Below are 1,153,433 nucleotides of genomic sequence, written 5' to 3' on the forward strand. Positions count from 1 at the left end.
ACTCCCTCCGAGTTGGAGACAGTGTCTATACAGGATAGTGCACCGAGGGAGGGTCCAGCCTCAGAAGCTCTGAGGGCGTCTCAGCAGGGGAAGTACCATATACGCCGGCATTGCCTCTCCCCCCCCCCCCGACCCCCGACGCAGGTAAATGGAGCAACGCCTCTGGAGAGGGCCTAAGGAGACGTCTAACCTAGGCTTACCTTCAGGAATCCTCTCATGGGCCCAAGTCGGGACTTGGCGGAAAAGTGCTCATCCACTTTGCTCACAGCCAAGCCCCACCGTCCATCCTGAGCCCTCCCTCCGACGCCCAAGCTGGCCCTCTGGCTGTGGGGCAGCCCTCGAAAAGCACGTCTGCCCCCGCTGGAGTCCTGCCAGAGACTGACTTCACCTGTTGCCCAAGCTCCTCCTTCCTAAGCCGTGGCTTCCTCCTGCTTCATGGTGGGCTTGCTGTTTGGCCACAAGGTGGCGGCCCTTCCCATGAAATCTTTCTGGAGCCGGGCCTGGGCGCCCCAGGCTGGTTTAGGGAAAATGTTGGGCAGCTCTGAGAGCCTGAGAAGTAAGAGAGCGCCAAGAGAGCCCTGGGCCCAGGCAGAGTCCTGGGCCCTGAAAAGAGGTCCCTGGAATTGGTTCCTGGAAGCAAGATTGCAAAGAATATTTGCCCTGACTCGAATAACAGCCAGACTGGATTCTGAGCCCAGCTCCATCATGTATTTCCTGGGTAGATGTCCATACTAACCTTCCCCTTCCTGAGCCCCCCTTTTCTTGTGTGTAATATAGGAGAAAAAAAAAAAAAACTTGCTTTATAGGATTGTTGGAAAAGACTAACAAAAATAACAAGTGCACAGTGCTTGCCAAGTGCCAAATTGGGATTGAAAGTTTTATTTTTTTACTCCGAATACTATAACTCAAAAATGATCCACTATTTTCCTCTAACAGCAGTTTTTTTTACCATTTAAATTCCAGCTGCTCCCCTTTCTAGCTAAGCCTGAGTTCTTTACCTAACCTCTGAAGCCTCAGTTTCCTCCCCTGTGAAATGCAGATGATGATCCCATCTCACAGGGTTGCTGTAACAAACACCCAGTCTAGGGCCTGGCAAACGGGGATGGCTATTAATCCACCACTAGCTATTATTATTCTCAGCCTGTGAGGATGGAAGGTGAGGCCCCTGTCCCGAGATTGGCTGCACACAGTCCCAGTCCTGGAGCTTGACCTGTCAAATAGCAAAGGTCTCCAGGACCCACTCCATCTGTCCCCCACATAAACTACGTAAAGCGATAGGCGTTTGCTCGCTAGCAGACCCTGGGGCAGGAGGAGAAGAAGCAGCAATGCCTGTACCCCACTGGCCATCCTGCCAGAGAATGAAATAGGAGGCTCCTGCTGGGGTCCCTCACCTGGGTCCTCAGTTATGAGGGTAATGGAGGTAGGACGTGACCACCTGGCACCTGGCCAGCTGCAGAGCCCTCCCCAGGGCTCCAGGGGCCCCCAGCCTGAGCAGGACAGACCGCGTCTCTCCTTACCTCACCCACCCACCTTAGTCCTCCATAGGGGCGGCTACTTTCACAAAGCATTCCCCTCCATCCTTTCCCCTTCCCGACTGCTCCTCTGTCCTTTCCAGTGGCTCTCCACCCTTGTCCCCTTCCCCCTCTAAACCCAGTGGCAGCAGCCGTGAAAGTTATCAAACCCTTTCACCCAAATTAATTGATTTTCTTTGAATTTTACACCCAATCAGTGAGACAGTCAGGAACAGATGAGAAACTGAGGCTTAGAGAGAGGAAGTGACCAGAGGAAGTCACACAACACAACAGACCCTTCCTAGTGGCTGGAAATTCCCCTCCTGTTCTCCGTCTCCTACCTCGTTATTTCCAACACCAGGCCCCTCCCTCGACAACCACTTATCTTAGTGTTATCTCAGCCGACACATGTGGATTTTATTCTAAGGCAGGAGTCATTGGCCAGAAAGATCCTGCCCCACTGGCTGTAAGTCAACCAGAGACACATCTATCATGTAGGTGACTGGAGGGGAGAGGAGATGAGAAGAGGGACACAGACTAGCTTTGCCCCCAGGCAGCATCACTGTATTAATCAGGATGCTTGTGATGGTAAGTGACAGAATCCGGACACAAAGCAAAAACTGGGAAGTCCAAAGGCATGACTGACTTCAGACATGGTTGGATCCAGGGGCTCAAAGGATGTCTTTGCTCCACCTCCAGCTCCTCTTCCCTTGGGAAGTGGCTTTATTCCCAGATAGGTTTTCTCTACATGTGGGAATGATGACTGCTAGCAGCCCTAAACGTACATCCTTGCAGCACCCATGGAAACAGCAGAGAGACCCTCCGTCTAACTCACAGAAGACCTTGAATTGGCCCAAATCCCATCAGAACTTGGGGGCCATACATTTTCAGCAACATGGATGCAGCTAGAGATTATTATACTAAGTGAAGTGAGTCAGAAAGAGAAAGACAAATACCATATGCTATCACTTATATGTGGAATCTAAAATATGACACAAATGAACCTATCTATGAAACAGAAACAGAATTACAGACATACAGAATAGACTGGTGGTTACCAAGGAGAAGGTGGGTGGGAGAGGGATAGACTGAGAGTTTGGGATTAGCAGATGCAAACTATTATATATAGGATGGATAAACAACAAGGTCCTACTGTATAGCACAGGGAACTATATTCAATATCCTGTGATAAACCATAATGAAAAGAATATGAAGAATGTACATATGTATAACTAACTTTGCTGTATAGCAGAAATTAACACAACATTGTAAATCAACTACACTTCAATTAAAAAAAAAAGAACTTGGGGGCCATAAAGAGAGGGAAACGGTGGTTCCCCCAGGAAAGATAACTGCCTAGACAAAAACATGTTAGCTACTGATATATCCACTGAAATCATGCGTCTGTCCATTCTGTCAACAAAGAGTGCCTACACATCTTAGGTGCTCGGTTGACTAAGCCAAGTGCTAGGGATACAAGGATGAGTAAACACAGCCATCCAGGAGCAGTCTGGTGGGGAATACCAACCAGCAAATCGACAATAGCAATGCAACACAGAAGTGCTGGGGAGAAAACCGTGCAAGGCATGATGGGAACACAGTGGGAGGAGCAGTTAATTCAGCTTTGATGGGGATTTAGAAGGAAGGACACAGACACGTGCACAAGTAGTGCCCTGGGAAGATCTAGATTGAACCTTAATAGCCAAAAAGACATCCAGCCCATCAAGTCTTCCCACCAAGGTTCTTCCCCTGCCCCACCCCCCAGCATGGGCCTTTCCCTTCCTCCAGGAAGGCAGGAAGCCTCTTCCCAACACCAGCCTGGAGAACTTGTCCCTGGGCAGAACTGAGGGGAGGGGGTGGCTGGGCATCCCCTGCTCCTTCACTCTGGGTCCTCACTCCCTCCACACATGGGGAGCAGAACCGCCCCTCAGTGTCAACCACGTTCTGTTGGCAGAGGTCATTCTGCCCATTGGACCAGCCTCTGCTCTACTGCAGGGGTTGTCCTTCTGGGCACCATGAACACGTGGGGTCAGGTGGCTCTGTCGTGGGCTGTGCTGTGCATGGTAGGATGTTTAGCGGCATCCCTGGCCTCTATGCACCAGAGCCCCCTGCCTGCATGTGACAACCCAAAATGTCTCCAGACATGGCCAACTGTCCTCTGGGGGGAAAAGCTGCCCTCAGTTGAGAACAGTTGCTCTAGTGCCTTCTCCCCCATCTCTCCTCCACCCCAGACTCCAGTCTTTGGAAGGGGGAAGCCTCCGTCCCCTGGTTAGGCAGCCTAGTTCCCCCTAAGGAGACATTTATCAGTACTCACCCATGTTCACCCAAGGGATGAAACCCCCTCTCCCGGCCAGGGGTTCCAGAACTAAAGACTGGGTCTCCGCCCTGAGTCTCCTTCCGGGCTCCACCACCCAGGAGATACTACTCAGTAGCCGAGTTCATGTGCCAGGTGTGGAGGAGAGAATTGATTGCTCCCCACACCCGTCCCAGGTCCTCCCTCTGCTCCCCCAGACCCCCCTGAGGAGCTGCCCCTGCTGGGGGGAGGGGCGAGGGGGAGAGGCAGCAGCCCTGAGCACTGCAGGTCTGTCTGAGCGAGGTGACCCAAAAGAGAAAGTGACAAGTGGAGAGGAGCCCGGGACCTCTCAAGGGCCTTCCTTCGGGACCTGGGCAGGATGCCAGGGCCCGAGATGACAGGGTAATGTTTGATTTCCTCCTTCCTACACTGTCCCGGTGCTGGAGGTCATGCAGCCCCCTTGAAAAGGAACTTTTTTTTTTTTAATAGATTTTATTTATTTATTTAGTTATGGCTGCGCTGGGTCTTCGTTGCTGCTTGCGGGCTTTCTCTAGTTGCGGCGAGCGGGGGCTACTCTATGTTGCGGTGCGCGGGCTTCTCACTGCGGTGTCTTTTCTCGTTGCAGAGCACAGGCTCTAGGCGCGCAGGCTTCAGTACTTGTGGCACGTAGGCTCAATAGTTGTGGCTCACGGGCTCTAGAACACAGGCTCAGTAGTTGTGGCGCACGGGCTTAGTTGCTCTGCGGCATGTGGGATCTTCCCAGACCAGGGATGGACCCCGTGTCCCCTGCATTGGCAGGCGGATTCTTAACCACTGCGCCACCAGGGAAGCCCAGAAAAGGAACATCTTGATAGTGACTGATGATGCCCAGTGTTCTCTGGGCAGGGCTGGGCATGCAGCCATGGCATCCATAGCATTTCTAGAGAGAATGTGAGTTGATGTCCATCCGCGCCCTACCTGTAAGGCTTCAAGGGCAGCTCGGAGGAGGGGAGTTCTCAGGAGCGCAAGTCTGTCAGGCTGTTTTCCTTCCTTTTTATTATTGTGGGAACCTCCGCTGATTGGATGTGTCTTGACTCTTGCAGCTCTGGGGGTGTGCCGGGCATCCTGATGCCAGTGACATTGGGGCGAGGAAAGAGAGGATGGGTCAGGGAAAGACATAACTTACTTAGTCCGCCCGGGCGGGTACCACAGACTGTGTTTCTGAGGAATGGGGTGTAAAACACAGGCTCTGCCCCAGGTGCTATGTCCTGCATGTGTGTGTATGTCGAATTGCAATGCACACTGTGTGTTTGCCCGTGTGCAGGGGAGCACATGGTGTATGCCCAGGTGAGTATTGGTTTGTACACTCAAGCATGATTCCCAGTGCAAGCTACATGGAAGAAGGACAAGTATGGCGGTGTTGGGTGTGTGCAAGACACACTGCAAGGGCATGGGAAGGACCACGCAGGTGCAGAGATGCTGGGCATGAATGAAGATATCACGGAGGCGCGTATGGAGGGGTGAGCTGCACTGGGCGGGGAATGCATGGGGTATGACTTGTGGAAATGTGAGAACAACGGAACATGCCGAGCAAGCCTGCGTGTCCAGGAGCAGCCGCATTGATACTGCAGCAAGCGCTGAGGTGAGGTGTTTGTATCCATCCGCACTACACGCTCACGCTTCTCCCTGTGCCGAGGGGAGGCGGGAAGTTCCCACAGAGTCACACGCAGCGCGGGATATATACTATGTATATACAAGTACAGTAGAAAGGTCACTTTATCCTTCTTCCTTTGACCTTGTAGGATGGGACATTTGACAGTCTCTATGCCCGAGAGGCTATACAGTGAAATGATTTTTAGCACAAACTCTGGAATCAGTGTGAGTTGGAACCCTGCTCTACCACATACTTGCTACAAGCCTTTGACACATCTTAAACCTCCCTAAGACCCAGCTTCCTCATATGTGAAATGGGGAAAAATAATGCTCCGTGCCTCCTGTGGAGGTCATGAGAATTCACTGAGGTCCAGGGGTAAAGCACTTACACAGAGATGGAACAGTCCTACATGCTGGCTCTTGTTAACCACAGGGTACGAACGCCAGCACTTAGCACCATCACAAAATGCCCAAGGGACAGAGAACCTGGGCCCTGCCAAAGGCTCTGCTATCGTACTGAGGGCAGAAGCATTGCCGTGGAGGCCCCTTGCCCCCTCACGGCAAGCCCACCCCTGCTGGAAGCCCCTGCGTTAACCTGCAGGAGACCTGGCAGAGGGGAAGAACTGACAACCAGCACATAAAGAAATGAGATTCCTCTTCCAAGGCACATCCTGTGGATGGGAAAGCATGAGGGAAACAGAATGGAGACCAAGTCGAAGCCATCGGACACTCCAAGCCGGCTCAGGCCCTCAGAACAGAGGGAAGCAGGATAGCCCTTCCCTACCAACTGCAGGCCTCAGCCCACGGCCTCAGGGCCTCAGCCCCTGGCCCCTCCCTGCTGCTACTGCACTCAGGGATGTACTAGATCCCGCTCCCAAGACGGATACATGTCCTTCCCAGCCCCGTGTTCAGTGACGTCACACTGGTAGTTTGACATGAGCCATAGAGGGGATGTCTACACCATGGACATTGACAAATTTCCATGAGACTGGGGTGGGATACAAAAAAGAATAAAGATGTCAAAGAGCCATTAAGAGGAGGAGAGAGAGGAGAAACCCAAGGGAGAAAAGCTTTCTCTGTTGACTTCAAAGATACGGGCACTTGGACACCCAAGGTCAAGAACTCAGGCCTGGCACCATTCTAAAATAAATAAACAATTAACTAATAATAATAACTGTGGTGGAAGCAGCAAGAGAACATATTCTGTGCTCTTCCAAATTTTCAGGGTGTGTTTAACCTGTTCACAATATCACAGTTTAGACCATGATGTGGACCACCCCCTGTAGCAAGTGCAGATCCCTGCCTTTAGCTCCCAGGCATTGGTTCTCCCTGTGCCTGGGAACGCTGCTCGTGGATGCTTCATAAAGCCCCCCTCTGAACGGAGCTGCCCAGGGCAAGGTCACACCGCCTACCCCCCGGGGGTGGTGGTGAGGTGGGAAGCCCACATCCAGGGACAGGTCCATAGAGGGCTACAAAGGTCTGGCTGCTCACCTGGGTAAACGACATCTCTGAAGAGTTGTCCCAGCTCCAGAGCTCCCAGGGGGATTGGCTGAGCCCATTGCTGCTACAGCATTGCAGCCCAAGCCCCCCCTCTGCCCAATCCTGCATCCCTCACTCCTTCCTGGGTGCTGTTCCTGACACACTAAGAAACAACCTGCACTCAAGTCTCCAGCCCAGAATCTTTTCCCCAGGGAACTCAACCTAAGACATCCCCTACCCATCTCCCTGTAAACAGACCACTGCCCAGGAGAACTACTGTCCAGTCCCATGTGGTTCTCTGCAGTGGGGGCATGTGCGTGGCTGTGGAAATGCCTGGGACCTGAAGAGCCAATGCAGGTGATTCCTCGGAAGAGGTGCCTCACCGTGTGTTTTGCTGGGGGATGGGGGAAGTAGGGGGAGAAGCATGATGGAGTGTGCATGTGTATGTTTGTGTGTGTATGTGTGTATGTTTGTGTGTGTGTGTGTATACATGTGTGAGCTGCTGTTTGTTTTCCAGGCTGGCATCCCTGTTGAAGGGCACGGCAAGGGGCGGGGAGACAAAAGAAAGCCACCTGCTTGTTGAGTTTAGCAGCACCCAGGACCTCTGCGGCAATAGCCACCTGGCCTGCTGACGACACAGAGACCTAAGCGTGCAGGAACACACGCCCTCTCTACATCCAGGCACAAAATGCACACTGCCCCAAACACACAGCCCACATTCCAGGTCCTGGCTCTTGGCTGGAGATGGGAAGAACTCAGCCCAGCTCACCTTTAGTGCAAGAGGTGAAGCTGAAGAATCAGGCTCTGGGATCAGCTCCTGGTCACAGGTAAATCCTAGCCTCTGGCACGTGTCACTCGCTTCCGCATAAGCCCATTCGTTCATTCCCCCAAAGACTCGCTGCACTTACTCTTTGCCGTCCTGCTGGCTCAGAAGCCCCCTACATCATGGGAGCCCCAGCTGACTCTTCTCAAGAGGTTGCTGCACTGATGGAGAGCTTCTCCAGCACCCGGACGAAGGGAGTTCCTGGCCTCCCTGCCGACGAGAGGGCTCTGTTGGACAAACTGCAGGCAGTGGACCTCGTCCATGCTGATGGTTCCAAGCAGAGGCAGAAGTTGCCCCCTGCCTTCCCCCATAATTCTGCTTCCCAATCCCGGCACTCGCTGGTAGCCCATGGGTGAACCTTGCCCCTATTGAGGGCCAACCACGTTACTTGTTAACTTGCTGATTGGAAATGAATTCCTCTTCAGCGGCGCTGGAGCTGAGCTAAGGGTGAACACCTGTGGAGGGGAGGGCTTCTGAGTCCTTGCGCCCTTACAGTAACAGTAATTAGATTAATCTAGAACTTTACCAAGCACTCAGACGCGAGATCTCAGGTGCTGGTAGAATCTTCTGTATTCCCAGGAGTGAGGGGTGGTTATGTTACACCAGCTACTCTGCAGCCTGGAATTTAATGTCAGGCAGGCCTGGGTCTGAATTCCCAGCGTTACTTACATTTTGAGGCTGGATGTGGGACGTGCCAACTCGAGGCCTGGTACAGGGTACATGCCCAATCCACAGCCACTATCGATACTATTATCACTGCGGTCCCCCAGAGAAGCCACTGTTTACGAGGTGAGCCCCCTTGGAGGCTGTGTGTAGGGCAAACCCATCCTGTGCCTGCTCTCATGCCATCCTCTGGTCCCTGGGTCCCATGTCAGAGGGCTGGCCAATCTCTGAAGGCCCGTCCCCACTGCCTTAAGAGCTGCCAGATGTGAGGGCTTCCCGGGCTGGACCTTATGTTTGATCACCAGGAAATGAAAACATACGATACCAGGAGACTGAGGCCAGGAAAGGCCCATGAATCCCTGTTAATTTCATGCAGGTACTAGTCTTCAGCCTCCCAGGCAGCTTCAGTTATTGAGTTGGGTCGGGGGTGGACATCAGAGGGGCTGCAGTCCACTGGCAGCCGAGCTCTTAAAGGGACATCCAGGGAGCTGTCCCGGAAGATGAGCCAAAGAGTGTCTCCATCCTTCTTCTTTTTTTTTTTTGGCGGTACTTGGGCCTCTCACTGCTGTGGTCTCTCCCGCTGCGGAGCACAGGCTCCGGACGCGGCGCAGACCCAGCAGCCATGGCTCACGGGCCCAGCCGCTCCGCGGCATGTGGGACCTTCCCTGACCGGGGCACGAACCCGTGTCCCCTGCATCGGCAGGCGAACTCTCAACCACTGCGCCACCAGGGAAGCCCCTCCATCCTTCTTAATCTGGATCAGCTCAGACATGGCGACCCATGGTCACACCCAAACCCAGATTTCTTTTCTCTTATTTGGAATATGGTGGGCAAATTTCTCCCCTACCTTAGCTTGGTTTCCTTTATAAAGACTTTTACAATAAAAATGTTAAGCTGTGTGACATCTATCTAGAGCCCAGGCCATTCGGCTCACTAGGGGAGAGATGGATGTTCGCTGGGCTTTTTAGTTATAAAGCCGCTCAAATCCTAATATCAGAAGTTCATAGAGAGGAATTTAACAGATCATCTAAAGCAGTTCAGTGCACATTGTTAGACAGCCTAGCAGTTGTCGCTGCTGCAGTTTAGCTAACATTTATCGAGGTGTATTCCACGCCATCTCATCTCAGAGATGAGAGTTGAATAAAACATAAAATACAGTTCCTTTTTTAAAAAAATTATTTACTGATTTTCAACAACATTGCCACATTTGCATTCTCTTCATCCCTCCCTCCCTCCCTCCCTCCCTCCAAAATGCTCAAATGGTTCCTGAACCATTTGAAGTAAGTTGTAGACATCGTGACACTTCACCCCTAAATGTTTCAGCTTCTATCTCCTGAGAACAAGGGTTATCCTCCTGCAATAACTACAATACCACCATCACTCCTGAGATAGTTAACACCAACATGATAATACTGTCTAAAATGCATTCCATATTCCCTTTTACCCCAGTGTCCCAGGAATGTTCTTTGTGGTTTGCTCTTTTTAAAGCAATCCAGGATATACTCATGGATCATGCACTGCATTTGGCTTCTTCCTAATGTTTTGATAGATGTAAAGAAAGAGATAGAGCTCTCAAAGACGTTTGAGAAAGAAACTTCAGATTCAAAATAAAAAGACAAATCCTTCCATAAGGACACTTGGATGCTGCATAATTCTCATTCCTCACCACAGATGGGCAAATTATTTCTTAGAGGGGCATATGGACTCCTAATTATTCCAACAGTTTAATGCCATCTGCTCCCTACGAGCAGGAAAAGTGGTTACAAGGTGGTGTCAGGGAATCTGAGGCCCCTGATCAGGGTTTAGCCCATGTTCTCTAATGCAAATCCAGGTCAATCTGGGCGGGGACTGTTCTGGGTACTGGAAACGTGGGAAAGATGAAAAACAACCCGGCGGCGCTCGGGACTTCCCCGGTGGTCCAGTGGTTAAGGTTCCGTGCTCCCAATGCAGGGGGCCCAGGTTCGATCCCTGGTCAGAGAACTAGATCCCGCATGCACAACTAAAGATCCTGTATGCTGCAACTAAGACCCAGCGCAGCCAAATAAATATGAAAAAACAAAAAAAATCCTGCTCTCACAGGGTTTATGGTCTAGTTGGGGAAGGGAAAAACAACAATGAGAGAGAGAGAAAGAGAGAGAAATAGGGAAATCAAATGATGAGGCTGGATTCCTAAAGGGTATAATAGATGGAAGGACATGTAACTCAACCTTGGACGGTGGAGAAGAGGTCCCATCTAAGCTACGAGCTGAAGAAGGAGTACTCGCCAGCTGAAGACAGAAGAGGGGTATCCTTAACAGGAGAAATAGGCTGTGTGAATGCCCAGAGGTGAGAAGAGGTGACCCAGGGCAAGTCACATACACAAGCTCAGTTGTGTGGTGTGAGGGGAGAAGGCAAGGAATTGAGGCTTTGGGGGTGGGGATGGGGGACACGAGGGCCCCCGTAAACTGGTCCTTACAATACATGGTAAGGTGCTGGACTTTATCCTAAGACCAGTGAAGCGATATTGAGGGCCGGAACACGCCCGGATGTCTTGGCCCACTAGAACGATGGGGCAAGGGGGCAGAGGAAACGCAGTTGGGAAGCTGATGAGGAAGCAGGTGAGGAGTGGCCGCAGCTAAGACAGTGGAAGTGGAGACGGAGAGAGGGGAACAGACAGATTTTGTATTTTTTCAAACTATTTTTTTTAAATGGAAGTATAGTTAATTTACAATGGTGTGCTAGTTTCAAGTGTACAGCAGAGTGATTCAGTTATACATACATATATTCTTTTTCAGATTCCTTTCCATTATAGGTTATTACAAAATATTGAATATAGTTCCCTGTGTATACAGTAGGTCCTTGTTGATTGTCTTTTTTTAATCCTTCTTGGTTGTCTTTTTTTTTTTAATTTTACTGGAGTATAGTTGATTTACAATATTGTGTTTGTTTCAGGTGTAAAGTGATACAGTCATACATATACATATATTCATTTTTGTAGATTCTTTTCCCGTATAGGTTATCACAGAGATTATCTATGTTATATATAGAAGTGTGTATATGTTAATCCCATACTCCTAATTTATCCCTCCCCCCCTCCTTTGGTAACCATAAGTTCATTTTCTATGTCTGTGAGTCTATTTCTGTTCTGTAAATAAGTTCATTTGTATAATTTTTTTAGATTCCACACATAAGTGATGTGACATTTGTCTTTCTCTGTCTGACTTACTTCACTAAATATGATAATCTCTATTACAGACGTAGAAAACAAATTTATGGTTACGAAGGAGTAAGGGGGGAATAAATTGGGAGTTTGGGATTGACATATGCACATTACTATATATAAAATAGATAACTAATAAGCACCTACTGTATATACAGCCTAGGGAACTCTATTCAATACCCTGTAATGGCCAATATGGGGAAAGAATCAAAAAAAGAGTGGATATATGTGTATGTATAACTGATTCACTTTGCTGTACACCTGAAACAAATACAACATTGTAAATTAACTATACTCCGATAAATTTTTTTAAAAAATATGATCATCTCTAGGTCCATCCATGTTGCTGTGAATAGCATTATTTCATTCTTTTTATGGCTAAGTAATAGTCCATTGTCTATATGTACCACGTCTTCTTTATCCATTCCTCTGTCAATGGACACTTAGGTTGTTTCCATGTCTTGGCTATTATAGATAGTGCTGCTATGAACATTGGGGTGCATGTATCTTTTCAAATTAGAGTTTTCTCCAGATATATGCCCAGGAGTAGGATTGTTGGAGCATATGGTAGTTCTATTTTTAGGTTTTTAAGGAATCTCCACACTGTTTTCCATAGTCGCTGCACCAATTTACATATCCACCAACAGTGTAGGAGGGTTCCCTTTTCTCTACACCTTCTCCAGCATTTATTATTTGTAGAGTTTTTAATGATGGCCCTTCTGACTGGTGTGAGGTGATAACGGACACATATTTTGGAGGTAGGATCCAAGGCTTTTGTAGTCAGAGTGTACACAGGGAGTAAAGAAAAGTGAGAATCTAGGATGAGACCCAAGTCTCTGTAATTAAAATATTTTAAAACAGGGATAGGCAAATTAAAACCTGAGGGCCAGTGGCCTGTTTTGGAAATAAAGTTTTATTGGCACACAGCCACACCATTTGTTAACAGATTGTCCAGGGCTGCTTTTAGCTACAACTGAGGAGGTGAGTCGTTTTGACAAAGACTGACCATATGGCCTGCAAAGCCAAAGTAATGAATGGCATGGTGATGAGTTCTCTGGGTTTTCTTTTTGCCTCACATATCCCAGACTGAGTGCTGGAGAAACCCACAAACGCCAATGGTCCCAACAAAAAGAAGTTCAACAAAAGCCTGCTCTCTCTAGCCAAGACCTAGCAAAGGGGTAGACTAGCAAATAAAACCTTTTAGACAATAACCACCCTGCTCTAGCTAAATACCGTGGAAAAAAAACTGTGACCACACTTTCACCTACACAGGCAAAGGCCAAGTAGGGACTCTAAACTTCCACCCTCAAGAGACTGTGATGAGGGACTTCCCTGGTGGTCCAGTGGTTAAGACTCCACGATTTCACTGCAGGGGGCACAGGGTCAATCCCTGGTTGGAGAACTAAGATCCTACATGCTGTGCGACGAGGCCAAAAAAAAAAAAAAAAAGAGGCTGTGATGAGGTGCCCCAACACTCCCCTGGGATGGTGTCAGAGAAGGCCAGTGAGCAGTGTGGACTGCTTCCCCCACCCCAACCAGGTGTCAACAAGGCCAAGTGGGTAATTGGACTTTCACCTCCACCTGGCAATAATGAGGTATGCCCCCTGCCCCATTCCCCTGCTGGAATGGTATCAGAGGTCCAGAGTTTCAGAACATATAAAAATGTCCTGGTTTCAGTCAAAAATCATTCGTCATACCAAGAACCAGGAAGATCTCAAACCGAGTGAAAAAAGATAGTCAATAGATGCCCTCCCAGCAACAAAAGAAGAGGTTTAGAATTATCTAACAAAGGTTTTAGAACAGCCATGATAAAAATGCTTCAATGAGCATTTATCAACACACTTGACAAAAATGGAGAAACAGAAAGCCTCAGCATGGAAACAGAAAATCTTAGCAAAGAAATCAATGACATAAAGGAGAACCAAATGGAAACATCTGAACTAAAAACAAAACATAACGACTGAAATGAAAACCTCAGTGGATGGGTTCAAGAGCAGAATGGAAGGGACAGAGGAAAGAACTGTGAGCTAGAAGATAGAACAATAGAAATGAGCTAATCTGAACAACACAGAGAACATAGACTGAAAAAATTTTAAAAATTAACAAGAGCCCCAGGGACCTGAAGGACTGTAACTAAAGATGAGAGTCCCAGGAGGAGAGGAGAAAGAGGGTAGACTGAAAAAGGACTCAGAAATAATGGCTGGAAACTTCCCAACTTTGACAGGAATCATCAGACAACAGATTTAAGAAGCTAAGTAAATGCCAAAGAAGATAAACCCCCTCAAATCCACATCGAGACACATAACACCTTCTGAAAACTAAAGATAGAGTAAGTAAAGTATCCAAACTTTACTAGGCTGTCTTGGACACTTAGAGGCTTCTGCAGCTGAGGAACAGGGGCTGGGGAGCAGGGACTCTGTTTAGCCCAGATCAGGATGTCAGTGACCGTGCAGGAAGCCACGTGATTGGGGTCAGAGAACCTTGCAAGATTTTAGGACACCACTGCTTAGCTTGGATCCCTCCATAAAAACAACCTCCTACAGTTTACAGTGGAATGGAAACAGGGTTCTTTGGATGTGTTGAACACACCAAATCTTTGGGTCCTTTCTACCTGCTGCTCCCTTAGCCTGGAATGCCCATTCTTGGCCTGTTTACATTGCTGGCTACTTCAGGTTTCTGCTTAAATGTCAGTTTCTCAGAAGGGTCTTCTCCTCTGGGCCAGTCCCCACCCTAAGATATTTTGTCACAGCATGCTGTTTTCTTCTTGTTATCCATCCCAACATGCAAATATTTATTTATTTGTTGACTTGTATATCTCCCCGACTAAACTGTCCTTGCCCTGAGACCAGAAACAACCCTGTGTCCTGAGGGCTTGACCCATTGTCTGGTACAGTTGACAGACAAGAGTATTGTTGAATAAATGAGTAAAGAGCTAAGGAGGCAAGGGACCACCTTTAAAAGAACCCCTGTGTTTCAGCGGCTGAGCTAGCACTTTACATACATCATCTCGTTTAGTTGTCACAAGTTGACAGTGAGGTGGGTATTGTCCTCTCATTTCACAGATGAGAAAACTGAGGCTCAAAAAGGCACTGTCTCATACCCAAAGTCACACAGCGACCATGATGGAGAGCCCAATTTCACACACGGATTTTTTTTTTCTGCCCGTGTATTTTCCACTACTCTACCCAGCCCCCATGTTAAGGCAAGTTATCTGGGTTTTAGCCCCAAACCCTACACCTTTCTTGATAGCATCTTATAAAACTCACTCAGTTTGCTCAACTAAAATTCTGACAATGAGGTATCAAACCGTGAGCAGAGGACAGGTAAAGAGCATTTCATTCCACCAGTCTCTAAGCAGTTGGGCTGGAGTTTAATTTAAGTGCCTGGGTACCATGGAGATGCAAGCTCTATAAGTACCCAAGAGAGGCTTCTTTCAGCCAGCCCACTGGTTACTGTGCTTCCACCCCCTCCCCTGCTTCCCACCAGGGCTCCTCTTCTGCGGTTGGGGTAGATGTGGAGGAAAGCAGTGCTTTGCAGGAACTCCCTCCCTCCGTTCACACCCTTTCTTTCTCCTCCACACCCGGACTCTCAAAACTGAGATTTCATCTTTACCTTCTCCTTCAGTGCATAATTCATTTCGTCGTTGGCGAAAGACACAACAGCTCCCAGCCCCCAGTACACAGAGGCCTCTTGGATGGGAGAGTGGAAACCTCTCCTGCCAGTCCCAGGGTAACCTCCTGTCCCGAAGAAATCCAGTTCAGTGAATGAATGGACCAGCAAGAAAAAGGCGGCATAGGGAGAAAAGTGCCCCTCCTTCCACAGAGACAGATCAGCCTGTTAAATCCCCTGCTATCTAAGCCCCAGGTGGGTCTTGTTGACAGCATTGGTGGAGGTTGAGAACCAGGTTGGCCTATCTTCAGCTTGGAATTCAGAACCCACACCTCAACTCTGCCCTTTCATTGTAAACTCAGCTATGGCCTCAGCATGCCCTCTCCCACCTGCAACCACTCCAACAGATATGCAATCTGACTGAAAGCAGGAGTTCAAGACTAGTAGTCTCTTGGCTGCTCCTCCACCCGCTTCCAACCAGACTGTTTATAACCTGAAGTTCCTTCTTCATTGGCATTCTAGATCCTACACTGCCATGAATTCAGGAGCAAAAAACCAGTTGGGAGGAGCTGTGTTGGACTCTTGGCTCTATTATTTACCATGTCACTATAGAAAAGTCACTGCGCCTCTTGAGTCTCAGTTTACACATCTGTAAAATGGGACTAATGAGAACCAGGGCAATGAGTCGTTATTCATAGAAACTCCATCGATTTGTAAAATGAGGTGACGGTGCTAGACTTATTTTGATGTATTTTCAAGCTCTGTATTAAACACTGAGGACCCAGAGATAAATAAGAAACCACCCCTTCTGTCTCAGCTCTCATATCACCAAGGTTTTCTGCACCCTAATTTTCCCTGGCTTAGGACATGGTTTCCCATCATTGAAAAAAAATAGTTCACGGGGCTTCCCTGGTGGCGCAGGGGTTAAGAATCCGTCTGCCAATGCAGGGGACACGGATTCGAGCCCTGATCCAGGAAGATCCCACATGCTACAGAGCAACTAAGCCCGTGCGCCACAGCTACTGAGCCCGCGTGCCACAACTACTGAAGCCCGTGTGCCTAGAGCCCGTGCTCCTCAACAATAGAAGGCACCGCAATGAGAAGCCCGCGCACTGCAAGGAAGAGTAGCCCCCCGCTCGTCGCAACTAGAGAAAGCCTGTGCGCAGCAACGAAGGCCCAACGCAGCCAAAATAAATAAATAAAATAAAATAAAATAAATAAATTTATTAAAAAAGAAAGAAAATAGTTCACGGGCCGAATTATGAACCACACATAATGCACAACTAAAGTAAGGGGATGTTATCGGCTCAGTCACATAAACGTAACTGTGCATCCTCCAGGATGCGTGGGAGGCAAAGCATGAGGTAGGGAGGAACAGCCATGGAGTCGGAAGAAAAATCTCCGCAGAGGTTTCCACAGCCTCCATTTCCTTGAAGAATGTCGATGCTAACAGGAAAGTACTGCTGGCATATCTGATTTTTTTTTTTTTTAAAAAAGCTAATTTCTCCTCCTCACCATCTTCATGAAATATGTTACCCTGCCTCTCTGATTCTCTGAGACACGTGTCTGTTCTCCTTTGCTGCCGCGGTGGGGGAAAGGATTTCAGTGGGTGTCTTTTACAAGACAAGACAACCTGTTTTCAGGTTCAGGTGGGCGACCCGGTTGTGAAAGCAAACGAAGAAAGCCTTGTCCTGTGGTCCCTTCTGCTCGGCCCCAACTCAGCTCCAGAGCAGCCAGAGGCAGCCCAGGAGGAAGGCCGGGAGGGGCTGGGCTTCTTGTCAGATTCCTGCAGTTCATTCACCTGTAGAATAATGTCCAGTTTGCCCTGTCACATGGCTGGGCCGGTTTTACCTTTAATCCCTTTCACGTTGGTCCTCAGCCTCAAGGAATGCCTAGGGATGATTCACCCGCCATCACATGGGGCAGGCAGTCATCTGTTTCATTACCTCACCCTGCTTGCAGCTTCTGGGAGATAACCCAGGATTCTTCTGCCACGGGGAGGTGGGGGGGTGGAGGTAAGGTGGACAGAGTAAGGCTTTAAGGAGTTGATTCCTGCTCTGGTCTCAATTTCCTGCTTCCCAGCCCAGGTCTAAAGATGTGCAGGAACAAGTCATGTGGAAATGCCAGGGCTAGGGCACCTGGGCTAAAAAGAAAGTTGGATTTGGTGGTCTAAAAGGGGTTTTCCCTTCACAACCAACATCAGCCGGTGGGAAGGCATGGTTGCAAAACAAGGCAAAAAAATGAAAGCAGCAATTACGAAGATTGTCACAAACAACCACACACAATTTTCAGGCGGGGAAAGGACATGGGCTTGTGTTTGGAACAGAAAATACTTCATCAGTTTCACAGGGGTGTACACGGTGCTCCAAACGTACCACAGGGAGGCCCCTGAGATGACAGCCTACTGTGGAGTGCCAAGCCCTCTACACTTCTCATCTGTAGCCCTTATGACAAGCCCTACACAGTCTATATTATTATGGTGACTTTCAGACCTAAGACTGGGACTTCAGTTAAGCAAGTAACTCAAGGTCACACAGCTAGAAAATAGGGAGGGTTTAAGACCCACACAGACTGGTTCCAGAGCTTTTGCTTCTCAGCCAAATAACTATGAAACAAGCATCAAAAGGGACAAGCATTCATGAGCATCCGTGATATTCCAGATCCAGACCATGGGTAGGTCCAGGAGTTGCAGAGTAACTAAAAAAAAAGAAAGAATAGGTTAATGGTGGAGAGCACGAGTACTGAAGTCAGTCCTAGGTTCACTTATTAGCTCTGTATCCCTGGTCAACAATATAGCATCTTGGAGCCTCAGTTTTCTCATCAGTGAAATGGGTATCATAAGTTGTATTCCTTATTCCAGAGTGGTGTTGTGACACTTACATGATACCTGCGTGTGAGGCACCTAGCACCATGTTGACTTTAATTTTGAGCTATTGCCCTCATCACTAATGCGAGAATTTTATACATAGTGAAGTTGAGGCCCAAGCAGAGGCAGTGCAGAGGGCTATGGGAATCTCCCCATAAAAGGAGTGGGAATTCCTACTTCTAGGTGTTGTGAGGCCAGTCTGAGGCCCACATTTCTGGACTTTTGTGCATGGCATCTATGGAATGAGGGAGGGAGGGTAAGGCCAAATACTGAGCCCGTGAGTCTGGCCTTAAGAAGTAACTGGCTTTGCAGAAGGCATTTGGAGGTGAGGAGCTGCCATGGTGGGGCTTCTCTAACAAAAGAAGATGAGACCACAAACATGGGATTCTCCCCTTTGCTCAGCACACCCTGGCCCATAAAACACAGAATGCTGGCTCCTCTGGGAGACTGTGGGGCTCAGACAAAAGGATACACCACACTGGGCTTCATTCCTCCAGTTCACCTCCCCGCTATATATCCAGGGCAAAAAACGGTTAAAGACACAGTCAGAAGACATAGACAGCCAGTTGATCCTTAACTTTAATTAAGTAATTACAAATTTTTAATTTCTCAAGCAATATTCATTTTTAAATTTTCTTCTCATTTTTTTCAACATGGAATTTTACTTTGCTTGCTTTCTTCTTTTTCGTAACCCCCTTCCCCCAAAGCTATAACATATCAAATAGTATCGCAGAGGAGAACGCAGGGGAAGCTGCCTGGGACAGGTTAAGTATTCAATTTAATGAACAACAACAATGTCATTACTATTACTTTTACAGAGTGCTTCCCTGACACCGCCTGGAAGTCCTCCGGGGTCGAGGGGGTGGGGTAGATTGATAGCACTCCTAATTTTACGGACCCGGGGAAAAGCCAGCTACATTTGCAAATACGAGGGGTGGGGGGATGGGTGAAACAACGTGGGGAGAAGAATAGAATAAGAGGGAGACAGATGGTGTGTGTGTTGGGGGAAGGGATCAGAGATCCTGGAAAACTTATGTTCCCCGATTTGCAAGAATGTTTCCATTTAACCACTTCTTGCCTGACTCCTGATTCTACATGAGAGAAGCGGGGAGTTGTAAGATTTGGTGCCACCTGTGCAAGAGCCTGGACCCTCGGAGTGGAGAGAGCCAGGAGCGTTGGGAAGCAGAGGGAGAGCGGGTCTTGCTCTAGCCTCCTGGGGCGCCAGTCTGGGTCAGGGACCCAGGTAAGAGGCGGGCTCCCATTCCTCCGGCAGGAGCAGCCGGCGGTTGGGACTGTCCCACGAGGGGGCGCGTCTCGGGCCCTAGGACCCGCCCTCGCTGCGCTGGGCGCGGGGAGGGGACGCGGGAACCCTGGCGCCCGGTGCTCCGCCTCCCGTTTCCGGGGCAGCGCGGTTACCTGCACCGCCCGAGCCGCACCTGGCGGAGGCAGAAGTCGCAAGCCGAGCGTTCGCTGAACGGCGGAGCTGAGAGGAGGGATAGCACCCGGCTGGGGGGAGGAAGAGGCGGCGGCGGGCGGCGGGCGGCGGCGTGGAGGCTGAAGGGCGCCGCGCGCCGCGAAGGAGGGCAGGCGGTAGCTGCGCTCGACTCGCTCTGCCACGCCGGCGGGGCGCGCACCCGGGCCCGCACCGCGCCGCTGCGGACGCACATGGCAGCGTGAGAGGGCCGGCGGCGGGAGGAGCGGGCGGTGCCGGGCCGGGGCCGCAGGGCCGCATGGACAGCGCCGCCACCCCGGCCGGCTCTCACTAGGGCCCCCAGTCCGCGGGCGCCACTCCCCAGATCATGGTGCCTCGGCGGCCGCCCGAGCCGAAAAGAGCCGGCCGGAGCCGTTGAGCCGGGGGCCCCCGCGGCGGCCGGGAGCTGCATGGGGGAGCGCGGGCCGCGCTCGGGAAGATGCCCCGGCCGGAGCTGCCCCTGCCGGACGGCTGGGAGGAGGCGCACGACTTCGACGGCAAGGTCTACTACATAGACCACACGAGCCGCACTACCAGCTGGATCGACCCGCGGGACAGGTAGGACCCCGAGAGGCCCCCTCCTGCCCCACGGGCCACCAGCCGGGATTGTGCAGGGGATGCCGAGGAGCTCGGCGAGCGTCTTCGGTTTCCCGCACCCCACACGCTCCACCTTCATCCCCTTCTGGACCGCCCGGGTGGGCTGCCGGGAGGAGGGGACGGCCAAGTGAGTTGGCCCAGGCTGCCGCCACCGCCTTCCTCTGAAGAGGACTCAGGCCCCAGGCGGCACCTGCCCGGAGTTTTGACCTTAAGCTCTAGCCCCGCCCCCCGCCCCCCGCTTCCCCTTAGTTGGGTCGGGCGGGGGCTGGGGGAGCAACCTAGCCGAGCGATGCTGGGGCTTCCCGGGAAGGCTTTCCCCAGCACGGGGTGGGGGAAGAGGGGGGGATGGGGAAGCATCTGGTTTGGAGCGGGTGGCAGGCACCCAGGACTCAGTGGGAGACCGCTGGAGGAAGGACACTGCGTGCGTGCAGGGGAACGCAGCCTGGAGTGTGGTTTTTGACAGGTGTCTCCGCGGCTCTGAGAGGAGCACGGGAGCAGTCTGGGGGCCTGGAGGCCGAGAGAGGGAAGGAAAGGAAGGAGCGGGGGAGGTCTGATCGGGGAGACCGGTTCTCCAGGAATCTCACGGCAACTTGGAAGCTGTTAGGATGTAGATGGAGGTGAGAGGCCTCCGCAAAGCCCTGCCCATCCCTCTTTCTCCTCCCTCCCTTTCTCTGGGGACCGCGGCTTCTCAGCCCTGCACCAGCGCGTCCTGACCTTGGTGGGCACCAGGCCGGCTGGAGCACCGGATTTGTTTTTGCTGAGGCAGGTGGAGTGTGTGGCTCTTAGCTTCCAGACTTTCTCCTGGTTTGGACCGCTTGGCATTTCTTTGCACACACGCACCCCCCTCCCCATGAATATCCTGTGGGGAGGGGAGGACAACCCTCTGGGACCGCAGTCACCTCTGTGGTCAAAGTGCCTCAGGAATGCGGAATTTTCACCTGGTCGCTGTGACCTTGGGTGTCAGGTGCCTGTAAAGCAATGGAGGTGAATTGTTTGGACCCTTCATCCTGTGGGGTTGGGATGGAGGTTCCAGAAGTCCAGGATGGGGTGTGTAGCGAGGTGAAGGTTGAGAAAAAGCAGAAAGAAAATGTGAGCTGAGATTCCTCGTGGTTTCTGTGAGCACTTTGGTTCATTCATTCAACATTTACTGGGTACCTCCTCTGCGTTCAGTACCACGCTGAATGTCTCATCAATTTAATCCGGAAGAGAAATTTTTAACGCTGGAGAGCGTCCCGTGGGCAAGCTGCTTTTACCTCTGAGCCTCAGTTTCCCTATTTGTCAGGCAAATGATTTGCTTGGAAGGGAAGGAGTAATAGTGGAACTCTTTTTTTAAAAAATTTATTTATTTTACTTTTGGCTGCGTTGGATATTTGTTGGCTGTGTGCGGGCTTTCTCTAGTTGGCGCGAGCGGGGGCTACCCTTCGTTGTGGTGCGCGGGCTTCTCATCGCAGTGGCTTCTCTTGTTGCGGAGCACGGGCTCTAGGCACGCGGGCTTCAGTAGTTGTGGTGCGTGGGCTCAGTACTTGTGGCTCGTGGGCTCTAGAGCGCAGGCTCAGTAGTTGTGGCGCACAGGCTTCGTTGCTCCGTGGCATGTAGGATCTTCTCCGACCACGGCTGGAACCCGTGTCCCCTGTATTGGTAGGCGGATTCTTAACCACTGCGCCACCAGAGAAGCCCAACAGTGGAACTCTTCAAAGTTGGAAGGGACATAGAAGATCAAGGCCCAACTCCCACTTTCAAACGTGAGACAAACTTTGAGGCCCGGAGGTGCGATTTGCTTGTATTTTGATCTTTCCACCCCTCTGCCTTATTTATGCCGAGTTCTTTACCGGCTCTGAAGTTCTAACCTCCACACTTGCGGTCCTACTCACTTTCCTTCCCCATGCCCCCCTCAGGGTCAGTTGCCTCAGGGACTCTGTTGCTGTGTTGGTGAACTGGACAGTCTCTTGTCCTCTCCTAATACAGGCACAAGTTCAAGTTTCTGTGTCCTCCCATATTTTAGGTCCCAGCAGCTGCTGAGTCCAGTGTGCTGTTAGCAGTTGAATGTCGAGGACACTGCTAACTCGGCCCAGGTCATGCATCTAGGAACTTCTCTGGGCTGCTGAGAGGATAACACAGCTGTAGAAAGCTTCTTAAACAACGGTCATTTTTTACCCTTGGAAGAGGGCAAGCAGTATAGCTTCTGTGGGATACTGACTTGACTAGAGCATAATTTCCCAAATTTTAGTATTATGTGGACCACGTTTTTTGCTATATCCACCTGTGTTATTGCTTACTTAATATTTGACTTTAAATCAACCCAATTTGAATTTTTTTTAGCCACTTTCATAAAGGGGAAACTAGTAATATCTATTGCCCCCAGTACTAGGGAACCTTTAAAAATACAGTGGGGGGGGGAACCACAGTGCCATTATATTTGAGTTCACTCCTGGGGCCTGTCCACGGCTCCAGCAACAGGGCTGTGTAGCCTGTGTTTTTAGGCAGATTGGCAGGCATTAAAAACACATTGGCACTTCCTGGAGCTGCTGACTCTCTCCGCCTTGCAGGCCACTGGTTTGAATGCTGCATCTTTGTATTGACATCTGCTGGTCATCCCACCTGCACCGGCCCGGGGTAGGGCCCCTGAGCTTGGGGCGCTGAGGGGTTCTGAGCTCACTGTTGTGGTGAGCCAACTTTGAAAGTTTGGGGAAAGAGCTGAGCAGAGGGTATCCACTTCTGACTCCCTGGAATTCCCTCCTGCACACCCCAGAAGGGAGTTTTGCCTTCTCGTCCTACCTGTGTGGCCTCAGACAAATCGCTTGACCTCTCTGAGGTGCAAGTGCTCCTTCGGTGAGAGAAGAAGGTTGATGAGATGTCTCTAAGCCCCCTGCCAGTTCTCAGATAGGATTTCGCTGATTCGGGCTTGATCTTGCCTTCTCCCTCCTGACTGCATGGCAGAATTGGGAGGGGGGACGGCAGGCAGGAGGGTGAGGGGACTGAGAGGAGAACATTTAACAAGGCTGAAAAGCGCCAGGCTTCTTTGGGGTGGTGAGGTTAGGGGAGAGAAATTCTGCCAAGGCAGTTACATCTCTGCAGCTGGTTAATGCTATGAAACAAAATATCACATAAAAAATTAAAAAAAAAGATTCTGCTCCTTGAGTGTGTGTGTATGTGTGCACGCGCGCCCATTTGTCTTGGTTTTTTTCCTTATCTGAATCAAGGAGATACACCTGTCCATTCCCCTGAATTTAAAAGAAGTAAGTCAAATGGTCCTGCAGTCAGAAAAGTGATTTCTTAGCCGCAGAGAACAGAATAGCGTTTCGGGTTACCAACCCTGAAGAATGTCCTGGCACGTTCCTCTCTCTGGGCCTGAGCTGTTTTGTGTGCTGTCCGGCTTGGAGGCTGCTGGGGGTAGGGAATCCAGTTTTCAGCTTCCCCTTTCACTGGGGGGTTGCCAGCTCTCTCCCCTTCTCACCCAGGGGAAGACAGGGAGGCCGAAATTCCTGAGGATGGTTGTCCCAACAACCGGAGAGGGGCCATTGGGCAGCTCGGGCCCTGCCTACTGGGCCAAAGGCTCCAACAGCACCACGGGCTCCTCCCGAGGCAAGGCTGGTCTGAGAAGGTGACAGGTCTGTGGGGAATCAGGTGCTGCATATCGGGCTGTGGAGCAGCGTGCCTTTAGCAGAGTAACCCTGGGTGCTTCTGGGAGCTTCCAGCAAAGAGCCAGCATTCCGGGTATATTTAACTTGGAGGTATGCAACAACAAACACACCGATTGTTCTCCGAGGAAGAATGGATTGTTGGAACTGGCCCTGCTGGGGAAGGTTCCTGAAGCCTAATTCCTGCTCATTGGGGGGTTTGTCTTCTGACCTTCTTCTAGGAACCACCTGGGAGCTCTGTGGGCACGGTTTCTGGGGCTGTGTGATCAGTGCTAGAGGCCCACGTGTCTGGGAGGCAATGTTGAGAGAACCCAGCAACTTCTCCCATGATTTGAGGAGGAATTTTTGCCAACGCTGTTATTTCAGGAGTGATTCATCGTGTAAGACGTTGGGTCTCCAGCAGGCAAAAGATCTTAATCTCCTTCTGGCTACAGACCCTTATAAGAATCTGACAAAGGTTAAGGATGTTTCCTGAAGACAAGCACGAACATGGCTGTTGGCACATAATTTCAGAGCGTTTGTAGACCCCGGGTTCATAACCCCTGCCAGAGATTAACTTAAAAACTGCTCGTCGCTACCTGGATGCCCTCCTGTTTAGCTAGGTAGGACATAATGATTGAGCATGTACTATATTCAAGTAGTCTGCTGGGAGCTTTCCACGGATAACTTCTTTGAATCCCCCTAACAACCCTGGGAATAGGTTATCTGCCTGAGAAACCCGAGCCTCAGGGGGGCTAAGTTTGGGGAAAGCCACTCAGCTTCTGAGGAGCTGAGATGGGAATGCCAGGCATGCCGACTCCAGAACCCAAATTTCTAACCACTCAGCTGCCTGGACTCCGTTGCTGAATTAGGACCTCTGCTCCACCGCCTAAGGAATTTGGCCTTGGGGAATGGAGCCAGCACAGGCATGATTTCAGTTACCTGCTGCCATTCTGGTGTCGCCAGGCCATGGCTATCCAGCGAGTGGTGTAGAAAATGGAAAGAGGTTGAGTCTTTGAATCCTGGCATCTTGGATTGGCTGGTTGCTGCCTGAGTGACCTTGGCAAGTTACATATTCTCTCTGAGCCTTGATTTTGTCTTCTCTAGGATGGGGTGATGCGCATAAACTGGGCCATTATGAGCATAAAATAAGTTCAATCACGTGGGGCAGCTAGCACAGAACCTAACATACAGGAGACACCTGGGAACGCCAAACCTTTTGGCTTTTACTAGGACGTACTTAGGAAATACTTAAGTCAAATGGAGACTGAGTCTCCATCCAGCTCTGTAGCAGTTTGCAGCTGGGATGGACCTTTCTGGTCATGTAATCCAGCCCTCTCATTTCACTGGTGAAACAGACTCAGAGACTGGTGACTTGCCCAAGGTCACACAGCAAATGTCAACCTTGAGTCTCTAGTAGAGGTCTCCTTTCTTCTTTCTTTTATGTAAACTTTTCCCTAAAAATCAGACCCAGTTTCTTCTCATCTGTGGTAATAATTTGAGAATATGTTATGCTTGTGGTTTATTCTTTGTAATCCTTTTTGACTACGCAGACCAGCAAGTTTCTTTCATAGCATTGCAATCATTTCTGACTCGTGTCGTAGGAATGTGTTATATGTCGACCAGTTAAAGTACCAGCAATTGCAAGTGCATTACTGTTTTTATAATCAATTTAAATAGATTTAAGGTTATTGTCGGACTAATGTCACTTTCCACCAATTTACATTCTGACAAGCTTTCTTAAGTGGGAATTATAACCAGCCTGCCAGGGAATTTACCCAAAGCCTCTATTCTGCATGCTTCTGCCTTTTTTTTTTTTTTTTTTTGCGGTACGCAGGCCTCTCACTGTTGTGGCCTCTCACGTTGCGGAGCACAGGCTCCGGACGTGCAGGCTCAGCGGCCATGGTTCATGGGCCCAGCCGCTCCGCGGCATGTGGGATCTCCCCGGACCGGGGCACGAACCCAACCCGTGTCCCCTGCATTGGCAGGCAGACTCTCAACCACTGCACCACCAGGGAAGCCCGGTGCTTCTGCTTTTAATGATCCACTAATACCTTTAGCTTGGGCCTTTACAATTATTAGAGGACTTTTCTTCTCCTTCCAAGGCTTGAATTTATGATCTACACATTTCTTGGGAGTCTGCAATGCACGGGAATATCTTACGTCATTCATTAAGAAAGAAATAAGGTTAAAAAGCACTAGTCTAGCTAACAGGAAGAAATAAGAGGCATTGGAACCCACAAATGAATAAAATAATAATAAATGCTAAGTCTCCTAATATGTATTCTGTGCTGCACACCAAGTGCTTTATATTATGATCTCATTTAATCCTCTTGCCAACCATATACGGTAAGTACTGTTATTTTCTCCATCCTCAGATAAGGAAACAGTGATTTAGAAAGGTTAAGAATTTATATTTGCTCAAGGTCGCCACCAGTAGGTGATGTACCCAGGATTGGGGCCCAGCTGGTTGAACTCCTGAATCCACACTCGAATTAGCTATTGCCATTTCAGGGCTCCAGATGCCCTGTTGACAAGCTGGGCTGGAAAGTTACCATTTACTCCTAAATTGAGGCGAGCCTGCTGTGGCTCTCCGGGAAAGATGTTTTGCCAAGGAGGCTTAATCAGAGAAGCCAATGAGATCCACATGGCAGCTTAGGGGACGATCGGGCACAAAGTCTACCTTCTGGGAGCAGCCAGCTAACCAGAGCTCTGGGAGGGAGGGAGGGAAGGAACAGAGAAGGAGGCAGAGAAACTCTGAAGGATGCGGTGTGCGGAGAGAGAGTTCAGAGTCGTTCCCGAGTCTCTCGGGTAAATGCTCCCAAAGGCCAGGGACTTAGTAGCCAAGGCAGCGCCTCCCTGTCACCACCCCTCCCGCTTTTGGCCTCGCCAAACTGACCTGATTCCCCACTCCCCTGGGATCCCTGGGAGCTGTGCAACACTGCCCTTTTGAAGAGAAGCGAATCAGGTTGCCTTGGTTACTGGGAAGGTTGGAACGCCCAGCTCAGGTGCACATAAGGAGAGACGAGGCTAGAATAAGTGGGAGTTGGCACGTGGCCGGCATGCTGCTGCAGAACTCTCTGGATGCAGGAAGCCTCAGTCGGGTTTTGGCTGCATTTGCAGGGGGTGCCAACTTCACTGCAGTCAGCTGTCTGTGCCGAGTGTCTCCAGCCACGTCTGCCTCCAGGCTATGGGGATCTGCCCCTGGCTCAGCGAGGGGCCCTGGATAAGAGAAACCCACTCCTCTTGGAGAAATGGCCTGGGTAGCATCTCCTAGTACTTCCACTTGGACAGGGCTGAGGGCTGGATCGGGGCTGAGTCTGGGTGAAAAATGCATGCCGTGCCTCTCCCAGCACGGAGGGGCCCGTGGGCCACACACCTTTAGGTGGAACAGGTAGAGGCTCTAGTTACTGCTACTGACAAGCTTCTCGGCTGCCCTGAATCCCTGTTTCAGAGTGAGATAAAGGAAGAGAACACTCAGAAACTGGATACAGTGGCGTTTTGTTATTTAACCTTCACCAGCGGGCCATTAAGCCTCCAGCTCCTGGGCAGACAAGCTCCTGCCAAAATAAAGGGGGGGCATTCACTGTTGTTGTGTGGGGGGAACGCAGAACATTCTGTAAAGATGCTAGACAGGGGAGAGGGAGTGGAGAAGAGAGAGCAGGGAGGAGGGAAGAAAAGGACAAGTGCAGTGGGTTACCTCCACCCCCATTGCCTCTTCAATGCTTCTACCCATGACATCTCACCATTGGAGAGAAATGGGATCTTTCAGTTTCAAATGTCTGCCAGAGAAAAAGGACCGAGGCTTAGGTTCTCGTTCAATGGTCGGCCAGAAAAAAAAAAAAAAAAATGAAGCCGCATCAAGATTAGGGACACCTTTGTTGGCTTTTTTCTTCCCCTGCTCCATTCATCAACTCTCTGGCAGCCAGGACACCAGGCCAACGGCAGCTGCTGACTTTCCCCAGCCGGCTGCCTGCTGTTGCCGGGCCTGGTTTGGTGGCAGCCAGACTGTCCCCACGCTGGCTTCCTCCCCGCCCAGTGGCGGTTACTTGTTTGATTTGTCTCTGGGATGCCCTTAGGATCCACTGACTGATACCTGACTTGGAAGGATGAAGTATCAAGATCCAGGCATCAGGTGTCTGCTAGGATGAGATGAGCCTGGGACAGCCTTCCAATCCTGCATCTGTCGTGGCTTTTCTTGGATAGTTAGGGCTCTCTGAGCATGGCGTTGTGTAGTCCAGGAATTTCTGAAGTTTTAAAAGTTTTTATGTTAAGTGAAAAAAAGCAAACCCAAAAACTGTTCCATGAAAAATATAAATACATGTGGACGAATTAAGGGGTTTTAAAAAATGTTTCACTTGAATGGAAGGGCTGTACATGAATCATTTTCTAAAACAAAACTGTGGCACATTATTAGTATATTCACAATATACAGAAAATTGCAGAGAAACGTCTGCTAAATGGAACACAGCATTTACAGACCTTGGAAAGATAAATGAAAAGGGCAAGGTAGGTATAAGAAAAGACAAAAGACACAAAGAAGTCTGGAATTTCATTATGAGTATTACTGCCATTATATATTACACACATAATCACGTTTTATCTTTCCTCTGAGTTTGGACCTATAAGAGCCATGAGAAAACAATGTTTGGAGAGAGGGAGAAAGCTTCAAATTTGCTTCTGACACAGTCATTAGGATTTTCAGTTAAATTTAGATGGACTGAATTATTTCATTTTTTTGTTCATTTACTGCCCAACCCTTCACACTTCCTAAATGTGTATTTATCCTAGTTTAAGAATCCGTTTCAAATAGTGCATCTAATCAATCCTAATCTTTCTGGTTCTACTCCTTAAAAACAGTAATCCCCTGACCCCAAAAATTTTAATAAAAAATGACCATGTGATCTCTCTTTTCCATTACATATAACACCTATCCTTTAGGTAAGATTGATGCCCAAAGCAGATGACCTAACACTCTGTTTTGAGGTCCAGCCCTTGGGTTTCTAAAACACCATTCGAAGGAGTTATCTGCAGTTTACATATGATTTCAATATCACAGCTAGAAATAGCAGCTCCAAAGCACATGTTCTACTGACTAATTTGGTGGGGCATAGTATGAATGACCTTTGGATACACCGAGGTGGTATCAGGATCATTCATTAATTTCAAAATGTATTTACTGAGGCCTTTTAAGCTCAAGGAGTTTACAGTCTGTCGAGGTGAAGAGACAGGTAAATACGCAATTATAACACAGTGTGATAGTGGTTATAATAGAGGCATGAACTTACTTAACCCGGAGAATTAGGGAAGGCTTCCTGGGAGAGGTGGCACTCAAGCCCAGTCTTTTTTTTTTTTTTTGATAAATTTATTTATTTATTTTTATTTGTTTATTTTTGGCTGCACTGGGTCTCCGTTGTTATGCACGGGCTTTCTCTAGTTGCGGCGAGCAGGGGCTACTCTTTGTTGCAGTGCACCGGCTTCTCACTGCGGTGTCTTTTCTTGTTGCAGAGCACGGGCTCTAGGCACGCGGGCTTCAGTAGTTGGGGCACGCGGGCTCAGTAGCTGTGGCTCACGGGCTCTAGAGCGCAGGCTCAGTAGTTGTGGCGCACGGACTTAGCTGCTCCGTGGCATGCAGGATCTTCCAGGACCAGGGCTTGAACCCGTGTCCCCTGCACTGGCAGGCAGATTCTTAACCACTGTGCCACCAGGGAAGCCCTCAAGCCCAGTCTTGAAGGGTAAGCAGGACGTAGCCAAATTAATGAATGTTCTGGGAAAGGAAGCATCAGGTGCAAAGGCAAGGTGGCATGAGAGTGCATGAACCCTTCGGGAAGCTGCAAGTTGATCATCTGACTAGCATAAAATGCTTGTCAGAATGGCAGAAGATGAGGCTTTGTCTTCTCCCTGCTCACCAATAACCCATACTTCTCTTGCTGAAGTCTGTGCCTTCAAAACATTGTAATAATATATTGTAATCTCTGTGAATCCAGATTGCAACCAATTGCAATCACTCGATTTGCAGGAAATGCACTCAGTTTCCACGTCACGTAGGTCATGATTTCCGCTGGTTGAGATGCAACGAGCAGGATGCCATGTGGATGGTAATGTCCCAGAGCTGCAACAAAGGCTCTGAACATATCCACATTTCTCTGTACCACGTCGAGGTAGGACTGAGAACTACCCAGAGAGTTGACTGTGAAGATCACCACCTTTACTGAAATTGCTAATGTGCAGGCAATTCCCAGTTCTCCACCGCCAACCGCGGTAGTTTTATTGACTGTTTTATTCTCATGATTTGCCCAGTTCTTTGAATTTATATCTGAGACACCTTCAGTGATTTTTGCAATATAGGCTAGCAAGTCTGCCTGCTGTGCCGCATCAGATGATGATAGAGAATACAGGGGAAGTTCTTCTTGAAACTTGGCAATCATTTCTTTAATTCATCCAAGAATGACAGATTTAGGCCTGATACATCACAGGAATAGTGCCAGTGAAATTCAGCAGGTTTTTCTGGGAACTATCTTTGAAAACATAGGTATCCATGGAATATCTGAAATGTGGGAAAAACATATTTACAGTCTTCAGTTCTTCCATAGTTAGATCCCTGAACTTGTACTTGCCAAGCAGTCGCCTCACACCCTCACTGTTGAGCTCCATCTCCAGCCAGGACCACGAGTCGGGTTCTAGTCCAGGAATTTCTTACACGTGCATTTGTATCGCTAACAGTGACAACCATAACTGGCCTCTGGTGATCACGATGCTAATAGTTATATTTAGTCATCTTTATCCAGTAGCTCGCGTGGGCCAAACACAGTTTGTTGCTCATGGTATTTTTGTGGCATTTTGCAGATGAGGAAACTGAGGTTAAGAACAGCCAAGTGACAAACTCAAGGTCATAGAGGTAGAAAGGGGCCGAGTTGGAATCTGAATCTAGGTCCGTCTGATTTCAAAGCCTTACTCTTTGCACCACTGCAGTCTTTTTCAGTAAATTTGGAGAGAGGAAGGGAAGAGGGGAAGGGATCAAAGGAAAAGGGACCTTTGTAACTACAGAGAAATAACACATCTATCAGCATATATACCTTGCTCACTGTGGAGGAAAATGTTTGTATGGTTCCAGCCGAACTTTGGTTTGACATACCACACTGTTCCCTGCAGTAGATAAGGCCTTCCTGACGATCTCCAGAGGACACCAAGTCCCGTCTCTGTCATTTACATATAGTAAGTCACCTTGAACAAGTCCCTTCTCTACTGTGTAAAACACAGGTAAGCGTAGGACCTTCCTACCCCAGAGGGTTGTGGGGAGATGGAAGGACCTCAGACATGGTGGGTCTTACCCAGTGCCTGGTACACATCAGGCTTTCAGATGGGAGCTGTGACTAGTTAGGCTAGTTTACCCTTCTTTGCCTTGGTAGAGAAACGAGAACCATTGTCCCTTCCTTGCCAACTCAAGTTTTTTCCTGCTGAAGCAGGGCTCACCTGAGCCGCCTTGACATCAGGGTTTGCAAACCACCTTGGGGCACTCATTGTGTAAATAAACCAATAAATTCTTTTCCCCCTAGTCTTATCAGAGGCAAGCCCTCGTTTGGAATTTCTGAAGTAAAGTGACTCTTGCCAGGGAGCTGGCACCAGGGCAGTGTGTGAAGCAGGGATAATGAGTTGCAGTGGTCATGGCTGAGTGAAAACGGCTGCTGTGGGAACTGGAGGTCTCTGGAATCCATTGGTGACTGCTCTGATACCCTGGCCCTTCACTCGTGCTTCCCTGTGCCCTGTTGGAGAGCTGTTTGAGAACCTGCTGATTTTAGCATGGAGGTGGTGCAGAAGGGCATTGGTGTTTATCGTGTCCCACCCAGCCAGGGGTTGGCCATTCATCCAGCAGGTATTTATTGAGTGCCTACTGGGCTTCAGGCTCCGTTGCCCAAACCAAGGATGAGAGCAAAGTCCCTGCTACAATGGGGTGTACCCTCGGGCCAGGGAGATGGGCAAACAGATAAATTACATTCTGACTGGGGGCTTGGTATTTGCTAGAATTCTTTGACCCATCTTAGGAAGCTGGAGGGATGGCCCTGTCTAGGACACCTGTTGGTAGTTGCTGTGTGAACTTGGGCTTTGGATCTGAGAGACCTTTGCGCCTTCCCTACGGTGTTACCCAGAGCCTGTTAGGATGAGCTGGGCACCGGGCTAAGTGCTGGGAATGCAAGGGTGACATAAGACAGTCTCCAACTCATATCATTTACTACAAATTAGTGAGAGACAGTCATCAAACTGTGCAAATAGAAATGCCAGGCTCTCTGAACCTTGGTTTATTTCCTCTCCTGTTTCATCTGGACTCAACTTAGAAATATTTATTGACTGCCTGTAAACGAATAGAGTGTCTGTAATATGCCCGACATTGTTCCAGCACTGGGGATTTGGCAGTGATTAAGCCGTCAAAAATCCTGTCCTCACGGAGCTTACATTCTAGAGCAGTGATTCTCAAGCTTGGGGAAGCATCAGAATCACCTGGAGGATTTGTTAAGCCGGGTCCCACTCCCTCACTCCCGCCCACACACCCAGTCTGTGTCAGTAGGGCTGCCGTGGGGCTTGGAAGTTGGTGTTTCCAGCGCATGACGCTGCTGCTTTGTGCCCTGTTGCTTTGCAGACCGCTAACAGTTGATTTATTGAATCCTCGCAATAACCTGGGAGATTTGGGGGTTAGGGTGGGGTAAGGGAGTCGGGGGGAGCCCTCTCATCGCTGTTTTACAGACAGGGAACTGAAGAAGGCAGGTGAGGCAACTTGGCCCTCCCTCTTATGCTAAGCAAGCTACAGGAAGTGACTTCAGAAGCAAGCACTGTTTAACTGCCTCGCCGTGATCGCTATGAGCAATTTTGTTCTAGTTCTTTTGCTGACCCAGAGCCTGACTGGTGGCAACATCCAGTCGGGTCTGCCCCCGCGTTGTAAAATAAAGGATGGGGAAGCAGGAGGTCTGAGCAGATCCCAGAAGCCAGAAGGAACTTCTCTTTACATTAGAATGTGTGGAGTTGTGTATCCATGGTCACTGAGAGGAACAGAGGGCACGGGTCTTCCCTGTTTCTCCCTGATGCTGAGCCAGGAGACCTGTGCCGAGTCCGCTCTTCAGAGGAAGGGGTGCTGGGATCCTTCACCCCTAACCCAGTCTTACTTCGAGTCTAGGAAGTGCAGATGAGGTGTGGCGAAGAGGCAAGGCTCTCCTCTCAGAATCCTCACAACAGCCCTCTAGGGAGGCCTTGTTCCCCTTGACCATGACTTGGATTGTACATCCTCAGCCTGGTCACTGGCTGGTTCTCTGACCTTGTTTAAGCTAGTTAAAGCCTTCTGAGCCTCAGTTTCTTCACTGGCAAAATGGGAGTAAATTAGAAGCTACCTTGTAAGCCACAATGAAATTCGAGGTCTGTCATTATATTTAAGTTCCACTGTCTGGACAGAGATTATGGCCTCCTTGATAGCTTCATCTATAGTTCTGTAGTTTCTGCTCAGTTCATATATTTTGAGCACCGGAATGTTTTTGGACATAAACCTCTTTCTTCTCATTTCTCTGGAAAAATGGATCATACTTAAGCAGATACACATCTTCCCAGACAACAAAGACCTTTGCTAGACGGGACTACTAAGCGGTATCTTAATAGCTCAAAAAATTTCAAACCAGCCTGAGTGGTTTATTTCCACTGCTGATATAAAACAAATATTTGCTGGCCGCAGGTGGAGGACCCTGGGTGTTTCTTCAACCTCCTGACTGGTCACCAGGCCTGAGTGGTTCTCAAAATGTGGTCCCAAACCAGGTCATCAGCTTCACCTGGGAAGTTGTTAGACCTGCAGACTCTCCTGTCCCACCTCAGACCTACTAATCAGACACTCTGGGGGGTGGAGCCTTGAGAGCTGTCTTTTAAGGAGCATCCCAGGTGACTCTGCTGCCCCCTCAAGTCTGGGAACTACTGGCCAAATGTTTGCAGCTAGAATGACGTGAGGTATTCTGTGAGTGGTCGCAGGCAAAAACTGGCCAGGTTTGAAGAGCCTTCCAAGCACAGGTCGATGCAGCCCGTTGAAATGGTCTTCACTGGCTTGAGAACATTTTATGATCAATCCCCAAACCCTTATTGTCCAAGCGGGACCTCTGCACTTCTTTCACCAGGCCTCACCATCACTTAACATCTTTGCATCAAGATTCAGCTCACAAATGAAGTATAAAAAGGCCTTCCCCTTCTCCCTCGCCTGGGCTCCATGACACCTTATGCTGTAGTAGGACAGCGTGACTACCCGCATCCTCTCCGTTCTTGTTAATAGGCAGCTCAGTGGCTGGCACACAGTAGGACTGCACCGAGCCAGGAGATGGCTGCTCCCCAGTTGGGAGTTTTGGATTCTGTTTGTGGCCCTTCCTCATAGCAGCAAGTCCCTTGGCCTTCCTGAGCCCTAGTCTTCATTGCTCTATGACGGGGGAATAATGACCCTTGGTCTCCTTTCCACAAGGGAGTATAGGAGTCTGTGTCTGGATCTCCGGGACAATAGGATCAGTCAGTGATTCTCAAGTTCAGTTGCACATCGGACTCAGCAGAGGGGGAGTGCTAAAAACACCTATGCCCGCCCCACTCCCAGAGAATCTGGTTTCATTGGTCTGGGGTATGACCTGGGCATGGGATTTCTAGAATCTCCCCAGTTGACTCTGGAATACAGCCACATTGGAGAACCACGAGTGTAGGTAAATACATCCCTTCCTCAAAATGCTTGGAGAGTTTGAATGAGATTATGCTAAAGTACCTTGTAAAGCGCTTTAAAATTTAAGAGTTCCACAGTTCCACATGGAAAACTGAAGATGATTCAGGAAGTATTAAAAAATAGCTATGGGGGCGGGAGAAGGAGATATTTCAGGGATGTCAGGCACCTTGCAGTTTGGTAATTTCCCCTCTTCTAGATCTGTCTTGCTATTTCTTTCCTGATGTGTTAAGTATCAAATTGATTTGGGCTCATCTTTGCCTTAATGTGAAAATCTTTTAACTCGCATTGCAGGAGTAAATGCCTTTAAATAAATTGGTCTAAGCTACTTTGGAGTTGTAGGCCTGGGGGGTGGGCAGCTGCTGCCTGTCCCCAGCAGATCTTGGTCTGGATTTCATGCACACGTCTGAGTCCTCGAGACTCCAAGGGAGTGGGGAATGCAGATGTTGTCACCATGTAGATCGTGGCCGGTGGATATGAACTCATCATAGCCAACACTTGCTGAGACTCTAGATAGTGCAAAGATCTGAGCCGAGTGCTTTGAGTGCATTTTCCAATTTAATTCTCCTAGCAACCGTGCGAGTTGAGAACCGTTACCATCTCCATTCTGCTGCTGGGGAAACTGAGGCTCAGGCAGTTGAGAACTTGCCAGTGATGGCACAGCTAATAAGTGGCAGAGCTGGGATGCCACTTTCTCTGCCGCCACAATGCACCCTGAAGGCCAGGCCAGGCTAGGCTGTCAAGAAGAGCAATACTGAATTTGTTCTGGTAATTCAGACCATAGCTCCTTTCACTACTGTGATTCCTTGAGTAGCAACTTCGCTCGGTTGCTCAGGGTCTGTCTGGATAGCTAGACCTTTCTGTTTGCTCTGCTCCTATTTTCGGAGATGTCCCTCTCTCAGCGAGCACAGTGAGTGAGCTCTTTTTCTGAGTACAGTCAGTTTTTCAGAATTCCTCCAAGGATCACTTTCCTAGACCACGTTCCCCTGTCCTGGTGGTGATGAGCATCTTTGTTTCACCCTCCTTATAGACTCTTGTGCTCAAGGTAGCCCCATCTCTTGTTACTTTGGCATGAAAGACTCAGCAGGAATCAAATTCCCTTCGGACGCTTTGGTGTCTGAATGGCATGTGGGCTTGGACGGCAGCATTCTTGCTTGCCCAGTAGCACATCCTTCAGGACGTTTGTTTGGGTTCACTAGAAGTCAATTGAGTCATCTCAGATCTGAAGTGGCTCTAGCCGTGCACAAATTACCTTCCACTTCTGTTGCGTGTTGGGTAGAATCGAAAACAAAGAATGCCATTACCTTTGTGTGTTTGGTTCCTGGTGGGAACTGTGCTAAGAAGAGGGTTCAGCAGTGACCAGAGACAGACATCATTCCTCATAGAGCTTACGGACACATAAGAACATGAACAAAAGACTTACGGATTAGGAAGATAAAGAGGATGCTGTATTAGAAAATAATAGGTCTTGTAAATGACACCAAAGATCCAGCTATGGAATTTAAAAGTTCTGTAGTCAGAAACACTGTTTGCTTTGACCTTTAAGTAGGATCCGTCTTCCGTCTATAGTGATCACTGCTCTACCTCTTCAACCAGGTTTTCTTAATTCAAGTCAGGAGATCCTGGCACTCACTGTAGTGGCAACAAGTGTATTTTCTTTTTTTTTCGCTTTTTTTTTTTTGAATGAAAGATTCTTTAACTTCTGTAGTGCTTCACAATTTTCAAAAGTTTCACACACGTGATTTCATACAATCTCATAATAACCCCCCCCTTTTTTTTATCCCCTACCCCTGTATTGTGCCTTTCCCCTTCCCTCTCCCCACTGGTAACCTGTAGTTTGTTCTCTATGTCTGTTGAGTCTGTTTCTTTCTGTTTTATTCCCTGGTTTGATGTATTTTTTTGATTCCACCTATAAGTGATATCATACAGCATTTGTCTTTCTCTGTCTGACATACTTCACTTAGCATAATGCCCTCCAAGTCCATCCATGTTGCTGCAAATGGCAAAATGTCATTCTTTTTTATGGCCAAGTAGTATTCCATTGTACATGTAGACCATATTTTCTTTATCCATTCCTCTGTTGATGGATACTTAGGTTGCCATACCTTGGCAATTGTAAATAGCGCTGCTATGAACACTGGGAAGCAGTGCTTTTTCTTTCTTTTTTTTAAAAAATAAATTTATTTATTTATTTTTGGCTGCATTGGGTCTTCGTTGCTGCGCACCCGGGCTTTCTCTAGTTGCGGCGAGCGGGGACTACTCTTCGTTGTGGTGCGCGGGCTTCGCATAGCGGTGGCTTCTCTTGTTGCAGAGCACAGGCTGTAGGCACGCAGGCTCAGTAGCTGTGGCGCACGAGCTTAGTTGCTCCGCAGCATGTGGGATCTTCCCGGACCAGGGCTCCAACCCGTGTTTCCTGCATTGGATTCTTAACCACTGTGCCAACAGGGAAGTCCCAGCAGTGTTTTTTTCTTAACTTTGGCCAAGGAGCTCTGTTCTTCCCCCAAGGCAGCATGATTGGTCAACCACATGCATCTGAATTTCCTAAGAGAGTTACGCAAATGCAGATTCCAAGGCCTGGCTCTGGTCAACATAATCAATTTCTGGATTATGTGAAACCCAGACTCCTTTGTAAAAAGAACCACTGAGTGATTTTGCTACCGTCCTAGGTTTGAGAAGTACTGATCAACGAATAGGCTTGTTTCCAAGTGCAAATCCTTCTAGAGACTCGACCAGGACTAGAATCCCTTCAGCCTCTTCCACAACCTGGCCTACTTATTTATTGGTCCTCACCTCAGAAACATCTCTTCCTTTCTTCAGGCATCCATGGGTTTCTAGAGTGTGCGCAGGTGCTCTCTCCCCAAGAGTAAGCCTTCAGTCCTACCCCATGCTCCTTTCTCTGAGGGACACAGAGGGGTTCCATACCCACCACCCCACCACCCCCATTCCCACCATACCCTCCATTCTCCTCCTCCCACCCCCATTCTCTGAGCAAAGTTCCAGGAGTGTCACCAGGAGACCTGTGGCGGCATCTTCCTTGACCTCCCTGTAGTGTCTAACCGTATTGCCAGCTCTCCTCCCTTCCTGGCAGTCATTCTTATCCAGGAGAGTAAGGCGTTGTGCAGTCTTCTCCCTAGTGGCGGCCTGTGTCACCAGGCCTTCGACCACCTGCTCTGCACTGAAACCTCAGGTGCTTATTTCCAGTTTCCGGCTGGACATCACTTCTCTGTCCAGGCGAGCACTGCAAACTACCACAAATCTAAAACTGAATCCAGTCCGGGTCTCAAACCAACATCTTTGCCCATCTGTGTACGTTGAAGCCCCGCCTCCCTCACTGGCCACGTTGGGTACCACTTGCTCCACGAGACCGTCCCTCATCTGTCATCTCCCGCGCCACTCTGGCTGGAGGGTATCTACTTTAAGCCAGGCCTGTTCTGGTCAAAAGCAACAGAGGCCCACGTGACATGGCTCTAGAAAAGAGAGGCTGCTGTGAAGTCAGAGATTTCACAGGAATCTAAGGATGGGCATAGCGGCCCCCACTACCGGGATGGCAGGAGCTGCAGCTGGAGGCCGTGAAGAACAGCGGTCTCCACGTACGTCCCTCTGTTCCCTCCTGTCGGCCCGCTCATGTCATGGTTTCTGCTACCTCTGAAACCTACAGACAGACTACAACAACTCTGAAATTTGTTCATACGTTCGTAAACCACGTCATGAATTAGTTCTGCCTTGAACTTGCTGTGTGACCCTGGGCAAGCTACTTAATCTCTGTGAGCCTCAGTTTCCTCACTCTATACAAATAAGACGAAGAAGAATAATAGCCAAGATTTTATTGGGTGCCAAGCCCTGCTCTAAGTGTTTTATATTAGCTCAATTAACTGTCACACTAACTTTCTGAGGGAGGTACTGTTACTATCCTCACTTATAGATGAGGAAGTGGAGGCACAGAGAGGCTAAGTAATTTGCCCAAGGTCACACAGCTAGAAAGTGGCAAAGCCAAGATTCAAACGCAGGCTCTCTGGCTCCAGAGCTCACGCTGTTACACCGCCATTCACTTTGAGGGGTTATTGTGAGAATTATAGCGTGGATTCTCTTATTTAGGACACATAGCCGAGAGCAATACTCAGAATAAGTACTTAAGAATGCTAACAGCCATGACATCATCACAGCATTAGTTTGCAGGTGACCCATATGACCTTCACAACCCCAGCCGACCTCATAACTCTTCGCCTCAGCAGCCACAGCTAACCCGGTGTCCCCGGTTCAAATTCTTGTGAGAGATGCTGATTTGGAAAGATGACAGAGCTGGCCTTGAACTGGATTCACCTGGTACAAGAAATCACAACAGGGCTCAGGGGTCATGTACCAACCACGGCAGCTCTCCTCTCGGGAGAGGCTGTGGGCAGCTGGCATCCCTAGGTCGTTCTTTCTCAGAACTTCCAGAGTCAACTGTTCTGAATGTCTGGCAGTTAGGGGACCTGGTGGTTACTCTCGCTGAGCACATGCTCGATTCTGAGCCCTGCTTTTGGCCTCATCCCCTGTGGCAAGCTCCCATTCATTTCCGTGACCCTGACTCTCACTGCTGGAAGTGGGGCCTATGGACCAGCACATCAGCATCGCCAGGGAACTTGTTAGAAATGCAGAATCTCAGGCTCCACCTCAGACCCACTGAGTCAGAAGTTGCATTTTAACAAGATCCCCAGTGGTCCTTGCAGGTTAATGTTTGAGTAGCCCTCGCCAGTCAACACTACTTATGTCTGCGTAGCACTGTTTTGTTTTTTTGTTCTGTAGCTGACTGTGCCTCTAACTAGCTCCGATATAGATACCAGATAATATCAGGAAGCAGTGGATTCTTACAACCAGGTATAAACACTGCCGAGTGGTAGGAGCTTCTCAGCCTGTTCCCACAGCCCCACGTGGAATAAGGGATTGAAGCCGGATCGGGGATGGGAGTGAGGGAGGGCTCAGTTGAAAGGGGGGGGGTCACACCTGCTGAGAAAAGACAGGGTCCTGAGCCTGCAGCATGCCCACCAGTGGGGTCAGATGCCAGAGGTCAGAGTGGAGGCAGGCTGTGTAGAAGTCCACCACGGTGGCAGGACGTGGTCTCCGGGGTGCACGGGGCAGTCAGAAGGTGGGAACCCTTGGTGGCAGGGGCAGTGTCTCTCAACTGCAACACAGAATGAGGAGGTGGCCCGCGGGCACCTGGCAGAGATCACAGAGGCAGAATTCCAGCCCTTAGAGAACAGTGGCAAGAGCAAGACAAGGAGGTCTGGGGTCCCCAGTAAGCTTCCCAGGCAGAGGCTTGAGCCAGCAAAATAATGGCAGGCTCCCTGGAACTAGCTTAGAACAGGGCAGAAGTACCGCCATGAGGGGGCTAGCAGAAACAGTGCCCATGGCCAAGGCTGGGACCGGCTGAGCCAGGACCCCCCTGCGCAACCCTGGACCCAGCCAGGGGCAGCCTGAGTGGGGCGGCACTGGGGCAGGAGAGGGCAGGCTCCTGGTGGGGGACCGGGGGCGGGAGGGGCAGGCAGCCAGCTGCAGGCCGGAGGGCAAGTCTGTATGAGGCCCTGTGGACCGCCTTGCCTTCCTGGCATGAGGGCGGTGGGGAGGTGTGGCTGGATGCCAGAGGGCTTTCCCATCACTGCTCCCTGGCCCCGGTTCACCGTAACCGCATAAGCGTGGACCTTGCCCGGACACATTCCCGAGATAACACCCACCGTCATCCCGGGAACAGGGTGACACCCGACTGTGTGAGCAAGGCTCCCGACACCCTCCCTGCGTTCATTTCCAGTTTGCTGGATGTTGTATGTGTGTCTATGTAAAATGACAGAAGAACGAGTCATTAGTGAGCCGTCCAAAGTCCCTTTGGGAACAGTCCAGGAAAATCAATATCCCATCAAAGCCACAAATGGCTTTTTTCTTTCCCCCACTCCTTCAAGGCAGGGTTTCTCAGAGTGTGATCGGCCAACCTCCCGCCTTACTCCCCCGTGGAGCTTGTAAAACACAGATTCCTGGGGCCCTACCTGAAAACGACTGAATCAGAATCTCAGCGGGGCTTCCCAGAATCTGCATTTTTAACCTGCCACCCAGCCGATGCTAATACCCCTTAATAAAACTGAAAAACCTCTCCTCCCCCTACCCACAAGGCACTTTCTTTCCTTTGCACAAACCGGATCCTTGCCCTGCCTGCTGGTGCTCCCTCCCTGTGCTGCTACACCCACTTAAAGGGCCACCTCTTCCCAGGAGCCTGCCTAGCTGTCTTCATCCCAGCTCAGGTAGGGGGCCCTCTGTGCACCCTTCTAACGGCTCTGCCACATCGTCATTTCTCTCTCCTGCCTGTGTTCTCCACTGAACAGTAACGCATCCTGCCGAGCCTCCCCAGGCCCAGCATAAAGTTTTGTGCCTAATTAGAACTAATAAATGAACATGAGCGAAGGCAGCTGAGAGGTAACGGTGAAGCCGCAGAGTAGAGGGTGAAAAGTAGATGCTTCCCGGTAGGAAGCCGCCACCTTCCAGTCCTTCTCTCGGTCATTCTGAACTCCTAGGTCAAGTTTTGGAGCCAGAGGGCAAGTATGGGACCCAAGGAGAGCCCAGGGCTCTGGCTGGCCTGGGGCGCACAGCCCACCTGTTTGGGGCTGAGGCGTCCCCAGTGGAAGCCTAGCTCTCTATCTACATTTTGGAAAAACTCCAGCAGAAAAAAAGGCTCAAGGATGGTTTGCCAGCCCCAAGCCTGACGCCAAACTCAGGGCCTCTAGAATGTTCAACACCCCCCTCCCCTTGTCAAGGCAGGAGGAGTCAAAGAATAGAGCTATCGGACCATGAAACTCCCAAGAGTCCTTTCCCCCAGCGTTTCTCAGAGACCGCTGCCACTGTTTTCTGTGTGAGGCTCCGAATTGCCATTTGCCAAACTGGTAAACGTTGACCCAGCAGAAATCAGGCAAAAATAGGAGAAGCCCCGGACAGGGCTGCCTTAATCGTGTTGGTGAAGGGAGAGCCAGGTGCCTGTGAGCTGAAGAATGCTGCCCATCACCTTGCTCTGAAAAACGAAACGTATTTCCTTAATCTTAACAGCTTGAGCACCCCGAAACCTGCTTTACCAGTCCAGGGTGCCTCCTCTGATCTTGCTTGCTTATCTGTGTATACGTGGGGTCGTGGGACAAGGTGACTTTGGGAAGACCTGGCCTGCTTGAGACTCTAGGGTCAGCCCAGACTGCTGTGACCACAGGGGACCTTAGCCCCGGAGACAGGCTGACCTCTTAACGCATGAAGTCAGAGTGAGGGCACCTGCTCTCAGTCCGAAGTAGGGTCGGAACCTTCCTGGGTTCTTGGAAGAGAAAGAGCATTGGCTGAATTATAGGTGGCAGGGCAGAGCAGCTGAGGGCTCCGTGCACAGTAGGCCCTCAGCAAATAAATGCTTCTCGCATTGAGCTGGTGAGAAGGGAGCAGCCAGTGTTAAATGTGGGATCTGTCAGAATCCTTCAGACATTTGCTGAAATTCCATGAGGGCGTCAGGGATTATAAGGTTTGAAGGTCATTACTGAGTTTCTTTCGTGATTTTTTTCATAAGGATGTCATTTCTGAATCCGCTCTCTTTCTCTTGCCATCTCCCCAAATTACCCTTCCTCCTTCCCTTCCAGGAGGAAGACAGTACGGTGTTATCATTTGGTCAAAATTTCACATTCAGAAAATGGTAACGTTCAAAAATCTTGTTCAGTGCTGCAGCACCTGCTCCCCCAAGCTGGAGGTTGTGACAGTTGTCACTTACTGAGGAATTTTACATGCATTTACCATTTCGCTTGTGCCTTTGAGAGGAGGCAGCTGAGGCCCAGAGAGGCTAGAGAATTTATCAAGGTCACACAGCAAGTTGGCGAGCGGCTTGGATTTTACTGTGGGCTCTGTGACTCCACGGCCCCGGGTGCTTGTCAGTCAGTGCCGCGTCGTTGTCTCCTAGAGGTCACTGGTGCTTGTTGATATAACATCGCTAACCATTTCTCCACCGCTTCTCAGAGCGTTTTGTCCACGTGTCCTGATTAGAGAATTAGTTAAGCTCTCGAGCTCTCCAGGGAGCCGTGGCTGGAATCCCGCCTCCTTCCTAGAGTCTGCAGGCAGCCAGATCCCACAGACCCTGCTCTGTCGGGCGGTGAGGACGAGAGATGTGGCCCCGTGGTTGGGGGGCCGGCAGGCAGGTTGTGATGACCCACGGGGCACGTGTTCCCTGTCAGTTCCCAGGCACTGAACCCAGGCACCCCCCCGCTCCCCGCCTGGGACCTCCTCTCCTGTTTCCCTCTTTGCCTCCTGCCCTCCTAGGCTCGACAGCTATTTGGAAAGGTGAGCACAGAGGCCTTTTCAGAAAGAGTCCTATTCTCCCGTCTTCCTGGTACCCTCGCTCACTGGAGAGAGAGAAGCAGGATTGTGTGGGGAGGGAGAGGCGAGTGTACGGGAACAGTTTAGATCTAATTGTTCATGATCCAGAATGTCCTCGTTTGCATTCAGGGATGCTGCCCGCCTTTGTGAGGGGCCACACCAAGTTGAATGATGTGTTATCAGTGCAATGCAATAGCCCGATGACGTCATGAAAATGCAGGCTTTGGGAGAACATGTTCACAGGCAAGAATGCAGCGATGAAAAGATGGAAGGGCCTGGTTACGCTGCATAATCCAGCTTTTACTGTATAACCCCTGGGCTTATTGGCCCCTTGTTCCTGTTCTCTTTGACAAAGAATGATTTTTTTCTTTTTAACTTTCTGATTAGCAATCAGTAGTTTAAGCCTGCTAATCACCTCTTTAGCTTGGCATGTGGACCAAGGAAAGGCCACAGCACTTAATGTGTTCTCTCAGATCCAGAAGTTCAGAAATGTAGTCAGCCCCAATTTTTTTTTTTTTTTTGCGGTACGCGGGCCTCTCACTGCTGTGGCCTCTCCCGTTGCGGAGCACAGGCTCCGGACGTGCAGGCTCAGCGGCCATGGCTCACGGGCCCAGCCGCTCCACGGCATGTGGGATCCTCCCGGACTGGGGCACGAACTCGTGTCCCCTGCATCGGCAGGCGGACCCTCAACCACTGCGCCACCAGGGAAGCCCTCATTTTAACCATTTTTAAGTGTACAGTTCAGAGGCATTAAGTACATTCCCATTGCTGTGCAGCCATCCCCACCATCCGTCTCCAGAACTCTTTTCATCTTGCAAAACGTAGACTCTATCCGGTTTAAACACTCACTGCCCATTTCCCCTCCCCCAGCTCCCGGCAACCACCACTCTACTTTCTTCCTGTACGAATTTCACTGTTCTAGGTACCTCACGTGAGTGGAGTCATACAGGATTTGTCCTTTTGTGACCGGCTTGTTTCACTCAGCATAATGTCCTCCAGGTCCATCTACTCTGCAGCATGTGTCAGGATTTCCTTCCTTTTTCAGGCTGAGTACTATTCTATTGTATGTTTACACCATGTTTTGTTTATCCATTCATTTATTCACGGACACACTTTCACCTTTTGGTTATCGTGAATAATGCCACTGTAAACATGGGTGTAAAACTATCTGTTCGTGCCCCTGCCTGTACATCCTTTGTGTACGCACCCAGAAGTGGAATTGCTGGATCATATGGTAGTTCTATTTTTAATTTTTTGAGGGACTGCTATGCCATTTTCCACAGTGGCTGCACCATTTGCCATTCCCACCAGCAGCACACAAGGGTTCCAGTGTCTCCGCACCTTCACCAACACACTTAGTATTGTCTGTTTTTGGTTTTTTTTCATAGTAGCCATCCTAATGGGTGTGACATAGTATCTCGTGGTTTTTTTATTTTCACTTCCCTGATGATTAGTGATGTTGAGCATCTACACAGATACTTTTAAAAAAACGAACTTCTCCTGTCATTTCGAAGCTAAAGGCAGTAAAATGTAAGGTTCAAGGTGCTGAATCTGAGAAGCCGTGCTGCCTGGGTTTAGTGCTGGCTCCACTCCTTGCTGACTGTAGCTGTGGGTCAGTTGCAAGATCTCTCTGTGCTTCGACTTCTCACCTGTAAAATGGGGTAATAGGTAAACTGCCTCATAGGGCTACTGGGAGGATTCAATGATCTAATCCAGATAAATCTCATGGAAAGTGTGAGACTTGTTATATGTGTTTGATGAGTGCTGGACTTCATTACTCTCAGAGTAGAATCTGCTGCCTTCCATCCTCCAGGGATGGTTTTCCTCTCTGCCTAGTCTTTTTCACGTGGGGTAACAGCCTGGGGAATTTGAGGTGAGATGGTGGCTTGAACCCAGTAGGTTTTCACACTCCCAGGTTGGGCACGTCAGGAGGAAAAAGAGCAGTGGCACAACTACTGAAGCTCGCGCGCCTAGAGCCCGTGCTCCGCAACAAGAGAAGCCACCACAATGAGAAGCCCGCGCACCGCAATGAAGAGTATCCCCCGCTCGCCGCAACTAGAGAAAACCCGCACGCAGCAATGAAGACCCAACACAGCCACAAATAAATAAATAAACAAATTTATTAAAAAAGAAAGAAAACATGAGCAGTGGCAGCCTCTGAAATCCATCCTGAAACTCGGCAGCATCTGGTTTCGAGAGTGAGTTTGTGTAGAGCTGGCAGCCAGGAAATGGGACTGGGAATCTATTGCAAAGGTAGTTTCTCTGGTTCCTTCAACCAATAACTATTAGAGCAAATAACCATCTGGATGAGAAATGGCTCCTAATGGCCTTGGAGTAAGGCAGTTAGCTAAGGGTTTGTGTTGCTGCATGTGTCACCATGGGACCCTGCATCCTGATGGCCTGGAGAACTGTCCTCAGGCCTATAACCTCTGCATCTCAGCATTTGGGCCTCCCTATTGTGCCCCATCTGTAGGTCATTAGCCTCCTGGGAGAGAGATTAGGGTTCCCCTGTCCCTAATTCCAGGGGAAATTCCAGGAGTGTCAAAAGGACCCTGGGTCCTTCCCAGTGCAAATTTCTGACTTGGTCACTCTGCCCAAGGGAAGGAGTCATGGGAAAGTTAATCCTCATCTCTGATCCTTCTCTAAAGCCTAACCCAGTTTCCTTAGCAAACATACTGAAGGAAGCGGTGGCGGGGCGGGGAAGGAGTCTTCCCCCTCACCTGCCTTTACCTGGTTAACTCCTTCTCAGGGCCCAGCTTTTTTTTTTTTTTTTTTTTTTTTTTTTTGCGGCACGCGGGCCTCTCACTGTTGTGGCCTCTCCCCGTTGCGGAGTACAGGCTCCGGACGCGCAGGCTCAGCGGCCATGGCTCACGGGCCCAGCCGCTCCGCGGCATGTGGGATCTTCCCGGACCGGGGCACGAACCCGTGTCCCCTGCATCGGCAGGCGGACTCTCAACCACTGCGCCACCAGGGAAGCCCCAAGGGCCCAGCTTTTAACATCAGTTCCTCAAGGGATCATCGCCCTGCTCCTGGAATGGGGCCAGGTGCAGTGTTTATATTCCCTCACAGAGCAATATTCTTTATCTTTAAATCAGTTGTTCAATGGTTATTAGTTAAGACCTCATGTTTTCTTCTGTTTAATGTCAGCCCAGGACTCTTCTAGACTAGCCATTCTCAAAGTGTGTTCCCTGGAGGCCCCTGAGATTCTCTCAGAAGGTCTGCAAGCTCAAACTTCATAATAATACTAAGAAATTATCTGCCTTTTTAACTTTCTACCTATCATGAGAGGACTGTGGAGTTTCCCAGAGGCTACGTGACATGCAGTTTTGCAACAGACTGATGCAAAAGCAGCTCTTAGGACTCAGCGGTCTTCTTTTAAGCCATTCATTAAAGAGATTTGCAAAAATGTAAAATACTGCCACTCTTCTCACTGATTTGTGGGGGAGGGCTTGGAAAATATAATTAATTATAAGGATGTGATTTATGTTAACATGTGATTGGTTTATTATTTTTATTTTCAAAGGAATTAATATTTTTAAATTTTCTGTTTTCATTTCTAATATGATAAATGTTGATCAACAAAACCCACATGTGGACTTTCCTGGTGGCACAGTGGTTAAGAATCCGCCTGCCAATGCAGGGGACACGGGTTCGATCCCTGGTCTGGGAAGATCCCACGTGCCGTGGAGCAACAAAGCCCGTAAGCCACAATTACTGAAGCATGCGCACTCTAGGGCCCACGTGCCACAACTAGAGAAAGCCCATGTGCATCAATGAAGACTCAGTGCCACCAAAAAAAAAAAAACAAAAACCACCCACATGAACAACAACTCTTGGGGTCCTCAGGTTTTAAGAGTGTGAAGGTGTCCCAAGACCAAAAATTTGAGTGAGGATTGCTGCCCTAAACAGGGATCAGGAACTTTTTTCTGTAAAGGACTAGTGGACCATACCCTCTCTGTCTTACCTATTTAACTCTATAGCATGAAAGCAGCCGTAGATAATATGTATACAAATAGGCATGGCTTTGTCCCAATGAAACAAGCAGTGAGAGAGTTCGGCCTGTGGACCATAATTTGCCATCTCCTGCTCGAGGTTCCAAGCTGTAAAATGCCAGGAACCCCCTCTAACCGATAAATTGCTTTATCCCCAACACCTAGCACAGGGCCTGCTACTTAGTAGATGCTCAGGAATTCTAACAGAAATAGTGTTTAGCGGCTGGTTGTCCAAGTCAAAAATAACAATGGCTTAACTTCAAGGTAAAACTTCTTTAGCACATTAAAAAAAAAAAAAAAATCAAGAGTCAGGCCAGTTAGGGCCAGGGTGATGGCTCAAGGGACCCAGGTTCCTTGTGCTTTTCTGGTCCACCATTCTTAGCATGTGACTTCCATCATTAAACTCACCTCATGGCTCAACCAACCTTAAAGAGCCTCGGGAGAATTAAGCTGATCTGCCAGTAATGAACTGCCCATCAGGACAAAACTTAACATTCTTTAAAGAAGGAACATAAAATCCAGATTCTTGACAGCTTAGTGTTCAGAGTATCTAGCATACGATAGAAAAGGTACTCGACTTAGGACGAAATACAGTAGGAGCAGACCCAAGGGTGGCAGAGATGTTGGAATTAGCAGAAAATGAACTAATGTTTATTATAGATATGTTTAAGGAGTTTTAAGGAAAAGAAATCAGTAGGGAAATGGAACCAAATAAAAATTCTAGATGAAAACTACAGTATCTGAAACGAAAACTTCCCTAGATGGATCTAACAGTAGTTCAGATGCTGCAGGAAGAAAGATCATTGAACGTGAAGTCAGAGCAGTAGAAACTATCCAGACTGAAGCACAGAAAGAAAAAAAAAAAGTTGGAAAAAAATGGTCAGAAGCTCAGTGATCTGTGGGATGTTGTTAATCAATGTAACAAATGTATATTTGGATTCCCAAAAGGAAAGGAGAGAGAGAGAGAATGAGAAAATATATTTGAAGAGGTAATAGCTGAAAAGTTCCAAAGTTGGTGAAAAATATTGACCCACAGATCCAAGAAGCTCAACAAACCCTAAGCACGATAATCATGTGGAAAATCACACGTAAGTACATCATAGTCACCTTGCTAAAAACCAAAGAGAAAGAGGAAAATCTTAAAATCTCCCAGAGGATAAAGACATGCTGCATGTAGAACAATAAGAACCATTGCTAACTTATCAGAAATGATGCAAGCCAAAAAATAATTGAATAATATCTCTAAGGTGCTGAAAGGCAGAAAAAACAGTCTGCAATTCTATATCAACAAAAGTATCCTTAAAAAAATGAGGGTAAAATCAAAAGCTTTATTTTCAGTTATAAAGGCCGGGAGAAATGCTCACCAGCAGACTTACACAATAAGAAATGTCAAAAGAAATTCTTTGGGGGGAAAGAAAATGCTATCAGATGGAAATGTGAATCTGCATGAGAAATTAAGAGCACCAGCAATATAAAAGACTTAAAATTTTTTTCTTAATTTCTTTAAAAGATAATTGACTGTTTAAAGCAAACATGATGATAGTGTTATTTTTATTGAAATTTTTTGAAAGGAGGAAAAGAGAATCAAGAAACAGATGAGACAAACAGAAAACAACTAGTAAATTAGTAGACTTCAATCTAGCTACATTAATAATTCATTAAAAGTAAACAGGCTAGGGCTTCCCTGGTGGCGCAGTGGTTGAGAGCCCGCCTGCCGATGCAGGGGACACGGGTTTGTGCCCCAGTCCGGGAGGATCCCACGTGCCACGGAGCGGCTAGGCCCGTGAGCCATGGCCGCTGAGCCTGCGCGTCCGGAGCCTGTGCTCCGCAATGGGAGAGAGGCCACAACAGTGAGAGGCCCGCGAACCGCAAAAAAAAAAAAAAAAAAAAAAACAGACTAAACACGCCAATTAAAAGGCAGATATTGTCAGGTTGGGGGGAAAAAACAAAACTCCAGTGTACAGGTTGCCTACGGTAGATTCACTTTGATGTAAATACACAGGTAGATTAAAGGTAAAAGGAGGGGACTCTTAAGTGTGTCGCCTGGGCCATCACCATGGTAAAGCTGAGCAAAGAGGCCAAGCGAAGGCTGCAGCAGCTTTTCAAGGGAGGCCAGTTTGCCATCGCTGGGGCTTTGTTCCTCTCGTGACTTACCTGGGATTGAAGAGGGTTGCAGATCCTGGAATGACTGAACCAACTGTTTTGAGCTTACTTTGGGGATAAAGGACTATTTGCTCATCTGGTTTTGGAAGCAGTCAATGCAGAGGAACAACATGGAAGGTGTGCACTCTGGCTGGGATAAGAGATGGGACATCGTTTAGATGTTCACCAGTTGGATGACACAGGCTCTTCTCAGATGTGTCTGTGGCAGAGTGGAACCTCTACTGACTTATTTACGGTAGACCGTACTAAAATAAATGTTTTTAACAATATTAAAAAAAAAAAGTCAAAGGATGGGAAAGGTATAGCATACAGATACTAATCAAAAGAAAACTGGAATGGCTGTAATGACCACACATAGAGTATACCAAAAACAGGAGAATTAGCAGATACAGAGAGTGTTTATAATAATTGGCCAATTCATCAAAAAACCCATAATAACCCTAAACGTGTACACACGTAATAGTTGACTTCAAAATACATGAATAAGTACGTGACTGGATCCACTCTTCGCAAGGGGAAGGGCTGATGGAGACATCTCCTCATTCCTGGCCCGTCTCCCCTGCGTCAGTGAGGAGGACGGCAGTAGGGGCAGAAGCAAGCTGACTCCGTAGCCTCGTTCTGTGTTCCGCATTTGTGTCCTTCCTGTGCCTCTGAGAAGGCAGGCCCTGGGCTCTCCCACAGGGGCCCTTGCAGAGAGTTCCCACAGGCTGCTTCACCTCCTCTTGCCCTAAAGGGTTTTCTGGAACCTGCCAACCTCATGTGGGATGCCAGCCAGGACTAGGGCCCGTGCACCTGAGGTTGGAGAGGACTGGGGTCCTAGAGTGATGGATGGGGTCAGGGTTGATCCTGGGGAACTCCAAGTGTCCCAGGACACAGGATAGGGTGGCAGCGTCTACTACCTTCAGGCTGGCTCCTGCCGTTCAGATACTGAAAGGGGCTGAGTCAGCCCCAGGTGGGGCAGGGGAAGGGGTTAGGGGAATTTTTAAGCAGTAATGAAATGTTGCCTGGAAGGGGAAAAGGAGGTGGTTTCCAGATAAGGGTGTGCCTGGATGACAAAGAATTGCATTATTTTCAGTCCCATTTGCTGACAGTCCAGCAATGATTTCTTTCCCCTTCCCTTCCCTTCCCTTCCCTTCCCTTCCCTTCCATCTCCTTTCCCTCTCCTTTCTTTTCCTTTCTTTCTCCCTTTCAAACTGTTAAAAAAATTGTGGCAAAATACACATAACATAAAATTTACAATCTTAAGCATTTTTCAGTGCACAGTTCAGTGGCATTAAATACCTTCACGTTGTCATGCAACCATCATCACCTTACCATCCATCTCCAGAATTCTCTCCATCTTGCAAAACTGACTCTACTCATTGAAGAACTAGCTCCTTATTCTAGCCCCTGGCAACCACCATTTGACTTTCTGTCTGTATGAATTTGACTACACTGTGTATTCCATGTAAGTGGAATCGTGGTATTTGTGTTTTGGAGACTGGCTGATTCACTCAGCATAATGTCCTCCAGGTCCATCCACGCTATAGCATGTGTCAGAATTTCCTTTTTTAAGGCTGAGTAATATTCCACTGTATGTACACACCACATGTTTCTTTTTTTTTGGTCTGTGTTCAGTCTTTGTTACTGCGCGTGGACTTTCTCTAGTTGCGGCAAGTGGGGGCTGCTCTACATTGCGGTGCGCGGGCTTCTCATTGTGGTGGCTTCTCTTGTTGCAGGGCACGGGCTGTAGGCACACGGGCTTCAGTAGTTGTGGCTCGTGGGCTCTAGAGCACAGGCTCAGTAGTTGTGGCGCACGGGCTTAGTTGCTCCGCGGCATGTACGTGGGATCTTCCCGGACCAGGGCTCGAACCCGTGTCCCCTGCATTGGCAGGCGGATTCTTAACCACTGTGCCACCAGGGAAGCCCACCACATGTTTCTTATCCATTCATCTGTTGATGGACGCTGGGGTTGCTTCCACCTTTTGGCTCTTGTGAATAATGCTGCTCTGACCACGAGCGGACAGCAGTGAATTTTTTGTTAGTTAATTTTGCTTTGTGTTAAGGTAATGAGGTAAAGGCAGGGATAGAAGTTAGTGGTTCAGGACACGGGCAGCCTTATTTCACACACGAGACCTAGAAAATAAGCACCTGGGAGAGTTTATCCCTGCGTATTTGATGGGACAGAGCTGTCGAAACCTTTCGGTAGTTGGGGGCTTTAAAGTCCATCCCATCCTCCGCCAGTCCTTTGCCCTTCGTGGCCCCTGTCGTCACAGTTAAGATGTCATTTCTTGCTTCGGCTATTGTAACAGGGTGGCCAGACTCCAAGATCATTTTCCAGCAACTCATGTTGCAACTACTTCTGGAATTTTCTTCCACAGGGCCTTCCAGAGCAAATTGCTCCCCTTCTCAGAAACTTCTCATGGTTCTCCAAGGCCCATAGAAAACCCCGAAACTTCTTAGCATGACTCAGGGCCCCACTGGCCTTCTAGGCCCCTTCCCTTTCCTTCCCTCCATTTCCCTCCTTTATTGATTGGCCCATTTGTTCACCCTGGGGCCTGCATTTTTGTATTTGTTTCTGACGTGCATGTCTGCTACTGACTCATTGAAATAGTGTGTTAAAGGGCCCAGCACATAAGAAGTGCTGTAATGTTTATGATGAAAAGACTTTTACCTGGGGTCTCATTAGCTCTTCAGTGATAACCTCGTGAGGTCAATCGTTTCATCCCCCGTTGACAAGCTGAGAAATTGAGCTTTAGAACTGCTGAGAAATGAGTTTGTAATTTTGGCCCTCGGATCAAATTCAGAACCAAGATTCAGAACCAGGCTGTTCCTCTGAACAAGACTGTGGCTTTATGAGATCCTGGAAAGCCGGAGGCAGCAAGAATAAATGCTCAGGGGCTCTGGATGTGCTCTCTCGCCAAGGAAAGATGAGGTTTTGTGGGGACTGAGTTTTTTGGGGTTTTTTTGGTTTTTTTGCCGTACGCGGGCCTCTCACTGTTGTGACCTCTCCCATTGCGGAGCACAGGCTCCAGACGCGCAGGCTCAGCGGCCATGGCTCACGGGCCCAGCCGCTCCGCTGCATGTGGGATCTTCCCGGACCGGGGCACGAACCCGTGTCCCCTGCATCGGCAGGCAGACTCTCAATCACTGCGCCACCAGGGAAGCCCTGTGGGGACTGAGTTTGACTGAAGAACCATGGAAGGCCAGTGCTTGTAGATGTCCACTTAGTGAAAGGCTGAGTGTAAAGTAGCAGAGTGGAGCATTGAGTTGGCTGCTTTTCCAACTCTAGAAGGGCACATAAAGGGAATATAAGCTCACGATGGAAGGAACACGCTTCTCCCTTTCTAGGGGACCCAGGAACGAGGAAAAAGCCCTACCAAAATCGGTTGCATTCATGCTGGTACAATTCTGAATGCTCAGCTGGATGGATGAGGAAGTTGGAGCAAATGGGTGGATGCAGACTCCTTCCTCCAATGTGCAGCTTGCTGAAGTGCTGCAGCCGAGGACAGAGGAGAAATCAGAAATGCCCATGGGGTGGCGAGGGACTTGCCCAAGGTCACCCAGCTGAAAAAAGCCGAGCTGGGCCTCCCACAATTTAAGAGTCCAGGTCCAGTGGTCCTGGCGTATCGTGCAGGCTGCTTTTAATACACGTCTTCCATTTGGAGCCCCGTAGCACAGTGCAAAGAGCCTGGGCTTTTGAGCATCATTTGCAGCCTTGGCCAGGTTGGCGGGCCTCAGCGCTTTCATCTCTCTGCAAGGCGTGGATAAGAACCCTTTCCTCACGGGGCAGTGTTGAGGACTAAGTAAGCAGTCAGGCAAAGCTGCCAGCGGGTGCCTAGGACAGAGTCGGGTTACTAATGCGGCTGTTTCCTGGTGAGTTCTTGCTTTATCAGCTCCTCCTTTGCTCGGCGGTGTGTACGACCATCGCCTGGGACTTGCCCCACGTGGTCAAGATTCTTGGTTGACGGCACCTTAGGTGCTCTCACCAAAGGAATAGGAGGTTCTGACTGAATACAAAGGTCAAACAAGTACAGCCTCCTTACTCTTCTTGTCAGAGCGTTTCCACTGGCCTACACCAGCAATCGTGGGGTAGGTAACGGGGAATTTCCTCACTTCCTTTTCCCCCAGAGTATCTGCGTGACCTCAGTTTCTGGTGACTCTGTTTGCCGTGGCGTTTGGTACTTATCCCACCTGCTCAGCCAGCATCCACCCTGGGCTGGCTGTGCCCTCAGCCCTCTCCCACCTCCAGTAAACTAGACGTGCCTCGCTGGGAACATCAGCTTTGCCTGGAGAGAGCAGGTGGACCTCAGGCTCTTTCCCGCCTGCGAAGTTGGCCTTGCCTTTTGGCTCCCCCTTTGTGGGGTGCCGTTTTCTTCCTTCCCCCTTGGCAATATCTCAGGAAGAAAGTTCTACCCTAGAGTTTCCAGGAAGCCACTTGATTGCATTACTGATTGATAACTCCATTTACCCTGGAGTGGACAGAGCCATAGTTCTGAGTTCTGCTTGGGACTTATCGTGTGCTGACGTCAAGGCCCAAGTGAAAAACTGAGAAGGCCTGGTTATGCCGAGTGCCTGTCGGACACCACCGGGGAGGCTTTGAGGTCTCTTATTTTATATGTTTCAAAAAAGGGCTCCTTCTTCTTTTGAGACAGAACTTCAAAGGAAGCATTCCAGGCCACACTTCCTTTTGGTAAATCTTAACCAGTGTAAATGTTTGCTTTTGTGTTGTAAATCTTAGGAGGTTGGGCTGGGGGGGAGGGGGAGGGGAGGGAGGGAGGAATTTCAGAAGCAGGTGTCCTGCCAGCAAAAGTTAAAACTTAATCTGCTGTTTGGGGTGTTTGGGGGAGACGGGTAGCTGGGAGGGGAGCATTTATAATTAACGAGCCACGCTAATGAACTGGAATTTGGAGACAGACCTTTTTTGCCAGGTTGTGCGAATTCCTGGACCTCGTGCCCGCGGCCCCCTGGAAAGAAAGGGAGTTTAGGAAAATTCTGACTTGCGGGCAGAAACCCCTGTTGGGGAAGTCAGTGAATGAACATGGGAGGAACAGGGCAAAACAGTAATTAAAAGGGTAGAAAGATAAAGGGGAAAGTGAAACGATACAAAGCAGTATTCATTAATAACTGTGGGTTTGTTTAAAATGTAAATTCTTCAAACAGTTATTAAAAGAAGCGTCCATTTCCCTGCTTCCCCGGCTGGGTCCCCCTCACCACACCCAGGGGCATAATGCACTGAATCGGAGGGTCTGGGGAATTGGCCTGGGACCCACACTCTCCAGGAAAAAGACTTCAATTTGCTGCTTAAGGTACACCCCCTCGGAAGAGACCCTTGAAAAACTGGGACATCGCATGGAGGGAGGCCACGTGTGCCTGGTGTAACTTGGGCAAAGGCGTTCACCTTCTCCTAGGCTCAGTTTTCCTGTCAGTGAAATGGAGAGCAGTCGGCACTTCCAGAACGGTGAGGATCTCTTGTGATTGTGGATGCTTGCCCCTGCATTCAGTAATCATTATCGTTAGCCCCACCCCTGCAGAGCCCCTGCTGCGTGTATGGAATGTTCTGGAGGGGGATGGCTTAGTGGGAGGGGATCCTGGGGGTAGTGAAGCTGAGACCTCCCTCCACCTCTACATGTACTCGCTCCCTGAGGCCCCTTTTGCCTTTCTCTTTCCTCTGTTCCTCTAGAAGGAGTTGGGGCTGGTAGTGGAGGGAAAGGGGGACAGAGCTCGGGGAGAAGGATGCAGTGAGGGTTTGGCCGGCAGCGGCTGGGTTTGGGGACCACAGCGCTCTGCAGTTCAGTAAGAGGGAGATGGAGAAAGGGTTGGGCCCTCGTCCCGTCCTCTGCCCTAAAGCTACTGACTCTTTTTACTATAAGAAGCAGCGGTTGCCTCTAGAATCCTGTACCTCCAATCCCCCCCCCCCGCCCCGCCTCCCCAGAGCCTCAAACTGACCTCAGGGCAGAACTGCCAAGAAGTGAGCTGGGTGACTCACAGCCATTCCCCAGTTTGGGGCCATCAGAACCCCCTACCCATACTGGCGGGTCATGCTTCAAACGGCAGCTCTGCCACTTCCTCACTTAGCCTTGAGTGTGAGAGCAACAAAACCGGGAAGCAGCCTAAACGTCTCACGCTGGGAGCTGCACACGTTAAGTTGGGGGGCATCCACACAAGGGAGTGCCATGCAAGTAACAGAATGAGGTAGAGCTACACGTGCGGATATGGAAAGAATTCCAAGAAGTGTGATTAAGCAGACAGCAAGATTCAGAATAGTATGTTTTGTGTTTATAAAATGGGTTTAAAAATACACATCCATACATGATAGAGGCTTATAGAGGGGCTCCAAAGCATCAGGTATTCCACAGAAACACTGGGCCCACAAAGGACAAAAATAGCTGCTGGTCCAGCATCACCCTTTGAGCCTCACGACTTTGGAACTACATTGTGTTTCTACAGCCTCGCCTTTCTCACTTCACTGAATTACCTGCCTGACTCATGTTGTGATTTGAACTTGCAACTCCCAGTCAACAGAGAGTGAGTGGAGGGAGACTGTGTATGCACCATAGTGTAATTTTTTTAATATAAATTTATTTATCTTACTTATTTGTTTTTGGCTGCATTAGGTCTTCGTTGCTGCGCGTGGGCTTTAGTTGCGGCGAGCAGGGGCTGCTCTTCCTTGCGGTGCGTGGGCTTCTCATTGCTGTGGCTTCTCTTGTTGCGGAGCACAGGCTCTAGGCGCGTGGGCTTCAGTAGTTGTGGCGCACGGGCTTCAGTAGTTGTGGTACGCGGGCTCAGTAGTTGTGGCACACGGGCTCTAGAGTGCAGGCTCAGTAGTTGTGGCGCACGGGCTTAGTTGCTCCGCGCACGTGGGATCTTCCTGGACCAGGGATCGAACCCATGTCCCCTGCATTGGCAGGTGGATTCTTAACCACTGCACCACCAGGGAAGTCCCACCGTAGTGTAATTCATCAGTTTTGTTTTGTTTTTTAATTTTATTTACTTTTGGCTCTGTTGGGTCTTCATTGCTGCACGTGAGCTTTCTCTAGTTGTGGTGAGCGCGGGCTACTGTTCGTTGCCGTGCGCAGGCTTCTCATTGCAGTGGCTTCTCTTGTTGTGGAGCATGGGCTCTAGGTTCACGGGCTTCAGTAGTTGTGGCACACGGACCCAGTAGTTGCGGTGCGCGGGCTCTAGGGCACGCAGGCTCAGTAGTTGTGGCTCGTGGGCTCTAGAGCACAGGCTCAGTAGTTGTGGCGCACGGGCTTAGTTGCTCCGCGGCATGTGGGATCTTCCCGGACCAGGGCTCGAACCCGTGTCGCCTGCATTGGCAGATGGATTCTTAACCACCGCACTACCAGGGAAGTCCCTCATCAGTTTTAAGATGGACTTTTTTTGTTTGCTTTACAAAAACAAAATGTTAACACCTTCAAACGTTAACCTGCTGACACCTTCATACTAGGGATAAGTCGCAGAAATGCCACTGGCATGGTAATTGCCGACACACGCACACACTCTGCTGCTTCTGCGAGTGTAGCTGGTACCATGGCTCCTCTGTGTTTCAGTCCCAAACAATTTAAGAACTACTGTGGACGGCGGACCTTTGTTCTTATCAAAAAACCCATCTTCGACATCTTCTGGTAAAATCAAGAAAGCATCAGAATCCAAACTCCAAGTGATTTTCAGCAGCTTGGAAGACAATCAGAGGCATTCTCAGAGGTCTCTTTCAAGAAACGCCACCCCAGCACTCCGTGGCACAAAGAATGGCACTGTGAGGAGCCCGCAGGTGCAGGTGACTCAGAGCTGAGGAGGGTGCATTCTTATCGATACCTGAGCTCATGTCGTTTGCTTCTGTTTTTCCTTTTTGCATATATGGAAAAGAGAGCCACGTAATTAAGTCCATATCTGAATAAGCCTAAATAAGCTTTTTCAATACATATAAATATTCTGAGATAAAGAAAGCGTGGGACATAGTTTATTGGCCGTGTTGTTCTTTCTCTGTTGTATATATAATAAAACTTCTGTAAGTGACGCTCGTTCTCTTAGGTTTGATGAAGTCTAGTGGATGTGTGTGTGTGCTGGGCACGTCACATGCTGGTATGTCCATGAAAATATTTCTGGAAGGACACACGGGAAATCTTTTTTTTTTTTAATTGAGGGTAATTGACATATAACATTATATTGGTTTTAGGTGTATAACATAGTGGTTCAGTATTTGTATGTATCGTGAAATGATCACCGCAATAAGTCTAGTTAACATCTGTCCCCATACGTAGTTACAAGTTGTTTTTTTTTTTTGCTTGTGATGAGGGCTTTTAAATTCTACTCTCACAAGCTACTATATATAAAATAGATAAAAACAAGAACTTACTGTATAGTACAGGGAACTGTATTTAGTGTCTTGTAATAACCTATAATGGAAAAGAATATGAAAAACTATGTATTTATATGTGTACAACTGAATCACTTGCTGTACACCAGCAGGTAACACATTGTAAATTGACTATACTTCAATACGAAAAACTAAGATCTGCTTTCTTAGCAACGGTTTTTTTTTTTAAATTAATTAATTTATTTTTGGCTGTGTTGGGTCTTCGTGGGCTTTCTCTAGTTGCAGCGAGCGGGCGCCACTCTTCATTGCGATACGCGGGCCTCTCACTGTTGCGGCCTCTCTTGTTGTGGAGCACAAGCTCCAGACGCGCAGGCTCAGTAGTTGTGGCTCACGGGCCCAGTTGCTCCGCGGCATGTGAGATCTTCCCAGACCAGGGCTCGAACCCGTGTCCCCTGCATTAGCTGGCAGATTCTCAACCACTGTGCCACCAGGGAAGCCCTGAGCAACTTTTAAATATGCAATATAGTATGGTTAACTGTAGTCACCATGCTGAACATTATACCCCTATGACTGCCTTATTTTATAACTGGAAGCTTGTACCTTTTGGCTCCCTTTACCCGATCCACCGACCCCCCGACCCCATCCCAGGCAGCTACCAATCTGTTCCTTTCTTTACATCTATAAGCTTTTTTTTTTTTTCCTTTGTAGATTTCACATATAACTGAGAAGGAAATCTTAACTTTCCTGTTATTTTAGGGGCTTGCATCCATGGGTGAAGAGGGGAAAGGTTCTTGTTGCCTGTATTTGCAGATAGTTTTTTTGTTCGTTTTGGGTTTTTTTTAAAATACTTTTCATTATATTTTCTCTGATTTTTTTTTTTTTTACTTTTGTTAAAAAAAAAATTATTGGCAGTACCTTTGGAGTCTCAAGCCACATCTCAGACCTCCTGACCTCCTAATCTCCGGGAGTGGGACCCCAGGGGCCAGGCAGCCAGGTTCGATTATCTATCTAGCCAGACTGAAAGCCAGCCAGCATCTCCGCATTTGTGAGACCAAGAATTCTCTGAGGCTCATCAGGGTTTCAAAGAAATTACTAACTAACTAACTAATTAACTGTCTTGTTGCCTTCCCCTCTTTTCTCTCCCCATTCCTTCCTCAGATGTTTTTTGAGCACCTCTCCTGTGTATATAGCATCAAACTTCTGCAGACCCTCCCCTCCCTTCTGGAGTTGTCGGGGGTGTCCATTTTGCACTAGAGGGACCTGAGAAATGTGTATGTCATTACAATCCTTGATCATCTCTTTAGAGCCTTTAAGTCTGAGAATGTGCCCTCAATGCTATGAACCCACCCCCCACCCCCCAGGGGAAAAGGCTTCTCCCTGGAGTGATCTTGATGCAAGGCCAGGTGTAGGTTTATCAGATTCCTAATGATGGGCAGCACCTCTGTGACCTTTGCAACCCAGAGAGGCTGCTCTGAGGTGATGTCAGTCTACAAAGGCCGAGCTCAGTGCTGGTGTGGCCGCCAGGGCTTTCCAGAAGGAGAGGGACATGTGGGAAGAGGACAGCTCCCCCCATCTCCCCATCAGCCCAGACCCATCATTTTGGGGACTTTGACATGGCTACTCAAGTTCCCTAACTGATATACCTGCTTTTTCTCTTCCCTTCTCACTCCACTCTTAAAGATCATCTGAATACAAGGTTCTTACAGAAATTCAATCTGATCATGCCATCCCTTGCGTTAAAAACACTTTGGGGCTTCCCTGGTGGCGCAGTGGTTGAGAGTCCACCTGCCGATGCAGGGGACGCAGGTTCGTGCCCCGGTCCGGGAGGATCCCACATGCCGCGGAGCGGCTGGGCCCGTGAGCCATGGCCGCTGAGCCTGCGCATCCGGAGCCTGTGCTCTGCAACGGGAGAGGCCACAACAGTGAGAGGCCCCTGTGCCTCAAAGGAGAAAAACAAAACAAAACAAAACACTTTGATGCTCTAACATGGCACATAGGACATAAGTCTGACCCTGACTTTGCCTGTCCTGCCCCATCCTGCCCCCGCCTCCTCCGTCCCCCACTGTACTCTGACCACAGGTCTGCAAAGGCCTGGCAACTCTGTGCATTACAGAGTCTTTGCAAACGCTAGTCCCTCTACCTGGAATCTTCTTCCCTCCTTGCTTCACCTTTTAACACCTACTTACCCTTCAGCCCTGTGCTTAATCATCACTTACTCGAGGGAGCCTCCTCTAACATTGCTGAGTAGTTCAGGCCCCCCACAGACAGTCTCATGCCACTGTGTGCAGCTGCTTCGTAGACCTGCTCACATTAGTTGTGTGACTCACTCTCTTCTCCACCTCAAGCTCCCCGAGAGCAGGGGCTCGGGCTGTTTTTCCATAAGACTCTATCCCCAGTGCCTGGCTCTGAACTTTTATGTTGGACAAATGAACGGCAGATCATCCTGCTAAGCAGTGATGCTTCTCCCAAGAGGCAGTGGAAGGCCCCGCCCCCAGCAGGATGTGACCAAGGAGGCTGATTGGTGGGATGGAACGCAACAGGTCCCTCTGGTATCCTGGATACCAGAGAGGGTGGGAATGTAAACTGGGCCCAGAGGCTGCATTCTTGAAATTTCACTTCAGCCCAGGACGAGTCTGCAGGGAAGTGAACCTGACCTTGAAGTTCTTGCCTTTATATTTTTCTCCCCGTCTCTCCTAAAAAAGCGAGATTAAAGGGGCAATCCCGCAACACATTCTTTCTGAGGGAGCTGCTAGGTAGGAGCTTCTGAGTCATGCTCCACTCATCACCCAGACCTGCTTCTCGCTGGTAAAGGTGCGCCTTCCAAGACTCCTTGGCGTCGCATGGCCTGGAGGAGGTGAGGTTGCAGGGGGCGTGCTCCCTGGGCACTCGCAGAACATCTCAGCAGTGGTTTCCCAAATGAGGTACCACAGAAGGTAAAAGGTGGGCTGACGATAATAGCAGGTGTTTACTGAGCATGTGTTATGGCCCCAGGAAATGTGCTAAGCACTTCGCTTGCTTTATATGATCTGGTCCTCCCAGCACACCTGTAAGTGAGGAATTACTATGCCAGTTAGACAGATGAGGAATGAGGACTCAAAGAATTGAAAGATCTGCCTATTATCCATCCATACAGCCGGGGGTGGAAGTGCCAGGATGTGAACACAGATCCATCTAGGAGCTCCCACACCTCTGTTCTAACCACGCTGCCCTCTACAACTTGCCCTGACTGCCAGCCCCTGACCACTTACAGTCTCCCTAGCACATCACATCTGTTCATTTAATTGTTTACAAATTGGACGAGGAAGATACGATTACTCTCATTTCTCCAATTACTAAACTGAGGCTTAGAGAACTTAATTAAGCGACAGAACCAGGATTCGAACACAGTTTTGTCCACCTGCAGAGTCCTTGATTTCCTCCCCACTAGGAGACCAGGGAAGTCTGTGTTGCTTATAGCGCATCGCTTTTCCTCTCTGGTCCTCGGTTTCCTCATCTATAAACCAAGGACACTGGACTCTTATCAGGGGTTTTCAAACGTGTTTTAGCCATGGAGCCATTTCTTCAAGTGGAATCTTGCATTGAACCCTGGTGCATACACCCCTACCTTTGCTGCCCCCTCCTGCTGTAGCCAGCCTGCCTGGATACGTGCATCCCTTATACCCCATATATTCTCAAACAGATCCCAGTTTGAGACCTCAGCAGTAGGCGACTTCCAAAGGCCTTTCCACTGGGGTCAGCCATCTCTGCTTCTGTAATTTGGGGTCCAGTAGAAGAGCCAGGGCACATTCTTATTCTTAAAAACAACACTTCGTGTTCTCCCACCCGCTCAGGACCCCAGTTCAAAAGGTGCTGAGCCTCTGCCCCAGAACACCCTTCCTGCGTGTTTAGACACTGACTCAGCCGTAGGGAATGAAGATGAAACTCATCGTTGTGATTGTGCAGTTAGTGTTCTGACTTGCTGGGAAATTCATATAGATTAGTAGTTATTGCAAGACAGCTGGAGGTAAACCAAGTGGGTTCAAATCCCTGCACCTTCACTTCACACCTTGAGCCTGGAGGGCAAGATACCAAATCGATCTGCGCTTTCGTTTCTCCTGTGCGTTGAGAAGGCGATGGTGCCCACCACAGGTCCTAGTATTAAACAACATGGTGTACGTGCTCAACAGATACTCGCCATTATTCATCATCATGTTTGACAGCACATGCTATTTCTCATGTACCATGACCACAGTTAGAAATTGTCACCCAGATAGGTAACCTTGAGTTATGCAGAGTTTGGGATGGCATCCTAAGAAAAAGGAGCATCACCCTACAGTCCCCTTATCAGCATCCCAACCACCTACACCAGTGGATGGTGGTGAAATCGTTGGGGTCCTGCAAAGCCCCAACCTTGTAACTTTCCTCTCCCCCTCCACTCTTACACGTGGTGGTGAACAGCCCTGCTGAGTATCCATACACCCCACTTTCAAACCATATGGCGCTTGAGATGAATTAGTTTTTCTTTACTTTTGAAAAAGCAAACATCTGTTGATGTTTCAGCAGATACATCAGTGGTTCGTAACTGGGGAACATTTTGACCACTCCTTTCCCACCCGCCCCAGGGCACGTTTGGCAACGTCTGGAGACTTTTTTGGTTGTCACAACTGGCAGGGTGCATCGATGGTTAGAAACCAGGGGTGCTGCTAAACATCCTACGATGCATAGCACAATTCTTCCCCTACAATGAAGAATTATCTGGCCCCAGATGTCAGCAACGGCTCATGGTGAAGGCCAAGGTCAAAAAACCGTGAAATCCATGTTAAGCACCTATGGTGCAGGTCTGGTCCTTGCTCACATGGATCTTGTAGTCTAGTGTGCATCATGGGGGGATTAGGGGGACAGAAATTAAATGACTAAACAAAGAAACAAACATATAATTGCCCATTGTCGTAAGTACCCTGAAGGAAATTAAATGGTGCCCTGGTGGAGAATAAACATCTCATTAAGATGGCTCAGTCAGATAAGACCTCTCTGGGAAGGGGACAGTTAAACTGGGATCTGGAAACCCAGGAAGCCAGCCATGCAGATAGAGGAGGAGCGATTCCTGGCGTGAGTCAGAATGTGCAGGATGGCTGGAGGAGGGGAGCCTTGAAAGAAGTGCTAGGAGCTAGAGGAGGTAGGGGGGCCAGACGTGAGGGGTCTTCAGGCCTGGGCAAGAGTATGACTTTTGTTCTAAACACAATGAAAAGCCACTGAAAAGCCTGTGACAGGGACGTGGCAGGATCTTGTTTAATTTTTTTTTTTTTTTTAAGATTTAAAAAGTATGAATTGGAAGGGATTTTTCCTGTATTAAAAATGTTGAGAGGTGCTAAGAAACCAGTCCTGGCCGTCGTAGGGACGAAGGGATCCAGGGAAGCCTTGACCCTCTGCAGGTGTGAGGACACTTGGAGTTACATGAACGAAGACACTTGGAGAGGGGAGAAGCAGAGCATGTCAGCTGGTCTCCTGGTTAAAACCAGATTCCCCCCAGAATAGAGGGTTGGGGCTGGGGTGGAGTGTCCTGGGACCTGGGGAGGGAGGGAGCTACCCCATAGCTAGCTGCCTAGGGGGAGAGGATGCAAACGAATAGGGGGGTGCTCTCATTTGATGCAAGGGAGAATGTTTGTTTTTGCCAAGTGGTTCCCACTTCAAATCCAGGGAACCCCAGGGTTTGGGGCACGTTGTTCTGTCTGTATGGGATGGTTCAGCACACGGGTTTTGCCTGCTTCTGCCACTTACCAGCCATGTCACCTTAGGCGAGTTACTTAATCTCTGTGAGCCTCAGTTTCCTCATCTGTAAAGTGGGTGAGTACTTCCCTCCGTGGGCTATGAGGCTGAAATAGTGTACTATTTGTGAAGTGCTCAGTGTGCAGTCAAAGTTCAATGAGTATTAGTTATTACGTAGTTAGTTTAGATAACACTTTCACAAATAATACATTTAATTTAGTCCTTATAACAGTACTATGAGATAGGTGCTATGATTTTTCAAGCAGCTTTATTGAGATGTAATCAAATGCCGTACAACCCACCTGTTTAAAATATGCAATGACACGACTTTTAGTGTATCCACAGAGTTTTGCCACCATCATCCCCACAGTCACTTTTAGAACATTTTTATCACCCCCAAAAGAAACCCAGCTCCCCTTAGCCATCACCCCCTCAATTTCTTCCCACCCTTATTCCCAGCCCTAGGAAGCCGCTAATTTACTTTCTGTCTCTATGGCTTTATCTGTTTTGGACATTTCATATAAATGGAACCATGTGTGGCTTTTTGTGTCTGGCTTCTTTCACTTAAAGTTTTCAAGGTTCATCCATGTTGTTAAGTACTATGTCAGCACTTAATTCCTTTTTATTGCCAAATAATATTCCACTGTATGGATTTACCACATTTTGTTTATCCATTCATCAGTTGATGGATAGTTGGCTTATTTCTACTTTTTAAAAAAAATATTTATTTATATTTTTATCTTTGGCTGTGTTGGGTCTTCGTTTCTGTGCGAGGGCTTTCTCCAGTTGCGGCAAGCGGGGCCACTCTTCATCGCGGTGCGCGGGCCTCTCACTGTCGCGGCCTCTCGTTGCAGAGCACAGGCTCCAGACGCGCAGGCTCAGTAGTTGTGGCTCACGGGCGCAGTTGCTCCGCGGCATGTGGGATCCTCCCAGACCAGTTCGACCATGGATCGAACCCATGTCCCCTGCATTGGCAGGCAGACTCTCAACCACTGCGCCACCAGGGAAGCCCCTACTTTTTGTCTATTATGAATAATGCTGCTATGAACATTCATTTACAAGCTTTTGCGTATATATAAGTTTAAATTTCTCTTGGGTACCTAGTAGGTACTACTCGTACCCTCATTTTATAAGTAAGGAAACTCAGGCATGGAAAGGTTAAGTTACTTGCCTAGGTCCCACAGCTAGTGTGTGACAGCGCTGTAATCAGACCTCAGGCAGTCTAGCCCCAGAGTCTGTGCTCTCTTGAGAGCTTCCTCCATAACTGCTATGATGGAAGGAGCCAGAGAGACCAGGCGAGAAAAGCAGACACATCCCTGCCCTTACGAAGCTCACCGGGAGACCACAGTGCAATCATCAAAGACGCACAAAACAACTAATGTAGCAGCTGTAACAGTAGAGAGTTACAGGTTCTGGTGGGTGGGCTGGCGGGCCCTGGGATGTGTCCTCATCAGGGGTGCCTGGGCTAAGAGCTGCAGGATGCAGAGGTGCTGACCAGGCAGAGATGGAGGGAAGGGAAGTGGCAGCCTTGCACGGGTGCGAGCCCTCCGGGGTAGGGCCAGTAGAGCACGCATCCTTCAGAGGCCCGGCATTTACTTAGCTTTTATTTAGCCCTCTTAGTCGGCACAGGGCTCCACGATGATGGATCCTAGGACAGTGCTGACAGAGAAATCCCTCCAGCTCAGTGCCAGGCGTGAACACATCCTGCTGTCGGCTATTACTGATGTCTCAGTCAGGGAGACCCAGATTTCAATCCCCACCTCTCATCTTAACCATCAAAGGCTGGGATGCTTCAGATCTAAACCTGGGGTGGTGGTTTTCATCTCCTTCCCTCCAGGTAGCTGACCTTTCAATGGCGGAGAAGATCCATTCCTCTTCAAAGGGGTGCAGGTGTCTTGTGCTGATGAAAACTGGGTTGGGGAAAAAGGAAGGTGTCATCATCAGATACACCCCTGCCAGGGGTCTGGCCAGCCAGCTCCTCCCCTGACCCCTTCTTAAGGGAGCCATGAAGAGGACCCGGTGACTCACCCCACAGGCAGCAGAAGAAAGCCCTTGTCATCTCTTGCTGGCAGCAACAGAGCCCACCCCTTTTTTCCAGGTGGGCGCGGAGTAGGTGTTCTTAGTTAACTATGACCACCTCATAGTTCACGGCCATGCTGCTCCCTGCTGGGGCCAGACACCAACCTGTGTAATGTCCCGTTATACGGGAAGCAGCTCCCTGTCCCCAGGGCCCTGGGTCCAAGTGCTTCATGAGACCGTGGAATGGCCCCCTCCACATGAGTCGCGGTGAGTGACTTTCAGACGTGGGGGAGATCAGACACAGCTCCAGTCCAGCTGGCCTGGTTTTCTTCTGAATTGTATGGAACAGAAGGAGGGAGAGGGAAAACGTGCAGATCGGGGTAATAGGTCTGGGGCTGATGGAGCTCACCTAGGACAGGGACTATGGAGGGAAGAGTTCCTAAGCAAGAATCAGGGCATCCGCAGCTAGGCAGGCGCTTGGCCAGGCGCTTGGCTGGGTCCGCGTCACAACGTTAGGTGCTGTGGGTGAGTCACAGAGGCAGGTGGCGCATCCCCTTGCTTCCCAGACACTTACAGGTCAGCCAGTGATGCATGTAGTGAAATGAGACTTGCGGTTCCACTGCTGCTGACAGGTTCAAGCAGAGGGAGATTCCCCGGGGACTTGGTGGAGGCACTGAAGCTTTTGTAGGTTTTAGAAAGGCCGAAACTGATGTGGTCGCCGGTGGCCCGAGGGGTCGTGGAAGGCTTTCAAAGGTCAAGGCACTGAGGCAGGAAGGGACACAGTGACTAGTTTCTGTTGCATGGAGAAGGGGACTCGTGGAAGGGGAGAGAACTCAAAGGGTAAATGGGGCTTCCCTGGTGGCGCAGTGGTTGAGAGTCTGCCTGCCAATGCAGGGGACACGGGTTCGAGCCCTGGTCTGGGAGGATCCCACATGCCGCGGAGCATCTGGGCCCGTGAGCCACAACTACTGAGCCTGCGCGTCTGGAGCCTGTGCTCCGCAACAAGAGAGGCCGCGATAGTGAGAGGCCCGCGCGCCGTGATAAAGAGTGGCCCCCGCTTGCCACAACTAGAGAAAGCCCTTGCACAGAAACGAAGACCCAACACAGCAAAAATAAATAAATTAATAAACTCCTACCCCCAACATCTTTTAAAAAAAAAAAAAAGGTAAATGAAGAAGAGCCTTGGAGACTCAGCTAAGGAAACCTGTAAGTGGTGGGAAGCCCTCGGAAATTCCTGAGCAGAGAACGAGAGGATGCAAACGTGGCCGAGAGCAGACTGTGTTGCATGTGGATTGAGGGCGCTATTGTGGAGCTCCTGAGCACTGTCATCCCCCAGGCAATGGAGCTTATTCACGGGCCCACTGCCAAGTACCTGTGTCAGGGCCCAGGCAGGGAGCAAAGGGAGTTTTCAATTCCATTGCTAAGTGATTCCTTCTGTTTACGCCCTCCAAGGAATGACCGCCTCCCGGAAGCTTGGCATTCTTGTCCTATAACCACTTCCCCAGCCCTAAGCTCCCCACCCTGCCCCAGGGCTCTACACGAACTTCCCACTGTACAGATGAGGCTTCCAGCCCATACTTGACCAACTTTAGTCCCCTCTTCTGTTTGGACAAACCCTTCATGGTATTGAAGGTATTGCTAGGGGACACAGAAGTACCTTCCTGATGGAGGGACCTAACATGTATTGAGTGCTATCATGTGCCCGGCACTTGACTCTGGGCATGACAGTCTCTGTTTTGAGTGTTTACTATGAAGCAGGCACTGTGCTAACTGTGTATCTCACATTATCTCACGTGCTTTTTACAACAGGTGTGAGTGTTGATCCCCATTTTATAGATGAGGAAAACTGAGCCTCAAAGGGGGAGGTAACTTGCCCAAGGTCACGGAGCCATGCTGCTTGTCGGCAGCAGCACACAGCTGGTTGCAAAGATGTGGGTCACCAGGTGTGTTTCCTCCTTGTCCTCAGAGGTTCAGACCTCAGAGGTCCTCCCAGCACCCCAGAAGGAGACTCAGTCTTCCACTGATGGCATTTCTTAATAATTCATGTGCTTCTCCCTTGGCTCAGTTAGGAATTCGAGAACACTGCTACCTCTGCCTGTAACGGACAAGAAGCTATCATGCAGCGGGTCGCAGCAGTGGTTTGCAAGACCCCTGCATCCTAAGCTTTTGAATTAAGAGTTCCTCTGGTACTTATTTTCCAGCTAGAACAGTCATGATAAAGCAGTGGAAGTGTATTCATTATCACTGGTCTGCTTGAAGACTTTGGGCTATTTATGTGAAAGGCAAGGAGATATGTCTCTGGGTGTTTTAAATCAGATAGTTTCTCAAAAGACTTCATTGGCCTGAAAAACTGTTCACTAGCCAGCAGAATTTTCATTTGTTCTTCTAAGCTTGAGAGAGGCAGGTATCCCATGGGAAAGAATAAGCGGTTTAAAGCTGGGTTCCAGTCCTAAAGCTGCCACCGGTGAGTTACGGGGCCTCTGGCATGTTCTTTAGATCGGAACCGCAGTTTCTCATCTGTAATATGGGGGTGTTACTTTTGCCTGGCAGAATTTTCCTGTCAGTCAAGGTGAGATCATAGAGGTGATCAGAGTTTCATAAACTACAAAGTGGATATATCATGTGTGGAGTAACAGTATACGGTTTCCTTCATTCCTGGAGTTCTTGAAGGCATCTGGTGAAACAGTAGACGGGAGAGTTCTTTGAAGAGTGAGCAGCTCTTGCATCTCTGAGGCAACGGCATTATCGCTCAGCCCTTCGCAATGGGTCTCCTCCAGCAGGAAGCAGGGAGGGCTTGACAGAAAGCGTCTCAGGGGTTCCTATTCCAAGGAGAGATTGCACGTAGAAGAGAAACTAATTAAAATGGAGATCAAATTTGTAGTAGATATTGGGGGAAAAAGATTTTATTTTGAGAAACAGAACAGAAAGTTTGGATGATAAGCAGACTTTATGTTGTGTTTAACAAAATTTAAGTTGTAGTTGCAGCTATGCCCCAATTCTCAGTACAAATAAAGCGTTGCTCTATTTTTTGTGTAATTATTTTAACACAATTCACATTAGCAATAGGGACCGCTTTCTCTTCTCACTTGACTTTCCCAGCAGATGCATAAGGAAGGTCATTTTTGCCAGGTATTGGAGAGAGCTTTGCCAGGTTCCCAAGGGCCTCATCTGATCCCTCTTGTCACTGAAGTTCTCCTGTTGTGAAGAACCTGTTGTCTCTTCTTCAGCCTGCTGGATCTTCTCCTCACTTGTTAGCCGGGGGACTCCACCACTCCTCGGGTGTGACTTGAGTAGTAATCTTCAGCATCCCTTTCACCGACTTCCTGAAATCCTGCATCGTTTAGAATATTAGTTATTTCCCCTTTAGATGACGTGTGTCGTACTTGCATCGCTTTGTCAACTGCGAAGACATCCAACCAACCCAGGTGGTTGTCGACTTGAAATGTTATGGGCTGGACCGGATGTTAAATGGAGAGCGGTATCTGAGTAGGCACTGATTTTATAAGTGCTCAGTTCATGGGTTAAATTTTCAGATCGTGATGACTCTTGCTTCCCAAAGTGGTCTTCTATGTACAGGGATCAAGGTAATAAATATCCAGTTACTGAGTTTCCCGTGATTAAGAGTGCAGGCTATAGAGTCAGAGCACTTGGGTTTTGTTTGTTTTTTGTGTTTTTTTTGGCCACACCACAAGGCATGTGGGATCTTAGTACCCCAACCAGGGATCGAACCCGTGTCCCCGGCAGTGGAAGCACAGAGTCTTAACCCCTGGACCGCCAGGGAAGTCCGCAGCACTTGGGTTTAAATCTCAGTACCTACTTGTACAATCTGTGTGACCCTTGACAAGATAATTAAATTATCAGAGTCTCAATTTTTCCTGCCTGTGTAAAAGGGACAGTGTTACAACCCCTAACTCATAGGGTTGTTAATGAAGATGAAATGAGATAGTTAAGGTAAAGAGCTTGGTTCATTTCCTGAAACTTACTGTAGGTGTTGTTATTATTACCAAATGTTGTTGTTCATGATTTTCACCAGAAGTTTTCCCTCATCTGTGGCCCAGATTTTCCGTGGAGCTGCAGTTCACAACATGAGTGACACTCTACATCCAGTCTAGGGTCTAGCATAAACAAGGCTTCAGCAGGAAGGAGAACCGCCTCAAGGTTGGGGACAGGAGGACTGCCAGCATTCGGGACTCTGTGTGGGGTGGGAGGCTCTACCCAACACCACCTTGGCAGGGAGAAATGACTGACCCGTCTCTTAATAGAACCTGATGGTCAAGGGAGGCACACACCTTCCAGAGTATTGGACCCGGATGCCACCGCCCCAGCTCTTCAGCTGCCTGGAGCTCGCTGCTCCCTGATATTAATCAGGTGCCTCGTGTCCTATGTAAGAAGCAGAGAGGAAAAGGGCACGGGAAAGGCAAGTTCTTGCAGACCGATACCAGCAGGGCTGGAGTTAGGCTAGGAATCTGTATTTCAGAGGTACAGAAACACTGTAAAGAGACAGCACACACCTTGCACGTAGTAGGCATGCCTGAAATCCTTGCTGAAAGAATAAATGCACGCAGAATACACTAGAGTTCCTCCTGTTTTCGTCAAAGGAATTCAGCTGAGCCATTGTTGAGAAACCTGTGTGACTAGTTAGAATTAGTTAAAAAGTAAAAGCTGGGGGACCTCCCAGGGCCTAAGTTTGCTGTGCTTTTTGAGTGATTGTTCCATAAATTGGCAGTGGTTTAGAAATGATTGCCAAGTGTGACGGTGGATGTGTGGGTCCCTGTAAAAGGATTTTCGTAAGAGCCATGTGGTTAAGTCAGGCACTGTGTCTCCCCCTGTCCCCAGATGCTTTCCCTCTGATGTGGGGACACTGGGCACACATTCTGAGGGTCTCTTGGGAATCTCAGGGTGGTTGAGGGGGGGCATATGGGAGGAGCTGTGCAGCGCAGGAACAGGCCTTGTTTTCCTGGTGTAGACTTCTGAATCTGTGACACTGGGCTCGTACTCAGGGTCCTCCTTCCATTCCTGATGGGGTCCTCAGAAATCACCCCCAGGCATTGGCAATAACCCCCAATCCACTGGACCAGCCTCCAAGCAACAAGGGTCCTCCCCAGGGGCCAAGGCCATGGTCTCCCCAGGTCAGGTAACAAGTTTGGAGCACTGGGGTGGGCACTGTTTCCTGGGACCTGGGATGTGGGCAATTCTTGATTTAGCAGGTTTGGGCCACACGCCCTCCAGGGCAGACCCCAGGGGAGAAGCAGTTCCACGGGGACTGCTTATTCAGCCCACCATGTTGGGGGTCCCTTCCCGGCTGCCCATTTGCCTCCCCCAGTGCCCATCCTTGCCTTGCCTGGAGACGGTGCTTGGAACTGGGGGCCCCAGGTCCCAGCAGCTGCTCCAGCGTCTCCTTACACCTTTTGTTGAGATGCTGCCGCTGAATAAAAGGTCCTGTGAAGTCCTTGCTCACTCTGTTGGGACCTGTCCGTGGGTCCCCTGCTAAAGTGGAACTAAAACCCCCTTTTAGCTGTTCTGTCAGCCTGTGGCCTGATCTGAACGTAGGCTTTATTTTCTCACGTACGCCCTCCACTCAAGCGTCAGGGCAAGGGAGCTGAAGGAAGGGCAGAGGAATCCACGTGGGGATCCATTTTATTTATTAGCCTGGGTGAAATCTAATGGCGATTTTTAAGTAAAGTTGCCAAAGTCAGTCCAAAAAAACCAAATCCCTATATATTCAGAGTCATCATACACGCCAGCATCATTCTGTGCACTGTCCACTGGGCATACTGCAGTGATGTGAACAGGCCTGGTGCCTGACCTTGGGAAGGTCACTGTCTCCAGGGGAAGATTGTAAGTCATTTGAAGCAAGGCTGGCATCTAACCTGGTCTGGAGGGTCAGAGGAGAGGTGTTCGGGCGATGGTGACTTAAGCATTCAACATACCTATCCTGAGAAAGAGCATTGAACACCTGATGTATCCAAGCACCGTGCAGACACATGGCAAGCCTGAGCTCCTTTACTGCCATGAGCTAGGTCTTCCTGTCAGCCACATTTGATGGGTGGGTGGTGCAGCAATGAAGTGACGTGTTCAGGGCACACAGCTGCCCAGTGGCAGGGCTGGTCCTGAGCAGAAGGGACGCGACAGCTCTTTCAGGGCAGGGGGTTGGGTGGGGGGAGGGTGCAGCTCAGGGAGACCGGAGCCGTCACCCTCACCCTCTCTCCTGTCTTCCTGCCAAGGAGAGGCACGTCCCCAGGATGTTTGCAGGCTTTATTCCGCCTGGGCACTTACCCAGGCTCCTTTAATCCACAGCCGGATGGGAAGAGCTGCTGGCATTGCTGGCGGAGGGAAGGGCCACACAGCTTTGTCCCTCTCCTGGAGCACACCTCTCAGCAAGTTCCTGGGTGGGGTGGGAGCTTGGCCGGGAGCACAGGCCTGCCTTTATCCCACCTCGACGTCGGATGGCCAGAGAAGAGCCTTGCTGACTTGCCAGCTGGAGGTGATGGCCATCACAAACAAGAGCTTCTCCAAGGAGGAAACGCAAAGGCTGCCTCTGGAGAGCTGGGGACGGGGAGGATGGAGGAGTAGTTGTCTGGTTAGGGTCCACTTGGGAAACACAAAGGAAGATAGAAACGATCCACCTGGGAAAGAACCTTACGAGGGCCCTTCCTGAAGGTGGCCTATAAGGGATTTGGTCAGGGTGGGGCTAGGGGTGACCAGACCCTAAACTACACTTTGGGTTCTTCGCTTAGGGACGTGGGAAGAAAAGAGTTTCTCTTCTGGTGGACAGGTCATTGAGTAGTCCGAAAATTCTAATAGCTAACGTGCCTCAACTGCTTTCCATATGCCAAACACAATGCCCAGTAGTGTACACACATTGTCCTTGGGGACTACTCTTATCCCTATTTTACAGAGAAGAAAACTGAGTCATGGCGAGGTTAATGGACATGCCCAAGGTTCTAGAACTGGTAAATGGAGGAGTGAGCTGTGTTCTCTTCCCAGTTCTACTATCGAGTGACCAAGGCCACGTCACTCTCACTCCCTCAGCCTCACTTTCCCCACCTCCACAGTGAGATGACTGGACATGATGATTTCTACAAGTCCGTTCGCTACCAGGGCCCCATAATTGTGTCACAGGGACCTGCAAGGTCATTCAGTCACAGAGGGGCAGGTCCTCTTGGGCACCTAGGTTTCTGACACCCCTGCGCAGTTCTCCCCATGCACACCTTTTTCTGAGCCAGCCTCCTGAAATCTTCTGTCTACCGCATCTCCTACCTTACAAACTTAGGGAGGCTTTTATTTTTGTTACGTTTTCTTTCATGTTAAATGTTTTCCAGCGTGAAGCTCAAGGACCCCTTTTATTCCCTGTGAAAGCTTTCTGCTTCCTGTCCCGCTCTGCGGGGCCTGGTCGTGGCCATTCAGCCTTGCCTTCGGCACAGCCCTGCAGGCAGGCGTTACCAGCCCTCTAAGAGTTACTGAGCGCCTGGCACAGGACTTGCCCAAGGTCACATAGTCCGTGAGTGGCTGCTACCTCCTGGTCTGCTGTTAGGCACGGGATAGGTGCTCAAGGAGTGCAGCTTTCTTTCACCTCGTTACACTGGCTCTTCCTTCCTTTGCTTTTGTTTGTGGACGGAAGTCAGAGCAGGGCTGGGAGCGGGGTTGACAACCTCTGACCCACTGGGCCAGGGTCTCCCAAACCCTCCTACTCTTGGAAGAGTTGGTCTGGACCAGCAGCTCCACCAGCCTCAAGTCAATGACCGAAAGCAGCCTCCTTAGTGCCTTTGTTTCCTCAAAGCAGTACTCAACATTTCACCAGCAGAAAGGGTGGTAATCCACGTGGGTCCTGTCTTCCAGGGCTCCCCCCCCAACATCAGCTCTCCACCTGTGCTGCTCGAAACACCTGCTTCACTGTCCATCTCCAAAAGGTCATTGCCCTCAGCCACATTGGGCATTAAATTCTATAGGGATAGACTGGGCACATACTGGGAAGATACAAGAGAAGTGACTGTCAGCTCCAGAGCTCTGATGATGGCCTCAGGACTTGGGTTCTCTCCATCTCCTGACTCCCCTTGCTGCCCTATCGAATTCATTCTCATTTTCCACATGAGTGGCTTCTAGGATTCAAGACAAGTGCAGAAAGGGGTCTCTTTCCTTCATGGATCAGACAGAAGTCCTGGGGTCGACTCTCACTGGTCCATACTGGGTCACTTGCCTGCCTCTGAACCAGAAGCAGGGTTCAGGGGTTTAGAATGGGGTTTGGTCAGGCCCACATCAAATGCCCATCTCTAGAGCTGGGCTGAATTCAACTTGCCACCAAAGCACACGGACTGAGAATCCTAGAGAGGTGATTTCCCCAGGAAATTTGCAATACGCTCACCACAAAGGGCAGAGATGGGTGCCTGGTGGCAAAACCCAAACAACTGTCCTCCGTACCGTCCCCTGCTGGTCCCCAGGGCCCAGTCCATGCGGGGGCTGCCCACGTGGGCCAGATGGGCACCCGAACAGAGGTTGAGAGCTCCTCCTCTGGACTGACTTTCCCACGTCTCCTTGGGTCCCTACTTTCCAGCAAATGCTCTATTCTCTCCACTCAAAGATGAAGGGTATCTGGCCAAGGGCAGGACAGGGGAGCAAGGGAGTGGAAGAGAGTCTGTCATTATCATGATCATTCACTCATCCATTCATTCATTCCTCTGCTCATTGGATTACTCAGCTATAGGCTCAACACATGTTTATTCATGTCTAACATTGCAGGCAACAGGTTAAATCAGAGTTTCTCAAACTTCAGTCATTGGTGTACCCTCTTCCCAATTTCCCACTTCCCAGTTTTTGGTAAGAGCCAATAGAATAGGTCTGAACCTGGAGTCTGATCTCTTTTTATTAAAAGGGGAGCTTGGGGCTTCCCTGGTGGCGCAGTGGTTAAGAGTCCGCCTGCCGTTGCAGGGGACCCAGGCTCGTGTCCCGGTCCGGGAGGATCCCACATGCCACGGAGCGGCTGGGCCCGTGAGCCATGGCCGCTGAGCCTGTGCGTCCAGAGCCTGTGCTCCGCAATGGGAGAGGCCACAGCAGTGAGAGGCCTGCGTACCGCAAAAAAAAAAAAAAAAAAGGGAGCTTGGCAGACGCTGGAGGTTGAAGACGCTGTATCACCAGCCTGCGACTCTGTTCTTGATCAACCCTGAAAAGCTGAAGGGGGATTGAAAAGGGAATCACTTTCTCACTGAAAGAGCCAACGCCTAGTCCTGCCTTGTATGTATGCCACATAACGCTGTCCTGTGTGCCACTGAAAAGCATCGTCTACACATGGGAAAAGTAAAACACTGGAGGGATTCAGAAAGGAATCCAGCGTAGACTTTGCCTTGAAGCAACTTCCACTCTAGTAGGAGAGAGAGCGGGACACAAATGATAGATAGAGGCAGGACATGACGGAAGGAGGAGTCCAGAGGAAGTGCTGTGGGAGATGAGAAGAGGGTGCTCCCCTAGGGGGGATTCTGACCTCCAGAGAAGGGGGTAGGGCATCTCAGGCAGAGGGGAGGTATGGGAAAGGCAGGGAGGCTGGGGGTTTGGAGAGCAGCACAGAGGCCCGCCCATGGGTATGCTGTTCCTGTGCTGAGTGCCACCTGCCCACTCAGGTGCCCTGTTTACACTCGGATCCTAATGGTGGTGTTTAGTCAACTCTCCACTCAGAGCTGAGAGTGGGATGTCTTATCCCCCACACGCTCTCCACCCGGGACACCCTGGTTTGCTCCATGTTCTCTAGCCAGTCATCCTGGAGGGGCCGCTGGTGTAGTCGAAGGAGCCCATGTGGATTCAGAGCCCAGAGCTGCTCCTTTCCAGCGGTGGCCTCCTGTCTCCTGGGTATTGGCGGTCATCCAAGTACCTTCCTCAGAGGGTAGGTGGGAGTGTAAAGTGAGACAAGGCACACAGAGCGCTGAGCACACAACCTGGCACAGGCAAGAGCTCAATAAACATTAACGGACACGGTTTGAAAAATATTATTCCGGACGCGCTTACCGTGTGTTTTACAACAGAGACACAGTGGGTCTCCCATCCCCATTGCTTCCCGACTCTGGGACCCTAAGAAAGTTAACGTCCCTGAGCCTCGGGCGCTGAAATAACATTTACGAAGAAAGACACAGTATACCCTTGGCAGGTGTTTCTTTCGCCTGGGCAGCTTCAGTTGGGCTTTGGGTTTATCTGGTAATTATTCAGGTATCATTCATTGAGCTCCAGCTTGGTTCCAGAGCCTCCCAGACTTTTTTTTTTTCTCCTTCTGATTGTCAAAATAACTCTGCAGGGTATTCTTATTTTTATTCCCTTATTTATTCATTGGCAGTTAAGAGCACAGGACCTGCTGGCCTGGGTTAAATTCCCAGCTCTGAGGCTTGGCTTTCCTGCTGTAGGGGCTTGGGCAACTGGCTCAACCTCTTCATGCCTCAGTTTCCATCTAAAATGCTACAAAATAGTATCTTGGGCTTCCCTGGTGGCGCAGTGGTTGAGAGTCCGCCTGCCGATGCAGGGGACACGGGTTTGTGCCCCAGTCTGGGAAGATCCCACGTGCCGCGGAGCGGCTGAGCCTGCGCGTCCGGAGCCTGTGCTCCGCAACAGGAGAGGCCACAACAGTGAGAGGCCCGCGTACAGCAAAAAAAAAAAAAAAAAATAGTATCTTCTCAGGGGATTGCTAGGAGAATTAAACTGAGTTCATACTTGTAACTCTTAGGTCAGTGCCTGCCAAATAGTAATGCTCTATATTGAGAGCTCTTGTTGTTATTAGTATTAATGAGATGAAGTTACTTACCAGGTGAGCAGTGCGTGAACCCAAACTTGAACCCAGACCTGTGTGCTCTAACAACCCATGTCCCTTCCACTCCACCAGCAGCCTCGCTCCCACATGGAAACCTTTCTGTGTATTTTGGGCCCTTCTAGGGTGCCCGGGACAGCCCCTCCCAGCTGCCTGTCATCCCTGGGGCACCCCAGGCTTACCTCTGCAGATCTGCTCACTTCCCTCTCCTGCCTTCCCTAAGAAGAGGCCACCACTGACCTTCCCCGCTCCTTCCCGGGCTTCCCTGGAGCAGCCCCAAGACCAGCCTGCCTCTTCCTTCCAGAATTTTCTTCCAGACCCTGAGGTAGCTCTTGCCCTTTGCACGAGAAGTTCTTAAGCAAAGAGACAAGATGCTGTTGATGTGCAAACATGCGACAGCCTTGTTCCTGGCATCGGCCTGCTCTGACCTTGCTGAGTCTTTCCGCCCCAAAGAATTAGGGTCGCTGTTCCTCCCCTATCTAAGCCCCCAGGGATCCCAGCCCCCTTGGCCTGGACTGTGGTCTTGAGGGCTGTTCTTCCTCAGCTGTATGCCATCACAGCCCCTCTCGAGACCTTCGTTTCCTCTGCTGCACACGCCTGGTTGTGGAGGTTGAAGGACATACCATGTTATTTACTTGTGCTGACTGCAGGCTACTTCCTGCTTCCTTTCGGGAGCCTCCTGGGAGCAGCCAGCCTGCAGGGCTCTCCTTTCTTTGAATCCTGTGGCCCGTTTCACGCAAGTTTCATTTTAAACAATGTCCTCATTGTTTTCATGCCTTCATATATGTTATCCTGCGTGAATGAATATGTTTGTGTGTTTATTTCCAGCTGGGTGTAAGCTCATGAAAGGTATTCAGTGCTGGGCGCCTAATAACTCTGTAAAAGATATTTGTTCATTAGCTTAGGCTCCTTCAAAAATTAATGTTTTTTCATCTTTTGTTTTTCAATATTGATGCCGTCGAGCAGACATAAACCAGGGTTCATTATTGAATCTTTTTGCACTGGTTTGCTTGTTCTCTAAGGAAAAGCAGCATTTCAACTATTTGGATAAATTTCTTTTTTTTTAATTGTTTTAAAATTCTGGGGTTTTTTTTTTCTTTTTTTTGTATTCTTTTTTTTGGATAAATTTCTGAAACGTATTTTAGCTTACTTTAAAAAAAATCATTCTTTCCTCCATCCTATGGGAGCCTGGGATGTGGCCAGCACAAGCTCTGTCCTAGGTGCAAAAACAACTTCTTATTCCTGAAGTTAACAGGACCCTTGGGTGTTCACTGTGGACCGAGTTCCAGGGTCTGGCTTCTGCCAGTCCACAGAGATACGTTTCTGGAGGCCCATGTCATCCCCTCCATCAGCGAGTTTCTTCTTCATGGACCTGTTCTGGCCCTATCAGTTCAAAGCCTTCCCAAGGAGGGTTCTCAGGGCCTGTTCTTTGGTAGTTTCCAGTTTGCTGTGGACCGTGTGGAGGGCATTGAGGTTCAAGCGTGAGCCTGTAACAGACCCTGGAATGCTTCGTGCCCCTGGAACTCTGTGGGAGTCTGGTGCTGGCTTTGTAAGTGTTAGGCTCAGGGACTGTGCCTCAGGAGGGAGGGAAAGGAAAACAAAGACAAAAAAAGAAACTCAAAAACCTTTCCCCAGGGACTTCCCTGGCTGTCCACTGGTTAGGATTTCGCCTTCCAGCGCTGGGGGTATGGTGAGGGTTCGATCCCTGGTCAGGGAGCTAAGATCCCATATGCCTAGTGGCCAAAAAAACCAAAAACACATAAAACAGAAGCAATATTGTAACAAATTCAATAAAGTCTTTGAAATGGTCCATATCAAAACAATCTTAAAAAAAAACAAAAACAAAAATTTCCCCTTGGAGAGGAAGGGATACTCACAAGTCCTCTGTTTCATTCATTCAGCAGAGAGTAGAGGCATCAGCTAAGGCTGTGGTCTGCCGTAGGGAGACAGTGGTGAGGTCGGCAGGCTGGCTCCGTTTGAGTGGGACCGACAGACAGACAGACAGACAACATGTCAACAAATACAGTGATAGAAAGTGATGGGAGGGCCCACTCAGGCAGGGCTGCCTGGGAAGGCCTCTTAGAGATGGCCTTGCGGCTGAGAGCTGACAGAAGGGATCAGCCATGCAAACTGTGGACAGACGTGTGGGTGGGGACAGGTAGCGGCATCCCGGGCAGAAGGCACTGTGTGAGCCAAGGTTGTGAGGTGGGCGTGAGGTTGTTGAGTTCTGAGAATTGAATAAGGCTGGAGAGGTAGGCAGGGGGCCGGGCCACAGCAAAAAGTTCGGATTTCCTCCTGGTTTGGGTGGCAAGGCTTTGAAGGGATTGAAGCAGGGGAGTGACAAGATTGGATTTATTTGGAGTTTTTTATGGGGTGGGGTGGGTGAGCAGGAAGGGAGAGGGTAGGAGACCCAAGAAAGCCAACAGCTGGAGGAGTGAGGAAAGGGGGCTGCAAAGTGGGGAGGGGGAGAGGCGGGGAGGGTGGCTGGGAGCCAGAGGAAAGAGAGAGAGAGAGCAAGATGGCAGTGGTTCCCTTGGGGACCCTGATGAGAGCAAATGGGAGAGAGCTGGGGGCTTTTGGAAATCTAGCTGGTGAAGGTCCAGGCCATGGACTGTGAAAGCGCGAGGCTCAAGGCTCAGTTTCCCCATCCACGTGGGACATGGGGAGCGAGCCAGAAGGGAAGGATCCTGGTTCGTCCACTGGCACTTGACCCAAATATGTTCCTTTTCCACCATGAAATCTGGCCACGTGATTTCTACTGATCAGACTTGTGAAGGAGCTAAAAAAGCGTATTTCTTGCAAGGCTTCACTCAGGAGAGGAAGTCGAGGGAAGCGAAGGAACCCACACTTCGTGAGCCCCGTTCCGTGCTGGGGGAGCCGGCTGCACGTGGCCCACAGAGGTGAAGAGTCTGGCGCGAGCTGTCACAGCTGGGGACCCAGGTCTCCGTGCTCCCCAAACCCTTGCCCGCTCCCCTGACCTGGTTAAGGCTCTGGGCCCCTCTGTGTTGGTGTCTGTGGAAAAGTAGCCGAAGTACATGAGTGCCAAGCCGGCTTCTAAGTCAGCTGGCTGGGAGTGTTCCCGGCCCAGCCCCTGCTCTGATCTGGGGAGAGCGTGTGGTGATGAAGCCAGCAGGGGCTCCCGAGTAACTGACGCCTATAGACAATCCACAAGGGTCGTGTCCACCGTCGGGTGTCGCCTCCTTCTCCCAGGACTTCTGAGCAGAGCTCTCCAAGGCCTGTGGAATGCATGTGCCAGGGAAAATTTTGCTTCCGCGTGATGATGATTTTACTAATGAAAGTGACACAGGAGTAGGAGACAGAGACCTCCCTTGGCTCCCCAGGGGGTAATCCATTCCCCGGGGAAGGAGAACTGGCCATTTCCACACTCTTCTCCAGTTACCAGCTGGGAATGACAGGGGAGAGCCATTGAGACAGTTCAGGAGGGGACCGAGCAGTGGGCCAGGGCTCCCGTGGCCCATGTCCAGTCCCGGCACAAACAGGGACCCGGGAGCCCTGTGGGTTTAGGAGAGTCTCTGAGTATTGCTTTGCTCATTTGTAAAATGGGGGATTCCCAAGATCTTGATTACTAGTCAAGATAATAACGATACCGCTGTTGTGATGGGTATTTGAGAATCAAATACGGTCAGGAATGCAAAGGCACTTTGAAGACCCGATCACAAATTTCTCTGTTGGGTCAAGCAAAACTTGGAACGTAGAGGACCTAGCTCTGAACCCTGCTGGGAATTCCCATGAACCATTTCTTTCTTCGTTTGCTCTTTCGTGAGTACATTTATTCATTCAATGAACATGCAGTCGGTGTCTGCTCATATAAGATGTTGAGGTTACAGCGATGAATAAGATGCTGCTCAAGTCCTTGTGAAACTCATGGAAGTGACAGACATATAAACAAATAAAAATACATATATTGTTTTTAAAAAAGGGAAGGAAGGGAGGAATGTTCTGGGCAGAAGGAACAGTGAAGGCAAAGGTAGGGGCATGGGAAATAGCCTGCAGTGTGCATTGGGTGATCTTGGTGTTGTGTCCTTACCAGGAACATCAGGAAGCTGCTGCCATTTTTCCTCAGCCAGAACATTCTCAGGGCAGAGAGACTGGGGTGAGAGTCGTTTTAACAGCTCCTGCTGCTGAGTATTCTAACCATGGTCTTATAACGGTGTGTGTTCTGATCTCTATCAACTTTCTATTTGACACACAAAATATTTCAAGCTGCCCCTTATTTTTTACCCTCCACTAGCACTCCTCCAGCAATACCTAATTTGGGGTGATTGTTAATCGTTTGGTTTTTTTCCTATGTTCTTCATACCCTGATGTCGGTACGGAGATTATCTAGAACAGTAAGTCCCTTACATGAGAACGACTTCCATTCCGAGAGCGTGTTCGTAAGTCCGGTTTATTGATTGATTGATTGATTGGCTGCGTTGGGTCTTTGTTGGCTGCGCGCGGGCTTTCTCTAGTTGCGGCGAGCGGGGGCTACTCTTCGTTGTGGTGCGCGGGCTTCTCATTGCGGTGGCTTCTCTTGTTGCGGAGCACGGGCTCTAGGTGCTCGGGCTCAGTAGTTCCGGCACGCAGGCTCTAGAGTGCAGGCTCAGTAGTTGTGGCGCGTGGGCTTAGTTGCTCTGCGGCATGTGGGATCTTCCCAGACCAGGGTTCGAACCTGTGTCCCCTGCATTGGCAGGAGGATTCTTAACCACTGCACCACCAGGGAAGCCCCTGTAAGTCCAGTTTGTTTGTAAGTCCAACAAAGTTAGGCTAGGTACCCAACTAACACAATCGGCTATATAATACTGTACTGTAATAGGTTTATAATACTTTTCACACAAATAATACATAAAAAACAAAAAAACACAAAAAAATTAAAGTTTTCATCTTACAGTACCTTGAAATGTACAGTCGTACAGTACAACAGCTGGCATGCCAGGGGCTGGCATCGAGTGAACAGGCAAGAAGAGTTACTGACTGGAGGAGGGAGAGGAGGTGGGAGATGGTAGAGCTGAAGGATCGTCCGCAACAGGAGACGGAGGGCAAGCTGCAATTTCACTCACGCCTGACGTGGATGGCACAGGTTCTGGGCTTGAAATAAAGATACTGTACCACTGTACTCTCTACAGTATTGTAAAGTACACAAAAGTACAACCACTCGTAGAGGATGCACGCACGTGACAACGTACGCCAGACAGGTGACCTAACACGTGATTGGACATGTGAACGCACATTTGCATCTTTGAAAGTTCACAACTTGAAGGTTCGTATGTAGGGCACTTACTGTAATGATTTTCACATCTCCTCAGGGCCTTTCACATCAATCTCTAGACAAACTCCCAAGCTTGTCTCTTCTGGGGTCTCAGACTTTAGGGAGGAGACCCAGGAGGGCTGCCTCTGTTCCTCTCCCGGCAGCTGGACCAGGGCCATGCTGGGGGTCTCATTGGCCTCCACACTGCTTCGTGGCCCCAATTCTATGCAGGAATCATGTAACTACTGTTTATGCTTGTTTTCTTTCAATATTTTAATGCTTTTCTAGACTCTGAATTTTTCTATAAGAGGAAAATGAGGATTCGTTTTCGAATGACTTTTTTATGAAGGGGGAGTAAGAGGTTCTGGATAGAAGGACTGAAAAATGTACTTGGTATTTTGAGGGGTTTTTGTCTTATTTCTGGTTATGAGAGCAGCAACAACGAACAAACAAACCTGAACCTCATCCCCAGCAGTGAAACAGCAAACACTGTCAACATTTTGGCATTTTTCCTTATGGTCATTTTCCCTTCTACTTGCAGGCAGGTAAGATTATGCTGCATGCACAGTTTTGTAACCTGCTTTTTAAATTTCTTTTCAATCCTGTAATATAAACCTTCTCCCTTCTGTCATTCAAAATGCTTCCTGAACATCCATTTCAAACCGTTGCATCAAGTGATTATAACCATAATTTACCAACTATTCATTCCCTACAGATACTGAGGCTGTACCCATTTTTTTCTTCCCATGGTAAATAATGTTGCCTTGAACATCTTTGTGTATAAATCTTCCCACCTGCGTAGGGTCAGAACAGCAGCAACTTGCGGATGCGTTTGTCTTCAAGGAAGTGGATTAAGTTCTTGAGGCCCCTTCTCTTATAGGAACCAGGTGCTTCTCTGACTGCTCCTGTCCTTTGTCAGCTGTGACTTCTGCTCCTGGGTTGGGCGCCGAGAGCGAACATCTCTTTCAATTTGTCTAAAACACACCTTCTTCTTCTCTTTATCTTCCCCAGCTCTCACAGCCTCACCCACAGCGTTCCTAATAAACATTCCTAATGTTCGTCCCTAATATTTGTAGCCAGAGCAAAAATAGCCCCCTAGTTTTCCCTTCTTACCAGACTTTATAGTTTAAAACCACAGGGGATGGTTTTCACTTCCACGGTATTTAAAAACGTACCTCTTCCGGCCTCCCAATTATGTAGATTCACCACCTCCGTTCACTTTCCAAGGAACAGTCAAGACCGGAATTCAGATCCTCAGTCTACCTCTTAATAGCCGAGCGACCTTGGTCAACTTAACATCTCTCTCTAAGGCTCCGTTTACTCTTGGGTACCATGGGATCGTAATGGGAACCACTTAACTGGATTGCTATGAGAATTTAATGACAGTTCACTTAAAGTGCTGTGTGTTAGTGTTATTCGCGGAAGGTTTTGACTCTGGGTCAAAACAGGAGCATGCACGTCACCTCCAAGATGCTAGATTTTCATGACAAAATGGTACCATGTAATGCCAGACCTGGAAGGATGGCGTTGAGATGGAGTCCATCCCCCTGGTTTCATTGATGGGGAAACAGGCCCACAGAGGGGAAGGGACTTGTCCAGGGTCACCTGGATGGGTATAAGATATGACATCACAATGCTGCTCCTATGATCAGGCAGCAGGAGGGGCTCATGGCTTCAGAGCACAGATAGAGCCCTTCCATCAAGCCCGGGGAGGGGGTGGGGGGGTGGCTCATCCTTTATGTCTAGGCCTTGGGTGGGCTCAGTGCGGGATTCAGCTAATTGTCCAGATCCCACCCATTGCCTGTTAAGCCCCCCAGATCAATCCCAGAGCAGCTAGGAAGCTTGTGGAGTATTACAAACACTATATATGTTCTCTCTTGCACTACACAGGTGATTTCCCGTGACCCACCCCCCATACCGTCCGCGCTTGTGTGACCACACACACCACACATACACACACACACACACCTCTTGGGCCCATTGGAAATTCATATATTCTCCCCTGGCACGGGAGCGGAAGGCGTCTGCCAACCTGCGGGTTTCTTTTCCGTGTGGCTCACCATCTGGAGTGGCCACCTGGCCTCCTTGTGGAGTGTGTGTGTGTGTGTTCGTGTGTTTGTGCACACTCGCTCAGGCACCCATGTCCCAGGGCCAGCGTATTGCCAGCGTATTGTGTCCCCTCTCTGTGCCTGAACGGCTGAATGAACAAGAGCAAGAGAACAGAGGCACAGAGGACAATGCCCAGAAGTCATGCTGGCAGCGTGAATGAATAATTCACATTGTATCTGCTGCTTTCCAGGGCTTCCCCAAATAGCTGTTTTAATTGCTTATTTGTTTCGCTGCTGACTTTAATTCAGCCGCCTTCAGCTCAGAACACTTTGGTGTTTAAGGTTGACTCGCAGGTAGGGCTTCCCTTTGGGGAACAACGGTCTGTTTTCTTCTTTAAAAAGAAATAATGGGAGGGAGAATAAACCCTTAAAGTTGTACTTTTCAGAGGTAAAAACCATTTTTCTTTTCACCTCCTGTGCAGAGCTCCTTTGTAATCAGTCACTGTAGGCCTCTGTGGTCTTGGAGAATAAAGAAATAGCGGTCACGTGGACAGGCAAGGCGAGCTTCTGGGCTAGATCAGTCGGCCCACCATGATGCAGTCGGCAAACACTTGGGCATCTACAGGTTTTGAGATTCTCAGACATGGCCAGGCCGTGCTGCCTTGTGCTTTCCTACACATGCCAGCCAGAGCACCTAGGAAAGGTTATTAGGAAGGCCCTACCTGCCTGGGCAGGCAGCCTGGGGGCTGCCCTGCCAATGTAGCCCGTAGAATAGTAGGGGGTCCAATGCCATGTCCCCCCGGAGCTCTGGCAGGATGCCTGTAGTGTGAAATGCGTGGCTCAGCTTTGAAAGGGCTTCTGCTGGTGGTCCTGGTGGAATGACCTGGAGAAGGGGGCTGGTTGGAAGCCAGGCATTTGGAGTCCCTTATATATAAATATAAGGGCAGCCAGAGGTAGCAGGGTGTAGAGTGTGGAGGGCCTGGGCCAATAGAAGCCGTGTGGGTTACAGCAGGAGGTGACGGGTGTGAATCTGAAGACACAAAGGGCACCCAGGACACCCTTGGTGGTTGCAGAGATGGGGCCAGTGGGCTTTGTGGTCTAGTCCCACACCTGCAGAACAGGGGCACCTGTAGAGCCAGTAGGCCAGGGTGCAATCAGTTACTCCCCCTCACCCCCCACCCCCCAGCTCTGCTTGGCCTTCTGTCTGCAAATGGATGCAGAGGGTAGAGGGCTGGTTTAATGCAGGAGGACAGAAAGTGATGCTCAGAGGATCTACTAAGTGCAGAGGAGCAGAGGGGTTGAGAACCTGCGTTCTCGAATGAGGTCCACGTGCTGCTGTGTGCTCACCGGCTGTGTAACCTCAGGCAAGACATTGTGTGGGACAGGAACTCAGCAAACACTAGGAAAGGGCTGATACAGCTGCTTGCAGGACTGTGCTCAGAGAGAGGCTGGGCGGCCATGACCAGGCCCTGAGAGTGGGATGGGAGGCAGAAAGCTTTGATAAAGAAGGAGAAGGAGAGGGATTTCTCGAACACAAGGTTCGATACCGCTTTTAAAGTTCCTGCAGTTATTAAATAGGGGATGTTATACACCAGTCGTCCTGAGTACGGTGCTGGGACCAGAAGCATTGGCGTCACCTGGGAGTTTGTGGGAAATGTCAATTCTCAGTGCAGCCCAGAATCAGAAACTCTGGGAGTGGGTCACAGCTCTCTGTGAGCTCACAAGCCCTCCAGGGGATTCTGATGCAGCTCAGGACTGAGGACCACTGCTGTATACAATAAGGGGAAGTCAGAAGGGGTGTTCAGAGAATGAGTGCGTATGGACCAGGGAGACTAGGGAGTGTTAGGAAACCTGAGTGCCAGGAGGATCCATTCCTCTGTGGCTGTGTGACCTTGGACAATTCCTTAGGACACAGTCTTAGAAACTCAGTACTGAAAGGTCCTTTAGCGATCACTGTGTCATCTTCTTATGGTGGGAACGGGGAAGCAGTGGTCCAGGGTGAGGAAGGGACTTGGCTATAGTTAGTGGCAGAGCTGAAAATTGAAGCCAGTTGGATTTGCCTCCCGACAAACTAAGTGTCCCAGGATGTATCAGCTGGCCTCTCCGTGTCTCAGTTTCCACATCCGTAAAATGGAACTAATAGTAGTACTTAGATTATTTTAAATAAGTTAATATCATATAGTATTGAATATGGGGTTTTCTTTTATTTTTTTCCTTACAACTGTATTGAGGAATTACTGAAGCACACTAACTTGTATGTATTTACGGAGTGCAATTTGATGAATTTTGACATACACATATGCATCTATGAACCTGTCTTCATAATCAATATAACAAACATTCCCATCACCCCCTAAACTTTCTTTGTGCCCTTTTATAATCCCCCTCTCCCTCTACTCATCCCCAGGCAACTACTCATCTGCTTTCTGTCCTTAAGGTTGGTTTGTATTTTCTAGAATTTTACATACATGGAATCGTACAGTACAGTCTCTTTCTTCCCTGGTTTCTTTTACCCCAGTATGCTTCTGAGATTCATCTGTATCATTGTGTGTGTTAATAGTTTGTTCCTTTTTATTACTGAGTAGTATTCCAGCGTGGATGTACATTTGTCTATCCATTCCCCTATCGTTGGACATTTGGATTGTTTCTAGCTTAAGGTTATTACAAATCAACATAGCATTAATTTTAAGAAGCACCATTATTTTATGTGCCACTAAGAAAAGTGCTACCAATTAAATTATGACCCAATGTTTTTAAATTAACTAGAATGTTTATTTCATACTCATCAAAATAAATCTTTCAAACTTAGGGGTTTTTTTTGTTACATACGTATCGCTTTTTTACATCCAAAAAAAAAAAGGAATACCTAAACAAAAATAAAGCTCCAGTGTTCCTAATACATCTTCTCATTCCGAATCCAATTCTTTGGAGTCAATGTTTAGCTCAGAATTACTGATGTCTGTGCTTTTAATATCGTCGTCCTCGGTTCCCTCCAGAGTGTTGGTGATGCAGCCTTGTTATAGGGCCCACAGAGAAGCTCAAAGGCCCTGGTGCTGGGCTCTGCAGCCAGCATGGCAATTATGCAGTGGTAGCCTCCCTTGCACTCCTGCTTTGGGAATGTTGCTAAACGTGTCTGTTCATTGCCTTCTCCACCCTTCCCCACAATCATTTGGTTCCTAGGGGTTAAAAGTGCTCCACTATTGTCTCTGAGATTTTATCCCAAGCCCATGACACCTTTGATGTCTGTGCACACACGGGCGGTGACAGCTCCATCAGGACCGCAGCCTGGCTGACAGTGTCGTAAGATGTCAGCAGTGCTAACACACATCCCAGTTTCGGAGATGCTAAAATGTATTTTTAAAATGTGCAGCTCAGAATCATTGAAACAGAGTCTATGTGTACTCTGTAAATACTCAGTGAAATTCAGCTTTTATTATTATTATTGCATTCCTGTGAAGCATCAGTTTCCTGTTGGTCCAATGAGGGTGGCTGTATCTGCCTCACAGAAATGTTGTGAAGGTAAAGGACATGATGTATTTCACATAGAGCATATGGTCCAGTGCCTAGTACTTAATTGACCTTCAGCAAAAGATGTATTGTTTCATTGCAGCCTCACGATGCCCTTGACTTTGGGGACCGGCAAGATAGAAGACTTGTGAATGCTGAAGCTGCAAAGGGGGCCTTAGAAATGTGACATCTCAGCTCCCTCATTTTACAGATGGGAAGCCCAGAGAGGGTGGGTGCCTTCCCCCAGGGCCTGGTTCATCTGGTGGCAACGTCAGGATTCAAACCCAGATCTCGTCACTCCCCTTCCAATGCTCTGCCTAGACTGTGTTGTCATGGAAGGAGCCACAGGTCAGGATCCCAGAGAAGCCTTCACGGCCAGTTCCATTTCCAGAAGGATCAGCTCCTCAGGCTGCGTGGCTGGGGTGAGGGTCAGAGCTCAAGGAACAGGAATGGCCAGATTCCAGGGAAGGGTGGCTTTGGCCTCTGTCCATCAAGCTGGAAGCTCCTGGACAGCCCAGCACCTGGGAGGACCCCTCGGAAACCCAGCTCTTGGGACTGGAAAGGAGCAAAGCTGGGGGTTGAGTGCCCTCAGGGTCATAAATACAAAAAGGAGGAGCTCTGCATGTCTGCCCAGCACCACATGCCAAGGGCTCTATTGAGCTGTTCCCATGTACTAATTTGTTCAATGCTACCAGAGCCCTGTGAGGCAGGTTTTCATGACTGCTTTATACCTATGGGGAAACTGAGGCTTAGAGCTGGGGAAGGGATGCCTAAGATTACACAGCTAAGAAAGATGGAACTGGGAGTCCCGTTTGGTTCTGTTGGCCCTTTCTATAGGGCACAGAACCTCCTTAGCCTAACTCCCAGTTCGGGAATGAGAATGGAGCTGGGTGAAGGGCAAACGTATACCCAGTGCTGTGTTCTGCTGTGGTACTGGGCTTTAAGAGAATTACCCTCCAACAAGGGAACAAGCAGAACAAAGGGCCCATCTCCCAACCTTGTGTGTCCATGAATGGGAACTTCATAGTTTCATACGGGTTCTGGCACAGTGATAACTCTCCTTCCAGTAGAACAGGGTTAGTTAGCCCAGAACAATACTATCAGTAACTGTTTCTTGAAGGCTGTTCACATGATTGCTGTATCTCAGATGGAGCTGAACTCAGCACCAGTCTGACTTGATCTCTTGGTGTCATGAGTGGGATGCAGGCCTGGGGTTGGTCCCCAGGTTTTAGTCTCAGCCTTGCCACTGGGTCCTTGGGTGGCTCTGGGCAAGTCTTTCTCTCTGTGCTTCAGTTTTCTCACCCATAAAACAAGGAGTTGATTAGTCAGATCCCAGATATCACACTCAGTTTTAACATTCCTTAATACCCCTGCATCAGGTGCCTCATCTGGACAGCAATGAAAATAATAATGAGTCGCTCACATTTATTGAGCACGCACTATATACCAAAGTGATATTTCATCCATTATCTCATCTAATCCTCAAAGAACACTGTAAGGTGGGTTTGAATGGTACTTACCTGAAAGCGTCGTTATGAGGTCCAAGTGAGTTAACATATGTAAAGTGCTTGGAACAGTTCCTGGCCCAGAATCCATGCTCAGTCAATGTATTATTATTCCTCCTGTTCTGCAAGTATGAAAACTGAGCCTAATAGAGTTTAAGTATCTTGCCCAAGGTCACAGAGCTAGAAACTGGCAGAGCCGAGATTTAAACTCAAGGAGTCTGGCTCCAAAGCCCTGTGCTCCTAATTTCTACTCCGTGCTGCCTCTTCATAGGACAAGATGCAGGAGAAAGATGTTAGAGAGCAGTGGGGACTATGTGCAGCTAGAGAGTGCCTGCCTTCAAAAGGCACACTAGCTCCGCTCTTAAAATACAGCACTGTAGTAGACAAACTTATCTATAAGCTGAATTTGGCCACCCCGTAGTCAGTTGGCCATGCCTAGGCTAATCCATGATCTGGTTCTCAGAATCTTCATCTTAAATCCCAGCAAGTGAGATGCAGAGAAATAGCAGAAACACCACTGTGTCAGTGAGCTGGAGGGCATCCAGGGATGAGTAGGCATAAAGACATGGGGATGGAGGCGAAGGAAGGGAACAGGCCCAAGGCTCAGGGGTGTGTGATCCCAAGAACTCAGTTCGGGGGGGGCAGAGTGAAGGCAAGATTTAGCAGGAGGAGGTTAGCCACTGGTTTGTGGAAGCCTGGGTTAAAGACTAGGAGGGGGTAGGGGGAACAGTCTGGAACTTTCCCTCTCCATAGGAGAATGCCAGGAATGAGAGGGAGTGACTAGGCCAAGAAAGCTTCTGGATAAACCAGTCCTACCAAAGTAGGGAAGCAAGGAAGTCTGGGGGTCGAGTAACCAGAATGTCTAGACAGGTGTTTTGAGAGGAGAGGGACGGAAGTGTGTGAGGGAAAGAAAACTTGGAAATTCCTGGTTGTAAATGCCTCCTTCAGAGAACAAATTTTGAGAGCCAAAGCCAATCCCGCTGTCACCTCTTAACTTTCTCTGGTTTAATTTCGCAAAAAAAACAGAGAGCTTAAGCAGTCCCAAGTCATCCAGGAAAGGAGGCGGTGGAATACGGCGCAAGGCGTATTGGCTATTAGCATGAACAAGTATTTTGCCTCATCATGGAAAGGGATATAAACCCTAACTGATAAGAACAGGTAATGTTGGTTGAGCCCTGTGTGCCGTGGGCTCGAGCATAGCTCATTTTAACAGGTAGTCACTCTGAGCATCCCCGCTTTACTGATGGAGAAGCAGGTTCAGGCAAGTTAGGGTTCACGCCCAAGTGGACAGAGTGAGTAAGTGATGGCGCCTGCATTGCAACCCCTCTAGAGCTTATGATTTTTCTTTTACCACCACTCGTATCTCTCGAGTTGAAAAATGGGGACAGTGATGATGATGATGATGATGATATGATAATAGCTAACATATCCGACCAGCTTAAGATGAGAGATGACACAATTCTCACGGTGCACAGAGCACAGAAGTCTCTCAGCTGTTAACAGCCCACATTTACTCAGGGCTTATTACATGGCAGGCCCTGCGCTAAGCACTTTACATGGATTATCTCATTTAATCCCTGCAACACCCTATGAGATTGGAATTTCTAAGTTTCACAGAGAAGGAAACTCCTAACAAGGTTAAGTAACACACCTGTGGTTGTAGACGAAGCAGAAAGTGGGTTTCAGCCCAGCATCAATTCCGCAGCCTTTGTGGGTAGCAACTACCCTGCCTCCCCATTAGCCGTGAAGCCCACCACCGTCTTCCCTGGATTACTTCCTTCTCCAGCCTCCCCGGCCTACACCCCGTCGTCTCAGTCTCTCCCTTCTCCCACCCCCTTGGTCTTTCACATCTGTACAGCTGACCTAGCATCTTATTAACTATCCCTGCATCCTCTCATTGCCTGGGGTTCACAGTCTAAGGTAGCAGAACCGCCATACATACTGTCACAGGGATGGGCCACTCCCTGCTGTCAGTGTAAGCCTCGTCTGCCTGGCCAGACCCTCTGCTCTCGAAGGCAGAAACAAGGCTTATTCAAGTGTCTTAGCCCTCGTCGTGTCTGGCGTGGGACCAGTCTGTTTACTGTCCATGCAGTAAATTCTTCCTTTTTTTTTAAAGCCTGATTGAGTTTATTTTTTAATTTTTATTTATAAATTTATTTATTTATTTTTGGCTGCGTTGGGTCTTCATTGCGGTGCGCGGGCTTCTCATTGTCGTGGCTTCTCTTGTTACACAGAGCACGGGCTCTAGGCGCGCGGGCTTCAGTAGTTGTGACGCACGGGCTTAGTTGCTCCGCGGCAAGTGGGATCTTCCCAGACCAGGGCTTGAACCCGTGTCCCCTGCATTGGCAGGCAGATTCTTAACCATCGCGCCACCAGGGAAGCCCACGCAATAAATTCTGTTGCTTGGAGGACTGATTGAAAGGAGGGAGAAAGGAGTTGAGGAGAGGGTGAGTCAGAGAGCCTCTCTGGGTCACCTTCTGCAGCTCGGCACTGGGGTGGCGCTCAAAGTCTTAACGGGGACCCCAGAGCCCCAAAAGCCCAGCCTCTGCCCACTCTACCTCCAGTCCATCACTCATAACGTGAAGATATGCGGCTTTCTTTTCTGTTCCTCACACCATCATCCCTACCCAAAGCCTTTGTACTGGCTGTTCCTGTTGCTTCCCACCATCTGGTCTCCCCTCCAAGATCACCTCCTCCGAGAAGCTTCCCTTGCTTCCCTTGACTGCCCTGCCTCACCCCACCCTTACACGTAATCCCACTACCCTGTTGTACTTTTCTGAATACCATGAGTCTCTGAAACGATCCTGTGGATTCATTTTCTGGTTGGGGTGTCTCCCTGACGGGAGCGTAGGGCAAGGTCCTGTCTGTCTCGTCCACTTTTGTAGCTGGATGTTTGCTCCGATTCAGCTGTGGTTCATGTGCTCAGCCGTCCTCACCAACTATGAGATGGTGATTTTTTTTTCATCCCCAGATTCGTTTAAGGAATGAATGAAGGTGTTTGCACCAGACCGAATTAAAGGGAGGAAGGAGAATTGCAAAGATGGCACTTTCTTCCGGCCACCCCAGCCTTGCAGGTGTGGGCTGCTTAGCGCTGGGGCTCTGCCGAGGTCCGGTGGCGGCGTGTCCTCAGGAGTTGTGTAATCCTGAGCTATGGGAACTATGCGTGTGAAACACCCCGGGGCTGGAAGAACCGGCCTGGCCATTGTGCCTGGGCTGGGAGGAGAGGTTCGGCTGAAAGTTTGGACAGTTCTTGGCATGCAGTCTGCAGGGCCCTTTAGAAAGCCATCCCGCCCAGTTGGCCCTCGGAGAGAGCACGGTCTGGGGGGGCCAGCATCCCGCTGGACGGCGATAAAGAGGTTACTGTGGGAAGCGTTCAGATTGCTCGGGAAGCACTAGGAACATGAAAGATATGTTATGCGTTCTTCAGTCCCAAGAGAATCACCACCCAGTGTTAGACTTGGCAAAAGGCTTTCTGCTCCTTCTCTGAGCTGCCTCCTTAGAAAAGACGCGCTGTCTGAATACTGAATGCCAGCCGTGGCGATGTGGAGCTGGAAAGAGGACGAGGGGCCTGCGTTCCTGGACAGGTGATCCCACAGAACCCTACCTGTCTCCAAGGCAACACATCCGGGCCCCCTTTTTTCCAAGAGAGCCTGTTGTGAAACATTCAGGAATGTTTGTGTTCCTTCAGAGATTTGTAATTAAGAAGAGGCAGAGCTAGTTCTCTTTTGGCGCTCTTCCCTCCTTCCCTCTCACCCCTCCGGCATTTGGGTCATTTGATTTCGCGATCTGGGTTTTCAGCAGCCCAGGACTTGGAGGCTGGAGGAAGGGACTGTACCGGGCTGGACTGGGGTGAATCGCTTCAACAGGGGCTGGGGGCTGGGAGTTGCAGGCAGGCCCCCAAGTCCTGGCCACATCTGAAAGCAGACATCTCTTCCCAGCTCACATTCTTGGCACTTGCCCAAGGGGAAGCACTGCAGGCCAGAGAAGCACCCACAGTTTCCCAGGGGAGACTGGTTTAAACGGACAGTTCCTCTCTCTGGGAAGAGGAGTGTGTGCACATGTATATATATGTGTGTGTGTGTGTGTTTAAATCCTTGTGCAGCTAAAAACGCTTCTCTTCATCCTTATTCTCTGAATGACACGTCTCTGCACACTGAATAATTCATCTCCCTCTTGGCATTTGTTCCAGAGAGAATCTCGCTGTCCAGATTTCTTGTAAGTTGCATAGTCTTCCAATAGAAGCTTTTCTCTTTCCCATGGAAGAGCTCTGGGAGTCTGGATATCAGCCCTCTGGGTTTTTTTTCCATGATCGCTTTGAAGGGAAGCCTGAATATCAAACCCAAAGCCTTCCTTTCTCCTCTTGCCCCCCTCTGTCTCACATTGGGTCCTCTGGATTCCCTCTTCTTTATCCCTGTGGGGCACGATGTCTGTGTTCACCGCAGGCAGGAATCAGCATCTCAGCCCCGGTAGGATATCCAATGTCGGGTACATTACTGATACTTGTATCTAACATTTACTTCAGGTCTGGCTTCTTGATGTCCAAGGCTGGAACAATCAGTGGAGTTGATGGTTTTCTGGAAAAGTGATGCATTTTGGGTGTTTTAGACCTGCCGCTCCTCCCTCAGGTCCCCATCCTCACACACAGAGCTCAGTGAATCCCTTGTCGTGGTAACTGTGAAACAGCTGTCTTTTCATGAAGCAGTCGTGCATTATCCCAGTGTATTGAGTAGCTTTGCACCAAGATATAGAAAGAATACTGAAGTTGCAAACAGGACGCAGCTTGGGTACCTTCTGCCTGCTTCAGATTTCCCCCCTGCCCAGCTTCATCATCTGTATCTTGGGCATAGCTTCCTTTGTGTTCCAGATTGTTCTGAGACTCCCTGGGTCTTGTCAGTTTTTATTAGCAAAGCTCAGGTTCTGTAGTCAGGCAATGGGGCTTCAGGTTATACCTCTGGTGTTTGCCAACTCTGTGGCGTTGGGTGTGTTTTCTCACTGGTAAAATAGAGGAAGAGTGCCTGTGGCCCAGAGAAGGAAGATGATATGTACGTAACGTGTTTTCTAGGCCTAGATTTAGCCATTATTAAATATTTTAATTCCAGCTGATATAGGAATATGACAGAGAAACTAGTTAAAAAAATGATTAGAAAGGAAAAAGTTAAATTATGTTAAAATCCCTATACCAAGATAGCATTTTAATGTATATCTTTCCAGTTCCTCTTCTATAAACATATACACATTTTAGGCAAAATGTCATATACTGTAACAGTATCCTGTAGCTTTTTTTTCTTAATAGATCTTTATTGGAGTATAATTGCTTCACAATACTGTGTTAGTTTCTGTTGCACAGCAAAGTGAATCAGCCATATGCATACACATGTCCCCATATCCCCTCCCTCTTGAGCCTCCCTCCCACCCTCCCTATCCCACCCCTCTAGGTGGTCACAGAGCACCAAGCTGATGTCCCTGTGCTATGCGGCTGATTCCCACCAGCTATCTATTTTACATTCGGTAGTGTATGTATGTCGATGCTACTCTCACTTAGCCCTGGCTTCGCCCTCCCACCCCATGTCCTCAAGTCCATTCTCTATGTCTACCTCTTTATTCTTGCCCTGCAACTAGGTTCATCAGTACCTTTTTTTTTTTTTTTTTTTTTTAGATTCCATATATATGCGTTAGCATATGGTATTTGTTTTTCTTTTTCTGACTTAACTTCACTCTGTATGACAGACTCTAGGTCCATCCACCTCACTACAAATAACTCAATTTCGTTTCTTTTTACAGCTGAGTGATATTCCATTGTATATATCTTGTTCAACAATGTTGCTTTTCCTCATAGTGTGTTAAGAGCATCCTTCCATGTTGGCAAAATATAGAACACGCCATTATCTTTTGTTCTGAGGTATTCATTATTGTATTCACCCATTCCACAAATATTTATTGAGCACCGATCATGGGGATTCTGTTGCTTAGATGCACCATTGATGAAATCATTTAATTCATCCCCAGGGAAGAATTTTGAAAGGTAATGATCCACACAGGGATTCAGGGAGCTGTGGAGAGGAGATGAATCTTTATCTTCTTGATTTTCTAGGTTGCAAAGTGTAACTAACAATATTCCCATCTCCCCAGCCAGGCTGGCAGGTGGGGCTTCTCAGGGCTGAGCCCAGGGAGAGGAATGAGTCAGAAACAAAGGTCTGACTGTGGTTGGCTCAGGCATTCCTGTTCCCTCCCAGATTTATCTGTCCTCAGTAATAGAGGCACTTGCCGTGGAGGAGTATGCCTCTGTATGGAGTTTTCCTTCAGAGGCATTTTCAAAGCTGCGTTAGATGAAATGATGTTGGATGAGATTTGGCCATTGGTCACTGGTCTTCATTTCTCCATAAGGAAGTGGGAACAAATCATTTACAGTAGTTTGAGGAAGAGGAGGAGGTACTGAGGGACATGGTCTTTTGTTTCTGAAGTCTGGGTGGGGCTTGGGGTGGAGTGGTGGAGTGGACTGAAGACAGCTTTGCAGAAACTTTATCCAGGTTGGCAAAGGTGCTCCTGAATGAAGTGCCTTCTGACCCGAGGAAACCGCCTGTGTCTTCCCCACCTCTTCCTTCTTTTACTCCAAGACGGTGGTGCCTTGTAATTTTGCGAGGGGCTCAGGAGATGCATTGAAGATGTCAACTTTCAAGAGAACCTTTCGGCTCACAGCAGGGGCTCTGAGGACAGAGTGCCTTGCTTGAAATCCCAGCTTTGTCATTGTTATGGACATCGAGAATGTTATTTAATCTTTCTTAGTCTCAGTTTCCCCTTCTGGGAAGCAGAGAAGAATGTTCTTTGAGCGTTCATTTGCACCAGCCTCTGCACTAAATGTTTTTACAAACATGACTTTATTTGACCTGACAACCTGGAGAGTTATTATTATTCCCACATTTCAGATAAAAGTACTGAGGCTCAGAGAGCGGCAGTAAGTTGCCATACTCGCACAGCTGGTAAGTGATGCTTATTGAATCCTTACTGGATAGGGCTTAGTCTGTTGCATATCATATACGCCTCTGCCCTCATCCTTTGTCTCCCACAATACAGCAGTAAATTACTGACCAACAGAAGCTTTGGGGCTATCCATTCCTTCAGTCAATAGATACTTTTCTTCGCCTACCAGACCCTGGATATATAGTGGTCCATGAACACACCAGGTCTATCCACCAGGGGCTCTTTCAGTGTTTCTTTTTCCCCCACATACTTTGCTTTAAGCTTGATTTGGAGTGGGTTTAAGAGGGAAGGGGATTGCACAAGATGGGAGAGTCATTTCGTATGGCTTGGAGGGAAGTTCTTGATCAGGAATCCTAGACCCCGTCTCACTCATCTTTCCTCCTGTCCCATTGTACGTCAGTTTGCCAATCTGTCTAAAGAGTGTTGAAGCAGAGCCTTCCGGGCTTCCAGAACTGGGAGGGGATTGGGAGCAGACAGGAGAGGGGGAGTATTAGAATATGTATTTTAGGCAGATACAGCTATGGGGAAAACCCAAAGGGGCCGTCTGGGGGCGCCGTTCAGGCGGACTTTTGTGTACCTAGATTCCCGGCTCCCTGCACGCTGGCTAAAGTGCTTGACCAAGGGTTTATGGTGTTTTCCAGCCTTGAAAAACCTGTGTGTGTTTAGCTGGGTAATTTGTCTGTCTGTCCATCTGACTTGGCCACCAAGACTGAGTGATTACTACCACCTCACTCCCCACAATATGGTGACTTAGAGGGTGGTTATCGCTAAAAGATCAGTTTGGCCTGGATTTTGCAGGGAAGGACAGCAGTGGGTACAGGCATTTGGGAATCGGCCCAGGAAGCAAAGAAATACGGCCAAACTCACAAGGAGGGAACATCTGCTATTCTAGATGCTGCAGTTAGCTAGCTTTCCAGAGGGGAAGTAGGTAGGACGGGCATGGGCTAGAGCTGGGGGGATGGCTGGGGCTGTGGTGGACAAGTGAACTGCAGGAGGAGCAGCCAGAGAGGGCTGGAGTTCGAGTCCGGAAGTAAGACTTGACCCTCGAGCCCTTTCCTGTGACCCCCCCCTCACTTAGAGGTGCAGGAACAGAGGCCCAGAGAAAGCAGGTGACTTGCTCAAATCACTGCCCAGTTTGTGGCAAAGTTGGGAGCCGAGCACATTCCCCGCCTCCCTCCCAGGTGCTCCCATCCCGCTGCTCCAGTTATGCGTTCATCTTCCCCGGGGACAGCAGAGCTGGTGTCACAGTGCAAAGCTTCTAGATCTGGTGGGCCAGCGCAGAGGAGCAGGGAGGTTGAGAGCACCTACGTGTTGCGGGGTCTTGGGGACCGTAGGCTGATGGAGTCTGTTTCTCCTCTCCCTTGCCAGGTACACCAAACCGCTCACCTTTGCTGACTGCATTAGTGATGAGTTGCCGCTGGGATGGGAAGAGGCGTACGACCCACAGGTTGGAGATTACTTCATAGACCACAACACCAGTAAGTTCCTGGCCGTCCTCCCTTCCCATCCCCTCTGCCCATCCCTCTGCCTCCTGCCCAGCCCCCCAAGTCTGGAAGAGCTACCAGCAGGGACTCATGAAGCCAGATTGTGTTTTGTTTCACGTAGAGTTAGACAGAGATGTCAATGTAGATATAGATAGATAATGTATGCTCATATATAAATAACAGTTCAGAAGGATTTTAAATAGAATCGAAAACTCCACCTCTCACAACCCATCTCCCCGCTTTTACAGAGGCAACCACTGCTATCAATTTCTCGTGTATCACTCCAGAAATTTCCCAGTCATGCGTGTTTATGTGTATATGTACATAGATTCTTTTTTTTTTAACATATATTGATTTCCACGCATACAGATTTTTTTCATATAAGGTAGATGTGTCCTTGCCATTGCCAGACCATTTTGGAGCAGTCACTGCCCCCAAAGCAGGTCCCCAGCAGCCAGCATGCACACATATGTGTCTGTCATGGAGTGGGCTGAGTGTATGTGCCTCTAGCCCATCACACCGTTCAGCCCACCCTCACATCGTATCTGTGCTCCAGGTATCCTGACCCAGAGTGAAGATTCTTAGTGTCTTTGTCTCTCTGACTATGATGGAGGCATAGGTTGATACGGGCAGAAGCATGTTGTCTGACAGGTGGAAGAACCCAGGTCGAGGTACCCCAGCTGGGGAGAGTTGATGTGTATTTGGGCCTCATCCGTCACGCACCTTCTCGGCCAAGACTATTCCTGTCCTCGGAAATTCGCTGCCCCATTTGTTCATGTGTACAGAGGAAAGAGGATGTCTCTGTCTCGCTCTCCACCTTCTGAACTGTGGGATTCCTTTTCGTCCTTTCAGGCAAGAGGAAAATGGGATGCAAGGGCATGTTTCTGAAGGTTGAGATTAGGGCACCAGATCCCAGTGGTCCCTGTTTCCTGAGCGTGTACTCTGCGCTGTGTGCTGGGAGAGGAACTGGAGAGACACCACTCATTCAAGCATCCCAGCTTCCCTGTGGCATTCTAGGGTGATTATCCCCACCTTATAAATGGGACTCAGAGGTAGAAATCGACTGCTCAACGCTCAGAGTCAAAACATGGCAGAGCTGGGATTTGAACTGGTGCTGGGAGTGGAGTCGGGCTTCTCCATCCACCTCCTCCTCTGGGTTTCAGTAGCACCTGGTCATACCTCTGCTGTGCCCCTCACGCTCTGTAGTATAACCATTCACCTACTGAGACTAGCTCTTCTAGAGCAGGACAGTGTCTAATTCATCTGTCTAGTCCCAGGCCTTTGCCTGGTAAGGCACTTAGTAGGTGTGCACTTGACCTTTGCTACATAGAAAAGGGCATACGTGCATGAACGCACGACCAAGTGGGTGAATGAGCAGACTGTTGTTGGCACCAAAGCATAGGAGAGTTTCTGAGAGACAGCTAATGGCATTAATTGCATTGTTGGTGGTAGCCGAGGTTTTTATTAGCATTCATGATTGCATACGGGATAATGAGAAGTAAATATGCCTAATTGAGTATGTATGGGGAATGAGGTTAATGCTTGGAGGGCTGCACGGTATGCTGGGTTAAACACTGATGTACAGGACCCCTAATCAGTCCTTTCCTGTTTGTAATTGCTGAGTGCATCCCCCTCATTAAAATCTGATGGTGGGAGTGAGATTTTCAGGTGCTTCTGGGAGTTGTTGGAGAGATAGAAGGACGGAGTATCACGCAGTGGCAGAGTTTATTCTGGAGGGGATGATGGCAGAAGTGGGGGTATGTGTTGGGAGGTGAGTAAATGAGAATCACAGTAGGAAGAATTCTCTCTGCTAGTTTTACCAGCTATCGAGCTACTGGTTTTCTTTTGGCTGGAAGGTGCTCTCATTGGACGGAGGGTACCACCTCCGCAGGCGGAGCCGGTGATACAGATGTGGTATGTGTGTGACCATCGAGGCCCAAACACTCAGAGCTGTGGGCTCAGACAAATCCTCTGTGTGTCCACTGACTGAAATTACTCTCTTAAGAGTTCTAGACACAATAGAATTGAGCAACCAATTAAATCCACCATCCAGCGTTCATTCATTCAGCAAATATTTATTGACCTCCTACAGTGTTCTAGGCACTGTTTTGGAAGCGTGGGGTACGTGAGAGTTCAAAATGGCAATGATCCTTATCCTTACAGAGCTTTCATCTTGGCAGGAGAAACAGAAAATAAACAGAATAAGTAAGCAGATTATGTAGTATATTAGACAATGATCAGTGTTACGGGAAAAGGGGAAGCAGAGCATGGGGCTGAGGTGTGCTGGGGTGCCTTTGTGGGTGGTGGGCAGGGACAGTGGTAAAGGTCTTCAGGAAGAAGACCTTGTCGAGAAAATGAGATTTGAGCTAAGACTTGAAGGAGGTGGGGAGAGCGTTTCAAGTAGAGAGAGCTGATCGAACAAAAACTCCACTGCGTGATCACATTTAGCTTGCTTGAGGGATGGCAAGGACGCAGGTGTGCATATAGCAGAATTTGTGAGGAAGCGGGGAGAAGGGTATCAGGCCAGCAGGGTGTGGGCAGTGGTCCACCTGAAGGGTTCAGGCTTTTATTCAACACGGTGGGAGCCATTGGAAAATTTTAAGCAAATGAGTGGCGTGACATGTTTTATGTCTTAGAAGGGTCACTCTGGCTGCTTTGCTGAGAATAGACCTTAGTGGAACAGGGGCAGAAGCAGGGAGACTTGTAAGAGATGATTGCAATAGTCCAGGTGACAAAGGACCGTGCCCCAGACCAAGGCCGTAGTGGTAGAGGTGGTGAAAAGTGGCCTGAAGCTGGAGGTATTTTCAAGATAGAGCCAACAAGCCTTCCTGATAGATTGCACATGGGGTGTGAAAGAACGGGATAAATGAGCCTCTCTGGGCCTGAGCAGCTGGCAGGATGGAGTTGCCATTTATTGGATGGAGAAAACTGCAGGAGGAGTGGGTTTAGGAAGGAGGACCAAGGGTTCATTGGGATGTGTCGCATCTTCCATACCTGTTATACACCTGAGAGAAGATGTTGCTGGTCAGTTTGATGTAGGAATATGGTGTTTGGAAAAGAGATCTGGGCTGAAGATGTGTATATGGGAGTTGTTGGCATATAGAGAGTATTAAAGACATGAAACTGGATGGGATCACCAAAGGAATAAGTCAAGACAGAGAGAAGACAATCAAAGAATGAGCCATGGGGTCCTCAGACAGGAGAAGGTACAGAGAAGAGGAAAACCAGTCATGATTCTGGGGAGTGATCGGAAAGGTGGGAAGGAAAGCGAGAGCGTCTTGGCAGCCATGTGAAGGAGGCATACCGAGGAGAGAGATGTCAACCCCGTCAAATGCTTCTGACAGATCAAGTACGAAGAGGACTGAGAATTGACCAATAGATTTAGCAAACCCCTGTGACGCTGGTGACCCTGACTTGGAGGGCAGCTTTGGACAAGGACTGGGGGCAAAAGCCTGACTAGAGTGAGTCTAAAAAACAACGGAGGGGAGGCATTGGAAACAGCAAGTATGGACAACTCTTTCCAAGATATAACCTTCTTTCATTATTTCATTTATCCGTATTCAGTTTTCCCACTGCTGTGTACATCCAGCATGATTAGATGGTTTTAATCAGTAATCAAGTTGTGTGTTCTGCTGTTTTCTCTTCATACTATGTCATGAATATTTGAGAGATGCTGCCTAGTCTTCATATTTGTCATTTTTAATGTATCAAATAGATGTATTGATACATTTTAACACATAATGAGTGTACCATAATACCCCCCTATTGCTGACCTTGTGGGTCCTTTCCATTTGTTTGTTATAAATAAATAACACTAGGGAAGAATCTTCATGCATATTGCTTTTTTCTTCTGTGATACTTTTCCTGGAGTTGTATTTCCAAACGTAGGATCGCTAAGTGAAAGATTATGAACACTTGTGAGACTTGTGGTACCTCTTCCTAGTTTGATAAGTATTTCTAAAAGATCGTATCCATCTGTATTGCCACAGCAATAAGGGTACTATTTTTCTCATACCTTCATCAGTCAGTATGGGGCTAGTTACTTTTCGATAAATTCATCACAGGTTTAAACTGTTACTTCGTTGTTTTTCGTTTGCATTCATTTCCATACTAACAAGGATGGACGTTCTCCAGATGTTCAGCTGTTTTTAAGACAATTGTCGTTCAAGCCGTTAGAGAATTCAATAGTGTTAGTCACGTGGGTGCGCGTGTGGTGCGCGTAGAAAGCAGGCGTGTGATGGGTAGAGGCGGTGGGGTGAGGGATGTGTGAAGTGCGGTGAACGTGTGAGCTGTATGGAGCGTGAGTGTGGAGTGTGTTTGTAGGTAGAGGTCTGGAGCCTGGGGGAGGCTGAAGAACTGGGTCTCAATGATGGCTGCGCCCAATCGGCTAAATGTTTACTGGAAGTAGCTGCATTTTGGGGAGAGGGGGCATGCGGGGGAAGGGGATAGAGGGATGATGTTGTATGTAGCTGAGTTCGTGACATGCTGAATGATTAAACTATGTCCATGTTTAGCTTTAATAAAAACAAGAACTCAAAAATAGTTGGCCAAGGACATCTCTGAGAACCTGCCCAGGTGTAAAGTTATCTATTCTGGTGAGGTGGACTTAAGGAAGTGGAGCGTCAGCAGAAGGGGCTGGGCTTGGGAGGACCCCTCAGAGTGTGACCAGTTCAGGATGAACAGCAGTTAGCACAGCTCGTTACAGCCACCTAGGGAGCTGTCCCCAAAGGACAGTCTTTTCAAGAGTTGTTAGTACAACTGGTATCCATGTGGAAAAAAATACATCTCCACTTCTACCCCCACCTCACACCATATATAAAAATAAATTCAGAACGGACCACAGACCTCAACATAAAAGCTAAGACTATGGGCTTCCCTGGTGGCATAGTGGTTGAGAGTCTGCCTGCTGATGCATGGGACACGGGTTCGTGCCCCGGTCCGGGAAGATCCCACATGCAGCAGAGCGGCTGGGCCCGTGAGCCATGGCCGCTGAGCCTGCATGTCCGGAGCCTGTGCTCCACAACGGGAGAGGCCACAACAGTGAGAGGCCCGCGTACCGCAAAAAAAAAAAAAAAAAAAAAAAAAGCTAAGACTAGAACACTTCGAGAAGGAGACTAAGGAGAAAATCTGCAAGATTTTAGGGTAGGCAAAGGTTTTTTGGACAAGGCACAGAAAGCACTAAGCATACAAGAAAAAAGTAATAATTGGGCTTCATTGAATTAAAACTTCTGCTCTTCAAAAGACCATTAAGAAACTGAAAAAGCAAGCTACATATAAGGAGAAAATATTTGCAATACATATATCTGACAGCAGATCCGTATCAAGAATATAAAAAGAACCCTTACACCTTAATAGTAAGAAGCCCAACAACGCAATGAAAAGTATGAGCAAAAGATTTAAATAGACACTTCACTAAAGAAGACATACAAGTGGCCAAGAAACACATAAAAATATGCTTTACATAATCAGTCATTAGGGAAATAGGAATTAAATCTACAATGAGGTACGACTATACACCCACTGTAATGACTAAAATGAAAAGGATTGACAGTACCAGTGGTTGGTGAGGAGGTGGAGGAACTGGAACTCTAATTCACTACTAGTGAGGATGTAAATCAGAACAACCATTTTGGAAAACAGTTTCTTAGTTTCTTATAAAATTCAACATATAATTAACATACAAGCCAACAGTTCCACCCCTAGATAGTTTTACCTAAGCAAAATGCAGACATTGCAAAGACTTGTGCATGCATGTTCATTACAGCCTTATTCATAATAATCTCCAACAGCAGCCCAAAAGTTTATCAAAAAGTGAATTATGCTGTATTCATGCAATAGACTGTTATTCCACAATAACAAAAAATGGACGACTGATACAACCTAAATGAGTCTCAAAAGCCTTATGCCAAGTGAAGGAGGTGAGATCCAAAGAGCACATACTGCTTGATTCCATTGTCATGAAGTTCTAAGACAGAACCGGAGGGAGGAAGTGGGTGGAAGTGACTGACACAGGACTGCAGGGTAAAGGAGCCATTTACACATTGATAACAAGTGGTAGTTTATGGTGTATGCGTTTGTCAAAACATATCCAAGTCTACACTTTAGATGATTGCGCTTCATTGTATTTAAATTACGCCTTAATAAAGGTGATTTAAACAGTGTATTGATGCCCACTTTAATACTGCAGACCAATTAAATGGAAATCTCTGGGGTAATTTCCAACATGCAACCAGGTTGAAACCAGTGTTCTGGTGTGGGGTTGTGGGTTGTGTTTGTCTGCCTGTGCATCCATCTATCCGTGTTGGTTTGTGCTACAGAAGAAAGCCTGGGTCACCAAAAATGGTAGCCAAGCCAGCCTTCAATTAAGCCTCTCACGTGCTTTTATACTCCAAGGAGCGCGGCCTCCAAAGGAGGACGCCACTCTCAGATTAAACCCAGAGCACCATGGGGAGGATCCATCCAGGGGTGCCCCAGGGCAGTTGTCAGGGACCCAGCATTTCACCTAGCCCTCTGGCAGGTGATTCTATCTGGAGCCCAGCATCGCACCTGCCAGCCTTGCCTGCCACCTTCAGTGGCTGCTCAGCCCACCCGTGTTGTCACCTCTTAGCAGGTGATATGTTGAAATTGTTTGGGGAGCTTTGCGGGTCACCATTGCCTCCTTCCCACCCCCAGAGATCCTGATTTAATTGGTCCAGGGGTGGGGTCTGAGCATCGGGATTTAAAAAATTTCCCCCAGTGATTCTACTATGCAAACAGGCGTTCTTGGACATGGGCTGCACGGCAGTTACCTGGCGAAGCTTAAAACTGCCAATGCCTGGGCCCTACTCTTGGAAACTCTGAGGTTAAGTGTTCTGGGGGCAGAATTCAGGCTTTTGTTTTTATTTTTGTGTTTTGAAGCTCCATAGCTTATTATAATATGCTGAGTGGACCCAGTGTACTGGATGAAGTACCAACCTTTTTTTTTTTTTTTTTTAAAGCAATTTTGCTGAGAGTCTGGGGGAAAAGGCAGTCTCATAAGGCTGTCTGTGAGGATAAAAATTGGTACAACCTTTGGGACGATAATTTGCTAGTGTCTGTTAAAATTTAAGATGTGTATACCCACTGACCCAGTAGTTCCTCTTTTAAGGAATTCCTCTTTTTACACTACAGAATTAATAATAGCACACGTTCATAGAAGTATGTTTTTAAGAATCCTCACTACAGCATTGGTTGTGGTAGCAAAAGAACTGAAAACAATCCGGATGTTTCCTGGTAGTGGTCTGGGAGACCACTCAAGCCCTATCATAAATAAATCTTAGCACCATACCATGGAGTACTATGCAACCATTTAAATGATTGAGGTAAGTAAAAAGTAAAAATGAATAAGTAAAAACAGTGGTACAAATGAAAAAAAAGGGTAAATTAAAAATTGAGGTAAATCTTTATGTACCTACAAGGGAAAATGAACACGATATATCATTTGGAGATGAAAGCAAATTGCAGACCAATATACATGACATGGGCCACTTTACATTAAAAATAAATGTGTGTGTGTAGCTATGTATGTATAAACAGGTTTGTATATAATCATAGGGCAATATCTGTTAGTGTGTGAGACTCCTAACGGCAGTTACCTCTAGGAGGTAGGATTGGAGAGATTTAAACTCTCATTGCTTACTTTACGAATTTGCAGTGGTGGAATTGTGAGATTTTTCTTTTTTTTGTATTTTTCAATATTTTTCCCCAAAATGTAAATTTTTAAACATATGACAAACTTTAAAAAACATCTTCACCCTGGCCATGTTTCTCTTCTTTTCTGTGGCCCGTGTCAGCCAGAAGTGCGGGACCCCTGAGGGGAACCCAGGAGTCCCTAACCCTGAGGGAAGCCACATCTGCTGATGGGAAATGGGACCCCACAGTCTTTCAGCCCAGCTTTGTAAATTCTCTCCTCCCGCTTTTTTTCTTCTCTTGCAAGTGTTCCTCCATCTTACTTGGTTGAAGAGTTGCAAAGCTTTCTTTGTGGGAAGCAATTTTTTGGCCCCTGCCGGCCATCTTCACACCTTGTTTTCTTTCCCAGAAAAAGGGAGGAGGAGAGCTTGAAGAATTGAATAGTTTTGGCTTTACTCTCACCATCATTTGTTTACTTTACCTGTGTGTAAGTACACTACAGCTTCCTGGGAAGCAGTGAGGCAGGGCCCATTATCCTCTTTTATAATTAGAAAAGTAGACTCAGAGAGGTCAAGCAGCCTGCCCATTGTAACACAGTGATTATTGGCAGGCATGAGAACGTGGCCCTGCTATCTCTTGGATTATTCTTCCCGTCTCTTCTTTCGTTCATTGGAAATACTCATTGGGGCCTATTCAGGAGGATTGAGAGCTAAAGGGACTGCAGAAGTAGGTACAAACTCAAAGCCCTCAGGAGCCACACACATGACATAAATGAATGAAGCAGATAAATTGTGGACCCACAGTGGCCAGATCTTCTGAATGATCAAGAAAAACCAGACATCGGGATTTTAATTTATAAATCTCCTTGTTTTTACATACCAGTAATCAGTTCAAAATTAATAAAGTTCTTTGGGCTAAGCAAAACCTATCTACAGGCTGGATTCACCATATGGCTGTGATTATACAATTTCCGGTGTGTTAGTTGCCCCTTACCCCACCCACCAACTGGGAAATGACTGAGGAGTTGACAGTCAACGGGCATTGATACTTGGACATGGTTTTGACCTCTTTGACATCTGCTCAGCCGCCAGCTACCCTTTTTAAAAAATTTTTTTGTCTTCTGACTTTTTCCCAAGTTATCACTATACATATTTATTGTACACATAATTTTAAAAAATACAAAAAGAATGAAGAAAAGGCATCCTACCATCAAGACATATCTGCTGTTGATAATTTGTTAAGTTTCCTCCTAATCTTTTTGAGAATGTATATATGTATTTTGATAAATACAAAATTATTTATGCAGTTTTGCACCCAGTACTTCTACTCACTTTTATATCATAAGCACCTTTCTGGTTTTTTAAAAATTTTTTTCGAAGACATTATTTTTAATGGCTGTTTTAGTGTATTATGTAAATATAGCATACTTATTTGAGCAGTTATTTCCTGTGTGACCTTGAGCAAGTCACTTAACCTCTTTATGTCTCAGTTTTCTCTTTTGTTTAATGGGGGTAATAAAAGAATCTTCCCTGTAGGGTTAATGTAAGGATTGGAGGAGTAAATAGATATAAAGTAATTAGAATAGTGCTTGGCATAGAGTAAACATTAAATAAGTGCTTGATGATTATTATGGTTTTGTACAAATGCATGTTTGCCTGAATTTATTGCTTTTTATAATAAATTACCACAGGAGAAATTATTGGACAAAGGGTATTAACGTTTTAAGGCTCTTGATTTTCATGGTCAGATAACCTTCTAGTAAGGCTGTTCTAATTTACATTTCCAACACAGTATTTCTTCATATCCTCTGAAATATCAGTTATTTTACTTTCCTTTACTCTTTGCCAAAACAAATGATCTTAAGCGTCTATAATGTTGTTGAGCCTCTCTGTCTAGATTAGAACTCATATCTGGCCCTTCCTCTGGCTGTTCCCAGACAGACTGACTTCAGGTTTGTAAACTGATCCTGGTTTGTGTGTGTGTGTGTTTGTTTGCTTAATCCAAAGGAAGAGTCTCTGTTGTTTAATAGGTAAGTTTAACCCATTCACATTTATTGTGATTTTCTACTTATTATGCTTTTTGTTTTCTGGTAGTAGATTCTACAGGCCACCAACTCAACAGACATTTGTGAGGTGCTAACCTAGGGTCTCTGGGGTCTGTTCTAGAAACCACTCAGATTGAGGATCCCCGGGTACAATGGCGGCGGGAGCAGGAGCACATGCTGAAGGATTACCTGGTGGTGGCCCAGGAGGCCCTGAGTGCACAAAAGGAGATCTACCAGGTGAAGCAGCAGCGCTTGGAGCTCGCGCAGCAGGAGTATCAACAGCTTCACGCCGTCTGGGAGCACAAGCTGGGCTCCCAGGTCAGCTGTGAGTACCTCCCCCGCCCCAGGACACCCACAAACACAACTACAGGGAAGAGGGAGTGGCCACACTGAGTCTTGCCTCTGTTGCCTCCCAGTGTTTCTCAGATCTACCTATTTTCGTTCATCTCCACTCCTTGTCCAAACCACCACCCTCTCTACTGTTTTCCGGCTCCTACTTGTGCTTTGCAGTGATTCATCTACCATTTTCATTCCATTTCCATTCATTCATTTGTCATCTCAAAATGCCAGACTTATTACCTGTCTTCTTATTGAAAGCCCTTTAGTGGCTGGGGGCAGTGGGGAGTTCTTGGTTAATGGATAGTTTCAGTTTGGGAAGATGAAAAAGTTCTGGAGATGGATGGTGGTGATGGCTGCACAACAGTACGAATGTCTTCAATGCCCCTGAGCTGTATATTTTAAAATGGTTAAAGTGGTAAGTTTTATGTTATGTGTATTTTGTCCCATTGCTCTTTCCATAACCCACACAGTCACACGTGATCAGGCCCCTGCTGGGCACTCCCACCTCATCGCAGGCTCTCATTCACTAGGCTCCAGATGCGCTGAGTACGTACATCATGCTCCCCTCGCCTGCCCCGCACCTTTCCACCTTGGGGCTTTGTAATTGCTGCTCCCCTGCCTAGGAAGCTTTTCTATTGGTCTCTTTGCACAGCTGGCTCCTTCTCACCCTTCCAGTCTCTTCCTTCAGGTCATGTCCTCTGAGAGTTTTGCTTCTGACATCCCCATCCACAGACTCCCTTCCCCAGCATTAGCCTCTGTAGTGGCTCTCTGTTTATTTTGTTCATAACACGTATCACAGTACATCTGCTTATACGCTGCTGTCGGTATTTCTGAGTGGAGGAGATTTCCTGTCTCCCTGGTTTCTGCAGGAGGAGAAGAGGCATGCCAGGGTCCCCAGTCCTCATTCCCAACATAGGGAGATGCCAGATCAGTAGCTTTCAAGGAGCCCGTTGACCTTTTCTGATGTGTTGAGGATTTTTTTTTTTGGTAATTTACCACTTTTTTTTTTTAACTTTTTAGAAATTTTAAATTTTTTTAATAATATTTATTTTCTCTTATTTTTTATTTTTTTGGCTGCGTCAGCACGTGGGATCTTTGTTGAGGCATGCGGAATCTTTCATTGTGGTGCACGGGCTTCTCTCTAGCAGTGGTGTGCGGGTTTTCTCTCTCTCGTTGTGACATGCAGGCTCCAGAACGCAAGGGCTCTGTAGTTTGTGGCACGCAGGCTCTCTAGTTGAGGCGTGTGAGCTCAGTAGTTGTGGTGCATGGGCTTAGTTGCCCTGCGGCATGTGGGATCTTTGTTCGCCAACCAGGGATTGAACCCACGTCCCCTGCATTGGAAGGCAGGTTCTTTACCACTGGACCACCAGGGAAGTCCCTACCACTGTTTTTTGGTTTTTGGTTTTTGGTTTTTTTTTTGCGGTACGCAGGCCTCTCACTGTTGTGGCTTCTCCCGTTGCGGAGCACAGGCTCCGGACGCGCAGGCTCTACGGCCATGGCTCACGGGCCCAGCCGCTCCACGGCATGTGAGATCTTCCCGGACCGGGGCACGAACCCACGTCTCCTGCATCGACAGGAGGACTCTCAACCACTGCACCACCAGGGAAGCCCCCTACCACTCTTTTTAATAACTAATACTTTCCTATGTTTAATGAGTGCTTACTACATGCTAGCCTGCAGTCTGAATATGTTATTTCAGTTAATTCTCATAACAGTTCTATGGGCAAGCACAGTTAATATCCTCCTGTAGCAGAAAAGGAATCTGCAGCCTAGAGAAGACCAATAACATGCCCAGGGTCTTACAGCTGGCAAGAGGTGATAAGTTGCAAACATATAAGTTCCGTCTGTCCCAACAACACCTGCATTGTGAGCCAAAGGGCCAGCATTAGGCCACAGTGTCAGGGTGTCCATGGCTTGGCTGGGTCCTTAAACACTACCCCTGTCTTTGAGAAGTTTGGTCTGGGAGGAGGACTGTGAGTGGTTTATTCACTGTCCCAGCCCCGCCCCGTTCCTTGGCAATTCAAGAAAAAAAAAACAATCTCAGATTATAGAAAAGAACTGGATTACACTCATTAGCTATTTCTAGGTCAAATAATGTCCTAGAGATCATCATGAGGGTTTTAGCACTTAATCTATCTTAGTCAGCTGGGGGCTGCCATAACAAAATACCACAGAGTGGGTGGCTTCAACACAGACATTTATTTTCCCACAGTTCTGGAGGCTGGAAGTCTGAGGTCAGGATGTCAGTATGGATGGGTTCTGGTGAGACCCCTCTTCCTGACTTCTCACTGTGTCTTCACGGGGCACAGAGAGAGAAAGAGAAACAGCAAGCTGCTGGTGTTTCTTCTTATCAGGTCACTAATCCCATCATGAGGGCCCCACCCTCATGACCTCATCTAACCCTAATTACCTCCCAAAGGCCCCTTCTCCAAATACCATCACATTAGGCATTAGGGCTTCAACATATGAATTTGGGTGGAACACAATTCAGTGTATAGCATTATTCTTACCAGAGCCCTGGAGGGAGGTATTAATATTGCTCGTGAAACTCAGGTTCAAAGAGGTAGAGGAGGGCTTCCCTGGTGGCGCAGTGGTTGAGAGTCCGCCTGCTGATGCAGGGGACACGGGTTCGTGCCCTGGTCCGGGAAGATCCCACATGCCGCGGAGCGGCTGGGCCCGTGAGCCATGGCCGCGGAGCCTGCGCGTCCGGAGCCTGTGCTCCGCAATGGGAGAGGCCACAACAGTGAGAGGCCCGCGTACCGCAAAAAAAAAAAAAAAAAAAAAAGAGGGGAAACTGTTCTAGACTTAAAAAAAAAAAAGCCTACGGCAGCATAAACCCAGTGAAGTGTTTGTACCTTGACTAGACCCTGGGTGGAGGGGAAAGCTGCCATAAAAGATATTCTCAGGCAATTGGAGAATTTTCTTAGTTATCATAATGATGTTGTAGCTATGTAGGAGAATGTTCTGTTATTTATTTATTTATTTAATTTATTTTCTGTATTTTTTTCTTGGCCACGTCAGGTCTTCATTGCGGTGCGTGGGCTTCTCTCTAGTTGTGGCACACAGGTTTTTTCTCTCTCTAGTTGTGGTGCGTGGGCTTCAGGGTGTGTGGGCTCTGGAGTTTGTGGCACGCAGGCTCTCTAGTTGAGGCCCGTGAGCTCAGTAGTTGTGGCATGCAGGCTTAGTTGCCCTGCGGCATGTGGGATCTTAGTTCCCTGACCAGGGATCAAACCCGCGTCCCCTGCATTGGAAGGCGGATCCTTTACCACTGGACCATCAGGGAAGTCCCGAGAGTGTCCTGTTTTTAAGACACATGTGTGGCATCATGTCTGCAGCTTAATTCCAAAAAAGTCCGGGGGGGGAAAAATGAAAAAATTATGGTGTCAGTCTTAAATGAGCAGATCGATGATACATTGTTGGTTTTGAATATGGGATAGGTTTTCGTCTTTTGCCACCATTTTCCAGTAATCATTCTTTGAGGGCTTGCTATGAACCAGGCATCCTACTGAGAGAAAGAACTGGAGTGGAGGGAGGGATAGACAGAACATATGTGGGGAAATGTTCAACGTTGGTGGATCTAGGTGAAGGATCCATCAGTATTCATTACATTATGCTTTCAAATTTCCTGTAGACAGAAAGTTTCCAAAGTATAAAGGTAAGGTGGGGAAGAAAGAGTCAAGTGACAGGAATGAAGCATTCCTAGTGCGGGCTATCCTGAGTGTTGTGGGATGTTTAACAGCATTCCTGGTCTCTCTACCCACTAGATGCCTGTAACATTCTCCACCCAGAGTTGTGATCACCAGAAACGTCTCCAGACACTGCCCTAGGGGGGCAAAATTGCCCCCGGCCGAAAACCACTGGTCTAGATAAACCACTTAGTGCAATTTCCTTAGAACATATTAATGGCTCAATAAATATTCTCTTGACAGGAAATACATTTTGAGAATGTCGACTCTGGAGCTGGACTGCTGGGGTTCAAATCCAGGATATGTAACTTCCTAGCTATCCGTGTAACTTTGCACAAGTGATGCAGCTTCTCTCTGCCTCAAATTCTTCATCTGTAAAATTGACATAATAATAGTATCACATTGAGGTGTTATGGGGCTTAATTTAGTTAAATACAAAGTATTTGGAATAGTAGTTGTCACATTCTTAAGCTCGCAATAAATAATAACAATATTTATTTGATATTATTAATTCATTGGCATTTGAAACGACAAAGATTTTTAACTGATCCCTGGAACCAGTAAGAATAAATACATGATTCGTGGTAGGAACTGATACAGTCCTATCATATGACTTCGGACGCTACTAAATGCTCCATCAGGTTCAAAAACACCATCATTTTGGTTTTTCTTTTTCTTTTTTTTTTTTTGGCCTCGCCACACGGCATGTGGGATCTTAGTTCCCCGACCAGGGATCGAACCTGTGCCTCCTACCTTGGAAGCTCGGGGTCTTAACCACTGGACCGCCAGGGAAGTCCCAAGACACCATCATTCTGAATGTTAAAGAAGGAGTCATCTCGGATCACTAGTCCTAAGACGCAAACCAGTGAGGGATGGCCCAGTCCAAGCATCCCAGTGAAATAGGCATGACCCAAGGCTCCTCATGACTCTCTTTGGATTTTATAAGCCAGGTTTGCCTTCCAAGTCAAGCTCTCCAGCATGTTGATAGACCGGTGAGGTAACATGCCTCCCTCTAACTCAGATGATCTGCTGGGGCTTGTGAGAGTTTTGCCACCTTGCCTTGGCTGCTGTAGGGCTGTGGCTGCAGGTGGGGCCCTGCCCTGGGGATGGAGGCTTTGTTGTCATCTCTGGCGCAATCTCTAGCTCCGTGGGGAAGGAGAAGAGAACTCACATTTAATGTACACCTATTAAATTTCTGGAGGGCAATATGCCGGCGCTCTACTTATGTTTAAAGTAACCTTGCTACACACACACACACACACACACACATGCACACACGCACACACAATCTTGCGAGGTATTGTTGTTCCCATTTTACGAATAAAACTGAGGCCCAGAGAGGGAAAGTATCTTCCCCAAGGTCACACTGGTAAAAAGTGGCAGGAATAGCTTTTATACCCAGGAGTATCTGACCTCAAAACCAGTTCTCTTCATTTAATCCAAGTCAGCCAGTCAAATTCTAAGGTTTGGGGGCTCTACTGGGGTCCCTCCATCCTCTGAAAGAAGAGAACTTGGGAGAGCTGGGTTCTTTGGGACCTCACCATGCTCCTTCCTCCTCCGGGCCTTGGTTTCCCATTTGAAAAATCAATCACTGGGAGCCTTGCAGCTAAAAATGCCAGTTGAACCACCTACGTGCTTTCACTCATTCCTGAAACTAAGAAAATATCAGATAAGAGATTTTTATGGCATACATGTACAAGGACAGGGAGACTTGGAGAGAAGAGAACAGCGGTAAAATATGGAGGCTGGAAAGCAGAAGGTCAGGTGGCAGCCTGTCTGATAGAGTGGAGAAAAGAGAAAATGGGCTGATAGTGAGGGAAAAAACAGGCCTCTAGTCTACCTGGAGCACGCGCAAAAGCCTCGGGAATTGGAGGGAGTGGCTGTCTCAGCGTGGAAGTGAAGTGAGGAGGGCCTGAAAGAAGATTGGAGGAGAGTTGTTCCTGAGACACAGACCACCAGATCTCCTTCCCAGATCAGTGCCACCAGGCCACTGCTCATCCCCAACGTGGGGAAAAATTGGAGGTTTCTTTTTTTGAGGTGCATCATACTGAAAACATGGTGATTAAGTGAACATGGACTTGAGGATTGAGACCCCAGCCCGCCTGTACCACTTGACTCCCAGAAGGGTGCCAGGCTATTACCCTGCGGGCTAGACAGTAGAAGAGTGTGGGGAATCGGAGTCTCTTCTCTTCAGAGAAAAGAGATGTGAAGAGAAAAGATGTAAAGACACTGACAGTGAGGATTCCTAGATGAAACAATCCAGCCAAATCACATCCCAAATAACCCACAGTCAATCATGTAACCCCTCATCAACAAGCTCCACTCCAGCCAGCTTTTTGGGCCCCCAGTCTTAAGGGTGAGCAGACAGCTGAGATTCCAGACATCCATGGAAAAGCCTCTAACATGAACAATAGAGCTTAAAACAAACACATGGTGATAGGGAGCCCTTGTAGGAAACAGGGAATATGCGTGGAGAAGAAAACATCGAGAGAAGCTACACAACCATGAAACTAAAACAGGATGCTACATTTTATTAAGAAAAAAAAAAAGGAGTCTTCAGAGAACACAGAAGAGCCTTAGGAAATTAAACTATGAGAGTAGAAATGAAAAATCCACAGGAAGCCTGGAAGGTAAAACAAAGTTTTCTAAAAAGCAGAACAAAAATAAAATGAGACGGAAAAAAAGACCATCAGGCCAAGAACTCTATCTGAGCAATAAAAGCTCCAGATAGAGCAGAAGAAACAGAGGGGAAGAAGCATCAGTGACATAATGCAGAAAAATTTCCCAGAACTGATAGAGGAGAGTTTTTAGATTGAAAGAGCTCAGTGAGCACCCAACACAATGGATAAAAGTTAACTCACACCAAAGACATATCATTGTGCAACTTCAAACACTGGGAACGATTCAAGATCCTAAAAGCTTTCAGAGAGGAAAACCAGGTCACACAAAAATGATCAGGACTCAGAATAGCTCCAGGCTTCTCAACAGTAACACTAGAAACCTAAAAGACAATGGAGCAACGCATTCACACTTTTAAGGAAATTCATTTCCGACCGAGAAGTCTATATCCAGCAAGGCTACCTTTAATCGAGGGCCGGCTAGAATAACGATCTTTTTAGACATGCAAGTTTTCCAAAAGTTTATTTCCTTCATGGGTCCTTTCTCAGGAAGCTCCTGGAAGTGATATTCTGCCAAAATGAGGGGGTAGTCACAGAGGGGGAAACATGGTATTTAAGGAGGAGGAGAGAAGGAGGCAAGGAGGGGGCGTCTCAGGATGCCAGCTGTGCAGAGAGAGTGCACCGGCACATGCCTTGCGAGACAGAGCCCAAGAGAGGAACTCTGTGAGGGGAGATTTAGATAACTGGCCAAGTGTGAAGTTGAATCGGTGTTAAATTTGTGGAAAGTAGGCACGCCTAAAAATGATCATTATTAACTCTAGGAAAAACAACCCAAAAACTGTGCTGGAAAGAAAAAGTAGGCAAAGTTGGCTATATGCCTCGGCCCTGAATAGTGTTTGCAGTGTAAAAGTAATGCAAACACTGAAGGTTGCTCTCGCCAGAGTTATCTGATGAGAAGCTGGGAGGGGTGTCCTGTGTGGGGTAGGGGCCGAGAAAGGGAGTGAAGCTAACACTCCATCCTCCAGAGAGAGAAGTGAATACATCATGCCTAAAACTGAAAAAAATCAAGAAACAGCAAAACATGCATATTAACAGACTCACACGGGTGGGCACCCAAGAAACTGGCTGAACCTGTTGAAACAGTTCCTTTTTCATGAGTGAGATAAGAGGATTGGGGAATGCTCTTTTTTTTATAGCAAATCTTGGGTGTATAAAATATATAGTATTTTATATATACTGTTAAACTGTTCATATATAACTTGAATAAAAACTAAAAATTAAACCTATAAAAAGGTGTCTCCTTGAAGGCACACCTGTTTGAATTTAAAATTATTTTGTTGTGGGTTAGTGAGGGGACATGGACACAGAAAGGAAGCTGATGACTTGTTTCTTGATTGGGGTGCTGGTCACTTGAGTGTGTTTCTTTTGTGAAAATTTATCAAGCTGCACACATGATTTGTGTACTTTTACATTCTCGCATGGATTTTTCACTTCAACAAAAAGTTTATTTAAAAAATAACAGGCCATGGGCCTCCCTGGTGGCGCAGTGGTTGAGAGTCCGCCTGCCAATGCAGGGGACGCGGGTTCGTGCCCCGGTCCGGGAAGATCCCACATGCCGCGGAGCGGCTGGGCCCGTGAGCCGTGGCCGCTGAGCCTGCGCGTGCGGAGCCTGTGCTCTGCAACAGGAGAGGCCACAACAGTGAGAGGCCCGCGTACCGCAAAAAAAATAAAATAACAGGCCACATCCCACTTCAGCAGCTTTGGGTATAAACAGTGCATTTCACAGTGATTCTCCAGAGGGTAATAATTCCAGCCCCTGGTGGCCCAGCTGGCAGAGTCTGTTCTTTTTGGGGTTCCCTTCCCTGGAAGGTTTCTAAATGTGCCCATGGAACACACTCACTTTCCACAATCAGCCCTGGCAGCGCTGATCCCCACGGCGACCCTCTCTTTCTTAGGGTCAGGACTTGCCATGCTTCACAGGCTCTCCCAGTCTGCTAACAACTCCCTTCAGCACTTCCCCCTAGTGTAGACCACCCATCCAGCAGCACCGATGAGCAGGGTGTTTAGCAGGACGGGGTGCTCACGGAACGGGCGCCCCCCATTTTAGCTGTATCGCCATCTTGTTTCCTCACTGATGACTCCTCTTGTCTTTTTACCATGTTTGCACTGCCAATAGGTGGGTAACGATTGTTAATTACCTTAAAATTTTTCCAAAAGTGCCTATCTGGGGAATTTGCTTAAGTCAGTGCCTCCAGCTGTGGATCCAGCTAGGTCCCTCCCCTGAGATCCCCAAGTCCAGCAAAGACCAGAGTGCAGAACATGAAAGCTTCAAACTGGAAACAGAACATGTGTCTGGAGTCCCTGTTCCACGCTCACGACGAGGTCTGCGAGGTCCTCCCTGTTCAGGTGTTCCGGCCACTCATCTCTTCTGGTAAAGCCTGGCTTCCATCCTCATCCTCATTCTCTTCATCACCACCATCATTGCAAACTCTGCAGAGACGTAATGCTACCCATGGTGCAGAATGACTTGTCAGTTACTCTGCAGGGCAGTTTTGTTTCCCAAACTTCCCAGTGTTCCATTTTAACTTTAACTTTCCTTATGCATAATCAAAAGGTCCACTCAGGTATTTTAACCAAATCCAAAGAGCAGAGCGGCGTCTCCTTCATGACTGTCCCTTCTACCTCCAGACACTGAAAATTGCTAGCAATCTCCAAATAAGCCTCTCTAGCCTCAGAAAAATTCAGGTCCCAGCAGGTGATGTTAAGTGGAAAGGGGAGGTGATGAAGTTGCTCAGACTATGGGATTAAGGACTTGGGAGAAACGCTTCTCTGGCCTGTCTCCCAAGAATGACTGTCCCTTTCCTGAACAGTGGGGCTGTGTTTACCTTAAAGACACAGTGACTCTTACATGGGGCCGATTTTCCTCTTCACATCAGCAGGTAGAAAGCTCAGAGCCAGGTCTGTGGCCGCGGGTCAGGAAGTGGGACCTCATGGTATGCAGTGAGCTCTAATCTCATGCCACTGGCTTCCTCACTTTCATTGTCCCTTGTCTCATTTTCCTTACCTTTTTTTTTTTTTTTTTTTTTGCGGTACGCGGGCCTCTCACTGCTGTGGCCTCTCCCGTTGTGGAGCACAGGCTCCGGACGCGCAGGCTCAGCGGCCATGGCTCACGGGCCCAGCCACTCCAGCGGCATGCGGGATCTTCCCGGACCGGGGCACGAACCCGTGTCCCCTGCATCGGCAGGTGGACTCTCAACCACTGCGCCACCAGGGAAGCCCTCATTTTCCTTACTTTAAATGGATCACTCCGTTGTGTCCATTTTTGTAAGCCTTAAAATCCTTTATCAAGACACAAAGAAATACTGCTTTTAAAACGCAGTAAGATTACAGCTAAAGGCATACCTCATTGACACTTCACAGATTGTGGTTTTTACAAACTGAAGGTTTGTGGCAACCTGGCGTTGTCAGATGATGGTTAGCATTCTTTAGCAATAAAGTATTTTTTAATTAAGATATGTACTTTTTTTAGGCATAATGCTATTGCACACTTAATAGACTGCAGTATAGTGTAAACATAGGTCTTTTAGGCACTGGAAAACAAAAAAATTCGTGTGACTCGCTTCATTGCACTAATCACTTTATTGCGATAATCGCTTTATTACGGTGGTCTGGAACCAAACCCATAGTATCTCTGAGGTATGACTGTACATGATTAAACTGTAGATAAACGTTGGATGGTAACTTGGAGAGAAGGTAATTGTATTAGGGTGATAGTGTTACAGGTAATTTATTTTCCTTTTCAAATGTACATTAATATTGTAGAATGCAATAAATATTTTTAGTAATTCCTTCTGATTAAAAATTGTATGTTTGTGTTAGAAAATGTAGCAAAGACAGAAAAATACAAAGACGAAAATGAATGTTATTCATCATTCAAATCTCTCTAGATAGCAGTATTATCTTTTTGCTATATTTCTCTCTGGTCTTTTTCCAGATGTGTGTGTGTGTGTGTGTTTGTGTGTGTGTGTGTGTGTGTGTGTGTGTGTGTGTGTATTTGTTAACTGTATATTTTACAAATTTAACTTATTCCTTCTTTGTGGTTTTTTGTAAATTATTGTTTTTATATAACAGTAAGTTTTGGACATTTCCCAAATATTCAGTATCCTTCAGCACCATCGTTTTAAATCACTTAAGTTGTATAGTCCCCGTTTTATATGTGTACCGTATTTATTTGACAAATTCCCCTTTGTTGGACATTCAGGTTGCTCACTAATCGTCATTCCTTTCTGGGTTTACCTAGATGGCCAAATAAGCCAACTTGACCAAAATGTGTTTCTTCTATAGAAGATTTTTTTTTCTTTTTCCTTGCAGTGGTCTCCGGTTCGTCATCCAGCTCTAAGTATGACCCTGAGATCCTGAAGGCTGAAATTGCCACAGCAAAATCCCGGGTAGGTCCTCTTTGCTTATACTGTTGATGGGGGTCACTGAGGCAGCCTTAGGCTACTAGCCCACCCACAAGAGCAGAGGAGATGCTTCAACCAGGCAGCGGCAGCCAATGCTGACTAACAAGATTCTAAATAATGACAATAGTAGCAGTAGTAGCCGTCGTTTCTGTAATAGTAATGGTGATAGCAGCCACCCTTTCTCAAGCACTCGCTCTATGCCAGGAGTAGCCCTAAATGCTTCACGAGTTCTACGTCATGCCCTTGAGACAGCCCCACGAAGTAGCCACTGTCAATATCTGCATTTTGAAGATGAGCCGACAGTGGCTTAGGGGGGGACTAAGTGACTTGCCCAAGGTCACAGGGACTCAAGGCTTACTTTGAAGTTTTTAGTGTAAGGAGCTATTTTGCTGGGACTTCCCTGGCAGCCCAGTGGTTACGACTTCGCCTTCTGATGCAGGTGGCCGGGGTTTGATCCCTAGGCGGGGAGCTAAGATCCCACGTGCCTAGCGGCTGAGAAACCGAAAACATAAAACAGAAGCAATAATGTAACACATTCAATGAAGACTTTAAAAAGGGTCCACATCAAAAAGATCTTAAAAAAAAAAAGATGCTGTCTTGCTAACCATTGCTTATTCTGCAGTACTGTATTTGATTACTTCCTGATTACCTTAGGGGGAGAGATATTTTTATTCCCCCTTGACTGATGTGGAAACGGAGGATCAGCCGTCAAATGACTTGCTCAAGGTGAAGTCAGTGTTGTGAACACTGGTTTAGTGCACCTTCACATAGGTCCTACAAATTCAGATGCCTGCAAGAACACATGAAAGGGGGGCGGGGGCTGGCAGTGAGGCAGTAGGGATTAGTGGGGACTGTGGAGCCTAGGGGGTGGGCCCTGTCTAAAGGGGTAGTGGAATTTCAGCCCTACGCTCTTATGGCCATGCTGGAATGTAGGCTCCACATTGGCAGATCTTCCAGTATTTTTAGAAAAGAACTGTATATCTAGGCCAAGTATATGAAACATCTCAATATTTAATCATTAGCAACTAATTTTTAAAAATTTAATAGCACCGCAAGCCAAACAAAGCAATCCTGCAGGCTGAAGCTGGCTCCCTGGCCGTGTCTTGCCTGTAAAGTTACCACGTTGCCTCTTACCTCCATGCACTAGCATATCCAGTGCCTGCTTTAAGTAATGCACGACCCAGGAAATTGCTGTTCTCCTCATCTGTCAGAATAGGAAGGGGAGGCTCACAGAGGTGAGGTGGCATGAAAGAGGTTAGCCAGCTCCTGTCCGCTTCCTGTTTCTCTGGCGCAAGGGCAGCTAGGAATGACCTGCAGGACAGCTGGACTGGGATGCCAACCGAATGCGCAGCTGCTGAGACCCAGGCGACATCAGTGAGGGGGGCCCGAGGGATGTTGACCTGATCATTATGCAGGGGCAGTGGGGGACTCTGGATTGATACCAACCTCTGACCCAGCCCCGTGTGTGGTCTTCTGCCATCCAGGTTAACAAGCTGAAGAGAGAGATGGCTCACCTCCAACAGGAGCTACAGTTCAAAGAGCGTGGCTTTCAGACACTGAAGAAGTAAGTCCACCCTGCAGTGTGGGGCATGGGGATTGCCCCCAAGCCGTGCTCCCCTCCTGTCCTCTCTGTCCCCTTCCCCTTCAGTCTCTCTCCATCCTCCTCGAAATGGGGCTCTTTAATCATTCGATTCCAGTTCTATTCCACTGGCATTTACTGTCACCCAACATTGAGGTTTGGAAAGAGAAAAGGGGAATCATTTCAGACCACCTGGTTCTCATCGTCCTCTGAATTCCCGAAGCCGTTAAAGTCTGTTCCATTCAGTTGAGTTTTGCCAGCCGGTCATAGAAACAAGCATCGTTGGGCATTTCTGTGCAGCAGTCTCATCCCCTCCAGTAGAGCCGGGAGAGTCTGATACGCACACAAACAAAACCGCCTCTTTCCATGGCCCCTAAAAGTGAGCAACGACTTCCGCTAGTGAGCTCCCCAGAAGGAACAAGGATCTCTTCCACAACAAACGAATTATGAGGAGAGTGGGCACCATGCCGTGCATGCTGTGCTTATGGGTGACTGCAGGGGTTTCCAGGACTTTGACCAAATGTAATTTTCACTTAGCTGACTTGCAGCCAAGCAAGACATAGCTCTGTTGTTTCCTTAGAGAAGATGTCTTCATTGTCACTCTCATGATCATACCAGCTAAGACTTGTTGAGCAGATACTCTGTGCCAGGGAGGACTTTCAGTGTTTCTGCACGGGTGACCTCATCACAACTCTGTAAGCAGTGCTCTTTTAGCTGAGCCCATTGTATAGATGGGCACATAGTCAGTGCCCCTAAGAGTTAGCTTATTGTCATTGTTAACCAGGGGGATCATCGAGACTTGTGCATTGAGTCATGTCCAGTACATCTGATGGGCTTACGGGATGGTCATTGCAGAGGTGCCTGGTAGCCCTCGTGGGAGCTCCAAGGAGTACAGCCAGTAGGTGTCTCTGTTCTAAGGGACGTGCACTTGGATTCCCAGAGAGGCCACCTCTGTGCAGACAGCAGCTTCTGTAGACACTTGCTGTTTCACTCTCCCTGACTGTACCTTTTTTTTTTTTTTTTTTTTTTTGCTGTACGCGGGCCTCTCACTGCTGTGGCCTCTCCCGTTGCGGAGCACAGGCTCCGGACGCGCGGGCTCAGCGGCCACGGCTCACGGGCCCAGCCGCTCCGCGGCACGTGGGATCCTCCCGGACCGGGGCACGAACCCGCGTCCCCTGCATCGGCAGGCGGACTCTCAACCACTGCGCCACCAGGGAAGCCCTGACTGTACCTTTACCTCATTCCCTGGACCTCAGTCCACTCTTCACCACTCTGTGGCCACAGCCCCGAGCCTTTGGGTGTCCGTCTCCAAGTCCAATTAATCGAGCAAACTGTGACCACCAGTCGAGGGGCCGGTTGGTTCTTATTCACATCTCCCCACTCCCCAGACCCCGCCCCACCCCCACCCCCCCGCCCATCCCAGAACACAGGGTAGAAGGAAGTATGGCTTTGGATTATAGATTGCGTAGAGTACCTTTTTGTGTTCTGTATTATGGCTTTGTGTTTATATAGATATATGTTATTTCGGTAGGTATATATACATATGCCAATCCCGTCTCTCAAACCAGGTCCTAGTCTCATTAGGACAAGGGGCCGTGCTTTACGCGTCTTCGTAATCACCAGTGGTGCCAAGGACAGTTGAGGGCAGTACTGCGACTTCAGAAAATTCCTTAGTGGAGCAGCTTCTGAGCACATAGTTTAAGGGCTACTCACTCTCAGCGCAGGTGCCCTTCCCTTTCCTCTCCCGCCTCCCCACTCCCCACTCTGGGATCCTCTGGAGCTTCGGGTTAAAACACTTCCCATTATCCTCCGAGCCACCACAAACCTGTTTTACCACTTTGTCACCCTGCAGCAGCATTGAAAATTCTTGTTGCTTGGTAAGCTGACGCTGAAACCCCGAAGACAAGCCTCCTTTCTTTCCCCTTCCCTCACCCGCCCGTTTGATATGGGGCCCAGATAAGACTGCATCGCGGCTCTGGCTACCCACGCTCCTGGCCGGAAGCCGGCCCCGTGTTCACTGTGGAAGAAGTGAAACTATTCTGCTTTAATGGGCACCTTGGCAGAGAGGGTTAGGGATGTTGCCGCAAGGGACAGATGGCCTAGGTTCAAATCTCAGTTCCCTGGGAACGTGGAAAAGTGGCTTAACCCCCTTGAGCTCCTGTTTCTTTATCTGAAAAATAAGTTATTGTAAACATTGAATTGGAAAATCCACATGGAGCGCGTGACTCTGCCTGGCACATAGGGAGAGCCCAGTGAGCGGAAGAGGGTGGTGACCTCTAGCTACTTGCCTGCCTGCGCTTGGGAAGGAACTCAGATGAACTCTGCGTCCTCCCTGGGCTCGAGGCCGCGCTGGGTATGTGCTTGTGTACCCGTCTCCTCGTCTCTACTCCCTTTAAGAGCAGTTTTTATTCTGCCTCACTGATGGGGCTGAAAATAGACCTGCGAGACCCCCTAGCTTGTGAGCGTCAGAGCTTGGTTTGGAACCCGGGACTCTTGGATTTTGAAGCTCGTGTGTTAATACCTCCCTTCCTGGTATCATCCCAGATAACCCCTTCCCCAGACCCAGAAAACATCAGGCCCCTTACCCTCTCGCTTGGGACCCTTTTTAGTGTCTAGTGGGGGATGACCCAGTCACTTCGTGGCCTCCTCTCTTTTCAGAACCTGGGGGAAGCTGAAACTCATCCCTTTGTTCACTTCCTGGTCAGCAAACCCAGTTTTAAAAAGCAAAAAGGTGGCTGAGGATTGAAGCATACCTCGTAGAGGAGCCTGAAAAGAAAAATCAGGCCCAAAGCTTGGGATTTGGCCCTGTCAGCTGCCCTGAGCCCTCATCAACAGGGAAGTCTAGGCCCACCAGCCCCGTGGGAGGAGGAGGGCAGGACAGCATCTTTCTGCATGTCCCCAGGGCCACCCTGCCCAGGTGAGGGTTGTCTGGACAAGTCCAAGAGGAGTCGGCCGCCGTCAGAGCCTTTGCCTTGCGTCTCTGTGGCTGCCCTGTGGCTGCCGGGTGTGTGACTCTCTCAAGTGCTGCGAGAAAGGACAGCTGTGTAATTTGGAAATCCTAAAACACACCCTCTCCTTCCCACCAACCACGCAACTTTTCTTTCCCTTAAAAAAAAAAAAAAAAAGATTCATTCACTGGGTGCATAATGGTAACCCTTTGTTCTCCTCCCCCGCTCCCCAGTCCTAAGAGTGTTCCTTCTCCCGGCTACTCTCTGGAGCCAGATTCCAGAGGCTGGGTTGCTAAGGCCGCCGGGAGCCATCAGGTAGAAGGCGCCTGAGGAGGCTGAGGCCCGGCAGACAGACCACGTCTGTCCCTTCCTGAGGATTCAAAGCCACCCTCCCCCCGCTGGCAGAGGACAGCCGGGCACAGAGCCTTCCCCAGAGCCCCCAGCCCTGTTCAAGCAAACCGCGTCTCCCCTGCACCCCTTTCCCATTTGGGGCAGGGCCACCTCCGGTCCCAGACACTCGGCTCTGCTGGGAAAAAGCTCCCTGTAGACTAATTTTTCAAACTAAATCTGAGACCAGTCTTAGCTGACCGGGCAGGCTTGCCCAGGCCCAAGTCCTCGAAAGGAACAGACAGGCTATTTTTAGTGGGAAGACATAACTGGGGCTTTGTCTTCCCCACACGGAGGAGGCTGAAATAACGGAAGGGGGAGGGCCGAGCTGAGACCGCATCTTCCCCCCACCCCCTACCAACCCACTCCCCTGCTCACAGGCCCCGACAATGAGGCCAGGATGGCAACCTGTGATTCCCCAGTCAGGTTATTTTTAGCCCAGGACACTTTGGCCTCTAGCAGGAAACCAGAAAGGAATGCCTACGAGTGGTTTCTCATCCTGAAATAATGGGTTTGTGGTGTTCCCGTAGCCTGTAAAACTTCCTTTTCTTCCCCGGGAACTGAAACCTCGGCCCTAGCCTTTGATGAAAGTGTGAAGCAGTTAAATTTTCTCTCTGCCCTTCAGAACCTTTTCCACAGCACAGCCCTCCTTCCCCAGAGGGCTGGGCTCCCCACCACCTCTGATTTGTCTGACCTTCAGAAAACGACATCGTTACCCTTCGCTTTTTTACTCCCATCGTCCCCCATCAGAACCAACCTGTGTGTAGGGCCTGGATCAGCTAGGAAGCTCCCAAGGATGGAAGTATTCTAACTCCTCACATCTGCCTGGTGCTCCCTAGTTCCCCACCTGATGTTCCATCCTTATCCCATTTGACATTTCCTCACAGCTCTGTGAACATGGGCCGGGCAAGATGACATTATCCAGGTTTTCTCAGAGGAGGAAACTGAGGCTCCATGTGCGTGAGGGCCATGCCCAAGGTCACACTACTAAGTGGTAGGGCTGGGAGTTCTGCATCCTTCTAACCTTTCCTTCCCTGTGGCCATTAACGAGAGGAGCAAAGTCATCCCTGTGGTTCTCACCAGGGATGACTTTGCTCCTCTCCCCCAAGAGACATGAGGTAAAGGATGGAGACATTTTTGGTTGTCACAACTCAAGGTCAGGATGCTGCTAGCATCTAGTGGGCAGACACCGGGGGTGCTACCAAACAGCCTACAATGTGCAGGACAGCCCGACAACAAAGAAGAGTCTAGCCCCAAGCATCCTGAGGTTGAGAGAGCCAGATTAAAGGACACGAAAAGATGTTCAACGTTGCAAATCATCGGGAAATGCAAATCAAAGACCACAATGAGCTATTACTTCACACCTGTCAGAATGGCTATCGTCAAAAAGAACACAAATAACAAATGTTGGTGAGGATGTGGAGAAAAGGGAACCCCTCCTACACTGTTGGTAGGAATGTAAATTGGTGCAGCCACTGTAGAAAACAGTATGGAGATTTCTCAGAAAACTAAAAACAGAACTACCATATGACTCAGCAATTCCACTCCTGGGTATATATCCAAAAAACACCAATTCAAAAAGATACATGTACCCCAACGTTCATAGCAGCATTACTTACAATTGTTGAGGTGTGGAAGCAACCTAAGTGTCTGTCAACAGATGAATGGATAAAGAACATGTGGTATATATACTGTATACAATGGAATACTACTCAGCCATGAAAAAGAATGGAATTTTGCCATTTGCAGCAACATGGATGGACTTGGACGGCATTATCCTAAGTGAAATAAGTCAGACAGAGAAAGACAAATACTGTATGATATCACTTACATGTGGAATCTAAAAAATACAACAAACTAGTGAATAAAACAAAAAGAAGCAGACTCACAGGTATAGAGAACAAACTAGTGGTTACCAGTGGGGAGAGGGGAGGGGGAAGGGGCAGTATAGAGGTAGGGAGATAAAAGGGTTATTATGGGATTATATGAAATCATGTGGGTGAAACTTTTGAAAATTGTCAGGTACTATAGAATTTAAAGAATCTTTCATTCAATAAATAAAGTAAAATAAAACAAAATAACATTAAGGGGGAAGAAAAGGACTGTTCCATGCCAGATACTAAAACTACACAAACATATTCAAGCCTGTCGGATCAAGTCTAGGACATTACCACATAAATTATTAATTATAGCACAACATACTGAGTGCAGTGTCACAGCTATGCACAACGTGTTATGAGAACACCTAGCCCAGCCTTGGAGGACTCAAGGATGTAATCAGGGAAGGTTTCCTGTAAGAGTTGACTTCAAGAATGGTGTTGCTTCTGCAGCCCCACACTATGGGACATTTGCAGTTTGACAGGGACCTTCTGTGCCTTATGCAATAGGCAGGACCTGGGGAAGAAGGGTATGCAGGGAAGAGAGGAGACTTCTTCCAGGACTGAAGCCCTATGGTCTATGCTTTTCTTCTGGGGAAACTCCATCCCTCGGCCTATCTCTCTCTGTCTGACCTTTCCTGTTGACTGTCTCCTAGAATCGATAAGAAAATGTCTGATGCTCAGGGCAGCTACAAACTGGACGAAGCGCAGGCTGTCCTGAGAGAAACAAAAGCCATCAAGAAGGCCATCACCTGTGGAGAAAAGGAAAAGCAAGATCTCATTAAGGTACGCGAGTTCCCAGTGATGTGGGCCCCATCCCAGTTTCTCCTGAGCACCTTCCTATGCCAGGACTCATGTGGGCTATTTCCACATGCTGCAAGATCTGTGAGTTCTCCTCACTAGTTCTCTTGGGCTTTTAGTCTCATTTTTATAGAGGAGGAAATGGAGGTTCAGAAGCATGAAGTGACTTGCCTAAGGTCACACAGCTAGTGTCAATGGCAGAGCTGGAACAGGAGCTCTCTGGTCTAGTCTAAAGGCCACCTCCTTGCCACTAGCTTTAGCCATCTGGCTTATTTTGCACAGAACCAAATGGAGGGAGGTGGTTTCAACATCACCTCGACATCAAAATGTAGCATCTTTATAAGCATTTCATTTCATGTTCCAACTCTGTGCTGGGAAGTGACAAAGGATGACAGATACGATTTAATATCTCTCAGGCAGTAGTGCCAAGCACTTTGCAAGCACTGTGCCTCACTTATCCCTGACATCAGTGCTAGGTTATCTCCATCATACAGCAAAAGACTGCACAGATCGGAGAGTAAGTGGTAGAGCCAAGATTCAAACCCATGGACAACTGACTCAGAAGCCCATTCTCTTAACCCCTGTACATCCCACCTACCCTCAAAGGAACTGCCTCCTTGACCTCTGAGATACTCTGTTTTCATTCCCATCGGCAGATGAGCAGTCAAGCTCAGAGACACTGTAAATGAGTTGGTGAAGGAAGCCTTGCACTCTGTGAGAAACAGAATAATTTCATAGCTCCTGCCCAGGACTGCAGCCCAGTGACAAGACATTAGCAGACAGTGAGGCATGTTCCGATCGTGTTTAGCAGTTCAGAGTACCAAGTCGGATAGACCAAAACCAAATCCTGGTTCTCTCAGTTGCCAGCTTCTCCCTGTAACAACTCCCTTGTGGATAAAGTGGGGGATAATCACAGGTTACTCCTCGCAGGACCGTGATTAGGATTAAATCAGATCATGGTAGAGCTGACAGTTGTTGAGTATTGACTGAACTAGTGCTTTACACTGGTCATCTCGTTTAATCAATATGATAGCCCTGTGAGATAGGACCTGTGATTATTCCCATTTTGCAGGAGAGGAAACTGAGGCACAGAGAGCTTCATCAACAAGCTCAGACCACACAGCTAGGAAGTAGCAGAGCAGGGGTTCCAGCTCAGTCCGTGTGTCTCCAGGGCCAGTGTCCACCCTGGGTGACCCCATGTAAAGGGCCTGGCCCAGTGCTTGGCACCTCCTCACTAGTAGCTCTTCACAGGCTACGTGGGATGTCTAGGGGGAGCATGGGTTCCTAGTAGATTCACAGAGAGTGACAGGCCCAGAGCTCCCTCCCAGAAGGGTGCGTCGCCAACCCTGCCCTCCGTTCCAGAGCCTCGCCATGCTGAAGGACGGCTTCCACACCGACAGAGGGTCTCACTCTGACCTGTGGTCCAGCAGCAGCTCTCTGGAGAGTTCAGGTTTCCCGCTGCCGAAACAGTACCTGGATGTGAGCTCCCAGACGGACATCTCAGGAAGTGTGAGTAGACAGCGTGTGCTGCTGCTGCGGGCCCCCAAGGGACAGAGTACCCTTCTTGTGACTCACCTGAGGAGCTGGCTGGTGAATGTCTATGGGCCTGGCTGCTAACTCAGCCTTCTGGAGCTCCGTTCTCTTGCAGACCTCCTGGCCCCCGGATGACATGAGATGATGATGTGGAGAAAAAGCCAGCACTGACTCCCTGGCCACGTGAATGCATCTCTAGATGCTGCACAGAAAGTATGTCTGAAGGACCAGGCGTCTTTCTCTGGTTTCCTTCGTGCTAATTTGCAGCGCCATTCTGTTGTTCTTTCACCAGCTGGGAAACAGGATATTTCCCTCCTGTTCATCCCAAAACAATGCATACAGCTTTCAGACAGCTGCTTGCCTCCCAGTTCAAAAGCTCAGCCCGGTCAGAGTAATGAATAGTGCAAGTGCTGTCCCAGGCGTCGCTCCTGAAACACTTAGAGCGGGACTGACCCACGGCAATCCATAACTTTGAAGAGCTTTTGTTTTCCTACAGCAGGTGACATTGAATGAACCAGCCTCCATGGCTAAATGCTATTCCGTCTGGTCTCTATAGTCGTGTTCCCACTTGTGAGGGGAAGCTGTGTTCACGTCTGATGGGGTGAGCCTTGTAGCTTCTTGCCACTCCCGACAGAGCGTGGCGTGGCAAACGGGGCCGCGCTCTCCTTCCCCACACCACCCGTGTGTCCAGCTACAAGCCACCCGTGGGCCGAAGTATTTGTGAAGGAACTGTGTGCCTTCTTCCAAGTTCTGGGACCTTCCTCTCACTCACTCAGTGTTGCACTCCTGACTGCAGGCTCCCTGAGTGTCTGGTGGGCCCCCTCCGCAGCACGCCCAGAACGGCTGTCTTGTGTATTTGCTGTCCGTGTTTCCTCCTGCCCAGCTGTCCGCCATGCTTCTGGTGCTTGAAGGGGTGCCAAGCCATTTGGGGCTGCAAGACGATATTCTGGGCCCTCGGCTTCTCTTCTAGAAGTGTTAAATGTCTGAGTTTGGGGCTCTTCCCATGCCTTAAGGAAAGAAAGTGTTTTTCCCCTAACTAGCTTCCCTGCAATTCACACAGCCAGCTCAGTAATTGGGGACTATTTTTAGCTACTTCCCACACAAGCTGTCAAGTCTCTCATGAGCTCCTGAAACCCAGCTCAGCACTGGCCACAATAGCCATATAATTCCCGACTCGTTCTTTCCTCCAGTTCGGCACCAGCAGCAACAATCAGTTGGCGGAGAAGGTGAGATTGCGCCTTCGATATGAAGAGGCTAAGAGAAGGTAACTAGAGGCTGGGGTCTGGGGGTAGGATGGCCCCAACAATGATAACTACCATTGTAGAGGGTCTGCTCTGTGCCTGCTTTTTACACATCTCATCATGTTTAATCCTCACAAAGATTGTGAAGGTATTATCATCTTCATACCTTAATCCTCTCTGAAACTCAGGAAATGACTCAACCGGGGACACTTAGCTAGATGAAGAATGGAACTATGCTTTGAACCATACTTTAAACCTCAAAGCCTCATAATCTTTCCACTTGCCCGCCTGAAACTCAACCTCTAAAATCAAGGTTTACCAACCATCGTACAAGTAGTTTGGTGTGAAGGAGCACAGCTGGGGTTTTAGCAACAGGTGAAAAAGACTACGGATACTACCCACTTCAGTGTCTCCTGCCCACCTGGGAACAAGCTGTGTTTTTAAACTGTGTAGACACCAGGGACTTCAGATGTTCTGTGGCTTCACAGAATCCTAAGCAGCTGGGTTCCACTGCCACAAATAAAATAGTAATCAAAGCTGACATTTTTAGAGCATCTGTAACGGTCCACGCAATGTGGACAGGAATCTGATAGAAACTATTCGATAGAAGATGCAAAAAAGGAAACTTTTTGGTTATTGAACTCCAAAGTGCTGCAGTAACCAGCTTCAGGCACAGCTGGATCCAGGGATTCAAATGATGTCACATAGACTCAAACACTCTCCTTTTCTTAGCGCTGCTTGCCTTTGTGTTGACAGACTTTCCTGTCAAAGCAGAAAGATGACCCCCAGCAGTTCTAGGCTTACATACTACCAGGTTAGAAACCCCAGAGGACCTGCCTTTCACAACTGTTTTAACAAACTTTGGGTTTGAAACTCACTGGATTTTCTGGGAGAACCAATCACTATTGCAGGGTGGGAGGAATAAGAATTCTGTGAAGGTCCAAGCATGGGTCACATGCACGACTCTGGGAAGGGGACTGAGGTCAGCTTTGTGGGAACCAAGTGACTTGAAAGTACGGGAGGACTGATTTCCCAAAGGAAATTTGGAATATTGTTAACAAAAGAAGGAGAAATTGGATACAGTTCAGGTGGGAAGAAACACATCCTGTGCACTATTTCAGCTCCCCCTAGAGGTCCAGCAAAACAGCACGATTTCTACGTTTGGACAACCACTTCTTGTCCCCTCTGAAGGCGACCACTCTGAACCCTGGATCTGTTCCAGTTTGCTGGAATGCCTATCTTAGATGATCTGTTATGGAGAAAGGAAAGGACTGAAATCTTCCCTTTGGGGTTGAGCCATTAAACTTCTCATCACAGAGCTTCCTGGCTCGTCCTTTATCCAGCTTTGTGCCTCCCCCTTCACCCAAAGGTAGTTGAGCACATGATTGACCGTGGGATTTTTGCAGAAACTAATGCCTGTGGCCGGAATACATCTCCGGTCAAAAATGTGTCAAGTGTAAAGAATAGAGCAGCCTGCTGAATGGGAAAGCAGAGGCTGCAGGTCTTGAAGCAGGGAGGGCAAGTGGCTATATAACGCAAGGTCTGATCATCGTATGCCAAGTTTTGTCACATGTGTGTTTCTTGGCAGAGAGTCTAGCACATTTCATCAGATTCTCCTAAGGATGTATGGCTAAAAGTTTAGGGATCACTGGCATAAGGAAAACGCCACCAGAAAGTACATCCAAGAAAGCATCAATTACCCCTTCAATGTCCCATGTGTAGTGGAGCCCCTGCCAGACCTGGCCATACCACTCTATCCTTGAAGCAGCTGGATGGATAACAGCAGCTACAGAGTTATCCCAAAGCCAGTTTTGATGGATTGCTGTATATGTGAATATGGAATTTAAATTAATTAACTCGGAGAATCCCTGCTGAGACACTTGGCTGGGGAATGAGCACATGTAGATGTGTTTCTCTGTATGGAATTTTCACTACACAGCATGGAGATCTTGTCCCGAACAGTGTTTTGAGTTTGGTCACATTGTTTGCAGATAAGATTGAACTGTGACGTCCCTGGTGGTGCAGTGGTTGGGAGTCCGCCTGCCAATGCAGGGGACGCGGGTTCGATCCCTGGTCCAGGAGGATCCCACATGCCACAGCACAGCTAAGCCCGTGCGTCACAATTACTGAGCCTGTGCTCTAGAGCCCGCGTGCCACAACTACTGAGCCCGCGTGCCTAGAGCCTGTGCTCCGCAACAAGAGAATCCACCGCAATGAGAAGCCTGCGCACCGCACCGAAGAGTAGCCCCCGCTGCCCGCAACTAGAGAGAGCCTGCGCACAGCAACAAAGACCCAACGCAGCAAATTATTTATTTATTTAATTTAAAAAAATATTTAACTGAGGGTCCAGTGGTCTGGGACCTCAGCAGATATTGACCACGTTTATGACCTGCAGTCTTAGGTGAGCCATATCCTCTCTGGCCATCTGTCCAACAGGGTTACCACCAGGTCCTATCCGCCCTTTAGGGATGGGGTGAGGCTAGGACAGTGATAGCTAAAAGCACTTTGCAAAGACTAAATCCTAAAGGATCACATGATTGCTTTTAAATATTTGAAGCAATACTCTTAGCAATACTGTGAATCTTAATTTGATTCAACAATAATCATACCTAATGTCTATGTAGCACTTGGCATTATATAAAGAGCTCTTAATGATATGTTTTCACTTGGTCCTCATAACCCACCTTGCAGGTACCATCATTATTCCCATCTTACAGATGAGGATACTGTGTCTCAAAGCAGTGAAGGGCTCCCAACTCCTTCCTGTAACACTTACTAAGGGCCTGCAGTGTACCAGGCACTGTGCTAGAAGCTTGTGTACCTAAATGATTCCTTAAGAAGGTCAGAGCCAAGACTCCAACCCAAAGCCTCTGACCTCAAATCCTCAACTGTTCGCAGGGTATTGCCGCCACTTTCTAGATTGAGAACACAAGGTCAGCAATGGCAGTATTTGCTGTGGTCGTAGTGGGCCCATGACTGCCACTGGTTCACACTTATGTGCCAGACGCACTGAACACATAAGTGCTCATTTTCACACCAATTCTGAAGGAGGAGTAACTGTTTTCTTATATACAAGGCTCAGGGAGTGTGCCCAACATTACACACCTAAGAAGCAGTGAAACCAGGGAATAGGCAAGTGGCAGCAGAAACATTCACTGTGTGTTTGTTTAGCATGAAATGTTGTGCTCGGACATTTTACGAATTATGTCATAAAACCATCAGTCGTTACCCTACAAGGCAGGAAGTTTTGTTATTCCCTTCAGAGAGACGAAGAGACTTGCCCAAGGTCACCTAGCTAGTGGTAGGAGGCTATTGCCTGGTGACGAATCCACCTCTACTTGATCAGGCTTCATGTCCCTGCGGGCAAGGACACTGCCTCTACCCTATCCCTGCAGAGCCTACTCACGGTTGGCACACGGTAGGCACCGCATACGTTTGTTAGATAAAAATCTGTTCCGTGAGACCACACACTGATTCAAAGGAAGTCAGTCACTGTCAAAGAGGATGCTCTGAGAACAGCATGGCCTCCTTGGACCATGTAACCTTGGAAACACAGTCTGTCACGCTGCTCCCGCATTGCCCTGGGCGCACCAGTCACGCTCACCCTCTTGGCCCGCAGGATCGCCAACCTGAAGATCCAGCTGGCCAAGCTCGACAGCGAGGCCTGGCCGGGAGTGCTCGACTCCGAGAGGGACCGGCTGATCCTCATCAACGAGAAGGAGGAGCTGCTGAAGGAGATGCGCTTCATCAGCCCCCGGAAGTGGACCCAGGGGGAGGTGGAGCAGCTGGAGATGGCCCGGAAGCGGCTGGAGAAGGACCTGCAGGCGGCCCGGGACACCCAGAGCAAGGCGCTGACCGAGAGGTGGGGCTGGGCTGGGGGCTGGGGGCCGGGGGGCCGGGGCCCTACCCTCGCTGCCGGTCCGTCCTCCGACCCCCAGCGGGGTGGGGAGAGGTGGCGGGGACAACCTGGGGTGTTTGGGCTCCAGCCCGAGGACACTCAGTTTAAAGATCTCACCGCTTTCCGAAGTAGCGAATCTGGGGAAGTGACTCAGCATCCAGCTACCCCAGAACTTTACACAGGGAATCGCATTACCAAAAAATCTGCTTACCTGCAGGTTTTCAAAAATTATCTCCTAAGATAAACTCTATGTAATTTAGAGCAGTCGTTCTGCAACTTTGTGACAGTGATTCACATTGTATTATTATCTCATAGACAACAGTTTCACAAAGCAGTGCATACTGTTTCTGTGTGTGACAGCCCTGTGATATTTTCTTTTATGTTGCATTTCTTTTCATGCTGGTCATGACCCACTAAATTGATTTCGCCACATGCTAACAAATTGCAATTTGCAGTTTGAAATACACTGGTTGAGATGGGGGTCGTGAACCGAGATGTTTATAGGAGTCAAGCAGGTCATATAAATGCCAGAGGCCCACCTGGCCGTGGGCCATGTGAGACTGGAAGGTACAGACCCCACTTGTCTAAAGCAGGCGCCGTCTGCAGCCAGTGGAGGTGCAGGCCCCAGGCTGCCAGAGGCCCCCATATTTCAAGAAAAGAGTTGTTTGGATTTTTTTTTTTTTAATATTGGCAACTAATCCAAAAATTTTTTTAAATACCATGAGGGCTAAATCAGCTTCATCTGTGGGGAAAGCCACTGGTTTCCATTCTCCGGTTGAAGCCTTATAACAGACTTTACTTCCTTCAGTGTCTCACCAGCCTCCACACCCACATTGCACAGAGCACAACTCCGTGTTCACAGTGGGTCCTACAATCCCCAGTTTCTCATTCATTCATTCAGTCAGTCAGTCCATCAGCCTGTTGTTTATTCATTCATTCGTGTAAGAAACGTCTTGTTGCACATATTTTGTGTGCAAGGCAATTTGGAGGATTCAGAAATGAACAAGTCACGATTCCTGCCCTGATACCCTTAAAATCTATGCAGTTATTTTCACTTGTTTTTTGGCAGCAGACTTTATTGAACAAGGCCCCTGCCCTTAAGGAGCTGGAGTTGAAGATGGTGATTTTCAAACTTTGTTGGGGGAGGGGGAGGTGGGGGAGAGGGATGAGCAAGGGAATTCCTCTTTCCAGTGAAATCAGAGGCAGAAGCCCAGTTTATAAAGCAGATAAACTTGTCTGGGCCCAGTGGCAGCAGGCCAGGCGTCCTAGGTGCCTGGCTGTGCTCCTTGCATCACCCCATCATGGGTCCTAAGATGCCTTCAGGGAGCCTCCCGAGTGCTAAGGAGCGCTGCTTGCAATCCCACCCTAGTAACCGAGTAAGCTCTGTTTGCACATGGTGGGGTGCCAGACGGGTCACGTGGACCAGCCTCTTACTGGCCTCTTGTAACCACATCACACAGTCCATTGAGTGGTCCATGGTGGGGAATCTCTCCCCACCAAGCCCCTTGTCAGAACTCCTACCAGGGATATGTCACTTTCCTCTCCTATATCTTCCCCTGGGAAGATAAGCACTGACCTCCCACCAGGCAGGTGGGAGAGGGAGGAGGAGAGGGCTTCAGTATTTGGTGCTTTGTAACCCTAGGAAGCACCTTCTAGAATTCTCTCTTAGTGCCAACACTTTGTCCTGCTTTCCCCAAGGCTGTCTGTGCACCTTGGGGACAAGGCCTGTGTCTAGACACCTTTGTGCCTTTCGTGTTAGTTGAATGCATAAATGGTTCGCCAGCCCGGGCAGACCCTTACAGGCCTCTGTATGCATCTCCTGATCTGTCTACCAGTCCTCTGGGCCCCTGACCCTACAGCCATCACTGGAAAGCCCTTAGCTTTTCATGATGCTCACAGCCGGCAGCTGAAGAGAACAGATCCCTGGCAACCTTACTCCTTGTTGGGTCAATAGAGAGACCCTTCCCACCACCTACCTTGTGCAAGTCATTGACCAATATGGACTTCAATGGCCTAATAGGAAAAAAAACCCCAAAAAACAGGATAATTACATTGAATACTTATATATTCTGAAGGCAGGTGGTTGGACCAGATTGTGAATTGAGGCTCTTCTCTGCTATCATAATTTTGGTTTCTCGAAACTAGGATTGGATATTCTCTTAGAGACCCCTATACTACATGCAAAATGTGCCATTAAGTACCAGTCTCTGTAAGCTATATCATCTCATTTAAACCTCCCAGCAACCCTGAGGTTAATCTCCATTTCATGGTTGTGGAAACTGAGGCTCACCCAACATCACCAAATGGCAGAGCTGGGATCACAGCCCAGGCTTGCTGGCTCTGGAGCTCATGCTTGCCTTAGTCTCCTGCCCACTTAGAAGGTCTTTTATTATTGCCTTCAGCCCCGTCTTTCAAAGGTCTGATTGCTCCCCTGGAACAGTGAGTTCGCACGGCCCGTCCAGGGAAGCCAGAACCTCCACGCCATGGCAGCTGCTGAGCAGGTGTCTCGAGGTCCCCGAGGGCAAGGTCCCCTGGGGGACATGCAGAGAGAAGCCGGGGGCACGTGGGCAGGAAGAGGCGAGAGCCTTGGGAAGGACAGGGACAGGGCTGACGGCTGTGAGCCTCCTGCACGAAAGAGAGGAGAGAGCCCACCCAGCCGTCTTCGTCCGTGTTCAGCTGTCTGCCTCTGGCCCCCTGTTTGTCTGGGTTCATCCCTCTGACTCTCTTGTTCTCTCTCTAGGTTTCTTTCTCTTTTTGCTTCTCGTGCTCCTCTCTCTCTTCTCTCGCTCTGTCTCTCAGCATGGGAGTATTAGACTCGTCACCTCACACAACAGCCTCTCTGTTCAAGGTGCCTTTGAGAAGGCCAGGAAGAGACACATCCAGGAAGAGCACACCACAGGGCCTACCAAACCCCAGTGTCGAATCAATCAGAAGCACAGACGTCCCCCCAGGACTCCCCGTCCTGCACGCTGCTTCCTCCTCCCTCCCCAGGGGCCCTCCCCAGCACTCCTGAGAGCTGCAGTGCCTGTTAGAGTGCGGACTCCCTGTCCCCAGCCCAGGGACCAATTCCTCAGGCCTGAGATGGAGCCCAGGCTCTTGCACTTTTAACCAGTGCCCCAGGCGCTGAGCCGCAGCTCGTGGGGGTTCCAGCCCCACCTCCTGGGTCCTCTGCCTGCTTCCGCGCTTGATGTGTTCTTGGCCTCCCGGCACGTGCCAGGCATCACATGCAAACACCGTATGGCCCGTGAAGCCCAATACCTGTAGGAGGCCGCCTTGGCGTCTGTGTGTGGCTGCTGGTAGCTACACCCCTGTGCTCGGGAGGTCAAGGCCATCTGGCTCCCGGTCCCCTCAGCCTCCTGTTGGGGCTCTACTGGGGACCCGCACGTACTGCCAGAGCACACCTCTGTGGTCTCCTCCCAGGGGAGAGGAAAACAAAGGTGGAAATGGTGGCCCAGGCTGCGCCTTGACCCCAGATCTCACACCCTTTCAAGGTCTTGCTCTCATGAAGGGTCAGATTCCATAGTCGTGTCCATTGCGCTGAAAACTGGGATTTTGTTCCATAGTCGTGTCCATTGCGCTGAAAACTGGGATTTTGTTCATTATGGGCTCCATCTGCCAGCCCCCCTAGTCCCGGGGAAGGACTCTGGAAAAACAGGGCTGGGGACAGAGCTGGCCAAGAAACATGCCGAGGCCGCGGCTCCCGTGGTCTTTTCTGAAATTTCACAAGGCCAGTTCCCCAGTGACTGGTCCTGCCCCTCCCTTATCACTTTGCAGTCGTGTCTCAAGCAAACTCTGGTCTTCACGGCAGGGCCTGTGTTGGAGGCCTTGGGCGTGTCAGTGGAGGGATGGCGTAGTTAGGTTTTCTCCATGGAAATGAACTCTTCCTCCCAGGCCCCAGGCTGGGTTGGCTGTGCTCTGGGAGCAATGAGTCAGTCATTCCTCCTGCAGCAGGATGGCATAAGGGGATAAGATGCCAACGGTGGGACGTATCTGTCCAGGGGAGATTTAACATCCAGGTCTCTCAGCAGAGCAAATGAGCTTTCCCTCCCATCAACTGGGGAAAAGTCTTCCATTCAGCAGTAACTTTCCAAGCACATCCATGTGGTGGGCGCCATGCTAGGGGCTGAGAGAGTGAGGCACAGTTCCTGCCTTACAGTCCCCAGCCAGTGCAGCAGCTCGGAAACCTTACTGTGCCTAAAAGTCACCTGGAATAGGGAATAAAGATGCAGATTCCAGGGAATTCCCTGGCGGTCTAGTGGTTAGGACTTGGCACTTTCACTGCCGGGGCCCGGGTTCAATCTCTGGTTGGAGAACTCAGATCCTGGAAGCTGCACTGCGTGGCCAAAAAAAAAGACGCAGATTCCGAGCCCTGCCCCTAGCCTTTCTGATTCAGTAGATCTAAGTAGAATTCAGGGATGTGCATTTAATAAGCACACCTCCCCTTCTGCGGGGGGAGCTCTGTGGGCCACGGACAGAGAGCCACTAATCTAGTGGATGCAGGAGAGCAGCCCAAGTCATGAGTGGGTGATGGAGCTCCTTCCCTGTCAGATCCAAGGAGCAGCACCCTCTCTGGAGCCCACCCAAGCTGCCCCCGTGGGGAATTTCAGGAGAAACTGGGGGCTGAGCAGAGCCTACATCCAGCCATCCCTTCTAAACTCAAGGGTTTTGCCTTCAGGAAGGGAGCTGCTGAATTGGGCTCTGGTGTGGGCATGCCTGGGTGCAGGCCGTAGCTCCCGGGTTCTGACTCTGTCACGCTCACCTGGATCCTCCCCAGGCTCTCTGGAACCGCTCTTTTCAGCTCCTTGGCTGACTATTGTCCATCCATTCAGCCTTGGGATGACAGACTCAGCGCTCAGTCCTGGACCCTCCTTTTTTTTCCTTCTATATTTTACCCTAAGATGGTGCATTCGTTTGTTAGGGCTGCCAAACCAAAGTTCCACAAACTGGATGACTTAAACAATGGTAATTTATTTCCTCACAGTCCTGGAAGCCACAAGTCCAAGGACAAGGTGTTGGCAGGGTTGTTTCTCCTGAGATCTCTCTCCTTGGTCTGTGGATGGCCATCTACACATGATCATCTACTGTGTCTTCACTTGGTCTTCTCTCTCTGCATGTCTGTACACAGCGTAGGGAGGGATGGTTGGGTGGATTCCTAATTCTGCCAGTAACTCTCTAGCTTTAAGTAAACTATTTAACTCTAAGAGCCTCAGTTTTCTCGTATATAAAGTGGTTAATGGTTAAAAAAAAAAATTCTTGGGCTTCCCTGGTGGCGCAGTGGTTGAGAGTCCGCCTGCCGATGCAGGGGACACGGGTTCGTGCCCCGGTCCGGGAAGGTCCCACATGCCACGGAGCGGCTGGGCCCGTGAGCCGTGGCCGCTGGGCCTGCACGTCCGGAGCCTGTGCTCTGCAATGAGAGAGGCCACGACAGTGAGAGGCCCGCGTACCGCAAAAAAAAAAAATTCTTACTATGCAGGGTTATTGTGCAAATGATTTAAGGCAATGTTATAAGTTTCCTAGTCAGCCCCTGGTATATAGCAGGTGATGCATATAGCAGTTACTATAGGATTATACGTAGAGGCCATACCTCTCCAAACATCATAATATAATGCCTCCAGGAAGTTCTTGTGTGTGCGTCTGTGGGTCTGTGCGTACATCTCCGTGAGCCCATGCCTGTGATTCCTCTTATGGGCAGATGGAGGCGGGTTCCCTCCGAGCTCCCCACTCATGCCTTCTCTCCCTTCAGGTTGAAGTTAAACAGTAAGAGGAACCAGCTGGTGAGAGAGCTTGAGGAAGCCACCCGGCAGGTAGCAGCTCTGCACTGCCAGCTGAAAAGGTGAGTAGTAGGCAGTGGGGTGAGCGCTCCCCTGGGCACAGCCATATGCAGGCGTCCCGAGGCAGCCCAGCCCAGCTTCTGCCCTTCACGTGTCCTCCATGGCCTGAGCGTGCCCGTTTAGAAGCAGAGCAGGCAGACGGATGATCTGGGGGACTCGTTCTGGGCCTGGTGTGGCTGGGGGCAGGGCCCTTCACCTCCCCAGACCACAGCCTCCTTGGTCCTCTGACAACACAACAGAAGGCCCCAGTTGGGTGCTAGTGTGTCTTGTTCACGTCTCTCCAGCCCACTTGCACAACACAGAGAGGGTAGGCCTCAGGCTGGGGCCTCGGTAGGCAACGTGGCTGGAATTTTATCACAACATTCTGTTCTCATCAAATATTTTTAACAGTTGACAATGCTTTTCAAATTACACTTAGGATATAACGTTTCCTTTTTCAGAAAACTATATTAACGTGTAAAAAGTGAGTTGAGTTAAAGGAAAATATTAAGCGGCATTATTGGGGGTTGCATTCAGATATGGAGAAATATGCAAATGGAATGCCGCTGGTGGAGGTTTGAGAAACAGAGATATTGAGGAGAAAGTGGACTTTTAAGGCAGCTGGCTTGGGTTCGAATCCCAGCTCTGCCAGCTCGTAATTCTGTGGCCTTCTCGGGATATCCTCTTTAGTGAAATGGGGATGCGTGGTCCACCCTGGAGACTGTCAAGAGGGTCTGATGAGATGTTGCATTCTCAGTGCACGTGGTGCTTTTCGGGGGAAGTTCGGGGCGGCCCACCCACTCTGTGTCCTCGCCTTCCCTCCCCTGCCCCAGCCTCTCTGGCAGCATGCAGAGCCTGTCCTCGGGCAGCAGCCCCGGATCCCTCACGTCCAGCCGGGGCTCCCTGGCCGCCTCTAGCCTGGACTCCTCCACCTCAGCCAGCTTCACCGACCTCTACTATGACCCCTTCGAACAGCTGGACTCGGAACTACAGAGCAAGGTGGAATTCCTGCTCCTGGAGGGGGCCACGGGCTTCCGGCCCTCGGGCTGCATCACCACCATCCACGAGGACGAGGTGGCCAAGACCCAGAAGGCAGAGGGGGGCGGCCGCCTGCAGGCCCTGCGCTCCTTGTCCGGCACTCCAAAGTCCATGAGCTCCCTGTCCCCCCGTTCCTCGCTCTCCTCCCCATCCCCGCCCTGCTCCCCTCTCATCGCTGACCCCCTCCTGGCTGGAGACGCCTTCCTGAGCAACCTGGAGTTTGAAGACCCCGAGCTGAGTGCCACTCTTTGCGAACTGAGCCTTGGCAACAGCACCCGGGAGAGGTACCGGCTGGAGGAACCTGGAACAGAGGGCAAGCCTCTGGGCCAAGGTACAGGGCACCACATCCGGAGGGCGGGAGCCTCCAGGAGGGAGGAGGGTGGGAATTGTGCTCGGGTCCGAGTTCCAGACCCCAGTGATAATTATGGGCAACGTGGTTTTGGGTTTTTTTAAATTAATTAATTTTATTTTTGGCTGCGTTGAGTCTACGTTGCTGCGCGCGGGCTTTCTCTAATTGCGGTGAGCGGGGGCTACTCTTTGTTGTGGTGCCCGGGCTTCTCATTGCAGTGGCTTCTCTTGTGGCGGAGCACGGGCTCTAGGTGTGTGGGCTTCAGTAGTTGTGGCTCGCGGGCTCTAGAGCGCAGGCCCAGTAGTTGTGGCACACGGGCTTAGTTGCTCCGCGGCATGTGGGATATTCCCCGACCAGGGCTCAAACCCGCGTCCACTGCATTGGCAGGCGGATTCTTAACCACTGCGCCACCAGGGAAGCCCCTATGGGCAACATTTACTGACTGCTTTCTATGTGCCAGATCTTTACATGGTATATTGATTGATTTATTCATTCAGTAGGTATTTATTATGTGTTTACTATGGTCTAGGTCTTGAGCGAAGGGTTTTCCATGGTGGGTTCATTCATGCAACAGATATTAAGTACCTCCTGAAACTAAATGCCAGGTCCTGTGCTAATGGGTGAACATGGATTCATTCATTCTTTCATTCAACTGATATGCCATGTGGGTTAGTCACAAGGATGCAGCGTGGAGGACAGACAAGGTCCTGGTTCCCGTGAAGCCTACATGCAAATGAAGGCACAGACAATAACTGTACAAGCAGACCAATAAAAGTGCTAGGAAGAAAATAAAACAGGGCAGGGCTTCCCTGGTGGCGCAGTGGTTGAGAGTCCGCCTGCCCATGCAGGGGATGCGGGTTCGTACCCCGGTCCAGGAAGATCCCACATGCCGCGGAGCGGCTGGGCCAGTGAGCCATGGCCGCTGAGCCTGCGCGTCCGGAGCCTGTGCTCCACAACGGGAGAGGCCACAACAGTGAGAGGCCCGCGTACCGCAAAAAAAATAAATAAATAAAACAGGGCATGTGATGGAGCCTTTCAGGTTGGGTGAGGGCTGCCAGTTCAGATTGGGTGGTGAAGGAAGGCGACACTTGAACGGAGCCTTGAGCAGTGAGAGGGAGCCAGCCTTGGGAGAAGCAAGAGCAAAGTCTCTGAGGCTGGAGCAAGGGGCTGCAAGAGGGGCCAGAGGGAGGAGATCACCAACAAGGCAGAGAATTGGGCAGAGTACGGGTTGTGTAAGGTAAGAAGTTTACGTTTTACCCTCATTGCAGCAAGGATCCGTGTGACTGTTTGAAGCCAGGGAATGATATGACTCCCATTCTGCACGGGGTCAGAAAAGAGCATTATGGTGTGGACTGAGATTCAGGTCGGAAGCTGATGATGACAGCTAAGATTTATTACAAGAAAAATCTTTATCTTTAGCAACAACCACATAATAAATTATAATAGTTAAAATTCATTGGGGTGCATTATGTGGTGAGCAATGTGCTTTATATGATGAAATAGGTTACTTCCATTATACCCATTTCACAGATGAGGAAACAGAGGTTCAGAGAGGTGCTTCCCCAGCAGGTGGGGAAGCAGGGATTGGAATCTGGGTGTTTCTGACCCCAGAGCCCAATCTCTTTATCATCGTGCTCCCCTTAGGACATGAGGCAGCTCTGTGTATTCATTCCTAAGACACTCCTGGTGCTTGCTGATGCCATCATGCCTATGGTATGAAGGTCAGGACTGAGCAGGGTGATTTATCAAGTTCAGGTGTGCAAGATAACAGGCACCATTAGGCATACTTACTCACATAGGCCTCACAACACCACTATGAGGTGGGGGCTGTTATTATCCTCCTCTTACAGACTGAAAGGAATGAGACTCAGCAAGGTTAAGTGACTTGTCCAAGGTCATTGTCACTGCTGTGAAGCGGTAGAGTCAGGACTGGCTCTAGGACCCCCTGCCCAGAACCCACAATGAGCCACGTGCCGGCTCTGTTGGCAAAGGGCTCCTGGTCCTGGCTCCCGTGAGGCCAGCTAGAAGCTCAACCCACTTCAGCCGTCAGCTCCAGGAATGGGTGGCAGGGCTGCCGCTGCACCCGGAGCTATCAGTTCCTTCGTGTGCAAGGGCCAGTGGGAGCAAGGGGGAAACGATGAGGTTTCCCAGTTAATTAAAGGCTCTGCTGGGTGCACGCCAGCCGCTTCCTTAGAAGAGGAGCTGAGAGATCCCTGGGGCTCCCTCACCGGGAAGGGAGTCTTGCTGAGTGCCCTCAAACAAAAATAAAAACAGGCTTCCTACTGCAGCCGGTGGCAAGCTTCAGAAAATTGTTCCCTGGAGAGGAGGGGTGTGCAGGTGGGACCCCTAACAAGGCTCAAGAAGCGTTCCCGGCGCTCCCTGTCTAAAGGCTGCGATAAGCTGGCTCGGGGATGCTGGGACCCCAACCGAGTGCAGGGAGCGACCCCCATCCCCCCGCCTCCCGCCACGACGGTGCAGCTTGGGAGCCAGAGCCCGCTCGCGTCTCAGGTCGGCGTTTCTTCATGCCACCTCCAGAAGCGTTCCCCGCTGCCAGATGATGCCGGGCTGAGCCCAGACACTAAGCAGGTTATGCGATTAGTGCCACTGTTCAGTCAGCAGACAAATTAATCTCCTTAAGTGGTTTAGTGGAGGGTGGAGAGGGGTGGGTCCGAAGGCAGGAGGTCTCCAGGGCTGCAGCAGCAGACGTGGGACACAGGCTGGGAAAGCCACGCCCACACGGCCCCTTGGCTTCTCCCAGGCTCACTGTCACCATCCCCATCCCCAGCCCCTTCTCCAGTCTGCCCACCCCCCGCCCATGTGCCTGGCACACAGGGAAGTGCTGGCCGTGAGGTTGAAGCCCCTGAATCTGTCCTTCCCCTGCTGCGCGGAGGTCAGGAGCTGTCCTATTCACCTTAGTAGCTCTGAACTTTGCAGTGGACCTGGCACACCGTCAGCGCCCATTACTTGGGGCAGGAAGGAATGTGCAGTGTGTGCTGAATGCTTGGGCCTGAGCCCCGGGTAGAGACTTCTGAGGGCCTCTGTCAAGGGCAGGGGAGATGGGCTGAGTTAGGAATGGAATGGGATAGGCGAGTAGGACAGCCAGTACTTACGTCCTTCCCTTCCTCCTCCTCTTGCCCCTCCCAAGGGGGTCCGGGGGCTGTTATTTTGCCCCAGGTGTGTAGGGATCGATCTAGAAGACATCGCTGTAGTGATGGGAGTGATAGTCGTAGTAGCTAAGGATGATGGTACTGACTTTTCTAGAGCACTTCCCCTGCACCAGTCTCTGTACTAAGGACTTCCCTTTATCATCACATCCAGTCTTCCCAACAGCCCTGCAAGGCAGGTATTATTATCCCCATTTTACAGATGAGGAATGCAGGGCTGAGAGGGAGTAAATCAGTGTCCCAGTGTCATGAAGCAGTGTGTGGCAGAACTGTGATTTGAACCCAGGTGTTCTGGCTCTAGAGTCTGAGACGTTAAACACAGAATCACATGCTACCCTTTCCTTCACCGCAAAAAAAGGCAGAACCTTGCTGTCAGGTTCAGAGGCGGCTGGATTTTGGCGGGACCATGTTAGGACAGTGAGGGGATCAAAAGATGTATTGTGACGACAGTATCCTGATGTCTAAACCCCGCCTTGCCATCCTTCCTTTTTTCCTCTCTTCTCCCAGCTGCGAATAAGGCTCAGGGGTGCGACCTGAAAGTGGCCTGTGTCTCAGCTGCGGTGTCGGATGAATCCGTGGCCGGGGACAGTGGTGTGTATGAGGCTTCCGTGCAGAGGTGGGTCCCTGAGTCTTGGGAACTCTGAGTATGCAAGGCCCGGGCCTCCTCAGGTGTGTGGGAGGGACCCCCCAGGAGGGTGGTGCTGGAGAAGCAGACTGCTTCTCCTCCCGGGGCTGGAGAGACTCCACATTTGGGAGACTGCTAGTTCCGCAATTGCCATTAAGGGTGTATGGCTAGAGGAGCAAGTATTAGAGAAAGCGCAGCTGCTGCTTCAAGAGAGGGATCCGGAGTAGTTGTGGGCAGGCAGGGTCCACAGGGAGGCTGAGCAGACCCAAACCTTCCTCCTTGAGGACCCAGCTTCTCCCTCCCAGAGAGAACCCTGTCTCTGGAAAATGACTTTGGCCCCTGGTCACTACAGGGAAGCCTGACTCTCTTTCTTTCCTGTGTTGCTTTCCAGACTGGGTGCCTCAGAAGCCGCTGCTTTTGACAGTGACGAGTCAGAAGTAGTGGGTGCAACCCGGGTTCAGATCGCCCTGAAGTAAGTGGCAGGGAGGGCGGGGCAGAGGGGCGTGGTCTGTGCGGGGTCTCCTCCTGGCCTGCAGCGTCTGCAGCATTTACCCTCACAGCTGCCCAGCGAGGCAGGCAGAACCAGCGGGACCTGCTGGCAGCTGTGGGCTCCTAACTAAAGGGGGTGGAGTGGGGGGGGTCTCTTTCCATGCCTCCCAGTTCCCCATTTCACAAAAGAGAGAAAACAAGGTTTGAAGACTTCGTAACTTGCCCGGATTCACTGAGCTGGCCGGTGGCAGAGCCAGGCAGGGACCGAGACCTCCTGCCTTTTGGTCTGTTTGGTCGTTGTTGCCACGGCTTTGGTCTTATCATCTCACCTGGACCGAAGTCAACCCCTGGGGGCTGCAGCCCAGATTTATTGTTTTCTCTTGATGCAGGTTGGCCCCAATATTTTTTAAACTAGGAATTAACTGCCGGTGTTTAAATGTCAGGACGTTTTCTACAACCTCTGGCTTCTCTTTAAAAATTCAGACCGACAGCTCTGGACCTGCATCCCTGCATGGCAGCAAACACTGGGCCTGTGCTTCCCAGCTCACCGCAGTCCCCAGAGCAGCCAGCAGCCGCGTCTGTGATTATTAAGGGAGAGAGAGAGAAATGCGTTGCTAACAGGTGCTCCGTATGCCCCCTTTTCATTTCAGGTACGATGAGAAGAATAAGCAGTTTGCAATATTAATCATCCAGCTGACCAACCTCTCTGCTCTGTCGCCGCAGCAAGACCGGAAAGTGTGAGTGTGTAGCTGACGGGCTGTATGTTATCCTCTCCCGCTCTGCGCCCATCCCAGGGGACGCTCTCCTGCTCTGTTCTGCTCCAACAACAGGCCCCGTAAACCTCTGTGGGTATTTAGTGCCCACGACTGTGATGCACAGTGTCAGTGCCATGAACGTGGATGCAGGCAGGGCAGCAAACACGCTCACTATAAAGAGGAGCGCCCCAGGCAGCTTCAGACCTTCCGCATACGCGTCCCGAGCCCCTACCAGGTGCCAGCACTAGGGAGGGGGTGGCGAGCAAACCTCCGCCCTTGTAAACTTGAAGCCTGATGAAGAGGCAAGTCACGGCCTCTTTCATCTGCTCTAAGCTCCAGTATTCCACGCAGAAAGAGCCGGGCCTGCCTTTCTGAAGAGCCGGCTCCCATCACTGTGCTTCCCTTGGCAGGTAGTGATGGGTGTTACCTTACAGTTGATGATACAGCAAAGACCTGCGCTGTCTGCCTCCCAGCTCGGTCCTGTGCAGACCGGGTTTATGATTCATTGAGCCCGTCTGCCTACATGTTCCTCCTTTGCTAGACCGTAGGCCTTGAGGGCAGCAGCAGGAGCTTATATTTCTGTGGCCTGCACCCAGCCAGCGTCTGGGGTGTGACACGTGGGAAGGAGGAAAGCGGGCCGGAAAACAGGCAAAACAGAAGGAAGACAAGATTGACTGGACGCTGGACTTGTGTGCAGTCTTCGCTGTTACAAACAGGGCCGGGATGAATAACCTTCTGTGTAACTCACTGGTACTTGTGCAGCAGTATCTGTGCCTAGAAGCCAGCTGTCTGGGTCAAAGGGTGAATGCATATGTACTTTTGTTAGGATTGTCACCTTCCCCGCCGCCCGAGTTGTGGCATTTTGCCCTCCTACCCGCGGTTGTATGAGTATTCCTCAGTGTTAACAAGCAGCCTCTCAGATCCTTCTGTTCACAACAGTTTGCACACCGTTGGCCTCAGGCTCCACAAGCTTTGAGGGTCTCATGATTGGGGGATTCAGTAGAAGGAAAAGCAGCACATTGTCCTTGGGGCCCCTATGCATCCCTCATGAATAACTGCATAACTACTGGAGAAATTACAAACTCTTGTCCGCTGTTGTTTCCATGGGGATTCGCAGCAGCCGTTTAGCCTAACACCTGAGCCCCAGACCCGGGCTGACCTGACCCAGGCTCTCCTGTGTTCTGTCCCTCTAGGAACATTCGCGTGGCTATCCTTCCCTGCTCCGAGAGTACCACCTGCCTGTTCCGGACCCGGCCTCTGGACGCCTCGGACACCCTGGTGTTCAACGAGGTGTTCTGGGTGTCCATGTCCTACCCAGCCCTTCACCAGAAGACCTTAAGAGTCGATGTCTGCGCCACCGACAGGAGCCATCTGGAGGCATGCCTGGTGAGGACTGTGTCTGTCTATCTGTGCAGCCTTCTGTCCTTCTGGGAATTGGTCCACCTTGCACTTCAGGAAGAAGGCTTGGAGAAGCACAGCTTGTGCTATCAACCCAGGCTTTCTTGGGTTGTAGGCAGGGGCTCTTCCACAGATGAACAGCGTTGTTCCCAGACTTATTGAGAGCAGGGGAGGGGGGAGCGGGGAGCTCCTTTTTCTGCCGTGGAATTGCAGCGCCACATCCCTTGTGCCTGAGGCTGTCACCAGCCTTCCCCACTGTGTGGCCTAAGACTCTTTAATTCTGTCTGTTTCCTTATCTGTAAAACCAGCTAACACTGGCTACCTCACAGGTGGTTCTCTGAGGGTTAAATGAAGCACTAAAGCAGTGCCTCTCGAACTTTCATGTGCACGCAGGTTACCTGCGGCTCTGGTTAAAATGCAGATTCTGATTCAGCAGGTCTGGGTGGGCAGGCAGCAAGATTCTGCATTTCTGTCAAGCTCCCCGGTGATGCCAGTACTGCTGGTCCCCGTAGCAAGGATGTAAAGCAAAGTGTCTGCACACGCTGGGTCTCACGGGAAATCGGTTCCCATCCCTTTCCTGCTTGGCTAGGGTTCATAACAGCGTCATTGCCGTTTATGTTGTTGTTACTGCTCACAGTGATGCAATTGCTTGTGTCAGCTGGATGCAATTTATATGCTGGGCTCTGAGCTAAGCTCCTTACGTGTATTATCTCTGTTGATCCTCACTACCGTCTTGTAAAATAGGTAACTGTTACACCAGTGAGGAAACCGAGGCACAAAGAATTTTCCCAAGGTCACACAGTCAGGAAGTGGCAGGAACAGAGTTAGAACCCAGGCAGGTCCACCCATGTCAGACCCTGGATGTTTTCTGTGTACCAGCACACCGCTCCCTGGAGCCCCCAGGTGGGATGGCGGCTGCAGGTTCTGGCAGGCAGGGTGGGTGCTGCTGAAGGATGGAGCGGAAAGCTCTTCCAGATCCAGGCTCCAGGGAGTTCCCTGGTGGCCAGTGGGTAGGATTCCGGGCTTTCACTGCGTGGCCTGGGTTCAGTCCCTGGTTGGGGAACTGAGAAAACCCACAAGCTGCACAGTGCAGCCAAAAAAAAAAAAAAGCGCATATCTATCTATCTATCTATCTATCTATATCTGTCTACCTAGATAGATAGATAGATAGATACAGACACACACACACATGTGTGTGTATATATAAAAGGATAGGGCTTCCCTGGTGGCACAGTGGTTGAGAGTCCGCCTGCCGATGCAGGGGACACGGGTTCGTGCCCCGGTCCGGGAAGATCCCACATGCCGCGGAGCGGCTGGGCCCGTGAGCCATGGCCGCTGAGCCTGCGCGTCCGGAGCCTGTGCTCCGCAACGGGAGAGGCCACAGCAGTGAGAGGCCCGCGTACCGCAAAAAAAGAAAAAGAAAAAAAAAAAAAGGATAGAATTTTTATTTATTTATTTATTTTATTTATTTATTTTTGGCTGAGTTGGGTCTTTGTTGCTGCACGCGGGCTTTCTCCAGTTGCAGTGAGCGGGGGCTACGCTTCATTGTGTTGCACGGGCTTCTCACTGCGGTGGCTTCTCTTTTTGCAGAGCACGGGCTCTGGGCGCGCAGGCTTCAGTAGCTGGGGCGCGCAGGCTCAGTAGTTGTGGCTCGCGGGCTCTAGAGCGCAGGCTCAGTAGTGGTGCTGCACGGGCTTAGTTGCTCCACAGCATGTGGGATCTTCCCGGACCAGGGCTCAAACCCATGCCCCCTGCACTGGCAGGCAGATTCTTAACTACTGTGCCACTAGGGAAGCCCCAAGGATAGAATTTTTAAAATAAAAATGAATAAACAATCCAGGCTCCTCCAGTGAAGCGTTTCCTTAGCCCCGAGCATTCCTAAATGAGAAGAGACTCAATCCTTTTTCTTCTCCTAATTGGATGCCTTTTATTCCTCCTTCCTAATTGACGTCTGGCCATTGCTGGTTGCCATGGCAGCAGCCAAAGCGCTCATCCCGCCGTGGCTTGTCTCCGTCCACGGCCAACGGGAAGCCTCTGTTCCCGTGTCCCGTGGGGACGTGAGTGTTAGGCTGTTGTGTATTGGTGGCTGGAGGAGGAAAGGAAGTGAGACAAGAGGAGGAAAGGCCATAGGCTCCCAAGGACAGTCTCCCCGCACCGCTGGGTTTGTGGAATCCCTGGTCTGTTTTGAGCCATTTAACCAGCCGGGCAAGGACAATAGTACCCATCCTGAGTAGTGTCTGCGTGTCTAGTACTGAGCTAAGAACTTTGTGTGCAGTATCTCATTTAATCCTCACGACAGCCCTGGGAAGCAATATTAGGATTATCTCCATCTGACAAATAAGGGATCAAGGCCCAGAAAGGCTAATTAACCGGCTCAGATCATCCAGCGAGTAGGCAGAGAAGTCTGGATTTGAACAAGGATTCCAGCATCTTGACGTGTCATCATCACACTATCCTACTGGATTATGGGTTTGGATGAATACTGCCTTCCCCAATATCGTGGGCAACAGTTCCACCAAACGCTTTAGGGTGGCATCGCAGGAGTCACAGGCTTTCCAGCCGGATCCTGGTTACTCAGGCCCTGACTGTGCACGTTCTGTAAAGGCAGCCCTCTGCCCAGGCCCCACTCATATCCCCTGTCTCATCACAACCGCCCCCTTGCCCCTTTCTCACTTTGCCATCCCCACTTGGCAAAAACCCAGCCCCATCAAAGTGAACCCTCCCCTCCTCTCCACCCGTGCAATTGGAGCAAAACGCACACACCACCGCCCTGCAGTGTCATTTTAAAATCGTGGTCGCGAACCTCCCGTGAGCCCTCTTGCTGCCCAGCGTTTATACTGTGTCTCCCTGGACCACTTACTGTCCTGCTTGTCTCAGTGACAAATTCTTATCCTCTCCTCTCTCCTTGCCCTTACTCTCCCTCCGCTGAGGCCCTCCCTTCACACCCAGTTCTGGAAGAGTAGAAGGAACCCCACAGCTGCCACGCCGCATCTACCTGTCCTCGTGGGCTCTGCTGTTCTTCCCGGAGCTAAGGATGCGCCCTCCCCACTCCCATCTAGGGCCATCCTCTCTCAAGGGCGTCACGCCAACCGTTACTCTTTTGCTCTCTCCTGTGTCCCCAGTTTTCCCTCCTCACTGGGTCTGGCCTGTGAGTATGCCAACATACTGTTATTTCTCCCCTGCTTTCAAAAAAATTTTTTTAACCCCATTTCTTCCTCCCGTTACGACATTATTTTTTTCCTTTGCTCTCTAGCAACGCGTGAAAGAGGTGTGTGTGTTCTCTCTGTATCTCAGTCCACGTGGGCTTTTGCCCTCATCGTTCCACCAGAAGTGTGCTCATCAGGGACCTCCTTGTGGCTAAATCCGGTGGCCGGCTCTCCATCCTTGTCCCTCTTGGCCTGCCTACAGCGTTTGGCACAATTGCTCACTCCATCTTCCTCAGCATCCTTTGCCCTGACTTGGCTTCCCAGACCGCTCGCTCTCCTGGCCTTCTTCCCCCATCACTGGCCTTCTCTGTCTGTCTCCTTTGCAGATTCTTACTCATTTCCCTGACCTCTCTCTGTTTGAAGGCCGCAGAGCTCAGGCCTTGCTCCTCTCCCCTTTTCTACTTGGCGTGCACTGCTTCAGTGATCTCGTCCTATCCCCTGGCTTCGAACACCATGCCATGTGATGGCGCCCTCCTGGGCCTTTCCACTCTTCTCGGCGTTGTATGTCCGCTGCCGGAATCCACATCTCCTCTTGCATGTCCAGTAGCCATCACCAGTGCTGTGTCCACAAGCACGCCCCTGATCTTTCCTCCCGTGTCTTCACTGTCTCAGCTGAAGGCAACCCCATTCTTCCACTGCCCAAGCCAGACATCAGGGTCATCCTGGACCCCATTCTTCCTCTCATACCCCACCTCCAATCCTTCAGGACCTCCTGGAAGGTCTGCCTTCAGGAGATCCCCAGATTCCAACCACTTCTCTCCGTGCTCCTGACCTACTACCACCTCTCGCCCAATGGTTGCAGAATCCCCCACTGGATCCCCCTGTTTCTATTCTTGCTGCCCTTCGTCTCCTTTCAACACGGTAGCCAGGGGCATCCTGTTAAATTGCAGATGACTGCATGCCACTCCTCTACTTGAAGCCTTAGGATGGTGTCTGTCTCCACCCAGAGTCAACACCTGGGCCTTTGCCTGGCCCCCCAGGCCCTCCAGGGTCTGCTCCTTGTCATCTCTTGGATTTTATCCCCAAGACTCTTCTTCCAGCCTCCTTTTACCCCTTGAATACACCCGCACGCCCCCTTCCCCAGCGCTTCGCACTGCTTTCCTCTAACCGGAATTCCCTTCTCCCGGGTATTGATGGGCAAATCTCACTCTCTCCCCTCATTCTGATCTTAACCCGAAGGTCACCTTCTATGTGACGACTTCCTTCCACCCTATTTAAAATCACATTGCCCCCTCCACTCTCTTACCCCCTCCTCTCCACTTTCCCTGTATTATTTTCTCTGCGGCACTTTACATCACCTCATATTCCTCTATATCGTAGGTATTAGGGTACATGTCATTTTCACATTTTATCACCTGTGAAATCAAGATGCAGTGTATACTAGATGGCAGGTCATAGTCTAATTGGCAACTGGTTTTCTCTCTTAGTGGTACATGAAATAATAATACACTTCATAATCGATGGCATCTTAGACTCTATGAGACACAATATAGAAGTTACTTATTGATTATCTGATTCCCCCAGACTGGAATAGAAGCTCATGAGGGCAGGGATTTTTCTCTGCCTTAAATCCTTCCATATCCACAACACCCAGAACAGTGCCTGGCACACAGAGGCTCCTTGGAAAATGGGTGTGTGTTGAATAAACGAATGAACAAATGCATAAATGCCATCAGAGTGCGTCCAGTTTACTGAGGTAGACCAGTCATGCCTATGAGCCGGCCTAAAATTGACTGTTATCTTGTTGGAATTAATGTAGCCTGGAGAACTCTCTACCTCACTACCTAGGGATCTTCCTTATTTTTTTGTACATAGCTGTGTAATATTCCACCCTGTAGATATACTACAGTTTATGCCTCCAGTCCCCTGTTTCTGGAGCTTTGAGTTGTTTTCCTTGACATCAGTCCTGGTCATGATGTCTTCTGACTCTGACACCAAAAGCAAAAATCAACAAGTGGAACTACCTCAAACAAAAGCTTCTGCACAGCAAAGGACATCATCAACAAAACGAAAAGGCAACCTACTGAATGGGAGAAAATATTTGCAAATCATGTATCTGATAAATATTTAAAGAACCCATACAACTCAATGAAAGAATAAGTTAGTGAACAAGTGAGTTATTGGAAAATGATCAGCACCTAGCCATTTCTTCCTCCCAGGAAGCTCCTGTCTCACCTGGAGTGGTGTTTTGCATACTGCCCCCAGAGTACCTTGTCACCCCCTGGTTGTGCTTTTTTTCCCATTCTCCACAGGGAGGCGCCCAGATCAGCCTGGCTGAGGTCTGCCGGTCCGGGGAGAGGTCGACTCGCTGGTACAACCTCCTGAGCTACAAATACTTGAAGAAACAGAGCAGGGAGCCCAAACCAGTGGGAGCCATGGCCCCCATGCCAGGACCTGAAAGCACGGTGAGCTGGGCCACAGCTTTGCACCCTTCTCCTGCACATGCGGCACCTGGCTGGATGGAAGGAAAAGCCTCTCCCTGAATTGGAGATGGCTGGACATCAGAGGTGGAGTAATTATTAGAAGAAACTGAGTCTCAGAGACATTAAATAATTTCCTCAAGTCACACAGGCTTCCTCACCATAGACATGCTTCATTCAGTATGAAGACTCTTCCTCTAGGAAGCCTTCCCTGAATACAGCCCCCAAGCTAGCTTTGCCACCATGCCTCTGTTCTCAAACATCCAGTACTTATCTCTCTCATAGTCCTTCCCAGATTGTTTTGTTATTGATGGTTTATGGGATGGTCTCCCTGACTACACCATGCTCTCCTTACAGCCGGAGACCTATAATTCCGTCTCATGCAAACACTAAACTTGGCTGTCTTCCAAACTGTCTGTACATGCAGAGGTTATTCTCCAGAGAACTGCCAGTTAGAAGAACTGAGGACTGTATTTCCAATTTGTGTGACTCTACAGCAAGACGCTTACCCACTCTGGTCTTCAGTTTTACCCTCCGTTCACTGGGAGGGTGACACACTCTGATTCCTGCCGGGTGGGGCTATGCCCATGGTGTACGGTTGGACCCATCAGCCTTTGTCTCTGCAGGATGCCGTGTCTGCTTTGCTGGAACAGACAGCCGTGGAGCTGGAGAAGAGGCAAGAGGGAAGGAGCAGCGCACAGACCCTGGAAGACAGCTGGTAAGTGAGGGTGTCCCTGGGAACTGACCTGGCTTGGACCTGGGCCCAAGGATGAGATCCCCAAATACCAGGGCAACCAACAGAAGTGTTCCTCTGTGGAAACGGAGAACCTCTCTCCCCGCGGGTTCTCTATAGGCAAAAAGGCAGTATATAGTCTGATACAGTAGTTCCCAAAATCCCTTCCCAGTTTGTCATTTTGTGTTCCAGGAATTACTCATGCTAGTTCACATCTAATATTAGAGTTTGTCTTGATGAACTTACATTTATTTTGGTTAAAAAAAAAATTCTTAGGAAGCTTTATATTACTAGAAGTGGAAATAAGTATAATTTGTCATAAATTGAAGATTCCTCAGTAAGGAATTGCAGTTGACTGCTAGAAACAGAGAGCAGAAATAATGGGCTTAAACAAGATAGAAGTTTACTTCTTTGTTACTTAAAAAGAAGACTGGGAAAAGGCATTCCAGGGTGCATCTGTCAGCCCCATGATGTTACTGGGAACCCAGGCTCTTTCTCTCATTCTGCTTTGCTGGCCTTATGTGTGACCTCCATCATCAAGGCTGCTAAGCACAGAATGGCTGCGGAGTCACCAGCCATCAGGCAGGCATCAGGAAAGAGGAAAGACAACAGAGTCTTCCTGCGTGCCTTGTAACCAAGGAGCATTCCTGAAAGTCCCACCCAGCAATTTCTACTTGCTTCTCATTGGCCAAGCTTAGCTTCTTGGCCTACCTAACTGCAAGGGAGACTGGGAAATGAGGTCTCTTAGTTGGCACAAAATTCAGGATTCTGTTACTAAGGAAGAAAGTAGGAACGGATATTGAGTAGGCCATGAGCCAAGTCTGCCTCAGAAGGTAACTGTGGAAGATTAAGCGTAATGAAAATACAACAAGAGTATTCAAGGCTAGCTGGGTATATTGCTTGCCAAGGTTCTAAGACTAAGGTCTCCTCTCCCGTTGTTAAAAAGGAAGGTCAGTCAGTGTTTCAGCAATGTAAAAGACATGCTACTGCCCAAGAGAGACTTTCTCCTTGATGTAAACAGGTCTGAAGGAGAAGTGAACAGGACACAGCTTTCTCACTGTGTGATCAGTGTTCTTTAGTCCCTTGTTTACGCACAGAAGGGTCTTATGACACACTTTAGGAAACAGTGATGTAGACTAGGGTTCAAATCCTAGCTTCATCATTTTTTGTGTAACCTTAGGCAAAGCATTGTTTTTGTTTGTTTGTTTGTTTGTTTGTTTTGTGGTACGAGGGCCTCTCACTGTTGTGGCCTCTCCCGTTGCGGAGCAACAGGCTCCGGACGCGCAGGCTCAGCGGCCATGGCTCACGGGCCTAGCCGCTCCGCGGTATGTGGTATCTTCCTGGACCAGGGCACGAACCCGTGTCCCCTGCATCGGCAGGCGGACTCTCAACCACTGCACCACCAGGGAAGCCCCGGCAAAGCGTTTTTAATCTTTGTATTGCAACATAATGTACATACAGAAAGGTTGACTTAAGTGTACAGCTCAGTGAATTTTCGGAAACAGAGCTACCCGTGAATCCAGTGCCCAAATCGAGAAGCAGAGCGTCACTGGCTCTCCGGAAGCCCACACGTGCTTAGTCCCTGCCCTCCCCCTCAAGAGCACCCACTCTTAGGCAAGCCGTTCTGACCTTGTCTGATCCTCAGCTGAAAAGTGGGGACATCACACCGACTGTGTGGGGTTATCAGAAGGGACTGAAGGAAAAGCCACTGATGAAGTGAAAGCGCAAAGCTCGTAGCAGACACGCAAGAAACAGCAGAGATTCTTAGCAGTAACTCGAGGAGCAGCACGGATAACTACCAGCTGGAAATGAGCACAGCCTAGGGACCTTGCCATCTGGAGGAAGTGTGTGTAGTTGTACTTCAGTGCATGTGCTCTGAATGCAGACAGATGTGAATTTGGAGTCTCACTCATCCAACTCCCTGTGGTAGATTCTAGGGCTGGGTGAGGCCTGAGCATCCGTAAGTTTAGAAACTTCCTGGGTAATTCTAAGGTGAAGCCTGGGCTGAGAACCAGGCTCTAACCCTGGTTTCCCTATCTGTGAAATATAGATTTAAGAAATAGCCACTACAGGGCTTCCCTGGTGGCGCAGTGGTTGAGAGTCCGCCTGCCGATGCAGGGGACACGGGTTCGTGCCCCGGCCTGGGAAGATCCCACATGCCGCGGAGCGGCTGGGCCCGTGAGCCATGGCCGCTGAGCCCGCGTGTCCGGAGCCTGTGCTCCGCAAGGGGAGAGGCCACAACAGTGAGAGGCCCGCGTACAGCAAAAAAAAAAAAAAAAAAGAAAAGAAAAGAAATAGCCACTACACATGGGGAATTTTGTAGCCTCAAAAAATTACGCATGCTGAGCACTTAACACAGATCCTTACTCACAGGAAGCACTCAGTGACTCTTCTGTTACAGCCCTAGATTATATGTTTGGTCTCACACGAAGTCTTTCCTTAGTATCTTTTACTCCAGGGGTGAGCAGGTGTTTTCTGGAAAGGGCCAGATAGAAAATGTCTGCTTCGTGGGCCATACGGACTCTGTTATATCCATTCAACCCTGCCGTCGTAGTGTGAAAGCAGCCATAGATGGTACCTACACCAGCCACCGTGATTCTGTCACTGAAGCTTCATTTGCAGACACTGAAATTTGAATTTCACATCATTTGCACACACCATGAAATTTCACTCTCTTTTCGGTTTTTTTTTTCAGCCATTTAAAAATATAAAAACCATTCACAGCTTGGACCTTGCACTGTCCGAAAACAGGCAGTGGGGGCTGGATTTGGCCCACAGGCTGGGCTTCTTTTCCTCCATGTGATAAAGAATAGGACGAGGTTCCTGAATTTTTGTACGTTCGTACGTTTTAGGATTCTCCCTAAATGGTCTCAGTTTCTCTCTTTCCTTCTTTGTCCCACTCCATCTGTGTCTCCCGCTTCCTTTCCTTTCCCGCCCCCCCCACCTCCTCCTCTCTCTCTCCTCTCTTCCCCCCACCCCACCCCTCGCTTTCTCTTTCTCCTGTCTTTTTCCCTCCCTCTTCCCTCTCTCTCCTTCTCTCTCACACACTGCAAAGGTCTGATGCCGGAAATAGGCCCAGGACCTGTCTTCCACAACCCTGGCACAAGATCAGTGGTTTCCGCCAAATTCCAAGCTTATGTTGAGACTTTTCACGCCATCGCCTAGCAACCACCTTCTGTTCTCTCTCCCTTTGTGGCCCCCTCTCTCCCCACCCCTTGCCATTCAAACTTCCCCGGACACTGACTTACAAAGAGGGCTGGGAATCCCAGAGCTGCTATACTGGGGTAAATCCATCTGCAGCCCCCTCCCCCCAGACTGGAGGCTTCTTTTGGTCCTGGAATGTTAACTAGCTCTGCTGTGCCGGCTCAGCTCTGGAGTGGAGGGCTCCAGAGACTGGCCCTCAGTTCTCATCTCCTCTCCTTCCCCCTCGGCACCCAAGGCCCAAAGGAGGGGTGCCGTTGTTACTCCCTCCTTTTATTTGTTTAGGTTTCTTTAGTGCATATGATCAGAAGACTCGATCTTTTTTTAAGATCCACAAGCAAAACAAAACTCTTAGAGGATTAGAAAATATAGAAGAATATAATCACAAACAATGCTAGAGTGAAAACCCTTGTATTTACCTCCTCGGGGACTCGTGTGTGTTTGTCTAGGACAGAGGTTGAGAAGTGGCCTAGCTGAGTCCCAGGGCATGTGTGTTTTATATTTCACCAGGCACTGCAGAATCATTCTCAAGTAAGATTGTCCTAGCAAATGCTCCACCAGCAGTGACTGAGAGTACCCCTAAAGCTACATCCTCTCTGATACAATATAATTGACGAGTATTTAATCAAGAATATGTACGTTCTGTTTTAGCAGATGCTGCTAAATTGACTTCAGAGTATAAATTGGCTGCTCTAATGAACACTCCCCACAGGGATATGCCTTTTTCCCAAACCCTCACTTCATATTATCAGATACATATTTTTTAAATTTTTATTGATTTTTGGCCACTTTTCCAAAGGGTGCAAAGATGTGACTAATTGTTTTTCTCTTTACAATTGAGGTTTTTTTTTTTTTCCCCTTCCTGGAAAATACTTAAATCAGCTTCTTAGTCACAAAGAAGAGACTTCCCTAGTGGTTGAGCGCTTCGTGGAACTGAACAAACTTGGATTGGAAACCTGGCTGCACCCCTGAGTGGCCTGTGACGCTGGACAAGGCCTACCCACTCTCTGATCCTCCGCTTTTGAATCTGTAAAACAGAGACAAGAGTGTCTTTCAGTGTGGTTGTGAGACCTCCGCGAAGCACCTGCAGTTCATTAAGCCCACAGTCAATGCTGGTTAATGATGTGGCATCTACGCAATCCCCACCAAGGTGCTCCCTGTGAGCACTCGTGTTTAATGGCTCTTTTATGAGTAGATCAAGGTGGCTGGGGGGGACTTCCCTGGTGGCGCAGTGGATGAGACTCCGCGCTCCCAATGCATGGGGCCCGGGTTCGATCCCTGTTCAGGGAACTAGATCCCACTCGCGTGCCACAACTAAGGAGCCCGCATGCTGCAACGAAGGACCCGGCGAGCCACAACTCAGGAGCCCTGGAGCCGCAGTTAAGGAGCCCACGTGCTGCAACAAAGGAGCCTTGAGCTGCAACTAAGGAGCCCACCTGCCACAACAGCTGGTGCAACCAAATTAAAAAAAAAAAAAAAGGCCAGTGGGGAGAAGCCCCTCCATAGCGATAGTCCCCATCTAAGTGCCAGGGAGGTTTTCATCGCAGGGCTGGGGATGGAGAGCCAAGATCTGTTCTCCCTGTTGGGAAAATCCTAAGGGAGATTTTATGTTTATCCACAGTCTCACTGAGCCAGCTAACTAGGTGTCAGATTCTCTGCTTTTGGCTGGAATTCCTCCAGCTCAGTATGGTAATACTGTCTCATGCTGATCAGAAGCCTGGCGGTTATGTATGTCTTTGCAAAGTAAAGATGGGAATGGAGATAAATTACTAATTAACAAATTCCGTCCATTTGTCACACCAACTCCTTCCAACCCTGGAGCCCAAGGAGAAAGGATAATTATGAAGAGTATCACCAGAAATAAAGTCTCTTCAGCAAATGGTACAGCCACCCCATTGGCTATCCATATAGAAAAAAATAAATTTTGAGTACCATGGACAAAAATTAATCTGCAATGGATCATAGAGCTAAACATAAAAGCTGAAACTATAAAACTTTTAAAAGAAACTACCAGAGAAACTCTTTGCAAAGATTTCTTAGGTACAGCATAAAAAGCACAGACCATTAAAGAGAAAAACTGATAACCTGGACTTTATCACAATCAAAGGCTTCTGTTCTTTGGAAGACACCATTTAGAAGAAGAAGAGGCAAGCCAGAGACTTGGAGAAAATATTTGCAAAGGATTCCTATCTAGAATATATAATGAACTCTTACAACTCTGTAATAAAAAGACAGCCCAATTTTTAAATGGGCTGAAAATTCTAACAGACACCTCGCAAAAGAAAATATGTATGGTCAATAAATGCAGGAAAATATTCTCAACAGGAAAGTGAAAAGTTAAACCAGAACGAGATAGGAGTACTCACTCAGTTGAATGACTAAATTTAAAGATTAATAATACCAAGTATAGGTGAGGAACCAGAATTCTCGTAATATTACTGTGGGAACATAAAATGATATAACCACATGGGAAAAACATTTAATCACTTATACTTACTGTCTGATCCAGCAATTCTACTCCTAGGTATATATATATATATCTGTAATAGTCTGAATTGTGTCTCCCCAAAATTCAGATATTCAAGCTCTGGCCCCAGTACCAGAGAACGACTGTTTTTGAGGACAGGGTCTTTAAAGAGCTGATTCAGTTAACACAAGGCTGTTAAAGTTAGGGTGGGCCCTAATCCACTGTGACTGTTCTTATAAGAAGAGGAAATTTGGACACACAGAGAGATACCAGGGACACACATACAGAAGGAAGACCACATGAGGACACAGCATGAAGGTGGCCATCTACAAGTCACAGAAGGAGCCCTCAGAGGAAACTAAACCTGCCCACACCATGATCTTGGACTTTAAGCCTCCAGAACTGTGGGAAATAAATTTCTGTTGTTAAAGCCACCCAGTCTGTGGTATTGTGTTATGGCAGCCCTAGCAAACTAATACAACGTCCAAGAGGAGTGAAATCCTATTTCTACACAGACTTGTAGGTGAATGTCTATAGAAGCTTTATTCATAATTTCTAAGCAATGGAAACAATCCAAATGTTTATCACCTGATGAACAAAGTATAGTCTATCCATCCAATGGAAGATTACTCAACAATAAGAAGGAGTGAACTACTGATACTGTGCACCAATATGGATGAATCTCAGAAACATGATGCTGAGAGAATGAAGCCAGAGACAAAAGAGCATATGCTGTCTGATTCCATTTCTACGAAACACAAGAAAAATCAGATTGAATCTTTAGTGACAGAAAGCTGATCAGAGGTGGGCTGGGGCTGGGGAGAGTTTAACTGGGAAAGGGTACAAGGGAACCTTTCAAGGTAATGGAACATTCTTTATCTTGAGTGTGGTAGTGGTTACACAGGGGAATACATTGGTCAAAACTCATCAAACTATACACGAAATGCATTTTGTTATATGTAAAATATACCTCACTAAAATTGATTTTTTTAAAAAGTGTCCTCAATCCTGAAAATGCTTGGAAGCCCTGCCCTGGATGCACTTAAATGGCAGGTGAACAGATGAAAGTGGGTGCTGTGGGTAACCAAAGTGCCTTGTCATCACAGGAGATGCGAGGAGGGGACCAGCGAGAACGAGGCAGCAGCTGAGGAGGAGGAAGAGGGGGAAGAGGAAGAGGATGTTTTCGCTGAGAAAGCCTCACACGATATGGTTGAGTGCCCAGCGCTAAAGGTAGGGAGGGCTGGGGACATGGGAAGGGCTGTCTTGGGGAAATAGCCCTCAGTCCTTGAACCTGGGCAATCAGAAGAGGCTCGGGGCTAAGTCTCATGCTCCAGCATCAGGGGACAGGCCTTCAGAGTGGGATGACCTGCAGAAGGTTGTGTAGGAGTGTCCCTGCCTGGAATTGGGGTCATTTCGGTGACAGTAAGCCAGGAGAGGTTGACTCATCCCCTCGTCTCTCCTGCCCTCTGCAGTTCCCAGTTTTCTGGGCAGACCTCAGTCTTTGCAGGCAGGTGGGTCTGGGTTCAAAGGCCAGCTCTGCTCCTTCCTAGCTGTGTAGCCTTAGGCAGATGACTTCATCCCTCTCCAGCCTTGGTTTTCTCATCTCTAAAATGGACACAGTAATACCAACCTGGCAGGTGGGTTCTAAGATTTTGAGTGAAAGGATTTCTCCATTTGGGTCTGCCCAAAGTGCAGTAGGAAAGAGGTTCTAGTCAAGTTGCCTTCGCCTCCTGCTTCCCTGCTGCACTAGGGTTACATGATATAACAGGCTTCACGCTCCAGAGAGATCTCCATGTTCTTTGACCTGCAGGACTCCTGGAAGTAGAGCGCCCCATTGTGTCTGAGCCGGGCACGTGGGGCTGGAGGGGCTGGAGGTTGTGCACTGCACAAAGGTGCCTGACCCCTGGGGGCGGTGTGCAGCGGGGGTGTGAGAGGAGAACTTGGGCCTGCCTTCTGACTGCCCCGCACCGAGGGGAAGTCTTTCCGTAGTTTCTCCAGCCAAAGGGGGTGCCTTTTCCAAAATCACATGAAGGCCCTGTTTTGGTGAATCAAGGCCCTTCATTTGGGTGTTTTTCTTTACCTCTGCTGGTAACTACTGTGAAAGGACAATAGAAAACCTGATCTCCTAGTTTAAATAACGAGATCTGCTAGTTGCCTCCATAACTCCATGAAAACATCTTCGGTTCTTGGCCAGGGCCGTGGAGGCCTTGGCTACGGCTTTGATAAAATACGGTTGGTCTTGAGGGTGTGAAGTCCGGGACTTCGGTGGGTGAGGTACCTCTACTGCTTACGTGAGCTTGTTAGGGGACTGAACATCTCCCACAGGTGTCAGGGAGGACTGGGGGCCAGTACTCGGGGCCATGGGCGCTGTCCTGGCTGGGCTGGGGCCGCGGAAGCCTCTGGCTGTGACTGAGGACCAGAGGCAAGGTGACAGAGGTGGGGAGCAGCTGCGGAGGGTGCCCGAGACTCTGCGGATACCGGTGGCCTCACAGTTGTGACCTCTCCCTCAGGTGGACAAAGAGACCAACACAGAGACCCCAGCCCCATCTCCCACGGTGGTGCGGCCCAAGGACCGCCGGGTGGGTGCGCCATCTCCAGGGCCATTTCTTCGAGGGAGCACCATCATCCGCTCCAAGACCTTCTCCCCGGGCCCCCAGAGCCAGTACGTGTGCCGGGTAAGCAACCATGTGGCACTCTCCTCCCCGAGAGCGCCTGCTTCTCTCCCAGTAGCCGAGAGCCCCGGTTCTCACACAGCTCTGGGTGCAAGTTCCCATCGCGCTCACCTTGCGTCCTCATCGGAGCCTGTTTCCTCATAATGTGAACAGACCGACCCTATGGGGTTGCTTTAAGGATTTGAATTAGCTAAAGCCTGGGAAAGCCTCCATCACCAATACAGGGCCAGTGGTTTTATAATTCCAGCCAACTCCCCCCCCCTCCTTGTTTACACCCTGCCCCGCCACACGCCTTGCTGAGATCAGACTGACCCTCACCATCCCTGATGGGCGGGCAGTTCCTCCCCTTCCAGGGCAATTGCAGCCTGCAGCCTGAGGTTACAAAATAGCAACAGGCCTGTTATTACTTAGTCATGCGTTTAGGGGTTTTTTTAATTGAACTTTTTGCTAACAATGAAAACTTAGGAAATTCCATTAAAAATTTTAAAAAATGAAGAGGTTTCGAATAAAATTCCAGTTTCTCTTGGAAAAAAAAGGGACTGTCTGGCCCCGTGGGCTACACATTCTGTCACAGACACAACTGGCTGGAGCTGAGCAGTGAGGGCCACTGCCCTTGGAGGGGTGGAGGGGCAGGACTTTCAAGTTCACTGTGGCCTCCACCTGGCCCTGTTTAACCTATTTCGCTTGCCCACCTGCTCTTTCAGGCCCCGCTGGATTTAGAAGCCGTGCAGTAGGCTTGGCCCCCTGATCCCTTTGCCTTGCTATCTAATTAGTCTACCCCGTCTGAGGGGTCATGCTGCTTGCTGGGGCTACAGAACCAAGACCCTGTTCCTGACGCCCAAATGACATATCGACATCCTTCCTTACCTCCTACCTTCCTTACCTCCTACCATGAAGAACCAACGAGCAATAACCAGAAGCATACACAGAACCTTCCTGCCCTAGTGTGCCAATAAGTTGTCACAGGAAAGGCCCATGGAACCTGCCCCACCTCGTCAACCTGCCACCCACCTGCCTATTGTTATTGGGGAGGGGGAGGGGATATGGGGGGTTCAATATCTGATATTCGGTATCCAAGGCCTCCAATAATAAGCTTGAGTAGGGAAGGTAATTTTTTCATAACATGACAACTTCACTAACTTACTGGCTACTTTTCAAATTAGTCCCCCCAAAACATTCCCTGTAATACCTCCCAGAAATAACGTAAACCTCTTCCATCTAGGTCAAGCGTGTAGCTAATATTTGAGCTTGTAAGCATCTGAAAAGACAATGTGAGCACCTGCAATTTAGCTGCATATCTTGCAAAAGGTACAGGGTTTCCTGCAGTCACTGAATGTGACTACTGTGGCCTCTCCCGTTGCGGAGCACAGGCTCCGGACGCGCAGGCTCAGCGGCCATGGCTCACGGGCCCAGCCGCTCCGCGGCATGTGGGATCTGCCCGGACTGGGGCACGAACCCATGTCCCCTGCATCGGCAGGCGGACTCTCAACCACTGTGCCACCAGGGAAGCCCTGAATGTGATTATAACTTGAGGGAATTCGTTAATCACAAGTGAAGAATCCTGCAATTAAGCCAGCACACAGCTGAAGAAGAGGAAAATCCAATCCATGTTTCAAATGTGCATAACTTGAAGGACTTAGAAAAGCCCTTAGGATAATGGATAATCTGTTTCTGGCAAAATTACTGACTTTATGAACGTGCAGTGGAAATCAAACACAAAGTGAAGAATGTCACTTGTTGGAAACATCACACCAAAAGAAATGAGTGTTTGATTCATCCTTTGTCATCAGGATTTAGAATGCAGTTGTAATTTTGTCAAATGGAAGATATGAAATGTAACTTCTGAAAAGTGTTTCTGTTTTCCAACTAAAAACTCAAACTTTTTTCCCCCAGTATTTACAATAAAACTCTGGTCTCCTGTGTAAATGGATTCGCCTTAGATGGCCTTTTTCAGGATTGGCATCCTTGAATAACAAAGAGCTCCGGTCCCATTTGTTATGCATCTTTAGCATGCCTAGCACTGTGCTGGGCCCTTCCCGTATTTTATTATCTGGACCAGTTTCCAACCCTGCAGGGCTGCAGATTAAAAAATTCCTAGTCTGCATGGATCACCTGCCACAGGCAGAAACAACCTTTCTGGGACTTCCCCAGCAGTCCAGTGGTTAAGACCCTGCCTTCCAATGCAGGAGGTGTGGGTTCAATCCCTGGTCAGGGAACTAAGATCCCACATGCCATGGGGTGTGGCCAAAAAAAGAAAAAAAAAGCAAAGAAAAGAAAGGGTCTTTCTTAGCAAAGCCGTATATTTTTCCTTCTTTGTTTTCTGACTACACTTGAGCCCAAGCTTATCGGTTTCTTGTAGATTCTTACTTAAGGCTACAAGAAGTAGCCAATGGTACAATATCCTGAATTTTTTCGCTATCATTTCCCTTAAAATTCTATAGGCGTGCAGTCTGTCTCTCGAGATACAACAGGTAACAAGTGTATCCCTCTGGTTTGCACCCACAGAATGAGCATTCTCAAATTCCCAACAGGGAATATTGGTGTCTGTCCTGTGCCCCATCCTACCTCCAGTACACAGCCAGCTCCCCGTCTTCCGGTCTGTGGTTTATAGCACCCAAGTCCTGTACTGGTCAAGGTTCTTAATAGCAAGCAATAGAAACAGACTGTGGGCAGTGGATGCGGGGAAGAAATGTTTGGAAAGGAAATTGAGTAGTTGACATATTCATCAGAAGGCTGTAGAACCAACCTCAGCAATCAGGCAGGAGCAAGGCGGGCCAGACCACAGCCAGAATCAGACCACAGCCAAAGACAGTCAAGGGAGGACACCCCAAGTGCTGCTGTGGAGCGTGGTCCCAACTGTCTGTGCCACTGCCTCTGGGGTTCAGCACTGATTCCTCCGCCAGACTCCTACCGCTGCAGGAGGCCAAGGAAGCTCCGGCCACTGCTGCTGCCACTCCTCCACCGCTAAGGGCTTCTCCCTGAGAAACCAAGAAACCCGGATGCTCATGGAGCAGAAGAGAATGGCCTGGTTAAATCCAAGAGGCACAGTGACAGAGAATTGGTCCAGCTAGCAAGACCAGAGCAGTTGCACTTAATTGTCAGAGTCTAGTCCCGTGCCTGCTTCTAGCTACAAGGGAGGCCATGAAAACAAGGCTCTGGTACTTTCTGCTTCATTCGTGAAAAGTGGGCTTCGTCTCCCACCAAGAGTCGTAAGAGGATGGTAATTAGATTAGCAGCCCCTCCCCCGCCCCCAAATCCCTGTTTTCCTGTGTCATCTAATGTCACAAACAGCCCTGCAAGGCATGTTGTATTAATCCCATTTCATATACGCAGAAAGTCAGGGCACTTCGTTCTGAATACAAGCAATCCCTTCTGGCCTGATGCCGCACGTCTCCACATCGAGTACCCTCTGCTGGGTGTCTCCCTTCTTTGGTCCTCAGCATGGCCTGGTGAGTTTCCTGGACTTGGGACCCCACTGGACTTTAAGTCCGTGAGGGGTAGAGATGGTATATTATACTCCCCACAGCTCTCCCCTACCCCTGTGTCTTAAACACCTACGTATTTATCAGCAGTGCTGGCATATGTGTTGGTCGGCTCACTTTGACCTGAAGGATACAGTCCTTCCAAAATTCTCATTTCCCTGTAGCTCCCTCTGACTGCCCGTTATTTCACCTCTCTGCTCCTCAATTTCCCTAGCCATCGGATGGAAAGAACAAAAAGGCAACGATATTCTCTACCATGTCTGAGATCAAACGCAGTACAGCATCTTTAAGAAAAAGTTAAATTCAAGGACTTAATGTAGCTTTCATCGCTTTTTTTTTTATAACATGGTCTTTAGCGCATAAACAACTACGACTCGGGATTTCCCTGGTGGCGCAGTGGATGAGACTCCGCACTCCCAATGCAGGGGACCTGGGTTCAATCCCTCATCGGGGAACTAGATTCCACACGCGTGCCGCAAGTGAGGAGCCTGCGTGCCGCCATGAAGGAGCTGGCGAGCCGCAACTAAGGAGCCCGCCTGCCGCAACTGGGGAGCCCACGTGCTGCAACTAAGGAACCTGCCTGCTGTGGCTAAGACCTGGTGCAACCAAATAAATAAATAAATATTTAAAAAAAACAACAACAAAAAATAAAACAGCTACAACTTAAGCATCAGTTGTCCTGACACATATTCTGGTTGGTATGACACATATTCTGTGAGTGTCACCTATGGATTGAAACAATGTAGGATAAATCCCCCTTCTGATATGATATCCAGCCCGTCTATTTGTATGAATCCACCCCAGTCAAGATGGTCCACCCCTCTGTCTGTATATTTGTTTCATCTCCGAGTCCTACATGCATCCTGGGGGCCGGAAGAGGACATGGCCTTGGAGTCAAACAGACGGGACCTTGAACGCTTGTTCGGATGCTTACCAGAACATTCCACTGAACATGAATGAAATGCTCACTGCATGACTTATAAAAGTGTGTTAATGTCTCCAGGCCTCCGTTCCCTCAGGATTGTTTGAAGATTAAATGAAACTGTCAGTAAAGCCCATGGCACATAGTAGGGGCTCCGTCCATGTGGCTGTTATGGTTACTGTTGCCTATTTCTCATTCTGGTTGAGCCTCTGCCTAGTGTAGTAGCTATTTCATCAACGTAGCAGGACTATTAATATCATTATCACTAATAATTATTAATAACCACAAAAATGCCGATGTGGACAGCTTCTCAGAAGAGACCTGCAGCAGTGAGCTGACAGCTGCCTGAATTAACGGACTGTAGCATCAGCCTGTGGCGATCCCAGTGACTTGAAAATACGACTCCGGAGAGAAGGCCCCCGCCTCACACATCCTGGGATGTGCTGCCATCCTCACCTCCCTCTCCGGTCCTCCCACTGGGGACACACACTGTCAGTGGAAAAGCATCTGCCTCGACCATAGCCCTGATCTCTGGCTATGGGTGAGGAACATTAGCCCTCTGGGGAGAGTCCATATCACTAAGTGACTGAAGGGTTCTGAGGAGGGGAGAGCTGTGTTCAGCACAGCCCTCACAGAGCGTGTCTGGCCCGTCTTCCCCGGGGATGTGGTCCCCGAGGCTTTGCCTGTGGGCTGCTTTTTTTATATGTATGTCAGTCTTGACAGGGGCTCCATTTCAGCCATGAAAGCGGCTCTCGGGGCAACAGGGAAGAGTTGATACAAATAGGCCTTAGCGTAGGAGGTCAAGTGGCCAGTAGATCCTGGAGTCACACTGTCGGGTGTCAACCCCGCCATGCTGCTGCTACCAGCTCTCCAACCTTGAGCAAATTCGGTAACCCCTCACCCTCCATCTCCTCCCCCATGGGTTGTTGGAAGGGTTACATGAGATATCGCATGGCTGACACGTAGGGGTGTGCATCACTGAGTACACACTCAGTGTGCTTTCCGCATGCACTTCGACCTTCATGAGCTTCCCACGCCTTTTCTCTGGCAGCTGAACCGAAGTGACAGTGACAGCTCCACCCTGTCCAAGAAGCCACCTTTCGTTCGAAATTCCCTGGAGCGGCGCAGCGTCAGGATGAAGCGGGTAAGATGATCACCTCGGATCTGTGTGTCCACCTGCTCCTCCCTCGTTTCCCCGAGCCATGTGTCCGGCACACACATCCCCTGACGTCTGACCGTTTCTCCTCAGCCACTGGTTGGAAGAAAGTCGCTCTCGCAAGCATGGGGATACTTGCAAATGGAAGCTGAGGAACTGTCAGGCCTGGGTAGGCACTGGGGAAAGTGCCAGAGGGTCACTGTAACATCGTTATTATGACCAATAGGGTTAGATCAGGAGTGTGCATACTGGGCTTTGTTTTCTTGGGGAGAAATCAGAGTCACTAAGAACTAATCAACCCAAGACATCACAGCCACCCATGGGAGCCTGCCTGAGGCAGGACTCTGTTCGGTGTGTGTCGTCTAGCTGACTGGGCAGTGGCAGGTCCTGACGGCCTCCCTGCTGGTGGAGAAGCCGGGCGCCCCGCCCCCCCCCGCCCCCCGTGGGCTTCTCTCAGTCCAGCTGGAAACGTGCAGGGAAGAGGCCACAAGCTGTGCCCGCAGAGCAATCTGGCCTTTCCTTAACGGAGACTTGGCTGAGGGGTCAGGATGGGGCCGTCTTAGACAGTGGCCCAACTCCCAACAGGGACTTTCACCAACCAGTCAGGGCTGCAGGAGGTGCAGTGTGGCTCTCCCCACTTTGACCTTTCAACGCAGGCTCGACAGCAGTTCTGGCGAGCTTGCAGAACTAGAAGAAACCCAGGAGCCAGAATGTCAGAAAGAGAAGCAGAGAGAGCAAAGCGAAAGAGAAAGTGCAGAGAAAGGAGAGCGTGCTGACAGCCCCACGCAGGGGTGGCTGCTCCGCATATCCTGTGGGCCTGCTGCTGACAGCCCCCCGCCCCCCCCCCCACCCCGCCCCAGGTCTCCAGAAAGAACTAGAGAGAGCAGGAGAAAGAAGGCAGTGCAGAAGAGGCGCACCCGGAAAAGAGAGAGTGCTGGCTGCCGGAGAACGTGGACAGGGCCTTAAGTGACAGGCGTGTCCCACCCCAGCCCCACCCCGTCTGCTGTGGCTGGCTGGTGCTGCAGTCCCTGGAACACCACGTCTCCTTGGGAGCTGGTTGATGATGCAGATTCTGAGGCCATACTCCCAGACTGTCTCATCCAGGCAGCTGGGGTGGGGCCCTGGAAACCGTATTTTAATAAGCTCCTCGGAGGATTCTGGAGCAGGTGTTCCGGGATCCACTCCAGGAGAAATGATGCTGCAGCTGCAGAAGCTCCCGCCTGCTCCCCCTGCAGTTACCTAATCCTAGGAGTGATAGCCCATCATATTCACAGGTCCCACCCACACTGAAGAGGAGGGGATTACACAGGGCTTGTATGTTAGGAGGGAGGAATCTTGGGAGCCATCTTAGAACTCCATCTCCCACAGTCATTTATTCTTTTTTAATGATTAGTGTTTTCTGATAGGAGGAGAGTTAATGATTATAGTTAATCAAGATCTTTTACATACAGATAGCTGAAGAACTCAACCCAAATATAGCTTGAAAGTGAAAAAGGGAATGTATTGGCTCATTTAATGGAAAACTCTAGGATGTTGGACTGACTTCAGGCACGGATTGATCCAGGAGCTGAGCCAATGTCATCAAGCTTCAGTCCCCCTCTCATGGCACTGCTCTCTCCAGATGGCTTAATTCTTAAACAGGGTTACCCCATATGCTGGTGAACACGACCATGATCGTTTCTAGTTTCTATCTTGCTGGCTCAGTGGCCTCTGTGTAAAGACATTGCCTTCTTTCCCAGTAGCTCAGCAAAAGTGCCAGAATTGAGTGGTACTGCCTGGGCTTGGATAACATGCTCACCCCTGAGGCAGTCACTGAGATTCTGATTGGCCAGGTTCAGGTCACGTTCCTATCCCCGAAGCACCCCCATGTGAAACAGATGGATTGACTACGGCAGATGTGGATCCCCAAGGGAAGACGAGGATGCTATTACTGTAAGACTAGAGACGTGGAAGCTGGACAGGCAGAAACAGTAGATGTCCATTACAGGACCACAAAGTCCATGCATGGGGAACAGACCTGCATCGAGGAAACGGCTTTAGAGCAGGAGAGGGACAAGAATCCAGTGAAGGAGGGGGTACCTGTTGAGGGCACTGTGAGTAGGGAAAGCAGCACCGTGTAGGGAGTGAGCGGGTAGGCTCTGGAGCCAGCTCCTGGGGTGGAATCTCGGCTTTACTGCTTATAATCTGCGTGATCTAACCTCTGGGAGCCTCCTCATCTGTGCAGATGGTAACGGTCAGGACCTCACAGGGTTGTGAAAATGAACTGAGGTAACAGAAGTAAAGTGCCTAGCACCGTGCCTGGGACATAAAAATGCTCAATATTACGAGCAGTAGACATGGAAAACATCAAGACGGACTCCAGGGCGAGGGCGAGCCCCATTTTTTAAGCCCGCAGGTGAACGAAGGAGGGAGGGTGTCTGAGGTTGGTCGTGTGGGCTCACTGGACCCGGCCCTGTAATAACGGCTCAAAAACCATCCCCACCCCCGTAGCCTTTGTCTGTCAAATCCCTGCGTGCCGAGCGCCTACCACGCACCTCGCTGGACCTCGAGTTGGACCTGCAGGCGACCAGGACCTGGCACAGCCAGCTGACTCAGGAGATCTCGGTGCTAAAGGAGCTCAAGGAGCAGCTGGAACAGGCCAAGAGCCACGGGGAGAAAGAGCTTCCACCGTGGTTGCGGGAGGACGAGCGCTTCCGCCTGCTGCTGAGGATGTTGGAGAAGCAGGTGAGTGGCGCTCCGCCCGTGCAGAGGGTGCGCTGCTGCAAGGGAGGCCGGCCGGACCTTCAAACGGGTCCTGCAGCCCTGTGGTGCACTTGGAGTGTTCCCAGGTCCCCTCATACCCATCAGCAAAGAGATCCAGGAATCCCTCTGCCCGGCAAGCGTTATTAGCTCCTTACCTGGCTGCCAGGTCCTTTTGCTGCATTCCCGTGTTTATGTGTGCAAGACCTTATTGTTTACACGTTCATTCCTCCAGGTGGTCCTTCATCAAACACGTTGGGTACCTAATCTACGCTGGGGCACACGCTTGAACAGAGTAAATACAGAACGCTGACCTGCCCCAGTGGCTGCCCATGCGGTCCCGCAGAGCGGGTGTTTCCAAATGGGAAAGGAGTGGCTCCTGGCAGGACTTTGTCCTGAGGGAGATGCCTGGGAATACAAGGCTGCTCGCGTCCCTGCCCTAGTGTAGTGCGTTTGAGGGATTTCAGCAGTTGCTCAAGGAAGAAGATATAACCACAGAATGGCCGGAGCACACAATGAGTTTAATTTGAGTGGTTGCTGCTTTCACAACTTTGCATCTGGGGGAAGTCCCTCGCTGCATGACAGTGCCCACCGCCCCCTCCAAAGTGGTTCTGGGACCACTACCTAGAGAGGAGGAGGGCAGGGGAAAGGGGGTTGGAAAGGGGGCCTAGGCATCTAGATGATGTCATTCAGAGCACCATGAGAGTCTCTGGGTTGGAGAACACCAAAGCAGCAGCAGTTTGGGATCTCTTATAGCCCTGGGGTTTATCTTACCTATGACTAGCAGATGTTGGGTACAGCTTTAGGGGGTATGCAAAACAGGCAGGTTCTAAACAGCTAAAAAATCTTATTTGAGCTTCATTTTAAACAGTTGGATGGGTAAAAATTTGACTTTGGCACCAGTGGGCTCTTGAGATCCCGGAACTATGGTGAAGAAATAAATACCACAGGACCAACACACAGAGGCCACCTTCGACTCAATTTCTATAATACCTGCCAGGATTGCGGTCCATGGCGGACATGATAGACTTTTGCTAGTTTTCTCTGTACACAGCCAAGCAGTGCAAGAGCACCGTACAGAGGGTGCCTGCCTGGATTGTTGGGAGGGCCATTAGCTAAAATTCCAGCTGTCAATGCAGGTGACGATAACTTAGAGCAGGAAGGTGGTACTGGGCTTCTTAGGTCTGGACTAATGTGGGAGCTTCAAATTGACTCTGGTAATTCAGAAGTTCCAGAAATGTTTATCTCTTTCTTATTTATTACTTATACCCTAATGTACTTATAATAGAGTTATAATAATAGCATTAAGAGAAAATAGAAAATTAGAGCAAGTTTTAAGGAAGAGAAGGCAATAAATATATCCCTAATCTAATGGTAGTTGTCTATTACATTTATCTTGGAGCTTCCTAGTAGCCAAGGCAAAAAGAGGTAAGAAAACAAGTGCATACCTTGCCGTACCTTAAGAAAGCACCAACTAAGAAAACCTGACCTTTTAAATAGGGAAAAAAAAAAAAAAGTACATCTGTGACTGTCTGATGATGAGCTTCTACTAAAAAACCATTTAAATGGTAGCTTCATTGACCAAAATTCTGGCTTTATGCAATGTTTTCAAGTATATGGAGCATAGATATTTTAGGGCTCTCTGGTTTGTTCTCAAACCAGAGGTTTGTATCAGGAGGGAAGAGTGTAACGTTCCTAAAGCCCTTTAGCACAACTGCATGACTTGGAATTGGGTTTCCACCGTTTCTCACTGGCTTGACGTTAAAGAAATTACTTCACATGCCTGAGCCTTAGTTTCCTCATCTGTAATACAGAGGTAATTAAAAAATTTACCTTCTTAGGTGGCCCTGAGAATTAGAGAGGCAGCACACATTTTACCTGGTAGCCCCTGTCTCCTTACTTCTGACAGGTCCCCACAGGTATTCAGTTCCTGGCCCCAAAAACCTGTCCTGTCTGACAGATGATGGGATCACTTCCCCTCATTGTTCGGGATAAAGAGGTTCCTATGGTGGAACAGGAAGCGTCAGGGTGCCTATTCTGTGACCCTCAAACCTTTTAACTGCAGCAGACTCCTTCTTTGTGCTAGAAAGTTCCCCGTGGCTGACCCATTTCTAGAGACCCTAAGGACTCTCTACTACCTCACTTTGCCCTCCAGATGGACCGAGCAGAGCACAAGGGCGAGCTTCAGACAGACAAGATGATGAAGTCGGCCGCCAAGGACGTGCACAGGCTTCGAGGCCAGAGCTGTAAGGAGCCCCCAGAAGTGCGGTCTTTCAGGTCAGCAAGTGGGCGCCCGGCCAGCCGGCTTTCCCTTTCCCACCCTGCCCGCCCAGCCTCGGTCTTTGCTCTGCCTCGCTGCTCCCCATCCCATGCTCCCTTCCATAGCGGAGCCCCAGCTCTCTCTGTAGCAGATGTTCACCCTCTGCCGAGCCGTCCCCGTCAGTCTGTGAGCCCTGCGGTGCTTTCCCTCAGCTGTCTTGCTCCGTCCCCACACAACTCGAGCTAATGTGTTAGATCCTCTTGTTTAATGAATGAGCCACCTGCTCCACCCTTTCCTCTTAGCGTTTCCATCCCCAGTAATTGCAGAGGATTGGCTGAATGATAAATAAGCCTGGGAGTGATGGATGCTTGCCAGGCCTCCCTAGCTATGCCTGCTGCCTGCCGGGATCCCAGGGAGATGCCTTCTTGCCGCCCTGGACCCAGGCGTGTCACGGGAGGACGCCACCCACCATTCGGCCTGGGCCTCCCATTCACAGAGGGCTTTGCATTTAGACTCGTGTTCTCCTCTCAGAAAAGATACTCATGTTTGTGTATGTGCTAAAACGCATTCCTTTGTGGAACATAAACGTGTAAAATATACTGTCATTTGTCTAACCGCATTTGGACATCCCTTAATTTCTAACCAATTGGAAATCTAAAACAAACCAACAGTGGAAGTGGCCCGAGGGCCCTTTTAGACTCTGGAGGCCTCTGATTGGAACTGAAGGTGGCTGGGCCTGCTAATGTCCCCTATAGCAGTGGTTCTCAATCAGGGATGATTTGGGCCCCTGGGGGACGTTTGGCAGTGTCTAGGGACTTTTTTTTTTTTTGGCTGTGTTGGGTCTTTGTTGCTGTGCGCGGGCTTTTCTCTAGTTGTGGCGAGCGGGGGCTGCTCTTGGTTGCGGTGTGTGGGCTTCTCATTGCGGTGGCTTCTCTTGGAGCACGGGCCCTAGAGCGTGCGGGCTTCAGTAGTTGTGGCATGTGAGCTCAGTAGTTGTGGCACACGGGCTTAGTTGCTCCGCGGCATGTGGGATCTTCCCGGACCAGGGATCGAACCCACGTCCCCTACATTGGCAGGCAGATTCTTAACCGCTGCGCCACCAGGGAAGTCCCTAGGGACATTTTTGATTGTCAGAACTGGAAGGAGGGGTGGGAGAGCTTGCAGCTGGCATCTAGTGGGTGGAGGCCACTTACATGCACAGGACAGCCTCACCACAAAAAAATTATCCTGCCCATTATACCTATAAAGTGAGGTTGAAAAACCCTGCTTTAAAGGGATGGCCTCTTTTACAGGGAGAAGATGGCATTTTTCACCCGGCCTCGGTTGAATATCCCGACCCTCTCTGCGGACGACGTCTAATCGCCAGAAAAGTATTTCCTTTGTTCCACTGACCAGGCTGTGAACCTAGACTGTGGCTAAATTTATTTATGTGGTGTTATATGAAGGTACTGAGTCACGAGTCCTCTAGCACTCTTGTCGGTTTGAAGACAAACAGATTTTTTTAGTTTGGGTTCTATTATTAAAAAAACAAAAACAAAAAAAACCACAAAAAAACCAGCATTACAATGACAAGATTGTATAGTTTGTATATTTAGGAATGTATTTTTGAGAAAGAAAATTTAAATGAACTAAAGCAGTATTAAGTTGCTGCTCTTCTTAAAATAAAATTGTTTAGTTTTTTTTTTTTTTGTACAGCTCTACCTTCTAGAGGTTTCATTGCAATAAGAAGTAATGTTTGGGGGACGGTAATCCTCAAAGGACACCCTGCAGATGTCACAGCACAGCTGACCTTTCCTACTTAACATATTTTGTACAATAGTAAAAAAAAAAAGTGCACGGGAACTGTTTGGGGGATTCTGAGGTGCACCCACGAATCTTCACGAGCTGTGATGTGTTTTTATGTGGCCGCCTGACGTGGAGCAGGCAGCGTGGGGCCGGCTGAGCTGCCCATCCTGTGCCAGTGACAGGCCTGCCCACGCTGGCCTCAGATGCCCAGTGAAGCCACTGAAACGAGTGAGGGAGGGCTGTGGAGAACTCCTTTCAGTTTTATCTCCATCAATAAAGTGGCCTTTCTGAACGAACGTCCTCGCTCTCTTTTTCTCCTCCACCCACTCACTTCATCTGTGTTTCCCTGATTTTGACTCTCTGCTTCCCAATCGTTCCCTCCCTACCCATCCCCAGCGCAGGGGATGATTTTTTTCTTTCCTCTGCTCATTTGCTCATTAAGTGAAAATCACTGCTCAGCTGGGGCTGTTGCAGACATCCGAAGTCAGCCGTTACCAAACAAGTAGCAGATTCTCTTCCTTCTTCCTTCCTCTGAAGTTAACCCGTGCAGTTGTCCTCCAAGTGTTGGGTTGGCCCAAAAGCTCGTTCGGGTTTCTCCGTAAGATGTTACAGAAAAACCTGAACGAACTTTTGGGCCAACCGTCTAGAATATGTTGCGCTGCCAGCCACGTCGGAATCACTTGGGGCAGCTTGTTAAAAATCCAGACTCCTGGATCCTTCCCCAGACCAGGATGGCTCAGAGACCAGCTTTTCTCCGCGGTTCCCACTGTAAGTCTTACGCATACTGCAGTTTGAGGGACCAGCTGGTTTCATATGAATGAAGACCAGGCAGAGGCAAAGTGGTATCACCCCACATCCTACCGGAGAGTCAGGCAGGGGACACTAATAGACATGACCCTCTCCAGGCCACTGGGGACCATTGGGGGAGGGGCAAGGAGGGAGTAGAGCCCCCTTCTAGGCTTCGGGGGCTTTCCCCCAACTCCTCACTACATTCCTTACATGGCTGTTCCTCGTGTATTATTCCTTACGTAGAAGGAACCTGGAGTGGTGTAGAAGCCACCGTTATTCCCCACGTGGCTTCCACGTCTTTGGACAGCCAGGCCTCCCTCTAACTATCCAGTCGAGTTCCTCACCAACCCGGGGCTTCACCTCTCTGAACACATGAGTGTCGGATGCGCTGTCTCACCTTCTGTGGAAATCCATCGCACGTGCTGAGGGCTGGCTTGGACGTTTCTTTAAATGAGTATCAACGTTGTCCCTGACTCAATTGTAATGGGTCCAAGAGCACAAGGGTTGCATCTTGTGCATGCCTGCACAGCTTAGAGCATTGAGACAGCTGCTGACCCTGCCCTTCAGTTCAGGGCTGTGGCCGCAGCAATGGGGCAGATGACCTATCCCACTGGCCACCGCGATTAGGCTAAGGCTAGGCCTGGGGCTCCCGCTGGGCCAATCAGAACTTTTCCCCTGCATTTTCCACCTGAAGGTTGGAGACTAGATTTTCTCTTCCCAAAGCTATCGTGACCGTGGTTTCAGCTTCTGGGACCCAACCCTAAGGAGAAGAGCAGATAAAAGAAGTGGAGAAAGAAGGTGTGTTTTGGGGTCTGAATCCACCAGGACCAGAGGTCAGCTGCATCCTCGCTCTATTCGTAGTCTGTTGGTGAACCAAGTGAAGAGAACTCAGTAAAAACTTGAAGGTCCTGCAATGGGACTTTTTTCGCTCAGTCACACCTTCATCCGTGTTCAGCTTTCCCGACAAGGGTCAGCCCCTCCCACCCCCAGAGCAGCAAGTGCTAAGAAGCAGAGCTCTAAATGCCCTCCTTGAGTGTGGGCAAGGCTGCAGCCGGAGAAGTGTGTCTCGGTGTTGCTTCAGCCGATGGAGCATTTGGGAGAAGAAGCAGGCCACCTCTGGGGAAGGCAGAAGGCCCTCTGTCAGCCGTGGCATTGAATTCTCTCTAAAAGCAGTTCACTGGCCAAACACCAATACATCCTGTTGCTTTTGCCTGGCAAGAAATCGAGGAATACATAAGGGATCTTCCATTTGTAATTGTGCTTTGTCTTCTCCAGAATCTTCAGGAAACAAAAGCTCAGACATGTGAGATGACTCGCTCAACATCACTCGGATAATAAATGGCCGGAGCTAGGATGCAGACCCTATCTTTGGACTTCAAATTTTCTATTGTCTTTCAGCTCCACTCTCTGTTTCCTGGGGTTACCACGTCACATGAGGTCCTACTCGAAGGGACTTGGCGCGTTTGGTTTTGAAGAATGAAGTCATGAAATCCTGTGGTTTCTCTGTATGGGGGTATGGAGAACGGAGGGGTGATTAGGAGACTGGTCGGGGAAAAGACACTCAGTAAACCTCAGTGGGTCTGACTGTCCTGTTCATAAAGCCGGTAGTTGGCCTTTTGACTATAAACATTTTGCAGTATGCACACTGGCAGCCTTTGTGCCTCCTGCCTCCCAAGAAAGCTAACCAGCAAGATCTGTCCAGTGAACTGTCCCTCTGCTGATCAGATTCCAGCCACGCTGACCTTTCTTCTCTCCATCCCCACCACAGGGCCTTTGCACCTCTGGTTCCTTCTGCCTGGTACACTCTTCCACTGTGTCTTCATCCCCCCACTATATGGCCCTCTCTTCATCCCTATTCAGATCTCAGTTCAATCCTCACCCCCTTGGAGAGCCTCTCCACCCTGACCCTGGGCCACCCCATCCACTTACCCTCCCACACGTCATTCTGTGACACAGTGACCTGCTTTGTTTGCTTCAGAGCACTGTTCCTCTCTGCAGTGATCTTGTTACATCCCCCCTGCCTGTCTCTTCCCTCTAGGACATAAGATCTTAAAAGCAGGGACCTTGCTTGCCTTGCTTTCTGTTGGATCTGATGCAGAGTGGGTCCTTAATAAATACCTGCGGAATGAATGAATGAGATGAAAAGTCTGCCCCAGAGCTGTGTTTAATCTCGTCTCCTTTGTCATTCCAAGGAAGTAAGGTAGGTTCTGGGTGGGACAGGAGTACTGAAGACTGCTATGGGGGGTGTCAGGATGCAGGTGTCTTTCCAATCAGGCTCAGCACACCCCTAAACACACCCACACGTCACCCTACAACATAAAGAAGCAGAAGTGATGGGGATTCCTACTGCACATGTGCATGCACACAGAGATATAAACACACACACAGTGTTTACGTCCTTTGGAGGAACAGTCAGAGTCCTCTCTTCTAGCAATTGGTTTTATTATTTTAATGGCTAATACTTACCTACTGCACAAAGTCCAAAGGGCACTCAAGAGCCATGGTAGCAAATCCTTCCACTACTATAGGCCTCGGCACTGTTCTGAAGCTTTACTTATTGTTAACTCATTTATCCTCACAACAGCCCTATGAGGTAGATAGTATCATGATCATTCCTATTTTACAGTTGAGGAAAGTGACCCAGGGAAGAGTGGGATTAAACCCAGAGTGTGCTCTTAAGACATCTCACTACAGTGACAAGTCTTCTTCACACTTTTGTCCCTACCAGCAGCTACTTCCCTTGCTAAAGACATCCTGTATTACCAGTTTCTCCCATGTCTTTCCAGAGATAGGCAATGCATAAACAATCTTATATGCGTATCCTTTTTTTTTTCCACCTGAAAGTGCATGCTAGACAGACTGTCCTGCACCTTCCCTTTTCTCAATAAGATATCTGTAAGCTATTTCATTCTTTTTTTTAACGACCGTGTAGTATTCCACTGCGTGGATATACCACAAATTAATGGAGGGACATTTGTATTGTTGCCAGTTTCTTGCTTTTACAGCGTCTAATTGCTGTCTTTTCCATCCATCCTTTCACATGTATATGAGAGTATCTGTAGGTAAATTACTGCCTGCCTTTTAAAAATGCATTTTCAAAGCTCCCCGTGAAGCTGTAAAAGTGCCTCTCAGTCATTTCTTCTCAGCATGTTTGCTGGCTTCTTTAAGTGGCGTGAAGACTCCGGGAGATATACATTACAGGCACTGAAAAGAATTAAGTTGTTAATGAAAGGTAAGGAAGTTGTTATATTCTAGTAGAAAGTATATTCTTGTTATATTCTCGATGCTCCTGGGAATAACTAAACATAGACGTTTGTCCTGCACCACTAATAAGGTTTCTCCCAGGGCATTTGGGACTGAGTACATTTATTTAGGAGAACATGGTAAGTCATATATTTACAACCAACCATAAATATACATGAAGCTAATCAGAAGTAACAAAATGACCTAAGCTTAATTTTATAGAAGTTTTTACCACTTGCATTTTCGTATTTGATATTTTGGTTTTGGATCTCTGATCATGAGGATATTGGACACACAGAGGCAGGCATCATGCATGTCTTGTGCACCATTTTGGCCCCAGGGCCAAAGCAGTCCCTGAGAGATAGCAGACCCTCAAACAATTGTTCAGTGAATGAATTAGTGTAAGACCAAAGTTCTGATTCCAGTCCTGCTAAGTAAAAACACAAACCCGGGTAATTTCCAGTGGTTTTCCTTTTTTGTTTGCGGGGGTTTTGGGCGGGGGGGGGGGGTTTCCAGTGGTTTTCCATCCTTTTGCCAGGCTGTCTTGATAACCAATGATTTCATGCAGTGTTTCCCAAAGTGAAGTGTAGGAGAAGATGCTAGAGGGTACCTAGGTGAACTTTGTGTAATTATAATCATATGTTTATTTTAACTTGGCCATTAAACCCATGAATTCACAGCTACTACTTCTTAGGGTGAGGATTAGCAAATACTTAAGTTAAAAAAGTGAATCAATTTAAAGAAAAAGATCGGGAATTCCCTGGCTGTCCAGTGGTTAGGACTCTGTGCTTTCACTGCCGAGGGCCCGGGTTCCATCCCTGGTTGGGGAACTAAGATCCTACAAGCCCCATGGGGTGGGGGGAAAAAAAATCACATAATCAACATAGTGGCACAAAGAAATGGCGAAAGTAGTGATGATAGAAGCACATTTAGAAATAATTGAGTTAATATATCTAGAATGGTTCTAGGTATCTGTAAGCTATTTCATTCTTTTTTTTTTCAGTTTTTTTTAAAACTTTATTTTGTGTTGGAGTATAGTTGATTAACAATGTTGTGATAGTTTCAGTTTACAGCAAAGTGATTCAATTATACATTTACATGTATCTATTCTTTTTCAAACTCTTTTCCCATTCAGGTTGTTACATAATAGTGCTACACAGTAGGTCCTTGTTGATTATCCATTTTAAATATAGCAGTGTGTACATGTCAATCACAAACTCCCTAACTATCCCTTCCCCTGACACGTCCCCCCTGGTAACCATAATTTCATTCTCTAAGTCTGTGAGTCTGTTTCTGTTTTGTAAATGAGTTCATTTGTATCATTTCTTTTAAAATTTATTTATTTATATATTTTTTTGGCTGTGTTGGGTCTTCGTTGCTGTGCGCGGGCTTTTCTCTAGTTGTGGCAAGCGGGGGCTACTCTTCGTTGCGGTGCGTGGGATTCTTACTGCGGTGGCTTCTCTTGCTGTGGAGCACGGGCTCTAGGCGCCCAGGCTTCAGCAGTTGTGGCACGTGGGCTCAGTAGTTGTGGCTCGTGTGCTCTAGAACGCAGGGTAAGTAGTTGTGGTGCACAGGCTTAGTTGCTCCGCAGCATGTGAGATCTTCCCAGGCCAGGGATGGAACCTGTGTTCCCTGCATTGACAGGCGGATTCTTAACCACTGCACCACCAGGGAAGTCCCATATCATTTCTTTTTAGATTCCACATATAAGTGATATCATACGATATTTCTCTTTCTCTGTCTGACTTACTTCACTCAGTATGACAATCTCTAGGTCCATCCATGTCGCTGTAAATGGCATTATTTCATTCTTTTTAATGGCTGAGTAATATTCCATTGTATATATATATGTACCACATCTTCTTTATCCATTCCTGTGTCAATGGACACTTAGGTTGCTTCCATGTATTGACTATTGTAAACAGTGCTGCAGTGAACATTGGGGTACATGTGTCCTTTTGAATTATGGTTTTCTCAGGGTATATGCCCAGTAGTGGGATTGCTGGGTCATATAGTAGTTCTATTTTTAGTTTTTAAAGGAACCTCCATACTGCTCTCCATAGTGGTATACCAATTTACATTACCACCAAAAGTGTGGGAGGGTACCCTTCTCTCCACAGCCTCACCAGCATTTATTGTTTTTGGATTTTTTTGGTGATAGCCCTTTTGATTAGTGTGAGGTGATATCTCATTGTAGTTTTGATTTGCGTTTCTCTAATAATTAGCAATGCTTAACATCTTTTCTTGTGCTTTTGGCCATTTGTATGTCTTCTTTAGAGAAATGTCTATTTAGGTCTTCTACCCATTTTTTCATTGGATTGTTTGTTTTCATGATATTAAGCCACATATGCTGTTTGTAAATTTTGGAGACTAATCCCTTGTCAGTCACATCATTTGCAAATATTTTCTCCCAGTCTGTGGGTTGTCTTTCATTTTGCTTATGGTTTCCTTTGTTGTGCAAAAGCTTTTGAGTTTAATTAGGTCCCATTTGTTTATTTTTGTTTTTATTTCCATTACTCTGGGAGATAGATTGAAAAAGATATTGCTGCAATATATGTCAGTATTTTGCCTATGTTTTCCTCTAAGAGTTTTACATTGTCCAGTCTCACATTTAGGTCTTTAATCCATTTTGAGCTTATTTTTGTGTATGGTGTTAAAGAATGTTCTAATTTCATTTTTTTACATGTAGCCGTCCAGTTTTCCCAGCACCATTTATTGAAGGGACTGTCTTTCCCTCATTTTATAGTCTTGCCTCCTTTGTTGTAGATTAATTTTTTTTAATTTCAATTTAATTTTATTTATTTTTATTTTTTGGCTGCATTGGGTCTTTGTAGCTGTGGGCAGGCTTTCTCTAGTTATGGCGAGCGGGGACCACTCTTCGTTGCAGTGCACAGGCTTCTCACTGCGGTGGCTTCTCTTTATTGTGGAGCACAGGCTTTAGTCACGCAGGCTTCAGTACTTGTGGCACTCGGGCTCCATAGCTGTGGCTTGCAGGCTCTAGAGCGCAGGCTCAGTAGTTGTGGCACACAGGCTTAGTTGCTCCGCAGCATGTGGGATCCTCCCGTACCAGGGCTCGAACCCATGTCCCCTGCATTGGCAGGCGGATTCTTAATGACTGTACCACCAGGGAAGTCCCTGTTGTAGATTAATTGACCATGGGTGCATGAGTTTATTTCTGGGCTTTCTATCCTGTTCCATTGATGTATATTTCTATTTTTGACCAGTACCATACTGTTCTGATGACTGTAGCTTTGTAGTATAGTCTAAAGTCAGGGAGCCTGATTCCTCCAGCTCTGTTTTTCTTTCTCAAGATTGCTTTGGCTCTTTGGGGTCTTTCATGTCTCCATACAAAGTCTAAGATTTTTTTGTTCCAGTTCTGTGAAAAATGCCATTGGTAATTTGATAGGGATTGCATTGAATCTGTAGATCGCCTTGGGTAGTATAGTCATTTTGACAATATTAATTCTTCTAATCCAAGAACATGGTATGTCTTTCCATCTGTTTCGTTGTCTTAGATTTCTTTCATCAGCATCTTATAGTTTTCAGAGTACAGGTCTTTTGTCTCCTTATGTAGGTTTATTCCTAGGTATTTTATTCTTTTGGATGCAGTGGTAAATGGGATTGTTTCTTGAATTTCTCTTTCTGATCTTTCATTGTTAGTGTATAGAAATGCAACAGATTTCTGTGTATTAATTTTGTAACCTGCAACTTTACCGAATTCATTGATGAGCTCTAGTAGTTTTCTGGTAGCATCTTTAGGATTTTCTATATATAGTATCATGTCATCTGCAAACAATGACAATTTAACTTCTTCTTTTCCATTTTGGGTTCCTTTTTTTTTTTTTTTTTTTTTTTGGCGATACATGGGCCTCTCACTGTTGTGGCCTCTCCCGTTGCAGAGCATAGGCTCTGGACACGCAGGCTCAGCAGCCATGGCTCACGGGCCTAGCCACTCCACAGCATGTGGGATCCTCCCGGACCGGGGCACGAACCCATGTCCCCTGCATCGGCACGCGGACTCTTAACCACTGTGCCACCAGGGAAGCCCTGGGTTCCTTTTATTTCTTTTTCTTCTCTGATTGCCATAGCTAGGACTTCCAAAACTATGTTGAATGAAAGTGGCAAGGGTGGACATCCTTGTCTTATTCCTGATCTTAGAGGAAATGCTTTCAGCTTTTCACCATTGAGTATGATGTTAGCTGTAGGTTTGTTGTATATGGCCTTTATTATGTTGAGGTATGTTCCCTCTATTCCCTCTTTCTGGAGAGTTTTTAACATAAATGGGTGCTGAATTTTGTCAAAGGCTTTTTCTGCATCTATTGAGATGATAATATGATTTTTAGTCTTCAATTTGTTGATGTGGTGTATCACACTGATTGATTTGCAGATATTGAAAAATCCTTGCATCCCTGGGATAAATCCCACTTGATCATGGTGTATGATCCTTTTAATGTATTGTTGGATTCAGATAGCTAGCATTTAGTTGAGGGTTTTTGCGTCTGTGTTCATCAGTGATATTGGCCTGTAATTTTCTTCTTTTGTGGTATCTTTGTCTGATTTTGGTATCAGAGAGATGGTGGCCTCACAGGATGAGTTTGGGAGCTCTCCTTCCTCTGCAATTTTTTGGAACAGTTTCAGAAGTATAGGTGTTAGCTCCTCTCTAAATGTTTGATAGAATTCGCCTGTGAAGCCATCTGGTTTTGGATTTCTGTTTGTTGGGAGTTTTTTAATCACAGTTTCAGTTTCAGTGCTTGTGATTGGTCTGTTCATGTTTTCTATTTCTTCCTGGTTCAGTCTTGGGAGATTGTACCTTTCTAAGAATTTGTCCGTTTCTTCCAAGTTGTCCATTTTACTGGCATACAGTCACTTGTAGTAGTGTCTTATGATCCTTTGTATTTCTGTGGTGTCAGTTGTAACCTTCTTTTTCATTTCTAATTTTATTGATTTGAGTGCTCTCCCTTTTTTTCTTGATGAGTCTGGCTAAAGGTTTATCAATTTCATTTGTCTTTGCAAAGAACCAGTTTTATTTTCATTGATCTTTGCTATCATTTTCTTAGTCTCTATTTCATTTATTTCTGCTCTGATCTTTATGATTTCTTTCCTTCTACTAACTTCAGGATATGTTTGTTCTTCTTTCTCTAGTTGCCTTAGGTGTAAGGTTAGGTTGTTTGAGATTTTTCGTATTTCCTGAGGTAAGCTTGTATTGCTATTAACTTCCCTCTTAGAACTGCTTTTGCTGCATCCCATAGGTTTTGGATCATTGTGCTTTCATTTTCATTTGTCCCTTGGTATTTTTTAATTTCCTCTTTGATTTCTTCAGTGATCCATTGGTTGTTTAGTAGCGTAGTGTTTAGTCTCCACGTGTTTGTGTTTTTTGCAGTTTTTTTCTTGTAGTTGATTTCTAATCTCATAGTGTTGTGGTTGGAAAAGACGCTTGATATGATTTCAGTTTTCTTAAATTTACCAAGGCTTGCTTTGTGGCCCAGCATGTGGTCAGTCCTGGAGAATATTCCATGCACACTTGAGAAGAATGTGTATTCTGCTGCTTTTGGATGGAATGCTTTATAAATATCAGTTAAGTCCATCTGGTCTAATATGTCATCTAAGACCTGTGTTTCCTTATTGATTTTCTCTCTGGATGATCCGTCCATTGATGAAAGTGGGGTGTTAAAGTCCCCCACTATTATTGTGTTACTGTCAATTTCTCCCTTTGTGGCTGTATTTGCCTTATATATTGAGATGCTCCTCTGTTGGGTAAATATATATTTGCAATTGTTATATCTTCTTCTTGGATTGATCCCTTGATCATTATGTAGTGTCCTTCTTTGTCTCTTATAACAGTCTTTATTTTAAAGTCTGTTTTGTCTGATATGAGTATTGCTACTCCAGCTTTCTTTTGATTTCCATTTGCATGGAATACCTTCTTCCATCCCCTGAATTTCAGTCTGTATGTGTCCCTAGATCCTAAGGGGGTCTCTTGTAGACAGCATATATATGGGTCTTGTTTTTGTATCCATTCAGCCAGTCTAGTCTTTTGGTTGGAGCATTTAATCCATTTACATTTAAGATAATTATTGATATGTATGTTCCTATTGCCATTTTCTTAATTGTTTTGGGTTGACTTTGTAAGTCTTTTTTCTTCCCTTCCTCTTTTGTTCTCTTCTTTTGTTTTTTGATCACTCTAGAATTGTGTTTGGGTTACTTTTTCTTTTTTGTTTGTGTATCTATTGTAGTTTTTGTGTTTGCTGTTCCCATGAGGTCTTGATATAGCAGACTATATATGTACCAGGTCATTTTAAGTTGCTGGTCTCTTTCCTGCCTAGAGGAGTTCCTTTAGCATTTGTTGCAAAGCTGGTCTGGTGGTGCAGAATTCTCTTAGCTTTTGCTTATCTGTAAAGCTTTTGATTTCTTCATCAAATCTGAATGAGAGCCTTGCTGGGTAGAGTATTCTTGGTTATGCTCTTCCCTTTCATCACTTTAAATGTATCATGCCACTCCCTTCTGGTCTGCAGAGTTTCTGCTGAGAAATCAGCTGATAACCTTATGGGAGTTCCCTTGTATGTTATTTGCCATTTTTCCCATGTTGCTTTTAATATTTTTTCTTTGTCTTTCATTTTTGTCAATTTGATTACTATGTGTCTCGGCATGTTCCTCCTTGGGTTTATCCTGCCTGGGACTCTCTACATTTCCTGTTCTTGGATGACTGTTTCCTTTCCCATGTTAGGGACCTTTTCAGCTTTTCTCTCTCTCTTCTCCTTTTGGGATCCCTATAATGTGAACGTTGGTGCATTTAATGCTGTCCCAGAGGTCTCTTAGACTGTCTTTGTTTCTTTTCATTCTTTTTTCTTTATTCTGTTCTACAGAAGTGATTTGCACCATTCCACCTTCTAGCTCACTTATCCATTCTTCTGCCTCATTTATTCTGATATTGATTCCTTCTAGTGCATTTTTCATTTCAGTTATTGTATTGTTCATCTCTGTTTATTTGTTCTTTAGTTCTTCTAGGTCTTGGTTAAACATTTTTTGCATCTTCTAGATCCTTGCCTCCATTCTTTTTCTGAGATCCTGGATCATCTTTACTATCATTATTCTGAATTCTTTTTCTGAAAGATTGCCTAGTTCCACTTCACTTAGTTGTTTTTCTGGGATTTTATCCTGTTCCTTCATCTGGAGGATGCAACATAATCCTCGACTCTTTCATTTCATCGAACTTGCTGTGATTGTGGTTTTCGGTCCGCAGGCTGTACGATTATAGTTCTTCTTGCTTCTGCTGTCTGCCCTCTAGTGGATGAGGCTATCTAAGAGACTTTGCAAGCTTCCTGATGGGAGGGATTGGTGGTGGGTAGAGTCTTTTCCCTCTGATGGCCAGGGCTGTGCTCAGTAAAACTTTAATCCACTTGTCTACTGATGGGTGGGGCTGTGTTCCCTCACTCTTGGTTGTTTGGTCTGAGGCAACCCAGCACTGGAGCCTAGAGGTTGTTTGGTGGGGCTAATAGCCTCTGGGAGGGCTCAGGCCAATAAGTACTTCCAAGAACTGCTGCCGCCGCCAGTGTCTTTGTCCCCACAGTGAGCCACAGCCACCCCCTGCCTCTGCAGGAGACCCTCCAATACTAGCAGGTATGCCTGGTCCAGCCTCTTATGGGGTCACTGCTTTTTTCCCCTGGGTCCTGGTGGACACAAGACTTTGTGTGTGCCCTCCAAGAGTGGAGTTTCTATTTCCCCAGGTCCTGTGGAATTCCTGCAATCAAATCCCACTGCTTTTCAAAGCCAGCTTCACTGAGGACTCCTCCTCCCATTGCCAGACCTCCAGGCTGGGAAGCCTGACATGGGGCTCAGAACTTTTTCTCCCGTGGGAGAGTTTCTGTGGTATAATTGTTTTCCAGTTTGTGGTTTGGCCACCCGGCGGGTATGGGATTTGATTTTATTGCAGTTGCACCCCTCCTACCGTCTTGTTGTGGCTTCTCCTTTGTCTTTGGATGTAGGGTATCTTTTTTGGTGGTTCCAGTGTTTTTCTGTCAATGGTTGTTCAGCAGTTAGTTGTGACCCCAGTGTTCTCGTAAGAAGGGCTGAGCACACGTCTTCCTACTGCACCATCTTGAGCTATTCTATTTCATTCTTTTTAATAACCATATAGATTCCACTAAATGAAGGTACCACGAATTAACTGATGGATATTTATGTTGTTGCCAATCTCTTGCATTTACAAACAGTAAAATGCCTTCATATAAAGACTAAGGCTGGTGTGACACTGGAACCAGGTGCTGGACAAGTGGGAATGATGAGGGCCAGGGACCCTAGGACCCTGGGTGGCCTCCCCACCATCTCTCTGACAGCAGGGAGGGGACAAGGAGAGGTTTTCAGCTTGGGGAGGACCCTTCTCCTGTTAGGTCAGGACTTTGTGTTGGTCCCATCCCCCTCTGCCCAGAAGTCACTCTGTGCTTGAGGCAGTTCTCATTGTGAGCAGGAGGATAAGAAAGGGGGCCTGGGCTTCCCTGGTGGCGCAGTGGTTGAGAGTCCGCCTGCCGATGCAGGGGACACGGGTTCGTGCCCCGGTCTGGGAGGATCCCACATGCCGCGGAGCGGCTGGGCCCGTGAGCCATGGCCGCTGAGCCTGCGCGTCCGGCACCTGTGCTCCGCAGTGGGAGAGGCCACAACAGTGAGAGGCCCGCGTACCGCAAAAAAAAAAGAAAGGGGGCCTGCCCTCACCTAGAGCCTCAGTATGGGAGCTTGGTGCGCAATTTTTTTCACTTTAGAATTTGTTTTCAGTTACTATGTAATTAATACACATGGTTAAAAAAAACGCCTCAAATGCTACAGAAAGACGTAAGATATAAAATAAGACACACCCCCATGCTCTGGAATCTACAGTTAATAATTGTTAATCTGGTGGTTTTCAGTTAAATAATTGACCTTTTTTCCTTGTTCATTGTCTGCAGGCAAGATCTGTCCCCTCCCTGCCATAAAGATGAGGAGATTGTGCCACATACTTTCCCTTTCTCCTCAGCAACACCTTCTAATTTTTGTTAGTTACATCATTATTTTTTATGTAGTTTGAAACAGTATCACATTTACATTCTCCTCTGTAATGATCATCAAGCTTCCTGTTATGAGTTGATTTGAAAAATTAAGAACTATTAACAGCATTTACAATACGATGGTTGAAGTAAACATTATTTCCTATGGAAACAAGAAGTATGTGTGGTCCTGGGTCATTAAACTTTTGTTACTGGAAGCAAAATTCAAAGATCCAGTCATCTTTTCCTTCCCCATAACCTTCTTCACTTCTTTCTGGCCAGACTTAGCTCATTATTTCTCATACCCTGTATCTTCATTTTTGGATTCCTAGTCCAAGAGCAAGTTCTGTCAGTTCTACCTCCAAAATACGTCATGAATCTGTCCATTTTTTTTTTCCTGTTACCACTTTGGTTCATTATCCCTCACCTGGACCACTTCCAAAGCCTCCCGTATTAGTTTGCTAGTGATGCCGTAACAATCTGCCAAACCGGGGCCGGGTTGTGGGTGAGGCTTAGCCAACAGAAATTTATTTTCTCAGAGTCCTGGAGGCTAGAAGTCTGAAATCAAAGTGTTGGCAGGCAAGGTTGGTTATTTCTGCAGCCTTTCACCTTGGTTTGTAGACGGCAGTTTTCTCACCATGTCTTCACATGGTCTTCCGTGTGTGTGTGTGTGTGTGTGTGTGTGTGTGTGTGTGTCCTATCTCTTAAGGACACCAAACATATTGGATTAGGCCTCACTCTCATGACATCATTTTAAATTAATTCCATCGTTAAAGACCCTACCTCCAAATACAGCCACATTCTGAGGTACTAGGGGTTAGAACTTTGACATACGAATTGAGGGAGAATACAGGTTGGCCCGTAACACCTTCCTTTTGAAAAACAAGAATTAGACTTCTCTGCTACGCCATCCAATGGTTTGTATTGTGCTTAGAATAAAATTAAACCCCCCTGCCTTCACTTACAAATTCTTATATGCTTTGCTTTTGCCAATCTTTCCATCTCAGCTCACACCCAATTCCCCTCCTTTCTGCTTTCAAGTAAACTTAGCTCCTGTCTCAGACCACTTGCATTTGCTATCCTCTCTGCCTAGAACCCTGTTGACTGAAGAAAAAAAAAAAGCACAACCTAAAACTAAAAGCTGAGAATTATGGGGTTTTTTGGCAGACAAAACTGAGGACTTTCAGAAGGAGAAGAACAAATTTTGTACATTAACGCATATATATGGAATCTAGAAAAATGGTACAGATTAACCAGTTTGCGAGGCAGAAATAGAGACACAGACGTAGAGAACAAACGTATGGACACCAAGGAGGGAAAGCAGAGAGGGGGCTGATGAATTGGGAGATTGGGATTGACATGTATACACTAATATGTATAAAATAGATAACTAATAAGAACCTGCTTATAAAAAAATTTTAAAAATTTTTTAAATGTTTTGCTAATTGTAGCTTATTTAAAGCCTCTAGTCCTATAATTCTTTGAATTATTTGAAACTGAAACAGGAGGAAAAAATTAAAAAGAAAAAAAACACAAAAAAACCCTGAGGACTTACACCTGGGATACAGCCTCTCAGTTAGCTCTGAGGGACTGCTCCCAAGAGGTAAGGGGGGAGCCAGGGTATATAGGAGTTTTTGTAACAAAGACCAGGTAGTCAGAACATCAAAAGATCACTGTTACAGAAAACTAGATATCTCAAGTTAATGAAGTTAGTACTTTTCTATATATGGGAAGATGCAAGAGTCTGGGCTCATTGAAATCATTCCTTTGATATGCACCTTAACAATCTAGGGCAAGTATCCTGCTTTTTTTCCATCCTGAATCCCCTCAGGGTGCACAGCTGGGGGTTGCTGCCGTGGCTTAGGGCTTGGCAGTGGGCAGCCCGTTTGTCTCCATCCTAAGTTCCCCTGGGGTTCACCGGCTGGGGGGCTGTAATGTGATGGCTTGATGGCTGCAACATCCTTTGTTTGCTGATACAGCAGGCAACATTTTTCACTCACAACCCTCCTATTCGTTACATTAAGAAACAGCTTTTTACCACTGTCCCGTAACAAACTGGGTGATATGCACCTCAGGGTGTAGGAAGACATTCTAAGGGGGCTTAGGGCCTGGATACAAGAGAAGAATCCATTTACAGATTGTGAATTTTTGTATACTGTTTCCTAAAATTTCTTTGCACCCAAATTCAGTTATCCAGTTCTCTTTTTATATCTCGCTTTCCACAGAGAAAGGCATAACACCCCTCCCACTGCCCTGGGTGTAAACTAACAGGAACTGAACAAGGCATACTTTGTCAGGGAGGAAAAGATTTTCCCCTACTCTCTAGGTTTTTCAGGCTGCCTGGTCTAAGAATTAAATTGACATGAGACAGGTTAGCATGAGAAATCACAGAAAATTTTAGTAGTATGTATACATGGGAAAAACTCAGGAGAAATGAGGAACTCCCAAAATGGCCCAAGCCACCACCTTAAATACCATCTTCATCTAAAGACAAAAGAGGGCATTGGGGGTAGTGGTTTGGGACTTCCAAGGGGAGGAAGGCAATACACTTAGAGATGGAAAAGCAAGTGTTGGGTAAATAAACGGAGATAAGAGTGGACTCTGATCTCTAGGCCCTGCCAAGTTTCCCCCAGTACACCTAGCCCACATTCTTTGCAGATATCGCTGGTGATGGCTCTATTCCAGGAACAGGCCCTTTATCTAAATTCTTTAGGTCACTAAGGGCGAGGTAAAAAGAAAGACTTCCTGAGTCTTCTGTTTCATAAAAATAATCAGCCTAAAATAATCCTCACACCAAAGAGACACATTTTGAGGTGGCAGATTTTGCTTCTCTGCAACTTCAAGAATTTCCCCTGAGGGTAACCCCTTTAGCACCAAGCAAAGGAAACTTACTAAAAAGATGACCCTTTTTCCTGCTTTGTTTCAAAGGCCCAAAGGTGGACATCTATCCATTGATTTGTCCATTCACCAACTCATCCTTCCCTCCATCCATCTTTCTCTCTTAGAGAAGTAAAAATGTGTCACAGGGACATATATTAACACTTGTGTTTGGCTTAAAAATAAAAGCAAACTTCAAAAATAAAAAAAATAGGTAAAAATGATATGAAGTATTTGACTTGACAAAGAGAACTGGCTTTGCCAATTAATCAATATGGTAAACATTTTCCATAAATTGGATGAGCTAAATTCGCCGCTTCATGGTTTTGATGAAAATACATTAACAGCACTTACAAAAGAAACAAGATGCCAGAAAATAGTTCATTACCACTATTTCAATTTGTTGCAAGAGCTTTCAGATGTCAACTTTAAAAAGCCTGTAGACTATAGTAAGAATTTTAAAAATTCATTCATGGGCCACAGAGCAAAAAAATTTAGAGACCACTGTTTGAAGCACTGGGGATCCAGGGAAGAGTGAACAAGACAGTTGACATCCCTGTCTTCTCAGAACTTACATCCCAGATTAGCTGTTTAAAATTTTAGTTCAAATGTTACCTGCTCAGAGAGACCTTCCCTGACCCAAGTGACTCTACCACATTACCTTCCTGGCAATTAAAACCCATTGAGGGGTTTCCTTGGTGGCGCAGTGGTTAAGAATCCACCTGCCAATGCAGAGGACACGGGTTCGAGCCCTGGGCTGGGAAGATCCCACATGCCCGGGGAGCAACATGCCTAGAGCCTGTGCTCCACAAGAGAAGCCAGGACAATGAGAAACCCGAGCACTGCAATGAAGACCCAACACAGCCAAAAATTCAAAAAAAAAAAAAAAAACCTCAAGATTGTTATTTACTTTCTTTTTTTTAAAAAAAAAATTATTTATTTATGGCTGAGTTGGGTCTTTGTTGCTGCACACAGGCTTTCTCTAGTTGCAGTGCGCAGGGGCCACTCTTCGTTGCAATGCCCAGGCTTCTCACTGCAGTGACTTCTCTTGTTGCAGAGCACAGGCTCTAGGTGCGCCGGCTCAGTAGTTGTGGCTCTTGGGCTCTAGAGTGCAGGCTCAGTAGTTGTGGCGTACGAGCTTAGTTGCTCCGTGGCATGTGGGATCTTCCCAGCCCAGGGCTCGAACCTGTGTCCCCTCCATTGGTAGGCGAATTCTTTTTTTTTTTTTTCTTTTTTTTGCGGTACACGGGCCTCTCACTGTTGTGGCCTCTCCCGTTGCGGAACACAGGCTCCAGACGTGCAGGCTCAGCGGCCATGGCTCACGGGCCAAGTCGCTCCACTGCATGTGGGATCTTCCCGGACCGGAGCACGAATCCGTGTCCCATGCATCGGCAGGCGGACTCTCAACCACTGCACCGCCAGGGAAGCCCGGTAGGCGGATTCTTAACTGTTATTTACTTTCTTGTCTGGTATATCTATTCCCTCTAAAATGTAACTTCCATGAAAGTGAGGACCTTGTCGGACTTGTTTCCAGCTGTGTTCCAGCGCCTGGCATAGTGCTGGCATATTAATGGACATAATAAATTCTGCTGAATAAATTAATGGATTTTGTTAGTTCTGTACCCATTTCACGGAGGGGTTAAATGAAGCCCTTGAGAGACAAAGGCTTTAGGTAAGTGCCTCTGTCCAAGTCAGTCGAGCACAGAGCAGCTCTGGTCCGATTCCCCTCAAATCCTTTGCCCTCGTCCCAACATCAGAATCTAAAGGCTGCAGCCCCCGCCCCCAATCCTGGCAGAAAATTCCCGCGGGTTCTCCCCGCAGCGTCTCCTGGATTTCACCAGGGGGCAGCAGAGGCGACACCCACGAGACGGCTGGGCGGGGCCGGGAAGGGCAGAGGGAGAGGGGTTCCGCTTCCGGCGGGGTTGCCGCTTCCGCTTCCGGCGGCTTGGTGGGTAAGCCGCTGACGAGAGGATGGACGGCTTGGTTGCTCATTGCTCCGCGCGGCTGCTGCAGCAGGTGGGGCCGAGTGGGTCCGGTGGGAAGGTTTGGAAGGGAGGCGCCGGGGCCCGGCTCCTGCCCGGGCAGCAATAAGGCGACGGCAGCGAGGTGGGGACCGGCCTGCGCTGCCTCGGAAGCTAATGCCCTCCCAGAAACGCTCTCCCAGAGGTGGGAGAGGAAGAACCCGTGGTTTCCAGGCCCGGGTGACGGTGACATTCAGCGAGGTGGAGGGTCCCCCTCTCTCTGACTTCCCCAAGGCAGCGTGTCCGGGGGGTGGGGTGCTGGAGCCTGGCGTGTTGAGTACAGCCTCGAGCAGCGCTCGTCTTTTCCCGAGCACGCGCGCGCTCTCGGTGGAAGCGCGGGACCAGGCAGAGGGGCCCTGGGTCCTGTTTGCAGCTCAGCCACCGTTCTCGCCGTGCTGCTGAGCAAGAGGAATCCTGAAAAGCCCGTGCAGTCGTTCATTATCAAGCAGGAGTTTGCTCTGTTGCCCTCAGTATTCGTGGGGGGAAGAACTGTCATACTTTGTCAAAAAGTGACAGTTCCCTTACCCTCTAGGCCCAGGTAGGGAGAAGTGGGAGGGGTGATGGGAATGTAGGTTACGCAGTGTCATCTCATCACGGGAACTGCTTTATGCTAAATCCCTCACAACAGTACAAGTTGGTCAGGTAGATTGGCACGTTCTTTACCGCTCTCCTCGCATGGTCTTTGTCCGTGTGGGGCTGTAAGTACCCTCTCGCTGGGTTGTGATAAGAATAATAGAGATAATTTCTGAAAGTGTTAGCTCAGTGCCTGGAACATAACGTATGCTCATTTATGGCAATGTTTTCGGCTGTAGTTATGTCCAGGTAGACAATCTGACAGTTAAAGTGAGGGCGTGTCTCCCTTAGTAATGCAGTTAGGTTGGAAGCTTGATTTTCTTTTGACTGGACATGTCTTTAGTTGGAGGAGAACATCTAGGCTAGGACCTACGACCCTGGAAACAAAGAGAGGAAAAAATGGGAAAATCTTTGTGTCTCAGAAAAGGCGGAAGGGGTGGCACTTGAGCCAAAAAAGAAACAAGCGATCTGAAGCTTATCCCCTTGCATGCTTAACACTCCTGTTTCTCCCCGCCAACACACGTGCTTCGTTTTTTCTTATCAAGGATAATATCCTAATGTCATCAAAAACCTCAAGGAAGAAAACTCACAGCTTATCCTAAGGAAACTCCTTCATTCCCATCACCTCTGCCACACCCAGGTGGAGAGGAGGGGAAAGGAGGAAGTAAGCCTGTGGTTCAATTTATCACGTCGTGGGAATCATCAGTTATGACGGACCGAACAAAGTGGCTTTTCTTTCCTAGGAGAAAGAGATTACGTTTCTGACTGCTGAAATTGATCGGTTGAAAAACTGCAGCTGTTCAGAAGCTTCTTCAAATTTGGAACAGTTGCGGGAAGAAAATTTAAAATTAAAGTATCGGCTGAATATCCTTCAAAAGGTGAGTACTCTAGGTTCTAGTTTCATTCTACAATTTAAATTATTGTGTCTTTTTTTAAAATCCTTGTTATCGAAGATTCTGAAAGCATGCCCTGAGGAATTTGGAAAAAGGAGTGAAGAAACCATGTCCTTTCTCCCTGCATGAGACAAGTTAGGACTCAGTTTTTGGTGCAGATAATGGAGCAATTGCTCTTGTCCTTCTAGGGCCCTTTGAAATGTTTCATCATACTAAGTGTTTGGCCAGCTTAATTTTACATAATTGCTTCTATCAAATGGAAATATTTTTAAATACACCCACAGCCCTTCTCTGCTTTAAGTTGGTTATTGTACAGTTTTACTTTCGTATTTTACAACGTCATATATATATATTTTTTTCCACTTAAAATTTCAGAACATTTTTTTCCAGGAAGCTTGTGTTGTACTGGTTATTTAATGACTTCATGATCTAACGGTGTTTATAAGTTTTGTCAACATAGTGAGCTTGCTTCAGTTGGGGTTTTAATTTCTTGGCCTGCCTTTCAGGTCTGCTGATGACACATCCTAGAGGATGACCTCACTCCCATAATTGTTCTCCTGTGTGTGTACTACTTTCAGCCAGGCTGCACTGGCATTATACCTTTTTTCCAAAGCTTACCCCATTTATTCATCTTAGACTCTGCCTGCCCCACTCCCGTGAAGTCTTTTTTATTACCTACTGTGATCTCTTCCGCTTAAAATAGCTTTGAGTCTTCTAAAATCACAAAATTCCTTTTCCATGGAATTGCCCCCAAAATATCTCACCTTTCTGATTACCTCATTCATTCTGCACTTACTTCTACTCATTTCCCTATTATATTTATTTCAATTCAGAGGTATTGTTAAATGCCTAATATGTGCTAGAGTCTAGGAGGGAAGAGATACAAAAGGAAGTACAATGTATTCTAATACACATTTTCATAATGGGAACTAGCTCTAATTGTAAATAGGAGAATTCCGTCAGTGTAATGTGGAAGGCATATTGGTTCTTTCGTAGATACTTTGCCCTACTGAGTAACAGCACTGAATACAAAGTACCCAACAGAGAACAGCAAGCCACAGAAGAATAAATAGTGCGGGATGCCCATTCTCCCTACCCTCTTCCTCTGGCTCACTTTGGCCACATGCTCTGAGTTAGAAACACGTGTTGGATGGTTGTCTCAGAGACATTTTTGCCCTTGTTTTCATTAACTCAACAGCCTCAACTCTTCCGTATACCCCCTCCTACTGAGCTGTCTTCCCCCCCGCCCAAGATTAAGTCTTATATTTACTGAGTACTTATTAGAATTATGGGTACGTTTTTCACCAGTGACAATGTTAAGATTGCTATGTGATGGTACTCTTATTACAAAATCAGAGATTTTGAGTAATCTGCTTCTGATGCTAATTTTCTCATAAGCTCTGTGGTTTTAGGAGGTTTTGTTGTGTTTTTTTTTGCATAATGTGAGGTGTTTCAGAATGCTTATAGTGAGTTATAGCAAAGGTGTTTGTACCGTATGTAATATTTCTTAACCTCATGGAACTTACCATTTTGGGGGAGAAAAGACTTGCACATACGAAACAGGTTGGGGAAAAGTATTTAATTATAGTCAAATACTTAATTGCATGGTGCAGAAATCAAGTACAATGGATTCATATACATGTGTTTACATATATACACACAAAAACATACACACATCCATACATATATACTGATATTCCCAGCCTTTAAAAATAGATTGAGATTTATCTACAATTGGTTTTGGGTCTTAGGATCATATCTAAAAACTTTAGTATTGTGTCGGCCAAAAAGTTTGTTCGGGTTTTTCCATTAAGATGTTAGAAACCCGAATGAACTTTTTAGCCAACCCAGTATTTGTTATTGGAAACCTTTAGATTGTGATAAGCATATCTTCCCCTTTTTTGAGTGTGGCATCACAGGGGAGTCAATTATTGACTAACTAAAATTTTAAATCAGTATTTTAGTGAGTTTAAAGAATATAATTTCTTCCATATGGTAGAGAGGGTGATGAGGAAGCATAGAACCTGAAATGCTCCATTCCAGCAGTACTGACCATGAATCCTGACTTTGCCACTTGCCTTTGTTATCTTTGGCCAGTTACTTAATCTCTAGCCCACAAGGAAATGATGATAGTAGTCACAAACCGAATTTTTGTTATGTAGATGAAGTAAAATAATGCACATAAATAAATAAAGCACTTGACTCAGTTCTTGAGACTCAAGTTACTCAGTAGTACTCAGTTCAGTACTACTCGAATAATAGTTTTCATTGTTGTTGTCATTCATATTGCACATCATTGGCATTTTGACTGATGTAAAGTTGTGATTACTTTGTAGCAGCATTTTCATTTGTATTCCATTATGAGCGTATGTGTTCAGTCACCAGTCATCTTGACCTGCTACATGGCAGGTACAATGCTAGGTGCCAGGGATAGAGCCATAAATAGGACACTTTCTTTGCAATCAGAAGTCTGGTGATACAGACAGATAATTTGGAGAAGGTATGAAAAGTGCAATAATAGAGGTAATTAATTAATTCTACACCATCTTATGTGAATATATTCCACTTCAGAGAAAGTGAGAAATAGGAGGTAGTAGTAGTCCAACATGGGAATAGCAGTAAGACAAAACAACCTGTTATTCTGATATATTAATATTACCCAGCAGTATTTTTTATCTGTTTCATTTCATGCCTTGAAGGGGTCAACATTTTAATGGAGAGAATATATTTTTTTATTTCTTTTGTTCATAGAGCTTTCAGTTCCAGCATTTGATAAGAAGTTATTTAGGATTTATTTTGTATTATTTTCTCTGTGCTTTAAGGAAGCTGAGAAAATCCAATCAGCCCCTTACTCTCTATTGCTAATTTCTGTTCTGATAAAATAACTGTAGAGGGCTTCCCTGGTGGCGCAGTGGTTGAGAGTCCACCTGCCGATGCAGGGGGCGCGGGTTCGTGCCCCGGTCCGGGAAGATCCCACGTGCCGCGTAGCGGCTGGGCCCGTGAGCCATGGCCGCTGAGCCTCCGCGTCCGGAGCCTGTGCTCCGCGACGGGAGAGGCCACAACAGTGAGAGGCCCGCGTACCGCAAAATAAATAAATAAATAAATAACTGTAGAAAGAAAGTACTCAGGACGTATTTACATGTATGTCTTAGATGCTATGGGATAGACTTGTCCTATTAATGTTTCTCAGCATATCCTAGGTATGAGAGCATTACTATATTACCTTTCAGTTCTTCTGAAGACATTTCAAGGTTTCGCAAAATATTTGGGAAAATTTTGTATGATAATTTAGAATTTATTGACATTTTCATTCTTTTCTTACAGAGTCTTCAAGCAGAAAGGAGCAAACCAACTAAAAATATGCTTAACATCAATAGTTGCCTACAAGAGGTCTTTGGTTGTGCCATTAAGGCTGCCTATCCAGATTTGGAAAATCCTCCACTGATAGTGACACCAAGTCAACAGCCCAAGTTTGGGGACTATCAGTGTAATAGTGCTATGGGTATCTCTCAGGTGATTATATTATTATAAAGCATTCTTGATGATTTGATTTTCTTAAGCATTATAATTATTACCATTTGCATAAATAATATCAAATTGTATCCTCAGTGAAAACATTTTCCATGGTTCTGGAAAATCTTGAAGAAAGGGAATATGTATGTTTTTAATTTTTAAAAACCACTAATTTGAATATTTAAATTATATATATATATTATATATATATATATATATATATTCTCAATGTTTAAGGGTAATAGTTGGTATTGTTTTGGCACTTCCCTCCTTTTGTGTCCAGGATGGCTTTGTGTTATTGTTGAGGGATTAAAAGTTAGCTGTCTAGAACCAGCATTCCCATCAAATATTTGGTGGAGATGTGTCTTTGAGGTGGGCTTGTGTATTTCATATTCAGGCAGAGGAGTTCCCTGTTTTTAAGAGCTGCATTGTCTAATGTGTTAGTAGTTTATTGCCCCTGGTTTGGGACTTTTTCTTTCTTTTCATTGCTGAATAGAAAGGCTTCATCTAAAGAGACCAGATTTTTTTCTAGATAATTTTTATGTGTCTACGCTGGGGTTAAGTTTATAAGGGTGCTGTTTATTACTCAACTCTGAATATTTGCAAATTAGGAATGTGAATATCCTGGAAACGGGCATTATAACTAAAGACTTTAGAAGTCTTCATTAAAAAGTTCTAGCTAGTTTTGGCAACTCATTTTCAAATGGAGGTCCTGTGGTTTTGGCACTTTTTTATTCCTTCTGGCACTTTGATGTCTGATGCTTTAATCAATCCCTTTACAAGGTTATTGGTCTCTGCTTTTCTGCCTTTTGATGGGTCTTATGTCAGATGCATCTGATGCTTTGTCAGTTGTGCATTTCCTACTACCTTGCTGAAACCTGTTGTGTAATGAATCATTTATGTTTTATAGATGCTCAAAACCAAGGAGCAGAAAGTTAATCCAAGGGAAATTGCTGGAAACATTATCAAACACCTCCCAGACAATGAATATATTGAAAAAGTTGAAATTGCTGGTCCTGGTATGTCATAATGTTATCTTTCTTAAGTAGTTGTATTGATTGCTGAGTCCTTTAGAAATAAGAAAACTTTTTTAGCCGTGCCACGCAGCTTGTAGGATTTTTACCAGTAGTTTCCCGACCGAGGGATTGAACCCGGGCCCACAGAATTGAAAGTGCGGAGTCTCAACCACTGGCCCACCAGGGAATTCCCAAGAAAACCATTTTAAATATAAACATAGGGTTATAACTTGTATACTGAACAAGATGATGAAAGCACCTTAGATTGAGAGTTAGGAAACTGTAGTTTTAAACTAGACTTAGCCACACTGGTCTTGGATGAGTTAACTTTTTCTCCCTCTGGCTTAGTTCTTCATCAGCAAAAAGGAGATAGACCATGGCAGGTATTCTGTACGAAAGAATCACCTCTTTTCTGTTAAGAGGTAAATAAATCATTTGCTGAGAGTGAAGGCGCCCTGAAGTAAGAAGCTTTCAGGAGAGTGGTGAAAGTTTGAAATAGATGCTGAAACAGGGAACTTACAGGAGTGCTCAAGCCAAGGCCCCAAGTGGTGTTGGAAGCCTGAAAAGTTTTGCCAGAACCAGACTAAGGCTCTGGAACCAGCATAAGTGAAATTGAGAAAGGCTTTGGGGGTGAGCAATCCTCAAGTTTGGAGGCTGTCTGATTTTTTTTCTCTTCTCTATTGTTCTTTAGGTTTTATTAATGTCCACTTAAGAAAGGGCTTTGTATCACAACAGTTGACCAACCTCTTGGTGAATGGTGTTAAACTACCTGCCATTGGAGAAAACAAAAAGGTATATGTACAATTTTTGATTGATATAATAATACATTAGAATTGTGTTAGTTATAACTAGGAATGGCTTTTACTTCTACTGAGATTTAATCATTAATATTTTGAGATTATGAACACAGCTGTGAAGTAACTTTTCCCCTGGGTCTTGATTGCTATGTGATTTTTCCTTTCATTCCATAAAGCATTTGAGGTAGCCAACCGATATTTATGAGTTATCTCTGAAATAGAGAATAGATTAGAGAATAGAATTTGTTTAAACAAATTTGATTATTTTTCAGTTAATAATGGACAGGTTTCATCAGAAAACCTAACACAATTGAATTACAATGCAAGCTACTGTTTAAGTCTTAAGTTTATTATTAAATGTTATTAATGAATGTGTTAGCAGAATAAAATGTTTATACCCCTTTAAAAATATCTTTATTATTTATCCTAGGTTGTAGTTGACTTTTCCTCTCCCAACATAGCTAAAGAGATGCATGTAGGCCATCTCAGGTCGACGATCATAGGAGAGAGCATGTGCCGCCTCTTTGAGTTTGCAGGATATAACGTGCTGCGGTATGTACTCTTGGCTTTCTTTGGAGATTTCTATAGACAAGGGAAAATGTCACTTGAGAAAGAATCTTTGACTAAATCAGTGATTCATCAGTGTGGTTCTGCTTCATAATCACCCATTAGGCTTTTAAATTATGTCCTTGGCCCCTCCTCTGGACTAACAGCTTTTAAGACTTGGGGTAGGGGGCGGAACCAAGGAAAAAGCTCCCCCATTTGTTCCACAAATATTTCTTGATTGCCTCGTGTATACTAGGGGTATATAGTCTAGTGGGAGAGGTAAGCAAGAAACAGATGGTGCTGGGCCTTGTAGGCCATGGTAGGAAATTGGGATTTTATTAAGTGCAGTGAGAAGTTATTGGAAAGTCTTAAGTTAGTAGGGCATGTAATCTAATTAGAGATTACTCTGGTTCCTGTGAAGAAGCTAGGCAACTAAGGGAGAACTATAGTAATGAATTAGAAGGCTGTTTTAATAATCCAGTTAAGAGATGATCTGGTGGTTTGAGATTAGATGAAAGCCGTGAGGAATGAGAAGTGGTTGGATTGACATATTTTGAAAAATTTTGTCCATTGACATTTGGGAACCACTAATTACACTAAGATAATTAGTTGAAAAGTTAAATTTTCATAAAATTGTGGTAATGACCAACATTGGCCCAGCTGCCATTGTCCCAGTTAACTACACAATAAACAGATCACAGTCCACTGATAGGAAATTCATTCAGCAAATCCTAGAGGCCTGCTGTTTGCAGCCTCCATTCCTGGGTATGTGATGCTAAACATAACAGACCTGGTCTTTGCCTCTCAGACCAGTTGAGGAAACACCTCCATAAAAATATATTACTAAATGTGATGTACTGGCACTTAATGTTAGTGGTTCCTAATGGAATATAATTCCTCTAATTTAACCATGTGTATCATTTTAAAGTGATTTTATGTTCTGTTTTTGGTATTAGATTAAACCATGTAGGAGATTGGGGAACCCAGTTTGGCATGCTCATTGCTCACCTGCAAGACAGATTTCCGGATTACCTAACAGTTTCACCTCCCATTGGGGATCTTCAGGCTTTTTATAAGGTTTGATTTCATTTATTGTTCTATTATTTGTGTGTTTATCATTTATCACAATTATTTGTTTTCCTTAGGGAGTTTAAAATGGTATTTGAAGCTACTATAACAGTTGCTAAACTCTGTTCCTTAACACATCATGCTTGCTTTTTTTATTGGTGTATGATAAAAATTTAATTCTACTACATTACCCATTCTTAAGTGAATTTAGGAGTTTGTTAGTCAAAATACATTTTAATATTTAAAAATTTCTGATGCTGTAGTTTTCATCTTCATTTTATATATTTTGAAAGCGTTGTTAAGTATATATAAAGTTTTTTAAAGACAATTTACCATAAACCATAATTTTAAATCAGTTAGTGTGACTCCTTTACTTATCCGTATACAAACATTCAAACATGTATTATATCATTTGTGGTTATAATATCATTTTTATATTCTGCCTGTTAAACATTTTATCAAACTCTTTCATGTTACTTTATAACAGCACATTATTTTGGATTTGTGGACCAAAGTTTATTTCACTCCCTATTGTTGGATTTTCTTCCCCCATTTGGGGGGAGCTCAAACTTCATACTGTAGGTCTTTTTCCTTTTTAAAATTGTTTCCTTATGATAGACAGTATCCCAAGAATAGGATTACTGCATTAAAAAGTAAACATTTGTGGGTCTTTTGGTTGGTTGTTATTGGGTTTTTTGAAGTTATTTTTGTATTTTGGTATGTATTTTCTAATGAAAAAATTGAAAATAAATTGTTTACTGGTGGGTGAAATAACTTACCGTCTCTTGGGATTCTGTGCACTGAATATAATGAGGCAAATCTATTAATGCAATAAAATTTTTTAATACATTGCTAAATTTTAAAACCAAGGTAAAAGAAAAGCCATATATTTCCAGGTTTTTTTAAACACATAGATCTGTAATTATAAAGAAATGTCTAGAATTTCCATCAAAATGTTATTGCTGGTGAGTTTGGGATGGGATTAACAATATATATATATATTTTTTTAGTAAGCATGTGTTGCTTTCAAAATAGATATAAAAACAATGAAAGCAATTTTATTTTTAATTACAAAAAAAATTGCTCATCCAGAATGGAAAATAGAGCCCAGAAAATTCCTCCTCATCTGTTAGCTATTCATTATTACTCTCCTGGAACATAGCATTGGTGTGAATTGGAAAAGTAGAGGTAGCACTGTGGTGAGAATTTTATATTTTATTTATTTATTTTGCGGTACGCAGGCCTCTCAGTGCTGTGGCCTCTCCCATTGCGGAGCACAGGCTCCGGACGCGCAGGCTCAGCAGCCATGGCTCACGGGCCCAGCCGCTCCGCGGCATGTGGGATCTTCCCGGACCAGGGCACGAACCCGTGTCCCCTGCATCGGCAGGCGGACTCTCAACCACTGCACCACCAGGGAAGCCCAAGAATTTTATATTTTTAAGAAAAATTATTTCAGAGGCAATAATAGGGTTTTATCGGCGCATTCATTTGTAACAATACTCTTTGTTGAGATAGAGCACTTGTTCTGGTGTTCTAAATTTTTACTTCCTCACTCTGGTCTATTTGTGGGGTTTGTCTAGGTCTTTTTGAGAAATGTACAAATTTTTTATCTAGAAATATGGGGGTCACTCTTTACAAACCTTACCTTTTTTTTTTTTTTTTTTAAACACAGGAATCCAAGAAGAGATTTGATACCGAGGAGGAATTTAAGAAGAGAGCATACCAGTGTGTTGTTTTGCTCCAGAGTAAAAATCCAGACATCATAAAAGCTTGGAAGCTTATCTGTGATGTCTCCCGCCAAGGTGAGTTTCTGGGCTTTGTTCATTCATCTAACAGATACTATTGCATACAGTTTCTTGAGTATTCAAAATTGACCTTGAATGACATGTTAAATTTTCAAGGACTAGCAAATTATTTTTCTTAAGTATTTCCTGAAGTTGAAACTGCAAAGAAAGTTTATAAAGACAGGCAGGTGCAAAATTTAACTTCCTCAGAAGTCAGGAAAAATTAGTTAGGAAAGAAAGTAGAAGAGAAAAAGATGCTATTCACAGTAGCATCCAAAGCTATAAAAATAGTTAGGAATAAGTCTATCCAAGAATGCGTAGGGCTAAAATGAAGGGAAATACACAAAAGGATGGAATAGAATGTTTGGACAGAGTGTCATGCAGAATCCCCTAGTTCTCCACATTCATTTGTGGTTTTAAGACAATTCTAACATAATCTGAAAGGTCACTTTGAGGAATAAATGAACAAGAATAGCCAGTAGATCTTTGGAAAAGGCTGAGGGCTGTTTTGCCACACTAGGCAGTAAAATGTGTTGTGCTACTGTAGGTTATCTTGTGTCACTAATGCGTGGCTAGAGAAACAGATAAATGATACAAATTAGAAAAAAACTATATAAGAAAATTCAGTAAACAGTTGAACTCCAAATAGGAAAGGCTTTTCTTTTTTTCTTCTCATTTACATTTTCTAAGAGTAAATTTTTTATTTTTTTTATTTTTTATTTATTTTTTTTTGCGTTACGTGGGCCTCTCACTGTTGTGGCCTCTCCCGTTGCGGAGCACAGGCTCCAGACGCACAGGCTCAGCAGCCATGGCTCACGGGCCCAGCTGCTCCGCGGCATGTGGGATCTTCCCGGACCGGGGCACGAACCCGTGTCCCCTGCATCGGCAGGCGGACTCTCAACCACTGCGCCACCAGGGAAGCCCCCTAAGAGTAAATTTTTTAAAAATTACAGTAGGTATTTGTTCCTTGCAGGAACAAAATAAATGTAGACAGGAAAAAAGGAAATACATTATCTGTATTCCTCCCCACTATTAATAATTTTGATATGTATCTTGCTATATTCTTTCCAAATTTTCAAAGTGGCAGTATGTATGTAATGCTCTGTTTCATACATTTTCATGTAATTAATTTCCTTCCAAATGCTTCAATTAAATAATTTCTTTTAAGGTAAGATGCATGTTTCCTATTTGTTTAAATTATACATTTTCTTTATTTGGTAACTTTTTCCCTAGAGTTTAATAAAATCTATGAGGCGTTGGACATCTCTTTAATAGAGAGGGGAGAATCCTTCTATCAAGATATGATGAATGATATTGTGAAGGAGTTTGAAGATAGAGGTGAGTTGTTTTTTTTTTTTTAACTTTATTATACAAATTTTCAAACATAGGCAAAAGCGGAGGGAATATTCTAGGAATCCCCAACTCCATGCACTTGTTACCCAACTTAATTATGAATGCAGGCCGATCTTACTATGTCAGTACCTTCCTATATACACTGCTTATATCATATAATTTCATGTATAACTGCTTTGGTTTGTCTCTGAAACAACAGGCCCTTCATCCCACCCCAAAACCACAATACCATTATTATTCCATGACAGTTAATAATTCCTTAATATTAAATAGTGAGTCAGGAGTTCAAATTTCCCAAGTTGATTCATAATCTTTTTTAATCATGAGTATTTTTTTTCAGTGTCTGCACATTTGTTTGCTATAAATTCTGTAGGTCATGGGTTTCTCTCCATTAGCCCCATCCTTTTTTCTCATTTATTTGAAGAAACTAGGCTGTTTGTCTTACAGAGATTCCCATATAATGTTATGTAACAATTCCTCTATCTGTATTTTCTAAAGAGGTTTGATTAAATTCTGGTTTGTGTTTTTATTTTCTTCCCTTTTTTGTTTTGTCTTGTTTAATTTGCAAGAATGCCAATTTTTGGTTGGCTCTCTTACTATGATGTTAAGATGAATTAGTGGGTTTAGGTGTTGTCAGCCTGATCTATCCTTTAATTTCCCCATTAGACTTTCCCCTAGAGGTTTTAGCAGCTGTTGATTGTCATGACTTTGTTCCATTATTTCATTAGAGATTGGAAAACGGTGGCATTCTGTCATTCCTTTGTTACCTGGAATTCTCATGTGCAGAACTTTGTCACATAATCATTTTGATTATCCTGAGGTACAATTCATAGAAGACAAACAGTATAAATTCTTGGTCCTTTATTTTTCTTTCTTTATCAATTTTCAGAATAATAAATTAATTTCTTAATATCTTCCAGATGTGACAACTGGATTGTTTTTAGCATTATTGTAAGGTTTAATATCTTTTATGTTTTTCGACCATTTGCCTTAGATCTGGATTCAACCAATCTGATATCTGCAAGGAAACTTGGTTCCTTGAATGACAAATGGTATTTGTTAGTCACGTTCTGGAGCCTAGGGACCATACTTTTAAGATAATGAATTTTTAAAAAATTTTTTAATTGAGATATAGTTGATTTACAATGTTGTGTTAATTTCTGCTGTACAGCAAAGTGATTCAGTTATATATATATGTGTGTGTGTGTGTGTGTATGTGTAAATACATATTTTTCGTATTCTTTTCCATTATGGTTTATCACAGGATGTTGACTATAGTTCCCTGTGCTGTGCAGTAGGACCTTGTTTACCCATTCTATATGTAATAGTTTGTATCTGCTAACCCCACACTCCCACTCCCTCCCTCCCCCCACCTTGGCAACCACAAGTCTGTTCTCTGTGAGTCTGTTTCTGTCCTGTAGATAGGTTCATTTGTGTCATATTTTAGATTCCACATATAAGTGATATCATATGGTATTTGTTTTTCTCTGTCTGACTTACTTCACTTAGTATGATAATCTCTAGGTCCATCCATGTTGCTGCAAATGGCATTATTTCATTCTTTCTTATGGGTGAGTAATATTCCATTGTGTATATGTACCACATCTTCTCCATCCGTTCATCTGTTGATGGACATTTAGGTTGTTTCCATGTCTTGGCTATTACAAATAGTGCTGCTGTGAAGATAGGGGTGCGTGCATCTTTTCGAATTATAGTTTTGTCCAAATATATGCCCAGGAGTGAGATTGCTGGATCATATGGCAACTCTAGTTTTAGGTTATTGGGGAACCTCCATACTGTTTTCCATAGTGGCTGCACCAATTTACATTCCCACCAGCAGTGTAAGAAGGTTCCCTTTTCTCTACCCTCTCTAGCATATTTTATTTGTACACTTACGATAATGAAATTTTAATAATGAGAAAAGCACAGAGAAGTTAGTAACTTCCCAGAGTTACATAGCTAATAAGTAATAAGTCTGAGATTCAAACCTGGGCAGTCTGGCTTCAGAGTTTTTTTGTTTTGTTTTGTTTTTTCCGGTATGTGGGCCTCTCACTGTTGTGGCCTCTCCCGTTGCGGAGCACAGGCTCCGGACGCACAGGCTCAGCGGCCATGGCTCACGGGCCCAGCTGCTCCGCGGCATGTGGGATCCTCCCAGACTGGGGCACGAACCCGTGTCCCCTGTATCGGCAGGCGGACTCTCAACCACTGCGCCACCAGGGAAGCCCCAGAGTTTGTTTTTAACCAGCATTTTATAGTGCCTTTACCTTACCAAGCATCAGTTTCCTAAAGTGTAAAAAAAAACAGTAATAACAATATTTACTGCAGAGAGTTATTGTGAAGGTTGAATTTAAGGCTTAATATAGTATTTAGCACATAGTAGCATGCACTCAAAGATTGCTGTTTTTACCGTCATGTACTCTCCTGTCCTTTCTTGCATCCAAGAATTTTGTCTTTTTCATTATGAGTGTATGAACATGATTTTATTTTTACTTTTCACTAACCATTCTAAATGCTAAATCCTGCCATGTTTGTTTCCTGAACTCTGTTGCAGTTTTAACTTTAAAACTGTAAATGAATGAATACATTTTAAGAGGTAACGATAAAAATTGCATCCTCCTCCCAAAGGAAGGCTATGACTCCAGCTTGAAAACAAAGCACAGATTTCCGTGTTCTGTGTCTGCTGAGCAGGTGGGCTCCAGTGGGATGCTCTATGAAGAGTTTGGGCTCCAGTGGGATGCTCTATGAAGAGTGTAGTGTTAGTCCAGAAAACTGCCAGGATATCTCACCTGTGCCCTGAACACACCCTGGGTGCCCAGACAACCTTGACAATAGCCATTTTCCAAGGCTCATACTAGGTCACATTGAGGGAAAAAATCCTGTGATTTTTTTTTTGAGCTCTCTAATAAATATCCTATAATGGCTAAGCATTTATAGTCCTTTAAGATTCTTTTAACATTATTAATAAAGTTTTTTTTTCTTCTAGGATTTGTGCAAGTGGATGATGGCAGAAAGATTGTGTTTGTTCCAGGATGTTCCATACCATTAACCATAGTAAAATCAGATGGAGGTTATACCTATGATACATCTGACCTGGCTGCTATTAAACAAAGACTGTTTGAGGAAAAAGCAGATATGATCATCTATGTGGTAGACAGTGGACAAGTAAGTGAGTTTGAAGATTTGTATATGTTTAGATTGTCCAGTTGGTGAGGCATTTGGCTCTATAAGACCCTATAAATTTCCCTACAAAAATTCAGAAAAGTAATATAATATAAGGAAAAGAACAGGGTTTGGATTTGGCCAAACTTGTACACTTCTCAGCTTTCCCGCTTGTCTCTGTAAACTGAAAGGGTGTTCCTTTTCTCATGTATAAGGAATAAAGAAGAGCTTTTACAACTTTACTTGCCTTACAAGATGTGTGAGTGATTTGAATTTTACAAATTTTTATTCCTAAGCAGAAGAGCTTTCAGTCATTTTTTTAATTAGAAAGTTTAGCAAGTAACTTTCTCTTTCTATTTCTTTGTAGTCTTTACACTTCCAGACAATATTTGGTGGTGCTCAAATGATTGGTTGGTATGACCCTGCAGTAACTCGAGTGTCTCATGCTGGATTTGGTGTGGTACTGGGGGAAGACAAGTAAGTCTGGAAAATCTGAAGGTGGAAATGACACACCTGACCCCCAGATTTCTTTGAAAGAGGCTATATTTCATTTGATACCATAGTCTACGTATGCTGTAGTTGTGTACGCAGCTGAGATGTTTTGTACCTATGTCTTATCACTGCTAGAGAATGTAACCTTTTAGGGAGAATTCAGAGAAATTTTTAACATCTTACATTTAATATTGTCTTAGGATCACTTAACTAATCACCATATCATTTTAGATTTGGTGACATGACCTAAATACTACCATCACGTAAAAGTGGGTGATGTTTCTAAAAACTGCATAAGCTAGCTCAAGATGCTTAACAAGCCAGTGGACAAAAGCCCTAATTAAGCATGTAAAAGGCAGGCTAGGGGTGTCAGGGTATTTATTTTAGATACAAGGTTATATGGAGACCAAATACCTTAGATCAGACATTTAATTGTAACATATGACTCTTCTGTATAGCTGCGCTTCTTTGTTAATTAGAAGACACTGGGTCCTTACCGTGAGCCATGGCCGCTCCGTGGCATGTGGGATCTTCCCGGACCGGGGCACGAACCCGCACCCCCTGCATCGGCAGGCGGACTCTGAACCACTGCGCCACGAGGGAAGCCCCTATTGGTTTTTTTGACTAACATTTAGATGATTATTCCTACAGTTAGGAGAAAATTAACACATTTACCTTTTATGTCTGATATTTATCACCAATATTTATATATTGGCATTTAATTTATCATGTAATGGCTAAGGAATTTTTTACTTCTTTTTTTGGTTGTTGTTTTATATTTCTGCATTCGGTATCATGTAATTATGGTGTCCTACACCATAAAAAAGAAAAATAATATCAGTGATAGTTAGCCAGTAGCAGCCTACCGTATTTTAAATAGTGACATTAAAATGCTCAGATTCTGCCATCTATTTTTTAGTGAATTTTTCTGTTTTAAGGCTTTTTACAATAAATAACTTATCATTTTATTTGATCATCTTCCTGTTTATTGAGCACCTCATTGGCTGGGTGCTCCACAGTGTGTACATGAAGATAACATAAAACATGGCCTCCTTCCTGAAGAAGAAGCCTGTCATCTAAAGCAGAGCAGTTTCCTGTGGAGCCTGTTAAAATATACATGCCAGGCCCTACCAGGAGAGTTACTGACTTATTAGGTCTACAGTGGGTATTAGGCATCTGTTTTTGAAAGCTCTTTTGGTAGTCAGGTATGCATCCCTCTTATTAGAACCACTGGTCAGAGGAGTAGACCAACGCAAAAAGCAAAAATTCAAGGCAGGCGCAGGTAGGGAATAATGGGAAAGACCAGTTATTGCAAAGTGGAGACATTAAGGAAGGCTTTTTTACATTTTGGCTAGGCTTTATGATGGATATCATTTCATCATACAGAAGGTCTGGAAGTTGTTGGAACACTCAAGGAGGGGAGGGGATGGTATAAGGAAAGCTATGGAAGTATTTAATGTATTTTTGGAATAATAAAGGAGTTTTAATTCTATAATGAAGGGCAAGATGATCCTTTTTAAGGCAGCTCTGAACATATAACTTTAACAGGAAGTATCACAATTACTTTGGCAGACTTTGTGTTAGATAGAAAAACATGCTTCCTTTGTACCATTATTGGGATTGAAGGATTTTTTTTAACTTAAAAAAAACAGGAAGAAAAAGACGGACATCATATACTTGGATGTCTTGCAAACTTCTTTTTAATAGGTAAAATCCAGTTTTCATGAAATACTTTTTTTTTTTTTTTTTTGCGGTACGCGGGCCTCTCACTGTTGTGGCCTCTCCCATTGCGGAGCACAGGCTCCAGACGCGCAGGCTCAGCGGCCATGGCTCACGGGCCCAGCCGCTCTGCGGTATGTGGGATCCTCCCGGACCGGGGCACGAACCCGTGTCCTCTGCATCGGCAGGCGGACTCTCAACCACTGCACCACCAGGGAAGCCCCTCATGAAATGCTTTTTAATAGTGCAGTTACTCAGGGCAGTGCTTATCAGTACTTTTGCCCCATCCACAGAGATTCTGATTTCAGTGAGTATGAATGGGGCCCTGGCATCCAGTTCTAAAGTTCTCAGGCTGATTCCGATATGCTTCTAGGGTTGGTTACCACTGGACAGGTGGAATTACTTTCAGAGAAATGCAAGTAAGATTCCAGTTAAGAATTTGCTTATTTCCCAAGCAGTTCTAGAAGCAAAAGTGTAGTTAATTAATAATTTTCTAAGAAGGTAAAACAACTGAGCCAAACTTTGTGTTCAGAAAAATGAACAAATTAACGGATGTCTTCTTTTTTTCCGTTTTAACGAATGTATTAAAGGTGAACATGTAGAGAATGCTATTAGGGGTCTAAAGCATAGAATGCTTGGAGTTGAGGGTTAATAGATGAAAGACACTTGACTGTATCTACTTTCTTTTGGCATCCTCCCTGGTTGTCAGCTGAATAAGGCAGTGTCAAACCTTAATTTTCAAAGATTTCTAAGTTGGAAGGTCTGCTTCAAAATCTGTTTAACTGGGACATTTAAATTTTATTAGGAAGAAGTTTAAAACACGATCAGGTGAAACGGTGCGCCTCATAGACCTTCTGGAAGAAGGACTAAAACGCTCCATGGACAAATTGAAGGAAAAAGAAAGAGACAAGGTAATCCAAAGACTTATTTGTGTATTGTGTAGCATGCATAGTGTTGTGGTTTTTTATTTTTGTCTTTATTGAGAGAACTGGGAAGGATTATAAGGAGTCAGTCCACTTTTGTCAGGCTTATAGTACTCAGATTTTATTGCACAGTTTGTTTCTTGAATTGTTGAGTATTTATTGTGAAAATACAGTTCTTGGCTATTACAAAAGGCCATGGCCTTTTTCGCCTTTGTTAATGTAGCATAGAATATCTGCTTCTTATTGGCAGTTCACCTGTCACTGCTTTGAACCAGTGATGGGAGAATATTGAAGATTGAGACGGTCTGAGTGAAGAGCCTACATTAGAGTGTACGTCTGCTGAGCTCCTTTGTCTGGGAACATTTGTAGAACGATCATAGCAGTAAACACCTACCACTCTCGGCCACTGACGAGCCATCAGAGTAGGAAACATGATGGGCTTTCATAGCACCCTTAGAAAGGACTGAGGTTGGATCTGTGTGGAATTTGGAGGAACTGCATCAAAATGGGAAAAAAGCATCAAAAAAAATTTAAGATGGGAATAACAGAGGTCAAGGATTGAGATTCAAAGAGTCTTAGGTCTTTTACTCTCCTGCAAGTCAAGTGGTATTTTGGAATGAACATAATTACTATAAACAGAAGAGTAAAATGACAGAAAGAGACACAGAATAGGAAGAAATGTAGACATCAAAGAGCCAAACAAAAAAAAGGTTCTTTGAGGACACACTGTCTTGTTTGGTTTGGGTAGATCACTGATAATCCAGAGAGCATGAAGGCAGGCTGTAAGGCTACATTCTTCCCATCTGTTGCCTTTCCACTGTTAGCAAAATGAAATGTAAAATACTTTTTTTCTCTATTTCCAGTAGGTGGTTGTCAGGTATACCCAGTTGGTATCTCCAGAATGGTTTTGCCTTTTAGTTCTGGCCTAGGCACAAGTGGCACAATCAGATGAAAAATGGAAAATTTAGTCACCTAATCAATTTGTTTAGTCTGCATGATAACAAAAACTGCTTTGACTCTTTTATTTATTTGGCCATTTCAGCTAGTATCTTTTGATTTGCATACAGTAAAATGTAAAGCTTGACGAATTTTTACACACACTTATGTATAGACATGATAACACCAACCAATCAACTTATATTTCCATCACCCCAGAAAGTTTCTTGTCACCATAGATCACTTTTGTTTGAGGACTTTAATGAAATCATAACGTGTGTTCTGTTTTCCAGGTGTATCAGTAGTTCATTTCTTTTTATTGCTAGATAATAGTATGTATGTATTTATGACTGCATTGGGTCTTCATTGCTGCTCTCGGGCTTTCTCTAGTTGTGGCGAGCGTGAGCTACTCTTTGTTGAGGTGTGCAGTGGCTTCTCTTGTTGTGGAGCATGGGCTCTAGGCGCACAGGCTTCAGTAGTTGTGGCACACGGGCTCAGTAGTTGTGGCTCACAGGCCCTAGAGCACAGGCTCAGTGGTTGTGGTGCACGAGTTTAGTTGCTCCGCGGCATGTGGGATCTTCCCAGACCAGGGCTTGAACCCGTGTCCCCTGCATTTGTGGGTGGATTCTTAACCACTGTGCCACCAGGGAAGTCCCTAGCTAATAGTATTATGTTTCTTCTGTTGATGGACATTAGGGTTGTTTCTGTTTGTTGACTATTACAAATAAATTAATTTCAGCATTGCTGTTCAAGCCACTCTATGGGTACATGCACTTTTTCTCTTGGATGTATATCTAGGAATGGCATTGATGGGTTGTAGGGTGGGCTTATGCTTAACTTTATTAAAAATTGTGCCAAGGACAGAGTTGTAACCATTGTACACTCTCACCACTAGTATGTGATTGTTCCAGTTGCCCCATATCTTCCACTATAACTTTTTGTGAGTCTTTTATTTTAGCTTTTCTGGTGAATGTGTATTAGCATCTCACTATGGTTAAAATTTGCATTTCTCTGATGAGTCATTTATGTTGACTGTTGCTTATTGGCCATCTGGGTGTCTTTTGTGAAGGGTCTGTTCAAGTCTTTTGTACAGTGTTTGTTTTAGACCATCTATTCATTTATATTTATCCACATATTTACCCTTTCCTGTGAACTTTATTCCTCCCTGCAGTTTTTTTTATTGCCTAGGTTTGGTTTGGAGAGGGAGTTAGGGAGTTTCCTTCTTTCCTTTGTACTTACCTTGCTTGGGAGTTGCTGAGCTTCCTGTGGGTTGGGTTCCTCATCAGTTTAGGAAAATTCTCAGCCATATTTCTTCAAATATTGCATCTTTGCCCCATTCTATTCTGGAATTCTAAGTACATATATTAGAACTTTTGACGGTCTCCCAAAGTGTCTTTCACTTTTTTTTTCACTTTTCTTCTCTCCGTGCTTTATTTTGAATATTTATCTACTTCAGATATTTTGCTGTTCTGTATTCCAAGTGTCTATTGAAATTTTGCTTTTCATACAGTTTTGTCTCATTATTTGAATACCTTAATCATAGTTTTCTTTTTAGCTTTTCATTTTGAAATTTTTCTTTTAGCTTTTCATTTTGAAATAATTTCAGACATAACAAAAATTGTAAAATAGTACAAAGAATTCCCATATTAGCTTCCCCAAACATTAACATCTTACAGCCGTAGTATGATTATCAAAATCAGGAAATTAACATTGCTGCAATACAATTCACTAATCTGCGGACCTTAGTCAAGTTTTGCCATTTGTCTTACAGACGTCCTTTTTCTAGTCCAAGATCACATGTTGCATTTAGTTTTCATGTCTCCTTATTCTTTTTTAATCTGGGCAGTTCCTTGCTCTTTCTTTGACTTTCATGATCTTGACACTTACGAAGGGTCAGGTTTTTTGTGGAATGTCCCTCAGCTGGATTTATCTGGTATTTCCTCATGATTAAATTCCAGTTATGCAGTCTTGGGAAGATAGGAGTTCTTCTCACTTTTTTATTTCAGGAGGCACATGATGTTGATATTTCTCATGATTGTTAATATTAATTTTGATCACTTTGTTAAGGTGATACTATCAGTTTCTCCACTGTAAAGTTACTATTTTTCTTCTTTGTAGCTAATAAGTATTCTTTAAACAATTCCAGACTTTAAAGTTGCTGTTGACTTGTTTTTGTTGTTTCTGTTGTCTTGTTTCTCCCTCCCCCTACCTCACCTCTTGGTTTTTAGTCATTTCATCTGACATTGTGGATGAAAAATTATAACGGTTCTAGATAATATCATTCATCCTAGTTAGGTTTTCTGGCCGACAGATAGCATGCCAGCTGGTTGTCTTAATGGTGTCCTTGTGTTGATGCTCTCTGGTGACTTCAAACGGTTGTTTCATATAACTTATTCAGCTTTTAAGTAGTTGATTTTGCTGGAAGGGTTAGTCTACTTCAAGCTACTGCATCATGTCCAGAACAGAAATCCTTACTTACTTACTTACTTGTGACCTAATAACGCTTCAGAATGTATGACCAAATTTAGCAAAACAATATTAGATCTCCAGTTCTTGACACCCTATTTTAATTCCAGTTAATTACCTGAACCTAATTTTTGTTTTTATTTTACTGTACTTGTTTCCTGTAAGCTACCTCAGAATCTTTGATGGAATGAAGCGGATATAAACTAATAATTGGTGCTTTCCGTTTCTCACTTACTGAGTAACGTATTCAAGCGGACACTTCATAATTTACAAATCAAGTTTCTCATGGAAACATTCTTCGTTATGCAGAGCTGATGAATTGTATTTTCATTGTTCTCTTCTTTGTAGATTGGTCCATGTTTTCCTACCTCAGTGTTGATATTTATTAAAGTTTACTGATTAAAAAGCACCATTAGATGCTCCTTACGCCCATCTTTTGTCTGTGAGACAGGATTATGAAGTATTTTTTTCTTTTTCCAAAAGGTCTTAACCACAGAGGAATTGAAGGCTGCTCAGACATCTGTTGCTTATGGCTGTATCAAATATGCTGATCTTTCCCATAACCGGTTGAATGACTATATCTTCTCCTTTGACAAAATGCTGGATGACAGAGGAAATACAGCGGCTTACTTGTTGTATGCCTTCACTAGAATCAGGTAATTGTGGGTACAACATTGTTTTATTTTGAATCAAATGATGATCATTTCTAGTTTATATCAGTCACTTCTTACTACATGTTTCAATGGAAAAGAATGTACTTAACAAAGGGGAATGATGGCTGTTACCTGATTTTTTCAGGTCAATTGCGCGTCTGGCCAGTATTGATGAAGAAATGCTCCAGAAAGCTGCTCGAGAGACCAAGATCATTTTGGACCATGAGAAGGAATGGAAACTAGGCCGGTGCATTTTGCGGTTCCCTGAGGTTCTGCAGAAGATTTTAGATGACTTATTTCTCCACACTCTCTGTGATTATATCTATGAGCTGGCAACTACTTTCACAGAATTCTATGATAGCTGCTATTGTGTGGAGAAAGATCGACAAACTGGTGAGTGGTTCATCCAATAGTCATTTTGGGGATTGGGCACCAACAAGGCATTTATTTGAGTTGGATGTAGGTGGTTTTCAATTTATTTTATTTATGGAAACCACCTCCCCCCCATTTTTCCCCCAGTTACACATTAATCCATATCATATACACAAGACAAAATTGAGCTAGCTCTAATAAAAGCATAAACGGAATTCTTCCCATTCCCAGACTGACTAGTTTCCCCACCCTCAGGCACATGGGATGGAACCATAAGACTCTAAAGAAAAACAATTAGAAGGCCACTAGGAATAGGATATTTCCAACAAAAGCAGTGTGACTGAGGGTCCCAGAATGAATCTTTGTGGTTCTTGATAACGAAAACTACCCTTGGGGGAAAAAAATGATACCTTTTGTAGGCTTTTTGCTCTACCCTGTTAAAGAGTTAATGAAGTAGACTGAATTAATGTGTTACATGGCAAGTAGGCATTTCTGAGAGTCATGCCTGAGAACTAAAACTTCATTAGGAAAAAAATCTCACCATTATGGTGTTAAAGTTTATAGTTAATTCAGACCATGAGGCCTAGGAAAGAACTCTAAAAAGAAAGATAAAATACAATCTAATCAATGCAGGCCTTGTATCTCTTTTATCATCAGTTGAAAACAGATTTCTTGAACAGAACACTTATATTTCTTAGATTGTTTCCCCTTATAGTTTAAGGTAAAGGTGATTCTAATTAAAGCCCCAAAACATCTATGGGTTGGGCTATTCACTTCTCAGTAAAATCCAGAAGTAACATAGATTCTTTAATAGTGATTTGTAAAAAGAAAATTTACTGTCTTTTTCTATGTTCTCAGGAGAAGTATTGAAGGTGAACATGTGGCGTATGCTGCTATGTGAAGCAGTGGCTGCTGTCATGGCCAAGGGGTTTGATATCCTGGGAATAAAGCCTGTCCAAAGAATGTAATCCTCCTTAGGTTTGAACACTGTGTGTTTTTACCAAAGTGGCCATTAGCATTGTTTGCTTTTTCACAATCATCAATCATGTGGATACAAAAACAAGTAAAAGAAATTTGTCAGCTATCTACAGAACATGTGGTTCTTTATCTCTCACAACTAGGCTTCTGAAAAGAAAAATACTTTCACTAATTTTAATTAAATAAGGAATCCCATTTATTGAGCCCTACTATAGTCCCCAAGAACACAACCTTCATTACCATTTATTCTGAAAAAACAAATGCTTAATAAACATGAATGGTATTGCACCATGCTGTTTCCAAGGGTCTCCAAGCTCAAAGGAGCCTTAGGTATGATCTTAATGAGTTATGACAATAACTACCATTTACGACTGGTATGCACAGAGCCCATGTCCACAGAATAAAGGATAAATTGAGAATAAATATCTAACTAAAGCGAATAGCAATGAGAAGACAAATTATTAAAAAGAAGCCAAGTAGAAGTTCTGGAGTTGAAAAGTATAACTGAAATGAAAGATTTGCTAGAGGGGCCCAACAGCAGATTTGAGCAGATAGATGAAAGAACTTAATAGATAGGCCAAATTGAAATTATACAGTCTGAGAAAGAATTATATTAATGCTTAGAATGAAATTTTTAAAAAATGAACAGAGCCTAAGAGATGACCTACAGGACACCATCAAAAGTACCAACATATGTATAATGGGAGTCCCAGATGAGAGGAGAGAAAGAAGCGTAAAATATTTGAAGAAATAATAGCTAAAAATTTCTCAGATTTGATGAAAAACGTTAATCTAAAAAAAAAAAAACAAAAAAACGTTAATCTACATATAGAAAGAAGCTTAATAAACTCCAAATGGGATAAACTCAGAGATCCTTTTTGAAATATGTAAACTGTTGAAAGACAGACAAATTGGAAATCTTGAAAGCAAGAGAGAAGCTACTCAAATCACATGCAAGGGATCCTCAATAGCAGCAGTCCCCAATTTCAGCAACAATTTTTCCACAGACGGGGGGTGGAGGGTAATGGTTCAGGCGGTAATGCAAGCGATGGGGAGCAATAGGTGAAGCTTTGCTCGCTTGCCAGCTGCTCACCTGCCGTGTGGCCCGGTTCCTAACGTTCAGTTATTTCGCCTTCATCAGTTGTCTTTGTCACCGAGAGAACCGCTAAGGAATGAAAGAGTTTAAACCCTTTACTTCGGACCACACTCAGCCTGTCTGCATCCCTCTGATTCAACCACCAAGGGAGGAGGGAGGCGTCCTGGGGCTGCTGCTCCCCACTGACACCCACCCTGTCTAGCATGCTTTTGGTCTCCAGGATTTTACCAGGTTTGTTCTTTTTAATTCTCAACATTTGGGGTAGAGGTGGACGGTATGAAGCCCCAATTTCCCATTGTGTTTGTAGACAGTTTCAACTGAAGCAATCAGAAACTAGGACTAAAACTTCCTATAAATGAGAAAATTCCCCCAAAGAAGCACTTTAAAGATACCTCTGAGAAAAGTTACGGAGCAGAAGTCAATGAGTAATATAAACACACACACACACAAACACACACTCAAATAAAAAGCAAAAGAAAATGCAATAATTAAGTGCCAGTCTTCTCCTTGGTCCACAGCCCAGGGGTTGGGGACACCTCTTAGTAGGATTGACAACTACGGAAAACATAGGAAGTGGGGGATGGAGCTATATAGGAACAAAGATTTTGTACACTGTTGATATGAAGTTGTTACAAACTAAAGTTGTCTAAACTAGGTTGTTACAAACTAAATTTAGATGTTACTTATTATCCCCAGGGCTATCACTAAGAAAATAACTTAAAAATATAAGGTAAAAGAAATTACAAGGGAAATGTTTAGAAATACCTATTCCTTTTTAAGTTGAATAATATCTATGGTATGTATATACCATATTTTCCTGGTCCGTTTGTCTGTTGATGGGCACTCGGGTTGCGTCCATGTTTTAGCTATTATGAATAATGCTGCTAATGATCATGAGTGTTCAAGTTTTCTTCAGGACCCTGCTTTCAGTTCTTTTGCGTATATGCTCAGGGGCAGAATAGCTGGATCAAATGGTAATTATTTTTAATTGTTCAAGGAACTGCCGCGTTTCCCACGGAAGCTGTACCATTTTACATTCCCAGCAGCAGTGCACAAGGGTTACAATTTCTCCATCCTCGTCAACACTCTTTTTGATAGTAGCCATCCTGTTGGGTGTGAGGTGGTGTCTCAGTTGTGCTTTGCATTTCCCTAATTAGTTAACATTTTGAAGGCAGAAGGAAGAAAATAATAAAAGACTAGAGTGGAGATGTATGAAATAGAGAATAGGAAAACAATGGAGAAAATCAAACCAAAATTTGGCTCTTTGAAAAGATCAATAAATTTGACAAACGAAACGTCTATAGCTAGACTGACGAGAGCTCAAATTACTAAAATCAGGAATGAAAGTGGGGATATTACTACTAACCTTACAGAATAAAATGTAAGAGACGACTATGTACAGTTGCATGCCAAAAAATTTAGACAACTTAGATGAAATTTTAAAAATTCTTAGAAACACACAAACTACCAAAGCTGATTGAAGAAGAAATAGAAAATCTGAATAGGCCTCAAACAAGTAAAGAGATTGAATCAGTTATACCAAAAAAATTCCAATAAGGAAAACTCCAGGACCAGATGGCTTCTCTGGTGAATTCTACCAAACCTTTAAAGGAGAATTAATATCAATTCTTCTCAAAGTCTCCCAAAAAAGAAAGGAATCACTGCCTAACTCATTCTGTGAGGCCATTATTACCCTGATACCAAAACCAAAGACATCACAAGAAAAGCATAGATCAACATTCCATATGTATATAGATGAAAACATCAAAAGTACTAGCAAATCAAATTTAACAATATTAAAACAATACATCATGAGCAAATGAGAGGCTCCAATCAAGATGGCGGAGCAGTAGGATGTGGAACTCCCCTCCTCCCAAAAATACATCTACAAATGGAACAATTCTTATAGAACACCTACTGAACACCAGCAGAAGTCCTAAAACACCTGAAAGGATGAGAAATATCTCCACATAACTGGGTAGGATGAAAGGGAGGAAAAAAAGGGACAGGACCTGCACCGCTGGGAGGGAGCTGAAGAAAGGAAAGATTCCCACACCCTGGGAAGCCCCTCACCTGCGGGGAGATCAGCTGGGACAGAAAAGGAGCTTCAGAGGCTCAGAGGAGGGCACGGCAACTGGTTTGTGGCAGGCAGAACAGAGAGACTACACAGACGGTCCGAGCCACCGCCCTGTACCCCCAGCCTAACGCACATCCGCTGGTACAGGTGGGGGCTGGGTGCTGAAACATGGGGTTTAGAGGACAAACCTGGGGAGAGGACTGGTGTTGGCTGCTCGGAGACAGACTGAAGGAGCTGGAGTGTGGTACGGCCACAACCAGGGCTAGAAGCCAGGCCCACCATAGAAACGAAGCACCGTTGTTAAGTGGTGCACGAACAGGGGAGGGGGTGCTGCCGTTACAGCCTCTTTCTCCATGTGCTAGCCCCTGCCCACGCAGGCTCCGGGAGAGCATGCCCCAGCCACCCCACCTCGGCCAGCTCCCACCTGGGCGGTCTTGCAGGCCCCAGATGCCACCTAGACAGGCTCCGAGGCCAAGCGCAGCCTCGGGAGCAGACACCAGCAGTTTGCCCACATTCAGAGGTAGGGCCAAAAGCACAGCTGAGCCCCAGGGGCCACACAACTTAGGAAGCAGGGCTGAAAATTCAGTGCCTGTGGGACATCCGAACAGACAGCGGGTGCTTCCACGGCTGGGACGGGTCTGGCCTTAATAGCTGAGGGCTTTGTGGGTGCATGCACGCAGGGACTGGGCCGTGCCAGGGTCTAAGCTACCTCTATAGCTCCCACAGCAGGCCCAGGTGTGGGACTTGTGCTGTCCTGGGACCTGACTTCAGTGGCTCTGTGCTGGTGTCCTTGAGACACCTGGGTGGATGGCCGGCATACCCATGGTTGAGGCAGGGCCAAGGGCAGTGCCAAACCAGTGTACTTTGTGATCCCGGACAATGGGTGAAAGGTGACACATCAGAGCACACTCACCAGTGAACAGCTCCAGCAGAGGAATACTCAGTGGCTCCCCTCCCAGTGGGAGTGCTCCAGTCCCACCTACCTCACACCACAGCTCAGTAATGCAGCTCAGAAACAGATCTGGGGACGTCTACTCCAACATCTAGGTAGCAGACCCTGCCCCTGACAGGGCAGTGACAAAGAGCAATGAGGAGGCCCCACTCAACATCCAGTGCAGGCTCTGGCCACCACACCACCAGTCACACCTTCTATCAAGGGGATAATGGCCAGCATACACTGAGGAAAGAGGTGGCAGCCATCCATACTAAAAACAGCCCCTGCGCCAAAAATGTTAAACCCACGTAGGCTACAAAGGGACGCTCCCACATTAGTATAGCCCTCCAGGACCACAGTAGATAACTGTTTTTCCTAAACTCAGAGCAAGAGAAATATAAGTAAAATGAAGAAGCAGAGGAACCATTGCCAATAAAAAGATCAAGAGAATTCCCCTGAAACAACAAACAATGAAACAGACCTCTTCAGTCTAATAGACAAAAAGGAGATAATGAAAATACTGAAGGAATTAAGAAAGGCTATTGGCAGAAATGCAGATTACTGTAAAAAGGACCTAGAAACTAGGAGGAACCAAGAAAAAATAGTTCATCATGAGCAAATGAGACTTACCCAGGAATGTAAGGATGGTTCAACATTTGAAAATAAATCCAAGTAATACATCATATTAATCAATTAATTAAATAGCAGCACTATTTACAAGAGTCAAGACATGGAAACAGCCTAAGTGTCCATCAACAGACGAATAGATAAAGAAGATATGGCAGATATATATACAATGCAGTATTACTCAGCCATAAAAAAAAGAGTGAAATAATGCCATTTGGAGCAACATGAATGGACCTAGAGATTATCATACTAAGTGAAGTAAGCCAGACAGAGACAGACAAATATCATATGATATTACTTATATGTGGAATCTAAAATAAGGATACAAATGAGCTTATTTACAAAACAGAAATAGACTCACAGGTACAGAAAACAAACTAATGGTTACCAAAGGGAAGGAGGGGGGAAGGATAACTTAGGAGTTTGGGATTAAAATATACCCACTACTATATATAAAATAGATAACCAACAAGAACCTACAGTATAGCACAGAGAACTCTACTCAATATCTTGTAACAATCTATAATGGAAGAGAGTGTAAAAAAAAGAATATATATATTTTTATACATGTATAACTGAATCACTTTACACCAGAAACTAACAATTGTAAATCAACTATATTTCAATAAATTTTTAAATCAAATTAAAAAATTTTATTTAATATGTATTGTTGATTGATTAACGTGAAAACGCACAGACGACAGCACTATAACTCATGCCTGAACAAAGCTTATGTAACACACTTATTTTCTTTCAAAGGCACATCATAGCCTTCTTGGACAATTTTAAACAGCAAGATCACCAACAAAAAGCACAAAAGTGTCACTAAATAGGCCACGAAAAGGACCATTTTTTTACAGTATGTGAACTGAAACAAGATGGCAGAACAGCACCTTGTCCAACCTAAGCTGGTAATGTGTTCATTGGGTGACTCAAATTTTTCACTGCTCTGTGCATAGCCATGAATGATTGCAAACACTCTACGAGTATCAATTTGGGGGTTACAAATAAATGTTAGCAAGCTGATAAACTCACAAATATGGAATCCATGAATAGGGAGAACAAACTGTTATCTTGCCGGTGACTTGATTTTCTCTCATCCTGTAATGTCTTTTTTTTTTTAGAGCTTTTATTTATTTATTTTTATAAATTTATTTATTTTATTTTATTTTTGGGTGTATTGGGTCTTCATTGCTGCACGGGCTTTCTGTAGCTGCGGCAAGCGGGGGCTATTCTTCATTGTGGTGTGCGGGCTTCTCATTGCGGTGGCTTCTCTTGTTGTGGAGCACGGGCTTCAGTAGTTGTGGCATGCAGGCTCAGTAGTTGTGACTCACGGGCTCTAGAGTGCAGGCTCAACAGTTGTGGCACATGGGCTTAATTTGTCCGCGGCATGTGGGATCTTCCCGGACCAGGGCTCGAACACATGTCCCGTGCGTTGGCAGGCGGATTCTCAACCACTGTGCCACCAGGGAAGCCTCTGTAATGTCTTTAAATACTGTATTATCTCCAATGAGCCCGTGCAGCCCTAAATTTCCCAAACACATACACTACTGTATTTTATTTATTTTATTTTTATTTATTTTTGTTTTTGTTTTTGGCTGCATTGGGTCTTTGTCACTGTGTGCGGGCTTTCTCTAGTTGCAGCGAGTGGGAACTACTCTTCGTTGTGTTGCGTGGGCTTCTCATTGTGGTGGCTTCTCTTTGTTGCGGAACATGGGCTCTAGGCACGCGGGCTTCAGTAGTTATGGCTCACGGGCTCTAGAGCACAGGCTCAGTAGTTGTGGTGCACGGGCTTAGTTGCTCCACGGCATGTGCTCCACGGCATGTGGGATCCCTTCCTGGACCAGGGATCGAACCCGTGTCCCCTGCAGTGGCAGGCAGATTCTTAACCATTGCACCACCAGGGAAGTTCCTACACGACTTTAAAAAAGGGAATTGGGGGGGTGGTGGTCCAGTGGCTGGGACTCGGCTTGAACAAAGATCCCACAAGCTGCACAGTGTGGCCAAAAATAAAAAAGGGGGTGGGGGAATGGAAATGCTGCTGGGTGACCAGCTCATAGTTTCTGCTCTGTGTGGCAATCATTCCTTTTATGTTGTTTAGTGTTAGTTTGCTACTGCTGTTATAACAAATTTCCACTAACTTGGTGGCTTGAAATAATAGAAATTTATTCTTTCACAATTCTGGAGGCCAGAAGTCCAAAATCAGTATCACTGGGACAAAATCAAGGTATTATTGCCTCTTCCAGCTTCCAATGGCTGACAACATTACTTGACTTGGCCACATCATTCCAATTTCTGCCCCTGTGATCACATCACTTTCTCTTCTGTGATATCCCCTTCTGCCTATAAAGTTACATATGATTGCCTTCAGGGTCCACCCAAATAATTCAGGATAATCTCCTCATATCAAGATCCTTAAGTGCATATGCAGAGACTCTTTTCCCATATAAGGTAACATTTACAGGTTTGAGGAATTAGGATCTGATATTTTTTAGGAACATTTTTCACCTACCACACCTAGTCTTGTCTGTCCATGTGCTTTGTGGGCAGCAAGCTCTTACTCAGAGTCCTGTGAGACTTCCGGGCTTGCACCTGAGGGTTCACAATCCAGCTGAGCCTGGGTAGAGTGACACACCTCTAAAGAGGCCAGAGAAGTTACCAGGAGCCAAGAAACTGGTCTGTTTCCAGCTCTGCTGTGTACCTTGGACAAAGGGCCCATGCTTACCAAGCCTTGGGTTCCTTATTTCTGAATGCTCTTCTACACCAGGACAGCTCAGAGCTGCTGCAGATGAACTTGCAAATTGTAGCCCCCTCCTTAGTGAAAGACAGTTTAAGGGAAGTGATTTTGCCTCATTTCTCTGCTTTGGCTGAGTCCACTCAAGCATAGCCAACCAACATCAACAGATCACCCACTCCCTACCAGGCTTCCTTCTAGGCCCAGGATAACACAGTACCTCAGACATCAAGGAGCCCCCAGCTAAAATGGGGGTAAAAGGGGGGCATGGCATGGGTAAAGGTACCAGGAAGCCCCAGGGTGAGAAGCCTCAATTATATCTCACAGTATTCAGGCTCACTCATTATAGGAATGTTTTTAAGAAACAGATTAGATATGAATAAAGTTAGTGAGTTGCGTTACTTTAAAAGGTCTCAGGGGGCTTCCCTGGTGGTGCAGTGGTTGAGAGTCCGCCTGCCGATGCAGGGGGCACGGGTTCGTGCCCCGGTCCGGGAGGATCCCACGTGCCGCGGAGCGGCTGGGCCCATGGGCCATGGCCGCTGGGCCTGCGCGTCCGGAGCCTGTGCTCCACAGCGGGAGGGGCCACAATAGTGAGAGGCCTGCATACCACACACAAAAAAATGTCTCAGGCTCTAATCATGAAGTCTAGGGTGCAGTTGAAGTACTCCCCAACCTACTTTTCTTCAGAATAGGTCAGAATAAGAAGAATTTTTCACTTTAGAAAGGAGCAGGACTTCCCTGGTGGCGCACTGGTTAAGACTCCACCTACCAATGCAGGGGACACAAGTTCGATCCCTGGTCCTGGAAGATCCCACATGCTACAGAGCAACTAAGCCCATGCACCACAACTACTGAGCCTGTGCTCTAGAGCCCGTGAGCCACAACTACTGAGCCTGCATGCCACAACTACTGAAGCCTATGTGCCTAGAGCCTGTGCTCTGCAACGAGAAGCCACTGCAATGAGAGCCTATGCATTGCAACAAAGAGTAGCCCCCACTCGCTGCAAATAAAGAAAGCCCACGCGCAGCAACGAAGACCCAACGCAGCTAAATAAATAAATAATAAAATAAAATAAAAACTATAAAAGAAAAAAAAAACTATAAAAGAAAGGAGCTAAGAGCCTCCAGTGTGGTGGTATGAAATGGGACAGATGCATCCACGGAAACTAGAGGCTTGAAGAGGGATATATGGGACAAATTTCATACAGCTAACCTAGTTGGGAGCCAAAGGTTACCATAGACAAACATTTTTATAATTATCAGAACATTTGAGTTGCTTCTAGTTTGTCAAGGGAGGGAGGTTTGGGGTATTAAAAAGGCCATCCAGCATTTCTCCCTGTATTCTGCAAGGGAAGGGGAAGGGCAGACCCCACCCCAGGGAATTCTTCACTGAACATAGAGGTTAGATGGGCAACAGGGACCTCAGTGGACTGAGAGGCTACCATGCTACAAGGAGTGTCAGGCCAAGTCTCTTGTGTTGGTGTCTGACTGAGACAGGAGTCCAGAAATTCTGTGTGAGTGCCCTTTGCCGACTGGGTACAGAGGGGCTTGTCCTAGACCACCCTCTAGGAGACCCTTGTTTGGTTAGGATTGCTACCCTTTGAAGGGAGGCACTGATCCACTGGTCCTTTCCTTCCCAACTGGCCCTTTCAACATTATTTCTACCTTTCCCAGTGAGCTCTAGCTGTAATTATGAAACTAACTTTAATAAATTTAGTCCTGTAATAGAAATAAATTGTGTTTGTCAAAACCCATAGAGGGTATAACACCAAGAGTGAGACCAGACAGAAACTATGGACTTTGGGTGATGATGACGTGTCAACGAAAGTTCATCATGGGAACAATGTAACACTGGTGTGGGACATCTATACTGGGGGAGCCTGTGGGTGGGGGGCTCAGGGTATATGGGAACTCTGTACTTCCTGCTCAAATTTGTTGTGAACCTAAAACTGCTCTAAAAAATAGTCTTTTTTTTTGAGGAACTGTATGAGGGCTCTTTGCTCACCTTGACCTCCTTGAATCCCTAGACCAGCATAATTGCCTTCGTTTGTTTTGAATAGAGTATTTGCCAAATATTAAGGGCAAACTCAGTAGAGAGTTGGAGTCAACCATTCAAGAAATTTCCAACTTTCGAGAGTGTCTTTTTTTTTTTCCCAAATAAATAGTTAGTTGGCTTTTAATTGGAAAAACAGAGGCTCAGTATTGCATCCTATTTGAACCCTATTTGGTGTTTCCTGACTAGGCCTCTCCCCTAGACAGTGTATCAGAGAAAAAAAATGGAACCTATTTTTCTGAAGCTGGAATGTAAATTAATTTTCTGTTATTATCCTCCTCACACTCCCTTCATTCCTATGGATATCCAAATGGTTTTAATCAAAATTAGATTCAGAGGCAATATTACAGTTATTCTTTTTAAAAATAATGTTTTTCCCCCTTGCCACAGAACTGACTTTATTTTTATTTATTTACTTATTTGGCCTCATGACATGGCTTGCAGGATCCTAGTTCTCTAACCAAGGACCGAACCTGTGCCTCCTGCAGTGAAAGCATAGAGTCTTAACCACTGGACTGCCAGGGAACTCCCACCACAGAACTAACTTCAGAAACTGAATTAAGAAGAAAAATAAAACAAAAGTTACAAGTAATCCAAATGCCCATTTATAAATACTGCAGTGTTTTGTTCCTTTTGTGTACAAACACACACATGTGTGTACATATATAATGGGAAAGGGTCATATTTTAACTAGATTTTTTTTCAGTTAATATGGACATTGGTCCATGGCTTTGCATATTCTTTCAAAACATCAGTTTTAGGACTCCCCTGGTGGCACAGTGGTTAAGACTCCGTGCTCCCAATTCAGGGGGCCTGGGTTCGATCCCTAGTCAGGGAACTAGATCCCACATGCATGCCGCAACTAAGAGTTCGCATGCCACAACTAAGGAGCCGGCGAGCCGCAACTAAGGAGCCCACGAGCTGTGACTAAGGAGCGCACCTGCTGCAACTAAGACCCATAGCAAACAAATAAATAGTAAAATAAATAAAATTTTAAAAAATAAAAGATAATTGGAGAATATTGGAAACAGTTAAAAAAAACATCAGGTTTAGTAGCAAATTATATTCCATTTTATGGATATACTACAATTTAAATCAATCTTGTATTGTTGAACACAGAGCTTATTTCTTAACTTATGCTTTTTCAGGCGATACTGCAGTGAAGACTCCTGGGTATAAATCTTGGCACAGATCCATGATCATTCTCCTTCTAGTAAACACCAAGAGGTGGAATTGTGGAGTCAGAAGGTACATGCCTGGTAAAGACTTCAGCACAATCAACAAATGGCTTGATAGGGAGGGAAGCACGTCACAGTCCCAGCAGCAATGCATGAAAACTCCATGTCCTAAATCCTCGTCAATATTGGAGATTGAGTTTGACAGGTTTGGCAACACTAGCTTAGTACTGAGAAAATTAATCAGCCTGAAATCACTGCACCCTAACTCTGTGTTAAAACACAGAGAAGTATATGTCCTGGTTCTGAAGGAATTCACAGAATATGGGCCAGGTTTTTCCTGGCTGAACCACTTACTTCCCTGCTGTTTGGCTCTGGAAGAGTTATTGACCCTCTTTGCCTTAACCTTGCCTGCCAGCCGTGAGGATGAGTATCTGGACTGAATTTATCATATTCTCATTTACATTTGTATTATAAGTAATATATAAATGAGAATATATATATGTTCTTATTTAGCCTCCCCAACTAGACACAAATATATATATATATATATATAAACTAATAACTATAATATATATACAGTTAATATATACAGGGTTCAAAAGCAGTTGTCACTGCCAGTGCTATTACTACTACTGATTATAATAATCATTGAGATGGCTCTGGGTAGACACTTAACAAATGTTAATTACCACTTACAAGCTGTTTAACTTGGCTTAGAAAAGTTACGCCCTCTCTCCAATCATTAGCTTCCCCATCTGTTCAACGGAACTAAAAATACCCATTTCCTAGGATTACTGTGAGGATTATAGGAAATGAAACCATCAGCTCAGTACCAGGAATACAGAAGGAAGTTTTCTTCCTTTAGGAATATTTTAGAAACCGACTTCAGAAAAATAATGCATAATGCCTGATAATAAACAACTCAGTTTCTTTTGTGAAGAACTCTAAGATCAGGGGCTGAATCAGCAAGAGCTGGTGAAACTACATCTTTACCCTTTATCCTCCTTTCTGGAAAAATTATTCTTTCCAAACATCAACTCTTTTGGCCTGATGTTCAGGTGCCTGTCACTGGGTTTGCCTGGCTGACGGCAAAAAATCATAGGAAGGCTGAGGTGCCAATCTAGGAGACCGAAATAAGAGTAGGGATTAGGTGGAGAAGAAGGAAATTCTTTCTCCCTATGTTCTTGCTTAGTTAATACCTAATGGCTTTTTAAGGGGTTGCAAGTATAGTTTAATAAAGATGTGCCAATATCTAGCAGCAAAGGCACTCTGCCAACATCATAAGCCCCTCTGCACCTGCTCTGGCATAATAACTTTGATAAGAACTACTCATTACTGAGCACCTACTGTAAGACTCTATAATCCTTCCAACAACCTGATTATTCCAATGAAGACATAGCTATTCAGAAGAGATAACAATTCAGAGCCAGGACTGGGACTCATGTCTGTTTGCCTTGAAGTACATGTTTTTCCTTGTGTACTTTCTCTCTCTTCCTCTAGTACTTTTCAGATTCCTGCCTTTTCCTTCTAGCCCACCCGGATTTCAGGCCAGCCTTTGTACCCATACCAGGTGCATCACCGATCCCCATGGCTTTAAGATCTCCTGTTCCCATGGCCCTGCACCTGGCGGACTGAGAGGGATGCCAGCTGCTCTTTCTTTGCAGGGCACAGAGCTCTGAGTAGCACACCAAGATGTGCAGGAACATGGAAGCTGAGAACCCTTACATATTTCTGAGTCTCTGAGTCATTGAAGAAAAAGAGGTACTTCAGTGAAGAGGGCTCAGCCTTACTAGGAAGTATAAAGGAAATATTAAAGGCACTGTGTTTTTAAATAGTATACTTAGCAAACTTGAATATTTTTGGCTAAAGCAATTTCATATTGTGACCAAGGGAACTGAGTGAGTTCAGTTAAGGTACTATGAAGAGACAGGAGCATTGCATACAGACCAATGTTTTAACAGTTAAGATTATTTTTTATCTTTGACCTAAAGGAGACAAGTATACTCAATAGGGAAAAGATAGTCTCTCAATAAACAGTGCTGGGAAAGCTGGATATTCACATGCAAAAGAATGAAATTGGACCCCTATCTTACGTGACTTACAAAAATTAACTCAAAGTGGATTAAAGACTTAAATGTAAGATCAGAAACCATAAAACTCCTAGAAGAAAACATAGGGGAAAATCTGCTTGACACTGGGCTTGGCAGTAATTATTTTTTTAGATGTGACACCAAAAGCACAAGCAACAAAAGTGAAAATAAACAAGTGAGACTATATCAAACTGAAAATTTTGTGTATAGTCAAGAAGCAATCAATGATATGAAAAGGCAACCTATGTAATGGCAGAAAATATTTGTAAACTACATATCTGATAGGGAGTTGATATCCAAAATATATAGGGAACTCATACAACTCAACAGCCAAAAAAAAAAAAAAAAATTCCCACCCAATAATCCAATTAAAAAATGGGCAGGAAAAAAACAAAAAAAGGGCAGGGACTTCCGTGGTGGTGCAGTGGTTAAGACTCTGCACTCCCAATGCAGGGGGCCTGGGTTCAATCCCTGGTCATGGAACTAGATCCCACATGCATGCTGCAACTAAGAGTTTGAATGCCACAACTAAGGAGCTCATGTGCCACAACCAAGGAGCCAGATAGCCACAACTAAGGAGCCTGGGAGCTGCAACTAAGGAGCATGCCTGCCACAACTAAGACCCAGTGCAACCAAATAAATAAATAAATTTTTTTTAAATGGGCAAAGGGTCGGAATAGATGAATAGACATTTTTCCAAAAGATATTCACATGGCCAACAGGTACCTGAAAAGGTGCACAGCATGACTAATCGTCAGGAAAATGCATTTCAAAACTAAAATGAGATATCACCTCACACTTGTTAGAATAGCTATTACCAGAAAAGACAAGAGCTAAGTGCTGGTGAATATGTGGAAAATAGGGGACTCTTGCTCACTGTTGATGGGAATGTAAATTGGTGAAGCCACTATGGAAAACAGTATGGCAATTCCTCAAAAAATTAAAAATAGAACAACTATATGATCCAACAGTTCTACTTTTGGATATATACCTGAAGAAAATGAAATCACTATCTTTGAAACTGAGCAGGACCCTACCGGGTCTTCCTGGGGAAAGACACCCAACCTGTGTCCTCCATCTCTTATTTTAAAAAAAACTTTAGCCTCCTAGGCCTTCCAAAGAGCAAATATAATCAGAAATACAGAAACAAAGGAAAGCAATCAAGCAAGACAAAATAATAATAGTTTAACCATAAAACAAAGTCAATGACCTTTAATTCCTCCTCAGAGGCTATAGATAATATCCTGATCCAAATCTTTGAGTTCTTTTTCAGATATTAAAACCCCCACAAGATGGAAGAAGTTGACTGCATGCTGACCACTAGCATGTAGCCCCCAGATGAGCTGGAGCGTGAAGATTGATAATGCTGACCTCTGTGACCTCATCTGGTTGCCTCACCACCCACCAATAAGAAAATTGTGTGTGAGCTGATCACATACTCCACAACACTTTCCCTCACTTTGTCTTTTAAAACCCTTCCCTAGGGACTTCCCTGGCAGTTCAGTGGTTAAGACTCCGTGCTTCCATTGCAGGGGGCACGAGTTTGATCCCTGGTCAGGGATCTAAGATCCCACATGCTGTGTGATACGGGAAAGAAAGGAAGAGAGAGAGAGAAAGAAAGAAAGGGAAAGAAAGAGAAAGGAAGAAAGGAAGGAAGGAAGAAAGAAAGAAAGAAAAAGCCATTTCCTAAAAGCCATCAGGGAGTTCAGGTTTTCCAAGCATTAGCTGCTTGTTCTCCTTGCTTGTTACCCTGCAATAAATGTTGTACTTTTCTTCACCAAAACCCCGTGTCAGTAGATTGGCTTTGCTGCAGGCAAATAGACCCAAGTTTGGTTTGGTAATGTCTTGAAGAGATATCTGCACATCCACATTCATTAGAGCATTATTTACATTAGCAAAGACATGGGAACTAAGTGTTCATCAATGGATGAATGGATAAAGAAGTTATACACACAAGTGCATGCGCACATGCATGCACACGCACACACACACACACACACACAGAATGGAGTATTATTCAGCCATTAAAAAGGAACTCCTGGGCTTCCCTGGTGGCACAGTGGTTGAGAGTCCACCTGCCGAGGCAGGGGACGCGGGTTTGTACCCTGGTCCAGGAAGATCCCACATGCCGTAGAGTGGCTGGGCCCATGAGCCATGGCCACTGAGCCTGCACGTCCGGAGCCTGTGCTCCACAATGGGAGAGGCCACAACAGTGAGAGGCCCGCGTACCGCAAAAAAAAAAAAAAAAAGGAACTCCTGGTTGCCATATGATCCAGCAATCCCACTCCTAGGCATCTATCTGGACAAAATTATAATTCGAAAAGATACATGTATCCCAATGTTCACTGGGACACTATTTACAATAACCAAGACATGGAAACAACCTAAATGTCCACCAGCAGATGAATGGATAAAGAAGATGTGGTACATATATACAATGGAATACTATTCAGCCATAAAGAAGAATGAAATACTGCCATTTACAGCAACATGGATGGACCCAGAGATTACCATACTAAGTGAAGGAAGTCAGAAAAAGGATGACAAATACCATATGATATCACTTATATGTGGAATCTAAAATATGACACAAATGAACCTAACTATGAAACAGAAACAGATTCACAGACATAGAGAACAAACTTGTGGTTGCCAAGGGGGAGCGGGGAGGGGAAAGAGAAGGATTGGGAGTTTGAGGTTAGCAGATGCAACTATTACATATAGAATGGATAAACAACAAGGTTCTACTATATAGCACAGGGAACTATATTCAATATCCTCTGATAAACCATAGTGGAAAAGAATATATATATGTGTATAACTGAATCACTTTGCTGTATAGCAGAAATTAACACAACATTGTGAATTAACTATACTTCAATAAAATAAATTTTAAAAAAGAGAGAGAGAGATGCCAGAGACGTTACTTTCTCTCCCTACCAGGTGAGGTCACAGTGAGAAGGTGGCCATGTACAAGCCAGAAAGGGACAGCTATCACCAGAAACCGACCATCGATCATGCTAGCATCCTGATCTTGAACTTCCGTCCTCCAGAACTGTAAGAAATAAATTTCTGTTTCTCTGGAAGATCCCTGCAGCCATCTAAGCTTTTTGAGGATTTACTAAGTGTCAGTCAGTAATTCTACAGGGTAAAATGGAGTGAGAGTCTGAGCCACCCCCGAGAAGAAGTACCACACCCAGTGAGGTAGTGGGCAAATGTCAATGGAATCCCAATTAAGGGACTTGAACTATTCTCCAAGGCCCAGATATTAGAAAAGGAGAGACAGTTCTCTTTTTTACTTAACGTGCCATATTAGACATGTGATTGAGAACGGATTATTACTCTGGGCTTTAGTCATGTGTTAGTAAAAAGGTATTCTATTTTGTCTTGAGGAATAAATTGAAATATATGCACACTGAACAGTAAATTTGATCTGTGATGTTTATGTAGGTATACTGATCCAGGTGTGCCAGACAGACATTATGCAGTAGATACCTGTGACAAAAACATTTACTGTTCACCGATGATCCCACCCACATTTCCCAGCTGCCTTTCAGTTAGACAGGGCATGTGACTAGTCCCGGCCAATGGGTTGTGAGTAGAAATGACTGTGTCAAACCCTAGGCCACAACAGAGAAAAAGGAAAGTGAGTTCTCCATGCCCTTTCTTCCCGCATGGCAACAATGGGAGCCCTCTTGTTTCTCATGTTACAGCCACAAGATGTTGGTGTGTGAGCCGTGCCGTGTCTATGTGGAGCGAACCTCCCACAGATCTTCAATGGACATTAAATGTAAGCAAGTGGGAAACGTAGTTGTATTAATCCATTGAGATTTGAGGGTTGTAATATGTTACTGCATCATAGCCCAGTCCATCTTGACCAAATACAACTGTGGCTGTCACTAGGGGTAGAGAGGCAAATCCCTGGAGTCACCTTTGGAAGTAGACCACGGCTTATAGAAAACAGGTTGGGGAAGCCTCTTCAGGAGTGAACATTTAAATGCTAATTAGACTGGGGATGAGGTTGCACAGCCTTCCAGCTGGTTTTACCTAAATCATGACTAGTCACTCCTTAGGCAATTTTCTGGAACGGTATATGAGAGTAACAGAGAAAAGTTTCATATATCTTGTGAAGTCTATGGGTAGGACTGATGTACTCCATGTCACTACTAAAGCCCAGTCACAGATATAATTATGAACATCATGGGAGGGCATACATTATGGAATAATAAGTCAATTGTAAGCAAAAGTTGAAGTGACCATAGTTGTTCTTATTGGCTGTCAGACAGAAGTGTCTGGATCACAATGCCAACTTATCCCTTTAAGAAACTTCTTGAGCAGATGAGACACACTGCTAAAGAATCTTTGAAAATGAGACAGATTTTAATGTTGTAAGTGACCCCAGATGAAAATTTGAGTGGCAGAGGTTTTTTTTGACACCTCAATCTCTTTATGATGCCAATATTTGGCATGAGTCCCTGCCTTGGTTGCATTCTGGGGTCATGCACAGGAGAGGGGGAACATGTTCCACTGGACTGAAAGTCTAGTTGGTGATGGGTGCTCCCAGGCTAGAGCATCCCAACAGAGAGCTGGTAGCAAATGGCTATGCAAGGTAGGAATCAAAGGCGGGAGACAGAAAAGGTCTCTGTGGGAGTCATCAAACGTCGTGCTGGGAAAGGTTGCCTCTGATCAGAAACAAGATGTGCAAACTTGGTTTGTACTGATTCCAAAGCTGTCAACAGCAATGAGGCTGTGGGAAAAAGCCTGAGAAAGCTGCCTTTGGCTTGCGGACCTGGACGGAGAGGGTTGTTGGAAGCCTTAGCAGATTATTGCAGAGGACATCAGTAATGTGAAGAAAGTGATGGGCCACTAGGGGCAGGGGTGGGAAGATATCTGGAGAAACTGTCACTGCTAGAGCGTGGTGGAGGCTGCTTCCAGCCCTGGTATGAAATCTAGTGCGTAGGGCGGGCCACCAAAACCTGGGGAAGTAGGCACCCCCCAGCAAGGTGGCACACTCCTACTGCTAGTTTACAGTGGTTACTCCTGCAGAACAATTCTAAATTCATGAAGGTATTGCTCATTATGTTTAGAATTTGTAATCACCAGCCATCCCTCCCAATGGATTCCATTTAATGGAATCACAGGGGAAGCCATGAATTGCTTGAGAGGATCAGTTCTGAAATGAGCAGCAAGTGCACTGGAAAGGCCACAGTTGTCCACTTAAAACAGAGGCTGTGAACAAGGGCCTCAGAGATACTGGTATCATGGTGAAGGAGAATTAACGACAACATAACAGAAAGTGATAAGAAAAAGGTCAAAATGTGTCAGTAGGTGTGCCCTCTAAGACTTATACGTAGAGTGGCAAACAGGATTATCTAAACTATTTAAGGTAAAGTCTGGCGGATCTCTTGCTGTTGGATTCTGATCTCCTTCAGTAGCCTGGTGGCATAGTGGAGAGGGTTCATTGTGGAGGATTGGGCTTTAGTAACCTGAATAAAATCAAAAAAGGAATAAGGTATTCAAATGTAACTTCAGACCTCCATGATACTGTGCACCAGAGGGAAAAATATTAATGCTTATTGATGAGAGTTTTGTACTGCGAAGTTAAATACAGTTAAATACTACCTGTAATACAGGTAGTATTAGTATATTTATAGTATGACTTTATTACCTGATGTAATAAGCCTTATGAGTCATGTACTTTTTCCAAGTTCTGTTTGCACAACAAAGTTCGGGCTGTATTTGAGATGTAGTGGCCAACTAAAGCAGGCACTATTGATGCCCTATCTAATATCCCCTAGACTCACCTCTGAGTTCACCTGCAGCTGTGGTAAAGAGCTTCCAGCGTGATTGCAGCTCCCCATTCCAAGTGCCTGCTTCTCTGCCTGAGAGCTGTCTGAAGCATCAGGGGAATTTGCTGAGCCACACACAGGAGCAACTCAAAGGATAAGACAGTTAATGTTCCAGAAACAGGGTTTCCCTGGTGGCGCAGTGGTTAAGAATCCACCTGCCAACGCAGGGGACACGGGTTCGATCCCTGGTCCAGGAAAAGGAACTAAGCCCATGAGCCACAACTGCTGAGCCCACGTGCCACGGCTACTGAAGCCCGCGCACCTAGAGGCCATGCTCTGCAACAAGAGAAGCCAACGCAGTGAGAAGCCCGTGCACTGCAACGAAGAGTAGCCTCCGCTCGCTGCAACTAGAGAAAGCTCACATGCAGCAACAAAGACCCAACACAGCCAAAAATAAATAAATAAACATTTGAAGAAAAAAAAAAGTTCCAGAAACAATTCCTGATGGTTGGGGAAGGGAGAATGCTGGATTACTGCTCCAGCCTCCCAGCCTGCAGTGGAACAATTCTGAGATGCCCTCTACACAGTTTCTCAGAGAGTAATCAGAACAATTAAGCCCTGGGACTTCCCTGGTGGCACAGTGGATAAGACTCCGTGCTCCCAGTGCAGGGGGCCCCAGGTTCGATCCCTGATCAGGGAACAAGATCCCACATGCATGCCGCAACTAAGAGTTTGCATGCCACAACTAAGGAGCCTGCACGCCACAACTAAGGAGCCCATGTGCCGCAACTAAGGAGCCCGCCTGCTGCAAGTAACACCCTGTGCAACCAAATAAATTATAAAAAGAACAATTGAGCCCTAATCATGCACTGTGCTAATCTGCTCATTAATGCACTGTTTCTTAGACTTTCTACCTCCCCTGTCTCATTTTCCCCACACCCACATGTGCTTCCTGGGATCACCTGGACCCAAGTCCCTGTATCAGGGTCTGTATTAGTCAGGTTTCTCCTGAGAAATAGAACCAGTAGGATAGATAGATCAATCTATTTCTCTATATCCATATGTATAACTCCACGTCTATAGCTATATACCTATATCTGCATCCACATCTATATCTATGTATCTATACACAAAGATTATAAGGAAATGGCTCACATGATTATGGAGGCTAGCAAGTCTAAAATCTGCAGAGCAAATGTTGCAGTTCAAGGACAAAAGCAGGCAGGCTGCTACAGACCCAGGAAGAGTCAATACGCCAGTGCAATGGCTGTCGGGCAGGAGAACTCTCTATTACTCAGGGGAAAGTCAACGTTTTGTTATATTCAGGACTTCAGCTGAATGGATGAGGCCCACCCACATTATAGAGGGCAATCTGCTTTACTCAGTCTACTAGCTTATATGTTAATTTTACCCCAAAATACCCTCACAAAATACTCAGGATAACATTTAACCAAATATCTGGGCATCCCGTGGTCCAGTCTAGTTGACACACAAAATTAACCATTACAGGGTCCGATTTGGGGGCAACCCAAACCAAGGCACCAAGCATAGCTCATCAATCTGGAGAAGCACCCCTTGTAACGAGAGTAGAAACCTCTAAGGAGAGCGTTTTATGTGGACCATACACCGCAGGAACCATACGCGCACTCTCTGACCCCTTGTCCACGTTCCAACACATAGGCTCTGGCACACATTAAGGAGGCATTTTGGCCAGAAGGGAAAACCAGACCTGGTGTTGCTGTCCATGAATTTGAGACAGAAAGACTCCTGGTCCAGGATGGAATGAAAGCTTTGCTGTGTGGACTCTGCCTGACATTTGCCCTAATATTCAGTTACATTTTGTCCCTCTCTGGACCAGGCACTTAGTCCCACTAATAGGGAGGTCCACCGATTGCTTACACCACCTACCTACACCATCTTGCGTTGCTCCTGGTTGAGCCCAAAGCAAGCGCCAGTAGCTTAACCAGCCCCCATTGGTGTTGCTGTCCGTGGTTCTGACAGAAGGAGCAAGCCTCTGCGTTGACACCTGTTTTGCTGTCCATGGTGCTACCTAATAATTTTTTTTAAATAAATTTATTTTATTTTATTTATTTATTTTTGTCTGCGTTGGGTCTTCATTGCTGTGCATGGGTTTTCTCTAGTTGCGGTGAGTGGGGGCTACTCTTCACTGTGGTGCGCCTGCTTCTCATTGCAGTGGCCTCTCTTGCTGCAGAGCATGGGCTCTAGGTGTGTGGGCTTCAGTAGTTGTGGCACCCAGGCTCAGTAGTTGTGGCTCACGGGCTCTACAGCGCAGGCTCAGTAGTTGTGGCGCACAGGCTTTGTTGTTTCATGGCAATGTGGGATCTTCCCAGACCAGGGCTCGAACCCATGTCCCCTGCAGTGACAGGTGGATTCTTAACCACTGCGTCACCAGGGAAGTCCAGTGATTCTTTTTTTATGCTCAGGAAGACGCTGCATATTGAAAGAGCAGGTTTTTGAAATGTAGACTAGAATTCAATGACAAACATGAGATTTTGGCTCTTGCTGATGTGTGTTATAGGATTTAGTGCTCTGGTGTATGTGTCCCCATTCAAACTGAAGATTCAATATTTTCTTGCTGCCCCATATTCCCAGAACAGGTTCTAGGATTTAGCACAGTTGATGGAAAAGAGCAGAGCTAAATAGAGAGCAACCAGGGCTGAAGGTTGCAGGCTATTAACCACATCAGGGGAATCACTATCCTTTGGAAACCCCTGGCTTGGAATTTTCCTCTTTTTGATTTCCTATGTCCAACCTCGCAGAAAGTCTTGTGGATTCTATCTTCTAAGTAGCTCTTAGATTAGGCTACTTCACCTCACCTCTGCCAACACTTCCGACAATGATGATCATCACCACTACTACCATCACTACCTTCATTCTTCTAATTACCATTATTTCTGGCTGGGATCATCCCTTTAGGATCAAAATTTCAAAGTGGAATAACTAAGTGGAAGTATAGGTACGTTGTTTAAGGGTTTGATAGAATATCTGTACCAAGGTGCATTTCCACCAACCTTGTAAAAGAGGGCCAGAGACACTTTCAGGTGGCAAAAGATCTATCAGCAATACATTTCAATTAAAGACTGACCAAAAGAAATACATTAAAAAACTAAACAGGGAGTTCCCTGGTGGTCTAGCGGTTAGAATTCGGCACTTTCACTGGCGTGACCTGGGTTCAATCCCTGGCGGGGAAACTGAGATCTTGCAAGCCAAAATTAATCAATCCATCAATCAATTAAGTAAGTAAAAAACATAAAGAAAAAAGCTAATGCTTAAAGAGCACTTAGCATGTACCATGGCTGGGCAAGTGTATGTGGTGCTTTAAAACAAACCTTTGTGGTATGTTCTGTTTTCAGATGGAATAATGAGACACAGGTAAAGAAACTTGTCCAAGTTCAGACAAGACCCTCGGAGAAGGTCAGGTAAGCTTTCTGAGACCACACAGCAAGCGAGTGGCGCAGCAAGTACTGAAAGCGATGTTTGTCTCTCCCTCTCCTGCCAAGAAGAACTGCCAGGGGTCCCTGAGAAAGCAGAACATGGGGAAGAGGGAAGGGAGAAGGCTGCGTCTGCGCGCCTGCTGGGAAGCGGGGGCTTCCGGAGCTGCAGGGTCGCTATAGCGGGTGTGATGCAATCACGCCCGTCGCTGCGTCAAAGGGCGGCTCCCGGGATGCGGGGACTGCAGTAGAGGTGGTCCCCACCGCCGCCCACCTCGCCTCTGCCGCCCACCGCGGCTAACCCGGCAGGCAACCGCTGCCGCTAACCTTCGTCCAGAGTCAGGACCACCGCCCCGGAGCCACCAGCGACACCGACAACATCTCTCAGCCACCGGCGACTCTGACAACCGCCCCCAGGTACCGGTGGTCCCTGACAACCACTCCGAACCACCGGTAACCCCTGACAACCGCCGCCAGCCCCCCCCCGCCCCCCCCTACCGGCGCCCGGGGCGCGCCATGAAGTCGGCGGTGAGCGCGCGCGGTGGGGTGTCTGGCGGCCGCGGAGGTGGCTGCTGGGGCGGGGGGCGAGGAGGCGGAGGAGGAGGCGGGGGCAAAGGAGGAGGCGGGGGCAAAGGACCGGGAGGCGATGGCGGCGGCCAGGGGGGCAAGGGCGGCTTCGGAGCGCGGACGCGCGGCTTCGGAGGCGGCAGGGGCAGGGGGCGCGGTGGTGGAGACGGCAGGGACCGCGGAGGCGGCGGGCAGCGGCGTGGCGTGGCCAAGAGCAAGAACCGCCGCAGGAAGGGCATCACCACGGTATCCGTGGAACCGCACCGGCACGAGGGGGTCTTTATCTACCGCGGGGCGGAGGACGCTCTGGTCACACTGAATATGGTGCCCGGCCAGTCAGTGTACGGCGAGCGGCGGGTCACGGTGACCGAGGGCGGCGTGAAACAGGAGTACCGCACGTGGAACCCCTTCCGCTCCAAGCTGGCCGCGGCCATACTGGGCGGGGTCGACCAGATTCACATCAAGCCCAAGTCCAAAGTGCTCTACCTGGGTGCCGCCTCGGGGACCACCGTCTCCCACGTCTCCGACATCATCGGTCCTGATGGCCTAGTCTACGCGGTCGAGTTCTCCCACCGCGCCGGCCGCGATCTGGTCAACGTGGCCAAGAAGAGAACCAACATCATCCCAGTCCTCGAAGACGCCCGGCACCCCCTCAAGTACCGCATGCTCATCGGGATGGTGGACGTGATCTTTGCCGACGTGGCCCAGCCAGACCAGTCCCGCATCGTGGCTCTGAATGCCCACACCTTCCTGCGCAACGGGGGCCACTTCCTCATTTCCATCAAGGCCAATTGCATCGACTCCACCGCCTCTGCTGAGGCGGTGTTTGCTTCTGAGGTGAGGAAGTTGCAGCAGGAGAATTTGAAGCCTCAAGAGCAGCTGACCCTGGAGCCCTATGAGAGGGACCACGCTGTGGTCGTCGGGGTCTATCGGCCCCTTCCCAAGAGCGCCAACAAGTAGCAACCCAGCTCGGGCTGTCCCTGAGATAATGCTTAAGACTGTGCTATGTTCAGTGTTACTCTATGTGTGTTTTCTTTGTGCACCGCTTTTCTATTAAATGGCATAAAGAAACAGTACCCAGGTGTATCAGTGAGGCCAGACCCAGTTATCCCCAAATCTCCAAATCCCCCAAACTCGAAAATAGCCAAGATAACAGGTGATAGGGGTCTATCAAGGATCAGCCTGGGGACTGTGCTTACTCCAATCACTCAGGGTCCTGACTCTTCAGGGCCCCTCTTCACTCGTCACAGGGGCAGGGGAAGAGAGCTGGGAAAATAATGAGCTTATAAAATCCCCTTTGGAACTGAGGGGACACTTCTTACACACTGACCATGTCATGTGACCAAGCCTGACTCCAGGGAGTAGCATTGGATATTGACGGACAGTAGTATAGTCTAACACACCCAATGTGTCTGACTCCAAGCCAGAGTCCTAACCATAATATATATTTAGTACTTTACTCTTCAAGGAAGCCCTTTTGCATTCCCTAGTATGTGTAATCAGCACACCAGCCCCAAGATGGCTTTGTTACCATTACCCTTTTACAGGGGAAGCCACAGAGCTTCTGAAGGTAAACTGGTTGCACAGCCAGTAGGGAGGTAGAACTTAACTGCCAGTCTTTGCGCCTCTAAATTCACTGCCATTTCCTGTACACTAATGGGATCTTACCTCTCCCTGACATGGCCCACGCTAAACAGACCACAAGTCCTAACACAAGGACACACACACAGAGCAGGGCCCTCTGGCTTCTCTGTGTCCTTTCTCTGCCTCCCTGTACCACCCTTTTCTTAGATTTCAAAATAACAAAACAAGGCAGGGAGGATGTGAGCCCACCTCAAAAAGTATTCCCAGGGCTTCCCTGGTGGCGCAGTGGTTGAGAGTCCGCCTGTCGATGCAGGGGACACGGGTTCATGCCCCGGTCCGGGAAGATCCCACATGCCGCGGAGCGGCTGGGCCCGTGAGCCATGGCCGCTGAGCCTGAGCGTCCAGAGCCTGTGCTCCGCAACGGGAGAGGAGGCAACAGTGAGAGGCCTGCGTACCGAAAAAAAAAAAAAAAAAGTATTCCCACCACAAGGCATAACACACCCAAAGTGGCATCACCAAGTGTCTCAGAAATAACCAGGAAAATGACTCCCAGAAAGTGTGTCTTTGAAGGGCATTTCCTGCAGGCCCTGAATCCCAGTCCATTCAATTCTGGCTCTCAAAAGCAGTCCAAAGGGAGCAGGAGAGAGAACAATCCCAGGAGGGCTGGCAATGTTCCAAAACCAAGACTCAAAAAGGCCTTTCATTTATTCATTCACTCATCCACTCAGGAAATCCCCATTGCCAATTGCCAACGTCATCGACATTGCATCCAGGAATGATTGCTCCCTAATCCGTCATTTGGAGAGTGGGTCTACCTTCCTGAAGATGTGCTTGGATAGAGGTTATGGTTAGTTTGTGTTTTCTGAGGGCATACTTCCTTCATACAGTAAGAAGATAAATCAGATTTCTAAAGGGCAGCCTCCCCTCCCCTTCCCACAATGCACACACAAAAGCTATTCCATACAATGCAGGGGGAGAACTACAGTTCAGATTTGCTGGCCAGACTGACTCAGGAAGAAGAGGGTGAATGGAGTAAATGTCTGCAAAATCCCGAACCAGGCATTTCCACAAACAAAGTGAGATCTTCATTAAAACCCTGCAAAGCGAGGATCATTATTCCTATATAACAGAGGAGGAAACTGCAGTTTGGAGAGATGACATGACTTGCTTAAGATCCCCCAGTAAGTCTCACAGCCAGAAACCAAACCCACAGGAGTCTGACTCCAAAATCTATGGCCTTTCCACTGAGATCTGTGCTGGCTCCCTTACTTTGAAAAGCCCTCTCTCCAGTCCTAGGCTAATTGATTCATTGCTGGGATGAAACCCTGAGGCTGGGAATGGACTCCTAGGAAACAGGATGATTCCTTCTGGAATCTTAAAGGGTCCAGTCCTTCCTCAGAGGCAGCTCAGTCTCAATAAGGAGCTCTTGGAGCCTCCTTACAAGGTGTCTGTCCCTCCAGATCTGGGACATGGCAGGGGAAACTTGGCCTCTTTCCTTGCTGTGAGCATTCCCACATACACACAGAGAAAATTTATAGTCCACGTTTGAAGCTGCTTGAAGTGGGAACGTCAATGGAGACATGGCATGAAAAAAACCTCCTGAAGAATGTCTCTGAGCTGCAGACGGGTTCCTGGGCCAATGGAACAACATGGTAAGTCCCAGGAGAAGCATAGGAATAAGGACTAAGGGAATATAGGAGGGAAGCTGAAACCTGGTTTTGGAGGATGGGGGCGGGGGAAGTATGGGACTGTAATTCCAGTGGGCAGTGAGGTTCAGGACATACGTAGCAGTGACACCGGGCACCTGACCTGCTTGGGTTCCCAGAGGCATCAAATTGGGGTCCCTAGGCATCTTAGACTGCGGCGGCTACCCTAACAAAATACCAGTCTGCATGCCTTAGGCAATAGACATTTACCTTCTCACAGTCCTGGAGCCTGGAAATCCAGGGTCAAGGTACCAGCAGGGCTGGTTTCTGGTGAAGCCTCTCTCCTTGGCTTGTCAATGGCTGCCTTCTCCCTGGGTCCACACATGGCCTTTTCTCTGCGTGCACAAGGAGAGAGAGACAGAGAGAGAGGGGAGGAGAGAGAGATGCTGGTCTCTTCCTCTTCTTAGAAGCACTCCAGCCCTCTCAAATTACAGCCCCACCCTTATGACCTCCCGGAACCTTAATTACCTCCTTAAAGGCCCTACCTCCAAATACAGTCATATTTGAGAGTTAGAGCTTCAACATTTTGATTTGGGGGAATACAATTCAGCCCAAAACACTAGGGCTGGATGGGAACTTTCAGCTAAAATGCCCATCTTGCTGGCTTTTGGAAAGTGACTGGGGAAAGCAACGTGCAACTGAAGTTCCTGCACAAAGCTCTGAGTGTTATCCCTTTCTCCCAACTTTCCTCTTATTGTCAGTGTAAAATACCCGAGAATTAACAGTTAACATAGAGGCCCTGGGTTGGAGCGGGTGGTGGGTGGGGTGAGGAGTGATGGGGAGGGAACTTATTTGAGCTTCTAAGAGGATTGGTTCAACCTGGGAATTGGTTCAGCTGGGTGGAATTTGCTGCTGAGTTTCAGAGAATCAGCAGCCTGACAAGAGCCACGGTTGAGCCCAGCCCAGCAGGTGCAGTGAGGCTGGAGGCTGATGCTCAAAGACAGGGTGAGATGGACCCTGACTCAAAGAGAGTCAGCAGGAACCAGTGGGAAGAACACACAGACCCCACCTACTGCCTACCCTCACCCTCACCGTGATGTCCCTCAGCCTCCTCCACCACGATGCCCCTTGGAATAAGGGGAGGAAGAACGGGGAGGGAAAAGAAAACAAAAGGGACTGTTTTAAACTGGAAGAAACCAACTTCTTTTCAACTGGCAGTTTCCCTCCCGGCTGCAGCCCTGCTACCAAGCAAGATGCTTTAACCACATCGGAGCCGCAGTGAGTATGTTTGGACTCTGCAACACTCGTATTTGTCAAGCACTTATGATGTCCCAGGCATAGAGATAAGCATGTATTTGATTGCAAAAAGTGTTGTTTTTAAATTAATAACGGGAACAAACATAGCAGAAGATACTGAAACGTAAATGTTCAGGTTAACATTTGCTGTAAAATGCACACCGGCGTCAGAGCTGCCGGAAATGTCTGTGTGGCCTGGAGCGAGAGCACACGTTAGACCCCTGGCCAGTGCCCTGCCCCTTTCTCTTCCCACCCCTGGTTCTGCCCCACCTCCTGAAGGGGCTCACACGCATGTCTGTAGACTCCCAGCCCTAAAATCCAAGATCCGACCCCCTGCTCTTCAAACAGCCTCCTTTAAGCCCCTTGGGACTGGAGTTGTAAACTGGGAGCGTGGTCCCTTCTTGGGAGGACTGGCCTGGGGAAGATTGATGGAAGCGGACTTGGGCTGTTCAGGCTGGGCGCCGGGTGCCCAGTGCAGGATCTAGAAGGTGGTGGCGTGGGCTCGTGGGGGCACGGCCCTCGGCCCGTGTGGACTCCTTGCCCCATGGGGCAAGGTGCAGGCAGAGGAAGGCCAGAGCGCAGCCCTGTAGGTGCGGGGCCCAGGGCAGGGGCCCTGGCTGACCAGGTCTGAGAGTGGCCCCTTGGCCCGTCCACTCAACCAAATCTCAGTGTTCCTCCTTAAGGAGGCCAGTCTGACTCTTCCAAGTAGTCTTCCTGGCTCTTGGGCTCACAGGAAATTCCTCTTGATTCACGTTCTGAGGGAGACAACATTTACCATGCACGTAGTATGTTCCAGGTGCCTCCAGACACCTTGTTTCACTTAATTCCCATAACACCCCCTGGGAGGCAAGTGTTACCCTCCCTGATATCACAGATGAGGAAATTGAGGCTCAGGAAAGTGACAGGAATCACCCAAGGTGTGATGGAGCTGGAGAATGGAAGATCTGGGGTGTCCTGGAGCAGAACTCTACGTATTCATTCTCTAAATCGGTGAAATTAAAACCAGACGCTCTAGGGGGAAGGCCTGGCATTGGTGTTTTTGGTAAGTCCCCCAGGTGATTCTAATGTGCATCCAAGGCTGACACCATTTAAAACCCCATACCACTCTTGCTGTTGATTGGGAAAGGCAGATTTAGGATAGTACTTTGAATAACTGGAAGATGACAGCTGAGCTTTTCTGCAGGGTCTCTGGGACAGCCCAGGATGCCCCCTGAGATTCCTAAGAGAAGGATGGTTGAAGTCTGTGACTGAAGACAAAGTTACTGGTATTCCTGCCTCTTTGGTCCCTGATTGAGTGCTGCCCACGGATCTTGTTTGTAAGGAGCTCAGCTGAGCTGGGAGAGAGAGCTGAGCTGCCAGGTGTGGGAGGAACTCAAGATTGAAGGAGCCGAAAATGAGAGTTCAGTCTTTAATCATTTACTGTGATGGAATAAGCAAAAGGCTAAAACTGGAGAAAGCGCCAACTCCCCTGTTCCATATTCTCACATGGAAAGGCGCCCCAGCCGAGGGTTGGGGGATCAGAGCTCCTTGGGGATGTCTTACTGCTGAAGGCACCCTTGAAAAAAAGGCTCCAACATTTTACGGACCCTGAGGCTGCTGGTGAGGGGACGAATGGGGAAGGCTGGGGGTGGAAAAGTCTTCAAGGTTCTCCCCTCCCCCACAAGGAGGCAGAGGTCCTCAGATCAAAACCTATGGAGGACTTCCCTGGTGGTCCAGTGGTAAGACTCCGTGCTTCCCCTGCCGGGGGCACGGGTTTCCCTGGTTGGGGAACTATGATCCTGCATGCTGCACACAGCCAAACACACACACACAAAACAAACCTGTGGAATGAAGGTGACGGGTAGGAATGTAAGTTTACCTGCCGAGGGCCCTGAGTCCTTGACCGCAAGCCCCTTCAGAAATCGAAGTGCGCCGGCTGTGCCCCAGGTCTGGTGCGGAGGGCAGCTTCTCCTAGTCCCACCAGCTGTGCTGTCTGAAGCCTTCCTATTTGCCTGTGGTCAGGCCTGAGAAATCAGTCACACATGATTTTTTTTTTAGAGAGCTTTTTTTCTCTTTTTTAAAGTTTATTTATTGGCTGCGTTGGGTCTTCGTTGCTGCATGCGGGCTTTCTCTAGTTGGCGGCGAGCGGGGGCTACTCTTTGCTGCAGAGCACGGGCTCTAGGCACCCGGGCTTCAGTATTTGTGGCTCGTGGGCTCTAGAGCGCAGGCTCAGTAGTTGTGGTGCACGGGCTTAGTTGCTCCGCAGCATGTAGGATCTTCCCGGGCCAGGGCTGGAGCCTGTGTCCCCTGCATTGGCAGGCGGACATTCCCTGGGCCACCAGGGAAGCCCCCCATGTGTTTCGTATATAAATTGTTAAATGGAAACAGCCTCCAGTACATGCTACTAACACCACTTTGCTACTTCTCCTAAGGCCACACATCCATTGGCACATGACCTACCTTCCAAGTTGTCAGGGGACTGAAGTTGCACTTCTCCATGACATGAATCCTTCCATCCTCTGATAGCAGTTTTTTTGCCACCTGCTGCCAGTCCCTAATCCAGGGCCTCATTATTTAGGTTTCCATTCTTCAGCGGCATCCATTGCTGGTACCAACGTCTATATCAGTTGGGATGGGTATATCAGACGGGTTAGGCGGTGGTAACAAACTCCCAAGGTCTGTGCCTAAATGAAGTTTGTTTTCTTCCTCACACTATACTACCTTCATTATTTTGTGGGTCGTTGAAGGAGAGGGGCCTCTGTTAATTTTAGTCATTTAGGGATCCAGGCTAACAGAGTAGCCACCATCTTGAATGCTGCTGGCTGTCAAGAGGGAAAAGATGGCTCCGGGAAGTCTCAGGTGATGAAGTGCTCTAGCCATGACATGGTAGTTCCAACTCACTCACTAGTTGGCCAGAACCAGTCATATGAACCTTTTCAACCACGAGGGAGCCTGGAAGTACAATCCTACTGTGTTGGAAAGGTGGAATAAAGATCTCTGCTGAACAACATGAATGATGAACACAAGATCATCATCACATGTGGGGTGAGAAATTTTCCTCAGGGACTTCCCGTGCAGTCCAGTGATTAGGGATCTGTACTTACACTGCAGGGGGCACAGATTCGATCCCTGGTTGGGGAACTAAGATCCTACCTGCCAAGCGGGGAAGGAAGGGAGGGAGGAAGGAAGGAAGGAAACAAATTTGCCTGAGATCATATGCCTAGTGACTAAGAGCAGAATTTGAAACCATGCTCCAGAATACTCGCGTTTAATCACTACTCTACACTGCCTCCCGAGCCGTTAGCAAAGAATTTTTTTTCCTTTTTTTGGCCACGCCACGCGGCTTGCGGGACCTTAGCTCCCTGATCAGGGGTCGAACCCGCGACCCCTGCATTGGCAGCGCTGAGTCTTAACCACTGGACCACCAGGGGAGCTCAGCAAATAGATTTTTACGTCATTGTCATGTAACTTGTTATGCTTTGAGAATGTGGCCTTATTTTTTGAAATTTATTGACTTATTCTATGATCTTGTACATGATCAATTTTTGTACATACTCCATATGTGCTTGAGAGTAATGTGCACCCTCTCGTTGCTGGATGCAGAATTCAATGTATGTCCATTGGGTCAAGCTTAACCATGGTGTTCAAACCTATTTTGCTGATTTTCTGTTTGCTTGAACTATCACTACTTGAGTGAGGTGTTGAAATCTCTCACTGTGATGACAATTTCATGCCTTAAAGTTTCATCACTTGTAGATTTATTTTCTATTTATTTAGCTATTTCATTACTTGCATATATATTTTAAACTGTGATGTCTTCTTGGTTCGCTTTATGATTACATAATGACCCCATTCCTAATGATGACTTTTGTTTTCAAGTTTATTTTGCTTGTCTTAATATAGCTACATAAGTTTTCTTTTGGTTAGTGTTTGCCTGACCTTTTTTAATCCTTCTGATTTCAAACTGTCCAGGTCCTTTTACTTTAACATCTATTACAAAAAGCATATAGGTGTTGTTTTCCTTTTAAACCAGACAATCTCCTTTAATTGGCAAACTTAGTCTACTTTCTTGGGGGTGCCCAAACTTGGCTCTTGGTGTGTGAAAGATCCTAGGACATCTCTCATCTGAAGCTTGCTCTTAGACTAAGAGGTTTCTTTTTTTTTTAAATTAAATTTTTTTTCCAGCTTTATTATGATATGTTTAAGATTCAAGATAGCCTTCCTTTATTCACAGCACTGGGAAAATGTCAGACAAAAGCAGTATTATGGAAAGGAACCCAGGAAAAAACAGAATGTTAGTAATTTAGTTTTCTTAAGTGTCTAGAATTGCTTGAACTATAAATTTCATAATCAGAGTCAGGAGAACGAATAGGATATGTTGACAGAAGTGTGAGTGGCTATTGTGTCCACCATTCTAGATGCCATTAGGAACATTTGTGATTCCTGGGAAGAGGTCAAAATATCAACATCAACAGGAGTTTGGAAGAAGTTGATTCCCATCTTTAGGGATAACTTTGAGGGGCTCAGGACTCCAGTGAAGGAAGTAACTGCAGATGTGATGGAAAATAGCAAGAGAACTAGAATTAGAAGTGGAGCCTGAAGATGTGACTGAATTGCTGCAATCTCATGATAAAATGTTAACGGATGGGGAGTTGCTTCTTATGGATGAGGAGAGAGTGGTTTCGTGAGATGGAATCTACACCTGGTGAAGATTATTGAAATAACAAAGCATTTAATATATTACTTAAACTTAGTTGATAAAACACTGGCATGGTTTGAGAGGACTGACTCCAATTTCAAAAGAAGTTCCACTGTGGGTAAAGTGCTACCGAACAGCACTGACACTACAGAGAAATCACTGTGAAAGGATGACTCAACTAATGGACTAAACTTCATTGTCGTCTCATTTTAAGAAATTTCCACAGCCACCCCAGCCTTCAGGAACCACCACGCTGCTCAGTCAGCAGGCATCAACATGGAGGCAAGACCTTCCACCAGCAAGAGATTACGACTCCCTGAAAGCTCAGATCATGATGGTTAGCATTTTTCAGCAATATTTTAAAGTGAAGGTATGTACATTTTTTGACATAATGATATTGCACACTTAATAGACTACAGTATGGTATAAACCTAACTCTTACATGCACTGGGAAAACAAAAAAACTCACGTAACTCGCTTTATTGCAGTGGCCTGGTACAAGCCCGAAATATCTCTGAGGTATGCCTGTAGTAGCTCTAGAAAGCCTTAAAGCTGGGAGGGATGGAGGACTGGGAAGTGAAAAAAAGGGTATCTACTGTATGAGCCCACTTATACAATGAAAACTGTAGAAAAAATAAATTGAATGTAGTGACAGAAAGCATTGGTTGACACGGGATGGGGCTGGGAAGGGACAGCCTAGGGTGGAGGCCAAGGGAACTTTTTGGAATGATGGAAATATCTTGGAAGGGTGGTTACCTGGGTGTATAAACATATTTACTTAAATATACCATTAAATATTATTGTTCTTAAAATCATACCTCAATAAAGTTGATTACAAAAAATAAAGAGGTCCAAAACCAAAAGTAAACAAAAATCAGTAGTAGCAGTTACAAATTCACTGAAATCTTTTTTTTGAGGCATTAAACATATGTCCTGAAAACCGGAAGAGGTGTTCTAGGAAATCTGAAAACACAAGGTATCAGGATTCTTTATTCAAATTGTTAAAATATGATACCTAAAACCAAACAAAAACAAAAACCTACATAACACATAACACATATTCACTTAACTTTTTCCTGAATGGCATGTTTAATATATGATAAAAGTTGGATTTTCCCCCACCAAAGAAATTGGGGGTAGCAGACTCCAAACTCTAGCTAGAGAAAAATGAGCGAAGTGGGCTCTTCACTCCAAAAGAACATGCCTTCATGGTTTTGATAATTTTTGTTACTGTTTATAGAAACTGTAAAGGTCACTTTTATAGCCCTGGCTGGAGATGTGCACTTACTTACCTAAATGTAAGCAAGTGTACTGGTGTATTGCTCACCTCTGGGAAAAGCAACATTAAATACCAATTTTTTATGTAAAGAAGGAGATGCAATCCCAGAGATGAGGAGTCAGGTTTTCCAAGTTTATTTTAGAAAACAGAAACAAAAACAAAACTTAAAAACTCTCAAAATCAGAAGCATAGGAATACCTTAAAATAGTTTATAAAGCTTTTTGCATAGGAGGAGATAAGACTTCAGGTGCAGAAACATTAACAATGTTTGTTCAATACACAATACACTCCACTGAGGAACATGTCAATAGAAAAGAGACGTCTTCCTTTCAAAATGTATACACCAGCTCTGTGTATAGAAGTCAAATAAGCCCTTTTCTTTCCCTCCTAGAATAAATTTATTTTTATTATTATTTTTTTAAATAGATATTTGTTGGAGTATAATTGCTTCACAACACTGTGTTAGTTTCTGTTGTACAACAAAGTGACTCAGCCATACGTATACACATATCCCCATATCCCCTCCCCGTTACGTCTCCCTCCCACCTCCCTCCCACCCCTCTAGGTGGTCACAAAGCCCCGAGCTGATCTCCCTGTGCTAAGCGGCTGCTTCCCACTAGCTAACTATACATTTATTTTGAATGAAGCACTTAAACTACGCATGTAGCCTTCAATTACGGTTGACCCTTGAACAACCTGGGGAGTTTGGGGGGCCTGACCCTTCGCACAGTTGAAAATCCACATATAACTTAAGAGTTGGCCCTCTGTATCCGGTTCGGTTCCTCTGCACCTGCGGATTCAGCCAATCTCAGATCATGTAGTACTGCAGTACTTACTACAGAAAAAAATCTGCATGTATGTGGACCCGCACAGTTCAACGCGTGTAGCTCAAGGGTCAACTGTACTTTTGCTCTTCAGTAGCTTATTTCCAATCGCTTGCAATGCACTTGGAGAGCTAAAGTATAGCTCAAATCTAATATTTCCACACCAAACTCGTAATTTTTCCCTTAGTCACTGTCTCACACTTTTTTCATCCTACTGAAAAAATTTTTTTAAAACAAAGGGTATGTACCTTCACAAGTTACCTGGTCATCTTCATGTTTTCAACCATTCTTATATGCCTGGAGTCTAGACAATCAGTTTGAAAACTCAGAAGTCAATTTTCCAACTTAATTCCTCACATATTACGGAACACCATCGAAGCTTTTAGAACAACGCTAACAGACATTGTCTATTAAAAGCAAAGAAATGAAGTTTTGGTTTAGAGAAAAGCGTGTGTGACATAACCCTTAACAAACTGTGGTAAGAAAGTACCACACGTTCTGGCACCTCTGCTGGGAGCGCATCTAAGGGCCACTCTGCTGTCAACATCCATTTCTGGCATAGGACACCATGGCCTCGGTTCAAGGAAAAGCAAAGCTTTTCACATGTTAATAAACGTAAGGCTTAAATTTCAGGAAGGTTTGCACTGCACCTCTGCTAAACTTACATTTGTGCTTTCTAAGGCTGGGGAGAGGAAAGTGGGGAAAAACTTCAATTACATCTTATAAAGGGAGACTAGATAGATAAAGACACTTCCTCTACAGTTAATTCACTCAATAAGTATTTTTTACTGAATGCCTTCTCTGTGCCAAGTACTGGGAATACAGAGGTGAGCAAGACTTTACGATGTCCTTTCTCTCAGTTTACACATTCTACTATAGTTGATTTCATTAAAACCTTATATTTATTTGAAGTGGAAATGTGGGAATACAATATATAAACAATAAAAAGATAACACAGTAAACAACTTAACAGAATTTATTTGCAAAGTAGGAAATAAAAATCATGATTTTAACATTTATTTAGAATATGAACAAAACTAGAAAAAGTTAAAACTACAGAAAAGGTAGAGAGTACTGAAGTTGGCTCAGTGGCCATATAATACAAACAAGCAAAACCCAGGTTTCTTTCATGCAAATAAGCCTTAAGGAAAAGAGAACAGGAATGTTTATAGAACAGACCACAACAAGTATTTTAAAAATTTACATAAGAAACTGTACATAAATGAAAAATAAATTAGACAATTTACAAGAAATGTTTTATAGGTTATAATAGGCTATAACTTAGTTTATTATGAATAAAATTTGTAGCACATCATACATTTTTACATCACAGATTCAGTGTTAGAATAATTCCAACATGACAGAGCTCAGACTTGGCAAGAACAATGCAATAGATAGAATAAGGCAACTTAAACGGAAATGGCTTGTATAAGTAAAATTAACACAAACATTTTCTAGGTATGATTTGATCTGTAACTGGGCAGAATTAAGACAAATGCCACTCAATTTCAGTTAAGAAGTCAAAGCTTCACTGTAGTTCAAATAAAAAGTCAAAGCACACAATGTATTAAAAAAATGATAAAACCACCTTAACCTGACTTACATCCATGTTCCATTAACCGTATTTAGGACAAGGAGACCAGAATATTAATGTTAGGTCTATAAAGTTATCTTTTGTTTCTAAATGTAAACTAAAAAGGGCACCTCAGAAAAAAAGTGGCAGATTTCAAAATGGCTTAATACTCGTGACAACTATCAACTGTGCCAGGTATGAGATCCGTATGATTCAGAGACACAACATAAAGCTAAAATAATCTCAAACTATCTGCATTATTTATGTATATTTTACAAATTATACAAAACTGAAATGTTTTCTTTGAAAGCTACTGGAACTGTAGGTACTGCAATGTATGAAAGATGTTGAGAAATAGAAAAAAAAATCAGCACTATCTTAGACTTGAAATTTAGTTGCACATTTATACAATTCAAAACCTTGGATTTTAACTTTATTCACTCCTTTGAAAAATACATTCCTCATTCGTTCTTTTAAACACAAAATTACTGGCCGCTACAGCAAAAAGACTGAAAATCTAAAAAGAGAAATAGTCTTTTGACTACACAAAGAGCCAGAATGTAAAGATTCTGGTTTTTTTCTTAAGGAAAAAGAAAACTGATTTCCTCTCAAACACATCATTCAGTACCAACTGTAGTACCTGAAGTCCCAACATCAACTCACTGCTACATTTATTAAGCTGGAAATATCAGACACATGTACAATCTGATTATTCTCAGGCAATCCTAAGGATAAAGGTACTTTAGGTCTTTATCATACTTGATGTAAATGACTACAATCCATGATATTTCAACTCACTTAGAGATAATTAAAATTGTGTTTTATAAATCCCACTATGAATTGTGTTTGACAAAGGCAATAATTCTAGGAGGGGTTTATCCCACATCTATCCCAACTCACAATGATCAGAAATAAGAAACAGCTTAAAGAAAAGGGCTATTAAAAAAATCCCAAATATATCTAACATTCAAACATCCATAAATTTAGTGGTATGTTTCTTTTTGTACAATGGAAAAGTTATAATGCCCATATAATTTTGAAGTTATAGCACAATAAAAATTCCAGATAGCTTTACAGATTAAAGCACGCGCACGCACGCACGCACACACACACACCCCCTTGATATTACTTTAAGGTATATCTACTACTTGGCCATTACAGGTAATAACAAAACATTATGAGAGAATAACTAATACCATTCTATGGTGAGAATCCAAAAACTAGTACCTCTCAACATATATCAACACAAATAAAATGAACTCTAAAACATGATGCCACGTATCTGAACAAATTGTTTCTGTCACTTCAAATGATGCCATGAATGGAGCAACTAACTGTCTTTTGGGACAGTCTGCTTTTCATGGAACCCCTGTTTTCAATAGGCTATTAAAATACCTCAAAGGAAGAAAAATAATTACTCACTTTTTGGGGTCTTTGCTCATCAGTTACTAGGCTCAGTAGAAATATAAAGCTACGGTCTCAAATATTGAAAACAGGCAGTAATATAGATAAAGAACATTACTTTCTGAGATTATCTGATGACAGAAACCAAGTTGGCTGAATTCCTTCTCTATTAGAATAAAACATCCTAAAATAAACAAGCTTATTGGGAAAATAGATCATTGATATTTCATGGCAAATCATGTTAAATAAAGTCAAAGAGTATTGTTACAAAAATGCAGTATGTTTCTAATATTTTGTTTAGACATACCACAAAACAGTAAGTTAAATGCAAAATAACACATACTCATTTTTCCGGTGATCATCCAGTTTTTACATGGCTTTAGAAGAGAAAAAGTTTCTAAACTACATTCTCAAATGCAACAGACTAAAAAGCATAAAGTGCTCGATAGAGAAAAAACAAAATATTAAAATATGAAACATTTTGCATATAACAAGCAGAGTGGTTATAAAGGACATTTGGAAACTACTGCCTTGCTAAGCTTTCCACCCAAAAATGCGACCTTAGAAATCAAGGCAAGATGCCTTGATTCAAGGCAAGATGGACTGCTCTTAGAAGGCAAGAGTACCGCTGGACATAGAGGAAAACCTTTTTCCCTTTGAGCTGCCTCATTTTTCTTACAGAAGTGGACTTTCAGGAACTGGTACTGAGAATACAACAATCACATCTGCACGCAAAGGTAAAAAATTCAGGAATCTTCACAGTCTAATATTTGGCAAACAATCTGAACCTCTAGAAGGACTGTCAAGACGCCACATATATTACTGGCAATAGCGATAACTTTACCTAAACTAAGAGTCCACCTATTTCAACTAGAGTAGCTGAGCAAGGAACGCCCTTGTCAACAGGCAAGGAAGTCTACTAGTACTTTGTCTTTGGAGAAGTTGGGGTGTAGAACTGAAGGCCATTAGTTCTCAAAGTCTCTCTGGTTAAAAGGCAGTCTTCTGGGGGTACGGATGGTGGTAGTGGTGGTGGAACGTTCTAGACCTTGTGTTCTTTACCAACCGCCCAAGCAAACTGATAGTGATCCTTGCATTTGAAAATGTTATTTTTAAAAATGAAAATTAAATCCACCAAGTTATAAACAAGATTCTCCTTGTGTGTACAGAACTCAATGAAGAATTAAAAAGGTTTCTTTTTAGTCCTTTAGAATTGGCTTCTCAAAGTTCAATTAGACAAGGTGTGTGTGTGGGGTTAAGTCTTTGGAATCATCAAATTTACTGCAGTGAAGGAAATATACATTCTGAAGACTGATGAGGATGCTCAGGATGTGTCTTGGGCAACTTTATTAGTATCATTAGAAAAACGATACCTACTACAATGAGATGGCAGGATGCAATGTAAGATATTTTTTGGAATGGTCAGAACTACAGTTTGTCTGAATAAAATAAACTAGGCCAAATGAGGTATTTCTTATCCCTCTTTACGTATTTAAAAAATAAGGTTCTCACGTGTTCCCTCTCTAACATTCTTTAAAAAGTACAGATTCAAATTTAAGTTTTAATGAATACATGATAGTGTTCATTTTTAAGAGCTAGTTCTAGAAACTACACTAATACAGTAACCACTACCCAAACGTGGCTACTGAGAACCTGAAATGTGATTAGTCCAAATTGAGTTGTGCTATAAGTGTAAAATACATACTGATTTTGAAGACTAGGTAGCAACAATCCCCCAACCCCAAAAAAGCCCGAAATAACTTTTTATAATGATTACATGTTGAAATGATCACACAGCTACACTGGGTTAAATAGAAATATATAATTTAAATGAATTTCACCTGTTTACTTTTTAAATATGTCTGCTAGAAAACGCAAAATTACATGTTGCTCACGTTTATTTCTATTAGACAGCACTGTTCAAGAACGTAAGAGCTCTGAAGCTGATTGGGATTAGAACCAAACCTATTTACCACTCTATGCTTATTCAAGCATTTTCCTGGGATCATAATAAAAAACTAGAGTCTTGGCAGCCTTCATCCCAATTCTGTGTTCTTATTAGAAATACTTATTAGAATTACTCCAGTAATTCTAGATTGTACAAGAGAAAAGCCAAGAGCTTTTCTCACAGTGGTGAAATAGTTGGTCACTTTATATGCATTTTAGCAGGTAACTTCAGTTTCAAAAGACAAAAAGTATGAATCATAGTCCCAAATTAACCAAAGTATTGATCAAATTAACTTGTATATACTTTTACCATTCCATTTCCTTCTTGACGACAGCCCCAAACCTGTAACTGCTAACGTACAGTTTGCCACAGGTATAAAATTTGAAGTTATCATTTAAAAGCAAAACCTTCTTGTACAGATAGATGCCCAATCATGCAATTCTAAAATAAATTAAAAATATAGCTTTTGGCTGAAATATCTAGTCACGAAAATGGAAACATTTAGTAAGAAAATGTTTAAACACTGTAGGTTTTCAAAATGACCACTGACTGACATGAATTCAAAGTTCTAAATATTCTACATTCTAAAAATTACCTTCACATGCTTTTCCCTCTGAACATAACTACAGGGAGAAATATCTTTATCAAGCACCACCTCTTGAGATTCAATTGAAAATTGTTCTCTACGGAGCAAAACTGTCGTGTGAAAAGACAGCATAATACCTCTTCCTGTAATATAAAAGTTTTAAACTCTTCAAAGTACATCCAGATTTACTGTAATTTAAGGAGGTGAACAGTTTTTTCCAATTTTCCCCGTCTTTCAACTTCCTAAACCATAAGTGACAGTCTCAAAAAACTTTGCTGAACTATTGGACCTCCAAAATGTTACTACCAAAATGAAAGTCTGAAAAAATTTATAACATTATAAAAAATGACTTCAAAATACAGAATAAATTCCAAGGCAAAAGGATTTACAAATTTTGGAACTATAATGCTTTTATTACCAGAATGTACGAAACACTGATCCTTTTATAATTCTGCAATACTGCCTCAGATTCCCAGTTTCAAAACAACTCATCTTTTAAATTTCCATAACATCTGTTTAGAACAAATGATTTTGCTGCTGTTCACAGTAGAAGACAGTCTTTAGCTTTGATGGTTCAGACCTAATTAAACAGAAATGGCTAACTTTGGGCCTAAGATAAATGTGGTATAGAGAGAAGAGCACAGAACCCTACCAATACACATAAACCATACTCCATTCAAATAGTCCTGGGACCTCACTGAACGGACTTTCAAATAAGTAATTAAGCCTCCAATTAAACAACATTTTAAAATGTACTATCTGATAAACTCAAAATACAAAAAATGCAGTATCACCAATTATGTGCATTTTCTAGGATTCATTTTAAAGTTCAGGCTAATGTTTAACAACAGTATTTCAATTAAATTATGGCATTTGAAAAAGGTTATACTTCTGGGGAAAGAGCACATAAACATGATTTTTGGGAGAAGATATGTTTGGAAAACAACAGTAATGAATAATTAATATTGCTTTAACATTTCTAAAATCATATAAAAATGATCATCTTTGATTGCCATTTCAGTAAGTTTCGATACAGGATATGTTACTGTCCACTTACTAGTAACCAAAACACACATAGAACAGACTTGTAACAAATATTCAGAATCAATTCTTTTCATGAGATAAACATTTCTGAGACTTTAAGATTCATGTTTGAACATACAGTACTGCAATGTTGGCTACATAAAATAAAATAAATAGAAAATCTTTTTCAGAGGAAGCTCATTAATCAGAGGCTGTATTGCATTTAAGGATTTAACACTGGCTATATACAGAAGGGAAAGCATTTCACTTAGAAATACTTCACATTACTGGAGCTCTCTTTTTAATATGGCAACATATAGCAGCTTACCATATTCTGATACTTAAAAATCAACAGGAATAGTGCTACTCTTTCATCCTTTGGTTCCCAGTGACAAATAATGCAGTAATAACACCTCCAGTTTTCAGTTCCTCTTGAGTGACATTAACAGAGAGAAACCCGATGCTTTAGCTGAAATTTGGCAGCCCAAGAAGTGCACCAACTGCTCCAAAATATCCCTGCATAATTTAAAAGCAATTATTAATGTAGTGCAGCTTCTAAATGAACATGTAATATTAACCACTATTAAGAACACATACTTGTGTATAATCTATTTAAGAACACTGATTCAGAAAGCTACCAATTCATCAGTTATTGTAAAAAAAAATTTTTTTAAACTGTATTCTCAATATATACAACTTTTTTTTTGTAATTGAATTCCATGTTTAATTGCTCAATATTTCAATCAACAGTCTACTTGAAACAATCTAAGTTTTCTGGTAGTATATATTCTTCATATAGTACAAATTTGGGGTTGACCAATAAGTTTGTTCAGGTTTTTCCTTAAGATGTTGCAGAAAAACCTGAACAAACTTTCTGGCCAACCCAATACATATATATGTATATGTTTTTGTATTATAATTGAAGCTAAGCATTTTCTAGTTAATTATAATACATATACCTTTGAAATACATATTTTTTTATAAAGAGTGGCTGTTAGACTCTAAAGCTTCTAGGACTATTGTTGCAATTCTGGCTCCCCTCCCCTTTCCTGAAGAAAATTCCTTTGGCTCTGCCTGCCATTCCCACAGCAGAGGACACGCCAGGTGGAGCTGCACAAGAGTACACATTCTGACCTCTACAGCGAGAGCAGTGACAATGACACATGGAAGCTCCTAAGAGCAGAACAAATACTCAGAATCTGTATTATTAAAATGCTTAATAAAATATTCACTTGACCACAAATAATTCAAGGTAAGTTTACTTAATCCAAAACATTTTGTGAACTGATACTTGCTCCAATCAGAATTTAACTGGATATTGTGATCGAATAGGAAAAAAAAATCTCAAAGAATAAACTCCGAAATGTTAACAGTGGTTACCACTGGAGGTGGGGGTGAGGCTGTGGTGGGAGGATTAAGGAGATTTTCATTGCTAAATCATATATATTTTTACTGTTCATATTTAACATTTGTCCTCTCACGGGAGGACAAAAAAAGAAAGAGGGAATTCCCTGGCGGTCCAGTGGTTAGGACTCTGTGCTCTCACTGACAAGGGCCCGGGTTCAACCCCTGGTTGGGGAGCTACTACTAATATCCCACGTGAGGCACGGCCAAAAAACAACAATAAAAAACAAAACAAACAAACAAAAGAAAACAATTTAACAAAACAAACCCACTAAGTACACAAGCAGCCCCAGTATTTAATGAGCTCACAGACCTGATACTGCTCTCTCTTTTTCAGAACTGTGAGATTCTCATCTTAATGGGATGTCTGCCAGGTTACAAAAATGCCCACCCCCTAACTCAAACTGAAGTGAGGGAATCAATGTACTATTTACGTAAATCGCAGTTTTATACTTCACTTATAAAGTACCCGGCAAGGAACAATATATGAAACTGCATTTAAAAGCATGCTATTAAAATTCACAAAACTTTATTTTCATATCATACCTCATGCTCTAGAAACAATGCTTTCAGTTGACCTTTTGACCAATAATCCAGTGCATATGCCAAAAGTTTCATCGAGAGAGTATTGACACGTAAAAAGTTTCCAACAAAGACAACTCTGTTTATTTTCTAAAAGAAAAGAACAAAGAAAATGACTTGAAAAAAGAATTATCAAGTAGATTTTACAATACAATACAGTTTATAAGATCTCTACTTACAAATATAAACAACTACTACCTTTTTTTAGTGCCTACTGCATTCCTGGTATATGCCTTCATAATCCTGAATATTTAAAAATTAGTTTAGGACATGTCACTACACTTGTCAAAACCCAAAGAATGTACACTAAGAGTGACCCCAAATGTAAACTATGGACTCTGAGTGATGATGTGTCAATATAGGCTCATCGATTTTAACAAATGTACCAAACTGGTGCTGGATATTGACAGTAGGGGAGGCTGTGCGTCTAGGGGGTCAGTGAACTCTGTACCTTCCACTCAATTTTGCTGTGAACCTACAACTGCCCTAAAAAATAACGTCTAATTTAAAAAGAAAAGTTCTGGAAAGACCCTAGTTTAATGATTATAGATAGACTTATTTTTGAAAATGGCCAATAAGTAATACATTTAGCAAAGAAAGTAATTTGGAGAAATGTCACTGACGAGATAAAAGGAGACAAACCAAGGAAAAGTATTTTAAACGTGTTTAGGATTAAAAACAAGCTGTAAACTTGGTCAGCATTTTGCAGTTTATGCTCAGTAATGACACACAAACCGTGGACTTTATCTATAGCACTGGAGAGCAAAACTGACTGGGATACTGGCATGCCCACCCAACCCCTAGGGCTTCCAGATGGAGGAACTAATATTTGTTTTGAATCTCCAAAAAACCTATTTCTACTCTCACAACAATGTAAGTACTTCTGAGTGTACATTTTTGCACACTGAGTTTGAATAGCGTAAATTATGGCCTTAATTACTGTTAAGTCAATTGGCCAGTGAAAATCTGGACCTACAGGGGTAACAAAAAAGATCCCAGATTACTGTCTGCCCCCTCAAAGTGATATATTTCCCAAACCTAGGTTAAAATGCCTGCTAGTGGCTCCCTCAACTAACTTACTACACTGTTATTAAGAAACTTAAAAGACAGTATTCTAATTTTGAATTTAGAGTAATTCAGAGGATTAATTCGAGTCTTTGCACAGTTGTTCTCTCTTCTGGAGCCTCCCTTTCCCCAAATATCTGCACCCATGATTCTCTCACCTCCATCAAATCTTTCCCTAAGAGTTACATTTTCAACAAAGCCTTCCTTTAACTACACCCAGTTACTCAGTAATTTGTCCTCTGCCACTCCCTGGTCTACTCTCAATTCTCTTTATCTTGTTTAATTTTCTCCTTTTTAAAAATAGCATTTATCACCTAATACGGAATAATTTACTTGTTTACTACAACACTAGAATGGCTGTAAGCTCCACAAAGTCAGGGATCTTTGTTTTCTTCACTAATTTATCTCAAGTGCTCAGAACAATACCTGGCACATGGTACTCTAAATATTTACTCAATGAATAAACGAATGAGTGAACAAATGAAGAATTCCTTTAAAAAGTAAAATTCCCAACACATTTATAAAGTATTTGATATTTATAAAAATTAAATGGGCAAATACCTCTATTACACAAAGGCAAAACTGTATATACAGTCTTCTTCAAATAAAAATAACCCAATTATGAGGTAAATCTAGCAGTACATGCTTTTTGTAAGTATACATCATTCAAATTTCATGTGAAGAACGGTCTCAGTGCCTTCATAGCCCTGTACAATGCTGCTTGATCCATATGCAACAAGGCAGCACTGTAAAGAAGCCGAGGGCAGTAAGAAAACTTCCAAGTACTTCACTAATCAAAGGTAACACTAGCAGGAAAAAAGTACCCACCCACTTTCAATAGTAAGTTACCTCAAAACGTCTTATTGTTTAGATAGAATTTTTGTTTCACAACTTAAAGATATTTAGGTTGTATATTTCTGAAAAGGTTTCTGGATAAATATGAAATGTAAATTATCTCTTTGTCCTATTTCCGGTTTGAATTATCTGCTACTTTCTTTAAAGGTAGTATCACAATTGGATAGGTAACATATATATTAATGAATCTTGGGATTTAATGGATTAAGAGATCTCGATCCTATGAGGCCTCCTTAAGGAATACGAAGAAGCCTGCTACACGTACATAAAACTCCAACTCACATTTTTCATATAATTAAACAATTTTTTTTACCTCATTAACAGCACACATTCGTGCCACAGAACCAATGTTATTGGTGATAGTAACTAATGTAGCTCTTGCTAGATCTTCTTTACTAACAGATTCTCGCTTCTCCTTATAAATCATATTCCCAAAACTGCAGAGAAATGAAAAACAAAATCAAATCTGCTGATAACAAACAACATTTCATACATTTTGAGAATACAGCCTACAGATAAATCTACACATGTATAAAATAAGGTATACATGTACAAGGTTACTTACTGACCCAATGAACTGCACGTAGGAAAATACTGGGAACACCCAAACATCTATCAAACTATGATACATTCATACAATGAAATACCATGAAGCTGTTAATAAAAAAAAAGGTGGGGGGAGAAAGGAAGGAGGGAGAGAGGGAGGAAAGGAAGGAAAAAGAGGAAGACAGAGGGTAGGGAGGGAAAGGATGAGGGAAGGAAGAGGGGAAAAAGGGGGGGGACAGGCAAACAGACTAGGATATACTGCTGTTGTAGACTATACAGTCCTCCCTCTTATCCATGGGGGATTGGTTCCAGGACCTTCCTTGGACACCAAAATCTCTAGATGCTCAGGTCCCTTGTATAAAATGATGTAGTATTTGCAATATAACCTAGGTATATACTTTAAAGCATCTCCAGATTACTTAATAACACTTAATACAATGTAAATACTATGTAAATAGTTGCCTGTGTGCAGCAAATTCAAGTTTTGCTTTTTGCAACTTTCTGGAATTATTTTTCCAAATATTTTCGATCCGAGGATGGTTGACTCTGTAGATGAGGAACCATGGATAAGGAGACCCGACTGTATACGGCATACTATATAATGGTATATAAATGTTACCTTCTAAAAGTTACCTTCTGTAAGGGGAGGATAAGGATATTTATTTGTATTTGTATAGAGAAACACTGGAAGGATACTCAAGAACTAATAAAAACAGTTTCCTATAGTGCATTCAGGGGAGACTTCTTGATGTATATTTAATTTTAAAACGACATCAATGTTCAAAACTTAGAACTAAACTGGGTAAGAGGAAGCCCCTTACAACTTCCTGATACACTGCTTTCTAAAAACTAAATACGCGGGCTTCCCTGGTGGCGCAGTGGTTGAGAGTCCGCCTGCCGATGCAGGGGACACGGGTTCGTGCCCCAGTCCGGGAACATCCCACATGCCGCAGAGCGGCTAGGCCCGTGAGCCATGGCCGCTGAGCCTGCGCGTCCGGAGCCTGTGCTCCACAACAGGAGAGGCCACAACAGTGAGAGGCCCAGGTACCGCAAGGAAAAAAAACCAAAAAACCTAAATAAGCAACTTTAATTACAATGTAAATGTTAAACTTACCTAGATGCTACAGCCCAACCAGGCAGACCAAATCTTTCATAATCTCCTCCGTAAATATCACGGACCAGCTTGTCAGCTTGGGTGCTGTCACCTTTGGATGCCATTTCAAGAGCCTCTTCAAAACTTTCACAGCCAGTCAATAAACTACATAAACCAAGAAAGGTACCCCCTCCAAGGCTAAAGAAAATAAAGAAACTTGGTAAGTTGCATTTACACACTGTATTCTTTCTCCAAAGTAAAAGGATGGAGCACTCATTTATTCAATGAACACATGGATAGATATTGCTAAACCTAAGAAAAACACATAGCAAAACCAAATTTGTCAGATCAAAGAATAAACCAAAGGAAAAAAATGTCGTCGTGTAAACAACAGACACAGAAGACCTTTTATATCTTCTAGTATCTTCACCTGATACCTTACACTTTGTAATTGCTAAAAATAAATGTTTTTGTGTGCATGAAAAAGGAGTGCTAAAAGTTAATACTGTACAAATTAAAAGGAGAAAAATTGTAATTCTAAATGGTTTCCAGGAAATAATTTTGTGAAAGGCCTATTTACTTAGCCTGATAAGGCTGAAATCAACCCAACGTGATACATTAACATTTACATGACTCCGATATGAATACAGTGAGGACATTTATGTCAGGCTGGTCATCATGTTAAAGACAGAAGTTAACTTGGTTCTATTATTCTTTTGGATATGCTCACAAAATGAAATTATGCCACTCTAGCCGCTAAAATCAAAACCTTTGCTCCCTAGTCTCACCTAAATTTCTAACAGGTTATATTCCTGAATCACTGTTGGAATTTAGTTAATAGACTGAATTTGTCTTTTTGAATTGACTGAAGTAGGCAGTACTTCCCTGTAATTCTTTGGCATAGAGAGTTTCAACGGAGGTAGACTTTTCAGCCACCACAGAAATAAAATACTAATTAAATTTAAGTATTATTCAAATAGGAGTATTACATTAAAATTAAAATGAGTTTTTTTCAGGACTTCCCTGGCAGTCCAATGGTTAAGAGTCTGTGCTCCCAACACAGGGAGCACAGGTTTGATCCCTGGTTTGGGAACTAAGATCCCATATGCTGCAGAGCATGGCCAGCGTTTTTTTCACAAATCAATCTAATTTAAAGCATCCTAAAATCTTTCTTCCTCAATTAAGTAAACAGGAGCCTCCAGCTTCCTTAAAAGGTGATAAAGGACATATTGGAATCATAAGGAAAAATTTTAAATCTCATTTCACATTCATATTCCAGGTATTAAAGAAAAGAGTTCATGTTAAATTCATCCTATATGAATTAATTACAATGTTGCCGAATACTCCACTTAAATGCGAATCAAATAAGAATGTTTCAAGCTTTAGGCTTAAATATATCTATATAAAAATGAGAAAAATGCTTTGGAAAATTAAAATGTTATTGGAATCATTCCAGCTAAAAATTCACTCTTTTCATTATGGAAATTTTGATGCCAAATGATGCTAACCAAATATAAACATTTAATGATTTTAGTTTGAGTCTACACACATGCCTTATAAAAAAGTATTATCTGCAACACTTTAACTTATACTTACACATCTACATTTTTAGCTGTTGCACAATACACATTAGATTTCACAATTTCTGTGTAGAAAACAATATGCATGCTGCCTTAAGAACAAAAAGGTTACTACCTTGTCCCAGTTACTCGTTTATAGTTGTCTTTGGAATGGACTGCTAAAATACTGACTCCCGAACCAATGTTTACTACCAGAAGTGGATAGGGATCATCCAGGTTGAAAGGCATCTTTTGGCATCTCTCAGGTTCTGAGGCATTAGCAAAATAATAGCACTCTGCTTGTCCATTGAAACTGACAGAATCTATATACAGCAAGCCCTTTACAAGGCAGTCAAGTTCATCCAGTTTGTGCAGGTGGAGGTTTCCAATCTGTAAAAAAACACCAAAGCGAGTTTTATAAAGTGAACAAAGGAACGCATTCAAAATACTTGACTCGACTATACCATATAATTTCCATGTACTTTACAAAACTTCAAAATCATTTACAACCCACACGTTTTCACTTGTTTTCTTTTGTGTCAAAATCTCTTAGGGACTTCATTTAGTCCTGTGGTTCTCAGTGGTAGTGGTATTACTTCTAGAGGTGTTCTGGAAATCTGTGTGGACTTTTTAGTTTTCACAAAGATGGGGAAGAGGAGAGAATCAAACTAACATTTACTGGGCAGGGACTTGGGGTGCCAGACATCTGCAATGGGTGGGGCAGTTGTGGAAAAAAAAGAGTTAACCCTTCCCTGTATTACCTTTGAACATTACAACAGACATTTTTGTAGGCAGCAGTAGGAAAATTCATTTATAATTATCTGAGCCTATGTAAACAGGAAGTATTTTATCTATATGTGTATAGACACAAGGTATTCTTTTTTTTTTTTTTTTTTTTTTGTGGTATGCGGGCCTCTCACTGTTGTGGCCTCTCCCATTGCAGAGCACAGGCTTGGGACGTGCAGGCTCAGTGGCCATGGCTCACGGGCCCAGCCGCTCCGTGACATGTGGGATCTTCCCGGACCGGGGCACGAACCCGTGTCCCCTGCATCGGCAGGCAGACTCTCAACCACTGCGCCACCAGGGAAGCCCGACACAAGGTATTCTTTACGTGGTTTTAATACATACTAAATTTGCTAGGAACGCAACCACCACATAAAGTGAGGAAGTGTACTTTTTACTGTTTGGAACTTTACCTTGTGTTGTTTAGCATCTTCGAAAGTTATGTCACAACAGCAATACCACTTATGGTATTTGATTCTCCAATAAAACATACTGTATCAATCTTAGCATTTGTGGCTTTAGAAATTAAGTTCAATCTATGTACATACAAGCATCTAAATCTGACTACTTCATTATGCCCTCTTGTGTGATCATACCAGAGAATCTACCTACTGATATATAAATACCTTAACTTCCTGTCTTTATATTATAGTTTGGGTACTAATATGAAATTATTAAATTCATTTCAGGTTAGTAAAGAGTATATTATAAAATATTTACTATAAAAGATCTCAGCTTAGATAAGCTTTTCAATTCTCTAAGGACTTATTAGGTATCACTCCCCCTTGTGTTCCCATGGCATCTCTTTTCATAGCAATAATATTAATTATAATGCATTGTACTTCTTAATTATAATGCACTGAACTTATAGTTCACTTAAATGTGTGGTCTAGGATACTGCACTCTTTGAGAGCTAAGTCTGTGTCTTATTCCTAGCTGACTTCTCAGTGCCTAGCACAATACCTAACACAAACTAAGTGTTCAAATATTAGCTTAATAAATGATTGAGCTCCAACAAAAACAAATATTATAAAACTTCGTCACTAGAAAATATCAATACTTCTTAAAAAAAACTTAGAACTCCGTAATTTGAATACCAGGGTCTCCAAACAATGGCCAGGTGAGAGCTGGCTTCAAGGACACTGCTTTTGGCAAACACTAAATATCACGCATCCAAAAAAACTGGATTCGAATTTATGGTCAGATTACTCAATAAACTGAATACAAATCAGTATTACTCATCATAAAAATTTTTAATAAAAACTACCCCAAATTACAAGGTATTCACTTCCGTGAGCCATATAAGTGATCGCTTATGTTCTAGATTTTCTTATGTGAATCTGAGAAACGAAATGGTCCACATGCATATTTTCAAGAAAAACAAATTTCAGTAAATCCAAGTATAAACTTTTTTTTTTTTTTTTTTTTGCGGTTTGCAGGCCTCTCATTGTTGTGGCCTCTCCTGTTGCGGAGCACAGGCTCCGGACGCGCAGGCTCAGCGGCCATGGCTCACGGGCCTAGCCGCTCTGCGGCATGTGGGATCGCCCCGGACCGGGGCACGAACCCGGGTCCCCTGCATCAGCAGGCGGACTCCCAACCACTGCGCCACCAGGGAAGCCCTAAACTTTTAAATCTTTATTCTAATGGGAAGGACTGGACACTTGGCAAACCCCTACTAGCACAGAAATCGACGCTTACATAATCCGCCTGCCATATCCAAATGACCCCCTTCAAGACAGAAACATGGTAGGGTCAATGGTATAAAATCCAAGAAAAAAGGGCTAATAGGGACTTTCATTCAGGTGTCTATTAATCAAAAGATACAGGTTTCAGTTAGGGTTTGGGAAGATGGTGGCCTTAGGAGAGATGACTGGATAATACTCAAAAAAACAAGCAAACACAGGATAATAATAGTGAAAATATTTCAAGCCCCATTTATATCTGGCTTTGCACACTGCCAAATTCACTGAAGTCTGCTTTTACTGTAGCTTTGTAGCAGTTCCTAAACTTAGCAGGTTTTACTCCATATTATGTACGACAGGCCCAACTCTGGCCAGTTTTTACTCATTGTATAAAGGTGTTTAAATGCTCCAATCAAAAGTAAGTCATGAATACATACTTCCCCTGTATCAGCAGGGGGAACTAGTCTAAGGAACGTATCAGACAGAAAACGAGCCTCATACTTTAAAAACTGAAGAGAATGGGTACCGATTTTTGCCTGTGAGCGAAATACCTACTGTGCGAAAATCTTTTTCAAACTTGTAAGCACCACCTCCTGTAGCACATAGCACCGTGTGTAATGTTGAGAAGTTTTTATCTCTTCCCATTTGGATAAAAGTAGGCAGGTCCTGGGTTGGAAATCTGATAAAGTGCAAGTTCCCTCTCCGGCCAAAAAGCGTTAAATCTTTCAGTTCAAGGTGTACATCCCGAATACCAGTGGATCCATAGGCTACGTTAGAAGTCAGATATTTCCGGATACTTTTTAAGCTCTCAACTTCTTCTTGTTCTTCCTCTGCTGTGATATCGATAGGTTCAAAATATGAGAGCTTTACCAGAGTTCCCCCGATGTCCATGCCAAACCATGGGAAAGCTATGGATAAAAAATAAATAAAAATATATATCCTGATTTTAGAAATGCAAATTAGGACCTAGTTAATTAGCCACAAGCTTCATTTACCCTGAATCATGCATTCAGTCAATATAATACTTTTGAGGTAAGACAAATCTATGTGAAACTCACCCTTTTCCCTTCAAAATGTTATTCTGTGTATTTTCTCAAAACCCATAACTCAGCATGCCTGCGGCTGGACCAGGGCCTTTTAATTCCTGGTCTGGTAGGCATTCCTTTTCATTTATTACATAGTTATCATGTGCCCCAGGAGATTAGGAAAAATTTGGACCAATTTGGTTTTAATAATAGGTCATCACCTACGGCTTGAAAATGTTTCTACGATTTTAATGTAATAAAATTGGCCTATAATCACTTCAAGTAACCCAAGGGAAAAGTACCTCCTTAAAAAGAACTTTTTTTCTTTGCTCATTAAACTTACTAGGCTTCTTTAGTGCATCTGGTTAATAAAATTAGCTGTTGATAACGCTGAAAGTAAATCTACTTGGAAACAGGCACATTTGGGGAGGTAGCATCATCTGGGTTTGGGACTTGGTGCTCTCTCACTAACTGGGCTATATGACATAGGAAAAGCCATTAACCTCTCAAATCTTAGTTTCCTTAAGGTCTGTTTCTATTCTCTGGGATCTTAATCATTATGATAGAGACTCAAAAATAATACTTAAGATACATAGATTACAAAATGCCTAACAACATGTATTTAACAGTTTATTATGTATAAGTTGTCAAGGAAATTTAGTTCCCTTTGTTTCTTATATATTGATATTTTACTTATTTGATATGTGTGTACCATTAGAAACCGGAAACATACGATTCAATGAGAAAAGATTCGGTACATTTCTCTATACAGGCACAATGCTTTTGTCACCTATAGATTTGTATAAACAACTAAGATGCTGAAGAAACTAAATTTTCTCAATTTTGTTGGGCAGCTAGCAATGGAGGCCATCTTAAATAAGTAAAACACTTTTATTGATATATATATTTTTTGGCCACGCCCCATGGCTTGTGGGATCTTAGTTCCCTGAACTAGCGCCCTGCGCCCTGGGAGTGAAAGCGGGGGCTGCAAGGGAATTCCCAGTAACACACTTTTAAAATAAAGGAGAGGCCATTCAAGACTCACCTCACATCCAGCCTGTTAGATACATCTATGTCTGTTCTCTTAGGGGTATCTGCTCTTAAAGGAAGAGTAACTGGAGATGCTATATTGCAGACCATGAACGTCTTGGTTACCTTAATATCCAAACTAGAACATTATAGGTCCCTTCTTTTGCATAGAGATCCTTTCAACTCAGCAGAGTTCTGGAATTCATTTCCTTATGCCAGAGAAATAATCACCATTCAAAAAGTATGGGGGAGGCAACAAGAACACAGAAGACACGTATTCTTAATTACGATCCACTCCTTTGATTTAGCAAGTGATCTAATTTCCAGTGCATTAAAGCAAATACTTATGCTTGTTATTTTGTCACTAACTAAAATGAGAAGGGGAGGGGGCACAAAACTCAAACTTTATTGATTTGTGATGAAAGTACAAAGTTATTAAGGACAACCAGAGGCCCACTAATACTTCCATGAGGTAAGAAAAATACCACTTTCCAAAGAAATCAGGCAAATATCTAAATCTATAGCTTTGCTGCTTCTGGCCAAGGGACAGGTTAAAAGTAGGTCACCAGGGCGTAAGCATCCTACTTCTTGCATACAGCCTAAACATTTCTCATTCTCTCGAGAATAAAACTCTCCACTGTCGAGGTGAAAAAAATGAACCAAAAATACATTTAAAGAACAAAACATACCTTCCATAAATATAAATAAGTACTTTGATGATGGCAAATAAACATTACCTTCTACAGACTTTTGAGCATTTCCTAGAATCTCTCATGATGTTTACGTGGCCTTCCAAAAAAATAGTAGCTCCTATTCTATTTCTCACCCGAGCCTAAGAGAACTGCCATTAGTTCCCCGTAAGTAACAAAAATATCCAGAACCAGCATAAGCAGAGTGCTACCAAGAAATTATCTTTCCTACCAGGTAGATTAGGTATGCAAAAGGAGAAACCCACATGCCTGATCACCTCTTTAGCCACAAGGGCAGACTGCTAATTTCTAACAAACTGCATTATAAAAGTTTGGTGTCTTGTTAAGTGTTGGTAAGAGGTAGCGGAGAAGCTTTAAGGAGCTATTTAATTGCTATTGGCCCCATGCAGATTTTAGCCCAAAGGGATCCTATGCCAAACTAGAATTTAATTGTTCTGGAGCAGAAAGAGAAACCAAATGCTGAAAATGTTCAGAAGCATTGGTGGATTATTTTAAGGAACAGAATTCTAAAATGAGCACGTGCAATGGTCAATTCCAGATACTGTTCAAGTTCCCGAATAAAAGACAGTTCACTCTTCCCAATAATCATTCCGAATAAAAATGTTGTTTTAAAACAGACTAAGAAAATAAACCATACTCACACCTTCAGTATTATAATTCCTCAGAAGAGCTTCAGAAGACTTTTCCCCCCTTTGGTAAATTAGTTACATCTAAGAGAATATTAGAAACTATCACCTCCAACTGCACCTTACTATCCACTGGAAGTGATCATTCTTAAGTAATGACTCAATTTACAAACAGTTATATAGAAGCAAACGGCACACATATGCTACATACCTCTCTCTGGTCTTGACAAAAACTTCACATACCTTACTGCTTGGGTTAGCAAAGCAGACACCCAAACCTACACTGCACCAAATGAATAAATATATATATATGTATATTAAAAAAATCTTGTATTACCACTCTATTAATCATGTTACATGCTCTACAGGTAAGCAAAACAGAGGCTGACCCTTACCTTAAAAAATCACGTCAGTTGAGGTACAGAGGAACACCACTGCTTAGATTTTTACTATTATTTAAGTAGCGTGAAAAACACAAGTAAAGGTAATGCAAACATTGCCACTGTTTGGGTTCTAGAAAAAAATTTTTCATTAGATTGTTTGACTTCATTCTTCTCCTGGAGTTGAATTAACACATAATTTCAAATGCTCATCTTTTAGTTATACAATTTAGAGGGTGAAACCAATTCCTTTTCTTATTTTCTGGTTAAATACAGGCATTTGGTTTACAGGCTGGTATATACTAGTGATGTATCAGAAAGCAATGTTTTCTAACACTTGGGTGAGTAACTGTAAGAAAATGTGTGAAGCCAAAGTCACTTGTTTAACTAGTATGAGATACAGTTTTTAGTTACTAGTGCTGCTCTAAGGATTAAATGACGCAATGCATGTAAAAGATAGTGCTTACATACAAAGTGCTCACTAAATTTATGATTATAAAAAAAAGAAACCCTATGCAAGAACTCAAAAACAAGTGTGTCTTTAGCTAAACTGAGTGGTTTGAAACATCAGGAATAATACTTTCCAGTTATATATATATATTTCCATGACAGTTCATAGTTGAAATTCTTTCCCACATGCAAAAGAACAAGATGTTCTTTATTTTTACTGTAAAGAGCTGAGTAGACAGTAAAGTCATCTTTTACATATAGGAAACTGGAAATGTTATTTCAGACTTCTAAATCATATTAACTGACTGGTTTTTCAGCATAACTCTTTTAACATTAATGGTCTCACAGTGTACCACAATATATTAATAAACAAATTACTTCTAAAAAATAGATGTTCTTTTACTTCTCAACCTAAAGTTTATTTTATAAACTCTTAATTATCATCTTTACTAGATATGAAACACCTTTGCCAGAGATGGTATTCACACCTGATTATAAGTTTGCCCAAATCTAAGTAATCAAATCGCTGTCAAGGCAAAAATAAAATAATAACATAAGGGTCAGAATATGAGCTTGTCATAGTTAAACTCATTTTACTAAATGGAAATTCTAACACAAGCAGAGAAAACCTATGTGTTGAGGGAAGATGTCCAACTGTTCTACATTACTGCATCTGTTCAAGATTCATTTAATTCAGCAAATGTACAGTAAAATAGTAGTATTTCTATATTACTCTCTCATTTTAAGACTTCACATCAGTATTTCATAGACTCCTGAACGAGAACTCTTTAGCTATTATTTTTTTTTTTAAAATCATTGTTTAAAAAAATGTTTTAACTGGCAGATAAAACTACCAGATAAGAAAGGTTTGTGCTTCTCTAAGTATTTAGACTACGCCCTACAGGTGCAAAAGAAAGAACACAGGACTATGAGTCAGGTGACTTAGGGCCCTGAACCTCAGTTAGCAGAGTTGTAAAAGGTGTACAAGGTGTACAAGTTGTACAAGATGCAGCCTTGTAAAAGTTACTCTGGGGCTCAGTAAGTTCAGTTTTCCTCAGCAGTAAAATGAGAACCAAATTATCTCACATTTAAATAACAATTAACCGTTTCTGGAGTGCTTTGGTATGTTGCCTCTCCGTGGAGGTTTTCAAGACCGGACGGACGGGCGGGAAAAGACAGTATCAGTGCTCCCGTTCTATAGCAAGAGATTTCCTAGAACTGTTGGGAGGATCACACAACACTGCAAAATGGCAAAACACCAATACAATTCTAAGACAGAAGCATGCATCCCGCATTCCTAGTCGCTCTGGAAGAATGAACTTCAAGTATGACAATCACAACGGCTGAGTGATTAAATAAGCTATTCACAGGAGTAAAAGGTTTTAAAAAGGCTAAAAATAAAAGGAAGCAAATAAAAGTTGATCTACTCTCTTTCAGTATGGAAAGTTTTTTTTTTATAAGTATAGGTTATATATAGTCGTAGAAAAATCTCTACGGGTAGTCACCAAAAGATTAATAGTGGTTAGCTCTGAGTGGCGGGAATACGGATGACTTTGATCTTTTTATCTCTGTTTTTAAAAAAACAAACATGAACTAGTTGTTATTCTAAACAAGTAACGGCACTTACCCACCGGTAGGTTACACGCCGTGTTTAAAAGCTCTAATTGTAACAACAGAGACAAATCCCAGGAACCCACCGGGATTTCAAGGACACAAGCAGAAAGCTCAGAAATCAGTTTAAAAAAATTAAAAAAAAAAGTGGTAAATGTCCCCGCGCAACTTGACATCTGTGACAACCCATTTTCAACTTGATTTCAGAGGAAGCTGGTAACTCTGATCTTGCCTGCCAAACCCCAGAACAAAAATTCCCCCTTGCACCTCCCAGCTTTCGAGGAGGAAAGGCTAGGGGGCGGCAAGCGTTCGTCAACCGAGCGTAGGGGGATGGGAGGGAGCCTCGAACTGGGTGCTGCAAAGGTCCCTCCGCCCCCATCCCGTGCTGGGCGACGGCTGGGAGCGACCGGCTTCGAAGCAGGCCACCACAAGGGGCTTCCCGACGTGGCCCAACTTGCTCTCCCAACCCGACGAGCCCAAGCCCCCATCTTACAGGGTTTCTTGGCATCCTTGATCTTCATGGCGTCGGCCTGAGGGGCGAGAGGCAGCCTCGGGTACGGCGCGCAGAGGGTTGCGGCGGAGACTCCGGAGGTAGCTGGGCCGCGCGGGGAGGCCCGGCCGGTTCCTCCCCTCGGGCCGGGCGGGGCGGGCCAAGGGCGGGGCGGGGGCGCCTGAGATTAGGCCCCGGCCCAGGGGGCGGCCCCCCCCCACCCCCGCGAGGGGCGGCCGGGACCGAGCGAGCAGGGGAAGGCCGCCGGCCTCGCCGCTCCGGGGCCCCCCGCCGCCGCTCCAAACAAAAGGCCCCGGTCCCCCGAGCCGCCGCCGCCGCACTGAGAAGCAGCCCGCCCAGGCCCAGCGCCCACGTGACGCGAGGGCCCCCTCTCTTCGCTCTCCGCCCGGCTGCTGGGGATTGTAGTTCCCCGGGTCGCAAGGCCCAGCTCTCAGGCTGCAGCCTTACAGATGGACTACAAAACCCAGGATGCATCGCGGGCCCTCCTCCGAGGCCCCTCCGCTTTCGGAGATGGCCTCAGAGTGGTCCCAGAGGGAAGGGGGCGGGGCCTTAATCACGCCAGCGACGGGGCTACCAATGGTGGCTGATGTGGGCGGGCTCCCGAACCCTAGAGCTGAAGCCTCGCGCCGCCGCCGAGGGAGAAGGGGAAGGGAAGTCTTTGCTGATACTATCGTGGCAGTTCTGCAAGTCGCAGACTTCCTTTGGAGGCAGAAAACCTGGTCAGTGTGCCAGGGAAAGCGGTAAATACAGGGCTCTAGAGCCGCTCTTTAGACAGACCAGTGAATGCATTTGTAAATTAAAGTCATTCACGAAGGAATCCCCTTGCTTAATAGAGACACCGCGAATGCAGGAGTTGGAATGATGATGATAGTAATGGCAATAGCAATAATAGGTAATAATAGGCACTCTGCTGAGCTCTTTTGGGGAATTATTTGATTTAATTAAGTAACTTTGTGAAGTTCGTGCAATTATTATCTATCACTCCTTTTGAAGATGGGACAGGAGCTGAGAAGTTAAGTCACTTGGGAACACATGCCCTTTGCCGCAGTTCCTTGGTCCCCTCAGGGGCCCTGTAGCCCAGCTCCCTCCTTCCAAAGGGGAAGTTGACCCCCAGAAAAGAAAATTAGGTGCTACAGTTCTCCCTCCTTTCCCTGTGCCTGCTAGATTCTGAGTTCTCTAGCTGGAATGGGAAGGGACAGCACAGGGAGCTCTTCTCCTGGCCTCCCCTCCCCCAATTAGCTGACCAGGAATTTAGTGACTTTGGCAATAGATGGTTTGAGAGTTGGCAATGGAGGATTGAGCCTTATTGCACCTTCTTTGTGGAGGATATGACAAGGATTGTGAATAAGAACCGGAAGGGACACAAACGATCATTTAGGGAACATGAACAAAGAGCTAGCTTGAAATATAATGATTGAAATATAATGATTAAGAGCTTAAACTTGAATTCACATCTTGGTTCTGCGATTTGGTTATAAATTTGGGCAAATTACTTCATCTCTCTGATTCTCATTGGGAATGATGATGCCTACATCTCCTGGGATTGAGATGAAGATTGAGTTGAAAGAAGGCATATAAAGTGCTTACCTCGTTGCCTGTCGTAGAGATAGCGATCAGTAAGTGATGACTATGTTTTTATTGCCATTGTTATCCTTACTGTAAAGATAAGGTAGAAAGATTAAGTATCTAGACTGTTTGTCCAAGGTATTATTTAAGATTGGACCTGAGGTCTGATTGGTGCTTTGTGGTTCCTTATCTTTTGTGATTTTGATCTCAGTTTCCACATTTGTTATTTAGAAATATATTTTTATTTATATTTTTTATAGAAACATTCTTCTGAGCTCCCAGATATGTGACCTGATAACTTAGAACCCTGAGTGGGTTCTAAGTTAACCTTCTTTTCCTCTTATTTTCCCCAAGTCATTCCATCCCACACAGAACACTCGATATTCTTGAATGGTCCTGTTTTCCCACATTTTTTTGGAGTGAGAGCCATGACTTCTGATTGACATGGCTTCAAAGAGTGTTCACTATCTCATATGATTCACCTGCTGCTTAAGTCTCGTGTGCAACCCTGTTGTCTACCAACAGATATTCCTGCCTCATTTGGTAGCACCTGCTTGGAAGTCAAAGGGGAAGTGATACCTGTGCCTTGTAATAGGCTGGCCATGAACCAAGAGGAAAGTGAGCTGGAAATGAGAGCCATAGAAATTTTTTTTTTTTTTTTTTTTTTTCAGTACGCGGGCCTCTCACTGTTGTGGCCTCTCCCGTTGCAGAGCACAAGGCTCCGGACGCGCAGGCTTAGCGGCCATGACTCACGGGCCCAGCCACTTCGCGGCATGTGGGATCTTCCCGGACTGGGGCACGAACCCTTGTCGCCTGCATCGGCAGGCAGACTCTCAACCACTGCGCCACCAGGGAAGCCCGAGCCATAGGAATTTGGGTAAGTTTTTTGTTTTTGTTTTTTTGGCCGCGGGGCACGGCTTGTGGGATCTTAGTTCCCTGACCAGGGATTGAACCTGGGCCCATAGCAGTGAAAGCGTGGAGTCCTAACCACTGCACCGCCACACCAGGGAATTCCCTTGGGTAAGTTTTGGACACAGGCTTTTGCTAGTTTCTGTGGCCATACATGGATAACTTAGTTTAATTTAGCTTCAGTGTTAGGCTTGCACCTGTGTTGTCGTGTGTGAGAAAAACACTGACCTTCAAATAGTGAGAATCCTAGCCTTAGATCAGTTATGGAATTTCTGTATGACCCTGGGAAAGTCCTTTCTCCACTCTGGGTTCAAGTTACACATCTGTAAAATGAAACAATTGTTTGAGATTTCTTCCATCTCTGAATTGAGGTTCATTAACATATGCCTCTTTTTTAGGAACAGTAGGAGATGAGTTCAAGTTTTCCCCAGTGTTACTGAAACTGACAGGTCATCATGCTTCAGTTTCTGGCCAGAATCTTTCTTCTGCAGCCCCTGTTGGCTATCAGCCCTAATCCCTCCCTCCAGCGCTGTCTGGTTAACTGCATTTTCTCTCTTCCCTAGCATGTCCTCAGAATCCTTCCAGCAGAGTGAGTGCAGGAGCTGCAAAGAACATCTAAAGGGTCCAAGAGAAGTTCTTGATCTGAGCACTTCCTGTCTCAATATTTATTGTCTACCAAACACAGTTAATCCGCCCCATCTTGCAGAGTGACAGAGGAGACCTGACACCTGCTCATTTTGCTTTTACTGAGTGGGTCTCCCTGGAGACAGGTGGTAGATTGTACCTAATGATGACTGTGAGGTCTCCTGGTATGAAGAAAACACACACACACAAACACAAACACACACACATTCTAGCTTCAAAGCCCAGACCAAGCTGGTAACAATGGGTTCTATCTCTAATTAGATGGTCAAGAACATGCTCCAGTCAGTCCTTGAATCCACAGAATCAAACCAGTGTCTCATCGTGGGGAGCGTCATTAGTATGAGCATCATCGACATCATCATTACCATCATCATCACCATCACGCTAGTGGAAACACAGTTCTGTCCAACAAATAATAATTGAGCCTTGACTCTGTTCTGGACACTGGAATACATGCCGGGGGAGAGAGAGGTAAGAAAGAGAGAAACAATAATCAAGTCAACAATTCAGTAAACGAGAACAGGCTGTGATAAGTGATGTGAAGGCAGTAACCAGGTGGACGTGCTGGAGGGTGCCTGGGATTGCAGGAGAGGAGGAGGGCTGCACTTCAGCTTGGATGGTCAGAGAAGGCTCCTCTGAGGAGGCGGTGTATGAGCGGAGATCCCTGCAGATTGCTGGGGAGGACAGAGGTGTGGCTGGTACTGAAGGTCAGTTGGGTGGAGGGACAGAAGCAGAGCACGTGGAGTAGAGAGCAAGGGGTAAAGTGATCGGAGGTGGAGTTGCAGAGGTGGGCATGCTGGGCCTTGAGGACCACTGGAAGATTTTAAGCAGGGGAGTGAGATGATCTCTGATCTTAGAGAGCTACTCCGGCTGCTTCGTGAAAAATGGGTGGATTGGAGAGGTACCAAGACTTGTAAAGGCTCGTCACCTCGGGCTCCTCCCGCTCCGTCCTGGCCCACAGGCCGTCAGTTGCCAAGTGTGTGCTGGAAGCACTCCAGGAACTGTGTGAGGGTTTGAATCGTGTGGTGGCAGCAGAGAGAGCGAGAGAGAAGTGCTCAGATGCGGACCGTCATTTAAGAAGCGCTTATGGAGCTCCTACAGTGCGCCAGGCACTGTTGTAGGGATGAGGGATATGATGAAGAACACGACAAAGCCCCCATCCTCTTGGAGCTTATATTCCAATGGGGACATAGTCAGCAAGCAAGTAGACCGACGTAGAGTGTTATATTCAGTAGTATAAACTAGATAGTATATGTAGATAGCATAAATGCTTATGAAGACAACAACGCAGGATGAGGGATCACGAGTGACGGGGTGTTTGAGAGATAGAGTGGTGGTTGAAGATGAATTAGATGAAGTGGATGAGGGGAGGGAAAGGGAGGCTTGAAGGGTAAGTTGTAGGGTTTGGGCTTGAGCTCTAGGGTGTACGGTAGTGTCACTTACAAAGAAGGGGAGCATGGGGAATAAATAAGCGGGACATCAAGGGTTCTGCCTTGGTCTTACTGATCCTCTAGGGCAGCGCTCCCCAACATTTTTGGCACCAGGGACCGGTTTCGTGGAAGACAGTTTTTCCACGGTTTGGGGCGGGGAGGGGGATGGTCCAGGCGGCAGATGAAGCTTTGCTCACTCAGCCGCCGCTCACCTCCGGTTCCTAACAGGCCTCGGACCTGTACTGGTCCTTGGCCCAGGGGTTGGGGACCCCTGCTCTAGGGCCATCCTCTCCTCAGATGCGGGACACAACGCATGCTTTGTTATAGCAGTCAGCTGGTTTCAGTAGTTGACGGTTTGCATCTTAGAGGCACCCACAGCTTGGGTGTCACATACTCCTGCCCTGCCCAGGAATGAGTCCTGTCAGGTATTTCCCTGTGGGAACAGAGAAGAGCCTCTCTCTGGAGCTCTGCCCTGCCCGCTGATCCCCACCCCCTGGCTCAGTAACCTCAGCTAGTCCAGATAGGAGCTCGTCGTCCTCCCACCCCCTCTTCTCTTGCCCACTCACTTTCCTAAAGGCCCTGCCTCAGCTCATGGTACCAGCACCCACCCACTCGCCCAGCACAGAAAGTTGGGCATCATCCTGGCCTCCTCTCGCCCCCTCACAGTCCACATCCAGCCAGTCACCCAGTCCTCTTGTTGTTATCCTCGCATCTACTCCTTCCTGTCTAACCTCACTGCTCTCGTCTGAGCACCAGCCTCTGCATCTGACATTTATACTCTTAAAGGTCCTTCCTGCCTCTTGGCTGACTTTATCCCATCTGGCCTCCTTACCGATGCCAGAGTGAGTTTTCTCAAAAGCAAACCAGACTGTATCATTTCCAGGGCTTAGAACCATGCCTCTCCTGCAGTATTGTCTTCAGGATAAAATCCCATCCTAGGACATAAGACCCATCGTGATTGGATGCTGGGAACCTCTTTAGCTGTATCTCTTGCCTCTCTGCACCCTTCATTATATGCTCTGATAAGACAAAACTGCTTATAGTAAACTGAGTACATGCTACTGCCCATTGCTGTTACCTCTTATGCATGTGTAAACCTCTCTCTTGAGTTCCCATTGAAAGCCTATTTATACTTTAAAACCCAACCCAGAAACCCCCTCCTCTGGAAAGACTTCCTTTCCTCTATGCTACTTCTGGTCCCTGTACATGCTTCTATGTTTACCACTCATTGCATTATAACATAGCGGTCCATTTACTCACCTGTCTCCTTCAATACCAGATGAACTCTTTGAGGGCTAGGGTTGTGACTTATTCTGCTTGATATCCGCAAGTCTAGTATGGGGTCTGATCCAGGAAGTTGGCTCACAAATGATTAAATTGGATGAGTTTGGTTTCAAGTCCTTCAGATGCAACCTGGAAACTCATCCTTCTAGAAACTTCCAGAACCAATAATTACTGACAACAAAGGCAATTTAGTAGAAGTGAATCGTACTTTATGGGCATAACACTGAAGAGCGTAGCACCCGGGAACCATTGTGTATTTCCTAACACCATGTTTAATCAGGGACAGCTCTAATTATAGACGGACCTCTTCCTGGCCCTGGGACGCCTACGCAAGTGTATTTATTTATAAAGGCTTTGACCATATTAGAGCAGAGTGCAATGGTTAAAAGCTAGACATCACAATCCAGCAGAACTAGGTCCTGATCTCTGATTGATTGTGAAGCTTTGGAGTGGTACTTTTTCCTCTCTGTGTCTTGGTTTCCTCATCTGTAAAATGAGGATAAAAATGGCTCCCATGCCTTCAGCCTTTGTGAAGACGAAATGACTTCCTGCATCTAAAGTGCTTGATACAGTCGCTGGCCATGACAGCTCTGGTGGTGACTCCTGCAGAGACAAAGCATTCACGCTGATATTCAAGCTGCCATTTAAATGTCTCTTCTGCTCTCACTACCGTATGCAAGCAGACTAGATTAGGGTGCCTGTTTGACATCTTAGAAAACTTTAGGACTTTTGTTCATAGCATTCATCGTGACACTGTTTGCGTCATATTTCGTCTGACTTCCTGACTCAGCTCAGAAAGATCCCAGAGGACAAGGACTGTGTTTTTTAATCCTTAACTCTTAGCACAGTTCCTGACACAGAGAAAGCTCTCATTGAATATTTGAATGACTGAGCAAGTCTTTCTTACTAGCATGCTATCTTGGCATGGGGTATTTGTGTGTGTGTGTGTGTGTGTGTGTGTGTGCGTGTGCGTGTATGTGTTTGGGGGGCTATTTGGTGAGGTTAGAAGTGAAAGCACTGATAGAAAGCCCATGGTGATGGAGAATGGGGGCAGATTCTGGTTAGGGAGCTCTGCACCAGTATAATTAGAGATTAAGAGCACATAAGGACAGGCCCCGGCATCACAGGATTTTTCAGGCTGTCACTGCCTTAGGCTGTGAGGCCAGTGTGTATAATAAAAATAGTTTGCACAGTTCTGCTTTGGAAATCAGGACTCTGACTGAGAGCTTAGCCAACTAGCCAGCAAGAATAGCTTTCTGGAGCTTGGAGCCTCATGAAAATTCCAAAACTGGGGAATAATAAAAAAAAATAGGTTTGTTTGCTGGCTTTCAAAAACTACATTAAAAAAAAAAGCAAAAAACCTTCTCAATATTCTCTTCATCTGCAATACAAATTATCAGACACTTCCTGTGCACCAGCCCACAGAAGAGAGGAAGAAGGAGCCAGGAATAAAGCAGGTGCTTCATAGGAAGTCATTGGCTAAGGCATGAAGAAGAGTAAGGAGTACGGTGTGGTCGCCAGACTAATGCTAATCTAAGCGTGGGGCACAGGTGAGTGCCGACACCACCTGTTTGTGATTAGCTCCCCATTCGATAGGGAGCTTGCCACAGAATGTAATACATCAACGACATCACTAGGCACACTGTTTGCAGTTCAGCCGCTTTTTTTTTCATAGCAAGATATGCTCCATGAAAGTAGCATTGTATTCTTCCCTGTTTTGGTGCAGTCCGTCACTGCCTTAGGCTTGGACCGGTAACAGATAGTTCTCTGACCAGCTGCTTTGAGCAGCACTGGTCTAGAGCATGGACTTCAAAATCAGTCAGACTCAGCTCTGCTGCTTAAGCGAGTCTCCTGAGCTGTCTGAGCTTTGGATTCCAAGTCTGCAAAATGGAGAGTCATTCATTCAAAACAAAGTTTGAGCACACACTGTATACTAGGCACTGTTCTGTGAGTTGAGGATATTGCAGTGACCCTGGCTGATAGGATTCCTGCTTTCATGGGGCCTACAGATAAAGAAGTGAGATAATTACAGCTTATGATAAGTGCTGTTAAGAAAGTCAACTGACTCTTTGATGTGTGTGTAACAGATTGGATGGTTAGGGAGGTTTAAGAAGGAATCAGCTGTGCGAAGAACTCAAGAAAGAGTACTCTAAGCAGAGGCGAGAGCAAGTGCAAAGGCTCTGAGGCATGCTGGGGGAAACAAGAAGATGGCCAGCGTGCCTGGAGTGGAATGAGGGAGGGGAGGTAGAGCATGGGAAGAGGTGAGGTCAGAGAGGATCCAGTTCATGCAAGGCTTAGTAGGGCACAGGGAAGAGTTTGGATTCCATTCTAGAAGCAATGTGATACCATTGGAGGGTTTTAAACCAGACAGAGTTTTTTTTCTGAACTATGTTAAAGAGTTTGGACTTTGTTCAAAGAACAACAGGGACCCACCAAAGATTTAAAAGCCTGAGAGTGTCAGGATTAGAAGCACATTTTATAAAGTTTACTTGGGTTGTGGTAAAGATAGCAGTTAGGTGGGACTAGAGGCAAAGAGACCAGGGCTTCCCCATTGGCGCAGTGGTTGGGAGTCCGCCTGCCGATGCAGGGGACGTGGGTTCGTGCCCTGGGCCAGGAAGATCCCACATGCCGTGGAGTGGCTGGGCCCGTGAGTCATGGCCGCTGAGCCTGCGCGTCTGGAGCCTGTGCTCTGCAATGGGAGAGGCCACAACAGTGAGAGGCCCGCGTACCGTTAAAAAAAAAAAAAAAAAGAGACCAGCTAGGGGAAGACATTCTGGTAGTGGAATGAGTGAAGAAGTGTAAGAATGACCGAATTAACATCCTTAACTGGATCGCAAGCTTCCTTATGTCATGAGCCTCACCACCTCTTGCTTTGGCTGTTCTGTGGCATGAACTTTAGGTCTTTGTGAAAGTCAGTTTTTAATTAACATTCAACTAGCTGAATTGACTAGCTAACATGAAATCAAACTAGATCCTCCATCCACTCTTCAGAAACTGACTGCTTGTGTACAGCGCTGGTCTTGTCCATGGTATAGAAGTCTGTCTCCTTTACCTTGTTCTCCTCTCACCTCTCACTTCATACCCACTGATGCTCAAGTCTAGGTGAGCCTATTTCCAACAGCAACTGTACTAGAGGGATTTCCATCTGGAACCAAACAAATGCCTAAGCCCTATTTGGAATGCGTATTTCCACAGTCATCCAGCCAGTGTTGCACAAGGCAAACTGGCACTTGGTCAGCCTGCTTAAAAGAGCTCTTAGTGCTCTTACATGAGAGGCGGGCTGTTCATCACCAGAGACCTTGCTAGCCATCATGTTGGCAACAATGATGAGAGCTGTTTATTGAGCAACTACCAGGCACTGGGCTAAGGGATTTACGTTTATTCTCTGATTTTAAACCTCACAACAACCTTATATGATAGGTGTTCTTAACTAACTCTATTTTAATGAGAAAGGAACTGGGAATCAGAGAGGCTAGGTAGCTTATCTAATGTCATACAACTCATCGGATGCCTACCAGGATTTGAATGTAGTTCTTGCTGATTCCAAAGCCTTGTGTCATTTTAATAGTAAATTTTAATTTATTTTTTTATTTTAGTGACTCCTTACAATTTTTAAAGTTATTTATGCTCATTGTCACACATTCCAACAATTTGAGATCATATAAACTACTGAAAGTATTTGTTCTGGTTATCGATTGCTGTGTAACAAATCACTCCAAAGCTTAGTGGCTTCAAAACATTCATTTAATTATTACCTCACGTGGTTCTGGGACCTGACTGGGCTCTCCTAGTTGTGTCTCTCTCACTGTCTGTCATCTGGTTGTGGTCGGATATCAGCCAGGGCTGGAGTCATCTTAAAGCGTTTCTTACCCTCAGGTCTGGCCCCTGAGGCTGACTGGGATCTCCCTGGGACTGTCTGCTGGAACACATACACTTGGCCTCTCGCTGTGGCCTGGACTCCCTCAAAGTGTGATAGGTGGGATCCAAAAGGAAACGGAAGGAAGTAGAAGCTGCTCATTTCTAAAGGCCTGGGCCAGAAATGGGCAAAGGGCCACTTCTGCTATTTTCTATGGATCAAGCCAAGATTGAGGGGAAGGAGACATTCCATGAACGTCAAAGAATTTGGAGGCCATATTTAAAAACTGCCACAGTCTGCTTCTGACCACAAATTATTTCTTTTCCTCTTTCAGCAAAATGAACTTGTTCCATCGCGAGACGCTCCCAAACTTCTCATGCCATCAGGTTCAGGCTTGAAGTCCAGGATCTCGTCTTTGGTATCATTTCCAGGTATGACTGGAGGTGTCTTGAGTGTGGTTTCTTAGTTACAGCTCTTCAAGAATGAGTCTTTTTTTTTTTTATGAATTAAAAAAAAATAATTTATTTATTTATTTATTTTTGGCTGCATTGGGTCTTCGCTGCTGCGCGCGGGCTTTCTCTAGTTGTGGCGAGCAGGTGCTACTCTTCGTTGCGGTGCACGGGCTTCTCATTGCAGTGGCTCCTCTTGTTGCGGAGCATGGGCTCTAGGTGCACAGGCTTCAGTAGTTGTGGCATGCAGGCTCAGTAGTTGTGGCTCATGGGCTTTGTTGCTCTGTGGCATGTGGGATCTTCCCAGACCAGGGCTCAAACCCGTGTCCCCTGCATTGGCAGGCATATTCTTAACCACTGCACCAAGAATGAGTCTTGATCTGAGTATCTGTGAAGTAAAAAGATAACTTATCTGTCTTCCATACCTAACATCCATCTGTGGGCTAGGCATCTGAATGCTGCAGTAAATGTATTGTGGGTTCCTTGATTAGGGTCCAGTTCTAGTCAATGTTTCTCTGCAGCTCTGCATGTTACCCGCAAACTGGGTTTACCTCTTGGTGGATGTGGAAGCCAAATGACATAACCAAGTCAAAGAGTGGGAGAAGGAAGGATTTATTACTTGCAGTAAGCAAGGAGAACACCTGGGATCTTCCCCCAAACAAAACTGGGGAAGTTTTAAGCTAAGGGTATATACATATTCATGAAGGGGCTTGAGCAGAGAATTCAGCGTAGAATTGGGGCAAAGGTTGACAGAGCTTGAGTTGATTGAAGTCGTGAGGGTCAGGAAAGGTCAATATTATCATTCCTTAGGTTCTGAGCAGCCTGGGGTCTTAGCATGCAGTTAGCATCCTCCATCTGGGTGGGGGGGCCTTAGTTCCTACAGAACTCAGAGCTCTGTATCAGAGTGTTATGTATCTCCTTCTCTTTTCGTTCAAACTGATTCTAAAAAAACTTTGAGGATTTTTATGATTTTTACTGGAGTCCCTTGCATGGGGAAAAAAACCGTGACACAAATCTTTTTGGCTCCTGTAAGTCCTTTTCTACCTTGGATGCCTTTTCAAACCACTGTGGGACAGCGCCCTTAAGAATCTCAGAAATCCTGTTGTTTATGGAGATAGGAAGGCACACCCTTAAGCTCTTTAGAAGGATTTTGTCTGTTTGGAATGGTTGATGAAGTACCTTAAGCCTCTCTGAGCTCTTAACAAAAGATGCAATGCTCATCCTTTGCTGGAAAGCCATTTTAATTTGAGAATAGTTTGCCCTCTGGAGAAGCTGGGAGTGAGAAGTAGTTTTATTTTCAAACCCAGAAAACACTGGCTTTTACATAACCTCTGCGTTCTGCTTGAAAACCAAAAAAGTTCCTTTTTTTAGCTTCTCTCTCTTCTTTGTATTTTACTAGAGGCAGGTTGGTCAGATCATCATGTTTATGAGGTATGTTTCCTACTTTTTGGCATTACAGCAGACAACAGTGTCACCAAACTTTCTGAAACCGTGCACCTCAGATTGGGACCTGAACCCACACAGCCGAGACTTGAACCTGGCCAAAACCCACAGTCTTCCAACTGAGATCACACATCTGGTTTCAGGGCTTAATGAAGCTCAGGGTTTTTTTTTTTTTTTTTTTTTTTGCGGTACGCAGGCCTCTCACTGTTTTGGCCTCTCCCGTTGCGGAGCACAGGCTCCGGACGCGCAGGCCCAGCGGCCACGGCTCACGGGCCCAGACGCTCCGCGGCATGTGGGATCTTCCCAGACCGGGGCACGAACCCGTGTCCCCTGCATCGGCAGGCGGGCTCTCAACCGCTGCACCACCAGGGAAGCCCGAAGCTCAGGTTCTTGATGTCTCATTGTAGAAAGAATTTAGTGAGAGACAAAGTGATAGGTAAGAAATGGATTTACTTAGAGAGAAACATACTCCACAGACAGAGTGTGGGCCACCTCAGAAGGTGAGAAAGGCAGCAGGGTATGGGGGGTTGTCAGTTTTTATAGTGGTGGGTAATTTCATAGGCTAATGAGTGGGAGGAGCATTCCAGCTATTTCGGGAAGGGGCGGGGATTTCCAGGAATTGGGCCACCGCCCACTTTTTGATCCTTATGGTTGATCTTGGAACTGTCATGGAGCCTGTGGGTGTGTCATTTAGCTTGCTGATGTGAGCGTATACTGAAGCTCAAGGTCTAGTGGAAGTCGACTTGTCCACCATCTTGCACCTATTTGGTTCTAATCAGTTTATATCATATCCTCAGGCTATGTCATTCTTTCAAAGCTTGTGCCCTGCCTCCCTCCCTCCTGTTTCGTTTCCCCCACCCACAAGGGTCCCCTTTTGCTTATGGTCCTCAGGCTTGACAAGGCTCATTTAGCCCGTTCTGTCAGAGTCTCTCATGAAGTTGCAGTCGTCTGGCTGCGGCCAGAGTCATCTTGAAGAATGGCCCAGGCTACACCCATCTAATCCCTCCTCTGGGAATTATCACTGGGGTATTGACAGAGGAAGCCAGTTAACTAAGGGCAGCCAAGCCGAGAGACATGGGGACTTTTAGAGTCAAAGTGGGGCTGAGTGTAGTATATTACTAGACTATATGCGAGACAGTTGAGAAGAAAGTCATCTTTTGGGAGAGAAAACAGAGGTAGAGATGACAGAGAGCACTGGGCACTCTGATTCCTGGTGGCTTTCTAAGCCCATATTTTCTGTCTGGGCTTTGTTTCCATAATACCTTTGCGTTCTCACCATAAACTTCCATTTTCACTTGATTCTGAAACAAGAGGGAAGGAGGCAGTCCACAACCTTTGAAAGAATGACATAGCCCGAGGACCATGTTTCCACATGTTGCCAAAAGGGCCCCAGGCGGGTAGGGGTGGGCAAAATCGATCCCAGTTGCAAATCCTCACTTTAGATAAAAAGCAGACATTTTTGCATAAAACTACAGACCCCAACGTTGACCTCTGCATCTGACTTCCCAATCCATCTGACTCCTCTCCCCTGGATTTTTGCCTCCAAAACTAAATGGCATCAGGAGGAAGTACGTACCAATGCCAATTTTGTAATGTTGACCCTGAAGAAAGGAAAATCTGCATAGCCCCCTCCTCCCTTCCTCTCTGAGGCCAAGCCCAGTCCTGCCTGTTTAATTACCTCCAGTGATTTCAGCATTAACTAGGTCTGCTGATCCACCCTGCTGTGAAGAACAACAGTCTTGACCAGATCTGATAGTGCAGAGAAATGGGAACCTTTCCCTAGTACCTTTCATGTGGGTCCCAGCTTGGGTTGAGGGTCATGGCTTTGGTGAGTCATAGTTGGAACACATTTGGCATTGGCATTGGCATTGTCTGAGGGTGAGGAAGGGATTCTGTTTCCACCGGTTGCTCTACAGTATCACAGTGGGTCATGGGCATAGCAGTCTGATTAGTGTAGAAACTGAATTTGCATGGCAAGAATATGATTTATCCATAGAACTATAAAAGTACCTTAGTTTTCCAAAAAGTCCTTTGTTATACTTTATATAAGTTTGAGAAAGAATCAGTTGTCCTTGTTAAATATTATGGTGATGATGATAATGATTTCATCTGGGGTAGTGGCTTTCTCCTGGCCCTCTGCTATCAGAGCCTGTGGGGCAGGACGGGCCTGGCTCTCTGATCCTCTGTCTTACTACCTTTTTGTTTTTGGCTGCATTGGGTCTTCATTGCTGCACGTGAGCTTTCTCTACCTGTGGTGAGCAGGGGCTACTCTTCGTTGCGGTGTGTGAGATTCTCATTGCGGTGGCTTCTCCTGTCGCGGAGCATGGGCTCTAGGTGCGCGGACTTCAGTAGTTGCAGCGTGTGGGCTCAGTAATTGCAGCATGCAGGCCCTAGAGCGCGCAAGCTTCAGTAGTTGCGGCGCATGGGCTCAGTAGTTGTGGCTCTCAGGCTGTAGCGCACAGGCTCAGTAGCTGTGGTGCGAGGGCTTAGTTGCCCTGCGGCATGTGGGATCTTCCCAGACCAGGGATCGAACCTGTGTCCCCTGCATTGGCAGGCAGATTCTTAACCACTGTGCTACCAGGGAAGTCCTGTCTTACTACTTTCTCTCTTGCTCATTTACCCGCCTTCTGCTGTTCTTTGACTACCAAGCTCCTACAAGGCCTTTTTTTTGTTTTTAATTGAAATATAGAATATAGTTGATTTACAATGTTGTATTAGTTTCAGGTATACAGCAAAGTGAGAGATTAGTTCAAGATGGCGGAGTAGGACGTGTGCTCACTCCCTCTTGCGAGAGCACTGGAAACACAACGAACTGCTGAACAATCATTGACAGGAAGACACTGGAACTCACCAAAAAAGATACCCCACATCCAAAGACAAAGGAGAGGCCACAGTGAGACGGTAGGAGGGGCGCAGTCACAATCAAATTAAATCCCATAACTGCTGGGTGGATGACTCACAAACTGGAGAACGTTTATACCACAGAAGTCCACCCACTGGAGTAAAGGTTCTGAGACTCATGTCAGGCTTCCCAACCTGGGGGTCCGGCAATGGGAGGAGGAATTCCTAGAGAATCAGACTTTGAAGACGAGAGGGATTTGATTGCAGGACTTCAACAGGACTGGGGGAAACGGAGACTCCACTCTTGGAGGGCACACACAAAGTAGTGTGTGCATAGGGACCCTGGGTAAGGAGCAGCGACCCCGTAGGAGACTGTCCAGACCTACCTGCTAGTGTTGGAGGGTCTCCTGCAGAGGTGGGGTGTGGCTGTGGCTCATCGTGGGGACAAGGACACTGGCAGCAGAAGTTCTGGGAAGTACTCCTTGGCGTGAGCCCTCCCAGAGTCTGCCATTAGCCCCACCAAAGAGGGGTAGGCTCCAGTGCTGGGTCACCTCAGGCCAAACAACCAACAGGGAGGGAACCCAGCCCACCTATCAGCAGACAAGCAGATTAAAGTTTTACTGAGCTCTGCCCACCAGAGCAACACCCAGCTCTACCCATCACTAGTCCCTCCCATCAGGAAGCTTGCACAAGCCTTTTAGATAACCTCATCCACCAGAGAGCAGACAGCAGAAGCAAGAAGAACTACAATTCTGCAGCCTGTGGAGGGAAAACCACATTCACAGAAAGACAGACAAAATGAAAAGGCAGAGGACTTTGTACTAGATGAAGGAACAAGATAAAACCCCAGAGAAATAACTGAATGAAGTGGAGATAGGCAGCCTTCCAGAAAAAGAATTCAGAATAATGACAGTGAAGATGATCCAGGACCTCTGAAAAAGAATGGAGGCAAAGATCGAGAAGATGCAAGAAATGTTTAACAAAGACCTAGAAGAATTAAAGAGCAAACAGAGATAAACAATACAATAACTGAAATGAAAAATACACTAAAAGGAATCAATAGCAGAATAACTGAGGCAGAGAAACGGATAAGTGACCTGGAAGACAGAATGGTGGAATTCACTGCCATGGAACAGAATAAAGAAAAAAGAATGAAAAGAAATGAAGACAGCTTAAGAGACCTCTGGGACAACATTAAACACCACAACATTCGCATTATGGGGGTCCCAAAAGGAGAAGAGAGAGAGAAAGGACCAGAGAAAATATTTGAAGAGATTATAGTCGAAAACTTCCCTAACATGGGAAAGGCAAGAGCCACCCAAGTCCATGAAGCGCAGAGAGTCCCAGGCAGGATAAACCCGAGGAGAAACATGCCTAGACACATAATAATCAAATTGACAAAAATTAAAGACAAAAAAAAATTATTGAAAGCAGCAAGGGAAAAACAGCAAATAACATACAAGGGAACTCCCATAAGGTTAACAGCTGATTTCTCAGCAGAAACCCTACAAGCCAGAAGGGAGTGGCATGATATATTTAAAGTGATGAAAGGGAAGAACCCACAACCAAGATTACTCTACCTGGCAAGGATCTCATTCAGATTCGATGGAGAAATCAAAAGCTTTACAGACAAGCAAAAGCTAAGAGGATTCAGCACCACCAAACCAGCTCTACAACAAATGCTAAAGGAACTTCTCTAAATGGGAAACACAAGAGAAGAAAAGGACCTACAAAAACAAACCCATAACAATTAAGAAAATGGTAATAGAAACATACATATCAATAATTACCTTAAATGTGAATGGATTAAATGCTCCAACCAAAAGACACAGGCTCGCTGAGTGGATACAAAAACAAGACCCATATATATGCTGTCTACAGAGACCCATTTCAGACCTAGGGACACATACAGACTGAAAGTGAGGGGATGGAAAAAGATATTCCATGCAAATGGAAATCAAAAGAAAGCTGGAGTAGCAATACTCATATAGATAAAATAGACTTTAAAATAACGACTGTTACAAGAGAGAAGGAAGGACACTACATAATGATCAACGGATCAATCCAAGAAGAAGATATAACAATTATAAATATATATGCACCCAACATAGGAGCACCTAAATACATAAGGCAACTGCTAACAGCTATAAGAGAGGAAATTGACAGTAACACAATAACAGTGGGGGACTTTAACACCTCACTTACACCAATGGACAGACCATCCAGAGAAAATTAATAAGGAAACACAAGCTTTAAATGACAGAATAGAACAGATAGATTTAATTTTTATTTATAGGACATTCCATCCAAAAACAGCAGATTACGCTTTCTTCTCAAGTGCACATGGAACATTCTCCAGGATAGATCACATCTTGGGTCACAAATCAAGCCTCAGTAAATTTAAGAAAATTGAACTCATATCAGGCATCTTTTCTGACCACAACGCTATGAGATTAGAAATCAACTACAGGGAAAAAAACGTAAAAAACACAAACAAATGGAAGCTAAACAATACGTTATTAAATAACCAAGAGATCACTGAAGAAATCAAAGACGAAATAAAAAAATACCTAGAGACAAATTACAATGAAAACACGATGATCCAAAACCTATGGGATGCAGCAAAAAGAGTTCTAAGAGGGAAGTTTATAGCAATACAAGCCTACCTCAAGAAACAAAAATCTCAAACAATCTAACCTTATACTAAAGGAACTAGAGAAAGAAGAACAAACAAAACCCAAAGTTAGTAGAAGGAAAGAAATCATAAAGATCAGAGCAGAAATAAATGAAATAGAAACAAAGAAAACAGTAGCAAAGATCAATAAAACTACAAGGTGGTTCTTTGAGAAGATCAACAAAATTGATAAACCATTAGCCAGACTCATCAAGAAAAAGAGGGAGAGGACTCAAATCAATAGAATTAGAAATGAAAAAGGAAAAGTTACAACAAACACTGCAGAAATACAAAGCATCCTAAGAGACTACTACAAGCAACTCTATGCCAATAAAATGGACAACCTGGAGGAAATGGACAAATTCTTAGAAAGGTATAAGCTTCCAAGACTGAACCAGGAAGAAATAGAAAATATGAACAGACCAATCACAATTAATGAAATTGAAACTGTGTTTAAAAATCTTCCAACAGGGCTTCCCTGGTGGCGCAGTGGTTGAGAGTCTGCCTGCCGATGCAGGGGACACGGGTTCGTGCCCCGGTCCGGGAAGATCCCACATGCCGTGGAGCGGCTGGGCCCGTGAGCCATGGCCGCTGAGCCTGCGCGTCTGGAGCCTGTGCTCCGCAACGGGAAGAGGCCACAACAGTGAGAGGCCTGCATACCGCAAAAAAAAAAAATCTTCCAACAAACAAAAGTCCAGGCCCAGATGGCTTCACAGGTGAACTCTATTAAACATTTAGAGCAGAGCTAACACTCATCCTTCTCTAACTCTTCCAAAAAGCTGCAGAGGAAGGAACACTCCCAGACTCATTCTATGAGGCCGCCATCACCCTGATACCAAAACCAGACAAAGATACTACAAAAAAAGAAAATTACAGACCAATATCACTGATGAATATAGATACAAAAATCCTCAACCAAATACCAGCAAACAGAATCCAACAATACATTAAAAGGATCATACACCATGATCAAGTGGGATTTATCTCAGGGATGCAAGGATTCTTCAATATACGCAAATCAATCAATGTGATACACCATATTAACAAATTGAAGAAAAAAAAAACCATATGATCATCTCAATAGATGCAGAAAAAGCTTTTGACAAAATTCACCACCCATTTATGATAAAAACTCTCCAGAAAGTGGGCATAGAGGGAGCCTGCCTCAACATAATAAAGGCCACATACAGCAAAGCATATATATATAATAAATATGAATATATATATGATTCTTTTCCCATGTAGGTTATTACAAAATATTGAGTATAGGTTTCTGTGCTATACAGTAGGTCTTTGTTGTTTATCTATTTATTTTTAAATTTCTTTTTTAATTGAATACAGTGGATTTATAATGTATTTATTACTGTTGTACAGCAGACTAACTCAGATATACACATATATACATTCTTTTTTAAAATATTTATTTATTTGGCTGCGCCCAGTCTTAGTTGCGGCATGCAGGATCTTTAGTTGTGGCATGCAGGCTCTTCACTGAGGCATGTGGGATCTAGTTCCCTGACCGGGGATTGAACCCGAGCCCCACCCCCCACCCCTCACATTGGGAGCATGGAGTATTAGCCACTGGACCACCAGGGAAGTGCCTATATATTCTTTTTTATATTCTTTTCCATTATGGTTTATCTCAGGATATTGAATATAGTTCCCTGTGCTATACTGTAGGACCTTGTTGTTTTCCTTCAGGGCCTTTGCATTTGATGTTCCCTTTTCCTAGAACATGCTCTATTTTAGCTCGAGCCGTCATAAAATACCACAGTCTGGGTAGCTTAAACAGAAACTTATGTCTCACAAGTCTGGAGACTGAGAAGTCCAAGGTTAAGCTGCTGACAAGGTAGGTTTCATTCTGAGGCCTCTTCTCTGGGCTTGTAGGTGGCCTCCATCTCACTGTGTGCTCACATGGGCTTTCCTCCAAGCGTGTATACAGAGGGGCAGGGAGAGCAAGCTCTCTGGTGTTTCTTCTTACAAGGACACTAATCCTATTGGATCAGAGCCCCATCCTTATGATCTCATTTCACCTTCGTTGCTTCCCTAGTGGCCTTATTTCCAAATACAGCCACACTAGGGGTTAGGGCTTCAATCTGGATTTTGGGGGGATGCAAACATTTAGTCCATAACACTCCTCCATTGGCTTTGTCCCTACCTTGATTTAGCTCTTGGCTATCTATGACATATCTTCCCCCCTTTTCCCTGTCACTTTCTGTCCTTCTCTTTGTTTTTCTTCCTAGAACTTAGCACTACCTAAATGATTTTACATTTAAAAGAATTGTGTTTCTTGTCTGTCCCTACTTCATAGATTTGTTCAGGATTAAGTGAGCTAGCTTTAATAAGGTATTCACTCAACAAATGTTTATTGAGTGTCTATAATGTGCAAGGTCTTGAACTAGGTTCTAGGGTTGCAGTGGTCAAGAAAAGCACACACACACTTCTGCCTTCAAGTTGCTTACAGTCTGGTAGGAACATTTATGGAATACTTACTATGTACCAGGTATGGTGCTAAGAGTTTTGCTTAGATGATTTTGTTTGATCGTCATAAAAATCCCATGACATAGGTCCTATTGTTGCGTTGATTTTATGGAAGGGACAGCTAAGGTCCTCAATGGATGAGCTACTTTTTCAGGGTCAATTCAGCTGGTTGGAGCCAGGTCTTGCAATCTGACACCATAGCTGATGCTCTTGACCACGTGTTAAACTGTACGTGGAAGGCTCAGTGGAGCACAGAGCATGTTCAAGGGGATGAACAAAGTCGTGTTTGGCTGTAACCTCAGTGTTGGAAAGAATTCAATACTGATTATTCCCAGTAACCATCAGAATAACCCACAGGTGCACTTCACTGTGAACAAATTTGGATATAAAAACTTGCATATACGAGATTGATATTCTGAGGCATTATCAAGAATGTTATAAAAAGCATTGCCATGGGATTCCTTTCCTTTAGAGTGTGTGATTGAAACCACAATGGGGGCTTTGGAGGCAGACAGACCTGGGTTCAAACCCTTGCTCTGTCACTTATTGCCCTTGGAAACTTGGGTAGGTTCTGAGACTCAGTTTTCTTATCTGTAAAATGGGGATAATATGTACTTCCTAGAGTTTTAAAATATTCCTGCAAATAGAGGATACTTAATAAACGGTAGCTAGTTTTTATTATAGTATCTTTTTCACAGTGCATTTAAACGCTAACTTGATTTTTTTTAAAGGTTACTAACCTGTACAGAAGCATCTGTATTATATAAAGTGAGTGGTGTAAACTGATTGGTTGGAAACAGATCCTTCTCCATCAGTTTCCCTGAGCACCTTGAAATAATTCTATTAGTCCCCAATTCCTTTTCCCCTGAAAGGAGGGTCTTTGGGACTAGCAGTTCTCCAAGGTTCTGGGAGGTCAACGGAATCATGTCCCTTGGCATACCATGTGTCTCCTTTCTCTTTGCCTCTGGTTTCAACAGGATGGAGTCTCGGTCAGTGTCAGTGGGTTGGGGAAGGAAGAAGTAAGAAGAGATAAAAAGGAAAAGTTTGAACTTGAACCCAAGTCATACCCATCTCTCATTGGAATCCTAGAAACCATCTTCCTCCTTTGGATAGGACAAAAAGACTTAGAATCTCACCGTTATTGGGCTTGTCAGACCACATGGGACTGCATAGTACCATGCTTTTGGCTGTGAGTGTTTGGAAGGCATGTGTGGGTTTTGCCTGCCCAACATCTATTCTCATTTCTTATAAAAATAACTTGACTTTTTTTCCTTTGAGAAACTAACCTTCTCCTGGCCTCAGTCCCTCTTCCAGGTCCAGGTAGGTGTGTAGGCAGGCCTGGCAATCAACATGTCTCATTCCTCTGACCACAATGGTTGGTTCAAGGATGACAATATGATCCAAATCTGGGCCAGCAGGTCTCAATTTTGATGCGTTTATTGGCCTTCTTTTCCCCCAGGGATGGTAAGCTCTGGGGATGTAAGCCTGCTCCTGCCTCAACCCTCTAGAGAGAGCTTACTGCAGAGTGGAGCCAATGTGATGGGAGACCCCCATGCTCATAATGTCGTTTGAGTTCCTCCCTGTCAGGCTTGGATTTTCAGGTACTTGAGCCAATAAATCCAGTGTCTCCTTTTTTTTTTTTTTTTTAATTGGCTGTCTTGGGTCTTCGTTGCGGTGCACGTGCTTCTCATTGCGGTGGCTTCTCTTGTTGCGGAGCATGGGCTCTAGGCACGTGGGCTCAGTAGTTGTGGCTCGTGGGCTCTAGAGTACAGGCTCAGTAGTTGTGGTACATGGGCTTAGTTGCTCCGCGGCATGTGGGATCTTCCCGGACCAGGGCTCGAACCCGTGTCCGCTGCATTGGCAGGCGGATTCTTAACCACTGCGCCACCAAGGAAGCCCCATTTTTTTTTTTTTCTTAAATCAGTTTGACTTGGGTTTTTGACACTTGGAATCAAGAGAGTCCTGAGTCATGGATCTGACTTTGTTGGGCTGGAGTGAGTGGAAGAGGCACCCAGGATGTGAGGGGGTCTGGAAGCCCTGCCCTAGCAGAAACTCTTAGGGAGACCAGCAGTGTTCGTCCCCATCTGGAGGGGCTGTCTCTGGGCTGCTTGTCTTATCTCATCTGGTTAGGTGTGTTCTCAGGGCAGAACTAGACCAAAGAGAGGTGGTTATGGAGGAACGGATGGTGAGGACATGATTTCCAATTTGCTGGAGAAATATAGTTGTAAATTCCTAGTATAGAAATGAGAGCCTTGGGGCTTCCCTGGTGGTGCAGTGGTTGAGAGTCCACCTGCCGATGCAGGGGACACGGGTTCGTGCCCCGGTCCGGGAAGATCCCTCATGCCGCGGAGTGACTGGGCCCGTGAGCCGTGGCCGCTGAGCCTGCGCGTCCGGAGCCTGTGCTCCACAACGGGAGAGGCCACAACAGTGAGAGGCCCGCGTACCGCAAAAAAAAAAAAAAAAAAAAAAAAAAAAGAGAGCCTTGTCACTAGAGCTGTGTGATTCCAGGAGGCTGGACTGACCCTGCCAGTAATGTTAAGCGGGTTTGGGGGGGTGGGGAACAGATTTGGACTGAATTTGAGTTCCATCTCTATTTTGGGAGTTTCTGATTGAATGCAGAATGTTTGGAAATATCGTTCAGCCTGGAATACGTGTAAATAGGAACTTGCAGTGTTTGTATTCTGTCTTTATTTTAATAATAATCCTATGTTTTGTAAGCAGAAGAAGACAATAAAAGAAAATTTTAAGGAGAAAAAAAGGTGTGCCCTTGTAAGGACCATGTCTTTTGCACTCCTCTGGCTCCAGTGCTAGCACCGGGGCAGCAGAAGCTGGGTAGCCTGGTGATGAAAAGCAAAGGCCCTGGAGCCTAACCCTGGGTCTGTCACTTGCTGGATGAGTGACCTTGGGCTTCACCCCACGAGGCTATGTCCTGTCTGTAACATGGGGATCCTGTTACCTGCTGCTTGGGGTTGACCTGTGGATTGACCATAAGGCGTGGGAAGCACCTGTCTGACACGTGGATCGTGCTCAGTAAACGGTAGCTGTTATTATCAGAGAACCTCAGCAATCACCCTGCTGACGCCATTTCAGAGAGGAGCTCAGGGTGAGATGCGAGGAGGAGAAGGTGTGACAGTTGCAGAGACTGGATTCTGCTCTGGCCACAGGACACAATGAACGCCTTGTCTCTTGCTGCTTCTGTGGTTTTTTTTTGGGAGGGTGGAGAATGCTAGTTTTTTCTTTCCTGGATAAGTTGCATGTGTCTTATGTCAGGGTGCTAGAAGCCAAGTCTGGGACAGGAATAGGGGCATTGTTCAAGTGATTTACTGGAGTCAGTGCTCTCAGGAAAAGGAGAGTGAGCAGGGCCAGCTATGTAATTTGTGGGATCCAGAGCAAAATGAAAATGGGGGGCCCTTCGTTCAAAACAAAAAGGGAAAAGTGCTGTTGAAGATACTGACTTATAAAACCTTTTCCTGGGACTTCCCTGGTGGCACAGTGGTTGAGAATCTGTCTGCCAGGGCAGGGGACACGGGTTCAATCCCTGGTCCGGGAAGATCCCACATGCCGTGGAGCAACTAAGCCCGTGTGCCACAACTACTGAGCCTGGGTGCCACAACTACTGAAGCCCACGTGCCTAGGGCCTGTGCTCCGCAACAAGAGAAGCCACCGCAGTGAGAAGCCCGCACACCACGATGAAGAGTAGCCCCCGCTCACCACAACTACAGAAAGCTCGTGTGCAGCAACGAAGACCCAACGCAACCAAAAACTAAATATAATAAATAAAATTGGTTCTTTAACAAACAAACAAAAACCTTTTCCTTTCTTCCACAATCTCTCTCTTAACCTGCCGTGTTTTTTTTTTTTAATCTGGTATTTAATGTAGTTCTAAGTCAAGGAAAATGTAAAGTTTAAATTTAATAAATTTCACCATTCCTCTTTATCTTGTGCAATGCCAATTTAAATGCAAATATCAGAGTGTTTAACTTGGATGTGGAATCACCAAAATGACACAATTCGTTTTTTTATGGCTCATCCCCAGAAGGAGCCTCCAGTTAGTCAGAAGAGACGGACACAAGCCAGACTCAGGAAGGCTGGAAGGAGGGTGCATGAGGCATAGGGATGCGCTGAGCACCTGATGTGCCATGTCCTGGCTGGGGAAGTTGTGCCGGGAATCTTCCCTTCTCAACAGGCCACCTGCTCCAACGCTCAGTGGAAGGAAATCCTGAGGGTTCACCAACCTCCGTGCTGGGATGTCTAGGTACCTGCATCGGGAGTAGGTGAGAGGCTTGTTCTTGCCCAGTGGCAGCTGAGTGTGCCAAGGGCAGGGACGGCTGCCACCAAGCCCTGCCCCGGGAAGCCTGTGTGCCTGTCCCTACCTTTCCCTATGCCTGCTCTCAGGCCGCTGCCAGGAGTGGAGGGCCGCAGCAGTCACGGGAGGGGTCAGGGAGGGAGAGGCTGCGCAGAATGTGGGGTGTCAGGGCGTAAAGGAGGTGAGGAGGCAGTGGGAGATGGCACTGTCTCTGAGCCACGCCTCCAAGTCCCTGTGTATCTCTCTTGTCTTAATGTACATAGGACTTCCTTTACAAAGCAGATTCAAAGAAAAATTAAGAATTTCAAGCTGGCAAGTGCAATTAAGAATTTCAAGCTGGTGGGAATTCCCTGGTTGTCCAGTGGTTAGGACTCCACGCTTTCACTGCTGAGGGCGTGGGTTTTATCTCTTGTTGGGGAACTAAGATACTGCAAGCTGCGCGGTGTGGCCAAAGGAAAAAAAAAAAGAATTTCAAGACGGCAAGCACAGAGCATTAAACCCCAAGCACAGGGCTCTTCTGAGCACTGGACCCAGTGTTGCTGCCTCGGTCCTATGCCCATGAATATCTCTGACCTCATTCTTTTGCTCATCCATTCTTGATGTCTTTTGATTGGGTATATTAAGCAAAACCTAGCTGGCTGTCCTAATTTGTCCCCATGATTTCTATGTTTGATGAGCCATCTGCCTGGGTCCCTGCAGGTCAAGTCCCCTGGCTGCTATTCTGACCTTGTTGCCCTTTATGGTAGTTGCACCATCTTGTTTCTTAGGCTTGAGTGCTTCCATCGGTCTTTGCTACTCTGGAATTTTATTCTCCAAGTTCTGTGGAGCCCAGTTCTGTAACAGCCACTATTGAGCTGCTCGTGATACCATTGCTCCCCCACCAACACTTTTCTTATCTCCGTGCTAAATGGAGAGTTCTCCAGGCCTTCCCAAGGAACACGGGCAGCTTGTGGGTTTTCCTGTCATATACAGTAGGCACGTTCTAGTATGCCCACTCCTCTGAGCCTTTCTGTCCTTCCCTCCAGTTTGCAGTGGCAGTTCTGGCATCTCTACATTGTTCAGTTTGGATCATTGCTTTTTCGAATCTTTCAAGTACTGTCCCATCAGCATATTGGAACCATCCTCTGGGGCCCTTGCCAGAGTGTTAAATCCTGTATCACTGGAGAGGATCCCTCCATATCAACGAACTCTACTTCCCCAGTTTATATCTCATCCCCCCCACCTTCATCTATCACCCTCGGAATCTTCCACAGGCCAGTTTGGGCTTGTGTATGTTGGCCAGGTCTGATATATAATCCCTTTCTTTCCTCCCCTCCTTTCCTCAGTTGGTCCATGCTAAGGTTATTCCCTGGTTATCAGTCTGGTGGCCAGGAAAGGAGGTGGGGCAAATCCCTAGGAGGGCACGTGTTGCTTTGTAAAGCACCTGCTTCATTTTCCAGCAAGGTAAGGCGGCAGTGGGGCTCTGTCTTCCAGCAAGGGAACAGGACTCGTCTGCAGGCCCAGAGGGTTCAGGAGTATCTGGGTTTATCCCTTCAGATAGCCCCCCCCAAGAATCAGGATCCTCTTTCTCCCTTCTGGGGCTTTGTCTTTGGTGTAAAGGGATGCACCTATCCGAGAACTGGCCTTCTCTGAAGTTCTGCCACTCTTACAATTCATTCCTGCACCTGCTCTGTGTGCCTTCCAGCTGCAGGAGATGCGAGTCTCTTTAAATGCTGCCACGCAGGCCCCCTGAAATTGTTATCAGTGAGCCTGTCATTTTCTCTCTTTAACAAATCAACAGTGCTGAGCAAGAGCCACCTGATTCAGAGGTCTGTTTGGTGACCACTTCCCCCAGACCTCAGATGCTAGAGACACTGTCTCATCTCACCCCCTCCAACTTTACTTCATCCTGTTCACCGAAGGTGAAAATCAGCAATCGCGTGAAAGCGGCATGCAGTTTGTTTCCTAGGACCACTTCTGGTACCAACTGTTTTGGATTGGTTTCACTAGAAGCAGAAGCTGAGATGGCATGTTCATTGTTCAAGCAATTTTTTTTCTTTTAGTAAATTTATTTGTTTGTTTTTGGCTGTGCTGGGTCTTCGTTGCCGTGCACAGGCTTTCTCTAGTTGCAGCGAGCAGGGGCTACTGTTTGTTGCGGTCCATGGGCTTCTCATTGTAGTGGCTTCCTTGTTGTGGAGCACAGGCTCTAGGCACGCGGGTTTCAGTAGTTGTGGCATGCAGGCTCAGTAGTTGTGGCGCACGGGCTTAGTTGCTCTGTGGCATGTGGGATCTTCCCGGGCCAGGGCTGGAACCCGTGTCCCCTGCATTGGCAGGCGGATTCTTAACCACTGCACCACCAGGGAAGTCCATTCAAGCAGTTTTTTGAGGGAGCGAAAATGAAAGGGAATGAGGAAGCCAGACAAGGCTGGTGAAAAGCCCAGCAAGAATGTGGTCCCAGTGGGCATCTACTTCAGCCGGATCTCCCTGGGGTGCTCTGCAGCACACATGGGATCACAGAGCTCTCCCCACCTTGAGGCAAGGCAACATGCCTGTTAAATCCCCGTACCAGTCAGTCATAGCCCTCCTCTCCTAGCAGGGAGCACAGACTGTGTTATTCCGCCTTCCTTCTCAGAAACGTGTCTCAGAGGGAAAGCAGATCCTAAGCTTAGGGGAGAGAAGCTCAAAGAAGAGGTCTGGCCTTTGGCCCAGTTTCTCTGGAAAATGATTTCAGGCTTGAAGACATTTTAATTCATTGTAATGTGTGTCATTGGCATGGGGACAATGAGGAGGCCTAGAAAATGCGGCTGTGCAGCCAGGTTTGCCTTCTGGGATCCTGTAGTTGGATAATGATGGACACCACAGGGATTGTGTTGCACAGGCCTTCGTCTTTGTCTCCCTTGATTACTGGAATGTTCACTACAGGTTCACTAATTATGGACTGAGTGAAAGAATCGATATGAAACCTGAAGAACTTGGGATATAGGAACAGATTTTCTTTTTTTTTCTTTTTTTTTTGTGGTACGCGGGCCTCTCACTGTTGTGGCCTCTCCCGTTGCAGAGCACAGGCTCCGGACGCGCAGGCTTAGCGGCCATGGCTCACGGGCCCAGCCGCTCCGTGGTATGTGGGATCTTCCCGGACCGGCGCACGAACTCGTGTCCACTGCATCGGCAGGCGGACTCTCAACCACTGCGCCACCAGGGAAGCCCCAGATTTTCTTTTTTTCAACCAGATGTTTCCAGTGGATGCGAGAGGCAGGGATGACAGGAAGGAGGAGGGTGAGGTTGAGTGCCTGCTCTTTGGAATAGGGCAGACCTGGGTTAGGATCCCAACTGAAACCACGTAACTCAGATCGGGACTTGAACCCATGCACTGGGACTCAAACCGAGCCAAAACCCAGAGTGGGACTTGAACCCATGGTCTTTTAACTGAGATCACACACCTGGTCTCGGGACTTAATGAAGCTCGGGTTCTTAATGTCTCATCACAGAAAGAATTCAGTGAGGGACAAAGTGATAGGTAAGAAGTGGATTTATTTAGAGAGAAACACACTCCACAGATGGAGTGTGGGCCATCTCAGAAGGCGAGAGGCACCGAAATATGGCATGGTTGGTTTTTATGGGCTGGGTCATTTCTTAGGCTAATGAGGGGGAAGGTTATTCCAGTTATTTTTGGGAAAGGACAGAGATTTCCAGGAATTGGGCCACCGCCCACTTTTTGATCTCTGATGGTAGGCCTCAAAACTGTCATGGCACTGGTGGTTGTGTCACTTAGCTTATGCTAATATGTTACAATAAGCATATAATGAGGCTCAAGGTCCCCTGGAAGTCAAATCTTCCTCCATCTTGGATCTAGTTAGTTTTCACCAGTTTTTGTCATGTCCTATGGCTGTGTCATTCTTTTAAAGTTGTGCCCTGCCCCCTTACCTCCTGTTTCACAACCATGACACTTCACAGCAGCGTGACCTTGAGCTTGGGGCTTGACTTCTCTGAGCCTCAGTTTCCTCTTCTGTTAAATGGGGATGGCACCTGTATCCACATCATAGGGTTGATATGAGGATTAAATGAGATAATACAGGGAACAGATTTAGCACCGGGCATCTAGTGACGGCTTAGTAAATACTATTATTGACAGTGGAGCATTATCTGAATTTTTCTGGGCAGTGGGTGTTCTGGGGGCAGCATGATAGAGTAGAAGAAGCCAGGGCTTTGAACTCTGAGAGAATTCACTTCCATTTCTGACTCTGTCACTTCCTGGCTGTGTGACTGTGGGCAACTCACTTCCCCTTCCTGAGCCAAGGTTTCCTCATCTGCCAGGAAGGAGAAATGTGCCTACAATGCAGAATTTCAGTGAAAAAAGCATGTAGCCCAGATTATGGCTCACAGTTGGTACTCAGCTAATACAGTTCTCTTTCTTCTTCTCATTTTACAACATAGTATTTAGCCCACACTGTTATTTTCTCACATGTGACTTGAGGCCAAAGTTGGCGATTAGATTTTTATTTATATTTTTATTTATTTATTTATTTATTTTTGGCTGTGTTGGGTCTTCGCTGCTGCGCATGGGCTCTCTCTAGTTGTGGTGAGTGGGGCTACTCTTCGCTGCGGTGCGTGGGCTTCCCATTGGGTGGCTTCTCTTGTTGCAGAGCACGGGCTCTAGGTGTGCGGGCTTCAGTACTTGTGGCACGCGGGCTCAGTAGTTGTGGCTTGCGGGCTCTAGAGTGCAGGCTCAGTAGTTGTGGCCCTCGGGCTTAGTTGCTCTGTGGCATGTGGGATCTTCCCGGACCTGGGATCGAACCCGTGTCCCCTGCATTGGCAGGCGGATTCTTAACCACTGCGCCACCAGGGAAGTCCTAGATTTTTTAAGTTTCTCAAGGATAAGAAGGTAGGACGCAGAATGTGTGAGAGCATTAATTAAATGCTCACTTTTGAAGGCAAAATGCTCCTGCATTTCAAGAAGCAGTTAAGGATTAATTGGAACAGAAATATGCAGGATCAAATAAGCCAAGACCACAAGCTCTGAGATGCCATTTTAACATCAGGAGATATAACCAGTCTTTAGGAGTGTCTGCTTCTCTTAATGCTTAATTACCTTGATGATGAAAGGGAGGATGATGATGGAGGCTGGTATTCATGGAGTGCTTACTCTTCCCTAGGTGTGGTGCTAAGTGCTTGACACATATTTCTTTTAATCCTTTTTTTTTAGTGTACAATTAGAAAAATTTTAATGTAAGTATTTGCACCTGAAACCATCACCATAAGATAGACAGCATGTCTATCAGCCCCCCAAAGTTTCTTTATGCCCCTTGGTAATCCCGTTATCTTACCCCTCCCTGCCTCTACCCTCTCCAGGCAACCACTGATGGCTGTCACTTTAGAGTAGTTTGCATTTTCTAGTGTTTTGTATAAATGGGATTGCTTCTTGTTTTGTAGGGCTCTGGCTCTTTTTAACCCTCTTAATAACCCTATGAGGGAGGGAAAGAAAGTTGAATTTCAGAAAGGAAACTTCCTAAGTCGTGACTGGTAAGAGGCACACTGGTATTAGAATCGAAGTCTGAGTACAGGGCCCCAGATGGTAAGCAGAACCCCTTACATCACATGACCTTCCCAAGGGTCAGCACTCCGAGGAAATGCCCTGAGAGGCCTTCTCTGAGAAATATTGAATCCCTTACACTTTTTTTCTTTAACTTTTTTATTATGGAAAATTTCAAATACAAAGGTAGAAGGAGTAGTGTTAATAAATTCCCATGAATCCATCCTTTAGCTTCAGGAATTATCAACACATGGCCAATCTCATCTCATCTATATCATTCTCTTGTCCCCTGAATCCCTTACACTGGTATAAAAAGGTGTTTACCTAGCAGCTAAAATTAAATTCTCCTCTAAAGGGAGGAATTTTGAAGCAATCTTTCATATTGCTTATAAGATTTATTTTTAATGATTGGAGAAATGCTTGTTTCCTCTGGTTAATAACCTAGACACAAAATTATATCTATAATAGTAAGATCTCAAGGTTGAGGAAAAAAAAGTTAAAGTCACTTAGAAAAAAATGTTAATAGTGTTGTCTCTGGTAACCCACTGAGGCGTGACAGGGAGGGAGTGTGGGAAGAGTACAAGTTGACTTTCAAGTTACCTTCTTAGGTGACTGAATAGATGGTGATACCGTAAACCTGGTAGGGAGTTCACTAGAAGAAACAGAGTAGGGGGTAGGGCAAGACGATGACTTCAGTAAGATCGTGATGAATTTAAGCTCCAGTGGGAATTGGATACATGGACATAGGCTTATCTGCAGGACATCACCCCTCAGTTCATGGCACACACAAAATGTGTATCTTAGAACTGATGAAGGATGGAAGTTCTGCCAGATTGCTCTCCAGTTTAGCTGTTCTGGCTTTCTCTCCCATCAGCAGTGCAAGAGGGTTGGTTGGTGTTTTCTCATAGCCTTGTCAACACTTGGTATTTTCTTCCTTTTTTTTTTTTTTTTTTTTTTTTTTTTGTGGTACGTGGGCCTCTCACTGTTGTGGCCTCTCCCGTTGCGGAGCACAGGCTCCGGATGCTCAGGCTCAGCAGCCATGGCTCACGGGCCCAGCCGCTCCACGGCATGTGGGATCTTCCTGGACTGGGGCATGAACCCGTGTCCCCTGCATCAGCAGGTGGACTCTCAACCACTGTGCCACCAGGGAAGACTGGTATTTTCTTTTTTTAACATTTTATTTTTTGGGGCTGTGTTGGGTCTTCATTGCTGCTTGTGGGCGTTCTCTAGTTGCAGCGAGCAGGGGCTACTCTTCATCGTGGTGCACGGGCTTCTCATTGCGGTGACTTCTTTTGGCGCCCGGGCTCTAGGCGCGCGGGCTCAGTAGTTGTGACACATGGGCTTAGCTGCTCCACGACATGTGGGATCTTCCCAGACCAGGGTTCGAACCTGTGTCCCCTGCATTGGCAGGCGGATTCTTAACCACTGCGCCACCAAGGAAGCCCCTGTGAAGGCTTTTTCAAAAACATGAGACTAACATTTAAATCAGTCGGCTTTGAGTAAAGCAGATTACACCACGTAATGTGGGTGGACCTCATCCAGTCGGTTGAAGGCCTTCAGAGAAAAAAGACAGTGGTCCCTTGAAGAAGAGGGAATTCTGCCTCAAGAGGCTTTCAGACTTCAGCTGCAACTCAGCTCCTTCCTGAGTCTGCAGCCTGCGGGCCTGCCCTACAGAGTTCCAACTTGCCAGCGCCCAGAATTGCATGAGCCAATTTCTAAAAAAACAAAAAACACTCTCTCTCTCTCTCTCTCTCCCCCTATATATATATATATATATATATATATATATATATATACACATCTTATTGTTCTGTTTCTCTGAATACTTAATTTTTTCCCCCTCAACTATTGCAGAGAATGATGTAACCCTGATTCTAAATTTAAGATTTAGGATTCAGTCTCTTAAGTCTGACTAGCTGTGTGTGAATCCTGTCTCAGTCACTTGCTACATGATTTTTTGAAAACTTTAATTGAAGTATTATATGCATATAGAAACACAAACATATAATAAGGGTATAGCTTAATGGATTTTCAGAAAATACATACACTAGTGTAACTAGCACAATAAAAACCAGAACATAACTAACACTCAAGAAACTTCCCTTATTCCTATTTCCAGTCACTACCTATACCCTCACTAAGGGAAACCACAATTCTGACTGCTAAAAGAATGTATATGGGGCTTCCCTGGTGGCGCAGTGGTTGAGAGTCCGCCTGCCAATGCAGGGGACACGGGTTCATGCCCCGGTCCGGGAAGATCCCACATGCCGCAGAGTGGCTGGGTCCGTGAGCCATGGCTGCTGAGCCTGTGCGTCCGGAGCCTGTGCTCCGCAACAGGAGAGGCCACAACAGTGAGAGGCCCGCATACCGCAAAAAAAAGAAAAAAAAAAAGAATATATACATCTTGACAATTTTTGTACTTTATATGCAGAGTCATGCAGTATGTGTTTTTGTTTCTGTTGTATCTATCTTCTTATGCTCAGCCTTTTTGTAGATTCATTTGTGTGGTTGTATGTCACTGTAGTTTTGGTCATTGTCATGTAGTATCTTGTATAGTATTTCATGATATGGCATACTGCATTTTATTTATTGATTTTAGTTTTGATGAGCATTTGGGTAAATTTACGGTTTCTTGTTTTGTTTGCGATTTTGAAGCGAGCTGTCGTAACCATTCTAGTGCATGGCTTTTGGTGAGCATAGGTAAGCATTCCTGTTTAGTATGTCAGCTTTGGTCAATAAGGCTAAACAGATCTCCAGAGTAGGCATGCTAGTTTACACCCCATCCCCAATGTAAGAGAGTTCTAATTGCTCCACTTTATCACCCATACATGTTATTTTTCCATCCTTTTTATTTTAGCCATTCTGGTTCTGATGGGTTTGTATCACATGGTGGATTTCATTTGCATATTCTAATGACTAGAACAGCTGAGGGCCTTTCATATCTTTCTCAGACATTTGGTTATCCTCTTTTGCAAAGAGATCTTTGATACATTTTTCTATTGTGTTTTTCATCTCTTTCTAGTATATTAAGATAGAAAGTTAGTCTAGAAAGTTAAGTAGAAAGTTGAGGTCTTTCTTCTTTTCTGATATAGGTATTTAAAGGTGTGCATTTCTGACTAAGCATTTTAGCTACATCCCAGGAATTTTGATCTGTTATGTCAGTTCAAGATGTTTTCTAATTCTCTTGTGATTTCTTCTTTGACCCATGGGTTATTTGGAGATATGTTGTTTAATTTCGAGATATTTGAGGAATTTTCTTTCTTTTTTTTTGACTGCACTGCACGGCTTGAGGGATCTTTTTGTTCCCTGACCAGGGATCGAACCTGGGTCCCCGGCATTCCTAACCACTGGACTGCCAGGGAATTCCTTTTTTTTTTTGAGGAGTTTTCAGATTTCTTTGTTACTGATTTCTAATTTAATTCCATTGTGGTTGAAAAACACACTTTGTATGATTTCAATCCTGTTACCTTTATTCAGACTTGTTTTATGACCTAGCATATGCCTCAGATTTTATTTGACTTTCAAAAGCTTTTAGCCTAGCTCATTTATCCTCCTGCTGCACCCCTAGCCTTTGGAGTCAGCAAATGCGTACTCAGGAAAAACAGATGTGCCTGAGGCTCCTTGTTCTGATTTTGTCATTCCAGCCCTAAGCAATAGCAGAATGCTTTGATGGTTGCCCTTTCCCCTCACAGTGGCTATTTGCCTGGGCCAAGTCCCTAGTCCTCAACCCATGGCCAGATTTGGCAAATGCTCCCAGGGGAATATACCAGCTGCCTATCTGACAGGTCTCTTCTAAACTAGTCTGCCCTCCCTGAGATTTTTAGCCCATCCTTTCCTCATTAGTGCCACAGGCCTTTGACACCTTTAGAACGTGATTTTTTGTAATTTGTCTGGTCTTAATAGTTGCTGTTAGTGACAGTGTTGGCCTGTTTCAACCTACATCCTACCCAGAAGTGGAAGTTGTTTGTCCTGTTTTAGATGATGGTATCTTTGCTGTGCTGTTTACTCACCTTTATTTCACATATGGTGTACAGCTTTCCTATGGATTTGTTTCTCGTCTTGCTGGAATATTACCTATAAAATATTTTCAAAGGCGATCTTTGAGTGATAAAACTGAGACTTTTTATATAGATGAAAATTCTGGGTTTGATGTTCTTTTCCTTTAAAACTGTTGAAAATGTTGTTTCCCTTCGTAGTATTATTATTCTTTGAGGCCCCAAATTGGAAACAACCTAAATGTCCTTCAACAGTAGAAGAGATAAATAAACTTTGATATGCTCATACAGAGTAGTGCTATACAGCACTATACAGCAGTGCTAAGAGAAGACGATGTTACCTCCCTGGAGATATTTGGCAATGTCTGGAAGTATTTTTTGGTTATCACAACTTGTTGGGGCAGGAAGAGAGGATTGCTACTGGTATCTAGGGGGTAGAGACCGGGGATGTTGCGAAACATCCTGCAGTGCATAAGACAGCCTCCCCATATCAAAGAATTACCTGGCCCACACAGGTCAATAGTGCTGAGATTGAGAAACTCTGCTTTGCATCAGTGAGAATAAATGAACAGTTGCTACATGGGTACAACCACATGGTGAATCCTACAAACATAATGTCGAACAAAAGAAGCCAGTTACAAATGAGTATATACAGTGTGTGTCTATTTATATAAAATTCAAAAAAAGCAAAAACTAAGGATAGTTAGCCGTAAGGATAGGGGTGTCTTTAGGGGGCAAATGGTGACTGGTAAGGGCCAAGAAGACTTGTTGGGTGGTGGGTAACATTATCTTTTTTGATACGGGGGTTAGTTACACAGATATGTTCACATTGTGAAAATCAAGCCGTGTGTTTTAATTGGTGTGCTATACTATATACATATATATAATTTTAATAATTATAATTTTATATATCATTTTATTAATATATATATTACTTGAATAAATGTTTTTCAAAGTTCCATTGTCTGATTTTAAGAGGTGATCTGTTCTTCCTCTTTGGAAGCATTTACATTTTCTCTTTGCTTTTGATGTTCTGAACTATCGTTGTAATGTCACTATAAGTGGGTTTATTCATACCTATCTGTTACTCTGTTAAGATCTTTTAAAGTCTTTCATTTCTTTCTAATCTTAGGAAAAAAAAAACTGGTTATTGTTTCTTCAGATATTTTCTTACCCATGTTTATTTTTTTCCTCTTCTGGGATTTGCTGACAATTCTACTTCTTTCCTGCATATCCCTTACTTCTTTTTTATTAAAAAAATTATTTTTTCATTTTATACTTCTTTAGTCTCTTCCCAGTTATCCTGTGGGTGATTGTCTAGACTAGAATTTCCAGTCTTGCTAATTCATTCTTCAGCTTTATTCATTCCGCTCTTCAATCAATCTATCGAAGTTCATTTTTTTCACCATTATATTTTTTCAAACTATTTTTCAACCCAGTGTTGCTTACTGTTCCTATGGTTTTTCAATAGACGTGTTTGTTCTTGAATTGTTTTATGAACTCTGATCCTCTTCTATGTGTTTGAAGATACTTGTTGTGCGTATTTGATATTGTTTATTGTGCTTTATCTGATATTCACTGAATGCCCTTTTGACTTTCTTTTATGGTGCTTCCCATCAGTTATTTTACCGTGAGAGCTCACATGCACTAACCTCCTGGGGGGCTCATCACCTCGTCCAGAGGGAGGGCTGGAAGGCCTGGCCATGGCTTGTGTTCTGCCAAGTGCTGAGAGTGTGAGTGTGTGTGGAGGTGTCCACTTCAGGGTGAGTGCTGTGGAATGACAACCTGGAACGAACTGTCATCAGATGCAAGTTTGCGCGCCTGACGCACAGTGAGGCCAAACAGTACAGAAACGTTGGAGTTTGGAGCAGAGAAAGTTTTATTGCGGGCCCAGTCGAGGAGACGGTGGCTCACGCCCAAAAAAACCCTGAACTCCCCGAAGGGTTTCAGCAAAGCATTTTTAAAAACCAGGTGGGGGAAGGGGGTCGCGGGGTATGTGATCAGCTCGTGCACAATTCTCTGATTGGTTGATGTTGGGGTAACGGGGTGGTGTCACGGGGGTTAAATGATCAATCCTTAGGCCCCGGAGGCCTGGGGAGGAGTGCCCAGAGCCAGGCCATCTGTGTGCACCTGCTGTTCTCTGTTCCCCAGCCGAGCCAGTGCCCTACTGCTGCTGTTCTGCCCCAAAGCACTGACTGGCAGGCAATTCCACCCCCAGCCCCTTAGAAACACATGAAAGGAGTGGCTCTAGGATCCCCTTCGGAATCTGTCACCTGGTTGGCACTTGACTGTCATCTTATTTCCTAGGCTGCTGTCAGATTCATCAACCCCCCTTTCACCTTCATGTGTTCTTCAGGGTTGATTTGGAGAGAGGGAGCTAGCAGCCCTTGTCAGTTTCTCATCTTGCTGGAAACCAGAAGTGGTCATGAGTGGACCTGAAAAGCTGCCTCTTAATAACCGTGTGACCTCAGCCTCGTTACTTAAGTTTGCTTATCCATGAGCTACGACTGATGATGGTACCTGCTGCTTGTTATCTGTTAATAAATATTGATTACTGTTGTTGTTATGATGTGGTTTGGGTAGTCATCAGTGGGGAGCTGATACTGGTGGTTGGAATTGTGGATTTGAATGTCATCTCCCTGTGGGAGTGAAGAGCGCAAGGAATGAAGGAGACTTAGGAAGTAGCCCTGGCATTTAAGGGTTAATGGGGAAAAAAAGCAAAGGAGATGGAGAGGGAGGGTACACGTCAGGAAAAGGTAGGGCCACAGAGGACAGGGGAAAGGAGAGTCTCAGGGAACGTGGGAGGAAGTGTCATCCTCAGACCACGTGCTTGGGAGAAACCGTTTTTTTTTTTCAGTCTTGGATTTTGCACCTTGATGCTCCCTGGTGAATTTAAATCAGTTTTAGTGGAGAGGAAGGGACAGAAGCCACATTGCAGCTGGTTGAGAAATAAACAGGAGGTGAAGAAGTAGAGACATATACAGACCTTTCCCCCAAAATGTTTGGCTGTGAAGAAGAGGAAAGCAATAAGGCAATAGTGGGTGGAAGTGTCAAGTCGGAAGACTTGCAAGTGCGTTTGTTGCTCGCGGGCAAATAGGCAGTTCCATCTCTCCCATCTTTTTCTCCCCTTCCTTCCTTTTCTCTTCTCCTTCATCCATTTCCTCTTTCTAATCTTCTTCTATAAGCCTAACTTTCTACCATGCTAGAAATGAATCTTAGGTGACTAGGAAGGTCCAGAAGAGAGAAAGAGAGAGAGAGAGATTGAAGCTACTTGAGGAGGGAGGGAATAAATGGTAAATGGGACTTCCCCTGAGAAGCAGAAGGATGGGGTCCAGAGCCCAGGCGGGCCTTAGATGTTTTCCCAGTGTTGCAGGAGGGGAGGAGAGGTATCGGTGTAGTTAAGTTTGGGGAGGGGGAAGGAAAGTAAACAGGGTTTCTTCCACTGTATTTAGTTTGGTTCATTAAGAACTGAAACTACGGGCTTCCCTGGTGGCACAGGGGTTAAGAATCCACCTGCCAATGCAGGGGACACGGGTTCGAGCCCTGGTCCAGGAAGATCCCACATGCCACAGAGCAGCTAAGCCCATGTGCCACAACTATTGAGCCTGCGCTCTAGAGCCCACGAGGCACAACTACTGAAACCCGTGTGCCACAACTACTGAAGCCCACGCGCCTAGAACCCGAGCTCTGCAACAAGAGAAGCCACTGAAATGAGAAGCCCGTGCACCACAACGAAGAGTAGCCCCTGCTCACCGCAACTAGAGGTAGCCCATGCACAGCAATGAAGACCCAACGCAGCCAAAAATAAATAATAAATAAATAAATACAAAAAAACAAACAAAGAAAAGAACTGAAACTGCACAACTTAGATTAGGACTTGAACCCATGGGCCGGGACTCGAACCCAGCCAAAGCCCAGATTGGCACTTGAACCCACTGTCTTTTTAAAACTTTTCTTATTTTTGGCTGTGTTAGGTCTTCGTTGCTCTGCGTGGGCTTTCTCTAGTTTCGGCGAGAGGGGGCTACTCTTTGTTGCGGTGTGTGGGATTCTCATTGGGTGGCTTGTCTTGTTGCGGAGCACAGGCTCTAGGCACGCGGGCTTCAGCAGTTGTGGCGCGCAGGCTCTAGAGCTCAGGCTCAGTAGTTGTGGCGCATGGGCTTAGCTGCTCCATGCATGTGGGATCTTCCCGGGCCAGGGCTCTAACCTGTGTCCCTTGCATTGGCAGGCGGATTCTTAACCACTGCGCCACCAGGGAAGCCCCCAAACCCACTGTCTGTTCATTGAAATTGCACACCTGCTCTCAGGACTTAATGAAGCTCAGGTTCTTTATATCTCCGTGTAGAAGGAATTCAGTGAGAGGCAAAGTGATAGGTAAAGAGTGGATTTATTTAGAGAGAGACACATTCCATAGACAGAATGCAGTCCAGAAACACACTCCACAGACAGAGTGTGGGTCATCTCAGAAGGCCAGAGGCCCTGAAATATATGATGGTTAGTTTTTATGGGCTGGGTAATTTCACAGGCAGGAGTGGGAGGATTATTTCAACTATTTTAGGGAAGAGGTGGGGATTTCCAGGAACAGAGCCACTGCCCACTTTTCGGCCTTATATGGTTGACCTGGGAACTGTCATGATGCCTGTGGGTGCGTCATTTAGCTTATGCTAATGTATTACAATGAGCATATAATGAGGCTCAAGGTCTACTGGAAGTCAAATCTTCTGCCATCTTGGACCAAGTTGGTTCTAACCAGTTATGTTGTATTCTCAACTCGTATGTCATTCTTTTAAAGGTTGTGCTCTGCCCCCTTCCCTCCTGTTTCAGAACTTCAATAGGCTTGAAATGAGCATCTTCATCTTTACCAGAGACAGATAATATTCTCTTCTCACAGAGCTCTGTGCAAGAGTGAGATAGAGTGAGGGGTATAGAGGGGCTTTGTGAACTGTGAGCAGTGCATTGCCGACAGGAAAGGCATTCGTCAAAAACATCTATTTTGGCCTGATTATTGGCTCAGATGATGCCAGGACTCAATGACACAACCTCAGATCTAGTGATGACCTTTGGGGAGACCCAGGCACAGGGGTCATTGACGTGTGGTATTTGGGGCCCAGATGATACTTGTGGAGATAACACCTCCACCACCTAGGTCTCTTAGACTCTGTTTTCAGCTACTTGTTGTATTTGTGTGTGTATGGGAAGTGTGTGTGTGTGTGTGTGTGTGTGTGCACACGCGCGCGCACACCTATACATATAGGATTGGAATTTATCCACTATATGCAGGTGCACAAAAAAGAGAGGAAGGAAGGAGGGAAGGAGGAGGGTTATGGCATTTTTAAAAATTAATTTGTTTTTCTATTTATTCTTTCTTTTTATTGAGGCATGAAACTGAGTGGGGCCCTGTAGGGCTCCCGGGCAGGGAGGCCCTTTTGTCTCCCATTTCTTGTAGGCAAGACTCCAGCCTCCATGACCTTCCCTGAGTTCCAAAGGGCAGATTCAAACAGTTGCTAATCAAGGGAGGAGCAGCCAGAAAGCACCTGAGGCGAGATTAAAGGGACCGGAGAAGCTCATCAAGATTAGGAGATGTGACCACCCAGGCCCTGCACACACCCTAATCTTGTCAGAGACCCCACCTTTGAACCATCAATTCCTCATCAAATCCTCCCGGGTTGGGACACATAGTTTTTGAGGGCCGGAGCCCACTGTGTCCCCTTTTGCCTGGCAAAGCAATAAAGCTATCCTTTTCTACTTCACCCAGAACTCTGCCTCCGAGATTTGATTCTGCACTGTTACTGAAAGCTCAGCCTCTTTGTATTCCTTTGGAACTCAGGGAAGGTCATGGAGGCTGGAGTCTTGCCTACAAGAAATGGGGGACAAAAGGAGGCCTCTGTGCCCAGGCCCCACTCGGCTTCAGTACCTGTGTACAGAGAAGCTGAGCTTTCAGCATTGTGTGTAGTTGATTTACAATAGTATATTGATTTCAGGTGTACAGCGTAGTGACTCAAAATTTTTATAGATTATACTCTATTTAAAGTTGTTATACAATATTGGCTGTATTCCCTGTGCTGTACAATGTATCCTTGTAGTTTATTTCTTTTCTACACAGTAGTTAGTATCTCTTAATCTCTTGCCTCTATCTTGCCCCCGCACCGCACACTCCCAGGAATCGTTGATTTTCTAACACTCAGGTTCTCTTGCTCGGAAGTGCCCCAAGAGCTGAGAACAAAATGTGTTAAATGCCTGTATGGTCGGGCCACTCAGGATGGCTCCTCTCTTGCTCTCTGTACATCCCGTGCCTGACCAGTGCCTGCTTCACCTACACCCTACGAACATGACTGACCTTCCCATGTACTTGCCCCAGACCCCAGCTGGTGATTGTTCTTATCAAAGGGGCAGGGAGGGGCGTGCCCCTCTGCTGGTTTCCCTGGTAACTGACGAGCCTACCAGATGTCAAGCCTCCTCTATCTGGTAATCTCTCCTCCCCCCACCTCCCCCAGAGAAGATTACCACCATGTCCTGCTCACCGTCTGCTACACGTGGTGGGGTGTCGCTCCAGGACCTTGCTTCAGACATGGAAGCTCCCGCATCCATTAAACCATTGATGATTCTGTTGCTGACTCCAGGGCTTTCTTCAGTCTTGAAGCTGGGCAAGTGCAGGCCTTGCAGGCCTGTGGGGTGCAGCCCAACAGAGCCCTTAATATCTAACGGAGGTGATAGACCAGCTGTGCAGGACATGCTAAATGGGGATCAAAAAACCTGGTCCCTTTGCTACTTTAAGAATATAAAAGAGGCAGGTAGATTGTGGAGGGAGAGTGACCAAGAGTAGGAATTTCTTTGAGAGGTGCTGTGTATCTTCTCCCCCTGCCCACACACACCTTGAATGAAGTGAGGGCGCTCCCTGAGAACCACTGAGAATGTGACAAGTGTCTCCCAGAGTTCAGGGGTCAATCTGGAACAGATGCCTCTTCCTTCCTAAAACTAGAGGCAAGGGGTTGGCTAGAGCCCGCCCCATGGGCACGTGCCAAGCCAGCTGGCAAGGAAGCCCAAAGGATAGGCCTCTCAGGGCACAGGACGGAGACAGCAGGGATTGGGTTGGCTGACACGTGTGAGTGTGTGTGTGTTCACGCGGGTACACGTGCTTGTGTGTGATCTGGAAGTTCCTCCTCAGTGGGCACCACGATGAGAGCTGCTGGGAGGTACTCATCAGCCTCAGTTTCTCCTTCTGAGAGCTCCAGCTGGGCATGGCCTCCAGACTTCCCACTAGAATCCTCTTCTGCCCCCAGAAGTCTCTGGCGGTGACTAAAAGGAAACATGGTGCCTCAGAGACAAGGCATTTCAGCAGCTTCTCCTCATCTTCTTGTGACACTTGTGTAGAAATATAGGGATGGTTGTTAGGCCAGGCTGGGCCTGGTATCCAGGGACATGGCCCTTCCTGACCTCCACTCTCCTGGAGCCTCCAGAATACCTGCCATCCATCACCAGTTCCCTAGCCTGTTATCCCTGGCTGGAGAGATGAGGTCATGGACCAATTGCCAAAGTTGCCCAGTGCTGGGTCCTGGAGCTGTGAGGTCTGCGACAGTCAGAACCCTTGGCAGAACTGAAACAAAGATTAAAGAAATGAGAAAAAGGGACTTCCCTGGTGGCGCCCTGGTTAAGAATCTGCCTGCCAATGCAGGGCACACGGGTTCGATCCCTGGTCCGGGAAGATCCCACATGCCGCAGAGCAACTAATCCCGTGCACCACAACTACTGAGCCTGAGCTCTAGAGCCTGCAAGCCACAACTCCTGAGCCCGTGTGCCACAACAACTGAAGCCTGTGCGCCTAGAGCGTGAGCTCCGAAACAAGAGAAGCTACTGCAATGAGAAGCCCATGCACCACAATAAAATGTAGCACCCGGATGCCGCAACTAGAGAAAGCCCACACACAGCAACGAAGACCCAGCAACGAAGACTCGATGCAGCCAAAAATAAATAAATTAATAAGTTAACTAAAAAAAAAAAAAAAACAGAAGTGAGAAAAGTCATAAGTTACCATAGTTCAAACAAAGAGCATGAAATCCCAGTGCACCCAGAGGGCAGACTTCTTAGTCAAGGTTTCTCCACCCTCCCTGGAAGATTTCACAGAGCCCATGGGCATTAGCACATGTCATGAATCAGGCCAGCATTTCAAATCAAGATGGGACGCGCTCACATTAGCCTAATAGTTTGGACCTTCTATCAGCAGATTTGGATTCTAAGCCTGGCTTTATCACATAACAGCTTCAGGGCCGTGGATGTGTAGTGTCACTTCCCCACTCCGAGCCTCACTTTTCTTCATCCTTGGAGATGATCATACCTGTTCTAAAGGGCTGTTGTAGGAATGAACTGAAGTAACACACATGAAGTGGCTTGTTTGATGTATGGGAAAGGACAGGGACATACAAACTGCTTTCTTTCCTTGTCAGCTTTGACCTAGACCCCTGTCTCTAATCATATTATGGAGCAACCACTGCTTGTTGGGAAGAGAGGGAGGGAAGGCTTCAGCCCCATGTCCTTGTAACACTGCAACGATGGTGGAAAGGATGGGCATGCTTCCTCTCAGCCAGCCACTCCCAACAGGGAATGCCATCCACCTGTAGGATGGGTGCGATGGACTCCGTGTCAGGCACCAGGGGCCAGGTGTGATGCAGGGTCAGATCAATGCAGAGCATAGATAAAAACCCACAATCTGAAAGAAAGAGACCTGGCTCAAGACCCTCTTCTAGGGACCCTCCCCAAACCTAATGGCCTCCTCACCTGATCTCCCAGATCCAGTTTCATTGAATCCATCTTCCACGTTGCCACAGAGGGAGCTTTCTGAAACCCTAGCCTGTTCAGGTCACTCCTCTTAAAACCCTCAGTGGATCCCTATTGTCTAGCACTGAGATTTTCAAATAATGGATTACGACCTTTAGTGGGCCATGTAATCAGTGTAGTGAGTTATAGTCAGCCAACATTTAAAAAAAAAAATTGAATAGACTAAATGTCAGCCTCAATCACATGGATTATTTTGTGAGACAATTGTTTATTTCATTATGGTTTATTTCAGATTGTTATAAACGCAAGTGCATATTCTAAATGGGAATTTGAGCTCCACGTTTGACATGTATTTAGGATAGTGTGGCATGATTTTTAACAACTTTGCATTGAGGTATAACATTTATTCAAGGTAAGTGCAGGGTCTTAAGTGTGCAGTTTGATGAATTTTCATATATTCATATTCTCATTTAGCCACTAACCCAGATCTAGATATAAAACATGTCTAGCACCTGAGAAAGCTCCTTCCTGCCCCTTCCCTGTCATAACTGGAGTAGTTATGACACCCCACACCCACCTCTGCTCCCCCTGCTTCAATTAGTTCTGCCTATTCTTGAACTAAATGACATCAAAGAATATATACTGTTTTGGGGTTTGGCTTCTTTAGCTCAATATTATGTCTGAGACACATTCATGAAGTCACATGTCGCTGTAGTGTGTCCATTTTCATCATCGTATTCCATTGTATGAATATACTGCAATTTAATCATACAATTCTCCTGTTGATGGACAGTTAGGCTGTTTCGAGTGTTTGGCTATTAGGAGCAGAGCTCCTGTGCATATTCCCGGGTATGTCTTTTTGTGGGCATATCCACTCATTCCTTTTGGCCATACTACCAGGAGTAAAATTTCTGGGTCACAGGGTGGATGTATGATGCCTGTTTAAACTGCCAAATATTTTTCCAAGGTAGTTACATTTGAGATTCATATGTACATATGGATACATCTATACATATGACATTTATATGTATGTACGTATGGTCCAGGTTGCCATGTGAAATGATTTTATTATCGTGGCTCTTAGTAAGGAAAACACATTGAAAGCTACTCATTAGAGGAAAAAGTCATATTCCTTAGCATGACTTACAAAGCAGCGTATGATCTGCTTCTTTCTGTCTCTCCTGCCTCTTCTCCCACCCATTCTTCCAGTCTCTTCTCTTCACTTGCCTGAAAGATCTTTTCCTTCTTTTTTGTTTGGGGACTCCTACTTGTTCTTGAATATTCATTTCAAATTTTATTTTTTCTAGGAAATCTCCTCTGATCACCCCTTTCTCCTGTCACTTTTTGCCCCTTTATAACCTGCCCATCCCTCTATCATAACGCTTAGTGCCTTGTATTCTGTCTCCTACCAAACTATTTCCTTATACATGAGCTCCTTGAGGAAAAAACTGTGCTCCCCCTTTAGTTTGCATGGTGAACATTTGTTCTTTGCCTTCCCTCCTCCACTACCCCCACTTCTTTAGTAACAGCCTCTAGTTTTAATCCAGGGAGCTACCTTTCCTACAGTCTCAGTTCAGGTAACTCAGATGTGGTTCCATTCACCTGGTCTCAAAGATGTGCTTGGAATCGCGCCTTTGATCCCTCAGCACATCCTGTATCCTTGCCATAGACCTTGGTTGCCTAGCTGGTTGGAAAGAGCTTTGGGGGACATGGACCACATTGTCTGAGTCTTCTGCATCTCCCGCTCACCCTGTGGTCGCTAGCCCATTACTTACTAGGTACTGTGCTAAGTGCTTTACATTTACAACCTCATTTAGTTTTCCCAGCAGCCCTTCGAGGTGAAGGTACTATTATCATCCCCAGTTACAGATGAGAACTTGGGTTCAAAGAGATAAATAGCACTCAGCTAATGTATATTTGTAGAGCTGGGACTTAGACTAAAAGCTCAGGGCTACCTTTGTATCAATGGTAAAACATTGAACTTTTCCTCTGTTGAGAGCAGGTGCTTGAAGAAAATAATATTCATGTATGGGTAGGTTTTTCACATGTTGCAGGAGCGGCCCCTTTACTTTTCTTGAAGCATTTTAAAGATGTCATGATGTTGTTTTCTGGCCTCCATTGTTTCCAATGAGTAGTAAGCTGCGATTATATTTGTTCCTCTGTATGAGTTGTGTCTTTTATTTTCTGGATATTTTAAAGATTTTCTCCTTATCTTTACTCATCAGTAATTTGATTATGATGTGCCCAGGCATGGTTTTCTTTGTATTGATATTTATCATGTTTGGGGTGTTCTGAGTTTCTTGAATCGTAGATTGAAATTTTTTCCTATCGAATTTGCAAAAATTTCAGCCATTATTTCTTCAGATATTTGCTTTCTGACCAATTTTCTCTGCCCTCTTCTTCTGAGACTCCAATAACACCAATGTCAGACTACTTAATTTTTCCCATCAATGCTCTGTTCATGTTAAAAAAATTTTTTTCTGCTGTGGTTCAGTTTGGATAATTTCTGTTGACCTGCCCTCACTTTCACTTATACTTTCAGAATATCCAGTATGCTGTTATCATATCTAGTGAACTTTTAATTTCAAATATTGTATTTTTCAGTTTGGGGGTTTATGTTTGGCTTAATTTTTTGTTTTCTGGCTGCACCACGTGGCACGTGGGATCTTAGTTCCCTGACCAGGGATCAACCCATGCCCCCTGCAGTGGAAGCACAGAGTCTTAACCACTGGACCACCAGGGAAGTCCCCTGGCTTAATTTTTTTTCAAGTAATTTTTAATTTTATTTATTTATTCATTTATTTATTCATTTTTGGCTGCATTGGGTCTTCATTGCTGTGCTTGGGCTTTCTCTAGTTGTGGCGAGCGGGGGCTACTCTTCATTGCACTGCGCGGGCTTCTCATTGCGGTGGCTTCTCCTGTTGCGGAGCACGGGCTCTAGGCGCGTGGGCTTCAGTAGTTGCAGCATGCGGGCTCAGTAGTTGTGGCTTGCGGGCTGTAGAGCGCAGGCTCAGTAGTTGTGCCGCACGGGCTTAGTTGCTTCGCAGCATGTGGGATCTTCCCGGACCAGGGCTCAAACCCGTGTCCCCTGCATTGGCAGGTGGATTCTTAACCACTGCGCCACCTGGGAAGTCCCTGGAATATTTTTTTTATATTGAGGTAAAATTCATATAATAGAAAATTCCCATTTTAAATTGTATAATTCAGTAACTTCTAGTACATTCATGATGTTGTACAACCATCATCACTGTCTAATTCCAGAACATTTTCATCACCCCCAAAGGAAACCCCATACCATTAAATATTTAGTCACTCCCCATTCCCCCTTCCTCCCAGCCCCTGCCAACCATCAGTCTACTTTCTGGATTTGCCTATTCTGGACATTTCGTATAAATGGAATCATACAATATGTGGCTTTTTGTGTTTGGTTTCTCTTCACTTAGTATATGTTTTCAAGGTTTGTCCATTGCCTGGAATTTTCAGATATTCATTTTTGTATGGACTCCTGTGGGGTTTTTTTGACTTTTCCAAGTTAATTTCTTCTCAGGGGTTTCCTATGGGGAACCCTGGAGAAGTGAGGGGTGGGAGTGCAGAGTGCGTGGGGCACACTGACACCCTTCTGTTCGTAGGTTTCTGTTTCTGCACCCCATTAACAATGCTCTTGAGGCTCTTCTGTAGGAGTATCTCAGTTTTTCTACCTGAAAGTCTCCTTACCCGAACTGTAGTCAAAATACTGATGTCTTTCTAAGGTGCCCATTTAAATGCAACGAGGTAGTGTTGTTTAGAAAGAAGTACTTGTGTTTTCAAATCAGGTGTGGATTTGAATCCCACTTTAGAGACCACATATAGGTTTGGCGAATCCCAGAGTAGAGGAGACCTGTGTCTACTTTGTCGGCAGAACCTGGGCACGTTCCCAGAGATAGCCTGTGCCATAACATGGCATGAAAGGAGTAGAGTAGAAACAGTGGGAGCGCATGAGAATGACTTTTCCACGTGTCTAAGGGTAGCAAGCAAGTGGGTGAACAGCCTTAGCTCCCCCTCATTTCTGATGGTCCCAGCATGGCATCGGGGCCACCAAGGGTTCCCAGACATCCGTGGGGAGCAGAGAGGTGGCATAGAGAACCTGCAGACCTAGAGAAGACCTACTGGATAGATGAGGCAAAAGTAGACAAGACACGTCCAGAGGTCCAGATGAATATCGGGACATCTCAGCAGCTCACGGGAATACACGAGGACAGCAAGGGGCAGACACCTTCGCATAGAATTCACATTCATATAGAATTTAGGTGTGATCCTGGACAAAGTGGCAGAGGCTGAACTGAATGAGATTAAGTTTTTGCTTTGCAGCAGGATGGGGGCTCAAAACAGAGATTCAGTTCAACTTAGAAAAGGCAATGCACGTTTTTAGCACTTCTGAATAAGTAAGCTGAGAATCCTAAATTAAAATTTTTTTTTCCCCACTGCGCTTAATTCCACTTTATTTCATTTTAAGCCCCTGAAATAGGTAGGCCCTCTCTCTTTAAAAACATTATCAGAGAAAAGAACCCATGATTGAGCTGACCATTAGAGAGGAGAACTTTCTAGCTTTAGGGGACAACCAGGTGGTGCAGATTGCAATTTCTCAGCTGAAGCTCCTTGGGAAAATGCCACAGGCGTGCAGCCTAAGGCTTCCCTCTGGAAAGGGAGGGGTTAACTTAGACTGAGTCCCTGCTGTCCTTGAGGCTGGCTTTTGTGAAAGCCCACTTCAGCGGCAGGGCTTCCTTTCTCATCCCCTTCCCCCTCTTTTTTCCTTCCCTTTTAGAATTTTTTAGAAATTGAGGTGAAATTCACACAACATAAAATTAACTACTTTGAAGTATACACTTCAGCTTCCTTTAGTGCATTCACACTGTTGTGCACCCATCATCAGCCTCAAAAGGAACTCATTAACTATTAAGTAGCCGCCCCTCAACCCTCTTCCCCCAAGACCTTGGCAACCACCAATCTGTTTTCTGTCTCTATGGATGTACCAGTTCTGCACACTTTATATAAATGGACTTATACAATATGTGACCTTTTGTGTCTGGCTTTTTTCCTCATCCCCTTTGCACCTCTCAGTCCTATTTCTTCTCCCGGAGGCTTTGGGGCCCACCCAAGCAGTCCTCCAGGCATTTCCAAGAAAGGAAGGAAGGTCAGAGGGCTTGTGGGTGGGAATTAGATCAGTTTAGGGAAAAAGAAACCCAGCAGTTTCTGATCAGGTCTCAGCAGCTGAATTTGGTTTGGAGGCCAATTATCTCAGGCCACTAGGTTTCAAGTACCACGGCTGGGGCTTCTGAGCCGTGTCATGTGGGGAGACAGCCTTGCCCTGCCTTCTGACTTGAAACAGATGCTCTGTGCCCATGAAGGAGGGTTGAGTTTTGAAAAGAATGCAGCCCGATGGAGACAGTGGTGTGGTTGGATTTTCACAAAGTCATATTTATAATCAAGCAGAAAAGCATGGGGAAACGGCTCCAGGATCAAGTTGCCCCTTAATTCCAAGTGGCTACACCTGGCCAGGAGACCCAAGGACGCCGCGCAGACGCAGTAGAAACGTACGTCATAAACTTGTGGACCGGGTCTGGTACTTCTCTGATTAATACCGCCAGGATTTTGAAACTGTAAGTGAAGGAAATTGTAGGGGGAGGACATCAGAGGTGGTGGCTTCTAACTCTCTGTGTGTTTGGTTAAAGAACTGGCAAGTGACGCACTGCTGGCTCTCTGGTTTCTCTCTCGGGCTTCAGTGATTTTTTTGTGGCGCAAAATGCCCACCTTATGTTCCCTTGGAAGGAGAAATATGGATTGGAATTGCAGAACATGCTTTGGGCAGACTCTCTCTGGGTTTTCTTCATGCAGGATGGGCTTATTTGTCTTGATCCGTGAAGGTCTGTCCACCACTGTGTGGTCTCTGAAAGTCACACAGTGCCCGTGTCTGTCCTCCTTCTAATATCGTTTATACGCAAAACTGTATGACCTTGGGTAAGGCATTTCCCTTTGTAAAGCCTCAGCTTCCTCAGCTGTACTTGAAGACATTAGATTATGTAGTGGGGTGAACAGTGCCTCCCCAAAGTTCAGATCCACCCAGAACCTCAGAACGTGACCTTATTTGGAATTGGGGTCTTTGCAGGTGTAATTAAGGTAAAGATTGTGCATGACCAAGAAAAATGCACAATGTAAGAGAGTTTCAGTTTTATTCGGACCTTACTGAGGGCTATAGCCCAGAAGATTAGCCTCTCAGATAGCTCTGAGGAACTGCTCCAAAGAGGTAAGGGAAGAACCAAGATATATATGAATTATTTATTGGGAAAAACTTGTAGTAAAAAGATTAATGCTCATCACAAAGAACAGACATCTCAAATTAATGATTTTAGTGCTCTTCTGTGTTTGGGAAGATGCAAGAATCTGGGGGCATTGAAATTTTTTCCTTACATATGCATCTTAACTATCTAGGGCCTGCATATCCAAAGCACAGAATGCTTCCTGTTTTCCTCCATCCTGAATTCCCCTCACAGCTTACTGTTGGTGGGCAACTGCAGTGGGTTGCAACTTAATCCTTGTAGAACTAGAATGGGCGGGGGCAACATTTTTTGTTTTACAATTGAGATGAAATCCTACTGGATAAAGGTGGACCCTAAATCCAAGGAGCGTGCCCTTAGACAGAAAAGGACACAGACACACAGGGAAGAAGGTCATGTGAAGATGAGGTAGGCAGAGATTGGAGTGATACATCTACAAGCTACGGAGTACCAAGGATTGCCAGCAAACACCAGAAGCTGGGAGAGAGGCAGGGAGTTTCTTTCTCGGGCCTCCAGTAGGAATCAGTTTTCCTGACACGTTGATTTTGTGCTTCTGGCCTCCTGAATGGTGTGAGAATAGATTTCTGTTGTTTTAAACCAGTTTATGGTACTTTGTTATAACGATCCCAGGAACCTACTACAGATTAGATACTGTCTCTGGGATTCATCCATATCTTCATGAAGTTTATAGTTTTAACAAAGTGTACTCATATAGTGTATTTTTCATGGTAAGTTCTTGCCAAGTGCGATGTTGTGATTTGTAATAAATATATATTTGGGGACTTCCCTGGTGGTGCGGTGGTTAAGAATCTGCCTGCCAATGCAGGGGACACAGGTTCGATCCCTGGTCCAGGAAGATCTCACATGCCACGGAGCAACTAAGCCCGTGCGCCACAGCTACTGAGCCTGTGCTCTAGAGCCCGTGCACCACAACGAAGAGTAGCCCCCGCTCGCTGCAACTAGAGAAAGCCCGCGGGCAGCAACGAAGAACCAACACAGCCAAAAATAAAAAGAAATTTGTTAAAAAAACAAAACAAAACTGTATATATATTTGGTCTTCCTCCCTTTTTCTGGCACAGTGCTCCTAAAAACCTTGGAGTTTCCTGTGATAAGTGCCATAAAGATGTATTTTGTTGTGTAATGACGTGACTTCTGGAAAGCACCTGAGGATGGGAGCTGGTTGCCCGTGGATCCAAACACGTGATAGAGGGTTGGAGCTTTCAGTCCCACCCCCTGGCCTGGGGAGGGAAGATGGGCGGGAAATTGAGTTCAGTTGCCAATGGCCAATGACTTAATCAGTCAAACTTCTGTAACGAAACCCAAGAAGACTAGGTTCAGAGAGATTCCTGGTTGTTGAGCTCGGAGAGCATGGAAGCTCCGCCCCCTTTCCCCGTAGCTTGTCCTAGGCATCTGTTCCTTCTGGCTGTTCCTGAGTTTTATGTTTTCGTAATAAACTGATACTCTAGCAAGTAAAATGTATCCTGAGTTCTGTGAGCCACTCTAGCAAATTACTTGAACCCAAGGTGGGGTTATAACCTCCAAATCAGAAGTACATGTAACAACCTGAACTTGCAGTTGGCTTCTGGAATTGACTGGGGAGCAGTCCTGAAGGACTGAGCCTTTATCCTGTGGAATCTGATGCTATCGCTGGGTAGATAGTGTCAGGACTGAGTGAAATTGTAGGACACCCAGCTGGTGTCTGAGAACTGTTTGGTGGCATGTGGGGAAAGTACCTGCCCTCTCCCCCACCGCCCCCATTGGAAATTGGGTTAATGCAGGACATTTTAACTTTTTTTTTTTTTTTTTTGCGGTACACAGGCCTCTCACCACTGCGGCCCCTCCTGTTGCGGAGCACAGCCTCCGGATGCACAGGCTCAGCGGCCATGGCTTATGGGCCCAGCCTCTCCACGGCATGTGGGATTCTCCCAGACCGGGCACGAACCCATATCCCCTGCATTGGCAGGCGGACTCCCAACCACTGCGCCATGAGGGAAGCCCCCTTTTAACCTTTGAAGGTAAGTTTTCTCTGTTGCAAGTGGATTTTATCAGCCTATTCCTTTTTGTTTTTTGGTGCAGATGCTCAGAGAGATGACATATTTACCCAATTGACCTAGCAAGTCAGTGACAGCCCTAGGGCCCCAGTTCATGTGCTTTTCTCTCTGGCGTGGGAGCAGGTAGAGGATATTGGTGATAATATTTCAGTGGCCCCCGTCAGCTGAAAAGTTCTGAGTCCATGGAGGATGTATATGATGGAAGATGATCATCACGGGCATGGGCTAAAGGCCCCTTGGGGAACGACCAGCCTTACCAGCTACACCTTCGTGATCCTGCCCGAGGTCTGCCCATGAGACTCAGGCGTCAGCTTCCATGGAGTCGCCACCTTCTCCTATCTTTACAACACCTGTTGCAGTCCCTCCTTCTACCCTTGGAAAATGGAGATTGATTTTGAGGCCGCAGGTAGGGTAGTATAGTGGGGTGGGAAAATGTATAATTTTAGATTTAGCAGACCTGGGTTTGAATCCTAGCTCTGCAGTTTACTAGCTGTGGAACCCCGAGTAATGACATCACTTCTCTAAGATTCAGGTGCTTCATCTATAATACGGCGATAATAATCCCTACTTGCAGAATTTTGGAGACAGTTGGGGATAAATGTGCAAAACCTCTGGCACACAGCAGCCACTCTGTAAAAAAAACTGTTCCCATTATTTCCCTGAATAGTCGCATCAGCTTTATTCTAGTGCTTAAAAAAGGTCTGGTTTCAGTCTTCCAATGAATTTGCTCATCAGCTTTCCTTAATCCCAGGAGCCCTGGTATCTTGCACAAGACAACCCTGTATGTGGGAAGGCGTCCAACAAGAGACTTGCCAAGGGCTTGTGCAAATCATGGTGTGATCGTGGAAAGGACATGGGCCTGTTGTTCTTAGTTTAACCTGGTTCAAATTACCCCGCTGCCATTTCCTATCTGTGGGATTCAAGTGTTTCTCACTCATTGGTTAAATGGGGAGAAGAGAAGCTTCTGGCAGCATTGCTTTGGTTGTGTATGGATGTGTGTTAAAGAGTACGTGCCCAATGAAGTTCAGTTTTTTCACCTCGTTTTGTGAATTCACCTTCTCACCTGTGACTAGGAAATCTTCCACTTCTCCAAACACTGTTTTTTTTTAAGTTTTGAGTTTTATTTTATTTATTTTGTATACAGCAGGTTCTTATTAGTCATCTATTTTATACACATCAGTGTATACATGTCAGTCCCGATCTTTCAATTCATCACTGCCCCCCACCGCTTTCCCCCCTTGGTGTCCATACGTTTTTTTCTCTACTTCTGTGTCTCAATTTCTGCTCTGCAAAACCAGTTCATCTGTACCATTTTCTAGGTTCCACATATATGCGTTAATATATGATATTTGTTTTTCCCTTTCTGACTTACTTCACTCTGTATGACAGTCTCTAGATGCATCCACGCCTCTACAAATGACTCAATTTGTTCCTTTTTATGGCTGAGTAATATTCCATTGTATATATGTGCCACATCTTTATCCATTCGTCTGTCGATGGGCATTTAGGTTGCTTCCATGACCTGGCTATTGTAAATAGTGCTGCAGTGAACACTGGGGTGCATGTATCTTTTTGAATGATGGTTTTCTCAGGGTATTTGCCCAGTAGTGGGATTGCTGGGTCATATGGTAATTCTATTTGTAGTTTCTCAAAGAACCTCCATACTGTTCTCCCTAGTGGCTGTATCAGTTTACATTCCCATCAACAGTGCAAGAGGGTTCCCTTTTCTCCACACCCTCTCCAGCATTTGTTGTTTGTACATTTTCTGATGATGCCCGTTCTAACTGGTGTGAGGTGAGACCTCATTGTAGTTTTGATTTGCATTTGGCTGCACTGGCTGAAGACCCAGTGCAGCCAAAAATAAAATAAATAAAATAAATAAATTAAAAAAACCCACCATTCGCTTTAAAAACAAAACCAAAGAAACACAAAAACTTGGTGTTATTTTTTTTAGCTGCCAAATATTGGCATCTGCATTTATCACCTATATTTACTTGGTGTGCTGGACTCCACAAAGTGGATTCTTAGCCTTATCATATCCATACTGTGTCATATTTTAAAACTGAGATATAATTGACGTATAACAAGTTTCAGGCGTACAAGGTTATGGTTTAATATTTGTAGATATTGTGAAGTGATCACCACAGTAAGTCAAGTTAACAGCCCGTCACCACACATAGTTACACATTTTTCTTGTGAGGACTACATTTTTTTTTCCTTTTTTTTTGCGGTTCGTGGGCCTCTCACTGCTCTGGCCTCTCCCGCTGTGGAGCACAGGCTCCGGACATGCAGGCTCAGCGGCCATGGCTCACGGGCCCAGCCGCTCTGCGGCATGTGGGATCTTCCCGGACCGGGGCACGAACCCGTGTCCCCTGCATTGGCAGGTGGACTCTCAACCACTGTGCCACCAGGGAAGCCCCTAGGACTACATTTAAGATTTACTCTCTTACTAGCTTTCAAATACAGAAGACAGTATTATTAATTTCAATTTCGGGTATATAATATAGTCCTATAGTCACCATTCTGTGTATTATATATCCCTGGGACTTAATTATTTCATAACTGGGAGTTTGTGCCTTTTGACTCCCTTCACTCATTTTGACCACACCACTCTGCCTCTGGCAACTACCAATTTGTTCTCTGGATCTATTAATTTAGTGTTTTTTTTTTTAAAGTTTCCAATATAAGAGGTCATACGGTTTTTGTCTCTCTCTTTCTGACTGACTTAGCATAATGCCCTCAAGTTCTATCTTTGTCATTGAAAATGGTAAGGTTTCTTTTTTATAGCTAAGTAATATTTCATTGTATGTATACACCACATTTTCTTTATCCTTTCTTCCATCAGTGGATACTTAGGGAGAATTCCTTGGTGGTCCAGTGGTTAGGACTCCATGCTTTCATTGCCAGGGCCTGGTTCAGTCCCTGAACTAAGATCCCTCAAGCCTCACTGAACGGCCGGAAAAAAAAAAAAAAAAAGCTCCTTAAGGTTGCATCCATGTGTTGGCTATTATACATAATGCTGCAGTGAACGTGGGGGTGCATATATCTTTTTGATGTAGTATTTCTGTTTCCTTCCAGTACCCAGAAGTAGAATTGTTGGATCATATAGTTGTTTTTTTGTTTGTTTGTTTTAATTTTAAAAGTACTACATGTTCACTGAAGACAACTAGAAATACATAAACGCAAAAGAGAAAAATAACAGTTACAATCCCTCAGAGATAACCACCGTTAGCATTTTGATGCATTTCTTCCCAGTGTTTCCATTAAAAAAAAAATTGAAGTATTGATTGTATAACTGACCTATGACACTATGTTAGTTCCCGGTGTATAACACAGTGATTCGATATTCCTGTACATTACAAAATGACCGTTGTGGGACTTCCCTGGTGGTGCGGTGGTTAAGAATCTGCCTGCCAATGCAGGGGACATGGGTTCGAGCCCTGGTCTGGGAAGATCCCACATATTGCAGAGCAACTAAACCTGTGTGCCACAACTACTGGGCCTGCACTCGAGCCCGTGAGCCACAACTACTGAGCCCAGCTGCCACAACTACTGAAGCCCATGCGCCACAACAAGAGAAGCCACCGCAATGAGAAGCCCGTGCACTGCAATGAAGAGTGGCCCCCCGCTCGCTGCAACTAGAGAAAGCCCACGCGTAGCAACGAAGACCCAACGTGGCCAAAAAATAATTAATTAATTTTTTAAAAAAGTCTCCAAACCTCTAAAAATTCAAAAACAAAAAAACCCCCAAGATGACCATCATGATGTGTCTAGTTACTATATGTTACTATACAAAGCTATTATAATTGACTCTATTCCCCATGCTATATGTTTCATCCCTGTGTAGTTTTATTTTTAATTAAAAAAATTCTTTATTGAAGTGTGGTTGATTTATAATGTTTCAGATGCATAGCAAAATGATTCAGTTATACATATATGTATTCTTTTTCAGATTCTTTTTCAACTCTAGGTTGTTATAAGATATTGAATACAGTTCCCTGTGCTATGCAGTAGATCCTTGTTGATCTATTTTATATATAGTAGTGTGTTTATGTTAATCCCAAACTCCTAATTTATCCCTCTGCCCCTTTTCACTTTGGTGACCGTAAGATTGTTTTCTATGTCTGTGAGTCTGTTTCTGTTTTTTAAATAAGTTCACTTGTATCGTTATTTATTTTTTTAATTTTTAAATTTATTTTATTTATTTATCTTTGGCTGTGTTGGGTCTTCATTGCTGTGCACAGGCTTTCTCTAGTTGTGGCAAACAGGGGCTACTCTTGGTTGTGGTGCACGGGCTTCTCATTGCAGTGGTTTCTCTTGTTGTGGAGCACGGGCTCTAGGCGTGCAGGCTTCAGTAGTTGCAGCATGTGGACTCAGTAGTTATGGCTCGCAGGCTCAGTAGCTGTAGCTTGTGGGCTCTAGAGCGCAGGCTCAGTAGCTGTGGTGCACGGGCTTAGTTGCTCTGTGGCATGTGGGATCTCCCTGGACCAGGGCTTGAACCCATGTCCCCTGCATTGGCAGGCGGATTCTCAACCACTGTGCCACCAGGGAAGCCGAATAGTTATTTTAGTTTCCACATGTAAGTGATATATATTTGTCTTTCACTGTCTGACTTACTTCACTTAGTATGATAATCTCTAGGTCCATCCATGTTGCTGTAATGGCATTATTCCATTCTTTTTTATGGCTGAGTATTCCATTGTGTTTATATACCACATCTTCTTTATTCATTTATCTGTCCACGGACACTTAGGTTGCTTCTATGTCTTGGCTATTGTAAATAATACTGCAATGAACATTGGAGTGTGTGTATCTTTTTGAATTAGAGTCTTCGTCTCTTCTAGATATGCCCAGGAGTGGGATTGCTGGATCATATGGTAGCTCTATTTTTAGTTTTTTAAGGAACCTCCATACTGTTCTCCATAGTGGCTGCACCAATTTACATTCCTACCAACAGTGTAGGAGGGTTCCCTTTTCTCCACACCTCTTCAGCATTTATTATTTGTGGACTATTTGATGATGGCCACACATTTTGACCATGTGAGGTGATACCTCACTGTGGTTTTGATTTGCATTTCTCTAATAATTAGCAATGTTGAGCATCTTTTCATGTGCCTATTGGCCATCTGTGTATCTTCTTTGGAGCAATGTCTGTTTAGGTCTTGTATCCATTTTTTGATTGGGTTGTTTGTTTTTTTGATATTGATTTTTATGAGCTGTTTGTGTATTTTGGAAATTAAGCACTTGTTGATTGCATCATCTGCAAATATTTTCTCCTAGTCTGTAGGTTGTCTTTTCGTTTTGAAACCTCACTTTTTACTGAGGCAACTAAGGGAGAGTTCAAAGAGGAACTGGCTTATGAAGTGGGCCTTCAAATAAGGACGTGATTTAATTTAGACTTGGTAAGAGGAAAAGGGAAACAGTTCAAGTGAAAGGCAAGTGCACGAAAGCAGGAAAGCTTCACGGTGTGCAGTAAGGAGCCAGGTTTGGTTATGTAACTCCAAATCTTCCTCAATTTTTTTATTTTGAAGTATAGTTGGTTTATAATGTGTTAGTTTCTGGTGTAGAACAAAGTGATTCAGTTATATATATATGTATATATATATTTTTCAGATTCTTTCCCCTTATAGGTTATTACAAACTAATGAGTATAGTTCCCTGTGGTATACCCTAGGTCCTCATCGTTTATATATAATGGTGTGTTTATGTTAATCCCAAACTCCTAATTTATCCCTCCCACCATTTGCCCTTTGGTAACCATAAGCTTGTTTTCTATGTCTGTGGATGTATTTCTGTTTCGTATGTAAGTTCATTTTTTTAAAATAAATTTATTTTATTTTTGGCTTCATTGGGTCTTTGCTGCTTAATGTGGGCTTTCTCTAGTTGTGGCGAGCAACAACTTTGTTGGTCTTTGTTGTGTTGTGTGGGCTTTTCATTGTGGTGGCTTCTCTTATTGGGGAGCATAGGCTCTAGGTGCGCGGGCTTCAGTAGTTGTGGCATGCGGGCTCAGAAGTGGCTCGCGGGCTAAGTAGTTGTGGCTCGCGGGCTATAGAGCGCAGGCGTAGTAGTTGTGGCACATGGGCTTAGTTGCTCTGCATCATGTGGGATCTTCCCGGACAAGAGCTTGAACCCGTATCCCCTGCATTGGCAGGCAGATTCTTAACCACTGTACCACCAGGGAAGCCCTGTAAGTTCATTTGTATCATTTGTTTTTCACTTATATATATCACCACATATAAGTGATATCATAGGGTATTTGTCTTTCTCTGGCTTACTTCACTTAATATGATAATCTCTAGGTCCATCCATGTTGCTGCAAATGGCATTATTTCATTCTTTTTTATGACTATTATTCCATTGTATATATATACCCCTTTTTTTTTTTTTTTTTTTTTTTTTTGCGGTATGTGGACCTATCACTCCTGTGGCCTCTCCTGCCGTGGAGCACAGGCTCCGGGACGTGCAGGCTCAGCGGCCATGGCTCACGGGCCCAGCCGCTCTGCGGCACATCGGATCCTCCTGAACCAGGACGCGACCCTGCGTCCCCCGCATCAGCAGGCAGACCTCCAACCACTGCGCCACCAGGGAAGCCCATATACCACATCTTTATTCATTTGTCTGTTGATGGGCATTTAGGTTGCTTCTACGTCTTGGCTGTTGTATATAGTGCTGCTGTGAACATTGGGGTGCACGTATCTTTTCGAATTAGAGTTTTTGTCTTTTCTCGATATATGCCCAGGATTGGGATTGCTGGATCATATGGTAACTCTATTTTTAGTTTTTTAAGGAATCTCTGTACTGTTCTCCGTAGTGTTCTGCACATTTTTAAATCAGTGTTTGTGTTTTTGCCATTGCATTGTACGAGTTATTTATATATTTTAGTTATTAATCCCTTACGAGATAAATGATTTGCAGATATTTTTTTCACATTCAGTAGGTTGCCTTTTCATTTTGTTGATGGTTTCCTTTGCTGTGATGAGGCTTTTTATTTATTTATTTATAAAATTTTATTTATTTTTCGCTGCGTTGGGTCTGTGTGGCTGCGTGTGGGCTTCCTGAAGTTGCGGCGAGCGGAGGCTACTCTTCATTGAAGTGCATGGACTTCCCATTGCGGTGGCTTCTCTTGTTGCAGAGTATGGGCTCTAGGGCGCGTGAGCTCAGTAGTTGTGGCACGTGGGCTTCAGTAGTTGTGGCTCATTTGTGGGCTCTAGAGCATAGGCTCTAGTAGTTGTGGCGCGTGGGCTTAGTTGCTTCGTGGCCTGTGGGATCTTCCTGGACAGGGCTCGAAACCGTGTCCCCTGCATTGGCAGGAAGATTCTTAACCACTGCACCACCAGGGAAGTTCCTGGGATGAGGCTTTTTAATTTGATATAGTCCCAGTTGTTTATTTCTGCTTTTGTTGCCTTTGCTTTTCGTGCCATATCACAAAAAAAAAAAAAAAACATCACCAAGATTGATGTCAAGGAGCTTACCCGCTATGTTTTCTTCTAGTTTTATGGTTTCAGGTCTTAATGTTCAAGTCTTTAATTCACTTTGAGTTAAGTTTTGTGTATGGTGTAAGATAATGATCCAGTTTCATTCTTTTGCATGTAGTTTGTCTCGTTTTTTCAACTCACTTGTCGAAGAGATTGTCCTTTCCCCATTGTGTATCCCTGACTCCTTTGTTGTCAATTACTTGACCGTGTATGTGTGGGTTTCTCTCTGGGCTCTCAATTCTGTTTCACTGATCTATGTGTCTGTTTTTATGCCAATACCATAGTTTTGATTACTATAGATTTGTAATACAGTTTGAAATAATATATGATACATCCAGCTTTGCTCTTCTTTCTTAGGATTGCTTTAGCTATTTGGGGTCTTTTGTGATTCCCTACAGATTTTGGGATTGTTTCTTCTTCTGTTTCCTTGAAAGATGCCATTAGAATTGTGATAGGGATTGCATTGAATCAGTACATTGCCTTGGGTATTATGGATATTTTAACAGTATTAACTCTTACAATCCATGAGGACTGAATATCTTTCCATTTATGTATAGCTTCAATTTCTTTCATCACTGTCTCATAGTTTTCAGTGTATATGTCTTTCACTTCCTTGGTTAAATTTATTCCTAGGTATTTTATTTGATTTTTGATAAAATTATAAAAGAGATCATCTCCTTAGTTGCTCTTGCTGGTAGTTTATTATTGTATAGAAACACAACTTTCTGTTGGGTTTCTGATTTTTGTATGTTAACTTTGTATCCTGTGATTTTACTAATTCATTGATTAGTTCTAACAGCTTTTTTTGTGTGGTAGGGTCTTTAGGGTTTTCTGTATATAAAATGCCATCTGAAATAGTGACAGTTCAGTTTTTAATTTTTCCTTCCCAGTTTGGATGGCTTTTACTTCAATTTCTTGTCTGTTGCTCTGGCTAAGACTTCCGATACTGTGTTGGGTAAAAATGCCGAGACAGGGCATCTTTGTCTTATTCCTGATCTTGGAGGAAAAGCTTTTATCTTTTCAAAATTGAGTGTGATGTTAACTGTGGGTTTGTTGTATATGGCCTTTATTAGGTTGTTATGTTCCCTCTATACCCACTTTATTGAGAGTTTTAATAAAAATGAAAGTTAAATTTTGTCAGGAATTCCCTGGCAGTCCAGTGGTTAGGACTTGGCACTTTCACTGCCGTGGGCCGGGGTTCAGTCCCTGGTCAGGGAACTAAGATCCCGCAAGCCACACGGCGTGGCAAAAAAAAAAAAAGTTAAATTTTGTCACACGCCCTTTCTGCATCTATTGAGATGATCATATGATTTATTTATTTGTTTGTTTGTTTGTTTATTTATTTATTTATGGCTTGTTGGGTCTTCGTTTCTGTACGAGGGCTTTCTCTAGTTGCGGCAAGCGGGGGCCACTCTTCATCGCAGTGCGCGGGCCTCTCACTATCACGGCCGCTCTTGTTGTGGAGCTCAGGCTCCAGACGCGCAGGCTCAGTAATTGTGGCTCACGGGCCTAGTTGCTCCGCGGCATGTGGGGTGTTCCCAGACCAAGGCTCGAACCCGTGTCCCCTGCATTGGCAGGCAGACTCTCAGCCACTTCGCCACCAGGGATTCCCCGATCATATGAGTTTTATCATTCATTTTGTTTATGTGAAGTATCACATTGACTGATGTGAGGATGTTGAACCATCCTTGCATCCCTGAAATAATTATAACTTCATCATTATGTATGATCCCTTTTTTTGAGGTATAACTGACATATAGCATTGTATAAGTTAAGGTGTACAGCATAATGATTTGACTTACATGTCTTATGTACGGATTATTACAGTAAGTTTAGTAAACATCTATCATCTCATAGAAACAAAAAAACGAAAATTGAAAAAACTTTTTCCTTGTGATGAGAACCCTTAGGATTTACTCTCTTTACAGCTTTCACAAGTACCATACAACAGTGTTAACTATAGGCATCAAGTTGTACATTGCATTTCCAGTACTTATTTATCCTGTAACGGGACGCTTGTACCTTTTGACCGCATTACTCCATTTCTCCCTGCTTCCAAACCTCTGCCTCTAGTAACTACAAATCTAATATCTTTTCTATGAGATTTGTGTTGGGTTTTTAGTTTGTTTTTGTATTAAGATTCCATGTATGGTGAGGTCATACTGTATTTGACTTTGTCTGAATTACTTCACTTAGCATAATGCCCTCAAATTTCATCCATGTTGTTGCAAATGCCAGGGTTTACTCCTTTTATTAATTAATTAATTAATTAATTAATTAAAATTTTGGCTGAGTTCGGTCTTTGTTGCTGCGTGTTGGTTTCTCTAGTTGCGGCGAGTGGGGGCTACTCTTCGTTGCGGTGCGCAGGCTTCTCATTGCAGTGGCTTCTCTTTGTTGTGGAGCTTGGGCTCTAGGCGTGTGGGCCTCAGTAGTTGAGGCTCATGGACTCTAGAGCACAGTCTCAGTAGTTGTGGTGCACGGGCTTAGTTTCTTCGCGGTATGTGGGATCTTGCCGGATGAGAGCTCGAACCCGTGTCTCTCGTATTTGCAGGCGGATTCTTATCCACTGCACTACCAGTGAAGCCCCAGGATTTCCTCCTTTTTAGAGCTGAGTAATATGCCATTGTATACACCTGTATGTATGCCATAGTGTCTTCATCCATTCTTCCGTCTGTGTACACTTTAGTTGTTTCCCTGTCTTGAGTATTATTAATAATGCTGCAGTGAACATGGGCGTGCAGATGTGTCTTTGACATAGTGGTTTTTTTCCCTTTAGATATATTTCCAGAGGTGGAATTGCTGTATCATATTGTTGTTTTATTTTTGTTTTTGAGAAAGCTCCATAGTGTTTTCAGTAGTGGCTCTGTACCAATAGTGCACAATGAATCCCTTTTCTCCACATCCATGAGAGCATTTGCTATCTCTTGTCTTATAGATATTAGCCATCCTAATAGGTGTGATGTGATATCTCATTCCAGGTTCTTTGGGTTTTTTTTTTGCGGTCCACGGCCTTCTCACTGTTGTGGCCTCTCCCATTGTGGAGCACAGGCTCTGGATGCGCAGGCTCAGCGCCCATGGCTCATGGGCCCAGCCACTCTGCGGCATGTGAGATCTTCCCGGACCGGGGCACGAACCCGTGTCCCCTGCATCGGCAGGCGGACTCTCAACCACTGCGCCTCCAGGGAAGCCCTCATTCCAGTTTTGATTTGTATTTTCGTAGTGATTAGTGATGTTGAACATATCCTTATATATCTGTTAACCAGTCATATATCTTATTTGGAAAAATGTCTTTTCAGTTTTGCCCATTTAAAAAAATTGGATTATTTGAGTTGGAGCTATTGAGTTGTGTGAATTATTTATATTTTTGTATTTTAACCCCTTATCAATATATCCAGTTTGCATGTATTTTTTCACATTCCATATGTTGTTTTTCAGTTTGTGAATCATTCCTTTTGCTGTGTAGAGACTTTAAAATTTGATGTAATCTCACTTGTTTGTTTTTGTTGCTTGTGCTTTAGCTGTCATATCCAAACAATTATCGCCCAGATCCACATCAAGGAATTTTTTTCTTATGTTTTCTTCTAGGAGTTTTGTTGTTTCAGATCTTACATTTAAGTCTCTAATCCGTTTAGAGGTAATTTTTATAAGTGTTGTAGGATAGGTGTCTAGTTTCATTTTTTTATATGTGAATATCCAGTTTTCCTAGCACCATTTTTTGAAGAGACTGTCTTTTCTCCCTTGAGAATTTATGGTTTCCTTCTGAAATATTAGTTAACTGTATATGCATGGGTTTATTTCTGGGCTCTCAATTCTGTTCCATTGGTCTATGTGTGTGTTTTAAAGCCAGTACTGTACTGTTTTGATTACTACTATAGCTTTATAGTGTAGTTTAAAATCGGGAAATGTGATGCCTCATGCTTTGTTCTTCTTTCTCAGGTTTTGTTTGGCTATTTGGGGTCTTTTGTAATTTTAGGATCTTTTTTCTATATCTGTAAAAAAAAAAATTGCTGTTGGAATCTTGATAGAGATTGCATTGAGTCTTTGGATGGCTGTTAGTAGTATGGACATTTTAACAAAATTAATTCTTCCAGTCCTTGAACAGAGGATACTTTCCCACTTACTTGTTTTGTCTTCAGTTTCTTTCATCATGTCTTATAGTTTTCGGAATAGATATTTTACCTCCTTTGTTAAGTTTGTACCATATTTTTTACTGTTGCTATTGTAAATGCGATCATTTTTTTAGTTCTTATTCAGATAATTTTTTTTAGTTTATGGAAATCCTACTGATTTTGTGTGTTAACTTTCAACTTTGAATTTATTGATTAGATTCAACAGTTTTTTGTTTGAGTCTTTAGGATTTTCTGTATATAAAATAATGTTATTTGCAAATAGTGACAATTTTACTTCTGCCTTTCCAATTCTGTTACATTTCATTTATTTCTTACTTAATTGCTCTGGCTAGAATTTCCTGTACTATGCTGAAAAGAAGTGGTCAGTGTGGGCCCCCTTCTTTTGTTCCTGATCTTAGAGGAAAAGGTTTTAATTTTCCACCATGATATTAGCTGTGGGCGTGTCCTGTGTGGCCTGTATTATGTTGCGGTACATTCCTTCAATTCTTAATTTGTTATAAACAGATACTGGATTTTGTCAAATGCTGTTTCTGTGTTAGTGAGATCATTGTATGATTCTTATGTTTCATTTTATTGTGATGTATCACAATGATTGCTTTGTATATGTTAAACCATTTTTTGTTGCCGAGGGATAAATTCCACCTGATCATTATGAATAATTCTTTTATTTATTTATTTATTTTTGGCCGTGCCACACAGCTTTTGGGACCTTAGTTCCCCAACCAGGGATTGAACCCGGGCCCTTGGTAGTGAAAGCATGGAGTCCTAACCACTGAACTGTTAGGGAATTCCCAAATAATTCTTTCAATGTGCTGCTGAATTTGGTTTGCTAGTATTTTATTGAGAATATTTAATTAATTAATTAATTGATATTGACATATAGTTGAATTACAATATTAGTTTCAGGTGTACAGCATAGTGATTCAGTATTTTTATAGATTACATTCCATTAAAAGTTATTACAAGATAATTGCTGTTATTCCCTGTAGAGAATTTTAATATCTATATTCATCAGGAATATTGGTCTGTTGTTTTCTATTCTGGTAGTGTCATTTTCTGGCCTTGGTATCAGGGTAATATTTGCCTCATAAAATAAGTTTGTGAGTGTGCTATCCTCTTTGATTTTATTTTTTAAAGACTTTGAATATAATTGGCCTTCATTCTTCTTGAAATGTTTAGTAAAATTCACCAGTGAATTTTTCTTCCTGGCCGTAGAAATTTTTGATTACTAATTAAGTATCCTTACTAGTAATTGGTCTGTTCAGATTTTTCTATTTCATGTTTTGCTTTTTTTTTTTTTTTTTTTTTTTTTTGTGGCTTGTGGGATCTTAGTTCCCCAACCAGGGATTGAACCTGAGCTCTCGGCAATGAAAGCATGAAGTCCTAACCACTGGACCATCAGGGAATCCCCAGATTTTCTATTTCTTTATGATTCAGTCCTGGTAGATTGTGTGCTTTAAGAACTTTTCTATTTTTTTCTAGGTAGTTCAATTTATTGGCATTTAGTTGTTCAGAGGAGCCTCTTATGATCCTTTGTATTTCTGTGTTATCAGTTATAATGTCTCTTTTTTTATTTTAAATTTTAATGGTGTGGATCCTTTTTCTTCTTGGTTAGTCTAGTTAAAGGATTTTCAGTTTTATCATTTCAAAGAACCACTTCTTAGTTTTGTTAATCTTTTTTTATTATTTTCCTGTTGTCTATTTGATTTATTTCTGCTCTAATCTTATTATTTCCTTATTTATTATTTATGATTTCCTTCTGCTAACTTCATGTTCATTTCTTTTTCTAGTTTCTCAGTGCATAGCATTAAGTTATTTGAGACCTTTCTTGTTTCTAAGGTAGGCATTTACTACTATGAAATTCTCTCTTTAGAACTGCTTTTGCTGTATGTCATAAGTTTGGGTATATTGTGTTTTTATTTTTATTTATCTCAAGATAACTTTTTAGTTTCCCCTTTAATTTCTTCTTTGATACATTGGTTGTTCAGGAGAGCATTATTTAATTTTCATGTATTTGTGGAATTTCCAGTTTGCTTTCTCTTACTGATTTCTAGTTTCATACTGTTGTGGTCAGAGAAGATACTTGGTGTGATTCCAATCTTCTTCTTTTTTTAAAAATTAATTAATTTATTTATATTTCTTTATTGTTGGCTGCGTTGAGTCTTCATTGCTGCGCTCGGGCTTTCTCTAGTTGCGGTGAGTGGGGGCTACTCTTTGTTGTGGTGCGCAGGCTTCTCATTTGAGTGGCTTCTCTTGTTGAGGAGCACAGGCTCTAGGTGCACGGGCTTCAGTAGTTGTGGCACACAGGCTCAGTAGTTGTGGCTTGCGGGCTCTAGAGCGCAGGCTCAGTAGTTGTGGCACAAGGCTTAGCTGCTCCGCGGCATGTGGGATCTTCCCAGATCAGGGCTCGAACCCGTGTTCCCTGCATTGGCAGGGGGATTCTTAACCTCTGCGCCACCCAGTAAGTCCCTAGTTGTCTATTCTTGTAGTTTACTTCATGTCTAAACTTCTTTAAGAGGAGTATTCTGAATTCTTTGTCTGACAACTCATACATCACCCATTTCTTTAGGGTCAGTTATTGGAGCTTTTTAAATTTCCTTTGGTGGTGTCATGTTTACCATGTGTTTCATGATTACATTGGTATCTGCATATTCGAGTAAACAGTTTCCTCTTCCAGACTTTACAGGTTCATTTGGCAGAGACAGTCACCTCACTTTGGGTTTCTGGACATGTCTACTGCTAACATCCTTGGGTAGGTGGGACTTTCTACCAGTGTTTGTTTTGAGGCAAGGCCACTGTCCGAGTTCTGAGGCTGGGGTGCAGGGTACTGCTGGCTGGGAGGAGTTGGATGAGTCTGCTGGCTTGATCCCCTGCCTAAGCAAGGGTTTAGGATGGACTCTGTGGTTGCCTGGGTTCTCTGGTCAGGCTTACCAGATGGTCAGGACTGGGTAATAGGCTTGGAAGTAGGTGGGGCTATGAATTCGCTTCTCTGCTTTTGCGGGGAAGTAGGATGGGCCCCAGGCGCTGCATAGCTTGTCACCTGGGGACCCGAACCAGGCAAGACTGTGTACTGGATTCTCTGGTCAGGCAGTGCTACTACTTTTCCTCTGTAGATGGGGAAAGGCACAGGCTCTCTGTTCAAGCCACTTAAGCAGGGCTATTGGATAGGCTATGTAGCTTCCTGTCTGCTCTGGTTAGGTTCCCTGTTTGGGTGTGCTGACGCCTGTAGTAAGCAAGAGGTGGGGCTAAAATTAGTTTCCCTGCCTAGGTGCTGTGGGAGAATCAGCTCGAAGGCTGGAAAGGCTGTTTGTGGTCTTGGCTCGTTTTGATCAGTGCCCCAAGTTCTCTGGACTAACAGGGCCATTGCCTTTGCTTTGAAGACTGTTAGCTCTGCCTCTTGGACTCTGAGTGTTGCAGGACTGCACAGCTTTCCAGGTGTTCTGACCAGGCTTTCTGGTCAGGTGGGGCTGGAAACTTCACTCAGCTGTGAACACTGCTGTGAGTTGGCTCCCCTTCATGGGCAGGACTGGAGAGCCATCTCCAAGTAGCCTCCCAGGATTTCCAGATCAGGCTTTGTGGTCACGAGAGATCAGGAACTACACTGAGCAGTGGGTGGGGCTATGAATTAGCTCTCCTGCCTGAGTGGAGCAGGGAACCCTCCACCTTGGCCCTGGCTCTGCAGAAGATCAGCTCTGATGGCTGTACTCTATGCTCCCATGTTTACAGGCTATGTAGCTTACGGGCTTATGATTAGGCTTTGTAGTTGGGAGAGGCTGGGAGCTATACTCAGCACTGAGTGGGGCTATGAATTACCTTCCTACCTGGCCCAGACAGGGCAGTTGGCTCCAAGCCCAGCAAGACTTTTTTTTCTTGATTCATTCTGCTACGCACCCCAAGTTCCCTAGCCTGACAGTGCTACTGACTTTGCTCTGCCAGTAGGGCCATCAGCTCTGCCTTGAGCATTGCTGGACTGCACAGATTCCAGGTGTTCTGGCAAAGCTTTTTGGTTGGGCAGGCTGGGAGCTATACTCTGCAGTGGTTGGGGCTGTGACTCAGCTCCCCTGCCTATGGGGGCTGAGGTGTCGGCAGACAAAGTGTCAGTGCAGGCAAGGTTCTTCGTTTGAGGTCCCAAGTCAGGCAGAACTGTGTGCCCTGATCAATTCCCCAGTCAGACTGCACCCTGGTCCTGGTTCTACAGATAGCACAGGTGCTGGTTAGGACTACTGTTGGGGCTTTGTAGGCAGGAACTGGGTCTGGCAAGATCTGAATGTTGGTTGTTGAAACTCTCTCCCCCTTCTCCATCATAAACAGATTCCTAGTGGTCAAGCCCTGCAAATTCCCCTGCAATTCCTGTGGTGTGAGACCAAAGTGGGGTTCCCAAGAAGTGGCCCACAATGCTGGGACAGCTGGATTTCCACCCTGAGTTCCCTTTTCCCACTGGAGGAACTGTAGGCTCAGGGGAGATCTCTCAGTGTGGTTCAGTGGTGGCCTGGGGGAAGGGCAAGCGTGGTCAGTGTGTAATTGCTTCTCTGACTCTTCTAAAGCGTCTGTCTTGGTGTCTGTGGTGCAGGGGGATGCTTCAGCATCACCTGCCACGTTCTAGGATTTTCGCAGTGGAGTCTTGTCCATGAAGAGCTGTTAGTTGTTCTTCATGTGATGGGGAGCAAAGTCAAGAACAACTTAGGTCACCATCTTGGTGATGACATTCTCCTGTGTGATCCTTCTAATGTACTGATGAGTTTGTTTTGCTAATATTTTGTTGAGGATCTGTGCATCCATGTTCATCAGAGATATTGGCTTTTTATTTTCTTGTAGTATTCTTGACTACACTGACTACACTACAGCGTCAGGGTAATGCTGGCCTGGTAAAATGAGTTTGTAAGTGTTCCATTCTCTTCTATTTTTTGAAAGAATTAGAGAAGGATTGGTATTCTTTAACTGTTTGGTAGAATTCACTGGTGAGACCATCTGGTCCTGGACTTTGTTTGTTGGGAGGTTTTTGATTACTGATTCAACCTCCTTACTATTACTTGGTCTGTTCAGATTTTCTGTTTCCTCATGATTCAGTCTTGATAGGTTGTATGTGTCTAGGAATTTATCCATTTCTTCTGAGTTGTCTCATTTGGCATATAATTGTTGATAGACTTTTCTTATTATCCTTTGCATTTCTGTGTTATCAGTTGTAATATATCCTTGTTCATTTCTGGTTTTATTTGAGTCCTCTTTTTTTCTTGGTGACTCTAACTAAAGGTTTGTCTATCTTGTTAATTTTTTTCAAAAAACCAGCTGTTAGTTTCATCCTTTATATTGTCTTTTTAGTTTCTATTTCATTTATTTCCACTCTCATCTTTATTTCCTTCCTTCCAATAACTTTGGGCTTAATTTATTCTTATTTTTCTTGTTCCTTGAGTTAAGTTAGGTTGTTTATTTGAGATATTTCTTGTTTCTTAATGTAGGCATTTATTGCTCGGAACTTCCCTCTTAGAACTGCTTTTGCTGCATCCCATAAGTTTTGGGATGTTGTATTTCCAATTTTATTTGTTTCAAGGCATTTTTTGATTTCTCTTTTGATTTCTTCTTTCACTCCTTGGTTGTTCAGTAGCATATTGTTTAATATCCACATATTTGTGAATTTTCCAGTTTTCTTCTTGTAATTGATTTCTAGTTTCATACCGTTGTGGTTGGACAAAATGCTTGATATGATTTTAGCCTTCTTAAATATATTAAAACTTGTTTTGTGGCCTAATCTATGATCTGTCCTGGAGAATGTTTCATGTACACTTGAGTAGAATGTGATTTTGTTGCTTTTGGTTGGAATGTTCTGTATATGTCTGTTAAGTGCATCTGGTTAACATGTCATTTAAGGTCAGTGTTTTCTTTTTGATTTTCTCTTTGGATGATCTATCTATTGAAGAAGGCAGGTATTAAAGTCTCCTACTATTATTGTATTGCTGTCTATTTCTCCCTTTAGGTCTGTGAATATTGACTTTATATATTTAGTTGCTCCTATGTTGGGTGCAGAAATATTTACAAATGTTATTTTTTTGTTGCGTATACCCCTTTATCATTATATAATGACCTTCTTTGTATCTTATTACAGTCGTTGTCTTAAAGTCTAATTCGTGTGATATAAGTGTAGCTACCCCAGGTTTCTTTTGATTTTCATTTGCTTGGAATATGTTTTTTCACCCCTGCATTTTTAGTTTTTGTGTGTCCTCACATCTGAAGTGAGTTTCCTGTAGGCAGGATATAGATTTGTCTTTAAAAAAAAAAATCCATTCAGCCACTGTATTTGATCAGAGAATTGAGTCCCTATACATTTAAAATAATTATTGATATATATGTTCTTATTACTATTTTGTTAATTGTTTTCTGGCTCTTTTGTAGTTCATTTGGTCCATTCTTCTCTTGCTGTCTTCCTTTGTTAACTGATGATTTTCTGTAGTGTTATGCTTACAGTTCTTTATCTTTTGTGTGTCTACCATAGGTTTTTGCTTTGTGATTACCATGAGGCTTACGTAAAACAACTTATATCTATAACAATCCATTTAAAGTTGATAACAACTTAAGCTCAAATATATTCTAAAGCTGTACATTTTAACTGTCCCCTCAGGTTTTGCTTTTAATGTCACAATCTGTATCTTTTTATCTTGTATATCCATTAACAAATTATTGTAGTTATGGCTATTTTTATTATTTTGTCTTTTAACCTTCATGTTAGCTTTAGAAGTGATTAACTCGCCACCTTTACAACATTAGGTTATTCTGACTTTTACTATATATTTACCAGTGAGATTTATGCTTTCATATGTTTCGCTGTTGCTAATGAGCACCTGTAAGTTTCCACTTAAGTCCCTTTAACATTTCTTGTAAAGCTGGTCTACTGGTGATGAACTCCTTCAGCTTTTGCTTGTCTGGAAAACTTTATCTCTTTTTCAACTCTGAAGGACAAGTTTGCTAGGTGGATATTCTTTGTTGGCAGTTTCTTTCTTTCAGCACTTCAAATATATTGTGCCACTCCCTTCTGGCAAGCAACATTTCTGATGCAAAAAAACTGTTAACAACTTGTAAAAACAAGTTGTTACATACAATGTGTGCCCTTGTATGTAACAAGTTGTTTTTCTCTTTTAAGATTTTCTCCTTGTCTTTTTTTTGTTGTTTCTTTTTTTGGCTGCGTTGGGTCTTCATTGCTGTGCACGGGCTTTCTCTAGTTGGGATGAGTGGGGGCTACTCTTCTTTGTGGTGAGTGGGCTTCTCACTGCAGTGGCTTCTCTTGTGGAGCACGGGCTCTAGGCACGTGGTCTTCAGTAGTTGCAGCATGAGGGCTCAGTAGTTGTGACACGCGGGCCCTAGAGCATGTGGGCTTGTGGTGTGTGGACTCAGTAGTTGTGGTGCACAGGCTCAGTAGTTGTGGTGCAGGGGCTTAGTTGCTCCATGGCCTGTGGGATCTTCCTGGACCAGGGATCGAACCTGTGTCCCCTGCATTGGCAGGTGGATTCTTAACCACTCTGCTACCAGGGCAGTCCCTCTCTTTGTCTTTAGCTTCTGGCGCTTTACTTACAATTGTCTTGGTGTGGATGTTTTTGTGTTCCTCTTTTTGGAACTCTGTGGGCTTCTCGGATCTGGATTTCTGTTGCCATCCCCAGGTTAAGGAAGTTTTCAGCCATTATTTCTTCAAGTAAGTTTTCTGCTCCTTTCTCTTCTCTTTCTAGAACCCCCATAAAGTGAATGTTGGTTCAGTTGATGTTGTCCCATAATTCCTTTTACTGTCTTCAGTCTTTTTTTATTCTGGTTTCTTTTTGCTACCCTGATTGTGTGAGTTTCACTGCCCCATGTTTGAGTTCACTGATCCTTTCTTCCACTTCATCTAGTGTGCTTTTGAATCCCTCTGTTGTATTTTTCAGTGCAGTTGTTGTATTCTTCAACTCTGATTTCTCTTTGGTACTTTCTTATATTTTCTATCTTTGTTGAAATGATCACTTTGTTCATACATTTTTATTTTGAGCTGAATGAACATGTTATTTTTTTCTTCTTCACTGCACAGCATGCCAAATATTAGTTCCCCAACCAGGGATCAAACCCTTCCCTCCCCCCACCCCCTCACCGGCCCTACAGTGGAAGCGCAGAGTCGTAGCCACTGGACCACCGGGGAAGTCCCTGAGTGAACATCTTTATAACCATTATTTTGAACTCTTTCATCAGGTAAATCACTTATCTACATTTCATTGAGGTCTTTTCTGAGATATTAGCTTGTTCTTTCATTTGGAACATATTCCTCTGTTTCTTCATTTTCCTTGACCTCTACGTTTGTTTCTAGTATTAGATAAAAAAGTCACCTCTCCCTGTCTTGAAGTAGTGACCTCATTTAGGAGGTGAACCTTATTGTTCAATCTTGGCCTAGCTCTTGGTTGTCCCTCAAACCATTGTGATTGTCCAAGCAGCCTTACCACTTTTAAAAAAAATTTGAAGTATAGTTGATATACAATATTATGTAATTTACAGGTATATAATATAGTGATTCACAATTTTAAAGGTTATACTCCACTTATAGCTATTATAAATATGGGCTATGTTCCCCATGTTGTACAGTATATCCTTGCAGAATATTTTATACATAATAGTTTGTACCTCTTAATCCCCTACCCCTGTGTTGCCCCTCCCCCCTTTCCTCTCCCCACTGGTAACCACTAGTTTGTTCTCTATAAGTGTGAGTCTGCTTATTTTTTGTTATATTAAATAGTTTGTTGTATTTTTAGATTCCGCAAAGTGATATCATACAGTATTTGTCTTTCTCTGTCTGGCTTATTTCATTTAGTGTAATACCTTCCAAGTCCATCTGTGTTATTGCAAATAGCAACATTTCCTTCTTTTTTTGTGGCTGAGTAGTATGTAGTATTCCATTTTGTGTGTGTGTGTGTGTGTGTGTGTGTATACCACATCATCTTTATCCATTCATCTGTTGCTGGACAGTTAGTTGCTTCCATATCTTGGCAATTGTAAGCAATGCTGCTCTGAACATTGGGGTACGTGTATCTTTTTGAATTAGTGGGTTTTAAAAAATTTTTTTGTTTGGATATATACCAGGAATGGAATTGCTGGATCATATGGTCGTTTTATTTTTAGGTTTTTGAGAAACTTCCATACTGTTTTCCATAGTGGCTGCACCAATTTACATTGCCACCAACAGTGTAGGAGGGTTCTCTTTTCTCCACATCCTCACCAATATTTGTTATTTGTGTTCTTTTTGATTATAGCCATTCTAACAGGTGTGAGGTGATATCCCATTGTGGTTTTTTTAAAAAATAAATTTATTTTATTTTTGGCTGCATTGGGTCTTCGTTGCTGTGCACAGGCTTTCTCTAGTTGCAGTGGGCGGGGGCTACTCTTCATTGCGGTGCATGGGCTTCTCATTGTGGTGGCTTCTCTTTTTGAGGAGCATGGGCTCTAGGTGCACAGGCTTCAGTAGTTGTGGCTCGTGGGCTCTAGAGCACAGGCTCAGTAGTTGTGGTGCATGGGCTTAGTTGCTCCACGCATGTGGTATCTTCCCAGGCCAGGACTCGAACCGGTGTCCCCTGCATTGGCAGGCGGATTCTTAACCACTGCACCACCGGGGAAGCCCCCCATTGTGGTTTTGATCATCATTTCCCTGATGATAAGTGATGTTGTACATCTTTTCTTGTGCCTGTTGGCCACCTTTGTTTCCTCTTTGGAAAAATGTCCATTCAGTTCTTCTGCCTATTTTTTAATCAGTTGTTTTTTTCAGTGTTTATTTTTTAAATTTTGAGTTGTATGAACTGTTTACACATGTTGTATATTAATCCCTTATTAGTCATATTATTTGCAAATATTTTCTCCCATTCAGCAAGTTGTTTTTTCATTTTGTTGATAGTCTCCTATTCTATGCAAAAGCTTTAAAGTTTTAATTAGGTCCCATTTGTTTGTTTATGCTTTTATTTCCTTTGCTTTAGGAGACAGATCCAAAAAAATATTACTATGATTTATGTCAAGCAGTGTTCTGCCTTTGTTTTCCTTTAGGAGTTACATAGTATTAGGTCTTTAATCCATTTTGAGGTTTTTTTTTTTTTTTTTGTATATGGTGTTACAGTATGTTCTACTTTCATTCTTACTTTTTTTTTGTGGTACGTGGGCCTCTCACTGCTGTGACCTCTCCCGCTGCAGAGCACAGGCTCAGCGGCCATGGCTTACGGGGCCAGCGGCTCTGCGGCATGTGGGATCTTCCCGGACCGGGGCACGAACCTGCGTCCCCTGTATTGGCAGGCGGACTCTCAACCACTGAGCCACCAAGGAAGCCCTACTTTCATTCTTTTACATGTAGCTGTCCAGTTTTCCCAGCACTACTTACTGAAGAGGCTCTGTTATGTATTCTTGCCTCCTTTGTGTGTGTGTGTGTGTGTGTGTGTGTGTGTGTGTGTGTTTTCTGTTTTCTTTTCTCTGTTTTGTATTTTTTCTTTTCTCTGTTATGTATTCTTGCCTCCTTTGTCATAGATTAATTGACCATAAGTACATGGGTTTATTTCTGAGTTCCGTATTCTGTTGCATTGATCTATGTGTCTGTTTTTGTGCCAGTACCATACTGTTTTGATGACTGTAGCTTTGGAGTATAATCTGAAGTTAGGGAGTGTGATTTCCCTAGCTCTGTTCTTTTTTCTCAAGATTGTTTTGGCTATTTGGGGTCCTTTGTGTTTCCATACAAATTTTAAAATTATTTGTTCTAGTTCTGTAAAAAATGCCACAGGTATTTTGATAGGGATTGCATTGAATCTGTAGATTGCCTTGGGTAGTATGGTAATTTTAACAATATTTATTCTTTCAATCCAAGAACACAGTATATCTTTCTATCTGTGTTGTTTGCAGTTTCTTTCATCATTGTCCTACAGTTTTCTGAGTAGAGGTCTTTTACGTCCTTAGGTAGGTTTATTCCTAGGTAATTTTTTCTTTTTGTCATGATAGTTAATGGGATTGTATCCTTAATTTCTCTTTCTGCTAGTTTGTTGTTAGTGTATAGAAATGCAAGTGATTTCTGTATATTAATTTTGTGTCCTCTCACTTTACCAAATTCATTGATGAGCTCTAGTATTTTTCTGGTAGTGTCTTTAGGAATTTCTATGTATAGCATCATATTATCTACAAACAGTGACAGTTTTACTTCCTCCTTTCCAATTCGGATTCCTTTTATTTCTTTTTCTTGTCTGATTGCTGTGGCTAGACTTCCAATACTATGTTGAATAAAAGTGGCGATAGTGGACATCCTTGCTTTGTTCCTGATCTTAGAGGAAATGCTTTCAGCTTTTCACCATAGAGTATTATGTTAGCTGTGGGTTTTTTGCATATGGCCTTTATTATGCTGAGGTATGTTACCTCTATACCCACCTTCTGGAGAGTTTTTTATCATAAATCGATGTTGAATTTTGTCAAAAGCTTTTTCTGCATCTATTGGGCTGATCATATGGTTTTTATTCTTCAATTTGTTAATGTGGTATATCACATTGATTGATTTGTAGATACTGAAAAATCCTTGCAACCCTGAGATGAATCCCACTTGATCAAGCTGTATGATCCTTTTAATGTATTGTTGGATTCTGTTTGTTAGTATTTTGTTGAGGATTTTTGCATCTATGTTCATCAGTGAAATTGGCCTGTAATTTTCTTTTTTGGTGATATCTTTGTCTGCTTTTGGTATTAGAATGATGCTGGCCTCATAGAATGAGTTTGGAAGTATTCCTGCCTCTGCAATATTTTGGAATAGTTTGAAAAGGTTAGGTGTTAAAATCTTTTTTAAGTGCTTGGTAGAATTCTCCTGTGAAGCTATCTGGTCCTGGACTTCTATTTGTTTTGAACTTTGAAATTACTAATTCAATTTTATTATTGGTAATTGGTCTGTTCATATCTTCTGTTTCTTCCTGGTTCAGTCTTGGGAGATTGTACTTTTTTAAGAATTTCTGTATTTCTTCTAGGTTGTCCATTTTATTGTCATATAGTTGTTTGTAGTAGTCACTTATGATGCTTTGTATTTCTGTGGTGTTGGTTGTAACTTCTCCTTTTTCATTTCTGATTTTATTGATTTGGGCCCTCTCCCTTTTTTTCTTGATGAGTCTGGCTAAAGATTTAAAAACTTTGTTTATTTTTTCAAAAAACCAGCTTTTAGCTTCATTGATATTTTCTAATGTTTTTTAGCCTCTACTTAATCTACTTCTGGTCTGATATTTATTTCTTTTTTTCTACTAGCTTTGGGCTGTGTTTGTTCTTCTTTTTCTAGTTGCTTTAGGTGTAAGATTAGATTTTTTATTTGAGATTTTCTTTGTTTCCTGAGGTAAACTTGTATCGCTATAAACTTCCCTCTTTGAACTGCTTTTGTTGCATCCCCCAGGATGATTTTGGATCATCCTGTTTTTATTTTCATTTTTTCTAGGTATTTTTAAATTTCCTCATTGATTTCTTCAGTGATTTATTGGTTGTTTGGTAGCATAGTGTTTAACCTCCACATGTTGGTGTTTCTTTCAGTTGTTTTTCTTATTGTTGATTTCTAGTCTCATAGTATTGTGGTTGGAAAAGACGCTTAATATGATTTCAGTTTTCTTAAATTTACTGAGGCTTCTTTTGTGGCCTTGCATGTTGTCTACCCTGAAGAATGTTCCATGTGCACTTGAAAAGACTGTATTCTGCTGCTTTTGGATGAAATGCTCTGTATATATTAATTAATTTCATCTGAGTCTAATGTGTCTTTCAAGTTAATTGTTTCCTTATTGGTTTTCTGTCTGGATGATGTGTCCATTGATGGTAAATGCGGTGTTAAAGTTCCCTACTATTATTGTGTTATTGTCAATTTCTCCTTTTATGTCTGTTAACATTTGCCTTATGTATTTAGGTGCTCCTATGTTGGTGCATGTTTACAGTTGTTATATATTCTTGGATTGATCCCTTGATCATTATGTAGTGTCCTTTTTTGTCTCTTGTAACAGTCTTTATTGTGAAGCGTATTTTGTGTGATATAAGTATTGCTACTCCAACTTTCTTCCTTTTTTTTTTTTTTTTTGATTTTGATTTTATTTTGGTTGCACCGTGTGGCATGTGGGATCTTAGTTCTCCAACCAGGGATCGAACCCATGCCCACTGCATTGGAAGCATTGAGTCTTAACCACTGGACCACCAGGGAGGTCCCATCTTGTAACAGTCTTTATTGTATTGTCTGATATAAGTATTGCTACTCTGGATTTCTTTTGATTTCCATTTGCATGGAATACCTTTTTCTGTCCCCCTCACTTTTAGTCTGTGTGTGTCTTTAGATCTTAAGTGAGTCTCTTATAGGCAGGATATATTTGGGTCTTATTTTGTATCCATTCAGCCACTCTGTCTTTTGATTGGAGCATTTAGTCTATTTATATTTAAGGTAATTATTGATATGTATGTTCTTATTGCCATTTTGTGAATTGTTTGGTGGTTGTTTTTGTAGTATTTTTTCCCCTTTTTTCTTTTTGTTCTCTTTTGTGGTTTGATAACTATCTTTAGTGTTATGTTTGGATTTCTGTGTGTGTGTGTGTGTGTTTATCTATTATAGATTTTTGGTTTGTGGTTACCGTGAGGTTTTTATATAGCAATGTATATACATATATATGTAATTGTTTTAAGTTACTGATCTCTTAATTTCAAATGCACTTTAAAAATCCTGTATTTGTACTCTCCTCCCTTCATGATTACTGTTTTTATATTATATTTTGCATCTAATTGTTTTGTGTATCCCTTAACTGCTCATTGTGGATATAGATGATTTTACTACTTTTGTCTTTTAACCTTTCTATTAGCTTTGTGTGTGGATGTTTTCCAACCTTTACTGTTTACCTTTACTGGTGAGCTTTTTTATTTCATAATTTTCTTGTTTCTAGTTACGGCCTCTTATTTTTCACGTAGAGAAGTTTCTTTAACATTTGTTGTAAAGCTGGTTTGATGGTGCTGAACTCTTTTAGCTTTTGCTTGTGTGTAAAGCTTTTGAGCTCTCCATCAAATCTGAATGAGAGCCTTGCTGGGTAGAGTATTCTTGGTTGTGTTTCCCTTTCATCACTTTAAACATATCGTACCATTCCCTTTTGGTCTGCAGGGAAAAAAATCAGCTGATACCTTTATGGGAGTTCTCTTGTATGTTATTTCTCTGTTCCCTTGATGCTTTTAATATTTTCTCTTTACCTTTAATTTTTGTCATTCTAATTACAATGTATCTTTGTGTTAATCCTGTATGGGACTCTCTGTGCTTCCTGGACTTGGGTGATACTTTCCTTTCCCAGGTTAGGGAATTTTTCAGCTATTATGTCTTCAAATATTTTTTCTGCCCCTTTCTCTCTCTTCTTCTTCTGGGACCCCTATAATGCACATACTAGTTTGCTTGATGTTGTCCCAGAGGTCTTTTAAACTGTCCTCATTTGTTTTTGTTTTTTTCTGTTTACTGGTAATGATTTCCACTACTCTGTCTTCCAGCTCACTGATCGTTCCTTTGTATCATTTAGTCTACTGTTGCTTCCTTCTAGCATATCTTTCATTTCAGTTATTGTAGTCTTCATCTCTGTTTGGTTGTTCTTTATATTTTCTAAATCTTTGTTAAAAACTTCTGACTTCTTGCTATGTGCCTCCATTCTTCTCCTGATCTCTTTTATCATCTTTATGATCATTACCCTGAACTCTTTCTGGAGTAGATTACCTATCTCTATTTCACTTTATTCTTCTTCTGGGGTTTTATACTGTTCTATCATCTGGAACATGTTACTCTGCCACCTCATTTTTTCTAAGTTGCTATCTGTATTTTTATGTATCTTGTATCTTAGTTATGTTTTCTGACCTTGTAGAAGGGGTCTTTTGTAGGAGATATCCTATGCATCCCAGCAGAGCATTCCCCTCTCATCACCAAAGTTATGTGCTATAAGGGTTCCCCCTATGAGATCCTTGTGGGTCCTTCTGTTGTGGTGGGCTGACTATGTGTGTGGTCTCTTAGGCTTGGTTGGCCCCAGCCTGGTTGGATGCCAGGTCCTGCCTTGTGTAGAGGCTGCTGGCTGCTGGTTAGCAGTGTCTGATCACAAGGTGGCTGACTGCAGAACCCCAGGGGCCCAGGGGCTAGTGCTGGCTACCTGGTGGGTGGAGTCAAGGTCCAGAAGACTCCAGGGCTGTTTCCCACTCACTGGTGGGTGAAGCCCCATCCTGGGGTTAGTGCTGAACTACTGGCAGGCAGAGCTGTGTCCTGGAGTCTGACTTCAGGGCTCAGGGATCCCAGAACTTGTATCAGATCACTGTTGGGTGGGGGGTGTCCTGACACAGTTGGGTCTGGGGTCTGGGGTGTCCCAAACCTTGTGTTGACCTGCCAGTGGGTAGGGCTGAGGACCAGCTGGTCCCAGGGCAGGGTCTGGCCTGATATGGGCAGGCTGGATCTGCAGGCTGTGGGGTTGTGGTTTTCTTGTGTCTGGTGTCTGCCCCTGGTGGGTGAGGCTGGTCTAGAGGCTAGTGCAGACTTCTTGTAGGGCAGGTCTGGGGCCTGGCCACTGGTGGGTAGAGCTGGGTCTTGGTCCTCTAGTGGGTAGGGCCATGTCTAGAGGTGACTGTGGATTCAGGAAGCCTTTAGGTAGCCTGTTGCTCATGGGTGGGGATACAGTTAGTTGTTTGGCTTGAGTTGTCCCAGCACTGGCACCTACAGACTGTTGGGTGGGGCCAGGTTTGGTGTTAATGAGCTAAGGGGAGGACTCTATAATGTTGCCCACACACACCAGTGTCCGTGAGGTAGAAGGAGCTCCCAAGTATGGCTGCCACCAGTGTCTATGTCCCCAGACTGAGCCACAGCCACTCCCTGCCTCTCTGGGAGATTCTCCAAGAGCGGCAGGTAGGTCTGGTCCAGGCTCCTGTCAAATTATTGCTTTTGCCCTGGGTCCCATGCGTGTGAGATTTTGTGTGCACCTTTTAAGAGTGAAGTCTCTGTTCCCCCCAGTCCTTTTGGGACTCCCGGAGCCCTGCTGTCTTTCAAAGCCAAATGCTCTCTTAGTTTGTCTTCCTAGCGCAGGACCCCCAGGCTGGGGAGCCCAACATGGGTCTTAAAACTCACTCCTGTAGGAGAGGCTGTGCAATATAATTATTCTGCAGTTTATGGGTCACCCACCAGTGGGTATGGGACTTGATTATACTGTGAGTCTGCACTTCCTACCTGTCTCATTGTGGTTCCTTCTTTATGTCTTTAGTTGTAGAAGTTCTTTTCTGTTAGGTTCTGCAAATCCTTGTGATTTTGGTGTGCTTGTGAGAGGAGGTGAGCTCAGGGTCTTTGTATTCTGCCATCTTGGCCAATCTCTGACGGCTTTTTTTTTTTTTTAATGTGGTTTCTCCAAATTTTAAATGTTGTCTCAAGTCAAACAAAGCATGTCTATAGACCAGTCTCAGTCTGTGGATTCCTGATTTTCTAGTTCTAAGGCTCATTGCCGTGCAGATCTAGTTGACCCAGTTGATTCACGGTGTATACGCTGCTGATAATCTACACGGCAATTCTTTTTCACACTGAGGATCCATTAAAGCATAAGTAAAACTAAAGGTGGTATTAGCTATACACCTAACATACAGTAGACTACGATCATTTAACGCCCAGTTTGTGACAGGTGCTTTGCTTACATAATCTCATCTAATCCCTATAACAACCCTGCAAGAGAGAACTATGTATTTTTTTGTGGCTTCCAGTTGTTCAGTGTCAGTGTCACAAAGGGGAGGATTGTAGTTAGCACCTGGATTCAGGCTGATTGGAAGCCAGACCCTCAGGCAGCAGCTTTTAAAGTGTGCTAATATACCTCTTTCAGGGAAAGAGAGGAAGATTGACATTTCTGTCTGCTCCCTGTGCACTGAGCCCTGGGGTGACAGCCAGTTAAGAACTGCATCTTAGTTGGCTACCATAATGTTGAACCCATGCACACAAGCCCGGCTTGCCAGTTGAGCTGGGCTATCAAGGGATGTTTTCTCTTGGTGGCAGCCACAAAAGCTGGGGTACCAGGAGTATGCTAACTCCTTTATTGGAGACACCAATGATCTGAGGTGGAGCATAGGGAGAGTGTGAAGATGGTACCTGCCAGGTCTCCTGGGTCTTTGGAGAGGGTTGTAGTCAGCCCCTTGATGCCTGTTGAAGTAGAAGACTGCCTCTCAGTTTATGGCTATGAAGATAAGCTAATAGGCCTCTTTCTCAGAAAGGCTGGAGGTGTGTTTCAGTCTGCTATCTCTGTGCTGTATCCTGGGGTCAGGGTAACCAGAAAAGAACTTTCTCTTTTTGTGATATTCCTATAGGACCCATGAATGTAAGCCCCGCTGGCCACCAGAACCAGGTCAGAAAGAGAAAAACAAATACCGTATGCTAACACATATATGTGGAATCTTAGAGAAAAAAAAAAAAAGGTTCTGATGAACCTAAGGGCAGGACATGAATAAAGATGCAGATGTAGAGAATGGACTTGAGGACATGGGGAGGGGGAAGGGTAAGCTGGTATGAAGTGAGGGAGTAGCATTGACATACATACACTTCCAAATGTAAAATAGATAGCTAGTGGGAAGCAGCTGCATAGCACAGGGAGATCAGCTCGGTGCTTTGTGACCACCTAGAGGGGTGGGATAGGGAGGGTGGGAGGGAGACACAAGAGGGAGGGGCTATGGCGATATATGTATACGTATAGCTGATTCACTTTGTTATACAGCAGAAACTAACACAACACTGTAAAGCAATTATACTCCAATACAAATGTTAAATCAAAAAAAAAAAAAAGAAATTAAGGGATTTCCCCTGGGCGGCAGCCCCCACAACCAGGGCACCAGATGTAAACTGGTGCACCAGATGTAAACTGGTGCACCAGATGTGTGTACAAGCTCCTTTCTGGGAGTTGCTGGGAGGACAGCAGAGGGAGAGCACAAAGATAGCACCTGTCCTCCAAGACTTCTGGAGAGGATTACAGTTGGTCCTTAAATGTGTGTTCAATCAGAAGCCTGCCCCTCAGTCTACATCTATGAAGAGAAACTCATAGGAACTTTTCCCAGAACGACATGGGTACCTCAGTCTGTTGCCTTGTGCTTTGGCCTAGGGTATAGCTGGTTAAGAACTCTTTCTCTGTTCGTTTCAGTCCTGTGGGACCCACAAACGAAAGACCTGCTGGCCTCCAGAGCCAGGTGATAAAGGGGTGTTCCCTGGATGGCAGTGGCTAAAATCAGGGTGCCGGCTGAGCACACAAGTTCCTTTCTAGGAGACGCCAGCAACCTCGAGTGAGGCAGAGGGAGAGTGCAAATATGGCTCTGTTTTTGGAGAGTATTCCAGTAGGCCCCTAGAGGTATGTTAATGTAGATGCCTGCCCCTCAGGCTGAAGCTGTTTTTTTAAAATAAGCAAATAGGCCTCTTTCACAGAAAGACTGGGCACTTTTCACTCTGCTGCCTCTGTACTGTGAACTTTCTCAGTTTACCATAGCCTTGTTGGTCTTGTGGACACAAAGATATTTTGGGGGCTTGTATGTCAGGTGCAGGTCTTAAAAGTTGGGATGCCAGATGTGGGGTTCAAACCCTTTGCTCTTCACGGAGAAGCTCAGGGTTGTAAGCTCCCTCCTGATCGTGGGTCACCACATGGGGGGGTGGGATTTATGGCGAGATTGTCTTTTAACCTCTCTGATTCATTTCAGTGTGTTTTTAAAAAAATTATTTGTTTATGTATGTATGTATTTATTTATTTTTGGCTGCATTGGCTCTTCGTTGCTGCACTCGGGGTTTCTCTAGTTGTGGCGAGCGGGGGCTACTCTTCGTTGTGGTGTGTGGGCTTCTCATTGTGGTGGCTTCTTTTGTTGCAGAGCACGGGCTCTAGGCACGCGGGCTTCAGTAGTTGTGGCATCTGTGCTCAGTAGTTGTGGCTTGTGGGCTCTAGAGCACAGGCTCAGTAGTTGTGGCACATGGGCTTAGTTGCTCTGCGACATGTAGGATCTTCCAGGACCAGGGCTCGAACCTGTGTCCCCTGCATTGGCAGGCGGATTCTTAACCACTGTGCCACCAGGGAAGTCCCTTCAGTGTGCTTTTGTGTGTGTTTTTTTCTCTTAGTTACTTTTTGGGTTTCTTTCAGAGGAAATCGTTCTGTATGTAGCTGTAGATTTGGTGTGTCTATGGAAGGAGTGTGAGTTCAGGATCCTCGTATGTTGCCATCTTGAATTGGAACTTATCAACTTTTCTAAATAACTGTCTGTTGTATTTATCATCTGTCATTTTGCCCACCCAGCACCTATTACCCTTTTTCTTTGGAGAAACCTCCTGTTCGCAGTCTCTCCTACCTGTTTCTGGCTCCAGAGGTGGTCATGCGGTACTGGCTTGGCCAATCAACCCATCTTATTCTCTTGACTATAATGTTTGGTTCAGTGATGGGCATTTGCCTCAAGTCAGGCCAGTAAGAGCCAGTGACTCTTCTGGGATGTCTCTTGGAATTATTGGAAAAGAGAAGCTCTTTTTTTTCTCCTGGGCTTGAAATTAGTAGTATGTACTGTTTTCAGTCTGCTGTGACTGGGAGTCACTTTGCCATCTCCTCATCTCTCTCTTCTGAGAATGCAGCCGATGCAGAAGAAAGACAAGTGTGCACAGGAGACCCCGAGCCCTTCTGACACTGTATGATCTCTAGGGAGCAAACACCCCTGCCTCATGCAGTAAGAACTGTCTCAGCTTTTCCAATGACTTGAGACAATATACTTTGTGGCTTTAGTTGAATTGCTTTTTGCCACTTGTAATCTCCAGAGCCTTGACTGTGTCAGGTATTGTCATCCTGTTCTCTAGATGGGGAAATTGAAGTTCCTGGTGAGGTTGCCAAAGTCAAGCAGCCATGCTGGAGGAGAGGATGTGGTGATCTCCAGGGCAGGTGGAGCTGGAGAGCGAGGCCTGCCCACTTCTATCCTCCCTGCTGTCAAGCCTCAAGGCTTGCCTCACCCCCTCCCTCCTGCAGGAGCTGGCAAACAGGGACGTTTACAGAATCTATTTACAGAGTCCTGGTCTGGAGCGCTCCTGTCCCTGCAGCGCTTTCCAGGGTTATGCTGCCGACCAGGTTATCATGGCATCATTATGAGAGTTGTTCCAGCACCCTCATCATATCGTGAAGCTGGGCTGCTTGTGACTTCGACTCATACTTTCTTCACTCACCTTTGACAGACCACAGACACATCCTCAGTGCTCATGTCTCGATTTGATAACCTTCCATGCTCCTTTTGCCGGGGCCTAGCTGAAGGGGAGAGTTCCAGGAGATAGAAGCATAACCTTTTTACTAATCCGTTCTTTATTTCTCTGCCAATAGAGATCCAAAGATGAATGTCCCCTGCCCGACTGTTTTGTGTGTGTGTCACCTAAGCATATTAAGTTCCTAATGCATGACTCTGAATCCTTTTGCAATGACTACATAGTAAGGACAGTGACAGTGGCACCCCATTGCTGGAAGTGTCTCAGTCCGTTTGCCATCAGTAATGGTGTTCTAAATACTGGTTGAGACCATCAATCTGCCATGTGTTCCCACAAAGGGACCATCCTCCCTTGAGCGGGCCACTGTTTCTGCCCATTTAGTACCCCTACATCCGTCTTCCTTTGAACATGATTCCAGCCGACTGTTCAATGAAGGATCCGATTAATCCAAGCCAGGGTTTCCCAGTCTTAGGATGACTGTACGTTGGGCAGGATAATTCTCTGCGGTGGAGGCTGCTTTGTACACTGCAGGATGTTGAGCAGTAGCCCCGGCCTCCATCCACTAGATGCCAGTAGCACCCTCTGCCCTGGTCATACAAAAATGTCTCCAGGCGTCGCCAGACGTCTCCTGGGGTAGGGGTGGGGGCAGAGTCTCTCCCAGTTGAGAAGCTCTGCAGTGGACTGACACAAAAGGGAACTTGGGAGAGATCGATAGACCCAGAGGTCCCAAACCTGGGAGGAGGGGCTCCTTGGTCTAAGCATGGAAGATGGAGGCTGTGGGCTCCTGGCCAGGGACACCCAGGCTGTATGACATAGCACGGGCTGCCCAAAACCTAACCACCCCCCAGCCCCCTACCGCCCATTTCAGTTTTTTTTTACACTGAAACGTAGGAAGCCAATGTCAAGGGCATCTTGATTGGGGGCTCAGGGCTCCCAGCCTGTGTGGCCCTGTCTTGCTCAGGAAATACCAGGGGAGGAAGTACAGGCCTGGGTCCTTTTCCAACACTTAATGCATCTGCTGCCTACCAGTGTCTTGCTTCCAGTGGGATTCTTCACAGGGGAGATAAACTGTCATCTGCCAGGGAAGTGAAGGTGACCTTCAGCTAGCCGGTAGTGGCCTTTGAACCCTTGGCATTGCTCATTCAGAATGGCCATGGGCTCCCAAGGATGCCCCAGGGCTGGGAAGCTGAGGGGTGAGCTCCGCCCGCCTCCCCTCACTCACTAGTCCTCTCGTAGTGCTGTCTTGCTCTTGGCATGACCTCTGGCCTCCTAAGAAGCTTGGGCTACCCACCTCCCTCGGATGCCACCCGGGTGAGAGCAGATAGCTACTGAGTGCCGCAGGGTCAGGCTTCCTGCTTCTGTTTCTTCTTCACCCCACCCCGTGTCTAAATTCTTCAGAGAGACCTTCCTCGGCTTCACTGTGTAAAGTAGCCACCAGCTAATGTGTCAGGTCATCTCTACTTTTTTATATTATCTGATGTTTTCTTTGATTGTTTGCTGATTGACACTCAGTTAAAAATTAAGCTCCAGGAGAACAAAGACTTTGTCTGGGTCATCTTCGTAGCCCTCGGTGCCTAGACCAAAACCTGGCACGTAGTAGATCTTCAGTAGATGCTTGTGAAAGAAGTGACAAAAGGAGGGGGTTTAATTAGGCATTGGAGTTCCCAGGAGGAGTCTTCCTTCACATCTTAATAAGTGTGCTCTGTGTTGGAGTGGTTCCCCGCTCTGTGACCCTTGGCCCCCGTCTGTGACCATACATAACACGTGCCCTGCAGACCTTAAGCCATGTGTTGGAGCTTCTCTCCCATGTCTCTGGGGAACTCTGGATCCATTTTTCCCACTTCATGGTGCAAGAAACCGATTTTTTTTCACTTACTCCACACCAGACTTGCCCAAACCTCAGGAATGCAGTAACCTTTGCTCCAGGGAGTGTGAAGGTCAGGAGTAAAAATGAAGCACACACCACAGAGCAGCGCTGAGGTTATGGTATTCACAAGAGCATCTGATAGCTCTCCTGTGACTCATCCATTTATTTGAATGATACCAGCATATGACAGTCTGTTGGAAAAAAAAAAACCGAAACACATTATTTATCCCATACTGGGGAAGTGGCGCTATTACATTGTTTTAAGAAAACATCTTAAAATTTTCCCTCTTAGAAATTTGTTGAGTTAGAGAAAGCAGCTTTGCCAAATGCCCCATTCTGGCTTTGCTGGCCTTGCTAGCTGGCATCTCTCATCAACTTTCCCCAAGTGTTTCCTTTGGCACTGTCTAACCCAGACTGGGAAACGTGGATAAGTGTCACCAAACCAGATAGTGCCCCAGCTTCCCGGCCATCTGGGTGCACCGGGAGACGGCGGTGGGGGAAGGTGAAGGATACTTTCCTGGCCACCAAGAAGGGATTGGAGGGCCTGTCTCAGGCTTCACTCTGCCTGGATGCCCCCTGTGGAGTCGCAGGAAGGCACCTGGGTCTCTTCCTGCCCCTGGTGTTCATTTCCTGGATGACCTTGGTCTCTGGTCTGGACACGCCATTGCTCTGATTCTCGGTGTTCCCAGCCACCAGGGACCCCCTTGGGTTCCTCCCACTCTGATATCTGGGAGCCTGTGGGCCTTTGGGGGCAGGTCCTTGTACACTAGGGGCTTCTGCTCCCAGCAAAGGCACTGCCTGGCTGCTTGGCCTGAGGGCTCAGCCTGCTGATAGCTTTGCATCCGCTGAAGGGCAAGGTTAGCTCATTCCCCATCCTGGCCACTCCTGGGTTCCTGAGGGTCATCCTGGGGGATTTTCTCCTCTTTCCCTGGCCCTAGGAGACCTCCCTCCCTTTCCTTGCCTCCTTCCTTGTTGTCCTCCTCTCTGTCACCTTTCTGAAGTGTCAGACTCAGGTTCTTTTCTATGAAGTTGAAAAGGCAAAGCCATCTTGTACAGAGGGCCTTTTGGCATGTCAATAATAACAACAACAATAGTAATAATAACAATAACATCTTACATTTAAGGTTTTTAGTTTACACTTTACAAAGAGCTTTTAAATACATTATCTCACTAACCATTTTGGGGTCCCTTGGTTGAGTCAAGAGGGACACTCCCTTCCCCTTTCCCTGAACCCTGCTCAGGAGGGGAACACAGCCTGAGCCCCTTCTTCTGCACACGTGCACATCCTTACGCACAGGCGTTGAACCATCATGTGTGCGAGTTAACCAGCGGAACTCTTTCTGTCCCGTGGGACTTTCTGTTTCTAGAATTTGGCTGCTCAAGAGAGTTTTCATCTCCAGTTGTTAGAGAAACTTCATTTTGGGGAGGATTTTCTGAATCGTTCTGAGTTTGGCATTTCATAAATTCAGGGCTACCAAAATTGAGGGGAAAGCTGAAAATCACCCCCAAGCCACACTGAGAGAAAGAACCCTGCCCTTTGGCTGTCTTGGCTGACTGTGGCTGGATTCGGGGTTGGGCCCAGGGGTGACGAGCAGAGAAAGGCCTCAGATTCTTTGGGGAGGCAGAGGGAAAGCTGTCAGCTTGGTGAGTCCTCCCAGAAAGTCAGAGACCCTGGGTGGGGCTCTCAAGATGGCAGGCTGAGCGGGCTTTGTGCTGGGTGGGGAGAGCTAGCTAGGAGTGCTTGTGGTAGAAGAAGGCTCAGGACCACCTGCCTACGTGAGGAGGGCTGGCAGGGCCTGGGGGATGGGAGGGGTATTGGGCAGATCCCAGGACACCCCTTCCAGGGGTGAGCTTCTGAGCTACCACAAATACTTTGTGACCTATCCGGAAATCAGCATTGTCTAGCCTCAACAAACTGAAGTCAGCAACCAGGGAAGCCCCAAGGCTATTTTGGGTGGCAAAGCCCTATCTGTTCTTCCAGGCCTTTCTCTACTTTGCCACCCGTTCTCTTCAGAGCTTGTTCTGCTACTCCCCCGCTCAAAAACCCCTGCTGGGGCCCTGTGGTCCAGCCTGCCACACACGGCTCTCTGTGGTCGAACCCCTGCTTCATGTCTACCCCATTTATCCCTGCTCCCCAGTGTGCATCCACACTCCTGCCACCCCAGACCTCTGACTGCTCCCCAAACATGCCAGGTCTTTTCATATTCCCTTTGCTTTTTAATAGGGCATTCATGGAAAGTTCAACTCCCTTTCCTGTGCCCAGGCAAAGTCCTATTCATCTTTGAAGACCAAAGATAGGAAATTCCTTACTCTGGACAGCTACTTCCATATAATAAAACAGTTGTCTATTTCCATGATTGTTTCTGCCTCAGACCGTAGGATCCTTAGAGGTGGGACCTTTTTCCTTCCCATGAGGAGCAAGTCCTGGAGTTAGACAGGGTGGGCCCAGATCCCGGCTCTGTAATTTATTAGGCATCTGCTCTTGTGCATGTTAACTTCTCCATGCCTCAATTTACTGAACTGTAAAATGGCTTAGCAATGTCTTTACTACAGGGTTGTTTTGAGAATTAAGTGAATATATATTATATATTAATATATATAAATTAGAATGGTACCTAATGTATAATGTAAGTACTAAGTCAATCAGCCATTAATATTTGAAACAGTCATCATAAGGTACAGTAAGTACCTGGAACATGATGTATAGTACATATAATATATATATTTTACAGTAAATTCCTCTATCTTATCCCTCCCTCTCTCTCTTCATCCCTCTCTTTTTGTTGTTTCTCTCTCCTTCCCCCTTCCTTCCCTGTTTTCCCTCCTTCCTTCCTTCCTCCCTCCCTTCCTTCTCTCTCTTCTCCCTCCATCCCTCCCTCCCTCCCTCCCTCCTTCCTTCCTCCCTCCCTCCTTCCTTCCTCCCTCCTTTCCTTCTCTTCTCCCTCCCTCCCTCCTTCCTTCCTTCCCTCTCTCCCTCCCTCCCTCCTTGCCTTCCTATCTGCCACTTGCCTTTTGTTCCTCCGTTCTCTTTTCTTTCTCCCTTCTTGATTCTTTGAGCCTTTGGCTCGCCATCAGTCCTCAGAGAACCACTGGGCTCCTCTGGGGATGCTCAGAGCTGGATGGTCCACTGGGCCCTACACTCTCCTCCCTGACTCTTCTGCAGGGGAGGCTCCTGGGGGAGGGAGCAATGGGTGCGAGACGGGGGTCGGTGTGAGCTGCTGAGCCCCTGGACCATCTGCCCTAGCCTGACTGGGGTGGAAAGGGGCAGACGAGGGTGGGGAAGAGGCAGGGGCAAGTCCCCTTCAGGAGGGCTGGCAGTTCCTGGAGTGGAGTCTGGGCTAGACAGGCTGCCCTGGCTCACACCCCCTGCTACGTAAGTCCCCCAGTCTAGTATCATTCTGGATACCAAGGAGGTAGAACAAGGAATGAACAAGGCAGAATGAGAGCAGGAAACATAGCAGAAAAAACCATTTCCTTTTCTGGTAGGGGTTCTCTGATGAAGTTAAACTGCCCGCATCTCCTGTGTTTATGCTGTTCTGGAGAAGGAATCTAGGGTTTTGAGTCTAGGCTCTAGGCTTGGCTCCTTCACTTATCAGAGATGTGGCGTAAGGAGAGGTACAGGGCTGGAGCGAGGCCTCAGTTTCCTTATCTATGAAATGGGGTTATAGTGCTTCCTTTCGCCGGGGGCAGGGGTCGCATGGAGAGAATAAGGTGCAGTGTGGATATGCACGGAAAAGTGGTACAGACGGGCAAGGGGTCTTCGTCATCATGACGGAGGCCTGGAGGTTCAGGTGTCAGAGGCCTAGGTACCCCATGGCAGGAGCCTCCCAGAACTTGCCAGTGAGCCGGGCTGCCTGCTCTCCTAGTGTCGCCTCCCAGTACGAGGTTGGCTGAGGGAGGAGAGTGGTTCAGAACTTCCAGTGGAAGGGCCAGTGCTGGGGCTTGAGGAGATGGGTGACCCCTGCGTTCCTGGAGGAGCAGCAGGGGGACTGCCTTCCTGGGGAGGGGCAGGAGAAGGGCAGCTGTTTTCAGATTTGGCAAAACAGGCTCAGATGAAGCCTGTGGCGGAGTTCAGACAGTCCTGTAATGGAATCAAGGGCAGCCAGGATGGGGAGGGCGTCTGCAGTGGGCTCAGACCCTGCAGGGGCCTGGAGCACATGGGCGGCGGCCGATGCTTTGGGTCCCAGGGAGAGTCAGAGGCCAGTGCTCAGCGGCTTTTCCTGGAAGAACTGGGCATCCTGGGCTTCGGCAACCAGGACTGAAAAGCTGGGTGCTTGTAGGGAAGGAAAAGTCATTAAAAATCGGAAGAAACAAAGAAAAACCTTTTCCTTCGCTCTTTTCCTCTTCTCGTTCTGTTTCCTGAGCTCAGTAAGCAGGTTCTGGTTTCTGCCGACTTAATGACGACAGTGTTTCCTAGACGTATAAACCTCCTCCTTCCTTCTCAGACAGGCTATCACTTCTTTATGCTCATCCTTTCGTTTTAAAACATTTTTATTAGCCTTTTTTCTTAAAACTTTTAACAGCTGTTTATAAAAACACGACAAATACACAACACAGAACAAAAAGGTCGGTAAAAATAACTCACTATATGGTACATATACTCAGATGGTGTGATATATTTATATAATAAGAGATGAAAATAGTCACTTTCCATAATAAAAATAAGTTCTATTTTTTGTTTATTTTACAATATACTTAATATTCTCTTCTTTTGCTTCCTTTCCAGCTTCTACTGCTTCACTGCGAATCTCGTGGGGGGGGTCCCACGTGGCCGTCCCCACCCACCCGGCTGGAGTCCGGGAGGCGGAAGGGCTGCGGGGGGCCTTAGGAACACGGGCGGCAGCCGCACTCTAAGTGTCTCTCCACCTCTTCCACGAACGAGGAGCCGTCTGTGCACTGGAACACGTATTTCCGCCGCTTGCTGCGGGTGGGCTGGCAGCACTGGGGACCGCAGCCCCCATGACATTCCATTAAGGGCACCTTGGAGGCCGTGGCACACGAGGCATAACCTTTCTGGCGGCGGATCACCTCTCGGACTACCCCCCCCAGGCATGGAGTCTCTGCAGAGGGCGGAAGAGGTAAGGGCAGGGCATTGGGGCTGGAGATGGCTGTCCGGGGTAGGCTGCTCTGAGACACTCGTGGGCCGAAGCCCGTGCGTACTTACTCATTCACTCATCCATCCGTCTCCCTGCCCACCCTCCCCTAACCCATCTCACTCTTCCACAAATACTAAGTGCCTTTCCGTGCCAACCTCGATAATAGGTTTAAAACTAAGCCCCGAGGATAGCAGGGTGACAAGAGCAGGCTCGGTCCCTTCCTTCAAGGAACTTAAAGATCAAACTAGATGTGGCAGATTGGGGGACTGAGGGCTAAATCCCATCCCAGACCTATGTTGCTTGTGCCACAGACACTTAGAAACCAAATTAAATGCCAACATTAAAAAAAGAAAGAAACCACAATGCCAGGAGATTGCATCTGAACATTGGGATATCTGGTTTCTTTGAAAACCAGGGGCTCTGGCAAAGCTGAGTCTGCATCCCTGCGTGGCAATGATGGGCTGAAGCTGTGGGCTTTAGACGGGGCAGGAGATCTCCAGTTTGCCCCAGTCCCCACCAGTCTCAGTAGCCTGTCTCTGCTGGTGTAGAGTCTAGACACTAATTACAGTGTCATTTAAATAAATACATTTGTAATGATAAACTGAGGTGCATGCTACGAAGAAACGGGATGTGTTTATACAAAATACATGGCAAAGGAGCCTGACTAGCCCAGGGGCCAGGGATTGTCTCTGGGAAGTGATGCTGGAGTTGAGATCTGAAAGAGGAACAGTAGTCAGTGAGCCAGAGCCTGGGGGTGGGGTGTGTGTGTGTGCGCACGCGTGCGAGCTTTTCCACAAGTTGTAGAAATGAGGGGAGGGGACCCCTGGATCTGCTTAATCCTCCGGTCCCTGACCCAACTCTTCACCTTGACCCCACTACTGTCCTCAGTACATTGGGAAAGCATCTGGAGCAAGGCACTGAGAGAGAGAGTAACGGATTCAGGACTAGGATCCTCGGCCACACAGCCTTGGATCCCTGAGCCTCAGTTTCCTTGTCCGGAAAATGGTGACACATGTCCTGGTTCTTCCTGCTTTTTCAGGGGCTGTTATGAGCATCACAGAGATTGTGAATGCAAAAGGGCTTTATGCAGTTTAAAGTTTTAGGTGGTTAATGTGATGTGATGTGAATTCTGTTAAGCTTGATATAGGTTTTTAACAGGATCAAAAGAAGCCTAATGATAATAGGTGTGTGTGATGTGCGGGGCAGGGAGAACGCACACTCGGCAGCATGTTAACAGTTGGGCTGTCCAGCTGAAGGGAATGGGAACGCTGTTTATATTCTGGCAATTTTTCTGTTAGATCTGAAATTATTTCAGAATACATTATTTACCAAATTGGTTAAGAATGGTATTTCAACAAGGTGTAAGATGTGAAAGAGTCCTCTAGTGACAGGAGGTGGCCTGCCCAGGATTCTGGTGGCAGGAAGGAAGACGAAGACTTCTCAGTTTCCATGCAGGAGAAAAACCTCCAAGGTGAGACAGAACCATTTCAGCTGGAATATAATTTAATTTCAATTTTCCTTTTTTTGCACTTACCTCCAAATTAATACACTAAAGGGGTCACTAAGAGAGGTAAGTGATTTGATGTTTCTGAAATGGGATCAGACCAAGGAACTGTCTTTTGTTGACCCAATAATGGCATGAGGTTTGGGAGGAGACTGCAGAGCGACGTCTGAAATGTTACTGTGATTAAGAACCATCGAGGGCTCTTGTTAAAGCAGGTTCTGATTCAGAAGGTCTGGGCTGGGACTGAGCGTCTATATTTCTAATAAGCTCCCAGGTGAGTCAGTGGTGCTGGTCAGTTAGAAAAGGAGGGGAGGGGAGAGGAGAGAAAGAACAACCCAGACTGCTCACACAGTCCTGGCGGTTTGCAGGGACCCCAGCTGGAACTATCCAGCTAAGCCATTTCTGAATGCTTGACCCATGGGAACCGTGTGGGATGGAGCATGTTTAGTGTGGTTTTGAACTGCTATGTGTTGGGGCTAATTTGTTATACAGCAATGGCTAACTGACACAGGAAGTTATGGTGTTGCCCCCCCCCATATTCAACATGACGGAATTTGAGGCTCAGAAAGTAACTTAATGAAGGTCATGCAGCCTCTAAGTGGCTCAGCCAGAACTGGAACTTAGGTCATCTGAACGTGGAGTCCAAGTCTGACCCCCGCATCCTTCCCGGGCACCGTCGTTTCTCCCCCCCCGATGCGCACAGTGGACCCACCTTGTTCGCAGTGTTCCCCACTAAAGCCGGGCTGGCACAGGCAGTAGGGCTCCCCTTGATCTGAGACGTGGCATTGCCCGTGGTGACACTTGAAGGCTGAGCAGGCGTTGGCAGAGTCATTCTTGTGGTCACACAAGGCCCCTCTGTAGCCCTCGGCGCACTTGCACACATAGGAGGTCCCAGTTGCCACGCATCTCCCCTGGCTGCAGCTGGGGGCAGAGGCGAGGAGGAGAGGGGAACCAGGCAGTCAGTGCAGCTGGAGGCTTCCTTTGTCCACCCCAGCCCGGACCAGGGGACACGGAGCTGTGGGACCTTAGGCCTTCTCCACCCCTTGGTCCACCCTCCACCGGCCCAGTGGCTGGGCATCAGTCAGCTGGAGGCTGTGAGCATCGTCCAATGACACTGACAGCTGTGAGCCTGATGAGGCTGGCTGTTGTACCCACAGACGTCAGAACCCACGCAGTCTTCTGTCATCTTAATTGATAACATGATTACTGCTGTCTCTACCACCAGCTACCACTTGCTCTGTGCCAGGCATTGGGGTAAGTGCTTTACACCTAGCATCAGTCTTGTTTTCTACAATCCCCTCTCCTCTGCTGTCCTGTGCAGTAGATAGTCTTATCCACATCCTCTGCTGTCCTGTGCAGTAGATAGTCTTATCCACATCTCATAGATGGAGAAACTGATGCCACAGCCTGGATTCTTAATTGTGCTGCAGCATTCTCTGTACTGGGATGACATTCAGAGGCAGGGTTCATTGTAGACGTATTCATTACAGAGTCCAACGCATACACACACACACTCATAGTCACACACACACTCCAGAGCTACCCAGGAAACTCAACCCCTTTATAGTATCCTTCACTCCTGATCCACAATATCATGTCCCAGCTTGTTCGGCCAAGCGAATTACTAGACATGGCTCTGGTGTCATCTCTGGCCGATTCAGACTTCTGAACACTGAGGGTGCTGGGTCTCCTATTTTTAGCACAAGGCCTGACACATAGTAGGCCCTCAGTAAATGCTTTGATGCATAATGAATGCCAGAGCCATGAAATGATGCGGCTGTGCGTGGTTATACACCCCTGGTGCCCTCAGAGGGTAGCGCTGAGTGGGGAGCGGGCCGAAATGCACCCACGTGGCAAGGTGCATGCACACGGGTGCCCCCTCGACTTCTGAGGGCCACCTGACGAGTGTTTTTCAGCTAGGCTCTGGCACACTGATGTCTCCTCTGAACAAGACCTGCTGTTTGGACGTGTTAAGCCCCTGACCTTCTAAGCAGCCCCTGTCTACAGTCTGACTGCAGTCCCTCCAGCTTCCATCAGTGCCCACTTCCCGGGCGGGGCAGAGGGGGAGGGACACCGACCTGTGGCCGAGGCAGGGGTCGCGGGCCTCCTGGTCGCACAGCAGGCCGGTCCAGCCCGGGTGGCACTCGCACACCACGCTGTCCTTCTCCACGGCACGGCACAGGCCATGCCTGCACACGCTGCAGGACTTGCAGCCCGGCGAGACGCCCAGGGCCTGCGGCGGGAGGGCCTTGAAGTCCTGCAGCTCGTTGTTGATGCGCACCTCGTGGATGCAGCCGTGGAAGCCGCCCAGCGGCCGGTCCACGCCCTGGCGCAAGGCCGAGAGGCCCGTGGAGGTGGGGATGCCTGCGGGAGGGACACCAGGACAGCGACCTGAAGATACTCCCCTGCCCACCCTGCTTGCCCGAATTCCAGCCCTCGGAGGTGGACTCCTTGGGAGAAGTCTTGGGAACCTCCATGTTGAATAAGCTGCTCTGATGCCTTTTTTTTTCTTTGGCACATAACCCTTTGAGAACTACTGGCCCAAGGCTGGGTTTCAGGCCCATGCTCTGCCAGACTGGTGGCTCCTTCTCTCTTTGGCCTTTGAATGACCTTAATGGCAAACATACCGTCTACACACATCAGCTGAGACTCACAGCATCTAAGGGAGTGGCAGAGCAGAGAGAAGCCCCTGTATCTGAAGGGGCTGGCCCCTGTATCCATCTCCTTCCTCCCCATTCCATCTTCACCTTCCCCCATCCTCCCTAAAAAACGTGTAGTTTCTCAGAAGGAACCCTGCTCTCTTTCCTGTCCTCTTCTCCTCCCCATGATCTGGCTAACTGTTCACATTTTAGGGAGCAGCTTGGTTGTCACTTCCTCCAGGAAGCCTTCGTTGATTAGCTTTGGCAGTGGGTGCTGAGAGCAGCGAGCCTCACCAGTTGGCCTGGGGGTGGGTGCCTGAGCACAGGGGGCAGGTGGGAGGTGCAGGTGTTTGGGGTGGGAGGGGGTGGGGCTTTACCTCCAAGGTAGAGGGGGCTGTTGATGCCCACTGTTGGCTGCTTCTGGAGCTTCCCCAGGCTTTTGGGGGCTCCTTTGTCCACCACCAGGTTCAGGGTCTGGTTTAGCATCACCAGCTCCACACTGTGAAACTGCCCGTCATTCACGGTCTCCACGCTGGGCAGGAGAGAAATGGGAGAGACAGAGGATTTGCTGAGTGCCTTCCACAGCCTGCACTGGGCTGTGAACTTGACTAGTATTCCTTGCATTTTGTTTTGTTTTTTATTTGGAAATAATTTCAAACAACATAAGATACTGTGGGTTCAGTTCCAGACCACCTGATGAAGCAAGTCACATGAATTTTCTGGTTTCCCAGTGCACACAAAAGTTATGTTTATACTACTACAGTGTACTCTATTAAGGGTGCAATAGCATTTTGTCTAAAAAACAATTTACATACCTTAAATTAAAAATACATTATTGGTAAAAAAAAATGCTGACTGTCACCTGAGCCTTCAGGGAGGCATACTCTTTCTGCAATAATAACATCAAAGATCACAGATCACCATAATACTGTAAAAGGTTGAAATATTATGAGAATTATCAAAACATGACACACAGACATGAAGTGAGCAAATGCTGTTGGAAAAATGGCACCAACAGACTTGACACAGAGTTGCCACAAACCTTCAGTTTGTAAATAATACAGTATCTGTGAAGCACAATATAGCAAAGTGCAGTAAAACGAAGTATGCCTCTAAGGGTATGGAATCAGCTGTCAGAAACCTCCCAACAAACAGAAGTCTAGGACTGGATGGGTTCACTGGTGAATTATAACAATCCTTCTCAAACTCTTACAAAAAATAGGAAGGAACACTTCCAAACTCGTTTTACAAGGTCAGCATCATCTTGATACGAAAACCAGACAAGAATGCCACAAGAAAATTACAGACCAATATCTCTGATGAACGTAGATGCAAAAATTCTTAATAAAATATTAGCAAACCTAATTCAATAGTACATTCAAAAGGTTATATACCATGATTAAGTGGGGTGTATTCCAGGGATGCAAGAGTGGCTCAAAATCACAAATTCAAATCAGTGTGATACACCAAATTAACAAAATGAAGGATCAAAATCATGTGATCATCTCAATAAATGCAGAAAAAGCATTTGACAAAATTCAACATCCATTTATGATGAAAACTCTTAACAATATAGGTATAGAACAAACTCAACCAAATAAAGGCCATATATAACAAGCCCACAGCTAACATTATATTCAGTGGTGAAAACTGAAAGCTTTTCTTTCAAAATCAGAAACAAGACAAGGATGCCCACTCTTGCCATTTATATTAACAAAGTATTGGAAGTCCCAGCCTGAGCAATTAGGAAAGAAGAAAAAAAAGGCATACACATTGGAAAGTAAGAAGTAGAACTGTCACTATTTGCAGATGACATGATGTTATATATAGAAAAACCTAAACTTTCCACTAAAAAACTGTTGGAACTAACAAATTCAGTAAAGTTGCTAGACACAAAATTAATATATAAAAATCAGTTGCATTACCCCTCTTACACCAATGGACAGATGATCCAGCCAGAAAATCAATAAGGAAACACAGGCAGAAGAATTAATAAGTGAGCTGGAGGACAGAATGGGGGAAATAACTGCCAAGGAGCAGAATAAAGAAAAAAGAATGAAAAGAATTGAAGACAATCTCAGAGACCTCTGGGACAACACTAAATGCACCAACATTTGAATTATAGGGGTCCCGGAAGAAGAGAAAAAAAAAGGGACTGAGAAAATATTTGAAGAGATTATAGTGGAAAACTTCTCCAACATGGGAAAGGAAATAGTCACCTAAGTCCAAGAAGCACAGAGAGTCCCATACAGGATAAACCCTAGGAAAAACACACCAAGACACACATTAATCAAACTAACAAAAATTAAATTCAAAGAAAAAATATTAAAAGCAGCAAGGGAAAAACAAGAAATAACATACAAAGGAATCCCCATAAGGTTATCAGCTGATTTTTCAGCAGAAACTCTGCAGGCCAGAAGGCAGTGGCAGGATATACTTAAAGTGATGAAAGAGAAAAACCTACAACCAAGATTACGCTACCCAGCCAGGATCGCATTCAGATTTGATGAAAAAATCAAAAGCTTTTCAGACAAGCAAAAGCTAAAAGAATTCACCACCAAACCAGCTTTACAACAAATGCTAAAGAAACTCCTCTAGGCAGGAAACACAAGAGAAGAAAAAGACCCACAAAAACAAACCCCACACAATTAAGAAAATGGTAATAGCAACATACGTATCAATAACCTTGAATGTGAATGGATTAAATGCCCTAACCTAAAGACACAGACTGGCTGAATGGATACAAAAACAAGACCCATGTATATGCTGTCTATGAGAGACCCACTTCAGACCTAGGGACACACACAGATTGAAAGTGAAGGGATGGAAAAAGATATTCCATGCAAATGGAAATCAAAAGAAACCTGGAGTAGCAATACTTGTATCAGATAAAATAGACTTTAAAATAAAGACTCTTATAAGAGATAATGAAGGATGCTACACAATGATCAAAGGATCAATCCAAGAAGAAATAACAATAATAAGTGTTTATGCACCCAACATAGGAGCACCTCAATATATGAGGCAAATGCTAAGAGCTATAAAAGGGGAAATCAACAGAAACACAATTATAGTGGGGGACGTTAACACCTCACACCAATGGACAGATCATCCAGACAGAAAATTAATAAGGAAACACAAGCTTTAAGTGACACAACAGACCACATAGATTTAATTGATATTTATAGAACGTTCCACCCAAAAGTGGCAGAATACACTTTCTTCTCAAGTGCACACAGAACATTCTCCAGGATAGATCACATCTTGGGTCACAAATCAAGCCTCGAAAAATTTAAGAAAATTGAAATTGTTTCAAGCATCTTTTCTGACCACAATGCTAGGAGATTGGAAATCAATTACAGGAAAAAAACTGTGGAAAACACAAATACATGGAGGCTAAACAGTGCACTACTAAATAACCAAGAGATCACTGAAGAAATCAAAGAAGGAATAAAAAAATACATAGAAACAAATGACAATGAAAACATGATGACCCAAAACCTATGGCACTCAGCAAAAGCAGTTCTAAGAGGGACGTTTATAGCAATTCAGTCTCACCTCAAGAAACAAGAAACATCTCAAACAATCTAAGCCTACACTTAAAACAACTAGAGAAAGAAGAACAAAGAAAACCCAGAGTGAGTAGAAGGAAAGAAATCATAAGGATCACAGCAGAAATAAATGAAATAGAAACAAAGAAAACAACAGGAAAGATCAATAAAACTAAAAGCTGGTTGTATGAGAAGATAAAGAAAATTGATAAACCCTTAGCCAGACTCATCAAGAAAAAAAGGGAGAGGATGCAAATCAATAAAACTAGATATGAAAAAGGAGAAATCACAACTGACACTGCAGAAATACAAAGGATTATAAGAGACTACAAACAACTATATGCCAATATAATGGACAACCACAAAGAAATGGACAAATTCTTGGAAAGGTACAATTTTCCAAGACAGAACCAGGAAGAATTAGAAAATATAAACAGACCTATCACAAGTAATGAAATTGAAACCATAATTAAAAATCTTCCAACAAACAAATGTCTCGGGCCAGATGGCTTCACAGGCAAATTCTATCAAACATTTAGAGAAGAGCTAACACTGATGCTTCTCAAACTCTTCCAAAAAATTGCAGAAGGTGAAACACTCCCAAATTCATTCTATGAAGCCACCATCACCATGATACCAAAGCCAGAAAAAGATATCACCAAAAAAGAAAATTATAGACCAATATCACTAATGAACAGAGATGCAAAAATCCTTAACAAAATACTAGCAAACAGAATCCAACAACACATTAAAAGGATCATACACCACGATCAAGTGGGATTTATCCCAGGGATGCAAGGATTCTTCAATATACGCAAATCAATCAATGTGATACACAATATTAACAAATTGAAGAAGAAAAACCATATGATCATCTCAATAGATGCAGAAAAAGCTTTTGACAAGATTCAACACCCATTTATGATTAAAAAAAAAACCCTCCAGAAAGTGGGCATAGAACCTACTCAACATAATAAAGGTCATATATGACAAACCCACAGCAAGCATCATACTCAATGGTGAAAAACTGAAAGCATTTTCCTCTAAGATCAGGAACCAGACAAGGATGTCCACTCTCACCACTCTTATTCAACATAGTGTTGGAAGTCCTAGCCATGGCAATCAGAGAAGAAAAAGAAATAAAAGGAATACAATTGGAAAAGAAGTAAAACTCTCACTGTTTGCAGATGACATGATACAATACATAGAGAATCCTAAAGATGCCACCAGAAAACTACTAGAACTAATCAATGAATTTGGTAAGGTTGCAGGATACAAAATTAATGCACAGAAATCTCTGGCATTCCTATACACCAACAACGAAAAGTCAGAAAGAGAAATTAAGGAAACACTCCGATATACCATTGCAACAAAAAGAATAAAATACCTAAGAATAAACCTGCCTAAGGAGGTGAAAGACTTGTACTCAGAAAATTATAAAATACTAATGAAAGAAATCAAAGATGACATAAACAGATGGAGAAATATACCATGTTCTTGGATTGGAAGAAGCAGTACTGTGAAAATGACTCTACTACTCAAAGCAATCTACAGATTCAATGCAATCCCTATCAAACTACCAATGGCACTCTTCACAGAATTAGAACAAAAAATTTTACAATTCGTATGGAAACACAACAGATCCCGAATAGCCAAAGCAATCTTGAGAAAGAAAAACAGAGTTGGAGGAATCAGGCTCCCCGACTTCAAACTATATACCACAAAGCTACAGTAATCAAGACAGTGTGGTACTGGCACAAAAACAGAAATATAGATCAATGGAACAGGATAGAAAGCCCAGAGATAAACCCACATACATATGGTCACCTAATTTATGACAAAGGAGGCAAGAACATACAATGGAGAAAAGACAGCCTCTTCTGTAAGTGGTGCTGGGAAAACTGGACAGCTACATGTAAAAGAATGAAACTAGAACACTCCCTAAAATCATACGCAAAAATAAACTCAAAATGGATTAAAGACCTAAATGTAAGACCAGACACTATAAAACTCTTAGAGGAAAACATAGGAAGAATACACTTTGACATAAACCACAGCAAGATTTTTTTGACCCACCTTCTAGAGTAACGGAAATAAAAACAACAACAAAAAAAGTGACTTAATTAAACTTAAAAGCTTTTGCACAGCAAAGGAAGCCATAAGCAAGACAAAAAGACAACCCTCAGAATGGGAGAAAATATTTGCAAATGAAACAACAGGAAAAGGATTAATCTCCAAAATATACAAAAAAGTCATGGAGCTCAATTTCAAAAAACAAACAATCCAGTTAAAAAATGGGCAGAAGACCTAAAGAGACATTTCACCAAGGAAGACATACAGATGGCCAAGAGGCACATGAATAGATGTTCAACATCACTAGTTATTAGAGAAATGCAAATCAAAACTACAGTGAAGTATCACCTCACGCTGGTCAGAATGGCCATTTTCAAAAAAATCTATAAATAACAAATTCTGGAAAGGGTGTGGTGAAAAGGGCACAGTCCCGCACTGTTGGTGGGAATATAAATTGATACGACCACTATGGAATACAATACAGAGGTTCCTTAAAAAACTAAAAATAGAACTACTAAATGACCCAGTAATCCCACTGCTGGGCATATACCCTGAGAAAACCATAATTCAAAAAGTCATGTACCACAATGTTCATTGCAGCACTGTTGACAATTGTCAGGACATGGAGCCAACCTAAATGTCCATTGACAGATGAATGGATAAAGAAGATGTGGCACATATATATGATGGAATATTACTGAGCCTTAAGAAGTTACGAAATTGAGTTATTTGTAGTGAGGTGGATGGACCCAGAGTCTGTCATACAGAGTGAAGTAAGTCAGAAAGAGAAAAATACTGTATGCTAATGCATATATATGGAATCTAAAAAAAAAAAAATACTGTATGGTAATGCATATATATGGAATTTAAAAAAAAAAAACAAGTACTGATGAACCTAGTTGCAGGGCAGGAATAAAGATGTAGACATAGAGAATGGACTTGAGGAAATGGGTGGGAGGAGGAAGTGAGAGAAGCATTGACATATATATACTACCGAATGTAAAATAGTTAGTGGGAAGCAGCAGCACAGCACCGGGAGATCAGCTCAGTGCTTTGCGATGACCTAGAGGGGTGAGAGGGAGACTCAAGAGGGAGGGGATACGGGTACATATGTGTGCATATGGCTGTTTCACTTTGGTGTACAACAGAAACTAACACAGTATTGTGAAGCAATTATACTCCAATAAAGACCTATTAAAAAAAAAAGAATGGATCACTGAAGAAATCAAAAAATACCTAGAGACAACAGAAAAGAAAAGCACTATGATCCCAAACCTATGGAATGCAACAAACCTATGGAATGCAGTTCTAAGAGGGAAGTTTATAGCGATACAGGTTTACCTCAGAAAACAAGAAATATCTCAAACAACCTAACCTTACACCTAAAGCAACTAGAGAAAGAACAAACAAAACCAAAGTTAGTAGAAGGAAAGAAATCATAAAGATTAGAGGAGAAATAAATGAAACAGACAATAAGAATAGAAAAGATCAATGAAACTAAAAGCTGGTTCTTTGAAAAGAAAAACAAAATTGATAAACCTTCAGCAAAACTCATCAAGTAAAAAAGGGAGAGGGCCCAAATCAATAAACTCAGAAATGGGGGCTTCCCAGGTGGCGCAGTGGTTAAGAATCCGCATGCCAGGCTTCCCTGGTGGCGCAGTGGTTAAGAATCCACCTGCCAATACAAGGGACATGGGTTCGAGTCCTGACCCAGGAAGAGCCCACATGCTGTGGAGCAACTAAGCCTGTGCACCACAACTACTGAGCCTGAGCTCTACAGCCCGCAAGCCACAACTACTGAGCCCATGTGCCACAACTACTGAGCCCACGTGCCACAACTACTGAAGCCCACGTACCTAGAGCCTGTGCTCCGCAACAAGAGAAGCTACTGCAATGAGAAGCCCGTGCACCGCAACGAAGAGTAGCCCCCCGCTTGCCACAATTAGAGAAAGCCCATACACAACAACAAAGACCCAATGCAGCCAAAAATAAATAAATTAAAAAAAAAAAAGAATCCACCGGCCAATGAATGGGATATGGGTTCGAGCCCTGGTCCAGGAAGATCCCACATGCCACGGAGCAACTAAGCCCATGCGCCACAACTACTGAGCCTGCCTGCCACAACTATTGAAGCCTGTGCGCCTAGAGCCTGTGCTCTGCAACAGTAGAAGACACTGCAGTGAGAAGCCCACGTGCTGCAACGAAGAGTGGCTCCTGCTCACCACAACTAGAGAAAGCTCATGCGCAGCAACGAAGACCCAACGCAGCCAAAAATAAATAAATTTATATTTAAAAAAATCAAAAATGAAAAAGAAGTTACAACTGACATGACAAAAATACAAAGCACCGTAAGAGATTACTGCAGGCAACTATATGCCAATAAAATGGACAACCTGGAACAAATGTAGAAATTCTTAGAAAGGTACAATCTCCCAAGATTGAACCTGGAAGATATAGAAAATATGAACAGACCAATTACAAGTACTGAAATTGAATCTGTGATTAAAAAACCCCCAACAAACAAAAGCCCAAGTCGAGACGGTTTCACAGGCAAATCCTACAAAACATTTAGAGAAGAGTTAACACCTATCTTTCTGAAACTATTCCAAAATATTGCAGAGGAAAGAACACTTCCAACCTCATTCTATGAGGCCACCATCACCCTGATACCAAAACGAGACAAATATACCACAAAAAAAGAAAATTACAAACCAATATCACTGATGAACACAGATGCAAAAATCCTCAACAAAATACTAGCAAACTGAATCCAACAATACACTGAAAGTATCATACACCATGATACATGTGGGATAAATCCCACCATGATCAAGTGGCATTTATCCCAGGGGTGCAAGGAGTTTTCAGTATCTGCAAATCGATCAGTGTGATACACCACATAAACAAACTGAAGAATAAAAACCATATGATCATCTCAGAAGATACAGAGAAAGCTTCTGAAAAAATTTAAAACCTATTTATGATAAAAGCTCTCTAGAAAGTGGGCATAGAGGGAACCTATAGGGGCCTCAACATAATAAACACCATACGTGACAAACCCACAGCTAACATCAGACTCAATGGTGAAAGGCTGAAAGCATTTCTTCTAAGATCAGGAACAAGACAAGGATGTCCACTCTCACCACTTTTTCTCTTCTATTTCTTTTTTTTTTTTTTGGCCACATAGCATGACATGCAGGATCTTAGTTCCCTGACCAGGGATTGAACCCACGTCCCCTGCAGTGGAAGTGTGGCGTGCTAACCACTGGATCTCCAGGGAAGTCCCTTTCACCAATTTTATTCAACATAGATAGCCACAGCAATCAGAGAAGAAAAAGAAAAGGGACCCAAATTGGAAAAGAAGTAAAACTGTCACTGTTTGCAGATGACATGATACTATACATAGAAAACCCTAAAGACGCTACCAGAAATCTACTAGAGCTCATCAGTGAATTCAGTAAAGTTGCAGGATACAAAATTAATACACAGAAGTCTGTGGCATTTCTATACACTAACAGCAAAAGATCATAGAGAGAAATTAAGGGAACAATCCCATTTACCATCACATTAAAAAGAATAAAATACCTAGGAATAGGGCTTCCCTCGTGGTGCAGTCGTTGAGAGTCCACCTGCCGATGCAGCGGACACGGGTTCGTGCCCCGGTCCAGGAAGATCCCACATGCCGCGGAGCGGCTGGGCCCGTAAGCCATGGCTGCTGAGCCTGCACATCCGGAGCCTGTGCTCCGTAACGGGAGAGGCCACAACAGTGAGAGGCCCGCATATCGCAATTTCTGCCCACCAGAAAAACAAGATCCAGCCTCATCCACCAGAACACAGGCACTAGTCCCCTCCACCAGGAAGCCTACACAACTCACTGAACCAACCTTAGCCACTGGGGACAGACACCAAAAACAACGGGAACTACGAACCTGCAGCCTGCAAAAAGGAGACCCCAAACACAGTAAGATAAGCAAAATGAAAAGACAGAAAAACACACAGCAGATGAAGGAGCAAGATAAAAACCCACCAGACCTAACAAATGAAGAGGAAGTGGGCAGTCCATCTGAAAAAGAGTTCAGAATAATGATAGTAAAGATGATCCAAAATCTTGGAAATAGAATGGACAAAATGCAAGAAACATTTAACAAGGACCTAGAAGAACTAAACATGAAACAAACAACGATGAACAACACAATAAATGAAATTAAAAATAGTCTAGATGGGATCAATAGCAGAATAACTGAGGCAGAAGAACGGATAAGTGACCTGGAAGATAAAATAGGGGAAATAACTACTGCAGAGCAGAATAAAGAAAAAAGAATGAAAAGAACTGAGGACAGTCTCAGAGACCTCTGGGACAACATTAAATGCACTAACATTCGAATTATACGGGTTCCAGAAGAAGAAGAGAAAAAGAAAGGGACTGAGAAAATATTTGAAGAGATTATAGCTGAAAACTTCCCCAATATGGGAAAGGAAATAGTTAATCAAGTCCAGGAAGCACAGAGAGTCCCATACAGGATAAATCCAAGGAGAAATACGCCAAGACACATATTAATCAAACTCTCAAAAATTAAATACAAAGAAAACATATTAAAAGCAGTAAGGTAAAAACAACAAATAACACACAAGGGTCCCCATAAGGTTAACGGCTGATCTTTCAGCAGAAACTCTGCAAACCAGAAGGGACTGGCAGGACATATTTAAAGTGATGAAGGAGAAAAACCTGCAACCAAGATTACTCTACCCAGCAAGGATCTCATGCAGATTTGATGGAGAAATTAAAACCTTTACAGACAAGCAAAAGATGAGAGAGTTCAGCACCACCAAACCAGCCTTACAACAACTGCTAAAGGAACTTCTCTAGGCAAGAAACACAAGAGAAGGAAAAGATCTACAATAACGAACCCAAAACAATTAAGAAAATGGGAATAGGAACATACATATCAATACTTACCTTAAATGTAAATGGACTAAATGCTCCCACCAAAAGACACAGATTGGCTGAATGGATACAAAAAGAAGACCCATATATCTGCTGTCTACAAGAGACCCCCTTCAGACCTAGGGACACATATATATTGAAAGTAAGGGGATGGAAAAAGATATTCCATGGAAATGGAAACCAAAAGAAAGCTGGAGTAGCAATTCTCATATCAGACAAAATAGACTTTAAAATAAAGACTATTAGAAGAGACAAAGAAGGATACTACATAATGATCAAGGGATCGATCCAAGAAGAAGATATAACAAGTGTAAATATTTATGCACCTAACATAGGAGCACCTCAATACATAAGGCAAATACTAACAGCCATAAAAGGGGAAATCGACAGTAACACATTCATAGTAGGGGACTTTAACACCCCACTTTCACCCATGGACAGATCATCCAAAATGAAAATAAATAAGGGAACACAAGCTTTAAATGATACATTACACAAGATGGACTTAATTGATATTTATAGGACATTTCATCCAAAAACAACAGAATACACATTTTTCTCAAGTGCTCATGGAACATTCTCCAGGATAGATCATATCTTGGGTCACAAATCAAGCCTTGGTAAATTTAAGAACATTGAAATTGTTTCAAGTATCTTTTCTGACCACAACGCTATAAGACTAGATATCAATTACAGGAAAAGAATCTGTAAAAAATACAAACACATGGAGGCTAAAAAATACACTACTTAATAACGAAGTGATCACTGAAGAAATCAAAGAGGAAATCAAAAAATACCTAGAAACAAATGATAGTGGAGACACGACGACCCAAAACCTATGGGATGCAGCAAAAGCAGTTCTAAGAGGGAAGTTTATAACAATACAATCCTACCTTAAGAAACAGGAAACATCTCGAATAAACAACCTAACTTTGCACCTAAAGCAATTAGAGAAAGAAGAACAAAAAACCCCCCAAAGTTAGCAGAAGGAAAGAAATCATAAAGATCACATCAGAAAGAAATGAAAAAGAAATGAAGGAAACGATAGCAAAGATCAATAAAACTAAAAGCTGGTTCTTTGAGAAGATAAACAAAATTGATAAACCATTAGCCAGACTCATAAAGAAAAAAAGAGAGAAGACTCAAATCAATAGAATTAGAAATGAAAAAGAAGCAACAACTGACACTGCAGAAATACAAAAGATCATGAGAGATTACTACAAGCAACTCTATGCCAATAAAATGGACAACCTGGAAGAAATGGACAAATTCTTAGAAATGCACAACCTGCCAAGACTGAATCAGGAAGAAACAGAAAATATGAACAGACCAATCACAAGCACTGAAATTGAAACTGTGATTAAAAATCTTCCAACAAACAAAAGCCCAGGACCAGATGGCTTCACAGGTGAATTCTATCAAACATTTAGAGAAGAGCTAACACCTATCCTTCTCAAACTCTTCCAAAATATAGCAGAGGGAGGAACACTCCCAAACTCATTCTAGGAGGCCACCATCACCTTGATACCAAAACCAGATCAAGGATGTCACAAAGAAAGAAAACTACAGGCCAATATCACTGATGAACACAGATGCAAAAATCCTCAACAAAATACTAGCAGACAGAATCCAACAGCACATTAAAAGGATCATACACCATGATCAAGTGGGGTTTATTCCAGGAATGCAAGGATTCTTCAATATACGCAAAACAATCAATGTGATACACCATATTAACAAATTGAAGGAGAAAAACTATATGATCATCTCAATAGATGCAGAGAAAGCTTTTGACAAAATTCAACACCCAGTTATGATAAAAATCCTGCAGAAAGTAGGCATAGAGGGAACTTTCCTCAACGTAATAAAGGCCATATATGACAAACCCACAGCCAACATCCTCCTCAATGGTGAAAAACTGAAAGCATTTCCACTAAGATCAGGAAGAAGACAAGGTTGCCCACTCTCACCACTATTATTCAACATAGTTTTGGAAGTTTTAGCTACAGCAATCAGAGAAGAAAAGGAAATAAAAGGAACCCAAATCAGAAAAGAAGAAGTAAAGCTGTCACTGTTTGCAGATGACATGATACTATACATAAAGAATCCTAGGGCTTCCCGTGGCGCAGTGGTTGAGAGTCCACCTGCTGATGCAGGGGACGTGGGTTCGTGCCCTGGTCTGGGAAGATCCCACGTGCCGTGGAGCGGCTAGGCCCGTGAGCCATGGCCGCTGAGCCTGCGCGTCCAGAGCCTGTTCTGCGCAACGGGAGAGGCCACAACAGTGAGAGGCCCACGTACTGGGGAAAAAAAAAAAAAAAAAGAATCCTAAAGATGCTACCAGAAAACTACTAGAGCTAATCAATGAATTTGGTAAAGTAGCAGTATACAAAATTAATGCACAGAAATCTCTGGCATTCCTATACACTAATGATGAAAAATCTGAACGTGAAATCAAGAAAACACTCCCATTTACCACTGCAACAAAAAGAATAAAATATCTAGGAATAAACCTACCTAAGGAGACAAAAGACCTGTATGCAGAAAATTATAAGACATTGATGAAAGAAATTAAAGATGATACAAATACATGGAGAGATATACTATGTTCTTGGATTGGAAGAATCAACACTGTGAAAATGACTATACTACCCAAAGCAATCTACAGATTCAATGCAATCCCTATCAACCTACCACTGGCATTTTTCACAGAACTAGAACAAAAAATTTCACAATTTGTATGGAAACACAAAAGACCCTGAATAGCCAAAGCAATCTTGAGAACGAAAAACGGAGCTGGAGGAATCAGGCTCCCTGACTTCAGACTATACTACAAAGCTACAGTAATCAAGACAGCATGGTACTGGCACAAAAACAGAAAGACAGATCAATGGAACAGGATAGAAAGCCCAGAGATAAACCCACGCACATATGGAAACCTTATCTTTGATAAAGGTGGCAGGGATGTACAGTGGAGAAAGGACAGTCTCTTCAATAAGTGGTGCTGGGAAAACTGGACAGGTACATGTAAAAGTATGAGATTAGATCACTCCCTAACACCATACACAAAAATAAGCTCAAAATGGATTAAAGACCTAAATGTAAGGCCAGGAACTATCAAACTCTTAGAGGAAAACATAGGCAGAACACTCTATGATATAAACCACAGCAAGATCCTTTTTGACCCACCTCCTAGAGAAATGGAAATAAAAACAAAAATAAGCAAATGGGACCTAATGAAATTTCAAAGCTTTTGTACAGCAAAGGAAACCATAAACAAGACCAAAAGACAACCCTCAGAATGGGAGAACATATTTGCAAATGAAGCAACTGACAAAGGATTTATTTCCAAAATTTACAAGCAGCTCATGCAGCTCAATAACAAAAAAACAAACAACCCAATCCAAAAATGGGCAGAAGACCTAAATAGACATTTCTCCAAAGAAGATATACAGACTGCCAACAAACACATGAAAGAATGCTCAACATCATTAATCATTAGAGAAATGCAAATCAAAACTACAATGAGATATCATCTCACACCAGTCAGAATGGCCATTATCAAAAAATCTAGAAACTATAAATGCTGGAGAGGGTGTGGAGAAAAGGGAACACTCTTGCACTGCTGGTGGGAATGTGAATTGGTACAGCCATTATGAAGAACAGTATGTAGGTTCCTTGAAAAAGTACAAATAGAACTACCATATGACCCAGCAATCCCACTACTGGGCATATACCCTGAGAAAACCATAATTCAAAAAGAGTCATGTACCAAAATGTTCATTGCAGCTCTATCTACAATAGCCCGGAGACGGAAACAACCTAAGTGCCCATCATCGGATGAATGGATAAAGAAGATGTGGCGCATATATACAATGGAATACTACTCAGCCATAAAAAGGAACGAAATTGAGCTATTTGTAATGAGGTGGATAGACCTAGAGTCTGTCATACAGAGTGAAGTAAGTCAGAAAGAGAAAGACAAATACCGTATGCTAACACGTATATATGGAATTTATGAAAAAAAATGTCATGAAGAACCTAGGGGTAAGACAGGAATAAAGACACAGACCTACTAGAGAATGGACTTGAGGATATGGGGAGGGGGAAGGGCAAGCTGTGACAAAGCGCGAGAGTGGCATGGACATATATACACTACCAAACGTAAAATAGATAGCTAGTGGGAAGCAGCGGCATAGCACAGGGAGATCAGCTCGGTGCTTTGTGACCGCCTGGAGGGGTGGGATAGGGAGGGTGGGAGGGAGGGAGATGCAAGAGGGAAGAGATATGGGAACATATGTATATGTGTAACTGATTCACTTTGTTATAAAGCAGAAACTAACACACCATTGTAAAGCAATTATACTCCAATAAAGATGTAAATAAATAAATAAATAAATAAATTACACCAGCTGGATCAAGAAAAAAAAGAAAACCTAGGAATAAACCTACCTACGGAGACAGAAGACCTGTACTCCAAAAACTATAAGATGCTGATTGAAGAAATCAAAGATGACACAAACAGATGGAGAGATATACCATGTTCTTGGATTGGAAGAATCAAGTTTGTGAAAATGAATATACTAACCAAAGCAATCTGCAGATTCAGTGCATTCTCTATCAAATTAAATGGTATTTTTCATAGAAGTAGAACAAAAAATTTAAAAATTTGTATGGAAACACAAAAGCTCCTGAATAGCAAAACAACCTTAAGAAAGAAAAATGGAACTGGAGCCATCAGGCTCCCTGACTTCAGACTATACTACAGAGCTACAGTCATCAAAACAGTATTCTACCAGCATAAAGACAGACTTATAGATCAGTGGAACATGATAGAAAGCTCAGAGATAAACCCACATACCTTTGGTCAATTCATCTACAAGAAAGGAGACAAGAACATACAGTGGAGAAAAGACAGTCTCTTAAGTAAGTGGTGCTGGGAAAACTGGAGCCACTTGTAAAAAAATGAAATTAGAACATTCTCTAGCACTATACCGAAAAATAAACTCAAGATGGATTGAAGACTGAAGTGTAAGACTGGATACTATAAAACTCCTAGACGAAAACATAGGCAGAGCACTCTGACATAAATAGCAGCAATATCTTTTTGGAGCAGTCTCCTAGGGTAATGAAAATAAAACCAAAATTAAACAAATGAGACCTAATTAAACTTAAAAGCTTTTGCTCAGCAAAGGAAACCATAAACAAAATAAAAAGAAAACCCACAGAATGGGAGAAAATATTTGCATATGATGGAACTCACAAGGGATTAATCTCAAAAATACACGAACAGCTCATACAGTTCAATATCAAAAATACAAATAACCCAACCAAAAAATGGGCAGAAGATCTAAATAGACATTTCTCCAAAGAAGACATACAGATGGCCAAAAGGCACATGAAAAGATTCTCAACGTTGCTAATTATTAGAGAAGTGCAAATCAAAACTATGATGAAGTATCACCTCACACCAGTCAGAATGGCCATCATCGAAAAGTTCACAAATAATAAATGCTGGAGAGGGTGTGGAGAAAAGGGAACCCTTCTATACTGTTGGTGGGTATGTAACTTGGTACAGCCACTATGGAGAACAGTTTGGAGGTTCCTTCAAAAACTAAAAATAGGACTGCCGTATGATCCTGCAATCCCACTCCTGGGTATATATCCAGAGAAAACCATAACTCAAAAAGATACATGTTCACTGCAGCCCTAGTGTTCATTGCAGTGCTATTCACAATAGCCAAGACATGGAAGCAAGCTAAATGTCCATCAGTAGATGAATGGATAAAGATGTGGTACATATATACAATGGAATACTACTCAGCCATAAAAAAGAATGAAATAATCCCAATTGCAGCAACATGGATGGACCTAGAAATTATCACTGTAAGTGAAGTACGTCAGACGGGGAAAGAAAAATATCATATGCTATCATTTATATGTGGAATCTAAAAAAAATGACATAAATGAACTTATTTACAAAACAGAAACAGACTCACAGGCATACAAAACAAACTTATGGTTACCAAAGGGGAAAGGTGCAGGGGAGGGATAAGTTAGGAATTTGGGAGTAATATATACACACTACTATATATAAAATAGATAAACAACAAGGATCTATTGTATAGCACATGGAACGATACTTAATATTTTATAATAACCTATCTGGGAAAAGAATCTGAAAAAGAATATATATATATATATATATATATATATATATATATATATATATACACACACACACACACAGACACACACATAACTGAATCACTTTGCTGTACACCGGAAACTAACACAACACTGTAAATCAACAATACTTCAATTAAAAAAAGCAAAAAAAAATCAGTTGCATTTCTGTACACTAATAGTGAACTATCAGAAAGAGAAATTAAGAAAACAATCTCATTTACAATCACATCAAAAAGAATAAAATACCTATAAAAAATTAACTGAGGAGGTATAAAACCTGTACAATTAAAACGGTTAAGACATTGATGAAAGAAAGTGAAGGAGACAAAAATAAATGGAAAGATGTTCAGTGCTCATGGACTGGAAGAATCAGTAGTGTTAAAATGTTCATACTACCCAAAGCAGTCTACAAATTAAGTGCAATCTCTATCAAAAGTGCAGTGGCATTTTTCACAGGAATAGAACAATCCTAAAATTTGTATGAAACCATAAAAGACTCTGAATAGCCAAAGCAATCTTGAGAAAGAAAAAGCTGGAGGAATCACTCTCCCTGATTTTAAACTATATATATTACAAAACTATAGTAATCAAAATAGTGTGATACTGGCATAAAAACTGACACATAGGTCAATGGAACTGAATAGAGTCCAGAAATAAACTCATGCATATGTGGTCAATTAATTTACAACAAAGTACCCAAGAATATAAAAAGCAGAAAGGACAGTCTCTTCAACAAATGGTGCTGAGAAAAGTGGGCAGCCACATACAAAAGTACGAAACGGTACCACTATCTTACACCATCTACAAAAATTAACTGAAAATGGATTAAGGACTTGAACATAAGACCTGAAACCATAAAACTCCTAGAAGAAAACACAGGTGGTACGCTCCTTGACATTGTCTTGGTGATGATTTTTTGGATTTGACACCAAAAAGCACAAGAAACAAAATAAGTGGGACTACACCCCACTGAAAACCTTCTGGGCAGCAAAGGAAATCATCAACAAAATGAAAAGGCAACCTAGTAAATGGGAGAAGGTATCTGCAAATCATATATCTGATAAGGGATTAATATCCAAAATATATAAAGAACTCATACATCTCAACAGCAAAAACTCAAACAAACTGATTAAAAAATGGGCAGAAGATTTGAATAAACATTTTCCCAAAGAATTCATAGAGATGTCCAACAGGTACACGAAAAGGTGCTCACTAAGTGTCAGGGAAGTGTACATCACAACCACAATGAGACGTCACCTCACACCTGTTAGAATGGCTACTATCAAAAGGAGAAGAGATAACAAGTGTTCATGAAGATGTGGAGAAAAGGGAACTCTTGTGCACTATTAGAGGGAATGTAAGTTGGTGCAGCCACTATGGAAAACAGTATAAAGGTTCCTCAGAAACTTAAAACTACCATATGATCCAGCAGTTCCACTTCTGGGTATTTATCTGAAGGAAACAAAAACGCTCACTAGGGCTTCCCTGGTGGCGCAGTGGTTGGGAGTCCGCCTGCCGATGCAGGGGACACGGGTTCGTGCCCCGGTCCCGGAAGATCCCACATGCCGCAGAGCGGCTGGGCCCGTGAGCCAGGGCCGCTGAGCCTGCGTGTCCAGAGCCTGTGCTCCACAACGGGAGAGGCCACAACAGTGAGAGGCCCGCGTACCGCAAAAAAAAAAAAAAAAAAAAAACGCTCACTAAATATCTGCACCTCCACGTCCATTGTAACATTACTTACAACAGCCAAGACATGGAAGCAATCTAAGTGTCCATCAGTGGAAGAATGGATAAAGAAAATGTGGTATATATGTATGTACAATGGAATACTACCCAGCCATAAAAAAGAAGCAAATCTTACCATTTGTGACAACATGAATGGACCTTGAGGGCATTATGCTAAGTAAATAAGTCAGAGAGAGAAAAGCAAATACTATATGACCTAACTTGTATGTGGAATCTATTGTAAAACAAAATGAAAAAACCTGAGCTTGTAGATTCAGAGGAGAGACTGGTTGTTGCCAGGGGTGGTGGGTAGGCGAAACGGGTGAAGTGGGTCAAAAGGTACAAACTTCCAGCTATAAGACAAATAAGTCCTGGGGGTGTTATATACAGCATGGTGACTACAGTTAATAATATTCTATATTTGAAAGTTGCTAAGATGGTAGATCTTATAAGTTCTCATCACAAGAAAAAAAATTATAACTATATATGCTGATGGATGTTAACTAGACTTACTGTGGTGATCATTTCACCATATACACAAATGTCGAATTGTTGTACACCTGAAACCAATATGTTACGCATCAACTATATCTCAATTAAAAAAATTAAGGATTGATTCCAAATGGAAACTTACCCTAACCTTGTCTGTGCCAGTAGGTGCTTGTGGGTTAATAGGTCACCTTCTTCCTGGCGTATCCTAACCAGGGTCTCCTGGAAATAATGCCTAAAGCTGGTGGTTTTCAAATGGGGTCCCTGGAGGTTTGGTTTGGAACCATTGCAGATCACAATGGTTCCATTTCTACTTTTATTTATTTAAAATCTTGGCCTTTGAAGTACGGATGGGAAAAATGGTTTTGCTGCTACAAAAGAGAAAAAAATTGGGAAAAGGAAAACAAACTCAAAACCAACCTGCTCTGAACTCTAAAAGAGATGATCCTACTGTGGTTCTGAGGCCCAGGAATTAGTCTCCTGGAAGGATACTCAGGGACTTCAGGGGAGAGAGGGGCTCTGACAGTCTTTGTTGTTATCCTCTAAGCTCGATGAACCAGCATCGAGTGGGAGGTGGGAAGCTTTGGCGGTGCCAGGGGGCCAGGCTGGGCGGCCCCTGTCTGGGACTGGCATGAGAACATATGTTGGCCAAGGGTGGCCCATAGAGTTCTCTTCTGCTTTTAATGACAATTGTTGGGGGCCGGGGGAGGAGCCATGTGTTGAAAGCTGAACTAGGCTGGGTACTTGCATTCTCCCATTTAACCCTAACAACCCCCAGGTGGGATGTACCATTTTTTCTCCATTTTAGAAATGAGACCTAAGCCTCAGAGACTGGGTCTAGTCTGAAGTCTTAAAGTGGGGCTGGTAGAAGCAGGACTCAAATCCAAGCTCCCAAGGCATAGGACCCCACACCACCCTGGGACGAATGGTCATTCCTCGATGCACTAGGCGTGCTCACCTGGATGCTGAGGTGTGACCACTAGGTGGCGACAGAGCCTCACAAAGAGTTCCCAGGATTCCGGTCAGGCAGCAGCCTGAGACGTCAGCCGGCACCGCAGCAACCCCCGGACTCCTGGACCATCGGAGCAGGGCCATACTCCCTCTCTAGGCCCCGCCTTTCATACCCCAGCATGTGGGAGAGCGGGTTCTGCTGGGAGCCTGGCCTGGATCTAAATCGCAGCTCTGCCACTTCCTGGCCTCTTGTGCCAAGGATGCATCTGAGCATCAAGTTTCTCATCTCTAAAACAGGAGTGATGACGCATGTCCGGGGCTTGCGGATGAGAAAAAGACCTGGCAATGCATGGGTCTGTGGTAATTAAGACAAAGGGAGCATGCACTGCTTGCCAAAGAGAGGTCTCCTGGGGTGTTTTAAAATGGCCAACATTTAAACCCTGAAGCATTTTACATAGAAACCCTGAATTTCTAGCTTCTTTTGAGAAGAAGCTGCATCCCACACAGCTGCATCTGCTAGAGCCATACCCTCCAAGCTACCGCAGTCCCCACCACTCTCTATTGGGCCTCATTTCCCCCAAGTCTGTCAGCTCACTCAGCCCCTTGGGCCTTGAAGGCAGGGGAGTTTGCTCCTCAGACAAATCTTGGAAGTTAGGAACAGTGCAGTCTGTCCCCATTCTGGGGCAGGTAGGGCTTGGGTGGGTTTTTGTGTATTTCCCTCGGGCCTGGAAGAGAACCTCACCACCTGTGACTCCCACTGGGCTCCCCCAGGAAGGAGGGCATGGAACCCAGCTGCTCCAGGCCTGTACATCCCTGCTGGGGGCCGCGGTGGGCAGACCGCAGACCAGCCTTGGTTTGCCTCCCTGGCTCTGAGGCTTTGGAGGCCAGAGCTCGCTACTGACTGAGGAGGAGATCTCATTTTGAGGCTGGGATGGCCTCCTGGTCCCATCAGCTGCTTGTCAGCTGGGCCTGTGCCCTCTGTTAACCCCAGCATGGCTTCCTTCTATACCGATGGAGTCTCCCCTTCCCCAGAGCCTGCGGAAATGCTCATGAGCCATAGCTCACATCTCAGCTCAAACATCACCTCTTCCCCCAGGGAGCCTTTCCTGGTCCTCTAAGCAGAACCAGCCATCTGCTGCTGCTTCACTGTGCCCACAGCATGCACTGGCGTCTCCTGTGAGACCTATTTTATCCTGCTCAGGCAACAGGTGCTTATTTACATGTCTGCCTTTCTCCCTGGATTGTGTTTTCCTGAACGCTGCGGCTCCTACACCCAGCCCAGGACCCACACGAGGTGCTGTAAGCAGCTCCTGGCAGGAAAGAACTCTCGCAGGAGGCCCCCTTTGTCTTGTCACTAACCTTAAACTTGCACCCCCATGCTCTACTCATCTCCAGCCCTAGCACACTTTTCAGATCTTTTGATCGCATAATACTCTGCCCAATCTGTCAGTTCTTTCCATAGATCACAGAAGTAGAAATGAATAAGTAATTAACAGATGACCAGCTCTCTTCCCTAGCTTCCCCCTCCAGTCATCTCACAAACAAACTGTGTAAGCAAGATAGCATCTAAAGAAAAATCAAAAGAAGTCGACAACTCTGCACATAGTCGGAGATGGTGATGACTGTGACTCACACACACACACACACACACACACACACACACACACACACACACACACACACACACACACACACACACACACCGTCTCAATGATTATCTGAGACTGCTTCCGTCTTTCCCTTTGAAAACTTTCACGGCCAAGTGAATCTTCAGATGTGGTTTTTGGGGGACACTGAGTCCACCATCTCCCCAGATTGCCAGCATTCTGATTAAAAGCAACTTTCCTTTCTACCAACATTTGCCTCTCTCGCGAGTATTGATTTTTGAGCGGTAAGCACCTGGCCCTGATTCAGTAACAATGCCTGAGAGACGTTTCTGAGGTGAGTGAAAGCGTGCAGTGTTGGGGCAAAAGCAGGGCTGCCCAGAGAAAAGTATTTGGATGCAAAATTTTTTTTTTTGGCTGCGCTGCATGGCACGTGGTATCTTAGTTCCCCGATCAGGGATCAAACCCGCCCCCTGCATCAGAAGTTCGGAATCTTAACCACCAGCCCACCAGGGAAGTTCCCGCAAAACCATTTTTAATATGAGACTCTTAGAGACTTGGGCCCTTTAGGATTTGGGGCTGAAGAGCACTAGATATCTGTCACCAGGCTTGGCATGAGGATCCTGGCAGGAACATCCTTTACTTGGTTCCTCCCATGGGTAAGAGAAGGGGCCGGGGGTCTCCCCAGGGCCACCGGCTAACTCTCACCTGACTCCCTGACAAGGGCTGGAGATGGCAATTCTCTGGGTTCCTGATTCGTTCTTCCCATCCTGATTAAGACAACAGCAGAGCGTTCCAACATTCCTACCAACAACACACCTCTCTACCAAACCAACAGCTAACATCGGTGTGGGAAGGGCAGGGAAGGTCCCCAAGCTCTGGACAGAGCCCAGCTGCTCCAGAGTCTGGCTGTCACCTTCTGTCCTTCACCTGCCCACGTACAGGCTCAACTTGCCAAGTGCTTTCTCAACCCTCAGCCCCCAGGAACACCCCTGGAGGGACGTGGTGCTGTCGTGCATAGCACACCGGGGAGAACACGGAGGCAAGAGGTGGAATAACTTGGCCAAGCCCAGATGTGTCTGACGCCCCAGGCTTTATGGAGGGCTGCCCTGGCCCTGCCCCCGGCTCTCTCTCCTCTGCACTTCACCCATGACCAGCAGCCCCAGGAACAGAGATGTTAGGAGGCCCTGGCCCCAGGGAACTCTGAGGCTCCCGGGACATCCATGGTACCTGCTGTCCTAACCTGGCTGGTCTTCCCTCCAGCCACCCTCTGTCGTGAAACCTTCTTCTCTGGTCGCTGCCTTTTCATTGTCCCTCAGGCTTGTCGCTGCTGTTCTCCCAGCCTGCCGGCCCACTGCTCTCCCTGATCACACAAATTCTTCAAGACCCCTTGCAAATGGCTCCTTCTCCAGGAAGCCTTCATGGGTTAGCTAGCACTTCTCAGACTCACCTAGCGGCCCCTTAAAACCGGTGGCTGGGCCCGACCCCAGAGCTTCAGGGCACATCTGAAGATGCGCATTTTTCTAACAAGTTCCGGGCTGCTGTTGCTGCCGCCGCTCTGGGGCTTCACCTCGAGAACCACTGGTTTGCACCAATGGTTTTCAACTGGGTTTGTTGGAGGTGTATTGGGGGCCTTCGTGAGAGTTTGTGTGAAGGAGGAAACTTTGCTCCCCCCTCAGCCCAGCAGGGCAGCTTTGCTTCTGTGCGTTTAATATGATGGAATTCCATGTAAAGTTCTGATTGAAGAAGGGATTTAGTTACTGGGAAAAAATGCTGCCCTTCACTCACCCTGATCAAATGTGCTCTCGCTTCCAGAGGGGAAGGGCTGGCCTCTGGGTGTGGGTCTCTCTCACACCCTATGTTTTCCCCAAGTAAAGGCTCTCCTTCCACGGGAGGTTCTATGTGATTTTCAGTGTAACACAGACAAACATTTCTCACTTGAGGAGCTGCTTTTATAAGTATTATAAAAATATTTATAACTAAAATAATTTTTAAATGTTAATAGTTTAGAATTCATTTTACTGAGAAGTAGGAGAAAATTCTAACATGTTGATCTAGCAGAGCTGTGATTTCACAGATGCTATTACTCAAGCTGAGGCTAAATTTAAAAAGTGAACAGATTTAAAGCCGACGTAAGGTAGCGTGTTAGGTAACAGCCCAGCTGACATACTGATAATGTAAAAATCAGGGTGATGGTTGGAAAGACTGCAGTTTAGGAAAAACTGTCCTTTAGAACAGTTTGAAAGTCACTTGAGGAGTCCTGCTCCCTCCGTGCTCTGGAATATCTTCCCCTTGAGTTCCACGCTCATCTCCCCCTGTTTTCTTTCTTAAACTAATACAAGATTAGGATGACGTTTTGAAAAGGGCATCTCGTAAAGCAGCCTCGTCCCCATTGGAGCACAGGCTCCGGCCCAGTAGCCAGCTGGCCATCTACCTTATGGTAATGAGGTGTCATCTCCCCACGGGGTCTGCCTTCCGCCCTTCCACTCCTGCCTCTTCCTCCGAGACCACCTCTCTCGCTCCCACCCGCCACTCTGTACCAGCGGAAGGTGGGGGGGGCAGGAAGAGGCGGCACCAAAGCCGTCCTGGCATCTTCTCCTAGTGCTGGAAGCAGGCGCGAAGATGCGAGGGGGGCTTGTGCAATGGGGGCGGGACTTTGGTCCTCACCTGTACACCGTGGTCGGCGGGGAGCTCAGGCTGTCGTAGACGAGCCTCACGTGGCCCTGGTACAGCTCCAGTGCCAGGGGGTCATTGTCTCCCTTGTAGAGAAGGATGCCGTTGTCCTTGTCCGTGGCCACCTGGAGGGAGTCATGAGGGTCAGGGCTGCCCCGAGTCCCCACCTCTCCCGTCCCCGCCTCACAGAGCCCTCTTCCAGGCGGCCTCTTCTGAATGAGCCCTGGATCTGAATTCATGTCCGTACTTCCTCCTTCATCTAGTCTGTTCATTTCCATAAGGAAGTCCTATACTTAATGCTCCAGCAAATGCTGACTGAGCAATTCAACAAATATTTATGGAGTCCCCTTTATGTGCTGCTATGTTTTTATGTATGTGTATGTGTGTGTGTGTGTATATATATATATATACACACATATATAATAAATGCCTGGAGCCCTGAGCTCTGACCTAGCCTCTTGGGGCCTTGGTCTCTCTGTATAAAGTATAATAACAATTATAAACAAAATACTACCAATTACTACTTAATTCTGTGTTTACTATGAACCAGGCAGTGTGTTAAGTGTCACCTAGGGAATTTTTTAAAAACACAGCGTCTGGGCTTCACCTCAAACCACTTGCATACAGATCTCCAGAGGCCAGACGCAGGCAAAGATATGAAGTGCCCCAGGAGGTGCTAAAGTGTTGCCAGGCTGAGAAGCACTGGTCTCAAAGCTGCTGCCCAGAGGGCGTCTGTTTGCCAGGCACAGGGCACCAGGGTTGGGGCTCTGTGACCAGTCTCTTGGCCCCCACTGCCTAGCCCAGGAGCAGCTGATGTTGGCCTGGGGCCAGACCCTGGCGGAGCCCAGGTCCACGTAGGAGCCCTTGCCCATGAAGCTGACGGGGAGCAGGGGGTCTGATAGGACACTGGGCTGTCCGGGGCACTGGGTGCTGCACTGGGTATTGGGATGTAACACTTGCGTCCCTGGGTGTCTGGGACTGAGGGACGAAGGCAGGACGGCGACGAGGGGACCAGGGGCGAGGGCAGTGATGGCAACCAGAGCTTCTTTCTTGTGTGCGCCTGGGGTCAACCCCCATCTCAGAGGCCTGCCCGCTGGACTGTAGGCCCCACGAGGTGAGGCCGTGTGAACGTTCACACATCTCTGCAGCCCCAGTGCCTCGAATGGTACCTGGCAGGGGTGGATGCCCAGTGGATCTTTGTTGAATATTTTCTCCATAAGCTTATACCTGGGCTAGTGTGGCCATAACCAGAAGGAAGAAAGGGCCTTAGCTAATGCTATGTGGCGGAGCCACTAACTGGCCTGCACCCTCTAGCTGTGTCTCTGGGGTCCCCCCTGCCCACCGAGCCTACAGGCAGGGGCCTGCTCTTTATCATACCCCTTCCCTTCTCCCTCTGCCCCCCCAACAGCATTGAGGTCACCCAGAAATGTAGCCTGGAAGAACTAGTCAGGTCCATAGGTAAGGAACTCGACAGAAGTTAGTTGGAAAAGAAATTTGGTTCATACTGAACGGTTTCCTGTTCCCTGAAAAATGTCCTGCTCCCTTGTGCCTTTGGGCCTTTGCACACGCTGATCTCTGAGGCTGGAATGCACCACCCCCCTTCATCCTGCGCCATCAGCCCCTCACCCTTCCGCCCTTCTCCAGGCAAACTCCTACTCATCCTTCAGATCTCAGCTTAGTTCTCATTGCCTCTGGGGAGCCTTCCCTGATTTTTCCAGCAGGCTGGTATCACTGCCCCGCCCACATGCTCCCACAACACCCAGGGTTGTCATCCTGCCCTGGGCACGGGGCTTTGCCTGTCTTGACCACCATTGAATCCCCAGTGCACAGTGTCTGGCATGCAATAGTTGAATGAATATTTCCTAGAGAAAAGAATGAATGAGGCTGGAGTGGGGGCTGCTCTTTGCAGTGAGAGCTGGTCAGGAGCTGTCTGTAGAGCCCTCTGGACAGAGCTGGTCCCAGTCTCCCCAAGCTGAGTGTTGTCCCTTACGATGTGTAGGGAAGGGGGCAGGACTGCTGCCATCTGGGGCATCCCAGCTGTTCTCGGGACAATCAGAGCTTGGGGGCATGTTAGGGTCCCTCCAAGGGCTGGGCGGGGGGGGGGGGGCGCACCTGCAGGGAGATGTTGGCCTGGGGCCGGACCTTGGCGGAGGCCAGTTCCACGTAGGAGTCCTTGCCCACGAAGTTGACGGTGATGAGCTTCTCGCACCTTGGGCCGGCAAAGCCCGGGGGGCAGCGGCAGGCGGGCTCCTGCTGCACCACGATGCACTGGGCCCCGTTCTGGCACTCGTACTGGTCGCAGGGGCTTGTCTGTAGCAGGACCATGGGCGGGGGGTGCTCGCAGTAGAGCCCGCTGGGAGGGAGGAGAGGGGGATGGGGGGAGGGAAGATGGGGAACGGTGAGAGGAGACATCAAGTTATTTAGGCCAAAGAGCCGCTAGCAGAGACCGTGGCATGAGAGGGAACTGAGACTAGTTCCAGCCCTGCTAGTGACTGGGGCAAGGCCTGATCCTTCTCTAAGCCCCAGATTTCCCTTTTTCTTTTCTTTTTTCGGTACGCGGGCCCCTCACCGTCGCGGCCCCTCCCGTCACGGAGCACAGGCTCCGGACGCGCAGGCCCAGCGGCCATGGTCCACGGGCCCAGCTGCTCCGCGGCAAGTGGGATCCTCCCAGACCGGGGCACGAACCCGCGTCCCCTGCATTGGCAGGTGGACCCCCAACTACTGCGCCACCAGGGAAGCCCTCCCATTTTTAAAATAATGGGGTCAGACTAGAGCACAGGTTCTCAACATCAGCGTCCTCAGAATTGCCTGCGATGAATTTGTTGAAAGTGCAGATCCTCATCCAGCCACGGATCAGTGGATAAGCAAAAGGGGGTACATACACACAAGGGAATAACACTCAGCCTTGAAAAGGGCATTCAGACACATGCTACAGTATGGATGGACCTTGAGGAGATTATACTAAGTCAAAGAAGCAGAGGGAAAAAGACAAATGCTGTCTGATTCCACTCACATGAAGTACCCAGAGTGGTTAAACTCATGGAAACAGAAAGTAGAATAGTGGCTGCCGGGGGACTTAGCTGGTGGTCCAGGGGTTAAGACTCCAGGCTTCCAATGCAGGGGGTGTGGGTTCAATCCCTGGCCAGGGAACTAAGATGCCACGTGGTGCGGCCAATAAATTAAAAAAGAATGGTGGCTGCTGAGGCCAGGGGAGGGGGAACAGGAAAATGTTTAATTGGATACAGAGTTTCAGTTTGCTAGATAAAAAGAGTTCTGGAGGACTTCCCTTGTGGCGCAGTGGATAATAATCTGCCTGCCAATGCAGGGGACATGGGTTCACTACCTGGTCCAGGAAGATCCCTCACGCCGCCTAGCAACTAAGCCCGTGCACCACAACTACTGAGCCTGCGCTCTAGAGCCCACAAGCCACAACTACTGAGCCGATGTGCCCTAGAGCCCACATGCTGCAACTACTCAGCCCATGTGCTGCAACTACTGGAGTCTGCATGCCTAGAGCCCGTGCTCTGGAACAAGAGAAGCCACCACAATAAGAGGCCCATGCACCGCAATGAAGAGTAGCCCCCATTAAGAGAATTCAGCACCACCAAACCAGCTTTACAACAAATGCTAAAGGAACTTCTCTAGGCAGGAAACACAAGAGAAGGAAAAGACCTACAAAAACAAACACAAGACAATTAAGAAAATGGTAATAGGAATATACATATCGATAATTACCTTAAATGTAAATGGATTAAATGCTCCAACCAAAAGACATAGACTGGCTGAATGGATAGAAGAATAAGACCTGTATATATGCTATTTACAAGAGACCCACTTCAGATCTAGGAACACATACAGACTGAAAGTGAGGGGATGGAAAAAGATATTCCATGCAAATGGAAATCAAAAGAACGCTGGAGTAGCAATTCTCTCATCAGACAAAAGAGACTTTAAAACAAAGACAAAGAGAGACAAAGAAGGATACTACATAATGATCAAGGGATCAATCCAAGAAGAAGATATAACAATTGTAAATACACACCCAACATAGGAGCACTTCAATAGGTAAGGCAAATGCTAACAGCCATAAAAGGGGAAATCAACAGTAACACAATCATAGTAGTGGACTTTAACACCCCACTTTCACCAATAGATCATCCAAAATGAAAATAAATAAGGAAACACAAGCTTTAAATGACACATTAGACAAGATGGACTTAATTGATATTTATAGGACATTCCATCCAAAAAAACAGAACACACTTTCTTCTCAAGTGCTCGTGGAACATTCTCCAGGATAGATCATACCTTGGGTCACAAATCAAGCCTTCGTAAATTTAAGAAAATTGAAATTGTATCGGGTATCTTTTCCGACCACTACGCTATGAGACTAGATATCAATTACAGGAAAAAACTGTAAAAAAATGCAAACACATAGAGGCTAAAGAATATGCTACTCAATAACTAAGAGATCACTGAAGAAATCAAAGAGGAAATCAAAAAATACCTAGAAACAAATGACAACGAAAACACGACGACCCAAAACCTATGGGATGCAGCAAAAGCAGTTCTAAGAAGGAAGTTTATAGCAAATGAAGCCTACCTCAAGAAACAAGAAAAATCTCAAACAACCTAAACTTAAACCTACAGCAATTAGAGAAAGTAGAACAAACCCCCCCCCCCAGAGTTAGCAGAAGGAAAGAAATCATAAAGATCAGATCAGAAATAAATGAAAAAGGGCTTCCCTGGTGGCGCAGAGGTTGAAAATTCGCCTGCCAATACAGGGGACATGGGTTTGATCCCTGGTCCAGGAAGATCCCACATGCCGCAGAGCAACTAAGCCTGTGTGCCACAGCTAGTGAGCCTGCACTCTAGAGCCCGTAAGCCACAACTACTGAGCCTGTGTGCCACAACTACTGAAGTATGCATGCCTAAAGCCTGTGCTCTGCAATAAGAGAAGCCACCGCAGTGAGAAGCCTGAGCACCACAACGACCGAATGCAGCCAAAAATAAATAAATAAAATAAATTTATTAAAAAAAAAATAAATGAAAAAGAAATGAAGGAAACAATAGTAAAGATCAATAAAACTAAAAGCTGGTTCTTTGAGAAGATAAACAAAATCAATAAACCATTAGCCAGACTCATCTAGAAAAAAAGGGAGGAGACTCAAATCAATAGAATTAGAAATGAAAAAGGAGAAGTAACAACTGACACTGCAGAAATACAAGAGAGATTACTGCCAGCAACTATGTGCCAATAAAGTGGACAACCTGGAAGAAATGGACAAATTCTTAGAAAAGCATAACCTTCCAAGACTGAACCAGGAAGAAATAGAAAATATAAACAGACCAATCACAAGCACTGAAATTGAAACTGTGATTAAAAATCTGCCAGCAAACAAAAGCCCAGGACCAGATGGCTTCACAGCAGAATTCTATCAAACATTTAGAGAAGAGCTAACACCTATCCTTCTCAAACTCTTCCAAACTATAGCAGAGGGAGGAACACTCCCAAACTCATTCTACAAGACCACCATCACCCTGATACCAAAACCAGACAAAGATACTACAAAAAAAGATGTCACAAAGAAAGAAAACTATAGGCCAATATCACTGATGAACATAGATGCAAAAATCCTCAACAAAATACTAGCAAACAGAATACAACAGCACATTAAAAGGATCATACATTATGATCAAGTGGTGTTTATCCCAGGAATGCAAGGATTCTTCAGTATACACAGATCAATCAACGTGATACACCATATTAACAAATTGAAGGGGAAAAACCATATGATCATCTCAATAGATGCAGAGAAAGCGTTCGACAAAATTCAACACCCATTTATGATAAAAACCCTCCAGAAAGTAGGCACAGAGGGAACTTTCCTCAACATAATAAAGGCCATATATGACAAACCCACAGCCAACATTGTCCTCAGTGGTGAAAAACTGAAAGCATTTCCACTAAGATCAGGAAGAAGACAAGGTTGCCCACTCTCACCACTATTAGTCAACATAGTTTTGGGAGTTTTAGCCACAGCAATCAGAGAAGAAAAAGAAATAAAAGGAATCCAAATCAGAAAAGAAGTAAAACTGTCACTGTTTGCAGATGACATGATATTCTACATAGAGAATCCTAAAGATGCTTCCAGAAAACTACTAGAGCTAATCGATGAATTTGGTAAAGTAGCAGGATACAAAATTAATGCACAGAAATCTCTTGCATTTCTATACACTAATGGTGAAAAATCTGAAAGAGAAATTAAGGAAACACTCCCATTTACCACTGCAACAAAAAGAATAAAATACCTAGGAATAAACCTACCTAAGGAGACAAAAGACCTGTATGCAAAAAACTATAAGATACTGATGAAAGAAATTAAAGATGACACAAACAGATGGAGAGATATACCATGTTCCTGGATTGGAAGAATCAACACTGTGAAAATGATTCTACTACCCAAAGCAATCTACAGATTCAATGCAATCCCTATCAAACTACCACTGGCATTTTTCACAGAACTAGAACAAAAAATTTCACAATTTGTATGGAAACACAAAAGACCCCGAATAGCCAAAGCAATCTTGAGAAAGAAAAACGGAGCTGGAGGACTCAGGTTCCCGGACTTCAGACTATACTACAAAGCTACAGTAATCAAGATAATATGGTACTGGCACAAAAAAAGAAATACAGATCAATGGAACGGGATAGAAAGCCCAGAGGTAAACCCACACACATATGGTCACCTTGTCTTTGATAAAGGAGGCAGGAATATACAATGGAGAAAAGACAGCCTCTTCAATAAGTAGTGCTGGGAAAACTGGACAGCTACCTCTAAAAGAATGAAATTAGAACACTCCCTAACACCGAATAAAAAATTAACTCAAAATGGATTAAAGACCTAAATGTAAGGGCAGACACTGTAATATAAACCCTCAGAGGAAAACACAGGCAGAACACTCTATGACATGAGTCATAGCAAGATCCTTTTTGACCCACCTCCTAGAGAAATGGAAATAAAAACAAAAATAAACAAATGGGACCTAATGAAACTTAAAACTTTTGCACAGCAAAGGAAACCATAAACAAGATGAAAAGACAACCCTCAGAATGGGAGGAAATATTTGCAAACGAAGAAACTGACAAAGGATTAATCTGCAAAATATACAAGCAGCTCATGCAGCTTAATATCAAAAAACAAACAGCCCAATCCAAAAATGGGCAAAAGACCTAAATAGACATTTTCCCAAAGAAGATATACAGATTGGCAACAACCACATGAAAGGATGCTCAACATCACTAATCATTAGAGAAATGCAAATCAAAACTACAATGAGGTATATCACCTCACACCCGTCAGAATGGCCATCGTCAAAAAATCTACAAACGATAAATGCTGGCGAGGGTGTGGAGAAAAGGGAACCCTCTTGCATTGTTGTTGGGAATGTAAATTGATACAGTCACTATGGAGAACAGTATGGGAGGAGGTTCCTTAAAAAACTAAAAATAGAACTACCATATGACACAGCAATCCCACTACTGGGCATATACCCTGAGAAAACCGTAGTTCGAAACAAGTCATGTACCATAATGTTCATTGCAGCACTACTTACAATAGCCAAGATATGGAAGCAGTCTAAGTGTCCATCGACAGATGAATGGATGAAGAAGATGTGGCACAGATATACAATGGAATATTACTCAGCCATAAAAAGAAATGAAATTGAGTTATTTGTAGTGAGGTGGATGGACCTAGAATCTGTCATACAGAGTGAAGTAAAGTCAGAAAGAGAAAAACCAATACCATATGCTAACACATATATATGGAATCTAAAAAAAAAAAGGTACTGATGAACCTAGAGGCAGGACAGGAATAAAGATGCAGACATAGAGAATGGACTTGAGGACGTGGGTGGGGAAGGGTAAGCTGGGACAAAGTGAGAGAGTGGCATGGACATATGTACACTACCAAATGTAAAACAGACAGCTAGTGGGAAGCAGCCGCATAGCACAGGGAGATCAGCTCGGTGCTTTGTGACCACCTAGAGGGGTGGGATAGGGAGGGTGGGAGGAAGGGAGACGCAAGAGGGAGGAGATATGGGGATATATGTATACGTAGAGCTGATTCACTTTGTTATTCAGCAGAAACTAGCACACCATTGTATAGCAATTAGACTCCAATAAGGATGTTAAAAAAAAAAACAGAGTAGCCCCCACTCGCAGCAACTAGAGAAAGCCTGCGTGCAACAACAAAGACCCAACACAGCCCCCCCAAAAAAAAGAGTTCTGGAGATGGATGGTGGTGATGTTTGCACGGCGATAAGAATGTACTTACTGTACATTTAAAAATGCTTAAATTTTGTGTTATGTGCATTTTACCACAATTAAAATTTTTTTTGTTTGAAAGTGTGGGTTTCCAACTCCTTCTCCCCACCCCCGATTCTAATTTCGGAACTCTGGGGTGGGGCTCTGGAACTTATATTTTCACAAGCCTGGCATGCAGATGGTCTCAATCAGGCTTTGGAACCAACTGCCTTGAGAACTCATGGTTCCTTCCAGGCTCACGTTCTCAGAGTCTACGACCAGGGCTCGGCTGCACAGTCAGATCTATACCTCCATGAGTACTGACATGTATACAGGACTGTCCCCCAGTCTGACCCCCCTTACGTGGTCCCTGCCTCCCCTCCAGGCTCCCCTGGGCCCTTCCCTTCCAGTCAGTGTGGGAGCGAGAGCTGGCGCCCTCATACCCCTTCCACGTACCCCACAGACATCTGACCCCCTGGCCAGGGCCTCCAGTCTCCCCGTTTCTCTCCTGGATTCACTGATTCCAATGACTGACCCCCAAACCCTCCCATTCACCTCCATTTTCCTGCCATTAGGGCACCATACTGCTTTTGTTCTCCAGCCTAGAAAGAAGACTCCTGCCAGCGTGGCCATGTGGCTACCCACACCCTGCAAGCTGGGCTTCAGAACGGTGGCATCTTTCGTTAGATGAATCACGCCGAAGTCTGACATAATATGAGCCGGACCCTAAGTCCGACTTCCACATGGTTGCCTTGGGTACCTCTTTTTTCCATCTACAGCATGGGGCGAACAAGGTCTGCTCTGGCACTTGGAAGGGCTGAAGAAGGTTTGGGGGAATAAAGGCACCACAGAGACCTAGGGCTAGGGCTGTCTGGGTCTCCACCCTGGCTGCCTGGGCCCACCAGCCCCCAGCCCACTGCCCGCTGCCCCCTGCCATCCGGCCCCCTGACCATACCTGAAGCCCTGGGGGCAGATGCACGTGTAGCCGTTGACCGCATCCACGCACTGGGCCCCATGGCGGCATCTGTGGGCTGCGCAGTCATCACTGCTCACCTCGCAGAGCTTCCCGCTGTAGCCAGGGAGACATTCGCACCTGGAACACAGTGGAGCGAGGCTGTTCTACGGCCAGTCTAGGCAGCCTCTCCTCTATCTACCCACGTAGCCAAGTCCCCGCAGCTCTTGCGGGCTCCCCAAAGCCTGGCCTGCCATGGGTCTCACGGGCTGTCCACAGCCTCTGGTCACTGCAGTGCGATGTCTGCCTGCTTCACGTGGGGCATCTTGTCAGGAGCCGGCTGAGGAGGGCAGGGCTGCGGTCACACAGGCTTTGGCTTGGCTCTACCACTGTCTACACAGAACCAATATTCAGCTTAGCCTGCCTTTGTGCCAGGCACTGAGCTGAGCACCTTTCACAGAGCGCCTTGCTAAGGCCTCCCAGCACCCTGTGAAGGAGGGTCGGTCCCCCTCCAATACCAGAGGAAACCAGGGCTCCAGGAGAGCTGACCTGACTTCCCCGAGGCCCCCCGCCATGGAACACTCACGTGTGTCAGTGATACTTCGTTTACAGTTAACGTGTGTCAGACCCTGTTCTCGGTCTATCTGCCATGCACTGCCTCTCTGTGTTTCAGTTTCTTCACTTTTCAATGTGACTGATGATCGATAACTTCACCTCTTATGGTGGCTTTAAAAATTAAGTGATACACTCTGTGCAGGCCACTAGATCCACACTGAGGAAACTGTCAGTGTGATACGTAGAACGAGCTGATAAGGACACTCCCTTTGATTCTATTCTATTGTTTGTTCATTTTTTCCCAGGGATTCGGGCTGATATAAGAAGGTGAATCCGTTTGCCCTTGATAAATGCCTCCTGGTCTCCAGGGGAGAGGATGGGAGCTACTGACCCAACCCAGGCCCTGCAGGCTGACCCGCCCCTCCCTGAGGAGCACGGTGTCAGCAGCTCCATCACGTCCCTGCTAGCCCAGGTTTCAGCCCGGCCAGAGAGGGCTGCGGCGGGTCTCCCTAAACATGGGCCTGAGACACACATCTCTGGGCTCCTCTGTCTGGGGTGACAGTGTGCCGAAGTCCCAGCAAGGAAGAGACCAAAGGTACCACCTTACTCACAGCGGCTTCAGCACACAGGCACGTGTGAACACAAACGCTTCCTGGCTCCTCTACCTCCGGCAGGGCCTGGAGCCTGCACCCCTCTCTGGGCTCACTGGCTGAATTCTGCTGGGCGGAGTGTAAATAATAACCACAGCCTATCCCAGTCAGAGGAGGAAGGTGGTATGGGCAGGGGATGGTGTGGTACGGGTGGCCAGGCGGGGAGGGAAGTGAGACCTCGGAATACTTATGTGACACGGGAGCCTGACGGGAAGCATCAGGACAAAGGGATAGTCGTCTCTCCGCCCTCTCCTCACTCCACCCCCTTTAGGATGGCTGGAAGTGGGCTGGAATCACAAGCAGATCCTGGCAGTGCTGGGGCTGCCAGAACATGGTGCATGCCGTGGACTCAGCATGGCAAGGTAAGACACTCAGGGGGTGGGGTGTCCCTGGAGGGGGCGAGTTCTAGAATCTGAGGATTTACTGGACCTGCGTCCAAAAGCTGTGAAATCTGCTAAGACCTGACCTATTTACCTTTACTTATTTGATGGGTAAATTTGATATATGTGACCTATTGCTGCACCAGAAAGTGCAAACTTTCACGTCTTAGCCCCCATTCCTTCCTAGTCTTTTTTTTTTTTTTCCTTGCGGTACGCGGGCCTCTCACCGCCGTGGCCTCTCTCGCTGCGGAGCACAGGCTCCGGGCGCACAGGCTCAGCGGCCATGGCTCACGGGCCCAGCCGCTCCGCGGCATGTGGGATCGCCCCGGACTGGGGCACGAACCCGCGTCCCCCGCATCTGCAGGCGGACTCCCAACCACTGCGCCACCAGGGAAGCCCCCCTTCCTAGTCTTTTAAAGGAACAGCTCGGGGATGCCTTTTGGGGCACATGCTCAATATATCACAAGCCAGGCCTCTGCTAGGGTTAAACCTGGCCCCAGCAGGCATCTGTGTTTGTGTCTCCTGAATTCTAAGAAGTACCTGCAGAGCAACTCAAGCTGTATGAGCTTCTCCAAGGCAATAATAGCTGCTCACTACTTACAGGGCAAAACCCAGCCTGATAAGCATGGAATCCGAGGCAACTGAGCAGGTCTTTATGAGGAATTAGGGAAGCCATGCTCCCTCGCAGATGAAGCAGTGGAAGTCTGGAGGAAGATGTGTTTACATCCTTCTTTTCTCCCAGTGCTACAGCCCTCTCCACACCTGCGCTTCCTAAATGAAACACCCAGGGGTCTTGTTAAAGTGCAGCTTCTGATTCAGGGAGTCCGGGTGGGGCCTGGGGATTAGTATTCCCAACAAGCTCCCATGGGATGCTGATACTGCTGGTTCATGGACCTCACCTCCAATAGCAAGGATCTCTACAACACTTCTTCATCGGCCAAAGACAAGCATCTCGTGGTATAACCTGCATTCCCTGTTGTCCTCAAATGTGTTGCCTTTATCTTTTTTCTAAAGCGTAAGGGTTATGCAATTTTGATATGCATTCGACCTACTGATTCTGGACGACGAGTTACCAAGTGACTTCAGTAGCCTCTGGATTTAGCCGAGGAATCAGTCAGGCCTGGATTGACTCGCATCCCTTTCTGTGCACGTGTGCCGGCTGCTGGCTCCACCTCACTGAGCCTCAGCCCCACACAGGAGGTGGGTAACAGTTTCTACATCCTAAGATTGCTGAGTGTTAAGCGGGATAATAATGCACAGTGCCTGACACAGAGGGAGTGTTCAGTGCATGCCAGCCACTGCCATCTTTGTTTCTGTTATTATTTTCAGTGTGTATGGGCAGTGTTCATTATTATTTTCAGGGCTTCAGTATATTATTACTTCAGTGTTCATGTCACAGATACTGATAGAGTACTATCTGTTCTGTTGAGTTGAGGCCTCATTAGAACAGCACACAAGGAAATCCCCAAGGATAAACATCTTCAAACTTGGGCAAAGGTTGCACTGACTGCACATCTCTTTTGTTAATGCCCCTGTTCCCTGCCTTGGGATGTGAGTTGTTATGGTGATGGCAGGGGAGGGCGATAACATTATAAAATGCTGCACTGGGAGAAGGGACTTTTCATTTAAATGCATCTCAAAAAGAAAAAAAAAATCGACATTATTGAGTTGGCCTGTAGACCTCTTCAAGATTCTAAGAGACACTGTGCATAAATATATCAATATTATCTCAAGATTCTGAAAGCGAGACTGGTTTCTATATTCTATATTGTCCTTGAACTCAAGGGGTCTTGGTTACAGTAGAGAGAGTTTCCAGGGACAAGTAGTAGAGAATCGTGATCTCTGGTCCTAAGTCTCTAGCACCCCATTCCCAGACCTGTACCCTGGACCACTTCTGACCAGTCGCCAAGCTCGCTATGCTCGTCCAAGCCAGCTTCCTCTGAGCTTGCCGTCCACTCAGCCTGGAATGCCACTGATCTCCTTTCCATCTACAGATATTCTCCCCACTCTTCACGGCTCAGACGCCCAGTGGCCATCACTGCCCCTTCTGAGGTACACGCAAAGCACTTTTCCTGTCAGTCCAGCCGGCTCAGCTTTGGGTTCAAGTTTGTGTTTTAAGCATCTCTTCCTACCCCTTTGCTCTTCCTTCAGTTGAAGAGCAGCCCTGATCTGAAGTCAAATCCTGGAGTGGGAAAAGCAGGGTGGAGGGCAGGCATCCCTCGCTCTTACTCAAGCTCAGGGAACTCGATTATGTGAAAGCCCACCCGGCACACCTCCGAGGGGACGGGAGCAGGTGAGGCAGACTTGAAGGAGGGTGCACGCACCAAAGGACCGCAGCCTCCTTTGCTCCCTCTGAAGCCAGAGGCCCTACACGCCTCTTGCGTTTTCCCTGGTGGTAAGTTCTAGGCTTGGGATATCCAGATAGTAGAAAAGGAAAACACAAGAAGAGGTGCTTATGGCCTCCTCTCACCCTCACCTACTCTAGACTCTTCTCCCACCTGCGGGGCTCCCTCCTTCTTGCAGCGCATCCCAATTCCACCCATTCTTTGGTGGTCACTTCACATCCCACCTCCTAGGGTGGGGGGGCTTCCCTCTCTGCTCCAGAAAGTTCTCCCCCGCCCCCTCCTCAGACCCCCAGCAGCACTCAGCCAGAATCTAGGGCCCTAGGAATTGCTTCTTTTCTTAACCTTTGTTTTGTGTCAACTTTTCCTCCCCCAGGTCCACGGCAAGGGCCTTGGAGGGAGGGAATTAAAAAAACCTCCTGCGCTACCCACTGCCTTCAGTACAGTGAGGATCTGGGGCCTGAGGAAGAGGGAGAGGGAACAGAGAGGACAGACACAGAGGCTCAGAAAGAGAGACAGAGAGAGACTAAGAGGATTAGACCATGACTGGTCAGAGATACAGAAAAGCACACGGTAACAAACAAGTAACAGGCAGAAAGAGAGAGAGAGGAAAAAAAAATGTGGAGGGAGCCCCAGAGTCTCTGCCTCAAACCCAGACTGCTGGAGCCGGGTCCTTGGGACCCGGTGCTGGGCATGAACGAGCCTCACCTGAATCCTCTGTCCAGGGAGACGCACTTTGCCTCATGCTGACAGAGGTTCATCCCGGGCACGCAGTGGTCGATCACCTCGTCGCACAGCTCACCTGGTGGGGCGGGTAGAGAGAACCCAGGCATCAGGGAGGGTACCGGGGGGATGCCCTGGCTAGAAGTCAGGTTCATCCAGCCCCTGGCCAGGAGGTCACGGGTATCAGGGGCCCTGCATGTGCTCTTTTGGCGTCTCCTTTCTCCTGTGCCTCAGCCTCGATTGCCCTGGCGGTGACCATGGGAAGACTGCAGGACCTCACCCGGGCACGGTCACCGCACCACCATAGGGGCGGCGGCAGCTACAATCACCCCTGACCTTGGGCTACGCTTATTTGTTTTTCCTTCCACACCCATGTGTGGAGCACCTCCCGTGTGGCAGCACTGTGCTGGGGACACAGCCGTGACCTGGCCCTGTCCCCTCTCCCCCCCCCCCATGGCTAGTGCGGGGGGTGTATCTACAAATAAGCAGGCAATTGATTACAACACAGAGCTGTCAGCGCGATGACGGGAAAACTCAGTGGAAACCCAGAGGCTTCCTGGAGGAGGGGACAGCGCTTAGCTCAGTCCACCTGTTACAGATAAGTAATAAGCCCCTTGGATTTTCTCAGAGAAGAAAATATGGAAAGAATGTGAAGTTCTGGTCTCTGGATACATCCCCTTTGCAATTCACAGTGTCAGAAAATGCCGAACAGGCCATAAATACCCAAGGATGTAAGCCCTGAAATACTGACGCCACCTGAAAGTGTGTTTTGGGAATGTGGGAGGTAAGATAGGACAGCAGGGGAGAGGCCCCTGGCAGATGCACCTCTGAGTTTTGCGCTTCCTCACATTCCACCCCCGGCAAGCCAGGTGGAGAGGGATCTAGAAGAAACAAACTTCCAGCCAGGGAGGTTCATTCAGAGGACAGGCGTGGGCAGGAGAAGGCAGCCTGGGCCGCGGCTCCCAGGGGACAGGGCAGAGGACGGTCCTGAGGACGGCCGGGGAGAAAAAGCATGACAGGCACAGCCCCGGCGCCTGTTGTCTGTTGCGGTGAGGATAAGCTGACTCCCACCCGCCCTCGTTTTGCCCCAGTCTCTCAGGACCACAGAGGGCACCGTGTGCCTTCTAAGCCTCCCCCCACCTGCTGGAGACGCCCGAGAGGTGCGGTCTCTGTGGGGGACACTTTCTGACGTTTCCTGGCACAGACAAAACCACTACGTCCCATCCTCAGGAACGAAGTACAACAAGCCAGAACTGCACCCCGGTCCACGGCAGACGCAGGCGGGAAACCGCCTTAATGCGTGTTTCCTCAGCTCCCTCCACCCGTGCCCATCTGCCCACCGTCAGTTCAGACCCGAACGGAGCATGACCACAATGCAAGTGCCTCTGTGCTGGCTTCAGACACCACCAGGGCTCCAGGGTTCCCGAAGGAGGGGATGAACATGAACCAAATGAACAGACAGCTGAAAGGGCCCTGGGGAACTGTTCAGAGTGGGGAGGAGCTAGTGATTTGCAGGGGGTGGGGTGGGGGGTGGCAGAGAGTAGACAAGCTAGAAGAGAGAGGGCCTCTGGGAAGCCCCTCATAACACAGTACCAGGTGGTGGGGGTTCAAGACTTTGTCCAGAGGGGGACAGGAGGTGGAGTCTTTGGAAGAAGCTAAGAACGTGGTGCTCTTCGAACGCACGACAAGGCACAGCCTGCACACGGCAACCCGCGCTCGGGCGTCGGGGCTCACCTGTGTAGTCCGGTGGGCACACACACACATAGGTGTTGATCCCGTCCACACAGGTGGCGTTGTTCTCACAGTCGCTGTCCTCGCAGTCGTCTGGGTTGATCTCACACCGCTGCCCCTCGAAGCCCAGGGGGCAGGAGCAGCTTTGGGGATGTGTGGGTGCGAAGGGGGGAGCCGCGGGTCAGGGAGAGGGGCGGGTTGGAGCGGCAGAGGGGAAGGTGGAAAATAGAATCAGTCAGGTTTCTCCTCTGGATGGAGGTCCCGGACAGCACGGTGGACCCAGGAGGTCTTGGGGTCCTGAGCAGGAAGACCCTTAGGAGCCTAAGAGGGCATTTCATCTAGCCCTCTGTCTCCGGGCAGTATTCCGTCTCCCCGGCCCTGGATGGCCACCTCGCCAGGGGGCAATTCCCATCGGCCGTGCCTCCTTCACCGCTCCCCCAGCTGGATGTAGTTTCCTGGGTAGAGCTTAAATTCCTCCAGCTGTCTCCTAAGCAGCCTCCGGGTAGTCTCTTTTGTAGACGAGGAAAGAAAGAGCAAAACGAACCCTGCCCTTTGGGTGATTTTCTACTCAGGGGCAGCCTTTGAATCTGGAGCAGGACACAGATCAGGCTCTGCAACCAGGTTTCTTAGGAGTTAAATTCTGCGTCTCAGTTTCCTTATCTGTTGACTGGTGCTATTATCTACCCCCTGCAGGGTGGCTGCAGGCATTAAATGAGATTATACAAGTAAAACGCTTAGAAGGGTACACAGCACAGCGAAAATGTTCAGAACATGTTAGCTAGATTTAGTTCTAGGCAAAACTACCCACCTCCTTAACCTTATTCTCAGGGATGCCATTTCTCCCTGTCAGGTATTCCTGCTACTTCTGAGCCCCCTCCAGCTTCTTGGGGGCTGAGGGAAGGGCGGGAGGGCCCCTCTGCTGCCAACACTTTCTGGTGAGCCTGGCTTAAAACACCCTAGATGAGTATGATGCATTTCCTTAACCTGTCTCTGGAGTGTTAAACCTCTTGGATAAAAACCTCAACCCCCCGTCCTCTGCCCGACCTTGGCCACTTCCCCAGGATTAGACATGCAAAGTAAGTCAGCACTGATGAAGTCGGTTCTGGGCAGCTGACAAGGGAGGGGGGGGGCGGCGCTGGGAGGATGCAGGTGGGAGCCGAGCGTTTGATTAAAGAAGCGCTGCAGGGAATCCCACTCTTTCTGTGGCCCATCCCCCCTCGTCAGGGACTAGGGACATACACCCCCATCCACAAACGTGTGTTCCAGCCTCAGACCTGGAATTCCAGGCCTCTCTCCATTTCAGAGACTGCTCTGACTTGGGCGTTTAGCTAAACAACGAAACTAAACTAATAGGAAGTGGATTTTTGTGGTCCTAGAGTCCTAAATAACCTCCTTCCCTCTGTGACCTGAAAACTGGGTCACATTTTCTACTTTTAAAAGGCTGGGGGAAGGGTCCTCGGGCCTGAGCTCTGGAGCTGGAGCAAAATGACTCTAAGTCCTTTTTGTTTCTCTTAGGGACCCTGGCCATTCATGAAAAAGGTCATTTCTTCAGAGCCAGACAGTGGGTCGTTTTCCAAAGATCTTAAACCACAGTGTTGCCTATTTTCCTCAAATGAGTTACTCTGACTCTCCCGGGAGCCTTAGGACTGCATAAACGTGGGGTGAGGGTGACGGGTCAGGAGAGCTGGAGTTGCTCATGGACTGGACAGAGGAAAGAGGCTAAAGTTTTTTTCTGTCCTCGCTGGAAACCTTACAGGAGGCAGGGGCGGTGGAGGGGGTGGTGGTGGAGCTATCAAGGATATCTCAAGAGCAATGTGTGAGCTGTAGGGACAGCTCTCTTTTGAGCAGAGGAACAATGTGTCAAGACTGGAGAAGCATCTGTATGAAGAGGTAGGTGATGCTTCCAGAATTCTGACCAGTAAGAGGTTTCATGGATTGAATTGTGTCCCCTCGAAAAGATATGTTGAAATCTTAACCCCCCCTACCCAGTACTTGAGAATGTGACCTAATTGGGAAACAGAGTCACTGCAGCTGTCATTAGTTAACTGAAGACCACATTCACCGGAGTGGGGTGGGCCCCTAATCCTATATGACTGGTGTCCTTATAAGAAGACGGCCATGTGGAGACAGACACAGGGAGAAGGCCATGTGCAGCTGCAGGCCAAGCAATGCCAGAAACTGCCAGCAGCCATCAGAAGCCAGGAAGGGGCGAGGAAGAACCCTCCCTTGCCGGTTTCAGAGGGAGCACGGCCCTGCTGACACCTTCAGTCTGGGCTTCTGACTTCCAGAGCTGTGAGAGAATCCATTCTTTGGTTCCAAGCCCCCCAGCCTGAGTACTTTGTTATGGCAGCTCTAGGAAACAGAGGAGGGACAAGGGAGCAAAGCCTCCGTCCGAACAGGTGGCTCTCCCTTTGCCAGCCTGCCAGGTACTGCCCTGAGGGGCAGTGCTTTCCTGCTGCTTGAGGATCCCACATGAGCTATACCATCCCAGGGATGTGGGCCGCATTGCCTGCACCCTCCACCCCATTTTCCTAATCCTGTGGGTCTGGGCCATTTTCCTTGAAAATTAAGTCCTAAAAATATTTCCAGTTCCTTTGAAATCCTCAACAACGGAGGGTGGAGACGGGTCCTTCCGCTCACCTGCAGAGAGGGGAGCAACACAGTCGCCTGCAGGGGGCGCTCCTGTCCCTTGCCGAGGTGGGTCCCTGGGCTCGGGGGTGGCGGTGAGGGGGCACAGGGGGCGGGGGCATAGCCAGGCTTTCAGTCCTGGAGGCGTGATTCCTGGCTGAGGCCAGGTGGCCACCACCGTGAGATTTCTGGGTAGTTTCTCCCCCCACCCCCTGGGGCTCTCAGTGGGTGAAAGTGTGTTGTTTGGCCTGCTCCAGGCAGGAAAACCAACTCTGCCTTGCATTTCACATTTTAAGAGTTGATTCTGATGGGGCTGGCTTGGCAGATGGACACGTGGGCGGCTGGGTTCCCTGGGGAGAACCCAGAGCCCAGAACCTGATGTCTTCCGCAGAACATGCAGCAACCCTGGTCAGAGGGCTTTTGATAATTAATTGTTTGCAACCTGAGTGCTAAGACCTCCGCACACAGCTTGCCACCAGATGCCCCCCCCCTTTACCGCCTGACCCGCTGGCTCACTGGGGGTGCCAAACGGGCCAATTGCCACTGGTCTGCTTTGCCAGGGTAGCGCCCGGGAAACTGGACATGTGCACACAGCTGGGAGGGTGGGAAGCAGGGAGGGGCCTGAGGCTTGCCAGAGCGGCAGAAGGCCCGCTCCAAGGACAGGGGTGAGAAGAACCTTAAGTGCCTTCTACCCCTTTTCTTCCTGAGCTCTTAATGCCAGGGAGGAAAGAGGTGAGGCTTGGAGACTCAGGAATGAGTGTCAGGATGTGGGACCTAGAGCCAATCAATTCTGTGCCTCAGTTTCCTCATCTGTTAAATGGGGACAGTACCTACTTGTACCGGATAGGGTCCTCATGAGGATTTAAATGAGGCTTAGAGTCACTGCCTGGCACATAACGAGCATGTAATCAATGTCACCTATTATTATCGCTTTTTATAACACAGAAAAGAGTGGTGGAATTACGAGGCTGGCAGGTCTTTGAGCCATTATCCCATCCTACTCTGACTCTAGCCAGCAACTGTGGCTTCCCTTGGAGGGAAGCCAACTGTGGCTTCCCTTCTCCTGGCTCTGGAGACGGACTACCTGAATTCAGATTCCTGTACCAACGCTTACTGTGTAACCGCGGACAAACGATTTATCCCTTTGATGCCTCGACTTCCTTATCTATACAAGAGGGATAGTAGTAGCTGCCTTATAGGGAGTGAAGAGCCTTGGAGTCATTCACATAAAGGGCTGGGCAGAGTGTGGGCACACACGGGAGGCGCACAGCTGTGCCCCTCAGCTTTCCCCAAGAGCCTGACCATGAAGACTGAGAGGAGGGAGGGTGAGCTGTTACCTGAACCCATCGCTGTGGCTCTCGCTCAGGTGGCAGGTGCCTCCGTGCAGACAGGGGTTCTGGAGGCAGGTGTTGATGGGCATAGTGCAGTCTTTTCCCTGAGGAGCAGGAGAGAGAGAAGCGTGTGGTTAGGGAGGCTTTCTGTGACTGCCATGACGAAGAGACCCCTGTGGGTTCCCAGCGTCCTTTGGGATGAGGTCAGGGAGATGGAGGCCCTCCCTGGGACAAGCCTGCTGTGTGACCCAGAGAAAGCCCGAGGGAGCCCTTGCCTTTGGTCAGTCCACAGTGAGGAGGGGAGGAATGCTGAACTCAGGAGTCTGGGCCCCAGCTTCACTACTTCCCAGACTTCACCCGCTTTTTGCCATCCTACCCTGTAGGCCGAGAGCAGGGGCTTTGGAGCCAGGAAGACCTGGTTTCATATTCCAGCTTCACCTCTTCCTGGTTGCCTGACCTTGATCTTGTATAATAAGCCTTTTAACTTCTACAAGCCTACCTCATAGAGCTCCTACCAGAATTAAACTAGACCTTTCAATAAGGAAGTGCTTAATATTACATAACACATTTAGCACATAGCAGGCATTCTATAAATACCAGTAGATGATATTATTACTAGCCTCACTGAGGCTTAACGGTAATCCACAACTTGTAGGGTGGACTACGGCTGAAGTGTGGCCCACAGACCTTGGCCCTGTAAAGTGACAGCCCCCCAGAGAGTCATCTTTGGTCTGGACGTGGGCCCAGGTGTTGGCATTTACTCTCAAGTTCTGCAGGTGATCCTGATGTGAGGCCAGATGGAGATCTCCTGTGAGACAGAGTTTTGGGTGGAGTGGGAGTCCTTTGGAGCAGGCCCCCCTGAAGGGGATGTCTGAGCATGTGTAGGTGGAGAAGAGCGTGTCGGGCAGAAGGAACGGCGAGGGCAAAGGCACCGTGCAGGGAGGCTGAGACAGGGACTGTGGATGTCAAGACCCAGCGTCCCAGGGAGCATTGATCCTCTGCGTCCAGCTTCTCCCCTGGGAGCCGTGGATCAGTGCTGCGCCCAAGCCTTGGCCGGCGGTCCTCGGGAGGACCGGGGGGTCTGGTGGCGGCAGGGAGGCATCTGCTGCGTTTGTTTCTGGGCTGTGGGCTCGGCGTGGGCGCCGTGCCAGGCGGGGTGGATCGCGGGAGTCCTTCCACTGCCACACCACCTGCTCGCCATCTGCCTGAGAAAATCCTCTTCCCCGCTCTGCTGTCGCCGCCAGTGCCCGTGAGGAGCGGACTGGGCTCTGCCGAGTAGTGCCGCCTTCTCACTTTCTCCACGCCGAGCCTCAGGCCCTGTCTCCAGCCATCTGAAGGCAGGCCCGCGTCTGTCTGCTTCCTCTTCGAGCCCCGTCACCAGTAAAGGGCCCGTCAGAGGTTTCTCGGAGGGGACACGGAGAATGCAGTTCGGGTTGGGGTCTGGTTGTATCCTAAACCAGAGCAACGTGGGATCCCTTTCAGAAAGACCATGTGTCGATGGAAACTGCGAGGCTCGTTCTGTCATTTATGGAGCACATTTTCTGTTCCAGGCCCCATGCTAAGTTTTACATCGCGTATAATGTTCGTAACACCCCTGCAAGATTGGTATGGTTGTTATTACCCGCATTCTTACAGAGAGGGAAGGCAGACTTGGAAAGTGAGGTGCTGCACCCACGATCGCACAGCAGTAAGTGGAACAGGCACGGCTGAACCCGACATCCAGTCCCAAGCCAGCGCTGGGAACCGCGATGCTATGCTGGGCACTTATTCTGCCCCTCTCAAAACACGGGCTCTGCAGTTAGGCTGGTCTGAATGCACATGCTAGTCCGGCTACTGCTACGTGCCTTGAGGAAATTACTAGTTCTCTCTGAGACTTTTCATCATCTGTAAAATGGGAATAACGATGTCTACCCCACGGAGTTAAGGAATGATTAGAAATCACACTCATATGAGGCACCTGGCAGGTAATGGTAGCTCCACAGTTAAGAGCTATTCAGAGCATGACCATGCTGATCGTGGGGCTCTGGGATAGAGCTGAATGGGGGTAATTAAAAGACTTTTTCAGGTCTTTGGTTGTTGCTAAGTAGTTCACGTGTGTGCACGTGCGTGCGTGTGTACGTGTGTGTGTGTGTGTGTGTGTGAGAGTGTGTTTGTAAAGGTTGTGGCTGGGGCTTCTAGCTTCCTTTACAGGAAACCAGCAACATGACACCTGTTCCTGAAGACCCACTCCACACCCTGGTGTTAGGGACCGGCATACACGGTACAGTTAAAAGGCATCATATGACAGCTGCTGAGGACTTACTGAATGTCAGGTACTGTCCTAGGTGCGCTGCATGTGTTTCTGTACACTTGATTCTCCCAGCAAGGCTGTGTGGCAGGTCCCAGTGTGCAGATGGGAGGCCTGAGGTGCAGCCACTGGCCATCACCACCCAGCTAGGGAATGACAAAGCCAGGATCCACACATGCTGCTCTGTGTAAATCCACAGCCTGAGTTTTCTCCACTGAATTAATACAGGAGAGTTTGAGGATCCAGGCGTTTGAGCATGTTTGCTTAATTTCTAGTCTTCCCCTACAATATGTATGTGTGTGTGTGTGTACGTGTGTGTGTGTGTGTACGTGTGTGTACATACGTGTGTGTGCAGGGGCGTGGGTCTGGGACTCCTGTGGGTGTGAGGCCTGGGGTTGGCTGCCCGGGGCAGGGAGGCTGTCCGACTGGCCTCATAGGAAGCCTTTGGCTCTCTTGTCTCAGGCTCAGGCCCATAGGTGGCACTCTGACACTATCTATTGGAAGCACAGCTACAGCTGAGAAAGCCACCAGGGAGCCCTGTTCCCCAGAGGCAGTCTGCCCCTCAAGCTTGTCACTATACACATAAATCCCCCTGGGGACAGGACACCCGGGGATGCCAGCTCCCTCCTGCTCAGCTTTACCAGGTGGGTGCATCAGACAGGCTGGGGACTGTCTTGAAATTCTCGACGTGCCTAGTGCCTTCAGATGGGTGCCCTGGGATGGCTGGAATCTGGGAAGCCAGGAGGGTCCTGGGGAAGAGGACCCAGTCATGGCTTTGCTGACCCCAGTGAGGTGCAGTGAGGGGTTCAGCGACTCAGGAAACCTCCAGGCGAAAGTGGGGGGGGCTTTGGAATCATGTAGCCCTGGGTCTTAACCCAACCCTACTGCTTACAAGCTTGGGCCAGTAAGTCAAGCCCTTTCAACAGTCTGAGGCTCAGTTTCCACATCTGTAAAATGGGAATCAGTAAGTCCTTCCTCACAGGGGAAAAGATGACTAAAATGCCAAGCAGAGTGCTTGGCACATCATCCACACTTTATAGATGTTAATATGGAGGCAGGATAATGTGTTCTAGATGCTGCTGGGTGAGAAGAAAGGAGGGAAGGGTTATTCTGGAATTAGCCTGGATTTCTGGGGAGGACAGGAGAACTGGGATCTCTATCCCAGCCCTTGTTGGCTGATCTGAGCCTGTCAGCTGTGAAGGCTGGCCTTTTAATCCTCCATCCCTGTATCCTCCTCAAGCTGGAACCAGTGCTTCCAGGGCTGGCTGTCCCGAGGACAGGGAAGGGAGGTGGGGGGAGGACCTGGGAATCACCCCGGAGGGAGGTCAGTGTGGTGGGTTCAAGGGATGCCTCTACTTGGAGGTACTTTAACTCTCGGAGACTTAATTTCCCCATGTTCAAAAAAGAAAATACAAACATTACATTTCCTCCTTATCTCACTGCATCACTGTCGAGACTACATGGGGTCCTCTATGACGGGTGTGAATGGGATACAGCTGGGCAGCCCCCAGCAGTGCTGGGGAGAACGGGAGAGTTGCTGGCAAATGCTGTTCTGGAGTGACCTGTAAAGTGGACTTATCCACTGTCCTTGGGGAAGGGAGAGTCAGCAGCGAACAGTGCCCCTCCCTGGACCGTGGATGGTAGGGGGCGGAGCCTCCTGTCATACCTTGTAGCCGTAGGGGCAGGCACAGCGGTACTGCTCCACGGGATCCTGGGTACATGTCCCGTTGTTCTTGCACGGGCTGGAAAGGCAGGCATTGCACTTGGCCACAATGTTGATGTCCACTGGCCCTGGACAGCAAAACCAGAGTGTTGGTGGCAGGTCCCCAGGTAGGCTCACTGTCACACCTCCCTCCTCCTCTGCTCTGGCCCCTCCCATCTCTGTCCAGAGGGCAGCTGGCCCTCCGCAGCCAGCACATCCCGTCCAGCTAGAGTTCCATTAATTCAGCCGTCATCCAGAGAGGAAAAAAATCACAGCGGGACATCATTCAGAAGTACTTCTCAGTCAGATCAATTACGGTAATTAGCCTGATCTGATTCTGGTGCTAATCTGCAAACAATGCACCATAATTAGAAACCCCTTGTGTATCTCTTTACGTTTGGGGAGCTCTGGGCCCAGGCTCCATTTGGACCTCTCATTTTTCCTTCCCCAAACACCCCTCCTCATAGTCTGTGCAGGGCTAAGGAGGGCACAGTGCCCGGGCCAAAGGCACACATCACATAGGAAGTTCTCCTTGTAGAACCCTTGAGTCGGCAGGAAGAAGTAAGAAAGGGGCCCGGAAGACACAGCAACGATGCTGATGAGGGATTACAGTTTCAACTGTGTCCTGCTCTCCTCGGCCATCAGGGCTGGAGGGAGGGAGGCCACGTCCCTACACAGAGCTTTGTAACAGGGGCTGTGCTACCGCTGCAGCCAGTGTTGACAAAGCCCTGGATAATCAGGCCCTATTTCATGTCAGGACTTTAAATGATCCCAGGATAACAGTCATCAGTTTGGAGATTGGCTTGAGACTGACCGCAGGGTGAGTCTGACCATTTGTGGGTGGGGTGAACAGAATGGGCTGATTGAGAACCAATGCCAGCTGGCTCAACTCTGACTTCACCGAAGAACAGAGACATCGTCTGTTCCAGGGAGGCTATGTGTTCCAGGGACACAGTGAAGTTTTAGAGGTAAAGTGTATCTGTAAATCAGAATAAACACTGAGGCCTTAGGAGATGAGCAAAGGACATTAACAGGCCAATGTGTAGTACAAACGGAAAGTAAATTTTTGGGAAAAAAAATAGTTCCTCCAATAATCAAAAACAAAACATGAGGGGATATAATATTTTACCTATTGAATTAGCAATGATTACAAAATGAGATAAAATAATGCAAGGGTCTGATGAAAAATGCACTCAAACGATGCTACTGGGAGTGAAAATTGGTTACAACCCTTTCTGGAAATCAATTTGGCGTTAAGTGTGAAAACCTTAGTAATGACCATATACTTTGGCTCCGTAACTTCCGTTCTCTGAATCTTATTTAAGGACATAATTTTAAACAGAGAAAGACATTTATGCAGCCGTGGTCAGAAAAAAAATGGAAATACTCTGAAAGTTCAAAACCAGGAACTGGTTAAAGAAGTTATGATGGAGTGTTACAGCTTGGTGGTTGAGACCATGCACTCTGGAATCAGAAAGACCTGGAATTCTCTTAACTGTGTGATCCTGAGAAGTCATCTAACCTCAATAAGCCTCGGTTTTCTCATTTTTAAAAGTCAGTCTACTACTAAAGTAGACCCCACAGAGGTGCTGGGGAATTAAATAAACGACTCCACGGAAAGTGAGAATTAAATAATACATGAAAAAGTGCTTAACATAATGCCTGCCACATAATAAGAACCCAGTAGTAGTTTGTTATCATAATAACCATGCAGTCAAATCAAAATCTCATGTGCCCAAAATGTGCTGTAGTAAAACGGGAAAATGCTTATGCTTTAAGATTGCTGGGTAGAAAATGCAGGTTAGGGCTTCCCTGGTGGCGCAGTGGTTGAGAGTCCGCCTGCCGATGCAGGGGACACGGGTTCGTGCCCCGGTCTGGGAAGATCCCACATGCCGCGGAGCGGCTGGGCCCGTGAGCCATGGCTGCTGAGCCTGCGCGCCCGGAGCCTGTGCTCCGCAGCGGGAGAGGCCACAACAGGGAGAGGCCCGCGTGCCGCAAAAAAAAAAAAAAAGAAATGCAGGTTAAAGATTTTCTCAACTATGCAAAAATATGTAGAGTAAGAGGTCAACGAGGAATATGTAGAAATGGCAGCAGAGGGACTTAGGGGAGCGAATGACAAGTGGACCCTTAGATGCAGGTCCACATCAGTTTCAGCATCTGTCTTTGTGCGGCCAATGCAAGAACAGGGCGACGGTTTTAGAAGTCACACCTGTTGAGATGCCTATAGCTCTGACAGGCTGCTGGGGACACAGCAGACCCTGCAGGGGGCAGGGAGGGGCGGAGGGGTGAGTCAGCACCTACCTTTGCACTGGAAGCGGTGGGTGGGTGTGGTGAGTAGGAGTCGGTCAGCCATGGGCTCGGGGCTACTGCAGCGGGCGATGCCAGGCTCCTTGTACCCGGCCTTCACCCACTCCGACAGCCAACGCAGGCTGCAGTCACAGTGGAGTGGGTTGGTTCCCAGTGCCCTACGAGGCAGAGCAGGAAGTCAGGCTCCCCCGCCCAGCTTGGCCCATAGGCCCCGTGGTCTTGGTCCTCTGGAAAAGCAGAATTTTCAGACTTTGGCTAGATTGGGAGTGTCTGACAGGAGGACCAGCAGAGACTTCACTGGGGTGAAGTCAGTAACTCCAGACTGTACCTCCAATCCCTGCAGATGTTTCAACCCCACCCAAGCCCCTCCCATCCCTCAGGCTTTGCTCTCACCTACCCTGGTAAGATTCCATCCTCAACTCACCCCCAATCTCAGCCCCTCCAGGAGGCTCCCTGGACCTCTGGCCATTGATTTTCTGGCTCTCTTGCCCCACTAAAGGTTGCACTGGAGGATGTACTCTGCAGAGAAGGTTTTGATACCCGGCAACCTAGGAAGCAGCTTCAGACCACTGAAGGAGCTCAGAACATGCCACCCCCAAATATGCCGCTCTGTCTATTGACTATTTTGAGGTGAAGGCACTTGAGAAACAGCAGATGCTGTTTCTAGCTAAAAGCAGGTCATATTTCCTATGAGAAAGGTACCCTCCCCGGGCCAGGAAGAGAAGGGAGTTGATACCAAAATGGATCTGTACAAACAAACCTACTAAAATAACGCTGATCTTCCATCAGTTTCTGCGTGATTTCCTAGTCCCGGTCCCATGATTTACCGCCCCCAGTCCAAGCTCCTCTGTCGTGTCAGAGCCCCACGCTTCACCATTCTTTGTGTAAAAATGGTATATAAGCTTTGGGGCCCAATGGCTTCTTTGGGTTTTCATTCTCCTTTTGAAGACTCCCACATACACATAAAAATATTAAATACATTTGTATGCTTTTCTCCTGTTCATCTGGCTTATGTCGGCCCGGCCACAGAGCCTAAGAGAGTAGAAGGAAGGTTCTCCTCCCATGCACCACTCAGCTTACAAGTGCAGGGGAGGGAAATGGTATCATCCAGTGCAGACACCTCCAAAGTGCTGTTTGAGGAAGAAAATACGAAAACTTCTGCTGACTTTTAACCATAGCCTTTAACATTTCTATTTTTTGAATGTTTTATGATATGCATACATAATATATCAGTGTTGTGTATGTGCACAATACAAAAATAATTAAATATACAGACAGCAGGTATACACACTCAAGCATTTTCACCGGCAGAGGTATGTAATACCTAATATGTATGGGCCTCAGTCTCCCCTGTGTAAAATGGGAGGGGACTACCTGATGCCGAGTGTAGAAAGAATATGTGCTTTGGCATCAAGGCAAACCTGGATTTGAACCAGGTCTCTGCCACCTACTAGCTGTGCAACCCTTGGACCAGTTCTTCAGCCTTTCTTAACTTCAGTTTCATGTCTAATAAGGAGATAAAAACGCCTTCCTGCTGTAAGAAATATGAGATAATTCATCTAAAGTGTTGAGCACACAGTAAGAGTTTTATGTTTGTTCTTATTAAATATTTACATTGTTTACATAATTGATTATGTCTTTGAAGGCATCCGAAGCAGAGAACACACAATGTGCACAATGTGGGTACATTTTTGTAAATAAAACACACTCTATTCATATGGAAAAAAACATACTGAGGTGGTAGCACTGATAGTATCTCTGGCATTATAATCTTTTCTGTTTTGAGGAGATGCACGTGGGGGAGAAACAGGGCTACTTACAGATGGGAAAGAGAGGTCAGGTCATTGAAGGAGCCTTCGGGAACGCTGGAGATGTCGTTGCCATGGAGGGTTCTGAAGCAGAAGCACAGGTCAAAAAGTTAACCCCCAGTAACAGCTCTGAACTCAGTACACTCTCTTGGCGTCCCAGGCTGGCCCAGCCATGCCTCTGAGCACGCAGAGCCCCACTGCCAGCAGCAGGAGGGGATGTCTCCTTCATGTCACGTGCACTGATGTTTCCGTGCCCAGGTCAGCAGCAGGGATGTTGGGAGTAGAGGGTTAGGGAAAGACAAAGATGAATCAGACGGACTTGGGATGGAATCAGAAATCAGTCCCTTTCAGCTGCGGAACGTTGGGTGAGTTACTTTCCTTCTCCTGGCCTCCATTTTTGCACCTGAAACATGGAGACAGAGAGCAATCTAGTGAAGGCACTGGGGTTTCAGAGATAATGTGAAGAACTATGGTTGAGACCAGAAGTTCTAGAGCTGAGCTGCTTGCATTCAAACCCTGACTCTGTCACCTACCAGCTGTGTGACTATGGGGAAAGTTACTTACCCTCTCTGTGCCTTGGTTTCCTATCATAAAATGGGAATGAAAGAAAGTAAAAAGATTTGCCACAGAAGGTACCTTCGGTTGTGGGTGCACTAGTCCACGTAGAGCCTGGCATTTTCTAAGTACTAAATGGTTACCCTTATTAGTATTTGTAAAAGGTCTTGAACAATGCCTGGTACAGATCAAGAAACTGGTTCCCTTCATATTCACCTAGAGAGATTTTAGGGAGATTGAGAAATGCTATCAATCCCAGAAGACAAAGGGAAGGGGGCACTCAGCTCCTGGGGAGACTCCCCGGAGCCGGACGCTCATCTTTATGGGAAAGGGTGTGGCATTACCCACACACACATGTGGGTGTTGTTCTTGTGTGCACCTGAGTGCATTCTCCGACAGTGTGTCCGAGGGGCCAGGCAACCTGCTTGGCTTTAATCATGCCTCTCTCCACCCTGCGGTGTAATAGCTGGGAGCTATGCTCACTTGCAGGGCGGTGGCACACACTGAGCTTTCAATAAGTGTTGGAGAACAGGTTTCTGAAAAAAATGGAACGCACACGGCTCCGCTGCTCAAGCAACAACATGAGCAAATCCACCATTCGTGGGTTATACCCTCCATGGAAGCATTAGTCATCCCCTGCACACAAAAAGATCCCCAAACTGCTGACTCACTTTGGGGCTGGCCCGTGAAATGCAAGGAGTGACATTCGTAGAAACTCAAAGGTTTCCTTAGTGGCTGCTGGGCACCATCCCCTGGGCTGTGAAGGGAGCCCTCGTTAAACAAAGGGGGTGATTAACGTTGACTGTGAAAGTGTAAACAGGATAGTAACTTATGAATCTGCTCTTCTGTTTCCCTTTTAACTGCTGTTAGCTTGCCCTGGGTCTTCGGCTGAAATATAGATGTGAGCTTAATTACACTTAATAATGAGCAGGGCCTCTCAAGCTGACTGAGCATCAGGGCTAATACACATGCAGATTTCTGAGGCCCATTCCCAGAGTGATTCAGTGGGTCTGGGGTGGGGCCTGAGGTTCTGCATTTCTAACACCCACGCGCCAGCGCCCCCCCACCCCAGATCCCTGGTCTCCCTGAATGGCAGTGTGAAAGCTTTCCTTGAAGCTTAGACAGCCAGGACAGCAGGATGAGGGTACCCAGTCCCCTAAAGAGTGTTCGTGGAAGCTTCTCACCTCCCTGAGTAAGAAGGGGCTAGAAGCTCTTCCTCACGCTTTTATCAGTACCATTTAGTCTCTAATCCATGTGGTTATTTATGAATCACACCGGCTCCCGGCTGCTATTAACTTGGATGACTTCACGGCTGCTTGCTGTTTGGCGAACGCACCCAGCCCCGCTGTTAAGCATTTCCGAAGGCGGCTCGGGCCCCGGGAGAGGCACAAAGCCCTAATTTAAAAACACCAAATGACCCAAAGGCAGCTTTGGTACTGTGACCCCTGCAAGTCGCACTCCCATTTATTATGAGCTGATCCGCTGAGGTCTCTATAAACTGCAGAGTAAGGGGGCTGTAATTTACTGGGACAACGCTAAAGAAATCTGCCTACACTGCACGTTCTGGCTCCTGGTTTGGCCCCCAAAGAAGGACTCTTGGATGTCCAACCACCCTCCTAAAGGATGCCAGGGGAGTGGCACAAATGTGCCCTCCCAGGAAGCACTAAGCACTCCCCCTTTCCCTCTCGTTCTCCCTTACACCTCACAGGGAGCTGGTGCAGGCAAGCAACTCTGAACTGGGAATGACTCATCTTCAAGCATCCGGGACTCTTTTTTCCCTCCTGACTCTTAGGAGGCGTTAAGGCAGACTAGGGAATTTCAGGATGCAGATGAGGACATCATGAGAGCAACTGGAGGGCATAACCACTCCCTGTCCGTTCTGGGTTGCCTGAATCTGGGTCTCCGAATCTCTAGGTGCTCACAGTTTGTATGATAGATGACGGGAACTATCCTCATCCTAAATGTGGGATGGGGTGGGTGAATTCTCTTCTGAGCAACACAGGCCACTCCCAGGTGACCTGGGGTTTAAGGTCTGGAGTCAGACAGCCTGGGTTCCAATCCCTATTCTAATAATCACTGTCTGTGTGACCTGAAACAACTGACGTTATTTCTGTGCCTCAGTTTTCTCATCTCTAAAATAGAGGAATTCTTAGTATCTACTTATAGTAGATACATTTTGGGGGGTATGGGTTGATCAACATCATTCTCCTCTTTTCTATAACAGTTCCTCCCTCTTCCATTAGGGAATCACCCCTCCCCACTTCTGAGTCCAAGTGGTCTGGCCTCACGGGCAGAGCTATGGACCAGGTCTGCCAAATCGGAGTCACAGTGATTGGTTTGAGGTTGAGTATGTGACCTAAGTAGGCCACTGAGAGATATTTCTGGGGCTTTCCTTGGAACTACTAGGACAGAGACAGTTTCATTTTGAGAGGCAGAAAGAGATGCATTTCTGACAGTACCACTGGAGTACCTGCATCCAGCCATAGAATCTGATACCTACTACTGCATTTTTCAGTTACCTGCATCGATAAATTCTCTTTTTCTGCCTAAGGTGGTTTGAACTGATTTTCTTTTCCTTTAGTCAGGAAGGGATCTAATATACTGCTTCCTAAGCTAGGATTTAAAGATACAATGCAAGTGGTTCAGCTGGTGCAGGACGCAGTGCAGGGCCAGCACACGTAAGCCCTCACTCGGGTCAGCCACGATTATCGCAAGCATCGTCATGACTCCTTCCCCTCTGTGTTCTTGGACATATTTGGGGCCATTCCTCTCAAGGCGTTACCCGCTTAGAGTAGAAGCGTGAAGGTATGCAGCCTATCATCCCAAAGGAGCCCCGTGGAGGATTCCAGGACACACACTGAACTTTGCCAGAGCTGCCCTGTGTCCATCACCTCTCGGCCCATGTCTTTCATGCCACCCCACTCATTAATTCTCATCCCAGGCCTCTCTGGGCAAGGAAAGACACACTCCATTTTTAAAAAGGCCGTGTCCCCTCCCCCCCCCAGTCTTCAAGAAAAGTCTGAAATGAGAGGCAATAAAAATAGATGATAACCTACGACGGAGCAGGATGGAAGGTGGTAGAACACTGGGCTAGAAGCCAGGAGACGTGGGTTCCAGCCTTGGTTCTACTCCCACCCCATGACTAGTCGGCAGCATCTCCTGTTCTCACACCCAGAAGCCACATTCCCGCCACACCTAGAGCTTCCTGTACATCCCACCCCTCCACCCCCATGCACATGCCCTTCCTGACTTCCAGGCTTCTGTCCAGTGCATTTATATTTTCCCTGCCTAGAATGTTCTTCACTCCCATCCGTATTTGGGTAACTCCCTCTGGCATCCCAGACTCAGCCTTGGGAGCAGAAGTTAAGTGCAGTGATTCTGAGAGTAAACAGTCTTGGGTTCAAATCCCAACTTTACTCTCTCCTCGTTGTGTCACTTTGGGAAAGCTACTCAATTTTGCCAAGCCTCTGTTTCCTCATCTGGGAAATGGGGATAATGGTGGTATATTCTTCATAGAATTGATGGGAAGAGTGAATATGACAATGTAACTAAAGCAGTTAGCCCAGTGTGCGGTGCATAGTCAAGGTTTAACAAACGTCAGCAGTGATAACTCTCTCTCAAAGTCTTTTTGATGGCCAGTACTGGCCTCCATGCCTCTCACTCGTATTCCTATGGCCCTTTCACAGGCATCACCCTGTACTGTAGTTGTCTGTCTATTTCCCGTTCTAGACCGTGTGCTCTCTGAAAGCGGGAACTGTGCTACATTCCCTATTTGTGCCCCAGCCGCTGCGGTATTTAGCATAGCATTTAGCTCACGGTGGGCATTCAGGAAAGGATGAAGAAGTGAACGATGTTGAGCAAGTCAGTACACCTTTCTGAATCTGCCTCCTTGTCTTATAAATGAATGGTTTGGACAGGGTTTCTGAGACTCACTCCTCACTTCTAAAATTCATACTTTTTTTTTTTTTTTTTTGGTGGCACAAAAGGGCCAAACCGGGACCACAAGGAGTCACGTTTTGGCTCACCAGAGTCGCCTGATGTTCAACAGCTGGTCAAAAATGGAATGGGGCTGTCTGGGAAGCGAGCGAGCTCTTAGTCTCTGAAGGTAATCCAGCAAAAGGGCAAATGGAGCCCTTTGCAGAGATGCTGTAGGGAGGGTCCATGCAACCTGCTGAGCAGTGGTGAATAGCCGCATGTGCATACACAGCAAGCACAGTCTTATTTCAGGGAACAGGAGCTAAAAAAATACGGATGATGAATGATAATCCCGCTCGCTCCCTCACAAGCACACAGTGACACAGTCCTGGCGCTAACTGATTCCAGGTGGCCCTCCTGCAGCTGGGGCCGGGGGGTGACAGTTGGGACCACACGCACACCAGGCGTGTGGCTCGGCGCGGGGCAAAGATCAGGGCACACACAGATCCCTGAAAAAGGACTAGACCGTCCAGGAGGATGTTCTCTTCTGGCTATTTTTAGATTAGGAGTGAGGTAGGAGAAGCACATTTTCACACAAAGTTTTGTTCTCAAAGCTCCTTGACCAATATCCTGTCTCTGAAATGTATTCATATCCACCAACACACACACACACACACTCTCCCCCTCCTTCCCTCTCTCCTTCCTAAATGTCAGGTCTTTCTTGCTGCTTTCCAGAACACTTTTTGGCCTTCGTCTGTGGCTGAACCTTGCTCTTATCCTCCTTCCTCACCCCAAACTGCCAGCATCCCTGGGTCTCCGGTTATTTCTGAAATTCTAATCAAATTAGTGAAACCCGTTAGAAATGAGAAAAGAATATACGAATGACCACATGCCGTTACAGGTACTGCCATTTCTGATTTCCAAAATCCTGTTTTGCTTCCCAACCGCCCAAATTATAAATATGTTACTGCCTTCATTCATCTTTAACTCTGTCTTCATTTATGACAGAAATGATTTGATATTAGCCGTTAGCTACCAATGTTTCTTTTCATTTATGTGCCCATGTCCCCTTACAGTCCTTCTTCATGGTTATCAATGTTATAATTGATATGGTTACAGTTACTAGATAGCAGTGTGGAAACCTGTTTACCACATAGTGTTATGTGGAAAAATAAACCTAATTTGTATATATGTTACAATTGTACATATATACAGTTATAATTGTAACAATATACAAATTAGGTTTATTTTTCCACATAATGCAATGTGGTAAACAGGTTCCCACTCTGCTATTAGTTTTCCTCTTTCAATAATTGCACTTCATCGACTGGTTGCATCACGCTTTACTTAAATATTTCCCCACTGTGGCCTTCTGGGTAGTATTTAAAATTTAGGTTAAAAATAACAGCGCAACCAAGCTCTTAATGCAGAGAACCTTTCTCTCGTTTTGGATACCCTTTCGTAAAAATTCCTAGATGTGCAATTACTGGGAGAAAGGATACAAATACCATAAAAGAAACGCAGCCCATAAACATTTTAATTTTTCCTGCCTTGACCCTTATGCAGAAAATGGTTGCTCCCCACTGAGGTAGACAGTTGGAATGAGGGCCTCTAAGATCCTCTTTTATCTACAAGAGCCCATGATTCTAAAATGATGGTGCGAAAAGCCTACTCACTCTGAATTCAAGCAGCAAGCACAAGTGTGTTGGATGTTTTATGTGGACTCCTGGTGAACTAATGACAGCACTGGTTCTGGAGTGACACCAACGAGGTGCTGAGGAAGGAGGAAATCCTGGACAGGGGGGTGATGTGCACCCCACCACCCTGGTAGACAGACAGATGGACAGGCAAACGTTCTCTTTCTCCCTTCCACATGTTGAGCTGTCCCAACCAGAACTACTCTAATTATGAACATAGGCACACGGATCCCATTGAAATGGCAGGTCACACCCCCTGGCAGCCAAGCTATGCCCAGAACTGGAAGACTGGGATGGGGGACAATAGATTGGGATTGAGGGGGGATGGCGGGGGGGGGCAGCAGGTCCAGTCCCAGCCAATGAGATGAGCCCATCTCCCGTGGTGTTCAACTCGAAACAGGGAAATGGGTTCTGCTGATGTTTCCATTCTCGAGCTCCCCAGAGAAGATAGATAATAAAATAAGTGACAGTAACAGATTGCACACTGTCAGCACGGGTACTTCTTTGCCCCCCACAGAATTGATTTTTAATAACAGCACAGATGACATGTGGCGGGAGCTGTCGCTGACACTGGTGTTTTGTGGGCCTCAATAAATCACATCAGCCTGGAGGCTCCGAAATGGACCTGCTCATTGGGTGCTGTTTGCCGACCGTAACTGGGTCCTGGGAAGGATCCCGGGGCTCTGAGTCAGGAGGCTGGATTCTGCAAGCTCCTGACTGCTGAATCTTGGGCCAGCGACGTCACCAATCTGGGTCTCAGTTTTCCCATCTTTAAAATGGACATAACCCTCTCAACCACACAGCATTATGAGGCAATGACCGTGAAAAGCCCCATAAAATATGGTTTTCACTATTATAGTCATAATGGGCCAGAAGGGAAAGAAGTTGATAGGTTTGGGGGCAGAGTGTCTGGCATCTCTGTTCTCATGGGAATATCATTCCAAGGATCCTCCCTTGCCAACAAAATAGGTGCAAGATGGGCAGGCAGAGATATCAGGTGACAGTGGGCCCGGGGTTGGGGTGGCAGTGAGGTACCATTCCTGCTCTTGCAAGTGCTCATGTGAGAACAGTCACAGCAAATGAATATAAAGTGTCTACCATGGGCCAGAGCTGTGCTAAGTGCTTTATGTGCAGTATCTCATTTAATCCTCATAAGACCCTGTGAGGCCACTACCATCGTTATCTGATTTCATGATGAGAAGACACACAGCTAGGGAGGGGCAGAGCCATGCCTGGAAAGCAGGGGACTCCGTGGCTATCTTGCCTTTGCTCAGAGCTCATCTGCCTCAGTTGGCTGTTCACTCCCCTTGTGTAGGCCAGGGCCAGGCAGGTATCATAAGGTGACAAGAGATGGGTGGGTGACGTGGAGGCTGCAGACTGCAGAACTCTGTTCAAAGGGGCAGGACGGCTCAGCCCTGCAGGAATGCAGAGGGGAGCCCTGGGAGGCCAGGTCTCTCCATTTTCCAAGAGAGTGTAGAAATCGGGATTTATATGAGAAACCTCCTGATATTTAAATGTTGGCAACTTATTAAAACTTTAAGGATGTTTTATGAGTCGACTCGGTTGTGAACGGATGGTTATGTGTGTGCCCTGGCCCTAGCCGCTGGCTTCCAGCTTGGGCTCTCCGTCGCATGAGCCTGGTTTCCTTGCAGAGGTTCACAGTGTTAACATTGCCCTTCTGAAGCCAGAGGGACCACTTGTGATGTAATGATCATCAGAAGAGCGGCCAAGTGCTGCACGGTGTGCTCTGCTAGGGTGCAGAATAGAATTGCACAGAATTGCAGATCCTAATCCTTGCAAGGGATGTGCTATGGGTCCCATTTTGCACATAAAGAAGTGGGAACTCAGAGGAGTTAGTGATGTGTGCCAGGTTCCACAGAGGAAGTGAGCTGGAGCAGGGAGTGACTGACTCTTAAGTATGAGCTCTCTCCGCCCCATTGAGCAAGTTAAGAGTGTTGGGTTAGGGGAGGGACGCATGGCGGGTAGAATGGGCTTTGAGCAAGGAAGAGCAGGCAACAGGAGTGCTCAGTCCTGCCTGCTGTTACCCAGCGAAGCATAAGTAGAAATCAGCGCACTGGGGTACTCACAGCACTCGGAGGGACCGCAGCCCATTGAAGGAGTGGATGGGGATGCATCGCAGCCGGTTGTAGCTCAGGATCCTGCAGAAGAGGACACACAGGCTCTGTTGGTTCTTCCTATTCTTAGCTGCTGATACATGCATTGTCCACACTGGACCAGTCAAAGCAAACGGTTTCTTTACCCTCCCAATCTTAATAGACTGACAAAAAGCATCCTAGGGATAAGGGAAAGAGAAACATGCCCCATCACTCCAGGAAGCTCACTGGCTTCATTTCCCAGTTTCCTCATATGTTCCTTAGCAGGCTGGCTCCCTAACCAGCTTTGCCATCACCTCCGTCTATTGTCAGATGGTGAGTGCCCACAGTATACAGAGCTAATGGGAAATAAAGAGGTCTGAGCAAAATATAATTGTGTAGGGAAACCCTCACTGGGAGAGAAAATTCACAAATCACAGAAGGTATTCCAAAGAGGAACTTTTTCAGAAGTAATTAGGTGCCAACTCCTCTCTAACTGCCCAGACAGTGGAGTTCTGACCTACTCTGTTTTCCTTCTGATGATTAAGGTCTGCCCTGTGCTGGGTCAGCCACAGCCCTGAGGATCGCTAGAGCGGAGCATGGAAGCCTGAGGGGCCAGAGGAAGGATGCACTTAGTATCAGGCCATGTTAACCACAGCAGCTCACTGTACTCACAGGGTGGAGAGGTGAGACATGTTACTGAAGGTGTAGTTGGTCAGCGTGCCAATGCTGTTGTTGCTCAGGTCACTAGGAAAAGTAAGCAGAAGGGTCACATTGTACTGTTAGTTGCATCCAGAGGGGGTCATTCCCAACTTTCACACATGCATGCATGCCTGCTATCCATCCATCCACCCATCTGTCTGCCCGTCTGCCCACCCATCCATGCATCCATTCATCCATCCACCCATCCACCTGTCCATATGTCCGTCCACCCATCTGCCCGTTCATCTATCCATCCGTCCGTCTGCCCATTCATCTGCCCATCTGTCCATCTACCCATCCATTTGTCCATCCACTTATCTTCCCATCCATCCATCCATCCATCCATCCATCCATCCATCCATCCATCCAACCATCCATCCATCCAACCATCTGTCCATCCGCCCATCCATCTGTCCATCCACTTATCCTCCCATCCATCCATCCATCCATCCATCCATCCATCCATCCATCCATCCACCCATCCATCCATCTATCCATCCACCCATCTGTCCATCTGTCCATCCATGCATCTGTCCATCCACCCATCTGCCCATTCATTTGTCTACCCACTCATCCATCCATCCACTGGTCTGTCTGTCCATACACCTATCTGCCTATCTGCCCATCCACCCATTCATCCACCCCCCCCACCTTCCCATCCATCCATCCATCCATCCATCCATCCACCCCCTCCATCCACCTTCCCATCCATCCATCTGCCCATTCATCCACCCATCCGCCCATCTGTCTATTCACCCATCTACCCATTCATCTATATATACATCCATCTGTCCACCCATCCATCTGTCTGCCCATCCATCCACCCATCCACTCATCCTCCCCATATGTCCATCAGCCCATCCATCTATCTGTCCATCCACCCATCTATCATCCATCCATCCATCCGTCCATCCGCCACCCATCTGTCCATCTGTTAGCCCAGCCGTCCATCCATCCATCTATCCACCCATCCATCTATTCACCTATCCACCCATTAGTTCAAATGTTCATTTTTTTACTGAAGATTTATTCAATCAGTCATTCCACCAACTGTCGTTCATTCATTCATCTATTTATTCAGTTATTCAAACATTCAGTGGTGTCTATCCATCGATTTGATTCTACCAGCAAAACATAACACATAAGGTAACAATTTCTCCTTGTTGTAGTGCTTTTCCCCCCGATCAATTCTTCTCCTCATAGCCCCTCCACCGTCCCTCTCTTCCAGCATTCATTTATTCCATCTTATCAGATTCTCTCTTGGGGGAATGAGGTTGGTGGGAGTGTGGTCCTTTGCCAACTGCAAGCTCCAGCTTCTCCCCGAGGATAAATATCCAGGGCAGTGGTTTTCAGCATCAGCTGTACATTAGCATCATCTGGGGAGCTTTAGTTCTCTGAGGCCTAGGTTTCATGCCCAGATATTCCGATTTAATTGGTGTAAGGCAGGCTTGAGCATCAGTATTTAAAAGAAACCCCAAACTACTGTGATATATAATCAGCTGAGGTTGAGGGCCATTGCTCCGGGGCTCCCTGCCCCCTAAGCAGATGGGGCACCTTTCAACAGCACTTGCCCAAGGATCCTGGGTGCCCTCTTGGCAAGGCAGTGAGGGACAAAGCTCAAGGACTCCCCAGCTTCCTGGGCCCCGCCCATGCCCAGCAGCCCTGCTCCTCATTCAGAGGTTTTCCTGGGTTTTGGCCGACTTGGAGCCAGGAGCGGCTCCCACCTGAAAGAACCTCAATTGGAACCAGCTGCTCAGAACATTTTCTGAGTAACTAAAGGGGGAGGAAGAAGAAATGCCAAATTTATGCTTTTGGCAAACCTAAGTACAGCCACAGCTTGCAAGAAACTGAGGGATCTCGGGAATTTAATTGGAGACCAGAAGGTCAGAGGCTCCAAGCCAAGGAGGAAGGTGCCACAGGTGACCAATGAGGCCAGGATCTGGGTACTTCTGCATGAAGTCCTCACTGGGTAAGACCTGGCACATCCAGCCAGCCCATCCTTCCCAGCTGCCTCTTGCCGCTCCACCCAGGGGGAAAAGTGCAGGGATGCCCCAAAGCCTGCAGCGCCGCCCTACCCACCCTCTGCATCAGTTTCCTGTGCTCCCTAACGACAGAAAATGAAATATCCCACCAACGCTGGGCTCCTTACATGAGTGTCAGGTGTCGGAGGGTGGGCAGCTCCTTGGGCACGGCTGTTAAGTGGTTTCCTTCCAGGTACCTGAAAGAGAGGTGCAGAGTCACGTTGGGCAAAGAGACAATGCGCACACTGCCATTACCTCAAGATGCCTCCTCCGACTTCCCAGGCTGGACTGGGTCCCTGTTTTGCTCTCTCATGGCTCTTTTTTCCCCCACTTCAAAGCATATACTACATTTGTCATCTAATGTTTATTTGTGTGATTGTTCAATTAATGACACTTTTCCCCACTGGGCTGCTAAGCTCCATGATGGCAGGGCTCTTGCCTAAAATTGCCCAGGGTTGGAGCCCCCTAAGACTGTGTACAGAGTGGCACACAGTAGGTGTTCAATAAATTATTTCTTGAATAAAGCACCCACTTTATATCTGGCCTGCACAATACCCTTACACGGCAGGGATTCACAGTTGAGAAAACAGAAGTTCAGAGATGTTAAAACGCTTGCCCAAGGTCACACAGCAAGTGGTTCAGTTAGGACTTGAACCCAGGTCTCTCTGACTGCAGTTTTATCACAGTTCCAAATGGCCTCTATTTAGCTACCGGGGTGTGTGGAGAGCTGAGCCATTAAGAACCCTAATTCCGTGTTGAGTATCTCTGATATGCATCTGGAAACTGAGGAGACAGGGCATGTTCCTGGAGCCCTGTGCTACAGTCCCCAGCAGGAGGACCACGTGCAGAACGGGACGGGGTTCAGAATGAGGCCGCACCAGCAGAAGGAGACCCCTCCTGAATGGGCAAAGGCTGACCTAGACCTGCCTGGACTGCGGGCTTCTGTGCCAACCTGCTCATCAGACACCCGAGCGTGGTTGAAGATAGACAAGGAAGTCGTGTTTTGATGATGAATTACAAACGTTATGACTACCCTAAAGAGGGGACACGGGCTGATTCATTTATCCCCACCCTTGCTGTAGACCCCTTTCCCTAGGCTGCCTGTTGCTCTCAGGACAAAATAGCAAAATCTTTAAGATGGCTTATAAGGTCTGCTCTCATGTCCTGGGGGAGTCTCCCTTGACATAAAGCTCGCATAGCTTCCTCTCCCATAACAGTCAACATCCAGCTACTGCTGTTCGTTGGTGCCGTGCCTGCCTCAGCCTCCACGAAGGCAGACCCTAGGTCTACCTTTTTCTAGCTCAGGGCTTCTTAAACTGTAATGTACATATGAATCACCTGGGATCTTGCTAAAAAGCAGATTCTGATCCAGCAGGTCTGCCATCAGGTTGGAGGGTCTGCATCCTTGATAGGCTCTTGGGAGATGGTGGAGCTCATTCATGGTCTACAGGCCACATTTTGAGTAATGAGGTGCTAGCACACTGCCTGGCGTCCAGCAGACGCAGCACAAAATGACTGAATGGGATGAAATGGGTTAAAATACAATATGGGTAAGTGTGTCACAACGACCAAACCGGGCTCAGCTTTAGGGACAACTTGTCCTTATCATACCTTAAAGGTAAGGCATTGGGCATTACCTTAAATTAAGGCCAAGTGACTTTATTCCCTTGGCTGGCCCTGAGGGATCCTCGTGGCACAGAACATTGGGCAGGACCCCACACGGCCTCTGGTTGCCGTGGCATGTTGGATTAATGTCCCTTTGGTCCTCAATCTTTGTTGTATACGTATTGCTCTAAGAACTATGCTAGATGCTGGGGGAGATACAAAGATGAACCAGACCCCATTTCTGCCTTCAGGGAGCTTGACCATCTGACTTAAAATTCAGCCGCGCACACGCGTTTAGATTATGCCCTCAGGCAGAGGAGCTAAGAGAAATGTATTCACTGATGTAGTCATTTATTCAGGCAGAAATATTTATTGGGCAACTGCAATGTGCCAGGTACCGTATATACTGGTGAATAAGATAGGGGTGGTGCCTATTTTCTGGCATTTAAGAATCTAATGTGTGTGTGGGAAGGAAGGAGGGAGAAGGGAAGGAGAGAGTGAGAGAGGGAGGGGGAGAGAGAGAGAGAGGGAGGGAGAGAGAAGGCACACACACATAAAGTAATATAACTTACAAATTGCAATGTGTGCTTTGAAGGAAAGGAACAAGGTGTAGTGACAGACAATGCCCAAAGCTTCCTGCAGAAAGATGCAGCCAAGGAGGAGATGCAGCATAGGAGACTGCAGCCTGGGGAGGGCCCTGAACTTGAAGGAAAGGCTGGGGAGGCCAAAGTCTGGTGGGTGAAGAGAGGACAGCGGGAGGTGGGGCAGATCACACTGTGGTCAGTTCATTCACCTGTCAGAATGGCTATTGTCAGAAAGGCAAGAAACAACAAGTGTCTGCAAGGATGTGGAGAAAAGGTAGCCCGCGTGCACTGCTGCAATGTAAAATGGTGCAGTCACTATGGAAAACAGTATGAAGTTTCCTCAAAAAACGAAAAATTGAACTACCATACATCCAGTAATTCCACTTCTGGGAATTTATCTAAAGAAAACGAACACACTAATTTGAAAAGATACATGTCCACCCCCAGCTTCCCTGGTAGTGCAATGGTTAAGAATCCGCCTGCTAATGCAGGGGACACAGGTTCGAGCCCTGGTCCCGGAAGATCCCACGTGCCGTGGAGCAACTAAGCCCGTGCGCCACAACTACTGAGCCTGCGCTCTAGAGCCCGCGAGCCACAGCTACTGAGCCTGCGCTCTAGAGCCCGCGAGCCACAGCTACTGAGCCCACGTGCCACAACTACTGAAGCCCATGCGCCTAGAGCCCGTGCTCCGCAACAAGAGGAGCCACCGCAATGAGAAGCCCGCGCACCGCAATGAAGAGTAGCCCCTGCTCGCTGCAACTAGAGAAAGCCTGCGCACAGCAACGAAGACCCAACACAGCCCAAAATAAATAAAATACATAAATTTATAACAAAAAGATACATGTACCCCAATGTTCATAGAAGTCTTCTTTAAAACAGCCAAGCCATAGAAGCAACCTAAGTGTCCATCAGTAGATGAATGGATAAGGAAGATGTGGTATATATACAATGGAATACTACTCAACCATAAAAAGAATGAAATTCTGCCATCTGCAGCAACATGGATGGACCTAGAAGGTATTATGTAAGTAAATTAAGTCAGACAGAGAAAGCCAAATACTGTATGATTTCACTTAAATGTGGAATCTAAAAACCAAAATAAAGCAGAAACAGACTCCCAGATACAGAGAACTGGTGGTTGCCAGAGAGGAGGGGGCCAGGGGACGGATGAAATAGGTGAAGGGGATTAGGAGATACCCATTTCCAGCTATAAAATAAATAAGTCACGGGGAGGAAATGTACAGCATAAGGAATATAGTCTATTGACTATATGTATATGATGTATATGATGTATACACATCATATCATATATCATATCATATATGATGTGTCACATCATGTATATGATGTATATGATGATGGATGGTAACTGGTCTTATTGGGGTGATTTCATAATGTATAAAAACATTCAATCACTATGCACCTGAAACAAACACAATATTATATGTTAATTATAACTCAATTTTAACCCCCCCCAGACTCCCTAAAAAACAAAGTGCAAGGAGAGGCCATGACTGCAGACAGGTGCAGGGGCCGGCGTTGTGGAGAGCTTCCTGAATGCCTCTCGCCCAGCATCACCTGCAGGACATTTACATTTTGTGTGGACACTGGCCCTGCCCCTCATCAGGTGATAGCGGGTGGAGGGGGGCAGGCATCTGAGGGGAGGCTTCCAGCTCTCTCCGCTGGGCAGGGAGGCTGCAGGCATGGTGGGGTTCCGAGGTCTATGCAGGCTGAAGGAGGGGAGACAAGCCGTGCTGGGCCGCCACCTGGTCACCTGCAGGAAGTGCTTTGTGGATGAGTGGCATGGAGGGAAGCTGGGAGGCAGAAGCTGGATGAATGAGCAGGGCTGCTGGGGAGGTGCTTGTCCAGAGAGCATCTCTGCTAGAGGGAGACTAATTAACCCCAGAGGAGGGAGCAGCCTGAAGGAGTCTGGCCTCAGCCTGGCAGCGCTCTCTCACCCTCTTCTGCTTCTCATTCTCTGACTCTCTCTCGTTTGTTTGCTACAGTTACTTAGCAAACTTGAGGCATCTAAGCTGAAACCCAGAACAAAACAGCGAAACCCCAAGTCTCCTTGCTGGGGTCTTTTTAGAAGACCCTGTGGCAAGTACATCGGAGGGTGGGCCTATGGCTTGGGCTTGCTGTGTGGCTTGAGGTACGTTACTCAACCTCACAGACAGCACAATGACAAGGACAATAACAAAACCAAGACAAAATTCACCGGCATTAGCTGAGGTGCACATGCCAGTGCTTTGGGAGAAAGACTCTGGTCTGTTATCTCCTTTAATCCTCTGGCGTTGGGGGGTGTATTTTGCTGGGTATATTTGTCCATTTTGTTGGCAAGAACACTGAGGCGCAGAGAGGTATAAACAGGGAGCTCAGGAGCTGGGATCTAAACGCACATCTGTTGGACTCCAGAGCCCGAGAAGTCAGCCCTCACTGGAATGTAAGCTGCACGAAGCTGGGTGTTTTGCCAGTTTTGTTTCCTGCTGTATCCCGGAGCATAGTATGCTCAGCTCATGGTAGGGCCTCAAATATTTGTCGAATGAATGAATGAATGTGGTGAAAGGCTGTTCACAGGACCTTGGATTAAAAAGACAAAAACCTGCAGTGGTGTCAAGGAGTGCCCTTGGCCTGGCCTAGCTCCATCTGCAGGGCAGGCCGTGCTCCACAAATGCCTGCACTTGCAAAACAGTTGAATAAATGCACAAATGACCACTGGGATTCAGGGATGCTGACAGCATCCTCATCTGACACAGGGAGGTTCAGGACCCTGGAGGATGGGCAACATGACACAGATGATTCTGCAGCCTCTGGAGCCTACCATGCCGGGCGCCCTGGGCTCTAGCCTGGCTCTGGTTAGGACTATGCTGATTATATCAGCCTCTCTCCCTGCTTAAAATCCTTCCCTGTCTTCCACTGCTTGTTGGACAAGGGCTACCCAACTCATGCTCAAATCCTGCAAAGCCTTCTGTGGTCTGTCCTCTACCAGTCAGGATTCTCCAGAGAAACAGACCAACAGGAAATACGAATATATTACATATACACATATATTAATACATACACGGGGGAGGGGGAGGGGGAGGGGGAGGGGAGGGGAGGGGGAGGGGAGGGGGAGGGGAGGGGAGGGGAGGGGGAGGGGAGGGGGAGGGGAGGGGAGGGGAGGGGAGGGGAGGGGAGGGGAGGGGAGGGGAGGGGAGGGGAGGGGAGGGGAGGGGAGGGGAGGGGGAGGGGAGGGGAGGGGAGGGGAGGGGAGGGGAGGGGAGGGGAGGGGAGGGGAGGGGAGGGGAGGGGAGGGGAGGGGAGGGGAGGGGGAGGGGGAGGGGGAGGGGGAGGGGGAGAGAGAATTTATTCTAAGGAAGGTCAGGCAGGCAGACTTGAAATTCAAGCAGGACTTTTATGTTACAGCCAGGAGGCAGAATTCCCTCTTTTCCAGGAAACCTCAGTTTTTTGTTCTTAAGGTCTTCAACGGATTTTATGAGGCCCACCTCCACATTAGAAAGGGTGATCTCCTTTCCTTCAAAAGCCAACTGACTGTAGATGTTGATGCATCTACAAAGTAACTTCACGGCAACATCTAGCTCATGTTTGCCCAAACCACTGGGCACCACAGCGTGGCTGAGTTGACACACGAAATTAGCCCTTGCAGTCCCTGCCTGCCTCTCTGGTTCACCTTACAGCAAACTCTGCCTTGACCTCTGGTTCCACCTCCAGTGACCTTACCCCTCCTCGAACGCCCCATGTTCCGCTTGGTACGGGGGCAGGTCTTTGCCCCCGCTGGTTCCTCTTCTCCCTCCCTGTCTAGGCCTCTGCTTGAGCATCGCTTCCCTGATACCATCCCCTGCACCCACTGGGGACATCCTTTATGTGAATTGGTGATGATGGGGCAGAACCATGTCTGTTTTGCTCACTAGAGCATCCTTGTACACTAGTGGGCAACAGTAGATGCTCAAGAAACATCATCTGTGTGATGAAGACCCCAGAACTCTCCAGATGCTGTTGCATTGGGCACTGCGGAGCCAAGTGGGAGCTGCGAGGGAGCTGTTTTAAGTGCAGAATGTCCCTGGCGACCTGGCATCGAGGCTCAGAAGATGCGGGATCAAAAGGTTTCACTTCAGAAATGCAGACGCGGCTGAGTGAGAAAGCGCTCTTTGTAGGAAGCCCTTCATGAACACTCTGAACTCCAACGTTGCCTCTAGCCTGCAGCCCAGGCCCCGGAGGGACCCTTTCAGAAGACTGCACTCTTGCCCTGCCAGCCTTAGAACTACTAGAGCATTTCCAGCAGGTCAACCTTTGTGTTGATCTGCATTTAAATGCTCTGTTTCAGCCCCAGCGCAAGCACACGAGGACACAGCTGCCTCACGTGCAAATCCACACGGAGCGTTGAATGGATTGTTCCCCATTTCTGTTTCGAGCTTTGTGGTGCTGACGAGGGCCGCACAAAGAATTCTTCGACCTACTGAATGGTGAAGGAGGCGGAGAGCAGCCACCTTCCAGGAGCCCCAACTCCAAGCCAGGAGTCCGACTGGGGGCCTGGGGTGATGCACGGGCAACTCTGGAGTCAGGCAGCTGAGCCTCATATTCAGGTTCCACTAGCTAATAGCTGTGTGACCTTGGGCAAATTAATTACCCTCTCTGAGCTTCTGTTTCCTCATCTGTAAAATGAGGTTGCTAATAACCACCACCTTGAAGTGATTATGAAGATTAGATGGGACTTTCTGTGGAAAGCCTTGGAGTGGTGCCTGGCTCTAATACCTTTGAATTATTCAATACAGTTTGAATGTATATATACATATGTATATACTTAACCTCTCTGAGCCTGCATTTCATCTGTTTACATGCACAGATACACTCATACATACACACACATGCACACACACATCTCCCCACCCCTTCTCAGCGAATTAAACTTAATTTTGTTTTGTAAGTTGGCAGCTCTGCCCGAGATAACTAATGAAGCCAAGGGAGCTGGAAAGCCAGTGCTGGAAACACTGAATCTGGACTCAGCCAGTGTCCCTGAACAAACGACCTCCAAGCCCCAGTTTTCTGGGCCTGCCAGCTTTCACTTTCTCTGGCGTCTCTTTTCTTGCCTCCCTCTGCCCTCCCCAGATACTCCCTCTCCCCTCCAGGAGGTGGTTTGGGAACAGGGGTGAGGGCTGCCCTCCTTGGCGAGCTCTGGAACCCACGTCCGGCACAGGGAAGCACCATCATTTCCAAAGCAGGAAATCAGGTCTCCTCCCAAAGCCCTGAAGTTTACCTTATAATTACGGCCAATTATCTTTGTCATTTCAATCTGTGTTTCGTGAGCTTTGGGGAAAAGCGTCCGAGGGCCTGTTTTCATGGCACTGTCTTCTCTTTGACACGTGACACTTGGCACTCAATTAGCCCAGGAAGGAGGCATGTACCTGGGTCATTTCCTGCAGTCCCCACCCCAAGCCAAGCCAAGCCCAGCCCAGCCGGGAAAGGGCGTGGAGCTCATCACACTGCTGCTCGTGCACATCTCTGAGGGCACGGCCCCAGCCCAAACCCAGGGCTGACAGACTTTTTAGTGACTATCCCGACTTTTCCTTCTTTCACTTGGGTTGGCAGCCCTTGTTACAGCCTCGCTGAGTGTCAGGAGACGCCGGGAGCTGTAACACATACCCAGGAACCTCTCAGCCATTCTAGACCAGAGCGTGGTCAGCTTCCACCCCATGAAGCACTGGCAGAGCCAGAGGGCGTGTGCTAAGCTGGCCCAGAGGAGGGGGTGTGCCTGGGGTCCGGGCAGAGAGGGCCAGAGTGAGAGGTGGGCGGTGGCGTGCCCCGGCCGGGCCCTCTGGGTTTCCGCCAGCCCCCCTCCTGGCTCTGCCCCCTCCCAGCACAGGGCCTCAGCTCGGGCGGCCTCCCTCCCTTCCCATCATCCGCTCCTTGCCCTTTAGATTCCAGCTCCACCCCCGCCGCCCTCCCCAGAGCAGCTTTCTCCAATCTTCACATCGAAGTCAAATCTCCCTACTTTCGGATGTCATAGCAACCTTGATTCCTCTTTGTAGCGCTCTTCACGGCTGTCACGTCACACGTGCCTCTGAGATGATCGAGTGACTGTCAACCTCCCCCACGAAACCGTGAGCCCACGCGTGGAGGGGTCATGCCTGTTTTGTGTACCGCTGTGTCTCCAGTGTTAGCAGAGTGCCTGACGCGAGCGGCACCCACCAAATGTGTTGAGTGAATGAACGGGAGACTGAACGTGCCTCGCAGGCCTGTGCCGGTGCGTGGCGCTTACCCGGCCGCGGCTGCGCAGCTCCTGGGACATTCTCGAGAGGCCGCCCTGCCTGTGGGGCTCTTTGGGCTTCCCCGGGGGCAGAGATAACGTTTTATCCACAAGAGTAAGAGCCCTTCAGGAAGAGAAGGGCCTCTCTTTCATTTAACTGGGAGCTTCTGGGGCAGGAGGAACCCCTGAGGAGTTAGTGTCAGGAGCTTGGGCTATGGAATAAGAAGGCTCCTGGGTGAAGAGTGAGCAGAACCCAGAACTAAGGTCTCATCTGTAAAATGGGTGTTTTTAAGGTAGAACAGGATCCTATTTGTAGAAGCGCTTGCTAGGCCATAGTGCCTGTGGGCCCATGTTTTGACGATTATCCTGTGCTGTTTCTGGTGTCAGACTGAGGGACTATGTGGGAATCTAGAAGGCACGGCGCAGAGCAGGGGACTGGGGGTGATAGAGAAAAACGAGACAACGGCCCTCCCACTTGTACTCTAGATACTCGTCACCTGCCAGGCAGAGGCTTGGGGAGGGGAGCTTCCTGTCCCCGTGCAAGCTGCTGCCTGCCCCCTGCTGAGGCTCTGACACCACCTTGCTGGGACCCATTCAGGTAGGGCATCCCCAGGCTGTCTTGCTTGCAGGGGTGAAGTGTGACGGATGCCCGTAGTGGCGGGATTACGGGGTGTCGGTGGTGGTGGGGGGTACTTACAGCTCCGTCACGTCCTTGGGGATGCCTTTGGGGAGGGTGCGGAGCCCCTTGTTGCTGCATCGCACCACCGTCTCCATGCAGGTGCACTGCTCGGGGCAGCGCGGCCCCAGCTGACAGCTGCTCTCATCGTTGCCTGTGGAGAGCCGGGGAGTGAGTATGGCGCAGGGCTGCGAGGCCCATTCCCCGACCCAGCTGCCTGCAGGAAAGGGAAGCCCTCCACTTCGAGCCAGAAGTGGGAATGAGGAGCTTGCTGGTCTTATCCGTGGTTGGAAGGGAAAGAAGATGCACCTGGGTTGGGGAATAGGGCTGCCCATCTTCTACCACATTTAACATAAAACAAAGACGCTAAAAACTTGATTAACCAGGTGTTAGATATGGAAGAGGTTACTGTTAACCAGATCTGGATAAGCCAAATTGACTGAAGGAGCGGTCAGGGTAGGGGCAGGGCGCTATCTACTCCCCTCCTTCTCCTCCCTCTCTCCACACCTCCCACTATACAATCCCTCTGGCGTGGTCAATGTGTCCCCAAGCCCCCATTATACCTTAACCTCAGTTAATCTACAAACCAGTTCATCCGTCTCTAGATAACCTAAAGTTGACCAAGTAAAAATTGTGCTGGCTTGAATTTATGCAAACAAATAATGTCCTCTGGAATCCTGACACTCAAAGCCTTGAATCTTCAGGTATTCGTACTGCCTAGCCAGTGACAGGAATTTCCCAGAAGCTCATCCTGAAGTCTGTTTCTCATGAGCACATACTCTCAGCCTCATGATGATGCAGGCAGGAAAACTTCGGCCCAGGGCTCCCATGTACAGTTGTGTAGGTAGCGTACTGCACAAGGGTGCCCCACCATCTAATGGGCGCCAACCTCACTGTGGATACGGCAGATTAAGATATTTGGTACAACAGTGTCTTCACAGATGGCTGTAAAGTACCTCGTTTTAACAAAAGCAGTATATTACGACAGATTTCTGACTGATGGAGGTCAAATGTCTGTAGAAAGAGGCACCTGTTCTTAATTTGCACGACAGAGTCATGTGGGCTAGAAGCAGGCCTGCAGAGCCCTCCAGAGCTCGGGCTGCATGCTGAGGGCAGAGGAGAATCAGATCTCGGGGGGTCCTGACCTGCAGTTACCGCCTGCCTGCACCTCTTTTCTCTTGTAGCGTCCTTGTCTTCCCAGGTGTTGCTCCCCTGCCCCGCCCCCAGCCTTCTTACCTTCACAGGTGAAGTCCTGGATGGCCACGTCCTGGATGGGAATCTCCTTGAGGAAGAAGGGCTTCTGGCACCGGGGGTTCCCACTTACGATTCGCCTCTTCCTCAACCACTTGCCGAGCCAGGCCAGGTGGCAGTTGCAGTTGAAGGGGTTGGACAGGAGGTTTCTGGGAGGAGAGAAGGGCCCTCTCTGAATGGTTAGCCTCTACCCTTGTCCCGAGGGAGCCGGTCCTGGGATCCAGGTCTGCAAGCCTAGGGCCTGGCTCTCCAGGCAGGTCTGCTTCCGGTTCAGGGGAAGGAGAAAGGACGAAGGAGGTAGAAGGTCTGGGAAAAGGAAGGCAGACTGTCTTCTAAAACGCGGAGGCAGTCTTTGCAAAGGTCTCATTCCAGACCTCCGCGGATGGATACAGTCGCCATCCGTCTCTCCTTTGTTTGATGAGCTCCAGCTGTGTGAACTGCCTCAATTCCTCCGCAGAGATTTTCTTACACTTAGAGCCTTCACGTGTGCTGCTCCTCCCGCCGGGGATGAATTTCTCTACGGTGTGCCTGGGTGGCCCCTCCTCTTCCTTCAGCCCTCAGCTTAAATGACCCCTCCTCAAAGAAGCCCCTCATCTCAAGGGAAATGAAAAGTTCTGCCCTGTCCCGTTCTCCCCCCTCATTCCCCTTCATTTCCTCCACAGTATCCATCCGAGCTGGGAACCCCTCCCTCCTTGGGCTCTCAATTCCCGGAGGGGAGGGACCAGGTCTGTCTGTCCTGCTCTGTGTCTCCAGGAGCTAGCAGGACATCGGCATAGGCACTTTATACGAATCTGTCAGATGCAGTGATGGGACAGGTGGAGGGATGAGGGCAGCTATCACTTTCTGAGGGTTTTCTAGAGGACAGGAACTAGGCTGAGCGCTTTATAAATCCATTTTCTCATTCAGACTTGTCACAGCGACCCTAGGAAGGAGGGGACAGTATTCTCATCTCACAAATGAGGAATTTAAAACTTAGGGAGGTTACAGAAGAGGGCTGGAGAGCCCTTGAGGGGCTGCGGTTTGACATGGCAGTTAAGGTCTCGGGAGTCAGTACTTCCTGGGGTTGATTCTGGCTCTGACACTCAGTAGCTGTGAGAAGGTGGGCAAGTTCCTTCCCCTGTCGGAGCTGGTTCCCTTCATGCTTTGTGACGCTAGCCCTCTTGGCATCTTTCGTGTCTTTGGATTCCCAGCGCAGAGGCATCCAGGAGGGGTGAGAAGTGGGCTGAGATCGACCAACCCACCCATGCTAGTTCTAACCCGCTGTCCTCTATCTTCATGTCACTCATTCATTCAACTCATCCACTTATTCAACCATTATATAATGGGCTTAGTGCCAGGCTCAGGTGTAGGCACTGAGGATAGAGGAGTGAACAAAACAGTCATATATCCCGGTACTTCATCCTTCTGGAACGTATGCTCCAGCTGATGGGAGGCAGACAATATGTAATTAACAACGAAAAGTATAGTATGTTAGGAAATGGTCAGTGCTATGGAAAAAATTAGAAGAGCAAGGCTGGAAGAACTGGGGGTGATAGCAGAGGGGTGGAATGGGGCTGAGGCAACTGACATTTGAGCAAATAATAGGAGGGGAGGGAGCCAGGGGGAGGGCTTTCCAGGTAGTGGGAACAGCCAGTGCAAAGTTCTAAGGTGGAAGTGGGCCTGGGGCGTGCGCAGAACAGTGAGGTCAGTGGGGCTGGAATGCAAGGAGGTTCTGAGGGGCTAGACGTGGGGCCTTTAGGACGTTCTGTAACTTTGGCTTTTATCGCCAGTGGGGTGGCTGTATGGGAGCATGACCACGGGCAGCAACAGGAGATGCAGCAATGGCCTTTCTCTTCTGTCTTCCCAAGGGTCTTTGGAGAAGGGAAGGGAAGGAAAAATGAACCACCAACTAAGGGTAACAGAGCCCCATAGAAATACTATGAGAAACCGTAAAAGCTAACATGTGCTGAGTACTTTTTATATCTCAGGCCCCTGCTGTGCATTTTACCAACATTAACAAATTCAGTCCTCATGACAATCCTACGAGGTGGATTATGAGAAGGGACAATTAAAGCACAGAGAGATGAAGCAACTCTTCCAAGGCACACAGCTAACAGGAGGTAAACCAGGATATGGACCCAGAAAATCTGGCTCTAGAGCCCAAAGCTTTCACCATTATTCTAAACAGCCTCCCTTACCAATACAGTGAATATTGTGGGCAGAGAGATTCGTCCAGAAAGCTAGATTCTAACTGGTTCCGATACACGTTTAGGCAGTCAGTGACATCAGTTTAAAACCCCCGTCACGTCGTGTCACTGGCCTGCTTAAAACCTTCTGTGGCTTCCTGATGTGTTTTGGATAAAGACCAAAATGGCCCACAGCAGTCCTGTAGCCTGGCCCTGGTCTCCACTCCAGCCTTGCCCACTCTGTACTATGACCACATTGGACTTTGCTCAGTCCTGCATATCTGCTCTGCTTCAACCTAGCACAGGGCCTTTGCACATGCTCTTCCCGCCGAAAGAAATACACTTCCTGCTTTCGCAAACAAGCCAACTCCCACTCACCTTCCAGAGCATAGCTCCAGTGTTCCTCGACAAAGCCTATGTTAGGCTCTCACATCACTGTGGACCTCCCTTCTGTGGCAACTCGCTATGCTGTGAGCTCCAGGAAGGAGGGTCCACGTCTGTGACTCCTCAGTAGCAAATGGTGCCTGGCACATGGAGGGAGGCTGCCAAGTGTTTAAGTTGACAGATGGATAGATGACCTTGGGCCAAATATAGTAGGGTGTTGTGAGAGGAGAGGTCTGCAGGAGAGGAGCCCTGAATGAGTGCGGTCCAGGGGGACTTACATGGTGGACAGGGAGACGAGCGTGGTGAAGGCTCCGGGGGTGATGGTGGTGATCCGATTGTCGTAGAGGGACAGCAGCCTCACTGAACTCAGGCCAGCAAAGGTGTCATTGCTCACACAGCTGATCAGGTTACTCCTCAGCATCCTGCAGGGAGAGGGGTGGGGTGAGCAAGCACAGGTGTCATCCTTTCCCTCCTATGACTGTGCCACACTGGTGTGTGTGCGTGTGTGTGTGCGGTGGGATGCTTCTGCCTAATCCAAGCTCAGACCAGTCACACTGCTGAGGTTTGTCCTGTGATAGCTGGGCCTGGGTCCCCACTGGGGCCACCTGTAAACGTGTATGCACATTCTGGGCTGCAGACGCTGTATTTGCAGTAGAAGCAGGTGTCATGCGTGTGTACGTGTACATATGTATGTCGTATGGTGGTTAGTGTATGTATGTATATTTTGGGGAGGAGAGGGAAGAATCAAGATGTGGCTGTGGACATCAGCTTGTGTGTGTGTGCTTATACGCACATGCTTGTTTGTGTATATCCACATGTTCCATGTGTGTCTATATGCCATTTTCATGGACACGTGTAATGCCTATGTTTGTGTACATGTGTGAGTGTGTGCCTGTTTCTGGTATGAATCTACACCTGTGTATACACTAGGGCTAGTGTCTTTTAGTGTCTGTGTGTGTGTGTGTGTGTGTGTGTGTGTGTGTGTGTGTGTGTGTGTGTTGGGGGGAGCTTAGCATGCTACGTTCTTTCCCATCCAGGGCTTGGAAATGTCTAATGTCTCTCCGGCTCCAGGATTCAGCAGGCCAGGACAGCGCCCGAGCCTAGTCCGCTGCCCGCCAGCCCTCACAGCCCCTCTGATGCCCCTGCTCTCCCATCTCCCCCCCTCTGGCCTTGGCCCAGGCCCTGGGAACTCACAAGGTCTTGAGGCCGCTGAGGCCACGGAACACGCGCCCATGCACCGTTTCCAGCTGGTTCCCTGTCAGCATCAGCTCCTGCAGGCTGGCCGCTCCGTCGAAGGCACCCTCTCTCACCTCCTTGATCCTGTTGTTACTCAAGTTTCTGGAAGGAGGGGACAGAACAGGTCAGGACGCAGGGAGGGAGTGGCGGGCCCTGCAGCCAGCTGGGGACTCTAAAGTGCCCCCTGGCCCGAGGACTGGCTGGTGGAGGCTCCACCTTGGGCTTCCCGATGTTTGGTCTTCAGCACCTGTGCCTCAGGAAGCAGGGAGCCCAGCACCCCCATGGGGTGTGGATGGGTGGATACCTGTGTGAAACAGACTGTGTAGCATTTGAAGTCTTTCAGTACAATTGTCTTTTCAATGCCCCGGGGACTGGCAGGTTTCGAATGGTTCTCAAACTTATTTTCTCTCTTCCACGGATACCCTCACTGAGTAGTGATTCTCAAGAGGAGAGCTGGAGGAAAATACAAAACATGCCTGCTCCCTACGGGGTGAGGCATTTGTAGAACCTTCGACTCTTTCACCATCTGAGATCCCTGATATAAATGGACCCTTTCTAGTTACAACAGTTTGTGCACTTATTATGTACTAGGCACCACGTGAGGGGTTTGACCAACAGAATCACATCAGATCCTCCAAACAACGCCCATCAGACGGGCATTATTTTTATCATTGTCCTGTTTTTTTTTTTTTTTTTGTGGTACGCGGGCCTCTCACTGTTGTGGCCTCTCCCGTCGCGGAGCACAGGATCCGGACGCACAGGCTCGCGGCCATGGCTCACGGGCCCAGCCACTCCGCAGCATGTGGGATCTTCCCAGACCGGGGCACGAACCCCTGTCCCCTGCATTGGCAGACGGACTCTCAACCACTGCGCCACCAGGGAAGCCCTATCATTGTCCTGTTTTACGGATGAGATGACTGAGGTTCAGAGAGACTCAGTAACCTACCCACAGTCACACAGCTGATAGCACTGGGATCGGAGACCATGCTTTTGGGCCCATAGAAAAGCCTCCAGTGAACCGCTTTTCCCAAGTGAATGTTCCTTTGACGATGTGGATGCCCATCCCTTCTATTACTGCTCTGCAGAATTCAGGATTTGGAACGTTGTGTTTTCCTAAGTGGGCTCGGTCCTTTCAAGTCTCAGTGCTGCCATTTCCAATACTGCCCTCGAGCTCTGAGAGCGGGCTCTTCCCTCCGACCCCCAGCCACCACGCGGCAGGCTGGATGGGATAACTGAGCAGCAAGCACGTCCTGCAGAACTGTAGGTGCTACTAGCGGCCGGGGGTCTCCACAGACCACCCAGATGTTCAGGCCTGAAAGGTAGCCCCAGCTGGCTGGCTGGAGCAGAAAGTGATGGAGTTACAGAAGCTGAGGGAAGTGATGGAGTTACAGAAGCTGAGGGAAGTGACGGAGTTACAGAAGCTGAGGGAAGCTTCCCCAGCAAACATCCTGGGGGGCCTTGTTCTGTGAACAGGAGCCCCGTAGGTGGAGACACAGCTGCTAACTGGCTGAGCACCCTGAGCTTGTTAGAACTGAGGGCTCAGGAGAGATGGACCAGCTGGCCCATTGTACTGCTGGACATACTGAGGCCCAGGGAGGGGAGGCCACTGCTCCTGGTCACAGAGCACTGAAAGGAACATAGCGCTCCATGAGTCCCTGGTACTACTGCTTCTCTCAAGTGCCCTCCTTGTGCAGCTCTGGCCTGACTCACGCACCCCTGGGGGTGAAGCCTCCTATGGGGATGGTTCAGAGCAAGTAAAGTTCAACTGGGCACCCAAGGGCTCGATACAGGTTGCCTGCCTGCCCTCTTCCCAAATAGGGACTGGGTGTGCGGGGGTGGCAATGCCCACACCTGCGGGCAGGTGTGGAGGAAACAGTTCCCAGCCTCGCATTGTCTGCTCCCTCTGTGCTCCTGGTCACGGCCTTCCTCGCCTCCCTCCTCCATCCTGCTGAGAAAACAGGTGCAAATACCCCTCAGAATCCCTCCCCTGAGATCTGACAGAGCTGGGAGATTCTCAAACTGGATTTCTGCTCCCTGCCTGACTCTCTTGCAACTCAGCCGGTCATCTTATAAATCCTGGTAGCCCTGGTCCACGATAACTCGGAAATGAAGGCAATACACAGGGGAGACTGCAAATTACCCCCAAGTTCGACATGGGAGGAGAGAGAAAGACTTTCCCAGCAGCTATAACTCATCCAAATGCTGGAGCTTCTCCTCCAGCTCAAAAGAGTTAGGCTTCTTGGGGAACTGAAGTACATGGGGTGGGCAATGAAGATGAGTTATAGCAGCTATAAGAAGTGGGAGGTTCCCATTTCCTGACATCTTTTTCTTTAAACGAGCAGAATTAACATCACATTACAGTAAGGTTTGCGAACTGGATTTCCTCGGGCTGGGAGAATGGAAAACATAAGGAGAGTGAAAAAAGGGGATAGAATTTTCCAGAAGACCAGGCTGCCTCTCCATCCATCAAAGCACCACACAAAACTGCAGGCAGCTTGGGTCGGAGGACAGAGAGACAGCAGCTCTCCAGACACAAAACCAGTGCCTCAGGGTTTTGTAAGAGCTCCGTCTTATTCTCAGAGCAGTATCTTCCTGCCGATGCCCCCAGATCCCAGGAAACCTCCAAACGCAAAACTAAGGGCACTGAGCCTCTCTCCATTTTTGTCTCTGCAGACCCACCTGAAGGATTACTGCTGCATCATGGCTTTGACTCCAGTGAGGATGGGAAAGGACCCAGCCTCAGAAACGCCCACCCTAGGCCAGGGCTGGCTCAGAGCGGTCCACGGCAGGACAAACCCAGTGCTCGGCCACGCCGCCTCGGCACACTGCTGGGTGTATCTTTCAGAAACTGTTCTTATTGTTCCCAGAAACACCGAGGCCCCTGGAGGCTGGGGGATTCATCTCTGGAAAGCCTGAGTCTGAAGAGGCGAGCCTGGACTTCTTCTAGGTCTCTGTCTCTTCAGGTTTGTAGGACAGCCCATACATAAACTCTGGCAACAGAGAACCATCTGTAATCCTGTTTAAAAGTCCAGTCCTCGATGGAAATACAGTTGGGAGAGAGCTAAGCGGAGTTTTCTGGAAGCCGAGGATACTGGGTCATGATTGAGCAGCACATTGGCACCCTGTCAGGTCGGGGAGGTCCTGTCTACCTCCCTTATGGACCTCTCCGGCCCCCTGAGGTGGAAATTCTACTTCGAGCTGGGGTTACAAGCTCAAACGTCCACAGGGTCCAGGCAGGTGACCTAAAATTGGAAGCAAGCCCAGTGGGGACGGCAGTGATCAGGAGAGCACGTGGCCCAGCTAGGGGGCAGCCGTTCCTCAGCTCAACTCGACTGGAGCCGTTTGGGAACATGGGCTCAGTTTTGACAGATCCTCTGATTTTCCCAAAGGTGCTAGAAATCCGCATTTCTTTTTCTGTGGAAACTCCTGATTTTTAAAAGAGGGCAACTACTTCTTATTAAAAACACAACCATCATGGACCTAGAATACGGAGTGAAGTAAGTCAGAAAGAGAAAAACAAATACAATCTGCTAACACATATATGCGGAATCTAAAAAAAAAAAAGGTTCTGAAGAACATGAATAAAGACGCAGACGTAGAGAATGGACTTGAGGACACGGGGAGGGGGAAGGGTAAGCTGGGACGAAGTGAGAAAGTGGCATGGACTTATATACACTACCAAATGTAAAATAGATAGCTAGTGGGAAGCAGCCGCATAGCACAGGGAGATCAGCTGGGTGCTTTGTGACCACCTAGAGGGGTGGGATAGGGAGGGTGGGAGGAAGATGCAAGAAGGAGGGGATATGGGATATATGTATAGGTATAGCTGATTCACTTTGTTATACAGCAGAAACTAACACACCATTGTAAAGCAATTATACTCCAATAAAGATGGTAAAAAACAAAAACAAAAACAAAAAAACACAACCACAACCACCAAACCCACCCTTGGGATTTGATTTTGGCTAGAGGGGTGCTAGGTTTCAGCTTCTGCTTGAGATGCTCCTTCAGTGTAAGAAGTGATCTGAAAGCTGGCCCGAGAGAGGCCGTGACCCCACTCTGAGTGGGAGGTCACTTGAAAAGCTACCTTGAGTTACCACAGTCCTAATAACCTTTGTGGGGAACAGCTCACACCTCTTTTTGCATCCCTTAGTGATACTCATGAAATCTCATTATTCCCACATGACAGGAAGGGGCACAGAGGTTCAGAACAGTCTGGAAAGGCACCGCAGAGTCCAAACTCCTGGCCGTGTGTCCACTCCCCTCTGCCTCCGTGCCCTGTCGGGGTGCTGCCGTCCAGACTGTAACCTTAGGGCCCTGGCTCCACAGTCCCTGAGGAAGCTGAGCAGCCTCGGTCACAGGCACTGCCGGCCTTAACCACCCTGATGGGCAGAATTCCCGCTGACCCATCACCTCATGGGAGTGTAGGGGTGGTGACGGGTCCTGGCAAATAAGGACTGTTTACTTAAAAAGCCTGCCCTATTGGGACACGTGCTTGCTTGGCTGGCGCCATGTGTCCCTGGATTTAGGCACACACACGTGCACACACGTGCGCTTACTGCCTTCAGGTGGTGCGTGCGCTCCCCAGCTACTCTGCACCGTCACCGCTCCTGGCTTGACTTTTAAACTTGCGCAGGTTACTTCCTGTGTTTCCGCTTCCTCATTTGTAAGATGAAGCAATCTCAAAGCTGTTTTGTTTTTCTTGGTGAGGGGTAGTTGCCTGAATATCAGCAGAGTCTGGCGCACAGAGTAAAGTGTTTAGTGACTGTTTGTCGCCATCATTATTATCGCTGCCTTGCACCCATTCCCTTTCCACAGGGGGTCCTGAAGGCACTTGAGTTTGTAACTCCTGTTTTCAATGTCTAGCCATCTGCTCTGGGTCACTTGACCCAGACGTCCTCTTTCTGTCTTCCAGCACCTTCTCACTGCGGTCCCATGGACAGAGGCCATGTCTTTCCCCTTATCTCTTATACTTACCTCTGGTCCTCATCACACCTTACAAGGAAGGTGGACTTGTTTCTATTATGAAAGGCCCAGAAAGGCTAAGGGCATTCCTAGGGTCACACAGCAGGCGTGGGGCAGAGCTGAACTCAGAACAAATGCCGGCCTGCCTGTTCTTCCGCCATACCTGGATCTCCAGCTGCTCCCGTGAAGGGAATATTTGGCAGCTCTGACGTTCCTTCCAGCATGGCAGATGCTGGGAGGAACTTAGTGACATCTGCCCCTTTTCGTGAGGACTCGGCCTACATTTTGCCACAGTCCGCACCACTCCCTTTTGTGGCTTGGATGCTGAGGCTGGGAGTTGGCTGCGACTCATCATTGCATTTGTGCTGTTGTTTTTGTTGGTGTACAGAAACAGTTCTTCGTACTCAGGTCCCTGTCAAAACTAGGAAGATGAAAGACTCAGAGTGCTTGAGTTTCACCTAAAATGGGAGAGTGCATATTTCTTCATGGAAGCAAAGACTTCCATGATCCTGTTTACTGGGGAAATATGCGCTTGGCCAGCTTTACTTGTTTTAATACATGCCTTATCTCCATGTGCATGTAAATTTGTTTTGAGGTTAGAAAAAGTAAGCATTTTCGGGGGTTGAATTTAAAAGGCAGGTGATGGGTGATGTCTGTGCTGGGTTCCTGAAGCTAGAGGTGGGCTTGACCACTCGGGCAGCCATGAACCTCACCAGGACCCACGTGTGTCCTCCCTCTGCTGCCCCCTCAGGTACAGGGCTCTCCACTGCTCTCAGTTACAGAGTTGTCCCTGAGGCCGTGGCCAAGGTGGCAACTGTGGGCAGGGAGGGAATAGCACTGATGCGATCCAGATGCTGCCCAGGGCAGGGGAAGGTCTCTCTCCTTCTTGCCTGCAAGGGACTGATGGGTGGAAGAGTGGAGAGCAAAATAAAATAAGGGTTACGATTAATTCTCATTATTCATCGTGGTTAAGCTCTACAAAGTCACTGGGCGAGATGAATTAGTGAATGCTGAACCACTGCTCCTAGGGGAGCCTCTGGTCACCATTTTCATTAACCGATCAACACCTAACCTTGTTTGATGCATGTTTCTGTTTAAAGACATCTTACTGAATATATATTGTTGATTTATTTACATTGCACTCACAGCCAACAGCACTGTAACTCTTGCCTGAACAAAGCTTCTGTAACACGTGTTTTCTCCGTAAGGCACATCACAGCCTTCCTATGCTTAGGATCACTAGACAGCCCTCCAGTGCTATGCTACGGGGCCATTTTAAACAGTGAAATCACCCACAAAAGCACAAACATGCAAAAAAAGAAATGTGGCACTAAATATATTGCGGATTGGACACTTGTTTACAGTCTGGGAGCTGAAACAAGAAATCAGAACGTGGCCTTGTTTGCTTTCAGCTGGGGACAGGCATGTAGGAGGACTCAAATTTTTGGCTGCCCTGTCTATGTATATGAATGACCATGAAAGCACTGTGCGTATTGATTCTGAGATTACACATAAATGTTAGTGAGTAAGCGAATCAGCAAATACAGGGTCTATGAATAATGAGGCTTGACCGTTTTCCTTTGTTCCAGAGGCAGACTCAAACTCTGGGGCTGGGACATGTGGAGGATGGGGTGGGAGTGGGGAGCAGGGTCAAGGAGAAGGGAATTAGATGGCAAAGAGCCCCCTGTCCATGCTGGTACCTCTGCTGGCGTCCCTGGGAAGGGAAGGGGAGGGGGAAGCAAGGTCAGCTGTGCACCAGCGTGCTTACAGATGAAGGAGGTGAGGCAGCTGTGGTGTCTCCGCTCCAGTGTGTCTCAACCATGTGGAGGCCTTTAGGGTCCATCTAAAAACAGACCTTCTGACTGTTACCTCATAAAAATTACTAAGTGATGTGCACCCTACATCCCCATGTCCCATTGCTGGTCCTCACCTGAGTCCCTCCGACCACCCACTGGGTGTGGGGTGGAGGATGGGGGTGAGCAAGGATGGGGTGAGGGTCAGGGATGGTGCAAAATGTGTGCTCTGCCTCTGCATGGTCCTGCCTTAGTGTCTTGCTTCCCAGGACGTGCCCGTAGCGGGGTCAGGAGGAGACTGGGAGGGGCTGCAGTGGAGGGAGAGGGAGCCGCCCGTGCCCTGGTGTTCTGCTCCGGTCTGCCAAATTCCTGAGACTGACTTACATTTTCCGCAGGTTGGGCAACTTCTTGAAGATACCAGTGGCCTCTAGAACAGATATCTCATTGTCGTTCAGTCGGCTACATGGGAAGCAAGCAGATGAGGTGGTGGGTGAGCTGTGGATGGGGCACCTCCTCCATTAGTCCTCCATCCCCCCGTGGCTTCAGCTGAATTGCCACCTGGACCTCACTCAGTCCAGGTCAATAGCACCATAGAAACCCTCCGTGTACCCCATCAGCATGGGGGGCCCAGCAGCAAGAGGAGGGGTGTGAGAAGGGGCCAGAAAGGAGAGGAAGACCCTCTGCCGAAGGCGTATTCAACTTTTTGAATGCTCAGCACTTAACAGTCAAGTGCCAATGATTTGCCTTCATTTTGTAGGGGTACCAATGACCACTTAAACCCCCAGGGAGGTTTCCCCAGGTTCTTCCAACTCTCCAAGCCACTCAGGTCTTTCCTGACCACATCCCTCTGCTAAGGGCAGCTCAGGGACTCCACGCCCAACATTCATGTAAGCTCAGGGAGAGCAGGAGAGAGTCAAAGATAATAATAATAATAATAATAAATAAAGACCACCGTCATTTATGCAGGGCTTAGTGCATGCCAGGATTCAAGATAAAGTCTGTGCTCGCATCCTCTTACCTAATCTTTGTAACCCCCGTAGGAGGTAGGTATTAACACCTCTATTCTATAGCTCAGAATCTGATGCTCAGATCTGAGAAGCAACTTGCCCAACCTCAGGGAAACTGGAGACTACAGGAGTCAGGCCCAGATCCGTCACCCCTGCCCCCCACCCCATGCTGTAACTCTGAGCTCTGCCACTTCTGGATAAACCAACATGCCTCTTTATTAGCATGGATAACCAGAGGCTCCGATATACCTGATCGTTCTCGCTGCTTTTTCACTTTAGGACAGTCATTTATGCGCTATCCATCTTTCCGGATATGTTGTAAGCTTCCTAAGGGCTAGGAGGGGTGGTCTGCTTAGTTCACCATGGAAAAGGGTGGGCCTGGCACAGTGCCTGGCTCACAGCGGGTGTTTGGAAAATCTTTGTATCAATAGAATGAATGAGCTGTCTTTATTTGTGAGCAAGCTGTCCCCCGCGGATGCCTGGGGGAGTCTGCCCTCGTCCCGGGACGCACGGGACACCAAGGAACACCCAGGTGACTGAGCTGGGAGGGGGCCACCTCTAGGAGCCCACACCCACCCTGGCGAGCTGAGGGAGACTGGGCGTGGGGACGTGCAGGGGCTCCCGCCTGGGCAGCACTCACAGGTCGGTGACGTATTCGGGGAGGTGGCTTGGGACACGGGCCAGCTTCTGGTTGGAGCAGTCCACGATGGTGCCCTCGCAGCGGCACCTGTCTGGGCACACGAGGTCCATGAAGCACTCGCTGCTGAACCTGCTGCGGTAATCCTCCGAGCCTGGGGGGCGCCAAAGAGGGGGCATCAGTGGCAGCCGGTCCGGCATGGGGCGAGGTTGTGGGCACTGGAGATGGGGAGACACGGGGCGGGGGGATGGCCCAGTGACAGAGGCAGCATTGCCCTCATTTTTTGGCCACCTTGCTCTGCCTTCCCCGCACCCCAGCCTCCAGTCTGCTTGCTCTCCCTTTGGTCTTTGTCATTCATCACTTTCCATCTAATGCCACAAGCTCCGTGGGCTCTTAAGTTTCTGTGGGTCATGGACCTTTTTGAGGTCCCTGTACAGAATTTGGTCTACGATTTACGGGGGGTACTTAGTCCATGAGGTCCCTGATCCATGGGCCCTCTACATATTCATGAAAATCCAAATGAAGAGATTTTGATGGGGTTTTGATGGGAGCTATGCCAGGGGTGGGAATGAGGTCAGGGAAGAGGGTCATAAACTCAGTTGTCTTCAGGGACAAAGCAGGTAATGAAACGATAAAGGGGGCCCAGCACATGGCAAGCAATACCCTTGACACCCGGTTTCATGATTGGGAAGCAATCAGGAAGGAGGGTTGGGGTCCTGGGGAATTGAAGCCCACTGCCTTAACATTTGGGATTTTGGCTCAGGGTCGCCTGATAATTCTTTAAAAAAAATATTGGTGCTGAATGCAAATGGAAAACACTGTAAAGACAAGTACAACTCTTGCGAGGGTTAGATGTACCTGCTGCCTTTGAGAGGAAGCTCTGTTTAACTACAGTGAAAAGCCAGTTCCGATGAGCTAAAGGGAGTTGGAGCTAAGATTAATGTTTGAAATCGAATTTTTCTGGAGGTTACGTACACAGTAATGGGAACAGGGCCAATGATGTGCCGTCTTGAGAGATGCCCCGAGGAGCTGCTTTAATGATCAGAAATGATCCCCTGGCACCTGGGCGAACCTCTGTGAGACCACAAACCTTGCCCGAAATAAAAGGGAAGCTCTGGTTCTCCTATCAGACATGAGCTAGTTGACGGGGGTCGGGTCTCTTTTATTTTCACCCTCAGCGGTTCCTCGGCACAATGCCGGGCACGAGAGCTCGGCTCACATCTGTCCAGTGCATAAATGGGGTGTCGTTAGCACATAAATTGTTCCATACATGCGTATTTCTGCAGTGTTGCAGAGAACGTGAAGGTCATTTGTTTGCCTGGCTAGTTGAGATGGACCTTGGCCATTTTATGTGTATTAGGAGCAGAACGGGGCATCTGCAGTACAGAGGTTTTAGCAATAGAAGGCGTGGATTTGCCCAGGCTTTGCCACTTACTAGCCTCAATCTCTCCACATGTAAAACGGGAATCACATACATTGCCCCTATCTCACAGGGGCTGTGAAGATTTGAGGAAGATCAAGGTGGTGGACAGCCTCTGGAAAAGGGTCAAGAGCTGTACAGATGTTTGTGGTTCAATTTTTTGGGGCACCTGGTGGAACACTTGGCATGTCAGAAGCCGTTAAAACATCGGCGCAGTGAGTGATGATAGCTGATGTGTACTGAGCGTGGATCACAAGCAGGGCACTGTTCTTTGAACTTCAAACGGGTGAGCCCATTAAACCTTCACAACACTCTGAGGCTATTATGACTCCATGTTATCAATGAGGAAACTGAGGCCTGCAGGTCACTCAGGACGTGGTAGAGAAACGAACCCAGGCAGGCTGCTGCCAGGGCCCATGTGACTAATACTTTGCTTTACTGCAGATGTGCTTTTGGACAAAACCTTAATCCCAGAATGATCATAAAGTCAAGTCGGTGGAGGTGAACTGAATGGCATTTTCCCTCAGTGGGCTGCAGGGAGACAGGAAGCAGATGTCTCCACGGCCCTCTTGGTTTCTCACTCCTCACGTTTTCTCCCCGTGGTAATGCCCGATTGGGGATGGACTTGGTGGGTCTCTGATTCTGAAGTGACATCATCCACCTAAAACAGAAGGTCAAGGCCTGGACCTGTCTCTTTCCCTCTTTGCTCCTTCCCCATTCCCCTCCTTCATCTCACTTTCCACCCGCAGGCTTGTGTGAGCAAAATCCAAGCAGGTATCCCAGGTGTTCTGGGCGGCTCCCTGGTCCAGTGCATTATGCAAATTTCTTGCCCTTGGCTTGTCAGTATCCGTCCCACTGAATGACCCTGACCTGGGCTGTTTCCGGCCCCCCACCCGCCGACGCATCAGCGTGCTGAGTCCTGGATGAATTTCATCGCGCAAACCCTGCTAGATGACAACCCTCTCTCATTCCCCACGGCGGTTCCCCACGGTGACGGTGTGAAGGGGCTTTGCGTACATATGCATGTATTTTTCCTTTGAGAAGGCGTCTAGGATGGGATCCTTGCAAAGCGGAGGAACCCTGAGTGATCAAAGCCAGAAAGACAGGAGGGAGCACAGTTTGCTCGCTAACACGATGAGCCTGAAGACGTGCACCGGCTGGGCTGCGGCTGGGGACAGCCGCCGATTAAATGCGTTTTCGTTTCAATCAAGGTGAGAGCGTCTGTAGTTAGCAGGAATCGCTCTCTGTAGTATACTTAGATTATAACTGGCCGACCTGTGCAATGGAGCCGCTGACCCATTTTAATGAAATGATTTTGCAATTAGATTCGATGGACTAATGTGTTCTTTCCAACATTTTTCCCCCTGCTGTTTTTGTTATTGCCCTGGTTTGTAATAACGAGGGGGTCGGAGTTTGGCATTTTACATGAGTGGGGCCAGAAATGTTAATAACGGCGTACGTACAAAACTGAAAGGGTGCGTTCCCCAGTCGGAGCCAGCCTGAGATGCCAGGCTCCATCACTTCGTATTTCATTACCCAAACTACTCAGGGTTTCTCGGAGCCATTTGTTATGCCTAATGCTCATAACTACCCCAAAGTATTTTTAACTTTTCCAGAGCTTTAAAAGTCAATTTCAATCTCAATGCATATTTGTCACTGCCAGAAATACTTAGTAGGAGAGAAGTAACTGAAATAGGCCGTTGCTTCCTCTCTTTAGGGGAGTTCAGACAGGAGGGATCTCGGAGGATTTGAACAAGGGCCATAAAACTAGACGCCGGCTGAAATGGGTCTTGGGAGAGCTGATGTCACCTGGCATCTCCCCTGCTCCTGCCCCCGTAGCCCTCCTCCTCCTTGGTGGGCAGCTCAGAACGACGACACTTGGGACGTGAGCACAGAGAAACTTCAATAGACCAGGGGAGTGGAAATCCACAGCAATGCGGTTTTATTATGAATCCCTGCCCTGCCGCCACTTCCCAGGAGAGGATGTATGTAATGTTTGGATGGTCAGGGGCTTGGGGCAGGTGGGGAGTCAAAGCTCCCATCCTTTGGATGGACTTGGCTGCAGAGGCCAGCGCTGGGCCCAGGATGGCTGCTGTCACTAGCAGTCTGCATTTTGCATCATCCTCTGGGCAACCAGTTTGTTTAATGGAAGTCACAGATGCACGGTTATCAGAGCACCAAGGACCTGCCAGCGCACGTGTCCAGAGTTCTCCTCTTCTACCTCCAATACCCCTAAGGTGGGCGGGATGAAAGAAGGAGGAAAGGAGCAGAAAGAGGAACTGGGGGCGGAGTAGGAGGCCTGCCGGGGCTCTTCAGCTTGAAAGGACAAGCAAAGGTTATAGGTCATGAATGGAATCAAGAGAACATTGCTAGGTTCACAGTTATCCACTCGTCGGCAAAGGCCAGGGGACCAGACACCAGTTGGCTGGAAAACACCAATTGTTTACCAGGAGTTTGGAGATTGGTTGGGCAGGCAGCTGTCCTAGTAAGTTCTCCCTGTCAGAGTCTAACATGAATGCAGCTATCTGCCTGGAAGCAGAGGGAAATGGCCATGGCCTGCAGCTGGTCACTGCCCGGTCACAGCCAGCTGCCGGAGGACCAGGGAGGCACCCGTGGAAGGGCACCCTGTGGACCCACTCCCGAAGGCCTGGCCCTGGCACGGTGGCGGCAGTGCCGAGGAACTCAGAACGCCCTCTCTGTTCAGAGGGAAAGAAAATTTCTCTAGGTCCGAGGACTTGTTCTGTACCAAATGGGTCTTGGTATATTCATGCTGGAGGGGAGGAGCCATGTAAACAGGGATGCTTGCTCTCTTTCTTGCTCAAGTCATTTTCTATTAACAGAAGGAAGTTTGAAAGGGAGTGTTATTTTTTTCAACTCCCTATCGAGTCAAGTCAAGGTCTTTCTGATTTCATAACTCAAGGCCAGGGGCCTGTCCGCAGCTGGGAAAGCTGAGGAGTACAGTCGTAAAGGGCAGCCATGCTGGAGTCCAGTGACCCTGGGCAAGTTAGCTGGCCTCTCTGAGCCTCAATGTTCTCATCTGCAGAATGGGACTTATAGGGTTGTTGTGAAAATTAAACAAGGTAATGATGTAAACTAGCTCAGCACCCGGTCTATAGTAAGCACGTGAGAAAAGAATTCAGAGAGGTAAACAGGACTTTCCATTCCTCAGCAATGGCTGGGGCCCTGGCTCTGAGGGGTAACCCGAGAGAGAGGAGACAGTGAGAGTCACACATCGCCATGGAAGCCCAGAGCCCGGCTCCTGGCTCAAGCCAGGGCCCTCTCTCACATGGGACAGCACACACATTCCACGGCATGAACCAACAGCACAATCTTCCGGTGACACTGGGTCTAGGATTTATCAAGAAATAAGCAGCACGGGAGGTGCCGAGACACCCCTCTCTTTATTATCAGAGGCAGTGGGCTTCCGCACAGACCCCACATGGCACGGAGCTAGCACCGCTGAGGAGTCCAGCACTTTCGCCTCATGTTAGCTGTGCTTGGAAGGTCAAGGAGACAGCTTGGACTTTAGGCTGCACGGGGACCAAAGTACTTGTGAGGAGAGGGGGTCAGTTCCAGAAGGAGCCTCAGGTTACATCCAGTGTCTCAGACTCATGGCAGTTTCATCATTCTCATGCTCACATTAAGTCCTAATGCTTCCAATAAAGACGGTAGGTGGAGGGTGGGTACCAGCAGTGTGAGCTTTGCGTTAACTGCCACGTGGGAAAATGACCTTGGGCTGGGACTCTTCCATGAAACAAAGGGCATACGCCTTGGGCATACGTGCTCTCTTCAAGAAGAAAAACAGTGGTGTCTGAGCTAGACCTAGCTACTTTACCACTTGGCTGGCATCCAGACTAGATTTGGGGGATGGCAACTCCATCTGGGATAGAGACGTGGACGCAGATCTCAGCTTGTCCCCCGTACGCTGCCCCATCCCTATTTCAGCCCACATCTGCTACCTGGAGTTGGAGGTGCTCTGTGAATCCTTCGAGACTCCCACCCCCCCCCCCACTTCGTGAGGCTGGACTGAGAGAGGCGGGTCTGGCGGGTGGTGGGCTGCGGTGCTCCAGGGCAGAGAAGAGGTGTCCAGCGGTGGCGGGCCATGCTGCAGGAGAGCGCGGTGCTTTCCGCGGTGCTTGACAGAACCATGTTCCGTTTCCATCGTTCCACCACATGGTTAGATCAAGCACAAAGGAAAGCCCCGCGGCGACTGGTCAGAGTCAAGGTCAGGAAGCAGCGTCAGAGAGAGGACAGGAGCGCTCAGAGGAAGCAGCGTGGAGAAGCGGAAGCCGGAGCAGGCCCCCACTGAGCGTGATTAGTACCGAGAGCGGGGTTCCACAGGAACACGTCCGGAGACGGGAGCCCTACCGCCCTTCACACCCCGCCCCCGGGGAGACACAGGAGGAAGGGAGAAGAACGGGTGGGAGGCCACTGGACATCCCTACTCAGGAGTATCAGGGTAGAACAGATCCTTCCCAAGGGGAATTATGACCACAAATGTCTGGGATCGTTTCGCAGGCCTGAACTGAGCCTCTGAACCCCATTCAATCACACCGTTAGATGTGCCAAGACGTCCAACTTAGCAGAAGCATCTTCTGCATTCTCTGCTGCCTAGGGCCCATCCCATAGCAGAGTGGTTCCAGGACAGGCTGTTCCCCCGGCGCCTTCAGTAAAGAGACAGGTCATGGTTCCTAGGGGTCTAGCAAAGCTGCAATGCTCTTCTTTAGAAAAAGTCCCTCTGATGTCTCCTCAGTATCCTTCAAGGCCCCCAGAAACCCCTGGCTGACAGATGCTCCTCACAGATCAATCAAGGTATAGTAGAGAAGGGCTGTGACATTGAGAGAAAATCCATGTTCCTAGCAGGGAGAAAGCTGAGGAAGCCCCAGGGCCCTGGGTTTGGGACTGAGAAACCCACAGTCACAATGATCATGACAAGGAGGTTCTTTCAAACTAAGAAAAGCAAAGAAAGTGGAAGATACCGGATTCTAGGGTCCTTCCTGACTTCCGCCATGACTGTAAATCATGGAGCGGGCTGGGGAGACCAACAACCGGTTGTTCTTGATGCCATGGGTCCAGGGAGGGTGCCCAGCCTTTACACCCTTATCTGCAAAAGGTCAGCGGCCGTTTTTATGAATTTCCACCCAAGCCATGAAGAGGTGTGTGCATCTTGAAGAGACCAGAGTCAGGGCATCTTGAAGAGACCAGAGTCAGGGCATCTTGAAGAGACCAGACTGGGACCCTCACTGCCCTGCCCTCTGACAGGAGCGACGGGGTCACCGTTCCTCCACAGTGTGTTTTTGGGGCAAGGTGGTGACAGCATATCGACGTGTATAGGTTATCTGTGACTGACTGGTTAGTCCAAGTCACTCCACAGCTCCGGATCTGGCTCCACCTCTTGCTAAGCCCTCCCATCCGACCAGCTAGAGCTGGGCACTATAATTTAGACTCCACTCTGCTTTGAGCGCCTCCGGACAGGCAGGGCTCCGCGAACACTCTGGTTTGGGGATTTCGTATTCAAGTTGGATCAGGTCCTCAGCACCAGTGCAGGGAAAATCCAGCCCTTTCATGCCCCTGTCCCCAAGCTTTAAAATTCCCCTCCTTCTGTTTGGTTTCCTTCAACAGAAAGAAATGGAGGGCGCCAGGAGAAAGTTATCAAGAAACTTCTCAGTATATCAGAAGTCCTGGGTTACACATCTTGTCCTGAAAATACCACTCTATAATCTTAGATAAGACTTCCTGCTGTGTGAACCTCATTTTCTTCCTCTCTAGCATGGACTGGGTAATCTCTGGGGGCTCTAAAGTTTTGTGATTCCCTGAGAGGTGTCTTACTCTTTGCCATCTTTGTACAGATGAGGACAGGGGTTACACCGCTCTGTACTCTTCACCACTCGTTTCTTCTTGCCAACTGGATCTCCACACACACAGTGGGGGAGGCATGACGGAAGGCAGACAGCATTTTGCAACCGCCGAGGGCTCCCCCGAGGACGGGCTTGGGGTCTCAGGCAGCCAGATGGTGCCTTCTGAGGAGGCCTTAATCTGATGGTCAGATTACCCCAGCCGGCAGCATTCACCTCTAACCCGATCTTGCTGCCCAGGGCAGCGGATACAGCTGATAGAGGCAGACACAGTGCAGCTGGGAAGCCAGATGCCCAGCCTAAGGAGGAGCTCTATGCGTTGCAAGAGCAGCCCTCAAATTGGCTCCTAATTACATCAGCTGTCTTTGCAATGGGAGTGCTTTTAGGGGAAAGTAAAAAGCAGACTTATTATCTGTCAAATCCAGTACGTGTCACCTGCCCCTCCTTCTTTCTTCTTGAGCTTCCTGGAAACAGAGAGCTTTAGAGATATGGCTTCTGCATCCCTCAATGCTAAGCAGGTCTGGGCCCCAGTGCCTCTCAAAGCCAAGGCCTTTGGAGTGCACCAGTAGCTAGCTCTCTTGACCTCTCTTGTCTGTAGCTACATAAAATAAGAGCATACAGAATGTTATATGTTAGGATCATCACAGCTCTAACTTTCTCTACCTTTATAGGAATAATCTTTCTGTTTAGTACTGATGTATAAAATTTTTTTCAGACAGGGTCAATCAAGAAACCCTGTCCCTTTTCCTTATTTGTGTCTTTTTAAAATGTCAGGAAACTCATTCCTACCCCACATAGGAAAAGAAGCCAGGGTTCCTCCAGTGCAAAGATAGGTAGGTAGTGGCAGATCTAGAGCTAGAGCTAAGCTCTACTGTTTCTAGGTCTACTGGCTGTTTTCCTCTTTCTCCTACTTACTTCTGTCTGTACCCCATCCCCAAATCCAGCCTACAGTCATTCCGAGGCAATGGCTGATCCCTGGGCTGATTCCATCCCCACCCTATGCCCCAGGGCCTTGGCATCAATCGGGATCTAGAGATCATGATGGGACCACCCCACCACCAGCCTCCAGACTGAGGGATCAGGGCTGGCCGACGGCACCCTGCCCTCTTCGGCCTCTTATCCCCCCTCTTCTTGGGCACCACTGCTGTTAGAGGTAATTAACTCAGCCCCAGCCAGACATGGGTAGGAAGAGAGGAGGCAGAAGGAACAAGAGGTGTAAGTCATGAGGAAAGGGCCCCGGGGACAAGACGGTTGTGCCTCAGGGCACAGCTCTGGGCTGGGAGAGCATTTTCCTCCCTGAGATGCTGCGGCCCCAAGAGGGAACTTAAGGAAAGAGTTCAGGGCCTGAGGTTGGGGGCGGGGCCATGAGGCTGGGGAAGGAAGTCATCCAAGCAGCTGGACCTCCTTCCCCAATGGCCCTTCTCTCCTACATGCCACGTGGTGTTGAGGGGTGAGCCAGAACTGGGGTCCGAGCCTGCCTTTACCGTTTGCTTGCTGTGACCATGGGATGCCCCCTCACCTCTGAGCCCTCAGCTCCCTCTGCTGCAGCAAGGGGACCTCTCCTGCTCGTCTCACAGGACTATTGGAAAAACCGAGTCAAACTAGAAGCCCTGAGCACAGTGCTCATCGGCGGCAAGGAGCTGCTCCCGTAACTGACATTGTTATTCTGGGGAAGGCAAATTGAGATCAATGTCTCAGACTGCCGCAAAGTCCCCGGGGTCCCTCCAAGCCCTCTCAAGGCATTTGCTTCTGGTGAAAAAAATAAAACAGCTCAGGCTGATCATTCTGGAAGCATGGACTGAAGAATCCGACTTTGAGGTCAAGAACAACGTGAAAGAAGCGGAGGTCTGCCTGCCGGTCTTCTCCCGGCGACTAGGTCTGCCTGCCGGTCTTCTCCCGGCGACTAGGGCCGACACTAGCCTTCTCCCCAGGAAAACCCACCTACACAAGATGCTGCGGGCAGGGAGAGAAGAACAGTTCCTGCTGACACACAGATTGTGAGGGTTGGCTTCACCCCATCTCACTACATCATACTATCAACGTCTCACCATCGGGAGCACAAAGCAGCTTGGTGATTTTTTTCCAGTAGCAAACAACACAAATGATAGTCATTTTTAACTGCCTGTTCATTCAGCTCTTGCGTCAAGGAAAGCAAGTTCTCTTTCCAAGATGAGCTGAGAATTCCCCTGCCATTCACCAAGCCCCCTCCCCATTTCATTTCTGGGTGCGGTAGGGAGGAAGGGTTCTGGAGAGAGCTTGGGAACTAGAGAGCAAGGCTTTGCTTTCTTTCTGAGCAACACTCTTTGCTGTTCTCTCCATGATCAGAAGGCACCCATCTGGGGTGGAGGAGACAGCAAAAACGTCTGTGAAACCTAGAATACACTGTGGTCCAAGGGCTGTACCGAAGGTGGCCATAGAGGGGGAGAGGAGGCCCCCAAGGCTCCATGCTTCCTGCAGCCTGGCCTGGGGTATATTTATTTCTCTATCTGCCACTTGGGGAGCGTGATTTGGAAACTAACGATACGAAATAAATCAATCACGGCCTCTCAAGATCGCATGTGTCCAGGCTGCCTCATCCCCTCATTTCCACCTAGCTCGGGAGCTGTGCTGCTGCCTGGGTTCTGTCTCTCCCCAAATCACCCGCCTTCCTCCCCACAATGCTTTTATTGTGCGTGCGTGTTTTATTTTAAATCCATAAGCTAATTGGTTTTCTGCAGGGCTAACTGAATTTCCCCAATTTAATTTGCAAAGATGATCCCCAGGAGCCGTTACAGCGCGCGCTGTCCTCCAGATTGGATTACTGGCCTCTCCGGGGCTGCTGCACTCGGAGTCGGAAGGTGGGGCCCTGCCCCATAAGCTGATTACCTGAGCAGCGGAACTTCTTGCTCTTGATCTGGCCGATGCGCTTGTTGGCCAGCCGGCGCGGGCTGCTGCAGCGGGCCCCGCTGGTCTCGATGGGGTTGTCCTGGAGGTAGTCGGCCAGCCACTTCAAGTGGCAGTCGCACACAAATGGGTTTTGGGCTAAGTGGCTGCGAGAGGGACGGGAGTTAATCAGATGGGACCCCTGGTGCCACGTTCCGCCACCCCCCTGCCTGGCGCTAGGCTCTGGTGCCAGGCTCCCTCCTTCATCGCCCCAGGAGGCCTCGGGGGGAGGTGCTCTCAGACAAGACCCGGAGAGGGGGCCTGAGGTCTGCTGTCCGCAAAAGACAGTCACAGGTGCAGCCGGCCTCCCGCCTGGGGAATCAGCCTTCCTTACTCTCCCCACCTGGGTCAGGACCCACCCCTGATCGTCTCCAATCTCACCCACGCCAATTTTGAAGGGCAATGAAAGTTGCAGGCTTAGGGTTTACGCTGAGAGCAGACTGAATTTTATTTCTCCAAGCTCAGGAACACCCGGTACATATAGCAGCTGGCATGGTGTCGGGCACAGGGTGGGTGTTCCATTTATAGTAGCGGGTTTTGTTCTTACCATCCTCAGCGTCACAAGGGCAACAACACCATGGGCCTGGCTTCCCCCGGCTCAGTGAGAAAACTGGCCAAAGCACCACACTCAGCGCTCAGCACGTGGTCGGGGTTCAATGTGTAGCAGCTGCTCTTACCCTTTACTGGCTCCCGTCTCTGGCTACAGGGGCAGTAAGTGCCAGGTGACTCAGAAGGGCTCCAGAAGCCCCCAGGCTCATGGTCAGGCCCGGGGCTGGAGCTAGGGTCTAAGCTGAGGGGTGGAGCCATCCAAAACACGGGCTGAGATCTGCACTCAGGTGTCATCTATCTAACGGAACTATTTATGAACGTCTGCAGTGCTTGGGAGCGAGGAACTGTTCCCTAACGAGGGTGTTGAAATACTCCCGTGTTCTGGTACAGTGTGCCTGGACCAGAGGCTTGGTTTTGTGGGTGTTGGTGGGCAGGAACGGGTTATCAGCAGAGATGGAGCCTGCTCAGAATACAGTGGCCACCGTGGTTAAAAGAGCAGGTGAGCAGCCACTCGGCCTGGCTTCAAATCCTGCTTCTTCCTAGCTGTGCAACCTTGAATAAGTTACTGAACTTCTCCGTGCCTCTGGTTTCCTCACACAGAAATGGGGGATCACAAAAGCACCCACCTCCTAGGGCTGTTGTGAGGCGTAACTGTTTGGATACAGGGAAATCACCCAGTGGGGCGCGGAGCACGGTGTGAGTGATTAGTGAGCTAGCCCTATTATGATTTTTTTAAAAATTGTTTTTTTCTTGGGCAAGCCATGCAGCATGTGGAAATGGTAGTTCCCTGAGCAGGGATCAAACCCACGCCCCCTGCATTAAAAGCACAGATCCTTAACCACTGGACCGCCAGGGAGGTCCCAAGCTAGTGCTATTATTAATATCCCGTTCTCGCTGCGGGCTCCAGGATTCCTCCTGGACGTGCTCACTCTGCCTTCATTTTGAGTGTTCTCTGCGACTACGTGTTTGGGGTTGCCGGCTGCCTGGGCACGCACTGGCACTCGAGGGGGCATACTCACAGCGTCTGGATGGCCTGCAGAGGGGCAAAGAGCCCCTTGCTGATGGTCTGAAGCTTGTTGTCGTACAGGGAGAGCAGGTTGAGGTTCTGCAGGTCCTGAAACGTGTTCACCCGCAGGCAGTTGATCTTGTTGGCATTGAGGAGCCTGCGGGCAGGAGAGAGGCTGGTGACTCACTAATCCTCGTGATGACCCGCAGTGCTCTCCTTACAGCAGGGGCTCCGGCCCTCAGCAGAGAAAGAGAGGGACTTGCATGCCTGTGGCCACCGAACCTCCGGACACGTCCAGGCACTCCTGCACCCGGTCACCACGGATGCTGTGTCGCACGCCGATCACTTGGAGACTTGCCCTGCACCCGTGCTCTCGGAGGGAGACCCGAAATGCCACCCTGTGTGCTCCACTTTCTGCTTTAGCATGCAGAGCTTCCAGGACTCAAAAAAAAAAAAAAATCATTTGGCACAATTATTTGGATGCTTTAGCTGATTGACTAAGGGTAATTTTGATTCAGAAAATTCCTTAGAGTTCTTTTGGATCACTGATCCCGTTGGAAAACTGATGAAAGTTATAGGTCATCGTCCCAGAAAAAATACAGCCGTGGGTAGGCATGTGTGCACACACATACACATCCTTTCTCTCTCTCTCACACATAAACACACACACACATACACATCCTTTCTCTCTCACACACACACACAGAAACACAAACACACACATGGATGGAGTCCCGCGTGATTCCGCAAATACACCACGCATGTTCTGAACACGCTCTTTATCCCTTTCATAACGTGATTCCTTCTCCTCCTCTGTATCTGAGCCCAAACGTCAGCTCCTCAGAGAGGCCTGCCCTGACCCCCTCATCTCCAGTACGACCCCTACTATTGTCTCTCATAGCTCCCTATTTATTTCCTTCGTAGCATTTCTCTCAATTCATGGTTAGAGGATACTTGTTTGTTTTCTTGTTTATCATTTGCCTCCCACCCAAGACGGTAAGTTCTATTATGGTACAAATGACATTATTTTATTCCTCCCTTTATTCCTAGTGCTTAGCACAAGCATTTATTAAGAAATACACTCAACTCCATGTGCAAATCCAGGGGGTCACTCTCCTCTAAGGTGACACCTATCCCCCAGGGTCAGCCTTCCTATCCACGAGGGACCCCGTTCTGCTATGGTTTTAGTTCTTCAGACCCGCCCCGGCCAACCAAAACCAAAAAAAAGAAAAAAAAAAGGCATAAAAGGAAGCTGAGTTTCTGGTGAAATGCTGGTCCATCCTAGGTGATGGAAGTGTTTTCCAGAATGGGGCTGACAAGGCAAGCACTTTGGGTCCTACAAATGTCCTTTATGATCCTAGACTGACTAGCTGTGCCCTTGAACCTCATGTAAAATCATTGCTCACCCACTCTTGAAAGCAAGTGAGGGGGTTAATAAACTAACCCGCAAAAAGCTGGAATTTTTAAAATTTCTCTTTTCAACGCTGGCTCAGAGCTTCCCTCACGGGGAGGGACCCATGGGATGCATCATGGCTGGCTTGCCTCTGGAGGCTCTTGATGCCAGGGTCCAGGGGATTGGAGCTGGTAACGGAGGGGCTGCCATGGGAGCTCAGTGACCCATGCCCCCACTCCCTTGCTGCAGGCCCGTCCCGTGAGGCAGGCAGCTGTGGCAGTGACAAGAGGAAGAAGAACTGACGTTTAATCTGGCTAATAACGGTCAGGGTCCCAAGGGTTCACACAGATGTCCTCCTGCCTCCCAGTGGCAAAAAAAACTCACGTTGCTAGAATACATTTCCTGTTTTCCAGCGTGCTTTCCTGACAGCCTTTTATTCTCACAGTAACCTGGGCAGATGGGCAGAGCCAGCCTTGCACGTTACAGTTGAGGAAACTGAGGCTGAGAGATTGGTGGGCTTGTTCCAGGTTACACGTTTCCAAGGCGCATGCTGGATGCAGTTATGGTACTCTAGGTCTCTGGAGGGTTTAGTTGCTTCTTTTTGAATGCCTCATCTACCCCACCCATCTGTCTATCCCCTCTGTAGCAATTTCCCCCAAGAATTTACTGTGCTTTGTATATTAAATTTTAGTCAAAATCACTCTCTTTGGGGGGTATTTCAAGGAGGTTGCTATGGAACAGAGAAACATGGAGAATAGCGAGAGGATCCAACAGGGCTAAGTCGCCACAGGTCAGGAATGAACCCTTCACACACACACATTTTTTGGTTCCCTTGTTTAAAAAGAAAGATAAAGTATGCGGTAGATGATTTGTTCCAAAGCTTGATGTTCAGGGCCTTTTGAGGGCATCATCTTGCTAGGAAATACCGAATTATCAGTAAAGAGACCAGGTCAGAAATGCCAATCTCATGACCTGAGGATAGAATCCTCCCTGCAGCATCTTGCAACATCCCACATGCAACTCTGTTCATTCAGCCCTCCCAGCGTGTTAAAAACCGGGAAAAAACTATAATGAGGTATCACCTCACATCAGTCAGAATGGCCATCATTAAAAAGTCTACAAATAACAAATGCTGGAGAGGGTGTGGAGAAAAGGGAGCCCTCCTACACTGTTGGTGGGAATGTAACATTGGTGCAGCCACTATGGAGAACAGTATGGAGGTTCCTTAAAAACCTAAAAAAAGAGTCACCATATGATCCACTCCTGGGCGTATATCTGGAGAAAACGCTAATCCGAAAAGATACATGCACCCCAATATTCATAGCAGCACTATTTACAACAGCTAAGACACGGAAGCAACCTAAGTGTCCATCGACAGATGAATGGATGAAGAAGATGTGGTATGTTCATATATATATATATACACACACACATACACATACACATATATATATATAAAATGTAATATTACTCAGCTATAAAAAGCTAAGTAATATATTATAAAATGTGTATATATATAAAGTATATATATTTATATGAAAATATATAAAATGTATATATATTTATATAAAAATATATAAAATGTATATATATATAAAATGTAATATTACTCAGCTATAAATATATATATATAAAATGTAATATTACTCAGTTATAAAAAGAATGAAATAATGCCATTTGCAGCAATATGGATGGACCTAGAGATTATCATACTAAGTGAAGTAAGTCAGACAGACAAAGATAACTATATGGTATCACTTATATGTGGAGTCTAAACTATGATACAAATGAACTTATTTACAAGGCAGAAACAGACTCACAGACATAGAAAACAAACTATGGTTACCAAAGGGGAAAGTGGGGTGGGGAGAGATAAATTAGGAGTTTGGGATTAGCAGATACAAACTACTATACATAATGGAAAAGAATGGAAAAAGAATACATATACATATATAGGTATAACTGAATCACTTTGCTGTACATCAGAAGCTAACAACATTGTAAATCAACTATACTTCAATAAAAAAAATTGGGACATTTCTCCCTCTCACTCACACACATCATATTTCTATTTTCTCTTGAAAAAAATCAGAAGCTCTAGTAACACTGGGCCCACTGGAGGCAGCCATGGGGTGGCTGCCCCCTTTAGATAAGACATATGCTCTGTTTGCCACAGTCCTCACCATTCCCTATTGTATGCCCTTCACAAGTTAATTCTACTGACCTTGCCTGAGGAGGCATTTAGATTTGAGACTCTAGTGTAGATTCATGAGCCCAATTGCTGTACGTGGTTCTGGGGAATGCCAGACACTGGATAAGGCGGATGGCTATGGGGAGAGAGGAGTGCAACTCTGATCTGCCTTGAAAGGGTATCTAAACTGCAGGCCACTCTGGCAACCCTCCTCACCCATCAGAACTATCGAGGCTTCTTTTTCTGCCCACTTTCTTGTTCCCTACTGCTCCTAGATCTCTCAGCAAGAGATGTTATCGCAAAGATGTAAGGCATCAAAGCAACCCAGGCTGGTACAATTTTGAGGCAAAGATAGCACATATGCAGGAGCAAAAGGAAACACAAAAGGGCAGAGTCTCCCCATCGCTTATTCTCTCCCAGGATGCTTGGCTCCCTAAGGCAAGATGCATCGGCGCAGGGAGAGATAAAATTAAGCTGCTTATCCAGATTTAGATGCCGAGGACAGCCTCACTGATCTCCAGCACAGGCGACATCTAACAGCCTGTCTTTCTGTCCTCTATCCTTTGGGAGGAAGGTTGGCAGCTACTCAACTGGGTCTGGCTTCCATGAAAGGATCTCTGAGCTCTCTGGTACATGGACAAGAGTTGCAGGGGAATTAAACAAACAAACAACATCCTAATCATTTGCAGAGACGTGGATGGACCTAGAGAGTGTCATACAGAGTGAAGTAAGTCAGAAAGAGAAAAGCAAATATTGTATAATAACGCATATATGTGGAATCTAGAAAAATGGTATAGATGATCTTATTTGCAAAGCAGAAATAGAGACACAGAGGTAGAGAACAAATGTATGGATACCAAGGGGGAAAGGGGTGGAGTGGGAGGAATTGGGAGACTGGGACTGACACATATACATTATTGTTACTATGTATAAAATAGACAACCGATGGGAACATACTGTACAGCACAGGGAACTCTACCTAATGCACTGTGGTAACCTAAACGGGAGGGAAGTCCAAAAGGGAGGGGCTATCTGTATGTGTATGGCTGATTCATTTTGTTGTGCAGTGGAGGCTAACACAACATTGTAAAGCAACCATAGTCCAATAAAAATTAATTAAAAACAACACCCTAAAAAATAAAAATAAAGAAAAACCACCCTATGATGGAGCAAACAGAGAGTAAACAACTACCTGAAATGGGGTTCAGCAATTCTGTGAGAAGTTCTGGACATAGGCCTTCTCCCTCCTTCACTGGAGGGACTGATTCTGCCTCTTTCTCCATCAAGGCTGCTTGATCTGTCCCAGTTCATTCCCCTCGGAGAAGCAGCGGTGTAACTGCTGTGTGAATTAATACTAATGCAGCGTCATCTCCAGAGACCACAGCTCTGTGTGCAGCCCTGTGCCAAAGGTTTTCCAAAGCACTTTCCATGTAGTGTTTTCTTTCACCCTCACAGCACCACTATGATTGTCCTCATTTTGCTGATGAGGAAACTGAGGGTCAGAGTGGTGATGGATTTAACCAAGGCTGCCCAGTGAACTTCCAGCCTGTCCGACTCCAAAGCTCCTCTCTCATCCACCATGGAAAATCCATCTTCTCCTTCCTGTGCCTGGTGGAAGGTGTTGCCTGTTTCTGGGGAGTGGCTGTTTTTGCTAGCTTCGGAATGCGCCTGGGCACACTTCAGGTGGACCTTTGCCTCTTGGTTGTATAGAGGCATCAGGCGTCCTGCTGACTCTTAGGGAGAACCCGGCACCAAGGTGCTGCGACGGGATTGCTCTTTGAAGTGCTCACTAAGCTGCCATTGGCACAATGGCAGGCTCCTCGCTGAGTGGCCTGCACCTGCGCAAAGCAGGCTCTCAACCTTCACGCATCGTTGACTAACGGCTGATTTAGGAGCTGGTATGTTTGGCTCTGTGCTCCCCTCACCCTGAATTCTCACTCAAGGCAGACCAGGGGACAGCGACGAAGCAGAGACAACAGCATCCCTTATGCAAGATGGGCTGCTCCAGCTTGCCACATTCAAGAGGCTGCCTGGTGCTCAAACTCCAAATTTTGATGCTCCCAATTAGATCTCAGCTTGGTCCGTTATTGGATCCAGCAAGGGGGGAGGGGTTGGGGATGTACCGTGTGCATCAATATTTCCCCAGAAGCAGATCCAACCGTCTTGCGGGGCCACCGGCTCCCAGACCCACCTCCCAAAGGAAACGTGGAGGTCATATAAACAAAAGAGAGATGGTAGTTGGGCGGGGGTGGGGCTGAGATGATCAGGCCAGGCTGAACAGCTGGGACCACATGACCTAACAGGTAATAAGCACTATGTGTGGCCAGGCTCTCCGCAGCTCCTTACAAATATTAACTTACAGAATCTCCACCTGACAGATGATGAGACCCCTGGGACTCAAAACGCTTGAGTACTTTTGACCAAAGTTGCACAACGAGTAAGTGGTAGGTTGAGATTTGGATCCATGCTATCTTATTTTAAAAGCCTTTGCTCCAGGCTTCCCTGGTGGCGCAGTGGTTGAGAGTCCGCCTGCCGATGCAGGGGACATGGGTTCGTGCCCCGGTCCGGGAAGATCCCACGTGCCGCGGAGAGGCTGGGTCCGTGAGCCATGGTCGCTGAGCCGGCGCGTCCGGAGCCTGTGCTCCACAACGGGAGAGGCCACGACAGTGAGAGGCCCGCGTGCCGCAAAAAAAAAAAAAAAAAGAAAGCCTTTGCTCCCACTCCCATGCCTGTGAAGGGACTGTGGGAAGCGCCTGAAGCTTGTGGAAGGAGGTAGAAGTATGTTTTTGTAGCCACTCCCATTAACTTAGTGATGATTCTACAATAAGACGAAAGCAAAGAGCCACGCTCCCGCCAGAGGAAATTACGGAGAGTGCGAGTACACATACATCGCCTTCTAAACTTACGTCTAAGTGTTAGCTCTACGAGGCATTCTTTCCGCCCTCCCCTTCACCGGGCCCTTTCAGCTTCCACATATGTTCCATGTCAAGAGGTATTAGCACTCAGCCCATTGAGTAACCAACCTAACGATGCGGCGGAGAGATAATCCTCTCCAGGAGCTGTGGCCTTCAGAAAAAGCAAGGCAGGAAACAGAAGCCATTGGGAGCCTCAGAGCTGGAGCGGGAGGTGGGGGGAGGGAGAATGAACAGCACAAGTCCTCAGTCTGGGCTAAGGAGGGCTCTTCTGATTCCAGTCCTGCTGAGGGACCGGGCCTGGCCCGACCAGGAAAGTCCCAGGTGCTCTCATCGTTGGTAGCAGCTTGTAGCCTCATTCACTCAGGGTCCAGGTAATAGGGGGAGATGGGCCACAGGAGGGAAGTGAGGTCCACCCTGACCTGTGAAAAGGACCCCCACACCCAGTCTCCCTAAAGAGGCCACATGGTTGGGGTTCACTTTGTAGCAGCTGTTCTTACTCTTTATTGGCTCCCGTCTCTGGCTACAGAGGCAGAGGACCACTGAGGCCCCATTTGTAGCTACTGCCCTCGCCCACATCTCCTCCTCCAAGAAGATTCCCCTGAGCTCACAGCCTTTGCCGCAAGGTTTGGAAAACACAAACATCTGGAATCAGGCTTCATGATAAATTGCATCAAAATCACCTAGGTAACGCCAGTGGTTCACATATTGATTCAGTGGCCCCGAGCTCTCATTTGGGTGATATTTATATTCTCCACATCTGCCCACGTGTCTGCGGAAGACAGCGGTTTAAGGCTACTCCTCCTACTTATACGGTGTTTGTCTGCAAACGCCAAAAGCATATTGCAAACCTGGAGTACAAGGTCTTCTCAGAAAACATGTCAAGAAAGAGTGCAGCAGCCCCTTCCTGCAGAATACCTGAAGCCCTTCCGGGAAAGACCACGGGATAGGAAGATGGGCCCAGGCTCCCCGCCAGGCGGGGACTTCATGGAGCCTCCTTTTCTTAAAGTGACACTGGCTGGGGGCGGGTCAGTTTCTGTTTCGTAAACACTCAGATGCATCCATAAGAAGGGAAAGATGTACCAACAACCCCGTGGCATAACCCTTTCTCTGGCTCCTCCTGTAGGGGAATCATTTCTCAGGAATGGGTTACAAAGGCTCTCTGTTATCAAAAAAAGTCCTCTGTGTATCCCTGCAAGTATTTCCCACTATTAAGCACTGGCATTAACTATTAGTGAGGATGCCAATTAGGGGAGCCATTCTGGACCTCTGATTAAGCTGCAGGATTTAGAGTGAACCCCTCTCATTATTGTGTCTTTCTTTTAAAAAAATTCTTTAGAATTAACCCTCTGCCACCCTGAAATTCTTTATCTACTAATTGTAATAAGGACCACTCTCTTGCCTTAGAACAAACACGCTATTATCTTTCCCATATGAAATACGGGGGATTTAGTGTGACCTTTGGCAACCTCCCGAGGCTGGACATGGGGAAGAACCTGGTGACATCTGGTGCCACGAGGTCAAGGACTTCTGACCCCGCCCAGAATCTTCTCTGAGCCTGTGAATGGGTGCTGTGGGCCACGCCATGCTAAACACTCACACAAAGAAACAAGAGGCGCCCTCCAAGTCCCTGGGGGCAATGATGACGCCTTCTTCTCTCCTGATAATGACTGCACTGCTTGGTCATGGGCTGTGGGTTGTCATGGTGACTCAAACTGAAGTGCAGCAACAGGGTGGCCTGTCTGAAAAATAGGACCTCCTTTGAATCCACAGATATAGGAGGGCACGAGGAAGAGGGTGCAAGCAACGGGGACCTCCTAAGGTAATCAGAGGGAAGCTGAACTTCTGAGAGACCGGATGAAGGGGCCATCACCTGCTCTCAGGAGATCAAGGGCCTCACCTAGTGTGACCTGGCTTGCCCCTTCCCTCCCCAACAGCTACTAGGGTAGAACTTGCCTATCTGACTGCTACCTGGTTACTAATCAGTCCTTTAAGAGGGATAAACCATTCACTCAATGACCAAAGCATGGAATGATTCCAGAATTTAAGTCCCCTCAAGAGCTTTCCTTAGGAAGTTCCAGGTACACAAGAGAGGGAAGAATTCCTCCCTCAAAAATGCATCACAAAGGAAGTCTGCTTCTACTGCTGGGGAGAATTCTCATCATCTCACCTCAACCCAGTCTTTAAGAACAAGCAGCTTCTTTTTTTTTTTTTTTTTTTTTTTTTTTTGCGGTACGCGGGCCTCTCACTGCTGTGGCCTCTCCCGTTGCGGAGCACAGGCTCCGGATGCGCAGGCTCAGCGGCCATGGCTCACGGGCCCAGCCGCTCCGCGGCATGTGGGATCTTCCCGGACCGGGGCACGAACCCGTGTCCCCTGCATCGGCAGGCGGACTCTCAACCACTGCGCCACCGGGGAAGCCAAGAACAAGCGGCTTTTTGATTGCCCTTTTACAGGGCTCAGCTCGAACTTTAGTGGGGTGAGGACAGTCAACCAGAGGAAGTTCCATGGGAGACAGGGGTCTGTGATTTAGACCGAAGCTTAACAAGAGGAGCTGATAAAGCAGCAGTTCCACAGTACTCCCTCCTTGGCTTGAGCCAGCGAGGAATTCTTGTTTCGTGTATCACAAAACTAGCTCTGCAGATTGGTCCATGACTGGGTCAGAAGCAGATATCTCTGGTGTGGACTCCAGATTCAGACTGCTTGGGTTCCATCACTTACATGCTGAGAGACAATGGCCAGGTGACTTAACCCGTCAGTTGCTCAGTTTCTACATCTATAAAATGGGCCTCTGAACAATACCTTTCTCTTAGTATGGTTGTAAAGGTTAGATGAGATGGTGTATATGAAATTGCTTAGCACAGGTTCTGGAACATATTAAGTATTCAATAAATGGTAGCTGTTGTCATCAGCAGCAGTAGTTGTACTTGCAAAACAGCCGATAAGGGAAAGTGAGCTACAGGGAGCGGAGTTTTGCTCACTGCCCTGTAACTGGCATGTTGCTTGGAAAACTCCAAGATGCTCCAGTGGTCTTGTCTGCCTTCCAAGAAAATCAAACAACAGGTGCTAGGCTGTCTTAACTTATTCCAGCCCTAAGACAGTCTGGTTTGGTTAAGACCTCCCGGAGCAGGTTTAACATCGACCGGAGCCAGCATTTACACGAAAGCTTCCACCTCAAATGACTGCCTGCCCCACTTGAATCCCTCTTCCGTGCATATGCCGCGCAATCAATGAGTACTAACTGCATGTGCCGATCCCCCGGGGGAGCTGTAACGGCGCAGCTTACTGCTGCCCATCAGAGGGGAAAGTGATGGCTCCGGAGACACGCTGACTGCTTGCTTTCCTTGCCCTGGGGAGGACTGACCCCTGAGCTGCAAGGTGACATATCTGGGGGCACTCTGGCTGGCTGCACACTCAGGATCATCATCTCCACTCACATCCTAGAAACCCAGGAGCCAGGGTGGGCAGGGGAACGGCGAACAGCTAAGCTTTCACTCTGTTTCTGGTGAGGAAGGGCATGGACGGAGCCTGGGAGAAGAGGATAGGTCACTTCTCGGGTGATCAGAGTTGGGCGCGCATGCCCAGTGGCATGTCTGGTCCTAACCTTGGATTCTGAGATGTCTCTGTGTGGGAAATTTCAGTTCTCTGCAGTTTAGGAGGGAGTCTCTAAACACACTTCTTGCCCTACTGGGCACCTGACTCGTGTTCCAGTAGCCTGTTTTAAGGAAGGAAACTGACAGGCTCCCTTGCATCCCCCGAAGATCATAAGGGTTGTTACTGATAACAAATGTGTGTTTATACAATGAAAGTCTGCAGGAACTGAACCTGTTTAGGATTAATTACAGGGAGACATACTAGCTATTTTCAAACACTTGAAGAATATGAGAATAGCCTTTTCTGAGTTTCCCAGAAGCCATTCCTGAGGTTTAGTATAAGAAAGAGCTTCCTAACCTTCTAACTACACTGAGACAACTTATCACAGAAACTTATCAGCAAAAGAGCAGTAGGATTTGTCCCAGGGTGCGTGGGACAGGTTTCCATACCAGCTGGGTGACAGGCTGTCCTGGAAGCCCTGAAGATTTTGGAAGTCCAACTAAAGGAGGTGACTCTTGTGAGGCTGACACCAAGAGGATAGGGGTTTGGGGGTCCTTCCCAGGACTGCTGAAGCTTGTCCATGGAGACCCATTTGCTGCAGCCTCTGAGAAATTCTGAAGGCTGAGACATTCTCCTATCAGCATTGGCCATCTGCCCGAATAAACAGGGCAAGAGAATGACCCAGGAGGGCTGGGTACAGAACAGGCTGGGCAAGTGTGGTGGAAGAGCTGAAAAGTTTAGAGAAACAGGGAAAGGGGAGATGGGCAGTCAGGACAACCAACTACAATGCACCTGCTTTACTCCTGGTAGCATCGTGACAAGGGCCAGAAAGGAAACATCCAAGATCATTCTGGGTGGCAGAGACAGCTTGGCTTTGTGATGCGCCCATAACTTGAGAGATGGAGAGAGAAGAAAAAAACACAAACCTCTTGCAAAAAGTCTTCGAGTCAAAGGACAGGAAATTTCCCAGACTAGCAGGGTATTCTAATCAGAGCCTTCTTATCGGAGTGTCTCCAGTCTAACAAGGAGAAATCCAATCTACCGCAGGCTGAACGTTAAATTAGATCTAATCAGAACCTGCTTTCTAACTGCTCAACAGCAGGTCAAAGCCCAATGACGGCTACAGTTGCTGGTTCTTTCTGGAAAGTGAGGTGGCCTGAGTTGTGTCAACTTCTCAGTCTCGGGAGAAGGGGGGATGCTTTGTCTTTACTCCCAGCTACTCAACTCCCTCTGCTCAAAATGGTGATACTCAACCAGAGTTGCCTTCCCCGTCCATGCAAAGTCCTGTTAACTCCAGTCATCTCACGACTGCTGTCAGCTTGGAGCTGGGATACATTTCCTTTTTTAATTTTTATTTTATTTATTTATGTATTTTTTGCAGTATGCGGGCCTCTCACTGTTGTAGCCTCTCCCGTTGTGGACCACAGGCTCCGGACGCGCAGGCTCAGCGGCCATGGCTCACGGACCCAGCCGCTTCGCGGCATGTGGGATCTTCCCGGACCGGGGCACGAACCCGCGTCCCCTGCATCGGCAGGCGGACTCTCAAAACATGCATTTATGGAATCTTTGCTACATGCCCTGCACTGTGCTAGGCACTTTGACGCATGCTACATTTCTCCTTAATGCATGCAAGGGCATAGAGCTTTCTGCGGTCAAAACACAGACTGTAAAAGGATATTCACTCCAGCCCAGTGAAACGCACCACCTCCAAATCTAACTCTAGGCCATGCTATTGTTACTCTTCTTGGAAGGGATTAACAGCTACAGTTAACTGGCCTTATAGTGGCCGTTATAACTTACAGTTTCTTTGCTACAAGCAAAGAATACCATCTGTGAACCCCCCAGCTCCCTGCAGAGCCCTGGCATGTTATTCTAACAAAGAGCCACAAAGGCCCACCAAGGGCTGCAACCTTTGAACACTAGTAGGTAGGTGCAGAGAGACACAGAGAGTGAGATAGACGCGGAGACAGAGGTGTGAAGGGCTGGATGGGTGGGATGCAGAGAAAAAGAACAGAATTTTCTTTCTCTTGCTTTCGGCTTCATTGAAACAAACCTGACTATCGCTGCGATGGATGTGCTGCCTGGAAACCAGCTGGGCGTCTCATCTGGACACGATTCACATTCTTATATTGTCTTAGGAGACTCTGTCCAGGGCTGAGTCTTAACAGGACATGGGAAGGGTAGGGAGTAAATGCGAGAAGAAAAGGCTAAAGGAAAAGTCTCGCTTCCTTTTTCTTTGGATGTCACCATGTGAGATGTGTTGCCAAGCTTCTTCTATTCACCATTGCTCCTGGCCGCCCACCCATCCGGAGCCACAACTTGACTACACGGTGCGCAAGCTCATAATGGAGCTTCACGTAACGGCCCACGGGAGCAGGGAGGCCCCAGGCCCCTTCCTTCCTGCCTGTGACTTAGAGGTGGTTTTACAATGGCACGCATACAAATGTGCACGCGTACGCACACACGTTCACCTGTACTCAGATGCACGCCTCTGGGAACATACGTCTTGTGCTATTCAGAGGTCCGGGAGGCTTCTGAGCCACAGGACCACATAAGCTCTACTCCAGCTTCCACACCTATTTTGCTGTGTGACTGAGGACAAGTCCTCTCCCTCTCTGAAACTTGGTATCTTCCATTGCTCACAGGATACTCAAGATCAATTCCTAATACCAATAGGAATCGTGATGGTCCCTGAGCAGACATGGACGTGCACGCGCGCACACGCACACACACACACACACACACATACACACACACACACACACTCCCCACACCCATAGTACATGCGTGTAGATACTATGGCTACCTGATCACAAACCAGAGATAATTCTCCCCCAGTCATAAAATCTTAAAATACAGGATGAGCTGAATTCCTTTCCTGGCCTCTCCACATCAGAGTTCATTTATCTTCTTCAAACATTTAAGCTCAAATGACCGCAATGAAACAAATGCAAATAAATAATCCCAGAGCTTAAAATTTGAGGCAACAGATCTTCCTTTAAATTAAATAAACGCTTCCCATCTCAGCCACATCTTACCCAGATAGAGTCACAGCGGTGATCGATCATGCTCCTTCTCTAATTATTTCACTGCCCCACCCCTACCCTTCTTCAAGGTCTCATGTCTACCGGCAGCCCTGTTTCAGCTTTCGTATTGGAATACGGTGTATGAATATTTTAGTTCCCTAAGTTCCGAGCACACCCCTGCCCCATGCTTCCCTTCGTAGGATTCACCTCTGGCTTAATTTCTAGCCCCTCAAGCCTGAGGTTAGTGATTCATACCTGGGCCAGGCTCCCGAGCTGTATCATCTATAGCTCGTTTACATGGACCTTAGGCTTCCTCTGCCAACTCCCTGGCTCTCCTTCCGCCAAGAAGAGGTGATGGAGGTACGGGGTGGACAGCTCAAAAAAAAATGTTTTTTTTTTCTTTTAGTGGGCATAAAGTCAAAAGAGGAACTCTACGGAGCACGGCTCAAAGTTTGCAGGAAAGAGCCTGCAAATAGTTCCAGAGACACGATTAGTGACAAAGTTCCTACTCACAGCAGCTGTAGGGACACCAGCCCGTCAAACAATCCCTTGGCAATCTCGGTGATCTTGTTCCCATAGAGCACCCTGGAAAAGAGCAGAGAGGACAGCGGTCACTGCGGATGAGAGGCCACTGGAACTCCTTCAAGGAGGAGGCCACCAGCTTGGCCCGCTCTGGGGGGCATCTCAGAGCACTGGCTTCCCCAGCCTGCCTCACCTTCTCCTCCCCAGTGAGACAGTGGGCTAGTGCCACTGGGGGGGCTGCAGGGGCAGGCTGTCCGGGAGGCGAGGAGAAATGGGCTCCAGCCTGTTCTACCTCTGGGCAGCCCAGCTCAATAAATCACCCACAATAGGAAGACGCAATCGCTTTGTGGTGTCTCCCAGAGCTGCTAATATGACTCACACCCCAGCAGTAAATAAGATGTGTGGGAAGCTGGCCGGCCCTGTGTTTTCTTGTCTTCAATGGGTATTGATCAGGCTGAGCCCAGCCTATATAGAACGTTTCCTTTTAATATCCTGTTGCATCCTAGGAATTCCTGAGCTGAGTCCTTTATCATCCATCTAGACAGGGCTTTGGGTATCTGGCGTCCTATCCAGATGGCTCAGGGACTGCTGAGTCAAGGACTGGCTCTTAGGAAAAACTAGGGACCAAGGAATTGTTATCGCGGTACCAGCAGCTTCTACATTACAGCCTTTTTCCCTATCCTCTGAGCTCCAAGAGCTAAGGAACTCAGAATTCTTTTACCCTTCTCTCTTCCAGCCTACAGAGTCCCTCACACTGGGTGTCCTATTCAAGGGCTGGTCTCTGGTGATCCGTGAGGCTTGGGGAAGAAGTGTACCGGGTCTGCCTCCCCCGAAGACACTGCTGGCCTCTCTCTGCTCTCATCCATGGCACAGACTTTGCTGTCTCTTGGGTCCAGCCTCCTCCGAGATGGAGGGAACTTAGCTAAGAAGAATTTAAAAAAAAAATTCCCTCTCGAGCTCTGGAGTGCCTTGAATGAACGCAGGATTCGATCCCCACTCAGATTGCAAATTCAGGCTGTGATGTGTCATCGAGTAGGCCAAATATTAAGATGAGGAAACGGTCAATGGGAGCGATAAACCCAACTCCCCATCTTCCAGACGCCACCAGGAGTGAAGAGTGAGCCTCCCGCTCAGCCTGCGGGTGTGTTTCATGAATGTTTCAACAAACTAACGGCTAAATAAAAGTCAGCACAATGGCTCAGGCTTGCATTTGTAATTCATATTATTAATGTCCCACTGCTCACTGTGCCAAATGCAGTCGTGTCACTGTCTGTTCGCTGATGTTAGAACCTGCAGCGTAGCAGAAGCCGGAGGGACAACGGGGCTGGCGGGGGGGGGGGAGGGGTTCCTCAAATCATGTGTCCGTATGGGGCGTCTCTAAGCTTCAGTGGGTCAAAACTACTCTCCGGCAGGCTGACGTGGGCTGTGGGTCCACCTCGGGGCACCTGGGTGTAGACCTGTCTGGCTTTATCCCCAGATCTCTCCTTGACTTTCCTTCCCACCTTTCAGATCTGGGCTCAAACACCTCGTCCTTGGGAAGCTTCTAATATCTTAGTCAACATTTTCTACCACCTGTCACTCTCTTTTTATTTCTTCATCCCTTTTCATTACATCATGTTATATTACTTATACATTTATTTATTTTAAACATTTTCTGTGCCTCCTGCACTGGCCCCCTTGAGCATAGGTTCTGTATGTGGTGACATCTTGTGGCTTGCTCATGGCTGGGTCCCTAGAGTCGAAATCTGAATAGGATCTAACACAATAAATATCTGTTGAAAGAATGAACAGCTCTGGGCTCTCCTGGTGGCGCAGTGGTTAAGAATCCGCCTGCCACTGCAGGGGACACGGGTTCGAGCCCTGGTCCGGGAAGATCCCATATGCCGCGGAGCAACTAAGCCCGTGTGCCACAACTACTGAGCCTGCGCTCTAGAGCCCGCGAGCCACAACTACTGAGCCTACGTGACACAACTACTGGAGCCCGTGTGCCTAGAGCCCGTGCTCCGCAACAAGAGAAGCCACCGCAATGAGAAGCCCACGCACCGCAACAAAAAGTAGCCCCCGCTCGCCGCAACTAGAGAAAGCCCACGCGCAGCAGCGAAGACCCAGTGCAGCCAAAAATAAATAAATTAAAAAAAAAGGAATGAACAGGTCTGGGGTAAAGGCTTTCCTGCCCTTTCCGTTGGCCATTCCTGACTTTGGATTGGATGTGTTGGTATTCAAAGCTCCATGATGTCAAGGGTCTTGTCTGTCCAGTTCACTGCCACATTCTCAGTGCCTATAAGGCTACTCAGTACACAGTAGGCATCTACTGAATGGCTAAATGCATGCATTGGGGGTGAGAGGCACTTCACTTAAACAATGCCCCGATATATTTCAGAATTGGCTAGTGGCATGCCAATGTCCTGTTTGGCAACCAGATTTTGAATTTCTTTTCCTGCAAGACAGGAAGCGTCTCACTGTCCTCAGACTGTCCCCAGATCCCAGCAGAGGGACAGCAGACAAGGGGAACAGGAGGGTGGGGACAGGGATAGGACCGCGGTGGCAGATGGCCACTCTCCCTTCTCCTCTGTGATCTTCAGCGCAATAAGCAGACACTAATCTCGTACACAATCCTGTCTTTGATATCCCAGCCAGATGTTCTACCTGATAAATGAAACTACTTTACTCCGCCAGCAGCAGGCAACAACTGAATCAAGAGACTTCCCTGTCTTCAGCCCCTTCCCAGTGGGATAGGGCCAGCTGGGGGAAGAATGTGTGTCTTGTTACCTGCCCACTTATCCATTAAACAAACCGGTTGCACAGAGAGACAAAGCATGGACAGCTTGCCTCTGAGCATCCTCACTCTTGCCCGGGTGGGCAGGTCACCAAATAATACAAAAAATATCAACTGATGATAGCTTTGCTGTATCTTATACTTTTTATGTTATCTCAGGAGGGCAGCATAGCATGGGGACCAAGAGCACGGTTCTGGAGTCAGACTGCTTGGGTCTAAATCCTGCCTCTCTCGCTTGTTACCGCGGACTTTGGATAAGTTACGTTTATTTATTCAACACATTTTTTGGGGCACGATAACTACGTGCCAGGTACTGTTTGAGGTGCCAGAGATTCAGCCAGGATCAAAAGAAATAAAAACCTCTGTCTGTGTGGAGCTTAGATCACCCAATTTCTCCAACCATTAAAGACAGGAGAGGATAGAGCCTATATTTTAGGTCATGGTGAGGGTGAAACTTGCAAGCCTCCTAGAATAGTACCAGGTACAGAGTAGGTGCTCAGTAAGTACTGCCAATGATTGTTGGGACTGTAATCATGAATGTGTGTCAGGCAGGAAAGGTGTCATCGTCCCCATTTTGCCTGTGAGGGAATGTGCACAGAAGACTCAAGTGACAGTCCCTGTGCCACAGGGCGAGTCACTGGCAGAAATCAGGACAAAGCTCTGTACTTCGCTGCCCCGAGGGTCTCTGAGCCCCTGGTGGGCACAGCTTTGGTTCCATCCACTAGGCTGCTTTAGGGTTTGAAAGTCAAAGAGAAGAAAGGCTTATAGGATGGGGTTAATGCTTTCTCAGGACAATAGCCGTGAGGTTGGTCTGGAGAAAAAGGCTTCAAATCAGAAGAAGAAAATGAGCTCCTTCCTTGACAAGGTCACACGCACGGGTAAAATGGGCACATGGTAATAATCATACATTACGACTCTCTCCCTCCACCTCCCCGGACAGCACTGCCTAGGCATGTGGGATGGGAGTGCGGTTAGAGGAGAAGATGCATTTGAATTAGAAGCCAATAACCAGGAAGGCTGCTGGGCACTTAATCAATAAAAAGAATGCATTTGTGCTTGTAGAAATATTCCCCAAGATCAATTTACCCTGAAGAAATATTTGTTTCTTTTACCAGGTTGACACAAGTGTGTAAGGGAACATAAAACCTTGATAAACACCCCCTGAAAAATATGGACGCCCCCCTCGCCCATGCTCCCACCCACACCCTACGCGCTTTGCTCCCCACTTACAGAGATGTGAGTGATTTCAGACCCTGGAAGGCGTCTGGAGCGATGTCCGAGATCTGATTCTTGCTGATGTCTCTGAAAAATTAACCAGAGGCTCTGAGAACATAGCTCAAGGTGTGCTATGGCCGTTCCTAAAGTGTGGGCCAAGCATTTCAGGTATGCAAAATGGTGAGGATGAATTCATCACTTAATCAATTTATTTATTCAGAGTGTGCGAGCAGGGGCTTAAGGATCATTCAGTTCAACTGCCGCATGATAAAATGCTCTGTATTTGTACCACTCTCCTTGGCTTTCAAAGAATGCTCAGTCGTGGCACCTTGACTTTGACATAGGGCCATGCACACGCGAGCCTTCACTTTGCAGGTGGGAAATGGAAGCCAGTTAGGTTAGGGCCTCATCGTAGGTCTCACAACCGAGCAATTATAGCATAAACAAAGCAAAAGCTGGCCTTGGCCAAACACAGCCCAAGGTTCCCGTAAGCCTCACTTTCTTGCCTCACGCCTTGGCAAATGCTTATTTTTGTCCCCAGAGGTCCTGAGTCATTTCACCTCCCCAGTGACTTTTCCTTCCTGACCTGAATGGAGGTTTTGAGCAGTGACTTAAGTCTCTGTCTGGTTCAGTGCATCTTCCAGGCCGGGTGATGTAAAGACATCATGAGATTCTCATGGGATGGCTTTGAGATGTGGGCTTGTTGCTGGCGGTCCTCGTGAGACGGGAACAAGCCCAGGGCGATGATGATCAGGGCTTTGGGATAATGTGAGCGAGAAGGATGCCGTGTGTTAGAAGGCGGCTAACCTGGCCTCGTTGGCGCAGAAGAATCTCCCTGACCCAGAGGCTACTCACTCTGCAGCACCCCAGGGTCTTCTGAGCACCTGTCTCACTAACAACACTTTCCTGAAGAGGGAGACTTCTCTTTAGGAGTTATTAGCTCAGGGACAGCCTCGGGGTTCCTGTCCCTGGAAGGGGAGATGCTCCAATTTCCAGCTACAATGAACCTCTCTGGTTCCTTTTCTTTACCAAAATAAATCAATGGGTCTTTGCTTTTGTGGAGAAGAGGGAGAGCTGGGGTCTCGGAGGATCAACAAGGAGGAGGGAAGGGAATATCGAGAAGCAAGAACATCTAAGCAGATTCCTTAGCAGTTGCCTCCAGCGAGGCCAGACGCCCCAGCCCCACAGCCTCTTAAGCTCAGTCCTTCTGCCTGTTTCTCTCCTCCTTCTACTATCCTTCAAAAGGGCCATCCAACAACCTTTGCCTAGTCCTCTGCTCCCTTCCCTCCTTGTTTCCAAGACCTGCGAGTTGAAAGATACTCCACAGGTTAAGGTTTCTTAGGCACGGCTGTCGAGCTTATCCCTTTAGCAGGCGAGATCGCCTCTAACAAATCCACAGATTGTGCTCGCAAACTAGTCAGCTTACACTGGCCTTTTCTTCAGAGCTCTGCTTTCGTATAAGGGTCTTAACAAGCAAATGCTCCGGATTATCCTAATCTTGCTAGCCCTCAGCCTGGCTGCCTAGCAAGGCATTTCAGGCAAGCGTGCAGGGTCGGTGCTCGGATCAGACTAGTGAGAAAACCTCACTGGTTTATTTCTTTGGTGTTTTTTTTTTTTCCTGACATTTTTAATGTGATGTCCCTTCAAGGTCCTTGGCCCTCTGCCGTGTCAGAGGGGGTTTTGTGACCAGTGGGGAAGCCCTCTGCTTTAGCCTCGTCAGGGCAAATTCATGTCTAGTTCAGAGCTAGACTCCTGCATGCACCCGTCTCTAAGGACAAGGTGAGATGTCTCGTGATTTGGAGATGCTGGGGAATGGAGACTGGAGAAGTGATAGTTTAGCTGGGAACTGGCCCTGGTGGTCACTTCATCTTAGTTCTTCATTCTGCAGGAAGGGAACAGCAGTCACAGGTAAAGGACCTGTAGCCACAAGTGACTGGACACAGCGATTTGGGTACAGAGCTGGCATCTCCAGTCTCCCTTCCATTTCACCGTGATGGGTGCAGAAGGTGGTGGCCCTGGACAGGAAGGTAGACTGGGGAAGGCTTCAGTGCCCACCCATCTCCACGCTCAGCTGGTCCCAGAGCTGACTTCTGGAGTTTGGGTCGCCCTCGATGACCAGTGGTTCTCAAACCTCACTAGGGTGTTTATTAAAATGCACCCACAGAGGGTCTGATTTGGCCCTCTGGAGAACTGGGGTTAGAAATCTGCATACGTACCAAATCTCCAGATGATTCCCAAGCAGGGGGTTTCTGAGTCACACTTTAGACCAGTATTTCAGAATCTGGTCTGTCTCAAGCCTACCCCTGTCCCCTGGGGCTTGATAAACTGGATGGCGGAGAAGAAGTGGCCTTTGCATACAGTTCAGAAGAAAGGTGGTAAATTCCAGTGCCGACGAGGGTCAAGCGGGGATTATAAGCGTGAGACACTGGGAACTGGTGGAACTTGTGGAATATTGCTCTACCTTAGAACGTGGGAGGGAAAGAACTCAACACCTTTGAAGGTTTGGCCTTCAAGTGTCGGCGCTCTCGGTTAACCAACCCTGTAAGACTGGGGCATCCTCTGTAACGTCTGCTACTCTCCCTGCAGGTGGCGTCTGTATCTTGGTACTAGTTTTCACCTGGAAGTACATTTTTTAAGCTGACATTTTTTAAGCTGACATTTTTTAAGCTGACATTTTTTAAGCTGAAGTACAATTTCTAAGCTGACCGCTAGAAATTCATCCTCTTCAGGGACAAGGCCATTCAACATTGAATCAAGCCATTCAATCAAGGAAAATTTTTTTTCTTTTTGTCATTGGAGATAAGAAGAGGATGAGGTTCACTCACAGCTGAGGGAAAACTTTTTTCTGTGAGATATTAGAGATAAACTGGTCACGTATACCTAGGAGGAGTTCACCCTTAGGGTTTTAAATTCCGTTTTCACCAGGGACCCTACTTCTCCAAAGCCCTTGCACTTCAGTCTGGGTTTCTGAAGTTCTGTTAGTCAGAAAAAATTTTAAGTGGTCTCTCTTCCCTACCGCCATCCCCTTGGTTGGGGGCAGGGGCGGGGAAAGGGCATCATAGTAAATATCAATAGCATCAGAAGTGATCAAAAATGAAATTTACTTCCCAGGTCGTGACGGAGAAGATCTTATGAATTTTGAATGCACAGATCATGGCAACTCCAATGGGATGGAGAAAGGACAGTAAAACATAGTCACACTCTAAATTACCTGGACTTCACAAAAAATTAGAGCAGTCACTTAGATCATGTAAGAGATATAGGTTGGGGCGGTGACTGAACTTGTCATTTTTCACTGAAATTACTATCTGGCTGCATAATCAAGCTGGACTTTAAAAATGAATTGGGGGGGGGGCATATGGGGAGTGAGCTGGAGAAGCAGGGAGGCCAGGAGATTAATGGCCCAAGGTTTAAATATTAAGGCCTATATTTATACAGCTCCTCCAGCAGGAAGGCTGCCAAAGGGAGGGAAGGAGTATGTGCTTAGAGCTGGCGCATCATGTTGGTTTCTACTTCTGGAACTGTACCAGGAGAAAATCTTGTTTGGTGTGGCTTTCCAGGGAGATGGGAAGTTGGCTTCCTAGGATCTGAGGGTAAAGCGTACCAATGCCACTGTTTCGCAGGGATGTTTATTTTTAACATAAAAGGAGCAAGCAGACACTTAACCTCTTTAATGCAGGCCCTCCTACTCAAGGGAAACCGATGAATCAGCCTGCGGTGCAAGGGAACAAAACCCAAGTCCATGCATATTTCTACCTGCCCTCTCTCTTTTCTCTGTGTGGGGGGCCAGAGGGAGTAGGCAGGCGCAATGAAAGCAGCATCGTGATTACTGGGCTATAATAAATGATTTCTTAGCCTGGAAAAGGGACAGGAGCCTCCCTCCTAGGCTCTTAATATCTGTGATGGCAATGGCTGGGTTGTTTCTGAATCCTACTAGCCTCCCTCCACAGCACCCCGCTCTGAGTGACTCACAGATCAGTGCTCAGGGTGGTCACGTGATGGGGAGGGGTGGTGCTGATGACGTTACCACGATGGCAGGGATGAGGGCCGTGAGGCTCAGATGCTGTCAATGGAGTAGGGAAGGTACACTGCAGGGTTGGTGTCAGCAGGTACTGATAAGCTGCAGTGATGGCGTGGTATTGGATATGGTGGTAACGGCCATGCTGGGGATCATCATATGGGCAAGGGAGGTTCCAAGGCTTCTTATCTCACTTAGAAAGATTAGAAAGTCCTTACCATGGTCTAAAGAGCCCACGGGAGCTGGCCCTTATCTACGTCTCCAGCACAATCCCCACCACTTTCTCTTCATTCACTCTGTTCCTCCTCTCTAGTCTGCAAACCATCCATGCATATGCTCCTGAGAACTCCTCTAGACTCACTCCCTTCCTTCATTCAGGTCGCTTGCACGTGGAGGCCTTCATGGGTCAACCCATCTAGAGACCACCCCTCCATCAATCTCTAGCCCCTTCCCTTCTTTGGTTTTACTTTCTAGTACTGGTCAGTTTCTGACATTTACTGGGTTTTATTTCTGTGCCCTCCCACTCAAATACACAAGCTCCATCAGAGGAGACTTCGTTTTAGTTCACCCTCTACCCGCAGATCCCAGCACAGTTCTTTGTTCCTGATGGACATTAGCTAAGAATTTGTTAGATGAATGCGTGCATGGTGGTAGGGATGCTGGTGACGGTGCTGTAGGATGATATAGGGAAACAGCCACATCTCTACTGAAGCTCCTACTTGAGGTCCGCCTCCCCCAAACCAGGAGACAATCAAATGGTGAGATGGGATTGTTTTAGGCTGACACAGCCCCACCTCCCACCCAGATAATTTTACTTCACTCTAGTTGGAGTCGCCCTTAGATCTGAGGTGCCTAAACCCATACACCGCCCCATCTGAATGCAGCACCCTGGTCTTACCTCCCCGTCTTGGGAGCCATTCCAGGTCTGACACTGCACTCTCCTGAGGGTTGTGATGCAGCCTCTCATCTGGGCAGGCTGCCCACTACACACAGTACCCCCCGAACTGAAAACATTTGGGCCCATTTCTCTCCAGGGGAGACTCACATTCGCTTCAGTTTCTTGTATTGGGTGAAGGCTCCAGCGGGGATGGATTTGATGGAGTTCTGTTCCAGGCGTCTGAGAAACAGAGCAGAAAAGAGTCGATTAACCATCCACCCATCAACAAATGGTTGCCGGGGGCCTTGAGGACAGGATGGTCTCTCCCATCACGTGGCATACATTCTTAGATGAGGGAGACTTGGTAAGCACCGTCTGAAAGCCAGAGACTGGGGTTCTGGTGTGTGGGGCAGCCAGCTCAGGGTCTGATACCCCTGGGAGAAAGCTAGAAAAGATGTCTTCTCCTTGAGCATATTTGGTTCTCGTTTACGATAAGTTGTCTTTGGGAGGCAGCTGTCATCTTCAGAAAATGCTGTAGGAGGTAACCAGAAGGCTGAAAAAGTCAAAGGGATAAAGAGAAGGAAGAGTAAAGACAGATGGACAGATAGCAATGCCTACCTGTTCTGGAAGCATGTCACCATTCAGTGAAAATCTCCACCATCCTGCTGTTGGGGTGCAGTACAGGCAGAGACTGCACTTCTGGGCTTTTCTTTTTTTTAATGGAGGTATAATTGACATATAACTTTACTTTCAGGTGTACAACCTAACGATTCAGTATTTGTTTCTGGGTTTTTCAATCGGCTGTTCTAATATGATGAAGAAATAGCCTTCAAGTCTCTAGGCTCCCAGCCTGACATTCATCACACTGGCTCCCTGATATCCTGAGGGCCCCAGGGGCCCCGAATGGATCACTCCCCTGGGTTGCTGCTACAATCTGTAGCTTTATGGCCTTACGGACTTTGCTGAATTGCTCTCTCTCCTATTACTCCGGAAAGAACAAGAGATGCTGCAGGCCCAGGGCCCATAGCTTCCTTGGAAGAGAAGGAGCATGGGGAGTGAGCAAGCCTTTTCATCCTTCATTCTTTCATCTATCAAATGACTTCCCGCCGCCAAGAACAGGTGTGGTGGGAAACAGGCATGAGCGGAAGGCGGGGCCTGCTATTAGAGGTGATGAATGGTGGCCTGGTCCACATCTCCCGTCTCTCCGAGGTGTGGATCTTTTCATCACCTCCTAATTTGGCATGGATGATCCCCAAACTCTCTGCTGGGAAGACACAAAAAAGTGTGTGTGTATGGGGGGTGTGTGTGTGTGTGTGTTTGTGAGTGTGTGTGTGTGTGCGCGCGCGCGCGCAAGGGGAGGGCTGGGCGGAGCACAAGGCAGACATGGGAGGAACTGGCTCCCTTGGAGGCTCCATTTGGAGGATGCACACTTCTGGCTGGGATGAACCCATTCATCTTGAAGAGTAATCCCTGCTGCAGAAGAGGGGAGACAGTTGTATTAATTTGTGCCTCTGCAATCTCATCTTCATTGGGGGAAAGAGAGTATTTGTTACTGGAACCACTAATGGAGTAGTCTGCCAGCAATTTTCCCATTTCAAACAACATCTCAGCTGCTAACGTGGAATGGTTTGTCAGGCCTACCCATAACACAGACAAATCACTCTCCAGGCCGAAGGAAGCGGGTGAGGGGGGTGGAGAAAGAGGAAGGGTGGGTGCGAGGAAAGAGGGAGCATCAGGACAGATCATTCTTGGCTGCCAGATGAATCGAGTCTACAAATGAGGCTGCCACGGTCTATTAAGAGAGCCTCTTTGGGGCCGGAGGGGCCGGGGAGTGTGCTCTGTCGAGCACGTGGGCATAGGCTGGCTGGACAGCGGCCTGGTTGGCCTGTGGTGAGCCAAAAAAGCATGCCACGAGGTCGCAGAGGCTGCGGGCTCCTGGATATAGCCACCCACAGAGGCAGCAGACCCGGGCAGGCTGCCTTGACTGAGAAGTTCCAAGGACATTCTCATTTCCCAGCTGAGCAGAGTTCAGGGATTTCTCAGCCAAGGCAGCAGCTCTGTGAACCTCTGGGGCTGCCAGTCAGGTGGCAGATGCTCTCCAGGAATCCTGGGGTCCACCTGCCATCTTGGCAGGGGGATTGCGGCTGGAGGATGCCTCTGGAGAGAGCCACTGTCTGTAACGATGGCAATCCCCTCAGTTTCTGCACTGCTCCCGGCTGCAGGCCAAGAGCCCAGGCTAGTCAGGTCAGCTGGCTGACCGTGCAGTTCATAATGAATAACGTCCACTTTAGCAATGGGTGCAAGAGCTAAGGGAAGGACGAAACAGTGAGTAGGCTGTGATACCCATCCCCAAGGAGTTTAATCATCTGGTGATAGAGACCAGCCCAAGACGGTCCATCACAGAACCAGATTTTATTGCTAACCTAACAAGAAGAGTTGTCCTTTGTGGAATCGAGTTGGTTTAGGTCTATTATCTCTGTGAATCCTTACACTTCTGAGGCAAGCTGTGTTGGCCCTACTTTGTGGACAAGGAAAATAAAACCTACATGGATCAAAGAGCCTATCCGAAGTACCAGAGCTAATAGGTGGCGGAACTGGCATCTTTCTCTTTCCGTCCATTGGATGCACTGCCTTCTCTATTTTTTGAAAACAGAGAAAGTGAAGTCCATATACTAAAATAGCTTTCCCAAAGTCCCAGAAAAGTTTAAGGGGTGAAGACCCCAGTACTCCTTCTGAGACATCATGCAGTCTCTGCAGAAGTAGGTATGTTGTAAAAAGGCTGTAGGAGTTGAGGGAAGATGGAATATAGATGCATGTGTGTGTGTATATATATATACACACACACACACATATATAACAATATATGTATAAAATATGCAAATAGAGTGCAAAGGTGTGGCTTTGAACAAAGAATTCCCATCTTAGCCCGTTAACCCTGGCAGGGACGTTGCTGTGTATCCGGTACGCTCTACCCTTGCACACTCTGGGGATGGTCTTTATTTCTGCAGTCTCTCTGCCTCTTATGCTGCTGTGGGTACCCGCTGGACATGCAACACCCTTACAGGGTGCCAAGGCCAGGACATGATGTGGGTGAGCCTTGCCCCAGGGGGCATTAGAGCTTGTCGGTGTACTTCAGATGCAAAGTTAAGGCAAGGGTGAGGACGATAACAGTAAGAGCTACCGTGTATCAGCTTGGACTTGTAAGTCAGGCATCAGACTAAGAGCTTTGCTCCGTACACCTAACTTAGTACTGACACCTCTCTGAGGCAGACCCTGTTTGTTATCACTGCTCCCACTTTAAACGTGAGAACACCGAGGCTCAGAGACGTTAAGTCACTTGTCCATATTCACAAAGCCAGGAAGAGCTACAGCCGGGACTCAAACTCAAGTTCATCCAACTGGAAAGCCTGCACTCTCAGTCACTGAGCTTTGCTGAATACCGTTCGCTGCTGAGGCACCTCTATTCCTTTAGTCATTGCCCACTTATCCTCAGGAAAACTGCCCCTCGGTCAAGGAAGGAAGTCTGGGGTGTGTGTGCACACGCACGTGTGTGGGCACACACACAGGCTCTACGCAGCAGCAGCCTCTGGTGGGGTTTACATGGCTTGGAACAAGCATGCAAAGATCCGTACTCCCAGGGACAAAAATTCAGTGTGAAGGACAAAAAGCTGCTTTAGCGTCAGCAAAAACTGTCACACTTAGGGATGTGTCTGAAGCCAGCGGCTGTCTTTGGTCTCTCTTAACTGGCACATGTGTCTTTCTCTGGCAAACGTTCTTCCGGCTGCAAACTGATTTAATAGAACTAGCATAAAAACAAACATACAAACCAAACATCTGAGCGTCTTCCGGCGCTGGGAGAAGCAATGCGAACATCTGATGGGGGCTTCAGTCATTTGCGTTCTGTATTGATTTGCCCTAGTTCCTCAGTGCTTCCTTAATGATCTGTCATTCGCAAACACGCGGCTGAACACAATATATTTCTAGCAATACATAAGTCAACGTGATGCCAGAGGGACTGGCAGGGGCATAGCTAGTGCAGGGCCACGGCAGCAAGTCACCTGATAAAGAGTTTCTGGAGCTGGATTCGAATATTGGTTGCAATAATGGTGGACATCTACCATTTATTGAGGGCCTTTTATATATCAGACACCGTGCTCTTCACACACTGGCTCATTTTATTCCTTCAGCAATACTACAAAGCAAGGAGTATCACTAATATAATAACAACAGAGATGAGGCACGTGGGCATATGTGACATGAGTCATTCCTAACCAGCTTTGCAGAGCACCTGGCATTGCCTGCAGAAAACAGAGGTGCAGACACAGAGCCAGATTTGCTCTTCTTATTATATGCGTATTCTCAGATGCCTCCAGCAGACAAATCTTTGTCGTCAACTTAGAAAAAAATGAGAACTTGAGACTAAAGCATTCTATCATGTCACATATGTGACATGTGCACAAGCTTTTTCCTTTTAGATTCCACTTAGGAGCTTTCAAACGTTGTGCTAACTTTCTATGCAATTAGGTTATATTATTTAATCTTCATGGAGAATCTCTAGTAGGGACGATGAGCCCCATTTTGCAAAGATGGGAACTAAGTGAAACATGAGATGTTAAGAAAGGTACCCAAAGAGGCAGAACCGGGATCCAAACCCAGGACTATCTACCACAAGGCTCTGTTCTTAATTATTCTGCTGCCTGATCAGCTTCACCTTTATCCCACCTGCCCCCAACCCACTCCATCCCCCCTCCTTCCACATGGCAGCCCCCCAGAAACCTCGTGTCCTCAGAAGAAGATGTGGTATGTATATACAATGGAATATTACTCAGCCATAAAAAAGAACAAAATAATGCCATTTGCAGCAATGCGGCTGCAGCTAGAGATGATCACACTAAGTGAAATAAGTCAGAAAGAGAAAGACAAATACCATATGATATCACTTACATGTGGAATCTAAAATATGGCACAAATGAACCTATCTACAGGACAGAAACAGACTCACAGACATACAGAACGGACTTGTGGTTGCCAAGGGAGAGGTGGGGGAGGGAGAGGGATGGACTGGGAATTTGGGGTCGGTAAATGCAAACTATTACATTTAGAATGGATAAACAACAAGGTCCTACTGTATAGCACGGGGAACTATGTTCAATATCCTGGGATAAACCGTAATGGAAAAGAATATAAAAAAAGAATGTCTCTATGTGTAAAACTGAGCCACTTTGCTGTACAGCAGAGACTGGCACAACCTAGTAAATAACTATACTTCAATTTTTTTAAAAAAGGAAAAGAATCCCGGATGTTGATGATTTCCAGAGCCCTCCAGCCCTTTTGCTCTGCTGGCTGCTTTGTTTTTAAACGTGTCTCTCTTTTTAAAAATGTCCCTGGTGACCAGTATCATGGGGGCATATTTGCTTTGTTTAGCAGATAAACCACTGTTTATCTCCCCACCCCAGATAAACAGTGGGGTTGAGGTGAGGCTAGATGGAAGATGGGGCTACCTTTTCCCCTACATGCTTTTGATTTAGGATTTGACGTTTACGTCCATCCACAACCTTTCTCTGGCAACTAAATTCACCTGTTATAGCCAAGGGCACGAGACCCGGGATGACACTAAGTGGAGGTATAGAGCAAACATGGAAGAAGATGGGACAGAGATGAAGAGGAGGTTCTAGGTACAGATGGCCCCTCTCGAGCCCCGAGGCCAGGAGGGCGGAACGAAGACCACAGAACAGAAGAACGTGTGGGTCTCTGGCTCTTCCCAGAATCTATCCCTGCTGGAGGCTGGAGCGGGTTCAGAGAAACGACACGGAGCAGCAAGAACAGTGCTGTTGGTGGGAGCTCAGTTTTGAGGAAAATCTGCAGTGAACCGTCTCACTGTGGGTTCTCTGGAAGAAAGCTGTTTTTAGAGGAATTGGCTCTGCTATTCAGGGAGACCAGTGCACACTTCTCTGAGCTGCTTTGGCTTTGAAAAAAATCTGAAAGAGTCTGCCAGATTGCTTTGCATGAGAGATAGACCTTCCTTCCCCTGAATGTTGGGGAGTGCAGAACCCCTCCAAGGTTCAAGAGCATCACTACCAGCTAAGGATTGCACATATAGGGAACAGAGAACCAGATGTGGTGCAAAGCGACGCTAAAGAGAAGGAGAAATCTGGGTTATATAGGTAGCTATGGACATGAGGTGGAATTCTTGATGGTAAAAAGAGAAGTCATGTTCAGATGTCTTTGGGATGATAAATCAGACACTTCCTGTGCATCTTGGGGTGCATGCTACAGTTTCTACTCTCTGCTCCCTCTTTCTCATCTTTCAACCTCCCCCACCTGCTGGTCTTCTCTCATTGATAAGAGGATGAATTTTAACTGCTCAAAAGACTTTTAGGGGCTTCCCTGGTGGCACAGTGGTTAAGGGTTCGCCTGCCGATGCAGGGGACACGGGTTCGTGCCCCGGTCCGGGAAGATCCCACATGCCGCGGAGCGGCTGGGCCCGTGAGCCATGGCCGCTGAGCCTGTGCGTCCGGAGCCTGTGCTCCGCAACGGGAGAGGCCACAACAGTGAGAGGTCCGCGTACCGAAAAAAAAAAAAAAAAGACTTTTAGGCCAACACACAGATCCCCAGGCACGAGCTTCGTTGCCTCAGAGAACAAACAGGTTTCCTCTGCAAAGGTCTCTCTTACATGTCACCTCTCCCAGTATCTAACCAAAGAATCTTGCCTCATCTGCTTTAATGCCTCAGCTTTATTTTATCACAGAGGAGAATGAGGCAAACACAGCAAGAGAAGTTCTAGGCAATCTGTCTGGTGGGTCGTGTGTGCCCGGTCAGCAGGGGCAGCCTTATTTGCATGTCTGCATACATTTGCATGAACATGAGCTATTGCCAAGCTCAATTCGCAATGCAAGGGTCTAGCCTAATTCTTGAACCTGTTCTCTCAACCATAGTCTGCAAAGAACTGACGGAGCTTTATGGAGGGATCTTCCGCAGGTAGCTTCAGCTCCCGTGATGTGGTTTCCAACCTTTCTCACCATGCCTGATATAAAAGTGGTGGTAGTCGTAGCCGCAGTTGTAGTAAAATAATACCAATCGCTGCTAACATAGTATATCCTATGTGCCAGACCCAATACTAAGTATCTGATAGCATATATTCATTTCACTTTCACACAAACCATTAAGACGGTACCACTAGCCTCTGAATTTTTCAGTTGAGTAAACCAAGACTCAGAAACGTTACTTGCCAATGGCTGAAAGGCAGGGCAGAGCTAAAATGTGGGTCTGCCTGGATTCACGGTCTACACTCTTAAGACCGTGCTTGCTGTTTGTGGCTGCTTATTTTTAGAGGTACTCTAGCTAGGTTGGCCATTCCCAGACTTCTAGATTTCATAGGCTAGGTGGTTACAGACCTCTTATTTTGTCAATTAAGGCAATCTCTGTGTGTCTATTATACATAACATTTATATATAGACTTATATTTATAATTATATAATAATAATGACACATATGATTAAACACATATTTATATTACATACTCATCCTTCCGTGGACATCATTTTATAAAATGAAGAGTATTTTTTTTTTTTTTTTTTTTTTTTTTGCGCCACACGGGCCTCTCACTGCTGCGGCCTCTCCCGTTGCGGAGCACAGGTTCCGGACACGCAGGCCCAGCGGCCATGGCTCACGGGCCCAGCCGCTCCGCGGCATGTGGGATCTTCCCGGACCGGGGCACGAACCCGTGTCCCCTGCATCGGCAGGCGGACTCTCAAACACTGCGCCACCAGGGAAGCCCATTGAAGAGTATTTTTAACAACAATGATAACAGAGTAAGGAAGTCTAGAAATTTAAAATAAAGGATACTTCTTGAAATGGAATATTTTTGCTCAATGCAAAAAGGTCACATTGTTCTTTTTTTTTTTTTTTTTTTTTTTGCGGTACGCGGGCCTCTCACTGCTGTGGCCTCGCCCGTTGCGGAGCACAGGCTCCGGACGCGCAGGCTCAGCGGCCATGGCTCACGGGCCCAGCCGCTCCGCGGCATGTGGGATCCTCCCGGACCAGGGCACGAACCCGTGTCCCCTGCATCGGCAGGCGGACTCTCAACCCCTGCGCAACCAGGGAAGCCCTGTTCTTGTTATTCTTACTTGACCTCATTTAAGGAAAAACTCAGTAATAATCAGACAGCCTTTCAGAAATAACTAGTCTAGCTTGTCAACGTTCCTTTTAAAATTCAATGGCCAGGTGTGAGCTCAATGGCCCAGGTATGGTCTGGCCTCCATGGGTCGCATCTCCAGTGGGGACGTCTGTAATTTCTCTCCCCCAGACACCTGAGCTGTGTGCCCGTGAGGCCCAGGCTGGAGGTATAGGGATGTAGAGTGGGAGAGGCGGGTGGGCAGGCCCGAGCTCCTGAATCAGGGCAGGCGTGGGGACGGCTGTGGTCTGAGACCTGGTCAGCGGAAGGTCTGTGGTTGCCAAAGAGAAAAGATAAAAACTGGCAGATGGAAGGGGAAAGGAACAAGGCGGGGCAGAGAAAGAAAGCAAGGTGCTATGGGAATCTGAAATGAGATGAACGTTGGCAGGAATTCTGTCTTGACACCCTTGTTGGGAGGCCCAGAGTCCTACCCTGCCATGGATAGAGGGGATGGCTCTTGTAGTGAGGAGCACAGGGTTAAATGGGTAGAGAAAGAGACTGGGCTGGGGAGGAAGGTGGGAAGACTGTGGGTGCAGAGAGGGAAAGAAGGGGGGGGTGGATCAAGGGAGGGAGAAAAAGAGATGGGGGAACGGTACAGAAAAGGCAGAGAGGAGGGACAGGTGTAGGGTGAAATGGGGGACGAAGGGCAGGGGGTGGGGATGGGCGGGACAGGTGTGAGGTCTAAGTGAAGTCCCAGGAAGGAAGGGCTCTCCAAGGCTAGAGCAAGGGACCACAAGGAGTGAAGGCGAGTCACAGCAAAGCACAAAGGGAATTCACTGTTGGTTTTTGCTAATAGAAGACTGACGGCTGAGTGAAGGTGGAGGAAGGTACAGAAGGTGTGGATTTCAGGGCCAAAAGAACACACGTGGCTGACTAGCTGCTGCCTGTGGGAAGGGTGTGGAGGCATGGGTTGTGTCCACTGGGGCTGGGGAAGAACGTTTGAAAGGGAATCAGAGAAAAGCTGACAAAGCAACTGAAGAAAGAAGAAACAAAGGCTCCCCTGTTGTAAGTTATATGTTTCTTCTCATCTCAATCAGGGTGAAACCAAAGTCATTAAAATGATCTGGCCCCTCATTACCCCTCTGACCTCATTCCCTGACACTCTTCCTTGTGTTTCCTCCACTCCAGCCACACTGGCCTTCTGGTATACCAGGCACAGTCCTACCTCAGGGCCTTTGTGCATGCTGTCCCCTCTATCTGCAATACTCTCCTCCAGATATCCACTTGCTTTTTCTCTCACTCACTTCTTTATTTTTCTCCACCCAACCTACCATCTTCTAACATAATATCTAATTCACTTTGTTCTGTTTATTGTTTGTTGCACTGTTCCCTCAACTAGAATGCAAGCACCATAAAGGCAGAAATTTGGTCTATTTTGTTCACTGCTGCTCCCTAAGCATAGAACAATGATTGGACCACAGTGGGCTCACAATAGATGTTTGTTGAATGAGTGCATGAATGAATGAAAGGGTCAATGGGTCATCTATTGGAATGCATTGGGAACAGAAGGGCATGCATAAGAGGAGAAAGAGGAAGGGGGGAGGGGAAAAGGGAGGAGGAGGAAGGAGAGGAGGGGGAGGGGGAGGGAGAGTAGGGAGAGGAGATGATGCAGCAGAGAGGTGAGGGAAATGTATAAAATATCTTTTATTTGGAGGGTTTTATCTAATGATGTTTCTAGTTGGGGGGGTTCCATCTAATCATGTGTTTAATAAAGCCATCTAAAGATGAAGGTAGAAATGAAAACAGTTATTGTCATGTAAAGAGTGACCTTCAGGTCAATGTTCACTGACCCTCTTACTCAATCCAGAATGAGACACTGGCCATTTTCTAACATATGAGAGAAGAGTGGACAAGATTAAGCTACGGGGACAAACAAATTTTACTGGAGTTTTGGATACCTGTGCACACACATAGACACACACAATCTTGTCTCACTACCTAAAGGTCTAACCTAGACGACAATAATCTGATTTGAAATGATTAAGAGCTCAGTCTCTTGCTCAGTAACAGTAGCTGTGAAATCAGTTCATTATTTGTATACTTTCCTCCTCCACCACCATTTTATAGAAGGCTTGCCCTTCTGTCAAGGGCTATATTAAGTGCTTTACATGTGGTATTTCATTTAGTTTTCACAATGACCCGTTCAGTAATACTATAATTATCACATTACTATAAATGAGAATACTAGAGACGAGGGAGAGCAATTGTTTTGCCCATAATCACAAACAGCTAGTACATGGTAGAGCTAGGATATAATCCCGGGGTGACTCTAGGGCAGGGACTGGCCAACCTTTACTGCAAAGGGCCAGACAGAAGATATATTAGGCTTGGTGGGCTGTAAGTTCCTTTGTCACAACTATTCAGTAATGCCCTACAAGAACAGCCATAGGCAATACATAAATGAATGGGTGTGGCTGTGTTCCAATAAAACTTTATTTACAAAAATAGGTGGTGGACATACTTGGCCCATGGGCTGTCATTTGCTGACTGTGCTCTAGAATCTATGCTCTTGACCCCTGAGCTATCATACCTGGGAAAGCCTGGAAAGAGAGCAAAGAGATTGCTGAGTGCTTTCAACAGTCAGCTCTAACAGCCCAGCATGCCGCCAGCCTGTGGGGGACTGGCTGAGACCAAGAGGCGAACTCGCCAGGGACAGAGGGCGGCAGACAGGCACTTACATTTCAACGATGCCCTCTGGCAAGTTGGCGGGGATCTCCATCAAGCCCTTCCCTCGACAGTCCACGATGTTATTACTGCAAGTGCAGGCTGAAGGGCAGGAGATGGAGTTGGCATTGCAGGATGGAGGCTCTGAGTGCGGGCCTGTGGGACCAGAACACAATGGTCAATTCACGTCAGTGTCAGCAGCCGCCTGGGCCTCTGTGTCTCTTAACCAGCTTCCCAAGGAGGCAGCGTTACCTGATCAGCTACCTGAAAAATCATCACCAGCGAACACCGGCCCTCAGCGGGGAGACACAGCTGCCGCTGGCTAAACATTCAGCCAAGAGGAGAGAGTCTACCCTTGACCTGACCATTTCTAGATTGTTCCACTCGCTCTGTCATCCCCTCATCCTTAGTCTTTCAGAGACAGAGTTGCTCTCAGAATCAATCACACATGAAAATATGCCACTGGTATGCAAAGAGCATACACTGGGACTACTTTTTCAGGGAGTCCAATGTCTGAATGACATTCCAGGGTTTTGGGCTTTTATCTGGGGCTTGGATACCACATGTAGACACACCTTCATTTCTTTCTCAAGTGGCTGGAAATCACTATCAAAACCAAGTGGGAAGAGAAAAGGTGACAGAATTTCCTCACTTGGGGCACTGATGTTGCCCAAGTGTCAACAGAGCCATCAACAGCGACATCCAAGGCCTTTTCAAACAGCTTTTATGTCCAAAGAACATGCAAATAAAACTTATCTCATTAGAAAAAAAGTGAATAAGTTACTACATATTTTGGAATCTTAGGTTTTTTTTGTTTGTTTGTTTGTTTTTGTTTTTTTGCGGTACGCGGGCCTCTCACTGCTGTGGCCTCTCCCGTTGAGGTGCCCAGGCTCCAGACGCGCAGGCTCAGCGGCCGTGGCTCACGGGCCCAGCCGCTCCGCGGCATGTGGGATCTTCCCGGACCGGGGCACGAACCCGTGTCCCCTGCATCGGCAGGCGGACTCTCAACCACCGTGCCACCAGGGAAGCCCGGAGTCTTAGTTTTGTTTGAGGTGAGAACCCATATGAATTTATCACAAAGTGGTAAAAAACCCAAGAAAATGGCAAGGAAGGAGCTTATTTAGAAAGCCGAATGAAGATAAACATATTAGCAAACTAACTCAAGATTCCAAGAGTCTTAAGAATCTTAATCACTTTCTCTGGTGGTCACACCAAATTGCTAACAGAAGTAAATTCAAACATTTTAAAGACACTGTATAACAGCTATGACTGTTTCTTCAAAGTAAGGTAAGAATCGCAAACCTGTGGTTAGTCTTTCAACTGTGGACACTGTGGTCCAAAAGGTAAACTCAACCCAATGGCCTTCTCAGGACCTTATCCCGTTCCTGGGGATCCAGCTAGCAGGGATGATTTCAATGTCTTTCCAGATCCACCTCCCTGAGCAAAGGGCCATGGGCTGAGACCAAACTCAGACTAACTCTGCAAACATCCTCACTGCTCAGACATGGACCGTCTGGCTGGGGACTCTTGGAGAGAGATTAAATGTGAAGCATGAAAAATATCTGTAGGCAAAGATGATTTTGGTTTGGCCCCTGGAGAGGCTGAGGCTGGGAAGCCAGAGCGAGTCTAGCTACAGCGGTAGAATCAGAGGACTGACCGGGCCTGGGGCAAGTCCTCGTTTGGACAGTGAGTGAGCCTTAAAGCAGAGGCTCCCCTCTCCACGTTCAACAGTCCCTATACTTGGGGGTGGTCCTTCTGCAAGACTCAAATCGATGCCTATGGCTTAATTTGGAACATTTACTTTGCCAGAAAGTGCAACCCAGTGACGAAAGATTCTTACTTCCCATGGCCTCACTTTCACACACACACACACACACACACACACACACACACACACAATTTAAAAACATCCTCTTAAGTGGAACATTCGAGCAATATTCTTGTCTAGGGTACAAGGACTTCAAACTCTCCAGTGTCACACTAGTGGATCTAACAGAGAATATGGAAAATGCCAGAGAGATGACAACTTACATTAAAATCCCCAAGTGGAACATTCTCTGAGAGAGAGGTGGTGCTGGCTTTGTTCCAAACTGGGAAAGTCTTTACATTTCTGAGAAAATGACAACCCCAGAGAGCCAGCCTGTAAGAACCTCAGATCAGGAATGAGACTGTTGTGGCCAAGAGTGTGGGCTCTGGAGTCCCACTGGCTCAATTTGAACCCTGGTTCTATCCTATCATCCTTATGTCCCCGTGCCTCAGTTTTCCCTACCTGTAAAATGGGGAAAACGACAATACTTACTTCATAGCATGGCTTTATTGCTAAGGCAAAGGAAATTTAATGCATATCAATATTTAGAAGGGGCATTGGCAAAGAGTTAGCGCTTAGTCGTGTTATTTGTTCTTGTTTTTGTTGTTATTATTATGATCATTATTTTTGGGCTGCACCATGCGGAACACAGAACTTCCCAGACCAGGGATCGAACCCTCGCCCCCTGCGGTGGAAGCGTGGAGCCTTAACCACTGGACCACCAGGGAAGTCCTGTTGTTGTTATTATTAATAATGGGTCTGGCTCTGCCACGAATTGTCTACAAGACCTCAGGCAAGTCACAGTACCCCCGCCCCCGAGTTTTACTGCTGCCATCTTGGTGAAGTTTGGACTGCGTGACTTCTGAAGTCCTTTCTGGGTCTAGAGATCGACTGCTGTTCTTCAGAAAAATGGAAGCAGAAGGATCAGAAGACACCTAAAAGCTTTCCCTCCTCTGCTGCATCTCTTTGCAGGTGGCAAAGAGGCTCTACAGTGGGCGGGGCTCACGTCCCCTCACCTGCATCCTCCCAAGGAGGCTGGGAGCGCCAGGACTGCAGGCGTCAGGGCTTTTGAAGTATAGATGGTGCTCCCCAAAGAAAACTGCCATGCCTGGCCCTGAATATCAAGGGGCTCCGGTGCCTGACCAGCCAGGGAGACACGCCACATCCCGCACCTTCCTGGATGGGAAGCATCAGGGGCTCCATGGAGCCCTGAGCCTGAGCACTTGTCTTTCCATCCACTGAGGCACAGGGCATCAGAAGGCCATCCCTCTTTTGATCTGTCAAAATATTACTTAATGGGGTGTGTCAGAAAAGAGCAGAAGAAAGGCATTATGTGTTAGGGCTCACATGGGCAACAGAAAGTTCTGAAGTGGAGTTTCTTCAAAGGTACCCCTTCTGACTTCTGTGCTGAAATGAATTGTTTCAACCAGACCCAGGCTGCAGCCTTGAGTCCCTCTGGGAACGAGCTGAGCTGTGTCTTTCACAGGGTGGCTCTGATTTGGAAGAAAGGGTGTGCTACATTGCAAAGGATGTTGTCAAGGCCAAACAGGATTTGAAAAGCTTCCTTAACCAGGTCACTAACGACACCTTTTTATCACGCAGAGAGAAACAACGGTAATTATAGTCTCTGTCAGCATCCCGGGCTGGCAGCTCCCCAGCTAGGTATTCACACATGGCAAGGATGCTACTCTCTGGTTGAAACACTTCAGGTTTAAGCCGGGGTTGAAAGATGAGTTTGCTTTCCCTGGCAACATTCCCCCTTAATCAATGCTGGAGGAACCAAGCCTATTTCCCTCTGGGTCTCTGAGTCCTGTGTGGTGGGAGTCCTTCCCCTTTGCTTTCTGTCTCTGGACAGAGTGAGACTAGCATATAAGTTCTACAAGGTCAGTGACCTTTTCTGCCTTATTCACTATTATATCCTCAGTGCCTAAAAGAGGGCCTGGCACAAAACACTCAATAAACACACCTTGGGTGAGTGAGAGGATGAATACATGAATGAAATTGCCCCAGAAGCCTTAGAGACATGGGGACGGAATGCCACCAAGCTACGGAGGTGAACGATTCTTCTGGAAGGACCGTGAGGGGAGGCGCCCTGAGTTCTGAGTGCCCTGGGCACTGGCCCATAGCATCAGCCTCAGAGTGGGGAAACGGAGTGGAAATGGGCAGACAGGACTCTCATGACTGAAGCTCAGGCCTTTCTATCACAGCAAAGGCCATCTGTCCAGTCCCCTGAGGCCCCCTCTGAGCCTAGCTCACCTGCACAGGTCAGGTGTCCTAGGTCCTCTGTCGGCCTCTGTCAGCAAATCCATCCCTCCCAGCCTTTCCTGTCCACACACATTGAGGCTAAAGAGAGTGACGCAGGAGACAGTAGATTTCCAAGGGGGACAAAGCGAGGAAACACCTACCTCTCTACCCAGAAAATTCTATGACTACGAGCTAGGAAGAAGAGAGGAACGCGAGCAGGGTTTTTATATTGGGGTAGAAGGAGTCTCTGCGTCTCCTTGATGGAAAGGGTCTCTCTAGGTGTGTGCCTACCTGCATGCACGTGTGTGTCCCTGTTGTATAATGCGTTCTCAGGGGGGCTAGGAATCCTCATGGTCCTCGAGGGAGCCTGCCGGCTGGTACCACTGCCTCTTCTCCCTGGCACAGCAAGGGCCTTAAATCAGAGCGCATTGATGAACCAGCAAGCAGACCCCCTGTCATGTACTTTCTAAGACGTTCTCTTATAAACTTAGGAGTGCATGTGGGCTTGTTCTTCCTTTCTTCATTTTAAAATAAGTGCCCAGGGGCTTCCCTGGTGGTGCAGTGGTTGAGAGTCCGCCTGCTGATGCAGGGGACACGGGTTCGTGCCCCGGTCCGGGAAGATCCCACATGCCATGGAGCGGCTGGGCCCGTGAGCCATGGCCGCTGAGCCTGCGCGTCCAGAGCCTGTGCTCCGCAACGGGAGAGGCCACAACAGTGAGAGGCCCGCGTACCGCAAAATAAAATAAAATAAAATAAAATAAAATAAGTGCCCAGGTTCTCTGCTCTCAGAACTCTTCCATTCCCAGTGCTAAAATGCTACTGCCCTGGGGTGGAAGGATGTCCTGATCAGAGTAGGGAGATGGGGATGTGGGCCGAGTACCTGTCTCTCTTCTGGGGGCCCATCTCACCTTTCCTTAATCACTGCAGCTCTGGAATTTCAATCTGGAGCCAAAGCCACCTCTGTGCCTAATAAGGAGGTAGCTGAGATGCCCGGCCTCCCTTCAGATGTCTCCTAAGACCCCCTGGACTGTGGCCTGATGTCTGGAGGGAGGGCAGAGCAGAGCTTGGGGGGAACGGAGGTGCTGGCCCTTCCCGCTCTTACTGGTCATCAAGGGAGCTGCTTCCCAGCCCAGGGGGCTGTCAACGAGCGAGAGGGCAGGAACGTGTTCCCAGCTAGACCTCTCACAGGGCAAGTGCCTGTGGTCACCGGCATGGACATTGTACCAATTATCCTCCCTCTGCTGACTGCACAATTCTCCCTCCGGGTCTGAGAAAGAAGAAAGATGGAGAGGTGACCGGGGATATGATGACTGCCCAGCTCTGACCCCATCTTTGTTCTTCTGCTCATTGGCAAATGGGAACGATCATCACCCTGAAAGCCAAAGGCTCTAACTTGTCTGCCCAGATGAGTGGGGCAGAGGTCACCGAGCTCCAGACCCAGAGAGGGCCATGGAGACGGTGGGGGAAACAGAAGCCCTGAGAGAGGAGTGTACCTGCCCGTGGACACAGTCGTGGCCAATCTAATAATGACCATCATTCTCATAATAGTAGCTAACGTTTATAGGATGTTTCCTACGCACTGCATTGCGTGCTTTGTATATATCCCCTTACTTGATCCTCATAAAACCCCTGTCGTAGATCCATTATTATTATTCCCATAATAGAAGGGCTCTCCTACCATCTCCTCTGCCAAAAAGACACCCACCATGCCTCTCTATTGCCATGAAGTGGAAAACCATCAAAGCCTTGGAATCTCAGGAAGCAGGAAAGGAGGCTCAGGGGTGAGACACGTATTGTGTCAGCTACCCTGGAGATGGCTGGACACTCTCGCATTACAGCCGTTGTTTCTTTCTGTCTTTAAAGAGGACTTCACCCAGTAGAGTGTGGAGAGTTGGAAAATCAACTGGCCTCGTGAGCGCGTGGAAATAAATTAATTCCAGTATTCAAATTAAGCATCCCTGTTGGCCTCTGGTCTTTCAAAAGCCAACAACAGACTGCAATGACAATGGGACTTGAGCAATTATGATGAGAATATAAATGAACGTGATTTAAATACCAGAGGCATGATAATTTGGAGAATGCCTAAATAAACCTAATAATCTCATTCCTTCAATGTCCAATTATGGTGTTTTAATTAAAACCTCCTAAGGAAATGGGTGGCTAGTCATGGCTCACCTTAATTAACTTTATACCTAGTAACTAGTCTCAAATTAAAAAAAAAAAAAAAGAAGTAGAAGGGGAAAGTTTCTTGTTTCCAAGGAGATACACCTATTTCATTTTTAATAATAACTGAGGAAGAGTTTGTTGAGAGGCTCTTAGGATCCAGCACTATTCTAGGTATCGGGGCACCGGAAAAAAATGTAAGACATGGCCCCTTATTACTAGAAGACAAGATTAATCTTCATGAAAATATATCTCACATTCAAAGGCAAAGGACAGACACATGTGAAATGGGTGGACAAACCAATGGGTTCAAAGATATTCAGAGGAAAGAGATAACTGACTCAAGAGGTCAAATATTTAGCTACTACCCTTGGGTTACAAATTGTAACTGGTAGAAACTTTCTCAGATTAAGGGATCAGAAAATTGACACATGGAAGACAAATCCTAGAGTTTAAACTCCAAAATAAGCCCTTTAGCTAAGGATGGAAAAAAAATTCAACTTGCAACTCACGTGAGCCTAATCATGGCCAAAGCAGAACCTTTTCTCCAATCTGCTGTATGAACTCATAAAGTCCACTGAGGGACCCTTCTAGTCCTAGGGCCCTAACTTCCCCTTAAAACAAGGAAAATGAACAGAGAAATCCTTTCAGCAAGAGCTAAAGGAAACCAAGCAGTCCTGTTGCATAGAAACAGGACTATGAAAACTGTTAATAAACAGGACATAGAAAACTGTTAATAATAAATAAAATTAGAGTCTCCCACCCTTGTGAAAAATGCCCAGCTGTCTCCCCAGGAGAGGAAAATAAATGCCCTCGATTAAAGGGGACCGTTGACAGAGGGGATGAATTTTGCCAGAGTGCGCCGCTAGCAAACTTCTGGGTTAGCTGCGGTGATAAGGAACCAGTAGGCCGGACTTCTGGGGAGAAGAGGCTGGGCTCCAGACAGCCAGATTTGATTCAAAGGCAGATATCAGGGACTTGGGCAGGCAGGGCCCTCACAGGCTGAGAGAGATAAAGCTCTTTCCTGTCTCTGGAGTCATGCGTTGGGTGAATTCTTCGATACCGTGTAGGGGCGCAGGGAGGTTTTTCTAAGGCTGCCTCAACAGGGGCCACTGGTGATGAATACGCATAGGGATGGTTTAATTGCTGCCCCATGCCTTTCTTTCTCCTGAGCAGACGACTTCTATTTTCTAAGAGATGTCCATGCTCCTCCTTTCCTGACTGAAGTCCTCCTCCTGCGGGTTATGGGAGGAATAGCTTGGACGAGGAGGGACCCTGGTGGTTTTGCAGCTTTAAACAAGGGCCATCAGGTCTGTCCCAAACCGCCTCACTCGGATGCCTCGCTGGGCTCTGCCGTGGGGCAGGCCCTGCACCCTCAGAAGTGGGCTGCATCTCATGGTAGGGGGGTTGGTCGGTACATGAAAGTAGCCCATCTCTTTGACCTCCTGTGCGCGCACAGGCTGTCTTGCTCCACGCTGCTTCCTCTGGCATCCTTTTATCACAGCCTCACCACCTACCTTGAACAAATCATGAAAGACGTAGTACTTTTGGGAGAGGGTGCTCCTCCTGAACCCCACTAATGAGGGCGGTTGTTCATTCGTTACAGATGTTCAATTCACCAGTTCTCCCTGCCGTTGTATCTGACTTACTTTTCAGAACGTCGCCCTGCACAGCATCCTATTTTGAAGCCTTGAGAGCCTGGGAAAAGCATCTAAAAAATTCCCCCACGCATAGGGGCCCTAATATGTCACTCCCCTAAATTCATACTACTAGTGAGAGGGTGGAGATTGACAGCATATTCATGTCTGCAGTCTGTGGATTAAATTCTCGTGTCCTTAAAAGACACCTGGCCTCGTGTGAAGAAGTCACAGCCCATCACTAGCAATGGGCTTTGATAGCTATAAACAGGGGATATGATAAAGGTCATAGTCACCTATGTAACTATTAACCCACCTGTGAGATCCAGCTTTTTCAGAGGAGGGAGACCTGGGGCAGTAACATTTCCAGGACCCAGGAGGATCAGCCTCCCGGCCCTGGGTTTTGAGTCCTGACTGCTGCTGGGTAAGCAATGTCTCGGCGCTCCCTTGATGGGAAGGTGCTTTCGTGACGAAGCACCTTCGTGTTGGCATTCGTGTTGGTGTGCAGCTTTAAACTTTGTACCCACCCATAATAATGTGTTTTAACCTCCTCCCTAATTAGTTTTTCTCAATAGCTTTTGGATGACTCCTGCACTCTATAATTATTTCTTTCACTGGCACTTATGCCGATATTATACCCTTTTCCTAATAATTACTGTAATTACAGTCACTATATTTGAGTTGGGTGTCTGTGTGATAAACGGTTTTATTATGTGTTTGATGGAAAGTGATTTCTAAGTGGGCGTCTATAGCAAATTGTTGAGGTACTGCTCTGAAACATGTTAAAGTGTTTTTGGGTATTAAATGACTTGATAAAGTTGGAACATGACAGGAGAAAGCAGCAGAGCAGCCTTTAGAAGCCACTGGTTCCCGATTCCAGGACTGAGTTCCTGGATCTCAGGAATGCATCTCTGGGGAACTCCTCAACTGAATACTCTTTTTTTTTTTTTTTTTTTGAGGAAATCAAGAGATTAGCTTACTTCCTTGCCACCAGAAAAGAGAAGAATGGATGGGATTGGGCAATGTCAATGAAAAGTAAAAACAAACAAGCAAACAACATTTAGGACCCAAGGCAAAGGCGACATCCTCTGGGAAACTTTTCTCAGGTCACTCAGCCACCTCCCATCCTGGAGAGATGAGCTGCCTTCAGTCATGTGCAAGCACAGCTCTGTTTTCAGCACTACATGGGCACCTGTACTTCTATTACAGTTCGATTACCCACAGATCAAACTCTCGTGTTTGCTCAGCATTTTGTGGGCCCACTAAACTATAATAATTAAGCTCCACTCATTAGCTCTTACCAAGTGCTGTGTATTATGCTAAGTGCTTTATATGCATTATTTCATTGAATCCTCCCACCCATCCCTGGAGTTACGGACTACGATTTTTTCTATTTTGCAGACATGCAGTAACTTACCAAAGTCACACACCATTAAGGGACAGAGCTAAGATTTCCAGCCAAGCAGGCTGACCTCATAGCCTCTATTAGCCTGACTCTCAATTTCTAGGAGCAAATGGGCGATAGGAACGGGTTTGGCCAATGCTAAAGTACCTAATGGACTCTGAGGCTTAACAGGAAGTGATTCATGAGCTCCTTGAGCATTTTCCTTTATCAGATGGCAAGAGCTTCTTTTCTGGAACACACGGAGGCACCTTAGAGTTTTTTAAGTGACTGGCGAATGCTGGGGCAACCTGCGAGGCTCCACATCGAGCCCTGGGGTGTGTGTTCAAGGCCAAGGTGATGTTAAGGAGCGCTCACAGGTGGGCGAGTCACAGGACAGGAGGGGAGGGGAGTGGTGGGGTCACCTCACCTGGGCACACGTACTCCTTCTTCTGCACGTCCGCCACGTTGAAGCCCCTCAGGTGCACAGGAGCCATGCAGAGAGTGAACTGGCCAATGGTCCGCCGCTGTCGCAGCCAATCTGAGAGCCAGGCCAGGTGACAGTCGCAGTACAGGTGGTTGGAGTGGAGGCGCCTGGGAGAGGGAGGGACAGAGGGAAGATGCCGTCACAGCAGGAAGTGGGGAGGGTGCCATTGTCTGAACAGAGTGGGCTGAACCTCCGTGCCCTTTGCCCAGTGTGACAGTCCTTGGGAGCCCAGGGGAGCACTGTCCTCTGCACCACGGAATCACCACGGGAGCCTCAACCCTGTCATTGCCAAGCCACAAATGACAGTCATCTTCTCGTGCCGGCCACATCCAATGGAGGCCTCCAGGCTTCTGAGCAATTCCCATTTTTTAATAGTAATTCCACCCTTTTCTTTCCCACTCAGGAAAGGCTCAACACATAGCAGAGGGAGGGTGACATTATTACAGCGATGATCCTGATTCAGGTCAAACTTCCAAAAGCGTGACTCAGGTGTACCTTTCCGTACTTTAGCTAGCCCTGGTTACAGATGCTTTACAACAGCTTCTTAATCTCCACGCTCCAGTCTGTGGTGAACTGTGGCAGAGAGCTGCTGTTGTCTTTTCTCTCCTTCCTTCGTTTTCTCTCTAAGTGTCCCTTTAATGGACCCCCTGTGTGTCATGCTGGTGAGCCTAAAACCAATACCGCTGTGTGTACTAGCTAGCGTAAGCAGGGAACAGAGAGAAGGGTACTTTCTGAAGGATGCACCTTCTCTTCATCCTCCTGTTTAAATAAGGTGTTTACAGACTCTTGTAATCCACAGCACTTTCTCCAGAGTGCCCTTCACAGCCTTCCCAAGTTCAAGTCCCCCTGGTGTATTTGCTATTCTGCCTGGTTCGGTGCCTCTGAAAAGGCTTTTGATCCATCTTCAGGACTCCTGGGCTTTCTCCCTCTAGTAGCTGTGATTCCAGCTCAGCTTCTCACCCTGGAGTGAATAAGATTCCTGAGAGGGATCTTCAGGTTCCACGTCTGAGGGGAGCCTCATCTGCTTAAGTTGAATTTCCTTTCCACTGTCTGGAGGGCAACCTAAGGATACCCAGGGGATCCTAAAGGTTCTTCCCCAAGGTTTCTGCATCAGGGGTTTCCAACTTCCACAGTCCCTACAAACTTAGATCATTAGCACTGGCGGTAGGTGAGTTTTAGTCACGACAGCTTATCGTATACTGGGCTTTCTGATGCAAATTTCAACTGCCCCATCCTGCATCTGCTCATCAGCCAGCAATATCTTGGGACTTTCAAGTACTCTGTGTCATGCCAGTTAATACTGAGTGGCAGACCGAAGCAGTGGCTCAGGCTACATCCATGTCTGAAATGGAGATAGCTGAAGGGCTCTTGACCACATTCCACTTAGCGTAAGGTCAACATTGCTAAACATTGGCCAAGTGTAGCTCATCTGCGCTGCCTGCCAGCAGAGTCTCCCTGGCCCTGCACGGGTGCAAACCTCGGGCAGGCCAGGGCCACCAGGGACGTTGGCAGACTCAGGGTGGGGGTCCCAGATCCCATAACATCAGACTGACTAAACGAACCCATATCCCACCTAGAATGTCATTTTTTTCCGCTGAAAAATATTTGAAAAGATTTTTTACGATTTTGTTGAAACATGATTAATTTGGATGTTATGATTTTCTTTTTGTATTTCAGAGCCAATACTTAAAGGTCAAAGACAACTACATATACCCCCAGGACCAAGATACTGCGCCTGTAATGGGCCCCAAGCAATGCTCGCCTCTGAACATCAAAGCTCAGGCCCCGATGCTGTGGAAACAAGCCTGGCTCCCTCTTAGTCTGGCACTCCAGGAAGAGGTACGACAGGTGGGGAGGGGCAGGGAAGGCAAAATCCTAACCTGGAGGGAAGGACCTCATTTCTAAGAAGGAAGGCAAGACCTCTGTGTATTCAACAAAGATGACCACTTTGTGCCAAGGATGGAGGGGGGCCTGGTGTTGGACTTGGAGCTGGTTACTCTTTCCCAAAGAGTATGAAGGGGAGGAGGGAATTCCTTTTCTGCATCGGGACATTTTGGGAAATTGCAGCATGAGGGAAAATGATCTGTCTCCTGACCCATCAGTGAGCTGCTGAGAGACAGAGACAGAGAGAGAGAGAGGGAGAGAGAGATGATTGCGCGGCCAGGAATACACCACCAGGTATAAAGGCTGTCTAGGAAAAAAGTGACAGTGGGTCAGTTCTTAGTGACAAGGCAGAGCAGAGGTAGGCTGCAGTGGCACGCCCAGGTCGAGATGCCAGAATTTTTTGTGTGCCTTTTAATGAGTTTGGCTTTTATTAGGAAAGGCAGTTGCCCTCTTTGGCACTGAGGCATGGGAGCTAAGGAAACAAGGCGGATCAATGCAAACAAATTCCCATCAGTTCCAATCAGAGGTAAGAGACCAATGGAACAACAAAAATGAGGTTTAGGTAAGTCAGATCCTTACTGAGCTGATTAATTTCTGGGATAATCAAAATGTCAGCGGTTTCCCTTTTGGAAGTTTATATTAGGTTGGTTGTTCCTTAATCCCCACTGGCCAGCCCCAAGCTACCTCCTTTTTTTTTTTTTCCTTTGCGGAGCACAGGCTCCGGATACGCAGGCTCAGCGGCCACGGCTCACGGGCCCAGCCGCTCCGCGACATGTGGGATCCTCCCGGACCGGGGCACGAACCTGTGTCCCCTGCATTGGCAGGCGGACTCTCAACCACTGCGCCACCAGGGAAGCCCAAGCTACCTCCTTTTTTAACCTTGCTACAGATGGCCCTTATCCCTTTGTCCACTTCTGTAGGAATTTCTCCTCTCCTCGAAAAGAGGTGACCCAAACTGCTTTTGAATCCATGTGAAGGCTCTTGTCAAAAGCCCAGGACAGTGGACAGGCTCAGATCTCCCCCTCTTGGAATTTTACGCAGCAGAAGGGCTGGAGAGTCGAGCTGGGCAGAGTCTTTCAAGCTGCCTTTTACATCATGTTCCGTAGATCAAATTGAGCAATGTTATCCCAAATACGAATGTTAAAAGAAAAAGAATCTTGATGATCTTGAAACTTGAGCCCAGACACTGCCAGGAGTATTTCTAGTTTTCTTGAGTGAGAAGAGACATTATCTCAATTACTTTCAATAACTTTTGTGATGGCAATGACACAGGGAGGGTGGCCTCCAGTGGCCTTTCAGCCATGTGGAAGCTCCGGTCTCCCCTTCCTCAGCTCACCTGATGCTCTTCTGCTTTTGTTCCTACTGAACGGAACAAGCTCAGGTTCTGATGTCATAGTGCCAGAATCTGACATAGGCTCTGTGCTTTTCGACTTTGACCTCGGGCAGCAATCTAATCCTGGGCCTCAGTGTTATCATCTATAAAATGGGGATATTAATGGTGCCTCCTTGCTTGGGCCATTGTGAGGATTGAAATGATTCATGGAAAATGCTAAGCACAAGGCCTAGGACACCGTAAACTACCGAAGAAATGTTTGCTCTTATTATTCTTACTGTGAGGAGACTAGCTCCAGACCTCAGGCTCTTCCCAACCCAAGGCCCTGCCTGTACAAGGCTGTCATTTCTTAGCCACCAAAGCATCAAGGCGGCTGGGTGGTTCCTGTCCGTTGTTCTGTGGTCTTTTGCAGACAGAAACACCATATTTCATGTTGGCAAAACCACTTTTACAGGAGATAAGGTGAATGAATACAAATGCCAATTTGTAAAAGGTGCCTTTTAGCCACAGATGCTAAATTAAATTTCCAGCAAATCCTTTTAGAGAGGGTCAGCGTTCATTTTCTATAAAATGTGGCTTTCTGAATTCAATATAAAAGCTTTCCTTTAGAAATCCCATTTACGACTTCCTTCCTCTCTCCTCTTCCCCCCTTTCTCCACCACCAGCGCTCCCCCCCTCACCACCGCACTTTAATTACAGTGAAGGGGGATTAGTCAGCTCAAGTCTCTGGGGAGTTCTCTACAGAGCCATCTCTGAAATTAAACTAAAGAGAAGACGGCAGCAGGCAGGGAGCAAAGAGAACAGACGAGATTGATGGATTGATCTGAACTCATCAGATGAGTGTTCAGGACCACAGGGAAGGATGACAGCAGAAACAAGGAGAAAAAACTCTCCTACCCTCTTCCCCCACCCTTACAACAACCCAACAAAGATCCAGACCTCACCACCTTCCCTGCCTCCCGTGGACCCCTCCCTGCTCTCTTATTGATGCTTTTCAACTGAAAATAACAGGAGGGGAGGTAGAAATCACAAAGCAGCAGCCCACAGGAGCTGGACTGGTGGTTGCGCAGGTGAGAGCCGTACTTCTTCTTTTCAACCCACTCGCCTGGGGAGATGCGGGCCCAGCACCCTGAGGACCCAGTGATTTCTCCTGCACCATTCCCTTTCATCAATCCATCTATCTATCTGTCTACCTAGGCCGCACCCTGCAGCATGTAGGATGTGGGATCTTAGTTCCCCGACCTGGGATCGAACCCGTGCCCCCTGCATTGGGAGTGTGGAGTTTTAACCACTGGACTGCCTGGGAAGTCCCACCACCCTCTTTTAAAAGGAAAGGAAGAAGATAGATTTTCTTGGCTGAATTCTGCTACCCCAGGAGGAATCAGAGGAAGAAATGGGCACAATGATGGAAGCTGAGCTTGGGTCCTCCTTCTATATAATAACTAGTATTTGCTGGGTGGACACCATGACCAGGCACTTTACCTGTTAGTACATGTCATTCCCACCATAACTTTGAGGCAAGCACTTATGAATTCACTATCTATGAAGAACAGAGAGATGAAGCAAGTTGCCCAGAGTACGTGGCGGAGCTCGTATTTAACCTCAGGTCTGTCTGACTCCCAACTCTGTGTCCTTCTGAGGGTTCTCTGTATCATCTCCTCATCAATTGCTTCATTGACCTTTGCTTCATTCTTACCTGAGATAAGGTCACCGTCTCACTAATGCAGGGGTCTCAAACCTTATAAGTATTGAGATCTCCTGGAGGGCTTGTTAGAAACAGATGGCTGGGTCCACCCCAGAGATTCTGATTCCATGGGTCTGAGGTGGGACCTGCAATTTTGCTTTTCAACAAGTTCCAGGTGATGCCGACACTACTGGTCTAGGGACCCCCACTTTGGGAACCACTGCTCTAAGGATTTTCACATCTGCTTGGATGCAATGTTGCTCAGGGGCCATAGAGAAGCTGGTTGCTTGGTATTTTTAATCCAGATTTCTGGATAAATAGTACGATGATGGTAATAATAATATAACTATAAATACCATTTATTGTCTACTATGTGCCAGGCACTTTACTCTTGGGGGCTGACTCTCCCCTACTGCTGTGATATAAACTCCATTGGGGCTCCACCAACACAAGAAAAACATCAAGTATGAACCTCTTTGGAAAGGCCAGCAGAGTACATTTGCAGAGGAACTGAAAAAGGATTTCTGGCTGAGAGAGGAGAACTTCCCAGGTAACAAAGGCACTAGACCTGCTCTCGGTATGGGGCGCCATGGGGAGATCTGCTTCCTGGGTACACATTCTGGAAGGCTTGAGCCCACCCAACACATTAAAGATAAAGAATGGAGTTACTGCATTCTGACACCAGAATACCATCCAGGGAGCAGCGAAGTGTGGTGTGTGGCGGGTGGGAGGCTGGGGTGAAGAGGTAGCTAAGACTCCCCCTCCTCTACCGTTCCCAGAGCGGGAAGCAACTGTAGCCTTTGGCAGTAGGATAGAACTGCCAGTGGTACAGGACATGAACTAAACAAATGATGAATCATCACATCCCTGTTCTAAAAGTTCTGTGACGATGTAACACTAATAAACTTTTCCATCCAGGTGGAAAACACAAAGAAGATTTCCCCAGTCCAGGAAGATTCCCGGGGTGAAGAGAATTGAGTTGGCCTGAAGCAGGATGGTGGTTCAGAACCATGGATGGCTCCGTGACCCTTCCCCAAGTCTGCCCTCGCTCACCAACACACCTTAGTCAGTAGCAGAGGGAGGAGGTGTGTGGATGTAGGAACCAAGGGTGAGGTTTTACAAGCAGCTGAGAGTGATGCTCTGAAGCTGCATAAGGTGGGGAGCAGGTGGGGGAGGAAGCAGGGGACCTTTACTCACAAGGTTCGAATCTTCGGCATGTGGTTGAAGCTGGTGACCAGGATGCGGCTAATGTTGTTGTTATTGAGAGTGCTGCGGAGAGAGAGGAGAAACAGGTCAACAGGGCAGCAGTGTGGCAGGTACCAGGATGCTTATGGAAGGTGGGGAAGGGATGGATGTGACTGCAAGAGGGACCATCAATCAGCAGCCATGGGTCAGTTGGTGCAGCAGCCGGAGACAAGCCTCCAGATGATAAGAGAATCCCTGATTCCTTTTCCAAGTGGATTCCTCCTTTCCTCTGCTGCCCTCTCAGTACTCACTTACCTACTTGGAGCCATAAGCTTGCCTCCTGAAATCCTACTGTGTCCTGAGTGCTTTGTTACAACGTCGCTGATTCCCACAACTACAATGCCAGTTACATATTCTTGTCCTCATTTTAGAGAGAAGGAAACAGATACAAAACATCTTGCTTAGTTGCACACAACCCTACAGGGGAGGCTTTATCCTTGTGTTATAGATGAGGAAGCTGAGCTTCAGAGAAGTAAACCTACTTCTCCAAGGACTCACAGCTATTAAGCTGTGGACATGGGATTTGAACCCAGTACTCGCTTGCTCCAAACTCCTTGCTCTGCCCATTATACATACTGCCTCATGCAGGATGCTATGTGGATAGGTTATTTTATGAGTATTTTCCAGCCATCTTCTGGCTCTTTAAGCACGTCTTGTCTGAAGTGAGTCTGTGAGCTCTGTGAGCACGGGGATTCAGTCTCTACTTGCTTGCGCCTCCCGATGACCACGGATGGGGACTCCTCCAGTGCGGCATTGACACTGACTGGTATCTTTGTACAGGGAAAAGGGAAGAGACGGATGTGAGCCCCATAAACGGACCAGAATGAAATCAGCCTGTAGGTAAGTACGGCCCTGGGCTTACCCTTCTAGAAGGACCTATCATGGGAGCCCAGGGAAAGCATGGCAGCCAAGGAAACCATGTGCAGAGGTGGAAATGTTATGTAGCCGAAGGGCCTGTCTGGGTCGGTTATTTCAGTGACTATGCAGACAGAGGCAACCGTTCGCGGCAAGACTGGACCTAGTTCTCAGCTCTCTGACCCACACCTGCCTCACTTTGCATCCCAAAGAGCAGGAGTTGGATAGAGCCCATGGTACGCTCCTTCGTGACGGCCACTTGCTCCTGTGCTCCCCCAAGGCCACATCAGATACCCTCTTCTCACCCATCCCCTCCTCTTACCCTCCCACGGGGTCCCACTGGCCCAGGAAGGAGTCTTTCTTTGGAAGCCTTCACTGGTTAAAACAGACTTCTTTTGCCCCTGGCTCTCGGTAAACACGTTATCTTCCTCTTAAAACACCCTCTAACATTTTCTATCTTATGCCTTACTACAGTCCCAAGGCCTGGTCCATACATGGTTCAGATGGAGTCTTATATACCCTAGTTGTGTGGTCTCGGGCCAATGATCAACATCTCTTAACCACAGCTTCTTCATCGGCAGAAGGAGGCAGGCAATGGTACCTACCTCCCAGGCTGGTAAAAGGCTTAGCAGACAGTATGTGCTCAGTCACTGAGGCTACCGTTTAACTGATGTTGGTGGAGAGAATCTAGTCCTGTCCTGGTCATTCCTGTTCCCCTCACACAACCCCAACCCCCAGAGGAATATAAACAGAGGTGTGTCTGGCACACAGTGGCCCCCATACACACCCCACCCCCCCGAGGGGCCCTGCACAGATGCTTTCTCCCCCGGGGACACTAGTCGCAGCAGGATTCCAGGGACCACAAACTCCTCACCCCATGCTATTCTTCAAGGCCTTTGGCCAAAAGGGCCAGGAGGAAATCTATTTACGCAGGCACAGAACCTAATAATTTTTCCTCCCTCCCCCCCGTATTTCTTCTGCACCTACCTTGCGTCTGGCATTATTTGAGGCATAGAGTATGATAAAGAGGAATGAACCGAATTTACACTGCCTGCTTCTGCCCACTCTGGAACGTTACTATACACCGATTCAGACACTTGACATTGTATGAAGTTGAACCTACGTAGCTATTTTGTTTCACGTGGCTTATCTTTTCTATGAGTGTGTGTGTGTGTGTGTGTGTGTGTGCGTGTGTGTGTGTGAATCCATCCTATCTCCATCCACCCAGGAAGTGTTCAGAGCATGTCATCAGACAGGGCGGGAGAATCTGTCCTTCCCATCGGTCCGGGCTCTCCTGCCTTGGTAGGGAGTTTCCGAGGAGCGAGGGCTATGTTCGCCATCCCACCCCCTCTCCAGCGGATTAGGAATGCCTCCAGGGCAGAAACAATGCCTTCATTTCTGCTTCTATCCATCCCAGAGTTCTAGGCTCCACACCTGGGGGATACCTAGTTAGGGTCGTTGACTCACTACCAAACAAAAATCTGAGTGTCCCCCTTATCTCTCAAAAGCAAAGAGCAAGAAGCCTTTGCAGAAAAGAGGCTTCCTTCCAAATATACCCAGCAACTCAACATCAGGCTGAGTTCACAGCCAGCCCTAATTCAGCTGAATATACAGCGCAGTTATATGCCGGGCTTGGATTCTAACTGCATCCGGCAGTCGTCCGGCAGCGGTGACTTCTTAATGTATGACTACACTGATATTTAAACGTGAGCCGTAATGAGGGCTATAAAACATTTACGATAATAGCAATTATTCCCGAACCAAAGTGACTAAACACAGTATTCAGACCTTCACGATTTGCCGTGTGGGGCTGCCCGGCCCAGGGACGTCAGAGGGTTGCTAACCTCTTAGATGCTGATCTCCATGGCAGCTACAGTTTCTTTTTCCCTAATAGACACAGATTTATTCGATTTCCAGTCTTGGTGGCTTTTGCCCATGCAGGGAGCACTCTGCTCTATCTGGTTCTTGTGTCCCGGCCTAAGCAGCCGGCATCTGATGGAGATGTCACTGTCATAACCCTGATGCAGAAGAGCAGAGTGGGTGAGCATGGCCTCAAAGGCAACGACCTGGTTTAGATTCTGCCTCTGCCACTTACGGCCCGTGCAACCATGAGTAAGTTTTCATAATCTTGTTAAGCTTCCTCCTCTGTAACACGGGGCAGAGAGCAGCATTGATCTCACAGAGCTTTCCTGGTGATTAAACGAGATGGTACTAATCATTGCCAACATTAACCGCGGGCTTATTTTATGCCAGGCAGGCACGGGGCTGAGGGTCCTACTTGTCATCTCATTTCTCTAACCACCCGATGAGGCAGGCACCTTTCTATCACCTCCATGTCATGCATGAAGCAAGTGGTGGTCCCAGGACTTAAATCCACACAAGCCTGACTCCAGAAATGACACCTGCCTTAGTTGTCTAAGGCTGCTGTAACAGATTACCACACCTTCTGTGGTTTAAAGCAACGTAAACTTATTCTCATACAGTCTGGAGGTCAGAAGTCTAAAATGGGTTCACGGGACTGTGTTTCTTCTGGAGGCCTCAAGAGGAGAATTCATTTCCTTGTCTTTTGCGGCTTGTAGAGGCTACCATATTCCCTGGCTCATGGCCCCTTCCTTGTATCACTCCGACCTCTTGCTTCTGTTGTCACATCTCCTACTGTTCACTCTGATGTCCTGCCTCCCTCTCAAGAGGACCTGTGTGATGACACTTAGAGCCTGACTGGATAATCCAGGATAACCTCCCCATCTCAGGATTCTTAGTCATATATGCCAAGTTCCTTTTGCCACATAGGGTACGATTCTTAAGTTCTTGGAATGAGGACATGAACATCTTTGGGGGGGACATTATCCAGCTGACCATCACGCCCTTGAAACAGGGCACGGAAAGCACACTTGTTAGCACACTGCCCGGCTCATAGGCAGTGATCGGTAATTATTAGCTATTATTATCTTAGCTTGTGTTTGTTTGGTCCTTTATGGTTTACGGTATACTTTCACATTCATCGTATTTGGTACTTGAAGCACTCTGAGGTTGAAATTATTATCCCCATCTTACAGATGAGAAATTTGAGGCTATAAGACCTAAGAGACCTACCCAGGGTAGCAACAAGCTCCTAGAGGATTCAGGACTCACTACTCTTTCTTTTCACAGTTTCTCCCAACTTTATCACTGCCTCCTGTTTTCAGGGCAAGTTTGTTACTCCAGCAAAGATATTCTCTGTCATTTCCACTCAGGGACCCAAAGCCGGAAATAACTGAGCAAGCCTCCCATTGCCTCTTGTTCTAGAAACTTCCTTGAAAATTAATCAACAGAAAAAATAAATGGTTTGGTCTGACAATGACCCACCTCCACCCCCATTAGATGACTGCCCAAGCCTAACCTATGGTGACCTCATCAACCTCACCTTACTTATTACTTCCATTTCCTGGAAGAGTTTTGCTAGTTCTAGAATCTAGCTTTAATCTCACTGCCCTGTTCCTATTGAGAAGATATGCTTTACCCCAAGTCGCCCCAGTTGGAAGCTTTTCTTCAAGTAAGTGCTCTTAATTCAGCATTTTCCATCAGGTTTCAAGCTCAAGTTCAGGGTCACATTAATTCTATGAAACTTCAAGACTGTCCTGGCCTCCCCTTTTTGTACCATGACAAGCTACTGAATGGGCATTTCAGTATGAACTAGAAATAATGCAATTTCCCCCCATCGGATTTATTTATTTAGTTAGTTATTTTTTAAATTGGGATATAGTTGTTTTACCATGTTGTGCTAGTTTCTACTGTACAGCAAAGTGAAGTGGAGCTCCCTGTGCTGTACAGCAGGTTCTTACTAGTTATCTATTTTATACATATTAGTGAATATATGTCAACCCTAATCTCCCAACTCATCCCACACCCAACCCCCTGCTTTCCCCCCTTGGTGTCCATGTATTCGTTCTCTACATCCGTGTCACTATTTCTGCCTTGCAAACTGGTTCATCTGTACCATTTTCTAGATTCCACATATATGCGTTAATATACGATATTTGTTTTTCCCTTTCTGACTTACTTCACTCTGTATGACAGGCTCTAGGTCCATCCCCGTCTCTGCAAATGACCCAATTTCACTCCTTTCTATGGCTGAGTAGTATTCCATTGTGTTTATGTATCACATCTTCTTTATCCCTTTGTCTGTCGATGGACACTTAGGTTGCTTCCATGTCCTGACTATTGTAAACAGTGCTGCAGTGAATATTGTGGTATATGACTCTTCTTGAATTATGGTTTTCTCTGGGTATATGCCCAACAGTGGGATTGCTGGGTCATATGATAGTTCTATTTTTAGTTTTTTAAGGAACCTCCATACTGTTCTCCATAGTGGCTGTATCAACTTACATTCCCACCAACACTGCAAGAGGGTTCCCTTTTCTCCACACCCTTTCCAGCATTTACTGTTTGTAGATTTTTTGATGATGGCCATTCTAACTGGTGTGATGTGGTACCTCATTGTAGTTTTGATTTGCATTTCTCTAATAATTAGTGGTGTTGAGCAGCTTTTCATGTGCGTCTTGCCCATCTGTATGTCTTCTTTGGAGAAATGTCTATTTAGGTCTTCTGCCCATTTTTGGATTGTGTTGTTTGTTTTTTTAATATTGAGCTGCATGAGCTGTTTATATACTCTGGAGATTAGTCCTTTGTCCATTGATTCGTTTGCAAATATTTTCTCCCATTCTGAGGGTTGTCTTTTCCCCTTGTTTTTAGTTTCCTTTGCTGTGCAAAAGCTTTTAAGTTTCATTAGGTCCCATCTGTTTATTTTTATTTTCACTACTCCAGGAGGTCGGTCAAAAAAGATCTTGCTGTGATTTATGTCAAAGAGTGTTCTTCCTATGTTTTCCTCTAAGAGTTTTATAGTGTCCAGTCTCACATTTAGGTCTTTAATCCATTTTGAGTTTATTTTTGTATGGTGGTAGGAAGTGTTCTAATTTCATTCTTTAACATGTAGCTGTCCAGTTTTCCCAGCACCACTTATTGAAGAGACTGTCTTTCCTCCATTGTATATCCTTGCCTCCTTTGTCATAGATTAGTTGACCATAGGTGTGTGGGTTTATCTCTGAGCTTTCTATCCTGTTCCATTGATCTGTATTCCTGTTTTTGTGCCAGTACCATATTGTCTTGATTACTGTAGCTTTGTAGTGTAGTCTGAAATCAGGGAGTCTGATTTCTCCAGCTCCTTGTTTCTTTCTCAAGATTGCTTTGGCTATTCGGGGTCTTTTGTGTCTCCATACAAATTTTAAGATTTTTTGTTCTAGTTCTATAAAAAAAATGCCATTGGTAATTTGATAGTGATTGCCCTGAATCTGTAGATTGCTTTGGGTAGTACAGTCATTTTCACAATATTGATTATCCCAATCCAAGAACACGGTATATCTCTCCATCTGTTTGTATCGTCTTTGATTTCTTTCATCAGTATCTTATAGTTTTCTGCATACAGGTCTTTTGCCTCCTTAGGTAGGTTTATTCCTAGGTATTTTATTCTTTTTGTTGCAACAGTGAATGGGATTGTTTCCTTAATTGTTGTTAGTGTATAGGAATGCAAGAGATTTCTGTGCATTAGTTTTATATCCTGCAGCTTTACCAAATTCATTGATTAGCTCTAGTAGTTTTCTGGTGGCATCTTTAGGATTCCCTATGTATAGTATCATGTCATCTGCAAAAAGTGACAGTTTTACTTCTTCTTTTCCAATTTAGATTCCTTTTATTTCTTTTTCTTCTCTGATTGATGTGGCTAGGACTTCCAAAACTATGTTGAATAATAGTGGCGAGAGTGGACATCCTTGTCTTCTTCCTGATCTTATAGGAAATGCTTTCAGTTTTTCACCATTGAGAATGATGTTTGTTGTGGGTTTTTCCTATATGGCCTTTATTATGTTGAGGTAGGTTCCCTCAATGCCCACCTCCTGGAGAGTTTTTATCATAAATGGGTGCTGAATTTTGTCAAAAGCTTTTTCTACATCTATTGAGATGATCATATGTTTTTTTCTTCTTCAATTTGTTAATGTGCTATATCACATTGATTGATCTGCATATATTGAAGAATCCTTGCATCCCTGTGACAAATCCCACTTGATCATGGTGTATGATCCTTTTAATGTGTTGTTGGATTCTGTTTACTTGTATTTTGTTGAGGATTTTTGCATCTATATTCATCAGTGATACTGGTCTGTAATTTTCTTTTTTTGTAGTATCTTTATCTGCTTTTGGTATCAGGGTGATGGTGGCCTTGTAGAATGAGTTTGGGAGTGTTCCTTCCTCTGCATTTTTTTTTTTTTTTTTATGGTATGCGGGCCTCTCCCTGTTGTGGCCTCTCCCGCTGCGGAGCACAGGCTCCGGACGCGCAGGCTCAGCGGCCATGGCTCACGGGCCCAGCCACTCCGCGGCATGTGGGATCTTCCCGGACCGGGACACGAACCCGTATCCCCTGCATCAGCAGGCGGACTCTCAACCACTGCGCCACCAGGGAAGCCCCTATGCAATTTTTTGCAAGAGTTTGAGAAGGATACCCCATGGCATTTAAAAGACAGTCCATCTACCTCCCATTTCTCTCTTATAAAGCCCCTACTTACCCCATTATATATACTATATTTCTATTGAGACTAACCTGTATTCTGTCTAGTCTCTTTTCTGTTTTGTCATAATTGGAGCATTAATGTCTAATGAAAAGGGACTGTTTTCCATATTAAAATCATCTGTGTGGACAATGCTACTTCTACCAGTGGATCCCACTCTCTCTTCCTTGTGAGCACTAGAAAGGGGGCATTAAACTTTTTTTCCAGGGCACTAGGGGATTAGTGCACTTACTATTGCTCCTATAGTGCACGTAATTGAACACTGGTACCGGACAAAGTTTGTGTTTCCCTGTGTTCCTTAGCTAAATACTGGGGCATCCAGGCAAGACAAGGGCTCCTAGTCGCAATGTATGTATGAAGCAGTGGTACACATACCCGTCTGTTCCAGGGGTTGGCAAACTACTGCCTAAAGGCTAAAGCCCATCCAATGCAGCCTGTTTTTGTAAATACAGTTTTACCCATTTGTTTATGTACTGTCTATGGCTGCTTTCACATTACAGCAGCTGAGTAGTTGCAACAGAGACCATATGGCCTGAAAGCCTAAAATATTTACTAACTGGCTTTTTATAAACCATGTTTGCTGCCCACTGGCTGCTCTAGAACTGGGCAGTTCCGGTCCTGTCTTTGCCAATGATTAGCTGTGATATGCTGGGCAAGTCACATAACTGCTTGGTAAGGAGAGGGGATTAGGTCAACGACTTTCAAAACTTAAAGACTGTAAAACATCGGCCACCCTAGAATCCACACTTCTTATTCCCATCCCATGCTCCCACCTGGGAAGCTGGGTCCCACTGCTCCTGGAACCTGTAATGCTGTGATGGAATGAGAGCCTAGCAGAAGGCCCTGTTCAAGAGACAGGGCAGGAGAACCCACCTTGGGATGGGCAGGGAATGAACTTGGACAGTGGTTCTCCAGGTGTGGTCCCTAGATCTGCAACAGCACCTGTGGACTCGTTAAAGATGCATATTTTCAGTATATGCATCAGGCCAACCTACTGAATCAGCAACGCTGGTGTAGGCCCAGCTTTGTGTGTTTCAATGAATGAGAGGATTCTTATGCAAGCTCAAGTTGGAGAACCACTGAACTAGGGAAAAGGCTAAGGACCGAGCCTTGACCTGAATGTGGAGGGCAGCATATGGCTGCCCCGGAGACCAAAGGCCTCTTGTGTGGAGAGCAGAAGGGAGTTGCGTCTCTTCCTGTTTAGGGAGAGGCCCAAGTTCTTAAGTAGTACGCAGTCCTCAATGGAGGCGGCTGTGATCACTCTTCGAGAGGTCCGACTTGATTTCTGCCCCTGGCTCCCCAGTGATCTCTGCTGAGGGCTGAAGTGTGGCTCTCCCTTGCATCACTCAAGATAACCATCTTTGATCTGGAGGAGCTAAGTCCAGCCACAGCCACGCCACACTGGCAACCTTAATAAGGCTGACATTTCCCTCCGTCTCCTCCGATTAGGCCATTGCTTTGTCAAGCTGTGCTTTCCTGGCTCTGGGTGTAATCTGCGTGTTGTGTGTCCATAACACTATGTAATTGGCTCTAATGCAGCAATATTATCTGTGAGCATGCATCATATAATTGCAAAACCAGGCATCCACAGTGAGTGCCACTGCAGTCTCCCAGAGGGCCAAGCTTCCCGGGGGTGCTCTTGGAACCCCTCTTCTTCCCCTCCACACAGGTGGGGATCCAGACTCCTTGGGTCAGAGAGACCGTCTTGGTAGCTTGGCCCATTCATCTCCTATCTCAAGGCAGGCTGACTTCTTCTTAAGTCTAGATGAATAAGGTGGTTCCCTCTTTAAGGGTCACCAGGAAGGAGACTCTTGGTGGGTCATCCGCAGCCATGGCCATGGCAACAGGTGTCTTTTTAAAGTGAGTCTAGAGATTGATTCCCTGACTTGTACTTACACATGTGGGAGCCCAGTGGCCAGCACTCTAAACTCAGGAGATAGGACTACCTCCCACAAGGCCTACATTGAATTCACAGGGCCAGGCACAACCAAAGTAGGCAGAATCATTTCCTAAAGAGCAGATGAGTGCAAACACTGTGGCTGGACCCTGTGGGAAATACCTAAATGGCTGCCACGGGGGCATGAAAGTACAGAGGGGTTCTGGTAGCATGTAGACCTCAAAGGGAGGGTCTGGCAGGGCTCACTTCTGCCTCTCCCTCTTGCTGTGTCAAAACAGGACTGGCTTGTCCTGGTCTTGCTTGGTGGGTGCTGACTGACAGCCATCATGGTACCAGGAATCAACCATGGTATCTACTGCTGATGACCGGGCCCTTCCACATGCTCCTGGATCCTGGGAATGTGAAAGCTGTTGGCTAGCTCGGCCCATTAGGCTGTGTGTAGGTGGCATCTCTGTGGACTTGGCCCTGGGAGAGCACACACTGAATGCCACTGGGCCTACCGAGGTCGAGAGAGGCATCCCCAAGCCTCTCTCCCAGCCCAGGGTCTCTCCCCAACTGCACTGACTCAGTCATTTTTGGATGAAGTTCCCTGACTGTTTCCTCCTATCAAAGCTGAACTTGACTTTCTCACCCAGCTATGCACTGTTCTGATTTGGCTGGAAGCTCTGGGAAATTCCAGAAATCAGGAAGAATAATGTACAATAACGTGTCCTTCGAGAAACCTAAACTGATGTTATAGGTTCTCCCATGAGCTCTCTGCTTTCCTCCAATGAGGTGGACTAGTAAAGGATACTGCTTTGAGGTGAGCTTGCCAAGAACTTCCAATAAAGATGCCCATGATAATAACAACAACAATACTGATGCTATTGATCATGTTTTTGCTAATTGCATGCATTATCTCATTTAATTCTTCCAACAATCCTGAGATACTCTTGTCATTTCCACTTTGGACCCTGGAAAGATCAATGAACTCTGCCCCGATCACATAACAGTAGAGTTGTGGAGCCAATATTCGAATCCAGGAAAGTGTCACACCAGATCCTATATTTTTTATCATTACACAAAGCTGCCTCTTACAGGACTGCCTTCGGCAGACATCGGCCATCCAACTTCCCTGCCGTCCAGAGGTGGAGGTGAATCATACGTGTTAGTGGTAGACTCAGACCTGCCTGGCCTCGATGTGTCAGGGACACAGGTGTTTGCCTCGCTGTCAAGGCTGCTCAAAGCAACAGCATCACCCGACCCTCCTCTGGTCCCAGGAACAGAGAAAGCTCAGCACGGACAGGAGGACGGTAGTAGAGGCTACAGAGAAGAGAGGGCAATCGTGGCTTAACGCCTTCCAAGGTCCAGGCTTGGCCGATGAGTCTAAGTGTTGCCAAAAGCCGCCCTGACTGTTGGATTGGCCGACTGGGATTTTTCAGAACACCATGAAGAACCAAGAGTCCAGATCTGCTCCTTGAGAAAAGCTCATCTTTTGCCTGTTTGGAGCAGACAATGAGTCTCTGAGGGCAGATGTGGCAGGAGGAATGAAAGATGGAGGGAGAGAGAAGAGAGAGGAGGGTGGGAAGCCATCTCCCTTACGGTACCTCCTCTCCTGGACTATCATGGGTGTTGCCTAATACCGATTTCCCTCATCTCCCTGAGGACCGTTTAAATTAAAGCTCATAACCATTGTGTGGGCATATAATGAAAACAACTGATGCTGCACTGATTAGTCCATTACTCTCAACTGTTAGAAAACATAATGACCTCACAAGGGGCCTTATTCACTGACGTATAGCAGTCGGGCTCTCATTTGACACCTCAAATTAGCAGCCAAAGCAATAACAGCTGGGGTTTTTGTCTCAATATTTGTACCCGACTCTAAAGTGATCTGGCACTGGGTGAGCGTTATTTTTAAACACAGAGCTCTCACCGCCAAGTAACATTTTAAATGGTCTCCAGGTGTCATGTAAAACCTACAGAAATAAATAAAAACAATCAGCTGCCAGTTGGGGCCTCTGATGATATGGATTCCTTAACAACAGGGCTTGTCTTTGGTTCTGCCTTCATTATACATTCATATTATGACAGGCAGAAACTCGTCTCCATCCACCCAGCGGAGCCTCAGTGTTAAAAAAAAAAAAAAAAAAAGATGCCTGCAAAATAAATGTAAAAAGTGGAAGGGCAAAAGAGAAAGATGAATCTTCGAATCCCACCATTGCTCAGTTAGATGCTTGCGGTGTAAGTACTCGTGATGCTCCAGTGTTTTTGGTTCCTGGATTCTGAAGAACGCCTTACTCGTTTACTGAGATCATCACAGATACTGCCTAGTGGTGATGCAGTATGATTCAACTGCCTCCCAATGACCAACTGAATTGTAAAATGTACCTTAAACGACAACATGAATGAGATGGCCTCAGTCTTCTAATTCTATTTCATCATCTGTAAACTGGGAGCCTGGACAATCAATCTTGTCTACTATATTATTTAGAAACCAGGCACTTTCCAGTGTGCGAGATGTCTGCTGGGGGTGAAAGAATGACCTCCAACTTACATGACTGGATAGGTGAGTTTGTAATTGAGAGGGAGAGAAACAGACAATTCCACCTCAGCTGCTTCTGAGCCAGGAAGAGAGGAAGAAGGGGAAAGTTCTTAAATACCCACAAACGTGTACACTGAGAGGCGGAAGACAGCACGTCTGTTTTATCCCCCGCTGTGTAGGCAGGACCCAGCTCTGTGTTTGGCACAAAGGATGACTCAATAAATATTTACTGAAGGAATGGGTGAGTTTCCAAATGCGAAGGGTCATGCTTTTGGCATCTTTCGATAAAAAATAAATTTCCACTCTAAACAGCCTTCTGGGCTGATCTGGGAGTACAAAGTCAATTGCCTACAGGAGCGAGGCTTGATAGCTGAGGAACGGAACTGTGTGTAAACACAACTCTACTACTTGGGACCATCGCTTCTCATTTCAAAGGTCTGCTGCTACGCTGGAATATCGGTGCAGTGCCACCAGTTTTCTCCTTTTGTTAAAGAGAAAGCCAGACATCTAGAATTTTTATGTGAAATCTCCTTGTTCCTCCATATTGGTGAATAAATCGCCTGAAGGAGCTAAAGTCACAAAGGAAACATACCCAGGGGCTGGATTTGGCTTGCAGAAGCCAGTTTTCAGTCTCTCAACCAAACGGATTACTTTAACAATCTGAATCAAATACAGATATTTAACATCTATATAGCACACATGGGCTATATAAATAAATAAATCATCAAAGTATTTTAATGGCATTGTGGTGCTGTGTGGTTAAAGCCTTCTTCCCATACTGCATCTCCTGAAGGGCAGGCTCTGGCTAAGGCACGCTCCAGGAACCTACTATTCAAACCGACTACCTTTAAACGGTTGAAAATTGATATTCAATGCTTCCCCCGCAACCATCATTACTCGGGGACAAAGAGCCCTGAAGAAGTGTCTGTTTATAGGGTAAAACTGTGTTCCACCAGGCCTGTGCACTCTTGTCTGGTTTCTGTTTGCTACTCATCAGCTCTGTGGCTAAACACATAAGTTGTTTCTCGTGGACGGTTTGGAACTTAGCCACTTCAGAGCTGTTAGCAGAAAAAACTGTACAGCGTGCTGGAAGGAGGCTCTGCTCTTGGGCTGAGATGTCAGAGGGAACTTGTTTTTACCTGCTGATGTTTGTAAGGGAACTGGGTATAGTTTATACTTCGGGCTATTTAAGGCTCAAAGATGGGGTCCCTGGTGCTTACTCATAGGGCCTTGGGTCACCCCTGCTAGCTGGGATCAATGATGCAGAATTTGATCTCTTCTCAGACTGCCCTCTGACTGGGGTACCAGTATCCCCCAAGCAGTGGCTGCAGGACTGGAAGGCTCTAGAAAGGGAGGGTGTGTTCCCCGTGTTGAAGGTAAAATGTTCCCTCTGGTAAAATGCTGGAGATTAAGGGATGGTGAGATGGATAGGACATAAAGGCTGGCCCCACTAATTTTTGTTTCCTGCCTGCTGATATAGGGAAAGCTTAGATGGCAATATACAGCATTAGGTAACAGTCAACAGACCCATTTTCTGGCCTGGTTCTTCCGTGAAATTTTCCTATAGCTGTGGGCAAGTCACTTAACCTTTCTGGGGAGTTTCTTTCTCTTCAAATGAAGTGGTGGGACCAGTTGACCTCCAGGGTCTTCCCCCGGAGCCTGCAGTTCCACTCTCCAATTTCACTTGGGCTGATGTTGGCTCTAAAATGGCATTTCTGGAAATGGGAATAGTTTTCCAGAAGGTGGTGGAAGGGACTGTGGATGCCCAGATCTATCCAGGTCTGCATAAAGGCAGGACATCTGACCAAACTCTGAAAGCTGCAACCAGCCCCCGCTGTGAAGCATCTGAAAATAGTTGCACGGGGTCGGCTTTTTCTTTCTCTCTTTATGCAGACACCAGGCTCAGCTTCTGCGGGGTTAATGGGCTTGTTTCCCTAACTGCCTGCCGCATCTTCCGTTTATGTATGGAGAAGCGATGGGTCTAGACAATGGGAGTGATTGTCCTACCTAGTTGACTTTGTGGAAGTCATCTGCAGAGCTGAGAGAAGTGAATAATTGGGATCCAGAAACTAATTCACTCAGAGAGGGTTTTGCTTTGACGGGAGATGGTTTTAATAAGCCTGCTCCTGGGCTTCAGTGAAAATCGGTCTTTTGGGGGTATAAGATCCAGATGTTTAAATTAAGAGAGAGAAAGGGCAGAGTGGGGGGGGGTGAGGGGAGTGGCAGGTATTTCAAAGTACCTAGTTTCAGAAAATATACCGTTTAAACATTGTGCTTATTAATGGATATGAAATGGCTCCAGGGGTTTGGAGCGGGGCAGGCAGGAGAGCTGGCCTGGGGGCAGCTATGGAAATTTGCAGAGGGCATGCCCTGTCCAAATGCGGTCGTTGCCCCTCAGCTCTAAACCTGCACTCTCCGATAAGGCAGCCACAAGCCACGTGTGGCGATTTAAATTCATATCAAGTAAAATTAAACAAAGCTAAACATTTAGTTTCTTAGTTGCACTAGCCACCTTTCACGTGCTCTAGAGTCACATGTGGCTAGTGGCTATCATACTGGACAGCTCAGATATGAAACGTTTCCTTCATCACAGAGTGTCCTTTAGTGCAGGGGTTCCCAACCCCCGGGCCGCGGAACAGAACCCGGCCTCAGCCTGTTAGAAACCAGGCCGCACAGCAGGAGGTGAGTGGCGACAGACAAGCGAGGGAAGCCTCATCTACTGCTCCCCATTGCTCCCCATTGCTCGCATTACGGCCTGAACCATCCCCTGCCCACCCCCTACTCCCTTGCGTGGAAAAATTGTCTTCCATGAAACCGGCCCCTGGTGCCAAAAAGGTTGGGGACCGCTGCTTTAGTGGACAGTGCTGCTCCGGAGCGTCAAAGCCACATGTCAACCCAGGGTTTCCACAGCTTCTAAATATTCAAGGGAAGTTGAAATCACATACTTTCCTATAAAATTACCCAGGAGTTAAGTGTTGGGAATGAATTCTAATTTTTTTAAACATTGGAAAGACCAAAACATTAAAAAATAGAAAGAAACCTCACATTGGCAGGTTTCATTCAATCAATGGATAAAATAGAGCTGATAGCCGGGGTCCTCAAAAGAGAATGGGCTCTCTACAGCTTTTCTACAGTGAGTCCAAATATGGCCTTGGAGAAATAGAACCATTATTCCCTTCATCCCTCCTCCTCAACATCCCTTACTCGTGTGCACCTTCAAAGATAGGAAGTGAAAGCTCAGGGAAAGGTAAAAACGATGCTCTGATTCTCCCCAGCTCTGTGTCTCTAGGTCTTCTCCATGCTCTCCTCCCCTCCATAAAGCCAAGTGACAGGAGGGATGAATTTCCTAGGATCTTGGCTTTCAGGACCCAGTTCTGTAGAGTAATGGACTCTTGGCCATAGGTAAGCCACACCATCCAATATTCCACACCCTGGGTGGAAGTGGCAGCATCAGTCATAGGCAGGTTTGAAGGGCATTCAAGAGCTGATAAGGGGCAAGATACAAAAGGTGCTCAAACACTGGTCACCAAAGCCACTGTTGGCAGCTGGGACATGGAGAAAGGGTAGTGTCTGACCATCGGCACAGGAGCGCCTTTTCAAATCAGCACAGAAGCTCTGTTTTGGGAGTGAACTGACCCCTGAATGCGTTTGGCAGCTCTGAGGCATTTCCTCACCAGCCACATGCTCCTGAGAGAAAACCCTCTAGGATATTTTTTTCAAAGATGCAAAGGTATTTTTCCATTTTGTTTTAGGTGGGACAAAGCAAACCAAAAGGCTGCCCCCAAACCTAGTCTGTCAGGCCAGAATTTCAGCCCGGAGACCTAGTGGCTGTAGTCTACAGCCCTTGGGGACAGCAAGACTGTTACCTGATTCCACCTAAGTACTGCTCATAGGAGATGCTGACAGCGGGAGTCTTACTGATTCAAGACCCTCTGTTGGTGAAGAACGATTCAATGATCTTCACCATATCCTCTCAATTCAGGAATGAAGAGCAATACATTTTCAATTCAGAAAGTAAACTAGCCTTTAGTGAACAGGAAAATGAAATAAAATGGAAACCACTAGAACCCCCCAGATTCTAGTTTCTTGGACTATTAAAGGGCTGCTTTTTTTTTCTGCAGTACGCGGGCCTCTCACTGTTGTGGCCTCTCCTGCTGCGGAGCACAGGCTCCGGACGCTCAGCGGCCATGGCTCACGGGCCCAGCCACTCCGCGGCACGTGGGATCTTCCCGGACCGGGGCACGAACCTGCGTCCCCTGCATCGGCAGGCGGACTCTCAACCACTGCGCCACCAGGGAAGCCCGAGGGCTGCTTATTTAAATGGAAAAGATTATTTTACATTTCAAAGAAATGTTCACTTTTTCCTTAAGCTGATGTTCTCAAAACCAAGTTTGTCATTTTAAGAGCTTGACTATGATCCAGCTCCCAGTCTGGGTGACTATGAAGGAGGGGTGTGCATTTATGGGAAACCCAGTTCCCTTCCTAGTACTTTGAGCGTTGAATGGAAGTTAACTATGTTTTCCACAAAGTACAAATTTAATCCTAATTGCCTCAACAAATCACAATTTGCAGCACAGTACCCAAAAAATTATATTCTGGAGATATTTTAAGACTTTCATTAAGCAATGACAGTTCTATATTCAAAGCTGTGTCAGGATTAAACACCCTGATCCGGAAGGCTGTTGAAACAAATAAAATGTTTGCATCTCCCAGAGAAACCCAGGTGAAACATTTTGTAAATAAATGAAAATGAATCTTGTCTCTGTTAGAAAACACCAAATTTCATTGTGGCTATAATTCTGTTCATTATTAAAAAGAAAAAGAAAAAAAATCACCACTTAGCTAAAGGGATAAAAAACCAAAGGTCATGTGAGAAATGTTTCAGTAAAATACTACATTGTTCAACATCTAAAATAATTCTGGGACAACCACAACCTTAGTTCTGTTCAGGGTCACGTCAAAACAGAGAATCTAGAGACTGGGGTGGGGTAAGCTTCAAATTCAGTTAATTACAACCGACCCTCTGCATCCACGGGTGCTGCATCCGGGATTTAACCAACAGCGGACTGATCCGCGGGGATCTGGGATCCCCTGGATACGGCACCAGCGGATGCAGAGAGCCGACTGGTAATTTCAACTCAATTTGGTTCCATGAACTTTAACTGACCACCTACTATGTGCCAGGTTTCTGCAAGGCAGTGAACAGTATAGGAGTATTCTCTGACTTTGATTTTTATGAGCGTCCTGATGCGGCATCGGTTAGACATACGACTGAGGTATCTCCTTTAATCCCCAAAACTGGCCTAAGAATTGGTAAGAATGTTTCTCTTTTTCAAGTAAATGAACCCCAAACCATGCAGTTTGGTGGAGCTGGTTTGGCAACCAGTGCTAAGGGAGGACCGTAACTCCAGCAGCTCAGCCTTTGCCTCCTGCCATGTCTGGGGCAGTCTCATGGAACGGGATGTGACGCTGATTAAGCTGACGTCATAGGTTTAGATCTGAGCACCCTAGGGGGCAACTTTTCAAAAAGAAAGTCTGTGGTTCCTGAATTATTCTGGGCATTTACTACAGAGAATAATCTCACTAATGCATATAATTGTTTCTCTAGGATGTACTTTTTCTTTTCTTGCGGTACGCGGGCCTCTCACTGTTGTGGCCTCTCCCGTTGCGGAGCACAGGCTCCGGACGCGCAGGATCAGCAGCCATGGCTCACGGGCCCAGCTGCTCCGCGGCATGTGGGATCTTCCCGGACCGGGGCACGAACCCGTGTCCCCTGCATCGGCAGGCGGACTCTCAACCACTGCGCCACCAGGGAAGCCCCTAGGATGTACTTTTTAATTTTAATTTATTTTGGTAGCAGAGCAGTTACGTGCAGGGGATTTGATACCGGAAGAGCAATCCCATTCTTGTCCTTATCCGTGTAACCCTGGGCAAGTTATTCAACTTCTCTAAGCTTCAGTTTCCTCACTGGTAAAATGAGGAAATTACTACCTTGCAAGGGTGTAGAACGGGGTTATGTAAAATGCTGCATTCTGATATCTTATCACAGGGCCTGGAAGATAGAAGATGCTAAAACATGGAGGCTATAACAATAATTATAATAACTATACTACTAATTGGTATGATATCATTGCATTATATATCAACACATTATTATTATCTGTTAATCAGAGCATCTGGTTCCATACCCAGAGGAAGGTCATTTGAAGTGGAGGACACGCCACTACTTGCATTAAGCGCTGGGTTTTCTGAACTGGACCAACCATGTTTATAAATGTCCCAACACCCAGTATCCAGCACCCTGCAGCTGGGACAACCACCCTGTGCTAGGAGAGTGAGCACACCCTGATCTGGGTATCAGGACTGGTGTCAATTTCTTTTCACTACCTTCTTATATCAAAAAAGGACTTTCTTTTACATTCGCTTTCTATATCTACAAGTAGGGCTCAGGGTCAGGCCATGTCATACTTGCCCAGCGGTGGTTCAAGTAGAACTATGCTACAAGTCTGGTTAATTCACATCACCGTTTTGACTCAACTCTCTTTTCTCTAAACGTGGACTGAAAGGGAGCTCATTACCCAGGCTGATGCTGGGGTCTAGGGAGCAAGAAACAGGGGGGGGAGGTATTTGTCTCTTGCTTCTCATCATGTGAATAAACCCAATTATAATTGTTTTAGAATCAAAGGGAATTTGGAGGCAAGCTCAACTCCTGAGAAGAACTTCCCAGAAGATGAGACATGAGACATCATGTCTCATGGGCACCTGATGGCTTCTGAGGTACCCCTGTCCAGTCTGGGAGTCTTCGACTCCCCATTACTTAGCTCTGTCTGTGTTGTCTATTCAACAATTCTGGTAAGCTCTCGCCTTTAGAGTTTGATCTGCCAGAGGACCTGCTCATTTAAAGCTTTACTGTCCCTGGTATCTGGCACTATGGTGGCACACAGTGCAGCCTTGCTTCTTGGCTGGATTAAAGCAGGGGCTGCGTGGGTTGGCAGGTAACTGAAATGGGGGAAGGTCAGTGGGAAAGTGGAGTCTACATACCCCGTCTATGGAGGGTATGTGCTTTTCAGTCACAGCTGACCGTTGCAATGAAGAAATGCAGCTCAGGGTTGCCAGTGTTTCTGGTTCACCAAAATCCAAAGCTGGAATTCTGGACTTTTACAAAAAATAGCATCAATTTGCAATATGAAATGCTAATTTAAAATGGTAGGGCTTCCCTGGTGGCGCAGTGGTTGAGAGTCTGCCTGCCGATGCAGGGGACATGGGTTCGTGCCCCGGTCCGGGAAGATCCCACATGCCGTGGAGCGGCTGGGCCCGTAAGCCGTGGCCACTGAGCCTGCGCGTCTGGAGCCTGTGCTCCGCAACGGGAGAGGCCACAGCAGTGAGAGGCCCGCGTACTGCAAAAAAATATAATAATGGTAAAAAACGCTCCACGGGATTAAAAATCCCTCATCTGTGGCCACAATGTAGTCTGTGATCTAGTTTGCAACCTCTGGTTTCGAGGGAGCTGAAAGCAGAATCTTTCTTTGATTCTGTCATGGACTAAAGTTTGCCCTCCCCCAACCTGCTAAATAATATAAAACATTTAATGATGAGGTTTGAAAGGACAACTGTGCTTAGGATCCCCAGTCTTACCAGGGGATTTCTTCTAAACAGCCTAACTGCCTGCAGGTGCCCACTGTGGGCAAAGAACATGGGATCAGGGGTCCGGAGACCCAGGTTCTAGTCCTTTGCTACCGCTAACTTGCTGTTGCCATTGTCTTGTCTCCTAGACAGGGCTAGGACTTGGGTGAGGGAAGTGGGGTGCCCTGGGTACAAAATGTTAGAGGCGGGCCCCACTCTAGTCCCGACCCTGCTCTCAACCTCTCTGTGTCTTATCTCAACAATAAGAGGTCATCCTGGAGACAGCTAAGGTCCTTCCAGAACCAGCCTATGATGATATCACTCAACTTCCAAAATTGGTTAAGTGACATAAATGGGAGTGAGGCTTTCAAAACAGCATTCGTGTGTTATCTGCAGACCTGTCACATCTATGTGAAATTTGCCCAGTACTAGTGATTTACCAAGGGCGGACCACTCACGGAAAGCGCTTTCAGGATGTGTTCCTGACATCTTTAGCCTGGCATTTTTGGCAGCATATCTACTGAACTTCTGATTTGCTACAAGTAGTCAGGAGACAATGTCTGAGAATCTCTTCCCTTCTCCTGCAATACTGTTGAAACAAAATTAAATAATTTATTAACTAGGTTGTCTCATTTTTGTTTCATTTGTCCATACTCTTAATTTTTTTCCCATTAAACATTTTTCCGACCCAAGATGGCATGTCGGGGAGAGAGGAGCCTGGTAAAACTGGTGACACACCTCGCTGTCCTCTACCTAGCTGACGGGGGCTAGAAACCCAGGGCTCAGAGTCCCTCCACAAATGATTCCTGACCAGCCAGGGAAACGCAGTCTTGGCATATTCGATCGTGGTCTAAACACGCCTTACTCAGAGAAAACCTAGTACGCAAACCGCAAGTGTACAGATCAAGCAGAAATGAATGGTCCATGATTTGTGTAACAGAAGGGCGTCCGACTCACAGAAAGCAAGGTCCCTCAGTTAAGAACCTTAAGCTCCACACAGAAAGTTGGAGCTGTATTATAGGGAGGTCTAGAGAACGGAGCACCGTGGAGTACCAAAATCAATTGGTGACGTCCAGAAGTGAGAATAAGTCATCGTTGGGACTAGAATGTAAGTCAGTGAAAAAGCAGGATGATTTTCTTTCCCCTGTGAGTCTGATTTACCTTCAACTTTGTGGGGAGCCACCCCTGGGTAAAGGGAATGACAATTTTACAAGCTGCAGGAGGCTCTGGCATTCTCCTCGGCAGGACCACGAGTCACTGATAGCTTGCCTAGACCAGCTCTTGGGGCCAGTTCACACCACCCTGCGGCACACGTTGGCCATGCTTCAGGGCAGCCAACACCACGAGAGCCTTAGCAACACAGATCAGAAAGGCAGCTTGGTAGAAGGGTTAATTACACAGGTTCTGCGGCTGGCTAGTTAAGCAGTTACTTGGCTTCTCTGAAATGGGTATCTCTCTGTAAAAGGAGGGTGACACTAACAGTTTCACGGAGGGGTTGTCAGGATGCAAAGAGATAACGATGTAAAAGTACTGCTTTTGGTGTTGGGTACTAGTAACTGCACAACAAACGCCACTATTATCACTTGCTTCGCCCGTACTCTGCTTTCCTTCTCACTCCCTTTTCTGGCTACCTGAAAAGGGGAGGGTGGTGGCTCTCTTCCTTTGTCTACCATACTCTGTGCTGGACATCTGCCACTGGGCATGAGTCAAAAATGAGGTTGAGGTGGGCAGATTTCACAGTCTTTCCTAATGTTGCACAGTTCCTACTGCTAGGGGTTCCCGCCCAGACCCACCCCCTAGGTTCAGTGCAACCAACCTCAGACTGGATAGAAAGAGGTTTTATAGCATTTCCATCCACAGAAAGGATGGAATAACAGGGTTGATCCCATGTGAAATATTTTCACTAGTAGTTTTTGTCCCTAAACTTAAGTTAATTTTGAGAGAGCTTTCCATGAGGTAATCAGGAGTCTTTCCTTATTTTGCACTTCATGCTGCCTAGTGTCAGAGAGAAAACACACCCGAAATACTATATTTTGTCTTCTTGACTTGCAGACTTTAAAAGCTTGAGATACTTAGAGATGACCTTTGTGCGGACAGAGTGTTTTGAATTCCCTCCTGTCCCCTGTCTCTGTCTCTGTCTCTCTGAAGAATTTATTAAGTTAATGTATGATGCCCTCACTTAGTTTCTATTTATTATTTCATTGTCAAGTTTCTTTATGGTGTCTAAGTTGTGATTACAGAGAAGTATTATACAACGTCAATGCGTAGATGAGATTTGGAAGGTCTGGGGTTAGGGCGGGGAGGTTCTTTAAATGGAGATGTCAGCTCCAGCCAATTTCAGAATGGCTCACCATGAAGACGGATGGTTCCAAAGCTGTGTGCCTCTGCTAGAAATTAAAAACCCATGGAATACTTGATTATGATTAATTTTAAGTGCTTAGCCATGTGAAGCCAAATGAGAGTATCTTTAAAACAAAGCTATTGGGCTTCCCTGGTGGCGCAGTGGTTGAGAGTCCGCCTGCCGATGCAGGGGACGCGGGTTCGTGCCCCGGTCCGGGAAGATCCCACATGCCGTGGAGCGGCTGGGCCCGTGAGCCATGGCCGCTGAGCCTGCACGTCCGGAGCCTGTGCTCCGCAATGGGAGAGGCCACAGCAGTGAGAGGCCCGTGTACCGCTAAAAAAAAAAAAAAAAAAAAAAAGCTATTGATCTAGCTTTGTTTGGAATAGAGAAGATAAACTAATCAGATCCTGGGGGGTCTTTATAACGATGGGGAAAGAGAACTTTTTTTTTTCCATCCTGGGTTTTTAAGCTTCAAGTTTGAGAGACCTGGTGTATCTGCATAAAATATAAATATATATTTTGATAGCAAATATCAGAGTAGAGAGGGGCAATCCAATTCTGTCCTGGACAGTATGATGGAGATGAGGGCATGGTGGGGAGAAAGTTAGGGAGGTGGAGAGGACATCATTTAGAGATCCCCTCCTATGCAGTATATAGGGCATCTCCTCTTAAAGTTAAAGAAACAGAGAGGTGGCGTAGCTTGGCCAAAGTGCCACCACATTCGGGATTCCACACCCAGGCGTGTCTGACTGTGCAGCCCTTCTCTCTCCCCGAAGACAGCCTTCCTGGTGAGGCAAGATGACACCACTCTGAGTTGAGAGAACTAACATGTGGGCTGTCAGGTGGTCACAGCTGTTTTGTGGCAGCTGGTGACTTCCATTTCCTGGTCTCTTCCCAGGGAATTTTCTCATCCTTCTCGAGAAGAAGGTGATATGCTCCTAGCAGCCCTCTCTACAGAGGCTTTTTTTGCAGGCAGGGAAAATCGAGCCTACCCTTCTCAGCTCCAGCCTCTTGCTAAGAGGAGTCCTGGGTTACTAAATTTGGGCTGGCATCCTCTCCCTAGCAGACACACATTTGGTGCCGGTTCCGGGGTCAGAGTTTGGGTGAGGAGAGACCATCAATCTTAGGAATGACAACCCGACCTCTCTGGCTGTGGGTCCTGCCTTTTCTGTACCGGGAATTCTCGGTTTTCATCCAATTTCCAGCAGCTTGCAGCATCAGCATCCTCTCTGATTTCCCGTGATTCCTCTTGGAATTACCTTCCCCTCACACAACGTGCAGAGGATGTCTCCAACCCATTGCTACTGTCTGCGGGGCCAGGTGAAAAGGATGGTGGAAGGAGGACCTTCCTTCCCTTATGGACGAAGGGACATGTTAACGTACTTGTTCTTTCATTTGTTTGACATTTATTCATTCTTCTGGAAGTCAGAGATATGTAACCTGGTGACTACGTAATTTATTTATTTACTTATTTATTTAATTTTCAGGGGGATGCTCAACACATCCTATGCTTATCATTCTGGCTAGAACTGTAGCATCAGAGTTATTTTTAGAAGCAAGCAGTTAACAGAACTTGGAAAGGGGAAGTCACCCCCAAGATAAAGCAACCGTCTCCTTCATTTTTCAAATGAGAAGCTGAGGGTTCAAGCACAGAAGGGACTTGCCCAAGGTCACACAGCTAACCAAGGGGCTGAGTCAGGACCGAACCGCACGTCTCCCGAAGCAAGTTCTGCTAGGCTGTATTGCCTTCCTCTCCAGGTTTCCCCAAATCAGGGACAGCTGGAAGTGTAGTTGGGGCATGCGGGAGGACAATCAAAATGTTTTCTCACACAATTCAATTTGAGTTTGACCCCAGGATGCCTCCTAGCCGACTTTCCCCCTTGGAAATCAGGTGTCCTTAGCTGGACCCATCTGAAAATCCAGAACACAGAAGGGCGGCTACACATTTTTCCTAGACAAGGTATGCAGGGTGGTCTTCTGGGGAGGGGTGCACCTCCTCTCATCTCCCCCCACAAGTAACCCCAAGGTTACTGCTTAAAGTTTGGATTTAATCCTGAGATGTGATCTCAAGTGCAACAGCAATGACTGGACTTTACCAGGCTGTTTGGCATTCCCCCTGGTCCCGTGTTAAAGTCGCTTTCTGATTCTGGGTAATTCCAGCCGACCCCCTGGTGCTACCCCTTTCTCATTTCCCAGACCTGTAACCTGCCTCTCCATAAGTAAGCCCACACTCAGACGCTCCCTGATTGCTCTGGCAGGCGCTGGGGGTCTACTCCAGCCCATCTGTTTCACCCAGCAACAAATACCGCGGGAGCATCGGGGGAGAAAGGACTCAACTGAGACTTAATTAGCAGTAACCCCAGTTTGTGGGAGGAGAGAAATCCCACTTTGCTGCCTGCAAACACTTTGGCCAAGGTGAGCCGGAGGGATCTCCCGGTTCGCAATTTTAATAGCACTGCAGCAGAAGACACAGAAATGCATCCACACGGACCCCCCAGGCACACACACTCCCCCTCTCTCCTCCTCACTCGGACACACACACACGCACGCACACGCACACAAGGCAGCGATCGCAAAATCAACTCACAGGATCTCTAAATCACGCAGCGCTCGGAAGGCTCCATCTTCAATGCAGCTGATGCGGTTGTTGTCTAGTTGCCTGTGGAAAAGCAAGGGAAGAGCATGAAGGCTGAGTGGGGGCCGTGCTGAGGAGCTGGGCAGTCTGGGCCGGGTGTCCCTGGTCCCCCGAGCGCCTGTCCCTCCACCCTCGCCGGCTCTGCTCGTCCCCGCCAGGAGCTCGTGCAGAGCCAGCCTGTCTGCCACGCTGCTGTCTCTCCTCTCTGACTGTCTGAGGGAACTACACAGACGAGCGCACCAAAGGCTGTCAGGTCTCAGTAAATATTAATTGCGCATTTTTTTTTTTTTAGGCAGAAGGGAGTAATTTCATTACATTAGGGCATCCAATCCATTACGAGCTCTTACCGTCATGTCACTGAAACAATTTCATTAAGCTAAAGGCCTGTAAATCATTGGAGGTCACTGCTCTGCCCTCCGTGACCTCCCAGAATGCTTTTTTTTTCCCTCTCTCCCTCTCCCTGTCTCCCTTTTACTGGAAGTTGCGGTCTTCTGCTCTGACACAGTGCTAAATCTCAAGGCTTTATCTGCCCAAGAGCAGCGAGGGTGCATGGGGAATATACCAATTCCAAATTAGACTCAACTAATCTAATTTTATAGTCTTTTTATTATTCTAAGCACCAAATGTCTGTGGTGGTTTGATGTCTCTGTGCTTTGTTATGGGGCCCATCTGGTAGGTCATTCTATTGAAGTCTTTTCTGACTAAATACAGATTCCCTCAAACTGCACCAAGCATCATCGACATTAAAGAAATTCATTGATGGAAGTGTTCTGGATGCGGGAAAAAAGGACTATCATTATTGCCTTAAAGATATACCACTTAAATTTAAATTGGGGAGAATTAAATGCACCTATTTCAGGACTTTTTTTTCTTATGTCCCTTTCCATCTTCTGAGCACGGAAATCATGTCTTTTAAGAAGATGCCTTGACTCATATATATTCCAGCTGGGGACTGAGGTTATTCTAGTTGAAGGATAACAAATAGATTCCACTATCTCAAATGCCTGACGTGTAAGTCAGAAGATTTACCATGACCACACCCCAACTTAAATATCATCTATTATATATATATATATATAATTTAATTTAAAAAAAAGATGTTATATAGAAAATGGTTATTATCACCAGGCTGTCTTATATTTTGTGTGCGGAACACACACAAAATATAATTTATGCTGGGGGCCAGGAGAAAAGTGTGACTGGAAAAAAATATTGTAAAGCGATTATACTCCGATTAAAAAAAAGAAAAAAAAAACAAAAAAGAAAGAAGTGTGACTGTGTTGAAAAACTCCCTCCTAGGCTCCTTTTTCTTTCTTTTGTCTCAGATAAAATCAGCCCCTCTCCAGTGCAGGGTTCTCCTGATGCTGGAATTTTCACTTGAAACTTGTGCTAATCTATTCCAAGACAACTCTCTGCAGAAGATATATCAAAGCTGCCTCTGGTAGCCCTCTTGGAGCATTTTATATTCTGCCGAAGGAAGGTGGAATTACAATTAAAATCCTATTATCACTGAAAAAATATATAGATGCAGGATTGCATAAATACGCAGGAATGAAACACGTAGAATCAGAGTGATGGAGAACATCACAGCAGACGGGCTCTGCCGCGGTCTCATGCGGAATGGAACCATCTCAAAAGACGCTGCCGATACAACACACTAGGTGTTTAGGATTATAGAATGAGCAGGAAATGGGTATCTCAAGAAGCAGAAGCACTCTGTAGGTTGACAAATTCTACATCTAGCGTTCAAAGTCCTTGCTGACGCCAAATCACACGGGATCTCAGAGTAGTTCCTGCTACCCTGAATTCTTCCCTTAACGAGAGTTTACCGAGTGGCCTTTCTGTAGAGCTCCTGTAAGCGTTGGGGCCACTGATTCCCCGCAGAGGTTCTGTTAAGGCAGCCTGCTACCACTGCCCAACTTCTAGATTTATCAGCGTTTAAGTGCCAATGAATTAACAACCCTTGCTCCACGCCAAGGCCACCAAACCTTACCAAGCAGAAATGCAGTGGAGCTGCCTTTTGGGTCCAAGAAATTGTTCATTGAACATGCTGAATTCGGCAAAAATGGTACCATCCGCCTAAGTAGAAAAGTACCTAAATCATCCAATCGGGAAGTCTGGGGTAGTGCGTAGAGATAGTAGTTTGTGGTGCACCTGCTTTCGTGCAGACATTTTAGAGAGGTCCTGGCTATTAGAATATTATTTATTTGCCGGATTTGGGAAGCGTTTTCTATTCCTTTTCTTTATGAGTGCACCAGAAACCAAACAGGATACTCTAAATGTACACTTTGACATGAAAAGTATGTAACTTGCAGGGGAGAAGAAGCTCATAGAAAGAAGAGAAAACATGAAGTGGTAGAAAGAAATTAAAAAGGGTGGGGGGGAAGGAGATGTGCAAAAGATTTTAAAAAATCCACTAGTCTGGGCTTCGCTGGTGGCGCAGTGCTTGAGAGTCCGCCTGCCGATGCCCGGGACACGGGTTCGTGCTCCGGTCCAAGGGGATCCCACATGCCGTGGAGCGGCTGGGCCCTTGAGCCATGGCCGCTGGGCCTGCGCATCCGGAGCCTGTGCTCCGCAATGGGGGAGGCCACAGCAGTGAGAGGCCTGCATACCGCAAAAAAAAGAAAAAAAAAAAAAATCCACTAGTCAGTCTCCCATCAGGGTCCTGCCACTCAGGATACAGAGCAGTGGAGACAGAGTCTCTGAGAGGACGCTGCTCATTCTAAGGCTAAAAGCAGAGATCTCCAGTACGTTATCAATTATGTGATGTTTAAATAGTTTCACGGGGTGGCACAAGTCGACACCTAGTTCTTCATGAATAATGGGGAAAACCAAGCTTTAATAAAGCATCTCTGTGGGTGTATTTTATAGAGTATTTTGGAACACATGAAATGTATCAAATTTTAAAATATTTATGCTGAAGTATGCTTTTCTAGAAGACATTTATTATAACCAAGATTGTCTCCTTTCATTCGAGCCACAGATAAACAGTATCCCTGCCTTGGTGGTCAGAGTCCTTCCCAAGATGCATCATTCCTTACAGAAATCTACAGGGTAAAGGCCTGCAAGGGTCCTGTCAGGAAACGAAAACCCGAGTTACTTCACTTCCCAGCGATTACATCTCCATGGCACTGAGCATCAGAGCGTTCATGAAATGCTCATTAATTGTCTGCAATCAATTCTGATATTTCCTGCAAATAATCTAGGTCCCTAAAAGAAAGTAAATACACACTTGGATCCGACAAGTTTTCTTTCAGAATTACATCTCAGACACATACAAGTTAGTCCTGAAGCACGGGAGAGGAGAGGCGAAATAAAAGCAAACCCAGCATCTTTTTGTGGGTGTTGGGAGAGAAGTGAAATAGGCACATAGAGAACCTTCCAGAGCTAAGGCCAAAGCATTTGACTTAGCAGTTTGCTTCTGGGGGTGGATGGAGGCTGCCGACTATGCTCTAAGCTCTCAAGTCAAAGGTCGATATTGTGCCTTTGAAGAGACTCATGCAAAGAACCTCTTAAAAACAAATCAAAAAAAGCCCATTGCCCCCTCCACACACCGTTACTCAGGAGGCAGGTGCAAAAGGAACTTCGGAAACGGGAGCACTAAGAACTCAGCCATCTGAAAGTGCCTGGTAGCTCTCTTTCTATTTTTCCTTGGCAATAAGAAGTGTGTTTTGTACTGCTACTGAATCTTTTCTTCTTCTTCTTCTTCTTTTTTTTTTGCTTTAATCTTTTCTTCTTGCCACACGAAATAACCTACCCCCATGCCTTGCCTAGTGCCAGGGACTCCACAGCTGGTCACGTATGGCTGCAGAATGAGTCCTTCTAGTGCAAATGTGACAGGGCTGGGCTCAAAATATATGGAAGAAAGCTCTAAGCCACGAGCAACACTGTTCTGGCTGTGGCCCTATGGCCCCAGCGCTAACAGTAATGACAGAGCATTCCCTTCACGAGCACGTGGGGGGGCCGCCTTTCTGCCACACAGATCTCTGCCAGCCAGCATTTGGGAAGGTCGCTTGGAAGAAAGGGAGATTTCCATGGGCGCAGAGTAAAGGTGGAGAGCAGGAAGGCAGTGGATGGAGGAAAGGTTGGCTGTTTATGTTTTGGAGGCGACTTTCATTGTCCTCTTACTTTATACAGAATACTCAATGTGATTTACACTCTCCTGCCTGTGAATAAGGCGAGAAGCCCCCAAACGTTCATGATATTAAATTAACTGCTCTAATTTCCCTGGGCAGCTCAGATTTCGGCAAACAATGCGAGTGCTAAAAGGATACCAGAGTCCATTTAGAAAGGAATCCTCCAACAAGAACTAAATGCAGACTCCCCGAGAGGAGCTTTCTGACTACTGTATTTTTATACTCTGAGAATATAAACAAGTCAGAAAGCAAAGTCAGCGTGAGTGAGGACTTAAAATAATCTCCACAAACAGCAGACAGGGAGATAGTGCTTTTGTAAGAATTCCCATTTGTAAGCATAATGTTATCACAATTCATCTCTTTCCATCACAATTTCAAATTTCATCATTGAAGCAGGATAGAAATATTTCTGCAGTTCAAAGATGAAAAGAAGCACATCTAAATCCTTAAAAAGGGGTTTAAAAAAAGCCTGATTACAGTATCAAGAGGCATCTATCTATCTCCCAACCACCACTGCACAACAACAAGAGAAGAAGGAAAATTTCATGATTTCAGTGATGCATTTGAGACTCCGTGAGGAATACCTCGAAAATAGAAAGCTCCAGAAATAGGCTTTGGAGAGCTGGAAGAAAAGAAGAATTTCCAACTAGCTATCTAGATGCAAGGTCTACATACCAGGGTACACCTACCCAGATGTTCACTTCTCATCCTGATGTTCTGTGGGGCCCATGAAATCGGTAAACCTAGCCTCAGGGCACTGTCACCCTGGGCCCAAAATTCAGCTGCAGTGTTTTGCTATAGGACTGCAGGGACTCTAGCTGCAGTCCTCCTAATGCTAAATGGGAGAAGTAGCTAAAGTTCAGCACCCTTTGGAGTTACGCAGTTTGCTAATTTCCCAGCAAAAGGATCTACATGAAATGCGCAAAACAAGTGGAAGGGCTGCTGCATGAAATTCACAAGGGAAGCCTTACTAGAAATTCAAAGCAAGTCTATGGTCTCGGAATACAACAATTAATGAACCTATAAGAGCAACTGAGTATTATTAGATGTTCACACTGATTAGGTACCGGGGTATAGAATGAAGTGTGAGAAATCCTTTGAAAATATTTGGAAGGTTACCACCTGTGGTTTTATATCTCAGTTATCTTAAAAGGTATAAGAGAATTCTAAAAACTAAACTAATTTGAATTTGTTTTTAATGAAATAGATATGTTCCAACATAAACATATTCGAAGTGTATTTCTTTTTCTACACTGAGGAGAAATAGAATGTTGCAACTATGAACAAAACAAAACAAAACAAAACCAACCTGGGAAAAAAAGAACCTGCTTTCTTAAAACAAGCCAGAAGACAAAACATGAAGTAGCCTTGACCTGCTATTCCGTTTCTTCCTGTTAGCCAACTGTCCTTTAAGGAGAAAACAAGAAATCCAGTAGTGTTTCTGAAGGTTGCTTTATATGACAGTTTAACATTCTAAAAAAATCATTATTGAAGAACAAATTATAGAAGCAGTTGTCTTCTGCTGGCTGGGCTCTTCAGAAGAAACAAAATAAAGCTCAAGGTTATTTTAACTGGCAAAAGGAAAAAAATCGTGTTCAAAAGAAATGCATACACTTCATATAATTGAGTACTAGTCACACTTTGTACGCAAATCAAACACTTGATCCAAGCCACAGTCTGCTAATGAATTGTCACTATCTCTCATCATTAAGGAGCTACTGTAATTCCACATTAAAACAACATCTCAAATGAGCAAAAAGACCTGAATCTATTATTTTGCACATTTTGTACACTTGCCCACCAGACCTAAGAATAACTGCATATAGATATGTTTACTGATCCATGAATTATTTATGTATCCACAAAGATTCTTGTCTATAGAACTGAGAACTTTATGCCTATTTTTTCTACATAATAATTACATGTACTATCTACCTATTGTATGCATGTAAATGAAAACGCATATTACAAGATAGGTAAAGAAAGTGATATTGACCTCTGAAATTTAACATGCCCCCATCAGTTATACTTACAGAGATATTTAGATAATTAAGTGATGGTTAGCATTCCCAAACTTCAACCAACCAAATCTACTTTGCAGAGGACAGAGTCCTAGGTTAACTAAGGTCTCTGATCAGAACACTTGCCTAGAACTTAGTGAAAAAATTGAAGCATGGATCTGTTTCACCAAGCATCGTTATGCATACTTCGCCACATGGCCAGCATGATACCTTTTATTTAGTATATATCATACTGCTGTTTGACATATGCAACTTCTCAGCGGGAGAATAACTGCACCCACTCCAGTAGATGCTCCTGAAAGCCAGCTCTGCAATAATGCAAACACAGATGATGGATTAGCACCAAAGCGGCACGCCAGACCTTGGAGAATAAAGGCGTGTTTTACACATCACTGGGAAATATCAATAACTCCACTTCTGTGTTTACATAGTTTCCGGTTTGTCAGGGATTTGGCAAATGAATTTGTGCAGAAAAATGTGTGTGTGTGGCGGGGTGTTAGAAATCCCTGCAAATTAATTCAGCAGGAAGGACAGTTGTTGGGAAGAAGCTGAGCTCTCATTTATTCTGGACAAGTTTCAGAAACAAATTTCTGGCTTTTCTAGATAAAACAACAACAACAAAAACCAAGCAAACAAAAAGCAAATCAAACGAAGATATCCCATATTCACAAGGAGAGAATTTCTTTTCTCAGCAACTTTTAGACCAAGGGGGACCGAGGAAGTTTGGTTATTGTTTGCAAAATGTGCTCTCATGTTTTGAGACATGCCTCAGATCCAGCCTTTCTTGTGTCAACCTGATATGAGGACCAAAGGACTTTATAGCTAGGATGGCCAACTTGCCAAGGTTGGCCCAGAACTTCTCCCATTTTAGCACTGAAACTTCTGAGACCAATCCTGGGAAACTCTTCCGTCCCAGGTAAACCTGAAGGTTTTGCACCTTAGTGTATAACTCTGTTGGAAACATGTATTCTCAGCACATCATCCCTTCACCTATGTCCCTACGCCTTAAAATGTCTGTTGATTCACAAACTTGGCTTTCAGTTATATAATCTCCAAAAAGCTCCTCACCGCAGCTACTGTAAAATGGGCTGTCGCTTTACAAACACACCTGCAACAGGACTGGTGGGGGCCTTCAAAGTGGCTGAAATGTTCCAATGTGATTCTTAACCTTCCTCATTGGCAATTAAAATTTCTTTGTAAGAGGCATCCTTGTTGATGTCATGAATACTCAGAGGCTAAACAAATAAAAGGCTGTCTCCATAGCGATGGGGGGTCGGTTTGTGGTTTCCCTAGTTACACTCCTGAGCGATAACCATCTGGGGTTCCTCCCTGGCAGAGGGGAGAGGGAGTGAGAAGCTGGAAGGATGAAATGTGCTTTTGTTAACAAGCCTGAAAGTTATCTCCCATATCTCTGTGTTTTACTTCTTTTTAAATCAACCAGCACAAACTGTAGTGAGTTTTAACATTTTTTCACCCTCATGGGCATTTTGGAAATCTTTCCTTTGGACTGTAGGGGTAAATTATTCCAGCTGTGAGAATATGACCCACAAGCACAGCAGAAGAGTATTTCTTCCGATACTGAAGTGGCTGCAGGCATCGGAGCCCAGGTGGGACACTGGTTTTCATTCCAATATGGGATGGTAAGCAGTACTACTCTGGTCTGAAGTCCAGGGTGTCCCCCACACAGTGAGCCTGCATCACAGGAGGGCAGGGACGGCCTCCTAAGACCTTGAAAGTTCTTTGTTTCCCTTTAAAAAAAATCCCATGGATCTCTCATGTAGAACTTTAAGACTTCCTTGAATTTAGTCACATTTCCAATTCTCAACATGTGCTACCCATTTTTTTTTTTTTTTTGCGGTACGCGGGCCTCTCACTGTTGTGGCCTCTCCCGTTGTGGAGCACAGGCTCCGGATGCGCAGGCTCAGCGGCCATGGCTCACGGGCCCAGCCGCTCCGCGGCATGTGGGATCTTCCCAGACCGGGGCACGAACCCGCGTCCCCTGCATCGGCAGGCGGACTCTCAACCACTGCGCCACCAGGGAAGCCCTGCTACCCATTTTTTATAAAATGGAAGACGAGGGCTCCTGTAAATTTCTGGCCATGTGATTGATATGATTCACATCTGCCCCAGTGGGCCTGGAGGGCAGAACATGGGGTCCAAGAAGATTATTCTGGAGTCTTAAGGTTCTGGGCTTGCTTGGGACTTGCCACTCCTTTCTTCTGTCCTATTTCTTTCTTTTGGAATGGGACCATCTATGTGGCCTATACCTGTCCCACCATTGTGTTTTGGAAGCACATATATATTTGATTTCATAGGTTCACAGCTTTTGTTTCAGAATGAATCATAGCTCGAGTCCCACCCATATCTGATTTAGGTGATATTTAGATGAGACTTTGGACTTGAGACTTTTAAGTTGAGGCTGGACCGAGTGTGGGTCTATTGGTATGTAATGAATGTATTTAGCACGTGAGAAGGACATGAATTTGGAGGGGATCAGGGGCAGAATACTATAGACTGAATGTCTGTATCTTCCCCAAATTCAGATGTTGAAGCCTATCCCCCAAAGTGAGTAGGTCATGAAGGCAAAGCCCTCATGAATGGGATTAATGTCCTTATAAAAGAGGCCCTAAAAAACGGGCTCCCGGGCTTCCCTGGTGGTACAGTGGTTGAGAGTCTGCCTGCCGATGCAGGGGATGCGGGTTCGTGCCCCGGTCCGGGAAGATCCCACAGGCCGCGGAGCGGCTGGGCCCGTGAGCCATGGCCGCTGAGCCTGCGCGTCTGGAGCCTGTGCTCCGCAACGGGAGAGGAGGCCACAACAGTGAGAGGCCCGCATACCGCAAAAAAAAAAAAAAAAAAAAAAGGGCTCCCTTGCCCCTTCCATCATAGCAAAAAGACAGCTGTTTAGGAAGCAGGCCCTCAGCACACACAGAATCTGCCGGCACCTTGATCTTGGATGTCCTAGCCTCCAGAACTGTGAGAAACACACTTCTGCTGTTTGTAAGCCACCCAGTTTATGGTATTTTGCTACTGCAGCCTGAACAGACTATGCACCATCCATGCCCCCAAGTCTCAGTTTCTTTGTCTGTAAAATGGAGATAATAACATTTAGCCTGAAAAGAAGGTTTGGGTATGAAAGTTATGAAATGTATGCACTCTGAAAATGTATTTGTGGCCTTGCTTAATTTTCTTTGCTTTGAAATAAAGAATATTAAATATAAGAATTCGTCTTCCTAATCTCAAAGGGCTCTTTCAGCTCTCAAGTTATGGGGCCTGAGGTCAATTTCTTATGAGATTTTTAAGAGAAAGTTCTTGCTCATCTTACTCAGATCCTGCTGTGATTTGAGCTTATCCTTTTATCCCTTCTTCCTGCATCCCAGACCAAAGAATCTATTATTGAGATATTCAATATATTCTTTCTGGACTGAGGGCAGCAGTTCAGACTCACGTGCTTTTTGCACTTCTCCAGCTGATATGAGATTGAAAGACAAGAAGCCATCAAAACCCTGTACGGAAGACAATACAAATTTTTCTCTTACCAGGACAATGATATCCATACAGGCCCATATTTATAACTCCCATAGGCGTGAACCACTAAGAATGGTAATTACAAAATTTAACCCCATTTCTTCGTGGCCATTTGCAGTTAATAACCAATCAAGTAATGTACTGAGCACCTACACTGATCAAATGCCACACCGTCATCTATGGTGTATGACTTCTTCATCTTAACATGGCTTAATCCGTACACAAACCTTGCGGCCTTACGCTGTAACTGTTACAACAACACAACCACAATAATCACCGCACGCAGTACCTACTCACGTTTGGTAGGCATTAAGTATTGAGCTGAGCATCTTCAATATCTTTTCTCAGTTGGGTCTCACAATAACACCACCGCTATTTTACAGAAGAGGCAAGCGACGCATCAAGAGTTTCATCTCTAAGCTCGGCTTTGGACCCAGATCTGTCTACACCCATAATGACTGCAGGTGATGCTGTTTCTCTGTAAATGGCCCAGACTCCTTAGTATGGCACTGTTCACCCTCGCTATGCACCAGGGGAGAGTACCACGTACTCACTTTTGCTGGTCCTTTCCCCCTCCTCCGTTTGGGGAATCCCTTCCCCTCCATCAAGGCCCTCCTCAGAGGCCACATCCTCTATGAAACCTTCCTCTGCAAACTCAGGCAAAATGAACCACTCTCTCCAAAACCTCCTGACCCTTTGGTCATCCTTCCATTAAAGCACTTATCTCACAGCAGTAGGACTAGCTGTAAACACAGGAGGAAACCACGGTTCAGAGAGGTTATGTAGCATTTTCAAGGCAACTCAGCTAATAGATCGGAGAGTCAGGTTCACACCTGTCTTCCTGATCCGGGAAACTTAGGTCTCACCCTCCATGCTATCCCACTTCTCCCCAACTTTCAAAGTGCAAGGATGGGGAGCCTATAAAGTGACTGTGTGGACTTAACTCATTCATATTCGGATAGAAAGAGGCTGGTGAGAAAAGTCAAGGTTTGGTCTTGGCATATGTCACGGGGACCCAGTTGCTGTCATTGGCCTGCAAGCATCCTGACCCAGAAGATGGGAGGTGAGGGCACTGCAGTCAATAGGGTCCCTTCACCTCCCCTGTGTGTCTCTGAATTAGATTCCCTGGGAGCCCTAGGCCACTTGACTTTTAGGATCATTGGAGAAACCAGGCTGATTTTAGCTCCAGTTTCTGGGGATAATGGGAAGGGATCTACACCCTAAAGAGATGCTACAATTCCAGGTCACCTTTTGGGACCGATGGGCTGTCTCCTGACCAGGCTGGGACAGCTTAATGCTTCTTGAGCAGGGGTGAGGCACATCCAGGGAAATGGCTCTCTCTGCTCCAGGCAAGTGGCAAATTGCACAGATTTTAATCAGTCTTTCCTGGGCCTGGCCTTCCCTAGTGTCACATAGGCTTGTCTTCTAAAGGTGTACAAGCCGTGGGTCCTGAACAACTGGGTAGCCCTCACCAGGTCATGTACTCAGATGTACAGGGTCAGTGGCCATTAGCGAGGTGTCACTCAAAGGTATCTCTGTGGCAGCAGAAGCCAATTAAAGTGTGTCTTGTAAGCTCAGTGTAAGGGGATATCAAGGTCTTCCTGTAATTAACTGCTGAGAAAAGGGGCATCAAAACTCAGCAACATGGGCAGTGCTGATAACTATATTCAATTCAGCTAATGCACAGAACTGAAATACTCTAGGAAAAGGCCAGCTTCTTTTCCTTTGCTGTGACTTGTAATGAATAATGGATGTCTGCACTCATTGGCAACAGGAGAGCAGGGGCAGGATCTGTCTTGCTCACGACTGCTCCTGCCTCACAGCACCTGGCGCGTAGGAAGTGCTTGGTGCAAAACCCTAGGGGGTCACAGTGAGGTACTGCTTTCCACCCACTAGGATGGCTATGCTCAAAAAGATGGAGAGCAAGCTGGCAAGGACGTGGAGAAATTGGGACCCTCCTACAAGGCTGGAGGGAATGTAAAAGGGTGCAGCCACTCTGAATGACAGTTTGATGGTTTCTCAAAAAGTTAAACACAGAATTACCCGATGACCCAGCAATTCCACTCCCTAAGGATATACTTAAAAGAACTGAAAACAGGCGTTCAAACAAAAACTTGTACACACATGTTCACAGCACTATTCACAATAGCCAAAGGCAGAAACAACCCAAACGTCAGCCAGTGAATGAACGGATAAACAAAATGTGGTATATCCATACAACGGAGTATTATTCAGTCATAAAAAAGGAACAAAATCCTGATACATGCTACAACATGGATGAACCTTGAAAACATCATGCTAAGTAAAAGGGCCAGACAAGAAAGGGCACATATTGTATGATTCCATTTAGGTGACATATCCAGAACAGGTAACCTATAGAAACAGAAAACACATTAACAGTTGTTGGGGACTGGGGTGAGGGGGAGAATGGGGAGTGGCTGCTTAATGGGTATAGGGTTTCCTTTTGGGGGGATGAAAATGTTTTAGATCAGAATGATGGTTGAACAACACTGTGAATGGACTAAATGCCACTGAATTGCATACTTAAAAACGGTGAGTTCTACGTTATGTGAATTTTACCTTAAAAAAATTTAAAAAGAGGAGCTCTATGAGAGCATCACATCGTGAGAGTAATTTTCCCGTGACAACATCACAGAGAAAGGCAGGGAAACCTAGGGCAGATCTTATACTAGGCACAATCAGACAATAAACCCAGTTCGGTCTGGTGTGGAAAAAAATGTCTCGGTATTTGAAGAGCAATGAGAATGATGGAGAGAAACAGGGGGATGGGGGAATTATTTACAGCAAATTTTAAAACTCTTTCTCCTAGCTGGCTTTGGGGACACTACCAGTCACTTTACACTTCGGAAAATATAAAATTGGTTGAAGCAAAAGAATGAGGATGGTAAGCTTGATGGAAGGGGGCAAAATCATCTGCTCGATTCCTAAGGCAAATATAAAACGTTGGGGGATTAGCCACTATTTTGTATTTTCTACACCACTGCTCTCTCCTCTTCATTGGTACCCAGCACAGATAACTCAGTAGATTGTGTTTGCATTTCAGCAGCTGAGTTCCTCATTTTCTTTTTGCCTGTCCTCAGATTGCTTCTTTGGCTTCCCTCTCTGAGAAGGCTGGAAAGGAGGCCTTGGCTTACCCTCATGGCAGCAAGAGAAGCATCTCTGACCAGAAATCCTTCCCTGCCCGGGCCTCTGGTATGGGTGGGCTATGGGAGCCCCCAGGCAAGGTTTCAGGGGAGGAGATGAGGATGGAGGCCAGGTGAAAATGGCGAGTCATTTCCCTGACTACTTGCCTCCAAATTCCCACAGGACTCTGGGGCAGCCACAATGGTCTCACTGAGCTGAATAAATCCAAAAAAGTTGGATCAGAAGGAAGAGGCCAGAAAAAGAAAGGAGAGAAAGGGCTGGAAGCCAGAGAGGCCCCTCTGAGCTGGTTCCCACCTGGGTACTTAGGTGAGGGCCAGTTTAACCAATAAGCTTCCACGTCTGGAGCTATTGTTTCTGGCTTTCTGTTGTGGCTACTGCTATTAAAGCTGGCCATATCCAGCCTGAAGGAGGTTTCTAATTTCTCTCCTGATTCCAGAAAAAGAAATAAGAACTGAGGATAAGAAACACTACACTAGGGGAAAAAGAAAAACAGAGATTCTCTTTTTCTCATTTGCCAGTAGTAGAGTTTTATCTAAGATTCTGTGGTTTAGTGGGGAAAATAAAAACAGTTTGCTCAGGAAGCAGATGACAAGGATCTTTGACCTTGCTGGGTCATGGTCTAACTTCCACGGGCTAAAATTTCCCTATCAGTCAGACAAAGGGGTGAAATAGATGATTTCTATGCATCTCTCCTGAGCAGACATTCAGGGCTGCAAAATATTAATCCAGCCCCTGAATCCTCATATGAAGATTTCCTCATTTTGTTGTTACAAGGTACTATCCAAGGAGTGAGATTTTATTTTAGTGCAGTACGTTGAGAATGTAAATATGAGTTGCCTCTTGTCTGGAACAGTTAAGACAGGAAACATCCATGCACTGGAGGTCTGAACAGTAGGTTGGAGAAAAATATAAGTGTGAATGAAATGTGGCATTACTCCTCTGCCAAACTGCTCCATGGGAACCCACCAAGCTCAGGTGTCCTCACCAGTGCCTACGGGGTGGAGATTCATGGAGCATGTGGTCGATAGGACAAGTCCAGCTCTCTCAAGTTTCTGGATGCTTCTGGGGTTAGAAATAAGGGGTTAGGCTGTTGCAGCTCCTTCTACCTCATCTCCTTGAAATGTCCTCTTTTCCTGGTCAGAAACAGCATGTCTCGGAAACAGTCTTTCCTTCCATTAGTCACAGAGTTGACATTTTTTTTGGTTAACATCTTTATTGGAGTATAATTGCTTTACGATGGTGTGTTAGTTTCTGCTTTACAACAAAGTGAATCAGCTCTACATATCAGAGATGACTTTTGAAAAGCACTGAATACTTTTTACAGTGTTCTCCGAAAGCAATACCACTGTAAAAAATGGATATTCCACATCTAATGGGGGTCTGAAAAAATGGGGAACACAGCCTCTGAAGGCAGAGGGGAGAAAGCCATCCCGGGTGATACCCTCAAGTTGAGTGATTTACCAAGAAGCTGCTGGGGGGTCCCGGGGCAGAGAATCAGTCTTCCAGGATTTTCCCAAGATTTGCCACTAAAGTATGTAAAAAATGGGAATCCTCAGTCCCAGAAATGATCTTGGGACTGGCACTGCTTTTTCTGGCAGGTTCACCCTATTTTTACATCCCAGCTAAATGTCAGTTCCCTCACAACCCTTGGAAGTTGGACCTGAGGCGGGAAATGCGTATTTCCACGTCAAAGTCCTATTTTTCTCAGCCATTCAAACTTCAGCTATGGAGTGTGCTGGCCTCTGTGCACAAAGTCCCCAAAGCAGCCTCCCTCACTCATTGGGCGCCCAGAGCTCTCTTAGCCTCCTCAGCTGTTGCTGGTCTTCGGAGGCCTGAGCCCGACAGGTACAAATGCATGAGCTTGTGCCTTCTTATGTCCTTGTGTCCTCAAGTTCTCTAATTCGTTTTTTTCCTTAGGAAATTCCTTTTTGAATTCACCACCCAAGGTTTCAATTTCCCATCCTAGGTTCTTCACATCCTTTCCTGGACACCCACATCCTCAGCAGAGGACACAGCACATTTGCATCCCAGTACACTTTGGTTCCTTTGCCCCCGGCCAGACTGGATGCAGGGGGTTCAGGATTCACGTGGGAATTGTGGAATGGGGTGACCGCTGCCATGAACCAGCCTTCTGTAAACAGACGGCAAATGAAGCTTGGGGTGGGATAAACCCAGTGATCCTGCCACAATGAGCGAAGCCATCTCTCAGGATTTGAAAACGGAAAAGTTGAACCCATCCGATCAGAGGAAAGGGTTGGATAGTCAGAGCTAACATTTCCTTTGTCTGTGATGGATAGCCACTTTGGAACTATTTCCTGTCCTGATTTTTCCTTCGGTCAGCACCGCAGGGGAAACGGGGTGGAGGGACGGTGTCTGTTTCGGTCGTGATGTTCTATACGAACCCCTCCAAGAAGAGTGCAGTACTAGAACTGTGTCTGTACAAAAGGTTTGCATTAACTGTAATGAAGCAAATGACAAAATCAATAAAGCGAGAATTGTGTGGCTGTCATAAAGATGATGTAAATCCAGGGTTCACGATGGTTATGAAGCTATTTAGAATCGTAATTAAAACCAGTACCATTTTTTTCAAGATAAAAGCCCCTTTGACAACCATAAATGCAAGCTACAGGACATTTTCAACAAATATATTCAAAATTAATGTATAGCACAAAGATGGCATAAATTAACGGAGGATAATCCGTAAGCCCAGGCTTCAGAATGTAAGAGCACTGAGTAAGGAGATTTTGATTTCGTGTTTGGTGTTCAAGTGATGTGGTTTTCAATTTTAATCAAGTTAAAGCTTGGCAGAGCACTTAGAGACTCTGAATGAATGGCATATTTCTGACAACTGCTCTTCAATGAGACTGAAAATGCTGTCTCTGTGTTTGCACAACTTGAGATCTGACGGCATTTGCTACTTTATGCATCCCACGTATTTTAGAAAAGAATCTAGCGGTGTGTGTGTGTGTGTGTGTGTGTGTGTGTGTGTGTGTGTGTGTGTGGAGAAGATGACCTTTTTGTTTCATTCAGGAGTGGGGACGGGATGAGGTGGGGGAGAAAGGGGGTGGGATGTCCAGTCTTCCAGTCCTAATGAGCTATCATCCTTGGACTTTCTTTCTGAGCCCTGATTGTAAACGGTAACACTGAGGTATCTTGGGAAACATTATGTACCTACCTACCTATCCATCCACCTAACTTTAGAGCATCACTGTTTACTTTCAGATCATGAGCAATATCCCCTATTATGGCCTTCAGTGCTGCTGAAGGAGATTCCAGCCGTCTGGGTGATTATAACTGTAGAGTCATAGAATCTCAGTATTGGGAGCAATCTCAGATATCATCAGGTCCAAGTCCATCATTTTTAACAGAAGAGAAAAGTTAGGATTAGAGAGAGGAAGAGTTACTTAAAATCTTAAGATAGCATTTGGCAGTATACTCAGGACTTGATCAAGAACACCTCAGGTCACAGTATTTGCAGCAGGAACAGTGACGTACGATATGCCAGTGAAAAAAATAAGACAGTAAGTGATGATTATATTGTATTGCCAACTCTGAAATGCCACTAGAATTCACAGATGCTTGATTCTTTCAGTCCGTTTGGGGCTTCAAGTATGGTGAGGAGATGGTTGGGGAAGGTAGTAAGTAGGAATTGAGGAATCCCAGCGATTTAGGGGTATATTCACGTTTTTTTATTTTCCTCATTTCTTGATGGCTTGACATCTTAGGGGATCTTGCTGACTAGGGAGAGACTGCCACTCCTAGAGCTAGTTAATTCCTTAAGATAGTAAGCAATTTATCAGTGATCCCATCTTTCTTATACAAACAAACCAATCCTGAGTCCCTACCCCCAAGCGCTTCCTTTACCTAACTCTCACACACGGAGCAAATATTTTCCCTCCCTACATCACCCCAGGGCCAGGTACCAGACCACTACAAACGGCCTCTGTCCCCCAAGGCCCATTGGAATTATTCAGACTGGCCAGTCCCAAGCTGTTTCCCGAGCCCTGCCTTGTCTTTCCCAAGGAAACCGCAATACAGGCTGTGGTCTACGCCTTCCTTCCCTCTTGCTTCTGTCTCCTGACCCTGGTGGCCCCGCATGGCATGGTGTGCCTCACATTTCTAGGAGAACCCTGAGGAATGATGAACTTTTCTTTTAATGGCATTCACCTCCCTGTGTTATCGCTCAGTCACCTTTATAAATTAAGCCCTGGACGTAGGACAAAGGGACCCAGGTTTAGGTCACAACTCCTGCCCACTGTCTGAACGATCCTGGACAAGTTCAATCACCACATTTTTAAAAAGAGAAGTATGGACTGTATTTTCTCCAAGTCCTCTCTAGCTTGATAAGTCTATGGCTCTAAGTAGAGTGACCTGAATTCTAAGTCCTCTGCTCAACAGGCAGCAAGGCAGGCTGCAGTATAGGAACGGCAATGCTGGCCAAACCACTTAGTATAAAAGCACGGCTCTCACTTGTCTCAGTAGTAAAATGGGCAAAGAAAGGAATTCATTTCAGGAAATCTAATTGCATTAAGGAGCTGCTTCCAGAAAATGGTCTTGGATTGATAGTCTACTGAGATGCCTCGTCTCCTGCGATGAACAATCCAGCAGAGAAGATGTGCACATCCACGACTCGATTATACTGGTTGACAGCAGGTTCCCCAAACTGCACAAGGACCATCTTAATTGCCAGAAAGGTGCGGATCTGGGAAGCAGTTTCATAATGGACCCCAAAGAAACCTGAATGCTAGATCTCACTTTAAAATGGCCCAAGACATGGAAAGAGGCTCCGGGAAGGTTTGATTCAAACCATTCAACCTCTGGGACACACAATAAGAAAGCGCCTCAAAATTCAAAGCAGGAAGCCTTAGCTTGGGAGCCTTGGGGTTGCTGTGTACAGGGCAAAGATGGGCCTTTTGTTTTTAAACAGTAGCAGCTGGAGCTGCAGAGAGAGCATCGCTTAACGGGCTACAGGAGATGTAACTAGGAGAGATGGACCTTCTCTTTTGAGGGAAAACAACACAGGACCATTGCTAAAGCAGAGTTCAAGTTTAGAATCTTGGCTCTGTGGTCTACGTGTTTTCCCTGTAGCTGAGTAAGGCTGACACAGGACGAAAGGAATCCCTTGGGATATTTAAAATAAGGCATGGGCAGTAAAGCCAGGTTAAAGGGAATGGGGGCAAGGAGATCCTGCTTAAGGGAATCTTTGGAAAACCCCTTTTGTTTGAACCCCTGTGAAACGTCTTCAGTTTTGAGTGCAGAAAACTCCAGAAACTGATTACAGTTAATTGGGGTTTTACTGCCTGGTGGGGTCCTCTTACTCTATTATTCTGGGCTGAATCACCAGCACCCAGCCACACCCTCCTCTGCATTCATTTCTGCCTTGTCTATAACTCCTAAAGTTCATTGAAGAGAAAGCTGGGTTTTATCTTCTTCATTGTCTGGCTTGGGTAACAATGTGCGCTGGGAATGAAGGAAAAGAATGCCACGCATGAAACACCCATGGTATGAGACCCAAAGTGTTCCTAAACCCAAATTAAATGCAGTCTGTTCACAGCACCACAAAGTCTGATTTGCTTGACAACTGAAAAATGACTCAATATTTGTATCTTCCCAATGAATCGATGCATTGGTTGCTTTCAGTGACCACACAGAGCACACTGTGAATTGGGGTGTGGAGTCTTATTTTAGAAAGACTCAAGCAAACATTTGCAGGTTTGTGAGCTTAATGTGCTTAAGTAGACAAAAGCGATATTCAGCCGGTGATCTAATTGACATTTTACTCGGGCAAGAGAACTGAGGCCAGCCCAACGGCAGGCAAATTCATTTTCCAAAGGTCATGGGGTTGGCTGCTGGTGATTCGTTGTTGAAAGATATCTCAGAGTTGGTCAAGGCCACAATCAGAGATGCCCGTGGAATACAAATAATTCCCCTTATTCAAATCTGGCAGCCAGGACCACAGGTCAATGTGGTTGCACTTATGCAAATGGTAATCATCACAGTTTCCAGTTGAGGAGGGTCAGGGGTGACAGAGACAGGCAGCCCGGGGCTTGGCCGGCTCTAGAGTCTTGTGAGTTCTTGCTTGGAAAAGCACTCTCTGGTATCTCGTCCCAGAGAATCAAGTGAAATGGGAGTGCTCCCCTTCTTTGGGCTGAGATCAGGTGGATTTCTTTAACTCCCAGAGAAATTTCAAATATGTAATATAGGCACATGGTAAAGGAAAGTTCAGAGAGCCTCAGAGTCCAAAGTGAAAAACAACACCCTCTCCTGCCCCGTCCCTCCAGTTCTGCACTTTGCTTCTCCAGCAGCAACTACTTTTAGAATTTTCTATAAATTTGTCCACAGATATTTCACATATCTAAAAGCCTATGAGAACAAATACAAGCATACTGTCTTAAAAGCACAAATGGTGGAAAACTGCACTGACCTTCCTGCCTTTTGGGTTCGCATTTATCAGCTTTGGATCCTGTTCTGTATCATCTATGAAGATCAGTGTCCAAGAGATGAATGGATAAAGATGTGGTATATGTATATATCTATAGCTCTATCTATCTATCTATACACAGTAGAATATTACTCAGCCATAAAAAAGAATGAAAGAATGCCATTTGCAGCAACACAGGTGGACCTAGAGATTATCATACTAAGTGAAGTCAGTCAGACAAAGACAAATACCACATGATATCACTTATATGTAGACTCTAAAAAAATGACATAAATGAGCTTATTTACAAAACAGAAATAGACTCACAGACATAGAAAAACAAACCTATGGTCACCAAAGGGGAGGGATAAATTAGGAATCTGAGATTAACAGATACACACTACTATATATAAAATAGATAAACAACCAGGACCTACTTATAGCATAGGGAACTATATTCAATATCTTTTTTTTTTCTGTTACTATACTGGACTTTATTAGTAACACAGATGAACTAGAGTGAACTAATGTCTAAGTGTGCAGTCTCTGTTAGGATTTTGCAGTTCCATATCTTGTAATAACCAATAATGGAAAAGAATCTGAAAAAGAATATATATGTGTGTGTGTGTGTGTGTGTATTTTGTGTGTGTGTGTATATATACACACAAACACACACATACACACATAAAACTGAATCACTTTGCTGTATACCCGAAACATTGTAAATAAACTATACTTCGATAAAAAGATTAAAAATTCATTTCCTAAATTACAGTAGCACTTTTTAAGTACTCGATAGCCATATGTGGCTAGTGGCTCCCATTATTTTGTGGTAATACAGAACATTTCTATTATTGCAGAAAGCCCCACTAAGAGTGTTGGTCTAGAGAATCACAAAGAAAGAGCACTGGAAACATTAGGTTAAATCAACCCTGAAGCTTGCCCTACCTCTGGACTTCCAGATGTGTGAACCAATAAATGCCGTTGTTGTTTAAAGCCAGTTTGAACTCGGCTTTCAATTCCCTTCAGCTGGAAGTATCCTAGCTGATTAGACAATTAAGCTATTTAAATATTAAAACTTAAGATACTTTGTGCAACAAATACAAACTGTGATTCTCTCATGTGACAGCTCCCATCATTTTGTCTGGCCCTTCAGTAAGCACTAAAAGTTTTGGCCAATTAATAAAGGAATAATTAAGTAAATTAAAAAAAATCAGTCTCATTGCTCTTAACTGTAATAGACCAGTGAATGACATACCATGATTCACTTAACTAGTGTCCTACTGATGGGCTTTTAGGTGGCTCCCAAGACAGTTTTTCTACAAATGATGCTGACATATACATTTTTGGAGACTTGTAGAAGTTTACCTTTTAAAATAAATTCATAAAAGTTAAACGGATGGATTGAGGAGTATGTGTGTTTTTTATTTTAATAGCTGCTGCCAGACTGCTAGTTAGGAGGGTTATACCAAGTGACACTCTCACCGTTAGTGTAAAATACTGCCCCACACCTTTGCCAATTCAGTGTCTTATGAACTCCTAGCAAGCACTCAAGAAAAGAAATCTCTCTAATCACACCTAAATTTCATGGGAAGAAGTTGGATGCATGGTCCTGGCATCAAGACGGCTGTGGCTAAAATATATTGATTAAGGCTTTCTTTCCTACCTTACGTGAGCTTTCTAAAACAATGGGACATAGCAGGTTTTTTCCTACTCTGGTATTTGTTGTTGATGTTTTTAAGTAATGTATGTTCACTGTAGAAATATTAAAAAACAGGCAAAGTTAAGAAAATAAAACCACTCAGGTATTTACTCAAGAGAAATGAAAACATAAATGAAGGTTCATGCAGCTTTATTCACAATAACCAAAACTTGGAAACAATTCAAGTGCCCATCAACAGCAGAATGGATAAACGTACTATCATATATCCATACAGTGGAGTATTAGGCAGCAATCAAAACTGATAGACAATACATAAGATGAATTTCAAAATATTATGCCGAGTGAAAGAAGCTGGATACACAACATACTGTATGAGTCCATTTATATGAACTAGTTGCAGAGAGAAAACTATACAGAGTGACAGAAAGCTGACTGGTGGTTGCTGAGGGTTGAGGTCGGGGAGAGGGGATTGACTCTACAGAGACATAAAGCACATTCTGAGTGGTGATGACATTATGATATACTTGTAAAACTGCACTGAATTGTAGAGTCAAAATGGGTGCATTTTTTGTTGGTACTTTTTTAAATTGAAGTATAGTCGATCTACATATTAACATTTTTTATACACATTTTAAAGGTTACTTTCCATTTACAGTTATTACAAAAGATTGGCTATATTCCTCGTGTTGCATAATACATCCTTGAGCCTATTTTACATCCAATAGTTTGTACTTTCCACTCTTCCACCTCTGTATTGCCCCCTCCCCCTGATCTCCCCACTGGTAACCACTAGCTTGTTCCCTATCTGTGAGTCTGCTTCTTTTTTGTTATATTTACTAGATTGTTGTATTTTTTAGATTTCACATATAAGTGACATCATACAGTATTTGTCTTTCTTTGAGTTATTTCACTTAGCATAATGCCCTCCAAGTCTATCCATGTTGCTGCAAACGGCACATTTTCATTTTTCATGGCTAAGTAGTATTCCGTTGTATATCTATACCACATCTTCTTTATCCATTCATCTGTTGATGGAAACTTAGGTTGTTCATACCTTGGCAATTGTAAATAATGCTGCTATGAACACTGGGGTGCATATATCTTTTCTAATTAGTGTTTTTTTTTTTTTTTTTTTTGATATATACCCAGGAGTGGCATTGCTGGGTCATATGGTAGTTCTATTTTTAGCTTTTTGGGAAACCTCCATACTGTTTTCCACAATGGCTGCACCAATTTACAATTTCCACCACCAGCGTACAAGGGTTCCCTTTTCTGCACATCCTCGCCAACATTTGCTATTTGTGTTCTTTTTGATGGTAGCCTAAAACGGGTGCATGTTATGGTAGGTAGGTTATACCTTGATAAAATAGCATCTTGGTTTCTGTGCTTCGGACTTTATTTCCCGTGCAAATATATACGTATATAAAACTATAATCACACTTTTAAATGTACCTCCCATTTTATTTTTTTCATTAAATGGGGACCTATGTGGCTCGGTAATTTGATTTTAAAAAGTCTTGATGACATATTGGCTAGATTCTTTAATTTCTCACCTCAAACAGAAACAGTGGTCAGCTTCACCATCCCGCCCACCGCAGCCTTAGGTAGAAAATCATCCTGGTAGAGTAACCAAGTTTGAGGAAGCACTATGAATTTCGACGTCTCTTGTTTTAGATGCCTTTCTCTTTCTCCCTACGCTGCACGTGGACTAAACTGGCCTCAGGCAGATGGCAACCCTCTCACTGCCCTGCCACGGTCGTGTTTCACAGTACAGTGTAGTCAGCAGAAACGGAGAGCTGGGGCAGACTCATCCACAGCTGGCAGGGCGCTCACAGGGAGAAACCCAAAAATGCTCCAGAGAAAACCAGAGATCCTCCACCCTCCACTATTTGGGGAAACAAAAGCCTCAAAGGAACTGAAAGGGAGGCTTTGTTCTCTGGCTTTGCTCCAGAGGAGGCCCTCCCACGTTCTGCAACTCACCCTCCAATGCACCCTTAGGACAGGGGACCTCCTCCACTGACAGCCTTCCAAGGGGTTGACAAATTAAGAGCGACAAAGGCTGGGGCGTTAGGCATAAAGGGAGTCAATGCTAGTCACAACCGCCGCCTCTCTCATCCCCAAAGGCACAAAGGGAAAGTCCAACATCACAACAGACACCTGCCTAGCATCGTGTGTGGGTAGGTCCCCCCCACCCAACCTTTAATCCTCCAGGCTTTTAACCCTCATTTTAATTCTGGATGGATTTCCCACTATTGTTTTAAGAATAGTTAACAGTTTGAGTCAGATTAACATAGGTTCAGATTTCAGCTCTGCTGTGTGATCTCGGCAAACTACCTAACCTTGCTGAGTGTACATTTCTTCATCTTGAAAAGAGGGATAATTTCACCAACCCCACTGGGTTGTTATAACAATTAAATGAAACAATAATAATCAACATTTAAAGTGCTTGCTCTGTGTCAGTGCTAACCGCTTTATAAACATTGTCTGATTTAGGTACTACCTTTAGTCTCCATGGAAAACAAAACAAAACAAAAAACAAGCTTGAGAAGTCGGCCACTTACTCAAGACCAGCAGGGAGGGCTGGGACTCAAACCCAGATTTCTCTCACTTTGGTGCTAAATCCTTATTCAGCATGTCAGTGGCTCTCAAACATTATAGAATCAGCTGAAGAGCGGATTAAAGATTTAGATTCCTGGGTCTTGACCCAAAATTATGATTCATTCAGTCATTAACAGGGCTCAGGAATCTGCGTTCTTAATAAGGTCCAGGAGATTTAGAAGCAGGTGGTTTTCAAACCACATCTGGAAACATGGAACATGGCTATAATGAAACCGTGTAATTATTATTTTACAATTATTACTTAAAAAAAACAAAAGGAGAGACATTCTAGGGTGGGTCAGGGATAAAGGCAGGAAGGGGACTATAGGATTTGTGAGCTCTGGTCACGTCTCCAAGAACTGGCGATCAATGACAGGGTTGAGATAGTGCGGGCGACGTTGGGGGCACAGAGACAGATGTGCGTGAGTTGAGTAAACAGTCTATCTAAATAAATAACCGCGACTCAAGCTCAAGAATGTGCCGAGGGGATGTGGTCCGAGGGGATGTGGAGGCTATGCGATGCTTCAGTGAAGATGACCGCTGGGATGTGACTTTGAAAGAAGCAGAGCAGAGGCATCCACTTCAGGAATGGGTCAGGGCCATACCCTGATGCAGCACACCCACGTCCTGGCAGAGTATTTGGCCTCAAAACACTACGGGATGTGGTTGAAGGGGAAGTTCAAGTTAGAGTCAGCAGTCTGCTTAGCGCAGTTAGCCACGATCCACATGATACGGTTTTAGGACTTTATGCCCCCCAATTTGTCCCTCTCCAGCCGTCTTAACTGTCACCACTAGAGTCACTCTTTCAGGGCTCTTGGAGACAGATGGATTTTAACTGGTTTAAGAAATTACGGCACTATGACCTGCCGACCCATTAGCAACGATCAGGTTATTGAAACGTGGGGCTTCGGGACAAACTACCGGAACCTCTTGCTCACTTCCTATCCTGTGGCAGGCTCACCCAGGGAGGGGGAGGCACCTTCAGCTTGTGGTTGAATCTGACCCACAGATGGTGTGATCTGCCCTGAACAGTGGGGACGCCCAGCGTGTAAAAAGATTTTGCGTTAGATTCCAACATTTCAAAATCAGATGATTTCCCACAGAAATCTAAATTTCTTGCTTCTTTCAGAAAAATGAAAAACAATTGTTAAACCTGGGCCCGTATGCATCCGCTGGAGCCCACAGTCTCCAGTCAGTGAGTTCCCACCACCTCCTGCTACCCTTTACGCAGCACTCAGGCTGAGTCCCACTGTCATTTGTCAACTCATGGGATACAAGTTTATAATCCCTTATTGAAGGGTTTATCTTCAACATACTGGATCAGAGAAAATCTCCAAGACCACCAAAGCAACCCCCCAAACCCTCCCTTCTCTTCCAACCCTGCAGGCCAATAGCACAACTGTGAGATAATCTCTTTTGGCGTCTGTGAAGGTGGAAAGATGTGTGGGGTAAGGGTACAGACTATTAATATTTATTGAGCATCTGCTTTGTGCCGAGCTCTAGGTCTCTTCCACTTATCAGCTCATTTAACTCTTACATGAAAATGTATGGCTTGGTTAAGGGTTAATCATCGTCATTTGATTGAGAAGGAGATGGCGGCCCAGGGAGCCGCAGCAGTGCCCAACCAGCAAAGCAGAGAGAAGAAACCCCAGCTCTTGTCCTGGAGACCGGGGATCTTTCCAGGGTAAGTGGTGGGTTGCTAATTTTTTCTTTAAGATGGCTCTGCACAGCAATGGGATCCTCTGGAAGCTTGTACGACTAGTGAAGCAGGCCTGCTGGGGACAGGAGAGCACACGCCATATCTAAGAGGGAAGCTGCAATTCAGCTCCAGTCTGCCGTTGCCAGGCAGGACTGAGCACTGTAGGATTTTTCCAGAGAAGCTGGAAATCCAGATTTTTCAAGCAAAATGTACAAAGAGGAAATAAAACCTATCTGGAAGTGGGATTTGGTCCACGGTTTTTGATTTTCATGAAATGCTTCTCTAAGCGTAGGCAGTATTGTATAGGGGTTACAGGTTCTAGATTTAAACTCTCTGGGTTCAAATCCCAGCTCGGCCACTTATTATTAGCATGTAACTGTGGGTAAAGCACGTCTCTGTACCTCAGGTTTATCATCTGTAAACTGGTCACAGTAATCATAAGGTTGTGATGAGGATGAAATGACATAATAGGGAGAAATGAATGACAGTCACTGATACATGGTCAGGGCTCTGTAAGAACTTATTACCTGCCAAGAAGAATGAGTGTTGTGAGGCTATTACTCCTTTCTCTAGAGAATCTCAGCTTATTCTGGGGGTGGAGGTTGGGGGGTAGATAGTGTTTCGGGTAATATTGGCTTTAGAGGGATCTCAGAAAAAATACTCCATCCCTGTGCCCAAGAAATGGTATTGCCTCTAAGAGCAAAAAAAGAAGTGTAAACTTCCATAATCAAATGCTAATTAGCTATAAAATTTCAGAACAGCTCCTGGACTATGCACCATGTAAACCAAGCCTTATTCGCTGGGTACTTATTTGTTTGGCTAGGTAGTTTTCCTGGCAGACCCAGTACCTGAGAACTGATCATCGGCATTTAGAAGTAATTTAGGTTTGTACATTGTGCCTGGGGACTGGTTATAGAAAGAGCTTTAAAGGAGGGTGTTAACAATGGCAAATAATAGCTGTCGTTTTAAATGGACACATTGTAACACACTGTCCATTTACAGAGCTGAACGCTTGTGGCAGACAACCAAATGCTTTACTCAGGCGTGGCAGGTGCCATGCATATGGATTTGTCAGTTTCAGGACAACAGGGTGCTCTGAAACACCAGCTCCTACAAAGGACCACACCCACCACCAGCAGTGTCCAGGCTATTTCAGGCTCTGAACACCCCCATCCTGCACCCTGCACAAACGGCTTCTCTATTTACCCAGCAAATAATTTTTTTTAAACATCTTTATTGGAGTATAATTGCTTTACAATGGTGTGTTAGTTTCTGCTGTATAACAAAGTGAATCAGCTATATGTATACATATATCTCCATATCCCCTCCCTCTTGCATCTCCCTCCCACCCTCCCTATTCCACCCCTCTAGGTGGTCACAAAGCACCGAGCTGATCTCCCCGTGCGATGCGGCTGCTTCCCACTAGCTATCTATTTTACATTTGGTAGTGTATGTATGTCAATGCTACTTTCTCACTCCGTCCCAGCCTACCCTTCCCCCTTCCCGTGTCCTCAAGTCCATTTTCCATGTCTGCGTCTTTATTCCTGTCCTGCCCCTAGGTTTTTTCTTTTTAGATTCCATATATATGTGTTAGCATACGGTATTTGTTTTTCTCTTTATGACTTACTTCACTCTGTATGACAGACTCTAGGTCCGTTCATCTCACTACAAATAACTCAATTTCATTTCTTTTTATGGCTGAGTAATATTCCATTGCATATATATGCCACATCTTCGTTATCCATTCATCCGTCGATGGACACTTAGGTTGCTTCCATGTCCTGGCTATTGTAAATAGTGCTGCGATGAACATTGTGGTACATGACTCTTTGTGAATCATGGTTTTCTCTGGTTATATGCTCTGGGATTGCCGGGTCGTATGGTAGTTCTATTTTTAGTTTAGTTTTTTTTTTTTTTGGCTGTGTTGTGTCACCATTACTGCGCATGGGCTTTCTCCAGTTGCGGTGAGCGGGGGCTACTCTTCATTGAGGTGCGCAGGCTTCTCATTATGGTGGCATCTCTTGTTGCGGAGCGTGGGCTCTAGGCGCGTGAGCTTCAGTAGTTATGGCACACGGGCTCAGTAGTTGTGGCTTGCAGGCTCTAGAGTGCAGGCGCACGGGCTTAGTTGCTCCGTGGCATGTGGGATCTTCCCAGACCAGGGCTCGAACCTGTGTCTCCTGCATTGGCAGGTGGATTCTTAACCACTGTGCCACCGGGGAAGCCCTATTTTTAGTTTTTTAAGGAACCTCCATACTGTTCTCCCTAGTGGTGTACCAGTTTACATCCCCACCGACAGTATAGGAGGGTTTCCTTTTCTCCACACCCTCTCCAGAATTTATTGTTTGTACATTTTTTGATGATGGCCATTCTGACCGCTGTGAGGTGACACCTCATTGTAGTTTTGATTTGCATTTCTCTAATGATTAGCGATGTTGAGCAACCTTTCACGTGTTTGTTGGCAATCTGTATATCTTCTTTGGAGAAATGTCTATTTAGATCTTCTGCCCATTTTTGGATTGGGTTGTTTGTTTTTTTGATATTAAGCTGCATGAGCTGCTTGTATATTTTGGAGATTAATCCTTTGTCAGTTTCTTCATTTGCAAATATTTCCTCCCATTCTGAGGGTTGTCTTTTTGTCTTGTTTATGGTTTCATTTGCTGTGCAAAAAGTTTTAAGTTTCATTAGGTCTATTTCTTTATTTTTGTTTTTATTTCCATTTCTCTAGGAGGTGGGTCAAAAAGGATCTTGCTGTGATTTATGTCAAAGAGTGTGTTCTTCCTATGTTTTCCTCTGAGAGTTTTATAGTGTCTGGCCTTACATTTAGATCTTTAATCCATTTTGAGTTTATTTTTGTGTATGGTGTTAGGAAGTGTTCTAATTTCATTCTTTTACATGTAGCTGTCCAGTTTTCCCAGCACCACTTATTGCCCAGCAAATAATTTTTGAGCACTGTGGCTGACCAGGTCCACCCCCCTGAGTCTGTAAGAACTCCCTTTCCCAAACCAACCATTTCCTTGAGATGCAAAGCAGTAGATCTGGTGCAGGAAGCAGAAAGCCAAGATGGTACAGGAAAGCTGGTTGAACTCAGGCCTGCTGCAGAGATACCTAACCAGTCCCAAGGATGTCAGAAAGATTCCAGAGGCCCTCAGCCTCATTCCAGAAAACCTCTCTCAGTCAACATCCAACTCCCTCTTTTCCTTTCTCTGAAGGTGAGCCTAGCCCAGACCTCAACCTGATATCCAAATTCCAGGCACCAGGATCTGGTGTCATTCTGATCCCTCTTTCCTGCGGTCCCTCACCAGGTCCTGGCTTCTTGATTCTGCTGCTGAGTTTTGTCTCAGTGACAAAGCTTCGCTCCTCTCTGATGTAAGGGGGTCTCAAAGAATCATTCCATTAAAGAATATGAATCAACCTGAAAGATTGTCTATCTAGTTCCAGTGATTTTTTTAAGCCTTTTTTTCTTTGAACATAATACTCTTTATTACACAAAATCTCATGCTGAACCTTAATGTCTAAAAGAGACAATTTAAAACATTATCATTATTGAAAGGCTACTTTTTATTTGTGGGCTCTTGAAGTACTAGAGTTTCTCAGTATGCATATTGAAACGCACTGATCGTAATGTGTCAATGACTGATTTTAACAGACTCGGAAACTGAGACCAAGAGGTTAAGTGACAGCCTGAGGGCAGTGTTAGTATGGGTTTCCTATTGCTGCCAGAACAAATTACCCCCAATTTAGTGGTCTACAGCAAACAACACGAATGTATTTTCTTAGCATTCTGGAGATCAGAAGTTCTAGATCAGTTTCACGGGGCTAATGTTGAGGCAAAAGCAGGGCTGCGTAGCTTCCGGGGGTTCTGGGGGAGAATCTGTTTCCTTGCATCCTCCAGGATAGGTGGGTCCTCATTCCCTGCATCACCTGGTCTTTTCTCCCTCTGCTGCCAGCGCACGTCTTCTTTCTTGTAAAGACCCTTCTGATTACATTGGGTGAACTGGAATAATCCAGGATAATCTATCCATCTCAAGATCCTTAATTTAATCACATCTGCAAAGTCCTTTTTGCCATGTAGTATGCATGGTCACATATTCCGGAGAATAGGATGTGCACGTCTTTGGGGGGTCAATCAGCCTATCTCAAATAGGCAGCAGTTAATAGTAGAGCTGTGACCAAACGCAGAATTCCTGGGCTCTTCGGTACTTTCTGAGTCTCGATGCGGACTGGGGGAGGGAACAGGATGAGGAAGGTACACCTTCCTTTTATCTGAACTGTTTTGTCCCTGGCCTATTACAAGCCATAAACCAGAACAAGGCAGCCCCACTGGATGAAAGAAGAGAAGGTGTGATGAAGTTACAATGTTCAGAGTTGGGGTTACTTTGGAGCAGAACATCATAAATATAAGTTGTGTTTTGGGGTATGTATTTGTCTAGGAAGGGAAGATTTAGTCCATTAGGTATGATAATCTGAGGCAAATTAACTCTCAGAGATGGAATAAAGGCAGCAATAATAAGTTATTTGTAATCTTCATAACAACACCATGATGGGAATAATATTATTTCCACTTAACGTATGGGGAAACTGAGGCTAAGAAAGAGTTATGTAATTGCTTAAGATCACATAGGTGGTAAAAGTCAGGGTTTGTTGACTCCAGGAAGCCTGACTGAGGAACCTGAATACTTAACCATCATCTAAACATCCTCGGAGTTAATTCAGTTTATACATAACCCCAGGCCTTGGGTAGGTTCTTTGACTCATAGCTCTTCTCTGAAGGAGAAGAAATTGCTATACTTTTTCCTCAGGCTATGAGACTTTCCTGGTCCTGGGTTTCTTGCTGATTTGCTCTATAGCACTTAAACTTGCAGGGTGTCCCTTACCCTCTCTCAAAGAAGAAAAAGAAGACTCACACTGTTGAGTAAGCTATTGTGAAGGGCTGTGAAAGATGAAGCGGTTTACCTGTACATTTAAAAGCTCATACTTCAGGGCTTAACAGAAGAGAGGGAGGGATGAAGGGGTGGAACACAGGAGTTTTGAGGGCAGTGAACTCTTCTGTATGTTACTACCATGGAGGATGCCAGTCATTATACATTTGTCCAGACCCACAGAGTGAGCCCTCAGGTAAACTACGGATCTTAGTTAAAATGCATCAATATTGGTTCAGCAATTGCAACTAATGTACCGTACCAATGCAAGGTGTTAATGATAGGAGAAACTGTGTGTGTGGGGGGGCGTGTGGACAGGAGGTACACGGCAGCTCTGCACTTTCCACTCAATTCTTGCATAAACCTAATAAAACTGCTCTTAAAAATTAAAGTCTATTAATTAAAAAAAGAAAAAAGAACTCACACTTTCAGACAATTTCGATGGTCTTCTCAGAAATACTGTCCCAATGATGACCATCGCAGCGTGCTTCCGCCTGGGAACTTGGCTGGTGCTGGAAACCACAAACCCTCTTCCAGTGCTCTCCACTGATCTGTACCTGCTGTTTCCTACAAGCCAGCACTCTGTGCTTGTCAAACCTCAGAGCTTTTCCTAGCTAACCACTCAGAAAAGCACTAACCGAGACTCCAGACTTGTCCTAGCCTTGCCACTGACTAGCTCTGTTGCCTTGAGAGAGGTCCTGAATTTCTTTGAGCCTCAACTTCCCCATCTATACCTAGAGGCTAATAAACTCTTCCCTAATGATCTGGCGGGCTGTTGCATGAGTTAAACAAGATAATACCAATGAAGGCTCTGGGCAAACCGTAAAGTAGTATTATGCACATATGCAGGACACACAGTCTCCCTATTTTACTTCTCACTAGTACTTTTTCCATTATATAGATTGGGAGACTGAGGCTCAGACAGGTAAGTCACTTCTGAAAGTCACATAAGTCATAGCAGCAAATCTGGAATTAAAAGCAAATATCAAGTCTGACTCCAAAACTCATACTTTTAATCACTCTATTACATTGACTCCGATGACACAAAGAATCAGAACAGCAATAGCTACTAGAGTCTCAAAGTATGATCTCTACTGTAACAATCATCTCCCCTCTTCTTAAGACCCTTTCATTTCTCTTTGGATCTACAAATCGCCAGGCAAAAGCTCAGGTCAACAGTGTATGTCTCGGGACTTCCCTGGTGGCGCAGTGGTTAAGAATCCGCCTGCCAATGCAGGGGACATGGGTTCGAGCCCTGGTCCGGGAAGATCCCACATGCCATGGAGCAACTAAGCCCATGCACCACAACTACTGAGCCTGCTCTCTAGAGCCCGTGAGCCACAACTACTGAGCCTGCGTGCTGCAACTACTGAAGCCTGCACCTCTAGAGCCTGTGCTCCGTAACAAGAGAAGCCACCGCAATGAGAAGCCTGTGCACCGCAATGAAGAGTAGCCCCTGCTCGCCACAACTAGAGAGAGCCTGTGTGCAGCAATGAAGACCCAACACGGCCAAAGATAAATAAATAAATTTATAAAACAAAAACAAAAACAGTATATGTCTCATAGGACCGCTAAACCTAACTCAGAGGGGCCCAGAATCACTGTGCCTTCTTGCCAGGACACAGGAAAGATGTGATTCTAGTTTACATGCTTGTTGTAAACCCCTTGTTTGCTGTGCATTTAGTGCTCAGAGGGGTTAAATATCTGTGATGAGTTAAAAAAAGAATTTTGCCAACAAATAAAAATGTCCCAGATAACAAATTTTAGTGCTGGAGCCAGAATAATGGTCTCCATTATCCTGAAAAAACAGGAAGGCTTCTCTGGGCTGGTTTTTGCAGCTTTGCTTTTATTCTTCTTTGCTCTGAGATGTCATCATGCTCTTTAACTCAGGGTTTTAGCAGTCCTCTAAATGCTGGAACATCTTTGTTCTGAAAGTCACCCACTTACTCATTGTTTATTGAGCATCTACTGTGAGCCAGGCATAAAACTAACTCTTCTGAATAAAACAGTGAGGAAGACAGACTCACCTTCTCCCTCTGCATAGCTCGCAGGCTGTTGGAGGGGAAAGATGACTCAGAAAGAAGGCAGTTAGAACTTAGGGTGGGGTGTTATGAGAAATATCCAAAGCCCAACAGAGGACCTCTAACACAATCTATAAAACAGTGTAATCCTGGCCTGGAAGGAATTCTACGTGTTGCCTATACAGCTTCCAATTCTAGGCGCAACTTCTGGGAAAGGGCAATTACCACCACCATCATCCTGCCTTTGGACAACACTGTATCATATCTTTTTCCAGACTGATGGAGTCTAATTTACCCATTTCTTTTATTATTGTTCTCATTTCAGAGGATTTACTTTAATAAATCAACTGGTATTTATCGAGCACTTACATTGGTGGCCAGGGGGCCAGAGAGAGAAGAGTGCTCTAGGGGAGTATTTATCATATTATATACACTCTTTGTGTATCTGTTGGCCTCCCTCTGTGACGAGAAGCAGGGACTGTGCTTATTCATCTTTTTTTTTTTTGCAGGACTTGCTCTGGGCCTGGCGAGGGTATGGGCTCAATGATGGTTTGTGGAAGGAAGAATGGAAAAATGGGAGAGTGGAAAGAAAGAAGGAAGGAGGGGAGGAAGGGAGGGGCGGGGAAGGGAGGGAGGAGGGAGGAAGTGGGGAAGAAGGGAGGGGGGAAGGGGCAGGCAGTCAGGCAGGCTGCTGTGATCCCTTTCTTTACACAGCTTATTTGGGTAGCACTTAGCAAACTGGGGTGACGTCCAACTGCCTCCAGTAGCACCTCTGAACCCGACACACGCAGTCAGGAATGCAAAGAAGGAGAGGGTAGAAAACCTTCTGCACCTCGGGAAGGTGACACGTCGGCATCCGCTGGCCTCCTGAGAGCAGATTTTCCCAAATTCCCCTTCCAAGACGCAACATCGCAACATCGCTTCTATCAGGAGAGGCAGGCACAACTCCGGTCTTCTGGCTCCGCCCCGCTAAGCCCTGGTGAATAAGCACTCAGTTCACCCATCCGGTCTGCTGCCAGGACCTGCTGGCTTTCTCCCGTGGGTTTCTGTAGTTCGCCGCTGCCTCTTTAGGTCCGCTTTGCCTGCTTGATTCAGGACTATAAGCTTTCACCAACTGCACAAGTCTCCTTGCTGGCCACCCTGACTCCAGTCTCTGCTCAGCGATTCACCCTCCCCACTGATGCTGGAGCTGTCTTTCTGCAATGAAAATCTGATCACACTGCTCCCCTACTAAAACCTTTTCGTTGGATGCCCCTTGCCATTGCCATATGGATCAGGTATTCAAGGTCCTCCCTGACCGTCATTCCCACATCTTCCACCTCCTGTCTCACTAACCTCAACTCTCTTCACTGTTCCTCTTGCGCGCTGTGCTCCAGCCACGAATCTCTGACAAGCCTCAACTCTTTCACATACCTCTGTCCCTTTGCATAGGTTGGTGATTTTTCATATGCTGTTCCTTCTGCCTGGAATGCCCTTCCCCTGGGTGAACTCCTACTCATCCTTCAAGGCCCAACTCATGTCACTTCCTGAGTGAAGCCAGAATCAGGCCTGTCTCTCTGGGCTTTCCCACATCTTTGTCCTTACCTCCAATGGAATCCTGGCCCCTGTCCTGCAACCACTGATTTACTAGTCTGCCCCCTCACCACACTGTGAGTTCTCCAAGTACAAGGACGGTGTCGTATTCTTTTTATAACATCATTTTCATATTAAGCATTTTAACAATAATGTATGATTTTCTCATATGTAACAGGCCAAGCACAAATGCTTGAGGAATGAAAGAACAAATACATTCATTGGATTTGTTCCTAGTCTACCTTATTCTCTGCCATGAGCCATTTGCGCACTGGGGATTCCACAGTGATTGAGAAAGACAGGGTCCCTGTGTACACATGTTCATTCTGTGTGACATCCAGAGACAGGGTGACAAATAGATGAACGAGATCATTTCATAGGGTGATAAGTGCTCTGAATAAATATAACTGGGTAGTGGGATAGAGAGGAAGGGCAGTGGGGGCTGAGGAACTGCTTTAGATGGGTCAAGGAAGGCCACTCTGAGGAGGTGATGTTTGAGATGAGACCTGAACGATTTGAAGGAGCCAACTGTGTGGAGGTCCGAGGGCTTAGCATCCCATGCAAAGGGAGGAGCAAGTGCAAAGGCCCGGAGGCAGGAAGGAGCTTGGGGTGTTCAGGGATGGACTGGAGCATGGGAAGCACAAGGTGAGTGAGAGGAGACCCAGATCGTGTAGAGTCTTGCAGGGCACGACCAGGAGCGTGAACTCTGTTGCAGGTGCAGTGATGGAGTGAACGGCTGCTGAGATTAGCAGACAGAGATGCCACCAACCAGTGGGCACTTCCTGTCCCTCCCCCCTCCCCGCCCAAACACACACAAGGTTACCGCCTGCTCCTGGGGGCCGGCGGGAGGGCAGTGCAGCAACTCAGACTAACTAGGAAACACAAAGGCCGCCTGCCCAGCTTTGTTTTGAAACCGTCAGTTCCAAACTTTGCTAGCTGGCAGAGACAGGGGTTATTGATTTTCCCTTCTGGAATGCATGTCCTACAGAGTCCTCGCAAATAGAAACTGAAAAACAGAGGAAAACATAACTGCTGAGAAAGATAGAGCAAGGGGGCATTTTTTTAAAAAACAATCTATACTGGTTCTGTCTTTTTCTTATTATGCTTTGTGGGATTGTGGCTTGTCATCTCTCTTTTTGTCCAATTTATTTCCCCCCTATCTCTATGTCTTACAATTGTCTCTCTCTCTCTCTCTCTCTTTTCTCTCTCCCCTTCTTTTTCTCACTGTGTCTTCCCAATCCCTAGCACGGCATTTGCATATGGTAGGCAGGGAATACAGGCATGTCAAGTGTTGGTCTACTGGTCAGTCTATCTGAGTGCCTCTTTCTCCAGATCAATCTATCCATCTCATCTCCCTTTAAATATAGCACCTTTCCCCCTCCTAGACAGGCAGCAGAGTGGGATCAGCCCATAAAACCAGCTTTTGGTAATTGCAGAGAGTGGTATCCCCAGCTAATTACTTTCTCTTTTCTCTGGAGAAGCAGGAAGCAGTTAGGGGCTTCCTTCCGCTGCCTGGGTAGGGGCAGGGCGCCAAATCCCTCCAGCACCAGTATTACAAGGTTCAAACACCCCCCTGGGTCCTTTCTCTTGCCTCTGACAACAGCTGTATGCTTGCCTACTTGCCTCTGTGAATCAGGCCTCCAACTGCCAGCAGCCTCCTTGGTTACTCTTTCCTTTTTCCTGTTGCTAGCACGGCTGAGTAGGGAGTGCTCTGGGTAGACAGCAATGTCTATGGATTGAGTCCAGAAGACGGTTGGGTGGATTACAAAGGGCAGGCTAAGTGCGGAGGCCTAGGCCCAATGGTGCCTGCTGACTTCTACTAAATTATACACACTGATCAAAACTCAATTTTGGGGCTTCCCTGGCGGCGCAGTGGTTGAGAGTCCGCCTGCCGATGCAGGGGACGCGGGTTCGTGCCCCGGTCCGGGAAGATCCCACATGCCGCAGAGCGGCTGGGCCCGTGAGCCATGGCCGCTGAGCCTGCGCATCTGGAGCCTGTGCTCCGCAACGGGAGAGGCCACAACAGTGAGAGGCCGGCGTACCGCAAAAAAAAAAAAAAAAAAAAAGTAAAAAACCAACCAAACAAAAAAGCCCCCAATTTCGCCGTCTGGAAAATGGGGGTAACACAGTCTCTTCCTTCTTGAGGGGGACTGTCGGGACAAGCAAAGAAAATCCATATCAAAACTACAAAATTATAAACAAGAAATAGCCAATCCTTGCTTTTCTCCTCTTAGTGAAGCATATGGTATCATGAATAGGCCCAGTTGGTATTTCAAGCCTGCCATTCCAATAATTTATCATCTTCTCCTATTTTATTTTACTTAAGTAACAAGTAGAAGAGTGTTATATTCCCTGAGCTCACACAAGGTGATGGAGAAGGTTCGAGGGCTGGCAGTTCGTTTATAAACAGATCGATGACAGGGATGTACATTCCTGAGGTTTAAAATTCACTACTCATCACTCACAAAAGAGACAATCTCTACAAGTGGGTAATTGAGGTCTGGTCGGAGGAGGGTGTTTCCTTAACAGGTTTTATACAAATTTAATTTCCGCAAAGCGTCTCGTATTTTACAGGTACTGACGCATATTTCAATGCACAACTTCAGTCATCAACCTTTACCCAGATGCCTCCCTTCTCGAACTTGCTCCTCAGCTTGGGTCCTATACGTCCCATTACCCACACTTCATTTTCTCTTAAGGCCACAGGATTATTTAATTTCACTCCCTCTTAGTCAAACCAGAGATGTAGCTGTGGTCACAGACCAAAGTCCCATAACCAGTAGAAACAGGACAGGATGTCAAGTTCACCAACACATAGAAGACGCTCCGTCCACACTGCCTGTGGAAGACGGGACACTGCTTTACACTCAACTCATCATCTTCCAGCCTGGTTCTTCCCCTGATCTTTCAACCTCTGTGGAGTGGGAGCTCCAAGAAGGCAGAGCTCACAGATACGTATCTTACTTCCCACATTTACCCCCAGAACTGGCACGTAGTAGGAGCTCGAAAAACATTTTGAGGGCTGCGTGGATGAATGACTATGGGAATGTGCGATCATTCTCGGTGTCCTCCAAATATGGAGTTCATCATTTTCCCCTTCCTTTCCCTGGCCTCTAGTAACTCGTGGATTGCCGCTTCCCTTGCCTCGGTCTCCACTGGCGTCTTACTGGGGGCTCCTCCTTTCATTCCTGACCGCGAGCCCTGATCCCTCACGTTGGACCACAGCCTCATCTCCCATCGGCCCCCTCCTTCTTCCACCATCTCCTGTCCTAGGTTCCTCTTCCAGAATCAACGGTTTCATCATGATCTTTCCCAGATCGGAAGCTAGCCACCTTCTCAGTACCTACATCTAAAGTCCATACTCCTTGTAGGCGAGGCTCGCCACCACCTGGTCCCCACTTCTCTTTCTGACCTGATCACCTATTACTCCGCGTCATAATCCCTCCACTCCCATGAGACGGCTCGGCGTAGGTCCCTTAAAACACACCTTGTATAGGTTTGCCTCCCCACTCTGCACACGCTATTTGCCTGTTCATTCGGCAAATTCCAATCATCATTCTGGGCTCCGTGAAAGTCTTTACAATTATAACAACAAAGGAAGACAGCAGTAATAGTAGCTAGAACTTTCTAAGCACCTTCCACATGCCAAGCATAGTACTGAGTTATTCATACACATCATTTCATTCACCTTCACAAGACCGCTAAGAGGTTAGGTACAATTCTTATCCTCTTCTCCCTCTGGAAGAAATCTAGGCTCAGAAGTGTCAAGTACTGTACCCGAGGTCACAGACTCAGTACGCAGAACGGCTGGGAACCAGACACAGATTAATCAGATGGCCACCCTTTGGGCGACACTGCCTAAAGCTACTGTTCTTCTCTGAGCTCTGACAGTCCTTCATAATGCCTGGCCACTCATTGGACCATTTTGCTGCGGACTGTTAAATTATTAAACTTCCTCTCATATGCACGTTTCTTGTCCCCAGTTATACCGTAAGTCACCTGAGAATTACACATCTGGGTCTTAGAAGTTCTGGCCCCCCAGAGTATGGTGACTGAACTGATTAGAAGTGTGAAGTAACCAACCCCTTTCGTTTTGTTGGTTAATTCATCCTTTAAGCAGTGAGTTTACTCTCCTCCCCTGTCCCACTAGACCCTTGCTGTTTAGGACACACATCCAGGTGGAGAAGGAGGGCCTGTCCGTAGTTCTTGAGTTTGCGGACTCTTAACACTTTTAGCTCCTGAGGCCTTTGTGAAGTTAGAGACAGTACAGGAAAACAACAACAATGACCCCCCCCAAACCCCAGCAACTATTGAGGACCACTGTGACACTAAATCACTTTCTTGAGAATCAAAAATGTAGCTGGTAATTACACAGCCCTGCTTATCTATCACCACAATATGTTTTCTTATTAATTGGCCCATTTAAAATTAGAGCCATGAAATAGGCTAGATATACCACTTTATGTATGTAAGATGTTAATTTAGGGCTCAACCCTCAAGAAGCTGGTTGACTTTAAGTTAGTCACTGCCCTTCTCTGGTCCTCAATTTACTCACTGCTGATCTGTGGGGTTTTATTGGATCTGTAAGTTCCCCTCTCGTCTTGCTTTTCTGGGATGCTAATCAACACAACCTCTTAGTTTTGCTTTATGTGCACCATCTCGAGTCACACTTTCTGCAGCTTTGTCTGCTCCTCCCGGCCCGCTCCTGCTTGTGGGCAAATGCTTCCAGATGAAGCAATGGGTAGCCTGCTGTCTGGAGCCCCTTGCAAAGTGCTCTCTGTTCCCTGCTCCCTGCACCCCAGATGCCTCTGCCCTCTGGTGTGCTTTGCATGTCAAACGCCTAAAGCTTTCTGCTCGGTTCTCGGCAAAGGGGAGGCACATAGCTTGTATCAGGAAGCCAACATCAGCTTCCCGGCACGCCAAGATCCCTGCAGTACTTACAGGGAGAACTAAGAGCTAAAGCAGTTTTAAAAAAAAATCTCCTTCAAGACTTCTCAAGTTGGATGCAAGCCTGTGGAGGAGGTCAGTGGGCAGAAATGCCTTCTCTGTACCCCTGTCCAAACACATGGGCACAGTGGTGTGGATAGAAAATTCAGGAGGCATACTCCTCGCGAAGGGAAGGGCCCGGGAGTCCTGATAAGCGGCAGACAGCAGGGGGCCAGGTAGGAAACAACAAAGGTTATTTGGCAAGTTCAAAAGCGTGGTGATGGAACAGTTCTGCATCAGTTGCAGTAATGGGCAACGGAATCTGCACGTGATAAAATGACACAGAATTGCACATGCGCACATGTGTGCACACAGACACAAATGAGCGTGTGTAAAACTGGGACATCTGAAGAATAAGGTCTGTGGATTGCACTCATGTCAATTTTCTGGCTTAATATTATATGAGAGTTATACAGGGTGTTACCACTGGGAGAAAACTGGGTAAAAGCGAACACAGACTAGTCTACTATTTTTGAAACTTCCTGTGAATCAATAATTATTTCCAAATAAAAATTAAGAAAAACCCCAAGCACCTAGTGCAGTAGATCTGGCTATGTCTCCCCATGATCCTGGGACACAAGTCCTGACTCTCCCTCATAAGATCCTAACAGTGAGATCTTTACCATCTTTGTCTCCCATTTACAGAACACTTACTATGTACGAGGCACTAAGCGTAAAAAACATTTTCTCGTTTGCATCGATACCCCACCAGGCTATCATCCCTGTTTTATAGAAGGTGATGACCTTGGGAGAAGCTGAGTTGAGCCCCAGGCCCACAGAGTGCGGCCAGGCTGTGACTCAGGTCTGGGACTCTATGTTCATACCTGGGGACAAATCTCCAGAGAAGGATAAGACTCCCTGGAGCTGCCGTGGTGTTCGACGTGTGTTCCCTGGAAACCACTTAAGCACACCCCTCAATCTGTCTCAAAGGCGCCTGGACTGAGGGCACAAGTCACGGGGATACCCCCTCCCTGTCCCGTGCCCCTCACCCCTGCTCTGGCCGGAGAACCACTTCCGCAGCGAAGCAACAAAAACATCACTTACAGGTTCTTCACGTCTGCGATGCCTCGGAACGCCTTCCTCGGGATCCCCAGGATCTGGTTTTCGCTCAGATCGCTAAACAAGAAGAGAAGAGGCACAGGCATGAAGGACCCAGGCCCGGCTTTATCTGCATCTCATTATGAGAACAAAACCCCTCTGGAGGCTGCCTCTGCGGTCAGGAGTGTTTGGGGGACTGTTTAGTCTCAGGCCCCAGGCTGCTTACAAGCCTTCACATTGTTCTTCTAGCGATGGCCTTGCTGAAATGGTTACCAGGCCAGCGGCTCGCCTCCAGGGCGGGCTCTGTGGGTGGTCTCACACCTCCAGGCCACGAGCCAAGTGCTGGGTTATTTGTTGCACACACACTACACCCCATTCTCTTGTTCTGCCACCTCCCAGAGATGACCCCTTCCTCCGCCTCCGCACAGCATCCCTCCCCCACCGCAGGGTCAACACCACTCAATCTCCCGTCTTCTCAGGGACTCTCTCTGCCTTTCTCATCTGAGATTGGAATGGAGCCTGGCCATCCTGACTTTCCGATGGGGGATGACCCTCTCTGCTTTTCGAGAGCCCCAGAGACACCCCTGGGGGCCACCTGGATTGTGCTAGTGACAGGCATGATGAATTCAAATTGCATTTCCACAAACCCACCCAAAATGAGGGTCCCACTGCACCTCATGTAGCATTTAGCAATGCTAACATGTTGCTCTGAGTAGGGAGGGGAAGGGACAAAGTGTCAGGTCCTGAAGCTGGCTCAAACCCAAGTCTTGTACCAGGGTCCCCTTTAAGAATCCCCAAAGCCTCAATATCCTTTCCTAAGACCCATGCATTTTTTTTTTTCATTTTGTTTTCCAGTTTTATTTTTTGCTGGACCAAACACATGCACTTGTTTTCATTCATACCCCAAGTTTGCTTGGGGTCTTAGTAAGTAATCAAGCATATATATGTGTATCAATCATATCTGTCTATCTATCTATCTATATATATATCTATATATCTATCTCCATTATTTTGAAAAGAACACAAAAACCTTCAGATATTAAGGTAAAAAATTACCTACCCAGACACAACCACTGTTACCAATTAGGAGTAATATATATATAAATGTTACCAATCTGATCTCATAGTATGTAGTCTGTTTTAACCTCTTTTTTCGCATACTATATTGAGAACATCTGTTCCTGTCATTAACAGTACATGTATGCCAACTTTTTTTTTTTTTTCTTTTTCGGTACACGGGCCTCTCACTGTTGCGGCCTCTCCCGTCGCGGAGCACAGGCTCCGGACGCGCAGGCTCAGTGGCCGTGGCTCATGGGCCTAGCCGTTCCGCGGCACGTGGGATCCTCCCGGACCGGGGCACGAACCCGTGTCCCCTGCGTCGGCAGGCGGACTCTCAACCACTGCGCCACCAGGGAAGCCCCTATGCCAACATTTTTAATGGCTGTGTATCATCCAATTCTATAGATGGCTATATGATCCCACGATGCTAGGTATTTATTTACTTGCCATTTAAGGAAACACCAGGATGAATTTTCCTGCCCACACATTTTGAGGACACTTGTACAGCTACTTCCTTGGTATAAAAGTCCTATAAGGAGAATGTGCTGGGTCACAGGGTAAACGCGTCTTAAATTGCCGTGTTGTCCTAGAGACGGATGGACACTCCCACACTGATTTTCCAGGGGCACCTAATCAAAAGCTATAGATGACTCCAAATATATTTGGAAAGAGAGGTCAGACGACCATCCTCCACTAAAACCTGGGCCCTCTAAACCATCATGTTGCCGGGAAGCAGGAGGAAACACAGGAAGCAGAAGAGAGGAGCCCGTTTTTCTGCTCTCATCGGCTGAGCTGAGCGGGCAACTCTGAGTGGCGGGCTAAAACTCAAGACACGTGGGGATTGTCTGGGGCCGCTGTTAGGTACCAAGGCAAGGCTCAGAGTTGGGGTAGGGTGCAGAGATAAATACAGAGAGAAATCCTGGGGCTGAATAACAGGGTGCTCCCCATCTCAAATCCAGTTTCCTCTGCCTGTGACTGATATAAGTAAATTCAAATGCACAGGGAGCCCCACTGCAGGCTCCCCCGGCTGGGCCTGATTCAATGAGCAGGGCTCCAGCCTGGAGTCGGGGCGCTGAACAAAGCCCACGATGACAGTAGAGGTCAGGCAGTGTCACCAAGGCCACTCCTCTGCTCTCCATCAGCCTCCAAGAGAAAGGGGCCCAGGTCCTGTCATCTGACTAATGCAATTTCCACCAGGCATCTGGGCGATACCCAAGGCTCCGGCAGCCACAATGGGCCCAGTCTTTTCTGCCAAGCGAAGGCTGGTCTCCAGGACAGCAAGCCCCTGCCCGCTAGCCTCCGAGGCTCGTATGCTAGTTTTGGCCGCTCTGGGAAACAGCTCAGGCCACACTTCTGGCAAACGGCTAATGATCAAAATCAGGGGCAGGTGGAGGATACAGGAGAGACGTTTAGAACGATCAGCTCTAAAAACGCTTGGAAGCCAGATGAAGGGGTACCTATCCCAATTATGCATTAACCCTTTGAGGTTAAGGCACCCCGGTATACTGAAAGAAGAGCAATTGTATGAGGGTTCTGGTTTGCAAGTACAGCGGGATGAAGAAAGGACAGCCGTATTTAAGCAGAAAAATCTGATGGCGTTGCCGAGCAGTTTCCCACGGAAGCGGTCACACAGACAAAATCCTGCCCTTGGATGGGACGGCCACTTGGGTTTCCGTTCTCGCTGTAACTATACCCAGGGTTGCTACTACTTTCAGGAGCCTCGTTGAAAGTACAGCTCTTTCCGTCTCCCTGACATGGCTTTCCTCCTGCCGCCATTGAGCGAAACAGTAGATTGTAGGGAATTTATCTGCTACCCAGGACAATCTGCTTGTAAATTTTATTAATTTTATTTTCCATTGAGCCTCTCTTCTCTGGCTAACAATACCGCGGCCATCCATCCGCAGGACTATACATTGATTTCATAAATACCTCCAGTGGGCTGACAAACTGACAGCTTTAATGGTGTTACTGATGGGGCGTGGAGGAGGGTTCAGGGCTGGGCGCTTCATTTTCGGTAACTGTCCCTTCACAATTATCTCGGGGCCTTTGTGGGGGTTCCTAATAGTGTGTTTATCTCAGCGTGATGCCAGAGCATGGAGCTATTGTTAAGTACTATCCTTGAGAGAGACAAGAGCCACCATTTTCGGCTGACACTTAAATAAAAATAACAAAATCTATCCATAGTGCCCACGAGCTTAGTTCCGGCCAATTGCTTGTTGGGGGTTTAGTGCCTCCCTGTTCCTGCGGGAAAAGGCTCAAAAGTGACCAGGTTTGAAAGGGAACTTGCTTTTTCTTTTTTTTAACCTTAGATGAACGGGATGAGGTTGGAGTAGGGTGAGAGAAAGAATGGTGAGCTGGGATTTTTGGGGGAAATAAAGGAAGATGGCTGGTGGGAAAGGCTTTCTTGGTTGGGAAGCGGGGTTCCCGACTGGGATGCCTTTTTAAATAATTAGGATTCTGAAAGAAAGGCGAACTGCATTAGCTAAAGTGCATTTTCCTGCTTCTGGAAAATGATTAACTGGCTGATCATTCCATCCAAAAACACCAGACCAGAGAGGACTTATTAAGGAGACAGTAAGTCAAATAGGAGTTGGCAAGAACCAATATATCCCCCTTCCAGCCAACATCCCCCCCCCTTTTTAATTTACTAAAATGCTTTGGACACAGATTAACTTTCTTCGCAAATTTATTATTGCTTCATCTACCTTGAAACAGGGACTGCAGACGCTTTGATAAATGGATTGAAAGGTTGTCTAGTTCCAGTGGAGCTTTTGAAATGCTTCCCGGGGCTCTCCCTGCAATGTCAGACATGCTTTGTTCTCAGAGCAACAGTGAATGACAGTCCCCACCTTCACCCCACCCCTACCTCCCCATGTTTACCAGGCAAGGCAAGAAACAGGTAAATGCTCTCCTTTTTGCTCTGGTGGGGACAATGCGTTTGTCTCGGTCACTTTCATGCTACCAGAAAGTCCTGTCTGTGTTAAATGGAAGTTTATGGCTCCTAGAGGTCCATGTCGAATTATTCCGAAGGTACAGAATGGGACTTGGAAGCTCCTCAAGAATTGGGGAATTCTTGTGTGGGAAGTGGATAGAGCCACTTATTAGCTGTGTGATCACACAAACTACTGAAATGCTCTATGACCCAGGTTCCCCATCTTTACAGTGAGGCTATTAATTTTACCGATCTCTTGCAGATTAATACTGAGGATGAAATGAATTGGTATGTGTATACTTTGCACAGAACCTGGGACCCTGGAGGCATTCAGTGAAAGGCTGCATGTATTTCTTGGACTTTCCCTCCATTTAGCCCTGGATTTGCATCGCTGAAAATGTCCCTTTTCACTATCCTCAGGACATATGCCTACAACTCTGCAAAGACTAGAACACATAAACATTGCTAATATTCTTTCCATAAAGTCTGAGGGAGGTTAAACTTCCCCTCATCTATCATCTAGATACGAGTATCCATATTTGACTCTAGATTCTTTTGGATAAAACAGGAGAGGGTGATTCAGGAGTAAAGTTCTGTCTTAGGTTGGGCTCGCTCAGATGCAGACGCTTGGCCAAGTGATGGATTCACAAAGTACTCCTGGGAGAGGCAAGAAAGGGATGGAGGAAATAGGATGGAGAAGGAAATAAAGGACAATGAGGTAAAGTGCTGGTCTTAGCCCCAAACCCTGGGAGCTCCTGTCTCTAACCAAGGGATCTGGGTCTTTGTAGCCCAGCATCAGACAGTCCTTGGTTAGACCACCCAGGAGAAATGCAAATTCCCTGGCTCTGCCTGTTCTCCATAAGGCTGGATGAAGTGACACTAGCAACTCAAGGACAGGTTGCCGAAGAAGTTCCCAGCCACGACTTTCAGCAGCAAAGTCTAAAGAATCAGGAGATGGGGGCCAATGTCAGCAAAGGGAACCCAAGGGATCCAAACCAAAGCATTTCATAAGAAGGCTTCAAGGTCAGTTTTCCTAAATCAGGGAAGATTTTTTAAAAAAAATCTTTCATCTCAGAAGATTAAAAAAAATCACCCCTGAAAGATGACATATCCAGGATCAAGGATCAAGAGGCCATGCATGGTAGGGGGTGGGAAGCAACTGAGCAAAGGAAACTGGAGCAACCCAATCTGGTACCTTCTTTATCTACCTCCCCAAACCCTTTGCACTAAGACGAATCAAATGCCTTTTTAGTAACATTAAAAAGAAAAAATCCATCAACTCTTGATTAGCCAAACTAAAAGAGGGGATGACCTAAAAGCATTTATATTTAGAATCCTTTATTGGATTTGGGATCAGGGCAGTGAATTGCGATTCTGATTCTCTTTGGCCTGAGTATGTATTAAAATTACTTTCCTAGTAATGGAAAGCCTCGTAGGAAGAAACCGCCCATTGGTGCAGTAGGTATCAATCCAAACTCATTTCATTTCTGATGGATAATCTATGAATCTAAAATTTCTTGGACTCTCAATGCTACCATCCTATACAAAGCTGAACCTTGATCCCCTACCCCCAACTCCTCAAATATGGTAACCATGACACATCACTCTGCTCTAGGATCCAAAGAGAAAGATATTGTTTTGCTTACCTTATTTGATACAGCAGGAGGGACAGATATGCAGGAAAAATTATTCCCTGGGGGTTTTAAAATGTGGGCTTCGGGGAGGATTTATCTTAAAAGGTGAATCTCTTGTGCAGGCGAAAGCAAGATTATATGTTTGCAGTTGGGTCACTGTCAAAACCAAATGAGCCCCAAACGTATGTCCCAGCTAGGAAGCCCTGGTACCTCCAGCTGAGTGTCCAGTTAATAGCATCCTCTGTCTGAGGGAGGTTACAGTGGACTACCTGAATCATTTCCTGCAAGAAATGCCACCTATCTCAGAGACCCAGAGACTCAAAGTATCAATGGGGGACGAAAACAATGATTTCCCACTGCTCCGGCTGGGTTTCTAATATTTCACGGCAGCAAGAGTTGACACTGCCTGCTCCCTTGATGTGAAAAAGTTACTGAATGAAACATTTCAATAAGAGCTCCTTCCACTGTGCCTTCTTTGATAAGCTCATCAGAAAAGTCCTAGTCAGAGCGTTCAGGTGTTTAATATTGGTGGATTAAATGCCAGTTCAGATTCTTACTTCACTCAACAAAAAAATGAATTGAGCACCTACTACGTGCTACACTACTGAGACACAGAAATGAACAGAACCAAGTTTCTGTACTCCTGGAACTTGCATCTCATTGACCCCAGATACAAATAAACAGACTCCTTTATATGAACATAAACATCTAGACACCTCAAAAAATAAGAGCTGCAGTTTCACTCTTTTTTCCTTTTCAACAAGAAGGAAGCCTGTATTTAATTCACACTGCAAGACTGTTCCTAACCACCAAGGAAAATAATTCACACTTTTGTTTTACTCGAGGTCCAAAATCTTTTTTGGTTTTTAGGAGCAGGGAAAGGGAAAGATGCCAATCTGAATCACTGGGACTTGCAGAGGTGCAGACTTGTTTCATCAAGTATTTTGGATTTTATCTATCCATCTATCTACCTATCTATCTATCTATCTATCTATGGCTGCATTGGGTCTTTGTTGCTGTGTGTGGGTTTTCTCTAGTTGTAGTGAGTGGAACTCACTCTTCGTTGTGGTGCGTGGGCTTCTCACTGCGGTGGCTTCTCTTGTTGCGGAGCACGGGCTCTAGGCATGCAGCCTTCAGTAGTTATGGCGCACAGGCTTCAGTAGTTGTGGCGTGCGGGCTCTAGAGCACAGGCTCAGTAGTTGTGGCACACGGGCTTAGTTGCTCCGCGGCATGTGGGATCTTCCTGGGCCAGGGCTCGAACCCGTGTCCCCTGCATTGGCAGGCGGATTCTTACCCACTGTGCCACCAGGGAAGTCCATGGATTTGTCTTTTAAAGTGGACAGTCTGATAAAAATCAGGACAGTTTGGAAATGTTATTAAGAGTTGGCATGGCACGGGGCAGCTGTTCTCACAGTGGGGCTCACCATCTACCTGATCAGAATTTACTGATGATGCTTTGAAAAAAATACAGATCCCTGGTTTTTAAAATAATTTAGATATGATCATGGTATTGTGTTTTGATATATTTGCTACGTTATTATTGTTCTTTTCATTTATGTCTTTATCTTTGAGAGATACATACTGAAATAATTAAGGATGAAATGATGATGTCTGGGTTTTGCTTCAAAATAATATAGAAGAGGGAGAACCGGGTAGAAGTATAGATGAAACAAGATTGGCCATGAGTTGATACTTATTAGAGCTGAGTGATGGGTATAAAGGGGGTACATTTATAATCTGTGCTTGACTTTTACACAAGAGTAAAAGTCTTCTTTACACAAGAAATTTTCCATAATAAAATTTTTTTTGTGTGTGTGTGTGGTATGCGGGCCTCTCACTGTTGTGGCCTCTCCCATTGCGGAGCACAGGCTCCGGACGCGCAGGCTCAGCGGCCATGGCTCACGGGCCTAGCCGCTCCATGGCATGTGGGATCCTCCCGGACCGGGGCACGAACCCGCGTCCCCTGCAGGGGGACGGCAGGTGGACTCTCAACCACTGTGCCACCAGGGAAGCCCATTCCATAATAAAAAAATTTTAATGCCAATTCCTAGGACCCATCCCAGACTTACTGAATCAGAAACCTTGGGAATGAGTTCTGGACACTTTGGGCAAGTGTGAGAACATGGGTAGAATGATTAGTGTATGTGATCAGGTGTTAAGTTCATGTTCTAGCCGCGTGTCTTTACGAGCATTAATACAATTCTCTAAGCCTCAACTTGTACTTCTGTGATATTAGGATAAGCATTATAGATAATGGACAAGCAAGTGCTTTCTATATTTGAACGCAGGATATAAATGCACATCACTATCTTCATTTCATTAGCATGAGGTTAACAAACATAGCATCTTACTTCTTTATGTATCTAGTCTGCTTGGGTCCAAGATGCAAAGGCCTCCTGTGTCTCAGGTGTGACCCTGCTGGTGTCGGGCGAAATGCCCATGGGATACATAGGTACGTAGGTAGGTAGATAGATAGAGAGATAGATAGATAAATACATGGTTGGATAGGTAGGTGGATGGATGGATGGATGGATGGATGGATGGATGGATGGATGGATGGATGGATGGATAGGTAGGTAGGTAGGTAGGTAGGTAGGTAGGTAGGTAGGTAGATAGATAGATAGATGATATATGGATAGGGTCTCCTTACAGGGGGAGGCCGAGACGGGCAGAGTGACAACATCTAATCTGTATTTTAGAAAGCCACTCAGGGGCCCAGTTTGGAGGCTGACCTAGGAAGAACTAAGAGTTCATGGGTGGTTACACCCCTCCCTGGGATCTCAGAGATATGGCAGAGGCAAACCAAGCACTCTGTTCCTCCCAAACGCGCAGGTGAGACTATGCCTGACTGAGATGAGGACATTCCTGGTGGGGCCTCACGGACAAGTGATTTCCTACAGTTTTCTAGGAGGGCTGCGATCTAGGGGAGAAATCACGGGAGGGCAGGTAGTGAGCCGAACAACGCAGCCAGGCTGAGCGGCAGATCTAGAGCCGTGACTGCAGATGAAGACCTGGGGTTCAAGCACAGTGGAACTTAAGGATCCCCTGAGGGGCTGAGGGCTACGAGCTGCTACAAAAGGCTGAAAATGGAGTGAGGGTTATTGGTTTACTCTCTGAGTAGTTACTAGTGTGGGCACCCTTTCTGGGCAGTTGTTCCAGAGACCACAGACTCAAATGAATTAGGGTTTCGCAGGTTAAAGTGAATGAGTAAAGCAGGCTGAATGTGGACAATAATAATAGTGAGGGGGTGAGCTAGGGGAATGCAGGGCCCATTTCAATTAATTTCCCCTAAGTCAAAACCAAATAACCCTCTGTGCTGGCCAACAAAACACTTCAAGGGCTGAAGGGTGTGGAGGCCAGCACCCCTCCAGGGAAGACCCACAAATTCTAGAACAGTGCTGCCCCATGGAAGTATCATATGAGCTACCAATGCAATTAAAATGTTTCTCTCAGCAGCATTAAAAACAATAAAGGGCTTCCCTGTTGGTGCAGTGGTTGAGAGTCCGCCTGCCGATGCAGGGGACACGGGTTCGTGCCCCAGTCTGGGAAGATCCCACATGCCGCGGAGCGGCTGGGCCCGTGAGCCATGGCCGCTGAGCCTGCGCATCCGGAGCCTGTGCTCCTTAACGGGAGAGGCCACAACAGTGAGAGGTCCGCGTACGGCAAAACAAAACAAAACAAAACAAACAAACAAAAAAACAATAAAAAGAAACAGTTGAGATGAATATTATAATAAAGTATTTAACTTAACCTGACATACCCAAGATATAATCATTTCAATATGAAATCAATATGAAAATATATTAGTGAGATACTTCACAATTCTTTTTTCATACCAAGTCTTCGGAATCTGGTGTGTGTTTTATGTACATCTCAATTCGAGCCAGCCATCCTCTAAGTGCTCCATGACCACATGCAGCTGATGCGTATTGTATTAGACAGTGCAGTTCTAGGGTAAGGCTAGGAGCTGGAGGCTGTAGCTATGTGTCCACTCATTGCCGAGAGAGAGAAAGAGTTTTAGATGTTGGAGCCAATCTAAAGGAGCCCAGTGGAGTTCTGCTTGGTGGTGGGGGCACAGCTGGCGGGTTTGGGTTACCAATAGGAAATGTGGAAGGGATCCAGTCAAGATAGAAACTTCTGGATTCGGGGAAGCAAGTCATGAATTGAAATATTCCAGTCATTCAGCCATCCCTCTTGGGAGCAAAGAATCTCCTTCTAGCCACAGGAATTAATCTGAGCCTTTCCAAACCATCACCCTTCTAGGGCTGACAGGATATAACCAATACTTCCAGTCCAAATAGAAGCTTTTTGCATTTGATTATCATATGCAGCTCCAACTAAGGCTCTTTGTGTTCATGAAATAGCATTATATATAATTGACTGATCATCTCCAGCCAGTGGTACAGAGGCTTAGCCTCTCAACGGTATACTAATCTCTGGGATTATCACAATTTAGTGACAAATGAGTTACATTAGACGGGATTGGGGAGTTCTAATTATCAGCCCAATTGTGCCTTCTATTCTGGTCCTGACTTCCCTGTGCCACTAAATGGTCCAGAAAACATCACCAGGATTCCAACTACTGGCATCTGACTTGAGTCTGTGCGTTCATCACCAACGTACCCTTCAGGGAGTAAAACTGTGATTCAGGTATCCTTACGTCATGTGCAGAAATCTGGTGCTGAAAATCATCTGATCTTAAGGATCTAATCAAGTACCTGAGACAGACCCCTGCCAACTCCCCCCGCTCCAAGCACAATGAGATGTTTTGTTTTGATTTGTCAATATTGGTTGGGGTGGGAGGAGTGGTCCACTCGGTTCAAAAAGATGAAGATTGGTGTTTTATTTTCCTTTGTTTGAAGCTGTGTGTCTGGCCAATGGAGTTTGGGAAAGGGAGCCCATTTCTGTGCAATCCATCCTCCTCCCTGGCTGACATACTGTTCCCACCCCCTCCTTCCCCTCCGTCCCTCTCTCTTGGCAACCTCTGAGGCTTTCATCCCTAATTTGATTGTCGTAGCTGACACTGTCAATCTGAAATCCAGTAGCATGTCTAATGCTGGCTGGACAAGGGGCATGCAGAAGGAGTCGAGGGAGAGGCAAATTCATCTTGAGAAGTAGCTTTATGTAAATCGATCCTTTGGCCGAATGCTGGAGCCAAGCATTTGCTGATTAATTGGAGAAGCGTTCTTGTCTTCTTTAGAGAGATGGCCCAAATTGAGTCCGCTCTTATTCACAAAGACATTCCCATGCCCCAAAGCCTTTTGCAATTAGGAGATGAAACCTTGCGAGCGAGGGGGTGGGGGGAGCATTTATGGAATTGTTCTGAAACGAAGCGTGTGCACTTGGCCTGCTTTGTGATTAATTGCTGACCTGAGTACCCTCATTTGCCTCCCAGACGGTGTCCTGACAGCGAAAGTTCTGAGGCACAGCATCCCACAGGTGAAGATCTGCTTGTGCAATAATCAGCAAAAATGAAGAGGGTAGCTAGCGTGCTTTCTACACGTGTTTCTCTTGTGGATTCCAAATGTATATTTTCGGTTACCGCTTGGGCCCATTTCTGTTGGCATCAGAAAGGAGGGAGTGCATCTGTAATGGACGCAATCCCCTTTCCACGTCTTCTAAACTTTGCCAGAAAAAGAAAGCTCCAGTGAGATGGCACATCATCCTCCAGGGTGGTCTTTTTAACTCCGTCCCAGGGCACTGTTTAACTTGCCTTTACCAAGGCAAATGACGGGCCTGCACACAGGTAAAGTGAGTTTGGATCTGGAAAGACGGCTTGTTGCTGCTGACCTACACGCTGACCAGAGGTGGAGCTGGTCAGGTCACATGGTCTTCCCCACTGTCCCCTCCCTCCCCCACTAAATTATCAGCTTCATGTGGTCAGGGACTTTTGCTAAGCACAAGGCCTGACACATAGCTTAAAAAATACTTGTTGAATGGATAAAAGAAATAGTTGAAATGATTTCATGCCGTTGCCTGGTTCAAGGATGACAGAGAATAAATCTCAAGCTATGAGGATTTTTTTTCCAAGTCCAGTTTGTCCATTTAGATTAGAAAGGGCTCTGGCCTCTTGTCGTACCTTTCCACCTCCACCTGCCTGATGGGAGTATCATGCGTGTGAAGTAACGCCACTAGAATAGGCTTGCATTCTAAGGAGCCACAGATAAATTCTCCAACTGAGAAGCATTTAGTGAGCTGAGCTAAAGCATGGGAATGAGCAATTATACTGGGAAGGTAGGCTAAGCCGATGAATAATTAGGTTTGGGGGGACAGAGGTTAAACCTGGCCTGAGAGGTTGCAACAGATTTGGAAAGTGGATTCGACCCAGAAAGGGGCTGTGTGCCTGACAATGTTTCATCTCCCCGCTTCTGATTTCTGGCACTTGTGGAGACTAGGATAATATAAGATAATGAAACTCTGGCTGCCGAAGGAGACACTTTGAGCCTCAAGTTGCAGGAGATGTCAAAAGGGGATGGAGAGATATACCATGTTCTTGAATTGGAAGAATCAACATTGTGAAAATGACTCTACTACCCAAAGCAATCTACGGATTCAATGCAATCCCTATCAAACTACCACTGGCATTTTTCACAGAACTAGAACAAAAAATTTCACAATTTGTATGGAAACACAAAAGACCCCGAATAGCCAAAGCAATCTTGAGAATGAAAAACGGAGCTGGGGGAATCAGGCTCCCTGACTTCAGACTATACTACAAAGCTACAGTAATCAAGACAGCGTGGTACTGGCACAAAAACAGAAAGATAGATCAATGGAACAGGATAGAAAGCCCAGAGATAAACCCATGCACATATGGTCACCTTATCTTTGATAAAGGAGGCAGGAATGTACAGTGGAGAAAGGACAACCTCTTCAATAAGTGGTGCTGTGAAAACTGGACAGGTACATGTAAAAGTATGAGATTAGATCACTCCCTAACACCATACACAAAAATAAGCTCAAAATGGATTAAAGACCTAAATGTAAGGCCAGAAACTATCAAACTCTTAGTGGAAAACATAGGCAGGACACTCTAGGACATAAATCACAGCAAGATCCTTTTTGACCCACCTCCTAGAGAAATGGAAATAAAAAGAAAAATAAACACATGGGACCTAATGAAACTTCAAAGCTTTTGTGCAGCAAAGGAAACCATAAACAAGACCAAAAGACAACCCTCAGAATGGGAGAAAATATTTGCAAATGAAGCAACTGACAAAGGATTAATCTCCAAAATTTATAAGCAGCTCATGCAGCTCAATAACAAAAAAACAAACAACCCAATCCAAAAATGGGCAGAAGACCTAAATAGACGTTTCTCCAAAGAAGATATACAGACTGCCAACAAACACATGAAAGAATGCTCAACATCATTAATCATTAGAGAAATGCAAATCAAAACTACAATGAGATATCATCTCACACCAGTCAGAATGGCCATCATCAAAAAATCTAGAAACAATAAATGCTGGAGAGGGTGTGGAGAAAAGGGAACACTCTTGCACTGCTGGTGGGAATGTGAGTTGGTACAGCCACTATGGAGAACAGTATAGAGGTTCCTTAAAAAACTACAAATAGAACTACCATACGACCCAGGAATCCCACTACTGGGCATATACCCTGAGAAAACCATCATTCAAAAAGAGTCACGTACCAAAACGTTCATTGCATTTCTATTTACAATAGTCCGGAGATGGAAGCAACCTAAGTGTCCATCATCGGATGAATGGATAAAGAAGATGTGGCACATATATACAATGGAATATTACTCAGCCATAAAAAGAAACGAAATTGAGCTATTTGTAATGAGGTGGATAGACCTAGAGTCTGTCATACAGAGTGAAGTAAGTCAGAAAGAGAAAGACAAATACTGTATGCTAACGCATATATATGGAATTTAAGGAAAAAAAATGTCATGAAGAACCTAGGGGTAAGACAGGAATAAAGACACAGACCTACTAGAGAATGCACTTGAGGATGTGGGGAGGGGGAAGGGTAAGCTGTGACAAAGCGAGAGAGAGGCATGGACATATATACACTACCAAACGTAAGGTAGATAGCTAGTGGGAAGCAGCTGCATAGCACAGGGAGATCAGCTCGGTGCTTTGTGACCGCCTGGAGGGGTGGGATAGGGAGGGTGGGAGGGAGGGAGATGCAAGAGAGAAGAGGTATGGGAACATATGTATATGTATAACTGATTCACTTTGTTACAAAGCAGAAACTAACACACCATTGTAAAGCAATTATACTCCAATAAAGATGTAAAAAAAGGGGGATGACTGGCGGTGAGATGTTTTGATGATCTTTGCAATAATCTGCTCTGTGATCAGTCTCCTCACCGCCGAGGATTAGGAGAAGTCAAGTCGGGGGTGGGAGAGGAGGAAGCGGAGGTGGGAAGGAGAGAAGCAGCCCAGAACAAGCCGTGACTGTAGTTAGGGAGCAGTTGAAGCCACTTTCCAATGTCCACCCCTTGTAACCTTAAATGTTCAACTTGATGAGGAAAGAGTTCTTTGCACATTCCCCTGGATGCCGTGTGTGTGCCTGACACTAAGACTAATGTTTTGTGGACTGAACAACTCCTCCCTCCCACACTTAAGGGGACACAGCACTGGGGTTACTCTTCTGCGATCCATCCTGTTTTCTTGAAGACCTGGGAGGCGGCAGGGGCAGAGGAGCAGGCTCTGCCTTGGGCTGCAGCCGTCCAGAGGCTGGAATTTGGAATGCAGGGCAGCAGCTCAAGGAAATGTGGCTTGTATATGCCTGTTCTTTCTTGTAACTTTTCAGAACCCCATCAAACAAGTGAAATCTCTACGGTGAAGGTGAGATGCTATCCCAGGGGCCATCTGCCAATAAAATCAATGTGGTTTCAGAAAGGCTCGAGATTATCTTCTACCAAAGCAGGAAAGCAATTCAGCAAGAGCTCAGTGCTGTGAGTTGCAAAGCCAGCTTCTGGAATCCCAGTGTTGGATGAAGTATATAGCAGCTTAAGGCATTAGTCTATGTTCATACTATAGAAGGACATTTCTCATCATGATCCTTGAGCTATTTACTATTCCACTCAAAGCAATTACAGTTATTGCTAATAACTCACACCTGTGGCTGTCCTGGTATTGACGAAAGGAGAATAGATGCTGTTCCCTGGCTTATTTATGTAAAAATAGATGCAGTTCAATAGATTTACACCAAGTTTGAAGTTAACACTAACATTTAATCCCAGACCTGCTTCTGGCCATTTAGCTTGAAAGGCACCAGACAAGGGATGTGAGCGCTGGGAGAACTCAGCAAACCGCAAAGATGACATTAATTAGTGACGAACGTGAGACTGCCGCCACTAGTCTCATGCCAGATACAATAAACTCCCCTGTCCCAGGCAAAGAGGACAGGACCTCCACGGTAAGAGGTGGGGGAGGGAGAGGGAAAAAAGGGGAAACACCTCCCGGGCCTCTCTGAGACTGTGCATTGATTGCAGCCTGAGCCACACTCTTCCTGGCAACGCAACTCCTTTCCTTTCATACCTGAGCCCAGAAGTCCTGCATATGGTCAAGGTCCCAGGAGGCAGTGAGGCACAGTATCAAAAACATGGCCCAGGAGCCTGGAAGACCTTGGTGTAAACTCCAGCTTTGCCTCTTGCTAGCTGTGTGACTCTGCATGAGTAATTACCCTGTCTGAGCCTCAGTCTCCTCATCTGTAAACTGGGGGCAGTGCAGTGTCAGGGGATTATTATAAAATGCCTAATGAGTTCAGAGCTCTTTTCTCGTTGCCATGGCTCATCGTAAGCACTTAATAAATACTAATTATTATGAGTACTGCTTGCATCTGTTCGAGTCTACAAACACTCTGAGTTGAAGACAAGAAAATCCCTGCCTCTTTTGTCCCATAAAATATTACACAGGAACTGTAAAACAGCAACTCAAGGTCAAGCTTAATATCAAAGGAAGCAATAATGGTGTTCCACTCAAAGCCGTGTTTCAAAGGTCCCGCAGGGAGACTCAATCTCTTGGAATCTCCCAGGCTCTCCCGAGGATGGAGAGGGTGGGGCGGCAGAGAGAGGAACATAGGTGAAAGCCTCACAGCTCTCTGTAACCCCCCTAGGAAGCTGGCTGGACATGGTTGGCTGTGCAGTCACTGCTGTGCAGAGGAGAAGCGGGCAGGAGATTTCCATCAAGAGGAAGAAGAAGAAGGAGAGCCAGAAGGTATCTGGTGGTACAGCAGGGAGGAGAGGCTAAGATCACAGCCCAGGCAGGGCTCAGACCGGGAAGTGGCCTCAACACAACACAGTTCTGGGCTGTGAGCAGACTGTTGGTCCAGCTGCCTCTGCACAGACTCAGAACAAGCCAAAGGAAGCTGGGGACTTGCGTGAGCTTCCAAGGGGTCCAGAGCCATGCAGGAAACAGCCTTCAGAGGAAAGGCTGAGATCAGTCAAGGTGGGAAGGCCAGTTGACTTTGCTACTAAAGCAGATTCCCGGCTGTGGTTAGTCTCCTGAGAAGAGACTCTTCACCACCCTGTAAAAACTGTCCTGGGGCTTACATTTCAATGAAGGGTCACCATTAATACGGTGATCACGAGGTACCCAGGGAGTTAGGTGCTGCAGGTCAAAGCTAAGTAAGTGAGAAGACACAGTCCCTGGGAGAGGACGACTTGAGACAGCAAGTATGACGTCACCTCTTAGGAAATGAAGGTCACCTGTGCAGATGGAGCCGGCTGCTCGAGGCAAGACCGTTTTCCTATCTCAGAGTGAAGGCGGTTGCTCAAGGACCAAGGGGGTGGAACCAGAGAGTCAGCCTCTGTTATGCCGGTGTGGAGGCTAGCATGGGTTCTACCTCCACGAATGAGAGATCTCCTTTGAAGTCAATGGTTGGTGGGCAGGAGAACGCAAGCAGAGAGGGATAGAGATGGATAGATAGATGGATGGATGGATGGACAGATAGATAAGATACGAGAGAGAGACACAGGGAAGAGAGAGAGACACGGAGAGAGAGAGAGAGAGAGAAAGACTGGCAGGCAGAGAGACAAAAACCAAGAGGGAGGCAGGGAGAAAGAGACTGACACCGTGAGATAGAATAAAACTAGAGAACAAAAGAAAAAAGAAAGCCAGAGAGAAACCCACATGCACAGAGATAGTCACTGCACAGAAGAGACCGTGAAAGGCAGAGACACACAGAGAAAGAGAGCTGCATGGGTATGAGATAAAGAGAAACAGGATGGAGGCATGTCCGCACACACATAAAGGAGACGGGCTGCGAGAACAAGAGACGAGAAAAGCAAGAGGAAAAGGATCCGGGGGAGGCCAGCAGGGGTTTGTGAGGCCGGAAGACAGCCTCCTCTCCGAAAGACCCCAGGCTTTGGGCTTTCCCACAACCAGGAGACCAAGAATGGGAGGGGGTCCGAGGCCTCTTTCGCATCCAATGTGGGAGGCTGCTCCAGGGCAAGGAGGTGTCATCCTCCCTGTCTGGACCCTTCCCTGAGTTCACGGCTCCATCTCCCATCCCAGCCTTGTCCTCTGGGACAAACCCCCCTCCCCCAAGGAGGGGAGCTACCCAGACCAGGGGAGGGGCTGCCAGGGCTTCTCCTAAGCTCCCATCTCTAGCGGGTCCAGTGCTTCCTGCCTCCCTCAGCTCTGGAAGCCAGACACAGGGCTTTGGCAGAGAAAACTTGTAGAGGTTTCAAACTTTTTACATTACAAAGCGAGTTTTTAAAAGCTCCATAAAATTTCAAGGCACATACTTAATGTTCAAATGGCAGAATATATCGATCCCTGCCCATCCTCTAGTATCTTAAGTTTACCCAGAGGACCATTTTATTTAATTAACTTGGTGCTTTATTAATATAAATATTCTCCTATTGATCATAAGAGGGCCTGACAGGCATTCGAGCTGGGTATACATCACCTTCCCTCCGAGCAGCGCCACTTAGAGGAGGAGCTGGCTCTGAATCAAGGAAAGTGGCAGGAAGTGGTCCCCTGGGATGTCAGGCACGGATGAATCTACAGCATTTTTATGGAGGGAGTCTTTTCATTTTTTTTAAGATCCAGCTCCTTACTTCTCTTAAAGCAGAAAGCATATGGAAATGAGATATGAAAATGGTCTTGGCCTACATGTATCAATTAGGCATGTCAATACCTTAATTAAATCGCTGAACGAGATTTATACCAGTGAGTATGTTTTATAGTTATAATAGCTTTTTTGGCTACTGTTCAAAATGTCAAATACATTGTAAAAAGGGGATTTAAAAAAGACATAATTGACATTCTGAACCGAAGCCAGTTTTTTCCTTCCCTCCTTTCTTTCCTCTTTATTCATGTAATTTTGGAGAATATATATAAAGTAATGGACCTTAGAATGGATTGGGTTTTGGGAAGTCTTTTTTATCCTTCAATTCTAATCCATTTTATCAACTTTTCTAAGCCTCAGATCACTGAACCTGCGAACGCCCCTCACTTTCTTCTGGGCCTTTGGAGCCTGCTTTTTAATAATCTATAACCTATAATCTATAACCTATAACCTATAACCCTAATAATCTATAATCTATAATCCCTGGCTGCACCCACAGAACAGAAAACACACTCTCTGCCCTGACGAACAAAACCCCAAACAGGGCATAAGGTTAAAAGGCCTTATGACGTGAGAAGGCTATTACTATAACATCAAAACACTCAGGTAAAAGTATTCTTAATCTCTTATGTAAAAGCCTATTCTCTTTAACTTACGTGGCAAAGAATGTAAAGATTCTCCCTCCTTTCTCCTTATACTCTTTTTCTCTCTGAGCTTTTCTAAGTCATTTCTTCATTTATTTCTAACCATGACCTATTTCCCTAAGGATAGAAAACCGAGAGAAGACCTTCTAGATATGTACAAACAAACACAGAAAAGGAAGAAGAAATGGTTGGGCAAGTTTGCACTCCTGTCACGGATTCCTCCCAATAACAGACAGGATGAGCGAAGCTGCAAGGATTGCCATGTCGGTGCGAGGTTATTATCTAACACTGCGAATGCAAAAAAGAAAATGAAAGAAAAAGAATGTACATGATTTGGGGGCACTCGTCTGAAATGCACAAGAGCACTTCAAGTCTTGGTTAAATACTCCGGTCCTGAGATCTCAGCCAGGCCATGGGTTGAACGCTGCCCTAAAGCAGGGTGACCAGAGGCAGGAGGTGGGCTCCCCTTGGGCTTTGTGCTCGATGATCCCCCTGAGGCTCTGGCCTTTGAGGACTGTGTCTGTGGCCTCCCAGCCAAGCCCCTCCCAACTTCTGGGGAAGAATGACACCAAACAGAGGCTCCAGAGGGAAGCAAGAACCAGGTCGGTCCTCCCATTCTGATTCGCTTCGCTGACATGATCTGGCTGAGATTAGGGGAAAGAACCAAATACCACGACCATTATTGGATTCTATTCCGAATAAAGCATCTTTGCTCAGAACCTATGATTCTTAACAAATTTTGGAGCCCAGAGATCCAATCTTCTTGGTTTACAGACGGCAAAACTGGGGACCCCAATGAGAAAGGATTTGCCCAAAGTCACACAGTTTGGGGCAAGAACACAGGACCCTGACTCTGTGGACAAGGCCCCTGTCCTCCTTGTGGGTTGTTTCTGTTTAATATCAATAGGCAGGACAGGAGGGAGGTCTGGGTGCAGTAGCTGTCATTTGCCTGGTTACCAGGGAGCACCCTGGCTGATCCAGCTACCTGCGCAGGTGCCCTCCTCCTCTGCTCTCTCTGCGACACGTGAACTGCTTTCCTGATGCTCTGCTTGCATTTAAAATGGGTAGTCTTTCCGGATCCATCCGCCCATCCAATAAACATTTATTGAGCACTTACTATATGCTGGACACGGTGCTAGGCACAGGGGAAGAGGGGGGTGAACTAGCTCTCTGTTCATGCAGCTTATAGACTTATAGGGGAGACAAATATAAGCAAATAATTGTTCAGATGAGCATTTATAATTTAGACACTATGAAGAAATACAAGATGCTTGTATGATAGGAACATGTATAATAAGAGAGCTCAACCCATACGAGACAGCCAGAGAGGAATGAAGCTCAAATGGAGACACGAAGGATGAGGAGGAATAATGCAGGGGAAGAGTGTTTGTGGTTGGAGTTCGGTGTAATGGTTCCCAAAGTACAGTCTCTGGGCCAGTATCATCTGGGAACTTGTTAGAAATGCAGATTCTTGGATGTAATCCCAGACATTTGAAGTTAGAACCTCAGTGGGTGGGGAACAGCCACCCGTGGAGTTTTCTCCCCAGGGAAATAATTGTTTTGTTTCGTTTTTTAATTTTAGTGGAAATTTAAAAACACACATGAAAGTAGAGAGAATAGTATAATAAACATCAACTTAAACAATGATCAATATTTTGCTAATTTTGTTTCATCTATCCCTGCCCCTCTCCTTCCCCCACACGTTGTTTTGTTTTTTTCTTTCCTGGAGTATTTTAAAAGCAAATCTCAGACATCATGTCATTTTATTTATATACATATAAATATATTTCAGTATGCAATTCTAACCAATAAGAACTTTTAATTTAACCATCTAGCAGTTATTACACCTAACAAAATTAACAGTCCTTATTGTTTGTAGTCAAGATTTAAACAAAGCCAAGGCATTGCATTTCAGCTACCTGTGTTTTAAAGCCCTTCTGGGACTTCCCCAGTGGTCCAGTGGTTAAGACCCCATGCTGTCAATGCAGGGGGTCCGGGTTCAATCCCTAGTCAGGGAACTAGATCCCGCATACTGCAACTAAGAGCCCGCATGCCACAACTATTAATAAAAGATCCCGCATGCCGCAAGGAAGATCCCGTGTGCCACAACTAAGACCTGATGCAGCCAAATTAAAAAAAAAGAAAAAAGAAAAACAAAACCCCAGCCCTCCAGATGATGCTAATACCCATGGGAGTTTGAGACCCACTGGCGTAGAGCATGCTGGGAAAGAGAACGTGTGGGGAGGATGCTGAGATGGTAAGCACAGGGTGTGCGTGATTTGAGGAGCAGACCAAGGCGAGCGTGGCTCCCATGGGGCAGGGAGAGGGTAGTGGCTGAGGTGGGGCTGGTTGGGAAGCAGGAGGGGAGGGCAGATGGGATCTGGTTTGGACATGATCCAAGGACAAGGAGAGCCACTGAAGGCTTTTAATCAGGGGAGAGGACAGTTCATTGAATGTTGATGAGAACCTCACAACGCAACAAGCAGACCAACAGGAATAGGCCTTCCTTATGCTGATAAATTTTCATTTGAAAAGCCACAGGCTGTCCCTCTCTCACCATACGCTTCTTCCCCATTCCATTCTCCACAGTGAGGAATAAGCCCTGAGTCTCCATGCACACGAAGTGGGGCAGGAGAAGAATGTACAAAGAACTCAGAAGCAGCCGGGCTCCCTGCGGGTGTGAAACGGGCACCCCTGGAAACCCCGAGCTCTTGCTTCAGTATGTTTTCCCGGTCAGAGCTTTACTTGTTTTGGTATTTTGGGGATGAGTTATAAACCTATCCACACCTCAGCGTTTCATTACCAGCGGGAGCTAGGTCCCATTCTCCAGGTCAGAGGACCATAATCCCAATGTCACAGAAAGCCAGGGCAGAACCCCTGAATCCCTCGCTCTTTGTTCTAGCTGCCCAGGCAAAAACAGTGCACTTGGGGGGCATGGAATGAATGACTCGAGAGTTAAAGTGCATTCAGGCCTGGCCGCACTGCTGTGCATGCATGGCTGGAGCACACTGCCCTCCTGCTGGCCCTTCTCAAGGTCCTCACCCCTGACCCCAACTCTACACTAGCTATCCTTTCCTATTCTCCATACACATCAGTCATGGTGCTTCCTCCCAGCATCTAGTTCAGTGGGTTTTAAATTATTATTTAAATGCAGAATTGTTTTGTTGAAGGGGTGTCTCCATAGTACCTACAAATTGGCACTTGTCATCTATCTCTACAAGGATTAAATCATGAGCTGCTGCAGCTGCTGACTTTCAGCAGCCCCTGAAAGGAGTTCAGGGTGGAGAGCAGAGATGAGGCGCTCTGGGAAAAACTGGCAGAACAGGTCTTCAGATAGTTAGATATTTTCAGGAGCCGACTTTATGAGCCCAATTCTTGTATCTCCTCATATCTAGAAAAGCACTAAGATCCTTCACGGTGACGTCTGCTCCTTGTGACTAGCAGTAAGCTTCACGAGACTAGCAGAAACCTTCTGCAAAATATATGCACTTGGGACTTCCCTGGTGGTCCAGCGGTTAAGACTCTGTGTTCCCAATGCAGGGGGCCCGGGTGCGATCCCTGGTCAGGAAACTAGATCCCACATGCCACAACTAAGAGCCTGCATGGCCCAACTAAAGACCCCGCGTGCCGCAACGGAGACTCGGTGCAGCCAAATAAACAAACATTTAAAAAAATGCGCTTGATTGGATGTACTCCCCCTTCACCCAAATCACATGTATACTGACCTTCTCCCCCACCTCTTCAGGGCAGTTTCTCAGAGCTATCTGAAATGCTGTCTCCCAGGCTACAGTCCTCATTTTGCCCCAAATAAAACTTAACTCGCAACTCTCACATTGTGCATCTTTTTTCAGTCGACAGTACCCCGATGTACAAAATAGATCTCACTGGAGCTTCTCTGACTGAAGTGGTGGGTTGACATGGGAGCCCAGTGTGGTTGTACCCCCAATAACCCAGGGCACTTTGACACATTTTGAATACTACCAACCCCCTCAATTTACTCAGGAGGAAACAGTGTCCCAAGGGTCAATGCCTTGTCGGAGGCACTCGGCAGAGAGGACCCCGAAACACCTACCTTTAATGTTCTACTGCCTCTCACTCCATTTCCAGAAGCTTAGAAATGTTCAGATCAGGGGGAACTATCCTCAGTGAAGACTCCGTTTTACTTCTTCCGAACGTGCCTCCTAGTAACTAACTTGGGGACCACACATTCTATAGAAGAAAAACCACACTTCATTTCCCTCATGGCCTTTCCTGCTCAGTTTGCATGGGGTAGAAGACTAGCGAGAAGGTGACCAGTGAGAAAAAAAACCCAAAGAGCTGAATTCTCCATTCCTGATCATCAGTCTCTGTGTATTTACAGCTGTGAATCAGAGCTCCCCTCAGAGAGAAAGTTACAGAATTTTAAGTTCTGACTTCTACCTCCTCTGCGGGGGCTAGACCAGAAAACTTTACTTTAGAAATAATAATTATAATAACAATGATAATAATACCTTGCACGTACTTAACTAGCACTTAACACGGTGCTAGTATTCTTCTAAGCATTTTTGCAAAGGTTTCAATTTCTCTTTCCTATCAGAACACAGAAAATAACTCCCAGACATCACTGCACAAAATGCTAATTCCAGTTTTGGGGGCAGGCATAATGGCAGGAGGGTGAATTACAATGGAGATAACACATTCTGACAGACACGTGTGCATAATTAGAGGAACCCATAACAAAAGGGACCATGCCACTGGTCCCTGGGGAAGGGCAGTTCCTCTGTGTCATAGTTTTGGCAGCACAAGGGTGCCCTGGGCAGGCACAGAAGTTCTAGATAATTCTGGGGTTCCTTAGGGTTATAATCTGACAACCTCCTTTAAAAAAATAGGGACTTCTAGATCCTGCTCATTGACAGGAATGCATCTATTGGGCACCATGTAATACTAGGAGTCAGGACTTAAGTTTGCACGCATATTTAGAGAAATAAACATTTGATGAACACCTACTATGTGCTCACTCCAACTTTGAAAACGATGATGAGGCAGGTACGGTTGTTCTGATTTTACACATAAGATCATCACAGTTCAAACACTAGGCAACTTGCCCAAAGGCCCACAGCAAAGAGGAACTGAGACTGCATGTGTCTGTCCTGACTCCAGAGCCTTCTCCTGCCCTTGCCAAACCACAACATTTCCTCGGAGGAGCCTGGTTCGTCACACCCATCCTGCCCATCTTCCCCCCACCCCTCTCCGATATCACCCAGTTAGAAAGAAGGACACACTCAGGTAGGTACCCATGCGCACAGAGATCACGTCTAGACTTTTTGACCTTGGAAAGAAGATATAGCTTCCTGGTTTAATATTGTCAATCATTGTGTATTGTATTATTCTGTCAATTATTGAAATAGTATTTTATTTCACTATATTTCATTTATTGGGGTAACGCTAAAGCTTTGGCATTAATGAGGTGCTGGGGGTACAAAAGAAGTTGAAGAGGTAGTCTCTTTCTACAAGATTCTGCCTGATGTCCCATGTCATGTAGCATAAATGTGGGCATGGAGATTGGTTTCTGGGTAAGTCCTTGGTTGAGGCACTGAGCAAAGCATTAAGAGGGGGAGAGAGCTAAAGAAATACAAGTGTCCTGGGGGATTCCCTGGCGGTCCATTGGTTAGGACTCAGCGCTTTCACTGCCGTGGTCCAGGTTCAATCCCTGGCTGGGGAACTAAGATCCTGCAAGCCGAGCAGCTGGGCCAAAAAAAAAAAAAAAAAAAAAAGAAGAAGGAAAAGAAATACAAGAGTCCTATAAGGACTTAGCTAGAGTGCTAGAAACAGCAAGCACAGAACTCAAATTATCAGTAAGTCCTAATTTCTGCTCCACATCCCCCAGAAAGCAGAAATAGTGTGTTTTCTCATAAGGAAAAGATCACATTCCTCTCCCCACCTTACCCCTATATTTAATTTATTTTAAAAATAAATTTATTTATTTTTGTCTGCGTTGGGTCTTCGTTGCTGCACACAGGCTCCCTCTAGTTGTGGCGAGCAGGGGCTACTCTTCATTGTGGTGTATGGGTTTCACATTGCGGTGGCTTCTCTTGTTGCAGAGCACGGGCTCTAGGTGCGCGGGCTCAGTAGTTGTGGCTCGCAGGCTCTAGAGCACAGGCTCAGTAGTTGTGGCGCAATGGGCTTAACTGCTCCGCGGCACGTGGGATCTTCCCAGACCAGGGCTCGAACCCGTGTCCCCTGCATTGGCAGGTGGACTCTCAACCACTGTGCCACCAGTGAAGCCCCACCCCTATATTTTAAAGTTCAATAAAGGAAAGAATGGGAAAAAAATCTTAACACACCATACCATTCCGTTACACTTAAAAATACAGAAAGGATTAAAACGGCCAGACCACATTAAAACTAATGACCGGTTGGTACAACCCTTCGTTGCCTTGGTGTTGCCCATTGTCTCCAGCAATAAAGAAACATCACAGGCAATTTATTGGGAGTTGTTATTCTCAAATGAATTGCATTTGCTGAGAAGAGCACATTTAGCATTTGGTGATTCATATGTGGGGAACATTATTGCTCTGGTAAAGAGCTTAGAATAAGTGAGATTTAGAGCCCAGGGGATAAAAAAACCTGATGGTTTAAGTTTAATTGAAATTTTAAAAAGCACGCATTCATTATGTGTTTGTACGTGGTTATGAATCTGGATAAAAGTGCATCAGGAAAGTTTTGTCTAGATCCCAAATCATTAACAGGGCTTATCTCTACAGTGAGGAGTGGGATTGGGAAGAGGGTAAAGGGGGAATTGTCCACATTCTTTTTTTCAATAAAAATAGAGGAGGGGCCTCCCTGGTGGCGCAGTGGTTGAGAGTCCGCCTGCCGATGCAGGGGACACGGGTTCGTGCCCCGGTCCGGGAAGATCCCACATGCCACGGAGCGGCTGGGCCCGTGAGCCATGGCCGCTGAGCCTGAGCGTCCGGAGCCTGTGCTCCGCAACGGGAGAGGCCACAACAGTGAGAGGACCATGTACCACAAAAAAAAAAAAAAAAAAAAAAAGAGGAATAGAAGAAGATATGAAGAATATATGGCCCAACATATATACTTTATAACTCTTGATATTTCTGTATTTTAAATGATTTTTATAACAACGTATTCATAGGTTATATGTGTCTACTTGAAAGTTAAAATTGAAGGGAGTGATTACACTTTCAGGAGTTCCTTTTTACTGCCCTTCCTCACCAGGTAGTTTAGTCTCTGTCCTCCAAGTGGCTGATGCCAGGCCCTTTGCTCCACCAAGCTTCTGTGTCCGTGCAGAAGCATAGCTGCAGGTCAGCTAGGCAGGGTGGCCTTGGCCCTAGTACCTCACACTAAAAGGCAGATCATGGGAGCATAACTGCCTGCTGTCCTTTCTCCTCATCTGTGTGGCTGGTTTATCAGCATGTAAATTTATCTCCAGCCTCCCAGTTGGAAGACCTTTCTTTCTTATTTTCTTCAACACCTGTATGCACACAGATGCAACATTCCTCTTTTGAAAGTTACTTTTCAAACTTTTCCTTTCCTTTTTTTATTATATAGGGAATAGAAAAGACATCTTGAATACTTTGCTAATCAAAAGGCAAGATATTCAACTGTATTAAAGAATGATCACGTAAATGCAAAGGCCAGGAAGGTAGCATGCCAGCAGATGAAGTTATCATCAACCCTGAGTTGGGGGCTGTGAGAAAATGAGTGACTTTTCTTCTCTTTGATGATTGGTCATGGCCACTTTTGCTCCAGTGACTTTAATGATGGTATTATACTTAAAAAAAATAAGGAAATTTATGTATTATTTTCTAAGAGCAATATACATAGAATAAAGACTTTTTAGAAAATATAGGAAGGTAGAAGCAATTACCTCTAATCCTTGTACTTGAAATAACCACTGTAAACATTCTGCTTATTTCTTTCAGTGTGTCTTCTCTGGATCCATCTGTGTGTCTGTGTCTGTGTTTATATACATATGTATGTAAATGAATATATAAATAAATATACATATCGAGAGAGAGATGGAGGAGAGGCTTAGCTTTATACTCTTCTTTTTTCACTTAACATCACATCACAACCTGGGGGGCTATGCACGCGCCGAGTGGGAGACAGAGGGAAACTTATCATCATCTGTATCATTTGAATTTTGAGCCATTTAACTATACTGCCTATCTTCAAATAGATTAAAATGTAATTCCACATGATATTTAGCATTTTCCCGTGCTACTGCCTTTTGTATACTCATCTTTTTAAGTGGCCACATTATACTCCTTGCAAAGATTCTGGAAGGGACAGCGACCATGTCAATCATCCCATCAGTGGTGGACCAGTCCCCTCGGTCCTCCTGACCTTCTCACACCCTTGCCCGATCTCTCCTCAAATCTGCCCGAAGAACATGCGGTCCACGGCTTGGTCTGCAGAGACGGAGGGCAGGTTTCCAGCAGAGCTGATGTCACTCTGTGGGAACGAAGCCTGATGTCAAGAAGCATAAGTGGTGCAGGAGGACAAGAGATGCCGAAGAGCCTGAATGAACAGTGCCACCAGTTCCCAGACCTCCCACGACCGCACTGCTGAAGTGAGAGGGGGCAGAGCGCTGTGGATGGATCGTCCCTAAGGCGGCTCCAGGGACGTCTTCCTCGTATGACAAGGGATTTTAGGACACCTGTAATCAGGGTAACAAACTGTGCAAGGAAACGCAGCAAGGACATGCACTAAAAACATGAAATTCTGAAGACCAACAGACATGGCTCATTACAGATCCTTATCCTGAAATAGTACAAAAAAGCAGACCAGATAATAAAGTTCACTGCAGTTTTTCTAACCATGATTACCCTAGAGCATGTATTAAGAATGATAAATGTTCTCAACCTCTATTTCAAAATAAAAAGGCTTCCCATGTAAGACCTATGGAGGAATGGCAGTCATTTCTGTGTAAGAGGCTCCCCAGCAATGCTAGTAACACCTACCTAGCCCCTACCTTGACTTTCAAGCTCCCTTACAGATACGAAGGTGACATGGAAACCACTTCAGGGTATCCACCCTGTCTTCTTGCCTTTTCTCGCAATACACTCAAGGGCTTTTCTATGCAAACTCGTGTCATACACATAGACTTCTGTCCTCTGGTCACACACCCATCATGCCCGTGTGCTATGTGAATAGAGAGCACCTAAGATAGCAAGGGTCACTCCTGGAGGCTGTCCTCCCACAGAAGACCAATGTTTAGGGCACAGTTTTACTTCTTGTGGATTCTCCCTCTGCCTACAGCAGCTGTTGCAAACTAGTGTATAATTTGGCTTGCATGTCCTCTAAAAAAAAAAAATCTCAGCCACCATTTTAAAATTGGGAGATTTATATAAACATCTGGATTTGGGGCTACTCTTGAAAACTCCGAATAGCCACCCATTTAGGCCCTCTCTCCCACTGCACAAAGCCCAGCGGCAGCTACCCTCTGTGGAAGGGGCAGGCAATTTTTATTTCGAGTTCAGCAATCGTCCACGGAAGTCCCCGTTGCCTCCTAACCTTGAGGTCCCTGTGTCCACTGCCATTTGTCATCGGGCTTGCATTGTTGTTTTTCTGATCGTAGAGAACTAATTTTATTACACCTGCCCGTTTTACTCAATTACTTTACTTGAAGGCATTTGTGCTGTAATCCCTGGCCTAGAGTTTTGAGAATATGGCCTGAAGATTTATTTAGGCGCTATAAACAGTTAAGAGACACAAAGAACAAAACCATGCCTTCTGCTTTTTCCTCCACTGTGGCGATTGCCCTAACTCAGCTCCTCCTGGCATTAAAACCGGGTTTCTGGTCTGGGTTTGAGCACATTCTAAGGGACTGATGCTCGTGGTCCCCTGGGTCGAGACTCTGGATCTTTCCACCTAGACTCGGTTGTACTTTCCAGCCTTTCCCCAAAGAAGCCCTGCCTTCCCCCTTTGCACGATCTGCTTTAAACCCATTAACTTAATCTGTCACAAATGTGCAGCGTTCCCTTTCTTGCTAAACATGGACAGATAGGTACATGATTTCAAAGCTGAGAGAAGCACATAATCAAATGATTTTGTGCAGAACCAAACCATCTGGGCTGAAAACAAGCTTCTTAAAATAATTTTTTCTCCCCTTATGCAGAGGAAGTCTATTTACTTACACGGTAATGATACTAAAGGTTCACTGTAACTTACCCCCTGCCATCATAGAAAAATCAGCCTCTAGACTAAAAGAGCGAAATGAGCAGAAGTTCCATTACATTAGCTTACTCCAGTTGTTTAAAGAAATATTTTACCCATAGATACACATACACACGTTTATATAATCACCTATGCACATTCATATGGTGACACATTTACACACATACATGCATGTCTGGCCATGCATAATGGATGGATTAAACCATCACACGACGCTTGCAAAGTTAGATGGTGATAACAAGTGCGTCTTTATACTTGATCAAAATGACCTCTGAGAATAGAACCTCTTTCAAAACAGTTTATGCTTTGTATGCTTCAGAAGGGCACCTGGGGCCCTACCTATGAGACCAGGAGAAGTCATAGACCTCACCCCTATTTTGTAAAGAAAACACCAATGAAACTCCTAGACTCTGGGAAATGGAGCGTGCAGCCTGATATTTTGCACCGGGTAAAAGAGCAAAGGCACAAAAAGCTGTCTTTAAAACCAAGCAACTTCTCCACTGGTTTGACGAAAGCCTGCCTCTTCTCTCTGGCCCTGTCTCTCAAATCAGCCTGACTTCCCAAGACAAATAATGCACGTTAATTAAAGACCAAATGATTATTAAAAACACTTGTGAAGAATAATTATTATGTCTGCAACAGATATATGTATGTTAGACTGCAGTGCATACTTTTGAATAATTTATGGAGTATCTGAGCTGTAGCTATATCCTATTAGTTTCACCCTTTTCTTTACAATCTCCAAATGCTGGTATAACTAGTGCACGGGGGAGAACAGCCGCATTGTGGATTTAAACTTATTTTCTCTCACTTATCATTAGCTCCCAATGAGTATGCTTTTAATGAAGAGTCTCTGATTAAAAATGGGGTTTTGCAAAATCTACATTAAATGCATGGCTTAGGAATTGTTTTGTAAAACAGTCTCACCACACGTAACTCTTGTTAGCATAATGAAAACATATACATGCATTCTATCAACAGCAATAAGAAGTGGCCATCATTTAACCATTGTCAGGCTACCTTTCTAACTAATTCCAGCCCCTGATTTCAGAATAAAGGAGGTTTACATTAGGTGGTGTATTTGATGTCAGGATTCTAGTGGGGAAGGTCGGCCGTTTAGAGTATATAGCAAATTCAGGTTCAAGTTTGAGATGCATCACTTTTTAGAAAAACCTTTTTCTTACTGTGTCTTAATTCTCGTCTCACTTAGAGAGTCTTTGAGAGGATTCGATATAACAACGTTTTAAAACTGCCAGACTGCACGATGCTGGCTGGGCTGGACCAGCTCTTTGAGTTGACTTTCATTCACACAACAATCATTACCATTTATCAAGCCCTTAGTATGCACCAGTTTTTTCACCTTCTCCCTATTTAACAGACAAGATAACCAAGGATCCAAGAGGTCAGGGAAGTCTTGTGTCACACAGCTAGGAAGCAAGAGAGTGAAGTATTGGAGCCAGACCATCTGACTTTGAAGTCAGCTCTCTTTACCATGTTCTGCCTCTACCCTTCCTCTCTTGTGATTTCTCTCTCTCTTCCCATACATAGCCCAGAGCCAGGAAAGTCTGGGTGTGTATGATGAACAGACTCACCACTGAATGTACATTATACCCTTTAATCCTCACAACGTCTCTACAATAGATTTTACACATTTCACAAATGTGCATCTATGCATCTATTACACTTGATTTGGCTTAGAGATTGCACCCCTGCCTGTCTTCGGATAGGAGATTCTCTTCTGTATTCTGAAGCACCCAGAGCCTGGAAGCCAAGATCAGCATTTAATTCCAGACTGGCTGCTACTATTGGAGTCATGTGAGGTCTATTGGCCTTTTCTCCCTAGAGGGAGCAAGCTCCTTACCACTTGCGTGCCCCCACCCCACTGTACCCTGCTCCGTGCCCAGCAAGCACCTCCAGAGCTCGGGACATACGCACAGGGATGCAGTTGGTTGCCGTTGATCTGAGAAGCACTACTGCCCATTTGTTCAGTGACCAAAAGACCAGATTTTTAAACTTGCACCATTAGCTTTCCCCTAACCCAACTGCTTTATTTGAACACTCAAATTTGCTTATAAACGTAGTATTTAACAAATTAATGCATGTCCATGATTTAAAAAAATAAAGATAAAATAAGTAAAACCAGTATCTTTCCCCCCTTGCTCTGACCTCTAGTTTCTTCCTCTAAAAAATATTTTCTTGTGTATCCTTCTTGGAAAATTTTATATACATACTGGCATTTATCCATATCATTTAAAACAGGTACAATTGAGAAAATAACATACACACTGTTCTACGTTTTTCTTTTTTTAACTTAACGGTACCTTTTAAACTTAAGTGTACCTTTCCCATATTTGCACATGCAGCCTTAACTAATTTTTAAATGACCATATACTAATTCCTTTATAGACGGATGTGCTATGAACTATTAACTGGTCCCTTGTTGACTATTGGTTCCAGTGTTCTGTGGGGAGAGTGAACTTCAAGACATATATATTTTGAAATATTTTGTGAATATATCTGTTAGAAAAATTCCTTGCAGTGCAATTGCTGGGTCTAAAAGGATCGACACACTTAAAATTTTGATAAATATTGCCCAAGGGGGTCTCCAAAGAGGCTGCACTAATCCTATTTATTTTGAGTAGTTCACATTGACTCTGTAGGTCATAGTCCCCAAGGAGAGCCCTGAACTAGAGCTATTGCCATGGGCAGCATCATAATCCGCCCAGGGTTTGGGAAAAATTTAATCATGGTCAGAGATCCAATGGCAGCAGTATTAAGCTGTCATCTGCACGTCGAGAATGCAGAGCACGTACTGAATGTGCACCTTCCACTAGCTGCTGTCCTGTTACTTAGTCTTTCTGGGAAGAGCCTCTTGGCAGCCGAGGATGAGCATGACGGTCCTCCTGGGAGGCAGGAAACGTGGCTTCAGGCCCCAACTCTCCCCCTCACTTTGCTTTTTCACCCTCAGCCAGTCCCTTCTCCTCTCTGTACTTTAATGTCCTTACTTATGATATAAGGTAGGCTTGGGGTCACAACCTCAAAAAACGGGGATGAGGCAGAGAACTTAACTCGGTGGCTGGTGTAGATGGTCACCAGCCAGGGAGTACATGCCCATCTAAGGACTGAGCCAAACTCCACGCCAGAGGACTCGGGGGATGAACGTGTGACCCACTGTCGCTATAGCCCCCGGTGTCCCATGGGAATCCCAAAATAACAGATTTTGTGCAACATTTCTAGATTTCTTTTTCTAGATTTTTAAATGCTAGAAGCTGATTTAAAAACTATATTTGATATTTAATATTAAAAATCCATGAGTTCACAAATATACTCAAAAAGAGAAAGTTAAAAAAAAAAGGAAAATTCACTTGTCACCACTATACAACTCTATTCTGAAAACTGGTAGTTAAAGAGAAAGAATCAAACAATTGTCTCTAGGAACTGTAGGAACTTGTCTGTAGGAACTGTATCTCAGGGTGACCAAATGGTCCAGGTTTCTGAGCTTTTCTTTACATATGAATTCTAACTAACAGATATAAATAGAATGGTAGATAAAAGTCATTTTGCAACCTCCAATTAAGTAACTGATCCAGGCAACCATCGTCAATGAATGCTGAAATCATTAAGTTATAAGTAGACTCAGGGTGCCAATTAGTCACAGATGATTGCTGGTGATAAGGGTAGAAAAACAACTTTACAAAAGATGGATCGGGGGCTTCCCTGGTAGCACAGTGGTTGAGAGTCCGCCTGCCGATGCAGAGGACACGGGTTCGTGCCCCGGTCCGGGAAGATCCCACATGCCGTGGAGCGGCTGGGCCCGTGAGCCACGGCCGCTGAGCCTGCGCGTCCGGAGCCTGTGCTCCGCAACGGGAGCGGCCACAACAGTGAGAGGCCCGCATACCACAAAAAAAAAAAAAAAAAAAAAAGACGGATCGGACTTAACCATCCAAACCCATGGATCAGTCTCAGCCTGAGAACAGTTAAACGATGTTAAGTGCATCCTGAGACACAATGTCACTCATATTCTTGTCAAAAAATTTAAACCTGAATCTAAGCAAGCCCAATTAACCAGGGGCTAGAAATATGGGGGATAGAGGAATAGGTTAAACTACAGCCTGCAGGAGTCGTCAGAAAAATCCAGAAAGTGGGGCATGCTTCAGGATCTGGTTTCTTCCACAAGTCACTGGCATAAGGAAAAAAAAAAAGAGGAAGCTTCCAGATTAAAAGCAGAGAGTAATGTTTTAGACCAGCACCATCCAGTGGAAATATATGAGCCCCAAATGCGAGCCACAAATGTAATTTTAAATTTTCTAGTAGCTGCATTAAAAAGTAAAAAGAAACATTGAACATATTTAATTATAAATTTTATTATGCCCAATCATATCCAAAATACGACAATTTCCACATATAATCAACATAAAATTGTTAATGAGATATTTTACATTCTTTTTCTGGTACTGTCTTCGAAATCCGGTGTGTATTTCACACTGACAGTGCATCTGCATTCGGACCAGCCACATTTCAAATGCTCATTGGCCACATGTGGCCGGGGGCTACGGCAGAGAACAGCACAGTTCTATCTAGACTGAAAGAGGCACAACAACTAAATGTGATGCATGAACTGTGTTTGGTCTGTAGTTTGAACAAACCAATTGTTGAAAAATATTTTGGGGGTAATTGGGAGATGTAATTTGGACTAGATATCGAATGATATTAAGGAATTATTCACTTTCTTAGGTGTGATAACGGTGCTGTAATTTTATAAGAACATATTTTTACTTTTTAGTGAGGTATACTGAAATATTTCGGTGTAAAGTGTCATGATGTCTACAACTTACTTTAAAATACATGGGCAAGACCATAATGGCCACTCACAGATAGCAAAATATCCATAACTGTTAAAGCTAGGTGGTGGGTATACAGGCGAATCTCAATTTAAGTGACCTTTACGGTCTCTTCCAGATGAGAAATTTTAGGAGGCCAGTTGCATCTCTGCCTTTGAATTCCACTGTTCTGGGAAAGAAGCAGCATATACAGCAAGCAAGGAACTCTCACTTGAACAGGGCTTTTCTCCTCTCCTCTGCAGGGAAAACCTAGGAGAACCTACAGCCAGGGGAGGCTGTCTGCCGAGCCCTGCTCCACAGAGCTGTGGCTCAGGCAGCAGGACCCAGGGAAGTCAGGGCCCAGCGGAGCTGGAGCCAGAGGAGAGGGGCCCTCCAGGCACCCAGCGTGTCACTTACCGGACTCCAGGCAGGACGCATCTAGCCCCGTCCTTCATTAGCGCTAATGGAATCTCAAGGTCAATGACCAGTCATAAATACCAGCCCTAAATTAAGTGTATCTGAGGCTCCTTGCCCAGAGGATTTTTTTCTTTTTTCTTAAAAGCCAAGTTGCTTGGGAGATAGGCGAGTGTGAAAAATACAGTTAACCTTTCAAGATGAAAACATTATCAATTCTATTGATTTAGATCATACCTCGCTTCCACTTAACTCATCACGAAGGATTGCCAGTTTTAGAAATAATGTATTTCTCAGTCTTATGGAGTTTTTTTTACTTTCCGTCCCCGCCCCCCCCCGCCCCTCTCTTTCTCCAGGCAACTTTTCTCTCAGCTCCACTGGGGAAGCCTCATACAGGAGACTCACTGGGGTCTGGCTAGATTGCTGACAACACCAAAATGCCGCCCATCTCACCCGTGGTGCTTTATATTATTGATAGCGGCTTCTCTGCCTGTCATTTCTCCCCTTCTTCTGAACAGCTGGGAATACTCTTGCAATCCTCATCATACAACATGACTAATATGTTCGGCTTCAGAGGTACAAAGGAGATGGAAATAAATGAAGGGATCGCTAAACAGGAGTTTTTCTATCCCTCCGGTGGGATGATGAGTAACTAGGAACAGACAACCACGTACATCACTGCCTAATAATCATTAAGTAGAGGGCCTGAGAAACTCTAGGAGAATCTGACATCAACACCTTATCTAAGGTCAATAGTATAGTGAGCTTAGGTTCCAGGGCCAGAGTCAACAGTAATCCCTAGCTAAGTCCTAGTGTTATCACACCACGAGGCTTATGAGCCAGGTTTTAGCAGTTCCCAATCCCTCCTGCTCAGCTCTGTGGGATGTTGTGCCTTGGCTGCATACATCAGCTTGTTTCCTCGCCTATTTCTGAATCTGCATGTGGCACTACAGGAGAGGAAAGAACGGGTCTCCTGACTTAAATCGCAGTCAAAGCCCTATATTTGTTTTGTATTGATACTTCATGCTGAAGAATCCCAGCCCGAACTCTAAACAAGGCACATCTTGCTGCAGACAGGAATGACAATTTTTTATAAGATTCTGTCTGTATTGAAGAAAGATGGCCATAGCCCTTCTACCATGCCCTTGTGGCTCCCTGCCAGCCTTCTCTGTAAATCCTAAAGTCTGTTGTAATGTCTCCTGTTTCCCAGCAAAAAAGAAAAGTTCGGCATTGCTTTTATGTCCATCTTATCTCTGGAAGCATACCCTCCACTATGGAAGGTTTTGGTGTATTCAAATCTAACTCCTCTTTGGAGAAGCCAAGGAAGCCTTTGCAGGGCTATTGTGTATTTCTTTTATTCCCCAGGCTGAAAGAGTTAGCTTTATCAAGCTAATACAATCTCTCCCAAGACAGACTAACCCTGACTTTAAACAATCTGTGAATAAATAGCTGAGGCTTCCCCCAAGTCTCTTTCCATTCATCTGTGCTGAGGAATGAGGGAATATGGACTATCATTTTGGTTACAAATATATTTCTAGCTGGAGGACGATCTACGAAGGGCTAAAGTCACCTCTATTATTTTAAACAGTCTCCAGTTAGTCCTGAAGAGTTAAATCCTCTCTCTCTTTTTTTAAATATCCTGGTGCTTCAAAGATGTTATATTAGGCATGTCACATTGATATAATAAACAGCAATGCCAAATCTAATGAATTAAGGGAAAAGAGAACCACATGGTGAGATTTTCGATGAAATCAGGTAATGACAGGGAAGAAAAACGAAGCCGCATTTAAAAACGGATGAGAGTCCAAAATTCAAGGTGTGGAAAGACTCATAGCAGGGGAAATCTCACCTGTGCACTACATTCATCTTACATATATATGCATTTCTGCCTGATGTCCTGACTTGGGCAGAAGAAAAAGAAAATGAAATTTAAAGGCTCCCTAGGGCTAGTAATACTTTGGTCAAGGAAGTTCGTATATCAGTTGTCACTGAAGGCCTCAGCCATGTTGTCAACGGCTGCACTAAGGTGAGAGTTTTTAGAAGATATTTTATAAAAGGTCTGTGAACCCGATTTATGTTTCCAACCACTTCCTTGCACTTGCCATTAATTATGATCGGGTGGAAGAATTCAGCTCTCAGCGGTTTGGATCCGGGGATGAACATGTGGTTACAGCCTCCCTAAGCATCAATGTGGAGTGCACATCTGGGCCTGGACCAGGGATGGTTCTTCCTAAAGCTCTTTAGAAAAGGAGACGTCACAACCTCAGTGCTGCGTTCAAGGTTACACACGGATGACAAAGCTCGACTTTTTGTCCAGCTCAAAGACATCTGGCTTTAATGTGTGCCAATTCACTTTTTCTTAAAAATGTTCTGCAGACATATCAACACCCTTCTCAAAACAGAAATCAAAACACCCTCCCTAGGACCACTTAGCTGTACCTACCCAAATAGAAAATGCTTATACCCTTTGCCCAGCCATTCTACTCCTAGAGGTTTATCCTATAGATAACTTAGAGTAATGTGCAAAGATATATGCACAAGGATGTTTACTGCAGCATTACCTTATCAATACCAGAAACAATTTAAATCTCTATCAGTGCTTACCTCGCTAGTGTTAAACTAAATTATAGTGCATCCAGACAATAGAACACCATGCAGTTTGTCAAAAAAGAGTCATGTCCTGACATGGAAACATAGCCATGACATATTGTTAGATGAGATAGCAAACTTCAAAACCATATGCAGACTGATTCCATTTGATCATGCATGGAAACATTCTGGAAAGACACCCAAGCTTTTAATAATGGTTACCTCTGTAAAGAGGAAGTCAGGAGAGGATAGGGACTTTTATATTGTAAGATTAGGGAATATGTGATTTTGACTTTCCTGGCGGTCCAGTGGTTGGGAATCTGCACTTCCACTGCACGGGGCACGGGTTCCATCCCTGGTCAGGGAACTAACATCCCACATGCCGTGAGGTGTGGCCAAAAAAATAAATAAATAAAATAAAACAACAATTAAAAAAAAAGACCCTCTGCTTTAAAAAAAAATGTGATTTTTTTTAAAAAACAAAGAACATTGTTATTTTTATAATTAAAAACAAAAAAGCCCCTTATCTAATAAAGATAAATTGAGTCACACTTTAGACTTTTCCAGATTAAATACCACCAGGTGCTTTAATTTGTCAACCCTAATAATAGTAATAATAATAATAGATTATATTTTGGATTCTGCATATTTATTATTTAAGGTTACTTCATCACTGATAAACAATGGGAACATACAAGCGAAAACCTTCTTCCATGCCGCATTTTGGTGACTTACACTCAATTTGATATGATTCAATATGCTTTCTTTTATTGAAAGACCTTGCTTTGAGGACAGTCAACGTCAATGATCAGCACAGAGTAAGTAATTCTGAGGGGTTAAAATCAAATGGGGTTTTGGCTTCTACTACATGGAAGTGACTGTCATTTTTTTCCAGCAGGGATCTCTAGTACCTCGAGTGTCCCAAACAGCAAACCCTCTGTAACACTGACCTTGCTTCTGGACGATAAAGGACTTTTGGCGATGTGGTTCCTTTTGGGCAGAATTCTAGAAAAGGACAATAAAAACCTACAAAATAAGGAGGTCAGCCCTGCCTTCGGGAGAAAATACGCACACTTATCTGATTAATTTGGTTTATATTTGGAAGTCAAAGATTTCAGCCAGTTGGAGCCCCTGGCCCCTTCATGCCAGCCCTCCATCCCGCCTTCCCCCAGGGTCTGTTGAGACCCTGAATCTATGAACTTCACTGTGGTGCTAACTTCCCCTCTTCAGGATGCCTCAGTCTTACAGGTTCACAACAGCTTCATGCACGGGGCCAAATCTTCGTAGAACAAGAGCAACAACTTAACTAGAGGCAGGGAGGATAATCTCAGAATGAATCATTCACCAGTGAGACCATCAGGGCTGCACGGAGAGAATACAGATGCCCGCCGTGGGGCTACACCTCACCAACTTTCTTATTCAGTTTTCATGCCTCTTTCCAACCCTTGTGAATCGAGTGAACGTATCGGCATTCAGGGAGCTTCCGCAGTGATTCCAAAACTGCTGCCTTCCCGCTCCATCTTCTAGTTCAAGCTTACTTCTCTGAGGGTCGGTGAAGTCCCTTCTCTTTAAATCCTTTTTTGTCTAAGTCAGTTTCTCTGTCTGTTTCTGTCCCTATCTCTCTCCTTTTTCGGCTTATTTAAGCTGACTCTCTCCCTATCACTGAAAGAACAACAACAAAACAAGAATCACCAACACCACCCACTAAGTCTTTCATGTTGTGCTCACTGATACATTAGATATAAGCCATTGCATAAAGACCCACACACATCTCTCATTCATTCATTTATAGACTTTGGAATACCTGCAACCTCACCATCATGACGCATTGTTACGCTCCTTCAGTGGGGGGGGGGGGCTACTTAGCATAACGGCTGAATGCAGAAGCTCTAGAGTCAGATTGCTTGAGTTTGAAACCCAGGTCTCTGATTTAAAATCCTACATTTTTATTTCTCATAATCTGTGTATCTGGACATCATCTGTCGCCTGACTTGTGAAAGGAAAAACGATAGGGAACCTCTATCTCAGAGGGTATTTTTCCCTGCACTTGATCTTGCACAGAAAAACAGCTTTTCTTTTTCTTGTTCTTCTCTGTAATCTTCTGGAAAACTCTCACAGTCCCAACTCTTCATGTTCCAAACTGCCCTTAATGCCTTCACTCAGAGTCACATACACTGGGGCTCATCCATTCACCTCACGTGCAAGACGAAGAGGGCCATTTGATGGAGTAAAGACAGATGGGACAAGCCAACCTCAAGTTCACATCCGTTAAAGCATTTCTCTGTTGGCAACATTTTTACAAGCCTCTCATGGCTATACGCCTAATTAAAATAAAAGGGTGATACACACCACTGCACCAAGTCCTTGCTGATGTAGAGGAAGGGAGGGAAGAGAATGAGTGCATTAGTTCCCCTTTATTAAAAGAGTTATTTCAGCATGACATCTCACATAAAGACTAACCATTAGCAAAATTAAAAATCCAGTGAAGTTGATTTTGGGAAATGCACAGATGAGTGCTTTCCTCCTGCCTCTGGCTGCATCTCCTCCAGTCCTGTCCCAGCTTCAAGCTGCCTACCTGCCCCACCCACGTGGCCTTCTTGATCTTCTGTTCCCAAATCTGATTATCCTAATAATGAAATGACAAGCAGAAGGAGAACTGTTTGTTTATAATTTCTGCCTAATACTTCCTCAAATTAAATAAGAAAAAAATAGCCAACTTTTACCGAGCACCTACTATGTGCCAGACACTATTTGAAGCTTTATTCATAAATGCTTGCTAAATTATTTAAACCACTCTTGGGGAGTGTGGGGGATGAGAGGCAATATTAACTGAACACTTGCCACTTTCTAAATGCATGATGTGAGTCTTCTCTTTTAATACTCATACTAACCCTGCAAGGTTAATGAAATGAACCCCATTTCACAGATGAGCAAACTGAGACTTTGAGAAGTAACTGGCCCCACTCTGCAGTGTTACTAAGTCAAGTGCAAGGTTTCAAACTGAGGTCTTCCTATTTGCAAACAAGATCAATCCAATATAGAACACAGTAGGAGGAGGGTGGGAACCGACATGAATAAAAATCTGCAGAGAAGACCTAAATACACATTTCTCCAAAGAAGACAGACAGATGGCCAATAGGTACATGAAAAGATGCTCATCATTGCTAATTATTAGAGAAATGCAAATCAAAACTACAATGAGGTAGCACCTCACACCGGTCAGAATGGCCATGATTAAAAGTCTACAGATAACAAATGCTGGAGAGGGGTGGAGAAAAGGGAGCCCTCCTACACTGTTGGTGGGAATGTAAACTGGTGTGGCCACTATCAAGAACAGTATGGAGGTTCCTCAAAAAGCTTAAAATAGAGTTGCCATTTGATCCAGGGATCCTACTCCTGGGCATATACCCAGACAAAACTACAATTTGAAAAGATACATGCACTTCTATGTTCATAGCAGCACTATTTACAATGGCCAAGACATGGAAACAACCTAAATGTCCATCGACAGATGAATGGATAAAGATGTGGTACATATATACAATGGAATATTACTCAACCATAGAAAAGAATGAAATAATGCCATTTGCAGCAACATGAATGGGCCTAGAGATTAACATACGAAATGAAGTAAGTCAGACAGAGGAAGACAAATATCACATGAAATCACTTATATGTGGAATCTAAAATACGACATAAACAGAAAAGACTCAAAGACATAGAGAACAGACTTGTGGTCGCCAAGGGGGAGGAGGGGTGAGGGAGGGAAGGACTGGGAGTTTGGGGTTAGCTGATGCAAACTATTCTATACAGGATGGATAAACAACGAGGTCCTACTGTATAGCATGGTGAACTACATTCAATATTCTGTGATAAACCATAATGGAAAAGAATATTAAAAACAATACATACGTATAACTGAATCACTTTGCTGTACTGCAGAAACTAACAACATTGTAAATCAACCATACATCAATAAAACTGGAAAAAAGGTGTGCAGAGGTGGGAGTGTGCACAGTGCATTTGAGGAGGACGAAGGGATTAACCAAGACCAAGGGGTCCTGACGGGGAAGACAGAGAGACCACGGTCACAGAGAGGGGCTGGGCTGTAACTGCAGATGTTGGAAGGCCAGGTTAAGGCCATGAGCTTTAGTGTGGAGGCAGTGCCTAAAAACCATCAGAGGTTTTTAGGCAGCCTCACTAAAGAAGTGCTTCATGAAGGTTGATCAGGCAGTGATACAGAAACTGATTACAGGGGATGCTGGTAAGGAGTCTGGGCCTGAGACTGGGCTGGACTGGAGGGGCCACTGAGAATGAATAAGAAACGGAGGATGCTGCTTGATAAGGGAACTATTGCTATCCTAACTCAGGAACTGAACTGATTCAGATAAACATTTTAAGATACCCTTACCACTTGAACATGTATCAAAAGTCTCTCTATTTGAACTAGGAATGAAGCAGATGTGGAAAGCGAGGATATTTGTATTTAAAAGGCATTGAGTAGCTGAGTTGACAGATCAGGTACTTAATGAGATGAGAGCAGGACTCATAGGAAAAAAAAAATCAAGGATGATTCCAGCCTGGAGTCTTCACGACTGGGACAGTGAGAGTGGATCCATGAACGGAAGAGAGATGCCTATACTGAGAATGTTTTGAAGAAATGGTTTGCTTTAACACATCATTAGATGGAAGAGAAAAAGAAGGGTGAGCAAAATGACCCCCAGAACATTCTGTAAGCCAGAGACCTGGGTATCAGTCTTTTTTTTTTTTATTCTTTTATTTTTTATTATTCTTTTTTTTTTAATTGGGGTATAGTTGTTTTACAATGTTGTGTTAGTTTCTATTGTACAGTGGAGTTCCCTGTGCTATACAGCAGGTTCTTATTAGTCATCCATTTTATACATATTAGTGTATATATGTCGATCCCAATCTCCCAGTTCATCCCACCCCCGAACCCCCGCTCTTCCCCCTTGGGTGTCTATACATTTGTTCTCTACATCTGTGTCTCTATATCTGCCTTGCAAACTGGTTCAGCTGTACCATTTTTCTAGATACCACATATATGCATTAATATACGATATTTGTTTTTCTCTTTCTGACTTACTTCACTCTGTATGACAGTCTCTAGGTCCATCCACGTCTCTACAAATGACCCAATTTTTTTCCTTTTTATGACTGAGTAATATTCCATTGTATATATGTACTAGATCTTCTTTATCCATTCTTCTATCGATGGACATTTAGGTTGCTTCCATGACCTGGCTATTGTAAATAGTGCTGCAATGAACACTGGGGTGCATGTGTCTCTTTGAATTATGGTTTTCTTTGGGTATATGCCCAGGAGTGGGATTGCTGGGTCATATGGTAGCTGGGTTTCAGTCTTGATGTTTCCCTCTCCTTAATTATTTTTTTTAAATTGAAGTGTAGTTGATTACAATGCTGTGTTAATTTCAGGTATACAGCAAAGTGATTCAGTTATACATATATATTATATCTATTCTTTTTCAGATTCTTTCCTATTATAGGTTATTACAGGACATTGAATATAGTTCCCTGTGCTGTACAGTAGGTCCTTGTGGTTTATACATTTTATATACAGTAGTGTGTATCTGATAGTCCCAAACTCCTAGTTTATCCCTCCCCTTCCCCACTGTGTCCTTTGGTAACCATGTCTGTTTTCTATGTCTGTTTATGTTTTGTAAGTAAGTTCATTTGTATATCCATCTAATCACTAAGTTCTTTTTTTTTTTTTTTTTTGTGGTACGCGGGCCTCTCACTGTTGTGGCCTCTCCCATTGCGGAGCACAGGCTCTGTATGCGCAGGCTCAGCGGCCATGGCTCATGGGCCCAGCCGCTCCGCGGCACGTGGGATCTTCCCGGACCGGGGCACAAACCCGTGTCCCCTGCATCGGCAGGCGGACTCTCAACCACTGCGCCACCAGGGAAGCCCCAAGTTCTATTATTTTTACTTCCCAACATCTGCGCAATCCACTTCTCTGTCTCTACTGGCCTAAGCCACCATCCCCTCTTCCTGGGCTGCTCAGATCCCTCTGCTCTCTCCCATCAACTCTCCACCTGGAAGTCAAAAGGCTCTTTCATAAACATGAATATAATTAGGTAACCCCCTTCCTAAATATCTTTTAAGGCTTCTCAGCATACTCAGACTAGGCCCAGCATCAGCAAACTATGGCCCGTGGGCCGAATCCATCCTGCTGCCTAAGTAAAGTTTACTGGTGTACAGCCATGCTCGTTCATTTATGCATTGTCCTTGGCTGCTTTTATGCCACAGTATCAGAGTGGAGTAGCTATAACAGAGACACTCCGGCCCTTTACAGAAAAAGTCTGCCAACCACTGGATTAGACTAGAGTCCTTAACATGGTCCATGAGGCCCTGCACAATCTAACCCCCACCTACTTCTCCAGTCTCTCTTTGTACCACTGATCCCGTTGCTCTTGGTACTTCAGTCATTCTGGCCAACTTCCAGCTGCTCACAGGGCCACAGAGATGGAGCTCCGTGGTAACGTACTGGCATGGCCCATGGAGCATCCTGATTCCACGTGTTTCTGGGAGACAGGCCTTTTACACTGAGGGCACTTCCAGCTCCGGTCTTCGTCTGGCTTCCTTTTTCTGTGTCCTGCTTCTCTCCCTCCTGTGGACTGGAGTCCAGTACCCTCCACCTCTATCAATCCTTCCTCTTTAAACCCTCCTTTTAGGAGAGGAGCCCAAATCAACCACTGCACCTCATTTCAACTCAAGCCAGTATGATGAATGCAGGAACATTTCATTTTGAGCCTAACTTCTAAGTGAGAAAGTCTTTTTCCCTTTTTCAAAACCTTCCAGAGATCAATGAGCAGGTGGGAGGACTCAGCAGAGTAGAGGGAAAAAGGTAGAAAATCCCTTCCTTGCATCCCTGAGATTCTATCATAGAGGAAAGCAGTGGCCTCCTCCACCAAGGTGAAGATCAGCCTGAATTTCAGATTCAGGGTCAACCAGTTTTTACTGAGCATCTTCTAGGAGCCAGGAATGGTGCTAGGAACATTTGCTTGTTATTTTGTGTTGTCCTCCTAAACCTGTAAACTAGTCTGGGACTGGCTGCAGGTGATAGGAGGCACTTCTAGAGAGTTTAAGCAGGAAGACCAACAGTTTTGTAAGCAACTATCAATTTTGTGGCAAATGGGATTAGATGCTTACAAACTTGTTGGGTGTGCTGGAGGAGACGTATCCAGGGTGTGCCTTGGGAGTAGATTGCAGCAGTAATACTGCAGAACCGACCAGCCAAGGGAGCTACTTCTACGCACAAGCTGTGGAACCAGGACACAACTGCCCCTATTGCTGCTTCCAGAATCAGACCCTCTTAGCTGCCATGTGGGGATTTGGAAACTACATCCAGAGGTGCTGGCTCCACAGCCATGCCCTACCTGCCAGAGCCACACCAGCAAGGCGGATCCCTGGCAGGCCTCCTCTCTTCCCATCTAACTCCATTCTGGATTCCAGTCAAGTACAAGCACATCAGATGGAAGATATTACATCACCCCTAGAGCCCCAGCTGCGGGAGAGTCTGGGAATGGTCATTTTTAGCTTTCCCATCTCTGCAGCATAGGGACGTACACAGGGAAGGTGCTGGGGTGGATGTTGAGTAAGGCAGACTGTAGTCTCCGTCTACAGTCAGAGAAAAAAAAGGGGGGGCTGCTTCCCTGATTCTACAGAAGCAGAAACCAAGGGTCCAAGGGTGATGTGTTCAGTCCCAAAGTCAAGTCCAGGTTTGCCAACTCTAAGGTCCATTACTTTTTCTAATAGAGGGAAAGAAAATGTCATTTGTTATATTCAAAGGCAGTAACCAAGTGAGGTCTTGGTCCCCTTACTGCCAAAATGACACATTTTAGAGCTCAGCTAGCTGCTGGGAAACGGATTCAAAGTCAGCTGACAAGGGTTAGCCCGTGAACCGGAATGGGTAGAATCTGGAATCTCTACCAGCTTTTCCAGCAACTCACCATTCAGAAAGAGATTAGCACAGGATATGTTTCATCCCCTAATGCGCTCAATGGCAACAGTGTTTTTCTCCAGGAGCAGTGACTCAGAATCCAGGATCATCATAAAACTACAAGCTATAGTTCCCAAAGAGCCAGAAGTCTAACTCCATCTGCCCAAGTGGAAGAGAAGGGTGGATATGAGGTCCTCAGAAGAAGCTCATTTCTCTAGGAGGGAACATAGGTCTCTGGTTTGGGGGACTGCAGTTTTCTAGGAGTGAGTAGATGTAATTAGCTATGCAGTTAGTCATCACCACTGCCTTGGTTTCAGTTCGTGCCATATCTCAACTGGATCATCATAAAGCCAGCTCCCTGGGAACCCAGCTTCAAGTTTCTACCCTTTGATTCGTCTTTCTTGCTACCAGACCTGTATTTCTATTATCTAGATCTAACTCATAGAATACCCTGCTGAATAACCTTTTAGCTTGTCATTGCTTAAAAGATAAAGTCCATTCAGCAACAACAACAAAACAACCCAATTAAAAAATGAGCAATGGGGACTTCCCTGGTGGCGCAGTGGTTAAGAATCTGCCTACCAATGTAGGGGACACGGGTTCGATCTCTGGTCCGGGAAGATCCCACATGCCGCGGAACAACTAAGTCTGTGTGCCACAGCTACTGAGCCCACGCGCCACAACTACTGGCGCCCGTGCGCCCCAGAGCCCATGCACCGCTACTACTGAGCCTGTGTGCTGCAACTACTGAAGCCCACACACCTAGAGCCCGTGCTCTGCAACAAAAGAAGCCACCACAATGAGAAGTCCGTGCACCGCAACAAAGAATAGCCCCCACTCACCACAACTAGAGAAAGCCCATGCGCAGCAACAAAGACCAAATGCAGCCAAAAAAAAAACCACAAAAAACTGAGCAATGGACATGAAAAGACTTTACTCCAGAAAAGATATATAGATGGCTAATAGGCACATGAAAAGATGCTCAACATCACTAATCATTAGGGAAATGAAACTCAAAACCACAATGAGATATCCCATTATACACTTTAGGATGGCTACTACTAAAAAATTGATTATTTCCTAATAATAAGTGTTGGTGAGGATATGGAGAAATTGAAACCCTTGTGCACTGTTGGTGGGAATATAAAATGGTGTAGCTGCCGTGGAAAACAAGATGGTGGTGCCTCCAAAAGTTAAAAAGGGAATTACCTACCACGTGACCCAGCAATCCCACTCCCGGGCATAAACCCTGAGAAAACCTTCATTCAACAAGAGTCACGGACCACAACTTTCACTGCAGCTCTGTTTACAATAGCCAGGACATGGAAGCAACTTACGTGTCCATCGACAGATGAGTGGATAAAGAAGATGTGGCAAATATATACAATGGGATATTACTCAGCCATAAAAAGAAACGAAATTGAGTTATTTGTAGTGAGGTGGATGGACCTAGAGTCTGTCATACAGAGTGAAGGAAGTCAGAAAGAGAAAAACAAATACCGTATGCTAACACATATATATGGAATTTAAAAAAAAAAGGTTATGAAGAACCTAGAGGCAAGACAGGAATAAAGATGCAGACGTAGAGAATGGACTTGAGGACACAGGGAGGGGGAAGGGTAAACTGGGACGAAGTGAGAGAGTGGCATGGACATATATACACTACCAAACGTAAAACAGATAGCTAGTGGGAAGCAGCCGCATAGCACAGGGAGATCAGCTCGGTGCTTTGTGACCACCTAGAGGGGTGGGATAGGGAGGGTGGGAGGGAGACGCAAGAGGGAGGAGTTATGGGGATATATGTATATGTATAGCTGATTCACTTTGTTATAAAGCAGAAACTAATACACCGTTGTAAAGCAATTATACTCCAAAGCAAAAAGGGGGGGAGAATTACCATAAGAGCCAAAAGAATTGAATCGGGTATATCCCCAAAAGAATTGAAATCAGGATCGTGAAGAGGTATTGGTACACCCATGTTCATAGCAGTATTATTCCCGATAGCCCAGGGGTAAAGGGAACCTGAGCCTGTCAGCAGATAGATGGATAAACAAAATGTGATATGTACATACAATGGACTATTATTCATCTTTAAGAAGGAAGGACGGGCTTCCCAGGTGGTGCAGTGGTTAAGAATCTGCCTGCCAATGCAGGGCACATGGGTTCGATCCCTGGTCCGGGAAGATCCCACATGCCGCGGAGCAACTAAGCCCGTGTGCCACAACTACCAGACCTGCACTCTAGAGCCCGTGAGCCACAACTACTGAGCCCACACGCTGCAACTACTGAAGCCTGTGCACCTGGAGCCCTTGCTCCATAACAAGAGAAGCCACCGTGGTGAGAAGCCCGCACACCACAATGAAGAGTAGCCCCAGGGGCTTCCCTGGTGGTGCAGTGGTTGAGAATCTGCCTGCCAATGCAGGGGACACGGGTTCGAGCCCTGTCTGGGAAGATCTCACATGCCGCGGAGCAACTAGGCCCGTGAGCCACAACTACTGAGCCTGCGCGTCTGGAGCCTGTGCCCCGCAACAAGAGAGGCTGCGACAGTGAAAGGCTCGCACACCGCGATGAAGAGTGGCCCCCGCTTGCCGCAACTAGAGAAAGCCCTCACACAGAAACAAAGACCCAACACAGCCAAAAATAACTAAATAAATAAGTAAATAAATAAAAAGCAGTTTCTTTAAAAGAAAAAAAAAAGTAGCCCCCGCGAACCGAAGCTAGAGAAAAGCCCGCGCACAGCAACAAAGACCAAACGCAGCCCAAAATGAGATAAATAAAATAAATAAATGTATTTTTAAAAAAAAAAGGAAGGACGTTCTGACACATGCTACAACATGGATGAACCTTGAGGACATTATATTGGGTTGGCCAAAAAGTTCGTTCGGGTTTTCCTATAACACCTTACCAAAAGCCCGAACGAACTTCTTGGCCAGCCCAATACTAAGTGGAATAAGCCAGATACAGAAGGACAAACACTGTACGATTCCACTGACGTGAGGCATTAGGGTAGTCAAACTCACAGAGACAGAAAGCAGAGTGGTGGTTGCTAGGGTTTGGGCGTGGTGGAGGCATAGGGAGAGCTATTATCTAATGGACATAGAGTTTCAGTTTGTAAGATGAGGAGTTCTGAAGATATATTAAACACTATTGAACTGTACACTTAAAAATGGTTAAGATGGTCAATTTTATCTTATGTGTCTTGTACCACAATTAACAAAAAAAGATACGAAGTCCAAGGCACCTGGTACGGCATTCAATGCCTCAGACCAATGGGTTCCAACCTGCTGTTCTAGCTTCACCCCCTGCATCTTGCTGCGATGAACTATACTGGCCATTCCAGAAGCTCATCACACCCTTCCATATCTCTGGGCCTTTGCTCAAACTGTTCCCTGGACCTGGAGTGTCCAAATGTTTGCCAGACAACCCCTTACTTACTCTCTTGACTTCTCCCTGAGTTTACAGTCAAAGTCAACTCTTAATTCTGAGTTTAGAATCAAGGCCCTTTGCTATTTTGCCCGTGGACCACTTGCCCGCTTGCACCCTGTTCTACAGTCACATAGGCCTTCTTTCAGTTCCTAGAACACCCAGTTCTTTCCTGCCTCAGAGCCTTAGTGCACACCCTTCCCTCTGCTTGGAACACTCTTGTGCCACCACTCTCATGGCTGGTGGCTTCTTACCAGTATGTTTCAGCTTCACTCTTCAGAGAGACCTTCTCTGATTGCTCCACACAGAAGGGCCCCCATCCTCATTCTGTAGCTTCTTCCCTTCAGGGTGCTTGTCAGAACTTGCAATGGCATCACATACCTCCTTGACCATTAGGAGTCTGCCTCTCTTGCCTACAATAATGTCAGCTCCGTGACATTAGGGACATTGTTCACTGCAGTGTTGAGTGCCTACTACTAACTGGGTGCTGGAGGCATCACCATCAGCCCCTGGTCAAGCGTCATTCCTCTCCGATGCCTGTCCTAGTCATCCCAGCAGAATGGATCCGTCCTTTATCTGGTTTGCTCTGAACTTTCTTCAACTGCTAACTCATCACCTATCACATCGTGTTACCATTAGCATGGATGGGCTATTTCTCATACCTGATGGAGAGCTTCAAGCCAGGGAATCATACATTATTAATCACGACATTCCCAGCAGAATGCTTGGCAAATAGCAGGTGCTCCGTAAAGGTTTGTTTAATGTGGCATTTTCCAAACTTTTGTCATTTTTTTCACCTTGAAGATTTCTGTCATATTTACTTACACTTCCCTTTAAGCTGGCTCACATTTAAAAAATTATTTAAAGAGGAAAAACAGTCAGACCAGTAAAATCAAGAGTTTACTGTGCTACGTATTTTCTCTATTACACATTAAATTAAATGCGTAATAATAAATTAAGACTTTTTTTTCAGGTACCCCTCAATAATGCTGACTATCATTCTTTGGAAAACACTGGTTTAAAGAATGAGCACCTTGATTCCATGCCACTCTGCTGTCCCTCCAGGATCTCTGGAAAAGACTAGATTTGGGCCAAGCCCGGGCAAGCAGGCACCAGAGGCTGCTGTGTCTATCACCTCTGTCCACCTTTCTTTCCCCTGCGTAGAAACCTGGCCCACGGGGACATTTATTGCCCCTTGTACATGCTCAAGTCTTTCTAGAGGAGGAAATGCCAAACATAATTTAAAGATCTCTTCTGTCTGACATTCTACATTCTCCTTTGGAGGATTTCTTCTTCTTATTTATTTATTTTTTAACATTTAAACAGTCAGGAGTGAATCTAAGTAATATTTTAGGTGCTACTTCACTTAAAATAGAACTTTTAGAGCCAAAGCACTTTCACACCTATTTTCCCATTTTCTCTTCATAATATCTCTCGATGGAAGCTGGGAAATGGGTAATATTTTACGGGCGGAGAGAGGAACCCAGGCTGAGTTCATCTGAGTACCTCTGCCCAAAGTCTCTGGGCTGGTCAATGGCACACATCTGTGACTCTTAGGATAAGACTTTTTCCAGTAGGTTATATGTCATTGGCCTGGACCCAATAATAAATAATAATAAATTATTCATTAAAAGTACTGGATAGTAATAATGATAATATAATAGCTAATACCTGGTGAGTGTTTACTATTTCCAGGCACTGTTCTAAGAACTTATTCAAAGCTAACAAAGATCCTGTGAGTTAGGTTCTCTTATTGCGCCCATTTCATAGATGTGGAACCCAAGGCTAATAGAGATTAGGTCACTCACTCAAGGTTATACCAGCATGTGCTTCCCCACCCCACCCAATGTCCTGTAATAATAATATTAAGCACGGTTACTATTGTCGTGGTTGTTATCAGGGGAAGAGCTAACATTTATGGAGGGCTTACCTTGTGCCAAATGCTGTGTTAAACATGTTATGTGACTGAAATCATTTAATCACCATGACAGTCCTATGAGTAGGTGCTATCATGACCTTCATTGTACAGGTGAGGAAACTGAGGCCTAGAGGGGTTAACCAACCTATCCAAAGCTCTGTTGGCAACTGAACAGTGGCAGAAGAAGGGTCAAAGCCAGGCACGCTCTGGAACCAGGAAGAATGAGGGTCAGAGAAGAGCTGAGAGAGGGGAGATTCTGTACTACTGGAAGTGAGGCTTCCCGGGATGAAAACTTTCCCCAGTTACTCTGGAGGGATAGCTATCTCTACTGAGTGGCAGGTTATTTATCTGAAGTCTATCTGATAAGTCCATTTGTGCATGAAGAGACAAAGCCTGGCTCCTATGGGGAGGGGAAATAGCTGCGGAGACTGTCCAGTAGTTCACTCTGCCTCTTGGGCGGTCATGGAAAGAAGCTGCTGTAGAATGTGGACCACTGGGAAGTGGCCGAGGCTGGCCTCCACGGCAGGGGAGAAGGCTGCCTCCTCACAGCCAGGCTTTATGCCGTGGGTTTATTCCTCCCTGGGGACCACACCTGCCTTTGCTCAGTGTCTACACTTAGGAAGGCAGGTGTGGAGGAGACATGGTAAGGCCAGGGACCTGCAGCACCAGTCAGTCTCATAAGACAGAAATGAGGTCCTAGTCAGTGTTACACAGGTGGGGCAAGTGGCCCACCTGCATCGCTGGGGAGAAGTGATGTACAGATTCCTGGGCATCCCCCAGATGAACCAGCACCTGCAGGGGCAGGGACTGGGAATTTAAGAGCCCCCTCTCAGCTTTGAGAACCCATGGCTGCATCTTTGCCTAAAGAAAAGGTGGCTGAGACGTGGGGAGAGCCGTCCACTGCATGAAGAGCCATCAGTGTGGAAGAGACGAAACCCTTTTTAATTTTCCCTACACAGCCCTGACAGAGAAATAGGTGTACATTTCACCAAACAATAAAATGGGCAGACACCTGTGGAGGCTGAACGCGTTATTGTTTGGGGCTCCGGGGCCAGGCAAGCTGGTTTCCAATAGGCGCCCTGGCACTTCTCAATAAGTACAACCCTCAGCCCTGTAACTGCTGTTGCTGTGATTAACAAGGAAGTTTGGGGGCACCGCCCTCTTCCCCCTCAGGTCTAGAAGCAGACCCCTGGGGAGCATCATCAGCTGACACCTGCAGCTCAGTTCACATGAGAAGCTGAGTTCCAGTTCGGGAAACTCTCAAACCAGGAGTCCCCTGGAGGCCTGATCCGCCTAGCGCTGTCCCTTGTCCTGTTTCACGGTGCCACACACCATGAGCAATGTGCCTCCTGGGCAATAACTTGTGGGCTTTTGGGTCCATGGAAGATATAACATCTTATTTCAGAGGATAAATGCTGCAAATCCACAAGGAGCCTGCAAAGCCTCCTGGAATCTCATGGGCCAACAATGCTGCTGCTCGCCCCTGCCAATACCGTCTCCTGCCCTGACGGCTGACAGCCAGCCTGGGCCCAAAGACCTCCATGCCCCTGGCAGGGAAAGCCTGGGAGGCCCTCACTAATTGTCTCATTGGCGGTGCCCATGATTTGGCAGGAAAGAAACACAAACGTAGATCACACTCCCCAGGGCAAGTCACAGCAGCAGTCGAAAAGCTTCCCCCAAAAGAGGAAGACCACACTTAATTTTATTTTGCCTTTTCTTATGTTATGTATGGAGTTTAGACTGCCTCTTACCCGATACTTTCCTTTTCAGAGAAAACAAAATCAGATGGAGGATTTGAAATAACACATGATTAATTGATTGACTGACTCATTTATCCATGCATCCATCCATCCATCCTGCAAATATTATTGTACATCTATTATGTGCCAGGCACTGTGTTAGGATCTGAGGATGCAGAGGTGAGGAAAATAAAGACATGGTCCCTGGCATCCCTGAGCCTAAGATTGAAATGGAAGAGAGACCTTTCCCCCAACTGCCCCTCCACAGAAATGTCAAGTCACGAGTTCAGAGTTCTGATAAAAGTTCTCTCTGAGAAGGAAAGGCACGGTGTGTCTGAGAGCATATAATAAGGGGTGTGTCCTAGGCTGGGTATGGTGGGTGGCACTGGATGGTCAGGGATCTCACAGTCACAGGCCCAGCCTCCTGGCTTCAGTAGTTCTGCCCTGACATTGTGCTGAGTGAGTGCAGGCGAATAAAGCAGAATGAAGATTTGTGGTCGGCAAGTTTGTGTCACATGTGCCTGTTAGCACACACTTCTGCACAGGGAGAACTGCCCAGGACACGCTGGTCTGAGATGACTCCTGAAGGTTCCCCTCCCATCACCTGCTTTAAGAGCTTCCTGGAGATGTTTTCACCATGTACCCAAGCACTGGAGCCAGACTTTAAAATGTTCCTTGACACTTCTACTCTGAGCCACCGACCTGCAGGGGAGTGAACCCTGCCCATCTGCCAGGCCTGTAGCCAGTGCAATGATCCTGGTGGGATGGTGGTGATTTCAAATATGATGGAATCAAGACCACATGTTATCGCTGAGGATCACAGGCTGGTGAAGAGAGGGGAGGCTGCCTGCTGCAGAGGAGCCTGGCTGCCATATGCCAGGAGTTCCCCGGCAGGTGGCCAGGACCCTTTGGGACAATTTCTCCCAATCGAACCTCCAATCCCAACTCCCTACCCCATTCCTGATACTTTTCTTTCTGGTAGAAGACATCATAAATTTGCAAGTTATTCTTCTGGACCAGATAAGAAGGAGAGAAAGGGGACGAGGAGAAAAAGACACATATGCATGAGTTTCTTCTCTGTAGGTGTCTCTCTTCCTGGGCCCCGACCTATAAGGAGACAGAAACAGCAGTAGTTCCTGCTGCTTTTTTCTTTTTTTTTGGTTGGCAAAATTCCTTGCAGGTAGCAAAGCCCTAGTGTATACTCATCTGTTAATCAACCAACATGCACGACGTGGGCAAGGACCTGCCCAGGGACACCCCATGAGGCAGCATGCCGAGTCACCAACAAACTTGGCGGGAAAGAGTACTGCAGTCAGATCCCAGCTCCTCCATATCTAGCTGTGTGACTTGGGCCAATTCGTACCCTCTGGGTCTGTTTCTATATCTATAAAATGGGGCAGCCTGCCTCCTAGGGCTACTGTGAGAATTCAGCGAGGTCACACACGGCTAAACCAGCCCTACCTGTGTAAAGACTTCATTCAGCAGCATAGACTACGATCTGGGTAGCGCCCCCTAGAGTTGAACACTGTGCAACATGCATAGCCTTATGTGGGAGTCTGGTCCACAGCAAGAGTTCAATCACTAGCAGCTGTTATTATAAGTTGTTATCCTTGTCTTCGGAAGCTGACACTACAACAGAGCCTTCCGCATGAATAACGCCACCAAGCATACCAGGCAAAGTGGGAGAACTGCCAGCTTATAGAGGTGACAACATTTACTGTCAGTGGATAAAGAGAACCTCACGGATAGGAGAGACAGCAGCTTCAGCAAAGACTCAAGGCAAAGATGGGCAGGTGTGTCAAATAGAGCAACTGGGCTGAAGTGGAAGGTATCTGATCATCACTAGGACATTACAAAGGACTTTCCAGTCGGCTAAGTGTTTCTGAGCAGCATCTCTGCTAATTCTTGCAATTACCCGAGGAGGCAAGAAGCGCGATTGCCTTTTTAGGGATGAGGAAATTGAGGCTTGGAAGAGCTGTGCCCCTGCCCCTAGAGAGCATCATTAGTGAGTTCTGGAGCTAGGACTTGGGTCCAGGGCCTCTGGCTCCAAAGCACCCGTGTGGGTAAAGTGTCAGAGAGAAAATGACAAGGATAATCTGCGGCCAGGCCCTGGAGGTCAGAAAAGGACCAATGGGAGAGCTGGGATTATACTGAGTAAGCAATGGGAGGGAAGCAACAGCTGTCAAACAGAAGAGTGACATGATAGAGATGTTTCTAGAGGATGCACTGGGCCAGGATGGGCTGAATGGCATGTGCAGGGGGGAGAGAGGCAAGGAGGAATTCGTCCTTCATTTATTATTCAACCAATGTTTATTGAGCACAGTGCTGCGCTGTGTGGCTTGCCTCATCCCCTCCCTTTCTGACGGGGAGTTTGCATTCTGCTCTCTCAGGCAGCAGTGGCTCTAGAGTTCTGACAAAGCTGGGAACCGCAGGACTCCTGGGTGGGGAGGGGCTCGATGTGCCTCCCAGAGGCTCACCGGGACTTCAGCTCTGTCATCCTCTAAAGAGATCCACTTGCCAACGTGGGCAAGGCCACCTGGCAGATGGCACAGTGCTCATCACCTGCGAGAGCTCCCCGGAGAAATAATTAACCTATTGGAAGCTCCTGCTTGAAGGGAGAGACAGGAGAGAGAGCAGACTGACGATTCTGAGCCACCCAAGCCTGCTTCCCCTTCCTGCTGGTTGGGATTCTGCTTAAACAGCCCACCTTTAAATGATCTACTCCCGATTCACATTGCTCTGCACGGAGTAAAACTACAGGGGAGAAATAGCTCATTCATGCACTCATTCATTCAACTAATAATTATTGAACCTATTGTGGGGGGAAACAGAGGTCAGTGTGACAATGTGCGCCTTCAGGAGATGTCAGGCTGGTGGGAGAGACGGGCTGATCCCACGTCACATTCATGGGGAAGCAGGAGGCTGCGGGAGCACCCAGGACAAGGGGGAGGCTTCCCGCTAGCACTGACGTTCAAGTTCAGTCCTGAGAGAAGAGCAACGTCAGCCTTTGAGACGAGGCCAGTGTGGTTTAGGAGGGCAGAGAGCCTGTGCAAAGATCTGGAGGCAAGAGAGCCTATTTTGGGAACGAAAACAACAATAAATAATGGCTAATTATCCTTAAGCCCTTATTGTGGGCCATGAGCTATGCCAAATACATATATACATTATCTCATATATCTTTAAAAGCCAAACAACAGAAGAGAAAAATGACTTTGTGAAGATCAATCTTGCCCCCATTTTGCAGATGAGAAGTTGAGACTCAGAGAGGATAGCTAACTTGTCCGAGGTGACCTGTTAAAATACGGTGGCGTCAGCATTCAGATGCAGACCATCTCCTGCCGGGTCCAGAAATGGAAGAACCACGCTGTGCCTGCAGGGCCTCTCTGGCCAACCCCGCTCCAGGAAGCCTGCAGCGGTGATCTGCTCTTATCCTGGTTAGCTCTGGATTCCCTCTTATCTCCACCACAAGACAGCCTCTTCCTCAAAGTCAGCGGTGCAGCCCCTACTCTGTTGTTTTGGTGTGCCTGTCCACTCCTTTGTTTTAATTCTCCCACAGCAGCTGAAGAAGTATTTGTTGATCGGCCATTCTTTTTGTCCCAGTGCCGTACTGATGAAATGATCTTTCTAAATGACAAAGCCTGGTGGGTCCACCCATGAAGCTAACTCCGGTTGAAAGGGAAGTCTGAGTGTGTTTCGGCTTTCATGGTGTTTTCATAAACACACAGGGTTGTAGGATTATGCTGAGGAGTAGGGAAAGAGAGCTTCAGCACAAATCATGACGTTTTGTTCCGAGCTCCTAGGGCCCTGGAGAGATTCAGAGAAATCCCATCACAGTGCTCACAGACCCTGTGGTGTGGTTTCTTTGAGAAGCATCCTTTGTATTTATGTCTGATTTTTGTTTAAAGAATATTCTTTCCAAGATGGCAAACATTAAAGAAGCAAATCTGTTTGTATTTGTCTGGCAACTAATAAAACACATCAGACTGAAAGCAAATTTCAAACAATGAAACGAACCTGGCCTAGCAAATAAAGGCTCTGGAATCCCATAGTTACAATTAGTTTCCCCTACACAATTAGGCATGCTTAGCCTAGGGAGGACTACATGGATGGGAAATTAGTCAACTGGAAAAAGGAGATTCTAAAGAAAGCTGCCCACTGGCACTAAGGTACTTGGATCCCGTTACTTGTAGATGGGAAATCAACAACCATCAGACCAAGACCAAAGATGGGGCCAGCTCATTCACACGCCCCTCCTGGACCACAGCCTTCCCACTCAAAGCAAGTGGTCTTTGCAAAGAACTCCCAAGCCATAGCGTCCACCCAGGAAGAATGAATGTCCACCAGAAGGGAAGAAGTTAACCCTATGAGCAGCGTAGATCATACTGGAATAACAAACACACAGCTTTCCTTGTCCCAGGACTACCTATAATGCCCTGCTCCAAGGCTAGGATCCTCAATGGGTGCAGCGTGGTGTTCAGTAAAGGGAGTGGGCTTTGAAATCATTCTGCCATTTAGTCAATCAACACATAGTTATTGAGCACCTACATGCTAGGAACTGGGGCTACAGTGGTGAAGATTTCAATGTAATCCTGCTCTCCTGGAGCTTCCAGTTTGGTGGAGGTACCTGGAGGTGAAAAAACTACACAAGTAGCTCTGTCATTATAACTGGATTTAGTGCTGTGGAAGTGAGCTTATTGCACACAGAGGTGTATATGGGAGCAAGGGCACAGTCAGAGAAGGCTTCCTGGAGGAAGGGACATCCGAGTTGGGGGTCTAAAGAATGAGTAGGACTCAACCAGGTGGAGTCAGGGGAGAAACTCCCATGGGGCTATGGGGTAGGAAGGAGTCCACATATTGGTGGGACAGGGAGAAGGCTAGTGAGCCTGGAGCACAGGGGCTGTGGGGATGAGTGTGTTGATGACGCCGGGGTGAAATCAAGCAGGCCACATGGAAGGACTTTCGCTTCTGCCCTAAGAGAAGGGGGAAACCATTACAGTGCTTTAAGCAGGAGAGCGAGGGGATCAGAGGTGCATTTCGGAATAAAGACACCAATTCCGTGGAGGATGAGTTAGACAGGGACAAGAGTGCAGGAGGAGATATTTAGGAGGCAGCAGTCCAGGCAAAAGGAGGTGGCAGCCTGGCCTTGGATGGTGGCAGTATGAAAAGATGAAGTGGATCGATCATATGTTGTAGAGATACTCAACTAGACTGATGAGATATGGGGTCGGGGTAAGGGGGATGTGGTATCCAAGATGCCATCAACCTTGTGTGGCTGGATGGGAGGTCCTGGCTTTCTCTGAGCCCGGGACACTGGAGGCAACTGGGATTGGGGAGGAAGATACAGACACGGATGAGGATCCCAGGCTACTGCTCTAGGATGACTCACTAGCTGTACGACCGTGGGTGAGTGGATACCTCATGTTTTCTTTTTCGAATAATAGGAATATTAGCAGCTACTTTTTTTTAAATTAAAGTATTAGAATAAACTTTGGTGTCCACTGGGAATATTTCTGGGCAAAACTATAATTCAAAAAGATACATGCACCCCTATGTTCATAGCCATATATATATATATATATATATATATATATATATATATAAAATGGAGTACTACTCAGCCATAAAAAAGAATGAAATAATGCCATTTGCAGCAACATGGATGGATCTAGAGATTACCATACTAAGTGAAATAAGTCAGTCAGAAAGATTACCATACTACGTGAGATAAGTCAATCAGAAAAAGACAAATACCATATGATATCACTTACATGTGGAATCTAAAATATGATAGAAATGAAGTTATCTACGAAACAAAAGCAGACTCACAGACATAGAGGACAGACCTGTGGTTGCCAAGGGGGAGGGAGAGTGGGAGAGGGAAGGACTGGGAGTTTGGGATTAGCAGACGGAAACTATTACCTATGGAATGGATATACAAGTTCCTACTGTATAGCACAGGGAACTATATTCAGTACCCTGTAATAAACCATAATGGAAAAGAATATGAAAAAGAATATATATATACGTACAACTGAGTCACTGCTGTACAGCAGAAATTAACACAACATTGTAAATCAACTCTACTTCAGTAAAATAAATTTTAAGAAAAGAATAAACTTTGATGTCCAACCCAGTGGCAGGTATATAAGACTCTAATAAATGATAGCAGTTATAATCATCAGTGTTTTTTCCTGAAGCAAACCATCAGATTCACACTAAGTGTCCTGATCAGAAACACCTTAGGTGGTCATTCTGACTTCCAGAACGCAAGTATACCACAAGGACATAATCCTAGGGGCTTCCAGCCACGTCAGAGACACTGTAGGTCTGTTTATTTACCACATTTTCCTCCTCAGAGTATGGCAACAAAGTCCTTGTTCTGGCATGTTGGAGCAAACTACTTGCAGGAAGGGTGAACTTCTGAATTCATACAATTTGCTGTGGTTCTATCCATGATGAGAGTACATGAGGTGTATCCTGCCTAATGCTAGGCAAAAAAGCATCTACATTTTTCTGTCGGCATTTAACTGTCAGCAAGAATGGATTTTAGCACCTAACTGTTATAGAGAATGTTGGATTCTAATACATTAGTGTATGAGAGAAAGGGGCATTTAACAGGAAATGGTGAGAGATGCATATAAAGTGCTCAGCAGGTCGGCTGGTACCTCGTAAGTGACAAATGCATGGCGGCATGATTGTACTGCTGCTAATACTGATATTGTCGTGTTCTGGAATAAACCTCGATATATGAGTATTGTAATTTATAAGAACCCCTTTTCAGGGCATTTAGACACTAAGATTTGATTTTTAATCTCCTCTCTTTATTCTGCTTTATCCCTGGGGATATCGGGCACCTGGGGGGAGGGAGGCAAAGGACAGGAAATAAAGGAGAACCCAAGGCAGACAAATCAGCAGCAGCGCAGGTAGAGGCACCTGGGCAACAAGCCGGCTGCAGGCTTCAGGTGACACACTGTGCTTGGGCACATTTCACCATGGGAAGTCAGCATCATCTGTCCCCCAAATTGCTATATTAAAATAGATAACAGGGGGGCTTCCCTGGTGGCGCGGTGGTTGAGAGTCCGCCTGCCGATGCAGGGGACATGGGTTCGTGCCCCGGTCTGGGAAGATCCCACATGCCACGGACTGGCTGGGTCCCTGAGCCATGGCCGCTGGGCCTGCGCATCCGGAGCCTGTGCTCCGCAATGGGAGAGGCCACAACAGTGAGAGGCCCGCGTACCGCAAAAAAAAAAAAAAAAAAAAACCTTATTACTGAAAAATGCTAACCACCACCTGGGCCCTCAGGGCATCATAATCTTTTTGCCGGTGGAGGGTTTGACACATCTCGAGAATTACCAAAATGTGACACGGAGACACAGAGTGAGCAAACGTTTTTGGAAAAATGGCGCCCACAGACTTGCTCAATGCAGGGTTACCACAAATCTTCAATTTGTAAAAAATGCAGTATCTTCAAAGTGCAATAAAATGGCATATGCCAGTATCTACACTTATGCAAGGCACTCTGGTATACAAAACCAAAAGTAACATTTAAGACCACGTTTTATGCTGTCATTATTACTGTCCCTATATTAATCATAATAATAACACTTGCCATTTATTAAGCACTTTCCTTGTACCCGGCACTCTGTTAGCGGTGTTTTCATGCGTTACTTAACTGTATTATCCTACGTTTATCCCTGTTTTGCAAATGAGCACACTCAAGATTTGGGGTTAAGTTAAATAGCCGTGGTTACCCAAGGAGTCGGTGGCAGAGAGGGGATTTAAACTGGATTGGACTAACTCTGGGGCCGCGTTCTCAGCAGATGGTAATGCAGTGGGGGAAGGATAGGATAAAAGCTGAGTTAGACTGTCAGGCAATAAAGCACGACTGTCAAATGAGATGCGGGTGATACACGCTAACGGAGGCTAATAACCCTTGGTGAGTGCCCCTGGCTGGTTTGGTAATAACAGGCTTGTTCTGTTCAAGTCTTTGTCTTGAAAAAGTATGATGGCTGCCCAGGGCTTAAGAACAAGAAGACTTAAATGATAGAATGCTTCTGGATGGTGCTTCCATAGGTTTGTCATCTTGAATGTCACATGTCACGAGTCCTTCGTGCAGAGTGGTGATTCCAGAGAACATAGGTGATTTCCCAATGCTGCAAATCAACCGTTAAGAAGAACCACATCCTTGAATGTATTTACCACTATTTATATTCAAACGACATCACTGATAGCAAAGAAGGAGAAAAAAAAAGAAAAAGAACCCAGACTCTCCTAGACACATAAAGTTATAAAGTACTTTTTATCATCTCTGTTTAAAAAAAAAAATGGAAGCAACTAGAGTCTTCAGATTCTTTTACAGCCTGGCCTATTTTGCAAACACCAACCATCCTACTAAGGGTATCAACAGTACGAGGGTGATTTAGTCCCAACCTGGAGATGGGAAATAAACTACTAGTCAGGTTGCATTAAATGAGTCCTGAAATGAATCTTCCAGCTATCAAATCTGGGCTTTTCAGGACAATTTTATTTGCTAATAAGCCTAATAAATTGAAAGCTGCCAAGTGTTGCTGTGAGACGTGTTCCTTGAAAAGTATAAACGATGTGAAAATGTGGGTTTGCAGCAAGCAGACGTGGCAAAAGATGGGGCTGGGAAAAGGAACGTGGGCCCTGTGTTTCAGTGAAGCTCTGGCTGGTCTGCCCCGTCTCCAGATGGAACCACTCAGGATCCCCCAAGGACTGTTGTCATTCCTGAGTGAGTTACGGGAACAAGTGAAACCCAAGACTCTCCTATGACAGCAAACTAGCCCACAGGGCTTGGACAGTTAAAACCTAGTCAATCTTAACTTTTGCAAATCTTTGAAAGATGATATTCTTGTTTTAGCCTGTAGTTTGCCTGCTTATTTGTTTCTCATTATTTTGGTTTGAAGCCTTTTGAATCACCAGGAATTTGTCTACAATCTAATTTCCTTCCACTTTTGCTGGCCTCTCACAAAGTTGCGGATAGATGCTTTTCTCATCTCCCATCTCTACCCTGTTTTCTAATGATTTCAGTCAGTGACTGAAATTGAAGACATCAGGCCCATTCATCTCTAGGTAGGAAGAATAGCAGAGTCGCATGAGAGCTGGGTTCAAACTCTGGCTCCACATACTACCTATGTTAGGTCATTTCATCCTTCTGAGACTTGCTTTTCTCAGCTGCCTAACAGGAATGAGAAGTGCTATTCCACATGGCTGTTTCTAGTATTAAATGGGATAGTCTTTGTAAAGTGCTTACATGGTGCCTGGCACGTAGTAAGTGCTCAATAAACTACAGCAGGTATTGTTTCTAACATTGTACCCGAGTACTGATGCCCAGTTGGGGATACAGCTCTCCTTATCATAACTTTGGGGTTCAAGGTTTGTCCCAAAGTGGAGAAATGGAAATCCAGTTTCTGACTTGCCTCTTTCAGGTAAATGAGTGAAGAATTCCGATTTTTCATGGTAATATTTTCACCTATCCAGACTCAGGGATCATAGGGCACAGAATTTGCAGTTGGGTAAATTGAAGGTCAAGGGCCAGGTCTACCCAAGTATGTTACAGAACTCCTCTGAACATAACTATCCTCGTCTGTACAATGGTAAGACTAAAAATATTTACCTTGTGATGTTTGTCAGGGTCTAACAGGTTTATTTATATAGAAAGAATCTGCAAATTGTTAAGTTTTAAACCTATCTGTAATGTCTTCTTTTAGTATCTAGCACTGGGTCTGGTATATAGCAAGCAGTTGTTTGAGAGGTGATCAACTTCCCCTCCAATCCACCATATCTGCATCCTTTTCAATGTAAGTAGTTGATGTGTGGAAGGGGGAGTGGGGCAGGGCTAGGCTCCAGGGAGACCACATGACTCAGGGTGGCCAATGTGAATAGTGCATCCCCCAGAAGCAGTGATTGGTTCAAGGATGGGCACATGACCATGCCAGAGTAAGTTTCAGAACTTTTACAGGATCTATTGGGGGGAAAAAGAAGCCCTTTTTTTTTTTCTGCCAAACTCCATGCTGAAGTGATAAGTATAGAAATACTGGGAGCCACCATGTAGAAAAAGTCCCAATGACATTATTGAACTGCTAGGTCCAGCCTTGCCTGAAGCCCTTGAATTTTTAGTTTTTTGTGCCAAAAAGTTTCCTTTTCTTTCTTCTTTTTTTTTTTTAATGTCATTTTTAATTTGGGTTCTACTACTTGCAAATGAGAATCCTGACTATACTTCAACAGTTTATATTGGTTTTGTTTATTTGCTTGTTTTTAACCTTGGTCTGTAAGCTAGATGTGCTTTAGGGAATAAACATTTGTATAGCATGTTGTGTCTGTATTTCTTTCTTGGGGGAAGTGGGGGTATATAGAATCATTGGTCTGCAGCAATCTAGATTTCTGCTTATGCACAGACCTTTCTTTTTTGGAAAGTTGGATTCTTCCCTAATCTTTACTGTAACTATGCTATGAATATAGTCACTTCCTAAATCTAAAGCTTTTTTGATCATTCCACATTCTCCTTGACCTTCCGTGGGTGTCTTGAATTGCTGATCACCAAATGAGGCCATAAGATGTTATCAGACATAAAGGGACCGACTGGTTGGTCTGGTTGTGCCTCTCAAAGCCTCTGGAGTTTTGCGGGGTCACCAGAGTCTAGGATCAGAAGGATAAAGAGATGCCATCTTGCTAGCCAATGCTTGACTCTCGGTGGTGGCTGCTTGGAGGTCAGTTTTGAGATGTGTTGGAAGTCCAAGCCCAGGCTAAGTAGAGAAGTGTGTGATGGTCCATCAGCAATGTCTGCAATGGGCTTAGGAGGAGAAAGTGGAAGGACTGCGGACCCTAACAGACATCAGGAACTCAGATTTACCTACTTAGAGTTTTAATTCTTACCAGTTCACCCAGAGGAGTTTGAGGCCCAAAAAACCGTCATTATGTCAAATTATAAGAGATCGATTGGTAATTTACGTATTTCCACTGATGTTAATATCCATGTCTCTAATTCCAGGAACTTCAGAAGGGACTCGGGTGCTTATTCTAGTCTGTCCTAAAAGAGGCGAGACTCTAGTGAATACACCAGAAGAAGGGTTTGGGGTAAACCCCAAAGAAGAGTTCCATGATGTGTTCTGTGTGCAAAATTTTCCTGAGCTCAGGAAGAAGAAGAAAGTACTCAGTAACTAAATTAGTTGTTCAAAACTGACATCTAATTCTCATGGCCAATAGAGGAAGAAAACTGCTCTCAACCAACTTGGTTAATCCAAATATTCAACTGCCATGAGCTGAACACATACTTCGTGCTTAAAATACATATATAAACTGAGTTCACATGTGTTTGTAGAATGTTAGGCTAGGAATAGCAACTGTGAGTGGTAACCTCAGTTCTGGGACCATCTAGCTGGGTGACACAGATTAACCTCTTTGAGTCTCAGTTTCATTATCTGTAAAGTCATTATAATAATGCCAATTTATCCCAAAGCGCTGCTGTGTGGGCCAAATGACAAATGTGGACGTGCTCTGTAGAGCTATGAAACATTATGCAAATGCAAGGTATTATATGGGCACACACTCTCTCTATATGTGTACATATACACAGAGTTTATGAATAATATATGAGCTCTGTGAGTCTCAGCTCCACTCTGATCAATAATCTCACCTCCATGCTCACACAGAACATTAGCGACAAACATCCTGGATTAGTGTTTTGACAATGACTACAATGGCACTAAAGAACAGTGCTGAAAAAAGGAAAACAAACAGGAAACCGCTGACAGTGGCTTTAAGCCACAAACTCTATCTGAACAAAACTCCTTGGCGAATCCCTAAGCAGTAATTCAATAAACAAAGCCATTCACTCAGTTTTACCCCCAAAGTCCTTGGTGGCCCAGCAGTGCACATTCTGAAGGTTCACTTTGTTATGCACAGTCCCCATCCTCGGACTAATCTTTTTATAATGAACTTAATCCAGTTAGAACTCCCTAGAATGGCCACGTGTCAACGTAATTGGATAACAGCCTGAGATTTTTGTAATTATTCCTACTCTTCAAGCAGAGCTGGTTTGAGTGTGCCCAGCCCCTCCTCCTAGCACTGACAACCATTTTCCCAGTGATAAAAGCTAATGCTGAGGGGGAGAGCGTCAGATGAGCTCTGTCCTGGGGGTTCGCAGGAGGAAACTGGGATGGAGGGAAAGGGAAGAGTGGTGGAGAGTCAGCTGCTCTGGGTAGACAATCTGTCTCTCTTAATAGGCTACTCCTTGCAATAAAGAAACGCAGACTTTGAAAGGCGTAGGTATCTCTGCGCCACGGGGAAGAACAATTAACCCAGTTGAGAAAATGGTTTTGAACAATTTTGCATCTGCTCGGGCACTGCGTCCCGCCTCATTTTCCTCTTTACCTTTCCCCCCATCGATGCACACCAGGCTCGCCTCTGTTCTCCCCAGTGCCCTTAGACATAAAGACACAGAGCCTCTTTGGGGGCACTCGTCCCAAAACACTCTGAAAGAGGAAGTGCGGGTTGAGTCGGCGATTATGGAATTAAGATGCCAAAGTGTTCCCTGAAAACAGAAAATTCAAATGCACAATCACACTAAAAGGGTGCCTTTCCAGTTTCTTCCTTGAACGTCTGTGGGTCAAAGTCATTAGCAAGTCTAGGCTTGGCCTCCCCAAGCTATTTAGTGTGGGGACTTGATGACTCTTTAATATCAAATGGGCCTCTCCTGTGTATCCCAAAGTTCCCCTGAGCTGAGAGTGTCGGTCCCACTTCAATAAGCCTATTTCAATACTTAGAAGGGTCTGTACCTCCCATCATCTAAAGGATGCTGATGAAACAGAGATGAGCGTCACATCCCTAACTGGGAAGGACCTGTGATGCGAGAGGAAAGGAGGAGGAAGGAGGGAAGAAGAGGCCCCCAAGGTGGTACCTCTCTCCAGCTCAGCGGATCTGCAACACTGATGCTTAACTTGTGCAAAGTGAATGGAAACCTGGTAAAACCGGCACTCACGTAAAGGGAACGAGACTGTGGTGAAACTAGCTCACGCGGCCCAAGAGCCACACCACACTGACTCATATCAGGGAGTCGTCTTAATAATCCACAATTGTGAAATCTCATTCCAGGGAGGGAGACCAACAGGAGATCAAAGGCTTCCTGATCGGTATTCACTATTAGGGCAAGGGAGAGGCTGACAAATTCTGGCCTCCGTCCGAGGGTCTGTGCCTCTCCTCTCCCTGCTTGGAGCCCAGTCCACACGCTTTCCTTTTAACATGTTCTAGGTCTGCTTTCAGTTATTCCAAATCTATCAACACTGAGATAGGAAACAACAAAAAAAATCCCCTGATTGCTTTAGGGCTAAACTCGGGTGCTTCCTCTCAACACAGGGATCGAAACACATACATATGTGGCTCGGTAAAGCGGCAGCCAGCGACTTAGGAAGCTCAAACCAAGTGAAGAAAACAGAGGGCACTGGTTCTGTTAGGTCTGGGCCAAATCACTCTTGATTCGTTCTAATCTCTGCACTAGTATTTATTTTCATGACTGGATTAGAGACATGCTTTTCCTCCCAGGCTACGGCCTTGGAAGGTCCTTTGCACACTCTTTCTAAATTTCTTGTTGTAATAAGAGCTGCACTAGATATATTAAGTTTTATGTACACTCTGTTCATTTAATTATTACAGAGCTGTAAGGAGTCCCATGTAAGGTAGGTGATGAAACAGAGGCTCTGAGATGTGAGACAACTTCCCCAGATTCACCCGGCTGTTGAGAGGGAGGCTGGAGTTTGGGTTTCACCACCACACACGCTGGCCTGGAACCCTGTCCCACCACTTCTGACTTGCAAGCTCTGCCTGATGGCCTGAGAGCCAGGAGGAAGGGGGGGGCTCTGCTGAGCCCAGTTCTCTTAGCTACCCCAGCCTCTCTGCACTAGAGAATCAGTCCTGCCCCAGGGCTGGCGGGACAGGAGGGCCTTGGTGTCACCACAGCCGCTATCGTGGGGCAGCACTGCTGGCTTGGGGACACTCAGCATCCCCCCAGTACCTGCACATAGGTCTGGTCCTGCCTTTTCCTACCAGGCCTCCCCCAAGAGGCAGCCACTTCCAGGTAGGGTTTTTCATGGTCCCATAAGTGCTCCCCAGCATTGTTCACACAGCACAACAGTGACATCCAGGGGAGACGCTGGGTGATGGCAGGGACTACCTGGCCCCAGCTTCTTCCACAGGTTTTGGGCTGACTTACAAGCACACAGACCCTGACTCATCAGGGGCCGGGCATCTTGGGGCCTGTGGGTCAGCAACCCCCCCTGCAGATTGCCTGGGGTCCTTCTACAACGACTACATGCCCTCCCCTCAGCCTGGCTCTCACTCTCTCATTCCCACCTCATCCCCAGCCTTTGCTCAACGACTGCAGCGTTTAGAGAAGCCGTCTTTAACTTGACCTAGTCGGATGCATATCAGCTCCCCCCACCCCTCAAACACATCTCCATCCAGGAAGTCTTTTTATCAGCATCACCTGAGGACAGAGAAGTGTCTGGAACTAAAAATGAGCTCAGTCCTTCCGTCAAAGAAAAGTTTTCACAAGCTAATGGCAAATGTGCTGGATGTCTCATTATTACTATGATGCCTCTATCATTTTATCATTCATATTCATTGTGCTGTTCCCTTTGGCTTGATCTGCACTAAGAAGAGTAAAGGTTGTCTATGGAAGCAAGGAACAGTCACTACACATAGAGAATGAGACCCAACACACACACACACACACACACACACACACACACACACACACACAGAAATATGCAAGCATTTATACATCTAAACAGACAGCAGGGGCGATACAAATGGAAAGGTTAAAAGAGAAATGCAACAACAGAGAAAACAGATCCTTGCCTCTGCCAGGGCCACTTTCGTGGGGAGTGTTTGGGCTGGTGTCAGCCCATAATGGTCCACGGTCTGTGGGTGCTGTCTCTGCAGAGTGCACTCAGGATGCACCCTGGATCCCTCAGGAGCTGTGGGAAGAGCTGCCACCTGCAGCCTGGGTGCTGGGTCTTTACTCACAGTCACCTGCTTGCTACCTGCTTTGGCCAGGAGGTGGCAGGGCAGAGATGCTGTGCAAGACTGAGGCCCAAAGAGGCAGCAGAAAAGGGAACCCAGACGGGGATGATGAGCCCTGGTCCTTTGTGCCCTGCATCCCTGCCACACCTGTCCAGGCTGAGTGAAGCTTCAGTGCTACTGGTGTTACCACTGGGGTCAGTTCCTCTGTATACTTTGTCGGGTTTGGTGAAATCCTTCTCCAAGTATGTGCCCCACATCCAGGGCCAGGGACAGGGTGAAGCCCCCAGGCCTGGGCAGTGGGGAAGGAGCCTGAGAGGTAGCTTGCATCATCCTGGGAGAAAGGCAGGAGGGAAAGCACAAGGGCCCAGCTGCCTGCTTCCTCTTGCCTGACTGGACGGTCCACCTGAGCATCACGCCTGCCTTGTCTAGGGCCTTACACAGTGCTGGGCACAGGTGCTCAAGCACTATTTGACTTGTAGTCATGACTACATAAGGCGTTGGAGCAGCTGAGGTGAGCTGTCGTTTTCTGGGTGCAGCGGGGAGAATCAGAGAGGGAAGGAGCTCAGTTTGGAGCAGGCAGGATTTAGGTGCAGATAGAGTTCAGAGCCAGAGCCCGTGGGAGCTGCAGAAGGACACACGGCTGCAGGTAACAGCTTTCTCTCAGCTCCTGAGAGAAATGATCGTGAAGACTGGGTGACACTTCGCAGGTTTAGGTGGCGGAGTCCCCCTCTCTGGAGATTTTTAAGAAAAGGAGAATCTGGCAGGAAAGTTTCAGTGGCTTGATTTGCTGCAAGGTCCAGGGATAAGAGCTTCCTTTTTCCATTAGCAGGTATTTTTTCTTGCCTATTCTTGATCTAGAAACAAAATCTAGCCTGAGCCTAACACATACAACAAACAAAAGGGACGAGTGTGATTGAACACGGACAAGGCCAGAGCTCAGCTGTTTGGACCACCCCCTGGTTGTCGTTCTCTCCTCAAAGGCATTGTGTGAAAATCCCAGGGCTCTGCTAACATAGGTTTGGAAACTGTTGGTGAGGACAGATCGTCAAGGGCCACAGAATTCCTAGCTGGTCATCCACTGGGTCAGTTTCAAATCCATCTTCCTGAGCTCTCAAGGGAGGGGTGTGGAGTAGATCAGCAGTTCCCACATCTGGTTGTTCTTCAGACGCCTACACCCCACCCCACATCTCCAGGATCAGAACTTCCTGGGGCAGCACCTGAGCACCTGTATTTTTCATAAGCGTGTGGTGATCAGTATTGGGAGCCCCTGGATGGGCTAACCTGTGAGATTCTCCTCACCTGCAGGACTTTCGAGGCTCTGCAGCTCTGCTTTTAACCTGGAACAAACCTGACTGGGTTTGGGTAAGCTATGCTTCCCTCCCAATAATGTATCCACAGAGCAGAGGCCGCAGAAAGTCCAGGGAGTCATGGGGACCATTCAGCATCTCGACACACATTCCAAGAGGAACCACACCATGGGAAATATAAAGCAATGGGGTCACCGATGAAGGCTCATATCTGTAGTATGTCACCCACATGTGGCTCCATGAAACTCCAGCCCCTGGAACAACATCACAGGGATGTTCTTGTATAGCCAGCACATCCTCCGGAGAAGTCTTCCTTTGAGAATCCTCCAAAAGCATGTGCTATGACTATATACACATGAGGCCAAAAACAGCTGACTAGACTGGGTTAAAAAAAAAAAAAAAAAAAGCAAAAGCAAAGTGCCAAAGTGGAGGGGAATCTTTGCTAGACTTAGGTACAGAAGTCAGCGTGTAAGGCAAATTTACAGCTAGTTAGAATTGCCCTTGAAAATTCCTTAAATCACCCATAAAACACTGCATTGGATGGCTTTGAGTATACAGTTCTGTATAGTAATATATACATGTTAATATATAAAGCAGGACAGGAAAACTTTTTCTTAAAGGCCCAGATGGTCAATATTTTAGGTTTAGTGGGTCATACAAACTCTGTCACAACTACCTGATTCTGCTGTTGTAGCAAGAAAGCAGCCACAGCCATACAAATAAATGAGCATGGCTGTGTCTTAATAAAACTTTATTAACAACAACAGGCAGTAGGACAGACTTGGTCCTTGGGCCAATTCCCCAGACCAGAGTTTGTCACCCTCCATTATACAATATAATAGAGGGAAGGACCTATTTTACAAAAAATATCTGTCTCAAAACTACCGTGTAGGGCTTCCCTGGTGGCGCAGCGGTTGGGAGTCCGCCTGCCGATGCAGGGGACACGGGTTCGTGCCCCGGTCCGGGAAGATCCCACATGCCGCGGAGTGGCTGGGCCTGTGAGCCATGGCCGCTGGGCCTGCGCGTCCGGAGGCTGTGCTCCGCAGTGGGAGAGGCCACAACCGTGAGAGGCCCACGTACCGCGCAAAAAAACCAAAAAAAACCCTACCATATATGGATGCGGAGTGGGAGAGAGGAGCTGATTCGTGTTTTCTGTCTCAGGTTCACCGGGGCATGCATTGACCAGAACGGTAGGTGAAATCACCCAATATTAAATGATGCATTTGACTCTCACTGCTCAGCCCACAGAGCTGAATTCGGACGTTGACTCTTACCCTTCATGACTCAATATATAAATATAAAAACATCAAGCCTGTTTATTTTATTTTTTTCTAATTTCAATTAGTTACACCACATCCCAGAGGTGTAGACTAGGGCACATCTAAATTATGGGTGGCAGCAAGGGGAAATATGACAAAAGTCAGGTTCTATCCCTTCATCTAGGAAGATGGCAGACACCAGGAGAAAAATTAGCCCCAGGGTAGGGCAGCTGTCGGTGTGGGAGAGGGGAGTGAGGGTTTTCTTACTGCCAACATTCAGCGAGAGAATAGCACCACTCTGTTTGTTTGCAATGGTCAAAGTGCAAAAGTTCTTGTGAAAGACCTACACATGCTTGGCATAGTATTTAAGGCAGAGTGACTTACTGTCAACACTGGTTAAAGGAAGCAGTGATTCCTAGATGTGAACAATGCTTATTAAGAAAAATATCATTTCAGGCAATGGGAAGGAGCTGTACCATTCGATGGGAAAGTCCAAGAAATGAGCTCTCGGCTTACTCCTTAGAGAAGCGAGCCCTCTTTATGATAAGGGGGTCCTGCTGACCAGTGGGCTGACCCCTGGTTTGGCCTGATCTGTCACTCTGTCTACCCCTACAAAACCATCTCATGAAGTAAGACCTCCACCAAAGCGAGATGCAGAGCCAAGAGTAAAGAGACCCACGACTTAAGTTCATAGACACACAAGGCTGTTCCAGACGTGGGAAATACACGGCACAGCCCGACAAACCCGGCTGGAAGGTCTCTCCTCACCGCTCCCCCTCGACCCTGTCTTCCAGACTCAACACCGCGAGCTCCACCTCGCCCCACTGCTCAAACCTATCTTGAATTTCCTGTTGTTTCCTGGGGAAGTAGGAGGCAGCTCCAAAGACTTGGGAAATAGATTTAATGAGAAATATTCCCCCCAAATTCCCAAGTTCTGTGGGTTATAAATGAGGCCATGAATCCCAGGGCTTCCCGTAATATTTTATTTATAAAATAAATATAAATAAAAGAAAAGAATATAAAATATAAATAAATAAAGTATTTTGTAATATTTTTATTTGAAAAAGCAAGAAAGGATGTTGGAGGCATAAATAGATGCAAAGACCAGATTCTGACCCAAGTCTGGTTAAGAGGCAAGGCCTCAGTCCCCCTCCTCCTGGCATTCCCAGCCCTCCAGCTGTAAGAGCTTTATTACTGGAGTTCAGCACGCGTTTACATTCCAGGCTGATTGTTGGCACCAACGTCACATTTGGTATTACTTCCCCCGCGTTGCTGCATTCCTCCCCCCACCCCCTCGGCCCCGCTCCAGCTCCGGCTCCGTCACCCCCGAGAAGGCGAAGTTCCCGCAAACAATCTTGAAGGCCTGAGGGCCCACTCTGTGGGCAGCAAGAGGAAGATGAGGAGAAGGAAGGGGAGAAAGAGGAGGGAGAGAGGGAGGAAGAAAACACGGCTAAAAGGGTAGAAAAAAAATGATACCGAAGGGATGAAGGAAATATTACAGAGAAGGAAGAAGAGACAAGAAAAAGGATAAGAAGAAGAAGAAGAAAAAAAGTGAGAGCCAGCAAAGTGAACGGGGAGGCAAATCCCACAGAAAACATGATTTCCTTCCTAAGAAGCCCATCCATTTGGAGGATTTCTTTGCTCTGACATCTTCTGCGTAGAGATTTAGGTCTAACCCAAATGGATGTTTCTCCTCCCACTGCCATGGCTGTGAGCAGATTGGTACAGCTTTCATTCATTTGTTCATAAAGCTTGCATTTCTGAGGAGTTATTTATACCCAGGTCATGAGGGTCATTGTGAGGATTCAAAGAAATAGCAGAGGGGCTGCCCCCTAGGAAGGGCCCAGCAGCATCTCAGCGATTATTATCACCCCAGCTACTCCTCGAGGAGCCTACAGTTTAGTGGGGAAGAGGGGGAAAACGAAGCGAGAATATTATCTGTTTTCTCGGCCCATGTCTACACACGCCCGGTCAGAAACAAACTCGGCCTGATCTCCTCTGCAACGTGAAGAGCTGCGGTAGTTAAATGAGATAGTTAGTGCAAAGCACTAAGCAGGTCTCCGGGTACATGCAAGCACAGCCTGTTGTCAGCGACGCAGGGCCCAGCGCCTGCACATAGCAGAGGCTTCATATAACCCCACGGAAGGGACGTAGGTGCTGTGTGCACACTCACTCCCACATTCTCTTCTGGGTCCCCTAATTGACGCTCAGCCCGGGGAATTGGGGCAACAGAATCAAACATTCACTGTGCACAAAGAGCCCTCCTACATAAATATTTATTTGTCCTTCAAAATGTTTTCTCTGCTGCCGCCGGCTGAGAACCAAAGAAACGCTATATTTAAGCATCCGAGTTGACGGCTTCTAAAATGCAGCCATGATGGGCCCCCAAACAGGCTCTGCCTGTGGAGCTGGGAGCTGAGAAAATTTTACTTCAAAGGTGTCATTTCTGCTCCAGGGAAACAGGTGTCACTCCAGAGCCCAACAATTTGCTGAAAATGGTCTTATTCTAGATGATCGAGCATAGCAAGGAAGGAAGGAGGCAGGAGGGTGGTAGAAAGCTCTGCCGATTGCTTCTCCAAAGGAGTTAAGCTCGGGCAGGGTATTCAACCCTCTGGGCCCTAACTGCTCACCCGCTGTGTGCCTAGAGCCCGTGTTCCGCAACAAGAGAAGCCTCCGCAATGAGAAGCCCGTGCACTGCAACGAAGAGTAGCCCTTGCTCGCTGCAACTAGAGAAAGCCCGCGCGCAGCAACGAAGACCCAACGCAGCCAAAAATAAATAAATTTATATAAAAAAGAAACAGTGGCTTAGTTTTGTTTGGGGTTTGGGGAGCAAAACTGGTAGGAAGCTCCTTGAGACGAAAGGAAGGATATTCCGTTCTAATGCCTTCAAGATGTCTGTCTCACAGTTTAAGTTGGTTATTAACACTCTGCAAAGTAGCTTCCCAGAGATAATGATTCTGTCAGTTAATTGACATACTACTATCAGGGTATGTCACCTTCAACTTACAGATGACAAAAGCAGGGTTTGCAGGCAGGACACGACCTTTCCAAGGTCATTTGAAGCCAAGGTTCCATGTCTCCAAAGCCTAAGAACTCAGGGAGTTCAAACCCACGTACCAGCGGGGGCCAGGCAGGTCAGGAAGAAGAGTGACGTGGCCACGTGCAAAGCCATTGTTTGGTAAGATGGAGAGTTAGGGCCTGCTTACAGGGGGCAGCTCTTCTAGCTGATCGTTGCCAGGAAAGAATATGGGCCAGAGTGGCCAGATCTTCTGATTTTCAAGCAAAACAAAGACTCTGGATTTCTAACGGCAACAACTTAAAAAAAAAGCACATGCAAACAGATGAGAAATGAATATTAAAGATTATGCTTAAAACATCGGAAAAAAAAAAAAAGCACATGCACCTATGTGTCAGATCTGACCTGAAGTCCTCCCGGTTTCTGCTCCCACCCTCCTTCTCTGCCTCCAAAGACTTCAGAATATCTCTGGGTGTTCCGGGGGAAGGCCTGTTCCCGGGCCACGCTTCTCCGGCCACCTAGTGACACTCCTGTCCTTCCCCACGGTGGGGGGGGGGGGTGCCCAGCTCACCAGGTGTTTCCTATTTAATTTTGATGTGCAGGTTTTAACAAGAGCAATTTATAAGTTTGACATTGTCAGTGGTGGTCTGAATGGCTTCTCAGACTAATACAAAGGCTGCCAGAACCCATTAGCAAATCAACTGGGTAGTGTGGTGTTTTTGAAAAGAAAATTATTTTTCTATTTTTGCAGGTTAGACAGCACTGCTCCCTGGAGGCTCCCGCAGGAGGGACCCCGGGTGGCTGCTTTCTCTAAGTCGTGAATACTAATGGTTAGGACTAAGCTGCTTCCTGCTCTCCTGCCTTTCCCCTCCCCTCCCTGCCCACAGCCTCAAGCCTGTTTACTAGTTCAGGTTGAAGCAGTTTATTCAGCCCCTTCTGGGGGGTCAGGCTGTTGTAGGCCCAGAGAGATAGGAGATGCATTTGAACATGAGCTCAAAACCCGTGGACTGTACCCTGGCAGACACACTCCAGTACCATCCACGTGGCCAGGTGAGCGTGCAAGGGACAAGCTTGGGAAACATCACCATTGGACCAAGTTCCCAAACTGTGTTGGGCCACTGCTGAAGGATTCAGCGTAAGAGTGGGGATTATAGAGGCTGTGTGTCGAGATGAGGGAGGGAGATGAGACCAAACAGAGCAGCGCCAGCAAGGAAGAACTCGCTAATGATGAGTCTGTTTAAATTTTGTTTTGTAACGTGATGAAAGCTTCTTTCCTGCCCCTTTACTCCTTCCAATAAATCCTGTGGGAATGTCTCCGTTCGTGGCTAAGATTTCAGGCTTAGGTATGTGACTCCTGCTGAGTCTGATCTTAAGTTGCTCAAGAAGCAAGAGGGACCAGCCAACGAACATGTGGGTTATTTCCATGCCAGCGAAATACCAGGGGCAGCGATCTGCTGCTCTGGGGTAACACACGCTCTGCAGGCGGCCACACCATGTGCACGGGCATGAAGCCTTCCTGGCCCGATGGCAAAGTAGAAATAGTACCTGTCTGAGAATCTGGAGGCCTAAGTTCTAATCCTGGCTCTCGCACTAGCTTGCTTTTGACCTCACGCAGGTTATATCTGACCCTGGACCTCAGTTTCACCATCAGTAAATGAAGGCATTGGCCTACATCCTGGAGAAGCTAAAGTCTCTCTTAAGAATAACATCCCAGCTTCTGACAGGCGTTCAAAGCCAGGTGGAGCTCCTCAGGGGAAAGAGGCTCTGTGTTAGTATGACTGCAGGCCAAAGCCGTGTAAGCAAGTGCCCCTACACGTGAAAACCACCCTGGAGAGGCCACTATTCTACATCATCTGTGACTCTGTGGGATAAAGTGTCTGTAAGTGGAAGAAAAAAACAAACAATTACGTTTGTTTCAATTATGACCGAGGCCCCGGGAGAGGCCCCGTCCTGGCCGTCCGGAGCAGGTGATCTCCCCGGAACGAATCCTGAGGTGTAGGGACCAGGAAGCCGTCCTAGTGATGTGGGCAGAGGGATTCAGAGCCTTGAGGACATGGCTGCTTAGTTCTTCTGCAGCTCCCAGGTCTCAGCTCTGTCTGCCCTGTGCCTGGGACTCAGCCTGGAGCTGCTTCTCCTGTGTTCAGCTCAGACATGAGGGACCCCGGCTGTGGTCCCCAGCAAAATGAAGACATCTGGCCTTAGTGGGAAGCATGTCACTCCAGATGATAACAACAAAGAACGTTTACTGAGCGCTCTGCCTGTGCCTTGCGCTGTGATATACGCTTGAACCCTTGCAACAGTCCTATGAGACAGGAACTATTCTTATCCTCATTTTAGAGATGAGGGAACTAAGCCACAGAGAGGTTAAATAACTTGCCTACAGTGACACATGGGTAGAAGGCAGAGCCAGGACTCAATCCCAGGCAATCAGATTCCCAAGCTCTTCATTTTAGCCACGTATTATACTGTTCCCCTAACATGGCCGGTGGCTCTAGACAGAGTCAGGAACTCTGTTGCGCATTTTCTATGCTCTTGTTTAAATGTGTACCTTCCTAGAGCAAGACAAATATCATCGTATGATATTGCTTATATGTGGAATCTGAGAAAAAGATAAAATGAACTTCTTTACAAAACAGAAATAGACCTACAGACATAGAAAACAAACTTTATCAAAGGGGGAGGGGGGGTGAGGGATAAATTAGGAGTTTGGGATTAGCAGATACACACCACTACATATAAAATAGGTAAACAAGGACCTACAGGGAACTCTATTCAATATTTTGTAATAACCTATAAGGGAAAAGAATCTGAAAAAGAATACATACATATGTATTTTCATACATATGTTTAACTGAATCACTGTGCTGTATACTTGAAACTAACAAGGCACTGTAAATCAACTATACTTCAAAAAAAAAAAAATGAGTGTCTTCCCTGCTAGATTAGAAACTCTAGGAGAGCAGGAGTCGTGTCTTACTTATTCACCACTGCACGTGGGGTGCCCAGCAAGTACATGGCATGTAGTAATGCTCAGTGAACCTCTGCTTTATAATGCAGACACAAATAGATGTGTGAATAAAATCCAGCAGGTGAGAGTTAAAAAGCAACACCTCCTCCCTAGAATTCTGAAAAGAAAAAGGTTAAATGCATTTGTTAAATGCCCACTTATTTGCCAGATATTGTGCGAAATGTTTTACATGATTGGTTTCTTTAATTGTCATAACAACAAGGGAGGTACAACGTCATCCTTCCTCGGGGAAAACTGAGGCTCAGGGAGCTTAAGTAAATTGCCCCAGATCATGCAGATTTAAATGGCAGAGCTGGGATTCAAATTCAGGACTATCTGACTACAGAACAATCTGTGACTGTGTGTCACGTGAGTCCAAACTTAAACCAGTCCTGGTCAGAGATACCTTCTTAGGCTTGGATGGTTTGGTTTGGGAGAAAATAATCACCACACAGTACAAGGTAAATAAAATAAAACGGAGTGAGTATCAGAAGTTGTGGATTTTAAGCTTGGCACGTTTACTAAATTAGTAAGTTTCTCCCCTGTCTTGGACCATCTGTAAAATGAGGAGGCTTGAGCAAAGGATCAGCAAAGTACCTCTCAATTTTAATGGTCTACGATTCAATGGAAGAAACAGAGTCCAGAAGAGAGCCAGGAGATGCAGCAGTGGTCTTGGGGATCTGGGAGTAGGTGATCTCTCTACGGCCCATTGGAGGTGGTGATAAAGAGGACAGCAATGGGAAAGTAGGTATGATACCCTTAGATTTTTTTTTTTTTTCTAATTTCCCATCCTGCGTGAACCTTGTGAGGCTTCAAAGCCCTTGAGTCATTCAGACACCCACTAGCTCAATGTCAGGAAGTGGTGGCTGTTTCTTCAGCGTCCCAGATAATGCTAAGATTTTAAGAGAGAGCTAACAATACAAAGCCAGGTTATGACTACTGGAAGGAAAATACCTGAGCGTTTAGCAAGGATTTGTAGTCATGGAACCAGAGAACACTAATAAAGTCAGACCCCTAGAGCACTGGGAGACAGGAACTGGGAGCTCAAAGAGATGTTTTGTTTGGTCCAAATGGTACTTTAATAATAAAATGTAAGCTAAAACCCCAAATGTCCAGATTTTCTTAGGGATAAAAAGGAAAATCTGAAAAGTGTGGGCCTGCGTTCCCACATGGTAAATACTGGATAGAGCTGAATTGCGTAAGAATCTTGTTATAATAGAAGAAAAGGAAAACCCAAGCCAAGGACCTGAAAAGCCAGAGGGAGATTCGAGAGTAAGGTTGGTTAAATTTAGAGCCTAACAAGGTCATCAAGGACCCTGTTTCTTTCTGCTTCTCCTTTCTTCCTTCTAAGTTATTAGCTTCCTCATGAGGCTGGCTTCCCTCATGGGGGCAAAATGGTAGTGACGGCTCTAGACTTTACAACTGCATTCCATAGAACAGAAAGAGAGGGAAGCAGGCTTCGTGTGTCTCACATTTTCCAGCAAAGACCCCTGAGCTTTGGGCTGATTGGGCCACCTGGGCTTTGGTAATACCATTCCGTGGGTTGGCTTAAACCTGGATGACCTGAAACAGTTATGATAGCAAGGTGTACAGGATCCTTCTGATTAGTTTATACCCGTCAGGGGCATAGCATGTGTCTTGGGGTGGGTCCCATCCTAAGCACATGGCTGCTACCCAGTGCGGGGAGAGCAGGATGGATGTCAGAGAGACAGTCTCATTGCTCACCAGATCCTGCTGTCCCCCTTGTTGGGTACCTGCTCTCCAATTCACCGTGCTCCCTAACACCCCCGACTGTCTGACACCTGGCTCATTTTAGCCGTGCTTCCCAGGTCCTGGACAGTGAGTTGAATTAGAGGGCGTGAATTAATGCCCTCCTCTCCTCAATTAAATGAAAGAACATGTAGGTGCTCAGAAGCACACAAAAGGCAAAAGCGTTGAGTCAGAATCATTTTACAAAGGGGGAAGTCAAGGCCCAGGAACCTGGGACATATTCCACGGTCGCAGGTCAGGTAGGAAGAGTTAGCTCCAAATGGCATGGCTGAGCCAGGGAGAGAGCCCAGGGAATTTCACGCTGTCCACATGGTGGCAAGTCTGAAGTGCAATGAAGCTGAATGACTTACTGTCCACTTGGACAGGATCAATTCCCAGCTCAAGAGCTAACTTTCAGTCCATGTATAGATGGAAAGTGACGGAGAAATCAAGTTAATTCAGTTTTGATGAGCAGAGGCAGCCTTTCACATATGCACGGCTGGGAGAAATCCCTGTGTTAAAGGTGAAATCTAGTGGGGGTTTTTTCCTGCTGAGGACAGGGCTGAACTAACACAAGTTGGTAAAAAGCTCCCACATCGGTTTGTAACAGCATCCCAGGTTCCCACCGCTGAGCAGTTCCGGGAGCTCCGGGTTTGAATATGGGTGTTTACTGAGCTGAACTGCAGAAAAAGGCATGAACACAACTCGATGGTTTGACAGTGGAGTCAGAGAAATTACCAATCAATGTATCGTGAATATAGGACAGGTAAGTTTCTACAATGATATTAGGTCAGGAAAGGTGGGCAAAGGAAAATCCTCTAGAGGATGCTGGGTACCCCTGGAGTGGAAAGGGGCACTGGACCTGGTTGGGGGTGAACAATGACACTGGAGAGGAGGAATCCAAGCGGGAAGGGGAAAAGGTGCTGGAGCCTTATTAGTTTCCGGAAGTTAACCTTGCTTTAAGAAAACAAAGGGCACTGTACTCAGGAAAGATGCTGGACTGAGACGGAGGGCAGGCAGTGTGGCTTATGGTAAAAATCTGTACTAAGAACTCACAATTTGGGCTGTAAAGATGGATGGTAATCTAATGAGCCTTTGACCTTGAAAACCTTTAGTTTCTCACCTGTATAAGGGGGAGTCAATGGCTAATCTATTACAGCTTTTCCTCAGAAAATCTTCACCCCAGAAAGAATTGTCATCACCTTCCCCCACCCCACCCCCTTCCCCTTTCACTGTTAAAATACCCCGTCAGGGACCAATGCATCTTTGATTGCATAAAAGCCCTGGCAGAGGGGAAAGATTACTCAGGTGTCCACTGCAAGAGGAAATAGCCCCCAGAGTCACTCATTCACTTAAAAAAGTACTGTATTTAGTTTCAACCACGTACTAGACACTGTTTCAGTACAAAGATGAACAAACAGAACAAAACAAAAATAGAATCAGTACAAAAGCTATATACAGACCCGGCCCTGTTTCCCGCCCCAGGACAGATGAGGCAGCAGGGGTGGAGTGAGGACCAAGATTAATCAAAGATTAATCAACAGTAATCAAATAATACAAGGCAATATAAAACTATAGGAGTAATAAGTGCTTTGAAAGAGAAACAAAGGGTGTTGTAGGGATTTAGAGAAGAGAAAATGGGTTTAACTAGGAAGCCGGGTGTTTGAGCTGAAAACAAAGTGAAGAGGTATCTGGAAATAGAGCTCTCCATGCAGAGGGAACAGCACGGACAAAGGTTCTGTAGCAGAAGGAAGCAGGATGGGATGGTAGCATTGATAACTAGTTCAGTGATGCTGGAGAAAAATGCAAGATGATTCTTGGAGAAAAGTCAGAGGCCTAACTAGAGGGATATTTTGTACTGTGTTGGCCCTTTATCTTAAGAGCCATAGGGTACCATTTAAGGTATACGTATGTGGGTATGTATGTATGAGTGTATGAGTGTGTGTGTGTGTGTGTGTGTGTGTGTGTGTGTGTGTGTGTGTGTGTGTGCGCGCGCGCATGCGCGCGCGCATATGAGCGAGAGAAAGATGGAGAGGGAGAGAGAGAGATGGAGAGAAAAGATGGCTCTGGGTATTGCATGGAGCAGGGATGGGGTGAGTGGGTGGGGTCAGGAAGGTATGATGAGGCCACAACAGCCTGTGATTTTGCTGCAACCTCCAGCGCCCAGGACTGCGGTGCCTAGCATTCTTCCTGGGCAGAGCTATGGATTCCGATGCTCTAGAATCCCTAGTTGTCCACCTGCTCAACTTCTGCCCCGACCAGGGATTTCTGGCCAGTTTCAGTACCTGTGGGGAATTTCAATACCCTTCGGGGTTAGGGGCATCTCTCTAGTGGCTGGCCATGCTGGAGACATGGCTTCCAGATGTAGAAAGCACATGCGTTCTGCTCTTCGGATAGGACCAGATGATGAAATTCTGCCTTGGAAATCAAACAACACACACACACACACACACACACACACACACACACACACACACACACACACACACACACACACACACACACACACACACACACACACACACACACACACACACACACACACACACACACACCAGTCCCTTGCATATCTGTCAGAAACCTTTTCCCTGGACAAATGATGATTTATGGGAGGCTGCTCTATTTCCCGCCTTTCTCTTGCTCTATTTTAGGAGAATATATCCAGACCATGTGTTTTTGCTTAGCCTGACACATTCCAAGCAAGCTTTCTGTTTTCCATGTACTGGTGAAAGGTCCTCCCTTAAGAAGTAGAAGGGAAAGAAAGAAAAAGAAAACGTGAGCCCCTCTGCCCCCATCTTCCCTGGGTGCCTAGAGGAGGGGCCGTTATCCACACACTGGGAGACCCAGGGAGGCCCCCAGGGCAGCCTGAGCCGCTGCTTTCATGGCCAGATTCTGGGGTGCACCAACAGCTGCCCCATGTTTCACAGGATACCCTACTTCAGGCACGAAGACAGCTGGGAGGGATGAAAGGTGCCCCGATGGCCTTTCACTCTTCAGACCCACCAAGCACTTTCCCTCCTCTGAACTGCAGTTCTCACTGCCTCAAATCCTCTACCTCACATTGCTGATCTCTCACCTCTCTCAGGACCCAGCTTAAATGACACCTCTACCAAGCCACCTTCCCCGCCAGACTGCCCCGTCCAAAGGAAGTCCCCATCACTTCTATCTCAGCACCCTGCTTCTTCTACGGCAATGATCACATAGGGTAATTATTATATTTAGTTCTTACTTGTTTTCACTTCTTTCTTTCAACCGGCTAGGGGTAGGCAAGCTATGGCCTGTGGGCCCAATCCGACCCACTGCCTGTTTTTGTAAAGAAAATTATACTGGGGGACTTCCCTGGTGGCGCAGTGGATAAGATTCTGTGCTCCCAATGCACAGGGCCCGGGTTTGATGCCTGGTCAGGGAACTAGATCCCACATGCTGCAACTTAAGAGTTCGCATGCCGCAACTAAGGAGCCCTGGAGCTGCAACTGAAGAGCCCGCCTGCCACAACTAGACCCAGAGCAACCAAATAAATAAACAAACAAACAAACAAATAAATATTTAAAAAAATTATATTGGGATACGGTCACTCACGCTCACTTCATAGACTGCCCAAGGCAGCTTCTGCCACACATGGCAGAGGGCAGAGTTGAGTTGCTGTGCCAAAGACCATGTGACACAGCAAATGGACTTATTTACAAACAGAAACAGACTCACCGGCTTAGGAAACAAACTTATGGTCGCCAAAGGGGAAGGGGGGGGAGGGATAAATTAGGAGGCTGCGATTAACAGATACACACTGCTATATATAAAATAGATAATCAACAAGGACCTATTGATAGCACAGGGAACTCTAGTCAATAATCTGTAATAATCTATATGGGAAAAGAATCTGAAAAAGAATAGATATATGTATAACTGAATCACTGTGCTGTACACCTGAAACTAGCACAACATTGTAAATCAACTTGACCTCAAAAGAAAAGAAGAAAAAGACCATACGGCTTTCCAAGCCTAAAATGTTTACTCTCTGGCCCATTACAGGAAAAGTTTAGTGACCTCTGTATTAGACGGCAAACTCCATGAGGGCAGAGACTAAAAAAACCTTGTCTTTTTCAACAGTGCATCCCCTGTTGCTAGCCCAGAGTTTGGCCCGTATTTGGCACTGGATAAGTATTTGTTGAAAGACCCTTGCAAACGTTAGGCTGAGATTTGCTGAGTCAGTGACAAGAGATGACCTGCATCTTTAAACCTCAGAATCTTGTTTCTGCTTTGTTTAAGGCTTGCCTCGTACTTAGTTTGGAGTTGAAAACCAGAAGAAGATAACTTTCATTCCATAACATAGTGTCCTTAAAAAAGAAAAGGTAAAGTTTTAAGAGAGAGAGAGGGAAAAAACCCCTCAAACTGGATTTTTAAAGACCAACAAAGCCATAAATATTAACAATTCCGATTTATGAGGCCACTGAGTGTTGTCCCTCATTACAGTAGCAAGCTGGAGGTGGGCAACCCGAATGGAGAGAAATGCAAGGGGCTGGAGAAAAGGGAAAAAAAATTCATTAGCTTGGTTTTTCTCCAAGTGCGCAAAGACTTTCTGCTGATAAAAAGTGAGCATTTGTGTAAATCTTAACTTAATAAAGCATTTGGGAAAACACTTTTGTAAGCACAACCAAGAGTTTTAAAGTCATCCAGTCATGGGAAAATATTAGGAACAATTTCACTGGGCTCAGGGATGGAATACTTCGAGTACTGTAATTTGATCAGAGATATCCAATGCGGGTTTATGTAAGGGAGAGTTTAATACCTAGACTGCTGGAAATAAGTTTCCTTGATAAATTACTACCATGAAAGATAAAAGAGAGGCAGACGTTTACATGCACTTCCCGAAAGCCTGGAGCACAGTTTTGTGTAGCTATGACGGGATGTTAGGAGACTGCTGAATGCATCGTGCCCAAAATGAACCCATTTCATTTTTCAGGCCGAACAAAAAGTAAAAAGCCAGGTGAATTGAGTGAACTCCACTGTTTATAAATAAAGCAAAAGCTGAAAAAATGTAAAATCATTCAGTTCAACACAGTCAAACTTTGAGAGTTCTGGTCACCTAGTAGTAGTCGTTTCATATCTTTTGGCCCAAATATAATGGAGGCAAAGATGTAACATAAACTAGGATGGACACTGAAGAAATAGCAGTCAATCTGTGTTGTTAGGAGCTGAGCCACCTGGGGATCAGCAAAGAGGGACCTCTGTACCGTAAGACACGTCTGCTCTTCATCACCCACACACCACAAAGTACACATCCCTTAATAAGTTCCTAGTGGAGAAGCCTCTAAAAGTTAGGTATCATTGATGGGTCCAAAAAAAGCCTGAAGATCATAACTGGGCCCACAGCCAGGACTAGGGTGAGGCTGGTGAAGGGACCAGAACCCTATTCAATGAGACTGCTCACTCCCAGGGGCCGACCCTACACGTACACGTCCCCCAGAATGGTCGCCTCCTTAAGTGGCGTGCCCTGGGCATCCTGCTTATCCCACCCCAGTCCAGGTGCCTCACCTTTTGTTTTCAGCACAACTGATCCCAAATGGATCGCTCTCAAAGAAGAGAAATGGTGATTTCCTTCATTTAGAGTTTCGTGAAAGGGAAAAATCTTAAGATGCTAGATATCTATTAGAGATAAAGCGGTAAGAACAAAATTAAGACATAAGCTCATTCTCCTAACAGTTAGGAGATAAGTAACACAGTAATTAGGTGTGAAAATATGCTCCACTTTAACAAGGAAGATATGACGCCACTTTAAATAAAGCTGAGGCAGGAAGAGGAAGGCTGAGACCGTAATAGCTAAGAAGCAAAGACAGATGGGGCGTTTCTCTTTTGACTCCTGCACAGGAACTTGAGATAGCTATAAAACACTAAATTACTTTGTCCACTCTAGACAGTCCCAAATATATAATTGTGACTTGCATTGCATTTTGACCGATACTAAGTTAGTTCAGGAAAACAGGATGCGTTCTGCCTATTCAAGCGTGGTCCCTATGGATCCCTTGTTGGTGACCCCGAATGAGCTTCACGCCAAGAACACTTTGACGCACCAGTGCTGCAAACGGATATGACACGGCTACTCTGAGCACAGACGGGATTCTCCTCTGTCACTCATCAGCCATGCCACCTAACAGTTCACTGTCTTTCTGAGGACAAATCTTCCACTTGATTCCGAGGTAGCACTTCTCATTTCTAGGTAAATAGCTCAAACCATCCCAACTGGAAGGTCCCGTAATGTGTCTACCTTCCCAACGGTGAGCTCGCCCCGGCTCTCTCACTCTGTCTGCCCTTACCCAGTTTAGCTGGGGAAACAAGCTCTGCCTCCTAAGTCATCCAGTGGCGAGGTCTCAGAACCTAGGATCTCAACTCGGACAAATAAGCAAGAGCATGTGGTTCCCTTATCAGAAGCAGGCCTGAGCCTAGGTGCTGGTAATGTGCAGAAATGCCTGAAGAGATGTTATATTGATTATGAGATACAACTGTGAATTTTATTACCTTCTGGGAACAAATAGGAAACATAAAAGCAAGAGTTTTGTGCCAGATGTAAGAACTAAACGCTACGGTTATCTGATTAGCATTAGAGACACGTGCTTTGAATGCGAAACACTTGTAAGTCTCCCCAGGTGAGCTCTCCATCTTCTCTGCACCATTGCTGTCAGACTTTTATATGCCTGCTCTTCTCAAATGGGACCCAGATGAAGTTCATTCTTTTGCCTGGAAGAGACTGAGGTGTTCGGTGGATTTCTTTATTTTAAAGCCAGGGTGATTTTTAGAAGAGAAAGACAACACTCGGGGACCTTGCTTGGCATCATTAGGAAGTAGGAGGCAGGAAGGGGGCAGAGAGAAGTCGCCATGATGCTTCTTCTGCCTGTATCGCCATGAGCCTGGTACCCGTGTGCACTCTTCTTTAAAGTGTCAGTTCCGATCACAGAAGCTAGCTCTTGATATTAAGACTGACAAGGAGAGAACCTCCCAGTCACTGCCACTGCCCAGACATTCAATGCATTTGTTTACATGTCCTTTGATTTCCCCAAATCCACCTCCGGGGGCTCCAAATGTCCCCAGTGACTAAACCTGTTCCGCCTGAAGAGTGCCATGGGGGGTTCCAGGAGGAGTTAGGTCATGGTGTTCTTTCAAGACTCAAATTTTAACAGCGTCATCTTCTTTTCTTAATGATGATACTCTGTGAACATGAGGATGGGGAGAGACAGATGCTCACATTCACTTCCGGAAGGACTATAAACGGGTAATGCCTTTCACTTGGGCAATTTGGCAATATATCTCCACAGCTCTTAATGTATGCATAACCTTTTATTTAGCAAGTCTGCTTGTAAGGAAATCATCGGACAAAGGTACAAAAAATTACATGTACAGGGCTGTTCACTGGAGCACTTTTGATGATGGAAAAAGCTGGAAACCACCTAAACTTCCCAACTGTAGGAGCTGGATGTCAGGGCCCATCACTACAATGGAAGACCAACGGCCACTTAAAAGGAGGGTGATATTCATAAATGTAGGCAAATGCTTTGCACACATTTTTAAGTGAAAAGGGGGGTTTCCAAAGAGTATGCAGAGTGTAATTTAATGCTATAAATATAAACGTGGTATGTGTGTGTGAGGGAGAAGAAGGTCTGGGGGAAAATTGCACCCAAATGTTCATAGTGATTATGTGTAAATTATTTTTATTTTTTGGCTCTCTGCAATTTTTCTACGGTGAATATATAACACTTGTGTAATAACTACAAAAGATCCTCGCATTCCTCTGGCATTCCCAATCTCAAATCCTTGAGGGGTTTTTCACGACCTTACTTGCACCCGTCTTTCTCAGAGCTCTACTGCTGTGATATTTGATGTGGTCAGTCTTCCTCGGCAGGAAGGCTAACACGCTGGTTTCCCACTCTGCTCCCTCCCATGGCCAAGCTGGTGGAAAATATGAGGGCTGCGCTCTCACTCTCGCACCTCCTGCTAGCATCTCCATGCTGGCGCTGGATTCTCTTCCCAAGCCTTGCTCACCTGCTCTGGCAGGTGTTCAAATTCCTTCCTCACGGCACTCCCTGAGCCTTGGAAAGAGAGTGGGTTTTGAAGATTCCTCGCCACCCTCCTCTCTGAACGTAAAGATAAAGAATTATTTATCTCTCCCCGCCTGTTAAATATGGCATTCCTTCTCTCACAGCCTATCTCCTCCTCTGCTTGCCCAGGTCAGCAGAGCTGAGGCGAAGGCTCGTCACCATCGTTATCAGCAAGCTTTCCCACTCTGTTTCACCCCTATGCCCTTGCTCCGCCGTTACTCTTCTTGTGTCTCCCTACACAACCTGTAAATCTTCTTCTTTGCCTCTCCCTGTTATCCTGGAATTTCAAACTTGTCTCTTTCCAAATATGGCTGGGCTGGGAGCTCCAGTCTCCACGCTTGGACAGCAGCAGGCTCCCATCCCTGTCATCACCCTGGCAGACACCAGCCTTCACTGCCAGCATTGTCAACAGCATCCTTGGAAACTTTGGAAGATATCTTTGTGCTTGGCTCTGCTGGGTGCACTACAAAGGAAAATTTTCTGCAGACCTAACTGTATACTCTTTTGAAGAACTTGTCTTCAAGGAGCATAAAATCTCACTGGGGACATAGGACATAAACCTCGACATCTATAGCCATGCAGCTCCCATCTCACCTGTCAACCCAAACTACTCTCCTGAAGTTAGAGTAACTTCTGTGTTTACCACGTCAATCTCCTACTTCATAGTGTCTTGGCTACATACCTCTGTAGGCCTTTGCCCTACTGACCATGATCCCCTACATGAAACTCAGGAAATTTAGAGGCTATGACTCAGCCAGCCTTAGATTTGTCTCAGCTCTGACTTTCTAGCTGTGTGACCTTGGACGAGTCACTCTACCTCTCTGATCTTCATCTATAAAATGATGACAACAATGTCTACTGTGCTCTGATGTTTTTAGAAGCCAAAGATAACCCAGCTGGAATCTGTAATTGGGGTTTTGCTTTCCTGGTCTAGAGAACTTTGATTCGGAAAAAATTCCAGAGCACATTTTCTTTTCAAGAGACATTAAACCTGAAATCATCATCATCATCATCATCACATTCATCACCATCATCATTAATCACTGGGATGCAGAGCCACTTTCTTCTCAACCAGTTGAGAAAACAAAGACATTTGCGGAATAAAGTGAAAGAACTGTTGTTGCAGTTTTCTGTTTTCGTTTATCTTACTCCCCTGAGCTGATTCTTCTGTTTTCTCTTTAAACAGACACAGTGGAAGCAGTTAAATGAGCTCAACCTGAATACAGACAAGCAGGAAGTCAGCTTTAGGTTGTGATGAATAAATTATACAGAGGGTTTTGGCTTTAAATTTCTCCTCGGTTGATGTGTTATACCTTGAGCCACTGACTGCCCAGGCGCCAGCGTTTAACTGGACAAAAATAGACACAGCTAACCCGTGCAATCCATGGCCGGCCGTAGGCTGGTGAGTTGGCTTCTCCATCACCCCCAGCAGAGGGCTTTGTCGGTTTGTTTTGTTTTCCTCCCGTTCAGGGAAACAGCAGCCGGGAGAGAAGCCTCTCCTTCTCTCAGGTCGTCCCGAGTACAGCCATCCAGCTATCCTCAAGAAAAGCAGCCGATGGGGCTGCCCTGCTCCATCTGGCTGATAGACTCAAACACATCTAGAAGGTTTTCTGACACGTTAGCAGTTGACAGCTTGATAAACGGGAAGGAGTCTCCCTGAATGTGTCTGTGACAGGTGCAGTTTCCACGAGCTTGCTTTCCTTCCCCGTAGCAGCCCCAGCTCCTGGGGATGAGGAAAGGAGTGCTTAGCTCAGGTTCTCTTTGGGGTCCTCGAAACAACATTTCTCACCACGACGGAAGATTAGTTAACACCCTATTTCTTCCTCACCATCCTTCCGCTGAAAAATAAGACCAAAAAAAAAAAAATACCCCAAACAAAACCAAACTCTTCTGAACGGAACTGTGTAAGAAAACCCAGAAGCAGAATCTTTGCAGAGTACAGTGCTAAGCTGACTTCCATCTACAAATTACACTGCTTACAGCAAGTAAGTTATAGCAACTTAAAGCATTTTTTGTGGGTTATCTCAAACTCTCGCACCCTCACCTGTTATTTTCTATGCAGTTTTTTACTCCCACCCCTAAACGAGCAGTACCCTTTTTTCTTCTGAATAATCATTAAAGCCGATTGTCATCCCTTCCTGGCTATGTGACCCTGGGAAGGTTACATCACCTCTCCAGGACTCAGTTTCCTCATCTGCAAAATGGGGAGCCGTTTATTCAGCAAATATCTCTTGAGCACTTATTTTGTGCCAGGCATTTTCCGGGCATCCCATCTGTGCTGGTGAATCACGCCAAGCAAGCCCCTTACATTAAATGGGCTTGTAGGCGGGTGGATCATTACAGGACCCACCTCCTTTATTCATTCACCCAAGAGTTACTAAACATCTTCTACAGGCCAGACACTACTCTAAATGCTGAGTGAGTCAATGATTAGAAAGGCAAGTTTCCTGTTCTCGTGCAGATTATGTTTGTACGGAAATCCTGTGGGGACTGACTGAGATAAAGCAAGGAAAGGCGCTCGATCAGAACTGGCCTATTCACTCTATGGTGACCCTTGCTCTGATCATGGGCATCGTCATTACTGCCATGTGTGAATCACCTGCGATCACAGAGCAGTTGCCTTGGACACCGGGTCCTCACGCTCTACGTCTGCCTTAGACGCCAGTAAGATTGGGCGTGTCTAGCCCGTGAGGACAAGCTGGCCAGGTGGTTGCATTGCACTGCAGGGACCAGAGAGTCATTTCCTCCATCCCCCTGCCTACGTGGCTGTAGCTAATGGAAACTAAAATAGATGGGAGTTTTTTCTTTTCTTTGACAATCCTGCCCCTTCCCACCCCTAACCTAGGACCACAGACTTTAAAATCGCATCTCACGGTCAAATTTCAACTTCAGCATCCACATTTCCCGCTACCCGGGATATCTGTTTGCAATCACTGAGAAGTGGATTTTATTTTTAATAAAAAGTGTTCAGTAAATATCTGTAGAAATGAAGGCATGGGAAAGGTGTTCAGATGCTCACAGCAAGTGAGCAGAAAACCAGGGCATCCCAGAGCCCTCCGCTCCCTAGAAATGTCGTTCTGAAGCTCTTCTTTGCCCTGTGGGGTACCCCCAGACAGCCCCCTTCCACCTTCCCTTCCATGGTCCCTCTCCTGAACATCTTCCAAGGGCAAGACACTGTCCTGGGTTCCAGGACTATCTCAGGGAATGAGAGAATTGAATCGCTGCCCTCCTGGACTTATAGTTAGGGACAGAGCAAACAAATATGACTACATATAAATAAACTGCAGATTAAGACAAGTGTTACATAGGAAATAATCATGGTGATGGGGAAGAAAGTATTTGGAGAAGGCCATATTAGACGGGCTGCCAGGAAGTCTCTCTGAAGAGGTGGTGATTCCTGAGCTGAGACCTGAAGTACGAGAAGGATCCCAAAGTACGAGAAGGTGAGAAGACCTAAAAGGGCATTCCTGGCAGAGGAAAGCACAGTTGTTCTCCCAGTGGATTGGGAGAAGGGGCAGAGAATGGTCTAGGATGAATTGGGCAGGGAAGGAGGAGCCAGGGCATGCATGACCTTGAGGGTCCAGGTGAGGACCTTGACCCAACCTGCCTTGCTGGATGGACCGGTTGAGGGGAAAGTGGGGGGAGAAATCAGAGCGTGAAGAATGACTCCTAGGTTTTTGACTGGAGCAACTGGGTGGATTATGGCGGGCCCTTTTCCCAGGACTGCTTTAGGGCAATGTTGGTGAAGGTCTTACTCTTGGATCTCAGTTTCCCTACTTGTTAATTAAGTGCCTTCTGGAAAGGAACATCACCTCTCTGAGCTGCAGTTTCCTTATTTGTAAAAGTGTTACAATAACACCTACCTTTAGAAATGTCATAGAGACTAAGCGAGAGGACCTTTGTGAAGCACCCAGTGTGGTATGTACTCACGATGAAGGTTTCCTGACTGCTGGTTCCCTTTCTCTCTCTTCCCTTCGCTGTCTGGTCTAGACTCATACCTGTGTCTGCCTACTTTTGCTTGTGCGCTGGGTGTGAGCGGCATGCAACATCTCACCCACACTTCAGGGCAGCTGTTGTCACTCTGCTCTCTCCTCCCATCCACGGGGTCAAATGCATTCTTTCTCAAGTCCTTCCTTCCCCCCAAGCCGTACCACAAATATTCCCCACATGGGTTTTTAAGTTCTCTTCTCCTCTCTAGGTGTAATTTCCTGGTAAAAGCAGAGATTAAGAAGTGTCTGGCTGAGCCGAAATGCTGGCAGTGACTGGGGCATATTTTCCTTAGATGACCTTTGAAATTCTTTCCAACTTAAGGATGCTAAGCTTCAGCAGAACATAGATTCTGGATATTGTCCCTGCAGAGCCCAAAGGAATGAAGGGACACAGACAGGTTCCTTCTGTCCTGTTTCTGTGCCTGTCATGAATATAACTACAGTTTTCTAATGCTGTTAAATGGCATTATTGGTACATAATTCAAATACCTTACAATTCATCCATTTAAAACATACAATTCAATAGTTTTTAATATATTTACGAATATGTGCAACCGTCAGTATAGTCAATTTATACAGTTTTTATCACCTCAAAAATAAACCCCATATGCTTTAGCTATCACCCCATGCCCCCATCTCTGTCCTCCCCCCCACCCTAAACAGCCACTAGTCTACTTTTTTTTTCTCTATAGATTTCCCCATTCTGGATTTTCATATGAATTGAATTTTGTAACACATAATATTTAATGACTGGCTTCCCTCACTTAGCATAATGTTTTCAAGATTCATCCATGTGGTAGCGTGTATCAGTACTTCATTACATTTTATGGATGAATAATATTTCATTATATGGATATACCATACTTTGTTTATCCATTTGTCCTTTACGAGCATTTGGAGTGTTTCCACTTTTGGGCTATTACGGATAATGCTGCTATAAATATTTGTGTACAAGGCTTTGTGTGGACATGTGTTTTCATTTCTCTTTAGAAATATCTTTTGAAAACTTCTCTTTGATTAACTTTTCTCACTGTTACGATGTTAACAACCATTATCATAACAAAAATATATATTGTGTTGTTAGTTGGTGTTAGGAACTACGCTAAGTTTATCTCATTGAATCCTCATAGGACTGGCTTGAGATAGGTATGTTTTTATCCCTACTTTATAGATGAGGAACTCGAGGCTTATAGAATCTAAATAACATAAGAGGAAAGAGAAACTCCTAGATATCAACCAGGTTTGTTTCTCTTCTTAGGAGAACCAAACATGAAAGACATAGACGGATCCTGAAACATTTTTCTTCCAAAGAGTTACACGCCCTGTGACACTAAGACACCACTCCCCTGCCCACAATTTTATGTTCATTCTTCCAGAAATTATATTTGCCTTTGTACTTTGCATCCAAAGCCACCTACCTGCTAATGACTCCAGTATAGAAAAATATTGCTACAAAGACTACAAAAATAAATGTATGCATCAACAGATACAGACTCTAGGTTTGTCCCATAACCCTGATAAAACTATGGTCCTAGTGGCCCAGTTTCTACATAGAGTTATATGTAAAGAAGTAGTTGGGCAACCACACATGGTTAAATGGGAATTCTAACATCTATTTGAATCTCTAAAATTATACTTATCTGGAGGAAGACCTTTCATACACCCTTTCTCCTGATCTCCATGTGTTATGTACATCCCTCGGGGATGCTCTGCATACTCTTACTTGCAACACACCCCATCCCTCAGTCAATCCTGCCATGTTACTGCCTCTCAGGTCCTGTCTCTCTACTCATTCTCCAGATTTCACATCACAAGAAAAATAGGAACTAGGTTGGTAAAAACAGGACTTTCCTTTGGAGAGTAGGATTCAGGGGAGGCGGCAGGGAATGGTGGAGCAGAGAAACGTAAGCGGGCAGAGGAGGAGGGAACTGTTACGTATAATTACATTTTCTTCTTACAACGCATTCATTTTCCACTTTAGTTTTTCATTAGTAAAAATGGGAAAATTCTAACTTGTTCAAAGGGGTCCCACCCAGATCACATGACTAATAGATTACCACGAAAGGCAAATGGATACATAAAATGTCCTGTGCACATGAACAACAGAATACTAAAATGAATAATTTACCTAGTTTTGACTAGAATGCAAATGGCTGACATTACATGGATAGCTGATCTTCATTATTTGCAGATTCCATCTTTGCAAATTCTCCTACTTGCGAAAATTTCTTTGTAACCACAAAATCAATCCTCGCCATGCTTTCAAGGTCATTTATGGACATGTGCAGACAGGCAAAAATTCTGAGTTGCCCAATTTACACACGCCCAGGTAAGGTCAAACAAGGCCATTCTCTGCCTTCTTGTCTCAGGTCTCACAGTGTGGCCGGAGGTGGAGAGTCTGGGGGCAGAGCTGTGCAGTGCAAGAAGATCTGCTCTCAGGCTAGTGTGGGGTTTTTCCCAACCTTGGCATCTGTTTAGTGGGCTGGCCTCAGGCAATCCACTTAATACTTCTGAACCTTGTTTTTCCTTTCATAAAATAGAGAAAACAGAATGTACCAGGATGAACTGTTTCTAGGAATTAAGATGATGATTTGTGTGAGGGGGGTGTGTGTGTGTGTGTGTGTGTGTGTGTGTGTGTGTGTGTGTGTGTGTGTGTATGTGTGTGTGTGTGTGTGTGTGTGTGTACACACTTCCCCTAGGGGCAAATGATTCAGTATTCACTAAATCAGTGTTCGAGGTGACTTTGTAGTCTATAACTATCGTGAGGAATGAGAATCAACTATATATTGGTTTCTTGGCCCTTAGGTGAGTTGGATGACGGAAAGGAACCTACACTCCTTCTTGGAAACTAGCAGAGGGCTGGGTGTTCTGCTTAGGACTCATCTGCCCAGGACTCATAAACTCAGATTTTTGTCTGTTTCTCTATAAACATCACAAAACCTTAGACATGGCAGACCTCAGACTTTAAAGATCATCTGTCTCTTTTCTTTCTTTTTTTTCTTACCATGGACCCTTTATTTAAATGAAATCTGACATGAAACCCTTAATATAAAAATCAGATAAAAGTAGAGCTATATTCTTGCAAGCAGGGGCCCAGGGGAACCTGGAGTCTTGAGAGCTAGGAATTTCCTCACCTCCTTTCTCCCTTCCCCACTCCGAAAGGGCCTCTGGGGCATGTGCAGAGAACCTCATCAACATGTGTGAAGACCACAAATTTAGTCCAACAGCCTCACGGTTCATTTGAGTAAATTCAGCCTCTGAGAAGTAAATTCCCTAAAAGTGTAAATTTTAAAAGTCCTAAATGGTAAGGCCTCCGAGTTCTGTAAGATGGTACCATGCCGCCAAAGTTGTCTCCCTAGGGTACCAAATAGTCAACCAAGACTTGCCTCTGCTTTACCTTCTGTATCTCCAACATACATGGCATCTAGAACAAGAAGGATTTTTCTTGGTTCACAAGGAGGACATCACAAATATTAGCTGATTTCAATTCTAAAATGGGATATATTCAACACTTTGTATATAAATTCTGGCTGTTCGTAATCCAATACAATAATATCAAAGAGGAAAGGTTAGATTTCTAGTTCACAGGGCTTTCATGAAAAGTACAGATAATTGCGAAATCATAATTATACAAGTATCTCATTCTCCTCTAGTTTGGAACACTTGAAATACACATTTTTGTAAAAGCTGGAATCTATTCGCCTACCTACCTATCTAAATATTTTCACTGAGTTTGTTCTAAAATTTGGAAAATTACTATCCAGAGAGGTCAAGTGGTCAAGAGGTCAAGTGGTCAAGTTCAAGGTCATACAACTAGTTTGTAGTGGAGCTAGACCCAATCTGAGGTCTTTTGCTTCTTAGTTCACTGCTTTCTCCATTCTTGATATTACTTACTAAAGTCACATCAGTAAGCACATCTGCCTTATGAAACAGAACTATATGGCTTGACGAAAAGAGAAAAATCCTTTGCTGACCCCATCGCCTTTCCAGTTCAGACTAGATCTTGGCCTCAACTACCCCAGGGAAGGCTGGATCCCAAAAGAAAACAGACTTTTAAAAAGTAAGTTCCCTTTTTGGCTTTTGAGTTTTGAAGGGACCACGTTCTGGAGATTTATGAGTGATTTAAGGGATTTTTACGGGTACATGTGATTGTACTGCTGACTTTAGAACCAAATGCTTGCATTCCATGTACTGTATTGTATTTCTCTCCAAAATAGTTCCACTTAAAGAGCCTGTTGGGCTCTGGAATCAAGTGGAGAGAAGAGGAGAGGCGGCTCTTTAAAAATAGGTGTTCTGAATTTGAAGCATTTCTGTTCTTAAAAAATTCAGCCACCTTTCTGCAAGGCTCCATTCGTGCGTTCTTCCCTGGATCCTCTCTTTTGTTTCCCTCTCTCGAAAGAGTCCTCTAGAAACCTGTTCTTCCCCGCCTGCTCCCATTTCATTATTCAGGATGATTTAACTCAGCTGGATGCCCACCTCCAAGCGGAGGTCCTACTTTTGCAATGTGTCCAGACCTATGGGTGGACACATTCATTCTCATTCCCACAAGAAGAAGGCAACAGGACAGAGATGAACTTCTACAATTGATCCTACTTCTGCAAGAGCCAAAACATCTAGGGTTGATTTTTATTTTAATAGCAATAAATCTCTCTCTGTGAACCACCAACTTCAGCCTTACCCTGGCTTCGTAACCCCATGACCACCACCGAGAACAATGTCACACATTGTGGGTACCAGGTGCCAGCTATGGTTCTAAGCACCCTTCATTCACATCTCATTCGGTCCTCAGTGCGTCACGAGGCAGGTGCTATCATTGTCTCCTTTTATAGGGAGGGAAACTGAGGCTCAGAGAGAATATGTAACTTGCTCAGACTTCTTGACTCTTCTGTAGCTGCAGGTCACTGATTCTATTGTCCCCCATGTGGCTGCGGAACCAGACTTCCTGGGAAATTAAGGACCCAGAATTCCCAGGTGGGTGCAGAGGAGGTAATGAATGGGGTCCCATATGCTGGGCCTATCACTGCCTAGACATGAGCCTTTTCAGCCTCAGAAAATGCGGCATTCCACGCTAACCCATCATTTGAAATTCCTGCAATAAATAGAAAAAATAAAATGCCTGCAATAAATAGAAAAAATAAACACGCAGCTGAGGATATAGTTCAGCTAACGTCGCTCCCAAATGAGGCTGATTCCAGATAGAAAGCAGATTTTCTTATTTACTGTATGTGACAGCTGGAGGAATTAAATGAATCATCTGTCTATCTCCATCGCCTCATTCCTCCTGTGCTGTATGTATCATCCCTGGGGTTGTCTGTCTTCCCATTCCGGGAAGACAGATCAGTGTAGTTTCAATTATTAATTCCATGTTTGGATCACAGTTAACACCAGTTCCAGCTCAGTGACCTGCAGTTCCTATTGATTTAAGTGATGAATTATCTACACTGCATTGTATTATTCACTTTATTTTGTCTCTTATTCCTTCCGCATTCATGCATCAAAATAATATAGCACTATTCACAGGCTAAAAGGACCTGTTTCCCTTCTCACATTTCCCGGGAGGGCAAAGCCAACGCGCACCAGGGAGGTGATTACGCAGATCTGGGGATGGGGCTGAGTGTTTATTTTGCCTATGAATTATTTATCTCAGCTGTGAATTTGGGGGAGGGTGTGGGACAGGGATCTTGAGTGGTGGCAGGGATCTGAAGGGGGCACAAAGAGGCCCAGGAGGGAAGTTAATGAAGACAAGAGTGGAACCTTGGAAATGCCAAGGAAGTAAAGTAACTTCAACTCCAAAGGTCGAGTTTTAGGAGTCTGTCTGTTCTGATACTGACAGGAGGATGGGTGTGGGTGGGTGTGGGTGTGGTGATGGTGGTACCGTGAAGGGAAGGAGGCAATCACCAGTCTGTTGCAAAAGCCTGTGCGCTGTCATAGCAAGACCCACCTAGCAAGGTCAGGTCCTAGAGAGGCAGAGAACTGTGACTGTTAGGCTGATATCTGTTGGCTTTGGGCTGCCTACCATCACCTTCCTCTTTGGATAAAAGCACACCGACCTATTACCTGCGGAGGAATCGCCTTTCCCTGCATACAATCTGGTAGGACAGTTAATCGAGACGCCCTACTGTTTCACGGCCAAATGAACATCCCAAGCTGAGCCAGTGAGATTCTCCTTCCATGGCATTTGAATTATATGTAGGCAAAGGGACCAAAAGACTGAATGTAGTTGACCTCCTTTCATTAGCGGTGGTGCCTGGGTACAACTGCTGAGCGATCGCTGCTCTCAGGACCCTCTGAAGATGACCAGTGCCTGTCTTTGTAAGCCCCGTTTTTCAAACTTCTCTCTGATTCGAGACGTCCCACCCCATGTGCTTTCCAAAATCCCCTTTGAATTAACTAGAGTTGCTTATATGTTGTTGCTTTCAACCAGAGAACTCTGGCTAAGCGGCCAAAGGACTTGGCTTTACCTGGAGTGTCACTGAGCCCTGAGAGATGGGAACAGGAAGACGCTGCAGATCTTGTCTATGCCTCTCGCACAGTTAAGCAACAATCTCACAGATGGGGAAGGACGGGCAGATGGGAGATGAAAGCATTCCTCTGTTCACTTTCTCGTTCAAACTGAACCCAACTTTCCAGCCTTCAGGATTCCTGTTGGGGCGACTCCCAAAGTTAGGGGGGGCTGGAGAGACACTCCCACCCCACCCGGCAACCCCACCTGAAGGGAAGACCTCAGTGCGGGTTGCCTGGGGTCAAGCACCGCCTATGAGTCAAACCCAGAGAGGAAGGAGAGACACCCCAAGACCTCCCAGCTTGAAAGGGAAAGGGAGGGTGCTGAATGCGAGAAGTTTCCATTGGCAGACAATCGGAGGATTACCTGGGTCTCTTTCCTAACTTGATCACACCCAGCACCTAAGGCTGCTCCCAGTTTGTGGCTCACAGCTCTCGAGGTGGCCTTGGTATGAAACAGATGTCACGACTGTTTTATTGTAGTTCCCAACTGTCCCAATTGCCAGCCTTCATTCATCTGATTCAGACACGAGAGCCTTTGGCCTTCCTTCCCTTGTCTTTTCTTCTTCCTCCCTCCCTCCCCCATTTGAAGAGCACAGGACCTGCAGCGGGCAGGGTCTGATTCTGCTGGTCAGCCCAGCCCCTCACGAGAACCAGAGCATGGCCAGCCATGCTAGAGAAATGAGTTCTTTCTCTTTCCCGAACTTCACCAAATAAGGAGAAGAGGATCAGAAAACCACCATGATTAGATTATATGGAAGAGGGTCAAAGATTAAAAATCCACTGCCTCTCATTATTAGAGGAGGGATGACAGATTCAGACCAGAGCACAAAAGAAAATACATTATTTCAAAACAGGATATGAAACCCAGTCCCAGGTGATTAGTCTCTGTTAAGTAAATTTACTATCTAATCTTTTAACTGTCTCCCGAAATTGCTGGTCCAAGACTCCCTCCCTCCTCGGTTGGAAGCTCAACCTTGGGCGGGTGCTGTCATCTGCCCCGAGCTCCATCAGCACATTAATGGAACTGGGACTCATCTCCAGGGGGTGGGGTGGGGTGGGGGTGGTGCTGGGCGGAAGGGGCTGGTAGCAAAATGCACCTCCTAATAAAAACAGGATGTGTGCACCACAGACCAGCCCAACTGGAGGAAGGACAGGGATGGAGGATGGGGGAAATTGTCCTGGCTTTGGTCTCCGAGCCAGGCCCATCAACCAGGAGACTATTCTTCAACATCGCGTTGGGCTCATCCGGGGAAACCAGGCTCACCTCTCTCCACGCAGCCCCGAGGGGCCCACATGCCAAGGAATCCCATGCTCCCGGATTGTTCTCAAACCAGACCAACCTTCAAAGCTTTGATTTTAAATGAATGCTGCTTGCAGGCCAAATACCGCAGGCCTGTTTTGGGGCCCGGAGAGCGCAAGATGTGCACTTGGAGGCCAGACAGGCTCACAGCACCCTCCAAGCGATGAGAAAACAAAGAGAAAACAGGACACAGTGAAAACGAGGGTCTGTTTCTCACTATCTTTCTTGGCTTGGGAGCCACTGTGGACCTGGAGAAGATGCATCAGAGAGGTGCAGGATCTCAAACCCAAAGCAACGTCTTCCCGCCTCTATGTACCAAAAGGAACTCTTTTTTTTTTTTTTTCTAGGCTTGCCTATTTTCTCATCGTCTGTTTAGTCTAAAAGGCTGAACTACTGCACAAAGAAAGTTCTCTCCAAGAATGAGTTTTCCAGAGAAAGCTCTTCAGACAAGGCTGGTGTGTGCAGTGCTCTCCACAGCCCGGAGAATGGGGCATGTGTTTAACACGAGTGGGGCGGGGGCAGAGCTGGACTCCCTGAAGGATTCCCGAGGTGCTCTGTTTGTGTGATTTACCCCTTCTGGAAAATCCAAACATACAAATGAGCCTGCTGCAAAGCAAGGGCAGATGGGGGACTTAGGTTCCCAAACAAAGCCAACCGCATACCGCTCACCTCCCCCCTCCCCCGGGGAGCCTGGCCAATTTTAACCTTTGTAGGTTTCAACCGAACAGATTGAAACCTATTGGGGAGGCGCATGTCCTTTCGCTGGGAGCATGCTTCACACAGAACCCTGGAAGAGAGGGAACTGGGCAGAAAGGGACTTCCCTCAGCTCCTGGGTGTCAGAGCTTGACACTGTCATCTTGTTCATCAAGGAAGCAAAAACACACAACTCTTGAGTCCCCGAACTTCTAGAGGATGGGACGCAACGCTCAGAAGAACCCAAACTCTTTCTATCTAGTAACCATTTTGTTCACAGGGGATTCTATTCGCATTGCAGAAGAGCTAAGACCAGCGCTGTGTGCCTTTGAAATTCCAGCCCCGACACGTTGTCTCCACGGCATAAATTGTACTATGGAGCCATGCCCGGGTTTGCGACTTGTGTGACAGCTGATGGAGGTGGCAGAGTTAAAAACACGTGCTCGCTCGGACGTCATCTGTCCACGGGGACGGCTGCTTCCTAGGAACTGTGCTCAGGGCTTGAAACCCATGATTTTAGCTGAGCTTCAAGACAGTCCTGTGAACTCAACGCTTTTACTTTCCTCCCTCTGCCATATGGAGGCGAATGAGGCTCAGAGTGTCAGTCCTTAACAAAGGTCACCCAGCAGAGTGCAAGTGAGGACCAAGGCCTATCTTTCTCCACAGTCCAAGGTCTTGTCTCTTCATATTGACTTGGCCAATATGACAAGGCTTCAGGAAGGCCCCAGAATTTTCCATGCCCCTTGATCCAGAGCTTACCAAGCTTTGGACTTCACCTAAGAAAATAATCATGAAGGCAGACAAGATATACTTACAAGGATGTTCAGTAACACTATTGATAACAGCAGAAATTGGGAAGAAAAACAGGGTATTGGTTAAATAAAGTATTATATCCATACAAGAGAACATGATGTCGTCATTGAATCACTAGGCTAGAAGACTATTTAATGACATGGTAATGTTTATAATGTCAAGTGAAAAAAATGAACGTATGATCCCATGTCCATTAATAAAGTAACGGATATATCCACTTTCGTATAGCCACACAATGCAATACTTCGACGCTACGGAAAAGAATGATTGAGTTCCAGACAAGTGCTGACTTAGAAGGATTTCTTCTTTTTGCTAATTTGCACTTTACTCCCAAACATATTGTTTTTTAAATAAGAAAAAAAGCATTAAAAACCATTTTCAGCAATCATGTGCAGGGCACTATTTTTAGAAGCCGTCTCAGTATACGATTTTGTTCGGTGTGTGATGATGATATTATACATGAGCAAGGTTGCTCTTGTTTATCAATATGTATGTAGTTTGAATCACATTGGTTGATTCCTCAATGTGTACCGGGCACATTGTGGGAGATTCGACTATGCAACAGGTCAGATCTTGGTAAGTGGGGAGATCCGAGGGAGGTGGGGTTCCGATCTGAATAGAGACAGGGTGGAAAAGACGAAGAACTGTGATGAGGCTTGGGGGCATCAGGAGAGGAGGTGGGAGGATTAGTCCCTCCTCAAGAACAGCAGTGCCAGTGCATATAGTGGCCGTTCCATACGCTCCCTCATGCCCATCAAACAAAACAAAAAACGAAACTAAACAAGTAAAGCCTCAGGTGGCAGGGCCAGCAGCCGAGAGCAGGCCTAATCATCTGGTCCAGTTCCCAGCCAACGCTCCCTGACTTTAATTATTACAGATCAAGATGAACGGGTTACCCGGCACCCCAGGCACTGCTGCCCCTCCCCCTCCCGCCCTTTACTATAATGACCCTAAGTCTTAATTTCTCCTTTGATCCATAACTCCATGCCTGAATTCTAAAGATACATCATCATCTGCTCTCGCTTTCCTCTGATAAATGGTTTGAATCACTGTCGGCCGCATTATTCCTAGAGCCCTGGATTGCTGTATCAAAGGCATCTGGTTTCTCAAGGAGCTTCTAGGACCCTGGATATTGAAGGGCACTGAAGGTTGGAGCCAAGACTGGAGTCCCATAAACTTTCAGGGGATCACTGCCAGTCCATGAACTTTTGATTACTGGTCTCTGAAGACAAAAACACAGAAGCTAAGAGTCAGTTACCTAGAAACTCTTTGAACGATTTGGCATTGCCACATTCTAGTACGTGATGCTAATCACCTATACACACCTTTTCCATGACCAACGTGCACAGTGTTGTAATTATTTTTTTTCTTTTTCTTATTATGTGTATTCTGATTATACTCTTTTCAAATGTCATTCTATGCCTGTTGCATAATTACATGTTTGGGCCTCTATTTTCTATGTCTTTTTCATTTCATTTTTCTAGTAAGTCATTTTTATTATATTTTACAAATACATCAGTCTATAGAGTGGAGATTTTCTTTTTAAAAGAAAACAGTCCAGCTCCACAGATAGTTTGAGAAGCACCAGGGAGGCATGGGCTCAGTCCTCTTAGCTCTTTTTATTAATAGACATAATGAAGAGTTGAATAGAGCTGGCATTTGGGGTAGAGCTTCATCTTCAAGTAGAACTCCAGCTGGGTGGCACTTGGAAGGATCATCAGGGCCTTCTAAGAATCTCTTTGGACGAAGCCGATGGGAAGGTCAATGGGCTGAAAGAATTCTGGAGCGTGATCTCCTTATTTTGTGCCGAGGGACTCAGGGTTACTCATACCCTTTTCTCAAACACAGTCATCACCCCCGCTGCACCCTGCCTTTTTGCAATTTCACTCAAACTTTCTGGTTTGCATAATTGTGCTCAGCAATATTAAGTTTTTATTTGAAACAACCTCTGCTACAAGAAAATTTATATAAAAATGGGGGAGGGGAGGATAAGATATTGCCTGTAGCTTTGACTTCCTTGCTCAGCTTCCTCCGAGAAAGAATCGTCATGCATTTTTAGCCGTGCTATCAAAGCCACAGGATAATCCGAACTGCAAGGCGAGAACCGGTCATCCTGCTGTCCTGGAGACCCGGGTGAATTGATGACCCCGTCTCACGCGACATTTCCATCCGCATTTGAGATGGATTTCAACGTCAAAATGCTAAGTCAGACTTCCTGATATCTACCGGCCACAGAAAACTCAGCGATCAAAACATCACTCCCTGGGCTATAAAATGCCCCTTGCTTTGTAGGGATCTTACAAGCCTTATCCCCCCGGTAAACGCCTCAAGATTACCTAAAGCCAGGGATTTCCCTGTCTGGTGCCAATTTATCTTTTCACATAAATCAACAGTAGGCTAGTGCTAAGGTTTTCTCTGCCTAAGCCCTGCAATCCCTTCCCCTAGGATGGGAGCAAATATCTTCTTCATCAGAAATATTGCAGATCCTGAGCGGGGCTTTGATGTTGCCTTATTTCTCTGAGGCTAACTTTCTTTTGAGGAGGTGGCACAGGATGGTGGGGAAAGGCAGAGGCCTGAAGGCTATTCCCTGCTCCACCACCTCTCAGCTGTGAGCCCTGAGGGAAATCCCGTAACTTCTCTATGCCTCAGTTTCCTCATCTGTGAAATGGGGGACATGACTCCTAGAGTTACTGTAAAATTAAATTACAAAGTACTTAGAACAGCGCTTGGCACACAGTAAATATTAGCTGCGATAACCATTTAATTGTTTAAGAGGGTCTAAGCTATTTCCAAAAGGTGTTTTGAGGTGCATCATATGGACGGAGAAAGAAAATTTTTCCTTTCTCAAAAGAACCAAAATACCCAAATTTGAGTCTTGGATCAAAACTACTTTAGGAGCTTACTGCCATATTAAAAGGAGACCAAGGAAGAAAGGAAAAGGAAAGGAAAAAAAGAGAAATTGATAGGAAAAATAATGGATAAAAGGAGGGCAAAACATTAGAAAGTGCACTTGGGACAAATCAGTATTTCACTTGACTTTGAACCTGAGTACCAAAAAATTAAAAATAATAATAGCAATCCCAAGGTAGGAGAGAAACAGACAAATACCAAGTGACTCTAAAATGCTGGTGAACACAAGTGGGGCAAGAACCCAGCGCCGGGACTGGCTCGGTTGTCAGGGTCTGATGCAGAACTCTTCAAATTTCATCGCCGTCTTTAACAACGGAACTGGTTATTCAATCTAAATTTCCTAAATGAGAGCCAGCTACCCCATCTGAATTGCCCAAATTCAATCAAGTCACCTGGTGTGCTTCCTGTCAATTCCCTCTCTCAGCTGGCTTTTTCTTTTAACCACGATGGCCTCTGATCATTATGAAGTTAGGGCGGCCCCGCTGTTTGTAAAAGGCCAGCAACGGGAGAACACTCTTTGCAGTCCCTGGGAAACAGCCAGGTGTGACTGCACGGGGCCACATGACCTCTTGCTGGGAAAATGTCAGGGTAACTCTGCAAACCTCTTGCTTGCCCTGCTTTTCCAAGAGGAGGGGCCCCATTTATAATGTTTTCTATTCCTTCATGGACCACTTCTAGAATTCCAAGGAAAGCAACTGGAAGATGATGCTGATTTTCAGTTAAGTGTTGATAAGATGTGAGTTACAGGGGAAATGTGTATGGAACAGAAGAACATCTCAAACCTCTGTAGACTTAGCCACCCAGGGAGGGGGCTTGTCAAACAGGAAGCTTGCTGTTCCCCTGACCCCCACCCCCCATTCTGAACCACGAGGTCTCCAATAGGACCAGTTCTGCACTTTCAAGCACCTAGATGATTTTAATAATAAACTTTAAGAAATAATGAACCAGGGACTTCCCTGGTGGCACAGTGGTTAAGAATCCGCCTGCCAATGCAGGGGACAAGGGTTCAAGCCCTGGTCTGGGAAGATCCCACATGCCGTGGAGCAACTAAGCCCGTGTGCCACAACTCCTGAGCCTGAGCTCTAGAGCCCACGAGCCACAACTACTTAGCCCACGTGCCACAACTACTGAAGCCCGCGTGCCTAGAGCCCGTGATCCGCAACAAGAGAAGCCACTGCAATGAGAAGCCAGCGCACAGCAATGAAGACCCAACGCAGCCAAAAATAAACAAATAATAAAAAAAAAGAAATAATGATCCAGAAACATCACACACAGAAGAGATATGCTAAGACGAAAGCAGCAAGAAACCATAAAGGACTCATCTAAAACTTTCAGGTTTAGGTTTCATAGAATGACAGTGACTTGACCCTCAAGTGCCTTCCCTACTAGATGAGATGTCCTTAAGACCAGGGATTTCCAATATTGCACCTGCAGCCCCCGGGGCCCCGTACCCTGCAGGAGGAGTTCAATTCCTGGGCCAGGAGCTCAACTGCAGCCTGAATTCACTTGCACTCTCTCAGCAACCAGCTCCGGAGTCACAGCTCCGGAGAGCTGCCATCTGAGCTGGGCCAGGAATAGGCCATTCTGGGCTCCAAGTTTATACTGCCCATTTTTTCCCCTGGATTCTGCAAGGTCTTAGGAAGTAGAAAGAGATTAGGCTTAAGCAATCTCCGCTTTGCTGTCCTTAGAAGAACAAAGTAGCAGTTTGGGTTCTGTAGGGGGAATCTGTATCCCAAACTGAAGGGCAAGACAGTGGTGGCGGGGTATCTGTTGATGGATGGTTTATCTCCCCGGCATTTCTTTTCCTGTTTTTATTTCAACGGTCCTCCTTTTTGTTGGCAGAGCCAGTCTTCCTCACATTTTAGTTCCTGTGCTTGGGTGGGCAGAGCCAATCAGAGCTGCTCATTTCTCCATCCCCTGACCCAGCTGGAACCAATGGGAGGGGGGTGTGTTGGCAGGAATGCTGGAACAAAGGCAAAGGCAGGTATTATTCTCTGTTCAAGTTGAACCTGAGGGATGTGAGGTCCTGAGCTGTGGTGGCCATCTTGCCACAGCGATGGGAGTGCCTGTGTGCAATGCAGAGAAAATTAGGGCAAAGGGAAAGTGACCAAGAGAGAGAAAGACAGAAAAAGAGAGAGAGAGAGAGAGAGAGAAACAGTGTGGTAGCTCATCTGAACCCCCAATCAAACCATCTTGTAGGGTGTCCTACTCCTGGGCTTTTCAGATCCATGAGGCAATCATCTTTTTTTTTTTTTTTTTTTTTTTAATAAACTTGGACTGGCTTTTCCTAAAACTTTGTAACTGAAAGACACCTAACCAATTCAGTAAAGTTTTTAAAAATGAGCTGTCCAACCTCAGGAAGAAATCACTCCTTTCATGCTCTTTGTACAAGATGCTGACACCGAGTTTTCCCCATGAAGCATCTACGTTCAGTTTAGGAAATCAGAATACATCATAGAGCTCAGGTCGTTGACATCTCTTCTTACATTTTATTCTCACCACTTCCCCTCCTACAGTGCGAGATGCTATTTAGGTAAATCCCATGAGGTACAGCAGCAGTGGTGATGCTCACACAATAGAGGAGGCGGCTGAGATCAGGAGAGGTGAATGAACTTGCCCAAGGTCAACAGATCCATGAAGGAGTCATCTTGCTGCATTTCCTGGGGGTGTGGATAAGGGGTCATCAATACTTGGATGGTGGGGTCCTTTTCTCTCCAGCCACGTGGTCCTCCTCTCCCCCTGTCGTACAAAGGCAGCTCTCGGCCCACATTGGTAGCTGGAGGGAGAGGGCTTTCAACATATTCACCATCCAGAACTTTGGCATTCAGCCCTCTGTCTCAGGTCCCAGCACCCTCACCCATCTCTCCCCTGCACAAACCCTCCTTTATCGCTTGTGTGACCTTGACTCTTCCAGACATGCGTGAGCATTGCCCTCCACGTCCACGCCAGTTCTGTTTGCTTCCACCAGCAAACGTGTCATGAGTTAGCACAGGCTTTGAGTCAGAAGAACCTGACTCTCACTTATTATCCACACGACTCTGGCTAAGTAACAACCTCTCTAAGGCTCAGTTTCCTCACCTATAAAGTGAGGGTCATAACAATACAGATCTCATGGGGCTTTTGCAAATTAGTGAGATATATAAGACCCTTAGCTTAGGTCTAACTAACAATAGTAAGCATTGTTAATAGAAGCTACTGAATAATGTTTATTGAGCATGGACTCTGTCAGCACATCATTTCACGGTCACTAAGCTGTAGCTTGTTCTGTTTATCTGAAACCTTTCTTTTTTTAAAATTTATTTATTTATTTGGTTGCGCTGGATCTTAGCTGCAGCAGGCAGCCTCCTTAGTTGAGGCATGTGAACTCTTAGCTGTGGCATGCTTGTGGGATCTAGTTCCCTGACCAGGGATCGAACCCGAACCCCCTGAATTGGGAGCGCAGAGTCTTTCCCACTGCGCCACCAGGGAAGTCCTTGATTCCTACCTTTTCACAGAGTGCTTCATATCATGTCTTTCTCCTTAATCTTTATTCCTGAAAACTCTAGTTCTGTCTTCCCCTCTACCCTGGATTCCACTGTATTTGACATCAGAGCCATCCTGTGACTTGTATTCATTCTTTATTTCCATCAAGTGAGTTTCTTGATGAAGTGAGTTTCCATTTTATGTTCATCTTACCTCCAGCACAAACAAGTGGTCAAGGCCATGAGCTTTAGGGCCAAGCTATCCTGGTTTCAAACTCTAGCTTTCTGTTTTGTCACCTTAAACAAGTGACAACCTCTCAGTCTCAGTGTCCTCATCTGTAAATGATAACAGTACCAACCTGTTAGGGTTGCTGGGAACAGTTTAGGAGATACTGCCTGCAAAGTGCTAAGCATCTTCGTCTATCACGTGGAATCAGCAAGTTCTCCCCATGCTAATCTAATTATAGTCTTAGCTGCACAGCGTTTAGTTTGCTACCTCTTAACGGGTAGGAGCTGAACTGATCTGAACCCAGAGGCATTTCCTTCTCTGTGGTTACCTGCAGTCTCCCACATTCCCTCTTTTGGCCACAAGGTGGCAGCCTATCCATTACAGAGGAAGCTTCTATTCTCAGAATACTGGGAGAGGACGAAATGATTTCTTACGGAATAGAGACGACTTTTCTTTTTCCTTTTTGGTGATGGAGGGGTCAAGAGTGGACTGAAAATCCTCACAAGCTCCTGCTTAAATTTTCTGTGAGTTTAATATCGGTGCACAGCAGTTCGAAGTGGCACAGCAAACAAACATAACAACCAAACTTGAGGGTGTTACCTTTTAGGGAACGAGGTTGGCACCTACCCCCCTCGTTCCCTCCGCAGACTCCATCAGAAAGCCCGCTGGTCTTAGAAATACCCTCTAGGCTGGGCTTCCCCTATCCCACGTCTATTTTGCAGTGTCAGGGAGGTTGATGTAGGGCACCGTAAGTGCACCTACGGTCACTGTTTTGTCCAGAACTTTCCTGGTTTTAAAACAGAAAATCCCGTGTCCTGGGAGGTGTTTCAGTCCCAGGCAAAGTGGGACGGTTGGTCACTCCAGGGCATCTCTCTGCCACATAGCTCCTCTAACTCCACGACCCGGTTTTCCTTTTTCTCTTAATGACATGGGTATACAATTTGCCAAAGCCCTAGAATTCTGTAATTGTGTATTTGGAAGGGATCACAGACAACATTTGGTTTCCTAAGGAAGGGGGAGGATGGAGAGGATGGAATGGGCTTGCCCAGGTCCCATGATTTGCCTGGCACGGAATGATCGATCCAGAACCTTGGGTCTCATCCACAGCTCTTTGCATGGGCTTCCCGTCTACTCGGAGCCACAGGATACAGAAGGATGGGGTGTCTGGCTTCCTGGCCACTCAGAATAACTTCTGGAAAAGAGTAACCTAGGGCAGGACGCACCCAGGGAGACTAGAAGCTCTAACTCAAAGCAAACTTCACCCCAGATGCTTAAGGGTGTAATTAATGTGTTCCTCAACACACATATGTTCTATATGATGGGAAGGGGAGGGTTTTAAACTTAACCTGGATGGCAGCCCTCACAGACCTCGCTTTGGTAGGCTGGAGGAGGATTAACTAGGAGATTCCCCCCCGGGGGCCAGCAGGGCAAGAATTGAGTCGCGAACGCCTTTCTGGATTTCGCCTCCAGAGAAAAGAACGCACCACCTTTCTCCTGGAGTCTATTTGGCATGGCCCATCTCAGCCGTGCCAGCCGTTCGCCCTCCTTGTTCACTTCAGGAAGCCAAATTTTCTGGATTTTCATTAACAAATCCTGCTGAGGCAAACTCCCACTCTCCACGTTATCACACGTTTACATCTCTACCGCCTCAGCCCCAGCACTAAATTGATTTGCCTCAGAGACACACCAGCGAACTCAAGTTTTTTTATTAGAAAGCTAAGCTGAACGCAGGAAATCTTTGCAAAACAGGATAGAAAGAATGCCTCTTTTACAAAGCCGAGAGCAGGCAAAGCCATTCATGACTGAATACGGTAAGTACACGTATATCTTCAAGAAATGATTCTCACAAAATAAAATTCTTATTAGTAACAAAACTTTTCAGACATTGGTTTTCCAAAACAAAGTTTGCAGGAAATGAAAGCCTCCACGTGAGGAAGGAACAAACCCAAGCAATTCTCCTACAAAATAGAAGATGAACTGCAAACTCAGATTTAGCCACTTGAAAGGAATCTGCTAAGAACACAGTAGAGAGTCTTCTGGCAAATCTCCTGTGGGATTTGCCACACTTGCCTCCCTCCCCAGGGTCAATAAAAGGGAGAGCCCAACCAGGGGAAGGCTGGGAGGACAAGTCACAGCTAACCTCTCTGCATCGAATATAATTCCGAAAGTTCTACGGTGAGCTAGCTGAACCCTAAAAGAGCTAGGGAAGTCTGAGCTGTAACCAACCCCCGCAGGAATGGAAGAGGCAGATACAACCTAATGCAAAGCCATCGGGTAAAAGACCTGGAAAAGGAAGGGGTCCTCACTACCTCCAGTGCTCCACTAAAACAGGAGGACTGGAGAGAACAGGTGAAGGAACAGATCACCAGCTGGGTGATCGGAGCTTCATCCCAGGGACGCCAGACACCAGCAGAGGGACCCTGAACAAGTTATTCGCCTGCCTGGGATACGATTTCCTTTTCCCGGAAGCGATGGGGTCAGGGTCAAGGCCCTCTGAGGTCCCTTTTATCTCTGACAGTTCTGTGAATACATATGTAGCTGGCAAACAGCTGAGGAGACAAGAAGGTCCAGACCCGTTCCCTCAAAATCCCGAGGCCGCTTCTCCCCCGCTGTATGCGGCTTCAGAATACTGCCCTGAGCTCCCCTAAGCAGACCTAGCCGTGGGTCCCTAAGCACCTTCCCCTGAAGATGTGGAGGAGACGGGCTGGACCAGGGAACTGACCACAGTCCCAGCGAGCAGAGATGGGCCGGCAGGATGTCTGTCTTCTGCCCTGGCAGCTGTGGCCTTGTGGGCATCTCGGTCCTGAGCACATCTTCTTCCACAATCTCCTCTCTTGTCCGCCCCACCACCAGTCAACAAAGGAGAGAGAAAGAGGGGACCAGGGAGGGTGGGACAGGGCGAGAAACTCCAGTCCCAGCTCCAAAACGGTCAAGGAAAGCCTTTGTTTTCACGTCAGACATTTTTGTTTCGTTTTGTCTTAAATGATACAGATCCTGTGAAATCCTGTCTCTTCCCTTTCCCTTTTCTATCTAGTCTTCTATCTCCCCGTACCTTCCACCATCACCTGGCAGCCTTAAGAACGTGATCTTTATTACATTTGATGAGACTCAACAAGTTGAAAACAATGATGTCCTTGTCCCAGCCAAAAGCCTGACAAGCATGGCTCCGAAAGGGGAGTCTAGGGGACCCGGGGACAGGGTCCCTCTCGGGTGGATCACTGCTTTTGTCTGTCAGCTGACCACTGGTTCAGTCTGGAGAACACACTCTGAAGAGGCTTCAGGAAAACAAACCCTTAAGTTCTCCTTGGAGAATGCTAGATGTGACAGTTGGCACTAATAAGTGCCTCATTTATTGACTATTTGCTAATAAATGCCAAGCCCTGTGCTAAGCACTTATGTGCATTATCATCTTTCATTTGCCACCGTTGCCTTGTGAGATGGGCATTCTCATCTTTATTCTGCAAATGGGGACAGTGAAGCTCAGAGAGGTCAAGGAATCTATCAAAAATCACACAGCCAGCAACTGGCACAGCTGAGACTGGAACCCGTATCTTTTTTACTGCAAACCATGTGCCTTTACTAAACACTAGATTAACGTGCTCGCTTCCCAAATGAGTGAACTAATGATGGTGGATATTTATGTGAGTGGCTCCTATGTGCCAAGGACTGAGCTGAGTCTCCTCTCATCCTTCCGAAAGACTTATAAAGCAGGTGCTATTCGGATCCCCATTTTAGAGCTGAAGAAACTGAGGCTCAGAGGGTACAAAAGGAAAAAGCGGTAGGGCTAGGACCTGAAGAATCCTGGAATCCTGCTCTCAGCAGCACATGCATGGCCGGGCCCCCCCTACCTGCCTGGCAGTGAAGGGAACAGAGGGCCTGCAGCCCCAGGCTCAGGACGGACACGGCAGCCCCAGGCGCCGAGGCTGGGTCATGGCTGCCATAAACCACGGCCGTCCACCTTGGCTTTTTGGTCCAGCAGCAAACCTGCAGCCAGGTCGCGGGATACACTGTGCCACGGTGGTCTGTCCAGCAAACCAGGAAAAGGCTTGCCCTCCTCTCCTGATTTTGCCTGGGACTCTACGAAGATGCTCTTTAGTCTCTGAAGCAGGCAGATGTCTACAAGAGCCTGTCCTGGAAACCTGAGAGGAGAAAGCCCCTTTCTCAGAGAGGCCGGCCCTGCCTGTCCCTCCCCGTACAAACCCAGCCCAGACTCCTGCTGCCTCTACCCCTATCCTTCCCTCTTGACTCCCCCTTTGCAATTCCCAGCTACTTTTGACCCAGGAGCCTGGGAGCAGGGGTGGGGACCACGCTGTTGTGCGTCCCTTTCAGGGCCTGAGAGGCCCCCGGCTGGCAGACACTCCTTTTTTATTTAAAAGCAAAGCAAACAGCAATATAAAAGGGCCCATATAAGAATTCAGTGTGCAAGTAGGACCTGCCTCGGGCAAATTTCTCTAATTTTCCTGGAAACATGCATTTTACCTTTTGGCCCAAAGCCATGGCTTTTGTCTCTGGACTTGCCCCCTTCCTGCCTCCCTCTGCTGGGCCACCGTTCAGTGGTTGAGAAATTGCCCCTTGCAGAAAAGTGAATGACCCCCTGCGTTTTCTTCAGGCGCTTTAGGAGGGTCTAGCAAAGATTTTTTGAGTTTGCTCCCTTTCCAGCCAGACTCCATGGGAGTTAGTCCCACACAGTGCGAGGTGACCTTATGAGTTAGGAGCGGGGGGGGGGGGGGGGGGGGCGGGGGGCTCGACGACAGATGCGAGGACCCTCAACTACATCCAAAAGGGAAAAAAGAATTCTGCTGGCTCAGAATCCTGTAGAATTCTGCTGAAGGTTTGCTTTCACTTTTTGCAAGGGCTAATTAAGCTGGATTTGTAAATGGGTTTTTATTTATTTTTTCCTGTGGATATAATTATAGCTTGAATCCTGTGGATAGAACCTCTAAAGCCGTCAGTGGTCTTCAAGCTCTTTTTTAAAAAGCAGTGGAACCTTCTGTCAATGAAGCAGTACGCAGAACCACAGCATAAAGAACAGATGGAAACAGAAGTTCCGGAATGGAGGCAGAAGGCCTGCAGCCTTGGCCACTGGGCTTCCCGTTCCCCTGCCCTTTTCCTCCGGACCCCTGACCCCTGCCTCAGTCCCTGACGTAGTCCATGGAACCTCAGGGTTCCGAGGGTTGCAGTTTGAGAAACACTGCCCTCTATGACTGAATACTCCTTGGCGCCTCTTTCCTAGTGGCTGCCTGCCTCCCGGGATTACTGAACATAGAAGAACTGCAGTTTCAGAGCCCAGTGTCATTCGCATTTCCATTTCCTGGGGTTTGATACAGTGCCCTCCTTGTACTAGAAAATGCCAGTGGGTATTAGCTAAGGCTCTCGACAGGCAGAACAATGACCACCAGAGCTCGGCGTGAGCTTCAAAGAGTTCTCTTGACTGGAGAGGGTGACAAGGTGCAGGATCTCCCCCTGAGCCTCTCATGGAGGGTCAACCGCTGGGGCTTCAGTAGACGGTTGTTTGGGGGCCGGGAAACCCACGCGGGTCTGTTGGGCCCCTGATGAAAACAGTCCTTCTGTGCTCACTCTGAGCCTCAGGTCTGACATTTAGAGATTCATCTTCCTTCTCTGAGTGAAAATACACATTTCCTCTCCATCTCCTACGGGAGTGAGGAAACCCGAGACTGTTCTGCCCAGTGCAGAACAGCCAGGTCCTCAGGGAGCTGCCGACAGGCAGATGGGACCGAGCAGGACTCGGGGCTCCGTGCTCTGGTCTGGGCTCCTGGGGTGGGGGAAGGGCTGGATGCGTTAGTCTGCATTTACGCATGGCGCCCACAGGTGAGGATCCTACCCTTGCAAAAGCCGAAAAATCAGAGACGCCTCCCGCAACCCTTCTGAAGCAGGCAGTGCCGACAGGAACCCACCATAGAGATGCGGAGAACGGCGCAGCACGAGGTGAAAGGTCAGGGAACAGAATCCCCCAGGCGGGCGATCTCCTCTCCATCCTCTTGAGATGCCCTCATAACCCGCTCCATATGTGCTTTTCATCATAGAAGTACTTTCCATTTTTGGTGACTACGTACTTTTCCACCTCCTCACTATGATTGATGACAAAAGGTTTTTGTTTTCTCACATACTTTCTAAGTAACCGGGGGCGGGGGGGGGGCGGAAATCCTGACTAAATGATGATAGTCAGAAAATAAAAACAAGAAAAAGTGATGCCTGGCACGGAAAGCCACCACCTCGCTCCTGGGCAGTGCCTGTCTTCCATGCTGCACCAACTGCAAAGCCACGTAAGAACATGATCAAATTGTCCTCCCTCTTCCCATTCTGGCAAAGCCCTCGGATTCCTCTTGACGTCGTGTTATAATAGATATAAAAAAAACGAAAGCAAAATGAAATTTATAGAATGCAAGTTTCTAGCAGCAGCTGATGGAGGGTTTTTAGAATCAGCTAGGATTGAAGGGCACCTGGGGGATGTGGAGGAGAAATCAGAGGCTGGGGTTCTCCTTCTGATTCTGCCCCTCACGGGCTGCTGTGTGGCTTTGGGAAGAGGTGAAGGAGCAGAAAAGGCACTTTACCAGACTGACTGCAGACACCCTTGTCCCAGAGGCGCTGCAGTGGGAAGGCTCCAGAACCCCACGACCTGTAAGATTCATGACGCTGAGGAACAAACGGGGCACATGGAACCCTGGGTGCTGGGAGAGATGTGATGCTGGTTAAAACCCTCTTCAGGACTTTCTGGGGCATACAACAAATCAAAAGGCATCTTCCAGATCCCTACAGAAAAAGAGCTCTAACTTTTACATCGTCTCCCACCTTTACTTTCCACACTTTCATATGTGGAACTTGCTCGTACCCTATAAGGTGGAAAGGCACCATCCCAGGATTCAGTTATCTGTCTGTCTCGGTCTCCTCCCATTCCCAACCAGATTATTTATGTATACATCCGTACAAATCCCACCTCGCCTCCAAAATTAATAGCCCCTCCATCCCCTGGTCAAAATGGTGACAAACACAATAATAATATTTAATGCCATTAAGCTTCTTCATGTGTCAGGCTTCCTACTTTGCACGTCTTATTTAATGCTTATAACAAACCTAGGAACTTAGGAGCTATTATTCGCCCCATTTTTACACAAGGGAACTGAGGCACAGAGGAACTGGTGTCCTGCCCAAGATCATATAGTTGGTAGGGGAGAGAGGCACGATTCAAATGAATGTTACCTAAGAGCGCCATCTTTTTTTTTTTTTTTTTTTGCGGTACGCGGGCCTCTCACTGTTGTGGCCTCTCCCGTTGCGGAGCACAGGCTCCGGACGCGCAGGCTCAGCGGCCATGGCTCACGGGCGCAGCCGCTCCGCGGCACGTGGGATCCTCCCGGACCGGGGCACGAACCCGCGTCCGCTGCATCGGCAGGCGGACTCTCAACCACCGCGCCACCAGGGAAGCCCTAGAGCCCCATCTTTTATGCACGCCCCTCAACTGCAGCAGGCACGCTACACCTTGGGATATTCACAGTGCAACCAAGCAAACTGACATGGTAAGAGCACTCAGAGCTTTCCAGCACACACAGCAGAAAAGGGTTCCCAAAGGAGCTCTCTAGGGCTGGGCTAAAAAGGGGGGCGGTGCGGACAGGACAGGGAAAATTAGCCACTTGGACAACCCAACAGAACAGAGACTCCAAAAGTCACTTATTCTCCTATCAATTAATTACATCTCCCATTCCTAACTGTGATACCTTAGTCATGGTTTGTACAAACTAACACGAAACTCAGTCTGTCTTCTCTGGGTACACAATGATTAAGTGACGAAAGGCAATGATTTGAATAGTACTAGGGGATAAGGAAGGAAAAAAAAAACCCTGGTTAATCTACTGTCAGAAAATTGAGAATTATCAGTGTCAAGAAGGCTCTGCCCCCAAGAGGACACACTTGACACATTTGCAAAATAAATGATTCTCATTAGTCGGATGGAAACAGTTCCAATGGACTGGGAACCTGTGGTCTTCAGTGGTGGCTTCTCTTGTTCCTCACCACCTCCTGTCCCTCTTTGTGGCATAATTGCTTACCTGGCAAACCAGCGTCAAGCTGGCACCTGCCAACTCTGCACACAGACCAGCTTCCAGATGGCAGGACCAAAACACATTGGCTATCTGGGCCTCTGTTCTCATGCAGAGCTGGAGAACTACGGTTCATTTCTCAGAGAAAGAATTCTATTGAATCCAATTCCTCCAACAAGGATATCCTTTCTGGCTCCTCTTGACCAACCAAAAGCGCCCTCACTACCCTGCCTGCCCCATACACTCGACTGGTGACTGCCAAGATCATTACTGTACATAAAGGCACTCAGTACAGCACGAGGCACAGAGCAGGACCACACAGAGCTCGCAGCAGCTCAGTGTGGCTGGGCAGCTGGGAAAGGAGAAGGAGGGAATAGACTTCTGTTCTGGGGCAGCTCTTCCGTTCCAGGGAGACCTTTGCTTTTGCGGTGGAGAAATAAACACAGAGACATCGGGTCTGCAAGCAGAATGCCCCTCCCACACCCCTCCTCCCCAGACACACACGATTTACCCTGGGCTGAAGTCAACACGGGTCATCTGAGCTACAAATATCCCTTCCCATTTCAGACCGGGGTGACATCAAATGGTTCCATTTTAAGTGGATGGGGAATGGGAAGAGGTTGGATTGGAGTTTTCATTTTTAATGAACACCAATGAAATCTTCTTCCCTAGGTACTTAAAACTTATGCAGGAGAAATCATCAGTGCCTTCCAATGGCCCTGGGCTTGCTTAGACATACTGGTATTTGGGGGCTTCGGTAACAAGGTCAAACCCCTTCACGGTGCCACTGTTTGACTTCTTAAAAATGGTGAATGCAGAAACTCACGAGGAACTCTGTCCACTTTGACCCTCAGCTCTCGGCTTGTAGGAGGAGGTTAACCTGACGCAGGTTAGAGTAGCCCATTTTTCAATGGTCCTTCTTACGTGGTCATGTCGCTCTGGGCTGGGCAGTGATTTGGCATCCAGCCAGTCCATCCAGTCCTCAGGCAGAGGTGACAGGAAGTAGCGCTCCCGATAGAGAGGGGCCCCAGCCACCCGTGTTTTTATGGCATCCACCGGGATGCGGAAGGCAGTGAGACTTGGACCTGCCTCATGAGGGGGGTGGGCTGAGCTGGGGATGAGCCAAGGTACAGCAGGATCTGGCCCATGGTCTGGTCAAGGTTAGGATCCTTTTAGCCATTCCAGGACCAGCAGGTGACTGCTACATACAGTTCTGCTGGATGAGCAGGTCATCTTCACAGCTGTGGGGCCAGGTTAGAGCCCCCTCAAGAAATCCCAGCGGGAGGGAGGGATTAACTGTCTCACCGACCGAAGATCCCTCAGTCTCCTGGCATTCCCTCTTTCTATCCCAGTGGAACTCAGCTTTCTGCCCCATACACTAGGGATTTGACACCTGCCAGCGTCTTCCCTAAGAGTGACACCTGCACTCTCTAGGACACAGGGCCTGGGAGCTGGTCCCCTGAGAGTTCACATCGAGATCTGGGAAAAGCTGTGCTCGGCGCCTCTGGAGGGCTCGGAGGGTTGGGGAAGGGAACACCGTTCAAGAGGGGAAGCCATGCCTGGGGCCCAAAGATTTGGGAGGGGTCTTGCTCCCTACTGTGCCTCAGGGAGGGGAGAGACCCCAGGAGTCACAGCTGTGTGGCCTGTCTAGAAGCCTTGCCCGAAATTCCCCTTCCCAGCAAAGCTCAGGAAAGCTGAGCTGCTGCATTCCAAGGGACCTCAGTGGGCCAGGGCAACAGGGTGGGGGTGGGGGGGCAGTGCTGCCACCGTGTGTTTTTGGGCGCCTTTCAAACTCCTAACTCTGCTGGGAGGGATGCTGAGGGAAAGGAAGAAGATCCAGGGAGTGAGCGACGTGGAGTTTCCAACCAGCATGTTAAGATGGGGACTTAAGGGTCAAGATCAGGTTCATGGGAATGGCATTTCGGCACACCTGAATTTGTCCACGGCATTCACACCCACCTATAGCCCCTGTTTGGCCTTATTTTTGGTGTCTATAAAAGCCCAGGGGCGCTATCCTTCATCTAATCACCCTTTCCTGAATTTGGAACCAATTTCTTCATGTCCATTCATTCTCTGTCCTCTCTCCCTCTCTCTCTGTCTCGTTCATATTCAAAACCAGGTGGAAGCTGTCAGTAATAAATTCTACGAATCACTTGGGACAAGGGATGGTTCCAGTTTCACAGAGTTCCAAGAAGCAAAGTCATCCAAATTGTCTCTAGAATAAAATGTCACCAGAAAATGTATTTTAAGAATAAAACGCTCTGTCATGCTTTAAAGTGACACATCCCTTCATCCCTTCCTTGATTCATTTTAGCTTTAGAAAGTACAACCACCTCCAAAAGGCCTTCAACATGATCTGTCTTCTATGCAAGATCACAGATACCTTAGTTAATAATTCAAATCAGCTTACTTTCCTAGTTCTAATGTTTTGCACCAAAATTTTATACCACTTCATGTACTAGTGAACTCTGAAGCTCGGAACTAAGAAATGCCAGTGGACGGTTAAGAGACTGAGCACAGAGCACAGCGAGGTCCCTGGACCTGGGAACTTGTTAGAAATGCAAATTTTTGGACCCCACCTGAGATCCACTGAATCAGAAACTCTGGGAGGCGGTGTGTTTCAGTGAGTCACCTGGGGGGTGCTGGGTGAACTTCCAAGTCTGAGAACCTCTGGTGAGGGGCTCAAGACCGTAAGCTCTGGAGTCCGACAAACCTGGGTTTGAATCCCAGGTCTTCGTTCAGCAGGCTGTTCATCTCATGTTGCTGGTTTCATCTCTCTTAGCCTGGTTCTCTGACCTGATATACAGGAATAATAATCCCTATCTCATAGGGTTGTCAGATCAAGGGAAACAACACAGCTATGCAGAGCCTGGTGTGGGTAGTTTAGGGGTGCTTCCTGGAAACTAATCACAACCGCATCCCTCCCACGTTCCAGACCAATGTAATCAAGTGGATGGAGCTCAGAATGTTGGCTTTATGGCTGCTAAAGCTCCTTTAATAAAGGACGTGACTCAGGGGTGTGGCTGCCCCCAACCCTTGGACTTCCTAAGTGTCGTCTCCCAGAACTTTGGAGGATGCCTCCGGCAGGGGGTGGCAGGAGGGTGGGGTACATGGAGGAGGCAGGTTTAATCTGAATCACTGCCTCATGCTGTCAAACCCAGGGGTGTGAACAGAGGGTACACAAGGGACAGTCCCCACAAACCCCAGGGGCAGGCACGGAGCTGATGCCCACTTGTGAGCTGGGAGATTTATATAAAAGGGGACCTGCAGGGCTCACTGCTGCTCTTGAGCTCAGAGACCTTGTAGCCTGAGGCCCGGAGTAGGGAGAAGTGAGTGAAGGGGTGTGCAGACAGCCTGAAGTCCTTCATGATGTTTCTTCTCGGGACCTGTATGCTCCCGCCCCTCTATGGAAATAGGAGTGTGGGGGGGGGGGCTAAAGCATTCCCCATCATTTGCAAAAATTGGTGCTCAATAAATGCTGTGATCATTATTAAGAAGTGATACGATATTTCCAGACTGCTACATGGGAAAATAATGGTAACGCTGAATGCTTCCTAGCAGGTAGGAACAGCAACAGTCAAACATACAGGGAGAGAGTGAAGAATGGGCCAGGCATGTATTAACCCACTGACTGTTATTAATACAATGAATTATTGCATTATCAATGCATTAACCCATCAACTCCTACAGCACCGCTATAGTGTACATGTAATATTATTCACATCAGTTCTACGTATGAGGAAACTGAGGCACAAGATGCTCAGGCAGAAGCCAAAGGTGACATAGCCAGTAAGTGGAGGACCCCAAAGTCAAGTCCAGGTGCTCTGCATGCAGGGCCCCGGCCTCTTGCCACGGTGCTACACCACCACTCCATGGGCCGGCTGGGGCAAGGCTGGAAATTCTGAAACGTGCTTGTGACTTGCTTTAAAAAAATTATTTAAGAACACAAAAAATTGTAAGTTACTAACATGACCTTTTCCAGAGCCGGAAAGTTCTTTCAACTGCATTAATGCTTAAGTCTACAATTCAGAATTGTACCAAGAGAAAAACAATAAAGGGATCACAGACAATATTCAACAACTTAAAAACAAGAACCATAACAAAAAACTTTTAGGTAAGAACTAATAACAGAAACGTGATGGTATTAGAAGTCGCAGCATGAGATGATTCATATAATATAGAGTCGAACCGCAGTAAAGAATGGCCAAAAATCATCTTAATACAAAGAGAGCCACAGAAAGAAAGATACACGCCTGCCGGTTATAACAACCTCCTGTATACTGTAAGCCTCTGATGAATATTCATCGACTGACTGTTCAATAATAACAATCCTGAGCAACTACTTTTTTTTTTTCTTTTTTTCCTGAGCAACTACTTTTAAGTTTTAGTACTACAGCTTTTCTTAAATAACTTTTCCCGCTAATCTGTCATTGGTTTCAGGAAGCTTTTTTTTAGTGAATTCTGTACTGACTGAGCAAGGTCCCTCTAAGAAATCTGTTCCTTTGTCATCTTACTTATTAGCAAAGCTGTGACATGTCAGAGGCATAAAAATAATCCCATTCTTCTGAAAAAAATGCTTTTCTGCAAGTACGTCATACTTTTCACATCTCAAACTACTCACCTTTTTCTAAATGCTTTGCTATTTTTTTTTATTGAAGTGTAGTTGATTTACAATATTGTGTTATTTTCAGGTGTACAGCATAGTGACTCAGGTGTGTTTTTTTTGCAGATTATATTCCATCATAGGTTATTACAAGATATTGAATATAATTCCTCATGGTACACAGTAAATCCTGTTGCTTATCTATTTTATGTACAGTAGTTTGTATCTGTTAATCTCATACTTTTAATTTGCAGGCCCCCTCTCCCCTTGGTAACCACAAGTTTCTTTTCTGTCTGTGAGTCTGTTTGTATATAGATTCATTTGTATAATTTTTTAGATTCTAGATATAAGTGCTATCACGTAGTATTTGTGTTTCTCCAACTCATTTCACTTTAAATGCTTTGCTATGTTTTAATGAATGAATGATGGGAATGAAATGAAAACATCTCAGTCAAAACTTCACAGTTCCTCACATCTAGTGCCTCTCCGTCATTAATTTTTCAACCCTGCATCTTCTCTGCCTAATCCTGAGAAAATAAGAAGCTCTCAAACTAGCCCTCTTTATTAATTTTCAGTCACCCTCCCCTACTAAGTCATTAAAAATTCACCTTCTGCTTGAAATAAAGGGAGCGTGTCCCCCACCACCTCTTTCAAATTTGGCCTTAACAATAAAATGTTAAGATAAAAACGCGAAATAACTACAAGAGGCAGTGCAATTTGCTGCTTATATCTCCATTTTTTTTTTTTTTTCTCCTTAAGTGTTTACAGTGGAGCATTTCAACTTGCTATGAGAGTGGGAATGAGAAAGTGAAATAGACTAGAAGCAGACCAATTTCATTTCTCTGTCAGCATCTCCTGACAGGCCAAAGATAAACCTCATAAACTGTGAAAAATGAACAATTCTTGGTTTTGATAACCCAAGCTGGGAGGAGGACCAAGGAGTTACTATCTCTGGAAACCACGAGTTTATCTCGCTTGTTTTTCAATGATTAATCCCAAACTTATCCTCTTTCGTCAACAACTTCAACAAGCCAGAGGGAAGGTTTAGACCCCCGGTTCCAGGTCCTCTCTGTGTCCAGGCTTACTGGTGCCAAATGAAGTGGTAATTAACCCGAAGTCCCCTTTCTTTCCGACAGGCAGACTTGCAAGGCAGCAATAGTCCAGAGAAGGGAGACACCGGTGGGAACTGCCAACAACAGACTTGTAGGGCTAGGGGCTCCAGAGAGGAATAAGCAGCACAGGATGTGGAAGTAATTATACCAGCAAAAGCAACGAGGCAGAAATGAACATGGAATGTGGGAGCTGGGGGGGGCATGGTGAAAAGCATGGTCTGGCAGGAGAAGAGTTTCCAAAGTAGGAAATATTGAGGGTAACATCAGCTAGATGGCTGGGCTTGAAAACCCAGTTAGAGGAGTTTGGAGAAAACGTGGTGGCCATAGGGAGCCATCATGTGTTCTAGAGAAGGAGAGTCTCATGATGCGAGTGGGTATTAGAAAGACAATGGTGTGCAGGTGACTGGTGGAAGAGACTAGAATCAGGGGATCTAATTTAGAAACAGCTCAATTGTTGGGACAAGAGGTAAGGAGGGCTGGATTCTCCCATGTTTTTCTTCCTTGATACAAATAGTTCCCTATTCACATCCATGAATTCTGCCACAGAAGCAGAGAACTTGTACTACTATTTATTTACTTCTTTTATCCTTATCCACTTGACCCTTATGTTTACTTACATAATCTGTTTTAGCCTCACCTTGAGCTGTAATATCTGTGAATCATAAACTTGATATATTAGTTTATATATATATATATATATATATTTTTTTTAACCCACATGAAAACCAGTACATGGTTAGTAAAATAAAAAGTTTGTGTGAGCTGTACTTAAAATCACCTCAAACCACCAGTGGGGCATGGGTTCTTAAGCTTACTGAGGTCACAGGCCCCTTTGCTTAGCTACGAAAACCTACAGACCCGCTTCCCAGAAAACTGAGTGTACGTTTGCACACACACGATTCTGTATATCATTTCAAGTTGTCACTGTCCCCTTGGGTTAAAACCCTCTCAACTTATCTGGGGCTGGTAGAATGTGAACCTTAGCTTCCCAGCAGGCCAGGTTACCTGGCAAATCTTCCCAAAGCTCACTGCGGCTTTGGAGAAGTCCTTCCAAGAGCCTGCAACACCTTCCGGGGGTGTCCGACCCCTCAGCTTCTAGAACGTTTTGTGGCGAAAGCCATTGCTAACGGCTCGCCAGACCCCCTTGCTCTCGTCTGAGGCTCCCAGCAGACAACTGCCACAAGGAAACTCTTTCTGGGGCGCCCGTCTGCATGGGTCAGAGCGGGCGAGGGCCTGCACACACCCCCTCGGGTTAACACGGACACGGCTGGACCAGCTCCAGGGCGGTGGGATGTGCAGTCCCGCTGGGTCCCCCAGCCTGTTGCTGAGAGAAGCGCTTGGTCTCACCCATGGCCTGTGACTGCTCTGTCAAATCAATTCGAGAGACTATAAAGATATGAGAGCCCAACAGCACCAGCAGGGGACTCCTGTTTTTCTGGAAGGCTCCTTGCCAGATAAAACAAGACTAAATATGAAATGGCTTCATATTCCAAGGATGAACTAATGTTGAGGTTGCGGCCGATAAGTAAGGAACAGCTAAACAGGCTTTGACACCGTGACTCTGGAGAGGGTAACGCTCGCCCTGGAAGTGGGGCTGCCGGGATTTATCGGGACTGCTGGGGAGAGAGCTGTCTGGAAGAGGTTCCTCCCTCATAAAAAACCCAGGCCCCTGCTGACTGATTCTCACGTTAGGAAAACATTGGTAAATCAACAGCATAATCTAAGAATCATTCCCTTCCTCTGCTCTGAGCACGAGGGCCCTGCTCTTCTTATCTGGTTCTAATTTGCTTCATGGGTGCTTCTCCCTAGTCCATTAATTGAAAGGATTTTTGGCTAGAAGCCCATGACCCGCCTGGAACAAAAACACAGAATCGGAGGGGCTGATCTTCTGTTCATCTAGGAGAAGTAAAAGTCGATGGGGCTGTGGCTTTGGGGTCCCTACTGGGTTCGGTTTGGAGCCCTGAGGCACAGGTCTGGGGAACTGGCTGCCTGGAGATCTTCCCTAGCCGGGGAGCCATGGTAAATCACTGGCTTTCGGAATGTCCTCTGGAGAACATACAAGGTCACACAAGGCTTTTAAGATCAACCATAATAGACTCTACAATTTGTTTTTCTCTGGCTGCTTTTACTGACCCCTCTGGGCCTCCCTCCAACGCTGGGTCTGATACTGCTCAGCATGACATGAAGGTAAGAGAAGGGGCTTTGGAGTCTGACAACGGGCCTGAATTAAAATACGACTCCATGCCTTCCTAACTGTGTGGCTTTGGATATGTGGGTTAACCCCTCTGGGCTTCAGTTTCTGTGAAAGCCAGAGAAATCGAGTAACCTCATTATATAATGGCTATGAGGCTTCAATGAGATGATGCATGTAAAATGGATAGGAGAGTTTCCGGTACACAGTAGCTCTCAACTTATGGTAAGCATCATCATCATCACCAACATCACCAATATCTTCCCTGATGACCTGGGCCAGGGTTGAAAGAGAACAAAGACATTAAGTTCAACTCAACCCAATGTCATTTAGAATGGCTTTGCAAATGGCACTCGTGATAGTACCGGTAAGTACATTCCCAGTTTCATTCTTCAGCTGGACAGTCAGGATATGGGAAAACACACAGCTGTAACATTCTTTCATTCGTTTACTCATTCAACAAATATTGTACCTACCATGTTCCAGATATTTTCCTAGCGTGGTAGATGCAGGATAGCAGGATAGACACAGTCCTCGTCCTGGAAAGTATAGTCCCCCCCACCACATCCACTTGGCTGTAACACAGCCTCGGCAAACACAGTGCAGAATGCCTCAAAGGCAGCCTGAGTTATCACTAAAGGTTAGTTTTGCGACCAAATGTCAGGACACAGAAGCGTCCAGGGCCATAGCAACTTTCCCCAAAATGCCCATAGGAAATTCAACAGGTATTTGCTGACATCTACTCAATACCAGGTACTGTGCTAGGCCCTGGGAATGTCATGGTGAACAAAGCAGGCCCAGATCATGAGATTAGGGCCATCCTCTAAGTGGAGGGAGAAGACAGGCGAGAAAACAATCGTCCTTCCCAATGGCAACGTCTGATTCCCCAGGCATCTGCCGTGTCACTGTACGTCAGGGCCTTACAGCATAACCATCCACTCTGCATGCTCCAGTCATCTATTTCATTTACAGGATAATCATAAAAATAAGGAAAGCAAAAGACTCATCGATATAGAGAAGAAACTAGTGGTTACCAGTGTGTGTGGCGGGGGGCAACATAGGGGTGGGGGAGTGGGAGGTACAAACTACTGGGTGTGAGACAGGCTCAAGGATGTACTGTACAACACGGGGAACACAGCCAATATTTTGTAGTAACTGTAAATGGAAAGTAACGTTTAAAAGTTGTATAAAAATGAACAATCTGTAGAAATCTGATTAAAAAATAAGGAGAGCAAAGATTACCTTCCCCACCTAAGAGGTGGGCCAACAGCTAGAGAGTTTAGTAGATCTGCATTGTATTCGACCGTCCATGGGGCTGGTTCCCCTACCCCTTACAGCACGCTTCACCACAGGATCCATTAGGAATCTGCCTCACGACCCTCTCTTCACTAGCCCCCAGCCTCCCACGCTAGCACATAAGTCGTGGTCTGGAACTAAGAGGGTTTTGTTTTTTAAACAGTTAAATCTTTCATTGCAGACCAGTTAAAATTTAAAGACTCCCTGTCCTCCGCCAACCTCTCTCTCCCTCCCTGTTTCTCACACACACGCACATGCACGCACGCACACACACGCACGCATGCCCTTCCACCTCTCTGAGCACAAAGAGCTGATGATAGCTTGGCGTTTACTATTAGAAATAGGATTTGAAAACCCAATGAGAGCAATCCTAGCTCTTCACCTCCACTTGTATTTTTCCTGACCAAACTTCCCCGAATGAGAGACTGCTCTACCAGGGACTCCGAGTGCCTCCCACCCAAGCGCCCTTTGAGTAGAAGATAAAGCCCACGTCCTTGGCCTTCTCAGCTGCCACTCCCTGGCAGAGCGTGAGGAGGCAAACTCACTGGCAATTTCGGGGGACCTCCCCCCAACGATCATAAGGATGAAGGGGAAGGGCATTAAGTTACCCCTGTGGCCCCAACCTCATTCTACATGTTCTTTGATCCCAAAACAACAGACTTTAAAAATGAGATTAGGTAGAGAGGGTCTCGGAGTTTCTGGATAGGCGGGTAAATGTATTTATTTACATTTTACCAGTGCATGTGTGTGTGCACTTAAAAGTGTGTATTTTGGGGTACACAGTCTGTGTGGCTGCCTACATACACTGCAGCCTGTCTGTCCCACTGAATATGTACTGACTTGCTCTGCTACAATTTCATCCTGACTTTCTCAAAGCAGAAACCTCCTTTCAATAGTTTTTCTTTCCAAGATTTATCGGAGCTGAAGATGGCCTCTTCCCAACGCAGTTAAGTTGTACACAAGTGTGTGTGTATGTGTGCATGCGTGCGTGCGCGCGCGCGCACACACACACACACACACACACACACATTTTGCTTTTAGAGCTCTTGGGTTCCCCACGGATTCTCTTGCCGGAACACTCAGAGCCAAGGAAGTCATCCTTGGGTGTTAGTTTGGACATTAATCTTCCCTCCTCACCTTCCTTTTTTCCCTGTTGCCTTAATGGGACCCAAACAGGGTGAATTCCTTGCAGTACAGCTAGCCTGAGGTTCTCGCGCTGGGCTTTATGGGGCCCCATTCCGGGAGAACTGACCACTTTCCCTCGGGATTAGAGGGTAGAGAGCAGTCATCCCACTACGATGTTGGGCGTACACTCCCAGCTCTAGATGGCTCTTGGTGAAGTGATGATAACTTTATCCTTCTCCTGGGTAAAGCCGATATAAGGAAAGATAGAGATTAAAAAGCGAAAACAACATCAATTCCTTGTGATGGAAAGAAATCACCCCTGGCAGGATGTGAGTTAGAAAAAACTCTGGGTCCTGTGGAGAATGGGATATCTAGACTCCTATAAAACAAGGCAAATGGGGTGACTCATCGTAGGGTCAGCACATAATCTGTGCTGTGGCGCTGTGAGACTGGAAGGAACCCAGAGAAGGAAGAGCACATAGGGAACGGGGCCTGGTTTCTCTGGCCAGAGGAACACGGAGGCTTGGGAAGAGGCTGTCATAACAGCCAGAGCTGGCATTTGGAAGGAGCCAGAGAAATCCACTGAGCTAGTGGTCCCGGCCAGGTCCACCCCTTCACTGAGGAAGGGCTCCCAGCTCAGCTACTGACTTCCCTTGTAAGTCTGGACCAGCCACTTGGTCTCTTTAGGTCTCATCATCCCCTTTTAAATTGGGAAATCTTCCTGCCCTTCCTTTGCCTCACAGATGGATGACTCCAAACACAATAACAGCAAACTTTCACCACACCCTTACCACACACCAGGTGCTGCAGCTAGCATGTCCACGCGTTTTATCCCGTGACCCTTGCACCATGTCGCGGTGGACTTACATACGTGCTGTTATCATCTGCTTTTCACTAACGAGGAAGCTGAAGTTCCGAGATGAGCTAACCTGTTTGCGTTCACAATGCTGGTTAAGTGGTTGAGCCAGGATTTGAGCTAAGGCAGCTCGACCTTTCTGCACCCCAGGTAACATTTCAATACAAACTTTACTGCTCTTTTTAGAAGAAACCAGGAAAGGTAAATGAGGAGAGAGAGGGATTGCCTTGGAACACAAAGCAAGTGCGAAAGATCCTCCAAAGGTGTCAAAACAGAACACCGTCTTCCTCCCCTTGAAACTTGCATTCCACGGCATGTACTCCCCATTAGCTCCGGAGCCCCTCAGCCTGCTAATTCACTTTCCAGACCCCATGTAGCTGTGTCTCTGGGTGATCATAACTTGGTTAAGTCAGCTGACAAACTCTGCAAGCTCTCGGAAAGATATCATTAGTTGGAAATGATGCCAAGTGTCACACAGGGAGTCTGTTTGCAAACACCTCTCTCCTTGCCAAAGAGGTGCATTCTGGGTACCCATCAGCTCCTTTCCATGTCACTTTTCTGCGCCTGGCTCCTCCAGCCCACTCAGCCCATGCCAATGAAGAACAAGCCAACAGTAACCCACAGGGCAGCCCACTTTCCAGAAAGGTGCCTAGGATCCAGATGGGGATAGCCCTGCAGCCGATGCCACACACCAGATCACACTAAGCAGCTATAAGCCACCAAAACAAGTTCAACAAACATTCACTGAGCACTTACTTCAGGTCAGATAGCAGACATGAAAAAGCACGGTGCTTACCCTTCCCCAAACGCTAAATGGAGGGCAGGAAAAGACCAGCAAAGAAATGCCACGCCATAGGGTGTCATTAAATACGTGTTAAATGCACATCATCTTAACTATGGCTGCAACATATTCTGAATGATTAATTTGTGTTTAATTTTTCATCAGTTATCTCCTTTCCTCTCTTCTCCCCTCAAGCAAGTAGCCAATGAGCCTTCTCTTCATTCCCTTAGAAACGGTACCTTCCAGAGAGAAAGGAGAGGTTGACTGCAAGACTCCCTGACTTCGATATTCCAAAAGCTGAGGCTCAGGGCTGATCCAGTAGGGTTTACAGAGGAGAAGGCAAAAGAGGATTTGGAGGAAGAAGCAATGCGAACTGGAGAAAGCCAAGGTCGAGAGGGGCTTTCACCCAGAAGAGAAAGAAATATCCCCGGGCTGGGGGCAACGTAGGGTGAGTATGAGAGTGAGAGTGAAAGAGAGGAGAGAAAGAGGAGAGAGACACCGACACTGAGGTTAGGATTGTTGGTTGCCCAGGCAAAGAGGACTTAGACTCGGGATTCCTGCCTAGGAAGACCCCAACGAGCAATGGCTGTGTGGTATGTCTAGGTTAACACAGGACCAAAGGTGATCTTGTAAAAAAAAAAAAAAAATCTCATGCTGTCATGCTGTGTGACCACAGAGAGCTGCTAGCCCTAAGGAGGGAGTAAGACGCATCCCAAAGGTAACTTGCTTGGTTTCTGCCTTACTTTGATGCTGCACAAGTCCCTAGAAGAGAGGGTGGATCCCAAACAATTCCTACCATGGTTTCCTGGTGGCCTGGAGGGATAGTGGTAAGCTTGCCAGACACCGTATGGGATGCCCTGTACTGGGGGGTCCTATATTTTTATTTGCTAATCCTGGCAACCCTAGCTTGGGTTTGACGTTGCAATTAAGGTGACAAAAACGATGTGGATGAAAATTCATACCAGGGTTTGCAGAACTGAGTTTGTGGACTGAGAATCACTCCTGTTTGAACACAATACCTTTTACTTTTGGAGTGCTTTACAGTTTATGAAGCTCCTTTATATTTACTGTGTCGTTTGATTCTCCCAATAACCTGGGGAGATGAGAAATGCGGGTCTTATTATTTTCAGAAAAAGACACGGGGCTTAGGGAAGCTGAGCCTGCTGAAGATGCTAAGTCCTGTGGACTAAAGCTGTAAGTAAATCCTGCCCCAGCTCCCAGGCTTCTCTGCTCCAGAGCCAGCACGGATTCCCAGCCTGGCCCCAGCTCTGGCACTGCAGAGATGACACCACTGAATTCAGTTCCCAGATGCCTCTCACAAGCTTTCGTGAAGCCTGGAGTTTCAGGGGTGCCTGGTTCCAGATGACCCCTCTCTGGCTGGCAAAAGGACCAGAACTAGGAAGTGACTTTACTAGGTAAGGTGACCACGGTCAAGTCTCCACTGTCTATGGGTTCCAGGATGATGAGACTCATGATAGGTCCATCTGTTAACCCTTTGGTTCTTATCTCCCAGACCAGGGGACACCCACCTACCAAAAAGATAGCCTGACTCCACTGCCGCTCAGCGAGGATGGTGAGTTAGGGGAGAAGAGAGCTATGCAAAGAACAGGACCAGACTTTGGGGGATGCCTTGGAGACCCCAGAGGAGATGAGGCTGAGGTATGCACTGTCCAGCACACTCAAGACAGCCACTGCCGGGGGGAGGGACCCCTCTGTCAGAGCTCAGGTTTTTACACATCCTAAAATCTTTACTTATGGACAGCAGGCCAAAGGGAAGGGAAAAAATACAACCAGACTTGAAAAGTCACCTGGTGCTGTTATCAGCAAATGGACTGCAGCTGTTTTTGCCGTTTCACAAGCTGGTGCTTTTTTTTTAAGTTAGTGTGTTGTAGGAAATAAAGAATAGGATTCTGGGGAAGCCTTCACCACCCACTTTGATAAACATTTCATTTTTCACTCTACAGAGGGGACTTCAAGGACAGGGGAAAGTTTTTCTTTCTTTCTTTTTATTTTTTTAAAGTGTTGGAAGATAGGAACCAGTTTTATTGTCGTTTTTTATTCTTCGTACTTTGATATGTTGTAAATATTATTTATCATCCCCACTAAATAGTTAATGCAAACAACAGTAACTCTTCATTGTGCATGGAAGCCATTTTTGCTGTGTGAGAAAGGGCATCTTCTAGACTGGGAAATGAGAAAAGGATTTTGATGATCACCAAAACACTCCTTACAAACGTCTGTTTTGTAATGTTTCCAAAGCAAAATGATGCAAAGCTCAGCAGACCTGTGATAACTGCATCTGAGTATTTCTTTCAAGGGTCTCATTGACTGGCAGCCCCTGACCCGGGGTTATGTCGTCTAAGGAGCTGGGGCCAGTGATGTGTCCATGTCAGGACTCTGTTGCTATATCTGGGCAGGTGTGTCCCACACAGAGCTCCTTCTCACCAGCCTGGCTCAGGACTGAACTCAGCGCCAGGGTCTCAAGTTCCCTTCCTCCACTTCGGGCCAGTGACTTGTAAACGTGGAGGCTCTGCTAAGCACTGAGATTTCATTAGGGGCCTTGTTAAAATTTACTAGAGTCAAATAAAGAAAAGACTCAGTCTTGGAAATCATTCTCCACCCATGTCTCTCCCTCTCCCCGCTTCCCACCTCCACCCCCGATCCCACTTATTCATCCATTAAACGGCTAGCGATTGAGCTAATTCTGGAAAGTTGCCCATATCAAACATCTTTAGAAATCACTTCAGAAAATGCCTTTAGGAACACAGGTCACCTCTTCCCATTTTCCTACTCTGGCAGGTCTGGCGCCTGGACAAAGAGGCCGTGAAGCTACACTGTGAAGAGTACGGACTCAAGTCAGACCCGGGATACATCCTGGCCATTGCCTACTCTCTGGATGACCTTGGGCATGGTCCTTAACCTCTTTGAGTCTCACTCTCTGCATCCAGAAAATGGGAATAGTGCTATGACTTGCTGTATAACATGTTAAGAGGGTTAGACCACATGATGCACGTCAACTGCACAACCCAGTGTCTAGCACACAGCAAGTGACAAAAATGGGAGCTCGGAACAGGGGTATTTCGTGGGCACCGTCTTATCTTCCCGTCACATTGCTTCGACTTGCGTTTAACAGAAGTTTTGCCAGGTGCATGGGAACTAAGCAGAGGGAAAAAGATATTCATGCTTCTGGACTCCAAAGTGGTCTCATCCTTCTGTGATGTCATAATCTGAGCTGCAGCCCACAAATCTGAACTCTCACAGTCCCGGCAACGGGTCCTCACCACTCACACGATTTTCATCACCCGCTCGCACACAACATCTAGGGCCTCTGTTTCCATCCTGCCATTTCATAAGCCCATCCAACTCAGCTTCCTCATTCAGCATCATCAGGGGCAGCCGGTATCTGCAAGAGGTAAGCACACCGAGGCCCCCAGGAGCTGAGACAGGAAACCCTCTTCCTGGAGAGGCTGAAATTTAGCAAGATGGGATACAGGCAGGGGCATCTCTTTGGTTTCGTGATTAAAACTGAAACTTGATCTCCTGGCGCTGGGAGACCTGGCCACAGGTTTCATCTTTCAAAGGACTACCTGGACGCTTATTAAGGGCTGACTCGTCCCCAAGATTGGGTTACTCCACTTTCAGCAGCTGCTTGACCTCTCACCTCCACCCGTTCTGAGGTGAAGACTCACTTGGAATTAAGCCCAGGCTAAATAGGCAGCCCAGGGCAGCCGGGGCCAGAGGCAGCTCCTTGGTGGACAAATATTTTTTGAAGAAGGCTGGCTCCTGCTTATTCAGGTCTCTGCCTGAATTGCCTTCCAAACCTCCAAATATAGTCACACACCTCTTATCTCTCCTGCACATTTTCCTTTCCTATTTTCTCATGCCTCTTGATGAAATGAGAAAAGCATCTCATTTCTCTATTTGCTTATTTGCTTTTGCTTGCTGCCCCTAGACTGTCAGCTCCACCAGAAGAGAAACTCAGTCTGTCCTGTTCATGCTATAAGCCCAGCAGGTGCTCGGTTTTGCATTGAGTAAATGAAGGAAAAGAGTAAAAGATTTATCAAATGCCACACAAAAACGCCTGCCTGCCAATGGGGCTTGGGGTATATATAGAGAATGCTCTGTGAAGGAAGGAAGGACAGTTACGTTCTTTTCCTCTTGATGTCCCAAAGCTTTATGACACACTCTTAGACTGACCACACTCTTTATGACATCATACACAAGGACTGAGCAATTCAAGATCATCTTATCTAAAGTATCACCCGCCACTATACGTTATACGTATTTTCTCTCTCTCGCTATATCTGGTGAATTTTCTGAAACAAAATTGACAGTGGTGCGGATGCCTAAGTACATGGAGTGGAAAGTCAGTATAAATCTGATGCAAGCCAAGAAACCTCTCCCCTGAGACGGGGAGAGAGGATGGTGAGATGGGGGAGAGGAGAGAGAAAAGGAAAAGTGAGGGCTGTCCTCCAGCTGAAGCGTAAGACAGATAAAAAAGGACAGGCCTAGACTTAAGTCCAGCTAGCTTCCCTCCCATGGACACAACTGCTGGCCTTTGCTCCTCTGGGCTGGGAAACAGTGATCTCCATACACAGGGCTACAGGGGAGGAAGATAAGTTGGACAGAGAAGGGGTAGCTGTGTTTGCTGGAGGATTAACAAGCAACCCCAGAGGCTGCAACGGCAGAACAAAACTTACAGGAGGGCCAAAAGCAAAACCTGGCCGTTGATGAGGGCTACACATCCGTTCAAAAATAAACTGCAAGCCAGTAAGAATGAAAACAAAGCAACACCCTCGACAAGTTGCTTTATTTGGCCCAGCGTGGATTTTCTCTATGTTATGAAAGAGCAAAACACGAGCAGCTCTACCCACCCCCAGCCCCATACCCTTGTCATGGTAACTGTTGCTGCCCACCCGCTCCAAGGTAGCTGTGCTTATGTTCAGGACAGAATGCTCCTGCAAGGGCAGGTTCAGGGCATGTTTCTGGTGACCCTGAATCAGCAGGAGAGCTCCTGCAGGTGTGTGTATGGACCTCTGTGAAGGGACTCTGGATTTTTGAGTTCTAGGAGCCGGTTAGCAATGGGGTTCCAAAAGCCAGAGTTTGGTAATATGCATGCTGCCCCACTCATAGACAGGCAGAAGCAAAGTTATTGCTGTGATTGTCCAAAAACGATACATAATCCCTAGCTGTGTAACTCTGTTACAAAAACGTCTCTGGAACTTTCCAAGGTTATTGATGAAATTAAGATACTGGATAGATACTCTCTAAGAATCTTCCAGTTTAAAAATTCTACACTTCTAGGGACTTCCTTGGCGGTCCAGTGGTTAAGACTCCGTGCTCCCTAACGCAGGAGGCATGGGTTCGATCCCTGGGTGGGGAACTAAGATCCCGCATGCCGCGTGGCACGGCCAAAAAAAATCATTAAAAAAATAAAAATTCTATACTTCTAGATAACCAATAAGGACCTATTGTATAGCACTGGGAACTCCGCTCAATATTCAATAATAACCTAAATGGGAAAAGAACTTGAAAAAGAATAGATACATGTATATGTATAACTGAATCACTTCGCTGTACACCTGAAACTAACATAACATTGTCAATCAACTATGCTCCAATATAAAATAAAAATTAAAAAAAATTCCACACTTCGATGACACACATTACTCTTTCTACACTTTTTCTTTCTCTTTCCTTTGCCTTTCCCATCTCGTCTTCTGCTTTCCTTCTTTCTTCTGTCTTGGCCGAGTCCCTTTCATCTGCCTCACAAGGGCCAGCGGCCCCCAGACAGCCAACCACGGAAGCCAGCACATCGGCAATTGTATTGACAAGGTTTGGAGTAGCTGATATCCCAAGACTGTGATTCAACTATTGAGTTCTGAGGCTCTAAAACAAATCCCCAAGTCTCCCACTGAGCAATGAATAAGAAAAACCAGCTAGTAAGCAAGGAAGGGCCTCCTGATTGAGTCCTGGGGGGGCAGCGCAATACATACAGCCACTGCGCCAAGAAGTTTGATCTAATACAGAAACAAGTGCACACAGAGATGCAACATTTCTGCTGCAGAAATCAAGATGGAGCTAATGGGTGAGATGCCAGCAACTAAGGTGTCATACTGATTATAGGAGGAGTGAATGTTATGGATCCAGAAAGTTTTCCTAGTAGTGGGCACGGTAATGTGGGAGTTTAGCCAAACATAATGAATATTATTCTTCATTAAGCACATCTATTTCTATAAATTGAGAATTACCTCATTTGGGACGAATCCATTTATTGAAACATATATAATGCATGTGATTATCATTTACTGAGTACTGTCTGCTACGAATTGTGCTAATAAGCTCCTCAAACACATCTTATTCAGTCCTCATAAAACGGGAGATGGATGTTAGCACAGCGTTAAGAGCATGTTAATAGTCACTCAGATTCTATCCTTCTCTGTACCTCAAGTTTTTCATCTGTGAAATGGTACAAATAACAGTATACACCTCACAGAATTGGTGTGATTTTTCCATTAAAAGTTACCTAAAGCACTTAATGCAATGTTAGGAGCTTAGTAAATGCTCCATAAACGTTATTCATTGATATTAGCATCCTTTTCCCAAATACGCCTTGACAGCATAAGTGACCTGTCCGAGGTTGAACCAGCTCCGTCTGTCACCATACTCTTGCTGTCCCTTGCGATGTACACGATCACTGCTAAACTCAATTTTGCTCAATGGCAACTGCGTTATATGTTCCAGTAAACATGGCACCTTCTGTGTGGCTTGTCCTGCAATCTACCTTTAAACATCCCCGTGGATCTGCACTTCAAATCTGCCCTGGAAAGGTTGTGCATATCTGTGGCGTATACAGTCAGGTCTTAGAGATGCCTACGGTCTTTACTTTGTGGTGGATCAGGCCACTTCCTGCATCGTCTGTGATTCCTCCTTGCCCAGCCCCCATTCTGAACTCTTCTGGTACATTCCTTTCTGCTCTTTCCTAATGATTCAGCTCACATCAGGCACAGGGGGTCCCCAACCCGGAAAAGGTGGAAAAGCCAAGAAGATCAATGGCATGGAGTAAGGCTCGAAAGGCACAGACCTGGGAACGCTGGAGGCTCTCACCAAAGGAAGCTTTTAAGGAAAGGAAAGCAACCACCTTGGCAGCTTGGGGAATATACATAACACTCATGGTAGAGTTTGCAGCAGGGCTGGAAAGGACAGGCCACATGGCACACCTTCTGCAGTCAGCTGAGTGCTTCCCAAGAGCCTCTGTACATCCACGGGGCCAAATTCCTGTAGAAGTGGTTGACCTCAAAGGTGTGTGCTGCAGCGGGAACTCTAGGAAGGGTGGCATATTGGCATGGATAATCGAGCCTATGAGGAAGTCCTAAAGGAATTTTGTCTATAAGAAAAAGAACAGAAGAGAAGAACCTAAGGAATGGCTTAGTACCTTTAAGCAGCTCCGAAGTTTTATTTCTGTTTACTTGCTTCTGTGAGGAGAAGTCAGAGGAGTAACCTGGACCCATTGAGGATCAAAGAAAAAGGAAAATGGGGTGTACTAAAACAAAAACAAAGCTGCCTTCTCCAGGGAAGTGAGTCGCTCTTCTGCTAGAGCACCACCCTGAGCCCTGGGCACTGCCAAGCTGCTGAGCTGCGGCACAGGGCTCGGCTTCGGCCACTCTTGTCTGCTGACAGACAGCTGAGAGGGGGCTGCCAGGCCTTATCTAGGAGAGATCAGGAGAAATTTCAGGGCAAATCCCGATGCCCAGATAGCAGATCTGAGTATAGGACTGCCATCCTCTCCTAGAGAAAGAAATCTGAGAGTAATTTATCTTTTCCCCCCTCTTATCTCTGAGTTGGGTGGTGAACTGCAGAAACACATGTATTGATTTGCTCTTCACTCTTCAATGCTTTGCAGTCCTCTCACTAAGGGAACAGGAAACATCCTCACCCATTCGGACGGTAGGCAATAGGCTAATTCTGGGGGAAAGCAGGGGGCTGGAAGACAGGTTTCTTTTTCCTGCTACTTCTACTTTGGAACATGAACATGCGGGCTGGCATATGGGACTCCCTGCCCTGGGCACTTGCAAGGTGACTCTCTCAAGGTGCATCTTTATCTCTCCCTCTTGGGGTGCCCAGTAGCACCCAGCCTTGACACCTAGCCGTGCCTGACTCTCCCAAGTCAATTTGCCTCTGCACACTCTGGGCTGCTGGGTGACAGGAGGGGAAGCTGTGACAGGGATAACGGATGCACAGAATTTTGAGCTACCTCGTGGGGAGGGCAAGAGAAATGACAGGGCATTAGGAACCAGCATTGTCCAGCTGTGTCACTTCATTCCCCACAACTGCGAATCTCTCTCCCCAGCACAAACACCATCCCCTCCCAGATCCGGGGGCTACCATTTTTCAGAGGAGGGAAGCAAGTGATGGGATGCCCAGAGGAAGCCATATGGCCTGCCAGTCAGTCATGGTCTGGTTGGAAGGCTTGACTCTCTGCTCCTTGCTCCTTACCCAATTGTGCCCAACACAATTCATTACTAAAAAGAGTCCCAAGTTAACACACTTAAAAAAATGTAGAAAGACCTATCAGATCACTCCCATTATCTTTCATTCTGATAACTTCCTTGAAGGAAAAAGAAAACTTGGGCTTACCTAGATCAGTGGATTCGTGTATACCTTGCATCTTATTTTCTACGTACTCTGAAGGCTCATAGCTGGTTATATGCATGAGAGTCAGAAAAACAAATGGCTTAGCGGTATTTAGCAAATTGTGATCACCAACCACTTGCTTAAAACCAGCTGGGGAAGCATGTTGACAATGCAGATTCCTTGGACCCACCCCAAAGATACTGAGGGTGGAATCCTGAAATCTACATTTTTAGGAAACTTCCTCTTCATAGCTATCACTCCTTTCCTTCAAAGCACAGCTGAAAACATTTCTCTTTTATAAAAAGATTAAATAAGTCATCCCATTCCTTTTATATCGCCTTAATCCATTTTCTTTTGCTGTCTCCAGCACTCAGAGAAAACACACATGCTTTTTTCCAGTTCTTTGAAAATAGTTTAAGAGGTTCCTGTTCTGTGTTTTACTTGGGAACAAGTGTTTTCCCTGGTCTAGAACAGAGGTTGGCTGGCCCACTGCCTGGTTTTATAATAAAGTTTTATTGGAACACAGTCATGCCATTTTGTTTACATATTGTTTACGGCTACTTGTATATTGCAATGGCAGAGGTGAATATTTCCAACAGAGACAGTATGGCCTGTAAAGCCTAAAATATTTACTTTTGTAGAAAAAGTTTGCCAAATGCTGGTTTAGAAAAGTGGCAGCTGTTCAACACATTTCCTTGTCTTCCTGGACACATATCTTGACTACATTTCCCAGCCTCCCTTGCAGCTAGGCATGGCCATGGGACTGAGTTCTGGTAAGGAGATGTGAGAGGAAACTCTGAGCCAGGCCTGGCCTCTAATGTCTCCTGAAATTGATCCTCCATGCTGCAGACAAACCTAGACTTGGACCTGGGATGCCTCCTGCTAAATGTGGCAAAGCCTCAGGAGGGAGTTTGGGTCTCTTAGTCATCACCTGGAGGCAAGCCACTCGCTCAACAGGAAAAGCCATTTTGAGCTGTATATGACAGAGAAATAAACCTCAATCAGTTTGAGTCATTATGCATTATATTAAATTCATCTGTGGCAGCAGACCAGTCTAACTTAAACTCAGAGCCTCCTTCCCTAGGCTAAAAGTTGGGGAGAGTTAGGGAGTGAGGTGCTTTCCTTATTCAGAATGCCCTCAGCTTCTCCAAAAGCATGGGTGGGAAGTGTAGGACTGCTCCTTGTGTACAAGAGAAAGAGAAGGATGGAGGAGAGGCAGAGAGGGGAGTGGCTATGGGAACCAGTTTTGTCCAAGGTGTCTACTCCCATCCTACGACGCCAGCATGATGAGCTAGCTGGTCCTCCCCATGGATGACTGGTAGATGCCCTACCATAGACAGTGCCAGAGGAGATATGCCCCTCTCTCCAGGAAATAGTTATTTCCAGGGGAGATGGAACAGTCTGGCCTCAAGGTCAGCATCCTATAGAAAGATATGAAGTGTAGGAGAAAGAGTTTTGAATAAGGTGCGGCAGACCCAGCTCTCAGACCTTTCCTGTAACAGGAAAGGTGTAGCTGTGTAGCTTCAGGCAAGTCACCACCCCTTCCAAGCCATGACTCCCTCATTTATATGTCTACATCTTAGAATGTCAGACCAGACTGGATTTTCGATATAACTAGCTCAGTGGTTTCCGAAGCAAGTTGCAAGAACCCCTGTTACCCTTCAAAGGACCCTTACTGTCTTCTGCAATGTTTAAGGGATGGGCAATGGGCAGATTCTAGACTGCCCACTGATTCAATTAGTATAACACAACTTTTTATTTATTGATGGTGGGATAGTGTTTTGAAGAGATAACTGACGTATTCCACGCTGCACCCTCCAAGACGTGAATAACTTCTTGTACAGAAGTAGACAGGACTTATTCCACCCTTACCTTAGGGATGAAAGATCCCGGCACAACACAGAGAACAAAGACATGAATTCTTTCATAAGTTTGAAGAATCTAGACCTGTGCTGTCCAGCACGGTGACCACTAGTCATTGGTGGCTACTTGAATTTAAGTCAATTAAATTCAATATTCATTTCATTGGTCACATCAGTCACATGTAGCTGTGGCTTCCAAAATGAACGTTTGTACCATCACAGAAAGTTCTTTTGGACAGTGCCGATCTAAACCCTATGTGTACTCAGGGTATACTTGGTTACTCAGAATTAGTAACCTCCATTTTCCAAACATTTCTCCAGCTGGGGAAAATAGTAAAAGGATGCTGAAGGGAGTCGAGACACAGACAAGCACCTGGTGAGAGACCCCTTTCTTGTCCTCTCTATGCCAAGTACCAGGACTGGAAATGGGTGGGTTGAAGGGGATGACAGAAGCTGAGGTCTGAGCAGACACCCACCCCTCTACCAGCTGGAGCCATGGGGGGTGGCAAGGCCTCTCAGAATTCCCTTGGGTCTGTCCTATGCAGGAGCCCTAGATGAGTAATAGATTCATGGTGGCATAAGCAGCCTCGCTTGAAAGACATCCTTCAAGAGTTTCCCAGAGCCTCTGAGTAGCAGGGAAGTAGAATAAATCCCTGTGTCCTGGAGAATTACAGGGAAGAAGGAAGTGGAGTGGGAAGGGGTTGTCTCATGGGATGCAAGGTGGAGAGACTTCAGTTCCACGAACTAGACGCCCATCACCTCCTCTCTTGTGCTGGGCACCAATTAAACACCCTGGAACTTGGACACAGCCCTGGGCAAGGGGGCAGAGGGACCCAGAGTACCTGAGATTTAGTTTCTGTGGAAAGTGGGACATGAACATGAGTGAGAAATTGGTATATATACTGATGTTTGCAGACTGAGTTTATACCTACTATGCATTTACATTTGCCTTTTGTGCCCCGGGAAACAATGCAAGGTTGAGAAATTAGTGAGTCAGTGATCTCTGTTTCCTGTACCTGAAAGCATCCTATTGGATATAATGGGATTTGGAGTAACAGGCAGATGCAGGAAGTGGTTTCAGGCCCCTCACTGTTTTAGATGAAATGCTGGGTGTAGAGATGACAGAATTCTCCAGCGTGTGTCCAGACACCCCTCCTGAAGGAAGCGAGAGCCACGATATCAAGTAAACAACAGAGTGTGTGCTCTAAGCTTAAACACAGAAACACACCAAGAGAGGACACACCCCATCCAAGCTTAAAGCCCTGCTATGTTCCGCAAGGAAATGAGCAAATGGTGAACACGTAGTAAGCAAAAGTGTGTCATCTTCTCAGTAAAAGCGCTGTTTTGTCTGCACTTGTAGTGACACCCACTCTAAAATGACGTTCTCTGCATGTACGAAGGCGCCTAAGGAAATTGAAGTTCTAACTTCCGCTATCCATGCACACTCTCCCTCTGCATGTTCCTGAGTAATTTCTTAATCAAGTTATTGATTGCCACATTTTTACCACTCTGGATGCCCCTCTTTTGGTGAGGACTTGCACAAACGTCCAGATGCAGAGAGCTGTGTATCATGCAAACACGCTGAAGGAGGCCCTGAGAGCCAGGACCGGGTATGAGCGCTTCTGTGGGGTCCTTGTGCTGGTGTCCAGACAGTGAGCACCTCCCCATGGATGTGCCTGGGGTTTTGTTTCCTCCGTTACTGTGAAAGATGGTTTGTTCTTTGTTTAAAAAAAAATGGGTTGTGTTCTTTTAGGACCCTATTTTAAAAATGGGGGGCATGGAATTTTCATTTAAAGAAGAATGTTTATAAGACTAAAGATTTTCAAAGGCCCTTATCATCTGCTTTAGGGACAGCTCTAGACGTCTGAGTTCCAGGGGGTTGGCATTGAGAAGAGGCTACAATAAACTTTCCCCCAAAACTTAGAGCCTAGTCTAAGCTCACTGGGAGATCTCTCTCTCTCTCTCTCTCTCTCTCTCTCTATCTATCTCTCCCCCCGGCCCCGTCCTCCGACCCTTCTCATTCCTCTCCTATTTCTACCGTCTGTCTTCTGTTCTCCCCACCTCCACCTACCAGCTCTCACTACTGTCTTCAGCAATCCTCACCTTCCCTCCTCCTTTACCCTGAACCCTTGGGCTCCCCCCATCACACTGAAGGCCTTGCCTGAAAGGCGCCCACAGCGCTTATAATGTTTGGCTGGGTGTGTATGTGAATAGACGGGGCCAGAAGTTGGGTTTTCTACCTGTGCTTTACCCATCTCTTCAGACAAGATGGGAGCAGGTATCATACGGGCAGGTGCATCTTCAGAAAGGGGTGAAAGACTGAATCCAGGGAAAGGGAAAAAACTGTTTTCTCTCCCCGTGGAAACATTTATATCCTGAAGTTGGGGGATTTGATTCTGCCAGCAGGTCACGTTGGGTACGTCTTGAGCTGTGGACCTCAGGCATGCTATTTTATTTATCCTCAAAACCCAGCTTTGAGGTAGGCATAAGAACTCTCCTTTTAAGAATACCCAACAGGAGGACCAGAAAGATGGTAACATTAACAGTCACCCAGCTGGTAAGCTCTGAGCAAGACACTGGGTGTGAAAGCAGAACCGGGAGACGCCGGGATGGCCAGTCCACCCCGAGGAAGCGGAGGGGCATTCAAGGGGGATGTGATAACAGCCTGTATTTATAGACTGCTGTCTGTGTGCCTTGTCTAGTAAGCATCAGGGCTGGGATTCGGTTGAGATTCCAGAATTTGAGCGCTCTTCCAACTAACTACACTGCCCCCAGTGTGAGATGTGGACAGACACGCATGCTCTAATTTCAAGAGGCAAACTTTTCCATTGGAGAGAGAAAGCTATCAGTCCAAAACCCCTCACTGGGCAGGGGGAGCAGATGCACTTTTCCTGCCGGAAGTTGCCAGAACGGCTGTGAGACTTTTCAGGCTGAGTAGGCCATGATCCTACTCTAGCTCATGTTGCTGCTTCAGTTTCCAGAGCAACAGCACACACTTGGGCGAACATACGTGTCATCAGATTTGGACGGGGAGGCGAGCAGCAGTGTCTGTCGGTGGGATCGGAGTGTGACACAAACAGCCTGGGCTCCGTGCCTTGCCCAAGCTGTCACATGCACCACATCCTCCGGAAGCAAACTGGTAACTGCCCAGAATAAACCACCCCCTGCTTGTCTTTAAAGAGTGGCAGAGTAATGGGGGGAAAGAGACAAAACAGAGACAAAGAAAAGACCTAAACCCAAAGCACAGGTTTCAGCCTCAGGCAACTCCTACCTAAGTGTACGGCATCTTCACCTGGCCACAGGATTAGAGGACAACACGGGGATTCCTGACGTCTCCAAACACTGCCAAATCTCACCAAATCAGAAGACAATTTGTGAAATTTAATTACTTCTCATCAGGACACTGTTCTGTTCTTCATTACTGATGCTGGTACTCTTCTAAAGAACAGATGTGAAGGGAAGTGTGAGTCAGGGCAAAGCGCTGGAAGTTTCAGAATGCAATCCAGTCTCTTCTGCTGAGCTACAATCGGAGGAGGAGATTTAGAAGGGACTTCTCTGAATACGGTTCTGGAATCAGGTGGAGAGTTAACAGAGGGAATTCTTAAAAAATTAACTTGAATCCATCTGGAATCTTAAATGATCACTCAAGGAAGGAAAGGGGTGAATTAAGAATTGGCTCCAGGGGCTTCCCTGGTGGCACAGTGGTTGAGAGTCCGCCTGCCAATGCAGGGGACACGGGTTCGTGCCCCGGTCTGGCTCCAGCCCAGTTATGGAAGCAGCAACTTGGACTCCTGAGTCCCCGGCTCATTCCAGAAGGTCACACTTACTGCATGTCTCCTCCAACATCTCTGCCCTGGGGTGGATTCTGTAGATGTGATGGGCAAGAGACCAAACCAGGTGGGTCTAGACAGGAAGCAGATAGACTCAAAACCATATCCTCAAAACAGATGGTACATTCTTCACTCTTCTTTCTTCTTTCTTGGTCTTGTTTTCTTATGAGTTCCTTTTGCGGGAGGGATTGTGGGGAATCCAGGAGGCTAGTTCCATACTGGGTAGAGACCAGGCATACAGGAAACCTGGACCTACCCCTCTACGGTAAAAGAATCCAAGAGATGGTGAGATCAACTCTCTTCTTCATAGAGAGGGAAGCACACAGCTCTCGGGGCCTCGCAGAGTCATGGTACGCAAATAATTCAACAAATGGTTTAACAGCAATGTTGTCAGAAAAAGAATTTCCAATTCCATCACCATGGTGACAGCTCATCAAAAAAAAAAAATCTAAATCTAAAAATTGCCTTCATTTGACTGATGAAAAATAATAAATAGGGCTCCTGGGGCCTGCACTTTGTATTAATTCACTACCACCCCTAGCTTTCCCCCAGTTCCACCTTTACACCCTCCTGGTCCCAGCATAGCTACAGCCACCTGTGATTCCCCAGGATGCACTCGAGCCCACGAACTTTAAAGGGGAGTGGCTCATGCCCCCAACTTCCAAATCCCCAGCCTGCCTCCTCTCCCCGTGCTCTTGTTGGCATTCACTAACCTTTGACCCCAGGTTTATTGGCTGTCCACAGCAATTTCACAGATGGAACATTTACAGAAATGGCTCCAAGAACCATGTTGTGGTGATTTCAGGGAGAGAGTGCCCACAGGGGAGGAGTCTAGAATATCCTGACGGACAGATCCAGGAATGGGCACTTGTGACTTCCTTCTATTCTAAGAGCCATGTGCAGCCTAATTTTTATATTAAAAACTGAATCCTGTAAGTCTCGGAGGCATCCTGAAACAGACAACATTATATGCTTTGCCATTTCTAGAACTGTAATCCCAGCAAGTGTGAAGTTTTCAAGAAGCAGGGCCAAGAAGGGGACTGAGAGAAGCACCAAGTTGTAAGTGCAGGAATGTTTGCTGCATCTCTGTAGAGACAAGCAAGTATCAGGGGCCACCAGAGTCCATCCACCGTGGATGAGTGAATTCAACATTAGATGACGGTGGATCATATTCACTCGGGAGACAGACATAGTTTGGTGGTTAGAAGGTCCCCATCTGAGTGGATGTGACATGGGTCAAGTTGCTGATCTGCCTTGAGGTCCAATGATCCCACCCGAAAGTGGGGTTAATAATAGTAGAGGCTCCACTTCAGAGGGCAGCTGTGAGGTTTAGACGAAGTGAAGACATAAGACCGTACCTGCAGGAGGGACATTCAGGGAAGGCCGATTATCATTATGACTTCATTATCATTTGTACCAAGAGCTCCATGGGAAAGCTACTGTGGGAGCAGCTTTGGGTAGAAGAAACACTGCCCTTTGCTATAACATCTTTCGGATGGGCCCAGTCATCTGCCTTCTGAAAAACATCCTTCTTTTAGCTTCTGGTGTTTAAACAAGTGTTTCAATTAAACGGCGCTCATTTTCCCAGGAACGTGGCAAGTCTGGCCCACACTTCCTGGCACGGTGCAGTTTTTCTTAGAGCGCTGAATCTGTTGATGAAACCAATCAATGGCGTCCTCCCCTCTTAAGCAAATGATTTGTGCCACTCCAATCAAAAGGTACCTTGAATCTGATTCCTTTTCACTCAACTCTCCCCCCTGACCCATATGTCATTTCATTCCTCCTTTCCCCTCCGAAAGTAATCAGCCTGGTCCAATTTGCTTGTATAAACAAGAGGCCGAGGTGGGGGGGATGTCAGTTGGCCATGTCGGTTCTGCTTTTTATACATCCCTCCGCCTTGTTTCCTGAGACCTTTCAATAGAGCCAGACTTGGAGGAGAGTTATATTAAACAGTTTGACTCCAAACCTAAACAGCCCCTGAAGCATTAGCGGTTCAAAGATCTCCTGGTGCATTTATGAAAAGCCATTGATCTGGGAAGAGGTGTTAGCGGACTTGAAATGCACTAAGAAAACTCCTTTGCTGGCGGGAGGCAGAGTGGTTTTCATTAAGAAACTGCCCTTTATCTCGTCACATTACTGACCTGCCCAAGCTGAGATGGGCTACTTCCCCTTGCCTTGAAAGTAGGCCGCCTCTTGCTAGAAACGATAAGAAAGCCTTCAATTTTCCGACAGACACAAAGGACAGAAGTGGCTTGCTCTCCTGACTCTGGACACCACATCTCCTTTAAATTCTAAGTTTGGGGACCACCTCTGATGCATAAAAGCCTAGAGGACACCATGGGCCTTTTCCCCAACGTTTGGTTCTTGGGACTTAGAAAAAAATACTGTAGAATCCTGGGACCTCAGAGCTCAAGGAACTTGAAATATCACCTAGAAGAGGATCCATTCTTAACTCGGGGTCATACATGCCAGGGGCTCTTCCCTAAAGAGGAAGAGCCACTAATCTCACTAGACTAACCCCCTCCTTTAACTGATGAATAAAATCCTACCGAGGGGGTTTAAAGTGATTTCTCCATGGTCACGTGCTAATCCAGATGCAAGGCCAGGGCTAAAATTCCACATCTGAGGACTCACTGTGCAGTGCTTTGCAAAGTTCTGGAAACATTAGCAGAAGTAGCCCAGGTCTTATCCAGCCTTGCACAAAAGGAGTGATCTGTACATAAACGTGGAATAGGATTGGGATACATACTGGTGGCCTCAAGGCAGAGGGAGCCGTCAGGGGTCTGGTGGTGTGATGTCTGTGGAGTTGCCAAAAGACGACTTGACTAGTTATCACCAGAAGAGGAAGGTGTGCAAAGCAGACAGAAGAAGGAGTGGGTCAGGGCCACCAGAAGGAGCCTGCCCCAGTGCCTAACTCTTTGTCATTTCCTGTGTGAAGCACGTTCATCCATCATCCACCCATAAACTTTATAAAATCCAAGAGAATATATGCATATTTGGTGTAGGAAATAAATAATTTTTCACTTCTGAGTGATTGCACTTCCTCTTCCAAGGAGACTCAGCCCTAGCACTTTGAGATTTGCATTGTTCTCTTTTCTTTGACCAGATTCTTTAAAATACTTTAGTATTTCCCTAGTTCTGTGGTTCTCAAAGTGTGTCTCAGAAGCCCCACCACCATCAGTGTTACTGGGAAGCTTGTCAGAAATGCAAGCTTGGGGGACTCTCCTTAGACCTAGTGAATCAGAGACGCAGGGTGGGACCCAGGGATGTGTTTGCACAGGGTCTCCAGCGACTCTGAAGCACATTCAACTTTGAGAACCACTAGTTTCAGTCGTCAGATAGAGAAACCGAGCAAGGAGAACGGGCTTGCAAAAGCCTTCCAGAAATCTGAGTCCCTGGAATACTTTATTTTTTTTCTTGGTATGAGATAAATTGGAACTAGCTTAGTAACCCAGTTTCTCTTGTGTTTTGCAAACAAGAGATTTTGGAGGAGAGTGGAAAATCAATTTCAAGGCCTTTCATCTCAGTTACAATGACACGTTCATTTAACATTGTATGGGAGGGAGGGAGGGAGGCAGGCAGGGAAGGAGGGGCAGTTGTTAGGCTTTTGGAGGAAAATACACAATTCCAATGGAATCCACTGTAATTTAGGGGCAATTAGCGTCTGCACATTCTCCAGCCATGAGCCTCCATTAATCCAGTTAATCCTTACCTTCTAATCAAAAACAAACACCCTTGAGTGTACTTGGGATCCTTTTAACACGTTCTGCCCACCTGGACAGTGTCCTAAACCTTGTAATCCAGAGCTTTTTGAAGCCACTTCAGCTCCTGGAAAGGGGGGAACAACCCACTGTCGTGGATGGGTCCTGCCAGCCCCTTGGAAGTAAGCCCTCTCCTGGACCTGCCCTGTCCCCTCCATTACTCAAGTCAGCCTTGATAGCTCCTTGCTATTTTGGGCAGCCCTCCCTGACAACTCCTTGACTGCCCCTTGGCTAAATCAGGCAAGTGCCTGGATAATATTAATGCCTTTGCTAAGGCACTTGGCAGTTTCCAAAGGCCTTTCTTAGTGGCTGTTTCATTGGATCCTCCAAACTACCATAATGTCACTATCATTCTCCACTTCCCCACCCACGCCCACTCCCTGCAATTTACAGATTGGGGGGGGGGGCACTGAGGTTTCCAAGGGTTACGTGACCTATCGAACTCCCACAGCTAGTAACCGGATGACAAGGTAGGTTCAAACGCGGGTCTCCTGATCTGTAGACGAAGATCTTCCTGCTATAGAACACTGTCTCTTTCTGACCACCCACCTAAATCCATAAAGCTAATGAATAATGCATTTGTTCTTTCACTCTGTTTGTCTTTGGAATGTCTTTCTATCTATGAAAATCAGGGCATCTTCCTTCATTTAAAAGCCCTTAAGGAGAAGATATCATATCTGTGTAACTTGGGCTCAAATAATAACATAGAGTGCTTCTACCTATTCAAAATGTTGCCATTTTATCTTATTCTGTCTACAAAACTGTCCAATGAATTAAGTAGGATGAGGACTATTACACCTATTTTAATGGAAAGGAAAATGAAGTTCGGCCAGTAAAAGCAACTTACTGGCTCAGAAGTAGAAAGTGGCATCCTTGGGAATAGAATACTGACTCCCAATTTCTGGTGCTGTATTTATCTACTAGATTTGTAGTTTTAAAATTGTGTTCCTGAGAGCCCTAGCATTCCTATACGCTGCCTCAGGAACTTCTGGGGGAACTATGGAGAGGTGGGACCAGCAGGGCTTTGGGTATTGTACTCGCAGTTTAACTTACAGTGTTTGCTCCCTTAAACAGTAGCTTGGAAGCCACTGGCAGTTTCTCATTTCCTGCTGGAGTATCCAGTATAGTAGTTGTCAGGTGTAGACAGTAGCTTCAGGAGCATACAGTGGCAGGTGGTCCTGATCAGCCTTGAAGCTCTTGCAAGCACTTCATACTCCTGTCTTGCTCTCAGTGTAGGCAGTAAAAACTCACCCTGTCCTCAGGGAGGGTAAGCTACCCCTGTGTCTTTTCATATTCTGCCTGTTAATTCAACAATATTTATCGAGCAGCTACTATGCAACAACTTCTATGCTGAGACTAGAATAGTAGAAGAATATGGGATGATTCCACCTCTGCCCTCATGTAGCTTCACACCAATAAATAATTCCAAGTCATAATAAGAGCTGTGAAGGAAAGATCTGTCTGCTGCAGGAGAGAGGGACGAAGGGATCTCATCCCATTAGGAGATAAGAAATTCCACTCCTTGAGATAACGCTGAAGCTAGGTTTTCGGCAGAGTAGAGAGGGAGAGGGAGGACATTGCTGTGGCGTGGAACACGGTCGTCTAGACATGAAGGGACAACATGTGGCCTGTTTGAGGAATCACGAGGAGACGAGGCTGGCTGGCACCCCGTGAGCAGGACCAGAGCGTAAGGAGATGGGAGACGGGGGCCAGGGGAGTGGGGTTTGGAATTGATGCAAAACAAAGTATCAGCCATTGCAGGGATTTAAGTACGGAGTGTCATGATGGGTCAACATGTTTTCACGGATGATTCTGGCTACTGCCCGGAGAAGAAAAAAAATTGGGGTTGGTCAAGAGTAGAAGTGAAGAGACCTGGGAGGAGATTCTTATAAAGTGCTTTTCCTTTATATGTGACCAAACTGGCCTGATTTCTGTTCCTGGAAGTAACACGGAATGCTCTTGAGTGCAGAGCAAGTTATCAGAAAGTAAATCCACCGTCACACAGTCAGAGGTACCCTTGAGGGATTTTATCATTTAATGTGGAAGAGAGAGCAGGCAGCATGGACTGACTAGACTTAGAAGAGTAACAGTAGTTTAAAAAGTAAAAGTTCTACCCTGGGTGGAGATGATGAGATTCCAATCCTGCAGCACCACGACTTAGCTGTGGAACGTGGGACAGGCCATTTAACCACTCCCTCGGGGCCTCATTTTCCCCATCTGTGACAAGGGGCTAATAATCCAACCTCAGCGAGTTATTAAGAAACCCAATTAAGTAATGTAAGTGCAAGTGCTTTGTAAACGGCAAAGTGTTAAAACGCAGGATGTCGTTATCATTAACCATGTCAATATATACGACGTCATTATAATTATAGTTCTTAGTAAATACGGAATAACATTTTTATCTTGGACTGTGTCCTGAAAGTAAATTACTAGAAATTAAGGATTTTCTGTTCTTAGATTAGTTAGAAGTTTCACCGTATTTCATAAATCTATTTTTTCAAATGCTGAAAATTGTACAATTACTGAGTAAAATAATTCTATTCTTTAGAAGTATCACATTGACTCAGAATTATAATCACATTTGTTTCATACATTTCCCATACTTTAGTCATTTACATAGCAAAGTCACATTTTTACCATCAATGTGTAAATATTAACTTGATATTTAATTTGAATTGATATACATGCCTCTCTACTTTGTGTTTAAAAGAAATTTTAACCTAAAGAATATTACCTGTGAAATCACAGGGTTGATAATGCTAGTTATACTTTTTCCTAATATGCACTAAAAGAGTTGTAGGGCTGTTAACATATAACTAACCTAAACTGTCTAACAGGATCTCATGGAATACCTCCAGTAAATGCTATACTTAGGAAACAACAGTTTATACCATTCATATTTCAGAAAGCTTTTTCAATATCAAAATTAACGAGGTCTTCCACTAGCCTAGTGGTTCTTAACATTAAAATCACATGGAGAACTTTAAAAATTTTTGATGCCCAGCCGGACTACAGATTAATTAAATCAACATCTCCAGGTATGGGATTCAAGCCTCAGAGTTCCCCAGGATGACTGTTACATGAACCCAGGTTGAGAAACATTGACCTAGATTCTTGGATGCTTTCCAGGACTGCCTAGGCCTCCTAGGATTGGATAGACATTGAGGAGAGACCGTACGGGGAGAACTTGGCAGTAGTGGAGTCAGTCTTATTCAGAAGGGGATAGCCATCTGGATAAATAATAATAGCAGTGGTGTTATTACTAATAATACATAGGCAACGTTAATTGAGGGCTAACTTTATGTCAGGTACTCTTCTAAGTGCTTTATAAGAATTATTTCTTTTAACCTTCATAGCAACACTGTAAAGGGAGCACTGTAATGATCTATTTCTGAGATGAGGCATCCGAGGTCCAGAGAGGTGTAGTAACTTGCCCAAGGTCACACATAGTAAGTGGTAGAGCTGGAATGGGAGGCTCCTTGAAAGCAACCCCAAGTTTCCATCCTTTCTTGGCTTCCTACTTAAAGCACATACTTTAGTGCTTATATAAACTCCAGGATCTCTTTTCTCTGTGCCTTTTTATTAGACTTCTTTCCCCAACCCTAACTTTACAGATGAGCACATTTTTTCGATGTGAAAATGAAGATCTGTAGAGACTGCATTATTTCTCGGGTCATATAACCAGCTACATGTGTGGTCTTGTGAAAGTCCCCTAACTTCTCTTGGACATGGCTTTTCTCGTCTGAGTTGCAAAAATAAATGCTTCTGCCTTGTAGCCATTAATGTTGGAAGAAAAAGAGACATCCAAAGTATTGGGTCCCCACCGCTCCTTGCCCGGGAGAAAGCCCCGGAGAGGGGGGGGAGGATGGCTTCCAGCAGCCCCAGAAGTCACTTTGCTCTTTTGTAGGATCCGGTTACACCCAACAGCCTTCAGTCCGAATAAACGAGACTAGATTAGCACACCTACAGGATCTTTGAGTCCAGCCTCGGTTTTTAGCATACAACCACAGGGAGGTGAGAAGAACCTGTTGTTTTCCAAAAGAGAGATGAAGAAAGCTCCCTTCCGTTATGTAGCGGAGTCTGCTTCACCGTTGAATAAGGGGCATGAAATCGGATGTTTCTCAGGCTCAAAATAAAGCAATGGAAAAGCTACTTCCCCTTTCCCTCTATAATGAACATCTAAAGGCACAGCGTTTAACTCCCGAATAGGGCAATGTTCTTTTTAAGGGAAATGTTAAGCGGGGATTAGAGACACGATGGGCTGTGTAACTCTATCCTCACAGCGCTTTCATTGTTAATAGTATTTTTTTTTTTTGGCGGCGTCTGTGCAGAGATGTGGGAAAAACCGAAGTCTTATGTAAATGAGAATTGACACACACTGATAAACCAAGCGCCAGACCTGAGGTCTTAATTACACGGGAGTCTAGATGTCAAAATGAATGCGGCTTACTGATGTGCAGAGATTTCACTCAGTAGTAAGTCGGGCGACCTTCTTCTGGGAGCAGAGAGCAAAGTGCGGGTTTCTCATTAGTCAGGGCCATGTTCACAAATGGTGAAGGGCTAGGTCGTGTCTAGGTGCTTTTCTGGTTGGAATATTTCCCCGCACCCTGACAGTTACACCTGCTTGTGGTGGCACAAGCAAAGCAAGGCGTTTTGAGGTGTTTCCAGCTGTGCGGTAAGCTGCTGCTAATTGGCCAAGGGTTCCTAATAGCCAAGGTCTCTAATAGCATCTCCTCCCCCTCCCCTCTAGCCCGCCTACCCCTTCAGCATCATTCGCAGCATCTAAGCAGTGCCACAGGCGTGATCTCATTTCAACAACTAATACTCCTACGAGATACATAAAAGCATCAGTAGTCACGTTTTAAGACTAAGAAAACTGCAAAGTCAATAACTGATGAGCATTTATGTCGCTGAAGATGAGGCCACCCGGGGGGTGCAGCTCCCTCACACACGTTGTTCCCGGTGAACAAGAATCTAGTGAGGTTTATACCTCCCAGCTACGGCTCTTTTCATGAGCTGACATTATGGCTGTCATCCTGGGGGTACCGGCTGTGTTTGTGAAAGGAGAGAAGGCCGCATGCAGGCTTGGGCATAACCAAACAGTTCTCAGTGGGTGTTAGGGTCTTTGCCTTGAAACAGAAAAATAATACACCCTTTCCCTCTGCCCGTACTAATTAAAGTGTCAGGACGGAGCCCTAACACTGATTTGACACGTGACATGACGTCCCGTGTAATCTGACGTGTTTTACGCTCACATCAAAGCCCCGTCAAGGATAATGGAGCAGGATATTTAGTGCGTGCGCGCTGCAGCCTGACACATAACTCCGTCCGGCTTCATTGGCAGGCCCTCGCTCACTGGGAGGTTAACCCGTCAGGCCGCCGAGTGAGAAGGGACAGAGCAGACCCTGACGGGAGGCCCGGGATGCAGAGGAAGTCACAACAAATCCACCTGCTCAGGGAAGAGTTTTCCCACCGCTGCTGTACCGTGACCTTGTCCTCTTGCGGACTTCGGTGGCACGAGTTATCCCAGCCACTAATATGGCACTGGGTCATTTATGACTGCCTTATGACATTATTTTTCACTATTGTGTTTGCACTCTTGTTTAACAACTTTGTGTAATCGTCTCTTCTTACTTCAAATAAACCTTAGCACCCGGAAGGCAAAAAGTAGCTCAGTATGTGTCTGTTCTAGCAAGCTTCTTCAATGATTCTGTGAAGGGCTAGTTTTTTGTTTATTTGTTTTTGTTTTGTTTTGTTTTGTTTGCGGTACGCGGGCCTCTCACTGTTGTGGCCTCTCCCGTTGCAGAGCACAGCCTCCGGATGCGCAGGCTCAGCGGCCATGGCTCACGGGCCCAGCCGCTCCGCGGCATGTGGGATCTTTCCGGATCGGGGCACGAACCCGTGTGCCCTGCATCGGCAGGCAGACTCTCAACCACTGCACCACCAGGGAAGCCCCTGTTTTTTGTTTTTGCAATCTATCACACACCAAAACTTTTGCAGAATACAATAAAAACAAAGTATTAGAAAAATAAGCACGGGGATGGAGTTCTCAGCAGTGTCAAATTACCGTAAATGTGTCAATGCTTATGCTTCACTTCTGTACTCATCCTGTCCCAGACCAGCAACCCAGTTTGCCAATTGGTACCCATCTGTGGACCAAACTTTGAGTAGCACTAAACCAGAACACTGGAATGCCTGGAACAAGGTGGAACCTAGGATATATCTCCTCCATATGTAACTGTTGATTAAATATAGATGTATATGTATATATAACATATATACATATATTATCTACATACATATATATGGTACGATCATGCCAAATATAGCTATATGCAAATACATTCAATTAAATTATCCTTTACACCATACATGTCCTCGAAGATAGAATTACAAAATGGAGACCTATACCTAGGAAAAGGAAAGCATAAGTGGAAGACCCCCTTGACGAAAAGGCACGCACGGAAAGAGAATTATGACTGAGCAATGCCTACCCTGTGTCTGTGCTCCATGCTTTCATTCTCCTAAGTTCTCTGTGGACGCTGCATACTTATATTTCACCCAAGGGGCAGGAAAGCTCACCGAGGGTCAGTGATCCACCAAGGTCACACAGCTCTTTTGGGACGAAGATGGGATTCAAAGGCAGGACTGTCTGACTCCACAGTCTGTGTTCTTTCTACTGCACCATGTGAATGCAGTGATGTCATGGGTATCTATGGCTTGGTCATATCACAGAGGGTACCAAGAGGATGGATGTGTTCCTACCACCACCTCCAAGCAAAGAGGACTTTAAAATTAGCATCTATGGGCTGGTGTAGGCAGGTTTCAAGTGAGAGCGAGTCTACTGTTGAGCTTCTAGGAAATTTACTTCTTCCCAAGAGAAAGGCCTAGACCCCTTCTTCTGCTGGAGACTGAAGCACCAAGATATGAAGGCTGAGACATCCGACAGCCACCTATGAGCCAATCAGAGGGTGGTGTCAACCCTCTGAGGAAGGCAGAGCGCCAGAGAACCACAGAGAAGCAGGGTAGGAGCCCCCACATCCTGCATCTGGGGTATCCCCACCTAAAGACTTATCACGTGAGCCACCACATTCCCTTATAAAACTAATTCCAGTGGGGATTGTTCTGTTACTTGCAGGCAAAGACACCCTGTCTAATGCAGCCTCCTCACATGATAAAGACACAACTTCACACTGTCCCCTTTTTTTTTTTTTGCAGTACACGGGCCTCTGTTGTGGCCTCTCCCGTTGCAGAGCACAGGCTCCAGACGCACAGGCTAAGCGGCCATGGCTCACGGGCCCAGCCGCTTCGCAGCATGTGGGATCTTCCCGGACTGGGGCACGAACCCGTGTCCCCTGCATCGGCAGGCGGACTCTCAACCACTGTGCCACCAGGGAAGCCCCACACTGTCCCTTTTTTAAAAAGCCAATGTTTGATTCACACTGTTGGGCCAGAAATTGAAAGGAAACTATCATCTAATTTATGGCAGCAACATACATTTTTAAAACCACCCTTTGAAATGAAATTTAGACGCCTTGAAGGCACCATAAAAAGTTTAACCTGGAAATTTAAAAAGAAAAAAGAAAGAAAACCCACAACATGTAACGTAATGCTTACTGACTATATCCAGGGTATAGTTCAATTTTCAGGACACAGCACATCAAGGCATTTACAATCACAGGCCATCAGCTCTGTTTAGGAATTCCCCTGCTCCTTCCTGCATGTTTACACAACTTTCATACTTTTCTATATTGGCTCAATAAAGCATTTTTCTATTGAGATGGCATTGCTCATCTGTATTTATCCCACAGTGAGGAGACTGAGCTATCTTAACTGTCCACTTTGGTAACTGTAGAGCTGATAAATTGTGTATAAACAGCTCAGATCTTTCTCAGGAAATAAAACTGGAAAGCAGATGCTTTTGCTTCACCCACCTAAGAGACAGCCTTGCATATTTAGAGATTAAGGCTGAGGTGTGGGTTTCTTCTTTCAGCTAAACCTCATCCCCGCTGCCCTTGACAACTTAATTTCCTGTCCTCTTTGGGAGACAGACGGATGAATATTTAGTGTAGAACATGATTGTGATTAAGCTTCCAAATGTATCTTCATCTGGGTTCCAGCTGGTGAGGCATCTCAATTACTCCTTCATCTCCCATGGAACTGTCTTATTGATGTAGTAAGCTTTGCATGATGGCACTGGGTTAAAAATCTCCCAGGACTCTTTGAAACTTCTGACCTCAATCAATTATCCCTTAATAAAGAGAAAAAAGAAGTCTTGTGCATACATTGTGACCTGAAGAATCCCCACCAACAGGCATCAGACCCTTGTTGACTAGCTACCCTCAAAGTACAAAAGATGATCGATGCCTTAATGTGAGGCTGATAAACTGATGGAGGTGGTGATTAATAGGTGTACTGTCGATACAACGCAAAGAAGGTTGCAGAACATTCAGCTGCCCAGAATTTCTTTACTGGACCAATATTTCATATTTGTCACGCTTCCCATGATTCCTGGTTGCATTATGCCCAAATTGAATTACACAAGTACAGCATCCTTCTCTAAATCAATTCTGAATATCTTGGATATGCACATATTATTTCTCAGTATCATTTCTTTTGAGAAGAAGCCCCAACTCATTTACATAGCTCTTTCACTCAATCATTCATTCGACATTCGCTGAGCTGTGTATAGGTTGTGTGCAAAGCACTGGGCATAGATCTGTAAACAAGATACACAACAAGTTCCTTGTTCTCAGGGAACACCGTAGAGTGGGGGTGATAGACATGCACACAAGTGGACACAATTGAGTGTGAACAGTGCTGGACGGAGCCAAGTACCAGATTCCGTGGGAACACACAGGCGTGGCATCTATCAGACTAAGGAGGACAAGTAGAGAAGACTTTTCAGAGCTTTTCTTCTTATCCATTCCATCTGCAGTGGCCTCAGCACTTAGACAAAGTCTTCTAAACTACAGAACAATACCGGCCCTTCCTCCTTCCTCCTCTCCTTCCCTCCCTATAAGAGTAAATGTCAGACACTCTTCAACTCTTGCACTTACAATCTGGTGAAATATAACATATTCAAAAAATGTTGGGGAAGAAAGGCAGGTTACGACTTCCCTGGCGGTCCAGTGGTTAAGACTCTGTGCTTCCACTGCAGGGGGCACACGTTCAATCCCTGGTCGAGGAAACTAAGATCCCACGTGCCGCCTGGTGCGGCCTAAAACAACAAACAAACGAAAAGGCACGCTAAGAGGTACCTTCTGTTTTTTTCTTGCCGTGAATATATGTTACTCGACGAATGGTTATGGGTGATTAAACGCTATACCCAATGTCGCAGACTGTAGAGCTGCCCTAAGAGTTCAGAGGATGAGGGCAATCTGTGGGTTAGAGTATTTGGGAGATGCTTCAGAAAACGAGGAGGCTGAGTTTGCTTTCTAAGACAGGCTAACAGTGAAGTCAGTACTTTCTACTTCTATCACACAAGACCCTCACTTCCAGCAAGCAGACTTATGAAGGTAGATTCCCTTAGGAACGCAAGTAGGCCAGTCGAGAGCCCCAAGACCCCTGCCCGAAATGAAGAGGAAAAAAATAAGCTATGGATCTCATTCCTCATTCAAAGCTTGCAGAGCTAAAGAAGGCACTTCTCTCCAAGAGGGAAGCTTGCTTCTCCTACCTGCCTTCTTGGTTCAGTGACTATGTGTATATTGTTGGTACATAGGGCATAGCAAGGAAAATGGAAGCTAAAGGAAGAATACTCAGCAGCAAAGTGGGACAGGCCAGCTCAAAGGGCCTACTGAATACTTTTCAAACTCTCCGGAATCACTCTTCCAGACAATGACCAAGGAGAAAATACAGCTCCTCAAATACCTTCATATGGAGACGCTTAAAACAAACCACCCTACGCATTAAAAACCCTCAGAAACTAGGAGAGGCTGGAATGGTAGCCTGAAGCACTATGAACTCATGAAAAATTAATTCAGTCCTCAAAGTCAGCACCAGTACGGACTTTTCTACATAACAAAAAGTTCTCGGTTGCATTATTAAAAACACTGGAGTGACCGATTAATTTCAAAGGCCCCACTCTCTGCATTAGAAGTTATCAAAGACAGATGTGCTAAAAAGGTTCCCTCTATCAAATCCAGTGCCCATCTGCTCTCCCAGGGTTATAATTGAGATCCTTGTTATGGTTGGAGCACTTTTGTTTTCATTTTAAAGTAAAGGTTTTTGTGAGATTTCCCTTGAAAGCACTGATGGAAAACAAGATTAGTGAAATCTTTTTTTCACTAATCTTTTTCTCCCAGGAACCAGTACCTGCTTCAGTCCAGGGACCCCAGGCTTGCACACACAGTCCAGCCACATCAAGGGAAGGTGTTTGTTTGCCACACCAGCATTTGCCAACCTGAGAAACTGTAACATTTTTCAAGCAGAGGCAGGAGATGGGGACTTAAGATTGTGGACAGGTAGATTGTGGATTGTGTCCCATTTGCAGAAATCCTACTATCCAAAAATAAAATGTATATAAACCAGATAAAACTAGAAGTGATTCATCCATTTACAAAAGAGGACTCACCATGGGGTTCCTTAAGAATCGGTTCCCTAATCTAGTTAGTATTTTTCATTGTCCACAAAACAACAAAAAAATGGTGTTTACTTGCACCATTTCTGGACATGCCTATTATGTAAAGAGAGATATGTCTATTGTACTACTACTGCTAATGGCTTCCCTTTACTGAATGCCTGCTATTTCTGTGACTGTCCCTGTGCTGACATTTTACGTAAGTAATCTCATTTACTTCTCAAAACAGCCCTGTAACCTACATATCAGAACCTCATTTTATACTAGAGAAAAATGACTTGCCAGAGGTCCTATAGCCAGAGCAGAGGTGGAGTTCAAACCAAAGTCTGTTTTGCTTTGCACGCCACTGTTCCAGTCTTCTTCAGAGCCAGACTCAATGGTCAGACTCTAAAGCCTCATTAATTTGGGCTGGTTGAGACACGTGACAGTTTAAATTTGCTGGAAAAGTCTGAACTACAAAATATGCACAGATGACCCACAAGTACACCCCATGAGTTGGTAATTTCAATCTTTGCTGGAGATCTTTCAGGACTTACTTTAATAAGAAGAACTATTGGGCTTCCCTGGTGGCGCAGTGGTAGAGAGTCCGCCTGCCAATGCAGGGGACACAGGTTCATGCCCCGGTCCGGGAAGATCCCACATGCCGCGGAGCAGCTGGGCCCGTGAGCCATGGCCGCTGAGCCTGCGCGTCCGGAGCCTGTGCTCCGCAACGGGAAAGGCCACAACAGTGAGAGGCCCGCGTGCCGCAAAAAAAAAAAAAAAAAAAAAAAAAGAAGAACTATTTATAGGTCATAATTCCAATACACCACTAAAATAGATGAAAATACTTTGTTCCCTTAAGTTGGTTTAATATAGTTTGATAACAGGCATGTCGAATCTCTTTCGAAGATACTTTACGTCAGCTATTTTCAAGGGACCACAAGTTCTGGAATAGTAAGCCTGGAAGTGACTATGCCTTGTTTTTAATTTCTTCCAAACCGAAGTTCATTGTATATTTCATTAGCCTCTTGGTTTAGAAATAGAGAGAAGCAAGAGACTGCGTATGAAAGCCAGGAGCTCCTTCCCTCTTCCCTCCAGCCGCCTGGGCTGGAAGGGCGGCTGGTTTTTAAGAGGGAGTAGCTATCTCTGGCTTAGTGAAATTCAGGCCTTATAACTAGCAAAGAACAGGAGTAAGAGGGATCTTGATCTTTGGAAGGCACATGAATTGGGAGCTCAAGATTGGGATAGGGCAGATTCAGGCCGGGTTAACAGTAAGAATGCTATAACTGTGAGACACACAAGATACTAAAAACTGCCCATCATCTTTCTTTCAGAGTTTTAGGAAGAATTCTCAATCCTACCTAGGAGGAAACTATGCTGATAGGAGCAATGGGCAGAGAGAAGTGGAAAAAGCCTAGCGTGATCAAATTAATACACATAAGAAATGGTACCATTTCACACCCAGTAGACACTAGAGTGGAGATATATATATCTCCATATAAATATATATCTCCATAACAAGCATTCGCAAGGATGTGGAGAAACTGGAACCGTCACACCTTATTGGTATGGGTATAAATGGCATGGCTACTGTGGAAAACACTTTGGCAGTTCCTCAGAAAGTTAAACACAGAATTACCATATGACCTAGTACTCCCACTCCTAGGTATATACCCATGACAACTGAAAACATACATCCACACAATATCTTATACACGAATGTTCACAGCAGCCTTATTCACAGTAGCCAAAAGGTAGAAACGACCAAACGCCCATCAACTGATGAATGGATAAACAAAATGTGGTAGGATCCATACAGTGGAATATTATTCAGCCATAGAAAAGGAATGTGGTACTGTTAAATGCTACAGCATGAATGAACCTTGAAACATGTTAGGTGACAGAAGTCAGATGTAAAAGGTCAACGACTGCATGATTCCATTTATATAAAATGCCCAGAAAAGGCAAATCCATAGGGACAAAAAATAAATCAGTGGTTACCAGGGCTGTGGGGAGGGGAATAGCGGAAGAGATTGCTAATGGGTGGTGGACTTCTTTTGGGGATGATGGACATGCCCTGGAATTAGATCCTTGTGATGGCTGACAACATAGTGAATATACCTACAACTGAATTGTATACTTTAAGATGATGAATATCACATTATTTGAATCGAAAGAAAGAGAGAGAAAGAAAGGAAGAAAGAGAGAGAGAGAGAGAGAAAGAAAGAGAAAGAAAGAAAGAAAAGAAAGAAAGAAAGGAAGGAAGGAAGGAAGGAAGGGAGAGAGAGAGAAATAAAGGAAGGAAGGAAGAAAGAAAGAGAGAGAAAGAAAGAAAGAAAGAAAGAAAGAAAGAAAGAAAGAAAGAAAGAAAGAAAGAAAGAAGGAAAGAAAGGGAAAGAAAGAAAGAGGGAGAGAAAGAAAGGAGGAAAGAAGGAAAGAAAGAAAGGGAAAGGCATCTGTTGGAAAGAGAATGGCTCAAAACAGCGGTGCTGTACAGTTTTTCATTTCAGTGGGGCTGAAGAGTCTAGCTCTGTGTTCTGGAAGGAGGCTACTTATTGCTGCATTTCGGGAGCATCAACCACAACAGCAAGCATAACTTCCTTAGCTCCCTACAGTGCAAGCTTATCTTCTCCGGAGAAGCAGCCCCTGTCCATCACGGCATGGGGAGGACTCCACCACAATGCAGAGTTGCTTTGAGGCAAGGTGGCCCCAGAGACGCTGGGTCATGCTAACGTTTAGCTGGGTCAGCGGTTTACAGTATCCTCTTCACTCTGTGTGAAACAGCTGCGGCTGGACAAGTGAATGAGATGGCCAGGTTCTCCCTGAGGAAAAGCTCCTGGGAGCAGTGCATTTTACTTCTAGGAATTTCAAGTATTCAGCAGCAGTGGACGCCTGTAAAAATTTAAGGCACCCAATTTGGTTTTTAGACTATTTCTGACAGCAACAGAGGATAACAGTGAGTTCCTATGTGCCTCATTCGTGCTGACTGGACCTAAGTTTGAGACGGGGGTGGGGAGGGAACTGGTGGTGGGAGAGGGTGACTCCTGTCGAGCTGGGCCAATGGGAGGCAGCCTGGAGTGGCTGGTGAGATGATCACCTGCAAAGTCCAAGTGGGGCGCAGCTACAGCGCTACTTTCTCACTGCCCGGGCTTTCCCTCGCCAGTGGGAAATCCACTTGGTTGCTGTTCCAACAGGCAGCAAAAGAGAACTATTAATACGACTTCTAAGACTCTCCCCAAATGTAGTCCGTGCAGAAGAAAAAGGGCTGAGATGAATTCATTTACTTCCTAGAATTGCTGAGGTTCTAAGACCCGAGCATACCTCTACACACCTCCGAGAACACTGCCTGTCACACGGTGGTACTTGATAGGTGTTTACTGAATGAAGGAGTGAATGAATGAATGTGTGCTCTTTGAGCATTTATTCCGTGCTAGCTACTTGACTAGATTCTTAATTCAGTATCACGTTTTAAAGTCACAGAGGTGTTAAGTGACTTGCCCAAAGTAATACAGTTTTTAAATAGTTGATTCAGGATCTAAACCATAGCAAGCTCACTCTTACTTCCTATAAGAAGCACACTGCCTCACCAGAGTGAGTTAGGGGCCCGTATTCTGTGTTACCATGGCACCTAGCGCGTATCCCCATCTTGGCATCTACCATAGCAGACCGTAAGTTCATGCTCGCTTTTCTGCCATCTCCCCGATTATATCGTGAGGTCCTAGAGGCAGGGACTGACTGCGTTTTTTATGAATTTTATTTATTTTTTATACAGCAGGTTCTTATTAGTTATCTATTTTATACATATTAGTGTGTATATGTCAATGCCAATCTCCCAATTCAGCACACCACCGCCACCACCTGCCACCCGCCACTTTTCCCCCTTGTCCATATGTTTGTTCTCTACATCTGTGTCTCTATTTCTGCCTTGCAAACCGGTTCATCTGTACTATTTTTCTAGATTCCACATATATGCGTTAATATATGATATTTGTTTTTCTCTTTCTGACTTATTTCACTCTGTATGACAGTCTCTGGATCCATCCACGTCTCTACAAATGACCCAATTTCGTTCCTTTTTATGGCTGAGTAATATTCCATTGTATATATGTACCACATCTTTATCCATTCCTCTGTCGATGGACATATAGGTTGCTTCCATGACCTGGCTATTGTAAACAGTGCTGCAATGAACATTGGGATAGGGGTGCATGTGTCTTTTTGAATTACGGTTTTCTCTGGGTATATGCCCAGTAGTGGGATTGCTGGGTCATATGGTAACTCTATTTTTAGTTTTTTAAGGAACCTCCATACTGTTCTCCATAGTGGCTGTATCAATTTACATTCCCACCAACAGTGCAAGAGGGTTCCCTTTTCTCCACACCCTCTCCAGCATTTGCTGTTTGTAGATTTTCTGATGATGCCCATTCTAACTGGTGTGAGGTGATACCTCACTGTAGTTTTGATTTGCATTTCTCTAATAATTAGTAATGTTGAGCAGCTTTTCATGTGCCTCTTGGCCATCTGTATGTCTAGTGACTGTACTTTGCTCACTGCTGTATTCCTGGTGATACAAGTACAGTCTTCAGTGTATTCAGTCAATATAGACATACTGAATCAACCAATGGAAATGAATTGTTGAGTGGGAGTTATACAGACTGAACAGAGAAGGCAGAGTATGAGAAGGGTTTGATGGGCAAAGAAGTAGAAGGCAGTGTGTGGAAGGAGACCCTGCCTTGTATCTTGCTTGTGTTGCTTAGCTGCAGGTAAAGGTATCTGGTTTGTGTTGCTTAGCTGCAGGTAAAGGGGTGGTATTGCCGAGAGGGACTGTAACTTGCCGGGGATCTCAAAGCAAATTAGGGGGTACCAGGGTCTGGCAGGGGAACATCTGTACAGCACATTGTGAGCGCCAGATGAAAGGCATGCATAGAAAAGCAAAGATCACAGCACCACTTTTGCAGAAATGAAACATTCCTAAATTAATACAAGAAGGGAGGTGAGGCTCCCAGAATCAGATATGCTGCAGAGGGTACGGGTTCGCTTTGACATTGCTTTCAAAGTAAGTAGGTAAGTAAGTAAAAAATAAGGCACAAGAGAGAGCAACAATATTCTGCATATTTGACACTCCTCCAGCTCTACAATCTCATGGGTATTCTCAGGCAGATCGGAGTTTAAAGGTGGACTGCAAGCACGTTTAGGAAAGCACGAAGAAAGCCATGGAAGGTTTGGGAATCACTTTCTCCTTGCCCTTCACCCAAAGTACATTCTTTTGAGCACCGGAATCTGTTCGGCAGAAAGCAACAGTGCCCCCCAGCCTCTCATGAAGGGAGGCTCATGCTTATCTCTCCATCTTTCTCCATTGCTAAGCCCTGTTCTTGCAAGTATTATGAGCCCCATGTGTGTAAAATTAAAAACAAAAGTGATTGCTTCTCAGAGATAATTCTCCTGCCCCCCTTTTCTCCATCCTCCCCCAGCACTCCTCTGCTCCCGGCCCCATCTCCAGGCTAAACCCCCTACTTAGCAGCTGGGTGCCTGTCCCAGCCTGCCAAAAACACCATTTGCTTTCTATATTCTGGGCTTTGCCACAGGGGGTTTACTCCGGCCACAGTCAAGACACACTAATTCCGACATTATTTTTACTGGCAACTTCACTTCTTTAAGGAGGATTCAAGTTATATCTGTAGACTGGGAGCAGGGGGTGGGGAACCACAACAACGCATAGCTGAAAAAAATCTCTCTCTCCACTTGGATGTGTCCTGTAGGCATCTCAAAACTCAACACGTCCCAAACTGACTCCCAACTACCTCCTGCAGCCACCTCTTTATCCTCATCCTGGTAAGCAACACCCCCATTCCCACTCTCCCCCTTTTCAAATCTGTCCCCGAGCCCTGTGGATCTTACATCTGAAATGGCTTTTAAATCCTACCCGTCCCCCATCTCTGCTAACTTCTATCCTAACATAGGCCCTTCTGCCCATCTTTATGGGAGTCTTTGCCCTCAACAGCCCCAAAGGTCTTCTGGGCATGGATCTCATCACCTTTCCCATTTAGCCTCATGACCACCATTTTCCACGATGATTCCTTCAATCCATTCGGTCTGACCAAACTCCCCTGATTACTTTGTCACCCTCTGAATATGCCGTATGCTTTCAGGTTTCTGGGCCCTCACACAAAAGGCCGTCTCTTTTTGCGTTAGGATACTTGCTGCACTCACTTCCCTGGCTGCTCTTGTCCCTGTGCCATGGCAAACCAGGACACAGCTCTACAACGGTCCTCAGCCCACTGTGCCACAAGGATGCACTGCGTTCTCATACCCTCTTCCAGGTGATGAGTGACTTGAGAGCGGGATCAGGCTACAGTCAAGTTAGCACAGTGTCTAGTAAATGTCTGTGGAAGAAGAAAGGACGAGGCAGGAAGAAAGGAAAGAAGGAAACAAAAGGGAAGAAAAGGTCAAATTCTGCTCCATCGCTTCTTTCAAGATCCACATACTGTCCCCCAAACTCATTCAGCTTCTTTGAACGCCCCTCGACACACAGACTTTGCAGCAGACAAATGTGTGAATATTCACACTCTGTCCATGGTGGTCTCGGACTTAACCTCTCAAAGCCTCAGTTTCCTATTTTTAAAAAAAAATTTTTTAATGGGGTATAGTTGCTTTACAATGTGCTGTGTTCACTGTACAGTGAAGTTCCCTGTGCTATACAGCAGGTTCTCATTAGTTATCTATTTTATACATATTAGTGTATATATGTCCATCCCAATCTCCCCGTTTCCTCCTTCTTAAGCAGGGAATCATCAGCTCTTCGACAAAGACTTGCCTAAATGTTTGACCAGTAGGATAAGGTATAAAACATTCTGATAACAGAACCAGGGATTTGGTAAGCATTGAATGATTGATTTTTAATGATTATTTCTTATGGTCCTTAGTGATTTTTACTGAATACAGCTCCTCAAACTATAAGACAATCTCTGCCCTGGTGAAGCTGGTGGTCTGGTTGGGGTGAGAGGCGAGGTGTGACAATTAAAAAAGGAGACAGATTTTCTGAAACCATATTTATCAGAATTGAAGCATCGCCTCAGATATGGTCATTCACAGCAAGAGTTATTTAGTTTGCCTACAGGCTTCTTCCGGTGTTGCTGCCAAGGATTCAACATTGTTTGTACTTTTCAGCTTTGAGTATAAAAAGCAAGGTAAGATCCGAGTTCCAGTATAGTAATACACGTTAAATTCCACGATATTTTTTAAAATTTATTTTTATTTTATTTATTTTTGGCTGCGTTGGGTCTTCGTTGCTGCGCGCGGGCTTTCTCTAGTTGCAGCTAGCGGGGTCCACTCTTTGTTGCGGTGCGCAGGCTTCTCATTGCGGTGGCTTCTCTTGTTGCGGAGCACGGGCTCTAGGCGCGTGGGCTTCAGTAGTTGTGGCTCGCAGGCTCTAGAACGAAGGCTCAGTAGTTGTGGCGCACGGCTTAGTTGCTCCACAGCATGTGGGATCCTCTTGGACCAGGGCTCGAACCCATGTCCCCTGCATCGGCAGGTGGATTCTTAACCACTGTGCCACCAGGGAAGCTCCCCCCGCAATATTTTTGCTTCAGATAATAATAATTAAGTGGTTATAGTTATCACTTCTATCTCATCTCTGCAGGTGGCATGAGATTCTTCTGCAAGGAATCACAGTCTGGAAAAGGGAACCCAGGTCCCTTGTCCCAGTGGCTCAGCTGCTTAGAAAAATGCCCCGCTTAGTTAAGATACTGTTCTTGAAATGTGGAATGTCAGATTCGACTGAGCAAAGAAGAGGCCAGAGCCTGGGGCCCTTGGAAACCGAGTGACACCCTGACAAGCAGAGTGCCTGACTTTTAGTGGCTGACTGAAAATCCAGCTGTTTTAAAATTGAAGTACAGTTGTTGTACAATATTATCTAAGTTACAGGTGTACAATACAGTGATTCAAAATGTTTAAAGGTTACACTCCATTTATAATCATTATAAAATATTGGCTCTATTCCCTGTGTTGTACAATGTTATCCTTGTAGCTTATTTTATACCTAATAGTTCATACCTCTTACTCTCCTACCCCTATACTACCCAGCACCCCCTTCCCTCTCCCCGCTGCTAACCACTTAGTTGTTCTCTGTATCTGTGAGTCTGCTTCTTTTTTGTTGTATTCACTAGTCTGTTATATTTTTTAGATTCCACATATAAGTGATATCATACAGCGTTTGTCTTCCTCTGTCTGACTTATTTCACTTAGCGTAACGCCCTCCAAGTCCATCCATGCTGCCGCAGATGGCAAAATTTCATTCTTTTTTATGGCTGAATAGTATTCCATTGAATATGTATACCTAAGTGTCCATAAACAGATGAATGGATAATGAAAATCCAGCTTGACCGAACAGAGAGGATAGTCAGGCAATGTTCCTGTGAAAGCCAACGGACAGCAAGGGGGCCACTGGAATTGCTATGGCAAGAGGAGCCATTTCCTATGTTAGTCAAAACCTATATATATTCAGGGTATATGAACACCCTGCTTTCTCAGAGTATACAGAAATGTTTGGAGTTGGAAAATGTACTAGCCCCCATATATAAAACCAAAATGATAAGAAGCAAAATTATAAAAAGTACTTCAGTCGTTCTGCAAATTTATGCTATTTAATGTGTGATATATGTATAATTTACTATGTTTGCTACGGTGGGAGTGTAGGACTCCTCCAAAAATAAGAGCTCTTAGGGATTCTCCGGCCCTAAGATGACCAGAGCAGGTCAGCAGGGATCAATCTACATATTTATTGCATTACTGTATTTACAAAGGTATTGCTTTGTTCGACTTTTGGTCTCCTATGCTATTAACGCCTCCTCTACCGCTCAAAAAAAGCTATGTAAGCAAGAAAAACCAACTAGCAACAGAAGTGGAGAAGCAAAGAGGATAATCCAAAGTGTAGAGAGATTGTAATCTTTCAAATGGTCATGAAAGGAAGTATCAGAAGTACTCATTTCCCCCCAGGAAGTCCAGTCTAGGGCTCTAGACTCCCTGCAGGGAAGCTGGGAAGTCCTTCATTGTCCAGAGATTTATTGTAGTGGTAAGAAGAAGTGACATTAAGAAATAGAAACTGGCATTTGGGGTTGACAAATGATAGGCAACACACTTCAATCTGTTAGATGAAAACCTACATTCAGAAGTGGGTGAAAGAGAAACAAAGTAAAAGTGTTTCAGTAGGTCCCAGGGTAGGTTTGTGGTACTGTTTTTATTTGTTGTCTTTGGCTCCATTTTGGTCAAGAAATGCTGCCATGAGCATTTGATCTTGACCAGGGAGGTGGCAGCCTTGCACCGTCAGGAGTGGACCCTGGTTTCTTGGCATAGCTGAGCCCTTTATTCCTTCTTGGCTGTCTCCTTTTCTCCCCATTCCTCCCTTCTGTAAATGACATGGCTCCAGAAGAGGTAAAAGAAGAGGTGTGTGAGTGGAAGAGCATTTTCTCCAGACAGCCCTTCGCTGCCTTTAGTGGAATAAACACATCAGCAGACCCTGGATTTGCTAGACCATACTGCCTGATGTCAAGGGCTCCTTCACCATTCTTCTCACTTATTGTCCAAACCTAACTAAAGGAGAATTATTCAACACTTAGTTATATCTCCTTACATACAAATACCCAAAGCTCTTTCCTGAAAGTGAACATTGCGCCTTATTTGCTCATTATCAGTTATTCTATGTTTGTCCAAAACAAAATCTCATCTCATTTCCTCTTATCTCCCTTTATCCAGTGCATCTATCCATCCATCTATCCATCCATCCATCCACCCATCTTTCCAGTAATTACTGTCTGTGACCAGCTTTCCAAGCACAAAGCTGGCCCATGTTTCTTTGAAATCATTGGGTCTGTGCCCAGATAATTCATTCATTCAACAGATATCCATTCAGTATCTGTGACATGCCAAGGTCTGTGCTAGGCTATCAGAATGTGATCAGCCAGACCAACACTGTCTCTGCCCTAATGAAATTTATAGTCAAATAAAATGCCAATTAATGTTAGGATCTGCCTAACCACTGCCCCCTTTGAACTGGATACTGAGCAGCCTATAACAGCACTTTTTTTTCAACTACATAATGGTGTTCATATTGAGCTTGCTGTCAACTGTAATACTTAGATTTCCTTTCTCAGCGGGAGGAATACGCATGGAGAGAAGGGGGTGCCGCAGGTATCACAGACAGATCACATCCACCCCTTCTAGCAGTTTCCATGTATCTGACACATAACAGACAGAAATATGTGTTGAATGAATTTGTTGGTTTTATTTCTTTTATGTTTCATTTTTAGGGTCAGCATCATTCCAGCCCTCTGCTATCTTTATGGAGCCTGGTTTTCTATCTGACATAACATCTCTCTTACTGACTTTTTAAAAAAAAATCTGAAAATACCACAAGAAAGCCATCAAAATCTGCATCCAAATCATTGGGGAAAAAATATGGAAAATTCAAAGTTGGCTGTACCAGAAAGTTCATGTCAACTTTTGAACTTGTCAGAACTAATCAAGAAGAGACTTTGTGGGTCCTTTAGAACAGGAAAGGAAAAGGAAATCAAACATTCAAGGGATCAATTTAGATTCATGAAAAATAGAAAGGAAGAAAACTGCAAGCCAACAGAATTACCTTTAGTTTGATTTAAAAATAAATTACCATTAAAATGTTTTTTTCTAGCCTTTCTCCCCGTCTCCAAGACACCGTGGGGCTGTATATAAAAGTGTAAGTCAGAACCGTGGGTGCTGAATCTCAGTTCTCTATTTAAGTTTCCTCCTGCCCAGGAGTGACTCCAAGAAGGAAATGAATTCTCAGTGTGGGATCCTGTAGCTGATTAGCTTCTACCTTCCAGAGGAGATGTCAGTCAGGTTAACTGGAATCAAGAGACAGCTGTTCAGGAGCCCAGGATAATTAAGCCAAGTCATAAAGGGTAGAATTGGAGTCCCCTTTAAAAGTGAAAAGGGATCCCACTCTTTTGCTAACATTTTAAGCTACTCTGGCTACCTAATACCTATTCTGATTTAAACTCACTGAACAAAGAGAGGCCCACTTTTGTGTAGTGGGAGGAAAGGCATAGGCTCATCCTGTGGGAAAGAGGAAAATCCACCCACCGTTCGGCAGTGAACTTGCACAGCACTCCAAGGAGCGGTCTCTTAGTTTTGAGCTTATGAGCCAGGCTGTTCTAGAGAAGTGGGGTGGAGGTATGGGGAGGGAGAAGGGGAGAGAAGGAGAGAGAGAGTGAGCATACACAGCAGTCCCCTGGGCTCTTGTCCTTGTCAAGCTTGCACACCCTGGTGTCCCCTAAGCAACCTACAGAATCCATAATCTGTGAGCCAGGTCTTCCCAGAGGGCAGCACAGAGAAAACTTCACAGAAGCAGAAGGAAAGAAGACATACTGACAGCACGTTACAGTAACCGGACATCCCCAGCCCCCTTCAAAAAGATGCCCCCCGACCAGAGAACTTCTTCACAGAAATGCATGTGCATTTTTATGCCTCCTTTAAAACTTGAAAGGGAGTTCACATACCACCACTAGCACCCGCTCGCTCCCCCTAAACACACACACACACACACACACACACACACACGCACGCGCACACACGCACGCACGCGCACACACTTGCTTGACAGAGAGGGGCTCCTTCACCCACATGGCAACATGAAAAGAAAATGAAATTCTGTCCTAGGGCTTGTGAGTTTTTTTCCTTCCTTTTCCTGAGTCAATGAATGCCAGATGTTCTCACAAAAAGATGTTCATTTCTTCAGGACAGCCTGCGAACATACTATTTATTATTGCTCAGAGGTCAAGAGGCCATAACGGATTTATATGAAGACTGTGGTCATTCTTTGTGTCTCCTATACTTCAGAGATATATGTGGCAAGAGTCATAGATGGCTCTTCTCTCTACATAATTTACTTCCTCAGGGTCAATTAGCCGGGTCAGGTTAGGAGTAGAGGTGGTTTCCCAGCCTTAGGCGAAAGTCTGTCAAGGCCAGCAAAGCCATACAAGACTTCCCAACTGTCAGAAGAACTAAGGGAGGGAACACATCCCAAAGAACACGGAGGGTGAGGGCCACGTAAGCCCATCTGTCAACGATCTGCAAAATGTGGTAGGTTACATTCTCTTTGGCCTTGACCTGGCAATGTCTCAGCCCCAATAAGCTATCACATGGTTGAGGTCTTCCAAGGTTGAAGTGGGTTCTGAGAAGAAGGAAGGTAGATTTCATTCTGCATAACCCAAGCTTCCTCCCAGACCACTGCTGAAATAGTGTATCATCACCTCTGTCTGGTGCTTACAAATTCAATCGGCCTTTTCACGGGGATCCTCCACCCACCTCCGCCCCACTCTGTTTCAAAGCATAAGCGGATGTTGCAGAGAGCCATGGCCTCCAGGTAAACATGCTGAAAGGCACCGATGCCCATGGGAAAGTGGGTCGTGTTTGGTCTGCACATCAAAGACGCTTGGCCACAGGCGCCGGATGGACCATGTCAGAACAAGGTCCTGGATTCTTGGGGCCGACGCAGAGGGTGCTCTACCTGTAGAGTCTGCTGTTTCCTGTGCATGTGAATGATCTTCTAAAAGAAGCTCTGTGGCTAGAGTTGGCCTCCCTTTTCTAAGTTTTTTCCAACCAAACAAGACACTATTGATTTCAACCTGGCTCCCAAATGAATGAAGGGTCAACAGATTTGGCTGGGAAAACAGGTTTCCTTCCTCTTCCTCCACAAGGAAAACTCAGGTTGTGTCTGTGGCTCTAGTTTTCAAGAAGTCAACTGAATTTAGTAACTTGATTTCCATTTTGGCTTCTGGTCTGAATTTTGAGCAAGGTAATATTCCCTCTTGCTTTACTCACACAGCTGCCTTCCTGGTCATTTCTTTCTCTCTAGGGGAGTTCCTTAGGCTACTGAGATGGCTTTGGATGATAGGCTACATATTTGAAGATGAAGAAAAGGAATTGTGTATAATATATGCTATATTTTAATGAATGGCTCCACCCTCCACTGATTGCATAAACCCAAAACATGGGACGCTCTCTAGATTACCCCCTCTCCTTCCAGTTTGCACATCTGGTTAACTTCTAAGACTTACTGAATCCACTTTCATTTAACTCTGGAATTTTTCCCCTTGTTTCTATTCACTCTCTATTATGGGTTGAATTACGTGTTCCCCAAAGATATATTGAAATCAAAACCCCTGTGCTATGGATTGAATATCTGTGTCCCCCTAAAATTCATATGTTGGAACCTAATGCCAAATGTGATGGTATTAGGAGTTGAGGCCTTTGGGAGGTACATAGGCCAAGAGGGTAGAGCCCTCATGAATGGATTAGTGCTCTTAGAAAGGGACCCCACAGAGCTCTGCAGCCCTCTTTCTGCCATGTGAGGATACAAGGAGAAGTCAGCAGTCTGCAAACTGGAAGAGGGTTCTCACCAGATGCTGAATCTGCTAGCACTTTCATCGTGGACTTCCCAGCCTCCAGAACTGTGAGGCATAAATTTCTGTTGTTCAGAAGCCACCCGGTTTATGGTATTTTGTTATAGCAGCCTGAAAGCACTAAGATAACCCAGGGCCTGTAAATGTGTCCATATTTCAAAGTGGGGTCTTTGCAGGTATAATCAAGATGAAGTATTAGTGTGGGCCTTAGTCCAACATGACCGATGTTCTCATAAGAGAAGGAAACCAGCATAAGAGGACAGGAACACACAAGGAGAAGATGCCGATGTAAAGACAGAGGCAGAGATTGAAGTGGTGCTGCCACAAGCCGGGAACACCGGGGCCACCAGAACTGGGAAGACGCAAGGAAGGCTCCTCGACCTTCCCACACCTTGATTTTGGATTTCTGTCCTCCAGACCTGTAAGAGGGTCAATTTCTGTTTTAAGCCACCCAGTCTGTGGTAATTGGTTACAGCAGCCTTAGGAAACGATGACACTCCCTTAGTCCAGGCCCATAGGGTCTTTTAAGACCAGTATTTTCTTCCTCTGACACATCCTCTTCACTGGGGCCAATGTGATCTTCTTAAAAGTTTAGAGTTGTTTAAAGTCCGAACTCCTTAATATTATAAAGGTCCTTCGTAATCTAGCCCTTATCGTCACTCTAGTTCCTTCTTCTCCTTTGTGGGAATCCTTTATTCCATATGGAGGGATGTCTGCGAGGCTCCCCTGGGCCTCTTGATATTTGCTTTTTCTCTGTTTAGAATACTGCAACCCCTTGTTTGCCTAACTCCTATACATCCTTCAAGTTACAGCTCAAGGTTTATCTCCTTTTGAAATCCCTTCTTTGAAGCCCCTAACCCAGGGGTCCATTTTCTGAGTACGTGACACACACCTTTGTTACATTTCTTATCATGGTGAACAAGTATCATGGGGTTTTCTAGCTCCTGAGTTCTTTGAGGTCAGAGCCCACCTTGTGGCCCCAATGCCTGGCATATAGGCTGACAAACAGTTGGGAGTTACTGCATGTCTGTTGAACAAATGAATTTTAAAAAATGAATGAATCTCTGGTAAATTTCAACATGGTCGTTTCTCAGCTGGTAAAGGAAACCATCAGGTTGGTGGGGGGAGGAGGAATCGGTCCTGTCAGTCAAGTTTCATGGGAGACCAACCATAGGACAAGTAACACTAAGTACTAGGGATGCACAAGAGAGATGAAGTCCTTGCTTTCTGGAACCTTTCATTGTAGGGAGATGGATAATAATTGAATAAATAAGTACACTTCAGATAGAGATATATGCTAAAAGAAATAAAACAGGGTAATACCATCTGTTTCGGACGAGGTGACATTTGAGATTAGACTTGAATGATGTGCTAAGTCAAAAGCTGGACATTCAGGCAGAGGTTGAGCAAAGGCCCAGAGGCAGGGAGAGCATGACCTGTTCTAGTAAGAGCAAGAAGGCCAGAAGAGGCTGCAGCTTAGAAACAACACTGGGCCAAAGTATGGGAAGGAAAAGTCAGAGAAGTAGGTAGTGGTCAAAACTGTAGGGCTTTGTGGACAATGGTATGAGATGGGGATTTTACTGGAGATACAATGGGCCACGAGTGGAGGTGGGCTTGAGCAGAGGCAGGACATGATCTGACCTCGGTTCTCAGAAGACCGCTTTGGCTTCTCCTTGGATATGGATGTAGAGGGCAGTGTGGAGTCCAGGAGGCTGGTTAGGCAGCTTTCACAGAAGTCCAGGTGGGAGCTGAAGGGGGCCTGCAGGAGGCAATGGAGTGGTAGTGTCCCATCTTTTCTCCTAGGGTAAGAGTATTGCACAGAAAGGGGCCTGAGTAGGTCCCGGAGCCTTTGCTATGAAAGCAGGGGCCTTGCTTTCTCCTAAGCCCGGTGTTTGAAGAGGGGGAGCCTCCTGGATTCAGAGGCCTGTGGATTCTGGGCTGGGCAGGTTTCCCAGCAAGGAGAAGGGTAGAGGCCAAAAGATTCCTCGATTATTAAGCCAGTTTTTGTTTCTTCTGCACTCCATTAAATACATATGTTTATACACAGTTACATATCCATGTGCTGCCTTCCCGAAACACCTCTGGAGAGGCCCAGGGGTGACTGATTTGTCTTTTCAATGTGGGCTGTTGAGTGAGTTTGACACCACATTGCCATCAATAGAGAGGGCTGACTCACAAATTATTTAGTGCTTACAACGGATCGTTGGCCACCTCCCAGATATTCATAGCAGGCAATCTTGAAAAAAAAAAAAGATTAAATGAAGCTCACAGTGACTTCAGCATTAACGGCCGGCTTCCAGGATTTGTGTCTATTTGAGGCAGAATTCCTGCCGTTCTTGCAGCTGTTGATTTCATGGTTTCCACTTTATAATCACTCTAAGGGACAGGGGAGCAGATTGGCAGAGCTGAGGGTACCCTGTGGCTGACTTCACGGGTCCGACGAGGGGTAGGGTACCCTAGCAGGTGAGGCAGGACGCCGCCGCAGAAGGAGCGCTCAACCCAGAGTCAAAACACCCACAAGCTGTGTGACCTTGATGGGTCTCTCCACCTCTCTGAGCCTCAGTTTTCTCAGCTGTAAAACAGAAAAATGCTATCTACCTTACCTGTCCCCATAATAAGAGCAAGAATGTTGTAAGTGAAATGGTATTAATATTATTAATAATGTTAATATTTAAAAATATCTCCTGATACATTTCCCTCTTTTTGGTAAGATCCTCTCACTACATCCTATATACCATTAAGGCCATATTGAGGTTTGGTATTCCAGGAATAAAAAGGGAAGCCACCACTTGTGACCTGGGGAAGGTGACAAGGAAGATATGGCATAGTGGTGAGCTCCCTTCAATCAGGAAAGGAAAAGAATGCTCTCTTGGACAATATGGGAGAAACTCAGAGGGGATAAGACTTGGGGATGTGGTGGGAAAAGATGTCATTACCCCATAACCCTGAGCTGAGGTCTGGAAGGATAGGTCAAGGAGTGTAACCCCAGATAGACTGTGAAGAGGGTGAGTACAGGGGGCCCTTTTCTCTCTCTTCCCTTTCCTGGGAGGAGATCGCCTTGCCAAGTGCTCTGGCATGAGGATGGGGCAGCTCGGGAAGCCTGAAAATGGTGGTATGGTGGGCTTAGGCAGAGGGAACTGAGAAATAGAACCCTGAGGGTGGAAAACCAGAGTGTGAAAAGTGCCCATGAGCCCCTGGTGGGGGATGTGGAAGGTGGTGAAGAGTAGGAATCTGGTGGGTCCATCATGAGGTTATCATGTGGAGGTGACAGAATCCCTTAGCAGAAGCAGAGGGAGGAGTAAGCCAGGGGCTGGAAGGAAAACATGTTGGAGACACAAAGAAACTGCAGAAGGTAGGGGAAGCCCAGGTTCAGAGGGTGGGGTGTGGTCATCAGGACGCCCCGCCGTGCTGACAGGAGACACCACATGTTTCATCAGCCCTAGACATCAGTGGTGGCTGTCAGATGACCAGGAGGGATGGCGCCAGCACACGGACTTAAGGATCCTCCCTCCACCCCTGCCATGAGAGGTATGTAAGTTTCTCTCTGTGCCCAAAAGAGACTACTTTAGCAAAAAGAGGTGGTTTTCCTTTTCATTGGAAAGGTTGGGGAACTTTCCCCTCCTCTTTCAGCAGAATGGGGGCTTGAGATCAAGACGAGATTGACTACAGAAAATAATGTTACCCTGGTCGTTGCCCTACTGTGTAGTGAATGAAAAGATCAGCCCTATTCCGTAAGGTACAAAGAATGGAATTTCCTTCAGGGTCAAATGAGATGAGCGCTACAGCAGATGTCGTCGTGACTGCCCTGTTCTCACATGCCAGGTCTACTCCTCAGCCTGCTTCTCAAAGAATCTGCCTGCCAAAAGGGCTCCAGAGCCTGTGACACCCTCTAGATTAAAGTGATGGAGCAAAATACAGATGCCTATGTATTCACAGCCTTTCTCTCCACTGGCATTCCAACGTAGAGTCTTTGTTGCCTGCTTGCTTTTGCTGCCTGGAGTTCTGGGGAGAGGCACAGACCAGGGGCAGCCGGGAAGGTGAGCCTGATTTGCATGGGAAAGACAGAGTTAGGAAGAAAACTAAATCTGAGAGGTAAGAGAGCAGGTCAAAGAGGCAGGAGCAGCTCAAGCTACATTTGGAAGAATAATTGGGGCAAGGTGGGGTGCGGGGAGCAGCTGCCTGACACCTGAGGTTTGGAGAGAGTTCAGGGAACTTCTGTTGTGTGTTATGAGTGGAATCCTGTGCTGTCATTTTTGAGAAATTGTTTTAAGATCATGGGGCCTTCCTTTTGGGTGCTGGTGTGTGCTTCTGTCTGAACCCTTCACTGTGCTGGGATAGACTGTGGGGCAATTCGGTTTTCTCTGGATTGCATTCATTTCTAATTCTGTTCCGCTTCCTACTCTGGCTATACCTCCCCTCGACGAGGGTGCCGTCCACTCTCTCTCACTCCTGTTCTGAGATTCAGACAGTAGGCTGACACCAGAGCGAAGCTAAGACGGCCTCAGGTTTGGAAAGTGCATCTCCCCAGGGAAAGGATTCTCTGCTGCTCCAGAGGGTGGACAAGAAGAGCTTCCAGAATATTCCACACCAGGAAGCCACCACTGCACAGGACCAAACATAGTGAGGATGTTGCAAAGTGAGGAACACAGGTGCTGAAGAGTTTGCCAAGAGAACTGAGGATAAACCCGAACAAGAGGGTTTATTTTAAAGCACGGGCTCCAAGAACACTTGCTTTTGTCCTGGAGCGGGTGCTGAAGGAATAGATCTCAAGCTCATGGCATCCTTTGACCTTTGGTAAGGAAGTCACTGTCAGAATTCTCCTGGCAGACAGAAAGCTGCAATTTCTTCAGCTCTAGACTACAGAGATAATAATCGCAACATTTTTAAAGCATCTATTGCCTGCCAGGCCCCTTACCAGGCATTTCAAAAGCATTACTTATTTACCACTGTAGCAAATCTGCAAGGCGGCATTAGGATCTCCATTTTATCAGGATGTCAAGTCATTTAGTAAACTGCACTGTCAGGAAGCGGAAGAGCAGGGATTTGAACCCAGTGCTGGCTGTCCCAAAGCCCTTGCTCTGATCCATTACTGTACTGTGGAAGTCTCAAACTAGTGGCCCCTGGGCTTCCTTCAGCTCACAGACGTACTTAGTACGCCCAGCACAACATTAAAAACACTTCTTAAAATTCAGGTGCCAACATTTTAAAGATGGGAGATTCTACCTTTAAAAATCTAAATTTCTGCCTTGACTTAAAAAAATGAAAAGACCTGAGTATATGAGCCCCACATTACCACAGGGCCCAACAAGTGGAAGCTGAGGAACAGCTGCCCCGTTGACGGAAGACAGACTCGCATCTGGCTGGCTTCTGTCCCTCGGAGGACGTGCCCAGCCCCACAGGGACGTGGCTTCTCCAGTTCTGTGTGTTGCCTTATGTCACCACCACCTTGGGTGCAACTGTAGCGTGAGCATCACAAGCTAGGAGTCTGGATCAGGACTCTGCAGTCCTATGCCCTGGTCTCCTGCTCTCTACTGCACCAAACGATGCAGCTTCCTCTCCAGCTCACCTGCAGGATTCCAGCCTGAGGTTGTCCAGATGCACAGCTGCAGGCAGAGAAGAACCTTGGACCACAGGATGAGACAGTGCTCATCAGGTTTTGTGAGGCACCGACCACAACCTGGGGCCTGGATTAGAAAATCCAGGGCTGTCCGAGTGCCGCTGGGAAAATCACAGACCCTCCCTCTGACTGTTTATGAGGAACTGCCCGTTAGCCCTAAGCGGGAACCGCAGTGGTGCCCCAAGGACTGCGGGGTTGGGGATTGTGGTCCCAAGTCCCCTCCGCCACTGTGTCCTGTGCAACCTCACCACCTCTCTACACCCCAGTCTCCTCCCTTGCAAACTGGGGATGGTAACAGAAGCCACCTCATTGGGAGGCTGTGAGTATCCCGCGAAGTCACTCACTGGCGTGGCGTTTTGGATAAACATTCAATAAACAGAAGCCACTCTTGCCATCTTCCCATTCGTGTTTCCTTCCTGGACGACTCAGAGGGATTTTCAACTCAGCCCAGGGAGGAGAATGCCCCTTTACAAGGGTGCAGAGGTGTGTGTGCCCTCGGTGGCGTTTGGGGGAGTTCTCTCAGCAGTCTGGTCCAATTTGGGGGTTGGGAGAGAAAAGCGCTGAAGTGATGGTTCCCATATGCTGTGCACGCGACTGGAGGTTGATGGATGACACGCACTGGACTGAACCTGAGTCTGCTTGACCCTCAGTTGTATATTTCTTCTGCATAATTCTCCCCTCCCTCACTGAAAACTATAAATGCCATTCCTCTTAGAAGCCCACCTCCCTCCACTTGGCTCCCTACTGCCCACCCGTCGTCCTGACTGCAGACAGCATCCTGTTAACCACGCAAGGTGAGGTCTGATGGACAAGACGCTCCTATACAGCATTCGATGCCCCGTCCTGTTTCCATTTCACCATATTACAGAGCTCACCTGAGCCCCAGCCCCGAGCTGAGAAGGACAAGGCTGGCTGTGTTTGTCATATTTAACGATGTAGCACAAGGAGCCATGAGCGCTTGGATTAGAAAGACTTTAAAGCAAGCATCAACGAGATGCTACCAGCTCTTCCTGGGAAAATGCTGGAACATCATTCATCTAAGGTCATGACTTCTGCTCTGAGAAACAATTCCCCTCCCCTCCAGCTGAAGACCAGTGTCATGATGACAGAATCCTTCCCCACCCACATCCTCCACTCTCTGGGGTCAGAAAGGTGTCTGGAGAGACTGAGCCTATCCCTGTACTATGGGGAAGCTCGAATCTAGGTCACCCCAGGAAAAGCTCCAGACAGTTCGTTTGATAGATGTTCACCAGTCATCCTTCTAGGTAGAACCTTTATTGCTGAAAGAGAAACCCACCCATTTACTCAGTGCTCAGTAATACTTTTGGAACCCTATTATTGCCCACTGAGTCTATACAGATGTCTAGGAATAGACTTTGGTATCTGTTTAATCCTTTCCCTTCCTTCACGGTACAGACAAAATTTACCATCTTCGAGTCCCCATCTTGGCCATAAACTATCTGGCCTCTGCCTCTGTCTCTGGTTTTATCTGCTTCCCCCCCGCTCTTCCACTCACTGTGCTCTGGCCACACTCGCCTCCTTTCTGTCCCTTGAACTTGCCAAGCACCTTCTTCTTGCCCCTGTTACCAGTCACTAGTGTATCATCCTATTGTTTTTTAAAATATTATTTTACATGTTTTGAAATTATTTCACTTACTCTTGTGTTTGGCTCTTACGGTCTGTCTTTCCCCAAGACAAAGTAAATCCCATGAGAGCAGAGACCCTGTCAGTGAGGTTTTGTTACCTGTGAATCCCCTGGCACATGGTTAAGCATAATAAGGTTCTTGTTATCCTCATCTTCCCATTAATGTTCCCTCCCTGCCTTACCCATGTGGAGAAGTTCTCAACATAGCCAGGGAGGAGAAAGATTTTTAACTATGAGTGAGAGAGAGAGAGAGAGAGAGAGACAGAGAGAGAGAGACAGAGAGAGACAGAGAGACAGAGAGACAGAGAGACAGAGAGACAGACAGAGAGAGAGAGAACCTCTTCAAAATCAAGCCTTTGCTAAGATGTTGCTTACATTTTGAAATGGAAACTTTACTTGTCTGAACTGTTTTAAAATGCACCTGTTGGACTGTCTGCCAAGCTTAAATATGACACTTGGGCAAATTAGCACATTGGCAGCTGCACAGACCCGGAGGGGGGAAGTTTGGAATCCTAAATGCCAGCCAAGCCCCAGCTCCAGCTGTACACGAAGGGCCACGACTTGCCATGGAGCCAGATGTGGGACCTCGACGGTCAGTTCTGTAATCTCCAAGGTCACTTTATTCAATCTCCTCTTAGGGGATTGTTCCTCTGCATCCCATTAGCTCCATCTCTGGAAAGAGGGGGTTGCAGGTTTCCCTTCTACCAGGAACAGATGATACCCCTCAGCTTTTCTTCTCCTAAATGTCTCTGCTCCTTCAATCCTCCCACGTTCTCTTAATTCTTTTGTGGCTGACGAAGGGAGTAGGGACAGACTTGTCAGAACCGAGGCTCCCAAACACTGCCACATTCCCATTGGTTTCTGGATGCTCTCTCTTGGTCTTTACAGCCTGCTGGTGACGACTAGTTCCCCAATCTACTCCACCTGCAGCCACAATTGACTTCCTCCCCTGCGTGAAAAAGAGGGCAATCCGAGTGAACGTTTTATGTGTGTGATGCGGACACCATAAATCAGGGCCCTGGCAGTATTTAAATCTGTGAAATGCAAAGGGAATTTAAATAACAAGTCAGCCACGCAGGCAGGTGGCCCCTGAAGCTCGGAATGTTCATCTCACGCTAACAGCTTGCACATTTATATTATGGTACTAGAAGCAGCAAGCAGAAGGAGAGAAAGGTGTTAACAACTGCTGCAAAATATTTCTTTAAGGATACATTTCCTCCATTTCTTCTCAACATACATTCTGACAACACAAATGCAGTATTTATCCATGAAATCATGTATCGGGGAGGACTGCTTTTAATTTATGAAATGATTTGAAAAAATCGTCCTTTAATCTGTACTGGGAGCAGTTGGTTAATGTGGTGTCATTAGCAGGGTAAATTATTTTCATAAGGGAAAGGTTTAAGGCACGAAACCAGCCCATTACAAATGAACACCTTTGCATTCTGCCTGGTGCCGGAAAAATGGATTCCGTCGTTCTTCTTTAAACAGATACCTAGATGCACAACCTCGGATTATGAAAAGGCAAACTTAACTCTTATGATTCACCTGTGACTTCCTGGAAGGACCCTAACTGAGGCGGGAAGGGGAGACGGGACAGAACAAACAACCTTTGCCTTTGCTCCGACGTTTCTTGGCTCAGTGCGCCTCGATGCTTTGCGTGGCTGGAACAGGAATTTGCCTTCTCTGTCTTAGTCCAATAATAGCAATGGTGGTCACATTAGTGAATGCCTGCTGTGTGTGAGGCCCTATAACATGCAAGTATTTTTAGGCACATGATCTTATTTGCCACTCACAAGAGCCAGAGGATGTATTATCCATTTTTTTTTTTAAAACAGATGGGGACTTCCCTGGTGGCGCAGTGGTTGAGAGTCCGCCTGCCGATGCAGGGGACACGGGTTCGTGCCCTGGCCCGGGAAGATCCCACATGCCGCGGAGCGGCTGGGCCCGTGAGCCATGGCCACTGAGCCTGCGCGTCCGGAGCCTGTGCTCCGCAACGGGAGAGGCCACAACCGTGAGAAGCCGCATACCACAAAAAAAAAAAAAAAAAAAAAAAAAACAGACGGAACCTGAGGCTAGAGAGGTGAAATAGGCCATTTTCAATTACAGAGCTAGAAAATGACAAAACAAGATTTGAACCCGGGTCTTTTGCTGCCAAATTTAATGTACTTTTATGCAACGCCGCCTGTATGCTGAGTGTTAACTGCTGCCTGTGCCTGACTGCAGCTACGAGAAAGGGCAATCTCTCCCCTCTCTGCACATCTTCTGTCCTGTGAAGCTGGATTTCCTTCAGCAGTGACTCAGTCCTAAATACACTGTTTATATTCTAGGGATGTGCTGGTGATGAATCCTTTTGGACATTTGATATAGACTCCCAGAATGTTACAGCTGTAAGAGACCCAGTTCAACCTCTTCATTTTAAAGACGGAGAATAAAGGCTCCAGAGGGCTTTTCTCTGGTAGTTTTGAAACTAAAACCCAGCCTAAATTGCTCACCTTGACCGTATGAGCTTTGAGCTTTCACCTCTACTATTTAATTTTATCCTCGAAAGTTTCCCTTTGAGGAAGGCGTGAAAATTATTACTATTGTTCTTGAAGAAATGGAAGCCCAGAGGAGTCAAATTCACATGGTTAGAGAGTCGTACGTAATACTGATGGAAATGTTCAAAGCTGGACCTGTAGATCCTACCCAAAGTGCTCCAAGAGGATCCTTAAGAGAGTCTCATGTGTTCATAAGAAGTAAGATTAATGTCTCTCTCAAGCTAGCTTCAAAGGCCGTCACATCATCTCTCCGATTACCAGACAACATTCAGCACCCACCTTTATAGCAGTTACTCCTTATGGTGTGTCATACAGGATACTGGAATCAAAAACGGCAGAAGAAATTCTCCCTACTCTGTCCCAAATGGATAATGCAAAAGCCATCAAACAGAGCGGGATCCAAGGTTCATGCTGGGGTCTTCGGTTTTTCCCTCCACTTGGGTGGCCCCTCTGAAGTGCCTGCAGAGTTGAGCTGATGACTGGTGTCCCCAGAAGTTCTAAGCCTGTGTCCCTTGGGAATGAAGCAGAGAAGCCTGAGCACCAAAGCGATCCTCTTTTTGACTTGACCTTTGTCTTGACCTTTGACCTGACCACACCAGGCATCCCACTCATTGCTGGGGCACGTGGAGGCCAAGTCATCCTCCCCAAGGTGTCCCTGGGTCCTGGGAGCACTTCTATTCCCACGGCACTGTGGGCCAGGATGGATGTGGGATATCTGCAAATCCCCAAGAGTGCTCAGCCCATGGGAGCTGGAAGACTTTCTAACATAGCATGCACCCCTCCTCACTCATCCCCTCAGCAAAGAGTGACAGACAGAGGTTGAGGGAGGTCCCAAGGGTTACATCAGGGCTACTCAAAAGTGACATGTTGCAGCAGAAAATTGGACACTGCACAGTCTCTTAAGTGATAATAATGGCATCTCTCATTGGCGCCATCTTTGTGCCAAGCACTGTGTTTTATAACCTTTATCGCATTTTCTCCTAGAGAAAGCCCTGTGAGATGGGGGTCATTATCCCATTTGACAGATGAGGAGACTAAGGTTCAGAGAGGTGAGGCAACCTCGCCTAAGTTCACAAAGCTAGTAAATGGCAGAGCCAGGACTAAAACACGGTCTAACTAGAATGACGCAGATAACACCAGAACTGGCAATACATTTTTAAATATCTTTGGGTAGTCTGGAATTTGTTACGTATACTTTGCTAGACTTGGATGCAGGGGTACCATTATACTTTCCCCAATTCCAAACCCAGAGTTGATGCTACCTTCCCCTTTAGCATGCAGCAAGACAACCAGTCAGTGACTTTTTTTGGTAATGTAGGACACTCTGAGCCGTTCAAAAGATAATCACACCAATATTAACATCACAACACAAAATGCACAAAGGACAAGAAGAGGTAATTCACAAAATAAACTCAAATGACCAACACATGCATGAAAAAACATTCAACCTGACTTGTACAGAAAAAAAAAGCTCAAATTAAATCAACTACCTTTCCCTGTGCCTTGAAACCTAGAAAAGAATACTAATCCTAAAAATGATAATTCCCGGGACTGATAATTCCCCAGGGGGTGGTCCAGTGGTAAAGAATCCACCTTCCAATGCAGGGGATGTGGGTTAGATCCCTGGTCGAGGAACTCGGATTCCCCATGCCGCGGGGCAACTAAGCCCTCGTGCTGCAAACTACAGAGCTCCCACGCTCTGGAGCCCGCACACCGCAACCAGAGAAGAGAAAATCCGCACGCCACAACTGGAAAGAAGCCTACGCGCCTCAACGAAGAGCTCACGTGCCACACCTAAGACCCGACGCAGCCAAATAAATAAATTAATTAATTAATAATAAAGATTTTCAGAAAATATTTTTTAAAAATGATAATTCCCAGTGTTGGAGAACATTAACAAAAGCATTAAAATTCTCCACTCCCTTTGACCAGCATCTAAAACTTTTGCCCAAGGAAGTAATCAAATATATTTCTAAAAGTGGGATATTAATTGCAGTGTTGCTTTTAATAATATAAGCCTTGAAAATAATTCAAACGTCCAACAATTGGCATAGATTAATAAATTACGGCACATCTATGTAATGACATACTTTGTGGACCTTAAAAAATGATTTGGTAGAAGATGGTTTAATGACATGGGAAAATGTTCATGATATATTGCTAAGGCAACAACATGATGCCATTTTTGAAAAAAAGAAAGTAGAGATAAATATATGTCTAGAAAAAGACAAGAAGAACAAACATGCAATATTAATAGTAAAACAAATGATGGCTGTTATTCTGTTCCTCTGAGGCATTTTCAAAAATTTCCACAGTTACCACTTCTTTGTTTATAAAATACATATTTTTTTAAAAGGGTGAAGAGTGAAGACTAATTACTCCACATAGGCAATGGGGCTCCCCACATCCTACACAGGGACAATTCATTCTCTTCTGCACCTCTAAGGAGAGAGAGCTGGCGCAGAGAGGGAGGATGCTGCACATTTTAATCCTCCGCCCAGCGGCCAATATGGATGAGTCTTTGAGTCCGCCATTTGCAAGCTCACACACCTCCAGCTAGTTGGGCTTCCCAACTTACATCTCAGCTAGAGATTGAAACATACCCAGGGAAACATTCCAATTGGGTGAATTGGGTTAGCTGCCAGAAGCCTCTCTTATCAGGGGAATGCTGTGGAGGGCGCTGCGAGCAGTTCTCCATGCAACCCAAAGGCAGGCGCTCTGAGAGACAGCGCCCTCTGTCCTCAGCGCTTTCCTATGTCTGCAGGCTTCCCGGCCTCCAACACAAAACAGCAGTTCTGTTGCGCACTGCAGAGAAAAAGAGAGAGGCTGAGGCCAGCTACAGTACCGCTAACACGCAGGGCATCGAACTGGGCTGGAACACTTGAGGAAAATTATTTAGTTATGATTATTATTAGCTGCTTTTAATCACAATAATGAACTAATACAGCAGTACTTATGCCTGGGAAAGTAAAAGAGGATCCATTAAAAATCTAATTAAAAGCCAGTCCTTAAGAAGAATCATGGCTTATTTATCTCTCTGTTAGGTAATATAAACTAGTGAACTGTGCAGCTTGGAAATTTTCCACCAGCAGAGCTGGTAAGGACTATTCCCTGTCCAGCTATAAAAGTACAATAAATTCTGCTTTAAAGGAACTCTCGCTATGTTTTAAGAAGAGAGAAAATAAAGGAGGAGAAAGGAGAGTCTGTTGGTAATAGAGTTTGGGAATAAGACTGGGGTTAAAAACTCTTTCCTATGGGTCAGGCATTGAGTTGGTGCCGAGGTAAAGAGACTAAAGTAAAACAAAAATAAGGTAGGCCACTAAGATGAAACCTGGGGTAAAGTCAGAAGATGATACCGATCGCCAGAGGGACTTGTTTAAGGTGAGCTAAATGGAAGTTATACTCTGAGCTTCCTAGTGGCCAAAGCAAAGAGAGATACTAAAGTTTAAGACATAGCAAACATTCTACAGAAATAGAGTCCTTCCTGGCAACCGAAGTCTGAAAGGAATTTCTTTGGTGAATGTCCAAAACACAATGTCCCCAACAATAACCTTAGAGAGGCAGTATCCTGGCAAGTTTCACAGGTCTTCCCCACATGATGCTCCTGGGTGTCCAATGCATCTTATGACGCCCCTTGTTCAGCGGCAGCCACTCTTCAAAGGCCTAAAGCAATGAGGTCCAAATACTTACATGTTGGATGAGACAGGCAAGTGAGGAGACTTTTGATGGCAGAGCACACCTGGGCGTGTGCACGTGTGCAGAATGCACGCACGGCCCACCCAGCTGGAGAAGCTTCGCCATAGTGCTTTTACTCTGTTTATTATTACGGGGAAACTCCTATTAAACATCTAAATTAGAAAAGCCTCAGAAGAAGAGTGCAGAATCCTGTTTGTATGATCTCATAGGAAAAGACTACCTTCTGAAATAGCAGCAGCTCAGGGGCAGTTCAATTTCGATTAATAAGTTTGCTGGGTTTGTTTTTAGGCTCTACGACATGCAGGAGAAATAAGTGGATAGGCAGAAACTCTGCTGCCATGGAGTAGAAGGCACGATGGGAAATAACAGGAGTGGCAGCTACCCTTGGCTGACTGGTGAGATATGGGCTACCTGCTTTATGCAAATTGTCTCCATAATCCTCACCACAACCACCATACCCGATGGACAGAAGAGGCACATATCGAGAGGCATGGACAACAAGGACCTACTGTATATAGCACAGGGAACTACTCAATACTCTGTAATAATCTCTATGAGAAAAGCATCTGAAAAAGAGTGGAGATATGTATATGTATAACTGAATCACTCTGCCGTACACCTGAAACTGACACAACACTGTAAATCAACTATATTCCAATATAAAATAAAATTTTAAAAAAAAGAGGCATGGAAATCCTCAGAGTCAGAGACTGGCCATCACGGCCAGGACTATCTTCCAGATGCCCCCATGTAAGGAGGGGCAGAGGAGGGACACGTGGCTGGCAGGGGAGGGGTGTGAAGAGGAACTGCCATGGAAGGCCCCAGTGGGCACAGGCAGGAGATTTGCAATGAGTCGCTTTAGGACCAGAGTCAGAAGGATTGAGCAGTGGCATCAAAGGCCCATTCAGTCTCCATTTGTTCCACTGACGGCTTTCAGCTTTTACCACGTACCAAGTCCTCTGCAATTCACCAGAGAAACAGGGCTCGTGCTCGTGGTCCCTGAGGAATGCAGACTTGTAGGAATGGTCCCAGAAGGCTTGAAAGCCTGGGAGAAAGACGTCTAACTTCCCCCGCGGGCTTAGCATACTCTACGTGTAGTGAGATTATTACAGGTAGAGGCAATATAACATGCAAATGTGTATGAGAACATGGCCCATTCGGGGTTTGGTCAGAGGAAAAAGAGGGGGCAGGGGAGGTGTGGGGAGCCATACAGACAGAGTGAAATGAAAAAAAAAAAACAAAAAAAACGACCGTGGAGGATGTGTGACACATGAGGATAGAGAAACTGGCAGGGACCAGTCCAGTCCACGGAAGAGCATGGGCTGTATTCTGAGAGCATGGGAATTCTGAAAGATTTTGAGCGAGATTCAGTCAAGGTCACGTGGGTGTTCTAGAGAGGTCATTCCACCCAGGTATGGAGGAGGCGCAGGAAAGTGGGATGCAGACAGGCCAGGCCAAAGGTTATGGGATGTGCATGAGGGCAGCGGCAGTGGGAGCGGAAAAGGAAGGGAAAAGAAAAGAGACCTTATAGAGGCAGACAATCCTATCAGATGCTGAGTGAGACGAAAGGTTGGTTCAGGTTCCCAGGGCTCTCTGGCTGAAGGTGATCCAGACGAGAGAGGGGGCTTTAGGGAGCTTCAACAGGGTAATATTTGGGGGCTTGTGGTATGTTCAGATGGTGTGTCTGGGAGGTAAGTGGATGTTCCTGGGGCTCAGGGAGCATCGCAGGGGAGTGATCCATGTAATGGGTCGAAGAGATTGCCCTTGAAGAGCCTGCTGCCTGTCGCTATGCCCCCTCAGCCCCCGTACGAATGTCTAACCCCGCTGCTGGCCCAGAGGAAGAGAAATTTTTGATCGCCGCACATTCTGTATCGAGTCTAATCTCAGGTTGCCTCCTGTCACTGACCATATGTTGCAAAGAGGATGAAAATTTGAGGTTTCCGCTAAAACCCTCACCAGGGAAAAGCAAAAGGCAAGCCTGAACTAATTGCTCCACCTATTGAGATGACCTTTAGAAACAAGCCTGAACTTTTGTCAGTGTGTTATCAGTACTTCCATCAGGAAGTATTTCAACCAGCTAATGTTTGCCAACTGGGAGGACCAAGTGTTCGGTTCAGCCTCAGGGTTTCTGTGCTAATCTGACCTTCTAAGGTATTTAAAGATGCAAAGGCCAGATTCATCACTTGAGTTCCCAAACCCATCACCTGAATGCCATCGTGCTATGTCTACCAGCGTGTGCCCAGACGTTCTCTCTACCTTTTCCTCCAAAAAAAGCCTGATGCCCTAACTTTCTCACTGACCTTACAAACCTTCTAGAATCCCACACTGCTGAGCCACCTTCATCATCATCAACTCTCTTCTATAAAAAGAAGCATGTGTAGCAGTTGGGTACTTGGGCTCAGAAGCCAGCCTGCTGGGTTTGAATCCTGTCTTCAGGATTCCTTGCACAAGCTCCTTCATCTCCTTAAGGCTCAGTTTCCCCATCTGTAAAATGCAACTTGGAAGGGAAATCACCTTACAGGGAAGGTAATTATGAGGCTAATACAAAAAGGGCCTTGAGAGTGTGCTCATCACCGGTGGGCTCATGGGGCGTTCTTGATGTGTTGCCACCACGATCCAAAAGTCTTTGTTACACTGAATCACACAGAAGGTGCTGGGTTAGTTTTAGTCCCTGATGGGGGCCCATGTAGCTGACACAAAACCAGGGAATGTGCTTGTCTTCCTTCTTCTTTATAAGCAGAAGCAACAGATGAAATCATTTCTGCACAATCTAAGTAGCAGCAGGAGAAACGCAGAGTTTAATTCAACTCTTATTTTGTGTAAAATAAGGGAGGAGAAAGAGGCTTCAAGGGAAAGGGAGTCCATAAAACACTGACTGCTGCAGTGGGGGACACACAGAGTGACAAGGACCATACCAGGAAAGGGCATTTGAAGAGGACTTTTCCCACTCTGGAAGTTTTCTCTAGCTCGAAGGCCCCCTCATGAAGCTGCATCCCTTTAGAACATTCTGTGTTCTCCACTTTCCCCCAACAATACAAGCCTGCACATTGGGGGAGCTTCTGTGGTAGCCCTTTGATGGGGAGTCATTGCTGGGGGTAGGATCCAGCATTGCGACTGGAATTGAAACTCTGCCCACCCTGTCTCTTGCCAACACGAAGGCCTTGTGTTCTTGAGTTACCACCATGACTGACTTGGCCTCTTGTTCAGGAAACAGCCAGCCTTGCCTTCTCAATTCCTTGTGTGAGCGGTTGGGAGGGTGGGACAGGGCAGGCGGAGGAGAGGGAAGGGGTCGTGATGGTTAGGGGCGGAAGGGGGGGGGGTGACAGGTGCAAGGCTCTCGGAATGTCATGGGGAAACACTAGAAGGTAACAGAAGCTCCCTTTGATGTTTCTTGGGCCTGAGTTGGCTTGAGTTGGGACTAGAACAATAGCTCAGTTTTGATCCCCAAAGAGTTCTTTATTAACAGGTATGAGAACTGCTACCCCCAGATTCCAGAAACCAGTGAGGGGGAGAGGAAGATGGCCCCCACATGAAAGTACTGTATCAAGACAGAGGGGGCTTTCGGCAGTGCTGGAGGTGTGGTGATGGGTCCAGATATGCACCAGAGTATAATGATAAACAAGAAAAATAAGAATATGACTGAGAGCTGTCATTTGACTAACCCTGTGCTACGTGTTTTACGTGCATCATCCCCCTTAACCCTTACAGCAACCTAGGCAGGCTAAGTCCAGCCCCAGGGCTGTCAAGCACTGCACCCTCCCTCCTCCTACACTGACGTGTCTCCAGACAAGGAGAGAGACAATTGCACTGGTCCTGCACCGGGAGACAGGAGACCTGAGATCAGCCCTCTTCTTGCTGCTGTGTGACCTTGGAGAAGTCACAGAAGCTTCCTGAACCCCACATGCCTCCCTCATCTATCAAACGAGGTTGGTAAATATCTGCTGGCCCTTGAGAAGAGCAAATGACTTAAGGCAAGTATGTCTCTGTACAATATCATCTCTTCCATTATTCATATCAGGTCTCTCCAGCTCCAAACGGACTGTGATGAAAGGTGAGTACAAATGAAGATGTGACTTATTATTCAAGGCTAAGGAGTCTCAGACGGATCAAACGGAGCCACTATGCTGGGTCTAGCCTGTCTGAAGAGGCTTTATCATCCTGACATAGCCACCCACGGAGAGAGTTAAGGATGTTTCTAGATTCCAGCTGGGCAGAGGTCAGTCCAGAGCAGCGGGGGCCTACCCAGGGAAGAGAGAACTCACACCAGATCATCTACACAGCTGGGTCACTGGCCAGACTAGTCCCCTGGGCAACCTTATGCCCAGCCCTGGTCTAAACATCTGGACATTCTTTCCGCAGCCTCTGGCCCTGCTCAGCCTCCAACTCCCTTCCCCTTGCTGAGCAGCCCTGCACTCGCTGCACTCACAGCAGCCTTGACGTTAGTTCCAGTAAAGGGCACCCATCACTTGCTAAAACGTTGCCAGCTTCCACAGCAGACCCCAGCCTACCTCGAATACGCCTGTGACTTCAGGTGGCCAGAGGACTCATCTGGTAGTCACAGTGCATTCATTTAATATTTACTGGTAAATGCTCATGCAGTGTAGGGAGCATGGAAAGCACTGGAAAGTTATCCTTCAGACCTGACATTTCATATCCCATTGTTAGGCTTTTATTTTAATACTCCTTTCCTTGCGCTGTTCCCTCCCGTCCGTCACTTTGTTTCTCCTTGCGGGTGGGAAGAACTCAATCCCCTGATTCTCCTGTACTTCCAGAAGCACCAGCACACTAAAAGAGGGGTGGGGATTGTAAACATGACAGTCACCACCATGCACAAGCCCAACCCTACACATACCCCATCCTTCTTCCAATATGTGGGGAACTCTGAATTTTGAGCCTTGGTGGGAGGCCAAGCCTGTTTCTACAGTAAAACCAGACAATGCCAGACGCTTGCTTCCTAGATGCCCTTGCAGGAATGACAGCTACAGGCCACTGAGACTCTACCAATCAGAGCGGATCCACAGGTGAATGAGGAGTGGGTTCCTCAAAGAAGTGGGGATTTGGAGGAATCCTTTGCAGAGGCTGAGCAAGACGGGGTTGTGGGGCAGTGGTGGCTGGAGCGGGCGGCGGTGTGCACAATGCCATCTCCGGAGCTCGGTGGGGGCAGCAGTGTCGCCCTCAAGGGCAAGTCTCCAGGGTGATTTGGGGTGTTATTCCTGGGTAGGTGGTCTCCAAGTCTCATTTTCCATCTCTCTGAGCAAGTCTGTAGAGCACCCAATATTATTATCATTATTATTATTTTTTGCGGTACGCGGGCCTCTCACTGTTGTAGCCTCTCCCTTTGCGGAGCACAGGCTCCGGACACGCAGGCCCAGCAGCCATGGCTCACGGGCCCAGCCGCTCCGCGGCATGTGGGATCTCCCCGGACCGGGGCACGAACCCGTGTCCCCTGCATCAGCAGGCGGACTCTCAACCACTGTGCCACCAGGGAAGCCCCCTAATATCATTTTTAACGCACTCCTCTTCTGCTCAAATCAGCTAAGTCTGATTTTGTAGCTTGAAACCAAGAATGATACAAATAGTCATAACATTTCCATAATATTTGTATTTCCACATTCCAGACACTGTCCCGAAGTTTTTCATATCATAGCTCATTTACTTCTAAAACACAGCCTGTGAAGTAAGTATACGATCAGCAGTCCAATTTTAGAGTGGAAGAAGCAGAAGGTCAGAGAGGTAAGTCACAAAGGTCTCGAGAATCACCCTTTCCTTTGACCACCTCCCAAGGAGCAGGCTTCCGTATGGAATCCAGAATTCAAGTCCTCATGCTTGGGGCTCCTAACTCTGGCTCCTTTGTGTTTGGACCTGGGGTGAGCCTTCTTAAAGGGGGAGAATCTATACCATGACGTGTTCTCTGCAGTGAGGCTGAAACTTCTACTACAGGGACCAAACTGTGGTCGTTTGCCTTGGTCAGCCTTGCTATGAACAACGGGGCAAGGCTCCAAAGTAGGTCAGGCTCCCAGAGCTGCTTGAATCCAGAGCCCCCTGTGGGGTTTGGAGCCCTGGGACAAGCTCGTTCCTGGAGGACAGAGGGTGCTCTCTGGACTTGTCACTGTTGACCTCTTAATCACCATCCCGTGATTGGATTAATTAGGCTGTGAGCCCTGCAGATTGAGCTGTTCTCACACGTGGAGTAGGTTTATAACGCAGGAAGCTCACCGCCGAAGGCCACCTGTCGAGCCGGAGAGTCAGATATAAACACAATACATCACAGAGAGGCTCCGCTTGTGTCCAGGTCAGGATTCGTCACCTGGGAGTGATGGATGGTCTCCTCTCTGTTCTAATTTTGGACCATTCAACTTCGGGATGATGGTTGGGTCTGACATTTTAGTCGTCTTTTCTCCTCCCAAGAAAAAGTCTAAAGTAATTGCGAGTCCGGTAGGAAACGGAGGAAGGAGGGAATCTGTTGATGCCAGATTTTTATGTTTATTTTTCTTGAACCAACTACAATAAGTGCATACTTGGGAAGTAAAGTCTTCTGCATCGGGGGTGAGGGAGGGCCTGGCACTTTCTCTGTTGGTCTGCTTTTGGTGCTGCTGGTATATGTGTGTCTAAATCCTGGGAAATCATAAAAGCCGAGTCCTCAAATTTTGGGGGTTGAAGGCATTTTGTTCTCCCTTCTCCCTTCTACAACTCCAGAGTGAGGAAAGTGTTTGCCTAAATTCTAGCTATGCTAGGGTGGGCTCTATGAAAGCTTTCTTCACAGACTCCCCCAACAATTTGTGATAGGTTGACTGAGCTTGGTTCATGCCCAGAAACATTCTAGACAGAAGCACAGGAAAGACTTGGTTTCCCGTGTACAGACGGAACAATCAAGGGAAAAACTATTAATGACAGTATTCTTTTCAGTTCCCACTGCCTTTCACGCAAAGCCCTACATGATCTGCTCTTTCCTGCCTCTCTCTTGGACCTCATCTAGTACTTTCTAGTACTTTCTCCAGCCATGCCCGTCTGCTTTTGATGCTCCTAACAGGCCAAGCTAGGTGCTTGCTTGCTTTTCCACTGGCTATTTCCCTGCCTGGAGTGCTCTCATTCTACAAGAAGGTCTAAAGCACCCTCCTAGGTGGGGCAGGTTCTTCCCTCATTGGCATTTAGAACCAGGCTATTCAAAGTGTGGTCCAGCTCACATGAAAGCATGATGTCAGCATCCTCTGGGGGGCTGTCAGAAATGCAGAGTCTCAGCCCCACTCAGCCCTTCTGAATTGGAATCTGCATTTTTAAGAAGATTCCCCAGGGGATCCTGTCCGGGTGAAAATGTGAGAAGCACCAAATTAGAACTTAGTTTGAATGCCACCACCTTCCTTTCACCTTAACCACCTCCTCCAAGTTTATTCTCCGCATACTACTTATTAGAACTTGACGTTTCCGTTTTACTTTCAGTCTGTCTGTATGGTTGTAGTCTCCGAAGCCTCCGTGGGACCAAGGAATTGTCTGTTTGGTTTACCTGAGTGTTCTCAGGGCCAACACGCATAACTGGAGTAGGTATGCCATAACTATATTTTTTCTAAATGAATTACTTTATTTTGTCAACTTTATCGAGGTATAGACAAAGCTGTCAGATATTTAAGGTGTAACTGTCGTGATTCGATGCACATATACATTGTAAAAAGATTCCCCCCATCTAGTTAATTAATGCTTCCATCACTCACAGATTTATCTTGTCTTTTCAATAAACATTTCTTGAATGAATGGATGAGTCAATCAGTCTGCTACTACAAGATGCATCCTTCCCTCCCTTCCTCTCTATAGATAGATCAATTGATCTATCTATCTAATCTGTCTCTGGGGGCTTTAATTCAACAAATCCCACCAGAGGAGTAAGGGGAAAGGTATCAGGATCTTGGGGTGGGGTGATAGCTCCACCCCCTCTTTGTGCACCTGCCATGTGGTAAGAGGTACCCCAGGAAGGCTCCTTAAAAAAGCTGAGTCCCAGTTTGCCCTGGGAGAGAGTTCCCTGCAAGAGGCCCACCAACAAGGGCAGGACCCTCAGGGGAGGTCTCATTCAGGAGAGGACAGGCCCGGTGCTGGCCTTGGTGCTAGGTTGGTCTGACCCTGGTTGTAGGGAGTTGCAAGGGGATTACAGGACAGAAGATAAATTGAGTTTCTCCATTAGTATATGAAGAGTGCTATTCAAAGGCCAAGAGGATTGAGGGTCCTTTTCAGACTTAAGAGAGATCAAAGAGACCACATATTATGGCCAGGGTTTGCTCAGGGGGCTGTGATTATTACCCAGGGCTGGCCTTTGGTGGGCATTCAATGAATATTAGCAAATGAACAATACTGCAGGTCCCACACAGCAGAAAAGCACTGCCATGAGCCCCCCTCATTTCTCTGCCCTCCTGCTTCCACTGTCTTTACCATCTCTCTCTCTCTTTCCTACCTCCTTTTCTTCCTCATTTACCCTCTCTCCCCACCTCTCTCTCCAGCTTGCTAAGACCTCTTTTCATAGAACACATCCCGGAAAGAAACAGTCAAAAATCACGTTTTTCCTGCTTTCATACTACTCTAAGAGGGGAGAGAGGGCAGAAGAAATTTGTCTTGTGAGCCTAGGAGAAGGGACATAGTAGAACTCAACCCTTGGAAATTCCAGTCTTTGGATATTCAAGAATAGATTGTAGAATATAGCATTAACACTTCCCAAGAATATTCTTTTTAATTTCAGGGACTTGAGAAAAGCTAATCAGAAATAGAATCTAGTTCACTTCACTGAGTACAGGATCTGATATACAGTCAATAAAATAAATTGAACTGATGGGTCTTGGGAAAACTATCTAAGTACTTAGAAAATAATAAAAAAAAAATACTCCAATTTTACACCACCCTCACCAAAAAGAAAGGCACGTGCAGGTATATACATGAAAAAGTCAAGGGTGGATCGTCTCCTGCTGGGCTTAACGGTATTCTCTTCTACGTCTTCCCAAATTTTCAGGATGAATGCCCACAACTTCCTTAATTACTAGAAATGAAAATGGCATTCTAAAAATATTAAATATTATTTTTTAAAATAGCAATACTTCCCAGGAATGCTTTTTTCACACTGTGTCTCTCTGGACACACGGCCAATGTGCTGCCTGGATGGCTAGGCCAACTGACAACGGCAGCCTCCAACCCGCACAGGATCAAGACAGCTGCCTGTAAGCTGCAGTATCTGGGAAACATCATTTTACTTTCTAGGGACATGGTCTGGGGTCCCACGTTCACTGTGCTTCGCCCCCAGGGAATGTATCCCATGCATACATCACTCTCTCTGGATCCCAACCACCCACTGCTTCACTTGAGTCATATCAGGTTACGAAAGAGAAGGTTTAGCATTAAGGTGATGTCCAAGTGCAATGACTTCTCAGGCCCAAGTCCAACCCTTACTGGCCAGACACAGCAGGAAAGGACTGGATTTTGAGACAGAAACTCCTAACTCCTCCTTTTCTCTCCTTTTGCTTCCTCTGCTTCATGTTCTGCTTCTTTCTAGTTTCTTTACTCCTCTTTTCCTCTCCACCTTCAGATTTCATGCCATTTTGTACCCAAGGCACGCCAGGAACTCTGGGAGCTGCCTGCCTTCGTGAATGTATGTCTCCTTGGAGACATACCACCAGTAAATGAATGTTTTCATTCCCATCTTACAGACAAGGAACCTAGACTCAGAGCATACGGCCAAGTGGAAATCTCAGACCTAGGGTGTAAGACAGGCCGGCCTCCTGCAAATCCAGAGCTCTTCCTATCCACCATCTCTCCCTTTCCTTCTATAGTTATTCTCCAGCATCCCCTTCCCATCACTCTCCTTTCTTTATCCTTCCTCTTTCTCTAAGGAGCACGTCTAAAATGAGAAAAGAAAAAATAAACATACAATGGACATAACTGAGCTAATGGCTTTCACACACCGTATCTCAATAAACAATTACAACAACTCAGTAGGCAAGTGGTTTGCATTCGTTCAAATACTTACTGAACACTAACAGGGTGGCAAATATCACACTAGACACTCAGAGTGAAATAAGTTTAAAAAAGGACACAGTCCCTGACCTCAAGTCACTTACGGTCTAGTAGATACTTCCCTTATCATTGTTTTCAAAAGATAAAGAAACTGAGGATTGGAAAAAATTAATCAGCCTCCTCAGTGTCACAGTTCAAACCCAGAGTCCTTCTTTTTTTTTTTTTTTTTTTGCGGTAGGCGGGCCTCTCACTGTTGTGGCCTCTCCGGTTGCGGAGCACAGGCTCCGGACGCGCAGGCTCAGCGGCCATGGCTCACGGGCCCAGCCGCTCCGCGGCATGTGGGATCTTCCCGGACCGGGGCACGAACCCGTGTTTCCTGCATCGGCAGGCGGACTCTCAACCACTGCGCCACCAGGGAAGCCCCAGAGTCCTTCTTTTTGACCCCAGATTTCAAGTTTTCTAATGGCACAGAATTCTGGGGGATATGAGAAAAATCATAGCTTCCCAGAATCAGCCTTCACCTTTAACTCCTTAAATAGGAAAGAAAAAAAAAAGACAGAGTGAGAGAGCAAGAGAGACAGAGGTGGGGAGAGAGACAGGAAAGCAGATGCTTGGCCCTCATCCCACTGTATCCCAAGGCAATGACTCACTGATGAATTCCTTCTTTTTCCATCTGGGAGCGAACATACTTCAAGGGGCCCAAGGCTTTCAGGCCAGGGTTTGCCCAGGTGGTTGTGTAAATGAGAGAATGAAAGGGTGAGGTGTGTCATTATGCACCTGCCTCCTTTCAGCTGTTTTGTTTTCAGATTTCACAGCCTCTTGCTAAACAAAGAAGCTTTACTTCTCATCCCGGGTCTCTGGCAGAGAGAATTTCAATTCTTTCAACAGAAAGGAAGACTCCCACTGACCGGGTGGAGACAACAGGGTCAGAGACGGGATGCCCAGCTTCCGGGCCCCGTGAGAAAATGTTGATGATATTGAGGATGAGGGTGATGAGAGAACCGAATATCTGTTGAGCATTTATATGCCAAACACTGTGCTAAGTGCTTTTGCATATAGTATCTCATTTAACGCACAATGAAATAATTCTGTGAGGTAGGTGTTATCATCATGCCCATGGTAAAGGCAAGGAGCCTGGCGCTGGGAGACAGGACACAACTTGCCCAAGATCCCATCGGGAGGTGATGGAGCTAGGATTTGACCCCAGGCTGTCTGGTTCCCGGACCTGTACAGGCACTTCTGTTATCGCTCCCCGGCGAAAGCTCTAGAGCCCATGGTAGGCACTCAGCAAATGTTAGTTTCCTCTTTATTTTGGTAAAACACCTCTGGGGAGGCTGTTTTTCATAAACCTCCCCCTTCCCCAACCCATGGGCCACTCTACCATTCTACCATACAGCCAACTCCGCAGTTAGGCAAGGAGACCTTTGTAGTGTCTAACCACCATCCATCATGCTGCAGACGAGCCCTCAGAGTCCCCAGCTGGCTGTCCCCAAATGTCACCGTGGTGCTTTCAGCTTTCCCTGCTACGCCCAGGTTGCTGGGTGATGCGCAAGCCCATGAACGTTTAAGAACCACTGCTCTAGAGAGCATTTGCGCTTGGCTTCTCTGAACAACGATTTATCATATTTCGTGGCTTTAAAGAAAAAAAGAAAACAAAAACATAAAAAGCCAGGCACCCTGGAGGAGCTGACAGGATAACCTCTGACCTGTGGCTTAGGATAGGAACGAATGCACAGCTACCTCTGTGGCTGTGCTGCCCTGCCCCGCCCTGCTCCCCTCCCTCCTGGCTGTGTGGACTTGGAAATGGCCTGGAGAAGTGGTGGAGGACGGGAGAGGGGTCCGCACAAGTCACCGAGGGCCCGGGCCAGGCCTGGTCAGCCAGGTGCCTGCCACTTATAAGAAAATAATTTTCTCAGGTTGAACTCTGCCTCTAGCTCTGGGGACTCCCTGGAGGGGTCGATGCCTTTCTCTTTCATTAAACAAGGGCAGGGGGTGCACGGGCAGGGTGGGAAGGAGTCTGGGAGGGGAGGAGAGGAAAAGGGTTTTATGCTGTGCAGGTAGGGGGCCTGCTGGGCCTCCGCCTCCCAGCCTGGGCCAAATTGAGCCAGAGAGACCCACGGATTCATAATTCATCTTAATGAAGGGCCTCAGTAAACCTGCCATGCCCTTGGGTTTCGGCAGGAAGCTCCCGGCCATTTTGCTGACACGGGTCCCCAAACGTGCAGGTGCTAATGGGCTCTTTCCTCCTGGGGCTTTTATGGCATGTTTTGGAGCGACTGGAGCCTTCAGAACTCTCTCCTATCAGGGCCTCTGAGGAGAGGGGGATGCAGAACTGAGAGGTCTGCTCTGGGAAGGTCCCAGAAACCACTAGAAGCTCTTCCACTCAGTACACAGCTAGTGGAGGGGCAGCAGTGGTGGACATGGGAAGGAATTCTATTCAAAGCAGCTAAGAACACTCCAAATTTACCAAAAATTCATTCTAGGCCGGACCCTGCACTGGGCTCTTTTATGGACACTGTCTCACTCCTCACAATAACACATGTACTCGGCACAGATTTTCAGCTGAGAAAACAGAAGCTCAGAGGGGCCAAGTGATTTGCCCAAGGCCACACAGCTGGAGAGTTGTAGAGCCAACATTAGAGCCCAGGTCAATCTGACTCCAGAGCTCCCCACACCGTAACACATTTAGTGAGTATTATACAAGGTAACGTATATTCGATTTCTCTTTTAATGTAAGCAACCCTCTGTAAGGTCCTTATTCTTAACACATTTTGCAGATGAGGAAGGTATCGCTCAGAGAGGCATCAGGATTTGCACAAAGTAACACAGTAAGTGTCCTTTGCCGGAACTCTACAGCCTGTGGTCTTTCCAGCGAACCGGTCCATGAGTTGAAATCCACACTAAACCAACCACTGCTTTCTATGGTTTAGTTGAAAACTCTCAATCTTTTCTAGCTTTTTTCCTATTTTCCCCTATCCTCTCAAGGAAGCACACAGACACTGAAGATACAGGACTTGTATATTATGCTCCAGAACTTGTAGTTTGAATTTTTGGCTAAAGATCGTGTTAGGATAATGATGACATTTTAAAAATACTGTATGCCTCACCTATTTCCAAAAGAGAACAAGACAACTTATTAAAAAAAAACAACAACATGCAAGCCTCCTCTATCACACTGTGTACTCAAGGTTGGATATGTCTGTTGATGGTCTGTATCCTGCTTTTCTGACCCCAGTGCCCAGGGTTTTAGCAAAGTGTGTGTGTGTGTGTGTGTGTGTGTGTGTGTGTGTGTGTGTGTGTGTGACAAAGTCATGTGAAGAATGGAGAAATGACTGCACCAGGGCTAAGAGTCTGCACTACAATTTGCCATTTCATCGATTCAGAATATCCTGGAACCCTGGAAGAAAGTGAAGAAATGATAGAAATGATGTTACTTAACACTCTTTTTCTGTAAGACCCACTGGTTCTCATTTGCCTCAGTCTGGTAACTTCATCAGCAACTGTGTGCAGGTTCCGACTCCTTCTGGCTACGTTTATCCCTGCTCCTTCCTTGCTTCAGTAACACCATTCACAGGTCGTTGATAAATGTGCTCCCAGCAGTTCAATGCAGGGCAAATCCGCAGTTTGAACTCATCCATTTCTCTTACAGCTCCAAAGAACATGAAGTGATTGCATAATCGGATAATCTGATCTTTACTGAATGACTACCATATGTGACATAACTTATCCAAAATTGGAATTTGATTCCCTTGCATGCACTGTCTTTCGATGCTATTTGGGAACCAATTAGTCACCTCAGAGGGGGAACGGAACGCACAAATGCCCCAAACCAAACTAACTTCGTTGTAGATTGTACCTCCATTTATATTACGTGTACTTACATTTACCTATCAAATGCATATGGTAATCTGGACACACGTGTGAATATCCATTTATGGGCAGAAGGACACATATCTGTTCCTTTAAGAGAACAGATTCATATGAAAAGAGTCTCTGGGTTTACTGGGCCCTGAAAGCTTGACAGATCTAACACCACCACCCCCTCCAAAGCACACACACCTGAAGATGAAATGCAGGGGCGAAAAGAGATCACCACCAATCCATGATTAGAACTTTCAGCAGAAGTGTTAAATGCCATCAACATGCCTTAGTTAAACTCAACACAATCCCAAACTGATGAGATCTGGGGTTGCAAACTGGCAAACAGGAAATTGTCCCTGTGATCTGCTCTTCAAAGGGGAGCCTCTCCAGCCTGTTTGTCAGTTCAGAGTTTAATTAGCCATCTCTATGTACTCAACCTGGGCTCAGCGGGGAGGACCAAACACTGTCAGGGCTGCAGTCTGCCCTCGCAGGCCTCTGGGGAGCACACAGTATTGCTCAGAGCTCTGTCCACCCGGGAGCTGGTGTACCAGCCGCCCGCCAGCAATTCCTCCTTCCCCTTCCCAATTTTTAGGGGCCCAGGGGGAGACCTGGAATCCTTCTAGTCTGCCTGGCAATTAAAGAGGGGAAACTCATGATAGGCTACAGAAAATACCCACCTGGAGCAGAACTGTCCCTCTTGTTAACTCTGCTTGACTCAATGAATAAACCCCATCTCTTCCGGGCCCTGCATCTCCTTGGGATTTTACTCTCTTCTCTTGGAGAACAGTCTCTCCATTACCAGTCTCAGCGTGCTCAGGCCTGGCATTTGTTCTTTTCAAAAGTGTGCCCATTTTGGTACAAGAATCAAAAGAAAAGAATTCGAGAGCCTCAAGTGTTTTGTTTCGTGTGTGTGTGTGTGTGTGTGTGTGTGTGTGTGTAGGAGCAGAGGTGGTATATGAGTAACTCATCTACAATATAATATCAGAGGCCGCAAACTTGGAGCCCAATCCATCCCTCACCTATGCCTTGTTGCTTCACTCTAACACTATGTAGGAGAAGCAAAAAACGTGGCTTACATTTTTATTTTTTTAAGATTTTTTTTCTTGATATGGACCATTTTTAAAGTCTTTATTGAATCTGTTACAGTGTTGCTTCTGCTTTATGTTTTGGTGTTTTGGCCAGGAGGCATGTGGGATCTTAGCTCCCTGACCAGGGATCAAACCCACATCCCCTGCATCAAACCCACATCCCCTGCATCGGAGGGCAAAGTCTCAACCACTAGACCTCCAGGGAAGTCCCTGGCTTACATTTTTAAATCAGGATATTTCACACACAAAAATTCGACTTCCAGTTTCCTTTAAAAACAAAAATCAGAAGGCGTTAGCAAGCTGGGTCCACACTCTTGCATGACAAACGTTGCCTTGAGCGAGCCCCTTTCAGGTGGGCGGGTCACTGCATTTGGATGGGTGGGCTGCGTGTCTGGAATCAAAGCCGGCCCAGTTGGCTTCCGTGGGGAGGAAGGGGCCCCTTTTCCTAATTCACACAGAGGCTCCCTATGGGCCAGAGTGGCCCAGTTCCCTCCACTGGCCACCTGACCAAATTCACCCATTCCTGTTACCTGCTTTTCCCAGCAGGAGCATCTAATCCCCTCTATAGACAACAAGGACTTACAGCTATAAACTTTTTACAAGTTCAACAGCACTGATACATAGATTAGATTTCTACCCAGGCTTCAGAGAAAATTCTTACTGGGTTGCCATCCAAGTCCAAACTTATCTAGACCCCAGGTTGCTTGCTTTCTTAAATTCAGCACCCCTCCTTCTTCTCAGGCTTACTTGCTTCCCTGGGTCCTGGAAAAACACAAAACCTTACTCTTGGAGCCAGAGCAGGTCAGCTGGAAACATATGCGGCTTATTACACCACCGAGTTATAAAGAATGAGAACGGCCGGTCCAATTTCCTTGTGGAGCAGCCTGCTGTCTCTGAGGTTGTCAACAACCTTGGGCTTCTGCTTTTATGACATCTTCTGACCCAATGAGCAGATCTGGGCAATAAAATGCAAATCATTCTGACAGTCAATTAATCCCACTGAAATCGCTTCAACTAACACAGCAGTAAAAGAGTGGGGGTCGGAGGGGGAAAGAGTTTTTCTCTCCTGTCTTTCTCAGAGATAACCTGCAAAACTTAAAGGACTTTTAATTTTCCAGATACACCGAAATTCCCCAAATCCAGGCCACATGCATGGCTGTTTAAGCCTTAATGAAAATTAATGAAACGGAAATGAGGAGGAGGTTACTGCTGTGAATCACCACTGTCTGGTGTCAACACCCAAACCAAACACTGCCTGCCCAGCTCAGCGAGACTGATCGCAGTGTTAAAGAGACCAGCCAGTGGGATGCAATGCTTACCCCAGCCCTAATGATGATCCGTCCTCTCTCTGGTTTCTGGAATAATGAAAGGTCTGTGAGTTCATAAAAATGTCTTCTGTGATTTTCTCGGCTGGATAGAGAGCACGTTTAAGCCACAGGCAGAAATGACATGGGTACTGCCAAACAGCACCATCTTGCCCCTCTTCTTTCAAAGCTGGTCCAGTGTTGGCATCTTTGATCTCCAGCTGACCCAGCCACAGGGCACCAGCCCGAAGCCCGGGGAGTCAGCAGCGCCAACCTGAATTCCATGGGTGCCCCCGAAATCACTTCTCAGAGGCCTTGATTGAGGTATAGTCAGTTACCTCAGCAAAAACTCCAGCCCTCCTCTAAAGCCCACCATATTTCCACTCTTAGCCAGGAGATGTCCTTCAGAAGCACAAGAATCCTATATAATTGATTTTCATTCTCCTGAGAGAATGACCAAGGCCAAGGAGCACAAACACTTTTTATTTTTAAGGAGCTTAGAGGTTACACAGGTCAGCTACCCCATTTTACACATAAACAAAGCAGAAATGTTGCAGGAGGGCAAAGAGCTAGGATCAGAATTCAAGAATCCAGAATCACGATTCAAGTTCTAAAAGTGTGTTTGCATCTCCCCAGTTCCTCCCGCGTTCTTTTTATTCTCCTACCATCCATCCTGGCTTTCCAGGCCACTTACAAGGAGGGGTGGGGGGCATCCCTGGCTTCCAAGAAGGTGGGACAACAAAAGCAAGAGGGCAGGAGTGTCCCTAGATGCCAACATCCATGCCTCTCTACATCTGTGGATGGTGTCCACTGCTCTTCTCAAGGCAGATACTCCCCAGATTCTCTAACAAAGGACAATAGCTTTAGATAAGGTGGGAACTAGGCAACCAAATCTCCTATAGTGTGTGCGTGTGCGTGCGCGTGTGCGTGCGTGTGTGTGCGTGGGGGGTGGCTTTCTGGTACTGATGAGTGGGAGAAGCCTGTCCTTCCTCCTAAGTTGTTTTCATCTTAGCCAGGAGCTACAAAGCGCTTCAGAAGTTTCCAAAGACACAACGTGTGTTACAAAGGGTCCAGCAGGGAGTTTGCAAAATGCTGAGATCAACGTTGCCCCCTATTTCCCTGTCAATGTTTTTCCTTAAAATAGCTGTCCTTTGCTGTCACCACAGCAACAATAACAACACCAAGAGCAATGGGCACTGGAACAGCCAACCCCAAGAGAATCACAGCGTCAAGCCAGCATTTCTGAAGCAGGAATCTGCAAGCAGCCCAGGAGTGAGGAGTGTGGAGGGAGAGAGAATCGCACCACACACAAGGGGTCCCTGTAAGGATCAGCGTGTGAGCACTGGCTGCTAAACCTGGCTGTGCATAAAAATCTCCAGGGAGCTTTGAATACTGCAGATGCCAGGCCCCTCCTCAGAAATCCTGAAACTAAATCCCCAGAGGTAGGGCCAAGGAAACTGTGTTTTAAGGAAACGTGCCTAGGATTCTCAGGCGGCCAGCCCCGGACTCCTGGCCTGTGTGCAAGTGCTAAGGAACCTTAGGATTCCTTCCTAGGCACAGCCAGAATCCTCTCCATCCTTCACTCTGGCTGTCCATCACTGAGTTCAAGGGCTTCTGGGGAGCTGACAGGCCCCTCTGTAGCTGGAAAGTTCTCAAGACTTCTTCCCGGCGTCTGAATCCTGAGGTTGTTTCCCATGGCCTCCGTCTCCAGTATGTGCTACCTCGTTACTTGGGAAGAAATATGGCTGCTCAAACCCCACAGCTGGATTCGGGGAGTGGGGTGGCATGTGTCCCTGACCTCCGGCTCAGCTAAGACCTACCTTAGGTAGCTGCCAGCCCAGACTATATTCCCTTCTGCCCCAAGGACACAAGACCATGAACTCCTTTTCCTGAACCCAAATCCCACAAGGCCCTGCACGACCCACCTTCTGTCTTTCCTTTCTGCCCTCCTGGTGAAGCCTTTTACTTGGGCTGCTGGTGCTCTAGTCACACCGATCTTCTTTCAGACCCCTGAGAGCTCCCTGCTGCATCAGGACTTGTGCATACGCCTCTCCCGCTCTCTGGAATGTCTCAGCTGGGTCACCTCCTAACTCCAGATCTCAGCTCAAACGTCACTCCGCAGGGAGCCCTCATAACCCTCCAGCCTGGACTGCATGTCCCATCACTGTATTTTTCTAAAGCTCTCTTACTTCCACTTCATACATTGACTGTTGTTCGTAATCATGATTTGGATGGTGAGTTGATTAGTGTCTATCTTTTCCATTCAACTGAGGGTTTCAAAGAGGCAGTATCTGGCCAGCTGGCTCACCACTGTAGCTCTTGGCACAAAGGTCCTCATCCTAGAGTAGTCATCCTTCAAATCTCAGCTTGGACTTGGCATCGGTCAGGGGCCTACCAAGAAAACTGAAAACACTTTAAGTACTTCCTACAGAGGGAATTTAATGCAGGGCACTTGGTTGTGCAGGTGATAGAGGAGCTGAGAGCCCAACAGTGGATGCTGAGCTATCCCATAGCAACATTGGAAGCTGTTCTCAAGCCTAGGCTGGAGGTACAAAGGGAGCAGGTGATGTTACCAGAGCTCATGGACCCAACTGGTAGGAGATGCAACCACCAAGGATACACAGACACTACCAGAGAGGCTGTTACACAAAAAAGAAGGCAAAGAAGAAGAAATTACCCTGATTCTCCCTCCCAGTCTGCTCCTCGCACATCTCCCATGAATGACTCTCCTTGGTAGGATTCAGATGGAGGCCAGTTGACACAGGAGTATGGGAACCACAGCCTTCAGGGCTTGGCCCCCCTGAGACACAGAGCAGAGCAGGGAGGGAAATGGGTCCAAAAGCAAACAGGCCTAAGACCAGTGGTCCTTAATTCCTCTAGGAACTCTTTCTTGCCCCCATCCTAGGCTGGATTAGGGGAGCTTGGTCACCTGAAAAAATGCCCCCCCAATATATTCATTTCCTAATCCCCAGAACCTCTGAATATTACCTTATATGACAACCTTACCTTATGTTTCAAAAGATGTGATTAAGTTAAGGATCTTAAGAGGAGGAGCTTATCCTGGATGTTCTAGATGGACCCTAAAAGCCATCATAAGTATCCTTATAAGAGCGGTAGAAGAAGACAGACACACAGAAGACAAGGTGATGTGAAGACAAGATGGGGGCAGAGATGGAAATGAATCAGCCGCAAGCCAAGGAATGCAGGTAGCTACGAGAAGCTGGAGAGACATGGAACAAATTCTCTCCTGGAGCCTCCAGAGGGAGTGCAGTCCTACCAACACCTTGATTTCAGACTTCAGGCCTCCAGGACTATGAGAGAATACAGTTCTACTGTTTTAAGCTACATTTTATTTGTTATAGCAGCTACAGGAAACTAACACAGTGCCCCTCGATTGTGTTCCCAAAACGGCATCCCCTGCTTACCCCCATGGCCCACTGTCCCTTTGCACTGAAGTGGCCTATTCCACTGTCTTATCTGTCCTACTAGACTGACCTCCTTTAGGACAGGACTATGTCTTGAGTGGTTATTTCTCCAGTTCTCCGCATAGTGACTGGAATATGATGGATGCCAAGTACATATTATTGAATTAAGTTCAGGTTTAAGCCACATCGGATCTTTGATCTCTTATGTAGGACACTATTGCCCAAACCAAGAGGTTTGGCTCATTCTAATATTGCTAGCAACTTCGCTAGACTCTACACTGCAGGTCTCTCTACCCTGTAATCCAGCCCCCACCTCCCAAGGCCCTGCAAGGAATACTCTCTGCTTCAGGTGGCAGGAAACAGACTCCCAATGGCAGCTGTGGTCCCACTCTTCCTACCTATCCAACCCATGGTCCCTGAGGGTGAGGGTGAGCCATGGGGGAAGAACGTTCCTCTTCCATGCAGCTTTTCTCTGAGTCATCCAGCTCACAGCCCTGGGCCAGGGCAAAGTTTCCCCAGAGTCCCCTGTGTTGACAAGCTGGAAGCCAAACAGCACAGTGTCGTACAGCATTCTTCTGAGTAGTTAATTAATGAGGGGATAAGCTACCTTGACAATCACTGGAGCAAGCTGCCTCGCTGTGCGGTCATCAAGTGGGACGGGATTAGTATCCAGGGAGACAAACAGGGAAAGGACAAGGGGGGCAGGCTTGATGGGACCTGTGGCTTCATTGGCACGGCTCCCTGCCCAACTCGCCTTCTGCCCACAGTGCAGAGCAGACATGTGCAAAGCCTTGCGGTGAGGCTGGACTGGCCTGATAATTAGTCGTCACTCAGTGCTGTGGGTGGCTTTAGAGTGTGCCCACAGGTAGCCTGAGACAGATGAAGGACTTTCTGCCCAGGGAGGTGATGTGTCCCAGGGAGGTGATGTGTCCCAGGGAAATCACCGAGTGGGCCAGGGAAGTGCCTCAGAGGTAGGCAGAGTTGCTTAGGTCATGGGTTCTGGTTGACCCACAAAGGACAGGAGGTAAGCTGTGGCAGCTGCTAAGGGCCAAGGATGATGAGCAGGTGCCCATGCAGGGTGGCTGCATTTCTAGGAAAGGGAAGATGGACCGTAGTGGACATGTGCCATTTTGTTTCATTTACTTCTACTCTACTCCATTTCACTCTACTCCATTCCATTCCATTGTTTTCTGCTGCCCAAAGTCTCAGGGGGAGGTGCAGTCCACCTTCCACCCAAGAAGTCAAAATGGCCAGATCACTTTCCCAGCCTCCTTTGCAGCTGGATACAGGCATGTGACGTAGGCTGAGCCAATCAGATGCACCTGCCTGGGATTTTTGACTCCAGACTTTTTTTTTTTTTTTTTGCGGTACGCGGGCCCCTCACTGCTGTGGCCTCTCCCATTGCAGAGCACAGGCTCCGGACGCGCAGGCTCAGCGGCCATGGCTCACAGGCCCAGCCGCTCCGCGGCATGTGGGATCTTCCCGGACCGGGGCACGAACCCTTGTTCCCTGCATCGGCAGGTGGACTCTCAACTACTGCGCCACCAGGGAAGTCCTGACTCCAAACTTTTAATGAAGAAGCAGTGTCAGTCAGCACATAGAATTCTTGCAGGGGAGGTAGCACACTCCATTTCTGGGGCAGCAATGCCAGGACAAGGCTGTCTGCATCCAGGACAGCATCCAGTGTTGCAGTGGCAGTAGCTTTTTCTCCATCCGGCCCTTTGTGGTGCTGGTGTACCAGTTTCTCTTGCTCCCAGCCCCGTCCTGAGCCCCAGTTCTTCAGACCTCTTGCAATGCTGAGATTCACCTGATTTATTTTCTCTAAATCAATCTGCTGTTTACTTTAGCCAGTGTGGACTTCTGTTCCTTAGTACTATTAACCTGGCCTGATTCAGAGTGTCTACTGGCTTCTTTTTTTTTTTTAAATTAATTAATTAAATAAATTTATTTTACTTTTGGCTGCGTTGGGTCTTCGTTGCTGCGTGCGGGGCTTTCTCTAGTTGTGGTGAGCGGGGGCTACTCTTTGTTGTGGTATGTGGGCTTCTCATTGTGGTGGCTCCTCCTTGTGTGGAGCAGGGGCTCTAGGTGCACAGGTTCAGTAGTTGTGGCACACGGGCTCAGTAGTTGTGGCACACGGGCTCAGTTGTTGTGGCTCGCGGGCTCTAGAGCGCAGGCTCAGTAGTTGTGGCACACAGGGTTTAGTTGCTCTGTGGCATGTGGGATCTTCCTGGAACAGGGCTCAAACCTCTGTCCCCTGCATTGGCAGGCGGATCCTTAACCATTGAGCCACCAGGGAAGTCCTAGTGGTTTATTTCTAAGTGGTTGGAGGAAGTGAGAAAAGTGTGCCTGTTTTATCCAGAACAGAGTCCTAGAAAATGATTTTCAAAATTTTTTTTCCTGTCACGGCATAATAGGTTGGCTATATTTGTCAGGCCTCTTTGAGGTACAAGTAACAGAAACTGGTTTCAGAACAATGGGGATTTATTTATAACTGTGAAGTATGGGGGTGAAGAGGACCCAGGTACAGCTGGATCTGGTGAGGTAAGTAATATCAAGAATGTCTCTCTTGCTTTCCTCTTTCCTGGCCTCATTCTTGGGCAGGTTCTGCTCATGGAATGGTCTCTGGCTCTTCCAGGCTTGTATCCTACCAGCTTTGCAAGGCCAGTAGAAAAAAAAAAAAAGACTTATTTTCCCAGAAGGTCCAGCAAAATCCTGGGTAAACTCGAGTCACCTGTCCACTTGAACCTATGGCTCAGGCTGGATGGGGTGAGAGACAGAGGCTGACTGGCCCAGGGCTAGATTGTGCTGTGTGGGTTCAGTGGCTCATTCAGTTAAACATTCTCAGATTTCACTGGAGACACTCGCCTCCCACCCTCCCTACTTCCCCAGTTTATGAGAATTAAAGCCTTACAATAGAGTAACTCATGTTTTTAAACTTTTTATTCTTTTACAATTAACATATTATTAGTAGAATTTAGTTGCTTCCCCACGGGCTGTGCCAGATATAAGACAGGCAGCTGATTAAAAGCTGATGCTTCATTTGTTTCTCATCCTCTCAAAAAAAATAATAAAAGAAAACTGCAGTGCAAGCGAATAAGGGGGACCTTATCCTGAGGATATCCTTAAATTAGCTTTCATTTATTAATTTTTTTACTTTTATTTATTTATTTATTTTGCGGCACGCGGGCCTCTCACTGTTGTGGCCGCTCCCGTTGCGGAGCACAGGCTCCGGACGCGCAGGCTCAGCGGCCATGGCTCACGGGCCCAGCCGCTCCGCGGCATGTGGGATCTTCCCGGACCGGGGCACGAACCCGTGTCCCCTGCATCGGCAGGCGGACTCTCAACCGCTGCGCCACCAGGGAAGCCCCATTTATTAATTTTTAAGGTAGGTGAAAATCTATTACTATTTAAAACAAAGTGCTTATAACAGAAGCAATAACTAGCACTTACTACCAGTAGTACTATTTTCCCAGAAGTACGCTAAGCTCCTCCTATCTGTCAACTCACATCACAGTCCTAACATACTATGAAGTAGGTATCCTTATGAATCCCATTTTACAGATGATGAAACTGAAGAATAGAAATAAATATAAAGAACCTGGCCCAAGATTACACAGCTAATAAATGCTGGAGCCATGACTGGAGTCCAGTAAATCTGCATTCTATATTCTTAACTACTATGCTAACCTTCCTCCATTCATTAACCTAACAATATTCAGAAGAGCCCAATGAGGTGGGCATTATTCCTATTTTTACAGATGAGGACACTAAGCCTCAAGAGGTAACACCATTTTTCCAGTCACAGAGCTAATAAAGGCTTTGGGCCAGAATTCAAAGCTGCTGTCCGCAACCAGCTCCCAGCATACTGCATGCAAATCTGGGGGAAGAACAGTGTCGACACCCCAAGGTGTAGAATCTTTGCTTTAGAACAGAGGTTGGCAAACTGTGGCTCATGGGCCAAATCTAGCTTGATGCTGTCTTTATAAATAAAGCTTTATTAGAATACAGCCATCCTCATTCATCTATGTACCATCTGTGACTGCTTTGTGGTCACAACGGCAGAACTGTGACATAGACCACAAGTCCTAAAATCCTAAAATATTGACGATCTGATTCTTTACAAAAGCAGCTTGCTCACTGACCCTTGTCTGGGGAACACCCACTGGTTCCATCTAACACCACAGGGACCACCACAGGGACCACCACAGGGTGGAGGCAGCCAGCAAGGAATGACTGCTTCCCTAATCCCAGAGATGAAGTCTAAGAATCATCTCTGTGGCTTTGAAACTTTATTTCCCTGCCCTACTTCCTGTTTCCGCCCAGCACTCCTAGCCAGGGCACACCCTTGTCTTAAACAAGAGCCACAAATCTGGCCACCTACTCAGTTTCTTCTTGTCCATTGTGTAACTACTGCTCATCCTAGGAAGCTCATTTAAATTCTTCTCCAGCTGCGTGGATTTCCTAATGTTAACACTATGAATGCAGAGTCATCTGGCCCCAAACCACATCTGACTGGCACGTGCACATTTTTGCAACTGTTTCAGAACAGGCATTTTTTTTTAAATCCTAATGTTAACAACCAAAGCCAATTGCCCAGTCAGTTTTATGAAGCCCTGGGAAATAGAACACATACTCTGGTCCCCTCCTGCTAGAACATAGTCTGAAGAAATTAAAACATTAAAAGGGGGGAGGAGGAATTGAGAAGAGCAAATGCCACCTCCTAGTCTGACAGGCCAGATGGATCCCAGGGCTCTGTCCAGCCTCCTTGTAAGTAGGCATGACCTTCCCACCTGCTCCCTCTCTCGGGAGGGGCCCACTGTGGCATCAGGTGTAACACTGTAATTCCCCTTTATGACCTCTACTGTGATAAATGGCATTCCCCCCACCCTGTGCTAATTGTCTGTTTCCCTTCCGCCACCCTCACCTTCTCCTGACTTTCATGGGGCCACATCAGTCACTGTTGCCACTGCCCAGTGACAGCGGTGCCTTTCCAGCCCCCACTGTTTTGCTCTTGTGGTCCCTCTGCCTGGCATCATGTTCTTCCCCCATCATTCCACCTACTGGAATCACACCCATCCCTCAATGTTCTGCCCATGTGTCTTACAGTTTATATACGATGCACTTTCAATCAATCTTAATTAAACAAGAAACACATGAATGAATTCTCCTGGCCATAATGTGGAAGCATTACAGATAGGCCTGAAGTCTCTATTGACAAAAACCTGCACGCTCTATTCCTCCTCAAAAGCAAGTACTATTATCTGCGTGTTGCATATTTTTCCAGAGTCGTTTCCATGCATTTGTACATTTATATATGAACTGGTAGAACACATACAAATACATTTTGCATGTTTTACACAAATGGTAACATCTTTGCTTTTTTTCACTCAACAATCCCTACTGGAGATTTTTCCACGTTACTCAATACAGACAGAACGCATTCTTTTTATCTGCCATAGTGTGAGTACAGCATTCCTCTTCTGATTGACATTTAGATTGTTTCCAGCTATTTGAGAGTGAAATTATGATGTTATAAACATCTTTGTCTATGCCTCCTTGAGCACTTGTGTGTCTCTCCAGGGTAGATTATATATTATTTATTGTTTTCTAATTGTTTGGAGCAGTGGGTGGCAACTGCTTTTTTGTAAAGGGCCAGGAAGTAAATATTTTAGGCTTTGCAAGCCATACGGTCCTTGTCACAATACTCAACTCTGCACTTGTGGTTTGAAAGAGGTCACAGACAATACATAAATGAATAGCTGTGGCCATGTCCTAATAAAACTTTATTTACAAAAACAGCCAAAAACAGTCCTTTGGTTTAGAGCACATAACATTGGTGGTATTTTAGGGGTATTTCTAGGCTATCACACCAACGCGCCAACAGTTACTAACATTAATTGAGCCTCTTAGATGTGCTATGCCCATTGCTGCATGCTTTGCCTGGATTATCTCATTTAATCCAAGCTCAGTAATATTAACTATTAACTCTTTAAGGTCACAACGCTGGTAATGGTTAGAGCTGGCCTTCCTATTCAAGTGGCATGACTCCAGAGCTCGTGTTTTTACTACTAAACCACTATATCTTCCTACTCTTAAAGGGAGAAGATGTAGAGGGAGGACAAGTCAAAACAGCTAATTGGTAATTTAAGTCCCAGGTGGTTCTGACAACTAAGAATCTGATGGTTTTGGTAGACCATTTTCCTAGGAATGTGTACATTCTTTTGGCCTCCAACTTCAGGTCATTTCAGAGAGATCGTGAGTGCCCATCCATGAGCCTCAGGTTAAGATTCCTTATGTTAGGACCCAGTGTGGCTGGGCATCTATCCAATGCCTTCCCAGCAGTGTGCATCACACCCTGCCTACAGGGCTGAGACTCTGTAACTCTTAACTTTTTTCTTTGAATGGAGATCCTCACTTACCTTCCCTACTTGGTCCAGTAAGTTTGAGGAGTGGCAATAAAGCTGGCTTGTGCTTCACCCACTAAGATGAAAGGAGGATGGATGGATAAATAGATGGGTGGGTAGGAGGATGGAAGGGAGGGAGCGAGGGGAGGGGAGAAGGGAGAAAAAGGAAGGGAGGGAAGGGAGGAGGCAGAAAAGAAGGAAGGAAGGAAGGAAGGAAGGAAGGAAGGAAGGAAGGAAGGAAGGAAGGAAGGAAGGAAGGAAGGAAGGAAGGGTGAGAGAAGGGAAAATAGAATTGCCTTGTTAAATGCATGTGCCCTTTTAACACTATTGACCCAATATGCTTTCATCGCTTAGGGACAGTTTGGGGACCTATTAAGACTATCAGGGGCAGACGACCAGGGAGATGCTGATTCTACAAGAAGACTGGTTTTGGGAGGATGTGATCTTAGCAGTCCTGGGCAGGCTGGCCATCAGGGGTTCTCAGGGGAAGTGGTCAGGGGAGGTGGCATTAACAGGCATGCTGCCAGTTGACCCTAGGGTTTTACAGCTTGCTCTGGAGCCCCCAAAGGTCCCCCAACGCTGCTCCTCCTTATTTCATCTGCCCTTTGTTAGCTCTAAACCCAGATCCCCAGGCACAACTCGGAGGATCAAGTGCATTTTCCACTCTGTTTCATGCCAACTGGAAAGCCAGCCCTGCCAAGGACTGAGCTGTTAAAAACATAAGTGGGAAACTCCCAAGGGGCCTGAACCGGGAGCCATGCAAAATGTTTTCTTCCTTTTAAAAAAAATTTAATATACTTGACAAATGCTTACTCTCAGTTTGGGGAAAACCTGTCAGAGGGATGCCCAGAGCAAAGGAAAACTCAGTCTGGGCCGGCTGCCCATACCTTCGCGATGGTTATCACTGGGCCCAGCTTGGTTTTATTTCTTTTGGAGAGCTGTTTTCTTCTCACCCTTGGTGTTTCACGACTTGGGGTTCATTATTGAGTCACAATTTACTCCAGAAGAACTTCCCTTCCCAAGGAGCCAAGTGACCAAGTATCTTTCCTTCTACAAAAAGAACTTCATCTTCTTTCACAGGGGCACCCCCTGCCCAAACCATGTCCATGTGCCCATGGGCACGCACACACACCCTACAATGCAATCAATGAGCAAGCACAATCTTCGGCACATTTTTGGCCTGAGTGTGAATCCATTCGTAGCAGATGCAGGAGTTTTCTTTCCCCTAAACCCAGAGACTCAGCGGAGACTATTTTTATGACAGTAAACGAGATCTGAATAAATGCTGGTAGGCAGGGAGGATTCCGTCTCTCAGTGGATTCACCATCTATTTTCCCACACATCACATGGCTCTAGTTCTAGAGATTTACAGCTCTGATCACTGCAGAAGGGGAGACATGGCATACAACCTGGTAGACACGGATCAGCTCAGAAAACGAGCACAGCAGCGAAAGTGGATGAAGTCGACATACCCACCTACAAATGCACCACACGATATGAGAGTTACGTGTGGATGGCTTCTGACAAAGATGTCATTGGAAATCCTAGACTTTTACTTTGCTGCACGGGGTCACTACAGTGGGGCAATTGTTCAGGCCCAAGAAGCAGGAGTCACATTTTCCTAACCTGTTTGTATTTCTCCCTCCCAGAGGGGCATTTCTTGAGAAGTCAGAGGAATTCTGCTGATTACATCTCCAGCACAGCCACATTCCAGGGGGTGGGAGGGTCTCACACCTGGGCAGGCAGGAGAAGGCCAGAGCACAGGGCTCTGAGGTCAGATCTCGGATGTCTGCTCCTCCTAGCAGCACGAAAGCTCGGGGCCTGCTCCCCACAGCCCGGTGAAGGTGTCACAAATCTGCTGCCTCTGCTTGATATGATTCCACTTCACAGGGTTGCTGTGGGCACAAACAGTGGGAAGAAAGTGCTTTGTACAGGAGAGCAGGTAAGGTGCTCCACAGTGTAAGAGAGTCAGGAAGGTGAGGCCATGATCTCTCGTGGGCAGGGGAGAATAATGGTAGCTCAACAAATGACGTGTGAGGTCCCTTTAGATGCTGGGTCATTCCTTCAGACACTGAGGGTGGGGAGAAGAGGGAAACAAAGACACCAAAATCGCGATCTATAACCTGCATCGTGACCATCTGATTCAGAGCTTCCATTCCTGAGCCCATGCTGGAGGGAAAGGCTGGAGCGGACACTGCTCCTGTGGCTAATTCCAGGCGCCTCCGTTCTCACCAATGGGCCAGGGATGCCTCCAGGTTTAGAATTAGGCCGACTCATCAGCGTTCTCCATGGTCACTGACAGACAACAAGCTGATGCAAGGAAATTCCATTTATCAACAAAGCCGGCAGGCAAGAAAATGCTAGTTGCTGCCTCTCCAAATGTCCTCCTGTTTTCAAAACAAATAGCCCAGCATGGGAGCCAGAGTGAAAGTTGACAATGAAAGCCCTTCTCTTAGCATCTCATCCTGGCTAACTGGTTCTGATTTCTGTTTGTTTTGACAAAGGAAAAGTTAGTATCCAGCATTCAGTCTCATCCCAAGTCCCATGGATGTCTGAAATTACTGTTTTCATTTTAACAGTCTTAGGGAGCAAAGGAAAACTAGTTTTCACCTTCCAAGAAGAAAGCTATGAACATGAGCATCAGGGGGCAATGAGACCTTGGGTTCGCTGTACAATGTTTAGTCCAGAAAAAGAGCCAATAAATGTCCCACCCAAGGTCGGTAAATGTTACTGAGCTCTTCAATGGTCCCTCTTCACAGGATAGGACCTGGGCAAAATCGTGAGGCAGGTCGACCTTGTTTTCAGTGTCCTAGTGTCACAGAAACTTGCTCTTGGGGAAGGTCCCTGAACTCATTCACACTGAAGTATGATAAGAGATTGAATTCTTATCCCATACGTACACAGTATGGTAGGAATCCAAGCTTTAACTACTAGAATGGAAACCTTAGACTTCCAGACCTCTGCCACAGAGACTCCCTGGTCACCTTGCCTACACCTTTCATTCTCCACAATACAGCTGAGTGATCCTCCTAAAATGGAAATACTTCTGTCATTTCTTTGCTAAAAAACCCCTCGAGGGTCTTGAATCATTTTCAAGAAAATTGATCCTGATGATCCTGCCTCTCCTTACCTCTCTGGCCTCCACCTGAGTGTCATCATATGCTCCAGCTATGGCAAAGTGTTCTCTAAATCCATTCTGCTTCCCTTACCTCAGGGCCTTTGCACATGCTACTCCCCATGAATCCTGTATTTTGAAGGGCAGCCAACTCTCCCAGTATCCCTCAAAAATTTTCTCCATGGACTATGTGGAGCTGGATATAAAAGGGACTATGTGTGTCGGGGTGGGAGGTGAGAACGAGGGATCACGTGCCCTGTCTGTCTGACGGGGACAGTTTAAATCACCTCCAGCCGATTTTAAACTACTGCTTATTTTTCAAAGAATCTGGATATTTGGGTTATTTTTAACATGGAAACACGTAGACAATCATACATACATACACACATGCCTTCACAGATGAACACACACTGCTGAGAGCCAAATTTGGCCCGTAGGTCATACATTGGGTTCTCCAGAGAAATAGAACCAATTGTGTGTGTGTGTGTGTGTGTGTGTGTGAATTAAACATATATAACATACATACATATATATAAAGAGAGATTTATTATATGGAGGCTGGCAAGTCTAAAATTTGCAGAGCTGACGTCCCACTTAAAGGCCAGTAGACCACTACAGACTCAGGAAGAGCCAATGTCCCAGTTAGAAGGGCATCAGGAAAGAAAATTCTCTCTTACTCGGGGTAGGGTCAGCCTTTTTGTCCTATTCAAGCCTTCAATTGATTGGATGAGGCTCATCACATGAGTCACTCAGTCTACTGATTCAAATGTTATTCTCATCCTAAATTACACCCTCACAGAAACACCCAGAGTAACGTCTGACCAAACATCTGAGCACCTCATAGCCCAGTCAAGTTGATAAATAAAATTAACCATAACAGGCCACTTCTGTTCCAAATCAGTGACTATCAAACATACTTTATCCCTCAGAAAAACCCCCTTTTTCTTCAAACTGCATCTCCTCCACCACTCTAACATGATAATGACCATGGTAAATAAACAGTAGCGGTAACATTTCTGTGTGATTATTATGTCCAGGTCCTATTCACAGTGCTTTTGTATACATTAACTCATTGTCTCCGTAGCAATTCTGTAAATCTAATTTATTAGAAATAAATACTATTATTCTTCTTGCCCTTTCACAGAGGTGGAAACTGGGGGGGGGGGGCAAATAGAAGGTTGGATAACATATTTAAAGTCACACAGCTCCTAAACAGAGAAGGCTGCATTTGAACTCAAGGAGTAGAATTTTTTCCCAGCACGTTATGTAAAACAAACTAAACCTGTTCTATTGGAGGTGGAGGTGTGGCCCCTTCCTCCCAGCAACGGCCCTGGAATTGTAGCCCCGACTCAGATGATCTGCAGAGACTATGAGGAAAACCAACCTGAGGAAATGCAACCCTGTGATCGCCAGCACAAGGGAAGGTCAACTCTGCTTGGCAAGTTCTGAAAGCAAGTGACTGCCAGTATCCTGAGGTGTCCCCTGGGCCAGGGCCAGGAGCATATGTGGAGAGTAAGACCCCCTTTCCCATTCTGGGCCATTCCTCTTCCATTTGAAAAAATGCAGGGATTAAATTACACACCTCAAAGCCCCTTCCCCGGAGCCCCCGTGCTGTGACTGGGAGATGAGAGGGTCGGCCCCTTTTCTAGGCTTGGATGGAATCACTTCCAGCCTGCACTACGGGAGCTTTCTGCAAGCATGACCTGGCAGCCCACTCCGACCCATGTCCACCCCTCCTGGCAGGGGCAGGCCTGCACAGGCATGGGGCGGGCCACACCACCCAGAAGCCTCTGCTCCCAGCCTCTGTCTCTCACGGCAGGAAGGGCAGCGGGACATAGGACACAGTAAGCCGGCCGTGCGTCCCGCCCCTCCCACCAGAGTGGACCTGCCACCTGGTGCTCTGTGTTGGGCTTCCTCAAGATTGGTCTGTGAACTGCCACAGTCACTCGTTAGCAGGGCTGGCTACAACTTGTCATGGATCCTGTTACTCCCGAATCCAGTTCCAAAAACAATACGGGGCCTGATATATTAGCCCTGATTAAACTGGCCCACAACATGCTTTTCACTTAATTCACCTAGTTTTCTTCTTGCCTCTCCTTCCCTGGGCTCCACCCCTCGAAGCTCCATTTGGAAATAACCCCACATTTGATCCCAAAGCGGGTCCCCTGGCCGAGAAGCGTACCCAGGAAGCGGTACCAGCAAGGAGCCAAGAGCCGTGAAATCACCTGCCTTTCGTGCATTTTGCAGTTAAGCCCCAATGAGGGGGAAATGCCCCAAGAGCAGATGCACGAGGAGTAAATAAGCCTGTGCAGAAACGCCCGGGAGGAGGCAGCACACGCTCGGCTCCATCACATGGTCCAATTTCCTCTTGTATATTTTTCCTGACATCTCGCCTAGGGTAATTCTGATGAGGTTTTCACCTGTCAAAATGAAAAGGCTTTAAAACTAACCACCCAATGTCACAAGGGCCCTATTTAACCTTAAATCGAAGGCCCACTGAACGCAACTTCACACGGACGCATGGACCCGTGGGCCGCTTTCGCAGCAGTCGCTGAATGCGCACATTCATTCCGCCCCGGGCCACGGCTCGGATACGTATCACCTTCTCCTGGTCAGGAGCCCCGGTGAGTTTTTCTCGTATTTTGGCAGGGGCACTTCAGGGAACCATCCGCTTCCCCCTTTGCCTGGTCTCCTGGCAACCAGGAGCCATCTGGGAGCCCGACAAGGACAGCCCACCTCCGTGCGGTGGTCAAAAATCAGCAGCGCCAAGGAAAACTCCCAGGGGAGAAAGGGAAGAAAATCACAGAGGTCAGCCCAGTACTCTGCGTCTGCGCTTCCGACGTGTGCCCTTCTTGACCGGGTGCAACATTTTGAAAGCAACGTGCACGAGACTTTAATGTCAAGAGAAGAATTAGTGTCTCAGAAAAGCCTCGAGTATGATCACATGTAATTGTTTTACAGGTGCTGGCACAGTTTCAGGGCAGAATGGATTTTTAATACCGAATCTTTCCATTTCTCTTTGTTTCCCTGTGATCTGTGGGCTCTTTGAGTGGCAGGTTCCTGGCAGATCCACAATTCCGATTCCCCCTTTGTTTTCTCACGCTCGTGGAGTTCAAGGTTTCTTTTCTTTCCTTTTCTTTTTCCATGCATTACAAATACTATTTAATGGGGGTGGGGGGTGGTTTTCTCCCCTCTGGAGACACATCGTTTGGTTAAACTGCACATAAATTTAACCTCTCTCCAAAGAAACATTAACGATTCTAATGCACGTATATGTACATGATCACACAGATTGAGAAGGCTTTTCTTTTTCCTTTTAAACCAAGGAAATACCCAAGGAGCAACTTCTTGCCCCATCTTGGTCCTCATGGAAAAGCCGTTTTCAGGCCAAGTAATGCAAGAGGACCGTACTCAACTGTGTTCTCCTGACCTCCCACAAAGGCACGCTGTTACTGAGGTTTGGGGACACCTCCTAGAGGTAGAAGGCAGCCTCCGGGGGCTCAAGCTGTGAAGATAAAACCCATCCACCAGAAAATGCCCTCAAAGGCTATTCTTGGATCTCCCAGCATGCTCCGGAGCAGAGGGAAGCAGAAAGGACAGGATTCCAAAATGAGGGTCAGCGGCCTTGGGTTTGTAACAGGATGCAGAAGCCAAGGATCCTCTTTTATTTATTTTTATTTATGTATGTACTTTAAACGTCTTTATTGGAGTATAATTGCTCCACACACGACGGTGTGTTAGTTAGTTTCTGCTTTATAACAAAGTGAATCAGCTATACGTATACATATATCCCCTCCCTCTTGCGTCTCCCTCCCTCACACCCTCCCTATCCCACCCCTCTAGGTGGTCACAAAGCACCCAGCTGATCTCCCTGTGCTATGCGGCTGCTTCCCACTAGCTATCTATTTTACATTTGGTAGTGTATATATGTCCATGCCACTCTCTCACTTGGTCCCAGCTTACCCTTCCCCAAGGATCCTCTTTTAAACAGATGTGTTTCAGAAAAAAATCCCTCCGGCTACAACATGAAGGGCAGACCACAGAATGACCAGTGCTGGGACTGCTGCAATATCACGAGTGATGGGATGCTGAGGGTCTAGGCCAAGGGTGTGAAAGGGGAGGAGGGGTGGGGGAACTCCATGAAGATTTCTGTCAAATGGACCCTTCCTCAGCATCACCAATGCAAAGTGGGTCTTTCTGACATGACCATCTTGGCAGTCACTGCAATGTCACAATTGTTGTATTAACATGCAAAACACTGTTTTACATATTGCCAGGATTGAGTGCAACCAGCATCTTATCCCTGATTCTTTACTATCTCTGACCTCATTCTTCATCTCAGTCCTGAGCTTCCCCCAACCCCGATGCTCCTGCACATGTCCTGTCACCCGCTCCCTACCTTTCTGCAGCAGCTAAGGCATCATGACATGTGCTGACAATCTGATGGCCTGATTTCTAGGTCATGTCAAAATGACCTGGTGTCAAAACGCCTATAGGTCAAAATATACCCACCCCTGTGCAGAACTTCAAAAGAAGCAGAAGTCCTTCAGCTTTTGCAGATAAAACCCTCCAAAGAGAGAGCTGGGGAGACGGTAGTGCCCTGCACAAAGCAGTCTCCAGAACCTTTAGCCAAACCCAGCTTCTCTGGGCCTTCCAAGGTCACGAGCATCTCGAGGTGAGCTGTAGGAGTGGGTGTGGTGCTGCCAAGAGTATCAGAGAAGGCAGCACCTGAGGGCCTCCTCATCCAGGGCTGCCCACCCTGTGCAGGAAGTAGTCCCCGCTGGGCGTCCTTGCAGCCACCTCAGCCGGGCCTTAGTTTGCTCTTAAGGAGTGCTAAGCAGGGCACACAGCCCTTGCCTCCTGACGACGGCCCAAATGCTCCTCGCGGCTAGTGGAGAAGGTGAGGGAGACTGTCTCCCGTTCTCTTCTTTCAGAGATCAACCCTGCAGTCACAGCCCACCACCCCCAGCCCAAGATTTTACTTCCAAACCCAAAGACGTTGGGGCGGGAGCGGGGGGCACACAGGGTAGAAAATCAAGCTTCCCTCTCCCCCTTTACAAACCCACATACACTTGTTGACTTTAATTTCCTAAGAGCTGTGGCCTGCATACTTCCAGGGTGCTCAGAGCTGAGACGCTGGTCTCTCATTCCAAGTAGATGGGGGTTTGACACTTCTGAAGGCTTGGAAAAAATGTTATTTTTCTAAGCTGTGTGCCTCGAATGTGGTAAGAGGATTGGCTGGGTCTCTGCATGGAGATAACCTCTCCCAAGGGGTGAGAGCCCCAGGGAACAGGCATGGCGGGGCTCTCCGGAATGATGAATGCGAGGCCTGGCGTGTGGGGATCACAGAGAGCCTGGGAATGAGGAGGGCTCGGGGCCTTTGCACGCTCTCTATTTGGGTCCGGCTGTCTGACTTCAGACTGAGCACAAACAACCACCTGGCTCTCTGCTCTCCAACCCAGCTCGCCTCGTGAGTTCCTCCAAACTTTCTCCCGCGTCAGGGCCTTTGCCCACTGTTACACCCTCTGCCTGGATTACTGCTCTAACTGCTGCTTCTCATGCCTTGGCTTCACTAACTTCTTCGTCCTCCTAATTTCAGCTCAAGAAACCTCGAAGCAGGGGTGCCTTCCCTGCCCTCGCCCACCAGCTCAGATGCTGCCCCCATGGGCTCTCCCATCACCGCATTCTGCTCACTTTTAGCATTTATTACAGACGGAATCGCATGCCATCTCCGCTTATGTGCGTTCAGTCCACACCTGTCTCCCCCACTAGACTGTAAGCTCAAGGGTGTTTTCATCCCAGGGCATCCCGTACAAGGTCCGGCACCGAGCAGGCACTCAATGAACACCTGTGGAATAAGTGAAAGGTCAAAAGTTCTCCAGATGGAAGGCAAGGACAGGGGCTTTTCATCCGGACAGGAAAGTGCTCTGGAAGAGAAGGGTGGCCTCCAGGTCAGGCGACCTGGATCCAAGACCCCACCCTGACATTCAGGCATTCAGTGACACAAGACTCCATCTCAGTGGACTGGAGAGAGGTTCTCCTCGTTGGTGTGATGAAGCCACGCACGTTGAGGAGGGCCCCACGGGAGAAACCGCCAGAGGCCTCTAGGACACGGGGGTGGCCTCTAGCCAACAGCCAGCAAAAAGCAGGACCTTCAGTCACACAGTCACAAAAAAAATGAATTTTGCCAACAATCGGCAAGAGCTTGGAAGTGGACTCTTGCCCAGTCAGGCCTCCAGATGAAAATGCAGTCCAACCAACAGCTTGACTGCAGCCCTGTGAGATGCTGAGCAGAGGCCCCAGCTGAGATCTGCCCAGACTGCTGACCCCATAAACTGTGAGACAGCAAGGGCTGTTTTGAATCAGTAAGTGTGTAGTAATTTGCTACACAAGAATAGAAAAGTAATACAGCTACCAGGACTTAATTACGCTGATTCTCTATCTGGAAAGGTGGGACTAAGGGACTCTCATCTGAGTAAGTTTCTGCACCACTTCCTCCAGGAAGCCTTCCCGATTCTCACTCTGCTCTCACCTTAGGAGTCTCTCATCTGTGCTGCTACAAAGCAAGGATGTTTGCTCCATAATAACACGCTTGGCACTATATTGTTTTTTATATTTGCACATTCATTTCACTCACTGAGCTCCTCAAGGGGAGAGGCCCTGTCTGTCTTTCCATTTTCTTTCCTCGCTTCTCCTTACCTCTGGCAGAGCTCACAGGGGGCCAGGCAGTGAGCTAGCTGCCAGGATACAGAGGCAAACAACAGCAGCAGCAAAGGGATCATGTTCTTATCTCACGGAGTATCTGATCTAATGACAGAGAGACATCAATCCCAGAATCACACACTCTCCCAGAGCAGTGAGGTTTTGGATAAGCACCAGGATGGTGCTGTAAAGCCAATAATGGGTGATGTGACCTAGTGAATGAGGTCAGGGAAGGATTCCTGAGAAAGGTATGCTTAGGAGGCTCTATGAAGGACAAGTAAGAGTCAAACACAGGCAGAGGTGAGATGAAGAACGGCTTAGGCAGAGGGACAGTTTAGATAAAGGTCCTGTAGAGGAAGGATGCTCAGCAAGTTTGAACCACTGAAGGAAGACCAGAGAGGCTGCAGCAGAGACAGGGCGAAGGCACACGGGGTACGAGGAAGCAGTAAGGTCCCCGGGGCAGACCCCGCAGCACACTGCACACTACATTAGAGTTCAGCCTTGACCCACTGGGTGTGCATCGGAGGGTTTCAAACACAACAGTGACATAATCTCATGTAAACTGAAACGATTCATCTGAGATGTGGACAGCCGGTGTAGGATAGGGGTTTGAGGATGGGGTGGGGTACTGCGCAAAAATGGCTGTGAGGAAACCACGTAGGAAGCTATTGTATAGTCCAGGTGAGAAATCATGTTGCTTGGTGTTAGGGGCTGAACTGTGTGCCCCACCATCCAAATCCTAACCCAGTACCTGCAGATGTGCCCTTACTTGGAAACGGGATCTTTGCAGACCATCAAGTTAAGATGAGGTATGAGGATGGGCCCAAATCCAGTATGACTGCCCAAAAGAGAAAATGTGAACGTAAAGGCACACGCAGAGGGAAGACGACGTGAAGACACAGGGAGAACACCGTCTACAAGCCAAGGAATGCGTGAGGCTACCAGAAGCTAGGGGCGAGGCCGGGAAGAGCTCTCCCTCCCAACCCTCAGAAGGAACCAGCCCTGAGACCCTGTCATCTTGGATATCTGGCCTCCAGCTGTGAAACAATAGATTTCTGTTATTTTAAGCCACCCAATTTGTGGGAGTTTGTTTAGGGCAGCCCCAGCAAACTAAGACCCTTGCTTTAGGTCAGGAGTCGGCATGCTTTTTCTGCAAAGGGCCAGGTAGTAAACATTTTGGTCTTTAGGGCCCGACTGTTCCTATAGAAACTACTCAACCTAGCTGTTATCGTGTGAAAGCAGCCCGCAGGCAGCAGGTAAGCAAATGGGCCTGACTGTGTAACACTTGATTTCCTAAAACAGGCAGCAGGCCCGGTCATGTTTTGGACGCTGGGTCTAGGTGATGGTGGTGCAGACGAAAAGAAGGGGATGGCGTGTGACATACCAAGTCTGCGTCTTGGGTCTCTCCCATGTCTGGTTCAGACTGGACACCAGCGAGGTGCTCCGCGAATGCTGAACCGTTGAGCTGAATTCACACTGGACTAGTGGGTCCTTCTGGCCCAGGCAAAATGCGGGGGTCGACAGCTGGTTTCGAACGTCCCTTTCAGCTCTAGCATCCTGGGCTCTGCTGCCGGGGGGCGGGGGGCGTTTTGTGTCCGCGCTTAGTGTGGTTTGTTATAAAGTTGGTGCCTTGGCCTGAAGGCTCAGTGCGGGTGGGAGAGGCACGGGGTCTGTGCACAGTAGCTCCCTTTGTCCAGACACAAGGCACAATGCAGCCCTTGCTCAGTGACTGCGTCCTGATGCCGGCGATAATGGTGGTGACAGTGAGTGACTGCCTAGCTGAAGGTCCCTGCCGTTGGTGGAAAGAGCTCGGCTTTGGAGTCTGAAATCCTGGATTTGCTCCTTATTAGCTGCCTGACCTTGGGCTAGTTACTGAATTAAGTTCTCTGAGTCTCTGGTTCCTCACTCATTTGAGGAAGAGAAAGCACAGGGCCGGGCACATCGTTGACCTTCATCACATTTTAGTTTCTGTCCTCTCCCTCAGGAGACTCTGGGGTTCAAAGCCTGCTTTGCATTCACTACTTGTGTGAGCTACTTTACCTCAGTGTTCTCATCTGTAGAGTGGGAACAATGGTAGCTGTGCCGAATCTTTTCTGGTCGCCCCACCCACCCCTCTGCCTTTCTCTGAGCCCTGGGGAGGCTAACTCAATGGAGGACATCATCAGCTTCCCTTGCCCTCCGATTTCAGCTGGTGTGGCCGAAGGAATCATGAGCAGCAGGACAGAGGTCAGGGTACTTATCCCCGGGCTCCCATCTGCTGGGCTGTGGTTTGGCAGTGCTGAGTTCCCATACCTAAAGCCACAGCTCCTGTTGGGCGGCCCTTTCCCCATGGCTACTGCTCTCACCTTGTACTGGTCACCGCTGCTTCCACCCACCCCTCAGGCCTGTGGGTGGCTTAGCTTCCTGTGGTTGCTACTTCTTCTGTGCTGAACCTCATCGCTCATTGGCATTTATAACCCATCTAAATCTTTGTAAATATTACTTTCCTTAAACCCTCTTTTAAAATTATTTTTAATTGTGGTCTAATACACATAACATAAAATTTACCATTTGAACCTTTTTTTTTTTTTTTTCGGTACGCGGGCCTCTCACTGTTGCGGCCTCTCCCGTTGCGGAGCACAGGCTCCGGACGCGCAGGCCCAGCGGCCACGGCTCGCAGGCCCAGCCACTCCGCGGCACGTGGGATCTTCCCGGACCGGGGCACGAACCCGTGTCCCCTGCATCGGCAGGCGGACTCTCAACCACTGCACCACCAGGGAAGCCCCCCATTTTAACCATTTTTAAGTGTACAGATTAGTGGCCTTAAATATGGTCGCACTGTTGTGCAACTATCACCACCACCCATCTCTAGAACTCTTTCATCTTGTAAAACTGAAACTCTACACGCATTAAACAAGTATTCCCCCTGTCCTCCAGTCCCTGGCAACCACCCCTCTACTTTCTGTCTCTGAATTTTCTACTCAAGGTACCTCATGTAAGTGGAATCATACAGTATTTGTCTTTTTGTGACTGGTTTATTTAGCGTAATTATCCTTAAGGTTTATCCTTAAGGTTAATCTATGTTGTAGCATGTGTCACAATTTCCTTCCTTTTAAAGGATGAGTAATACTCTATTGTATGTATATACCACATTTTGGTATCCATACATCTGTTGATAGACATTTGGGTGGCTTTCTACCTTTTGGCTATTGTGGAAAATGCTACAATGAATATGAGTATGCAGATATCCTTCGACTCTCTTTAATTGTCCCTTTGAGGGTTCCACTGGGTTCCTCCCAAGACTCTCACTGATACATAATATACACTTAGCATCATCATGTCATTTTGAGTCATTAAGTTAATACATGCAAAGCACTTAGATCAGCACCTGACACCTGGCAAGTAATCAATAAATACCTGCTGTTACTAAGAAGGTTTCTCTGCGTGGCAGAGGCTGGGTGGCAGTGCATCGTCATCTTAAGCTCTTAAGCACCAGCTAACTACCTACCCCAGCCTGCTTAGGGACCACAGGACTGCATTCTAGAGCATGGAATGTGACATCCCCCTTCTAAGCCTGGCCCATCAAAACCTCCCCCACCCAACCCTTCACGCATCTATCTCCCTTTCTGTGGGGGCAGACATCCACCTTGCAGGAAGATCCTGGATGCCACGTGTGAAAGATGGCAGAGCCACCACCAGCCTGGGTCCCTCCATGGGTGGAGCAGAGGCAGGTGCTGGTATTATCATCCATGTTTTACAGATGAAAAATCCGGAGATTTGGGAACATGCCCAGCAAGTGGCAGAGCCTAGATTTGAACCTAAGCAAGGAGTCTGGCCCCAGGGTCCACACTCCAAAACACTGCTCTGCACTGTCTCTCTTTCAAACTTAGGAATAAGGCTTGGCAATTACATTTTCCTTTTCCCAGACAACCCCCAGACCCAGTCTAAACTCATGCTTGTCATGGTGGAAATCCATGGAGCTAACCACTGCGCCGCAAGGCCAAGGTGCCCAGGTGGATGTTCTAATTCATTGCAGGTCATTCCCAATGGGGCATGCGGGAAAGAAGGGAAACACATCAGTGCTTGCAGCAGTGTCCTTGGCCACCTCTGTCCTGCTCTCTGATGTTCTTTTCTCTGAAAGCCAGTGGTCTGCTCTAGCCAGCCGGTAAGTAGGCTGAAGAAAGAAGGGTGCTCCCTGGATCCACGGCGGCAAAGCTGGGATTAGCCACTGACATGACAGCTAGCAGCCTCCAGCTGCCGGCACCCTTTAAAAGAGAACGTGATGGGAATTTTCCAGCTAAATTCTCCCAATTAGGCAGTTAGAGAAACATTATCCACCCTAGGATCAAGCTGATGAAATGGAGGGGGCAGGGCTGGGGAGGAGGGGTGCTAATCGGTGTGTGTTGGATCGCATAGCCCAGGGTGTGTATTTCTAGGGGTGCTCGTGGGGAGGCATTTGCTGGGTCTGAGGAGCTGCCTGGGGCCAAACAGGCGATGCATCCACCTCAGCCACTTGACGGGCCCCACTTTCCTAAGTTAGGAACAAAAAACTGTCTCCAAATCCCAAAGCTTTCCCAGCTCTGGTCTGGACTGAATGGACAAAGGGTAGGGGTGGGGCAGAAGAACAGACTTACGTAAAGTCTGAGCCCAAAGGAAGCTTCTCTCTCTCACCCCAACTAGACTCAAGGTGGGGACCGGGGAAACTGAGGCCCAACAAGGCAAGCCTGAGGCATGACAAGGGCCCGAATTCCTGACCTTTTTCCCACCGTGATCCTCTGAATCCCATGGGTTTCTCATTTACCGAGCCTTTCTGCAGGGCAGGCATTTTACACCCACCATCATACTTAATTCTTACAACCCTGGGAGGTGAATACTCCTGATCTCCCCTATTTACACAGGAGGAGACTGAGACTTACTCAGGTTTACAGAAGCAAACCAGGGGTTCCACACACAGACTGAACCAAATGTTCACTCCCACAGAAAGGCCCTGGATTTCACCACCAGAACTCTGTTCATCAATACATGCTGATTTAATGATTATGAGAAGAAGAATAGCACATGCAGCACCATGCCAAGTGCCTAACCCAGAATATCGAAGTTAATCATTACAGCTATTTCTGTCAAATAAGTTGTCACTTCCCACTTTGCAAATGAGGAAACTGGACCAGAGAGAAAAAGGAACTTGCCCAGGGTTGCACACTATGGTGGGACTCAAGCCTTAACCCTCCTGACTCGGTCCAGTGCCCACCTCCACTTTGGACAAGGTCCACCCGGCCCAGCAGGCACAGTGGGCTCTGCAGAGAGCAGTCTCCACACTTAGGGCAGGTGTCCTATAAAGTGGTGAGAAATAAGCTCCCAGCCTGCAAGTGCTACAGGAGTAGAGAGACAGACAGACAGACAGACAAACCTGGGGTTGGGGCTATCAGGGATGCTCTGTGACGGATGAGGATTTGAACGGAGCATCATTGCAGGGCAGTACAGTCAAGGGATGTCATTCTGAGCAGGGATATGCCTCAGGGGCCAAGAGCTCTCCGGTCTGGTTTCCACAGAATTAGCGTGGGACATGCAGCCATAAGATGGGTTGAGACTTGAGACCAGGCTGTGTAGGGATCTGGATGTCAGATACAAAGTTAGGACTTTACTCTGGGGAAATAGGGAGCGATTGAACGTGTAGGGGCCAGGTGCCAAGATATCGCTTCAGGATGAACAACGCCGTTGTGTCGTTCAGGATGGATGTGAGGAGGGAAAGGCTAGAAGTCTGAGACATGATAACGGAATTCAGGGGGAATTATAAAGGCCATGCTGACAGAACATGATGGCTGACTGGAAAAATACAGGTAACTGGGCCTATTATCATCACTGATGAGAGGACAGTTCATGTACGTACTCTCTGTGTTAATTACATTTCTTTTGGCCACAAATATTTCTTCCCCTCAACAAAAGGTTGAAGTTGGAGGGAGAGCCAGGCTAATCAAGCCTAGATTATGAGAAGAGGCTCCAACTGCTTGGCACCAGCGCTGGAGAAAAGTCCTCAAGCATGAAACGGCCTCCTGTTCTCCCATTCCCATGGCAATCATGGCCTAGCCGTTTATAGGGAATCTAATAAAAAAGCAAGGGGTCGCTGATTGGTTGAGGTTTCCCTGGGCTGGCCTCAAAGTCCTCGCAGCCTTTTAGATGTACATAACCCTTCAGGGAGAGATGCACCCTCAAGGCTTCCTTCATGCCCACAACATCCGGGATGGGTTGGGGGACCCTCAGCCAGAGACACTCAGCCAATCAGAAGCTGCCCTGGGTCCCGGAGGGGCGTGGCTTCCGTGAAAGGCTGGGAGGGACCGTCGTGCTGGATGAAGCAGGGACAGCGCGGAAGGGGAAGGCACCGCCAAACGTGTGTGTGCCTGCATGGTCCTGGGTCACCAATAAAGATAAACACCACAGACTGCCTGGATACAGAACTTCACAATGGACTTACAGTCTATAAAAATGCGGCTCGGTGCCCAGTGCTGGGAGAGCCAAACCGGAAGCGGGAGAGCAGAGATCTCGTGAAATTACTTCCTGGATATAGATCCCCATCACTGGGCTATTCACAGCAATTACTCTCGCTTTTCTCCCCCACACCCCTCCCTCCTCTACCCCCACATGTCTTGCCAGCCCTATTTTGCCCATCATTTTGAAAGCCATGGATATGTTTCCCTGGGACTTGGCTCAAGTCTGCCAGGAAAAGCAAATTCGGGCCAGAAGTAGTAAAATTTAGACATGATGGCAGAGCCAAGCTGCTGCCAACCCGAACTTCACCTCGAATTTGATGTGGGAAGGAGGAGCGGAGGCCTTCTAGGCACTGATGGGTGGTGTGAGCCAGAATTCTGTTTGTTTAAAAACTTTTACCCAACTCACGGCCAAGGTAAGGGTTCCCATTCCCTGGAGATGTCTGATGAATGCTATTCCATGGCACCCAAAGATCTCTATTCTCAAGAGAATTCTCTCGTTCTCCTATGCAAGGTGAGCTCTGAATATTGCCAGTGAATTCAGAAATAGATCTAACACAGATTTGAAAACTCTGGCCTCTCTTTCTTGGCCCTTGAAAACATTCCAGCGTGTTTTCTAAGTATGAGTTGGCATAACAAGGAAAAGATGCTCTGATATGGGCCCAGAATGATGTTGTAGGTCTTTGATTCTACAGTGTATGCTTTCCACTTTAATATTTTTGAAATGTGTACCTTTCCAATGTATATGTATACCAGAGAGTTCATTTCCCAAATAATTTGTATTAGTTTGTGTGATACATTCAGTAAAGTCTTAAAGGAAGACATTTGTGGGCTGGGGGATGAGCGTTTGACAGATGGCACTCAGTCCATGCATGGGTTTTTGAGTTTGCCTCTCCTGTGACAGTGTCTCGAGTGGCCTCTGGCTTGAATGCTCCCCTTCAGTCTTTGAGGGTTCCTTGAATCTTTGAAATAGCCTTTGAGAGACCGGGTGAGATCAAGAAGCAGAAAGAACATTTGCAATTAGCGGTTTTGTCCTGCACTTCTTGAAATCCTAACCAGGCCAAATCAGGCTGTCAACCCAGCAGAAAAGGGTCAAGGAGCAGGGTTCCATCTATGCTTTAAGTTAAAGGTACAAGATATGGTCTCCCACGTGGTCTGCTCTGGATCTCTAGAGAAGAGATGACCCAGGAATCTGAATGATATATAGGTCTGGGGGCCTTAGGACCTCGGCCATCACTAGGATATGAAACTTAACAGTTGCTAAAAGGGGTAGGTGTGTCATTTGGCACCTGAAGAAACCTGTTTATGTGCAAACCTGCTATTCTGATAGTGACTCACTCTGAGAGTAGGGAACACTAGCCACCTTTTCACCTGACAGCATTTATGACATTTTTTGGTTTGTTTCTGCCTCTCAGAATATACTCCACGGTGCTAAAGTCCCAGAAAACAGACTGGGGATTTATGAATTTTTAAAAGCAATTTCAGTGGTCTCAGGTTTTAAACTATCATTTATGATCATTTACTATGTTCCAGGCACCATGTTAAACTATTCTACATAGATCATTGTATTTACTCCTCTGTTAAAATTTCCCAAGCTCCCATGACCAGTTAGTACTGAAGCTCATATATGAACCCAAGTCTGTCCAGACCAAAACCATGGTACTTGGAATGCCTGTGTAGTTATTAAAAGCGTCAAAGCCAATATATATGGATGTCAAAGACACTGGCGGACTCAGAGCAAAGGTCTTGAATTCCACCACCTCAGCCTTGTTCACCCTTGCCTTGCCTTGCAGATGACCCTTGGAAACTATCCAGACTGACTCTCACACAGGAACATTTTCCCTGTGAGCACATGTGGCTCTCTTAGGAAATAGCATCCACCATAGAATGTTTTTCCAGTCTTCATGGTGGTTTGATAAAGGGACCTGCAATTGGCATCAAATCTGGTTATGTTGTTAATGACTAGAAACTGTTATCATGCTGATTAATGCTGCCATTGTTTAGAATAATTATTAACCCGGCTGGGAGGACCCATGGGAATGAAATAGTGACTAATCAATCTCGGGAAGGAGTTGCCAGGTGATGTTTATTTCATGAGAACTGGAGGGAACCAAAGACACAATCATTTTTCCTTGACATTGATGTTCCCTCCAACAGGTGGGCAGCAGCAGCAGTCAGAGCCCATTGACATCCCACTTCAGGTGTACAGTCGGCAATACTCATGCAGGGGCAGCAGGAAAGGGATGGGGGGATTTGTCTTTGGCTGACACCCGGGGCGTGCTGCCTGTGCGGGTCTCCTGTCTTCCTTCCGATCTTAACATCCACTTTCTCAAGAGTGGGCACTCACCTGAGTTGCTAATTAAGTAATTTTCTTGTTCATCTGATGGATGGTTTTCTTGCAGCATTGCCAAGTAAAAATGGCTCTTAATTATGTAAATTCATGAAACCACACCAAAGACAACCTTATCAGAACATTTGTTTGTCATACTATTTAAAGAAAGAAAAAAAATCAGCTAACTGATGGGAGGCCAATAAAATCCATTTTCATCATAAAACTCTTCATATTTGCACCACTTCTCAGCTTCCAAATCCAGCCCTGGATGTGGCTATTTAAAACCCTACTCTATGTGCAGGAACAGAACAGAACCAAGAAGGATATCTTCTTAAGTAGGAAGGTAAAGAGAGTCTTACCTTTCTTCCCATTTAAAATTAGACTTAATTTGATCTTTCAAGAAACATAACTGATCACAGATATAAAGTCAAGAGTGCTCAGCTTGGGGATAATGGCGTTAAGACATAAGATGGAGAAACAACAGGGACCTAATTTTCTAGCCTTGTCCATCTTCTTCATATAGTTGCTCTGGGAACACGTGCTTTGGAGAAATCCTGTGGGAGGGAAGTGATTTCTATCTAGTGCCACTCACCAGGGTTCCACCCCTGACCCTGGAGGAGAGAGAAGGCAATGTGACGATAGAAACAGAGAGTGAGATTTAAGTACTATGCTGCTGCTTTGAAGATGGAGGAAGGGGCCATGAGCCTAGGGTTGCAGGCAGCCTCTAGAACATGGAAAAGGCAAGGAAATGGGTTCTCCCCTAGAGCCTCCAGAAGGAGTATGGCCCTACAATGTCTTCATTTTGGCCCAGTGAAATCCATTTCAGACTACTGTCCTCCAGAACCGTCAGAGGATAAATCTGTGTTGCTTGATGCCACTACAGTTATAATAATTTGCTACAGCAGCAGTAAGAAACTCATACACGTGATCCAAGACTTTTCCTACCTTGCACACATACCTGCTCTGTGCCCACCCCCATAGCTGCATCTATCTGTGCTTAGCTTCCCACTGGTGTTTTTCTACCACGGTCTTGGTTGACCTGCCTCTGACCTACCACTCACAACGCAGCATCAGTCCCCTTCTCCCTGTTTTAGTGCTGCTGGGTTTGATCCTACTGTTTTGGTTTTAGGATTGATACAGGATCTTCTCTCATAATTCTATGTTCCATTTCTTGGGAATTTACCATGAGATCCCTTACCTCTCGTAACTCTTTGCTACATGCAACATACTGTTATCTCCCCCCCATATTGCAACAAGGAAGCTGAAGTTAGAGAGGTATTAACTTGCCCAAATTTACAGCTACTAAATGGTAGAGCCAGGACTGCAATCCAGATCTGTCAAACTCTAAAGGCGTGTTCTCAAAGACTCTTCACCAGAGCCACATCTCTTAACCACAATGGCTCAGAATTAACTTCAGGCACTCCAAAACCTACACCTTTCTGAGGACAGCCGAAACTGACTTAATCTCTACTTGATTTCGTTCGAGAGACCCAGATTAAGTCCAAGTTCTAGAGTGGCATACTCTATATAACTTTAGACTCATCGACAGCAGTAATGCAAAAAAATACCCCCCCAACTCCCCACCCTTGCAGACATGTGTCTGTTGTGTCTGTGCCTCGAACCTGACTCTCCCACGACCCCCGATGGCCTGGCTACCCCAACTGCTGACTGACACTAAGGCTGTCCCATCCTGTCCGTGTCCAACCTTCAGAACTGAAAGAGCTTGGCGTTCATAGTTCACCAGTGTTCACGGGATCACTCATCTCAATGTTCCTTGCTGCTCTGTATTTACCTTTGGAGGTTATTCTCATCATTATTATTATTAACCTCATCATTAACATTTAAAAAAAACCCACTGTCTGTAAATATTAGAGACATTTATTCTGCAAAGAGAGACAGAGGGGGAAAAACAATCAACACTTCTTTCTGGTCGGAAGGCTTTTCCTTGTGAGTGATTTTTCTCTCAAGGCATCCTTAGCTGGTGGTTCTGTTCACAAACCCTGGGGTTTTACAGCAGGAAGGGCCCCTAGTGACGGGCTGGTAATAACAAGGCCAATGATGTACCTGCGGTTATCGAGGAGCTGCTCAGATTCCTAGTTCAGTGCTTTTCCCTCTCCCCTAAGTCACCACCTGATACTCCGATTCTACTGACTTCTCAGAGAATTCGAGGGCTGCTCATAAGCCGCCCTGGGACATTCCCTTTGCTTCCCAAGTGTTAACTCCTTTTACCATCCCCCAACATGCTGAGGCGGCTTCTTGCTGCTTTTCACCGAGCTGAGAGTGGGGAGCTGACCAGCTTGGCCCCAGACTGCCCCGCAGATAATGCTGCTTCTCAATTCCGCCTCACTAGGGCCTATGTTTAGGTGTTTCCAGATAGGAGGGTGTTCTGAACTAGAACCCAAAGTAAAGGCGGTCAGAGCACCCGTGGGAGCACAATCAGATGTCATTACACACTTAGACTACACAAGGCAAGGTCTCAGACCACGCTCTCGGGAGGGGAACTTGGAAGGACTGTTTGGTGGTTCATAAAACTGTCATTATTCCAACCCTGAAATTAAAACAAGGCTGCCCCAGTCTCCGGGGCCAGGGGAGCTATTTTTGGAACATGCCTGCCTTTCTGCATGTGCATTATCAAAGCCTTGGGCTCTGGTACCCAGCGTCCTCCTGGCTCATTCCAGCTTTCCTCTGACTCGAGGAAAGAACTCTGGGAGTTATTTGGTTCCAATATTTCATGCCTATTGGATATATCACGCTACTGTATGTAACAAAGGTGAGACCATACCATACAAAGAGATGTAGACTGAAAAGAGGATGAAAGAATTTGACCATCTTCCACCCTAGAGCATAGCCACATGGTCATGGTGTCCCTTTATCTTAGGTCACTGGTGATACCATCACCACCTCCTAGAACAACGAGGGCTACCTGCAACCTATGGGCGTCCGAGGGTTACTTGGGTCTTTCAGTGGTCAGTGTCTATTGCTGACATTTCAAAGTCAAATATTCTTGCTCCTCTCCCAACCCATTCTCATCCCAGGAAATATGAATTTAAGCACAGAGGAGGATAGTAGCAAGGCCCAAAGAAACTGGTCCTTCTGAATAACCCTTGAACACCTACTCTTATAGAAAGCCATTTTTAACATCTGAACCTGAGTATGAAGAATCCTGCTACAATTAGACTGGGAAAGAATTCCCTTTTATCATACAATATGGTAGTTATATGAGATGACTAAAATGATTAACAATGCACACAAGCGCGCGCACACACACACACACACACACACACACACACAGAGAGAAGCAGAGCTGCTACAAGAAAATCCGTCACTGTACGAACTCAAAAAGGACACCTCTTCCGGGCAGATAAATTATAGAAAAAGGCTCCCTTTCCTTTGGGAAAGCACAGCCCGGGGATGGTTTTGCAAGTTGTTCAAGAGATGGATTTCAGACACCACTCACCCCTTCTGAACCAGCGCTGGTGCAATGCACAATCTATCCCATTGTACAGAGCAACCCTAGAGTAAAGTATAGTTGTAGATATGGAATATGAACATAGGTAGAAACTGCTAGAACTAGAGTGATTGTGAATCATCAGAGGAAAGAAAAAAGTTTGGAAAACCTCAAAAGAAAAATAATTACCAGTAGCAATACCCTGAGAAATGACGACTATTTAAATCTTTGGTGTATTCCTTTCCACTCTCCTTTTTCAAATGCATATATCTAAAGAACACCAACATGGAAATGCACTCTGCATACTGTTTATGGCCTTTTGGGTTTTGCCTGTTATATTCTGCCCATCTTTGCAAGTGAGATAAGATATATCCCCGGTATCACTTACAACAGCCATGCGGCATTCTCTTGAACTGTAATGCATTTGGCCGGTCCTGTGGTCAGAACTTCAGATTAACTAGTTCTCTTAATTCCTGTCTTAGCCACCTGCTTGCCCTGAAAAGCCTTCTGGCTAGAAACAGAAGCAAAGGGAACACCAAGCATCACAATTAGGATGGAGCTGTGTCTGACTAACAGTGTGGGCTGGGAAATGCCCTTCTTTGGGAGAATATATCCAGGGCAAGCTTGCTGCTGACTTGTAGTGAAGGTTTCCCTTGCCTCCCACTGGTCGCTTTGCCTCCACCATTTTCCTGGCTTCTGTGCTCACCGAGTCAGATGCCATTGTTGGAATCCATTGACAAGCAGCGGCTTGTAGAAACTAAGATAGCTTGTTCTGCACCCCTCTCCCTGCAGAGTGGCCCCCTCCACCATGGTTTTTTCCCCCAAAGCAGAGAGAGGACGGGTAAGAACGTGACTTCCATTTGTTCCCCGGGCACCATCGAATTCCTGCCAACAAATGCATTCCTTCCATACCTGTCCATCAGCTTGAGAGGAACAAGGCCTGGGAACAGAAGCTCACATTTCCTGAGCAAAGTTCTTTATCTTTCCTCAGGTAGAGATGAAACCAGTTTGCTAAGAGATGAAATAGGCTTCTAGCCTGGCTGTTGGAAGAGCGCATCAGCTGGGGGCCCAGAGTCCCCAGACTCCTCGGGGACTTCATTTCGGTGAGCTTGCCTTTGAGCTCATCTCATGACCACATGTTTGCATGGGGACCCACAGAGAGAAATGACACCGGGAGACACTACATTTACCAGGGGGAGACTGGTACCAGAGGCCATGCTAGATTCCAGCGCTCCAGTGCACACCGTTTGACCTCAAAACACCTTACAGGAATATCTTCTCATGGAAGATCCTGTGATACATTTTTATTTTAAAAATCATTCACCTTGGACATCCTATTTAGGTTCTGAAGTGACAGGTACTCTGAAAAATTAAAAGGCAAATGTATATAGATAAAAGAGAGAGAGTCAGGAGAGTGGGGGAAGGAGACAGGAAGAGGAAGGTGGAGAGGGAGGGAGGGAGGGAGGGAGGGAGGGAGAGAGATGCAAGACCTCATCCAGGGAACACCATGATATTGCTAAAGGTAAAGTATTCAATCATCTTCAGGGCCTCTTTCCTCTCTTATTACCAATTAACAACAACAAAAAGTTAACATAAGAGAAACAACTGAGACTCAGAGCCAAGGGATTTGAACGGTGATATCATGAGGAACAGAGCCTGAGCCGGGCTGACCCTCACAAATGACATCATGGTTTATGTGGAGCACAAGCTCTCCATGGCAGCTCTGCTCACAGACACAGGCTCTGCTCTCTTGACACAGCGATATCAATCGCTCAAGGCACCAGGGGGCAAGGGGCAAAGCTGGAGATGCAGGAACCTGCCAGTGTGTCTGCAGCTTTCCTCTAACGAGGCTGGGGAGGCAGGCCCTGATGAGACAGAGTCTTCAGGTGACAGAAGGGCACAGCATTTGCTGGAGGTCGGCCACAGATGGCGACTGCCTCAAGCCTTGGCCTTCCTTGCCCAGATTTTTCTCCTCAACTTAACCACACGACCCTGTGATCCATCAGTCACTTTACTGAGATCCACTGAGAGGCACAGGACTTCATGATCCACATAATTACAATGAAAAGTCTGTACTGGCTTCAATGATTCAAGTGATTTAGACAAAACGTTCCCCAGACAACTGACTGTGGCTTCATCATCCGAGCTAGCTGTGAGTTATTCCTGTTGGCCTCAGTCACAGGCTGCTAAGAGACAGACATTTGTTCCTCCAATCCTACTGGGAGGCCATTTTAAGTTGGTACCTCTTACACCCAGTCATCATCAAAAAAAAAAAAAAAAAGGAAAAAGCCAAACGAAAACCCTGTGTATGAGGTTAAGATGACCAATGAAGAGGATCAGAAGGGTAGAGTCATAAAATCAGGGGCTCTACCTTCCAATGCAGAGAACAGTAAAACAGGCACCGCCCTTAAAATCATTGGAGAAACCCTCCAGACTGCACTTTCCATTGTTGTCACAAGTCTTAAAAGTGCATTTCAGTTATTAAAAAGAAGGCAGTAGCAGCAAGGCCTATGAACATCAGCCTTCTAACCAAGATGGTTTGCCCATGCACAGAGAAAATGCTGTAGTTTTGTGTCCTGGGCTCAAATCAAATGTCTCTCAAATCGGATGTGGAGAGGCCATCTTTCTCTAGAATCAGAAGAGCTTAGTTAGAAAAACAAAACCGGAAGTAAAGAATCAGCATTAAACCATCAAGCCTCTACTGAAAGAGATGCTTTCAAAAAGGGTCTACCTAACTTTTTTCTCAGCCAAATCAGGGTCTTCTTGAGCCAGATGCTGTTCTGGACATGAGAACAGGAGCTCTAGTTTTGTTTAGCATCTTATCCTCAGCACCTGGTAGAATGCCTGACATCTAGACTCATATCAGTGAGCGAATGAATAAATGAATGATGAATGAATGAATGAATGTGTCAGGACTTGAGTTGTCCTGGCTAAGTCAAAGTTTAAGTCCAGAGAGCAAGCAGTGACACAGGACAAAGTTAGGACATATAGCATTATTACTTGGTTTCTATAGAGCTCTAATAAGATGGGGTCCCTCCTACCCCAAAATGTATCAAAAACTTAAAAAATGTTTATAATAACTGAATAACTCCACTTTCAGGATTCTATTTTATAGAAATAATCTAATATATAAGGGGAGGAAAGCCCTACTTTAAAAAATACTTCTCTCAGCGTGAAAATTAACCAAACGTATCATAGAATGGTTACGTGAAATAAAGATTACTTAGATAAGAAATTATTAGGTATTTATTTGCTAGTTACATAAAAGAAACAGGTAGAATGCTTATGATGGCACTGTATAAAAATATTAAAAAGTATATAACAGGTTCTGAGGCAAAAAGCATAAATATGTAGGAGACAGTTAAAATATCAACAATAATTGTCTTTGGGAAGTGGAGGATGAATAAATTATTTTTAGGTGCTATTTTCTGAAAAATTTCTACAATTTTTACAGTGAACATTTATCATTTATTTTATAATGGGGGATGAAAGTAAACATAATTTTATGTATATATACTTTAAATATATTTTAAAATAAATTTTAAATAAATATATAAAACAAGATTTAATTTTAAAACACAAAGTATCCCGAACATTGACCTTCTAAGAAAGCATCTGGCTCTAAGAATTGACCCTGTCTGGGCTCTTCCATCCTGCAGCCTAATAACTTTAAACCAATAATTTGGATATTGCTTCAAAGAGTTCCCTGATACCTCCATGTTGCTAGCCAACACGGACAGCAGGTGTGGCAAATGTAATTATTAAATTCTCTCTTGTGACTGCATCACAGAACCCAGGCACAGGAAGCTCACTCTCATCCCTTTGTCACTGAAGAAGGGCTTTCATTTGGAGTCATCAGCAGTGAGGACTGACAATTGAGAGACACAGATATTCACAGGAAAAGGCAGCACTGAGGGAAATGGAACAGCATCACATTGTGGTCACAAGACACTTGGAATTGGAATTGGACATTGGCGGGTAGGAGATTATAATTCCTCAGCAAGCTGCTTGGTCACCAAAATCTATCAGCTGCCACACGCAGCAAGCATCTGGCCCTTCCAGCCTCACGACGGTGGGTCACTCCACTGTTTCCTGGTGTCCCTGCACCGGGACAGCACCCAGGCAGTAGTGTCAAAAAGATGTCCCTTTCTGATGTGCTGAAATGGCAACTTTCCTCCACAGCCAGGATGCCCCAAACCCTCTCAGGTGAGTTGGTTACGGCTCTCTAAATTCTCGATACTGCCTCATTTGGACATTTGTGATAAACTACGCTAAATCAAGGCCTCAGTACACTGATGGTCAAGGTCATGAAAAACAAGGAAAGACTGAGAAGCTGTTGTATCAGAGGAAACTGAGATGATGACTTAATGCAATGTGGTGCCCTGGATAGGATCTTGGAACAGGCAGGACATTAATGGGAAAACTGGTGACGTCCAAATAAAGTCTGGAGTTTGATTAACAGTAACAGACAAATGTCAGTTTCTTAGTTTTGACAAGCATTCCATGGTAATATGTTAATAATGAGGGAAACTGGATTAGGGGTGTACAGATATTCTCTGTACTATCTTTGAAACTTTTCTGTAAATCTGAAATTATTCAAAAATTTAAAACTTTATTTTTAAAAGAATCAAGGCCTCCAAAGAAGATTAAGATGAGGAATGGTAACTGTTACTAGTCTCACTGATATTAGACTCACCAGAAATTCCAGCGAAATTAGCGTTTTGGAACTGGAATGAGACGATTTGATTCAAAACTCCCTGCTCTTTTCAATGGGAACCAGGAAGAGTCACTTAAATTCAGAGAATTTCAGTTTCCTCATCTGTAAAATGTGAATAACAGCACCTGTTTGAGACACTTGTATCAAGTGTCACTGGAAGTAAGCATCATGAGGGAGGGAGCGAGTTCATTCCCTGCTAAACCCCTGGTGCCTAAAACAGTGCCTAGCACAAAGTAGCTACCTGACAAATATGTGTTACATGAGTGAATGTATGAAAAGAATTCAAAATGGCATCCCACCTCAATATACTATTGGTATTCATAGCAAGATCAAAGCCTATTCATCCTATGGAAAATAACTTGAAACACAGGGGAAAGACAAACGCATTATGTTATATGAAAACAGAACACCATGAAGCAGTTAAAATAAACTAGATTGAGATGTATCACCAGGACTAGAGTTCAACATATCGTTGAACAAAAAAATGTAAGTTACAGAACAATATATATGGTACGATACTACTTCCATAAAACGTTTGAAAATATACAAAAGGTTGCCATGTTCAGTTCACAGATACTACTCATTTACATGGTGAAAAAAATGGAGAAACACAGACCAGAAAGGTTCACTAAGTGTGTGGCAGTGGTCATCTCAGGGAAAGGGCAGAATGACTGAGGACGAGCCACTGTTCATCCTTTTTGAGGCACGGCCAAGTCATAGGAGCAAAGAGACTGCCTCCCCAAAAACGTGACCCCTGACAATTCCAAGATTGAGGTTAGCTGGCCCGTTAGTCACATTCATTGTCCGTGACTACGCTATTTGGTTGCTAAAGAACACACAAGAAAGCACAGATTAAAATAGCATAATTTAGGAAAGTCTGTCATGGGACTACTGGTTGCAAATTGCATGCTTGCAATTGGTTGGCAGAGTGCTTCTCAAAGTGGGGTTCCTGGACCAGCAGCGTCCACATCACCTGGGAACGTGGTAAAAATGCAAATTCTCAGACCCTCCCTCAGACCTACTGAATCCTGACCTCTGGGGATGGGGCCCAGCAATTGGCATTCTAACAAGCCCTGCTGGTGATTCTGATGCTTACTCCAAAGGTGAACCACTGGACTAGTAGGGTCTGCTGAGAAGGGTTTTTTTCTGGCTCAGCCTTGAAGAATCCCCTTCATCTCAGACTTAGTTTCTTCATCTGTTAAAATAGGGACCAGGCCCAAATGATCTCTAAATTCTTTTTCAATTCTACAAGTTTAGTAATACATCAACTTACATAAAATGATACGGTTCCCTTTTAATACCTACTTTCTCACCTCGGAGAACACGATGACAGAGATCACTGTCTACACTTCTTACTGTCCTCCCCCTTGGCTAGTTCTGGCTTAGCTACCCCCGAACCATCCATATTCCAGTCCTCCCTTGCCTTCCTCTGCTGTTGAGGCCACAAAGGTAAAACATGCTGTCTCTCCACTCCCCTCACAGCCAGGTACACCCACGGGAAACAGTTCTGGCCAACGTGATGTGAGTCAAAGGGTTTCACTTCCTAAATACAGAACACAGTCTAGAGGGAAGGAGGGCATCACTTCTGTGTAGATGGAAGGATAGAGGCCCAGGACGAGAGAAGGAGCCTGGGACTTTGGCGTCATCCAGAACAGCGGCATCAGCTCTATTCTGCCTCCTTCAGAACTCAAAAGCCCCCATTTCTTTAAGCCACTGCAGGGCTTTTCTGTCACCACAGCTGAACACGTTCCTGATTGATGTTCCCCACGTGCCCAGGAATGCCTGTGGGAGATAACGGAGAAGGAAGAGGAAGCAGGGGAGGACCAGAAATAAAGAAGTAGGACAAAGAGGGTTAAAGACAGGATGGGGTTCCTGAGGATGGGGTGCCTCAAAGGAGAAAGTTTTAAGCACATGTGTAAAGTGAGTAAAAAAGCCTGGGAGAGAGGAAAAAAGAAGGCATACCAAACCTGTATGTATACAAGAAACCTTATTATATCCATTAAAACATTGGTTTGATGTGCTGCTTCTACATATTCTAATGCACACTAAAATGAATACATAGCTATTAAAGTAAAAAAATATATATTGGTCCATGTGCCACCAATAATCATCTTGTGAGCTAACAGAAGCTCGCCTAGGACTCCCAGGGAGCGCTGACTTATGCAAATTCCTGGCCAGAGGGTTTGCAGCTCTGGGTCCGAAATAGCAAAAGGTAAGCTGGAAGGATCCAAACCAAAGACTGCTTGCACTGAGCAGCGACCAGTTCTCCTGAGAGAGGACATTCTGTACCAAGCCAAGGGTCTTTAGGTCTAACCTTTATTTCCCTAAGGTGCACCAAATTTCTTGACTGATCCCAGGTATACAAGGAAATATAATGCACACCGAGGGAGGAATGGTTCCTGCTCTAGCCTTGGGAGGGCCCCCCGTGATCTCTTATCCCCCGGGGCATTAACTTTATACCCGTAGCAGGTAGCAGGGTTGTTGTGTGTGTTTCCATGTGCCTTTGCTATATGCTGAGATACAGAGTCTTGTCAAAAGGCACAGTTATTAAAAATCCCTTTTGGTGTTCTGCTTGCTTTCATTTTCAAGCCATTCCTTTCTTTCTTGTTCTGCCCTCACAACTTCTTTTCTCTTTTCAACTACGTCCCTCCGGCAGAGCGACACAGACAGCCCTCTCCTGTTCATGGAGAGGCCATTACAGACACACCAGCCAAAATGACAGACCAGCAGGAGGTGCTCATGTGCCTCTCGTCTTCCTTTTCGTCCCCTTATCCCAGCAGAGATTTTGCATTTCTGCCCTTCCCCAGCCCCCAGCCCTCAGGCCCATCTCTGCAGCCTTGGCCAGACACTCGGCCTGACCCGGCTCTGATGACCTTGTCAATGGCACCCTCCAAAGAACACACCGCAGCCTTGGTCCACAGCCTTGCAATCTTGAGTGGTGAGCCCACTTCTGCCACCTTCCCGTGAAGGTAAAGTTGGAGCCTGTTTGTCTACCACCCACAGCTGCTGAGCTGCGTCATCTATACACGGAACCAAGGGAGTCAGCTTGCCAGCCGTCTCCAAGGAGAAGGACAGAGGTCACCAGAGAAGCCACCAAGAGACGTGCCAACATATCAAAGGATGCTCAAGGTTGACAGGGATCACTTTCCTTTCTCAAAGTGAGAGGAAAAAAACCCCATACAATCTCTATAGTAGGACCTAGATCGAGGGGGAGGGAGAGGCAGAACGGGAGTGTGAGAATGACATCTGTGTCAACTGTTTATTTTGGTGATTGTCTGCAAGTTGCTGGCAACATGGCTGAGCTAAGCTGTCATGGAAACACGATTTCGTCGCAGATGACAAGTTGGCATAAAGACAATGTAGGTGGAAAAGAGGTACGGGAAACAAAACTACCTGTCAGGCAGGCAGAGGGAGGAAGAAAATCTACCCTCACACACTTTCCCGTAATTAAATGTCAGATGTACACAATGCAGTAAAATAATTACCGTGGCATAATTACCGTTCAGATGGAGTCCCGTGTATATGCCAAACACATTGCTGTACTAGAGCACAAGCTGTTAAAACAAATTGAGTTACTTAATTTTTACATGTAGCAGCCTGTTTTATCATTTCCTAAGATGCAAATGTTTCATTAATGATGCAGTCTTTCTAAGTGTGCAAAGCTCTGGGCTACTGCAAAAGCAGAGCCTTTGGCTCCCCTGTGGAGACTCTGTAGACAAAAACCCACTCATCTTTCTCTTCCACACTTGCCCCCTCCAATCTCTTCTCCACATAGTAGCCCAGGGGATATTTGAAAGCCATACATCTGATCATGTCACATACCTGCTTTAAGGTCTTTCAATGGCTCCCACTTAGAATAAAGTCTGCCTTTAGGAGTGAGCTCCTGTGTCTCTCTGTGAACATCTCGGGCCTCTCTCTCCCCGGCACTGTGTTCCAGCTACACTGGCTTTCTTTCAGTTCAAGTTCAATTCTTCTTTGACCCAAGGTCTCATACTTGCCTCTCCCTTTGCTCAAAACACACCTCCTCCACTCTGCCATCTCCTGCCCTTCCCCTCTCCCATCCCTCCAGAATTGCCTAATTCTCTTAAATTTTGCATCTTCAGGGAGACCTCTTCTGTCCACCCTGTAAAAAGTAGACCCTGGCCCTCCCCGCCCCTCCAGCTGGTCTCCCCTAGAGCTCTCGGCTTGCTTCCCCCCTAGCACTAATCCCATTTTGTACTATAATTTTATACACTAGCCTGTGTTTTTGCTTCATGTCTACCTCCCCCATGAGGCTCTAAGAATCTGGAGGGCGGAGATCACATCAGTTTTGCTCTCCACAGTACCACGAGTGCCTCGGGCAGTTCATCGCAGGTAGCAGCTGTTAAATAAATCTATCCAGATGATGTGTGATCCTGGGTAAGTCATGTCCCTTCCACTGCGCCTGTCTTCTCCTCTGCGAAATGAGGGTGTGGGCTACATCAGTGTTCTTTCAACCTGTGCGTGGTTATCTATTCCTGGCAGCATGAGACCAACTGTCAACTACTGTTAGCACGGATACTTTCAAAACGAGAAATAGCGTAGGAACCACCAGCAACATAGAAACAATACTTGCCCTCACCACCAGTGATTCCAGAAGGGTAAGTTTTGTTTCACGGCACACTTCTTTCCATATTTATGTGTTTACATGCATTTGTTTACTGGGTCATGGTAAAGGGTATACATAGCTCTTCCTGTGGGGCACAGACAAGAAATACCAGAGTCTTCAAAACACTGCAGGCTGGGAAAGGGTTGGACTAAAGGAGCTCTGAGATCCCTACGCTGGCTCCCAGCCTTGGCCTCCTAGGATCCTTCCTCCCACTCCCCCTTCACCACCTCAGGTGGGCTGGGAGGGTCTTTCTAAATGGGATAGAAGCTCTCTTTGCTGCCAGTGACTGTGAAGAGACTTGAGGCAACGGCCTTGGTCCGTGGGAAAGCATGGCCCGGTCAGTCCTGCCTTCGACCACCTCACCAGTGCAGTCTTCCGTGTCCCCAGCAGGAAAAAACAAACTCCTTTCTCACCCCTGCTCCTCTCAGGAAAGTCTCCTGAACAGAAGGAAATTGTCCAGAAGGCCAGACAAGGAGAACTAGAAATAAAGTTGATTCTCCATTTTTCTACCACTTGGGGAGGAGCTGAGCCGGACATCACAGTCAGAACCCAGTCCTGGGGAGGGGAATCCTTTCCCCAGAGCATTTCCCCAATGTGGCAGACTGCTCAGGAGTTTACCCTGATAGGAAACATTAGAGAAAACAGCATGAAATAGGAGATGGAAAGAGCAGCGGTGAACTGAAACACTTCTAAACAAAAGGGGTCCGTGGGCATCACCTCTTGCAGGGGCCTTGCGGCTTTTCCCAGCATCCCCTCCAGAACCCATACCACTGAGCCGCGTCTACCCTCTGCTCCTCTGCTCCGGCCAGACTGGAGGAGTGGAGGCTAGAACTTTGCTCTAACTGTCCTATGGCCCTGGACGATCACATGACCACCTTTACTCCTGAGCTGGCAGAAAGCGGCAGTCCAACCATGGGTGCGACTGGACCATGTGTCAACAATGCTGTGGGTGGGGGCGGGTTGCTAATTTGACCATTTTGGAGGTTAAACTTGGCGACGCTTGGCCTCTCCTTTCAACTCCTAAAAATAAGCCTTACCCCCGAGTCTGGGCTTTGGCTGCAGTTCCCCATCTGGAGAATGGGCCAGGGTGTTTCTCTGGTTAGAAGGAGGTGTGTGGGTGTGAGCATGTGTATACGCCCATGCATGCGTGTATATGTATGTTTATATACACATGCATATATGTGTGCCTATATACATACCTACATATGTGTTTATATACCTATATTACAGGGATTACATACACATATATGAGAGTTGAGACATTACAGCCTATCACTCAATCCTGGGGACCCAGGACTCGCTTTTGCTTTTAGGCTGTTGCACCTCAGATCCCAACCACCCATTTGCCTGTTACCCAGAAAGCTTCATCAAAGGCCATGATTATTCATGAGTTTCGTGGCTCCTGGCTTCCCGAGAGCTTCTCGTGTCAAGTCTGCAGATAACTCAGACTCAGATGATTGGGCCTTTCAAAAGTACAAGAGCCTACTTCACCTCACCCGGCCCTATGGACGGATAGGAACTTAACAGGACGACACTTACTCATTGGATTAATTCAAATGTGCATCCTCCTTTCCTCTTTCTCCCTTGCACTCGCTTGCCCTCTCTCTCTCACACACACACTCACACACACACACACACACACACACACACACACACACATCACAAAACAGCCTGCTTCAAAGCAGGAGACAGGAGAGGGGTATCTATTTCTGGCAAGCTCCCCGGGGAGGCCTCAGGGGACTGGTAACTTACTCCTGTCCCCTTCTCCGATCCAGCCAAGTCTCTCCTCTCATTAGCCCACCCTGGATCTCAGACCACCCTCTCTGCTCAGCTCCTGGCCGGGATACCCTCCTTTTCCTGGCTTGCTCCCCCTCACCCCCGTGCCCTAATCAGCCCCTAGCTGAAGCTGTGACATCAGGAGCCCTGGGGAATGACAGCTCTGATTGACTTTAAACTGCCTCACTGGCACCCCACGGCACCATAAGTAAAGTCCCTCGCATCCTTACCTTGTTCCCATCCAGGAGGCTACGCTGACCAGCTGTCCCGACTTGCCTGGGACTGAGGGGTTTCCCAGGATGTGGGACTTTCAGTGCCCAAACTGGGAGAGTCTTAGGCAAAGCAGGATGAGCTGGTCACACTACAGGGGCCTAAAGTCTGCTGTTGCCCCTTGGGCTCCTCTCATGACCTCTAACCTTCTTTCCAGGCCTCCTGAGCCCGTGTCTCACCTCGGTCTGGTTTACCGGTTCCTACGTGGCCCTTGATTGGGACACATGAGTTATCAGGGTAGACAGTTTAAGTCATGCAAGACCACAGACTCTGGAGATAGATGCCTGGGTTTAACTCCTGCCTCCACACAGCTGGGGGTCAATTACATAAATACTCTAGGCCTCAGTTTCCTCATCTGGAAAATGGGCCTATTAATTATACCTACAGTAGCAAATGCTGTTGGGGCCCCACCCAGTTTCCCTTTCCTGTCCCCCAGCGGCTGTAAGGCTTGGCTGCTGTCAGCTCAAAGCTGTCCTTGGAATATGGGAGTGGCTCTCCCAGAAATGCAGGGGAAGTTATGTCCCACCCTCTCTGGGAGGAGTGAGCTACAGCTCATGACTGACATGAGAAGAAAGCTGCCTTGCCCTAAGTGAGAGGAGGCCTCGGGGGCCATTCACATGCCAGCACTGCCCGTGGGATCAGGCTGAGGCAGGAGGCTTCCTACAGCCACAGCTTTGCTTGGCTTGCTCCCCGTCCCATCCTGCTTCCCTCACTTAAAGTTCTCTCTTTGAGCACATCCTCATCAAATCACTTGCAGAAGAATCCCTAGCTCAGGATTTGCTCCTCTGGAGCGTGACCCAAGACACCTGCCTTACCAAACAGCTGCAAAGATTAAATGAGATCACGCACATGAAATGCTTAGGCCAGAGCCTGGCACGTAATAAGTTCCCGGATTGTGGCTGTGCTGTCCTGACCCCTGACCCCGTGACTTAGTCTTGTCCGTGAACTGCAGGACTGGCCTCTTCCCCTCGCTGCGGCACCACATTTCCTATCTAATGCCCTTGTGCACGACACACTCGCACGAACACACCCAGGGGTATGCCAAATGCCGGGTATCCCAGCTATTACACAGTCCCTAAAGTGCTTCAGAATGGAAATGACCTAAAGTAACATAGTTACGGGGGAAATTGTTCTAATTTTTTAAAAAATATATTTATTTATTTTTGGCTGCATTGGGTCTTCATTGCTGCGTGCGGGCTTTCTCTAGTTGCGGTGAGCAAGGGCTACTCTTCATTGTGGTGTGCAGGCTCTAGGCACGTGGGCTTCAGCTGCTGTGGGGTGCAGGCTCAGTAGTTGTGGCTCACGGGCTCTAGAGCGCAGGCTCTGTAATTGTGGCACATGGGCTTAGCTGCTCCGTGGCATGTGGGATCTTCCCGGACCACGGATCAAACCTGTGTCCCCTGCATTGGCAGGCAGATTCTTAACCACTGCGCCACCAGGGAAGTCCCTGTTCTAATTTTCAAAGTAACCGTTTGGAAGCGTTAGTCGCATGATAAGCAGCAAACTTCTCGTCGTTCCATTGATACAGTTGAGAACTGCTGCCTACATCTCGCCCCCACTGTCCCAGCCCTTCCTGGAGGGAATACGTGCCCCAGACATCAGGCCTGAGTCTTCTTTAAATCCGCCTCCCAGAGAGATCACAGACAGAAGGGTTCCCCTCTCGTTTTTCACTGGATAGCCCTGTCCAGGCACAAGTTTTCTGCCTGGTGTTTGTGGTTACTCCCTGGATGCCCCTGCCTTTGACGTAGAGCACTTCGATTACAACCCCAAAGTTGTAGGACCTTTCCTGTGTACCCAGCATGGCACTGTTAGAAGAGAGACAGAAGAACCACAGAAGAAACAGAAGGTTCAATCCCTGTCCTCAAGCAGCTGAGGGCAGGCAGAAGGATCCAGGAATCACCAGATATGACTGAAAAACAATGATTAACAAGGTCCCACTTTTTTGAACACTCACTATGCACAAGGTGTTTTGCTAACTGCTTTGCTAACCCTTACAGCTCGTCCATCCTCCTTCTCTTCACTTCCCAGAGGGATATCTGAGACCGTGAGAGGTGCGGAGCTCGCCCAGGTGTGTGTCTCACCAGCAAGCGCAAGATTCAGCCCAGGCGGCCTGATTCCGGGCCTACACTCTCAGCTTCTAAGCTCTACTCCTCTGAGCGCAGCCTGAGCCCCAGGGGCTTCCAGTCCAGTGGTGGAAAGAAATGTGGGTATAAGGACCAGAATCCTAGCAGAGGGGGAGGTGAGTGAGATATGTCGGGAAACAGGGAGTGACGGGAACAATGTGAGGCACTGACAACGTCATACGGGGCCAAGTTGTGAGACTGAAGCGCTCATGGGAAAAGCGGGGCTCCTTCTCTCTGCCTCTTGTCAGCGGCCAGGCCCGCCCGCCCACCATCCCTGCCCAAACAAGGAAGAATGCTGCGAGAGAGGCCGTCTATCTGCCGGCGTCCTGCTCTGTGCCAGGGGACCTGCTCTGTGCCAAATACCCTCCCGAGCAAATATTGATCTATTAACCACAGCTCAAACACTGTGAGTGCAGCGAGCATGCCTCAGCAGGGAGGAGGCAGCTGGCCCACTGCCACCTCCCCACAGGGCCCTTGAGCCAGGGCCGGCTGGGGGTAAGAGACCAGGAGATGCTGAGAGCGGTCCCCCACCGTTGATGGGAAGGTGGCACAGGCAGGCTGGAGACGGAGCTACAGTCTGTTCAGAAGGGGCTCCCTCTGGGGACTGCCATCACCTCCTCCTGCAGGCTTCGGGGATGTGCAGGTTAGGCCAGGAGCAGGGATCAGGAAACGAGGAGCTTGAGAGATGTGACAATGAAGGTCTATGTGGAGACCCCGCACGGAGTTCTGCCTGGTTACGGATCACAGAGCTCTTACTTATATTGATATACATACAGTAACAGAATCCAGAAACCTGTTTTATCTCCATCCCTTGTTATTTCCTCCACCATTAAAGGTCAGACTGCAACTTCGTTTCTTAGATTTAAAAGGGAAATATTTCACGAGTTGGATCCAAAAATGCCAGAGCCAGAAGGGATACGACTTCACCCAAACTCTTGTTTCAATGATGAGAAGACCAAGACCCAGGCAGGTAGGTCTGCCCGAGGTCCCAGCCAGCAAATGACAAGCCTGGAATAGGACCCAGGCTTCCAACTCCTGCAGCACGTAACTCATGTAACCCCTGCTGCCCCACCACCGCCAAACACCACTGCCAGTTTCCAGTGGTGGCCAGTGTGTCCTCTCACCTTTGAGTGAGCATAGGAGGGGCTGGGAGGGTGGAGAGATGAGGGGAGGGGGAAGCAGATGGGGTGGAGTGTGCAGGCGCCTCTGGGCATGCCAGACAATCACATGTGAAGAAAGTTGGGCATGCCCAGCTGGTATTTACTAAGGACGTCAGACATGCAGGAACAATCCTAGGAGCCCACTCTTTTTCTTTACCATCTTCATTGGAGCATAATTGCTTTGCAATGGTGTGTTAGTTCCTGCTGTATAACAAAGTGAATCAGCTGTATGGATACATATATCCCCGTATCTCCTCCCTCTTGAGCCTCCCTCCCACCCTCCCTATCCCACCCCTCTAGGTGGTCACAGAGCACCGAGTTGACCTAGGAGCCCACTCTTACTCACTGGAAGTTGCTGCCTGGAGCACTGTGTCAAGAATGATTCTGAAGCATCTCCCAGGCTCTGTGAGACAGTGTTTTGTGACCTGTTTGTGTCGTTGGCCATGGGCAGAGGGGGAGTCTCAACAAACATGCCCGTCATTGCCATACCTCTCTATATGTATAAGGATAGTGACGATGCTTCAGGCTGTGATCTTTTTTTTTTTCCCAAGAAACCCTTCTGGATCTCTCCAAGAAGAAAATGGGCCACTCCATGCAAAATGCCAAGTACATAATAGGAGCTTAATAAATACATTCATTGGAAGAAAGGAAGAAAGGGAGGGACGGGGGGAGGCAGGGAAGAAGGCTGCAGGCAGGATATCCCTGGCATCTCCTGGAGTTTTACTGCCTTGAAAAACTCTGCTTTCACTCCTGGACTTCTCTTCCCCTTCGCAAGGCTGCTATAGGAAGACCCCGAAGAACTGTTCCATCCACTAGGCATCAAAGTTTACTTAGAAACGCCTGAAGCACTAGAAGGTCTTTGGTAAGAAATTCAGAGCCCATTCATTCCACAGAGGCCCTGAAGTTCCCCCTTCCTTGCTTCCAAGAGCAAACCTTCACACAGAGACCACCTCCACCTGGAACTGCAGCAACCAAAAAGACCAGAAGAAAGGGAAGAAGGGTGAGGGTCAGGGAAGTCAGGAGAGAGATGGGGGCTGTTCTTCCAGGGTTCAGGGAAGATGCTGGTTAAAAGAGGAGAGATCATTTCTGAGGGGTGGGACTAGCTGGAAGAATCATATAAAAGGTAAGGTGAACCATGCTCCTCCCTGAGTCAAAAACTCAGTGGTTCCCCACTGCCTTCTAAGTCAAGTATAAAACCCTTTGCACCAGGCCACCATCCTCCAGAGGCATCCAGTCCTTGAATCTATCTAATCTCCCTTGTGTCATTTTCATGCCTTCTGCGAACTGATCCTCTTGCAACCCCAATTTTTCCCCTTTGCCATGAATTTGACTCATGTTTTTTCCTTCCTGTTTGCTCTTGAATTGCTCAGAATCTGACCCATCCTTAAAGACTCAGCTCAGTGCCACCTCCTCCAAGAAGCCTTCACTATTCCCTTGAGTTGCACATTGTCTGTTTGTCTCTGTCTCTTTCTGTCTCTGTCTCTCTGTCTCTCCCTCTTTCTCTCTCTGTCTCTCTCTCTGTCTCTCTCTGTCTCTCTCTCTCTCTCTCTCTCACACACACACACACACACACACACACATTCTCTCAAACAGAAATAGACTTAGGTCTACCCCAATTCCATCCCCTCAATCATAGAACTGTACCCAAAGACATTATGCCTGCTATAATGTCAAATAAACAAATAAAAACAAAAAGAAACTAGAGAAAAAAAACAATCCACCACCACAAAGCTGATTTAAAAATCTTAAACTCCTCCACCCCAACCCTCTTTCCCTTGGAAAAGGTTTTGTCCAGACCACAGAGACCTTTAGCCATGTTTTTAATAAAGTCAGGTCATGAGTGCGCATAATTCTGTGGTGTGTGCCCATCCATTGCATATTCACTGTGAATGTAAACTAAAACTTAACCAGTTAACTTTATTTATACTCTGGATGGAGACTTCTCTTTTAATAAAACAGAATCTGTTAAGGATTATAAACAAACAGTGTTTTATGAACTAAAACTGCAGTGTACTAGTCACTCAAGGGCAAAAACTAGGCTCTGGGAGGCTCAGCCAGCTATAAATAAACATGAGGCCCTGCCAGGCATGGGCAGAGTAATTGCTGATCCATAATCAGTCTCTCCTCTCCTCCTTCAGGCGCACAAATCACTTGGGCGTTGGGTCACTGCCCACTGGATTCAGCCCAGAGACAGAGAGAAATGGCAAAGCAGTTCATTAGCTCCAAGACTGAGTGTAAACCGGGACTCGTGAAATGTCTAGGTCCTGAGTCAAATGACTTGAGCCTGTGCTACACTCTTAGGGCATGGGCCCTAATAAGGGGGTGTCTCTGCTAAACCACCCCACCCTCTCTGGGAGAACCTGCTCCGACATCCCGACTCCCAGCCCTCGACCATAGAGTGGGGGGCTGCCAATCACCCCAGGTCAGATTCTGGGCTGCTGTCGTTAGTCCATATGATGGGCGTGTGTGCAAGCAGAGCCAATGAGAGTCCACTTTGGGAGCCATGCAAATTGGAGCTGGGAGAGGACATCCCTTTCCAGGTTGATCATCCCTTTCCAGGTCTTTGGAGCTTCTCGAGACCATCTTTCTTCTATACGAAGAAAGCCCACCTACAGTGAAAATACCCTGTATGATACTACAATGATAGACGCATGTCATTGTATGTTTGTCCAAACCCATAGAATATGCACCACCCAGAGTGGTGTAATCTAAACTAGGGGCTTTGAGTGATTGTGATGTGTCAATGTAGTTTCATCGCTTTTAACCAATGCCCGACGCCGGTGGGGAATGTTGATCCTGGGGGGAGCTATGCGTGTGTAGGGGAAGGGGTATATGGGAAATCTTTGCGGCTTCCTTTCAATTTTGCTGTAAACCTAAAACTGCTCTAAAATAATAAAGTCTTGGGAAAAGAAGAAAAAGATAAGAAGAAAGCCCATTTGTCACAGAGAGAATGAAGCTGAGATGCAGAAAGATAGAGAGGAAAAGGGGATGCGTCCTAAAAGCCAGTAAATCCTCATTTTTGTGTAAGTTGTGTCTGTGCCTCTTTACCCTAAAGCATCCTTATCAATACTACTCTTACTAACGACATCATTTACAGAGCACCTACTAGCTGTCAGACATTGTACTGAGCCATTCGGTACTAATAATGTTGTTATTGTTACTATTTACTGAGAGTTTACAGCTTGCTAAGGGCTTTTGTTGTGTTTTGGGGTTTTTTTGTATGGGAAAACTGAGGTCCATCCTGGGCAGCCTCTGTCTGTTACGTGTGACATGCACCTCTGTGTTCTAGTCCACTGACTGTATTTTCTTTTTTTTGGGGGGGGGGGCTGCATTGCACGGCTGTTAGGATCTTAGTTCCCCAACCAGGGATTGAACCCGGGCCCTCGGCAGTGAAAGCACAGAGTCCTAACCACTGGACAGCCAGGGAATTCTCTATTTTCTGTTCTTTGAAGGTGTCTCCTTTGCCCTTGGCTCAGAGCCCTTGTACCTGCTCCTCCTGGGACCAAGATACTCCCTCCCTCCCACATGGGCTGCTAACCTGGGTTCCTCTCCTTCTCATCTCAGGTCAAAGTCCTTTTCTTGGGGTCCTCTTCCCTGACCACTTTCATGCCCCCAGTTTATGGTCCCATAGCCCCCTTTTCTTGCATGGCATGTTTCAGTGCTTCTCAAGATGTATTTGGGTTTTTGTTTCACTATCATCCATCTGGCCCATCTGACTATAAACTCCCAAAGGCATGGGACGTGCCTGTGCTCACCATTGCATCCCAAGAGTCTAGCGCAGTGTCTAGAATGCTCTCACAAACGTTTGATGGAAGATGAGTGAATGATTGAACGTGTGTCCAGGATGACACTGGAATTAAAAGTGTCCTAACATGTAAAATCCTAAGGGGTGGGGTCTGGTCTCTTTGGGAAGCCACGCCCATCACCCAAGGGCCCCTGCCAACTGAGCTCGGCCCGGGCCTTCTGGCTGACTTCAATGGCAGAAGGTCCACTGGCCAAGACCTCAAAAGCAAAGACCCATGAGATGCCACGTCTTGTAACCTGGGCAGAAAAAGACAGGCTCATCACACACCCGACCCTGTAAGAGCAGAGGCAGTTGGGAACTGGGAAAAGAGAAAACCAAGAAAGAAAATGTCGCCTGCCTGGAACACAAGCTCCTTCCCTCTCTCCTCCCGAATCTGCCAGGGAGCACCTTTTACATCCAGCTGATTATGTTTAACCACGGCTTTTGTCCTCGACTTATAATTACCTCCTTTTAAAACCCAGTCACCAAATTAATTGCCCCTCAATGAAGCAGGGTAGCAATTAAGGGCAGCGAACCTTATGAAGAAGGAGAAACACACACTTTGTTCGAGGTGTATGGTCAGGAGCCCGACTTCGGAGGCCACATCATTACGGTCGTAATTATTTTCCAAGGCTGTGTGACACCTCCCTAGACCCGACTGGAACTGCCAGGCTCTGGAGAAACCCATTGTTCCTTCAGAGTTAATTAGAGTCCAATTTGGACCTTCCTGTCTCCTGCGCTCGAGAGGAAATAAATTTTATCATTGCTCAATGCCCACTAGGGTCCGCTGAGGATAAGTGGCCTTCCCAGGAACGCCACGGCACTGCATGCCGGCCTCTCCCCTGCCATACTGCTCCTAAGGTAGGAATGTGCAGTTGCTGGAGAAGCCCACAGCTGCAGGCAGAGCCTGAGGACCTCCACTCGGGGCGTCTCTCCACGTGAAAGGAAGCACATGTGCGTTATTAGCACTTTATTAGCCAAAGTGCTTCATAGCCAAGCGGCCAGGTCACATTGGTTGGGCTTCCCGTCATCCTTTAGCAGAATTAATGCCCTTGATTAGACAGCTGAGAAGCAAAGAGACAGGGATAAACCTGCCTACTCTTAGATGGTCTGCCCCTGGCGTCCTCTGGGCTGTGGAATAATGCTCGGGTCTCAAAGCTGAAGGTGAGAATGATAAAAACAGAAACAGTAACAGTTAACACTTAACTGAGGACCTCCTGCATGCCAGGCACTTTGATTCTTACAACAGCTGCACCAGAATGTACCGTGCCTCCATTCTACAGCACAGAAAAGACTTAGGCACAGAGAAACTGAGTCGCTCTTCCAAAGGCACACAGCTAAATGCCACAACCAGAACACAAACCCAGGCGTTTGCTCCCAACCGCAAAACGTATTCCCTCTCAAGCACAGGCTGGTGGCACTGTAAAATAACAACGACACAGTGGTTGGCCCATAAGCCTGCTAACTAATGGCAGCTTCCATCTTTACGACAAGGGGATCTACGGCCCTGAGGGAGCCTGGCGCCCATCAGGATTCCACCAACCGCAGCGCTTTAATCACTTCATTTCCCCTCGTGCTGGTTTGGTGACAGTGGCTTGACGTTCAAGGCCCTCCACGAGCCAGCTGGCCCCAGCCATACTCCTGCCCTTCACACACCCTCCTCTGCCACCCATCTCGGATCACCCCAGCTCCTCCTGTCTCCCCGGACACCTGCACAACTTCCTCCGAGAGGAATGCGCTTTCTGCTCGTCTCCACATTTGTAAGTTCTTCCAAACCCAAGTAGTGCACCCCCCGTCTTACGACACATTTGCCAAAGACCCAGCTCATGGAAACTTCTTCCTCCTCGAAACAGCTACAGTCCGGAGTTTTTTCAAATTTCACATATATTTGCCAAGCTGGAACGGAGATATAAATATATGTATTGATACACATAAATATATATATGTATTTTATTTACTTATTTTTTTAATGCATGATACTAGAACATTATCTTTTTGTGCAGCAGAACCCCTGAGCTGCCACTTACTAGCTGTGGGAACTTGGGCAAGCGGCTTAGCTTCTTTGTGCCTTAGTTTCCTTGTCTGGAAAATGGGGATAACGACTGCGCCTACCTCAGAGAGTTGTTTGCAGTTAACACAGGGGAACCACTGAACCTAGTGCCTGGCTCAGAGTCAGTCCTCAGTCCATGGCCACTGGCATTATCTGTCACACTGGATTATAGCTCCCTAGGGATGGAACCATGTCTGATGCTCGTGTCCAAGTATGACTTGCAAGCATGTATCTATGTGTGGACAGACAAGTTTGAGAGAACCTGCCCTCTGCAACTTTCTTTCTAACCTTTGCACTCTCTAGCCTGGTGCCTTTGGGGGTGCCAGGGTGGGAGTATGGAGAGACGTGGAGCCTGCTTCTTCATGGATGGTGTCTAGTCCAGCCTGCGCCACGTGTAGTGTCCCTGGGCCTTGGGTGTCTATGCACTGAAGTCTTCCTGACACTGACTCACCACCCGCTGCAGCCCGGGCAAGCAGAGCTGTGCGCCTTTCCCTCTGCCTCCCTCCATGTCCTCCCTGCCCCCCACAGGGCTGGCACCCTGCATTCCTGAAGCCAAAAGGAAGCCCCTGTACTTCTGGAGAAAGATCCTAAGCTGATACATCCCCGCCTATTTCTGCAGGTCACAGTGAAACAAGAAGAGATGTGGGTCCGCAGCTTTGGAAGCCAACCATCAGATCTCCCTGCACCCACTGTCTGGTCTCCATTGCTCCTTCCACGCAGCTCCAAGGTCCAGGGACTTCTAGAGCCTTCCAGGCTCTGGTCCACTACTGCTGCTCACGTTCAGGGTCAGGGTCATTCAGGTACGTTTTGATGTTGCTGGAAAACCCCAGTGGGTTTTGAAAAATGGAGGCGGCCCCAGCAGCCAGCGCCGGGCCCGTATTTAACCAATTTAACTCTGCAAAATGTTCCAACTACACACATGCTTGGGCTGTTGCTCGGCTCCTCTTTTTAAAAGGCCGGAGAGGAAATAAAAATGAACGATGACAAAACGTCCACATGGGTAGAAAAAGAGAATAGCTTGAAAGCTCCAGGGCAGGAACGGACACAATTTAATTAACTATTTGGAATAAACATGTTTGCTGCCTGCTGCTGGCAGAGCTGTTTGTTTGCCTTCACAAAATAATGCTCTTAATAAGTCTGAGTTTAAACCTTCTAGAGAGTAATTAAATGCAACACCTTGACTTGAATTGTTAGGAATGGCCGAGAAGGCATAATATTTTCTTTGCATGTTGTTGGGTGGCTGCTGTCATCTTGCATAAACAGTTCCCGACCTCTGTTATGCATTGTATACAAATCGTCACTAATTGTGACTTGGCACAGGCATCCTATATAAAATACTTATTTCTTAAATAGTCTAATAAACGCTTAACAAGGAAACAGGATGGATCAAGTTTAAATCGCGATGGAGTGGAACTGACGCGTTTCATTACATCCTGGAAGTCCTCAGTTGCTCTCCAAGGCAGATCAATGATGTTTGTGACTAACAGTGGCACTGAAAAAAGTCAAAATAATCATAATATCTGCCATTTATTGAAAAGCTACTATAATCCCAGACACTGTACTCATTGCATATCTGCTATTCACAGAAGTCCTTTAAAGGAATATCAGCATTCCCATTTTACAGAGGAGAAAACTGAGGGTCAGAGAGGTTACATGATCTGCCAAGAGCTAAAACAGCTGCTAGGTGGAGGAAGCTGGGATTTGAAGCCAGATCTCTCTGACTCTGAAGTTCACAACCACCAGCCACCTAGCCTCCTAAAACAGAAGAAACATAGCCTGGGAAATCCCAATCACACGCTAATTGCATGACAAATTAAGAGGAAATGATACTAACAGATTTTATTTGATTGCGTAGAGAAGGGCATTTTGTACTCAATGATTATTTGGGGGTAAAATCATTGTAAACGTTCTCGTTAGAAAAAGATAGCCTGACCTCACAAAGGAACACAACACGGGATTTTTTTTCATCATGTGGTAAGACTCCTTTATTAATGCCAGCTCCAAAATTCTGTTCCCGTCATCTGCACTGCAGTCTGGCTTTTCCCTAATGAGGGTTCTACAACGATTGACTTTTGGCTTTTCAGTTGATCAGTAGAAGACCCAGACTCCAGAGACCTCTGGTGCACCCTCTAGTGGCTATCAGCACAAGCCCAGGGAATCCAAGAAACTGGGACCTGAAAGGGGCTACAATTTAACTACTTTTGTTTGTGCCCATGAAAGTGAAGTGGGGCAAATTGTCTGATATTGCACAACTTGAAAGACCAGGGGCACAAATAATGTAAGATGATCTTAAAAATCTGGTTATGCAATGGTGTACCAAACTAGGAAGGTCTTGGTGTACTCCTTTAACAATTAAATTCCAACAGATTCTTTCCTCCTGAGTCAGGAATGATCAAGGTCAGATGACCCCACTTCAATAGGAATCTGAGCTGTAGGCACAGATTACCACCAGGCACTGGACGGCCACGGCATGCTGGACAGGACTGCCTACTTTAGTTGACTTCTCTGTATGCCAGGGACAGTGCCAAGTACTTTGACTGAGTTATCTCATTTCATCCTTGTTTTACATTCCTGTTTTACAGATGACAAAATTGAGGCTCTGAGAGAGAAAGAAACTTACCCAGAATCACGCAGCCAGTGAGTGGAATTCCAACCCTAGCACTTAGACACCAAAACCAGGCTCTTCTCCATTACATTTTGATTTGCAATTAGGTATTGCAAATATCCCTTATACAAGCAACAAATAAACAAATAATTGGTTTCTGTTTTTTAAAGTCTTCTGCAAATTAGTATGGGCTCTTCTGATTTTTCCCCTCATATCCTGTTATATTCAAGCTCTCGAAGTTACTCACTACACCAGACACTCCAGAGCTGAGATAAACATCAAGGCCCCTTGCCTTGTGTGCCTGCCCTTACGATCTGGCCCAGGCAAGCCTGCAAATGGCTAATGAGGTTAAATATAAAGTAAGATAAAGCTGTGAGGCTGTGCAGGGTCTCAGGGACTAGCAGATGACACTTGGGTCTAAACAGTGGTCTAAATAAGGAAAGAAAAATGGTCTCTGTTCCAGGCTGGGATCAAGGAACAATTTCCCATCCACTCGATGAACACACATACATGTACACACACACACACACACACACACACACACCCTCATTCTCTCTCATACACACACTTACTTTTTCTCACCTACACACACCTATGTCACATCACATAGGGATGTAAGGATTTTGGGTGGAGTACACTGTCACCTCTTTGTCTTAAGGAGGTACCAGGATATAGAAGGTGAGAGGTCTGGCCTGGGAATCAGATAACCTGGCTTCTGTTCTTGGGCATTACTAAAGAAATGTGACCCTGAACAAGACCTTGAACAAGAGCTCCCATCTGAATAAGAGTGGTCCTATCTACCCATCTCCAAAGGACATAGGGATGTAGAGCAGCTTCCAGATATCACTCTGTAAATTATGTCATTCTTGAAGGACTCCCTTTGCACGTGGCTTTGGGAATCAGCAATTTGAACTCATGCCAGAGATGCTGGAAACATCTACTGAAATTGAGTCCCCAGCAGTTTGGAGAAAGCAAAACTCAAACCTTTATTTCCCCCAAGAGAGAGGAACCGTAAGCATTTTGCAGCTGGACTTCGGGATGTGAGGGGTCCAGCAGTAGAAGAAACCCCAGCAACAGAACTTGGGACACGGGAGGCAGGTGGCAGGCCAGGAATAAGGCAGGGCATGAGGGAGAAAAGCTAAGTGTAAGAGACACTGGGATCAATGCTTTCAACAGAATCAGCAATCCGCGCCCCCTGCTGCTTCCCACTGAGCCAGAGGCTCCTGGCCTGCCCATGGCCATCTCTCTCAGCACAGTAGGTGGCCATTTCATTAAATGCACAATTTGCAGCCTTCCCTGCCTGGGAGTGTGTTCCCTCCGCTGTGCATGGCTCTGCTTCGGCCTTTATTGGGATCAAACCTCCTGCCCTCATTTCTGAGACTTCCCTGAGCTCCCTCCACTGCACTATGGGGCCCGGATCTAACGGCCCAATTCCACTGAAGGTGCAGCACTCACTCCAAAGAGCTACCTCGCTTTAAAAGTCAGTCTGGAATAACAGCTTTGGTGGGAGGAAAATGAATGCTGGGACAACCCTCCTGTCAGGACGCAAATGAGCTTCTTCTACAGAGTATAGAGCGTGCTGTATCTGAGGAATGTTGTTAGCACGGGCAGAAGGGGGGCTGGCCAGGATTTCACTTGGCATCGGTGTCATCCTTCTTGGGAACTTTATTTAGTCAGATGACAAGGTCATTTGCTACTAACTTCTTGCAGGTCCCAATTAAGAGCAAAGCAGAGAGCCCAGGGTAAGGCACTCACATCTGATCCTTCTACCTCTGAAGGGCTTGTGGGCACGTGGCTCTGTGGTCAGGGAAAAGATGAGAAAGAGGCCGCAGAGCAAGGTGGTTAAGGGTATGGACTCGGGAGCTGCCCAGGTCTGGGTTCAAAACCCACCCCTGGTGCTTTCAAGCTTAGTGACCCTGCTCAATCTTTCTGTGCCTCAGTTCTCCTTTCTATAAAATGGGGATAATCAGAGCCTCTCTCAGGGTGTTGCTGGAAGAGCAAAGAAGATAAAAACATATACAACACTTGGCGCAAGGTGAGATCTCAATACTTGTCGTTGCCATTGTCATCATTACTGAAAGGTCGGCACACAACAGTAACATCAGACTGCGGGAGGCCCTGGGATGGAGGTATAAAGAGGCCCAGGTTTGAAGTCGGGGGCCTTGGCTGGAATGCCTGCTCTGTAACTTATAGCACATTTCCAGCGCACGTTCATGTCAATTGGGCAAATTCAAGTACGTGCATTCGTTACAAAGAAGAAGAGAGGGGAAGTCAACAGCTGAAACAGCTGCCTGTCCCACCGCTCAGAAGGCAATGCCCCCGGAGGCGGGAGCGTGGAAGGGGAGACTCAAACCTGCCGCTCCCTCAGGTGTCTCAGCTCCTCCACGCTCCTGTGTGGGCATCTCAGCAGGCTGAGAACTAAGAAACTCTCCTTTTTCATAAAACATGTCCTCAGAACGCAAGTCAGCTACTTCAGCTGGCGCTCCACTCAAGAGACTGATCTCTTCCAACCTTGGAGGGTAAACTGGGTGGACACAGCTCTCGGGGTTGGGGGTGATTTGTGTTCTTTTTCAGGGTCATTTTGACTAGACATCATTTTTTGGCCTCATGTGCTGAGTGTAGGGGCTGAGGGTCTCCTGCCGAGCTGTGAGGACATAGGATGTGAACCTCGAGATCCTCATCAGAAGACTAGGGGGGCAATAGGCTTGACCAGTGGATCCAGTGCTGCCAGTGACATCAACTCTGTCCACGTGTTTTGTAAACCACATTCGCAAACACAGGGAATAATGATCTCCTACCCTGACACTGTCAGTGTCCCAGTCCCAGGCTAAATGGGGGGGGGGGGTTGCTGTGTTTAGAGCCATCCCCTGCATGTCATATTCCCAGAGCTTAACAACAGGGACTCCTCCCTCCAACCCCAGGGAGCAGCTAGGGTGCTTCCCCCAATGAGGTATTAGCCTGCTTTAGCTATGAGCCACTCGCAGCTCATGGTCTCCATAAAGGTAGCACTTTCCCTTTTTCAGGTTAAAAGCATTCTAAAAATACCTTCAGAAGGCTCTGAGGTCCCACAGCCTTCCCTGCTCTGATTTTAATCCAGTTCACATCTCCTATGGCGTGTGTGTGTGGATAAGACATCATTTTTCCTCATGTGGGCCGGGTTCCTGAACTCACAGCTGAAGACTGACAAGTTGCTTCAATTCAAGTCCATGGCCCACCCCTTGCTCCACTTGGGCCCAGAAGAGAGCAGAAGGACTCCCTGACCCCACTGTGACTCACAGCAAGTTTCCAGTCTTTGGCAAATGGACAAACAAGGATTTTTCTCTCCCTGAACCACCCCTGAAGTCCAAAAGCCTTACATCCAGCTTCCAGACTTCACAAAGCAATGGAAGTTATATTGGGCAATTTACAGGTCCCTTTGTAGAAGGCCCATTCTCTCAAGAGATACTGTATCCTGTAAACTGTGGCAGTGACAGTGTTTTATTTGAGTGAGTGGCTAGGTGGTATTGCAACACCCCTGCTGTTTTCCTATCTCCACTAACAGACTGTCAGACGACATTCAGATACTTGGCGGTTTTTTTTATTTTTTTGGAAACGCCCAAGCCTGGGTTTTCTCTTTGGCTCCAGGACAGGCTGTGTGTCGGGCACAGCCTGCTTGCACTCTGCCTGGGGGCTGGTCCTGAATCAATACTAGGAGTTAATTATCACGTGGGCAGAGAGGATCTTGGCATCTCTGCCTCACAGTTTGGGACGCCCCATCATCAACACAGCATTGACTCTGGCTCTAAACCTGGCCTTTTAGCTCAACTTTTGCCTTTGGACTCTGCTTCTGGTCATTGGTTCCAGATGTTTTCCTTTGGCCTGAGCGTATCAAGGTGAACTATGTGGTATCAGAGTCTCTTCACTTGCGGGTGTTACCTCTAAACTCTACCCACCCAGCTGAAACCTTGACAAGGGCCCCTGATGCTGCCAGCCTTTCCAGATCTCTGGGCAACACTGACTCCTGATTCTCCACCACTGAGTTCTGCTCCCATCACTCCTAATTACCTCCCCATGCTGACAGCTCTTTGGCATTACCTACGTTACATACACGGCCATACTCTCCACTTCCTAGGGTCTGCCTCCTGCCATCACCTCCAGCTCAGCTGAGCCCAACTCTGCCCCTTCTGCAGAGTCCTAGGGTGCTAGGTCCAGCCGCTGCCTGCCTGTCTCATCTCACTGCTGGGAATGAGGTCATGTCCAGGTGAGAGAGAATGCACAGGCTCCAGGGTTAGACTGCTGGCTTCAGATCCCAGCCCCAGAGCATCGCTGGCTGGGCAACCTTGAACATTTTCCTCAGTCACCCTGTGCCTTACTTTCCTCATTGTAAAGTCAAGATAGCCTTATAGAGTTGTCGAGGGAGTTAAATCTGATAGTGATTATAAAGGATAGCATGGTGCTTGGTAACTTTTAAGTGCAAAATAAACAGTGGCAGGCTTCCCTGGTGGCACAGTGGTTAAGAATCCACCTGCCAATGCAGGAGACACAGGTTCGAGCCCTGGTCTGGGAAGATCCCACATGCTGCGGAGCAACTAAGCCCGTGTGCCACAACTACTAGGCCTGCGCGCTAGAGCCCGCGAGCCACAACTACTGAGCCCACGTGCCACAACTACTGAAGCCCGCACGCCTACAGCCTGTGCTCCACAACAAGAAAAGCCACCAAAATGAGAAGCCCGCGCACTGCAACGAAGAGTAGCCCCTGCTCGCCGCAACTAGAGAAAGCCCGCGTGCAGCAACGAAGACCCAACAGAGCCAAAAATAAATAAAATAAATAAATTTATTAAAAAAAAAACGGTAGCTATTGTGTTAATTATGTGGTGTTGACATTCAGGAATTCTAAAATTTATCTTGAAATCTGGAGCAAACTGAGAATGAGGATTAGAGAAAATGAGCATGATTTGTGGGAACGTTCCTTTTGAAAGTAAGCTCATCAAGGCTTTTCCAAATTAACCTTCAAAGCAATCCCACACCAAGCCATCTTTGGGCCATATCTCATGGCAAAAAGAATGCTTTACTTAGGAACCTTAACAGAGGATCAGCTCTAAGAATCAAACAGGTTGAGAAACTAAAAACATTTGACCTACCAGCTTCACCAAGACCTGGTTAAAGTAACTAAAACAAGCAGCTGCAGTTTTTAGTAGCCTAGTGTCAGCGGCTGGTGTTTGAGCTGATCAGCCCTGCGTCTGTGAGTCAGATAAGGACCAGTTTACAAAGCACATCCACATATTTGCCTCGACAAAAGGACAATGTGCTCGAGTCTTCCCTATCAACGCGGTCAGCTTTCGGAGGTTGCATTCCTACTTAGACAAAGCGAGACTGTTCTAAGCACTGTCAACACCTCGGCGTCTGCAACTGATAGCATCAGAGCCGTACTCCTGGCTCAAGTCACGTTTACATGATGCCACATCACGAACAATTTGGATCTGAAATAATTTATTGAAAACCCCAATTCCCCACAAGCTGCTAAAAGTATAAACCTTTTGTCCTAGGTAAAATCAAATCACAGGAGCAAATGGTCCCTAAATGAGCAGAGATCTGAATTCTAATGTGGATACGAAGCTACAACTGAGAGAAGGTAAGAAGAGGATATAAACCTTGGTCTGCACAGCAGAGGAATGAGCCTGCACGGCTGTGTAACCTGGGGGACTTGACTCTTTGGAAGAAACCTAAGGCAGAGTCTTGGGACTTTTCCTTTCCTTTAAATAAGGTTTTACAGGGGACATGCATCTGACTAAGATATCACTCCTCAATTCCCCAAGTGACAGATGCAAGTTGGGGCTGCCTTTTTTGAAGGCACAGAGGTGGGCACAGATAGGGAGAGAGTTTGCTTGTGCACCTTGGTCAGAAGGACCATTTTCTCTTCAAAGTTGTGAAATGCTGAACCTTGTCTAAAGCAGCACTTCCTAGAAGATGTCTCTCCAGGACACTAGTCTCCAGCAATGCTCCATCATAAAATGGATTCATGACCGGGTAAATGTGGGAAACACTGCAGATTTTCCAATGCACGTCAGCACATTAAACGTTCTTAGAAGTCCCACAAGGAAGAAATGTATTTCACTTATTTTAACCTAGAATTTCTCAAATGTTTTCAGCCACAGCACTTTTTAGTTTACTAGCCTATAGAAACTTCAGGGAACACTCTGGGAAATGGCAGGCTTATTATTATAAGCTGCCCAGTTCATTCTTCTGACTGCTAAAGAGAGAAACAATGACTCTCATCCCAGCTCATTCTCTCCTCGCAAAGAGTGAGTAATCAACATGACGGTAAAGGGAACACTTTGAAAACATGGTTTCCTCTAAGACAGCTGTCCTGCAGACAGCCATAAAGCACACATGTAGTTATGCACACACACACAGACCAGGCGACATCTCATTTAATGGCCCTTAAGACCTGAACTGAGGACACCCTGATTGATTCCCACCCCCAAAGGCTTCTCTGACAAGTGTCCTGCTCAGCCTGTCAACAGTCTTCCTGCCCCAGCAGCCTGGTCCTGGGATCAGCAGGAAGAGGGGCATCCCCAGGCTGTGGAGGTGGGAAGGCCCAACCGTACCCCTTCTCTGTTCTGCCCTGGGCTGTTTCCTCTCCTTGAGGGCAGCTTTCCGTTATGAGTTCAGTGGAAAGCATCTTCCATCACTTTTCTAATGGGCACCAGGCAAAATCTTTAAGAATGATCACTAGGGGATTCAGGGGTGGATTTATAAATGAACAAACCATGGCTCAGGTCAACTGGCTCAGATCTGTGTTGTCAGAACCATTGAGGTCCCTGATGAGACGCTTAAAAAGCCATCTTAGTGGACTTCCACTTCTGGGAAGGTGGAGTAGATAGTTTTCCTTATTTCTCCCACTGAGTTCAATTTAAAGCCCTCAACATAAGACGAAACAAATCTCAGAAGCCAGGCAGTCTGGCTAGGAATCTGGAACCCAAGGAATGACATGACGGTGAGTTCCTTGGGTTTTCTTTTTGCCTCCCCTATCCCAGACCTGGTACTGGTAAAGCCAGCAACCCCAAGATATCAATGGGCACAGACCAAAAAAGCCTGCTACCCTAGTCAAAGGAGTAGAAAAGAGGCAGCCTAGCAAGCAGAAAACTTCTAGACAATAAGTGCTCTACTCTAGCCACTTCTGTGGCTTCATCTCCACCAGCACTGGCTGAGTGCGGAACCTAGACTTCTGCCCACATCAGCCTGACAAGGCAGCCCAACCCCTTGCTGAGGTAGTATCAGAGAAGGCCAAGTTATCTCTGCTGAATGGTAATGAAATCCCTCCCCACGATGTCAGTGGAGATCACGTGGGAGGCCTGGTCTTCTAGACGCACCTGATGACAGGTAACAAGATGGCTCTTCCTAATGCTAACCACTGGGGTGGTGTCAGGGAAGTCCTAGGGAAGGTCTGTACTTTCAACACTGCCCAGAGATAATGAGGCCAACTTTACCCCCCCCCCCCGCTATGGTGTTGGGGAAGCCATGTGGGGAGCAGTAACAAATTACTCTTGCTCTCCCAGCCAGGTGGTATCAACAGAGGGCTGGGGGAGTGGAATTCCCACTTTCACCCAGCCATACAAGGAACCCTCTCCCCCAGGTATCAATAACGAATCAGGACTTCCACCCCCTCTGGCAGTAACAAGGCAATGTTACCCCCTTCCACTGTCACAGCAGGGTCAGGAGCCAGATAAAACAGAAGACTTAAATAAGATCCAGAGTTCCATTATATAATACCCCAAATGTTCCGTTTCAATAGAAAAACTACCCATTGTACCATGAACAAGGAAAGCCACAACTTAAATTTGAAATGACAATCAAAAGGTGCCAACACTGATGTTTCACTGATTTTTCAAGCAGCCATCATAAAAATGCCTCCATGAGCAATAAAGAATATGCTTGGTACAAATGCAAACCTAGAGAGTCTCAGCAAAGAGACTGAAGATGAAAGAGGAACCTAGTGGAAATTTCAGAACTGAAAAACACAATAATCAAAATTTAAAAACTCAATGGGTGGGCTCCACAGCAGAATGGAATGAATAGAGGAAAGACTAAGTAAGCTTCAGGATAAGCCAGTAGAAATTACTTAATCTGAACAACAGAGAGAAAATACACTGAAAAGAAATGGACAGTGCCTCAGAGATCTAACATTTATGTCATTGGGAGACCCCAAAGAAGAAAAGACAACAGGCTGTACTTGAGGAAATAACAGCTGAAAACATCCCAAATTCGGAAAAAGACATAAACCCACAGATTCAAGAAGGTGAGCAGACTCAAACAGGATAAACCCAAAGAAACCTGCACATCACAAACTTCTGAAAACTAAAAACAAAACAAAATGAACAAACAAAAAAAAAACCTTGAAAGCAGTGAGCAAGAAACACCACCTTACCTATAGGGAAAAACAATTCAAATGACAGCAGATTTCTCATGAGAAACCATGAAGTTCAAAAGGAAATGGAATAAATTTTTTCAAGGGCTGAAAGAAAAAGCACTTTGACCCCAAATTCTCTACAGCAAAAGCATCCTTCAGAATGAAGGGAAAATCAAAACATTCTCAGATGAGAGACAACAAAGAGAATTTGTCACCAGTAGCCTAAAAAACAGCTAAAAGAAATTCTCTAAATAGAAATCAACATCAGAAAAGAGAAAGAATAATGGGGAAGGTAAAAATATGAGTAAATTTATTTCCTTCTCCTCTTAAGTTTTCTAAATTATGTTTGTGGTTGAAGCAAAAATTATAATACTGCCTGGTGTGGTTCTTAATGTACAGAGAGGAAATATTTAAGACAATTATATTTTAAATTGTGGAGAGTAAAGGGACATAAATGGAGGTAAGGTTTCTATACTTCACTCGAACTGGTAAATTGTCAAAACCAGTGATAAGAATGTGGGAAGTACATATAACATAATACCTAGAGTAACTACCAAAAATGCCATTGGAGAGACATTTGAAAAACACTTATAAATGAATCAAAATGGAATTCTTTTAAAATGACTGTGTAACCCACAGTAAGACTCCGGGAAAAAGAAAACAGAAACAAAACCCAGAACAAACAGAAAACAGAACATAAAATGGCAGACTTAACATACCAATAATTACACTAAATGTAAATGGTCTAAATATACCAATTAAAAGACAGAGATTTATGGATTTTTTTTTAAGAAGCATGATCCAACTATATGCTAATGTGATGTGTGAAAAATTGTTATGTGGCTACTTTCCTTAAAAGGCAGCTGGCACATGTCCCTTTGCCTTCTCGGGTTTTCCTCCATTCTGCTTCTTGGAAAATGTATGCTATGGCTGCCACACCAACTTAAGACTATTAGGGAAAGGCCACAACACAGGGATAATGGAAGAAAAAGCTACAGCAACTGGCTCTCTGAATACTTGTTAGAGCAGAGCTGCTGCTCCAACTCTGGACTTCCCCTCCATGGATTCTTAGTTCAGAGAAAAAGAAATCTCTACTCTGTTTAAACCCTGTTACTGCATGGTTTTTTATTCCTTGCAGTTGAACATAATCCTCACCAATACCGAAGAGTTATACTTACTGAGAGCTACTATGGGTCTAACACTGTGCCAAGCCCTTCACAAAGATTATTCTAATGAACTGAGGAGGAAGGTACTACTTACTCTTTTCCTTATTTTATAATGCTGAGGAAACTACTGCTTAGAGAAGTTAAGCGACTTGCCCAAGGTCACACATCTCATCTGCCCAGTGCAAACTTGTTTAGTCTAACTCTAGGGCTTGGGCTGTTAACCTCAAGAGTGTACTGTGAAACCTCCTCCCCCCAAAAGAGGCTTCGCTGAAAGGCTTCCTTCCATAATCACACAAAACGATGATGAGCTCAGAGAAAGCTTGTATTCATCAGGCATTTCTGAAATGTTGACTGAGATTCTTTTTGAATCCATTATCCTCTTGGACATAATCAATCTATTAATCAATCAGCCCTCATTCATTCAACAAACATTTTTAAGGGCTTAATGGTGCCAGGCCTTGAGATAAGTCAGGGGAATGAATCAAGTGACACAAACCTATTCCTCCAGGGGTCCCCAATATGGCACTGAGTTCATTTACTCTGAAAGTTGATTTTTCCATATCTCATTGCTCAGCTCCAAGCCTGAGATGTCAAACAAGCAGACTACAGGGGTTCACTGGTGGTCAGTTCTCCCAGAAGCCCCACTGTTCCATCCCATCTACACTTTGAGGATTCTGCTCAGTTTTTCCCTTTTATGTCTCTAACATGGCAATGGAGACTTTGATGTCTCACCTTGCAGAGAGGAGAAGAAAGGGCAGAAATGCTTCAGAGATGGTGGCCAAGAAAGCTTTGAGATCATGCCAGGCCCCAGCAGCACGGCTTGGTCTTTCCTCTATGTTCCCTGGAATGAAAAGTGGATTTTTCTAGCTTCCCTCTCACTCCCACGTCCCCACCCAGCTCTCGGCTCCTGGTAGTGCCAGCACTCACATCCAGGGATAACAGTCAAAATCGCCTCCTTCTTCTTTGACAATAAAATACAGCAACCATTTGGCATCCCAGCAGTGCCCCAGTCTCCTGACCCCTGGCTGGGTCCCAGGGGATTTGTGGTCGGCTGCTAATCAGAGCCCTGGCCATAGCCATTTCCCATGACATAGCTGGAATTCTCCCACTCCTTGCCCTCTCGGCTTCAGTTACCCAGCCAGGCTGAAACTATTTGCTCCCCTCCCACCCTGTCCATCACTGCCCCTTCCTTAGGCCGCGCCTCTGCACCCACCCACTGGCCAGACTACTGAGGCCCTCAGCGGGGGGAGCTGCAAACCTCTCTCCGCTTTTATTACTGACCCGAAACCCACCTCCTACACTCCTTCAGCCCACAAGCCTTCTTTCAAGAACCCCCTGCCCCCCGCCCTTGAGCAATGATAAACCTCGGTGCCAGGGAAGTTTAAAGAGAAACAGCCACTCCCGAGTGACCAAACTGATATCAAGAAGGGAGGTCAAGTGTGTGATTTTCAAGCTGTGGTCATGAAACAGTTGTCTTTCCTTTGTCATTTCTGGTTAATATGCCTACAAACTAGAAAACCAGTCTCTCTGCCCTTTTGGAGGGCTCAGTCTTAGCCTACCTGGGAACGGGAAGGAATGTCTGCCAACCACAGGGCGGGTACCGTACACTGCATAGCACTGAGTGCATGGATTCTGCAGCCAGGCTGGCGGGGTTGTAGCTCAGCTCCTCAGACTTAGTAGCTAGGGGACCTTGGGCAAGTCTCTGGGCCTCAGTCACCTCTCTGGACAATGAAGAAAATGAGGGCCACCTCCTAGGCTTGTCATGGGTATCAAATGAATTCACATTTGTAAAGGATAGGAAGAGTCATATCTGCTTTTAGTAAAGAAATACTACGTGTATATGTGATATTCATTTTCATAACAGCTTGATGAGGTTATTATCCTCTCTTTAGAGAAAACTCCATTGGATGTCACAGAGTTGTAGAAACTTGCCTGTGGTCAGACACTAAGTGGCAGAGCTGAGACTTGAACTTGCGTTGTACTTCTTGTTATGACAGTGGTCCTTAGAAGCAAGGTCCCAGACCACCTAGGAGTTTGGTAGAAAAGCAAATTATCGGGTCCCACCCAGATCTCCTCCTGACTCAGGATCTCTAAGGGTGGGTCCAAATATATTCCAACCAGTCCTCCGGGAGGGCATGATACCAAAAGGTTAAGATGCACTATCACCACGTTCCCCTCACAGCAGGAGCAGGGTCTCCCTTGTTTTCCGTCACCTGGTAATTGGTACAAAGTGAACACAAGCTGTACACACCTCTTAAACAACACACGAAAACACAGGTCTTCTCTGTGCAAAGTGTTGTGCTAGATGCCATGAGGACAAAACGAAATGTGAGCTTCTTGCCTGTAGATACTTCCCTAATTATCAAGCTCAGATAAACACGTGCATGAAGTTAGCCAATAGCATGGACCACACTAGGAGTCAAAAGCATCAGCATGCAGAGGTTGCGGGCAGTCAGACAGAGCTGGGTGCAAACCCTGGCCTCCGTTCTCACGAGCTGGGACTTCAATGAAGTCACGTGACTCTGCTGTGTCCGGCTTCCCTCCCCTCCTCATGGGGCTGCTCTAAGGACGAAATGAAATTAAGGCAACCGTCTTGTATGGTGCCTGGCACATAGTACAGGGCTCAGTTACTAAATGGCTGGAGTCGTTAAGATCTGTCACCAGATGATACGGGCGTCATTGCCAAATCATGACAGAAAGGTAAGGTTGGTGGGGGGGGGATGGCCCTGAGGGAGGAAGACTTACAGAGAATGGGGAGTTGAGCTTGATTTCAAGCAGGGTGAAAATCTCACAGATGAACACAAGGGAAAAGAAAGAAATGGTGTCATTGATTATTAAAAAGGGAAATTAAAAGGCACACCAGGCCGAGAGTCCGTAGGTCAAATCACTCTTACTTGCATGACTTTCACCTTGAGTGTGCAGACTCAAACACAGGAAATCCAAATTGTACTCAAGATCCCAGAGTATCACGGCCCCAGACACAGGCTTTCCGAGCCAGGCCTTGTTTAATCACCAGGGGTTTAGGAAGAGGTCTGCGGATATCCCTATGGCTGCTCCTTTTAATCTGAACATTCTCCAGAGGAACATCTAAAACATAACTTACATGCTGAGAAAAGTCACTGAAAAAAATTGAAATTCCGATTCTTCTCCATTTCCTCGCTCTTCTGGAGGCCTAAACCTTCATAAAAGTGATTAGACAGGCAGCGTGGGCTATTAGCTCAAAGCAACGGCAAAAAGTCTGGAAGCTTCATTTTACCTCTGCCTGGGGCATACGTGGAAATACTAAAGGTGTCCAGGAACAATCTCCTGGACCACAGAAGGATGGGTGGCACGTTCACTCCCATCCCCTCCCAATCTTGTGACTTGCAGGCTAGTTTCCCTATCAAACTCACCGAGGCAAACTCCTCAGACTTGTGCCCAGTTAGTTCCTTTGGGGCCTGGCCTTGTGGGCCCGGTGAGAGCAGTTCGGGGGCGGAGAGCAGAGCGTAACCGGAAGACCATGGGAGATGGGCACTGGGCCCATCTCAGGATGAGCTCGGACAGCACCCAACGCCCTCCAACCCTCAGCCCAGTGATTTATGTTCCGGGAGGATTTTAGCAAATCAAGATGTTTTAGCTGCTCCTTTTCAAAACCAGGGTAAGGCAACCCAAGACATCTCAACATGAGCACATTTTTGAAAGCCTAGTGTATTGTTTTAGAATTTCCCTTGAAGGCCCTCTAAGTACCACCCTCAGACTCCCCACCAAGACCAGTAAACACAAGTCAATGGGAGGGAAAATGCATCTGAAGTATTTCCTGCTCATTGACTACCCTTGGAGAAAGCTTTGCTTCCAGAGGTCCCACTCTAGAAGCTGGGGGTGGGGGCTCAGCACCGCAGAATCTTTTCCCGAAGAAGCAGCAGAGTCTGTGGTTCCCTTCTGCTTGATTGTTTTAGTACAAACGACCTCTGTGGCTTCAGGGTGTGCTTCCACTCTGGGTGGGATGGTGAAGGGACTGATTGTCTGTTACATTACTCACCCCAAAGTATATGCCACTGGGGGCAAACTTGGCTTCTGCATTTTCCCTTTTTCTCTGGGCTGTGCTCTCATCTCTTGTGAGTCAGCCTTTTCCTGGGCTGTACCCAGCCAGACCCTCCAGGCCCTGGCTCTGCTGGATCAAGAACAGTTGTTTGGGTTGGGGGCAGTGACCGTGCCCTTTCCTGCTGGTATGTGGAGCTATTGTTCTCTGAGCCCAGGGCCGCTTTTATCCCTGGCATTCCTACGATCAGGATTAGCAGATCTGTGCCTGTCTCACTGGGTTGCTTTCTACTTCGCTTAACTGCAAGCCGACCACAGACCCTGTCCCCTGGTTTCTCATGCACGGTTGGCCACCCAGAACTGGCACCCCCAAGCCCTCACACGCGGACCAAGGTGGGGGCCAGGCAAGCCGCAACGATGTTGCACCACAGGACACCTAGGGGTCAGCCCCACAGGGCACTCGCTGTTGTGCCTCTCGGGGCCAGTCACAGACCCAGCTGCACCGTGGTTTTCCCACCTCTAACAGTAGTGACAACTAACGTCCTCCTGGGCCTGAGGGACGATTGAGGGAGGCGACATGAAAATGCAAAGCAATTGCAGAACACCTGGCACATAGTAACTGCTCAAGAAACGCTAGATCCCTTTGCCCTTTCTAAGCTAGACGGGCAGCTGGGAGCACCTGCCTTACCAACCCCACAGGGCTGTTGGAAGGAATAAGTAATGCAAAATATGTAAAAGCATGAAAAACCTCCAAAGGGCTACACGTATAAGGGAACATTATTATGATTCACGTATGTGTGATGAGTCTTAGTTTGAGTCCAGAGAGGTCCTATTGCACAGGGTCTGCCAACAGATCAGAGGAAGTTCTGTGGCCTTCCTTTCTGCACATCTTGAAAACGACGTTTCTGAAAGCCACAAATAGGGGGTATGGCAGCAGCTTCACTGCTTCATCTGCTAAATATAAAAATAGCTAACATTTGTTGAGCACATACTACGCGTGAGGCACTACTCTAAGTGCTTTACGCATGTTAAGATTACATTTCATCCACACAATGCCATCCATTCACTCATTCATTCACTCGATCACCGGTGCTCTTCCCCCAGACATCCACATGGCTCTCTCTCACCTTCTTCCAGTCACTACTCAAATGTCACCTTCCCAGCAAGGGCTCCTCTGGCCACCTTATCTAACATTCACCTTGCCACCCGCAAGCATCTTTGCTGTGTAATTGTTCTCCTTAGCATGTATCGTTATCCAATGGACCAGTTGCTTTATTTGTTAAACTTGTTTATCTCGTGCATCCCTCACTAGAATACGAGCCCACTGAGGGCTCACATTTTGCTCTGTTTCATTCCCAGCTACCTGGAACAGAATAGAGTCTGAGTGTCTAGCTCAGAGTGGGTGTTCAATGGACATTTGTCAACCTAATGAAATATATATATATTTATATATAATATATATAAATATATATATATTCTTTTTCAGATTCTTTTCTATTATAGATTATTACAAGGTATTGAATACACTGCTATACAGTAGGACCTTGTTGTTTATCTATTTTATATATAGTAGTATGTGTTAATCCCGTACCCCTAATTTATCTCTTCCCCTCTCCCCTTTGGTAGCCATAAGTTTGTTTTCTTGAGGTAGATAGTATTAGCATCATCATGCCTGTCTCACAGATAAAGAGACTGAGGCACAGGGAGGTTAAGTAATTTGCCCAAGGTCACACAGTAAAGATCAAAGCCAGGTTTGGACTCCAGAAACCACGCTCTATCTTCTTTCACCTTTTGATCTAAGCTTTGCGTCTGCACTAACACTACCATTTTTTATCCTCTTCCTCCTCCTTCTCCTCCTCTTCTGGGGTCACTGCTTTTGTGTCTAGCTTGCTTTTCCATGGAGACCAATGACTCCCCCAAAAGACTTGTTCATGCTGAGATACAGACTCATTTGCTGACACATGTTCTTAATGAGAAAACTGCTGCCTGGTAAATGATTCGCTCGGCGTATTCATGCTCCGATGCTTCATTTAGCAGTGGACACATCAAGGTACACGACAGCAGTATTATTGCTGGCAGGACCGTGGAGATCTTCTTGAGCAACAGGGCAGGGATATAAGGTGGCAGAACTAGCCTGGGTCCTAGAGCCACACACAGCTCAGTCTGAACCCTAGTGAGACCTTATTACAACGTAGCTGTGGGATCTTGGTCAAGTCAGTTCACCCCTCCTGGTGGGAGACACTTAACCAAGGGCTGGAAACACGGTCGGTGCTCCATAAATGTTATTTCCATGCCACCCTCTGACCCCCAGCCCAGTATCGCCTTCTCTAATGCTACAGGTCTCATCTTTTCCGGTTTCTGCTTTATTTCACAACCAGCACTGAGAGTTCAGGTGAGAGAAACTCAGGAATGGTAGAAATGAGAAAAATGACACTTCCTATCCAGAAGAGTCTGTGTATGTCTCCAAATCACTTAGAGAATCTGCAGTATTCTCCAAAGGGACTTTCCTACCTCCCTCTCCCCCCACCCCCTGGTGTTAAGAACAATGATACAGGCCAACACGCAGGGAATGCTTACTTGGTTCCAGGTTCTGTTCTACACACTTACGTGCATTAACTCATTTCATGCCCACAGCAATCCTGTGAACTAGGTACTGTCAGCACGCCCATTTCACAGGTGACAGAGTTGAGACCCTAAGAGGTTAAATAATCTGCCTGAGGTCAGTAGCAGAGGATTCAAATCCAGGCAGGCCAGCTTCTGGCACTGGTCCTTCTCATCCCACCTGCGGCCTAGCATCTGGGACCTCACCAACCCGTGGGCAGCACTAAGGAGAGATGAGTGATGGGGGGAGGGGCAGAGGTTGGCTGGACTCTGGAAAGTGCTCTGGCCTGGGTTGGGGGCGGGGGGGGGAGAGCACACAGCCCTCTTGGAACACTACCTGAGAATTTCCTAACCTCTCCACAGTGAGGATCTGAACTTTAATGTTCTGTTGAGGTTTCTGGCAACGAAGACGGGCAGTAATGAGGGAATATCCCGTGGGAGCCCCTCGTCATCTTTTCAAGCACTTCTATCCCGTAGGTCAACAGAACCCAAATCCCTCACATCCTCCTGGGCCACTCATTCTGAGCACGGGTCAGCCCCCTTCTACAACCTCACAGTAATGAAAACAGTATCCAGAGAGGAGACTACGTGTCTTACGAAACTGCGACTTAGTACTTATTTCCAAAATTGTTCACCCAAATCATTTTTAATTAGGTGAAAAATAACTTTTTAGAAAAGTATAAATATGCGACCATCTTGTTTTCTATTGTTCTAAGACTGCAGAGTCTCAGAGCCCCGGGACTGCTCGATAATCTGGTAAATTCTCTGCCTTGGAGACTTTTGACAGGGGAAAATGTGCTCCACGGAGGCAGATGGTAAAAATAGCAAACATTTGCTGAGACAGTGTTAATTAAATGCTGTGCACTGTGCTGGAAGCTTTACAGGCATCATCTCATTTAATTTTTACCACAGCTCTACGAAGTAGGTGTTAGTATCATTACTTCCAAAAGAAAGAAAACAAAAGTGAAATCTCTGGCAAAGAAAGGAACTTGGGCAAGGAGCCCAAAGTGGCAAAGTCAGGATTCAAACCCAGGTCTGTCTGGCTTTGAGTCTCAAACCACTCAGTTATACGGACTCCCCTTCCAGCCTATAAGGATGGAAGCACCTATACGGATGCCCCTAACAGCCGATGGCCAGTGTCTGACCTGTCTTCATCCTCAGGAGGAATAATGGGAAATAGAAACGGGAGGCAAATTGCATAGAAGCTCCCTGGATCCTGGGATGCGGCCACTGGCCAGAGACCTTGCTGGGACAGAGGGTCAGGGGGCCGTGCAGCTCTACGCCGCCCCTGCTCCACCATGGCATTGGGGGACCCTCTTACAAGTCATTCACTTAAGATTCATCCCAAATCCCGTGACTCTGGAACACTGTCAGCTCAGAGGGGGGCTCCTTTTCCAACTCAGGACTGTTGTAAGGGCTAGCAGAACCCTAGTTGCCTCTGGTTTCTGGGCACAGTTTCCTCGTCTGTAAAGTGGGGAGCATGAACTTCATCAGGGGTGGCTGTATCTAGGAAATGTCCTGCCGGTCGCTGTCCTGGGTCCATGCCAACGGAGCATAATATCTCCCAGGGCGCCTTCCTGAGGTTGGATGGGCCTCAGAATCCTTTTCAACATATTACCCTGGGCACCATTTATCTAATCACGGTTGGCATTCAAGATGTAATCAATTTGCCATGGCTAAACTAGGAGATCTCAAAGGGCCCTTCCAGATTAATATATCATTTTATGGTATGTCTACACATGAAGCATATGAAAACACGCATTTTTCTGGAAGAAATAACGGAGTCAGTTTTCAATGACATAACTCGGGAAAATAAATTAGCTGGCTTCTCCCAAACCTTTCCATGAGAAGGTCCTGAGCGCGGGGAACCTAGAGATGTCAAATGAGAGAGAATGGAAGAAGGTTTCACGATGCAGAAAATTAGAGAGGGCATCCCTGGCAATGGAAGTCTCCCTATACCACAAATTGCTCCCTGTCAGAGAACTGCTGGCCGGTTCAGGCGGTCATTAGCACTCCCCAAATACTTGCTAGCAACAGCAGCACTAAGATGCAGAGACAGAGGCGCCTAAAACTTGAGAGAGAAGCCGTGTCACCACAAAAACAGGGCCCTGACCAAGGGATGCTGGGATGAAGTGAAGTAACTGTTTCGATTAAAAACAGACCTACCCGTTTCTCTAAACCCCCTATTTGCAAAGCCCCACCAGGCAGAGGAGCTTCAAGGCCTATCCTGACCGTGTGACGCTGGAGGCCTCATGGAGACTGAGTCCAGCCCTCCTCCTGGGTGGAAGGAAGCCTGTGATGTGGGGCAGGCAGCTCAGGCGTGCCCTTCCTCAGAGAGGGAACGTACACGCAGGCCAAGGGCTTCCTGGAGGGGTGCCGAGCTGGAATTCTCTCTGTGCTCCCTGACTGCACCCACATGACAGGATTTGGCCTTGTGGACCGGAGGTGGCAGACGTGCTGTGAAAGTCCACAGACTACAAGGACACGTGCGTTTGAAAGGCTCAAGATGTCTCCCCACCCCCAAGAAGAGCATCTGAGGACCTCCACTTCGCTGGGCATCCTATTCTATGGAAGGAGATCATCCGCCCACTTCTCAGGGGCGAAAGGGACATGGAAACCATCAAAGAAAGGTCCAGTAGAGTCTTCAACAATTTCCAAACCCAACAAAGGAAAAAGGAGCCCTGCTGGGGGCCCACTCTCCATCCAGGGCCGTGAAGAAGCAGCCTGATGGCCAGCCCCCCTCGATGGTCTCCACCATCACTGACCAATCGGTGGCCCTGGCCTTGAAGGCCTCAGTCACCTCTTCTGTGACTGCTGCTGGGAAATGAAGAAGGTCTGGTCCCCAAATATAAGACTGTAAAGGTTATGAAAATAAATGAGCAGGGCCAACATGGGGCAGTGAGAATGATGGGAATTTTCACACATTGGAGAAAGCGTGCTCCTTGAAAAGGGTACCCAAACTCGGCTCTGAAGACTTACTATATGGGAATCGGGGCCCAGTGCAGCTGCCAGAGCTCCCACTCTGGGGGCAGGAATAAGTCATCTGGATACTTAATATGAAATCTCCCAATTTTTAAATATAGGCAACTCATTTTTTTTTCAAATTATGCAGGCCAAACACAATACATCTGTGGGCAGGATTCTACCTGTGGGAGCGCCATTTTGCAGTCCCTTTAAATGAAAGAGTGGTTGCAAGGGAAGAATGAGGGTGATTTTTCCAAATCCTTGAGTTTTTTTCTTTTTAGCCAGTCAGGTGGCTCGATTAAACAAACGAGTAAATCAACCAGCTACTCTGTGCCACATACCCCAGCAGACAACATGATCACCAACCATGCGGTTGAGAGAAAGAGGCAGAAACAGAGAAAGTGTCCTGTTTAATAACACCAGAGATGAAGAGCAGTCCACAGCACAATGCCAAAAATATCACTAAACGTCTCCTCCATGTGGTTCTGATGCTCGTGCTGAGGAACTGGGGAGACTGATGTGGGGGGAGGCTGCCACAAAGTCTTCACTGAATGGGGAGGATTCGAGGCTTGAGGACTAGATACAAGCAACTGACGTTTACTGGACATCAGGCCGTGTGCTAAATGCTTTATAGAAGATTGCTTCTTTTATCGTTCGCAATAATCTTCTACCTTAGAACTCACTCTTAAGCCACTGTCTCTAGATTTGGAAAAGCCTTGGAAGAGAAGGCAGCGCATCCCAGGCAGGGGAAATGGGCGTGAGCAAAAGCGGGGAGGTAGGAAGGGGCCAGAGAAGCGTGTGGGTGTAAGGGCAGGGGAAAGCTTGAGTGTGCCCAACACCAAGATGCCAGGGGTGGCAGCAGCCCTGAGGCTGGTGTAGCACTCCCTTGATCTGAAGCCTCAGAAAAGAGATTTTCTAAGAGGGTCCTCAGATGATGATGGGGTCCTGATCCTGTACCCCCTCCTGTGATGGGGTCCTCACAGGAGGTACAAGGGTCGGACCACAGTCCCGAGGAACAGAGAGGCAGAATGGAGAAAGGTCCCTGTCCCCAGGCTGGAATGCAGCCCACCAAGTGAAGGCATGAATATTCATTGCTCTGGAGAAGCTGCTGAATATCTGTAGGCATCCATCTCATCAGACTCAGCTGGGAAGAATCCACCCACCCCTGGAGGGAAAGGGGCGGGGTTGGGTGGGGATGTTGGGTTCAGGCAGGGATCTGGATCCCAACAACCCACCCAGAATGCCTAAGTGGCCTGCAGCTATTCTCTGCTCTTGGGGCCAAAGGAATCACCCCCAGATAGAGTCAAAGGAGAAGCGTTGAGGGTGGTGGGTGAGGAGAGAGGGGGAGAGGACCAGCGAGTGCAGACAGGGTAGGCATGGAGGGAAAATGCCACCTTTCCTTTAGCAGATCAGGGAAAGCTTTGAGAAAGAGGTGGGATGTTCGGAAAGCCTCTGAAATGCTTCTTGACCTCAGCGGGAGGAAGTGCCCAGAGAGGGACCCTGCCACTGTATCAGGACCAATAATAAGAAGGCTCTCGAGGGCCAAGTTGAGATTACAATCAAATGGGGCTTCAGAATCATGAACCTGGACTGACCAATCTTTGATCCATTTTGATTAAAAGGTTCCCAGGGGAAACACTGAATTACTCTCAGATAGTTTTTTCAGAGTCCTTTTATAGCCCTTTCACCTATGAATTAACCTAATTTTTACAAAGTTCTAACCTCACATTTTCTCAACACCAGTCCTATAAAACCCAAGTCCCACCAACCGTGCCATGAACACAGATTCCACAGTCAAAAAACATTTTGGGAGCTACCTGTGTACTAATTTTCACCTCTTGGAAATTTCCAATGCATATTAACATTGTAAAGGTTCTGAGCGATCCTACAATCAAAAATCTTTCCATATTTCCTTTAGCACCATGTTTCCCAGACATATATGATGAGGATACTTTTTTCTGAACATATATTAAGATGGCACACATTTGGGAAATGTACGTCTACATTTGAAGCTGATGTTCAGATCCTCTACCTCAAATACCTCTGAGGTATGAGTTCCATAAAATCAATAGCTGCTCTCTGGCCCTACTTCCCATTTGTTATGGACTTAATGTCTGTGTCCCCCTCAAAATTCATATGTTGAAGTCCTAATCTCCAATGTAATGGTATCTGGTTGGAGGTGGGGCCTTTGGGAGGTAATTAGGTTTAGATGAGGTCATGGCGGGTGGTCCTCGAGTTGGGATTAGTGCAATTAGTGCCCTTGTAAGAAGAGAACAGAAAGCACTCCTCTCTCCATCTCTCCCTCTCTCCTGTTCTCCCTCGATTTCTCTCTCGATCTCTCTTCCCATGTAAGGACACCTCATGAAGATGGCCTTCTGCAAGCCAGGAAGAGTTCTCACCAGAAGCCAACCAGGCTGACACCTTGATCTCATGCTTCCTAGCTTCCAGAACTGTGAGGAATAAATGTCTATCATTTAAGCCACTGATCTATTGGATTTTGTTACAGCAGCCTGAGTTAAGACACCATTTATTCAGTTTTTCCATTAACAAAATAGTTTAGCACTGTACTAAACCCTGCTAATAAAAAAATAGAAATATAATTCCCCACTCACAAGTAGCTCATAGTCTGGTGGGAAAGGCAGACAAAATATCAGCCTCAGAGTTGGCATGGTTGATGCTCAAGTGGCAGGACCCAGAGGCAGTCTTTCTAGTAAATAAGACTAGCATTATCAGGGAGGGCTCCCTGGAGGAGGAGAGATGAGAGCTGAGTTTTAAAAAGTGAAATTTAGTTAGACAATAGGATGTGAGAAATGCCTTCCAGGTATGAATAAGAAGGCATAAAGATGCAGAGAAAACAAATCATGGTGAATTTCTGAACTGCTAAAGGCTAGCTACAGCAGGATTGAAAGGAGTGAACAAAGACATGGCAGGAGTAAGAGCCAGAGAGGGAGGCAGAGGTGAAATCCAGAATTCCATAAAGTCTCCTTTGTTCTCCTAAAGTCCTGCCAAGCTTCAAGGATGCTGCCTCTTAGATCTGGAAACAAAGGCATGGCTGTCCTGACTTTGCATCCCTTTTCCACATTATTTTCTCAGCCTATGAATTCACATGCTCACTCATCCTACAGTAGCCTTGATGTCTCCTCAATCTTTTTTTGTTTTTTTTGTTTTTTTTTAGCTCCCTTGGATCTTTCTGGGAATAGCTGCAGAGGCGTTTTCCCTATGTTAGGGAGGACCCGGGAATGAAACTGCAAGGCATTCTAGGCATGACTGTTGTCTTGAAGCAGCCTACCATTCTGGACAGAAGGCTGGCTGCGATCTTCGGCCTGCCTCATAATCAGAGCTCCTCCTGGCTGAGGCATCTTGGCTCTAGTCTCTGGATGCCTAGAACCCACCCAGCTCTTTTCCAGTATGTGGCCCAGACTGAGCAAATCATAGGCCCTAGCCTCCGGCCACGATGATTGGTCCAGGGAAGGGCACACGTCTCTAGCTAGGCCTAATGGGAGTCCTGCCCTGAGAATCTTCTGGGATGAACACCAGGGAAGACTCTTTGCTCTCTGGTCACAAAGCTGTAAGGATATGGTGCCAGTCTGCCAGGGCATCACAAGGGGACATGAGGGACGAAGCTACCAGGCAGAGAGATGTGAGATGACATTTGGAGAGTGGCAGACACCAAGTGGGCTTCGGGTCAGGGTCCTGGTGACCTTTAACACCAGCCCTACATCGTGGCTTTGTGTTCTCATCATTGACACTTGTTTGTTTTTCCTTATTCTACTTTGCTTCAGATTTCTGTCAGTGGTAATCTTGAGAGTCCTAAAAAGCCAGGTCCCTCTAGGGTGGAAGTGGTCAGACCCCAAGAAGCCACACACAGTCCCTGGAATCATTTCTAGAAGTCTTTGGAGACAGTTGGGATGTCATTAGGAAGAAGGGAAGAGAGTATCTCCTCCTCACAGTATGACGACAGATCATTTGATGTGTAGTGTATAATGAGCTCCAGAATTGGAAAGAAGTGGGTTCTGATCTTGATTCCATCTCCTCTTAACTCTGAGACCATACGTTCTTTAAACCCTTTTCCCTCAATGCAAATGGAGATGACTAATACCCACCTCACAGGGTTGGGAGGAAAAAAATAAAGATGCTGGAGAAAGAACTTGCCCAGAACATAGTACAACACCAAACAACATTAATTTTCTGTGTTTCAAATTCTTCTACAGAAGGCCAACTCATCAGTACATCACAATCCATGCCAACTCCAGGAGAGGAGGAGACTGAACCAAGAACTTTTACAGCTTGATCAAAAGAGAAGTGACAGCTGGCCCTCACCTGTTCCACCTGCATATTTCCAAATCTCTCTCTGCTTTCTATTCTCCAGAGTAGAAGCTCAGCAAAGATGAATGAATTGCAAAAAAGTTTTCCTCTAAAATGCAACTTCCCTTGGCATGCATGTGATGCAAATGCCTTTTGCTCCATTCCCATTCGGTGGGATGTCCTCTCTCCCTGGCCGCATGGTCCATTACTGTACATCCACTGATGCATGGATAAATATAATATATACCCATCTTAGACAGAAAATGCCTCAAAGGGAGAGGTTGGGTCTGTGTATCCCACTCCCTGCAGAGCTCAGCAGGACATCGTAGACAATGATGATAGTGATAGAAAAGCTTGGGTTTGTGTCTTATTGCCATGGAAAGAGAGGAGAAAATGGGGAGGGGCCCACTGAGCTCTTACTATGAGTCAGACGATAGCTTTACGCTAAAAATACACCATCACCCGTGATTGTCTTCACAACCCTGGCTGTCACATCCATTCAAACTTTGGACACTGAGGCTCAGAAAAGAAAAATTATGTGCCCACCTGGCAGAGCTGCTCTATGATCATTTGATCACGCCTGTGGTTCCCCTACCTCCCACCCCTAGTACATGGTCAGGCAGATTGGGTTCTCAGCTCCACCACTGACACATTAGCTTGAGCAAATTATTTATCATCGCTGAGCTCCATTTCCTCTTCAATAAAAGGGACTAGTTAGACCCACCTCACCAGATGATTATGAAGATTAAATGAGATCATGAAGATGATAGGGTTTAGAACAAGGCCTGATGCTTTGTCAACACTTAATAAATGGTAGCTGCTGTGACATGGCTGTGTTACTTACTATTATTTCCACTATACCCTCTTGCCGTTTTAGGTTCAGAGGCCAAACACTATTTTGCAAGAGGTACTTTTGCTCCTGTTTTCAACCTGAGATTTCTACAGCTGCACCAGGCACACTGGTAATGTCTGCAGGCCTGTGGACAAAACCACTTTTCCCACACCCACTGCAGAAGCTCAGGGCATCTGGGTCTGGCTCCAGGCTGCCCCAAAGCCGAAAGAACTTCTCCCAGAGGGTACAAGAGCCAAGGCTCTCCTTCTACCCTGGCTGCAGCAGAGCTGGTGGCGTCCACCTCCCCCATGAGGAGGACATATGGACCGTGCTCTCTCTCTGGCAGTCAGCACTGCACAGGCAACGCAGGCCATGAAATAAGCTTTTTATCACCCAGGTCTTCTTCTCTTTGGTTTTCTCTTGCTGCCTGACAAATAATTGTTATGTTTCATGATAAAGCACTCTTGGTTCTGCTCCACCAGCCACCCCACAGTGAGTGTGGATGGAAGAAAACAAGACCCCCTCACTTCTCCTTGAGCTTTGGTGTGTCTTGTGACTTGGCTGCTCACATGTCCCCTTTCAACAGCCCTTCTGCAGAGAGAGGCAAGGCCGAGATAAATCCTCCCCCACTGCCAGTACCTTCATCCTTCTTTTTTGTTGAGAGGCAGTGAGGCTTAGATGAAAGAAGACAGAATTTGGAGCTAGACAGGCAAGGTCTGAATCCCAGTTCTGCAAATTCCTTACTGAATGACCTTGGGCAAAACACTTCACTTTTCAGAGTCTCAGTTTTCTCTTCTGTCAAATGGGTTCATAATCCCTACCTAAGCCACACAATTGTTGAGAGAAGCCACATGAATAGAGGCGGAAGCACTGCAGAGCGAGTGATGGCTATCCTAGTTGCCATCCAATTTCCTTGAAATGGGATTGAATTGTCTGAAAAAAGAAAGCTAAGGGGGGTGATCCAAATTAATCTCTCCATCTCCATATAAAATATTTGTCTGAAGGTTCTTCTGGCAAAGCAAGGATTGGCAAACTTTTTCTGTAAAGGCCACACTATAAATATTTTTGGCTTTGGGGGGCCAAACAGTCTCTGCCAAGAACTAGGCCCACATAGGGCCTAGAACTGTAGCACACATAGGGCCACAGACAGTATGAAAATGAGTGGCTGTGGCTATGTTCCAATAAAACTTTATTTACAATAGCAGGTGGCAGTGGGCTGGATGGGCCTGCAGGCTGTGGTTTGCCCACCCGGGCCTTAGCTGTTTAGAGTTTGGGGCTGGAGAACAGCATCTTCCTCGCCAAGCAAACCAGCATGCCGACATCCTCCTTCTGCCAGCACCCTCTCAGAAACCCACCTGTCAGAGAGTCAGAGCCCATGCCAGCTGCCCGAATTCCCTCTCTGCCTTTGAGACACTGGAGGTTTAGATTTATGGGCATGGCAATTTGTCTCACATAATCCTGTCCGTAATTACACCAGCAGCCATTAGGTAAATGATTTGGCCCTTTCCCCTGAGTGATATTTCCCCCCTTGAAATAAACAGGGGGGGACTTCTCTCCCATAAGTTAAGCATATTATTTGCCTCATCACACAAGGCAAATGCGGTAGCTCCCAGCTATTAGTCTATCACTGCAGAGATCAGACTGCCAGGAACCAGAAGTAATTTACAACAGGGAAGTAAACAGGACCCCAGATAGATAAATAAGAGGCCCGGGCTGGTCTGGGGCCTGAAAAGATTAAGTAATGAGAGTATCTAGCGAGAGATTAAGTGCTAAGTGAGCTAGGACCAGAGCAGCCTCCTACGAAGGAATCAAATTATATCACTGGAAAGAGAGATTACTGAAGCCCCTCATGCGGAGCTGGGAAATCAGCACTTCTTGGGAGGGGAGGGCTGCCATCATTAGCATAGCAACTGGAGACTCTGTGCTGAAGTCTGGCTAATTAGCTGCAGGTAAATGGTTACATATGACAGGTAAGCAGGGTGCGGTGCCCCTGCCCACTAGGAAAACCTGGTCAGTTCCTCAGTGGCTGCTGGGTTATAAGTAACAGGCTGGGGTCTTTTTTCTCAAATGAACAGGCTCTTTATAAAGATGTGTCCTCAGAGAGGTAACTCACTACCTGGAACGGGAAAAAAAAAATGTTGCTGAAGTTGATACCAAGTTGACTCTGGCTTTTTAACTTCTGAAATTCCTAGTAGGTGGAAATTCAGATGCACCAGGCTGGCTGTCCCTGGGAGGAAGCAGTCCCCATCACCACACTCCAAGAAGACTTCCTCTTCGCTTCCCTTTGATGGTACCGCCATTCCTCCAACAGCAGGATGGAAACCTTAGGGGTCGGCCTCTACGCCTTCCTTTCGGTTGCCTATTTTGTTGATTCTTTTCGAGGAACAGCTCTCAGGTGAGGTTGGTCCCTTCAATCCCCTTCCTCAAGTATGTCGTGACAATAACCACATGGAACTTGCAACAACACTTTCACAGGTAAGAGCTGCTCATCCTTACTTGGATGAGCAAATCCATCACCAATATCACCTCTTTCAAAACAATATCCTTTTTCTTTTTTTTTTCTTTTTTTTTTTTTTTTTGCGGTACGCGGGCCTCTCGCTGTTGTGGCCTCTCCCGTTGCGGAGCACAGGCTCCGGACGCGCAGGCTCAGCGGCCATGGCTCACAGGCCTAGCCACTCCGCGGCATGTGGGATCTTCCCAGACTGGGGCACGAACCCGTGTCCCCTGCATCGGCAGGCGGACTGTCAACCACTACGCCACCAGGGAAGCCCAGAATATCCTTTTTCTTAAAAGAGAAACTGCTACCCCAGGCAGCCTGACCCCTGGAAACACCAATCCTTAATCCCTTGTAAGCCAGTGATCCTTCTTCCATGGTTTTTCTTCTTTGCCACTTCCTGAGAAATCATGGCAAAGGTAAGAACGTATCTTTGGGCTGGGCCCCCAGCACCAGACGAGGAATCCTAGGGTTGGGGTTTGTGAGTTCCCTGCAGCTCTGTGCCTCTATTTCTCCAACTGTGAAAGAAAGGCATAGTTCTAGAAATTCTGAAAGTGCCGTCCAGCTCTGGGATTCTATGAAGCCGATGTTCTTGCCTCCTGAGGGATTGCTGTAGAGACAAGAGTTGACACAGAGCTTGGTACAGAATGGAGAGGCACATGTGTGATCAGAAATTCTTCCAGCTGCCTTAGGAGGAACCAGGAAAAGATGAAAATAAACCTGAGATACATTTTCCCCCAAAGATTCTTATTTTCTTTCTTTCCTTGCTCCTTCGCTGTATCTTTACCATCTCTGTTCCATGGTTACTTTTTGGTGATTGTTATTCTTTTTTCTCCCTCCCTCTCTTCCTTATTCTAGGGTTTCTTCCTTTCTCTCCATCCTATCTTCCCTTTCTCCCACTCATCTAATGAAAAGACCCCTCCTCTTTTCCTCATGACATGGAATTAAAGGTGGTGAGTGGATCAAGTCACTCTGAACAGTAGCATCTCTCCTGATCACAGCAGCAGTAAAGCGAGTCTCGAAGGTCTGCATTCCCAGGGCAGCAGCAGCAATCACACATTGCTGATTGATGCCAGGTTTGCAGAAAGGAGAAGTGACAGGTAGGGGCAGAGGGCTGGGAGGGGGAGAAGAGGAACAAACAGTAGGTTGGTGCTATAGCTACGCCAGCCAGAGACCCAGAGACAGTCCGTTTGGAAACATGAATATTTTGATGTTCCAGTGTGGCTCTGGTTCAATTATTTTAGAAGACATGGTTGACTTCAGGTTTGGACTAATTCACCAGATGTCTTTCAAACAACCTCTGGTTTAGATCTCAGATCAAGAAAAAAAAAATAATTTGGAGGTTTAGGTCAATGCCCAGTAAATTAGTGTAATCTATTCTTTTTTTTTCCAGACTAAGATTTGGTTTTGTTTGAGTCCCCACAGGTCTCTTTTTTGGAAAGACTTCACTGAGCTGAGCCTTCCAATAGCTAGACAACTCCTTTCAATGCCCATTAGAATTAAAACAATCAATGAGGCCTGGAGATGAAGCAAACACAGTTTATCTTTTCATTTCATTGTATCACAGAATATTATTCCCGGGTCTTTGAAAAAAGTGTCAAAAAATAACATTCCCTCCCTAACTCAGTCTCGGACACTGGTTCACATCTGCTAGTGGAGGACCCCAGCATGGGCTGTTTCTCTCTCTTTGGTGGAAGTTTGAACTCCCACCCCGGTAGCCCTTGAAGTCAGCTCACCTCCATGCTGCGTGGCCCACCTGTGTGTGGATGGGCTCATCCCATGAAGGCCCTCTCAGGACCCCAGGGCAGGGTCCTTCTACTTTTTAAACCCAAGTAATTTGTCTTGCAAAGAGTGAAATAACTAGAGGCTAGAAACTGCGGGAAGAAGTCCAATGTGTTAGTTTTATCTTCACTCTTGTGTGTGTGCTTGTGGAGTGTGCGTGCATGTGTGTATGACTGTGTGTGCCTATATGCGCACACATCCTATTAAATATCATTTGGGGCTTTTTCAGGGCAATGAGGAGAGAGTGCTGGTTTAAAGCAGAAGCTGCCTTTGACCATATATTGAGAGTACAAAGCGGACTGTGGAGAGACCAAGTTCCTTCTCTCATTTACTCTTTTATAGAATACTTACCAAGTACCCACTGTGTGCTAGATACAGCGGTAGACAATTATAGAGTCAACAAGACAGACAAAATCCCCGCTCTCAGGAAGCTTAAAATCTCCTGGGGGATGCGTGAGCAGAGAGTAAACAAATAAATGAGCAAAAGAATTTCGGGTAGTGATAAGTGCTATGAAGAAAATAAAGCTGGGTCACGTTATAGACAGTGACTGAGAAAGGAAGGGATGTTACTGTAGGTAAGGTGATCAGGAAAGGCTCTCTAAGGGAGTGATGTTCGAGCCAGGACCTGAATTTCAGGAAGGACCTGGCCATGCCAACAGCTGGGGTCAGCGTGTACCGGGCAGAAGGACCAGCAAGGCCAAAGCCATGAGTCGAGAAGGGGACGGGAGTGTTGGAGCAACAGGAAGAAGGCCCAGGAGGCTGCGGCGTGGTGAATGTGGGAAGCGTGGCCTAGGATGGCACTGGGAAGAATGGTGGGGCCAGGCTGTATAACGTGGGCGCTTGGGTTTATTCTTAGGACCGTGGGAAGTCACTGGGAGGTTTAACTGGGAGAATGAGGAGATCTGATTTGTCTTAAAACAATCATGGCGGCTGCTGGATGGATGACGGATAATGAACGAACATGAGCAGAAGCAGGAAGATTTAGTGGGGAGGTCCTTGAAGTCATCTCATGGAGAAAGGATGGTGGCGTGTACCAGGGTGATGGCAGCAGGTGGTAGACAACTGATAATGCCCGGTGACAAACTCTGTACAGTCGCCTCACCACTCCTATCAGTGACTCTCCACGTGGGGAAAAACTGGCAGTAGGGTACTCCCTGGGCAACTGGTCTTTCCCTGCTACTGCTTTCCCGGCCTCATTAGGCCTAATGATCTCCCATCCTTCACTCTCACTTAAGCAAAGGAAGTGCCTTGCACAGGGCAAGAGGATCTGCAGAGAGTGCCATTAGCAGTGGAAACCATAACAATTATTTCCTAAGATAATTTTGTTCAGTGGCTGAGCCCTTGGGAGCTGGTAGCCGACCAAGCTCTGCTTTGTGTTGTAAAATGGAATGAAAGTCTCTTCAGGTCTTGGGTAGAAGCCTGACCCATGCACATCTCTTCCAGGGAAAAGAGGAGCTCTCTCTTGAGACCAGAAAACATTTACACTAATAATTTCCTGTCACTGACACAGAACTGCCACTACCATCTCTGTGCACCAAAAACACCAATTATATGAGCCAAGGAGACAAAGTGTCTCCTGTTCCACCACCGCTGCCACTTTTCTGACCTCTGATATCTCCTCACAGTGTTGCTCAATAATTTGAGCTAATTTAAAAGTCAGTATCTTGCACTAAAGTGAAATTATATCTGTGCTTTCATTCCACAGCCTGGAAGGGATCTTCATTTATCTGTCTGGGATTCTCATATAGAGAGAAGGCTTTATGTGTTTGTGTGCGGTATGTTACGTGTATGTGCATGTGCTTTTGAAATAAAAGGGGGAATAGAGGAAGAGACGTGGAGACACAGGAAGGAGATGATTGGGGCCGTGATATTAATAACATTGATGATTCAGGCTTGCTTTCTATATTGCTACCGCTGATTTTCATTTTTTAAAAATCATTAAAGTTAGGTCTCTCTGAGCATCTTGATCTATGGCTTAGAGTTTCCTAAATCCCAAATTCAATGAAATTGACATGGAGGGGATCAGTCCTCGGCTACCCTTTCACCCTCTTAGAAATGCAGTTTTCTCCCCTAGACAGAGCATTCTGACCTCCCAAAGTCAAGATGCTTTTCACTGGGAGAAAAGTTGGCATGACTCTGTGTATATTTCAATCAAAAGCTGACTCATGGATGAGAAATTTGAGTCCAGAGCCCTAGACATGCCAATGAGAGGCCAAACTATCAGTTCCATAGCTGAATACTCCACTTAGCCAACCACGGGGAGGATTTTTGGCTACACAACAGGCAGCACCAATCAAGACAAGTCCAGAGTTCCAAGCAGGCTACATCACCATAAGCAGGGTGAGGAGAATTAGAGGAGGAATGATGGGAAGAAAGGAACATCATGAATAAAACATTAAAATATTCTTCTAAACCATGAATCAAAAGCTCAGGCCCAGCACACCACATTCAGGCAAGGAGCGTGAAATTTACTTAAACGTCTCCATTTCTATTTGGTTTGGACAGTACTGTGTTATCATAGTTTTGCTGTTGTTAATACTGTGTCAACACATTCATTACAAGCTTCAGTCTCCAGGACTTTGTAAATGGACTGCAAATCTTACAAATGGAAATTAATGCTCAAAATCCAGGATACTGAGCCCACAGGACAGCCAGAAGAGAGCCAAAGTTACAGACTTTTGTGTACGTGTGTGATTTGAAATTATGCTAGAATTTAGGACATCAAATTAAAATGCTCTGTCCCCTGGAGAGATTCCCAAATGTTAGCTGAAAATGAGAGATGATTAGGCCCTTTAGAAAGGTTTCTGTTGATGCTGAATGTGATTCAAGAACAAATATTTCAAGATTATGAGATGCGGGTACAGTAGCATCATTCAGGCAATTGAAGAATGTGTGTTTGGGGTCTGCCCACCTCAAAAGGCTGATAGTTCTCTATATGCAACGTGGCATTTCCCTGACATTTTCCATTCCCCTGACAGTTTCTAACTCCAGATAAGGAGAATGAGGATCCCCAGGGTGTGGGTGAAGGCTGGTCTCTGGTTCTCATCTTCAGCAAAGGGCTTTGTTGCCAACGGACAGCACGGTCTCTCTTCGAGCACCCTTGGTGATGTCCGCACAGCCCGGCCGAGGCTGGCCAACTCCACCGCATGCCACAGGCTGCTGAGAGCAGCACATGCTCTTCTGCAGAAAGGTTCCAACTCTGCAGGTGGGTCCCGGACAAGGAAGTGTGAGAAGGAGCCAGGTGGCGAGAAGCCCACACCCACACCCTCTGGGCTGAGATTAGACACGTCTGTGTTCTGGACTCAGCATCCCAATAACCAGCATATGGCAGTGACACACTCACGCAGTAGGTGTTCAACGGATGCTTGACTTGCCCCTGGTCACACAGTTCTCCACCTGGGAATTGGGCAAGAATGTCCCCGGTAGGGAATTGACCACATGCCAGGTAACAGCCTGGGTGTTTGTTTTATTTTTCTGTTTTCCCAACTCACGGTTTTCATATCCAGGACAGAGAATGCACAGATGTACCAAGGCTTTTGGCTTTGCAAGAACTTGAGTTCTTCTTGCCATCAGCTGTTTCATGAACCAGCTGAGCTCAGATTCAGGAGGTCTCCTGAAGCCCTTACACAGATAACCCTTTCTCCCTACGTTTTTCCTTTTTCTGTAGCAATTCAGTTGGCACCCGGGCTTCACCATCCTCACTAGTGTCCAGTGTTTTTCGCCAAACGTTGGTCTGACTTCCTGCAAAGCGTGGCTTTCTCCACCCTGATCCATGGCCTGATTCTCAAACGTTAACCCTTTCCATACATCCTCAGAAAACCACCCTGGAATCCCCACCAAGTAGACCAGCAAAAACCCTTACCTTCAAACCAAAGAAAATACTAAATCCATGAAATCACTTAAGCCACCCGTCCAAAGAGAGGGAGACTCAAAATGTTTTATACAGCAACCTATAAGAAACTCATTTTGTGGGATGTTTCACATTCCAGCCCATGGTTTATTCCCCCATATATCCCTGCCAGTAATATCAACCAGATGTGGCAAAGAAGTCTGTGCAGAATTGTAAAAATTACAAGCATATTCTGTAATTCCAAAGCATTGTAAAGTCACAGCTTGGTTTTCTTTCTTTCTTAAAAAAATAAAAAAGAAAAACTTTCCAAGCTGGCAGAATGTTCTCAAGTACAAGTATTGCCTGATCACTTTAGAAAATTCTGCTGCTGGCCCCAAGGGCTAAAGAATTTGAAGATGTAAAGCCTCACTCTACCTTTGCTAAATTGTAGGGAACTTAGAAAAGTCCACTTGCAAACATGCATTTAAGTCTATAAATTTTTCTCTTTTAATGTTTCAAGTCTTGATATCCTAGATCTCGGATATGAGCATATGTTCATATACACTCACATGAGCATAAAAGTACAAATACTGAACCTTGAAAGCTATAGAGGTCCATGATTTTTCTCTTATTCTCCCGTCTGCCCAACCTTCTTTTTCAAGATGTATTTCAGCACAAGCAGCACATTATAAAGCAGAAAAATATACAGAATTGGGGGTCAGAAAGACCTGGGTTTATTCCTGGTGAGTTAGTTAAAACTCCTCAACCCTCAGTTTCATCTTCTGTGTAGTGGGCATAAACATACCTACCTTGAAGGAGGACCAAAGAAGATGGCAAATGCATAAGGTGTGCAGCACACAGTAGGTGCTCATGAAATGTTTGGTTCCTCCTCTGATCCCAAATCTATAAAATAACAGGGGTTGTACTAGATCAGTGTTTCCCACAATATGCCCCATGGGTGACATACACCCAAATCACCTAGGGTGCCTACTTACAGAGTCAAATCCCTACATCCATTCCAGATCTAATGAAACTAGAGTCCTTCGGGACACAGTCTGGGAATCAGCATTTTAATTAGAACCTCGAGGGATTAGTTTTTCTATATGCTAAGTCTGAGAACCACTGTAGTCTGGATCCTCTCGCTCTGCAAAGTGTGGTCCTGTAGAAATGCAGACTCTTAGGTCCCACCCCAGACCTGCAGAACCAGAGTCCACATTTTAACCAGATTCCCAGGTGTTCAGATGCACAGTAAAGGTTGAAAAACACTGGCCCAGATAACTTTTATTCCTAGTTCTGAAATTCTATAGTATGAGTCCATAAGGCAATTCAAAGTATTAGCCTTATAATCAACTCTGTGAATAAGGCAACAGGCTTCTGTGCTCAGCTGGATAAAGGCTCAGTGGAGGAGAGAAGAACAGAAACCTTCCCTGCCTGCCTTCTTTCTCCGCTCCAGCTTCAGGTACTACAGAGGGTGCAACTCACACAAAACAGAAATCCCAAGAGTGACAGGGCACCCACTGTAATCCATTATCTGTCCACACACAGATTAAAGCTAAACCCGTCTTCAAGCACATGACGAAGCATGCAGGTGACGAAGCCTGCCATAAAGCAAACGGAAGGCTGGCCTAACCACAGGGCTCGGTGACTGGGGAAGTGTTGGAGAAGGAAATGGAGCTCCAGTTTGCAGGGACTTTTTCCATGAGCTTTAGGCAGCCATGCCCCTGGAAAAAGCGGCCCCACGCCTGCGATAGTGAGGCTGGTCTCACCATCCGTCCCCTGGCCTCTGAAGGCTGTGCCAGCCCACACCAGAGGCGGGGACAGGTCTCTGAGATCCAACTCCAGGTAGGCAAGCAGGCAGGCCGTCTCTGAAGCCCCTATCGTCCCGATGGATTGGTTTTCCCATCGTCCTATGATCATTTCACCACATCGGATGACTCTGCTGGAAAACTGAATAGTGTGGTTTTTGTTTCCTTCACTGATTTTTCACTTTTAGAGCATCGTTTCACATCAGCACAGAGTTTTATGGAGACACATACTGCATGTAGTTATGTGTTAAAGGTTAGTGCAGAATTGGAAGACTGAGCTGGCTACAAAAGGAGCTCCGAGTAGCAGAAGGTACGACCTAGAGGTACAGGGTTCCAGTCATTCAACAGATCTGGTCTCATTTAGGGCTTCAAAGAGATAAAGGAACTAGAGCACTAACTGAGCTTCTACGAGGGGGTGCTGGCCCTTTAGTTACTGACTTCTCATAAGTATGGAAATTGTGGTAAGGATGTGGGCTCTGTAGTCAGGCAAGCCTGGGTTTAAAGTTTAGCTCTGTCAGTGACTGGCTCTATGACCTTGGGCAAGCTGTCTAAACCTCTAGGACTCGGTGTGTTTATCTGTAAAATGGGGCTAATGTAGTATCTAACCTCCCAAGCCTGAGATTGAGGAAGAGAATCTATCTAAAAGCAGTTCGCAGAGCACTTGACCCACAGTAAATATGCAATGCACACTTGGGAACTATTATATGCTAATGTGTTCATTCGTACACATTACGAAGCCCTTGCCCCCATCCTTCAGAATGTAACTGTATTTGGAGATTGGGTCTTTAAAGAGGTGACTAAGTTAAATGTGGCCATTAGGGTGGGGCCTAAGCCAACATGACTGGTGTCCTTATGAGAAGAGGACGGGACACCAGAGGTGAGCGTGAACGGAGGGACAACCATGTTAAGGGGCAGCAAGAAGACCATCAATCTGCAAGACAAGGAGACAGCCCTCAGGAAGTCAAACCTGCCAGAACCTTGGTCTGAAACTTCCGGGCCGCAGACTGTGAGGAAACAAATTTCTGTTGTTTAAGCCATCCGGTCTGAGGTACTTTTTTTTTTTTGCGGTACGCGGGCCTCTCACTGTTGTGGCCTCTGAGGTACTTCTTTATCACAGCCCTAGCAAACTACGACAGGAACTATGATGATTATCCCTATTGCACTGCTAACCAACCAGAGACTGAGAAAGCGGAGGTCACTTGCCCAGCGTCAGTCACCAGAGGGTAGGATCCAAACCCAGGTCTGGACAGTTCCAAAGCCCCTGCTCTTTGCTCTAATATTGGGTTACTTCAAAGAACATTAGATCACCTTGCTGAATGCAGCTTCTGGCTTGTTTGGGGACACAGGGCATGGATGCACATGGCTGGTGATAAGGGCAGGAAATGGTAAATACGAAGGAGAGGTACAAGGTAGCAGAAATGAGAGTTCTGGGGATGGCCCACTCATTGCAAGTAAGTTCCTTGGAAACTGAGGTCTCACAACTCTTTGGGAGGGAAGCGGCCCCACCAGGACAGCAGCCCCAGTGACTTGGGGCTAAGTTGGCTGGTCACATTTCATGTTGTTTTCAGCTGCCTGGGGATTAACTTCCCAAGTCTCTTGCAACTCCACTGACCCAAGTGAGCGACAGCGGTTTAACCCCAGTGGCATGTTTTAAATCTGCCAAATACCTCGAGGGACTGTGTGAAGAATAATTGGGGGCCTCTGTCCTGCTGCTAGCACAACTGCTTCTTCAGCAACAGGCTTTAAACCACTACCAAATACGTAACGGACTCTTTGGACATGAATCCAGGATATGTGGAGCAGAAGGACCCCAGTGGCCTGCTCATCCTCACACGGCAAAGTCAAATTTTTAAAAACAACAGTTGTGAACCACTGTGTGCCTCTCATCCCCTTCAAAGCTTCCTAATCTGGTGCAAGGCAGACAGCTTTTAATTACTGTTTTCATCTTGTCTTTTGCTTCTTCTAAGGAATTTCTGGCAACATTAACCACTTAACTTCCAAATCACCAGAAATCCTTCCCTCCTTCCCCCACGTGTAGGTAAAAGAGAAAGCTTGAAGGAGAGGCCAAAAAGGAGAAATTAATAACTTACAGACCACGTAACAGACCACGCTTCATCTCAGCCTCTCTAGATGAGGCCCAGAGAGATGAAGTAACATGCCTAAGGTCACACAGCTTGTGGGTGGCAGAGCCAGTATGAGGATCAGGGTCTTCCCACTCCCGGTGCAGTCCTCCCTCAACCCTCATTTATTTTGGAGACTGAACTCTTTGAGAGGTGCTGAAATGTTGACACCAGAGATGCCAGAGCCCCAGCATATGCACCATTCCTATCAGTCAGCCAGCAAAAGTTAACCATAGCCATCTTTCACTGAGCACTTTACTATGGGCTATAGTCAACGCTAAAGGTTGTCCCTGGGCTATTTCCATTTACCTCACAACAACCTGGAGAAGTAGGTTCTATTATTGTCTACTTTACTGATGAAGAACCTGAGACCCAGAGAGGTTAAGTAATTTGCCCGTGGTCTCACAGCAAGTAACTGGCAGCCCCTTACCCTTTTCACTTTACTGCCATCTACTGTGCTCAGTCACGAGTGATAGGAAACCTGGAAAGAGCAGAAGTCCAGGCCTGATCCTTGAAAATCTTATAATATACATCAGGACAGGAGTGAGCTAATATTTACTGAGTGCCCAAAGCAGGATAGAGACCTTGCTGGGTGTTTTACAGACCACAGTGGTATTACCTAAGCCTCAGGGCACTTCTGAGCTCTAGGATTCTACGGCTCGTGCTCTGTGCGCTAAAGGACAGAGTAAGAGGGTAGATACATCACTACTATACACATGCACCAATGAATCAGATGGTGCTGCACCTAAGGGGGGTGGGGCGGGGTAACCAGCCAAGGCCTGGCAGAGCACTTGGATGTATGACAGGTCCATCACCAGTCCTTTTTAGCATGACTTCAGCTCTCCACAATAGTTAGCACAGCAGCGTGGCATGGTAGAAAACAGAGGTACTTTGCAGCAACACACATGCATTTCTTTCCCCATTCCGTTGTATTCTGGTTATACAGCCATGGGTAAGTCAGATAACACTTCTAAGCTTTAGAAGTAGATTTTTTTAAAAAAAATAAATTTACTTATTTTATTTATTTATTTTTGGCTGCGTTGGGTCTTCGTTGCTGCGCAAGGGCTTTCTCTAGTGGCGGCGAGCGGAGGTAGAAGTAGATTTAATAATGATTCTCTTTGCAGGGTTGGTGTGAAGGCTAAATCTGAGTATTGAGGCAGAGTGCCCCGTGCTGCTGCTTAGAAATACGGGTACGGACAAGTAATTTAAACTCTGGGCCTTAGTTTCTTCATCTGTAAAATGGGAGTATTGAGGCAGGGAGTTAATTGTAGTAGAACAAAAGCACAGGCTTCGGAGTCAGATTACCCACATTCGATTCCTGGTTCTGTCACTGAGTAACTGTATGATGCTGGGCAAGTTCTTTGACCTCTTTGAGCCTCAGTTTCACATCCACAGAGTAGTACTCATAGTTCCTACCGCATAGCATCATTAGGAGTATCCAACAAGTTCTATGTTAAGTGCTCAGAAGAGCACCCAACACTCAACGTGTTTGCTATTGTTATTATCTTGAAGTGTTATTGTAAGGATCCAAACCACTCAATGAAAGCACAGGGAACGGAACAGACTAGATGCTCAATAAACTTGTAGATGTCTGCCGTGTTCAAGCCTAGTATGTCTTCCCCTGTCCTCTGATAACAGAATTACTCTTCCTTTTGGGAAACCCATTCCCAGGCCCCGCACACCCTCATCTGCAAACAACTGTGATGGACGCATGGCCCAAACTTGGTCAATCAGAGGACACCATCTCACCAGCAACAGCATCTGCTCAGAGCTGGACGTGCGACCAAGGTAAGCAACTGACCCTCAGTTCTTTCCTGCAGGACTGTTGTCGAGGACACCCTCTCCACCCTGGTTGCTAGGTTACTGCCCTCAGAGTCTTCTGCTTTTGCCTGCCATCCTGTGCTCTCTTCCTAGGGCTGCGGGGAGTGAGATGAAGTCCCGATGACACCGCCATGCTCCTGGATTCAGCTGTTCCTAAAGCCAACCATAACTACCACTGGCCTTCCCATGCACATTAACTAACATATTTTCCCTCTGAGTTAAACTAATTTGTCACATGTCTGCCACTTACTAGTTAGTGATAATATTATAATCATATATATATATAATAGGTTCTCAATAAATATTGTTTCCCTTTCCCATCACTACATGTCTTATTATACGACCATAGCCTTTCCAAAAGGTATTTTTCAGATAATCATTGAATATTAAGCAGTCTTTGTCTATAGATCTAATAAGAAAAGGTGCGTCAGAATTGCTGTTTAAACCACATGGCCGACTATGGAGGAGACGGCCACCCAGCAGCCCCATTTAGCATTCCCTGGAAAACGGCTCACTGCATCTATTGAGATGCAGTGCTCTTTTAAAACAGAGCCAGTGGCATATGTATACACACTCATGATTGCACATTTATTGATTTCTAATTTGCACCCTGCTTACTTCCAAAAAGGCCCTGGAGTGGCTGACAAAATGAGACAAAGACACAATAGGGTCATTAAGAAAAATCAAAGATCAAGCCCAGGGAGAAAAAGGGATTGCTGATTATAGCCCAAACCTGGGTTAATAGAGCTGCTTCAATGAACAGAAATATGTATTTAGCTCTCAGCTCTTTGGCGGCCGTTCAGAATGTGTCGTGACGGGGCACACAGAGAACTGGGCAAACTTCATATCTGCAGTTTAACACCCAGCACAGAGGCCAGGCTGGAACAAGCACCTGGGAAAAGCTTACTGAATGAACGAATGAACAAACAAACGAATGAGTGAATGAAGGAATGGTGGATGAAAGATTCAAAGTTCCCTCAGAACATGGTTCATACCCTGAGGCCTGTATCATTCATTTATTCATCCACCCATTCCCGAGTGCCTATGTGTCACACTGGGCCTGGACGGGGACCTGGAGAGGGACAGAAACCAAAATGAGCCAAACGTCCTCCCTGCCTTCCCAGCTGCAGCTCTCTGGCCTGAGGACAAAAGCTCCGTGTAACAGATCTCAGGGCCCACGGCAGCTCCTGGTTTCTTCATGTCTCCCAGGGAAAGGAGATTCGAAACAAGTGGTGAAGATGGGAATTGTAGGAGTAACAATAGCTATCTTGGTAATTGCACTCACACAGCACTTTAAACCCTAGAAAACGCATGCCCACCATAATCTCATCGGATACGCGTACAGCTCCTTGGTGAGGCGGGTAGAAGGGAAGATGAGGCATCTCCCGTTTACTGATGAAGACATTTAGGCACAGAAGGGAAAGTGGCTCTCCCGACCTCTTCCAGTTAGAAAGTGGCCTTTAGGACACTGGACTTTCCCATGCCCCTGTGCTACCTGCCTGGGCCTGGCCCCCAACATGGCAGAAACTCCTGATCACGGCCTGAAACTCCCTTATCACGGCCTGAAACTCCTCCTCTGCCTGGATCAAGACCAGCCCCGCCTGAAATGGGCCTCACCTGATGGCTGTGGGGAGCAAGAATCAGCCCCCCTGACCTCCTGCAGCAACTGGAACTCTCAGACCTACCCGCTCAAAGCTGCCCAGCAGCCCCAGTCCCATAAGCACCTTTTACTTGCCTCGAAAGTGACGCTGAGATTCCAGAAGAACAGCATACAGTCTGCGTTATTTAGTTAAAAGCGGGTTGAAAAGCACAAGGTAGTGCTGGGTGGAGAGATGGCTATTAGGTGAGCATTTAAGGAAAGAACTGTAAAGGGAAGAGGAAGTTAAAAACCAGAGTGGTTTCCCCGTCTGCCCAGTTGCTGTTGCTCATTCGGGCCAGCAACAGCACCTCATGCACCCTCACGTCCATCAAGGTGGATTCAGAGCCGAAGAGTGGAAAGGGAGGCATGCTCTTTCCCTCATTTAGCACAGTCAGCGGGTGGACTGGGCAAGAGAAAGGGAGGGCCAGCAAGAGGAGACCGTGACGAAGTACAGGTGTCCCCCAGAGAAGGCAAGCAAGGCCGCGGTACCCTTGACGCCCCAGCCAACCCCAGCCCGTTCTTGTTGCAGCCAAGTGTCCTTGAAAGCACATTTATGTATATAGTCTCTGTGTGTGTGTACAGAGAGAGATACAGATTCCTAATTCAGAACTCATTCTTAAGTGCACATGCAAACATGCGTTTCGTACTTCCCAATTTATCTCCATGCATCGGCGGACTGCATACGGAGGTATTAAACACGGCCGTTGGAAATGAGAAGGGTGGCTACCACTTTGCAGCCTCCCCAGTAAGGTTAGAGTCCTCCCAGCCAGGCCGTAAATCTCACTGCCTGACTGCTAAGCAGTCGGACACTTGTTGCTCCTGCCGGAAAGTCAAGCCTTGGGCGACCAATTCACCCCATAACGTACACTAGTTACTGCCGGTAGGACTTTCAGGTTCAAAGTCATGGAGTTGTTCACTGTCAGTAATTAGCACTTGCCTAATAACCCCAATCTACGAATCACAATCTCCACCGCGACGTGCATCTCCAGCTCTTCAGTATCCAAACTCTCACGCTGAATAAGTACACAGAGAATCTGCAAGTCTCCCCCCACCCCTCATCATACCCTGGACCATTCTGAAGACAAAGCAAAATTCAAAGTGTTTCTTTCTTTTCCCACAAAATCACAGATCTCCAGACCCAGGGTTCCCGGACTGGCAGCGGTTGGAAGCAGGCAAAGGGCAGGAATCCTTCTAGCCAGCAAGGAGGTGAGGTTGAAATGCTTAACCCAAACCACTGCCCTCCTCCGAGACCACTGGCAGTCTTGTGTGAATCAATTCACCTCCAAGCCTACCCTCAGGGCATTTCCCTGAGGTTAATTCAGACCCAAGTTAAAAGGAAGAGTTTCTCCTCGCAAAGGAGAGATGCACTACCACAGGTCCACAGCCCTCACCGGCCACTTAAGCGGATGATCTGGGAAGGACGGACGCAAGAAAGGCGGGCTGGAGGGGAGCGTGAGGACCCAGCACGCTGAAGCCTGGCTCCAAGCGCCCACGTGCGCGGACTCACTGCCAAGGTCCACACGGCTCAGGGCTCCCCACGCTAAGGCAACCGCATCCTCGGCGTCAGCAAAGCCGGGCAAGACACCAGGTGGGGAACACAACTCCATTCTACTCACAGTCTGGTGAGCTTCGGGTTGCTCTGGAAAAGCAGTTCCGGGAGGACCTGGAGTTTATTCTTGTTCAGGCGCCTGAAGGGGGAAAAAAGAATGAAAAGATGTCAAGGGGACATGAAACGGGATCAAGAGTATTTACAGACACCCCTTCGGCCAATCGATCAACAGGTATTAAGAGGCTTCTAGATCTTTCAACGTGGGATGCTCAGCACGTGTAAGGCACACTCTTAACGCGCGGAGCTGGGAGTCAAGTTGGCGATAAAAAGGCAAAGGTCAGTCGGAAGCAGGAACACAACACGCTTGCTGCCACACCCCCCTTCACAAGCCTCGCAGAGGCATCACTCACTGATCACGACATTCTTTCCCACGAACCTCAGACAGGCTTTTGAACTTTTCTCAACATGCGCCTGCGGTAGCTAGCTATTGCCAGGTGATAGAATGGGCATGTGAAATGGGTCTCTAAAAATAAACAAAACACCAGAGAGAATATTCCAGATCCTAAGTGGTGAGGACAGGTGGGACAGATAGCAGTCGTTATAGGAATAGAGAAGAGGGTGGGGCAGATCACCAGGGGTTAAAGGGCCACATGTAGTCCCTGCCAGCCTGGCTTTTCAGACCAGAGCTGGGCTGCGTTATGACTGCCATGGGCCCTGGGCATTTTTGCCTTTGTGGGCCCCTTCCCCTATTTAAAAAAAAATTAAATATTGTATTTTATAACTGTTGGTATAAAAACAAATATATTAATATTACATAACATTTACTTTGACCTGAACACTCATTCCTTTCCTCTAATTTTAAAAGAAATTAAACCATTTTCATGGGTCCCTAAAAAGTACTGTCAGCCCTGGGTACTGTCCCCGCTGTGCTTAGATGGCAAAGTCGGCCCTGGGTCAGGGATCACGGTCTGGGTGTGTAGACCCGGAGGCAAAGCTCAGCCCAGGAGGGGTGTCCCACGTTGGGTGGTGGCAGCAGAGCCAGACTCTCTCCTGAGAACGGTCCATGCTGATGCCCACAGAAAAGAAGGCCATCTGAGTTTCCGAGGGACCGTAAGTCACTGTGGTCTCCATGAAGCCTGCTCTCCCGGGAGTGTGAGGCCAAGAGGGAAAGCCTGCCCCGTGCTCATTCCCAGGCCTCTCTGTCCAAGCATCTTTACACAGCCTAATCAGGGAACCCCAAACCAGTGTCCCCGAATCTCCTGTCTCCAGAATCCTCAGAATCTCACTCTTCAGAATCTCCTCGTGCAAAAGAGCAGTTTACAGCCCGGCTGAACTTCTCCGCTTAAATTGTGCACATTTGGCTACGTGGAAAAAACGTATTATCCCATCTTAGAGCTAAGCGAACTGAAGAGAAGAAAAGGTGAGCTTCTTCCCAGCTTCTGTCCCCAAAGCCCACACTTCGTCCACCACATCATGCAGACATGATCCGCTGGGGGTCGGGGGGATTGCTATTTTCCCCTTTTCGTTCCAGGTTGAAGGACAAAAACTTCAGAGGGATAGGGGACTAGAAGGAAGTTTGAAAGGGCAGAGCATGTGAGAGGAGCATTCACCACCTCAAGTCAGAAGTGTGCAGCTCAGCCCTGAAGGGGTCCACGTGGTGCGGGGCAGAGGTGGACCAGCGGAGCTGTTGGTGACACTCCTGACTGGAAGGAAGCCTGAGAAAAGGTTGGCAAGTTGGACAAGATAAGCTCAAATGCCCTGCCCCACCGAAACGGCGACCTGACTCCCTGTGCTCTTTTTTGTTTTGTTTTGTTTTCGTTTGTTTAATTGTGGTTAAAACGAAAGCCCTAACATAAAATTGACCATCTTCACCATTTTTAAGCGTCCAGTTCTGTAGTGTTAAGTATATTCTCACTGCTGTGCAGCAGATGTCCAGAGCTTTTTCATCCTGCAAATCTGAAACGCTGTACCCATTAAACAACACCACCCCGGGGCCCCTCCCCTCGTCCCTGGCAGCCACCATTCTATTTTCTGTCTCTATGGATTTGACCAGTGCTCTTTTGATCACTCCCAGTATCTGCTCTTTGTGTGTTCCTGTCACCAAAGTGGGAAGAAAGGGGGGAGCCCAGAGGAGAGGAGGGGGAGTCTAGCTCCTTGTCTAGAGCAGTTCTCATAGAGCCAGTGATAAGCCCCTTTCTAACATGGGGAAGCACTGGTCCCAGAGAAGGCGTGGTGCTGTGACTTTGGGGTTGGTCACGCTGGGTTCAGGCCTGGCTCTATCATGCTCTCGCCATGGGACCTCGGGGAAGTTACCCAGCTCCTTGAGCCTCCGTTTTCCATCTGCCTAATAACCCTACTCAGTGAGTTACAGTAAGTTTTAATGACACACTGTATGCATAAGTGTCTAGCACTGCAATGAGAGCATGGCAATAATAACTGAAACGAGTTGTGGCACAAATGCGTGTCGGGCACTACGCCATGTGCTAGAGGGGTAGGATCTCAGGCAGCGCAGCTCAGAGGCTGGTGTCATAATTACCCGCACCTCACAGATAAAGACAGCAAAGCCTGGAGCGGTTGAGCCTGTTCTGCAAGGCCACTGCGACAGGATGTGGCAGAGGCAGGATGTAGACCCAGGGGGTCTGCCTCCAGAGCCTGGTTCTGAACCACTGTGTTCCTCGAAGGCTTTCAGTCTGTGACAGCTGCCTCCCGCTTCTTTTCTCCCCTCCCTTGTCTTCTTTCTGCCTCTGCTTCCTTTCATCCAGGGTTGCCACCTCCGCTGCCCCAGCCCAGGCAACCATCCACCCTGAGTACATTTCCCTCCCTGAAAAGGATGCTCTTGGAGTCCCCAAGAGTAGAAGTGGGTCTCCAGGTGGGTCTGTCTGGAACCACCCTCTATTGCCACAGCTGCACAAAGCCTGGTGAGAGTTACACTCAGACAACCAATGCTCCAGTTTAGGCAAAAGTCCTGAAATCGGCCCACTGCTGCCCGCAGTGGGGAGGGTATTGAGTGTCCTAAAAGCTCAAAACCAGAGTTGAAGCTAAAAATAAAAGCAGCTTGGCTCCGAGGCTCCAGGAAGGGAAGGAATCGTTTTCAGTTCTTTGCCGGTATTTGTGGCTGGACAAAAATAAAAACACAACCATATTTAGTCAGTTGTGTGCTGCCTGCTGCTTCATAAACCCTGAATGAGGATTCCAGGGTGGCTGAGCTGGGCTCTTCTCCCAAAAGCCTCAGGTCTTTCCACTTCGGCTTGGGCGGGCCGCATGCTGGTTCTCTGTATCAAGAGGAGCTCGACACGACATTTCATTTCTAGTTCATTCCATTCCAGGATTTATTTGTGTTTATTTAGTGAACCAAGTCGGCCTGAAAGGTCTTCCTCGAAGAGCTAAGAAAGGCTCCAAGCTGCGTAAGGTGAACTTTTCACGTGGCTGCTCTAAGAGCAGCTCCTGAACAGGAAAACGAACAGAGTGAAACGTGCTGTTCTCCTGAGAGAAACGGGTAAGCGCTGGGCCGCACACAGCGGCTATTGGTCAAGGCATCCTCCGTACTCATGCCATCTGCTGCTCTGTCACCCTGGAATCAGAGGCGGAAATCTGCCGTGGTTCAAGCTGGGAATAAATCCATGATGCCTGGATGAAGAAAAGGACTGAATGGGACCCGTATGAGGGCAGACCTGAGGAGGTCGGCAGAAATGCTATAGGTTGGGTCCATGATGGGATAAAGCCCACCTGGGTGTCCTCTCTGCCTCTAGGATCAACACTCCTTCTCAGCCTTCCTGCTGGAACAATGGGGAGAATCCAGGTCAAAAAAAACCCCACTGGCTGCTAGTTGCAAGGTCATTCTGCTTTTCGGCCTGAACTGTGAAGCTACAAGAAAGAGAGCCTTGTCTCTGCAGTACCACTGATGGCCGCGAGACCTAACTAGAGGTTTTCGCCACTTTACTGAATTCCTTCATTTATCTATCCATTATCCATTCATAAATCCACCCTCTACCCATCTGTCTGTCCATCCGTCCGTCTGTCCGTCCACCCATCCATCCATCCACTATTCTATCCAACCATTCACCTATCCATCCATCTACCCATCTGTCCATTTATCCATCCATCCATCCATCTTCCTAGTCATTTTTCAATATGAACATCCAAAGATGAATAAGATACAGTCCCTTCCTGCACCTGCATGAATAAGATGTAGACGAAGAAGGTCAGATGCTAGTGAAGGAGACAGACACGAAAACAAAAATCTGCAGCATGATCTTGTAAGCAAAGCTACTGTGGGAGCACAGAGGAGGGGCAGCTAACCCAGACCTGGGAAAGGAAGGCTTCCCAAAGGAAGTGGTTTGGAGGGCTTTTGTTTTTGTTTTTTTAAGCATAATTTTGACTCTTCGGGAGATAGGGACAAAGGGTTCTAGACTTCGAGAGGTGTATGTGCATGGTCATGGAGGACCAGGAGACGGAGGAGAATTTGGGGTACAGGGCTGCATTGCTGGGACTTGGAGGTGACTTGAGAATCACAAGCGATGAAGCTCTAGAGGTAGGCAGGGGTCATATCAATGAGGGCCCTTGCGGGTCATGATCAAGGATTTGGGCTTGGCTGTTTATTGAGAGTCAGAGGGAGCCGCAGAAAGAGTCTGAGAAGGAAATGATCATCTGTTTTGGATTTTAACAAGTTCTCTTGAGTAGCAGTAAGGCTTGTTCGGAAGAGGGTGAAATCAAAAGCAAGGCTAGCAGTTAAGAGGGCTCCTGAGTAATCAGTGTGGCTGTGTGAGGACCCAGTTAAGGGTAAGAGTCATATTGGAGTGGAGGACATAGATGTGAGGTCTAATCAACAGGGTTTTGTGGTTAAACGCCTATGAAGGCCCCAGGGGCTCCAGCTTGGGTAACTGATCAGTCAAAATGACCAATCAGTGCTGAAAGAAATAAAGACGAGAGGACCATTATGCAGAAGGGGGTGTGTTTAGATTCAGGATTTCTAAACTACTGGGGTCCCTCAAATATATTTTGACAACTAGTAGCAGTAGCTGGTAGTAACCCTAAGACCATGAGTCAGGCACTGTACAAGGCGCTTCACATATGCCAGCTCATGTAATTCCCCACAGAAGTGCTCGAGGCTAGTACCCTTGGTCAACCTATAATAAGGAAACAGAGGCCTAAGAAGGTTAAGTCACTTGCCCAAAGTCAAACTCAACCAAAATGATGGTGCTGGGATTTGAACCCAGACACCTAATGCCAAACCTGGGCTCTTAACTACCATGGATAATGATGGTATTTAATTAGCCCTCATTACAGACTGTTGTGATTTATTACCTCACAAGTGGGTCTCGTCTTTCTGTTAAGTTCTGAAGGTCCTTGAGAGTGGGAAACAGGTCTAATATCTACTCAGTGATCCATTGTGAGCTGACACAGCCCCAGGCATGCAAGAGGGCCTTCAGTAAGGGCCTGTTGAATTTCATGAGTAAATCATAAAGTGGGAATGGCCAATGAGGGGAGCCTGAAAAAGCAATAGCCTTCCTCCCCTGGGTGAGGGGAGCCATCCTGTTTGCAGATGAACAGAACTCCCAGAGGGCCCAGTTGCTTGAATCTGTCTACATCCTCCAGAATCTTCTTGAAGACTCGGCTTCCAGACCCACCTGCCTCACTACTGACCTACTGGGAAGCAAGGCAAGAAAGGACGGGGCCAGTTCGTCCCCTCAGTCGGTGCAGGACCGGTGAGAGGCCTCCAGGCCGGAAGGAGGCATGCTTAGTCAGCAACAGGCCCCAGCACCCACTCAAAGTGCTTCCCCTTTCTCAGGGAGGTGTGGAATGTTCAGCTGCCCAGTGAAGGCCTGAGGGAGGGAGGAAGTCAAAATATGCTAATTCCCAAAGGTCACCAGGACTGTTTGCTTTAGTAATGAAATCAAGTGAATCCCCTTCTCCAGGCACTTTCCTAGGCAGCCTGGACACCTTCCAGGTCTACTGGTATTTTCAGAAACACCAACAAGGACCAAAGCGGCTTTGCTATTCAGAGCGGAAGCTCCAGGCCTTCCCCAAGTGGAGGGATGGACAGGCCCAAGACGTCCTGGCAGACCCCAAGAGAAGGACAGAACCGAACTCAGAGGCCTCGAATCCCAGCTCAGAGGTGGCACCCTCATTCATGAGGATGTGCAGATGTCACTATACATCAGGGGAACTCTGAGTTGAGCAGAGTCAAAAAAGCAGAGAACCTTGAATAGGGGTTGTTTCCGTAGTTGCTCACTGTAGCCACTGATGGCCTCATATTTTCTTGGTTTCCTCATCTGCCGGACAAATCAGATTCAGGCTTTTTCCTGCTATGCAAATTTTCGTAATGCAAATTGGATGTAACCTGATCGGTTCAGCAAGGAATTCAATTCGTGCTCCTTGTTGGTCTATACCACTGTCATTATCAGAAAGGATCTCTGCGTGGATCAGAGGAAAGCCTATTGGTCTCCAGCTTCAACACCCATGGGCCACTTTAATGGGTGACTGTCTGTTCTTTGCCATTGGGATTTCCTTTTTTTTTTATAATGTATTTTTAGGGTTTTTGTTTTTTGTTTTTTGTTTTTTGCAGGGGCGGGGGAGGGTAGCAGCTTTATTGAGATCTAATGGGGCTTCCTTTTTACTAGCACTTCTGGACAAATCCACAATTTATTTTGATGGTCTGGAAGCAAGCTGACCTGAATCTTGTCTTCCATGGAATTCAGCATTTGCTCAATGACCTTTAGGTTGGCTTATGTCAGTTTTGCAAATCTGTTATTTGTAGTTTGTAACTTCAGAATGTCCTAATAGCAATTAAAACCCTTTACTTTTGACATTTCTGTAAGAGAAATAACTTTGTTGTCATAGTCTAAAACTCTTGCCCTAAGCAGTATTTTTTCCTCACTGAAATTTTTAAGAGAACCCTTTAAAAAAATAAAGTTTACTTTAGGAACACAATTATTATGTAATAGCAAAACATGAACCTCGTGAGATACCTGAATAGTTTAACATCTGCGATGGGCTTTGCAGTATTTCTCAAAGGCTTGATAAATGGTAGCTGTTACAGCCACTGTTATTATCATTATCATCATCCCTAGATGCCCCAGGAGGTCAGGAACAGGGGAGATGTATTTCTCCTTCATAGATGACTGTATCGGTCAGCAAGGCTATTAGCAGTAACAAAGGAACTCCGAAATCTCACTGGGTTAACACAGTGGACACAGACTCCACACTCACATAAAGGCTTGGCTCTATCTCTAAGGTGCCATAGAGCAGGGGTCCCCAACCCCCGGGCCGTGGACCAGTACCGGTCCACAGCCTGTTAGGAACCGGGCTGCAGAGCAGGAGGTGAGCAGCAGGTGAGCCAGCAAAGCTTCATCTGCTGCTCCCTTTTGCTCCCCATCGTTCGCATTAGCGCCCGAACCATCCTCCCCCTCCCCAACGTCCGTGGAAAAACTGTCTTCCACGAAACCGGTCCCTGGTGCCAACAAGGTTGGGGAGCGCTTCCCTAGAGGACATGTGGTCCCCAAGTTCAGTGTGTTGGGGATGAGAGGGAGGGAGGAGCCACACCGGCTCTTAATTTCCTTGACCTCACAATGACTCATATCATATCTACTCTCAGTCTACTGGCCAGAACTAGTCACATGGTCAAACCTAACTGCAAAGGAAGCTGGGAAATCTACAGGGACACCTGAATATTTGGCGAGAACTATCATAATAACCAACTCGCTTTAGAATCAAAGCAATAATAATGATCTCTTTGATCTTGTTGTTCTTCCTTCCTTCCTTTTTTTCTATCAAAGCAAGGCACTTACAGTGGGCTAACTGCTGTGGGAGGTGCTTTATATCCATTATCTCATCTCATCCTTAAAGCAACACTGCTAATGTCATTATGTTACACAAGGAAACTGAGGCTCAGAGAGGTTATGAAACCTGTCTAAAGTCACGCAGCTGATAAATAAGGTTTGGACAGAAGTCTCTTTGACACTGAAACCTGAACTTTGAACCGCTTCACCATTCTGCTTCCTTAACCCTTTGGTGCTTGGTTGACCAGGAGGCCTCCCAACAATCCTAGGAGGGAGGCCAGTAATAAGAGCATTTATTCATTTTATAGTTGGAGAAACTGAGTCAAAGCAGGCTAGGAAACTGACCCTGTGCTTCCTTGGCCTTACTGTTCAAAGCCTGTTTAATGATCCTGCCCCTCTGGTTTCTGAAGAAGGCTCTGAGGGTCCCAGGAAATCACTGCCCCCAGGCCAGGGGGCAGGAATCCTGAGCCATCTCTTAAGAGCATTTATCCTTCTACTCTCAGACCTAAAAGGTCTGTTTATTCAGATGTTCCCCAAGGGCATCCTCAGCCCCTGCCTGCCCCGGTAGGTGACTCTGTCCCGAGATAACTGTCCAGTTCTAGAGAGCTCTGGGGCTTGCCCAGCATCTTGCTGGGCTCCAACTCAACACTCCAGCATGAAAAGAAAACAGGCACAAAGACCCTGAAACAACCCTTTTTGAACTTTCCAGCACCTCACATTGGGCCAATTTTCCTCCAATTACACGGTTGTTAGGGATAAAGCAGAACACGTCGGTGGCCTGAGCCTGCCTTGCCTTTGACCCCTGTCCCAGCTGCTGCCATGTGCCCAAAAATACCCCTGTCTCCAGAAGACCCTGATTTCAGGAGGAGAAAAGAGGGTGGGGGGAAGAAGGGCAGGAGTCCTGGCTCTGCAGAGAAGGAGCCAAGGGCTCGGAGGGTCATCTTGTTCCATGGTGACCAACCCATAAAGCCCATGTTTGCCTAGAACAACGCAAAGAACCCCAAAGGTCTGTGAACAAAAAGACTGCTTCATCTAGGCCTAAAGTCATGAGCAGGGGTTTCGGGGGATCCCCCAGCAGATTGGACATGGAACTACATTAGTACACTGATGGCTCAGAGTCCAGGAAAAGATGTCTGGAGTGGGAAAAAATGCATACTTAACGCACGCATATGAACACACACACAACATACATTGCAGACGTAACGCAGATGCAATTAACAGAATCACGTATATCCCTTAGAGCTGGCCAGATCCATTCCAGACAGCCAGACGGTCTGGCAGTGGCCAAAATTCAGATCCCCATAGCGATCGCTTCATCCCTATTTCATAACGGGGCCAATAGGGCAGGCGACTCCCCAGACTCAAGAATCATGCCTTTATCCCTTCAGAGATACTCCAGTGCTGCATCTTCCCCTGCCTCAGGGTTTCTGCACATGTTCCTTCCTTCTCTGGGAACTCTCTTTACCCTGCTACCAAGGTGGGAGTTGCAGAGGTGTGAAGATGAAAATATTTTGAAGGTGGAGTAGACAGGATTTGCTGATGGATTGGAGGTAAAGCTTGAGAGAGGAGAATGAAGGATGATGCTGAGGTTTTGGCGTGTGCATCTGAAAGTGTGGATCTGTTGTTACCTGAGCTGGAGGAAGACTACTGTGGGCAGAGCACGTTTGGCGAGGGGCCAGATTGGCCATGTTAAATTTGATATGCCCATAAATATCCATGTGGAGACACCCAATAGACAACTGGATATGCAAATCTGGGCTTCAGGGATAAGACCAAAATGGAGATGTAGATGGTATTTAAATACAGGAACCACAGCCACCATGAGAAACGAAGAAAAGAAGGGAAGAGGATTTAGGACTGAGTCCTGGGCTGCACCATCCATTAGAGACCAGAGGGAGGAGGAAATGGTAGAGTGTGGTCGGAGGAGAAGCAAGAGAAGGTGGAATTGTGGAAGCCAAGTGAAAATGGGGTTCCAAGGAGGGAGAAGGGGAGGGAGGGACTGGTTGGTCAAATGCAGCCACGAGGTAGAGAAAGATGAGGACAACACCGAACTGAGCAACGTGGTGACTTAGAAAGAACAGCTTGGTAGAGAGTTAGGCAGCAACTATTAACTGGAGTGGTTCAAGAAAGAGTGGGTGGACAAAAGTCAAGGGAAAATAATAATTTGGAGGGATTTCGCTACAAAGGGGAACAGAAAATGGGTTGATAGTTAGCAGGGGAAATGGGGTGAAGAAAGGTTTTGTTTTTATTTTTTAGGATGGGGCAAATTGCAACACGCTCCTACGCTGATGAGACTGATCTGGTAAATCAATGATGCAGGGGATGAGGGGAAAGTTTTTAGAGTGAGGTTCCTGAATAGGTGACGGAGGAGATTCCAGTGCACAGGTGATGGCAGTGGCCTTTGACAGGGCCAAAGACAGGTCATCTGTGGCAAGAACAGGGAAGGTGGAGGTTAGGGGACAGTGTATGGCAGGTCTGGTACTAAAAGTCTGTGGAAGGCAAGACTGGGTAAGGCAGTTGAGGGAATGTGCTTATAGTACTTAGGAAAATGAGTCAGGAGATCTGTTGGTTAAGGAAGTAAGGGAGGTCACTATGGTCTCAATGTTGGTGTCCTCCTCTCGCCCAAATTCATATGCTGAGATCCTAACCCCCAAGATGATGGCATTAAGAGGTGGGGCCTTGGAGAGCTGATTAGGATATGAGCGCAGAGGCTTCATGAATGGGATTAGTGCATTTATAAAAGAGGCTCCAGAGAGATCCCTTGCCCCTTCTACCATGTGAGGACACAGCAAGATGTTGGCCATCTGCAACCCGGAAGAACCAGAGCATGACCACGATCTCAGGCTTCCAGCCTCCAGAACCGTAAGAAACAAATCTCTCTTGCTAATAAGCTACCCGGTCTGTGGTGCTTTGTTATAGCAGCCTGAATGGACTAAGACAGAGTGACAGTGACAAGATGGCAGATCCAGTGAATCTTAGGCCACTGTAGGGTCCATGCACTCATGGACAGGGCTCCGGGGCTGGGACTTGGGAAGCTGGGCTATGGTCCTAGCTCTGCCCCCCAAAGCTGTGTGACTGTGTGAACCACAGCCCCTCTCTGTGGCTTGGTTTTCTGTATCAACAGAATCAGTTGGTTGGATAAGATGAGTCCTATGATCCTTATTCTATTCTTATTCTGGAAGCTGGTTAGGATACTTAGATTCTAAATCCAGCTCTAAATAAGCTGTGTGTCCTTTAGGGTTTAACCTCTCTCTTTTTCTTGGTTTCTTCATGTGCAAATGGGATAATGATCTCGATTAGAATATCCATTCTAAGAGGAAGTATCCTGAGAAGAGGGTCTTTGTCTCTTTTTTTCACTGCAACTCAGAGCTTAGAATAGTTTCTAGCAACTAAGAGGTGCTCAATAAATATTTGCTAGTTGTTTAGTTGGTTGGTTGAATGGATGAACGAATGAGTGAGTGATACCTACTTCACGGAATTAGAGGAGCAAAGGAGACGAAGATGGTCAAACTGGTGGAAAACTTAAAGGACTATAAAGTTGCTACGCAACTGCCGCAAACCCCCGTACTGGCTACTTCACTTCTGGTTATTAAAACCTGAGTAGCCTGTTAGAGACCTTCCAGAGTGTTGCAACCAGGTAACAGGAGGTTTGCCACAGTGCTTGAAAGAGGGTCCTGAGAATACGGAGCCGGAGGCCTCCGCCATCTGAACTGTACAGTGGGGTGAGGGGCAAGCAGGGGCAGTTTCAGAACCAAGTGAAGCCAGAGTAAGGGTAAGGGGCCCTACGCCAGGTGGGGCATCAGAGTGAGGTTTCTATATTAGTAAAACAAAGGTGCTGAAACAAAAGGCAGAAGGCCCCCAAAGGCTAACTCTCTCTTGTCTGTGCTGCCTGGGAATAAATATGGGAGAGCTGTGTTGGGTAGGGAAGGGGGATTGAGAATTCCTTAGAAGTTAGTGTTGTTCTCTAAAAACATGCTCCTCCAAGACATTAAGCATGCCTTGAGCAGCCTTGAGTTAACGTTGAGTCATTTCTACTAGGAATTAAGAGAAAAATACTTTAGGTAGCTATGGGATTTCCCCTAAAAATCCTCAAACCAATGCAGCAAAGCTGGTTCTAAATAGGATGGCATGAGCACAACTCGCCACAGATTCTCCATGTTCTCTCTGGGTTATTCTAGGCCCTTCATCTGGGTCTCCAACCTCTTCAACCCACTGGTAGGAAAATGACAGATGCAAACTGAAGGAGAAATACTCTGGTCGGTAGATGTCACCAAGGGCAGGTGCAACTCAGCACAAATTTTCTGGCAGGGTACTGTTTAAAATGATCCTGTCTGAACCCACTGAACTTTGGTTTTGAGAAAGTTCGAGGTAAAAAAAAAAGAAAAAAGGAAAGAAAAACAGAAAAAAGAGGCCTGACAGTGAACGATTCAAACATTCCTGGCTTGTGAATGACAAATTTCCCTTTCATTTCTGTTCTAAACACTTGCGCTCTGCAAGATCTGTTAATGACGGTGAGCTTCTCTCTGTGTTTATCTAGTTATCTAGATACATGTCTACATATCTAGCAACAAAAAAAAGATCTTTTAAGCCCTCCCAGGCATGAGCCAAGGAATGTCGAGTAATTATCTGTGACCAATTCTCATCTATAACTAATTAGAATTTTACTTTCTCATAGCATTTCCTTTCTGGTCAAGGTCCAATTTTTTTTTCTTCTTTTTTTTTTTTTCCTAGTAAAGGAAGATACCTGGACATTTTTAGCACTATGGGGTAGAGAGGGAACAGGGTAAAAGGAGAAAGGGGACACTTTTCAGATTGCATTATTGCTTTGATCTGACTGAATCTCCTTTGGTTATCCTCCCCCCACCCCATCCCCGCTTTTTTTTTTAATGCTTTTCCAGCCTGGGAAGGGTTTCTCAACCCTCTGGCTATTGCATTTGAACTGAAGTCTGCAGAATAGTTTAAGAGCCCCTGCTCACCTCTTTCACTCCCACCTCGGGCGAGCAGTCCCTCATCCCAACCACGGCTTTGAGATCCCATCCAAACTTGATGGTGTCTCAAACTGAATCCCAGATGTTCACTTAGTGAGAAATAAATGAATGGTCCAAGCTGTGGACTGAACCAGTGATCCTCACAAATAGATTCCAGGTGTGTTGGCATCTGGACTGCTATCTCTCTTTTTCTCTGTTTTACACACACACACACACACACACACACACACACGCACACACACACACACACGCACACACACACAATACCAGTTCCATGCTGAAAAGAATTTAATACCATCTCCAGATGCAGAGCTGATACAGAATAGACAGGACTAGGTACCTAACATGAATTGCATCTTTCCTTTCAAACATGAGCAAAGGCAAAGGGCTCCAACACGGCCCCATTTGCCTTCAGTTATCAAAATCATGATGCATTTGGTGTTCAAAATCAGCTTAGGCCTAAAAGAGCTTAGAATTGCTAAGCTATCTTAATTGGCACCAATTTTCATTGTCAACCATAGCCACCTCCTGTGTTTCCTACAAAACTCATCTTGCTGCAGACTTAATAAGCACCTACTGTTTGCCTACCTGGGGCAAGAAACATGGGGGAGGAAAAAGAGAGAAGGCAAGATCTCTGCCTTCAAAGAATGCCTAGTCCCGTTGAAACAGCAAAGTTCAAGTCACTTTAATTCAAATTTAAATTGATTGTGAAATTCAACGTTTACTAAGTGCCTATTCTATGTCATGCTCTGGGACACAGATCCACTCCTTAAGGAGCTTACAGTCAGTCTAGTGGGGAAGGGAGATAAGTACACTGGTGACCACGGGCACATGTGACATACGCTGAGAGAGAAGGACATACAGCAAGTTGTGGGAGGAGACTTTGTGGCTTCACAGAGGAGGCAATATTTGATTAGCATCTCAAAAGAGAAGGAGGAATGAACCAGGGGATGAAAGACAGAGAAAGGGCCGAGAGGAAACAGTCAAAGACTGCAATGGGGCACCACGGAGACAGCACCTGTTTCAGTATGCAGAGTGAAGGATGAAGAATCCCTGAGGGCTGGATGGAAAGAGACTGGGCAGGCACAAGCCATGCAAGGCTTGGGGCACTTGTGAGCCAAGCTGGTGAGATCGGTACACGTGAAACGATGAGAAAAGCTTGAGCTGGGACTCTGGGTGATGGGCCTAGACTGTAAGCAAAGCAGGAAGTGAGAGCCAGCTAACTAGGGGGGAAGGGGGTTCATAGAAGAGGCACGAATCTTGAAGGATAGACAGGCAGAGAGAAAGAGGTAGGGTCTTCCAGGCTCCGAGGGCAGTCTGACCAAGGCTAAGGGTTAACACTCTTCTGTGACAGGTGCACAGACAAGGAAGAGACCATGATGACCCCAGCAACAGAAATATGCAAAGATGAGAGTGAAGGTTAGACAGGTGGGATGAAGTTGTGTAGGAGGCAAGTGCGTCCCTGAAAGCAATCATCATACTTCTAGTGACTTCAGAGGGTAAATGCACAAGCAGGTTTATTTTAATCACAATGTATTTTTATATTTTTAGAAAAATGTAGTTTTCTCGTGGTCACTATGATTTAACACGAGGCTAAGAAAAAAAAAACGTAAGTTGACTTAAAGTTAAATGAAAGAAAATATTAAATAATAATAATACAGGTGGAGACGTCCCTGGTGGTCTGGTGGTTAAGACTTCACTTTCCAATGCAGGGGGTGCAGGTTTGATCCCTGGCTGGGGTACTAACATCCCAAATGCCTTGCCGCCAAAAAACCAAACCATAAAACAGAAGCAATATTGTAACAAATTCAATAAAGACTTTTAAAATGGTCCACATTAAAAAAAATCTTAAAAAAAAATACAGGTGTTCTACAGATTGACCAACAACATGAAGAGGGTACAGAAATTACTGGCACTTGAGGAACCCTGTGTTGCTAAACGGCTGGTCACTGAAGTTTCTCAAGCAGGATCAGTGTGAAGAAAGAAACATTGTAGGAGGAAAACTCAGGCGGAGGCACGCAGGATGCGTTGTCAGAGAGAAACAAGAGTTGATCAAGGGAGATTCTATGAAGGAGACCATTGTGTGAGGCAGTATGTGAGTCGAAGGGGACCAGAGTTAGGAATGGATGAAAGAAACAGAAAGATGACGGGCAACACTTGGCGACACTGGATGAGGGTAATTGCAATAGAGAGGATGTGGTAAATTGGTTTATTGTTTCTAATTTCTTCTCTCCTGCTGCACTATAGAATCATCCATCCCAGGCTCTGGCCATGTGTCTTCGCAGGATCTCCCATTCAAGTGGGCAGCGTATACTTCCTTGCCCCCCTGATGTCGGGCTTGGCCATGTACATTGATTTGGCCAACAGAAGGTTGGTGGGTGTGATGTGAGCAGAGGCTTTAAATGTGCTTCTGTGACCTGGCTGGACCTCATCTCTTCTTCCATCTGCCATGAGAAAAATGTGCCTCTGGGAGCCATGAAGCCAAGGAGAAGGAGAAGTCACAGGAAAGACCCTGAACCCCATCTACAGCCCGCATCCAAGCACTGCTGAGCTCAGCTCAGCTCAGCTGCAATCAGCCAAAGCCGGCCAAACCATGACCCATCAGTGAGGAAAATAAATGTTTATTTTTGGCAAGCCACTGAGATGCTAGGGTTGTTAGGACAGAAGGGAAAACTGACAAGTACAGAGGAGGAAGTGCATTCAGATTTGCAGTAGTCTCCCAACCGGTCTCCTGGTTCTACCCCAGCTCCCTGACACGCTCTTCTCCACTAGCAGCTAGAGCGATCCTTCCAAAACCCTCATTAATCAAGGCATTCCTTTGCTCAAACCCTCCAATGGCTCCCACATCACTCAGAGCAAAAGTGAATGTCCTTGTAATGGGCCACCATCCACACATGCTCTGTCCACCTCCCCCCGCTTGACCCCTCAGTCTCGACCTCCTTCCACTCTCCCACGTGCTCACTCTGCTCCAGCCACGTGGCCTCCCTGCTACGCCTGGGCCACGTCAGGGTACACCCTCCCTTGAGCCTTTTCTTGCTTTCCTCTTCCTAGAAAACACTTCCTTCAGATATCCAGTGGCTAACATCTTCGGCTGTTGCCTTAAAGCAGTGGAATGAATGGCATGGGCTGCTCTGAAAAGACTCAACACACACACACACACACACGCACACACACACACACACACATATACATGCTCAGTTAACCATAATACAGTGTTAGTACAAAAAATAGACGTAAAATACCATGGAACTGAAAAATGGAAGGCAATTACTTCTTAGGTTGGGTGTGAGTTGCTGGTAAGGGAAAACTGCACTGAGAAGTTAATACTTGAGTGGGGTCTGGAAGGGGTTTCTTAAATGGACCAAACGGGGGATATCATCCAAGCAGGGCATGACACAGGCAGCTGCTGTGTGCTCTCCCAAACTGCCAATAATTCTAGCCCTGATGGCGTGCCCAGCCACTGTTCTATGTGCTTTATATGCATTATGTCATCTAATCCTCACAGTGGCTCTGCAGAGTAGGCACTGCTATGCCATTCACAGACGCGGTAACTAAGGCACAGGGTGGTGAAATAACCCGCCCAAGGTCACACTGGTATTGACACTGGCTAGCAGAGCCAGGCTTCTGGCTCCAAAGCCCATGCTCTTCACCCCGGCGTATGCCCATCCCAGTGCTCTGGGAAGGCTGGGTCCCAGTATACACAGGGAAGAGGAGGAATCACAGCCAAGTCTGCTGGGAGCGCTGCTCTGGCTTGGTCAAGGGCTCCGCAAGGGCCATTTAGGGAGCTTGAAGCTTGCTTTTTGGTCATGAGAAAAGCCATTGTGGGTTTTTAAGCTGGAAACGGCTGTGATGAGAACTGTGTCCTGACAGTGACTCTGGAATTGATGTGTAGGCTAGAATGGAGGTGAAACGGGTTGAAGGTTTCCATGGTGAGGAGGAGGCGGAAGAGAGAGGGCGAGACCCAGGGCCTGAGGGCCTCTGGCTCATCTCAATGCCTGGTATACAAAAGGCGTCCAATAACGTTTGGTTAAATAAACGTCTCCTAGTTGTCTTAGTTGGCTTCCCCCGGAAGCAGACTTTGAAATAAGGGTTCCACGATGAGAGGTTTATTTAGGAGGCCACATTCGGGGGCATCTGGAGCTCAGTCCTGCGGGACAGCTGTGGGGGACAGTGCAAAACACACCCTCAGAATCATCCCGGGAGGAAAGCGAGGGAGTTGGGTGTTCACAGACCGATTCGGTTAGTAGTTGACGGTTGCTGCTGGCGAGTGTTAATTTCCTGGCACCGGGGCAGTAGAAGTGTGTCACCTGGGGAAGGAGAGGGAGGCACAGGGGTGTGGCTGTGTGTGGCACCCCTGGGGTGCGCTGACCATCAGGTGCGTACAGATGGGGATGAATAGGGTCTGCTATAAAATCAATCTTGGGCCGAAAAAGGGAACAGTAGAAACTGAATTGTGAAACTTATCCCCCCATGGGCATCCCACAGGCATGTCCAACATGGACACTGTCATCTCCCTCCACCCCAAACTTGCTCTTGCCCATGTGGTCCCCTTCTCAGGGAGTGACTCTCCTCCATGCTTTCCTCCTTTTCACTTGACACTCGCCATGTGCAATCAATTGCTATTGTGCTGCTAGCACTGCCTCTTCAATACGTCTGCAAACTGTTCTCTTCTCCTAACTCCACTGCTACCCCACAGTTCAGGCTACCATGCTCACCCCTGCATTACTGAAATGGGCTCCCCACTGGCCTTTTTTTTTTTTTTTTTTTTTTTTTTTTGCAGTACGCGGGCCTCTCACTGTTGTGGCCTCTCCCATTGCGGAGCACAGGCTCCGGACACGCAGGCTCAGCGGCCATGGCTCACGGGCCCAGCTGCTCCGCGGCATGTGGGATCTTCCCGGACCGGGGCATGAACCCGTGTCCCCTGCATCAGCAGGCAGACTCTCAACCACTGCGCCACCAGGGAAGCCCCCCACTGGCCTTTCTTGACCCCAGTCTTAATCCTCACCCTCCACTCAGCTCTTTAATCCAGCCTCCATATTCCAGGTGGACTGATCTCCCTATAATACAAGGCTAATTATGTTCTTTCCCTGAAGAAAATTCTTTAATAGCTCTCTACTGCCCTCAGAAAATCATCAAAACTTCCTCCTACCTGTGAAGCTCTATGTCACCTGTCCTTTGTCCCTCCAGTCATGATGAATTTCGTTCGGCTCCTGGACATACCCTGCTCTCTCTTACCTCTGAGCCTTTGCTAATGTCGTTCCCTCTATCTGGAACAATTTTCCCTTCTTCTCTACTTCATTAACTCCTATTCAGCCTTCAGGTCTCAGCTGAGGGCATGTCTTCTAAGAAGCCTGTCTGATCCTCTTTTCTACATACACGATCCCCTGAAATTATTTTATTATATTGAAATTGACTTGCTTCTTTCAAGAGAGTTGAGGACCCGCTGAAAGGTCTCCCTAGATCAGGCTCAGCAAATGTTTTCTATAAAGAGCCAGACGATAATTACTTTGGGCTTTGCAGACTCTATGCTGCCTGTCACAGCTACTCAATTCTACCGCTATAGCATGAAAGCAGCCATAAACAATACACAAATGAATGGGCATGGCTGTGTTCCAATAAAACTTTATTTACAAAAACAGGCATTGAGCCAGATTTGGCCCATGGGGCCACAGTTTGCCAACCCCTACTCTACGTTGTCACTGTATCCCTGGGCCTAGAACGGTGCCTTACACATCAGAGGGGCTCAAATATTTCATGACTGAAGAAGGAACGATTGAATGAAAGTGAGCTCGGTGGTTTGTGACCACCTAGAGGGGTGGGATAGGGAGGGTGGGAGGGAGGGAGACGCAAGCGGGAAGAGATATGGGAACATATGTATATGTATAACTGATTCACTTTGTTATAAAGCAGAAACTAACACACCATTGTAAAGCAATTATACTCCAATAAAGATGTTAAATTTTTTTTTAAATAACTAAGAAAAAAAAGAAAGTGAATGAATAAATAGTACATTTCAAAGGACAAGCTAACCTAGTTTGAAAAACTTCTTTCCTGCAATATACTCATGTTTATACTCATGTTTTAGGACTGTCTTTTCTGGTTCCCTCATGTCTAAACCCTTGCCTGGAAATAATAACCAAATGTATTGAGTGCCAGTCATTTAAACACTTTATAATGATTAATCTATTTTATCCTCAAAATAACCCTATAAGCTATGAACTATTACCTTCAATTTACATAGGAGGAAACCTCAGAGAGGTTCCTCAAAGATGGGGCCCTGTCTTGCCTTTGGCAGACCCCTCTCTCCCTAGAGACCCTCGATCTGTGCCTGTAATCTAGTCCCTTGGTTGGCCTGAGTGTTTGTGGTTCACCTGAATCCATGTATCTCTTTGGCTGGCTCTGCCCATGTGCCATGCACCCAGCCTGGGGTTGGACATCCCTAATTCTGATCACCTGCCTGCCTGACCCTCTAATTCCCTTGCCCACAATCTACAGTCTGATGCTGCTTCCCTGTTTCCTAAGGGTTTATCTCTGCTCTGGGCCCCACTGACCCTTTGAGCTCCATTCTATCACTTTTTCCCTTTCTCACCTTTATTCTGCCCTCCAAGGAAGTTTTAATACCAGCATGACATGTTTCAAAGGCCAATGCACAACTGATTGTATCTAGAACTTGAAAAGTGTGAGAAAAATCCAAGTGATGAGCAGTGCTCTGATAGAAGCAGTAGCCAGCTCAGTGGTCTTCCTACGGAGATTCAGCCAATTACGGAAAACACTTTCTTCGGCTGAAAAGCTCACCATTGAATCAGACTTGGGGAAGAACACGATGTAAAGTTAAACCCCAAAGGGCCGCTCTTTGCTCCGTGGCTGGCCCTGGTTTCATCTGTAATTCCTCGATGGTTATCTGAAGTATGTTCCCCGTGAGGATTTAAGGGCTCCCCACAAAAGCAGATCCCTCGTGGAGAAGCTGGAGGAAGGAGCACTTTGAGTCTGAATTTGTCTTTTCTTCCCTTTTCCAGACATGGGTCTCTGCCTTTCACCCTGAACTCAGTAGCCCCCCGGCAGCTCACAGCTCTGGTTTGAATCTGACTTATGAGGCGATGGGCATCTCCGTGGCGGGATGCGCAGCTCGGATGTTAATTGCTCGTTAGCCATCTCTGCGTGCTGCACCTCGGCTGAGACAAGAGAAAGGATGTGAGCTGCTGATACCTGGGAGTCCAGCTACCAACACACGTGGAAGCCATCCAGGGAGACCTCAGGTTCAATCTGCAGCTTGGCCACATATTTATTTCTCACTAAAAAAACATCTGGCTTTCATTTTTTGGTGACAACTCGTTTGGACAAGACCTCAAGTAGGTTAAAAAAAAAGTAGACTTTCCACCCTTCCCCCAGCCTTGGGGAACTAAACTTTGTTTAAGCTCTTTCATGAACCAAGAGTGTGAATAAGGACCGAAAGCTGGGGTGTAAACAAGGAGTTATTTGTTTCTTCTTCTTAAAAGATGATGACCGAGGATTTCACACACTCCCCACTGGGATGCAGGGCAGAGTTCCTGGGGAGAATATATAACAAATTACATGAAATTCCCAGTAGTCCACAGCCAAAGTGCTTGGCAATCTCAGGGCTCAATCCCATGGCCCAGGCATTTGGGACCGCAGTGTAGGATGACTGGGTTTGGGGATTGTGTTTGAGTTGTGCAGTGACCCAGGAGAACATGACACATTGCCTCCAACACTGCAGGTTCCATGAAGAGCTGGTGGCCCTGGCTGCTACAGCCTGGGGTACCTGGGGGTCCCCACCACAATATAAGCTCTGTGAGGTCAGGGGCATTATCTCTTTTGTTCTTTACTGCATCCTCAACACCTAGCAGAGTATCTGCTTTTAGTAGGTACTCACAAGTGTTTGTTGAATGAAAGAACAAATGACATGATACACAGATTCTACTGGGATTCCAGTCCCTATACCTACAGCCACATCTCTTCCAAATTACAACAAGAGTATTTCCTACAATACTGAGAAATGGGAGGTTACCAGCCATATATATGGTAAAGAAGGTTCCTTGGGACAAAAAGACAAGGGCCCTTACTGACTGGAACCTCCAGAGCAGAGATGGAATGGGAGCCCTGTTTCCTGGCTCTCCAGCTGGAGCATTTCTTTTCTTTTTTTTTAATTTGCATTTTAAAAAATTTATTTATTTATTTATTCATTCATTCATTCATTCATTTATGGCTGCATCGGGCCTTCGTTGCTGCGCATGGGCTTTCTCTAGTTGTGGTGAGCGGGGGCTACTCGGGGGCTACTCTTCATTGTGGCATGCGGGCTTCTCATTGCGGTGGCTTCTCTTTGTTGCGGGGCATGGGTTCTAGGCGCACGGCCTTCAGTAGTTGTGGCATGCGGGCTCTGGAGCGCAGGCTCAGTGGTTATAGCACAAGGGCCCAGCTGCTCCATGGCATATGGGGTCTTCCCGGACCAGGGATCGAACCCGTGCCCCCTGCATTGGCAGGCAGACTCTTAACCACTGTGCCACCAGGGAAGTCCCAGCTGGGGCATTTCTGAGGAAGAAATGGGTGAGGTTGCATAGGAACTGAGGCCTTGGCATCACTCATCCAAACCCAAAGTTTAATTCAGTGCAGAACGTAGTGCTAAGTGCTTTGGAGATTTCAAGGAAGAGGGAAGAATGGTGTTTGCTCTTGGACTCTCAGAGATCTTCCCGTAGGCCATGCTCTTTTCTACCACAGACCACTTGCACATGCAGCTTGCTCATCTGCATGTGTGCCCTTAACGCTGCCTACACTCTTTTGAGTAGCTTCAGAGTTTGCTCAATCATGACTATGTCAGGAAAGCCTTCGCTGACCACGAGCACCACCAGGTTAGGTCAGATCCCCCCACTACGCCTTTATGCAACTGTGTACTCCTACATGCCAGCACTTATTACAACTGCAGTTTTCCGTTGATTTTTTGGTGATTTTGATTAACAGCTCTCTTCTACTACCTGCACTGTCTAATGCAGTGTCCACTAGACACATGCGGGTATTTACATTAGAATTAATTAAAATCAAGCAAAATTTAAAATTCAGGAATTTTTTAAAAAGATACAAGTGAACTTATTTATAAAACAGAAACAGACCCACAGACACAGAAAACAAACTTATGGTTACCAAAGGGTAAAGGAGGGGAGGGATAAATTAGGTTACCTTAGGAGTTTGAGATTAACAGATACACACTACTATATATAAAACAGAGGACCAACAAGGACCTACTGTACAGCATAGGGACTATACTCAGTACTGTATAATAACCCATAAGGGAAAAGAATCTGAAAAAGTATACAAATATTCTGAAAAAGAATATTTACATATATAGTCATATATATATGCACACACACATATATATATAAAACTGAATCACTGTGCTGCACACCTGAAACTAACACAACACTGTAAACCAACTATACTTCAATTAAAAAAAAAATTCAGTCGCTCAGCTGCATTAGTGACATTTTAAGGGCTCAGCAGCATTAACATACGGTAACAGTGGCTAATGGCTACCATGCTGGACACTGCAGAGACGGAACATCTCCGTGACTGCAGAACGTTCTGTTGGACAGTGCTGTGCTAGACGGAATGCTCTGTGAAAGCAGGCCCCATGACAGCTATTACCTCCCTCGCACATCGCATGGGGAGCACAGTGCCTATCAGAGAGTGAGCACTCATGAAGTGTTTGCTGAACGAGTGAGGAACCTTATGACTGAGCAAAGGAGACAGGCTTCTAAACTAGAACACAAGGCAGCATGATTCAGTGCTACGTGGGAGTGCAGAGGACAAGGGTACTGTGGAACAGAAAGCTGTTCTTACAGGTGAGACTGGTGAAGGCTTAGTGGAAGGGGCAACTTTTGTGTTGGGCTTTGAAGAGTGGGTAGGAGTTTGACAGTGGAGAAGAGGTAGGGTGTTATAAACAGCAAAAGAAAATAGCATTCGAATAGGGTCATGGAATCAGCAAAAGCGTGTCATGCCTGGGGAAGAGCAATGATTCATGGGTGTTTGGAATGAAGGTCTTGGAATGGCATGCTGAGGAACCCGGATTTAATTCACATGCAATTTCAGGTAAGATTATTTTCCATCTACCATCTGCCAGGGCTAAGTGCTGCATACATGACCCCATCTGATATTTGCAGCATCCCTTTGGGGTAGGTACAATAATGATCCCTATTTATAGCTGTGAAAACTGAGGTTCAAATGAGCCATATGGGTTAAATAACCTGATAAAAGTCACGCAGCTAACAAGGAGCAATTGTGTGATTACTGACATGACCCTCCATACAAGTAGGGAATATGGCTATCTCACTCTCCACTGTATCACCAGCACTTCACATAGTGCTGGAACACACTAGAGGCCTAACAGGTAGCTGTCGAATGAATAAATGATCAAACGTGTTTGACAGTGATGCCTCTTGCTGTAGCGGAGATGGAGAAAAAGGAGAGCGTCGCAGTACTGCAGTATTGCAAAGGGGTTAGGAGGGACAGTGTTAAGTTAGACTCTCTGAGTTCAGTCCTAGAGCCAAACTTACTTTCTGGGTGACCTGGAGTGAGTCTTTTAATGCTTGTACACATCACCACACTAACAGCAATAATAATAGCACCTTCACTGGATAGTGTTAAGAGCTTAATGAAGTAGATAATTCACATATCGGCTATCGGGGATTCCCTGGTAGTCCAGTGGTTAGGACTCTGCACTTTCACTGCTGAGGGCGTGGGATCAATCCCTGGCCAGGGAACTAAGATCACACAAGCCACAGGGCACGGTCCAAAAAATAATTTACTTCCACATATAAGCTATCAAATAAATAATGGCTTATGTTATGAAGAGGTGACCAGGGCCTTGTCCCTTTCCCTCAGTTTTGGAGGGCACAGATGTCAGCAGTATTACGCAGGTTGAATCAATTTGGGACATGACAACCAGAGGAAAGCTGGGGCTGAGGAAGGAATCAAAGACTCCTGAAAGGATTTATCCTGGGGAGAATGAAAGGCTAAATGAGACCATGATCAGAGATGGGGAGCACAGGAAGAGAAAGAGGTTTGGGTTCAAAATAAAGGTCAGGTGACTTCCCTTGGACCCCAGACCCAGGAACCCAGCAGAGACTAGGAAAACAGACACATCCAGGGGTGCAGAGGGGCCCTCTCTCTCAGTCAAGTTGGATGGATTTAAGACAGAAGGGAGAGGAGCTATCCTGCTTAACTTCTAAGAGAGGGACAACCGCCTCATCAAGTACATCCCGCAAAGCCTCACAGGGCTTAGCCCTCACTGGCTGAGAGCCCCACATGACACTGCCTTTGCCATGAGTGGTGAGCCAACGGCTGCCAGGCAACGGTGCATGAGGTCAACCCTTAGGCCCAGCAAAACAAACAAGACAACACATCAAGCTGTGTGGATTCCTGGTTTGATGCCATGTCACTCAAAGCAGCATCAGCATCACCTGGGAGCTTGTGAGAAATGCAGCATCTCAGGCCAGGCCCCAGATCTGTGGAACCCGCCTCTGCCTGTCAGCCACATCTCCAGTGACTCGTGAGAACATTAATGTCTGCACACTTAGAGCTCTGCAGGCAGACGGCCTTACTTCTGGTTCTGCACTTACTAGATCTGTGACCTTAAGGAAAGTGATTTAACATCCCCAAGCCTCCATGTCCTCATCTAGGCAAAGGGAAAACAATCAAGCTGACTCACCGAGTGGTTCTGAGGCTGACCCAAGAATATGCATATGGAAGTGGTTAGCACAGAGCTTATAACTGGTAAGTGCCCAATTAATGACAGCAGCAGTCATTAAAAACTCAGTGCCCTAGGGATTGCCCTGGTGGCGCAGTGGTTAAGACTCCACGCTCCCGATGCAGGGGGCCTGGGTTCAATCCCTGATCCAGGAACTAGATCCCACATGCATGCCGCTACTAAGAGTTCGCATACAGCAACTAAGGAGCCAGTGAGTCACAACTAAGGAGCCCGCCTGCCACAACTAAGGAGCCCACGTGCCGCAACTAAGGAGACAGCAAGGCACAACTAAGGAGCTCACCTGCCACAACTAAGGAGCCCATGTGCCACAACTATTAAGTCAGAGAGCTGCAAATAAGGAGCCTGCCTGCCACAACTAAGACCCGACGCAACCAAATAAATACATAAATAAATAAATATGAAAAAAAAAAACCTCAGTGCCCTAGACAGAAGGCAGAATGATGGTGCAGTTGGCCACTCTTTAGATAACAAGATGTTCTCCAAGGACTGAATTGGTAAAGCTAACATGAACCTACCAGCAACCCAGCCACCCTCCCCAGATGCATTTATTTATCACTTCAAGTGCTGGGGAGGCTCCACCCTGCAGAGCACTCGAACCAGATCAGGCCCATCTTCTTGAACGTCAAGATAGACAAGACTAGGCCCAGAGCCAACATAAACATAGGAATGGGCCCTGAATTCCTCTCCTGATTAGATCAGCAAACACACTAGGGCCACTGTAGGACACATTCCCCCCCCCCCACCAGGACACAGGCAGATAGGAATCAGGTCAACCTCAGGCCCTGCCCAACAGGGGTTTATGGCCAGAAGGAACAGAAAGACCTTGTAGGTTGGACTGACCCAGTCCGGCCCAGACCGCAAGCTGACAACAGAGACAGAATATAAGGTTCCAGAAGAACAGAGCAACACTACCTAACCTTTCTGGAGTGTTTACCAGCAGTGTGCTAACAGCTTTATAGGTTTCACTAATTAAAACCTGGATAACCCTATAAGGTACAGACCATTATTAATCTAATTTTACAGGTGAGAAAACTGAGGCTCAGGTTGATAGATGCAAACTATTACATGTGGAATGGATAAACAACAAGGGCCTTCTGTATAACACAGGAAACTATATCCTATCTCCTGGGATAAACCATAATGGAATAAAATATTAAAAAAATAATGTATATATGTGTATAAATGAGTCACTTTGCTGTACAGCAGAGATTGACACAACATTGTAAATCAACTATACTTCCAAAAAAAATTTAAAAACCCAAAACCAAAAAACTGAGGCTTGGAGAACTTCAGTTACTTGTTATATAACTTAACACACCATTGGTAAGTGGCAGAACTAGGATTCCAGTTGGGGTGCAGAATGGGCCTCTCACCTCATCTGTGCCTTAACTGAGCAGCCTTTGCTCTCCTGCTGTCTGTCCATCCTGCATGGCCGGGAGCTATCTGTACTGCCCGGAGGAGGCAAGGGTAGGCTGCCTGAGGCATGCAACAAGGGGCTGCCCCACCTTGGGAGGGATGGATTCCAGACCCCGCCTGGGGGAGGGCTTTTCACCTTACTCAGCCTCAGCTACAAGCAAGTGGTGACACTTTCTGGGACACTTCTACTGCAACAAGGAGATTCAAATGTGGAATCACAGAAGCAGCTGGTCACAGAAGCAGCACAAAGACAGGCATTTGTCACAAAGGTACACAATTATAGGTGAGCATTCACTGAGTGGCTCTTCCCCTGTTGCTCTCTAGCCTCTTAAGACCTCAAGTTGTCAAGAAGTCTTTAGTTGCAGAGACCCGCTATCTCTGTGAGCACTGAGACAGATGCAGAGGCAAACACGGAGGCTGTGATCTCTGCTCTGTGCCTGCCTCTTGGACCACCGTCTGCTCGCTCACACACCAGGCAGCCAATCAGAATGAGCCCAGGCTCCTGTCCTGGACCCTAGGGCTCCCGTAGTCTTCTGGCTCCCCTCCTCAGACATGGCATCACTCTAGCCCTTGGTTCCAGTTGCCTCATGGCTTTCTCATTCAGCCCCGGCCCTGTCCTTGGGAGCCCACACGGCTCTACAGGGATGTTGATAATGGGGGAGGCTATACATACACGGGGGCAGAGAGCATATGGGAAAATCTCTATACTTTCCCCTCAATTTTGCTTTGAACTTAGAACTGCGCTAAAAATAATTTTTTTTTAATCTAAAGAATAACTTTCAAATGGTTAAAAAATGATCTTGGATCTATGGCAGGCTTGGGGATGATTTTTTGGCTTCCTTCAACCATACCAAATAAAGAATTATCTCCTCCATCTATGGATAAAGCCCTGACTGGTGTATGAGATCTCTCTCTTTCTCTCTCTTTCACACACACACACACACACACACACACACACACACACACACTTTTATAAATTTGTATAAGGATAATGTCTGGAAGCGTATAAAAGAAACAAGACAATGGCTACATTTGGGAAGGGGAACCAGGAATCAGGTAAAGCAGTGACACACGTTTTACTGACTTTTAATCCTTGATAACTTTGTACCGTGACTATGTAGTCCCTGCCACTTTCAATTTCAACAATAGTCAATTATAACAATAAAACATGGGTTTGGTGAGAGAAATATGGTCATGGCACATGCTCACTCTCTAAACTGGTTCTTCAGACCAACCTTTTCCCCTAAAGCACAAAGCAGTGTCAACAATGAGGAAGAGCGCTCACCCCGTACATCCAACTCAATCCCGTCACCCACAACTGCTTCCTTCTATACCAGCCCCTCTGGCATCTGACCCTGCACCAGGCCTCTACTTCCTGCTCCCAGTCTTTCTATTAATCGACAGATCTCGTTTCCTGGGACAAAGGACTTTGCCCAAGAAATGCCCTCAGGCTTTTCCTTAGAGTGTGATGTCTTGTGCCAACTCCTGATATCCCAAACCCAGGCAGCTCCACCCCAGTCACTGCAAGGGATCAGGACACAAGAACTCACGTTCTCTATCAGGCAAAGATGCTTCTGTGATTTCCTTGTGAAATCAAACGGGAGCTCTTTGGAAATGCAAGTGTAAAGTGAACCTACGTACTATCAGGGTTCATGATCCCGGCTCTCAACGACTGAAGAAAATCGCATGACTGACTCTGAGCACACGTGGCCCAGAACACAAGTGCTTCCCCTCCGGCTCGGCTGCTTTGTTTACGCACTACTTCTTCCCATTCAATAGGCTGTCATTAAAGTGGAGGAATCGTGGACACAGGATATCACTGTTCGGTGCTGCCAGAACTGCAACATAAAGACCACTTAGTTCAGAACAAAATCAGGGAGCCGGGCTTCCCTGGTGGCGCAGTGGTTGACAGTCCCCCTGCCGATGCAGGGGACACGGGTTTCGTGCCCCGGTCCGGGAGGATCCACGTGTCGTGGAGTGGCTGGGCCAGTGAGCCATGGCCGCTGAGCCTGCGCGTCCGGAGCCTGTGCTCCGCGACGGGAGAGGCCACAACAGTGAGAGGCCTGCGTACTGCAAAAAAAAAAAAAAAAAAAAAAAAACAGGGAGCCCACACATTAGTCACTGCAGAGATGCCAAGACAATGTTAGTCTATTCCCTGCATTCAACAGTCTTACACATCTGAACGGGTTTTTTTTTTAGAGCTCCTCAGAGGGCACGTGGGTTGGGTTTCTTTGCTGCTTCTATGGCAGGGGATGGGCTGTCAGTAGCCCATCAGAACAACAGCCCCCATGCCTCAAGACATCCTTTTCCCTCTGTCCCTCCCTCCTCTGACAACTAGCCATCAGCTCTCGGTGCTGTGTCTGCCTTTTGCCAGGCCCCCAGCATCCATCCCCGTCTCAACGCCAATGCAGAGTGGGATGTGCAAAGTCTAACAGGGAGCTTATTTTTTCCCACCCAAACTCCTCCACATCCAGATTTGTCAAGGTTGCAGGGAGTGGTCTCCATCTCAATGTTACCGTTGTATGGACAGTGGGAAGTGCACAAGGACGTGTGTGAGAGCTGTTTCATTAAAAGTCCATCATGGGGCTTCCCTGATGGCACAGTGGTTAAGAGTCCGCCTGCCGATGCAGAGGACACGGGTTCGTGCCCCGGTCCGGGAAGATCCCACATGCCGCGGAGCGGCTGGGCCCGTGAGCCATGGCCGCTGAGCCTGCGCGTCGGGAGCCTGTGCTCCTCAGCGGGAGAGGCCACAACAGGGAGAGGCCTGCATACCGCAAAAAAAAAAAAAAAAAAAGTCCATCATGGCTCAGCTGTGCAGTGAGCCGCGCAAGCTAATGACCAGGTATTGTCAAACACTCAAAGGCCCTTGGCTTACCTCCCTGAATAATAAACTGACTTGCCTCCTTAGGGATGTGTGTTTAAGTCCATCTATGATGCTGGCTTTTGAGATTCTAATCATCCACATACCACCTTGTTATCATTTCTAGGTATGATCTCTATCATAATTTAATTAATATATTTCTGTCAGTTAACTCACCTTTTTAATTTTACTTAACTGCCTGCTTCGTTCTCATTCTAAGCAAAAATACCCATAAGGCCATGCATTCGAAGAGCTATTTATCTAATATACATCACAAAAAATCCATGAAAATTAAAATGTTATGACTGTCACACCTTGGCACTCTTGGAAGGAAAATAATCACTCAGAAATCAAGAGACTCCACTATGTCTTGAACTCTTATTTCCCACCATTCCTAGCAAGGACTCCTGCACACAATAAGCGCTCAATATCAATTTGCTGATTTGAATTGATCTCAGGTGCCATTTAACCAAACTTATCAGGATTGTCTTGAAAAAGAAAATATTCCAGAATCAAATTATTTCCCTGAGTCCTAGGCCCTGAGACCTGGAAGCTACTGAAGAAAACATCTCAGCCCTGAACTTCTTGGTTCAATGAGAAGGGTCTAAGGAAACTGACAAAGTTATGCCGTAAGTTATTCTTAGCAAAATGAGAAAGCACTCAGGAAAGTGGAGCTTGTAAACAATGATGCAGAGCTTTGCTTTAAGTGTCTTTAGGAGGAAGAACGTCTGCAGATTCAGGCCCCTCATGTAGAGCTGGTATATGCATGGCAATCCACATGGGTGGATGTCAGTGCTTCAGCCATCTATAAGCATCAAGGGCCATGGTGAAATCCCCCAGCCTACTCTTAATCAAAGCTGGTTCTTAACCAAAACGGCCAAGGCGTGGGTGTTCACTCAACAAAGACACCAACAAACCTGCATGGGAAGGTCTCCTTCTCACCGGAGAAACGGGACTTCGCATGGAAAATTCCATACCACAGTTCAAAGGGGCATGGTGACCTAATAAATTTAGTTGCATGGGTTATTAAAGGCAACTGTAAATTCAGCCTGAGGTTTTTTTTTTTTCCGCCTGTGCTTTTCCCATAGCTGAAACACATGTTAAAGTGGAGAAAGTTCCCAGGGAAGCCTGGTGCCTGTTTTGACTGCATCTAACATGCCATGTGCCAGGATGAGGGATGCTTCTGGTAAATGGACTTGCTGCCGACACGGTGACCCCAGGAATCCTGGCCTGGAATCTCTGCTGAAGGCCTCGGAGTGGGGCCTCTTGGACCTCCAGGTAAAGAACCCAACAGTAATTGAATCTGCAGCCAGCCAGAGCTGGGAACATTTCCTTTCACTGGCTGGTTGTGACACCTAATCTCAGCAGAGAAGCCCCATTGGAGAGTGAATAATTCCCGTGCTCTTCCTCTGCGGGGTTTAGCAACGTAGGTGTCCTGCCAAGTCAAACAGCCTGATGAAGACGTGTCTTTAGGGATTAGTGCAAGTCGTACTCCTACCTGATGGGATTTAGCTCTGCTCAACCTCTATTCTGCAACTTGTGTGATCTCAGGGTCAGAAACTAAAGTAAAAAGGCAGAGTTCAGGGTTTAGAAAGCATTGCACAGGGAGTAGCATACATAGCCTCTCTTTTATTTCTTCTTCAGCTTTTTGAGAGAGACCTTTGGAGATAAAAAAAGATTCTGAAATTCCAAAATGATGTACAGAACGGGTCCTTGTCAAATAAATCAACCAAGAAAAATAAAACCAACAAAGAGATTTCTTTTTTTCCAGGGCTGACTCAGAGATTCGTTTCTGTAGCAATGCCTGCGTATGTGTCTCCCAGGCCATCTGCAGGGATATTTAGGAGGGAAGGGGGAGGCTGCGGAGAACAGGGAAGGCTAAGAGATGGGTCCTCCACCTTCGGCGCTACCTCCAGAGCCTGTTTACCAGGTACACAGAACAAGTGGGCATCTTGCTGTTACTAAGGATTTAAGAAGATGCACGGGAGCAGACAGTGGCAAGATATACACTTTGGAGCCAATGAGAGCTGCTTTCTAAGCTTGCCTCTACTGCCCATAGCACTGAGACTTTGGTTAAATCACTTAATCTCTCTGGACCCCAGTTTTCTCCCTGGTAAAATGGGAGGATAATAATAATTACTCCGTAGGGTTACAGTAAACATTAAATAGGGAAATGTACGGGGATTCCCTGGCTGTCCAGTGGTTAGGACTCTGCGCTTCCACTGTAGGGGGCACGGGTTCAATCCCTGGTCCGGGAACTAAGATCCTGCGTGCTGCACGGCACGGCCAAAAAAAAAAAAAAAAATTAAGGAAATGTATGAATGCAAGACGCATATGGGATATCACTACAGAAATTAGATAGTATATAAAAAATTACTACGATAGGAAATTGTCCAGCTTACCGACGTACTATAATTACTTCACATGGCTCTATTTTTTTAAATGAAATGCACAATTAACTCTAACAAGTAATATCACACTCAGAATGCATATATTTTATTTCACATAAATCGAATCTCAATTTTAAAAATTGCTGCTAAGAAGAATGAATGTTCAAAGTAACATGCTGCTGAGCACTCAGCAAATGTTCCCAGAATACCTACTACGTGCTGGGGTTTCCATCACTGCCAGGGGAGAGGCGACGGCAGCTCTAGAAGAGGTGCTTCACAAGTGGGCTCCTCACTGGGATAAGTGTATGGACTCACATGGGAAAGACTGTAACAGGTAAATAAAGCAAGTTCTAGATGTCTGTCATTCCCATTGAGGGGGTGTTGGAGGAGAGCCCAGCAGAGCTTCTCCAGCTGGAGGTGGAAGGGAAACGGCTGGGGTAACCACAGGAGCCTCAGTCTGGCCACACCTCTATCAACATCCTACCCGGGTTTCCAAAGCACAGAAGGCACACCGCTCACTCACACGACCAATGTTACCCAGCACAGGCTCTGCCCAGGCACGATGTCAGGTGCCAGCGATGCTGAGCTGAGTGCGAACACGCGCTTTCCATCTCGGGGATGAATAGTCTAATGAGGGAGACAACACCAACCCAGCATCACTAACAAAATCATAAATACGGACAGACACGAGCAAAGGGTCAGAACCCTGTAAGAATGTGTAGGAGAGGAATTTAACAACCTGGCGGGGCACAGAAGGTTTCCCCGAGTAAGTGACCTTGTTGCTGGGAGCTGAAAGGTGAACGGTGGTTACTAGGTGAGGAGGGGAGTGGGGGAGGGGGGCCAGACCCCACAGCCCTGAGGGTCGCGATGGGGAACCGAAGTTGATTTTAAGAGTCAAAGGAAGCCAAGGAAGGATTTTAAGCACGGTCTGTATTTGAGAAGCTCACTTGAGCTTGATCCACTGTGAACACTTTCCTTGAGGCCTGAGTGGAGATAGACAGGTAAGACCAGAGGTCTGTGGTCCTTCAAGCAAGAGATGCTGATGGCATGGGTGAGTTCAGTGGCAGTGGGGATGGAGACAAGGGGAGAAGAGAGAAACCACAGTTAGAGGCAGCCCCCGCCCATGTCCCTCATTGCTCCGCATCCCCCCTTCCAGTCCCTGCCACCCCCGGTACAGCGATGTGCATGTGGAAGCCCCACCCGCACCTGCTAACCACTTTTAGCTGGGCCACGGGAACTCCAGAGGTACAGAGCTAGGCAAACCCCAGAGCTCTTGGGGGATGGGGGAGGACTAGAGAGAGAAGCTGAATGGTGGGCTGTGCTGGGGGGGGGGCGGCAATCAGCCACCTAGATATGCACCAGCCCCTGCTCTGTGGGACGGAAGGCAAGTGATTCACCTTTTTTGAGATTCTGTGTCCTCATCTGTAAAATGCTGATAATAACCCCTGCCCTGCAGGCTAGCTCAGAAGATGCAGACAGTATCTGTAAAGCCCCAAGCGCTGTGCCTGCCTGAGTAAGTGTTTAATAAACATCAGTACTATTCATTATTCTGCAGGCGAGGTTGAGGCCCGTCATTCTCCTCAGTCCCTTTTCTCACCTTGTCACAACCTATAGAAGAGGTGGTAATGGGGGGTCTTGGGATACTCAAAGCTTCGAGCAAGATTCATCTTCATGTTTTGCTAAGATCCAAGCCTAAATTCTCTCTGGTATCATACAAAGTGGAGGCCGGAAGGGGCATTTTAACATGAGCTGGATACTAAGACTGGAGGAGTGGCAGGGACTTTATCTGAACTCCTCACATCCCTGGGCTCTGCATCCTTAGTCCTGTCACTACAGTCTCCACCCTGTAGGAAGCGAGGACCAGCTTAGGAAAGGGTGGGACCCGGGCAATAGCAGGTCTACAAGATCACAGGTAAATGGGAGGCATGGAGACCCCCAGGGAGTTGGAGTGTCGGGCATAGGGGATGGGGGTGGCTGTCTCTGGATGGGCATCAGCACACATGGGACGCATGTATATACATGAGCACTCGCGAATGAGGGAAGAGCTGAAACCATCCATCCTCGTGTTTACACTTGCTTCCATTCTTAAAAGGATTCTATAACTAAATTATGTCACTTCAGTCTGATCATAATGATGCTGATGTAATTAACAGTTCATATGTATTAAGCACTTACTTTGTTTTGCGTCAGATGCTTTGCTAGACACAAGACATGCATTATTTCGTTTAGTCCTCTCAATAACGCAGGTAGGTAACTCTATGACCCTCTTTTACAGATGAGAGATTCAGGCACTTGCATAAGGCTGCACATCTGGCCAGTGGAGAACCCCGCGATTCCCAGCGAGGTAGCCTGAGGACACAGCCTGTGCTCCTAATCACTAATCTCCAACAAAAATCGAAAATTGTCATTTTAGCAATACAACTTGGGTAGCACTCTACAATCTTCTACAAAGGGCTGCATTCCCAACAGTTGTCTCATTTGATCCCATAGAAACAATGTCATAGTACATGCCCAGGTTCCCAATGAAGAATCTGATGGTATACTTTCCCAGAAACGACCACAATTGCCCTACTTAATCAAGTATAAATGGTATATTTGTACACTGTACAGTAGAAAGTTCTCTGGTGTGTACATAGATCAAATAAATACAGCAGTACAAGAACCAATCCCATACATTTAATCACATTTTATTTATTTAGGTGCTCCTGGGAGAAGAGTCTAGCCGTGCTGAGAGGAGGCGGTGGGGCTTTGAGGAAACAGCTGGAAGAATCTCGGGGAGAGGGTCTGAGGCCGAGAGGCAGGGAGAGCCCCCAAGAGAGGGGAGTGGCCATTTAAGAGAGATTTCCTAAATGACAGGACCAGGAGAACATGCTCTGAAAACAAAAAAGCTGTCAGGGAGTGAAACTACTGGGTGACAGGGAGTTAAGGACTGCCAAACAGAAACTCTCTAAGTAATGACATGGGTGCAGCCGACAGGGACCTCTAACCATGTGAAGCACACTGTAAAGCAAAGGTGTTCTGGGACAATTTTTTTTTTTTAATATATTTGTTTAGGGTATCAATCTCCCTACAGCACTCACATCTCATAGATAGATTCTTTAACAACCTATATTTAATGTGTGCCTGTTGTGTGCTGTTTGGTCTTTGGGCCACTCAAAGTAAACTAGCACACTCAAAACATAAATTTAAAAAGAAAAGAAAAGGAAAGCATCCTGGAATGTCATTCTTCATGTTACCACTCGAAAGCTCTTAGGATCTTCCTGGTTAGAACCTTAATTATGGACGTTCTCACTTGTGTTACATGATTTATTTAAAACCCTGTCTTTCCAAGAGAATAAAATCCAGGTTTTGAAGTACCTCTCAAAACAATTTATTCTTCTCCACTGACTAACTGCTTGGCCAGCAATTGTAAATTTATAGTACACTATGCCAAAGCAAAAACATTCTAATAACTTAATCAAACATTTAAAATCCAGCTCACAGCCATATAATATACAGAAGCCATTCTCTCAGCTCTCTCAGCTCTCTCTCGTTAAAGGTCAATTACCATTTTTATTCAAAACCTCCACATCTTGGAAAAGCCACACACACACACACACACACACACACACACACACACACACACACACACACACAAAGAGAGGGAGACAGAGGGAGACATTAGCATTTTGAGATTCAAAACTTGGCTAACATATTCCCAGGCTTAGAGCAATTCTCCTTGTTACATTTCAAAATGAGAAAATTGATCCTTCAGATTTTTAAAAAATTCTAGCCAAACAATATGGATGTAAAGAAAGAGAATACAACAAATGAAACTAAAGTACTGGTTCTTTTGATTTTCAAGGCATTCAGGGGAAGAACTGGGCACAATTCTAGACTGGTGATGTGGCCGTACCCCCACAAGGACAGTATTATAGAAAAAAAGATGATAATTTGCATTGTTTTGACCGTTTGCCTTTTTAGAGTGCTTTAGCAGATACATACTTTCTGACAAGCCCTCACTCCTATCAGACAGAAAATACTATTAAGCTCGTTTTTCAGATGAAAAAACACGCTTCAACAACTTTTGATGACAGAACAAGGACAGGAAGGAGATTTGGCGTGTTTTTGGCTTGGGGCGTATGATCTCAGGATGGAAAAGAGCCAATGAGTGAAAATGCAGTCATTTCGTTCACTTGGTCAAAGAAATTGCTCTCTTTCCTAATTGGTCACTCTTGGCTTATGATGATGACAAAGAGAAGGAGGAGAAGGACGGTCCAGGAGATGGCTGAAGATACTGTGATAACTGTGCCAATCGCTGTGTGAAACACTTCACATAGATAATCTGATGACACTCTGGTGAAGTGGGTTGAGTCATGCCATGTATGCATTTAACCTGTGAGTGAACCAAAGTGCAGGCACTCAGCAAAAATTAAAGAAGAATAAGGTGAAAAATATACGAGGCAGAGGGTCCTACCAGCCATTCTTCTCAATGAACCTGTGCCTCCAGATGACCTTGGATGAGAGATGTGAACCTGCTCTCCCCACAACTTCTCAGTCCTCATGGGCTACTCATGTCCAGCATTTTCGTTGGTGGGGATTCCAGAGGTCAATGGTACTTCTCGGTACAAAATGGTCCCTACGTGTCTTGTTTATGAGAGAGATAACTGTCAATAATTTTGAATATTTTCCATTTTTATCTTTCACGCCAACTTCAGAAACAAGCCTTTGTTTAAAAGGCAACTCTACTCAACAATGATTCTCTCTATTTAACAGATGGTACTCGGAGCTATTAAGAAACTTTCCCAAGGACTCATAGCTGGTAAGTGAAATGAGAAGATGGTTACAGATTCAAATCCAGGTCTATCCTAACTCTAGGGTCCATGCTCTTCATCTTGTAATCATTAGGTTAAGCGTCCACCACAGATTCACTCTAACTAAATTAGCAGATCAAAAGGCCTGTGGAAAATGCTGAGAGCAGATAACCCATCCTGAATGACCCCAGATGCATCATTCTTTGCTAAACTGGTGGTCATGATTTATACTCTTATTTGATCTTCAAGACTCGGTTCAAATGATGCCTCCTTGGTAAAGCTTTCCCTGAGCTCCCCAGCAGAGGCAGTCACTTCCTCTGTACTCTTGAAACTTCAGTATTCGCCATGTTGAAAGATACAAGTTTACACACTTGCCTTGCTAGTGGACTGTAAGCTCCTTGAGGGCAGGCCCCTCTAGAGGTGGGTGGGCTGCAGTGGGGTGGGTGGGGGAAGAAATTGCTGAAAGGAAGTACGAAAATCTCTGTCTTAGAGATTCCCCAGGACCACATAAACGGTCGTTTTTTTCCAGTCCTGCTTAAGAGACTGAAGTGAAATGCTATGAGCACCTATGACAAACCCGATACTATCCTAAATTCTTTGCGTGCGTGCTACTTAGTTTTCTTCAACAGCCCTATGAGGCAAATACACAGATGTCTTATAAATGAGGCATCTGAGGCTCAAAGAGGTTCATTAATTTGTCCAGTGTCAAACAGTGTATAAATGTGAGCCAGCAGGCCAGAGTTCAGCTTCCTTACTGCTCTGCTATACTTTCTTCCTATGTAGCTCCTTACATCTCCGCCACCACCAACCCTATATTCCTGAGTTTTGTTCTCCACGGAGCTAGCCCCATCTTCCACTATATGGCAGTTTGAAGTGTTTAGGCCTAAGCCTTCCAACAACCTCTTCTGCCTTAGACCTTTTAATGCAACCAGAGAAAAGTGAGCTTGGTGGAGGGAATCAAGCAGAACTGGCTGACAACTGCAGGCTGACAGTCCTGCCTGGGCCTTCTGATGGCCGTGAAAATCTTCTCCAGCCTTTTTTCCCCCGAATACTTCCTTAATTTAGGTTTTTTTTAAGTAATTTTAAAAAATTAATCAATTAATTAATTTTAGTTTTGGCTGCGTGTGGGCTTTCTCTAGTTGCTGCAAGCTGGGGCTACTCTTCGTTGTTATGTGCGCTTCTCATTGCAGTGGCTTCTCTTGTTGCAGAGCACGGGCTCTAGAGCTCAGGCTTAGTAGCTGTGGTGCACCGGCTTAGTTGCTCCGCGGCATGTGGGATCTTCCCGGACCAGGGCTCGAACCCGTGTCCCCTGCATTGGCAGACGGATTCTTAACCGCTGCGCCGCCAGGGAAGTCCCCTATAAAACTTCCTTAGTTTTATAGCTTCCCTTCAGTCTTTCTTGTAATTCTTAAGGAACCAATGGAGACAATATTCCAAGACAGAAGAGTTTTTTGTTTTGTTTTGTTTTGAATAAGGAATAATAACGTAAACCAATCAAAAATCTGTCAACAGTGGTCTTTCTGGTGTTGGCAGCTTATACCCTTACAGACACTGGGGTGTTTTTTTTCAAGGACTTAGAGTAAATTAAGTGTTGACACCGTAGGCGATAAATCTCACAAAGAAAACCCTGTCCATAATTCTGAGTTAATAACAATGCTCAGGCTTTGATGTTGATATAAATGAGGCCAAATGAAGAAAAAGCCACATTCATGGGCTGTTGGAGGGTATATGGCCTGTAAATGATAAGCTTAAGGGACATAACACATGTTAGTGATGGTGGGACAAGCAAGGCTCTATCTACCAGGAACAAAATAACTCTTGCAGTAATTTAAATACACACACACACACACACACACACACACACACACACATATTTGCTATACATATGCATTTAAATATATCCATATAATCTAATTATTTACTTCATATCTAATTAAATAGTAAATGTGAACTCTAGGTTAGAGCTAAGGACACCATTGTGTTCTGCTCTTTGGAAAAACCAAGCTAATGACAAGGCAGCTCAACACTTCAAACACTGCATGCTGCATTAACATTTCATGGAAGTCAAATTGTTCTCTAGCCTGTTTTCTTGTCTGCAAAATGAGGAAATTGAATAATACAATATCTCAATCTCCTTCCAGTTTGTGACGGTCATAGTTTCTTTTCCTAACTCCTAAATTCAGAATAGTCCTGGATTCAAATCTCAGCATAGCAAGTTACTTTAACTTTCTGAGCTTCAGTTTTTTTTCCTCTGTGAAAAGGTTATGATCATTTTTTAAAATGCATTAAACATTAAAAAATACAGAAAAGGAAAAATGTATTTTGAACGTTCACATGAGCACCATTTAAGTTCAACAATTGTTTTCATTTTGCTCTATTTGGTTTTGTTTGTTTGCTTTCTTTACTGAACCATTTTAAAGTAAATTATCAACATCAGGACACTGGATTCCTAAATACTTCAGCATGCATCCCTCCCCAAAATTAAGGAGATTCTCTTCTTTAACTAGAGTACCATTATCATACTTAGCAAAATTAATAATTCCCTAACAACATCTGATGCCCAGTCCACTTTCAGATTTCTCCATTTCTCCCCAGAATTTATTTTATACATTCATTTCTTCAAACCAGGCTTCAATTAAGAGCCATGTAGTGAAGTTGGTTCTCACACATCTGTCTCTAAAATCTCTTTTTAAAATAAATATTTTTTTTTAGTGTAACGCATATACAAAAAAATGTACAAATCAAAATTGTATGGCTTGAAGCATTTTCACCCAATGAACAGATCCACAAAACCTCTACCCAGATCTAGAAACAGAGGATGATACACCTCAGAAACCTAAGTCCCCTTCCGTTTACAATCCTCCAAAGATAAATACTATCCTGACGTTTAATACCATAGATTGCTTTTGCCTGTCTTGAAGATTATATAAATGGAATCAAGTAATTTCTACTCTTTTATGTCCTGCTTTTGTTGCTCATTCTGCTTCTGAGATTTCTCACGGTGTCACACGTAGCAGTAGTTTTTATGTGTTGTTTCCATTCTCCATGGTGTGAATATACCACAGTTGATTTTTTTCTCATGTTGGTGAGCATTTGGTTCGTTTCCAGTTTGGGGCTATTACAAATAGTGCTTCTATGGACATTGTTGTTTATGTCTTTTGTGGGATGTAAATCCAGGAGTGGGATTGCTGGGTCATGGGGTATGTGTATGCTCTGCTCTAGTTGACACTGCTGAAGAGTTTTCTGGAGTAACTGTATCAATGAGTCCCACAGCAGTATATGATGAATGTAGTTTGTTTCACATCATCATAAACACGTGTAAGTTTTCTTATGCTTTTCAGATGAGTGTGTGATGTATGTCATTGTGGTTTTATTTTATGTCTCTCTGAAGACTGATGACACACTGAGCATCTTTTCATATGACCACTGGCCATTTGGACATCCTCTTTTTTTTGAAGTACCTGTTGGAAACTCTTAACCATTTTTCTACTGGGTGCCTTTTTCTTATTGATTTGCAGAAGTTCTTTACATATTCTCAATATAAGTTCTTTGTCAGTTACATGCACTGCCAATATCTTTGACCACTCTGGCATGCTTTTTCACTCAGTGATGTATTTTGATGAACAAAAGTTATTTATTTTAATGTAGTCCAAGTTACCTATTTTTTTTCCTGTAAAGTTAATGCCTTCTGTATCCTGATTAAGAAATACCAACTACTGCAAAGCCATGAAGATATCCTGTTATATTCTAGAAGTGTTATTACTTCATCTTTCATGTGTAAATCTACAATTCATCTGTAACTGATTTTGTGAATGGTATGAGCCGGGGGCAAGATAATTCATTTTCCATATCCAATTATTCTATCACAATTTATTAGACAGATCACCCATTTCAAGCTGCTTTACAGTGCCATCTTTGTTACAAATGAAGTGTCCTTCTGTTACCTGGGTCTTCAATCTGTCTTGGCTCTTCTTGGCCAACTGCATTTCCATACAAACTTCAGAATCATTTTCACAATTTCCACAACAACCTGGTAGCATTAGGACTGCCCTGAATCTGCATATCAATTGGGAGAGAACTGACATCCCTGAGATATTGAGTTTTCCAATCCATGAACATAATGTATTGCTCTATATATTTGAGTCAACTTTCATTTTTCCAGTAATGTTTGTTGTTTTCTGTGTTAAAGCCTCGCACATCTTTCATTAGATTTATTCCTGGGCAGTCGATGTTTTTCGATGCTGTTAACACACATCATTTTTTAAAATTTCCTAATCATTTGTTGTTAGTATACAGAAGTTACACTGATTTTTTTGGTACATTGTGTCCAGTAACCTGAGGAATTCACTTAGGAATCTTAAGAGTTCATCTGTAGATTATTTTGCATTTTCCATGTATTTAATCATGTCATCTGCAAGTAATGACATTGATATTTCTTCTATTCTAATCCTTATACCTGTTCTTTCTATTTTCTTCCATCCTTCTTTCTTCTTCTTCTTTTTTTTTTTTTTAAATCATGGCCAGGACCAGGATTTCCAATACAATGTTGAATGGGAGTCATGATGACAGGTGTCTCTCAAGAGGAATGTTTTAAATATTTCACCATTAACAATGTTATTTGATTTAGGTTTTTTTGTAAAAAAGTTCCATTTTGGGCTTCCCTGGTGGCACAGTGGTTGAGAGTCCACCTGCTGATGCAGGGGACACGGGTTCGTGCCCCGGTCTGGGAAGATCCCACATGCCACGGAGCGGCTGGGCCCGTGAGCCATGGCCGCTGAGCCTGCGCGTCTGGAGCCTGTGCTCCGCAACGGGAGAGGCCACAGCAGTGAGAGGCCCGCGTACCACAAAAAACAAAAAGTTCCATTTTATTCTTAGCATTTTAAATACTTTAAAATCATGAATTAGTGTTGAATTTCATTAGATATTTTTTTCTACATCTATGGAGATGAAATGACTTTTCGCATCTATTCTGTTAATGGGATGAAATACATTGTTATTTTTGAAATAATAGAAATTTATTTCTTGTTCATGTCAGAGCCACATGCATGTCAGCAGGGGCTTAGAATCCTTTCACTTTGTGTCTCTACATCCTTTAAGTTCTTAGAGTCCTGTCCATTTAGCCACCATAGGAGAAGAGAGCAAGGATGGAGGACCATGGAGAACACAGCACTCCCAGTCTCATTCCATGGAAGTCCAAGATTCAGTCACAAGACTCCACCTAACTTCCAGGTGTTTGGGAAGTGCAGATCATATCTGTCCTTAATGCCAATACCTCTCCAGTTGTATGAAATGTGTTCTCTGGGAGATTCCTTAAGAAGGGATCCATGAAAACCATGATGTCTGAGTTTCTGAATGCTCATAATAGGTTTTCTGTAGTCATTACTTTTGAATATATGTAGGGCTCTGGTTCACATTTTATAAAATCTCTGCTTCACAGTTTATTTCCTGAAAAAATTATTCAATTGTATTCTAGCTTTGGTGTCAAAAATATGCTAGCAATCTGATTTTCTTTTCCATTGTAAGTGTCTAATCCATTGAATGCTTAAGGATGTTTTTTCTCTTTCAAATACAAAATGCTTTTATTAGAATATTTAGTTTTGAACCTGGTCTATTTTTCCACATGTTCAGTTATCCTTTCAGTATGTACCTTCAAATCATCTTTTATTTCAAAAGATTTTCATTACTATTAGTTTTGTTCCACTGCTTTAGTTTTCTTCCTCAGAGATTCATATTATAAGTGTATTAGAACTTCTCTGACTGACTTCCATATCTACCACTTTCTCTTAAATCCTTTTTACCTCGCTATTAGTTTCTTACTGATTTTAAAAAATACTAAAAATACTCCTTTCCATTTTCCATTTCTCTCTTTTTCTTTAATTGGGGTACAGTTGTTTTACAACGTTGTGTTAGTTTCTACTGTACAGCGAAGTGGAGTTCCCTGTGCTATACAACCGGTTCTCATTAGTTATCTATCTTATACATATTAGCGTATATATGTATATATGCCAATCCCAGTCTCCCAGTTCATCCCACCCCCAGCCCCCCGCTTTCCCCCCTTGGTGTCCATACATTTGTCCTCTACATCTGTGTCTCTATTTCTGCCTTGCAAACCAGTTCCTCTGTACCATTTTTCTAGATTCCACAAATATGCATTAATATATGATATTTGTTTTTCTCTTTCTGACTTAGTTCACGCTGTATGACAGTCTCTAGGACCATCCACACCTCTATAATCCATTTCTCTTAAAGCATTATCCATTACATTTATCTGCTCTTGAGTTCCATCTAGGTGGGTACGCATGAATGCGTTTTTGGTGTCAACCAATAGCATTTATTTTGCTCATGAATCTGTAATTCAAGCAGAGTTTGGCACAGTCCACTTTTTAAAAACTAATGTTTTATATTATTTAGATTTACATAAAAGTTGGGAAGATAGTACAGGGTGATCTCATATACCTCACACCCAATTTCCCCTATTCTTGACATCTTACATTAATATAGTACATTTGCCCCAATGAACTAATATTGATACACTGTTATTAATGAAAGTTAATACTTTATTAAGAGTCCCTTAATTTTTACCTGTGACTTTTTTTCTGTTTTAGGATTCCATCCAGGATGCCTCATTACATTCAGTTGTCACGTCTCCTTATGCTCTTTTTGGCCGTGACCGTTTCTGACTTGTCTTGCTTTTGATGACCTTGATAGTATTGAGGACTAGTCACATGTTTTTTAGAAACAGCCCTTGATTGAGATTTGTCTGATGTTTTTCCCATTAGACTGGGGTGATGGGTTTTTGAGATGAAGATCACAGATGGGAACTGCTATGTTCATTACATCATATCCAAGATACATACTTTTGACATGACTTACCACTTTTGATATAGACCTTGATCACCTGGCTGAGGGAGTGTGTGTCATATTTCTCCACGATAAAGTTACTATTCCCCACCCTCCCTTTCTCATACTCTTTTGAAGGCAGTCACTATGCAAAGCCCACACATAAGGAGTGAAGAGTTACGCTCTACCTTCTTGAGGGCAGAAAATCTACATATATTCCTTAGAATTCTTCTGGATGGGTGATTTCTCCTCTCCCCATTTATTTATTTATTCAATCATTTATTTATATTAGTATGAACTCATGGATATTTATTTTATACTTTGGTTGGAATATGATACTCATTTATTTTGTTGCTCAAATTCTTTCAGCTTTGGCCATTAGGAGCTCTTTCAGTTGGCTCCCATGTCCTTTTGACATTTCCCCATAATTGTCGTGTTGTTGCTGTTTTGAGCACTTCCTTTCTGGCACAATTTATCTCATGCCCTCATCCTAGAATCAACCCATTTTTCCAAGACACCTTACTTTTTATTGGAGAACTGATTAGAAGCCAAAATCTGGGTTGCTTCTAGGCCCTCTCGCTAACAGAGCAAAGAAATATTTGCTTGTATAAAAACCTATGTATATTCACATATCAATAAATATTTCTATGTATATGTCCACCTGTATTAAGTGAAAGTATCTATATCAGGTTAAACATTTGTTCATACTGGTGTCTCTAACTCTAATCCATTACCACGTGGGTCATGATAGCTTTCCCCATTGCTAGTCTGTAACGATATTGCTTGTCTTTCCACTGTTGAATTCCAATATACATGTGTAGTGATTTCAGAATTGTTAACCCATACCTCTGTGGGAAACAACTCTGTCAACCAGAGTCCAGTTCTTGTGTGCTATTCCTTTTGACTTTAGTCTCACAGACTCCAGTCATTTCAAGTCCACTTTGGTCAGCACCTTTTTCCCCATCACCTTCAGTAAGGTTGATTCACACATTCATCACAGTGTGCATTCCATTGTGGGATCCTCCAATTTCCTAAATGATATTTTTAATTTGCATGCATTAAGGTTCACTCATTGCACTGTCAAATTTTATGGGTTTGATCAAGGCATATGTTGTGCATCACCATTTCAATATCACACAGTATAGTTTCACCATTCTCAGCGACCCCCTCTCCCATGCTTCACCTATTTGACCCTACATCCCCTCCTCTTCGCTAAACCCCTAGCAACCACTGATCTGGATTATAAGATACAATTATGTTTAGCTTTGTAAGAAACTGCTAAACTGTCCTCCAAAGTGGCTGTACCATTTTGCATTACCATCAGTAATAAATGAGAGTTCCAGTTACTCTACCTCCTGAGCAGCAATTAGTATTGTCAGTTTTTAGTACTGTAGCCATTCTAGTAGATATGCAGTGGTACCTTATTGTTGTCTAATTTGCATTACCCTAATGAAAAATGATGTTCAGGATGTCCTTATATGCTTATTTGCCAACTGTATACCGTCTTTGGTGTTGTGCCTCTTCAAATCTTTTGCTCATTTCTTTCTTTTTTTGTGGGTAGGAATGTTTGTTTTCTGAATGCTGTGCTTTGAAAGTTCTTTGTATATTCTGTATACAAGTCCTTTACCAGATATATGCTTTGCAAAAATTTTCTCCCAGTCTGTGACTTGTCTCTTCATTTTCCTAACAGTGCCCTTTGCAGAGCAGAAGTTTTTAATTTTAAAACAGTTCAAAAAAAAAAAAGTTCAACTGATCAACTTTTTTTTTTAACATGGATCATGCTTTTTGTATCAAAAAAACTCATCCTCAAACCCAAGTCATGTAGATTTTTTCTCTTATGTCTTCTTCTAGACGTTTCACAGTTTTACATTTTACATTTAGGTCTATGATCCATTTTGATTTAAATGTTGCATAAGATGTAAGGCTTGTGTGGGTTCAGTGTTCTGTATATAAACATCCAATTGTCCCAGCACCATTTGTTGAAAACACTATTCTTTCTCCATTGAGTTGTCTTTGCTCCTTTGTCAAAAATCAGCTGACTATTTTCGAATGGGTCTATTTCTAGGCTATGTATTCTGTTTCATAAGTTTGTATGTCTAATATTTCACAAGTACCATGCTATCTTGATTACTGTAGCTTTATAGTAAGTCTTGAAATTGGATAGTGTAATTCTTCCAAGTTTGCTCTTCTTCAATCTTGGCAGTACTTACCTTGAAATGAATTCTTTTATTTCTAAATTGTTTCTTGAGTTCTCTGCCCTTCCTTTCAAATCCTACTCTTCTCTAATCATCTAATTTCTGAGTTTTTAAAATTCAGATTTATGTTGTTCTTTTAGAGTTTATAAAGTCTTAAATTTGTGTAGCTAGTTTTGAACCATCATTATAGTTTTCATCGGTTTTGTGGGTACCTCTTTCTTACATGTTTTCATTGTTTCTATGGAGATTATTATGTTTCTTATTCTTCATTTTTCTTATAAAAATTTTTTGTGTGAGCTTCAATCATAATCCTCTTGGTTGCTTATTTCTTTTCTTTTTTTTTATAAATTTATTTATTGTATTTATTTTTGGCTGTATTGTGTCCTCGTGGCTGTGCATGGGCTTTCTCTAGTTGCAGCGAGCAGGGGCTACTCTGCGGTACGCACGTTTCTCATTGCGTTGGCTTCTCTTGTTGCGGAGCACGGGCTCTAGGTGCGCGGGCTTCAGTAGTTGTGGCGCAGGGGCTTTGCTGCTCCGCGGCATGTGGGATCTTCCTGGACCAGGGCTCGAACCAGCGTCCCCTGCATTGGCAGGCGGTTTCTTAACCACTGCGCCACCAGGGAAGTCCCGGTTGTTTATTTCTTAAATGAAAGAAATTTCCTTTAGTCTTATGAGGTAGGGGTGGGAAGTGATAGCTTTTTTAGCTTTAAGCGTCTAGAGAGCTCATTCTTGGGGTTGTTTGTTGTTGTGGTTAAACTAATGAAAAACATGGCCTTGTATTTTCTAAGATCTGCCTCTTCTGGTGATTTCTAGCACTTTCATTGAGAAGGTTTCTTTTCATTTCTACTACTGTACCTGTTCTGATTGACTAGTCCCCAAATTTTCTTATCAACGTTAGGCCTTTCTTTGGAAAACAGCCTTGTTTGTGGTAGTTTGAAGAATTTATAGGACCCAGAATACTCCAAGTACTATCAGTCATTATCACATCATGATTCCTTTGTTCTCACCATGAACTGGATCTAATCAAACTCCCTTCTGATTTGGCGGCTTTTCTCAGTTTGACCAGTGTTTTCCAGTGAGTACGTGTTGGTAATTTTATCAATCTCCTGTTCTGAAGGACTTCCCTCTGCTTTCTTCCACATAGATGAGACAATGCAACAGTCTTATAACCATCAGCTGTGCCCCCTTCACCCCCATCCACGTACACTCGGGAGGCAGGCGTTTACTGGGATACTCTGTCAACTAGCTTTATTGTAGATGCTGTGTGTCTTTGGTTTTGCTATCCTAGTTGTTCAGCATGTTTTTATTTGAGAGGGGGGATTTTCAAATATTTAACCAACCCTGCCTTCCTGGAATAAGCCAAACTTGGTTGTAATATATCCTTTTCAGATACTGCCAAATTCATTTTGCTAATATTTTGTTAGGAAATTCATATAAATATTCATGAAATATGTTGGTTGATATTTTCTCTTGAAATGCCTTATTGGGTTTTGCTATAAAGGTTATGCTATCCAAATGACAAAAGTCATATTTTTAATAGAATGAGTTTATGATAAATTGATACTATTTATTTCTTAAAACTTTGGTGCAATTTACTGGCGAAGCCATCTGAGCTTAGAAAGTTCTTAGTGAAATATTTTAATTAAAGGTTTAATTAGATTTAGGACTATACTACTTTCTACTCCTTCTTGTTTCAGTTTTTAATTTCACTTAATCTCTAAAATCATTGAAATAAAGTTCTTCAAAATCTGTTCTTACTATCATTTTAATCTTTGTAAAATCCATAGTTATGTCCCCCATTTTATCCTTTATGTCAGTAATTTAGTCTTCTTTCTTTTTTGTTTACTAATAAGTCCTGCTGGTTTTTATAATTTTTACAAGAATGAAAGTTTGGTTTTTTAGAGTTTTTCTATTTCACATACTTCTGGTATTATTGATTTTCTCTCTTCTACTTCGTTATTCTTTCTCTATCTTCTTATGATGGGTATTTTAATAAAGATTTTAGCCTTACTTCATTTTAAATATATACTCTACACAAATCAAATAACATGCTTAAAGGCTATACATTTTCCTGTGGGCATGGCTTTGACTGCAATCCACACTTTGTGATATATTGTGTGTTTATTAACATTCTGAAAAATATATCTTCCAATTTCAACAGTGAAATGTTCTTTGATTCAAAGGTTATTTAGAAGAATATCATTTAATTTCCAAATATTTTGAAATTTTCCACTTACTGCTTTTTGTTGATTTCTGTATTTCTACTGTGGTCAGAGAAAATACTCCTTATGATTGTAATTCTTTGATATTTGTTGAGACCTGATTTCTAGATCAGTATTTGATAAAAGTTCTGTATGCACTTGAAAAGAATGTTTATTCTACACTTGTTGGTTGCATTGTTCTCCTTGTTTCACTTAGGTCAGGTTTGCAAACATTGTCATTAAAATATTCTATATTGTTACTAAAAATTTTGTCTGCTTGTTCATCAACTACAAGAACCATATCTTAAACGAGTATGAACTTGTCCATTAGTTCTGTTCAATATTTCTTTTCTGTATTTTCAGAATATGTTTTTAATATATACTATACATAACACATACACGCACACTATACATAATACATACATACATACTATACATAATAGTACATACAAACATAGATTTGCTGTACCTTCCTGGTATATTTACTCCTTTATCATTATGAAATACCCCTCTTTATCTCCATTAATGTTTCTGGTTTTGAAGTCTTTTATCTGTGTTAATACAGCCACACCAACCTTCTATTGGTTAGTGTGTTCATGGTATCATTTTCTATCCTTTTACTTTCAGCTTTTCTCTCTCCTTATGCTTAATGTTCATCTTTTGAAAGAATCATGTAATTATTCTTTATTTTTTAATCCACCCTGGAAATCTGTCTTTTAATTAAAGTACTAATCATTTTCATACAAAATAATTATGATATATTTTTATTTAAATACATCATCTTACTATTTGTTTTCTTTGTCTCATTTTGTTCTATGTTCCCTTATTTGAATTAATCACATTTTTGGATATCATTCTATGTCATTTCTCCCTCTATTAGGTTATATATTTTTTAACTATTCTTTTCAAAAGCTATCTTACAGATTACAAAATGAATCTTTGATTTAATAAGGCAATAAACATTAGCACTATTATCACTTTCTGCATAATTCAAAGATCTTCAAACACAAACTCCATTGACCTTTCCAAGTTTTGTGCGACTGTTTCTATCCTAAGCTTCTTTCAATATAGAAGAGTCAAGTCCCACCTCCTTCGTAACACTGACTTTTTAAAGAGACCAGGGCAGTTATCTTGCAGAATGTCTCAGCTACAGGATTCACTTGTTTCCTGCTGGTTTTATTTATCTTGTTCCTCTATCCTGTTCACTTCCTGGAAATCAGAAGCGAGCTCGAGCTAAATTGGCACATTTAGCCAATGCTTTGAAATTTATATTTTGTCACATCAGGGACATGATAATTCTAACCTCATAATGTTATATGGATTAAATGAGATGGCCTATGTCATGACTAAGATGGCATCTGACACATAACAGGGAAAGAGCAGAGTTTCTCAACCTCAACACTATTGACATTTTGGACTGGGTAATTCTTTGTTGTGGGAGCTATTCTGTACATTGTAGGATGTTTAGCCACATTCCTGACTTCTACTCAATACATGCTATTAACATCCTACAGTTCTGACAAACGAAAATGTCTCCAGACATTGCCAAGGGTCCTCTGGCGGGGAAAACTGGTCCCAGTTCAGAACCACTGGTATAGAACAAAAACCTAAGTATTTGATAAATATTCTACAAGTGCTTACTATCACGCTTTGTGCAAGGCTTAGAGATTAACAGTTAAATGGAACATAATTCCTCATCTCCAAATACTCATAGTTCTGCGGAGAGACAATGAGGCAAACAGGGAATTAAAATATGGTATAAGTGCTATGATGTGGACCATAATGTGTTGTCATGAGGAAAGGGGCACCTAACTCAGCCTGGAGCAGAGGTCCTTTCACGGAGGAATAGAGAATTCCTGAGTAGAGACCTGAAGGACAGGATTCTCTGCCTTTTCCCTGTAAGCCTCAAGAGATTACACCCGTAATGACCATTCCAAATGAAAATAAACATTACAGAAATGATACAATTTCCAGCCTCTTTCAGAGTATGATCAATAAAGATTAATTTACTACCAAATATAGAGACACAGGTAAAGTAAGCCAGTAGTGAGAGCCAGGGGTGATGGCACAATCAGCCCTCTACCTCTTCCGTTGTTAATAGCAAATACATTGTAATTTCCCACTCTACAGTCCTCGGTCTGCGGGCAGACTGGATAACCAAAACCAGATAAACACTAGTCAGGATCACATCACACACACCAACACTGAAAGGCCTTAAATGAGAGAGCCTGTCCAGCTGTACATACTAGTCCAGCTACCTATACTTCCCTTCTTCTTCCTGACCAAGTGCTTCTCAGCTCACTCGCAATATAAGTCAGAAACTGGCTAGCTGTTCACTAAGCCTGTTTCCTCTACTTCCAGGGCATATAGCTCGACTAGTTTCCTAGCCTCCCCTGCAGTTTACTGTGGCCACATGACTCAGTTCCAGCCCAAGGTATGTAACAGTAGAAGTAACATGTAGTCCTTCCAGGTCTTTTCCCATGAAAACCTCCCATGTACAATCCTTCCTGCTGTTTTCCCTTCCACTAGCTTGATGCCGACAAACACTGGTACCTTGGAAGCCACGATTTAAAGACGGCAGAGCCAGGGAACGGGAGGAGCCCATGTCCCGAAGTCTCCCCTTGGAGCAGAGAGGCCCAGAAACCAGGAATGCCCTTATTGGGTTTTATATGAATAAGAAGTAAACTTCCACCCTGTTAAGCTATGAGATTTGAGGGCTTATCTAGTACAGCAGCTAGCATTACCCTCTTAATACACCAAAGCAGAGAAACAGCCAGGTTTACCCTACGACTGTAATCCTCTCAGCCCCTCAGACGTGCAAGGTATTTCAGCCATGTTGACCAAGCCAAAGAAAAGCGCCTTTTGCTAGACTATTCCACGGATATTCCCTGGAGTTCAATGGGTATGTGAGAGGCTATTTGCAGGGCCATTGCTAAAGATCACACTTCATCGAATGCTTGCAGCAGAGAAATATGAAAGGACGTGGGCTTTGATGTCAGACAGATGTGGCTTTGAATCTTGGCTCCCCCCACTGACAATTCTTTGGCTTCATCTCCCTCAGCCTCTGTTTCTTCATCTGCAAAATGAGGGTAATCGCACCTCACAGGAATTTTGCGGGGATAAAATAACAGATAGCATATAATATACTGGCATAGTTCCCAGCATGTCCAAGGTACTCAATTAGCTCTTTCCCAACAACCATGAAATTAATGAATTGGAAATTTATTTATATTTCTAATCAGAAGACTAAGCAAGAAGTGGCCTTCTCACAAAGGATTTTGTATTTATTCTTCCACGTAAATGTTGAGTATTTCATACAAAGGAAGCAGGTTCAACAAGTACTTTTATTTTTTTTTTCCCCTGGGTCTAAATAAGGAGAAGAGTTAACATTTTAAGAAACTTAAAAGTATAGATAGAGGCAACAGTCATTATTTTTATCTCTATTTTCCCTTATAAGAAATTAAAATCATATTTTCAAACCAACAAGAGAACATATGCTGACCTTTGACCCAGAAGGAGAGCAATGAATGAGACAGTTCACAACACAGAGCGGGGAGTAAAGGCTTTTGCTGGGTAATATTCCCTCAGGTTGCCCCAGATGGAATGACTCCAAGGGAAAAGAGGGCACATTACAAAGCTCACAAGTTGGTGGAAAGTCCTATACTTTACCCAAGCCTATCTCTGTAGATGAGATTTGGAAACAGGACAGGTAAAGATGGGAAGATCCTTAAGCTGGAGGAGCAGAGAGCTGTTGCAGGCCCGTCGCCCGAATGCAGGAGAAGGAGGCTGAAATATCAGGTCAACCAGGATACAGAAAGCAGCATGGAAAGAGCCGCCCACCAGCATGACTAAGTGCTCTCGGGGAAAATCCCCTCTCAAAGGGCAGAAAGCAAATATCCAGATGTTATGAGCTGCCAGATGTGATTAACCGAGGAAAGGGGAAGCTGCCCACTTAACTATCTGCGCAGCCTCCCTCATCACAGTGACCCGAGAGTTTTCTGCAAAAGCATTAATCAACAAAACGAATGGAGGCTCCATCCATCTCCCATCCCCACCCCTTTTGCTCTCTCCCTCTGTCAGAGTCAGAACAGTGGCCTATTTTCAAACCACTGGCAATGCACTCTCTCATGAAAATATGTGGGCTTCCTGACACAGGCTGATGTTCACTCAGAGAAGATACAGGCACACCGAAGGCCTCGCCTACCCGCCTGTCCTTCCTCTCCCACGAGAATGGGGCAGAGGGGGCCCCGAGGAGAAGGCCTGAGGAGGGAGCCTGCTACCCATGTATAGGAGTAGGGAGTTTCTGATGCTAGTTTCCATGACAGGGATAGCTAGCTGAGGTCCTTCTTGCCCCACAGAAGGGAAGGCTGAGGCTTGGGCAGGAACAAGCCCCACGTACAGCTACCAAGACAGAGCTCAAGGCTGGGAAGCAGAAAAACAAGCCCCAGATGCCAATTCTAGCATCTTTTAAAGAAAAAAAGTTTAAATGGGTTTCAGTGTCTCTTTAGCAGGCATCTAACGTGCTTTAAATATAATAGCAAACATTTTATTAAACACTGGAGCCCTTTTTTTTCTTAGCAAGGCCACAACGAAGCCAATTTACAAACAAACAAGGCTTTTCAAGAAAGGAGGTTGTGCTGTACTTACAATCGCTCCAGCTGCTTCAGATCCTGGAAGGCGCCTCTCTCGATGACGCTGACCTGGTTGTCTTCCAGATGCCTGGAACCACAAAGGCAGCAATGGTCAAGGACAAGCGGGCCTCAAGGATCCTCGTACTAGGCTGCAGGCCATGCAGGCATGGTCACTCAGCCCCTCCCTCGACCCTCGGATGGGCCCCCTCAGCCAGGATCAGTCTGGGGGGACAAGATAATTCACATCCCAGCTTGGTGTCACGGTAACCAGGGTTTCACCGCCTGCATACTTCTACCTGACAGATTGGTTTCCAAGCCTCTATTTTAAGAATGTTCTCAGCAAATACCCTCCCAAGCACTGCAGGATGTTGCACGGAAAAAGAAGAGGTAAAAGCTGCTTCTTATAAAAACCACACATATATTCAGCATCTCTTCCCTCGGAGCTCCCTCCTCCAAGGATTCAAAAATACTTCATTGAAAAGGGCCTTCTCTGCTCACTCTGTCTCTGGGTCACCTCGTAGAAAGGTGAAGCTATTGTTGGGTGCCTGCCTGTGCCGGAAACGTCACAAGCCCAGAGCCTGGCTGCTCCCAACATGAAGGTGATGGTCACAAAAGCTAAGTCCTCCCAGCCACAGGCTCTGCTGACCTCCAAAGTCCTCCAAGCAGATGATTAAAAGTTTGATTCATGCATGTGGCATATCCTAAGAATTGAGCAGACAATGAAACATTTGTTTCCCTAAGTTTGAAAAAAAAAAAATGGCAGCTTCAAATGGATTAGCTGAACAGTAGGAAAGAGAAGAAGTGAGGCTGCATAGTTTCCATCCAGGGCTGACCCTGGTGGCTGAATGGGACTTAGCCGGGATGCAGTTGTGATTGAAGGACGTTTCTTTGGTAGGTGGAGTTTAGAAGGGCTGTGTGGGTTCCTCTGGATCAGGCAGGAGGACAGGCGCCCTGAGGCACCTGACGGAAAAGCAGAAGGAAGGACGAGTAGCCTTGAGGAAGCTTGGCCTTCACTTCAGAATAACTCCTTGCACGCCAGCCCTCCACCTCTGAGATATTTCATAACCCACTGCACTTCTTAGGCTTAACACTCAGGCCCTTGTGTTTATTTTCAAGTCCATCTTCCTCGCTGTGCCTAAGGACCAAGAGGGTAAGGTCTTCTGTTCATCATCACAGTCCCAGCCCTAACACAGGTGCCCAGCACAGCAGCCACTTCATAGACTTAGTGAATGAAGAAAACACTAAAGAGGGCGTTGGACCACAGCACGTACTGATTTTACATCAAGGAAAAGGCTAGTCCAGGACATAGGAAGTTTCCGACTATCAGAGCGATGGGGATATTTTGTATGGGCTCAACGATATATTTTATAATTGTGTGAATTTGTTGCAAACATTTAAAAAAATCGGGATATTACACACACATACACACCCCACAGAAGAAACTCCAAAATCAGCTCTCATATTTCCAAATATCAACAACTTTGGATGAGGCCAGAGTCCTCATCCACTCTGATTCACACATTTATGTTCCTTCTGCCCCCTGTAGGCTGGTCTCATATAGGCTCCTCACTTAACATACATGGGCTCCCAGGAACAGCGGTTAAGAGACTTGCCCAAGGAGAAAGTATTTGTATGAAGTCACACAGCTAGTGAGGGTGGACCTAACTCCCAATCTGGTGTGTTTATCAAATTTGGTTGAGAATCCCTTTTCTGATTTCTTACTAGCTGATGGCGTGCTTTTGAACTATCTAGCCAACCTCTCAGAGACTCAGTTTCCTCATCTGTAAAATAGCACAAATAAAACATTTCATAAGTCCTTGTAAGAATAAAAGTGGAATAAAGTATATAAATTATCTAGCCCAGGATCTGGAGTACAATCAGAGGCTTAATAAATGTTCTTTTCCTTCCCTTTTCTTCCTTTTCCATCCCGCCATATGGCAAGGAGGGCCTTGGAATGCTAGTAGACTCACACTAGCACATCTTGCTAAACAGGGAACCAGTTCAGTACTTGTGACTGGGGGTTTGTTCAGCTGGGTTTTTACTGTCAATCAATCCATCATAGAGCTTGCTGTCATTACTTCCCAATTGTTACAAGGGGCAACACTATAGGGTGGCTTAGTGTCACATTCCCTCAGGGTTTCTGAAGGAGTCTAACTCCAACCTCCCATGAGGAATCTCTTAGTTCTGTCCTAATTAATCTAACACTACCAGCTTCTTTCCGAAAGGGGAATAGAAGGGATGGTTGATACCTGCCCCTCCTCCTCTTTGCTCAAGCCCTGGGAGGCTAACTTTTACCGGCTTCATCAGGAAGCTTCCTTGACTCTGGTTTCCTATTGGGTTCAACCAACCAGCAGGAGTTGAGAGGGTGGGAGAAGAGGGAGTGAGGTGGGGGATTTATTCCCAGCTCCCTCCTTCCCTACCAAGTCACTGCAGGTGGACTGCATTCCTCTACCTAAGACCCCAGGTGCTAACAGGCAGTCCTTCCTTTGCTGGGCTCAGGTAACCACTCCCTCCCACTGGTCCTTGAGGCTCAGAGGGGACTAGCGACCGACCGACGGTTGTTGCTAGCCTCAGGGAGCTGCGCCAACTAACTCTACCAGGTTTCTCTTAATCTCACCCACACCTTTGCAAATAAATCTTTATTTAGCTCTCCTCATTTGTCCTGCTGGGATCCTGACTGGTAAGGTAGCTAGGGTCTCTTCTTGATCTACTTCCTAGACCGATCAGAATCCAGCCTAGTACCCGGTCTTTAAAGGCTCAAGAAATAACCAACACTTGATGAATAAATGGATCACTGAATGAATGAGCTGTGAACTTCCCATCCAAACTTCTAGGCTGCGATGCAATTCAGGAGTCTGTGCTAAAACCATCGCTATCACTCTCATTTTACTGAGCAGATGCAGGAGACCCGGGGATCCAGGAGGGGCTGGACACCCAGAAGGGCTGACTATGGCTTGAATCTGTTCTGAGTTAGAGGGATACAGACCGTGCTCATTTTCAGTTCTTTCGGCATTGTTATTTTTTACTTTTAACGCTGGATCAGAATCGGAAATCACCCCCATGTGATGATGGCTGGGGTGGAGTTTAACTCTTTAATTAACCCCATTTGGGATAAAGCTGGTTCCCACATTGTGGGCATACTTGCAAGAGTTCTCGCAACAGACTACTAAGAAAGGGAATATAATTGATACCACCAGAAGAGCCCTTTTCCTATTCCTGCCCCTTGGAAGAAAGAATTGTTATAAGCAATTCTTATATCTTCCCCCTGAATGTACTTTATTTGGGGAAAACCTCTGGATGAAGCCAAAGTTCCCCAATCTCCATTTTATTTGCTTTCGCCCATTCACCTGCACCGTATTAACAGTTCTGCATGGAAATGGGTGGCAGGCTCCAATTATTCAAGACGACCGAGTCTTTTCTGGTTTCACCATAAATTGTAAATAAGAAACAGATACAGGGAATACGCCGAGGTGTGATGAAAGCTTTTCAAAAAGACAGTTGTCTAGGTTACTCAGCTAAAAAGAATAGACTGAGGGAAAATATGGTTTAAACGTCTGGATACTTTATTGGTGTCAGTTAGAAAGCATTTCAGCTACCCCACGTAGCAGATTCTTTCACACTAATAAAGGGCCGCTTGAATGGGACTGTCTTTGAGTTGCTAAGGAAGATAATGAAACACAGTATATTAATAGAGTCTATGAAGTGAGGGGAGGGGGAGGGTTTCAGCACTGCTTATCAAAATAAGAAGAATGTACCAATTAACTGAAAAGATAAACTGTAGTCAAAGGAATGTTGTAGACCATCCAGAGGATATTAATATGATCTTTTGTGATTATTTTAAACTTTCTATTTGCAGACAGCAGATATGGAAATTGGAATTTTTACTAGTCTTTCTGATGTAATGGTAAGAAAATCAAAGGGTTGTTTTTGACTTTGTTAGAAAAATGAAGCATTAGGTGAAATTTCTGACTTGTATGAAAGGACATTTCTCACAGATTCTGGGGGAAAAAAATGGAAAAAAAATAGAGAATTTAAGTGTTTGTTCTTTAAGTTGGGAAGTGACCTGGAATCAGGAGTTTACTGCCTATATCTCTTTAATGAAAATCCCCCACCTTTATCCCAATCTCCATTCTGATCCCCACACACTTGTCGGAGCTGCCAGTCATTTGACAGACACATGACTGCTTGGGGCAAAAGAAAGACTTGGCAGAGGGTAGGGTCTTCCCTCCAGGGATGGTGGGAGGGGGGGTGCACTGGCCAAAGACCAGAGACCGCATCGAGGGGAGAGCATCTGCTAGCTGGAGGCCCAGCACTGAGATCCTAGCAGTGCCACACCCTGTTGCTCAGGGAAACTCCGCTCAGCCACTTGCACATCACGCTGCACTTACCAAATTCCTAGACTATCACCTTCCTGGTTTTCTAAACTTCCTGTAACACAAATGAACAGAGGCACTGCATGGAGGTTAGAAAGTACACATTCTGGCTTCTGAGTCCTCCTCCTTCAGTTCCCTGCTATGTGGAGTTGGGACCACTTAACCCATCTGTGCCTGTTTCCTCTGGGCAGATAAGGGTTAATAACTATGTAACAGAGCTTGGTCTGTGGAAGGTACCATATATACATCAGTTATCATCATCATCGTGACCATCTACTTCTCAATCAGGAAAACAATGAGACACAAGTAATGTTCCACAGGTTTCAGTGAGAATAAACACATTGTTCGTGAAAGTGTCAAAATCGTAAAGCATTATATGTGTAACTATTAGGGTTAGAAGGACTTCTAAATACTTGTTATGGGTCAAACTGCATGCCCCCCAAAATTCATATATTGAAGCCCTAACTCCAAATATAACAAAAAGTGACTTTATTTGGAGACAGGGTCTTTACTAAGTAATCAAGTTTAAATGAGGCCATTAGGATGGATCCTAATCTAATAGGACTGGTGTCCTTATAAAAAGGGAAAATTTGGACACAGAGACAGACGTGTGTAGAAGGAAGACAATGCAGAGAGACCCAGAGACAGTTAGCGTAAATCCAAGAAATCCCTGAGGCCACCAGAAGCTAGAAGAGAGGCCTGGACCACATCCTCCCCTCAGAGTCCTCAAAAGGAACCAACCCCGCCAATACCTTGATTTTGGACTTTGGAAACTGAGACGATAAATTTCTGTTGTGTAAGCCCCCCAGTCTGTGGTACAAAGTTTTTGTGGTACAGTAGCCCTAGAAAAAACTTTGTGGTACAAAGTTTTCTAGGTACAGTAGCCCTAGAAAACTAATATACTACTCATTCCCTATTTTACAGATGAGAAAAGTAAGGCCCAAAGGAGTACAATAGGGTACGAGGTCACATGGGCAGTTAATTCTGAGTCAGGACCAGAACCTAATATTTCCAGTCCCCAAAATACAACTCACTATATTATAACGGGCTATGAGTAAAAAGAAGGAGGTGGCTTTAGATACCAAGACTTTAGCTGTTACTTCTAGCAAAAAGCTGCCAGCCAAGATTCCAGGACACGACAAACACCAAGGCAGTGGCCCGATTGCCCAGGCTGCACTCCAGGTCTAGAGTCACATGTATGGGTCAAAATCACCTTCTGAGTAAAGAAGGAAAGAGGGTCCAATTCCTCCTCTCCTGTACCTCTGAATGTCTGAGACTCGTCAGTGCCCAAGAATTTGGGCAGCTTCTTATCACTCAGATTTAGGGATGGATGAAAGTGTTCAATATTTAGCAAGGAAACCTGATATTTCTTGCTCCCCTGCTGCACCAATGCCCCTCTCAAATTTTGCTACCTGTCTGCACAGCTGCAAGTGTTCAGCAAGAGCTCTGACCCTGTCTGACTCTCTCCCTCCTTCCTCCCCTCCTCTCCATTAAGCAACAAGATAAATAACTTTTGTCTTGATTGCTCTTTTAATTCACAGGCTGAGGGAGAAATTATCATCTCTATGGAAGGGAAGCATGGTTAGCCAACCTGACCCTGCTGTCATCCTAGAAGCTGGGCATGTTGATTTATTTGTGTATAACCTTCTGTGTTCCCTGTCACTGGAACTGACTTCTTCCATTGGTCTAGCCCAGCCTACAGCATGGAGACACAGAATGAGACAGCTGGGGAAGGAAACCTGGATGTACTAATGAAGGGCTTTCTGCTGCAGAAAGGCGAATTCTTGTTGTCCAGTGCTTGGGGGTGTGATGTCAGGGCAGTGGGACATTTTCACAAGGCTGAAGAGCTGAGAGTGAAAATGCATTGGAGAGCCACGCGTTACTTACAAGACTCGGAGGTTCTTGAGTCCAGCGAAATCGGTCTTGGTGATCCTGGTGATGTTATTTCTGTCCAGGTCACTGCAATGGAGAACAAATTTGGGTCAGATTTTTGCAGGTTACACTTATGGTCTATTTAACCCAGACTGGCTTAAGCTGGAGGGACGTTGCTTGTTAAGGACAAGGCAATTCCCATGATTAATGATATTCCCTAGAGCATGTCCAACCAACCCAAAGGACATTGTATGGAATAAGCTAGCCATTATGTACACAGTAGAGCCCTGGTATGTTTAGCTGCCTGGCTTCTCTTGCCCCTTCTTCAGATAACAAATTTTTCTTTGGAAGCCCCCCTCCCCCAGCTCTTGGATCATATCATACAAGTGGGGCTGACTCCTCTCCCCAACTCTGGAGATGGGCACCTGATCTAGGCCAGGCTTATAAGCATCTTCACTCCCTGTGACCACAGTAATTGTTTCAGGAGTACATACATGACTCAAATTCCCAACAGCTTTCGCTCCACTGGAGTTGCCAGAAGCTATCTAGCTACCATGAAGAGAGAATTTCCAGAGTCAGGAGATGAAAAGAGACTGGTTCTGGTGCTATGCTATGAGTAGCTGGATCCACCCATGCCTGATGCCAGAAACCTCTGTATTTTGAGATTCTGTGAGCCAATCTATCCCATCTCCCTTATATTTTGTCCGAAATCAGTTTGAGTTGAATTTTCTATCACCTGAAACCAAAGGAATCTTGACCGACTTTGGTACCCACCTAGGTACTTGTCTATTTTCCAGCTAATCTGCAAACTCTCTGAGGGCAAAGACCATATCTCATTTAACTCCATAGCCCAACATAGTAGAACATGTGCCTGACAAGAGTAATCTCATACAACAGGTAAAAGACAGCTTCATGGATTAATCCTGCCCCAATTTGTAGGCTGAAGCTCCTGAAAATGGCCCTAAAGAGAAGAATTTGCCATGGAAAAGCTCAAAGCATTATGGTGGCGTTGGTGTCCAGGAGAAGGAGGCACCTTGGATGGTAGAAAACCAGAATTAGAGAAAACCAAAGTCAAGAAAGAACTTGTGAACAACCGTATAAATACTGTGTTCACTAAAGCTATCTACGAAGACGGGATACAAAAAAAAATCTTTTTAAAGAAGGACCATGAATAATATGTTACAGTTTTTAATAATGGAGGCTGAACAATTAATTCCTATTTACCATGTCTCCTTGATCAGAAACTTTTCAAGGTTTTGGCCAAGTTGGAGTTTAGCTTTGCCTCCTGCCAGAACATTTAGGTACTAAAAGGCCATTTTCCCAATGACGGACCCCCATCCATACGTTCACTACTTCTTTGGTTCTCCTACTCAGGTCCTCAAGTTGCCATCCTGTTATCATGCCTCAGAAAGACCTGTGAGTTCTCAAGTTGCATAAAATGAAAAGGGAAACAATTTTCAGATTCTAGCACTCTGTATAAAGAAAAATCAAATTGGAGGAGGGATTACTCTCCTGATTTCAAAAAGTCATACTGAAATAAAAATCAAGTGAGTCCTGGAGCCCCCTCCCTGGGGAACCACCTCCCTTCGTCATCCAGTTTTCCTGTATCTAAAGTAACAATCATTTAGGTTATTACAGAATATTGAGCAGAGTTCCTTGTGCTATACAGTAGGTCCTTGTTGGTTATCTATTTTAAATACAGTAGAGGATATATGTATATGTATAGCTGATTCACTTTGTTATAAAGCAGAAACTAACACACCATTGTAAAGCAATTATACTCCAAAAAAGATGTTAAAAAAATAAATAAATAAATCCAGTAGTGTGAATATGTAAATCCCAAACTCCCAAAAAATGTTAAAAAATATAGTAACAATCAAAGTTGTTTCTTTTTTTTTTTAACATCTTTATTGGGGTATAATTGCTTTACAATGGTGTGTTAGTTTCTGCTTTATAACAAAGTGAATCAGTTATATATATAAATATGTTCCCATTTCTCTTCCCTCCTGCGTCTCCCTCCCTATCCCACCCTTCTAGGTGGTCACAAAGCACCAAGCTGATCTCCCTGTGCTATGCGGCTGCTTCCCACTAGCTATCTACCTTACCAAAGTTGTTTCTTAACCAGCTTGTGCTGGAGAGAGGCAGCATTTAGACTTCTCAGACTAAGCTGAGGGCTGGTAAAGGAGAGCAAGAGTCACACGGGGAAATAATGAAAGCTGTTCACGCAAGGAGTGGACACCAGCACACAGACAGGAATCTGTGTGTGCTCATCATCACCCCGAGTTCCTTCTTACCCCCCATCTCAACTGGGATGGATGTCTGGGGACCGTGACAACTGAGAATATGACAATGCACCCAAGGGTTTAATCACCAGGGCACAGCGTGGTAACTCGGCAGCTTGTGTTAGCGGCTGCGGCACTGATATTTTCAATTAATATTTATTTATGAAGGGGCACAAAGTGTGCCGCTGAAATGCCGAGGACTTGGAGGCATGGGTTCGGGTGGGGACTGTGGGGTTGTCTCAGGCACAGAGTCAGTGTTTGGGAGGCTGAGCTTCAGAGGGAAGCAGCCATGAGCTTGAATGCCTGCCCTGCCACTTCCTGAGTGACTGATGGGCAGTTTGCTTCATCTCCAAGGCTCAGTTTCTCCAACACCCTCTAACTGACGGCGACAAGCCTGACCTCAAGAGTTTTTACGAGAGTTAAATGAGATGACGACGCATACACAGTGCTTATCAGGCACTCGTTAAATAATCGTGGCAGCTACCGTTACTATAATTAGTTGAGTGACAGCACCAAGAGTGGTCCCCTTCTGCTGCCTCTCCCGTGCGGTGTGTCTAGGACACCTATTTCCCTGGTATCTGGCTACAGAGAGAGGGTAGGGAGGGAGCTCTGTTGTCTGTCTGCCCCAAACCCCACCACCACCCCTGCCCAACGCGCACACTGCCAGGGAGGCCAGGGAGCATGTGGGTTTTGGGTGACACAGGTCAGGGTTCAAATCTGTCCCGCTCCCCACTCCTAGCTGTGTGAATCTGAGTCACTGACTTAAGTTCTCTGAGCTTCCATGCTTTACATAACCCTCTCCTGCTTGCAGACCTTGGTTTGGTGAGGACAGAGCCTGGATTGCCAACCTGCTTGGCTGAAAATGGGAACTAAGGAAACTGACACTGAGAAGAGGTTGCACCACCTCATGTGCCGTCCCTTCGCCAGCCCGGTCATCCCAGGCCAGGCTCCTTAGCCAGATTTCTCAGCCTTCAGCTCTGTCCTTTGAAGAAATCAGTCTACTTTAGCTCAGTATGAGCTCTGAACCATCTGCAGGCACGAATGATCCCATCTGGGGTGATGTTAGACGGGGAAGCCATTACAGCATCTAGATCGGGGGTAGGGTGGGGAAGTGGGGCCGTTTCATCAATAAAACATGTCTACAAACAGTTCCTTTGACACACCTGTCCTCAAGAGGTGGAGTCTCTGCCCCTTTCCGCTGAGCCTGAGCAGGCCTTTGTGACTGCTTGGACAAAGAGGATTCTGGCAGAAGCGATGCTGCAGAACTTCTGAGGCTAGATTAGAAGAGGCAATAAGTGACCGCCTGGCTGCTTCTCAGAGCACTTGCATTGGAGCCCTGAGCTGCCACGTGAGGTCAGAAGACCTGAAATCCCCAATGGTAAGATCATGTGAGGGGACCAGAGAGAGAGAGAGAGAGAGAGAGAGAGAGAGAGAGAGAGAGAGAGAGAGAGAGAGAGGCACCTGAGGAGCCCCATCTGGTCCAGCCCTGGCTGTTTGAGTCTTCACAGCCTAGAGGTCAGGCGTATGAGTGCAGACGCCTTTGAGATTCCAGCCCCAGCTACCATCTGACTGTGACTTACGAGAAATTCTGAGGCAGATCGCCCAGCTGAACCACTCTTGAATTCCTGCCCACAGAAACCATGAGAGGCAATACTAAAGCAAGTGCATATCTTTAAGCCATTAAGTTTTGGAGTGATTCGTTTTGCAACAATAGAGAGATGGAAGAGAATGGAAGAGAAATATTTAATGTCTGAAGAGTTAATTTACCATGAACAACAGAACTCCATTCATATGACTCTCAATGGCATGTCCTTTCTGAGGCTTGCCTGCCACTCTGGAGACCCTCAGTCCTGCCATTATGGCCAACGATGGCTCAGAGGGGCCAAGGATGGCTCAGAGGGGCACATGTCACTGTAGGGATGAGATGAGAACCGGCCCTTCTCTCAGGCTCTGAGAAGAAGAGACTGCATAATTAGGGCTGCCCATCCCTCTAAGTGGGGCTTAGGATGCCATGGGAATCACCATGGTATTATATTAGTGTTCACAAAATGTGGTTGCCATGCATTGAACACTGGGGCAGAGACTGGCAAGTTGTCCACCGCACCATTTTCCTTCTGTCCAGTGCACAGAGATAGACCACATTTCCCAGCTTCCCTTGCAGGGAGGTACAACCATGTGACTGAGTTTCATCATTATTACATGAGCACAAGTAATATATGCCACCTTCAGGCCTATTCCATAAAACTTCCTGCATGGCAGATAGAAAGAGCCTGACTCCTTGAATGACTGCATGCAACTGAGATCTTCTTCCTCTGTCTCCCCATTTACCCATATTAGACTCAGACATATTCCAGAAATAACCCTTAAGTCACTGAAATGTGGGGACTATCTGTTATAGCACTCTACAGTGATGAATGCAGTATCTCTGAGTCAGGAGCTTTCTAACCTTTTTCTTTTCCTTCTCTTTGCAATAGTTTTGAAAGGTAAGTATTACTACCTTCCTTCAACAGATAAAAAATACTGAAGATCAGCCTTAAAAAGATATTTGCTGGGCCCAAACTATGCACCAGGCACTGTACCAAAAACTTTATGTTTATTCTCTCTAATCCAGTCAGCAATCGTATGTAGTAGGTACCTTAATTATCCCATTTTTCACATGAGGAAGCACCCTAGCTTAGAAGATTGTATCGGTAAGTCAAATTGCCACGAGGTCATACAAGCAGTAGGTGGCAAGGTTGGGATTTGAACCCAAGCTCTTTGAATGCAGAGGCCATGTTTTTAACCATCACATCATGCTGCCCATCTCCAGCTAGGGTCTAAGCATATTCTACTATATCAGGGTAACCAATGACTGCCAGAAAAATGAATGAATAAATAAATAGAACAGAACAGAATAGAATTTACCATCATATGTCTTAAAGAAAGTGAAGGGATACTCCTAGTGGCTTTGCTGCTCCCCACTCCAGCCAAGTTGGTGCATTTTTTATCCCATCTCCCCTGTGAGATCTGGACCCATACAAGCGCTGAGCCCCTCTGCAAACTCCAGGGGAAAGTGCTTTCTTGCTGTTTTTGCCCATGTCTGGTTTCTACCATGTTCCTCATCATCTACCACCTCGCTTTCATAAACAGGCATCACCATGGTAAACTCCTGCATTATTTTTCCCCATCACAATCAGTGAATCATACACCAGTGCTGTGACTTGGAGCTCTGCGGTATTTCCACATCTGTCTGACACCTTTGGTGGGGTGGGGAGGAAGTGCAATTCAGAACAACATTGGAAAAAATGAAACAAAAATGTTCCAGGGCGGACCACTGTCCTTATCTTGGCATGTGTATATTCATCCTTCTTTTGATTCATTATCTGGCATCCTTGCAAAAATTTTTTTTGCCGTGGCACATTCAGGAAGGGCAAGGAGCAAAAAACAACCCGCAGTGAGGCAGCATGGGCTTGGAGAAAAGGGCTTCAACTATAAACTCAGAAGATGTGGATTTGAGTCTCCACTTTCTCACTTCTTAGCTATGGGACTTTGAGAAAGTCACTTAACTTTATAGAGCCCCAGTTGTTGGTATTGTTGATGAAACTTTTATAAAGTATGACCCAAAATACCAGATCCACGGGATTGCTATGAGGCTCAAGAGGTAAAGTATGTGAGGAAGTGCTTTCTAAACAGCACTGGGAGTGGTTAATTTTCACCCACAGCCAACAACTGGTAGGGAGAGGATGCAGAGGATAGATTAGCACTGGCTTCACAAAAGATGTTTATCTCTGATGGTGAAACATAGAGTTAGAGAATACACCATCAGTTCAGATCAGACTTTAAGACCACCTGCCCTCTGTATGACCAGTGTATACAGAGCGCCGCTTCTGGGTTTCAGGAAAGAAGATAAGGTCTCAACATATGGTGAACTTGTAAGGGCTGCCCTACAACACAGTAGTCCCTAATGCAGGGGTATACAAGCGGAGATTAGTCATTGACTCATATTGAGCATGATGCCTAGGGGGCCCTTGCGACAGGCAGGAGGCTGGATTCACGACCCGTAAAGTCCTGACCATTTTGAGATCTCCAGTTCTCACATCTGGGGTCCCAGGCCAAGTGGGCTTAAAAATTATGGCTTGGTTCTTGCTGTCAGAGAGCTTGCAGTCTAGCTGAGGAGACGGACTAAGATTTACGAGATACTTAGAGAAAGATGTAAGAACATGCAAAATCAAATGTTGAGAGATGTGGTCTACAGTCGGTGGGGAGTGGGCAGTCAGAGATCTGAGAGAGACGTCACAGCAGGAACTCAGAGAGAAGACCCCCTGGAGCAGATGGGAAGGAAGTGAGGGGGAGGGGTGACAGCAGGGGCCGCGCAGGGGTCACAGAGAAGTGGCGGGTCTGAGGAGGGGCCGGGCGGCAAGCCCCTGAACAAGCCTTCAGAGGGTGTGACGCGCTCACATGAAGATCGCGTCGCCCGATGTGGGGAATCCCGCTCGGGAAAGGGCAGGAGGGGCCCGAATTAAGATGTCTCTTGCCTAGCCTAACCCCTTGTCTATCACCAGCAAAGAAGAGGTTCCAACCAAACCAGAAGAAGCTGGCAAGGGGGCTGTGGCCTCAGTTGCAGTTATTCACCTCTCTCCACGCTGGGAGGCTGACCTGAATGGACCACAGTGCAAGGCTGGCTCCTGGACCCTGTTCTCTTTGAGCTGGGCAGGAGCTGGGAGGAAGGGAGAAGAGGGAGGAAAGGCACTCACTCTCCCGGTTGCCACCCTGAGAGGTCACCCAGGTTAGCCAGTGTCGCCACCCAAGGTCACAGCTCCTCCTCATGACTGACGGCTTCCTGCCCCAGAACACTTGGCCTCCTCTCCTCTCTTCTGGCTTAGGCGACGGTAGCTCCATCGCCTCTAGTCCTGATGCGATTGAGCCCTGGTTCCCTGAGCCACACCCACACCTCTGAAATAGCCCCTTGTAAATCGACCCTCCTCAAATAACCCTAATTTGAGTTTTTCTACCTGTTCTCTATTTCTGACAGATTTACCATTCACTCATTCATTCATTCAACAAACATATCTTGACCATTAAGTTTCAGGTCCTGGACTAAATGCTGGGAACCAAGGGTAAACTGGCATCGTCTGTGTCCTTAAGGAACTCAAGAGTTTAGTGGGGAAGAAATAAATAAAGGGTCAAATACCACAGACTGTGGTAAGCATCCTACACTAGGGGCTCACAAACATTTTCTTTAAAGGGCCAGATAATAAATAAGTTAGATTCTGCTGGCCATATTTTCTATTGCAACATTCGACTTTGCCTCCTAGCATGAAAGCGGCCACAGACAATACACAATCTAATGGGTGTGGCCATGCTCCAATAAAACTTTATTTACAAAACAGGATGAAGGTTGGATTTGGCCTGGAGGCTACAGTGTGCAGACTCCTGCTCTAGACTGTGCCATACAAACAGGGCGGATGGGGAGGGTGGGATGCATTGGGAGATTAGGTTTGGCATAAATACACTACCCATGCATAAAACAGAGAGCTAGTGGGAACCTGTGGTATAGCACAGGGAGCTCAGCTCGGGTGCTCTGTGATGACCTAGATGGGTGGGATTGGGGGGGCTGATGGGAAGGAGGCCCAAGAGGGAGGGGATATATGTATACGTACAGCTGATTCACTTCGTTGTACAGTAGAGACTAACACAACATTGTAAAGCAATTATACTCCGATTAAACAAAGAAAAAGCTTATGGGAGAGTATAGAGGAAGGAGTACTGAGTTATCCGGTTTTCAGGGTCAGGAGAGGCTTCTCTGAAAAAGTAACATTTTAATTGAGACCTCAAGAATGACTTGGCCATAGCCAGGTTGGTTGGCATGGGAATATGTGGGAGGGAGAAAAGAGGATTTCAATAAAAGAAACAGCATGTATAAAAACCCAGAGGCATTGCCTCAGGATAACCACGAGCAGATTTGTTTAGCTGTTACTTTTGGCATGTTGCAGGGGAAAGTGGGACATTCCTTCTTTCCCTCCTTCCTTCGTTACTTCCTTCCTCCCCCTCTCTCTCTCCTTCCCTTGCATCCTTCCTTTCTTCCTACAGCATGCCTTTATTAAACACCTACTCTGAGCCTGGCACTGTGCTCGTGGCTAGGGTATTGCACAACCCCCGAAAGAGTCCTTTCAGGAACTCTGTGATTCCCGCCATGGCGTCTGCTGTCACTTTTATTCTCTTGGAGAGTGTGGCAGACAACTTCTAGGGCAGCCTCCGGATCCCTGCTCCCTGGTGTCAGCACCTTTGTGTAATCCCCTCTCCTCGAGCGTGGGCAGGGCCTGATGGCTTGCTTCCTGCCGACGTAATACCGCAAAGGGGACAGGAGGTCACTGCTGTGGTTACATTACGTATGACTGGAGTGCCTGCCTTGCCAGGGGACCCTTTCCCCTGACACCTGTGATGAAGTGAGCAGCATGTGAGGGAGGCCAGGCAGGCAAGGAACTGAGGGCAGCCTCCACAACAGCCTAGGAGAACCTAACGACAACCCGCCAGAGCCTGAAGCCCACAGTTCCAACGGGCTGCCAGGGGCTGACTTCTGCCAACAACCTCAAGAGTCTGGAAGTGGGTCCATCCCCAGCTGAGCCTTCAGATGAGACGACAGCCCCAAGCAACAGCTGAATTGCAGCTTTGGGAGACCCTGAAGCAGAGGCCCCCAGCTAACTGTGGGGTAATAAATGGGAGTTGTTTAAAGCTGCCAAGTTTGTGGTAAGACTGTTGAGCAGTGGGACACAGGCAACCACAAATAGATGGCAGAACTACAGGCTACAAGGAAATAACCAGGAAATCATGCCAGGGTGAGGTGACGAGAAGAAAGTTGGGGGTGGGAAGAAGCAGGAGCGCTAGCAAAGGTGGCCAGGAGGGGCCTCTGTTAGGGGGAGAGATTTGGTCCAAGACTCAAACAAAAAGCAGGAGCCAGATGAGGGGACGGGCTGAAGGCAGAAATTTCCAAGTGGAGGAACAGAAACACAAAGACTTTCTGAATAGAGAAAGCACTTCAAGGGCCTAAGCAACAGAAAGGAGGTCCAGGTGACTGGATTGGAATGGCCCCAGATGGGACATAGAGGCAGGTGGCACCCAGACTGCACAGCAGTCACGGGGCAGGCTTCAGGTCTTCAGCAATCGGAACCGCGGGGGGCGGGGGGGGCGTCAAGCAGCGAAATGACTTAACAACCCTCAGCCTCTTTCCCTGACATCAAACCTGCTCCCTACAACCAGATGAATCTCCCCAAAATGCCAGCTTCTCTCCCAGTGCAAGAGCACAGCAGCTGGTGGGTCTCATTGCTGTTTTCAGCCTGCCTCGTTTAATTCTTTTCCTTTGTTTTTATTTTTGTTTTTTAACTTTTATTGGAGTATAGTTGATTTACAATGTTGTGTTAGTCTCTGCTGTACGGCAAAATGAATCAGTTATACATATACATATATCCACTCCTTTTTAGATTCTTTCGCCATATAGGCCATTACAGAGTATTGAGTTCCCTGTGCTATACAGTAGGTCCTTATTAGTTATCTATCTTATATATAGTGGTGTGTATATGTCAATTTCAATCTCCCAATTTATCCCTCCCCCTCCCAAACCCCCCCCCGCCCCGCCCCGCTTTCACCCCTGGCAACCGTAAGTTTGTTAATTCTTACTTCTTTCACTACATAGACATTTACTGAGCACTCATCAGATCAGGAACGGTACTAGGCACTCCATCAACACCTATGTCCCTGCTATTTGCTGGCCTCGAAAGCCCTCAACATTCTCCCCTCATCCAAATCCTACTGTTCTGTTATGGGTTGAACTGTGTTCCCCCAAAAGAGAACGTTGAAGTCCTAACTCCCGGTACTTGTGAATGATTTTATTTGGAAATAGGGTCTTGGCTGACGTAATCATGTTATAAGAGGCCATTAGGGTGGGCCCTAGTCCAATATGACTGGAGTCCTTAGAAGATGAAGAGACAGAGACACACAGAGAAGACATGTGATGACAGAGGCAGAGACTGGAGTGATGAAGCTACAAGCCAAGGACCACCAAGGATTGCCAGCCACCACCCAGAGCTGGGAAAAGGCAAGGAAGGACTCTGCCTACAGACTTCAGAGCGAGCACAGCCCTACCAATTCCTCGATCTCAGACTTTCGCCTGCACGACTGTGACAGAATATATTTCTGTCGTTTGAAGCCACCAGTCTGTGGCATTTTGTTACAGCAGCTCCAGGAAACCGATACACCCTCATTCCAGGCTTGGTGAAGCCTGCCACTCCTGCTCTCTGCAGGGCTCCCAGCCTCTCCATCCTACGCTGATCTGTCCCTGCCCTGAACTTCTGCATCATTTAGCCTCTGCACAATTCATTCTGGTCTTTCGTCACATTTCCTTCCACCTCATATGCTGCTGCCTGTTTCCTGTGTGTTTGCCTCCTCTCCCAAAGGAACACAAAGCTCCGTGGGAGCCGAGACCACAGACTCTACTCCGCCCCCCTTCCGCCCCAGACACCTCGAGTGAAATGAGGCCCCTTGGAGATGCTCGGAGAAATGTACACTAGTTTTCTTTGGATCCTGGGGTGAAGAGTTTTCACATTTTGCTCATTAGTATTGTCAATGTTTTCCACAGTAAATCTGTATTACTAATACACCCCCTTTTCCCTCTGGAAAAAAAGAGACACTGAAAAAAGTGGTCCAGTTGAAATAAGACTCTCCCCACAGCTAAAGTGACCAGCAGAACTAAAGCCATTCAAGACCCTGGAAATCTGGCCAAAGGAAAACATTCCTTGATGAGTCCAAGGACAGTTCTTAGGAGCTGCTCAGACTGCCCTGTCCTAATGGGTGTCTTTCTTTCTTTGCTCCCTCTCCCAGCCCCAAGGGACCTAATGTCATCCATGCATCTTCCCCGATGGAAGAGAGAAAACAGCATGTGTTCAAGAACTGTCAAATTACCATCCCACCAGGTCACAGACAGCAGTGCGTCCCCGCGGATCAGCCATCACAGAGCTCTTACCTCCTGCCTTACCTCTCCCGACTAGCACAACAGGAGGTATCATTCAATTATTCTGCGACTTTTATACTTCATTCTCATCATAACCACATACAAGTTTAAAAACACAGACAGGCAGTCGGGAGAGAAAGGACTGAATTCGATTTAAAAAACTAGCTTCACACTACCTCAGTTGTTTGGGAACTAAGCCTCCCTGGGCTAAATGTCTGGTTTGGCAACACTCTTGCATATATAATTTTACACCTGCAAAAGTTTGCAGCCAGCGCCGCGCAGACAGCTACCTGCAGGGAGGAGAACGGGCCAGACAGGGGGGCAGCCTGGATGCTCGTATGCAGTGGAGGATGTGGTGGAAGTGAGGGTCTGTGGGAAGGAGGCTCCAGTCTTCCTCTCCTTGAAGCAGGAGACCCCTGTCTTGCTCTGTTCAGCTTCATCCTCCAGCAGGAAGAGGCACACCTGGGGCATATCCAGCTCTTTGCTGGAGACAGTAGAGTAGAAGTTGCAAATGGATAGCCCACGGGCCAATTCTGGCCCACAGAGTTGTTTAGTCTGGTCCTCAGCATGACTTTAACATTTGTAACTCAACTGCCAATTTGGGAGCACTTCACATACAAATCCGCAATTCTGGTTTATCTCCCCCAAATCAGGTGATGTGACAACCCTGGGCCTTCATGGCCACTGGAAACTGGAGCTAAGAGGCAACAGCCCATTTTGCTCTGTTATTCATCAGTCCCATTCATCTCCTTCCCTCACCTACATCACCTGCCTGTTCCCTACCGGCATGTGAGTTTGAGATCCCTGCTCCACAGTCTAATGCTTAAGAAAGCAGGCCCTGGAATCAAACAGTCTCAGCTCAAATCTTACCAGAGAGCAGTGCGATTTCAGGCAAGCTACTTAACCCACCCCTAAGCTTCTGTTGCCTCATCTGTAAAATGGATATAATACCAGTAGTACCCCGCTCCTAGGATGTTGTGGGGATTCAATGAGATGATAAAGTGATTCTACCACAGGGCTGGTGACACAGTAAGTACTCAATAAGTAGCCATTGCCACCAGTTTGATGATTATTATTCACGCAAAACGTGAGCACAAGTAAGATGTAGAAAGGGCGGGTGGGACCTTGGTGCTTAACTAACCTAGAAGAGGCACCTGGTCTTCCCCTGATTTTCCTAGTCTACTCAGACACATCATCCTTCCCTAAAGCATCTTGAGATCCAAAGCGGATGTCCATATTTCATGTATAGCAGTGAATGTGGACACCAGTTAGAGCCAGAGTGACCATATCGTTTATCATACAAACTTGAATGCTTTTGTGAATCAAAGGGGATGCCATTAACAATAATATCAAGAAAACAGGAAAAAGCTGGGACTATCCTGAGCAAATCAACATAAGGTGCATACTCGCTAGAGCCACAAAATACCCATGACAGAGGCGGGAGACAAAGGAAGTGCTCACGAGGGGGCCTGGTTGCCCACCATGTTGTTGTTCTGAAGGAGCCCCCCCCTTCTAGTCCACTTGGGCCACTGACCAAAGTCTATGTTATTTGCACGACGCGTCGTGGTTAAGTGTCATTCTCTGAACGATGCACGTCTCCAAGCCTGACCAGCTACAGAATCCACACACGATTCACTTTTAACATAGGTTCAGTAATCGCTTTAAGAAAACAGGAAGGAGCAGCCCAAGGAATGCAATGATTGCTCCACGAATATAAACACGGATTGCATTGGAACAGACTACATACTTTGTATAAACATTAATAAAGTGAGTTCAGGCCGAGCTGTGACTTTAAAGGAAACTCTTCCCCATAAACATGTCCTGCCATGCCCTAATAACTCTTTAATTTGATGCACATTTGGGGAGGATGACGCGAAGTAATCATAGAATAATGTTAAGTTCTGTTGTGAAGCTGGAGTGGTGGCGGGGGTGAGGGGGATTGTGATGCAACCTGGACCTAACGTGCTAAACCAGAGAGTTGGCTCCGTTGCTCATTTCACACATGGAGGGAATTTGCTGAGTGACACGTAGGAAATCAGAGACAGGTCTTTGCAGGTTCAGCACAAGAACACTCTGGGTGTCATCTGATGGCGCTGTATAAGACTCCTGGCTAGTGGATTTCTGGCCTAATCTCTCTTGCTGGAGACAGCAAAAGTGGCTTCCACTTGTATGTGGACTCTCTACTTCCTAGACGGGGCTCTTCAAATTTCAACTAGACTCTCAGCTCCTTAAGAGCAGAGAACACTTGTTGCACACCTGGGCACCACCCACAGGGCTGACACGGCCCCAGGCCCCTGCGAGAAGGCGGAATGACACATAGTCACTGATGACAACCAGACCAGAAGCTGCAGCACTGGGGCTCACAACCTGGTTCCATAATGTAGTTCCAAATTGGGTAGTTTGGGTAAGCCACTCTTCTCATCTGCAAAATGGGTTAATAGCACTCGCTGAGCCTCAGAGGGCTTTTGAGACAATTAAATGAGGTACTGTAAGAGAGAGGACTTTATAAATTAAAAAAGAGCTGTACAAATGTAGGAAATTATTCTTGCTAGGAAATAATAACAACAACAACAACACAGTTTTACCATGCACTGAGATCTTACCATGTATCAGGCACTACTCATCTCCTTTGAGTCCTCACAGCAATCCTATGAGGCAGATACTATCATTAACCCCATTTCACAGGCAACAGGTCCTGAGAGGCTAAGTAACTTGCCCTCAGTTAATGTCTTCTAAGTATTATCTACAGGGTAACAAGACTGGGGGACAGAGCTGGATTGTTGGGGCTCCGTGCTCCTTGTTCCTGTATCTCTCAGGGAATTGAAGGAACGGAATCTGTCTACTTTATTACAAGCAACTAGAGAGCAAGGGCTGGGTGGGAGTCCTGTCCACGACTCCAGAACCCAGCAAAGAACTGAGGAGTTAAGGCTTTCAGATCAAATGGATGCAGTTTCCCCCCTCTCCCAGACAATCTTAGATGTATACCAACTCTCGGCATCCATTCCCAGCAGCATTTGGCCAAACACAAAGCTGATTTGACTTTCATCCAGATGCGTGGCACATGGTCCCTCAACCCATCAAGGTTCTCCACCTCCACCAAGATGAGAGGCCTCAGCCCTGTAGCTGGCTGCCTGGAAGTGTAGCCCAAATAGCCAATCCATCCAGGCAGGTTCCCCTCACCCACCAGGCTCGTTCCAAGCACCGTGCCTTTGCTCGGGGAAGTCTCCCATCCGTCATGCCCTCTCCCATGAGCCAGAATGAACTGCAGCCGTTGGAAGCTTGACTGTGGAGAGAGGACCTACTTTAGTAGCATGCTGAAGAGGAGCTGGAAAGGAAGGGAATGTCTTTACAGTGCGACACTGGGCCCTGGATGGGCCCACCAACGCCCATGCGGGCAGGAGCCACTCACCCCCATCTGGTGCTGATAAAATGCCAAGGGGCAGGAATTAGGCAGGGATTGAGAAGGGCCGATCTGATCCTCCAACCAGTCCTGCACATCCAGGCCCAAGGAAGGCAAACCTCCCTTTCATCATTCGTGAAACCATATCTTGCTTATTATTATGACAATTTAAAAAACTTCTCTGATTATTCCTTTGAGAATCTAATTTGTTTCCTTTGTAAAGAGGAAACAATCCTCTTCTCAGTTTGGGAGGTGGGGACATTCCATTTATCTTCGGGGAAAATCTGTTTCCTATTACAAATCATGCTCTTTAGGTCTCTTTGCGAAGAATAAATCCCTCCACTTTATGTAGAAAAAAAATTCTCTCTTCACTCTCCTACAAACATCCAGGAAGGGAGGCTCCTGCCCTCTTCTTGGCCATTGTGACAATGACTGCATTTCCACCCCTTGCTTTCAGAAACTTTTTACTCATGCTCTGAAAATCAGCGGTATCCCTGAGTCATCGAGCGTACCTGGGAAAGCTTACCATGGAGTCATTCATTCAGTCATTATTTGCAGATGGAGACAGAGTCAGGACTGAGCGAGATCCTGGGGAGGCACAGGCTATAATCAATCTGTAACCCTCCACGTCCCTGCCCTCTAGGACAGATGTCCCACAGGCCAAATGGAGCCTTCAACCTGTTTTTGTTATGGCCCATGAGCTAAGAATGGCTTTTATATTTTTAAATAGTTGGAAAAAAATCAAAAGAAGAATAATATTTCATGACATAAAAATTATATGAAATTCAAATTTCAGAACCCATAAATATAGTTTTCCTGGAACACAGCCTGCTCATCTGTTTATAGACGGTCTATGGCTGTTCTCGCACTATACGGACAGTTGAGTATAGTTGCAGCTGGGACCGTATGGTCCCCAGAGCCTAAATATTTACTATGTGGTCTTTTACAGAAAATGTTTGCTGACCTCTGATCTAGGAACTTGTATAGTCCAGTAGGGTCGAAAACAAGGAAATGGCAGTGTTATGACTGAATGTTTGTGCCCCTCAAAAAAAATTTCATACGTTGAAGCCCTAGCCCCCAGTGTGATGGTATTTGCAGGTGGGGCATTTGGGAGGTAAATAGGTTTAGATGAGGTCACACAGGTGGAGCCCCATGATGGGATTAGTGCCCTTAGAAGAAGAGGAAGAGGGACTTACCTGGTGGCACAGTGGTTAAGAAACCGCCTGCCAATGCAGGGGATGTGGGTTCGATCCCTTGGCTGGGAAGATCCCACGTGCCACGGAACAACTAAGCCCGTGAGCCACAACTACTGAAGCCCGTGCACCTAGAGTCTGTGCTCCGCAACAAGAGAAGCCACTGCAATGAAAACCCGCGCACCGCTATGAAGAGTAGTCCCCCCTCGCCACAACTAGAGAAAGCCCGGGCACAGCAACGAAGACCCTACACAGCCAAAAAAAAAAAAAAAAAGAAGAAGAAAAGGAAGAGACACCAGAGCACCCTCTCCACTATGGGAGGACATAGAGAGAAGGTGTCCATCTGCAAGCCAGGAAGAGAGCCCTCACCACGCTGGCTTTGATCTTGGATTTCTAGCCTCCACAACTATGAGAAATCAATGCTGTTTAAGGCACCCAGTCTGTGGTATTTTGTTATAGCAGCCCGAACTCAGACAGACAGTAATCACAATAACAAGAATAAAAACCACAAAATATTAACACAGAAGGTGATGCATAATCGTTCAGTGTGGGCACTGGGATCATACTGACACTTACTCTGCACTTGGTACACTGACCTAGCAACACGGCTCTGGAGAAGTAACTTAAACTGTCTGTGCCTCCACTTCCTTGTCTGTAGAATGGAGCTAATCACTGTGTCCTCCTCCTTGGGTTGGGTTGAGAATTAAGCAAGTTTATTCATGTCAAGAGGCTAGAACAATGTCTAGCCCAGAGGTGCTCAATATCTCTTTGCTCTTATTATTACCAGTTCCGTGTCTTACACAACGCCAGGGGGAGTTGTTCAAGACCATACAGTTAGAATGGCACCCCTGGAACATATAATGTGCACAGTGACCCAAGAGTTCAGCAACATGGTTGCCCTGATTATAGCTAATAGTATAACGATGGCTGCACAGAGTTGGGAGAAAGAGGGGGAGCAAATACTCCATTCCAGACGGAGGAGGCAGGTCCCATGTATTTTTACTGCCACATCATTCACTCTTCCATTACGAAAGACACCCAAGATGTCAATGTCAAATGAGCTGCAGAGGCCTCCAGCCCAGACTCTCAACCTCTATGCCTGTCTTTCTCCCAGCCCACAGCCCCTGCTCGGTCATCCTGGGGCGGGTCCCCAACACCCATTCCTGCTATGACACCTTGCTTCTGATCCCTCAAACTCTCGGGCTATGGGCTATTTTAAGCCCAAATTAAAGACTCCTCTCTCCTGAATGGCTGCAATTTCAGTCTGTGGTTTGTTCACTGTGACGTGGCTTGGGGCCATGGTGTCGGTACGTGAGGTGCTTCAAGGGGGTAAACTATTCTAAGAAGGAGGCAAGGGACTTTGCCGGAACCGTCTGACTGCAACCCACTCTCCGTGGAAAACACAAGCACATGGATGGACAAGTAAGAAGAAAACAATGGGAGAGTCCCATATATCTGGATAAGGAAGCTAAAAACAGCACTACATAAGAAGCGAGAAAGGCTTGGAAGCTGTGGAAGGCTTCAGAGCCCGGAGAAAAGGATTTGTCACTCTAATTCCATGAGCTCAAGTCTGTGTTTCTTCGTCAGTCTCTTGTAAGAAAGATCTCTGAGCCTGATACAGGCCTTTCCATCTACAGCAACCCTTCCATAGATTTTATGGCACATGGGGTAGAGCTCGGGAAGCTGAGACCACAGGCAAAGCTTCCAGGGCCACCCCCTGGGGGATCTGGGTCTGAGTCTGGTGGTGGGCAAATGAGCACAGTGCTGGTGAAAGCAGGCAGGTGAGGACAGAGGGAAACCAGAAGGAAACTGGGTGGGAGCAGGGCAGAAGCCCACCAAGCTCCCCAAGTCAACATTCTCTGTCTAAGCTGGAGGACGCACAGACAAGAGCAATCAGGGCCCCACTCTGTGCCTGCCTCCTCCTGTTCCTAAAGGGACAGATGAGCCTTCCAGTCATACTTGGAGGGCAGAGTCACCGCAGTTTCTTCCCTGGTCCCATTTGCAGCCTCTTCAGAAGCCTCCACACTAACCCACTGGCCCAGGTCAGTTCCCGACTTGGCCAGTTGCATTCTGCAGGCTTCCCCAGATGCTCAGTCAGCATGGGCTCCTTAAGCAGCCTCTGCAGATGAAGCCAGCTCCAGAAGAGAACATCTCCAGACTCCTGAGTCCATCCTGGGCTTTGGGTTTCCAGACCCTCACACAGACATGAGGGAGCCTGTGGCCCTTTAGCTGAGTGCTCACACCTTAAGTGGCTAGAAGAAGGTGTGACACTGGCTGCCCACCACTAAGTCCCACTGTACAGACCCTGTTCTGCTTGCTTGGCAGTGAGAGTTTTTTAAAAACGCCCTTTTGGGGCTTCCCTGGTGGCGCAGTGGTTGAGAGTCCGCCTGCCGATGCAGGGGACGCGGGTTCGTGCCCCGGTCTGGGAAGATCCCACATGCCGCGGAGTGGAGCGGCAGGGCCCGTGAGCCATGGCCGCTGAGCCTGCGCATCCGGAGCCTGTGCTCCACAGCGGGAGAGGCCACAACAGTGAGAGGCCCGCGTACCGCAAAAAAAACCAAAAACGACCTTTTGATGCAGACGTAGAGAAGGGACTTGAGGACATGGGGAGGGGGAAGGGTAAGCTGGGATGAAGTGAGAGAGTGGCATTGACATACATACACTACCAAATGTAAAATAGATAGCTAGTGGGAAGCAGCCGCATAGCACAGGGAGATCAGCTTGGTGCTTTCTGACCACCTAGAGGGGTGGGATAGGGAGGGTGGGAGGGAGGGAGACACAAGAGGGAAGAGATATGGGGATATATGTATAGCTGATTCACTTTGTTATAAAGCAGAAACTAACACACCACTGTAAAGCAATTATAGTCCAATAAAGATGTTAAAAAATAAAAATAAAAATTTAAAATGCCTTTTGGCTGGGCATGAGTTCCCCAGTTCACTTACGGCCCCTATTGGCCCCCATCACTCCCTGTGGCTTCACAGGCAGCCCAACTTACCCATTTATATAATCTCCCTGGCCCAAGGAGGTCACTGGATTTGCTTCCAGACTCCGCAATGACTAAATGCTTTCCTACCTAGTGTGAACGCTCTGGCGCCCAGCGCACTGCGTTACTCAAGACTACCTCTCAAACAACAGCGGGTGATTTGAACGTAGTGATGTGACGGCGTCTCCTACACACAGCTTCTGAGACCACGTGAGGAGAGAGAAAGGAAGCGGAGGGAATGAGAATTACTCACCCAACCATCATTCCAGGAGACTTGATCCTGCCGGGCTACCGAAGCGTACCCCAGCGGCTCAGGGACAAACTGATGGAGATGGCTGTAGGTGAGCCAAACCCTGGCTCCAATAAAATTGAGAACAGCTGGCCCTCTGAATCCCCTGGTCCCTGGGGACCCGGGCTGAGTGCACGCCAACAAGCACCAGCCCTTTCCCCTTTTCCTTCTTGTCATGCCTAATTACACCAGGATTGTGCTGAGTCAAGCAACCTGCTGGGGTGGGGGCCCAGGCGTGACCTTTCCCATTGCTCTCAGCCAGCGCGTGGGGCTCAAGTAGCCGTGTGCATTTCCAGCAAGAAACCCAAGAATAAACTCAGCACCGAAGCGCACGATGCCAAACGCTAAGCCCCCCACCTCAGCCCCTGGGAGGACGGCCCCTTCTGAACCGAGGGAACAAAAGGGCCTTCCAATAGCCACACCACCTGCATTCAGCCCACCACCTCCTGCCCTCAGCCTTGAAACAGAGCCCCCTTGGCCAAGGAACATGGCGACCAGCAGTCAGCCAAAGGCGGCCCCAGGAAAGGGAAGCAGGCATGCTCGATGCCCTCAAGGACCCTCCTGGCCTGGCCAAGCTTTTACCCAAGGCTTGATTTCCAATCCCTGCACCCTCATCCTAGAGTCAGAGATGCCCACGGTGCACCACTCAATAAGGAATGTCCGGCCTCACCCTTCTCTACATGTGCACCCACAAGCAGGTACATGCATAGCCCTCTGTAATGACCCAGAGAAAACCATGCAGCCAAGTGCTCTAGGTCAGGGTTCCCAACGTTGGCTGCATATTAGAATCACCTGGGGGAGCGTTACAAGTCTTGCTTCCCAGGCCACGCTTCAGAGCAATGAAATCAGAATCTCCAGGGGTAGGTATCAGGCATACATGTTGTTTTAAAGCACCCCAGATTCCAGTGTGCAGCTAGGGTTAAGAATCATTGCTGTAGGTGAACTGAAAGCCCTGGAAAATTCCATCCACCAACCTATGCTTTGAGGCTGAGCTCCCAAGCTGGAACTGAGCTCAAGGTAGCAGGCAGACCCTCAGGCTATTGGCCACAAAGCCACAGAGACTGGTGATATTCATTCAACAAACATTACTAAGCACCAACAATACACTAGGCCCTCTTCTAGGGATCTAGAGATTGTTTCAAGAGGTATACTCCCAGAGTTCAATTGGCTTGCTATTTGGGTCTTAAAGAGGTTGGTCTCTGAATTACCAACCAACAAGCCAACATTTATTTACCAAACGCCCGGTGTGTGCAAGGTTCTGCGAAAGGTGCTAAAAAGTATAAGGTGAAATTCCTGATCCCTGGGCGTTTAAATCCTAAATGGCAAAGCCTAAGAATTTGCACATTTAGAAATAAAAACACAACATGGTATAAAAGGAAAAATGAAAGTGCGATTGAACAATTCAAAATAACAAATACATACCAAGCAGCAACTCTGTGCCAGGCACTGTGTAATGCTAGAGGAAAAACAAAGACAGGATCCCTGTCCTGAAAGAATCTGGACTAGAGCAGTGGTTCCCAAAGTGGGGTCCCCCAGCTAGGGGCATCGGCATTACCTGGGGACTTGTTAGAAAGGCACATTCTTGGGCTTCATCCCAACCTACTGAATCAGCAGCTCTGGGGGCGAGGCCCGTCAATCTGTGTTTTAACAAGCCCTCCAGGTGATTCTGATGCCTGTTCAACTGGAAGACTAATTAATGCTATAGGAGTAGGAAAAGGGAAGCCATCTTTTTGGGTCTAGAGTTGATGAGGGCCTTCAAGGATTTGAATCCTGGCTCTGACATAATCCTTAAGCAACCGCTTTAACCTCCTTAGGGCCTTTGTTTCATCAACTGTGAAGCAGTAATAGGCAGCAAGTGGTAACAAGGTCTACCATATAGAGTTGTATGAAGATGACATTGGACAATGTGTGAAAGTCACCAGGACGGTGCCTGGGGCCTAGTAAGTACTCAGTAAAGGATCTCCAGCACTAGCAGTCATGATACAAAGGAGCTGGTCAGCAAAAGGAATGCTGACGGAATAAATGAAAGAATGAACTAATTAATGCATGATTGATGGGGACTGAGTTTGGCAAGCTTGGAAAAGCAACAAAGGACGGGGACTCCATCCAATGGGCAAATGGGGAGATGTTCAAGATAGGACAAGGGCTTCTGAGACTGAGTGCTCAGAACACATGGCAGACCTTGAGACCAGCATCTCCCTGGCTCACCCTCCAAAGTGACCCCAAGGAAGGCTTTTGTGCCCCAGCAGCTTGTGTGTTGCTTATGCACTTGGGCTCTGGAGTCAGATGTCTGGGTTCAAGTACTTACCGGTTGAGTGGTCTTGGGTGAGTCGTTTAACCTCAGTAAACCTCAGTTTTCTCTTCTAAAAATGGGTATAATAATAGTACCAACATTACAGAGTTGGGGTGAGAATGGAACATGATAATGCGTATAAAGCAGCTTGGTGCTTTAAATACAGCGAGTGACCTCTAAACATTAGCTCTTTGTACCATGGCACACAGCTGGGTGCTGTCGTGACCTCTGCTACATTATGGCTGCCTGGGATTTGTCAAGCAGAGCGGCAGCTGTATGCTCTAGTGCAAGATCCAAATGACACAACATGGCTGTAGGTTTCCTCATAAGAGCAACAACTGCCAAGGAGTGGGCAGCTGCCTACTTGCAGGTGGTGTGCAGGTGCTTCTCATGTACAGGTGCTGTACACATGAGCCCTGGGTCGTAAGTATCACTGTGCCCATTTTGCAGATGAGGAAACTGAAGTTTAGTGACTTATCAAAGTTATACGACTATCAAGTATCAAAGCCTGGATTCAATTTAGCCCTAATTCCAAACCCCACGGACTTTGTATTACCACGAAATCATCCCCAGATTTCCCCCAGAGGCTGCCTAAAGACCTTGCCAAATGGGATTCGCCCAGTGGCAGTGCCAGAGGGCTAGGCTCTTTCATGGTGCCACTGTGTCACGCACACATCAGAAGGGGATAGGGTTCAGAACTCTGAGTCTGGAGGAGGGAAGTAGGTAGGCTGAGGACAGGATATGGTGGACCCTGCAGGACATCAGGCTCTTGGATTCTAAGACTGCTCCCTGTTGGCTAATAACGATTGTATACTGTATGTCTGTGTATCTGTGTGTGTTGGTGGGGGGGAGGGGTGTTAGAGGGGAGGGGAGGGGAGGCAAAGACTTTCCTTCCCAATCCAAAAATGGTTACCTAAGCCTGAACACAAGGGAGAACAACTGACCACAACACACAATTCACATCAGCTTTTAGAAACCATTTCCTTCTAAAAGAAGCATTCCAGCCTATGAAACAACACAGGAAGACAAATCCCTTTTATCTCCTCCCAGGTTTATTTCCTTAAATGTCAAATTATGGCCTTCTTTCTTCTTCCCCCAGATACCAGCTGTGACTCCGCTAACGGTCAAGGGGATCCTTAGACCCACAAAGGCTCTTCCTGAGGATTCAAACTGTGCCATGAACGAATGGAGAGAAGTATGGTTGGCCTCCTGTCGTCCCTTGAGAGCTTCTAGCAAAGATTCCTGGAGTCCAATACCAACTTCATCCTCTTATCCCCTTTGGTCCAAAGAGCTGCCTGGATGCTCTCAACCAGAACAAAGAGGACACAGCCTGGTTGGGATTCTGAATTTTTATAACAATTACTAACAATTCACGCTCCCTCAAACCTTACAGTTACCTGCAACGGGCCATGTTACCTTCAGCTGACCCCACCCGCCAAAAATACCACTGAATTTTCATATGTATCATCTTGGTGTTCCACAGTTGCCATGGCAGTAAAATTTACACTCAACAGCCTCACTGCCATTTCCGACTACAAATGGAATTAGTCTGTTCCCAGTTTGGTTCAGCAAAAAAAGAAATATGCATCTACTATATGCCAGGCCCTATGCGAGGCATAATGCCCCGGGTGCTGAGGGGAATAAGAAAGGGATTTCTACAAGATGTTACTCCTTTACAAAGCAGACTTTTTCTTTCTCTTGTGATGAGATTATGTTCATTAAATTGCAGTAAAATATATATAAAATTTACCATTTTAACCACTGTTAAGTACACAGTTCAGTGGCATTAAGTACATTTACAACGTTGCACAACCATCATCACCATTATTTCCAATCTTTTTCGTCCACCCAAACAGACACTCTGTACCCATTAAGCACTGACTCCCTATTCTCCACTCCCACTAGCCTCTACTAACCTCTAATGTACTTTCTGTCTCTATAAATTTGCCTATTCCGGACATTTCACATAAGTGGAATCACATGATATTTGTCCTTTCGTGTCTGACTTATTTTGCTTAACACAATGTTTTCAAGGCTCCTCCTGGTCGTAGCATGTATCAGAACTCCATTCCTTTTTAAGGCTGAATAACATTCCATTGTACGTACATCTCTCATCTGTTGATGGACACTTGGGTTATTTCCACCTTTTGGCTATTGTGAATAATGCTGCAATACTGACATACAAGTACCTGTTTGAGTCCCTGCTTTCACTTCTTTTTGAGTATAAACTTCCTCCAAAGTAAGTGGAATTGCTAGATCATACGGCAGCTCTGTGCTTAACTTTTTGAGGACTCGCCATACTGCTTTACGCAGAGGGTGCACCATTTTACACTGCATTCTCATTTCTCCACATCCTTGCCAATACTTAATTTCTGAGTTCTTGGTTTTTGTTTTATTGTTTCAATTATAACCATCATAGTAGGTTGTTTTTTGCAAGAGAAAACTGGCGAGATAAGAAATGGTTTGTTCACCGGAACAGCACAGGCGCACATGGGTGCACTCAGCACAGCTTTGTTGAATGAATGAGTGAACGAATGAATGGGCTCTCCTGGTAATAGTACTGTGTTACCCCCTTGAACCTGTATAGCTCTTCCTTTGATGGAATTTGGAACTGACACAAGGAAGTCCAGCTCCACAAAGGAGACCCAGGCAGCAACCGAGACCACAAGTATCTCAGAGCTTTAATTCAGGGATCATCGGCACCATCTGCAATTGTTTTCCACATCTAGGAATCAGTAAAATCTGCTGCTTTAGAATCAGGGGAGCCCACTTGGTGGAAACTCAAAAGTAAGAAGACTCTAAGCTATAGAGCGGGGTGGTTGAGAAATCAAAGCTATGGGTCAGACTGGCCTGAATTATGGCTCTACCACTGGCACATGTGTCAACATGGCAAACTATCCTCTGTGCCTCAATTCAGACCTAATCCTATTCTTGTAAGGATTAAATGAAACAATAAGAAACACTTTGCACAGTGCCTGACGCAACGTGAGGTCTCAATCGAAGTCAGCTTTCATTATTCCTATGAAGCTCCAGTACCAGTGCACAGACCCGAACACCCCCACCCCCTCAGGTACTTCCTCTGATCCCCAAGACCCCTGGGGAAACAGAAGGGGCTCCCTCCAGGATGAGGGCAGACTTAGTCTCCTGATGATTTTCCAGACTGACTGGAAGGACTGCTGATACCCATCCGGAGGCACTGCCAGGATTAAAGATGAGGAATTCAGCCTTGTTTCTTTTCTTCTCTGTTTGGGCCACCAATCCCTCCAAGCTCATTTTGGCAAGGGGTTTCGGGAGAGAGCAGGGCCATCACCACAGCTCCGCTGCAAAGACCTAGAACCTTAGAAGGTCAGAAGGAACTTTCACTGTATTGGACTGGAGTTGGGTAGAGTTTCCAAAGAGAAGGTTGACTGACAAGCCGAAAATTCAGGAAGAACAGCAAGGGGGGCTGTCCCATGAGGACCTGAGAGCCAACACGGAAGGAATGAGCTATGAGGCCGGGCAGGGTGGTATTTCATGCTGGCAGCCCCTTAATTCTTATGTGCGTGGAAGGCAACAGCGTTCGGCCTGGCCTGACAGGAAGCTTTGTATTTGACTGAAGCATGCTGAAAATATCAAAGTCCTGTGGAATAAAAATACAGCTCCTGGGCCCAATACTTCACCTATAACCTGAAAGTTTTATTGCATATGAAGACCCTCAAGCTGCAAGCCAAGCCACTGGGGGTGGGAGGAGTACTAAAGAGCAGGACCCTACAGGTGTGTGGGGAGCCATGGCTGTAATCAGGTAATAGCCATGGATCTTACTTATTGAGCACTACGCTAGATGCTTTCCACACACATTGTCTGACTGACACGGTATAGCAGCACCACTTGTGAGGGAGGTTAGCCCCATTTTGTGGAGGAGGAGACTGAGGTTCAGAGTTAGGAACCTGCTGGGGAAGGTGAGAGAAGGAGAAACTTCTGTGACTGGTTTGGCACATATTAGGATGAACTCTGTGAGACGACTACTTTCAGCCTTTCCTACCAACAAAAATGACAATTCCATACGGTTCAACCTAACAGAATGCATTTTATATATAAATTATTTATACAGTAATTACTTTAGCATATAATTTAATTAATTTATTATATAAGTTATATCACACATAAATGTCCTATATTATTTACTGGTTATATAATGGTATCTATATATCACATCATATGCATAAGAGGCAGAGTGCTTAATGGTTGAGAACGTGGCTCCCTGACTCGGACTACACCGGAAACTTGGCTCTGCCACTTACTAGCTTTGGGACATCAAATAAATAATGTATCCTCTCAGTGTCTTTGTTCTTCATCTACACCATGAGCTAATAATAGTACCAACGCCACAGGACTCTTGTAAAAAAGTAAGAGAACACAGGCCACGCACTAGAACGGTGCCTGGCACACAGTACTGATTAGCAGTCACCGTGCCTGCTTTTGTTCACCGGTGCCTTGCTACAGCCCTTAGCAATAGTCAATGCTACCTTGATTTCACAGAGACTTGTGCGGGTTTACACATCCTGCAAGAACGCATCAGCAATTCAAACGCAGGTCTTTCTGAGTCCCAAGCCCTGCTGTTCTTTCTAAGCTGTCGGCTTCTCCTGGTAGTCTCTCTGAGCCTTCATTTGCCATTTGGTGAAAGGAGAGGTTGGGTCAGCTGATGTTATGGTTCTTCCCAGCATCCTTGTGTATCAAAGCAACGGCAGCAAAGACAAACAAACAAACAAACAAACCACGATCAAATGTTTTCAGTTCCACTGAATGCAGTCTCCTTAGCCACGTGGCTAGAAGCTTTCTGTATTTAGGGTTCCAATTTTTTTTCCTTTTCTGCTATTTCTTTCCAGAGTCCTCAGTACATTTCCTAATTAATCACTCCCACTTAATTTCCTAAAGCAATCACATCCTCCCCACAGGCAAGCAGCCTCGTCTCAGGCAGAAGCACACACACCAGCTGGTCCCACAGCTACGTGGGAGTGTGTGAGCAGCTTTTGGACACAGACCAAAGAGTGGCACAGACGCAGGAAAAACGCAGCTTGAGAACTACACTCAGAGGACACTCTTCCCGTCCCAGTGACATGTGGGTTTCCTGGTGATCAAAAGGACACTGCGATTTGGTTCTCCAAGAAAACCCCAAGATGCAGAAGATCCGGCTGGAGCATCCCAGGATGCAGGGAGATTCTACCGGCGGCTACTTTGTGATTCCAGGCAGGGCAATGCTGGCGAGATAGGAAGGCTTAGATTCCGCTCTCAGCTTTTCCGCTTATTTGTTGTATGAATTTGGGCAAGAGCTTTCCTTTGGTTGAGCCTCAGTTTTCCCACCTTTAAAATGAGAACGGTAATATATGCCACACAGTGTGGTGTAGTGTAAGGAAAGAGCCACAAATGCGACAGCCTAGAGGAGCCTGGAAGCTGATATCAATGAGGGAAGTTGGGCTGAGCCAAACAAAAATAACACGATGCCAAATGGCAGCTGACACACAGTCTCAGGGTTGGAGTCACAACAGGGAGTGGTGGGGACTGCGGTGAAATGGAGACATGCCTCATCTAAACACTAGTCAACCACTGCCACAGAGCCAAGCTGAACCCCTGTTGCCAAAATTTCCAATTTTTTAAAAAAGAAGCCAGAAACGGATTTTTATATGAATTCACGAATCTTGAAATGTTGGCAAGAAATTGACACTAAAAAAAGCAAAAAACAGAAAAACACCAATATGGGAGTCAATACCATGTGAGCCAAGCACAACACTTTGGAGGGTAGTTTTGGCCCCCTGGCCACTGGTTTGCAAATTATCTCCATGTAAGTATTAATTGAGACAATGTAATAATATATCAAGCACTTAGCTATGCACATAATACATAATAAACACTCGATAAATGGTAGCCGTGGTTATTATTATTATTATTGCAGTTAACTTCTCTGTAACTCAGAACCCCCATCTGTGACAATGGACATAAGGCTCATGGACGTCTGAGAAAATCCCTGAGGGTACTACAGAGGTTAACCATTGTGCATACATATTGATGCTGCTTTATTAATTGAAACGCACTTCGTTGAGATTAGATAGGACAGTGGTTCTCAACCAGAGGTGATTCTGTCCCCCAGGGGACATCTGGCGATGTCTGGAGACGTTTTTTTGGTTGTCAGACTAGGGAAGGGTGCTACTGGAATCTAGTGAGTAGGGGTCAGGGATGCTGCTAAATATTGTAAAATGAGTAGGACAGCCCACAACGACAATAAAACATCCCGCTGAAAATGTCAATAGTACTGAGGTAGAAAAACCCTGCGTAGACGGAAGTTTCCCTTTGCATCTCCTTTGTAGAGAAGACTTTATTAAGACAGAGGTGTGGACAGGTTCCTGCATGGCAAGATACAGGAAAGGCTACAGGGTACAGGGAAAGAGGGACGGCAGTTGGGAGAACAAGCAGATATACAGATAATGATCTCCTCTAAGAGTCCGAAAGCCCTGCTTTCACTCTGCTTCCTATAGAACTTTTTCATCATTGTCTTAACAACTGTCACGTCAACATATTTCCTTAAAAGATACTGCTGAAGCTGCACCAATTGGAAAGTAGGATCTGGGGAAACAGAGAACTTGAGAGAGAAGCTGCTTGAGGCAAGGTCACTCAGCAGGTTGCAGGGCAGACCTGGGAGAGAATCCTCTTGGGTCCTGGTCCAGGTCCCTCGGGAAGACATCACTCCATTTTGCTGTTGTCATAGTAATTATAAATCAATTCTGTCTACCCATTAAAGCAGTTATTCCATAGAATGCTCTCACAAAGCATTGTTGAACTCGCCCTAGCTATTTTATGAATGTAAAAGTAATCAGATTTTTGTATATTCTATAATTCCAGCTACATTTACCATCGGCCTTCACCTCAAATGGTAAAAATAATCTGGGTTATATTACACCGTGGTTGTCATGCATTGCTATGACTGCTCCAAACAAAGAAAACTGCTAGAAGCAAAAGCAAGCAATTCTAGTTCACCTTAGGAGGGGAAGGGAAAGGAGAGTGACTTTTATCAATTCCTACATAATGCTAAGTGTTTTATATAACTTATTTAATAGTCTCTATAATTGGGAACTTTTCTTTAGATCAGTTTTCTCACACACTGCTGCACATCAGAAATACCTGGGAGCTTTACAAAATCACAACATCTGGGAAGCACCTCAAAATCATTAAATCAGAATCACTGGGGATGGGACCCAAGCATCAGTAATTTTTAAATCTCCCCAGGTGATTCCAACATGCAACCGAGTTTGAGAATCAGGATTTCAGGACTCATTATCATTATTTTACAATGATGCTGACATCCTAAGAGCAAAGTGAACCTGCCTAAGGGCACCCAGCTGGTGAATGGTAAAACTGTGATTCAGACCGGGGTCTGCCTTTCTCCAAATGCCAGGCATAATCTTTCTCATTATGCCACTTTCTCCCAGAAGTTTGCTATCTGTGGCTTTCTCAGTTAGAGTTATTTGGTTGTAAGTTTGTGAACTTGAGCAAACGGGAATTCACTAGAAGGCGATCAGGGTCTTCTGGATTCAATGGGAATCTTAAAAGCAGGTCTGGGAAAAAGGAAAGCAGGCACGTCTCGTCCCTGCACAAGTGCTTAGATGATCTGGCAAGCCATCATGTCCAGTCTCTTTGTCCCTCTGGTTCAGATTCCGGTTCCAGGGAGGAAGCACCAGACAGACCTGACTTGGGTCATGAGCTCATCCCTTGACTAGGAGAAGGCAAGGTCCCTGATTACAAATCCACCAGACTGTATCCTGTGAGTGCAAAAGACAATATTCCTCTAGGAAACAAGACTGAATCCTGGGCAGCCACAACACAACACGTCTACTATGATGGAGGGAATGGAGGGACTTATGCCAGTAAGCAAGAAGACATAAGACAGTCTCACAGGTACACTATGAACTTTAAGTAGAACTCAGCAAAAACCCGGAAGCCTCTGTAATCAAAATCAATGAAACAGATAGGGTCATTCAGAAGAAAGTTGCCATCGGAAAAGTGGCCATGAATGGCCTCAAAATCATTTGCAAAATATTGTGAGTTTGTGCATTTTTCTAAGAACACGGTCAATTTATTTTATCAGATTATCTAGACTTTTTTTTTTAAAGGATTTTAGGAGATCTTAGGGAAGAAAAGGAGAAGCTCTTAACAGAGCTCAGGTCCCAGAAACTACCTGGAAAAATGAGACCTGGTGTCCTGGCCTGGCACCACACAGACAAGGCTGGTAGAGCTTTGCCAACTTTGACCCAGGAAAACAACACTTTTCAAAAAAAGCAAAAACAAAAACAGACACAGGTAAGAGTTAGCATGTTTGCCTGTAGTTACACAGCAGTAAGGAAGAGGATAGTCCCAAAGGAAAAGAGAAATCAAGGAAGCCGAGGGCGCTCTGGGGTCAAAAGCGAACAGGGGCCATTACAGTTCAATTGCAGATGTGTTCAAACAGAGCACTCTCCCAAGCTGGCTCCTTGACAAAGGGCCAGTTCTCTATCCTGTGAGGCTTTCTTCCCAGATCTAGGTATCTACAGACCCTAGTATGCAGGGACTTGAAAAATGAGGCTACTGTGTAATTAAATATATAATTACAATTAAATATTTAATTGTTCAATGCATAAATTCATGGATGAATCAATATACAAACAAGAGAACTATAATTGTTAACTGTGGTTACTCAGTATACAGGTACTATGTATTAAGTCCCTACTAAGAATCAGGGACTGAGCTATAGTAGTTTTAGATGACACATTACTTAACCTCACAATAACCCTAAAAGGTACTTACTATTATACTACACCCATTTTATAGACGAGGCTCCTAGGACTCCAAACAATGAAAGGACTGGTCTGTTGACACATGACAGTAAGCGATGGGATCTGAAACCAGATCTGTCAGCTTGAGCATCTGTGTGCTTGCCGCGGCTCCAGGATGCCTCACAATGTTCATGAGCATCAACTATGTGTTGGGCATTTTGCTAATTCTTACAACAATCCTTGAAATAGGTATTACTGTCTCCGTTTTTTTTTTAGATGAGGAAACGGAGTCTAGAAAGACAAGTAACTTGCCAAAGGGCACATTGTGAATACAGATTTTTTTAAATCCAAATCTCTCTGGCTTTAAAGCTCAGGGACTTTCCAGCAAACCTCCTGCCTATCTAATTCAATTTGATTTTTTTAAATGTGTTGACTTAGTTTGATTTTCACAAGCATTGTACAAAGCCCATAGAGAAACATAGCTCCTGCCCTCAAGAAGCTTTTGATCTAGTTAGGAGATTAGTTACACAGTATAAAAAATAACGATGATAATTACACGGCTGTAGAGTTTTTTAAACATGGCCACAAATTCTTTAGGACTTCTTCCTTAGAGAAGTGGTTCCTACACGTTAACCTGGACTAGCTTGTGTTGCTTAGAGCAATAGAATACAGCAGAAGGAATACTATGTTCCTTCTAAGACCAGTTCATAAAAAGCCAGGCGACTTCTGCGTTGTATACTGACACAACCATTCTTAGAGCTCTGAGCCTCCATGTAAGATGTTAGGTCACTCTAAGGCTGCCATGCTTCAAGGAAGCTCAAGCCACATAGAGACGTCACATGTGGGCACTCTGGTCAACACCCCCAATGGAGCCCAGCCTTCGAGTCAAACCACCTGGGTGCCAGACATATGAGTGAACAGCCTACAGATGATTCTAGGAGTCACCCATTCAAGTCTCCCCCAGTCATTCCCATTCTCTAGATGATGCCTCATACATCACGGAGCAGACACAAGCCACCCTACTGAACCGTGTCTTAAACCCTGACCCAAAGCATCATGGAGCATAATAAAATGGCCATTGCCCTACAACACTAAGTTCTGGGGTGGTTTGTTAATCAGTAATAGGTAATCAGAATAATGGCTTTTTGAGTGGATATTTAATGCCAGGCACTGTCCTCTAAGCTTGACATGTATCACCTCATTTGATCCTCCAGCAGCCCAAGGAAGCAGGTGATTGTTAAAGAACATGCCCAGGATTGCTTTAACTAGTGATGGCATTCAAGCCAAGATCACACTAATTCCAGCATCAATACTGTAAACTGCTCTGCTATAGAGGAAGGGAAATTCTGTCTTTGCAGAAAGTCTACAAAGCCCAAATCCAATCAGTCTTAAGAAACATGCTATTTTTGAAACTAAACATCTTTTTCTTTCTTAATTTCAGAAGGCTTACTGTGGAACTGAGCTAATTATTTGAGCCTTAATCAAGGACCAGCCACTCCCTGAAGCAGCTGTCCTGGCCTCTCTACTGCCTCCAGAAAGTCCCTTGGGTTGGTTGGATATTGGCTCCAGTCTAAACCCCAAATCCCAGCCCCTAGAAGTAAAGATGCATAGGGCTAACATGATCCTTGGAGATCGTCCAGTCTACTCCCTTCATCCCCTTATAAGACGAGGAAACTGAGGCCCAGAGAGATCAAGTGACTTGTCCAAGGTCACACGGTATGTCAGAGGTACAGCCAGGTCTCCAAATTCCCAGGCAAACATTCTTTCTACTACACCATGCTGCAGTTGCTAAAAATTCCCCAGAGCTGCCTCCCTCGGCCCTCCTCTTGACAAAGCCGTTTTCCCCGCCACACGCCCACACAACTACACACAGTCACATTTGGCAAAAGGTGCCCTCAGCCCCACTCTGCTCATGAAATGCTGTTTTGCAATGGGGCCTCTTTGTTCGTTAGCAACACAAAGAAAACTGTAGTGCAGTCTTCTCAGAAGGAGATGTTTCTTGTTTTAAAGACGGAAAGAGAGCTTCCTGGCTGAATATGGCTCGAATCAGCATGCAGCTCCAGTCGGGAAAGAACCCAGAGGAGATTTAGGTCTTTGCAAAATTTCTAGAACACACGAAGAGGGCACATGGCAGGAAGAAGCTTATGGGAAATGTTTCAGAAAGTATTAAAAGGTACGCCTAAACAGAGTAAACAGAGCAGATTGGTTACCATCTTGTGGTATGAAGTAATTAGAAGGGGGGGGCGGCACTAGAGTTGTTAAAAACTCTCATGAAGCGACTGGCCTTCCCATTTTGGATTTCTGCTCTAGTCCTGTTTCCCAGTTGTCTTTTTGATCAGGGATTTTCCCTTTCTAGACCGTAATCAAGCTACCTTGGTGCCTGGAGCCCTCAGGATAGGCTCTGAAATCCCAAGTCACCCATTTGGTGCCTTTCCTCTGGTTCCACATTATTCCTCATTGTTTGTACTAGATTTGGTCTCTCTTCCATCTCCCTAGTTTCCCTGATTGGCAGAGGCCTCCTTCAGCTCTGAGTGATTGTTATCGAGGCCCAAATGCTGTGATCAAGGATGAAATGAAAGCAGGACAAACTTCTCATGAGGGCAGCTCACGCCACAAAGCTGAGGTCCCCACCAATCACAGCTCTAAGACATGTCTCTGTCCAGGTGGGATGAGAGCAGTGGGGAGTGGGTAGACCAGATGATCTCCAGAGATAACTTCAAAAGCCTGAAACCCTCTCGGCTAGGGGAGGAAATGAGAGAGGGAGGGACAGAACCGAGTTCCATGGCAGAAATTCAGGACTTGTAAGCTGGCAGCAGATGGAAAGAAAAGTGCCAACTTCTAGCAGGAGGAGATGTAGCGCATGCATTTCTTAGGGCTACCGCAAGCCCCAGGTCCTCCCTTCCGGAGGATCAGGTGAAGGCCACCCAGGAGCCACCCTCCTACACCCATGCACAGCACACATCTCCAGGCACAAGACGAGATCTCCAAAAAGAAACTGGGCCAAATGAAAGTTCTCAGACCCCTCCCCTCAAAGTGATAGGTCTTCCCTATCACCTTCCCCACGCCTAGGCAAACCTGCCCAAACAGCCAATTTCCGTCCAAAGCCCCCCCACCTCATTTTCCCCTGGGAAATCTCCTACCTGCTTTGTTAAACCTAAGAGAGAAGAATGAGTGAGTGAGCACCACAGGGAAACAATGGCCAGTGGTCTGGTTACAGCTGGACTGGCCCAGGAGGGGCAGCTGGCCTCCCAAAGGAGGCCCTGTATCTCTTCATGGCCTCAAATACTGCTGCGCTGTGCATCAGTGTTTATGAAATGCTTCTCAAATAAGGTCAGTGTTCTACGCAGAGTTAGGACTCTAATAAAATGCAGAACTTGTGCTGTTTGCCAGCCAGCTGCGGAGGCATACTGGAATTCTTTCTCGGATACAATTGTTCTCAGATTAATATTTTCCCCATGAGTTTTTTTTTTATTCTACTTGTACTATTTTTTTTTATGATGTGTGAGGTTTTCTACATATTTATACCCACTAAAAGGGATGAGTGGGGCTTGCTTTCATCAGTGGTTCCTGAGGGCTTGGTGTCCCATCCTTCATCTCCCGCAACACCCCATAAATGTCCTCTCTGAACCTAGCGTGGTGGCCTTCGCCTTGTCAGTCACTTGGTGGGAAAGGATAGCCCAGATTGATTTCCACATCATTTTGAGCTGTTCCAGTGATGAGGACATTTCACTTGCCTTAGTCATCATTGAAGGCACCCAACAAATAGCTCCTTTAAATGACTGCATCCTTCACAGAGCCCCTCATTTGGTTCTACTTTCTTTTTTTCTTTTTTTAATAAATTTATTTTACTTTTGGCTGCGTTGGGTCTTCGTCGCTGCGTGCGGGCTTTCTCTAGTTGCAGCTAGCGGGGGCTACTCTTCGCTGTGGTGTGTGGGCTTCTCACTGCGGTGGCTTCTCTTGTTGCGGAGCATGGGCTCTAGGCGCGCGGGCTTCAGTAGTGTGGCACGCGGGCTCAGTAGTTGTGGCTCGCGGGCTTAGTTGCTCCGCGGCACGTGGGATCTTCCCGGACCAGGGCTCGAACCCGTGTCCCCTGCACTGGCAGGTAGATTCTTAATCACTGCGCCACCAGGGAAGCCCCTGGTTCTACATTCTTGGAAACTGCCACTTATTAATTAATAAGGCAAAAAGTCCTCTCAACTCCACCCACTTGGATTGCCGACATTAGTGTGAGGCTATGTGTGCATTTGTAAAAGATGCATCTTGATAAATGAAAAGGAAAACCTCAATGAAAGTTCAAAAACATGGGTGACCCTGAGCAAGGCCTTTGAGTCTGCTGAGTTTCCTCACCTGTAAATATAAGATTCTAAGATGAACCCTGATCATCTTTCAGATGCAGGATTTAGATATTGTGGGTGGAATCAGTAAGGTATTCCCACGGCACTAGATTTAGGAGACATTTGCAGACATCTGATCTCAGTTAAACCTTGCATCAGATCTGTGAGAGAAGTGTTATTCCCACCATTCTAAAGGTTACAGATGAGATGATTAAGACTCAGAAAGATACTCCTATAAATTTCTGCAGTTAAAAAAAATGGATGGAACCCAGGATTCCACCTAGGTCTTTTTCCTCATTAAAGGTTATATCACACCATACTCTCCACTGGTTTCCCATTCAGACCCCTTCGAAACCCAACGTATAAAACACTTTCTACCTATGTTCTAGAGCTTGGCAGAGATGCAGAGGAGAAAAAGAATATCAGGAAAGTGCTAGATGGTCCAGAAACTTTTGTAACACATTTCTGAGCAGGACAGCTCGCCAATGAAATCATCATTGCTGAGCTTTTCAATCACAGAAGAATCTGCTCTATTCTCTGCTTGGGCTGCAGGGAGTTTAAGAGCATGTTGTATGTAATTCATCATTCACAGAGTCCAGCCCCAGAGGACCTCTACACACCACCCTGGGCATCATAAAAGGCTTCAGACGGCCATGAAGATGAACTCTGAAGTTGTTTTCCGGACACAGCCGTGGATTGGGAGTCTCCAGTCTCCAATGAAGATCCTACGAAAATCCAATCTCAGGAATTGAAGCTTAGATGGTCAAAGTCCAAATTCAGTACTAGGCAATGGAGAGCTACACAGAGGGCAGGATCGGGCAAGAAGCCAATCTGGAAGGGTCAAGGCAGGGGCCAGGAGCCGCTCAGGCTCCAGGAGAGATACACAAGATGCACAAGTCCATGGTCAAGCCCATAAGCCTCAGATTAGAAGAGGACCATGGACACACTATGCAGACAGACCCGAGCCAGGGTATACACTAATTGAGGGCAGGGGAGCAAAGAGTGGGTATGCTAGGTAGCAGACAGTAACCAGGGAGGCTGAAAAACTCAAGAGGGAGTCAAGCTGGGTGGTTAAATGTGCTGGCAGACTTTCAGGAATGACAACGCACACTGCTGCCAAAGTGCAGAGTGAATCAGGGGTCAGGAACTCAGACTGGCATTTCGGACAAGAGAAGAGAAGTATGAGCCCACACAAGTAGTGATAAGACCGTGAAAAGTGAGGTCACATTTAGTCCAGCCAGGATGCATCTTATACGCATCCTGCACCAGCAGGACCCGACCTCAGGGTGGCAGGAGTCCAGAGATCATGGCGGAAAGAAGGCAAGTAGTACAACTAACTGAAAAGGAAGGCGATCCCTGGCAAAAGCTAGGCAGATACTCGTGGGGGAATATATCGGTCAAGAAGCCTCATCAGAACTGTTCCTGGAGAGTTTATCCCCTCAAATCCAAAATAAAAATTCATAATAATTAGCCACATAACTATGGTGATATTCTTCCTAAGACTGGATTCAGCCCTAAACTCCCCTGTTAGATAAAACTGCCTTAAGCGCAGCTCCTGTCATTTTAAATGGGGCTCAGGCCCTCTTAGGTTCCATGCAACCGTGAACTTCTGCGAATCTAAACCACGTTCCCACTTCTACCCATGGGAACGTTATTCACCCTCAAGCTCCAATTTGAATGTCACCTACTTCCCCAAGCTGGACAGGATGGCTCCTTTGCCAGGTGTCCAGAACATAGCCTTGGCACCCCTCTCAGGATGCCTTACATCAAACAGGTTCTCCCTGATTCGACTGGATATCATTGTTGTTTTCTTTTGCTTCTGGTTGTTCTTTGAGAATTGGGTTTAGAAGACAGGTAAGGGCGGCTGACAACCTGGGGGAGGAATGACATGACCAGTGGTTGGAGCGCAGACCAGAGACCAGCCTGCCTGGATAAACTCTGGCTCCACTTCTCCCACCTGAGGAAGTTACTTCACCTCTCTGACTTTGTTTCCTTATCTGTAAAATGGGGACACAATGAGTTCCTGTCTCACATGATCGTCCGAAGATTGAGGCCATGCATATAAAGGGTGAGAAAAGCGCCAGGCGCAAAGAAGGGCTCCATAAATGGGAGCTGTCATGGTGGTGGTGACTGTTGTTGTTATTATTTACAAAGATGTCGGGAGTGCCTCAGCCCTCTCTGCTTCATCCTCCATCACATTCATTCCAAGCACTACTCAAGCAAATGAGCCCTGTGACAGTGGGCGCCCCGGAGGGTAAAGGAAATCACTTTGAGAAACTCAGGCTTCTCAGCTGAGCCATGCTGCTGAAAGAAGGGCCCAATTTCTCAGGCTCAAATATTTTACAGGAGAGAATAACACACATATACACATCAACACACACACACACACACACACACACCCCCCACATCCCATGCTGATGCGGCTTCTGGCACCAGCCTGACAGAACAAGGATGAAGCAAACGTCATGAAGGAAAAGGCTACCAGAAACCAAGAGTTTCGAGAAAATGCAACAAACAGGGGAATTAAACATTAATAGGAAATCATTCCAGAGAAAATACGAACAGAACCCCAGGGAAAGAAGATGCTACAGGCTAATAAGACCTCAACATTTTTATCCACCCCAGCAGGAAAGAACAGGACAATGTATTTTTGCAATCCACACCCCAGACCACAGAAAGACTTGGAAAAAAGCAGAGAGAACTCTTGTTGATTATACTGACAACCTGGATAAAGATCTGTAGGGCAAGCTCACTAAAACTGCAGAGGAAATGAGGAGAGGAGTGCTTATTATGCTAGAAGGGAAAATCAAAATAAAAATGTTCCTGAAAAGCTGATGAAATGAAACTATTTGCCAAAATTTAATTAGGATAAATGCAAAGTGTTGCACTTAGACGCCAAAGGGTCAAGTGCACAAATCTGGGATGGGGGGAAAATAGGATCAACGGCAGGGAGGGTTGGGGAGACACTGGGGATGCAGTGAACAGCTGGGTCAAAATGAGCCAACGCAGGGGCGGTGGCTGTCCAAAGCGAAGAGGTCCCTTTAGCATGCACTGATAGAAGGTAAGATAACAAGAGAGTGCAAGGTCACATCCCAACTAATAAAAGGCAAAGAGAATTGGAATCTATTTAGAGGAACATAACTAGGAATGGGGAGAGTGCCTGTCTCAAAGTCTAACACGCACAGAATAGTTGAGGTGATTATAAAAGTTTATGGAGAAAAGGGAAGACTTGGGTAAGTGGGTGGTGAGAAATGCAAGAGCAATAAGACGTTTGAAATCCTATCATTTGGGAAAAGGATTCTGCTGGCTCTATGTAATAACAAGTAATGGGAGATAAGTTCAACCCCCAAACAAAGAAAAATTTCTTCTTAGAACTGCTTTTAAAAATAGAATAAATTGCCCTAGAAAGAACTGAGTGCCTCACCACTAAATGTAATCAAACCAAGGAGAATGACCACTTTCTCCAAAGTCGTGCTGGTGGAAGATCAACCTGTACATGGTTGGAACTTGGACAAGAGGACCCCCTTCAACCTTGAAAATCCATATTTTTCCAAATCAGGTTTTATCTTGAGCATGCTATGGAAGGAAGACTACAGTCAGCAAGAATTATGGTAATCAAAATGATAGGAATATTTATGGAGGATGCACTGTGATTCAGGTAGTCTATACAATACTCACAGCATCCTATGAAGGGGTATTATTATTATTCCCATTTTATAAATGAGGAAACTGAGGTCACCCAGCTAGTTAAATGGTAAATTGAGGATTTTTAATCACACACTCGTGACAATGTTTCCCGGGGAACGGCTGTATCAAACGTGGTGCTAGCAACAGACCCACGGAGACCACAGAGAGTGGGAAGGAGAGCATAGCCTTTGGCAGACCAGCACTAGCAAGATACCAATCTAGGTCTCCAAGCAGAGGATTCTTATTATGAGCTCTTCCCACCTGAGTAAGATGGGTTTAAATTTAAGGCTGGAGAATCACGAACAATGCAGAGCCTTGAAAACGCAACACCAGAAACCACAGCCGGGCACCCTCTGATCTACTGTATCCAGAATGAGTGGTGGTTCAGAAAACCTCTCAGGAAAAACCATACCTTGTTCTTTTTTTGTCTTTGTTGTTTTGTTTTTCCAGCAGTTCTAAAAAGGGTTAAGACCACCTTACATAATGAGGGTGGAGCATGCTAGTAAATACAGCTGTTTCAAGTAAAAGCAGTAACAGAGGCAGACACGGAAAGTCAGTAAAAGGAGGTATTTAGGGAAAGACGGAAGGAATGAGCATTGAAAAAAAAAAGTCAGGGCCAAAAATTCCCCATGAAAATCTGACCCCCCAAAATAAATAAATAAAATGCATTCCTTATTTAAATATACCACAAAGCAGCATGCCCATGGAAAAGATATAAACCACTTCAACCGTAATCCCCGTTTTATGGAACAGAGGCCAACCTGGGCTTAGCCGGGGAGGAGAGGGAGGGAACCAGGCACAGGGAGACTGGGCAGAGCCTACGTGCAGGCGAGGAACTTGCCTCGACAGGCACACTTCAAGTGGCCATCTCCAAACTTCCAGCTGGATGGGGCCCGAGATGAAGAAATGGAAGGCAACAGCTGTGGTCACTATCATTAAGAGTTCGTGGAGGCCTATGTGCCAGGTACTGTGTCAAGCACTTCCTGTGCATTATTTCATGTAATCGCCCCCCCCAGAGGACCATTTACTCTTCACCCTTTACAAGTAAGGAAGGGTAGGTGGAAAAGCAACGTACTGGGCGTTGTGCTGAGTGCATCACGTGGATTGCCTCGGGCCACATTCACAGCATTTCCGCAGGGCCAGTGGGATTACCATCCCCCTATTATAGGCATGGAAATATGGTACAAAGGGATTCAACAGACAGCAGCCCAGAGGAGCGGAGTGACCCGCCCCAGGTGCAACAGCAAAGATGTAACAGAGCCAGAATTTAAACCAGAGCTGTCTTATCTCCAGAGCCCAGGCCTGAACCAGAAGGCATGGAGCTCTGCAACCTTCTTGCACGTCCCACTCAGTGCAAAAGATCCCACCGCTCTCGGACCCACTGTTCTCACTTTCCAGGGGAGAAAGCACTCAATGACAACAAACAGAACTGGGGAGAAACAAAATAACAATCGAAGTGGCAAAAATGCCAAAATAAACATGGCTCAGCTCATGGCAAAAGCAAAACTTAATAGTGAACCTACAAACACTTCCATTAATACAAGCAGAGCAGCAATCAAAGACCACAGAGAGTGCAGGAAAATGCTGATGAGCTCCTGATTAGAAAGTCGTATGGTTTAGGTGTTCAGGATTTCCAGCTCTTTTCATGGGCATGTGCACAGTAGGAGTTTTGCAAGGTTGCTAAGCAACGTCTGGCAACCAGACTCCAGAGTGGATCACTCATTATGAGTCCTTGGTAACTCTAGTAAGGCAGTCATTTTAGTTCATGAAAGACAAATTTTAGAAACCCTTAATAACTCATATAATAGGTTACTAATAAGTGGCCCTTAGCCATACATAAAAAATGCAGATCTATAACTGCCCAGCTTTCACTTGTAAGAACTAAAGACTCGTACTTTTGAGATTCATCATTCATTTATTCAACACATACTTGTTGAAAACGTACTATGTGCCAGGCGCTGTTCTATGCTATGGGGAAGAGGCCCCTGACAGTTCACCAGTGAACTACAGACTATACACCAAAAAAACCACAGACTATACTAGAATTCTACTTTTAGGAAAATGAGGCCCAGAGAGGTAAAGCAATCTGTTCAGTGTTGCACAGCACACTGGAGGCGGATACGTTCAGCTGCTCACGTCCAGGCCAGTAGGCTCGGCAGGAGAACACTGCTTCCCGGAAAGGCCACGTCCCCATGGTTGGTCAAGAGAGGCCCCATGATCCACCAGCTTGCCCCCGGTCCGCTGAGCTAGCCCCGAGGGCTGGCAGTACCAGGATGCAGGGCTTGGCTGTTGAGCATCTTGGAAAGTCTCCCACTTGACCTCAGGACCTCTGTGGTCAAGTAAGGGAAAGCCTATGACACGGTGTTGGTTTTTATTGGACCCAACCACCGGCGAAGCTTGCCGTCATCTGGAGTGATGGAGAAAATTAAGTTACCACATTCTCACGTTTCAGCCTTTAGCCCGTATTCCTTCGCAAACAGGAAATGTTTATTTAAATACAGCAGTCTCCAGCATGTTCCAGAGCCAAGTGAAAAACCAAAGATGTCCACTCTTGCCCCGCTCCACTGTTCAGGCCATCACCTCGCTGCGGGTGAGAAGTAGGCCTCTGCCTGCCTTTAGGCAGGACGAGGCAAAGGGGCCCTGCGTGACAGTTCATTTTCATCTGTCTCCTCTTTTTCCAGGCCGAGATTGTGGTTGGAGAAGAATTACATCTGTGGGCTCCTTTTGTACTCAGAAGGGTAAACGCAACATCTGTTTACTCTGTGCTCCATGGTAAATGTTTTGTTTCAGGCACCACCATTCACTTCCTCTCCCCTTGTCCTCTCTCTTTGCTTCACGGATAATAAATTACACTGAATTCTCCTCTGCGTTTATTTAGCTTTCTTGTGGGTGTCACCTCCCCACTGAGGGGAAAAAAAAAATGTCGGTAGTTTATAAACAACAGAGAGTTTCTCTGTGTGATGTGCTGACATTATGGAGAATATGCTAGAACACAGACCCCTAGCTCTGATACCAGCTTAATTATGAACAATTTAACAGGCCCCATTCCAGGCCTGAAGCAAAGTCCAAATGGTGACCACATTATCCCATTATCCTCATGGACGTTTGCTTTAATGGCGTGCCATGGGTGGACAAGGCCTCACAAGTCAACACTACCAGAGCAACAAACCCTCCCTCCCCACACACACACACCTCTTCATAAAAGCCTCTTTGGGAGACAGAACAGCAGGAACAGAGAAGGGAGAAAATGTTTCCTCTTTGTTATAAAACACAACATAAACATTTGAGATCGGAAAATGGATCTTAGGAAGGTCCCGAGCATCTGACGGCAGTGCTGACAAAACGTAGCCACATGAAAAAAATGAGCCCTGAGAAGTTTAAGGGCTCACTGAAGGAAAGTTCCTTCTTCCGTCGTTTGCTTACATTCTTTAAGTTGGATTGCTGGTTTTCTTCTGTATATGCCATGATTTTATACACAGTTACTGGAATGCAGTGGACGCTCAAGTCATGTTTGTTGAATGAATGAAGGGAGGAATGAATGAAAAATTCCTCACTAAAGAAATCCTTAGCATAGCTCAGAAACACCACCGCCCCACAAGAGTTTGCAAAATTGTAATGTTACAGGTGAGTTGACTGAGACAGGGTGTGGGGTGATGAAGGAGTATTGGGACTCTTGGGAGGCCGCACCTAATCCCTGCAGTAACTCTGACCCAGCCTGCTTGTAAAGGCTGCCCCCTCTCCTGGGGAGGGAAGAGACTACAATGAGAAGCCAGCCGCATCACCCCAACGCACCCCAACCAAAAAGACATCAGTGACCAGAACAAAGGCAGAGGAGACTCAGATATTCCAAAGCACCTCCTACTTCGCCAATGCCTGCCGGTGGCCATGGCAGCAGGGGGCCCATGGGAATGCCCAGGACTCTACCCGGTCTCTTCAATTATAGAGCAGATGGGCAGCCCCCAGCCGCCTGGGTCTCCTGGGAGAGGTAGCACGGTGGCATGCTGGCTGCAATGCTGTACCTGCAGCTTTTGAAGACCTCCTACATGCTAGAAGGAGAGGGGCCCACTCTCCTTGGTGTCTCAAACATGCAACACGATTCTGAATATCAAAGAGAAGTAGACTCAAGACCCCAAAAGGAGAGCTAATGTCAAGGCAAGTCAAATGTTTGCAGGGTGTATCTGAAGCAGCAGCAACTGCTGCCTATTTTAAGACCCCAGCCCACAGAGAACCCTCCCAGGACCGTCTACTTATAGATCTTGGCCCAAGCTGAACCTTGTTCCAAGGATGTCCAGCAGCGTGGTAGGGGGTATGGACTTAGGAGCCAGACGTGCTCGAGTTCAGACACTTAACTAGCTACTACATGACCTTGAACAAATGACAAAAAGGCTTAACTGTAAAGTGGAATAATAAGCATTACCTTTGTAACTAATGATCATTGTAGAGATTCAGTAAGATAACACATGTAAACAAACTGAGGCACAGAAAGCATTCATTAAACATTAGCTACAGTTATTATTTCACTAACTCATGTGGCTGGCCCTGGTGTTGAGGAGGGAGAGGAATTTAGCTTATAAGTTACAGGTTTCCCAAAATACCACTAAAACAAGATTTTCGCTGGCATGGTAGACTATAATGTCTGAGTTAAGCTGTAGAAACCTGGATTCTGCCCTTTTATTGCCATCCCCTTGCTGTGTGACCTTAGGCAAGTCATTTCACATCTCCGAGCCTCGTTTTCTACACATATTCATGAAGGTTCAGCTCTAACCCTCAAGGATTGTTTGGTTCAACCCCACAGAATAATCACTGCACTTGAAAAAAATGTCTTGAGCCAAAGGAAAGCTCCAGGAAAAAGGCAGTTCTACTGAGTCTCCGCTCAGGGACACATAAAAAGTAAGCGGAAGAGAAGAGGAGTGACAGGAGGTGATTAACAGGAATAACACACTCTAGGACAATACATCTTAGTCTCTGGCCCACTCTCCTCCAGACGAAAGTCAAGAAGGCAGAATCTTGAAAACCCATGCACCTACTCTAAGACATGTGCAGGAGGGGGCAGCGGGAGAGCAAGGCATGCAGAAATCTACCAGCTAGATCAAACCCTCACCCACTTCTGGGCTGTGTTCCCAGTCCAGTTCCAACCCCCTCTACCATTTCTCCCTCCTTCCCCACTCCCCAACTGCAGGCTAGGAAGAGCCCACCCCTGAGTCCAAGTTTTGAAATTGGTCCGAGGATCAAAATGATAAACGTTTCCAAAACGTTGACATATGAAAAGTAAATATTTGGTTGCACAATTGGGGTTAAAACGAGGGTCAATCCACCCCACTCTCCAAGCGCCTCTCCTCTTGCTGCCAAGCCCAGGATCCGAGGCTGAGTGCGGTTTGTAAGATTATAGCGCTGGGTCTCATTTAAAGGGCTTGTCAGCATTTCCATTCTCCGGCCCGTTTGGGGAGGCATTTATAACCGAGCCATAAAAAATTCACCGGGGCTGCAACTTGGCATCTCCGAGGCCGCGCTCCAGGCAGGGCGGGTTTTGCAAGCACCCACTCTGAATTGGTTCGGTTCCTCAGAAGTTAGACCTTCAGACACACTCTCAACTTTCCTCGCAAGGGCAGCCAGAGAGCGGCTGGCCCATTCTGATCTCCAAGCCGGTCACAGTTTCTCAGGCTCTCTCTCCTGTCTCCGTGCCCTGACGCCCCATCACCCTTCAGCTTTCTCCTTCACCCCCTCTTTAATGAGCGCGGACCCCTTACCCTCACCCTACGACCTCCCTGTCTGCAGTGTCATCTCTCCTCGCCTCCTGCCAGCATTCTCCTTGGAAGATGTCATCTGGCCCTGCGTCTGGCACTCTCACCCCTGGAGAGACACTGCTCTTTGCTCATCACTGGGGTCCTCGAGACCTCTCTCCCCAGACCTGCCCAAAGCCACAGACCCCCAACTCAGAGAGTGAAGGACCCGATGCAGAAGAGGGTGAAGGCAGAGAATGCAACTAGCGCGGCCAAGGAGAAGGAAGGATCTGGCGCCGGGGGGGGCCCTCTGTGGGACCCAGGTGGGTGGCCCGGGTGAGGCAGGGCGGGGCGGGGGTACTCACAGGCGCTCGGCGTTGCGGGGGATGCCCCGGGGAACCGCCCGGAGGCCCAGCCCGTGGCAGTCCACGCTGGCGGCGGAGCAGGTACACTTGGTGGGGCAGGCGGCAGCGGGGGGGCCGCTCAGAACACTCGCCAGCGCGAAGGCCAGCACCAGGCGGGCGCGCACCGCGGCGCCTTCCTCCGTCCGCCCGGGGGCCATAGTGTGCAGGGGCCCGCGCCCGGAGGAGGTTGCCTCGGCGGGGCAAGACGCGTGGAGCCCACGGAGGTGCGCTGGGAGCACGGGCGGCCTGGGGAGCGAGCGGCTGAGTTGGCGCGGAGGAGGAGCGAGCTCGGCGCTCAGGCGCACGGGGCGCGGGCGGAGCGGGGCGCGCCGGGCGGCGGCGGCGGCAGCAGCAGCTCCATCGGCGGGGCCGGCGCTGCCCCGCTGCGCATCGCTCGGAGTGCCCAGGTGCCGAGCGCCCCCTGGCCCCGCTGGCCCGCGGCCCGGGGCGCGGGCCGGGTTGGGGACCTGGGGCGAGCGCAGTGAGGCACGGGCGCCCCGGGAGGTTCGGCTTGGGGCTGGGCTCGGGAGCGCGGCGGCGGTGGCGGCGGCTGAGGCACGGGGCGACCGGTTGAGCTGGCCGGCGCTCGCTCTCTCCATTCACTGAGCCGGGCAGACACCGGAGACGTGGGGCCCACCCCTCCCGCCCCCCAAAAACGCCAGCTCCGCCTCCCATTGGCTGCGCCGCGCGTCATGTCGACTAAGTTGGGAACTTTGCTGGAGCAACCGAGAGCTCGAAGGGAGGAGGCAACGGAGGAGGGAGCTCGGCCAGCAGGGCCCCAGAGTTGAGGCTTACTCACTCTGAGGAGCCAAGGACTGATCAGGCTGGTGTCCCTGAGCTGCGCATGCTACTCAATATTCTTTCCTTCTGTCCCAACACCGTCCCGCAAGGGGGCATTTGAGTACCCCAACCTTATAGATAAAAACTCAAAGTTCGGAGAAGTGAAGTGACTTGCCTGGTCACAGCCACGAGGGACCCCAAGCCGCGGCCCTCTCATTCACCCATGTTTCACTTCACAGCCCATCGAAGCCCATCAAGCTACCTCATCTACAAAGATCCTACCTCATCTTGGCCAAGATCCACTTCTTCCCGAAGGACCTACTCTATTGACATTACTGCACTCCGCGGTCACAAATGTCACAGAAAGTGGTCATCTGAGTGGTTCAGGTCGCTGCTGGTAAACCCTACCCGTAGGTCTGTCCTTCTTTGCCCAACCCCAATGCCTGCTGTGCTGTAAAAGTAGGGATGGCAGGGCCTTGGACCCCTGGATTGACAATGCTGTGTTCCTAGTCCGTGAGCTTCTGCCTCCTGACCAGGTGACTCTGGGTCAATCGTGTCACCACTGGGCTTTGATTTCCTCAAAACAAGGAGGCCACAGCCCTGTCTGGGCCCACCTCACTGGGCTGTTCGGAGCATCAAAGAAGAGAAAGTGTTTTTTTCAAAAGAGTCATTTGCATGCAAGGCATCCCTTCTGCCCCCCCCCCCACCATGCCTTCCTCTTCCAGTGGCCGCTCAAAATTGGCCAGGTCTGAGCTTTTCCAGATGCTGTGGGGAGGGGCGTGTGGGGAGGGGCGTGTGTTAGAGGCTCCATAAATACTTGTAGGAATGATTCTGTTTGTTTGTTTGGAGGGAGAGGGCAGGAACTGGAGGAAGTATTGCCCAGACTTCCTTGAGGTCTGCTCACACTGGAAAAATCTGAATGAGCCCTGTACACACACACACACACACCATCACATATACCCACTTGTACACAAACATGCTTACACACTCACTCTTAGACACATTCACACTCGATCACATATAACACGTGCACATGCACGCTCACACACACACTCACATACCCCGTGTCGTTGACAACAACTCCGCTCCTGAGAGTTCTTCCCTTTTCTTTCGCATAAATGCTATTCTGATTCCTTCTACTTCATTTTCCTTCAAAGGAACTTTGAACTGCTTGGACCACATTCTGCGAATATATAGTAGAGGTGCAGATTTTATTTTATTGTACTTAGCAGATTTTCAAAGTTTCAGCTGCAGGCACCCAACTGTACGTACACACACACACGCACACACTTCAGCCCCTCCATTATTCATAAACACATTAGGTGCAATTTACTGCTGTTATTCTTGGGAGCAGCTTTCAGTACAGATGCTGTCGTCATCGCCCTCTGGTGGTCATAGAGGGTCTAGGGGTGACTTCAGCATTTAAGAACTCTAAACATCCTTGCCTCTGAAGCTTTCCTCCAAACCTTGAACCAATTTAGTACCAGGACTGAGGCAGATGAGAGAACTGGGCAAAGGCCCAAGGGCACACAAGCGTCTCAGACTGTCTGGGGCAGAAAAGCGTAGGGTTTTCTTTGTTTTCCCAAATGCACACTAGAGCATGTTTTGCAATCCCTTCAGGCTGGGCCTGGGTCTGGGCTGTAAGCACAGTATATGTGTGTGTATGTGTGTGTGTGTTGGGGTGATGTGGGTTATTTTCCATTTAAGCTGCTGGGAGGGGGATTCATGAACCTGACTAGATCTTTAAGTGACTTCACAGGCATTCAAGTTTGCTTTTCCCTGGGAGAGCCAACTTAGACAGAACCCAGAGTCAATTAACCCAAGGAAGGAGCAAATGGAAGAAACAGGAGGTGCACAGGACACTGGAAGCCCAGAATCATGGAGTATTTGGGCTGGAACAACCTTAGACATCACCTAATCCAGCATCTCTACAAGTGTCTTCTGATGATGACTAGTTCCACATGTTCTTCATGGGGGGAAAAGCTTCCTTGGGCAAAAATAGAGTAAGAAATGATGTTCGCGTTCACCTCTCCTGGTGACTGCATCACAGATAAGTGTATTTAAGAGTCCTAAAATAAAGAAAGTGGCTTAGAGTTTGTTTAATTCAGTTTCCCAGTATCGCGGGCCCTTTTACGTGTAAACTTAATACAGTTTTGGAATTTTTGGAGAACCCCCAATAAAATTCAACGCTTGTATTTAATAACATGGAAACTAAGTCTCAGAGAGGGGAGGGCACTGGTGCAAAGTCACCCAGCTGACCAATGAGAGAGCCAGAGCCAGAACCCAGGGCTCCCCATGCCTAGAATGGAGCTCCATCCACTGCCCGCCCTTCACTGATTCCAAGGAATCTGCAGAATGTGTCAGCCTCCCCATGGAAGAATTACTCTCCCTAGAGAAGTCTAAGTCCTTATGAGGTCAGGCTATTGGGTAGGACTTTTTATGTCTAAGTTCCAGAGATGGCTTTTATACTCTGTGGTATGAGTTTCAGAGTTCTACACAAGTCTCCTGGGATTTTTGGATTTTTTTCCAAATTAAAGAAAAATGTTCCCTTTACTTTTCCATAGACGTCTCAGAAGCAAACTACTCACCCATTCCCCCAGGAAAAGCCACCTCAGACTTTACGTGTTTTTTGTCTCTCGGTGTAAGGCACCACCATTCACATGGCCGCTGTAATCGCTTGAGGTTTTCTGGTTGCAGCAATAACTAACTAATTGAAGTAAAAAATATATATATGACTTTTTAAGCAGGCTTTTGGGTGGCATAAAAATTTAAGGAAGAAAATGAAGAGGGAGGTTTCAAGAAAGACAAGAACCAAGGCAGGAAGTAGGTGCCAAGCCTAAGACTTCCAGGTACCTAGGAGGAAAAGCCTGCTTGGCCTGCTTACATCACGTGATCACCCTCTTGGCCGGAAAAGACAAGGACCCATGGGTGATGGTTCTTTGCAAACTACACTCAGCAGGGCAGGCAGGAGTGGTGCTCTCAGAGGAAAATCGGGGAGCTATTAGCTAAGATAGTAAGGGGAGGCAAAACAGCACCGAAGCATCTTCCCTCTGCCTCATACCACAGCCATTCAGTTCCTGAGTCCTGTTAATTTTTCCCCATGATTATCTTCTGAATATGTCCCCTCTTCATCTTTGGTCCTCCTGCCACTGTTCAGATCCTGTTTTCATACCTGGCCGTTGTTCACATTGGTCCCCACATTAATTCTCTAACTTTGTTTTGCTCTACCAATCCATCTTTTGCTCTGACGATCAAGGGACCTTTCTAAAATGCAGATCTGACAGTGCAATCTTGAACCTTGAAATAGATTTCTGTCATTGCCACCTCATCTCCCACCACTCTCCCCACACCCACTCAACATCCCTCCTGTAACATCCTTTCCTGTTCTTTCCTATCTGGCTCCCCCAGAGTCAGTTTAGCTGTCAATTTCTCTAGGAAACCTTGCTGGGCAAGACTATTAGATTCTCTAGGGCAGTCACCATATATAATCCATTTGTTACAACATTTTATTATAAAATTTTTCAAACATTCAGAGACATCTAATCCATTTTTGCATGCTTGATGCCTAGAGGTACAAATAAATCTTTGACATTTGATGAATGAATAAATGAACAAATCCATGAATGAATGATCTTCCCAATCAGCTAGCATATTTGATAGTCTTTTGTTGTAGTTTTACTTACTTTGATCAACATTGCTTGATCTTTGGGGGAGAAAGAGGTTACATTCTTTCAGAATTTCTGGGAGGGTTTTTTGCTAACTATATACACTCTCTCTTTATGATATGTTTTCTCCTACCCCACTGAAACTTAGCATTTATACTGGTCATTCTCTAATGGATTGCCCAGATCACTCTCTGCCCACTGTCACCCGGTTCTATTCCCAAGGAGGCTGACCTTAATGGACTGTATCACCTGCACTTCCTTGGGTCTGGTCATGTGGGGAACTAGCAGGACATCTGAGAGCTGGAGGAGGGAGGCCAGGGCTTCCTCCACAAGGGCTTCAGTCTGGCAGTGGCTGCCTTCCTTGACTGAAGGTCATAATTCATGTCCTCTAGACCTCCTAGTCCCATCCCCTTGCCTCTTTGGGGGTAGGAGTAAGAACAGCTTCCTGTTATGCTAAACCTGGCAGTCCCCATCCCTTGTTGATTCCTTAACCTTTGCCTCATCTTTCTAAATAGTCCCCTTATTAAACTTTCTGCAGTTACTCCTTTGAGTTGTGTCATCCATTTCCAACCAGGGACCCTGAAACTAACACACTACTCGCTGAGCCAGTAAAGCAGATCTCTGAGGAGTAGTTGAAAAGGGAGGGGAGGGAGAGACGATGAAAACTCCAATTTAAGATTAAGACTGTGATCCCTATTAAATGCTCCTGGGAGAGAGAACAATGCATGTGTGTGAATTTTAGGTCCTTTCTGGAGAACAGGTTTAAGGGAAAGGTACCATCAATCAGACCATGTTTTTCAATGCAAAGTCTTCTTTCTCTCTCCTCTGAGAAAGAAAGAACAATAAAGGTTTACTGACAGTTAATCTATTGAGCCTCCCCAAGGAGCAGGATCCACTCTGACTAGATAAAGATTTGATGAATGAAGATCTAATTTAAAAATAATCTATTTTGGGGGCTTCCCTGGTGGCGCAGTGGTTGAGAGTCCGCCTGCCGATGCAGGGGACACGGGTTCGTGCCCCGGTCTGGGAAGATCCCCCATGCCGCAGAGCGGCTGGGCCCGTGAGCCATGGCTGCTGAGCCTGCGCGTCCGGAGCCTGTGCTCCGCAACGGGAGAGGCCGCAGCAGTGAGAGGCCCGCGTACCACAAAAAAAAAAAAAAAAAAAAAAATCTATCTTGGAGAAGATAAAGAAACAGAATCTTCCAAAATCCAGGTACACCTGTAGTGGACAACTGTCACTCTTTACTCCAACCATTGTGATTGTGGTTCAGAACTTTCTTGTTCTCATATAATCTTATTTCCCTCAAGACTGATTTTTTTAGGGGTTCAGCACATGACTTAAATGAGCAAATCAGAGTCTTCCCTAGGATTTTTCTAACTGGAACTGCAGAAAGAGATCCAGTCCCTCTGTGATTATAAAGCTGGAACATGTGAGGAACATGAGTGAGTGGTCATATTTTCAGCTGTGTGGCTCAAGCCGCTACAATGGAATAGATTTGAACCATTTTCCCGAAGTGTAAGAGTGGCATCTAGCTTAACTGAAGCAATCAAACAACCACTTATTGGGACTTTCATATATGCCCAGGAGAAAACACAGCCCACAGCTGCCAACAATCCAATTAGGAAGACAAAATTAGGATACATGAAAGAAGAGAAAAGACATGGCATATAATTAAATGCTAATTGACGTGGGTCATATAGTAATTGCTATGAAAATTCTACAGTGAAAGAAATCACTTCAAGCTGAATTAGAAGGGCTGAGGAATACCATTTGGCTTTTGAAGGATGCATAGATTTGATGAAGTCAATGGGAGGGAAAAGGGTCTTTGCATTGAGGGAAGCAAAGGCAAGGAGGCAGGAATAGAATGAATGGTGTATGGGTTTAGGGAGAGGGCTTTGCGAATGTGGTATATGAGAGTTTGGGGGCAGATTTCTACTGATCTGAGAGCGAATTTGAGAGAAAGAGCTTTGATGCCTGATTTGCCCTTGGAGGTGGCTTGGTCACCTTGCCATGGAAGTTGGAGGGCTCTGTGTAGAGACAATGACTCTGACCTTGAGAGATGATACAGATTGAAATCCCCAGAAGGGAACCATGAATGTACCACCAGATCAACTTTGCCCTGGTCTGAGAGGAGGCCAGATGATCTGGGGCGCTTTTGTTTCCCTAAACTGGTCCATCTAGATGGCGACTTAGTCAGATGCGGGGTCAGCCAGAGTGATGACCTGAGAAGCCTGGCAGAGAGGTGAATGCAATCACACGCCTCTCCAAACTATACAGTGAAGATTTGTCTCATATTTGAGCAAAACAAGAACTGTCACTGGGGAATTGGCTCTCTAATTTGAGGAGTATTAATCACCTAATTAACCAGAACACCTGCTTATAAAACTTCTCTCACCCAGGGAACCAAATTAAGCAAAGCACGAGGATGTGCCACACAGACTTGGTGGTGGTATTTGCATCTTTGGCTGGCCTTCTTGGGCACTGGGGCTCACAAAACTCTCCAGCCAGCTGTTGGTTGTGACAGAAACTTTTAGAATATCAGCCTCGTTTAGCAAGCAGTAATTAGTGCAAACTCAGAGAAACCCCTCTCGCAATTTCCCTGGAATTACGGGTGTCCCTGATGTGCTGGGTACTATTCTGAGTATTTTGCATACATTAACTCTATAATCCTCATGGTAACCAGTTGAAGTCCCCTGTTGTAGTAGAGGCTGGCTCCATGCTCACAGATCCAGTTTCTTTTCTTGGGCACACAGAAAAACTTCATTTCCCAGCTTCCTTTGCAGTTACATGGGGGCCATGTGCCTCATTCTGACCAACAGAGTGTGTGCAGAAGTGATGCATACCACTTCCAGACTTGGTCTTTGAAATCTCTTACATAACCAGGCAAGACTTCCCTCTTTGAATGTTGGCTGGATAGAGGGGATCCAGTGAAGGATCCCGAAGTGTCATTGAGAGAGTAGTAGAGCCACAAAAAGACACTGGAATGCCTGAATTATCACATAGAAGGCAGTGGTCAAACAGTCTAGTCTGTAACATGAGAAAAACCTAAACCCCCCCTGAGATTTTGGGGTTGTTTATTATATCCATTAGCATTAATTACCCAGGCTGATACATCAGTGCAATCTTGGCAATTATGTCTGTGCAATCACACAGGACCAATCTTAGGGAAAGCTACTACCTGTGTGTTATGATTTCAGAGACAACAGGGAATTCCTCCCATCCTAAAATAATACTTTCTCCTATTGGTTCATTGATGAAATGCTTTTTAATAGTAACCTTCATTATCTGCTCTTTATTTCTTATTCACTTAACATATCTTTACGGAGTTCTTTCTAGGTACAGGTAATATTATACATGTTAGAGTGAAGACAAAGTAAACATGATCGCCACTCTCATAAAGTCTTGTATGGGCAACAGATGCAAAACAATCCATTGAACAAGGAAATAGATAATTACAAATTACAAGGTGTTGGGAAGGGAATTAATAGGGTGATATGATAAAGACCAATTGAGGCTAACAAAGTTTCCAAAAAGTGGTTAGGGAAGGAGACTCAAAAGAAAAGAAGAATCAAGCTATGATATAATAAAGTATGGAGTGGGGTAGATCATATTCCAAGAGACAAAACAGCATGTGTAAAGGCCCTACAATATGGCTTGACCAGTTAGAGGAACGTAAAGAAGGGCACTATGGCTAGATCCTAGAGCATGAGGGAGACCTGTTCTGGGAAGGTCAGAATTATTTCTCCCTCACCATTGCATTGACCCCCGTCTGTGCAAAGTACAGCAATGAGTGGTATTACCCCTATCATTTGTAAATGATATGAAGAGAAGCCGAAACTTTTGGATTAATCTGACTTGACATAGAATCTATTGCAGTTCCAGAGGTATTTGTATATAGGGGGCTGATAAAAGGCAAACTAGTTAAGGGAATTGTATTAAAGCTATCTTGTATAAGCAGCATGATATTTTCCTACAGCTTTCAAGTTTTTCGATGCAGCTGGTAGATGGGAGGAGACTTGATAAGGACCATCAGGGTAGGAGATTAAAGCCCTTCTAACCTACCCTTGGTACCACCACCTCACAGAGTGAATATTCAGTCCCGGGGAGGGCATGTAAAATATTTTATTGTACAAATTTCTATTTTCCCAAGTTTAGCTAATGGCATCACCATCTCCTCAGATGGCCAGGCCAAAAAGCTAAATGCCATCTGTAACTCCTCCCTTTTCTACCTCTTAACCCACCCCATCCATCAGCTCACCAAGACCTCTTGATTTCTCAACTTAAAACTTTGTGAGATCCTACCCACCAATGCTCCATCTCCCTGGCTTTATTCAGCCTCGATAGCTTCTTACCCAGGCCCTTTAATCGGCTTTCCTGTTCAACTCCTCCGGCCACATTCCAGAGCTTAGAAGCATTTCCCTTATTTACAGAATAAAGTCTAAAATGTATACATGGTAAAGAAGGGTCTTTATCAGCTAACGTTTTGCTTCATTTCTTCATGAAACTTGCTTCATTTCTTCACAAATCCCCATTTCCACCTCAGGCTGAGCCATGGAGAATTAATGTTTCCTGAATGTGTTGAGGTGTTTGCCATCTGTCACAGTATCCCATGCTCTTCCCTCTTTCTGCAATGCCCTTGCCCACCTCCTCCCTCTGGGGAAATTTTCCTAGTCCTTCACCATGCAGCTCAAGCATCACCACCTCTGTGAAACATTTCATACTTCCTTTTTAAACACCTCACTATATTAGAGATTTCTTCATTTGACCTGTGGCTGTAGAAATCTATTATTGCACACCTTACACTAATGTAAGTATCTCTTTATACTTCTCCATTCTTCCCCAACTAGATTGGGAGTCCCTTGAGAGATGGCATGTGATTGTCTAAACTCCTTGAGAGAGCTTTCTATCTTCATTGTGTCGGAATCCTCTTTTGCCATTCTTTCTTCAATCCACCCCTTTCAGAATTTCTTCCCAACGTTCTACTGAAACTGACCTCCCCATTCTTCTGGTTACTTAAGCCAAAATTCATCCTTCACTTCTGTCTTCCTTTTATATTCAACATCCAAACAATCAGCAAATCCTGTTTATTTTTCCTTCAAGTCCAGACAGCCTAAAGATAATTTCCAGGCTGAAGCACAGCATTCTCTCTAAATTGAAGAGACAGAGATTGGAGAGGCCAATGAGTCTAGAGTTGTGAGACTGCATACCTGAGAAGTGGGAGCTGAACAAAAGAGAGTTCCAGATTCTAAAACCTACAGAGAGGTTCCTCTGAGCCTCTGACTGAGTGTTTGTGAAAGAAAACTACATGAGGCTGGGGAAAGAACCACCAGAGAGCAGTAGAATGACCCTAATTTCCAGAGTTCACACAGGACTGGAAATTAAGGGTTTCCACCAGCCACAGTGAAAGTCCCTCATAGTACATAGGCCATTGGGAAGAAACCTCAGAAGAGTATTGCCTTTGTAGTAGAGCCAAAGACACTACAAAGTGGGTGTACCTAAGAAAAGCTTAAAAACAAATCTCAAAAGGATTCAACTGATGCCATATAACTTAATTGTGAGATAGAACAAAGTTCCATACTCTTAAAGAAACATATACAATATGAGCACCCAACAATGTAAATTTCATAAAGACCGCCATCAAATAAAAAGTCACCAGGAACACAAAGAAGCCTGAAAATATGATTTATAAAAGAGAAAAAAATAAAATCAATAGAAACAGACCCGGAAATGGTAGAGATGATATAATTAACAGACAGTGATGTTAAAATAGCCCTTATAAACATACTTGGTATATTTAGGAGGTAGGGAAAAATAGATGATATAGAAAGAAGCAAATAGAACTTGTAGAGCTGTAAACTACAATATCTAAAATGAAAATGCACTGGAAGGGATTAACAACAGGTAAGATCCAGCAAAAGGTCTTGCATCTAGGGTTGTTTTAAGTCTTACAACTTTATAATTAAAAGACAAACAGCCAAATTAAAACTAAGCAAAAGACCTTAAGACACATTTCATCAAAATGTAGAAAGAGATACAAATAACAAGTAGACACATCGAAAGATGCTAAAAACCATTAGTCATAAAGAAATGCAAATTAAAATCACAAGCTACCACTATACAACCACTAGAATGGCCAATATCAAAAGGAGTGAAATTACTAAGCATTGATGAGGATATGGAGGAACTGGGATCCCAATTCATTGATAGTAGGAGTAAAAATGCTACAACTGCTTTGGAAAACAGTTTGGCAGTTTCTTAAACATTAAACATATACTTATCATATGACCGAGTAATTTTACTCCTAAATGCCTACCAAAGAAAAAGGAAAACATGTGTCTACAGAAAAACCTGTATAGCAGCATTATTCATAACCACCAAAAATTGAAACCATCTATATGTCTATCAACTGATGATTGGATAAAAAACTAAAAATAATATATCCATACAATGGAATCCTACTCATCAATTAAAATAAATTCAAACAATCTCCTGGTATATGCAATGATGTATACAAAACTCAAAAACATGTTAAGTGTAGGCAGCAAGACACAAAGACAAGACTACATATTGTATGATTCCATTTACATTAAATATAAGGAAAACAAAAACCATAGATACAGAAAGCAGACCAGTGGTTTCCTGAGGCTGGGGGTGGGGTGGGATGGGCAGTGGGAATTGATGGCTAACAGGGAATTTTTGAGGTGATGGAAGTGTTGTAAGGCTGGATTGTGGTAATAGGTACACGACTGTAAATTTATTGAAACTCTTCAAACTGGATTTAAAATGGGTGATTTTTACTGTATGTAAATTATGCCTCAATAAAGCAGCTAAAAATGAAAATTGCTTAAAGTAAAATAATAACAATGTACCAAGGGGTTTATAACATATGTAGAAATAAAGTATATGAAAATAATAGCACAAAGGACAGGAGGAAGATAATAAAAGTATACTGTTCAAAGGTTATAGAGTGGTATCATATTATTTGAAGATAGACTAAGATAAATTAAAAATACATGTTTTAACCACAAAAAAAAAAATACATGTTTTAAACCCTAGGGAAACCATCAAGAAGTAAAACAAAAACATAGAGCTAAAAGCCAATAGGGGAAATAAAATGAAATCATAAAAAATAATTCCCACTGCATCTAAAATAAGGTAAGAAAATAGGAAAAAAGCAAAGAAAGAATAGATGGGACAAATAGGGAACAAATAGCAAGTTGGTAGATTTAATCCCATATAGCAGTAATTACATTACATATAAATGGTCTAAACAATCCAATTAAAGCCAGAGATTTGTCAGATTGGATTAAAAAATGTAAGACCCAAATGGACGCTGTCTATAGGAAATCCACTTTAAATACAAAGAGGTTAAAATTAAAAGAATTGAAAAGAATACAGCATGAATATACTGGTCAAAGAAAGTTAGAGTGACAATATTAGATAAAGTAGATTTTAATCTAATCATTATTTCCCTGGATAAAGAGGCAAAGTTTTATCTTGAAAAATGGGTCAATTCATCAAAGGACATAACAATCCTAAATGTGGATGCACCTAACAACAGAGTTTCAAAATACATAAAAACGGAAACTAGTTGAACTAAAAGAAGAAATAGACCAATCCATAACTATAGTTGTAAGTATTAACACTCCTATCACAGCTGTGCTAAAACAAGCAGACTCCTATCTAAGAAATTACTTAAGGATACGTGTATTAGAGTCTTGAAAACCACTAGCAACCAAATAAGCTTAATTGACGTTTAGAGAATTCTCCACACAACAATAGCAGAATATTATTTTCAACTTGGAACATTCACCAAGATAAATCACAGTCTGGACCATAAAGCAAGGTTCAATAATTTTAAAAGGATTCAAATGATATAAAAATATTCTTGATCACAATAGAATTAAACTAAATATCAAAGACAGAAGGATATGTGAAAAATCAAAAAATTTGAGAACTAAACATCACTCTTCTAAGTAAATCATGTCAAAGAAGAAATCACAAGAGAAATTAGAAAATATTTTAACTGAATGAAAATGAAAAAAAACATATAAACAGGGCTTCCCTGGTGGCGCAGTGGTTGAGAGTCCGCCTGTCGAGGCAGGGGACACGGGTTCGTGCCCCGGTCCGGGAAGATCCCACATGCCGCAGAGCGGCTGGGCCTGTGAGCCATGGCCGCTGAGCCTGCGCGTCCGGAGCCTGCGCTCCTCCTCTCACAACAGTGAGAGGCCCGCGTACCGCAAAAAAAAACCAAACAAAAAACATATAAACATTTATGGAATGAAGCTAAAGCAGTGCTCAGAGGGGATATTTTGGCATTAAACACACATATTAGAAGAGAAGGAAGGTTGAAAACAATAATCTAAGCTTCCACCTTAATAAATTAGATAAAAAAGAGCATTTCAAATCCAAAGTAAACAGAAGGAAGGAAATACTGAAGAATAGAAATCACTAAAACAGAAACAAGAATGCAATAGAGACAAGCAATGAAATCACTATTGCTTCTTTGAAAAGATAAATAAATTTTAAAAAATTCTAGCCAGAATAATAATGAAAGAAAGAGAGAAGACATAAATGATCAATATTCGGAATTAAATAGGGAACACCCTGTTTAATTTACCCCTATAAAGCCAACTATCATGAAAAGTATAAAAAAAGAATATTATGGGAAACTTTATGCCAAACTTTTGATAACTTAGATGGAATGGACAAATTCCTTGGAAGACAAAAACTACAAAAGCTCACTCAAGAAGAAATAAATAACCTAACTAACCCTACATTTATTAAAAAATTAAATTCATAGTTTAAAAACTTTCCCACAAAAAGAATCCAGTTTAGATGATTTCACTGGCAAGTATGACCAATTCTACACAAACTCTTCCAGAAAACAGAAAAGGCGAGAACACTTTCCAACCATTAATGAGATCAGAATTACCCCGGTACCAAAGCCAAAGACATTATAAAAAAATAAAAATTATATACCAATTTCCCTCATAAAAATTAACTCAAAAAGCTTTAACAAAATATTAGAAAATGAAATTCCATAATAAACAGAAAGGATAATACATCATGACCAAGAGGAGTCTATCCCAAATATGGAAAGTTAGTTCAACACTTGAAGATTAAGCGATGTCATTTACTAAAGTAACAGTAAAAAAGAAAAAGCAAATGATCATCTGACAGATGCAGAAAAAGCATTGGACAAAATTTCACGTCTATTCATGATAAAAATTCTCAAAAAACTAGGGGACAAAGGAAACATCCTCAACCTGATAAAGGACATCTACAAAAATCTTTACAGCTAATATATTTATATATAGAAAGAATGATAAAAGAATAAACGCTTTCTCTTAAAATTATGAACTAGGCAATGATATTTGATCTCACTGCTCATTCCAACACCACACTGGAGGTCCTAGCCAATTAATTATATGAGAAAAAGTAAAAAAGGCATGGAGACTTGAAAGGAAAAAATAAACCTCTATTCATAGACAACATAACTGTCTAGATAGGCAATCCCAAAGAATCTACCAATAAGTATGTTTAATATGGTTGCAGGATATATGGTCAATATATGAAAATCAACTGTTTTCTTAGATACTGGAAAAGAATAACTGGAAATCGAAATAACGAAAACGGTACCATTTACAAAATCATTAGAAACATGAAATGCTTAGAGGCAAAAGATGTAAACGCTCACAATGACAAAATGTTGATGAAAGAAACCAAGAGGGCCTTATAAATGGATAGATATAACTGGGCTCATAGGTTGGAAAATTAACTACTAAGATGTCAATTCACCTCCAATTGATTTATACATTCAGTGCAATCCCAATCAAAGTCCCAGCATGATTTTTTGGGGTAGAAATTGACAGGGAAGTTCTAAAATTTATATAGAAAAGCAAAGGAACTAAAATCACCAAAATAGGTAATTTTGAATAAGAATAGCAAAGTTGGAGGATTCGCATTACCCGTTTGAAGACTTACTATAAAGATACAGTAATCAAGACTGTGTGGTATTGACTAAAAGAGAGACATAGATCAAGGGAATAGAATCAAGAGTTCAGAAACAGACCCACATATATACGGTTATTGATTTTCAACCAAAGTGCCAGGGTAAGTCAATGGATAAAAGATAATCTTTTCAGCAATGGGTGCTGGAACAATTGGCCATTTATATGCTAAAATAAGTAAATAACCTTGACCTTTTTTCTGCACCATATACAAAATTAACTTGAAATGGTCTGTATCTAAATGTCAGTGTTACATGTGTAAAAACTTCTAGAAGATGTAGGAGAAAATCTTTTTCATCTTGAGTTAGGCAAAGATTTCTCGATAAGTCACAGAAAGCACAGAGCATAAGAGAAAAAATTGATAAGTTGAACTAAATCAAAATTCAAAGCATCTGTTCTTTGAAAGACATTGTTAAGAAAATTAAAGACAAGTGACATATATCTGATCATGGCTTTGTGTCCAGAATAAAAAAAAAAAAACTCTCAAAATTCACTAAGACAAGGAAACTAATAAAAAAAACAGGTAAAAGCTTGAATAGACACTTTACCAAAGAAGACATATAGATGGCAATAAACACGTGAAAAGAAACTAAACATCATTAGTCATCAGGGAAACTGCAAATTAAAATCATAGTGAGAAACCACTACACACTCATTAGAATGACTAAAATTAAAAAGTGCCATTGAGAATGTGGGGCACCTGGAGGCCTCGTACACATTAGTGATGGGAATGTTCAATGGTCAGGTCTTTGGCAGTTTCTAGTAATGCTACACATTCACTTACTACGTGACCCATAAACCCCACTCTTGGTATTTTAACCAAGAAAAGTAAAAACCTATGTCCACAAAAACCTGTTTACAGATGTTTATGGAAGCTTTATTTATAACAATCAAAAAATAGAAGCAACTCAGATGTTTATCAACTGCTTGAATGGATAACCAGTTTGTGGTATATTAATGGAATGACATACAACATAGTAATAAAATAAAGCATCGATACAGGCAACAAAATGGATGAATTTTAGAAGCATTCTATTAGTGAAAGAAGTTACCAAACCTGCATACTCTACATATAATTACACTTATGTGACATTTTATATGAAAAGGCAGAGAGCAGATCCAAAACCAGATCGATCATTGGTTTCTAGGGACTGGCTGTGGGGGAAGATAACTGACTACAAAAGGACACAAGGAAACTTTTTGCAGTGCTGGAAATGTTCTACATCTTAATTATGGTTTTGGTTACAAAACTATATACATTTGTCAAAACTCATCATACTACACTCTTAGAAAGGTAAAATTTTATCATCTATAAATATCTCAATAAATCTGACACCCTCCCCCAAATTTCGCTTAAGCCTCAGTTCCTTCATCTATAAAATTATGGCCACTGTTATTTTTTTCCTTAAAAATGATCCTTTTCCATGGAAATATTATTCTGGCCCTGATTTCTAAGCCATTCCTTTGATTATCATTTGCCATTTTATATCACTGGTAAACAAAGGCGAAATACATTCATGACGAGCATCTATTATCATGCTCCATACGTACTGATAACTTGTGCAATACTTAAAGTATATGACATTTAATAAAAGAGGAAGAAAGAGTCCATTTTTTCAGGTTCCAAGCATACACTACAGACTCCAGACCTTGATGAGAAAAATTTGCTTTTCGAATTCACACCCTGTCCTCTTTTCTCAGTTTGCAATGGGAAGAATTCTCAAAAATGGTGCTAGTTATTTCTCAGAGCCTAGGGGGTATCAGGGTTCTGACATAGAGCAGTGGGACTTGTAAATGTATTTTCATAGCTGACATAATTACATTCAGAGTAACTGGATCCATTTTGGGTTTCTTCCCCTTTGTTTCTTGTGGAAGTGGGGTAACCCCTTCACTTGGCCTCAGAACTCAGCCTGTGTTTACCTCCTATTACAACTCTAACAGTAATTCTCGTTGCTCACCCTTAGTGTCTACTGCCTTCACAAACTTTCTCCTCCACTGTCCTGATGTAGACAACCCTATGGAAACCAATTTCTAGTCTTTTATTTCAATTGGGGACATATTCTCTAAACCTACCTAGAGCTGAATTTTCTAAACCAGACCTGTCTGCAGACTGCACCACCATTATCATTATTTTGCTTTTTAATAATAATCATAACAACAATAATAATAATGCTAATAATGTAGCAACATTACCATTAATTAGCAATTGGGCCCAGGTCAGTGCTAGATACTTATAACTAATCCTCACATCTCTCAGTGACACAGGTATGGTCCCCATTTTACAATGAGGAATTGAGGCACAGAGCATCTCAGTGGCTCTGCGCTGGCCATATTGCCTATGAATGGCACATCTGGGCTCCAGCACAGGTCTGACTCCAAACCCCACATTCTTTCCCTGGCTGACAAGGCTCAAGAGCTCACCTGGCCTATCAGCCAGGACATACTGGCACAGGGATTAATTTAGGTCAAATTTTTGAAAAGAGTGAAAGAAATGAGACCTCAAAAGGAAATACTTGGCAAAATTTTCCTCTTAATCAAGCCACTGACAACCTTCAGATCTTCTCTTTAATTACAACAGGGTTACTCACCAGACAGCTGCTTTTCCTGGATGACTGCTGATAGGCAAATCCTGGTGCCAGGTTGGTAATTAGGCACCTCACCTGTTTGACCACTTACTTACAGCCAACCCATGGCAGACATCACTAATCAGTCATAGCAGTCTCACCAGAGTGGCCTTGGGTGGCTTTACAATCATTCTCATTGTTCTGCTGAGGCAGCTTTCAGCAACTGATTACCACTGACAGGTAAGTTAAGAATCATTTGCCTTCCCAGTCCTAGCTGAGCTTGTTTGTCTTGTGTTTTGATTCTTCCCTTCCACAGGTAAAAGCATAGACAGAAGTGGCAGATGAATTGTAAAGGTGTCATCTAGTGACCAGTCTGCCTTGAGATCTCTCTTCTGAGAGACCATATCCATAGATATCCACAGCCGCTCTTGAGACCTCTCAGCCCTAGAACACCGAGGCAGCACCCTCAGTAATCAGGATTTTACGCATCTAGTTCAACATTTATAAAGTGAAGAGGCAGGTGATAATTTAACTGTACGTGAAAAGGATAAAATCTAGAGCAGCAGTTCTCAGCCCCAGCTACACACCAAAAGCCCTGGGGAGCCTTTAAACGATACAGATTCCCAAACACCATTCTAGACTAATTAATTTCACATCTAGATACACATGCTAAAGAACACAGCAATTCTAAATCTAAGGGCATACATGGGAAAAGACGCTAATTAGAGCATTGCTTGGAAGTGCAAATTATTGGGAAACCCTAAGTGTCTACCAAAATAGTGGATAATAAATTGTGATTATATATACAGTGGAAAATATGCAGCTATTTAAATCAATGAAATCATTACATATCAACCTAAATATACTTTTAAAACACACGTGGAAAATGAAGCTCAAAAATATATGAAGTATTATGTCATTTACATAAAACTTGAAACAAGCAAAGTCAATACTGCAATTCAAATGTCATATGTTCCTCATGGACAAATTCATGTGAACAAATTAATTAGAAAATCAATAGCTATGTAAACACTAACTTCTGGATATTACTCACCTTTGGGGAAGAAGGGAAGGCAATGGGATAAGGAGCTTCAACTCATCTGTGATATTTTATTTCTTTAGAAAATTCTGAAACAAATATGGCTATATATTAAGATCTAGCAAGGATGATGAGTCAGCTCAAGAGTGTTGTTTTTATATCATTTTAAAACTTTTATATATGCTAAAGTATATAAATATAAAAATTACTTTTTCTGCCGTTAAGATCAAATGAGATGTATGAAAAATCATTAGCACAGAGCTCCATAACTGGTAGTCAGTAATCAGTCATTAAATGGTAGATAGCTTTATTATGAATGCATCAATTATGCTCAAATACACCCAAAGACATTCATAACAGTAAATTTTAGTAACATATTTAAAGCCATTTAAACATCCAATTAAAATTATTGTGTAAAATATAATACATTCATTTACATGAATGGACACATGAAAAAATATGCACCCATTGAAATGATGGCTTTGAAGATTAACATTATGGAAAATGCTTAATACATAATATTAAATGAAAAAAACAATATGTAATATTGGCTGTATATGTGATATCTAATTCTGAGATTGGAATAAAAGTCAGCATGAAAAAGTAAAACACCAAGGAGAACTGGTAGAATGATGAATGATTTATTTCCTTTCTCTATTTGTAATTTTTTGTTCTAATTTCTTATGATTAAAAAAATTAAGATATCAAATTGAGTTCATACTTTTCTAGGCAGCATACAAAGAAAAAAGTACCACATGATGCTTATTGTTAGATAATTGAGGGCCTGAGAGAGAAGCAGATACGCACGCTGATGCTCATATCTGACTGATCAATGAGTCTTGCACTGACCATGTTACTTAATACAGCAATCTCTACCTCCGCCTCCAACATCTTCTCCTGACTCATCCTTACCCTGCTCTATTTTTCCTTTTTTGCTGAGCACTTACGTATTTTTGTACCATATAAGTCATTTGTTTTTCATGTTTATAATTTATTGACTATCTCCTGTGCTAGAATGTGAGCTTCCTGAAGAGAGGGCCCTTTATTTTGATTAGTTATGTAACCCAGGGCTAAGAACAGAGCCTGACATGTAGGAGGTGTTCAAAACAGTGTCATTGAATGAGTGAACTGATAAGCAAATTGCCTAAGTTCACAAGGTAGGTTATAGAAGTGGGTCTGTCTGGTTCCAAAACCCAAGCTTTTCCACTAAGCCTGTGCTAACGTAAGTTACTCATATGCTTGAAGGAAACCATTTATTGAAATAAATCTATAAAAAGAATAATAGACATGTTGTATTTCAAAGGACTCTTAGAAACCTCTGTTCTCTTCCCAAATGTGCCTTGGGGAAGTATCTTCACATTTTTAACTCTGGATTTAGGCTTTGTGATTCTTGAAGGTAGATCCTTGAAGCTATATCATGTACACAGGAAAGAGCTTATTCCACCAATATTGTCCATTAATCTCTGAACATAGGTATGTGAGAAGGTTGTCCATGGAGTGGGTGTAAGCAATAAAATATCTTATGGTGACTAGAATGAGAGACTGAAAACATTTTAAACCCATGAGACTGTGCTTAACCTTAGTGAGAAGAGCCTTGAACTCAGGGAAGCAAGCAGGGTAGCCCCTCATAGCGTGGCCTCAGAATCAATCAGACTTGGATCAGAGACCCAGCCTTTCCATTTGCTAGCTGTGTGACCTAGAGAAAGTTACTTAATGAAAGGGAGTTTCATTTTCCTTATCCATAAAAAAAGGATACTGGTAGTATCTGTTACATAAGGCTGTTGTAAAAAAATTAAATTCTGTGATACAGGCAAAGGGCTTAGTGCAGTGCCATTTACATAGTACACCCAATAGATGCTGAGATGCTGGTTTATACTGCTAATATTTGTCTTTTGCCAAAAAATATGATGTTAGTTGTAGTTTTTAAAATGTATTATTACTAAAAGAATGAACACTTTCTCAAGAACAAAGTGAGGCTATTCATTCTCATGACTCCTATTTAACATCCTATTAGAGGTCCTAGCCAGTGAAATAAAGCAAGAAAAAAAGCTTTCATATTAAAAGAAGAAATAAAACTGTCTATATTCACAGATAACATGATTTTTGTATACAAAATCTCAAAGAATCTCCAAAAATCTACTAGCAGTAACATGTTGCAGGATAAAGGATCTAAAAATCTATTATCTTTCTATATACTAGCAATGAAAAAATGGAATTTTAAACAATAGTGTAATTTACAATATCACCAAAAAGCATGAAATAAACAGTATACATCTAACAAAATCTGTGCAATATATGTATGCTAAAACAACAAAATATTGCAAAAACAATTTTAAAAGACTTAAAATAAATGGATACATTAGAGTTATACATTGATAGACACAATATTCAAAGACAGCAATCCTTCCCAAAACTGACATATAGACTTAACATAATTTCAACCACATTCTCATAGAAATTGACAAGTTGCATCTAAAATTTATATGTAAAGGCAAAGAAACTAAAATAGTCAAAAAATTTTGAAAAAATAACAACAAAGTTGGAGAACTTACACTACCTGATTTCAAAACTTAGTAATAAGCTATAATAATTATTACTATAGTAATAGTAAGCTATAGTACTTAAGACAATGTGGTGAAAAAATAGACACACAGATCAATGGTATAGAATAGAGTGTCCAGAAATAGATCCATACACATTTAGTCAATTGGTTTCAACAAAGGTGTGAAGGCAATGCAATACAGAAAGATGGTCTTTTCAACGCCCTGCAGCGGAATAATTTTGGATAACCTATAAAAAAAATCAAAACCCAAAACCCTGAGCCCATAACTTGTACCAGAGACAACAATGAATTCAAAATGCATATGGACCTAAATGCAAACCTTTAGGATATGCACTCCTAGAAGAAAACATAAGAAAAAAGTTTTTGATCTCAGATTAGGCAAATATTTCTTAGGTATGACACCAAGCACATTATGTATAAAAGAAGAAAATCATAAATTAGTTTCACCTAAATAAAAATTTCTGTTCTTCAAAATACAGTTAAAAAAATTAAAATAGAAAACCAAAAACCAAACTAAAAGGACAAAGATTTAAACATTTAACCAAAGAATTATATCAATGGAAAGTAAGCACATGAAAGGATACAAATTAAAATGGCAACAAAATATCATTACACACAAATTAGAAGGGAAAAAAAGGGATATTACAAAGTGCTGGTGAGGGTGTGGAGCAACTAGAACTCTCACACGTTGCTAGTATTGATGCAAAATGGTACAGCCACTTTAGAAAACCATTAATTTCCTCATACAGTTAAATATACACTTGCCATATATGATCCAGCAGTCCCATTCCTAGGTATTTACCTCAAAGAAATGAAAGGATCTGTTCACACAAAACTTTGTATGCAGATGTTTATAGCAACTTTATTCATAAATGCCAAACACTGAAAACAATCCAAATGCCCTTCTACTGGTGGTTAGGAAAATTAATTGTATTGCATTTATTCAATGGAATACTACTCAGCAATAATAAATGAACTATAGATACATACAACAGCTTAGATGAATCTCAAATACATTATACTGAGCAAAGTTAGTCTGTTTGAAAAGGCTACATTCTCTATGATTCCATTTATATGATATTCTGGAAAATAAAAATTATAGGGACAGAAAGCAGATCAGTGGTTGCCATGGACTGGGGTGGGAGCAGGCTTGACCACAATGGGGCATGAGGGAATTTTTTGTGTGATGGAACCATTCTATATCTTGACCATAGTAGAGATTGCATGACTGTATACATTTGTCAAATCTCATAGAACCATAGAGTAAAAAGAGAATTTTGCCTGATGTAAACCATACTTCATACACCTAAGTAAAAAAGAAAAATCTAGGCTGACTGCTGTTTCTTCTTCAGCACTTTGAAATTATTATTCCACTGCCTTTTATCCTTTATTGTTGTTATGATAATAGTATTTCTTAGCTTAACTACACTATATCAAGAGATGTATTTATTTTCATTTTTATTTATCCTGCTTTCTAAATCTGAGGAGTCATATCTTTTATTAGGTCTGGAAATTTTTCAGCATTATCTCTTTGAATGTTTCATCTCCTATTCTCTATACTCTCTCTTTATGTAGCATCTATTATAGATAAATTTGACCCTTCTCATTCTCACATTCTTTTTTATGTTTTTCATCTTATTATCTTCTAGTGGCATTCTGGAGAATTTCTTCAGGTTTTCTTCCCAATTTTCAATTCTCACCTCAGTTGTGTCTGATCTGGTTTTTAACCAATCCACTGCCTTCTAAAGTTAAATGATTTATTGTAATATGATTTATTTAATGATTTATTGTAATATAGCATACACATACAAATATGCATAAATCATAAATGTCAACTCAAATAATTTTCACAAACCAAACACACTGTGAAAACACCACCCAGATCAAGAAATTAAGTATTGCCAGCACCCTGTAGACCCCTTTGCATCGCTTCTCAGTCACCAGATCCCCTGCCAAGGCAACCACGATTCTGATTCTAACACCACAGTAGATTAGTTTTACTCATCTTGAACTTACTATAGATGGAATTTTCAATCTGAAATCTTTTGGCTTCTTTTACTCAACATTATGTTTGTGAGACCCATCATATTGTTGTGTGCAGCATTCATTTATCATTGTGGTTTAGGACTTCCCTGGTGGTCCAGTGGTTAAGATTCTGTGCTGTCACTGCAGGGGACATGGTTTCCGTCCCTGGTCAGGGAACTAAGATCCCACATGCCGTGTGGTGTGGCAAAAAAACCACAACAACTGTGGTTTAGTATCCCATTGTATTAAGACATTACACGTGATCTATTTATGTACATGTGGGTAGTTTCCTACTTGAGACAATATGAATTAGACAGTATGAACATTCTTGTACATATCTCTGCCTTTCTGTTGGGTATATATCTAGGAGTAGAACTGCTGAGTCATAGGATAGATTAGTTTTCTCTTGATATTGTGACAAACTGCCACAAACTTAGTGGCTTAAGACAATAGAAATTTAATAACTTACAGTTCTGTATATCAGAAATCCAACATGAATCTCACTGACAGATTGGCAGGGCTGCCTTTCTTTCTGGAGGTTCTGGGAGATAATCCCTTTCCTTGCCTTTTCTAGCTTCTAGAGGTCACCTGCTTCCTTTGGCTCAAGTGCCTTCCTCCAGTAACTTTGATCCAAATCCTTCTCACTCTTTCATCTGGTTCTCTCTTATGATTTCCTCTTCCAATCTTAAGGACCCTTGTGATTACATTGGGTGCACCCAGATAATCTCTCTATTTTAAGGTCAGGTGATTTGTAACCTTAATTCCATCACAAATTTAATTCCTCTTTGCCCCGTAACATAACATATTTACAAGTTCTTGAGATTAGGACATGGACGTCTTTGGGGAGCCGTATTTTGCCTACCACTTAGGGTATGCATATGTCCAGTTTTATTTTACTATATAAGTTTTCCAAAGTGGCTATTAATTTACACTCCCACAGCAGTGGAGGAAAGTTCTAGTTGCTTGATATCATTGCCACCACATTGTTTTTTCATTTTATTCATTTTGGTGGTATTGTGTTGGTATTTCACTTAAGTTTCAATTTGTATTTCCCTAATGGCTAATAATGTTGAGCATCGTTTTCCAGTTCTAACTGGCTTTTGGATAGCTTCTTTTCTGAAGTGCTTACTTGTGTCTTTTGCCTATCTTTCTATTGGGTTCATGTCTTTATTGCTAATCTGTAAGAGTTCTTCAGATATTATGGATAGCAATCCTTTGTCAGATATATATATACTGTAAATATGTTTTCCCACTCTACGGCTTGCCTTTTTCACTTTCATAGTGGTGTCTTTTGACAAACATAAGTTCTTAATTCTAACATAGTCCAACTGTCTTCTATTGTTAGTATTTTATGGTTATTCCATTTAAGAAATCTTTGCCTAAAAATATTTTTCAATGTTTTCATTTAGAAACTATATTTTCATATTTGTATTTATAATACATCTGGAATTCTTCTATAATGTGAGGTATAAATCAAAATTCAGTTTTCTCATATGGACATCCAATTGATAAAAGGTTAATTTGCTGAAAAAAACACTTCACTTCCCACCGCATTTCAGTTTCACCTTTGTCATTAAATGAGTAAATATGTGTGAGGTGTGTGTGTCTTTTATTGATTTCAATTTGAAAAGTAATGCTTCTCATTTTTAAAAGACCTGCTCATTTCTTTTTTTTTTTTTTTTTTTTGCGGTACACGGGCCTCTCACTGTTGTGGCCTCTCCCGTTGCGGAGCACAGGCTCCGGACGCGCAGGCTTAGCAGCCATGGCTCACGGGCCCAGCCGCTCCGCGGCATGTGGGATCTTCCCGGACCGGGGCACGAACCCGTGTCCCCTGCATCGGCAGGCGGACTCTCAACCACTGTGCCACCAGGGAAGCCCCTGCTCATTTCTTTTTAAATAGTTTTAAAAAGTTTCCCAAATGGTACCCTATATTTCTGTAAATGGCCCTTCAAATATTCAAAATGTACTTTTTAATATTGGCTCTATCATATAGTTCCATTATTTCAAACTTTTGGGCCAATAATTCCTGGGTTATGTCTGCCATTCCCCTCATAGTGGATTGCTTCCCTGTGTAGTTTTAATTTTTGTATGAGATCTTCTTTTCAATGAGCTGTGTGTGTCTATTTGTGTATAAAAGTCACACACAACATGAGTTTTGGCTTAACATATAAAGCTTTTTTCTCTCATGCAAAGTCTGCAGCTGCCTTCCAAGCAGTGATGTAGCAATCCAGCTGTTTTCATCTAGTGGCTAAACTATCTCAAGATGTGGCTGCCACTGTCACCGAGGAACGAAAAGAAAGAGCAGGAGATCTCATGCCTTTTTTTGCATGCTTCAGGCCAGGTGTGGCCCGTGTCACTTCCACTTAGAGTCCATTGCCTAGACATAGTCCATTGGTCCTGCCTAAGTGCAAGTGGCCTGGAAATTGTAAGGGAGCATATGAATATTTGGTAAGCAGTAAATGTCTCTGCTTTTTAATCACCATATATTATTTTTCTCCCTTATTCCCAGTTGTAGAACATATTCAAGCCCTCCCCTTCCCCAAGGGAAACAACTCAAAGGCCCACTCGGTCATTTCATCCAGTTCAAACCCCATCAGATCCAGACATGGTTCCTCTTTGTCTTGAGGCCTGTGAACCAAAAGGATAAATATCTTCCCCTTTTCCAACACAGTGGTAGAATACCAGCAGGATAATTTCAGTGAGCACATCCATTCAGAAAGGGGGGAAAGGGAGATGGCCATTAGTCATTGGTCTGAAATGGCACTGTGTAGATGTTGTGAGGGCCCACTTCAATGGGAATGGGAGCTTCTTATTATTTAGCTTCCTTAGGAATGTTCTATAATATCCAGTCTTTGGAAGCCTCATTCTCCAGTTAGTGGTGTCTGCTGACTCTCCTTCATGATGGACTACTTTCTTGTGTATTCTATAATTGTTGTTTGTGAGCTGATCAGCAGTAGGGATTTATGAATGTGGTAGTCAGTCATGAAAGCATTTCTGCCAAGTGCTGCAGGGGATTCATCAGTCCAAGACTGCTTGTTTTAAACATCAGTTTCTCAGTTGGAGATTTTTACGTCATGAAAGTAGTGTAAATTTAGACTCACACTCACCCAAGCAAAGGCTTGGGGATTTTACCTCTCAAGGGAAATTTCTGACTGCTCTGAGCCACAGAACATTCAGTTAAAGCCTTTCTCATTCCCTTCCCAATCTCATTTCCCAACTCTCTTCCCCAGAGGTAACTGGTATTCTGAAGATGGCTTGTATCCTTCCCTTTTACTGTGTGTCTAAAAATAGTCTATAGTATTGACCTGTGGTTTAAAATTTATAGTAATGGCATCATATCGTGGTTATTCACTGCAACTTGTTTTTTCTCAGTAAACGTAAAGGTCAAGTTCATTCATTTTAATTGTTGTGCAGTATTCCACTTTAAACAAAACCTCAAAAACTCAAACAGTTTTCCATTTTTCTATTACGAAAAAAATTCAGGTTGTTTCCAATTCTTCCCTATTTATAAATTATTGCTGCATGAATATTCTTTGTACATTTTCATGGAAGTGTATTTGGGCTATATATTTGTTATGGAATTATTGGGCCATAGGATTTGGATATCTTTAACTCTATTAAGTATTGATAAATTACTCTCCTAAATGGTTATGCCAATTTATAGTCATAAGCATTTTGATAGAAAACATGATGTTGGCTTTTCAATATCTAAGTCAAAACTTGGTTTTGCTAGATCTTTTAATTTTTTTCCATATGATAGATGTAAAATGTTATCTCATTGCAGTTTTAATTTGCAGTTACAAGATTATCATGAGGTTGACCTTTTTTTCACAATTATTGGCTTTTCAGGTACTCATTTTTCTACTGTACTCATTTTTCAATGAGTACTCATTTTTCTACTGTGATTTCGTCTTTCCTCTATTGATTTATGAGGCAGTTTTATATTTTCTGGATATAATCCTTTGTCAGCTCTGTGAATTGTAAGTGTTTTCTTCCAGTCTGTGGCTTGGAAACCTTCCTTAGAGTCCTAAGAAAACCTTACTTGGTTGAGATTTCTGGAGTCTGTATGCTAACATGTCTTGTTCATACTTTTCCGCCTTCCTGCAGTGTGTCGTGGACACCATATGAGTAGGTGACATTTCCATGTTCCCTGGGACCCATGTAGACACTGCTCCTGAAGCTGAATTGATTTTTCTCACCGACTGTGTCTGTGGGACTCCTGGCTGCTAGTAGGACGCAGGGTACACTGGTCACCCTAGACTCCTGGAGCCATTTCACCTGATGCCACCAGAGTGAGAGCTTAAAAGGCTGGAGACCTAACGAAAATCATAATTTGGGCAACAACTCACTAGCAGCCAGGGAAAGACTTCCTACAAGCCTTCCACAGGCTAGAAATGGTGCTAAGAGTCAGGATCACTGGATAGGAAGCTTTTTATCTGACATGAAAAACGTATAAGCTATCAGAACCATTGCACAAGGTTTCTACCACAAGGTGTAACATTTAATTTTGAGAGAGCATCACACAAGCAGGGGAACAATTTGTATTAGAGCCACCCCACATATGAGCTGTCTCTTGGTTGTTATTTAAAGAGCGCTGGAGAGCCTTAGCTGTGCATCCCCAGGCAAGGGCTGCCTTCTCTTGAAAACTCATTCTCTCTATAGACAAAATTAGAAAAAGGGATTTGGTATCTAACATTTTACCATTTTCTTTGCTTCTGACCTTCTTGGTCCCATGCAATTTCTATCACCAGGAACACTTCTCTAGTTTAATTGTGAATCTCAAACTTTGGCCACCAAATGCTCTAACGGAAGGTTTTCCATAATGTCTGCATCACAGCTCTAAGCAGCCTACTAAAACGCAAATTCTCATTCCTTATCACAAGTTTTGGTGTGAATTTTTCAGTCTACTCCACATTTTATCTGGATTTATTTTAATGAACAAATGATGCATTTGAAATTTAGTTTTCAAGTATGTTGAAGCTCTAGGAAGAGATATGTTTATCCTGTGACTTTGAATAGACCCTAGTTCATGTGTCAAAACACCCATGGGGCTATGGCTCCTGGAGCAAAGGTTTCTTCTAGCCATATGTTCCATTACTCTCCAAACACATACAGGATGCTTCAGTCATATAGTCTGTTTGTTGTCCTTTGCACTTGCTATTCTATTGCTTACCTGAAGATCTTTACTGATGTCAAGTCATTTTCCAAGTCAGCATACTTATCCTCTTCCTGCTAACTTTTCTGAGAGCTTGAAGGCCCTGATTCTCAGAAAAGATTTCCCAAGCCCATGGAGCTTGACCTTAGAGCTTACTGTCTTTTATTGTTGGTTCCTCAATTGGACACATTTATCATTAACTGGACTGCGTGTTCCTCAAGGTTAGGTCCACGTCTCAGACCTCTCTGTCTCTCTTAAACCTCATCAGGACTATCCTTTCTAGTAGAAAGCATCTACATTTTTTACATTCTATGAGTATTTGTAAACCAAGGTGAGGTCACCCTCATAAAAAGAAGAAAAAGGAGGAAGCGGGGAGAAGGAAGAAAAGGTCTAAGTCCATTCTGCTGCTGTAACAAAGTACCACAGACTGGGTAGCACATAAACAGAAGTTTTCTCTCACAGTTCTAGAGGCTTGGACATCCAAGTTCAAGGCACCAGCATGGTTACGTCCTGGTCAGGGCCCTCTTCCTGGTTCATAGCTGTCACTTTCTTGCTGTGTCCTCACATGGTGAATAGGGCAAGGGAACTCTGTGAAACCTCTTTTACAGTAGCATTAATCCCATCCATGATAAGGTCCTCATAAAGGCCCCACCTCCTAATACCACACATTGGGCATTAGGGTTTCAACATACGAATTTTGAGGGGACACAAACATTCAAATGTTACAAGAAGCTAACATTGATTGAGTGCTGACTATATGCAGGCACTGTGCAAACACGAATGCACTTACACACATCATGCTCAGTCTTTACCACATCCCTTCAAAGTAGGTATCATTGATACCCATGTTCTGCAGATAGGAAAACTGAGGCTCCGAGGGGTTAAATAACTCCCCAAAGATCACACCACTGTGAGAGAGCCAGAACGCTGGCCCCTAATTCCCTGATGGTGGACCTTAAGTTCTTAACTATTAAGGGGAAAGAGAGATGGGGGCAAACGTCAGAACAATTTAACACGGGTTGGGGACTGGTGAAAGTAGTAACACAACACATTACCTGTGGTCGGGTGGGCGGTGGTGTTCTTTCTAGTTGAAGAAACTACTACTTTCTAGCAGGAAGTAGATGCTTTCTACTAGAAAGAATTGTCCTAATGAGGTCCAGGAGAGACAAAAGAGGTCTGAGGCACAGACTTGATCTTGAGAAGCATGCAGTCTAGTTAGGGATACATGTGAACAACAAAGGAACCTAAAATGGTGTTCCAGGCTCAAGTGGGCATCACTGAGCAGCAAGAAGGCCCCAGGCATTGGAACCAGGGCCAGAGGAAAGGGCACGGAGAACACGAATTCCCCTAGAACTTACTTCCTTTCTTGCAGCTGACCCCTAACAGAAATCAAAGTCTTGCCCAGCCTGTCAGTCTAATACCATGCCTGGCCGCAGCAATCATGCCTGCTCAGCATTCCCACAGATGGATATCGTTTTCCAGAATAGAGTGTGGAAAACGGTATTTTTCTACTGCCATGATAACATCCCACAATTAGAGGGAAAAAAAAGCCAGAAACTGGTATTTTACAAGGTCACGCTTCATTCTCCCTGGCAGCCCAGGGAGGAGGGCTTTGTTTCTAAGAAGCCAGTGGGAACTCTGGGGGCTGTGTATCTGGTGGGGTCTGTACTCGGAGCCTGGTGAGGCTTTTGCAGCATCTCCTTAAGTGGAAGAATATAACATTGTGTGGAGAAATGCTTCAACATGCAGGCAGCCAGCGAAGATTTGTCAGATCAACGAAGGCCAATTCTGAGTGTTCCCTGCTGGCTTTCCTAACACCATGGGACACTCAGCTGAACTATCTATTAGGAATATTTTCCCGAGTCATTTGTGTTAGATTGTAGGCGATAAACTGCTTATTGTTGCCTGTCTGCCATAAATATAAAGCAATCACTTTTAATGCAAACAGCTGTTGGGCTAGCCGCTCCAAGATGCGTTGCCCAGGGACTCACGTTCAGCTGCTTTCTCCTTCATCAAGTGCATTTCTGATTGTTTTCCTGCTCTGTGGCATACCACACATGTGGTGGTGTTGGGGGTGGGTATAAATTTTCCTTGTTTGGGCACAGGGTTTCTAAAACTACCCAAAAGGAATTGAAGGTGCAGAGGGACAATTTAAGTTGGATGAAATCTGGTGACTCAAACCCTTATTACAGCCTCTAATTTCTTAAAATGACCTTGGAAATACCAACCCATTTTTCCTAACCTCCAGCAATAAGATTTGGGATTTTGGATTATATGCATTGATTCAAAAATGCTTTCTGGAGGATCTGCAATGTACTAGGGCACCACGCTAGATACTGAGTATATACAGGTGAACCAAAATTGACATGGTGCCTGCTCCCCTGCCTCTTTCCCCCTCCCCTAGCTTTACTGAGGTATAATGAACAAATAAAATTGTAAGATATTTAAAATCTACAATGTGATGATTTGATATACATATACCTTGAGAAAGGATTCCCACCATGGGGGGGATTTAATTAATTAATTAAATTAACACATCCATCACCTCACATATTTATCCCCCATCTTTTTGGAGGGAGAGTGAGAACATTCAGTTCTACTCTCTTAGCAAATTTCAAATGATACAATATGGTGTTATCAACTATTGTCACATTATACATTAGCTCTGCAGGTCTTATTTATCTTATAGCTAAAAGTTTGTACCCTTTTACCAACTCTATTTCCTCCACCAAGCCCTGGCAACCACTTTTCTACTTTCTGTGTCTACGAGTTCGATCCCCTGCCTCTTATAGTCTAGTAGGGGAGACAGGCTGATCAAATTATTGCATAAATTGTGATCCCAGGTATGAAGGAAATTTAAAGAACTAACAAAATGCCTAATCTAATGATTCATGGCAATTTTCCTAAGAAAGCAGCATTTGAGCTGAAGGTAAAGTAGAGTTAACTCTGCAAGGGAAGAGGGGGAATGAGGACGAGGTTTCCAAGAAGACATAAAGGCACATTCCAAGGCTACAGGTGGGATGAGCATTGTAAGAACCGAGTTAAAGCCTGGGCACTGGATGCAGAGAGGGAGACAAAGAGCACAGTGGGGCTGAGAGGCGAACGGGGTTCAAATCTAGCACGGCTTTGAGGGCCATGTGAAGAGGAGCTTGGGCTCTATCCTGAGACTCATAGGAAGCCATTGGAAGCTACAGCCATTGGGGCCTCAGGAGGAAACTGCTGGTTTTCTTGAGCCACACTTAAGTGAAATGTTGGGGATAACTTACAGAAGGAATTATTTAAATGGGTTTGGGTGGAGTTAAAGGAACCATGGAAGGATGCTGAGGCAGCCAAGCAAAGCAACATGGAGAAGCCATGATCACTTCTAGGCCTGAAGAGGCAAGGGGAGGAAACAGTGAGAGCTGGAGCAGGGAAGGAGAGCCGCCCTGCAGGAGCTGTGGTCATGGAAAGTCACAGACAACAAGAGAACCGTAGCACTCCAGTGGGAAGACATACTTCAAATGGTCCTGCCTCTTGCCCTCCAGTCTCCTGCTGGATCCTTCACTGGCTGCACGCCCACAGAAGACAGAAAGCCAAAGAAATCCATTGAGATCAGCCTCCCCTCACAACCAGGTATAAAAAAGCAAGAGAGGGAAAAATGGAGAATAACCAGTCCTGCAGGCTTTTAGCCTGTGAGTGACATGATCATATTTGTGTTACAAAACAGATTATTCTGATTGCTCTGTAGAGGACCAGTGGGCAAAAGTTAAGAGTGGGAGGACCTGCAAAGAGGCATCCATAAATAATAACAGTAGCCTAAGCCAGAGTGGTAACCGAGTTGATGGGGAGGAGTGGACACACTTAGAGATTCCTAACATGGAAGGGCTTGGCCAAGACTAGAAGGAACTCTGCGGTCTTCAGATCACACCCATCCATTGCTGTGAGGTAACTGAGGCTCAGAAAATAGAAGGAACCTGTGAGCCAGAGGCAGAGTTTTCCCCCAGCCCCTCCACCGCACTGCCTCTGTCAACACACTCTGCCTGGATCGGACCCTCACCCTTCACTTTTATTCTCCAGGACAAATTCCTGTCTTCTCTAAGGCCCCTAAGGGTCACTGTGGCAATACCCACTCCCACTCCCACCTTTACCTTTACCTCCCACCTTTACTCCCACCTTTACCTTACCTACCTTTACCTTCCACTCCCACCTTTACACTCCCACCTTTACCTACCTTCCTGACTGTAGTTTCTCGACTCCATGGCCTTCTTGCTGGGGAGACCTGAACATCAGTGGCACTGTAGAGCTGTAGAGCTCAGCCCACTTCGATGGCTGGGTCAGAATAAACAAGTGGTGCTGGAGAAGCAAAGCATGGCTTCTTTTCACCTTTATTTCTAAGACTGAACAATGATTGAATTCTTAATCTATGCTGGGCAACACTGAAGTCCCACAGCCACACATGGAAGTGTGTGTGTGTGTGTGTGTGTGTGTGTGTGTGTGTGTGTGTGTGTGTGTGTGTGTGTGTGTGTGTGTGTGTGTGTGTATAAAATCATTTTTTATAAATGAGCCAACCGAGCCTCACACAGATTAAACCGCTTGCCCAAGACCCACAGCTGGTAAATGGAAAAGCCCAGACTCAAACGCAGGTCTCCCCACTCCTAAGCATCTAGGGTCTTAACCACTACCCCCTACTGCCTCTCACCTACTTGGCATAGCAGTCTGCCAGGCTCTCTTGTGTGGAGTATTGGGGTTGGAGGATAGAGTTCAAGGCATCAAAGAGTAGGGAGTGGTAAACAGTCAAAGACCGCAACCTTCAGTCCTGTTCTCTCTGTGTGTAGAGAGAGACACACTACTCTTCACATCAAGAGGAGTCACGCAACGTCCCTCACCTTGAATCTGGGCTGGCCTCAGTGCATTTGCTTTAACCAACTGAAATCTGGAGTTTCTGCAGCTGTATCACAGTAGGCTTTGCAGCTTTCTCTTCAGATGCTCCCTCTTAGGAGCCCACTGCCATGCTTTAAGAAGTCCAAGCCACGTGGAGAGGCCAGGCGTACACGCTCCAGGTGCAGCCACAGGTGAGCTATAAGCAGAGAGCCAGAAATAAATCAACCCAGGTGAGTGAGCTGTCTTGGACATCAAGGCCAGTCAAGGCTTCAGATGACTGGAGCCCCAGCCACCATCTGACTATAACCACGTGTGAAAAGTCCAAGTGAGAACCACCCAGATGAGCCCAGGCCACTGAAGAACTACGAGAGATACTAATAAATTGCTTGAGGCCACTTAATTTAGGGGTGGTTTGTTATGCATTTATGGATAGTCAGAACAAAGGGTAAGGTCTCTGGCCTCATGGAAACACTATTTCGACAAATGGAACATAGGCATACCACAAGAATTCCCTCTCCCATGCAGCTGTTAATGAGGAGCCCCTTTCCTGGATGCTTTCCCTCCTCTGCCAAAATCTGCTCCCACCAGCTCTTGAACCCAGCCTCCCTCTTAGTCTGTAGGGGTTTCCCTACCTGTGAATGCCTCAGTGTACAAGTGAGACACCCAGCCAGGGAAGATGGGGAGTGTCTGGGATCACAGCTCTCTGCCTTCCATTCCCTCCCAGATTATGGCCATGCAGGTCCTCCACCAACATGGAGTGAGGGTGTGGAACAGATTCCGGGAGCTGCTGGACTCAGATGAGAAGGATGCAAACCGAGGGTGAAGGAGAACATAATGGGGACCTTGCCGGAAAGCCTTCATCCTAGAAAGGAAAAAAAAAAAACCAACCCATACGTTATCCTAGCCCAAGACTAGATTTAAGTCTGGCTCTAACGAGGTTTCTCAACTTCAGCACTATTGATATTTTGGACTAGATAATTCTCCGCTGTGGGGTCTGTTCTGTGCATTATAGGATGTTTAGCAGCATCTCCGGCCTCCACCCACCAGATGCCAGTAGCAGGCACCCACACCCCCTCCCAGGCTGTGACAACCGAAAGTGTCTCTAGACATTGCCAGCTGTTCTGGGGGTGGGGCTGGGGGAATGGCAAAGCTGCCCCTGGTTGAAAACCATTACCCCTCCCTTCCTTCTCTGCTCTGAAGGTTTTCCTCTCAGATGGGAGAAAACACGGTGCCTTCCCGCCACAGCTGTCCTTCACCGTCTTGCGCGTGACCAGCACAGCATCACTCATCTACCTCCCCAACACTCCCCTCTCCCTGGTCTTCCCCTGGCCAGATGGCCCTCAAGCTCTCTGGAGGGCATTTCATAGACATAATGTGGTACTGCAGGCTGAGTCCATTCCATACCCCAGGCTGAGGATGACACAGGCCAGATTAATGGGTGAGCCACTAGGCGGCTGTCCAGAGCACCAATCAATAGGGGACACTGAAATGTCACTGCAATAAAACTACAGTAGGGAGCTAGTTAACTCAGGTCTCCACACATAATGGCTGACAAAGCTGGTGAGACATAAATTAGTTTGGTTGCAATTAAACACTGGGTACTGCTGCCAGCCTATCTCTGTTGATATTTTTGTGGCGAGTGTGTGCAATTTACATGGTATATATGAGGCCTCACCACTAACTTTGAGACTGGCCCCCTGACAGTTTCCTGTAAAAACCCAGCCTGTTGAAATTCTGAAACTGAAAAATTCACGATGTTGCATGTGCTCTTTCCCGGAGATGATTTATTAGAACGTCTTCATTTAAAGGGTTTAATATGCCTCTCAAGAAACTGTCTAGTTCAGAAAATCACATGCAATATGTACATGGAATATAAATCTTTATTTTCAACATTAAAAAAGCATTTAATTTTTATTATTTTTCCATTCCTACTAAATATTGAACAGACATGTAAAGAATAGTAGTGTTAAAAGGCCCCAAATTACTCACCTGACATGTCCATGTCTCAGTCTGACCAGGGTGTTGATGGGAGGTGAAGGGGCAGAAACTCAGAGAAATTGCGCTGGAAAACTTTTCTTTCTACTCCCATTTATTTCCATGTAAGATCAGATCAATATAAATCCTCGAAGTTACTTTAAGGTAAAAATAAAGCAAAAACAAAACAAGAAACTGCCTGAAGTATAAGTCAGGAAATGGGGAGGAGCAGGTCAACTTCTATTTGACCTTGGGGTTTTGAGAAAGACGAGGTGCTCATTGTGTAGATCTTTCTCAGCTCCATTAGGTAGATCCAAGCCCTCCTGCTCCAATGGATATTTCTTTGATTCACTGGTCAACTCTTCTGCACCTGAAGCAAGAAAGTGCTCACCAGTTGTTGGGGTTGGAGAAGACTCCCTGCTGCATGTGGCCTGTGCGCAGTCTCAAGGTCACAAGTGTGTTACTCCTGGTCCTGAAAGCAGCAGACGCCAAGATGGGATTAGACGTGCAAAAGACCTGTTGGGAAAATGTCTACAGGAGGAACAATAACTTCAATTTCAATGATTCTGTTACAAATCACCTTCCATTGTGCTTCCTAGTCCTTTGCTCATGTGGCTGCTGTCCCATGAATCACATTGTATTCCAATTAGTTACTTATGGATTTATTTCCCCGATAGTTTGCAAAATCCCCAAGGACTAGGAACACGTGTGTTAATTCACTAAATAAATAAATAACCTATCACTCATATATTTATTCAGCAAAGGCTTTTGAGTGCTTTGTCTGTGCCTGCTATTGGTATCTGGGGAGGCCAAGGTAAGTAAGACACAATACCTGTCCCACAGGAGCTCAAAAAAAATTAGGGCGAAAGATGAGGAGACATCAGTATAGCCCTGAATTGTGTATGGTATAGTCAAGGTATTTACTGAGAAGAGCAGAAGCGTCAGGAGGGATACCTAACTCTGCCGAGGGGGTGGCAGTGAAGGAATTCATCGTAGGATTGATGACTCCCGGGCTGCATCATAAAGGACAACTTGAAGTTGTCCAGGATTTTATCCCTAGTTTCTAGCTCACAACAAGTCCTCAATATGACTCTGCAAAATGAATGAATGAATAAATGAAGATGAATAAACAGAACGTAATTGAGAGTAGTTTGTTCTGATCAGCATCTATTGCCCTTCATTCTGGTAGTAGCATCTTATTCCTTGCTCCAGAAATGTACCCATGAACCAGGCTTTGGGAATTAGTTAATGAACAGGTTCTGGCCAGTGAATGGTTCAGGAGTGTGGACATGGTTGAACTTGGGCCAGTGAGACTCGTCTTAGGACTTGGTTGAGCAGTGGGAAGATAGAATCTCTCTGCTGACCTGGAGCTGTGAGGATGTCAGTCTGGGAAATCTGGGGGCATCTTGGTTGAGAGAAATCTGCCAGAGGGTGAAGCTGCGTAGAAGAAGCACTGAGAGGTGGAGAGAGAGAAATTGGGTCCTGATGATATTGTTTTAGCTCCTGGATCCAGCAATAATAATAAATGGGTCTATTCCTTATCTGTTCTTTGGGTGATCATTAAATTACCTTTTTTGGGGGGTGATGAGGTGGGGTTTAAGCCAGTTTGAGTTGGTTTTTCTATTAGTTGCAACCAAACATGGCTTGACTAATAGAGATAAACAGCTATCTATAGTAAGAGTTGCTCCAAAAAGTACTGAGTTCCCCATTTCCAACATGGTTCATGTAAAAATCAAGATAAGTCTATGAGAAAAGGAAATGCTATATTACTGGGGACCCTTAAGCCCTTTTCAGCCTTGCTGATTGCCGATTGCAATTTGTGTCTGTTACCTGAAGCAGAGAATGTGTGTGAAAGAAAGAAAGGCAGGAGTGGACACAGAGAATCCACAATGACAATCCATAATGTCAACCAGATTGCCCAGCAGGCTTTCCATAAACGCTTGGTATGTTTAGCCTAAGGTGTCACTTCAGAATTACTATTTTCTTTCTGCATTTTGGATGAGCGACAAGAATGACCTAAACCAGAGAGAATGGACACACCAAAAATTTTGTTAAAAAGAATGAACAAGTATGCAGGTTGGTTGAGAGAAAGTGATGTGGCCACTGAGACATAGCAGCTGAGAAAGGTATTTTTCTTTTTCCTCTTGCCCCTACATGCACCATCGAAAGGAGGAATTATTATCAAAGTCCAAAGTCCTTCTAACTCCTCAACAAACATAAACATCCTCGCCACAGTGCCAACCTTGGCAGGGACCAGAGGGGAAAGGGCCCACTGTCCCCACTCCCAGGGGTTTGAATCAAGAGGCCGAGGAATCTGTGCAACATGTGTGGGGCAGCCGTCTAATGGGGCAAAGCCTAGAACCAGAGAAGATGCATTTTATGAAACGGAAATACAAATAAATAGCTGACACCAGAAGACAGACTGTCTCCTGACTGTTTAGAAACCACTGGACTCTGGTTCTATTTATAAAGAAGACATGTCCCACATAACCAGTTTTTCCTCAAGGCCAAAGAGCCAACATATTCCAGGCACATGTGGAAAGGGACTGAGATGTGGGTTCAGGGTTTCAAGCTCTTTAATGAATTCATTCTGTCTCTGGGTCAAGACACATGCAGAGTGTTTTTGTATTTTCTACTCTCAATAACTGGGGGAGACATAGATGCATAGCCCTCCTCTGCATTTCTAGCCCTTCTCACCTTCCTGTCAGTTTCATCTTTCTACTTTCTTGCTTACCTGCCTCCATTCCCCACCTTTCATTCCCTCTTAGCAGAAAGAACACTCCCAACTATTCAAGAGGCATGGATTCTGGGTTCAGACTTTGCTAATAGCTGGCTATTCAACATTAGGCATCTTATTTAATCTCTCTGGAGCCCAGTTTCTTCATCTGCAAAATGCACTTAGATAAGTGTTTACCCAATTCATGGTCCTCAAAATATGAAGAACTGGGGTGCATGTTTGGATATTAACAACTCTGAGATATAATGCAGGGAAGAATCATGTTTAACTTTGTTTTGCCAACGTGATTCAAATTCATTTGAGAACAAAATCTCTTAAAACAAAACAAAACAAAACCAAAATCTAGCTACATCTTGCTATTCTATGGTATAAAAATTAGGAAATTCTTGTTGTGGTCAATACTTTGGTTCTCTACACCTCCTTTTAATATCCTTCTATTTAGAAAGGTTGGGAACAGAAACTATACTTCTCAGACTTCTTTGCAGCTAGGGTTCTACTTTTGGATTATATCCTACCAATTAGATATACTCATGTGAGATGGGAAAGATATTTTCATTTCCTGCCCAATGTCTTTCTAAAAGCCTAGCTCAACTCTGTGGGGCTTTTATGTTTTGTCTCATGGCCATACCTTCTCCTAGGCAAAGGGCTTATTTAGATATAGCAGGTCTAGTCCATTTCTTCTCTTCTGAGTTGTAATAAATCCCAAGAAATAGACCCATGACAAGTCAGGAAAGGGTAAATGCTAGCTGGGATCATCTTTCTCTGAAGTTTCCATCATCTTTTACAGTTTATTTCTGATTCAGTAGAACATAGTTCATTTTCCTAGGGCCATGCAGCAATTCCAGGACGAGAGGTACTTGCTTAAAAAGTTGGAACGGTAACCATGATGCCCTATGGATCTGCTGGCAGCCATTATGAGGCTAGATTGAGGTGGGCACACAGACTGTTGTTAATTTTATATAGGGATGACTATATTTCTCATAACATTCCAGAAGCATCTTAAGTGCTGCTCCAGTTAAAGAAGACAGCTCTGGCAGGACAGAAACCTAGCTCTGGCTCCCCAATGACTTAGTAAGCCACCTTGGTAAGGACAAATAACCACCCTATCTTTTAGATTCCCTGGGTCTAAAATCAACAAAGCACCATTTTCCCTGGTTGCCAGTACTTCAGACAAATAGCAGACCCTGTGGTGCAGTGAGTTTTAAAACTGAGCTTTTAAGGTGGGTGTCAGCAGAAATCTCTTGCATTCCTATACACTAACAACAAAAGATCAGAAAGAGAAATTAAGGAAACAACCCCATTTACCATCACATCAAAAAGAATAAAATACCTAGGAATAAACCTACCTAAGGAGGCAAAAGACCTGTACTCAGAAAACTATAAGATACTGATGAAAGAAATCATAAATGATGCAAACAGGTGGAGAGATATACCATGTTCTTGGATTGGAAGAATTAATATTGTGAAAATGACTATACTACCCAAAGTAATCTACAGACTCAATGCAATCCCTATCAAATTACCAGTAGCATTTTTCACAGAATTAGAACAAAAAATTTTACAATTTGTATAGAAACACAAAAGAACCCGAAGAGCCAAGGCAATCTTGAGAAAGAAAAACGGACCTGGAGGAATCAGGCTCCCTGACTTCAGACTATACTACAAAGCTACAGTCATCAAAACAGTATGGAACAGGCACAAAAACAGAAATATAAATCAATTGAACAGGATAGAAAGTCCAGAGATAAACCCATGCACCTATGGCCAGCTAATCTATGACAAAGGGGACAAGAATATACAATGGAGAAAAGACAGTCTCTTCAATAACTGGTGTTGGGAAAACTGGACAGCTACATGTAAAAGAATGAAATCAGAACATTCTCTAACACCATACACAAAAATAAACTCAAGGGCTTCCCTGGTGGCGCAGTGGTTGGGAGTCCGCCTGCCGATGCAGGGGACGCGGGTTCGTGCCCCGGTCTGGGAAGATCCCACATGCCGCGGGGCGGCTGGGCTCGTGAGCCATGGCTGCTGGGCCTGCGCATCCGGAGCCTGTGCTCCGCAATGGGAGAGGCCACAACAGTGAGAGGCCCGCATACCGCCAAAAAAAAATAAAAAATAAAAAAAAAATAAACTCAAAATGGATGAAAGACCTAAATGTAAGACCAGATACTATAAAATGCTTGGAGGAAAACATAGGCAGAACATCTCTGACATAAAGCGCAGCAAGATCTTTTCTGATCCACCTCCTAGAGTAATGGAAATAAAAACAAAAGTAAACAAATGGGACCTAATTAAACTTAAAAGCTTTTGCACAGCAAAGGAAACCATCAACAAAACGAAAAGAAAACCCATAGAATGGGAGAGAATATTTGCAAACGAAACGACCAACAACAGATTAATCTCCAAAATATACAAACAGCTCATGCAGCTCAATATTAAAAAAAACAAATAACCCAATCAAAAAATGGGCTGAAGATCTTAATAGACATTTCTCAAAGAAGACATACAGACGGCCAAGAAGCACATGAAAAAGATGTTCAACATCACTAATTATTAGATAAATGTAAATCAAAACTACAATGAGGTATCACCTCACACCAGTTAGAATGGCCATCATCAAAAAATCTACAAACAATAAATGCTGGAGAGGGTGTGGAGAAAAGGTTGCCCTCCTATACTGTTGGTGGGAATGTAAATAGAGCCACTATGGAGAACAGTATGGAGATTCCTTAAAAAACTAAAAACAGATCTACCATATGAGCCAGCAATCCCACTCCTGGGCATGTATCTGGAGAAAATCATGTTTGAAAGGATACATGCACCCCAATGTTCATTGCAGCACTACTTACAATAGCCAGGACATGGAAGCAACCTAAATGTCCATCAATGGAGGAATGGATAAAGAAGTTGTGGTACATATATATACTGGAATATTACTCAGCCATAAAAAAGAATGAAATAATTCCATTTGCAGTAACATGGATGGACTTAGAGGTTTTCATACTGGGTGAAGTAAGTCAGACAAAGACAAATATCATATGGTATCACTTATACGTGAATCTAAAAAAATGGTACAAGTGAACCTATTTACAAAACAGAAATTGAGTCACAGATGTAGAAAACAAACTTATGGTTACAAAGGGGAATAGGGGGATAAACTGAGAGATTGGGATTGACATAAAAACACTACTATATATAAAAGATAACTAATAAGAACCTACTGTATAGCACAGGGAACTCTATTTGGTGCTCTGTAATGACCTATATGGGAATGGAGTCTAGAAGAGAGTGGGTATATGTATGTGTATGGCTGATGCACTTGGCGGTACAGTAGAAACTAACACAACATTATAAATCAACTATACTCCAACTAAAAAAATTAATTAAAAAAAATCAAAAACAATAATAAAGTGGGTGTCAGATACTACCAACGTCAATCCTGACCTTGACTCCATGAAGGTTAGACACTGGAAGTTAGATTCACCAAAACATGGGATAAAGGGAACCTCTGGGTCCTTTGGCAAAACTGTGAAGTAGCTAAAACTTGTCTTTTCCTCCTTCCAAATGAGAAAAATTCAGTTTTTCAAACTTCAGCACCAGAAATCTTTTCCCACCTCCTCTGCCCTCTAGAATTGGGCAGGGTTTTATCCATATCTCTGTCCTCCTTCTCAGGGCAAGGAAAAATATTTAGCTCATATATCCTAGGGCCGTGGTTTCAACCCTGGCTGCTCATCAGACCTGGATAGCTTCAGGGAGCATAGATGCCAGGGCCCCACAGCTAGAAACCCAACTCAGTTGGTCTTGGATAGCACCCAAGTAGACTAACTATTCCACAGCTCCCACGGGTTGAGAACCACAAGGGTATTGTTACCTAAAAGCACCTCTTCAAAGAGAATCATGGATGAGGTTCCAGGGATGAACTAATCTTGCCTCACTCCTACCCAGAATTTCCATAAAGCAGTTTATTGCCATTCACTTTTACTTGCAAGCTTCAAGGTAGCCAAATGGGAAGTGGGCTCTTGCCATAAATAAGCTCATAAAATCTTGCATTAATGCCAAGGTGAATTTAACACAGAGCTTCTGTCTAGTAGGTGGTGCCCTGTTCTGGAAATTCTGTGCCCATTCTGCCTCCTGGCTTCATTGTGCTCAATTATCCCACCCTTGAATAGCCCCAGAACCTGGTTTTCATCCTCCATCTGGTGTCCTATTCCTCATCTACCATTCCAGTACTAACCTGATAGTATCAAATAATGACAAGCACATGGGCTTTGAGTCAGATCTTGTTCAAGTCTTGACCACACTACTCTATAACTCAGGATACCTTGAGAAAGATATTCTGTGTCTTGGTTTCTTCATCTGTAGAGTAGGGAGGATATAACCTACTCTCTCCGTTTAGGATTTGACACACACTCCATGCTAAACAATTGAGAGGTCCCTTGCCCCCTATTTCATTGTTTACCTGTGCTTATTTCCACCTCTATTGTTGATGTGACCAGTAATCCAAAGGATTTTTAAAGGTAGAATTTGGGGTATTAGTACGAAGATGTTTTAGGGACAGCAAGACCTTTGTGTTGCAAATGAAATTACAGCCTAGTAGTCCCCGCTAACTCTGTCTTAGTTCCCACCATAAGGGGTCCTACCAAGGCATTCAGGACAGTGATGTGATGGGGAAAACTAAGGAATGTGGTGCACATAGAGATCTGAAGAAGCTCGCTGACAGTGACTCGCAGAAGGCTGAAAAATAAACCCAGAGAAGAAAGACCTGGAAAGGGCAGACCACCAGATGTCCAACTAGGAAGCAGAAATCCTGGCTGCAGTCTGTTTCAAACCACAGAATCTGAATTTTGGGAAGAAAGCATTAAAAACAATAAATTATTCCAAATGGCAAATTTAGGATTCAACTGCCTCAAACTGTAACAATTTAGGCACTTGTAAAAGAGAAATATTCCAGATGGCAAAGTGGAAGGATGAATTACAGAGAAGGAAGTGGCTAATATCCTGTGCAAGACTTTGAAGCAATGCAAAGAGAGAGCCTTCCTTAAAGAAGCAGGCTAGGGGAGCCTGGTGTTTCTAAGAGACAGAAATGGACTGCCATTCTCTCGGGTCAGCTTGCCCCACTGGCCAGCCCTGGGTGCTCAGGGCCCGGGTTTGATATCAAATTGCCTTCTGTCTTCCAAGAGATTCTGGAACAAACAGCTCTGGGGGCCTCAGGGGGGTGTCTGGAGTGACCACTTAACATATATAGAACTTTGATTGACATGGTCCATCTGCTTAATTCAGGGTTCCATGAGCCTCGGTAGGGTGTCACATTGTTCCTGGTCCCCTTTTATCTTCTATTTCTCTTTATGCGAGGTCCCTCCGGCTCTGGAATCAAGGGGATTGAATCTGAACAGGTGAGCTGAAGGCAGCTGAGAGATCTTGGCTGCATCCTGCTCAAAGGGGCCTTAGTTCTGGCTTCTCAAAACGTAGCCTTTAGGCTACATGACTTGACTACATGATGCTTCCATGTTACCTTGGAGATTATTGGAAATGCAGCCACCCAAATCTACCAAATCAGAACCTGCATTTTAACATGATCTACAGGTGTTCTGCATGCATGTTAAGATTTGAGAAGCAATGTTCTACTAGATTGTACAGGCAAAAGAGGTATGTAGTCCCACAACAATTCCTTTATTCATCAGGAAGGACATTTCTCATTGAGTTTGTTTAATATTTTCAACAATACTGCACCTCATTGAGTCTATGAGATCCTAATAGTACTACCAAGGCCTTGACCTCAATACTACTAATAAAAGGTCTTTCCATCTGAAGTTGGGTCCTTAAACGAAGGGCCAACTAGTGCTCAATCTCAGCCTCAGTTACTCCATTCTATTTCTCCCCCTTTTCTATGGGACAATCCATCTCAGCTGGAGGAAAGTCACAGCATGAAAGTTGGATAAGTTCCTCTATTGGTTTCCCATCACATTACAAACAAAACCCAGATTCCTTATAGTGGTCTTACAAGGCCCTTAAGGGTCTGGCACCTGACTACATCTTACATTTTATTTCTTGCTCTTTCTGCTCCAGCCACTCTGGACTTCTTTCTTTCTGGAACACACCAAGTTCTTTGCTGGCTCTGAGTATTTCCAGTCACTGTTTCCTCCATGGGAGTGCTGTTTCCTTCCTCATATCGTATTGTTGTTGACTCCTCATCATTTAGATCTCAGTGTGAATACTCTTCCTAGAAGGACCAATCCTGCCACTCTATCTGAAATCCCACCCACCTCATCCATCTCTATTACATCATCCTGTGTGATTTTCTTCACTGTACTTCACATTACCTGGTATTCTCTTGTTTATATTTACTAATTTATTTCTCCTCCCCTACCACATACAATATAAGCTTTAGAATAGCAGGGAACAAGTTCCTCTTACTGATTGTTATATCCCAAGTGCCTAGAACAGTGCCTGGCAGAGTATTTACTCAGTGAACGTTTACTGAATTTGAGGGAATGATAGTGCTAGCATGAAATCATTGACTTTTCGATTATCTGTGTGTTCCTGCTTTTCCTGCCCTAACCACTCCACTCATGCCCACAGATAACTCAGAAGGGCTCAGGTGGCAGAGCCTGGGTTAATGATGCTTTAGGTCTGGTCTGTAGGATTGAGGTAGGTCATGTTGTGGTCACTTCAGAAATGTGTGATATTTCAATTCAATACAGTTCTGTAAACCCTTACTGACCGCCTGTCCATGTACAAGGCACTGTGAAATATAACAAGGAATATTATAAATTCCTGACTTCAAGGGCCTCTCCTTAATCAGGCAGACAGGTAGATAAGCCAATAATTTTCATACAGTATGAAAAGTGCCCCAGCCCCAGTAAGTTCAAGTTATAGACGCACAAAGCAAAAGCAAGAGGTTAACTCCAGAGGAGGAGGATTAGTGGTAATTTCCCCAAATAAATGATGTCTGATTTGGGTTTTAAGGTACAACTAGGAGTGTGCCAGAGGCACATAAAGGTAAAAGGCATTCCAGGGAAACAAAGGCACAGAAGCAAGAAAGGGGGTTGAAGGCACTGCAGAGAGTTTGGCGATGCCAGAGTGCAAAGTGCAGTTTGAGGAGCAGAAGGAAACAGGCTGGGGAAGGAGTCCAGAGCCTGTAATAACACATCTCTTTAAGGTGCCAGGCCTACTTTGTTTGAGGTCAGATGCAAACATCTCAAATTGACTTTAGTCCAAAAGAGCCAGCAGTGAATTTAGCTGAGCGCGTGTTGCAACCTCTAGCCCTCCTCTGTGCTCCCCTTGGGCACCATGAGCGCCATACCCAGCAATCTCAAAAGCCCTCACATGCTGGACCCATTAGGCACTGCATGCTCCACTGTCTGAGTCATTTCCCCCTCTGCCAATCGTGGCAGAACTCAGAGGAACTCTCCACTAATTGAATTTGAGATGACTCACTCCAAACCAGGGACTTGAAACTTGAAAACCTCAGCAGCAATACCTTGGCAGTGAGACTCTTGGTTCAAACTGTCCTGTTTGTTGTCTGGGAGCCAGTGGAAGTGAAGGGATAGAGCAGGGGTATGTGGGGGGCAGGGGTTTGAAGCAGGAACTTTGGGTGTTTTCAGAGAGCTGGAAAGACAATGGCACCCACTGTTTGCCATTGCTTGAGATCCAGCTGGTTGCCAAGAGCCAAAAATGACACTCAAACATGTTTTGTTTGGCATACCTAGTTTTGTTTACAATATTTGATGAAATATTAAAAAATAAGGAGATTTCACAGTAAATTCTGGATTTCTGGATTCTCTCAATGATCTGAAAGATCTGCAATAACCCACTACAAGTGGAGAGTGGGTGCCCTTTACATGGGTTGCGTGCTCCTCAGGTTTCCATGGTCCTCACCCTAACATTTACATTCTGGTGCCTCTGCACTCACGCTCAGAACGCTTCGTTGGTTTACTATACCTTTTTGGCCCCTCTGGACATTTGAGTTTGCAACCCCTATTCTGAAGCTATCACTGAGAGGACAAGCTCTGATGACATTTTCAGCAACAGAGGAATGGACCTGAAAATATTATCTCTGGAAAATGTCACCTGCTCAAGGCTCAGGAATTTTTTAGAAAATAATACAATAAAAGGGCACAAAGATGACCAATCTCCACCTCCCACTTCTCTCCTGGCAGATTCATGGTATTCACATTTGAGGCTCGGGTTATATATTTTTATTGTCTTATTGTTTCTCATCATAATTACATCATGGTTTGTATTTAACTGATGCCCAATAAATGGGTAAGGAATGGAATAGCATTGCTGGTCTAGGTCTTGTGCACCTGGTATCTTCCTTCAGGAAATCTGACACCCAGGATATGGTATGTTTGGCTCTTTCTTCCATCTATTTATGTTTTAATGCTTTCCTTCCCTCCATCTGAATTCATCTGCCTGCTCTTACAAGAAGCATTCCGTGATGTCCGCAGGCTGGAAATATTAGCCTTCCCTTCTCTATTCAAAATTAGTACTTATTTGTTTTTGTTATGTAACTTCCTGAGTTTTTGTTTCCTTCATGGGAAAAATAATATCTACCTCAGTATGTACTGAGTAGATCAGTATGTACATTATGTCTGGACATGGTGGAAATGACCATTGCACACACTTACATATCACTTGCCATATGCCAGGAACCCTTCCAAGTACTCTATACATGTTGACTTATTTAATTTTTACTACAGTGCTATAAAGTAGGAACTTATGTTATAAACCCCATTTTACAGATGAAGAAGCTAAGGCACAAATAGGTTAAGTAACTTGCTCAAGGTCACCCAACTAATCAGTGCTGGATATAAGCTTCAGAAGCTAGACCCAGCATCTATGGCCCTAACTACCAGGTAACACTGCCTCTCTTCTGAAGTGAGGTCTACAATACACAGTAGTGTGCTTTGTGTTTGAGATTGCAAATTGTCCTCCATTATCCATTCTTAAAAGTGCTATTTTGTATTTTCAGTCACATACAGCCAGACTGAATCCTACTTGCTTTTAAAGCATGATTTGACTAGCTGAAGAGAAATGTGGAGGGAAGAGTCTCAAATAACATAAATAATGCTTGAGAGGTGGGACCCTCTGTCCTTCCTTCTCCTCTCTACCTTAGGCAGGAGAATCTTCAGGCAGAAAACTCTTTTGAAAAATAGCTTATCAGCAGATCCTTCCAAAAGGTCTTTTCCTTCTAAAAGTACCAAACATCCAGCATAGACGCAAAACACCCCTGAGACCAAGAAAAGACTTGGAACTATGAGAATGCAAATGACATTGGTTTTCCTTTCATTGTTTTTAGACATGGATCTATTCCCAATTCTACCACTAACCTACCTGTACAATTTGATACAGACTTCTATTTGTCCTTGGTTTTTCTATCTGTAAAATGAAGGATTGGAAAATGGCAAACAGATTTGTTTTCGTAGGGCATATCCAATTGATTCATTGGTTTTGCCTGGAGTACTGCAAGCCATTAGCAGTATTTGACCAGCGCTGTCTGCCATTGGAGAGAAGGTGTGTCAACATATTGGCCAAGAATTTGCCTCCCTGTATTAGATGATTCTCTAGGCTCCTATACAATTTTATGTGCATGTGAAAACAGCTACAAGGAGAAAAGAGAATAACAAAGCAAGAGATATGGATAAGATTTTTTTTTTTTTTTTTTTTTTTTTTGCGGTACGCGGGCCTCTCACTGTTGCGGCCTGTCTCATTGCAGAGCACAGGCTCCGGACGCGCAGGCTCAGCGGCCATGGCTCACGGGCCCAGCCGCTTTGCGGCACGCGGGATCTTCCCAGACCGGGGCACGAACCCATGTCCCCTGCATCAGCAGGCAGACTCTCAACCACTGCGCCACCAGGGAAGCCCTGATAAGATTTTTTAAAATGGATTTTGAGGAAACAAAGTATGACTGTTGAATTACCATTTATACTGGAGGCAGTACAGGACAGGATTAATATTACAGAAAATCAAATCAGTAATGTGGTAGACAAATGTAAAATTAATGCAGAGAAAAAGAACAAAGAAAGAAGTGGGGCAGGAAGGGCAACATGAGGGATCTTTGTTGTGATGGACCTATTTTGTGTTTTGACTGTGATGGTGGAAAATAAACCAACACATGTAATAAATCACCATAAAATTAAGTGCACACACACACACACACACACACACACACACACACACACACACAAATGAGTACAAGTAAATCTGGGGAAATCTGAATAAGACTGGTGATGTATAAATGTCAATATCCTGTATATGACACTATACTATATTTTTGCAAGATATTACCGTGAGAGAAAACTGAATAAAAAATACATGGGGGGGCTTCCCTGGTGGCGCAGTGGTTGAGAGTCCGCCTGCCGATGCAGGGGACACGGGTTCATGCCCCGGTCTGGGAAGATCCCACATGCTGCGAAGCGGCTGGGCCCGCGAGCCATGGCCGCTGAGCCTGTGCGTCTGGAGCCTGTGCTCCGCAACGGGAGAGGTCACAGCAGTGAGAGGCCCGCGTACTGCAAAAAATAAAAGTACATGGGATATCTCTGTATTATTTCTTACAAGGAGGCTACAATGTATCTGGACGTACGATGAGCTCAAAATAAAAAGTTAATTAAAAAAAAAGATCAAAGCTATAAACACATAATAGGAGAATTAGAGATAACAGACTAGATACCCAATAAACAGACAAATAGTGTTATAGAAGGGAACTAGAAGCAATGATCAAAGGTAAAAATAGATTAAAATGTTTTATGCTGAAAAAAATGCTGATTTTCACAGATTTAGAAGACTCACCAAAATCTAGACATAATGAAAGAAAAGAGATTGATTCTTAAACACGTGTCAAACTTTCTATATTATGATAATTGTAACCGAAAATGAAAGCCAGATGAAGTAGCTAGGAACCAAGAATTTGTAAACAGCTCTGGGGACAACAGAGGAAACTCGCAAGCCAGTGGCATTGATGAGCCCCTCTCTCCATGACTTGTTTTAGGGATTCCATTCCCCCTTAAAGCCATGGACTGGTGACAAACCTGCAAATGCTGCTGAATCACAGATGCTGCATGAGGGAAGGTTTGCTGCATGAGGGAAGGGATGCTGCACAGATGCTGCATTTGCTCTGAGAGGAAGATGAACGTTCCCTAACATTCTGAATAATTCCCTACCGTTCATAGACAATTTCTTGAAAAACGTGAAGGTAACTTTTACAGTTATCATTTAGATGTGGATCTGGGTACCAAGCAAACTCAATCATACCTGTACTTGCCCTCAGAAACATTTCTTTAACTTTAATGAGTGCATCCAGTCAATGGACATTTATGGGACATTTATGGACACATGGCAAGTAGAAGGCATTGAGAATGTACAAAAATACTGAATCAGGCATGACCCTTACCCCAAACAGCCCACTAGAGATAAGCATAAATACCAACAATAATGGCTACGATTTATTGTTATCTACAATTCCAGACACTGAACAAGTGCTTTATATATTATTTAATTTAATGATCTCAATAATTCCGTTGAAGGTAGAACTGGGAGTTTACTTTATGTTTGTGTGACCCAACGACTGTGTTATTCTCTAAGCTTACTGCCCGCCAGCTTTCAAGATGAAGGTCAAGTCATACAGTCACCATTAAATACATCTTCTATAAACATGTACAGATTCATCATTCATTCATTCATCCATCAACAAATATTTATTAGCATCATCTTTGTATCAGGATCTATGCTAGGTCCTGGGATACAATCATGAGAAAAACAGACAAGAATCCATCTTTGAGGAGCTTCAAGTTTAGTGGGGAAAACTGGTATTACTCAAATGATGAAACGAATGTATAAATTTCTGTGTCTATGGCATGGGCTACAGGGAAATATACTTGTTGCTTTGAGGGCATATAAGGAACCAATTTGACCTGATAAGGAAATTAGGGAAGGTTTCTCCAAAGAAGTGACCCTTTAAGGAAATCAGAGGAGGGAGTAAGAGTTACCTGGTTGAAGAATGGAAGGAAGGCACTCCAGGAAGAGGAAACAGCATGGGGACAATTCCAGTGCTGGGAAAGGGCTTGGCAATATGATGGAATAAAAGGACCACTGGGGAGAGAGTGAAGCAGTGTGGTGAAAGGTGAGGATGGGAACTTAGGACATGCTAAGCCTTGGGGCCCGTGAAAGGAATTTTGCCTTTATCCTAAAAGCTAGAGAAAGCCATTGGAAGGGTTTAGAAAAGGAGTGGTAGGGAAATGGTGAGTTTTGAATTTTCAGTCAATTCAATTTTTTTTCTATAGCCAAGGCTGTTAGTGTGAACTTCTCAATTATATTCTGTCTTGTACTGCTTACTGTAACATCAAGTAATAAAATATCATCTCCCCAGCTAGAGCGGAGACACCTGGAAGGATGGGGCCATTTCTTAAACCATATTTTATTGAATTTAAGACACCCAAATAAGATGTATGTTCACCACTGCATTCCACTAAAAAAGAGAAAACATGCCAGTAATTAAAAACAGCATCTCTATCCTGAAGATTTAAAATGTGAAATAATGTACATCTTTAACTTTATGACATACTATACTTCCTTTGACTCTCTTATAATGCCTAATACAATACTGAGTTGGTCATAAGTAGTGTGGGGAGAGTGCCAGACTTCAAATGAGAAACTAAGTCTGCAACTGGTTCTGCCATGACTTCTTGGGTCCCAGTACGCTCCTCTGTAAAATGATTATGTGATCCCCGAGGTTCCTCGCAGATCCACATCTTCTTTCTGCCAGGGACTTTGAGGCTTTCCTCTGCTGGAAAGAGGGCCTGGCAGTGAGCTATAGGACCCCCTACACTTCCCCAGGTGAAAGGCAGCAGGGAAAGTGCCTAGAAGCCACACAGCCCTGATTAGAGACAGAAAACTGAAGGCTCGAGATGCCTAGTGACCAAGGAAACTTTCTGTAGGTCCCATGTTAACCAGAGATGGGAGCAAAGCATGGACTGTGTTTGGGATTGGAATGTGGTCCCCTGCAAAGATAAAGTCCTAACCTCCAGTATCTGTGGATGTGACCTTATTTGGAAATAGGCTCTTTCGGAGGATCAAGTTAAGATGAGGTCATTACGGTGGGCCCTAATCCAATATGGCTGAGTCTTTATGAAAACAGAATATTTGGACATGGAGACAGACATGTGCAGAAGGAAGTGATGGAAAGACACAGGGGGAACGTCTTCTCCAAGCCAAGGAATGCCTGAGGCTGCCAGAAGCTAGGAAAGACACGGAACCAATTCTCCCTCAGCCCTTGGAAGGTACCAACCCTGCTAACACCTTGATTTTGGATTTCTGGCTTCCAAATTTTGTTTCTGCAGCCCCAGAAAACTACTACAGAATTGTATTACTCCCGTGATGTAATGTCTTTCACTTCCCATCCTCCTCTGCTTCTGAGAGAGTAGCAGATGATCACAGACCAGGGGGTAGCAATACATGAAATTAAGAGAGTAAAATCTGTTCTCAACACTCTCCCACATCTGCTTTCCACACCTGACAATTCCTTCTCGTGCCTCTGGCCTCAGGTACCAGCACCCCATTCTGCCTTCTCGTAGCCAAGAATACTCCAGGCTCCCTGCAGCCCTGCGAGTATTACTTTCTCAACCTTAATTCCATTCTGCATCCTCCTCTCTACTTTGCCTTCATCTCATGTGTGTTTTAAAAATTAGTATTTGGCACAGGAAAGGGATGAGGAATTTTGTAGCAGAGGTGAAGAATTTTGTCGGTACCTGACATATAAATTTCCAGTGGGTGAAACACTTGACAGTGCGCAAGACACGTTACTTTCAGGAGCCATCCTGGTGAGCTGAGAGGACATCTAACATTTGGTTGTGATGGCTGAGAAGTCAGACTTCCTCCATCCAAAATCTGCCCTCCTACACTGGCATTTCTTTCCCCTCTGAATCAACAGAGGACAGTCTGTCTGAAAGTTGAAGCCCTCTGGGGGGCCCAACCCCAGTCCCAACCATTCACAGGACCCCATCCATTAATGTTTAATAAATTGCTACCCCAAGGCCAAGACTCTGCCCCAACCTGGCCCCTTTCCCCACCTCCACAGGGATGGAGGGTTGACCTAGAAGTCAAGGTCCCTGTCTCTACAAGCTTTAAGATATAGTGATGCTAGGACTTCATTCTTGTTATGTGATCTTCACTCACAGCCCCTTGTCCTCTATAGCCATTTTCTCTCCTACTTTCCCAAGCTTTCTCTTTTCATACCTGCCCTTGAGGTGTGCCTGGAAATGGGGGCAATATTGAAATTCAAATTTCACGCAATATCCAGTGTAGAATACTACTAATAATTGTTATTAGAGCTTTCATTTCTTGAGAGCTTACTATATGCCTGAGTTGATGTTCTGTTTTATAAGCATGTTTTTAAAACCTCCCTATAAGCCAATCAAGTAGGTATGAATATAAGTCCAATTTTATAATGAAGACTGAGGCCCGCATAGATTAAAAATACTTTTCTAAGATCAGATAGGAAGAGACAGAAGTGGGAATCAAACTTATTTTTAAAATTTTTTTTAACATCTTTATTGGAATATAATTGCTTCACAATGTTGTGTTAGTTTCTGCTGTATAACAAAGTGAATCATCTATATGTATAGGTATATCCCCATAAACCCTCCCTCTTGCACCTCACTCCCACCCTCCCTATCTCACCCCTCTAGGTAGACACAAAGCACTGACTGAGCTGATCTCCCTTTGGTATGCAACTGCTTCCCACTAGCTATCTATTTTAAATTTGGTAGTGTATATACCTCAATGCTACTCTCTCACTTCATCCCAGCTTACCCTTCTCCCCTGCCCCGTGTCCTCAAGTCCATTCTCTACATCTGCATCTCTATTCCTGTCCCGTGCCTAGGTTCATCAGACCATTTTTTTTTTTAGATTCCATATATATGTGTTAGCATATGGTATCTGTTTTACCCTTTCTGCCTTACTTCACTCTGTATGACAGACTCTAGGTCCATCCACCTCACGACAAATAACTCAATTTCGTTTCTTTTTATGGCTGAGTAATATTCCATTGTATATATGTGCAACATCTTTTTTATCCATTCATCTGTCGAAGGACACTGAGGTTGCTTCCATGTCCTGGCTATTGTAAATAGTGCTGCAATGAACATTGTGGTACATGTCTCTTTTTAAATTATGGTTTTCTCAAGAGACCTTCAAGATAGTGGAGGAGTAAGATGTGGAGATCACCTTCCTCCCCATAGATACATCAGAAATACATCTACATGTGGAACAACTCCTACAGAACACCTACTGAACACTGGCAGAAGACCTCAGACTTCCCCAAAGGCAAGAGACTCCCCACGTGCCTGAGTAGGGCAAAAGAAAAAAGAAAAAAACAGAGACAAAAGAATAGGGACAGGACCAGCACCTGTGGGAGGGAGCTGTGAAGGAGGAAAAGTTTCCACACACTAGGAAGCCCCTTCACTGGTGGAGACGGGGAGTGGCAGGGGGGAAGCTTCAGAGCCACAGAGGAGAGTGCAGCAACAGGGGTGCGGAGGGCAAAGCGGAGAGATTCCCGCATAGAGGATGGGTGCCGACTGGCAATCACCAGCCCGAGAGGCTTGTCTGCTCACCCGCTGGGGCAAGTGGGGGCTGGGAGCTGAGGCTCGGGCTTCTTCAGAGCTTAGATCCCAGGGAGAGGACTGGGGTTGGCAGTGTGAACACAGCCTGAAGGGGCTAGTGCACCACAGCTAGCTGGGAGGGAGTCCGGGAGAAAGTGTGGAACTGCCTAAGAGGCAAGAGACCATTGTTTCGGGGTGCGCAAGGAGAGGGGATTCAGAGCACTGCCCAAATGAGCTTGAGATGGGTGCGAGCCACAGCTATCAGCGAGGACACCAGAGACGGGCGTGAAATGCTAAAGCTGCTTCTGCAGCCACCAAGAAGCCTGTGTACAAGCACAGGCCATTATCCACACCTCCCCTCCCGGGAGCCTGTGCAGCCCACCTCTGACAGGGTCCTGTGATCCGGGGACAACTTCCCTGGGAGAACAAACAGCGCGCCTCCAGCTGTTGCAACTTCACGTCGGCCTCTGCCACTGCAGGCTCGCCCCACATACCATATTGCTCCCTCCCCCAAGCCTGAGTGAGCCAGAGCCCCCTAATCAGCTGCTATTTTAATCCTGTCCTGTCTGAGCGAAGAACAGATGCCCTCAGGCGACCTACACGCAGAAGCAGGGCCAAATCCAAAGCTGAACCCCAGGAGCTGTGCCAACAAAGAAGAGAAAGGGAAATCTCTCCCAGCAGCCTCAGGAGCAGCAGATTAAATCTCCACAATCAACTTGATGTACCCTGCATCGGTGGAATACCTGAATAGACAACGAATCATACCAAAACTGAGGCGGTGGACTTTGAGAGCAACTGGAGACTTGGGGTTTGCTTCCTGCGTCTAATTTGTTTCTGGTTTTATGTTTATCTTAGTTTAGTAATTAGAGTTTTTTTTATCATTGGTAGATTTGTTTATTGATTTGGTTGCTCTCCTCCTTTTGTTTTTTATATATATATATTTTTTTTTTCCTTTTTCGCTTTTTCTGAGTGTGTATGTGTATGCTTCTTTGTGTGATTTTGTCTGTAGAGCTTCGCTTTTACCATTTGTCCTAGGGTTCCATCTGTCCATTTTTGTTTTGTCTCATTTTGTTTTTCAGTATAGTTTTTAGCGCTTGTTATCATTGGTGGATTGGTTTTTGGTTTGGGTGTGCTCTTCTTTCTTTCTTTCTTTTTATACTTTTAAATTTTTAATAACTTTAAAATTTTTTTATTTTTATTTATCTACATTTTTTACGGTATGCAGGCCTCTCACTGCTGTGGCCTCTCCCGTTGCGGAGCACAGGCTCCGGATGCGCAGGCTCAGCAGTCATGGCTCACGGGCCCAGCCGCTCTGCCGCACGTGGGATCCTCCCGGACTGGGGCATGAACCCACGTCCCCTGCATCGGCAGGCGGACTCTCAACCACTGCGCCACCAGGAAAGCCCCCCAATTTTTTATTTTAATAACTTTCTTTTCTTTTCTTTCCTTTTTTTCTGTTTTATTTCATTTTTTCTCCATCTTTCTTTCATTTTTTCTCCCTTTCCTTCTGAGCCGTGTGGCTGACAGGGTCTTCGTGCTCTGGCTGGGTGTCAGGCCTGTGCTTCTGAGGTGGGAGAGCTGAGTTCAGGACATTGATCCACCGGAGACCTCCCGGCTCCATAGAATATCAAATGGCGAAAGGTGTCCCAGAGATCTCCATCTCAATGCTAAGACCCAGCTCCACTCAACGACCAGCAAACTACAGTGCTGGACACCCTGTGCCAAACAACTAGCAAGGCAGGAACACAACCCAACCCATTAGCACATTAGCAGAGAGGCTTCCTAAAATCACAATAAGGTCACAGACACCCCAAAACACACCACCGGACGTGGTCCCACCCACCAGAAAGACAAAATCCAGCCTCATTCACCAAAATACAGGCACCAGTCCCTGCCACCAGGAGCCTACACAACCCACTGAATCAACCTTAGCCACTGGGGGCAGACACCAAAAACAATGGGAACTATGAGCTTGCAGCCTGAGAAAAGGAGACCCCAAACACAGTAAGTTAAGCAAAATGAGAAGACAGAGAAAAACACAGCAGATGAAGGAGCAAGGTAAAAACCCACCAGACCAAACAAATGAAGAGGAAATAGGCAGTCTACCTGAAAAAGAATTCAGAGTAATGATAGTAAAGATGATACAAAATCTTAGAAATACAATGGAGAAAATACAAGAAACGTTTAAAAAGGACCTAGAAGAACTAAAGAGCAAGCCAACAATGATGAACACAATAAATGAAATGAAATATTCTCTAGAAGGGATCAATAGCAGAATAACTGAGGCAGAAGAACAGATAAGTGACCTGGAAGATAAAATAGTGGAAATAACTACCACAGAGCAGAATAAAGAAAAAAGAATGAAAAGAATTGAGGACAGTCTCAGAGACCTCTGGGACAACATTAAATGCACCAACATTCGAATTACAGGGGTCCCAGAAGAAGAAGAGAAACAGAAAGGGACTGAGAAAATATTTGAAGAGATTATAGTTGAAAACTTCCCTAATATGGGAAAGGAAATAGTTAATCAAGTCCAGGAAACATAGAGAGTCCCACACAGCATAAATCCAAGGAGAAACATGCCAAGACACATATTAATCAAACTATCAAAAATTAAACACAAAGAAAAAATATTAAAAGCAGCAAGGGAGGGCTTCCCTGGTGGGGCAGTGGTTGAGAGTCCACCTGCCGATGCAGGGGACATGGGTTTGTGCCCTGGTCCGGGAAGATCCAACATGCCATGGAGCAGCTAGGCCCATGAGCCATGGCCGCTGAACCTGTACATCCGGAGCCTGTGCTCCACAACGGGAGAGGCTACAACAGTGAGAGGCCTACGTACCACAAAAAAAAAAAAAAAAAAGCAGCAAGGGAAAAACAACAAATAACATACAAGGGAATCCGCGTAAGGTTAACAGCTGATTTTTCAGCGGAAACTCTGCAAGCCAGAAGGGAGTGGCAGGACATATTTAAAGTGATGAAAGGGAAAAACATACAACCAAGATGCCTCTACTCAGCAAGGATCTCATTCAGATTCGATGGAGAAATTAAAACCTTTGCAGACAAGCAAAAGCTAAGAGATTCAGCATCACCAAACCAGCTGTACAACAAATGCTAAGGGAACTTCTATAGGCAGGAAACACAAGAGAAGGAAAAGACCTACAATAACAAACCCAAAACAATTAAGAAAATGATAATAGGAACATACATATTGATAACTAACTTAAATGTAAATGGATTATATGCTCCAACGAAAAGACATAGACTGGCTGAATGGATACAAAAACAAGATCTGTATATATGCTGTCTACAAAGGCCTACTTCAGACCTAGGGACACGTACAGACTGAAAGTGAGGGGATGGAAAAAGATATTCCATGCAATTGGAAATCAAAAAAAGCTGGAGTAGCAATTCTCATATCAGATAAATTAGACTTTAAAATAAAGACTATTACAAGAGAAAAAGAAGGCCACTACATAATGATCAAGGGATCAATCCCAGAAGAAGATATAACAATTGTAAATATTTATGCATCCAACATAGGAGCACCTCAATACATAAGGCAAATGCTAACAGCCATAAAAGGGGAAATTGACAGTAACACAATCCTAGTAGGGAACTTTAACACTCCACTTTCACCAAAGGACAGATCATCCAAAATGAAAATAAATAAGGAAACATAAGCTTTAAATGATACATTAAACAAGATGGACTTAATTGATATTTAGAGGATATTCCATCCAAAAACAACAGAACACACTTTCTTCTCAAGTGCTCATGGAACATTTTCCAGGATAGATCACATCTTGGGTCACAAATCAAGCCTTGGTAAGTTTAAGAAAATTGAAATCATATCAAGTATCTTTTCCGACCACAACGCTGTAAGACTAGATATCAATTACAGGAAAAAATCTGTAAAAAATACAAACACAAGGAGGCTAAACAATACACTACTAAATAACCAAGAGATCACTGAAGAAATCAAAGAGGAAATCAAAAAGTACCTAGAAACAAATGACAATGAAAACACGACAGCCCAAAACCTATGGGATGCAGCAAAAGCAGTTCTAAGAGGGAAGTTTATAGGAATACAATCCTACCTCAAGAAACAAGAAACATCTCAAATAAACAACCTAACCTTACACCTAAAGCAATTAGAGAAAGAAAAACAAAAAAAAAAACCCAGAGTTAGCAGAAGGAAAGAAATCATAAAGATCAGATCAGAATTAAATGAAAAAGAAATGAAGGAAACAGTAGCAAAGATCAATAAAACTAAAAGCTGGTTCTTTGAGAAGATAAAATTGATAAACCATTAGCCAGACTCATCAAGAAAAAAAGGGAGAAGACTCAAATCAATAGAATTAGAAATGAAAAAGGAGAAGTAGCAACCGACACTGCAGAAATAAAGGATCATTACAGATTACTACAAGCCACTATATGCCAAGAAAATGCACAAGCTGGAAGAAATGGACAAATTCTTAGATAAGCACAACCTTCCAAGACTGAACCAGGAAGAAATAGAAAATATAAACAGACCAATCACAAGCACTGAAATTGAGACTGTGATTAAAAATCTTCCAACAAAAAAAAGGCCAGGACCAGATGGGTTCACAGGCGAATTCTATCAAACATTTAGAGAAGAGCTAACACCTATCCTCCTCAAACTCTTCCAAAATATAGCAGCGGGAGGAACACTCCCAAACTCATTCTACCAGGCCACCATCACCCTGATACCAAAACCAGATGAACATATCACAAAGAAAGAAAACTACAGGCCAATATCAAGAATGAAATAGAGACAAAAATCCTCAACAAAATACTAGCAAACAGAATCTAGCAGCACATTAAAAGGATCATACACCATGACTTAGTGGTGTTCATCCTAAGAATGCAAGGATTGTTCAATATATGCAAATCAATCAATGTGATACACCATATTAACAAATTGAAGGAGAAAATCCATATGATCATCTCAATAGATGCAGAAAAAGCTTTCAACAAAATTCAACACCCATTTATGATAAAAACCCTGCAGAAAGTAGGTATAGAGGGAACTTACCTCAACGTAATAAAGGCCACATATGACAGACCCATAGCCAACATCGTTCTCAATGTGAAAAACTGAAACCATTTCCTCTAAAATCACGAACAAGACAAGGTTGTCCACTCTCACCACTATTATTCAACATAGCTTTGGAAGTTTTAGCCCCAGCAGTCAGAGATGAAATAGAAATAAAAGGAATCCAAATCAGAAAAGAAGAAGTAAAACTGTCACTCTTAGCAGATGACATGATACTATACATAGAGAATCCTAAAGATGTTACCAGAAAACTACTAGAGCTGGTCAATAAATTTGGTAAAGTAGCAGGATACAAAATTAATGCACAGAAATCTCTTGCATTCCTATACACTGAAGACAAAAACTCTGAAAGAGAAATTAAGGAAACACTCCGATTTACCACTGCAACAAAAAGAATAAAATACCTAGGAATAAACCTACCTAAGGAGACAAAAGACCTGTACTCAGAAAACTACAAGACACTGATGAAAGAAATTAAAGATGATACTAACAGATGGAGAGACATACCATATTCTTGGATTGGAAGACTCAACATTGTGAAAATGACTATACTACCCAAAGCAATCTACAGATTAAATGCAACCCCTATCAAACTACAAATGGCATTTTTCACAAAACTAGAACAAAAAATTTCACAATTTGTATGGAAACACAAAAGACCCTGAGGAGCCAAAGCAATCTTGAGAAAGAAAAACAGAGCTGGAGGAATCAGGCTCCCTGACTTCAGATTATACTACAAAGCTACAGTAATCAAGACAGTATGGTATTGGCACAAAAACAGAAAGATAGATCAATGGAACAGGATAGAAAGCCCAGAGATAAACCCACACACCTATGGTCCCTTATTTTTGATAAAGGAGGCAAGAATATACAATGGAGAAAAGACAGCCTCTTCAATAAGAGGCTGGGAAAACTGGACAGCTACATGGAAAAGAATGAACTTAGAACACTCCCTAACACCATACAGCAAAATAAACTCAAAATGGATTAAAGACCTAAATGTAAGGCCAGACATTATAAATCTCTTAGAGGAAAACATAGGCAGAACACTCTATGACATAAATCACAGCAAGATCCTTTTTGATCCACCTCCTAGAGAAATGGAAATAAAAACAAACATAAACAAATGGAAACTAATGAAACTTAAAAGCTTTTGCACAGCAAAGGAAAACATAAACAAGACGAAAAGACAACCCTCAGACTGGGAGAAAATATTTGAAAATGAAGGAACTGACAAAGGATTAATCTCCAAAATATACAAGCAGTTCATGCAGCTCAAAATCAAAAAAACACACACCTCAATCCAAAAATGAGGCAAAGATCTAAATAGACATTTCTCCAAAGGAGATATACAGAGTGCCAACAAACACATGAAAAGATGCTCAACATCACTAATCATTAGAGAAATGCAAATCAAAACTACAATGAGGTATCACCTCACACCAGTCACAATGGCCATCATCAAAAAATCTACAAACAATAAATGCTGGAGAGGTTGTGGAGAAAAAGGAACCCTCTTGCACTGCTGGTGGGAATGTAGATTGATACAGTCATTATGGAGAACAGTATGGAGGTTCCTTAAAACACTAAAAACATTCCCGGTGGGGGATGATGGCGGAAGAGTAAGATGCGGAGATCACCTTCCTCCCCACAGATACACCAGAAATACATCTACACGTGGAACAACTCCTACAGAACACCTACTGAACGCTGGCAGAAGACATCAGACCTCTCAAAAGGCAGGAAACTCCCCACGTACCTGGGCAGGGCAAAAGACAAAGAATAAACAGAGACAAACGGATAGGGATGGGACCTGCACCAGTGGGAGGGAGCTGTGAAGGAGGAAAGGTTTACACACACTAGGAAGCCCCTTCGCGGGCGGAGACTGCAGGTGGAGGAGGGGGAAGCTTCGGAGCCACGGAGGAGAGCACAGCAACAGGGGTGCGAAGGGCAAAGCGGAGAGATTCCCGCACAGAGGATCGGTGCTGACCGGCACTCACCAACCCAAGAGGCTTGTCTGCTCACCTGCCGGGGCGGGCGGGCTGGGAGCTGAGGTTCGGGCTTTGGTCGGAGCGCAGGGAGAGGACTAGGGTTGGCGGTGTGAACACAGCCTGCAGGGGGTTAGTGCACCACGGCTACACGGGAGGGAGTCCGGGGAAAAGTCTGGACCTGCCGAAAAGGCAAGAGACTTTTTCTTCCCTCTTTGTTTCCTGGTGCGCGAGGAGAGGGGATTAAGAGCACTGCTTAAAGGAGCTCCAGAGACTGGTGCGAGCCGCGGCTAAAAGCACGGACCCCAAAGACGGGCATGAGATGCTAAGGATGCTGCTGCTGCCACCAAGAAGCCTGTGTGCGAGCACAGGTCACTCTCCGCAACCCCCTTCCGGGGAGCCTGTGCAGCCCGCCACTGCCAGGGTCCCGTGATCCAGGGACAACTTACCCGAGAGAACGCACAGCGCGCCTCAGGCTGGTGCAACATCACGCCGGCCTCTGCCGCCGCAGGCTCGCACAGCACTCCGTGCCCCTCCCTCGCCCAGGCCTGAGTGAGCCAGAGTCCCCGAAGCAGCTGCTCCTTTAACCCCGTCCTGTCTGAGCGAAGAACAGACGCCCTTCGGTGACCTACACGCAGAGGCGAGGCCAAATCCAAAGCTGAGCCCCTGGGAGCTGTGAGAACAAAGAAGAGAAAGGGAAATCTCTCCCAGCAGCCTCAGAAGCAGCGGATTAAAGCTCCACAATCAACTTGATGTACCCTGCATCTGTGGAATACATGCATAGACAACGAATCATCCCAAATTGAGGAGGTGGACTTTGAGAGCAAGATTTATGATTTTTTTCCCTTTTCCTCTTTTTGTGAGTCTGTATGTGTATGCTTCTGTGTGAGATTTTCTCTGCATAGCTTTGCTACCACCATTTGTCCTAGGGTTCTATCTGTCCGTTTTTTTGCTTGTTTTAATTTTTTTCTTAATAATTATTTTTTATTTTAATAACTTTATTATATTTTATCTTACTTTATTTTATTTTGTCTTCTTTCTTTTTTTATTCCTTCCCTCCTTCCTCCCTCCCTCCCTCCCTCCCTCCCTTCTTTCTTTCTTTCTTTCTTTCTTTCTTTCTTTCTTTCTTTCTTTCTCTCTCTCTCTCTTTCTTTCTTTCTTTCTTCTTCTTCTTCTAATTCTTTCTTTCTACTTTTTCTCCCTTTTATTCTGAGCCGTGTGGATGAAAGGCTCTTGGTGCTGCAGCCAGGAGTCAGTGCTGTGCCTCTGAGGTGGGAGAGCCAACTTCAGGACACTGGTCCACAAGAGACCTCCCAGCTCCCCATAATATCAAATGGCGAAAATCTCCCAGAGATCTCCATCTCAAAACCAGCACCCAGCTTCACTCAATGACCAGCGAGCTACAGTGCTGGACACCCTATGCCAAACAACTAGCAAAACAGGAAAACAGCCCCACCCATTAGCAGAGAGGCTGCCTAAAATCATAATAAGTCAACAGACACCCCAAAACACACCACCAGACGTGGACCTGCCCACCAGAAAGACAAGATCCAGCCTCATCCACCAGAACACAGGCACTAGTCCCCTCCACCAGGAAGCCTACACAACCCACTGAACCAACCTTAGCCACTGGGGACAGACACCAAAAACAACAGGAACTACGAACCTGCAGCTTGCAAAAAGGAGACCCCAAACACAGTAAGATAAGCAAAATGAGAAGACAGAAAAACACACAGCAGATGAAGGAGAAAGATAAAAACCCACCAGACCTAACAAATGAAGAGGAAATAGGCAGTCTACCTGAAAAAGAATTCAGAATAATGATAGTAAAGATGATCCAAAATCTTGGAAATAGAATAGACAAAATGCAAGAAACATTTAACAAGGACCTAGAAGAACTAAAGATGAAACAAACGACAATGAACAACACAATAAATGAAATTAAAAATACTCTAGATGGGATCAATAGCAGAATAACTGAGGCAGAAGACGGAAGATAAAATAGTGCAAATAACTACTGCAGAGCAAAATAAAGAAAAAAGAATTAAAAGAACTGAGGACAGTCTCAGAGACCTCTGGGACAACATTAAACGCACCAACATTCGATTATAGGGGTTCCAGAAGGAGAAGAGGAAAAGAAAGGGACTGAGAAAATATTTGAAGAGATTATAGTTGAAAACTTCCCTAATATGGGAAAGGAAATAGTTAATCAAGTCCAGGAAGGACAGACAGTCCCATACAGGAGAAATCCAAGGAGAAATACACCAAGACACATATTAATCAAACTATCAATATTTAAATACAAAGAATATGTATTTTAATATGCTTTTAATATGTTATTAAAAGCAGCAAGGGAAAAACAACAAATAACACACAAGGGAATCCCCATATGTTTAACAGCAGATCTTTCAGCAGAAACTCTGCAAGCCAGAAGGGACTGGCAGAACATATTTATAGTGATGAAGGAGAAAAACATACAACCAAGATTACTCTACCCAGCAAGGATCTCATTCAGATTTGATGGAGAAATTAAAACCTTTACAGACAAGCAAAACCTGAGAGAGTTCAGCACCACCAAACCAGCTTTACAACAAATGCTAAAGGAACTTCTCTAGGCAAGAAAAACAAGAAAAGGAAAAGACCTACAATAACGAACCCAAAACAATTAAGAAAATGGGAATAGGAACATACATATCAATAATTACCTTAAATGTAAATGGACTAAATGCTCCCACAAAAAGACACAGATTGGCTGAATGGATACAAAAATAAGACCCATACATATGCTGTCTATAAGAGACCCACTTCAGACCTAGAGACACATACAGACTGAAAGTAAGGGGATGGAAAAAGATATTCCATGCAAATGGAAACCAAAAGAAAGCTGGACTAGCAATTCTCATATCAGACAAAATAGACTTTAAAATAAAGACTATTAGAAAACACAAAGAAGGACACTACATAATGATCAAGGGATCGATCCAAGAAGAAGATATAACAATTGTAAATATTTATGCACCCAACATAGGAGCACCTCAATACATAAGGCAAATACTAACAGCTATAAAAGGGGAAATCGACAGTAACACATTCATAATAGTGGACTTTAACATGCCACTTTCACCAATGGACAGATCATCCAAAATGAAAATAAATAAGGAAACACAAGCTTTAAATGATACATTAAACAAGATGGACTTAATTGATATTTATAGGACATTCCATCCAAAAACAACAGAATACACATTTTTCTCAAGTGCTCATGGAACATTCTCCAGGATAGATCATATCTTGGATCACAAATCAAGCCTTGGTAAATTTAAGAAAATTGAAATTTTATCAAGTATCTTTTCTGACCACAACGCTATGAGACTAGATATCAATTACAGGAAAAGATCTATAAAAAATACAAACACAAGGAGGCTAAACAATACACTACTTAATAATGAAGTGATCACTGAAGAAATCAAAGAGGAAATTAAAAAAATACCTAGAAACAAATGACAATGGAGACATGACAACCCAAAACCTATGGGATGCAGCAAAAGCAGTTCTAAGAGGGAAGTTTATAGCAATACAATCCTACCTTAAGAAACAGGAAACATCTCAAATAAACAACCTAACCTTGCACCTAAAGCAACTAGAGAAAGAAGAACAAAAAAACCCCAAAGTTAGCAGAAGGAAAGAAATCATAAAAATCAGATCAGAAATAAATGAAAAAGTAATGAAGGAAACGATAGCAAAGATCAATAAAACTAAAAGCTAATTCTTTGAGAAGATAAACAAAATTGATAAACCATTAGCCAGACTCATCAAGAAAAAAAGGGAGAAGATTCAAATCAATAGAATTAGAAATGAAAAAGGAGAAGTAACAACTGACACTGCAGAAATACAAAAGATCATGAGAGATTACTACAAGCAACTCTATGCCAATAAAATGGACAATCTGGAAGAAATGGACAAATTCTTAGAAATGCACAACCTGACAAGACTGAATCAGGAAGAAATAGAATATATGAACAGACCAATCACAAGCACTGAAATTGAAACTGTGATTAGAAATCTTCCAACAAAAAAAAGCCCAGGACCAGATGGCTTCACAGGCGAATTCTATCAAACATTTAGAGAAGAGCTAACACCTATCCTTCTCAAACTCTTCCAAACTATACCAGAGGGAGAAACACTCCCAAACTCATTCTACGAGGCCACCATCACCTTGATACCAAAACCAGGCAAGGATGTCACAAAGAAAGAAAACTACAGGCCAATATCACTGTTGAACATAGATGCAAAAATCCTCAACAAAATACTAGCAAACAGAATCCAACAGCACATGAAAAGGATCATACACCATGATCAAGTGGGGTTTATTCCAGGAATGAAAGGATTCTTCAATATACGCAAATCTATCAATGTGATAAACCATATTAACAAATTGAAGGAGAAAAACCATATGATCATCTCAATAGATGCAGAGAAAGCTTTCAACAAAATTCCAAACCCATTTATGATAAAAACCCTGCAGAAAGTAGGCATAGAGGGAACTATCCTCAACATAATAAAGGCCATATATGACAAACCCACAGCCAACATCGTCCTCAATGGTGAAAAAATGAAAGCATTTCCACTAAGATCTGGAATAAGACAAGGTTGCCCACTCTCACCACTCTTATTCAACATAGTTTTGGAAGTTTTAGCCACAGCAATCAGAAAAGAAAAGGAAATAAAAGGAATCCAAATTGGAAAAGAAGAAGTAAAACTGTCACTGTTTGCAGATGACATGATAGTATACATAGAGAATCCTAAAGATGCTACCAGAAAACTACTAGAGCTAATAAATGAATTTGGTAAAGTAGCAGGATACAAAAGTAATGCACAGAAATCTGGCATTCCTATACACTAATGACGAAAAATCTGAAAGTGAAATAAAGAAAACACTCCCATTTACCATTGCAACAAAAAGAATAAAATATCTAGGAATAAACCTACCTAAGGAGACAGAAGACCTGTATGCAGAAAATTATAAGACACTGATGAAAGAAACTAAAGATGATACAAATAGATGGAGAGATATACCATGTTCTTGGATTGGAAGACTCAACATTGTGTAAATGACTATACTACCCAAAGCAATCTACAGATTCAATGCAATCCCTATCAAACCACCACTGGCATTTTTCACAGAACTAGAACAAAAAATTTCACAATTTGTATGGAAACACAAAAGACCCTGAATAGCCAAAGCCATCTTGAGAACCAAAAACGGAGCTGGAGGAGTCAGGCTCCCTGACTTCAGACTATACTACAAAGCTACAGTAATCAAGACAGTATGGTACTGTCACAAAAACAGAAAGATAGATCAATGAAACAGGGTAGAAAGCCCAAAGAAAAACCCACGCACATATGGTCACCTTATCTTTGATAAAGGAGGCAGGAATGTACAGTGGAGAAAGGACAGCCTCTTCAATAAGTGGTGCTGGGAAAACTGGACAGGTACATGTAAAAGTATGAGATTAGATCACTCCCTAGCACCATACACAAAAATAAGCTCAAAGTGGATTAAAAACCTAAATGTAAGGCCAGAAACTATCAAACTCTTAGAGGAAAACATAGGCAGAACACTCTATGACATAAATCACAGCAAGATCCTTTTTGACCCACCTCCTAGAGAAATGGAAATAAAAACAAAAGGGACCTAATGAAACTTCAAAGCTTTTGCACAGCAAAGGAAACCATAAACAAGACCAAAAGACAACCCTCAGAATGGGAGAAAATATTTGCAAATGAAGCAACTGACAAAGGATTAATCTCCAAAATTTATAAGCAGCTCATGTAGCTCAATAACAAAAAAACAAACAACCCAATCCAAAATGGGCAGAAGACCTAAATAGACATTTCTCCAAAGAAGATATACAGACTGCCAACAAACACATGAAAGAATGCTCAACATCATTAATCATTAGAGAAATGCAAATCAAAACTACAATGAGATATCATCTCACACCAGTCAGAATGGCCATCATCAAAAAATTTAGAAACAATAAATGCTGGAGAGGGTGTGGAGAAAAGGGTACACTCTTGCACTGCTGGTGGGAATGTGAATTTGTACAGACACTATGGAGAACAGTATGTAGGTTCCTTAAAAAACTACAAATAGGACTACCATATGACTCAGCAATCCCACTACTGGGCATATACCCTGATAGAACCATAATTCAAAAAGAGTCATGTACCAAAATGTTCATTGCAGCTCTATTTACAATAGCCTGGAGATGGAAGCAACCTAAGTGTCCATCATCGGATGAATGGATAAAGAAGATGTGGCACATATATACAATGGAATATTACTCAGCCATAAAAAGAAACGAAATTGAGCTATTTGTAATGAGGTAGATAGACTTAGAGTCTGTCATACAGAGTGAAGTAAGTCAGAACGAGAAAGACAAATACCGTATGCTAACACATATATATGGAATTTAAGAAAAAAAATGTCATGAAGAACCTAGGGGTAAGACAGGAATAAAGACACAGACCTACTAGAGAATGGACTTGTGGATATGGGGTGGGGGAAGCGTAAGATGTGACAAAGTGAGAGAGAGGCATGGACATATATACACTACCAAACGTAAGGTAGATAGCTAGTGGGAAGCAGCTGCATAGCACAGGGAGATCAGCTCGGTGCTTTGTGACCACCTGGAGGGGTGGGATAGGGAGGGTGGGAGGGAGGGAGACACAAGAGGGAAGAGGTATGGGAACATATGTATATGTATAACTGATTCACTTTGTTATAAAGCAGAAACTAACACACTATTGTAAAGCAATTATACTCCAATAAAGATGTAAAATGCATAAATAAAAAATAAAACACTGAAAACAGAACTACCATATGATCCAGCAATCCCACTACTGGTCATATACCCTGAGGAAACCATAATTCAAAGAGTCATGTCCCACAATGTTCTTTGCAGCACTATTTACAATAGCCAGGACATGGAAGCAACCTAAGTGTCCATCGACAGATGAATGGAGAAAGAAGATGTGGCACATATATACAATGGAATATTACTCAGCCATTAAAAGAAACAAAATTGAGTTATTTGTTGTGAGGTGGATGGACCTAGAGTCTGTCACATAGAGTGAAGTAAGTCAGAAAGAGAAAAACAAATACCGTATGCTAACACATGTATATGGAATCCAGAAAAAAAAAAGTTATGAAGAACCTAGCGGCAGGACAGGAATAAAGACGCAGATGTAGAGAATGGACTTGAGGACATGGGGAGGGGGAAGCGTAAGCTGGGATGAAGTGAGAGAGTGTCATGGACATATATATACTACCAAATGTAAAATAGATAGCTAGTAGGAAGGAGCTGCCTAGCACAGGGAAATCAGCTAAGTGCTTTGTGACCACCTAGAAGGGTGGGATAGGGAGGGTGGGAGGGAGATGCTAGAGGGACAAGATATGGATATATATATATATATATATATATATATATATATATGTATAGCTGATTCACTTTGTTATAAAGCAGAAACTAACACATAATTTTAAAGCAATTATACTCCAATAAAGATGTTTTAAAAAAATATGCTTTTCTCAGGGTATATGCCCAGTAGAGGGATTGCTGGGTCATATGGTTGTTCCGTTTTTAATTTTTTAAGGGTCATCCATACTGTTCTCCAGAGCGGCTCTATCAATTTATGGGAATCAAACGTAGATACAACCAGGAGTCCATGCTTTTAATCACTTTGCTATATTGACTTCTCATGTGTGGAAATTAGAATGTCTTTGTTTATGGTTTAGGAAAATCTCCTTCCATCACGGAACTTGAATCAGTTCTGAAAATTAGGAAAGGATTATGAAAATGCAGAGATTTAACACTAGAAGACACCTTAGAGATTTTCTTGTCTTTCCCCTCACTTAACAAATGAAGAATCTGAAGATTTCATGGGCACAAATACTTGCCAGTGGATAAATATTTACAAAGCTTTGCACTAAATCCAGACCTCCAGACTCCTAAGCCATGGTACAAGGGAAGAAGAGAAACATGTCCTAATCTTTGTATTAGTGTTCTCAAACTCATGCAGGCATCAGAATTATCTTGTAGAGTGGTTAAAACACAGATGGCTGGGTCCCATCCAAGAGTTTCTGTCTGATCCAAGGTCTGGACCCGGGCCTGAGAATTTTCACTTTTAAGTTCTCATGTGATGCTTCTGGAGACTTCCTTCTGAAAATCACTGTCTTTAAACTCAGAAGATGCTGTATGATTAGGTGAGCAGGCCTCTTACCATGGTCATTGAGTAAGAACTGCACCCTAATACAATGGTTCTTATCCTTGTCTGAACATTGGAATCACCCGGGGAAATTTAAAAACCCACTGTAGAGTCTGATTTAATTGGTCTGAGGTATGGGCTGAGCACTGAATGTTTTACAAGCCCTTGAGATGATTCTTAAGTGCAATCAGCATTAAGAACCTCTGTCTTTACACTTGTAACTCTCTGATTTTAGGTTTATATAAACTCATGGTACTTCAGTTTTCTCATCTGTATAATGAGAATAATAATGATACTTATGATTTTTGTGTATGTTGCGTACTAAATGAATTAATAAATTTAAAAACATTTAGAAATATGCCCAGCATTTAGTAAATATTATATAAATGTTGGCTATTGCCATCATCATTGTAGTTGTAATTAGTATCTTCTTTCCTCTTTCTCTTATTACTGTGTGTTCTAATTTTCATGGACTGTTTTACATGTGGGCAAGACTTTAAGTCTTTTCTAGAATGGGCTATATTAAAGCTGTGAAAATTAAGTGGGTCCAGCTGGCCCCCTTCAGTTTTATCTTACCCACACATTCCCCACCACCCTCCCTGTCTAAAGAAACAAAAACAGAAGTTGCTCCATTCTTTCAGTCAGTTTTGTATAGTGGAATCAGGAGGTAAAGATTTTTCTTTATCATCTAAATTCCAAAGCCCTTGCTGAAAATCAATTGACCATAAACGTGAGACTTTATCTTGTGACTCTCAATTGTATTCCACTGAGTTATATCTCTGTCCTTATTCTAGTACCTCAATATCTTGATTAACGTACCTTTTTTTTTTTTTTTTTGTCGGTATGCGGGCCTCTCACTGTTGTGGCCTCTCCCGTTGCGGATCACAGGCTCTGGAAGCGCAGGCTCAGTGGCCATGGTTCACGGGCCCAGCCGCTCCGCAGCATGTGGGATCTTCCTGGACCAGGGCACGAACCCGTGTCCCCTGCATCGGCAGGCGGACTCTCAACCTCTGCGCCACCAGGGAAGCCTGCTTAACGTAGCTTTGTACTAAGTTTTTAAATGGGAAAGTGTGAGTCCACTAACATTGTTCTTTTTCAAGATTGTTCTGGTTATTCTTATTCTCTTGCACTTCCACGTGAGTTTTAGAATCAGCTTGTCAATTTCTGAAAAGATGAAAACTGGGATTTTAATAGTGATTGCATTGAATGTGTCATTCAATTTGGGGCATACTGCTATCAACAATTATTAACTAAACCTTTTGATTCATGAACGTGGTACCTCTTTCCATTTATCTGAGTCTTTACTTTCATCAATGTTGTATAGTTTTCAGACTGTAAGTTTTATATTTTTGGTTAAATTCTTAAGTATTTTATTCTTTTTGATGTTAATATAAATGGAATTGTTTTCTTGATTTCATTTTCAGATTGTTCATTGCTAGTGTGCAGAAATACAATTGATTTTTATATATTGATCATGCGTCCTACACCCTTACTGAACTTGTTTATTATTCTAATAGGTTTTTAGGGAATCCTGTAGGATATTCTATACAGAAGATCATATCATCTGCAAATAGTGATAGTTTTATTTCTTCCTTTACAGTTTAAATGTCTTTTATTTAATTTTCTTGCCTAATCATGCTAGCTAGAACTTCTAGTACAATTTGAATAGAAGTGACAAAAGCAGACATTCTGCTCTGGTTCTTAGTCTTATAGGGAAAGCATTGATCCTTTCACAACTAAGTATCATATTAACTGTGGGTTTTTCACAGATGGCATCGACTTGACATTTCTACAGCCAAACAATTTACAGAGCTACTGTGCAAGGATGTTTCAATGTCAGATTTCTTGGCTGATATCTTCTGATTAGTCCAGTTTGGGCCAATTAGCTATGACCATTAGGACAGTATGGCAGATTCACACGGTACAAACATGTCCACCTGTGGGTCAGGTGAAGGAGGGTTCTTAGAGAAGTGTATGGGTGTATATTCCAAAATATTGGCTATTGGTATCTCCTCCTCCCATGTCTACCCATGACCTCAAACCACCATTTTTATACATTGATGAATCTCCCTCTCCTCCCTTCCATCAAATGAACTTTAGACTCATATAAATCTACCAACTAAAATATCCCCTTAGAAATCCCAAATCTTAACATGTCAAAGACTGAATTCATCATCTTACCCCCCAAACTTGCCCTACCTCCATGAAAGGAACCATAATGAACGCAGTGAACCATATAAAAAATGTGTGAATTTCCCTAGACTCTTCCCTGTACTAAATCCCTTTCTTTCCATCTCATTCATCTAGTCACCAAGGACTCTAATTCAGCCTCCTTTAATATGATTTGCATTTGTCCCCACTAATGGGCACTGCTTTAGTCACTGTCCATCACTTCTCACCTTGATTACTGCCTTAGCCTCCTAACTGGGCTCTCTGGGTTTCAGATGGTTTTTTCCCCATTTATCTTCCACACCTCTCATAAGAGCCATCTTTCTAAAACACAGTTATAATCATTTCCCTTTGCTGATTAAATTCCTTCAGTAGGCCACTGTAGCTTTCGGGGTAAAGAGTTCAAACTCCCTATCTCAGCAACGAAGTCTGTCACCATCTGGCTCCTGGCCACTTCTCCAGCTTTGTCCCCATCATTCCCTCACAGTCAATGTATTGTCTAGTCATCCAGCGGCATTTGCAGTTTCCCAAATTTGACAAGTTATTTCATGCGTCTCTGCTTGCTTTCCCTCAGCTGTTTCCACTATCTGGTGTCCTTTCACCTTTTTCATCCACCTAATAGCTAGTGGCTCCTCAAGACTGAACTAAGAAGTTGACTTTTCACCTTCTGTGAGAAACATCCTAGGGTACATGTTTAGCTTGACTTTTCATCTCCAGCACAGAGGAAGTGTTCAGTATACATTCGTAATATAAATAAATTGAAAACCTGTAATTAAGTCTTTAGGCAAAAGTGCCTTGGCTTGTCGCAGCTCCATTCTTCAGACATTCTGGGCAATGACTACGCCCCTGAACCTCAGTCGCCATAGGAGTCCCCACAGGCTCCTTGGATAGATTCTCTTAGCTCAGTGCATTGCAGTTCATGGACCAAAGCCCAGCAGGCATGAACCAGACAGCTCTGAGAGTCCACACTGCTGCTGGGTACCAGTGCAGACAGAAGAAGACCAGGCAGGCAAAGGAGAGTGAGAACAGACTCTTGGAATCTCCAAGGAGCACAGTGAATGTCCCCTTGCTTGATTATGGAAAATTCCAAAGTCAAGGACCAGTCTTTTGGAGTTTAGGGTTACATCCTTACCGGGGGCTTTTGCTGATTACCCGCAGCCCACACTAATCACTTCTTGAACACTTAGGACATTTCTCTTTATCTGTCATTCATTTTAATATCTGACTACATTTTGTGTAATATGTTACCTATTGTCTAGTTTCTTTCAGTTTCATGTAGCATTCTGTAGGCAAAAAAGCCTCACAGGGGCTTCCCTGGTGGCGCAGTGGTTGAGAGTCCGCCTGCCGATGCAGGGGACACGGGTTCGTGCCCCGGTCCGGGAAGATCCCACATGCCGCGGAGCGGCTGGGCCCGTGAGCCATGGCCGCTGAGCCTGCGCGTCTGGAGCCTGTGCTCCGCAACGGAAGAGGCCACAACAGTGAGAGGCCCGCGTACAGCAAAAAAAAAAAAAAAAAAAAGCCTCACAAAAAACATGACATGTTTCCCAATGGGAGAAGTGCCAGAAGCCTGGAGAAGGATAAATGTTTTGCGTTTTTTAAGAAAGAAGGGATGATTCTAGAATTTATGAACCTACTGTCCCTAAAATTTAAGAAACTAGCAAAAAGAAAAGTTTAAGGGTGATTTGTGAGTACTGTATACATAAAAAGGTGAATTTATAATCACCTAGAAGCCATTTGAGTTCCCTGAGGACAAATTATGCCAAATGAACCTATTTTTTTTCCAGTAGAATTTCTAACTGGTAAACTAAATCATAATAACAATTCATATCAACCCAGGGTTTTATAATACAAAGCACTTTTCACATGTTATCTCGATGAAGTACCATGGCATTATGGAAAGATGATGGATTTTCTAGCAAGGCAGATACGAGTCTGAATCTTGGTGCTACTTCTCTGAGCCTTTCTTCTTCATCTCTATAGTATCTTTAAATATGTATAAGAATAAAAGGCAATCTGTGTCCCAGTCCAGTTAGTGAAATACAACAATATCTGCATTTTATAGAGAATTTATTCCAATTATCACCATTCTTAATTCTCTCAGTAAACACTGAGGAACACAGTGTTGTCTTTTTTGCATGTGAGAGAATCGAAAGTAGGTTTAAGTGATTTTCTACGAGACACCCAACGAGTGTGTTAAAGACAAAGGTTTGATCCCTCTTCTTTGCTATACTCTTTCTCCTATATGGCATGGGGAGTGAGATAACCTTCTAATTTCCTCATTTTTAAGGCACAGACTATGTGAAATGGCAAAAAAACTATGAGCTAGATGGCATTAGTGTGGAGAGTTTACAGCCATTTGATTGACAGACCTCCATAATGTTGATCAAAATCTACCTGGATGGGGGTCGGCTGTTTTTTACCTCACAGAGCTCTGGTTTGACCTATTCTCTTCAACAATTTAATTAACTTAAATAAAGGGCATTCTGATTAAATCTGTAATTTCTGTAACAAGCAGTTAATATGCTGGATATATAAATTGAAATTTACTGAAATAGATAAAAGGAAATAGATAAAAGGAATGGATCAAAATAATAAGACGAATTTTACCAGAGATCAAGAAAAAAATCCTATATTTATAATCAAAAAATTAAATTTCATCAGTATGGAATTGGAGAAACATGGCTTAACAGCAGCAAATGTGAAAACAACTTCATGATTTAAGTTGATTACAAGCTTGGTATGAATCAACAATATGGCCAGTCTACCACTTAATCTTTTGCTGCATTCAAAGGAACTTATCACACACAATGAGGATGATGGTCTCAAAGTGTTTTGGGATGGTCAACTTGCACGTGGAGTTGCACTTTTAAATTTGAACATCATATTTTGAAAAGAAACTTGACAAATGGAAGGCAAGTTGGAAAACATTCCAAGGATGTTGAAAGGTGTTCAAAACCTTATTCAAGAAATGCTTTGGAGATACTGGGAAAGTCTGTTTACACTAGGGGAAAGAAAACCTATGGGAGACATTATAATGAAGAATATAAATGGAAGAAAGATTTGACTTTGTGTAGATCCAAAAAGTGAGCCAAAGACCTTGAAAGGCAGACACCTCTGAAGGCAAATGAATGGAAGTGAATGATAATGAAGTGTACCATTTACCTAGCACAAAGCTAATATGTATCTTATATACTTTATTTCTCACAAAAGCCCTTTAAGTAGCAAGCACTACTACCTCTATTTTACAGATTAAAAAAATTCAAGTTTAGAAAAATGCAAATAACTTGCCCAAGGTCCTAAAACTAGTAAGTTCTTAAGCAGGGATGCATCCTCACAACTCTATGTTGTAGGTATTACTTCAGTTACAAGAGAACCCGAAGATACCGAATTTACTAAAGACCAAAGGTGATTACATGGTGGAACTGGCTTAATAAGCACTTATTTTGTGCTGGGACCTGGGCAATACATTTTACAAGCACAATTTATTTTCATAAAATAATGGTTTGCAATGGTTATTGTTACTGCCTTGTTACAGATAAGGAAACTGAGGCATAGATAGATTAAAGTAACTTGCTCAAGATCATAAGTGACAGAGATGATTAGAACCTAACCCTAACCCTAACCACTGTGCTATGCTGCCTCTCTCAGAGAAGTCCAAAGAATTTTCTACCAACGAAAGCTCTCCACAAATGCTTCAAGAGGCAGTCAGCTCTTCATTAATGAAGTGGTCCAAGGAGAGGCTGGTGGTCCCTGTGTGAGGGTAGACCCGTAGACTGAGATGCCTGGATAATCCAAGCCTTTACGATTCTACCAAATTTGCTTTTCAGATTAATTCTTCACGGGGTGTGCTAAACACTAAATAGGTGCTGGTAAGTAGCTGTTGATTTGAATGGAATAGAAGTCTGCTCTCAGGAAGGGGACCCCTCAGTGCATTGCTGTGGGAGTTGTGGCTTTGCAAGTGAACTTTCTAGCTATTTGTGTCAAGGCTGAATTAGAGAGAGGAGGGCTTCCAAGCATAGCTAGCAATTAGAGTCCAACCCACAAATTCATGCACTGGACTGGCTGCTTGCGTGGGAAGGAGAGGGAAGGAGGCACCTTCAAGGGGGCAGCGGAATAAAGTAGGGGCAGCCGTGGGCAGCAGCCCTGGGAGCTGTGGCCACAAGAACAGCCTGGACAGCTGACCTTAGTCTTGATTTGGATTAAGATGTTTATTCTGCTCTGCCTCCCAGGCCTCTCCCTTCCTGCCTCAAGGGCTGTCCACTCGAGTGTCTGAAGAGGTGATTAATTGAATACAGACTCTCAGATCCAGCCAAGAAGTGTTCTCGGACTAAGATTCACTTTGGGGGTGAAAGATACCCTCCCAGTGGTACTTTGTAGAAATTCCCTTCCCTTGCCAACTCCTATAGTTTAAAGGTCATGATCCACGAAAAAATCTGAATTGAATGCATGCCACACTGAGCTTATGTCTGAGCACAGTTTTAACTGGTGCTGTGAAATGGTATTATAGGGAGAGTATGTAACCCAAGTCTTGACTGGGGGTTCCCTGGGACGAAATGTTCTCAGAAGAACATGCATAGATTATCCACTCGGTTTTTGGAGGGAAGATAGAAAGTCCTCTTCCTCAATTTCTACCCCACTAGTTTATCAGAAACACCCCTGAGTTAAAGCAGTGGTTCTCAAACATTTTGGTCTCAAGTCCCATTTACACTCTTAAAAATAATTTAGGGTCCCAAAGAACTTTTGCTTATGTGATTTACACCTTTCAAAATTTATCATATTGGAATTAACTGAGAAATTTTAAAATAATTAATTAATTCATGAGCTTAATTCATTAAAAAAAACACAATAAACTATTATGTGTCAACGCAATTTTTTTCTTTAAAAGATATTTTCCAAAACAAAAATATTTTGTGAGAAGAATGTCACTGCTTTACATTTTTGAAAATCTCTTTAATGTCTGGCTTAATAGAAGGCAGCTGTATTCTAAGATCTGCTTCTGCTTTCAATCTGTTGTGATATGTTGTTTGGGTTGAAGGTTATGAAGAAAATCCCACCTCACACAGTATGTAATTGGGAAAGAGAGGAGTATTTCAACAGCCCTTTTAGATAACTGTAGTGATTCCTTTTTTACCACACCAAAACAGGTTAGTTGCAGTGTAGAACCTGACTCCATATCAATGAACCTTTCATACTCTATTACATTAAAATCCACTGATCTGTCCTGCACTTTGACTACATCTTTTACCCATGCATGGTTTTGTAATATCATACATTAATCACTTAGAAAACACGGATTCACTGAGTTATACAGATCTTCCAAACGTTGATACATTTCATTAGACAATATAAAAGAATTCCCACATCTATTAATATCTCCACTGATCTTATCAGAAAAATCTTGAAGTATTGGGAACCTGTCAAGCCCATGGTGGCAAATCAAAATTTTTCAGAATTCTAATTTTCACATGAAAGCTCAAATTTTATCATTGACGTCGGGCAGTGTCAGTCGTTTTCCTTGAAGTGACAGACTCACTTTGCTCAGTTTTGAGAAAATGTCTGCCAAATACTCAAGTCTGAATAACCAGTTTGCCTCTCAGTCATTTTTTCAAGAAAAAATGGTGTTCCATGGAAAAAGTGGCTAGTTCAGTTCACAGCTCAAACAATCACAGGAGTGCTTTTACTTGAGAATTTGGTACGCAGCAAAAGTGTTTTATGGGTACTTCCCATTTCGTCACAGAAAATACTAAAAATACGTGTACTCAACAGCTGAGATTTTAATAAAAGTAATAATACTTACTGCTTCATCAAAATATTCCTTTTATTTTTTCTTTTTTATAAAATGTATTTATTTATTTTTGGCTGCATTGGGTCTTCGTTGCTGTGCAGGGGCTTTCTCTAGTTGCAGCGAGCAGGGGCTACTCTTCATTGCGGTGGGCAGGCTTCTCATTGCAGTGGCTTCTCTTGTTGCAGAGCATGGGCTCTAGGCGCACAGTCTTCAGTAGTTGTGGTGCGCAGGCTCAGTAGTTGTGGCACGTGGGCTCAGTAGTTGTGGCTTGCAGGCTGTAGAGTGCAGGCTCAGCAGTTGTCGTGCATGGGCTTAGTTGCTCTGCGGCATGTGGGATCTTCCTGGACCAGGGCTCGAACCTGTGTCCCCTTCATTGTCAGGCGGATTCTTAACCACTATGCTACCAGGGAAGTCCCCATCATAAATATTCTTAAAAAAACTGCCTTTTTGTTTTTCCTGTGAGTGTGTGGTGTTGAAGAAGGCAATGACAGTTGGGCATCACTGCCTCAATTTGTTCTAAAGGGCCAGCAGTTACGTCCACAGTTGCTTTTGCACCATCAATGCAAATATTAACTCCGTGACAATGGCAGATAACATCTTAGTATTATTATGAACATAGTTTGACTTTGCAGACCTGCTGAAAGGCTCTTAGGGACCCCAGAGGCCCATGGACTTCACTTTGAGAACTGTTGGGCTGAAGCATTGAAAGACCTTATTAAGATGCAGTGTCACTTGGGAGGGTTGGGTAGAAAAACAAACTCTTGGCAGTCATTGCCAGCACTGCATGGAGGCAGGAGAGTTCAGCAAGTATGACCTTCAACTTTAGGAGTCAGATAAATCTGGGACAGAATACCAGATCCCACATTTTCTAGTTCTGTAAATTATGTCATTTTTAAGGTCTTGTTTTTTTCATATGTAAATGGAGATAATAATCCTAAACCCTTAATTTTGCTATAAGTATTTAATATGATAATTAAGTACCTAATGCATAGTACATACTTAATAAATGTTAACTGGTTTTATAAGTCTTAATAACCTAGAAATAATGGGATAAAAGATGGCTAAGTTTTTATGGACTTGGGGAACAGGAGACTGCCTGGGGGCTTCAGGATAGGAAATTCCTTAGTATCAACCAAGATTAGCCATCTAGAGGGTACACAGAAAAGAGATGCAGAAAGGACTAAAGACAGCCTTCACTTTTTCATTCATCCATTCAACAAATATATGATGGTCACCTACTGCAGGCCAGACTCCAATTTTGTACTAAGGAAAGCCACCAAGTAATGACAATGACTGGTACTGTGGGCAGGATGTGGGATTCAAGTCAGGAACCTTGGCTTTTGGTCCTAGTTTTGTAGTAGCTGTGTTACCTAGGGCATGCCCTTTAAATTCTCTGAAATTTGGTTTCCCTATTTTGCAAAATGGGAAAGATAATAAATGCTTCACTGTGATGTTTCAAAGAATAAAGGTAAAAATGTGGTTAAAGCAGTCTTTAATCATTTTGGTGCCTGTGGTTCTTGGAATGACTCACCTTTTAATGTCTTGAAAATAAATGATAGAGAAGGACTTTTAGCACCATACCAAATAATAAAATACAGCAGTTAAGGATTTAATATTGATAGAACGAAAGGTCTGATTAGCATTAAGAGACTCAATCTGTGGCCAAACCACAATGAGGGCATCTTCTTGCCATCCTACCACCATTCTCAAGATCTAACCTCCTGCCTTTAAGCAGTGTTGGAAGGAAGAGAGGTGGATAAATGATAAATTGTGCTGGTCTGAGCAAATGATTAGGTAGTGCCTTGGTGGAGGGTAAGGAGTGGAGTATGGTGAAAACAAAGGATCTGAAAGGATTAAGAAAGTGTGAGAGCAAAGAGATGAAGCATCCAAGAAGGGACGTGAGGTGTCTCTGCTGACACTGGGGGTTGCTACATGGAGAACCCCATGACCTTATAGCTAGTACCCCAGGCCTCGATGAGCTGAAAGATGGAAAGAATACCACAGAGAAGTCTTCTCTACTCTCTACCTCATAATAGGATGTGTATAAGATGGGAAATACCACCAAACTCAAAGACTGAACATTCTCCTGTTCTCTTCATGGGAGTTCGACAAGCTGGCAGTTAATCTCCTTGGTTTTGGGCTGTATTTTATATTTTAAAACAGATATACAACATTTATTAAGTGTTGGGAACTAATGTAATTCACACATATTCTTTTTTTTTTTTGCGATACACGGGCCTCTCACTATTGTGGCCTCTCCCGTTGCGGAGTACAGGCTCCGGACGTGCAGGCTCAGCGGCCGTGGCTCACGGGCCCAGCCGCTCCGTGGCATGTAGGATCTTCCCGGACCAAGGCACAAACCCGCGTCCCCTGCATCGGCAGGTGGACTTTCAACCACTGCGCCACCAGGGAAGCCCCTCACACATATTATTATTTAAATCCCAATAAATTAGAGTGAGATGCAATATCAAAACAAAACAAAACAAACAAACAACCCAATCAACAATGGGCAGAAGACCTAAATAGACATTTCTCCAAAGGAGATATACAGATTGCCAACAAACACATGAAAGGATGCTCAACATCACTAATCATTAGAGAAATGCAAATCAAAACTACAATGAGGGATCACCTCACACCAGTCAGAATGGCCATCATCAAAAAATCTACAAACAATAAATGCTGAAGAGGGTGTGGAAAAAAGGGAAACCTTTTGCACTGTTGGTGGGAATGTAAATTGATACAGCCACTATGGAGAACAGTGTGGAGGTTCCTTAAAAAACTAAATATAGAGCTACCATACAACCCAGAAATCCCACTATTGTGCATATACTCTGGGAAAACCATAATTCAAAAAGAGTCATGTACCACAATGTTCATTGCAGCTCTATTTACAATAGCCTGGACGTGGAAGCAACCTAAGTGTCCATGGACAGATGAATGGAGAAAGAAGATGTGGCACATATATACAATGGAATATTACTCAGACATTAAAAGAAGCAAAATTGAGTTATTTGTAGTGAGGTGGATGGACCTAGAGTCTGTCATACAGAGTGAAGTAAGTCAGAAAGAGAAAAACAAATACCATGTGCTAACACGTATATATTTAATCTAAAAAAAAAAAAATGGTTCTTATGAACCTAGAGGCAGGACAGGAATAAAGATGCAGATGTAGAGAATGGACTTGACGACACGGGGAAGGGGAAGGGGAAGCTGGGATGAAGTGAGAGAGTGGCATGGACATACATACACTACCAAATGTAAAATAGATAGCTAGTGGGAAGCAGCTGCATCCCACGGGGAGATCAGCTCGGTGCTTTGTGTCCACCTAGAGGGCTGGGATAGGGAGGGTGGGAGGGAGATGCAAGAGGGAGGGGATATGGGGATATATGTATACGTATAGCTGACTCACTTTGGTATACAGCAGCAACTAACACACCATTGTAAAGCAATTGTACTCCAATAAAGATGTTAAAAAAAATTAGAGTGAGGTGAATTAAAGTGCCCATTTCATAAATAAAGAAATTGAGGCAAAGTAACTTGCCTGAAGTATTCCATCAATAAGGGGCAGACTCTCAGGAGCCAGAGAATCAAGCTCCAGAGTTCAGGCTCCTAATCATATAAATCTACCATTATGAAGAGAGTAAACTGGGAGTACAATTATTTTGATGCTGGTAAGAGTACTCAGTGATGATGTGATGATGCTAAGGAGGAGGAAGGTACCCGTTGTCAAGGCAACCTTTACACTACAGAGTAAGACTAGCAGACTGTAAACAATGACTACTATTCTTATTTTTTTAATGAAAAGTAGTATGTTTTTTGTTTTTGTTTTTTTGCGGTTCGCGGGCCTCTCACTGTTGTGGCCTCTCCGTTGCGGAGCACAGGGTCCGGACGCGCAGGCTCAGCGGCCATGGCTCACGGGCCCAGCCGCTCTGCGGCATGTGGGATCTTCCCAGACCAGGGCACGAACCCGCATCCCCTGCATCGACAGGCGGACTCTCAACCACTGCGCCACCAGGGAAGCCCAACTATAAGTAGTATGTTTTAACTGCCAGTTTAACCTTCTGAAGGATCATCTGAAATCTGCACAAGGGGCAGCTCAGTTGAGGAAAGGAAAGGTTTCCTTTTCTCATAGGAAAGCCAGAGAACTTATTAATATGTCCTTCCCCCAGGCAACCCCTATCTTTAACACCTCATCCTATCCCCAAACGCCCTGGAGAACTTAAGCAGGCTGCAAAGTTGCTGCCACTGAAGCCCCTAGAGATGGATGGATACTCAACCTTCAGGAACCATTCATCTCCCACTTGAAAAGAAATTGCCTCAGGATTTCAGGAAGAGAGATGTGGATTACATTTCCTTAGAGGCTGCTCAGCATGAAATGAATTTTTGGAGGGGATCTGAAACTGTCATTCACATGATCCTGTGTAACCAAACAGCCTCTAGAAACCCTCTTTATCATGTTGGCCTCTCAAAGTACTCTCTTGTCCAAGAACACCATCCAGGGAGCAACATGGGCTCCCCATCAGACTCCAGTCAACCAGGTGCTGAGGTTACCTGGCCTGGCCAGTGGACTTATGAAGGGAGAAACAGTCCAAGAGAATCATCTCAGCTTGAACAAGGTAGCCTCCTTCCAACCAAACTATGACAGTTTCTCAATCCTGACTGCAAGTTAGAATCGCTTGAGGTACCTTTTAAAACTTCTTGGAGCCCAGGTTGCATCTAGATCTCTTCATCTGTAAAATGGGTATATTAATGTCTCTCTTGCTGGAGAGTATGTTTGGGATTATAAATTCTCTAAGTAAACCATTTAGTACAGGGCTGGGCACTTGGTAGCTATTATTATAAGGAGTTCAGAATTGCTTGCATATTCTACCCCACTGCAACCTAATATCAAGCCAAACCAGACCTGTAGGAGATGAGATTTCTAGGAAGAGGTTGGGGGAAGGCAGTGACTACAACTGAGAAGCCTGGTAGAACATTGTAATTATTGTGACCATTATGCTAATTTATGCTGAATATGGACAGTCCCGTTTATACTTTAACAAGACCACTCTGGCTGCTGTGTGAAGAATAGGTTGGGGGTAGATAAGAATGGAAGCAAGGGGATTAGTTAGGAGGCTACTGTAGTAGTTTCTGTGAAAGATGATGGATGTTCAGAGTAAGGAAGTGGAAGAAGAGTGTAGAGACATCCTCTGAGATGAGTTTTGAAAGTAGCAGGGAGCTGGCTTATGGATTCATTGGACATGGGAGGTAAGAGGAATGGGGAGCTCTCTGTGACTCCCAGGTTTCTGATATGGGCTTCTGGGTGGAATATGGGTCTACTTACTACCAAGATGGGAGAGGCTGGAGGAGGATTTTGGAGGATAGTTGAAAGTTAGGTTATGGTCATATGAATTTTGAGATTCATGTTTCATTTAAGTTGAGAAAACGCACAGATAGTTAGGTATAACGGTGTGAAACTCCAAAAAGAGAACTGGTCAGGTGATGTATGTTTGAGAATCACCTTCATAGAAATGGTGTGAATTTATGAGAATGGCCAAGCTGACCTAGGTGAGACTATACAGTGGAAACAAAAGGAAAGAAAAGGGACCCAGAATGGATCCCTGTAGAACACTAAAAGAAGCTTGCTGTGTTTCCTACTAGAGTGTAGATTCCTTGAGGCCAGGAATATGCCTTATTCACTCCCATGTTCCTACTGCCTGATACACAGTAGGCACTTCATAAATGTTGGATGAATCCATCAATCAATCAAGTGAATCAATGAAGTAGGTGACCTAAGAAGTGTCTCTGATTCTGATATTCTAGACTCTGTGTGTGTCTGTTTTCTGTGAAGTAGGAGTAGAAATTTCTGGAAGGCAAGCTCAGCCTTTGAGGAAATATGAAGACTCTTAATCGTCCAGAGAATTCTTACTACTCTAACTCCATGGCTCCCACTGTCTTTTGCCTGAGGAAGCTATATGATGTTCAGGCTTCCACATAAACAGGTATTTAAGGCATTAAGAAGAACAAAAATGGTTTAGTTTAATTACATGCTTTCAACCCATTGGTTCTATTTAATGAGGTTCATCTCCTGAGACACTTTAATTCAGATGCAAAATAATCCTCTCTGAAAGGGACTGACATTTCTACAGAGATCATGATTGCGCCAGTTCATCTCTGATAGCTGTCACCCCCTGCATCTCCCTGGTAACCTCTTCATGCCCCATCTGAGCCATTGCCTCTCTCCTCTTTAAAATTTAGTGAACTCTCCCATTACTTCTTGTGCAGCTCTGGCTCCCACAAAGGAAAAGGAAGCAATTTCTCTAGGATCCCTTTTAAAAAAATTGACCATCCACCTAGTTTAGATTTGCCAATAATGGTATGTTAGACAATGAAAAGGAGGCTATTGAGGCACCCTGTAAAAAAAAAAAATTAAAAAGAAGAATATTCCAGCTGGTCTCTTTTCTCCAGCTTCTCTGTGTAGGAGAGGTGGGAGGATAGTATAGTGGTTATAGACACTGGCTTTCCAGCCAAACTGAGTTGGCAACTCACTCTCCTGCTCCTTAGCTGTGCCTCCTTGAGCACACTGCTTTGTCTCTCTATACCTTAGTTTCCTCATCAATAAAATGGGGAGAATAAAGTTACCTATAGCCTAGGGTTTTAGGGAGGAGGAAGTGAGATAACAGATACAATGCATTTAGCATAGTACCTGGCCCAAAGTAAGTACTTAGGAAATAGACACTATTATAACGGAAAGAATCCCAGGTTCCTCTGCCCTTCAAGACATCAATTATGAATGCAACTTCAACTTAGCATTCTAGGGAACTCCTAAACTGTCTACAGAAATAATGACTGGTGGACCAAAATCGGGGCTTTCCCAAGTTGTTATTATCACTCTGGATCACTCTGATTGCTTTCTTATGCTTTAAAAAGTCCAAATCACATCCTGACATCCATAAGCAATCAATTGTGGATTAAAAAGTACACATGCGACACTAATAGAACTATCCCCAGGTACATGCAGATTAAAAAAACACGTTCATCATTCAGAATAGGAGGCATGTGCCAGGGTGTCTGCATCCCATCCCTGGTGCAGAACATTTGCTGGAGTAACGGCTAAGGATTCTACTGGTGCAAACATAAGTAAATTAAATCTTTAACTGGTTGAAACACTTTGAGGGAGAAGAAATAACAGACACCATGTTATTCACGTCTGGCATTTATGTTACACGCAGGTCCTACTAGACACCATTCTGAAATTCTATCAGATACAGTTTTTACATTACTAAAGCTATCTTCTCAGACCTCATCATGTTCCATCGGGGAGCTCTATTCCAGGAGAGATATTAACAAGTAAAATTCGTTTAATGAGGATATCTAGGAAACAGAAGAAGAGTTGAAATTGTGTCATAAGTATGTAGCAGGGACCCTTTTGGGAAGATAATTTTGTTGTTTAGAAACATTTTTTGTTAAATTTTTTGGTGTGGCAGATAAGACCCTATGGGCATAACTTGGAAGGAGAGAGCTCTGTATAAGTAATGTGCAGGAATTTGAATATTGTTAGAAAAAAAGAGTCAGACGTGGGGAAAGTAATGAAGAGAGGGGAGCAACGGCAATATACTAGAAGACACAGTTCAAGGAAAAGGGGGGCAAATAATAAATTCCTGGTGGCATAATGGATAAGAGATTTGAAGAAATATATTGTCAAATATTTATTTGCAAATTGATTATGTTTGGCAGGGGAAACTGCCTCTATTATCACCATCAATAAACTCTGTCATGCACCCAAATGCTACATGTATGTAGTTTAGGGGTTCAAGAGGATGAATTCATGTCAAGATCATGGTTGGGTACAGAATTGAGGAAATCCAAGGCAAAGAAACATAAATGAGACAGAGTGCTGTGGAATTAAGAACTCAAAGCCAGAGGTCACCTTAAGAACATAAATCCCCAGGAATTCACAGAAACCTTGGGTTGGGCCTCAGATTTCCCACAGGATGTGGGATGGGAGGCTCTAGCCAATTTTATTTAAATCTCAAAGGACAGACTGTCCTGAATTGACATCTGGTTTATATGAGGAATGATGGAAGTTACTAGGCCTATCTGGCTTGAAATGGAAGGTACCAAGTGGATCTCTGAGCTGTAGTGCAATATCTGAAGGAGGACTCAAGCAAAATAAGACAAAAACAAAAACAAAGGTATTCCGTGCACTTCCAGAGGGCAGAATCAGAGTTAATACCCTAAATTTATAGATCATTTGCCTTAATATAAAGGAAAAGATTCCTAAGAATAAGACTTTTTCAACAATAGAGAGGATGGCCTGGTTAAAATGGTGAATTAGTTGCCTTCCCTCTTTGGAGGTTCCCTAAAAAAGGATTCCTTTAATGAGTCAGGTTGAATTAGGTGACTTCTTAAGTCCTTTTTTAACTCTAAGATTTGCATACTTACATTTTAACAAGACTTATTGGGCGCCAATACTGTACCTGGCACTGTGTTAGGTACTGAGATACAATAATGATCAAGATAACCCATCCAAGGAAAAAACAATTCAGTGGATTCTACCGTTCTAGGAAATGTGTCTGCCTATATAAGCAACTAACAATGTTGAGTGCCTACCATATGCCAGGCATGTTACATTAATTGCCTTACCCAATCAAACCACCAAGGCTAATTACACGTGAAAAATACAAAGTCAGAAAGGTTAGTGAGAACTTATTCAATATATGACTATGGATGATTCATTAAACTCTCCTTGCATCCATTCTTCGTGAGTGTAGTAATAATATTTAATGCTTAGAGTTCTTGTGATGATCACAGTGAGTTAAAACGTGCAAAGTGCTTAGCAATTCATGTCAGTGGTTATAATAACAATTTTATTACAGTCATTGCACAGCTTTCATTAGTGGATCTGAAAGTGGAACACAGGTCTGCTACTTTCAGAATGCCTTGGCCTCACATAGAGTGGGGCAAGATGAGCAGTGAAGGGAGCTTGGTGCCCTTTATTTCTCTTGAACAGGAAAACAAAAGCCATTAGAGCCATGGGATATGGGAGGACAGGAAACTGAATCTTCAAATTGATATCAGTTCATTTCAAGTGTCAGTAAACTTTACAGTCACTCCTGCCAATAGTGAACTCTCAGCAAAAAGATATCAGAGGAGGAAATTAAATTACCCTACAGGCTTCATGAATTTTTTTTTTTTTTTTTTTTTTTGGTGGTACACGGGCCTCTCACTGTTGTGACCTCTCCCGTTGCTGAGCACAGGCTCCAGACGTGCAGGCTCAGCGGCCATGGCTCACAGGCCCAGCCGCTCCGCGGCATGTGGGATCTTCCCGGACCGGGGCACGAACCCGTGTCCCCTGCATCGGCAGGCGGACTCTCAACCACTGCGCCACCAGGGAAGCCCACTTCATGAACTTCTGTTCATTCCATCTTTTAAGAAATTAATGCACTGTGTTGCCTCTCCTACAGATCACATAATCTTAAAGAGTATTAAGTGGATAAAGACTAGAAAAGCCAATGGGGCTCATTTTCCAGCAAGATACGGAAGATAAACCACAAACAAGATAAAAAATACTAACCGATATCCTTTCCATAATCAATGGATAATTGCTTGAACCATTTAAGAAGCAGGAATGGGTTCTAATCATTCTTTTAACGATTTCTGCCCACCCCCTTCTGATTATCTTAGCCACAGAGGTAAGCCTTGACTAGAAAAATATTTTCTTTTCCTTTACATACCTTGAAGTTCTCAATGGCATGCGAATTATATGATTATTTCCCCTCCTGCCAGAGAGATTCAATAGTTGCTATACAGGTGTAACAATTAGTAAGACATAGTCCTTACCAATAACATAATAAAAATAATAGCTATTTTAATTGAGAGTTTATATATTTTGCTAAATAATTTATTCATATATCATTTGGGTCTCACAACAATACCATATGATCAGTGTTTATGGACGCTATAGGTGAAACAATAAAGTCTTGGGTAATGGTGGATTAGGTAGTTCAGACTGATCTTCCTGATGAGGACAAATTTTAAAATTCTAGAAGAAATATGTAAAGCATCTTCCCCTAAAAGCATCACACAACAATCAAGTTAGAGTGGAATTACTAGGCAAAAATCTGAGAGAAAACAGATATTCAGAAAAGTGAGACTGCATTTGGTTCCCCTTTAGCCCAGAGGACATTTACTAATGCAGCTGAAGTGGATGAAAAGCTAAGCAGCACTTTTTACAGCATTATACAGGTTTAGGCAGACAAAAATTGAAATTCAATTTGGCTTGCCAAACTTAGGGGTCCTAAGAAAACATGCTACACTAAGGACTGGAACCTGGAAGGACTAGACCCCAGAAATAATGATGAAATCACATTCACATGGAATAGTTTTAATTCATCTGGGTGGCCCAGAAAAATTTCAACCCCTAAAATTAGATTCAGATGATCCTATGTTGCTAGTAACCCCAGACACCTGCAAAAAGGAAATGAGAATCTTCTCTGGAGAAAGATAATAGCATGATAGTCATCATATTATTTTTGCAAATTTATTTTCACATACAGTAGCCAGCACACAGTCAACAGTAACCAGGACAAGAGAAGACAAGACAACATAAAAGAAAATCATTATAAACAACTTAGACTACAAGTGCTCCAAATAGTGGAAATTCTAAGCATAGATTGAGAAAACAATTAGCTTACTATTTTCATAAATAGAAAAGTTGAACTTAATATTTTCAGCAAAGAACTGGAAAGTATTAAAGCTAACTTTGCAGATTTAGAAAATAAGCAGAAATTCTAGAATTTAAAAAGGTACTAGCTGGTTGGATTCAATAGCTTATTAACAGAGTTGAAGAGAGGATAGGTAAACTGAAAGAGAGGTCAGAAGAAACTATTCAGAAAATATCATGGGGAGAAAAATATATACAACACAGAGTAGAGTAAGTAGGATCCCAGAGGACATAACAAGGAAGTCTAACATACCTGTAACTGGAGAGCCAGAGGAATTGGAAGAAGAAAAGAAAAAATAGAAAAGAAGGGATAATGGCTGAGAATGGTCCAAAATTGATGAAAATACTGATCCACAGATTTGGGATAACCTAAAAAATTCCAAGCATAATATAAAAATAAATCCACACCTAAACACATCATATTGAAAATTTTAAAAAGGAAGCATTCTATAAAGTAGCCAAAGGAAAACACAAATAACCTTCAAAGGAGTAATAATAAGAGTGACAGATGACGTTCAGTAGCAACAGTGGAAGCCAGCAGAGAGTGGAATGGCAGCCTTTTATTTGCTTTAAGAAAGCAATTGTCATCATAGAAATTATATCCAACAAAAATATTCTTCAAGAATGTAACTGAGACAGGAATTCTGGGAAGATAGCTGTTGTGGTGGAAATGGTTGTTTTACAGTCTCTTGACTCACCCCATAAAAAATACACAGAGTAAGTTTGAAAAACTAAGAGACCAAAAACAATATCTGAAACAAAAATAGAGATTAAAGTATCCCCACCTACCCAAACATAAATGATTCAGATGAAGAGCTACTAGGCAAGTGTGACGTCAGCAAGTATATGAGAAAGAGCAGAGGGAAACAACAGGGCATTTGATTGTCCTAAAATGAGAACCACAAAATCCTCGACGGTTATTCTCTAAAAAAATGTGAGACTGGGGAGCTGAAATTGAGAGGAATTTTTCATATTACGATTTATAATTGAGGGCAAAGGATCTGTGGTAACATTTGAATGACTAGAGCAGCCAGGACCCTACAAATTCTCAAAACTAACCAGCTCAAGTTTCCTTCCTGCATGAAAACCCACAAATGGAGTGTAATGGTTGGAAACAGAATTTAAATTGAGTAGGACATAATCAGTAGGGGGAAAAAAAAGCCAGATAAATGTGGAGAAGGGGAAAGAGTCAGGAGGTCTCATAAAATACAAGGCCCTATTTTTTTTAACACTTTACCAAAACAAGGAAGGAGGAGCAAAGCTAGAAAAACTATTCACCTTCCTTCCTAAAAGTTCAAAAACACTAATTTCACATGTAAATAAAAGAAACCAAAAAGAACCTTGATCATTACCCATTTGAAGTTATGATGAGAAAAAAAGAAAATGAAGAGCAGAATAACATCCCTCTAGGAGCTGAAATTACACCAGAAAGACATGTGCACAGATAAAGATTGTAACCTAATACATCAAATGAAGCTAGAAGATTTTAAGAAAATCAACAAAGATATAAAAGAACAGCATACAACAGAAATTTTAAAACTCAGAAATGAAGTGATGGAATTTAGGAAAGAATGAGAAAGAAAAGGAAGGCAAAAGAATTTCAGAAATGAAGATTAAACTAAAAGGAACACAAAAGTAAATAAAACAAATAATGCCTTAAGAAAACTAGAAGGTGAAAAGGAGAAAAAATAAAAATAAAACTGAAATGAAAAGACTAACATTATTTGAGAGAAAATAGACAAAATTCCATGAATGTATAGTCAGAATTTCTTTAAAAAAAGTAAATCAAAGCAATAGGAAGAAAATGTTTAACTATAATTCAAGAAAACTTTGTGGAAACTGAAAAAAATAAGACATCAAAGTACGTATTGAAAGGGCATACTGCTTAGCTTAATAAATCAAACCAGAACAACCAATACCAAATATATTCTAGAAAAACAATAGAACTTTATAGAAATAGAAAAATTCCTTTGGATATCCAAACAAAATTACCAAGTTACTTACAAAGAAAAAAATTATTATCATCATCTGACTTAGCAATAGCTATACTTTATGCCAGAAGACAATGCTGTACCATATTTAAAATTCCCATGGAGGGGACTGTGAGTTGATTATTTATTCAAACTATCTTTCAAGGATAAAAACACAAACAAACCATGAACATGTAAGAATATTATTTTCATTAGTACTTTTCAAAGAAAGTACTAGATGAGAGGCTTCAGACAACCGAGATAAGTTATCTGAGGTAATATGTGTTATTGACTTAATATGATTAGAGTTGATCAATAACTTTTGTCATCAGAAAAAAAGAAGCAAACAGATATTATGTGTCTCCTGATGAAAGGACTCAATACCATGTCTGAATAATCTTGCCAAATAATTGAACCTGCAATTTAATGACTAATAAGTCCCTTAACTACCAATTTGTGAAAATACAGGGAGAGAGGAACATGTTAAGTGACACTCCAGAGATGCTATCAGCAAAACTAAGTTTATGGACAAATGATGGTAGCTTCAAAAAATAAGTTGTAAGAAAAAAGAAGAGATGGAGAGAAAACTACAGGTTACAATAATTTAAAATCTTATTAAGTAATTACCATGTATAGACTTTATTAGGGTCCTGATTCAAACAAACTGGAAAAAAATGAATATTAAATACAGTCATTTTCAGACCAAGAAAAACTGATAGAATTTGCTGCCAGTGGATCTGCACTAAAAAAAATACTAAAGAATGCTCCTCAGACAGAAAAAAAATGAGGTACAGGAAGAAACAAGGAACAATTAAAATGGTAAACATAGGAATAATCTAAATGAAATGACTAAGCAAAGTAAAATGAACAAGGTTGATATATAAAAATAAACTGCATTTCTAAATTCAACTGACAGTTGGAAAATAAATTTTATCTATTTTATAATAGGGTAAAAAAATCAAATTCCTAGGAATGAATCCAACAAAATCTGCAAAACCTCCTCAAAGAATACTACAAAATATAATTTTTAAAAAATTTGAAGTACAAAATAGATGGAGATATATTGATCGTGAATTAGAACACTCATTATCACAGAAGTGTTCAATTCTCTCCAGATTGATTTTTGCCTTAAAAAATTCTCAAATCTCTTCTGTGGAATTTTTCAATATGATTTAAAAATATAAATAGAAATACAAATGTACAAGAATAGAAAAGACAAATTAAAGAAGGAAAGTCAGGTGGAAAGAAGTCGACTGGATATTAAGATTTATTATAAAGTTACAGTAATTAAGGCAATATTTAATAGTACCAAGTTAGACAAATAGGCTGATGACTCAGAAGCAGATCTACACAATAAATGGACATTTGATTCATGCTAAAAATGTCATTGCAGAGAAGTAGGGAAAGGATGGCTGTTCAATAAATATTGCTGGGATAATTAGGTATGCATATAGGAAAAAATGAATTTGACTCAACACCATGAACAAAAAAATCAATTCTATGTGGATTATAGACCTAAATATGAAAAGCAAACAATAATATTTTAGATTATAATAGAGGAGATTATCTTTATAACTGGTTTGAGATAAAAATTCTTAAATGTGACATAAAAAGCACTAGGTTGATAAATTTGACCACATTAATACTAAGAACTTCATTTCCTCAAAATGTACCATTAAGCAAATGAAAAGGTATTTCCACACAGAGTGTGAATAGATATTAGCAAAACTTATAACTCACAAGGGGCTCATATCCAGGACATACAAAAAATTCTCATAAATGGATAAAAATAAGACAGGCAACTCAGCAGAAAAACAGCCAAGGAAAGAAAAGTTAAAAAGAAAAGGAAAATATAGGAGACTCTAACAGGTCCTTTGCAAAAGAGACAATCCAAATAGTCCATAAACATATGGAAAGGTATACAACCTATCAATAAGCAAGAAAAGGCAAATTAAAACCAAGATAAAATATTATCACACACCTAGCCAAATGGCTAAAACTAAAAAGATGGACAATATCAAGTGTTGGTGAAGATGGAAAGTGATGGAAAATATAAATTGGAACACTTTGGAAACACTTTGTATTATCCACTAAATTTGAAGATAATGCATGCCTGTGATCCAGCAGTTCTGTGATGCATGCATATATGCTCCACAAGACATGGATAAGAAGATTCACAGCAGCAATGCAGTCATGGCCCCAAACTGGGTATCCAAATGTCCATCACAAGTAGACTGGCTATATAAGCTGTAGTATAGTCACACCATGGAATATTAGACAATAACAAACATGAGTGAATTACAGCTAAGTATAACAAATATTGAGGAAAAGAGGTCATGCAGAAAAGAATACATACTACACATTTCCATTTTAACAACATTCAAACCAGGATATTTACATGGTAAATCTAAAGAAATGCAAAGAAGTTATCATCATATAATTCATCATATGATTAATCGCTACATCACCATATAATTGTAGCTATATTTAGGCGAGAGGAATAAACTCTTATGAGAAAAGGGCACAGAGAAGACTTCTAAGGTCCTGATAAAGTTCTATATTGTGCCCTGATTGGTATGACCTGGGGGCATCTACTTTATAAAAATTCATTAAACTGTATATTTATGGTTTATACATTTTCTCTGGCTGCTTCACAAATACTCAGTTTTAAACGAGGTTTTAAATGAAGACAGGAAATCAAAGTGCAGAGATTTTGAGCTTTCCAAGGTGGGATGCCTATCAACTCAAGACATCCCTGGTGTCCTTGACCCCAAAACTTGGGCTGTCAAGCACTATCTACAAGTTAGTCATCATATAGTAAAGGACACCAGTTATATCTGTAATACAAATAAAATAAAATAAAAACAGTGGCATAAGGAGGTAGAAAGAGAATCAAACCAAGGAAGAGATAATGTCCAGCCCAACTACTGGAACAAGCTTCATGGAAGTGACATAACCTGTACTAACTCCACAAGACCATGGCTTTGGGGATTCTGAAAGCCTCCAGGCCTAGATGGATGTGGTCATCCTAACCTAGAAGGACAGATATGGTGCCAGTGCTGCCTCTGGTAATCGGGAGACACAGCCTCTCTGGCCCTCTCTGGAATGAAGGTAGGTCACAGTGTTGGAACAAGAGGCTTGAAGAACAACCATCTCAGACCTGAGTGCCCAAGTTCACAAACGGGAAATCATAGCTGTCAGGAGTAAATTTTGAAGGATTCCCAGTTATAAAATTGTTCTCATTAAAAAACAGCTTAATGAGTTTAATGAATGAGCCCGTAGGAATTAAGTTTCTCCTACAAACGTGCAGATGGGCTCAAAGAGCAAGAGGGAAAACACATGAGAGCAACTATCTCTAGAGAACTGATCAAACCTTGTGGGACTAGAGGGAAGAGACTGGGAGCTTAATGCAATGAAAACAAATCTGCATGTCCCCAGCCCAGCTTCCTTCCCCCTCCCCGCTCTCAGCCTGATCTCCCACCCTAAACCACGTTTCTTCACAGGAGCCAGAAGCTTCTGCAGCTTCCATCTGGTGCACAGAGAAGTGACTCATAGCAATAAATACCAAGAAGAAAGGAGCCCTTCACGAATAAAAGGGGAGAAGCAGGACTGGCATGAAGCACTCAACTCTCCTTCCTATAAAGTAAATAAATAAAGCAATGCCAACAACTTAAAAGTGACATGCCTCCTTTCCACACTGCCTGTCACATGCCGCAGTGTCTTCACTGCATCTGACAGCATGACAAGCCAGAATCACTCACTAGTTCCTGTCTTTCTGGGCAGACAAAGACATGGTGTAATTTTCAGAAGCTTCCTCAATGTGCCCCGAACTGAGCACAGTTGGCCTAGCTCCTGCGAAAAGAAACACTGTCTAGAAGTTGCACAATGCAGGTGGGTTGGAGGGTTACATCTTGAATTACTTTTAGTCATCAGACCCCTGGGCATGTCTGGGTCTGCTCGTCTCTTAAAACAGCCTCTGCAGTTCTTTTCAAATTATTTAAGAAGGGCCAGCTCTGTCAGGTTCTGCAGACCTGACAGTTGGTGCAGATGGGACCCAGAATCAGTGCCCACTCTCAGGAAGCAGTCTAGCAGGAGAGATAGCCACATTAATACACGAATGCCATTTAGAGGGATCTGTATTACAATGGAGAAAGATTAAAAGATGCTAGGAGGATGGATAAATTCGACTTGGGAGACCAGGAGAGGTATCCTAGAAGAGATGGTATTTGAACTGGATTTTGAAGAATGATTTAGTAGCTACAAAGAAGACAGGGGAAGGGCCAATCAGACAGAGGCATGGAATATGCAAAGACACGGAGTACTAATAATAATATTTATCCTAATTCTAATCCCAATTCCAGCTGTTAAGCCTAATACTCATATTCCATTTACTGAGATTTGCTATGAGTTAGGTGCTGCACCAAGCTCTTTACTGTAATTGCTTCATTTAAATCCTATAAAAATCTTACAAAGTAGAAATTATTATTATCATTCCCATTTACAGATAAGGGCCTGTGGTTGGAGAATTCATACTGCTGGTGTTTGAGAAAACATGGATAGCGAAGCACACATTTGGCCAAGAGGTTACACTGTCCTTCAGGATGGCGGCATTCTAGCTAAAAATAGAGGTAACCCAACTTGAAGAGTCTTTCTGCTTCTTATAGGACACCAAAGATATTAGAAGAGAGATGTGCGAATGGCTCTTCAAATGGGGATCTGTACTTGTGAAGCAATTCTTCCTTGTAGAAATGAACCAAAGACAGGTGTGCAAAGTCATGCTGGGCGTGAATAGAGTGAACAGAGATAGGATTATGCAATCCTAGAAAACTAGACCTCAAGTGGTCAGATCAGTGGCAGATGAACTGCTTTACAAAGCAGACAGGAATCTTCTTTAGCCTTTGAAAATAACTAGAAATAGCCCCGAAAATGACTTACTAAATTCCTGAATAAAAATATATATATATATATTGGGGGGATATAGAGCTGACACCACAAACACCCATTTCTACCTGGGCCCCCAGTAGCCTGGTAACATACATGCTTGTCTTACAGCCACGAAGGAATGAGAGTGGGGAAGGCAGACTTCAGTGAATAAAATAAAGCTGTCTCTTCAATTTAGGATATTTATACACACTTTCTTGTTAATAACCATAACAAGAAGAGTGATAATAGTAGCTATTGCTTAATGGGAGCCAACAATATGGGGAAACTGAGGAAAGCCTGCCTTAGCTCATTGACTGACGCTGCCACCAATCCTATGGGTTGTTTTACAAGGTCCCACAGTCAATATAAGTAGAGACAAGATGGCTCAAGTCCTGCGCTCCCAGACTTTGAATCTTATTCTTTTCACCTCAGTGTTAAGGGAAAGTGTGAGAACAGAAGTGTGTCCTGGAGACAATCAACAGACTTGGCCTGCAGGGATTCCAGGAAGCTGAGCTGGGAGCCAAGAGAGATCCTACAAAGATGCTAACCACATCTGTCACTTTGTGGGTGTCAGCACTGAGAGCATTTACTCTGCCGTCCATGGGGTAACTTGAATGAAATTCCTCATAGGATTCCCAGCCCATTTCCAAAGCATCTTGGAACAACGGGAGACTCTCAGAGTGCTCTGCATGCCTGAGATCTTACAAGTGTATGAGCTGACCGAATCAGACAAAGCCCACACTTGACTGCAGCAGGGAGATGGCCGCAAGTTTGTCATTAGGCAGGAAGCAGCTAGAATCACTTACGAAATCATTCTTTGTGACAAAGGCTGACAAAAAAAGAGGATCCCTTTATGGATTCCTAACAGAGGGACATTGACTTAGCCTCTGGGGATGTTTTGAAGGTAGAGGAGCTTGGTTCCTCTGGCTCTGTCCCTGGGCCCATCTCCAGAAGGGAAGGGGGTGAAGACAAGGCCAAGTGGGTCTCAGAGAAGACTCCAACTTCCCAGGACCTTGCACTGAGATGAATGGAAAGTTCTGCTCTCCATGGCAACCTTCTCCTGCTGACTCCAAAGATCGCAGAAACAGGTTATGACCCCTGAGCTCCCCTGAAAGAATCTCATGAACCTCCATGGCCTTGGTTGGGAACGCTTCCTCTGCATACCAGGGTTACCCTTGCTTACCTCTATTATAGTATGTTTGTATCAATCAGCAGCTCAGGCCATTAGTCAAACTCCTTGAGTTCAAATCCCAGCTCTGCTATTTACCGTGTTACCTTGGACAAGTTGCTTAATAACCCTGTGTCTCAATAAAGTTTGTTGAATTAAAGAGGACTTCATTCATTCACTCATTCTTAGTGAGAGATAATAATACTAAATTTATTCAAGAAATGTCCAAGGAATAGGAATGTGACAGAAACCCAGGGCAGGATATGTCCTCCTTCTCTCCCCCACCATACGGGAACTGGACTGGGGAGAAAGCTTTCATTTTAAAACACCAGAAAAGTCACACAATTGCCAAGCTTGCCAATCTACAGTCAACCCGGATGAAGGTTTTGATTCTAGAAGATTGTTTCTGTGTAGAAGAAATTCTCTTTGTAAATCTTCCCCTTTTCCATAAAATAGAAACTTCTCCCTTTTCCAAAATATTTGAAAGACAACAGCTTCCCTTCCTTTTAGGTCCCTCTCTACACGTTGCCAAGGAGGAAGTAATGGATTGACTTGTGTGATGAACAGAACAGAACTGTTCTGTTCAAACCAGAACGGAACTTGTAGGGCTAGGCCTCTGCTGGGTTGACTCTCTGGGACCCGCCCACAGAGCATGAGCATTCACTGCTCCTCCTGAAGTCCTGGGAAGGTAAACTCACCTGCACGGGGCTTGGCCTCCTTGCATGTGAGTAGACACATAAATCTAATTTTAGGTAGAAAGGGGGAAGCCCATTCTCAATAGGCAATACAGTTGAAATCTTGATTCCTCTATGCCCGCTGTATCTATTTCCAAAGTTAAGTGGGGAGACTGAAGAACAGCTTTTCGAGAATACCAACATTCCCACTCAAGGAACTAATGTGTCCATCATTCAATAATCCAAGGGAGATGACTGGGAGAAATGTGAGGAATTCTGGAGCTTCTAATGCAAGAAAAGTCAAATTTCAAGGCAGATCTCCTTTGAAAAGTAATCAGTAATATAATGTACAAAAATCAGTCTTCTTCTAACACTGACTTTTATACAAGGGTTATTCCATCAGTTAGGGCCCCAGGGGCACACTCACTGAGGAGGATTTATTTACAAAGGAGCCAACTGCAAAGCTGTGGGTGGAGTGTAGGGAAGTACTCCCAAGCCACCTTCTCATTTTCCATTCCCTTTCTCTCCTTTGATTTGGGACAAATCTGGTAAATGATGCCGGAAAATGTGGCTTAGTCTACTTCATCCTTTAACAGATATGGCTAGGTCAGCAGAGCAGACCCTGAATGTATCAGTCCCACAATATGTGTAGCCAGGGATGACCAGCCTGCCTAAAAAGAGCAAAACCCTCTGAGAGTAGCATAAGGAGGCAGAAACAGAAGGAAGCCCATGCCTGGGACCTGATACAGTAACTCACCCACTAGTAGCTGGCCCAGTGAATGTTCTTTGTTCAACCAATTGAGTTAGCAGCACTGCCTTGGGAAGGATATAGTATGTATGTGGAGACTGGGAGAGAGAGAGTTTCTTCCCCTCTGGACTTAAGCAGAATTGTGAAAGGAGAGGAGTGAAATTCCCTTCCCCCTTCAAGGGCCTTTCCTCAGTTTTGGATGCCCCAAACAAGCCTACTCCATTTAAGAATAAGCTATTCTAGAAAGGATCATTCACCAAAGTTAAAAGTGACCCTGGGTTGTGTACAGGCGAGGAAGGATATATCTACACATAAGTGTTCCTACTCTGTCTGTGAACACAGCTTGAGAGAGAGAATCCTGGTGAGAGAGACAAGTCCTCATTCCTTGTACTCACAGAAACACATAATGGGGACCAGGGAAGAAGACAGAAAGAGGAACTCTGAGCCTGCCATTACAATAGGATACAGCTTGGAGATACTCCCCTGCCCCTTCAGGGGAGAACTTGTCTACCTATCTCAGACATGTGTCACTTCATCTGTACCCAAAAGATCTCTGGGGAAATGACATCACAATCGCACTTGAAAACTCCTCCTCCAAGTTCCTGACAGGAAGTTCTTCCAGTTGTCCCCCCAAGGCAATGGGAATCCATTTCCTCTCTACAGATCCTAGGACAGACTTTATTAAGTCATTCCTCAGCTTTTATTTCTGTCACTAAGTAACCATAATCCAGTGGGATTTCCTCATATCATAACTATCAATAATTAATCAACTTCTCTTGAGAGCTCTGAAGAGCTTTGATAAGGTTAAGTGACGATATCCAGAGTCAATCTTGCCTAATTATCAGGCCTAATGCTTGCCTCCTTCACATTATGAGAAGCTATTCCTGCTTCTGAAATGTGTATGTCTGAACTAGTTTCTCACATAAAAATATCTAGAAATCCATGTTTTAAACTAATGATTCACTGTGCTATCTTACGTATGACCTGCTAATTTGTTGAACCACTTAAGACTATGACAAAGCTGGGCCTTCCAAACTCATGACCAATAGGGAGAGATGCTCCAATCACTTAGCTGGACCTTGTAGCATTTGGGTTTTTGCAGACAGATACTGAATCACTGCCATGCTTTCAGGCATCAGCACCACAATTTGAAAATGACACTGTGTTTGATATAGGAGACGGGCCTCTGAAAAGCCAGGAATGTGAGAATTTTTGTAAACCAGAATTAACTTTCCATATACATTGTCAACCACATTTTAAAGATTTTCAATTTCTGATTCACTGTGGTCAGTCTTGGGTTTATCTCCAAATTCCCACCCCATCCCTAGATGAATAGTAAATTTTATGGACAACAACAATAACAATAAAACCCCCAATTTTATAGAACTAGTGGTGGCCTCTATATAAGAGATTATTTTCATAAAGGAAACCCTTTAGGCTCAAGGGATGAAAATAGGCATCTCCTATTACAGTGATTCCCATACTTTTGGAATGGCCTAGAATATTTAGGTATTGACAGGATTGTCAACATTTTAGTGTGCCAAGTTAGGATATGATTTAAAACTTTAAAATAAACACAATTTAGAATCATCATTACTTCATAATAGGAGGTACATTTGAACACCAAAATGTAAGAAAGCTACAATCTCACAATGAATTAAGAAACAGTTGGCAGTAGTGTACTGATTTTTAAATAGACATTTTAAACTCTTTTAAATGTTGAAAAATTGTATGATACATTTTAATTTATGGTGTTATTCTGCATGTAATTTATTTTGGTACAAGTGTGGTCAAGTTAGGAATATACATTCACCAGCGGGACACAAATTAGAGCTCAAACATTCAATTTTTGCTTCTGTCATGGATGTTGTCTAAAATCCAGGTTGATATAAGTATATGAATGCAAATGGAAACAATATACCTAATAATACCATTGCTTTCAATAAAGACTGTGGTAGGTTGAACTGTGTCCCCCAAAGAGATATGCTGAAGTCTCAACTCCCAGTACCTGTGAATGTAACCTTAAGTGGAAATAGTTTTGCAGATGTAATCAAGTTAAGATGAGGTCATACTGGATTAGGGTGGTCCCTAGTCCAGTGATTGGTATCTTTATAAGAGAAAGGAGAGACACAGAGAAAAACACAGAGGGAAGATGGCCATGTGAAGATGGAGGCAAGCCAAGGAATGCCAAGGATTGCCAGGAACCACCAGAAGCTAGGAAGAGGAAAGGAAGGGTTTTTCCCCAAAGGCTTCAGAGGGAGTATGGTCCTGTCAACAGCTTAATTTTGGACTTTTGGCCTCAAGAACTGTGAGACAATAATTTTCTATTAAGCCACCCACTCTGTGGTACTTTGTTACAGCAGCCCTAGGAAACTAACAGAGACTATTCTGGGTGAACTGAAAGAAGCCAAGGAAAGCGGCTCCTCTCATCCTAGGTCCTGGCTCTGCTTTCTTTCTACATGGGTAAGGAAAGATCAGGGGAGGGGGCCAAAGATCTGGACATCACAGGCTATCAGAAAGTGTGCCCCATTCAGCTGTGGCTTGTGTGGGGCAGCACACATGTCACAGATGAGCACTGGTCATCAGAGTTTTCACAACTGATAAAAAAAATTAAAAGCAACCAGGACAAAATAGCAAGAATGTTGCTCATTTGCATGTTCTCATTTTCATGTAATAGGTTGTCTTGAAGCAAGGTTACCCTTGAACTGAAGCATCCCATTGACCAGAAAGGCTCTCTGGAAGCCAAAACCCAAATGGCTAAGACTGAGGAGAAAACTCCGAGGCCTTTCGCCTTCTGAGTAAAGAATGAGATTCCTCTGCCTTCCAGGCTCTTCAGTTAAGTCCATTAACCCAGAGTTTCCTGCAAGACCCAGCTGTCCCCACTGTCAATGGGGCAATGGTCTCTAGGGGAACAACTGTCCAGGCCACTCAAAGCAGTTACACAAACCTATGAGAGCAGTTCTTAAACCAAACGCAAGAGCCCCCGTCTGTGTTTGCCCTCCTCCACTCTTGTTTGCAAGCCTAGGGAGGGCAATGCCTTCCCTATGGCTCCTGGGTTATGGAATGTATTTAAATGCCTGGTTCAAAACCCTCATTCACCCCTCTCAAATTTGACAATTGTTTAAGCATTATTGCTTGAATGGATACAGATGTTCAGCTCATCTCTTGTTGGGGGGAGTGTTTCTTTAGAAGAAGGGGGAAAATTGGCTTTTTTCTTCTTTCTTTTTTTTCAGACACATATTTTATCTTTATGTTTGTATCAAGAACTGCCAAGAGATGCATCTGGTCCCCAAATCAAGAATCTCACACTCCTCCTCCCAACTCACAGCTTTCTAAGCGCCTTTCTTTGTGATCTCTGCCCAAACAAGCTGTAGGCAGAGCTCACTGGACAGATGACCCACACCTTGTGGAAAAAGAAGAATCACTTTCTCATCAGTGCCAGAAAGAATGGCACCGATGGCATTTTTCATGATGTCGCCCTCCCCCAGCCCTTTACTTTTTTGTGTGTAATTCATTTTCTGATTAATATTTTCAGCAGCTAGAGCAAATGCCAGTTTAATTAAATTCCCACACCACCCTCCGTTTATCCAGTTAGTGGGTTCACTGGCTCCTCAACAACCTTCAGCATCTGCATTTTCATGAATGCTCAGTTGCTTCTGGCCTCACCCAAAAAATCTGTTACATATTAAGTTATAATAAGATATAGGCAATTATAGTAGCAGCAGGACAAATAGATTTGTATGGTTCATTACAAGGGATTTCTGGAACATACGTAGCGGAAATAGCCTGTTTCTGGGGCAGAGCATAGTCTGGAGGAAAAATATATTTTAAAAAGGTGGGAGGGGGTGGGTAGCAGAAGTTTCCATAAGAAAGTTCTAGATATAAGGAAACCCTATCAGCTCAGTAGCTCTCTGTTACTTAGATGAGTGATGTTTCAACATGAGAACCACAAACAAGTGAAAGATACAAGGATTTCCCCTGGAAAATGGGTGGGGCCTGTTCCTCATTTTTAGAAACAAAATGTAATACCATTGTCATGGCACTGAAATAGACAAAATAAGCAAGAGGAATGAACTAACACTGGAGGAGCATCTGACATGCGACCAGCCATGTGCTGCACACTTTGCACACATTATCTCATTTAAAACTCATGACAACCCTGAGAGATATTAGGTAGAGATACTAAAATGACAATTTCACAGAGGTCACTCTAATAGCTATTGTTTTGTGAAGGAGAAAACCGAGGCTCAAGAAGCAATAACTGTCAAGGTCACCCAGGGTCTGTCTGGTTCCAAAGACTGTGCTATCTCCACAATATTATTCTAAGCAAAGAGGTCCAGGGTCAATGTATAAACAAAGTGGAAGAGAAGACCTTCTACCTGTAATAATAGTTTTGGAAATACCAGAGAAGTCCCTCTCTTAAGTTAATTACTATATTAGACAATGAACATCACTCAACATACATTAGGTTATGCTTGACATTTAGCAGGTTTTGATAACAGAGTAAAGGGATGGTATTCCACTTGAAGGGCGAGAAGAGTTTCCTTAATGGGAGTGAAAATGTGCCTAAAGCAACGATGGAGTCGATTAGTTGAATTCACAGCTTTGTCTAAGTAGACCCAGGAGCAGACCCACTTTAATGTCACAGCTCTACCTCAAGGACCTAAAAAAAATCCCAATTTAGGAAATATAGTATCTTCCTTTTCTTTACTATGTTAAAAAAAATACTACTTCCTAAGAGCTGCACCTGGAAAGAACCCTGAGAAATCTTGCTCCTCCCGTCACCCAATTTGTCTCTAAACTGTAAGAACTGTTGTTTTTATCTTAAAAACTTTCAAGGATGGTGGTTCTCCAGCACTTTTCTACTTTCCATATAGAGAACTGTTTTTTAACCAATACCACTCTGCAGAATCCATCTCATTTTTCTCAGGATAAATTCAAGGCATTTTGCCTAATTCGTCAGCCCAGATTGGAGAGTGGGGTTGAAAAATCCCATATAAGTAAATACTCCATGAGTTTATATGGGCTGAAGTCACTGAGCCCAGAATGTTATCAAGCTCCCCAGGGACCCCACAGAACCATATGAAAATGGCTTTAAAGAGATGTGCCAAGATGCTGACCCTTTCCCTTTGAAAAGCAAGGGTGGGAATGGGAGATTCTGAGCCAGTGCTGGTCACTTGGATGGGTAGAGATTCATGCTGAGCAGAACCAGCATATCAGTTTAGAGTGAAAGTCAGCTGAACCTGAAAATGCCAGCAGCTAACCAAGGAGTAGAAACCTAGTCGCTAAGTGTGAGAAAGTGAGCAGTATTTTCTGTCTGAATGGCACTGACACCTTGGTGGTGTCAAAATGGCCCCTCCTGTTACCTTTTGTGTTCTGTGTGTTCACTTTTGCTGGCCTCTGAGTTGCCTTTTCCTCCCAGGGAAGCATCATGGCGCAGTGGGGAGTGCTGAATTTGGGGTCTTGGGAAGTGAGTTTCGTCTGTCACTGCCTTTATGTACTTGTTTTTAATCAACAAAACACTTTGAAGTCTCCATTTCCTCATCTCTAAAATGAGGGGTTCTGAATTCATGACCACATGCTCTTTTTCTTTTTTTTTAAATTGAAGTATGATTGACATACGACATTCCATTGGTTTCAGGTGTACAACGTAATCATTCAACATTTGTACACGTTGCAAAACGATCATCACAATGAGTCTAGTTACCATCTGTCACCATACAAAGTTACAGAATTTTCTTCTTGTGATGAGAGCAACTTGTAAATTTGTACTACAATTTATTGACTGTAGTCACCATGTTGCATATTACCTCCCAATGAGTTATTAATTTTATAAGTTTGTACCTCTTGATTCCCTTCACCCATTTTGCCCACCTCCCAAACCATCTCCCCTCTGGCAACCACCAATCTGTTCTCTGTATCTATGAGCTTTGTTTTGTTTATCCATTTTAGTTTTTTAGATTCCACATATAAGTGAAATCATATGGTATCTGTCTTTCTCTGACTTGTCTCACTTAGCATAATACACTGGAAATCCATCCATGTTGTCACAAATGGCAAGATTTCTTTTTTACGGCTGAGTAGTAGTATTCCACTGTATATACATACACATCTTCTTTATCCATTCATCCACTGATGGACACTTAGGTTGTTTCCATGTCTTGGTTGTTATAAATAATGCTGCAATGAACATAGGGGTTCATATTTCTTTTCCAATTAGAGTTTTCATTTTCTTCCAATAAATACTTAGAATTTCTTCAAATAGATTCAGAAGTGAAATTACTGAATCATACGGTAGTTCCTTTTAAAAAATTATTTTTGAGGAATCTCCACACTGTTTTCCATAGTGGTTGCACCAATTCACAGTCCCACCAACAGTGTACGAGGGTTCCCTTTTCTCCACATCCTTGCCAACACTTGTTATTTCTTGTCCTTTTGATAACAGCCACTTTGACAGGTGGGAGGTGACATCTCATTGTGGTTTTGATTTGCATTTCCCTATGATTAGTGAAGTTGAACATCTTTTCATGTGCCTGGTGGCCATCTGTACGTTTCCTCTGGAAAAATGTTTATTCAGGTCCCTGCTCGTTTCTTAAATGTGTTAATTGGTTTTTTGTTATTGAGCTATGTGTGCTCTTTATATTTTTTGTATATTAATCCCTTATCAGATATATGATTTGGAAGTATCTTCTCTCATTCTGTAGGATACTTTTAAATTTTGTTGATTGTTTCCTTTGCTGTTCTGAAACTTTTTAGTTTGAGGTAGTCGCATTTACTTTATCTTTGGTTGCCATTGCCTTTGGAGTCACATCCAAAAAATACAGCCAAGTGAGACACCAAGGAGCTTACTGATTCTGGTTTCTTCTGGAAGTTTTATAGTTTCTGGTCTTACATTCAAGCCTTTAATTCATTCTGAGTTAATTTTTGTGTATGGTGTAACATAGTGGTACAGTTTCATTTTTTGCACATAGCTGACCAGTTTTCCCAATACCATTTATTGAAGAGACTGTCCTTTTCCCATTGTATATTCTTACCTCCTTTGTTAAAAATTAGTTGGCCAGGAAGAGCAGGAAGATGGCGGAAGAGTAAGACGCGGAGAACACCTTCCTCCCCACAGATACACCAGAAATACATCTACACGTGGAACAACTCCTACAGAACACCTACTGAATGCTGGCAGAAGACCTCAGACCTCCCAAAAGGCAAGAAACTCCCCACGTACCTGGGTAGGGCAAAAGAAAAAAAGAATAAACAGAGACAAAAGGATAGGGACGGCACCTGCACCAGTGCGAGGGAGCTGTGAAGGAGGAAAAGTTTCCACACACTAGGAAGCCCCTTCGCGGGCGGAGACTGCGGGAGGCGGAGGGGGGAGCTTCGAAGCCGCGGAGGAGTGCACAGCAACGGGTGCGGAGGGCAAAGCGGGGAGATTCCCGCACAGAGGATCGGTGCCGACCAGCACTCACCAGCCCGAGAGGCTTGTCTGCTCCCCCGCCGGGGCGGGCGGGGCTGCGAGCTGAGGCTCTGAGGCTCGGGTTTCGGTTTCGGACTGAGCGTAGAGAGAGGACTGGGGTTGGCGGCTTGAACATAGCCTGAAGGGGTTAGTGCACCACAGCTAGCCGGGAGGGAGTCCGGGGAAAAGTCTGCACCTGCCGAAGAGGCAAGAGACTTTTTCTTCCCTCTTTGTTTCCTGGTGCGTGAGGAGAGGGGTTTAAGAGCGCTGCTTAAAGGAACTCCAGAGACGGGCGCGAGCCGCGGCTAAAAGCGCGAACCCCAGAGACGGGCGCGAGCCGCGGCTGAAAGCGCGGAATCCAGAGACGGGCGCGAGCCGCGGCTGAAAGCGCGGACCCCAGAGACGGGCGCGAGCCGCGGCTGAAAGCACGGAATCCAGAGACGGGCGCGAGCCGCGGCTGAAAGCGCGGACCCCAGAGACGGGCGCGAGCCGCGGCTGAGGGCGCGGACCCCAGAGACGGGCGCGAGCCGCGGCTGAGGGCGCGGACTCCAGAGACGGGCGCAAGCCGCGGCTGGAGGCGCGGACCCCAGAGGCGGGCGGGAGACGTTGGGGCTGCTGCTGCCGCCACCAAGGGGCCTGTGTGCGAGCGCACGTCGCTCTCCACGCCCCTCTTCCGCGGAGCCTGTGCAGCCCGCCACTGCCGGGTTCCCGGGATCCGGGGACGACTTCCCCGGGAGAGCGCACGGCGGGCCTCGGGCTGGTGCAGGGTCACGCCGGACTTTGCCGCCGCAGGCCCGCCCCGCATTCCGTGCCCCTCCCTCCCCGCCGGCCTCAGTACGCCAGAACCCCCGAATCAGCGGCTCCTTTAACCCCGTCCTGTCTGAGCAAAAAACAGACGCCCTCCAGCGACCTACACGCAGAGGCAGGGCCAAATCCAAAGCTGAGCCCCTGTGAGCTGTGAGAACAAAGAAGAGAAAGGGAAATCTCTCCAGCAGCCTCAGAAGCAGCGGATTAAAGCTCCACAATCAACTTGATGTACCCTGCATCTGTGGAATACCTGAATAGACAACCAATCATCCCAAATTAAGGAGGTGGACTTTGGGAGCAAGATCTATGATTTTTTTCCCTATTCCTCTTTGTGTGAAGGTGTATGTGTATGCTTCTGTGTGAGATCTTGTCTGTATAGTCTTGCTTCCACCATTTGTCCTAGGGTTCTATCCGTCCATGGTTTTTTCTTAAAATTTTTTTCTTAATAATCAATTTTAATTTTAAGAACGTTATTATACTTTACCTTCGTCCTTTCTTTCTTTCTTTCTTTCCTTCCTTCCTTCCCTCCTTTAGACAACGAATCATCCCAAATTGAGGAGGTGGTCTCTGACAGCAAGATTTATGATTTTTCCCCCTTTACCTCTTTTAGTGAGGGTGTATGTATACGCTTCTGTGTAAGATTTTGTCTGTATAGCTTTGCTTCCAACATTTGTCCTAAGGTTCTATCCGTCCCTTTTTTTTTCTTTTTTTTTCTAAATAAGAATTTTTTAATTCAATAACTTTATTATACTTTATTTTATTTTTACTGTATCTTCTTTCTTTCTGTTTTTCCTTCTTTCCCTCCTTCCTTCCTTCCTCCCTCCCTCCCTCCCTCCTTTCGTTCCTTCTTGCCTTCTTTCCTTCTTTGCTTCTTTCTTTCTTTCTTTCTTCCTTCCTTCCTTCCCTCCTTTCCTTCTTTCTTTCCTCATACTTCTACTAATTCCCTCTACTTTTTCTCCCTTTTATTCTGAGCCGTGTGGATGAAAGGCACTTGGTGCTCCAGCCAGGAGTCAGGGCTCTGCCTCTGAGGTAGGAGAGCCAACTTCAGGACACTGGTCCACAAGAGACCTCCCAGCTCCACATAATATCAAATGGCGAAAATCTCCCAGAGACCTCCATCTTAACACCAGCACCCAGCTTCACTCAACGACCAGCAAGCCACAGTGCTGGACAACCTGTGCCAAACAACTAGCAAAACAGGAACACAACCCCACCCATTAGCAGAGAGGCTGCCCAAAATCATAATAAGGCCACAGACACCCCAAAACACACCACCAGACGTGAACCTGCCCACTAGAGAGACAAGATCCAGCCTCATCCACCAGAAGACAGGCACTAGTCCCCTCCACCAGGAAGCCTACACAACCCACTGAACCAACCTTAGCCACTGGAGACAGACATCAAAAACAGGAGGAACTACGAACCTGCAGCCTGCAAAAAGGAGACCCCAAACACAGTAAGATAAGCAAAATGAGAAAACAGAAAAACACACAGCAGATAAAGGAACAAGATAAAAATGCACCAGACCTAACAAATGAAGAGGAAATAGGCAGTCTACCTGAAAAAGAATTCAGAATAATGATAGTAAGGTTGATCCGAAATCTTGGAGATAGAATGGACAATAGAATGGACAAAATGCAAGAATCAGTTAACAAGGACCTAGAAGAACTAAAGATGAAACAAGCAACGATGAACAACACAATAAATGAAATTAAAAATACTCTAGATGGGATCAATAGCAGAATAACTGAGGCAGAAGAACGGATAAGTGACCTGGAAGATAAAATAGTGGAAATAACTACTGCAGAGCAGAATAAAGAAAAAAGAATGAAAAGAACTGAGGACAGTCTCAGAGACCTCTGGGACAACATTAAACGCACCAACATTCGAATTATAGGGGTTCCAGAAGAAGAAGAGAAAAAGAAAGGGACTGAGAAGATATTTGAAGAGATTATAGTTGAAAACTTCCCTAATATGGGAAAGGAAATAGTTAATCAAGTCCAGGAAGCACAGAGAGTCCCATACAGGATAAATACAAGGAGAAATACGCCAAGACACATATTAATCAAACTGTCAAAAATTAAATACAAAGAAAGCATATTAAAAGCAGCAAGGGAAAAACAACAAATAACACATAAGGGAATCCCCATAAGGTTAACAGTTGATCTCTCAGCAGAAACCCTACAAGCCAGAAGGGAGTGGCAGGACATACTGAAAGTGATGAAGGAGAAAAACCTGCAGCCAAGACTACTCTACCCAGCAAGGATCTCATTCAGATTTGATGGAGAAATTAAAACCTTTACAGACAAGCAAAAGCTGAGAGAGTTCAGCACCACCAAACCAGCTTTACAACAAATGCTAAAGGATCTTCTCTAGGCAAGAAACACAAGAGAAGGAAAAGACCTATAATAACGAACCCAAAACAATTTAGAAAATGGGAATAGGAACATACATATCGATAATTACCTTAAATGTAAATGGACTAAATGCTCCCACCAAAAGACACAGATTAGCTGAATGGATACAAAAACAAGACCCTTATATATGCTGTCCACAAGAGACCCACTTCAGACCTAGAGACACATACAGACTGAAAGTAAGGGGATGGAAAAAGAGATTCCATGCAACTGGAAACCAAAAGAAAGCTGGAGTAGCAATTCTCATATCAGACAAAATAGACTTTAAAATAAGGACTATTAAAAGAGACAAAGAAGGACACTACATAATGATCAAGGGATCGATCCAAGAAGAAGATATAACAATTGTAAATATTTATGCACCCAACATAGGAGCACCTCAATACATAAGGCAAATACTAACAGCTATAAAAGGGGAAATCGACAGTAACACATTCATAGTAGGGGACTTAAACACCCCACTTTCACCCATGGACAGATCATCCAAAATGAAAATAAATAAGGAAACACAAGCTTTAAATGATACATTAAACAAGATGGACTTAATTGATATTTATAGGACACTCCATCCAAAAACAACAGAATACACATTTTTCTCAAGTGCTCATGGAACATTCTCCAGGATAGATCATATCTTGGGTCACAAATCAAGCCTTGGTAAATTTAAGAAAATTGAAATTGTATCAAGTATCTTTTCTGACCACATTGCCATGAGACTAGATATCAATTACAGGAAAAGATCTGTAAAAAATACAAACACATGGAGGCTAAACAATACACTACTTAATAATGAAGTGATCACTGAAGAAATCAAAGAGGAAATAAAAAAATACCTAGAAACAAATGACAATGGAGACACAACGACCCAAAACCTGTGGGATGCAGCAAAAGCAGTTCTAAGGGGGAAGTTTATAGCAATACAAGCCCACCTTAAGAAGCAGGAAACATCTAGAATAAACAACCTAACCTTGCACCTCAAGCAATTAGAGAAAGAAGAACAAAAAAACCCCAAAGCTAGCAGAAGGAAAGAAATCAGATCAGAAATAAATGAAAAAGAAATGAAGGAAACAATAGCAAAGATCAATAAAACTAAAAGCTGGTTCTTTGAGAAGATAAACAAAATAGATAAACCACTAGCCAGACTCATCAAGAAAAATAGGGAGAAGACTCAAATCAATAGAATCAGAAATGAAAATGGAGAGGTAACAACTGACACTGCAGAAATAAAAGAGATCATGAGAGATTACTACAAGCAACTCTATGCCAATAAAATGGACAATCTGGAAGAAATGGATAAATTCTTAGAAATGCACAAACTGCCAAGACTGAATCAGGAAGAAATAGAAAATATGAACAGACCAATCACAAGCACTGAAATTGAAACTGTGATTAAAAATCTTCCAACAAACAAAAGCCCAGGACCAGATGGCTTCACAGGCGAATTCTATCAAACATTTAGAGAAGAGCTAACACCTATCCTTCTCAAACTCTTCCAAAATATAGCAGAGGGAGGAACACTCCCAAACTCATTCTACGAGGCCACCATCACCTTGATACCAAAACCAGGCAAGGATGTCACAAAGGAAGAAAACTACAGACCAATATCACTGATGAACATAGATGCAAAAATCCTCAACAAAATACTAGCAAACAGAATCCAACAGCACATTAAAAGGATCATACACCATGATCAAGTGGGGTTTATTCCAGGAATGCAAGGATTCTTCAATATACGCAAATCTATCAATGTGATAAACCATATTAACAAATTGAAGGAGAAAAACCATATGATCATCTCAATAGATGCAGAGAAAGCTTTTGACAAAATTCAACACCCATTTATGATAAAAACCCTGCAGAAAGTAGGCATAGAGGGAACTTTCCTCAACATAATAAAGGCCATATATGACAAGCCCACAGCAAACATCCTCCTCAATGGTGAAAAACTGAAAGCATTTCCACTAAGATCAGGAACAAGACAAGGGTGCCCACTCTCACCACTCTTATTCAACATAGTTTTGGAAGTTTTAGCCACAGCAATCAGAGAAGAGAAGGAAATAAAAGGAATCCAAATTGGAAAAGAAGAAGTAAAGCTGTCACTGTTTGCAGATGACATGATCCTATACAAAAAGAATCCTAAAGATGCTACCAGAAAACTACTAGAGCTAATCAATGAATTTGGTAAAGTGGCAGGATACAAAATTAATGCACAGAAATCTCTGGCATTCCTATATACTAATGATGAAAAATCTGAAAGTGAAATCAAGAAAACACTCCCATTTACCATTGCAACAAAAAGAATAAAATATCTAGGAATAAACCTACCTAAGGAGACAAAAGACCTGTATGCAGAAAATTATAAGACACTGATGAAAGAAACTAAAGATGATACAAATAGATGGAGACATATACCATGTTCTTGAATTGGAAGAATCAACATTGTGAAAATGACTATACTACCCAAAGCAATCTACAGATTCAATGCAATCCCTATCAAACCACCACTGGCATTTTTCACAGAACTAGAACAAAAAATTTCACAATTTGTATGGAAACACAAAAGACCCTGAATAGCCAAAGCCATCTTGAGAACCAAAAACGGAGCTGGAGGAGTCAGGCTCCCTGACTTCAGACTATACTACAAAGCTACAGTAATCAAGACAGTATGGTACTGTCACAAAAACAGAAAGATAGATCAATGAAACAGGGTAGAAAGCCCAAAGAAAAACCCACGCACATATGGTCACCTTATCTTTGATAAAGGAGGCAGGAATGTACAGTGGAGAAAGGACAGCCTCTTCAATAAGTGGTGCTGGGAAAACTGGACAGGTACATGTAAAAGTATGAGATTAGATCACTCCCTAGCACCATACACAAAAATAAGCTCAAAATGGATTAAAGACCTAAATATAAGGCCAGAAACTATCAAACTCTTAGAGGAAAACATAGGCAGAACACTCTATGACATAAATCATAGCAAGATTCTTTCTGACCCACCTCCTAGAGTAATGGAAATAAAAACAAAAATAAACAAATGGGACCTAATGAAACTTCAAAGCTTTTGCACAGCAAAGGAAACCACAAACAAGACCAAAAGACAACCCTCAGAATGGGAGAAAATATTTGCAAATGAAGCAACCAACAAAGGATTAATCTCCAAAATTTAGAAGCAGCTCATGCAGCTCAATAACAAAAAAACAAACAACCCAATCCAAAAATGGGCAGAAGACCTAAATAGACATTTCTCCAAAGAAGATATACAGACTGCCAACAAACACATGAAAGAATGCTCAACATCATTAATCATTAGAGAAATGCAAATCAAAACTACAATGAGATATCATCTCACACCAGTCAGAATGGCCATCATCAAAAAATCTAGAAACAATAAATGCTGGAGAGGGTGTGGAGAAAAGGGAACCCTCTTGCACTGCTGGTGGGAATGTGAATTGGTTCAGCCACTATGGAGAACAGTATGGAGGTTCCTTAAAAAACTACAAATAGAACTACCATATGACCCAGCAATCCCACTACTGGGCATATACCCTGAGAAAACCAAAATTCAAAAAGAGTCATGTACCAAAATGTTCATTGCAGCTCTATTTACAATAGCCCGGAGATGGCAACAACCTAAGTGTCCATCATCGGATGAATGGATAAAGAAGATGTGGCACATATATACAATGGAATATTACTCAGCCATAAAAAGAAACGAAATTGAGCTATTTGTAATGAGGTGGATAGACCTAGAGTCTGTCATACACAGTGAAGTAAGTCAGAAAGAAAAAGACAAATACCGTATGCTAACACATATATATGGAATTTAAGAAAAAAAATGTCATGAAGAACCTAGGGGTAAGGCAGGAATAAAGACGCAGACCTCCTAGAGAACGGACTTGAGGTTATGGGGAGGGGGAAGGGTGAGCTGTGACGGGGCGAGAGAGAGTCATGGACATATACACACTAACAAACGTAGTAAGGTAGATAGCTAGTGGGAAGCAGCCGCATGGCACAGGGATATTGGCTCGGTGCTTTGTGACAGCCTGGAGGGGTGGGATAGGGAGGGTGGGAGGGAGGGAGATGCAAGAGGGAAGACATATGGGAACATATGTATATGTATGACTGATTCACTTTGTTATAAAGCAGAAACTAACACACCATTGTAAAGCAATTATACCCCAATAAAGATGTTAAAAAAAAAAATTAGTTGGCCATATATGTGTGGGTTTATTTCTGGGCTCTCTGTTCCATTGACCTATGTGTCTGTTTTTATGCCAATACAATACTGTTTTGATTATTCTAGCTTTGTAACATAGTTTGAAATCTGGGCACATGATGCCTCCAGCTTTGTTCTTCTTTCCCAGGACTACTCTGCTATGCAGGATCTTTTGTTGTTCCATACAAACTTTAGAATTGTTTGTTCTATTTCTGTGAAAATTGCCATTGGAATTCTGATAGAGATTGCACTGAATCTGTAGATTGCTTTGGGTACAGACACTTTTACAATACTAATTCTTCCAATCCATGAGCATTGCATGTCTTTCCATTTATTTGTGTCTTCAATTTCTTTCATCAATGCCTTTTCATTTTCAGTGTATAGGTTTTTCATCTCCTTCATTAAATTTATACCTAGGCATTTTGTTCTTTTTTATGAAATTGTAAAATGATACTGTCTTTTTAATATCTCTTTCTGATAGTTCATTGTTAGTGTTTAAAAAATACAACAGGTTTTTATATGTTGATTTTTACCCTGCAACTTCACTGAGTTATTTTTTATCAGTTCTGTCAGTTTTTTTGTGGAGTGTTTAGGGTTTTCTATATATAAAGTCATGTCAACTGCAAATTGTGACAGTTTTACTCCTTTTCCAATTCGGATGTCTTTTATTTCCTTTTTCTGCCTAATTGTTCTGACTAGGACTTCCAGTACTATGTTGAATGAAAGTGGTGAGAGTGGCATCCTTTTTTTATTCCTGATCTTAAGGGAAATGCTTTAAGCTTTTCGCCATTGAGAGTGACATTAGCTGTAGGCTTGTCATATAATGGCCTTTATTATGTTGAGGTACATTCCATCTATTCCCACTTTATTAAGAATTTTTTTCATAAATGGGTGTTAAATTTTGTCAAATAATTTTTCTGCATCTATTAAAATGATCATATAATTTATAGCCTTCATTTTGTTAACATGGTGTATCATGTTGATTGATTTGCAGATATTGAACCATCCTTCCATCACTGGAGTAAATCCCACTTGATCATAGTGTATGATCCATTTAATGCATTGTTGAATTCAGTTTGCTAATATTTTGTTGAGGATTTTTGCATCTATGTTCATTAGGGATATTGACCTATAATTTTCTTTTTGTGTGGTGTCCTTGTCTGGTTTTGGTATGAGGGTAATGCTGGGCTCACAAAAATGAGTTTGGGAATGTTCCCTCCTCTTCAATTCTTTGAAAGGGTTTGAGAAGGACAGGTATTAAATCTTCGAATGTTTAGTAGAATTCACCAGTGAAGCCATCTGGTCCTGGACTTTTCTTTGTTGGGAGTTTTTTAAATTACTGATTCAATCTCCTTACTAGTGATCAATTTATTCAGTTTCTATTTCTTCACTGATTTAGTCTTATAAGATTGTACGTTTCTAGAAATGTATCCATTTCTTCTAGGCTGTCCAATTTGTTGGTATATAATTGTTCATAGTAATCTCTTATTATCCTGTTTATTAATTGGTATCAGTTGTAATTTCTCCTCATTCATTTTTTATTTGAGCCCTCTCTTTTTCTCTTAGTGAGTCTAGCTAAAGGTTTATCCATTTTGTTTCTCTTTTCAAAGAACCAGCTATGAGTTTCATTGATCTATTGTCTTTTAGTCCTATTTCATTTATTTCCACTGTGATCTTTATAATTTCCTTCCTTCAACTACCTTTGGATCTCATTTGTTCTCCTTTTTCTAGTTCCTTTAGGTGTAAAGTTAGATTGTTTATTTGAGTTTTCTGGTTTCTTGAAGTAGGCCGGTATGTCTATAAACTTCCCTCTTAAAACTGCTTCTGCTGCATCTTATAAATTTTGGTATGTTGTATTTCCATTTTCATTTGTCTCAAGGTATTTTAAAATTTCTCTTGATTTCTTCGTTGACCCATTGGTTGTCCAGTAGCATGTTGTTTAATCTCCACATATTTGTTATTTTTCCAGTTTTCTTTCTAGCTTCATATCATTGTGGCTGGAAAAGTTGCTTGATATGATTTCAACCTTCTTAATTTTTTGAGACTTGTTTTGTGACTTAGCATATAATCTATCCTGGAGAATGTTCTATGTGCACTTGAGAAGAATGTGTATTCTGCTGCTTTTGGATGGAATGTTATATATATCTATTAAGTCCATTGGAGTAATGTGTCATTTAAGGCCAATCTTTCTTTATTGATTTTTTCATCTAATGACCTAACCATTGAATTAGTGAGGGCCACATGTTCTTTTCAAGTGCTAAGACACAGGTGTATTCTCTGAGTCACAGACAACAAAGGCCAAGGTTAAATGCCTTGGATTCATATAGGCTGTCCTAATAGAATTATGTGGCAGAATTTAAGAGCTCCAAACTGGATGTCAGACATAAGACAAAGGATCTGGAACTGACCTCTCCAGATTATTGGTCCCTTTATAGTGGTACTGCTTAATTATTAAATTCCATGGGAAAAGGCAAGGCAAAAACAATTTGTACAAGTCATGTCTTCTAGAGTGACTGTCACACACGTAACCCTAATGAGAAGGCAAGCCTGGGTTGCTATGTTTAGTGCCACTGGCATCCACCCAAATCTGGCCTTAACTGATAGTACAGGAGCTGAACAAGCAATCCGTAGGCTGTCCAGTAAAACTATAGGCCAGACAGATTGCTCCATCAAGAATTCGAAATTTGTGAACTGGATGATTAAGCCAGTAAGAGTGGGGACAGGAACTAAAATAGTTGTCTTGGAAAAAACTCTAGAGAGGCCAGAAGCAGCAGTCAGGATGGATCATAAGCAAACTAAAGTTATGAGGAAGCATAAACTCTGGGTAAGCAAATGAATGATCCTATGGTACCTGGTCTCCAAATATGGCCCTCTCAGGCAACCCGTCACCTTGGTATTCACACTCTTTTGTAGTCTTCTTCCCTTGAATCTAGCCTGACCCTGCAACCAAATATGGTAGACGTGACAGAGTGTGGTTTCTAAGGATAGGCCATTTAAAGCCTTGAAGCTTCCACCTGGGTCTCTTGGAATGCCGGCTCTTGAGATGTTATTAGAAAACCCAGATGCCATGAAAAAAGAAATGCCAGGCACATGGGGAGGCCACATATAGTTACTCTAGTCCACAGCCTCAGCTGAACTGCTAGTGTCAGCAGCCAGCATCAAGCACCACCCATGTGAGTGAGGCATTTTGGAAGTCCAGCCCAGTTGAGCATTTAGGTCATTCTAGCTCCAGTTGTCATATGACTGAAACTACATGAAATATCTCAGGTGAGAATTGAGAGTATGGTCAACTCACAGAACTATGACATATAATGATAATTGTCATTTTGAGCCACTAAGTCTTGGAGTGGTTTGCTGTACAGCAATAGATAACCAGAAGGTCCACAGGGAAAAGACAGATGGACGACTGTAAGTACAGTCTCCAATAGAGGTAGTGGCTCCCAGGGCTGCCTCGGTGTCGAAGATTTCTCATCCTCAGCAGAGCCACATTTACCTCCAAAATAACATTTGTGTGTTTTTTTTTTTATCTGAAGCAGCTTGAGATCTGTTTTCCTTATAATCTAATCAAACAAACAAACTACAATCCAACTGGAAAGAGACTAAAATAGATACCTAGTGAGAGTTTAGTACAGAGACTTCCAGAAGCTAGTCCATGGATAAATACTTGTGCTAACAAGGTTTTCACAACTCTTCAATATAATGAGAAATATAAAGACAATGTAGCAATTTTTGTTTGTTAACCTAAATTTATTCAAGTTAATAAAGGCAAATAGATCTACTCACAGAATCTGAAATGTGAAGTAGGATAGAATTGAATCCCCACCACCCAAACATTAATCATCAAATTCTTGATCATCAAGAGATGGCAACATGCATGTCTTGCCTTTGCTCTCCTCCTTCAGTCTCTGTTTCTCCCCACACGCCCCAGGACTGAAAAGGTTGGGAATTACTTTTACCTTCCCTTCTTGATCAAACTGCCCTTCCCTTAGGGAAAGATGGTTCCAGACCTCCCACCTCCTCTATGTCATGTCCTTCTTCCCTATCCCAGACTCATGGCTAAGCATCAACGGCAGATAGTATGAGAGGGGCCATCAGAAATAAAAACATTTAGGGAATGGGGGAGGGTGCATAGCTTTTAGCAGATTCAATAAAAGAAGCCACCAATATAAGACAGGTGGGACAATCTATTATTTCTCAATGCCCTTGGTCTTGCTTTAACTCAGCTACTAACCCTATATTTGAGTAAAAATAAGTAAATAGATAAAATCTTCTCAACAAGGTGCCCTTTCCTCCCTAGCCCCTTTAATGCTCTGCAGAGTGTAAATTATTGTAATTCAGATAGTTTAATGATTATCACTACGAGTCATGTTACTTTTCTACACACTGAAAACAGAAGTCCTTCCGCAGACTCCACCTTGCCCAAGGTTACAGAGAAGCAGCAGGTGAGCAGGGACCAGGGTGACGGCATTCCCTACCAGCCTCCTCCTTAGGTAGGAGGTCAAAGCCTGGACAGAGAGCCAGGTGGTCTTGATTTGCATCGCAAAAGTCACCTGTCCAGCTTTGTGCCCGAGGCAGAGAGATCAAAGCTGGAAGGGTAGCTGGGAGCAGGGAGGAAATAAAATGCTGATATAATGATATGCATGACAATTCGCCTCCATCCACCTTTTCAGGAATGAAAGTGGGGCCAAGAAGTGACCATTATTCATGCTCCTTCCGTGAGCTCACATTACGGCTCCCGTTCGCCCTGCCAGATGGGTCTCATACAGCTTTGCCCAGGAGAGGAAGAACAGGGGGGAAATGAAGATGCAGAAATGTGGTACAATCAGACAGTTTCCCAAGCATTGCTACCACCTCTGTAAGGAGGTCGGTTTTGAACTCTTTCAGTCCCAGTTTGAAAATACTTAACACGCAGAAGCTCAAAATCTAACACATATAAAAGAGCATCTGCTATCCCTAAAAAGAGGTGGGTAGAGGGGGTTTACTCTGGAGCCCGCATCTCTCTTCCTCAATTACTGAAGAAGCCAAAGAGGACAAATGGAAAATGACTGTCCCAACTTTGGGCATTTCTATTGCTGAAATGATCTGAAATTCACCATACTTGAGCTGGGCTTTGATGAAATGGGGTGAGAGGTAGGGGGTAGATGAGAGTAAGAAGGGATGTCAAGCCTGGTGGCAAGCTGAACTATTAGAGCAGCACATAAAACTCGGGGAATGGATATATTTCCTGGCTGGGAAGGAGACTGGGGCAAGAGACACATTGATGGTGAGGTCCTCGGGGAATTCTCCATCTGAAACGCCTGCCGAAGATGACGTCACTAACCCTCATCAGAGGCCAGGCTCCAGGGAGCTGTGGCTCACCACAGAAGTGGCTCCAGTTTCTGGGTAAGAGAAGCCAAGGCCTCTTTGGCCCTGGCTGCAGAGTGTGAGCGAGCAAGGGAAGATTGAAAGATTAAGTGGTGAAAATGTTAAGTGAACACAAGCTCCTTATTCATTGTCTAGATCTGAAAATCTTTCTGCTTCTTTACTGCAATACCCAAGAACAGCTTATATATTTGTTCCTCACATTTCTAAAAATAGAATAAAAGTTGTCTAAAAATAGAAAGCTGGCCCCTCTCCCCATGACAGGTATCCCTGGTGCCATTTGCAATCTGGTCTCCAGCTGAATCTCCACACTTGCCTCAATGTTCTATCCTTTCACACCTTTGTCCTGAGCATTGTCTTGAGCACACTGCTTCTCTTCCCAGAGGACCTTTCCACCTTCTCTATAGCAAATACTGTCACCAAGAGCAGAGAATTTTGGAGTTCTGGGTTCAAATTCTGACTCCCCTACTTAGAGTTTCTATGTCTGTAGGCAAGTCATTCAAACTCTCTGAGCCTCAGCTTCTCTATAAAACAGGGTCAGGATGAAAAGAGAAAACAGATATGCAGCATGTGCCTGTGGAGAGCTGTTATTCTCCTGGCAAACTCTGACTCCATTCATCAGTATGCAGCTCTGAGAACCTCCAGTGACTGGGGGCTCACTTCCTCCCAAGCAAGGCTATGGATTATTGACAGAAAGTTTCCATTATATTACAGCAAAACTTACTTCCACCAGCAGTTGCTGAGGAATGAGCACCCCTACTTCTGGTCAAGGAAAATGTTTTGTGCAAGTCACACTGAGGATCCACTCAGTGGATCCACTGCTCCACTGTGTCTGACTCCCCCTCCCCATGGTGGAGTCACAGCAGAGCCAGGAGGATGACATTCACCTCTTCTAGGCTCCACATGGATCCAAGTAGAGGAGGAGAAAGTCTCCAAGATCTCCTCCGTCCCTTTCTCTGGATCCAACAAATCCTATCTCCACTAATGCAGCAGCCCAATTATTTCCAAGCCCAGTTATTCCTAACACCTTTCATCTACGCCCAAATGCCCTTTCTTTGCCAAGAACCCACCCAAAACATCTGGAGTGCTGAATGTAAAGCAGGTATCTTGGATGGTAGAATATCACTAAAGAAAGAGAGAAGAAAGAGCTCTTGAGAGACACCGAAAATTGTCTCTGATCCAGACACCTTATGGGCTTATTTATACTCACAGGTGTCTCAGGGTAATGGGGTAGAATGTTCCAGTGGGTAGGAAATGGAAGGTAAGAGAAGTGGAGTCTGCAACATTTAGGGCATCTATCCCTAAGCCCAAGTTCAGCAAGGGGGAGAGCTGGAACCTGTGTAGTGTGAAACTAGACAAGGAAAAAGATTCAGTATGAGATGATTCTGCATATATTTCTCAATCAGAGGCATTTTCTTGGCTATTGTTGCTACTGAGAGCCCCCTACTGGATTGCAGATCCACCCAACATTTTCAGCAAGCCACCAGCAAGCCACACCTGAGCCACACAAAGACATCATTCATTCATTCACAAATATTTATTGCAAGTCTAGAAATCTCTAGACATTGTTCTAAGTCCTAGAGAAACATTTAAGAAAAAAGACAACAGTCCCTGCCTTTGAGGAGCTTACATTCTAGTTAGGCATTCTTTGTCTGGCTAAAGCACAATACCACATTGAGATTCAAGATCAGGGTGCACGAATCCAATTCCTCTAGAAGCTGGATGGGTAACAGACATGAGCAGAGTGATCTAGTGGCAAGACAATAGGGGGTGGGGACTGTGGAGACTAGAGGTCTCATACGCTATCTAAAGGAAGAAGCTGATATTTGATTTCAGACAATTATTTCCACATAACAATGCAATTTCATTGCTTCCAGATCTGGTTTATCAGTAGAAGCCAGGAGTCTAGATTTCTGTGAAATTCTCCAGTTTTTCAAACCTGGAAAAATCAAACTAAAGTCATCTGTCAGGTTCTATCTAAAAGACATCTGCGTGTGACTCCTGCCCTTGACATCCAATGGGATTAGTGAGAATCGAGGAATGAAGTAGATCAACTACAAAACTTGGAGTCAGAATGACACGGTCTCAAACAAGCTTCACCATTTACTGCCAGTGTTGTAGGGTTACTTTTTAAAGTCAGGTTACTTAAACTCCTCTAGTCTCAATTTCACCATATGTAGAACAGGAATAAAACCATGGAAAGGGTACACTAAGCAATAAATGATAAGGTGTGTAGCACCCATGTCTGGTACATAGTAAGAGCACAATAAATGTCAATTATTATAACTGTCAGGGTCACGGCAGGAAACAGATACACATTCAAATGTTTTAACTGAAGAAGTTTAATTATTCTATTTATGGAGGCATAGACATGGTTTAGGGAAAAATGCATAAGGTCTGACAAAGCACCCAGAGTAGAAATATCAATATCGGGGAGCCATTACCACCCCTGGCCTGCAGGAGCAAAGAAATAAGAAGAGTTACCAGATCCCACTGAAAGCCTGTGGAAGAAGGACACTTGGTAGGAGCTATGGTCCTAAAGGAATACCAGCCTTGCCAGAACTTCAGTGAGGAAGGGAGGAAGGACAGAAGAATACCCATACCTCATAGCCTCTCTTCAATTTCCTTGCCTCCCATTGGCCAAACCAATCTGGAAGCCAGAAGGCAAGAGGGCCTGTGTGGTACGGTGCACAGAGGTCAGTCTCCCAGGCCCAAGCAAGGGTAGAAAAGAGCAGAGCACGGGTCAGTATATCTGAAAGAAGACACGGTTGTCCTCTACTTCTTCCCATTGAGTATGTATCAGCCCACTTTCTCAATCTCTGCATTTTAGTGGCAAATATTCCAGTGGAGCTCTCTGTATTCTACTTGAAAATGCTCACTACTCTGGACTTGTCAAGTAAACCAAGAAGAAGTACCCAAAGAGCAATTTTCTGGAACAGGCTAGGGCATCTACACTGGCTTCCCCAGGGAAGGGCTGGGCTGTGTGCAGAGCTAAATTCACAGTGAGTCTAAACTATTACTTAAGATTCCTCTTCTATACAGGTCACTGGAATAGGAGGTTTGCCAAAAGAGGATGGAGCAAGTGAGAAGAGGAAGGCAGGGGAGAGGCAGGAAGCAGGCTGCCCTGATCTTATTGCCACCTTGGATGGAAGAGGGTGGGCAAGTAGGAAAAGGGGTGACTGGGAGAAGCCACACCTAAAGCGATGTTTTTAAAAGTATCACTTAGCACATGTTAAGCTGCAAGTAACTGAAAGCTCACTAGTGTAACCAAACAAGTCCAAAGGTATGGCAGTGATCAAGTGAGGCCTGGGCAGATCTGTGGCTCTGGGTCCCGCCTTCCTCCACATGCTGGCCTATCATGCGAAGGCTGCAGCAGTCTTGGGACTTACAGCCAGACATGACAGTATTTAGAAGAAAGAAGAATTAGCTTCTGGTATCTCAGTCAGAAAAGAATGCTCTTTTCCAGATGCACCCAGCAAACTTAGCACATTTCACGAGCCCAAACTGAGTCATTTGCCCATTCTTGAATCAATTCCTATGTACAGGATAACACCACACGATGACTGGCTTAGAGCTAGGTTGCCAGAAACAATTTCTATAGCAACAAGGGTAGGTGGGATTACTCTGACAGAGTGACAGTTTTCTCAATTCTCTCTTGGATGGTACTTAACTAGTACCGTTTAGATGTATAGGAGACAAGATGATTCATTACATACAACAGATGTCTTAGGACATTAAGGCTTATTTCTTCTGATGAACCCTATAAAAACAATCATCTTTAAAAACAAAGGTTTATTTCCCATTCATGTGCTATATCCAGTGAGGGCTGCCTGGGAGCTTTGCTCCGCATCTCGTCTCTCAGAGACCCAGGCAGATATTTGTACCTCCACCATCAGAATGTTGCAGTGGCAGGGGGAAAAACCAGTGATTTCACACTCACTGCCTTGTAAGCATACATCTGGAAGTGACACATGTCAATTCTATTTGCATGTCAGTGACCAGAGCAAGTCACACGGCCGCTTCTAACTTTAAGGCAGTAGGGAAGTGCAATTTGACGTTATGCCTGGAAGGAGGAGAATGGACCTATTTGTTAGGAGCCCTAGTAACTACCACGCAACACTGGCAAGAGTTAGGTGAGATGGACACTTGCAGGCATCCTGGTAGCAGTGTAAATCAGCACAGATTCTCTAGAAAGCAGGTTGTGAAAATGTGCGTTAAGGCTCTAAAAGGAAGTTCATTCTCTTCTTCATGTAACCTTCTCTTAGGAAGTAGAAACTTACACAAAGATTATGAACAAAAATGTATGTTGACGCACTCACTGTATATATAAACAAAAAAATAAATAACCAGATTATCCAACAGCAGGGTAATGGTTAAATGAATCAAAGTATCATATGATGGCTAATTCTCTAATGCTTTAAAATGTTGCTTTTTGAAGAGTGTTTAATGACATGGGAACAGGCACATATCAAGGAAAAGTTAAGTGAAGGATAAAAAATTGTACTGTACAACTTAATATAAAATTAAGGTACAAAGAAGAAAGACAAAGGAAGCACAGTGAAGTATTAATGATGGCTATCTCTAGGTGAATGCTATTGTATTCTTTGTTTTTCTCTATTTCTTTAGTTCTCTATACAGATAAGCAAATATTTCTTAGTAATCAGGAAAAAAGATTATTAACATATAGAATCCATGGCAATTTCTGTAATAGTAGAAATTGAAAACATCTAAACTCCATCAATAGGGAGTTGTTTAAAGGAATTATAGTTCAGTCAAATAATAGATTATGATGAAACACTTAAAAATTAAGATATATTTGATCTGTCATGGAACATTTGCTAATATAAATTAAGAAAAAAAGCAAGGTGCAGAAAATCAGATATAGTACACTGCCATTTGTATAAACATGCACACACACACATACACATTTCTGAAAAGAATGCACAAAAAACTAGTAAGAGTGGTTACCTTTTGGTGGTGGAAGCTAAGAGACTGGAGTGCTGATTTACAGCCATGGAAGGGAGACTTTCAACTCTAAGTCCTTTACATTATTTGATTTTTTAAAACCATGTGAGTATATTATTTACCTTGAGTTATATTTTACAAACAAATAATAAACAAATAAATCAGATCCTGGCTCTGGCAGACACATCATAACTACTGGTTACCTTCCCTGCCCTTTTTCTGTCCTTAGACCATTTCACTCAGTGACTCAGTCCTAGGTTGAGCCATAGCTATAGCTTAACAAGGCTTAGGGATTGAGAATGGATTTCATTGATCTGTCTGCCATTCTGAGCATGAATAACAGAGGGTCCCCCGAGGAGGCCTGACTCAGGCACAGGAAACACAAGTCATCCTTTCACCTGGGCTACAGGCATCTTGCACCCTTCCCAGGGACCCATCTGCTAAAAATACAAAGGCCTTTATTTAGCCGATAGTGAACATTTCCTGCAAAGAGCTGACATCTTGAGCCCAGGCCTTTGTGTCTGCCCAGGGCTATTTAATTCTTGGGAGTTACTTATAACCATGGATATTGAGCTGGATCAATCACTGTGGACAATCTCAGGGTCAAACATTCTGAAGAGAGGCTCCAATGCTGATAGAGAAAATTTAGCTCTCAGCTTCCCAAAGCAAGGCATTGGAGAATGGCTTCTTCTAATTCTATGTCCCAGGACAAGCGTGGCGAGATGTAGAAGAGTTTGCTCTTACCTTCTTCTGAGCTTGGACACTATGGCTCTGTAGGCTTCTGCCACACAGGCCTTCTTCTCCCAGTACCTCCAGCAGCATATGTTCCCTCCACCCCATCTCTGCTGGGGATGGTCTGTGACAAATGCTACGTATGCAGCAAATCTCCAATCCTGGGAAACAGAACTGAAAAACGATCTCTGCTCGTGTGGAGTTGATGTTCAAGTAGACAAGCACCAGTAATAATCAAAATTCAAAAAATAAGATATCCAGTATGACACAAGTGCTATGGAGTTAAATAAAGCAGAGATATGGATAGGGAGTGCCAGAGAGAGGCCTCACTCCAAAGGTGAAACCTGAGTGAAGATCTGAAGGCAACAGGGAGGGAGCCATGTGGATACTGGGGAGAGCATGCTTTGTAGAAGTGGCTGAATTTTACCCCTACTTCAGCAGAAGATAGAAGTGGACAGCCAGCTGAGGTGCAGGAATAATGTTTTAAAATTTCTGCATTTCAAAATCTTAAAATTTATATTCAAGATCTGCACAGTTATAAGAAATAATCTAAATGTCCAACAGCAGTCATATCATGGTATGAACATGAAATCGATTATAATCTTGTCTCTAAAAACCACGGATTTCGAAGAATATTTTAAATGGTGGGAAAATACACTCAAAATAAAACGTCAGACAGGAAAAGTAGAATGCAAAATTATATTCTAGTTTGTCTTGTTCACTGTGATAAACTAGTGTAGCACCCAAAACAATGCTTGGTACATCACAGATATGTAATAAACAGTAACAAATACCTGTTGATTAAGTTAACTGTTGAATTTAAGCATGATGCAGAAAAAAAAAAAAGCTAGAAGGAACATTATCATTAATGGCTGTTGGCCTTCAATGATGGAATTCTTTTTTTTTTTTTTTGGTACGCGGGTCTCTCACCGCTGTGGCCCCTCCCGTTGCGGAGCACAGGCTCCGGACGCGCAGGCTCAGTGGCCATAGCTCACGTGCCCAGCCGCTCCGCGGCACGTGGGATCCTCCCGGACCGGGCACGAACCCACGTCCCCTGCATCGGCAGGCGGACCCCCAACCACTGCGCCACCAGGGAAGCCCCAATGACGGAATTCTTGATAATTTTCTGTGGTTTCCAAATTTCCCACATTGAAAAAAAGTGTTGCTTATTTTTTAAAGGATTTGAAAAGATAAGATTACATCTGAGCCCCTCTACCATGGACAAATTTGGCTAAATTTGCCCTGAAAAAAAATAGTTGCTACAAAAACCCAAAGATCTCTTCACCTAGCCTGAAGTTTCTACCATGAGGAACCTTCTTGGGAAGGCATTATCTAAGAACTTCCACTTATCGAATGCATATTTGGGGGCCAGAAAAAGTGCTATCCCTTTTATATTAGGTGTTCTCAGTTTTGGCTGCACATTAGAATAACCTGGAAACAACACGGCAGACCAGTTAACTTATAGTTTTGGAGGTGGGACCAAGGCATTCAGTGTTTCTTAAAGCTCCCCAGATGATACCAATACGGAACCAATGTTGAAAATGACTGTTTTATGTATGTGTTATTTTATTCTCTGAAGTATTTCAATCCCCAATGTATAGATGAGGAACTGAGTTTCAAAGAGGCAAAGGTCAGTCTGCCCAAGGCCATATGCTAGGAAGTGGGATAGCAGGTGATTTAACTTCAGACCTGATAGAAATCACTTGGCCTGATATTTTTACTTGAAGCAGCTGATACCCAGAGAGGGAGCTGGAAGAACTTACCCCAAGGTTGCTTGTAAGTCAGCACCCAATCTGTGGTTTCTATACCCTGCTTGGAACTCTTCCAACTACTCCTTGTAACTGAGACAGGAAAGATAACAGAAGGGACACACACACACACACACCTGACTGTGAGTTTCTTTTCTGTCCCAAATTCAATAAGAATTCCAACTTTGGAATAGAGATTTCTCCAAAGAAGATATACAAATGGCCAATGGGTACATGAAAAGATGCTCAACATCACTAGTCATTAGGGAAATACAAATTAAAACTACAATTAGATATCATGCCTGTTAGAGTGGCCATCATAAAAAAGATAAGAGATAACACATGCTGGCATGGATGTGGAGAAAAGAGAACATTTTTGCACTGTTGGTGGGATTGTAAATTGGTGCAGCTACTGTGGAAAACAGTATGGAAGTTCCACAAAAAATTAAAAATAGAGCTACCATAATATCCAACAGTTCTACTTTGGGGAATATATCCAAAGGAAACAAAAACACGAACTTAGAAAGATATATGCACCTCCATGTTCACAGCAGCATTATTTATAATAGTCAAGACATGGAAACAACCTACGTATACATCAATGGGTGAATGGATACAGAAGTTGTGGTATATACATATACAATGGAATATTATTCAGCCATAAAAAGTGAGGAAATCCTACCATCTGTGACAACATGGATGGACCTTGAAGATATCATACTAAGTGAAATAAGTCAGACAGAGAAAGACAAATACTGTATAATCTCACTTACATGTCGAATAAAAAAAAACCCACCAAAGTTATAGAAAAAGAGATCAGACTTGTAAGTGGTGGAATGGGGGGTGGGGGAAGGAGGAAGGTGGTCAAAAGGGAGAAACTTCCAGTTATAAGATAAATAAGTACTAGGGATGTAATGTACAACATGGTGACTATAGTTAACATTACTACATGACATATATAGGAAAGCTGTAGAAAGAAAGTAGATCCTAAGAGTTCTCATCACAAGGAGACATTTTTTCTTTTCTATTGTATCTATATGAGATGATGGATGTTAACTAAACCTATTGTTGTAATGATTTCATAATATATGTAACCAAACCATCATGCTGTATACCTTAAACTTATACAGTGATGTACATCCATCATTTCTCAATAAAACTGGAAAAAAAAGAATCCTAGTTTGGTTATATCTAGTTCCACCTTGGTGAAATGCAGGAGCTTCCCTCTCATGCCAATCCATGGCCTCTGGGAATGCAGAGGCCACTCAAGGATGCATGAGAACTTAAATGAGGGCTGTCTGCATGGGGTGGTTGGTTGGGGGCTGAGCACAGTCTTAAGCCCACACAATCATTACTTGATTATTAGGGACCACCTGGCTGATGGTTGGTCATCCCCACTGGTTGTCAGTGACGAAGATAAGTGGGTACTCTTAGCTGTCATTTGGATCTGCTGGTGAATGGAGTCTGCTGTATTCATCAGTCTCACACGGTTGGGTCTCCCTCCTTTTTCCTCAACCTAACTGCCTTTTTTCTAGTCATAGGTGGGAAGATAGATCCATAAGTATTCACTAGAATCATCCTTTTGTCTCCCCTTTTGAAAATTGTTAGAATGGGTTTGTGGCCTCTGTTTTTTGGTACTACAGTGGATGACTCATGCCTTCTGTCAGGAACAGGGTGGAGGGTTCTACAGTGGATGACTCATGCCTTCTGTCAGGAACAGGACAAGGCTTCTGGGTCATACTCATCTTGTCCTACTGACTCAAGGTGCAGAGCAAACATGGAGAGGAAACCAAGATGATTGATAAAGCAATGTGTCCCTGTGACAAAGACGAAAGGCCAAGCACCTCAATGTAGGCTTTGAAATGCTTCTTTTTGGCCCCTGGGTGAATACATGTGAAAGTGAACTGGGTGTTATTAATATTACTGCAGCTATTAGCTCGTCTTTAGTCTACCTATATAAAAGCTTGAAAGAAATCTCCTGGCCGGAAGCCTGGGCCTCTAACAATCGATTTCCTTTTCAGGCAGGCCAAAGAACTCCCTTGGAAGGCTGCGTAAACCACCAAGCACTTCGGGCCGGATGGAACACTGGCACAAACGCAAAAGGTCACCTTGGGCTGGGCCAACCTGGTGAATACCAATGAGCTGGAGCTCCCTGAAACCTCAGCTTACGCATGTCAGACAGCTAACTTCACCATCAGGCCCACGCCTCTGCCTCTGCGGCCCACGCTGACCCAAGTTGAAAGGGTTTGGCTCACTGAGGGACCCCTTCAGAACTGTTCACGCAGGAACCTGTCCATCCAGGGTTCTCAACCTGCTAAAAGCTCTGGCCAAGCCCTTTTGCAAGCTAACATTTTTCTGCATATAACCGTTTACAGATTTTGTTTTACCCTCCTGACATGAGTTAAAACAATAAAGGGGGTTCCTGAAATTGCAGAATCATGGAACACAGCTCTCTTGGCCCTTTCTACAGGCACACCCCCTCCTCTCCACGCAGGAGCCCCCTTAATTCTTCACTGTTCCCAGGGCTTTTTGCCCAGAGTAAACTTCAAAGAAACAGGAACATAAGATCCACATGTCAACAGGTCTATAGAAGACCCTGAGAATCTCACTGGAATGGGAGGCCCAACACCCCCTAAACATTAACTTCTCCACCCCAGTCCCATTGCATTGTCCTAAGCCAGCTGAGAATGTGGTCTTCTGCTAAAATGCACATCTTTCTGGGAAAGGTTCTGCTCCTGGTTCTGTATCAGCTTTTCTTTGGGAGTCTGTCGTGTGTACAGAGACTGCTTGCACTCAAATCCAGGTTGCAGCACTTACTAATTATGTGAACTTGGCCTGTTCTTGAACCTCCCTTGAAGGGCCTCAGTGTTCCCATCAGTAAATGGAAGTTACAGTAATATCTACCTCATAGAGTGTTGTGGGGTTTAATCAGGTCAATCCCTGTAAAACTGTAAAAACAGTGCCTGGCACGTAGCGCTCAATAAATGTACGTATTTTATTCCCTAGGAGTAGGCTTTGATCAGGAGGGGCACTTAGGCAGAATGGGACCCTGCTGCAGAAAAGGGACAGAGAAGAGGGTGAGAAAGGACACAGAAGAAGAAAACTTAAAGCATTGAAACTGAAATGCCATCATGTAACTTGTACTCCTGGTTCTCTTGTAGACAGGTGCACTGACTCTGGTAGAGACAGACACAGAAATGCAGGCCCCAGCACAAGGAGGATATAGCACTGACAGGGTGCTAAAGGATGTGTGAGTGGCAAAAACAACACTTTGCCATTTTGAGGGGTTAAATTGGCACTAAAATTATGAACATAATGAATGCTTCTATAGAAATTTGGAAGAATACAAACAAAAAGAAAAAAATTTTAATCAATATTTCTACTATCCAGTGACCATTCTGATGTATTTCATTCCAATCTTTTTCTTCATGCAGAACTTATATACCCAATATGCATTTTGTACTATTCTATATCCAATTTTAACGATATTGGGATCATATTGTAAACTACTTTTTCCCCACTTAATACAGTTTGAGCGCGTTCCCCTCATTAAATATGGCTTTTAATGGCTACATTATATCATCCTATGGATTCATTTATCCAATTCACTATAAACATTTAGGTTATTTCTAATTCTTTTATTGTTATAAATCACGCAGCAACGAACATCTGTGCACATATATCTTTATGTGCATGTCTGGTAACTTCCTTAGGATAAATTCTTAGAAGTGGAATTATTGGATCAAGAGCTATATTCATTTTGAAGAACCTTGATACATATTGCCCTCTTTCTTGTTATGAATGTACATGCACAGGAATGGCACAGCTATAATTCAAGCACCCTTTCTTCCTTCCTCTACTTTCTTTCCTGGACTGAATATTTCTCATCATTGCATACTCATTCCCAGGAAGCCTCCCACTCTCCCACCATTTAGATGTCTCCTTTTCTTTTTACTCTTCTAGCCCTTGCCCTTCGCTTTAATATAGCATTTGGCATACTGGATGCACTTGCTGATTTACATGTATGTCTACCTGGCTGGAATAGAAACACCTTAAAGGTAATCTCTATAGTCTGGCATCTGGCACATAATAGATGGAGTCAATGCAGAGCAAGCACTTGGTGCTCTGTAGGGGCACAAATGGTGCACTTCTCTGCTCAAACAGGCCTTCTCCATCACAAGCTCTTTGGGTAATGTGATCCAGAGGAATATTCCCAGCCCTTCTACTGACCTCTAAACCAATGAAAATGCTGACTCAGGGACTATTATTATACCTCTCACAGAAGGCTTATCTACACACAGGATTAAGGGAAATAACCTGCAAGTTTGATTAATAGAAGCCAAGACTCTTGACAGTAATGACCTCTGGTCTGAGGTGTCAGAAGACAAGGGCCTTGAACAGCCCACAGCAGGCCATTAATAGGATCACAGACTCTTCAAGTTGAAAGGAAACTAAGAGACTATCTTGGATTACAGATCAACATACCAGGGTCTAGAGAAGTACAGATAATAATACTTATACCACAGAATTGTTCTAAGGATTAAAAGAACAACACACAAAGAAGATATACAGATTGCCAACAAACACATGAAAGGATGCTCAAGATCACTAGTCATGAGAGAAATGCAAATCACAACTACAGTGAGGTATCACCTCACACTGGTCCGAATGGCCATCATCAAAAAATCTACAAACAATAAATACTAGAGAGGGTGTGGAGAAAAGGGAACCCTTTTGCACTGTTGGTGGGAATGTAAATTGATACAGCCACTATGGAGAACAGTATGCAGGGTCCTTAAAAAACTAAAAACAGAACTACCATACGACCCAGCAATCCCACTACTGGGCATATACCCTGAGAAAACTATAATTCAAAAAGAGTCATGTATCACAATGTTCGTTGCAGCTCTACTTACAATAGCCAGGACATGGAAGCAACCTACGTGTCCAATGACAGATGAATGGATAAAGAAGATGTGGCACAGATATACAATGGAATATTTCTCAGCCATAAAAAGAAATGAAATTGAGTTATTTGTAGTGAGGTGGATGGACTTAGAGACTGTCATACAGAGTGAAGTAAGTCAGAAAGAGAAAAACAAATACCATCTGCTAACACATAAATATGGAATTTAAAAAAAAAGGTTCTGAAGAACCTAGGGGCAGGACAGGAATAAAGATGCAGATGTAGAGAATGGACTTGAGGACATGGGGAGGGGGAAGGGTAAGCTGGGACGAAGTGAGAGAGTGGCATGGACATATACACACTACCAAATGTAAAATAGATAGCTAGTGGGAAGCAGCTGCATAGCACAGGGAGATCAGGTCAGTGCTTTGTGACCATCTGGGGGGGGGCGGATAGGGAGGGTGGGAGGGAGACGCAAGAGGGAGGAGATATGGGGATATATGTATATGTATAGCTGATTCACTTTGTTATACAGCAGAAACTAACACACCATTGTAAAGCAATTATACTCCAATAAAGATGTTAAAAATAAATAAATAATAAACGTGGGCAATAATTAAAAAAAAGAACAACACGTGTTGAAGTTCTAGTAAAAATCTGGTATATAATATTTATTCAACAAGAGGGATTCATTCATAAATTAATTCAATCATTCATTTAGCTAATATTTACTGAGCGCCTCTTATGTGCTATTATGGACTGAATTGTGTCATCCCCCCCAAATTTATATGTTGAAGCCCTAACCCCAGTGTGACGGTATTTGAAAATAGGGCTATTAATGAGGTAATAAGGTTAAATGAGGTCATAAGGATGGAACCCTAATCGGATAGGACTGGTGTCCTTATAAGAAGAGGAAGAGACACTAGAGCATGCTCTCCCTCTCCACACACAGAGGAAAGGCCACTTGAGGACAGAGCAAGAAGGAAGCCATCTACAAGCCATGAAGAGAGGCCTCGCCAGAAACCAGTCCTGGCAACACCTTGATCTTAGACATCAAGCCTCCAGAAATACGAGAAAGTAAGTCTGATGTTTATGCCACCCAGTCTGTGGCATCTTGTTATGGCAGCCCAAGTAGACTAATACATGTGCCCTAACCCAGCATCTAATGTGTGGTAGTGATTATACCCAGTGTAACTTGTGCTGGGAAAATATAAAAAGACACCTGGGATAAAACGCAACAGTACCCTTTTGATCATTAAGGGGTCTGTATTTTCTCATAATTCAAGGATGTTTCCCAGCTCCAAGTTAGAAAGGCATCCATTCATTACATTCTACAAATTGCCACCTATCCAACGCTGCTGCCCAGTTTTATGACCCGCACAAAAAAAAAATGTTTGAGAAGGCAGCTTGCTGTCCCAGAAAGAATGAGCACTTCTGAGTCAAAGAGACCCAAGTCTAAATCCTAGACCTGTCACTTACTAGATGTGAGACTTGGGAAGGTCACTTCACTTCTCTGAGTTTTAGTTTCCTCGTCTGTAGAATAGGGTTACTTGTGTATACTGTAGTGAGCATTTTAATGACCCCCAAATATGTCCAACGCTTCAGTCCCCAGAACCTGTGAATATGTTACCTTACGTGACAAAAGGGACTTTGCAGATGTGATTAAGTTAAAGACCTTGAGAGGAAGAGATTATCCTGCATTATCGGTGGTGGTGGGGGTGTGTTGGAGGGGGAGGGTCAATCTAATCATATGAATCCCTAAAAGCAGAGAAATTTTCTTGGCTGTTGTCTGAGACAGTGTGGCAATGGAAGCATGCCAGAGATAGCAGCATGAGGACTTGAACCACTATGGCTGGCTTTGAAGGTGCAGTAGGGTCTTTATAAACCAAGGAATGTAGGTTGTCACTAGAAAGCAGAAAAGACAATGCAGCAGATTCTCTCCTAGAGCCTCCAGAAAGGAGTGCATCCCTGTCGACCTCTTGATTTCAGTCCCGTGAGACCCTGTTGGACTTCTGACCTACGGACGTAAAGATAAATTTGTGTTTTTTTAAACCACTACATTTGTGGTACTTTGTTACAGCAGCTATAGGAAACTCATACAACTTTATATGATTGTTGTAAGTTTCAAAAGAGAACATGTGCTTGTCACCTAGGAGGACCACCACACAGGCTCATTCATGGTCCTTTGAAGGAGGTCAGGAGATCATTACTGAAAAGAAATGCTGTTTATAATCAAACGTCTTATAAGGAAGCAAAGGAATCTATAAACAAGAGTCCCTTAACTACAGGTGACGAATGTGTGCTTGTATCCGTTCTCCACTCTCCTCTTCTCACTATTTATTTCAATCAGCAGCAGTTAGCTGGCACAGACTCCTCTCCCTATGGCCAACCAAGGGCCTGGCTGACAATCGCAACTGGTCTCCACCTTCCTGTCTGGCGACACGTCCTCTCCATTCACCCCACTGAAAGCAGACTCCCTAATGGATTTTTTTATGCCTTGGCATACACATGGGCCTATGTCATACACACAGCCTTGGGTTCAAATTTTGTTGCTGCCATTACCTGGTGGTATGTCCTTGGGCAACCATTACACCTCCTTGAGTCCTAGATTTCTCATTTGAGAATTAAAGGTAACTTCTACTTTATATGGTTGGTCAGAGCAGGAAACGAGATACGTTTGCAAATTGCTTAATACAGTACCTGTCACATAGAAGTTGTCAGTAAATGGATTAATTTATCCAAAATAAATAAAAGAACAATGACTAAATAAATATGTATGAATATACACACATAAGAAATATATTTATCAATATAACATTATATATAAAATCATATATAAAACATATACATATATAAACATGTAAACATATATATATACAAATACACATATATAAATGTATGTACCACACACCACATAAGATCTAGAGCTTGTCTTCAAATTTTTCCCAGTCCAGTGGGGACAAGACAGGTAAGTGTAGTAAGTGCTAAAACAGGAGGAAGTACCCAGTACTACGGGTTCATGGGGGGAGATGCGACTAACCCAGTTTGTGTGCTCAAGGAAGGCTTCTGGATAAAGTCACTTCTCAACTCAATCTTTCAGGATTAACAAAAATTGGGTAGGTAAAAGATAGAGAGAATAAATATTATATGAAGATAGACAATCAAGCATAAAGACCTAACATAAGAGAGAACACACACAGAAATCAAGAAATGAATACAATTTAATATTGCAGAACTGGAAAGAAGAAGTGTAGAGAAATTACTTACTGATGCAATTGTTATGTATAGGTTTATACCCATATTATTGTTAATACCTTTGCATTAGTACATAGCCTATTCCCCTCCCCCACTGCTAAGGAAAATTTTGGTTGCCACTCAACCCTGTCCTGAGACTCAATGGGAAGGTCGAAGTAATCAGTGGAGTAGAGAAATGCTGAAGAAGGTAGAGAATAATTTACCAGAAGAGATGAGAACTTAAGAGGAGGGGAAAATTAGTGATGACGGGCAGAAGTCCTCCAGCTTTTGTGTTTTCTTAAGAAGCTGTAGTAAAGATTTAAATTAGTTTCAATTTTTCCAACTATTAGTTCTTCGAATTTGATTCCATGCCAAGAGTAGACTTTGCAGGGCCCGGTTTTATACAGTTTTCACATATACATTTAAATCCGAACGAACCTTCTCCAGCCAGACTATTTTATTTATTGTTCCTTCAAAATACCTATCTCTAACCCTTTACTTATGCCATTTGCCCTGCCTGGAATGCTTTCCCTACTTATCTAAATCTCTCCCATTCTTCAAGGCCTAGCTTATGCTCCACGTGTGCCATAAAAGCTGTCCCAGCACAGAGGAAAGCCCCTTTGATGAATTTAAGGCATTTGTTGTCTGAATTGTAGACTTTAGTGCTTATCTTCCAGAAAATCTTCACAAAAACATCAAAGGACAATATAGAAGAAAATGCATCACCCCTTAAGACCACTGCCCTAAAGGAGCAATTATTTACACACAATCCCTTCCAATCCTTAATTATGGGTATAGATCATCAACAATATTGCAACCATGGTAGGAATTTTGATTTCATCTCTTAATTTTCTGCCTTTCAATGTTAGTGACATTTTTATGTTTAGAGTGCACATCCCCTCTACTTTTCTGGCTTTCATATAGCATAGGGTCTTATAAAGTTGTAATTTTAAATCTGTAGAAGACAGCAGTGTCTCAAATAGAGAAGATGCTCAATAAATGTTCATACTCCTTTTGAGCAGCTTACAGCTCCCTAGAGAAGGGCTGCATCATTTTTTTCCTTTCAAATCTCCCCAAAAACTTAACAAAGGTCACAAACTCAAACACTTCTAGGAGTCAAGCAGATTTTGTAAATAAATAAAATAAGCTGGGTGTAGGATGATACTGACAGTTTCAATAATGTGCTGGAAGTGGTGTTACCAGCTTGCAAGAGCCAGTTGTTATACTGTCAGGAGTTTTACAAGCCAGGTTAAACAAAGCTTTTATCAACTTACCACTACATAAATTACATTAAAAACAGAGGTAATACACACTCAAAAGTCATCACTTCCTAATTATTTTACTAAATGGTGCTCTTATTAATGCTTTTGAGGTTGTTTGTGACTATTGTTTCTGTATCATGGAAATGCTACACTGTGTGTTCCTGTATATCTCTTCCCAATTTTTCATTCAGTGATGTCAAGTTGGCAGGTTGAAATTGGCTATGGTGGGAGTTTAGACAATACACAAATTAGCAAATGCCACAAATCAGGGCTCGGTTTATTGTTTTGTTGATTTTTTAGACTGAAGAAAATGATGGCAGAAATGTCATTCATGATGATAAAACGAAATTGTGATATGTTCACAACTGTTACATAGCGAACAGCATAAAAAATTGAGGAAACAGTCTTCTAGTATTCAAAACCTAGTATGTGATTCAGCAAAGAAATCACTCATGTCACTGAAGAACAAGTGAAGTTTTTCAATGCTAGACAAAATACAGGATGTCCAGTTAGATTTGAATTTCAAATCAACAAGAATATTTTTAGCATAAGTATATCTGAAATATTGTTCAGAACATACTTATACTAAAATTGTATTTGTTTATCTAAAATTCAAATTTAACTGAGCCTTCCATATTTTTATTTGTTAAATCTGGCAACCCTAGACATGTATCTTCATTGTTTCACTTTCATCTTACATGTTAAAATAAACAAAAATATCAACAAATATTCATGTTGGAGCTAAACTTGTTTGTCAGTTGTAACCATAGGTTGGCTATGGGTAAGACAGTTTGATAAAAATCAATGAAACAATCCTGTGAGAATCAATTGGTATATGAAGTTGATAATAAAGAATACTGTATAACATTATCATTTATAAGTTTTATGTTACACATCCTTTATATCAGTAAAATGTATAACAAATTTTTGTGTGTATATACACATACATATGCACACCTTAATAATTTTTGGAGAGATGGTCATTAAATGTTCATCAGCAAACCACTGGAGACACTGAGATGGTGATAAACCTTTCTTTGAGAATGCATACAAACTCCTTTTAAACACTGTCCTTCCAAACAAAACTTCTTCACCCCACCCTCCTCCAATTGCCACTTTGCTGTGTCAGACCTAGGACTGGTCAAGGTCAGGGCCCATTTGAACAATAACAGCAAAATTCACACTATTGAGAAATCAATCCCCTCTGAAGCAGCTAAACATAGCAACTGAAATAAGTTATCTCCCTGCTCAAAGACTAAGTTAAAAAAGAACCAAGAAGGAGGATCATTCCTCCCTAACCCCACACCCTCTTTTTGAGTCTCATCCAACCATCTGGACTATTGTATACCACACCCATCTCCACCCAACTACCCATTCAAGCTGAGGAGGCATCTCTGGGTGCCGTCAGGCCCCAACAAACAGAATCATAACCATAAGCAGATAGCACTCCCATTCTTGCCAGAGTGCTGTTCGTCTTGGGAAGACTGATGCGGTTGGTGAGCCTGCCTAGTTATGCTTCTGCTGCTATTCTCTCTGACTGGAGGCCACCTGGACCTTGTTTTGGACAGTCGTGGGGCCCAAGATGGCCCTGGAATGTAGAGTCCCTCTGAATCAACCTGGTTAAACACACAAGAGCAGGAAGCATGTCAGTGAGGCAACATCTTTTGACTGTCTCATCCCCAGAAAGGCAGATTAGTCAGGGCAGAAAAGAAAACAAGCTGGGCCTCCAATCCAGATGCCTGGAAAGAGCCAGGGGCTCCAGGCAGACCGGGTTTCCACCTTCCAGGGATTGCTCAGCTCCCACTTGGTTCTCTTGCCACACACTTGCTTTGTGTTAGTAACAAGACAGAATCAACAAACTTCAGTGCAAGGAATACTCAGTTGCTTATTTTATGGGTAGTATCTGTCTATTTCTCTCTCTCTCTCTCTCTCTCAAATAAACAAAGACACAATAGAAAAAAAACAAAGAAAGGAAATAAAAAGAAAAAAACAGAATCTATTATTTGGGTGTAACTGCAGTATTAAACACCCCCATTGATACAGTCTCAACTCTAAATCTATGTCCTAGGCCAGCATTTTCCAAAGTGTGTTCAGACAGATGTTTATAGAAAAATGGGGGAAGAATTCCATAGTCAAATAAGTTTGGCTATTGCATGTTTAAAGTTTTAATTAAATTTCTTTGCAGCAGAACTTCTCAGAGCCTTTAATATACAGATATGCTTTGGGAATCTATTCACCAGAGTAAAGTTCACCACATTTTCCAAATTTATTTGAGTAAAGAACCCCCTCTTGAAACCATGTAACTCGGATTGGGACTTGAACCCACGCACCGGGACTCAAACTGGGCCAAAACCCAGAGTGGGACTTGAACCCATGGTCTTTTAACTGAGATCACACACCTGGTCTCAGGACTTAATGAAGCTCGGGTTCTTAATGTCTCATCACAGAAAGAATCCACTGAGAGACAAAATGATAGGTAAGAAGTGGATTTATTTAGAGAGAAACATTCCACAGACAGAGTGTGGGCCATCTCAGAAGGCAACAGTGGCACCGGGGTATAGGGTTGTCAGTTTTTATAGGAGTGGGTAATTTCATAGGCTGAGTGGAAGGAGTATTCCAGCTATTTTGGGGAAGGGGAGGGGATTTCCAGAAATTGGGCCACTGTCCACTTTTTGACCTTTATGGTTGGACTTGGAACTGTCTTGGCACCTGTGGGTATGTCATTTAGCTTTCTGATGTGTTACAATGAGCGTATACTGAGGCTCAAGGTCTAGTGGAAGTTGACTCGTCCACCATCTTGGACCTATTGCGTTCTAATTAGTTCATGTCAAGTCCTATGGCTATGTCATTCTTTTAAAGGTTGTGCCCTACCCCCCTCCCTCCTGTTTCACTTTCCATGGAGTATCTTACAGAACCATGTCCCATGGAAGAGACTTTACAAAACGCTTAGCTTCTAGGTATTTTCAATAGCTTCTCATTAATCAACAATAGACTGATACTCATATTTCCATGACTTTATTCACCTACTCTCTTCTCTCATCCTCAACTATTAAAGGATTTCTCTTTCTTCAAGGCCCTTTGGGTGCTCTCAGAACCCCTACATAATTCCCTTCTGTCCTTTTTTTGTTCAAACAAGACTGTCTTGGTACCAATGCCATTATCATTACTACCAGCTCCTAGAAGGCAGTTGGTCTTGGTGGGGAGGACCTGGATTAAAAGCCACATGGTCTGAAGTCAAGGTCTTGCCCCAAATGACCTTAGTCAGTCTACTTTACCTTTTAGAGGCTCAGTTTCCTTTTATGTAAAGTGGGAATAATAATATTTTTGTCACACACTCATGATGAGGATCTCATGAAAGGGTTTCATGAAAGTGCTTTATTATCATAACGTGAAACTGAAAAATTATCATTAGCTCCATTTTTCCTAAATTTCTCTGACCACAGGAATCACCTAGGGCAGAACTGGACCCTACCCGGCTCTTCGGTGGAGCTAAAGGTGGACTCCAGGAGGGCTCATGGCGAGGAGTACTTCCCAGAACTTCTGCTGCCAGTGTCCTTGTCCCTGTGGTGAGTCACAACCACCCCTTGCCTCTGCAGGAGACCCTCCAACACTAGCAGACCCTTATTGATTAAAGAAGTTTCCTGCAATGACTCCTAACAGCAGTACTTGTACTGAGGAACAACACTGCCTACATGCATAACATATTAAGAATATACTGAGAGGGCAGACAGCAGAAGCAAGAAGAACTACAATCTTGCAGCCTGTGGAACAAAAACCACATTCACAGAAAGACAGACAAGATGAAAACGCAGAGGGCTATGTATTAGATAAAGGAATGAAATAAAACCCCACAAAAACAACTAAATGAAGTGGAGATAGGCAACCTTCCAGAAAAAGAATTCAGAATAATGATAGTGAAGATGATCCAGGACCTCAGAAAAAGAATGGAGGCAAAGATCGAAAAGATGCACGAAATGTTTAACAAAGACCTAGAAGAATTAAAGAACAAACACCTAGAAGAATTAAAGAACAAACAAACAGAGATGAACAATACAATAACTGAAATGAAAAATACACTAGAAGGAATAAATAGCAGAATAACTGAGACAGAAGAATGGATAAGTGACCTGGAAGACAAAATGGTGGAATTCACTACTGCGGAACGGAATAAAGAAAAAAGAATGAAAAGAAATGAAGACAGCCTAAGAGACCTCTGGGACAACATTAAATGCAACAACATTTGCATTGTAGGGGTCCCAGAAGAAGACAAGAGAGAGAAAGGACCCGAGAAAATATTTGAAGAGATTATAGTCGAAAACTTCCCTATCATGGGAAAGGAAATAGCCATCCAAGTCTAGGAAGCGCAGAGAGTCCCAGGCAGGATATACCCAAGAAGAAACACGCCGAGACACATAGTAATCAAATTGGCAATAATTAAAGACAAAGAAAAATTATTGAAAGCAACAAGGGAAAAATGACAAATAACATACAAGGGAACTCCCATAAGGTTAACAGCTAATTTCTCAGCAGAAACTCTACAAGCCAGAAGGGAGTGGCATGACATATTTAAAGTGATGAAAGGGAAGAACCTACAACCAAGATTACTCTACCCAGCAAGGATATCATTCAGATTCGACGGAGAAATCAACTTTACAGACAAGCAAAAGCTAAGAGAATTCAGCAGCACCAAACCACTCTACAACAAATGCTAAAGGAACTTCTCTAAGTGGGAGACACAAGGGAAGAAAAGGACCTACAAAAACAAACCCATAACAATTAAGAAAATGGTAATAGGAATATACATATTGATAATTACCTTAAATGTGAATGGATTAAATGCTTCAACCAAAAGACACAGACTCGCTGAATGGATACAAAAACAAGACCCATATATGCAATGTCTAGAAGAGACACACTTCAGAGCTAGGGACACATATAGATTGAAAGGGAGGGGATGGAAAAAGATATTCCATGCAAATGGAAATCAAAAGAAAGCTGGAGCAGCAATACTCATATCAGATAAAATAGACTTTAAAATAAAGAATGTTACAAGAGACAAGGAAGGACACTACATAATGATTAAGGGATCAATCCACAAAGAAGATATAACAGTTATAAATATATATGCACCCAACATAGGAGCACCTCAATACATAAGGCAACTGCTAGCAGCTATAAAAGAGGAAATCGACAGTAACACAATAATAGTGGGGATTTGTAACACCTCACTTACACCAATGGATAGATCATCCAAACAGAAAATTAATAAGAAAACACAAGCTTTAAGTGACACAATAGACCAGATAGATTTAACTGACATTTATAGGACATTCTATCCAAAACCAGCAGATTACACTTTCTTCTCAAGTGTGCAAGGAACATTCTCCAGGATAAATCACATCTTGGGTCACAAATCAAGCCTCAGTAAATTTAAGAAAATTGAAATCATATCAGGCATCTTTTCTGACCACAATGCCATGAGATTAGAAATCAATTACAGGGAAAAAATGTAAAAAACACAAAGACATGGAGGCTAAAAAATATGTTACTAAATAATCAAGAGATCACTGAAGAAATCAAAGAGGAAATCAAAAAATTAGAGACAAATGACAACAAAATCACAATGATCCAAAACCTATGGGATGCAGCAAAGGCAGTTCTAAGAGCTAAGTTTATAGCTATACAAGCCTACCTCAAGAAACAAGAAGAATCTCAAATAAACAATCTAACATTACACCTAAAGGAACTACAGAAAGAAGAACAAACAAACCCAAAGTTAGTAGAAGGAAAGAAATCATAAAGATCAGATCAGAAATAAATGAAATAGAAACAAAGAAAACAACAGCAAATATCAGTAAAACTAAAAGCTGGTTCTTTGAGAAGATAAACAAAATCAAGAAACCATTAGCCAGACTCATCAAGAAAAAGGAGAGGACACAAACCAATAAAATTAGAAATGAAAAAGGAGAAGTTACAACAGACAGCACAGAAATACAAAGCATCCTAAGAGACTACTACAAGCAACTCTATGCCAATAAAATGGACAACCTGGAAGAAATGGACAAATTCTTAGAAAGGGATAACCTTCCAAGACTGAACCAGGAAGAAATAGAAAATACTAACAGACAAATCACAAGTAATGAAATTGAAACTGGGATTAAAAATCTTCCACCAGAAAAAGCCCAGGACCAGATGGCTTCACAGGTGAATTCTATCAAACATTTAGAGAAGAGCTAACACCCAACCTTCTCAAACTCTTCCAATAAATTGCAGAGGAAGGAACACTCTCAAACTCATTCTATGAGGTCACCATCACCCTGATACCAAAACCAGACAAAGATACTACAAAAAAAGAAAATTACAGACCTATATCACTGATGAATATAGATACAAAAACCCTCAACAAAATACTAGCAAACAGAATCCAACAACACATTAAAAGGATCATACACCATGATCAATTTTAGTATATGTGCTGCCGAAGCAAGCACTACACCATGATCAAGTGAGATTTATGCCAGGGATGCAAGGATTCTTCAATATACACCAATTACTCAATATGATACATTATATTAGCAACTGAAGAAAGAAAAAACATATGATCATCTCAATAGATGCAGAAAAAGATTTTGAGAAATTCAATGCCCATTTATGAAAAAACTCTCCAGAAAGAGGGCATAGAGGGAAACTACCTCAACATAATACAGGCCATATACGACAAACCCAAAGCAAACACCATTCTCAATGGTGAAAAATTGAAAGCATTTCCTCTAAGATAAGGAACAAGACAAGGATGTCCACTCTCGCCACTATTATTTAACACAGTTTTGGAAGTCCTAGCCATGGCAATCAGAGAAGAAAAAGAATAAAAGGAACACAAATTGGAAAAGAAGAAGTAAAACTATCGCTGTTTGCAGATGACATGATACTATACATAGAGAATCCTAAAGATGCCACCAGAAAACTACTAAAGCTAATCAATGAATTTGGTAAAGTTGCAGGATACAAAATAAAGGCAGAGAAATCTCTTGCATTCCTATACACTAATGATAAAAAATCTGAAAGAGAAATTAAGGAAGCACTCCCATTTACCATTGCAACAAAAAGAATAAAATACCTAGGAATAAACCTACCTACGGAGACAAAAGACCTGTATGCAGAAAAATATAAGACACTGATGAAAGAAATTAAAGATGATATAAACAGATGGAGAGATATACCATGTTCTTGGAAAGGAAGAATCAATATTGTGAAAATGATTATACCACCTAAAACAATCTACAGATTCAATGCAATCCCTATCAAATTACCAACGGCATTTTTTACAGAACTAGAACAAAAAATCTGAAAATTTGTATGCAGACACCAAAGACCCCGAATAGCCAAAGCAGTCTTGAGGGAAAAAAACGCAGCTGGAGGAATCAGACTCCCTGACTTCAGACTATACTAGAAAGCTACAGTAATCAAGACAGTATGGTCCTGGCACTAAAACAGAAATATAGATCAATGGAACAGGATAGAAAGTCCAAAGACAAACCCATGCCCCTATGGCCAACTAATCTATGACAAAGGAGGCAAGGATATAAAATGGAGAAAAGACAGTCTCTTCAATAAGTGGTGCTGGGAAAACTGGACAGCTACATGTAAAAGAATGAAATTAGAACACTCCCTAACACCGTACACGAAAATAAACTCAAAATGGATTAGAGACCTAAATGTAAGACTGGACATTATAAAACTCTTAGAGGAAAACATAGGAAGAACACTCTTTGACATAAATCACAGCAAGATCTTTTTTGATCCACCTCCTAGAGTAAAGGAAATAAAAACAAAAATAAACAATGGGACCTCATGAAACTTAAAAGCTTTTGCAAAGCAAAGGGAACTACAAACAAGACGAAAAGACAACTCTCAGAATGGGAGAAAATATTTGCAAACAAATCAATGGACAAACGATTAATCTCCAAAATATATAAACAGCTCATGAAGCTCAATATTAAAAAAACAAACAACCCAATCCCAAAATGGGCAGAAGACCTAAATAGACATTTCTCCAAAGAAGACATACAGATGGCCAAGAAGCACATGAAAAGCTGCTCAACGTCACTAATTATTAGAGGAATGCAAATCAAAACTACAATGAGGTATCACCTCACACCAGTTAGAATGGGCATCATTAGAAAATCTACAAACAACAAATGCTGGAGAGGGTGTGGAGAAAAAGGAACCCTCTTGCAGTATTGTTGGGAATGTAAATTGATACAGCCACTCTGGAGAACAGTATGGGGGTTCCTTAGAACGTAAGAATAGAATTACCATATGACCCAGCAATCCCACTACTGGGCATATACCCAGAGGAAACCATAATTCAAAAAGACACGTGTACCCCAGTGTTCATTACAGCCCTATTTACAAAAGCCAGGTCATGGAAGCAACCTAAATGTCCATTGACAGATGACTGGATAAAGAAGATGTGGCACATATATACAATGGAATATTACTCAGCCATAAAAGGAATGAAATTGGGTCATTTGTAGAGAGGTGGATGGATCTAGAGACTGTCATACAGAGTGAAGTAAGTCTGAAAGAGAAAAACAAATATCGTACAGTAACGCATATAGGTGGAACCTAGAAAAATGGTATAGATGAACCAGTTTGTAGGGCAGAAATTGAGACACCGATATAGAGAACAAACGTGTGGACATCAAGGGGGGAAAGTGGCGGGGGGTGGTGGTGTGATGAATTGGGAGATTGGGATTGACATATATACACTAATATGTATAAAATGGATAACTAATAAGATCCTGCTGTATAAAAAAATAAATAAAATTCAAAAAAAAATAGAATCACCTAGGGCATTTATTAAAAAGAGAGATTCGTCTTAAGAGTCTGTTTCCTTTGGTGGGACCTACAATCTGTGATTTTAACAAGCATCCCAGGTGATTTTTACCATCAGAAGAATTTAGAAGGTACTGAATTATCTAGAGAAATAAGGAATGAATGGTGAATTTAACAGCAAAAGTTAAACAAGTGGGGGATATTTGGTTGGGGGACAGGCAGGTGAAGTGAAACACTGCAAGGCTCCTTCTATTTACCACACTAGATAGGTGTGTGTCTGTCCCTTTGCTGGGCAAAGTTGGGCTGGACATTGACCTTTGTATAGTAATTCTTGGAGTACATACTCCAAACAATATATTATTAAATATCCTACTGGTGAGAATTTATCCAAAGTAGCCCTGGTTAGTTCGTTGTTTGAAACGTGGATCTTTTTTTTTTTTTTTTTTTTCACGGGCCCAGCCGCTCCGCGGCATGTGGGATCCTCCAGGACTGGGGCACAAACCCGTGTCCCCTACATCGGCAGGCAGACTCTCAACCACTGTGCCACCAGGAAAGCCCAGAAACTTGGATCTTCTTTAAAAAATCAATTATAATCTTGTGGATCATCATAGATAGAGACATCCATTCAATAAATTAATCTCACTGCATTTCTAATCAAGCATTTGCTAGGCATGAGAGAGGAAGCAAATAAATACACACACACACACATCTCTCTGTACTAGCTGATGCCACATTTTGCATTAGCCAACCCTTATGTAATTTTTGAAATGCTCATGAATGACAAAAAAAAAGGCCCCATCTCTGAAATAATCTGTTTGTGTGTATTCTTTATGCCGTCGGAATCCAGAAGCTGGGATTACTTAAAGATTTTATTTCTTCAGTGGAGAAGTAAGGGAATAAAAACAATATTTGCTTTATTAAAAATAAAACAAACACTGCAAACAGAAACTCATTATTTCTAGAAAATCCCCTCTCACGTCCAACCACCAAGGGAGCCTCTACTGCCACTGGTTTCTTGAAAAAGTCCAAATCAAAGCCAGGAAAATCTTGTAGCCATTAGACTGTAATCTCTATGAATCACTAATTTGTTTTTTCATGACTTTTCCTGCATTCCTTCTATCTTCTGTAGTTTATTTTGTTCAGTGTTTTCAGCAACAGCTTTGCCAAGTCCCAGAGTACAGAAGCCATCCAAGCGGGGACGTGTGTATCCCACTCCACAAGCTGCTTGCCCAAGTGACAAGGCATGAGTCTGACTTCTCTCCCATCCCATTCTTTCCCTGTGTGGTTCAGGCACAGACAGGAAACAACCAGACCTAAACACTCATGGAATAAGGCCCTAAACAGTCAAGGATGCCATGAGCAAATTCTGAGCATTAGGACTTTCATTCCTATTACTCAGAGCGTATCTTGCAGAGACTGAGGCCTTTAAGAAAATAAAAAGGAACAGCAGTTGTGACCAGTTGGCAGTGGCCATGCTGTGGCTTCGTTAGCGCAATAAATAGTTTACTCCTATACATAAACAATCCACTTCTCATTTACAAATATTACACATCTGCATGTGTAACCACACTCTCTCTTGCTAAATAGGTATTTGTTTCTCTTTCTTCCCAACATGGGGAACTGGTATTGAAGTTAACCAGATCAACTTCTTTCACTGTGTTAAGTAGACTAGTATTTCTGAATGAATTTTGATGATGACAGCAGGGTAGGTATCTAATTTATTCACTCAACCATCCACTCATCAATCCATTCTTTCACTGAGTAAATAGTATTGTGTCTATTCTGTGGCACACAGGCATTGAGGTAGATACTGAGGGTACAAGGGTGAATAAAATACATGAAGTACACGCTTTAGTGAAATGTACAGTCTAATGGAGAGACAGACATTAAACAAATGATTACACACATTAATTTTTTTAATTCTAATAAGGGCTGCAAGAAGTAAAGGGAGTTATGAAAGTTAATTAAAGGAGAACTAAGGACCACATGCTGTGTGATTCCATTGATACGAAATGTCCAGAATAGGCAAATATGGACAGAGAGAAAAAGTATACTAGTGGTTGCCTAGGCCTGTGGGGGAAGCAGCTGAAGGGGTTCCGGATGCTGGCTAAGGGGAGTGGGATGTCTTTTTTAGGTAATAAAAATGTTCTAAAATTGACTGTGGTGATGGATGCACAACTCTGTGAACAAACTCTGAACAAGCTCTGAATCCCTCTTTCTCCATTCACCACTAGTACTTTCTTGGGGGCTAGATTAATTCTCAGGGAGTATGTCCACCTACAGCTATTGGTGTTTATTCTACTAGCCTAGAAACTCAACGACAGTGAGCGTCTTTACCTTCTTGCTCCTGTCAAAGTCCTAAGTAGGGCTTAATTGGTCTGACTTGGTAACATGTACCTGCATCTGCATCAATCACTAGTTGGGGGAACGTGGTGCCACCACGGATACATGCCTACCCCAGGAGGTGGAGTCAGCTCTACCAGAACCTCATGCTCTGAGATGGAGGAAGAGATGCTTCTGTTACCAGATGTAGAGAGGCTGGGCAGGCAAAAGCAGCAGCAGCCTACCTTGAGGCGATCCATTGTCTCATACATCCTTGGAATAAAGGTTTAATCTTGAGGGACCACAGCCCTTCAGGATACAGACTCACTACATACAGTCTGCAATTGCTGAATCATTCAAAGTGCCACACAGAGAGCCTCAAAATTTGTAACTCTGAATCGATTATATTACTTAGTTAAATATAACAACAACAAAACCCAGTCATTAGCTACAAGTAAGATTTTAAAACAGTTAATGTATTTGTAAATTGACTTATGTAGACATTTAATTCATATTAAAAACTCTAATTTGCATTATAGTCTTGGGTTTCCTTAGCGGGGTGGGTGAGATTGGAATTTTCACTTGGTTGGTTTTGCTCTTACGTGCATATATCAGCTGCTTGGAATCCTGAAGTTCCAAGTGGTATGTAATGAAAAATAGTCATTCTGGGATGTGTCCACTAAAAAGTGTAGAGGAATTACAGGCAACACATTTATCTGCTAATTACTGCCATGAAATTTGCTTTGCTAGCAGGTAAATGTAATCCCACGATGATGGCAAATGCATGGCTGGTGAGTTTCACTGTCCTATCACACACAAACATCATGAACTGGTCATGGCACTTGTTCCTACTGCTATCCAGTGAGGCCTCAGAATCCTCCTCAACCCAGTGCTTCGAGGAAACCAGTATGATATGTGTGAGCTTGGAAGAGTTATTTAATCTTACTAAGTCTTAATTAACTTGCTTATACTTATGAAATGTACTTGTGCTTGACAAAATGTAGTTAAATGATAATGATGATGATTGCCTTTAGATAATATCTAAATATAATTGCCTCCAAAATTTTTCTCCAGAGATTAGGGGTGAGGAGGGCAGCATAAGTGATTCCTTTTTTGGTTTATTTCAGACTCTCTCAGTGTATCGGAAAGGGGGTTCCTAGTTACTATGCAACGTTTACTTCATAAATGTTCAAGATTAGAACATTCAGATGAAAAACTATACATTCTGTAAGAACCCATGGAGGGATGTACTGTCCATTCTGTCCCACAGTGTCCTTTATACAATGATTCATGTGATAAATGCCTAAGTTTGGTTCCAGGAAAAAGTTTGCACAGAAAAAATGTGTATGCTTTCCATTGTCACAAAACCAAAAGTAAATAACCCAACATGTTTCCACTTTGCCTTCACTGCCAGGAAGCTCGTGCCAAAAATGTATTACCCAAGTGTTATAATTAGCCCCGATCAGGTGCCTGAAGACATCAACTCCTTTCGAGTCAGATGTGTCAGTTTTCTTTTTTCCTCAAATGGTTTATTTTATACTGATTGAATCTGCAAGCTTCTTTAATCCCACTGGAAGAGTTGGGTCACCTGACCATTTAAAGTCTCTTTCAACTATTAAACTCTATGAACTCTTCAATAAAATTCAATCATCAAAGCAAAAATGATTAGTTCTAAACAAGATATATGGGCTCTGGCACCCAAATAAATGGGAAAGAGATGAAGGGATTTAAAACGTATTCGAAACTTATTGTAGGTTAAGCAGTCTACATCCATAACTGGTATTCTAGATGTTCTTGCTATGTTGTGGGTATAAATGTGGCCACGTTGCCATTTCTAGTCACATCTGTAGCTCAGTGCCCCCATGCTATCACTCCATATTACAGACGAAGAATCTAGGCTCAGACAGGTTAATTTTATTTGACCAAGATCACAAAGCCAGTGAGTGTCAGAGTTGAAACTCAAAGCCAAGTCGGCTATGTTCTTTCCATGACACACCTGTGTGAAATGGATTGTAGAACACGCCTTTCCTGTTCCTCTAATGTTGTCAGTATCTATTTCCTGAACCTACCATTTCTATTATAATGCTTCCAAAATCAACTTCTCACTCTGACAAATGCCAAGGACAGCAACCAATAGCTTAAAAATCAGATTCCCAGTCTCTTATCTAGGCAAGAGTGGCAAGGAGAGAAGGACTCATAGGGCAGATTTGAAACCAAGATAGAATTTGGAGGTTTTTATTTTTAGTGTTATTTTCTATGAATATACTAATATAAATACGGTTCATAAAAATCATAAAGCATACAGAGGCTTCCCTGGTGGCGCAGTGGTTAAGAATCCGCCTGCCAATGCAGGGGACACGGGTTGGAGCCCTGGTCCAGGAAGATCCCGCACGCCGCGGAGCAACTAAACTCGTGCGCCACAACTACTGAGCCTGGGCTCTAGAGCCCGAGTGCCACAACTACTGAAGCCTGCGCGCCTAGAGCCCATGCTCCACAATAAGAGAAGCCACCGCAATGAGAAGCCCGTGACCGTAACAAAGAGTAGCCCCCGCTCGCTGCAACTAGAGAAAGCCCGCATGCAGCAACAAAGACCCAACGCAGCCAAAAATAAATAAATTTATTTTTTAAAAATTGTAAAGCATACACACACACACACACACACACACACACACATATGATTACTGGCTTTATGGGAGGATGAGAAGATAATGACCTTTGGGGATTTTTTATTTCTTGTGTAGCTATAAGCCAACACTAATACATAAAGTAAGATTGAGAAACTCTATAATAATACTTTCTCTTCATTGAGAGAAAGGTCTCCTCCATCTATATCATCTGTATGACTGAATTTTCCTGAGATGGGGTGGGGTGAAGAGGCTAGAAATATTCTGAGAGCTATGGGATAAAATGATTTTCTCTGAGGGGAAAGCATGTTATCTGAATATTGCGCTATAGGTTCTAGTCTTCTGGCACTTCAGTCCCCTTGATTCCTTAGAAAAGGGCCAACGGTATCTCCAAGCTCCTGGGAATGTGCCTGGAGCAGACCTGGCTAGGCTGGGTGTCCCAATATGTACTCTCCCCTGATCTATCACTAGAAGACATGGACTAAGGCATCTCACACTGCCAAGAAACTTTATTTCCCCAGAATCACAGAATTTAAGAGGCTGAAAACACCCTGAAGACCTGGCCAGTATTTTTAACACTTATTTTTAAGCTATGGAACCCTTTGTGTGTAAATATAAACATAACAAGTTGAAAAAATATTGTCTTGACATTTGACACCCTAATCTCTATTAGGGAAGAAACTATTATTGTTTGGAAAACACCTTGGTAAACGTACTTGGGATATAACATCAGCAGGAGCCAGGACCTCAGAGGAGGAAGAAGACAAACTATTCTGGTTGAGGATAGAGGAGGGTCATATGCAAGCTTTTGTTTCTGTTCCTGAATGGGAGGAGGAGCAGTAAGTGAGGAGCAAAAAGAATGGAGAAGGGAGTGAGAGGACCCAGAAATTAAAATAATAATACCTTAATTTTCTTTCCCTTTCTTCCTTCCTTCCCTTCCCTTCCCTTCTCCTTCCTTCCTTCCTCCCTCCCTCCCTTCCTTTCTTCCTTTTCTCTCCCTCTATCTATGTATCTATCTATGTATCTATCTATCTATCGATCGTACCTGGCCCTGTTGTAATCGTTGTAGTTATATTAACTCATTTCATCCTCAAACCAATCTTGTGAGTAGATATTACTATAGTCCTCATTTTACATATGAGAAACTGAACACAGAAAGGCTAGGTAATTTACCCAGGTCCTACAACTAGCAAACATGAGCAGGCAGGGAATAGGTGAAATGGCATCTTAAAAATAATAATGTCTGCTCTTCCACATGAAGTTAATTTGCCTTTTTGCAAAATAAAACTTTTTCTGTTTCCTGAACCCCGCCCACACCCCTAACCAAAACTGTCTTCTGTAAAGTCTAGAAACACTTTGGGTGATTGAGTTAGCTTCTGATGGAATTCAAAGAAAGAGTCAAGTTCCATGACTGGGCACAGTACAATTTCAAGGGGGTGATGCAGCAGCCTGGGAGATAGAGGAGGCCCCCGCTTCCAGGAACTCACCGAAGCTTGGGCAGGGTTTGTACCTTGGAATTGGTGGATTTTAGGCAATTTAACCTGGATCTAAGGGGACAAGGAAAACTCAAATGACATCTGGGAATGCCAGTAGAAACAGCTCTCCACTGGCTGGAATTGGTTGGGGACCAGCGCCCTGCCAGGACAGCCTCCCTCCTGCTCCAACAGCAGCCTGTAAGTCACCACATAGACCATCAGATTCCACAGATTTAGGACTTCTCTCATACTGATGAACTGAGAAGGACACTCCCTAAGAGGCTGCAAACTGGATTTGTTTAATTTTGCCCTGACCAGTGTTGTATAACACCAAGTCACTAGTATTTAAAATGGGGGGATTTTGCATCTTAAAGGTCAGGATTTCCTGCTTGTCTTGAAAATCTGAGAAACTGTGCTGTCTTCCAGCAGAACAACACTTCACCAGAGCTGGGGCTCACCATCCATTGTGCGTGGGGCATGAAATTTCCAGAGTGACATGGTCCTGGCTCTGCCTGATTCATCCATTTACTGCCTGATCAAGCGGTAGATTGGAAGCCCCTGAGACAGCACACAACAGAGTGTCAATGTAGACCTGAACTCAAACCTCCGGCTTCCCTTTTCAGAGCTTTACTGTATCATAGAGATCAGAGACCAGCACCAAAGTTTGTCTTACCAATGTATTCCGGTGTCTGGTACAGTTCTTGGCATGTCAGAAGAACTCAATGCATATTTCTTAACTCATGGATAGGTGGATGGATGGATGGATGGATGAAAGCTCATAGTGGCCAATGAGCAGAAGGAGGTATACCCCACTTCTCCTACCATTATCACCATCACCAAACAGCCTCACACACAGGCAAGTGTCTCTGTTGACTTTGCCCCTGCAAGACACAGCTGCTTTATCAAGGCCTGAAGCTCCCTACTAGGGAAGAAATGCACCATCCCTTCTTCTTAAGTATCAACTGTTCCAGTCAGTTGTCATGCTTCTCAGACTGGGGACCTGAAGAGGACAAGCCAACCCAAACCAAAAGCAGGGGTGTGGACAACTCAGAGTCTTCAAAAGATGGATGGGGCCCAAGGAATCAGATGCTGAGTCATCATGATAAACCCCAGATCCCAAGGCATAGCCCTGTGCAGCTTAGCTGTTGGCTGGATGGCATTTTAAGCCTTAATTATTATTCTGTTTTATACTTGCAGCCTCAGAGCCTTGCTAGTAAAGTGCTTTCAAATGTTTGGGAAGTCAGTTGCATTCAAGTTTATCCTCTTACTGTTTGGTTGACAGGAACTATTTGTAAACGGAGCACCCTGCCAGTTACCAGCGTTTATTTGCAGTTATATCACAAATGTTTTTCAAACTTGTGTTTATCTATAATTTGACACATGAAGAGGACTTTTGCTCTTGGCCCGAGCTCCTGCGAAGGCAAATGGTGATGTGTTAATGTTACTTTCATCAGACATTCACACACCTAATGGCTGACTCTCATGTCTCCCTGGCATCAGGGTTACCCAAACTGATGTTAAGAGAGCAACTGAACACATATGTGACAAATAGGAGAGCCCAAGTAAGAGAAAAGGGGGTGGCGTGGGGGGCAAGCTCTGCTTGGAGTAATGTTTTAAATAAAGGGCTGTTTTCAGAGAAGCTGGCTCTGACATCCACAAAGGCAATTTGGCAAAAGACCTAGTTACTGTCTCATCCACCTCCTTACTGATTATGATGATTGCTCTTTGCTTTGTTGTTAGACTCAGAGGACGATATGTCAGCACCTGAAAGGCATCTGTTTCACTCGGCTCGCTTACCCACCATTTCAGTTAAGCCCTGGGAAATCCTATCTTGGCCGATTTGTGGAGAAAAGCTCTCCGTTGGAAAGATAAATGCTTTTTGTGATGGATCCTGAAAATCATAGTACTTCATAGCTGGAAGGAGACCCTCAGAGATGATCTAGTCCAAAACCCAGCTTATCTAATTCATGTATTCATTCAACAAATATTTGCCAAGCTCCTTCCACATGCCAGGCCTGGGAATGGTGATGAGGCAAGAAGAGTAAAGGGACTCATGGACATATACACACTAACAAACGTAGTAAGGTAGATAGCTAGTGGGAAGCAGCCGCATGGCACAGGGATATTGGCTTGGTGCTTTGTGACAGCCTGGAGGGGTGGGATAGGGAGGGTGGGAGGGAGGGAGACGCAAGAGGGAAGACATATGGGAACATATGTTTATGTATGACTGATTCACTTTGTTATAAAGCAGAAACTAACACACCATTGTAAAGCAATTATACCCCAATAAAAATGTTAAAAAAAAAAAAAGAGTAAAGGGACTGACTGAGTGTCTGTCATATAGTACAGGTCTCTCCCCCCGACTCAGAATTTTTTACCTAACACATGTAGTCCCTAAAACAAAAGCCACCATCCTTTCTCTCATTATATTTTCCCACCAGATATGTGCCCTAGGAGACATAGGATATGGGAAAATATGTCTTGGCACAAGACAGAGAGAGTAATATTAATTAATATGTCACTCACATAATGAAAATCACTTGATTAAAATGATCTCTCAGCCTGAGATGTTTTATGTGCTTGTTTCTCCATATGTCTTTTTTTTTTTTAGGAGAAGAAAATCTCTATTTCCAGCATTTCCCAAAATTCACCAATTTGTGAGTCATCTTTGGAGCTCATGCCATATCCGTGTCCCATCTTTACTATTTTCTACTTAATATTTTTGTTTAAGCTGACTTACTGTTTTATACTTTTTCCTCCTGCCCCAATCGATGACGTTCATAAAATTACCAGTTTGATGTACTAATTTTTTATTTTATTACATATAAAATAATTATGTTTTTAAAGTTTAAGAGTTCTGACGTTTGTACCACCTAAAATCATACCCTATGGGTAAAATTTTTAGAGGAAAAAAACCACTCCTGTGTCCAACAGGGGCATGGTGTCTTAGGAGGTTAGGGATATAAGCATTCTCTCTCTGTTTCTACCTTTTATTTTTGTTCCTGACATAAACATTTATGCCCACTTTCAATTGCTGCTCTTATCCCAATGATAGAATATACAAAATCTCCAGAATGCCTTATTTCTCAAAAACATAGGATTCCTAAATGAGAATAAGTAACACAACCACCAACTCTCTTGGAAAGTGCCACCCATAGGTGGTGGCTATAGAAGAAGACAGGTATCCTGTCTGTCTGGGAGAAGACAGGCATCCCTTCTGGAAAGCCCTATCAAGTGGCAGAGGCACATGCATGGACCCAGCAGAGCACAACGTATCCACAGGCAATATTTGCCAAAACCAAGCTCATCTTAAAAATCATTACTTAAATCTTTATTTAAAAAAAAATATTTAGATAAGTAAAGAGAATAGTATAGTGACCACTCATGCACCCATCACCCACTTTCAAGAATTATCAACTCACGGCCAACCTTGTTTCCTCTATGCTCACACCCATTGCTTCCTCCCCAGTGGATTATTGTAAGGCAAGTCACAGACATTGTTTTATTTTATCTGTAAATATTTCAGTATGTGCCTTTAAAAGAAGTCTGGTTTCGACCATAATCACAATAGTCTGATTTTGACTACAACCACAATACTATAATCACAATACTAGTATCACACTTACCAAAATTAATAATTCTTTAAATATCATAAAATGGCTAGTGTTCAAAACATATTTTTTTACAGTTGTTTTGTTCAAATCAGGATCCAAACAAGATCCACATACTCCATCTGATTGGTATATTTCATAAGTCATTTTAAATCAATAACACGTCCCCCCACCCAACTTCCCCTTGCCTTTTTCTTGCAACTTTTTTTAGTGAAAGAAACCAGAACATTGTCCTAAAGAATTTCCCGTATTCTGGACCTTTTGTGGTTGCATCCTTGGACTGTGCGTAACATAGTCCTCTGTTCTCCAGTTGTCCTACAAATTGGTGTTTAACTCTACAGCTGCTCTGTCCAAAACAGAAGCCACTCACCACGTGCCTGTTGAGCACCTGAAATGTGGTTAGTCTGAATGGAGATGTTCTGTAAGTGTAAAATACACACCAGATTCCAAAAACAGTACAAAAGAGTAAAATATTTCATTAATAATCTTTATATTGATTATATGTTGAAATAACAGCACCTTGTTTATATTGGGGCTGAATAAAATATATTATTATTATTATTTTGCGTTATGCGGGCCTCTCCCGTTGCGGAGCACAGGCTCCGGACGCACAGGCTCAGCGGCCATGGCTCACGGGCCCAGTCGCTCCGCAGCATGTGGGATCCTCCCAGACCGGGGCACGAACCCGTGTCCCCTGCATTGGCAGGAGGACTCTCAACCACTGCGCCACCAGGGAAGTCCCCTAAAATATATTATTAAATTAATTTCTACCTGTTCCTTTTATTTATTAATGTGGCAACTAGAAAAATTTTAATTACATATGTCGCCTACATAGTTCACATAGCCAGTGCTGCTCTAGAGCCTTGGTCAGGTTCAGATTTGATCTTTCAGTGAGAATATTTCATATACTACAAGGGGGTACATAGAAAGACTAGTTACCTCTCTCTCTTTGTGGTAAGAATGATCAGTGTAGTCAGCCTGATCCATCCATTCTAAAATTACCTATCAGCCTCTCACCTAACAGTTTTAGCAGCCATTGATAACTATCGTCATGATGAGGGTTTCTTGCCCTCAGCACTACTGTCATTTTGGGCAAGATAATTCTTTGTTGGTGCTGCCCTGTGCACTGCAGGATGTATAGCAGCATCCCTAGTCTCTGCCTGCTAGATGCCAATAGTATCTCTCCCTGCCTCCAGCTGTGACAATAAAAATGTCTCTAGATATTGCCAGATATGACCTGTGGGGCAAAATCACCTTCCCTACCAACCCACCTCCATCCCCAATTTGAAAATCACTAGTCTAGAGCCCTTATCTCAGTGGAGCCAAACACAAATTCAACCTTTTCCGTGAAATCTACCCCTAACACCATCTTCCTACAACCCAAAATCAACCCCTTCAACTCTGTATTTCCCTAGCACTCTGTGACATTCTAGTAGCATTTATTGCATTATTTTACAATTGTTTGGGTCTGTTCCCTTCCCTAGAACGTGAGCTCCTCAAGGGCAGCCTCCACACCTTTGTATTCGTACTGTCTGAAAGAGTATCTGAATGTAGGGCTCAATGGATGAAATGCCTAATCAAGGCAAGAGGCCAGAACCTCTGAGTTCCCTGATCCCACTAAGAAGAAAAGCATGACTGCCCATCTGATTGCTCAGGAACCATTTCTGAAGTTTGCCTATTAGAGGGCCCTTGTGTCGAATGGACTGTTTGTGAGAAGAAGTTTGGAGTCAGACCTGTCATTATAGTTGAGAATTTATTCATTCGTTCAAGAAACATACTGAGCACCAACTACTGGACAAACATTTTTTTCCCTCCAAATTAGAGATGTGTGAATAACAAGCCAGAAAAGGTACTCCCTGAAAAAGCTATATCCTAATGCTAGGGGGATGTGCCTGAGGTGTCAATAAACAAATACACAAATAAACACATAGATAAACAAGATAATCTCAACTTGGGATTGTAAGTGTATAAAGAAAATAAACAACATTATATGATAAAGAGTAGAGAATGGGAAACAATTACTTTTAGATAGAGAAAGAATGAGGTGGAGAAAGCCATGAGCAAAACAGGGAAGGGCATTCCAGGCAGAAGAAAGAGCAAATGCCAAGACTCTGCAACAGAAAAGGGCTAGATGTGTTCAAATAACAGATTGCAGGTCAGGGTGACTGGAGCACACTGAGAGGGACACGTGGAACAAGACAGCTCAGAAGCATGGGCAGGACAGTGTAGACCATGGGCAAGTTTTGGACTTTAAGAATGAGAAGAAGGTGTTGAATAGCTTAGGTAATAGATTTGGGGACTTCCCTGGTAGCACAGTGGTTAAGAATCTGCCTGCCAGTGCAGGGTTCGAGCCCTGGTCCAGGAAGATCCCACATGCCGTGGAACAACTAAGCCCGTGTGCCGCAACTACTGAGCCTGGGCTCCAGAGCCCACGAGCCAGAACTACTGAAGCCCGCACGCCTACAGCCCATGCTCCGCAACAAGAGAAGCCACCTCAATGAGAAGCCCGCGCACGGAGACGAAGAGTAGCCCCCGCTCACTGCAACTAGAGAAAGCCCGCGCACAGCAGCAAAGACCCAATGCAGCCAACTCTATGCTTAACTTTTCAAGAAATTGCTGGACCATTTTTCCAAAATGAATAAACAATTTTACAATCCCACCAGCAATATATGGTTCACCTCCACGTCCTTGCCAACACCTGTCATTGTTTGTCTTTTTTTAGCCATCTGAGTGGAATAGAGGAGTATCTCGTGATTTTGATTTGCATTTTCATAATGACTAATGATTTGAGGATCTTTCCAAGTACTTCTTGGACATTTTTACATCTCCTTTGAATAAAATGCCCATTCAAACTTTTTGCCCATTTTTAATTGGGTTATCTGTCTTTTTATTTTTGAGTTGGAAGAGTTCTTTATATTTTCTAGATACAAATCTTTTATTGGATATATAATTTGCAAATATTTCTCCTCATTCTGGAAGTTGTCTTTTCACTTTCTTGATGGTATCCTTTGAAGCACAAAAGATTTTAATTTTGATGAAGTCCTATTTTTTCTTTTGTCCCTTGTGCTTTTGGTGTTATATCTAGTAAGGCTTTGTCTAACCTAAGGTCACAAAGATTTACTCTTGTATTTTCTTGTAAGAGTTTTATTGTTTTAGCTCTTACATTTAGGCCTATGATCCACTTGAATTAATTTTTGTATGTTGTGTGAGAAAAAGGTCCCACTTCATCTTTTGCATAAAGTTATCTAGTTGCCCCAACACCATTTGTTGAAAAGATTATTCTTTTCCCATTGAATGGTCTTGGTACCCTTATCAAAAATCAGTTGACAATAAATGTGAGAGTTTATTTATGGATACTCAATTCAGTTCCATTACCTATATGTCAATCTTATGCCAGTACCACATGGTCTAGATTACTATAGATTTGTAGTAAGTTTTGAAATTGAGAAGTGTGTGTCTCCCAGTTTCGTTCTTCTTTTCAAGATAATTTTGGTTATCCTGGTTCTCTTATACTTCCACAAGAATTTTAGGCTCAGCTTTTCAATTTCTGAAAGGAGGCCAACCGAAATTTTGATAGAAATAGTGTTGAATCTGAAGATTAATTTGGGGAGTACTGCCATCGTTAGGTCTTTCAAACCAAGAAAATAGGATGATTTCCCTTTTATTTATGTCTTCTTCCATTTCTTTCAACAATGTTTTGTGCTTTTCAGTATGCATGTTTTGCACATCTTTTGTTAAGATTATTCTTAACTATTTTACTCCTTTTGATGCTATTGGAAATGGAATTTTAAACATTTCATTTTGGATTGTTCATTTGTGTATAGAAATACAATTGATCTTCATATACTGATCTCATACCTACAACCTTGCTGAACTCATTTACTAGTTCTATAGTGTGTGTGTCTTTTTTTTTTTTTTTTTTTTGCCTAATTGCCTTGGCTAGAATTCCTATAACAGTGTTGAATAGAAGTGGAAAGAGTGGCATATTTCTCAATGTGCATTACCTTAGGGGTAAAGTTTTAAGTCTCTCACTATTAGGTATGATTTAGAAGTGTGTATTTTACAGATGTCCTTTATCAAGTTGAAGAAATTACCTTTGATTGCTACTTTGTTAGGTATTTTTATCATAAAAGGGTATACAGTATTTTGTCAATGGCTTTTTGGAATCAATAGTATTACCATATGTTTTTTGTTATTTATTCCCTTAATATGATGCATTACATTGACCTTACTGTGTTGATTCAATTTTGTATTTGCATTCTTGGGACAAGTCTCATTTGGTCATGGTTGTATAATCCTTTAAATATGTTGCTAGATTCAGCTTGCTAGTATTTTGTTAAGGATTTTTGCATTTATATTCATATGGGATATTGGTCTGTGGTTTTCTTGTGATGCCTTTGTCTGGTTTTGGTATCAGAGTAATACTGGTTTCATAGAATATATTAGGCAGTGTTCCCCCTTGTTCTATTTTTTTCTAAGAGTTTGCAAAGGATTAGTATTCTTTTTTAGACATCTGGTAGATTTCAATAGTGAAGCCATCTGGGCCTGGGTTTCTCTTTGTGAGAGCTTTTTTTTTTTATTTTATTTTTATTACTAATTCATTCTATTTACTTATTATAGGTCTGTTCCGATTGTCTATTTCTTCTTGAGTCAGTTTTGGTAGTTTGTGTCTTTCTAGGAATTTGTCCATTTTTTCTGTTATCTATTTTGTTAGCATACAATAGTTCATACTATTCCCTTATAATACTTTTTATTTCTGTAAGTTCAGTAGTGATGTCCTCTCTTTCTCTCCTGAGTTGAGTAATTTGAGTTCTTCTTTTTTTTTTCTTGTTCAGTCTGGCTAAAAGTTTGTCAATTTTATTGATTTTTCAAAGAATCAACTTTTGGTTTCATGGAGTTTTTTTCTATTGTTTTCTAATATTTTTTTCACTACCTTCCACACTCATCTGAATTATTTTCTTCCTTCTGCTAGCTTTGGGTTTAGTTTGTTGTATTTTTGTAGTTTCTCAAAGTGGCAGTTTAGGCTATTGATTTAAGATCTTTTTTTTTTTTTTTTTTTTTTTGTGGTATGCGGGCCTCTCACTGTTGTGGCCTCTGCCGTTGCGGAGCACAGGCTCCGGATGCGCAGGCTCAGTGGCCATGGCTCACGGGTCCAGCCGCTCCGCGGCATGTGGGATCTTCACGGACCAGGGCACGTACCCGTGTTCCCTGCATCGGCAGGCGGACTCTCAACCACTGCGCCACCAGGGAAGCCCTAAGGTCTTTTTTAATATAAGAAGTTACACATAAAATTTCTATCTAAGCACTATTTTTGCTTTATCCCATAAGTTTTAGAATGCTCTGTTTTCATTTTCATTAATCTCAAAGTCTTTTCTTATTTCTCTTGTGATTTCTTCTCTGACCCATTGTCTATTTTAAGAGCATGTTGTATAATTTCCACATATTTGTGAATTCTCCAAATTTCCTTGTTATTAATTTTTAATTTCAATCTATCATGGTTTGAGAACATACTTTGTATGTTTTAAATCCTTCTAACATTTTTTTTTGGCTTGTTTTGTGGCTTAAAGTATGGTTTATCCTAGAGGATGCATCATGTGTGCTTGAGAAGAATGTCTGTTCTACAGCTATTGAGTGTTCTATAAATATGTTAAGTGTCTAGTTGGCTTATAGTGTTATTCAAATCTTCTATTTCCTTTGATTTTCTATATGGTTGTTCTAGCTATTGTTGAATGTAGGGTATTGAAGTCTCCAATTATTATTGTTCAATTGTCTATTTCTCCTTGCACTTCTGTCAGTTTTTGCTTCATGTATTTTCAGCTCTGTTGTTAGGTGATATGTTTGTAATTTTTGTGTCTTTTTCCTTATGGATTGACACCTTTGTCATTACAAAATCTCCTCTGTTTCTATGCCACTTCTTGTCTTAAAGTCTATTTTAGGATAGTCGTCCCCCCATCCCCATCCCCAGTTATCTTTGGTTATTCTTTGCATGATATCTCTTTTTATATCATTTTTTCAATTTATGTATTTGAAGCTAAATATGTCTCTTTTAGACAGAATACAGTTGGACAATGTTTTATAAAATCCATTTGCCAATCTCTGCCTCTTGATTAGAGTGTTTAGTTCATTTTGCTATTTGTTTTCTATATGTTTTATATCTTTTTTGTTCCTCTAGTCCTCTGTTATTTCCTTCTTTTGTGTAAAATAGATATTTGCTAGTATACCATTTTAATTCCCTTGAGATACACACACACACACACACACACACACACACACACACACGCATACACACACACACACAAGACTTTGAGATTAATGAAAATGAAAACACAGCATCCCAAAATTTATAGGATGAAGTGAAAGCAGTACTCAGATAGAAATTTTACCTGTTAACTCCTTATATTAAAAAAGATCTTAAATCAATAGCCCAAACTGCCATTTGAGAAACTACAATATATATTTGTATATATATATATATATTTTTTTCAACTTTATAAGGAAGAAGGGATATTTATTTGGAATGGTCTCTCTTTGTCCTCTTTGTACTTTATTCAAACAAAATTATTAAAATAATAATTTATAACCAGATAATTAAGAATTGATTACATTATGCCTGCATCCATTGTTTATAAATGTAAATAACAGTGTGTCACTTTTTTTTTTTTTAGCTGTGTCGTGCAGCTTGTGGGATCATAGTTCCCCAACCAGGGATTGAACCTGGGCCCTGGCAGTGAAAGTGCCAAGTCCTAACCACTGGACCGCCAGGGAATTTCTCCTGTGTATCTCTCAGATGCTTTGGTTAACAGGAAAAAAAGCAGTCCTTGATAAAATGCAATATTTTCACACAAATTTGTGTACTATTTAAGTTTATTAGCCATGGCAACTTAAACTTAAGCAACATAGTAAGTACTTATTATATTCACATGCAAGGAAAAATGCATGAACTGCCTAAACGATATAGCATTAAAAAAATTAACATTCACTTCCAACTATTCTGTGGCTATTAACATCATGTGGTGCCTTTAAAGGTCAAAAACAATAAGCGTCTAGAAATATTCAGAATAGTAATACATTGTGAATTTTATTTTCAAATTTAGGTCAATAAGAAGGAAAATAATAAAGTTAAGTAGTCAAAAGAAGTATCTAAAAAAGGACATTTATATATACAGAGGATTTGAACAGTACATATTCACTTCCAGTTGATTCAATCCTATTTACACATTTAAAATAGAAAATACATCTTTTTTTTTTTTTTTTTTTGGCCAGGCTGCGAGGCTTGCAGGATCTCGGTTCCCCAACCAGGGACTGAACCCCAGCCATCGCAGTGAAAGTGCTGAGTCCTAACCACTGGGTCACCAGGGGATCCCCAAAATACATCTTAATTGTCAAGAAGCTGAAGACATTTAGCACCAGGAAAGGAACTTTACTTAGCCTTCTATCATGACCTCAATTTCTTGACATAGGAAAAGAAATTTTATGAAATCTCTATGTATTTATCACTATCAAAAGAATTTTGAAAAGTAACTGCTATATATCATCAATTCACAAGCGATTCAAAGGGAAGAAAACCTTAAAACTGGGACTCCTTGATATTGCGCACAGCTCTCCTATGGTGGTCTGTTTTCATTTCCTTCAAGGCTTGCTCCAATTGCTGAACCAAATGGAGCAGGGTGGCTGGGTGTGTCTGCAGAACTTGGGTGTTATGACCTCCATTCTATTAAGGTGTAGCTTTATAGTCACTGTTGGTTTAATCTGTTGCCTGAGGCTTCTGCTTGCAAGCTGTACATCTAGTCGCCATTCAAGGGCTGTGGTAACTGGGGAGGTCTGGTGCTGATTCACTCAGGATAGTTCTGATCTCCTTTCTGTTGTCCAGAAAAAGCTGAAGTAACAGTTTGTTCAATTCTTCAGAGAATCACAGAACAAAAACAGTCTTGGAAATCCAGTTCAGAAATCATAAGCTTTGAACTTTCAGTGAGGAGGTATATTAATACTTCCACACCATGTTGGACAGTGTCACTACTCACACTGAGCTTTCTCGCAGCGCCTTCGTAGATCTTGGGGTTCGAGCCTCACCTCGGGAACTCCACCACAATTCGCCCAAACTCAGAGACCACCGTGCTGTCCACTTGAGGCAGGAAGGCCAGGTGCTCCTTGTGCTCCTCTGACAGGACCAGTGGCATCTTCACCGGATAGCCGATTTCATCCTTATTTTTTTTAAGTTAGTCTTAGTGATTGCCCTGGCATCTTATTTTTTTAATTAATTAATTAATTGATTGATTGATTGATTGATTGATTTTTGGCTGTGTTGGGTCTTCGTTTCTGTGCGAGGGCTTTCTCTAGTTGTGGCAAGCAGGGGCCACTCTTCGTTGCGGTGCGCGGGCCTCTCACTGTCGCGGCCTCTCCCGTTGCGGAGCACAGGCTCCAGACGTGCTGGCTCAGTAGTGGCTCACGGGCCTAGTTGCTCCGCGGCATGTGGGATCTTCCCAGACCAGGGCACGAACCCGTGTCCCCTGCATTGGCAGGCAGATTCTCAACCACTGCGCCACCAGGGAAGCCCTGCCCTGGCATCTTAACTTAAAACAATTTAGTTCAGATTAATACCAGCTTATTTTCAATAGTATGTGAAAAAACGCTCAAATAAATAAAATTCCTTCCCCCTTCTTCATGCTATTATTGCCATACAAGTTACATGTTTACACATTATAAGCGCATCAATAGTTTTATAATTATTGCTTTATGCAGTGTTTTTAAAATCAGATAATAGAAAAAAAGAGTTACAAACAAAAATACATTTATACTTTCTTTTATATAATATTTATCTATGTAAATGGTAACTATGTAGTTACCATTACTGGTGCTCTCTAAATCTTGTGAATTCAGTTTACTGTCTAGCGTCCTTTTATTTCAGCCTGAAGGACTTCTTTTAGTATTTCTTGTAGGGCAGGTCTGCTAGTAATACATTCTCTGTTTTTTTTTTCCTGAGAATTACTTAATTTCTCCTTTGTTACTGAAGGATAATTTTCTGGTTATAGAATTCCTAGTAGATGGTCTTTGTTTTGGCACTTTGAATATGTCATCTCACTGCTTTCTGGCCTCCAAAATTCTGAAGAGAAATCAGTTTTAATTATTATTGAAGATCCCTAGAACACGACTGGTTGTTTTTCTCTTGCTACCTTCAAGATTTTCTCTTTGTCTTTCAACAGTTTCACTACGATATATTTAGGTGTATATCTCTTTGAGGTTTTCCTGCTTGGATTCGTTGAGCATCTTGAATATGTAGATTAATGGTTTTCACCAAATTTGAGATTTTGGCTATTGTTTATTCAAATATTCTTTCTTCCCCTTTCTCTTTCTCCTCTCCTTCTAGGATTCCCATTTTGGTAGGTTTGATGTTTCCTACAAGATTCTGAGGCTCTGTTCATTTTTCTTCATTCTTTTTCCTTTCTGTTCCTCAAAATAGTTAATCTCAATTGATGTATCTTCAAGTTTGCTGATTATTTCTTTTGCTGGCTGAAATATGCTCTTGAGCTCCTCTAGTGAATTATTCATTTAAGTTATTTTATTTTTCAACTCCAGAATTTTTATTTTTTAAATTAATTTCTACCTCTATATGGATATTCTTTATTTTGGAAATACCATTTTTATACTTTACTTTTTACACAGCTTCTTTTATTTCTTTGAACTTTTTATAGTAGCTGCTTTAAGGTATTTATCCAGTAAGCCCAATGTCTGAGATTCCTCAGGGACAGTCTGTATTAACTTCTTTTTTTCTTGTATATGAGCTGTACTTTCCTGTTTCTTTGCATATATTATAATTTTCTGGAAAACTGAACATTTAAAATAAGATATGTAACAACTCTGGAAACCAGATACTACTCTCCTCCCAGAGTTTCTCATTGTTGCTGTTCACTTAGTGACATTTCAGAATTAATTCTGTGAAGTCTGTATTCTTTGTTGTGTGGGACCGCTGAAGTCTCTACTTGGTTAGCTTAGTGTTCAACTAATGACTGGACAGAGATTTCCTTAAATGCCTTGAAATAATATGTCTCTCAGCCTTCACCAGAGGTTCTGTGTGTTTGTTGGGGCATTCTGTCAACACTCCAACAGGCAGTTGACAACTCTGCCTTAGCCTTCACTTACTGATTGTGCAGATCATCAGGGTCAGACAGATGTGTGATTGGGGTCTTCTCATGTCTTTCCTGGGCATGTGTACTGCCCTTCACATATGCATGGCCTTCTAGATTCCCAGGAATATGTCATAGCTTTTTTTTTTTTTTTAATAAATTTATTTATTTATTTATTGGCTGCATTGGGATTTCATTGCTGTGTGCAGGCTTTCTCTAGTTGTGGCGAGCAGGGGCTACTCTTAGTTATGGTGCACAGGCTTCTCATTGCGGTGGCTTCTCTTGTTGCGGAGCACAGGCTCTAGGCATGCGGCCTTTAGCAGTGTGGCACACGGGCTCAGTATTGTGGCTCGCGGGCTCTAGAGCACAGGCTCAGTAGCTGTGGTGGCACACGGGCTTAGTTGCTCCATGGCTTGTGGGATCTTCCTGGACCAGAGATCGAACCCGTGTCCCCTGCATTGGCAGGCGGATTCTTAACCACTGTGCCACGAGGGAAGTCCCTGTCATAGCTTTTAAAATTCCCCTATGGACAGCTCATTCTACAATTTTTCCTTTAAAGATTTTTGGCTGTCAGTCCCTTTTTAGCTTCAACTGATATCGCCACCACAGGCAACTGTGATGTTAAACAATTGCCATTGACTGTTTTTAACAAATTCCCTAGCGATACAGCTGTTCACAAAGACCAGAGGTCTGCATCAGCCAAATACAGACAATCACTAAGGTTGGAGCATTTTTTACATTTTTTTGGACATTTTTAAAAAATTCAGATTTATTGTGGCATATTCACACACAATAAGATCTACTCTTTATTTTTTATTGAAGTATAGTTGATGTACAAAGTTGTGTTAGCTTCAGGTGTACAGCAAAGTGATTCATATATATATGTATATATGTATATATATATATATATATATACACACACACATATATATTTTTTATATATATATATATTTTAATTACAGTTTTCTCCAGCTAGATGTCCAGGAGTGTGATGAAGAAAGGAAAAGGGGATGAAGAAAAGTAATAGGGGAATGAGGAACATGGAAAACCCAAAAAATGACTCCTAGTTCTCTGTGTAGTTGTGGCCTTTACTGAGCTGGGGATACTGGTGGAGGGAAATATCAAGAATTCTAACTTAATCACGTTGGAAACATTTTAGGGTAAGAAAAAAATTATGCTTCCTATATAGCAAGCTATCAGAACTTACTTTAAAATGTAAAGCTATTCATCCTTTCTCATGGGTGCTCAGAGCTCCCCACACAGATATTCATTTCTACATGTTCAAGAAAATGCCACTGTCAGGCAGGTCTACCATGGACTGTATATCTGTGGGCAGCGTCCTAAGTAGAGCTTTCATCTTCTGCCCTTGAACTGACAAGCTGAACAGGAGATACTCTGCTTTGCCAGCCTTCCACTTAAGACAGAACCTAGGTGTCTCCTGGCTTTGATCAGAGAGGGTCTTCAGAAAGTTTAACAGGTCAGAATGAACTTGATTGCCAGACAGAAACCAGCGTGCCAAAAATAAAGCATTAACCAAAGCCAAGAAAACAGTGTTGGCCGAGGCGTGGCGTGGCTTAGTATGGGGCTCTAGGTATTTCAAACAGCCAGGTTTGATGGAAGCAATTAGGAACAGCGCTAATTGCCTGTCAGGCAACATTGCCATTTGCTGAGGACAGAGCTGATACATTTAGACACAAAGTCTGCCCAGCCTCCATTGTAGTCTTTCACTTTTGGAGATTGTCTTCTGGTTTCCATTACAATGAAGCTCAAGCTGCCGACCCCATTAAAATGTCAAGGTGGGAGGGAAACGAGGTCTTGAAATAAGTCTTTCAAGGCTATCGCCATGGTTGGTTTTACGTATGGAGTAAGGTTCCTGTACACACTTATTTCACCTTTTCTTTCCCTTAAGTGGTGAAAGCACCAAGTCCCTCAGCCCCATCACCAGGGAGCTGAGGAGCTGAATTTGTTCTTTCCATGGCAGGGCTATAGTCAGGTCCACTCTACCCTCTTCTGTTTTTCCCTATACATGGAGGAATGAGTTCAGGTGCTCCGGAGCAACTTTTCTGCACAAGTCCCTTAACCAATGACTCTCAACCCTTCACAGCATTTTAAAAACTCAATTCCTCAACTAGAAATGTTGTGGCAATCTGGAATTCCCCTTTCCCTCCTCTCTTCAGAAATACTCTATCATAAGCAGCTATTCTTGCATCAGATTATTTTATTCCAAATTCAGGGCCAAGGAAAAAAAGAAGAGTATGCATCCTCAGGGCTAGAGGGGATTACAATAGTACATGTAATGTGTCTTTAGGAAGTATAATGTGAGTTTGCTAGTAAAGAGGTAAGCTCCTGTGCTCCCTAGAGAATAGGAAAAAAATCCAAGCACATTCACGGGCAGTACAAGCACTGCCAGTATTAGAGTCACTCTTTACTTGGGAGGATGTAATTGAAATAAACCAAAACAGAAATGCTGATCTGGAAACCTGGAAAACTGGGTCTCATCACAGTATTTGTCTTTAACAAGCTATGCACCCTAGAGCATAATTTTAACTTTGTTTTGTTTAGAGCTATACAACCAGGATCTAAAAGACTACCTGGTGCTTAGTAGGCACTTGGCAAATATATGCTGTTTAGATTTTTTTTGAATCTCAGCATACTGGTCAGAAATATGGGGCTTGTATTAGTTTCCTAAGGCTTCCATAAGAAAGTATCACAAACTAGGTGGCTCAAAGCGACAGAAATGTATTCTTTCTCAACTCTGGAGGATAGAAGTCCAATATCAGGACGATAGCAGGTCCATGTTCCATCTGAAGTCTGTAGGGGAAAATTCTTCCTTGCCTCTTCCTAGCTTCTGGTGGTGGCTGTCAGCCCTTGGTACTCCTTGGCCTGTAGCTGCATCACTCCAGTCTCTGACTGTGTTGGCACAAGGCATTCTCCCTGTGTGCTTCTTTTTCCTCTTCTTATAAGGACAACAGTCACGTTGGATTAAGTATCCACCCACTACAGTATGAGTTCACCTTAACTAATTACATCTGCAACAACCCTATTTCCAAAGAAGCTCACACTCTGAGGTGCTGTGGGCTAGGACTTCAACATATCTTTTGGAGGGACACAATTCAACCCATAATGGGGATAATTCCAGTTGTCTAAACCATCTCAACATTCGTTATGATGACTCAGTAGGATAATGTGTGGGAAAAGTCTCTAAAATTACAGATTATTATTCACATGCCTGGAAGAGTTTCTTCCCCTTACCATTTACTGTGAGGATGCAGTAATACTTCATGAAACCTAAATTGTCAGCTTTAATACTTAATAGGTCAATACCACTAACATATATATTCCACTTTAGCCTGTGAGGTGGCCAGGGAAAGAACTACTATCCCCATTCTAAAGGTGAAAAAAACTGAGACTGAGATATTAAATTAAATGATATAATCAAAGGCACATGGCCTGACAGTGAAAGCACTACCAGTAGATCTCAGGGTGTCAGCCTCCCGGTTGTGATGCTTTCTAGCTCAATATGATGCTGGGATGACAATTCCTCCTTGGAGCTTTCATTTCTCAGCATTTTCTCTGTCTGCTGCAGAGAACCAGAGTTCATTTCCTGATCAACTGAAACTTGCTAGTACTATGAAACTTCTGTTCAGCTGGATCTACCTCTCTGTATTGTGGTGTTGGAAATGCAAAGTGGGATAAGAGAGAAGGGGGTGGTAGAAAAGGATGAGAATAAGCAGTAATTACAACGAGTAGGTGAACTCACAACTCAGCCAACAAGGCATGAATTAAGTGTGGTGTATAGGATAATTAGCAGTCATTTAGTGCGGGAAAATTGCTACCAGCTGTTCAAAACCTAAGACTGAGGGGCTGATCTGTAAATGGTTATCTGAACAAGCAGGCAGACAGCTACAAAATGAAGCTGTGCCCCAGGTCCCAAAGGCTATGTTTTGTTGTCCAGAGAAAGCCTTGTCCTGAGATGAATCCATTATGCTCATTAGTTACTGTTACATGAATTTAATGGCCTGGCCAAAAGCTCCTAGAGAATGCTGGGTCATAGATCTGTGGGGAATCAGACCAACAAAAGGGTAAACAGGAATGTCAGAGTCCTGAAATCCCCAAACTACTCTCAATATGGACCTCCCACTTTCTTTGTTGGAGCCTAGTCAACAAACACAATCTTATCCATCAAATGCCCATTTCCTCATTCAATCCCTCGGCCTTCCTCTTAATAGATTAGCATAAGTACTATTCCAAACAGTTTGATGCCTATCTTCAATTTAGCACCCAAATGCAGCTGAGTAACTTGGGGACCTACAGAATAACAACAGTCTTATCACACCTGGAAGCAAGGACACTGTCAGAGCAAATCAGAAGGTCAAGAATCAGCTCAAAGAGGCTTCTGTTGGCTAAAATGGGGCAATATGAGGCTTGAGGTGAATAATACTATACCAAGGAATTAAATGCTTCAAATTTATTAAATTCCATGAGTTTGTAAGACACTAAAGACAATACTCAATGTCATCTTTGGAGCTTGCTGGGAAAACACAATATACTCTGAAAACTGGTAAATAAAGGAAAGAATCAAGCAATTAGCTTGATTTCCTGTAGGACCTGTACCTCAGATGACAAACAGTTGATGAAGGCAAGTTTTTCTTTATAGAAGGATTCCCAGTAATAAATGAAGAAAGAAAGAAAGAAATCCTTTGGCAAATCCCTACCTAAATAATGAATCCAGGCAATGATCAATGGTGGCCACTAACAACACAAAAAGAGAGACAGAGGGATGTTTGTTCATCCTGATAAAAGTACACATCACTACCTATAAAGGATCCTTGTAAAAAGTCACATCAGATCAAGCCTCTAGGTCTAACTACCATTTAAGGAAATGCAAAGAACAGAGAAATATGTCAAATGCTACTATGGGTATGCAATCAGAAAAATCCAGAATGTGGGAAATTCCACAGGACAAATTATTTGGTTTCTTCAACAAATGAACTATACGGAGGGGAAAAAAAAAAAAGGGAAGGGGAACTGTGATTGACTGAATTGTTGGCCTCTGTTATTCACCTCTTTCTACATTCACACCCATGCCATGCCTCCCTGAGGGAAAAGTATACCTCCCTGCCCTTGAATCTGGGCTTGGAAATGAGAATTGCTTGAATAAAAGAATTCCGTGAAAGGGAGAGTGCAAATCTCTGATCTAAGGCCTTAAGAGACCTCTTGGGTTTCCACTCAACCTTATACTCCTGCTCTTGTCTTGGGAAGAGCTTCCCTTGAGTAATTGTTGGTCCTTCAGCCTGGACAGTGAGCATATCAATGGCAATAACAATGGACTGAAGACAGGAAGCCACAACCCAATACTCTAGACAAGATGTACAACCCTGAGAAGAGGAAAGTATTCTCTTCATCCCAACTCACCCCCATGACCTGCCACCACCACCACAGTCATGACTACATTAAAATTTCCTGACTTCTCTGCAGATGGAGTGAAACTAGAGGAAGCTGATTTAAGAACAGGAAAGAAAGAGTGAAATATCTCATTCAAATCTACTACAAAATAATTTTAGTTCCCAATCTTTAGTAGTTTGAGTACCAAAGACAGTAAAATACATCAACGGACCCCTATGACAGAATCTTTTACTCTTGTGGCAGAGAAAAATAGAACATGTCATCACCATCACCAGGTTAAAGTATTTATGTGGAATGTCTCTGGGTAGAGACCTGAGCACATAAATGGGTAGAGATGAATGTTCCTTACAAGCGACTCTCCTGCACGAAGGTCAGCTGCTTTTCTTACTTGGGATATTAATTCAGGTCCCCAGTCTGATCTGCTTTCCTGTAAGAAGTCCTAAGGAAACATGTTGCTCCATGTCATCAACTTGGCAGGACCTTGGGATCCAAAAGTTGGGAGTGGGGGGGATCAATACACTTTAATCAAAAAGGCAGAAGATGTGCTTAGTTGAATCTTTTAATTTTTAAGGGCAGAATTTATTGTGGAAGGTTTGTAGCCTGAAGCAAGACAGGGAACATGTGAAAGGATTCTCTGCTGTAGGTCTTAACTTTCTTGCCAGAGAAAAACAATTGGGAGAAACCTTAAAAGGACAGGGCCACACTCAGAGTATCAACTCAGGAGGGCCCAGAGCCACTTCAATTAGCAGTTAATCTAGAAGTTGCAAGTATGTGATGGTCTCTCCCATCCCGGGAACTTAAGAGCTTATAAACCATAGACGGTCATGACTTGAAAAAAATGGCTACAGCAATATCTCAGGTCCCACATGCTCTTCCAGAACTTTGTCACTCCCTATTAAGAAGTGGAATCTATTTTCCCTCCCCTTGAAATTGGGCAAGACTTTATGGCTAGTTTGATGAATACAATGCAGTGGAAGTGACACCATGTGATAGCTGGGACGGTAGTCTTCTCCTGTCCTTGGACTGGGATTTACACCATCAGCTCTCCTGGTTCTTAGGGCTTCAGACACAGACTGGAATTACACCACTGGTTTTCTGGGTCTCCAGCTTGCAGATGGCAGATCATGGGACTTCTCAGCCTCCATAATATCTCTCTCTCACCACACACACACACACACACACACACACACATCCTTTTTGTTTTATTTCCCTGGAGAACCTTGACTAATACAAATATTTATTGAGCAATTACTACATGTTAATCCAATGCTCTAAGCACGCTAATGAATGATCTCATTTAACCTTCACACCAGCCTGGACATAGGAACTATTTCCTCTTTCACATTTTTCACATGAGAAAACTGAGGAGTAGGGATTAAGTTATTTGCCAAGTTCACACAGCTAGTAAGTGGTAGAGCAGGGATTCAAACAGACTGGTCCAGGTGCCACACTCCCTGGAATTTCTTTAGGTGGCCTTTTAAATCTCAAATCAGATACTCTCGTCTTGGGAAAAACAACAACAACAAACAGCTTGTTTTACAAAAATAGTTTAAATTCAACTTTTTTCATGTAAAAGTGCTTGAATTTTTTCCAGGAATGTTCTTTATTGCATCCTGGTCTGGACACCAGACCTAATTAATCATCTCTTTGGGTCCCCCATTATTCTTTGTGGCAGCTACAAATCCCTTTCTAGAAAGAAAACCTTCAAGTCTTGCGCTAAGAGGAAGGCTGGGGGAGAAAAGGAGGGGTCTTGTTCCTGTTTGAATCAATTGTTTACTTAACCCTGTGGCTGAATTATAAACAGGTTTTTTTTTTTTTAAAGGCTAAAGAGAGAATTAAATTGGTTTAATATAATGACTGAGAAGGGAGAGGGCCAAAATCTGACCAGGATTCCAAATGTGCAGGAATGCATTCATCTTTTTTCCATATGCTTTGGTTTTTCTTTCATATTGTGTTAAAAGTAGCTATGAAGAAGGGGAGGAGGGAGAGAGGTAGAGGAGGAGATGGAGATGAATAGGGAGGGGAGAGGGAGAAAAGTGAAGGAGGAGGAAAAGGAGGAAGCAGCTCCAGACACATTACCCAACTCTTTAGAGATTCTAAATATAAGGTTCATGCTTGTTATACCTGGGGAAGAAGCTTATAGTCTCAGCTAAGGCAGCACTGAAATAGCTATATTACACTGAAAATACTGAAAGACTTGCAAACTGCTTGGTTAATATCCATTGCTCCCAGTCTCCTGCGTGCTCCACCATCACACTTCCTGTGACCAAGACCTCCACACCACCCAGCAACCAAAGGGTATCACCTGATACTGCAGGGGGCTCTTGGGACCTGCTCCGTTACCAAGGTGGCATGGCTCGATTTTCCTGCCTACAGGTTGTTAAATATTTTGACTATCATTTCTGGACAGAAATCCCTATCCCACAGTCTTGGAATCAGGCTGCCATTATCCCAAGCTTTCCTTGCTTTGTTCACCTCTGACTGTCCCTGGCTGAGCATCTAATAGTCTGAGACCACCAGTCACCAGGTCAGTCTGAATGTCACCAGTCAACTTGCCTTTGGCCATTCACTCAAGACAAACAAAGCTAGAGGAATGGTGTGCTATCTCGAAGCTGGGGATGGAAGTGATGGAGAAACTAAGAGACCAGGGAATGGGGCAGGGTCTGTAAAGTTCTCAGGGTAAGAAGGAAAACCAGAGGCTTTCTAGTTCATATAAATGCATAGGATGACTCCTTGTTCTGGGTACTGGACAGTAGTTTACATGACATCACACAGTTGGTAAGACTCTTTCACATCCATGATTTCACCTGATTTTCATGACAAATTTTTAGGTAGGGAGGGCAGGGGTAATTGTTCCAGTTTCACAGAGAAGGAAATGTAAGTCCAGAAAAGAGATATGACTTGCCAAGGTCCTAGAGCTAAGTTTTGAACTGTGGCATGTAGATGCCAAGTTCAGCCCTCCATTGTGCCTTGCTAGTAACAAGCAGGGAAGTACCCAAGAAGAGCGACCAAGTTGGGTCTGACATCAGTAAAAATCCCTGGGTTTTTTTTTTTTTTTTTTTTGTGGTACGCGGGCCTCTCACTGTTGTGGCCTCTCCCATTGCGGAGCACAGGCTCCGGACGTGCAGGCTCAGCGGCCATGGCTCACAGGCCCAGCCGCTCCGCGGCATGTGGGATCCTCCCGGACTGGGGCATGAACCCGCGTTCCTTGCATCGACAGGCGGACTCTCAACCACTGTGCCACCAGAGAAGCCCTCCCTGGGTTTTTATAAGCATGTTATTCATCTTGATTTTATTTTTTCCTTCATCTTTCATGTGTCCTTAACAATAATCATGTGAGGATATCAAATGACACATCATTGCCTACATTTTAAAATGAGGAAATGGGATCCCAGTAACATTCAGCGATTGACAAGGTCACATACAGTGGGTGACAGCACAGCCGGGCTGGGGTGCCAATGTTCTGAATCCCTGTCCAATGCTTGTCACTGACCCATACCATCTACTGCTGCACACACATCTCATGTCCTTCCAAACAAGGAAAGAGACAGTTTGGGTAAAAACAAAGTTGAATCATCGGCTGCTGATTCTCCAACATCATGAAGAGATGGGAATGCAGACGATCTACAACATGAAATAAACCAAAAAGAATTTATCATTTGAGAACATGTTCTTAGGTAGGAAATCTACCTTTTCCATCCTGTTGTGTTCTGCTTCCAATTAAAAGAAAGGAGGCTAAAAAGAAATGAATATTTACTACTTCCACTATATTATCTCATTTAACCATCATAATAGCTGTTATGCAAGTATAGTATTGTTCACTTCACACAGATGAGGAAACAGCTTCTGAGGCATTACATAATTTGCTGTCTTACAGGCAGGAATTTGCCTTACCAAATACTCATGAACTTCGTAAGGAGGTGTCCCTTTAACATGATGTAGCTTTGCCATTTGAAGGGAAGAGTATGAGTTCTGGCTCCATTTCTCAGAATATCTGTGATCCAGAGCCAGTTATTGTTTTGTTCCCTGAAACTGTTTCCTCATTTCTAAAATGCAGATAATATACCGTTCTCAAGAAGGTTATGAGGATTAGTATCAATAGCTAACATTTGTTGAGTGTTTGCTGCATGTTAGGTGCCATTTTACACCCTTTCCATTTATTATCTACACCGACTGCTCTGAAAATCTCTATGGTATTGGGTACCACTTTTTAGCTCCATTCTCCAGGTGAGAAATCTGAAGCCCAAAGCATTTAAGAGACACCTCCAAGTTAGCAGCTGGAAGGACCAGTATTTGAAGTCAAGGTGTCTGACTCCACAGTCTACACACATAATAGGAGCTCAGAAGCAGTGTCTGTTTCATCACTAGGACTGGTAGCTGAAATAAACCCGAAATGAGCAAGTCACTGGGACCTACCTACAAAACAGCTTAAATTACCCACCTAAGGTGCATAAATGAGAAAGAGGCAAGGACTACTTCATGGACACAGAGGTACTGTAAGCATTGACACGTTTTAAATGGCATGATGGAGGCCTCAGAGAGAGAGAAGCCACCCATCATCTGCGGAAGGTTTGGGGCTCCCAGGCCTTTAGTCTCTTCTCTAGGCTTGTATAGGAGGATGATCTCAAGGAAGAGAGCATGGGCTCTAGAAACATTCAGAAGACAGAAGAGTCTGGTTGTTAAAGAACAAAGCATTTTAAATAAATAAACTGGGGCTTCCCTGGTGGTGCAGTAGTTAAGAATCCGCCTGCCAATGCAGGGGACACGCGTTCAAGCCGTGGTCCGGGAAGATCCTACATGTCGCGGAGCAACTAAGCCCATGTGTTACAACTACTGAGCCTGCGCTCTACAGCCCGCGAGCCACAACTACTGAGTTCACGTGCCACAACTACTGAAGCCCACGTGCCTAGAGCCAGTGCTCCGCAGCAAGAGAGGCCACCATAATGAGAAGCTTGCGCACCACAACGAAGAGTAGCCCCCACTTGCCACAACTAGAGAGAGCCCGCGTGTGGCAACGAAGACCCAATGCAGCCAAAAATAAATAAATTAATTTAATTAAATAAATAAATAAACTGAATGTTATACGGACACACTCAGTTACACACACACACATACACACACACTTTTCACGATTATTCTTTTATCTTTCATATACTTTGCAAACACTCTCTTGAGCAGCTGTTCCTCATCTTCCCACTCAGCTGAATGCCAGTTGTCCCACCCTCCCTACCCAGCCTCTCATAACAGCTTCAGCTTCCAAGAGACAGCTTGACTCAAAATGCCATCCAGTCTTATGCCAGGCGGAGGACTAGGACTCGTCCAGCAGGAAGGGACAGAAAAGACAACAGCCAGAACCATCGTCCCAGGAGAACTCTAGGAACATGAGCATCTGCAAGGCATTTATGCCCAGAGGTGGGCCTGCAACCTCTAAAAATTACCAGCCTATCAGGGAGCATGCCATGGGGCAAGAAGAGTCTTCAGTCTTAGCCTCTGGCCTCAACCTATATTAAAAGTTAAATGTCTGAGACAAATCATGCATCTCATGTTACTTGTCTGTATCTCGTTTTTCCTCACTTAATGGTACATCATAAGGACCTCACTTTGTCCTAAATTTCACTGGTATTTTAGTAAGAAACCTCAGAAACCCAACAGGGGAAGACTGAAAATCCAAGAGCTCTCTGATTTACTTTTCTTGGATTCAGTCTCCTTTATCAACTGTCAACTTTGTCTATAATGCACTCATGATAATCCTGTGGAAATGTCTGTGCTGTGGCCATGGAGGTGGATCAGTGACCAGGCTGGGCCAATCGTAGCTTCTCATCACCTGTGCACAGAGATTAGTCCAAGGGGTGAGCACATGACCCAAGCCAGCCAATCAGAATTCTTGCCCTAGATTTTCCAAACCAAAGTTGCGACTGAGAAGTGCTCCTTCTTATTTGCTTGCAATACTTTGAGGACATGAGCTGAGCACTGCCTGCAGTCACAGTTCCAGTCCACTGAAGAGAGCTGCTCAGAGAAAATGGAAAGATAATTAAGCTGAGAGGGCAGCTTCTGTGGTGTTTCCTGGTTCTCTACCTCCTGGTTTCATGAGCTTATAAACCCTTTTTATTTGTTTTGTTTTGTTTTGTTTTGTTTTTGGTATGTGCCAGGCTGTTTCACTGGGTTTCTGTCTTTTGACTAAAATAGTAGGCAGGGTTTGAAAGGTGGTAGGGTAAGGGAAGGAGCTGATAAGCCATCTAGCCTCCCAAACCTTGTAATAGTAGCTAAAGAGGAACAGACTTTTTAGAGTTTATATCTCAGTTAGGACAATGTGTTGCTATGTTACCAAAAAAAAAATTCTCTTCAAAATGGCTTAAATATAAAGGGAACGTATTGACCCATGAAGCTGAGAAGTCCAGAAGTGGCTCTCAAGTACAGACAGCAATGCTTGATGCAAGAGCTCAAACACTCTCTCCAGTAGCTTGGACTCTCTGCATCTCTCCTTTCTACTTTCTACGATGTCAGCTTTATCCGTAGGCTCCATTCAGACAACCAAGAAAATCCTAGTAAGGCAGTCTGACTCCGGTCCCAACTTTATCACCTGTAGCCATATTTAATTGTAAAAACAATCTGAAAAGTTTAAGTGTGATGCAAATAGGAATTGTGCTTCCATTTTTATAAAATAATTTCAAAATCATCTGTGTGAGTGTGTGTGTGTGTGTGTGTGACTGTATAAGCATGAAAGTGCATGAAAAGGTACTGGGCCAAAAAGTGCTTTCGGTTTTTAAGTAAAAATAAAAGACGCATTTTTCATTTTCACAAAGAACTTTATTGAACAACGTATTCACCTTTTTGTTCCACTACCTTCTGCTATTTTTTCAGGCAACTTCATAATTCCATCTTCCCAAAACTTTTTGAGCAAAGAACTGTTCCAGGTGCCTTTTAAAGTCTTCCAGGGAATTGAAATTTTTTCCATTAAGAGAATTTTGTAAAGACCTAAATAAATGGAAATCTGAAGGTGCAATGTCTGGTGAATATGGTGAATGAATCAGAACTTCCCAAACAAGCTGTAACAGTTTTTGCCTGGTCATCAAAGAAACATACAGTCTTGCATTATCCTGATGGAAGATTATGCATTTTCTGTTGACTAATTCTGGACGCTTTTCGTCGAGTGCTGCTTTCAGTTGGTCTAATTGGGAGTATTTGTTGGAATTAATCGTTTGGTTTTCCGGAGGAGCTCATAATAGAGGACTCCCTTCCAATCCCACCATATACACATCACTTTCTTTGGATGAAGACCTTTATTTGGTGTGATTGGTGGTGGTTCATTTCACTTGCCCCATGAACTCTTCCATTCCATATTATTGTACAGTATCCACTTTTCATCGCCCGTCAAAATTTGTTTTAAAAACGGAACGTTTTCATTACGTTTATGTAGAGAATTGCATGCGGAAATATGGTCAAGAAGATTTTATTTACTTAACTTATGTGGAACCCAAACATCAAAGTGATGAACATAACCAAGCTGGTGCAAATGATTTTCAACGCTTGACTTGGATATTTTGAGTATGTCGGCTATCTCCCGCGTGGTATAATGTTGATTATTCTCAATTAGTGTCTCAATTTGATCTCTATCACCTTCAACTGGTCTACGCAACCATGGAGCATCGTCCAGAGAGAAATCTCTAGCATGAAACTTCGCTAACCACTTTTGACACGTTCAATCAGTCACAGCACCTTCTCCATACACTGCACAAATCTTTTTTTTGCATTTCAGTTGCATTTTAACTTTTCGTGAAATAATAAAGCATAATATGCTGAAAATCTTGCCTTTTTTTCTTCCATGTTCAATATTAAAATGGCTATACAAAAATTCACCAATTTTGATGTCTTTTTTTAAAAAGCACACTGACATGACAGCTGTCATATACAATCTAACAAAATTGTTTCAAATGAAGTTAAAGACAACTAAGAGCTACTAGAGCCATCTTACAGAAAAAAAACAACGAACATTTTGGCCAACCTAATACTGTCATTAAAACTGTTTTGTGTGATGGGGATGTAGAGACAAGGAAAGGAGGGTTGAGAAACTTGGGGGAAGTATCTTTCATAATAACAGTATTTACAGCATGTATTAGTTTTACATGCTTTTCCAGTCTTTAGGGGCCACCCACATTCCTTGGCTGGTGGCCCCTTTCTCCATCTCCAAAGCCAGCAATGACTTGGTGGAGTCTTTCTCACATCACATCGCTTTGACACTGACTCTTCTGCCCCCACTGTCCACGTTGAAGGACGCTTGTGACTATGTTGGGCCCACTTAAATAATCCAAGATAATCTTCCTATTTTAAGGTCAGCTGATCAACAACCTTAGTTCTATCTGCTATTTTCATTTCCATTTGCCATGTAATGTAACATCTTCACAGGTTCTGGGGATTAGGATGTGGATATCTTTGAGGGCACTGCCTACAAAAAATTATGATCCCATTTATGCAATTGTGGATGCATATGTATGTGTGTGTGTGTATATATATATATATATATATATATATATATATATATAAAATGACAAACGGTAGGTAGTTATCAAATTGAAGTGGTTATCACAGGCAGTAAAAGTCAGTTCTCTTTACTTTTTTCTTCAAATTTTTATGTAGTGTCTTATCTTTTGAAGTATTTGTAAATTTATGTACAGAAAAAAGCAACAAAGCTCGCTTTGCTAGTGAAAATGATTGCAATGACCTGAACTCCCTCAAATATCATAAAACTGGGCCCTGAACGGGGAGGTCCAGCCTCGAAGGAACTTTGTACCTACGGAAACTCCCCCATCAAATCTCCTTCTCCTGCACACAATAGGAGATACTAAGCCAAGGCAATAGAAAGACTCCCAACTGCTAATAATCCAATTAGAGATATCCAAAGCCAAGCAGAATATGCAGACTGATGGCTGTGCAGAAATCTACTTTGCAGTGGCTCCACAAGGAGCTGGGGATGGTAGGGAGAGTATGCAGGCAACTCTGAGGGTCTTAGAATATACATTCCAAAGGAAGTCACTTGCCCCTCCTTCCTCTTCAGCCCACTCCAAAATGACTACTCATTTTTTTTTTTTTGCGGTACGCGGGCCTCTCACTGTTGTGGTCTCTCCCATTGTGGAGCACAGGCTCCGGACACGCAGGCTCAGTGGCCATGGCTCACGGGCCCAGCCACTCCGTGGCATGTGGGACCTTCCCAGACCGGGGCACGAACCCGTGTCCCCTGCATCGGAAGGCAGACTCTCAACCACTGCGCCACCAGGGAAGCCCTATACTACTCATTTTCATCACCCTCCAGCTGCTCCTTTCCATATCCTTGGTCACTCTTATGCACTTCCCTTTCAACTTCTCCATTTCCGGGTCTCAGAGGGTTAGTACAGCACTTCTCTAAGAGCATCCTCTCCCCATTAATTCTTGCTCTTTAGAAGACAATCTGTGACATCAACACTCCCCAAATCATGAGCTATTTATCAGGTGTTCAGTCAAACATATCATTCTGTGGTCAAACATATGTTTGAACAAACATATGTTTGAACAAACATATGTTCAGTCAAACATATCATTCTGTGGTCAAAACATAGGAAAACGGAGCAAAAACAAAATTAAATTCATTTTTTTCTCTGCAGGACACACCAGAGCCCTTGCTAATGTACACTGCAATGCTCCAGGAGGTGGCTATAGCAAGTAGTTAAACCACCTAAATGTTGAACCATGTTATAGAAAGATAACTGATGAAATTAGTCCTCCACATGTTGGAAACAGTATCAAGAAATCTCTGTATGATGGTAGGGCATGTTAAAAATCTAACCTTGGAGCTAGATAGAGCCCTCTAGAACTTTATTTTAAAACTGAATAAACGAACAGAGAGGGAAAGTGATTTGTCTGAAGTCACACAGCTACTTAATGGCAAAGCTGGGAAACTTTTTTTTTTTTTTTAAACATTTTAACTGGAGTATAATTGTTTACAATGGTGTGTTAGTTTCTGCTTTATAATAAAGTGAATCAGCTATACATATACATGTATCACCATATCTCCCCCCTCTTGCATCTCCCTCCCACCCCCGCATCCCACCCCTCTAGGTGGTCACAAAGCACTGAACTGATCTCCCTGTGCTATGCAGCTGCTTCCCACTAGCTATCTATTTTACATTTGGTAGTGTATATATGTCCATGCTACTCTCTCACTTTGTCCCAGCTTACCCTTCCCCCTCCCCATGTCCTCAAGTCCATTCTCTACGTCTGCGTCTTTATTCCTGTCCTGCCCCTAAGTTCTTCAGAACCTTTTCTTTTTTTTAGATTCTGTATATATGTGTTAGCAGATGGTATTTGTTTTTCTCTTTCTGACTTACTTCACTCTGTATGACAGACTCTAGGTCCATCCACCTCATTGCAAATAACTCAATTTCATTTCTTTTTATGACTGAGTAATATTCCATTGTATTTCTGTGCCACATCTTCTTTATCCACTCATCTGTCGATGGACACTTAGGTTGCTTCCATGTCCTGGCTATTGTAAATAGTGCTGCAATGAACATTGTGGTACATGACTCTTTTTGAATTATAGTTTTCTCAGGGTATATGCCCAGGAGTGGGATTGCTGCGTCACATGGTAGTTCTATTTTTAGTGTTTTAAGGAACCTCCATACTGTTCTCCATAGTGGCTGTATCAATTTACATTCCCACCAACATTGCAAGAGGGTTCCCTTTTCTCCACACCCTCTCCAGCATTTATTGTTTGTAGATTTTTTGATGATGGCCATTCTGACTGGTGTGAGGTAATACCTCATTGTAGTTTTGATTTGCATTTCTCTAATGATTAGTGATGGTGAACATCCTTTCATGTGTTTGTTGGCAGTCTGTATATCTTCTTTGGAGAAATGTCTATTTAGGTCTTCTGCCCATTTTTGGATTGGGCTGCTTCTTTTTTTGATATTGAGCTGCATGAACTGCTTGTAAATTTTGGAGATTAATCTTTTGTCAGTTGCTTCATTTGCAAATATTTTCTCCCATTCTGAGGGTTGTCTTTTCGTCTTGTTTATGGTGTCCTTTGCTGTGCAAGAGCTTCTAAGTTTCATTAGGTCCCATTTGTTTATTTTTGTTTTTATTTCCATTTCTCTAGGAGGTGGGTCAAAAAGGATCTTGCTGTGATTTATGTCATAGAGTGTTCTGCCTATGTTTTCCTCTAAGAGTTTGCTAGTATCTGGCCTTACATTTAGGTCTTTAATCCATTTTGAGTTTATTTTTGTGTATGGTGTTAGGGAGTGATCTAATCTCATACCTTTACATGTACCTGTCCAGTTTTCCCAGCACCACTTATTGAAGAGGCTGTCTTTTCTCCATTGTATATTCTTGTCTCCTTTATCAAAGATAAGGTGAGCATATGTACGTGGGTTTATCTCTGGGCTTTCTATCCTGTTCCATTGATCTATATTTCTGTTTCTGTGCCAGTAAGATACTGTCTTGATTACTGTAGCTCTATAGTACAGTCTGAAGTCAGGGAGTCTGATTCCTCCAGCTGCGTTTTTTTCCCTCAAGACTGCTTTGGCTATTTGGGGTCTTTGGTGTCTCCATACTAATTTTAAGATTCTTTGTTCTAGTTCTGTAAAAAAATGCCATTGGTAGTTTGATAGGGATTGCATTGAATCTGTAGATTGCTTTGGGTAGTACAGTCATTTTCACAATATTGATTCCTCCAATCCAAGAACATGGTATATTTCTCCATCTGTTTGTAGCATCTTTAATTTCTTTCATCAGTGTCTTATAGTTTTCTGAGTACAGGTCTTTTGTCTCCTTAGGTAGGTTTATTCCTAGGTATTCTATTCTTTTTGTTGCAGTTGTAAATGGGAGTGTTTCCTTAATTTCTCTTTCAGAGTTTTCATCATTAGTGTATAGGAATGCCAGAGATTTCTGTGCATTAATTTTGTATCCTGCCACTTTACCAAATTCCTTGATTAGCTCTAGTAGTTTTCTGGTAGCATCTTTAGGATTCTCTATGTATAGTATCGTGACATCTGCTAACAGTGACAGCTTTACTTCTTCTTTTCCGATTTGGATTCCTTTTATTTCTTCTTCTTCTGTGATTGCTGTGGTTAAACTTCCAAAATTATGTTGAATAATAGTGGTGAGAGTAGACAACCTTGTCTTTTTCCTGATCTTAGAGGAAATGGTTTCAGTTTTTCACTACTGAGAACAATGTTGGCTGTGGGATTGTCATATATGGCCTTTATTATGTTGAGGTAAGTTCCCTCTATGTCTACTTTCTGGAGGGTTTTTATCATAAATTGGTGTTGAATTTTGTCGAAAGCTTTTTCTGCAGCTATTGAGATAATGATACGGTTTTTCTCCTTCAACCTGTTAATATGGTGTATCACATTGATTGACTTGCGTATACTGAAGAATCCTTGCGTTCCTGGGATAAACCCAACTTGATCATGGTGCATGATCCTTTTAATGTGCTGTTGGATTCTGTCTGCTAGTATTCTGTTGAGGAGTTCTGCATCTATGTTCATCAGTGATATTGGCCTGTAGTTTTCTTTCTTTGTGACATCTTTGTCTGGTTTTGGTATCAGGGTGATGGTGGCCTCCTAGAATGAGTTTGGGAGCGTTCCTCCTGCTATATTTTGGAAGAGTTTGAGAAGGATAGGCGTTAGCTCTTCTCTAAATGTTTCATAGAAGTCACATGTGAAGCCATCTGGTCCTGAGCTTTTGTTTGTTGGAAGATTTTTAGTCAGTCTCTATTTCAGTGCTTGTGATTGGTCTGTTTATATTTTCTATTTTTTCCTGGTTCAGTCTCGGAAGGTTGTGCTTTTCTAAGAATTTGTCCATTTCTTCCAGCTTGTCCATTTTAGTGGCATATAGTTGCTTGTAGTAATCTCTCAGGATCCTTTGTATTTCTGCAGTGTCAGTTGTTACTTCTTTTTCATTTCTAATTCTACTGATTTCAATCTTCTCCCTTTTTTTCTTGATGAGTCTGGCTAATGGTTTATCAATTTTGTTTATCTTCTCAAAAAACCATCTTTTAGTTTTATTGTGTTTGCTGTGGTTTCCTTCATTTCTTTTTCATTTAATTCTGATCTGATCTTTATGAGTTCTTTCCACCTGTTAACTTTGGGGGTTTTTTGTTCTTCTTTCCCTAATTGCTTTAAGTGTAAGGTTAGGTTGTTTATTTGAGATTTTTCTTGTTTCTTGAGGTAGGATTGTATTGTTATAAACTTCCCGCTTGGAACTGCTTTTGCTGCATCCCATAGATTTTTGGTTGTTGTGTTTTCATTGTCATTTGTTTCTAGGTATTTTTGATTTCTTCAGAGATCTCTTGGTTATTTAGTAGTGTATTGTTTAACATTCTTGTGTTTGTATTTTTTACAGATATTTTCCTGGAATTGATGTCTAGTCTTAGAGTGTTGTGGTTGGAAAAGATACTTGATATGATTTCAATTTTCTTAAATTTATCAAGGCTTGATTTGTGACCCAAGATATGATCTATCCTGGAAAATGTTCCATGAGCACATGAGAAGAAAGTGTATTCTGTTGTTTTGGGATGGAATGTCCTATAAATATCAATGAAGTCCATCTTGTTTAATGTATCATTTAAAGCTTGTGTTTCCTTATTTATTTTCATTTTGGATGATCTGTCCACTGGTGAAAGTCGGGTGTTAAAGTCCCCTACTATGATTGTCTTACTGTCAATTTCCCCTTTTATGGCTGTTAGCATTTGCCTTATGTATTGAGGTGCTCCTATGTTGGGTGCATAAACATTTACAATTGTTATATCTTCGTCTTAGATTCATCTCTTGATCATTATGTAGTGTCCTTCTTTGTCCCTTGTAATAGTCTTTATTTTAAAGTCTATTTTGTCTGATATGAGAATTGCTACTCCAGCTTTCTTCTGATTTCCATTTTCACGGAATATCTTTTTCCATCCCCTCACTTTCAGTCTGTATGTGTCCCTAGGTCTGAAGTGGGTCTCTTGTAGACAGCATATATATGGGTCTTGTTTTTGTATCCATTCAGCCAGTCTATGTCTTTTGGTGGGAGCATTTAATCCATTTACATTTAAGATCGTTATCGATATGTATGTTCCTATTACTGTTTTCTTAATTGTTTTGGGTTTGTTATTGTAGCTCTTCTCCTTCTCTTGTGTTTCCTGCCTAGAGAAGTTCCTTTAGTGTTTGTTGTAAAACTGGTTTGGTGGTGCTGAATTCTCTTAGCTTTTGCTTGTCTGTAAAGGTTTTGATTTCTCCATCAAATGTGAATGAGGTCCTTGCTGGGTAGAGTAATCTTGGTTTAGGTTTTTCCCTTTCATCACTTTAAATATGTCCTGCCACTCCCTTCTGGCTTGCAGAGTTTCTGCTGAAAGATCAGCTGTTAACCTTATGGGGATTACCTTATATGTTATTTGTTGCTTTTCCCTTGCTGCTTTTAATGTATTTTTCTTTATATTTAAATTTTGATAGTTTATTAATATGTGCCTTGGCGTGTGTCTCCTTGGATTTATCCTTTCTGGGACTCTCTACGCTTCCTGGACTTGATTGACTATTTCCTTTCTCGTATTAGGGAAGTTTTCAACTATAATCTCTTCAAATATTTTCTCAGTCCCTTTCTTTTTCTCTTCTTCTTCTGGGACCCCTATTATTCGAATGTTGGTGCATTTAATGTTGTCCCAGAGGTCTCTGAGACTGTCCTCAATTCTTTTAATTATTTTTTCGTTATTCTGCTCTGCAGTAGTTATTTCCACTATTTTACCTTCCAGGTCACTTATCCGTTCTTCTGCCTCAGTTATTCTGCTCTTGACTCCTTCTAGAGAATTTTTCATTTCATTTATTGTGGTGTTCACAATAGATGGTGTTAACATGGTTCATTTGCTCTTTCGTTTTTCTAGGTCCTTGTTAAACGTTTCTTGTATTGTCTCCAGTCTAGTTCCAAGATTTTGGATCATCTTTACTATCATTACTCTGAATTCTTTTGCAGGTAGACTGCCTGTTTCCTCTTCTTTTTTTTTGGTCTGGTGGCTTTCTACCTTGCTCCTTCATGTGCTGTATATTTCTCTGTCTTCTCATTTCACTTAATTTACTGTGTTTGGGATCTCCTTTTCACAGGCTGCAGGTTTATAATTCTTTGTTTTTTGTGTCTGCCCCCAGTAGCTAAGGTTGTTTCAGTGGGTTGTAAGCACCCTTTCTTTCAGTTAGCTCGAAGCTTTGTAATGCTCTGGTTGCTGGCTGTCAGTGCAGCGGCAGTGCCTCATCCCCTTCTCCTCCTTGGCTGCTACATCGTTTGGAGCGTCATGTTCCGCATCTCACTGGGCGCACGCCTGGCAACTACTATGGGCAGGGTAGGGGCAAGGGGGGTGGGGGTCAGCGGGAGGGGGTGGGAGTCTAAGTCAAAGCTTTCAATTCTCCACACAAATCTCCCCCAGCTACTGAGCATGCCCAGCTGCCTGGCTTTGCCCTAGGAGGACTTTCCAGGAGCACACACAGCTGTTCCGGGTTTTTGTGGCAGCCGGCTGGAGGCAGGCTGGGAATCCGTGCCCCACCTTGCTCACTATTTTATATTCAAGCTACCTCCACCACACACAGAAAAGAGGCACACCCCACGTAGCAGATCTGATGGGGAATCACAAATTATCCCTGGATACTGTATGCCTTATCTAGGTTGGTGTACTGGCGTTCTTACCCCTTGAAGATATTTCAGACATTACAGTAAAGATGACTTGGGTATTTTGGTTTGTGGCAGTGGTGAGACAATGAGCACGTAGAATTGTAATGCCCCTTAATGGTTTCTTCATTCAATATTACAGCTGGGACATGAATTTCATCTATGGCAATAAAGAAAATGATTACAGGATTTTTAAAAAACTGCTTTATTGAGGTTTAATTGATGTACAACAAACTAAACATAATTAATAAAGTATACACTTACAATCTGATAAGTTTTCACCCATGAAACTCTCACCTCAATCAAAAGAGTAAGTGTATCTATCACCCCCAAATATTTCTTCATGTTCCACTGCAATCACCTTCTTGCCCTGCTGATCCCACCCCCACCCCCTGCAACCACTGATCTGCTTTCCATTATTACAGATTAGTTTGCATTTTCAGGAATACTATATAAATGGAAACATACAAACTACTTTAGATTTGGTTTCGCTTCTTTTACTCAGCATAATTATTCTGAAATATAGCCACAT

At 45.3% G+C, this 1,153,433-nt stretch overlaps 5 protein-coding genes, 2 long non-coding RNA genes and 3 pseudogenes across 15 annotated transcripts; 6 read left to right on the plus strand and 4 right to left on the minus strand.

Annotated features, from left to right (window-relative positions):
- The first annotated feature begins 19,762 nt into the window (after positions 1–19,762).
- Positions 19,763–172,634, plus strand: WWC1 (WW and C2 domain containing 1). 3 transcript variants are annotated; one of them, XM_060144170.1, is made up of 23 exons: positions 19,763–20,104; positions 96,491–96,600; positions 106,419–106,622; positions 117,312–117,388; positions 118,888–118,967; positions 124,851–124,980; positions 126,358–126,504; positions 127,719–127,792; positions 131,389–131,631; positions 137,411–137,500; positions 138,311–138,846; positions 142,536–142,644; positions 143,045–143,125; positions 143,793–143,879; positions 145,091–145,283; positions 150,754–150,906; positions 151,548–151,639; positions 158,429–158,552; positions 159,833–159,997; positions 165,450–165,542; positions 168,045–168,278; positions 170,449–170,570; positions 171,846–172,634. In XM_060144170.1, the coding sequence occupies exons 1-23, from the start codon at positions 19,986–19,988 to the stop codon at positions 171,910–171,912; spliced, it is 3,330 nt and encodes a 1,109-aa protein (XP_060000153.1). In that variant the 5' UTR covers positions 19,763–19,985; the 3' UTR covers positions 171,913–172,634. The 3 variants fall into 3 exon arrangements, with proteins under 3 accessions (XP_060000153.1, XP_060000154.1, XP_060000155.1); XM_060144171.1 differs by having other exon boundaries at positions 158,429–158,531; XM_060144172.1 differs by lacking the exons at positions 165,450–165,542; positions 168,045–168,278; positions 170,449–170,570; positions 171,846–172,634 and adding an exon at positions 161,217–161,920.
- On the minus strand, positions 29,611–30,230 carry LOC132517917 (ubiquitin-conjugating enzyme E2 variant 3-like; annotated as a pseudogene).
- Positions 48,887–49,171, plus strand: LOC132518574 (mitochondrial import receptor subunit TOM7 homolog; annotated as a pseudogene).
- A 17,528-nt stretch (positions 172,635–190,162) lies between the features above and the next one.
- On the plus strand, positions 190,163–213,629 carry RARS1 (arginyl-tRNA synthetase 1). Of its 2 annotated transcripts, XM_060144174.1 has the most exons (16): positions 190,181–190,277; positions 191,401–191,519; positions 191,599–191,733; positions 195,073–195,261; positions 196,172–196,280; positions 196,969–197,069; positions 197,505–197,626; positions 198,577–198,697; positions 200,361–200,490; positions 201,706–201,810; positions 204,809–204,987; positions 205,352–205,461; positions 208,001–208,106; positions 212,004–212,176; positions 212,319–212,566; positions 213,404–213,629. In XM_060144174.1, the coding sequence occupies exons 4-16, from the start codon at positions 195,109–195,111 to the stop codon at positions 213,511–213,513; spliced, it is 1,767 nt and encodes a 588-aa protein (XP_060000157.1). In that variant the 5' UTR covers positions 190,181–190,277; positions 191,401–191,519; positions 191,599–191,733; positions 195,073–195,108; the 3' UTR covers positions 213,514–213,629. The 2 variants fall into 2 exon arrangements, with proteins under 2 accessions (XP_060000156.1, XP_060000157.1); XM_060144173.1 differs by lacking the exon at positions 191,401–191,519 and having other exon boundaries at positions 190,163–190,277.
- An 885-nt stretch (positions 213,630–214,514) lies between these two features.
- Positions 214,515–235,998, plus strand: LOC132518575 (uncharacterized). 2 transcript variants are annotated; one of them, XR_009539919.1, is made up of 6 exons: positions 214,515–214,850; positions 219,017–219,168; positions 224,192–224,291; positions 229,255–229,368; positions 230,025–230,101; positions 235,475–235,998. It is a non-coding gene; the product is annotated as an uncharacterized LOC132518575 (long non-coding RNA). The 2 variants fall into 2 exon arrangements; XR_009539920.1 differs by lacking the exons at positions 219,017–219,168; positions 224,192–224,291.
- Positions 235,999–236,068: 70 nt separating this feature from the next.
- FBLL1 (fibrillarin like 1) lies at positions 236,069–237,155 on the plus strand. Its single transcript, XM_060146536.1, has one exon. The coding sequence runs from the start codon at positions 236,069–236,071 to the stop codon at positions 237,077–237,079; it is 1,011 nt and encodes a 336-aa protein (XP_060002519.1). The 3' UTR covers positions 237,080–237,155.
- Positions 237,156–246,779: 9,624 nt separating this feature from the next.
- On the minus strand, positions 246,780–270,098 carry PANK3 (pantothenate kinase 3). 5 transcript variants are annotated; one of them, XR_009539665.1, is made up of 8 exons: positions 269,851–270,098; positions 264,082–264,434; positions 261,198–261,451; positions 259,524–259,700; positions 258,177–258,300; positions 255,908–256,033; positions 247,688–247,833; positions 246,780–246,989 (listed from the first exon to the last, which is right to left on the minus strand). XR_009539665.1 is itself a non-coding variant. In XM_060144175.1 (7 exons), the coding sequence occupies exons 1-7, from the start codon at positions 269,876–269,878 to the stop codon at positions 247,780–247,782; spliced, it is 1,116 nt and encodes a 371-aa protein (XP_060000158.1). In that variant the 5' UTR covers positions 269,879–270,098; the 3' UTR covers positions 247,177–247,779. The 5 variants fall into 5 exon arrangements, 2 of the variants coding, with proteins under 2 accessions (XP_060000158.1, XP_060000159.1); XR_009539664.1 differs by having other exon boundaries at positions 247,675–247,833; XR_009539666.1 differs by lacking the exon at positions 246,780–246,989 and adding an exon at positions 254,286–254,473 and having other exon boundaries at positions 247,177–247,833; positions 269,851–270,097.
- A 2,060-nt stretch (positions 270,099–272,158) lies between these two features.
- LOC132518577 (uncharacterized) lies at positions 272,159–320,345 on the plus strand. The gene is made up of 4 exons (XR_009539921.1): positions 272,159–272,311; positions 273,250–273,459; positions 279,893–279,989; positions 320,155–320,345. It is a non-coding gene; the product is annotated as an uncharacterized LOC132518577 (long non-coding RNA).
- Positions 320,346–358,721: 38,376 nt separating this feature from the next.
- SLIT3 (slit guidance ligand 3) lies at positions 358,722–969,568 on the minus strand. Its single transcript, XM_060144178.1, has 36 exons — positions 969,253–969,568; positions 924,956–925,027; positions 918,712–918,783; positions 866,895–866,966; positions 573,944–574,015; positions 534,126–534,197; positions 509,655–509,726; positions 503,500–503,663; positions 493,852–493,993; positions 483,169–483,240; positions 478,121–478,192; positions 474,106–474,177; positions 460,492–460,635; positions 458,867–459,030; positions 448,730–448,880; positions 447,467–447,541; positions 440,283–440,426; positions 439,367–439,510; positions 436,525–436,688; positions 435,310–435,442; positions 426,308–426,376; positions 424,132–424,203; positions 423,451–423,522; positions 415,209–415,280; positions 413,383–413,546; positions 411,046–411,170; positions 407,099–407,196; positions 403,137–403,276; positions 401,388–401,481; positions 396,756–396,893; positions 389,605–389,845; positions 387,487–387,617; positions 363,676–363,830; positions 362,738–363,023; positions 361,372–361,580; positions 358,722–359,119 (listed from the first exon to the last, which is right to left on the minus strand). Exons 1-36 carry the CDS (start codon positions 969,447–969,449, stop codon positions 358,884–358,886), a joined length of 4,572 nt encoding a protein of 1,523 aa, XP_060000161.1. The 5' UTR covers positions 969,450–969,568; the 3' UTR covers positions 358,722–358,883.
- Positions 969,569–1,129,281: 159,713 nt separating this feature from the next.
- On the minus strand, positions 1,129,282–1,129,891 carry LOC132518425 (COMM domain-containing protein 2-like; annotated as a pseudogene).
- Positions 1,129,892–1,153,433: the final 23,542 nt, after the last annotated feature.

Source organism: Lagenorhynchus albirostris, chromosome 3 (genome assembly GCF_949774975.1).
Source record: "Lagenorhynchus albirostris chromosome 3, mLagAlb1.1, whole genome shotgun sequence".
Taxonomy (NCBI): domain Eukaryota; kingdom Metazoa; phylum Chordata; class Mammalia; order Artiodactyla; family Delphinidae; genus Lagenorhynchus; species Lagenorhynchus albirostris.

Coding starts and splice junctions, on each gene's coding strand:
- WWC1 (XM_060144170.1), top strand. CDS start 19,986: ATGCCCCGGCCGGAGCTGCCCCTGCCGGACGGCTGGGAGGAGGCGCAC. Junction 159,998..165,449: donor AGAGCCAGTACGTGTGCCGG/GTAAGCAACCAT, acceptor TTTCTCTGGCAG/CTGAACCGAAGTGACAGTGA. Junction 165,543..168,044: donor GCAGCGTCAGGATGAAGCGG/GTAAGATGATCA, acceptor CCACCCCCGTAG/CCTTTGTCTGTCAAATCCCT.
- RARS1 (XM_060144173.1), top strand. CDS start 190,233: ATGGACGGCTTGGTTGCTCATTGCTCCGCGCGGCTGCTGCAGCAG. Junction 191,734..195,072: donor GGCTGAATATCCTTCAAAAG/GTGAGTACTCTA, acceptor CTTTTCTTACAG/AGTCTTCAAGCAGAAAGGAG. Junction 212,177..212,318: donor TATGCCTTCACTAGAATCAG/GTAATTGTGGGT, acceptor TGATTTTTTCAG/GTCAATTGCGCGTCTGGCCA.
- FBLL1 (XM_060146536.1), top strand. CDS start 236,069: ATGAAGTCGGCGGTGAGCGCGCGCGGTGGGGTGTCTGGCGGCCGCGGA.
- PANK3 (XM_060144175.1), bottom strand. CDS start 269,878: ATGAAGATCAAGGATGCCAAGAAACCCT. Junction 256,034..258,176: donor GAATGTGTGCTGTTAATGAG/GTAAAAAAAATT, acceptor CTTTTCTTTTAG/AAAATAAACAGAGTTGTCTT. Junction 247,834..255,907: donor CATTGTTTCTAGAGCATGAG/GTATGATATGAA, acceptor TGCTTTTAATAG/ACAATGTCTGTTAGCGTTGT.
- SLIT3 (XM_060144178.1), bottom strand. CDS start 969,449: ATGGCCCCCGGGCGGACGGAGGAAGGCGCCGCGGTGCGCGCCCGCCTG. Junction 415,281..423,450: donor CTGCGGTCCCTCCGAGTGCT/GTGAGTACCCCA, acceptor CTTCTGCTTCAG/AACCCTCCATGGCAACGACA. Junction 401,482..403,136: donor GTGCCCACCGGACTACACAG/GTGAGCCCCGAC, acceptor CCGCCCCACCAG/GTGAGCTGTGCGACGAGGTG.